Source organism: Triturus cristatus, chromosome 2_2, assembly GCF_964204655.1.
Source record: "Triturus cristatus chromosome 2_2, aTriCri1.1, whole genome shotgun sequence".
In the NCBI taxonomy this organism is placed as follows: domain Eukaryota; kingdom Metazoa; phylum Chordata; class Amphibia; order Caudata; family Salamandridae; genus Triturus; species Triturus cristatus.
In genome coordinates, this window is record NC_140582.1 from 275,341,473 (window position 1) to 276,494,905 (window position 1,153,433).

Genomic DNA, 1,153,433 nt, shown 5'->3' on the forward strand with positions numbered 1-1,153,433 from the left:
GTCAGGCACATCGGCGTCTGCAGCTACCTGATGCCTTTTGGGCATACGTCCTTCTTCATAGGAATACGCTGCTACCACACATTGCCACCGTTATGGGCTCCCAGTGTTCACCCTTTTATTGAAAAATTCAGTCAGCCAATGACACACAGGTGAGTCACAGTACTGCATTCTGGGACTGGAAGTCCATCAAATAAATCCCAAGTGGGGCTGCTGGCAAGTTGCGGTAATTTACCAAATTTTAATGTCCTCGGTGAGCCCCCAGCACCTTTTGAAATACTGCCAATCGCCTGTTGATCCGATCTGCTCCTCAGTTGATAAGCAGCGGAGCCGCTTCTTTCAGCGGCGGTGTGCCTCTCGACCGGACCGGACGAATTAGAGTCAGATTCACAGTTGCCCAAGGCGAGGCGCACTCCCTGTCGGCGAAGTATTAGGAACAGGAAAAGGGTGTCAGGCACATCGACGTCTGCAGCTACCTGACGCGTTTCGGGCATATGCCCTTCTTCATAGGAATACGCTGCTACCACACATTGCCACCATTATGGGCTCCCAGTGTTCACCCTTTCATTGAAAAATTCAATCAGCCAATGACACACAGGTGAGTCACAGTACTGCATTCTGGGACTGGAAGTCCATCAAATAAATCCCAAGTGAGGCTGCTGGCAAGTTGCGTTTTTTTTTCCAAATTTTAATGTCCTCGGTGAGCCCCCAGCACCTTTTCAAATACTGCCAATCGCCTGTTGATCCGATCTGCTCCTCAGTTGATAAGCAGTGGAGCCGCTCCTTTCAGCGGCGGTGCGCCTCTCGACCGGACCGGCCGAATTAGATTCAGATTCACAGTTGCCCAAGGCGAGGCGCACTCCCTGTCGGCGAAGTATTAGGAACAGGAAAAGGGTGTCAGGCACATCGGCGTCTGCAGCTACCTGACGCGTTTCGGGCATACGCCCTTCTTCATAGAAATATGCTGCTAAACATCAACAACAAACCCGTTTCAGCCTACTGGCCTTTTTCAATGTCGTTTTGCCTTCTTAGTCAGTTATAATTTAACACATACCAAAACACAATTGATTGGATGGCTGCCTTGCTATAAAAACTGATGATAGACTCTTCATTCAGTTCTGTTTCAATCCATAGTTAGCATGGCGGCAATTTTATCCTACCTCTATTACAACTTATTCATCATAGAGTGAAAAATTTAAATATATGAAAATAAAATAAAATAAGTGTATAGCATCATTAATTCAAATAATCAGTAGCAATTTCATTCAATATTAGCCTGAAATTTCAAATATACGAGTTTTGCCCAGAATGGGCTTACATGAGTCTCTTGTCCTCATCTTTACACAATAACTGCATAGTCATCCTGCCAACAATGTTCTGCATACATTCCGACAAATATCAATGTTGGATCTCACTCCTATTTTTGATATATTATATTTTGTTCTGCATGTGTAACTAAATATCACGTTACACTTCCAACATGTTCTTACCCCTTGGAAGCAAATGCTTCATGATTGACTCATTCATTGTTTCCACTACATCATAATTAACTGATTCATGGTTTCAATTTGACAAACAAGTGAAAAGATGAAGACAATAGATAAGATGTAGATAAGATGTATTAGGTGCTTTCCAACTAAATCTGAAGGCAGCATCTTGTTACCTATAGTAAAAATTGCTTCACATCTTGATGTTTCATATCCTATATTGAACTGTAAAATCCAAAAATTATACATGTTTGATCAAGGTGTTTTCGAGACCTTCCTCATTGGTCCTTTAGCCTATATGAGACCATAGCTCTTCTTCACTGTTGAGGCCTCATGGAATACCTGTTCTCAATTCTACAATATATCATAATTCCAGTCGCCTCAATGTTTTGACCCTGTCTCCTCCTCTTTCTTTTTGTGGCGCCTGATCAATGCAAAAAAAGCTCAGCAGGTCACTTCGACTTTGATGGGCTTCTGCAAAGTGTCTTGACATGGGATATGTGGGGTCATTTTTGGTGATTGCTCTGGTGTGTTCCAACACCCTTTTCTTGGCGGGATGAATAGTGCTTCCAATATATTTCTTAGCAAATGGACACAACAGGCAATACACAACAAAGCTCGAATTACAGTACAAACATTTCTTAATCTCTCCTTTATCCTTCTTCCCTGGAATTTCAATATCTCTTACTATCTTACTATTCCTACATGCTTTGCGTTTTGTGTCAGGGAAAAATCCTGTTATTCCCATCTTGCTAGGGTTCTTCTCTGTATAATGACTGTGTTCCAAAAGATCTTGCAATAAAACACTTCTCTTATATGTTATATCTGGTTGTTCTGGTAGCTGTTTTCCTAAAATCATGTCTGATTGCAAGATGCCCCAGTGTTTCTGAATAAGCTTTCGAATTTGCACAGAATCCTATGTAAAATGTAATATTATTCTGGTTACAGTTGGCGTCTCATTAGGCTTCTGTTTTGGGGCCAACAGATCTTCTCTACTCTTCTGTTGAACTTTAAGTCTGGCTTCCCTCAAGACATTCTATGAATAGCCCCTTTCACTAAATCACATGTATGCATCCCTTTCTGCATCTTGGAAATCATCTGATACAGAACAGTTGCGTTTCAACCTCAGTAGCTCTCCATAGGGGATGCTATTTATTAATCTCCATGGATGCCGATTATGTGCATGCAATAGTGCATTACCAGCTGTAGGTTTCCTTTAGATTTTGGTACGTAATCTACCCTCCTTGGCAAAAACCAAGGGGCATATTATTAAGCACGGCGTTAAAATTATCGCCGCTTTTGTGGCAGAATACTGCCGCTAAATCGGCGATAATGGACTTGATGATATGCCACAGAGAATTCCAATAGAAGCCCATGTTGACACCAGAATATGGGCTTCTATAGGAATTCTCAAGGGCATATTATCAAGCCCATGATCGCCGCATTGGCGGCAGTTTTCCGTTCTGTTTTACTCAAATGGCTGGTAAACCTAAGGTTAAATTCATTATTGTTGTAAACAGTGAGGACTGCGAAGCTTTAATAATTTTTATCTTGAAAAGGCCTCCCCGACCCCGCAATTGTGTTGATCACGGGTAGGAAAGCAATGTTCCCTGGACAATTTTAAACATAACGTGAAGACATACAACAACATCAATAACCGGCAATCCAAACCAGGTTAGTAGTGAGGCTGATGAGCATTTCGGCCATCTTGGAGTGTACTGTGAGGGCATAGATGTATGTGAAATATCATTGATTCCTCATCTACAACATTGTTTGTGTTGCAAAAAGAGTGCATTCTGGACCAAGAGCTACCTTTTTGCCAGAGTTTGGTGTAATTCCATTCAGCAGTTCGGGAAGAGATGCTCTTGCTTGCTGGAAGTGGAGCAGAATTGCTTTCACAAACAGGGCGCTGCATTTCCAGCAACTCCCTGTGTGTAAAAGCAATGCCGGCTCCCGCAGGAGGTTTGTGAGCTGACAGGGACCGCAGGGGCCTTCAGTCTCCCCCTGCGGTCACAGCCAGCAGACATTGCCACAGGGACCAGCACATTCCCAGGGCAGGCCCTACAAACAAGAAAGAAGGGAAGGCCTCATGTCCCCCTTCACAGAGCCATAGATGGGAACTGCTACTCCCGCAGGGCCGGATCCTTATATGTCCCAGGGTGCCCACCCAAGGGACATAACTGTTTGCTATGGCTTGGCAGGAGCTTACCACTCACGTCAAGGCACAGTAAATGCTCCACCTCCAGTAAGCGACAGCATTAAAATGTTTTTGCTTGCTGTAAGTGGAGCAGAATTGCTTTCACACACAGGGAGCTGCAGCTCCCTGTGTGTGAAACCAATGCCGTCTCCTGCTGGAAGCGATGAACTGGCAGGGACTGCGCAGGCCTTCAGGCTCCCCCTGTGGTTAAAATGGAGACAAGGGTGCCCTGGGGGCACCAAGCAGACATGGCCGTGACCCAGGAGATGGGGTACCCAGGGCCGAAATCAGTCTCGGGATTTGGACCCCAATGCCCCCTCTGGCATTTGAGAAAGGCCAGGCCCAAGGGGATGGGTCCGGCCCTGCAAGACCCCCCTCCCAAATTATGAATAGGCCGGACCCCGGGGTTGGGGTAACCCGGGTCTGAAATCGGCCCAGGAAGAGGAACCGCATGGCCCATCTCCCATTAATAAAAAAAATATTAAACATGCTAGGCCCCAGGTGATGGGGTCCTCAGGGTCGAAATCGTTTGTGAAGGATGGACTCACACCCTCCTTGCCTAATAAAAAGAATTAAAAAATGAAAAAAATCGGCCTGCCCAGGAAGTAGCCGGAGGTCCGGCTCTCTTTCTCCAATACTCTGCAAATGCGTTTCCTGGTGCACTACTGGTTGGGGGATGAAGTCACCTTGGATGCTAAGCATCCTTGGGGGCCAATCACCCCTGTGATTACCTCAAGTAAGTGCCACACAGTGGAATTGCTGAGAGGTCATTGAAGGCCATGCTCCCTTTCTCCACAACTCTGCAAGAAAGCCTCCTGGCAAACTACTTTTTGGGGAATGTTGTCCCCTTGGCTGCTGAGGGTCCTTGGGGGCCACAACCCCTTCTGTTACCTGCAATAAGTTCCAAACAACGGGACTGCTGAGAGGTTGTAGAAGGCCTCCCCCCTTTCTCCACCACTCTGCAAATGTACAACCTGGCACACTAATGGTTGGGGGATGGAGTGGCCCTAGATGCTGTTAGAAAAGGGGTCTCTGGTTGACAGTGGTAATCACTCTGTATAAGAAGGGACCCTTCTAGTGAGGGTAAAGGAGTTACACACCTAGATAACCTCTGCTCACGAGCTTGGCACGAGCAAACAAGCTTATCTCAGAGGCAATGTATAAAGCATTTGCACATAACACACAGTAACACAGTGAAAACACTACAAATGGACACCAACACCAGTTTAGAAAAATGCAGTATCTTTATCTAAACCCAAAAAATCAAAATGACAAAAAATCAAACATGCAGAATTAAAAGGTAAAAACAGTTCTGTCCATAGAAAGTTATGGATGTGTGAATTTTGCACAAAGTACCTAGAATGCATCAAAAATACGAGCTGAAAACAGGAACAGGAAAGGTAATGCATTGGTTCCTTACTCGCAGGGAAGGTGATGTGTTGGTTCCTTGCTCCAGGGGAGGTGTTGCATCTATTCCTTACTGCCACGCAGAGGAGGCGATGCATCGAATAAAACAGCCTCAAGAACAGCGAAGTGTCAATGTTGCAGTTTCTGTAGTTCTTCGCAGCTTTCTGTAGCAGGAACAACCTCCAAGGGCCCAGAAATTAAGTTGGCACCCACAGGCAGGTCAGAACTCCCAGCAGTGGAGTTACTGAAGGCTGTAGGTGAAGTCTTTTTGTCCCTGAGACTTTAAAACAAGAGGCGAACCAGTGGGAGGAGCTCACCACTTCCCTCGCAGTAAGAGACCACCGAACGTTTTGGAGAGTAGTAAACGGGGGGTCGGGGAACCTCCTTTCGGCAATAGAGCCAAATATTGCAGCAGGGGTGTGGCAGGCACACTTCCAGTCTCTCTACAGTTCTGAGCTGGGAGTAACTAAGATTGACATCGGTACTGGACTGGCAGAGTATGGCGGGGATTTGATAACAGTGGGCGAGGTGAAGGTAGCATTAATGGGACTTAAAGGCGGAAAGGCGCCAGGTCTGGATGGCCTGCCCGGGGGCCTGTTCAAGCAGGAGCCCGGTGTATGGGCCCCCTATCTGGCTGCTGTGTTTAATGGAGTCTTACGTGGCATGGAAATTCCGAGTACTTGGCTGGGGGCAGAGGTGGTTCCTATATTTAAAAAGGGCTCGCCCCTGCTCCCAGCCAACTATAGACCAATCAGTTTAATTGACGTGTCACAGAAGCTGTTTTGCAGGATTCTGCTGAATCGGCTTCAGGACTGGGTGGAGGAAACAGGCGCCCTCAGTCCGTACCAGGCGGGATTTAGAAAGGGAGTCTCCACAGTGGATCAGGTTTTCCGTCTGAACGTTATCTACTGGAGGGCAGCAATATTGGAAGGGGGTAGTTTATACACTATATTTGTGGACCTGAGGGCTGCCTTTGACCTCGTGCCCAGAGGAAAACTCTGGAGTGTTCTGGCTGAGATGGGGGTCCCCCCAGACATCCTGATAATTTTAAAGAGATTGCACCATAATAACTATGCCCGGGTCAGGTGCGGGAAACTTGGGGAACTAACGGACAGATTCCCCGTTGACAGGGGGGTTAGACAGGGCTGTGTATTGGCACCGACCCTGTTCTGCCTCTTCGTCAACGGGGTAATCGCCCATCTCAATGGAACTGAATACACTGATGCCCCAAAATTGAATGGCAGCAGGGTGCCTGCAATTATGTTTGCAGATGACACCCTGCTGCTGTCCAAAACTCCCATGGGGATACAGAGGATCCTTGATTCTTTTGTGGCTTTCTGCACAGATAGGGGGTTAGAAATTAATTCTACCAAAACCAAGTTTATGGTCCTGAACCCAACCCCAAGATCACGCCCGAACCCTTTACTGGGAGCATCACGTTTAGAGAGAGTCTCCACCTTTGAATATCTAGGTGTAACGTTGAATGAAACCATGTCTTGGGGAACCCACCAGACTAGGGTTAATCTTAAATTAGTGCAGACCACTGGCGGCATTGTTCGGTTGATGAAAAGCTCGACATATCGACTGCTGGGGCCGCTTATCCAGATATACAAGGCTCAGGCAAGAGGAGCTCTGATGTACGGGGCGGAAATGTGGGGTCACACAGCTTCCTGCAGCTTGTCTATAACTGAGAACAACTTCATTAGACAGATAGTAGCACTCCCGTCCAGTACCCCGCTCCTCCCCCTGAGGATGGACCTGGGGCTGAGACCATTAGCAGATGAACTAGGTCTCAGACCCATAGTCTACTGGCGAAGGCTATGGAGCAGCGAAGAACTTTCTTCGTATAGGGCGGAACTGAGGGAGTTTCTAACCCACCCTAAAGCTCTACAGATCCCGTGGATAAAATATATAAAAAAGTCCTGTACGGGATTGGGGCTCCCCGACCTGTGGTCGGATCCTGCTAATGCCTCACTAAGGATCCCACGAAGAGCTTTGGTCAGTGCTTATCACGAGCAGAAATTATCTATGGCCTTAGACTGCAAGGATGAGGGGTCTTTAACATTTGTATTCGCGCAAAGTAAGGACTCATATCGGCTGGAGAGGGTTTTGGATGCTATGTCTCCTGTGTTGGCCAGGAAGCTATTTCTCCAATGGAGATATGGCACATTGCCTCTGCGATCCTACACCTGCTCCTGGTCAACACTGCCATCTACCAAGCTATGTCCGGCATGTGTGGGAGCAGAGGAAAGCGATCTGCATGTGGTCTTGTTTTGTCCAACTTACAAGGCCGCCAGGAAATATTGGCTCCTACCACTCATTAGAAACCTTGGTTTTAGGGAGTACCTCCCGGTGTATAGAATTTTAAAAACTGATGTTTCAGGTCCAATTGTGTTTGCACTAGCCAAATTTCTCACTAATGTCTGGCATATTCGCACCCGTATTTTAAAGTCGCAGGCTCCCACCTAATTTTAAGTTCTAATTTTAATTGTATGGTCTTTTATCTGATGTGTTTCCTGATTACTTTCTCTGATGGTTTTACATGTTCATGTGCTTCTTTTGTACATCTTTTATGGCCAAATCGGCCGAAATAAAGATTAAATAATAATAATAAAAACAAGAGGCAAGCACACACAAGCCCTTGGAGATGCTTTTTCAAGCAGGTTTCACAGCAAAGTCTACGCTTTGTCCTCTCCTTAGCAGAAGCAGCAACTGCAGGCCAACTCAGCAAAGCTACACACAGCATAGGGGCAATACTTCTCCTCACAGCTCTTCAGCTGATTCCAGAAGTAATCTTACGTTCTGGGGTTTCAGGTCTAATACTTTTACTCCTTTTTTCCCTTGAAGGTTTTGTGAGAAAGTCTCTCTTGCTCAGTTAATCCAGATCTGTTCTCCCTGGTCCAGATTTACTACAGGAGGTGGGGACAGCATTGTGCAGAGCAGCCATAGCCTATACAAGTGTCAGTGATAACTACTCCCTTGACTCTAGCCTGGATAGCCCATCAGCATATGCAGGGTGCACCTCAGCTCCCTTTGTGTGAGCGTCTGGAGTGAATGCACAAACAGCCCCTGTCAGTCTAAACCCAGACAGTGAATCCACAACCAGGCGGAGGCACAAAGCATGGTCAAATAAGGAAATGCCCACTTTCTTAAAGTGGCATTTTCAAACACACAGTTTAAATATCACCTTTACTAAAAGATGCATTGTCAAATCCTGAGTTAAGGGAACCTAAAGTCCAAATTTCTGTCTCTTCCCAATTAAAGATTACACCTGTAAAATGTTACAAGGCAACTCAAATGATAACCTTTAAAAGAGGTAGCCTTTCAATAGTGAAAAACAAAATTGGCAGTATTTCACTATCAGGACATGTAAAACACACTACTACATGTCCTACCTTTTACATACACTCCATCCTGCCCATGGGGCTACTAAGGGTCTACATATGGGGGTGACTTACATGCAAGGAAAGGGAACATTAGGGCCTGACAAGTGGGTGCACTTGCCAGGTCTACATGTCTGTTACACACTGTGCATGCAGACACTGCAGTGGCAAGTCTGAGACACATTTGAAAAGCTACTTGTGTGGGTGGCTGCAGTCCCAATAGTAGAATTGATTTACAGGTCCAGGGCACACATAGTGCACTTGACAGGGACTCACTAGTGAATCAAATATGCCAATCATGGATATCCAATCATAATCACATTTACACAGAAAGCATATGCACTTTAGCACTGATCAACAGTGGTAAAATGCCCAGAGTCCTAAAGCCAACAAAAACAGGTCAGAATAAATAGGAGGAAGGAAGCAAAATGTTTGAGGATACCCCTGCAGAAAGGACCAGGTCCAACACATACCGAGGGTCCTTGGGGGCCAACAATCCTTCCTTTTACCTCAAGTAAGTTCCACACAGCGGGATTGCTGAGAGCTGGTCGGAGCCCCACCCCCTTTCTCCATTACTCTACAAACGCTCCTCCTGGTGCACTAGTGGTTGGACAATGAAGTCCCCTTGGATGCTGAAGGTATTTGTGGGCCAACAACCCCTCCTTTTACCGCCAGTAGGTCCCACACAGCAGGATTGTTGTGAGCTTGTGGCAGGCCACACCCCCTTTCCCGCCACTCTGCAAACTCAGCATATGGCACACTACTGTTTGGGGGATGAAGTCCCCCTGGATGCTGAGGGTCATTGGGGGCCATGAACCCCCCTGTTACCTTCAGTAAGTCTAACACAGTGGGATTACAAAGAGTTGATCAGAGTCCTCACCCACTTTGTCCACCAGTGTGCAAATGTTATTAGTTCCTAAAAAACACAGAAATTCGATTAAAAAAAACAAAGGATACAGGTACAGTATAATTAGGAAATAGAATTTGAAAAACCTTAGAAATTCACTGAAAAAAGAAAATTACAGAGACGTTATGATTATGCTCAGATTTCATATGTACAAAACCAGTGAAATTCATTCTAACTCTAACTTACACCTCCTCAATGCACTGCTCATGACCTTACATATTACATCACTCATGGCATGGTCAGTGACATCACTGGTGAAATCTCTGATGACATCTCAAATGACACCACTGATTACATCCTCCATAGAACCACTCACACACCCACTCACAGCCACCTACATCCTCTCAAACACCTCCTCATACATGTAAAATGCTCTCGCTTGCACAAAGCAGACCAGAATTGCTTTTGGACAGAGGCAGCTTCATGTTCAGCAGCTCCCTATGTCCAGAATCAATACCGGCTCCCACAAGGAGGGAGCCAGCAGGGACCATGGGGGCCTTCAGGCTCTCCCCTGTGGTCCTCAGCGTGAGAATCTGGGTGCCCTGAGTGGGACCAGGCCACCCAGTATTGTGGCCAGGCCCCAGGGGATGGGGTCCCTGAGGCAAAAATCGTCCGGGAGGGGGGCCATGTGGCCCACCTCCCAGGTTTTAATAAAATTTATAAAAAATAAAGCTCATCCCCATTTTCCTTCTTGAAAAAAAGAAAAGCGGACCCCAGGGGACGGCGTTCCCAGGGCCGTGATAAGCCCAGGGAAGGGGGACACACAGCCCTCTTCTGATATAATTTAAAAACAAAAGCTACATGCACAATGTTGGCTGCCCCACCCCCTTTCTGCACCACTCTGTAATGGCCCCTCCTGGCATGCTACTGGTTGGGGGATGAAGTTCCCTTGGCTGCAGAGTGTCATTACAGGCCAAAAATACCTCCTGTTACCTCCAGTAAGTCCCATACATTGGGCTTGCTAAGAGGTGGTCGGAGGCCACGGTCCCTTTCTCCACCACTCTGCAAATGAGCCTCATGGTGCACTACTGTTTGGGGAATGAGTTCCAATTTACTCCTGAGGGCCTCAGGACTAAAGTGGACTTCTTCCTTAACCAGTGGTGTGCCAAGAGTTTGCAGAGTGGTGGAGAAAGTGGGCGTGACATCCACCAACCTCTAAGCAATCCAGCAGTGTGGGACTAACTGGAGGAAACAGGAGGGGTAGCTGGCCCCCAAGGACCCTCAGCAGCCAGGAATACTTCATCCGCCAACCAGAGTGGTGGAAAAATTGAGCCTTGCCTCTGAAGACCTTTCAGCAATCCTGCTGTGTGGGATGTACTGGAAGTACATGCCTTGTGGTGCACTGCTAGTTAGGGATAAAGTCCCCTTTGATGCTTAGGGTTTTTGGGAGCCAAGAACTCCTCCTATTACTGCCAGTAAGTCCCACACAGTGGGACTGCTGAGAGCTGGTTGGAAGTTCTGCCCCCTCCCTCCAGTACTCTGCAAATGCTGCTACTAGCACAAAAGTGTTTGGGGTATAAAGTCCTCCTTGCTGAGGGTCCTTGGGGCAAAGAAGCCCTCCTGTTACCTCCCGAAAGTCGTACACTGGGGTATTCCTCAGAAGTGGTCGGAGGCCCTGCCCCCTTTCTCCACCACTCTGCAAATGCGATTACCAGTTAATAAACTTTAGAAATTCACTTAATAACCAAAGGTTACAGGGACGCTATAGTTAGGAAATAGATTTTGAAAAATCTTGGAAATTCACTGAAGAAAACAAAGATTACTGGGACGTTATATGTAGGAGAGTAGGATCTGCACTTGTGTTGCCCCCACTTTTTTTCTGATGTATACACTGGTTTCTGGATATAGTCTGGCTGGGTCCTCACTAATCAGGGCCCCAGTCTCTCTGTTCTTTCTAAACAACTTTGAGTGCATACTAGATGCAGTAGCGATTGGATACATTGGTACCTTATGAGCCCCTGGTATATGGTACCTTAGGTACCTAGGGCATAGGCACTTCACAGGCCTACCAGGGGCTGAAGCATGTATTATGCCACCCCTGGGAAGCAGACTAAATCTGACACCACATGCCTGCTACTGCAGCCTGGGTGGGATAGTGTTAGCACTCCTCACTGAGGTATAGGTTTCTATATCTCAGCATACACACACATATAAACCTATCAGTCACCCCTAAGGCAGGCCCTATCAATCCTGAGGGCAGGGTGCTTGGTTTATAATGTGAGGGGGTGCCACCATACACACACATATAAACCTATCAGTCTTAAGTGCATTATAAATGCTAACTTTGGAATGACTGCATCAAAACATGTTGTGTTTGGTGTCAAACAACTTGGAATCATACCCCCACATCAGGCCATGATGTGGGAGCATGATCCCACCCTTCTAGAGGGGACGACATGTGCCTACTGTGGTAACACGGTAGAAATCTGAAAGATTTCAAAATCACAAAATAGATGCCACCAGCACAGACACTGGGCTGCCCTCCCGCTGCTGACTGAAACTCGCCGTGGAGGAGGCCCAACAATAGGCATCCTGTCACAGGGAGATGTCACCACCTTCCAGATAGGATTTAGTGTATTGGGGCTGGGTAGGTGCACTCCTAGAGTGCTTTGAAGTCCTGCACTGGGGTGCAGTAGGCTCCTCTGTGCATATGCCAGCTCAAACCGGTTCAGGGGCTACCTACCCCTGCTCTAGCACAAAACTGGACTAAGGGAAGTGGGTGTAACCACCCCCTGCCCTGACCCTCCCAGAGGAGTGGTCATAGAGCTAGTCCCTCCCCTATCTTCAGTATAAGATAGAAAACCTTGCCAGTGCAAAGGAGATAACCCTGGATGATGCTTTACAAGAAGAATCCTGGTCCTTCGATGTTCCACTACCTTTGGAAGATGGAAGAATCTCCCTTGGAGTCAAGGAGTGACTCCCCTGCTTGGCAGGCACCAAAACGTGAATCAACGGTTGCAAACTTTCCCGCTCGCGCCGGAGTCTGAAGTCCCTGCAGCCCTGGAAGTAGATTTCCTGACTTCTCCACAGCCATTGTGAGTCCCCAGCAAAGCTGAGGTGAGTGAACCCCACGAGTGATGAAGAACTGCAATACCTAGGAACCGTGCACTATTGTCAAGTACAACCCCTTCATGACAGTCTACGAACTTGTGCTTTGGACCATTTGTGGCCCAAGCCTCCAGCAGTTTGTGTAGCGGCCTGCCCTGTCCCGAGTGACCGTGGGCTCCTGTGAAGCATTTCCTCACGAGGCGTCTTTGTGATCCCTTGCACATTGGCTTGTGGGTCCCCCAAAGACTTTCTTATCAATTCAAAGGGCTCCCCTAGCTGCTCCAGGCCTGCCCTCACTTACCTTTGCTGGGTGAGTCCCTCAGACCTTGCTGGTCTGCACCATTGGCTAAATTCACTTTCCATGAGACTTGCTGCTGCCAAGGCTTGTTGGCTCCAATCCGGTTTCATCGTCGATCTCTCCTGGTCATCGTGAGCCAAAACACCCTTGATCAGTTAAAATCACCCGACATCCATGGGCATCCATCTACCTGGCCCCGGGTCACTGGCAAGTGACTGTGAACACTGTCCCTTCAATTTTCAGGTCTTCTACATTTTGAATCCAGCCTTGGATTCCACTGGACACTTCTTCAGTCTTCGCACGCAAGCAGCAAATCTTCTTTGGTCTCCATAGAAAACAGCGACGCGACCCGACACCAAAAGACACCTATGCACCCGACTACCCTGGGTGAGGTAACTCGTGCACTCCAGTGCCCTAGTGTGTGTTGGCCCTCGAATTACTTACCTTGTAAGTGGCTTGCTTGTAGACTTCCTAGAAGTACCCTAAAACTTTAAAAATCAAACCGTGACTTGCTCCATTGTAATCAATAGGGAACCCGCGGCTGTGTTCTCACACTGCATGCGACTCCCGTCGGTCTGTTACTTACCTGCTTTTACTGCATTAGTGAAGCCCCAGCGATTCTACAGGCCCTAGGCCTTGTCATTCTGCAAGTCGACTTTCCTAAACCTCTTTTTTAGTATATGGTCTGGTACGCCCCTAGGCCCCCAGCCATATTTGTGCTTAACTTATTGTGAAACGTTGATATTTGAATGTGTTCCTGGCTTCTAATCTCATAAGGAGATTAGTAGAGTGTGTCTAGAAATAAATACATATATATTTGATATATATACCTGTGTGGTGTCCTATCATTTGGTAATTCAAGAGATTATAAGGTAAAACAAGCTGCTTTACATTCATCTGAGACTTAGCCTGAAGGCTGCTCTACACAGCTACCACTAGGATAGCTTTCTTTAAAAGGTTGTCTTAAACGTATCTACCATAAGAGTCGAATTGGACTGGTGCAAGGTGGCCACTATAACTAGTGACCAGCATATGGTAGGGCAACTTCTCACATTATGTTTAGGAATTAGAATTTTAAAAACCTTGTCACTGACCATGGCATGAGTGATGTAATATCTGAGGTGTATTGCAGGGGCTTAAGTTATAGTTAGCTCAGGTAACTTTAATGCCTACATTTTTTTGGTTTAGTATGAGTAAAATCTGAAGCTAACTATAACGTCCCTGTAACCTTTGCATTTTTCAGTGAATGTATATATGTATATATATGTATATATATCCTTTCAGCTGCAGCCCAATTTTTGACACATGGGCGCTCTTGCTGGTGCGTACGCGATACGACGGAGCCAAGTCGTTACAAATTCCACACAGGAGTCTCTGGTCAGAGACCAACTCGCTCGCACTCAGAAATGAACACAGCCAGTTCTTTGTTCTTCAGTGATGTTACGATTTAATTCAACATTTCCAGCATTTCAATAAAGTATCCTCTACGCGTTTCAATCTTTACAAAGATCTTGTTCACGAGGGTCAATCATTACACTCTTGAGAGGTTTTTTTCTCTTTTTCAACCTATTTCCTCATTTCATGTGACATCATTTCCTGTTTGTAATGTGCAATGCATTCTGGTTCATGTGGTTTTAATTATTTTTTAATTTTATTTTATTTATACTATTCTACTATTAAACTTGTATTTATTATGTGCATCTATTATTATCACCCCAGTGCGTATTCATTATCAATCAATTTTGTTTTGCCTCACGTATTATATCTATCAATCACAGATTTTATGTAAGTCTTTTCTTAGTGCAAATCTCAGCTTCCTTATGGTTTATCTCTTATATTAGTTATAAGCAAGGTCTAATTTTCAGACTAGTTCTCTTTATCCAGTACTCTATGGACTTTGTATTAGACAATTACTGCTCATGCTCTTACTACCCTCTAGTGGGTTGAGATTCACATTAATTGTACGTTATTATTATCCTTAATGTTTGTTTACTTTTCTTGCGTCATAGTTATACGTGAGGCCTTTTAAATTCTATATTCGTGCAGTTATTACTTTTGTGCCTAAACATCATTGAAACAACTAATTCTATTTGTTAAAAACATTCATCAAATTATATACAAATTTACAATTGTGAGGTACAGAGAGTTCAAGCAGGTTGCTAATTTTACAGGTGCGAATACATCTCTTCGTCCTGGTTCAGTCCGTTCGGAGTCAGAGTTCGAAAGTTCAGGATGTGCCGTGATTCCTTTTGACGAAGAATTTTTTCTCTGTTGCCGCCTCTGATATGTTTGTCTACTGATTCTACTGCGTAGAATGATAGCTTCTTCCAGTCTCCTCCATGTTTTTGTTCCATGTGCTTTGCTACTGCATTGCTTCGATCGTTGTTAACTGTAGCTCGCACATGTTCTAAAATGCGTTTCTTAAGCTCACATTTCGTGCTTCCAACATATTTTAGTGGGCATGGGCATTCAATAATATATATCACATATTGACTCTTGCAGTTGATAAGTTGTTGTATTTTCCATTTTTTATTATCAGCTGTTTTGATTTCTTTCATGTTTTTGGCAATGGTGCACACTTTGCAGTTAGAGCATTTGAAAAACCCTTTTGGTTTGAGCCATGAATCCTGCTTCTTCATTGGAAAAAAATGACTATGAGTCAGCTGGTCTTTCAAATTTTTTGTCCTTCTATATGTGATGTTAGGGTGGTCTCCTATTATGCTGGCCACTGTTGTATCCAGATGTAAAATGTGCCAATTTTTCTTCATTATCTTCGTTATTTGTTTATTTTCAGTGGAATGTGTTGTTATTAGGCGAATCTCTTGATCTTTTTTCTCTTTTTCCTGTATTTGTGGGAGTTTTTCTTTCAAAAGTTCCACTCTTGATATTTTTGTTGTTCTTTCTAATGCTGATGCCACAATTTTTGGATTATATTTTCTCTTTTTGAATCTTTGTCCTGCTTTTTGACAGTTCACATTCCATTCCTCTTCTTGTGAACAAATTCTCTTTATCCTGAGAAATTCTCCGTATGGGATGTTGTTAATCAGGCTTGTTTGGTGAAAACTTTCGGCATGGAGCACCGCATTGGTTGCTGTGCTTTTTCGATGAAGTGTGGTTTGAACTGTGTCTTTGTCGATGTAGATTTCAGTGTCCAAAAATACCACTCTACTTTTACTGATGTTGTATGTAAATTTAAGACCTGTTTCTGTATTGTTCAGTATTTCAAAGTATTCTTTAAATTCATCATTTGTACCATCCCAAATCAGCAGCAAATCATCTATGTACCGTAGCCATAGTACAGTTTTATTTACATAACATTCATTTTCAGTTGACCAGGCAAATGTGTTTTCCCACCATCCCATGGTAAGGCAGGCAAAACTGGGACTAAATGAAAAGCCCATCGCTGTACCTTTTACTTGGCGATATAGTTCTTCTCCAAATAAGAATACATTTTGTTCCAGACACATGTTGATCATTTGAAGCAGCATCCTGTTATGATCTCCATATTGAATGTTTCTATCTTGTAGAAAATGTTTACAGGCTTTCAGCTCTATATCATTTCTTATGTTTGTATACAATGATATGACGTCCATAGTTATTAGTTGGTATGTGTCTGCCCCTGGGATTTCTTGTATGTTTCTTAACAGATCTCCTGTATCTTGTAAATATGAAGTTAACCTCTTGACGTATGGTATTAGGTATACGTCTATGTAATTTGCCATATTTTCCAATAATGCTCCCTTAGCTGATATTATCGGTCTTCCTGGTGGTCTAGTTGGATGCTTATGAATTTTAGGGAGAAAGTATATTGTGGCCATCCTTTCCATTTTTTTAAAAATGGAAAGAAGAACTTGATGTGAAATTGATAAGCTGGCAGAAGGAGAATCTTTTAGATGAAGATGAAGTAAAGTATCTGAAAAATGACTACCCAAGGATGGCCACAATATACTTTCTCCCTAAAATTCATAAGCATCCAACTAGACCACCAGGAAGACCGATAATATCAGCTAAGGGAGCATTATTGGAAAATATGGCAAATTACATAGACGTATACCTAATACCATACGTCAAGAAGTTAACTTCATATTTACAAGATACAGGAGATCTGTTAAGAAACATACAAGAAATCCCATGGGCAGACACATACCAACTAATAACTATGGACGTCATATCATTGTATACAAACATAAGAAATGATATAGGGCTGAAAGCCTGTAAACATTTTCTACAAGATAGAAACATTCAATATGGAGATCATAACAGGATGCTGCTTCAAATGATCAACATGTGTCTGGAACAAAATGTATTCTTATTTGGAGAAGAACTATATCGCCAAGTAAAAGGTACAGCGATGGGCTTTTCATTTAGTCCCAGTTTTGCCTGCCTTACCATGGGATGGTGGGAAAACACATTTGCCTGGTCAACTGAAAATGAATGTTATGTAAATAAAACTGTACTATGGCTACGGTACATAGATGATTTGCTGCTGATTTGGGATGGTACAAATGATGAATTTAAAGAATACTTTGAAATACTGAACAATACAGAAACAGGTCTTAAATTTACATACAACATCAGTAAAAGTAGAGTGGTATTTTTGGACACTGAAATCTACATCGACAAAGACACAGTTCAAACCACACTTCATCGAAAAAGCACAGCAACCAATGCAGTGCTCCATGCCGAAAGTTTTCACCAAACAAGCCTGATTAACAACATCCCATACGGAGAATTTCTCAGGATAAAGAGAATTTGTTCACAAGAAGAGGAATGGAATGTGAACTGTCAAAAAGCAGGACAAAGATTCAAAAAGAGAAAATATAATCCAAAAATTGTGGCATCAGCATTAGAAAGAACAACAAAAATATCAAGAGTGGAACTTTTGAAAGAAAAACTCCCACAAATACAGGAAAAAGAGAAAAAAGATCAAGAGATTCGCCTAATAACAACACATTCCACTGAAAATAAACAAATAACGAAGATAATGAAGAAAAATTGGCACATTTTACATCTGGATACAACAGTGGCCAGCATAATAGGAGACCACCCTAACATCACATATAGAAGGACAAAAAATTTGAAAGACCAGCTGACTCATAGTCATTTTTTTCCAATGAAGAAGCAGGATTCATGGCTCAAACCAAAAGGGTTTTTCAAATGCTCTAACTGCAAAGTGTGCACCATTGCCAAAAACATGAAAGAAATCAAAACAGCTGATAATAAAAAATGGAAAATACAACAACTTATCAACTGCAAGAGTCAATATGTGATATATATTATTGAATGCCCATGCCCACTAAAATATGTTGGAAGCACGAAATGTGAGCTTAAGAAACGCATTTTAGAACATGTGCGAGCTACAGTTAACAACGATCGAAGCAATGCAGTAGCAAAGCACATGGAACAAAAACATGGAGGAGACTGGAAGAAGCTATCATTCTACGCAGTAGAATCAGTAGACAAACATATCAGAGGCGGCAACAGAGAAAAAATTCTTCGTCAAAAGGAATCACGGCACATCCTGAACTTTCGAACTCTGACTCCGAACGGACTGAACCAGGACGAAGAGATGTATTCGCACCTGTAAAATTAGCAACCTGCTTGAACTCTCTGTACCTCACAATTGTAAATTTGTATATAATTTGATGAATGTTTTTAACAAATAGAATTAGTTGTTTCAATGATGTTTAGGCACAAAAGTAATAACTGCACGAATATAGAATTTAAAAGGCCTCACGTATAACTATGACGCAAGAAAAGTAAACAAACATTAAGGATAATAATAACGTACAATTAATGTGAATCTCAACCCACTAGAGGGTAGTAAGAGCATGAGCAGTAATTGTCTAATACAAAGTCCATAGAGTACTGGATAAAGAGAACTAGTCTGAAAATTAGACCTTGCTTATAACTAATATAAGAGATAAACCATAAGGAAGCTGAGATTTGCACTAAGAAAAGACTTACATAAAATCTGTGATTGATAGATATAATACGTGAGGCAAAACAAAATTGATTGATAATGAATACGCACTGGGGTGATAATAATAGATGCACATAATAAATACAAGTTTAATAGTAGAATAGTATAAATAAAATAAAATTAAAAAATAATTAAAACCACATGAACCAGAATGCATTGCACATTACAAACAGGAAATGATGTCACATGAAATGAGGAAATAGGTTGAAAAAGAGAAAAAAACCTCTCAAGAGTGTAATGATTGACCCTCGTGAACAAGATCTTTGTAAAGATTGAAACGCGTAGAGGATACTTTATTGAAATGCTGGAAATGTTGAATTAAATCGTAACATCACTGAAGAACAAAGAACTGGCTGTGTTCATTTCTGAGTGCGAGCGAGTTGGTCTCTGACCAGAGACTCCTGTGTGGAATATGTATATATATATGCACATTTTCCCCATGCAGTTTCCCATAGAATCTTTAGACACAACTACAGCCTGAGCCACTGAACAGAATTACACCAAATTTGGCTGAAAGCTAGCTCTTGATCCAGTAAGAGCCTGTTTTGTAATTTGGTATAAATCCATTCTGCTGCTTTGAAGTTATCAAAGAAAAAGGTTTATGTATATCTAGGGCCTCACATTTTCTACTGATCTGACAGATCTCATGATGAGCTCTGATGACTGCCAACACTTCAACCAGTGAGTGTTAGCAGCCATCTTGGGACTTGAAATCGGCTGAGGCCCAAGAAAAAAAGGGAAAAAGTACATAAGAAGGCAAAGTAGAAACACACAGACCCCCTAGGTCTGGTGGTGGGGATCCAACAGAGACCCCGCCGGGGGCCAACAGCATTGTTGTTTTCTGCATTTTCCCATGAATCCGCAATGGATCAGTAGGAATTTACTGCCTTTGTTTTTCATGCTCCCTCATGAGCCAGGCCCCGGGAGGGGGGTTAATATGTATAATTGCGGGATGGGGCATGAATGGCCCCCCTTTCTAAGGCTGATTCCAGCTCTAGGGCCTTACCTTAATATAAAGTGCGAGGGGGCATGCAGCAGCCCTCCTGGCCTGATTTCAGTCCCAAGGACCACCACTCTCTAGGGCCTGGTTGTGAAAAATAAAGGGAAGGGGGCACATGTCCCCCTCCCTAGGTCATGTTGTGCCCTGGGCACCCCAACCTCCGGGGCTAGGCAGTGCAGACAAATGGGAAGGCAGCCACACAGCCCCACTTCCAGAGGCATTATTCGCCCTGTGGTCCCCATCCCCGAGGGCTGGCCCCAGCTATGTCCCAGTCTTCCCACTTCCCACACACTGGAAATAGTGGTTTCCCTGCACGCAGATAAAGTCGTATTTGCTCTTCCTTGGCAAGAGCAATTTCAATGTTCCTTCAAAGTGGGAGCAAACACTAAGACTGCCCCCTTGGGAGCATGAAAAATGCTCCCACCTGCTGGGAGCGGACTTGTCATTGGATTTCCCTTCCTGCACTGAAAGGGGCCAAAATAATGAAATATTACTTTACCTTTGAAAAGCCCAAGAATTCCACTAGGCCCAGGTTATGGTTGTCCCCCAATGTACTTTCCCATGCAGCCCTTCCAGTTTCACCGCAATCCCCATCCTTTTTAATGGAGAGGATGGGAAAGGAATAGGAAAACAAAGAGGGTCAGAAAATCCAGTAAGAATACCACAACTAGAGGGTAACCCAGAGTATGACACAGGAGTTCTTGCCCTGACAAGCACAGATCGAGTCTTATAATCAGTCTAACAGACATGACTCTGTTACCTCAAAAAGAGTCTGCCTTCAACAAGGGATTAGGAAGATTTGTTCCACCAACGTGGTTGACATTTTTCAACTTAGATGTGAGCTATCAGAATTTTTCAGGAAAGTATGCCAGAAGGTATGTTTTGCTAAGAATCTTCCTGGATCCACACAGCATGTGCAGACCAGTCTACATCTGAAATCCACATTTGAACTCATGCTCTAGCAATGCAGGAATTAAGGCAGAACCCTAATATTATAATAAAGCCTGCAGAAAAGAGGGGAGTGATCATGATACAAACAAAGACCACATATGAGCTTGAATGCCTTTGTCTTTTGTCATACTGACAAAAGACCCAACCCCAGTCTTAGAAAAGGAGATCATGATCCTAACAGAAGAATCAAATAATGATTGGATTTCATTGAATGAAGGGACATTCAAATCAGTGATTACTTACTTTTATACTCTACCTAAAGTGCACAACCCTACAAGACTCCCTCTGGGTTGACCCATAGTATTGGGCATTGGTTCTATTTTAGAGCCAGTTTTACAGTTCTTCAGACCCTTGGTGGAGAAAATGCTGTTCTATATCAAGGACACGAGGGCTCAACCTCATAAATAAGATTAAACTTGATCCCTAGACAGAGCTACTGGTGGTGCTTGATATTGAGTCTCAGTATACGAACATCCCTCAATATGAGAGGGTCCTTGAGTAAATCATGTACCAACAAGAATGGTACTACTGAACTCCTACGCCCTTCATCTTGAATTTGGCTCAGATTGCTCTGACAAAACATATATTCAATTGTAATGACACACTATACCGTCAATCCCATGGGACTTCCATGGAAAGCATGTTTGTGCCGGGTATGACTTGATTGTACATGTCTGAATTTGAGAAGAAATTGATCTATTCTTCCAAAAATCCTTTTGAGAATAAGATCAGACTTTGGCGTTGCATCATTGACGATGTCATCCTAATCTGGCAAAGGGATACACAATCAGTGCATATGTTTTTGGACTAGTTGAATAGCAGAAACCCTGTTCTACATTTTACTTCAATCATCACAACTTTGTCACTTCCCTTCTTCCTCCTAGAAATCATGACCCAAGATGAACAATTGATTACATAAGTGTACCACGAGCCCATCAACAGGAATAATTTAGTGTCATATCAAAGTTTCCATCCAAGATAATTGAGTCAAAATCAGTCCTGTGGTCAATTTCTACTAGTTTGCAGGAAATGCTCAGATATTAATGATTTTAAACAAGAGGCAGATCGACTCCGCAAACAGACAATGGGGGAGACACTATCCTAATCAAGTGGTTGCTAGAGAAGTGGGAGAGCGAGAAATATCAATGGAGGTGCTGTCTTAGAGACCAAAGAGAGACCACGAATAGACAGATATATCTGTGTGATGACTTTCAGTACAGCCTCTAATCGCATTAAGAGGATTGTCACTAGAAACCGGCACTCCAATGGCCTGGGTTTACAGCCTCCAGTATTCTCATTCAGGAAGACTGCCAGCATTAGGAACATGCTGATTCACATTAGACCACAGGAGAATAGGTACAGGGTGGAAACAAGAGCCTGGTATCTTTCCCCAGTACTAGGTCACAATGCTTGTGTCTAATGCAAAGTATGTCCCCTCGTAAGGGCAACAAAGACTGTTTATGTGATTTAAAGTATCCATGGGTTCTAAAACAACATACAACTTGTAACTCAGAGAATGTTATATACCTGCCCCTCTGCACCTGTATTCTACTATCTGTGGGTATGACAACAAGGAAGGTAAACATAAGGATCATGGAACATAAGAGCACTATGAAGTGTAAGAAAACCATACACTTCCTAGAGATGAACCATTTGGTGAATGATCTTGTCTGGACATTCTTTGACAAACCTAATGTTCCTCATAATGTGAGAGATGTCAAGAACGTCCTCTTTAAATGAGAACCGAGATAGATTTAGAGAATACAGAGCCATGATGAGGGCTTAAACGATGATAACCCATGGCAGGATCTCAATTACGAATGAGACATACATTATAGGAGCTATGCAGTGCACTTATAGGAGTTACGACTATTACACTGAGATGTAATAACATCCTTTAATAGTGTTCACAATGTATACTCCAAACAGCGCAGACCAAATTCCATTGTGAGATTGCATACACATATAGATCAACTTGTGATATGTAAACACAGTTCAGAAATGAGATCTAGCAAGTGTTGAATGAAGGAGATATCTGTAGGCGCGTTCTGAGCCTCGAAAAAATAAGTGTTCACACTACATGTGGGGAGATACACCACACTAGTGCTAGGTATTTTTACAATTAATAACAGAAGTGCGTGGAGAAACAACACATCACAACCCATTGACATTACTGTTCACTATTTGATTATCTATTGTCTCAGAATATATCCAGAAATGAGGCTGACACTAAATAGGTAGTAGGACTAGAGGCTGAAAATGTGTAAGCCCCTCTAAAACCATGAAGATGTAACACACAAAGCATATTCATGTTTTTTGAACGGGTGAATGCCGCAACCCAAACCCATATGGCTAAAAGTACATGCATACAGTACAATGGGTTAATGGTCTAGCTTCTAGACAAGTGGTGTGCACCCACAGGATCAGGCAGCACTGGATAGGACTGCTGAATTGGCTGCTACAAAAAGGGTGTGCCTTCATGTAACACCCATCTACTGACGGTGGTGAGCAGCAAAATGTGGCAGTGGTGGTCCCTTGAAGAAGTAAATGCTAGGTCCTGAAATTCAAGGCAGTGGGGGCTCAGATGTGCTTTAAAGATAACAAGCACACCATTAAAAGAACTGGGGCTCTTCTTGAGTCAGGCTCTAAAACTATCAGTTAATTATGATGCGACAACGGTAGCACAACCGCACTTGACAGTGTGGTCAGAAAATGAGAGTGAGGTACAAATCTCATTGGTTTTTTTCATGGCGACTGGCTTTAAAGGTAACATACCCATTCTTGACCTTTGATTTCAAGCACCCGGGGCAGCCTAGCTGATTGATTACTTTAGGAAAGTGTCTCTTTTCATATGGTTAGCCCCCACTTTTGGACTGAAACATGATGTGATTTCGACTGAAAGTGCACTGGGTGCCTGCTAACCATTGCTTCACAATTGTTACAACTTCAGCCCCTCTTAGTCCCTAGTAAGTGGTACTCATATTACCTAGGACATTGGGGCTGAAGAGTGTTCACCCAGGTTGCAGCACAAATTTTGCCACCCTGGGGACCCCTCACGAAGATCATGCATACTGCCATTACAGTCTGCATGTCTTGGTGCAGACAAAACCAGAGTCTAAATGGCACACCTTCCTGTGTGCCATGCCCCCACACACTGCATGAGATGAGGTAAGCCACCGCCACTGCAGGCCTTAGCCCTAAGCCAGTGTGCACTATGTCCTATGTGCGGACATATCTGTCAGAGCAGATATGACCCTACAATCCCCAAGTCCATTCTTGGAATGTGTAATTGAGCAGAGAAGCCATAGACAGTACATGGGCTGGGCACTCATCATTATGAGTATCCCAGCTCTATGATGACTTCACTGTACCCCAAGATGTTTGATACTAAACATCTTACCTTAATAAATCCACACTGATGCCAGTTGTGGGTTTATTAATAAATGCACACAGAGGACCCCTTCGAGATGTCTCCTGAAAACCTACCAGCCCCTAGTGTGGCTACCAACTGGTAGTGAGAGTCTTTACTCTCTGATGCCAGGAACAATGCCTTCTCTGTGTGTAGGTGCTTCATACCTCCTCAAGGCAGGAATTGCAAGGCGGGAAGCTTCAAAGGTAAATCAGGCTCCTCCAGTTAGTGGAGGATGCCACCCCCCGTCCTGACCCTACTTTTGGCAGGGGTCAGGCGGAAAAATTAGTAAGATCAGGAGGTGTGCCCATATTCAGCCAGCACCACCCCTAAGATGGGGCAGGTGACGTGGACTACACTTTTCAGATTCCTCCATCTTATATTGTAGACAATTTCAATTTTAATTTTATGGCATTTGTAAAGTGCAAAGCTACCTCCACAGAGGTGTCCTAGCGCTAGCGGACTGCACATGAATGAATGAGGAAAGTGACAATTACATAACCATAAGAGAAGTATCAAACGGGAAAGTTTTGAAATTGCTCCTAAAACCTGATTCTGAAGGGCTGCAGCGAAGGCTGAGTGGCATAGAGTTCCACAATCTGGAAGCCAGATAAGTAAGGGAATGACCGCCTCGATTGGCTTTACAAATGCGAGGAGCATACAGAAGCTTCAAATTGTTGGACCTTAAGACTCTGTGAGTTCTAAAAACTAAAGTGAGTGTCTTAAATTGGATTCTCTTAATCAAGGGAAGTCAATGAAGATGTTGCAAATGAGAAGAGATAGATAAACAAGAGGGGATCTTCAGAATGCAGCGAGTAGCAGAATTATGGATGCATTGAAGCTGTTGAATAAGTAAGGTTGGAAGGCCTAAATAGACACTATTGGTATCTTCCAGTTTCACTGTGATCAAAGTGTGGACAACTGGTTTTTTGGGAGTCCACCGGAATGAGGTGGAGTATTCTTCTAAGAGATCTCAGGGTGGCAAAACAGGAGGCAGAGAGATCTGATTTGAAGTTCAAAAGTATGACGCAAATCAAATGGGGGGCCCTGGAAGCTCCTAATTCAGGAGGCCCCCACAGTGTTACAGCTAGAAAGAGTTTAGTGTCAAAGTCAAGAATCTCAGTTTTATCTGAGTTTATTTGAAAAATATCTTTGCTACATCTAAGACACCACATCTTTCAAACACTGCCTACAAAGCTTAGCGATGATGGCGTATGTTCCTGGAAAGCTAAAAAGAGCTGGGTGTCATCCTCATATGAGGCCACCGGCACCCCCCAAGTTTCTACAAGTTTGGCAAGAGGCTTCAAATTGATATTAAAAAAGAGTAGAGCTAAGTGCTGAACCCTGTGGGATGCCACATACCAGAGGTTTAGAGAAGGAGGCGAAAGGAGTAAGAAAAACTGCTTGGGAATGATTGACAGAAAAGATTTCAAATAATGCAAAGCTTGGCCTCTCATACCAGTTCTTTCAATTCTATCAACTTAGGTCACATGAGAAACGGTGTCAAAGGCGGAAGTCAGATCCAGCAACATAAGCAACAAAGGAGCACTCTGATCTAATTTTTCCTCAATTAATTCTGATACCTCAAGCAGAGTGGAGTTGGTGCTAGAGCCTGAGCGAAAGCTCAATTGAGAATCAAGCAATAAAGAGTGAAATTCTAAAAAATTAGACAACTGCTTATTGATCATTTTCTCTTAATGTTTACCTATCTTGGGCAGAAAAGTAATGGGTCTAAGAAATAGGGTCAGGGTTGTGCCCCCTCCCCACAGGAAGTAGTCACATAGAGGGTATGGACAGGCAAAGGTAGGTAGCCCATTGCTACTACCAGTCACTCCCCGTAACGCCCCTTAATTTAAAATTTAGGTGGCACCCCTCAACCATGAACTTCAGATTCGAAGAACCTAAATAAGAATTGGACAAAGAGCTGCTGAACCCAGGAACTGAACGCCAGCTGTAGATGTTTGGCATGAAACCCTGCCTGCCACTACAAGACTCAACCATAATGGTGAGCTGTCTTGTCCTGGAACTGTGAGCCGTCTAAGAACCCCAGAGGACCTCCAGGCCTTCACCAATTGCCCAAGAACTCCCTTGGAGTAGAGGAACTACTCCCCTGCAGACCGTAGGCACCAAATCAACAGACACCGGTCCAACGGACTTGCAGCTTCCCGGCCTGACCGCTGCTGCAACCACCCGGGAAGAGGTACCTGTGCTCTGGAGGTTCAGCTCTATCTCCCCACAGAGTTTGAAGATACCAGGACCTACTGGAGCCATGCCATACCAGTCCCTGCAACCAACACCGAAAGACAGAGTACAATCCAGACTCCAACGGCCCAGGATGCAAGCACCTATTGAGGGACATTGAGAGTCCTGAGACCTATTCCATGAGTGGCCCAGCTGTCCTGAAATCATCCCTGCAAGCCACATGCCCCTGACCACGAAGACTGCCTTTGCGCACAGAGCCCAGCTGGCCAACCTACTCTGCACCCAGCCCACCCTAACTGGGTCTTGATGAACCAGCTGTGCTCCCGTGGTCCAGAGGTCCTTATGACTTGAGCCCCTATTTCGGAGCTCTAAAACTTGCCTACAAGTCCTCCTTTGCAGCCTACTTTTAGGTGCTCCCCCCTTTTTGTAGCACACCAGCTACCAACACGTGCAGCACCCTGTTCATGGTCAAATCTGGGACTTTTCTGATCAACCGCTGGTGGGCTCTTCAACTTTAGTGGGTTGCAACTCTGAATCTAGAAGCTCAACCCCTAGAACTGTCTGTGCTATTTTCTATGGATTGTTTCTATTTTCTCTCATTGAGGTACTGTGTCTGTAATTGCGCACAACGGTGAACTGTTTTCTGAACTTAAATAATTTATAAGACATTAAGTACTTATGAGTGAACACAGTTCTTGGTCTGTGGGTAATGTTTGTAAATTAGTCTCTGTTTATTCTTTGAGTGTGTGTCTCATGTATTGCCCCTGTGAGTACAACAAATGCTTAGCACTATCCTCTGATTAGCCTAACTGCTTACCACCTCTACCACAAATAGAGCATTAGTATTATCTACTTTAACCTCTGTATACCAATCTGAGACTCACTGGACTCTCTGTACGGTGTACTTCTTTTTACTGCACTAGATAGAGAGTCAACTTCCTACATGCACCCACTCACAAACCCACTCAGACACTCTTGCTCCCACTCAAAGACCCAAACAGACACTGACACACCTATCTACATATCCACTTAGACCCATTCACAGACCCACTCAGACATTCATGCACCCACTCACAAATCCACTCAGACACTGATGCGCCCACTAAAGATCTACTTAGACATTCAAGCACCTACTTACAGACTCACTCAGATACTCACATACACACTCTCAAACCCACTTAGACACTCATGCATCCACTCACAGACTCACTCAAAAACTCATGCACCTACTCACAGATCCACTGAGACACTGATGCAACCACTCACAGACCTACTCAGACACTCTGGCACCCACTTAGTATCACTCAGATACTCACACACCCACTGAAAGAACCATTTAGACTCTCACACACCCATTCACACACCCACTTTTTGAGTAGCTGTATTGGAGATAACATGGCTTTGTGAGCAGTTCTATGGGTGAATAAGTGGGTGTGCGAGTAGTTGTATGGATGTGTGAATGGGTATGTAAGTATTTGTGAGGGTGAGTGGATGGGTTTGTGAGTGGCTGTAGGGTGAGTAGCTTTGTTAGCAACTGTATGGATGAGTGAATAGCTGTGTAAGTGTCTTTATGGGTAAGTGAGTAGAAATGTGACTGACTGGATGAGTGAATGGCTGCATGTGTGGCTATATGGATGAGTGAGTGGGTATATGAGTGTTTCTATGAGTCTGTGAATGGGTATATAACTGATTTTGTAGGTGTATGTCTAGGTGTATGTGAGGTTGCTTGGGGGTAAGAGTGGGTGGGTGAGTGGTTTTGTGAATTATGTCATCAGTTATGTTATTTGCAATGTCATCAGTGATGTAATATGTGAGGTCATAAACAGTGCATTGCAGGAGGCTTAAGATATAGTTATCTCAGGTGACTATAACTGCTGAATTTCACTGGTTTTCTACGAGTGAAATCTGAGTCTAACGATAATGTCCCTGTAACCTTTATTTTTCAGTGAATTTCCAAGGTTTTTAAATTCGTTTCCCAAACTATAACGTCTGTGTAATCTTTGTTTTATTTAAGTGAATTTCTAGGGATTTTTAATGTTATTTCCTAACTAGCACTAGAATGCTGTGGTATGGTGCGCTAGTTGCTACCCCACTTTGCCATTGGTATTTCGAGCAGACTTACTGCTATTGCTTATTTTAAAAAACACAGTCACTTGCACTCTTTTAATTGCGGCGCTCATTTATGGTCTCATTAGTTTCAAATATATCACAAGTAATTGTAATCACTTGACCCAGTTTTACCTGTGCATAACTTCCAGACACGCTGCCTCCCCCGAGACATTCTCCCGGGTCCACCACGGGTTGTCCCGATTGAGTGGAGCGAGGTACTTCTGGTAGGCAGGAGGTTAGCGCTCTAGCCTGGTCTGTCCTACATAAAAGCGGATGGAACTCAGAGCGTGCAGCGGACGCGCACTAGAAAGCTGTGGTATGGTGCACTAGTTGTTACTCCACTTGTCCATTGGTATTTCGAGCAGACTTACTGCTATTGCTTATTTTAAAAAACACAGTCACTTGCACGCTTTTAATTGCGGTGCTCATTTCTGGTCTCTTTTGTTTCAAATATATCACTGGTAATTGTAATCACTTGACCCAGTCTTACCTGTGCATAGCTTCCAGACACGCTGCCTCCCACTGAGCCGTTCTCCCCAGTCCACCATGGGTTGTCCTGATTGAGTGGAGGGAGGTACTTCCGGCAGGGAGGAGGTTAGCGCTCTAGCCTGGCCTGTCCTACATAAAAGCCAATGGAACTCGGAGCGCGCAGCGGATGTGCCAGCGGCACGCCAGCGGCGCGCCAAAGGCAAGCCCGTCTGCGCCAGACCGTCACCAGGAGCAAGAGACTCTGCCTGTTCACCCCCAGATCCTTTTATGCACAATACTAGATACTTGAGGACAGAGCTTCTGCTCATTAGGGAAAACAGCCACTACCCAGGCCTCACATGCCATGATGAAGGGGTGCATCGCCTAAAATAATTGAAAGGCTTTTTCTCCTGTATATACTGTAGGCACCAAAGCACAAATTCAGCCCTAGCAGAATCCTGGTTAGATGTCCCTAAAATGTCAAGCAATCCCGACACAGACACAAATAAAGTTAACCCGTTTTAAGCAGTAGATCCAGACTTGAACCTTAAGGATAAACCTACCCCTCCCAGGCAAAGCTGGAAAGGCTTCCTGGGACATGTGAGATCACTTCCTAAACATGCTACTGAGATATGGGACCTACTAAACTCAAACACACCCCATGTGGGTTTTGTGACTGAGACATGGCTAAAACCAACCAGCACCCCTGCAATTGCCATCGCTATTCCAGAAGGGTATAGGATTCAAAGACTTGACAGGCAGACTAAAATTGGGGGAGGGATCGCCATTATTCATAATGAAAGAGCGAAAATCACAATTTTAGAACAGCGTAGTAACATGCAGATCGAATCATGATTTTTAGGATGGATCTTTCGTCACAATACAGCTGGAAAGGGGCACTGGTATATCGTCCACCATGCCCCATTGCGGAATTCTCTCTGCAGCTCATGGAGTTGATAGCTCCTTACGTGATCTCCTACAGCAACTTTATGCTGCTAGGAGACTTCAACATACATAGTGAATGCCTTGACATTCAGAAACGGCATCTTTCCTGGCAGACCTAGCTACACTGAAACTTACTAAAATTAATGATGGCCCTGCGCACATAGCAGGACACACCCTTGACATTGTCTTTTCTAACTCACCTTCTCTTATATGTGAAGCCCCAAAACCAGTGTGCTGGTCGGACCATGCACTTATCAATTTTCAAGTACAGGAACCCACAGAACTGTAGACGCCTACTCCTCGCACTAAGTCTTCATATAGGCCATGGTACAAAATGAACCAAGAGACTTCCTCATCTGCCTTCACACCTCCTAGGTACATTCCACTAAGCAATATTGAAGAGAGCTTAACCCACTTTAATAAAATGGCCTCAGCTGCTATTGATTTGATTGCCCCACTGAAAACATGCTCGAAGACATCCAGACAATCTCAGGTTGCGTGGTTCACTCCCGAACTTCATAAGAATAAAAGCCACTGTAAAAACTTAGAAAGAAGATGGCGACAAACCCATCTCAAAGAAAATTATAGGTCAGCCCTTGCCCTCTATCACAAAAACATTAAGCGGACTCGCATAACCCACATAGCCCAACAATTAAGCCAAGCTGATAACAGCCCTAAAGCCTTGTACCAGATTTTTAAATATTTTACCTGCCCCAAAGCCTACAAACTGGAAGAAAATTTCTCTCAGTCTCTCTGCGATAAAATTAGTGTGTTCTTACAGAAAATAGACACCATCTATAATAAAATTACTACAAATAGTTGTTCTCTGCCGATAGACACCCCTTCAGTACCTCCTCTTAGTAATAGGCCAAAAACACTGTTGAATTCTCCTCCTCTATCGCGAGAAGAGACTGAAACGTTAATGTGTAAGGTAAAATCAGGCTCACCTCTTGATGTCCTACCTGCAAGAATTTCAGCTTCCCTTGCTAATTTGCTATCAGATCCCATATGTTCTTTATTGAACTTATCTCTGAAGGAAGGCCACCTACCTTTAACATGGAAGGCAGCTCAGATCATCCCAATCCGGAACAACACCAAAGCTTCCATGGAAGACCTCTTAAACCTTCACCCTATCTCCCTTTTACCTTACCTGAGCAAGGTTCTGGACAAACATGTTAATAAACACCTATCTGACCATATCGAATCGGCCGGCTACCTAGATCCATCTCAATCAGGCTGGCGCCCCAAACACAGTACGGACACTGCACTGGTGGCCGTAACAGATAACATCAGGCTTGCGGTAGATCGGGGCCAATCCACCCTTCTGGTGCTTTTAGATCTTTCCTCTGCATTCGATACGATCGACCACCAGACTCTGCTCAGAAGAATGAGGGAAACGGGGATTGGGGGAGTGGCACTGCAATGGATGACTATCTTTCTCTCTAATCGCACGCAGACTATTAATCTGGTCCCATATCGGTCCAATACAAAAGAACTGACCAAGGGAGTGCCCCAGGGCTCATGTTTGAGCCCAACCATGTTCAACATCTATGTTGCTCCCTTGGCCGCACTACTAAGGAGCTATGGGTTTGTCTCGATATCCTATGTGGACGACACCCAACGTACCTTCTCCTTCAACAAGACAACTCTGACAGCCCAAGCCTCCTTCTCTTCCGGCATGCTGGCCATCTAACAATGGATGAGAAATAACTTCTTACAACTGAATGCCGGAAAGACGGAAATTATGCTTTTTGGAGAGGCCCCGCTATTATGGGCACCAAGCTGGTGGCCTAAAGAGTTGGGAACCGTTCCAGCACCAAAAACAACAGTAAAAAACCTAGGTGTGCGTCTTGCTTAGACTCTAATAATGAAAGAGCATGTAACCCACACTGTTGGCTCATGCTTCCATGTGTTGGGCCTGCTGAGAAGAGTTTTCCCCTATCTCCCTGACCCCCAGCGAAAGACTCTTATTCAAACCCTGGTGCTGAGTAAACTAGATTATTGTAATGCTCTACTGATCACGGCCAACGAGTCCTCTCTAAACCGCCTTCAGGTGGTACAAAACACTGCAGCACGTATAGTTTTAAACACCCCTTACAGATCAGCCTCTCTCCCTCTCTTACAACAAGTACACTGGTTACCTCTATGGAAACGTGTGAAGTTTAAGATCTGCTGCCTGACACACAAGGCAATATGGGAAAACGGACCATCCTATCTGGCAGAGAGGCTCCATCAATATATCCCCCAAAAACGGACCCTCCTATCTGGCAGAGAGGCTCCATCAATATATCCCCCTAAGGGACCTGCGGTCACGTTTGAAATCCTTGCTCAAAATCCCCAGGATTAAAAAAGCACAAACAGGAGACAAGGCATTTTCATACCAGGCACCACTCATATGGAATCAAATTCAATTGGCCTTAAGACAATGCCCAGACCACTTGAAATTAAGAAAGGCTCTGAAAACTGCCCTTTTTTAGATTAGCCCACCATTACAACTTCTTCTGCAAATTCACAAGCGCTGAGATACCCCTCAGGGGGTGATTCACGCGCTATACAAGCTTATAAACTAAACTAAACTAAATACCTTCCCTGTAACCTTTAGTTTTTTACTGAATTTCAAAGGTTTAAAAAAATATATATATATTTCCTAAATGTAACCTGTAATTGTAATGCTCACACATAAGGTATAGTGCACCCTGCCTTAGGCCTACAGTAGGGGTGGCTTACCTATATTATGCAATGTAAGAGTGTCATGGCACAGAGGGTTGTGTGCCTTGTCGACTCTTCGGATTTTTCTGCACCAAGACACGCAGCCTGCAGTGGTAGAGTTTGTAGCCATGAGGGGGCCCCGGGGTGTCACAACCGGTGGTGCAGCCCCAGAAGACCCTTTTCCTAACCCATGCACTAGATTCCAGGGGCACCCTTTACTAAGGACTTACAGGGGTAGCTAAAGTTGTGCCAATCGTGGTACAGTGTTTTAGGAAAGAGATATGGCACTGGGGAGCTGGTTGGCAGGGACCCAGTGCATATACACTTTGAAATTACATCAGGCAAAAACTGTGGGCGAACCATGCAAATAGATGCAACTCCCTACATGACCCTTCAAACGAAAGATGATGAGACTAACCTTTCCCTAGAGAGTCAGTCAGTCAGTCAGTCAGTCAAAAGTACTTTATTCGACAGCCTAGAGCCATAAAAGCATACAATATTATAAAAATACACATTCCATCAAAATACATTATATAATCTTGTAATTGTGTTAAAAAACCTTTAAAAGCTATATCATATAAAGTGCAGCTGTGCTGAAATAGTAAGCCAAGTCCATAGGTAATATCACATTTAAAAATGCAAAGCATTGTTTAAGAAAACATATTTAAACCAACTAATAACACAATATTGCTATTGCAACGATAGTCTAGTCCTATGTCTAATGGCCCGACCAAAAAACTTGCGACCCCAAAACAAACCATAGGTGAGGCTAGCATTTGTACATAGAGCAGGGCCGGCCTCACTTGGACAAACTGACAATCTCCAAGTAAAGGAAGAATGTGCTGCCTGCGCAAGGAATCGTAATTGGCACAGAAAAACATTAGGTGCAGGGTATCCTTTTCCGAGAAGTTATCACAGGGGCAGGGTTTTAGTGAATCCGGTTTTGAATATCCTCTCGGAAATGCCAGCAACCAGGGAACCATATTCAGACGACATCTTGTCAAGACAAAACGATGGTATGGTTTGTTGGATAAATAAGGTTGCAGCTGTAGACCCAAGCTCAATGTAACAAACCTTCTCACCAAGGGTTTAGCTAATTCTGCTTCCTCCCTGAGGCCTTGTTGCCTGTCCATGAACTGCTGTTTAAAATCTCTGATGGTGGTCTTGCCCAAGGGCCTTGGGGTCAAAAACAATTCTGGACAACCAAGACATCTTGTCTGTTCCTTTATGTATTTCAGCCAAGGGATGTGTAGGGCCCCCTCTAGCGCAATGCAATCCGAGATTATGAGTTGATTTAAATTTGGGGAAGGTTGAGCCCAGATTCTGAGCCAACGTAACAACGGGGCAACCACAATCTGGTCCGAGATATAGCCCACCCGCAATTCTTCATGCAGACTGAAGACGGGGGTAGCAACAGGGACCCCAAGAAGTTCCCTTCACAATCTTGTAGCCCCAAATATAACATCCATACATAGCCATAGGAATACATTTAGCATTATAGACCTTCAATAGTGCAGGGTGGGGTTTTGACCATAGTCTCTTTGCAAAGTCTAGAGTGGTCCCTGCAGCACTGGCTAGGAAATTCTTTTTAAGAGAGTCTTCATCATCTAAGTGGAAGAATCTAGAAAGTCCATCTGCATTGACATGGTCATTCCCAGGTCGAGTTTCGACTGTGAAGTTTGGGGGTGTCTCCTTTCATTTGCATTAGCCATTAGCTATCAGAGAGGTCTGTGTCCAGTTTGGACAAGAAGGTGAGAACCAAACTGGTATGCTCTCAGCTTCTTCAGGGACCATCCCGCAGCAAAGACTTCCCTCTCTAGACACTTTGATGCTGCTCTCTGGGGAGAAGACTCCTGCTTATGAAAGCAACAGGTTGTTCGAGGCCACCATCACTGGTCTAGAGTAGGACCGCTGCTATCCCATGTTCAGAAGCATTTGTCTGTACTATGAACTGCTTGGACCTATCTAGAACTTTTAGAATGGGTGCTGAGCACATCACTTATTTCAAGGTATCAAAAGCCTTTTGACAGGTCACTGTCAAGTTTACAATTGTGGGCATTTTCCTAGAGGTCAGTTCTATGAGGGTGTCCATGATGGACCCATATCCCTGCACAAACCTTGTTTAGTACCCAGTCAAATCAAGGAATGCCCTGACTTGGGTCAGGGTAATTGGAGCCTTCCAATCCAGAATAGTCTTGATTTTGAGCTGTAGTGTTGAAAATTGAAACAACGATGTGATTAAGCATTCACTAAAGACATGAATTCCCCTTTAGGACCGAGTTTCTTCCGTTATGTTGACTAAAGTCTGGACTCCATTTTGTATTGTCATGTCTCCACGTGCTCAGCATGAGAAGAGTCCTATCTTCGTGTTAGTTGCTCTTGTAATCTTCCTAGTAACAGTCTATAAATAGCTCCTTTGTCCGTCTGGCGCATGCCCAGGCTTGACCACATCTGTTATCAGTTAATCCTCGCTTGACCATGTTTTCGCGGGCTTAGAGATGTGTTAACTCCGCCCACATATTGATTCTGTATCGAAAATGTCCATAAAAGGTAATGTTCTTCGTCTCATGTTGTATCCACCCACTTATGAGCCCCTCTGTTGTGTATAAAAGGGGACTGTGTTCGCAAGTTCTGTGTGCTACTCTATGCAATACTGAAGGGTGTTGTATGGATTGTAGGACCACCCTTAAGGGTTAATAAACTTTGTCTTTGTACTTTGCAGTTTCCGTGCCAACTTCCTTGTAGATTCCATTACAGGAGAGCGAACCCTTGTGTCCTGCGGGCCTAGCTGGGGCCTGTATTCATCAATTGGCGCCCGTCACGTGGGGCTCATCGGCGACTCGGATGCTCGAAGGACTGGTCGTGACGAAGGTGAGGAATTTGGCCGGGGATGTGATCACTGCCAGAGGCATTTTAGTCCTGGCATCCCGAGGTTTTCTTCCTTCCCTTCCGAACTGACCATCTGGGTGGCGCCGGTCCTCGACTGAGACCTCTTCTGTCGGTTCTGCCATGACAGCCGTTTGGGCGAATTTTGGAGCTTGGCAGTTGGAATCTGGACACTCTTGATTGGTAAGAACCGTTGTACGGTACTTGCTCCGAGTTTTTGAAGCCTGGGTTGGCTATTTGAGTTTGATTTGTGATGACCGGTCATATCTTGTATTGATTACTGTGAGAATATATGCGTTGCAACACATATAGGCAGGTAATGTGGAGATATTTCTCCGGAGCTGTGTAAATTTGAACGGCGCAAAGTTTAAGTGCCATTTTTTTTGATAATACTGCATATTTTGCATTATTTTTGAGCATGCCTGCTTTTAGCGCACTCCGTAAGTGGTGGTGCTGCTGCTTTGGAAACCGGTTAAACCTCGAGGAATCTGCTCCAGCCCCCCCAGAGGGGACTCCTAATAGGGATATGTATGTGAAGCATGGTCTTTCTTCCATAATGTACAGCACAGTATGGAGGAAATACACCAAAAAGGATCCTGAGTTGCACTGGCCTTTGTATGGATCATTTGATATGCGTAAGATTGAGTATGTGGAACAGTGTATGTGTAAACGGCGTGCTCGTCAAGATATGTTTGAGTGTGTGCGATTATGGGTGAAGGAAGTGCGTGAGCGAGAAAAACGTGAGAAAGCGCTGTTTGATAAAGAGCAACGGAAGAATGATCATGTGCGAGCGCAGGAAGCGAAGCGTCGGGAGGAAAGAGAACAGACGGAGAGACAAGAGAAAGAGCGTAGGCTGCAAGTGTCGGGTCAATATGCTGTTCGGCAGCCTCTTTATCCTGTCCTTACTAATCTTGATGATGATTTTTTCCTATTAGATCGTTCCCCGCCACCTTATGTGGGTGCGTCTGCTCCGACAGTTCAGGATTCTGGATCGGGTAAAGATAAGATAGACACGCGATCCATGTTATCTCTTGAGCGCTCGGGTGAGCTTCGGAAACTTTCTTATCGTGCAGTTTCAAATAAGATGTCTTCTGCAGAGTTATTACCGGTTCTGGAAGGATGGCAGGATAGGGAGTAATTGTATTTTGCTGCCGTTTTCTCTGATGAAGTGGTTGCTGCCTTTCGAAAATATTCTGATGTTTTTGAGCCACAGGAGATAGTGTCGGATTCTAGAGCACTACGTAATGGTACTTTCTCTCCCTCTCAGGTGCCTGATGCGGTCCGACGTCTGTTTGCGCTACGGGATGAGATGCTTCAACTGCGGGACAAAGCGCGCCGGAACAAGGAGGAGGAGAGCTTGACCTTGCAGGGGGACGACCAGCAGCCGTCTTCCTCCCAGTCAGATAAGGGCGAACTAGTGCATGCTAAACCCATGCGAGAGGCGGCACCTTTGTATGTTCCTCCTAAAGGAGCGGGAACTAGTGCGGATATTACTTCTGCCGATGCTAAGGGATATTTTGTGTACAATTGGGTTTATACTCCCTGGCATAGGGCTGATGTTATGGCATTAAAGAATGCATTGCCTGACCCCCGCAAGAATCCAGCGGCCTTTTACGAAGAAGTCGAAGGGGCCTTGAATTCTTGTACTATGACCTTAGCAGATATAGATCTGTTCTTTGGGCTTATCTTACCACCGGATATGTGGCGATCTGTACGGAAGGTGGATGATCAAGCCGCTTTTAAGGCTAGGTGGTCTGAGATTGAGGATGAGGATAGGGAGAGGAAGCCCGCGCAGAAACCGCCTCAGATTATCTTAGATCTCCCCGCTGCTATTTTGACCAAGTTGAAAACAATTATTCCCCCTAAAAAGATTGACTGGAACATGTTAGCCTCATGTAAACAGAAAGTTGATGAATCAGTTGCAGATTTCGTTACCCGCTTTGAGGAGACATTTCATGATTTTAGTGGTCAGTCACTTACGGATGATACGGGTCGACACCTTTTTGCTGATAAATATGTGGCGAATTTATTACCGGAAATAGCAGCTCGTTTAAAAGCGAGTGAAAGTTCTTGGTCGACCGCGTCTCCGACATCCCTCCTGACTATAGCTCAGTATTATGAGCGTCAGGAACAAGAAGCGAAGGGGCAGGAGGAGAAGAAATCGAAAGATTTAAAAACGAAGGTGATGTTAGCGCAAGTGTATGGTCCGCCTCGTCGGGGTGTCAATAGAGGTAGGGGAGGATTCTATGGTCCCCCTTCGGGTCGATCAGATTTAAGTAGGAATCAATGTGCGTATTGTAAACAGTCGGGTCATTGGGCCAGAGATTGTCCGGCATTGTATGCATCTCGCCAGGGGCATAATCAAGGTCCACCGAGAGGTAGAGGGGGTTTCCCGAATCTCAGAGGGAATTCTAATGATCGTGCTCGTTTTGAACCTACCGTGCAGCAGCGAGATAGACCTAATGTCTTTGATCGACAGCACCAGTATCAAGTGTCAGGGACGGACCGCTCTGGGTTCCATGATTCGCAGCATGCATAGGAATGCGTTGGATGGGGGTTAGAATCAGTTGAAGTGCCGGTTGATCAGAAGGGTCCTTATGTCTCAGCGAAGGTTTTGGGTTCTACTGATCGGTTCCTAGTAGATACAGGAGCGACTCGTAGCGCGCTGTCTAAACAATTGGTTCCGAGGGCTCCCCCATCTGGCTTAATGGTTACATCGGTAGGGTTTGATGGTACACTCTCTCGATGCCCTCTTTCTCGACCCCTTGCATTCCAGGTTGATCCCTTTTCTGCACCCTGTCCGTTTTTGCTTGCCCCGAACACGCCTGACAACATTATGGGTCTTGATATGCTCAAGCACTTCAGAGCTACGATCCGCTGCTCCCCCGCTGGAGTACGTGTGATATTAAATGATAATCACCCTTTGACAGAACGGATGTGTGTGGTTGCAGAGGATACTGTGTTAGCTTCTCTCCCTCGTACTTTGTGGGCCATTTCGGATACCGATGTGGGACAGATGGTGATTCCGCCTGTCCATATTAGTGTCCAGGAGGGGGCGGTGTTACCACGCCTCCCTCAGTATCGTATTTCCCAGGAGGGGGAGGAGGCCCTTATACAGATTGTGCAGGATTTGATTAAGGTGGGAGTAGTGGAGGAAGTTCCCTACAACGTCTGTAACAGTCCGATTTTACCCATCTTGAAGAAAGATACGGATGCCAAAGTTTATCGGTTTATCATTGATTTGAGGGAGGTGAACAAGATCGTGATACCTCAGTATCCAGTGGTTTCTGATATCACGACGTTGCTCACTTTGGTCCCGCCAACGGCGACCACGTTTTCGGTTATTGATTTGAAAAATGCCTTCTTTTCGATCCCTATTCATCCTGATAGCCGATACCTTTTTGGTTTCACTCTGAATAATAGGTCTTATCGATTTTGTAGAGTTCCTCAGGGCTACACAGAAAGCCCTAGCATTTACAGTCAAGCATTGAAAAGGCAATTGGATTCTTTTGTTCTGCCTGAGGGTGTCGCCCTTATACAATATGTTGATGACATCTTGTTGGCGGCTGACACTCCTGAGCTGTGTGAGAAGAGTACGTTATCCTTGCTTTCCTTTTTGGCATTTCACAATCACAAAGTATCGAGGAAGAAATTGCAATTCTGTAGACCAAAGGTGACTTATTTGGGTCACCTTTTGTCTAAGGAGGGGCGTGCACTCACACCAGATCGTATTCAAGCAATTTTGGACACGCCAGTGCCTTCCACACAGAAGGACGTGCGTGCATTTTTGGGTCTTGTTTCTTTTTGTAGGCAATGGATATTAGGGTTTTCACACATAGCCAAGCCATTATTAGCCCTTTTAACAAAAGACACACCTATTCCGCTTCCCTGGTCAAATGAGTGTGACATTGCCTTCCAGCAATTGCGACAGGCCCTTTGTTCAGCACCAGTGTTAGGGACCCCTGATTATACAAAACCCTTTTCGCTGTATGTGCATGAGAAAGATGGATGTGCATTATCAGTTTTAGTGCAGATGCATGGCGGCAAGCAGCGCCCTTGTGCATATTTTTCGGCTGTACTTGATCCTGTTGCCCGAGCATTGCCTGGTTGTTTTCGCTCGGTTGCGGCGACAGCTGTGTCAATACGCCAAAGCGAGGGAATTGTGTTATCTCACAAACTGTTGGTATTAGTCCCCCATGCTGTTGATGCCCTGCTTAATCAGACAAAAACGCAGCATTTGACCAGTGCCCGTTTAACAGGATATGAGTTGACGCTTTTGGCTCCTCATATTACGTTAAAGAGGTGTGTAACGTTAAATCCGGCTACATTGTTGCCGTTTCCGGAAACCCAGTCTGAAGCACGAAAAGCACATGATTGTATTCTTGTGACTGAGGAACAGACAAAGGATCGTATTGATCTCCAAGATACGCCCTTTCCAGATGTTGATGGAGAATTGTGGGTGGACGGATCATGCCTGAAGCTACCAGATGGTACGACTTCAGCAGCGTATGCAATTACCACACTGCAAACAATAGTGGAGACAGCACGCATACCACAGAAATCAGCTCAAGCAGCGGAACTTATAGCATTAACACGAGCATGTGAGCTCAGTACAGGATTGTGTGTGAATGTTTATACAGATAGTCGCTATGCCTTCGGAGTAGCGCATGATTTCGGCTTACTCTGGAAGGAGAGAGGGTTTCTAACGTCGCATGGAGTACAGATAATGCATGGAGAGTTAGTTCACAACCTTTTGACCGCATTGACATATCCGAAGAAGATTGCTATAATTAAATGTAGTGCCCATAAGAAAGTGGTTGATAAAGTTGGAGAAGGGAATGCTTTGGCAGACCGGGTGGCACGGGAGACTGCAATGCAGCCTGGTGCTACTGCCATGTACGTAGTGAAGTCGCAGGTAGAAAGATGGCACGATGCAAAGAGAGAAGTGCTGGAAATACAGAGGACCGCTTCTGACAAAGAACGGGAGCAATGGTCCAATGATGGAGAATTGGATGATGAGGGTTGTTGGAGAAATAAGCAGATGGATAGATGGAAGTTACCCACAGCTTTTGTACAACCTATGGTTCAGATGGCACATGGGCTAGCACATGTTGGAGCTTCCGCAATTGTAAAATTGCTTACTCAAGTCTGGGAGCATCCAGAGAGTGCTAGCACGGCAAAGAGGGTAGTGCAGACCTGTATGATTTGTCTGAGGTATAACCCAGGAAAGGGTACTCGAACTCCAGCAGGAGGATTTGTGACACCTACTGCACCCTTTGAGGTTTTGCAGATGGATTACATCCAGCTTGAACGCTGTAACAATCTGAAGTATGTTCTAGTAGTGGTTTGTGCCTTCAGTAAATGGGTTGAGGCATACCCTACGAAAGATAATACTGCAATGACTACAGCCAAGATGCTATTGAAGGAGTTCTTCCCTCGATATGGCGTTTGTAGACTGCTGTGGAGTGATAACGGACCTCACTTTATAGCGGATGTTATAAAGTATGTCCTGAAGGGTCTAGGCATTACCCAGAAGTTTCATACAGTGTTTCACCCTCAGTCTGCAGGACTGGTTGAGAAGTATAATGGTACGCTGAAGCTCAAGATCGCTAAGATCCAAGCTTCGACTTCTTTGACTTGGCCAGATGCTTTACCGCTGGCATTATTGTCAATTAGATCGATACCACATTCTCGAACCGGTCTCACGCCTTATGAGATCGTTTTTGGACGCCCAATGAATATTTGGGGTCCACCAAGGCCTAAGGCTGTGTATGATGTACCTTGTGTAATGATGAATGATTATCTGGCACAGTTAACGGATAACTTGGTTTCTATTCATCAACAGGTCCGAGAGGCGCTCCCTGATCGGTCCACAGGCGAAGGTCATAGTCTCCGACCTGGAGACTATGTTATGCTGAAGATTTTTGAAAGGACGAACAGCTTGGAGCCGAGATGGGTTGGTCCTGAGCAAGTCTTACTTGCAACGAGGACGGCTGTGCGGGTTTCCAACCGAAAGAACTGGATCCATTCCCTGCACTGTCGCAAAGTGCCGCCTGGATTGGTGGAGCCTGCTGTATTGACCGACCATCGAGAAATTCTGACTGCAGAGAAAGGCCGTGCTGTGGAACCGAACGACACTGAGGAGCTCTTTCCGGACCACGTGATTCCTGGAGGAAGACGATATCATCTCAGACCAAGGAAGTGAATTCTTCAGTATCAGGACAAGTTGTCAGAACGGCCCTTAGGTTAGTGAAACGGAGAGCCAATGTGGCAAGGGGGGGGGGATCAGCCCTGCATTAGTGTAGCGACACCCGTCTTGGCCCGCTGGTGAAGAAATCAACCGCTGCCTAAGGGGAGGAGTTCTGACAACCTTTTAGTTTCAGGAAGATATTGATTTTTCATTCTAAAATGGAGAAAAAGAAAATCCTTTGTGCAACAGGTTTTATTCTTACAGTAGCTATTGTTGGGATAACCACATGGTTTGTTGAGGATGTGACTCCTGCTCGAGAGTTGCTTGTTTTGACTACTCCAGTGCCTGAGGAGCACTACTTTTATACCCTTCCGTATCAAGAGTTGAAGCATCGCCAGTCTTATTTGAATAACACTTTCATCCAGATGTTGCATCATACCCATGTTGCCACTAATGCTACGAACTGTTGGATATGTGGCATGATGCCAGCTCACCAGAAGAAAGGAGGAACTCCGTTCATACCTCTTCCTTTTTCTCATAATGGCTCTTGTAGAGCATGGTACACTTTGCTTTTTGCCACTCGGAAACCTACAGCGGGACGGTTACTCTTCAGACTTAATAGGGAATGTCATCAAGATAAAGATGGTTATCCACAAGCGAATGGGACAATTTGGGAATGGGAAGAGTATCGACCAGACAACAAATCGATTCCCTATATTTTCACGAACACTAGGGACACTGTGGGGAAAGACCGATTCGTGATTCAAGTGGCATAAGCTCAAGCGGACCTGTGTGTCCAGAGTGTGGGTTATATTCCTGTTGGTGTTAGTGACTGTATCACTATCTTGAACATTGACGGGTTGAATAACAGTACCTTCTTAGCATCCCATAATACATACTTCGTATGTGGAAATAAAGGTTGTTATCGTTTGCCAGCCGGTTGGTCTGGAGTATGTTACGTAGCATTCCTATTACCTCCTGTATTCTTGGCACCTGCATCTTATCATAAAGATTTGAAGTTGTTGAATAATGTGACTGTAAATAGGTATAAACGTACTCTATCTATTGATGATGTTGACCAAACCGATACTAGCCTGCAGCAGTATATTGATTTTAATTTAGGATTGTTCTTCTTTGTTGGAGCTGCCCTAAATAGTAGGAAAGTTCGAAGGTTAACAAGAGTTGTAGAGGCTGTGACAAATCAAACCGCTGCTGCTCTTGGGAATCTTACGGAAGAATTACAAATTACTAGAATTGTTGCATTGCAGAATCGTATGGTGTTAGATGTTATGTTAGCTGACCGAGGTGGAGCATGTAAAATTATCGGAAGTAGTTGTTGTGTGTTTATTCCTGACCACACGCCATCAGTCTATAATGCTATCAACATGTTACATAAAATTGCAGCTGAAATCCATACAGAAAATGGCACTTTGACCTTTTCTGGATGGTTTTGGGCATTGATCACCACATGGGGGTGGAAGGTTTTAACTGGTCTCTGTATTATCGTAGCAATTCTGTTTTCCTGTTGCATTTGTATCCAATGTGGTCCTTTACTCTGTTCCCTATGTATGTCACTCTGTATTCCTGATAAGAAAGCTATTGCCAATGTCACTTACCAGAAACATTTAACTAAAGAAATAGAAGAAATTATGAAAATTGACATATACGATGATTATTCTAATAAACCAGATGTCTTCAGTAAATGCTGAAAGGGTCGTCTGTTGAAAATTGAAACAACGATGTGATTAAGCATTCACTAAAGACATGAATTCCCCTTTAGGACCGAGTTTCTTCCGTTATGTTGACTAAAGTCTGGACTCCATTTTGTATTGTCATGTCTCCACGTGCTCAGCACGAGAAGAGTCCTATCTTCGTGTTAGTTGCTCTTGTAATCTTCCTAGTAACAGTCTATAAATAGCTCCTTTGTCCGTCTGGCGCATGCCCAGGCTTGTCCACATCTGTTATCAGTTAATCCTCCCTTGACCATGTTTTCGCGGGCTTAGAGATGTGTTAACTCCGCCCACATATTGATTCTGTATCGAAAATGTCCATAAAAGGTAATGTTCTTCGTCTCATGTTGTATCCACCCACTTATGAACCCCTCTGTTGTGTATAAAAGGGGACTGTGTTCGCAAGTTCTGTGTGCTACTCTATGCAATACTGAAGGGTGTTGTATGGATTGTAGGACCACCCTTAAGGGTTAATAAACTTTGTCTTTGTACTTTGCAGTTTCCGTGCCAACTTTCTTGTAGATTCCATTACAGGAGAGCGAACCCTTGTGTCCTGCGGGCCTAGCTGGGGCCTGTATTCATCAGTAGTGGCTACCAAGTTGTCCAAATATACAACCTTGCCCTGTTCTAGCTGACACTTACTTGCCTAGATAGTGATGCAGGCTCTCTGCAGAGCCTCCAGAACCTTTTGGTGGTGGATCAGGTGATCATGCAAGGTGGAGCTAAAGACATCAATATCTTCAAGATAGGCTGTACTATAGGACACAAAACCAGCAAGGAATGTGTTCACCATCTTCTGAAAGGTGTCAGGGGCATTCTTCAAACCAATGGGCATTACATTGAACTTGAAGCACCCACCTGGAGTGGCAAATGCTGGTTTGTCTTTGGCTCCAGGGGTCAGACCCATCTGCCAGTACCCTGATGTGTGATCAAAATTACTCACATATCCGGCTGCCTCACACCTGTATTCAAGGTCATCAGCTCTTAGGATTCAGTGTTCATCTTTTATTGTGACTGCATTGAGGTCCTATAGTCCCCACAAAATCTCACTTCTTTCTTTATACCCTGGGAATGAGGCTTGGGGACTAACACAACTGGGCTGTCCATGGAGCTCTCTGAGGTGTTGATGACACCCAACTACAGCATCTTGCTTACTTCATCTTTGATGCTTTCTTTGACATGGTCAGACTGCCTGTATGTTTTGCTTTTAATAGGTAGGTTGTCACCAGTGTCCACATCATGTGTACACCAGTTAGTCTGAGAAGGGGTCAAGAACAAGAGCTCATCAAACTGGTTGAGGACTTGCCTACAATCAATCTGCTGGACAGTGAGGGTGTCTATAAAGACCACTCTATCAACTAACCCATCTTTAGGGTTGTGAGAAAGGAGACCAGGGAGTGGCTCACTTTCTCCCTCCTGGTCCTTATCTGTGACCATGAGAATGGTCATATCAGCCCTGTCATTGTGGGGTTAAAGGCTGTTTACATGTATCACCAGCTTGGGGTTTCTACATGAGCCAAGGTCAACGAAGTAGGTGACATTCTCTTTTCTCTCAAGGATAGGGTAGGGCCCAGTCCATTTGATCTAGAGGAACCTAGGTGCCACAGGCTCCAAAACCCACACCATTGGCCCTGGTTGGAACCCCACCATGGCAGCCTTTTGATCTTATAAGATATTCTAGAGCTCTTGACTGGCTTCAAGGTTTATGTTTGCCTGTTTCATGTACTCAGCCATCCAGGAACAAAGGTACATAATCCACAATGTTTTATTTTGGTTCTTGGAGGGGTCTCTCCCATCCTTCCTTGACAAGAAAGAGGGGTCCCGTCCTCAGACCAATTTTGGCCCACGGGACCCCTTCCACCAGCACCCAGGCCTGTTTGCCCTGGGTAGCTGCAGAAGCCCACCCAGGGCACCCAGAATGCTATGCTAGGGACCATCAGGTGAGCCTTAATGCCCCTGCAGTCCCTGCCAATTACCTGCCTCCAGTGGGAGCCAGGATTGCTCCTACATGTAGGGAGCAGCAAGAAATGCTGCTTTCTGCCTGTGGGAGCAATGTTTTTATCTCTTTTCATGCCTTATTGACAGCGGGCAGGAACACAGATGAAAAGCCCACTCCCAATGGGCGGGAGCAGTTTTCCTGCTCCTGCCCACTTGTATCAGACATACTGTTTGCTCTCGCTTGGTAGGAGTTGTCAAACCTCCTGCCAAGTGAAAAACAAACTGATATGTCCTCGGGGGCACCCAAGGACATAGGTAGCCAGACCTAGGGGGTGGAAGTCCTCAGGGCCAGTAGTGGCTCCAGAAGGAGGTCTATCTAGCCCGTCTCCTTCCCTTATTAATGGCAAGTCCTGGTGAAGTGGTGTTCTCCAGGGCCTAGAACAGCCCTGGAGTTGGCCATATAGCCCCCTTCTTCTTTAAATTTTACCGAAGCACTGGGGAGGTGATGGTCCCCGGTGCTGTAAATGGCCAAAGAGGGGGGCTGCCCTGTCCCTCTCACTCTTTAAATGTAATTCATGGTCCCGGGAAGGTGAGCTGTATAAAATATTTTTGGGAATTAACATGGAAAACACACTTTTTTTACCCCCCCCTTTTTCTTGGCCCCCACTTGATGGATCACCACAAAACTTTCCATGCACAACTAGAAAACCGGTGGGCACTTTTTGGGAAAATTTAGCAAACATTGGTCAAACGACCCCAAAAGTATGTCACTATGAAGGCAGTCTGACGAGCGACCGACTGCCATCACAGTGGGCAGGTGTTCATCCACAATGAGTCGACGGTCCCACAGTGCAGGTGGTCGGAAAGTGCCTTTTCCTACTGCTGCTTGTGATCCTGCCCAGGAATAAGGCCTGAAGCACAAGCTGTAGTAGGAAAATGCACTTTGTGCACATCCATGCTCCGTGTGGCAGGCACCTTGTGGTGTTTGCCACACAGTGCATTGAAGTGTGAGGGGGCACTACATGCACCCCCTGGGTTAGCAGTGGCCCATGGGGGACAAGAGGCCTGCTTGGGGCCCCTAAAGTACCTCTCTGGCTTCCTTTTCATCGCTGTCGGACCACTATGAAAAGGCAGTCAGGAACTGAAATCCTAATCCTACGATGGTGCCTGCAAAGGCACAGCCTTTATTGTAGGAATAGGAGTCTGAGCACTGCCCTGTGAGGATCCTAGATCATGTCAGAGATGGAAGTCTTCCCCATGACAGCAAATGGTCCAAACGCCAGTATCATAATCTAGCGGTCTGACCATAGGTCGGTCAGCTGGTCAGACTGCCTCCGACAGGCTGTAGGTGGCGGTCCACCAGCATCCAAATGAGTCCCTAAGTGACAGTGAGTGGCTGCTAGCTACTGCTATTCATTTCCTGTAGCATTTAGTGCTATTTTGTTATTGCAAAATTCATCCTTAGGCCCATTTTGTACATGAAGGTGCAAACCACACTAAATGCTGGATTATGCTTCTTATGTAATTACACATAATTACAAGTCATTTTACGTTAATTACGAGTAATTACACTAAAGAGAATTTTGCCAGATATGTGTACCCATGCATACACAACACTAACACCAGTCCCTGCATTCATCTCTTTGCAGGCAGGCTACCCCATGCCATGCCTTCTCGGTGGCATGAGGTTGGGATCTGGGCTGGTCTGCTGCCAGGCCCTGCGTCCAACCCCCTGGCTCACACTACTCCTGCTGTGCACAGCCTTCGGCCATGTCCAGCATGCAGTTGGTTTCACTGCCTGCATGCAGCCAGGCTCTGTGCCCAACCCATGCAAGTGCCCTTAATCCTGCAGCGCATTGCCTTCTGGCATGTGTAGCATGTGGTTGGTCTCATAGAGCCTGGCCACACTCTGACAGACTTACTGAGTTTGTTGACGAGTCACAACATTAAAATATAAAAAAGTGGACCTATTGGCTATTTCAAGTGATTAGCATATATTCATACATAAAGTTGTTCCATCATCTTTCTAAATATTACAATATGTTTAATCAAATATATATTTCACCAAATTCACACAATGTGATGTATTATAAAAGTGTTGAATAAAGTTTTACTTTAAAAAATCAATATGTCTCTGAGACTTTATTTTTACATTTTTCAGATAACAAAATGCAATCACAAAAATAGCCACAATAGGGCCTTGCACTCTAGCTGAAGAGCATAGAGATCCAGCTAGAAGTGTTTTTGAATTAATTACCCAGGAGCACTTCCAGCTGCTCACCACAACATAAAAAAATGCTTGGTGGTGTCCCTAGTCCCTACCCCTTACTGTGAGATTGCCAATATAAAATATAAATGGGCAAAGAGCCCTCATAGGACATTATGGGGTGCTCCATTAAGGAGCAGTGAATAACAACTGAGCAGCTCCTGACACTCATTAGTCATTTTTTATATACTTTTGTCGTTGTCCAGATGCCCACCCAGTACACCCAGATGTAAAATTTTTTGGGGAGTATGGGGGAGCTTCAGGCCTCAAAGGCCCCAGCCGGATCACAGGCTGGAACCTATTGTGGGCACTATCGGGAGCCAGCATTGTTTTCTTAAGTGGGCGCCCACAGCTAAACATTTGTTGGTTACAGCAGTGAGAGCTCAAGGGCAACAGCTGCCCCAGCCAGTATTTAAGTTTTGGTTGGTGCACTGGTGCCCACCCAAGGCACCCCAATTCTGCCAATTTTGCGGGGCCTGGGTTTCCCTTTGCAGGAGCTGCCCATTATTTAAGTATTTGGAAGATATCCCAATTGCCCACCTGGGACACTCAATGCTGGGCATGTTGGGGACCACAAGGGGAGCTCCAAGTCCCTCATAATTCCTCATAATTTGTGGTGGCTCCTGGAGCAGCACCTGATGGGTGCTGGCAGGAGCCTGTGCTGCAGATCAGAGCTTATAAATTCTCCCTACTTCCACGGACAGAGTAATTTCACAGTCATACGCACATACACTCATCATACGCTGGTGGGGCCCATAACACCAACATTCATTCTATTACTCTATTCGCACTGAATATAAGAGAGAACCCCTAAATCAATCTGCATCTAATTTGAGGTCAATGCAACCAAATTGAATTGTCTCCAGTCATGATTTAAACAGTTTAAACACATTTGAGATCTCAATAATATGACAAAGAAATAACCACCCGACACTGAAATTCAAACAGAAATATTTTATCTACATTAATTCAAATGAAAAGTCATTCAATTGCAAAATCATTATTCTCATAATTACCTATTCTAGCTAAATGTCGTATTTTAGGTCAGGACAGGTCTCTCAGTAAAGAATCAAACTCTCTCGAGTCGCCGTCCTCTCAATCAGCATCGATCCTCTTAAGCATAAGTTCAGGAAGAAGTGGCCTTAGACCCTCTCTAGTCTAGTCATATTTATATCAAAACTTACATATTAAAAGTTACAAACAAGCTCTAAGCGTCCGTTGAGCAGAGCGAGCAGGAAAGGATGTTAACTTGCAACATTAGAAAAATCTCCGCTCTCGGATATCTCAAAAATAAAAACACGGAAAAAGGAAGTCAAACTAAATATGCAACATCCATGGATGCTCTCCTCCGGAATTATATCACTTATAGTGAAGCCACCGCAAGTTTATCAAAAATGTTCATTTGTGACAATTGTTCTCCTCCAAGGATATCTGGCAAACATCCCAGAGTTGTCGTCTTTTCATAACTTTTAGCTCAGACAGAGGCCGAGGTCATATTTTCGAATTACTTCACTTGGTTAAATAATTTTATGATCCTGAGCTCAAAAACCAAAAAACTGTTTTAAAGGAAGGAGCTCACAATATTCAATATACAATTCTATCCAACGAAGAACAACATCCAATCTTTTGTGAATTATTATACATACGTTTATTATTTTGTCATTAGGAATTTTTTTTGAATAAAGCAGTATGAGGTTGCTCCAAAGGGAACGTGCGTCAAAGAAGAGTGATTAAAGGGTGAATGAGTGAAACAAGGAATGGAAAACACAGTAGTAGAAACATTCATTTGGTTTACAACAATGGGGATCGGTTATAATTCACCGTCCAATGAACCTGGTCACATTTATCAATCGCAGAAACGTATTCTTGTATTTCAAAAAGACCCAACAGGTGGTCTAGCACGAAGGACTGTATGTGTGTCCCAGGTAGTGAGGAATAAGCGTCGACGTTTCGACCCGTCTTGGTGTACGTGGTATCCTCTGTTTACAGTATAATCGCGTGTAGGTTACACCGCCCAGACTTAGAATTCTTTCATTACTGATCTTTCCCAACAGCATGGAATAAAACCCCATAACAGCTTGGAATAACTACCCTGTGATATGCAGTCCTCCATCCATTGGAAGTCTGGTGACCTCTTTTGAATTGAATCCTTAATCCGATCAGGCACTTGATGAACTATGACGTACCCTGGTTTTAATGTTTTTTAATTAGGACAACATCCTCACACCGCCCCCTTGTTTTAATATTCTAGGTGGTTGATCAATATCATCACCCAGTCAGGTTGCCCCTCTCTGGTCCTGATGAAGATCCGCACGGCCAAGGTTTAAATCTCCTAAGGCCCTCAAGACGGGTCGAAACGTCGTTTAACCAAGTGAAGTAATTGGCTCACATGTATTAGTAATTGGTCAAGGACCATTGTTTTTGGTATCACGATTATACCCAGGTCCCTTAACCATGGGTTACCCCATTTTTGTAATGGAGATCATATTTTCAACCATATTCAGCGAGGCCTCTCTTCATATTTCATCTACTCAAATGCAGGCTGTAGATGTCGGCCATTTCTCAGCAGGCCAAAATGGACAACTTAATTAAAAAGAAACACAAAACAACGTTACTACATTATATTGATTATACAGTGTTAATTCCCACTAATACCCTTATGTGTATGTAATTATCTAGCCATTTGCGACATAAAAAAGCATTAAAGCATATTATTTTAAAGCGCAAAGACATAACAATTAGCACTTTAGCCACATTTATTTAATTAATTTGCTTACCAACTTAGTTCACTTATTAATTAAGCCATGCAATTGCATTCCCACGTGTAATTCTTTCATTAGTAAGGTTGATTAATTAAAACACTCGACAAAAATTAATACTTAATAATTCATCGTTAGTAATTTTAATTATGACATATAGAAATATAAACTGAAGTTTGAGTTTAAATAGAAAACCCTGCTCCAGCAATCCCCCCTTTGGTGATATATCATCACCACAAAAATCCAACCCAAAAATGTAGTCCCCTTTTTCTTAGGAGAAATTCAAATGTCTTTTTGCTTTTACATTAAACCCCAGTTTCTCTTTCATCATCTCTTTTCGTTTCTAAGTACATGCTTTCCCTAAATTCTTCCAATTCTATTTCTTGTGGCTCTCTTTTTGACCTCTTTTGTCTCTTTTCAATATTTTCTTTTATTATTTTCTTTTTACCTCTCCTGTATCTACAACATAAACACCCTAATCTAAGAATCAATAAAGCAACAATCACACATGTCAATGGAAATAATATCTTACCAAAAATGGTACTACCTATCTTAGCTATAAAATTCTTAACAGCAATCATCTTATTAGCCATTTTAGATACTTTCAGCTTCCAGTGGTACTAATTCTTCAGGCAAATCAGTAATATTTTTGATATAGACCTTTAGATCTTTGCTTTCATCAGGAATGTAAGTACAACAAAGTTGAACTTTCAGCATTCCACAGACTCCACCCTCCTTTGCCAATAGAATATCAAGAGCAAGTCGATTTTGCATAGACATGGCGCGTAAGGCAACCATCTCTGTATTTACCAACAGAAACCCTCCAGCGGTGCTTGTTGATAAGCGATCCACCACTGTTGACAACTTCCGAATTCCATATGCATTTAGTGAAATTCCCACTGCTGGTATCAAAGCTCCAAAAATATCTCCTACAATTTCTGACCAAGTTTCTCTTTTAAAGCGTGTTAGTAAATTAATTTGTTCTGCATCTTCTATTCTATCCATGTGAAAAATCTTTGGAAAGACCAGGCCAACATAACATGTGCTATACCAATGGTCAGGCAACCTGTAATAAGCCTTATTCCCACAAATATAATACACTCCCGGGAAAACTGGATCTTCTCCTCCTTTTAATCCCCATCCTGTTGCAATTAAGTATGTATCATGGCACTCACTAGTCCCAACGAAATAATTATCATATTGGGATTTCCTTCTGGTAATGCATAGTTTACCCTTCTGTGGTGCATCTAAAGCCAAAGTTGGACTGGCCCCATTCTTCAACTCCTTTCCCATCTCAATGTCCCACACTGTCTCACTCATTTTATATCCTCCTGCCTTTTCATGCATGCTCATTCTCCTTTTCTCTACCATGTCTAGGAAAGCTTTTTCTTCTTCCTTCAAACTACAAGTTAAATTGTTTCTAAAAATGTAATCTAATGTTAATTCTTTTGTTTCAATAAAAATCTCACCAAAAATGTTAGCTTCTTTAGCAGGATTCAGTTTTTTATTCATAGGCAATTGCCCAAAAATGTTACCCTTATTAGACATCACATAATCTATTTTCCCTAACAGATAAAAAATACTACTCAACACACTACATGAAATCCCATACGTAGCTGGGAGATGATGATAAGTAACTCCCTCCGAAACGGATGCAGGCAATTGCATACAGACGTAGCAATCCCTTACTTCCATTGTCTTCACATATTCGTACAACAACTTTGAAAAAACGTTGCTAGAAAAATCATTAATCGACCTATCCTTATGTATGTATATATTACTAATTCTAGCTGGTACTACTTTCTGTGGACTCTTCCCTATATTAGTCATATTCTCGGTATATATTCCAAAAGTATCTACTGTAACTCTAAAAGTAACTAATAAAGCAAGTACACTCCATAGTAGCATTAATAATCCTGTACAGCAGCAGCACATTCTGCACCATCTTTTCAGAAAGGTACATCTACTTTGATTATTTTCTGTTTTAGCCATTTTATTACTTTGGCAGTGTCTTTTGACTTAGCCTCTACTACTCCACTACCGAATCTCTAGAACACTAGATCGTTAAAATCTGTTAATTTTTAGATCTCTTCTTCTTCACTCTTCTCCAAGTGACTCCTTCAGTTCACTCAATTTGGATTTTCATCACTTTTCACTTCTTCTTCAGCAACATCAAATTGTATCAGAGCCTGAACATCTGTCTCTTCTCCAATGTCAGACAGGATAACTTTCAGGATTCCAACAGTTTTCTCCTCCTCAACCACTTTCAGTAAGGTCTCCTCTGGATTTCCTTGACTTTCTGCCTCTTCTTCTTCTTCAGACAGTGCCACATACGTCTATTCCGGTGACCTATACTTCTGGTTGGGCTTTCTGATTCTCTTGATCTCCTCTGGTTCCTTTGGTTCTTTTCGTTCTTCTTCTTTCGCTTGATTTTGACTTGACACCTCGTTCACCTGTTCAGCTTTCGATGAAGTCACTCGTGTCAGTCGATATCTCAACCTCTTTATCTTGTTAGGCCAAAGATCTCCCTTTACACTTCTTTTCTGTTTCACTTCTTTATTGTTTCTTTCTCCAATCCAAGTTCTTTTCCTCAGAACTCGACCTTCTGGTATCTCATTTTCACTCTCATCCGATTCTGTCTCATTTGCCTCTTGTTCATCAACAATTCTCTCTTTTTCCACAGTCTTCTTTTCCACCGATTGAGATTTCCCTACTACTGTCCCTCCTCGGATCTCCGACACGCAATCTTCTTGCTGTCTACACCTAGCTTATCAGGAATGTTCCCTACACCTCCTCGGGGGTCTTCCGCAATCTGTCCCTCTCTATCTTCTTCTGACCCTACTTCTTCAGAAGTTATCTCAGGTGGATTCCTCTCAATCTCTTCATTTGTCTCTGGTATAGTCTCTGTGGAACTACTCTTTTCTTCTCTTTCCTTCTCTTTATTTTCTCCACTGCTTGTCAGAACTTCAGGCACCTTTCCAGAATCTGAACTCTCTTCCGAGGTCCGCAATGTTCCTCTTGAAGCCTCTCTTGGTAAGAAAAAAGAACCACCTGACTCTCTTTCTGACTCTCTTTCCCCCCTTTCAGGATTCTTTTTTCTTCTCACTGTTTCAGTGTCTGCATCATCACTGGAATCTGACTCTTCAAATTACTCTTTCCCAGTCCCATCCTTTGGATTTGGAACTCTCAGAGTATGACTCGCATGAATCCAGTTCTTCACTCCAGCACACTTCACAGCAGTTGTCGTAGTCAGAATGACTTGTCTTGGCCTTCCCCACCTTGGAACCAAGCAATTTCTTCTTCTGTGCACTTTTATTCTCACCCAGTCCTCTGGGCTCAGATCATGGGCTTGCTTCTTTTCAAGTGTAGTGGCGTCTTCTCCAACCTGGTGAAACACAGAATGAACTGCGTCAGCCAGGCCTTTACAGTAATCCAAAATCATGTCATCAGTTATCGTCATCAACTTGTTGACAGGCACGAATGCATGTCTCATTGCACGTCCCATTAATATTTCATGTGGACTCAACCCCGTAGTTCTGTCTGGAGTAGATCTAATAGTCATTAGCACTAGAGGCAAGACATCAGGCCATTTCATTCCAGTGGCTAAGCACATCTTGCCAATTCTGTTTTTGATTGTGCCGTTCATCTGCTCAACAACGCCAGAAGCCTCTGGCCTGTATGCACAATGTAGCTTCTGCTGTATGCTCAATGCTTCACAAATTAAACTCATGAGCTCATTGTAGAAGTGTCCCCCTCTGTCTGACTCAATTGTCACTGGGAACCCGTACCTAGGAATCAACTCCCTCAACAGTAACTTGGCCACTGTTATTCCATCATTTCTCCTAGTCGGATATGCTTCCACCCACCTTGAAAACAAACAGACTACCACTAGAACATACCTCAATCTATTCACTTGGGGCATTTCAATGAAATCTATTTGCATTCTGGTAAAAGGACCTCCTTCTCTGCCTATTGTTCCTAGGCTCACCACTGTCTTCTTTCCAGTATTGAATTGCTGACAAATCAAACATCTTTGACAGATGCTCTCTGCAATCAGCCTGAACTTTGCATTGTACCAGGTCTGTTTAAAGGACTTAATCATAGCATCCCCAGGTGTCCCTGGCCATGATACATTCTTGCCATTGTTGACAACATAGAATTTGGCATAACTGGTCCATCCCTATGATCTTTTTCTCTTGGTGCACAACCTGCTTTGATCCAATCTCTCATTTCCTCATCTCCTGCTTCATCCTGCAACTGCCTCACCTCATCCCATGTTTCCAGAACATTAGTAAACATCACGGTACAAAAAGACATCTCCTTCTCCTTTCCCCTGTTAATGGAATGATTGTTCTTTGCACAATACTGTGCTATGTCATTAGCAAACCGATTACCAAGAGTAACAAAATCATTTCCCTGTCCATGAGCAGCACATTTTACAACTGCTAGGTCTTTAGGCAGCTGTATCGCCTCAAGCAATTTCCCAATCACTTCAGCATTCTTTATAGGAGTTCCACTCGAGGTCAGGAAACCTCTCTGTAGCCAAAGTTGGCCAAAATCATGAACCACTCCAAATCCGTACTGACTATCAGTCATTACAGTCACTCTCACATTTTTTCCAATCTTGCAAGCTTTTGTCAGTGCCACCAATTCCGCTACTTGAGCAGATTTTACTCCTTTCAAAGGTGAAGCTTCCATAACGTCTGAAACTTTACACACCGCATATGCTGCACTCAGCACACCTTCTTCTGTTCTCAGACACGATCCATCCACAAACAGCACATGATCACTCTCAGGCAGTGGCAGATCTCTTATGTCTGGTCTCGGTTTTGTACAGTAATCAAGCACATCCAAACAATCATGATCAACATCATCTCTCACACTCACATTTTCAGCATCTGGCAACAGTGTCGCTGGATTCACATTCACACATCTCTCAAGAGTCACATTTGATGCTCCCAGAATGATTTTCTCATATTTAGTCAGCCGACTATGTGACATATATTGAGTTCTGCTTCTTGTCAAAAGAATTGCCACATCATGAGGTACGAACACCCGTACAGGATATCCCATTATTATACCCTCACTCTGTTCCAAGCTTCTGCATGTAGCAGCTACTGCTTTCAGGCAACCTGGTAAACCCACAGCTACTGGGTCAAGTGTTGATGAGAAGTACGCAATTGGCCTCCTCAGACGTCCATGTTTCTGGATTAACACTGAAAGTGCACATCCATTCCTCTCACTACAGTACAGCTCAAACTCCTTCTCATAGTCTGGCATTCCCAGAGCAGGAGCTTCACACAATCTGTTCTTCAATTCTTCGAATGCTGCCATTTGTTCTGCATTCAATTCCAATGGGTCTTTTATTTCACTTTTGGTCAATTTAATCAGTGGCTTTGCTATCAGGGAAAAATTACTTATCCACTGACGACAATAACCCACCATTCCCAGGAACATTCTTACTTCTCTCTGGGTCATTGGGGCTCTCATTCCTCTGATAATTTTGATTCTGTCAATGGTCACCTTTCTTAGACCTTTTTCAATATTGTGACCAAGATAATGCACTTCCTTCTTGCAAAACTGCAATTTGGCTGGAGATACCTTTAATCCTCCATCTGCCAGATGATTCGGTAAAGCTATGGTATCTACTCCACAAGCTTCACGTGTCTTTGATGCCACGAGTAGGTCATCAATATACTGCACTAGAACTGAGCTTTCAGGCATAGTCAGACTCTCCAAAGATTTCTTCAGCAACTGATTGAATATTGAAGGGCTCTCTGTGGGATTCGGCACCATGCCAAAATACGCTGTCCAAACCGAAATGCAAAAATCGGCTGGCTGTCATGATGCAATGGAATTGAAAAGAAAGCATGGCACAAATCATTTACTGTATACCATTCAGCATCATGAGGAATCTGATACAAAATCACTGATGGATTTGGCACAATGGGACAGCATGATACCACAATTTTGTTAACTTTTCTCAAATCTTGCACTATTCTGAGCTTCCCATTAGGTTTCTTCAGCCCCATTATTGGCGAATTACATAGGCTACTCAGTAACTCTCTCAAAACACCTTGCTGAATCATTTTGTCAATTATAGGTGTTACTCCTTCAATAATTTCTGGTGTCAATCTGTATTGTGGGATGTTAGGATAAGTGATTCCCTCTTTCACTGTAATCTTTACTGGATCTACATTATTCATCAATCCCACATCCTCTCCAGTAAAATCCCAGACTACTGCTTTTACTATGTTTCTAAACTCCTGAGGCAAATCATCTGGATTAAATACAGCATATGTTCCAACAATCTCACTTTCTCTATTATCCAGAGTCATCCTGTATAAGACATCCTCATCTGGTGTCTCAAAGGCTATTCCATCCGGAGTACAAAAAATTGTGCAATTCATTTTACACAATAAGTCCCTACCTAACAAATTCACTGGACTAGTGTCGCACACTACAAACCTGTGCATATCTGAAAATTTCCCTATCCTTACCCTTACTGGTTCAGTAAAACGAGTCTTAATCTGCGTATTTGCTACACCAACCACTTGGATTGCTTCGTCCGAGAGAGGAAGATTTCTTATATCTGCTGACCTGACAGTTGATCTCGTTGCTCCTGTGTCTACTAAAAAAGTAACACTTTCCCCATGTATTTTCCCATCTACAAATGGTCCTGCCTGGTCTATTTCTAGAGTTGCTCCAAGTATGCACTCTTCCTCCTCTCTTCGGCACCGTCAGTAGTCCCCTTCAGACTCACTCCCCTCATTCTTTAGCCAGTATTGTTTTACTGGATTCGTACGTCTCGGTTTGTTTACCTGTTCATCATTGTAGAATCCTGAGTCTTGATTGTATTTCTGGGATCCTCTATTCTGTGGCAAGGGCGGTTTTGGCTCTTGATTCTGCTGCTTTACAACCTTCTGCTGTTGCTGCTGATGATTACACCCCTCGTTCTGCACCTGTTGATTCAATTATTGATTTTCATTACTCACTAATGGTGGATTTGTACACTCGGATCTCCAATGCCCTAATTTTCCGCAGTTGTGGCACGGAAATTTCTTCTTCGCCTCTTCAATATTCCCCTTTCCTTTTCCTGTACCATATCTAGGCCTATTTCCTGGATTATTTGCTTGTTCAACCAGCTGTGCTTCTTGTCTTTCCGCAACCTTCACCTGTGCCCACATTGCTTTTTCCTTCAGCTTTCTTTGTTTTGCCTCAATTTCATCACTGAAGTACTTCGCATGTCTCAAGATCTCATCAATCTTCTTACTCTGCCAATCAACTGTGTGCTCACTTATCATTTCACTTATTTCAGGTCTCAAGCCATATACAAATCTGTATACAAAATGACTCAAATCCTTATCACCCAGATGTTCATCTGCACTGAACTGTTTAAAAGCCAGTATTAACCTTTCATAAAAGGCATGAACTGATTCTTTTGCTTCCTGATGTGTTCGATCTATCTTTACCCAGTCTGTCTCTTTAGGAGGTACCTTATTCTTCAGGAACACAATAACCTGTTCGTATTTTCTCATAACCTCCGGGTCTGGAGCTCCTGTTCTTTGATCTCTCGGGTATTCTTTAGCAGGCCAATCTACAACTATTTTACACTCTGCCCACAAGTCTGCTGGAACAATTATATCGAACAGACTATTCAAGTCAATCCACAGCACTTTTGACAATTTCACAAACCTGTCTACCTGCCTATACCACTCGACGGGCTTTTCTCTCAGTTGAGGGAAATCATTCGTAAATGACAAAATATCCTGCCTAGTCCATGGGACATGTACATATCCTCCTCCATGAATCTCTCTCATAGGATAAGCATCCACTGTTTTTTCCTTTTCTCTCATGGGAAATGCTGAGTAAGTCATGTCCTCTGTATCTTCCCTTTTCTTATACCACCTATCCTTCCACTTTTCCACATCACCCCATTTTCGCAATAAGGAAATCATTTCCTTAATCTTCCCTGTTCTGCCAACATCATTTAAATTCTCAATATCCTTGTCAGAAAAATCCACTCGGTAAGGCTTCTGTAAAGCTTTCACCTTATCCATGTCAATTCCCATTTCACTCGCTATTCCTTTTAACCTGTCATGTGTATTCTTAGCCCTCCAGGTGATACTCTTGCACATGAATAACAACTCTCCATCATGATGATTTTTCAACATTTCTGTAGGAATTGTTCCCGCTATAAGCTCCTCCAGTTCTATGCGCAACCTGGCTACATCAATTGCCTGAGAATCTTTGTCTTTCTTTTGGAGAACTTTCAACCAATCATTCAAATCCTCAGCCGTTATTTCTGTAGACTTTTTCCCTGTACTCACTTGTTCTGTCATCCTCTGTGGTTCCAAAATTGATCCTTCTAAACAACCAGTATTCAATCCTGAATTAGGCTGTACATTTGACTCTCCACCACATGTGTCATGTCTCAACCGATTCTCTCCCGTCCTCATTCCTGACTCTGAACTAACTTGTCCATTTCCCACATATGGAACTGTCAAACCATTTCTTTGCTTATCAAAAATAGGCATAACCGGACCTATGGTTACAGGCACTGTAACAGCTTCTAGATTCTTGGTCAATTCCCTAATTTTCTCTGTCAACTCGGATGTGGTTCTTGCTAATTCTCTTGTTTTTTCATCCCCGATTGCACTCTCTCTCTCTCGCTCTCTCTCTCTTTCCCTTTCCGCGAAAGAACTACCACTTTTCAAATCAGGTGTCACAACTTCTGTTTTTACGATTCGCAAAGTATCTCTCATTGGGGTAGCAACTGGTGTTCTCACTTCTGGTTCTGGTCTATATGGAGGTGGTCTCTTGTAAATCATGTCATCCAAGACTTCATCCTCATATTCATTAGCCCCATACCTTCTCAATTCTGCATCATGTACCTTTTCCGTACCTTTCCTCCCTTCCGTTTCTTCAACAGTTCTCATAGGATACAGTCCCTCTGACATACTAGCATCTCGCCATCTCCTCATTCGATCATGATGAGTTTCACGATCATATTTCCTCCCAAAAATGTACCTATAATTACCTCCACTCCTCTGCTTTTCTCGCTCATGCACCTCATCTTCCCATTCTACCAATGCCTCGAACTGTGTCGGCCTTGGTCTAGGCTGTAGACACATCATTTTTTCCCGTAAATTTCTCAACACGGCCAGATTAAATGAACCATGTTCTGGGAATGCTAAAACACCATCTTCTCTAGTGTACTTAGCCCAATTGTCTAACCAAATACAGGTATGATACCCATATTTTGCAACCATGAAGGATGCAGGGGTTCTTGTCGGAGGTAGTAATTCACCTTCTCTAGTTATTATGTCCTTATCCTTGTCAAACCACTTTTTTATTTTACTGAACAAGGATTTCTTTTTCTTCTCCTCTGTTTGGTAATACATTTTTGCGTTTACCACAACCCTCTAGTCCTTTCTACAACTGTACGATCTTTTGTCCAATAACAGCGCGACTCACACTAACGCACCAATCCCGGAGCGTCTACGTCACCCTGTACTTTTTCCAATCTCTGCGCGGCTCACACCAACGCACCAATCACAGCGCTTTCGCTGTTCTAACCCACTGTCCAATCTCAGCGCGGTCTTTCTGACGTCAGTAGTCGCTGCAGTCGCTTCTACTCCTGTCTCCTGTCACTCGTCTACCCCTCCTTTACAAAACCTTCTCGGTAGACTCTGTTTCAGATTCTACAAATCTATTAGTTACAACATATAAACATCTCCATTGTCTGCTCCGCTAACCACAGAATAGTAAAGACCTTTCCCACGAGAATCCCGCTACTCTCTAAAACAGTGCTTACCTCTGCTCTACCACAGAATTATTGCTTTCGTTGACACAGTAGCACATCCCTCTACTCTGCCCTTCTAACATGCATCCATTAACTGTTTCCTCCTGGAATGCTCCAAAGAGTTTCACAATTAACTAAATGCTCATACATTCACGCACTTTCACACCAGAAAATGTAGTACATTTACACAGAATCCTGCCTTTCCCGAGAACAGCGAACAATCTGTCCTACTACAGAATTATGACATACGTTAACCAAGCAGCACTTACCTCTGCTCAATCCTTCAAACAAGCTCAGAGAATACCTATTACTTCTCCAGCGATAAGCTTTAACGGCAAACCTTACGGATCCCTGGGACTTAAGACCAGAGTTTCACAGATAACCTTTGCTACCATACACACTTCTCTTATACAGAAAATATATCTCTAATAGTAACACACGACGATGTCACTGAATCCGAACCCAGACAATGCGACACGCAACTTCAATTGTCACATGCTTTTCCCTGCATTCGTACAGGGCCAACAATCCCGTCTTTCCCGAGAGCAGCACTCACTTCCCTCTGCCCTACTACGGAACTGTCACCGACTCCCTACGTCCCAGAAGCCGTACACACTACATATAACTCAATACGACGACTTCAACATTTAGTGTTAGTACATGTATCAACATCAATCAATAAATCAATAAATCCAAAGCCTATGTACAAGCAATTTATCAGATCAAGACAATAATCAAAACCATCATACTGCTACCAGGAAACTGCTGCAGATCAGAGCTTATAAATTCTCCCTACTTCCACGGACAGAGTAATTTCACAGTCATACGCACATACACTCATCATACGCTGGTGGGGCCCATAACACCAACATTCATTCTATTACTCTATTCGCACTGAATATAAGAGAGAACCCCTAAATCAATCTGCATCTAATTTGAGGTCAATGCAACCAAATTGAATTGTCTCGAGTCATGATTTAAACAGTTTAAACACATTTGAGATCTCAATAATATGACAAAGAAATAACCACCCGACACTGGCATTCAAACAGAAATATTTTATCTAAATTAGTTCAAATGAAAAGTCATTCAATTGCAAAATCATTATTCTCATAATTACCTATTCTAGCTAAATGTCGTATTTTAGGTCAGGACAGGTCTCTCAGAAAAGAATCAAAGTCTCTCGAGTCGCCGTCCTCTCAATCAGCATCGATCCTCTTGAGCATAAGTTCAGGAAGAACGGCCTTAGACCCTCTCTAGTCTAGTCATATTTATATCAAAACTTACATATTAAAAGTTACAAACAAGCTCTAAGCGTCCATTGAGCAGAGCGAGCAGGAAAGGATGTTAACTTGCACCATTAGAAAAATCTCCGCTCTCGGATATCTCAAAAATAAAAACACGGAAAAAGGAAGTCAAACTAAATATGCAACATACATGGATGCTCTCCTCCGGAATTATATCACTTATAGTGAAGCCACCGCAAGTTTATCAAAAATTTTCATTTGTGACAATTGTTCTCCTCCAAGGATATCTGGCAAACATCCCAGAGTTGTCGTCTTTTCATAACTTTTAGCTCAGACAGAGGCCGAGGTCATATTTTCAACCATATTCAGCGAGGCCTCTCTTCATATTTCATCTACTCAAATGCAGGCTGTAGATGTCGGCCATTTCTCAGCAGGCCAAAATGGACAACTTAATTAAAAAGAAACACAAAACAACGTTACTACATTATATTGATTATACAGTGTTAATTCCCACTAATACCCTTATGTGTATGTAATTATCTAGCCATTTGCGACATAAAAAAGCATTAAAGCATATTATTTTAAAGCGCAAACACATAACAATTAGCACTTTAGCCACATTTATTTAATTAATTTGCTTACCAACTTAGTTCACTTATTAATTAAGCCATGCAATTGCATTCCCACGTGTAATTCTTTCATTAGTAAGGTTGATTAATTAAAACACTCGACAAAAATTAATACTTAATAATTAATCGTTAGTAATTTTAATTATGACATATAGAAATATAAACTGAAGTTTGAGTTTAAATAGAAAACCCTGCTCCAGCACCTGCGCCTTTCCTTTGCTCCTGCCTGGGTGGGAACAGGTTTTTTTGTATCTGCTTCTGCCTGGGGGGAGCAAAGTTATGTGCCTTGCCTGGAAGAGTGCAGTCATGGTATGCCTTCCCTCTCATGGGCTGGGACTCACGGTGTCACGGGATGGGCTACCCAGGACACTATTAAGTTGTGTTCCCCCGGTGAATGGAGTCCTAGGGGCCAATATCCACTCAGCAGGGGGGATTATGCCCCCCTTCTGTTTATTAGCCCTTGAGGATGGGGTCTCCAGGGCCTGAACATGCTCTGGAAGGTAGGCGATGTGCTCCCCTCCCATTAAAAAAATAGGGCCCTGGGTGATTGTGTTTCTGGGAGTTCCCAGGTTCTGAAGAGGCTCCCCCTTTTTTGTATGTGGCTGGGGGCCCCAGGCCTGAATACCCCTTTTTGCACAAGGCATCCTCACATAAGGCCGTTTTTGTAGTAATTGGCCATATGTGTGGGAAAAAATGCTGAAAAATCTGAATTTCCCACTACAGGCAACGCAACGTGATAAAAAACAAACCACTTAATTCGGGTACCATCTAAATCAATGTGCAAACACACTATAATATTTATCATGCCATATTTTGTAATTACATTGTGGATTCTTTTTTACGGGGCATTTTTCAGACAAAAATGCTTTGAATGAACATCAACTATGACAAATATGGTACATATGCGATGGCAAGCAACGCTTTGTTTGTATTCACCAAATTCCCCAATTCACTATTTGATTCTACTGAAGCCCACTGCTGTTGTTTCTGAAAACAATACACTGCTTTCATTGCAATAAAAGCAATCTCTAGTAAGTATTACAATATACCAAACTGCCAACATCATGATGAAGAGACTAAAATACTCCACTTGTCTGATTTAATTGTCAATTTCTCACAGGAATGACCCACAGCAACAAATAAATGAAAGGGAGTGATCTAAAGCCCACTCTCTGTGTATTGTTTACAAGAGCGCAAACCAAGGCTAAAGCTGTCAAACTAGGCTTAGAAATTATACTGTATCACTCATTTAGGAGACGTGCTCTACTAATAGTGATTCTGAAAGTAGCAAGTGAATTGTTAAGCCATATTATGCCTACTGACATATATTTGATGTTTTTATGTTGATACATTTATTTTGGTGGAGTGTTTGATTCCTAGTTAAAAATTAAGACATAACTGGATTCATTTACTTCTGAGTTCTCTTTGCGGAGATGGCATGTGAAATATGTTTTCAGCTGCTACTGCTTTGTGTAATGTTGGCATGATTAGAGCTAATGCCGAAAATCCTCCTCCCCCTACATTTTATAATGATATTTTAATGCTGTCTATTACAAAAACATTAATGCTGTTTCTGTACAATAGAGACTGTAGGGTCCTCCCAAGCATTGGGAGCATGTAACAGTTCACGGCATACATGGAGCTCTGGCTTGCACATCCTTATTCTTCAGCATGCAACCATAAGCTGAACTCACTGCATCACAAAATTAATTAACCACACCCACTTACACCCACCAGATTACATAATACTTTTAAGTAGTCTGCTGAGGACCACTAGAGCCTCATACACACAAACACACAGCAAAACATCTCCCCCTTTGTTAATTAAAAAAGTATAAACAAATATATACACATATACTCATTATAACTACTCAATGAGTCATCGAGGTGCTCGCACCAGTCTTCCAGATTAAGTAGTATGAGATGGAGAAGGAGTGCCTTCATCTGGCATCTCTGAGAAGAATCGGATGCATGACTTGGCCACTCAGATGGACTTGCTTTACTCATGAGGTTTGGAGCTCATGAACATCAAGGCAAATGCTTAAAGTGTGACAAGTCTCTAATTATGGACTTTCCAGGTCATTGGGCATTTACTATACACCTTATGTTAGCTCCAACTCTGAGAGATTCAGCATCAAGTGGAGTGTCAGTCTTGCAGGTCCACTTTTACAAGAACTCAGTCTAATTTCTGAAGACCGTGTCTCACGAGCATAAATACTTATCGGCGTGCAACTTCTTTTTGCTTTTCAAAGAGGTGTCAGTGACAACATTCTCGTCAGGGTATATTGCCCAACTGGGTGTTCCATTGTGGTATCTTTGTTCCAAGAGCTCTCCCGAACAGCAAGGCAGCAGGCCTTTCTCCTGTCATCGAATGAGGATTAGAATAGTAGACATGGAGGGCTGGGCTTAAAGCTGACATGAGGTCAATTCCTTCCAAGACAGCACGCTGAAGTGCTCATAAATTGTTCAACAACTACATTTGCCTGTGGCCAGAGAAGTATACTTTTCTGATGTTTGATTTTCAAACAATTAGGAAAGACTTTGAACTCTCTGCTTTTGAAAGGTGAATCGTTGTCAGATTTGAGAAAGGAAGGAATACCTAATGTTGCAAAAATGTGTGCTAGTTTCTCGATGACTTTGTCATGTGTGATTGATGATAAATCTTACATTAGAGGAAAACGTGAGTACTCATCAACAGCTACTATGAGATGATGTCCAATATTGAGAGGTCCGAAGAAGTCAACCTCTATCCTCTCCCAGGCTTGTATAGGTCAATCCGACATGTTCAGTGCGTGCTGAGTCATTTTGGGAAACAGACAGATGCAATATTTCAGCTCCCTTTCAACGAGTTATCAAGGCACGAGAACCACACTCAATCCCTCAGGGCTCTGTTAGTTGCAGCAATGCGATGATGTCCTTTGTGTCTCAGTTCAATAACTTGCTACCTCAGGCTTTCAGGGATAAATATTCTTGCCCCTCTTAGTATTACAACATCATGTGTAACTGAAAGTTCTTCCAGAACATTCTTGAATTTCTGGCATTCAACATCATCTGTAAGCAGTCAGGTATGTTTCTTCCTTGATTATGTCCAACAACTCCTTTAAGCCTAAGCATGTCTTTGTCAGTATTAGTAGCTGTCAGAACCTGTTCAACAGAGAGAGCTTGAGGCACACTTGACTTTACAATGAAATGTATGTAGGCCTCAGCCACTTTGGATGTTGTAATATGATGCTGTAGCAGCTCATGAAATGTAGTCTGTGGAGCTCTGATAATTTCTCGGTTTGTACACAATAGTGTAATCATACTCCTGCAGATTCAACCCCCAGGGGCATCTTGGCTTTCAGATTTCCAAAAAGGATGAGCATCGCCTGATGATTCATGACAAGGGTGAAATACTTTCTGTACAGAAACACATGGAAATGTAACCACACCCATACTACAGCTAAGCTTTGTTTCTCAGGTTGATACGTAGGTTTGGCCTGATATGGACTCCAACCAGCAAAGACCTCAATGTGTCTCTGAGCATCAGGCTTTTCATTGTGTTGAGCAGGGATTGCACCCAGCCCCACCGGGCTTGCATCTACCACAATCTCTGTATACAATTTCGGAACAGAGTAAGCCATTTGATTTTCATTTTCAATTGCGTGTTTAATTTTCCTGAAACTGCAGTCGCACTCAGATGACCATTTAACTGAAACATCTTGCTTTAATAGTTGTCTTAGAGAGGCACTCACAGTGGAAAAATAGAAAATGTACCGGGAGCAGTAGCTGGCAATGACTAAGAAGGATCGCAGCCTGGTCACTTATCTAGAGGGCAAGTAGACGACAATGCATGTGGGTCAGGAGTCATTCCCTTTTCTGTGAAAATATGCCCAAAGAATTTGTCTGTTTTTGTGAAACTCACACTTCTCTGAATTTAGTGTGAGACTTGCATCAGCAAGCAGACAACAGACTGTTCTGAGTGCTTTATCATGTTCCTTTAGTGTAGCCCCAAAATACAGTATATCATCACTGCAGTTGAAAGCATGTGAGACAGGCTGAATTATTCGACAAAAGACATCTTGAAAGATTTCGGCAGCTGGGTGATTACACACCAAAACTGAGACTCCTATGTCTGAACAACCCAACATGAGTTGAAAAAGTATTAATGTACCTACAGTTTCCTTACAGTTCAAGTTCATGGTAGTTTCTGTTCAAATCAAAGCAGGAGAAAACATTCAGCTGCTTTGTCATGTCTGCAATGTGTGGATAGCCCAATGAAGGGTCAGGACTGGGGATGGTTTTGTGACTGCTCTGTTCTGGTATTGTAATGTTGCATTTTGAATTAATGTTTATATGACCAGACTGATGGTTGATATGAAGTACTGAGTATATCTTGTAAGCCTGGGTGAAATTCGCGGAGTTCCCCTATGTGGAACTCCGTGGAATGACAAAAAAACTTCACCAAGCTTCGCGGAGTTCCAAGAGTGGTGGAGTGGGTTATCTCATGCCGCTCGCACCGATTTTTAGTGCTGCGTGTTTGTCCCATGCTCTAAATCAGTGCAAAAAGCATCTCACACAGTGCAAGAGGGTGCTGCCTAATTCTGATGCTCGATGCTCGAGTAGAAATTCTACTTGAGTTACAACGGAAGATTTGTCAACTTTAGCTTAATGATGATCCGCAACTGCCCGCGTTGAGAAATCTCGCTGTGAAGTGGTCTAGTGTTCCTCGCTCGTGCTTATCAACTGTAAGAGTAAGAGTGGAGTTTTTTGGAACTCTGCAAGCTTCGCAGAGCGCGAAATGTGGAAAACTCTGCAAACTCCGTGAACGGAGCAGAGTACACCACCTAGGCTTAATCTCTTGCCAGAATAGCGGGCCCAAATTTTGAGGTTTTTGCTGTCGGGTTTTTGCTGGATGAGCCATTTATTTATGTTCTATGCAACCATCATTTTAGCCCAGTTTTTAATTAAGATTTGCAAAGTATTATATTTGCATACTTTAAAATGAATTGTCAATTTAATTGTAAGTATCAAATATGAAAAACTTTTCTTGGTAAAACTTTAAGAGATCCTTTAAACATATCAGTAAGGTGTTTTGTTACACGTGTATCATGGACTTGCACTGTTGTAAAACTGGTATACAGTGTCACTGCTTTTTTTTATGTACAGGTGTATTGAATATAACATTTAGTTGTGTTTTACATGTGTTTTATGGTCTAAATTGGCCGAATAAACAGTTATTGCATTGAACTGTCAGGACCTGGATGGATGTCTTTCTCTTTTGATTGCTTTGTTGGCCTGTCACATATCAACACAAATGCACACTGAACCTCCACTGTCCTTTTTTGGCACCACCACAATGGGTAAAGATCATGGTGTCGGACCAGTAGAGCGCTCAATGATGTAATGATTTAACAATGTTTATAGCTCTTTCTCAATGACTTCATGTAAGTGAAAAACAATTTGAATGTGTTGCTGTGCAACAGGGTGAATATCATCGATAATGTGACGCTGCACCTTCATTGTCCAAGTCCATGAAATAATGCAAATAATTGACTCACTATTTCAGAATCGGCATTCAAGTTGTAGTTAATAGAGATCAGTCCCATGTCAGGAGCAGTATCGAAACTTAATAAGTATATACTCAACGATGTACCTTGGAGGACATGAATTGGTGCTTGCACTATTGTTTTCTTGCACCACATGGTCGCCATAAATGATCCTTGACTCTGCAAGGGCGTAGAAGCTGGCCAGGTGTACACCTTTGTTCTCAACGGTGTGAGTAGTGGTATCAGACATAGCTCTCTTTTCTGGTTGCATAATGTTTATCAATGCACCAGTGCCTATCATAAAAGTTGTAAGGCAACCATTCACCTACTGCAGGATTTTAGGACAATGTCCAAGTTAACTTTGTTGCTTCGTGTAGTGATTCTATTTAAATTTGTGTTTTTCTTTGCAAGCAGGCAATCCTACATGCAGACGTCAGTCTGTGACTGACATCACCACTACAGATCTATCTTCCTGACTGTCACCAGATGATGGTGTTAATGAACCTTTGGAAAATTAATTTTATAACTATCAACTTTGTTTTATTTCCACTCGCCTCAGTCGATGTTGCTGTTTGGCCTTGTGGGAGTGACTGGAGTGCTTCTGTTACTTTCTGACATCTATCTAGTTTCTCTTTCGCTTTGCAAACCCTTATGAAATGATTTTCTTTCCTGCAACCGTTGCATATCTGTTCGATGATAGGACATTTACCTTCATGTGAAAAGCAGAATCAACAGCATAAACCTAATTCTCTTTTTCTTCAGCAGCATCACTCTTTCGGCCTCTGCCTTGTGTTTCTCCTTACTTTTTATACTCATTTTGAGTTGTTCCAGCTTCCATTTCAACACATTGTGAGATTAGCATGTTGCTTCTCTTTTGCAGTCATGAGCACTTTCTCCAAAATGAGCATTTCTTGTAGCATGTTTCAACTGAATGAATTGGAGAGGCAACAATCAATAACACATTGCTTCTTCATCATTAAATTCACTGTACATGCATAGCTTTATGAGCATCTCAAGTCTCTCAACAAATGTATCCATTGCCTCACCAGGTTGCTGTCTTGCTTAGTTGAAAATGTACCTTTCATTGTTGACATTCGCCATTGGATTGAACTTGGCTTCCAACCTCTTCTTGATATGATGGTATGATAATTCATCAGTTTGTGATGTCTTCTTGCCCACCTCCTTCACTCTTTCAACTGCAAGGTTCTTTAAGTACATGATTATCTTTTTGTCATCTCCATTCTTCTATAGCATCTAGGAAGTCATTGAAGGTATACCTCACCTGCAAGGTTCTTTACGTTTTTGACAATCCTTTTATCATCTGCTTCTTCTATAGCATCTATGCAGTAATTGAAAATGTTGATCCAGGCAATCCACCTGGTGCTAATATTCTGCTTTTTAGCTGTATCGAATGGAGGCGGTTGTTTCAGGAACATGCTTGTGCTATATTTGGCTCTTTCCCTGTTCTCCATTTGTTCTAGTGTGAGCTGTTCAGATAGCGTTTCTCCTTAAGTGTCTCTTGGCCTGGTGGCAACTCTGCAAGCATCAGCTTGCTCACCAATACTTGGGTTGTAGCGCCCTATCTGAGGTCTGCAGGCGCCGTCTTCCTACTTCATGATGAGTAATGATTTCACTTCTTGTTCGTAGTCTTCACTGCTCTTGACTTTATGCATTATACTAGACTGCCTCTGCCTTTAGTGATTCTCTGTGACAGGTCATCCTTGCTGTTAGCACTTTCCTGCACGTAGATGCTGCTGCCTTTAGTGTCTTTTAAAAAAATGGTTGTCACTGTCTTTAGCATTTCTGCTTTGTATCTGTGCTGGCTCTGTATTATACTGTGGCACAGTATCACTTCTTTCAGCCTTACCAGTAGATTGTATGGCATCGTGTTGTGAGTTGTAGCATCCTTCCTAGCCAGGGAGCATGTAAAGGATCACCCACCACACAGAGTTCTGGTTTGCAAATCTTCATTCATCAGCATGCAACCGTTAAATAAACTCACTGTATCACAAACTTTGTATTAACCACACCACACCCTCCAGATTAAGTAATACTTGTAAGGAGTCTGCCTTGGGCCACTAGAGGCCTTATACAAATAAACGCAGAAGATGACAGAGACGTGAGGCATGCAGTGTTATTAGTCTTTTCACATATAGGGCATCACAAATATATGTGCTCCCCCTAACTAATTCTTCACATCATTAATGCCAATGTTTGACTTTTTGATCGATGCTCATTTGCTTGTTGACCTCTGTGCACCATCTGTCCCTATGCCAAGGCATGTTTGGAACTTTGCTTAGCAAAATAAATTGACTGGAACTATCCAGCTTCAAAACAGACCGATTGATATGTTTATAATCCGATGGTTGAGTCTTCGGGATACTTGAACCATTAATTGGGACCTACAAAATCTTGTGCCACGATATTTCTTTCTAAAGTATAACTTTAAAGATTTTTTCCCGCAATTTAAAAAAAAGAAACATTTACATAGCAATTCATGCTACCACATCAAGCGGTTACAGATAAAAGATTTTTAAATTAGGCTGCTTGGCATCAAGGTGAAATGTGGAGCACATGGATACAAAGTAGGCCATTCCAAGCCCAATTAATATTATAAACACAAAATTGTAGGGTAAGATATAAAGCTAGCAAACCTAAGGCAGTACAGACTTCCTGTTTGCCTTCACTTCCTTTCTATAGCACAGCAGAGGAAAGGCGATGGAGGGGTGGACTAAAGCACAGAACTGACAAAAACTTGTGCAAAATAAATAAAAAAATATAAAAAGCTGTGCTTTGAGACTTGGAAATTATATTATGGAAAGCAATTCAAAGAGCTGAGACATCTAAGAGAGAGGTGTTTAGAGTAGTAAAAATCTCTTCACACCACAGTCAATCAATCAATAAGGGAGGTTTTAAACAAGCTACTTACCCATGAGGGTCTCAAGGTGCTGGGGGGGTAGCAACTCCGGCCAGTCGAAGAACCAGGTCTTGAGGGTCTTCTTAAAGATGTGCAGGTAGGGGGCGCATCTGATGTTGATCAGTAGATCGTTCCAGGTCTTGGCCATGATGTGGGAAAAGGTTCTTCCACCCGTTCTGGCCCTGCGGATGTGCAGAGGTTCAGTGAGGGCGAGATCAGCAGATCGGAGGTTCTTTTTGGGTACGTGGAAGGAGATGCTGTTTTTGAGATATTGGGGACCGGTGTTGTGGAGGCATTTGTAAGCGTGGGTGAGTATCTTGAAGATTACTCTTTTCTCAACGGGGAGCCAGTGGAGGTTAAGCAGGTGTTGGGTGGTGTGTTTGTGTCAAGGGATGCAGAGGATGAGTCTGGCTGCAGTGTTCTGCATGGTCTGGAGTTTAAGGAGCAGATATTTGTTGATCCCGGCATAGAGGGCATTTCCATAGTCAAGCCTGCTGGTTATGACTGCATGGATGACGATCTTCCTTGATTCCGGAGGGATCCATTTGAAGGTCTTTCGGAGGATGCGGAAGTTTTTGAAGCAGGTGGAGGCGACCTGTCGGGTCATGGAGAGGGAGGAGTTGAGTAAGTTGCAGAGGTTTTTGACATGGTCTGTGGGGGCAGGGGACGGGGGGCGGCAGACGGAGGTGGGCCACCAGGAGTTGTTCCATACAGACGGGGAGGGTCCGAGGATAAGGACTTCTGTCTTTTCCCAGTTGAGCTTCAGGCAGCTGCTCCTCATCCAGGATGCAACGTCTTTCATTCCTTACTTGAATTTGAGCCTGGTAGTGATGGGGTCCTTGGTGAGGGAGAGGATGAGCTGCATGTTGTCGGCTTATGATACTATGCTGAGTTTGTACTGTCTGATGATTGCAGCAAGGGGGGCCATGTAGATGTTGATGAGCGTGGGGTTGAGGGACGATGCTTGGGGTACTCCACAGTTGGTTTCCATGCATTCAGAGAGGAAGGGTGGGGGTCTGAGTTTTTGGGTTCTGCCAGTGAGGAAGGAGCGGTGCCAGTTGAGAGCGGTTCCCTGTATGCCGACTTCGTGGAGTGTGGCTGTGAGTGTGCAGTGGGAGACAGTGTCGAAGGCTGCAGAAAGGTCAAGTAGGATCAGGGCCGTGGTGTGTCCTTGGTCGAGGAGGATATGGATGTCGTCAGTGGCTGTGAAAAGAGCATTCTCAGTGCTGTGGTTTCTGCCGAATCCACATTGGAAGGGGTTGAGGATGGAGTTTTCTTCAAGGAATTTTATTGGTTGGATGTTGAAGGTCTTCTGAGTGACTTTGCTGCGATGGGGAGGAGGGAGATGGGTCGGTAGTACTTGAGGTCCGTGGTATCTGCTGAGGGCTTCTTGAGTAGGGGTCTGAGTTCTGCGCTTTTCCACTTGTCGGGAAAGATGCCAGTATCAAAGGTGGTGTTGATGGTGTGTCGTAGTTTTGGAGCAATGGCGGCGGTGGCTCCGTGGAAAATGTGTCTGGGCAGGGGTTCATGGGGGCTCCTGAATGGATGCCTTTCATGGTTGATGTGGGGTCTTCAGTGGAGACTGGGTCCAGGAGGAGATGGTGGGCTGGCTGGCATTGCTGGGGGATGGAGTGGTTTCAGAGTCAGGTGTCTAGTTGCTGAAGTTGTCGTAGAGGCCCTTGATCTTCAGATTGAAGTAGGAGCCGAGCTTGTTGCAGAGGTCCTGGGAGGGGGTGATATCTGTGATCTTGGTGGGAGGTTTGGTGAATTCCTGAATGATGCTGAAGAGTTCCTTGGAGTTGCTGAAGTTGGCGAGGATTTTGTTCTGGATGAAGGTTGGTGGTATTCTGTCATGGAGTGGTGCGTCTTCTGAGGATTTTCTGTTTCTCCTGTTCTTCTCGAGACTTCTTCAGGTGCACCTGGATTCTTGGAGGTCAGCGGTAAACGAGTTGGTCTTCCTGGGGCTCTGTTTGTCGGGGTTACATAGGGGCGCGAGTTCATCTGTACAATTGGAGATCCATCTGTGGAGTTCTTTGGCTGCTAGTTTGGCGTCAGTCGAGGTGGCGGGGGCATCGCGGCTGAGGGTGGAGTTTAGCTGCTCCTGGGTGATTTTGCTCCAGTTTCTTCATGGAGGGCGGAGCTCAGGTTTGGGCGCAGTGGGTTTGTTGATGTGGAAGTGTACTCAGTGGTGGTCTGTCCATGGGTGTTGCATGGTGTGGCTGAAGTGGATGTTGTTCCCTCCTGCGAAGATGGGGTCCAGGTTATGTCCTGCCTTGTGGGTAGGGGAGGTTGTTTCAGTCCGAGGTGGAGGAGTACATCAGTTGAAAGTGAGCCTTCAGCTGAGATGTGCAAGGAGTTGTCTAACTTCTTTGAGGAAAAGATCCCAAAACCTTCTTCTGGTTTTCCTCCTGCTCCTCCTGCAGCTGGTTCTTCAGCCGTGGATGCGGTTGCTGCTTCTTCCTCTCCCTCTCCCGTTGTGACATGTGGCTGCATTGAAGGGGGTACATCTTCGGCCACGGTTCTCCATAGTGAAGCAGAGCAACCGGTTGGCACTCTGGTGTTGGCTCCCTGCTCAGAGGCTGCCCCGGGTCCGGGTTTGGACGTTCCATCACAGGGGATGCTGGGAGATGCAGTTCCATCAGCCCTCGTACCTAGCTCACAAATGGCTGGTTCCCATGTTCCTCACACTGCTTTGTCGCAGATTCCTGTTCCCTCTGCAGCTGCTGATGTTGATATAGATGGTGACAATTTTTTCTCACTACCTGAACATACGGGCTCCTCAGGTGAGGACATCGGATTGGACAAAGACTGGACAGAGGATGAGGGCAGCGATATGGGCGATATGGCGAACCAATGATGCCTTGAATTCCATTGGCACCTTTAGAGGCCCCCCACAGTTCGCAAGGCTTCTATAGATCCTGGCTCAAATATTGGTTCATTGGCATGGGACTATTCTTTTTCTGTACAGTTAGCTCCCCAAGGCACTTCTCAAGATCCAGCGCCCCACCCTCTGGAATCCAAATCCAGCTCCCCTCCCGGTGAAATGTCATTGGCTATAATCTATCAAACAATAATGGCCCACCGTGAGGAGACGCGACAGGAGAGTGCCCGCGCGCAAGGGGCGTGTCGCAGGGTCCAAAACTCTCTGCGCAGAGTAATCAAGACCTGTACAGATATTGCTTCTAGGGTCACTGAAGCAGAAACTCTGATCTCTACGCTTGAAGATGACTTAGTGACTCACAAATCCACCATTGATGCAATTCAGTCGCAGAGGGTTGACATTCAAGGGAAACTGGTCGACATGGAAAATCGGGCACGTAGAAACAATCTAAGAATTTTGGGGGTTCCCGAGGGCATGGAAGGTTCAGACATCCGCCAGTTTGTCATCAACTTATTTACGGAAGCATTTCCAGAGGTGAAGGAATGGGACTGGCGGCTGGAGATCCAGCGTGCCCGCCGTTTCCGCTTCAAACTAAAGCATCGTCTGGGTCAGACCGACAATAGACCTCGCGCCATTTTAATCTGTCTGCATAATTTTCTAGCCAGAGAAAGGATTTATGATCTAGCCAGGCCTGATAGGCAAAGGACTGGAAAGGGCTGTCAGTTCTTTGTTAGACCGGACTTTTGTCCAGCCACGGTAGAGCGGAGGTGGCAGCTCCGCCAGCTGATCGCCCTTTTGAGTCTAAGGGGGCACATGTTTTCTTGCTTTCTCCTTCTAAACTTAAAACTATTTTTCAAGGCCAGACCAGATTTTTTGAGTCTGAAATCCAAGCTAAAGCATATTTGGCTACATTATAATGAATGTATAATGTAATTGTTTCTTCTATCTTGCAGTTTACAATGATATATCTCTCTCTTTCTCTTTAGCTACTAGATGCAAAAAAAATTTGGCATATTTTGGAATTGGCAGCGACTCCTGGGGGGGGTCCCTGCTTATACCGGCTTCTCCATCACCGGGATCTTGATCCCTGCCTTGTCTGGGGGTGGTTTGGGTATGGGGATGGGGTGGTTCAGCAGGGGTGTGGGGTGGTTGGGTGGGTGGGCTTAGGGCGCATTCAAAATATAAGCTTGAAATTAATTTTTTTAATCATGGCAATCTTGGTTTAAATCAGCGAATTATTAAAATTGTGATGTTTTTCTTTAAAATTCCTAATGACAACGGATAATATTTCGATTGCTTCATGGAATGTTTGTGGTCTGAATAATGGGAAGAAGCGAGCCTTATTTGTACGGGTTATTCATGCTCTTCATTTAGAGGTACTTTGCTTGCAGGAAATTCACGTCCCCTGGAACAATAGAGAATGTCTCAAAATTCCCGGGTTTGATCTGATAGTGTGTTCACACCAGACTTCTATGATAAGGGGGGTGGCTATTTTAATGAAACGTGGGATAGGCTCATGCTTAAGATTTAGCCAAGATGCTGGGGGGCGGTGGGCAATCGCGCAGCTCCTGATTAATTGCTCAACCCTAACAGTCTGTACAGTGTATAATTCAAATCTGGACGACCCTGTACTTCTAGACTTCTTAAATGTTGAATTGGCTTTATGGCCCCAGCCTATCTGTCTTTGTGGGGACTTCAACATTAATTTGTCAGCTAATTTCAACTTAACTGGAGGGCAGACCTAGGTGGGCCAAAAACCTAGAGTTTATAGAGCTCTGCAAGCCCTTGTCCAAGAACATTTTATGACCGACTTATGGTTTTGTTATTGTAAAGATTAAGACGGTTCTACCTACTTTTCTGCCCCCATAAGAAAATGGTCCGATTGGATTATTTTTTTGTGTCTGATCAACTGGCACTCACCTCATCAATTGCAATTTTCCCTAGAATTTTGTCGGACCACAATCCTTTGGTTATTAAATGCACTATACCAGCCGTTGCAAGAATCCCAAGACCCTGGACTTTTGAGCAAAAATTGTTACTCGATACAAATTATTTTGACCATTTGAGGCCTTGGGCAATGGAATTTTTAAATATTAATAGAGGCTCTGCCACCAGTTACATAGTTTGGGACTCATTTAAGGCCGCTGTCCGTGGGGAGACCAAAAGCTTCTCATTTTTTCGTCAGAAGCAAATACAGGATCAAATTAAGGCTCGGATCGACGAATTTCGCAGCGCTGAAGTTTTACTCACAAGCACGATTAGGGAGGGTGGGGATATAATTCCAATTCAGACGCAGGTTGCACGAATCAAAGCCTCTTTGCTTGGGTTCTTTGGTCAAGACCTCGCGGCTAAATATCTGCAGTACCTCTTGACAATGTTCGAGTATGGTGAGAAATCTGGGCGTGTCCTCGCCAAGCGGCTTCAGCAGCGTGGTTTAGCCAACCGTATTACTAGGATTCAGGATCCTTTGGGGGCTATTCATGATACCCCTGACGGGGTCTTGTCAGTTTTCTCTGAATTTTATCGCTCCTTATATACCGAGGAAGTCACCTCCCATACTATAGATCTCGAATTTGGTGCTTTTATTGAGGAACTCAATACAGCCAAAATTTTGGATTACCAAAATACGGTTCTTGCCGCACCCATTGTATGGGATGAAGTGGAATTAGCATTAAATTAATTGGCTAGTGGTAAGGCAGCGGGTCCTGATTCTATTCCATTGGAATTCTACAGCACATTCCGTTCAGAGATTCAGGAGGACCTTTGAACGCCCAGCTTGGTACTATTCCAGATTTTTGGCGTTTTACAACTATCATTTTGATTTTAAAAAAAGGTAAACCCGAGCTGGATCCCGCCTCGTTTCATCCGATTTCTTTGATAAATTTGGACAGTAAAACCTTTTCAAAGATCCTGGTGGCTAGATTTGCTTCGGTCATATCCCCATTAGTCTCTATTCGGCAACACGGATTTGTCCCCGGAAGGGACACGGTGGACCATGTCCTCCGTGTTATTGCTCTTCTGGATTGGGCCCAAGCCACCCACTCCCCCCTCGGAGCAATCCTGTTGGACGCTGAAAAGGCGTTCAACAGGGTTGCCTGGGGTTTTTTGTGGAGGGTTCTTCAGTGGAAGGGGTTCTCCCCTAACTTTACAATCACTCTATATCGCTTCTCAAGCAATTTTGTCAATTTCAGGGACACTCTCAAGGCCGTTTGAGATAAATAGGGGCACAAGATAGGGTTGTCCCTGCTCGCCCCTTTTATTTGCTCTTTATATTGATCCTTTTTAAAATAAATTAGAGCTTTCTAGTAATATCGTGCCTGTCAAGATTAATGCGGTCGATTTCAAAGCGCTGGCAGATGCCGATGATATTATAGTAATAACCAGCAATGTGTCATCTTCATTTTTGGCCATCAAGACCCTCGCGCACTCCTTTGGTCGACTCTCAGGGTATAAACTTAATGTGCAGAAAACCCAGATTATTCAATCATCAACTATGGCACCCTCAGAGCTACCAGTTGTGCATAGTGCAATGTATTTGGAAGTTAACATTTCAGCTGCAGTAGAACAGCTACGTGACATGAATATTTGACCTATTATAGATATCGCCAATTCTACTTTGCGCAGGTTAGACAACTTACATCTTTCCTTATTTGGTAGGAGGAATGTATTAAAGATGTTGATTTTGCCGACATTTTTGTATATTTTTAGGACCATCCCTCTTGAATTTTCTCAGTCTAGTCTTAGCAGTGCAGAAAGATGTTGTAATAGGTTTTTGTGGAGTTATCGCATGCCTCGTAGGGCTGCCAAATGGATGGTCCTACCATTGGACAGAGGTGGGTGGTCAGTCCCTAGTCTTCTGTTATATAATTGGGCCGCCTTATTTCAACATCTGGTTTTCCCACTTTTTGGCTCACGAGCTTCACTTCCTTCAGGATGTATGACGTTACAACGCGTGCTGTTACAACGCATGCTGTTACAACGAAACTGTTACAACGCAAGTGGATTTACAACGCATGCCATTACAACGCAAGTCTTTACATCGACTTGCGCTAGATGGCGTGCTAACATTAGAAAAGTGTAATTTACTATTCCAACTCCAGTCCACTTAACAGTAGGGAAGGTGTTGGGATAGTAAACTACACTATTTGTAATGTTAGCACGCCATCTAGCGCAAGTTGATGTAAAGACTTGCGTTGTAATGGCATGCGTTGTAAATCCACTTGCGTTGTAACAGTTTCGTTGTAATGGTAGTGCGTTGTAAAACTTGCGTTGTAAAGGTTGTTCCCCCTTCCTTCACCATGTAGTCCCTCTATTTTTGAGATTGGCTTAGGACAAGAGGCTAAGGGGTCTCTTCCTATGGTTCTTGAACCCAGCTACTATAAAAAGACTAAGTTCAAGGTTATTGCAGCTATGCACTCAGTCTGGAGGTAGGTTCGTCGGAAATGGTTAATACCCAAAATTAATTTTTACACACCTTTGGCTGCCGCTAGGCTTCTACCCTCAATTTTTCAAGACTCGGTTACAATTAGGTGGCGATCCTACGGTATTCTTACATTGGGGGACCTACTCCATGAGGGCAATATGGCCTCTTTTACATTCTTAAAAGACAAGTACGGATTGGGCTCATACGATTTTTTTAAGTATCTGCAGTTACGCAGCTATATAGATCATCTCCTCAAAAATACCCCTACCGCACTTATTAAGAATACTCTTATGGATCAAATTTTATGGAGGGCTCGAATAGGTGCCCTTTATCAAAATTTACTAACAGGCCTTCCTGATGATATTTCCTCTCAGAAGGCAAAATTAGAAGTTACATTTGGTAAGATTGATAAAGATATTACTCATGCATTGGATCTTTCTAATGCTGTATTGATTTCTGGGAGTTTACGTTCTCAAAGCTATATGGCTCTGTTCGATTTGTATTTTACCCCCGCCAAAATTTCAAAATGGGGAGGCAGTGGTGTTCAGGGTTATCCAAGATGTGGTCTGTCGGCAGCCAACGATGCACACATGTATTTTTTCTTGTGTCACACCTTATACATTTCTACAAGAGGTCCAACTGTTTATTAATAGCTCTCTTAACATTCAGGTAGCACTTTCTCCTGAACTAGTAATAACGGAGTGTGAGACTGATTTACGCTCTGACAGATCATTTTCTGAATCTGCCCTTCTCTGTATTGCAATGTCTTTAATTCGTTTATGTATAACTTCTGACTGGATTAACCTGTTACCTCCAACCTTTCTGAATTGGCGAGCAAGAATTCTTGCTCTCCATAATCTGGAATCAGCTGTGATTTTAAAAAGCGGTAGGAGGAGGCGTGAGAGGGGTTTGAAGATATGGGCGCCTTTTTCGGATTGGTATAATAAAGAACATTTTTTTTTTCTTTCCCTCTCTGTTTTTCTTCCCCACTTAAGGTTTTCCCTACTGTGTCTGATCTATTCAACTCTGCCGTTGTAACTATATCTGCATAGCATACTCATTTTTTGAACTGATTGCCATGATTGTTTAACCATTTGCCTTGTCATGTTCATCAAGCTGAAATAAAAAAAATAAAAAAAAAAAAGGAACAGAAGACTTCTATCGTCCAGTTGATAAGTGAAGAAGGGTGAAACAAAGCCTTTCCCCTGTTTAGATCACTTCCAGAGGTTTAATTTAAAGGTAACTATTGATTTGATGGGGTTTGTTAATTGCAATTGATCCAAAGGAAGGCTGCTCTAAAAAGTCAGGAATGTGATTGCCCCTAAAACACAGCCCATTTGTAATCAGTCTATTGATGCAGACATTGTGTCAAATCTTTGGAAAGAGCGAATTTTCGTACCCCTAATAAAGAAGAATTCAGCAAACTCTAAAGATCTAAGCAACTTTTGTCTGCCTCATTTCTTGGAAACATTGGTGATTTTCTTTTTTCTAACTCCAGGAAATCATGTAGATTAGGATGACGTCTGCCAATTGAACAATGGCATTATAAGTTGACTGTCCTGACTCTCTTTTACCTCAACCTGCAAAGGTACTGGAATAAGGAAGCAGGGCAAAATTATCAATTTTTGAGGAGACAAATAACTTTTTGGATGAAACCTAAACAGACTTTTGTCCATTACACAGGATGAAGGCAGCACTGCTGACATCAAAATGCTGCTAGATAAAGATGGAATGCGCCCCTAATTCTACTCAACCTGAACACAGCTCTTGATGCTATATCTCACTGCAAGCTGCGCAAAAGGTTGGATCAAATAGATGTTACTGGCTTGGCACTGAAATGGAAGGAATCTTTTTTGAGCCATCCCACCCAAGCTTTGAATATGAAGCCATTCAAATGAATAACTAAGGTTTTGAAATCTGAAGTGCAACAAGGATCGGTGCTAAGCCCAACCTTGTTCAACATTTACATAACACCACAATGGATGTCATTTGGGGGTAGTCAGGGGTCATAGCTGTGACCTCTAGCTTTCTCCCTGGAACTCCTGACACTTCCTTTGCAACCCATGGTCTCAGTGGGGGCAAAAAGTTTGCCTATTCTGAGGCCAGAGGTCGCAAAGAAAGTACCAGGGGTAGCAGAGGGCAAGCTAGAGGAAACAGCTGTGACCCCAGACTACAACCAAATGATGTCCATGAACACCACCCGCAGATATCGTACGCAGCTATGGAATTGTATTGGTGCCATATAGAGATGTTATGCTATTATTAGTTTCTTTTACTAGAGAACCATTAAAGACCAGGGCTCAATTCCTCATTTGCAGGCTACCACAGCAGGTTGATAAAGGCACCACTTGCTACCATTAAATGGCAGGAAATCAAGTGTTTTATTATTCTGTGGAGCTTACATTTGTAGTCACTGGAATGGTGGCCTGAGAAATTAAGGGAGCCTCCAATTCAAAGGGAAGCTGTCGGAAACCAAGGGGCATATATATATTATTATTTTATCTTCTCAAATCATATTAACCTGTCAATTGCGCATGTCGGGCAAATGCCGACGCCCATACTCCCTCTCCAATGTGTATGTCAGCCATTAGCTGACATTGCGGAGGGCTTACTAAGGGTGGAGGAAAAGGGTCAGCCCCCACCCCCTCCCTGCCATCTGTAATGTCAGCACACAGCAATGCTACCTCACCGAAATGGTAAGGAACAGCAGATGAGTGCTCTCTCCTGCTCCAGGGGGGAATTATTGGCCAAAAAAGGCCTTCCCAGATTTCAGGAAGGTATTGTTGGAAGGGAAGAGTTCCCCTTTCCAACAATGTCTTTCTGAAATTGTTTCCTGCCTGTAAATTGTGGTCACTCTGTGATTCATAGCCAGGAGACTCACTAGGACAGCAGGAACCTTTTTCTGGAGGTTCTTACCCCATGGTAATAGACTGACACTCCATTGGGGGACCGTTTTTTCCCTGGAGGGTACAATCACGCCCCAAAAGAAGTTAAAAATATATATATATTTTTAAATTACAATTAAATTGTCAGGAGTTGGCCCTCCTGGCTTATGGCCCTTGAGGACTCCAATCTTTTGATGAGAAATGTGGTTTCCCTGGGGGGCTGATCGTGGCCCCTAAGGGAAACCACACATTAAAAAAATAAAATATAGAACGTTTCAACCCCCTATAGCAACTTTAGTCCCATTTGAGCTACATATTTTTATATAAATCTGCAGAGTATGCAGAAATTGTAGATTAGGTGTAATTTTGTTTATAAATGCGTGTTTTCGCCAATGGGGGCCGTTGGAGAGCATATGAGGCAAAGGAGATGAGGCAGAATCTGGGAGTTATTTTTCAGTCAACAAAGTTCCATCCAGTGACTCATCTGCCTGCGATTCTGAGGGACATGATGATAGCCGTTGCAGTGTCCCTACACAAGCATAGACTGCAGGGTAGTAGTAAAGACCAACCCAGAGAGCAGGCAGGTGCGAGGGCAAGCTCAGATGGAGTGCTTTCTTGGCAGCCCCTCAATTTAGTGAAGCCCTAAATTCCCCCATCCTTTGACGACTCTGGATGTAGAGTCAATATAGCAAATGTCTTGCTAATTGACTATGACATTTCTTTTTTTAAAGCTATCTTCCTCAAGGAAATTGTTGCAACAAACAAACTTACATGCAAAACAATTTCTGAGGAGCACGAAGGCACTCTTCGTCCTCATTCTAGGGCACACTGGTAGACTCTCACTTCACTTGAGGAGGTGAAGACATTTTTGGGCTTTACTCTTAAAATGGGGTTAGTCCACAAACCAAGCTCGGACTTCTACTGATCAACTTGCACGGTTTGGGTAACACCAATCTTCTAAACGTATGTGAGCGGAGCTCAGTTTTTGCTATTGCAGTGTATGCAGCATTTCAATGATAATTCTGCTGCATTTCCATGGTGACACAAAGACCATGACAGGTTGTTCAAAGTCTGGCCTGGCGTGGAACATTTTTCTGCCTGGTTTCCAGTGATTTCTACTCCTAGAAAGAATATAGGCATTGATGAGTCATTTGATCCTGTACAAAGGGTGGCTGCTTTCCAGGCAGTACATTGTGAGCAAAAGATCTTGCTATGGCATAAAGTTGTACATGCTGTGTGAGGGCTCTTCTGGCTATGTATAAAGCCTGAAAGCGTATACAGGGAAGGACTCCACACTAAACCCCGTACTTAGTGCTGCTGATCCAGCGCGGGACCGGAGAGAGAAAAAGAAGGAAATCATATAATTATCCTCCCTGCGTCGCAGACCCAACTTCACACTAGCTCATTCACACATGCAGTCATTGGTGGGGCCCATAACACCAACACTCACACGTCTCTGACTCACGAGTCTGCACACAGGAGGGATGATGATATCATGCCGGACATGTGGGGGGGTACCTTATAACCTATAGGGAAGGAAAAGTTATTTTACAGAATATACATTATCGTTCGTCACCTATAGATTCCTAATCCCAAACGTCAAGGCACTCCACCCACTTGGTCGACGGACCAATTAGTTGGATTGGTTGATGGTGATTTAGAACCAGCTAAAACACATTTTAAGATTCAGAATCCTTTATTCTCGAAAAACCACAAACTCATAATTTCCGTTAATTAATATTTGTTTATCTAAAATTTCATTGCAATTAATATTAGCATTTGTTTCATCAAAGTTTTAGAATTTTCTAGATCAAATAATTAAACCGCCGGACATTAAATTTACCTAATCTTGCTATCTGGATTTTCTCTAATTCATTGGCTGTGCTTAACCGAATTAGCCATTAAATTGTCCAATTAAAGCAGGTCAAAGCTCAAAGTCCGTAAGTTCTTTGCTCAGCACTTTACAGTCCCAAAGATCTCCATAGGACCAGAAATCGTGCAAGCATAAGTCATCGCCAGCATAGACAGCATTGACCACATCCACCGCAACTAACACCTCCCTATTCTACTACTCTTTTTATAATAAATTTCTGGATAATGTGAAACAAATTTAGGGGGAGAAAGTCTGTGATTGGTTGATCGAAAACGTCTGGTTTTTGTTCATTATGGTTTCTCATGGATTTTGCTGTTTCAATCCCGGAGATGAATTTAGTCCTTATGTTACAAAGTCTTGGTTTTACTTGTATTTTTTGATTGTTCATTTTAAACCGGTTTTTACTAACCATGCCTTTGGCAGCACACCAAGATGCTATCCTTGACCGAGGACATGGTGTACAGGGTTCGTTAGGAAGTTTACGGAGCCATCCGAGTCTGCGCAGTAGGTATCGCGCTCATGAGACGGTGGCCACTTCTGAACTCGATTTTCGACTCCATTTTGTGGTAGGCCCAAATGCTAATTTAAGCAAAACAAATACAAAGGAATAATTAATACAAAGAAAGAATGATTCTAATGTTATACCCTCACTAATCCCTTTTTATATTAGTGTTTTCCTAGCATATAGCGACATTTAAAGCGATAATATTCACCTTTTGGATCCACTCAGGAATGCAAACAAAAATCATGCAATATCAATTACCACATGTACTACTGTTAATATGCGTACATATTTTAATCATTGGAGTTATTTTGCCATGCAAATAGCAATTTCCCACGTGTAATTTGTGTATGCAAAGGTTGGGTTAGGATAACACACCACATTGTTAGCAAAGTTAGTAAAACTATAATCAGTAAGATATATGGTAGAGGCGGTATACAAAATGTCGTTCTACCTGCTCCATCAATCCCCCCTTTGGTGATTTTTAACATCACCACATTACCTTTAAATTTAGAAAAATTTTGTGAATGGAATTGAATTCAGTTCTTTTAACATTTTGTTAGTTCACATTACTGTTTCACCTGTCTCCTCTTCTCTTGTTTTTCTATACATGTTCTCTTTCCACTCTTCTAATTCTACTTCTTCAAACTCTCTTTCTTTTCTTTCCTTCTCTCTTTTCTTTAAAGTTTCTCTTTTTATGTTATTTTGTAATTTTCTTCTTTTGCTACATAGACATCCTAATCTTAAAATTAATACTAAAATAATCACACATGTTACTGGAAATAGAATTTTACCAATAAAGGTACTACCTAATTTTAATAAAAAGTTCTTAATAGTAGAAAACTTTTTCCCAATCTTTTCCAGAATACCTTCAGCCTCAGTGGAACAATCTCCTGATGCAAATCAGTTATATTTTTAATATACGTCTTCAAATCTTGAATTTCATCAGGAATGTAAGTACAACAATGTTTAACCTTCAGCATTCCACAGACTCCACCCTCTTTTGCCAAAATTATCTCAGGGGCATGTCGATTTTGCTTTACCATGGCTCGCATGGCAACCATTTCAGTGTTTACCAATAAAAACCCACCAGCAGTGTTTGTTGGCAAGCGATCCACTACTGTTGATAATTTTCTAATTTTATGGCCATTCAGAGATATTCCCACTGCTGGTATCAGTGCTCCAAAAATGTCTCCTACAATTTCTGACCAAGATTTTCTCCTTCTATGTGTTAGTTGTCTACCTATCTCATGTGCACCATCTTTTCCTCTTCCCACATGGAATATCTTTGGGAAAACCAGGCCTAGATAACATGTGCCATACCAGTGATCTGGCAATCGATAATATGCTTTGTTCCCGCAGATAAAATATAATCCAGGAAAAAACGGATCATTTCCTCCTTTATCATGGCAATCACTTGTGCCTACACAATAATTATTATCATATGCAGTTTAATTCCTTCCAATACGCAACTTCCCTTTCTGAGGCCAATCTAAAACCACTGTTGGACTAGCTTCTCCTTTCAAATGTTTCTCTCTTTCAATATCCCAAACTGTCTTTTCATCTTTTTCCTCAGGTACCTTCTTTTGCATCTTCAATCTTCTTTCTTCTACCATGTCTAAAAAAGTTTTCTCCTCCTTCTTTAAACTACAAGTTATATTGTTTCTAAATATTGACTCAAATGTTAATTCTTTAGTTTCTAAGAAAAATTCACCTAACACTTTAGCAGGTTTTACTTTATTCAGCTTGTTAACTACAGGTATTTGTGAAAATATGTTATCTACATCAGAAAAATAATATTCTAGTTTCCCTATTTTATAAAAACAAACTTGCTAATACACTACAGGTTATTCCATATGTCACAGGGAGATGATGATCTGTCACTCCCTCAGATACTGATGCAGGCAACTGCATACAGACGTAACAATCTCTCACGTCCATCGTCTTCACATATTCATATAATAATTTTGAAAAAACATTGTTAGAAAACTCAGTTATGGACCTATCTTTATGTAAATAATTTCTATTTTAGTCGGGTAAATCTTTTGAATCTTTTCTTCATTAGTCTTATTTTCGCTATGACCTTCTATTGTTTCTAATGTAACCTTAAATGAAACCATCAAAGCCAACGCACTCCACAGAAGCATTAGTAATCCAGTACAACAACAACACATTTTGAACCATCTTCTAAGGAACACACATTTAGATTTTCTATTTTCTGTGTTTGCCATTTCGGAAAATGACCAGTGTCTTTTGACTTAGCCTCTTCCACTTCACAACTAGTTTTGTCTAACTCAAGGCTCTAAGCACCTACTTGGTTCTTTCAGATTATGTCTTTTCTGGTAAATTATTGTTTCTTCCTTCAGAACACTTTTGGTCTCTTCAGTTTGGCATTTGATCGTCTTTCACTTTTCTTTCGTAATCTTGATGCAGAATTTCCTGAACATCCGTCTCTTCTCCGATGTCGGACAAGATAACTCTCAGGATTTCCGATTGTTCGTCTTCCTCAACCACTCCTGGTACAGTACTTCTAGATCCCCTTGGCTGTCTGCCTCTTCTTTTACTTCAGCCAGTGCCACATATTACCATTCCGGTGACTTATACTTCTGGTTAGGTTTTCTTGTTCTCTTACTTTCTTCTACTGTTGTTTGTTTCACGTCTTTTGATTTCTCTTGGCTAGACACCTCATTTACTTGTTCTGCTCTAGATAAATTTACTCGTGTCAATCTGTATCTTAATCTCTTTATCTTGTTTGGCCAAATTTCATCCCTTGCTGGCCTTTTCAACTTACTTCCTTTTTCATTTTTCTCAGTTCTCCATGCTCTTTTTCTCAGGACTCGACCTTCTGCTATATCTTCATCACTGTCCTCTGATTCAGTCCCAACTTGACCTTTACCTTCGGTAGTTTTTCTCTCCACCACTTCCTTTTTATTACCTACTTCTATTCCTCCTTGTGGTTCTTCCACACAATCTTCCTGCTGACTAACTGTTCCTTCTTCTACCTGGATGTGTGATTTCCCTACAACTCCTTGGGGGTGTTCCGCAAAAATCTTTCCCTCACTCTCTGTATCTGGTACCTTACCATCTAATTTTGTTATTTCAGATGGAATTTCTCTCAAATTTTCACTCGGTACTTCTTTATCAAGGATTTCTTTGACAGTCTCTTCACTGTTTATATTCCCACTCTTGTGTGCTTGTACTGGTTCAGTGACTGATTCTGAGCTGGTGTCAGAAATCTGTAATTTTCTCCTTAGAGGAAGACTCTCTGGTGCAATAACTGGACTTGGTTCTAACTTCCCCCTTTCAGGAGTTTGTCTTGTTCTTATTTCTTCAGTATCTGATTCAGAACTTGTATCTGATTCTTCAAATAATTCTTCTTCCTTGTTATCCACTGGGTTTGGAATTTGCAAGGTGTGACTAGCATGAATCCAGTTCTTTACTCTTGCACATTTTACAGCTGTTGTCCTGGTCAAAATCACCTGACATGGTTTTCCCCAACGTGGGACCAAACAGTTTCGTCTTCTTTGCTCTTTTATTCTCACCCAGTCTCCTGGGCTCAAATCATGAGCTGGCTTCTTTTCAAGAGTGGTGGCATCCGATCCAACCTGATGGAACACAGAATGAATGGAATCAGCCAACCCCTTGCAATAATCCAACACCAAGTCATCAGATATAGGCAATAGCTTGTTGACTGGTATGAAAACATGTCACATTGCTCTTCCCATGACAATTTCATGGGGACTCAAACCTGTATTCCTATCTGGAATAGATCTAATAGTCATGAGTACCAGAGGCAAGACATCTGGCCATTTCAAACCTGTGGCTAAACACATTTTTCCCAGTCTATTTTTAATCGTGCCATTTACTTGTTCCACCACACCAGAAGCCTCTGGGCGATAGGCACAATGTAGTTTCTGTTATACATTCAATGCTTCACAAATTAATTTCATGATTTCATTATGAAAATGTATTCCTCTATCTGACTCGATCGTAACTGGAAAACCAAACCTAGGAATAAACTCTCTCAACAATAGGTTGGCTACTGTAGTTCCATCACTTCTTATTGTTGGATATGTTTCCACCCATCGGGAGAACAGACAAACCATCACTAAAACATACCTCAACCTGCTACAGGGGGGCATTTCAATGAAGTCAATCTGCATTCTGGTGAAAGGCCCTCCTTCTCGTCCTATCGTTCCCAGACTTACCACTGTTTTTCTTCCAGGATTGAATTGCTGACATTTAAGACATCTCTGACAAAGGCTTTCAGCTACAAGTCTAAATTTTGCATTATACCATGTCTGTTTGAAAAGTCTGACCATAGCATCTCTTCCTACATGTGCTTGTCCATGATACATCCGTGCCATGGCAGAAACCATGCTATCAGGCATAACTGGTCTTCCATCCCGATAAACACACACATGATCTGTTTCCCGTGGTGCACATCCGGCTTTTATCCACTGTCTCATTTCCTCATCTCCTGCTTCTTCCTGCAACTGCCTCACTTCTTCCCATGTATTCACGGTGTTAGTAAACAACAAGGGACATTAATTAATTTCTCTATCTCTTCCCCGATTCACAGAGTTCTGATTGCATGCGCAATATTGAGCCAAATCGTTGGCAAATTGATTGCCAGCTGAAATATAGTCGTTTGACTTCGAGTGAGCTGCACATTTCACAACAGCTAACTGCTTAGGCAGCTGTAACGCCTCAAGCAATTTTCCAACCACTTCAGCATTACTTATAGGAGTTCCACTCGATGTCAAAAAACCTCTTTGGGACCAAATTTGCCCAAAGTCATGCATTACACCAAAGCCATATTGACTATCGGTTATCACAGTCACTCTCACATTCTTTCCCAACTTGCATGCTCTTGTTAACGCAAAAAGTTCATCAACCTGGGCTGATTTTACTCCTTTTAGGCAAGATGCTTCCAATACAGCTGCTACTGTACATACTGCATATGCTGCACTCAGAATTCCCTCATCCGTTCTCAAGCATGATCCATTCACGAACATCACATAGTCACTTTCTGTCAAAGGTACATCTTTTATATCAGGACGCGGTTTTGTACACAAATCAAGCACTTCCAAACAGTCATGATCTACATCGTCTCTGACTTCCACATTCTCAGCGTCAGGCAATAACGTTGAAGGATTCACATTCAGACATCTTACAAGGCTCACATTTGTTGCACCTATGATGACTTTCTCATATTTAGTCAGACGACTATGCGTCATGAACTGAGTGGGGCTCCTTGTTAAAAGGATTGCAACATCATGAGGTACAAACACTCGCACAGGATATCCCATCACAGTTCCTTCACGATGTTCCAGACTCTTACAGGTGGCTGCTACAGCTTTCAAACAACCAGGCAATGCTACAGGTACAGGGTCTAATATAGCTGAAAAATATGCAATGGCTCTCCTCAGTTTTCCTTGTTTCTGTATTAATAAAGAAAGTGCACATCCATTTCTTTCGCTGCAGTAGAGTTCAAACTCTTTCTCATAGTCAGGCATGTCAAGTGCTGGTGCTTCACACAAACTGTCTCTCAATTGTTTAAAGGCTATTAACTCTTCTTTATTTAATTCAATGGGGTCTTTTACATCACTTCTCGTCAAGCGTATCAAAGGTTTTGCAATCAGGGAAAAGTTACTTATCCACTGACGACAATATCCAACCATTCCAAGAAACATTCTCACTTCTCTTTGCGTCATTGGGACTCTCATTCCTTTTATTATCTTGATTCTATCTGCAGTTACTTTTCTCAGTTATTTTTCAATTTTGTGGCCTAAATATTGTACTTCTTTCTGACAGAATTGCAATTTCGATGGGGATACTTTAAGTCCTCCATGTGCCAAATGATTCAGCAATGCCATGGTATCCACTACACAAGCTTCTCGAGTTCTTGATGCCACGAGCAAGTCGACTATATATTGGACCAGAACTGAACTTTCAGGCATTTTACAATCTTTTTCAATATCTGATTGAATATTGAGGAACTCCCTGTATACCCCTGTGGGATTCGGCACCATGCCAAAATACGTTCGCCAAACCGGAATGCAAAAATCTGTTGGCTGTCAGGGTGCAATGGAATGGAAAAGCAAGCTTTACCCAGTCAGTTTCTTTAGGAGATACTTTATTTTTCAAAAAGGTAATAATTTGTTCATATTTTCTCATTACTTCTGGATCAGGGGCACCTGTTTTTGGATCTCTGAGGTATTCTTGTGTAGGCCAGCTTATTGTTATTTTACATTCTGTCCATAAATCTGCTGGTACAATTATGTCAAATAGGCTATTCAAATCAATCCAGAGAACTTTTGATAATTTTACAAACCTGTCTACCTGCCTATACCACTCAACTGGCTTCTCGCGCAGTCGTGGAAAATCATTGGTAAATGACAAAATATCTTGTCTGGTCCAGAGGACATGTACATAGCCTCCACCTGGAATCTCTCTCATGGGACACTCAGTTACTACCTTTTCCTTTTCTCTTACTGGGTAAGCTGTAAATGTTTTATCTGTTGCATCCTCTCGTTTTCGAAACTATCTACTTTTCCATTTGTCTACATCACCCCATTTTCTCAGTAAAATAATTAAATATTTAATCTGAGTTGTTCGTCCTGTAGTATTCAAATTTTCAATATCCTTTTCAGAAAAATCTACTCTGTATGGTTTTTGCAATGACTTTACCTTTTCGAAGTCAATACCCATTTCATTTACTACTTCTTCTAATCTTTCATGTAAATTTCTCGCTCTCCACGTTATACTTTTGCATAAGAACATTCATTCTTCATCCTGATAGGTTTTTAACTTTTCCGTAGGAATAGTCCCTACTATTAATTCTTCTAATACTATTTTTAATTTGGACACATCTAAAGGTCTGGACTCAGCATCTTTTTGCTGTAAACTTCTTAGCCATTCACTTAATTCATCAGAAGTAGGACCTACGGGAATCAATTCATTTTGTGCCTGTTCTAAACCTTTTGGTGATCCTGGTACTGACTCATTATTGCTCTATTTGTTAGACTTTGATTTACTGTCAAATTTTTAGGAGTACTTTGTTCAGAATTTCCTACCGTTTGTCCCCATTAATTTTCTCTTGTATCTCTTCTTTGTATGTCATTTTCTCTGTTACCGTTATAAGGAATCGTCAGACAATGCTCACTATCCTTTTTTTTGTCAAAAATCAGCATTACAGGTCCTATTGTTACAGGAACAGTTACAGCTTCCATATTTTTAGTCAATTCCCTAATCTTCTCAGTTAACTCTAAAGTGGTTCTGGCTAATTCTGCTGAATTTTCATTTGCCATTTTACTGGGTTGAGTATTGTCTGTTTCTCTAAAAGGATTATTTCTTCCTACCTCATGTGGTACTGTTTCAAATTTTATATTCTGTGGTGATTCTTTTACCGGGGCACTTGGTGTTAATAATGTGGAATTTGGTTGATACTGGGGTGGATTTTTATAAAACATTTCCTCAAGAACATCATCCTCCGACTCATGCACACCATGCTTATAACCTTCTGATCCTGTATTATTTCTTTTTTCTGTACATTTTCTACTAGTAGTCTCTTCAACATTTCTCATAGGATACAACCCATCAGTCATATTTGCACTTCACCATCTCTTCATTCTATCATCATGATTCTCATGTCCATATGATCTGTCAAACATATATCTGTACCTTCTGCCACTTCGTTGCCGTTCTCTGTCATACATATTCTCTTCCCATTCTGTTAATGCTTCAAACTGTGTAGGTCAAGGTCTTGGTTCTAATTTCATCATTCTTTCTCTCAAATTTCTCAAAACCGCTAAATTAAATGAACCATGTTCTGGAAATGCTAAAACTCCATCATCTTTTGTATACTTCGCCCAATTGTCTAACCATATACATGTATGATATGTATATTTCTCAACCATAAAGGATGCAGGTGATATTGCTGGAGGAAGCGACTGTCCCTCTCTAGTCACAATCGGTTTGTCCCTTTTAAATAAGTTCTTGATTTTACCGAACCAGGACTTTTTCTCTTTTTCTGGTGGATCGTAATACATAATTTTCTCTTTTCTGTATCGCTAGATTTATTCTATGACTATTTTGTTTGTTTTATCCAATCGTAGCGCGACTCACACTAACGCACCAATCCGGGGCATCTACGTCACTTTTGCAATTCTCCAATCCCAGCGCGACTCACACTAACGCACCAATCCGGGGCGTCTACTTGACTTTTGCAATTCTACAATCCCAGCGCGACTCACACTAACGCACCAATCAGGAGCGTCTATGTCTTTTACTGACTAACCAATCCCAGCGTGGTCTTTCTGACGCCAGCTTTTCTCGCTACTCCTGCTACTGCTGACCCCTCCTTTACAAAATTTATCGGCAAACTTTTTACATTCACTTTTTACTAAAATTCTGTTAGTAACGACATAAAAACACCACCATTATCTGTTTTGCTAACAAAAGAGATAGTCTTGACCTTTTTCACAAGAATTCCGTCTTTCCCGAGAGCAGCGAACAGTCTGCCCTACTACGGAATCATTACATCCGTCGATAAAGTAGCACTTCCCTCTACCTTACCCTTCTAGCAAGCATTAGCTAATCGTTTCTCTAGAAATAAAACACCTGTTGGAGACCCAATGCTCCTGAAAATTAAAACCAGAGTTTCACAATTAACCTGAATGCTATTTCATTTACACACATTCATATGGAAAATGTAGTTCATTCACTCAGAATCCTGTCTTTTCCGAGAGCAGCAGACAATCTGCCCTACTACAGAATTATTACACTCGTTCATAAAGTAGCACTTCCCTCTACTTTATCCTTCTAACAAGCTTAGGGAACACCTATTACCCTTCCAGTGATAAGTGTAATCAGAGTGCCTTCTGGACTCCTGGTACTTAAGACCAAAATTTCACAGGTGGCCTTCGCTACCCATACACTTCTTTCATACAGAAAATATCCCTAACGGCAACACACGACGATGTTACCAAATCGAACCCACACAATGCGTTGTGCAACTTCAATCATCACACGTTTTCCCCGTGTACCTACAGGGCACAATAATTCCGTCTTTCCTGATGACTAGCGGACAATCTGCCCTACTACGGAATCATTACAAACGTCTGACTTCCTACATCCCAGAAGTCGTCAAACAACATAAAACGCGACGCGACTCAACATAGAGTGTTAATACATAAACCAATACTTATCCAAGATCCACAATCAATAATCAATATTCTTAATAGGAAAATCAATAAGCAATAATCAAATCTATAAGCAATAATCACCAAACCAATGCAATAAAACCATCATCCTGCTACCAGAAAAACTGATCCAGCGCGGGACCGGAGAGAGAAATAGAAGGAAATCATATAACTATCCTCCCTGTGTCGCAGACCCTACTTCACACTAGCTCATTCACACATGCAGTCATTGGTGGGGCCCATAACACCAACACTCACACGTCTCTGACTCACGAGTCTGCACACAGGAAGGATGATGATATCATGCTGGACATGTGTGTACCGCCCCCCTTATAACCTATAGGGAAGGAAAAGTTATTTTACAGAATATACATTATCGTTCGTCACCTATAGATTCCTAATCCCAAACATCAAGGCACTCCACCCACTTGGTCGATGGACCAATTAGTTGGATTGGTTGATGGTGATTTAGAACCAGCTAAAACACATTTTAAGACTCAGAATCATTTATTTTCTTTAACGAAAAACCACAAACTCATAATTTCCTTTAATTAATATTTGTTAATCTAAAATTTCATTGCAATTAATATTAGCATTTGTTTCATCAAAGTTTTAGAATTTTCTAGATCAAATAATTAACATTATAGTTACCTATTCTTGCTATCATGATTTTCTCTAATTCATTGGCTCTGCTTAACCGAATTAGCCATTACATTATCAAAATAAAGCAGGTCAAAGCTCAAAGTTCGAAAGTTCATTGCTCAGCACGTTACAGTCCCAAAGATCTCCATAGGACCAGAAATCGTGCAAGCAGAAGGCATTGCCAGCATAGACAGCATCAACCGCATCCACCGCAACTAACCCCTCCCTATTCTACTACTCTTTTTATAATACATTTCAGAATAATGTGAAACAATTTTAGGGAGGAGAAAGTCTGTAATTGGCTGATCGAAAACGTCTGATTTTTGTTCATTATGGTTTCTCATGGATTTTGCTGTTTCACTCCCGGAGAGGACATAGTCCTTATGTTACAAAGTCTTGGTTTTACTTGTATAATTCGATTGTTCATTTTAAACCGGTTTTTACTATCCATGCCTTTGGCAGCCCACCAAGATCCTATCCTTGACCGAGGACATGGTGTACAGGGTTCGTTAGGAAGTTTACGGAGCCATCCGAGTCTGCGCAGTAGGTATCGCGCTCACGAGACGGTGGCCACTTCTGAACTCGATTTTCGACTCCATTTTCTGGTAGGCCCAAATGCTAATTTAAGTGAAACAAACACAAAGGAATAATTAATACAAAGAAATAATGATTCTAATGTTATACCCTCACTAATCCCTTTTTATATTAGTGTTTTCCTAGCATATAGCGACATTTAAAGCGATAATATTCACCTTTTGGATCCACTCAGGAATGCAAACATCACATAAGCAACATAAATCATGCAATATCTATTACCACATGTACTACTATTAATATGCGTACATATTTTAATCATTCGAGTTATTTTGCCATGCAAATAGCAATTTACCACGTGTAATTTGTGTATGCAAAGGTTGGGTTAGGATAACACACCACACTGTTAGTAAAACTATAATCAGTAAGTTATATGGTTAGTCTTTTCATGCAAAAATAGAGGCGGTATACAAAATTTCGTTCTACCTGCTCCATCACTGCCACGCTAGAAATCATGGGAAAGGTTGTGCTTGAGCTTTTCCAACCGCTCCTTCACAAAGGTTATACGTTTATGTGGGCAACATTATTTGATAGTAGAACTAGTGAGTTGTACAAAGTTAGCACTGTAGCATGTGGTATATTGTGTTACAGCTGCAAAGGATAAAACCCCAGAGCACTGTGTTGCATTCGAACGATCTGCTCGCAGTCAAGTTCTCTGACAGGCATGAAGGGTAGGTGCTCACTACAATTCAAGATGAGAACACTTCCCCATCACAATTTGGGGTCAGATGGCCAAAGTTCACAAGCCCACCTGTATATGTGATTACAACAAGTATATAGGTGGAGTGGATACGAATGACCAGATTCTTCAGCCATTCAATGTGAGTCATAAGACTCACACTCGGTAAGAGAAGCTGTTTAGTCACCTAATCCAGATGGCAATGGATATGTTGTTTATCACCAGAACACCATTTGGGATCTCCTCTCTTGCCTTCACTTTCAGTTGACCGTCATTGAAAGTCTTGTTGCTATAGTTGTTGTGGAGTCTGCTCTAGACAATGAAAGAGCCATGAGAGTCATTACTGTTCCCAGTGCCCATCTCATTCATTTTTGTGTTTTCGTACTTGCTTTATGTTGTGCTATACAAAAGTGAAGTTTTGGGAAATTGACTGAGGCGGAGCTGACATAACATATACCTTTCAAAGGCTGTGCATGGGTAACTACTTTCCAAGAACACTACTTCACTTGGCAAGCAGTTGTAGATCATTTTTTCCACTACTTGAGAAAATCATGCACTTTCCTATGGTCTGCTCAACATCTTCTTCTGCTGTCAGAATGTGGTAAGTGTTCTGTTCACCGAATGATGAGTACATTATAGTCATAGGACTGCACATAACCGTGGACACAACCAAAGTCACACTGTCACAGGGTACCCTGTGTGTCAAAAATGTAAATTATTGGGTAGTTTTTGAAGTGCTCCTAGGGAACTTAGGCAGTCTTCCCCAGCACGTTTGCCTCAGTTTCAAATGTGGAAGTGCTCACTCAGGTTGCGGACTGTGTACTTTGTAAGGAAGTCTTGAACAACCCCAACTTGCTCCACAACGTGGAAGGAGTTGATTTAGCAGAGTGAGTGTGCTGAAGGCACATAAACAACACGTTTTCTTGAGCTTCAAGTAGATAGCAAAGGAAGGCTTTAGTTAGTAAAGGTTCACTTGACAAGTATGCAGGGTTAGTCAGGACTTTGAGGGGACAGAGACATACACAGGTAGGAAAGCCTAGGATAGGTGTGCATTCACAGGCGTATCGGATAGGTTAAAGGCAGTTGGTCAAGGTAGTACAGATACACATGCCATCATTTCATCTTTACTAACATACTCAACACCGTTGGTGCCGCACTCACTCTGATAGTCACTCCCTCACTCAACTAATCGGATGGCGCCAAACCATACAGAATGCAACAGGCTGGCTCCTTCCTCTACCTCTCCCCCCACACACACATTGCATCTCAAACTGTTTCACTTGCTCCCCATCCACAGCTCTTTTCATATTCCTGACACACACATTCAAAGCCTTACACATTACTGGCCCAGCATAAATGAAAAACACCTCAGATTTCAGAAACCTTCCAGACACCTTTGATCAGCCATTCTACAACTCACGCACATTTGATGCATACACAGCACAGGAAAAAGTGTCTTACCCTAACCTGCTCCGAAAGGCTGAAATGACCTACACCTACACATCTGTGCCATCTCTAAAACAATTGCATTTCACAAAAAGCTCTTCAACTAAATATATCCATGGATCAGCCCTGACTGCTCTTGTGTCAGCAACAGGATACCCTCCCAGGTGATATTGGGCTTTACAAACACATAATGCATGACATAAAAATCTGCACGCAGCACTGCATGCATGGGTGACATATGTGTCCTGCTTGCCATGTTCATCCTCTCTCAGAGCTTATTAGATGTTCAGTTTATTGTATGACAAGTGCATTACATTCACTCCACATGATGGACGGGACATATGCCATTCTCTCATTGACTATCCTGTGCGTCAAAAACTAACGCTCTTCATAGTTTAGGACGTGATCTTTAGGGAACTTAGAAAGCCTTCCCCAGCATTTTTGCCTTAATTTCAAAGGTGGATATGCTCACTCAATTTGAGGAATATGTGCCTCGGAAGGCATTCTTGGATATTCACAGCTTGCATCTACAAACTGGAAGGAGTTGTATTTAGCACAGTGAGTGCACTAGCTCACCTGGCACATAGGGAAGCTGGGAAAACCTGTACATTTTAAAAAACTAGACTACCAGGTAAGTCCAGGAGTGCATGAACTGCGTGGCTCTCACCAGGAAATTTTACCCAGAAAACATTTGCCGACCTCAAACTTTGACTAAAAACACACATTTATACACATTTCTGTGAGGAAAGGTTTTTTCGCCCCCTAAGCATTCCTCCAAGGCTCCCAATAAAATTCTACCTCACTTGTGTGGTTAGACCTAGTGCACACAAAAGCAAAGGGCGCAAAATGGAACTTAGAGACACCACTTTTTAGCACCGAAAACTGACCCATTTTTTGCTGAGTGGGTAGCTGTGTATTTTGGGTTCTAACTCATCCAGCAATTAGGAAAACCTAGCAAACCTGTACATTTTTTAAAACTTGACAACCATGTGAGTCCAGGGATGCATATCTCCCTAGCTTGTCATGGAGGACGGTGCTCTGTGAATAACACTAATGACTAGTCTATGTGCAGTGGTTGTTAATTAGGTTACAGCTTCAGTCCAATCAAAATACCGTTTGCTACAATGAATTGCTGTGCACATCAATACTGTACCATGATACCATGTGTGTGTAAACTGCATAACCTCTGACCATTTAAATCATCCTATGGTAATATCTGTGAAACCTATTTTTTTTAGAGAGACAGCCTGGGGTGGGTCCTAAAAAGAGGCCTGACATTTTAGTCTCAACACTCAAAAAATGTCTGCTAGCTTCAAGGACTTTTATGGCACCAAAGGCACTCCTGAGGAAGTCACCTATGTTATCATTGTGACTGTCCAAATTGCATCAAAGTCAATGGGGTCAGTGCCATGGTAGGCTGGGAAAGATTTGGAAGCATTGACAAGGCTAGAGCTTATGTTTTCAGAGAGTTTGGAGGATTGATAATCAAAGTACCAGAATTAATTAGTCAATCAATCAATCAGTACTTATATGCCGCAGTGGCGGATGCGTGGTATCTGTCCAAAGGCGAGGTGAGCAGAGCAGAGTTTCCTGGGAGGGAGGTGGAAATTCAGGCTGTGGTTCATGTAGGTGGGTCCTTGGTCATTTAGGGCTTTGTAGGCATGGGTCAGGATCTTGAATTGGCATCTTTTCTGGATGGAGAGCTACTGGAGGTCTTTCAGGTGCTGGGTGATATGGTTTCTCTTGGCAGGTTCAGAATCAGTCTGGCTGCTAACAACTCAACAGTGTCAAGGCTACCTTTGAGGATCAGCCCAGAGTGATAAAGGCCCATCTTTAAGATATCAAATGTGTCCTATTGAAATGCATCATCCTGGAAGGGGCAATAGAGGGAGGCATGAACTTTAATTTAATCTTTTTAAGAACTGGGATCAATCCAGAAGATCAAGAAGAAACCAGAATCATGTAACTATGCCAATGAGTCTCGAAGGGGAAGAAAATGCCTCCTTCCTTTAGAATATTTTAGTGTTTTTGTGGGAAGTCCACTATGGTCAGTGCTTCCTGTCAAAGGATTCACCTGAAGGAGTGGAGGGCAATTGCTTCAGACAATTCTTCCTGTCCATACATGTTTGTGACAAAAATAAATTGGGCTCCCTCTCCTTGATAGCCATTTAGTGTATGGACAAAAAGGAGGCGCATGCCTTGGGGTTGGGGTCAGAGTTCAGACACCACATGCAGATATTGTGTGGTGTAGGAAGGTTTCTTCGTACTATACCAACAGCAGGGTTTATACCTTTAGGCTATAGGAGGTGACCTTATTGCTTTGAAAAGCAATGAGTTTGTTTTAGGTAAATACGAAGGAAAATCTCCACATTTTAAAGTGAAATATTGAAATAAGGGGATGGGGGAAAACACTATGTGAGATGTCAGAGGTGACAGTGGCAAATCATACTCATGGCTACTTATCTTGAGAGCAAGCACATTCAGGAGGAGGAAAGGCAATTGGGAGAGGCAGATGGATGCCTCATTGTTGTAGGAACTTCAGGAGTGGTGGAGGAGCAGCTTCAGACTTGGATAATGGAAAGGCCTGCTATTAGGGGAACTCACACTGATCTTGTTGTTGGCTAGGGGAGCCCCATTTTCTGCCTACTACTGTCATGCAGTGCCCAGATATGCCACTGCTTCAAGTCTGGAGTTTCTTTGATTGGGAGTAAGTGACTCTCTTGGTGGGTGAACACTTACTGAGGGTGGATGCTGCAGCCTCCTTTATAGTGGTGGAGTTTTGCTCATTCTATGTCTGCCTAGCCATTTAGGTCCCTTTTCCCCTTTGACCATGGACCTGCTATCTCCCACTTTGGCCTTCACTACCTGCTGAAAAAGGAAGGCAAGATAAAAAAACTCATGAGCGCAATAGTGAATGTAACAAAAAATGATAGCATGATATATATCTGGTTTATTGTGGCTCAGAGAAAACTCCAACTCCGCTATGTAGTTCTCCACCTCTGCTATGGTAATTTAAGCCTACATATCGGAGGTGGAGAAATCAGGAATGTAGGTGAAATACAAAGGTAGATGAAGGAAGAGAAACATGTTTGAATGTTAAAGTCTCCGTAGTAGAAAGTGGTAATAAATGACAATGTTAATACTTTTAAAAATACACGAGTAGATGAATTTGAATATTAAGAAGTGTAAATATACTCCTACACGAGATATCTCTGTGCATGCTACATGGGAATGTGAGTGGAAATTCCATGCATGGGTGAATGATGAGTACAGTTGTAAGATGAAATATATGGATGAACAAGTGAGTGATGTGTTTAGTGATGCATATTAAATTGAGAATTGCAAATTTGGATGTGATATCAACAATGCTGTCTCCCTCTTACCATTGCATCACTGATTTGTACATGCAAACTGCAATATTATGACCTCACTGTCTGATTATTTTTAATATTCTACAATTTTCCTCCTCTTACCATGTACCTGGAGCCCATTTACATTCCAAGTCAGTACCATTAAGCTTACTTTATTTGTCATTTCATCATTGGGTACCCTATTTTGATGTTTTTTTCTCACCTTTTGTCTCAAATGAGAAAATCCTTTTTTTACCACATGCTTCCCACAATGTGAATATTCAGCCCTCAATCTTCTTATGTACCCACACAAGGCCCTACACCCCAACCCACCCTCCCTTGGGAACCCTTTACACAGCCCTGTTGGGTATCCCATGGTACCCTTGAGCTTTTTCTCTCCGATGGCTGCTTAATGTTTCCCTTTTATCTGTTGTAACAGACTCTCAAACTCAATGAGATCTTATATGTTGTGCATTTTGCTGTCCCACATTATCCTGAGAGTTGTGGGAATCTGCATTTGAACTGTAGCACCTAAAGATCTGAGGTCCTATATATATATTTCCTCAACTCCCATTGCCTGTCTTGGGTCACCCTAGAAATGTCTGACCTGATGCAGAAGGACAGCTTGCCTTTCTTGAAATTTTAAGCTTTCTGGGCTTCAGATGAAATCTTCTTTTTCGAAGAGTACATTTCAAAGTTGACCAATAGCTTCTGAGGTTTTTTCATATTTGGGTTACTTTGAAAGGGATTCCCATTAATATTTGGTATTTCAGCCTCCAAGTCCTCTGAAGCAACAGAGGGAATATACTCCTTAATCAAATAGATCACAAACCCTTTTAGATCTCCCCTTTCATTCATTTAACATTCTTATGTTATTCCTTCTGGCATTGCTCTCCAGGGATTCCATCTTGTCCCACAGTTCCCTTTCCACTGTTTTTAGTGTTTGAATCTCTCTGTGATTAGATTCAACCGCCTTATTCAGTACCTCTGTAGAGGCCTACATATTACATTGCCTATCCATAAGATCGATCCTTTTGATATCAAAACTGTCATAAGCACCTTGTATTTTAGCCTGATTCTTTTTTTAGATGGCAAACTTATGTTGAATCTCCTCTGTTGGTGAACTAATAGTGATTCTACGTCCGCTTGTTCTGCGATGCCCTGCCTTTGACTTCTCATAATTTGAGGTGGCATTTCTGGTTCTCTCACCTTGTTTTCCTCTGGAGTCCCCTGAGAAAGTGCTTGAAACCTGTTAGTAAGTGCAAACTAGGGGTGGGCGGAATTTGCGAAATTCACTTTCGCAAATCATCGCGAAAATGTTAAAAATCTCCGCAAACACGCGGAAATATCGCGAATATGCGGAAGTTTATTTCCCGCCCATTCGCGGTATTTTCTGCGTGGTCGCGGCTCGCCAACTTACCCATGTGTTTGCCCGCGGACGCGGCCATTTTGTTTCACTTGTCTTGCGGTGCATGATCGCGAGAATAAAGACGTGATCGCGCGACGCATAACGTTACTGCAGGTGCGTACTGTCGCGAGACAGCGCAAATGGCTACCAACAATCCAACATCTCGTGGAGACCGCGACCGGATCGGGAAAACTTGTCGGCGAATGCGGGGATTCAGGTAAGGCGATCGCATGCACGCGAGAATGTATTATTTTACAGCACGAGCAAGAAGCAAATTATCGCTAAGCTGCGGAATGCGGAAATTTTGACATTTTCGCGCTTTCCGCGGAACGCGAAAATGCCAAATTATCGCAATTTCCGCGAACGGAACGGAATTTTGGCACAGGCCTAGTGCAAACCACTTTCCCTTCATCAATTTTGTCTTTTTTTCTTGTCGCAGCTATCAGTTGAAATGACCGAAGATCCAGGTTGGTGGGATATAGTATGCTTCCTCTCTTCTTTCCGAGCCTGTACCTTAAAAAAGGATTGCAAGGAGGACATGATTTTCACTCTACCCCCAGGCTTTACTGGAGCTCCTTTGTTTTCCTTTAATTTACAATTTGTGCTAGGGTCTGGTGGTAATGGACTCAAAGAGGAACTGCACCCACTCTCTAGAAAGCCAGGACTGATAACAAAAACCAAAATGGAGACTATTGTTTTACCCTGTTGTGTCTTGGCAATGCCGCCCCCCTCATTTGCATATAAATAAACATTGGCACTCTTATCTCTCAATGCATACCTATTTTTACTGAATGTACTCCTTATCAGTACCTTTCCCACCGGACGATCCTCCTATGGGTTTTTCTTGTGGAATATGAGAGTGTGGTCGTCTCACTGGGCATCCCTTTGCTGCCCGGTACTACAGTGTTGGGATCATAGATTTTAGCTTTCCCTCAATGTGTCCCTTGCACCCAACACCTGCGTAGTTGAGGGACCACAATCAACTCTGCATGCAGCCACCAGCCTGTGCTGCTGCTCTCTTGGGATCCCAGGAAGCCCACCAAGGCAGAGACTTGACAATCTCTGTAGAGTCACAACGTTGCATGCAACCAGGGACCCGCAATGACTACCATTGCCTGCCAGCTGCTGCCATCGGTGCTGTGGAACTGCTCACTCATTTGGCTACCTCTGAAGAAGCAAATCACAGAAGCACAGCGAGCACACAAAGAATAGGAGATACCATCAGGTCTCATTAAGGTAATCTCATTGTTCTGTTTATATTCTGCCCTCCATACAGCTTCGGAGAGAAAAGCTCGTGGCCTGCGCGTCAGATAGCTGCCATGCTTCCCCTTTCACGTGTACAAACCAGAGGTCTAATGTGAAGGTTGTTGCTATCTTGCTTGAAAATTAATTGCAGGCCAATGTAGAAAACTACTTTGCTAACCCTGGGGGGAGATGGTTCATAGTAAATACTAAAATATGTAGCATAGGGTATATGTCTATAGGGTACGATGGTCCACATATTGATGATCTGGAGCCTCTTTGCAAAATGTACAGCCAATTAGTGGCGGTCAGAAATTATATTGTGATAGGCGATGACTTCAATGTATTATTAGACCCTGCTCTAGATAACTCCACCACCAGACCATTGGTTAACTCACCCAAGATGAGGGACTGTGTACATCACGTGAGGACAGACTTAGATTTACTGGATGTTTGGATGCAGAGGGCAGGTCAGAAAAAGGGGTTCACTTACCATAATAAGAAGAACAGCCACTACTACCAGATTAACTTCTTTTTAAAACAACAGCAGCAACACTTATCTGATCATTCAGCAGTGATGTTGGGACTTTTGCTCGACAAGGGTTAAGCACCATCCAGATGGACCATGGAGAGGACACTGTTAGGTTGCTCATTAGTTATTAGTCAGCTAAAGAAAGATACAGTAGAGTTTTTGTTAGATAAATGAAGATCCTGCCTTTCTACACACCATTAGGGGCAGATAGTCAGTTAGGCAGCACAGAAAATAAATTAACATAAGCACAGGATGAGAGAGTTGTAAGTGAAGATTGAGGGGTCCAAAGGGACTCAAACTCCTGCAAAGATTTTGGGGAACAGGTTTATTTATTTATTTGAAAAGTTTTATATAGCACGAACAAAACCCTTACGGGTATCACAGCACTGTACAGATGTGGCAAAAGCAAAAATAAAACACAGTTGTATACATGGTGCAGAAGGGGGGAAAAAAACAAGGTCAGGAGATGGAGAGTTGGCCCGACATGTGCCTAATCATAATAGCCCTAGAGCTAGATACCAATTAACAGGCCATAATACAGTAAGTCGAAACAACTAAAGTAAGAATCAATTGCCCTAGAGCAAGGTACCAAAAATAAGATGAAGATAAAATACATCAAAACAACGTTGTAAAAATAGGAATCAAACTTGTAGACGGGGAATGAGAGCATGTTGAAGCTGTTAGTGTTCACTCAAGAATAGCCGTTTGACATGTTTCTTGAAAGATGTAGTGGAAGGATTGGATCGGATCTCAGGAGGCAGAGCGTTCCAAATTCTAGGGCTAAGTCCTGTGAAAGTACGATTGTAAGATCTTTTCTTTTCGAATATGGGAGGCTTCAAAAGTAGGGTAGACATGCTTCTTAAGTTCAGAGATGAGCCTGATAGTTCAAGCTTAATTGCCAAGTAAGCCTGGGTGTTGTAGTGCAAGGCTTTATTCGTCAAGCAAGCTATCTTGAAGCGTATCCTAGCTTCAATAGACAGCCAATTTAGCTGCAACAGGTCTGGAAGATGTGGTCATGTTTTCTGAGGCCAGTGATGAGCCTGGCTGATGCGTTTAGAGTAGCTCTGAGAGGGGCCAAGCTAGCTTTGGGAAGGACAGCAAGGGTCACCAAGCCATATTCCAGTTGAGAGATAACCAAGGATTGTACAGCAGGTCTGATGTCTTCGGGAGGAAGGAAAGGCTTGATTTTCTTAAATGTGTTGAGTTGAAAGTTGTCTCCCCTAGTAGTTGCACTGATGTGCGCTTGCATGTTGAGGTATTGGTGATGCCTAACGATTTAGCTGAGTCAACCAAATGAGGGGTGCAATTAAGAACAGTGAATTGTTTAAGCCAGTCCAGGGAAGGTGCAGAGTGTTTGGGGGGAGTATTCAGAAGGAATTCTGTTTTGAGAGTATATAACACAAGATGGTTCTGGGCTAACCATTTCTAGGTTTGTTAGAGAGCATCATTTAGCATTTTTATGTCCTCCGGAGAGGAGATCTTCAAGTACAGTTGCATGTCATCCACATACATGTAATACCGAATGTAAGAATGGTTCAGAATGACGGTTAGTGGTTCCATAAAGAGGTTGAAAAGAGTGGTCTAGAGTGCGGATCCTTGCAGAATTCCAATTGTAACAGTGTCCTGGTTGCAAGGGAGTAATTAACTTTGATTCTTTGTGTGCGGTTATGTAAGAAGAAAGTAAACCAATTTAGGACTGGGTCTGAGAGACCCATTCTATGTTGCAGAAGAGCAATCAGGTTTTCATGTTTGATGGTATCAAATACTGGGTATAGGTCTAAAAGGGTCAGGAGACAAGGGACATTTTGATCAAGTGATCTCAGGGCGTCATCAACAATGTGCGTTAGTGCTGTTTTAGTAATGTGCCCTGCTCTGAAACCCGACTGGTATGGGTCAAGGAGTTGAAATTGCTCTATGTGGTTGCATAACTGCGAGTGGACGTATTTCTTGAGCAATTTAGCTAGAGTCATGATGCTGGTGATAAGACGGAAGGATCAGATAAATCCGAGTTGTGCTTCTTCGGGATGGGAGTGACTTACCCAGTCTTGAGGCAATGAGGTATCCTACTCCATAAGACAGATTCATGAATGATCCGGTACCACAGGGGGAGAAGGCTGAGTTGAGATCTTTGAAAAACTTAGCAGGAAGTGGGTTTCAGAAATGGTTGGAAGGTTTAAGGGACGACATGTTGTGGACTATAAACAATAAACTTAAAGATTAAAAAGAGCAATTCATTGATTACTTAGATGAAATCACATGGAGAAAATGAGAGGCCAGCTAATTGGCCCACTACGAGTATGGGGAAGGTTGTGCGAAACTACAGGCATGGAAGACGAGGGTGGATAGTTCTAAAAGTCTGATTAAGCAAAAAATAATTAAGAAGACTGATGAATATTGCCTAGAAAACTAAGACAGAGAAAAGGCATTTGGTAATTTCCTTCAGGACCTATACACAAAAGATGCATACACCACAGAAGAACTGATAAATAGTTGGCTTAAGGAAGATTCTCACCCTATATTAAAATTAGAGTTGCAGGATTGTTTAAATAAACCCGGGGTGGAATTCGCCGAGCGGGACTACGTGAAGCGCCAATAAAACTCTGCATGCTACTTGGAGTTATGCGAGCATGCAGAGTTGCTTGTTCCACATGCTCGCATATGCTTGTGCATGCTTGCGAGATGTTTTTGCCATTTAGCAATGCGGATTGCGTGTTCAGGGGGAAATATCACACGCACTGTGCCAAGCGGTCGCCAATGGGTGCGGCCATCTTGTTTTCCACCGTTGCATGGTTCTGGGGCCCGTTTCTCATCCTGCTCTAATCTTTTCAATCCTTTGTTAGGTCGAGGACTACCGGTCTGCCGAAGGCAGAACCGGAAGTCGAAGATTTAATGTTTCCTAGAGTGGCTATTTAGCCCGCCTCTCTTTTTGCTTCTCCTCCATTGGCTGGCTTCCTAAACGGAGGCCAGCCATTGGAGGAGAGAGCCGTCCCTCCAAATAGGCTCCGTCTTTTTCAGATTCGGGGGCGTGTTTCTTGCTGTTCTTTCCACTTTTTAGCAACGCCCTTTTTTAGGCGTGTTTTTCTCTCCTCCTGCCAATGGCAAGAGGAGAGAAAAAGAAACACGCCCCCGAATCTGAAACCGCCGCTGCGTTTCTCCGAGGCATTTCTGCTTTGCCTCGGAGAAAGGCAGTGGTGTGCTTGCCTTTTGCTCTGCCTTGTTCAGCCCTGCCATCCCTGTTCACCTCTCTCCGTCCCTTTTTTGACCGCCTCTCCACTCGCCCCTCCCTTCACTTTCCGCCTCCGGCCATTCATTACCAGTCCTTCAGTGTCCAAGCGCGCACTCCTCGCCCTGCCTCCATTCACCTCTTTTTCTTTCCCCCTCTAGTCTCACCCAGGACGCTTCCTTCTCGCCGTTCCCTTTCATGCCTTTACCTTCTTTCCTTTCATGTCTTTACTTTCTTCATGCCCCTCTAGTTTTCTTTCTCCCTCCTTTCACGCTGTCGTCGTCTCCCGATCTTTCCATCTCTCCTTCGTTCTCTTCCTTCAGCTCCCCCTCGCCCGCTCACTAGTGTTTCTCGCCGCTTTCCGTTTTCCGGTCTGAGGACTCCAATTCTATGGGAAGGTGAGGGTCCGCCGATATAAGCAGGCAATGAGGGTTTGAGAACAGCGAAGAGCCTCCGAGGGCCTGAAATCGCTTATCCCAGGGGAGAGTCTGAGGTCCCAACCGGGAAAATGCACGCGTCCCTCAGTGGGCGTGGTGAGGGCCTCGCTGTCCAAAGGAGGTGAGATGTAAAAACGGACCCTTGTAGAATCTCTGCCACTGGGGAAACTGATGCCAGAAGAGCTGAGCGCAATACGAACCCGTTTTAACATAGTGCGCTGTGCTTGATATTACACTTTCCAGGCGCTATACATAACAAATGTTGATGTTACCCAATTTGATGACACTCAGGTTATTGTCCTCAGAAGGATAGAAGTCTGAGTTAGTTAGATGCTAATTGTTAGCTTAGAACCTATGAGTGTTTTTTAAACCACTGAGTGCAACGAACTTTAAAGGCGTGTGCTGTTTTGTTTTTCAGTTAGCATGCTCCTGTACCACCCTATGAACCTATGAACCGTACCACCAGTGCTTTAAATGGGAACAAATAAGTGCAGGTACTCACTAAAATAGAGGTGTGGCAAGTGGGCGGGGCTAAGGGCAATATCACCATACATAATGACTTCTGTCGCAGTTGCAGCACATAGCAAAACACACGAGAAATGCAATTTTGGCATTAAAACAGATTAACTCCTTACACATAATGACATATATCTGACGAACGCTGGGAACGTAAATATTGTAAAATTGTGCAATGGCACAAAATGTGCGGTCACGGTGCAGTGCTCGAGTGGGGGAGCCGCAAGAGACTGCGTGATGGGACGTACTCTAGTGCTTAATTTGTAAAATAATAACCGCAGGTGCCCAAGTGTTGCTATCAAAGCTCGGAGTAAGGACTGCCCACACGCGTAGTCTTGAATCCACCTCATGCCTCTTTCATCCACCCCCAGACACTTTCTGCAGTGGCATCTCGAGGAGAGATTTTTAGGGGGCGCACAAGGGGCCATGGATAAAAGTGGTGGGGCCACCTACACTCACTCTTTCACTACATCACTCTATCTCACTACTTCACTACATCACTCTGTTTCTATCTTAATACCTCACAACATCCCTTACTACCTCACTCTCTCTTTCACTACCTCAATCTTTCGCTATCTCACAACATCACTCACTGTTTCTCGATCTCACTACGTCAGAAAATACCTCACTCACTAACTCACTCTTTCACTACCTCACTCTCTCACTACCTCACTCTCTCTGTCAATACCTCACTCTCTCTCTATCTCACTACCTCACTCTCTCTCTGCTAATGCAATAGGTATCACATATGCACAAAAAAACTAATGCCAATAGAAATGACAATGCCATTTATTTAGGGATACAAAAATGATTAAAAAATAATGAGCAATACCAACAGCTCTACCTATAATATTGCCGAGACCATTGCATTGTACATGCTTGTTTTTTACACTGTTTTTCTGGTCTCATTTATTTATTATCTATCCCTCTCTCTGCCTATGTGTATATTTTGCATTTTATTTCTACTTTTACAGCACTTTTTTGACTTTTTTCTACTGTTACTCGCCTTTCTACTCTCCTACTTCTTCTCCTGGCTTTAGTTTTTACTTTTACATTTTCTTTTTTGCCCCTGCCCACCCAGAACTATGGCTAATGGTACCACGACCTCCTCCACTGGCAAGAGGAAGGCACCTTCCGCGAAGAAGAGCCACCTTCCTTGCGGCAGATGGCGCCCGGAAGGGGTGCAGTCCCAGGGCCTTTTTACCGAGGCGGAGCTGGCTGCCCTTGTTTTTTTTGTTCAGCACCACCTCCCCTTGACCTTGGCAGCAGGTGGCAGGCCCAGCTCCGGTTACGCTACCAGGAAGCGTCACCGCCGGTGGGTTGAGGGTGCACCGGGCAGTGTTTGCTGCTCTGGGGTCTGGCGCACCCATAACCAGCTGACCCACTGGTGGTCAGACATCTTGAACCGGGAGCAGGATCTGCATGACCTGCTAGGTATTGAGGTCGTGGGGCTTGGTGAGTAGCTAAATATAGTTGTATTGTGTGTTCTGTTCTGTGTTACTGTTATTGCAAATATTATTTTTCCTCAAATAGCAAGAATGCTGCTGTTTACATTGCAGGTAATTGCGTTTAAAAATCTTTTGTGATGTTAATCTTCTAGACTCTATACAGGTGCTCGGCGCTACTAATCTTACTTGTTTATAACTTTGCGCTCGCTTGGGCTGATTATTTAAGAGAGTTTAGAGAACCTATGTTAGGTAATGCTAGATGGACTCTAGTCCTTTACTTTGTCCTCCTGTCACTAAGATATTGGTGGATTGATAGGTAGTTTAGTTACTTAGTATTAGTTGGTAATTTTTTTGCAGTCTGCATGACGCATCTTCTGTCACGTCTCATGTTGCTGAATGCTGACTCTAGTCCTTAGTAGAACCTTTTATAGTTTGGTAGTGAGTAATATAGCAACTAAGTCATCATCAGCACAACATTAGCAGCAACCAACCAACAATTTTATGTCTGCAAATTTATGCATGCGTCCTCCATCTATGCATTTTTGAGAACTAAAATAAATGGAAATGCAGACTTAGTGAACAATTGGCCCATCTGGAATAGGTTTACTAGGTCAGGTGGTACTTGGTTTAGGATTCTGGAATCAGAATGGAACACTGGATTAGTTCACAAATAATAACTAGACGGTCCGCGAATCCCGCGATACTACTAGTCGGTCAGATTAGATAGGTCGATTTTATTGCAATTGTTGTTTCCAAATATGTTTTTATGAGCGTTTTTAAAAAATATTTTATTTGTTTCATTCCAATCATCAATGTTTGTCTCTTTCTTTATTATATCTTACAGGGTCAGCACCCAGGGGCAAGAAGAAGGGGTTGGAGTCGGCAGGAGCTGGAGAAGATGCCTCCCAGGGCCAGGAACGCTCCTCTACTGAGGTCTCTGCTGCTGACCCCAGTAAGTCCTCCTGTTGTTAATAATAATAATTATATTTCCCTAACTTTACCAAATCTTCTTCGATCTATCTGTTTCTAAATCTTTGTTATCCATGCCTCTAACTGCCTCTGCTCTGACTTTCTGAACTGCTACTATTAGTCGGTCTGTAGCTAAGCTTGCCCAGTTGGCCCCTCCTTATTTTTAAAAGGTTTTAAAACTCAGATTCACCAATAGCTTTAGCCACTGAGCCCAGTCCTTTGGGTTGTCCTCTTCTAGTCATCTTAAGAGGCTTTTCGGCAATTGCCACCAACAAAATGCCCAACAAGATATTTTACTATTTTTGATAGGATAGGACATACTACTACTGCCTACTGTCTACTCTACTCTAGTGCCTGATTTGTATTAGTGATGTATGTGGTGTATGTATGTATTTTAACAATTTTTTCAATCTTGCTAGTGAAAAAGAATAAATAGGGGAGGCGTATATGGCATCTTAAAAATGTGTAATGTATTTTCTACGTGTACTAACCACCAGTGTCAGGGCCAGCGGCAGAGCAGGCGATGCCAGCCAGGAGGGAGCAGCGGATGCGGCAGCTGCCACAGGGGAGGATAAGCCAGCAGCAGTGGTGGGCGGTGGTAAGTTATACTTATATTCCTTACTTATTGACAATAGTTACACACTCGTTGCAAGGGTGTACACTGTATGTTAAGACAGACTAAGTTGTTGTGAACAACAGTTGAAGAAGAAGACACCCTTTACTTATCGTTAGAGCAATAGCATTCGCGGCGGGAGTTGAGTAACTCTGACTTCAACTCTGCTGGGAAAGTTTTATGGAGAAGACTAACAGTCAGACAATCTTGATAGATGGGTGGAACGAAAACGGAAAGAAGGATTGAAGGAGGAAGGACGGGCGAGATTTAATATATGACTGGCAGAGAAGGATGCATGGGATGCATAGGTGGCTGATAGGATTCAGATGCATGGGTGGTTGGGGGATGGGTGGAAGGGGAAAGAAAAGATGCCTGCCTGGGTGGGTGAAACTGTATGGGTGATAGAAAGAATCCTCTGGGGTGTTCCATGGGTCAAACTCAAAGGCAAGCAAGGAAGGAAGGATACATGGGTGGTGGTTTAAAAAACTTAACAAATGTATGTTGTTGGTGAAACTAAGTATTCTTGAGAGATTAACAAGAATGATAGACATGTTTACTTTGAATGGATGGATGCCTGGATGGCATTCAATCATCATAGCATAGGTGGAGACTGTCACTGGATGAAGAGTCTTTGGAGAGAATGTAAAAGAAAAATAAACTACGCTAGAGTAGCAAAGCCAAGGAGAATAGAAGATTAGAATTGAAAAAATATGAGGCTATAAGAGCAATGTAATAAATAATAAATGGAAAAATCGCTGGGAAGAGAAACAACAGGACTGTTTTTATGCAAGGTTTTTGATTCAAGGTTGTATTTTCAGAATACTCCCTTGACTCACAGTAGTTTGCAAGCACAGCATATATATTGTGTTTGTATATTTTCAAGCGCCTCCCTCTGACTCCGAGGCCCACTCCCTACCTATGTCATTTATGTTCATCTGTGTCAGCCAGCCTGCCTTGGGTGGCCTATCGGCTGCATGGTTACACAATCAATCAAAAGTACCTCATGTCGTCCCGTTTATAATCAATGATCATTTGGATCAGATATCATCTGCCTTGTTGTAGTAGTCAGGGTGAAAGTGAAATTGAGCAGTTGCCCTCATGTAACAGAGTATGGCCACCCATGATAGAAAATAGGATGATTGTGTAGTCTGCTTCTCCACCTGCAGACAGTCTGTGACACAAGTATGTATAGGGCGCACGCTTACTGAGCTGGCATGCCGGCTACAACAAGGTTTATTTAGCTAAACAGAGAAGACGATGACTGGTCTGCTCCATAGTGCCTAGTAGTAGTAATGCTTGAAACTCAAATGTTAGAGGCTGAGGAAGTGGGAGGATACCACAAATGTTATGTACTGTGCTTGCTAGTGCAACTGTACCATTATTGGGCCGATTCCGATTCCGGACGCAAAACGAACCGACCGACACTGACCGGACCGAATACTGACCGACACGGACCAGCGCCGTACGACCCGTGCAGTACGATGCAACGCGAGTGAATTACAACCGACACGTACGGAATACAAGCCGTACGACCGAGCCGGAGGGAAAATAGTGATCCGGCCGGAAAACCGACACGATTGTCACCGACTGACACGAACCCGTAATGAACCCGACCGACCCATACCCGCGATGTACGATTAGCGCAGTACGATGCAATGCGAGTAAAGACCGACTCGCACGGAGACCAAGCCGCACGACCGACACGCACAGACAACCGGGCACACAAGCAATAGAGACCGCCGCAAATGACGCGTACCAAACACAGAAGACAGGCAGCATGAACGATGCAGAGAAGCCCGAACAAGACAACAGCAGAGTCCGTTTCCATCACATGAACGTCTCCTTTATGCCTACAAAACACAAAGGAAAAAATACAAAATAAGGACCAAACAAGCAATGTCTAAGCCAATAAATACCCCCCAAAAAATGGACAAAGACACACCCACAACTCTAACTATATAAAGGACTACAATCACTACCATCATCCCTTGCAAACAGGAGACACAGCCAGCAGCAAACACCAGTACACAGCAACCACAGACACACTCACAACTCACCCATCACACAACTCACACACCATCAGCACCTCATACAAAAGCACACACACATACACACAGCAAAACCAACACAAAACCAAAATCAGGGAGTTCATCCTGGCTCAAGAACTTGATATACAGGTCGAGGAATTACAACATCCCCTCCAACACATCTCGTAGCACCCGACTAAATATTGTTTGTGACATACCACCAGCAGTAGCCACAGTGTACTGGAAGGTACCGGTAGCAAAGAAGTGCAGGGCTGCCATAACCTTCACCTCTGGGGTCAGTGCTGTAGGGTATGTCCGGCCAGGTAGCAGATGTGGCCCCAACTGCTCCGCCAACTCCTCAATCAGTGGCCTGGTGAAGCGGTACCATCTGATGCTGTCGCGTTCCTGCAAGGTCTGGGAACGGCCGATGGACAGCTGGTGCCCTGCAGTACAGAGATGCACAAAGGATGTTTGTCAGTACATCCACCCATGTGGCCATGACCACGATCACTATCACATGCTAGTTCATGACATTACACAATGTACTGAAGTGTGTGCTGTTGGTCATGGACACATATGTCACCTACAAGACCACCACCTCACATCTCAATTCCACATGTCCACATGAGTGCCATGTAGTGCAATGGGCTAATCATCTGGCTGTGTCACCCAACCTATGTGCTGCTGCAACGTTCAAAAAACCCACCCCAGTGACAAATGAGGACTCATGTCTCCCAGGCATCACAGATCCTTGCCATGCAGAAACCCAGGCTCCCTGTATTGCCACATCAACACAGCAATGGACATGGCATAGCACGCACACACCACAAGGCAATCGTTAGTCCCACAGGTAGTGGCCACTGTTGTTCCTGCCGGCCCTACATGTACGTCTCTTCGACACACACCCCATCAAGGTTAATGCATATACCACATGGATGTGGAGACTGTCACCCATTGGTAACATGTGATCAGACACATCTGAGACTCAACATGCACACAGACTGTGGGTGCACATCAGTATTGGGGCTACAGGTCTCACTGTGATGTACATGCCATCACCCCCAGGACTCAGGGTGTATGTGACATGTCTTAAACGTATCCAACCTGACACTGTGGCCTTCACTCATGCCCATTACTGTCCAATTGCACATCACAGTGGTAATGTGCACAACACACAAAGGACTCTGCCCCCATGTAAAAAATAACAGCCTGGGAGTGGCTGCACAAAGTGCCAGACAAAAAAACAGCTGTGGCCCCCTCAAACACCCAGGGAATGCAGCCTTACATGCCGTGGGACACTGTGTGGCCAATGCTATAGTGTGGCAGGTGTGCGCAGGTGTCCATGGCCAGTATATGTGTGTTGCATCCATCTAATAGTCACACTAATGAGGTCCAACACGGGTGACAATGCATACGCATTGCACGGTTCATGGCCGTGCGTACGCTTTGTCATTGAATCCAATGAGGTCCAACACGGGTGACAATGCATACGCATTGCACGGTTCATGACCGAGCCATGCGTACGCTTTGTCATTGAATCCAATGAGGTCCGACGAGGGTGACAATGCGTACGCATTGCACGGTTCATGACCGAGCCGTGCGTATGCTTTGTCATTGAATCCAATGAGGTCCGACGCGGGTGACTATCATGAATACCTGTCAGACAGGCATGGTCCGAGACAGGCGTACGCCTTGGCCATTGAATCATATGGAGACGGGTGCATGTGTATGTTCAAAATACGCGTTGTACAGTCAGTTGAACGAGCCGGGCGCACCCATTGGCTCAGGACTGTCATGGAGATGGTTGCGGATTCAAAACTTGTACGAGTTGTGCACTGCAAATTCAGTTGGATGCCTACAACAATGTTGCAATTTCAAGTGTTCCATGAAGGTGAAGATTTGAACGATGCGAAAGGCGTGTACGAGTCTTACTTTTGAATGGATTGGCCAGATTCATAAAATGCAACTGTGTTGGACCTATCACTTGGGACACATGGCACAGAGTCTGCCTCTACAGCACTGATATAAGGCTGGCTGGCCCCCAGGGAGCTCACTTGCCTGCACTACATGCTACTGGACCACATCCCTGCTACCACTGCTGCTGTCTATGCATCCTCTGGCTCCTGCTATGGCATGTACTCTGGAGAGGGCCCCAGCCTTCACTGAGGCGGAGAACCAGGCCCTGCTGGACGGGCTCCTTCCAGAGTACAGAAAGCTCTATGGGACACCAGGGGAGCAGGTGAGTATGCTGTCCACTGCCTTCCTAATGTTGCATGTTGTCTGACTAGCAGTACTAGCAGTGTGTACACCAGTTGCAAGCATTCTCACTGACTACTTTCATCCACCAAAGTGTGTAGGTACATGTAATTAATAGTTTTGCTGCTGCTAAAGTGCATTATTGCAAGCTTAAACTATCCAGGCATTGTCAACATGTCAGACATGCATGTGAGTTTTCATTTCCCATGGTTGCACTACCTGTGTAATTTATTTCCCTTTGTGATGATGACATGTATATATAATTGTGTGCTGCACAAATCTGAGGCATGTGTGTTAATGTACTTTTCACTTTGTCATCCTCACAGGTTGATGTCCACCAGAAGCAGGAGATCTGGCTGACCATAGCCCGGGCTGTTCGTTCTGTGGGGGTCTACAAGCGCCGCATCCGCAACTGCCAGAAGAGGTGGCAGGACCTTCGGGGCTGGACCCGGAGGATAGCTAGAGTCCAGCTGAAGCTGTCACCTCCACGCAGGATGGGTGGACACAGGACCCTGACTCCCCACATGCTCCGGATACTGGCGGTGGTCTTCCCAGACCTGGATAGGCAGCTGAATGCCAGACAGCAGCATGAAGGGGGTAAGTCCATGCCTGCTCTGTGTACTATGTCTGACATGCAAATAGCAGTCTTTTGTCCTGGTCACACTTCCACATTACGTAGGTCTTGGAGTCCCAAAATCAGGTCCCTCATTTGTGTGATGCACCCTCCTCATCTGTTCCACAGGTGTGGCCCCTACAGTCTGTTGCTTGTGTCACTAGGGCACTGTGTCCCTGCAGTCAGCTATGCTTCAGGTAGCAGTCAGCATTAGTTTCCGTGACTCTGTTGTGTGTTTCATGGGTGGGTCAATTGTTTACACAATGCCTGAGATCTGACATGTGAACTGTGTGTGCCCTTGAGATGTGTACCAATTGCTGGTCTGACTCGTAACTTGTGTCTGGGGTATTCCAAACAAAACCATGCAGCAGGGGACTCCAATTTTTGGGCATCAGGAGTATGTATATCAAGTATGTCACAATTGCTTAGCCACCTGACTACTGTCCGGGGCAAAACACTGTTTCACTTAGTCCTGCCCAGTCATGCCCCCTCAAGGGCATTCAGAAACACTCTGTAATCCCAATCCTGTGTATGAAATTGCAGGTTGTGCTTAGTGACATGTGCCCTCACGTGTCTGCCTCTGTGTCATTAGGGTGTGGCTTGTTGCTACGTACAACTGGGTTTCCATGATTCAGAGGATCAGCATGACATCTGCAATGTGACTGTGGGAGAAAAGACCTGTGTGACATATAGTTGTGTGATCATCTGACAGCGCACAATGGTGTATGCAACTGTGTCCCTCATGCAGCTGGGTTACACATGCATGGCAGACTGTGATGTGTTAATGTACATGGATTTGTGTTTACTGAGACTCATATGAATGATTTGCATGATGTGGGGTGTTCTGGGTCCTGGATATGTTGTTTGCATGGGATGGGCAAATGTGCCAGTCATCTGCAGAGTCAGCTTTACCCCTGAGCTAGGATTGTGAGTCAGTGTATATTGTTGTTGTCTTTATGCCCTGCCCCTGTGACAGGAGACAGTGTTGACTGACTTTCAGGGCATCCTAGTGCCATGGCATTGAACTTGCTATGAGTGAGCCTGCATTGTGTTCAATTGTGCACCATGCACCCCATTGTGGCCTTGCCCATCAGGACATGAGTACATCATAGTGTCTGTTGCTGGCATGCATCCCAAGCATGTGAAATGAGTCTCTGCCCATCCCTTCATCTGGACACCTGTACTGAGTCAGTCACAAGAGATATGCTGTGTGTATAGTGACATACTCCTACATGTTCACTTGCATGTACAACTAATGTGTGGGTGGTGCATGTTGGCACATTGGTGTGTTAGCATCCAACATGCAACGGACATATGTGTGAAAGTCAAGGAGGGATTTGTGTGCCATGGTTGATGTTGAGAATGACAATTGTCTTATCCTAAACAGTGTTAGGGCTTGCCCTGTGATGTGATGTACTCACTGTGGTGTGTGCAGTCGGTGCAGGTGACTGATGTAGTTCTGTTACTTCCTATTCCTATCCAGATACATCCACGGCCACCGGAGGGGACAGATCCATGGACCAGGAGGAGCCACAGAGCCTTACAGGGACAGAAGGAGAGGAGTCAGGTGGACCCAGTGGCACGGAGGGCGAGTTGAGCCACACAGAGGAGTCGTCAGCACCACCCCCCCAGCTGAAGGCCACAGCAGCTCTGAGGATGACTCCTTTGTGGAGGCAGGTGTGAGCAGCCACCAAACCCCAGCTAGTGAGGCTGTCTCTGCCACCGCCACCGCCACCACCACCACCACCACCCCCTCCCATCGGCTCCCATCCCAGAGGTCCCTGTGGGCTCCCGTGTTCGTGAGCATGTCTCCTTTGTGCCAGGCACCGCACCCCCTGCCCCTGTATCCCCTGCTGCTCTGAGTGAGGAGTCTGTGGACTTACTTCGACCGATCCATGTCGGGCAGACGTCGATGCTGAAGGTCCTCCATGCACACACAGGTCTGTTGACACAACTGGTGTCATTCATGGAGGGCATTTCCTCAGGCATGTCTGCCCTACAGAGGACCAACCAGTCTGTGGCCTGCTCCCTGATGGCAGCAGTGTCCCTCCTCCAACAGTCCCGCACCCCTCCTACCCCTGCACCACCCACGATTCCTAGCACCTTACATGTCCCAAGCACAGAAACACCCAAACCAAGGGCTAGACGTGCACACAAGCAAGTGCAGGGGACTGATTCCACACTCACAGGTGCTGGTTTGCTGAAACACACACAGTCATCCATAACCACTCCACAGTCCTCCAAGACCTCTCCCTCCCAGCCCCCTTCCCTTGCCTCACCTGCAAGCCCATCCCTCCAGAAGCTCTTCCTCTGTGACCTTGGCCTCTTCCCCACCGAACCAGCAGATCCTGATTACAAGGGGAAGAGGAAGTCCCCACACACAGAAGGAAGTAACCCTCACACCCGGACACCCTCCCCCAGGCGCATTCAGACCGAGACGGTCACCCGCAAGTCCCCCAAGCACAAGAAGAGCAAGACCCCCCGCCACCATGCAGCTCCAAGGCAAAGTCTCTGTCCTCCATCCCCCAGGCCACCACTCCAGAGGTTCCTCCGCCACTCCCTCCTCAGGGTTCCCCCACACACAGATACACCATCCCCAAAATGCTAAGGCCATCCCCCTAGCACTTGCTCCTCCACACCTGGTCAGACAGTTGGTGCCATTGATGTGGGGACCGTATCCCCCCCCTGCCCTGCCGACCTCACCTGTCCCCCATTCCGCTCCCATGGATGTAGGCACTGCTTTGGAGTCCATGACCACCCCGTCTGACTTGGGCACTGCAGTGGTGAGCCAATCCACTCCATCTGACCTGCCCAGTGGAGTTTTGCCGGCACCCACCACATCTGACTTGTGCCCCACAGTTGTGACAGCACACACCACTTCAGTCATCTCCACTGCAGTTGCGAGTGTCTCGCCTGCATCCCCCACCTCTTCACTGCCTCCTTCTGCTGCGCCATGATCCTGTCCCTGCGGTGCCTGGCCTGCCCCCATGTATGCCCCTCCAAGGGGATGACCCCAGTCCTTAGCAGTGCAGGCAAGCAAGGTGTGACAGTTGTCACTCTAGTTCACTCCTTGGCATTTTGACATGGACTGGCCATTGGCCTTTTGGTTGCACAGACATTTAGAATTTCATATACTGAATTTGTCACTCTAGTTCACTCCTTGGCATTTGGACATGGACTGGCCATTGGCCTTTTGTTGGAACAGACGTTTCACTTTTCATATGCTGAATAAAGCTTTTTTCTTTGTACCTGTGAACTTGATTTAGCTGTACATCATGTTGATGTTGTTTTACATGCCCTTGCACCTGTAATGCTTGGTTTACAATGTTGCATACTGATGTGTTGATGTGAGGTACTCCCTTTGGTCCATGAAATATGTATCCTATTCTGGTGGGTATCCATGTCATCCTTTGCAGCTACCTGGTTGTGGCTGGATCAATTACTTGTGTACATCTCTCTGTGAGCATTTCATTGGCATGGTCACATCTGTGGCTTGCACCCCTGCACATATGATGTGCTTCCCATTGTCCAAATTGTCACTTCCACATACTTTATGCTCATCAATACTGGCCCTACAGATGTGGGCATCATTGTAATAGGAGCAACTGGGGCCTCTGTGCAACTTGCTAGACATATGTTTTGGGTATGTGCAGATGACTCGCGTACCCAGGCTGTTGTGACCAGAGCCTTCATTGTGTGGTAACTGATGGCTGACTGACCAAGTGTTCTGCAGACATGAGTTGGACTTGCGGTAAATATGTTTGGCACAGCTGGGCTCCCACAGGAGTTGTGTCCCCTCAAGTTAGTGTGTTGTCCAGTGACATGGCCTGGGCCCATGGTGTGTGTTGTATGTGCATGTGTGTGTGTCCACATCCCTGTTCATACACAGACATTGTTCCCTTGATATGTTCCTGTTGTTGATGCTTGCTGAGTGGTACTGGGTTCATCCGACTACTTTTCCAATGGGCTAACAAATGTGTGGATGCATGACACACTACTGTTAATTGATGTATCATCATTGGGATTTGTCAGTTCTGAGTGGTGATGATGTTGTCAGAAACAGATGGGACCCATTCAGGGTTCCTCAAGGCGCTTGTTTGCTCGCAATATCATGTAGTTGACCCTAGGTGGTAGTGTTCAGTGATTGAGACATTTGTATGTGTGTGTGACTGCTCCCACTTGTCGGGTTCACGGCTGCGATGCTGGCAGGTGTCAGCATGGGTGCCTTGTGTTTCTCCTTGGCATCTGCATAGTCCTGGGACTGTGGCAGGGATTCTGAAGGTTACATAACCTTTGAGGTCATGGCCATGTACCGCATACTGTGCAGTGTGTCTGTCATTCCCCAGGGTTGTAAACAGTCCTTGTGTGATTTGTGTGTGCACCTTAGTTCCTGCCAACATTCCTGTGTTTGTCATGGGTGCATGTACAATGTCACCTGCCCATGTGGACTTCACAGATACACATTGTTGCAGTTCAGGTGTGTGGTGTTGAGGGTGGACTGATGTGAATGTTTGCATGGATGGTCCCCTAGCTCCCGTTTGTCCCTGGATGAGGGGCCATGCTGAGTGATTTGTGTTTGTGTATGTGTGATGTACGTTCGTGGCACAGGACACATGTCTGGGTTTTCCAGTTTGTACGACATCTGCCTTTGTCATCACAGTGGAGGTGTCATGCATGCTTGTGTCACCCCACTGTCTGGTCCCTGGGGGTAGTGGTGTTGTGTGTCAGTCTCTTGCTGTGTTAGTTGGTGTTCATTCCAGCTTGTGTCACATGTGTCTGTTGTGCTTCCTCTCATCTCACAACGCCTGATTGCCCACTGAGGGTGTCCCAATGATGGTTTACTTTTGTATGGCACTGTGTACACATCTGTGTCACTGTGGTTTAGCCCCCCTCATGTGTTGTGTAGTTGCCTGGGGATACTGTGACACACACACACACACACATGTTGTGTCCGATGTGCAGTGTGAGTTTGCCTGTTTGTGCATCTGCACCAGTGCATTGGTATTGCTGTTGTGGGCCTTGGTCTGGATGCTGTTTCTGTGATTTTGCATGCTGTCCCTGTGAGTCATTTCACATCATTGTGCACATTCATCCTGGTTGTCGGGTGCCATTGATGGCATGGAATGTGAGTTTGTGAGCTGACACCTACAGTCTACACATGTTGTTGTGATTGGCGTGTCTATTTTCGAGATGTGTGCATGCTTGGTGATGCTCACTTCTGCTGTTGTGTCATTGTATGCTGTGTGCATTGTCAGCCCCCATGTGTGGTGCTTGTCTGCACATGGCCGAGAGTGTTATGTTTTCACAGCACTGTTAGCCTTACCACATCTCTGTGTGTATGGGACACAACCACTAGTTTGCCCCAGAAGTGTTTGATGTGTTGGGAGCAGGGATCATACATGCTGTTTGTTATTTGCAGCTTTGACCATGATGACACTTACCTTTTGGTCACTGTGATGAGGGAGGTTTGGTCCTCATCACCACAATGCTCCACATCTGCTGCATTTTGTGATCCCCCACTTAACTTCTGTTCTACACAGTGAGGGGGTGTTCTTTTTACATTGCCACAGTGCTATGGTGATGCTTGCCTTGTGTATGTCACACTCATGTGTTGGTCACACATGTGCTGTTACTTACATTGTATGCTCGTAGCCATAATCACTGTTATGGGCATTTGTCACAGACTACACACTGTTGTCATGATGTCATGGGGGATGTATTTTGCGGACATACCTGTTGTTTGCGTATGCTGGATGTGTTGCACATCACCCATCCTATGGCTGGAGGTGGCAGGGGTGATGGGCAACAGGTCCCCTGTGAGTGGGGGTGGCAGGGGTGATGGGCAACATAAGCCCTGTGAGTGGGGGTGGCAGGGGTGATGGGCAACAGGTCCCCTGTGAGTGGGGGTGGCAGGGGTGATGGCCAACATAAGCACTATGAGTGGGGATAGCACTGGGAGGAGCCAGCTGGACAGGAACAGGGGCTTCCGGCCGGTGGCGGAGATTTAGCCATGGCTGAAATCTCCACCTCCGGGCCGGAAGCTCTGCCTCTGGCCCGGAAGCTCCGCCTCCGGCCTGGAAGCCCCGCCTCCGGGCCGTAAGCTCCGCCTCCGGGCCAGAATTTCCGGCCCGAGTGCGGATGTAAAGTTAGTAGTCGTAAATTCATTCTGTGAATACCAAAAGTAGTAAGTGCAGTCTGTGAATACCAAAAGTAGTAAGTGCATTCTGTGAATACCACAAAGTAGTAAGTTTAGGATTTCGTCTTAAGTTCATTCTGTGAATCGGGCCCTTGCTATTTTTCTCTATGGGGTAATGGTGTTTTTTTCCTGCCTCCATTGATTTATATGTGGTTGTCTTGCAGTACCAGTGAGTGGTCATGTGTGCTGTGTAACTTACCCCAGTCCTTGGCTGCAGTAGATTTAACCCTGTTTGGTCAGTACTGCTGCAATAGATGTGGGTGTAATCTTTGAAAAAAGTGAAGGTCCTACTCTTTTGTTGGTGTGTTTTTGTATGTTCATGTTATTTATTGTCCCCCTCCTTTATTTTCCCTTTACTTCTTCCATTTAGTACCAGATATGCTCCATTTTGTAAGCTGTACCACTTACCTTTCCCACACTTTAATCACAAATATATATCTCTGTGTGCCATGATCTGGCAATTTTCAGCAGAGAACTCCACACAAAGGAGAGAGGGTAGGAGGAGTTTGAGATCTCTGCCTGTAGAATAGTGAAAAGCAGTACATACTTCAGGAATACTACTTTACACACTCAAAGATGACTTGGTGAATAGGCCCCCATGTTTGCATGCATAGTCCCTGCCCTAACTTGTTTTTCTATAAATGATCTTGTTCTAGACTGTTACCACCCTTATCAGAATCAAAAGACGACTGGTAATACACTATATGTCTCAATATTGACCACAAAAATATCATGATACAAAATATATAAATATACTTTATTTCTCTGGGGCCTATTCACAAACTGCATTTTGTAGTACATTTTTTTAGTATTACAATAGTACTGTTCAATACTGTAAAAAACTATTCACAAACCTACATGCAGATGTCTCCACATTGCCTATATTTTATGTGCACAGATCTCTGCTTTTCAAAGATATATGCCTGTTTTTTAGTAGTAAATGTGGGAGAGAGGGAGGAGTGGAAGTAAAATGAGGAATACTCACTAATAAATTAGAGGGGTTTAGGAGGGAGAAATCGGAGGATAACTGAAGTGTAGGGAGGAATTTAGGGAGGGAAATCCACCCGCTCACAAAATAAACAATTCACAATCTGCACTTATAAATTCACTGTAGCCCAAAAAACACCCATAATGGCAGTAAATGTGCTCCAGCTCAGACCTGCAGTAAATTCTGCACCATACATGGCCAACTACTGGTACTACAACACCCTAAAAGAGAAAACAATTGAAGAAAAGACTTAAAATAACACCCCATTTGAAATAATGTCAAAATAAATTATTTAAGTTAAAGTTCTTAAAAATATACATAAATCTAATTTAATACTAAATAATTATTTATATCTAAAAAATAATATTTATATTATAAAAAATAACCTTTTGTAATTAAAAAATGTATATAGCATTAATATTTAAAGAATAATTAATCAGAATGTAAATTAAGTCTCTATATAAAGCTTAGTGATGTTAACTACATAATAAATAAATGTAGGCATTTTACTGTCTGTGTTTTTTAATACATCTTTAAAAATATTTTTTTATTTAATTAATATCTTGAAATTCATTCTATATTTAATTTCAAATATTTTGTTCTATATTTGAAATAATAATGTATACATTTAACTTACATTAATATTTAACATAAGCATAGCTTTTGAATTGTTTTATATTTAATATATTTAATAATCAAATTATTTATTCAAAAATTTTACAATCTTTCTATAGTTTACCATAAGGAGATTATAGCCCTAGTGGTGGAGATCTCCACCTAGGTGTGAAAAGTAGTAAGCAGTAACTCACACTCAGAAATATTGCTTAACCCCTGATTTCAGAGGGTAGAAACATACAAGCCTACACTATGGGCCAGAATACGATGCCGGTTGGACCGACCGTCCGACCACCATCTTCGTGGGCCCTTTCTGACCACTGAGGTGGAAAGTTTACCCCACCGTATTTCAATGCAACCACTGCTACCACAGCAGTCGCTTCTACAGTGGAACACATGTCCGCGAATATGTTGCTGCTCATGTCTACAAAATCACTGAAAACTTGTGAATTGTACACATATGCATGATATAGGTGGGTATATGCCTTGTGCACCAAGTACCTCATTGCTGGAATGTAGCGGAATGTGCACAGTCTAGTGAATGGGTAAACATACCGCATAAGGACTAACCTGGATTCCCGCCCCCACAAAATCGTAGACATCAGGGTGCAGCTACTCGGGTATAGAGGGGATCTGGAGGACGGGATTCACGGCAAAGACTGCTGGTGAGTATGCACCATAAATCCATAATTTCCCACAGCTCTCTGCAGTCTGTTGAACTGCCACAGTCAGGTCGTCGGAAATCGACATCATAATCGGGATGGCATTCAGTTTTTCTCCAACCATCATCTCGTCAGCCCCAAAAAGGCTGTCGGAGTCGGTGATCTTTCACCGGTTGGTCGGAGTACAGGATGCATGCATCTTAATAGGGCGGTCAGACCGACCACTACTGCCGAGACCGCGGTGGTCTGACTGCCTCTGATAGGACCATGGAAGTCAGTCCGACTGGCATTTTAATCAGGCCCTTTGTATTCAATTTACACTAAGAGATGGTGAATATCCAGCGTAAGTTTGCTACCAATTGTAAAAGTAAATTTACACATGTTGATTTACGCACATTTAAATTCACATTTCATTGATAGCCATACCTGCACAAAATCCAATATTGACTAAAAAAATATTGACACACAAAGAGGTTCATTAGGATGTAGGGTGGAAAAACACCCCGACACCCATAGAAGCGGAAAATAACCGCCCGCCGGCCCCGTGGGAAAACCGGTGGCCAAATTAGCATTAACCGCCCAAAAAATCTGCCCACGGTGGTATGAGGCCAAGAATAACCGCCCGTAGCGGGTGGAGATGGCCAAAATCTGTCCGCGGCAGTCGGAATCACGGCGGAAAAACAACAACCCTCCGCAAGTATAGCGGAGACACCGCCCCGGAAATTAGTATATCTCCGACGGTCCCGCGGTACGTACCACCATCTCCGACTGCCGCGGTCGCAAAATGTGATGAATGGGAGAGCCAGTGGAAGAGCTGAAGCACAGCCACCGTGGCGGACGAACCATCAAAAATATGGCAGACGAAGCCAAAACCCCACAAGAAGTCCAAAAAGTTCACACAGAAACTAGACATGCCTCCCAAATACACAAAAAAACACCCCAATGACACAACCACATGGCAAAACAAAGAAAACAAATCCCAGGACAACACACCTGTCAGCAACACCCCAATTGGACACACCCACATAGCTGAGTATAAAACCAGACCCTACCCTGACCACAATCCCTTGCAAAACTCCAGGCGAGAAGGGACACATACCACAGCTGACAGGAGAGGCAAAGGACACAACATCACCAGCCACACCACACACAGCACCACCACCACCTCCAACCCAGCACTACTAACCCCCCTGCACAACCACAACCACCACTCACACTCCTGCACCCACAATCCCTTTGCACACCGCACACCATAGCCACACAGAAAATGCCCAAATTCACTGAGAATGAAGTTGAAGGTCATGGTAGATGAGATAGTCAGCGTGGAACCACAGCTTTTTGGTAATCAGGTCCAACAGACATCATTAGCCACAAGGATACAAATATGGGCTAGGATAGACCAAAGGGTCAATGCAGTAGTGACCACCCCAAGATCAAAAAAGGAGATCATGAAGCATTGGCATGATCTGAAGAGGGTAGTCAAGGAGAGGAGGAGCAAGAACCATGAGCTGGCTCAGAGGACTGGTGGTGGCCCTCCCATTCCACCAAAATCCTTCACACAATGGGAGGAGAAGGTACTTGCCATACTGCATCCATGGAGAGTCTCAGAGGAGAAGCCTGGGGAGTGGAGGCTGGTAAGTACAAACAAATGACTACCGCCACTCTACAATGTACTGCCTTGCACAACTACAAAGCTACACCACCAAGGACACATACCATCCATCTGCACCACACACTCACAAAAACATGGCTCACAGATCCAACATTCACCCACTCCCATTGACCCCAAACATAGCTAACAACATAACCATGGGGGCATGTGTACAGGCAGACAGCGCTACAACAACCACCAGGCCCCCTGGCCCACAGCTGAGCAGGATGGACCCCTCCCCCACCCTACCCAGGAGCAGTTGGAAGCCAGTGCAGTACACCAAACAAACTTACCGGTAGGTAGCCATCTTCACAATGAGGGTGTCTGGGGGTGGGGGGCCTGCACCACTACTCCCACCATGCCCCCTGTCCCACACCTGAGCAGGATGGAGCCCTCCCACCACCCCACCCAGAAGCATGTGTCAGCCATTACACAACCCGCATCAAACTTACAGGTAGGTAGCCGTCTTCCCTGGGAGGGTGTTTGTGTCTAAAGGGCTGCACTACTACTCCTAACATTCCCTCTGTCCCACACCTCAGCAGGATGGAGCCCTCCACCACCCCACCCAGAAGCAGTTGGAAGCCATTGCAGTACACCAAACAAACTCACCGGTAGATAGCCATCTTCCCTGGGTGGGTGTCTGGGGGTGGGGGGCCTGCACCACTACTCCCACCATGCCCCCTGTCCCACACCTCAGCAGGATGGAGCCCTCCCACCACCCTACTCAGAGGCATGTGTCAGTCATTACACAACCCGCATCAAACGTACAGGTAGGTAGCCATCTTCCCTGGGAGGGTGTTTGTGTCTGGGAGGGCTGCACTACTACTCCCAACATTCCCTCTGTCCCACACCTCAGCAGGATGGAGCCCTCCACCACCCCACCCAGGAGCAGTTGGAAACCATTGCAGTACACCAAACAAACTCACAGGTAGGTAGCCATCTTCACAATGAGGGTGTCTGGGGGTGGGGGGCCTGCACCACTACTCCCAGCATGCCCCCTGTCCCACACCTGAGCAGGATGGAGCCGTACCACCACCCCACCCAGAAGCATGTGTCAGCCATCACACAACCCGCATCAAACGTACAGGTAGGTAGCCATCTTCCCTGGGAGGGTGATTGTGTCTGGGAGGGCTGCACTACTAGTCCCACCATGCCCCCTGTCCCACAACTGAGCAGGATGGAGCCCTCCCACCATCCCACCCAGAAGCATGTGTCAGCCATAACACAACCAGCATCAAACCTACAGGTGGGTAGCCATCTTCCCCTGGAGGGTGTTTATGTCTGGGAGGGCTGCACTACTACTCCCAACATTCCCTCTGTCCCACACCTCAGCAGAATGGAGCCTTCCACCACCTCACCCAGGAGCAGTTGGAAGCCATTGCAGTAAACCAAACAAACTCACAGGTAAGCCTGGGCGTTGAACTACGCTCCGTTCGCGGAGCTTGTGAAGTTTAGGCAACTTCACGATTCGCGTAGAGCGCGAAGTTGCAGATTGCTACGCAATCTAGCGCGTAGCGTAGTAGTTTTGCTTCCTCGTGTGCTCAATATTCATTCTCACGCATGTGGTAACGTCTTACCGTGATTCTGCGTTCGCCAACTTGCTTTTCTGTCCGTTTGCGTGCGCCACAAGATTTGTAATATGGCTGCCCAAGCCCGCGAGAGTGTGCGAACGCGAACACGCCATTCTGTTCCAAGCTTGTGACCTAGTCTGCCAGTAGACCCAGAGGTAGTCATCCTCAAATCTTTGGGGCATTATTTAGATTTACAGTTTGTGTTGTCTGTTGAATTTTTTTTACACCATGGATGGCTTTGGATGGAATTGCAAAAGGTGTTTTTTGGGGTGGAATAGCAGTTTTTGGGTGTGTGTTAAATAAATAAGGCTTTTCAGCCAGTAGGTCACCCTAGGGATTCAGCTTGTGTACTTTCGGTAACTCTGCACAGCACGAAAATGCGGACTTACAATTTTTGTCATTTTCGCGTTCTCAATATGCTTGTTCGCGCACGCGATAAAGCCTTTTTGTACAGTTCGCGATCCCGAACACGCAGCATTTGCAATCTGGCAAACAATATCTCGCGAGCAACATAAATCCTTCTCGAAAACGCTGATTTTGTGCATTTTGCTAAAAAAACTCCTCAGGTTGTCATTCTGCTGTAGTTTTGGAGCACGGAGTCACTTTTTTTTTTTTTTTTTTAATATTTAGGAGAGGAAGTAAGTTCCACAGAGACTACAACTTCCTGTTCCTGTCCTTTGTAATCACTTTTTTGTTATTATTGTGGTGGGTGGCCTGAGCATGTGTGATGGGCATTTTGTGGAGGCAGGCATTGTGCTTTTGCAATAGACCTGCATTGTCTGTCTTGTAGTACTGGCCTTTTCTTGTTTTTGTGAGTGGCCTGGCCATGTGGTGGCGGCCATTTTGTGGTACCAGCCACTGTGCTTTTTCCATAGACCTCCAAGCTTGTGGCCTAGTCGTACAGTAGGCCCAGGGGTACTACTCATCAATCATCACGGGTGCATGGAAGTTAAACAACTGTTTTTGTGTTGTGCGTTAAATTTCAACATCATGTATGGCTTTGGATTGAATTGTAAAATGTGGGCTTTACTTTTTTTCGGGGGTATATTCCACTTTTTGGGTGTTGTAAATAAATGCCTTTAGTTTTTATGTGTATATGTTCGTTGCTGTTGCTCCCTGATGCTGCATCCATCCCATAAGATGCACACATTTTTATTTAGGGCAAACAGGCTACACTACATTTATGTTTTTGTTCTTTGCTATTCTTCTTCCTGGGTGTACACAGTACAAGTACACCAGGAGCCCTGGCCTTATCAGTCTCATAAATGGCTATACTGTTGTTGTTCACTGACTTCATAAAATTTAATAATTGTGACCACCCACAGACACTAAGAAGTTATATATTATATTTTTGATCTTTTGACTGATATTCTTCTTTCTTTTTTGCTTTTAGGTGCACAAAAGACGGAGGAGGTGTGTCATCATCATCGACCATTGTGGTGCCAGACCGACGTCCTGCTGCTGTACATGACGTGACGTCTGAGTGGCCTGACCAGGCATCTCTGCAACTTGTGCAACTGAGTTCTGTTTTGACATCTGAAGAAGATGCCCCCAAAGAAAGCAGGTAGCAGGTCCTCCAGTACCAAGAAAATTGCCATGGAGAAGAAGGAACAGAAGAAGAAGGAAGTGTCACTTAAGTCTGGTGTGCCTCCCAAAACCTTTTTTGGGAAACCAAAAATGACGCCTGCAGCAGCGGTGTCCGGGGGCCAACCCACCAACCCAGGCCCAAGCAGATGAGTGTGGAAGAGGTAGCCAGCCTTATGGTGGAAAGCAGTGCTGCTGAGCCTGAACTAAACTTATCGCTATCTCAAAGTAGTACACAATCAACGCAGGAGGGAACACAGCAGATAAGTGGGAAACAGCCGCAACCACCGCCCGCAATAGTCGCTGAAGTTCCTCCCGAAGTAGGGGCAGTTCAGGAAATTGAGCCTCATGTAGAGGAAGAAGAGGGAGCCACTCCTTCAGAAGATCCATTGTCTTCCAAATCCCCATCAAGGAAAAGGAGGGTTAGTACATCAAGTTCTTCACCAAGCCCCCCTTCTGATGATCTAGATGCCACTTGGAAGCCACAAACTGAGTCTGAGAGGGAAACACGTCACAAGAGCAGGGATGGGAAAAGGAAGGTTCAAGAAAGCCTTACACTTATGGAGGTTGATGTAGAAGAGCAGGATGATGATGATGAGCCAGTCATCACGAACATCACTCCTAGGCCTGAGGAGATGGAGACCAACATTTTTACACTATCCAAAATGGCTGCAAGAGATGTAGCACGCATACCTCCAACACAGGTAACACCAACACTAACCTCCAGCATCCATATTTACATTAGCAAAGGGCTGGCAGCGTCCTACATCCAGCACAAGCACCACCATAGCAGAAGTAGGTAGTGGTACTGCACAGAGTCAAATTCAACACACACCCTCCAGTTCATCCGGCATTGGAAGTGGCACCTCCAGCAGTAGACAAAAGTTAAGCTCCCCAGTGTGAGACTTCTTTACGGTTAGCGGAAAAGAGAACATTGCTATATGCTCCGTTTGTCATACCTCTGTTAGTCGTGGTAAGCTTGGTACAAACTATGGTACCGGAGGCCAAATGACCCATCTGAAAAAACACCACGCAATCCAGTGGGAGGAGCACCTTAGTCGCATAAAAACTAGAACCATTGCTGTTGGGGATAAACGAGTAAAAAGTCCGCTCACGGTGGAACGGGAAGAAGAGGGAGACATTCTCTGTGGTAGTGGTACACAAAGTAGCCCTGTCCCCAGCACTGCAGTGGTAACGCCCACATCCTCAGACACATCTCAGTGGCACAAGAGTAAGAGTCAGCATGAGACACCAAGGAGTACTGCTTTCAAAAAAGTGTGACGCTGAGCACAGAAAGGAATACCACGCAGCCTACCATTCTTAGCATGTTTACTAGGCCGGAGGGGCAGTATGAACGCAACCACCCAATAGCACGGTTGTACAATGCGAAGCTGGCTAAAATTAAGCCTGGGCAAAGCACTACGCTACGCTCGCGTAGTTTGCGAAGTTTGCGCTACTTCGCACTACGCGAACTGCACGTAGCACAGTGCGAACACGCGTAGCGTAGTGTTGCGTAGTGCTGCGGTCATTTTTTGCTGCTCGCGGTCCTCAACATCAAGTTGGCGACCGCGAGCAAGCAAAATGACATCCCGGCGAGACTTTTTCCTTGTTCGCGATCAGCAACATCAAGTTGGCGATCGCGAGCATGGAAAATAAACCTCCCGGCGAGATTCCCAACGCGAGGAGGTCAGGTTTCTCATTGCGAGTGGTCGCGTATGCTCGCGACCGCTCACGAACAGAAACTACCAGTTTGAGTTGAGAAAGCTGCCGCTCGAGTAAAAATCTACTCGAGCAGCAGAAAACTATAGCTCGCACTGTGCAAGATGCCATTTTCAATGATTGCACAGTGCCGGTTGCTTGTCCGCACTGTGCAATCATTGCAAACGACATCTGGCACAGTGTGAACAAGGTACTACGCAGTTCGCGAAGTGCTACGCGTAGCTCGCGTAGTGCGAACTGCACTTTGCGTAGCTTCGCGAAGTGCTACTTCGCGAACTACACCCAGGGTTAGCTAAAATGTTAGCACTGGACCTCCTCCCTTTTTCTTTTGATAAAGGGGTGGGTTTTCTTGAATTTGTGACCACCATCTGCCCAAAATGGAAAGTTCCCAGCCGCTACTATTTCGCAAGAGTTGCTGTTCCAGCACTACATCACGACGTGCTGGAATTGCTTGGAAAAGCCTTAAAACAGAGTGCTGTTCAGAGTATCCACCTGACAACAGACATGTGGACCAGTTGCCAAGCCACTGATTACATGTGCATTACTGTACACTGGTTCTCTTTTTCGGGTGTTAAAGATAAGATATCTGACGGTGTTGTTGACACTGTAGCCATGTTTGCTATGGAGAAATCTCATACTGCTGCAAACATTTTGGATGAGATTAAAAGCAAGGTGTTTGAGTGGCTGCAACCAAGAGGGCTTACCTTCGGTTTTGTTGCCACGGACAATGGCAGTAATGTAGTTAGGGCCATGAAAGATGGTGGCTATTTCAGGGTCCCGTGTTTGGCACACTGCATTAACATTGTTGTTCAAGACTTTCTGAAACATGAAAGCAAAGTCAGCAGCTTACTGACCAACTGCAGAAGAATATGCACATATTTCAACCATTCTTTTAAAGCCCGGAAGCAGCTGAGGGTCATTCAATGTGTGCATAAAATGCCAGTCATAGCACTCATCCAGGAGGGGTCAACACGTTGGAACTCAACTTATTACATGCTTGAGCGTCTGTTTGAGTAGTACATACCACTCAATGCTTATGTCATGAACAGGTCAGGAGATCCTACTGTGAAAAGCATGACCGTTGAGATGGCCCAATGGGACCTCGTTAAATGCCTGACAGAGATGCTACTTCCTTTTGAGGTCTTCACACGGGAAGTCAGCAGGGAGGACTGCACTATGGGCCAAGCTATCCCATTGTTGTACATGCTAGAGCAAGAGCTGAAGGAGGTGTCAGAAATGTACGCAGGTTTGGATGACAAAGTAGATGCATATTATTTGGCGGACACCTTAGTCGCTCGCTTATCTGACAATACAAGGATTAAAAATAACATTGTGTCACATCGACATTACATTACTGCCTCAATTTTGGATCCACGTTACAAATTATTGCTGAGCAGTAATGAAGTAATTCCTTTTTCAGAAGTGGATGTTGCCAAGTACAAAACTTTGATAGCTGAGGAAGCCACTGACTTTGAAAATGAACGGATCTTAATTAGAGGCCCGCCACCCCAGGGCAGCAAAAGTACTGCAGGGCACCCAGAGTCAAGTTCTACTTCAGAGGCCGAGAGCAGTGCGTTTGCCTCCCAGCAGTCAAAAACACTGCCAGCAATAACATCAACAGCACCAACAGGATCATCAGCCACATTTAAAAAAAGGATAGGTGACTGGTTTCTACGGAAAGGGTTTTGTACGTCCATGACTGATGCAAATGCAAAAGAAGCCAAGCAAATCGGAGCACCCCTGAACATTGAGCGGATGGTTCAGGCCTATCTAGATGACACAACAGAGGTCTTCATGGAGCAAAGCCCATTGGTGAATTGGTATGGGAAAAGAAGCCAATGGCCAGTGCTCAGCAGGCTGGAGATAAAGTATGTGTCTTGCCCTGTTGCAAGTGTCTCTTCAGAGCGTGTTTTCAGTGCTGCTGGTGCCATTGTTACTGTGAAAAGGACCAGTCTCACGCCCAAAAGTGTGGAGAGGTTGACCATGATCAAAATGAATCAACACTTTATACCACCGGAGTACAAAATACGTGAATCACAGCAGGAAGAGGAGAGCGACTTCGATGACATAAGTAGTGGGTTCTTACATGACGTACTTCTGTCCGAACTACCAGAGTTTAAGGACGAGCTCCTCTTCCCTGACAACTAGGCTTTCAAATTGTTCTCCCTTCCTTTATTTGTGTGTGACTGTGTATCTGTTTTTCTGGTTTAAAATCTAATCACAACAAATCCATCAACAGTCTCCTCTTTTTATTTCCCTATTGGAGTTGCACGTCTGTGCATAACTGTCCACTCCACTCCTCAGGGTCCTGCTACATCTTCCTTACTCTCCCTAAATACATTTCAAGCAAGCCAGACATTGCATGGAGATGGAGAATAGTACAATACATGTAGCCTCTAACAGTCCCTCCATAAGAAGTGAAACGTGACTCCAGCTATATTCCGTTTTGTTTCCAAGCCGAAAGAAACTCATCACTGACTGTCAGAAGGCTAGGCAGGCATCAGATCTGAAAGCCAAAGAGAACAGCAAGACAGGTAATGAGTGATTATTGTGAATGATGGCATGCATTGCATTGGATGCTTGCTGACTACGAATGAATGTACATGAAGTCGAACTATACTAGTTTATCGACAAAGTAAAAGTGACTCAGGTCAGGTGACAGTCAATGTTTCCTTGTTGTTTAATAACCACATTGTACTCCTACCACTGCAGGTGCCGCCCAATATCCGTTGCAATTTTGTAATATGGCATATATTATAAACTTAATCAGTCACTACAGACTGAGTTGCTGTTGGAGAACACGTACCACACGGTAATCATGATACTGCTGAGCATACTATCTTTGCACACAGTCAGTCAGTTGGATCGGAGATAATTGATGGAATAACTGCATTTCATGGACTGCCTTAAAAGGTAAACAGTTTCAACAAGAACCACAGCAGACCTAGGCTACATGTCCGTCTAGTGGTGTGGACTGGAGTAGAGTGTAGTGTATGAGGAACAGTGGCGCATTGATTTAGTCACTTCATTTGGAAAATGCTAGGTTGCTGCAGTGCATATGCCATTTGTCTGGCTCGGTCAAAATGTAAGGTAAGGGGTAGAGTGCCTGGCCTGTGCAGCGGTTGTACTGTTCTGTGGCTGTGCTGGCTCCTGAGTCCTGTCCCGTTGTTGTTGTAGCTTGATGCTGTAGAGTAGACACTATGTATCCTATCCAAGCTGCCTCAGTCTGAAAGTGTTCTCTCAAGAGTCTTGTCTTCTCTTCTTGCACTCCACTGTAATTGAGTATATTTTTTTTTATTCAGTTATTTTTCAATACCCCTTTTGTTTTTCCATCTACACTTACAGGCCAGCCTTTAACCTGTGCTATAGTGGGAGAAACAGCTCACACTTACCTTACCAATCTGCATCAGGCAGGCAGTGGTACCCAAGATTGATGTGCGGAGTGTCCATGGAAGGGAGGACCAAGAGGAATGTCGAGAATGATGCAACTCCACATTTGGACCAGGATAATACAGTACCTTTAGTATCATTCATCATTCGTCCTTTTTTCTCTTCAATCATTACGACTGTGTGTTGTGGTTTGTTTGGTAATTGATTCCTACAACTATTTTTTCATTTCCTTTGCTAGCTTGAAAAATAAAAGTAAGCCAGGTACAGCATGTAATTTGGTTCAGTCTGAGCTCTGAGGGCGGCAAACAGGCAAGGCAAATTTCATATTAATAATTTCTGCCCTGTACTGTCTAATTGTGTAGTAGTAGTTAGTAAGTACAACTCATTATCATTAATCTTCAAGTTCTCTTCCTCAGCATGCATGCATTTCCTTTTTCTCGCTTTACACTTTGATTTCTTTGATAATGGATCATGGTCGTTTTACAAGATTGTGTTTTACTTTTGTTGTGTCCATGCATACTGTCTGTTTTTCTTTCTCAAACCTTTCCCAAAACCCCACTTCTCATCCATTCATTAATCCCTAACCCTCTTCCCCCGGGCTGTGTGATTTATATTGAGGTGTGATGTGACTACATTAAATGGACACCAACAATTGACCACATGCTTGCTGGGGCAGATGTGGTGAAAGCAACACTAATTGAATTTCAACTAAGGCAGGGCAAGGATCTTCTTCTGCTTGCCCACCCATGCTGTAGTCTACTTTGTTCTACTACTCCTCCCACAGTCTCTCAGTCAAGTGACTTTCTCTTTCTTTTTTCAAATGCTATTGCCAGTGTCTACTACTACCACCCCAATAATGGCATCTTCTCCGTTCATTTGGGAAACCAACCATGCAGCCATCAGTGTGCCGAACTTCATCATCATCAATCACAGGTAAGATATGTTTGGTGGGAGGTATAATGGACTAGGAGGAGAGACTGACAGTACTATTATGACAATTAAAAACAACTCAGTGAGGGGTACTGCATCTATCGGTTTGTGTGTTACAAAATCGGCAGATCTTTTAAATCAAACACTGGCTGCGGACATGCAGCAGCAAGGAAACAAAGTAACAAACCATGTAACTTAGATTGAATTCGGAAAACAGTAACCCACCACAAAACATTAACATCGTATGTTTAAGTAAATAATATAAAATTTAATAGACCCTAACAAAAATAAACTATCCCACTCTGACCTAAGCCACCCCCCTCCCTAAACCCAACCAATGTCCACAACGAAAGTCCAAGTCCCAATGTCCAAAAGTGAATCCCCAACGCCCAAAAACCCACCCTCCAACAAAAGGAATTAAAAAAGGGGCAAACGACAAGGTCCTCTATAGTCGGCAGGCCTTCAGGTGTTTATCCACCAGGATTTTTACCCGCTCCTCTAGGTTCTCCTCCAAGCGGGCCATCCGGCGGAGCAGCTGGCGGCGAAATGCCCTGCAGTTACATGCAGGATGGGGGGCAGCAGTGGTTGAGATGGAGGCGTGGCAGCGGGCGGCTGCCGAACCACAGCACCATAAAACTGGTGGCAAGGCCTGACTGGGGTCCGGGGCATTGGAGGAGGCTGCAGCTACAGCCGCCTCCACCTCCTCCTCCTCCTCCTCCGCCTGTGCCACCAGCCAGCGATATTCTTCGCAAATGGCCTCCAGTTTACAGCGCCAGACCCTGGCGGCAACTCATTCCTAGATGGTTTTGGTGTGGAAGTGGAAGGAGTATCTATATCAAGAAAGAAAAAGAACATGTTGTAGCCAATACTCTTAGCAAAACAGACACTAAAATCATTCAACACATAGTGTCACAGTATCACTAGCAAGCACAGTACATAACATTTGTGATTTGGTGGTAAGTATCTATACTCCTACTTCCTTGGACTCTAACATTTGTGGGAGTTTCCGACATTATACTCGTACTATGTACTCCGGTACACCAGTCGTGTTATTCTTATCTCTAGTTTAGCGCAATTACATAACCTTGTTGTAGCCGGCCCAGCATGCCAGCTCAGTCAGCTTGCACCCAAGTGAAACAGATATGAGTCACATGATGCAGACTCACGTTAGTTGTATTTGCTACTACTGTCTGCAGGTGGGGAAGCTCATATTTTTGTATTACGCCTTACGGCCGGTGGCACTGGCCATACTCTGTCTGTTACATGAGGGCAAATGATCAATTTCACTTACACCCTGCCCTGGGTACTACAAAAAGGCTGATTATTTATCAGATCCAATGATCATTGCTTATATTTATATTATAGATGGTAATACGAGCGACATCAGGTCAGTAGCGGTCGGTGGTGGGAGTGCTGCCGGGCGGTGACGTGGGAAGGTGCAGGGTGGGGGTAGTAAACTATGGATTACGGACAATCACAGGTGATTAAACAATACATACAAAAAAATAAAAAAAATTGTTGCACGCACTGCATCGCATTCAGCAGTGCAGTGCGCACAATGAAAATCATTTTATTTATTTTTATGTTGATTACCTGTATTTGGCCGTTATACATAGTTTACTTGCCAGTGCCACCCACCCTGCCCCTCCCCATGTCACCGCCCGCCAGCACTCCCACCACCAACTGCTACGGCATAGGGTACTTTGCTTTCATTGATTGTGTAACCATAACCAACAGATAGGCCACCCTTTGCAGGCTGGCTGACCCAATCGAAAATAAGTTAATAGGTAGGGAGTGGTACCCGGAGTTGGAGGAAGGGGCTTCCGCTTGATAATATATATATATATATTCACTGAAAAAAACAAAGGTTACAGGGACGTTATAGTTAGGCTGGCATTATTACTTGTACAAAACCAGAGAAATTCAGCAGCTCTAATTAGCTGAGCTAACTACAACTTACACTCTGCAATGCATTTCTTATGACCTCATATATTAAATCATTCATGACATGATCAGTGACAACACTAATGACATCACTGATTGCATCATCTACAGAATCTCTGACACACTCACTCACACCCCAATATAACCTTTCATATACCCACTCCAACTTCCACACTACCATTCTCAAAGCCATTGACACACCCATACCATTACTTATACATCCACTCATTGATGCATAGTTCTACACACACATCCACTCAGTCACCCATACAGCCATTCATAATCAAACTCATTCACTATTACAGCCGCTGATATTCTCGCTCATACACTCATAGAGCCACTCACACACTGTCAAATACCCATAGAGCTACTCACACACCTACTCACTCACTCATAGTCAATCACACAGTCACTTACTCACCTATATAGTTATACATACCCCCACTCACTTATTCATACGGATACTAATTTTACTAACACATACTCACTCACCTATACATTCACTGACACAAGCACACACTCACCCAAACAGCCACTCTCACAATCACTTACTCACACATAGTCATTCATATACTCCAGCACTCACCTAAATTGCCTTTCACATATGAAGCTACTCACTCATCTACCATTGACACATGCACTCAGTTACTGACACAACCATACACATACTCACTCACGCATACAGCCTCTGACAGATGCACTCACTAACCCTTACAGCCACTGACTCAGCCACTCACTCATCCATACAGGCAGTCACAAACCCTCTGGCCGACCCACACATACTCAGACACTTATACAGATACTCCTATGACCAATCACTCACTCATAGAGCATCCCACGTACCCACTCACACACCATTCAGCAACTTACACGCCAACTCACATACTGATGCAGACATTCACACAACCAGTCACTCAACCATATATTCACTGATATATAATGTATCCAATCCATACGGATTTGGGGAAGATATTGGACACCAAAGAGGTGAAAAACACTATTACCACTCCAATCTTAACCAATTTGGGTACTCGGAGGGTGTCATTCACTATTCCAACTTCAACCTATATCAATTTAGGAAAAGTGTTAGGCATTAAAAGGGTAACGTTTGCTATTCCCACTCCAGTTATCTGTGCCTTGTGCCTTGTGGCTACGGTTTATTGACGATATTTTCATCATATGGAATGGTGATATCGAGTCAGTTAAGAGGTTTCTTGCTAGGCTGAATGACAATCAGTTTAGTATTGCTCTGTCTGAAAATATAAGTAAGACGGAAATTGAATTTCTAGATGTGAAAGTACAGATTGTGGACAATTCCATTGAGACACGACTTTTCCGCAAGGCTTCTGCAGGGAACAGTATTTTAAATGCTGCGAGTGCTCATCCTCGAAAACTTATTTATAGTATCCCGTATGGGGAACTGTTACTTGCTAAACTTAATTGTAGCTCAGAGAGATTCTATACAGAGGAAAAGGCAATTATGATCCATCGTTTCAAAGAAAGAGGGTACAATAACGAAACTATTTCAGAGGCATGTGATCGAGTGGAATGGGCAACTCGTACTGAACTATTACATCCGAAAAATCGTCAAACTGATGCTGAAACATTGAGGTTCATTACTACCTATTCAGGGCAAGCTCAAGACATTCGCCAAATATTAAAAAAGAATTGGCATGTCCTGTTAACAGATGCTAATCTTCAAAAATACCTGAGTAGCTGTCCGCAGATTACTTTTCAGAAAAGCAAATCACTTTGTGATGAAATGTGCCCCAACTATGTGACTAGTAAGGATGATAAGATCTGTATTAACCGACCAGGCTTTTGTTGTTGTAAAAAATGCAAGGCATGTAGCAATAGCTTCGACTGCACTACACTTACCATGGCAAGTAGTGGGAGGGAATTTAAAATCAAGAAGGCCCTAACATGCAACACTACATATTGCATTTATGCATTAATCTGTCCTTGTAATAAGATCTACATCGGCAGTACAATTCATTGTGTAAAGAAACGAGTATTGGAACATGTCAGAGCAATACGACACAACAACAAGCAATGTCCAGTTGCTCGACACTTTTTTGAACATCATTTTCAGAATGAGAAATTGTTGAGAATGGTTGTCATTGATGCAGTCCTAATTGGGGTAAGGGGTGGAAATAGACAATTGACACTACGACAATTAGAATCTAGATACATCATTGATCTGGAGACTATGACCCCATTGGGATTAAATTCTAGTGAAGAGTTAGCGGTACATTTACGGTATTAAACTAAAATTGTAATTTGTAAGGGGGTTACCTCTAACCTAGAGTGAATGCTAAGGGAGTGGAAAATGAATATCTTTCTGAAAATCATATTTTTTCTTGATTTTTTTTCTTGAGTTATTGTAATTAGTGTTGAAATTGTCTGCTTTTTAACAGTTTTTTATCTTCAATAAAATTTCCTTTTGTACATTTTCAGGTGAGGTGTATTGTTCTCAAAATTCAGGCCAGTCATTTGACAGAGTACTGTGGAATTCAACGCCCATTTGGGCCAAATCGCTTGTTGAACAAACACATGAGAAAGATAGATAAGACACATTAGCCCACTAGGGCGTTATTATGTTTTGGTTTGTGCTGTTCTGCTTTGCTTTGCTTAGAATGTATATGTATAGGCACTTTAGAAGCAGTATTGGGAAATTACTGACAGTACCAAGATGGCCGCGATGTTTTCTGAATGAATTGTATTGTACAATACACTGGTCCTTTCACTATGTTTAGTGCACTTAAGAAATAAGAAATAAAAAAGATACTGTTTCTGCGTGATCCTCAGCGTGACCAAGGCGAAAGCTGAAACGCGTTGCTGGTGCAGTCAGTATTATTTACACTGCATTTCCAAGGTGTCCTGGCATTTTTTTCAGATATTGAAAATTGGGTATTTCATATTACAGGGTGCCGCTAACCTGTGCGAGGACCGCCCAAAAAAGACAGCCTCTACTAATTTATCGGGACTTGTATATGCATATATATATATATATATATATTTTCACTGAAAAAACCATAGGTTTCACACATGTTATAGTTAGCTGGACATTTTACTGATAAAAAAACAATGAAATTCCCCTGTTATAGTTAGTGCAGGCAACTATAACTCACGCGACCGCAATCCTCTGCTGATGCTAATACTGTATTTAGACACTTATTTGCCCATGTCTTCTTCCATTAAATTTTAGCTATACATATATTACAAATATTTTTTTTTCATAAAGACACATATGTCATCAGCAGAGGATTGCGGTCGCGTGAGTTATAGTTGCCTGCACTAACTATAACGGGGGAATTTCATTGGTTTTTTATCAGTAAAATGTCCAGCTAACTATAACATGTGTGAAACCTATGTTTTTTTCAGTGAATTTGCAAGGTTTTTTAAATGCTAATTCCTAACTATAATGTGTGTGAAACCTATGGTTTTTTCAGTGAATTTGTACGGTTTTTTAAATGCTAAGTTACTTTACGCCATTCGTGGCGTGCGCGCCCACTTAACGCAGTTCGTTCTGTGCGCGCGGTGCGCTTCGTGCACCGCGCGCCCACCTTACGCAGTTAGTGCCGTGCACGCACGGCTACGCGCACCGCGTGCCCACGTTACGCTGGATGGGCCATGTACGCACGATGCGCTTCGCGCACCGTGCACACATGGAGGACATATTATGCGCTTCGTTGTGAAAGGTAATCGTTTAATTTTTCAATTTACCTATATGCCATGCCCAAATGGTGCCGTTCAGGCACAATTTGCACACGGGGTTTTTTAAAAAAAATAATTTTTATCGTACGCGTACGGTAAGCGTAATCGCCGATTTTTCTAAAAAAATAAAATTGAATTTTTGGCCTTGGGGGTTCTTTGGGGACACCTTCATCAAGGCTAGGTGGTTAGTAGCTGTCTAAACAGCCCCTTTACATGTTTTTTGCCTTTGTTTTTCCTCCCCCCCTCAGAGAGAAAATGGCGGCCGCCGCTTCCTGGTTTCGACCGATTCGAATGTTTACTAAGATCTAACAGCCAATCAGAATCGCGCTCGCGCACGGCACCGTACGCGTACGGTAAGCTTACCGTAAGCGCACGGTAAGCGCACCGTAAGCTGCCACAGATATATATATTGATTTAAATGCTATTTTCTCAGGATCTACTGAACAGATTTATACCAAACCTACAAAAGGCACTTCCTTGACCTGTACACTACCTCTCTGCCAAATTTCAAGTAACTCTGTTCAGCCGTTCGGGCTGTAGCTGTGTCTAAAGGTCCTATGGAAAAATGCATGGGACAAAACGTGTTTTGGGACCCCCCTTTTTTCTCAGCCCCCGCTTGACGAATCCCCCCGAGACTTTCAGGGTAGGAGCGGAGCGTAGCGCCCCATTAGTTTTGAAAATTTCACGAGGATTCGTCGACCGGCGCCAAAGTTATTTCAAATAGAATGTTGCGGATTTCCTATGGTAAGAGGGTCCTAACTATAACTACTTACTGGCGACCGCCAGTAGGTAGTATATATATATATATATATATATATATATATATATAAATATATATATATATATATATTCACAGAAAAAACCATAGGTTTCAGGCACGTTATAGTTAGGAATTAGCATTTAAAAAACCTCAGAAATTCACTGAAAAAACCATAGGTTTCAGGGGTGTTATAGTTAGCTGGACTTTTCACTTGTACAAAAACCATTGAAATTCCCCCGTTATAGTTAGTTCAGCTAACTATAACTCGGCGCCCGCAATGCACTGCTGATGACGTCACATATTACATCACTCATGACATGGTCAGTGACATCACTCATGACATCACTGATGACATCTCAAATGACATCACTCATGACATCACTGATGACATCATAATTGTGATAGAGTGGCAGACCTCCTCTCACCCTAATATAACCTTTGATACACACATTCAAAAATAGAGACTAAAATGTTCAAAACAATGGACATACCAATACCAGTTACAACAACCTCTTCAGTAATTCTAAGATCCACATACACATCCACTCATTCACCAACAGTCCTATACAGTCACTCATACATGTACTCACTCATCATATGTAATCATATACCTATACATCCTGTTACACAATGCCACTCATCCATAGAGTTACTCACACACATAGTCACTCATGCTAATAAAGAATCAAACATACATTTACTTGCACATACAGTTATACACACACCACCACACTTACTTCTACGGAAACTTACACATACTTAGTCTTTTAAACAATCACGTATAGAAACACATACTTATTCATACAGGAACTCTTTCAATCTCTCACTCTCACATATACTCACTTATATACACCAATAGTCACATATACTAGTTTAAAACATATGTAGTTACTCATAAAGACACTATTGAGATAGTCATTCACTCACTAACACACCCATAGACACACTCATCCACCCATACAGTCCTGCACACATGCTGTCTTCAACACATACAAACAGTGAGTCACTCATTCATGCACCTATGCACTACGTAATACCCCCCACCGAACCATGCAGACACTCAGACTGATACTCAAAAAACCAACTAATAACCTATATAGACACCCATGTAGCTACTCACCAACCCATGCAGCCACTTATACACAAAGTGAGAGACTGATACAGATATTTACATATTTGAACATTACTCACTAAGCCATGTATTCACTATGATACACTTAATCAGTCAGTTACACAATACATTTTTCAAAAACAAATCATCCATTTAGACACTTATATACCCATTTATTCTTCCATCGACCTTGAGATATACATATATAAAACATATTTAATTTTCAGAAAAACAGACATTCACTGGACATAGACAATTTGTCTAAAAAGAATGGAAAAACAAAAGAGAGAGAATATCATCAAAGACAAAAAACCCAGTGATAAACAAGAAGAAAATGTTATCCGGTTGATCGCGACACTGTCTACACAATCCAAACAAATTGAACAAATATTACGGAAACATTGGAAGATATTGACCTTAGATCCCACGATGACCAAAATAGTGGGTAATCATCCTAAAATAACATACAGAAGAGTAAAGAATCTGAAGGACGAACTCGTCCACAGTCACTTTGAAATGAAGAAACAACAACAATCCTGGTTACAATCAAGGGGATTTTACAAGTGCTCTAAATGCAAAGTATGTCAAATCGCACGAAATACAAAAGAGATCACAATGGCTAACCAAAAAAAATGGAAAATTAACCAAATGATCAACTGCAAAAGCCAATATGTAATCTACATCATCGAATGCCCATGTAAACTGAAATACGTGGGGAGTACAATTTGTGAACTCAAGAAACGCATTTTAGAACACGTAAGGGCTACAATCAATAAAGACCGCAGCTATGCCGTTGCGGAACACATGGAAAAATACCATGCAAGTGACTGGAAAAAACTAGGCTTCTATGCTATTGAAATGGTCGGTTGCCATGTGAGAGGTGGCAACCGGGAAAGGACTCTCCGACAAAAAGAATCGCGACACATTCTTGCTTTTAGAACACTGATTCCGTATGGATTAAATAAAGACGAGGAGATGTACTCACGTCTATGAAACAGGACAAAAAACATATATAACATCAAATGTAATGCACCCCAGTCTTATCTACAATGTTGTCTCTCAAACATCCAGATAGGACAAAGGATATTGTAAATTATTTGTAGAGATTACAAATTTTTAAACACACTTCATGTAAAATTGTATTCATACAATAGCTCTTGGGGAACTCAGATGGTCAGTGTAAGATTAATACCCACTGGAGGGTCAAATATTAATAAATTAATAAATTAGTGACATTATCTTCAACCCACCAGCGGGCAATTGAGTACCATACAATGGAAAACACATAGGTTTTCAAAATCGACCGTCGGATGAATTTTAAATAAAATCACGAGATTGAGACAAAAGTTCCCTTAGAACTATTACTCTATGATGCAAAATTGCTAATAAGAACTATCACTAATTAATAAACCATAACATACTTTGTGCACTACAAGGCCCACAATGCAAGGCAGGATATGATGTAATATCATGTGACCAATATATATAAAAAAAGAAAAGAAAAAAATGTCCGTTACCCGTGAACAAGGTCTGAGAAGACTGAAACGCGTTGGGTTAACCTGCTTGCCTTGCCATGTTAAGGAATTGATTAAATTGAATTGATAATCACACCAGGGAGTGCGTGTGGATTTTTCCTGTTGAAGGAACTGGTTCGATATTTACAACGGCTGACTCCGCCGTCTCCACGCTGCTCGCACCGCCTAGAGCACCGAATGCCGAAAACTTGAGTCATCGCTGTGAGATATATATATATATATATATATATATATATATATATATATATATATTCACTGAAAAAACCATAGGTTTCAGGGGTGTTATAGTTAGCTGGACTTTTCACTTGTACAAAACCATTGAAATTCCCCCGTTATAGTTAGTTCAGCTAACTATAACTCGCGCGCCCGCAATGCACTGCTGATGACGTCACATATTACATCACTCATGACATGGTCAGTGACATCACTCATGACATCACTGATGACATCTCAAATGACATCACTGATGACATCACTGATGACATCATCCAGTGAATGTGTGCTATTCTGAAAATTAAATATGTTTTATATATGTATATCTCAAGGTCGATGGAAGAATAAATGGGTATATAAGTGTCTAAATGGATGATTTGTTTTTGAAAAATTGATTGTGTAACTGACTGATTAAGTGTATCATAGTGAATACATGGCTTAGTGAGTAATGTTTAAATATGTAAATATCTGTATCAGTCTCTCACTTTGTGTATAAGTGGCTGCATGGGTTGGTGAGTAGCTACATGGGTGTCTATATAGGTTATTAGTTGGTTTTTTGAGTATCAGTCTGAGTGTCTGCATGGTTCGGTGGGGGTATTACGTAGTGCATAGGTGCATGAATGAGTGACTCACTGTTTGTATGTGTTGAACACAGTATGTGTGCAGGACTGTATGGGTGGATGAGTGTGTGTATGGGTGTGTTAGTGAGTGAATGACTGTCTCAATAGTGTCTTTATGAGTAACTACATATGTTTTAAACTAGTATATGTGACTATTGGTGTATATATGTGAGTATATGTGAGAGTGAGAGATTGAAAGAGTTCCTGTATGAATAAGTATGTGTTTCTATAAGTGATTGTTTAAAAGACTAAGTATGTGTAAGTTTCCGTAGAAGTAAGTGTGGTGGTGTGTGTATAACTGTATATGCAAGTAAATGTATGTTTGATTCTTTATTAGCATGAGTGACTATGTGTGTGAGTAACTCTATGGATGAGTGGCATTGTGTAACAGGATGTATAGGTGTATGAGTACATATGATGAGTGAGTACATGTATGAGTGACTGTATTGGACTGTTGGTGAATGAGTGGATGTGTATGTGGATCTTAGAATTACTGAAGAGGTTGTTGTAACTGGTATTGGTATGTCCATTGTTTTGAAAATTTTAGTCTCTATTTTTGAATGTGTGTATCAAAGGTTATATTAGGGTGAGAGGAGGTCTGCCACTCTATCACAAGGATGATGTCATCAGTGATGTCATCAGTGATGTCATTTGAGATGTCATCAGTGATGTCATGAGTGATGTCACTGACCATGTCATGAGTGATGTAATATGTGACGTCATCAGCAGTGCATTGCGGGCGCGCGAGTTATAGTTAGCTGAACTAACTATAACGGGGGAATTTCAATGGTTTTGTACAAGTGAAAAGTCCAGCTAACTATAACACCCCTGAAACCTATGGTTTTTTCAGTGAATTTCTGAGGTTTTTTAAATGCTAATTCCTAACTATAACGTGCCTGAAACCTATGGTTTTTTCTGTTAATTTCAAAGGTTTTTTAAATGCTAATTTCTAACTATGCCTACAGAGATACGACATGTGAAGAAAGAAGAAAAAATGCACAGAAAGAAACAAAAGAAGTGCAGAAAGAAGCAACAGAAGTCCTCAAATACGAAGATAAGTGCAGGAAGAAGGATAACGTGCAGAAAGAACAAAAAGAAGAGCAGAAAGAAGCCTTGTTGCAAAATCATCCTGTACCCTCAACTTTTTCAGACGGATACTGGTGGTAACTGAGTCTGACTAACCAGTCCTAGAGCCAGTGCTATGTTAAAAGACACTTAGAATACAGTGAAAACACCTACATACACTAGGGAACATTATGCGTTGGGGTCCCCCTGTGATTAGCCTTACCTCCTCTATAAGCCCCTAGTATATAATAGGGCATGGGGATTAAAACTACCTCTTAAAACAGGCCACAGGGCGTTTTTGCACACGTTAACTCAGGCCCCGTCCCCTCCTTTCACCATTGTGTAAACACGCCCTGTGTCCGTTTTTAGTTGGGAGATTAAGTTCATTTGAGTCCTGAGGGTCCCTAGGGTCCAACTAGCCCACTAGGTACCTCCAGTAAGTGCCACAGAGCTGCGTTGCAGAGAGGTGTAAAAAGTGGCACGGCCTGGACCACCTCTCTGCAATGCAGCTCAGTGGCGCTTACTGGAAGCACTTGGTGGGCTAGTTAGCCCCCAGGGGCCCTCAGTATTGAAGGGAAATTATATCCCCAATTTAAAACGTGCCATGGTGCGTGTTTGCACACGTCACCTCAGGCCCCGTCCCCTCCCTTCACCACTGTGTAAACGCGCCCTGTGGCTGTTCTAAGTTGAGAGATTAAGTCCCCTTGAATCCTAAGGGTCCCTAGGGTCACACTAGACCACTAGGTACCTCCAGTAAGCGCCACAGAGCTGCGTTGCAGAGAGGTGTAAAAAGGGGCTTGGCCTCAGAACACCTGTCTGCAGCGCAGCTCCCTGGCGCATACTGGAGATGCCTGTTGGGGGCGCGTTTGCAGAGTGCTGCATGGAGGGGGCATGGCCTCCGGCACGATGCCAGTCTTTTATTTATTTTATTTTTTTAAGAAGGGGGGCTGTGTGGTTCCCCTTCTTATTCTAATTTATTGGCCCTGATGACCCCATCCCCCAGGGCCTGTCTCCTAATTATATTTTTTTGACCCCAATCCCCAGGGCCGGCCACTGTTTTTTATTATTTTTAAAAAATATATATTTATAGACACACCTAGGACATGCTGGACAAACCGTACGTACCTATCACCATGACGATTTGCGTGATATTCATTAAAAGGCGACTATGCATGCAATTAATCCACGTGGAATGTATTTACACCACTAGTGAAGCTCTGACATGTCTGATGCTCTACCGTGCCTAATCCCGGTAGACACCCTTGTCGTTTATTTATACAAACATGGGTAGCTATTGACGGGCACATTTAATACACATGCACACCAAGCCATTCAAAGGGGATTCGACAAAAATTCGACCAAAACTATGCAAGAAACCCCCCTCACAGTTAATAAAACACACATCCACTGCCGGATGTGTAATACTTTTTATTTTACTCTCTGGAAAGGGGACGAACATCACTTGCGAGTCACAGCGCGCTCCTGACAGAGCCCAATGCTGTGTTACACCCACCATTGCCTGCCGAGTGCCACACACCTCTGTATTGTATTCCACTAGCTAGTGCATATGCTATGACACTCTCTAGCCCATGTGCACTGTAACACCACCCCGTGAAAATGACATGCCACACTTGTCTTCGCACGGGTTATATTGCCCCATCTAACGTGCCTTCCTCGATGCCTATGTTATAACGCACAGTGCTATGCCATACATATTACAATTTGGGATCCATATCTTTGTCACAGTGCATATGCAACGTTACACTCCCCAGCACATATTTTATATTACAACTTTAGAGACTAGTTAGGTTACACAACACTGCCCTGTGCATATTACACTCCAAGGCGCATATCGCATAGCACGCGCTAGTGCCTGTGCTATCTCGCGCTCTCCAATGAATCTGTCATTGCGCACAATGTATTGCATATTATATTTCACACCTGGTTCATCTTATATCACACTTTTTGGTGCATAGTTTATACCATACACTATATCTAGTTTTGATTTTCAATCGTGCTCTCAGGACTATGTTCTATATAACACTGTGTTCACCTACCCTTTTCACGGGCATTACATTTTGTGATAGGGGGTGGAGGGTCAGGGGGTGTTTTTGCCAAGTGAGCCCGGAGTCACAGTCACTAACGTCTTCTTCTTCCTGAATAAAAGTGAGATTATGCTGCATACTTGTTCATATTTTAAGTAGTTTGCACAGACAAAATGTTTTAAAAACAATAAAGTTTCTAATACCCGCCTTCTCTGAACAGTTAGCTTGCTGCCCCATCCCCCTCCTCCCTATCCTCTGTTGTGTGAATCCATGGACTAGCCTCCTCCCTCCTGCCATGCATGGTCTGATGTGCTGCCACTGCCCTCAATTTAGTATGATGTACCAGTCCACTCCTCCTGCCCTCCATTGCCCAATTCTATGCCCCATCATTGACCTCCTGCTTAAACTCTGTGCTTAGCTTGCTGCCCCTATTCTCCTTCCCCCTGCCCTCCGATGTCTTTGTGCATGCCCCTGCTCCATCCTTTTTGCCCACCATGTCCCATGGACCTGCCACTCCTATCTACTCTGAGTGTTCTGTTGAGCTGCCACTCCCCTCCCACCTGCCTAGCATTGTCAGATGACTGTAACCTGTCCCTGCCACCTCTACCCTGCCTGTCCACATGCCATGCCTCTATCCTCTTCCTCCTGTCCTACATGGTCCATTGTACTGCCACACCCTTCTGCCCTCCCTGGTCTGTTGTGCTGCAACTGCTCCTCCTGCCTGCCCCGTGTGGTCTGTTGTGAGGCCCCTTCCCCTGAACTTTCTTGTCTGTGCACAGGTCCTGACCCTCCCTTCTATCCTCCATCGTCCTTTGTGCATGCCCCTGCACCCTCCTTCTTGCCCATCATAGCCATTGTGCTGCCACTAACCCTCCCACTTGCCATGCATGGTCTTCTGTGCTGCCATGGCCCCTCCCACCTTCCCTGTGTGGTCAGTTAGCTGCCCCTGACCCCCTCCCACCTTCCCTCCATGGTCTGTGTGTATGCCATCACAGTCTCACTGTTGCTCTTCATGTTGTGTCTTGCTTCTAGTGCCCATCCTGCCTGACCTCCATGGCCATCTTGCTGCTCCTGCCCTGCCCCCTTGCCCCCAGCCCTCTGTTTACATGTGCAGACCCCTACTCCCTCCCTCCTGGCTTGTCTGTTCCATTGTAATGCCCCTGATCCGTCCCTCCTGCCCTTTATGGTCTGTTATGCTGCAGCCTTCTCTCCTGTCTGTCCATTATGGTCAGCTAGCTACCATTGCCTCTTGCCCCTCTGTTCTCTGTTGTCCATGTGCATGGTCCTGTCCCCTCCCTCTTGCTTTCTATGGATTGTTGTGCTGCACTCCCGTCCTGCATGCCCTGTGTGATGTATTGTGCTGCTGCAAACCCTGATGCCTGCCCTGCAGGGTCAGTTTGGTGCACCTCTCCATGTCTCTCCTGTCCTCTGTTATCCAAGTCCATGTCCCTATCCCATTTCCTTCCATGATCCAATGTACCATACTTGCGAACATTTTGAACTTGGTAAGAGGGAGATTTTGAAAAAAAACTGGGGTATTGATTTTCCCCTTTGAGTTACATTGAAAAAGAGGATATTGTAGACAGGAGACAGATCAAATAAAGCCCATTTGAGCTTAAAAACATTGGACGTTTCCTAGCTGAATCGGGTCTGTTGGCATGTATGGTTGTACTACCACTGCCTCTTCCTTCTGCCCACAATCGTCTACTACATTGCCACAGCCTTGAAGGAGGGTAGATTTTGTATCACAGGGGGCCCCTGGCCCGTTCTGTCCACACCTGAAGTATGAGACCCTTGTCCTTGCCCTGCCAGCCGCATTTGTAGGCCGTATTAAATTGACCAGCGGGTCCTGTGTTGCTATATAATTATCCTGAGACATCCTTACCACTCAGCCAGCATAAAACCCCTGTGTAGGCCCTTCTGTTCAATATGTAGGCCTCTTTGTTAAATTGACCATAGCTCTGCAATTTTAGTGTATAGCAGTCTGAAGGCAGGTCTGCGAGGCCTTCTGCTCCAAACTAGTAGCCCCCACCCTACCCGAGTGCTCCGTGCTCGGTATCAAAGTTCAACATCCCCCTGAAGCTGTCGACATACAGTAGGCTGCATCCTGGACTGGTACTTGCTTCCTGGGCAGGTTTCCCGCTTTTAAGGAAGTGGCAACCGCAGAGCGTCAAGTTAGGAGAACTGAGGAGATTTTATACATGAATATATTGAATTCCTGTACAATACCCATTATTTTCTGCTTGCTCTATGGAACTTACGATAAGCGATTGGCCTGAGAGACTGACCTTTTCACCCAGTCCATTGTCAGTATTAAGTGGGTAAATGACGAAATGTCTGGTAAAATCTGCAGACGAAGCTTTTGGGTAGCATACGTAGGTAGATGTAGCGTGCAAAGGAGCCCACAAAATGATATAAAAAGGGAGCACCCACAGATATCGACGGACAACCTCGCCGTCTGTATGTAGGTTAACAGGCTGTGCAGGTTTTCCCCAAGAACTGGGAGCTCTTGTCTTCCTTTGCTTAAAATGTCTTGCTCTGCTTTGCTTGAAGTATCTTATTCTATTTTACCTATATGAAATGTCATGTTATGTTTAACCATTGTTCTCTTTACTTTTGCATTTAAAAGATGTTGTATTGTAATTGCAGGAATGCTTGCTCTAAGAGTAAATGTGAGTGTCCCTAGGTAACATTTTCCTTGGTGTAACTTGTTTCTCATGATGCATTTATAGATGTGTTTTCTCTCTCTCTCTGTCAGTCCATTAATTGAGATACAGAGAATATCATGACAGCTGTATGATTATCTGGATTCTGTATTTTGTACTTTATGTCTCTATTCTGCGGTTTCTTTGAAGTTGCATCTTCTCATTAAACTGCCATTGTATTCTGCCTCCAATTCCATGTCTCATATGTCTGTTTTCTTCATTTTTGGAGCAAGCGTTCCTAGGCACCCCGGCTCAAATTCAGGTGCCCCTTTTGTCCCTGACTCACTCTCCTGCTCAGTTCTGTGGTGGCTCCCGGGGCTCTGGGGACCGCCCCTAGCTTCCTTGACCCGTAATAGATCTTCCCTCCAACAGCCTCTCTTGCAAGTCCTGTATTGTTGGTTTGTTGCCCCTGCCCCCTTTCCACTGCCCTCCATAGTCTGTTGTGCTTCCACGGCCCTTCCTGCCTGCTCAGTGTGGTTAAATTGTTGCCTTTGCACCCTCCTATCTGCCTTCAATTTTCAGAGTCCGTGCCCCTGGCCTCTGCCTCTCAACAGTATCCTAATGAACAACTAGATTGCTAACATTCAATATTTATTACAAAAGTGTGGAACGCCTGACATCATCTTGATGTAATCAAAACTGTAATACCTAGAGCATTCCTTTAGAAATTACATATATGAGAGGGTCTTATTGGCATCAAAATTATGGTTAGTGCTCTAAAAGACTAAAATAAGGACATATTTTCTGAGTTTTCAAATAGCGACAAAGCACTTTTGAATTATTTGTTATCTTTATGTTTTTTTATCTAGTTGACAACTTGATTAAATGTTGCACTTAGGGGAGAGGATGTGGTGTTACTTCCAGAACTGCAGACTTTGCAACTGGGGAACCAGGTTGAAGTTTCTGCTTCAGCTCGACATTCTGTGATTCTGGTCAAATCACTTAGTCTCCCCATGTCTACAACCAAAATGAATTTGTTCTTGTGTGATGTAACCAATGCTCATGTAAAGCACTCCAATACCTGACAAGTCTGCACTATATAACACTGCAAAAACACAAAATAATAAGTGTTTTGCACACTTCTGTCATTGGGCTATATTTGGGCTATATCTGGGTGATTTTGGGCTACATTTGGGCTCTTTTGTCTCCGGTGGCCATCTTGGGAGATTTATTTGTTATGAAGTTTCCTAATTTCCTCATGTACTGCAGTCTCCTCAGTCGGAAATGCTTTCAGTTTTTTACTTTGATTCCATCATGAAGGTATTCAGATATGTCACACATTTGCCATGAATTCTGAATGTTAGCACTCTAGTTGCTCATTAGATCACTGTAGTAAAACTACTGTTCACCATGGAAGTCTGCTCCTGGTATTAAAAGTGCATGTTTCAGTCTGCATGTCAGAATTTTTTAATGAAATAGAAGAGGATTTGAGAAGTCACTCAAAATGTGCCCTCATTTTCTTTCTTCAGCATTAATCATAATTTCTATGGCAAAATGAACCCCCTCATTGTGTTCCTTTTTAAATTAAATGTTTTAAGTGTTACCAGTTTATTCCAATCAAGATGGCTTCAGGTGTGCCATACTTTTGTCATAATGAAGACAGTAAGTGCTCTAGTTGTTTTTAAGAACATTCTTGGACATTCTGTCATTGGGCTATACTTGGGCTACATCTGGGTGATATTTGGGCTACATTTGGGCTCTTTTGTCTCTGGTGGCCATCTTGGGAGACTTATTTGTTATGAAGTTTCCTAATTTCCTCATTTACTGCAGTCTCCTCAGTAGGAAATACTTTCAGTTTTTTACTTTGATTCCATCAAGAAGGCATTCAAATGTGTCACACATTTGCCATAAAATCAGAATGTTAGCACTCTTTTTGCTCATTAGATCACTGTAGTAAAGCTACTGCTCACCAGGGAAAACTGCTGCTGGTATTGAAAGTGCATGTTTCAGTCTGCATGCCAGGATTTGAGAAGTCACTCAAAATGTGCCCTAATTTTTCTTTCTGCAGCACTAATCATACTTTTTATGGAAAAATGAACCACCTCATTTTGTTCCTTTTTAAATTAAATGTTTTAAGAGTTACCACTTTAATCCAAGCAAGATGGCTTCAGGTGTGCCATACATTTATCATAAGTAGGACGGTTAGCTCTCTAGTAGTTCTTTGGAACACTCTGGAAAGCTGCAGTAGAACACAAAGGAATCAACTGACAGTCTCTGCCCTTGTTGGATGTACATGTTTTACTGAGAATGTCAGACTTCATTCTCACATGACTGAGAAAGATAATGTGAATTTACAGAAAATAAGCTCTCAGTTTAGCTTATAGATCACCTTCCAAACCTCTGTGGTAAAAGCATGAGAAAATATTTTTCTCTCAATCATGATATCCCAGCAGAAGGCTTTTTCACATGGTGAAATCACCTTAGAACATACCACAATTCCTAAAATGAGTATGGTACCATCAACAAATGATTTATAATGTAACTAAAGTCTTAAAATCTTCTATTAACTGCAATGCTTTTTAATGAGGTGCTATCATGTATATTGGTCCCAAGATGGCTGCCAACACTTCTTGGATGAAGTGCTGACAGCCAATCAGATCTCAGGATGAGATGTGTGGTTAGGCTCCGCCCACATATATATATTGATTTAAATGCTATTTTCTCAGGAACTACTGAACAGATTTACACCAGACCTACAAAAGGCACTTCCTTGACCTGAGGACTACCTCTCTGCCAAATTTCAAGTAACTCTGTTCAGCCGTTCGGGCTGTAGCTGTGTCTAAAGGTCCTATGGAAAAATGCATGGGAAAAACGCGTTTTGGGACCCCCCTTTTTTCTCAGCCCCCGCTTGACAAATCCCCCCGAGACTTTCAGGGTAGGAGCGGAGCGTAGCGCCCCACCTATTTTGAAAATTTCGCGAGGATTCATCGACCGGCGCCAAAGTTATTCCAAATAGAATGTTGCGGATTTCCTATGGAAACCGGGTCCTAACTATAACTATCTACTGGCGACCGCCAGTAGATAATATATATATATATATATATGTATATATATATGACGTGCTTGCAAACTACTGCGAGTCAACTGTATTCTGATTATCCTACCTATATTCCCCTACGCTTTGCTACAGTGGCGCAGTTTCTTTTACATTTTCCTCAAAGTGAGACTCTCCAGTGACACTTTCCACCTATGCTGTCTATTGATGATAGTACATCCAGGCATGCATCCATTAAAGTAAACATTTATCCTTCTTTTTTATATATCTCATAACAAACCTTAGTTGGTTTCACCAACAACCACCCATGCTTACGCTCCTTCCTTGCTTACCTTGGCTTTGAGTTTGAACCAAACACCGCTGCTTCTTGCTATCTATTACTATCCACCCATACTGTGTCGCCCACCCAGACAGGCATTCTCTTTCACCTTCCACCCATCCTTCAACAACCCATGCATCTGATCTGATTACTATGAGCCACCTATGCATGCTTCCAACATATCCTTCTCTGCCAGTCAGTCATATTATTTATCTCGCCCGTCCTTCCACCCTTCTTTCCCTCTTTGTTCAACACATCCATCAAGGTCATCTGATCTGAGTTTGTCTTCTCCATAAAACCTTCACAGCTGATTTTGGAGTCAAATAGAAGAGGCCATTGGTTACTCAACTCACACTGCTAATGCTAAGTAAAGGGTGTCTTCTTCAAACGTTGTATAATGTTCACCACAACTTAATAAGTTGCACAGTACAGTGAAGTAGTGAACACACTTCCATCTAGTAGTAATGTCAAGAAGTAATGAATATAACTTACCACCACCGGCCACTGCTGCTGACTCCCCCCCTGTCGCTCCTGCAGGTGCTGCCAATTCTCCTGCCCCCTCCGGAATGGCCGCATCGCCGCTGGCCCCGCCGGCACTGGTGTTTGGTAGTGTGCCTAGAAAAAAACATCACAAATTTTTAGAAGCCTGGAAACCTCCCCCTATTTTATTAGTGTTCACTTGGAACATTGAAAAAAAAGTTAATACAACATACATCAGCACTAGAGTAGTAAGTACAGTCAGTAGACAGACACTAGTAGTGATATGGTTCCTAGGGTCATCTAGTCCTACTCTACTCTTTTGAAAGTTAGCCTGAGCCATGTGTAACCCTTTTAGATTCATCATGTCGACTACTACTCTTTTGCGCATATTTAATTACACATGGCAGCTTATTGACATGTGCAGTAGACCCCTTTGAGGCCACATGACTGTTGCGTACAAGTGAAGAGGTCGAAAAACAAGGCCCTTTGTTATTGGGTTTGGTTAGTCCGTATTGCTTAGCCATCACATACATGTTACACTTTTTGCCATGACTGCAAAATGCTTGCATTCACCAGTATACTATCTAACGGCTAACACGCAGCATTTTTCTCATATAATAGGCGGAAGATTCCCTTCTACAAACCAGAGATTTACAGAGCTTATGATTCATGATGTAACCAGTATTTCTACGTTCTACGGTGAGGGGTCTTCCAGAATGGAAAAGATTTTGGGCCTCATGTAGGTAGCTAAATACCGGTCGGTAACAGCCGAAATTCGGTAAAAATCCCGTTACCGACCGGTATTTAGCTATTTGAGATGTAGGAGGCATATTTCAGGATTCGGTAATTTACTGAATCGGTGAAATTAACGAATCGGTAAAATTACCGATTCGGTAAATACCGAATCCTGAAATGATATGTAGGAAACACTCTAATGAGTGATGAGTAGGAATTAGAATTCGGTATTTATCACCAAATATAGATTGGTGATAAATACCGAATACCTTGCAAAACGCAATATTTTGCAGATGTAAGAGTGCCATGTGGCAGACATACATGCCCTTAGGGCATGTATGTGCGCCACATGTGCACACATGCAAGAATCAGGGGTGCAACAGGGTGTCAGTGTGACACCCTGCCACCCTTGTATATGCTCCCCGCAATACCGAATCGGTATTTACCGAATCGGTAATGGTGACTGGCTTCCCATTGATTCCTATGGGCCTCCAGCCCCATAGGAATCAATGGGAAGGTATGCCCCATTACCGAATCGGTAAATACCGATTCATATTTACCGAATTTTTCCGATTCGGTAAAAATTACCGAATCATTACCTACATCACATTTACCGATTCATAAATACCGAATCGGTAAAATTCGGTATTTATGAATCGGTAAATGTGTTGCTACCTACATATGGCCCCTTGTCTCTTGTCTCTTGTTCTTGTTGTCATGCACTTGTAAATGTTTACTGTTTTAATCTTATGCATTTTCTTGCTGGCTTATTGACGATGGCTGTAGTAAATTAAATTTCATATAATGACGTACAGAGCTTGTTACTTGTTTCAAATAAACCTTTTGAACTTACACATAGACTCTGTGGTATTTGGTGTGGTGGGGTGGACTTACACAAGTGAGTGAGCAAAATAGTTTTATGTTCTGGGTTGTCTGTCTCAGTCATCATCAACATTGTGTTTCTTCTTCGTGGGGGGGTCGGGAGTGGGACCCTAATGTGAGACACCATAGCTAGTCGGCCAGGGTATCGTTGGCTCTTCGGACTGAGGTGTGATCAGTAAGGTCCAACCTCCCATCACCAACATCCTATTTTGTTGTGCATAGTTCTGTATGTGGCTCTGCAGAATCACTACAACAATAGTAGTATCATGTACTATCCGATCCAAAATACTAGTCAAATATCTGGGTGGCCATTTTGTTTGTGGTAATTGTCAAAGCCTCAACATTGAGAAGACTAGAAGAGGACAACCCAAAGGACAGGACACAGTGGCTAGAGCTATTGGTCAATCAGAGTTTTATTATTCCAAAGAAAACCTTCAATAAAGAGTGGGCAACTGTGCAAGCTTCGCTACAGACAGAATAATAGTAGAAGTACAGAGAGTCATAGCAGAGGCAGTTAGAAGGAACTTAGTTAGAGGCATGGATAAACAGAATTTGGAAAGAGATAGTCAAGGTCAAAGAAGCTTTTGTAAAAAATAGAATTAGAAAGTGGAACCATAATTTATAGTTCGGAAAAAAAAGATGCAGTAAAAGTTAGGGAAATATAACTGTCAATATAACCACTGGAGGACTTACTGGGGCCAGCAGCAGGAACCTCGGTAGAGGAGCGGTCCTGTGGTTCCCCCGCCGACTCCGACCCCGTCTTCTTGCCCCTGGGTGGTGCTGATGATCATGTAAAATATAAAAAAGAAAGAGACAAACATTAAGGAGAGCTGTGAAACAAATAATAATAAATCATTTGGAAAAATAAGTCAAACAACATTTTAGGAAACAACAATTGCAATAGAATTGACCTATCTAATCAGATGGATCGACTACTGTCTGCTTCCTGCATTCACGGATCGTCTACTTATTTATGAACACTCCAATGTTCCATAATCATTCTGATTACAAATACTAACGAAGCCTAGTAAGTACCACCTGACCTACACCACCTATTCCAGACGGGCAAATTGTTCACTAAGTCTGCATTTCAATTTTTTTCAGCCATCAAATGCATAGATGAGATGGAGAACACATGCATAATTTGTGCATACATACAACAAATTGTGGGTTGGTTGCATGATTCTGATCTAGTTCTGCTACTGACTGACCATGCTAAGCCTACCACTCACTAAACAAAGTACAAAAGGTTCTACGGAGGACTGGGGTAAGTAGCACTCAGTGACAGAGGAGGCGTCACGCAGACCACATAAAACAATTATTAACTAATACTAACAAACTAAACCTAGTATCCAATATCCATCCACCACTATTTCACAGTAGGACAATGGAAGGACTAGAGTCTCTCCAGCAAATCGCATTACCTAACTTCAGTTCTCTAAAATAAACTCTTACATAATCAGCACAAGCTAGCGCAAACTAAGTTGCAAACAAGTAAGAGTACCACTGAGCACCTGGGTCCTACAATCACAGAAGATTTTGATTTTTGCAACTTAATTTACCAGCAACGCGTAGCACGCAGCAGTAATCTTGTTATTCATCAAATTTAATTTATACACAATAAGTTACTCACCAAGCCCGACGACCTCGACACCTAGCAGGTCCAACAGGTCCTGCTCCCGGTTCAGGATGTCGGACGACCGGTGGGCCAGCTGATTATGGGTGTGCCGGACCCCAGAGCACCGGAACACTGCCCGGCGCACCTTCGCCCACCGACGGTGACGCTCCTGGGTAGCGTACCCGGAGCCGGCCCTGCCGCCTGCTGCCAAGGTCAAGGGGAGGTGGCACTGAATGAAAAAAACAAGGACGGCCATCTCCGCCTCCCCAAAAAGTTGCCGGGCCTGCACCCCTGCAGGATGCATTCTGCCGCAAGGCAGGCGGACCCTGCCTGCTCCTGCAGGTCCCTTGCCCCTGGCACTAGGTGTGCCCTTAGCCATGGTTCTGGGGTGGGTGGGAGGCGGAAAAGAAAAGTTAGAAGGGGAAAAAAAGTTAGGGGGAAGAAGAAAGAAAGAACTTTATAAAAGTTAAAAAAACACAGTAAAAGTAGAAATAAAATGCAAAATATAAACTTAGGGAAAAAGAGAGATAGATGATAACTAAAAAAAGTCAGAAAAAATGTTTTAAATACAAAGGATTACAAAGATTAAGGGAGGATAGAAAAGTAGGCCCAGAACCATAGCATAGAGTGAAAAACAAGATGACCGCGCCCATTCGCGACCGAGTGGGTAAGTTTGCGCAATATTTTTCGTGAACATGCACTATTCGTCGCGAACAAGTGAAATGCGCTCCCGAACACAACAATGCGCATCGCGAACATGCTATCCGCGGGACAATTGAAAAACAAGATGGCCGCGCCCATTGGCGACCGCATGGGTAAGATCGCGAGATATTATCCCCCAAGCATGCAAACAGCTACCCGAACATGCTCACCGTGCTCCCGAACAAGAAAAAGGCATCGCAAACGGGCGCCCCAAGCAACTACGCAAGCTCGCCAAGCTACGCGTAGCTCGCGTTGTGCAAGTACATCTCCGCGTAGCTTCGCGAAGCGCGACTAGGTGAACTACGCCCAGGGTTACTCACAGGTAGGCAGCCATCTTCCCTGGGAGGGTGTCTGGGGTGAGGGGCCTGCACCACTACTGCCACCATGCCCCCTGTCCCACACCTGAGCAGGATGGAGCCCTCCCACCACCCCACACAGAAGCATGTGTCAGCCATTACACAACCCGCATCAAACTTACACGTAGGTAGCCATCTTCCCTGGGAGGGTGTTTGTGTCTGGGAAGGCTGCAATACTACTCCCAACATTCTCTATGTCCCACACCTCAGCAGGATGGAGCCCTCCCCCACCCCACCGACGAGCATTTGGAAGCCATTGCATTACACCATACAAACTCACAGGTAGGTAGCCATCTTCCCTGGGAGGGTGTCTAGGGGTGGGGGGCCTGCACCACTACTCCCACCATGCCCCTGTCCCACACCTCAGCAGGATGGAGACCTCCCCCACCCCACGCAGGAGCAGTTGGAAGCCATTGCAGTACACCAAACAAACTCACAGGTAGGTAGCCATCTTCCCTGGGAGGGTGTCTGGGGGTGGGGGCCTGTACCACTACTCCCACCATGACCCCTGTTCCACACCTCAGCAGGATGTAGCCTTTCCCCACCCCAATCAGGAGCAGTTGTAAGCCATTGCAGTACACCAAACAAACTTACAGGTAGGTAGCCAGTACGTGCACCCACCCATTTTTCCCAAATTAAATGGTGCCATATGACAACACCAGCCCTCTCATTGCACAAAGAGGCATACCTACCCCATTGCCAAGCACAGTGTGTACACAGGTAAGCTAAGGAAAATGTCACAACCACAAAAATGTGACACACCAATGCACAAGTAGAAGAAAGCCTGGGCACATTCATGCACAGCAACTAGTTACATGTGCATCACCGTGGGGCAAGTGCAACAAGGACCATTCAAAAAAATATGAAAGCATGTATGGTGGCACAAATCAAGGTATGCACATGACAGGACAAAGGGATGCAGGAGATGACAATGGCCAGTCCATGGCCAGATGTGACGTCTGCTAGGTCAGACAAATAAAATATGAGTCCACAATTAAACACATGTTGTTCCAGGCCCTGGATGGCAACAAGTCGCAGTAAACCTCAATTGTACATGGTTCGTATGGTATGCTTTGATGCCTCGCACCATGGACAAGCAATGCTTGTACCACTGCATCATATCAGGAAGCACAGTACCGCACACAGTCAACAATGTGATGATATGTCAATTGTGCAGTGTACAAAAAGTAAATGACACACAGCTAACACTTGCCGGGTGCACTGCAATGACCATTTCACATCTGACCCACAGGTGACAAAGAACTCACTGCCGCGGACAACACCAGCAACCTGCAGAGCCAGTTTCCACCCCTGGTACAAGGCTCTCGGATGTTGACTCCCAGGATTTCGTGGACGATGAGCTTGAGGCGGGCCCATCTGGTGTGCCAGGGAACAATAGGTCCCTGGACCCCAGCGTCCCCCCCACCATATCTGTAGCAACAACAACTCCACAGCAGACCCCTGCTGTCACGGCCTGTGCGGCCACCACCACCACCACCAGGGCTGCCTGCAACACCTTCCCTTTCCCAGAGGATGCCCAGCACACACTACCCTTTGAGGAGGGCAGGGAGAGGATGCGGGTGCCCACAGTGGTGAGGCAACAGGTCCGTGGTAGCAGGGCAGGTGGGAGGGGCAGGATCACCCAGGGATACCAGGAGGCTGGGACCCACTCCCTGGAACACATCACCAGAGTCCTGGGCGCATACGAACAGACCCAGGGACGATCAGGCCGGTCGGACAATCTGTTGCACGAGCTCATCCTGCTGATGAGGTCCATCGACAGATGCATGGGACAAATCGTGGACCTCTTGGGCCAGCAAGTGGTGATACTGAGGGACAGGCATCTGCCCCAGATAACACTTCCACCTCCCTCTGGTGGGCTGCACAATGACAGTTCACCATCCTCCCCTGCGCCCACAGAGAGGGGTGAGTCCTCAGACTCTACTGGCCCTGCAGCAGGCCCCCCCGCCAAACGATGAAGGGGCCGTCCCAAGAAGACCCTGGGAGTATTTTAAGGCCAAGCACCTGCCAGACACCAGTCATGGAGCCAGCCATGATGGCAACCCTCTCCACCACTGCATTGACTCTTTGGACTGTCCTTCCCCACACTGCCTTGTGAATGGCATCTGTCTGTTGGACTGGGCACCACAGCAATGTGGTGACTACTCGACCATCTCATCTACCACGACTGTCAACTCACTGCTCCCCCCCAATGAAAATATACACCCCCCTCGCATCTCACCATAGTAAATAAAATATCCTCACACACATGTTGTTGTGTCTGCTCCGTCTTTTTTGCAGGGTGTACAGTCTTCAACATGATCACAAAGTACCAGGACCATGGGCTGTATGTAGGCAAGGAGAAGTTGAAGGCACCTTGGGAAACACAACAGAACAACTGTCACTGGTCTTGGTGTGGCATCACAGACATCATACAAGCCCTAACACCAGGATAACCCAACATGCACATGTCACAATTAGGCCTGGGCAAAAATTTCGTTCCGTTCGCGGAAATTGCGATAATTTGACATTTTCGCGTTCCGCGGAGAGCGCGAAAATGTCAAAAATTCCGGTTTCCGCAGCTTGGCGATAATTTGTTTCTTGCTCGCGCTGTAAAATGATACATTCTCGCGCGCGCGCGATCGCCTTACCTGAATCCCTGCGTTCGCCGACAAGTTTTCTTGATCCGGTCGCGTTCTCCATGAGATGTTGTATTGTTTTTAGCCATTTGCGCTGTCTCGCGACAGTTCGCGCCCGCAGTGACGTCATGCGTCGCGCGATCACGTCTTTCTTCTCGCGATCATGCACCGCGAGAACAACTCAAAACAAGATGGCCGCGCCCGCAAGCAACCACATGGGTAAGTTGGCGACCCGCAACCATGCAGAAAATCTCGCGAACATGCCGGAAAAAAACTTCCGCATCTTCGCGATATTTCTGCTTGTTTGCGATAATTTTAAACATTCTCGCGATAATTTGCGAAGGTTAATTCCGCAAATTCCGCCCACCCCTAGTCACAATGGCCCCCAAGTGTCAACATACACGTCCCATTGATGATCCCAAATGACATGTCCTAGAAACATTTCCAATCACCACTGAGTCTACAACTGGCTGATGCTACAATTCTCACATGCCCCTTCACGACAATAGCAATATCATCAGACAATGGGTATGTTGCACATTGACATCCAACATCAAGTGAAGTAGCGGGTGATGAGCTGTTCACGCAGGTCAACACCTTCCTCCTCTCCACTGTCCTCATCACCGGACACGGCTTGGATTGCAGGCTGGGGCCTTGGGTCCTCGCCATCATCCAGGAGCAGGGGAATCTCCTTGCGAATGGCTAGGTAGTGGAGCATGCAGCATGCCACAACAATCCGACACACCTTTGCGGGCGAGTATGCCAGTGCACCTCTGGTCTAGTCCAGGCACCGAAAACGTGACTTGAGCTGGCCAGAAGTACACTCCACCACATGACGTGTCCTACCATGGGCCTCATTGTAGCAGACTTCAGCAGGGGACCTGGGATTTCGCAGTGGGCTCAGCAACCAGGGACGGTTGGGATATGCAGAGTCACCTAGGTATGACAAACACAAATAGACATTGCAACGTCGCAGAGTCTCAGGGGAGCAGGTCACAGACACAGCACGCCACACAACTAGGCATACTCACCCACAATCCATACACACTCTGGAAGAAGATTAGCCATCAGCTGGGGCACTATGCTGTTCCGCAGGATGTAGGAGTCATGGGCCAAGCCTGGGAACTTGGCACACACCTGCGAGATGGTCATATCTGCCAGGCACACCACCTGCACATTGATGGAGTGGTAATGTTTGCGATTCCGGTAAATGTGCTCACTTGCCTGTGGTGGCACAAGAGCGACATGGGTGCAATCAATGGCCCCAACAACATTGGGGATTTGTCCAAGGGGATAGAAGTCTCCCTTCACAGCTGGCAATTCAGCACCCCTGGGGAATTTGATGTATCTGTTCTTGTATAGCATCATGGCAGACAGTACATCACGCAGCACTATGCTGAACATCGGTTGTGATATCCCACCAGTGCTGGCCACAGTCTCCTGGAACGATCCTGTGGCAAAATAATGCAGGGCTGCCATCACCTTATAAGTAGGGGTGAAAGCTGTTGGATATGTCCTGCGTGGCTGCAGGTGGGGCTCCAACAGATCACAAAGGGTTTTCAGGGTGGCTCTGTCCAGGCGGCATTTGCGTATGATCGCAACATCCTCCATGTTCTACAGCACTGTCAAGTGACGAGTCAAATTTGGCTTCCTCCTATTGGAGATGATAGTGGACACATGTCAATACAATACATCATGAGATGTGCACAGCATATCACATTCTGGAAAACACAACGACAACAATGACTGACATCTATGGTGACTAACAGACCAGCTTACATGGAGGGACACCTTCAGCTACACAAAGGGCACACGTGTCAACTTACACAAGACAAGTACCTCAAACACCACCTTTGGCTATGTGAATGCACATAGGGATATGGCCACAGTACACATGTGCATGCCTGGGAGTCTAGCATCCAGCATATGTGTAACTAATCAAAACCACTGTCTCATACCTAACTGCTGTACCGGTCACACCTTAATGTGTCATTATAACCTGGCACAGATCCACCACACAATGACCACAGTCGGCGCTGGAATGATGAATGTGTTCATGAGCAGACATGAGAGGCAATGCTAAATAGATCAACATTCATTGAGACAAGCATTGCTGTGATTGTCACTGGACCTCAACACATTGACTACACTGTCCTGCCTACACCAATATCAAATCCTTAAGTGACATGTGAGTGGGTACAGGCAAATCTACGTTCCACACACACAAACATGGCATGTGTAGCCATCAGTGGAGTAAATTGAACATTGGCATTGTGTGCACAATGATGTGCCATTGAACATGTTGGCACTGTGCACTGTTGATGTTTGACAGATGGCCATCGCCATTGTATGGCACCCATATCGCGGTAGCTACCGCCTGGCACCAGAAGTGTGTCACCAGCACCCCCATTCACACAAGTACACTAGTCATAGGCATGAAGGCATGTGGAAATGGCGGTTGGCATGCTCCGCCGCCAGAATGGCAGTGCCTCGTGTCAATGCCTGGAACCCATATCACTGTAGCTACCGCCTGGCACCAGCGGTGTGTCACCAGCACCCCCATTCACACAAGTGCGGTAGTCATAGGCATGGAGACATGTGAAAATGGCAGTTGGCATGCTCTGCCTGCTGAATGGCGGTGCCTCATGTCAATGCATGGCACCCATATCGCAGTAGCTACCGCCTGGCACCGGCGGTGTCACCAGCACCCCCATTCACACAAGTGCGGTAGTCATAGGCATGGAGACATGTGGAAATGGCGGTCGGCATGCTCTGCCTCAAGAATGGCGGTGCCTCATGTCAATGCATGGCACCCATATCGCAGTAGCTACCGCCTGGCACCAGAGGTGTGTCACCAGCACCCCCATTCACACAAGTGCGGTAGTCATAGGCATGGAGACATGTGGAAATGGCAGTTGGCATGCCCTGCCGCTAAAATCGCAGTAGCGCACACCGAACCCCTGCGGTGTTACACGGCCATGGAGCTCGCCCTAGAGCGAATGCGAAGCTCGATAGCCGTGGCTTGATGCAATTTTGAAGATCGCGGTAGGCGTGCTCCGCAACCGCGGAGGCGGTCATTGGCTGCTTTTGAAAGATGCACCATCGTGGTAGCCCACCCCGGGCCCCAGGTTTGTATCACCACCATGGAGCATGCCCTTACAGCCAATGGGAGCCATGATTGTGGTGACATAATGCAATTTTGAAGATCGCGGTAGACGTGCTCCGCCTTCGCGGAGGCGGTCATTGGCTGCATTTGAAAGATGCACCATCGTGGTAGCTCATCCCGGGCCCCAGCGTTGTATCACTGCCATGGAGCATGGCCTTCCAGCCTATGGGAGCCATGATTGTGGTAACATAATGCAGTTTTGAAGATCGCGGTAGGCGTGCTCCGCCACCGCGGAGGCGGTCATTGGATGCATTTAAAAGAGGCAGACCTGGACCACCAATTGCTGCAGCTTGGCATCTTTGAAACGACCCCAGGGGGCTATATATGTGGGAGTGAGCCTCACATTGCCACTGCTCACAGAGCTTGCTGCCTGAGACACCTCACCTGCTGCTGCCTCCAGGGACTGCTGCCTGAGACCCCTCAACTGCTGCTGCCTCCAGGGACTGCTGCCTGGAAACCCTCTCCACCAAAATCCCCTGCTGTTGTCTTACATCCACAGGGATGGCAAGGAGTGAGAAGATCCGTGCCAGTCCCTTCACGAGCGAGGAGCTGGAGGTCCTGGTGGACGAGGTGCTCACACAGTACAAATGTCGTGGTAAGTCTTCAGCAGTGGTGTGGTACGGCAGGGGGGCCACACATATAGTGGACTGATGCAGTATGTGCCTGGGAGTGTGGGGTAGTGTCATGCACTGCCTGACATGCTGTCTCCAGTGGGAGGGTGTGTGCACCCAATGCCACAGCTTTCCCACCCTGCACATGTATGTATATGTATGAGTGACCTGTTTTGTGATGTCAGCCATACAGTGACACAGAAGGATGTTCATGCTGTAGTCAGGACAGTGATTGCTTGGCTGGATGTCTGTGTGTGCCCCTGTAGTCCATCTCAGTGTGAGCCCAGCTGACCTGCACAGTCCCCGCCTGCAAACACAAGGACAACTCACTCAACTTACAGAGTATGACATCAGTCTTGTTACATATCACTCCAGCTATGGTCCATCTCAGCACTGTGGTTTGCACACAACTGCCCTTGTGATTGACATATTGGATTTGTGATCTCATATCCATCCATGTGACCACCATGACACATTCAAATATTCACAAGTCAGGGACATTGATGGCTGCGCAGTCTTGGACACAGTGAGTCCACCCACAAACACAGGTTGACATGTGATGTATGTGTTGTTCAAGCAAACAATGGACTGGAGATGTGGGCAGGCTATATGGGTGTTTCAGTGCTGGCATCCTGCATGTGTGTGAGATGTGCAGGGGCTGTGTTCCCCCTCACGTCTGCATGCTTTATCATCAGCTTTTCCCATGCAGGGGTGCCCATGTGGGCTGTACTATAGTCTCTGATTGACCTATCGTTGGATATGTGATGAAGTTGTTTCTTGCTGCCATACTGATAGATGTTGGTACATGGCACTGTGTCCCTGATCATTTCTCCCTCTTGTCTCCCATGCCTGCAGCTCAAGGTACACCAGCTTAAGGCCATGTGGAGGGCCATTGCAGCAAAGGTGCGAGCCCTGGGGGTCTCAAACCGACGGCGCACCCACTGCCACAAGAGATGGGACGACATCCGCTGGCTGGCAAAGAATGTGGCAGAGATGACCCTGGGGCTGTTTCCTCGCACTGGGCGTCTGGCACGGCGCAGCATGACACCACTAATGGGGTGCATCTTGGTGGTGACACAGCCTGAGCTGGATGCACGTTTGAAGGAGCATCAGCAGCAAGCCAGGGGTGAGCATTTGGGGAGTCTGACTTTGGATGAGAGTGGCTGTATGTGTACAGAGCCTGTGCCAGCGCTGGCCTCTGTGATGTTGGTAGTGTGATGCTGTGGCATGTAAGTGGCTGCTGGCCTGAGTGCCTGTGGCATGCATTTGCCCTACCTGTACTTGCAAAGTAGATTTGGATGCTGTGCCTTCACATTACATTCTGAGTTGTGCTCTTCAGGGTTCTTCTGCATTGGTGTAGTCTTGGGAATCCCATGGGAGGGAACATCAGGGTGCCCAATCTGACTGTGCGTACATCAATGCGTCCATTGCATGCACCCATATTGGGGAGGGCTAGACATCTTACAGCAATGTGCAGCATTCTATTGTCCCCAAGGTACGACATGGTGGGTGGCATGGGCTAATGTCCATTGTGGACTGTCATGTTGTAGTCTGGGTCTGTTTTGTCCCCTCCTGTTCCATCCAGTTCTGTCATTGGCAGCAAGTACTGTGCCCCCATCATGTCCCTAGATGTGCTCAGAATTTGTTATGTGTCTGTTTGAACAGAGCCACAGCAGGGTGTTGTGCTGTGTGGTCATCACGTGGCTCCACGCACTGCTTGAGTCTATGTAGTGAGTTGGCGCGATGTAATTGCACAGAGTGTTGTGCAACATGTAGATTTGCTCTACTTTTGTCATGCATTGCTTGCATATGTTTGTTCTTTTTTTGTGACTGACCTGACCCTACATCTCTCTCTCCCATGCAGCATCACCTGTGGTTACGGTGGGACAGGAGACGGACACCAGTGGGGGTGAAAGTAGCACCACAGCACTCCAGGAGTCCAGTGACACAGATGTCACCAGCGCATCAGAGGGGGATAGGAGTCTGCTGGAGGAGTCCCAGTCTGAGACGCAAAGCACCACATCATCCGATGCCAGCGGGGATGCATCCATGTTGGAGGGCACAGGGAACGGGTACTCTGCATCGACTTCCACCACACAGCGGCCATTGCCTTCCCTCCCAGGCACTTCCTCTGGTGCTGCCCGTGTCTGCCTCAGTAAGAGGGGAAGAGTGTCCTTCACCCCTGGCACCGCTGCCCCTGCCCCTGTCCCCCCGCTGCCATCAGTGCTGAGTCTGTAGACTTTTAGCGCCAGCTGTGTGTAGGCCAGACAGCTCTCCTCAATGCCTTCACTGACCATGACAAGAAATTGGCCCAGGTGGTTGCTTTCATGGAGGGCATACATTCCCGACGTGGGTGGGCTGCACTGGACAGTCCAGGCTTTGTCATCAACAGTGACGTCTGCCCTGCAACAGGCACATTTTCACAGTCCAGCTCCAGTCCCTATGTCCCCCCGGGCAGTGGCCAAGTCTGATGATGGTGACCACGGTCCACATAAGTCATGATACAGTACATGGAGCACACAGCAGCAGCAACCCAAGCGGTCCCGTGTGCACACACCATCCCCACAGAAGACCAAAGGCACCCCAGAGCACAGGGAGAAAAGCCCATCAGGCGACACCAGTGGACAATTAGCAAAGCAGCAGACCTCAGGCATCCCATCCCATCCCATCCCATCCAAGGACTCTCCTGCCCCTAAAGCATCGCGCAAAGATAATCGTACAGTGTCTGTGCCCACCAAGGAGGTGGTGCATGCCAAGGGTACACCTAGGAAGGGCTCAAAGGCAGTATCACCAACCACCTCGACTCCCATTCCAAGCCCAGTGAAGCAGGGGCTGGAGGGCACTGTAGGGGTAACACCTAGTAAACAGGGGAAGGGGGGCAGAGGCAAGCGAGGCAAAGCATTCCGCTGGGTCCAGCACATCACCAGAGGGGCTGCCAGCGCCTGCACCTGCTGCAGCAGTGGTGGTGTGTGTGCCTGTTGTTCCCACACCAATTCCCATTGATCCCTAGTCAGGCAAGCCATTTAGAATCCCCATAAAGTCGAAGGGCATCCCTCCACAATCTCCCAGCCACACCGTGACCCCCGTCTGCATGACTCCACCTCCACGTGCCACTACAACACCTGGTCCAAACAGCCCTCCAGCTTGCCAAGCCACTGATAGCTCTACCTTAGTTGTTCTGCTCTCTCCCCCTTTAAGTGCCCGACAGTCCCCGAGACACAGCCAGCTCCCACTCTGCCTGACAGCCAAGTCGGAGTGTTAGTCACCCTCAAACACCTGTGTCTCACACAGGTGGGCCTGTACTGCACATTGTTGTCCCCTAACTGTTTTGGTGACCATGGAAAGGTACAGTCCCACACATTCCCTGTGTAGCTTCTCATGGACTCAGTCTGCAGTTTGTCATGCCCACTGGCCTTGCCGTTCACTGTTGTGTTGGACCCTTCCCTGTGCAGCTTCTCATGGACATGCTCTGCACTCTGCCCTGGCCACTGGCCTTGTTGTTCACTGCTGTTTTGCCCTTGCCTGTGCAGCTTCTCATGGACATGCTCTGCTCTCTGCCCTGGCCGCTGGCCTTGTTGTTCACTGCTGTTTTGCCCCCTTGCCTGTGCAGCTTCTCATGGACATGCTCTGCACTCTGCCCTGGCCACTGGCCTTATTGTTCACTGCTGTTTTGCCCTTGCCTGTGCTGCTTCTCATGGACATGCTCTGCACTCTGCCCTGGCCACTGGCCTTGTTGTTCACTGCTGTTTTGCCCTTGCCTGTGCAGCTTCTCACAGACATGCTCTGCACTCTGCCCTGGTCACTGGCCTTGTTGTTCACTGCTGTTTTGCCCTTGCCTGTGCAGCTTCTCATGGACATGCTCTGCATTTTGTGGCTTACTCTTCTCTTCTCATGGTGACTATCTGTGCAATTTGTGAATAAAGACAATTGCTCCAGTTGTCTATTTTGTCAGTGTCCTTACTGAATAAAGTTATTTTGCTGTGTGTAAATGGTTTACTGTGCAACATGGTCAATGTTTAAGCTCATTTGCTCTCTTTTTTTCAGGGGTGATAGGGTCTTCAGTTCTTCTTGGCACAGATGCTTGTGGTGGCAAAGGTGTCAATTTCGAATGGTTTTCAGTTGTTATTTACTTGATTAGTTCATGTTGGCTCTATTGTACACATGTCAGGTTGGGGGGCACTGTCAGCGCAGGGTGGGTTTCTGCACACAGTATTGCAGGCAGGCTGTCCAGGGTCATCGTGTGTGTGTTCTTCCTATATGTGTGCCCAGTGGTGTATGTGTGTGGTCATCTTGTGATGGCCAGTCACCCTAGACCCATGGCTTACTTTCCATGTGAGCTCTTGGATGGCCAGGTAGTGTGCAGTGTGAAGGGGGTGAGTTTGTGGGAAGTGTTGATGTGTGCATGCCTATGCAATGTCAACTGCACATATGTGTCACCCAGGTGTTGTGTGCCTGTTGTTTTGATTGTTCATCCCTGTGGATGTGGTTGTATGCCCATGTGTGAGTTGTATATTGTGCACTGTGCAGTGTGTTGGTGTGTCCTTGCAGTTCTGTCTGACTCCTACTTGTTGTTTTTGTCACTTGTGAGTATGCAGAGGGTGTTACTGGCAATTCAGTGTTGTGTTTTGTTGCACATCCATGTGTCTGGTGGCTGTTTGTGGGGTCTGTGCAGACCTGCTGCTCCACACTGCCATTGTGGATGTGTTTTCTCATGCCTTGCTGTCTCATGGTGCCTTCTTGCCTCCAGTGTGGCATGTTGTGTGTGTTGTCATGCCATGCCCTATCCGTGCTTCAGCTGCCTACCCATTGTGGGTCTGCACTCCCTCTCCTTGTGAATGGTACACTCCTGCCATGTCCCCTTCTGACATGCAGCACACTTCACTTTGGTGTGAGCTGTCCCCTTGGTTTGTATGTGTGTGTGCCTCCCCATGACTACATTTGTGCCACTGTGCTTTGTGGTGCAATTCTTTGTCCAGGGTCAATGTGTGCATTTCCCCAATGGGTCATGTGTGATGTTCTGGTGCTGTTTGTCAGTCATGGTTGCTGCTATGCAGTTCAACTGTGTGTGCTGCCCAGTCCTGTGGTCAAGTTGTTTTCACCTTTGTTTCCCAGACTTGTGCATCTATTGGGTGTTGTGTTGGATGTATGTGTGTTGTTTGGGTTATTGCTTCACTTCCTGGGTGTGCTGTTGTCTTTGCAGCCCTCAATGTCCCTGACTTGTGAATATTTGAATGTGTCATGGTGGTCACATGGATGGACATGAGATCACAAATCCAATATGTCAATCACAAGGGCAGTTGTGTGCAAACCACAGTGCTGAGATGGACCATAGCTGGAGTGATATGTAACAAGACTGATGTCATACTCTGTAAGTTGAGTGAGTTGTCCTTGTCTTTGCAGGCGGGGACTGTGCAGGTCAGCTGGGCTCACACTGAGATGGACTACAGGGGCACACACAGACATCCAGCCAAGCAATCACTGTCCTGACTACAGCATGAACAACCTTCTGTGTCACTGTATGACTGTGCAGGCTGTGTGTCCATTTGGATGTTGATTCCTTGTGTGTGTTCATTTGTTGCTTGTCCTCATTGCTTTTTCCCTGAGTGTGGTGCAGTGTGTGTTTCCCTGGCCCTGTGCTACTGTGCTGTGTGTTATGTGTTCCTGTGCAGCCACTCCTGCATTGTGTGTCTCCATGATTGTTTGTTGTGTGGTGCAGGGTATGTGTTGTCCTGGCTTGTTGTTGTGCATGGGGTGCACAGGGTGGGCACATGGCATGTGCCTTCATGGGGTGTGCTAGTGTGTGGTGGGAGTGGGGGTGTCCTTGTGGTCTTTGTGCCCTGCCCATGCCTGGCACTGGCCCTGCCTTCTGCATTGTGCGCATGTATTTGCTAGTGTTCGCTGATGCGGTGACGTGACCGGGACATTGCTGCATGGTGGCAGTAGCTGTGTGTCCAGGATGCAGCGGGCTGACTTTGTGGCAGGTGGGTGATGTGTGGGTGCCCTTGTGAATGTGTCCCTGTCCCCTCTAGGGTGTCTGATGTGGATTTGGACCCTGTGTCTGGCCACGGCTTGTGTGTTGTGTTATTGCTTACCTGCGGCGTCGTCCATGACGGTCCATGAGTTCCTGGTGATGTAGCAGGCACAGCACCGGAAAGACGTGTAGGGCAGGGTCCATTGTGGTCATGACCGGGTGGAGTGGACCGGGACTCTGGTTTCGCACTCCACTGTCAAGTTTCCGCCGTCTCTGGTTGGGCGGGGTCTCCGCTGCGGTGTGTCTGCTTGATTGAGTCATCCTAATTTGTGGAGCAGGGCAGACGTCATTCCGCACGGCGGAGGGTCTCCATTGCCTCCCACCGCCGCGGTGGCGGGCGCATTTTGATGGCAGTGCGCGTCGCACCGCGGCGGTAGGAAATTGGCCTATGTTTGACCATTCTAATATGGTGGCCGTGATGTCCGCTGCTAGCGGGCGGAAAAAGGCATTTTTACACACCGCCCAACATCCTAATGGAACCCAAAATGTCAAATAGGAATATCTGCTATATGATTTAATATTATTGTGTTAAATATAAATACACAAAATGACCTTAATATCAAAAACATACATATCATTATCCAAAATATTGTTAAATAATTTGAAAAAATACAATTCAACGCATTAATCCCCACATACATATTATTAATTAAAGATCATAACATACTAAAAAACTAATATCAATTTAAATAATTGCTCACTATTAAGGCAGATCCACAAAAAATGTAAAAAAAAAAACAAAATGTTAACCAATCACTTTCAACAGTAAAACAGTTAACACATAGAAAAAATAAGCTAACTTTTCATGGCATAAATTAACCCTGGGCGACAAATTCCGTTCCGCTCACGGAACTGCAAAATTTCGGCATTTTCGCGTTCTACGCAAACGCGAAAATGCCGAAACTATCGCGATCCGCGGTTGAACGGAAATATGGAGGGCAGGATTCATTCATTCTGGCACGATGCTCCTGTCACAAAAATTAAACTTCAACAGGAAGCACTTATAGATATAAATAAAGCAGGTGCCCGAGTTAAAGCTCAAATTCAGTAATGCATTAAAATCAGCCCAAAATCTTCGCGAGCACGCAAAATTTTGCGTGTTCGCTGACATTTTTTGCCGTTTCGCGATATTTTGCTAAAGGCAATTTCGCAAATTCCGCCCACCCTTAGCATAAATCAAATACCTTGTAAAGCGGAAGTGAATTTCATTTTAAATGTAAAATATATTACATTTTACTAAAAGCAGCACATTTGATGCAATATAACATATCAAAATCTTTAATTACATACAGATTCCCACTATAGACTCGTGAAAAAGAAACCTAGAAGATATCTAAAGGGATAAAATATACTAACAGTGCCAAAGAAGACTCAATATTTCATGTTTAGAAAGGCAACATTTAAGGATAAAATATGTCTGCAATTGTTGTTTCACATTTATTTATAACCTAAATACCTAAAACTGTTTTGAAATGTACATTATTCACTGATCCCATATTGTCAAACCACCTACACAACTTCCCAGAAAGGCAAATATTTTTGGGGAAATTTCCCTGCGCCTATACAAAACAAAGCAAAACAAAGGAATACATCCATTGAAAATTTACAAATTATTACTCTAATATATATAGCACATGCCACAACAGTGTGTGCCTTATTAAGGGCAGATTTGAGAGGTGAATCTGCCGTAACTAGCTGTATCAAACTCCAGAACTGCTTCTTAAAGCGGATGTGTACTACCAGGATACCAAGCTATTCACATTGACCTACAAAAATGTGGAACACAGAATATCAACCACTGGAATGTAGCACACATAGAATGAGAAAAGAACAAAGAGAAATAAACAAGTTATGCCCTACTTGGGGATGCGTAACATTTTGACAGATTACCATGTCTACCAGTAGTGGTCAATTGGGAATGCGTCAACATCCATGGGTGTTGAGTGGGAACACCCACACACCACTCATGAAATGCCTAACTTTGGCAAAGTAACACAGCAGTTTGCACTGCGTTGTGTTACTCTAGATTTATCAAGCCATTCAGGGCCAGGCAAAGGGGCCTTGCGTGGCTCAATAAATCTAACTAATGAGTTGTGTTTCTCTTGCACCCCGTTGTGTGGTGCAAAGGTGATGCAACTCATTGGTAAATATGGCCCTTTAAATATTTATTATTCTTAACTGAAACTTTTTATCTATGTAGCTTGATGAAATTATGATATTTTATAAATATATATATATTTCTTGAAATTATAGTCAATAATAACTTTGCCCCCGTTTGACAAATCTCCACAAAATGTTGTTGAGCTATAGTTTTTTCTACATTGGCATAAGATTGAAAGATTCACGGTGATTAGTCAATGGTCTGCAAAGATAAAAGGGTGTCCCAAAACATATTTTTCCACCAATGCATTTTTCATAGACTTTTGTATCTCGTGTAGCACAAAAATGTCTTAACAGACGTACTTGCAATTTGACAGGATTGCACATTATGGTGCGCAGATGATCCCATTGGGTAGTACAGGTAAGTAGGGTAAGAATTGTTTAAGCTATGAGTAGTTTAAACTTAGTGATATCTGTTTTTTCTGTATTTTCACAAAATGTTGCAGTATTTCATTGTATTTCTCAGAAGAACATCAGTGCATATTGATGACAAGGCATTATCTGATTGGATAATGAATCCCTTTACAAAAGTTGAAGATAGCCATGTTTTTTTTAGGTACACTTTGCCACATATTAAAAGTGGTGATAGGTAGTTAAAAATATTTATATATATATATATATATATATATATATATATATATATATATAATATATATGTATATATATATGCAAACCAATACTTTCTCCCAAACTCGACAGAAGACGTGACACAGCTTCAGGATACACCAGGTGACTTTATAGATAAAATTCGCGCACAGCATCAGCAATCCATGAAACGCTTTCGGCAGACGCGTTTCAGCCTTAATTGGCTTTCCTCAGTGCCAGTTCCACGGGTGCAGCATTCTCCCTGGGGGTCTCACAGAGTGTAGATTAGTTAGTAACCGCTCCCAGTCAGGTGTTATATAGCCCCTCCTCCAATTACAGGGTGTGCTCTCAACTCGCGCTGACCACAACCAGGCAGATGCATACTGGTCATTGAAGTCCTGAGCGGCTGACTATCCAGTGATTAAGGCAACCAAACATCAAGTGATGCCCCAATAAATATTGGCAAAAGGTCCCCACACCAGCTCAGGTGCCCGGAGGGTCCAAAGTCATATAGCCAATCCCGTTTTCAGGCAGTGATTTGCCTCCTTTATATATATATATGTATATATATATATATATATATTCCACTGGAAAACACGCACTATTTGGTAACGTGATGCAGGCCACACCATCAGTGCTTCGTAAAATTCTTTATTCCAAGGCAAACAGAGGGCATAACGCGTTTCAACTCATGCGAGTCTTTGTCAAATGCTTAAAATGCTTAAAATCATTGGATAAGTTCATTGGTTCTTTTAAATGTTCGAAAGCTGTAGACATTGAGAACGGACTAATTGCACACATATAATTTAAAGCAGCAGTGAGTTGCATTTTCCAAATATTGCATTAATTAACTTGGGCCATGATGGAAAATATTCTTTGCTGAAAAGTTCATCCTTTATAAATGTAGTATTTTTATTCACCATCATTCCATGCCTCAAAATTTCGGTATATCGTAGTCACCTTGCCCATAAGTACCACAATGCCTCATTCCTGCTGTTCGTACACCTTAAGTCATTTTCTTAGTTTTAATTGTTCTCAATCCCAAATATCGGCTTGTTTTCGCATCATGTTTTATGGTTGCATTACACATTCACGGATTAGTTCCAAATTGTCATGCAAGCTGAACCGCTCCAATTCAGTTCTTTAATAAATTCATACTCGCCTTGGAAATAATCTTCCTGGAAGCACTGCGTGCAAGTGGATTACTCGGTACTGGCCAATTCGACATCCACTTTCAAAAATAGAAGCGGGCCTCTCTTCAGTGGCCCTGCCATCAATACCTTGTTGGTGTTTGTCATACAGCCAGCACACAAAGCACAGTCCAACCGCAAACCCTGGCCACTTCAAAGTCCATTTTTCAGAATACAAGCGGGCCTTTCAAAGGTGGCCCTGCTGTCAATACTCCGTTAATGTTCAGTTCTGTAGCCGGCGGGCGCTCTTTTCCCATAAACTGCAAACAAACTCCTGACGAGAAGAGCGCCTCAGCCTCTCGGGTCGGGGCCCACCCAGGTGCGCCAGACACCTCAAACATTCCACTGGAAAACACGCACTATTTGGTAACGTGATGCAGGCCACACCATCAGTGCTTCGTAAAATTCTTTATTCCAAGGCAAACAGAGGGCATAACACGTTTCAACTCATGCGAGTCTTTGTCAAATGCTTAAAATGCTTAAAATCATTGGATAAGTTCATTGGTTCTTTTAAATGTTCGAAAGCTGTAGACATTGAGAACGGACTAATTGCATCCATATAATTTAAAGCAGCAGTGAGTTGCATTTTCCAAATATTGCATTAATTAACTTGGGCCATGATGGAAAATATTCTTTGCTGAAAAGTTCATCCTTTATAAATGTAGTATTTTTATTCACCATCATTCCATGCCTCAAAATTTCGGTATATCGTAGTCACCTTGCCCATAAGTACCACAATGCCTCATTCCTGCTGTTCGTACACCTTAAGTCATTTTCTTAGTTTTAATTGTTCTCAATCCCAAATATCGGCTTGTTTTCGCATCATGTTTTATGGTTGCATTACACATTCACGGATTAGTTCCAAATTGTCATGCAAGCTGAACCGCTCCAATTCAGTTCTTTAATAAATTCATACTCGCCTTGGAAATAATCTTCCTGGAAGCACTGCGTGCAAGTGGATTACTCGGTACTGGCCAATTTGACATCCACTTTCAAAAATAGAAGCGGGCCTCTCTTCAGTGGCCCTGCCATCAATACCTTGTTGGTGTTTGTCATACAGCCAGCACACAAAGCACAGTCCAACCGCAAACCCTGGCCACTTCAAAGTCCATTTTTCAGAATACAAGCGGGCCTTTCAAAGGTGGCCCTGCTGTCAATACTCCGTTAATGTTCAGTTCTGTAGCCGGCGGGCGCTCTTTTCCCATAAACTGCAAACAAACTCCTGACGAGAAGAGCGCCTCAGCCTCTCGGGTCGGGGCCCACCCAGGTGCGCCAGACACCTCAAACATTCCACTGGAAAACACGCACTATTTGGTAACGTGATGCAGGCCACACCATCAGTGCTTCGTAAAATTCTTTATTCCAAGGCAAACAGAGGGCATAACGCGTTTCAACTCATGCGAGTCTTTGTCAAATGCTTAAAATGCTTAAAATCATTGGATAAGTTCATTGGTTCTTTTAAATGTTCGAAAGCTGTAGACATTGAGAACGGACTAATTGCATCCATATAATTTAAAGCAGCAGTGAGTTGCATTTTCCAAATATTGCATTAATTAACTTGGGCCATGATGGAAAATATTCTTTGCTGAAAAGTTCATCCTTTATAAATGTAGTATTTTTATTCACCATCATTCCATGCCTCAAAATTTCGGTATATCATAGTCACCTTGCCCATAAGTACCACAATGCCTCATTCCTGCTGTTCGTACACCTTAAGTCATTTTCTTAGTTTTAATTGTTCTCAATCCCAAATATCGGCTTGTTTTCGCATCATGTTTTATGGTTGCATTACACATTCACGGATTAGTTCCAAATTGTCATGCAAGCTGAACCGCTCCAATTCAGTTCTTTAATAAATTCATACTCGCCTTGGAAATAATCTTCCTGGAAGCACTGCGTGCAAGTGGATTACTCGGTACTGGCCAATTCGACACCCACTTTCAAAAATAGAAGCGGGCCTCTCTTCAGTGGCCCTGCCATCAATACCTTGTTGGTGTTTGTCATACAGCCAGCACACAAAGCACAGTCCAACCGCAAACCCTGGCCACTTCAAAGTCCATTTTTCAGAATACAAGCGGGCCTTTCAAAGGTGGCCCTGCTGTCAATACTCCGTTAATGTTCAGTTCTGTAGCCGGCGGGCGCTCTTTTCCCATAAACTGCAAACAAACTCCTGACGAGAAGAGCGCCTCAGCCTCTCGGGTCGGGGCCCACCCAGGTGCGCCAGACACCTCAAACATTCCACTGGAAAACACGCACTATTTGGTAACGTGATGCAGGCCACACCATCAGTGCTTCGTAAAATTCTTTTTTCCAAGGCAAACAGAGGGCATAATGCGTTTCAACTCATGCGAGTCTTTGTCAAATGCTTAAAATGCTTAAAATCATTGGATAAGTTCATTGGTTCTTTTAAATGTTCGAAAGCTGTAGACATTGAGAACGGACTAATTGCACACATATAATTTAAAGCAGCAGTGAGTTGCATTTTCCAAATATTGCATTAATGAACTTGGGCCATGATGGAAAATATTCTTTGCTGAAAATTTCATCCTTTATAAATGTAGTATTTTTATTCACCATCATTCCATGCCTCAAAATTTCGGTATATCGTAGTCACCTTGCCCATAAGTACCACAATGCCTCATTCCTGCTGTTCGTACACCTTAAGTCATTTTCTTAGTTTTAATTGTTCTCAATCCCAAATATCGGCTTGTTTTCGCATCATGTTTTATGGTTGCATTACACATTCATGGATTAGTTCAAATAGTGCATGTTTTCCAGTGGAATGTTTGAGGTGTCTGGCGCACCTGGGTGGGCCCCGACCCGAGAGGCTGAGGCGCTCTTCTCGTCAGGAGTTTGTTTGCAGTTTATGGGAAAAGAGCGCCCGCCGGCTACAGAACTGAACATTAACGGAGTATTGACAGCAGGGCCACCTTTGAAAGGCCCGCTTGTATTCTGAAAAATGGACTTTGAAATGGCCAGGGTTTGCGGTTGGACTGTGCTTTGTGTGCTGGCTGTATGACAAACACCAACAAGGTATTGATGGCAGGGCCACTGAAGAGAGGCCCGCTTCTATTTTTGAAAGTGGATGTCGAATTGGCCAGTACCGAGTAATCCACTTGCACGCAGTGCTTCCAGGAAGATTATTTCCAAGGCGAGTATGAATTTATTAAAGAACTGAATTGGAGCGGTTCAGCTTGCATGACAATTTGGAACTAATCCGTGAATGTGTAATGCAACCATAAAACATGATGCGAAAACAAGCCGATATTTGGGATTGAGAACAATTAAAACTAAGAAAATGACTTAAGGTGTACGAACAGCAGGAATGAGGCATTGTGGTACTTATGGGCAAGGTGACTACGATATACCGAAATTTTGAGGCATGGAATGATGGTGAATAAAAATACTACATTTATAAAGGATGAACTTTTCAGCAAAGAATATTTTCCATCATGGCCCAAGTTAATTAATGCAATATTTGGAAAATGCAACTCACTGCTGCTTTAAATTATATGTGTGCAATTAGTCCGTTCTCAATGTCTACAGCTTTCGAACATTTAAAAGAACCAATGAACTTATCCAATGATTTTAAGCATTTTAAGCATTTGACAAAGACTCGCATGAGTTGAAACGCGTTATGCCCTCTGTTTGCCTTGGAATAAAGAATTTTACGAAGCACTGATGGTGTGGCCTGCATCACGTTACCAAATAGTGCGTGTTTTCCAGTGGAATGTTTGAGGTGTCTGGCGCACCTGGGTGGGCCCCGACCCGAGAGGCTGAGGCGCTCTTCTCGTCAGGAATTTGTTTGCATATATATATATATATATATATATATATATATATATATATATATATATATATATATATTATCTACTTGCGGTCGCCAGTAGATAGTTATAGTTACAACCTAGTTTCCATAGGAAATCTCAAAATTCTATTTTGAATAACTTTGGCGCCGGTTGACGAATCCTCGCGAAATTTTCAAAACTAATGGGGCGCTCCTACCCTGAAAGTCTCGGGGTGATTCATCAAGCAGGGGCCGAGAAAAAAGGGGTGTCCCAAAACGCGTTTTCCCCATGCATTTTTCCATAGGACCTTTAGACACAGCTACAGCCCGAACGGCTGAACAGAATTACTTGAAATTTGGCAGAGAGGTAGCCATAAGGTCCAGGAAGTGCCTTTTGCAGGTCTGGCGTAAATCCGTTCAGTATTTCCTGAGAAAATAGCATTTAAAAGCATATATATATGTGGGCGGAGCCTAACCACACATCTCATCCTGAGATCTGATTGGCTGTCAGCACTTCATCCAAGAAGTGTTGGCAGCCATCTTGGGACAAATATACATGATAGCGCCTCATTAAAAAGCATTGCAGTTAATAGAAGGTTTTAAGACTTTAGTTACATTATAAATCATTTGTTGATGGTACCATACTCATTTTAGGAATTGTGGTATGTTCTAAGGTGATTTCACCATGTGAAAAAGCCTTCTGCTGGGATATCATGATTGAGAGAAAAATATTTTCTCATGCTTTTCCCACAGAGGTTTGGAAGGTGATCTATAAGCTAAACTGAGAGCTTATTTTCTGCAAATTCACATTATCTTTCTCAGTCATGTGAGAATGAAGTCTGACATTCTCAGTAAAACATGTACATCCAACAAGGGCAGAGACTGTCAGTTGATTCCTTTGTGTTCTACTGCAGCTTCCCAGAGTGTTCCAAAGAACTACTAGAGCGCTAACAGTCCTACTTATGATAAACGTATGGCACACCTGAAGCCATCTTGCTTGGATTAAAGCGGTAACTCTTAAAACATTTAATTTAAAAAGGAACAAAATGAGGGGGTTCATGTTTCCATAAAAAGTATGATTAGTGCTGCAGAAAGAAAAATTAGGGCACATTTTGAGTGACTTCTCAAATCCTCTTCTATTTCATTAAAAAATCCTGATATGCAGACTGAAACATGCACTTTCAATACCAGCAGCAGTTTTCCCTGGTGAGCAGTAGCTTTACTACAGTGATCTAATGAGCAAAAAGAGTGGTAACATTCTGAATTTATGGCAAATGTGTGACACATCTGAATGCCTTCTTGATGGAATCAAAGTAAAACACTGAAAGTATTTCCTACTGAGGAGACTGCAGTAAATGAGGAAATTAGGAAACTTCATAACAAATAAGTCTCCCAAGATGGCCACCAGAGACAAAAGAGCCCAAATGTAGCCCAAATATCACCCAGATGTAGCCCAAGTATAGCCCAATGACAGAATGTCCCAGAATGTTCTTAAAAACAACTAGAGCGCTTACTGTCTTCATTATGACAAAAGTATGGCACACCTGAAGCCATCTTGATTGGAATAAACTGGTAACACTTAAAACATTTAATTTAAAAAGGAACACAATGAGGGGGTTCATTTTGCCATAGAAATTATGATTAATGGCCATCTCTGGCGGACGAGCACCGGTGGTGGGCGCAGGACTGAACGGTCCCTCCGGCCCCGGTCCATCACCCCGTGTGGGGACCTCGGTGTCCAGGGGTTCTTTGCCTGGCGCCTCGCCATCCGGTGTTGGAAACACGGCCCCGCTGTTTGCTAAACGTGCAACGAAGGTGGTGACACAACCCCTGGACAAAGCTGTTGATAACGGGGCTCAGAAGAGTTTAGATGCCATCCTCCGCCCCACGGAAGCGGTGAGTTTGCTGGACGCAGCAGATGTCGATCACAGTAACTGTGTTAGAAATGTTTCAGATGCCAGGGCTGAGACTGTAAACGTGGTGTATGGTCTATCAGGATGCATTCTGGGTCCTGTAGTTCTTCCTTCCAAATTCAGCGAAGTTCCGCAATCTTTGGCTGTTCAAGATGGGTCAAGCATGGCTCAGACTGCTCATAACGCGGATAATGAATTACTTCTCACTATCAGACGGATCCATCACTTTGGATGAAGAAGGGATGAATAGAGATTGGGCAGAGTCTGCGATGGGAGGAGAAGACGCGGTTCGATCTATGCATAAGACTCCCGGGACTGTCCGCAGAAACAATAAAAGCGGGGTTGGGAGGAATATCTACGTGTGCTGGGTGTTCCGGAGGGGGTGGAGCAGGACGATGCGAGACAATTTATAATTCAATTGTTCACCGAGGCTTTCCCAATGGGACTGGGGGACTCAGATTCAGAGAGCTCATCGATTTCCTTTTCGTCAAAAACAGCAAACTACCCATGCAGGCCCAGATCCCAAATACCCCCGTGCCATTTTGATTTCTATGAACAACTTCCTAGCAAGAGATGCTGTTTTTGACCTTGCTCGCCCCAACCGTAAACGCCTGGCTAAGGGGATCCACTTCTTTGTTAGACCTGATTTCTCCCATGAAACAGTTTCTCGTCGATGGCGCTTGCGCCAATTAATTCCTGTGTTTCATGCAAAGGGGGCACAGGCGTTTTTAATGAACCCTGCTAAATTAAGGGTGGTGGCGCAGGGTCGAAATCAATTTTTTCTGTCTGAAATAGCCGCAGAGGAATTTTTACAACAACTAGCGCCTCTGGGCTGAAGATACTACAGTGATTAAGATTCAGATTGCAATTTACATTACGTAGTTACGTAGTCACTTCTGCCTTCACTTTAGTGTATGGGGGCACCGCGGGTGAGTCCATCCAACTCTCCATCACCAGGACCACGGTCCTAATGTCTCATCGTTGGGTGGGTAGGCTGGGAGGGGGGAGGTTGGAGATTGGGGTGGGGGGGGGCACAGTAGAGGGGGGGGAGACTGGGTTGAGGGTGAAGGGAGAAATGGGGGGAAAAATGATATGTTCCGCAACCATCCTTTTTATCTTTATGTTTTGTCACTTGGGTCATTTATGATCGGCTTTATTAAAGGGCTCTTAGGTTTTCAACCTGATGGCTAGTTTGAATTTAATAATCGCCATGTATAACGTGTGTGGTCTTAACCGATATGAAAAACGTAGGAAGATGCAAAGGGAGTTGAAACTTATTAATCCTGACATTATATGTATCCAGGAAACACATATTTCGTGGTCGGTACGACAGAAGTTAGATGATTTGGGGTACGTTTTGTTAGTGGCCTCTAAACAATCGGACACAACACGGGGAGTGGCTATTCTGGCTCGCCCTTCTATAATTAAAACTGAGCGTATTTCAGCAGACATACAGGGCAGATGGGCTATTCTTGAGTGTTTAATTGGCAACAAGTGGTTTACCCTCTGTACAATATACGGTCCTAATGTCGATGATCCAAATGTCTTTAATTTCCTAAATGGTGAGCTCGCTCTATGGCCTTCTCCAGTAGTGTGTTGTGGGGACCTTAACATCCATCTAGATAGTGATTGGGCCGGCCCTCTTTCGACTCCATATAGGGGTCGTAAACCTAAGGTTTTTCAGGCATTAAAGAATCTGATGGCTGACCATGGCCTGGTAGATGGATGGAATTTCTTACACCCACAGACACCCGGTTACACTTTCTTCTCCTCTCCACATACCAAGTTTTTCCAACTGGATTATTTTCTTATCCCCGCTGCTTGGGCCTCCCATTGTCAAATTCGCATTTATCCTAGATTGCTATCCGACCATGCCCCTGTAACCATTTCCTTTCCTAATGTTGTCACCACACGACTTGATAAATTCTTCACCTTTGATAGGAAGCTTTTGCTTGACACTTCCTTCGTGTCGTATATGAAAAAGTGGATCCCAGATTTCTTTCAGCTTAACCGCGGCTCCGCAGAACCCGCTGTAGTCTGGGATTCCTTTAAGGCTTGCTTCAGAGGTGAGGTCCTTAGTTTTGCGCTCCATCTGCAAAAAATGCGGAAACAAAATCTGATGCAGTTATATACTCATCGACGGAAAGCGGAATTGGATCTTATAACTAATCTACAGGCAGCCATAGATCCCAAGGACAGCCTTGATAAATTAGCTCGCTGCAAGGCTGAGATTAATCTTATTTGGGCCCAAGAGATTGCGCTTAAATATCAGCTTTATCGAAAACAAATGTATGAATACGGTGAAACAGTCGGGAGATGTTTAGCTCAGAGGATTCGGGCGAAAAAGCAAATATCCAACATTAAAGCTATCCATAATGACCAACAGGTATTAGTTCAAGATCCCGCGGCTATCATGAAAGTTTTTCATCAATTCTACTCTGAACTCTATAGTCAGCCGAATGATGATGATATCCCACCTGACCTTGGGCTTCCCATTCTAGAATGGGACAGACTTGACCCTGCTGCTGCTGAAAGATTGGATCTTCCATTCTCTGATGAGGAAATTGAGCGTGCAGTGTTTAATCTACCCTCTGGTAAGGCTGCGGGCCCCGATTCTCTTCCATCAGAGATTTATAAGACTTTTTTTAAGGAACTTCGTTCTGACTTGCTGAATACTTTTCAGGCAGCCAGGTTGAGCAACCCACCCGAATCATGGGCTGCTGCTCATATTGCCATATTCCCGAAGAAGGGGAAACCCCCCGACCAACCCGGGTCCTACCGTCCGATATCGCTCCTTAACTGTGATGGCAAACTCTATGCGAAATTATTAGCAAACCGCATGGCTCCTATCGTTGCGGGACTGGTTTCACTACAACAACATGGTTTTGTGCCAGGGCGTGGGACGGTAGATCATGTTAATAGGGTCATCGCACTTCTCGACGCCGCGCAGGCTGAGTCCATATTTCTGGGTCTTGCCCTGCTCGACACCGAGAAGGCGTTTGACCGCGTATCCTGGAAGTTTTTGTGGGAGGTCATGACTCGCTTGAGATTTAGCTCTAACTTTCTCCTGGCTCTCCAGATATTTTATCAGTCCCCAACTGCAAGGATTTGCGCCATGGGCCTTAAATCTGAGGAGGTTCTGATCAGTAGAGGGACCCGGCAAGGCTGTCCTTGTTCTCTAATTCTTTTTGCCTTTTATATTAATCCTTTTGTTAAAATGCTCGAGCTTAGCCTACAGATTCCCCCTTTCATAGCTCATGACGTGAAGTATAATGTTCTCGCGTATGCAGATGATATTGCCGTTATTACATCTGATTTGAACATGGCTTTACCCGCCATAGAATTGTTAGCTGAATCTTTTGGGAAATATTCTGGATATAAACTTAACAAATCCAAAACACAATGTCTGTGTACAGATCAAACTCTTGCACTTGATAACAGGATTATGGAAGAAGTGGTCTATTTGGGCATTAAGATCAGGCCTAATTTGGAGGAACTCGTTAATACCAACTGGACTGAGATATTGGATAAATCGAAACACACATTGGAATCTTGGCAGAGTTTACATCTGACTTTGGTCGGCAGAGTTAATTTACTTAAAATGATTATATTACCCAGAGTTCTTTATTTTTTTCGTGCTGTCCCCCTATTAATCTCCAGGCCCCAAATTCGCCAGTTAGTCAATTTGTGAAAAATATTTATGGGCCCCCGGAAAAATCCGCAGAGCTTCACGCTTTATGACGCTCCCTGTTGTTCGTGGGGGTTGGGGAGTACCGGACTTCGCCCTCTACCAGATGTCATGCTTACTTTTAAGAATGCGTACCCTCCTCACCGGAGAGGTAATATCCAATATGGCAGAAAATCCATCGATTTACCATATTACTCTTGGTCCATTTGCAAAAAGTTGTCTGATCTCTAACTTTGACAGTAGTTATTACAAACATACACGGTTCAAAACTATCATATCTGCCTTTAACACATGGAAAAGTGTCAGGAAAATGTGTAATATACCTAAAATCACAATATATACCCCATTCAGGGCTCCATACTTATTGCCGTCAATTTTTGGCGATGTAGTTGCACGATACTGGTACTCTAAAGGTATCACATGTCTTGGCGACTTCGTCTCTGCTGATGGTTTCCTTCTTTCCTTCGATACACTTAGAATACAATTCGATTTAGATAACAATCAATTCTTTCAATATTTACAGATTCGGGATTTTCTATATAAACACACCATGCCATTGTCTTCAAATGACGTTATTGATGCTATCAGACTACAACCACCCATTGGAACTATCTATAAACACTTATTAGCATATCGTATAGATGACATTGATAAAACTAATGAGAGATGGTCAGGCAAGTTAAAATCTGCCTCTATTAACATTCAAGAATCTATTAAAATGGCCCATATGATTTTATTTTCCGCATCATTAAAAACACAATTATATAAAACCATTTTTAATTTATATCACACTCCGGCTGTGATGATGAAATGGGGTAATTCACCTTTATATTCTAACTCTGGTGAATGTTTTCGTTGTAAAGCAGGAGAAGCCGACTTATTGCATGTCTTTTATGCATGCCCGTCTTTAACATCTTTTTTTAATCAAATCTCAAATTTTCTCGGCTATGTTCTCAGGAAACCTGTAGTATTTTCACCAAAGTTAATCCTACTGGGTATAGGGGATGAAATTATTGAGGGGCATCCTCTATTTGAGTTTCGTTTTTTTCTTTTCATTATCGCTGCCACAATCCGCTTATCCATAGCAACAGCCTGGCTGCAACCGCAAGCCCCGAGTTTTGATATATGGCGATCTAAGCTGTTCACTTTGTATAATACTGAAACTACTATATATTTGTTAAAAAAACCTCGCAAAAGAAACTTAGGTCTTACAATTTGGCGCCCTTTAAAAGATTATTTTGATCATTAACTTATATAAGTTGATATCACAGAACGAGATATATGTGATTTAAACTGTTCTATGTTTGTGATACATTGTAATTGTCGGTTTGTGGAACATTAATAAAAAATATATTAAAAAAAGAAATTATGATTAATGCTGAAGAAAGAAAATGAGGGCACATTTTGAGTGACTTCTCAAATCCTCTTCTATTTCATTAAAAAAATTCTGACATGCAGACTGAAACATGCACTTTTAATACCAGGAGCAGACTTCCATGGTGAACAGTAGTTTTACTACAGTGATCTAATGAGCAACTAGAGTGCTAACATTCAGAATTTATGGCAAATGTGTGACATATCTGAATACCTTCATGATGGAATCAAAGTAAAAAACTGAAAGCATTTCCTACTGAGGAGACTGCAGTACATGAGGAAATTAGGAAACTTCATAACAAATAAATCTCCCAAGATGGCCACCGGAGACAAAAGAGCCCAAATGTAGCCCAAAATCACCCAGATGTAGCCCAAATATAGCCCAATGACTTATTATTTTGTGTTTTGCAGTGTTATATAGTGCAGACTTGTCAGGTATTGGAGTGCTTTACATGAGCATTGGTTACATCACACAAGAACAAATTCATTTTGGTTGTAGACATGGGGAGACTAAGTGATTTGACCAGAATCACAGAATGTCGAGCTGAAGCAGAAACTTCAACCTGGTTCCCCAGTTGAAAGTCTGGAAGTAACACCACATCCTCTCCCCTAAGTGCAACATTTAATCAAGTGGTCAACTGGATAAAAAAACATAAAGATAACAAATAATTTAAAAGTGCTTTGTCGCTATTTGAAAACTCAGAAAATATGTCCTTATTTTAGTCTTTTAGAGCACTAACCATAATTTTGATGCCAATAAGACCCTCTCATATATGTAATTTCTAAAGGAAATGCTCTAGGTATTACAGTTTTGATTACATCAAGATGATGTCAGGCGTTCCACACTTTTGTAATAAATATAGAATGTTAGCAATCTAGTTGTTCATTAGCATACTGTTGAGAGGCAGAGGCCAGGGGCACGGACTCTGAAAATTGAAGGCAGGTAGGAGGGTGCAAAGGCAACAATTTAACCACACTGAGCAGGCAGGAAGGGCCGTGGAAGCACAACAGACTATGGAGGGCAGTGGAAAGGGGGGCAGGGGCAACAAACCAACAATACAGGACGCAAGAGAGGCTGTGGCAATGTAAAAGACCATTGTGGGCAGAAGGAATAGGCAATGGTAGTACAACCATACATGCCAACAGACCCGATTCAGCCAGGAAACATCCAATGTTTTTAAGCTCAAATGGGCTTTATTTGATCTGTCTCCTGTCTACAATATCCTCTTTTTCAATGTAACTCAAAGGGGAAAATCAATACCCCAGTTTTTTTTCAAAATCTCCCTCTTACCAAGTTCAAAATGTTCGCAAGTATGGTACATTGGATCATGGAAGGAAATGGGGTAGGGACATGGACTTGGATAACAGAGGACAGGAGGGACATGGAGAGGTGCACCAAACTGACCCTGCAGGGCAGGCATCAGGGTTTGCAGCAGCACAATACACCACACAGGGCATGCAGGACGGGAGTGCAGCACAACAATCCATAGAAAGCAAGAGGGAGGGGACAGGACCATGCACATGGACAACAGAGAACAGAGGGGCAAGAGGCAATGGTAGCTAGCTGACCATAATGGACAGACAGGAGAGAAAGCTGCAGCATAACAGACCATAAAGGGCAGGAGGGACGGATCAGGGGCATTACAATGGAACAGACAAGCCAGGAGGGAGGGAGTAGGGCTCTGCACATGTAAACAGAGGGCTGGGGGCAAGGGGGCAGGGCAGGAGCAGCAAGATAGCCATGGAGGTCAGGCAGGATGGGCACTAGAAGCAAGACACACCATGCAGAGCAACAGTGAGACTGTGATGGCATACACACAGACCATGGAGGGAAGGTGGGAGGGGGTCAGGGGCAGCTAACTGACCACACAGGGAAGGTGGGAGGGGCCATGGCAGCACAGAAGACCATGCATGGCAAGTGGGAGGGTTAGTGGCAGCACAATGGCTATGATGGGCAAGAAGGAGGGTGCAGGGGCATGCACAAAGGACGATGGAGGATAGAAGGGAGGGTCAGGACCTGTGCACAGACAAGAAAGTTCAGGGGAAGGGGCCTCACAACAGACCACACGGGGCAGGTAGGAGGAGCAGTTGCAGCACAACAGACCAGGGAGGGCAGAAGGGTGCGGCAGTACAATGGACCATGTAGGACAGGAGGAAGAGGATAGGGGCATGGCATGTGGACAGGCAGGGTGGAGGTGGCAGGGACAGGTTACAGTCATCTGACAATGCTAGGCAGGTGGGAGGGGAGTGGCAGCTCAACAGAACACTCAGAGTAGATAGGATTGGCAGGTCCATGGGACATGGTGGGCAAAAAGGATGGAACAGGGGCATGCACAAAGACATCAGAGGGCAGGGGAAGGAGAATAGGGGAAGCAAGCTAAGCACAGAGTTTAAGCAGGAAGTCAATGATGGGGCATAGAATTTGGCAATGAAGGGCAGGAGGAGTGGACTGGTACATCATACTAAATTGAGGGCAGTGGCAGCACATCAGACCATGCATGGCAGGATGGAGGAGGCTAGTCCATGGATTCACACAACAGAGGATAGGGAGGAGGTGGATGGGGCAGCAAGCTAACTGTTCAGAGAAGGCGGGTATTGGGAACTTTATTGTTTTTAAAACATTGTGTCTGTGCGAACTACTTAAAATATGAACAAGTATGCAGCATAATCTCACTTTTATTCAGGAAGAAGAGGACGTTTGTGACTGTGACTCCGGGCTCACTTGGCAGAAACACCCCCTGACCCTCCACCCCCTATCGCAAAATGTAATGCCCGTGAAAAGGGTAGGTGAACACAGTGTTATATAGAACATAGTCCTGAGAGCACGATTGAAAATGAAAACTAGATATAGTGTATGGTATAAACTATGCACCAAAAAGTGTGATATAAGATGAACCAGGCGTGAAATATAATATGCAATACATTGTGCGCAATGACAGATTCATTGGAGAGCGCGAGATAGCACAGGCACTAGCGAGTGCTATGCGATATGCGCCTTGGAGTGTAATATGCACAGGGCAGTGTTGTGTAACCTAACTAGTCTCTAAAGTTGTAATATAAAATATGTGCTGAGGAGTGTAACGTTGCATATGCACTGTGACAAAGATATGGATCCCAGATTGTAATATGTATGGCATAGCACTGTGCGTTATAACATAGGCATCGAGGAAGGCACATTAGATGTGGCAATATAACCCGTGCGAAGACAAGTGTGGCATGACATATTCACGGGGTGGTGTTACAGTGCACATGGGCTAGAGAGTGTCATAGCATATGCACTAGCTAGTGGAATACAACACAGAGGTGTGTGGCACTCGGCAGGCAATGGTGGGTATAACACAGCATTGGGCTCTGTCAGGAGCGCGCTGTGACTCTCAAGTGATGTTCGTCCCCTTTCCAGAGAGTAAAATAAAAAGTATTACACATCCGGCAGTGGATGTGTGTTTTATTAACCATGAGGGGGGTTTCTTGCATAGTTTTGGTCGAATTTTTGTCGAATCCCCTTTGAATGGCTTGGTGTGCATGTGTATTAAATGTGCCCATCAATAGCTACCCATGTTTGTATAAATAAACGACAAGGGTGTCTACCGGGATTAGGCACGGTAGGGCATCAGACATGTCAGAGCTTCACTAGTGGTGTAAATACATTCCACGTGGATTCATTGCATGCATAGTCGCCTTTTAATGAATATCACGCAAATCGTCATGGTGATGGGTATGTACGGTTTGTCCAGCATGTCCTAGGTGTGTCTATAAATATATATTTTTTAAAAATAATAAAAAACAGTGGCCGGCCCTGGGGATTGGGGTCAAAAAAAAAATTAGGAGACAGGCCCTGGGGGATGGGGTCATCAGGGCCAATAAATTAGAATAAGAAGGGGAACCACACAGCCCCCCTTCTTTAAAAATTAAAATAAATAAAAGACTGGCATCGTGCCGGAGGCCATGCCCCCTCCGTGCAGCACTCTGCAAACGCGCCCCCAACAGGCATCTCCAGTATGCGCCAGGGAGCTGCGCTGCAGACAGGTGTTCTGAGGCCAAGCCCCTTTTTACACATCTCTGCAACGCAGCTCTGTGGCGCTTACTGGAGGTACCTAGTGGTCTAGTTTGACCCTAGGGACCCTTAGGATTCAAGGGGACTTAATCTCTCAACTTAGCACAGCCACAGGGCGCGTTTACACAGTGGTGAAGGGAGGGGACGGGGCCTGAGGTGACGTGTGCAAACACGCACTATGGCACGTTTTAAATTGGGGATATCATTTCCCTTCAATACTGAGGGCCCCTGGGGGCTAACTAGCCCACCAAGTGCTTCCAGTAAGCGCCACTGAGCTGCATTGCAGAGAGGTGGTCCAGGCCGTGCCACTTTTTACACCTCTCTGCAACGCAGCTCTGTGGCACTTACTGGAGGTACCTAGTGGGCTAGTTGGACCCTAGGGACCCTCAGGATTCAAATGAACTTAATCTCCCAACTAAAAACGGACACAGGGCGTGTTTACACAGTGGTGAAGGGAGGGGACGGGGCCTGAGTTAATGTGTGCAAAAACACCCTGTGGCCTGTTTTAAGAGGTAGATTTAATCCCCATGCCCTATTATATACTAGGAGCTTACAGAGGAGGTCATGCTAATCACAGGGGGACCCCAACGCATAATGTTCCCTAGTGTATGTAGGTGTTTTCACTGTATTCTAAGTGTCTTTTAACATAGCACTGGCTCTAGGACTGGTTAGTTAGACTCAGTTACCACCAGTATCCGTCTGAAAAAGTTGAGGGTACAGGATGATTTTGCAACAAGGCTTCTTTCTGCTCTTCTTTTTGTTCTTTCTGCACGTTATCCTTCTTCCTGCACTTATCTTCGTATTTGAGGACTTCTGTTGCTTCTTTCTGCACTTCTTTTGTTTCTTTCTGTGCATTTTTTCTTCTTTCTTCACATGTCCTATCTCTGTAGGCATAGTTAGAAATTAGCATTTAAAAAACCTTTGAAATTCACAGAAAAAACCATAGGTTTCAGGCACGTTATAGTTAGGAATTCGCATTTAAAAAACCTCAGAAATTCACTGAAAAAACCATAGGTTTCAGGGGTGTTATAGTTAGCTGGACTTTTCACTTATACAAAACCATTGAAATTCCCCCGTTATAGTTAGTTCAGCTAACTATAACTCGCGCGCCCGCAATGCACTGCTGATGACGTCACATATTACATCACTCATGACATGGTCAGTGACATCACTCATGACATCACTGTTGACATCTCAAATGACATCACTGATGACATCACTGATGACATCATCCTTGTGATAGAGTGGCAGACCTCCTCTCACCCTAATATAACCTTTGATACACACATTCAAAAATAGAGACTAAAATTTTCAAAACAATGGACATACCAATACCAGTTACAACAACCTCTTCAGTAATTCTAAGATCCACATACACATCCACTCATTCACCAACAGTCCTATACAGTCACTCATACATGTACTCACTCATCATATGTACTCATACACCTATACATCCTGTTACACAATGCCACTCATCCATAGAGTTACTCACACAAATAGTCACTCATGCTAATAAAGAATCAAACATCCATTTACTTGCATATACAGTTATACACACACCGCCACACTTACTTCTACGGAAACTTACACATACTTAGTCTTTTAAACAATCACTTATAGAAACACATACTTATTCATACAGGAACTCTTTCAATCTCTCACTCTCACATATACTCACATATATACACCAATAGTCACATATACTAGTTTAAAACATATGTAGTTACTCATAAAGACACTTTTGAGACAGTCATTCACTCACTAACACACCCATACACACACTCATCCACCCATACAGTCCTGCACACATGCTGTGTTCAACCCATACAAACAGTGAGTCACTCATTCATGCACCTATGGACTACGTAATACCCCCCACCGAACCATGTAGACACTCAGACTGATACTCAAAAAACCAACTAATAACCTATATAGACACCCATGTAGCTACTCACCAACCCATGCAGCCACTTATACACAAAGTGAGAGACTGATACAGATATTTACATATTTAAACATTACTCACTAAGCCATGTATTCGAGGCCTGAGCGGTAAATTCCGTTCCGTTCGCGGAATTTGCTGAATTTGGGTAATTTCACGTCCTGCGGAGAACGCGAAATTACCCTAAATTCCGCTTTCCGCGACTTCGCGGAATTTTTGCTTGTTCGCGTTCTCAAAATGCGTGTTCGCGAGATATTTCTCCCCGAGCACACAAACAGCGATAGTGAACAGGAAAAAAGCATCGCGAACAAGCAATTCCGCGTGTTCGCGGAATTTCTGCGTGTTCGCGGAGATTTTTTACCGTTTCGCGGAGATTTGCGTGACGCGATTACGCAAATTCCGCCCACCCCTAATGTATTCACTATGATACACTTAATCAGTCAGTTACACAATCAATTTTTCAAAAACAAATCATCCATTTAGACACTTATATACCCATTTATTCTTCCATCGACCTTGAGATTACATATATAAAACATATTTAATTTTCAGAAAAACACACATTCACTGGATGATGTCATCAGTGATGTCATCAGTGATGTCATTTGAGATGTCAGCAGTGATGTCATGAGTGATGTCACTGACCATGTCATGAGTGATGTAATATATGACGTCATCAGCAGTGCATTGCGGGCGCGCGAGATATAGTTAGCTGAAATAACCATAACGGGGGAATTTCAATGGTTTTGTACAAGTGAAAAGTCCAGCTAACTATAACACCCCTGAAACCTATGTTTTTTTCAGTGAATATATATATATATATATATATATATATATATATATATATATTCACAGAAAAAACCATAGGTTTCAGGGGTGTTATAGTTAGCTGCCCATTTCACTCGTACAAAACCATAGAATTTCCTCCGTTATAGTTAGTTCTGCTAACTATAACTCACGCGCCCGCAATGCACTGCTGATGATGTCACATATTGCATCATTCATGACATGGTCAGTGACATCACTGATGACATCACTGATGACATCTCAAATGACATCACTGATGACATCATCCACTTGACAATCCGATACACCACATCATACACTAGTATAACCTTTCATCACTCACTGTAAAATACAGAGTACCATATTTGAAACCATTGACACACCAATACCAGTTACTACATACCCACTCACTGATTCCTAAGTCTACACACACAACTACCCATTCAACAACAGAATCATCTATACATGCAGTCATTAATTAATAGAACACTATCAAATGCACTTATACACATATATAGACATTGACACATCAGCAGTCATCTTAGTCGGTTATGCAGTCATCCTACTCACTCATGAAAAAAATGTATCGCACTTACATTTACTCACTTACACAATTATCCAACGACACCTCATTTATTCAAACACATAGTAACTCATCGTTAATATGTTAAAAAAGCACCATTACAATTATACACTCATTCATATATTTACTCTCACAATCACTGACTCTTACACAAACTTATTTACATACACCAACTCTCACATACAATGCCTTTTATTTTTTTACTTTGTTGAAGATGTACAACTAAAACATATATTCGCTCACCAACACACAAATAAATACACTCAGTCACCCAAACAACTGTTTCCACATGCACTCTTAAACCCATACACCTAGTCAATCAACCATTCACACATCTATGCATAGAGTTACACACATCCCATCCAACCACACACAAACTCAGTGTCCCATACAAATACTCACCCAACTAATCAATAACTAATATACACACTCATGTAGTTAGTGACCAACTGAGGCAGCATGTTATAAAACAACAGAGACAGTGCTGCACACATTCACATAGTTTAGTTACTAATCCATGTATTAAGTGAGACACTTTTAATTACTCACTTAAAAAGACAGTCAGACAGCTACTAAATCCTCCATCCAGACAGTTATATATCCACTCAGTCTTCAATACAGATTGGTATATATATAATACATATTTAAATTTCAAACTAAACCACATTCAGTGGATGATGTCATCAGTGATGTCATCATGATGTCATTTGAGATGTCATCAGTGATGTCATCAGTGATGTCACTGACCATGTCATGAATGATGCAATATGTGACATCATCAGCAGTGCATTGCAGGCACGTGAGTTATAGTTAGCAGAACTAACTATAACGGAGGAATTTCTATGGTTTTGTACGAGTGAAATGGGCAGCTAACTATAACACCCCTGAAACCTATGGTTTTTTCTGTGAATTTCTAAGGTTTTTTAAATGCTAATTTCTAACTATAACGTCTCTGAAACCTATGTTTTTTTTCAGTGAATATATATGTATATATATATATATATATATATATATATATATATATATGTATATATATATATATATATATATATATATATTATCTACTGGCGGTCGCCAGTAGATAGTTATAGTTAGGACCGAGTTTCCATAGGCAATCTGAAAATTCTATTTTGAATAACTTTGGCGCCGGTTGACGAATCCTCGCGAAATTTTCAAAACTAATGGAGCGCTCCGTTCAGCTCCTACCCTGAAAGTCTCGGGGTGATTCGTCAAGCGAGGGCCGAGAAAAAAGGGGGGTCCCAAAACGCATTTTCCCTATGCATTTTTCCATAGGACCTTTAGTCGAAGGTACAGCCCGAACGTCTGAACAGAATTACTTGAAATTTGGCAGAGAGGTAGTCCTCAGGTCAGGGAAGTGCCTTTTGCAGGTCTGGTGTCAATCTGTTCAGTAGTTCCTGAGAAAATAGCATTTAAAAGCATATAAATATCTATAAGTGCGCACCGTGCGCGCACTGTGCGCGCACCGTGGGAGCACCCTAACGTGCGCGAGCGTAATTCTGATTGGTGGTTACATGTTAGTCAACGTTCGAATCGGTCGAAATCAGGAAGTGTAGGCCGCCACTTTGTTTGTTTTCAGTGCGAGAGTGAAAAAGGAAGGTGGCGATCGTGAAAAGGGGACAGGGTAGAGAGTTCCTCACACCCTAGCCTTTGTCAGGGGGTCCCTGAAAGGACCCCGAAGGCAGACATTTTTTTTTTTAAATCGCGGGGTGCGCGCACCGTGCACGCACGGTGAAAAACCAAAAAAAAATAAAAACATTTTTAATACGTAATTTATTGTAAAATAAATATATTAAAAAAATAATAATACATAAATAAATTAGCATTATAACTCGCGCGAACGCCACTCTATCACAAGGATGATGTCATCAGTGATGTCATGAGTGATGCCACTGACCATGTCATGAGTGATGTAATATGTGACGTCATGAGCAGTGGATTGCGGGCGCGCGAGTTATAGTTATCTGAACTAACTATAACGGTGGAATTTCATTGTTTTTTTACGAGTGAAATGTCCACCTAACTATAACATGTGTGAAACCTATGGTTTTTTAAGTGAATATATATATATATATATATATTCACTGAAAAAACCATAGGTTTCACACATGTTATAGTTAGCTGGACATTTTACTGATAAAAAACCACTGAAATTCCCCCGTTATAGTTAGTGCAGACAACTATAACTCACGCGACCGCAATCCTCTGCTGATGCTAATACTGTATTTAGACACTTATTTGCCCATGTCTTCTTCCATTAAATTTTAGCTATACATATATTACAAATATTTTTTTTTCATAAACACACATATGTCATCAGCAGAGGATTGCGGTCGCGTGAGTTATAGTTGTCTGCACTAACTATAACGGGGGAATTTCAATGGTTTTTTATCAGTAAAATGTCCAGCTAACTATAACATGTGTGAAACCTATGGTTTTTTCAGGGAATTTGCAAGGTTTTTTAAATGCTAATTCCTAACTATAACGTGTGTGAAACCTATGGTTTTTTCAGTGAATTTGTACGTTTTTTTAAATGCTAAGTTACTTTACAAACGCGCCCCCAACAGGCATCTCCAGTATGCGCCAGGGAGCTGCGCTGCAGACAGGTGTTCTGAGGCCAAGCCCCTTTTTACACCTCTCTGCAACGCAGCTCTGTGGCGCTTACTGGAGGTACCTAGTGGTCTAGTTTGACCCTAGGGACCCTTGGGATTCAAGGGGACTTAACTCTCAACTTAGAACAGCCACAGGGCGCGTTTACACAGTGGTGAAGGGAGGGGACGGGGCCTGAGGTGACGTGTGCAAACACGCACTATGGCACGTTTTAAATTGGGGATATCATTTCCCTTCAATACTGAGGGCCCCTGGGAGCTAACTAGCCCACCAAGTGCTTCCAGTAAGCGCCACTGTGCTGCATTGCAGAGAGGTGGTCCAGGCCGTGCCACTTTTTACACCTCTCTGCAACGCAGCTCTGTGGCACTTACTGGAGGTACCTAGTGGGCTAGTTGGACCCTAGGGACCCTCAGGATTCAAATGAACTTAATCTCCCAACTAAAAACGGACACAGGGCGTGTTTACACAGTGGTGAAGGGAGGGGACGGGGCCTGAGTTAACGTGTGCAAAAACGCCCTGTGGCCTGTTTTAAGAGGTAGATTTAATCCCCATGCCCTATTATATACTAGGAGCTTACAGAGGAGGTCATGCTAATCACAGGGGGACCCCAACGCATAATGTTCCCTAGTGTATGTAGGTGTTTTCACTGTATTCTAAGTGTCTTTTAACATAGCACTGGCTCTAGGACTGGTTAGTTAGACTCAGTTACCACCAGTATCCGTCTGAAAAAGTTGAGGGTACAGGATGATTTTGCAACAAGGCTTCTTTCTGCTCTTCTTTTTGTTCTTTCTGCACGTTATCCTTCTTCCTGCACTTATCTTCGTATTTGAGGACTTCTGTTGCTTCTTTCTGCACTTCTTTTGTTTCTTTCTGTGCATTTTTTCTTCTTTCTTTGCATGTCCTATCTCTGTAGGCATAGTTAGAAATTAGCATTTAAAAAACCTTTGAAATTCACAGAAAAAACCATAGGTTTCAGGCACGTTATAGTTAGGAATTCGCATTTAAAAAACCTCAGAAATTCACTGAAAAAACCATAGGTTTCAGGGGTGTTATAGTTAGCTGGACTTTTCACTTGTACAAAACCATTGAAATTCCCCCGTTATAGTTAGTTCAGCTAACTATAACTCGCGCGCCCGCAATGCACTGCTGATGACGTCACATATTACATCACTCATGACATGGTCAGTGACATCACTCATGACATCACTGTTGACATGTCAAATGACATCACTGATGACATCACTGATGACATCATCCTTGTGATAGAGTGGCAGACCTCCTCTCACCCTAATATAACCTTTGATACACACATTCAAAAATAGAGACTAAAATTTTCAAAACAATGGACATACCAATACCAGTTACAACAACCTCTTCAGTAATTCTAAGATCCACATACACATCCACTCATTCACCAACAGTCCTATACAGTCACTCATACATGTACTCACTCATCATATGTACTCATACACCTATACATCCTGTTACACAATGCCACTCATCCATAGAGTTACTCACACAAATAGTCACTCATGCTAATAAAGAATCAAACATCCATTTACTTGCATATACAGTTATACACACACCACCACACTTACTTCTACGGAAACTTACACATACTTAGTCTTTTAAACAATCACTTATAGAAACACATACTTATTCATACAGGAACTCTTTCAATCTCTCACTCTCACATATACTCACATATATACACCAATAGTCACATATACTAGTTTAAAACATATGTAGTTACTCATAAAGACACTTTTGAGACAGTCATTCACTCACTAACACACCCATACACACACTCATCCACCCATACAGTCCTGCACACATGCTGTGTTCAACACATACAAACAGTGAGTCACTCATTCATGCACCTATGGACTACGTAATACCCCCCACCGAACCATGTAGACACTCAGACTGATACTCAAAAAACCAACTAATAACCTATATAGACACCCATGTAGCTACTCACCAACCCATGCAGCCACTTATACACAAAGTGAGAGACTGATACAGATATTTACATATTTAAACATTACTCACTAAGCCATGTATTCTAGGCCTGAGCGGTAAATTCCGTTCCGTTCGCGGAATTTGCCGAATTTGGGTAATTTTGCGTCCTGCGGAGAACGCGAAATTACCCTAAATTCCGCTTTCCGCGACTTCGCGGAATTTTTGCTTGTTCGCGTTCTCAAAATGCGTGTTCGCGAGATATTTCTCCCCGAGCACACAAACAGCGATAGTGAACAGGAAAAAAGCATCGCGAACAAGCAATTCCGCGTGTTCGCGGAATTTCTGCGTGTTCGCGGAGATTTTTTACCGTTTCGCGGAGATTTGCGTAAAGCGATTACGCAAATTCCGCCCACCCCTAATGTATTCACTATGATACACTTAATCAGTCAGTTACACAATCAATTTTTCAAAAACAAATCATCCATTTAGACACTTATATACCCATTTATTCTTCCATCGACCTTGAGATATACATATATAAAAAATATTTAATTTTCAGAAAAACACACATTCACTGGATGATGTCATCAGTGATGTCATCAGTGATGTCATTTGAGATGTCAGCAGTGATGTCATGAGTGATGTCACTGACCATGTCATGAGTGATGTAATATATGACGTCATCAGCAGTGCATTGCGGGCGCGCGAGATATAGTTAGCTGAAATAACCATAACGGGGGAATTTCAATGGTTTTGTACAAGTGAAAAGTCCAGCTAACTATAACACCCCTGAAACCTATGTTTTTTTCAGTGAATATATATATATATATATATATATATATATATATATATATATATTCACAGAAAAAACCATAGGTTTCAGGGGTGTTATAGTTAGCTGCCCATTTCACTCGTACAAAACCATAGAATTTCCTCCGTTATAGTTAGTTCTGCTAACTATAACTCACGCGCCCGCAATGCACTGCTGATGATGTCACATATTGCATCATTCATGACATGGTCAGTGACATCACTGATGACATCACTGATGACATCTCAAATGACATCACTGATGACATCATCCACTTGACAATCCGATACACCACATCATACACTAGTATAACCTTTCATCACTCACTGTAAAATACAGAGTACCATATTTGAAACCATTGACACACCAATACCAGTTACTACATACCCACTCACTGATTCCTAAGTCTACACACACAACTACCCATTCAACAACAGAATCATCTATACATGCAGTCATTAATTAATAGAACACTATCAAATGCACTTATACACATATATAGACATTGACACATCAGCAGTCATCTTAGTCGGTTATGCAGTCATCCTACTCACTCATGAAAAAAATGTATCGCACTTACATTTACTCACTTACACAATTAACGAACGACACCTCATTTATTCAAACACATAGTAACTCATCGTTAATATGTTAAAAAAGCACCATTACAATTATACACTCATTCATATATTTACTCTCGCAATCACTGACTCTTACACAAACTTATTTACATACACCAACTCTCACATACAATGCCTTTTATTTTTTTACTTTGTTGAAGATGTACAACTAAAACATATATTCGCTCACCAACACACAAATAAATACACTCAGTCACCCAAACAACTGTTTCCACATGCACTCTTAAACCCATACACCTAGTCAATCAACCATTCACACATCTATGCATAGAGTTACACACACCCCATCCAACCACACACAAACTCAGTGTCCCATACAAATACTCACCCAACTAATCAATAACTAATATACACACTCATGTAGTTAGTGACCAACTGAGGCAGCATGTTATAAAACAACAGAGACAGTGCTGCACACATTCACATAGTTTAGTTACTAATCCATGTATTAAGTGAGACACTTTTAATTACTCACTTAAAAAGACAGTCAGACAGCTACTAAATCCTCCATCCAGACAGTTATATATCCACTCAGTCTTCAATACAGATTGGTATATATATAATACATATTTAAATTTCAAACTAAACCAAATTCAGTGGATGATGTCATCAGTGATGTCATCATGATGTCATTTGAGATGTCATCAGTGATGTCATCAGTGATGTCACTGACCATGTCATGAATGATGCAATATGTGACATCATCAGCAGTGCATTGCAGGCGCGTGAGTTATAGTTAGCAGAACTAACTATAACGGAAGAATTTCTATGGTTTTGTACGAGTGAAATGGGCAGCTAACTATAACACCCCTGAAACCTATGGTTTTTTCTGTGAATTTCTAAGGTTTTTTAAATGCTAATTTCTAACTATAACGTCTCTGAAACCTATGTTTTTTTTCAGTGAATATATATATATATATATATATATATATATATATATATATATATATATATATATATATATATATATATATATATATATATATATATTATCTACTGGCAGTCGCCAGTAGATAGTTATATTTAGGACCGAGTTTCCATAGGAAATCTGAAAATTCTATTTTGAATAACTTTGGCGCCGGTTGACGAATCCTCGCGAAATTTTCAAAACTAATGGAGCGCTCCGTTCAGCTCCTACCCTGAAAGTCTCGGGGTGATTCGTCAAGCGAGGGCCGAGAAAAAAGGGGGGTCCCAAAACGCATTTTCCCCATGCATTTTTCCATAGGACCTTTAGTCGAAGGTACAGCCCGAACGTCTGAACAGAATTACTTGAAATTTGGCAGAGAGGTAGTCCTCAGGTCAGGGAAGTGCCTTTTGCAGGTCTGGTGTCAATCTGTTCAGTAGTTCCTGAGAAAATAGCATTTAAAAGCATATAAATATCTATAAGCGCGCACCGTGCGCGCACTGTGCGCGCACCGTGGGAGCACCCTAACGTGCGCGAGCGTAATTCTGATTGGTGGTTACATGTTAGTCAACGTTCGAATCGGTTGAAATCAGGAAGTGTCAGCCGCCACTTTGTTTGTTTTCAGTGCGAGAGTGAAAAAGGAAGGTGGCGATCGTGAAAAGGGGACAGGGTAGAGAGTTCCTCACCCCCTAGCCTTTGTCAGGGGGTCCCTGAAGGACCCCGAAGGCAGACATTTTTTTTTTTAAATCGCGGGGTGCGCGCACCGTGCACGCACGGTGAAAAACCAAAAAAAAAATAAAAACATTTTTAATACGTAGTTTATTGTAAAATAAATATATTAAAAAAATAATAATACATAAATAAATTAGCATTATAACTCGCGCGAACGCCACTCTATCACAAGGATGATGTCATCAGTGATGTCATGAGTGATGCCACTGACCATGTCATGAGTGATGTAATATGTGACGTCATGAGCAGTGGATTGCGGGCGCGCGAGTTATAGTTATCTGAACTAACTATAACGGTGGAATTTCATTGTTTTTTTACGAGTGAAATGTCCACCTAACTATAACATGTGTGAAACCTATGGTTTTTTAAGTGAATATATATATATATATATATATATATTCACTGAAAAAACCATAGGTTTCACACATGTTATAGTTAGCTGGACATTTTACTGATAAAAAACCATTGAAATTCCCCCGTTATAGTTAGTGCAGACAACTATAACTCACGCGACCGCAATCCTCTGCTGATGCTAATACTGTATTTAGACACTTATTTGCCCATGTCTTCTTCCATTAAATTTTAGCTATACATATATTACAAATATTTTTTTTTCATAAACACACATATGTCATCAGCAGAGGATTGCGGTCGCGTGAGTTATAGTTGTCTGCACTAACTATAACGGGGGAATTTCAATGGTTTTTTATCAGTAAAATGTCCAGCTAACTATAACATGTGTGAAACCTATGGTTTTTTCAGGGAATTTGCAAGGTTTTTTAAATGCTAATTCCTAACTATAATGTGTGTGAAACCTATGGTTTTTTCAGTGAATTTGTACGTTTTTTTAAATGCTAAGTTACTTTACGCCATTCGTGGCGTGCGCGCCCACTTAACGCAGTTCGTTCCGTGCGCGCACCGTGCGCGCACAGTAAGCACGCTGTGCGCTTCGCGCACCGCGCGCCCACTTTATGCAGTTAGTGCCGTGCACGCTCGGTGGGCACGCGGTACGCTATGCGCACCGCGTGCCCACGTTACGCTGGATGGGCCATGTACGCACGATGCGCTTTGCGCACCGTGCGCACATGGAGGACATATTATGCGCTTCGTTGTGACATGGATTCTTTTATTTTTCAAATGAATACATATGCCATGCACATATGGTGCACTACGGGCACCATTTGCACACGGGGTGGGGAGAGTGTGGATAATTTTTTTTTTTTAATTAATTTTTACCGTACGCGTACGGTAAGCGTAATCGGCGATTTTTCCCAAAAAAAAAATTGCATTTTTGGCCTTGGGAGTTCTTTGGGGACACCTTCATCAAGGCTAGGTGGTTAGGAGCTGTCTAAACAGCCCCTTTACATGTTTTTTGCCTTTGTTTTTCCTCCCCCCTCAGAGTGCGAGAGAGAAAATGGTGGCCGCCGCTTCCTGGTTTCGACCGATTCGAATGTTTACTAAGATCTAACAGCCAATCAGAATCGCGCTCGCGCACGTCACCGTACGCGTATCGTAAGCTTACCGTAAGCGCACGGTAAGCGCACCATAAGCTGCCACAGATATATATATTGATTTAAATGCTATTTTCTCAGGAACTACTGAACAGATTTACACCAGACCTACAAAAGGCACTTCCTTGACCTGAGGACTACCTCTCTGCCAAATTTCAAGTAACTCTGTTCAGCCGTTCGGGCTCTAGCTGTGTCTAAAGGTCCTATGGAAAAATGCATGGGAAAAACGCGTTTTGGGACCCCCCTGTTTTCTCAGCCCCCGCTTGACGAATCCCCCCGAGACTTTCAGGGTAGGAGCGGAGCATAGCGCCCCACCTATTTTGAAAATTTCGCGAGGGTTTGTCGACGGGCGCCAAAGTTATTCCAAATAGAATGTTGCGGTTTTCCTATGGAAACAGGGTCCTAACTATAACTACCTACTGGCGACCGCCAGTAGGTAATATATATATATATATATATATATATATATATATATATATATATATATATATATATATATATATATATATATATATATATATATATATATATATATATATATATATGTTGTTAGTCATGTATTGTGTTTTGTAAAGGTCTTGTACATGTTTTTAAACTTCCAGCCCTGAAGAAGTCCTATTCAAATAGGACGAAACACATTGGCTGATGTTTATATATATATATATATATATATATAAATGGGATTTCTGGCTGACTAAGGCGTGCGCCAAAGCCAGGCAGAAACCACCACCCTAGTCAGGGCAAGGAAGTTACATGCCAAAAATAACCCCTGCTCACCCCCTTGATAGCTTGGCTCGAGCAGTCAGGCTTATCCCGGAGGCAATGTGTAGAAAATTTGCGCACGCACCCAGCAACAACATCCCAGGCCCACCACAAAAGAAACTCCACACAAGGTTATATATAAAAATAGCCTTTGTATTATCATAACACATTAGAATAGTAATACAGGGTGCCACCTGGCACTAAGTCATATTTATAAGGGATTATTTACACCTGACAGGGCCCACTGGACCACTGTCAGTACCATCACAAAGTCAACTTAGTAAATGTAGAATTTATCATAAACATAAAACACCACCAGCGACTACTGGTAATCACTGTACTTAGCATCGGCCTGTAACATAAACTACATTATGCACAGCATCACACCAGGCGTGAATTACCTTCTGCACCAACCTCACCATCATAAACACATGAGGCAATCATCTCACCAGTCTAAACGCATTGGACCCTAACCTCCTAAGTATAACAATATTAGGGAATAACTCTCACTAGCATAAACCATAATATGCGAACCGAACTCATAATCATAAAACACATCTAGAGGTATCAACACAGGTGCGTAAATCATTCTACAGGAATCACATTTCCTAGCACCCCAAAATCACAGTAGGGCCAGGCACCCTATAAATCTAACAGGCCCGTGGGGCCGCTCGGGAATCAATACAGAAAGGAGCCACATGAGCCCTCTCCTTACCAGGCTCTCTGGGACTCCTCGGGTCTCCTCTTCACCTGGTCCCTCCTCTGGGACCGGGGCTTTCACCAGCGCCGCACGTCTCGCTCTTCACCCGGGGCTCCCGAGGCTCCCAGCCGCTCAAGGGAGCCCCGCTGCGATGCGAGGCAACTTTCGACTACCGGATTAGCCTAACCCGGTCCATCACTGCGCTTCACCTGGGTCCTCTCCTAGGGCCCAGGACTTCTCCTCGCTTTGCCCGGTCCGCTCTCTCGGGACCGGGGCATTTTCGTGGGTGGGCTCGGACGTCTTAATGCTTCCGTCCGTGGAGCCCCGCACACAGTCAGGTGGATGTGCCTACTTTCAGTTCATGGCCCAGGGCCGTGGCGGTGATCTTTTAAGGGCAGAACACGGGGTGGGCACCCGCAAGTAAAAATAAAGATAAGGTGGACAATGAGGGGTAGGCTCCCTCCTAAATTAAAATATGTAGCGGGGTGGGCACCTGCACAGCTCCTTAAGAATGTGGGGTGGGCACCCGCCATTTCTAGTATTGCTGGGGGAATCCCTACCTCGGGGTATTCCCTCTCTCTCGGTCGGCAGCGCTGCGCAGCCCATGCTCCTGGCAGACAGGGGCCAGGGGCTCAGCAAAAGTAAACGAAAGCGCTCTCCATCAACTGGGCATTTTCAAAGATAGGGCTCCTCCTTAGGACAATTACAGCTCTTGGCTGTAATGGAAATAAAGCGCTCCCAGGGCGCAAAAGGGTGGCCAAAGTCTCTGTAGGGTCCTGGAATAAAAGCAAGGCAGAAGGGTCCCAAAAAGAAGCCCTCCAGGCATCCAGGGGCAGGGCAGGGCCCAGGGAGGCAAGCCTTCCCCTGAGCCCCAGCAGCAGCATGCCCCTGGTAGATTCAAGTCCAGAACAAGAACATTTTGATTGAGTCACAACCCCTTTTTTTATACAGCATTTTCCTTTGTTCTGCAACTGTAGGGCAAGGTGAGAACCAGATACAACTGGTTCACGAGCACTTTGTTTTGCTCAGCTCCCCTCTCTATTCACAGGACAGGCCAGGGACATCAGACGCACCACAAGAGGTGGAGCCAGCATTGTGAAGGGAAGGCCCAGCCCCATTCAGGTCCCAGGTGCAACTCCTCCCTTCCATCTAATTGCAGATCTCTCCATTCACCACCGGGCAGACTCACCCTGGCTCCTGGAATTCCCCAGCCCTCTCAGCTCCTGTCAATCACAAGCCAGACATGCAATTCACATCACACAGCACCCAGAAATGCCGACTTCTAGAAGTGGCACTTCTCCACCAGTCACAATAAATCTGCGCACACCATTGCGCAGCATTTATTTTCACGAGTTCGCACATACCAAACTTGCCCCTGCACTGCTCTCACATCAGGAACTACCATGGACACACATATCCCCCATGCATTCCTATGGGAGGGCAGGCCAGTCTCAGTGCCTAGAGGCCTAAAACTACTAACACTACATAGGGAAAAAGGCCAGGATAAATGCAAATAGTTTAGGGGTGAACCTGACAAAAGGGCCAGGTCCAATATATATATATATATATATATATATATATATATATATATATATATATATATATATATATATATATATATATATTCACTTAAAAAACCATAGGTTTCACACATGTTATAGTTAGCTGTACATTTCACTCGTAAAAAACCAATGAAATTCCACAGTATAGTTAGATCAGGTAACTATAACTTGCGCGCCCACAATAAACTGCTGATGACGTCACATAGTACATCACTCATGACATGGTCAGTGACATCACTCATGACATCAATGATGACATCTGAAATTACACATTGTGGATTGCGGTCGCGCAAGTTATAGTTACCTGATCTAACTATAACGTGGAATTTCATTGGTTTTTTACGAGTGAAATGTACAGCTAACTATAACATGTGTGAAACCTATGGTTTTTTAAGTGAATATATATATATATATATATATATATGCATATACAAGTCCCGATAAATTAGTAGAGGCTGGTTTTGTAAATGATAATTCCTAACTATAACGTGTGTGAAACCTATGGTTTTTTCAGTGAATTTGTACGGTTTTTTAAATGCTAAGTTATGTATTTATTTTTTTATTTTTTTTTCTGTTTTTTCACTATGCGCACACCCTGCGCGCGTACGGTAAAATTTACCGTACGCGCACGCTGCCGTGCACGAGCGCGATTCTGATTGGTTGTTAGATCTTAGTAAACATTCGAATCGGTCGAAACCAGGAAGTGTCGGCCGCCATTTTGTCTCTCGCAGTCTGAGGGGGTGAAAAACAAAGGTGGAGAACAGGAAAAGGAGGCAGGGTGGACAGTTCCTGACCCCCTAGCCTTTGTCAGTGGATCCCAGAAGTACCCCCAAGGGCCAAAATTTCCTTTGTAATATCTGACGTCATCAACAGAGGATTGCGGTCGCGTGAGTTATAGTTGCCTGCACTAACTGTAACGGGGGAATTTCAATGGTTTTTCACGAGTGAAATGTCCAGCTAACTATAACATGTGTGAAACTTATGGTTTTTAAGTGAATATATATATATATGTATATATATATATATTCACTGAAAAAAACCATAGGTTTCACACACGTTATAGTTAGGAATTAGAATTTAAAAAACCTTGCAAATTCACTTAAAAAACCATAGGTTTCACACATGTTATAGTTAGCTGGACATTTCACTCGTGAAAAACCATTGAAATTCCCCCGTTATAGTTAGTGCAGGCAACTATAACTCACGCAACCGCAATCGTGGAGAAGTGTGGCTCAATGGTTAGAGTAGCAGACCTCGATGCAGAGCACTGGTCCGGGACCAGGGTTCGGTTCCCGACGCGGCAGGGTCTCGGGCTATAAATTCCGCGGACCGGATATTCTCGCATCAGTGCCTATTCTAATCATGGGTCCCACGCTGCAACTCTGGGCAATAGCTTGCTTAGTCTCCACAACGGCCCCAACAGCGCTGGGATGCCTGGCTTCACCATGGGGGTGCCCAGGAGTGGACACTTCACACGGATAGCCAGGAAGGGTTCCTACAGCGGTATGAGTACAGCGCGGAGATACCCCCAGGGGTGATTCGGCGCTATATAAGCACATACACATTTACATTTACACATACACATTTACATTTACATTTACATCCTCTGCTGATGACGTCAGATATTACATCACTGTATTTAGACACTTATTTACCCATGTCTTCTTCCATTAATTTTTCGCTATACATATATTACAAATATTTTTTTTTCAGAAAGACACATATGTCATCAGTGATGTAATATCTGACGTCATCAGCAGAGGATTGCGGTGGATGAGCTGTTTATCTCTTTGGGACTGGAATGAAACCACCCTGTTACATTTTCTTGGACGTTGGCGATTACCTTGGATATAGTACTTTAGTGGAACAGTAAAGAAGTACAATGTTATTGGAAGATGATTGATCACGCTGTATATGATTTTCTTCATTTTTGAGAATCATCGCAAAGATCATATAGTTGCCCTGAAGAAGTCCTAGCAGAGTAGGACGAAACGCGTTGGCTGAAGGATTGTTTGAATAATAAAAGTCATCAATTGGATTGAGTTGCCTCTCTTACACCTATTGGATCTAATGAGAATTTATGGACATTTAAGAATTGTGTATGGAAGAGTGGTGCGATTCTGATTTAGTAAAAAAAAATATATATATATATATATATATATATATATATGCAATTGGACACTTTATGCAGTGTCACTTTAACACAGACCGGAAGGTGAGAAAAAAACACCGACAATGTGGGAAAAAAAAGAATTAGAAAAACATGCATTTAAATAATCAGGGGACTTCATGGCGTGTCATGTGATCAAGGCTCTACGGAGTTGAAACGCGTCATGGCTGGCATACCTTGAGTGAATAAACCATTTTGTATGCACTGAATTGTGGTCCGTGCTCCTTTCTTTTTGACACGACGAAACGCTTTCCAAGGCGGAGGAGTGCTTCTGATATATATATATATATATATATATATATATACTAATGTACGGAGTACCCAGATACTGCCTCAGGAGTACTGCAGTACCGAAAATAATATTTAAAAAAATATGTCGAAAAATAAAAAATACTCTCTCCTGCCTTGTATTGTGCAAATATGGTGTAGGACACTGTATTTCCTATTTCTAACATATATAAATCTTCACAAAAAGTCTACACAGTGCTGTATTACCACCTACATATGACCGTGCTACTTAAAACATTTCTAAAGACTATGTAGTTCTCCCTAAACCGCTCTAAACATATAGAGAAAATTATGAATTCATTTCTCTACCTATTAACACTTTAATAAAGTGGTACTAGGTAGGGAATAAAATAAAACCTACTACTTACCTATATCTAAGACCATAATCCAGAATGCAGCCAAAGTGTGTTGAAAACTACATGACTGCATTTATGTTTGTTAAACAAAGCCACTAGCTAATCACATACTGCCTTATCATGCACTTGTACCACAGTATACATCAATTTTGCTACGATATACTCACACACTATATATAAAAAAGTGTTTTAAAACGAATACCTTTAACACTACTTACACTATTCAAACATACTATAAAAAATAACCATTTACACAGAATCTATTTTTCTGCCACATTACCTATACATCCATTCACACTATGTCTATTTCCATTACCATACTTTACTCTACGCCACTCCGCTCTATACCACTGCACTGTATGCCACTCTACTCTCTGCTATTCCACTCTATGGCACTCCACTCTATGTCACGCTACTAAACACCACTTCACTCTATGCCAATCCACTGTACACAACTCAACTCTAGCCCACTCCACCCTATGCCACTCCACTGTACACCACTACACTGTATGCTATTTCACTCTATGTCACTCCATTTTATGGCACTCCAGTTTATGCCACTCCACTCTATGCTCTGCCACTCTGCACCCTACACTATTCCACTATATCCATTCTACAATGCTATTCCACTCTATGCCACTCCACTGTATGCCATTCCACTATGCGCCACTGAACTGTGCGCTATTCCACTGTACACAATTCCACTGTACATCACTCCATTCTAGTCCACTCCACTCTATGCCACTACATTCTATGCCAATTCACTCTACTTTAATACACTCTACGTTATTCCACTGTACAACACTCCACACTATGCTACTCTACTCCATGCTATTCTACTATTTGCCACCTCACTCTATGTCATTACACTGTACATCAGTAACACTCAATGTTTTTCCACTCTACACCACTCAACTGTATGCTACTTAACTGTATGCTACTCCGCTCTATGCCACTCCACACTCCACTACTCCACTCTATGCCACTACACTCTACACTATCCTATTGTACACTACTCCACTCTACAACACTCCACAGTATGCTATTAGACTGTACACTACTATAGTGTACCCCACTGCACTCTACCCCACTCCACTCTACAACACTCCACTCTATGGTATACCAGCATGCAACAATCCATGCTATGCAACTCCAGTCTATGGTATTCCACTCTAGGTCACAAAGCTGTTCCTCAATCCACTCTACGCCAGTCCACTCTACAACACTCCACTGTATGCCAATCCAATCTGTGCCACTTCATTACATGTCACTCCACTCTGTTTCACTCTACAACACTCCCCTCTAAAACACTCCACTATATGCCACTGTGCTTTACACAACTCCACTGTATGCTATCCCATTGTATGCTGCTCAACTGTGCAGCACTCCAGTCTACCTCACTCCTCTGTATGACACTGCACTGTATGGCAATCCACTCTACACAATTCCACTGCATGCAGCTCCACTGTATGATAATTCACTCTATACTATTTAGTTCTATGACACTCCTCTGTCCGCAACTCCATCTACTCTACACCACCCCACCCCACTCCACTCTACACCACTACACTCTCTAGCATTCCACTCTACCCTACTCCATTCTATGACACTCCAGGCTGCACTACTGCACTCTATGCTACTCCATTATATGCTACTCCACTGTATGATGTTCCACTGCATACAACTCTAGTCTTGCCACTCTACGCTATTTCACTGTATGTCACTCGACTCTGAGCCACTTCACTTTACGCTACTTCACTGTTCATCACTCCACTCTATCTACACTAATGTACCGTATGCCACTATACTGTACCTCACTACACTGTATGCTGCTCTAATCTAAGCCACTGTACCCTACGCTACTCCACTGTAAGCTATTACACTCTACCACACTACACTCTATGCCACTCCACTCTGTGCCACTTCACTCTATGCTATTCCACTGTCGACCATTTCACTCAGTCCCACTTCACTCTACACCACCCCACTATGCCACTCCACTCTACGACACTCCCCTGTACGCCCCTCCACTTTACGCAATTTCCCTGTATGCCACTTCACTGTACCCCACTCCACTCTACAGCACTTAATTTTATGCTGCTCCACTGTTTGCCACTCCACTGTATGCCACTGCAGTCAATGCCTCTCCATTGTATGCCACTACACTCCACGGCACTGTACTCTATGCTGTTCCACTGTACGTACCTCCACTCTATGCTACTCCATTCAATGTCACTCCACTCTACACCATTCCACTGTACAGCGCTACACTGTACACTATGGTCCTGTGTATCACTCCATTCAGCATCACTCTGCTGCATGCTACTCCGTTCTATGGCACTCCTCTCTATCCAACTCTACGCAATGCCACTCCACTATGCTCTGCTCAGCAACACTACACTCGACTCAACAACAGTCTTCGCACCTCCACTGTGCCACACTATACTCCACTGTATAGCACTACCCTGTGTAACAATGTACTCCTCTCATCGCCACTGTAGGGCACTCTACTTTACTCTATAGCACTTTATAACACTCAACTATATTCCACGACACTTCACACAACTCCCTCCATGCCGCTCCACCCCAAATAATATATTCTATTTTATGAGAAACAACTTCACTGCACTCCACTCTACTGCACTACAGCGCTCTACACCACTCCACTGTACGCTACTTTATTCCACTCAACTCTTCAAAAGTCCATCCCACTCCACTCTACCATACTCTACCATACTCTATTCAACTCTACAAAACCTTATTCCACTGTATATGACACCACTTCACTATACTGGACACCAGTCCGCTGTGCTCTACAACATGGTACTCCACACTATGCTATACCACTCCAGTGGAATACACTACACTCTTCTCCACTGCAAGACACTTTGCCCCACTGTATAGTACTGTACAACACTTCACTCTAAACCACCCCACTGTACAACACTGCACTCAACTCTATGCAACTCCACTCTGCAAGACTCACTATACTATGTGCCACTTTACAACACTTTACTTCACTCTATGCCCCTACACCTCAGTGTACAATGCTCTACTCCACTTTCCAACACTGTACAACACACCAATCGACTATACTGTAGAAGATGCCTCTCCAATTGATAACTGTTTACTCAAATCTATACTATGCCTGTCCACTCCAGCGCACTCCATGCCACTGTACTATTAAACATGTCACTAAACTATATAACAATTTACTCCACTGTACGCTATGCCACTCTACTCTACTCCACTCTACTCTACTCCAGTTCACTTTACTCTACTCCATGATTTTCTACTCCACTCCGCAGTACCCCAATCCACTTTACCCCACTCCACTGTACAACACTCCACTCTATGCCCCTCCACTGTATACCACTCCACTGTGCGATATTCTACTATATACCATGCCTCTATACCACATTCAACTGGATTATACTCCTCTCTATGACACTAGACTCTACAACAGTAGACTGTACGACACTCTCCTCTACTCTACTCTACCACACTCCATTTAATAACATGCCACTCAACGATAGTAAACTCAATGATTTGAAACAAATTCTTCTTAAAAATCAAAAAACATTAAACTTTAATAAGAAAACCAAAGGTTAAACCTTTGTTACAGTCAGGAAAATTATCTTTATTCTATGTACAAACCGAACTTAAAATACACAAACATTACCAATTCTTAAGTTTTAGTTATTCCTTACATTTATAATTTAAGCACCACTTTTAAATTAATGCAATTTTGTTATTCTTTATCTAAAAAGCAAACTTAAACCACACAAAAATTTAAATTTCTAAATGTATACTTTTACTTTATAATGTATGCAACACCTTCAAATTATTATAACTTGAGCACCTCCATGCAGTTTATTCAACTCAGTATCCACACTACATTAGCTATAACTCATCACACCACCACCACACCTACTGTAATCTACCCCTTTTGAAGTGCTTTGGGCCCTGTGGGGTGGGCTCCCTGGCCAAAACACGCTTGAGGAGGGTGACTGCGCAGCCCCTCTCCCCTTTTAAAAAAGGCTGATCCCGGGGGTAGGGTCTCGGGGGCTAAAAAAGGCTTGGGATGAGGGCTACATACCCCCCTCTATTTTTTAACAAAAACGACCGCCACAGAGGATGAGGTCCAAGGGGCCTAATAGGGCTAAAGGATGGGGGCCAGAAACACATGGTCCTGGGGATGGGGTCCCCAGGTCCTGAAAAGGACTAGGGAGGAGGCCCCTCCCCTTTTAAAGTTAATAAAGGCCTGGGGGATTGGGACCTCAGGCCCTAAAAATGCTCAGCGAGGAGACCACACTGCCCCTTCCCTTTTTAATGCATTGGGTGATGAGAGATGGGTTCCCTGGGGCCTAAGAAGGTTCTACGAGGAGAGCTGTGTGATTGGCCCTGGGGATGGGGTCCCACATGTACAATAAGGCTCTGGAAGGATCCCACCAGGCCCCATCCCATTTTTATTTGGTTGGCCAATGGGATGGGGTTCCCAGGGCAGCCAACTCCCTTTTTTAAATGTATTTGACCCCGTGGCCTGTTAGAGTCAGGAATAGTGCCACGCAGCCCCCTCCCCATTTTATTGGAAGTGGCCCCAGAGGATGGAATCCCAGCGGCCAAGTAAGGGTTGAGAAGGGGGACTGTACACTCCCATCACCTTACTATATAGGTTTTAGCCCGATCCCCTGGGCCTGGGGGCCAACCCTTTGTTGCGCATGCCAAAGGCTGTGCACAATGTGGGGTTGGCAGCCTGCTGAGGGGTTACCTACCAAGGCAAACCATGTTCAATCTCCTGCTATGCATGGTCAAAGGCTGTGCACAGTGTGGGGTTGGCTGCCTGTGAGGAGTTGGAAGGAGGGTCTGGCTACAAGACAGGTCCTGTGGCTAAAGCCGCATTGTGCTCAACAAATGGTTATGAACACAGTTGGGCTGGCTGCCTGTGGGGGGTGGCTGCCTCCAGTTGGGTTGGCCACAAAGCCTGACCACAGGCCAGGTCCAGTAGCCAACACCACACTGTTCCTCTGACAAAAACCAGGCACAGTGTGGGGTTGGCTGCCTGTGGGGGGTTTGCTGAAGAGCCAAGCCCTGTGGCCAATGCCCTACCCTGCATGCCCAAAAGAGGTGTGTGGCGGGTGGTTGACTTTAATTTGGTAATAAAATATTACTCTATGTTAAGAAAAAACTTAGAAATTCATTGAAAACAACAACTTTTAAGGTAGTTAGGACTGATTAAAAGATTGTTTTTTAAGGAAAACCTTAGAAATTCACTGAAAAAAACAAAGTCATAGTTGGGTGAATGTCAGTAACATCATTAACATTTTGAAAAAAAAAAAAAAAGAAATCACCAGTTATAGTTAGCAGAGCTTTAACTTGCACCCCCACCATGCACTGGTTCCGACCTAACATATTACATCATTCATGACATTTTCCCTGACATATTTATGACATTACTGATGACATCTCAAATGACATCGTTAATGATATCACTGACTGTATGTCAGAGCATCCAGGTCACAAGTAGCAACCTTTGATGTGGAGAATAGAAAAATATGTATGGATAGTGTACTGTAAGATATTAGGGGTGCACTTTTTCCCACTCTTTCCCCTAACACATCTGCGGACTCTTTCTGGAGTGGTACTATGCCCTGCAGCTTTCCCAACATTAGAGGAGGTGCACAATATGCACGAAAGGCACCTGGACTTCCAGCAGCATAGGACGCACTTTATTACCGTTCTTTGCCCGCAATAAATCTACAGCCTCTTGCTCGGCTGGGACTACGTCCCCCTGCTTTTCTGAGGTTGAGGAGGGGCCACAAAGAACACAGAAGGTACCTGGACTTCCCACAGCATAGGAGGCACTTCATTCCCGCTCTTTTTCCGCAACACATCTTTGGCCCCTTGTTGGGATAGGACTACGTCCCCCAGCTCTCCCAAGATTAGAGGAGGGGACACAATGCATAAATAAGGCAACTGAACTTCCTGTAGCATAGGATGCACTTTATTGTCGCTTCTTGCCGGCAACACACCTAATTGAGGTGCAACTGTATCTCCCGGCTTTCCGGAGGTTAGTGGAGGAGCCGCAGCATGCACAAAAGGCACCTGGACTTCCCGCAGCATGGGACATATACGGAATGTGCAGCGGCCAAGATCTGACCCTTCAGTGCCCGTCTGCATCTGAGCAACATCTGGGCTGGACCACCTCTCTTGGCCCCTCTATTTTCCTGCCCCAAGGTACTATAACCTTTCAAAAGTGACTGGGGAGCCTCTTTCCATGAAAGCCTCTGGGTGAAGAGATGGATTTAAAAGGTATTTGGGATTAACTGAGGCAGGCCTGTTTGGACTGTGGTTGCCTCGATATGTTTGAGAAGTGGATCTGGCTTCTGATTTTGATTATATTGTACTGACTCCACTGACCTTGACTTGGCCGAAATTTTTGGTTAAGTTGTATTGATTTACTTTGGCTGAAAATTGCATTCGCAAATTGTGTTAGGCGGGTATAATGGGAAAATGCAAAGCAATCAAACCTCCTCAGGGAGCTGCCAAACACAGCAAGGCAACAAGGAAAGTGGATAAATTCTCTCTCAATTCAATAGACATTTTGATAGAATAAGTGGAGTCAATTATAGGGAATAAAAGCCCACAAAGCAAGATGGAGAGCAGAGCAGACAAAAAAAGCAAACTCTACCCACCTTATACTAGTATGTTTAAGAAAAAGATAGGAGGAGAATGTTGGAAATGGCCCTTTTGCAGGGCTACCCCAAAACCTTTTCCTTCTGTTTTCTATTTCATTTTTGCTGGTTTTGGGAGTCTGGGCACTTTTTCATTGCTGACCCATGCTGAAGTGCATGTGCTCTGTGTCTAAAATGTAATGTCATTTGGTTTGTCCATGACTGGCATATTTGTTTTACTAATAGGCCCCTTTTAGAGTGCCCTACATGTGCCCAGGGCCTGTAACTCAAATGCTACTAGTGGGCTGCAGCCCTGATTGTGCCACCCACATAAGTAGCCCTTCAAACCTGTCTCAGGCCTGCCACCTACTTGCCAAGCCAAAACCTTCAATTTTATTACATATAAGTCACCCCTAAGGTAGGCCCTAGCTAGCCCCATGGGCACTGTGCAGTATATTTAAAAGGTAGGACATAGGTTAACATGTCCAGGCCGGTTGCTCACTTTTCCTTTCCAGTTTCATGCATACCAGAACCGGTCAGTTCATCCTTCATGGTGCTCTTCTATGCTTCTTTTTCAATGTATCCTCCTTTTACTTGTTATTCTTATGAGTCAAGTCTTTCTAACTCTTTACCATATTCTGTTTTATTACTGTTGGATCTTCTTTAGACTCACCCCCTACTCCTTTTTTCCTTCTGTTTCCTTTTCTCATCTTCCCCTCTTTCCTTATCACTTTTTATATGTTCCATATGGTTAACTTTGTCTATATAACGCTACATTGTATAGTAACTCTTTTATGTGAAGAGATTATTATTTTATTTATTGTTCAGGATATTTAAATGAACAGATTTAGAATTGTTTTCTGGAATGTCAAAGGCCTTCGAAGCCCAATTTAGTCACAAAGGGCCAGATGTACGATGTAAAATTGTATGCGCAAACGGCGCACCATTGATAACATGTAATGTACTAGAGGAAAATAGAGACTGAGGTACAGGGAACGAGAGAAAAACAGAGTAGTCTCGGCTAGTCACTCACAGGATTCAAAGACTTTATCTGGCACCTATACACTACATCTTTAAAGTAGACTTGTAAAATGGTTTGTCTACAGGAAATATACAATGGGTATTTCTGTGAATATTGACATTGGTCATATCTATGCTTCAATCCCATTTCTTACAAGTAAAATTCTGCCTGATGATCTGATGATGATAGCCCCAAGTGGTAAAAGGAAAACCTGCAGGCTCGGGAGCACCAATGCACCAAAGTCAAGGAACTGACTGGAGGCGGATGTCGATTAATTCTAAGATGATTCATTAGACAAACACAAGTTGCAATGCTGAGGATACAGTGTTTAAAGAGTTAAAGGGAAAGAAATGCAACAGAGTAGGAAAGAGAAAAAAACTAAATTGCAGGAATGGAATAGTGAGTAAACTAATGCCAGATGCTACCTTGCAACTAAGAAAGTTGTGAAGCAACATGGTTCGGGTACTGACTAGGGGTGGGCGGAATTTGCGAAATCCACTTTCGCAAATTATCGCGAAACTGTTAAAATTTATCGCAAACACGCGGAAATATCGCAAATATGCGGAAGTTTTTTTCCCGCATGTTTGCGAGATTTTCTGCATGGTTGCGGCTCGCCAACTTACCCATGTTGTTGCTCGCGGGCGCGGCCATCTTGTTTTCAGTTGTCTTGCGGTGCATGATCGCGAGAAGAAAGACGTGATCGCGCAATGCATGACATCACTGCGGGCGCGAACTGTAGCGAGACAGCGCAAATGGCTAAAAACAATACAACATCTCATGGAGAACGCGACCGGATCAAGAAAACTTGTCGGCGAACGCAGGGATTCAGGTAAGGCGATCGCGCGCACGTGAGAATGTATTATTTTACAGCGCGAGCAAAAACCAAAGTATCTCTAAGCTGCGGAATGCGGAAATTTTAACATTTTCGCGCTTTCCGCGGAACGCGAAAATGTCAAATTATCACAATTTCCGCGAACGGAACAAAACTTTAGCCCAGGCCTAGTACTGACACTTCTTAGGCTGTCCAGGAAGTGTTGCCCTCGGGATTCTGCTATTCTTATTTGGCTGAATCTCCCTCTGCACTCCTCCTACTCAGCTCCAGCTTCAGCCTCTATAGAAAGGTGTCCGCACGTTCCAGGTCTTCCATGTCCTCAGTTGTTTCTGAGCAAGACTTATCTTTAGGTAATGTTTTTTCAAACCTTCAAGCTTTATTTGTCAAATCCGAACATATTATTGCCCAAATCAAAAATGTTGAGAAACTTGGAATAAGGTTCTTATTAAGAATTGATGTTATTTATAACAAACAGTAGTTTTAATCTTGTTCGTTGGCCATCAAAAAAGCGGTGTTGCTTGTCCATTTACAATGTTTGGTGTTGATACAGCCTAAATTGCCTTCATATATACTCAAAATATTCCCATATTTGTTAGCTTTTCATATTCTCTTTGGGAATAATAATTAGTTTTGGAAGACACTACCTCTAAAATAAGCCTTAGGCAGGTGAACTTTACTTTGTATTTTGTCTTCATTCATGCTACATCTGTAAAGACTACAAACTAGTAAACCAAAACAATTTGCCTTGACGCTTGTTATCTAGTGGTTGAAACGAAGGAATTTGAAAGAAAACAATGTATTTCTCCATGCAATACTCTATACATATCCAATGAGGTGAAAAAAAACGTAACACTGATTAAGTCAATATTTCTATTCCGAATGTGATTGATTGTTTTGTTTTATTCAGAGATATTTAATATTTGTTAAAACACAGTAGGTAATTCGCTTTGCAATTGTTCCAGTAACATTTGATTGGAAGCAAGAACCCAAATAAAGATGGACAGTGTTTAATATGAAAAAAAGCTTTCTTTTTCTCTTTTCATTACCCTAGTCTCACTCTTGTAGGTTATCTTTCATATATTCTTCTTACTTATTTTATATTTCTTCTCCTTCTTTCTTTCTACGTGGTTGCCATTCTCTCTCTTGCACTGGGTGAAACTCTGATGAGGGAAAAAAGTACTGATTCACAAAAATGTGTCTTGGCGTCAATCACTTGCACAAATGAAGCATTGAACCTAGAACTAGCTAAATATCTAGGATCATGCAAAGTGAGCACTGAGAACCATGGGCCAGATGGACGACCCTTTTTTGCGGACGCAAACAGGAGATCCTCCCATTTGCGCCCGCAAAAAGGTAATGGCATGTACAAATGCTATTTTGCAAGTCACTGACTCGCAAAATAGCATTTGCGACTCTAGCTATTAGGAAGGGCCATCCCTTCCAAATAGCGAGTCACCATGCCATGTACAATTGATTTGCAACCACATTTGCGGCCACAAAACACTCGCAGTTTACCACCTACTTCAAGTAGGTGGTAAACCACTCGCAAACGGGAAGGGTTCCCCAGGGGACCCCTTTCCATTTGTGAGTATGGGTGAAAATATTTTTAAGAGCAGGCAGTGGTCCCAGAAACCAGTGCTTGCCATGAAAAAATTCAACTGAAAAGTTTCATTTTAGTTTTTTTAAATGCATCCCATTTTCCATTTCAGGATAACGGACGGCATTTAAAAAAAGAAAAGACTGCTTCATTTGAATGAAATCTCAGACATGGTGGTCTGCTGAACCCAGCAGGCCACCATCCCTGGGAGTGTTAGCCATTCCTAATGGAGTAGAAATTCTGAGACACTGTTATACATCCCAGTTTGCTTGTCGCAAATTACGAGGCGTAAATGCACCGCAATTTGCGAGTCACAAATCGGTGGGTCGTACATCTGGCCCCATATCACATGAAATGATCACTGGGATGTTTAAGTTAAAACACAGTTTTGGTATGACTAATGTCTTTAGTAGTTGAAGATCCAGGTTAGTGTTATTTCACCACCTTTGCCAGTAGTTAATTGTCATTTGTCACTGGAACTTTCAAAGCATGTTCAGCTTTTGGGTGGAAATGTAGTAACATGTGAGGTCATGTTTAAAATAAGCAACAGACCATATTGCAATACTATACAAAGTGCAACATTACAACACAATTAAAACATCACGGGCGCTGAGGAACATGGCGGCCGTAGGCTAAACGGTCGTGCCTCCTCTCTCGGAGATGTCGGGCGTGTAATTTAGCAATGTTTATTCCCCGTTGCTAAAGGATCTGCTCTCTACTGCCAGCTTCTTATTTCCTGTATCTGAGGATAAGGATTTATTTTCACTCTGTGCATGATGGAGACAGCTTTAGAGACGGATCGATGCGGCGGTATTTTCAGCTACGCGCGTTCAGCAGTGCTGGCTGCCCGGAGCCGGTGGAGGTGGGTCCCGGCTCGGATTGGAGGATTTCAACGAATGATTGACAGCGGTGCCGTGGCGGTGAGAAGGCTCTTTCGATCCATCGCGTTACCGGTTGATCAAGTAAGGACGGTGCGAGTCAGAGGAGTCGGAGGTGGTGGGGAAGCTGTCTGTTTCCCAGGTGGAACCTTTACTTTCTGGTTTAGGGTAAAATCTAGTTTTGACGACCTTCCTCGGTCGGAGTGGGGTGAGATATGTTCTCTTAGGGAGGGGGACAGTTCCTGTCGGGGGGCGGTGGAGTGCGTACCGCCGAGTGTCAGTGGATGGATGGAAGTTGCCCCCGGGTGCCCTGATAATTCCGCCCAGGAGAGTGCGGGGGGGTTGGAGAGTGGTGAGGAGGTGAATGGTTCGGAGAGTTTCTTGCGAAAAAAAACTGCTGCCACAGGTAAAAGCCTCCTGCCGGAACAGATACGCTTTGCGTGCTAGGTTGGTCCTGGACCCTCAACTCAAACCCTCTCAATACCCGCCGAGGACCTCTCCCCCGATTTTAGAGATAAGGCCTGGGAGTAAGAAAAAAAGCCAAACTTTAGAAGAGCCATTAGTCAGCTCCTGTGCCTCCCTAAAGAAGAAGAATCCGGCCAGCGCAACTAGTCTGCGAGGAAGAGGTAAATCTAAGAACTCTCCGCCCTCCAAAATCAGAGTGACCCCGTCTCTTAAAACCTACTACAAGGTCATGGCCTCTGGCACAGCTGCAGCTTCTACCACATCTACACCCACAGATTCCATAAAAGATGGGATTGCAGTGAAGAATCTTGAGGAGCGTAAGGCTCTTAATGAAGTAGTATCTACAGCAGTTATAGATTCCTCTCAGGAGCAGATTGTGAGGATACATCCTGAGATAGGATTATCTAATTCCTTCGCTGTTTTCGCTGATTTAAAGAATCAGCTCCAGAGAGGGACAGACCTTGTGTTAGGGGGGTCTCTGACTCTGTCTCTATCACCGCGACCTCCGCCGGTGTAGCTACTAGCACCACTGTCCCGGTCACTATTTCAGCCTTAGATAAGCCAGATACATTGAATGTTCATATTGCCTATGCTAATACCTCTTCGGCCCATCAGCCGACTCCCTCCTCTTTTTCTTCTTTAGCGGATATTCTCCTAACAATGAAGGATGATATCAATTCCAGATTTACCATATCTGAGAGTAATCAAGCGGTGTTGGCTAGTAGATTTTCCGTTTCAGAAGCCAATCAGGCAGCGATACAGGCCTCCTGCGAGGCGCTCTCAGTAAGGATAGATGCAGTCACATTGAGAACTGACGCTATGGAAAACGAGTTACCAAAGATGAAGAGCTCAATCTCCATGGTGGAAAGTGATATAGTGAGATTGTCCAAAGAGAATATGGAGATGAGGGAGGACATTGAACGGCTTGAGAACCACTCAAGACGAAATAATTTAAGACTGTTGAATGTACCGGAAGCACAAGAGGGCGCAGACCTAAAAGGGTTTGTGATCAGGCTCCTGAGGGGTACGGTGTTGCAAGATGCGGATGAAATTGACTTGAATATAGAGATACAAAGGGTTCATCGGGACCCCTTCCGGAGGAACCCTGCGCAACAAAAGCCGAGGAAAATCTTGATCAATTTTGTATCATTTAATGTTAAGGAAAAGATCTTGATACAAGCCCTGAAAGAGAAATCGATAACATCCAACACCCCCAACGCGTTTTCTTTCCAAATAAGATCAGACGTTTCCCATATTACGGCAGTCAGGCAATGGGAACTGGGAAAGAGGTTGGAGGTGCTTAATGCTTTAGGGGCAACTGCAAAATTTAAGTTCCCTGCACAGCTCCGGGTTATGTGGAATAACCACATGTATCAGATCAAGTCAGTAGATGAGGCAGACTCCTTGGTAGCTAAGATAAAGGGAGACCAGAGAGATAAACGGTAGTAGTAACTGCTATTCTAGAAGAGGTAGGAGTAAGTGTAGTTTCTTTCTTCTTCACCTTTTTTTTTTTTTTTTTTATTTTTCCTTCTCTTCTTAGTTAAAAAATAAGGGGAGATGATGGATGAAAAGAGAAGGAGGGAGGAGAGAGGAGAAAAAAAAAAAAAAAGAATAAAGAAAAAAATAAAGCTCTTTCAGGGGATTTTTGATAAAGCCCGGCATATTCCAGGAGGGGGAGCCAAAAGGCTCTGCCTATTGGTAAAGAGGGTTTCTCATGGGTTAGGGGGTTAGGCACATTCTTTTTTATTGTTATTTTTTGGGCACTGGGTTCTAAGGGGGGGAGGTCCATTGGGGCACTGGGGTGGGGAGCATATGGGAAAACATTTAAAAAAATCCTCATCTCACCGATATTGGATAAAAGTATTGTCTCAGTCGAGAATCTTTTAATGTCTCTTAGTGGTCGGGTGAGATGGTGGGGGGCATAGGGGTAGGGGGGGGAGGCACTGTGTTTTTATCTTGGAACGTAAATGGTATGCGCTGCCCCAGGAGACAGAGATTGATTTTGAAGTATCTGGAATTATCCCGAGCCCAGGTCTTCCTATTACAGGAGACTCATCTGTCCCTCGAGGAAAGTAACTCTATATTTTCAAAGATTAGTTGGATTAAATGCTTTTGCGCTTCCCATCAGTCGTCTCATATAAGAGGAGTTGCAATTCTAATAAAACAAGGTACATTATGTACAATGGGGAGAATTCAATCCGACGCCTCGGGCAGGTGGATTGTTGCTAAAATATTTCTTAATAATGTAGAGACAATCTGTGTCTCTTTTTATGGTCCAAATGTGGATGATCCCTCGTATTTACTTAAACTTCAATCAATCCTGATGTTGGAGGAACCTCCTTTAATTCTAGGAGGGGACTTTAATGTGTTGTTAAACCCCAAAATAGATAGATCTAATTTAAGCCATTATGTAGGAGCCCCTAAGGTTCGTAGGGCACTTCTGAATTTAATCCATGATCTTCAACTAGTTGATTCATGGAGGGTTAGGGAGGGTCAACGTAGAGGGTACACGTTTCAGAATAAGAAACTAGGTCATTCCTCGAGGATAGACTATCTATTTGTAGATAGTCTGTCGCAAAGGGGTATTGAGCAGATTACTATCCTACCTAGCCACATATCAGATCATGCCCCTCTAGTTTTAAAACTCTCTAGCGGTAAAGACCGAAGGCAGACAAGGTGGACATTAAAGAGGGTAATGCTCAACAACCCTGATGTAATACTAGCTATTAAGACCCTTTCCGTCGATTTTTTCTCCAGAAACCTTGGTAGTGCCTCGTTTGATGTGGTGTGGGATGCGTATAAGGCCACTCTAAGAGGGTCCCTCCATGGATTAATTTCAGGAATTAATAGAGAGGAGACCAAAGTCTTAAAAGATCTAGAAGGGAGAATCGACCAGCTTGAGTCTGCCTGGTTGTCCCTCTCCTGTGATCCTGAGCAAGCCCAACTGATTTCATCAGACCTTGATAATGCGAGACAGGATTATAGGGTGATGTTGGATAATAAATGCAGGGCACAGTGTGAAGCATCTCGTATGGAGAATTTTGAATATGGGGAGAAAGCCGGGGCTCTGTTGGCCTGGAAGGTTAGACTTGATAGATCTAAAAATTATATTAAAGAACTGGTGGTAAATAATGAAGGAGAGATCTCAAATAGAGTCGAGGATATGCAAACATGTCTGCTATCTCTTTTTTCTGATTTATATAGGGAGGGGTCTGTTCCAACCCTTGAAGCAATAAGAGCTTGGCTAGGGGATAAACAGCTCCCAGCGTGATCGATGGAGGATAAATTATGGTTAGATGCTCCTATCTCCGAAGAAGAAATTCAGGAACAGATTAGAAGATTAAAGAATAAAAAAGCGGCTGGTTCCGATGCAATACCAAGTGAGATCTATAAACTCTTAGCGGAGGAACTAGTCCCGGTCTTAAAGGTAATCTTTAACTCTATTTTTTCGATAGGAGGCAGGGTCCCTGCATCATGGAAGGAAGCCATTCTGGTTCTGATTTTGAAGCCAGGCAAAGACCCCACTAAGGCAGATTCATATCGACCAATCTCCCTGCTGAATGCCGATTATAAGATCTTTGTCGGCATTCTTGCGGGGAGACTGGCAAAACTGGTTCCGAAGTTGATCCATCAGGACCAGAAGGGTTTTATGGCCGGAAGACACTTAGATGATCTGACTCATATACTGCTAGGTAATATAGATCTTGCGGTACAAAGACAAGTTCCCATGGCCTTGGTCGCGCTAGACGCGGCCAAGGCCTTTGATAAAGTCTGTTGGATCTATTTGTGGGTTGTTCTTGAGGCAATGGGATTTGGCCCGATTTTTATTGAGACCCTTCAGAGATGCTATCAGGGGGCCTCGGCCCGGATACTCCTGAATGGGGTGCTTACCTCTGTTTTTTACATCCAACGAGGGACCAGGCAGGGCTGTCCACTGTCCCCATTGTTGTTTAATATTTATATTGAACCGTTGGCGCAAGCGATCAGGTTAAATAATCTAATAGTTCCTTTTCAATCTGGTCCCTATAGCTCGAAATTAGCCCTCTATGCGGACGACCTAGTAGTATATACTGGTAATCCGGAAATCTCGATTCCGGTTATAGAGAATCTAGTGGCCTCATTTGGTGCTGTCTCCGGGTATGAAGTAAATAGCTCCAAAACGGAGGTCATGTGCTGGAACATAGACAATTGGAGTGGGAAGGTCTCTTCTGAGTTTAGATACTTGGGAATTACAGTGGTTGCAGATTTGGATAGAATCCCGCAAATCAATTTAGATAGAGTTTCCAAGGAAATAGTCCGTCTCTTAAACAAATGGGGAAATCTTCCTTTGACGATTTTTGGCAAGGTCAACCTTGTAAAGATGGTCATTCTTCCTAAACTCTCTTTTCTATTCTCCACCATTCCGTTGTCATTTTCATTGAAGGGTATTAATAAAATACAGGGTAGGATTGGGAGTTTTATATGGGGCGATAAGGGAGTATGGCTTTCTTGGAAAAAGCTCAGGCGTAGACTCCTTAAAGGCGGATTGGCTCTCCCAGACTTAAGCCTTTATGCAGCAGCCTTTCATTTTAGGAGCATACGAATGTTGTTGGGGAAGTTGGATGAGTCAAGCTGGGACAAACTTTTAGCTGACATGGTGAGAACTGAGGGAGGGGATGTAGGAGAGGCTTTTCTCTACAAATTTGGTTCCCCTAGATTTTTCAAGCGGGTTAGACTAAAGATATTGAGGGCTGCTCTAGAGTTATGGTATAAGGTGAGATCGAGTTGGGGGATTGGTTATTTCTCAGACCTGGCTCCTATTTGGGATTCTCCTGCCACACCTCTCTGGCTTAAGGATGCCCTAGCCATCCCAATAAAATGTGCTGGTATCTCTGTCTGGTCAGATCTGCGGATGGTGAAGGTGTTTTACCCTGGGAATACCTAAGAACCAAGATAGGTCCAGATTTGTCTAGATTCAAATATCTTCAGATAACTTCTTGGTTTGGGGTGGAAAAGGAGAAGGACGAGATAAAAGGAAATTGGGAAATCGAGAGTACATTTTATCTTGTGCCCATAGTTTATATTACTTGCTCAAGGGCAAAGTGATAGATAACAACTAAACAAACAAGGAACAAACATTTGGAAAAAAGAAACAAAAAGGTCATAATTGTCTGTCATATTTTAAAAACAAAAATAATTCATATTCTATGCTAAAGGACACTCTATCCATATTTTAGTTGTTATATGTTTACTGGTATTGACCGTTATAAGAACGTGTGCTTTTATTTGGGGTGGGTCGTCACCCACATCAAGGAGTAATGATGATGATGAAGACAGATTTCTCTTTGGGAATAATAATTAGTTTTGGAAGACACTATCTCTAAAATAAGCCTTAGGCAGGTGAACTTTACTTTGTATTTTGTCTTCATTCATGCTACATCTGTAAAGACTACAAACTAGTAAACCAAAACAATTTGCCTTGACGCTTGTTATCTAGTGGTTGAAACGAAGGAATTTGAAAGAAAACAATGTATTTCTCCATGCAATACTCTATACATATCCAATGAGGTGAAAAAAAACGTAACACTGATTAAGTCAATATTTCTATTCTGAATGTGATTGATTGTTTTGTTTTATTCAGAGATATTTAATATTTGTTAAAACACAGTAGGTAATTCGCTTTGCAGTTGTTCCAGTAACATTTGATTGGAAGCAAGAACCCAAATAAAGATGGACAGTGTTTAATATGAAAAAAAGCTTTCTTTTTCTCTTTTCATTACCCTAGTCTCACTCTTGTAGGTTATCTTTCATATATTCTTCTTACTTATTTTATATTTCTTCTCCTTCTTTCTTTCTACGTTGTTGCCATTCTCTCTCTTGCACTGGGTGAAACTCTGATGAGGGAAAAAAGTACTGATTCACAAAAATGTGTCTTGGCGTCAATCACTTGCACAAATGAAGCATTGAACCTAGAACTAGCTAAATATCTAGGATCATGCAAAGTGAGCACTGAGAACCATGGGCCAGATGGACGACCCTTTTTTGCGGACGCAAACAGGAGATCCTCCCATTTGCGCCCGCAAAAAGGTAATGGCATGTACAAATGCTATTTTGCAAGTCACTGACTCGCAAAATAGCATTTGCGACTCTAGCTATTAGGAAGGGCCATCCCTTCCAAATAGCGAGTCACCATGCCATGTACAATTGATTTGCAACCACATTTGCGGCCACAAAACACTCGCAGTTTACCACCTACTTCAAGTAGGTGGTAAACCACTCGCAAACGGGAAGGGTTCCCCAGGGGACCCCTTTCCATTTGTGAGTATGGGTGAAAATATTTTTAAGAGCAGGCAGTGGTCCCAGAAACCAGTGCTTGCCATGAAAAAATTCAACTGAAAAGTTTCATTTTAGTTTTTTTAAATGCATCCCATTTTCCATTTCAGGAAAACGGACGGCATTTAAAAAAAGAAAAGACTGCTTCATTTGAATGAAATCTCAGACATGGTGGTCTGCTGAACCCAGCAGGCCACCATCCCTGGGAGTGTTAGCCATTCCTAATGGAGTAGCAAATTCTGAGAAACTGTTATACATCCCAGTTTGCTTGTCGCAAATTACGAGGCGTAAATGCACCGCAATTTGCGAGTCACAAATCGGTGGGTCGTACATCTGGCCCCATATCACATGAAATGATCACTGGGATGTTTAAGTTAAAACACAGTTTTGGTATGACTAATGTCTTTAGTAGTTGAAGATCCAGGTTAGTGTTATTTCACCACCTTTGCCAGTAGTAAATTGTCATTTGTCATTGGAACTTTCAAAGCATGTTCAGCTTTTGGTTCGAAATGTAGTAACATGTGAGGTCATGTTTAAAATAAGCAACAGACCATATTGCAATACTATACAAAGTGCAACATTACAACACAATTAAAACATCACAACAAAACAGTGTAAAATAACATAATACAATAACTACAGTGCACCACAACAAAATCATATTGCAGTATGCAGCAGAAAATCATAGCAGAACAAAAAAAACTGAATACACCACCACACAGCAAAGTTCTGTACAACAAATATGCACATCCTGTCCACTTCCAGAATCATGTTTTTATTATGCAGTGGCTAAAGGTGTCTGGAGCAAGCACTGCCTTAACTTACCACCAATTACATGAAATATATTCTCAGTCCTGTAAGTGCTCATTTAAGACGGGTCCCTACCTCAGTTTTGGGCTGACTGATGTTATAAATAGGTGAAGAGCTGGAGTAGCAGTATTGTATCACCTTATTCACCGATAAGTAGTTGTTCATCACTGAAACTTTAAAGGTATCGGGCATAACATAAGAAAACAGTCCACACACAGCCACCGTACAGCACAACAAAATCCATCATTATTGCACAAAAAAACACATCAAGCAACAGACAAAAAGTAATTCAACAAATACACACAGATATTATTGGCACACATTACTACCTCTACGGGTCTGGTTTGCTCATACATACTAGCAAAAAGGTGGAAAAGAACCCCTTAAAAGTGTTTCACAATCTAACTGCCAATGTGATGCATTTGATGAGTCAGTGGACTAATACAACTGCTACTTAGCCTTTTATCCTTCTGAGATTGATACAACGAGTATTACCAGGTTGGGTTGCAATAAACATGTGATATTTCATTACTAAGATACCCTTTATGTTTGCTTTCCAATAGTCGTTATGTTCTTTTGGGTGAGTTATGCAGAAACATTAGGTCAGATTCTCTTTCTTATGGCCTGATGCGTTTTACCATACACGAAATATGGCTTTATTTCACCTTAGGTTGTCCGGCAATTTGTAAAACGATTATATGAAGTTGGAACAGCAAACTACTACATTTCAAACGTCTTTTGAAAATTATGGGCCAGTCTTTTCAGCCAGATGATTCATCTGAGTTCCTCCTGTGACTATTATAAATGGGTCAATTCGCAATCTCACTTTACACGGTATTTCCTTTCTCCGTCTATTAGGAAGAGTTTATTTCACCAAGAATGTTTCAAAGCCACCAGCATCGACTATTAATAGGTTTCTTGCTATTTATAACACATATCCTCACAAGGCAGGGGCTTAAGGGGAACACAAAGATCTAATTATGAAGCCATCTGGTGTTTCAATTTGTAATTGTAAATTCAAAATTTGAATTCAGCGCTGTAGGTCTGTGTGTATTTTAGCTATGGAAAAAATGACAAGTTTTCATCTGAGGTACAGTCCTTTTATTACTCAATTTAGCAGTTAAAGCATCTGTCACTACCACCTGCTGAAATCTTTTATTTTTCTTTGGGATATTGCAACTCCTGTGCACGCTATTGGAAAGGAATAAAACAATCTTATACCCTGAGATGAATAAGGAAAAGTATCTCATATTCATACATCTCTTTTACCTAAGTATGGGGCATATCAACAACAACCGGCGATAATTATCTCCAAGCGCACTTAGCGCTAGGATAATTATCGCCGGCTAGCGCGAATTTTTATCGCTGAGATAGCATGCTATTAGCAACGCTTATCTCAATTGCGATAAAAATCCTCACGCTAACAGGCTAACGTGAGATTATCGCTGGAAACCCAGCGATAATCTCACGTTACCTTGTTGATAGGGACAGGCAAACTTAGCCATGATATCCTCCTTCCATAGGATATCATGGCTAAGTCAGAAAAATACCAGACGTAAAAAAGCAGCGTTAACCGCGGTTAGCGCTGCTTTTTTTGTCTCTAACAGGGTTAGCGACATTCTTGATAATAGGAGAAATGTCGCTTAGCGACATTTCTCCTATTATTTTACTCTGGAACGCCCCCTTTGCATCTCATTAGAGATGCAAGGGGAAGCGTAGAGTTAAAGCCAAAAAAGCAGAGATAAAGCCCTTGTTGATATGCCCCCTAGTTCCTTGGAGTCAAGCAGTTTGTAATCTAGTGGTAACGGAACATGAGATAGTCGTTTAACGTTTTACTTAATTATACACCAGTTGGCCTTTTGCAGTGTTGGTACCTGAAAAAAGGTACTTTGGTATGACTGTATCTGTGTATGATGAGGTACCTGAAAATAGAGTGAAATCACTGTTTATGGTAATACCTAATATCGTGGGACTTACATGAGATACAAACTAATCTTTGATACTGCTGAACACATTTGCACTATTAACATAACCAGTAATATACCCTGACCAAATATCCAATATCGGCACCACAAGTAAAAACATTTTCAAATCCATTAAATCTCACTTTTACAATGCGAGGGCTACGCCATTAGCTCTGCCTGAGTAGTTATACTTAGGACCACGTTTCCATAGGAAAAGCATTTTTAATTTTTTAGTTTGCCACCATTTAAGAAATCTTTACAAAACTTTCCCAAACATATTCTTGCACCTCAGTTCCTTCCTGGAACGTTTCAGGATGATCCATCAAGCAGGATCTGAGAAAAAGGAGGGGGTCCCAAAATGTGTTTTTCATATTCATTTTTCTATAGGTAAATTATACACAGCTAAAGCTAAACAGCTGAACGGAATTATACCAAATTGGCGAAAAGCAAGATCTTGGTCGAGAAAGCATGTTGTGAGAAGTTGGCCTGATATATGCTGTCCACTAGTTATAGTGGGCACCCTGTATCAGTCCAAACAACCACTTATGATGATAGGTTAAAGACAACCTTTATTGAAAGCTATCCTAGTGGTAGCTATGGAGAGCAGCTTTCAGGCTAAGTCTTGAAAGAATGTAAAGCATCTTGTTTTACCAGTCTATAATCTCTTGAATGAACAAATGAAAGGACAACCACACCAGGTATATATTTAAAATATATGTACTTAAGATAAAACACACCCCTCTAGTCTCTTTATGAGACTGGAGTTTGAAGTACTTAAGTTACAAGTTAGCAATCAACAGTAATAGCACAAATACACATTTGGGCCCTGTAGAATAGCTGGGACCCCAAGGAACCACCCAAGGTAGTGAACACAGCCCCGGGTTCCCGTTAGCTTCTATGGGCAATGTCGCGGTTGGAAATTTACAGATTAGGGACACTTAGAAATTAGTCAGGACCAAACCCTTTTGAATTTAGGAAGTTCTAGGGCTAGCACCCACGGGAGCACCGGAGTACTCGTGTTACCTCACCCAGGGAAGCCGGGTGCATAGGTGTCTTTTGGTGTCGGGTTGCGTCGTCGATTTCAATGGAAGCTGGCGAAGAAGTGCTGCTGCCGTGAAGAGGAGAAGTGTCCGAAGCATTCCAAGCCTGGATCTAGGATGGAAGGAACCTGAAAGCAGAGGGGAAAGAGTCTGGGTCACTTGCCAGTGACCAAGGGCACGATTGCCCAATGCTCACAGATGTCGGGTGCTTCAGGTGAGTTGATGGGTGTCTTGACTCTTCAGCAACGAGGTCCAGGAGGCGCCGATGACAACCAGGAGCTGCATTTGAGCTGGACCACGAAGTCTGTCGAATGCTGCAGTGTCGGCGACCAGATTGGACCCAACAAGCCTTGGCAACGGCAAGTCACTTGGAATCAGAGAAAGGACATCGGTGCAAACCAGAAAAGTCTGGGGGGATCACCCAGCAAGGGTAAATCGGGGCACGTCTGGAGCAACCAGGAAAGCCCAATCAGAAGAGAAGTCGCCTTTGTGGGGACCTACTAGCCAACGGGCTAGCGATCGCGAAGGAGCCTCGAGCAGTCACACTGGAAACTGGCCCACGGGTCACTCATGGAGTGGAGGCCAGAAATCTTCAGTGCAGGTGATGCTCAAGGATGGGGCTACTCAGAGCCCAAAGCACAACTTCGAGGAAGGCCAGAAAAATGATGGAGCTGCAAAACTTCACGTTGCCAGGGGTTACGGTTCCATGTCACCCACGATAGCCACTGGTCTCAGCTTTGCTGTGGACTCAGGGTAGCCTCGGGGAAGTATGGAAATATACCTCTGGTGATGCAAAGACTTCGGCATCCGGTGGGAGATTCAGCGATGCAGACCGATCAGTTGCTTCTTTGGTGCCTGCCAAGCAGGGGAGTCACTCCTTGACCGCTAGGGAGATCTCATCAGTCTTCTAGTCGAAATAGAACATCGAAGGTCCAGGATATATATTGCAGAGTTTCGTCCAGGGTAAACTAAAGTCGCAAGGACTGGGTTCCCATACTTATACTGAGTTTGGGGGTTGGACATACTCTAGGGACCCACCTATGTGAGGGTTTGGAAAGAGGGGTGGTTACACCCATTTCCTTTGTCCATTTTCATGCTAGAGCAAGGGCAGGTAGCCCCTGCAACCAGTTTGAACTGGACTATGCTCAGGGACACCAAGTGTGCCCCCAGTGCAGGACTTCAAAGCACAAGAGAGTGCTCCCGCCGAGCCCCAATACACATCTGCCTGTCTGGGAAGGTGGTTTACACCTTCCTGGGACAGGAAACCTATTGTCCAGGCATCCACTGCTGGAGTATCGGTCAGCAGCAGGAGGCCAGACCCGTGTCTGTGGCAGTGGCATCAATTTTGTGATGCCAGGGCTCAAGAAAGTCCTACTGGGTTAGACCAGTGTGAACATGTCTCTCCCTCTAGAAGGGTGGAATGCTACCCCCACCACCAGAATTGGCAGGGGGGTAGTATTCCAAAGCATTTGACACCAAACACGACATGTTTCCGTGCAGCCATCCCAAAGTAAGCATTTACCGCGAGGTTATAATGCACTTAAGAGTATATGGTCAGGCTGCACCATAAACAGCATCAGAGGAGGTACTCTAAATGCTGCAGAGGGGCTCTGCTCATGCCGGGGCACCCTCTCACATAAAAACCAAGCACTCTGCCTTCAGGAATGTTAAGGCCTGCCATAGGAGTGACTTATAGGATTTATATGTATGTGCAATGGTAGTGATATAGGTAGCCTATACCACTGTAAGGGGTGCAAGCACCACCTTACCCAGGCTGCAGTAGCAGACCTGTGGTGTCATTTTGGAGTGCTTCCCAGGGGTGGCATAATACATGCTTCAGCCCCTGATAGGCCTCTGAGGTACCTATGCCCTAGGTACCTAGTATACCATGTACTAGGGGCTTATAAGGCACTCCAGAATTCAATTAGAAATGTACCTAATGTACATGGAAACCATTTTAGAGAGGAAGCAGCTAGGCTGAGGTCCTGATTAGCAGGGCCACAGCCACACTAAGGTCGAAAAACAGTGAAACACCAGCAAAAAGTGGGGGTACCCATGTGAAGCAGATCCTACTTTCCCAAACATGTAAATATGTTCATTTGTTTCAAAGAAATAAAGGTTGAAAAAATTTCGCTGTATCACGCCGCAGAGGATCAGCAGCACCAACAGATCTCAAGATGAGATCAGATTGGCTGCAACCACAGCAAGAAAGATGTCACAGCCATTTTAGAACTCACATAATCGGTCCACACTCCTGCAGCAAAGTAAATAAAAACATATAGGCAGCAGGTTATGGATACCCTACCTCCTAGGCCTAGTTGAGATGCAGGAAGGACCCACAAGTCTAAAAAAACATCTTTAGTTTTGTGCCACAAATCCATTTGAGATGTCAACAGTGATGTCATCAGTGATGTCACTGACCATGTCATGAGTGATGTAATATGTGACATCATCAGCAGTGCATTGCGGTGGCGTGAGTTATAGTTAGCTCTACTAACTATAACGTTCGAATTTCTCTGTTTTTGTACGAGTGAAATGTCCAACTAACATCCCTGAAACCTATTTTCTTTTCATTGAATTTCAAAGGTTTTTTAAATGCTAATTTCAAACTAGAACATCCATGAAACCTATGGTTTTTTCAGTGAATTTCAAAGGTTTTTTAAATGCTAATTTCTTATTATAATGTCCATTAAACCTATAGTTTTTTCAGTGATTTAAAATTATCATTCAATTCTCAACCTGGTGAAAACAGCTGATATCGCCAGTTTTCCAGCAATAGATTCTGCAAAAAAAAATCTCCACAAATGAGAGCAACAACTAACGCTAATATTATGCAGAGTAGCCGTTCCTGTGCAAAAATAACATGAAAACACTACTTCCCGATATTTTCAATGAGCAGCAAAATCTGCAGTGCGATCCAGAAACAGGCGATAAGCTGCGTTAGCAGTAGAAATGTAACATCTGCCTTTTACTGGTGTAAAGTAGGACGACTATCTACAGTGTGAAATGGAGCCCAGCCCAGAATCACATCTGAAGACCAACACATGTCATAGAGCTACTGATCATGCACCTCTGACACCCAAGAAGGCCACAAAACCCACTGCTACCACCCTCAGGACCTCCCCCAGGACCACCCCCCTGCTTCCACCGAGGCAGCGCACAACAGTTCAGCGGACCTTCCAAAAAGGCATGGCCCCTCAGCCACACAATAGTTGAATGTTGCAAGATGTGGCAACCAAACATGTGTGAAGGACGCAAGTCACCCACCAATAACAATACACACAATACCAAGTGTAGCGGTGATGTGCTGGACAGACCTCACAATGTAGAGCACAAACCTCTCTATGTGCACATGTACTGCTAGTGCTTGTAGTCTTGTGGACAGTGGATGCAACCATGTTACCTCAGGCAGTGGGGAAGATCTCGGTGATGTACCTGTGTTGTCGTCCCCTGTAGGAGGAAGTGCATTGGGCTGGTCCAATGTATGCCTCTCCAGCGTAGAAGTGTGAATAAAAAGGCCGGGGCTCTTGTGTATGCATCAGATGCACTGCGGCTGGCACAGGCACACCAGCACGGGACGGTGACTTTCGGTCCACTGAGGTACAGGTACCATAACTGCTGAGCTCAGGTTTTGTGTGCCCTGCTGGACCGCAGTGTAGGCCTGAGCCGTCAGACAACGCAGGCCTACTGCCACGTGGAGTCGCCACACTGGTCACAGAGTTAGTGGCACCACAAGGGCTGAGCAGGTGTGCAGCCTGCGATGAAAAGCCAGGTGCACTGGTATGTCTCCTGCCATGGCGAAATCAAGACCCAGCACCAAATGTGTAACCTGGTGGCCAGTGGAGCAGGGCTGCATGATATGCAGGGTGCCCTGTCCGTGGGCCTCTGGGCTTGGGGTTGCAGTGGCACGTGGTAGGCCCTCTTTTCCACACACGGGTTGCGAAAGGTGAGCAGAGAGGCTTGTTTGTGCAGCGGTAGGCAGTCACCTCTGGGCAGTGGGAGTGGATGTGGTACAGCTGCCTGGCAGCGCAGTGGCGGGAAGTCACCTCCGGGCAGTGGGTGTGGATGGGGTGCAGCAGCCTGGATGCGCAGCAGCGGGCAGACACCTCTGGGCAGTGGAAGTGGATGGGGTACAGCAGCCTGGATGCACAAAGGTGGGACAGCGATTTAGGCGTGCGCAGTCATATGTACTCTGCCATTACTGATTCTGTACTTTGTTTTAGATGAGTGAGCTTGAGGGCTCTATTATGTCCCGGCACGTGGTTGGAGACACACCGGTGGCGGAAAGGTGAGCTGTGAGTGTTTTGTCCACAGTGTGGGCATTCACTGTTCCTCTCCATCTCTTCCTTTCTCTCCCCTCATACTCTTTCTCTCTTCCTCTCACTCAAACTGTTTCTCTCTTTCTCTCTCTCTTCCTCTTTCTCTCTCACTGTTTCTCTCTCTCTTCCTCTTTCTCTCTGTCTTCCTCTCACTGTTTCTTTCTCTCTCTCTCTCTCTCCTTTGATGGATGCATGACGCACAATCTTATCTTGCTTTTTGTCTAGCAGGCTGTGATTCACAGATTGAAACCCCTCCACAAGGACCTCCTGCCACGAGGCGATGACTTCAGTTCCACTGAGTTAATGCCTCCAGAGCTGAACGTGTGTGCTGCCTGCAATGATGCATGGCCATCCTGGCAATCAACACCCACTCTGAATTTTGAGCTCGGCTTGACCGCATGTATGCAACGGCTGAGGAGGTTGCATCGGCACATGGTGGACACTCTTACACACACGCCGGTGAAGGAAGGTGAGCAGAGAGGCTTGTTTCCGCAGCAGCGGGCAGTCACCTCTGGGTGGCGGGAATGGATGGTGTGCAGCAGCCTGGGTGCACAAGAGTGGGCAGACACCTCCGAGCAGTGGAAGTGGATGGGGTGCAGCAGCCTGGGTGCACAGGAACAGGCAGACACCTCCAGGCAGTGGAAGTGGATGGGGTGCAGCAGTCTGGGTGTGCAGGAACGGGCAGTCACCTCTGGGCACTGGGAGTGGATGGGGTACAGCAGCCTGGGTGCGCAGAGGTGGGCAGATACCTCTGGGTGGCAGAAGTCGATGGGGTGCAGCAGCCTGAGTGCGCAGGGCCGACAGACACCTCTGGGTGGCGGGAGTTGATGGGGTGCAGCAGTCTGGGCGAAACAGAGAATTACGCATGTGCAGTTGTATGTACTCTGCCATTACTGATTCTATACTATGTTTCAGATGACTAAACTTGAGGGCTGCACTAGGTCACAGCACATGGTTGGAGACACACCAGTGGCAGAAAGGTGAGCTCTGAGGATTTTCTCCACAGTGTCAACACTCACCCTCCCTCTCCATCTCTTCCTTTCTGTCACTCACACTCTTTCTCTAGCTCTCACTCTCTATCTCCTCCTTTCTCTCTCTGACACTCTTTCTCTCTTTCTCTGTCTCTTCCTCTCTCTCGCATTCGTTCTTTCTCTCTCTCTTCCTCTCTGTCTCACTATTTCTCTCTCTCTCTTCCTCTGTCTCACACTGTTTCTCTCTTTCTCTCTCTCTTCCTTGTATCTCACTCTTTCTCTCTTTCTCTCTCTCTTCCTCTCTCTCTCACTCTTTATCACTTTCTCTGTCTTTCTCTCTCTCACTCTTTCTTTCTTTCTCTCTCTGACTCTTTCTCTCTCTGCCTTGATGGACGCATGACGCACAATCTTATCTTTCTTTTTGTCTTCCAGGCTGTGATTCACAAATTGTCGAGGGATGACTGAGATTCTTATTTGTCCAACCTCACATGCATCTTCTTTATTATAATTGTGTGACATCAGCCAATTTGTTACGTTCCAGATTTCTTAAGGTTGCTGTCACATTGGTTTGTGGGAGGTGGGGGTGAGAGAGGATGGCGGAAAAGGGGCTGGTGGCGGGGGGTGTCGGAGCAGTGTTGAGTGTCTGAGCTGCATGATCGTTGGCTCCATTGCATCTGTTGTCATTCAGGTGTGGCTCTGGGCTGGGCTCCCTTTCATGTTGCAGGTTGTAGTCTGACTTTACACCAGCTCAGAGCAGGTGTAAACTTCCTGCTACTAACACACCTTATCGCCTGTTTTGTACTCTCTTTGATGATCTTGCTGGTGGTTGAGAAACTTGCAAAGTGAAGTGTTTGCTGCTTTTTTCACGGGAACGCCTACTCTATATCTTATTAACAATTTTTGCCAGGGTCATACGTGACGATGCTTTTTGAGGCTGCTATCGCTGGTAAACTGGTGATATGGGCTGTTTGCTCCAGCTTGTGAACGGTGCGTTAAATTTATCACCATTTTGGTTGCAATAAAGTGCCGTTAACTCTGCGATATGTCCTTCAGAATATACCCCTCGGTGTTTGAAAGACTTAAGAAGTACTCGAGTGCTGCACTGAGAACCGCGCACCCATCGCTTTCACACAGGGGCCACGCTGAGAGCCACCCTAGAGTCGTGAATCCATTTTATTTTTGTAAACGTCCACTTTCACTAATTTACATTCGCCTCGGGGACCCCATTCCCCGAAGCATGCCGACATGTTCATTATTTAAAAAAACAAAACAAGAAGAGGGCCGCATCAACCCCCCTCCTCATGCCAATTATGGCCCCGAGGACCACATCCCCCGGGGCCTGTCCTCACCGTTGGGGACTGTGGGGAGAGCCCCAATGCCCCCACGGTGTTGCCAGTTCCCCGCGTCCTGCGGGAGCTGGCATTGCTTTTCCACACTGGGATCGGTGATATGCAGCTCCCCATGTGGAAAAGCCACCAGCTTTGGATTTTGGAAGCAAGAGCAGGGTTCCCTGCTCTCTCTTCCAAAATCCAAAGCAAGTTTGCTATGACAGGGTGGGAGCCGCACGGCTCCAGCCCTCTCATAGCAAACAGCAGTCTACCGGGGTGGGCACCTCGGGACACTGCATGTGCCGGCCCTGGGGGGTGGCTGTCCCCAGGGCCATCATGGGCTCCAGGAGGAGGACCGCACGCCCCCCCTCCCAACATAAGTGTAGCCCCAGGGAGGTGGCGGTCCCCGGGGCTGCGGGGGCCTCAGCGGACTCAAGCTATTGTTTTTTAAGAAATGGCCCCAGGACCTAGCCCACCCGGGGACCTTATTAAAATAAAACACAGGAACTTGCGCTTCATTGTTTTTAAACAATTTCGGCGGAATTCGTAACCCCAGCGTATATTGTGCCGAATTCTTTTTTTTTTTAATTCTTTTTTTGGCCCTGGGGGTCCTTCTGGGATGCCCTGAGCAGGCCTCGGGGGTCAGGGTATTTCTACTCTGCCCCCTTCTCTTGTTTTATATTTTTGTTTCTCTGTTTTCTGGTGACTCGCTTCTACCAAGTCACAATTTGGCTGCCCACACTTCTTGGTTCGGAGTGTTGACAGCCAATTAGAATGAAGCTTGTGGTCGTGGCAGCCAATTAGAATGAAGCTTGTGGTCCGGAGGGGTCGCGACTCCACTGCTGCCCTAGATATTGAAACTTTAATTTTTTTAACTTCTCAGCAACTACTGAACGGATTTACACCAAAAGGTCTCTTTCTGAATCAAGCACTAACTTTTTGCCAAATTTGGGGTAATTCCATTCAGCAGTTTCGGCTGTAGCATTGCCCAAAGTTTCCTATGGGAAATTGATTTTTTGACTCTTATTTTTTGAATTTCTCAAAAACTACTGAGCGGATTTACACCATTTAAAAAAACGGTCACTTTCTGAACCAAGCTGTACCTTTTTGCAAAATTTGGGGTAATTCCATTCAGCAATTCAGGCTGTAGCCCGTCTCAAAATTTCCAATGGAAATTAAAATGGAGAAAATGCGTTTTGGGAACCCCCTTTTTCTCAGCCCCTGATTGACTAATCACCCCCAAACGTTCAGGATAGGAGCTGACCAGGATAGGCTTTTTTTTGGAGTTATTAGCAAATCAAAAAATGCTTTTCCTATGGAAACCAGGTTCTAACTATAACTACCTACTGGCGACCACCAGTAGGTAATATTATTCACTGAAAAAAACATTGGTTTTATGGAAAGGTATAGTTAGTTGGACATTGCACTCATACAAAACCCGTGAAATTCCCCCGTTATAGTTAGTTCAGCTAACTATAACTCACGCCCCCGCAATGCACTGCTGATGACGTCACATATTACATCACTCATGACATGGTCAGTGACATGACTGATGACATCACTGATGACATCATCCAGTGGCTGTGTGTTTCTGTAATGTTTAACTATGTTTAATATATATAGGGAAAGGCGTATTGAAGAATGAGTTGGTGTATAAGTGTCTGAATGGATGATTTATTTAGTGGGTGCGTAACTGAGTCTATAAGTGAGTGATTAAACGTATCTTACTGAATGCATGGGTTGGTGAGTAAACTGTCTGAATGTCTGTATCCATCTTTCTGTTGGTGTGTAAGTGGTTGCATGGGTTTGTGAATAGCTACATGAGTGTCTATATGAGTTATTGATTGGTTGTCTGAGTATCTGTATGGGTGGCTGAGTGTTTGAGTGGGTGGGGTGTGTGTGACTCTGCACATAGATGTGTGAGTGGGTGATTCACTGGGTGCATGGTTTCAAGAGTGCATCTGTGATGGACTGCATGGGTGGATGAGTGTGTGCATGGGTGTGTTAGTGAGTAAATGTATATCTCAGTGGTACATGTGCGAGTAAGTACATATTTAAAAGGCAGTATATATGTGTTAGAGTATTTAAATGGCTATAAGTGAGAGTGTGTGATTGTGAGAGTGGCTGTATGGATGAGTGCGTGGTTGTATCAGTGATTGTATAAGAGCGTATGAATGGTCTAGTATTTGTATGAGCAGGTGTGTGTATAACTATATAGTTGAATAAATTGGTGTCTGATTATTTATTTGCATAACTGACTAGATGTGTGAGTACATCTCTGGATGAGTGGCGGTGTGTGTGTCTATATATGTGTGTGAGTGCATATGGTAGTCCTGTACTGAGTGACCATAAGTATGAGTGACTGTACAGATGAGTGAGTGGATGTGTGTGTAGACCTAAGAATCAACGAGTGGGTATGTAGTTATAGGTGTTGGAGTGTCAATGGTTTTGAGAATGGCTGTCTGTAATTTAGAGTGGGTGTATCAAAGGTTATATTAGGGTGTGAGAAGATGCATAAATTTATCACATGGATGATGTCATCAGTGATGTTATTTGAGATGTCATCAGTGATGTCATCAGTGATGTCACTGACCATGTCATGAGTGATGTAATATGTGACGTCATCAGCAGTGCATTGCGGGGGTTCGAGTTATAGTTAGCTGAACTAACTATAACGGGGGAATTTCACGTTTTTTTACGAGTGCAATGACCAACTAACTATAACTTTTCATAAAACCCATGTTTTTTTCAGTGAATTTCTAAGGTTTTTTTAAATGCTAATTTCTAACTATAACGTGCCTGAAACCTATGGTTTTTTCAGTGAATTTCAAAGGTTTTTTAAATGCTAGTTTCTAACTATGCCTACAGAGGTAGGACTTGTGAAGAAAGAAGAAAAAAAGCACAGAAAGAAGCAAAAGAAATGCCGAAAGAAGCAACAGAAGTCCATAAAGATGAAGAAAAGTGCAGGAAGAAGGAAGACATTTTTTTCAACTGCCCCCGGGACCTGGCTTTATTAACAAAAAGCACGGAAGCCCGAGCTTCGGTTTTTTTTCGCCCAGATCTGCGGATCCTCCGGGCATCCCGCGATTTAAAAAAAAAAATGATTTATTGGGCCCTGGGGGTCCTTCTTGGAACCCCCTGAGCAGGCCTAGGGGTCAGGGTGTTTCTACCCTGCCCCCTTTTCCTGTTGTGCGCATTTGTTTTTTCGTTTTCTTGTGCCTCGGTTCTACCAAGGCACAAGATGGCTGCCATCACTTCCTGGTTTGGAGTGTTGACAGCCAATTAGCATGAAGCTCGTCATCAGGAGGGTGCGCGGATCCAACGCGACCATAGATATCACTATCTTTATTTCTTAATTTCTCAAAAACTACTGAACGGATTTACACCATTTTTTTAAAGGTCGCTTTCCGAGCCAAGCAGTACCTTTTTGCCAAATTTGGTGTAATTCCATTGAGCAGTTTTTGCTATAACTGTGTCTAAAGTCACTATGGGAAATTGATTTTTTGACCTCAATCTTTTGAATTACTCAGGAACTACTGAACGGATATATATATATCAAAACAAAACACTTTCAGGCATAGAGTGATACATAAATTATGCAAAAAAAAGAAGCAAAGAACTCTGGGTAGTTCTCAAGTTTAGATGAAAAGCAGCTCCAATATTGAGCACTCTCAACACCAGTAACACTCTAAATTTGCTCACCTCAAATGTCTGCTTTTCTATAAAAGTCTTTAAGCATAGGATTAGCACAGTCCCATCCAAGCCGAGATATATATATATATATATGTATATATATTCACTTAAAAAACCATAGGTTTCACAAACGTTATAGTTAGGAATTAGCATTTAAAAAACCTTGCAAATTCTCTTAAAAACCATAGGTTTCACACAGGTTATAGTTAGGTGGACATTTCACTCGTAAAAAACCAATGAAATTCCCCCGTTATAGTTAGTTCAGATAACTATAGCTCGCGCGCCCGCAATCCACTGCTCATGACGTCACATATTACATCACTCATGACATGGTCAGTGGCATCACTCATGACATCACTGATGACATTATCCTTGTGATAGAGTGGCGGTCGCGTGAGTTATAGTTATCTGAACTAACTATAACGGGGGAATTTCATTGGTTTTTTACGAGTGAAATGTCCACCTAACTATAACCTGTGTGAAACCTATGGTTTTTTAAGTGAATTTGCAAGGTTTTTTAAATGCTAATTCCTAACTATAACGTGTGTGAAACCTATGGTTTTTTAAGTGAATTTTTACTTTTTTTTTAATGCTAAGTTATGTATTTATTAATATTTTTTTTAAGGTTTTTCACCGTGCGCGCACCGTGCGTGCACGGTGCGCTGCACGTACCGTGCGCGTGCGTTGGGCGTACGCCGTGCACTACGCACACCGTGCTTGCGCGTTGGGCGCACGCCATGCGCGCACGGTGCGCGCACCCCGCAATTTTAAAAAAAATAAATAAAAAAAATTTCACCCTTGGGGGTCCTTCTGTGACCCCCTGACTAAGGCTAGTGGGTCAGAAACTCTCTTCCCTGCCCCCTTTCCACGTTTTCCACCTTTTTTCCACCTTTCCTTATCAGTGCGACAGACAAAATGGAGGCCAACACTTTCTGATTTCGACCGATTCGAATCTTGACTGACATCAAATAACCAATCAGAATTTCGCTCACGCACGTTAGGGTGCGCGCACGGTGCAAGCACGGTACGCGCAAGGTGCGCGCTTATAGATATGTATATGCTTTTAGATGCAATCTTCTCAGGAAATACTGAAAAGATTGACTCCAGATATGCAAAAGGCACTTCCCTGACCTGAGGACTACCCCTTTGCCAAATTTCAAGTAATTCTGTTCAGCGTTTTGGGACCCCCCTTTTTTCTCGGCCCCTGCTTGACGAATCACCCCGAGACTTTCAGGGTAGGAGCTGAGCGGAGCGCCCCATTAGTTTTGTAAATTTCGCGAGGATTTGTCAACCGACGCCAAAGTTATTCAAAATAGAATTTTCAGATTTCCTATGGAAACACGGTCCTAACTATAACTATCTACTGGCGACCGCCAGTAGATAATATATATATATTCACTGAAAAAACCATACGTTTCGGTGGCGCTATAGTTAGTTGGACATTTCACTCATACAAAACCATAGAAATTCCCCCGGTATAGTTAGTTCAGCTAACTATAACTCGTGCGCCTGCAATGCACTGCTGATGACGTCACATATTACATCACTCATGACATTGTAGGATCCAAATTTCAGAATATGATTAGCACAGTGTAACTAAAACTAACTTATTTGACTCAGCCCCGTAAGAAGGCCCTTTTTGCATCCATTTAGTAAGTACGGCGGAAAGGGCAGAAAACAGAACCGCGGCCATCTTGGCCCTCAGCTCTCCCGTCTAAAGGAGCTACAATCACGTGGTTCCCTGAACCCATATTTTCCTTGTTCAGCAGACACTAGTTTTAGAAGACAGGCTGAATTGTATTTACGACCGAGAAGCAAGGTCACATCTGCCAAAAGGGAGTACCAAGCAAATTCCTTCTGAACCTGGGACGAGAAGGGAGTCACCCGGTCGACCTTCTATTCTTAAAGATAGTAGCCCTTTTTGTATCATTGAAACTAGATATAGGATGAGCTCATTAGGAGCGCCTAGACTGGCTGGTACTTTTCCACTTATAAGGCTTTGTATGTTGCACTGTAATGAATAAAAGTATGAGTTTGTCAAGAAGCCAGCAGTCTTCCTCGGCACACCTCTTGGGTGAGGACCGATGAGGCTCCTCTATGTAGAGTTTCCTGTTTGGCCAATAAACGCTTGAACCTTCTACGTTGCCAACTGCTCGTTATTTGACTTACATTGCGGGCCACTGGTAAGTGTGGCCCTTGAGACTGAAAATTGGATGCAACAGTTGGCGACCACGAAGGGACCCCGTGATAGGGTCCGGCCTCCCCCGTAATCGGGTGGTAGGTCCGAGGGCGTTTCGGTCGGGTGGGCGGAGAACGAGCTCTAGGGTTCCGCTCCGCGCGCTCGAGCGGGAAGCCCACTGCTGCTAGTCACCCTTCACCGGGGTCCTACTGGCTCAACTCAGGAAACGGACCGGGTTGGTCGAGAGGAGTTGGCAGCGAAGAACGGACATTCGTACCAGGGTGCACCCGGTGAGTAGAATTTTGATTTGAAGCACTGGCTACAAGCAGTGCCCGTTTTGGTTTTGAAACACGCGAGGTGGAGCATGTAGTGGTATTTGAAGCACAGGCTCTAGGGCGGTGCATTGATTTTGAAGTAGGCACTGAGAAGCGGTGCCACTGTTGGTTTGAAGCCCGATTGGTATGGCTGGGCATTGATTTGAAAGTACATGTACATATGGTATGATTTGATGGGCCCTTTTTTCTGACTCGATGAACCGCGCGCGGAATATAGCCCGATTGCACCTGGGAGACTCACGACCCAAGCTGGGTAGCCGCGAGACATATCCTCGGTGAGGCACAGACCTCCCCGGGACAGGCCTCAGTGGTGAACCAGAAAGGCAGTGAGAGGATCCATGGTGTAGTCAGGGATGCCTATTGTTGGAGATGCTACCGATTAGTGTGGGACTGGCTCACTGACTAGGTGGAAAACGTTGTAACCTCTTGGTTGTGGTTTATGTCATTTGTGTTTGTATTGAACTAATCACCATGCCTTGTTTTAGTAAGTTGAATTGTTTCAGCTGTTGCTGTCGGACGGGTGACTCTCGGCTAGCTGAGAGTCAGCCTGCCCCGCCGGAAGGCAGTCCCAGCCACTATATGTATGTGAAGCATGGAATTACCCCTTTATTGTTTTGTACTCTGTGGCATAAATATACTAAAAGTAACGAAGAATTGCAATGGCCAAAGACTGGCTCGTTTGACGAGAAAAAGATTGCTTTCTTGCAGGAACAACTGTTCTCCAGACGCAGCCGCCAGGCTATGTTTGATGCCCTGGGTTCGTGGCTGAAAGAATCCAAGCAGCGCCGGATAAGGGAGGAGAAGCGATCTAGGGCTAAGGCAGGACAGAATGTGACTCAGAAGGCCATAGCTTATGATAGGTCTCGAGCAGAAAAGGGAATAGACTGTATGAACCGTGAATTTCGATTGAAGGTAGATAAGAGCTATGTGACTCGGCCCAATGCTGAAGATGAGATAGAGGACTTATTGGATATACGGCCACCGCCTCCTTATGTGCCGCAACGGCTGTATCCGGAGGTGGCTGGAGTCTCGGCCCCAACCACGGCCGCACCCTTAGGAACCTCGGGAGCCTCAGCCCCTCCGGCTCCCCCCAGTCCCCCTCCTTCGACAGAGCTCTCCCGACTGTCTACATCTGTGTCGGAGGTGATTACTATGTTATAGGCCTGGGCGGTAAATTCCGTTCCGCTCGCGGAATTTGCGGATTTTCGGTAATTTCTCGTTCCGCGGAGAACGCGAAATTGCCCAAAATTCTGCTTTCCGCGACTTCGCGAAATTTTTTCTTGTTCGCGTTCTCAAAATGCGTGTTCGCAAGATATTTCTCCCCGAGCACGCAAACAGCAACTGTGAACAGGAAAAAATCATCGCGAACATGCAATTCCGCGTGTTCGCGGAATTTCTGCATGTTCGCGGAGATTTTTTACCGTTTCGCGGAGATTTGCCCAGCCCTACTATGTTACCAGCACTGTTAACTGCTGCAGCAGCTGGGACAACACAGCTGCCACCCGGGTCAATGACTTCCCCTTCTGCCTTGCCCTCCTCCTCCGCGAGTACTACGCCAGTAGCAGCTGTCACCACTCCGACACGTCCGGTTCCTTTGGCTGAGGGTAAAAGGTTGTTTACTCGTTCGGCCTTGGGAACCGAAGAAAAAGACGCTGTTGCTGTGCAGGCATCCCAATGGATGCGGCAACCCATTTATTTATTATCAGATATTTGGAGCACCATGAGGGATTACGAGCCGGTAATGCAGCAGCATGCATTAGAACATATGGCAAACCGCCTTATATCATTATGGGAGCAAGCACACACGGAGGGAAGGGCCCCGGCCATATTATACGATATTGTCACACAAGCCCATAAATCCCGCCTTACCCCCGAAGAAGTGTATGGGAATGTGCAGACCCTGGTGGCGTATAGAACCCACCTGCAGTCCACTAATCCTACGGGGCTATCCCAGTACCCTATGCGAGAAGTACACCCCATCTACCATCCCGAGATCACGGAAGTGGTAGACGCCCATGGGGTAGTTACTCGTCCCAGAGTGGAGGCGCGCTTCCAGGAACAATGGGTGTACACTCCCTGGAAACGTAGTGAGGTGTTGTCACTAAAAAGTCAGTTACCAGATCCCAGGAAGAATCCCACTGCGTATTACAAAGAGCTTACTGAGGCGGCTTCCTCCGCAGTAATGACGTTGGCAGACATCGAGCTATTCTTCGCTCTACTAGTACCGGTGGACATTTGGCGCCAGGTGCATGATCAAGACCATGCAACCGAATTTGGGGGGACCTGGAAACAGCTACGGGGATGGGATAGAGATCGTAAACCAGGGAATAAGCCCCGGGCGGAAATATTGGCCCTTCCATATAGGATAATAAATTATATGCATTCACTGATCCCTCCCCGAAAAGTGGACTGGGATAAGTAGACGGCCTGCAAGCAAAAGAAGGATGAGAGTGTATCTGATTTCTTTACGAGATTTGAGGGAGTTTTCATTGACTTCAGTGGACAGGACCTAGCCACTGAGGGGGGGTACGGTTGTTCGTGAATCGATTCGTGACCAATCTGTTGCCAGAGGTGTCGGCTCGATTACAGGCTGCCGAAAGCACCTGGACAACCACCACCCCGTCGACAATATTGAGTATGGCTCAATATTATGAACATCGGGAGAATGAAAGCAAGGACGGGACAGAAAAGAAGTCGAAGGACTTGAAGACTCGAGTATTGTTACAGCAAGTAGAGAGAGGACGGGGAAGAGGGAGAGGGTCACAGAATTTTGCTTCGAGAGGGGCGGGTCCGCCGCAGACGATGGGACGGACAGATTTGGGCATAAATCAATGTGCTTTCTGTAAACAGGAGGGGCATTGGCGAGCCCAGTGTCCGTTACTATATGAACAGAACAGTGCTCCGAGAGGACGGGGAAGGGGACGTTTCTCCTGACAGCGAGGGGGATCTACGAGATCAGAGCATTCGGCGACAGGTGAGATAGGTCAGAACTGTTTTGATCACGGTCAGGGAAAGCAGTATTATAATGACGATTATGTGGCAGGCGAAGGATCAGGTTATTCTCAAGCATAGGACAGCCAAAGACAGAGTCAGGGGCAGGTGTCGATTCCAATTGATCAAGCTGGACCTTATGTTCATGCACGAAAACTGAATGCATCAGGTAAGTTTCTAGTTGACACTGGGGCCATGAACAGTTCTGTTTCACGTGCCCTAGTCCCGGGGGCTGCTCTGTCTGGCCAGAATAATGTGGCTGTGGGGTTTTCTGGAACTCCGGTGGTAAGCCCCATCTCAGAACCGCTCCCCCTTACCCTGGGGCCGGTATCAATAGACTCACCTTTTCTTTTGACCTCCCAGTGTGGAGAGAACCTTTTAGGCATGGACCTATTGAAAAGATTACATGCTCACATCTATTGTTCCCCAGAGGGGGTCTACCTGACCATAAAAGACCCTTCGCCCCTCTCTGCACAATGCTTATCTAAAACAGAACCTCTACCACCAGAACTGGCGAACATTCCGGAAACCCTCTGGGCGACCGGAGACACTGATGTGGGCCATTTACGAATAACCCCAGTATCGATTACCTTAAAACAGGACGCTCAGTTGCCGAAGATTCCCCAGTATAAAATTGCCCCTGCTGGGGAACGGGCTCTAATGGCTATCATTTACGATTTGATAAAAACCGGAGTAGTGGAAGAAACGGCCTCTAATACATGTAATAGCCCTATTCTTCCGATTCTTAAACGAGCCCCGACACAACCGACTCCTGATTATGCTGATACCTATCGATTTGTGATTGACCTCCGAGAAATCAATAAGATCGTGGTACCCCAGTACCCTGTGGTACCTGATATTAACTCCGTCCTGACAATGATTCCTCCAACGGCACAATTTTTCTCAGTTATTGATTTAAAAAACGCTTTCTTTAGTATCCCTATACATCCAGACAGCCGCTATCTTTTCGGCTTCACATTGGGGGGCCGTAGCTTCAGATTCTGTCGCGCCCCCCCAGGGGTTTACAGAAAGCCCCAGTATCTATAGTCAGGCACTGAAAAGGATACTGGACACCTTGAGCTTGCCACCAGGTAATGTATTACTCCAGTATGTTGATGATCTCCTGGTGGCCTCTGATACTGAGGAAGGCTGCCGGACGGCAACAGTGGAGTTACTACAGCATTTGGCAAAACATGGTAATAAGGTATCACTGTCAAAATTCCAATATTGTCGACCGGAGGTGACCTATCTCGGTTATCTCCTGTCGAAGGAGGGAAGGCGATTGACCCCGGAACGTATTGCATCCATTACTAACATGTCTGTTCCTCGCACGCAACGTGATGTCCGCGCTTTGCTTGGCATAACCTCTTACTGTCGCCAGTGGATTCCTAACTACTCTCTCATCACTAAACCTTTCTTGTATTTGATCACCAAAGATGTGCATGAACCCCTACCTTGGACTGATGAGTGTCAAATGGCTTTCCTTTCTCTAAAGGCTGCTTTATGTTCTGCTCCTGTGCTTGGCACCCCAGACTACCGGAAGCCTTTTGTGCTCTATGTGCATGAGGTGGACGGTTGTTCACTTTCAATGTTAACACAGGACTTTGGAGGTAAGCAAAGACCCTGTGCATATTTCTCAGCGGTTTTGGACAACGTCGCCAGAGCACTTCCCAGCTGCCTGAGAGCCACGGCCGCAGTAGCGATGGCGATCAGGCAATCGGAAGGGCTAGTCCTAAATACGGATCTCACAGTAATGGTGCCACACGCTGTGGACGTGTTGTTAAACAGAACTCAGACGCAGCACTTAACCAGTGCGCGTCTTACGGGGTACGAATTGACCCTGTTTGCACCTCAAATAACCATTAAAAGATGTATGACTCTGAATCATGCCACGTTGCTACCCCTCCCCCCGGGAGAAAGTGGCCAGGATGTACATGATTGCATATTCCGGACTGAAGAAGAGACAAAGGGCCGGATAGATCTAACAGATACCCCCTTATCGGAACCCCAAGGAGAATTGTATGTTGATGGCTCATGTTTTAAATTGCCCAACGGTAATACGGTTGTGGCCTATGCACTTACCACCTTGCGGACCGTGGTAGAGGCGGCCAAAGTACCATATCTTTCCGCCCAAGCGGCTGAATTAATCACACTACTTAGAGCATGTGAGTTGGGAAAGGGACTGAGGTTGAACGTCTACACCGATAGCCAGTACGCTTTCGGTGTAGCCCATAGTTTTGGGAGGTTGTGGGCAGAACGAGGGTTTCTTACGTCTCATGGTGAAAAGATAAAGAATGGACAATTGGTCGAACGACTGCTGGCCGCATTACCTTTGCCAGAAGCCCTCGCCATTGTAAAATGTAGTGCCCATAAGGCTGTAACTAATGATGTTGGGAGGGGTAACGCTTTTGCAGACAAGATTGCTAAGGAAACTGCCCAGTCAGATACCCCCTCCATGTTTGTAGTTAGTCAGTGCAGAAGGATGGTAGAAGCAGACATTTTTCGAAACACTGTAGATAGTGTGAGAGAGTTGCAAAAAGAAGCCACCCCAGAGGAGCTACAGTATTGGCAGGAGCAGGTGGGGCGGTTAGACGAGAATGGGTGTTGGACGGATTTATCAGAAAAATACAGATGGCTGCTACCGAATGCATTCGTGAATGCGGTGGTGGCCATGGCACATGGTACCCCTCACGTCGGGGTCCGAGGCATGTGTGCAATGTTGGACCCTGTATGGTACAACATTAATATCCAGAAAACGGCAAGAAATCTGGTCCAGCATTGTATGATTTGCCTCCAGCATAACCCGGGGGGTAGTACCCCTGTGTTGTCAGGAAGTTTTGCCCCACCTACCTTGCCTTTCGAGGTACTCCAAATGGATTATATACAACTGGAACGGGTTAACAACCTTAAATATGTTCTGGTGGTAATCTGTACCTTCAGTAAATGGGTGGAAGCATACCCCACTAGCGAAAACACAGCTATAGCAACTGCCAGAGCCCTAATAAAGGAGTTCTTTCCCCGATACGGGTTACCACGAGTAATCTGGAGTGATAATGGGACACATTTTAATGCCAACTTAGTTCAGCATGTATGTAAAGGTTTGGCAATTCGACAGAAGTTCCACGCCGCACGGCACCCACAATTAGCAGGCCTAGTTGAGAAATATAATGGGATCCTGAAGCTAAAATTAGCTAAACTACAGGACACGACTGGCCTGAAATGGCCCGATCTTCTGCCATTGGCCCTATTGTCTGTAAGGACCACCCCTCATTCTCGGAGTGGGATTTCCCCTTACGAGGTGGTTTTTGGGAGACCAGCCAATGTATGGGGGGTGCCCCGGCCCAAGTCATTTAGGGATATTGAGTATCCTATGTTGGCCGACTACCTTTATGCGTTAACTAAAGATCTCCGTTCTATCCACCAACAGATTTCAGCAGTACTGCAGCCTCTGCCGGAGGGCCCCGGACACAGCATCGAACCAGGTCAGTGGGTCCTAATTCGGAACTACCAGCGAAAGTCGAGCTTGGAACCCCGCTGGACCCAGCCACATCAAGTGCTTCTGGCCACGAGGACGCGGTAAAGTTCGAAGGGAGGCAGCATTGGATTCATGTTTCCCATCTGAAGCGTGTCCCGCTTCCCTTGCCCGAGGATTGCCAGGACCAAGAGGAGAACGAACGGCACAGAGGTGAGCACGACGCCGAAGAGCCGCCCTCCCCCGAAGCCCACAGAGAAACGGAAGGGCAGGGAGAGAGGGCCACGAGTTCGGGGTCAGCTGTGGCAAATAAGGCCCTGCCTGGGGACCAAACGCGTGACCAGGAGGGCCACACACCTTGTTCCTTCTCTGATCCCACTGTGCCCATTTTGTTCATAAATCCTGAAACCCCTGGTCACACTTGATACCACCTGCGGCCCCGCAAACGGAATGAGATCCCCCGGTCCGGCTTACCATAAAAGGTGAAGTCCGAGTTAAGGGACCTAGGGGATCATATGAACACTGGACTGAACTCGTGGAGGGCGTAGAACTATAAGTGATAGCCCTGTTCAGAAAGAAGATAGAGACATTGATAGCAAAAGGGGCCCAGGTAATCCTCCTCTTCGAACAGAGTTGCGTCAAGTGCAGCTCCCACGCGAGAAGTTTTTTGCACCCTTGATTTTTATCTTTTCTTTTCTTTGATACTTCTACTGTTTTGGAATGCTAAGAGTCTGCCTGTGAGGCTCTAACTCGGACACAGGAAAGAAGCACCCTCCGGCAGAATGGACTGCGTGTAGTTTTTCTTTTGTTTTCATTGTTTCCCGAGCTTAGAACTGGACTTTTAGTGAGAATGTATCACTTTGCTCGCTTCGCCCTTGAAGAAGAGCGTCCCATAATCCCCCGCCCTAGATATGCACATTTACCAATGTTTTCCACATGGAGTTTGCGTGCTAAAATTGTGTTTATTTCTATAATAGCCGTGTCATTTCTATTATGTTTAGGATTGTTCATTTATCTAGAATTCCGCCACCCAGTCCATACCTTGGTGTTGACTACCCCCACTCCTCAGGAACACCATTTTCAGACTTTGGCCCCTCACAAAGAAAGGCATCGCCAGACTTATGTACATATTGCCTTCATAGAAATGTTGCATCAGACTCACAGTTCCACGAATGTCACCGATTGCTGGGTATGTGGCCTCCTCCCTTCAGTAATGCATAAACATGATTTGTTTATATCAATGCCGTTGTCACATCTAGGGAGCTGTGAAGCTTGGTTTAGATTGTTGTCTATGATATATGAGCATTATACTGTAGATGCGCATAGATTCTCGGAGAAAGATTATGACTTAATCCAGGCCTACATAGAGAGGCATCAGGGATTCACTCCCAATGCAGAAGGCACTGATGGCACTTTAGATCCAACAGCCTGCATGAATGTGTACATGGACCATGAGAATGATACTTGGCTAAGGGATGAGATATTAGATTTTGTATCCTTCAATTTCACCGAGTACTTCAGATATTTTCAGGAACGCAATGTCTCCGAAGACAAGATTATACCTGTCCCTGTATTAAATACGTCATCCTCCTTTTGTGTCCAGGGTTCCGGCCACTTGTTCGTAGGATTTAGCAGATGTAATTACACTTATCGATTACGGACTTTTAGTAGTCCTCCCATTTTGACTCCCCCGAACATATATTTCGTATGTGGGGAGAATGCTTACACCTGGCTTCCCAGGGGATGGTCTGGCAGGTGTTATCTGTCTTTCCTCTATCCTCCTGTTTATATTGCCCCCTCAGATTACCATAAATCTCATTCATTGAATAAAAGAAGTCTGTTATCCCTATCCATTGATAATGATGTCACTGATCAAACGGATACCCCGGCCCAACATTTCGTAGACATTATGAAAGGGGTCCTACCTATATGGGGCCCTATCCTCACTAGTAAGGAAATCAGAAGGCTGTCCAGGGTGGTGGAGGGAGTAGTCAATACCACGGCCGGGATATTGACTAATATCACTGTTGAGCTTCAGGCGACCCGGCTTGTGGCCCTTCAAAATCATCTTGTTTTAGACGTCATACTGGCTGACCGCTGGAGGAGCATGCCGGGTGATCGGGAGTTCCTGTTGTGTATATATACCTGACTCCGCCCCTTCGGTTCATTTAGCCATTCAGAAACTCCACCGACTGGCATCAGAAATCCATACCGAGACTGGTACCTGGTCCCTGTCAACTTGGTTCTGGGACCTTCTGACCACCTGGGGGTGGAAACTATTCATGGTTCTGTTGGGTATTGTGGGTTTCCTCTTTACCTGCTGCATTTGTATCCAATGCAGCCCTGCCTGTTGTTCCTATTGTGCCACCCAATTTCGCTCTGCACTACCTAAATCCCCACCTACCCAAGCTCATGCCCAGATGACCCAGAAAGAAATTCATGATCTAATGCAGATAGATGAGGGTATCTTTGAGGATTAGTCATACTTATTTTTATTTTATTTTAGCTACACTATGCTAAAAGGGCCGTTCTGTAGGATCCAAATTTCAGAATATGATTAGCACAGTGTAACTAAAACTAACTTATTTGACTCAGCCCCGTAAGAAGGTCCTTTTTGCATCCATTTAGTAAGTACGGCGGAAAGGGCAGAAAACAGAACCGCGGCCATTTTGGCCCTCAGCTCTCCCGTCTAAAGGAGCTACAATCACGTGGTTCCCTGAACCCATATTTTCCTTGTTCAGCAGACACTAGTTTTAGAAGACAGGCTGAATTGTATTTACGACCGAGAAGCAAGGTCACATCTGCCAAAAGGGAGTACCAAGCAAATTCCTTCTGAACCTGGGACGAGAAGGGAGTCACCCGGTCGACCTTCTATTCTTAAAGATAGTAGCCCTTTTTGTATCATTGAAACTAGATATAGGATGAGCTCATTAGGAGCGCCTAGACTGGCTGGTACTTTTCCACTTATAAGGCTTTGTATGTTGCACTGTAATGTATAAAAGTATGAGTTTGTCAAGAAGCCAGCGGTCTTCCTCGGCACACCTCTTGGGTGAGGACCGATGAGGCTCCTCTATGTAGAGTTTCCTGTTTGGCCAATAAACGCTTGAACCTTCTACGTTGCCAACTGCTCGTTATTTGACTTACATTGCGGGCCACTGGTAAGTGTGGCCCTTGAGACTGAAAATTGGATACAACAACATGGTAAGTGACATCACTGATGACATCACTGATGACATCTCAAATGACATCACTGATGACATCACTCATGACATCATCCTTGTGATACAGTGGCAGACCTCCTCTCACCCTAATATAACCTTGGATACACACACTTAAAAATGCAAACTAACATTTTCAAAACAATGGACATACCAATACCAGTTACAACACCCCTATTCAGTAATTCCAAGATCTACACACACATCCACTAATTCACCAACAGTCCCTATAAAGTCACTCATCCATGTACTCACTCATCAATCATCATATGTACTCAAACACCTGTACATCCTGTTACACACCGCCACTCATCCATAGAGTTACTCACACAAATAGTCACACATGCAAACAAAGTATCAAACATCCATTTACCTGCATATAGTTATACACACACTACCACACTTACTTCTACAGAAACGTACACATACTTACTCTCTTAAATAATCACTTATAGAAACACCTACTTATTTGTACAGGAACTCTTCCAATCTCTCACTCTCACATAGTCTCACTTGTATACACAAATACTCACATATACTAGTTTAAAACATATGTAGTTACTCATAAAGACCCTATTGAGACAGTCATTCACTCACTAACACACCCATACACACACTCATCCACCTATACAGTCCTGCACACATGCTGTCTTCAACACATACAAACAGTAAGTCACTGATTCATGCATCTATGCACTAAGTAATACCCACCACCGAACCATACACATACTCAGACACTCATACTGATACTCAAAAAAACAACTAATAACCCATATAGACACTCATGTAGCTACTCCCCAACCCATGCAGCCACTTACACACAAAGTTAGAGACTGATACAGAAATTTACATATTTAAACATTACTCACTAACCCATATATTCACTAAGATACACTTAATCAGTCAGTTATACAATCAATTTTACAAAAAAAATCATCCATGTAGACACTTATATACCCATTTATTCTTCCATCGACCTTGAGATATACATATATAAAACATATTTAATTTTCAGTAAAACACACATTCACTGGATGATGTCATCAGTGATGTCATTTGAGATGTCATCAGTGATGTAATGAGTGATGTCACTGACCATGTCATGAGTGATGTAATATGTGAAGTCATCAGCAGTGCATTGCGGGTGCGCGAGTTACAGTTAGCTGAACTAACTATAACAGGGGAATTTCTATGGTTTTACCCGAGTGAAATGTCCGACTAACTATAACGCCACTGAAACCTATGTTTTTTCAGTGAATTTCTAAGGTTTTTTTAAATGTTAATTTCTAACTATAACGTGCCTGAAACCTATGTTTTTTTCAGTGAATATATATATATTTATTATACTATGTATATATGTGAAAATGTCTCGGTCCACCTGTTTGCCTCGGTGGCACAGAAAAAATGGGTGGAACTGACGTCAGCACGCCGAAGAGGTCCTCTTTAGGCCTGTGCTAAAATTTCGTTCCGTTCACGGAAATTGCGATAATTTGACATTTTCACGTTCCGCGGAAAGCGTGAAAAAGTCAAAATTTCCACATTCCGCAGCTTGGCGATAATTTGTTTCTTGCTCGCGCTGTAAAATAATACATTCTTGCGCGCGCGCGATCGCCTTACCTGAATCCCTGCATTTGCCGACAAGTTTTCTTGATCCGGTCGCGTTCTCCATGAGATGTTGTATTGTTTTTAGCCATTTGCGCTGTCTCGCGACAGTTTGCGCCCGCAGTGACGTCATGCGTCGCGCGATCACGTCTTTCTTCTCGCGATCATGCACCGCGAGACAACTGAAAACAAGATGGCCGGGCCCGCGAGCAACCACATGGGTACATTGGCGAGCCGCAACCATGCAGAAAATCTCGCGAACATGCGGGAAAAAAACTTTCGCATCTTCGCGATATTTCCGCGTGTTTGCGATAATTTTTAACATTTTCGCGATAATTTGCAAACGTGGATTTCGCAAATTCCGCCCACCCCTAGTCCTCTTATGGCTCCGATGACGTCATATGGTGTCACGAGCAGAGCCATGCTATTATTACGTCCTTGTTGACGTGGGAGAGCTAGGAAAGAATTTCTGTGGAATGCTGGTACAGGGGATATTCACCTAAGTGTTCAGGCTAGTCCTTTGGGAGCAACTGTTTATGTTGCCACTCCAGAAACCGAAACCAGTGATTCGAGGTCAGAGACCCTGCAGATGGCACACGAGGTGGGGTACCCAGTCATGTGCACCGGCGGGGCAGTGAAGTGACAAGCACCACAACCCACAAAAAAGGTACCGAGGGCACTGAATAACACAGGATCTTCTCTTTGTATCTGGCACTAACAACACAGTTAAAATGCCCTAGTACCAAAAGGTAGAATTAGTGCTACAACAGTCTTCAAGTAGACCTGCGATGCTGCTTCTGACTCCCGTACACTGGAGGCAGCACATGAGTCACGCGGTAAGGTCATACTGCGGTGGGATGCACACTCGTTGACCTCTCATGGCACTGCTCCACACTTCAGGGAGGACGCTTTCCATTAGCTATGTTTTCTGATGACGTGTCGCACCGGCCCCGTCCAACAACAGAACTCCTTTAGATCCAAACAGACTCTTCCACTTTCTCACCGGAAGTGAAACCAGGCCACGCAGACACTTTCACAATACTACAACTGGGAATGCACTTTTTGGTATAAATACCACATTCCATCCTCCTAATTAATCAAATAAATGTCTCACTGAAGAACAGGAGCCAGCTTTGATCGGTAAACAGCCGTTACAACAACTTTTTTACTTCGCGATACCATTACAACGCATGCATTACCACGCATGCGTTGTACCTCGCAAAGTCATTACTACACATTTCTTTAGAATGCATGGTAATTTACCACGCATGCCTTTACAACAAATTTTGTTGTAATGGTATGAATGGTAAATGACTATGCGTTCTAAAAAACATGTAGATGATCCACGTTGTTGTAAGGAAACAGAGGCTGTTTGGTTTCCTCACAACGATGTGCACCACCCCTCAGAGATGATGTGAAGCAGGAACCACATGGAGAGAGGAACCACGAGGAGTGAGAGTTAAGGGGGATTGGGCATGGGGTGATTTTTTTTCTAGGGCTTAGGGTAGTGCAGTGTTGTTCGGGTAGTGTAGTGGGTCGTGCTGGGGGTAGTGTTTTAGGGTTTAGGGTAGTGCAGTGGTATTTGGGTAGTGTAGGGGGTCATGCTGGGGGTAGTGTTTTAGGGTTTAGGGTAGTGCAGTAGTGTAGGGGGTCATGCTGGGGGTAGTGTATTAGGGTTTAGGGTAGTGCAGTGGTGTATGGGTAGTGTAGGGGTTCATGCTGGGGTAGTGTTTTAGGGTTTAGGGTGGTGCAGTGCTGTTTGATTAGCATAGCGGGTCATGCTTGTGGTAGTGTTTTAGGGTTTAGGGTAGTGCAGTGGTGTTTGTGTAGTATAGGAGTCGTGCTGGGGGTAGTGTTTTATGGTTTAGGGCAGTGCAGTGGTGTTTGGGTAGTGTAGGGGGTCATGCTGGGGGTAGATTCAGGGTAGCACAGTGGTGTTTGGGTAGTGTAGGGAGTCGTGCTGGGGGTAGTGTTTTAGGGTTTTGGGTAGTGCAGTGGTGTTTGTGTAGTGTAGGGGGTTGTGCTGGGGGTAGTGTTTTAGGGTTTATGGTAGTGTAGTGGTGTTTGGGTAGTGTAGGGTGTAGTGTTTTAGGGATTAGGTTAGTGCAGTGGTGTTTGTGTACTGTAGGGGGTCGTGCTGGGTTCTAGTGTTTTAGGGTTTAGGGTAGTGCAGTGGTGTTTGTGTAGTGTAGGGGGTCGTGTTTTAGGGTTTAGGGTAGTGCAGTTGTGGTTAGGTAGTGAAGGGCGTCATGATGGGGGTAGTGTTTTAGGGTTTAGGGTAGTGCAGTGGTGTTTGTGTAGTATAGGGGGTCATGCTGGGGGTAGATTTAGTGTTTAGGGTAGTGCAGTGGTGTTTGTCTAGTGTAGGGGGTCATGCTGGGGTAGTGTTTTAGGGTTTAAGGCAGTGCAGTGGTGTTTGTGAAGTAAAGGGGGTCATGCTGGGGGTAGTGTTATTGGGTTTAGGGTAGTGCAGTGGTGTTTGTGTAGTGTAGGGGGTTGTGCTGGGGGTAGATTTAGGGTTTAGTGCAGTGGTGTTTGGGTAGTGTAGGGTGTCATGTTGGTGGTGTGTTTTAGGGTTTAGGGTAGTGCAGTTATGTTTGGGTAGTGTTGGGTGTCGTGCTGGGGATAGTGTTTTAGGGTTTAGGGTAGTGCAGTTGTGTTTGGGTAGTGGAGGGGGTAGTGTTTTAGGGTTTAGGGTAGTGCGCCCAACCAGCCACAGTATCCGTGGACAAAGGGGATCCTGACTCTTTTGAACGCTCCGCCAATTGAAAATTGGGATCTCTCTTATACTTGGATAAAAAGGTACTTAGTTTCTCATCAATTTCAGGCGAGTGTGCCACCTTCCCCTTCAGTGAGGGCCTGGGGCATTCTCCCCTGATCCTATTCCTGACCTCCCTTTCAAGGGGTTGATGGAGTTACCCCACCACATACTCTGCTACTTTGGTGTCAGGGGTCCACTCTGCTGACCTAGGATGGTAAATTTAGGTAGGCTCGAACATGTCAGAGTGAACCCCCTCCCCAACCCGGGACTGAGAGGAGTGGGACTCTGGATGCAAGGGACGCCCCGAGTCCTTATCCTCATCGGAGGAGAAATCGGACTCAGATACACACCCTCTCCCTCTACGGGAAACCCGCCGTCGGGGTCTACAATAGTGGTGACAGCGTCGCAATTTTCTCCGGACTCCTCCTCCTCCCGGCAGGGTGCATGTTTTAGCGTTTGCGCACTTTTGAGGAAGGTCTCCGTAAGTTTATCAAATCCTTCCAAGTGCCCCGCATTATGCTTAATTGCCCTTTTATTCCCCATCTGGGGGCTACTGGGACCCACCACCATCATATCTGGGTCACTGAACACCCCAGTGATGCTTTTCGCCAACTTATCAACCTGATCCCTAAGAGGAGCCAGCGCCCTAGAAATAGCCAGAGAGAGGGCTTCGTCCACTGCTGGAGGGAGAAGTTGGGAGGCCACTCCTCCTCCACTTCCCGGTAGGAGGAGTAAAAATGGTCTTCTGGAGAAGACATGATAGCAGAGGGTGTGAGCACAGAACAAATGCCCTTGAAATCCAAAAAGCATCCTCCTCGCCGGTGCTCCAACAGTAGGGCTTTCCCCGAAGCTGTTATAAGAATAGACTGTGGCGCAATACCAATTACCACCACAGGTGGCACTGGTCACTAACGTGGCCGTGTGGGGAAATCACTGCATAGCTGTGTCAAAATTAGGTGAGGGTTGGTCGGGAATCAAGCGGACACTAAAGGAGTGACCGGATTCCCAAACGCGCGTAAAGACCAGCGGTAGCGCTCGACGGAGCTGCCTCGCTCTGACAAGACGCGCCTGACAGGATCTCACCGCGAGCAGAGAGCACAGTGGGAGAAACTGTGAGGGGGAGAACGCTCTCGGGCAAGAACCTGCTGCGCAGGGAATATGAAACAATACCAAGGCAATAATGCTAATAACATGCACAAGAAACCGCTATACAAACAACAACAACGTCAGATTAAGCCAAGAATGTAAGGAATGCACTTAACTGACGAGCAGTGAAGAAAGAGGAAGCGGAAGGGACGTCACGATATTATATATGATGGACTGTGATATGATTGGACTATAGTTGCCTTGGAGACTACCCCCCTAATGGTTTATGGGTTGTGTAGTCTTTTGTTTAATGATTGTTGTGTTACGTTTTCTTTTAACTGCTATGCAAATAAAGTGAGGAAAGGTATGCATAATCCTCGCCTCCGTCCTGCCATATAATTCATTAAACTTTATTCAATCTGATTTAGAAACATAGATCATAAAAGTGTACATAAAAACAGTAACTCCTCCTTCCTAATACAATACAGTGAGAATTAATTAAAACCAGTAGGTAAAAACGGGTGTTACAAAGCCCGGTTCAGAGCAACTTCAGGTTAACAGAATCGTAAAGTTCAATGTTTCACAAGATCAATCTAATGTACTTCATGCAAAATACGCAATAAGGGGTCCAAGTAAGATGTAACGCTCCAATACCTGACCAATCTGCACTATATAAAACTGCAGAAAAACTAAAAATAAAAAGTGTTTTGATCACTTCTGTCATTGGGTTAAATGTGAGCTACATCTGGGCAATATTTGTGCTACATTTGGGCTCCTTTTTCTCTGGTGGCCATCTTGGGAGACTTATTGTTATGAAGTTTCCTAATTTCCTCATTTACTGCAGTCTCCTCAGTAGGAAATGCTTTCAGTTTTTTACTTTGATTCCATCAAGAAGGCATTCAGATGTGTCACAAATTTGCCATACATTCAGAATGTTAGCACTCTAGTTGTTCATTAGATCACTGTAGTAAAGCTACTGCTCACCAGGGAGTTAACTGTAAGTCTACTGCTGGTTTTGAAAGTGATTGTTTCAGTCTGCATGTCAGAAATTTCTAATGAAATAGAAGAGGATTTGAGATCTCCCTTAAAACATGCCCTACATTTTCTTTCTGCAGCACCAACCATAGTTTCTATGACAAAATTAAACCCCTCAGTTTGTTCCTTTTTAAATTAAATGTTTTAAGTGTTACCAGTCTATTCCAATCAAGATGGCTTCAGGTGTGCCATCATTTTGTCATAAGTAAGACTGTTAGCGCTCTAGTTGTTCTTTAGAACACTCTGGGAAGCTGCAGTAGAACACAAAGGCATCAACTGACAGGCTGCCCCTGTTGAAATATAACAGGAAGATATTTGAGATCACACTTGAAATATGTCCTATTTTTTCTTTCTACAGCACTAACCATAATTTCTATTACAAAATTAACCCCATCATTTTGATCCTTTTTAAATTAAATGTTTTAAGTGTTACCAGTTTACTCCAATCAAGATGGCTTCAGGTGTGCCATACATTTGTCATAAGTAAGGCTGTTAGCGCTCCAGTTGTTCTTTAGAACACTCTGGGAAGCTGCAGTAGAACACAAAGGCATCAACTGACAGGCTGCTCCTGTTGAAATATAACAGGGAGATATTTGAGATCACACTTGAAACATGTCTTAATTTTTCTTTCTAATGCACTAACCATAATTTCTATGACAAAATGAACCCCATCATTTTGTTCCTTTTTAAATTAAATGTTTTATGTGTTACCCATTTATTCCAATCAAGATGGCTTCTGGTGTGCCATAATTTTTTCATAAGTAAGACTGTTAGCGCTCTAGTTGTTCTTTAGAACACTCTGGGAAGCTGCAGTAGAACACAAAGCGGTACAAAAGGGGGTGGTGATGGACGGAGCATCAGAACCAATCAAACACTCCCACCCAGTCAACAGCCCACTCTGCCACCCCAGTTCAGACATGGCCATATGCAAATCAGTCTGACCCTGTGCCTCATGGGAACAGTCCAGCCCGAACTGCCAAGCCATGCCTTCCCTGGACTGGAAACAAGCTTCCTAGGACCGGTTTCTGGCATTTCAGCCGTCTTCAGCCAGGCTTGCTTGAATCCAGTGGCAAAGTGAGCAAGGGACTCACGTCTGAGCATACCCTGCCAACTTATGGCGAACAAAGCGGTACAAAAGGGGGTGGTGATGGATGGAGCATCAGAACCAATCAAACACTCACACCCAGTCAACAGATCCGGGTTTGATCCATCACCGTTCTTTAGCCCACTCCGCCACCCCAGTTCAGACATGGCCATATGCAAATCAGTCTGACCCTGTGCCTCGTGGGAACAGTCCAGCCCAGTCCAGGAAGATATTTGAGAGCACACTTGAAATATGCCCTAATTTTTCTTTCTACACCACTAACCATAATTTCTATGACCAAATGAGCCCCATCATTTTGTTTCTTTTTAAATTAAATGTTTTAAGTGTTACCAGTTTATTCCAATCAAGATGGCTTCAGGTGTGCCATACTTTTGTCATAAGTAAGGCTGTTAGCGCTCTAGTTGTTCTTTAGAACACTCTGGGAAGCTGCAGTAGAACACAAAGGCATCAACTGACAGGCTGCTCCTGTTGAAATATAATAGGAAGATATTTGAAATCACACTTGAAACATGTCCTAATTTTTCTTTCTACAGCACTAACCATAATTTGTATGACATAATGAACCTCATCATTTTGTCCTTTTTTTTAAAATTAAATGTTTTCAGTGTTACCAGTTTATTCCAATCAAGATGGTTTCAGGTGTGCCATACTTTTGTCATAATTAAGGCTGCTAGCGCTCTAGTTGTTCTTTAGAACACTCTGGGAAGCTGCAATAGAACACAAAGGAATCAACTGACATTCTCTGCCATTGTTGGATGTACATGATTTACTGAGAATGACAGTCTTCATTCTCACATGACTGAGAAAGATAATGTGAATTTACAGGAAAAATGCCCTCATTTTAGCTTCAGTTTTCTCTCAAACATGATTCATGATATCCCAGCAGAAGGTTTTTCACAGGGTAAAATCACCTTAGAACACACCACAATTCCTGAAATTAGTATGATACCATCAACAAATGAATTCTAATGTAACTAAAGTCTGTTATCACCCTTTTTAGTTCTCCTTTTGGTAACCCTCAAAATCTTCAATTCACTACAATGCATTTCAATGGGGTACTATCATGTATATTGGTCCCAAGATGGCTGCCAGCAATTCCAGGATGAAGTGCTGACAGCCGATCAGATCTCACGAATCACGATGAGATGTGTTGTTAGGCTCCGCCCAGATATTGAAACTATTTATAATTTCTCATCAACTACTGAATGGATTTACACCATTTAACCAAAAGGGATCTTTCTGAACCAAGGGCTACCTTTTCACCAAATGTGGTGTAATTCCGTTCAGCAGTTCGGGCTGTAGACGTGTCTAAAGTTTCCTATGGGAATTAACATGAAGAAAACACGTTTTGGGACCCCTGTTTTTTCTCAGCCCCCGCTTGCTGAATCACCCCGAAACTTTTAAGTTAGGAGCTGACCGGAGTGCCCCACGAGTTTTGAAAATTTCGTGAAGATTCGTCAACCGACGCCAAAGAGTTATTGGGAAAAGAATGTTACAACTTTCCTATGGATTATAGGTCCTAACTATAACTACCTACTGGCGACCGCCAGTAGGTAATATATATATATATATATATATACTGAAAAACCCATAGGTTTCAGGCACGTTATATTTAGAAATTAGCATTTAAAAAACCTTAGAAATTCACTGAAAAAAACATGAGTTTCAGGCACGTAATATTTAGTTGGACATTTCATTCGTACAAAACCATAGAAATTCATCTGTTATAGTTAGTTCAGCTAACTTTAACTCGCACCCCCGCAATGCACTGCTGATGGCGTCACATATTACATCATTCATAACATGGTCAGTGACATCACTGATGACATCACTGGTGACATCATCCACGTGAAAATCTGATGCATCTCCTCATACTCTAAAATAACCTTTGATACACCCACTGTAAAATGCAGACTACCATTTTCGAAACCATCGACACAGCAATACCAGTTACTACATACGTATTCACTGGTTCATAGGTCTACACACACATCCACTCATTTACCCATACAATCACTCATACATGCAGTCACTCATCAATACAATACTATCATATGCACTCATACACCTATACAGACACTCACAGACCGCCACTCATCCATAGAATTACTCACATAAGTAGACAGTCATGCAAAGAATCAATAACACTCCCATTTACTCACCTATACAGTTATACACACACCAGCTCACTTATTCATACAGATACTAACGCATACTTACTCTCTTATACAATCACTGTTACAAGTACACACTCATCCATACAGTCACTCTCACAATCACTGACTCTCACGTATAGACATTTATATACTCCAACTCTCACATACACTGCCTTTTACGTATTTAGTTATTTGGACATGTACCACTGAGACATCCATTCACTCACCAACACACCCATACACACACTCACCCACTCATTCAGCTGTTTCCACATGCACTCTTGAACCCATACACCCAGTGAATCAACCACTCACACATCTATGCACAGAGTCACACACCTCCCACCCACCCACACACTTAGTCTCCCATACAAATACTCAGGCAACCAATCAATAACCCATATAGACACTCGTGCAGCTACTGCTCCCATGCAGCAGCTTACACAACAACACACACTGATACAGAGTGCAGACATTCACACAGTTTAGTCACTAACCCATGCATTCATAGTCACATTTAATCACTCACTTATACAGTCAGTCACACACATACTAAATCCTCCATCCAGACACTTATACACCCACTGATTTTTCAATACACCTTGGCATATATATAAAACATATTTAAACTTTACAGAAACACACAGTCACTGGATGATGTCATTGGTGATGTTGTTTGAGATTTCATCAGTGATGTCACTGACCATGTCATGAATGATGCAATATGTGACATCGTCAGCAGTGCATTGCTGGTGCACGAGTTAGAGTTAGCTGAACTAACTATAACGGACGAATTTCTATGGTTTTGTACGAGTGAAATGTCCAACTAACTATAACATCCCTGAAACCTATGTTTTTTTCAGTGAATTTCTAAGGTTTTTTAAATTCTAATTTCTAACTATAACGTACCTGAAACCTATGGTTTTTTCAGGGAATATATATATATATATTCACTTAAAAAACCATAGGTTTCACACATGTTATAGTTAGCTTGACATTTCACTCGTAAAAAACCAATGAAATTCCCCCGTTATAGTTACTGCAGGCAACTATAACTCACGCGACCGCAATCCTCTGCTGATGACGTCAGATATTACATCACTGTATTTAGACACTTATTTACCCATGTCTTCTTCCATTAATCTTTAGCTATACATATATTGCAAATATTTATTTTTCAGAAAGACACATATGTCATCAGTGATGTAATATCTGACGTCATCAGCAGAGGATTGCGGTCGAGTGAGTTATAGTTGCCTGCAGTAACTATAACGGGGGAATTTCATTGTTTTTTTACGAGTGAAATGTCCAGCTAACTATAACATGTGTGAAACCTATGGTTTTTTAAGTGAATTTGCAAGGTTTTTTAAATGCTAATTCGTAACTATAACGTGTGTGAAACCTATGGTTTTTTCAGTGAATTTGTACGTTTTTTTAAATGCTAAGTTATGGGGGTTTTTTTGGGTTTTTTTCAGGTTTTTCACTGTGCGCGCACCGTGCGCGCTCTGTGGGCGCTCGGTGCGCTTCGCGCACCGAGCGCTCACGGTTCGCAGTGAGCGCAGGGTGCGCGCACCTCGCGATTTTTTTTTTTTTTTAAATTGTTTTTTTCTCCCTTGGGGTCCTTCTGTAACCCCCTGACCAAGGCTAGGGGGTCAGGAACTGTCCACTCTGCCCCCTTTTCACGTTCTCCACCTTTGTTTTTCACCCCCTCAGACTGCAAAAGACAAAATGGCGGCCGACACCTCCTGGTTTCGACCGATTCGAATGTTTACCGACATCTAACAACCAATCAGAATAGCGCTCGTGCACGGCAGGGGGCACGCACAGAGCGTGCACGGTGCGCGCGTATAGATATTGATATGCTTTTAAATGCTATTTACTCAGGAAATACTGAACAGATTTACACCAGACCTGCAAAAGGCACTTCCTTGACCTTATGGCTACCTCTCTGCTAAATATCAAGTAATTCTGTTCAGCCGTTCGGGCTGTAGCTGTGTCTAAAGGTCCTATGGAAAAATGCATGGGGAAAACGTGTTTTGGGACTCCCCCTTTTTCTCGGCCCCCGCTTGATGAATCACCCCGAGACTTTCAGGGTAGGAGCTGAATGGAGCGCCCCATTAGTTTTGAAAATTTCGCAAAGATTCGTCCACCGGCGCCAAAGTTATTCAAAATAGAATTTTGAGATTTCCTATGGAAACTAGGTTGTAACTATAACTATCTACTGGCGACCGCCAGTAGATAATATATGCATACATATTTACACACACACACACACACAGATATTAACTTTAAATGGACTTAGAACTAATTTAAAGGTGAGCTTTTGAGCATGGGATAAATGTTTTCATTTGGACTAGTTAGAGTAATCCTCTTATCAGTCCGATTGTGATTAGAAACTTATGGACTGTTTGAGGGCCATACTTCAGCGAGCAGCACCATAGTCAGTGTGGTGGAAAGATAGGAAGCTAAAAGGAAGGGGATCATATATAAAGGAGGAAAGAAATATATATATATCTGCAAAATGGATATCCAGATGTTAGGAACACTGGTGATGCACTGGAAATCTTAGATGCAGGATTTGTACAGTTTGAACAAAGGTAAAAAGGTCTTTTCTGATATAATTACAAAATACTGGCCACCGTGTACCCGCTAAAATACTGTGAAATTTGAGAGACACAGAAGGAAAGGGTGTGTGTTTTAAAGGGGCAGCAATATATTTACATACTCCTTTATCAGAAGCAAACACTAGAGAAACAGGTTCTAGAGATAGCTCTTCCCAGGGCTTTAAGTGGGCCGGGTCTCACCGGTGCTGAGCACCGACAGTTTTTTAAAGGAGGCCTGGAAACTGGTTTCTATCGGGCTCTGTTTTGTGCACAGGCGGTCTGTTTTTTCCAGACTGCAGTGACAGCAGGTGCATTGATGTGCATGTGCTCACACTGCTCATTTCTTACTAGTGGAGAAGGTACGGCATGATTTCATGCCAGGTGAGCATTGTAGGGGAAGGGAAATCCTTTAAAGAGTCATTTTCTCTCTGGATTTCCCTTCTCTTTTTGAAACTCAGGACCAGCAACATTGTCCTGGTGTCACCAGGGCTTTAAGTGGAAGCTTTTTCAATATTATATACAAGCCATAGTTGCTGCTTATTTATCTTATGCAACTAAGAACCATTGACAAAGCCAATAGTCCTGACTTGTTGTAGGTATGATGTTACTTGTTGTATCTATCTGGATGCAATGACAGAAGCAGCAAAATACAAGAAAGACGGCACACTGCTAAGCACAGATTTTTAGCTTATGTGTTTTTAAGCCGCACCCTTAATTGCATAGGCCACGCCCCTATGAGAGACCCCCCAGTTTTTTCAATCCACTTGCCCTGGTTCTTCCCAATGATCTGAGGCATGTGGTTAAAGATTGCTGGGTGGCACCTTTAACTACAGCTCATTGGCTCTTGTAACCCAGATATGTAAATACCTAGCACAAGTTCTTCCTTTAAACAACTGAATTGATGCAAGTTCATTTTATTAGGACAAAGTAACATTGGCCTGCAAATGCACCCAGTCGATCCTTGCAAAACACTGTGCATGCGATAAGTTGTATGTTTCAGGTGTGTTTAGAGTGCACTTGATGCCAATAATAATCGTACCACTCGGGTTTAAAGGTTTACTGTCATACCACTATGCATGCAGTTATCGGTTCATTGTTCAGTATTTGTACTAGCAGGAAATATACTTAAACAAGGATAAATAAAACCCACGCCATCAAGGCTCCATTCTCTAGGGTGCAAAATGGCCTTGTTTGGTTTCATATGGCAGAACGTTAAACCATTTACCCGAGCAGTTAAGGGGCAGGGCATTGAGGTAACACGGCCCTCTACAGCAGCGATTACAAACAATATCTCTGCTCATACCAGATTTCCGAGGGAGGGGGCGGGGAGAAGGAGACTGAGCCCGGCAGATAGGGCCAAGGGTTTCTGAAAGCATTCCTCCCTTTCTCCTTAATCAGACACCCAGTAAAGGGGATAAAAGGAAAGTCAGCTTCTGATCAACAGATTATACATGCATCCTCTGGCAGTATTTTCGTGTAGCAAGGTGGTGTGGGTGAGGCATGTGGAGGGAAGGGGAGGTGCTGCCTGAGGTGTCAGTCCTGCTCCCTCCTGCCTACACCAGAGCCCTCCCCTGCTGCACTACAGAGGCGCCATCTTCCCGCCTCCTTCTTTCATCTGTCTGTGCACACAACATGAAGGCCTGTCCCCGTTCCGCACTGACAGGTTCAGCACAGCTGTTGAGGGTGGGAGGTTCACCGCGAGAGCACATTCCCAGACAAACACTCATTTCCAGCCCTCTGTTTACCTCCCTCGCACCCATCCAACCCACTCTCCGCAGGCACCACCTGACCAAGTTGATGTTGGGGAGCCCCGCACCAACACCAGCTGCCGCCCGAGGGAACACAGAACATCAGGTTGTTACTGCACTTACACAAGAGCACAGCTTAACGTGTAGCAAAGGTATCACAGTGGGAGCTGGGAGCAAACTGTGCCCCCAAACCACACTACACAAATCACCAAGACACGTGATGGGGCAACAGCTTAGCTGCTCCTAACACACCACAGGGTAGCAAATACGAGACGGAATCCCACAGGGAAGTCATCTCACCAGTTGCTGGCAGGAGTCTTTGGTTGCTTTACACATGGAGGCGTCCCCTCTGAGTCTCACACACCAGGGTCATATTGGTAACGTGGGCACTCGGGAAATGGCTGAAGGAATTCCAGCTGTGGGCTGTTTTTTTGGGCAGCCTGTGGGCTGTCTTTGCTGATTGGATGCCACCAGCGGCCCAGTGGGTGCCTGAGTGGCCTTTCTAGAGGCAGATGGGCGGAGGTGTCACTCCCTTTCTTTCGCTGGGCCGGCCCATTAATGTATGCTGATTGAGCGGGGGCAGGGGGCCTGAGCAGAAGTGGTCTCACTTGCATTCACGTGGGGCTCAGCAGTGTGAACTAATCTGTGCATTTTTTTTCCATCTAAGTGAAGTTAATAAAACATGCCCCCCATCCCGTCTCTTTTCATAAAACTTCGCTGAAGCAGTGTTGTGCAGAAAAGCAATATGCAAAAGTGGGCCACTTTTTTTGGTGTGCCCAGGCCGATTTTTTTATCCCAATCTAACCCTGTCACACACCCGATGCTCAGAGGTGTGGGAGGGAAGGGGGGGTGACAAGGCCAGAGGAAAGTGGACCTCAGAAGCACAATAGGCCCCTCAGTGGGTTATGTAGTTTTGTAGAGCGCACCATATGTGGACTTTATCTTGGTGCTGAGCACCACATCCAGGCCGGGACTACTCCAAAGGCCAGGCCCAAGAATTCCAGTTGTGAAGAGGAGGCCCTCATGAGTAGTGGCAAGTCGCACAATGCTAGGAGCGATGTAGAAGGCCCAATGCCGGATCTGGTTTTCCCTGAGGGAGTCCACCCCTCTGCACCTCACACACTGAGGTTTACAGGTGTGTGTTTGTGGGGGGAAGGGAGGGGGCTGACAAGCTGAAGAAAGATGACATTTTCATCTCACACCCCAGAAGTGCAGGGGTCACCTCAGAAGGGGCGGTCCCTGAGGGTGGCTGACCCCTGCATTTCACATCTCATATGTTGGTAGGCGTGCAGAGAGGGTAAGCTCTCCTAGAGGTATGCTAGCCCCTGTATCTCACATCCTCTGCATTACACCCCAGTTCTCATCATCAAAGTACTTTATTTAGGTCACATGACAACAAAAGTGCAAATGCAATAAATACATACAATACATAAAAATAGCAGCCGTCATAGGTACACAGTCCAATGATCAATGGATGGCCAATCATACTATCAAGCGAAAGCCAGTCCTGTTAATCACACAGACCTGCTGAGGCCATGAGCTCAGCAGGACACAGCAGCAGGCGACAGTACCCATATCCCACCAACTACACGCTGGCAGGGTGGAAGGAATGGAGACTTTGTAGTTCAGATGTCAGTAGGGATGGGGGAAGTCCTCAACAAAAGAAGGACACTACAACCATAGCTCATATTTTCTGGGTGGGCCAAGGACAGCTGGTTCGGCTGTCCCAAGAATGGCGGTGGTAGTATGCATCTAGGGTGCATGCCACAGGGACTCCATGTCTCACACAGATGGGAGAGGCAGAGAAAATTCTGTAATAAATAACAGTGGCCGCAATGACGCTCATGTTAAATCTTTGTGAGCCTCAACTGCCCTTCTGGGTGCATTACATGCAGACAGTAACGTTTCAATACCGGGGAGGTGGGGGCGCCGCCAGCCCCCTCACCAACAGTCTTTCTGATGTCATTAATGCTGGCAATGATCGAACCATACAGAACCCTCTGACAGCGCTCCTACTGGGCGAGGATTGGAGACGGGTACAAGGCTGCAGCCCCCTCCCTTCTCCAAGACAGCGCCATCTATCAACGCTGCCATCCCCTGTAGGACCACGGCTTTCGAACCCCAGGCAAGGAGGGCTGGCGACATGTGCACGGAGCCTCACACCGACGACGGCTGGCACTACAATGGCAGGAAAGGGGCGGGTTTGTCCTTCGTCGCCTCCAAGGGATTTGTTACAAGTCGAACAATGCCTTGCAAGAAACCGGGCTCCACAGCAAACAATCTGTAAGGGGGTAAAAAACACAGGCAGTGCACACTCACCCACAAGGAGCAAACACTTAACACCTACTGTCAGGAAGAGCAGACAGTAAGCACATGCTGAGCCCCTCCACAAATGTTCATGGGTGGCTCACAGAAGTGCTCACAAGTGGGGGCAACACAGAAGGCATCAACAGGCACCAACACCCATACTCCTATTCTACAATAGCATCACACAAGGCATAGAGTGTAAGAGGCGCGCACTCACCGCCCAAGGTGGAAATATACAAATGATAACAAGACAGGGCCCATGGATGTAAATCAGCACAGCAGCCCCAGTAGTGTAGGAGGGCACACAAAGCGGGAATCAGGAATAGAGGACACTACATACAGTGTGCTACGCAGTTGGGAGAAGTGCCACCGAGGTGGGTGTACATATCAAGCAGCCTGTACTACAGGTGAATGTATTCGGCTCAATTTGAAAGGAGTACACATATACATATTGCACACCAGGCCGGGAGTGTAGGAGGCAGTGACTGCACTGGAGCAAGAAGGGGGCACTATATCAAGGGCACACACAGCTAGATGCATATGCCAAGCTGTCGGTATCATGGTGGCACACAGCTGGGAAGAAGCATATGCCAAGCAGGCGCAGTGGCACCAGGCCCCAGACTCCTAAAGGGCCCAATGAACCTTGATAATTTCTGCGTTTTTGTAACCTAGCATCAGTCAAGGGGCAATGTTCCTTGCTTGCACCCAGGCTCATGTCTTCATTGCTGCACTACTGGTGGTATATGGCAAGGTGACTAAATCACAGCCGAATATACACAATGGAGAGAACGTATCCTGGGGCAAGAGGGGAACACAATGACGGGAGACTCACAGGTACATGTGCACAAACCCACATTCGTTTGGCAGGGCACTGCGGGAGCACACATACAGGTAGCTGCCACTGTACACGCTTGTTGTAAACATTTCAGCGATGATCTCTTGTACTCGGAATATTACACAGCCAGGCAACCTAGGTTAGCACACACGGTGGAGACAGCCAGCGAACAGTGGAGGACACAGAGATGAGATCATATAGCCATCGAGAGCATGGCTCCATGGGTCGGGGGCACCAACCTGTGTACAGTGCGGTGTCCATAAGGACTGACTGCAGCCTAAACCACATCAGGGGGCCACTTGCTCCGTGTATCAGTAGGGAAGGGGACGATCCTCCCACGGAAGATAGAGGGCACAGCAAACCGTGGTGTCTTACCTCCAGAGCCCTGGCCCTGGTGGCACAGGTGAGCAGCAACAACAGCGGCAGCATCATGCTGTACACAGGTCCGGCCATACGGACTCCCAGCATCGGCTCGGCGGTTCTATGGCAGTTCTCCTGGGGCTGCGGCTGATTAGGCTTGGAGACCAGACACACTGAGGCGGGGGCCGCGGCCGGGAGGTAGGTGGGAAAAGCAGCCGGGCAGAGCGAGGCAGGCACAGCTCTCCTACAGGTATTGTCAGCTGATCCTCGGCACTTTCCAACATCGACCTCTAGCAGGCAGTGGGGGCGGAGCGGTGTGCGCCTCACCGGCGAGGGGAGGTCAGTGCACGTCTCGCAGTCAGGCACAATAGACGCATTCCTGCCTCACCGGTGACCGGGGGTGGGCAGTGCTCAGGTATCTGCCCACCCACCCTCTATAAATGGAGATTCATTAATATGAACAACGTATCTGCAGCGGTGTACCGCGCGCATCGGTAGATCTCTTTATCTGAATTGCTGCTGGTTACCACAAGAAGCAGTTGTGGTAAGAATAGTGGGAATGATTCAAAACTGATTTTTACTTGATGCGAGGCACAAGATGGCTGTCAACACTTCCTGGTTTGAAGTGTTCGCAGCTAATTAGAGCCAAGCTCGTGCTCGGGAGTTAGGCTCCGCCCAGATATATATATTGTTTTCCTTTAATATCTCAACAACTAATGAACTGATTTACACCATTTAACAAAAAAAGGACTCTTTCTGAACCAAGGGCTATCTTTTTGCCAAATTTGGTGTAATTTCGTTCAGCAGTTCAGGCTGTAGCTTTGTCTAAAGTTTCCTATAGAAATTGACATTGGGAAAACACGTTTTGGGATCCCCTTTTTTCTCGGCCCCCGCTTGTTGTATCACAGCGAAACATTCAAGACAAGAGCTGGTCGGAGCGGGCCACTAGTTTTGAAAATTTCGCATAGATTCATCAACCAGTGCCAAAGTTATTGGGAAAAGAAAAAAACGATTTCCCTATGGAAACTAGGTCCTAACTATAACTACCTACCGACCGCCAGTAGGTAAATATATATATACATATATATCCAAAGAACTCCGCCTTGTAATCCCGTATGACAGGAAGGACGAAAACGGACCCAATCTGCTGTGCAAAAGTCTTTATTATTCCGTTGGAATACCAAGCACCGCCATATATAAATATAGATATATATATATATATTACCTACTGGCGGTCGCCAGTGGGTAGTTATAGTTAGGACCTATTTTCCATAGGAAATCCGCAACATTATATTTGCAATAACTTTGGCGCCGGTCGACGAATCTTAGCGAAAATTTCAAAACTTATGGCCAGCTACGGTCCGCTCCTATCCTAAAAGTCTCGGGGTGATTCGTCAAGTGGGGGCCAAGAATAAAGGGGGTTTCAAAACGTGTTTTCCCAATGCAATTTTCCATAGAAACCTTTAGCGGCAGCTACAACTCGAACTGCTGAATGGAATTACACCAAATTTGGCAAAGAGGTAGCCCTTGGTTCAGACTTGTGCCTTTTTGTTAAATGGTGTAAATCCGTTCAGTAGTTGCTGAGAAAATAAAAAGTAAAATCACTTATATATCTATGGCCGGGGTGGATCCGCGCACCCTGTGCGCACCCTGCGCGCACCCTCTCGATCACAAGCTGCATGCTAATTGGCTGTCAACTAGCTGTCACCACTCCAAACCAGGAAGTGTTGGCAGTCATTATGTGCCTCGGTAGAACTGAGGCACAAGAAATCAGTGCAACAAGTGCGCAAAATGTAAAAAGCAGGCAGGGTAGAAACTCCCTGACTCCCTAGGCCTGCTTAGGGGGTCCCACAAGGACTCCTAGGGCATAGCAAACTGTGGTTTGGATTTTCTTCAATGCAGATTGCTATATATATATAATACATCTTTAAATAACGAACCAAACCACATTCACTGGATGATGTGATTAGTGATGTGATCAGTGATCTCATTTGAGATGTCATCAGTGATGTCATTTGAGATGTCATCAGAGATGTCATCAGTATTTGTCACTGACCATGTCATGAATGATGTAATATGTGACATCATCAGCAGTGGAATACGGGCACGCAAGTTATAGTTAGCAGAACTAACTATAACGGAAGAATTTCAATGGTTTTGTATGAGTGAAATGTCCAGCTAACGATAACACCCCTGAAACCTATGTTTTTTCAGTGAATTTCTGAGGTTTTTTAAATGGTAATTCCTAACTATAACATGTCTGAAACCTATAGTTTTTCAGTGAATATATATATATATATATATACACAACCAGCTCCAGCATGCAAAATCATACAGCCAGATACCAACACTGCAGCTCCAGTTTCTGGTAAAGTTGTTGTTTATTTAAGGGCTGCAAAGCATTTGGGCATTGTCCCCTGCCTTCTTCACACCTATATATATATAATTCACTGAAAGAAACACAGGTTTCAGGGACGTTATAGTTAGTTGGAGATTTCACTCGTACAAAACCATAGAAATTCAGACGTTATAGTTAGTTCAGCTAACTATAACTCTCGCCCCTGCAATGCACTGCTAATGACTTCCCATATTACATCATTCATGACATGGTCAGTGACATTACTGATGACATCACTGATGACACCTCAAATGACATCACTGATGACATAACTGATGACATCATCCAGTGACTGTGTGTTTCTATAAAGTTTAAACATGTTTTATATATATATGCCATGGTGTATTGAAGAATGAGTGGGTGTATAAGCGTCTGGATGGAGGATTTAGTATGTGCGTGACTGACTGTATAAGTGAGTGATTAAATGTGACTTACTGAATGCATGGGTTAGTGACTAAACTGTGTGAATGTATCAGTCTGTCTGTTAATGTGTTAGCTGCTGCATGGGTTGGTCAGTAGCTACATGAGTGTCTATATGAGGTATTGATTGGTAGCCTGGGTATTTGTATGGGAGACTGAGTATGTGGGTGGGTGGGGGGAGTTGTGTGACACTGGGCATAGATGTGTGAGTGGTTGATTCACTGGGTGTATGGGTGGGTGAGTACGTGTATGGGAATGTTGGTGAGTGAATGGATATCTCAGTGGCACATGTCCAATTAACAAAGGCAGTGTATGTGAGAGTTGGAGTAAATAAATGTCTATACGTGAGAGTTAGTGATTGTGAGAGTGACTGTATGGATGAGTGTGTACTTGTATCAGTGATTGTATAAGAGAATAAATATGCGTTAGTATATGTATGAATAAGTGAGGTGGTGTGTGTATAACTGTGTAGGTGAGTAAATGGAAGTGTGATTGATTCATATGAGTACATATGATAGTGTTGTATTGATGAGGGCTGCATGTATGAGTGATTGTATGGGTGAATGAGTAGATATGTGTGTAGACCTAAGAATCATCTCTCTGCAATGCAGCTCATGGGCGGTTACTAGAGGTACCTGGTGGGCTCCTTGGCCCCTAGGGACCCACAGGATTGAAGGGGAATAAATCCCCCAACTTAAAAACGTGCCAGGGGGCGCGTTTGCACAGTGGTGCAGGGAGGGGGCAGGGCCTGATGTGACAAGTGTGCAAATGGGACCCCATCCCCCGGGTCCTGGCCATCCATTTTATTTTTATTTTAGTGAGGGGGGCCGCATGGCCCCCCTCCTCAGGCCAATTATGGCCCCGGGGACCCCATCCCACAGGGCCTGGCCACTCCATTGGGGTCGTGGGGGAAGCCCCAATGCCTCCACGGTCCCTGACGGCTCCCCACCTCCTGCGGGAGCCGGCATTGCTTTTCCAAAGGGGTCCTGCTGACATGCAGCTCCCCTTGTGGAAAAGCAATCCTGCTTTGCTTCATTGAAGCGAGAGCAGGGTTCCCTGCTCTCGCTTCAATGAAGCAAGGCAGAGTTTGCAATGACAGGGCGAAAGCCGCACAGCTTCCACCCTGTCATTGCAAATAGCAGTGTCCCAGGTGTGGGCACCCGGGACACTGCAGGAGATATCCCTAGGGGGTGGTGGTTCCCAGGGCCATCGCGGGCTCCGGAGGGGGGCTGCGTGCCCCCCCTTCATTTTAAAAGCCCTGCGGAGGTGGTGGTCCCCGGGGCCTGGGGGTCTGTAACGGACCCCTCAAATTTAAATATAGAGTGTCCCGGGGAGGTGTTGGTCCCTGGGGCATGTGGGGGTGCTCGAGCCCCCCCACACCTTTTAAAATTTAAAAAAAGCCCCAGGGAGGTGGCGATTCCCGGGGCTACGGGGGCGTAAAGCCCCTGAATACACTGTAATAAGTCCCAAGGAGCTGGCAGTCCCCAGGGCTGCTGGGGCACCTGCGGGAGCCCGCTAATATTTTTGGGGCAATGCCCCCTCATTGTAAAAAAAATTTGCTGGGATTCGCAACCCAAAATGTTCTTCATTTTTCACCTTTTTTCCAGTTTTCTTGTGACTCGGTTCTACAGAGTCACAAGATGGCTGCCAACACTTCCTGGTTTGGAGTGTTGGCAGCCAATCAGAGTGAAGCTCGTGGTCGGGAGGGTTCGCGAACTCTCCTCGGCCACAGATATCGAAACTTTTTCTTTCTTTAATTTCTTAGGAAGTACTGAACAGATTTACACCATTTAAGAAAAATGACTTTTTCTCAACCAAGGCTACCTTTTTGCCAAATTTGGTGTAATTCCGTTCAGCAGTTCAGGCTGTATCTCTGTCTAAAGTTTCCTATGGAAAATAACATGAGGAAAACATGTTTTGGGTAGGGCTGGCGGTGCAATGCCCTACGGGTCCCCCGAAGGGTCTCTTTGGTGGAGATCTTTTTAGAGAACTGCCGATGGGTGCATGTGGGTATGTGGGTAGAAGTCCTCTGTGAGAGGTGAGGGTAATGCGTGCAGTGAATGTTAAAACTGCCTAAGGGTTACCAAATGTTTTTTTTTAAATAAAGAGGTACCCTTGGCAGAATAAAAACCCGTAGGTTGAGAGTTACCAGTTGAGACGCAATGTGTCCGGGTAACTATGCTTTGGTCGACATGTTTCACGCCTATATTGGTCTGGAGGATCCTCGGCGTTTCATCAGGACCGGGAGTGATGGTGGTGTGAAGTGAGTGCACGGACGTATTAGTGTGAGTGGGGTACCATTAGTCCTCTCACAGATCCAAAGGGGAGAGAAAGGTCGCCTCCTACACTATTTGTGAGTGGCGGCTATGACTCTTGAGTAAGTAGTACCCCCTTGGTCAAGACCTAGAAAGGATAGGGTAAAAGAAAAGAAGTTTTAAAAAAAACACAAGGCTCAGAGTAGTCTGTTATAGCGATCTTGTTATGTGGCCTCTTGGTTAGAAACTAGGAGGCGATTAATCCAACAAATGGTGAGACATGATAGTTGGTAGGCCAGTACAGGTGCCATCCATGATTGGTGTGGCCTGTGTCAACATCAGTTGGGAGCACAAACGGGAGGGTGCCATCGGACTCAGCGCATGGTGTCTGCGTGAGTTCTGTTGGCATCCCATACTGTGTGCCCCCCAGGCCGGTGCCATGACAACAGGTAATCACCTGGTATCTGTAGTAGAAATGTTTGGTGAGAAGCGACAAGAGAAGACGTGTCAAAAAACCAAACTCCTCCATATCGCAATGTAGCAACCCATGTGGCGGGTTAGATGAGCATGTACCTCTCATGTCCCCGCAATATACTGGTGAGGCAATATTAAAATGAGACATGCCTCGCTAGTGGCGCTGCGTTTGTGCTTACCTAAAAAGGGAGCTAAAATCGCTCCATGAGCTTTAAGGCGTTGGGTGCCCGCACCTTCTTGGGCTGCGGGTGTAAAACAGCGGTCAGCGGGAGGATGTGGCCCGTGGGTGGGGTGGGGGGAGAAACAAAAAGGAGAAGAGGAAGAGAAAGGGAACAGAAACGTGTGCATAACACAGAGTTAGCGGCATTGCACATACACCACACAGCAGAGACTTACTTCCGTATTGGCAGATTCGGCATAGTCAAGGAGTACTCACAGTTAGCTCGGGTGTCGGCACAAGAAACCTGCCGCGTCCAGACGCCAGCTCGTAGGTGGTGTACTGGGGAATCCGGCCGTGATTTAAGTGTTTAATCGGAAGTGTGTGGGGAGGTTCCCATTTCCGGTATAGCGTTTCATACTCCCTCATCGTAGGATGGAGTGTGCATGCGTGTATCTAGCCCCATTGAAGTGCTCATGCGTGCATGCGTGTTGTATAGCGGATTGGCAGCACACATGCGCTTCAAACTCAGCAGTGAGCTTAGGTGGAGCAGGTGGAATTCTAATGTGTGATCTAAGGCAGAGCATAGCAATCAATGTATATGCAGAAGTGTAAAATCATTACACAAATGGGTCTATATAACAAACCCAATCCCTCCTCTGCTGATGTGTGATATGCGGACACCTAGAGTCCATTGCGGTAACTTGACTCAGTCTATCTGGTGTGCCCAACCCCTTCTCTGTTAGTGTAAAGCAAGGTGCCTCCACATCAACACACAGGGCCTGAACGATGAAATCCCGTGGTCAGAACTGTAAACCAACCCCATCACCCTCCGCTTGCGGGCCAGTATCACAATACCTTTGAAACAACACTCCATAGGGATTTGATAACCCAGTCGCTGTAATAGACTAATGAGGACATTACACTAGACCAGCCCTCTGGGTTGGCAACCCCTTTGCCATACCCCATCTTCATGAGATAATCCACTCATTCACTACCCTTAGTGTCCACCCCTGATTCCTCTATACCAGGGCAAGCTATACAACCCCTTGTGCCCTACCTCCCCTCCCCTCATCTTCCACTTTTTATCTCCACCACCTTGCTTTACACTAGCAGAGATGGGGTTGGGCACACCAGATAGACCGAGTCAAGTTACGACCCATGGTCTATTACTCCGCATGCTCTTTTGCAACTCTGCATTATCACCGCAATGGACTCTAGGTGTCCGCATATCACACATCAGCGGAGGAGGGATTGGGTTTGTTATATAGACCCATTCGTGTAACGATTTTACACTTCCGCATATACATTGATTGCTATGCTCTGCCTTAGATCACACATTAGAATTCCACCCGCTCCACCTAAGCTCACTGCTGAGTTTGAACCGCATGTGTGCTGCCAATCCGCTATACAACACGCATGCACGCATGAGCACTTCAACGGGGCTAGATACACGCATGCGCACTCCACCCTACGATGATGGAGCATGACACGCTAGACCGGAAACGGGAACCTCCACACACACTTCTGATTAAACACTTAAATCACAGCCAGATTCCACAGTACACCACCTACGAGCTGGCCTCGGGACGGGGCAGGTTTCTTGTGCCGACACCCGAGCTAACCGTGAGTACTCCTTGACTACGCCGAATCTGCCAATACGGAAGTAAGTCTCTGCTGTGTGGTGTATGTGCCCCATGGGTCGCTACATTGCGATATGGAGGAGTTTGGTTTTTTGGCACGTCCTCTCTTGTCGCTTCTTACCAAACATTTCCACTACCCATACCAGGTGATTACCTGTTGTCATGGCACCGGCCGGGGAGCACACGGTATGGGACGCCAACGGAACTCATGCAGACAACATGTGCTGAGTTCGCTGGCACCCTCCCGTTTGTGCTCCCAACTGATGTTGACACAGGCCACACCAATCATGGATGGCACCTGTACTGGCCTACCAACTATCATGTCTCACCATTTGTTGGATTAATCGCCTCCTGGTTTCTAACCAAGAGGCCACATCACAAGCTCTCTGTAACAGACTAATCTGAGCCTTGTGTTTTTTAAAACTTCTTTTCTTTTACCCTATCCTTTCTAGGTCTTGACCAAGGGGGCACTACTTACTCAAGAGTCATAGCCGCCACTCACAACTAGTGTAGGAGGTGACCTTTCTCTCCCCTTTGGATCTGTGAGAGGACTAATGGTACCCCACTCACACTAATATGTCCGTGCACTCACTTCACACCACCCTCACTCCCGGTCCTGATGAAACGCCGAGGATCCTCCAGACCAATATAGGCGTGAAACATGTCGACCATAGCATAGTTACCCGGACACATTGCGTCTCAACTGGTAACTCTTAACCTACGGGTTTTTATTCTGCCAAGGGTACCTCTTTATTAAAAAGCCCCCCTTTGGTAACCCTTAGGCAGTTTTGAAATACACTGCACGCATTACCCTCCCCTCTCACAGAGGACTTCTACCCACATACCCACAGGCAGTTCTCTAAAAAGATCTCCGCCAAAGAGACCCTTCGGGGGACCCGTAGGGCATTGCACCGCTGGCCCGATGAGGAGCAACTGCCCGATGATGAAGCATGACATCCCTCGGGGTGTGTGAGGGCAACAAGAGACAATTTGTGTCTTCCCCATCTCAATCACCAAGTCCCTGATCGAGTACCTCTTTCTGTCCCACTCTCCTCCTTTTGTAGTGTAGGTTGTCTCTCTACAACACTCACTACGGAACAGTGCCCCCACTTTTTTGATTACCTCATTGACTTTGCAGAGCACATGCACTGGACCATTAACAGGCTCCTGGTCCCCCTCTCTTCTATTTTTGATTTAAGATGTGGCTAGTGGCCATTTTGTGGCGGTAGTTATAAGTCTGCTGCTTTTACCATATAGGGCCTAGGCCTGCACGTGTTTCCTTTGTTCCTTTTTGGCCTAGGCTTCTTGTTGTTGTGGGCCTGGACATGTGGCAGAGGGCCATTTTGAAGCCAGGAGTGTGCTTTTGCCATAGGCCTGCATTGTCTGTCTTTGCTTTCTTGTTGTTGTTGTTGTGGGCCTGGCCATGTGGCTGGGGGCCATTTTGAAGCCAGGCAGTGTGCTTTTGCCGTAGGCCTGCAAACTTGTAGCCTAGTCTGCCAACAGGCCTTTCATCCAGTAGGCTCAGAGGTAGTCTTGGGTGCATGAAACAACTGTTTCTGTGTGTTCTGTTGAATTTAAACAACATTTAGGGCATGGATGGCATTGGATTGAATTGTAAAAAAAGATTTTGGGGGGGTATTTCACTTTTTTGGTGTGTGTTAAATAAATGCCTTTGTTGCATGTGGTGTGTTTGTTGTGTAACTTGCACACCTTGTTTAGCCCTGTGGATTTTCGTTTTTGCATTTTATTGCATTAAAGCTGTGTTGTTTAGCATGCCTCCTTTGCCTGGCTATTATAGGCCTGTTTCAGTTCATTGTTTTCCAGACCTCCTGCTTGTTGCTTGTGACTGTGAGTGTCCATGTGGCTGGTGGCTATTTTGTGGTGGTACTTTAGTAGTGTGCTGCTTTTGCCATAGATGCCTGATTGTCTTTTCTATGTTCCTCTTGACTTACTTCTTCCATCCATCCCCTTTGCCAGCTGCAGCTCCCTCAATGACGTGATGAGCAAATACTTTAATGCCAAACAAACAGGTTCCACTTCCATTACATTTGTATTTTTGTTTTTCTTCTTCTTCTTTCCTATCCTTCCTGAGTGTACACAGTATACCATGAAAGCCCTTGTTGTCAAAGTCTCACAAATGGCTACACTGTTATGTTTTTTTTATAACCTAAACAGAGGTAATACAATTTAATAATATAACACTAACAAGTGTGACCACCGTACACTAAGTTATATATTATATATTTTTTTGTACTAGTAGTAATTGAACCACAACAACAAATGCAACATTTCACTGATGTTCTTCTCCTGGCTTCCTTGCTTTTAGGTGCACAAAAAGACAGAGGAGGAGGTGTCATTATCACCCGTTGTACTGCCAGACAGACGTCCTGCTGCACACTAAAGGTGGGCGTCAAATTCCGTTCCACTCACTGGATTTGCGATATTTTGACATTTTCGCGTTCCACGGAGAGTGCAAAAATGCTAAAAAGTCCGCGATTTGCAGCGTTGCGGAGATTTTTTTCATGTTCGCACTTTGAAAATGCGTTCTCGCGCGCGCGTTCGCCTTACCGGGATCCCTGCGTTCGCCGATGAGTTTTCCGATCCGTTCGCTTGCTCCACAAGATCCTGATAGCCGGTCACACTATCCCGCAAGAGTTCGCGATCGCGATCACGTCATTTGCCTCGCCATCAGACACGGCAAGAGTCTGAGATCGCGAACACGTCAATCTCCACCGTGACAGAGAGCATGAGATCGCAAACAAGTCATTTTGGACGCGCCATGGACATCCGGTGGAAGTGTGGTGAAGATCGCGAACACGCCAAATTTTCAATCTGGAGAAGAATATTATCTCTAGCAGCATAAAACCTTCTGTAAATGATGATTTGGATGAAAAAAACTCCTCAGATTGACATTTGGCTGTACTTTTTTGTGCAAGGAGTCCTTTTTAAAAAAGTCTTTTGAATTTGCTATTTTACAAGTAAGTTGGTGTTGTGTCTGTTTGATTGGGGCATTGCAGTTGCTGCAACTACAATTTTGGTGCTTATAATCTTTTTTTTTAAATTGTTGTGGGTAGCCAGTAGGCCCAGAGCTAGTCATGGGTGGGTGCATGATGAAATAACTGTTCCTTTGGTGTGTGTTGAATGTTTTTCAAACATCATTTAGGGCATGGATGGCATTGGATTGAGTTGGAAAATGTGTGTTTTGGGCGGTATTTCTGTTTTTGGGTGTGTGTTAAAGAAATGCCTTTGTTGTGTGTGCCTGGTGTGTTGGTGTGCACCCTGCAGACCTTGTTTTGCCCTGTGGATTTTCATTTTTGCATTTCATTGCATTAAACAGGCAAAGCAGTGTGGTTTAGCATGCATCCTTTTATAGGCCTTTTGTCAGTTGTTTCCCAGGCCTCCCGCTTGTTGCTTGTGATTTGTGAGTGTCCATGTGGCTGGTGGCCTTTTCTAGTGGGAGCTATTAGTGTGCTGCTTGTGCCATATAGGCCTGCATGGTATTCCTTTGTGGCCTAGGCTTCTTGTTGTGAGCCTGGCCATGAGGCTGGCGGTCATTTTGAAGGCAGGCCGTGTGCTTTTTGCAATAGGCCTGCATTGTCTGTCTTCTGTTTCTTGTTGTTGGGTGGGCCTGGCCATGTGGCTGGTGGCCATTTTGAAGCCTAGGCCTGCAAGCTTGTCTGCCCACAGGCCTGCTTTCATCCAGTAGGCTCAGAGCAGGTGCATTAAACAAGTCTTTCGGTGTGTTCTGAGGAATTTAAACATCATTTAGGGCATGGATGGCATTGGATTGAGTTTGAAAATTTTGGGGAGGTATTTCTGTTTTTCTGTGTGTTAAATGAATGCCTTTGTTGTGTGTGCCTGGTGTGTTGGTGTGCACCCTGCAGACCTTTTTTTGCCCTGTGGATTTTCGTTTTTGCATTTTATTGCATTAAAAAGGCAAAGCAGTGTGGTTCAGCATGCATCCTTTTCTTTTATAGGCCTTTTGTCAGTTGATTGTTTCCCAGGCATCCTGTTTGCTGCTTGTGATTTGTTTGTGAGTGTCCATGTGGCTGGTGGCTTTTTCTGGTGGGAGTTATTAGTGTGCTGATTTTGCCATATAGGCCTGCATGGTTTTCCTATTGGCTTACTGCTTCCATCCATCCCCTTTGCCAGCAGTAGCTTCCTTCCATTACATTTGTATTTTGGTTGTTGTTCTGATTCTTTAGAAAACTGCCGCTAAAGCAGCGATAAGGGGCTTGATAATATGCCCTTGAGAATTCCCATAGAAGCGCATGTGCTGGTGTCAACATGGGCTTCTATGGGAATTCTCGAGGGCATATTATCAAGCCCATTATCGCTGCTTTAGCGGCAGTTTTCTGCCGCTAATGCGGCGATCATTTTAATGCAGTTTCTTGATAATATGCCCCCAGATCTTTTCTTTGTTTGTTTGTACTAGTAGTAATTGAACCACAAAACAAATGCAACATTTCACTGATGTTCTTCTCTTGGCTTATTTGCTTTTAGGTGCACAAAAAGACAGAGGAGGAGGTATCCGTTGTACTGCTAGACAGAAGTCCTGCTGCGCACCACATCACGTCCACGTGTGACCACATACATCTCTGCAACTTGTGTACCTGTGTCCTGCCTGACTTCTGAAGAAGATGGCCCCAAAGAAAGGTACCAGTTCCTCCAGTACCAAGAAAGTTGCTGGTGGGAAGAAGAAGGAACAGAAAAAGGAAGTGGCACTAATCACAACTGGTGTGCTGGCCAATGTGTTTTTTGTTACCAACAAAATTATGCCTGCAACAGCGTTGTCCGGGAACCAAATTGGGAGCAGCACCTCCACACCAGCGGGCCAACCCCACCAACCTAGGCCCAAGCCCATGAGTGTCGCAGAGGTAGCCAGTCTACTAATGAGCAGCACTGTTAAAATGTCATTATCGCAAAGTAGTACACAATCAACGCAGGCGGAAATTCAGCAGATAAGTGTGCAGCAGCAGACGCAGCCGCAAGAACAGCAGCAGCCGCAAGAACAGCAGCAGCCGCAAGAACAGCAGCAGCCACAAGAACAGCAGCTGCCACAAGAACAGCAGCAGCCACAAGAACAGCCACAACAACAGCCCACAATAGTAGTTGTTCCTCCTGAAGTAGGGGCATTTCAGGAAATCGAGCTTCCTGCAGAAAAATTGGAGGAAACCACTGTTTCAGAAGATCCATTGTCTTCCAGACCCCCAGCAAGGAAAAGGAGGGTTAGTCCATCATCTTCTTCTTCAAGCCCCGCTTCTGATGATTTAGATGCCACTGGGAAGCCACCAGCTCAGTCTGAGTGTGATGCACACCACAAGACAAGGCTAGTGAAAAGGAAGGTTCCAGAAAGCCTTAGAGTTATGGAAGTAGATGTACAAGAGGGGGATGATGATGATGACGAGCCAGTCATCACGGACATCACTCCCGGCCCAAATGAGATGGAGACCAACATTATTACCCTATCCAAAATGGTTGCAAGGGAAGTAGCACAGATACCACCAACACAGGTAACACCACCATGACCTACAGCTTCCATATTTGCATTTGTAAAGGAAAGGCAGGGACCTACATCCAGCTCAACCACCACCTCAGTGGGTAGTGGTAGAAGTCACAGTGTAGTTGCACAAAGTCACATTCCAAGCACACCCTCCAGTTCATCTAGTATTGAAAGTGGCACATCCAGCAGCACCAGAAAGTTCTCCTCCCCAGTTTGGCACTTCTTTTCGGGTAGCAGTAAGGAGGAGAAGATTGCTATATGCTCAATTTGTCGACATGCTGTTAGGCGGGGTAAGCTTGGTACAAACTATGGTACCGGAGGCCAAACAAGTCATCTCAAAATACACCACACTATCGTGTGGGAGGCTCACCTACTTCACTTAGAACAATGTAAAACTCAACCCATTGTTGTTGGGCATGAAGAATCAGGGGGCGATATTATCATGGTGGAAGGTGAACAAGAGGGAGACATTTCTAGCCCTGTCCCCAGTAGTGTAGTGGTACCGCCCACATCCTCAGCAACATCTCAGTGGCACCGCAGTAAGAGTCAGAGTCAGGCTGAGACACCAAGGCTACCGAGTAGTACTGCAATGAAACAAAGTGCGTCATTGAGCCTAACTGGGTTAAAGAAAACAACTGCACCAAAGGAAAATAATCCAGCCTAACAATGACAGCATGCTTAGGTTGGAGGGGCAGTATCAACACAACCACCCAACGGCACAGTTGTACAATGCGAAGCTGGCTAAAATGTTAGCACTTGAACTTCTCCCTTTTTCATTTGTGGAAGGGGTGGGTTTCCTTGAAATTGTGTCAACCATCTGCCCTAAATGGAAGGTTCCCAGCCGGTCCTATTTCGCAAGAGTTGCTGTTCCAGCACTACATCATGATGTGCTGGAATTCGTTGGACAAGCTTTGCAGCAGAGTGCTGTTCACAATAGCCACCTGACAACAGACATGTGGACCAGTTGCCAAGCCACTGATTACTTGTGCATCACTGCACACTGGGTCTCTTTTGTGGGGGTTAGAGATAAGCTATCTGAAGTAGGTGCTGTTGACACAGCTGAGATTTTTAAAGCTACTCGGAAACATGCAACTGTATCCATGTTCGCCATGGAGAAATCTCATACTGCTGTAAACATATTGGAAGAGTTTCACAGCAAGGTTTTTGAATGGCTGCGCACAAGAGGGCTTAAGATTGGTTTTGTTTCCACAGATAATGGGAATAATGTACTTAAGGCCATGGAGCTTTGTTCCTATTTCAGGGTTCCGTGCTTGGGGCAACTTACTGACCACCTGCCATACTTTTAAAGCTCGGAAGCAGCTGAGGATCATTCAACGTGACTATAGAATGCCAGTAAAAGCAATCATCCAGGAGGTGGAAACATGTTGGAACTCAACTTATTACATGCTTGACCGTCTTTTTGAGCAGTACAGGCCAATCAATGAATATGTCATGCGAAGAGGGGATGCTAATGTGAAAGGCATGACCCTTCAGATGGACCAATGGTGCCTAGTTAAATGCCTGACTGAGATGCTTCTTCCTTTCGAGGTCTTCACACGTGAAGTCAGCAAGGAGGACTGTACTATGGGCCAAGCTATCCCATTGTTGCAAATACTAGAGCATCAGATGAAGGAGGTGTCTGAAGCAAACAAAGGTGTAGATGGAAAAAAAGAAGCATATGAGTTGGTGGGGAGCTTAGCCAGCCGCTTAGCTGAAAATACAAGGGTCACAAAAACATTACATTTGTGCCACAATTCTGGATCCATGGACAAAATGGGCACTGAAGACATTAATTACATTTTCAGAAATGGATGTTGCCTGGTACAAAACTTGGATAGCTGAGTCAGCGAGTAAGTTGGAAAATGAACGGCTGCTAATTAAAAGCCCGCTAGATAAACCCACAACAAGTACTGCAGCGGGGCATCCGGCGTCAAGTTCAACTTCGGAGCCTGAGTGCAGTGCGTTTGGCTCAGAACACTCACCAACACTATCGACAACAGCAAGAACTGGATCATTAGGCCCAGTAAAATCGTTAAACGATTAGTATTTACAGCAAGGCATTGGTAATGCCTCAAGATTAAGAAGACAAGAAGGAGTACAAGAGGACAACCCAAAGGACTGGACTCAATGGATAGAGCTACTGGTGAATCTGAGTTTTATTTAAAACCTTTTAAATAAAGAGTGGTCAACTGGACAAGCTTAGCTACAGACAGACTAATAGTAGTAGTACAGAGAGTCATAGCAGAGGCAGTTAGAGTCAGGTATAACAAGAATTTAGAAACAGATTGTCTAGATCGAAGAAGATTTTGTAAAAAATAGAATTAGGAAATCAAAATAATAGTTCAGAAAAAATAAGGTGCAGTAAAAGTTAGGGAAGTAAAATTATTAATATTAACAACAGGAGGACTTACTGGGGCCAGCAGCAGGAGCGTTCCTGGCCCTGGGAGGCATCTTCTCCAGCTCCTGCCGACTTCGACCCCGTCTTCTTACCCCGGGTGCTGCTCATGAAAGATGTAAGAAAGAAAGAGACAAACATGGATGATTGGTGTGAAACAAATAAAATATTTTTTAAAACGCTCAAAAAATCATTTATGGAAACAACAATTGCAATAAAATTGACCTATCTAATCTGGTCAACTAGTATTGTGGGATTCGTGGACCGTCTAGTTATTATTTATGAACACTAATCCAGTGTTCCATTCTGATTCCAGAATACTAACTAAGCCTAAGTACCACCTGACCTAGCCCACCTATTCCAGATGGGCCAATTGTTCACTATGTCTGCTTTTCCATTTCTTTTAGTCCTCAAAAAATGCATAGATGTAGGAAACATACATACATTTTTGCACACAACAATTTGTTGGTTGGTTGCTGCTGATGTTCTTCTAGTGATAAGCCTATTGCCACCCACTAACCAAACTACAAAAGGTTCTACTACGGACTGGGGTAAGCAGCACTCAGCAACACATGACGTGACAGAGGATGCGTCACGCAGAGCACAAAAAAATTACCAACTAATAAGTAACTAAACATTTGAATCCACCACTATCTCTTCTTAGTGGCAGGAGGACAAAGGAAGGACTAGAGTACCCAACTTAACTCTTACATAATCATGCCAAGCGAGTGCAAAGCTGCAAACAAGTAGGAGATTAGTAGCGCCGAGTACCTGTGTCATAAGCAATCACAAAAGATTTTTAAATGTAATTTACCTGCAATGTAAGCAGCAGCATTCTTGCTGTTCAGGAAAAAAATATATATTCGCAATATATAACACAGAGCAGAAGAACACAAAGTAGTAACATTAAATAGCTACTCACCAAGCCCCGGGACCTCCACTCCTAACAGGTCCAGCAGGTCCTGCACCCAATCGAGTATATCGGACCACCGGTGCGTCAGCTGGGTATCGATACGCCGGACACCAGAGCAGCGAAACACTGCCCGGCGCACCTTTCCCCACCGCTGGCGACATTCCCGGAACCCGTACCCGGAGGAATTCGAAAAGTAAGTAAAAGAAATGAAATGCAAAAAGCAAGTTATAGAAAAAGAGTGAAAAAGTAGTAGTAGAAAAAGTCACAAAAAGTAGAAAAAAGTCAAAATATAGAATCAGGAAAATAGAGAGAAAGATTATAAATGAATAAAAAGTGTACAGAAACAAAGGATTTCAAAGATAGAGGGAGGATAGAAAAGCAGGTCCAGAACCATAGCAATAGAGTGAAAAACAAGATGGCCGAACCCATTGCGACCGCATGGGCAAGTTTGCGACATATTTCCCCCGTGAACACGCAAAAAGTGTTGCAAACACGCAATGCACATTCCCGTACAGGAAATACTCATTGCATACGGGCGGGAGCACGCAATACGCAACCTGGAGAAGGAAATAAACACCACAAATGGGCCGGACAAGTGAAAAACGAGATGGCGTGCCCATTAGCGACCGCTTTGGCAAGTTAGCGAGATATTTCCCCGCAAGCACGCAAAAATATATTGTGAATGGGCAGGACAAGCAATTCCGCGTGTTCGTGGAATTTCGGCGTGTTTGCGGAGAATTTTTACTGTTTCGCTGAACTTTGCGTAACGCAACTACTCAAATTCCGCCCACCCTTAGTTTTTATAGGAAATGTCTTTTTGTGTTGCTAATAACTTTGGTTCCCATTTGATGGCTCGCCACAAAAAACTACAAAACAGTGCTACTTTTTCACTAGTTTTCACATGGAAAGTTTTGGATTGAGAAAAATGGGTCCCCAAAACACCTTTCCCCATTAATTTTTCCATAGGAATCTTAGACACAGCTATAACCCAAATCGATGAGGCTTTACATCATATTTGGCAGCAAGCTAATCCTTGGCCCAGAAAGACTGCTTGGTGTAAATCCATTCAGTAGTTTGGGAGAAATTAAGGTTCAGAAAAATTGTATGTATCACCCAACGGAGGATCTGTGGAGTCGATAGATCTCCTGTTGAGATCTAATCAGCTGCCACCACATCAAACAGAGAGTAATTGCAGCCAATCTAGGATTTGAGACTCAGTCCTGACTCCTAAAAAATGCACACAAAAACACAAATGGCAGGGTATGGATACCGTGACCCCCTAGTCCTGGTCGTGGGAGGTAATGAAGTTATAGTACCTTCGGGCATGAGGTATAGTTACTTGAGGTAACTATAACTGGTGAATTTCTGTGGGTGCCATTTTGTATCAGTTTGACCCTTGGAGAGCTAGACATTTGCATTTTGTGCATATGACCGCTTGGACTCTGCACTCAGGATAGCCTTAGTGAGCTGTGTGTCTTCACTCTCACAAAAGTCTTAAACTGATCAGTGTCTCTACATTATCATCATAAGTTCCGAATATTGTTTGCCTTGTTAGGCTAGGCTCAGTTTCACCACTTCTCTGAAAGCCTCACAGAGCTCAGTGTTTCTTTTCTCTTAGGGTTGCCTCATAGTTCTCAGAGTCTTCACTCCCATGGTGGCCTCAGTGAGCTCGGTTTTTGCACCCTCATTAAAGCCTCATGGAAATTCAGTATTTTGTTTAGACATCAACTTGTCATTTTTGGAAAATACAGATATTTTATCAGGAAACATGTGATTTTCGATACTAAAGCTTAATTTCCCTAAAGAGGAGCTTCATATTTTCATGTCTTCATTTTTAGTAACTGAGTTTTTGACACCAGCGCATCATTTTTACCAACCACTGCCACACCACAATGTTCCTTGTGAACTCATTCTGCCTTTCATGTTGATGTTTATGTTAGCAGGAATATGTATGAAGTTTGTTCACTACCATTATGCTAGTGAGAGCAGGAAAGTGGTAAAAATGGTAGACAGGTACACAAAATGTCAAAGATAGGTTGTTATTATGGCATTAATAGCCATAATTGTGTCAGCAATGCCTGCAGTATGTTAAGCATGAGTCACACTAATGACAAATAGTCACATGGTGTTGGGAATCCCATAATCCGGCAATGATCAGTCTCTATAAACCCAGGTTTATCTTCACCAGCAAGTGAAACAAAGATGTCACTGATGAGCCCTTATTCTAGGGTTAACCATTATTTCCCTAAGAATTCCCATAAACATGCCAATGGCATAGTGCCAGGAGTGATGATAAAAAATGTCACTGATTCAACTATCATGTTAGTGTTAGCCAGCATGTCATTGTAAATACCTACAGTATGCCATGGGTAGACCATTAGTATGTCAACCTTAAAAAGACTGACCCCAAGACTGCCAACAATATGTATAGATGGACCCCAATTGGCACATGTGAGCTCCTTTGTCTCTGACAATAGCATACCGATAACTCACTCCATGATTACTGATATATACACAGGCATTCATGTGCATATTCACACACCAAGATTAACCCTGGGCATAGTTCGAGTAGTAGTGCTATGCGTAGCTACACGAAGTGCACTTCACACTACGCGAGATGTGCGCAGCACTACGCGAACTGCCGAATGCTTGTCTGCACTGTGCAATCATTGCAAACGGCATCTTGCACAGTGCAAGCGGTCGTTTTCTGCCGCTCGAGTAGATTTTTATTCGAGCGGCAGCTTTCTCAATGCGGACTGGTAGTTTCTCATCGCGAGCGGTCACGAGCATACGCGACCACTCGCAATGAGAAACCTGACCTCCCCGCTTTGAGAATCTCGCCGGGAGGTTTATTTTCCATGCTCGCGATCGGCAACTTGATGTTGCTGATTGTGAATGAGGAAAAAGTCTTGCCGGGATGGCATTTTGCTCGCCCGCAGTCTCCAACTTGATGTTGAGGGCCACGAGCGAGCAAAAAATGGCAACTACGCTACGCGATGTTGCACTGTGCTACGTGCAATTCGCGTAGCGCGAAGTAGCACAAACTACAAAAACTTTCGCGAGCGTAGCATAGTTGTCCCCCCAGGGTTAACCAAGATCATTCGCTCTTATACACAAATCCATGATCATTCTCACACAAGCTCTTTGCAAACAAAGGCATTTACTCAATCTCATCTTGGAGATCTATAATTTTTAATCCTCAGGTAGGTCCTCCAAACTTTCTTGCAGCTGCAGCAGGTGTCATGAAATGAGACCTCCAGCACCAGTACTACCCTAGGCAGGTGGAATTAACCTCAGTAGGCTGAGCCATCAAGACGGCTAGCACCTGCATAAAGCAGACTGTCAGCAGGGTGTAAAGAGCCTCAGAAGAAAGGCTAGAAAATTCCCGGCCTGACTGAAGGACACTGATGAAATTTAGAGGTCACCACGGGTTGTAGCTGCAAACCCTGGCTTGCTACTTGCAAACCATAGAACTGATTTTGCTACCCTGGTTGCAGAGGTGGCAAAAGCAGTACAAAGTTCAGAAGGTAAACTGTATTCTGATGAACGCTATTTACCTTCTACAGATTACACTGGAAGATTACACTTTAAGTTAGAACACTTCATAATACAAAATAAAATTAAGGAAATTAAAGAAACCAATTATTTTGAAAATTGTTGCTATTGTCCATTCTCATATTAGAAATACAATGGCTGCATCAAGACCAAGGACTGGGTGAAATTTGAACAATGAGACAAATTTATAGTAAGGGTGGGCATAACTGGCTCTCTAATTACTTGTCATTACAGCAAAATGACCCGAAATCATGTGAAATTGTGTGGGAAGTGTAATTCACCATTTAGCTCTGTTTTCTTAGTGCAGCATGCACCCTCGAATTCAAAATGTGCCATAGAATCCATTTTGCACCAACAATATAGCAGTAAATGCTACAGGACATGAACAGCAGTAGCAAGCATCCACACGATCTCTCTTTGTTCACTGTTTCTGTGCTCCTGCGGTGCGATTTTAGCCCCAGATGACTCTTAATTATGCAGGTTGCTGTAACAGTGAAGTTTCTGTAATTCACAAGAGTAATCATAATTTGTGAAATTTCTCTGATTACTCTAGGGTAATTCAAATTTCTCCTTGACCTCTTTTACAGATAGGATATTGAGAATAAATCCCCAATTACAATCTATTAAAAAAAGGCCCTAGATGAATTAGAAATAAATCTTTTTGGAAAAGGCATGTGTTTTTTACCTACGTCTAGACCAGATGATGTAAAAAATTGAATTGAATTATAAAATGTTTTTGAGGAAAATGCACTTGAAGGTGTTTTTCTCCACAAATCAATACTCCTCAAAAAAGGGTACTTTGGCCTGAAGAACCCATCCACCTTTTTCCCAGCTACAAGTAGTATGCAAATGGAATTGCTAGACTTTGAGAAATCTGTCCAACAAGAAGTGGATAATTTGAACTCAAAAACAAATGTATGAAACATATTCTCCTAAAGGAAGAAACACAGACCCCTCTGAGACTAAAATCCGAAGAAGATATTGTCAGGGATTCAAAGGAAGCCACCATCTTTGCCACTGGGGAATCGCACTGGTGGCCTTTGCCTACAAACCTGCATTACCATTTGCTCCTTCTTTGGCATTTCACACTCTCATTCACACCTTAAGCGCTTGCAAATGCATGTCCTTCTGCGCACACTTTCAGTTCATCATGGTCTTGGGTATGAAGGGTATGTAGGGTACAGAGCTCAACACCTTTGGACAGAACATTAGGGGATCTCACCTTGGAAGAGGGTCTGAATATGTGTAATTCATCTTCAGTTGGTGAGTCATGCACACCAACATAAGACTAGGGGCTGAATACTGGGGAGTCATCTTCAACTGACGAGTCATCGACAACATCAGTGAGTCATTGTCATCTGGCGAGTCATCCACAATAACAACACAAGACAATCGGACAAGATCTTTCAAGATCTCAAATTCTCTGAAGCAATTTTTAAAGCTCTCAACTATAAGTAGCCTGGCTCATGAACATTTGATGCTTTGCATCAAGGAATCCAGACTTGAAACATCTAGATATGATAATTACTCTATTTGGAGCTCTCCAGCTTTGACATTAGTCCCATTTCAGCCACGCTTATTAATACTGGCTTTTTTGCCTTGTGTGGGCCAATGGCCACGAACCTAGACAAAAGGAAAATTTGGTACCTCTCACCACCGGCGACAACTATGCACATTCAAGATGCCTAACATCCTAATAACAGCTTTGCTAGGGCTATTTAGCTGCACAACTAAGTTAGTTGTTTATTGTGTATAATCTGTTCTCTTTCAATCTCCCTAGGAACCCTTTATACTTATGCAGTCTGGTGTGCTATCGTGTGAGGAAAAACACAGAACATCTGTGTGCACTTTGTCAGCGTACTAATGTAAATTGATACTTGTATAGCACACTACTCACCCGCAAGGGTCTCAAGGCGCTTGTACGTATACCGCTGTGGAACCCATCCTGGTTTTCCCTGTGAGGCGTCCACTCCTGGGCACCCCCAAGGTGGAGGCCAGGCATCCTTAGCGTTGTGGGGGCCGTTGTGGAGATTAAGCAAGCTATTGCCCAGAGTTGCAGAGTGGGACTCCATGATTGGAATGGCACCGAGCCGAGAATTATCAGGTCTGTGGAATTTTTGAGCCCAAGACCTGCCGAGGCGGGGAATTGAACCCTGGTCCCAGGCTAGACCTCTGCATCAGGGTCTGCCGCTCTATTCATTGGGCCACACTTCTCCACAATCATTGAGCCACACTTCTCCACTCTTCTACTAGGTACTAAGGGGCATATCATCAACGAGGCGATAAAACATTATAACCGCTTTTGCGTCTGTTTTCGGGCGAAAAGCGGCGCTAATTTTATGGCCAAATCAGCAAGGTCACGCTATCACATGAAACATTGCATTAGCGCCTGAATTCTGAACGCCCACCTTTGCATCTCTAATGAGCTGCAAAGTGGGCGTTCCTTCCCTGACATGACTGGAGAAATGTCGCTAAGCAACATTTCTCCTATCATCAAGCCCCACGCTAAGAAGCATAGCGGCAAGAAAAGTAGCGATAACCCCTGTTATCGCTACTTTCCTTACGCCTGCTTCAAGACTGACTTAGCCATGCTATCCTATGGAAGGTGAATGTCATGGCTAAGTTTGCCTCGCCCTATCAACAAGCTAACACCAAACTTTGTGAAATTATCTCTGGATTTCCAGCGATAATCTCACGTTTGGCAGTTATCGCTAGGATTTTTATCGCTTTTGAGATAAGCATTGCTAATAGCACGCTATCTCAGCAATATAAATCCACGTTAGCCGGCGATAATTATCCTAGCACTAAGTGCACCTAGTGATAATTATCGCTGGTCCTTGATGATATGTCCCTAAGGTTGTTACGATATACAAGTTATGTGTTGTTACATAATAATGATGAGCTCTGACAAGTAATGTAAATACACTTGAGGTATTCTAGTTTATGTACTTCATCATGAGGTCATAGTGTGTTACCCCTCCTCCAGTGTGCTTGATTAGTAGGCACAATGTTTTGTCCCCCCCTTCAACAAATGCTAAGTACCCTTTAGGTAGCATCTGTCAGTTTTCTTTTGGGTGCTCTATCTGTCCCGCTTTTTGTACTACATTTTCCTCATTATTACTTGTTCTGTAGGTTCAAGTGAGGCCTCTGGATGATAGTTGATCATAATGTTTGTTATTTTTGTAAATATTTTTAACCTTTTATTTTAGCTTGTTATTTTAGTTTGTTGTTTGTTCCCAAACCCCTTTCTTTTGTGTTCATCCTGACACCATTATGTTCTGCTACCAGTGGCGATGTGGTAGATGCAGGGGAGAGTCGGTGCATGCTAATCCTGCAACAGTTGGTCTTGGACCTCATGAATGATGTCCTAAAACTGCAACTCACTCAGACAGAGATCATCATCAAACCAGTGGACAAAGGAGGGGCTATTGCATTCATGGGCAGAAAAGAGTATGAAAAAGGAAATAATTGTTCAGCTCGCATAAGGAACATGCTACAGACGAATAAGTAATGACACTTCAGCAAACATAAAACAACAAATCAGACAAAATTGTGGAAATAGGAATGTAAGATGGATGGTTAACCAATTAGGAAAAGGATTTTTTTGTAAACAACCAAGAACACCAGTGATGTACACCTTGTAAAGATACATAAAGACCAGGATGTCCTATGATATCTGGAGGTAATTCTTTACTGGAGCCCTCAACAAAGTATGTAGATGTCTTTTTGAAACCCTTAAATGAACATATTCTGAGTTATGTAAAATATACGATGAACATTATAAATAAACATTGAAATAAGGACTTTATTGATATGAAAGAAATCTAAGTAAATGGATATTTTTAGTCTCTACAAAAGCATTCTTCAGGAGTTGGCACTAGAAGCATTGTATTGTTTGGGAGGGAATCAAGGCTGAGTCCGCATGAGGTACTAATGACCTTCATAAATGACCTTGAAAGAATTTGGCTGAAGAAACTGCTTCTACTTTAACGTCAGCATTATATGTGAGTCAAGAAGATTGCGGTGAGTTGCCCCTTCAGACCAGAGTTTGCCATAATGTTTCTGGTGAAATACAGGGAGAGATAGATAGATGGAGTCAACCCACTCAAACATCAAATTTCAACCTGGAAATGAATCTTTGATGATATCTATATAATCTATAGGACAATGAAGAAGAGCTACAGAACTTCATAGAGCAGTTCAACGCGAGGACAACAGATATCAAATTTACAATCCACTACAGCTGTGGAAAAATGAACCTTCCAGATTTAACTATCAAACATGAAGAAGACCATTTACACATGTCTGGAGACATGAACACTTCCTTGCACTACACTGGCAGCCACCAAAGAGATTGGAATGATAATCTCCCTTTCAACTAATACGTATGCATCCCCAGAAACAAAAAATAAACATTGGATAGGTTGGCCAGTGTCACTCCTTCAAAGCAAACACAAATCTGCCAATGAAAGCAATAAGAAGACACTGGCATCTGATCCCAGGTTTAGGTACATTTGAAACCAACCATTTTTTGCACTAAAAAGGAATAGCAATCTAAGATACTACCTGTTGCACTCTCAAATATAGAACACAATAAAACACAAACAACTACCAGAAATAAGCTTGGTCTCCCGCCAGTGAAGGGACACTACAATTTTGGCCTGTGGAAGTACAGTCGATGGGGAGCAGTTCATCTATAACAACATCACAAAGTGGCATTCAGAATTCACAATCTGCAAAACAAAAAACATTGTATATTGTATAATGCACTCTAATGGTAAAGCATATATTGACAGGACCAGCCAGGAAATAAAGGAAAGGATTTCACAAAACAAATCACACAATTGCTGTAAATTCTTGGAAAGCTCTTTCATGAGGCAGTTATTGCAATATGAGCACACAATGTCTAACTTCAAATGATAGGTTCTTAGAAATGCTAAGAATAAAGAAGATGTAGAGTCAGCCTTCCTCAGACAAGAAGCCTATAAAATAGTATGCCTACACACCTCTGAGTCAGGCCTGAATGAACTATCAGAAGTCAGTCATATATTCATTTGAACCACACACACCTTTTGCGATAAACGTTTCTGAACTACAACTCCCAGAAAGCTCATTCCTTTTGATTTATCCACTTTTCTTCTGACCTATAGTTTATGATATACATGGTATTTGTTTTCAAATACAAGTCGCAGTATGCTTAACTATGTTTGTACAGCTTATATCCCAGTAACTAGACATAAATATTCATTTGGAGGTTGTGTACCAATTTAACATCACATGAGAATCCACTCTCAAAGGAACTATTAATGGAATACCGAAGTAAAGAACAGAGTTGATCCACCTAGGAACTCCCTGACTAATCAAACTACATCCTCCCACAACACCCCACATATGTGACCTCTGACACAAGAAGTTACTGTAGACAACCAAGGAACTCAGAGGTAAAGAAATACGGCAATGGGTTTGGAATTTTGACATGAGCAAGAAAACTGAAATTGGAACGCATGTGATCATGGGAACCTATTTGGTCATGCAGTGGACAGGACAAAGGAGGAAGGCAGTGACTTCATCTAGAGTGTAAAATTCACTATCTCTCATTTGTGGAGGAGAGAGCTGGAATTTGCATTCTTCAAATTTAAGGTAATCCTAAGACCCAGACAAAAGCATAAATGTACCATTCCCTTTAGATCATCACTGTCAGACATAGCATCCTTGGCTCTCCCCTAATTTATTGCCTTCAACCCTTCTATTTTGCTAACTTTCGTTTTGCTGGGTTTAGGACTCTGCTTACTTTACCACTGTTAACCAGTACTAAAGTGGTTGTGCTCTCTCTTTTAAACATGATAAGATTGGCTTACACCCAATTGTCACATTTAATTTACTGATAAGTCCCTAATAAAGTGATACTACTTGTGCCAAGGGCCTGTAAATTTAATTCTACTAGTTCCATCCACTTAAGTAGCCCTTCAAACAGGCCTGATGATAACTTTCAATTAGGAGCAGGAATACACACCAAATTTGATGTCTAAAAAATTTGAATTAAAAACCCTCTTTAATGTTAAAGTCAGATGTTTAGTCAAAATTCTTGAATTGCCAAATTTAGAAAGTTGTTACATAACAATAGGGTATACCCAGTACCCAGCTGGACCTGGGCCAATAATAGTACGTAAGGCAAATGGTCCTACTGAACAATAAACTTCATATAGAGGAAAACAAAAGTAGAAAACACCCCAAAATCTATTTAACACAACATTTACAAGTTAACACTTTCAATGGTTGTTCCAAAGGGAAAAGGGGAATAAAGTGCTTGAGGTAGTTCTCGTGAAGAAGGTGGGGATGTGCCAGTAAGGATACAGATATCAATATTTACAATATATACAATAATGAAGTTGACCTGTCTGAATATATCTAAGGACTGGCTAAACAACCCAAGTAATGCGATGCCACTAATGCAGAATTGATTCTCTGCTTCCGGGTTCAATGGGTAAGTACAGTTCCTGATTATGACTGCCTTGTTGGCCCTCAGGGACAATCTTATCTTAGCTGCAATAGACCCTTGCCGGTGCACATTGATGGTGAAATTCTCAATGTCAGGAGATTATGGTGGTTTGGACATAGACCCAAGGATATAAGAGGTGATCTCATTATTATCAATTTTAGAGATAGAAATGTGGTTAGACATATGGGTGATTGGTCTAGTGAGAAGGGAGGAGATGTAATTTCTACTCGAGACCTAACATATTTCTATCCTCATTCCATGTTGTCAAATTCCTCTAGAGCCTGCCCCCCGACTTGGGCGCATCAGGGAAATACCCGGCTATAGTCTGCCCATTTCGAATCGATACTCCGCTCTTTCTGGACTGGAAGGTGTGGATTGACGCTCCACCCAGGTCTGTGGGGAAAAGCAGGACGGAAAACAACTATCGCAAAAAATAGAAACAGGTTTACCTAACGATAAATGTCTTATAGCCCAGTCGGGCGGTAATTACCCAGTACTATTAACATCTTTGAAAGACCTGACAGTTTCTTCTGAACTGTGTCACAAAAGTCCAGAACCATCAGAAGTCATAACATCAAATATCCTAGGAAAACATTCCATCCCATTTAGACCCATGGAAGTTTCAACATCAAAGCAGTTCAAAATCCAGACAGAGAAAAAACTGCCCAAACTAGGACTACCAATAACATTACTCTTCTGGAATATAGCAGGTTTATCCCTGAAAATAGAAAACGGTACTGGCCCAACACTCTTCCAACATTCAGACATAATCTGCCATCAGGAGACATGGACTACCAACGCAAAACATCTTGTAGGTTATAAAACCTACTTTTCATCTGCGGTCCCTACAGCCTCTGGCAGAGCAAAGGGCGGTTTAATTATTTATATTACAAACTTATTAGAAAACGTTCAAATAACTTCGGTTATTCTTAATGATCACTTCCAAATATTGAGTATCCGCTTCGCTAAAGGGGAATTGGTTCTCTTGGTTAATTTTTATAACAACTTAAAAGAGCCTGATATTGGCGGTTTTGCGACAGATTTGCCTTCATTTAATAACATTGACAAAGGCATCCTCTATGGGTGTAACCATTATTTGGAGAGGGGATTTTAATTTACATCCGTGCAAAATAAATAATGGGTCATTGTGTGGGTTAATAGACGAACAAGAGGAACCAATCCTCCATTTCTCACACACCGGCGTGGGTGCTATCCTAAATTAAATATTAATTGATATGGATCTTGTAATTGCTAATAAAAGAAATCCTGAAACTGACTGGCCGGTTGCGACTTTCATAGGTAGAGAAAGTCATTCTATTATTGACTTTATCTTAATATCAAATACGGCGGGTAACCGGGCAAAGGAATTTGACACGCATATCACTGTAATAAGTGATAATTGCGCCCTGACCATAACATTTATTCCATTATATGATTACCGAACCCAAACTTTATCTAGTGTGTTAAGACAAAACTCTCTTCACCTGGATAAACTGAATGGATATTCCCTGAAATGGGAAAAGGTGGATTCGGAAAGAATTCTAAATGGATTAATGAAAAAGGTCCCTCATGACATTGTAAAATGTCTAGACTTGCATACTACGGATCCTGAACTTTTGGCACATTTTGGAGAGATCCTGAAAGCAATTAACAATGCTTTGTTTGTGAAATCAAAAAAAATAACTCATCTGAAAAAACCAGGATGGTTTAATCACAGATGTACGATAGCACATTCTAAACTAAAAAAAGCATTGCAAAAAATAGACAGGGTGGCCCAGGAAATAATAATTTTGAGGAGAGAATACAACTCAGCCTTAGAAGAAAGAAAAACTGAACTTAAGTCAAGAAAAGCACCAAAAATAAAAATAGTTCCGCTTTTTGGACCATAGTCAAATCCCCTTTCTTCTGCAATTCTAAAGATTCTCCAACTATTGAGGTGGCAATTGATGCGGGGGCTTGGGTAGAGTAATTTTCAAAGATTTTTGCAAACAACTCCGCGGAAGGGGATAGCCAAGATCCTTCAGTCTTATCACCTTTAGGAACATCTTATCCCTTAAATATTGGCATAACCATGGAAGAAGTGTTATTAGCACTAAAAGCCAGTAAAAATGGAAAGGCTCCTGGTCCGGATGGGGTCCCAATAGACCTATTCAAATCAAATTTAGGACTCTGGGCCCCAATTCTGACTAGAGTACTTAATGCGGCATGTGGAATGGGATTAATAGATTCATGGTCTAAAACAATCATGGTCCCCGTCTTCAAGAAAGGAGATCGTCAAGATGTAACATGCTACCGACCACATTATTGGATTCTGTGGGCAAAATGGTGGGGAGGATTATCTTGGAACTCCTCCAGGGTTGGGCTGAGGATCGACAAATTTTATCGGATATCCAGTTTGGATTCGGGAGGGGCGTGGGACAGTTGATCAGGCCCTAAACCTGACATTACTGTTAGGAAAATATATATCTGCTAAAGGAGGCAATGTCTACATGGTATATGTGGCTTGTCTGCAGCCTTTGACTGTGTCAGCCATACAAAATTATGGTCCATATTACGGGATATGGGAGTAGATACAGCAAATTTCCTACGTGAATTGTATTCCAAGGCCTCAGCTAGGGTAAGGTTTGGGGTTAATGGAGAATTAACCGCGTCATTCAGCGTGGAGAGAGGAGTGAGACAGGGTTGTGTCCTGGCTCCCTTTCTCTTTACGCTCTATACTAACGGCCTGGAGAGAGCCATGTTGAAGGGGAGTCAGGACCTCCCACGTGTAAAAGATCGACAGATTCTGGCCTTACTCTACGCTGACGACGCAGTGATATTGGCCAGAACCACGATTGAGCTACAAAGGGCATTGAATAGATATCCCGATTTTATGGGCAATCTAGATCTACGAATAAATATTAAAAACAACCTTCGTTATGATCTCTGGCCCTAGAAAAAAAAGGATGAAGGAAATTTATTTGAAACAGGAGAAACTTGCCACCACAGCCCAATATCCCTATTTGGGAATTATTATTGATCGCAAACTACAATGGAAACCAGCTATTGAATCCATAAAGCTTCAGCTTGCACGAACCACAAAGGCCATTGTCAATTTTGCCACGAAATTGGGAAAGAGACCCCCTGTGGAACTTTTAAAAATATATATAGCTAAATGCCAATCTGTGGCGCTATATGGGACTGGACTGTGGGGGCATGTAAAAACAAACTCCCTGCAAGTGATAGAGAATGTTTCCTGAAATCCCTTTTATCCCTCCCTACGAGTGCATCGACTTTTGCATGTCACTTGGAATTGGGGATTGCTCACATTTCAGATCTAGCCAGAATTCAACCCCTTTTACTCTGGCACAGTATATGGTCATCGGATAAGAACACATTCACACAACTAATTATCCGAGACTGCATGGAGCTGGATTTTGTAAGCAAGATTGGATGGTTAACCCAAATAAGATCTTTCCTAACTGATCTAGGTATGGAAAAATACTATCTGGTTCCAACCTCGATCAGATCGATATCTAGAATAACGCTGAAAAAGGTGTCCCTTAGCCATCTTGAAGAACTACGGATTGCTAATGAGATGTCTAAATTTACTGTACAACAAAGTATGGCTGTCCAAACCACTTCTAGTATTGAGCCATCTCTAACCTATGATTTTACCACCTTTGAAAGATTTCTTCTGGTTAGATTTAGGCTGGATATGTTCCATCGTTTGGTAGCCTTCCCAACAAATAACAACTGGGACAAGGTTTTACCTTGTTGTTCCTGTGATAATATCTCTAAACAGGCAACAATTCATACAGTTTTCTTCTGTCAATTCTATAGGGACCATAGAAAAAAATGGTTAATACCGTTTTTGAAACTCATGGGAATTAGAAGGTGTCGTCCAGCATTATTGGCCCTACAGCAATTGGAAGAGGAATGGATAGCAAGGTTCATTGTCAAGTTTCTGAAATGTATTTTTCGCCATCGATTGAATTTATAAAAATTATATGGCCATAGATTCCGGGACTTGATTTGTTTCTTAAAACCAGAACCTGATTAAATAAACCTTTCTCTCCTAACCTACAGACCTGTAAATACTACAGAGCCCCTAGAGTATTACAGCAGCCATTTTTAACTTATTTTATGTCTTTTAATGTTTTTACAAAACAGTTTTTCAAATTAGTATGATATATATCTGTATAAATATGAGATGCATTTTTTTATGTAACTGCTTTTATGGTTTTTATACTGACAAAAGCCGAATAAAGTAATTTCATTCATTCATTCAGCTGCACATTCGGAAAGCCTGTCTGACCCAAATTCTGGCAGTAAGGATGTTGGTATTACAAATTAAAGAATTAAATCCAAACGGGCCACTGCTCTCGGAGATTGTTAAGTGCAGACTATGCGGCTACAAATCTGAAACGTTTACACATTTACTTTGCTGCTGTCCGATGTTGCTCCAGTTCCGGAGAACACTATTAAAGCCACTTTTATTAATCCATGGCATAAGAACATGAACAGTGCAATGAACTGGATTATTTAGCACCATGGTTCCCCTTGAACTGGCAAGAATTGGGAAAAATGTTAAAGCAGTGCAGGACCTTCTTAGGAATACGCAACAAAGCACAGTGATGGACTGTCGATTGATAACTCCTACTTTCTGTGCCACGGGCATTAGGCATTGTAAAGTGTGACCTTTTTGTAATCGAGTTTTAACAATTGTTATGTATTCAACCTAATTGTAGTAGATTTGAACTATTTTTACTATTTTTTATATATCTTTTGCTTTGGTTTATCTATAATAGATTTTGAACAGCCAAATTACCTTAAAACTAACTAAAGCCAAATGCACACTGTGAGTTTCATCTTCAGGTGCTATATGTCAGTCACACTGGAGGGCATCGCAAGGACCCACTGACTCTTTTGTTCTTTGTATAACATGTCTTTTAAATGTCTTATATTGTCATGAGTGTAATTAACTACACAATACATTTCGTATCATCCCTGTAAAAATGGAAGATGTAAAGAACAAAGTTGCATGGCGGATGGAAGTGGAGTGCTTGATAATGGCTTAATTTGTTGGTTCATTTACTTTTTGGGGGAAATGTTAGGTAAAATAAATGATGTGTTGGAAGTATACACTCAACATTTCTTAATGTTATCAACATTCCTTTTTAATGGGCAGTGCTGGCTAATCAAGAGAAGAACACAACATGGACCTTGGAGGTAGACATGTCTATTGGATAACCAATAAGGAGAAGGAATCCATCTCCAGGATATAGAGTGCACATGCTAGGAAAGTAATATGCTCTGGGTGGAGGCTGTGGAGCACACTAAGTAGGGTGTAGAGCTGGACACCTATTGCCAGAAGGAGCCAGACAATGGGGCTCATCATAGTCCTGAAGAGGATACATCTGTGGAAGAGGCAGATTCTTTATTAGGGCATTGGTGCATCCCCACTCCAGATTCTACAAAGTTCAAATGTGCTGCCTCTATCTTCAACTGTAAAACCCTTGTACAGATCCTGATCATAAAACCAGGCTCTGAAAAGCGGCACACTAGGCATGTTCCTGCCTATCTTTTTATGCCTGTAAATCTCATAGCAGAGTGGATGCAGCAGGTACAAGACTGATGCCGAGGGAATTTGGTCTCAAAGGGAGATGGGTACAGAAGCCCTGTGCGATGCCATCATCCCTTCGCTTTTTGTTAGAGTTAAGGTTCTCTTTTCAGCAGTCCATTTTCAATGTTTACTCAAATGCACTCTGACTGCCCAGTCACTTCTATTTACTGTGCACTGACGGAGCCAATGTGTGAGAGTGAGTGATAAGATTGTTAACTATATTTATGTAATGCAGTCAAAACATTTGTTCAGATAAATACAACGCAGAGAAACTGTCCATTTCATTAGCTTCTTTTCGACATGCTGTATTCAGGGCCTTAGCCACGGGGGGGCTAGCGGGCCGTGCAGCCCCAAAATCATGTTTGGCCCTCCCTAAAAATCACAGGGTCCAATTAAGCCCAGTTTATTAGACTGCGAGTCCTCTTTACCTCAGCAACATTCTCCATGAACCAGCCAGGATGTGTGTTATTATCGGGCCAGACTCACGTCCTGTGCATCTGACTGGTCCAGTGTGGGGGAGGGGGAATGGCCACACTCTTGTTCCTTGGACAGCACAGCTTCTTCTCTGACCTGAAAATACACCAAGCAGGTCACAGGTCGTACGGGCTGGTCCACGCCGATACCCTCTTGCTGCAGCATGCTTACTTGCACTGCCCATGTCTCTTGCCCCTCAGCCCTGTCACTGGGCTGTTGTCATCCTTAGAAGCAGAATCTACCCCTCTTCTGTATTGTCCAGTCGGCAGTCTGCAACCTGACAGGGCTCTCACCAGCAAACTGCTACTCCTGGCCCGTGGGATCCGGGAATGGTCATCCGGCCTGCTGGGAGATGAGTGGGAAGGGGCGTGACACAGGCCGCCGAAGCCCCCTTGGTGCGGTGGGGCCCCCTCAGCACCGCACTTCTGATGGAGAGCTCCAGATTAAGTCTGGAGGGGGCCCCTCCACGTACTCTGCAGGGGGGCCCCCTCAAGTTTCATTACGCCATTGTGAGTGGGCTTTTGCTGAAGCCTGCGGCCATGCCCTACTATCTGCAAGACAGCCCGAGGATTCCGACACACCATTGCAATAAAAGGTAGTGAGCAGAGGCGCAACTAGAGCCAAATTTTGGGGGGGGCTAAGAATTTTTTTGGGGGGGCTGAATCTTTAAGCAATAGGCAGAGTGGGGCTGATTTCGGGGGGGGGGCTGAATCTTTAAGCAATAGGCAGAGAGGAGCTGCAGGGGCTCTTAGAAGGGGTGAAACAACAGCAAGGCCTCATTAACATGCAAATGGTCCTTTAAAGACCTGTGAAGTGCTCGGGTGCGGCTGTGTGTGTGCCCGGGAAGCTGTCTCATCCTGGGCTGCCACACATAATGGGGGCTGAAGCCCTTTGAGTCCAATGAGTGTTGCGCGCCTGGTAGTGAGTGCCATTAGAATTAGGTGAGTGGGGTTGCCACAATTTCATGGGAAAAATATTGGATGCATTTTAAGATTCTGCAAAGGCCCGACCGTGATCTGGAGTGGAACCTTTTATGCAATCGTATTTATTCAGTTTTAACATGGTCTTTCGGTCTTCTTTGTTTATTTTAATTATATCTGTTTAGATTAATTAAGGCTGCAGTAGAACACATTTCAAAGTGATTTCTTCTTTTTTAACTATTTCAAGTATGTGCGGATAAGGGGAAAAATACTGGCTTTAGGTGATTTTCTTACATTTGTATCTTACATTTGTAAGTGACTCATTTTAATCCCACTTTGACTCGCGTCTTCCTGAGTGGCTGTAGAGGGATGGAAATTCATTCAAGCATCAGAGACCTTTCAGTATGGCTCTATCTCTGTAATCCCTTTCATACTTAGTAGATTGATCAAAACAACTTGCTTACTCCAAAACCAATTTTACAATTCTTGCATGGCATGTGATGGCATTTCTCGCGAAAATACACTTTAACATATATACATATATTCACTCACAACATCAGCTTCTGACATGCGCCTGTCTAGTTTAGTTATCAACACCTGCAGCAGGATGAATCTGCAAACCTATAGACCTATAGAATTAAGCACTATAGGTCTATAGGTTTGCAGATTCATCCTGGTGCAGGTGTTTTTATTACTTGGTTACTTTGATGGTACACATTGTTCTTGTCAGATTTTACACCATAGGCTTGATGACTAAAGTAGACACACATATGTCAGAAGTTGTTGTAGGGGGTGAGTTGGGTTGATAGGGTTGTTGGGAGAGACTGGTGGAGTTGTTATGCTACTGCACCTGCTATAAGATTCTGTCAGCAACAAAGAGAGTACTTCTTTTGAAATGCCTCCTTTTTCCCCACATGAGCTTCTTTTGGCTTTTAATAGCTACTCATGTCCTGAATGCCTGGTCACTGTCACTGAATCTACCTCTAACCTATATTGTTGGCTTAGTCATGCAGCCTGTTAGACTCTTTCATGATCTTCTGGTGAGTTGTTTTGTGTCAAAGAAAGTTGGCATTTTCAGGCTTCTCCATAAGGGGGATTTATCATTCTGTGAAAGAGGGCAATGCATTCACATGTGCACCAGACCTCTGTTCTTCCAATCAGTTGTTGTTTTGTACACCGATCACCTCACTGTGCTTGCACACGTTGTTATATATACATGAATACCTGCACCCCTTCAGAATTTGTATTCCACCTGTGCTCCTTAAAGAAATGCAAGTGGGGTAGCAAGGCTGTTAAGTGTCATTGTGCAAGCAAGTAAAAGTGGCCCTCAGTTCCTCTAGGTTGTGTGATAAAGGCATTCATAGTGGGGATGTGATTCACTCAGAACACTGGATCCTGGAGCCCTTACCCTTGCTCCACTAATGATAGCTACTCCCCTGTAACAGCAACCGTCACAGACAGGGATGTTTTTATACTCCTCAGAAACAGGGCAAAGACCATGGTAAGACAAGAGTTTCTGTAAACAGCGTTTTGTCCCAGTGCTTTGCTGCAGGGGGCTCTGTGCATAATGAGTAAAGTGCTCTGCAGACCTGCATTTCTATTACCTAGCGGTACATAATCTATGTCTTCACACTTGCTTCTACTTGCCTGGCCAAATCAAACACATTAACATGACACATTATTATATATCCACTTTCTGCGTTTCCAGAATCCTTCTAACAGTGGCCACACACTGTGGCTGCAGGATGGAATTCTATCCTGGACCTAATTATATACCAATAAAAAGGGCCAAAGGGTCAAAGCTGTCCTTGCACAACACAAAGAAAAAAAGAAAGAAAGGCAGCTTTAAGTTCATACATGTTGTGAAGCTGCTAGAGAAATGTCAGATGAAAAGCAGTTTGATTTTGACTGATCGTTCTGTGTGAACAGATATCTTGCTGAGTCTGCTTGGGGATGACTGTGAAGTCTCTGAAAAAGACATAGCGAGTGCACTCACTGGGTTTATTCATCAAGGCCGAGCATAGATGCTACATGCACGATGGTAATGGATTATAATTCTTTCAGCATGGCTAAACGATGGGGCCATTGCTGGCTCTAGTGTCTCAGTGGACTATTGCATTAATTCCACTGTAAGAGTCGGTTTGACCAGGTGATCTCTGGTTCAAGCCCTTGTTGGTCCATGTTGGGATGGAAAGACCTCCGCATGGTGATGGGCATGCACCCCTAAGCTGAGAGCCCAAACTGTACTGATATCTGGATCCCTAATGCTGATGTTTGTTGTTATAGGCAAATGTAGATCATGCGTGTGCTTCATGACACAGGTGTGTCTCATGTATTGTGGCCTTGTTGGACCAAGAGGGATGCTCAAAGTGCTACTTCATAGTGTTGAGAGGTTGCTGCTTTCATCAGGAGTTAAGCAGTGCTGTAGTTGTACCATAACGTATAGTGAGCAGGAATGTGCATGTCCTTTTTAACCTGTGTGACTGCATTGAGGCACACAGGCTCAGTCAGTTACTGGTCTACTGATGTGTGATTACTTCACCCTTGGCTTGCATCAGTATGGTGCATAGTGCTGTGCAGTGCACCATGAATATTTTGTGAAAAAATAGCCAGGGCCCTTGTCAGGAGACCACTGTAGCTTGCGCTATTCATTGTTTCAAATAGCGCTTTTATTGCCAGCACCATCGCTACTAGCTATCACACTCATTCAAGTATGATAATACATTAAAATAACTAATATGTGCAGCTTAAGCTATTCGTATAGCATTGGGTGGCAGGCATAACTGATTTAAATGTATAAATAATTATTTAAAAAACAGATGATGTGTGCCTCAAAAAAATAAGACAAACAGGCCACCATGTGGCAGGTTGTCATAAGAGCCGGTTATGTCAAACATGGAAACAGCTAGCTCAAATTAAGCACTGGTGGTGTATCTGTTCTGTGTGTATGTATGCCTGTGAAGGGTACAGTACAGGGATAATGCAGAACTGTGCAGTACGTGCATGCTGAATGCACATGCTGGATGTATGTGTGCCCATGAGTGGTACCATGCATAAAGGGTGTAGTGCTGTGCTGTGCATGCATGATAAGTGCATGCACTGGATGTATGAGTGCCTATGAGTGGTACTTTATTTGAGGGCTGTAGTGCTGATGAGTGTATGCATATGTAATAATTCTTTTTAATCTTGTAATGTTGATGAGTATTTTTAACATTCTTTTATGGTTTTTAATAATAACCGAATAAAGTAATTTTGACTGACTGAGTGTATGCATGTCAAATGTATTTGCTAGGTGTATATGTCCCTATGAGTGGCACAGTGCACAAAGGATATATTGCTGTGCAGTGTGTGTATGCTATATACATGCAATGGGTATATGTGTGCCTGTGAATGGTATAATACTTTGCGGACCCTGGGTTCAGGCCAGCAGGGGGAAACATGAGGAGGGGAGGTAGAAAAATACCCCCAGATGCAATTGTGTATTGCTGCATTCCTGTAAGCTGGAGAGAGGAGAGCCAGTAAGTACACTTCAGATGATGCTCTTTGATTCAGAGAAATGTCACAAGGAAGGGGCTGGGCACATCTCAGTAAGGGGATGCTGCTAATAAGAGCATGATAAAGAGTAGGGTGGTGGGCCTAGGCTAGCCTTTTGATAAACATATCACTCTGGCTGACATCCAGGTGTGAACTCTAGTCTTTCCCACGGCCTGTGTTGTGGGGCTAGCCGCTTTGTTGTCACTCCTGTTGTGACAGACTGCTTTCAAGAGAAAGAGTATAGGGACCTTCAAAAGAAGCAGACTCCGAACATAAACCTCAAAGACTCAGACTCTAAATCACAGTTGGTGTCTGGAAAAGGACTATATGAATGGGTGCTTGAGACCCTAAAAATTGAAATCTGCCAAGTAGCCAGACAGACTGTTAGAGGAGGGGAAGCTCTGCAAAACCTCTGCCTTTGACCAGGACTGGGGCACAAAAGCCTGCTAGTCTCCCTGATGTGTGAGGTGACATCACTTAGAACACCAGCACCTTCCTGCTTGACAAGAACAATGTTTCCTGTGAGGAAGATGAGAGCGTTGAAGGGAGCGAGGTCCAGCGTGGAGCCCTGTGGAGTGGACTACATTTACGAGGTGTGAAGAGATGGATGCGGCACAAATCAGGTCAATTCTCCTATGTCAGAGGGCTGCCATGAAATGAGCTGTGTGCATCGCTGCGCCTATCGGGCTGGTATATAGTGAGGATCGGGAGGCCATGAGAAGATTGCCATACTGTGAAAGCCGTAGACCTTGTGCCGTGGTGAGTCCCAAAACTGTATGTCAGGAGGTGCCGCAGCTGAGTACTTTGATGTGCCCAATGGACTGAAGCCAGTGTACAGGAAGGATATGGGGACCCTAATTGCCAGGGAGGCCACAGGGAGCACCAAGAAGTGCAAACTGATTGAGAACCCCTGCTGGAGAATTTAGAGCCCCCTGGGAGCACCTGCGCTTCGTCATCAAGGCCATGGACCCGCTTCAGGATCATTGCATCACTCCCTCTGGCCGTGGGATGGATCAGACACTTATCCTGCCAGGAGGAGCTGCAAAAAACCTCCAGTCACTCTGGTGGCATGACCCATTGATAGGAACTCTGTGCCCACTGAGTGCAGACCGCCGGGGCCATTTGCAGCAAACTCACTTGGTTCAGCTACTGCCACTCCAATCATCTGCAGATGGGGCGTGCTCAGGAACTTCCAATGCTCCAAAACCCTAACTGCAGGTAAGACTGATTACAGGCCAGTTAGCTCTGGGAAACTTGATTGCTGGTTAGCACTGCAGAGCTGGAACACCGACTGTAAAATAGTCAGAATGAACACTTTAGACTCGGGCTACTAGTGGACCTTGCCCCAGATGTTGACTATAGAGAATGGGTAAAAACCTCTATCGCATGGAGCCAGGATGGAGTGGGTCCTAAGGGACCACCCAAAAAAACGCTAGGGCCCCGACCTCAGGGGGACTGTGTAGTTGTTTGTGAATTTAGTATTTTTCCTTTGTGTTGTTAGTGGTAGAAATAAAATACTTCTCTTTTTTATAGAAGTTAGTGTTTGGCTACACAATTATTTCTTGCTTCTGCTGCATGCATTTTGAGTTGTAAGCCTGTGCACACTTCCCGGTATCCACACCTCCCCACGAGGGAGCCTTGAACTGCTCGAACCACAATATTCCTGAGAGGCAAGTGCTGAAGGCATACTTGGCCCAGTTGCTCAGGATCCATAGTAGGTGGGGACCGGGATATCAGAAGTAAAAGGCCTCAACTGCCACGGCTTGGCCTAGTAACTCCTATGTGCTCTTTTGAAAGGGATTCTGACAGACCACTTCGCTTTTCATTCTCCTGAGGAAGAAAGGCTAATCTTGATTAAAAAAATGTGCCACTGAGTTGCCTAATAATAAATATGTTATTTTGCTTGAAGACATTAATTGGTGACTGTGTGCTTTACAAACACACGTTAGTGTAGTTAATGTTTTAGGAACAAATATACAAAATATTTTTGCACTTGTGATGTGCAAAAACTCTGACTTAAAGACCAAAAAATGTATTACAATATACAAAGCATACGTTGTAAGTCTATTAACTCTTTCCATCTCACAAAGTACACTATGAATCACAAAGGACAGGTTTAGGGTAGTGAAATAAACACTGTTGATTGGTAAAATGCCTGAATGAATCTCAGTTATTGGAAATTACTTGGGTCACATTCCAGCCCATTCCTACTTTGTCATTCTAGAAAGATTCTGTGTAAATTAGCCTTGATCCTACTCCCAGTTTATTCCAAACTGCCAAGACTATTTGCGGTTGGCAGCTTGAATGTTTGCCAGTGAATTACATTATTCATACATTCCTACTGTTGCACCTGACACCCTAGGCTTGGTGTTTCCTCCAACATTTTGTCTTCACCCCTCCTCTTTTTACAGACTTCATTTTTGCAGGCATTAGGACTCTGCACACTTTACAACTGCTAAAAAGAGCTAAAGAGCTTGTGCTCTGAACCTAAAGCATGGTAACACTGGCTAAAACCCAAATAGCATACTTAATGTACTTGTAAGTCCCTAGTAAAGTGGCACTGCATGTACTGAGGGGCCTGTAAACTAAAAGCTACTAGTGGGCCTACAACACCCAGGATGTCATCCACTTGAGTAGCATTTTAACCATTTCCGAGGCCTGCCATTACAGTCTGTGAGTGTAGTTTGAAACTGCCATTTTGACCTGGCAAAATAAACCTTCTGCAAGCCTAACCCATCCTTTTTTTTATTTTTTTTTATAAAACTTATTTTTATTGCCATTTTCACATTAGACACGTTGTACATCATATAGATCTTTCAGATAGTTATAACAGATAGTACATTCAATAGTGGTACACATCAGCTGCATATATCAGTGATACGTCATCGGAGAACATAACCCACGTACAGACTTGATATGACGTGTATACCCCGGTGTCTCAGGTTCCAGATATGGCACAGAAACTAGGGTAAAACGAAGGCCTAAACTAGGGGGGGATGCATGAACAGGCACAACCAATGATATCGGCGAGGGTTTGTAGCGTCGTTGGGGTAAGGCACCTCTGTGTCTCATGAGTGTCTATCCTATTGGGGGTCGACCTAGAATTACGTTAGCATAACCGATGTTGGGGTATTTAATAAGATCATGTGGGCGGAATGTCGAGAGATTGGTTGGGCGGGGTCTGTGACTGCGCGTGCTGAGCCGACGGTGTGAGTGGGCTGTCTGTTGGATCTGCACCCGGGGATAGCTGCTTGAACTGATACAATAGCATGGCCCACTCCATTGATATGTGGTGTTTGCGGACCCCTCTCACCTCTTCCTCCCGCAACGTCTCCTCCTCTGCCGCCGCCCACTTGTGTGTAGTTCCCACCCAAGCCGCCAGCGGTGGACCTGTGGGGGAGCGCCAGTGCATAGCGATGCTGCGTTTGGCCAAAAGCACCACCAGGGAGAGGAAACGAGTCCGCACCTTGTGTTGCTTACCCACGCGGAAGATGCCTATGGCGGTGGCCTCCCATGTGGTCATGCAGGTTAACCCTTCCTTTTTAATACATATATCATCACCTCAAGTTAGGCCCGACATAGCCCCGAAGGCAGGGTGTAGTGTATTTTAAAAAGTGAACATGTACTTCTAACTTTTACATGTCCTGTTAGTGAAACATCAATAGCAGGACAGCAGATAAATATGCACCCTTATACACAATTCTAAGGGCACACAATACACCAGTTATTGAGTCACTCATACACAGAGACAAAAGAGCACGTGAAGTATTCTGTTATGTTGGTTGATTGTAAAGCTCTTTATGTTGCTCTCAGGCTAATCATACTGATAAAAAACCAGACTCGAAAGGAAGGACTAGGGGAGAGGAAATGAGGAAGGTGCCTTGTAAATGGAATGAACTTCTCAAAGATGGAGTAATAGTTAACAATCTTAGATATCTGCCTGTCAATGAGGAAGCATGAGAGGACAAATGTGGTAGAAGAGGCGAAGAAAGAACACGAGAGTCTAGAGGCCATAATGTTATGTTATGTTAAAAAAAATTATAAAGCGCACATACACCGGATTGGTTTCATGGCGCTACTCTGAGGGGTGCCAAAGCCCAGGGGACTTTCTCGTAGGCCTGAGTTAACAACCAGGTCTTAAGGAGCTTCCTGAAACTCAAGAGATCAGTGCAGAATCGGATTTCGAAGGGAAGAGAGTTCCAATATCTTGAGGCTAAGACGGCAAACCTGGCGCCGCCCAGGCATTTCAGTTTAAAAGAGGTGGTAAACAGAAGATGCTTGTTTGGTGAGCACAAGTTGTGCAAGGGTAAGTGCTTTTGGATAAGGCTATCAAAAAATGTAGGGCTCCTTTTGTTCAGAGACTTGAAGATGAGACAGCATACCTTAAAGGTGCATCACTGGGTGATGGGGAGCCAAGGTGGCTTCCTCATGAGGGGTGTAACAGGTTGATGCCTAGGTTGCTGAAAAATCAGTCTTGCAGCCTCGTTCTGAACCAGTTGCAGTAGTTTGACCAACTAGAGTGGGATACCGAAGTATAGGGCATTGGCATAATCAATATGAGAGAGAAATCTCCTGATCTTTCTTATTTTCCTCAGGTGATAGAAGCAAGTTGTGATCACTGATCCTATTTGGGACTTCATGGTGAGATCACAATTAATTGTAAATCCAAGAGTTTTGGCTGTGGCAGATGGAGAGGGGGACTGATCCCATTCTCTTGGCCAAAAGTGTGGGCTGCAAGAATTATCGCTGCCCCTGATTAGGACTAGCTCAGTTTTTTCCAGGTTGAGTTTTGAATGATTGCAGTTCATCCACTCGCTGATAAACAGCGTGGTGGTCTAGAAATTAGGGACAGAGTCAGGGGAGTTGCTGATGGGGAGTATTAGTTGAAAGTCATCAGCATAATTGAATGTTCAGACCTTCCTCTCCTTCAAGGCTCGAATCAGTGGGAGAAGATAGAGATTGAACAGGAGGGTGGAAAGTGATGAACCCTGCGGAACTCCACATGTGGTCCTCATCTTTGGAGCAGTGATCTGAGAAATACAAACCGATTGATAGCGGTTTTCCAAGAAAGAACTTATCCAGTCTAGAGCTGATACTGACTCCCTGCATCTCTGACACGACCGAACAATGTACCATGGCCGATTGTGTCAAAAGCTGCAGAGAGATCAAGCAATATAAGGGCCTGTAGGGACCCCCAGTCGGCCTCCACCCAGAGAGTATCCAATACCGACAGTATAACGGCCTCAGTAAAATGTGCTGGGCGGAACCATGCCTGATGGGGATCAAGATATTCAGACTGTTCCAGGAATATGGATGAGCATTTAGTCACATAGCCTTCCAAGACCGTAGCCAGGTATGGGATTAGGGATATAGGGCGGTAATTCCTCAAGGTCTGAGGGTCAGCTTCTGATTTCTTCAGGAGGGGTACGACAATTGCTTCCTTGAAGGTCTCAGGAACACAGACCTGGGCCAGTGACTCATTCAGGAGGCAAAGGGCTGGTCCGGAAAGAGTGGTGAATATTTCTGTCAGAATGCCGGGGGGCAGCAATCCCTGGGGGAGCCTGATTATATTTTGGATAGGAGATCCAGAAAAATCAGGTTGCTTTTTGTCAGGAATTGATTAAAGATGCAAGGGTTTTTAGGTGCAATAAGGCAAGCCTCAGAGTTGGGGCACGTCGGGATGCTGTCCTTGATTTTCATAATCTTTTCAATAAAGAAGGTATTCACGGAGATACAAAGGCTTTGAGAGGGGGTGGGTTTTATTGTGACTCTGTCAGGATTGGACAGCTCATTAACAATCGAGAAGATATCTTTAGATTTATTAGTGGCAGTTAAGATTTTAGAAGAGAAGTAGGCAGCTTTGGTGGTCAGAGTAGCTTTTTTAAAAAATGTCATTACATCTAAAAAGATCCTTTTGTCCTCAGGTGAGTATATGCATCTCAACCTCCTTTCAGATTGCCGGAGAGCTAATTTCTGGGCTTTGAGATCGCAGAAAACCATCTCCGTTCTTCATGCTGTTGGGCAAGATTTGTTTTCCTGAGAGGTGCATGTTTGTTGCTGGCAGATGACAGCCAAGCTGTTAAACTTGTGGCACTAAGATTAATGGATAATAGATTGGGCGGGACAGTATTGGCTGATGACTTGAGGAATAAAGTTTTGTCAATTTTATTCCAGTTCCTTGCTGTGTCCCCTTCAGTGGTAGGGGTTTTGGCCATGGTGATGGTATAGATGGTAAATTTAATTAAGTAAAGATCAGACCATGTGCAGGGTTTGACTGACAGTGTTAAGATTGGCTGTCCAAACTTGATCTAGTGTATGCTCTTTATTATGTGTGGCAGAGGATTCCTGCTGAGTGAGGTTTAGTCCTGTGACTGTCCTGTTAGTTATAAGGTGAGCTACCTGTTCGCCCAGGGATTATGGGAATAGAGGCATCGCTGCCAGCACGCCCACTTCATGCATCCGTTTCGCTCCCACGGTGCAACCGGCATGAAATAGCCGGTAGCAGCCTTGACTCCCGCCCCCCGCCGCTGTGATAGGCCAAGATTCTGAGGAAATTGGCATACCAGAAGGCAAAGAATAATGACCTTGTAGGAAACTGGCAAGGAAAGTTAGGTACCCATGTCCACTTACCAACTCAGAAAGAATGAAGCCACAGACAGGATCACCTATGACATAGATACAGTCAAATAGCACACACAGAGTTACACATAGGAGGCAAGGGAATGAAGAACGCACATAAAGAAGGAAGAGCAAGTGTGTGGCTACAGCTTTCATGCGCACTTAATGGTTAGACTCTGCTGACTAAATCAAATTAGAGGTAAAGAAAATATTTGTCTCAATCTCTAGTTAATTTAAGGCCCCTTCTTAGGGAAATCCCAAATAAACGGTGTTGGAATAATTTAGTCTCCACACCTATTCAGCCACTCCCTCTTTTCAGTTATCATCTTTCATAATAATACATAGTTTTCTGCAAGCCCATTCCATCCATGGTCTCTTTGCTATAATAATACTGCAAGTCATTGACTTCATTGGCTTAATTGAATGTATTGCATGGCTTTCTGTTCAACAAATTAAGCCTGTTGCTTGATTGATGCTTACATATAAATGATTTCCACATGTTCCACCTCAGTTCAGGCACTTTAAACCATTGCATTTTTCCATTTGTTGGCTTGGCGTTAGTCACAACCTTTTTACTTTACTTACATTATTTAAATATACTCACTTATAGGGGCTTTCAGCTAGCACTCTTTTTCTATTGTCCTGTTATTGTGGCATTCACTTATTTCTGTCACCCACTACAGACTGGGGTAATAAGTCATCCCACTTCAGCCATCGGCTGAATTCAATGTGAATGACAGCATTCACAATTTTTCACAGGGACCACATCCACACAAACAGTAGTTCCCTTTAGTACCAGACACTACTATGTCAACGTGTGCTTTTTTTACCCTAATATATTTTTTGTTTTCAGCCAACAGTTTTTTGTATACATGGACGTGGGCCTAGTAGCTTCTCCTATAATGGCATTTTGCAAAAGAAAGGACAATAGAATCAATGACATATACAAAAGACTGACAGCCAATGGCAAGCCTAAAGCCAGAGGTTTATTGTACTATAAATATCACCACAGGAAACACAACTCATAATCCCAATTTGGGCAAAACCTCCTTTTCTTGCCTGAATCAAGATTCCACCAAACATGAAATGAGCACTTTAGCATTAGTATGGGTACCTGTAGCATGTGTTCAAAACATGTTAAGAAAAAACAAATGTCACTTCCTTGTGCACTCCGAGTGAACCTTCACTTGATGCCAATACTGGGGGCCATGACCCCCTAAATAAATATTCCTGGCTACGGCCCTGGCTGTTTTTAAGTACAATTATTGCTTACTTTTTGAAATGCTGCTGTAGTGCTTATTTGTTTTCCTAGTCGTTGCCATAAGCATCAGCATTTTTGTAATTTGTAATAGCTCCCTGAATTCACCTTTTGAGATTTCACTTACTGTGTTGCAGATGTCCCATTTTCACTGTTATTTTCTCCAAATGTTTTTTTCAAACTTTTTGGTTTTCTGGAATCCCTTTCCTGCAAAGTGAGTGCTTTACAATGTGGCTCCTCTCTCATCCCCAGAGTATAACAGGATTTGCACAAATAGTCTATTTGTACATGGAGATGAGAGTTCTTCTACTGACAAAACGCCTGGCCAGTGCTCCTCTTCAAGCATTAAAGAAAACAGGTATAGCTGAAAAAACATATAAGATTGGACATGTAGTACATCTTGCCACAAGTGTCACTTTTACTGTATTGATGAATACTGAACCCTTCTTAATCTCCCATGGGGAAACAAGCTGCTTCACTTTGGTTTCTAAATGAGTGAAATTTATGATGGTTCTTGTTGCCTCACCACAAGTAAATGTCACCAGCCACCAATGATCTTTGGGGTCGCAAGGAGCAGGCCTTTTTGCCAAATACCTCCATAACAGTGAGACCTACCCCCCGATGCAGATCATGTTATACATCTTTATCTTACAAGTAACCACCAAGATGAATAGAAGCAGGGGGAAGCATTTTCCACAGACTCCCCTATGCCCTCACTTGTTGCCCCAACAAACTCGGAGAATATAGCAATTGCTGCTTTCAAGAAGTCAATTAGGAATTTGATTGCTGGTCAGCGGGTCATCTCTTGGCATTATAAAGAGCCACAAGTTTTCGTTTTCTGTCCCACTACTTTCCACCTGGTCTTAAGTGTCTCCCAGTAGAGCTGTGCAAGCACTAGCCACACTTTTTCCAGTGTGTCCAAACCGTCAGGATGTGTTGGTTCTACACTTCAAGACCACCTTTCCATTTCTAAGGAGTGGTTTGTTGTGGTGATGAAGTCAAAGCCTGAGTATGTATACAAAATAAGCTGGAGCAGCCCAAATGTGAACCTGGGTTGTACATATACAGAAAATCATTGTGCTTCACATAGAACTAATTTTTAGCAGGAATATTCTATGAAAATAGGTAAATTACTATAGATAGTATAGTGTAGTAAAATAAACATTCACACAGGAGGTTTTCATTTCCGATGCCATGACCTTTTCTCATGAGTATTTGAACAAAATATATTTAACCGAAAGCATGTTCCAAAGGGCAACATTTCTGCAAAAAGTAAAACTCCATTGCAGAGGCTTGATGGCCATAGGCAGAGTATTTTTTCCCTACGTAAATTATGCTTTACATGAGATGTGTGAGGTAGTAAACCAAGTATTTCTGATGTCAATTTTATGTATACGTGTGTGTTTATTGAGACAGTGCTCTAAATAATATTTTCAGATGCCACATGTAATGCTACTGCCATTCTACAGCATCAATTGCCACTGTGTTTGGTTATGGTTCAGCATTGAAAAACTGGCCATGGATACCACATGATCCTGTAGTTCAGTCTGATTTTGAAAATGTTGAACCCATTTTATGATGGGAATAATTCAAACACTCTTATAAATTCTGGGAATGATTTAAAAAAGTAATTTACATTTCTGAGTAAGTTTACACCTTGGAGTAAGTTTACTCCTTTTGATATTCACACACTCCGAATGTAAACTATTACAAAAGAGTAAGTTACATGTCTCCTCCTCCAGAGTAAAGGAACTGTCTTACTCTTGTTTGGGAAGATAACGTCCATCCTTCATTCTCTCCTTGCCCTCTCTAAACCCCTAGTCCTTTGTCTGTGTCTGCTATTGATGATAAAAATAGATGAAAGACTGAACCACATTGTGTATGATCGACTCCTGCTATGAGTCAAAAAGGACCACACTCCAGGATCTGCAGTAAAGTGCTTTGTTTGCGGCACCGCATTTCAACCAAAACGTTTTTTGTCACAGCCATAAAAAGACAGGTGCTCCATTTCCTTCAAAAACAAAGTGCAACCACGTACACAGAAACAATACTGAGGGCCCCATTCATAAGGTAAACTTATACTTTTATGTAAGTTTATGATTTTTCTATTCAAAAAGTTATTTTATGAGTACTATCTTCGTTTCTGTGGAGTCTCCACACTAGTGGCAGAGACTCCGCACATAAGAAGGTAGGACAGTCCTATCCATTTATATGTCGAGTCTCCGCCCTGAGTATGGGGAATGAGCAGTCTTAAAGATGCTACTCATAAAATACCTATATGGAAAGGAAAAAATCATATACTTATTCAAAAGTGTAAGTATACCTTTGGCAATCAGGCCATGAGTCGTTTTTCCACCAAAACATGTATACTTTTTACAGATCGTATTACAAGATAATAAAGGAATACAAAATATAGTTTTCATTCCAAATATGAAAAAAACCATCACCAAAAAGTAAAAATCTAATTATTCCTTGTATAAGCTCAAGTGGGTGAAATTATTGTGTTATTGGTTCAGACTCTATTGACAACTTGCACACATGTGAATTGATGATTTATGATCTCCATACTTAATATACATCTGATAATGACATGGTCTATAGAGGTTTCTAAAGGTGCCACATAGTTGTCCTCTAAAACATTATACATATCTTCAATTAGTACCATGTCAGAATACCATTGGCATGTGAATTCTTATTTGTGATTCAGTAAGTTTAGTAGCATTAGCATTAACAAGTCACATTAAGTATGCAATTTTCTACCCATCAAGTGATCTCAATATGATTGTCCACACCTGTACATGAACATAGATAATTAAATGCTCCACTGATCAATATCTTGGCCAAGTGGCCTCAATCATATCTGAGTTACTGATTTATGGCAGATTATGGTAATGTCCACATGGTCATATAAAAGTGGAACAGGTAAAATCACCTTTGAATGTGCATGAAAAAACTGACTGCAAAAAGATATATGAGCATAAATCAGTGTCATCATAATGAAATTTAGCAATCATTGAAAGGTCAAATTGATTACAAATAGTTAAACATGTCATAAGTGGTCATGGGTTTACATGAGATAAATATGTCTAAACACAATCATTCAATATATATATATATATATATATATATATATATATATATATATATATATATATATATATATATATACATATATATATATATATATATATATATATATATATATATATATTATCTACTGGCGGTCGCCAGTAGATAGTTATAGTTAGGAACACGTTTCCATAGGAAAACCTCAACATTCTATTTTGAATAACTTTGGCGCCGGTCGACGAATCCTCGCGAATTTTTCAAAATAGGTGGGGCGCTACGCTCCGCTCCTACCCTGAAAGTCTCGGGGGGATTCGTCAAGTGGGGGCTGAGATAAAAGGGGGGTCCCAAAACGCGTTTTTCCCATTCATTTTTCCATAGGACCTTTAGACAGGGCTACAGCCCGAACGGCTGAACAGAATTACTAGAAATTTGGCAGAGAGGTAGTCCTCAGGTCAAGGAAGTGCATTTTGTAGGTTTGGTGTAAATCTGTTCAGTAGATTCTGAGAAAATAGCCTTTAAATCAATATATATATCTGAGCCAGCTTACGGTGCACTTACGGTACGCTTACTGTACGCGTACGGTGGCGTGCGCGAGCGCGATTCTGATTGGCCCTTAGATCTTAGTAAACATTCGAATCGGTCGAAACCAGGAAGCGGCGGCCGCCATTTTCTCTCTCGCACTCTGAGGGGGGAGCTGATAAACAAATGCCAAAAACATATAAAGGGGCTGTTTAGACAGCGCCCATGCACATAACCATGTTAGTTGAGTCTTCAAAGATCCCCCAAGGCAAAAAACGGTAATTTTTAATTTTTCGAAAATTTCGCCGATTACGCTTACCGTACGCGTACGGTAAAAAATTATAAAAAAAAAAATCCACACTCTCTCCACCCCGTGTGCAAATGGTGGGCGAAGGCCACCATTTGTGCATGGTTTGTTTGAGCACTGCATTTCCCAAAAAAATTACAACAGATTACCTATCACAAGGAAGCACATAATATGTCCTCCATGTGCGCACGGTGCGCGAAGCGCATCGTGCGTACATGGCCCATCTAGCGTAACGTGGGCACGCGGTGCGCGTAGCGCACCGCGTGCCCACCATGCGTGCACGGCACTAACTGCGTAAAGTGGGCGCGCGGTGCGCGAAGCGCACCGCGTGCTCACTGTGTGCGCACGGTGCGCGAAGCGCACCGTGCGCGCACGGAACGAACTGCGTTAAGTGGGCGCGCACGCCACGAATGGCGTAAAGTAACTTAGCATTTAAAAAACCTTGCAAATTCACTGAAAAAACCATAGGTTTCACACATGTTATAGTTAGCGGAAATTTTACTGATAAAAAACCAATGAAATTCCCCCGTTATAGTTAGTGCAGGCAACTATAACTCACGCGACCGCAATCTTCTGCTGATGACATATGTGTCTTTATGAAAAAAAAATATTTGTAATATATGTATAGCTAAAAATGTATGGAAGAAGACATGGGCAAATAAGTGTCTAAATACAGTATTAGCATCAGCAGAGGATTGCGGTCGCGTGAGTTATAGTTGCCTGCACTAACTATAACGGGGGAATTTCATTGGTTTTTTATCAGTAAAATTTCCGCTAACTATAACAAGTGTGAAACCTATGGTTTTTTCAGTGAATATATATATATATATATATATAGCACAAATCCTCCTCCAAACGAAGAAGCAGAGACCTCACAGGGGAACGTTGAAAAACCTTTATTCAGCAAATAAAACGGGCATGATGCATTTCGGCTTAAAAGCCTTCTTCAGATGCCGCCATATTTTAGGTTAATGCTCCACCCCGCATTTAAACAGTCCAAGCCTCTCCCATAGGCGGTAGTCCGCTTGACCACTGGTCACATGATTACAGTTTCACCTTTTAAACTACAGTTCCCAGAAGGAAGCTGGGTTAGGTAAGTGTTGCCTGGGGAGAGCTATTCAAAAATGTTGGCTCCTGTGGGCTTGATGTCAAACTAAAAATGCGGGATGTCCGATTGAAAGTCCCAAATGAAACATCCGCTGTTAGGTTTTCCTCTGCTCCCCAAACGCTCAAGTCCCAATGCACAATCACGCCGGGCCGTGAGTCAAAGTTTCAGTAAACCTGACTACTCGTGAAGTCACGAGCTACACAAGGCAGCAGCCCATGGCACGGTCTGCGTTGCGGGACGGGCCAAAATCCTTCCGATCCCTCGGATAAAGCAAGAACTGCAGCAGCAGGTACCAGCATCGATCCGGCCTCAAACAGAACGGGGTCTCCACCGCGCCACTGGTAAGCGCGAAATTATAGCACAAATCCTCCTCCAAACGAAGAAGCAGAGACCTCACAGGGGAACGTTGAAAAACCTTTATTCAGCAAATAAAACGGGCATGATGCATTTCGGCTTAAAAGCCTTCTTCAGATGCCGCCATATTTTAGGTTAATGCTCCACCCCGCATTTAAACAGTCCAAGCCTCTCCCATAGGCGGTAGTCCGCTTGACCACTGGTCACATGATTACAGTTTCACCTTTTAAACTACAGTTCCCAGAAGGAAGCTGGGTTAGGTAAGTGTTGCCTGGGGAGAGCTATTCAAAAATGTTGGCTCCTGTGGGCTTGATGTCAAACTAAAAATGCGGGATGTCCGATTGAAAGTCCCAAATGAAACATCCGCTGTTAGGTTTTCCTCTGCTCCCCAAACGCTCAAGTCCCAATGCACAATCACGCCGGGCCGTGAGTCAAAGTTTCAGTAAACCTGACTACTCGTGAAGTCACGAGCTACTCAAGGCAGCAGCCCATGGCACGGTCTGCGTTGCGGGACGGGCCAAAATCCTTCCGATCCCTCGGATAAAGCAAGAACTGCAGCAGCAGGTACCAGCATCGATCCGGCCTCAAACAGAACGGGGTCTCCACCGCGCCACTGGTAAGCGCAAAATTATAGCACAAATCCTCCTCCAAACGAAGAAGCAGAGACCTCACAGGGGAACGTTGAAAAACCTTTATTCAGCAAATAAAACGGGCATGATGCATTTCGGCTTAAAAGCCTTCTTCAGATGCCGCCATATTTTAGGTTAATGCTCCACCCCGCATTTAAACAGTCCAAGCCTCTCCCATAGGCGGTAGTCCGCTTGACCACTGGTCACATGATTACAGTTTCACCTTTTAAACTACAGTTCCCAGAAGGAAGCTGGGTTAGGTAAGTGTTGCCTGGGGAGAGCTATTCAAAAATGTTGGCTCCTGTGGGCTTGATGTCAAACTAAAAATGCGGGATGTCCGATTGAAAGTCCCAAATGAAACATCCGCTGTTAGGTTTTCCTCTGCTCCCCAAACGCTCAAGTCCCAATGCACAATCACGCCGGGCCGTGAGTCAAAGTTTCAGTAAACCTGACTACTCGTGAAGTCACGAGCTACACAAGGCAGCAGCCCATGGCACGGTCTGCGTTGCGGGACGGGCCAAAATCCTTCCGATCCCTCGGATAAAGCAAGAACTGCAGCAGCAGGTACCAGCATCGATCCGGCCTCAAACAGAACGGGGTCTCCACCGCGCCACTGGTAAGCGCGAAATTATAGCACAAATCCTCCTCCAAACGAAGAAGCAGAGACCTCACAGGGGAACGTTGAAAAACCTTTATTCAGCAAATAAAACGGGCATGATGCATTTCGGCTTAAAAGCCTTCTTCAGATGCCGCCATATTTTAGGTTAATGCTCCACCCCGCATTTAAACAGTCCAAGCCTCTCCCATAGGCGGTAGTCCGCTTGACCACTGGTCACATGATTACAGTTTCACCTTTTAAACTACAGTTCCCAGAAGGAAGCTGGGTTAGGTAAGTGTTGCCTGGGGAGAGCTATTCAAAAATGTTGGCTCCTGTGGGCTTGATGTCAAACTAAAAATGCGGGATGTCCGATTGAAAGTCCCAAATGAAACATCCGCTGTTAGGTTTTCCTCTGCTCCCCAAACGCTCAAGTCCCAATGCACAATCACGCCGGGCCGTGAGTCAAAGTTTCAGTAAACCTGACTACTCGTGAAGTCACGAGCTACACAAGGCAGCAGCCCATGGCACGGTCTGCGTTGCGGGACGGGCCAAAATCCTTCCGATCCCTCGGATAAAGCAAGAACTGCAGCAGCAGGTACCAGCATCGATCCGGCCTCAAACAGAACGGGGTCTCCACCGCGCCACTGGTAAGCGCGAAATTATAGCACAAATCCTCCTCGAAACGAAGAAGCGGAGACCTCACAGGGGAACGTTGAAAAACCTTTATTCAGCAAATAAAACGGGCATGATGCATTTCGGCTTAAAAGCCTTCTTCAGATGCCGCCACATTTTAGGTTAATGCTCCTCCCCGCATTTAAACAGTCCAAGCCTCTCCCATAGGCGGTAGTCCGCTTGACCACTGGTCACATGATTACAGTTTCACCTTTTAAACTACAGTTCCCAGAAGGAAGCTGGGTTAGGTAAGTGTTGCCTGGGGAGAGCTATTCAAAAATGTTGGCTCCTGTGGGCTTGATGTCAAACTAAAAATGCGGGATGTCCGATTGAAAGTCCCAAATGAAACATCCGCTGTTAGGTTTTCCTCTGCTCCCCAAACGCTCAAGTCCCAATGCACAATCACGCCGGGCCGTGAGTCAAAGTTTCAGTAAACCTGACTACTCGTGAAGTCACGAGCTACACAAGGCAGCAGCCCATGGCACGGTCTGCGTTGCGGGACGGGCCAAAATCCTTCCGATCCCTCGGATAAAGCAAGAACTGCAGCAGCAGGTACCAGCATCGATCCGGCCTCAAACAGAACGGGGTCTCCACCGCGCCACTGGTAAGCGCGAAATTATAGCACAAATCCTCCTCCAAACGAAGAAGCAGAGACCTCACAGGGGAACGTTGAAAAACCTTTATTCAGCAAATAAAACGGGCATGATGCATTTCGGCTTAAAAGCCTTCTTCAGATGCCGCCATATTTTAGGTTAATGCTCCACCCCGCATTTAAACAGTCCAAGCCTCTCCCATAGGCGGTAGTCCGCTTGACCACTGGTCACATGATTACAGTTTCACCTTTTAAACTACAGTTCCCAGAAGGAAGCTGGGTTAGGTAAGTGTTGCCTGGGGAGAGCTATTCAAAAATGTTGGCTCCTGTGGGCTTGATGTCAAACTAAAAATGCGGGATGTCCGATTGAAAGTCCCAAATGAAACATCCGCTGTTAGGTTTTCCTCTGCTCCCCAAACGCTCAAGTCCCAATGCACAATCACGCCGGGCCGTGAGTCAAAGTTTCAGTAAACCTGACTACTCGTGAAGTCACGAGCTACACAAGGCAGCAGCCCATGGCACGGTCTGCATTGCGGGACGGGCCAAAATCCTTCCGATCCCTCGGATAAAGCAAGAACTGCAGCAGCAGGTACCAGCATCGATCCGGCCTCAAACAGAACGGGGTCTCCACCGCGCCACTGGTAAGCGCGAAATTATAGCACAAATCCTCCTCCAAACGAAGAAGCAGAGACCTCACAGGGGAACGTTGAAAAACCTTTATTCAGCAAATAAAACGGGCATGATGCATTTCGGCTTAAAAGCCTTCTTCAGATGCCGCCATATTTTAGGTTAATGCTCCACCCCGCATTTAAACAGTCCAAGCCTCTCCCATAGGCGGTAGTCCGCTTGACCACTGGTCACATGATTACAGTTTCACCTTTTAAACTACAGTTCCCAGAAGGAAGCTGGGTTAGGTAAGTGTTGCCTGGGGAGAGCTATTCAAAAATGTTGGCTCCTGTGGGCTTGATGTCAAACTAAAAATGCGGGATGTCCGATTGAAAGTCCCAAATGAAACATCTGCTGTTAGGTTTTCCTCTGCTCCCCAAACGCTCAAGTCCCAATGCACAATCACGCCGGGCCTTGAGTCAAAGTTTCAGTAAACCTGACTACTCGTGAAGTCACGAGCTACACAAGGCAGCAGCCCATGGCACGGTCTGCGTTGCGGGACGGGCCAAAATCCTTCCGATCCCTCGGATAAAGCAAGAACTGCAGCAGCAGGTACCAGCATCGATCCGGCCTCAAACAGAACGGGGTCTCCACCGCGCCACTGGTAAGCGCGAAATTATAGCACAAATCCTCCTCCAAACGAAGAAGCAGAGACCTCACAGGGGAACGTTGAAAAACCTTTATTCAGCAAATAAAACGGGCATGATGCATTTCGGCTTAAAAGCCTTCTTCAGATGCCGCCATATTTTAGGTTAATGCTCCACCCCGCATTTAAACAGTCCAAGCCTCTCCCATAGGCGGTAGTCCGCTTGACCACTGGTCACATGATTACAGTTTCACCTTTTAAACTACAGTTCCCAGAAGGAAGCTGGGTTAGTTAAGTGTTGCCTGGGGAGAGCTATTCAAAAATGTTGGCTCCTGTGGGCTTGATGTCAAACTAAAAATGCGGGATGTCCGATTGAAAGTCCCAAATGAAACATCCGCTGTTAGGTTTTCCTCTGCTCCCCAAACGCTCAAGTCCCAATGCACAATCACGCCGGGCCGTGAGTCAAAGTTTCAGTAAACCTGACTACTCGTGAAGTCACGAGCTACTCAAGGCAGCAGCCCATGGCACGGTCTGCGTTGCGGGACGGGCCAAAATCCTTCCGATCCCTCGGATAAAGCAAGAACTGCAGCAGCAGGTACCAGCATCGATCCGGCCTCAAACAGAACGGGGTCTCCACCGCGCCACTGGTAAGCGCAAAATTATAGCACAAATCCTCCTCCAAACGAAGAAGCAGAGACCTCACAGGGGAACGTTGAAAAACCTTTATTCAGCAAATAAAACGGGCATGATGCATTTCGGCTTAAAAGCCTTCTTCAGATGCCGCCATATTTTAGGTTAATGCTCCACCCCGCATTTAAACAGTCCAAGCCTCTCCCATAGGCGGTAGTCCGCTTGACCACTGGTCACATGATTACAGTTTCACCTTTTAAACTACAGTTCCCAGAAGGAAGCTGGGTTAGGTAAGTGTTGCCTGGGGAGAGCTATTCAAAAATGTTGGCTCCTGTGGGCTTGATGTCAAACTAAAAATGCGGGATGTCCGATTGAAAGTCCCAAATGAAACATCCGCTGTTAGGTTTTCCTCTGCTCCCCAAACGCTCAAGTCCCAATGCACAATCACGCCGGGCCGTGAGTCAAAGTTTCAGTAAACCTGACTACTCGTGAAGTCACGAGCTACACAAGGCAGCAGCCCATGGCACGGTCTGCATTGCGGAACGGGCCAAAATCCTTCCGATCCCTCGGATAAAGCAAGAACTGCAGCAGCAGGTACCAGCATCGATCCGGCCTCAAACAGAACGGGGTCTCCACCGCGCCACTGGTAAGCGCGAAATTAAAGCACAAATCCTCCTCCAAACGAAGAAGCAGAGACCTCACAGGGGAACGTTGAAAAACCTTTATTCAGCAAATAAAACGGGCATGATGCATTTCGGCTTAAAAGCCTTCTTCAGATGCCGCCATATTTTAGGTTAATGCTCCACCCCGCATTTAAACAGTCCAAGCCTCTCCCATAGGCGGTAGTCCGCTTGACCACTGGTCACATGATTACAGTTTCACCTTTTAAACTACAGTTCCCAGAAGGAAGCTGGGTTAGGTAAGTGTTGCCTGGGGAGAGCTATTCAAAAATGTTGGCTCCTGTGGGCTTGATGTCAAACTAAAAATGCGGGATGTCCGATTGAAAGTCCCAAATGAAACATCCGTTGTTAGGTTTTCCTCTGCTCCCCAAACGCTCAAGTCCCAATGCACAATCACGCCGGGCCGTGAGTCAAAGTTTCAGTAAACCTGACTACTCGTGAAGTCACGAGCTACACAAGGCAGCAGCCCATGGCACGGTCTGCGTTGCGGGACGGGCCAAAATCCTTCCGATCCCTCGGATAAAGCAAGAACTGCAGCAGCAGGTACCAGCATCGATCCGGCCTCAAACAGAACGGGGTCTCCACCGCGCCACTGGTAAGCACGAAATTATAGCACAAATCCTCCTCGAAACGAAGAAGCGGAGACCTCACAGGGGAACGTTGAAAAACCTTTATTCAGCAAATAAAACGGGCATGATGCATTTCGGCTTAAAAGCCTTCTTCAGATGCCGCCACATTTTAGGTTAATGCTCCTCCCCGCATTTAAACAGTCCAAGCCTCTCCCATAGGCGGTAGTCCGCTTGACCACTGGTCACATGATTACAGTTTCACCTTTTAAACTACAGTTCCCAGAAGGAAGCTGGGTTAGGTAAGTGTTGCCTGGGGAGAGCTATTCAAAAATGTTGGCTCCTGTGGGCTTGATGTCAAACTAAAAATGCGGGATGTCCGATTGAAAGTCCCAAATGAAACATCCGCTGTTAGGTTTTCCTCTGCTCCCCAAACGCTCAAGTCCCAATGCACAATCACGCCGGGCCGTGAGTCAAAGTTTCAGTAAACCTGACTACTCGTGAAGTCACGAGCTACACAAGGCAGCAGCCCATGGCACGGTCTGCGTTGCGGGACGGGCCAAAATCCTTCCGATCCCTCGGATAAAGCAAGAACTGCAGCAGCAGGTACCAGCATCGATCCGGCCTCAAACAGAACGGGGTCTCCACCGCGCCACTGGTAAGCGCGAAATTATAGCACAAATCCTCCTCCAAACGAAGAAGCAGAGACCTCACAGGGGAACGTTGAAAAACCTTTATTCAGCAAATAAAACGGGCATGATGCATTTCGGCTTAAAAGCCTTCTTCAGATGCCGCCATATTTTAGGTTAATGCTCCACCCCGCATTTAAACAGTCCAAGCCTCTCCCATAGGCGGTAGTCCGCTTGACCACTGGTCACATGATTACAGTTTCACCTTTTAAACTACAGTTCCCAGAAGGAAGCTGGGTTAGGTAAGTGTTGCCTGGGGAGAGCTATTCAAAAATGTTGGCTCCTGTGGGCTTGATGTCAAACTAAAAATGCGGGATGTCCGATTGAAAGTCCCAAATGAAACATCCGCTGTTAGGTTTTCCTCTGCTCCCCAAACGCTCAAGTCCCAATGCACAATCACGCCGGGCCGTGAGTCAAAGTTTCAGTAAACCTGACTACTCGTGAAGTCACGAGCTACACAAGGCAGCAGCCCATGGCACGGTCTGCATTGCGGGACGGGCCAAAATCCTTCCGATCCCTCGGATAAAGCAAGAACTGCAGCAGCAGGTACCAGCATCGATCCGGCCTCAAACAGAACGGGGTCTCCACCGCGCCACTGGTAAGCGCGAAATTATAGCACAAATCCTCCTCCAAACGAAGAAGCAGAGACCTCACAGGGGAACGTTGAAAAACCTTTATTCAGCAAATAAAACGGGCATGATGCATTTCGGCTTAAAAGCCTTCTTCAGATGCCGCCATATTTTAGGTTAATGCTCCACCCCGCATTTAAACAGTCCAAGCCTCTCCCATAGGCGGTAGTCCGCTTGACCACTGGTCACATGATTACAGTTTCACCTTTTAAACTACAGTTCCCAGAAGGAAGCTGGGTTAGGTAAGTGTTGCCTGGGGAGAGCTATTCAAAAATGTTGGCTCCTGTGGGCTTGATGTCAAACTAAAAATGCGGGATGTCCGATTGAAAGTCCCAAATGAAACATCTGCTGTTAGGTTTTCCTCTGCTCCCCAAACGCTCAAGTCCCAATGCACAATCACGCCGGGCCGTGAGTCAAAGTTTCAGTAAACCTGACTACTCGTGAAGTCACAAGCTACACAAGGCAGCAGCCCATGGCACGGTCTGCGTTGCGGGACGGGCCAAAATCCTTCCGATCCCTCGGATAAAGCAAGAACTGCAGCAGCAGGTACCAGCATCGATCCGGCCTCAAACAGAACGGGGTCTCCACCGCGCCACTGGTAAGCGCGAAAATATAGCACAAATCCTCCTCCAAACGAAGAAGCAGAGACCTCACAGGGGAACGTTGAAAAACCTTTATTCAGCAAATAAAACGGGCATGATGCATTTCGGCTTAAAAGCCTTCTTCAGATGCCGCCATATTTTAGGTTAATGCTCCACCCCGCATTTAAACAGTCCAAGCCTCTCCCATAGGCGGTAGTCCGCTTGACCACTGGTCACATGATTACAGTTTCACCTTTTAAACTACAGTTCCCAGAAGGAAGCTGGGTTAGTTAAGTGTTGCCTGGGGAGAGCTATTCAAAAATGTTGGCTCCTGTGGGCTTGATGTCAAACTAAAAATGCGGGATGTCCGATTGAAAGTCCCAAATGAAACATCCGCTGTTAGGTTTTCCTCTGCTCCCCAAACGCTCAAGTCCCAATGCACAATCACGCCGGGCCGTGAGTCAAAGTTTCAGTAAACCTGACTACTCGTGAAGTCACGAGCTACTCAAGGCAGCAGCCCATGGCACGGTCTGCGTTGCGGGACGGGCCAAAATCCTTCCGATCCCTCGGATAAAGCAAGAACTGCAGCAGCAGGTACCAGCATCGATCCGGCCTCAAACAGAACGGGGTCTCCACCGCGCCACTGGTAAGCGCGAAATTATAGCACAAATCCTCCTCGAAACGAAGAAGCAGAGACCTCACAGGGGAACGTTGAAAAACCTTTATTCAGCAAATAAAACGGGCATGATGCATTTCGGCTTAAAAGCCTTCTTCAGATGCCGCCATATTTTAGGTTAATGCTCCACCCCGCATTTAAACAGTCCAAGCCTCTCCCATAGGCGGTAGTCCGCTTGACCACTGGTCACATGATTACAGTTTCACCTTTTAAACTACAGTTCCCAGAAGGAAGCTGGGTTAGGTAAGTGTTGCCTGGGGAGAGCTATTCAAAAATGTTGGCTCCTGTGGGCTTGATGTCAAACTAAAAATGCGGGATGTCCGATTGAAAGTCCCAAATGAAACATCCGCTGTTAGATTTTCCTCTGCTCCCCAAATGCTCAAGTCCCAATGCACAATCACGCCGGGCCGTGAGTCAAAGTTTCAGTAAACCTGACTACTCGTGAAGTCACGAGCTACACAAGGCAGCAGCCCATGGCACGGTCTGCATTGCGGAACGGGCCAAAATCCTTCCGATCCCTCGGATAAAGCAAGAACTGCAGCAGCAGGTACCAGCATCGATCCGGCCTCAAACAGAACGGGGTCTCCACCGCGCCACTGGTAAGCGCGAAATTAAAGCACAAATCCTCCTCCAAACGAAGAAGCAGAGACCTCACAGGGGAACGTTGAAAAACCTTTATTCAGCAAATAAAACGGGCATGATGCATTTCGGCTTAAAAGCCTTCTTCAGATGCCGCCATATTTTAGGTTAATGCTCCACCCCGCATTTAAACAGTCCAAGCCTCTCCCATAGGCGGTAGTCCGCTTGACCACTGGTCACATGATTACAGTTTCACCTTTTAAACTACAGTTCCCAGAAGGAAGCTGGGTTAGGTAAGTGTTGCCTGGGGAGAGCTATTCAAAAATGTTGGCTCCTGTGGGCTTGATGTCAAACTAAAAATGCGGGATGTCCGATTGAAAGTCCCAAATGAAACATCCGTTGTTAGGTTTTCCTCTGCTCCCCAAACGCTCAAGTCCCAATGCACAATCACGCCGGGCCGTGAGTCAAAGTTTCAGTAAACCTGACTACTCGTGAAGTCACGAGCTACACAAGGCAGCAGCCCATGGCACGGTCTGCGTTGCGGGACGGGCCAAAATCCTTCCGATCCCTCGGATAAAGCAAGAACTGCAGCAGCAGGTACCAGCATCGATCCGGCCTCAAACAGAACGGGGTCTCCACCGCGCCACTGGTAAGCGCGAAATTATAGCACAAATCCTCCTCCAAACGAAGAAGCAGAGACCTCACAGGGGAACGTTGAAAAACCTTTATTCAGCAAATAAAACGGGCATGATGCATTTCGGCTTAAAAGCCTTCTTCAGATGCCGCCATATTTTAGGTTAATGCTCCACCCCGCATTTAAACAGTCCAAGCCTCTCCCATAGGCGGTAGTCCGCTTGACCACTGGTCACATGATTACAGTTTCACCTTTTAAACTACAGTTCCCAGAAGGAAGCTGGGTTAGGTAAGTGTTGCCTGGGGAGAGCTATTCAAAAATGTTGGCTCCTGTGGGCTTGATGTCAAACTAAAAATGCGGGATGTCCGATTGAAAGTCCCAAATGAAACATCCGCTGTTAGGTTTTCCTCTGCTCCCCAAACGCTCAAGTCCCAATGCACAATCACGCCGGGCCGTGAGTCAAAGTTTCAGTAAACCTGACTACTCGTGAAGTCACGAGCTACACAAGGCAGCAGCCCATGGCACGGTCTGCGTTGCGGGACGGGCCAAAATCCTTCCGATCCCTCGGATAAAGCAAGAACTGCAGCAGCAGGTACCAGCATCGATCCGGCCTCAAACAGAACGGGGTCTCCACCGCGCCACTGGTAAGCGCGAAATTATAGCACAAATCCTCCTCGAAACGAAGAAGCGGAGACCTCACAGGGGAACGTTGAAAAACCTTTATTCAGCAAATAAAACGGGCATGATGCATTTCGGCTTAAAAGCCTTCTTCAGATGCCGCCATATTTTAGGTTAATGCTCCACCCCGCATTTAAACAGTCCAAGCCTCTCCCATAGGCGGTAGTCCGCTTGACCACTGGTCACATGATTACAGTTTCACCTTTTAAACTACAGTTCCCAGAAGGAAGCTGGGTTAGGTAAGTGTTGCCTGGGGAGAGCTATTCAAAAATGTTGGCTCCTGTGGGCTTGATGTCAAACTAAAAATGCGGGATGTCCGATTGAAAGTCCCAAATGAAACATCCGCTGTTAGGTTTTCCTCTGCTCCCCAAACGCTCAAGTCCCAATGCACAATCACGCCGGGCCGTGAGTCAAAGTTTCAGTAAACCTGACTACTCGTGAAGTCACGAGCTACACAAGGCAGCAGCCCATGGCACGGTCTGCGTTGCGGGACGGGCCAAAATCCTTCCGATCCCTCGGATAAAGCAAGAACTGCAGCAGCAGGTACCAGCATCGATCCGGCCTCAAACAGAACGGGGTCTCCACCGCGCCACTGGTAAGCGCGAAATTATAGCACAAATCCTCCTCCAAACGAAGAAGCAGAGACCTCACAGGGGAACGTTGAAAAACCTTTATTCAGCAAATAAAACGGGCATGATGCATTTCGGCTTAAAAGCCTTCTTCAGATGCCGCCATATTTTAGGTTAATGCTCCACCCCGCATTTAAACAGTCCAAGCCTCTCCCATAGGCGGTAGTCCGCTTGACCACTGGTCACATGATTACAGTTTCACCTTTTAAACTACAGTTCCCAGAAGGAAGCTGGGTTAGGTAAGTGTTGCCTGGGGAGAGCTATTCAAAAATGTTGGCTCCTGTGGGCTTGATGTCAAACTAAAAATGCGGGATGTCCGATTGAAAGTCCCAAATGAAACATCCGCTGTTAGGTTTTCCTCTGCTCCCCAAACGCTCAAGTCCCAATGCACAATCACGCCGGGCCGTGAGTCAAAGTTTCAGTAAACCTGACTACTCGTGAAGTCACGAGCTACTCAAGGCAGCAGCCCATGGCACGGTCTGCGTTGCGGGACGGGCCAAAATCCTTCCGATCCCTCGGATAAAGCAAGAACTGCAGCAGCAGGTACCAGCATCGATCCGGCCTCAAACAGAACGGGGTCTCCACCGCGCCACTGGTAAGCGCAAAATTATAGCACAAATCCTCCTCCAAACGAAGAAGCAGAGACCTCACAGGGGAACGTTGAAAAACCTTTATTCAGCAAATAAAACGGGCATGATGCATTTCGGCTTAAAAGCCTTCTTCAGATGCCGCCATATTTTAGGTTAATGCTCCACCCCGCATTTAAACAGTCCAAGCCTCTCCCATAGGCGGTAGTCCGCTTGACCACTGGTCACATGATTACAGTTTCACCTTTTAAACTACAGTTCCCAGAAGGAAGCTGGGTTAGGTAAGTGTTGCCTGGGGAGAGCTATTCAAAAATGTTGGCTCCTGTGGGCTTGATGTCAAACTAAAAATGCGGGATGTCCGATTGAAAGTCCCAAATGAAACATCCGCTGTTAGGTTTTCCTCTGCTCCCCAAACGCTCAAGTCCCAATGCACAATCACGCCGGGCCGTGAGTCAAAGTTTCAGTAAACCTGACTACTCGTGAAGTCACGAGCTACACAAGGCAGCAGCCCATGGCACGGTCTGCGTTGCGGGACGGGCCAAAATCCTTCCGATCCCTCGGATAAAGCAAGAACTGCAGCAGCAGGTACCAGCATCGATCCGGCCTCAAACAGAACGGGGTCTCCACCGCGCCACTGGTAAGCGCGAAATTATAGCACAAATCCTCCTCCAAACGAAGAAGCAGAGACCTCACAGGGGAACGTTGAAAAACCTTTATTCAGCAAATAAAACGGGCATGATGCATTTCGGCTTAAAAGCCTTCTTCAGATGCCGCCATATTTTAGGTTAATGCTCCACCCCGCATTTAAACAGTCCAAGCCTCTCCCATAGGCGGTAGTCCGCTTGACCACTGGTCACATGATTACAGTTTCACCTTTTAAACTACAGTTCCCAGAAGGAAGCTGGGTTAGGTAAGTGTTGCCTGGGGAGAGCTATTCAAAAATGTTGGCTCCTGTGGGCTTGATGTCAAACTAAAAATGCGGGATGTCCGATTGAAAGTCCCAAATGAAACATCCGCTGTTAGGTTTTCCTCTGCTCCCCAAACGCTCAAGTCCCAATGCACAATCACGCCGGGCCGTGAGTCAAAGTTTCAGTAAACCTGACTACTCGTGAAGTCACGAGCTACACAAGGCAGCAGCCCATGGCACGGTCTGCGTTGCGGGATGGGCCAAAATCCTTCCGATCCCTCGGATAAAGCAAGAACTGCAGCAGCAGGTACCAGCATCGATCCGGCCTCAAACAGAACGGGGTCTCCACCGCGCCACTGGTAAGCGCGAAATTATAGCACAAATCCTCCTCGAAACGAAGAAGCGGAGACCTCACAGGGGAACGTTGAAAAACCTTTATTCAGCAAATAAAACGGGCATGATGCATTTCGGCTTAAAAGCCTTCTTCAGATGCCGCCACATTTTAGGTTAATGCTCCTCCCCGCATTTAAACAGTCCAAGCCTCTCCCATAGGCGGTAGTCCGCTTGACCACTGGTCACATGATTACAGTTTCACCTTTTAAACTACAGTTCCCAGAAGGAAGCTGGGTTAGGTAAGTGTTGCCTGGGGAGAGCTATTCAAAAATGTTGGCTCCTGTGGGCTTGATGTCAAACTAAAAATGCGGGATGTCCGATTGAAAGTCCCAAATGAAACATCCGCTGTTAGGTTTTCCTCTGCTCCCCAAACGCTCAAGTCCCAATGCACAATCACGCCGGGCCGTGAGTCAAAGTTTCAGTAAACCTGACTACTCGTGAAGTCACGAGCTACACAAGGCAGCAGCCCATGGCACGGTCTGCGTTGCGGGACGGGCCAAAATCCTTCCGATCCCTCGGATAAAGCAAGAACTGCAGCAGCAGGTACCAGCATCGATCCGGCCTCAAACAGAACGGGGTCTCCACCGCGCCACTGGTAAGCGCGAAATTATAGCACAAATCCTCCTCCAAACGAAGAAGCAGAGACCTCACAGGGGAACGTTGAAAAACCTTTATTCAGCAAATAAAACGGGCATGATGCATTTCGGCTTAAAAGCCTTCTTCAGATGCCGCCATATTTTAGGTTAATGCTCCACCCCGCATTTAAACAGTCCAAGCCTCTCCCATAGGCGGTAGTCCGCTTGACCACTGGTCACATGATTACAGTTTCACCTTTTAAACTACAGTTCCCAGAAGGAAGCTGGGTTAGGTAAGTGTTGCCTGGGGAGAGCTATTCAAAAATGTTGGCTCCTGTGGGCTTGATGTCAAACTAAAAATGCGGGATGTCCGATTGAAAGTCCCAAATGAAACATCCGCTGTTAGGTTTTCCTCTGCTCCCCAAACGCTCAAGTCCCAATGCACAATCACGCCGGGCCGTGAGTCAAAGTTTCAGTAAACCTGACTACTCGTGAAGTCACGAGCTACACAAGGCAGCAGCCCATGGCACGGTCTGCATTGCGGGACGGGCCAAAATCCTTCCGATCCCTCGGATAAAGCAAGAACTGCAGCAGCAGGTACCAGCATCGATCCGGCCTCAAACAGAACGGGGTCTCCACCGCGCCACTGGTAAGCGCGAAATTATAGCACAAATCCTCCTCCAAACGAAGAAGCAGAGACCTCACAGGGGAACGTTGAAAAACCTTTATTCAGCAAATAAAACGGGCATGATGCATTTCGGCTTAAAAGCCTTCTTCAGATGCCGCCATATTTTAGGTTAATGCTCCACCCCGCATTTAAACAGTCCAAGCCTCTCCCATAGGCGGTAGTCCGCTTGACCACTGGTCACATGATTACAGTTTCACCTTTTAAACTACAGTTCCCAGAAGGAAGCTGGGTTAGGTAAGTGTTGCCTGGGGAGAGCTATTCAAAAATGTTGGCTCCTGTGGGCTTGATGTCAAACTAAAAATGCGGGATGTCCGATTGAAAGTCCCAAATGAAACATCTGCTGTTAGGTTTTCCTCTGCTCCCCAAACGCTCAAGTCCCAATGCACAATCACGCCGGGCCTTGAGTCAAAGTTTCAGTAAACCTGACTACTCGTGAAGTCACGAGCTACACAAGGCAGCAGCCCATGGCACGGTCTGCGTTGCGGGACGGGCCAAAATCCTTCCGATCCCTCGGATAAAGCAAGAACTGCAGCAGCAGGTACCAGCATCGATCCGGCCTCAAACAGAACGGGGTCTCCACCGCGCCACTGGTAAGCGCGAAATTATAGCACAAATCCTCCTCCAAACGAAGAAGCAGAGACCTCACAGGGGAACGTTGAAAAACCTTTATTCAGCAAATAAAACGGGCATGATGCATTTCGGCTTAAAAGCCTTCTTCAGATGCCGCCATATTTTAGGTTAATGCTCCACCCCGCATTTAAACAGTCCAAGCCTCTCCCATAGGCGGTAGTCCGCTTGACCACTGGTCACATGATTACAGTTTCACCTTTTAAACTACAGTTCCCAGAAGGAAGCTGGGTTAGTTAAGTGTTGCCTGGGGAGAGCTATTCAAAAATGTTGGCTCCTGTGGGCTTGATGTCAAACTAAAAATGCGGGATGTCCGATTGAAAGTCCCAAATGAAACATCCGCTGTTAGGTTTTCCTCTGCTCCCCAAACGCTCAAGTCCCAATGCACAATCACGCCGGGCCGTGAGTCAAAGTTTCAGTAAACCTGACTACTCGTGAAGTCACGAGCTACTCAAGGCAGCAGCCCATGGCACGGTCTGCGTTGCGGGACGGGCCAAAATCCTTCCGATCCCTCGGATAAAGCAAGAACTGCAGCAGCAGGTACCAGCATCGATCCGGCCTCAAACAGAACGGGGTCTCCACCGCGCCACTGGTAAGCGCAAAATTATAGCACAAATCCTCCTCCAAACGAAGAAGCAGAGACCTCACAGGGGAACGTTGAAAAACCTTTATTCAGCAAATAAAACGGGCATGATGCATTTCGGCTTAAAAGCCTTCTTCAGATGCCGCCATATTTTAGGTTAATGCTCCACCCCGCATTTAAACAGTCCAAGCCTCTCCCATAGGCGGTAGTCCGCTTGACCACTGGTCACATGATTACAGTTTCACCTTTTAAACTACAGTTCCCAGAAGGAAGCTGGGTTAGGTAAGTGTTGCCTGGGGAGAGCTATTCAAAAATGTTGGCTCCTGTGGGCTTGATGTCAAACTAAAAATGCGGGATGTCCGATTGAAAGTCCCAAATGAAACATCCGCTGTTAGGTTTTCCTCTGCTCCCCAAACGCTCAAGTCCCAATGCACAATCACGCCGGGCCGTGAGTCAAAGTTTCAGTAAACCTGACTACTCGTGAAGTCACGAGCTACACAAGGCAGCAGCCCATGGCACGGTCTGCATTGCGGAACGGGCCAAAATCCTTCCGATCCCTCGGATAAAGCAAGAACTGCAGCAGCAGGTACCAGCATCGATCCGGCCTCAAAGAGAACGGGGTCTCCACCGCGCCACTGGTAAGCGCGAAATTAAAGCACAAATCCTCCTCCAAACGAAGAAGCAGAGACCTCACAGGGGAACGTTGAAAAACCTTTATTCAGCAAATAAAACGGGCATGATGCATTTCGGCTTAAAAGCCTTCTTCAGATGCCGCCATATTTTAGGTTAATGCTCCACCCCGCATTTAAACAGTCCAAGCCTCTCCCATAGGCGGTAGTCCGCTTGACCACTGGTCACATGATTACAGTTTCACCTTTTAAACTACAGTTCCCAGAAGGAAGCTGGGTTAGGTAAGTGTTGCCTGGGGAGAGCTATTCAAAAATGTTGGCTCCTGTGGGCTTGATGTCAAACTAAAAATGCGGGATGTCCGATTGAAAGTCCCAAATGAAACATCCGTTGTTAGGTTTTCCTCTGCTCCCCAAACGCTCAAGTCCCAATGCACAATCACGCCGGGCCGTGAGTCAAAGTTTCAGTAAACCTGACTACTCGTGAAGTCACGAGCTACACAAGGCAGCAGCCCATGGCACGGTCTGCGTTGCGGGACGGGCCAAAATCCTTCCGATCCCTCGGATAAAGCAAGAACTGCAGCAGCAGGTACCAGCATCGATCCGGCCTCAAACAGAACGGGGTCTCCACCGCGCCACTGGTAAGCACGAAATTATAGCACAAATCCTCCTCGAAACGAAGAAGCGGAGACCTCACAGGGGAACGTTGAAAAACCTTTATTCAGCAAATAAAACGGGCATGATGCATTTCGGCTTAAAAGCCTTCTTCAGATGCCGCCACATTTTAGGTTAATGCTCCTCCCCGCATTTAAACAGTCCAAGCCTCTCCCATAGGCGGTAGTCCGCTTGACCACTGGTCACATGATTACAGTTTCACCTTTTAAACTACAGTTCCCAGAAGGAAGCTGGGTTAGGTAAGTGTTGCCTGGGGAGAGCTATTCAAAAATGTTGGCTCCTGTGGGCTTGATGTCAAACTAAAAATGCGGGATGTCCGATTGAAAGTCCCAAATGAAACATCCGCTGTTAGGTTTTCCTCTGCTCCCCAAACGCTCAAGTCCCAATGCACAATCACGCCGGGCCGTGAGTCAAAGTTTCAGTAAACCTGACTACTCGTGAAGTCACGAGCTACACAAGGCAGCAGCCCATGGCACGGTCTGCGTTGCGGGACGGGCCAAAATCCTTCCGATCCCTCGGATAAAGCAAGAACTGCAGCAGCAGGTACCAGCATCGATCCGGCCTCAAACAGAACGGGGTCTCCACCGCGCCACTGGTAAGCGCGAAATTATAGCACAAATCCTCCTCCAAACGAAGAAGCAGAGACCTCACAGGGGAACGTTGAAAAACCTTTATTCAGCAAATAAAACGGGCATGATGCATTTCGGCTTAAAAGCCTTCTTCAGATGCCGCCATATTTTAGGTTAATGCTCCACCCCGCATTTAAACAGTCCAAGCCTCTCCCATAGGCGGTAGTCCGCTTGACCACTGGTCACATGATTACAGTTTCACCTTTTAAACTACAGTTCCCAGAAGGAAGCTGGGTTAGGTAAGTGTTGCCTGGGGAGAGCTATTCAAAAATGTTGGCTCCTGTGGGCTTGATGTCAAACTAAAAATGCGGGATGTCCGATTGAAAGTCCCAAATGAAACATCCGCTGTTAGGTTTTCCTCTGCTCCCCAAACGCTCAAGTCCCAATGCACAATCACGCCGGGCCGTGAGTCAAAGTTTCAGTAAACCTGACTACTCGTGAAGTCACGAGCTACACAAGGCAGCAGCCCATGGCACGGTCTGCATTGCGGGACGGGCCAAAATCCTTCCGATCCCTCGGATAAAGCAAGAACTGCAGCAGCAGGTACCAGCATCGATCCGGCCTCAAACAGAACGGGGTCTCCACCGCGCCACTGGTAAGCGCGAAATTATAGCACAAATCCTCCTCCAAACGAAGAAGCAGAGACCTCACAGGGGAACGTTGAAAAACCTTTATTCAGCAAATAAAACGGGCATGATGCATTTCGGCTTAAAAGCCTTCTTCAGATGCCGCCATATTTTAGGTTAATGCTCCACCCCGCATTTAAACAGTCCAAGCCTCTCCCATAGGCGGTAGTCCGCTTGACCACTGGTCACATGATTACAGTTTCACCTTTTAAACTACAGTTCCCAGAAGGAAGCTGGGTTAGGTAAGTGTTGCCTGGGGAGAGCTATTCAAAAATGTTGGCTCCTGTGGGCTTGATGTCAAACTAAAAATGCGGGATGTCCGATTGAAAGTCCCAAATGAAACATCTGCTGTTAGGTTTTCCTCTGCTCCCCAAACGCTCAAGTCCCAATGCACAATCACGCCGGGCCGTGAGTCAAAGTTTCAGTAAACCTGACTACTCGTGAAGTCACAAGCTACACAAGGCAGCAGCCCATGGCACGGTCTGCGTTGCGGGACGGGCCAAAATCCTTCCGATCCCTCGGATAAAGCAAGAACTGCAGCAGCATGTACCAGCATCGATCCGGCCTCAAACAGAACGGGGTCTCCACCGCGCCACTGGTAAGCGCGAAAATATAGCACAAATCCTCCTCCAAACGAAGAAGCAGAGACCTCACAGGGGAACGTTGAAAAACCTTTATTCAGCAAATAAAACGGGCATGATGCATTTCGGCTTAAAAGCCTTCTTCAGATGCCGCCATATTTTAGGTTAATGCTCCACCCCGCATTTAAACAGTCCAAGCCTCTCCCATAGGCGGTAGTCCGCTTGACCACTGGTCACATGATTACAGTTTCACCTTTTAAACTACAGTTCCCAGAAGGAAGCTGGGTTAGTTAAGTGTTGCCTGGGGAGAGCTATTCAAAAATGTTGGCTCCTGTGGGCTTGATGTCAAACTAAAAATGCGGGATGTCCGATTGAAAGTCCCAAATGAAACATCCGCTGTTAGGTTTTCCTCTGCTCCCCAAACGCTCAAGTCCCAATGCACAATCACGCCGGGCCGTGAGTCAAAGTTTCAGTAAACCTGACTACTCGTGAAGTCACGAGCTACTCAAGGCAGCAGCCCATGGCACGGTCTGCGTTGCGGGACGGGCCAAAATCCTTCCGATCCCTCGGATAAAGCAAGAACTGCAGCAGCAGGTACCAGCATCGATCCGGCCTCAAACAGAACGGGGTCTCCACCGCGCCACTGGTAAGCGCGAAATTATAGCACAAATCCTCCTCGAAACGAAGAAGCAGAGACCTCACAGGGGAACGTTGAAAAACCTTTATTCAGCAAATAAAACGGGCATGATGCATTTCGGCTTAAAAGCCTTCTTCAGATGCCGCCATATTTTAGGTTAATGCTCCACCCCGCATTTAAACAGTCCAAGCCTCTCCCATAGGCGGTAGTCCGCTTGACCACTGGTCACATGATTACAGTTTCACCTTTTAAACTACAGTTCCCAGAAGGAAGCTGGGTTAGGTAAGTGTTGCCTGGGGAGAGCTATTCAAAAATGTTGGCTCCTGTGGGCTTGATGTCAAACTAAAAATGCGGGATGTCCGATTGAAAGTCCCAAATGAAACATCCGCTGTTAGATTTTCCTCTGCTCCCCAAATGCTCAAGTCCCAATGCACAATCACGCCGGGCCGTGAGTCAAAGTTTCAGTAAACCTGACTACTCGTGAAGTCACGAGCTACACAAGGCAGCAGCCCATGGCACGGTCTGCATTGCGGAACGGGCCAAAATCCTTCCGATCCCTCGGATAAAGCAAGAACTGCAGCAGCAGGTACCAGCATCGATCCGGCCTCAAACAGAACGGGGTCTCCACCGCGCCACTGGTAAGCGCGAAATTAAAGCACAAATCCTCCTCCAAACGAAGAAGCAGAGACCTCACAGGGGAACGTTGAAAAACCTTTATTCAGCAAATAAAACGGGCATGATGCATTTCGGCTTAAAAGCCTTCTTCAGATGCCGCCATATTTTAGGTTAATGCTCCACCCCGCATTTAAACAGTCCAAGCCTCTCCCATAGGCGGTAGTCCGCTTGACCACTGGTCACATGATTACAGTTTCACCTTTTAAACTACAGTTCCCAGAAGGAAGCTGGGTTAGGTAAGTGTTGCCTGGGGAGAGCTATTCAAAAATGTTGGCTCCTGTGGGCTTGATGTCAAACTAAAAATGCGGGATGTCCGATTGAAAGTCCCAAATGAAACATCCGTTGTTAGGTTTTCCTCTGCTCCCCAAACGCTCAAGTCCCAATGCACAATCACGCCGGGCCGTGAGTCAAAGTTTCAGTAAACCTGACTACTCGTGAAGTCACGAGCTACACAAGGCAGCAGCCCATGGCACGGTCTGCGTTGCGGGACGGGCCAAAATCCTTCCGATCCCTCGGATAAAGCAAGAACTGCAGCAGCAGGTACCAGCATCGATCCGGCCTCAAACAGAACGGGGTCTCCACCGCGCCACTGGTAAGCGCGAAATTATAGCACAAATCCTCCTCCAAACGAAGAAGCAGAGACCTCACAGGGGAACGTTGAAAAACCTTTATTCAGCAAATAAAACGGGCATGATGCATTTCGGCTTAAAAGCCTTCTTCAGATGCCGCCATATTTTAGGTTAATGCTCCACCCCACATTTAAACAGTCCAAGCCTCTCCCATAGGCGGTAGTCCGCTTGACCACTGGTCACATGATTACAGTTTCACCTTTTAAACTACAGTTCCCAGAAGGAAGCTGGGTTAGGTAAGTGTTGCCTGGGGAGAGCTATTCAAAAATGTTGGCTCCTGTGGGCTTGATGTCAAACTAAAAATGCGGGATGTCCGATTGAAAGTCCCAAATGAAACATCCGCTGTTAGGTTTTCCTCTGCTCCCCAAACGCTCAAGTCCCAATGCACAATCACGCCGGGCCGTGAGTCAAAGTTTCAGTAAACCTGACTACTCGTGAAGTCACGAGCTACACAAGGCAGCAGCCCATGGCACGGTCTGCGTTGCGGGACGGGCCAAAATCCTTCCGATCCCTCGGATAAAGCAAGAACTGCAGCAGCAGGTACCAGCATCGATCCGGCCTCAAACAGAACGGGGTCTCCACCGCGCCACTGGTAAGCGCGAAATTATAGCACAAATCCTCCTCCAAACGAAGAAGCAGAGACCTCACAGGGGAACGTTGAAAAACCTTTATTCAGCAAATAAAACGGGCATGATGCATTTCGGCTTAAAAGCCTTCTTCAGATGCCGCCATATTTTAGGTTAATGCTCCACCCCGCATTTAAACAGTCCAAGCCTCTCCCATAGGCGGTAGTCCGCTTGACCACTGGTCACATGATTACAGTTTCACCTTTTAAACTACAGTTCCCAGAAGGAAGCTGGGTTAGGTAAGTGTTGCCTGGGGAGAGCTATTCAAAAATGTTGGCTCCTGTGGGCTTGATGTCAAACTAAAAATGCGGGATGTCCGATTGAAAGTCCCAAATGAAACATCCGCTGTTAGGTTTTCCTCTGCTCCCCAAACGCTCAAGTCCCAATGCACAATCACGCCGGGCCGTGAGTCAAAGTTTCAGTAAACCTGACTACTCGTGAAGTCACGAGCTACACAAGGCAGCAGCCCATGGCACGGTCTGCGTTGCGGGACGGGCCAAAATCCTTCCGATCCCTCGGATAAAGCAAGAACTGCAGCAGCAGGTACCAGCATCGATCCGGCCTCAAACAGAACGGGGTCTCCACCGCGCCACTGGTAAGCGCGAAATTATAGCACAAATCCTCCTCCAAACGAAGAAGCAGAGACCTCACAGGGGAACGTTGAAAAACCTTTATTCAGCAAATAAAACGGGCATGATGCATTTCGGCTTAAAAGCCTTCTTCAGATGCCGCCATATTTTAGGTTAATGCTCCACCCCGCATTTAAACAGTCCAAGCCTCTCCCATAGGCGGTAGTCCGCTTGACCACTGGTCACATGATTACAGTTTCACCTTTTAAACTACAGTTCCCAGAAGGAAGCTGGGTTAGGTAAGTGTTGCCTGGGGAGAGCTATTCAAAAATGTTGGCTCCTGTGGGCTTGATGTCAAACTAAAAATGCGGGATGTCCGATTGAAAGTCCCAAATGAAACATCCGCTGTTAGGTTTTCCTCTGCTCCCCAAACGCTCAAGTCCCAATGCACAATCACGCCGGGCCGTGAGTCAAAGTTTCAGTAAACCTGACTACTCGTGAAGTCACGAGCTACACAAGGCAGCAGCCCATGGCACGGTCTGCGTTGCGGGACGGGCCAAAATCCTTCCGATCCCTCGGATAAAGCAAGAACTGCAGCAGCAGGTACCAGCATCGATCCGGCCTCAAACAGAACGGGGTCTCCACCGCGCCACTGGTAAGCGCGAAATTATAGCACAAATCCTCCTCGAAACGAAGAAGCGGAGACCTCACAGGGGAACGTTGAAAAACCTTTATTCAGCAAATAAAACGGGCATGATGCATTTCGGCTTAAAAGCCTTCTTCAGATGCCGCCATATTTTAGGTTAATGCTCCACCCCGCATTTAAACAGTCCAAGCCTCTCCCATAGGCGGTAGTCCGCTTGACCACTGGTCACATGATTACAGTTTCACCTTTTAAACTACAGTTCCCAGAAGGAAGCTGGGTTAGGTAAGTGTTGCCTGGGGAGAGCTATTCAAAAATGTTGGCTCCTGTGGGCTTGATGTCAAACTAAAAATGCGGGATGTCCGATTGAAAGTCCCAAATGAAACATCCGTTGTTAGGTTTTCCTCTGCTCCCCAAACGCTCAAGTCCCAATGCACAATCACGCCGGGCCGTGAGTCAAAGTTTCAGTAAACCTGACTACTCGTGAAGTCACGAGCTACACAAGGCAGCAGCCCATGGCACGGTCTGCGTTGCGGGACGGGCCAAAATCCTTCCGATCCCTCGGATAAAGCAAGAACTGCAGCAGCAGGTACCAGCATCGATCCGGCCTCAAACAGAACGGGGTCTCCACCGCGCCACTGGTAAGCACGAAATTATAGCACAAATCCTCCTCCAAACGAAGAAGCAGAGACCTCACAGGGGAACGTTGAAAAACCTTTATTCAGCAAATAAAACGGGCATGATGCATTTCGGCTTAAAAGCCTTCTTCAGATGCCGCCATATTTTAGGTTAATGCTCCACCCCGCATTTAAACAGTCCAAGCCTCTCCCATAGGCGGTAGTCCGCTTGACCACTGGTCACATGATTACAGTTTCACCTTTTAAACTACAGTTCCCAGAAGGAAGCTGGGTTAGGTAAGTGTTGCCTGGGGAGAGCTATTCAAAAATGTTGGCTCCTGTGGGCTTGATGTCAAACTAAAAATGCGGGATGTCCGATTGAAAGTCCCAAATGAAACATCCGCTGTTAGGTTTTCCTCTGCTCCCCAAACGCTCAAGTCCCAATGCACAAACATGCCGGGCCGTGAGTCAAAGTTTCAGTAAACCTGACTACTCGTGAAGTCACGAGCTACACAAGGCAGCAGCCCATGGCACGGTCTGCGTTGCGGGACGGGCCAAAATCCTTCCGATCCCTCGGATAAAGCAAGAACTGCAGCAGCAGGTACCAGCATCGATCCGGCCTCAAACAGAACGGGGTCTCCACCGCGCCACTGGTATATATACATACAACTCCTCATCTTTATTCTATCCATGTGGATGCTTGGTGTCCACAGTTAACATGTATTTCAATTTTATTTGTTTAAGTCTCTTCTCAAGAACTCTACCATTAGGTAAAATGTCAATCCTGTCAGTACTAAAAAAGACAATCTATTAGGGTTCTGTTGATGTTTAGCTTGACATCTGGCTACTGGGAAAGTTTGGTCTCCATTTTTGATTGCTCTAAGATGCTAAAGTTCAACTTTCTTAATTGGAAAGATGGTACATCCCACATAATGTGGGACATAATCCTCATTTTACGTTATGTTGATGTTTTGTAAATGTTTCTGTTGGTGCTGCCATGCACTGCATTGATTGACAGAAACCTTTTGATCATTGAGCCCACTACTATGGCTCTGTGTGCTGAAATAACTATGCACCAATGTATCTTTCATAGATTGTGGTTTACAATATGTTTAAGGGTTCTGTTGTTACAAGTTTGCCTATTGTCGCATCCGTTTAATTATGGGCCAGTGTTTGAATTTGGTTCATTTGAATTCTGCTGATTCTTTCCTGTAATCTGTGACTAAACTAATTTGTTGTACATCAAGGGAGAATGGATCACTTCTCCTTTTTATACCAGGGTCTTGGGTTCTAACCGTCTAAAAAGCCCTCATTCATGTGATAGTCGTAGGAGAGGTATATCTTGGCTATCCACTTTCAAGAAGTATGTGAAAAGCATCATCATAGGGTCTTAGTCATGCTTTCCTCTACCTTGGAGGTAGACCAACTGGTTTTCACAGTAGTGATGAGAAATGGTGAGGGTAAGAGTGAAGTGAGTTTAAAATTACCTCCAACCCTCAGGTTAGATTTATTTCAGTTGGGGATGGGGCAAGGTTAAAAATGAAACTGGTGCATAAAGAAGGGCTACTATTCTATAACACCCGTTTGGGAAACGTGGGTGGTTCGCATGTTTCAGCCCTCTCTGTGCCCGGTCGGGTTGGGGGGCTTTCTTCAGGACCAGAAAGAGGCACATACCTTCACATATAAAAATGTATATTCATCCAGTCTCAACAGTCCTTTATCTTTCCAATCATACTTAACTCATAAATTGCTTGTTTGTAATCAGTGAGTGATACTTGGGTATAGCAACTTGAGTCATATAATTCGTCATATGTTTCTCTCAAATATATGTTCGTATCCCGCAGTACAATATTTCACCCTTTATCAAAGGGTTGTATCAACATGGTTTGGTCTGGTTTAAGGTTCTCCAGCGCTATCTTTTATTTTTTGTATAGAATGTTGGCAAAAGCATCAGGAATATTGCAGCTTAATTTCATCAAATTTTTTATGACCATATCATTAATAGCAGGTCTAAAATTGGTTTTCCTTGGTCGATCAGTCTCTAGCCCTAGTGATTTCAATAAATCTGTCCATGTTGCCCCTGTGTCCCATTGTTTCCTAACTTCACTAACCTGGCTAATCTAATGTCACTAATATAGAGATCATCATATACAGTATTTCATTCGCCAGCAGATGCTAAACTGGGTAAGACAATGTTTTTAGTCGACTGGTTTATAACTTGAATTAATTTTAATTTCCTAAGGAACAGAAAAGTGTCAATACATGTCTGTGCATATCAGATTTCAGAAACTTTATCTGATCTTATTAAATATAGGCAATAAAAGTACAATAAAAAAAATTATGATACAATAATATTGAGGGAGATTAAAATGATACACATAGTTAAAATTACTTTGGATGAAGTCATGCATCTCCCGTTTCCAACACAAGCTTGAGCTTGATACCCTGCTACAGAGCTGTATACATTGATCTAATGGCTGCAGCAAGAAGAAAAAAGAACAGACCCTCAAAAGAAGTGTCAGATATATGCTCCCACTATGCAAGGGTCAAGAGAAACTCGTCAGCATTACACAGCAAATCAATACAAAAGTTAGCATGTCAACAGGAAACATGATAAAACGTCATCCTAAGCATGATCGCAAGTCTGTGCCAGATACAAGCTGTTGCTAATATTTCATCTTTGCCAATCATTAAACGCTGAGGAGAAAAAACCTATATGCAAAATGTTGTTGGATATTTATTCAAGGGACCTTTTAATAATACAGAAGTAAGATTTCAAGATGACAATATCTACGCATCAACATGCAGATAATGCTTTGTGTTGGAACCCGGTCACCAAGGAACATACCCATATGACATTCTTAGGTGTGTCAATGTACTGGAACAGTTATCCTGCAAGCTGTATTGAATCAAAAGCCCAGAGTAAATAAAGTGCAATTGATGCCATGCATTGAACAGCAAACATATTTAGGGACTTCAATCAATAGTCGTGCAGCATAACGTATTGACAGTTAAAACAATTGAAAAACAGTATAAACATTTAAGATCTCCAGGTTTCAACAGACTTTATTGTTAGAAAAGTGAGTAAGACTATTCTAAAAGTGCAAATTCAATATTGAGACACTGCTGAATACAGAGCAAGTTAACCTAACATCTGGGTCAAAGAGTAAAGGGCCAAAACCTCCTATGAGAGGATCTGCTAAGTGCTCCTGCTTACTCCGTGGGTCGCGACAATGTGGCACTACAAATTTGAAGAACTGCCAGAGATGTCATCTGTGATCAACTCGTAAATGTTACTAATCTTCATTACAAGTCTAAGATAAGTATAGACAGTCGCTATTATTTCATTGTTTGCAAAACTTTGGAGAAAATAAAGTGCCTGTGGGCAATGTCTTATGAAAAATGTGTCCAAAGGGGCTTTTATGGCACTAGAACTAGGTTTGGAATAAAAACTGCAGAAAAACATAATGTGTAAAGTGCTTTGTGCAGAAACCTTGTCACATAGACATAAATCGAGGTTGTGCTCCCAATGACAGCAGTGGGGAAAAGCAACTGACCTGTAGAAGCTTCTGATGGGGATGTACATTAAAGAGCAAAAATGACAAGGGACCATTAAAATGGGCCAGCGAGATGTATGAAATATGGATAGCAGTGTTCTAGCTTTTTCCCCACCTTTCAGATCCGTACCATGTGTAACACGTGTTAATCATTGTCCTTTTGCTCAGGGGGAATAGAGTTATGGGATTTCAAACAAACCTAACCCGGACAAGACCGAGGCCATATCCTTGAATTTCCTCAACCATGGACTTTCAAGCCCATGGTCCAGGGAGAGGCAGTCTTTAATTATAGCTCCATTTAAAGTTGGTGCCTCATTAGGCCAGACTCAATGCCACAGCAAGAGTCCATATTTAATCCTCCAAAAGAAATAGCCCTAGCTCCTTAGTCAAATAAAAGTAGCAGTACATTGGGGGAGGAAGAGCAGACAACAGGCAATTCTATATTCAGTTATCTTAAGCGCAGTTGCTTTGTTAATTCCCTCCTTCCCCATATGTCACCACACTTAAACATTAAGCCTGTTAAATTGTCAACATATGATGGACAGAACTTTTGTCCAATTTTTCTTTAAATCAAAAGAGGGTATTGATGCTCCTAGCAAACTGGCTGTTTCTAAACTTCTGCTGCAGGTACTAAAACCCTTTGGGCCTCATTTATGAAAAGTGACGCATCACTGCGTGAAAACAGTGATGCGCCACGTTTCACTGCGCCCTCCCTGCGACTCCAGTGATGCGTCATATTTACAGTATGACGCATCATGTCGCAAGGAGTCACAGATACGTCAGTATTTCTGACGTATCTTTAGGTGTAAAAGTGACGCATCGCTGGAGTGTGTCACAAAAGTGACGCAACTCCAGCAATGTGTCCTTTCACATGGGGCAAGCCCCATGTGAAAGGGCCTGCGTCAGTCTTACGCCTGCTGTGAGGCAGGCGCAAGAAATTGACGCATTTGCACACTAGAAGTGGCGCAGTGAAATCTCGTAGATTTCACTGCGTCACTTCTACGACCCTTTTTTGCGTCAAAACGCCCCCTTGCATACATTATACCTGGCGCAGGTATAATGTGGCGCAGGGGTTTACAAAGTGACGCATCTACCTAGATGCGTCACTTTGTAAATATGGCGCAACATGGCGCATGTTTTATGCCACTGGTGCGTCACAAAAAGTGACGCACTGGCGGCGCAAAAGTGACGCAGGGGCTCATAAATGAGCCCCTTTATTTTTAAAGCCACACCAAGGTAACTAAAAGGGTTGTGTCTTGAATGAGATTGAAGAACAAAATAAATGTAGGTTTGTCGATGCGTTTGGAGTTACATGACATGACAAACATTTTACTTATACTAATTTTCTCTTCCAACCCCTCCATAAAGGCTACAAACTGGTCTAATAAGTGCTGCAACGCAATGGGGATTCGGCCGATAATAATGGTGTCATCTGCATACAGCAGGGCTGGTATGGGGCAGGGACCACTCTGGGGCATGTTTGGGCATATTGAAACCAACTCCCTCTCCAACTTATTAAGATAAAGAGTGAAGAGGGAAGGATGCTTGTTACCAGTCCAGGGAGGACCTGGCTTGGCAGTTCAGGCTGGACTGTTCCCATGAGGAACAGGGTCGACTGATATTCATATGGCAGGGTCTAAACTGGTGTGGCATGGTTAGTAAAAGAACAATAGATTTTACCCCGATCTCTGGACTTGGGATGAGTGTTTGAAAAGTTTAATCACTCTGTCCATCATCTTGTTGTATTTGCTATACTTGCCTAGTAAAAGGGAAAAGTTAAGACACTAATTCTCCATCCCAATCCACCTCCTAAACCCATACTCGATGTCTCAGAAAATTCTGGTCTGCCAACCCAGGCTTAAAACTCAACAATAGGACACCCCCCCCCCCAAAGTTTTCACAGTTGAGACCAGGAGAGAGAGATTGGGTGGTAACAACTCACATCCCACCAGTCCCCCTTTTTAATTATAGGCACAATGATCGATTTCGACCATGTGGTCAATTTACTGGAAAAGCCCACTGCCCATAGGACATTTGTTACAAATGGGGCAAAGAGTTCAGGCTGGCTCTTAAAGAGGTCCAGCAGGACACCATCATGGCCAGGGGCTTTACAGTGGGGCTGGATCTAATAGCCGCCAATACTTCATCTAGGTTAGGGATGCATTTGGGTTGGAATTGGCCCTTTGGACTAGCACATAGATTTAAAAGACATTCACCCCCACACCTTGTATTTACTCCTCCCACCCTCCCAAGGCCCGGCTACGTAAACATCCTCCAAAAAGATGCCCACTCCTGGCAATTTCAGTAGAGGGATCATCGTCTCCTTAAGAAATCGCAGGTTCATAATGCCCCAAAAAGCCTTAAGGTCTTTCCTAAAACTGTCTTCCTCAAAAACATTCCATGTTTCAATTTGAAGAGAGTTTTTCTTGTCCCTGATTGCCATCTGGTATGCTCTCCTCCACTGGGTCACTTCTTGCAGTACCCTATGATTTTTTGGAAGGGCGTAAATGAGCACTTTGTGAGTGTGTGTTCACTCTTTGTCAGACCTCCCCCTCCGCTTCCCAGTAAATCATCTAAATATATATTGAGCAAAGTCAGATTGCTCCTAACCAGCTTGGACGTAAGTGCTGCAAAATCCACAAATTCCTACTTAATCGTAGAGCTCTTCTTCCTATGTTTCAAGATGTCTTCTGTATGCCTGTCTGAACGGTAAGTGGCCAGCCATTGAGAAATATTATTAAGCTTAAGAAGCTTAAGAAGCTTTGCAGTAGATGATCACTAAAAGTACTCAAAGAAAAATGTATGAGAAAGCCCAATCCTCTGGCCACATACATGTTCGATAAAGGGATGTTATTTTTTCAAGACAAACCCCATGTTAAACTTGGTCTTAATAAAGATGGGACGGTTCCCATACGCGTAATGTGAAAAATGGGTCTGTGGGCTTCCATAAAGATCATAAATCCCACAAGCATCTCAAATTGTGGTAGGGCAAAGATGGATGTTAACATCTCCCACACCAAATCCAAATCTTATTTTATTTTTATTGTGTGTGAATAACAAACATGATAAGCAAGGTACAAAAACAGGCAAACTTACATAATATCCAATCTCACATTTAAATAAGCAATAAATAGCGCAAATTCACATTGTGTTTTACAAAATAAACATGATAATCAAGGTACATGAAAAAGATTAAATTTATATAATATCCAATCTCATATTTAAACAAAGCAATAAATAGCGCAAATTCATATTCTATTTTACATGATATACAAAACCAGCATCCTAAACAGCACCTCCGCTTTTTACTGCAAACTAACCATATTTTGCCGAGTTTAAGACACATTCAGATTATGAAATAACAACCACTAATTTTATATGAGGCAAGAGATCATCTGAGTTACATATTATCGTTTGCACGCGTGGTCAAATCATAGCCCTCCCAAATCAGCCTAAATCTTCGCAGTGCCCCTATCCTTTTCGCGTGGGCCTCTTCAAATTTATAGGCCCGCTCCAACTTAAGCAGCCACTGACCCAATGTAGGGACCTTCCGAGATCTCCAATTTTGCAATACTAAAGATCTGACTACTGCTATGGCCGTGAAAACAAAACATTGCCTATGTTTTGGTAGCTGACTAACTGCATAAGTTAAACCAAATAAGGACAACAATGTAGATGGTAGGATGGCTATTGACATACAATCACTCATAAACCTAAACACCTCCTCCCAGAAGTGTTGTAATCTAGGACATATTAAAAATATACGTGTCCAGTCGCTTGCCTCCGGTAAATTACATCTAAAACAGTCATTCGGGATTGAAGGAAACCACTTATGTAATCTAAGGGGAGAGTAGTAAACCATCCACCTTGAAAGAAAAGACATCCTTTCAAACTTGGCCTCTCTCAGGGCTCTATGGCAAAGCTGAAAGATTTGTTGCCATTCCTGGATATTAAACCAGCAGTTAGTTTCCGGAGCAATTTTTGGAAGCATTGTTTCGACGAGACTCTTATTCCTGTCCTGTCGCAATAACCTGTACCAACTACCAATACCAGTTAAATTCAACTCAAAGGCTGCTTTCTAAATTGTTCTCGCTCTCTTGTTGATTCCTTTGTAATTAAACGAGAGAAAGTATGTAATCTGCCTGAAGCTTAACCAGAGATCACGGCTCTGAGGTTCAGATTGCGCTACAAAAGCATCCCACGTTATCAAATTAATGCCGTTATAAAAGTCACATAGCTTGCGAAAGGCTAGCATATTGCACGACTGCATCACATTTTCGAGAGCTGAAGACCCCATAGCTCACAGTCTTGAAGAGAGGAATATGCATGGCATGTTGGAACATTGTATCTCTTATTGAACCGCTGTATACGAATTTGAAATATGTTCACAACTTTATATCTTGTCTTTTTAGGTAACTTTGAAGTGCATAAGAATGCTGGCAGCTTAATTGCACTTTCTGTTAGCATGAGATTAAAGAAAAAAAGATCAATAATCGAGAGAGGGGCTACTAGCTGAGTTATTAAACTAAGTAGGGCAGCTTGATAATATGCAGTTAAATGAGGTAACACAAATCCACCCCGCTCTACATCCAATTGTTATATGGATAACTTAGTCCGAGGTTTCTTTTTTGCCCACACAAACTCCCGAATCACCTTATCTACTTAGTTAAAATATGAGATTGGTATTTTTAAAGGAGGATTTAAAAACAAAAATATCAGCAAGGGAAGGATCGATACCTTCAACAGGGAGTCTCGACCTACTATAGTCAATAGTAGAAGCGACCATCTTTCTAGCAGGCTTTTTATTTTATGAAGTATTTTAGCATAGTTTAGATGAAAAAGTTGAGAGAAGTCAGCTGTAACATAAAGACCCAGATGTCTAATAGGTGTTAAAGGCAGAAACTTTGGGGCATATTATCAAGGACGGTGTTAAAATTATTGCCGGTTTAGCGGCAGAAAACTGCCGCTAAAGCAGCGATAATGGACTTGATAATATGCCCTGGAGAATTCCAATAGAAGCCCATGTTCACACCAGAACATGGACTTCTATTGGAATTCTCAAGGGCATATTATCAAGCCCATTATCGCCGCTTTAGCGGCAGTTTTCTGCTGCTAAATCGGAGATCATTTTTAACGCCGTCCTTGATAATATGCCCCTTTATTCCTTCCAGAAGATCAGTTCCCAATGTATTGAATAAAAGAAGCTCTGTATTGGACTGATTGACCCTATAGCCCCCCGCTCTGTGAATGCCTGGATTTCTCCAAGAGCCAGCAGAATATTCGACTTGTCCGGGTTCAAAGTATAGGATCAAATCATCGGCAAACAGCTTAATTTTTACCATCCCTACTAGGGGAGCTCGAATTAATACATTGGAGCAAATCTTATCGCCAGTGGCTCAATAAAAAGAGGGAATACAAGGGGGGAAAGAGGGCATCCCTGCCTAGTCGCCACTTCTCCCGCTTGATTAGAGTGTATAATTATTTTTGTGATTGCCCCCTTATAAATTCCTTCTAACATCTCGCAGCATGGAAAACCAAACTACCCAAGGATGAAAAAAAGGGCCTGCCAATCCACCAGATCTAATGCGTTTGCTGAGTCCATCATTAAAATGGCCTGAATCAGATAAAGGGTATTTGCAGCCATCGATCTTCCAGCCAAAACCCTGTTTGGTCTGCATGTATCACCTGTTGTGCACAGCCTGAGATCCTATTAGCCCAGATTTTCATGAAAAGCTTAAAGTCTACATTTAGTAGACTTATTGGGCGGGAGGAGCTCAGGTCTTTTGTGTCCTTATCCTTTTTTAAAATAGAGATCACAACTGATTCTTTAAATCTGTCAGAGACCGACAATTCATCCATAATTTGATTGTACAGGGATACCATAAAAGGGGAAAGATCATCTAAAAATAATTTATAGACTTCAATAGGGATCCCATCGTTACCACTTGCCTTAGCATTTGCCATTTTTTTACAATTTCACTTAATTCTGCGGCCATAATTGGTTCGTTCAGCATCATACAATCCTCCTCGCAAACTGCGCCACATTACCTTCTAGAATGCTAGTCAATTGCCGTGCCACACGGAGGTCCTTCTCATGGAATATCAGCCCGTCCTCTATAGCCAGTAATATGTAGCTGCTTATGCCATGTCCTTCCCTCTCGTGTGGTGCAAAGAGCTTTTCCTCTCCTTTCCCAGCTGCACCTTGCCAAAAATCCAGATATCCAACTTAGGCTCAGCTTTCTTGCTTCATTACTTCAATCTGCCACAGCACCCAGCCCCGTGGCTTGCGTCTCGCTGCATTCACAACCCAGGAGCAGTCAGAAAGAGGAAGGGGCAGGAGCAACATGCCTCAGCAGCAGGGCATCGGCTCACCTGCTTCTGGTCTGACCAAATCCAAATCTTTGCCAACTTTTAGTGTGAGGGAATCTATGTCTAGCTCCAACCTAGACAATACACATTCTCTATTGACAGATGGAATGTTATTGTAAACATTGATAATACCCTGACGTGTAATGAACCCTAAATTCAAGGCCAAATAACTGATTAAAAGGTGTATCAGGTTTGGTGTAAAGTTCTGGTAGGAATAATGACTGAAAGATAAATTACCGGGCCCAATTGGTTAGCCAAATGGAGAAGTAATTGCTGCAAGATGATAGGACTTAAATCCGTTTAAGTGCATTGGCTTTAGTGCCCAGGATTCTTGCAAACAAATTATAGCAAATGTATTTATAAATCAGATTCACAAATCATTTTCCTTTTTGACTAGATGCCTGTCACATTCCAAAAATGACCTGTCACGTTCCAAAAATGAAACGACAACTTCTGCACCTCGAGCCTTGGCAGGGTGGGATCTTCAGAAACAGAGACTTCTGCAGCAGGAAAGTTGGCAGGTTGATCTGGGACACTCACTTCTATGCAGGCAGACAGCCCACATACTTTCAAGTTACTCTTTTTGTTAAGGGTGGGGGCTCATGTTGTTCAGAAGATGTTATAGCTGTGGGTTCTCTATGACCACTGTCTCTCATGAAAAGAGCAGGTGAATAGAAACAGATAGGTTGATTAGTTCTTATTTCACCCAAGAGGGGGTTAAGGACGATGTATCATTTTTCAGGAAAGGGAGACAGATACAAATTTGATGCAGAGAAAAACCCTTGTGAAAACTGGGACTCCGAGCCACTAGCATAAAGAACATGAGGCAAATTGTGAATTTGGTGATGAGAAACGATTGGAAGGGTGCAGCTAACTCACAAGCAATCATAATCACTGTTAGAAAAGGGGTCATTAGTTGTGTGGCCTGCACAAGTAATGGGTCCATATTTATCCTTGACCGGGAAGTGGGAACCAAACACCCCATTGTAGCACTTGAGTCTCTCAGGGTATTGGTATGGGTCAGTAATCACCATTCACAGGTACCCAAAATAACACTCAATAAATGATAATCCAGTCTGTGCTTTGTATTTTGAAAAAGGAAAAAGTACATTTATTAAACACACACTATCAATACTATGCAGTAATATACAAATATACATAAGAAGATGGAAATTGGTCTTCCTGACATTGTGTAATTATTCTTATCCCTTCCCAAAGGGAGATCTAGTTCAACAAATCACATGTCCATACATTTACTTGTATTAGAATGCAATAATTTAATATAACTTGAATTAACTTTGGTAATAAAGCAGGTATACTTTGAACATGAGTGGTTGTTGGTGTCATGACTTCATTAAAACGTCCACAGAGAAATTACCTATGCATGTCTGGGTGCTATGTATACTCAGGCTAAATTTTAGTATGACAATAAAAACATAACCCCTAAAGGCAATTATAGACCTTCACCTCTAGAGGGTGTTGCAGTATGCACTCCTAATAAACTTTAGCAGGAAGTATGCACTTTAAACATAGCCCCTAGAGGTCACATGTGTAGTTACAACCTCTCCCCCAGAGCATGTTGCACAGCATGAAAACTGATGCGGACCCTTTTCAGGCCACAAAACCTGCAGCCATAGACTCTGCCCAAAGTGTGCTCCAGCATGGGGAGGGCTTGGAAACACCTTGAAACTCTGTAGGGCTTATCTTTTTAGAGTTCGACCCAATTTAGGGTGGGGACTCAGGAGATCCTTATCAGGGAGGCTGCACTGATCCTGCAGATCCCCGTGCACTTGTGAAATCATTTGGTGTTGGCCCTTTTCTCCTGGAACCACCACAAGCCCTGAATGAGTGGTTCTCTTGGAACAATGTGAGCAGGCCCTGCAGAGAATTATGTGGCACTTCACAGCAAGCACTGTGCATATTTTATTAGTGACTCTCACTGTTTTCTATTTTCCTCACTGTGCGGCTACATCACTCATTGTTTTAGCACTATGGTAGAATTCTACCTTTTGTTTACTCTGCTGGTGCTTATAACCGTATATATCTGTTTCTGTCTCATGGTTTTTGCAGCACACTTATTTTCTATTAGAATGACGTTGGTTCAATAAGTACTTATTGAAAACGTTCCCACTGTTTATTCTGTGGATCTCTCTGAGACAAAGTGAGCATGAATGACTAAATGAAAAGTACTATACTGTATCCTCGATCCCTGAGGGATCATGGTTGTCATGTTCAATTTTTGCCCAAACGTATTTGCTCCTTGGTAGGAGGGGCTCATTGTTGCACTGTGAGCTAGCTGGTCTACAGACTAACATAGCCTTTGGAGGTGTCTATAATCAGTGTAGACACCAATCCCTTAGTTTATGTTGTGTAAACGCGCAGATCCTATATAGATTTGTAGGAACTACATGAAATGGCAACCCAACGTTGGTTTGGTTCTTATTTCACTGTCAAAACTGTGCAGTTCAGTTGTGCTTTCTAACAGAGACCCCTACTCACGGATACCCAGAGACGTCTGGAGTTTGAAGGGAAAATATCCGCCACAGCTGAGTAGGTAAATTCTATGTATTGGATGTAGGTTTGTTCAAGCTTCTAGGATTATACTTCCCTACATTGTGGATAAAACCTTATCTAATTTCCCTTGAAACAATTTTTAACAATGTCTGTCGAAGATAATGCTGGAGCAGCAGTACATGCAGATGCAGCAAGAGAGGCAGAACAGAAGAGTGCAATAAACATTTCTGAAAATGTCCATAATGCACTTACTTTAAAATTTGCAGAATTTGGAGCCCCAGCATTAGGTGGGACTGTTACCTTCTTGTTTGAGGCACATAAAGCGTACAGAACGGAAGTGTTGTATTCATGGATTAATTTTCCACCTGCAGATGCACTCACACATACATCTAATTCGTACACTCCAGATGAAATGCCAGAAGAATACAATGCATACCAGGACATAGAGGTCTTGTTAACTTTCCTGAAACATATAAACAGGTTTAAAGGTGCCCTCCCATACACCACAGAAAATGCAAGACTCGGTCCACTCAGCAGAGATGGAGCGAATTGGCCAGTTCTGGCTGCCTACACACCACATCCAGAAGGTGACACAAAGCCAATTGCAGACTTCCATTCACTTCATAAAGAAATAATAAAACTCTACATAAATCTGACACAGTTCGTTATGAGAACACTCACACTTCAGCCTACAAGGATTACCCCAGCAGGTCAACTACAAGGGACCGCAACTAAAATCACCCCACAAACACTGAACACAGTCATGGGAAGAATGCCCACTAAATGTGAGCAAATGCATTCTGGAAGCTCAAAAAATAGCACAGTTAGAGGCAGTGTTTCCACATACAGGCCCACAAGAAAAACACAGAATATTGACAATCTGCTTGCCAATGGGGATAGCTTCCCTGACAGAGCATTGTACCAATTGGGGTACAGTTTTTGCTTCCATCTATACCAGGACTCATAGCACCCCTTCAATAGCAGTGATACTGGCGGTACTACGACAGATGTAGAATGAGTATGGAGCAGAACCTGCTCTAAACTTAGGGATTAAATTAATAGGTAATTTTTCCCAATTATGTTAGCAAACATAAAAGGTGAGGCAGCAATGGTGGCTATACGCCAACGCCTGAGGGAATGCACTCCTGCACACCAGGAGCGGGATTTACCAAGATTATCGAAGATACATATGCTGAATTAGGTAGAGATAATTTGGGAGCTATACCTATGAAACCACAAGTAATGGGTAATACTGAAAAGGATAGCACTAAGCAAACACCAGATCCTTCTTAAAAGAAATGAGACAATAAACAACAAAAAATTAGGAGGAATGCATCACAATCATGGGGTGGGCCTCCACAACAGAAGCCCTCTGACAGGAGATATAACCTTAGAAACTGTGACAACATTAAAAAACCTGACAGGTATTAGGATACTGATACACATTGCTCTTGCTCCTTTTCGGATTCCCCGAGAAACTCCGAGAGAGAAGGACGGTCAGAACACAGATCAGAAGAGCGAGCCAAGTCAAGAGACACACATCTCACTTTAGACTATAATATTAAAAAAGAAGATAAACCAAAATCAAAACCTCAATTTAAAAAGATGCCGAGGCTGCTGAGGACATAACTTCTGAATGGGGAATGGGCTCTGATAATGGTAGACAGGACAGCAGAAGTAACAATAGCTCGCCAGAAATTAATGGAATTTCTGGTCACAGCGGTGTTGAATGAACATATCACAGTGGAAACACCTGACACTAGGGTAAGTGTCCCACGCCAGTTATATGAAATAACTCTTCTTATGGAGGGGGACATGTTCAGGAAAGTTAAAGGAACCTGTTCTTTGGATATGACATCCATTTAGCAGAAAAAATAGTGGCCGCCTGGGCTTGTTATGGACTGCCCAAATGGAGAAACAGAAATTTTACCAGCTTTTTCTGACCTCATTCCAAAATCGCTAAAACATTCATATGTGCACGAGTGGGTGATGGCAATAGCTACTGTATTATACCCCAATCATGTAGAGCAGGATGGTGAGTCACCCAGTTAAGAATACTCCATTTCCACAGAGACAGTACCCAATAAAACATGACACGAAAAAACAAGTCAGGGAGATCATAGATCAACTTGAATACCAAGGTGTAATAGAAAATTGCACCTATCCATGAATAATCCTTTGTTTCCCATAATGAAACACGATAATTCATATCATTTAGTTTTAGACTACAGACATTTGAATACATGCACAAAAACATTTGCAGTACAAAATGCACACAGTGCTGCATTAATTAATAACATTGTGCAGACAAAATACAAAACAACACTAGATATCTCAAATGGATTATTTTGCCAAAATATAGCACCTGAGAGCAGATATTTGACAGCATTCTCAGCCCTATGCTCTCAGTGTCAAATTTGTAGACTGCCCCAAGGGTATAAGATTAGCCCAGGGTTGTTCTCAGCAAGAGTATCAGAGTTACTTTAAAATGTTGATGAGGAGGCTTTTTCCTATGTAGATGATATTTATCTAACAAACGTTGAACTATTAGATCATTTGGCCAGGGTGAACAACATAATTTGGGGGTTCGCCTCAGAGGGCTAAAAATGTAACTTTAAAAAATCTAAAATTGCCCATCTCAATGTCCTATTTTTGGGATATGAGCTCTCAAGTGAAGGGAAAAGCCTAGCAGCAATTTTGTTAGAAATATATGCACTGCTCCAACTTCCAAAAACGTACAATCCATTTTAGGATTCCTAAATTTTGGCAGAACATACATTTTAGATTAATCCTGATTTCTCAGTTCAAAATTGGAGACTGGAAAACACATAGATACTTTGTTCCCTACAAGCTGACATAATAGCTTTCAAGCACTTACACACGTGTAAACTCTAGAAATATAGTGATCCGTGTATTTGCGGGTCAATCCAGGTACACTTACCTCACCTTCAGTGAAGGCGAAACAGTACCCATTACATGCAAATCTAATTTATATACAGATGCTAAAATGCGTTTTACATCAACTGACAAAATACTGACAGCAGTACCGACTGCTGTAGTGAGAGAAAGAGCACTGGCTCACGGGAAGCGAATAATTGTTGTGACTCCAGTACCAACCTTAGGGGCTGTTACTAAAGCAAGCATTCCTAACGATAAAGCACTGCATCCACAATGGATACAATGGGCTAATTCTCTCACTGTAACAGATGTAGACTATAAATTTGATTCTACATTAAAAACTCAACCATTTCTGCAGGACGGACAGGAATATCCACTCCCGACTGAAATAATGCCTCTAGATCAGTAGGAATATATAATTTGCACTGATGGGTCAGCTCAGCCAGCCATAGGAAGTAAACAACAATACAGCACAGCATGTGCGATCGTGAAGGGTCAGATGTGGAACGACGCTAAGTTCTGTCACAGCAATACAGAGACGCAGTCTCTAGGAGATTGCACAGCTCAGCTTGCAGAACTAAATGACCTTGTTCTAGCACTAAAAACACGGTTCGAGAATTCCTCACACTCATTATGTGCGATTCATTTTATTGTGTTCAGACGTACAATGAATATCTTCACTACTGGGGCAAGAATGGATTCAAAGATTCAAAAGGTTGCGCAATAAAGCATAAAATAATTTAGGAACAAGTGGCAGAGCTGAAAAAAGGCTTGCAGCGGGCTTACATGAGTCATCAACGTGTTGGCATGCATATTGAAGGGAATTTATTGGCTGATGAAGCCGCCAAGGTGACAGTGTGAACTGCTGCAGTAGCTGCAATCGCTCATTTTCGCTTAGGAGTAGACAGACAGATAATGGAAGCTGTCATCGGTTCGTGAAAAAACAGCATAGCCTTGCCAAAAGGTTTTCCACTCAAGTACTCCTACAAGTTGACATTTTCACTACTGAAACAACGTTATTGGTGGCCAAGTCTCACCAAACAGACAAAAGCATTTTTCCATAAATGCTTCATCTGTCAGCAGATGAAGGGTTCCGTTGTTGCATGTCTACCACAAACACCACTACTGATTTCAGCCATACCTCTCGCATGAGTTTATTGGGACCACTGCAGTCCCTTACAATCTGATGGGACTTACAAGTACATCTTGGTGAGAGTGGATTTATGCTCTAGATTCCTGTGGGTTTGGCCGCAGCGCTCAGCTGATGCCCGGGCTGTTTTTGCGAGTCTTCATAGGGACCTATGCAATTTGCATGTTACATTCTGACCGTGGCCGTGTGTTCAGCTCTTGGGCTTACAAGGAAGCCATGGAAAGTTTGGGTGTGGCATTGCTGTACTCCTCTCCATATCATCCAATTGTGGAAAGGAAAGACCAGGACTTAAAGCAAGCCTTAACAGGAAGTGTATTAGGTTCGGGTGGCAGTTGGATCAATCACCTATATGGGGTCCAGAAGGCACTTAATACCATGCCAAGAAGCTCCCTGGGAGGCCGTACTCCTTAGAAGGTCCTGTTTGGGACTAGGATGTGGGTCCCTGACCTTGACCTTGATGGTGGCAGCACAGTGGCGGATAAAAAAGCAATTGACATCAATGATCGTGTGGTTGTTTTATAGAACTCAATAATTTCCAGGCATTACAAAGCAACGTCCAAGTAAAACACACCTCCACTGGGGAAGTTTAAGCAGATCTGGCAAGACTTGCCTGGATCCCAAAGATCGGGGACTTTGTCAGAGAAAAGATTGTGGACAAAAAAGACTTTGGACCTTCTTACAGATCGCCTGTACCTGTCCTGGCCATCAAAGGAACAACAACAGCACTTCTTCTGCCCCTTGCCGGCAGAAAAGAAAAGAGATTAGTCTCCAGTGATCTGATCAAACCACACTATGTGGCCGATACTTAATAGCAGGCCGCATGAGCTTCTTGGTGGCTGCTGATCTCCTCTCTATACAATATAGGAAGTTCCGAAAGAAATACTAATAACATTTGAAGATTCTACTCTATGTAGTAATCGTGTTGCTAGCAATGGAATGGGACTCGTACCAGTTGAAATTGAACAAAATACAAATGAAACACAGATCTCAATTCTGCCCAATACCGAAATCTATGTGAATATGTCTCAAAACGAGTCATCTGCAAGTTAATCATAACCTGCTGAGCTTTCCGAGATAGATCGAACAGCATCTGGGTATTTCTTCAATTTTGATATCTTCTCTCTGGATCTGAGTGGGCCTGAAACACCACCAGCGTCTGTTTGCCACAAGAAAAAAATATATAACATCTACCTTTGGCGGAAAAATACTTTGTTTCTCCCTGGCTACAGCTCTGGATTGCAATTGGTCTACTGGTCCTAGTCCTCTGGAGTGGTGTCGTGATTGTCCTTTTCTTGCTTCTCAATGGACATTATCTCCCAGAACTCTCCACAGTACAACATGTTAACTTGGTCCTCGTGCACAATCTTACCATCAATGGGAACGTTGCCCAACACCACCAAAAGGAAGTTCACATACATTTGCACAAAAGTTTGCATATTTTTCTGGGTTTAACAATTCAGACCCAACCTCATATTATTATAAGGTGGCATCTACATCTGTGAAGAAAAATATGCTCACCAACACAAAACAGATATACTCTGCTTCCATTATTTCCCAGCTGTCTTTACAAGGTTTCAGCTTTTGAAGGGACAATATAGAAACAAAATTTGTCTGGGGGACTAAAGAGTGTCAAGTTCAGGGAACTGAGGCATTATTTAGAGCATGCCTCATACCACAGCAAATTATCTTCCTGAATGAAACAGTGCAATAAAATTATTGTCTTGGACTAGCCAATATTAAGGACTTGAGTACACCTCAGATTCCCTCACCTACACACTTTGAGAGTTAGCAAAATTATACATCATGTAGTGAGGATACACTGAATGACATCATACATGAAGGTTCATACAATTCTTCAAACTCCAATTAGAAGGGATGATTAGTTTGGTCTATTGACACAAATGGGTGTCAGTCAAGATTCAAGGGTATCACTGAACGGTTTAATATCCATAGGCCTGACCAACGCTATGTACAAAGGGAACATCTTGGGGTGGTGATATACTACAGTGTTGGGATGATATGCCTAGAGTGGCTAAAAATCTCAACACTGTCCCAGGAGAAACTACACTTGTCCTTACTTTCATATTACATGGATTTAAGGGATTTTTTGCTAGGTCCCCAGAATCCATGTCGTAAACGCTTCTTATACGTTATTTACACCGAAGTATGAACAATCTCTCTATTATTAAGCTGGACGCTGCAATCATTGCGTTCTAGTCACGTACCCTGGCAATATATCAACAGAACCACACACTGAAAAGGGGAGGGGGACCTCCTACTTTGACCTCCTCTATAATAGACTAGTCACACACAGATAAGTAAGAGAGTGAAATTCTCTTTTTTTAGATATCTCAAACTGGCAAAGTAAAAATGTTTGAAAAACTGCCCTCGCCCACAAAAATAAGTTGCATGATTCATAACTGGGCTGCTAAACACACCTCTGCACAGACCAACGCCCGGGGTGGAGCAATAGGGTTGCGGAGACAATACAAACATATAGAAGAGTAAGGATCAAACAAGAAATAATTGCAGACAAACAAATCTAAAACTAACTCAAGGATATCCCAATGCCAATTTTATTTATGGATTACTTGGTCAGGGTTAAAAAGGTATCTCAAAACCAGTTGTTGGTGGTGAATTGGGTAAATTATGAACCATTCACCCCTCCATTCTGCAAATAAGTCGACATGTTTCAGCCGTTTTTTGTGTCTTTTTCCGGCTTTCATCATGACTACTTGATCCCCATAGTTATACCCTTCTTTCCTACCTTAATAAGGAGTTTGAGGACTAAACCTGTAATTATACATAGGTCATGCAATCACACTTCGCATAAAATCTGTAAGTAAGAACATATACACATGTGAAAAGGAAACAAACAGAAACACATCTTTATTTAAAAAAGACATATTACTTTGCCCCTCTCAACTAATTTAGTGAGACACCACTGAGTCTGCATTCTTTTTTAATCACCGTACATCAGGGCAATTATATATATATATTAACAGTACATCTCTGTTTACAGACTATAATTTAACAACAAGGCAGACAACAATGGCACAGAGGGATGCAAAATATACAATGCTGCACATTGAAAAATTAGACAAATTACCTTTTACTGTGGCTGAGTCACCTTCCACATAATGGTTAATCCATGGTCACATAACATTACCAATAACAACTTTCCAATTTCAATACTGCCTAGAGTACCATCAAGTAGGCAGGTATGAAATGTTAGGGAAGGAATGCATCCATGAATTTTGGGAGTTACCTTACAGATTCAGATGCAGGAATGGGGACACTGAAGTTTTTCTCAGTGGTTCGGACTGCAAGAATTCATTAAGTGGGTCTCTAATTTGCCAAGATATTATGCTTCACGGAGCTTGCAATGCTTCGGTTGCAAACCCATCTTGTCACTTGAAAGGGTCCCCAGCTGCCGTGATTCATCCAGTGTTCAAACTGCTCTCGAATGGGAATTACTTAATGCAGAATGATCAAGGTTGTTGTAGGATGCTACCAGGCATCGCATATCTGGTCAAAGTAATTTCTAGGGTTACTTGTTGTATGCAAGTATTTTTTCCACCAACCCACACAGTCAGGGAGGTGCTTCTATGTCCCTCGTTGAATGTTTCACTTATACAGTTTGATTCTCAGAGCCGACTGAAAGTCATACTTTTATAGAAGGAGGTGGCCTTAACCTCAGCTTGAGAGACTTTCGATCTCCAGGTTGCAAGGTCTTCAGCTGAGATGCAGGCTCTAGTCCGATCTAACTTCCCACTCCATTTCAGAGAAATGGTACATCGTATCTTTAGTTTGTCTGGTACGAGTGGGATAGTACACCTATTTCAGACAATAGGTTGTGGTCTGTTAAGCACCTTTCAGACAGTTTTAGGAGTCATTCCCTCTTTAATACACTCCGTATTAGGAAGCATTTTGGAGGGCTTCCAATGATCCTGCTACTGGTAGTGGGAATCTTGATTTAAGGTTTTCTGCTATCCAATGGACGTCCCCAACTCCAAGGAGATGGAAAAAGCGCTCTTGGAGAGAAGTTGCCGCGAACGCCTGGTACTCCATCTGGACACACCTGGGCTTCGGGAGCTAAGCGAGCATTAGTTTCGCTCATTCAGATCAGTCTGGGTAGACTGCATCTTGCCTGTACTCCACTCCTTATTCTGTGAACACGAATGTGCGTTGGACATCTGTCTCACACTTTTTTCAGTTGCGCCTTTGGACATGGATGTACTGCTGTACCCACTAAAGGCCCATGTAGTACAGTGTCCTCATCGTATTCTAATCCTGATTTCGGCATTCTTAGAGCCACCACGGGAAGCTTCAGCTCCTGTCAGAATGGACACCGGCTCTGTACAAGGCTTACAGGCATCAAGTGCTTCCTCAGCAATGGCTGTGGGTAACTGGAGAAGATCACCTTTGCTCAATTGACCTGAACCAAGAGGTGTTACAGAGACCATCGTCTGCGAAGGCAAGCAACTGTGATGTTGCATCTCCCGCACAGGATACATACACATTTGGCTGTCCCTGTGCTGGGAACAATTTGGCTGTTTTCGAAAACAAGTAAAACTGGAATTTGAAAACATAATTTTTGATTTATTTTTCCTCTTCTGCTCTCACTTAGCACTATGGTTTTCGGCATACTCAGTTGATCCCACAGTATATTGACTTTCTAGAGGACTCATAGGGCTTTGTTACGGCTACATCATTTACCTTTTTTTAACATATACCGTGTTTTTAGATGTTTAGCAATGATTTTATGCATTTTATACAGGCATATTTTAGCATTTATTATTATGTTGTCCAGTCGGAAGAGGAGTGGGTGTTATGAACCCCAGTGTACACAATATAGGCCTAGGTAGTTACACAACCTTTTATCTACTTCAGTCCTACCATTGTTCTACAGAACAGGTCTGGCACTGACTTTTTACTTAGTTAGGTGCTACATGACTGACGTGTGATTTTCTCTGAAAACTAGCCTCATGTATTATGCATGAGGATTCTCAGTATCACAGCAGGATTACCATAGGTCACCTCTATCGTCATCCTTGCCCAACATGCCCATAGTGCACTTCTACCTAGAACCCCTGAGGGTACCTTTCGATATATAAGCACTACATCTTTGCTGGGCAAACCAGAGGAGAAAAAGACTTCCATTCTGACACACTGACCAGAGACACTGAGGTTCCTGCACACAGACACTCCAGCATGCAGTGGTCTGACATCCCTCGCGAGGTGTTCATCTCGAGGCCAAGACTGGGTCCTTAGCTCTCACACATCAGGTAATGGGGTTAGCTTTATCCTAAGGGGATTCTTGACTCTACACCTACATACATGCTACGTACACTTAGGTACATCTAGTTAGGTTTGCATTGTAGGAGTACGCATTATTACTCTCATGTATTCATGTGCGTGCATATTTTTATTGTTTTAGCACTATGGTAGAATTCTACCTTTTCTTTACTCTGCTGGTGCTTAGAACTGTATATATCAGTATCTGTCTCATGGTTGTTGCAGCACACATATTTTATACTAGAATTATCCTGGTTCAATAAATACTCACTGAAAACGTCCCCACATTTTATTATGTTTATCTCCCTGAGACAAAGTGAGCATGAGTGACTGAGCGAAAAGTACTGTACTGTTTTCAAGATCCCTGAAGGATCAGAGTTGTCATGTTCGATAGTTGCCAGAAGCTGTTCGCTCCTTGGTAAGCGGAGCTCATAGTGGCACTGTGAGATAGCTGGTCTGCAGACTAACATATCTTTTGAGGGTGTCTGGAATCAGTCTGGACCTTGATCCCTTAGTTTATGTTGTCTAAATGGGCGGATCCAATATAGACTTGTAGGAACTGCACGACATTACCATGTACTTTTATCCAGAGCATGGATCCTGGGACTGCTTAGCAGATCCCAGGGCAAAATCAGAGTCAGAAAACCAGCATCTAGTAGTCAAAATGGGGGCAGAAAGTGGGGGGACACTGCAAACAGGTCCTGGTCTTCACACCAAGTGAACTGGGGGAAATGCAAGGCAATTCCAATGTCCATGGTCACCCAACAAACCTGCATACAGGGAATAGGAGGGAAGGGGATGACAAAATACTTAGCCTTATATTTTTCCTGAGGACTGAAGCACCTAGTGCAAGATGCATGTCCCCTTTATTGGCTGCTGCCAGATTGGGTTTTTCAAAATGGTTCCACCTCCACTTATCTCTCTGGAGTGAAGTACAGGTGGCGACTATGGTGACAGCCTCACAATGTAAATATTGGATGCAGATGTTGCCAATCCGTTTTCCCTGTTGGCCTCCATTGACTCAGTGGTAAAGAGCTCCATATGGGAGCTAGATAAACCCCATATTCGCATGTTCAAGCTTAATGCTCGCACGGAGGTGGGAGGGTTATGCCTTCCCCATCTTAGCACCTATTAGTGGCTCACCACCTGTTGCAGCTTGCTGGTTGACTGGAAAAAATCACAGACCTACAGATTTGGCATAAGATCGAAAGCACTATCGTACAGAGCAGAGCCTACTGAGATGCCCAAATGTGGTACACCCATGGGCACAAGCGATTAGCATTCCTACCATTGTACACATGTCCCGCATTTGAAAACAGGCCAATAAAACTATCAATGCAGGCCCGTGGATTCATATAGAGGCCACTATTTGGAACAATGCAAGGATAGGAGTCAATGGCTGAGTAGTCGAATGGTGATCATGGAGAGAGAAAGGATTATACATGCTTTATTACCTGATTTCTAGATCCTCATTCAAATCCTCTGCAGACCTTTTCCAGGAATATGACATCCTACCGGTGGCTCATTGGCAATACCTCCAGCTCTGTCACAGCCTCTGGGGGCTCCTCTATGGAGACTCAATCCTCCTTCTGGCCACCTTCCCGATTCATACTTATCTCCCCTCTTGAGGAACAGCCAAAGGAGTGATACCCAACCTCCATAAGCATAATAGTTATTGGGACATTTTTACAGCCCACCCTGGAGGTGTGCCAGCTGTTCTGGTCGGGGAAAGTCGGCCACACCTACTCCCTGAAAGCCTGGACCTCACTCTTTGATTCCCATAATAATTTCCTCCTGGAAGCAAGGCTGAAATACTCTTAATTCAAACTACTACATAACTGGTACCGGATCCTGTCACATGGCAATTAGGCAGGACTGCTACCATATCACAACTGCTGGCATTGTGGACATGGGGATGCAACACTGTGCACATTCTGTAGTCCTGTCTAGCTCTCACCATCTACTGGTCAGCAGTGTGGTTCACTCCCAAGGACTCGGGTACGGCTGCCCTGAGGCCCTCAGCCAGGTTTGCTCTTTTACATGACAGGTCTGGTTGTGAAGTTCCCACTTCTACTGTGAAACTCTGCATTCTATGCCATTAGAGAAAAACAACGGTGACAAGTGGAACAAACTAGACTGTGCACATTACCTTAAATTTCGGAATGTGAACATATAATTTCCAAGAGGAACCACCATATGGACGCATATGCCCAGGTTTGGGAGACAGCGATCATTCCTATATCCCATTAAAGAGAACAGACTTAACTGACTGTTACTTGGCTAAAAGCTTGCCCTGAACTTTCCGACACATTGTTACCTTACTAAAATGTTGGATTTGTTTCTGGTTTGCCAGATTGAGTGACTGATGTATTGTTATATATTTCTCTGAAACATATGCTTTATTTTGGCTATTCTTTAGCAATTGTACCAAGTGCTTGGTGTTATTGAAAAAAATAATAAAGAATTGTTGCAAGAACAAAAAAAGAGGGACGAGGTAGTAATGCATTTATACTTCGACTCGTTTTATTCGTTTTTTTCTCATTCAGAAGCCACTCTGGCTACGGCTCGACCTGTGATGGGGTGCTCTCTTCCCTTTCCCACCCTGAAAATGAATGTCTCCTGTCCTTGACAGGAATATATCTGTCTGACCATTTCCAGGATGAAAATGGGTCAAAGAAGAGTTTTCCAACCCCTAAAAACAAGTACATTTATAGGTGATCCCACACTTTTCAGGGCATAACTGCCCGGGCCCACCCATTCCCTAACCAATGAGATGATTTACTCAAGGGAAAATGTGCATTAGTAACTTATTATGAGCGTAAATCCTCATTTTGTGAATCACGGTCAGGGCCGGGCTGGGAACCAAAACCGGCCCTGGTAAAGTGCTCCGCCGCCCCCCCCCCCCCCCCCCCCCCCTCCGCCGGGGTTGGGGGAGCCACCGAGCTCTTTGCCAGGGCCGGTTTTCGGCCGATTTTGTTACAAGGCCGATTTTGCAGCTATTCTGCAAAAACGGCCCTGTAACAAAAACGGCCCCCAGGGGCCCAAACCGGCCCCCACCCGTGCGGCGCACCGGGGTATTGCCCGGTGCCTGCTACGGCCAGTCCGACCCTGATCACGGTTATATCTATGCACTCCTGAAAAATGTAATTTGCGTGTCTAGGCTGAAATGACATGCACATCAGGCTTTGTGAATCAGGCTGAGGTTTACAGGAAAGAGTTTAAGTCCAAATGTGTTGCACTAACAAGTTCAATTCGGTTCATCTATAAATTGATTGATTCTCTCTTTCATTCATTCGTCTCCAGTTTGTTAAAACCGACAACAGCATAAGGCCAGATCGCGATTTCATTGTAAATATACATAGGCAAAGTCTAAATATTTAGGGGCAGATTTACAAGCCACTTGCGCCACGTTCGCCTCACTTTTCCCATGTTAAAAGTGACGCAAAAGTGGCGCAAGGGGCTTGTAAATCTGCCCCTTAGAGTTTTGATTGGTATGTAATACCTTTGATAGTTGGACTGTTACCTTGTTAACATATTTACTACCTAACAATATTTGAATGTTTTCTATCGCTGAACATCTCTAATTGTTCATCTTTCCTTTGGATTGTATCATCAAAAAGGGAACCACAAAAACTACAGAGCATTCTGTAGTGCTATTTTCCTGCTTATTTTCGCTTCTGTGTTTTCATGTGTACTAAACTTGAACTTCTCTGACCCCCTCCAATGTGCATGCATCACAGCTTTTAGAACTCCCCTGCTGATGCAAAGGTTAACTGCAGTAGTTCCCATTAGAGGACTCGATCAAAGGGTTTGTTTAAAGAGCACTGACTCCGTAGGGCGGTTCAATGACTGTCCATTTACACTCCATGCTGACTTATGAACTTCCCTTCTTAGCGAGCCATTGTATCCAGAGTGGTCCCACAGGGCTACAGATAATTCCACAGTGGAGACATGCTGCATGGTGCTCCACAGTCACAGAAAGCCTAAAGACCATTGAACATTCCCTGAAAGAGGACCCAATTACGAGTTTCCAATCCTGAGAAAGGGGACCGTTTCACATCAAGTGAGCTCTGGCAGCAGCCACGTTTTGGACTCGCTGGTAATTTAGGTAGTTGAGCTGCAGCTGCGCTGTATTGCTGCCTTAGAAAGTAGTAAATGGTTGCTTTGCACAGGAACTTTCAAGTCATACAGTACTTTGTGCTGTAAATATAGCAACGTTTGTTGACATATCTAAGGTAAAAAACTAAACATAACACAATAACATCCACAAAGCAGAAAAAACAGCACAAAAACTGCAGTACAACAACAACAAAAAAATCTCACTTTCATATTGCTGTGAAAAAAAACAGTAGCACAAAAAAACAACAGGGCACATCAACAGCACAATACATTGCCAAAAATTGCCACACAGAAAATGCAAAAAAAAACAGATGATGGCCAGAATGCTTAATTAATCAAACTTTCACCCCCAGTCACAGATCTGGGTTAAATCTATCGTTTTTTTGCACGCCACGCCATACCAGTTTAGACCGACCCATATACAAATCAGTTGTTCCCCTTAGGAACAGTCCAGCCCGAACTGCGAGGACAGGTCTTCCCTGGACCAGAAACAAGCATCCTGGGAATGGTTTCTGGGTAACATCCCTCATCGGCCATGCTCGCTTGAATCTGGTGGCGTGGTGAGCATGGGTCCTACGTCTGGGCATTCCCTTCCCACTTCGGGCAACAATTGCAAAAAGAACAGATGATGAACGGAATGCTGAATTAATCCAACATTTCCCCCAAAGAAATGTGCACAAACATTTCTGTCACACATTACTACCCTCAGAATCCTCTTTACATCATACAGTGACAAAAGATGTTTAGCTCCAGTCGAAAATGTTTTTTGAACTAACCCATTGAGTTTAAATAGGTATATGCTCATGGTAAATGCTGTATGTGTCTGTGCAAATCCCTTCTGTACGGCAGGTATACATAGGCTGGGGTTTAATTTACATTACACAGGTGTAATATGATAATGTCAGGAATTTCGCATCATCCATCATGCTTGTTATTCAAATTTCTCAAAATTACTCCCTTAAACCACTTCGCATAATTACGTGCCATTTAAAGTAAAAATGTACCATGAAAAACGCCATTTGTGGTAAAAATGTACCTCAAACACACAGGAACAACAGAGCATGAGTGGCTGTTGTTTACGGTGATTTTGTTTAAATGTATTTCATTGACCGAAGGATGCTTTTGTCACTGAAATATAGCGCAGAATGAGTGTTTTGCCTTTTGCATGATTATGCGTATTTTCTAGTACATTTGAAGACATTTTACTAATTACACGAAAGCAAATTATGCAGATTTCGCACAATCTAAGTCATATGCTTCGCTCAGATGCATAGGTGCCCTTGTGCACACAAAAGTAATAACAAGGATAGTTTGCCGCGGTAGTTGGCTATTGACAGAAGACTGATTCTAGGAAGGAAAACCCGAGTGTTTGAGCTCACAGTGTTTGACAGGCATAAACTGCGTCGCGATGAAATGAAATGTATCGAACACAATATGCACGCCGAGGCCGTCAGTGGAAGAACATCTTAATTACAGAGAGCTCTTTGCAGTCCCCCAGCACTGAACGGCCACGTGTAATAAAAGCCTGAATCTGACATCGGGCTCCAGAAGAATTCATGCCATGGCAAAAATTGCATTTAAAAAATAGATTTCGTCAGTTATGTGACTCTTGCCGTAAATGAAGCTGCAAATTTAATTTAATGTTCTTAACTCTATTTCTTTTTAAAGAGCACTTAAACTGAAAGAGATCCAAGTGTTGGTGACTTTCGCAGTCAGTGCTTAATTTCTGAAAAATAAGTGCAGAGGTCCTTATTTTTTTCTTGGGATCCAATCGCCGGTTCCAGGGATGCCTAATGGCAGGCTGCTAATTGCAAAAGCTGCCCAGTCTTGAAACATTTGTCCTGGTTTCCAAAAAAGCCCAGCAGATTCCCACTCAGGGCCAGACAGGTCTGTAAGGCAGTCCAGAAGTACCCAACAGGCTGATCTGACAGGTCAGTGTGTGGGCAACATTTTTGGCTGTTTGTGGGTCTGTTTTACTGGTGCATATGGGTCCTTACCTTTGTCTTTCAGAATCATTGAAATAGATGATACATTTCTGATTAAAGTTTGCATTTCAGCGTGGTTTTTTTTATCATCCCTTTACATAGCTGTTCTGTTGTTTCTCAATTCAACCATAGAATTCAAGCACTGATCTTCGTTAGTAACACCTGTACTAAGACAGTGGTATACCAAGGCCAATGTATTATAGTCACACATGTGCATGGGATCACCATCAAATTTCCATCCATGGTCCATGGGACTTGATCAACTCATACACAAGGATTTTGAACAGAAGCATTTCTGGTAGAAGGATAGGTTGTCGAAGTGGATAGTCCAAAGCAAATCTTTCATTGGCTAGTGTATCTACACCAATCATGTCAAGTAACTAGTAAGTACATTTATTGTGTAAGTTAATAGTACAGTAAATTCAGCATTGATATAAAACGCCTTAAGAACAAGAAACAAGATATTGCTCAGGTCCAAAATGCCACATATTTTATCCAAAGAAGAAAATTCGAGAATGCGCAAACTAAAATGGGACTGTGTTAAATTAGCAGTCCACTGTGATGATTCAATCTTAGTTTATTTGTAGTGAGCACCACCAACAGGAAACATGATGCTCCTCCAGACTCCAGTCTCAACTGCCGAGCCAAGGAGGCATCGCCATGGAGACTGGAATACCGGAGCAAGCAGAACTTACATCACAGCAATTCCAAGCATGTAAGAAATACAGCACAATTATAACACATCCCCTATACAAATGAAGGCAATAAAATTAAGGTAATTGGGAAAGAAAGAAAAGGAAGGAAATAAATAAAAACATTTAAGAATTATTCTGATGAAAATCATTAAACCTGCAGGAGCAAGATGTGATCTTTGCGGAAACCTTCTAAGCTGGACATGACTAGAATCAGGCGGATCAGGAGCAGGTGGGGTACTATCAAAACCAGAAAGGGAAGAAGGTCTAGGCCCACTGAATTTTACAAGCCTAGACATATTCCACTTGCAACCATTTGGCATCGTAACAACATTCTTATGAATAAAAGTGATCATGAAAGGACCCATAAATTCCGAGAGACACTTTTTTTGAAACCTGGGTTTTTTGACTAATCCCGACTCGCCAATACTCCACAGTCTGAACTTAGTGGCATTCTTGGAATCATAGCGTTCTTTGTACTTTCTTTAGTAAGATTGAATTCTGGAATCCACCTCCCTCTCAACTAAGGGGATAATACTTTGGGAAGGAAGCCATCCAGGATTCAATTTAGATCGGGCATGCCTACCACGCAAAAGTAGGAAAGGAGAGTTATGCATGATATGATTGACTGTGGTACGATGAGCCCACCAAGTGTCACGAAGGACTTCTTTGAGAGGGGACTTGGTATCTAAAGTTGTTTGTACACAATTGTTGACCACACGGTTCATACGTTCAGCAAGACCATTGGCCTGTGGAGAATAAAGGGTGGTTTAAAGGTGCAAAATTCCAAGGTCATCCAGAAAATTTTTCCTGTCAAGGGAAACAAATTGTACCCCATTATCTGTGATAAGACATTTAGGAATATCTTCACAGGCAAATTCATCTTTTTAGAAATCAAGGATAACTTTAGTGTTAACCGTGCTCATGCATTGGGTAGAGACCCATTTAGAAGTGTAATCTACCAAAAGGATGACAAATCTCTCTGAAGGTGCAAGCAGATCAAAAGGACCCATCAAGTCTAAGCCCAATTTCGTCCATGGTTGACTGGGAACCTCAACCGGTGATAGGGGAGCAGAGTTAACAACTTTAGATTTATCATTAGAAGAGCACTGATAACAATCTCTAACCACATTTTCCACTTGATGATCCATGTTAGGCCACCAATATCGTTCACATAGTTGTATCTTAGGGACATATGTAGGTAGCTAAATACCGGTCGGTAATGGCCGAAATTCGGTAAATATCCCGTTACCGACCGGTATTTAGCTAATTGAGATGTAGGGGGCATATTTCAGGATTCGGTAATTTACCGAATCGGTAAAATTACCGATTCGGTAAATACCGAATCCTGAAATGATATGTAGGAAACACTCTAATGAGTGATGAGTAGGAATTAGGATTCGGTATTTACCACCAAATATAGGTTGGTGATAAATACCGAATACCTTGCAAAACGTGATATTTTGCTGATGTACAAGTGCCATGTGGCAGACATACATGCCCTTAGGGCATGTATGTGCGCCACATGTGCACACATGGACGAATCAGGGGTGCAACAGGGTGTCAATGTGACACCCTGCCACCCATGATACTGCCTCCCCCATTACCGATTCGGTATTTACCAAATCGGTAATGGTAACTGGCTTCCCATTCATTCCTATGGCCCATAGGAATCAATGGGAAGGTATGCCTCATTACCGAATCGGTAAATACCAATTCAAAATTACCGACTTTTTCCGAATCGGAAATTTTACCGAATTACTATCTACATCTCATTTACCGATTCATAAATACCGAATCGGTAAAATTCGGTATTTATGAGTCGGTAAATGTGAAGCTACCTACATATGGCCCTAAGTGAGACTCCTGCCCAGGTGTCCCTCATGTGCAAGATTGATTAATTTGGATCTCAAACTTAGTGGAGGAATTAATCTTTCACCCCGCATAAAACCATCCTGTAGAAGGGTCAATTCATCCTTGATGGACCAAAAAGGTACTAAGTCAGGATCAATTTCTTTACAGCCTGCAGGCCAACCCCTAATGATAAAATCCTTAATGACTGAAAATAAGGGATCATGAGATTTAGCATCTGCCCATTCTTCCTGAGAGATAGATGATTCTTTAACCCAAGAGACACTAATAGGCTCAACATCTGCATAATCATCATGCACTTGTAAAGGTAATCTGGAAAGACAATCAGCAGTCATGTTAGAGGATCCAGGCAAGTATTGTACCTGGAAGTTAAATTCTTCCAAACCTTCACTCCATCGTTTTAGCCTAGGAGTTAATCTGTCACTTTCCATACATGAGAAAACCTGTACCAGAGGACGATGGTCAGATCTCACAGTGAAAGGAATGTCCCAGAGGTAGAATTTAAAGTGCTTAATTGACCACACAATTGCAATTGCCTCTCTTTCTATGCATGAATATTGTTGCTCAGCTTTCTTTAATGCTCGTGAAGCAAATGCAACAACATTTTCTACACCACCATCAAATTGGGACAGTACAGCACCCAGACTGGATAAACTAGCATCAGTGGTAAGTATTGTTTTCTTTTTAGAATCAAAGTGGCCTAAGCTGGGTAATTGACTGATAGCTCGCTTGACAAATTCAAAAGCCATAATTGCACGCTTCGTTCCACTCAAAGTGGGTACCTTTCTTTAGCAAATTTCTGATTGGTTCAACAACGGATGCAAATCCCTTTATAAATTTAGCATAGAATTCAGCTAACCCAAGGAAAGATCTATCTTGTTCCTTATCATTGGGAGTTGGTGCGTCAATGATACTTTTAGCTAACTCAAGCTTAGGTTGAATGCCTTCACCAGAAATTACATGTCCAAGGTAAGTAACCAAAGATATAGCAATTTTACATTTCTGTCTATTTACAGTGAGACACTTGCTAGCTAACCTCTCCAAAACGATCCTCAAAACAGTGTCGTGTTCATTGTCATCTTTGCCATAGACAAGAATATCATCTTGAAAGAAGTTGACGTTCGGCATATCACCAATGACCATCTTCATAATGCGTCGAAAACATGCTGCAGCTGACGCCAACCCGAAAGGCATTCTGACAAAGCAGAATGCCCCTAACGGCGTTACAAAAGACATCAAGTGCTTTGAATCATGATGAAGAGGCACCTGATGGTATGCCGAAGACAAGTCGAGCACAGAATTTTTTTTAGCTCCATTGAGCATAGTTATCGACTCAGTAATATTGGGGAGAGGTTGGCGGTTCACCCAAATCCACTTATTTAAATCTCTGAGATCCACACACATGCAAATTCTCTTTCCACCATCTTTGGGGGCCAAAACCACTGGAGCCAACCATTCCGATGATTCTATTTCCTCAATTACCTTCAAACCAATCAATCTATCAAGTTCCTCTTTGAAAGGAGTTAACATCATGTTCGGAACTTTCCGAACTCTATTCACACACTGTACCGCATTATGCTTAAGAATAATGCGGTGTTCAAAGTCCTTTAGCAGTCCTAGTTTATCCGTGAAGACTTGGGGAAACTCATCAAAGAATCTATTGGAGTTGGAATTGTGATCAACGAGCATGACCTGATCAGATGGCTTGAGAGCATTGGGATTTAGGATTATACCTAAATCTCTCTGATGTCTCCACCCTAAAAGATTATCACCCCTTTGTGCTACATATATCTTGCCAATGGTTTCCCGTCCCTTGAAATGTATTCTCATAACAGTGTAATCAGACACATTGATTCAAGATCTTTTGGCACTGGTGGTCTAAAATGTAAATATGTTTTATAAATATATATATATACCAAGGTGTATTGAAGAATGAATGGGTGTATAAGAGTCAGGATGGATGATTGACCCCCTGAATGCCCATGACGAGCTAGACTCGTCATGGCACACAGTTCTCGTGTGCCCATGACGAGTCCAGCTCGTCATGAGGCATCCCCTGCGAAATCCCTCTGGTGCGGGCACCAGAGGGATTTCCTTTAAAGCAAAATAGCCTCGGGAGCTGGGGAAGAGCTTCCCCAGCTCCAGAGGCCCCCCCCTGCTTTCCCTGTAATGACGATCGGCACGCACGTCACGCCGACGTCATTACAGTGAAACCGAAACTGAAATGAGCCAAGAGGCGAATTTCAGTTTCACTTTCTAAGTGCTCAGGGCGATATCTCAGCCCCCTGAGCACGTAGAAAGACGGGAGAGGTATCATTGGAAAGGGGAGAATCTCCCCTTTCCAATGGTGCCCCCGTGGATCCCTGCTTGGGTATCGCCACAGGAGGGCGATCTCCAAGCAGGAATCCACCCACTAGACACCAGGGAGGGGGGAGCGGCCCCTTGGGCAAGGGCCTTTGCTCCCCCCATTTTTTTGGGCATAATTTTGTCTTTTTGCCCCACCAACCCACCATCATTACAGCCTTTCTACCCCGCCTGGGGGGCAGATGGGGCATTGGCCCCTAATCTGCCCCCCCAAGGGGGGTGGAAAGCCCACTAGACACCAGGGAATTTTTTAGAAAGTAAAAATAAGGGTGGGGGCTGCCCAAATCGGGCATGCCCATGCCCCCACCCCCCGCAATCATTACAGTCTTTCTGCCCCCTCTGGGGGGCAGATGGCGCTTTGACCCCTAATCTGCCCCTTCGGGGGGCAGAAAGCCCACTAAACACCAGGGATTTGTTTTTAGAAGGTTTTTTTTAGGGTGGAGGCTGCCCGAAATGGGCACGCCAATGCCCCCACCCACCCACCAACATTACAGCCTTTCTGCCCCACCAGGGGCCAGATGGGGCATTGGCCCCTAATCTGCCCCTTCGGGGGGCGGAATGTCCACTTGACGCCAGGGATTTTTTTCGCACAATTTTATTTAGGGTGGTGGATTTTATTTAGGGTGGTGGCTGCCCGAAACGGGCTCGCCAATGGCCTAACCCCCACCACCATTACAGCCTTTCTGCCCCCCCCGGGGGGCAGAAAACCCACTATCCACCAGGGATTTCTTTTTGCGCAATTGTTTTTAGGGTGAGGGCTGCCCGAAACAGGCACGCCAATGCCCCCACCCTCCCCCCCACGAAAATTACAGTCTTTCTGCCCCCAGGAGGCAGATGGGAGCTGTAGCCCCCAATCTGGCCCCCCGGGGATCGCAGAAAGCCCACTGGAAACCATGGATTTTTTTGTTTGATTAGTGTAGGGGTAGTGGCTCCCCAAAATGGGCATGACAATACCCCCACCCCCAGAGAAATTCCAGTCTTTCTGCCCCCCCGGGAGGGCAGATGGTGGCAGTGGCCCCTGGCAGAAAGCCCACTAGGCGCAGCGAGAACGCAGGCTTTTTTTATGTATGGGGTGGGGGCTGCCCAAAATGGTCATACCAATGCCCCCACCCCCACAAAAAATAGCCACAGTCTTTCTGCCCCTTTAGGGGCATATCGGGATGAAACCCCTTTCCCTGATTCCCCCTAGGGCGGCAGAAAGCTCACTGGGCTCCGACTTTTTTTAGCAATGTGCCTACCTGTGGATTTTGGGCCCTAGCGCAGTTGGCACGTAGGGAAACCTACCAAACCTGTACATGTTTAAAAACTAGACACCGAGGGGAATCCAGGATGGGGTGACTTGACTGGCTCTCACCAGGTTCTGATACCCAGAATCCATTGCAAACCTAAAAATGTGTCCAAAATAACACATTTTCCTCACATTTCTGTGGTGGAAAGTTCTGGAATCTGCGTGGGTCCATAACATTCCACCCACCCCGCGTTCCCCAAAGTCTTCCGAGAAAAATGGTACCTCACTTGAGTGGGTAGGCCTAGTGCCCGCGTCAGGCAAGGGCCCAAAACTTATTGAGGAGACATCAAAATTACCTATCACAAAACAACCTGGTTTTTCAAAGGAGGTCCCATGAGTTTTGTCCCTGGGCTTGGCAGCCATCTAGGGAAACCTACCAAACCAACACATTTCTGAAAACTAGACACCCGGGGGAGTCCAGGGAGGTATGGCTTGCGTGGATCCCCCAAAGTTTTCTTACCCAGAATGCCCTGCAAACCTCAAATTTAGCTGAAAATATCACTTTTTTCACACGTTTTTGTGTGGGAACGTTGTGGCATCACTGGGCTGACACAAATTTCCTACCACCCAGCATTCCCCCGGGTCTCCCAATAAAAACAGTGCCTCACTCATGTGGGAGGCCCAAGTACCCGCGACAGGCAAGGGCCCAACACGTAGTGAGGCAACATGAAAATTGCCTATCTCAAAATGACCTGGTTTTGCAAGGGGGGGCACTTGGATTTTTGGCCCGGTGCTCGGCGGCCACCTAGGGAAACCTACCAAACCCACACATTTCTGAAAACTAGACACCCGGGGATTCCAGGGAGGTATGGCTTGCATGGATCCCCCAACGTTTCCTTACCCAGAATGCCCTGCAAACCAAAAAGTTAGCTGAAAAAATCACCTTTTTCACACATTTTTGTGTGGGAAAGTTGTGGCAACACCGGGCTGACACAAATTTCCTACCACCCAGCATTCCCCCGGGTCTCCCGATAAAAACGGTGCCTCACTCGTGTGGGAGGCCCAAGTACCCGTGACAGGCAAGGGCCCACAACGTAGTGAACGACATGAAAATTGCCTATCTCAAAATTACCTGGTTTTGCAAGGGGGGTCAGTTGGTTTTTTGGCCCGGTGCTCGGCAGCCACCTAGGGAAACCTACCAAACCCACACATTTCTGAAAACTAGACACCCGGCGGATTCCAGGGAGGTATGGCTTGCGTGGATCCCCCAATGTTTCCTTACCCAGAATGCCCTGCAGACCTCAAAGTTAACTGAAAAAATCAACCTTTTCCGACATTTTTATGTGGGAAAGTTGTGGCATCACCAGGCTGACACAAATTTCCTACCACCCAGCGTTCCCCCGGTCTCCCGATAAAAACGTTGCCTCACTCGTGTGGGAGGCCGAAGTACCCGCGATAGGCAAGGGTCAAAAACCTAGTGCGCCTCAACAGGCAAGGGTCATAAACGTAGTGCACCTCACTACGTTTTGGACCCTTGCCTGTCGTGGGTATTTGGGCCTCCCACATGAGTGAGGCACTGTTTTAATCGGGAGACCCGGGGGAACACTGAGTGGTAGGAAATTTGTGTCAGCCCAGAGATGCCAGAACTTTCCCACACAAAAATGTGTGGAAAAGGTGATTTTTTTCTGCTAAATTTGAGGTTTGCAGGGCATTCCGGGTAAGGAAACGTTGGGGGATCCACGCAAGCCATACCTCTCTTGAATCCCCCGGGTGTCTAGTTTTCAGAAATGTGTGGGTTTGGTAGGTTTCCATAGGTGGCCGCCGAGCACCGGGTCAAAAACCCAGGTGACCTCCCTTGCAAAACCAGGTCGTTATGAGGTAGGCAATTTTGATGTCGCCTCAATACGTTTTGGGCCCTTGCCTGTCGCGGGTACTTGGGCCTCCCACATGAGGGAGGCACCGTTTTTATCAGGAGACCCAGGGTAACGCTGGGTGGTTGGAAATTTGTGTCTGCCCGGTGATGCCACAACTTTCCCACACAAAAATGTGTGAAAAAGGTGATTTTTTCTGCTAAATTTGAGGTTTGCAGGGCATTCTGGGTAAGGAAACATTGGGGGATCCACGCAAGTCATACCTCCATGGAATCCCCCGGGTGTCTAGTTTTCAGAAATGTTTGGGTTTGATAGGTTTCCCTAGATGGCCGCCGAGCACCAGGCCAAAAAACCAAGTGACCCCCTTGCAAAACCAGGTCGTTTTGAGATAGGCAATTTTCATGCTGCCTCAATATTTTGTGGGCCCTTGCCTGTCGCGGGTACTTGGGCCTCCCACACGAGTGAGGCACTGGTTTTATCAGGAGACCCGGGGGAACGCTGGGTGGTAGGAAATTTGTGTCAGCCCCGTGATGCCACAACTTTCCCACACAAAAATGTGTGAAAAAGGTGATTTCTTCAGCTAAATTAGAGGTTTGCAGGGCATTCTGGGTAAGGAAACGTTGGGGGATCCACACAAGTCATACCTCCCTGGAATCCCCGGGTGTCTAGTTTTCAGAAATGTGTGGGTTTGGTAGGTTTCCCTAGGTGGCCACAGAGCACCGGGCCAAAAACCCAGATGACCCCCTTGCAAAACATGGTCGTTATGGGGGTAGGCAATTTTGATGTCGCCTCAATAAGTTTTGGGCCCTTGCCTGTTGCGGGTACTTGGGCCTCCCACACAAGTGAGGCACCGTTTTTATCGGGAGACCTGGGGTAACGCTGAGTGGTAGGAAATTTGTGTCAGCCCGGTGATGCCACAACTTTCCCACACAAAAATGTGTGAAAAAGGTGATTTTTTCAGCTAACTTTGAGGTTTGCAGGGCATTCTGGGGAAAGGAAACGTTGGGGGATCCATGCAAGCCATACCACCATGGAATCCCCCGGGTGTCTAGTTTTCAGAAATGTGTGGGTTTGGTAGGTTTCCCTAGGTGGCCGCCGAGCACCGGGCCAAATACCCAGGTGACCCCCCTTGCAAAACCAGGTAGCTTTGAGATAGGCAATTTTCATGTCGCCTCACTACGTTGTGGGCCCTTGCCTGTAGCGGGTACTTGGGCCTCCCACACGAGTGAGGCACCGTTTCTATCGGGAGACCCGGGGGAACGCTGGGTGGTAGTAAATTTGTGTCAGCCCGGTGATGCCACAACTTTCCCACACAAAAATGTGTGAAAAAGGTGATTTTTTTCAGCTAACTTTGAGGTTTGCAGGGCATTCTGGGTAAGGAAACGTTGGGAGATCCACCCAAGCCATACCTCCCTGTAATCCCCTGGGTGTCTAGTTTTCAGAAATGTGTGGGTTTGGTAGATTTCCCTAGGTGCCAGCAGAGCTATGGTTCAAAAACTACAGCTAGGCACTTTGCCAAAAAAGGGTCATTTTTCACAGCGAAATTGAGGTGTGTCCACGTTGCGCTTTGCGCCGTTTCCTGACACGGTCACTAGGCCGACCCACACAAGTGAGGTACCATTTTTCTCGGAAGACTTAGGGGAACACGGGGTGCGTGGAAATTTGTGGATCCACGCAGATTCCAGAACTTTCCACCACAGAAATATGGGGAAAATGTGTGTTTTTTGGCAATTCTTTAGGTTTGCAAGGGATTGTGGGTAACAGAACCTGGCGGGAGACAGTCTAGTCACCCCATCCTGGATTCCCCTGGGTATCTAGTTTTCAAAAATGTATAGGTTTGCTAGGTTTCCCTAGGTGCCAGCAGAGCTATGGTTCAAAAACTACAGCTAGGCACTTTGCCAAAAAAGGGTCATTTTTCACTGCGAAATTGAGGTGTGTCCACGTTGTGTTTTGCACCGTTTCCTGTCGCGGGCACTAGGCCGACCCACAAAAGTGAGGTACCATTTTTCTCAGAAGACTTTGGGGAACGCGGGGTGGTGTGGAAATTTGTGGATCCACACAAATTCCAGAACTTTACACTACAGAAATGTGAGGAAAATGTGTTTGTTTTTTACAAAAGTTTAGGTTTGCAAGGGATTCTGGGTAATAGAACCTGGTGAGAGGCAGTCAAGGCACCCCATCCTGGATTCCCCTGGTGTCTAGTTTTCAAAAATGTATAGGTTTGCTAGGTTTCCCTAGGTGCTTGCAGAGCTAGGGTTAAAAAACGAAAGCTAGGCACTTTGCTAAAAAAGGGTAATTTTGCATTGTGAAAATGTGGTGTGTTCATGTTGGGTTTTGAGCCATTTCCTGTTGTGGGCACTATGCCTGCTCATACCAGTGAGGTACCATTTTTATCGGGAGACTTAGGGTAATTCAGATTTGTAAAGGAACTGTTATTACCTATTGTCTTTCGATGCATTTCTGCCTTCCAAATGAAAGACATTGTGTAAAAAAGAAGTCCTTTTAAAAAATGACTGATAATTCTGATGCTAGTATGAGTATTCCCAATTTCAGAAATGTGCAAATATCTACTGTTTCTAAACTCTATATTTTGTACCCATTTCAGAAATACATAGGTGTCCTTCATACCGATTTTTCCATGTACACATTTTTACAGAATAATTACTAAATACCCGGTACACAATAAAAAACCATTGCAAGTTGCTGCTCAGTTTTTGGCTCTGTGTTAGTCGGGTTCTTGGTGAACCTACAAGTCCCATATATCTGCACAACCAGTAATGTCCAGCGGATGTAATGGTATATTGCTTTCAAACAGCTGTCATAATTAGAAGAAGTTACAGGTGAAAACGTTGACAGCAAAAGGCTGTTTTTTTCAACTATTTTCAATTTATCCTATATTTAACTGTTAGTTTCCATAAAGAAACCTTGATGGATCTACACAAATGACCCCTTGCTGAATTCAGAATTTTGTCTACTTCTCTAAAAGTATAGCTTTCCAGGATCTATTGCTTTTGTACCCATTTCTACCATTAACTGGAAGGAGGTCAAAAGCACAAAAAATAGCAAAAATAGGCTATGTCCCAGAAAAATGCCAAAACTGTTTAAAACATGTTGGGTTTCTGACAAAAGTCTGGTATCCCCTAAAAGCTGGGAAAATGTTGATTTCAGCACCACAAATCCTTTTTTGATAACATTTGCAGGGAAAAACCCAGATGCTTTCATTTGCCGCCCGTTTTTCCCATTTTTCCCAAATAAAACAAAATGTTGCTGTATTTTGGCTCATTTCTGTGACCCCTCCAGGGGAATCCACAAACCCTGAGTACCTTTAGAATCCCCATGATGTTGGAAGAAAAGGACGCAAATTTGGCGTGGATACCTTATGTGGTCAAAATGTTACAGGGGCCTCAGCGCGCACTACCCCAAATAGCCCAAAAAAGTCGTGGCACAGGAGGGGGAAAAGGCCTGGCAGCGAAGGGGTTAAGTAGGTGTGTGACTGACTGTATAAGTGAGTGATTAATTGTGTCTTGCTTAATGCATGTGTTAGCGACTGATACAGACATTCACACAGTTTAGGTTGTCAGTTGGTGTGTAAGCAGTTCCATGGTTTGGCTAGCAACTAAATGAGGATCTATATGAGCTATTGATTGCTTGTCTGAGTACCTGTATGGGTGCCTGAGTGTCTATTTGGGTGGGTGTGGTGTGTGACTCTGTGCATAGATGTGTGAGTGGATAATTCACTGGGTATATGTGTTCAAGTCTGTATCTGTGAAGGTCCGTATGGATGGGTGAGTGTGTGTATGAATGTCTTGGTGAGTGAATGGATGCCTCAGTGGTACATGTGTGAGTAACTCCATATGTGAAAGGCAGTATATTTGAGTGTTGGACTGTATAAATGACTGACTATATGTGAGAGTGAGTGATTGTGAGAGTGTCTCTATAGATCAGTGTGTGCTTGTATTAGTTATTGTATTAGAGTGTAAGTATGTGTAAGGATATGTTTAAATAAGTGACGTGGTGTGTGTATAACTGTACAGGTGAGTAAATGAAGGTGTGATTGATTATTTCCATTACTGACTAGGTGTGTGAATAACTATGAATTAGAGGCGGTGTGTGATTGTCTGTATAGATATGTGACTGGATATGATAATGCTGTATTAATGGCTGACTGTATGTATGAGTGAGTGTATGGGTGAATGAATGGATGTGTGTGTAGACCTACAAATTAGTGAGTGGATATGTACTAACTGGTATTGGTGTGTTCATGGTTTCGAAAATTATAGTCTGTATTTTAGAGTGGGTGTATCAAGTGTTATATTAGGGTCTGATGAGGTGCATCAGATTTTGTCGTGGATGATGTCATCAGTGATGTCATTTGAGATGTCATCGGTGAAGTCATCAGTGATGTCATTGACCATCTCATGAATGATGTAATATGTGACGTCATCAGCTGTGCATTGCAGGGGCGCGAGTTATAGTTAGCTCCACTAACTATAACAGGGGAATTTCTATGGTTTTCTATGAGTGAAATGTCCAACTAACTATAACATCCCTGAAACCTATGTTTTTTTCAGTGAATTTCAAAGGTTTTTTAAATGCTAATTTCTAACTATAATGTGCCTGAAACCTATGTTTTTTTCAGTGAATTTCAAACGTTTTTTAAATGCTAATTTCTAACTAGACCGTGCCTGAAACCTATGGTTCAGTGAATTTCAAAGGTTTTTAAATGCTAATTTCTAATTATAATGTTCATTAAACCTATTTTTTTCCTGTGTTTTTTAATTATCATCCCATTCTCAACTTGGTGAAAACTGCAAATCTCACCACTCTTTCATCAATACCTTACGCCAACAAAATCGCCACAAACGAGAGTTACAACTAACGCTAATGAAATGCAAAGTAGGCATTCCTGTGCAAAAATAACACAAAAACACCACTTCCCCATATTTTCAACGACCAGCCAAATCTGCAATGCGATCCAAAAAGCAGGCGATAAGCCGAGTTAGCAGTAACAAATTAACATCAACCTTTAACTGGTGTAAGGAGGTCGACTATCTACTCCGTGAATTGGACCCAACTCACAGCCACATCTAAAGACCAACACGTGATAGAGCTGCTGATCATGCAGCTCTGACACCCAACAAGGCCACTCCTTATGACTTTTTCTGCACACCTCTTGCCTCTTTCTGCACTTCATTTTGTTTCTTTCTGTAGCTTTCTTGGCTCTTTCTGCACCCATCTTCCTTCTTTTTGCAACCCTCTTGCCTCTTTCTGAACCTCTGTTGCTTCTTTCTGCACTACTCTTGCTTCTTTCTGTACCTCTCTTGCTTCATTCTGCACCATTTGTGCTTCTTTCTTTCAGCACCCCTCTTCTCTCTTTCTGCACCCCTCTTGCTTCTTTCTGTGCCTCTGTTCCTTCTTTTTGCTCTTCTTTTGTTTCTTTCTGCCCCTCTCCTTTATCTTTCTGCACCACTCATTCTACTTTCTCCACCCTTGTTCCCCATTTTGGAATCGCTGTTGCTTCTCTCTGCACTTCTCTTGCCTCTTTCACTACCCCTCATCCCTCTTTGATCACCTCTGTTGCATCTTTCTGCAAGTTTTTTGTTTCTTTCTGTGCCTCTGTCCCTTCTTTCTGCAAACCTTGTGCCTCTTTCTGCACTTCTTTTTTCTCTTTCTGCTCCCCTCTTGCCTCTTTCTGAACCTCTGCTCCTTTTTTCTCCACTTCTTTTGTTTCTTTCTGCAACTCTCTTGCTGCTTTCTGCATCCCATTTGCCTCTTTCTCCATCCCACTTTCCCCTTTCCGCATCTCTGTTGCTTCTTTATGCACTTCTCTTGCTTCTTTCTCAATCCTCTCCTGCTTCTTCCTGCACCCCTTGTGCCTCTTTCTGCACCCCTCCTCCTTCTTTCTGTACTCCTCTTGGCTCTTTCTGCATCACTGTTTACTTATTTCTGCAATTTTTCTTGTTTCTTTCTGCACCTCTCTTGCTTCATTCTGCACCCCTCCTGCCTCTTTCTCCACCCCTCTTCCCCCTAATTTCATCTCTGTTGCTTCTGTCTGCACTTCGCGTGCCTCTTTCTCTGTGCCTCATCTGTTTTTCTGCACCTCTGTTGCTTCTTTCCGCATTAATCCTGCTTCTTTCTGCTCCCCTTGTGCATCTTTCTGCACAGCTCTTCCCTCTTTATACACCCCACATGCTTCTTTCTGCACCTCTGTTCCTTCTTTCTGTACTTCTTGTGTTTCTTTCTGCACCTCTCTTGCTTCTTTCTGTACCCCTTTTACCTCTTTCTGTACCACTCTTCTTTTATTTGCCCCCTCTTATCGCTTTCTGCACCTCTCTTGCTTCTTTCTGCACCCCTCGTGCCGCTTTCTGCACCGCTCTTCCCTCTTTATGCACCCCACGTGCTTCTTTCTGCAACTCTGTTCCTTCTTTCTGTACTTCTTTTGTTTCTTTTTGTACCTCTCTTGCTTCTTTCAGTACCCCTTTTACCTCTTTCTGCACCACTCTTGCTTTTTTCTGCACCCCTCTTCCCTCTTTCTGTACCGCCTTGCCTCTTTCTGCACCTCTTTTCTCCCTTTTTGCATCTCTGTTGCTTCTTTCTGCACTTCTCTTGCCTCTTTTTCCACCCCTCATCCCTCTTTCTGCACCTCTATTGCTTCTTTCTGCACTTCTCTACCTTCTTTCTTCACCTCTGTCCCTTCTTTCTGCAACCTGTGTGCCTCTTTCTGCACCCCTCTTCTCTATTTCTGCACCCTTCTTCCCTCTTACTGCACCTCTGTTCCTTTTTTCTGCACTTCATGTGTTTCTTTCTGTACCTCTCGCTTCTTTCTGCACCCCTTATGCCTCTTTCTGTACACCCTCTTGCTTCTTTCTGCACCTCTGTTCCTTCTTTCTGTACTTCTTTTGCTTCTTTCTGCAGTTTTCTTGCTTCTTTCTGCACCCCCTTGCATCTTTCTCTAACCCCTTCCCTCTTTCTTCAGCCCTGTTGCCTCTTTCTGCACCTTTGTTCCTTCTTTCTGCACTTCTTTTGTTTCTTGCTGCACATCTCTTGCTTCTGTATGCACCCATCTTCCCTCCTTTTTTACTCCTCTTTCTGAACCTCTGTTGCTTCTTTCTGCACTACTTTTACTTCTTTCTGTACCTCTCTTGCCTCTTTCTGCACCACTTGTGCTTCTTTCTGTACCCCGCTTCCCTCTTTCTGCACCTCTCTTGCCTCTTCCTCCACCTTTGTTGATTCTTTCTGTTCTTCTTTTGCCTCTTTCTCCACCCCATCCCCCTTTCTGCACCTCTATTGCTTCTTTCTGCACTTCTCTTGCTTATTTCTGCATCTGTGTCCCTTCTTTCTGCAATGCTTATGCCTCTTTCTGCACCCCTTTTCCCTCTTTCTGCTCCCCTCTTGCCTCCGACTCTTTTTTCCTTCCCCACACACTTCTTTTGTTTCTTTCTGCAACTCTCTTGCTTCTTTCTGTATCCCTCTTGCCTCTTTCTTCACCCCACTTCCCCCTTTCTGCATCTCTGTTGCTTCTTTATGCACTTCCTTTGCTTCTTTCTGTACCTCTCTTGCTTCTTTCTGCAACCCTTGTGCCTCTTTCTGCACCCCCTCTTTCCTCTTTTTGCACTCCTCTTGCCTCTTTCTGCACATCTTTTGCTTATGTCTGCACTTCTTTTGTTTCTTTCTGCAGCTCTCTTGCTTCTTTCTGCAGCCCCTTTTCTCTTTCTCTGCCCCTCTGCCCTCTTTCTGTACCACTGTTGCCTCTTTCTGCACCTCTGTTACTTCTTTATGCACTTCTTTTGTTTATTTCTGCACAGAACTTGCTACTTTCTGTACTTCTCTCGCGTCTTTCTGTGCTCAAATGGGAAGTGCAAGCTGTCAATTTTAACGATATGCGTGCTGTTGTGACTGAGGTATTTATCTACTTTTATATGTATTCTCACATGTGTTATGCATCTGAAGATAGTAGCTTAAAAGTGTATATCTTCTTCTATAGGTGGTTAAATGTTCTCAGTTCTGCTCTGTCATTCGGTTGCACAGGCAGACATGTCTTATGTATATAGGTGTTATAGAGCCCCTCAAATATTCTATTGAACACCCATGTACCCTGTATTGTGAGCAGAAAGAAATACATACACCTTCTTGTACACAAATTTACAGAGTATGTTGTTTGAAACACAGGTATTCAAGTATTTGTATGTTTATTTTTATGTAACATGTCACTGGGTAAAAGCAGAACACACGCATGCATACCTTCACAAATTTGGTGAGACTTACAACAGTGATGTGGTTAGGATTGCTGTTTTACATTTGGTAGGCCTAACATTCTGAGCAGTCGATGAATAGTGAACCTTGAAGAGAAAAGTGAGGTTTAAGACATATTGGGAGAAGGACTACTTTGCATGAGTTTGTTGTAATGTACAGTCAAAGTAGGCCTCTTTGTGCACCTCTGTTGGTTCTTTCTGCACTTCTCTTGCTTCTTTCTGCACCTTTGTTCATCTTTCTGCACATGCCCTACCTATGTAGGCATATTTAGAAATTAGCATTTAAAAAAACTTAAAAATTCACTGAAAAAAACATAGGTTTCAGGGACGTTACAGTTAGTAATTAGCATTTGAAAAACCTTTGAAATTCACTGAAATAACCATAGGTTTCAGGGACGTTATAGTTAGAAATTAGCATTTAAAAAACCTTAAAAATTCACTGAAAAAAACCCACAGGTTTCAGGGATGTTATAGTTAGTTAGACATTTCAATTGTACCAAACCAGAGAAATTCAGCAGCTATAATTCTGTGTTTCTTTCTGTACCTCTCGCTTCTTTCTGCACCCCTTATGCCTCTTTCTGTACACCCTCTTGCTTCTTTCTGCACCTCTGTTCCTTCTTTCTGTACTTCTTTTGCTTCTTTCTGCAGTTTTCTTGCTTCTTTCTGCACCCCCTTGCATCTTTCTCTAACCCCTTCCCTCTTTCTTCAGCCCTGTTGCCTCTTTCTGCACCTTTGTTCCTTCTTTCTGCACTTCTTTTGTTTCTTGCTGCACATCTCTTGCTTCTGTATGCACCCATCTTCCCTCCTTTTTTACTCCTCTTTCTGAACCTCTGTTGCTTCTTTCTGCACTACTTTTACTTCTTTCTGTACCTCTCTTGCCTCTTTCTGCACCACTTGTGCTTCTTTCTGTACCCCGCTTCCCTCTTTCTGCACCTCTCTTGCCTCTTCCTCCACCTTTGTTGATTCTTTCTGTTCTTCTTTTGCCTCTTTCTCCACCCCATCCCCCTTTCTGCACCTCTATTGCTTCTTTCTGCACTTCTCTTGCTTATTTCTGCATCTGTGTCCCTTCTTTCTGCAATGCTTATGCCTCTTTCTGCACCCCTTTTCCCTCTTTCTGCTCCCCTCTTGCCTCCGACTCTTTTTTCCTTCCCCACACACTTCTTTTGTTTCTTTCTGCAACTCTCTTGCTTCTTTCTGTATCCCTCTTGCCTCTTTCTTCACCCCACTTCCCCCTTTCTGCATCTCTGTTGCTTCTTTATGCACTTCCTTTGCTTCTTTCTGTACCTCTCTTGCTTCTTTCTGCAACCCTTGTGCCTCTTTCTGCACCCCCTCTTTCCTCTTTTTGCACTCCTCTTGCCTCTTTCTGCACATCTTTTGCTTATGTCTGCACTTCTTTTGTTTCTTTCTGCAGCTCTCTTGCTTCTTTCTGCAGCCCCTTTTCTCTTTCTCTGCCCCTCTGCCCTCTTTCTGTACCACTGTTGCCTCTTTCTGCACCTCTGTTACTTCTTTATGCACTTCTTTTGTTTCTTTCTGCACAGAACTTGCTACTTTCTGTACTTCTCTCGCGTCTTTCTGTGCTCAAATGGGAAGTGCAAGCTGTCAATTTTAACGATATGCGTGCTGTTGTGACTGAGGTATTTGTCTACTTTTATATGTATTCTCACATGTGTTATGCATCTGAAGATAGTAGCTTAAAAGTGTATATCTTCTTCTATAGGTGGTTAAATGTTCTCAGTTCTGCTCTGTCATTCGGTTGCACAGGCAGACATGTCTTATGTATATAGGTGTTATAGAGCCCCTCAAATATTCTATTGAACACCCATGTACCCTGTATTGTGAGCAGAAAGAAATACATACACCTTCTTGTACACAAATTTACAGAGTATGTTGTTTGAAACACAGGTATTCAAGTATTTGTATGTTTATTTTTATGTAACATGTCACTGGGTAAAAGCAGAACACACGCATGCATACCTTCACAAATTTGGTGAGACTTACAACAGTGATGTGGTTAGGATTGCTGTTTTACATTTGGTAGGCCTAACATTCTGAGCAGTCGATGAATAGTGAACCTTGAAGAGAAAAGTGAGGTTTAAGACATATTGGGAGAAGGACTACTTTGCATGAGTTTGTTGTAATGTACAGTCAAAGTAGGCCTCTTTGTGCACCTCTGTTGGTTCTTTCTGCACTTCTCTTGCTTCTTTCTGCACCTTTGTTCATCTTTCTGCACATGCCCTACCTATGTAGGCATATTTAGAAATTAGCATTTAAAAAAACTTAAAAATTCACTGAAAAAAACATAGGTTTCAGGGACGTTACAGTTAGTAATTAGCATTTGAAAAACCTTTGAAATTCACTGAAATAACCATAGGTTTCAGGGACGTTATAGTTAGAAATTAGCATTTAAAAAACCTTAAAAATTCACTGAAAAAAACCCACAGGTTTCAGGGATGTTATAGTTAGTTAGACATTTCAATTGTACCAAACCAGAGAAATTCAGCAGCTATAATTAGTTGAGCTAACTATAACTTGCGCCCCGCAATGCACTGCTGATGATGTCACATATGACATCAGTCATGACATGGTCAGTGACATCACTGATGACATCTCAAATGACATCACTGATGACATCATCCAGAGACTGGCCCCTAAACAGCTGCATACCCAGCAGATGGTGGAGCTGCCCAGGTGTGCAGCCCTGTGTTATCTTCAGTGGGGTGGAGGTGGCATCAATGGGTTTTTTGTGCAACGCCACCTCCCCTTCATGCTGGCAGTAGGTGGCAGGCCTTGCAGTGGGTACCCCTTGCAGGAGTGTTGGCTGTGCTGGGGGAGGGTTTTGACAGTTTGTCCGGGAGTGGGAGGTTCTATTGCATTTGCCAACCAACACCATATGTCTTTCATCTACCATTATTCCACTCCTTATTTGTGATTCAATGACTCAGAGTCATAATGATCACCATAGGCTATAGCTATGCCCCTTTTTACGAAAAGTTTTTGGTTGCCTTTACTACCTGGCTTGCCCAGAGTGATATTTTTATTAGAAGATACTACAGTGCTAGCCACACTGAAATTATGTTGTGGTTGTATTTTTTGATAACATTTTAAGGGGACGTGTATCTGGCATCTAAATGCCTAATGTGTTTATCTAGCCACACAGACCCCAAGTTCAGCCATCACAAGTGCCGCTGCCAGAAGAGCATAGTCAGTTGGAGGGAGAGAAGCAGTGGGCAGGGACGGGAGGTGATAAGTCTCATTGCTTGCTTATTGATATCTACAAGAGTGTTGTCCTGACTATTGATCATGAACCACCATTTAGCAGCTGCAGCTGTGGTTGAGTTATGGCCTTTTCTATCTGCAACTCAGCAAAAGCTCACGTAATGAATGCTAAAAATGATGGTTTGATGGTGAAAAGGTATATGAGAGAAAGGATGTGTGGGTAGGAGAAAGGGTGCAAGGGTATGTATTGGGTAAAGGGATGGATGGGTGAAAGGATAGTTGAAAGAAAGCTTGGATACTGTATGCATGGGTAATAGAATGGAAATTTTGGTGAAAGACTGGATGAGAGAAAGTATAACAAATCATTGTGGCTATGGGTGAGTATTGAGGAATGAAAAGATGAATGAATAATTAGATTGCGTGGATGAATGAGAAAGAGAGTTCTTCTGGAGTGGGCATGATGCTCATCTACTTTGCTTACTTGGTTTTATGGCTATCAAAGCTATGGATAAAAGTGGTGGGTACTTTTAACATTTTTGTTGTACGCCCTTGACTCACTGTATCTGTCAAGTGAGGCAGATGTGTATCCCACCCATCATCATCATCCCCTTCCTCCCTGCCCATGGCAGTTCGCCACCTATGGTTGAAGTGTAGCATGGTTCAATTTTGTGACTGCAGTTTTGGCTGTGCAGTGTGCATCTGCTTCAGTGAATACAGTATTTATAAAGTTTTCAATGCATTGCAAACCGAACAGTCAAGGTGTGTTTTCCTTGAACCATTCAGATATCTCTTAGTACTGCTCTCCTTTATTCTTTCCGAAGTTCTTCCATCCCAGGACTACCAAACAATTTAAACATCCATTCTTAGCATGTGCCACATTTTATGGCCATGTGAGTTGATTTCAAAATATATTTCATGGTTTCCCATAACAGATTTATTTTTACGCCTGTTCAGATTTTTCCCTTTCAACTTCAGTCAACTACAGTGACCGAATAAGCCAAAGCTAATTAGACACATGACAAACAATAATCAGTGACACCCCTCTATTCTATATTTACCTACCTTCCTAATCTCTTTAACCCCTTCGACGCCCATGACGGAACGGTTCCGTCATGCACGCCGGTTGGGCTGTGCTTATGACGGAACCGTTCCGTCATGGCCCCGCCCGCGCTCAGAACCTTCAGCGTGGCGCGGAAATCCGCACCGCGCTGAAGGGGTTAACTTACCCTGCAGTACAATAGGTCAAGTTTCCTTTCCTTTCCTTACTGGCCCTTTCATTTCCTTACTGGCCCGTGAATGAATTTGTTCGAAATATTATGTCGTTATTGGCGAAACCAGTGAGTAAAGTGGGACTGTGTCTTATTTGATTTCAAGTTTGGCATATGGCAAATTCAATCTATATTGCCCGTTCCTTTCCCTGTAGTGTAGTGAATTGTTTTCGCCAACATCTACTTACGGCAGACAGCATAGTGAAGTAGTAACTTTTTTATTATTCATCTGCTTATTTGTAGTCAGGGTAGAAAGAGAAAGGCATTTGGAGAAGTGCAGGGACAATGGAATACAAGATAGATAATCGTCAACTACAGCTGCCTCAGCTGTAGATAGTAGCAAACTACTGAACGCTCTGGCTATTATAACTCCATTCATTTAACCTAAAACAAGTTGTACTCCCTAGTGCATAATGCCTTACTCATTACTGGGGAGTAATTAATTTTGTTTTTCCACTCAAAGTGTCTGTTTAGTTACTAGAAAAGCCTTTTTATGCAAGGCATGTGTGGGTAGCGATATGAAATTGACCTTGTGACTCTCCTAATCATAACTACATCAAATTCCAATGGCACTAGGGAAAAAGCAGTGTACTGCTACTGGGCCACCCACTAATTTAAATAATTGTTGGCACAGAGCATTATTTACAAGTTGTCTTTTTTCTATTTGTTTTTCATGATATCGCTACTCCTGCTGATCCACCTGCAGCACCAAAGAGGCAGGAGATAGGGCCTATCTGCAGTGGCAGAGGCTGGGCACTATCCAGCTGGAATATCAGCAGCTGGTGGCCCTGGTGGATGAAGAAGAAGAAGCTGGAATAGCTGCCTCTCAGATGCTCACCATTGCAGGCAGTCAGCCACAGACTCTAGCCTCTCAGCCATTCCATTGCCGGTGTCACCGCCAGCTGTCAGGGGCTGTGACTGGAACTTCTACTGCTCCCTCCACTCTGAAAGGACAGTGTTGTGGCCCATCCTGCAGCAGCTGTACCACATGGAAAGGAATATGGAGGGCCAACTGGACAGGATAGAGCATAGCCTGGACCAGCTGTGGACCCAAATGAACAATGCCCTCTTCTAGTCCTTTTCTAAATGATTTTTTTGTGGGAGGGACTTGTTGTGTGTGGAGATGGTGGGAAGGGAGGTGGGACCGGGGTTTGTTATTTGTTGGCCATTTGGACATTGGTTTTGGAGTGGCAATTGGTCAGTTTGCTTGGGAAGAGGGGTGGGCTTCTTGTGGGTGGAGGGGTTGATTTGTTTGTAAAAAAATAAAAGGTAACATTTTATTTCTTCACAATTTGTGCTCGAAATAGTTTATTAGTTGTGCTTTCTACTGCTGCCTTTTTTAGATATGCAGGGTGTTTTTTCATACTCAGCTTATAAATGTAAATACTGGTTAGTTATAGTTAGTTGTATGCCTCGGTAACAATCTTGACCATTCGGCGGATACCGCCATGACCTACATTGTCTACCACACCCTGGATAAATAATTTCTTATGCAGTAGCAGTTACTTGCTTACTAACTAACTTAACTAGTTCACTTCCCTCTAGTTCTCTTTCCTGAATATAGATGAAGAAATAACAGGGAAGGCATCACAACTGCATCACAACTTCACAAGCGAGGACCCACTCCAACACCAACCCAGGTGAGCTCCAACTGTAGGATTAAAAGTATCAAAGAATAGAGGGAGCTAGTATTTAATTAAAATGAAATCCTCATGTCAAGGTCAAGCGTTTATGCAGCACAAGGCTTAAATGAGGATAATGATGACTGCTATTCTTCTAAATCTAAAGTATGGATCACTTTTATGTGCGGGTGGTTAAAAGGGGCCAGTCTGGGCTATTGCTTAGGTAATAGAAAATCATGCAGTGAGCTGGTGTTGCTTTAATCACATCCATCCCACCAATTGTGTAATGCATTTGTGGTGTAAATTAAATAAATCACACAGCCCGGGGGAAGAGGATTAGGTCTGGAGTTTGATGAATGGATGGGAAAGGGGATTTATGGAAAGGTGTGATGAAAAAAAAAAGTACACAAGGACAATATTCATCTGGGTGATGAGTAGCACATCATTGTCATCAATTTGTTGGGGAGAAGAAAACGAAGGAACACAGTATAGTTAAATGCATTCAGATCTTCAGTACCTGAGACAAAAGTTATCAAATATTTAAATGTTCTGTCTTCTAGGTTTAAAAAAAAAAATCTAATTATGGAGGAGTAAACCCACCTAGTTCTACAAATATGATTGTTAAAAGAAAAATGATACTGTATTGCAAAAATAGGTGGTGCATCTGCATTCTCCTTGGGAATGTACATCACTTTTGAGCTCGTCAAATGTATCAAAAGAGAGGGACTTGCAGTGCATGAAAGGTCCAACATTCTTGCTCCAAACAACTAATTGCTTTCCGATTGGTATGCAGTTCCTAATCAAGAGAGTTGTTTACACAGTTCAGAGGAGTTACACAGGAAGCATTACTCTGTAGGAATAAATGCCCTCACACACCTGAATAGGTGTCATGCTTCATCATTGGGCTTTTGCTCCACATTGGGCTGGCGCTGCAATGCCTGACGGACACCCTCAATGGGAGCTCCTTGCCAGAGATCTTTTCAAAAAACGTTTGGTGAAGTGCAGGGGTATGGGTATAAGTTAAGATTGGTGTTTTAAGTTAATGTGTGCAAAGGCTAAAAATGGGGTACGGGGTCCTCTTCAAACAATTTTAGTGATTGAATCCTACTGTTTATATTAAAATCAGTGATGCAATCTATTAGAAATAATTATCTATCCCTATTTGTCAAAAGCATCTTTTTTCCCAAACGAGTTTCTCCTGGCAACCATCTAGGATCAAATATCTGGGTGTTTGGTTCGCTCCTCTCTTGTCTGATACACTCAAATTTAATTTTGATTATGTCTTCAAGAAAATGGACACGGCTATTCAACGCTGGAACCCGCTCTTTCTGTCTTGGTGGGGTCGGCTCAATTCTATAAAAATGATGTTATCCCCTCTTCTTCTTTATACCATTTCCATGCTGCCAGTACACATTCCAGTTTCCTTCTTTAAACGGATTGATTCCTTGTTGCTGAAATTCTTATGGAATGGCAAGCGGTCTCGGATAGCTTTGGCTTCATTGCGCAAGGATAAGGCTCAGTCTGGTGTGCGCTTTCCGAATTTCAGAGAATATCATCGAGCTTTCTCTTTGAAACAATCGACCCGTTGGTTCTCTTCTGATCTTCCGCACTATCCGCCCGTCTGGTTAAGTATGGAATCTTCCTTTCTATCCCCCTTTACCTTTCGCGAGTTCTTATCCTTCACGTCTTCTTTAGTTCGCTTTCGTACGCCTGTTATTTCTCATTGCCGCACTCTCCTTCTCCCTTACATAATATCATCTTATCCCTCCCTCCTTTCCATTCACGAACAACCGATATGGCACAACTCTCTTTTCAAAATTCGTAATCACACCATCTTTTGGAAGACATGGCATTCTCGAGGATTGTGTTGGATCTCTCAATTAATTTCCCAAGATACCCCTCTCTCATTCCAGGAACTTCAATCCTCTTTCTCACTGCCCTCTTCTGCTCGTTCGCAATACAATGCCCTTCTCCCAGTCCTGATCTTATATCTTCGCTCTTTGGCGCCATCTACCGATATTCCTTTGGACCGCAAAGCTACTTCTTTATTATTGGAGACGTCTCCCTCAGCCTCTGCTATTTATAACTCTTTCCGGTACTCCACTGACAGACTAAAATCTAAAATCGAGAATGCATGGGAATTGGATCTTTCTCAGGGTTGGCCAATACCTTTTTGGGACAAAATATGGGCTAAGCTTCATAAAGCCTCTAGAGCTGCTAATACTACCCAAACCTTATATTTCATTTATAACAGAACTTTATGTACTCCACAAGCTTTATCCCGTTTTTCACCTGACACATCCCCTATTTGTTGGTCCTGTTCCTGTCCTGTCGCAGATCTCAAACACATGTTGTTTGAGTGCCCTCCTATCTCCAAGTTCTGGCACCTAGTATGGACGCAAATACAAAAGATATTTCAACTTCAAATTCCCTTTTCCCCTTCGCAAGTTTTTCTAGGTTCCCTATCACCGACACTCCCACAATCTCCTTCCCATTATCTACTACTTGACCTTCTAGTTGCTGTGGATTTCCATACCATTACTTCTAATTGGAAACAGGCTGCAAATGTCTCCTACCAATCTTGGTGGAATGCAGTTTGCTTCCATCATCGCCTAGATACTAATTACGTATCTCCCATTTCCCTGGCAATTAAACGCGACCTGATTTGGCTCCCTTTGGTATCCTATCTCTCCTCCTTTGCTCCAGTGCACGCCTCTCCAGATCCTAACACAGTTGAGGTGCGTAAGCCACCATGATTTTCTTCTTTCTTTAATGCCTTTTTTGTTATGATATCACGTTCTACTATACTATATGGTATTTTTCATTCCTATACGTAGGCTCTGTTCATGTAAGCTTCATGCTTGTTATAATTGCTTTTAATGAGAGTTTCTATTGAATTGCTTATTTTTTGTATATGTTTATCCTGATGATTATACCCCGTTCCCCTCCCTTCTCCTTCCCTTCTTTATTTCTTCAATAAACTCAAACTTAAAAAAAAAAAAAAGAAATAATTATCTATGATAGCTGTAGGTCAACATGTTTCAAGCCTAATTCAGTCATCTAAATAATCAATTGCTCTTCCTCAACATCAGTATAGCCTAACCTACACAGTGACTGGAGTTTCAAAACATGAGTCTCTATATCTGCTTCTAGTCACATATACTTCTCTGAGTATCAGTAAAAAATGTGATTTTTGACAAGACCCAAATCAGGTATATATCTTGACTCCTCGAGTCATGCAACGCGACACGCTCATTGGTGTGAGTTTGTGGCAGGTCAACGCACTGGTAAACCTACTTGCATTGGCTGACTCGAATATGGCAAAACAACAACAGCAAGCAAGGTGGTATGGGGAACAAAGAGAACACATTCAGGCCTATGGACACAGATTCTACAAAATGGCCCCAGCATTGAGAACAAAGACAAATCAATGGTGGCCTATGGCAAACAGACACACACACACACACACACACACTGGATAGAAAAAGGAGGCATGGGAACGCTGAAGAAATACCACTATTAACTCAGCAATGCCAAAAACGAAAATGATATGAGCTATACCAATTTTACAACAACACACATCCTCCCAAGGCATCAAATATTACCCCACATATATACTTTTTGTACACAAGAAAATGTAAAAATACAAAACAAATACCACATTTTTAATTCAATCCAAAGCCATCCCAGCACTTAATAAACAAATACAGAGTTCTTAAATCCAATGGTAAATATACAGCAGGCAAAGAGAGTGATCTTTCCAGCTCCAAATCCAAATGAAAAGTGAACAGGTGATGGACAAGCACTGAGAGGAGCCTGCTGGACAGGAACAGGAAGTTTGAGTCTCTGGGGCACTTCCTTCCTCTTTGATAAATAAACAATTCCAATTGAAGCCCATGTTAGATGTGAAGGACATCTAACCTGAGCATCAATTGGAATTCCATAGAGCATATTATCAAGCCCATTATCGCCGTTTTAGCGGCAGTTTTCTGCTGCTAAAGCGGCAATAATTTTATCGCCTGTCTTGATAATATGCCCCTTAATACCTTATTTACAGTTGTGAAGCCCGCCTGGTTTAGGAGAAACCACTACTTTACTACACACAGGGATTACTTATCTCCGACTAGACTCTCTAAAATAACAAAGGGTTCTCCTGTCAGTTGTAAGAAATGCGACATGGAGAATGCCTCTGACATACAGATGTTTTGGGACTGTCCAGCCATTTCTGAATTCTGGGAGAGAGTAGGGACTACTCTAGCTGATATTTTGGGCACCCCAGTTCATATTTCTCTCGGCCTCATCATTTTTGGTATTGCAAGTGGAATTACAGACTTGATCAGGGGTTTCTTGTTTCACGCTATTTTGCTGGCTAGACGAGAAATTTGTAGGAGATGGTTTGAGGCTACACCCCCCACACATTCAGACTGATTGTCCTCCTTGTACAAAACCTCTAAGACTGACCTGGCCAGATTGAAGAGTAATAGAAAGAAAGCCATTTGGGATTGTTTGATAAATTGGTCTCCGTGTTAATTGTTAATCACTAATTATTTATCTTTAATAGGACTAGGTGGGCGTACTATCACTTTGATCCTATGATTATGCCTCTCGGAAATCTCTCTGACTGTGCTGGGCTTCGCTTTTCTTTGACTCTCAGCTCTGATTTCGGACGGGCCTTCAGCAACAGTCATCGGTTCTGATCAATCAGAAGGGAGTGCAACCACCCTCTCCTCGACAACAATAGGTCAGCAACATGAAGTGGGTCTGTCTGCTACTGGTAGGTGAGAGATATCTGTTGGGTTTCACCTCGGCAGCCTACGTCTCAAGAAACAGAGCAACAGAAGCGACATCCCATTCTTCTAGTTGTCTGGGGCCGGAGGCAAATGAGGATTAATTTTTAAAAAAAAGAGAAAAAAAAAGAAAAAAGAGAAAAAAAACATTTCATGCTTCTCAGTAATGAAGGTGAAGCAAAAACACCTGTAGTAACATATTCAAAGAAATTGTGCAACATCAATTATTTGGTGCAAGTGGCTATTACTATGATGAATGCCTGCACCTAAATTTAAATGACTATCACATGCTATGTTAACCACTGTATGCAGTTAACTACGTAGACACCAAAAAAATCAGTTGTATTACCTGCCATCATGGTGAAGAAAAATATGTACTTAACATTTTACTCAGAAGCATTGCTAAAAATGAAACAATTGCTAAGGAAAATTAATGCCAGTACTAACTTGGTAAAATAAAAATTATGATGCATTCCAAACAATGGATTACGTCTTGGAATGTACATAAGATTTGAAATGGCAGACCATTACATATCTCCAAAGTCCTGTGCACTGTTGTGCGGTGGCACAAAGTCTGCCTCCTAATTTACTGCCGAGGGGAACCTCCTAAGGAATGGACATCTAGTGGGCAGAGCAGATACCTCAAAGATCTTCCAGAGGGTTTGGGTTTGGGAGAGGTGCTCTTGGGTTTGGTGGGGGTGTGTGGGTTTTTGAGGGTGGCTCTTGCATTTGAAGGGGTAGTTTGGGATGTGGAAGGGGTGGGTTGCAGTGTAGAAGGGGTAGAATTGTGCTTGGTAGGGGTGGGTTAGGATGTGAAAGGGGTGGGTTGGGTTGTGGATGGGGCAGATCTGTGTTTACTGGGGGTGGAAGTGGCTTTTGAAGGGGTTAGGACAAGGGCAAAAAGGACATCTCCTTTGGAAAAATGGGTAGGGTGTTCTACAGGGAGTTGAGAGTGGCTGTGTCTGATGTGCATGTGTCTGTTGGTGGGTGCAAGTGTCTGTGGGTCTGGTTTATGCGTTGCACATTTGGGTGTGTCTTGCTTCGTATGTGTCTACTGTTTGCTTGAGTGTGGGCTTTTGAGTTTTTTGGGTGTATATTCTAAGGTGTGTATAAATGGGTGTGCTGTGTGTGGTTGTGGTGCATGTGGATGTGGATGTGGTGGTACATATAGGTGTGCTGGTGGTGGTGCATGTTTGAGTGGTGGTAGATGTGGTTTCTGTGAGTGTGCTGGTCGTGGTTGATATCTGTGTCTGATGTGTGTTGTATCTGTGGGTGTGCTTTTGGTGAGTGTGGTACATGTGCATGTGTGGTGGTGGGTGCCATCTCAGTGGGTGTGCTGGTGGTGGTACAAATGTGTGTGTGGTAGTGGGTGCAGTATCTCTGGGTGTGCTGCTGGTGGGTGTGATGCATGTGTGGCTGGTAGTGGGTGCAGTCTCTGTGGGTATACTGTTGGTGGTACATGTGTATGTGGTGGTGGTTGTGGTTTCTGTGGGTGTGCTGGTGGTGGTGCATATGGGTGTAGTATCTGTATATTGGAATGTGTGCCTGTGTTTTTTGTGGTATTTGTGTTTCTGTGTGTATGTGCTGCTTGTATCAGTTTAAGTGGGTATGTGCAAAGGTGTGAGTATGCATAGGCCAGGTCTGGGAATAGAGAATTTGGATGGAGAAGGGGTGGGAGGTGGGGCACAAGGTTGCGATGGTTGGGAGGCTGTGGTCAGTGAGGAGGCTAGGCCTTGAAAATACCTCTCCAGGCCAGACATAATACTGTGCATATCTTCCAGATAGGCTACCATTTGTTGCAATTGGCACATAAGCCCCTGGATGGCAATAGTACAGTCTTCCCTATAGAAATGTTCCGGAGGAGGTCAATAGCCTCCTCTTTCAGGGCAGCCAAGGGGACAGGGGCAGGGGTATGGTACCTTTTAGAGGGCAGGTTTGGCCAACTGGGAGGGGTAGAAGGCAGGTGGAAATGGTACTCTGGGTGTTGGACAAGGATGCAGTTGGTAGACTTCCTGTCAAGAAGATGTTGTAGAGCTGGCATCCTCCGTTGCAGTCCCCTCACCCTCCATGCCACTGGGTTCCTTGGTGGTGTCAACACCGGAACCACAGGGCAAAGTTGGTTCTCAGTCTCTTGGCCAATGTCTCCTCTGCTTGCTGCTGATGATGCTGAAATTACATATATAAAAGTTTTATTAAACAGAACCAATCATGAACTTTGATCACAAAACAGTTTTCACTTTTCACCTGCTTCAAGGCTCTCAAACTTTGGTTCTACAGTAGCACAAGCTCATGCATGTTCACTACATTTTCCAGAAAATATTTGGTCACAGTTTTGTCCTTATCCATTATAGCTCCTATATCATGTATTATATTGTCTCTTATCCATTTTTTTGTCTCTCCAGGAACTGTTTCAAATCTCTGAATGGTTGGGCTTTGTTGTTCAAAATAGCGAACATATGTCACTAAAATGGATATCAACAAAAAATACCTTTGTAGATTATTTTCATTCTCAAAAAGTATAATATGAATCTATGAGTGTCAACAAATACTGCAATGTTGTACCAATATTTATACAAGCTGAAAGCCTGTTTCTTTTGTCTAGGAATTTCACAATGGTAACACTTAGTTCAAGTAACTAAAGTTTTTGTCAAATGTTAAAAATATTAAATGGATTCTGTATCTATTGAGCACTATGTATATACGTATGTTGTGAAAGACATTGAGAAAAACATATTTGGGCGGATTGATAAATGACTTCTATAGCATAAGTAAGTACATAAGCCTTAAAGCATATCAAATCCACTCCGTAGGCACCCAAAAAAATTATTTTTGACTCGCTTAAATATCGCCATTTATTTGAAGTTTAAAAAATCACAGTAATTATGGCATATACTGATTTATATATCAATATTTATCCCAAAGATTCAAATGTAGATCACAATATGCAACATATTATACCTTGGTGCATTTGTACATTTGCCTAATGAGTCATGAGTTGGGCCTGATAGTGAGTTTTTCTAATAGGATACTCCAACATATATGTGATGGAAAATTCCATCTTCCAAAATTCCTTGAAGTTACCCATTTTTCTTCATCATTGATTTATCATTTGGACATGATAAAGGACATTGAGAAATGGTTTTGGGTATGTGTTACTCTGTCACCAATGTGTACACATTCCTGTCTATGTTTCAACAAAAATTGTATGACTACCGCAATTATTTGCCCAAAAAAAGACTGGCTTACACACGTATTTGTAAAGAACATCATACAAATCTGTCACTTTTAACATGTATGAAACTGTATTTCTGATGCTAGACAAAATTTGGATATTTTTTATCACAAAATAAAGTCATTCATTCTGATGTCACTAGTCATTTTGGATCACATGCTCACTCTTGTTTGTGTAGAACACCAACTTACCAATTTGATGTTTGGTACATCCACTGTATCGTAAGTGCCTAGTATGCCATGTCACATGCAATAAGGCTACCATTACATCATCCACAACAGTGAAGGAGCATCCCACCTGACACAATAAAACTATTAGCCTGTTTGGTACAACTGTCCCTCATGACATCAAAGAACCTGATTTATATGCGGAGCTAAGGCAGCCATGTGTCTGCTTGTGGTAAATATTTCGTTACCGGTACTATTTTTTATGCGGTAAAGTCTATCAAGAATAACTCAGTAAATATAAGAGGCAGAATCCGTGGTATTAGAGGTTTTAAAATGCTTTATTCCTATAAAAAGGAAGACAATTCGAATTGTGGACCTTCTATTCCATCACCACGAAAGTTCAGGAAGGAAGGGAGCATATATTATTGACAGGTAATCATTTTTATAGAAAAGGCATTACAGTGAAACAGATGCAAGAGGCGTGACAGCTGATAGTACAGAAAAACTGTGCATACGTAACTAATAGAGGCGTAAACATGGGTGTAACTAAAATACGTCATTAAACATGATGTCACAAGTGGGTGGATCCATAAAAGAATCCTGCAATGTCAGCAGAAATGTTTGGCAAAGATGCGCGCGCAGCCGCATGACGTGTGATTGACGTGCAACTAGAGGGTGATGGGGACTTGACATTTAGCTCTACATGTGGAGACAGAAGTCTGGGGTTATGTCAACCTAATCCCAAATCATATCTAATATCCTATGTTTAAAGAACTGTGTTATCTAAAAGGAGAGGTCTCTTAGGATAGAATCTTATTCTATACTGACTATACTGACTGTTAGTGCGTGTACAAGCGTCTAAGTGTCTACACTAGATGCGAGGGGGTAGGAATATTCCATGGTAACGGGGCTATGAATTACTTGAATGAGGACAGCGAGGCCTGGCCCCTTTGCACGGTAGCTGGAGGAATGTTTACCTAAACTACTAGACAGGAATGCATCGGATGAGGAGCGAAGGAGATAATCTCGAAGGTGAAATACAGTTTTTGGCAGGCGACAGGCTGGATCAGGCACCGTTAGCCGCGCAAGGAGTAGGACAAAGTTCATGGATACAGATGCAGGCTCAGACTGGAGCTTTCAGAGGCAGAAGGCAGGAAAAGGCTTGATGACAGAATTCAGGGCCTACTCGCCTGAATCTGTAAAATGTGGAAAGTGAACCACATAAAGTCGGTGGCCTTTCATACTTAGGAATGGAATATCTGACCCATTCATGGCGGATCTGAAAGAGGACATGCTGACGGTGGACGCACATATATTTGCGTCTTCAAAACTGGAGCAGGAGGGAACATACATGTACTTATAGCATGCACATGGAGCCGTTGGGGTCTACGATAGGGGACATAACTGATCACAAAATTCATATTTCCTCATTCCCTCCTTGTCCCCTTCGGACCCTTAGGAGATATCGATCTTCATCAATCCATCGATCTGTTCATATAGCATCATTTGTTCTTCTTTCTTCTCCCGGGATCTCGAACGAAAACTTGGATGTGGGATACACGAGGTGGCACACAGACCACAAATCCCTGGCCCACATTGTAGACATAAGCAGCAACTGAATAGTATGAGGAGGCCAATACCTAGGAAGGATAATATTCTCCATCCCCAGGCTGACAACACGCCCCAGAACCAACCGGACCAAGTCCATGTGCCTGGACTCTGGTGTATCTGGCTTATAATCTTATGAAGGCGTGTTATGGCTTTATATACTGACGGCGAATTTTCTGGTATGAAAATGCAACAACTTGATCCGATGACCCTACAAGCTCCGCCCCTATCGGCCAGGATGACGTCAAGGACAAGACGATTTTGAAGCACAACAATCCGCATAGCAGACTGCTCTTCTGTTAAATTGCCTAAGGCGGAAATAGTCTCATTCACTACTGCTTCAAGGGTTCTGGTTAATCTATGTATCAGCTTACTATTAGTGACTGTACCTATATAGGGAAAGAAACCTTTATTGAAATCTGTGTATTTTTCCCATGCTGTTTCAGTGTAATCGACAATTGGGAGATCTCTCTGCTGTCTATTGTGTACTAAATGGATATTTCTATGATAATCAGGAGGGGCTAGGAAAACAGGTGGCAGAAGGAATGCTATGTAACAGGTACCATCCCAATCTAAAGGTAGGCATATATATGCGGTCTGGCCACATATGAAGTAGGAATGATGGGAAGCTCTAAATGTAGACTTGCCTTGATCACTGAATTTTATTACAGTGGTGCATTTACTATGACCCATGTGTATGGAACCATTCTTTCTTATACATAATTCCCCTTTTACTGGGAATACTGACATGGCGGGCAAGATTGGTGTAGCTTCAGATTCAACGTTCAGGATCATGAGGTTAAGTGTAAAATTACCTAATCCATATACTTCATTTTCTAGATCAGTTCCTGTTCTTTTGGGGAGTCCCTCCTTGTTAGGGTAGCAGACTTTAAGTAAAACTAGGTTCAGGTTTCCCCAAACCCAGTTGTCTTGATAAACTGCGGAATTTGAATCTAGGGAATTAATCAAACTAAACCATGCTCCACAGGAGCCATTGTGTGTGAACGGATATGGAAAGAGGGGCAAAACTCCCTTACAGTTTTGATAGGGAGGGAGTCGGCCACATATCCAACAATTTGTGGCATTGCTGGTTTGATGGGAATGATGTAACATACTAATAAATGTGTTGTTGCGCAGCGCAAATCTATATGACAACTCATGCGGAGGTAATTCGCTAAAAGAATGTTCTGCAGTTATATTGTAAGCATGTTTAAGAATAGGGTAATACATATGCAATAGTATGCTAAAAATAATGATCAGAAGACTTAGAAAAAACAAAATTAATAATGTTACTGTACAGTGACTACGAAGTGATTTACAATACGCATGCTTTTTAAGCTGCATCTGATGATTTCTTTCTCTATTCCGGTCTAGAGGATACATGTCAGGGACAAATTCAACCGATTCACCTTGGAGAGGACTTAAACAATCAAATTGTCTGACTTACTAGACCTCAATTTTAGTTTATAAATTTCTGAGTTCGATTGCTCAACCAAGGGGAGCTTTGAGTCTGTCTGTGAGGGAATACAGGGTTGAGTATCTACATTGGATGGTAGTCCATAAAATTTCTTGATATGACTCGAGTGCAACCACCCTTTCCTTCCCTCGATTTTCACGGCTGTCCTTGTGGTGAGTAGAACCAACTTCGGTGACTTCCACCTAGGATCCAGTTGGGTCTTCCGGTCAAAGTTCCTGACCAGCACCAGGTCACCAGGAACCACGTCATGGGGCTTCACCTCAGTATTATCGGGAAAAGCTGCGGTTACCTGTGAACGACAAGATTGCAGTGCAGACATCAAGGAAGCCAGGTAATCTGTCAGCATATTACAGTCAACATCAGTGATTTTGCGCGGTATAGGCGTCCCCCACATATTTGGTGGTCTACCGAAGATCACCTCATACGGGGATAGCCCTGTTCGAGAATGTGCTACCATTCTCATGTAAAAGAGCGCAACTGGTAAGGCTACTATCCAGTCGACACCTTTTTCCCTACATATTTTGGACAATCTAATTTTCAGAGTTTGATTATGGCGTTCCACGAGACCTGCTGCCTCGGGATGTCGGACACAGTGAAATTTCCATTGATAGCCTAATAGAAGGGAAACGTGTTTCATTAGTTCGGATGAGAACGGCTGGCCGTTATCTGAGTAGACAACACGTGGTAAACCGTACCGTGGGAAGAATTCTCGAACTAACTGTTTGGCAGTAGTCGGGGCAGTGTAATCTGAAACCGGGTATGCTTCTGTCCAACGGGAAAGAGCACAGACAACTACGAGAACATATTTGAATCCTCAACATCGTTCCATCTGGATATAATCCATCTGGAGGACTTCAAAAGCATGATTAGGAGTTTGAAATCCACCCTGTTCTACGAGGATGCTTTTACCTGGATAAACTGACAACATATCATACAGGTACGAACCTTTTGTTTAGCTGCGGCTCGCAAGTGTTTGTTGAACCAAATGTGTTGAATGCTGTCTAGCATAGCTTTCTCTCCTAGGTGTGCTGGACTATGTATTGTGTTAATGATAACTTGAACCATTGAGTCGGGAAGAAACCATATAGATTTTTCCTTCGTCATCCATCCTTGATCCGTTTGGATCCCTCCTAATTCAGTCCATTTCTTTATTTCTTCTGGTGTAGCATGTGTCTGTATGTCAATTACATCAAGGGCGGGATCCTTAACTGTCATGCAATGTGTTAGTGTCGGAACTATTGTCTTTGTCATGTCAGTTGTGAGAGTCTGATTCTGAGCAGTCTGTTTAGCTGTTCTGTCAGCTAGGTCATTACCCTGAGAAATGATATCGGTAATTTTTGTATGGGCTTTGCATTTCATAATCGATATTGCAATAGGTAGGTGAATCGCATCTAATAGGGCTTGAATGAGGGGTCCGTGCTCGATGTGGGCACCGTGAGAAGTTAAATAACCTCTCTCTCGCCACAGTACGCCGAAGTCATGGACGACTCCGAATGCATAACGTGAATCTGTGTATATATTGACTTTCTTATTTTTGGCTTGAATACAGGCTTGTGTCAGAGCGATGAGCTCTGCTGCTTGAGCTGACAAAGTGTTAATACGATTTGTTTCAATGACTTCAGTGTCTGTTGTGACTGCGTAAGCAGCCACTAACTCTCCTGTACTTGTTCTCATACATGACCCATCTACATACAATGTCAAGTCTGGATCTGACAAAGGGATGTCTGTCAAGTCTTGTCTGGGTTTCGTCGTGATAGTGATAACTTCAACACAATCATGTGCCAATGGATCTGTTCCGCCTACTGGTAACAGTGTGGCAGGATTTAACGTATTACAACGTCTGATTTCTATATGTGGCTGAAACAATGTCAGTTCGTAACCGGTGAGTCTCGCTATAGTCAAGTGTTGTGTTTGTGTGCGGTTCAAAAGAACCTCTACTGCGTGTGGTACTTGTACTGTCAATTGATGTCCTAACACTATGGCATCGCTTTGTCTGATTGCTAAAGCTGTTGCTGCCACCGATTTCAGGCACGCAGGAAGAGCCTGAGCTACTGGATCTAATGTACTAGAGAAATAAGCACATGGTTTATGTGATCCTGCTTGTTCCTGAGTGAGTACTGACAAAGCAGTACCTTCGCGTTCTGTAATGAAGAGTGTAAACTGTTTGCTGTAACATGGTGTTGCTAAAACAGGTGCTTGGCATAAAGCTTTCTTTAAGCTTTCAAAGGCGTGTGTATGTTCTTGAGTCCAAGGGAGGACAGTCGATGTGGCTGCCTCCTGTGTTGTCAACTGGATGAGTGGTTTTGCTAGAAATGCATATTGAGGGATCCACTGCCTACAGTATGAAGTGAGGCCTATAAAAGCCCGCACCTCCTTTTGTGTCTTGGGTGGTGGCATATTAGCGATCAACTGGATGCGGTCGGATGTAAGCTGCCTTCCCTCCTTGGACAGCGAGTGCCCAAGGTAAGCAACTCGCTGGACACAGAATTGCAGCTTAGAAGGGGACACCTTGTGCCCCTTGTCAGCCAAAAATTTTAAAACCGTCAGTGACGCTTTTTCACATTCACGTTCGCTTCGGGCGGTGATCAGTAGATCGTCGACATATTGAAGCAAGGCAGTGTTAACTGGCATGTGGATACTGTCAAGTTCTCGTTTCAGTGCTTGGCTATAGATGCTGGGGCTTTCTGTAAATCCTTGAGGTGCGCGTGTGAATTTAAAACTTCGTCCATTTAAACTGAATCCGAACAAATATTGACTTTCCGGATCGATTGGGACACTAAAGAAAGCATTCTTGAGATCAATTACAGTGAAAAACGTTGCTTCTGAGTCAATAGCTGTTAGCAATGAAGAGATATCGGGGACCACAGGGTATTGTGGTACAATACATTTATTTAATTCGCGCAGATCAATAACTAATCGATATACTGGTGGAGCTTTTGGATCCGTTCTTTTAAGAATCGGAATTATCGGGGAATTACATACGTTGGAGTCGGTTTCGACAACCACTCCTTGTGTAATGAGCTCGTCAATGATTTGCAGCAAAGCCACAACAGCATCGGGTGGTAACTTGTATTGTCGTATTCGTGGTAGTATTACTCCAGTTTTTAGTGTGACACGATATGGTGTAATATTCATGCAACCAACATCAGTGGGGCTTTGTGCCCATAAATGTGTAGGTAAATTCTGCAGTCGGTGATCCATGTCTCTGGACACGTAGTGACCTTTGAAGTCACGTAGAAATAGTCGTACTCCTTCCGGAGAACAACATATTATAGCTCCTAGAGCTTTCAACGTTTTTATACCTAACAAGTTTTCTGGACATGATTTAGTAAGCAATAAATCTGTAGTACGTGTCAATGGACCAATCATAAGTGAAAGAGGTTGTGTCACGTCATTTATTATAGGTTTTCCTGAGAATCCAAGGGAAATATTCTGTGAGCCTGAGAGGGGTGCCCCTGGAACTTCACTGCGTCTTATAGTTGTTCTGCTTGCCCCTGTATCAAGTAAAAACTTTCTGTCTTCCCCTAATAGTTCACTATGTACATAAGGTCCCTCTTGGTCTACAGGAACCTCAATAAGGGGTAAGCCAACTTCCCTCTCTAGGCTATCTCATGAGTATCGCTGATAATCGGGATAATCTGCTTGTGCATACTGATACATCTGTTGTGTTGTTGCTTGTGTTGCAGCAATAGGCTGCGCTTGTGGTGGTGCTACGATCTGTTGTGGAGCTGCCTGTTGCGGAGCTAGTTGTTGCGGAGCTAACCTAGGTTGTGCATGCTGAGGAATTTGTTGTTGATTCTGATCCTGTCTAGGTGGACGTGGTCTCTCCTGAGTTCTACCTGTAGCAATATTATGTTTCAGGACTGGACAATCGTGTATATAATGACCTAGTTGTTTACAATAGTTGCATGTCCCTTTCGCAGGGCCTGCGGAATCACCCTTTTGATGACTATCGGCTGGAACTGACTGTGCAACAAGCATTTTCATTTTTGTATCTTTCATACGTCTTTGTTCGTGTTCTTGTTCTTCTCTAATTCTGTTGTGATGATATTGTAACATCTGTAACATCTGTGATGGGGTATTACCTTGCCAGGTACTTTCGAATTTCAATACTCTATTCTTAACTTGTATCAAAGAATTTTCAACTAATTTTGTCACAAACAGATGTGGGTATGACTCACTACTGGCTTTTAAGCCACTATTTATACCAAAACATTTTTCAAATCGGGAATAGAAATCACTAGTGTCTTCGTCTGGCTTTTGTTTACAGGCTGAGATTGCACCCCAGTCTTCCTTTTTCGTAGTTAATAAACGTGGCAGTACCTGTATTAGTAATCCTGCTAGTGCTGTAGTCTTTTCCCCAAGCCCTGCTCCTGCAGCTCGGGCCTTTTCTTCGTTTTCTAATGCTGTCCAATCTATCTTTTGGTCTCCCACCTCCCATTCCTTTTCTTTGAGTTTCTCATAAACACCGGCGGGTAATAGGACTTTTAATATTTTCATAATGTCGGGGTAGGTATACTCTCCCATGAGTAACATGTCTTTTATCTCACGGTGGAAACCTGCTGGGTCCTTGTCATGGCTGGGTACTACTTTCTTCATTTCTAATAATTCTAATTTAGTTATAGGTGTGTACACAAACACGCGTGTAAAATTATCACCGGCACCTCTAATTGGGTGTACTTCGCGTAACGGGTTCTGTCTATCTATGTGATACATTTTTCTTCCCATAAAGGGAACTGGAACGTGTTCTGGGCATACGAAATTTAAATATTGGTTTCGGGATTCTAGAATTTCCTTAATCAAATCAGTACCTGACCCTCTCCATATATTCGTGAGTAGTTCTGTCAATATGTCAGGTAAGGGTCCTGGATCGGAGTGTTGGCTTTTATATATTATAAGGAGGTGTTGAATCATGTATATACTAGCTAAACGCTGTTCGTACGGGTCAAGATTCAGAAACGTGTGTGCAAGTACATCATCATTGTATTCGCCGGGACTGTCAGCCCATTGTACTGCTGACCTGGCTAATTCTTGTTCGTCCATGGAATCGAGCATGTGGTACCCCCTTCGATCTCGGAGTAATTTATCAGCGGCCTGGAATAAGTGTTCGGGGGATTTTGTATTTAGCATAGGGTTTGGAAAATGTCTATTATATTCTGGACGTATTGGACGTACCGGATCATTAAAACCTCTGGTATTATTATGGGGTCTTCCTCTACCTACATAAGCTATCGTTTCTACTTGCTCTGACTCTTGCTCCTCCTCTTCTCTGTTTAGGTCAGCGGCGTCTACCTCTAATCTTTCTTCGTGTATTCGTTCTACTTCTTTGCGGATCTTTCGGTACATAGGGACTATACATAACTGTTTATCATGTCTCCCTTCTGATATATTCTGGCCCCAAGTGACAAGTTTTTGCATTTCTTCCGGATTTACCCCAGGCCGGTCTTGATTTCTGATTACACAGTTTATGAGGAAACGTAACAGTTGTCCCTGTACCTCCGCTTTCTGGTACTCCATGGCTCTGCTAATACTTTCAGGACCTCGCCCTGACTGGACAAAGTGATACATATTTTCTAAATGTGTAGTCATTCCTGGTAGCTTCGTTAAATATATTGCAGCTCGTCGAATACGTAATGATGACAGCAGCATTTCGTCCCGTTTACCGGGCACAGGATCATATCTACAATCTACTAGAAGTTCCTTAAGCATGTCGGGAGTTGCTAGTTTGGGCGTACGTTGGTGTGCTAATTCTCTAAGGGAAAATTTATTTCCTCTGGGTGGCGTAGAAAAAATGTCTGTCGTACCTCCTGTAGCACCGTCTGGGGTGCTGGACGTGAAAGGATTTGTTGAAGGTGAGACAGCAACCGTCGTTGCGGGAAAAACTGTAGAGACGGACGGGCCTGTTGGAACCTGTGTAGGAGTTTGTAGTTGCGGGGGTACAGACGTATGCTCTTGGTGTTGAACACCATCGGCAAGCGATGTGGGTGGTATGGCATTAGCATACTCGGGAGCTGCGTCGTCTAAATAGGAGGAAAGAAAAACGTCCTTTGCTGTTTTGGGATGTGATTTGGGATGTGCTTTTATCGGAAACAATGGAGGTGGCAAGTCTTTTGGTATTTCCGGAGTAGCCTTAGGTAACCCTTCGGCCAGAAGTGGATACATACCATTCATAAGGGCGTTTCTTTGTCTATCTAATTGTTCTGAGTTTACTCGGGTACCTTCCTCAAGTAATAGATTTTCTCGGGTTTTATTTGAATTCTCTCTACCTTTCTCTTCCTGTCTGTGTGCTTTTTCTGTACGTCTATACGATTCTTTACGCCATAATTCAATGGCATCTTTCTGTGACTGTCTGGCTTTCTTTTTCCATAATTCTTCTTCTACTCTCATGATGCAATCTGCATCCCAGGTCCCCGCTGCGGGCCATCTCTGACTCTCTGGTAATTCTTTGGTGTAATCCACCCATAAATCAAGAAATAATACGGCATCTAGGCCATGCTTATGATACATGAAGTATCCTGGAGTATCCCTAGGTGGAATGGGAACAGCTTCTTCGAGTACACCTTTTCTAGTTTTGATCTGTCTTAGTTTCGAAAAGAGCGGCATTTTTAGATCTTGTTTCTAGAACACACTTTATACGATGAACACAATAATGAACAGTCATTCACACCACAATATATAGAACGTATTAAAACATTTTAACATTTAACAGTTTTAACGAACAATGATAACTAATAGAAAACTAGTTACTGACATAATACTGACACTAGATAATACTTATTTATATGCAAGACATACTATATATACTGCTAAACAGTACAGATACACTGCTAAAACAGTGCAGACCGGATTTGTGTACCCAAACCCGTCTTGACCGGCACAGACTATGTGCACGTAAAATGCCTCCCCGGTAATGGTACTCACCGGGTAGCTCGGAACGGAAGGCCTCGGAACGGAACTGAAACTGGACCGGACTGGACTCGACTCGACTGGACTCGGAACTTCGGAACCTGGTGGGACTCTGTATACCTCGGATCTTGCTCTCTCAGCTAGGCTCTGGTCGGGATACTTCGCACTTCTCACCGCCTCGTCTGGGTGTTGATCGCAGCCTCAGTCGTCCCCGCTTGGCCGGAGGGAGATACAGGAAATCCTGCAGGTACGCGTTTTTTGTCCGTTCAGCTGTGGCAGGAGACCGGGCCTGCAACGCACCGCCGGCGCGTGAGATGAGAAAGTGTCCCTGTTCGGGCGCCAATTTATGTGGTAAATATTTCGTTACCGGTACTATTTTTTATGCGGTAAAGTCTATCAAGAATAACTCAGTAAATATAAGAGGCAGAATCCGTGGTATTAGAGGTTTTAAAATGCTTTATTCCTATAAAAAGGAAGACAATTCGAATTGTGGACCTTCTATTCCATCACCACGAAAGTTCAGGAAGGAAGGGAGCATATATTATTGACAGGTAATCATTTTTATAGAAAAGGCATTACAGTGAAACAGATGCAAGAGGCGTGACAGCTGATAGTACAGAAAAACTGTGCATACGTAACTAATAGAGGCGTAAACATGGGTGTAACTAAAATACGTCATTAAACATGATGTCACAAGTGGGTGGATCCATAAAAGAATCCTGCAATGTCAGCAGAAATGTTTGGCAAAGATGCGCGCGCAGCCGCATGACGTGTGATTGACGTGCAACTAGAGGGTGAAGGGGACTTGACATTTAGCTCTACATGTGGAGACAGAAGTCTGGGGTTATGTCAACCTAATCCCAAATCATATCTAATATCCTATGTTTAAAGAACTGTGTTATCTAAAAGGAGAGGTCTTTTAGGATAGAATCTTATTCTATACTGACTATACTGACTGTTAGTGCGTGTACAAGCGTCTAAGTGTCTACACTAGATGCGAGGGGGTAGGAATATTCCATGGTAACGGGGCTATGAATTACTTGCATGAGGACAGCGAGGCCTGGCCCCTTTGCACGGTAGCTGGAGGAATGTTTACCTAAACTACTAGACAGGAATGCATCGGATGAGGAGCGAAGGAGATAATCTCGAAGGTGAAATACAGTTTTTGGCAGGCGACAGGCTGGATCAGGCACCGTTAGCCGCGCAAGGAGTAGGACAAAGTTCATGGATACAGATGCAGGCTCAGACTGGAGCTTTCAGAGGCAGAAGGCAGGAAAAGGCTTGATGACAGAATTCAGGGCCTACTCGCCTGAATATGTAAAATGTGGAAAGTGAACCACATAAAGTCAGTGGATTTTCATACTTAGGAATGGAATATCTGACCCATTCATGGCGGATCTGAAAGAGGACATGCTGACGGTGGACGCACATATATTTGCGTCTTCAAAACTGGAGCAGGAGGGAACATACATGTACTTATAGCATGCACATGGAGCCGTTGGGGTCTACGATAGGGGACATAACTGATCACAAAATTCATATTTCCTCATGCTCAAAACAGTCCTTTGGTTGTAAATAGGAATCAATTAATAAAGCACCCCGCAGTAATGTCATTGGTCGCGCGTTCACGTCTTTCTTCTCATACACCGCGAGAAGAGTGAAAACAAGATGGCCGCGCCCGCGAGCAACCGCATGGGTAAGTTGGCGAGCCGCGACCACGCAGAAAATACCGCGAACGGGCAGGAAAAAAACTTCCGCATCTTCGCGATATTTCCGCGTGTTTGCGGAGATTTTTAACATATTCGCGATAATTTGCGAAAGTCACTTTCGCAAATTCCGCCCACCCCTAATCATCATGCACTTTGTGTAAAATGTACACCTTCAAGAACTCTTCTTGTGCATTGGGCTTTGGTCATCCTTAATGTTGATGGGAAAAATCCTGGCTGTAACAAAACATTAGTCAGTTCAGTTCAGTTCAGTTAGTCTTTATTTGATAATTTTCAAACATAAAAGACACAGTACAAACATACAAGTGTCGTAAAATATCACATGGACATTTAAAATAAATGAAAGAGAAAAACACACCAATTTAGTTCCCTGAGAAGATATCAATTATAAAATATAAAAGGTATATTTTCCTTTTCGTGCCCTAAAATCATACGATTCAGTACGAAATTTAAAATCATCATTATCAAAAAAATCTTAACAATTACTGAACAATAATTATCCAAACCATAAAAATTAATAATTAGAGGGAAAGTCCATATAGAAGACATTTTCCTTAAGATTCTATCATGAGGGCAGTCCACATAGCCAGATATACATGATTAAGCACTAGGTAGGGTTACTGAAACAGCCTCGAAATGTATTCTTCGCAATGCCCAGGTCCAGCTAAGAATTTTCGCCATGGCAATGACTATGTCTTCTAGAGTGTTTGTTACCAAAATGCACAAAGCTGTCTCACATGATCTGGTGTCAAGATTAGCGCACATCGGCTTAAGCTACCTGTGTCGCGGACCTTTATATGCTGGGCACACAAGGAGTACATGAGCTATCGACTCTACCATGGATGGGCACGTGGGACAGTTGATGTCTAAGGCATTGTTCCACTTTTCCGTAAAAGATCTTAACGGGAGGGTGCCCACTCTAAATTGGTGATATAATTTCCTATCACCTGTTCTCGTGATAAAGTTCCAATAAGCCTCTGTTCTCATTACAAGCTTATGCTCCATGAAGATACTACTCACCATTGACATTATCTTCTTACTGATCATGTCCCAGTAAAGTGCTTTATATTAATTTTTATTAGGAAATGAATTCCCTATTGGGCCTTCCCACAGATGGCCGAGCCCCATGTCAAACAGAGTGCCCTTGTTTTCTTGCAACCATTTAATTTTTGAAGACGAGTCTGCTTTTCTAATGTGCATTACTGCATTGGCATAAGATGCTAACTCTGGTGTCGTCCATAGCCTCCTCCAATAGGCAAGGGGTCTAAAACCCGCTGCCTCGTCAAATGAAATACAACCTAAGTCTAGCAGAAGGGGCTTGATAGGAGTTGATTGGGGCAGGGTGGTTAATGATCTCAGAAACTTGTTTTGTGCAAGGACTAGGGGTGTTAGATTTTCGAATCCCCAAAGCTCCGCACCGTAAATTATAGATGCTCTGATTTTCCCATTATACATTGTTATTGCCGGCCCCACCGGTTTAGTATGTGAAAGTCGAAATTCTTTCAGTAGGGCTCCTGCTAGCTGATTGTGCCTAAGAACTAGCAGATCTAACTGGGGTTTCCAGTTTATCCTCCTACTCATGGTTACTCCCAGGTATGTAAAGTATCAGTTTGTTCCAGAGGTGCATTATTCATTTCTACTCTGCCTTTTATTGTTTTGTGTTTATGCAACACCATGAACTTGGTCTTGTCAACGTTGATTACAAGTTCATGGTCGTTGCAGAAATCAGTAAATCTATCAAGGGCACATTGCAGAACAAATCTTGTTTTAGACAAAATTAAAGTATCGTCTGCAAACATTAAGAGTGGGACCCTTGATGCGGCAAGAGTTGGGGCATCAGTTGGAAAATTGATGTAAAATAGGATAACCTTATTTATAAACAGGGAGAATATGGGGAGTAGGGGCAAGAACACACCCTTGCCGCACTCCCCTATTAACTGGGAACCGATCTGTTAGTTCACCCTGTTGTCCCCACCTTATCTGGGCATAATTTGCCTCATGCAATTTGATGATAAAACGTAAGAGCTCTGGTGGCATCCCAGCCTCCTTTAGGGAAGCCCATAGCTTATGACGAGGCACTGAATCAAATGCTGATTTTAAATCAACAAATTCAGCATATAGGGTCCCCCCTGCTAGGATCACAGTGCTCCAATAGATCATCGTAAATCTAAAGACTTGGTCAATGGTGCTGACGTGTGGTCGGAAACCCGCTTGATAGGTAGATAATACGTCCTGATCATTTACCCATTCGTTAACTCTACCTAGCACAAGTCTAGCCACAATGTTTTGTAGGGTATCAATTAGGCTTATCGGCCAATAGTTGCTTGGACTTGCGCGATCCCCTTTTTTAATATATTGGGATAATTTCAGCCCGCCGCCAAGTTTCAGGTATTGGAGCACCTCTGGCAAGGCATTTATGATGATGTGGATATATTTAATCCAGTTCTTCCTATCTTGTTTGTATATGTCAGCCGGGATACAGTCCAGGCCTGGGGCCCTTCCTGCTGGGACAACATCCAGGACTCTTTCTATTTCCCCTGTGGCAAATGTTAAAAGAACTTCAGGGATAAACTCAGGGTATTCAGTTAAAGGTCTTGGCGGGGAGACAAATTGGGCCTGATAGTGTGAGACCCAGAGTTCAGGTGGCACATTATTAACTGGTATGGGCCCTATTTCTCCGCTGCCCCATTTGACTAATTGCCAACATTTAGTCCAATTCTTCCCATTGCTAGCATTAGTTAATTCTTTCCATCTTCTTTCGTCAAAATTCTTCTTAGCCCTATATTGGGCTTTTTGTAGTTTACCCTTGCTTTTTTGACCTCTTGTGAGACTCCCATCTTGATTGCTTGTGAGAGATGCCTAAATGCCGACCCACATGCATCATCATACCATTTGGCTGATTTTTTTATTATATGTCTAGATGTTCTCCTATTTTTAGTAAAAAAGGTCTTCAATTTTGCAAAAATGTCCTCATGTACCTTCATGAGGCCGTAAAGGTAGTCAGCATGGGTATCTAGGGAGGAAAGAAATATTAGTTTTTCTTTAATGGTTAGCTTAATCTGGTTTAGGGTACTTTCATCTTCAGATACCACTGCCCATTTCAGCCGTCGACAATCTTGTGACATGATTACTTCTCCTGTTGGTATTTCTGAGCAAGCCCTAGAGGGATCCAATCCCGTCCTTGCTAAGTTTAATAATAAGGGGTCATGATCACGCTCTGGTCTATGCTGAACCATCATGTCCACAAGTTTTGGCCACAGCTCTAAACTAATGAGAAAATAATCTATTCTACTGCTTCTTGTCCCGTTACTAAACGTATTGGTGCCTTCCATATCTGATGGCGATCTCCCATTAATTGCCCTGAGACCCCTCCCGGAAGATACACTTTTTAGTTGCTAAGGTCCAGGGGTCCCAGTTCCAGAGAGAATTGCCCAGTATATATAGCACTTATTTCTTGAGGAGATTGACTCGAGACACTGGACCTCTATGGCCTCAGGAAAAGTACATGTGTAGGGCTATGAGTCAAAAACTTCTCCTTAGTTAGTTTGTAGTAAGAATAGTCAGAGTACTTTGATAAGTACAGGGTTTTGTTTTATTTGTTAAAACATAAGAAGTTCTTTTTCAAATAGATCAGCATTCAAATTATATCCTTGATCGTTTTGTTATATTATTATTTCTTTCTTCATACTGAAACAGAGCTAACAGCCGACACGTGTTTCACCCAGTGGCTGAAATTGGGCCAGGGCTTTTTCAAGTATTAGAATTCGAGGTAGTGGCACATCATTCGCGTTTTATATTCAATAATTCTTCACGATAAAGCAGAGCAAATTTTTGTATCTGCTCGGAGAGGTCGTAGTCCCGGGATAATCCCAACACTGTTCTTCCCACTGAAGTGTCCCTAACTAACTAAGGAGGAGTTTTTGACTCATAACCCTACACATAAACTTTTAAGTTGTAAGCCCGCCTCAGTCCATTTGTTAATTGGCGGCAGCGATAAAGATGGTATCCCTCAGTTTGAGTCTTGCTCCATACTAAGGCTACGGTCATCGAGACCGAGGGGCTCAAATGTGCATTTTAGATCACCTGCTATCACCAATACGTTTAGACCATCTAAATCATTTATAAATGAGTCCAGGAGGGAGATAGTTGGTGACACTTTCTCACCCGCAATCCCTCTCACGTACACTTTAAGTAATATAAAGTCTGGCTAACACTCTGAAGGAACCTTGATGGCAAGAATATCTGGGTTATCGATTGGAAGCACTTCTATTTGAAAAGATGACTGTTGCCTGACCCAGATAATCAACCCCCCACTAGGTCTCCCTTTGCGGATTACAATTGCTGCTTTACCAAAAGCCAGATAGCCTGGGCGATAAATCATATTCGCAGGCCATGTCTCCTGAAAGGCAATAAAGTCATACCCCTCAATGTAGTTTGACCAATCAGATGACATAATTTTGGAGGATAGGCCGGCAATGTTCCATGATAGCAAGGAGATTGAGGAGGGGAATGAACCCTCATGGTTTACAGGAGATGATGGAATCTCCATGCTCGCATGTTGCTTGGCCACTGTTTGTTCCATTCCTACTTTGGGAGCCAATGAAGAAATTTGTTGACTATCAGGATTCTTTGCCAGTATAGGGATGGGTGGTTGTAGTCAATCACATAAATCTAGATCGGATAATGGGGCAAATCTATTGGACAGTGGGACCTCGGTTGATCTTTGTACTGATCTAAGAGGTACCCAGGGTCATCTCACCACCCTTGGACAACTCATGTCAGTGATGAAGTAGGTTTATAAAAGAACACTAATGGTAAAACAGATATTTTGTCCGAGTGTCTCCCATGATTACTGCCCAAATTGTCCAACAAAAATCTGGTTACATGTTCATTGTTCAAATTTACAACTACACAATCGCCATTCCCTTCCTTCCTGGAGGGACCAATCCACGATGAACGTCTAGCCATAATCATGTAATTAATAATGCCCTCCTCCCAGAACCCAACACCCTTCAATTGAGTATTAAACCAGTGCAGGGCTTTAAGTAGTAGTTGTTCAGTGGTTTCAATCTGTCCTCACCGCAGAGCTGGGACATTCCTCAGAACAACCACCAGAGGAGCTGCTGCTGGAGGAAGGTGTAAGGGCCGAGAGTCAGTTAGGAGTGCATTATATTCCAGACCTCCACGTCCGTGTAGTTCTTGTGATGAACTAGCTTGTCTTACTAAGGCACAGTTTTTGGGGGTATTAACCTTTGGCGCGTTATTTATTGCAGACGCTGCTACCGCACTTTCTACCCCCGGAGTGCTCATGAAAGACTGGGCAAATTTGCTGGACATATTCCCTGTGTCAGTGTGGTTCCCAATCTGTGGTACTGATCTTTTGTGTGAAACGGCGGCTACATCGATAAACGTCCTAGGAGCAATTGGGATCGTTACTTGTAAACTGGAGGGTTTAGGATTAGCTGTGGCCAGGGCTGGGAGGGTCTTATCCAGTTTACTAGATATAGATGCTGCAGTTGGCTTAGAGTGGACGAGAAGGCCCTCAAGGACAGAAAAATCAGACTTGGCCTGAGATTAATTATTATTTAGGCGTTCCTCAATGCGGCTCAATCTGTAAGTGATGGGAGTTAATAGTGTAGTCAATAGATTTTCGAGTCTTCTCCACATTTCCTCATTAGCTTTAAGGAAAGGACCACCTAAAGAATCAAAGTTCAAGTCCGCACCACTAGGTGCTGCAGTTTCTGTAGCGTTGGGTTCGTCCGATATGGCACAACCTCCATTCCTTGGAGATTTTGCAATTTTTGGTCTCTGTGGACCCCCTCCCCTCTTCCTCTTTACCGCAGGATCAGGGATAGCTTGATTGATTTTATTTTTAATTATGGACACCGACCTAGCAGAGGTTCGTTGAGGCACACTGGTAACAGTCTCGTTTACAGCAACAGGCGATTTTGCAGGTTCCTCCGAAGGCCCAGTTGAGGTGGATATAGGGCCACTCACCTCATCGATGTTGGTGGCCATAATAGCATTTGTGGTAGAATGGTCAGGGGTACGGGCTGTGCCCATGGTGCCCAGGGAAGATCTTTTGGATGGTAGCGGTTCAAGAGATAAGCGGCATTCTGTAATCGCTATCTCTTTTTCCAAGACAGAGGTCGCTCTCACAATAAATTGGTCTAAGGTCCCTGCCACGCTGCTGCCTTGAAGCACACCTATCCTCTTCCCTTCTCGCTTGCTCATCTTTAAGGCTTAGATTAGAGCCTGGGCAGTAAACTGTGTACACCGGGGTTGATAAGGCGCAAGATGTAGTGTAAGCAGCACTAACCTTATAGTGTAGTCAGGTTTAGAGAGGGGGCCCGGCACTGCCTACTCCGGTCTCCGATGGGCCCGCCCTTGGCCCGGGCGTGGCCCGCGCGCGTCCTGCGCCACGGGAGCCCTGGCGATGGTTTATGCGCTGGGAGGCACAGAGGCATTGTGCAGCTCCTGCTGCGATGTTGTAGAGCCCCCTGGGGCTTGTGGTTCTGTAATTATGCCCGCGAACGCTGCGGCTGCAGCAGGAAAGCAGACCAGATGGCATGACCAGTGACAGGCAGTAACAGGCTGCAGGCAAGTAATCGGGAGTCATGAAACATATGAAACTCTGATAAGTACTTGCCCTTTGTTGCTGTTGTTGGGCCCTCAACTGCCCATCAAGCTCTATATTGGTCACTGCAAGAATGCAGGCCATGGGAAGGGCGGGGTCAGAGTGTGATGCACGTGCCTCTAACGTTGAGAGGACTGCCTGAGCTAGACTTCAGTTGACTTTCGGGTCCAGCATCATATATCCACCTCCTGCAGCAATGGACGCTGCGCCCCTTGCAGATCCCCACGGTCTGCACCTTCTTGGCGATGGCCTTTTAAATGTGCTGCTTCCGATGGGCATTGAACCGCATAGATATAAGAAATGAAAGAAAAAACAATGGTGTTGTGACTTTTCGTTTGTCTGCATTGTTGTAAAAAGATGTTTCTTCATCTATCACCAGCATAACTCATGAGTTAGCATACAACATATGTATTTTCACACTGTCCAAACCAAATAACTTAATACACACTTTTGTAGTGGGCTGTGGACTACCCTCATCTCGTATCATGCCATGTAAACTCACTAATCCAGGTCTGTGACATCATCTAGCACAGGGGGCTCCTACATAGTCTGTGATGAGACCTACTTCTGATCAGTGCAAATGATTGTGAACTACTGAAGGCTAAATATAAATACATATGGAACAGTGAATATTGGCTACTGTGAGTGAGGGACCTGCAATGTGGACGTGACACATTTTCAAATGGGAGTAAAATAAAAGGAAGTGTGCTACTCTGAAGGTGTCTGGGAGCTACTGTTAGCTGACGACCTAGGGGGACCCCCGAAATCATAAGAGTACATCCCTGATGCCTAGACACCCATTTGGCCTTATTAGTAACTGGAACATCTAAATTATGGGGCCACCAGGTACCTAGCACATGGTCACCACAGTGAATAAATACACAGCCACCATCTGACCGGCTACATAGTCTCACTACCCTAGCATCCGATTACTGGTATCCCCACCCAGGCTGCCTCTTTACAATATGCCAACCATGATTTTCTTATGACCAACGTGATGTCCGCACGCCCTCACACGGTTACCGATAACTGCACCTTACTACTGCATTACTCATGAATAGGATGATTGCCAACCTTTCTGCCACCTATGCCAATAAAATACTCCTTTACACAAATGTTACACTTGATAATGGGTAACCACACTAATGACATCCAAGTCTGCCCCATTCCAACATGGCCGCCATGATTTTTTGAAGACCCATGCAACATTAGCACGCCCTCTCCAGTTGTAGATAATCGTACCTTTTTTAGTACGATTTTTTTGAGCAGCAAGTTTTGGCACTCTCCAACACGCATATGCCTAGTGAGTATTCCTCACAAACAAACTCCGCACCCAAAGTGGGTTCTCTCTGACCACTATTTGCACGTCTCAATATGGCCACGAATCTGGTGACCTCCCTAGCACCACAAACGTGCCGTCAGCACGTCTTGAACCTTGACCGGCCACGCCCCTAACCTTCTGCTGACTGGAACGAAGCACTCTATATGAAGGCGTCTGGCCTCCCTCTCGTTTACCGGCGATCTGCAGCGGTGGGGCAGGTAATAACCTGGACTCGTGGAGGCTAAATGTGAGTGTTTTCGTACTGCTCCTAACCACGGATCCACATAATTTACGAGCACTTATGTGAGGGATACCACGTTCTCATGATACTTCCTGATCATTTTACAGCACTTATAGGTATCACTCCTCATGACCGCCGCATCTGCCGGCATGGCCAATCATCTTGATTAGAGGGGTAGGTGGACATGTTTTTTATTGCATGTGGTATGAGTGTGTCAAATTGCGCCACACAATGTGTGTATCATATATTGTCACGTATACCATCGGGATGTCAACAAGAATATGAAACACTATTATTACTTCTAATGCACTGCCATGCGCACCATGGCAGCGATACCTTGATTTTACATGTTTTGAAGATACCATGGTTTACACACTTTTGATAGATGCATGCATAAATACCTGTCACCGTTGGCTGTTGCCAAACGGAGGTGACATACTGCCTGTGCGAGGTTACTTGTACCAGCCGCAATTGTGTGCAGTCCCCTGGCACACATAAATATGTATGAGCATGAAAATAGGTGCATGCTTCCGTGTGTGTGTCACACTGTACATGCTTCCGTATGTATGGATTTGAATACCACCATTTCAGCATTCTACTGATTGTGAATGCACCTACCTTCTTGTACCTGACATGTCTATCTGTGTTTCTCTTTCTTACCATCACCAGGTTGGGCATAAGGAACGGGACTTGGACGTTCCTTACATCGCTTAGATGCTCTATATCTGATTTCAGATACCATGGGATTATAGGGGGTTCTTCTCCCTGACTCCCATTTTTCTTACTTCACTTCACTTAAAGGTCCTGATGAAGCGCACTAGGATCCATTATGGACCATGCATATGCACGAAACATGTTGACCTAGAATGCACCTCTTTATTTACTTACGTTCACGGATTGAGAGCAGTAGGACCACACTCAACATTTGCTCCTAGAAGGGGCTCCTTTCCATTGCTTTTAACCTTATCTTCCGGACCCCTGAATTAACTGTTTTCTGGGTACCGTGTAGGTAATTTTAACACACACACTCATGTCTCCAGGCCCACACACCTGCAGGCACAACTGCGGCCTCTCCTTTAAAAGAACTCCGATAAAGAGCCCTCTCATGGGGCCCATGGGGGACAGCAGCACCACCCTCACGCGGAGCTATGCCCGATGATGAAGCATGACACTCGCAAGGGTGTGCGAGGGCACTACTTCCAAAAGGAGTAATTCCCCCACCTGCATCTAGACCTTTTCCGGATGAATTTCTTGAGTCTACAAAGACACCACCACCCAACCAAGTTGGTTGATTATTCATCTCTTTTAGGAACAGCTACTCTCTAGAGAGTACGAGCTACTATTAGCTCCCATACAACTGTTTGGAGAACCCTGACCTAGGCTGAGTGATTTGTCGAAAGATATACATAGCTAATCTCATTTTCATTTGATTTGTACAGGAAAATATTTTATGTACAGTTGTAAATTCCATGATGATAGTTTTCTACTTGTCACACGTAAATCAAAAATATACAAAGAAATATCCCTGCATACACCCCAATTAGAATGTAGGACTTCAAACACACAACAAATACTAATGTTGCTGTTTTTTAACATTGCAAAGTGCTTAGAAATCACCAACATCATTGTGCTACGCAAGGAACAAAATATAATACATTTCACATCACTAAATAGACTTAACTCAAGACCTCAAAGGGACATTGTTGCCTGTGTTACTGGGATAAAAGATTCACATATAAATTTTAGACACATATCTGTTCCTCTGGTGAGCCATGGAGCCATGGAGCTATCCATAAAGGGAGAGGACTTCCCTTGCCATAAACTAGAAACTCCAGCTCCTTTGGCGAGAAGACACCGGCCCTCTCACTTTTTTTACCTGTCATTATTGCTCCCAGTGGTCAGTAACAGCAACTAAAGTGGAGGAGGTCTTAATGGCAGCAGTGTTAGGAGGCAAGTGAACTCTTTTTCCAAGCGCAGGCATACTCGATTGTCAGCAGACACAGCCATTTGCCTTTGCACATTACTTTCACCAATGTTATCCTATGGGTGTCTCCATCGGGGAGTTTACTATCCACTACGTGCTCAACTTCTGCTGTGCCTGTCTGATTTCAAATGTCCTATCGGTGACGTCAGGCACCCCTCCATTTTAGCAGTTCAAAATAGGGTGACTGTTAAGTGTGTCACCATCATTCAAAATGGGGCCTAGTATTTTTAAACTTCGATTGACACAATTTTGTTTTGTAAAAATAAACTATTGTATGTACTGCATTACTGTGCTGAAATATGAGATTCACAGTGTTGTTTACAACTCCCTAGATTGTATTATTCGAGTAAAAAACAGAATGTGTAAATAATACATTTGAAATTTATTATTTACACATTTGTTTTTACATTTATTTTAGGCTATAAATGTCATTTGTGAAGATGAAAGGACAACAGGCAAATGGTTGATTAAAAGATGTAGTAAAACCATATGCAATTTGTAGAACTATATGACTTTACTATTAATTATCAATTTTGTTGCTGTGGAAAATGTTCAAATGTTTTTCCAATGAAGAGATGTGAACCCTGGGAGAGTGAGGGGACTACGGTGTCAGGTGTACCACCCATTTCCAGACCTTGCCAGCATGGAAGAAAGGGATATAATCAAGAAGTTCAGATTGAATAGGCAATCTCTGTTAGATTTATGATATCAGCTGGAGCCAGATCTTCAGCCTCATAACAGAAATCCCACATCTATTACACAAATTGTCAAACTCATTGCAGTACTTCTTTTTGTGGCCACAGGAACCTTCAAATAGACTGTGGCAGTGTCTGGTGGAATGTTACAACCAACTTTCGGTTGTGTGCGACAAGAAATTATTTCTTTAATGATGAGACAGATCAACAGCTTCATCCAGTTTCAACTGCAGCAGGATTTAGCTAATGTGAAGGGGGACATTTGTGGTTTTGGTCACCTACCACATGTGGTTGGAGCAAATGATGACACACATATTACCTTGGTGCCATCACATGACATGTGCAAGTTTTCTGCTTGTCTGCTTACCAGATTTGTACCTCACAATCGTCTCAACACTTTTCCCTGGCTCTGCCCATGTTTCCTTTGTACTACAGAAAAGCTTCATATCCCTGCAAATGTCACAACTTTTACCTGAGAGTACCTGGCTTGTTGGTCAGTACAGTGTTTCATAATATTGTTTGGGGAATTTCCAGTTGAATAATCTGCAATTGTGTTACATTTTTCAGCACTTTTTTGTCTTCCATCCAGGAGACTCAGCTTATCCCAATAGACCATGGTTGATGAAACCGTGGAGGAATCAAACAATACCAGGTGGAATCCTCTTCATTGAGGTGCATGGAAGAATGTGGCGCCCAGTGGAGCGGGTTTCTGGCTCCTAAAGGCCAGATCTCCATATCTAGACAAAATTAGTGAAGCCCTCCTCTATTCACCTGATAAGGTGTTGCAAACCACTGTGGCCTGTTGCATGCTCCACAACATTACCCTGTGGTGGAACATTCCTTACATCGCAGGGATGGAGACCCTAATGAGCCACTCAGTGAGGATTGTGAAATGCAAAATGAAGATGATGGTGATGAAGAGGAAGGAAATGAATTATGTCAAGATGTCATTGACAACTTCTTCTCATGAGTGTAAGGATATCTTTACATGTTATGACGTTCACTGTTACACCCAACTATTGATGTGTTGACGAGAGATGTATGTGGTGGTAATTTTGTAGGAAGGGCAAGTTCAGGGAAATTAAGTCCAAAGGTGTTTGTTGATCAAAGTTTTGACACATTGACTACCGTGTTCAGTTACATTGTTTATCTATGATTGCTGTGTGAAACTATGTCCTCCAAACGTTGACTTTGCAATGTGTCTATTATGTATTGTTTGATTAGTGATCTTTTTGTTTTGATCTGTTTTAGGTAAGCCTGGGTAAAGCACTACACTATGCTCGCGTAGTTTGCGAAGTTCGCGCTACTTCGCACTACGCGAATTGCACGTAGCACAGTGCGAACACGCGTAGCGTAGTGTTGTGTAGTGCTGCGGTCATTTTTTGCTTGCTCGCGGTCCTCAACGTCAAGTTGGCGACCGCGAGCAAGCAAAATGACATCCCGGCGAGACTTTTTCCTTGTTCGCGATCAGCAACATTAAGTTGGCGATTGCAAGCATGGAAAATAAACCTCCCGGCGAGATTCCCAAAGCGAGGAGGTCAGGTTTCTCATTGCGAGTGGTCGCGTATGCTCGCGACCGCTCGCGATGAGAAACTCCCAGTTCGCGTTGAGAAAGCTGACGCTCGAGTAAAAATCTACTCGAGCAGCAGAAAACTACAGCTCGCACTGTGCAAGATGCCATTTTTAATGATTGCACAGTGCCGGTTGCTTGTCCGCACTGTGCAATCATTGAAAACGACATCTGGCACAGTGCCAACAAGGTACTACGCAGTTCGCGAAGTCCTACGCGTAGCTCGCGTAGTGCGAACTGCACTTTGCGTAGCTTCGCGGAGAGCTACTTCGCGAACTACGCCCATGGTTAGTTTTAGGTTCCTTCACCATGTCACCTTTATTTGGACATTTCAGAGTTGTAACATTTGGAAGTATATGGTACTGTTTCAAAGTTCAAAGGAAACATGGGTTGATCCTGGGAAACACAGTCACAGACTTTGGGTGTACAAATTAGGCCTGGGCGGTAAATTTCATTCCGCTCGCGGAATTTGCAGAATTTGGGTAATTTCGTGTTCTGCGGAGAACGTGGAATTGGCCAAAATTCTGCATTCCGCGGCATCGCAGAATTTTTTGCTTGTTCGCATTCTCAAAATGCGTGTTCGCAAGATATTTCCCCCTGAGCACGCAAACAGCGTTCACGAACACGAAGAAAGCATCCCGAACAAGCAATTTCGCGTGTTAGTGGAATTTCTGCGTGCTCGCGGAGATTTTTTACCATTTCGCGGAGTTTTGCGTAGCGCGACTTCGCAAATTCCGCCAAACCCTAGTACAAATCTTGTTCCAAGTCAACTTGCACTGTGATTAAATGGAAGATTTGAAGATTACTTGTTCTCTGTTGTATGTTGGCACTAAGGCAATATGTGTGCCATCATTAGCTCAAACCACATGTGGTAGTGGAGCCGAATCAAGTGCTAATATCCCTTCATATTGGCGAAATCTTCATTGTATGAAAGTGTATGTAGCTGTTGATGTGTCTCATCATTGTAGGGCATACTACTTGTGGCACACCACTGAAATGTAGTTGTGACATTCCACCAGATACTGAAACAGTGGATTGTAACGATCCTGTCTCTACAAAATGTTGTACTGCCATAATGTTGTTTATTGGTGTTATTGATGTGAGATTCCTTATGTGAACCAGAAGATCTGGCACCAACTGACGACATGAATCAATAAGAATTTGCCTATTCCTTCTGATTGTTTTAAATATATATTCCCTTCATTGATGCTGGCAAGGTCTGGAACAGGAAATATTAAAACTGCCACTGAGTATGTAATGTCATGTATGGATTGTTATGTTAGTGAAAATATTGACAGACAATTATTGGTCAAATGGAATAAACATAGAAGATGATTAATTGATATATTTTTTGAGGATTCATGGTTTGGAACTTGAGAAAAATATTACCTACTTGCAAAATATCTATGTTTACACCTCATTTGATTTTTGTCATTGTAAAGTTATGATAGAAGGAAACAAATGCATTGATAGATTTGAGCTATACAACAATAGTCTATGAGTTTTGGAGTTGATAATTGTGAGAACTAAACGTAAAGAAATTTCACACGGTGAAGATCAAAAAGCAAACCAAAAAGTGAAGAAGTCAGTCATGGTGAATAAAACCATAGCTGAAGAGCCAACATTTTTTAAGTCCAATGTCTAAAATATGACTGGCATCAGAAAGGTAAACATGTCCAGAAATAGTCAAGAGTGGATGGTAGTCACACACTCGAAGGTATTAGGGTCAAGGTTTCTTGCTGGTGGTGTCACCTCTTGATAATCTGGATAGACTTCCCCTGCTGCAGGGATTGGAAATTCACAGCTGTAGGGCCTGGGGTGGCTGCAGGTGGCTCTTCCTGTGGCAGGGTGTAAATGTGTAAATGTGTTTGAGCTTATATAGCGCACAGCTACCCGCTGTGGGTTTCCCGGCGCTTGCTTAGGGAACCCGTCCTGGTATTCCCCTGTGAGATAGCAGGGTATCCACAAGGTGAAAGTCAGGCATCCCGCCGCGAGGGGCCGTTGTGGAGATTAAGCAAGCTATTGCCCAGAGTCGCAGAGTGTGAACCCGTGAGTCGAGGAGGCACCGGGGCGAGAATTATCGAGTCCGTGGAATTTTTAGCCCAAGACCCGCCGAGGCGGGGAATTGAACCCTGGTCCAGGACCGATCTCAGCTTCCGGGTCTGCCGCCTCTAACCCCTGAGCCACACTTCTCCACATTAGGCCTGGGCGGTAAATTTCATTCCGCTCGCGGAATTTGCAGAATTTGGGTAATTTCGTGTTCTGCGGAGAACGTGGAATTGGCCAAAATTCTGCATTCCGCGGCATCGCAGAATTTTTTGCTTGTTCGCATTCTCAAAATGCGTGTTCGCAAGACATTTCCCCCTGAGCACGCAAACAGCGTTCACGAACACGAAGAAAGCATCCCGAACAAGCAATTTCGCGTGTTAGTGGAATTTCTGCGTGCTCGCGGAGATTTTTTACCATTTCGCGGAGTTTTGCGTAGCGCGACTTCGCAAATTCCGCCAAACCCTAGTACAAATCTTGTTCCAAGTCAACTTGCACTGTGATTAAATGGAAGATTTGAAGATTACTTGTTCTCTGTTGTATGTTGGCACTAAGGCAATATGTGTGCCATCATTAGCTCAAACCACATGTGGTAGTGGAGCCGAATCAAGTGCTAATATCCCTTCATATTGGCGAAATCTTCATTGTATGAAAGTGTATGTAGCTGTTGATGTGTCTCATCATTGTAGGGCATACTACTTGTGGCACACCACTGAAATGTAGTTGTGACATTCCACCAGATACTGAAACAGTGGATTGTAACGATCCTGTCTCTACAAAATGTTGTACTGCCATAATGTTGTTTATTGGTGTTATTGATGTGAGATTCCTTATGTGAACCAGAAGATCTGGCACCAACTGACGACATGAATCAATAAGAATTTGCCTATTCCTTCTGATTGTTTTAAATATATATTCCCTTCATTGATGCTGGCAAGGTCTGGAACAGGAAATATTAAAACTGCCACTGAGTATGTAATGTCATGTATGGATTGTTATGTTAGTGAAAATATTGACAGACAATTATTGGTCAAATGGAATAAACATAGAAGATGATTAATTGATATATTTTTTGAGGATTCATGGTTTGGAACTTGAGAAAAATATTACCTACTTGCAAAATATCTATGTTTACACCTCATTTGATTTTTGTCATTGTAAAGTTATGATAGAAGGAAACAAATGCATTGATAGATTTGAGCTATACAACAATAGTCTATGAGTTTTGGAGTTGATAATTGTGAGAACTAAACGTAAAGAAATTTAACACGGTGAAGATCAAAAAGCAAAGGTCTACCTTCCTGTGGCAGATGTAGATGGGCCAGATGTTGTAGGATCACACAAAGGGATAGATGGTTCTGGGAAAGCTCTGCACATATGGGTGTAAATGTCATGCAGCACCCCAGTCAGGGTGCCCATATTGGAGTTGTGAGTCTCCATCTGATGACTGAGATCCCTCTGCAATTGCTTTATCGCAGAGAGCTCGGTAAGTGCGTGGCTTATCATGTCTTGGGACTGATGATAGGCTCCTAAAACTTGGTTGATGGTTGTCTGGGTGAGAGTGACCCCAGTTGCCTCACTATGCTGGCCCACAGTATCCATCCCACAAACCCATACTCCCATTACCATGTGACCTTAGCCCAGTGCTCCCCATCCAACTGGGTCCTGACTGAGCTGGAGCTGGTGGTGCTGTGGTCTCAACATTAGCCAGGACTGGGGTGCACATGATCAGTGTTACAGTGGTAGGAAGAGGAGGCTTCAGTTAGCTGAGGTGTAATAGCTGGGGTGGGAGGTGTTAGTGTGCCCCAGTGAGACTCACTGGAGCCATCTGCCCATGCTGACAAGATGGACCAGGATCCAAATCTTCATCCCGATTACGAGGAGTGTTGTCCTCACTGAAGGCTTGATCCTGGGTTGAAGAGGAGGTCTCTTCAGTGGCAGATTCCTGGCCACTAGCTCTGGGAGTTGGACCTATTGAGAAACTGGGAAAAATGTTATTAGCAAGTGTTCCCCATCCAACTGGGTCCTGACTAAGCTGGAGCTGGTGGTGCTGTGGTCTCAACATTATCCAGGACTGGCGGCACATGGTCGGCGTTACAGTCGTAGGAAGTGGAGGCTTCGGTTAGCTGAGGTGTAATAGCTGGGGTGGGAGTTGTCGGTGTGTGCCCAGTGTGACTCACTGGAGCCATCTGCCCATGCTGAGCAGATGGACCAGGATCCTCATCGTCAACCAGATTACCAGGAGTGTTGTCTTTTGAGACAAACAATGTAGATATCAGGAAGAAACCAAAAAGGTAGAGATTATTATGATTATAGCTTTCAGTGGTATTGAACATATTACCCTAACGTTTTTCAATTTCAAACAGAACAGCTTCAAATGGCAGATAATAAGATGTTCTGAAATGTTTATGAAGTGATAAGGAAGTATACCTAGCATCTGCCAACCACTCAACAAAATACAGTAGAGAGGTGAAATGTGTAATTGACAATTCCAATGCCTAGCTGACTTCAAAACAGACATGTACACAACTTGGTTGAATGTTTGGCATTAGTCATAATGTGAACAGTGCAGAGTACATTTTTGCAATTCCCACTTATATTCAGCATAGTAAGTTTCATATCTTACAATTTTTGGGTCAACACAGTTGGATTTGTGAAACTCATTACATTAATTCAATTGTTTAAGAAGAACAGGACCACATTCAGAAAACAACACAAACCATATTCAGAAGTGAGCATTGAATAGAGTTTGATCACTACATGACACTTTACCATATGTGGAAATATGTTAGACAAGAGAGAATGAGCAATATGACATAGCAATATTCGTTTGTCAAAACAGAAAAAGGGCATCATGGTAGTTGTAGTCATTTCAAAGACAACTTTCCAACACTTTCAAAATGGCGGGTGGAACAAACCTGTGGAAAATATGCATTTGGAATGGGACAGACACTTACATTATGACACGCATATGTGTAATGGGTTATTTGGTGTTCTAACACTTACAGGCGCCATACCATCATGTGACATGTAATGAAGATTGACACCTGTAATCTTACATGCAACACAAAACATTCACAAAAACAACCCAAGTGACCTGATACTGATACTTCGTGGTTTCTATGTAAGGAAAATATATGCAGAACACATTGGCAATAGCTGAGTTGAGAACAAACAGGACATTGGGGCTTAGTGAGTCATTGTAGTGTACCTTACCAGACTCTACTCCACCAGGTATTATTGTCAAGCCTTTAGGATGATGGGTCTGCAAGACCTTCTCCTCCCAGGTAAAAAGTGGTAAAGAGGGCCTGGAAGAACCACCACAAGTACCCTGGGCCCAGGTGATGCTTGGAGATCAGGGAACACACCCTCCCTCACAGGTCACTCTACCTCTTCCTGATTTCCTCCTGTGTGTGCAGGTTGTTTGCTACAGCAGTAACACTGTCAACTATTCTGGCACACATTTGCCTTTTCTGAGATAAGGGTGTATTTTGTATTTGTGCTCCAAAGAGTTGAGACTCTACTCTTATGATTTCATCCAACATTACTGACAATTCTCTTTCAGTAAAAAAGGGGATCTTTGAGCCCTGGCATTGTGCAAAGAGATATAATGAAATCAAGTTAATTAACCACAAGGAACTAAATGGAAGATGATAGAGACAATAAATAGGGAAAATCAGCAAAATAACCTCACTTAACTAGCAAACGTTCTGCTAGAAAATGATGTGGCAAAGGATAATGATGTGGCAAAGGATAATGGTCTGAAATGGAGTGTGTTTTATAGTGTGGTGTGCAGGTGTTTCCATTTGACCAATGTACATCAGGTGTGTTATACTGGCATCCATCCAATGGCCACAGTGATGGTGCATTGCTGAGTGTGTACTGTATCAGACTCCCTCTGTCAGGAAACAGCTGCTAGGAGACTGCCAACACAACTGTGAATTCTAAATCTGCTCGGTGGGAACCCGCCACCCTGACAGCGATGGAGTACTATTCGCCAGCATTGGAGTCTGGCACATCGGCAACAGTGAGCTGCAACCGCAGCGCGAAACACTCTGTAGATGTGGACAAGTCAGCCTGCAAGCACATTACTATAGCGTTCGAAACACAGTCAACTTGCTGGAGTACTTGGGATTGCTACTACAGCGGGACGGCGGTAAGATCACCGAGATCTAAATCAGGCCCTTACTGTTTTTATGAAGGAAGTTTTTACATCCATGGGTAACAGGTTAGAAGTAAGGTCAATTACGGAAGCTCTGACTGTGGGTACGCAAGAGCTAGATGTTCAGATAATTTGTTGGTTATTAAAATGCCTAGAATTAGCAATACTTGAATTATAGAAAGTCAAAAAAGCCCTCCTTGCCTCTTACTGCTCACAGTATTTTAGTAGTTTCTTTCCTTTGTTTTTTTAAGTAAACCATATTTTACACAATCAGCGAGCGTCAGCTAAGGTGAAGTTAGAGATTCGGCACTTGTGGGAGCTCACTATTTTGCACCAAAGAATAAGCATTGATGAAAGCTGGTGAATTTTGATAGGAATTTAATTTTCTTGTAAAGGCTTTAAACAACTGAATAATACATTCTTTGATAGATGACAGTGTAACTACACCAAACAAATGTGTAAAGTAACTAGTAAGTAACTAGTAATTACATTTGTGTAACTCAATTAAAACCGTTACAATAGTACAGTAAATTAGAAACTATGGATGCCTATGCAATTGGCCGTGTGCACTTTACATGCTTCTCAGCCTGAGATCTGATTCAAATTTCAACATCTTTGCATCATTAGTTCTGTGAACGAATAGACATTCATATTAAGAATTTTACTGTACAATTGATATACTTATTTGTGGTACCACTAAAGCACAAGAGAGGGTTCTCTTTGAAAATATCAAAGTATAGAAGCTGTTATCCCTTGACAGTATGCACTTTATTCACTACATTCAACTTACATAAATTTGGTTCCGACGAATAAGTACAATTTCCTGTCACTGTTATTGTTTTTGGCATGTGCATATGCAAAACGATGAAGATGATACACAAATGTAATTGTGCTAACATTTTTGGACAGTTTATTATTACGTCTGTTAAGCACATGTAACGCTAGAATGTATTGAAATCACTGGAAGCCATGTGTAAACCATTTTTTATTTTTCTTGTTTTATGCAGCACGAACTAGACCAGAAGGTATAAGAGCGTTTTACATAAGCACCTGTTGCGTTACATTTTTTTGTTTTTTGTTTCTTTGTTAGGCACAGGGGGATTAAGAGATTTGCCCAGAAACACAGGATGGCGACCGCCCCTGGCATACTCGAACCCGGATCCTCAGTTCGACCGCTCTAGCCATTAAGCCACATTGGTATAGTTAAACTCCATGTATATCTCTATGACATTCGTGGACATAAAGGCCACAACAATGGACATAGAGGCCTCTCTTCTGACTCCTCACTACTGTTTAACAAAAGGATCTAATACAACTTTCCATTGCCATGCAGGTCACTGGACACACTTTGGCTTTATTTTATCTTGTTTTCACGCACAGAGGAGACTGGTCCAGTTTTCAGAATAGGAGTCTTATTATTGACTTAAATAAAAACGCTTATTATGGAAAACCTTTTTTGATGTGTGTTATCAGTGTTTTAAAGCTTCGCGCAAACTGTCAGCAAAATTGCATAGTGCATTCAAAGTGTGCCTTAACATAATTACATGTGGTTAATGGCAATCAATTACAGTCATTTGCATTATAAAACAAAATACTAATGCGTCTAATGCGCCCCGTCCAAACATTAAGAGTGACCCACCTGTGTTTTAAATAATCCTGTTTCCAACAATCTTGTTTCTATGACAGCCTTTATTTCAATCGAAATTGCTAGCAGCAATCCTTAATGAGCTGCTTCAGCTGACCCGAAGAACAATACTGATTCTAGCTATCATATAAGGCAGTCTCGCAAAACTTTTTATCAGTCATCAAATATGTTGTACAGGGGAGTGAGTGATTTCAGCATCATGATAAGTGTGGGGCTGATTATACTTTCTATCAAATATGTTTGAGATTGATTGAATGGACTGATGCAGTGGTCTGCACTGTAGTCATTTTCTTTCGCAACTTGAAGATCTACATCTGAAAAACATGAAGTTTATCTCAAAGATATAGAAACAGCATATATACATATACATACACATAAACATACACATTACCTACTGGCAGTCGCCAGTAGGTAGTTATAGTTAGGACCTATTTTCCATAGGAAATCCGCAACATTCTATTTGGAATAACGTTGGTGCCGATTGACGAATCATCGCAAAATTTTCCAAACATTTGGCCAGCTCCGGTCCGCTCCTTTCCTGAAAATTTCACGGTGATTCGTCAAGCGGGGGCCGAGAAAAAAGGGGGGTCCCAAAAACGCATTTTCTCCATGCATTTTCCCTTAGGACCTGTTGACGCAGCTACAGGCCGAACTGCTGAACGGAATTACACCAAATTTGGCAAAGAGGTATTCCTCAGTTCAGACTCGTGCCTTTTGCTTAAATGGTGTAAATCCGTTCAGTAGTTCCTGAGAAAATTAGAGTTAAAAAAATAGATAAATCTGGGTGGAGCCTAACCAAACATCTCATCGTGAGATCTGATTGGCTGTCAGTACTTCATCCAAGAAGTGTTGCCAGCCATCTTGGGACCAATATACATGATAGCACCTCATTAAAAAGCATTGCAGTTAATAGAAGGTTTTAAGACTTTAGTTACATTATAAATCTGTTGTTGGTACCATAATCATTTTAGGAATTGTGGTGTGTTCTAAGGTGATTTTACCATGTGAAAAAGCCTTCTGCTGTGATATCATGAATCATGTTTGAGAGAAAATTATTTTCTCATGCTTTTCCCACAGAGGTTTGGAAGGTGATCTATAAGCTAAACTGAGAGCATATTTTCTGTAAATTCACATTATCTTTCTCAGTCATGTGAGAATGAAGTCTGACATTCTCAGTAAAACATGTACATCCAACAAGGGCAGAGACTGGCAGTTGATTCCTTTGTGTTCTACTGCAGCTTCCCAGAGTGTTCTAAAGAACAACTAGAGCGCTAACAGTCCTACTTATGACAAACGTATGGCACACCTGAAGCCATCTTGGTTGGAATAAAGTGGTAACTCTTAAAACATTTAATTTAAAAAGGAACAAAATGAGGGGGTTCATTTTGCCATAGAAAGTATGATTAGTGCTGCAGAAAGAAAAATTAGGGCACATTTTGAGTGACTTTTCAAATCCTCTTCTATTTCATTAAAAAATTCTGACATGCAGACTGAAACATGCACTTTGAATACCAGCAGCAGACTTCGCTGGTGAGCAGTAGCTTTACTACAGTGATCTAATAAGCAACTAGAGTGCTAACATTCTGAATTGATGGCAAATGTGTGACACATCTAAATGCCTTCTTGAGGGAACCAAAGTAAAAAACTGAAAGTATTTCCTACTGAGGAGACTGTAGTGAATGAGGAAATTAGGAAACTTCATAACAAATAAGTCTCCAAAAATAGCAACCAGAGACAAAAGAGCCCAAATGTAGCCCAAATATCACCCAGATGTAGCCCAAGTATAGCCCAATGACAGAATGTCCCAGAGTGTTCTAACGAACAACTAGAGCGCTAACAGTCTTACCTATGACAAAAGTATGGCACACCTGAAGCCATCTTGATTGGAATAAAGTGGTAACACTTAAAACAATTAATTTACAAAGGAACAAAATGAGGGGGTTCATTTTGCCATAGAAATTATGATTAGTGCTGCAGAAAGAAAAATTAGGGCACATTTTGAGTTCTCAAATCCTCTTCTATTTCATAAAAATATTCTGACATAAAGACTGAAACATGCACTTTGAATACTAGCAGCAGACTTCCCTGGTGAGCAGTAGCTTTACAACAGTGATCTAATGAGCAACTAGAGTGCTAACATTCAGAATTTATGGCAAATGTGTGACACATCTGAATGCCTTCTTGATGGAACCAAAATAAAAACTGAAAGTATTTCCTACTGAGGAGACTGCAGTAAATGAGGAAATTAGGAAGCTTCATAACAAATAAATTTCCCAAGATGTCCACAAAAGACAAAAGAGCCCAAATGTAGCCCAAATATCACCCAGATGTAGCCCACATGTAGCCTAATGACAGAAGTGTGCAAAACACTTATTTTTTGTGTATTTGCAGTTTTATATAGTGCAGACTTGTCAGGTATTGGAGTGCTTTACATGAGCATTGCTTACATCACACAAGATCAAATTCATTTTGGTTGTAGACATGGGGAGATTAAGTGATTTTACCAGAATCACAAAATGTTGAGCTGAAGCAGAAACTCCAACCTGGTTCCCCAGTTGCAAAGTCTGCAGCTCTGGAAGTAACACCACATCCTCTCCCCTAGGTGCAACATTTAATCAAGTGGTCAACTGGATAAAAAAACATAAAGATTACAAATAATTTAAAAGTTCTTTGTCGCTATTTGAAAACTCAGAAAATATGTCCTCATTTTAGTTTTTTAGAGCACTAACCATATTTTTGATGCAAATAAGACCCTCTCATATATGTAATTTCTAAAGGAAAGGCTCTAGGTATTACAGTTTTGATTACATCAAGATGACATCAGGCGTTCCACACTTTTGTAATAAATACAGAATGTTAGCAATCTAGTTGTTCATTGGGATACTGTTGAGAGGCAGAGGCCAGGGGCATTGACTCTGAAAATTGAAGGCAGGTAGGAGAGTGCAGAGGCAACAATTTGACCACACTGGACAGGCAGGAAGGGCAGTGGCAGCACAACAGACTATGGAGGGCAGTGGAAAGGGGGGCAGGGGCAACAAACCAACAATACAGGACTGGCAAGAGAGGCTGTGGCAATATAATAGACCATTGTGGGCAGAAGGAAGAGGCAGTGGTAGAACAACCATACATGCCAACAGACCCGTTTCAGCCAGGAAACGTCCAATGTTTTTAAGCTCAAATGGGCTTTATTTCATCTGTCGCCTGCCTACAATCTCCTCTTTTTCAATGGAACTCAAAGGGGAAAATCAATACCCCAGTTCTTTTTCAAAATCTCCCTCTTACCAAGTTCAAAATGTTCGCAAGTATGGTACATTGGATCATGGTAGCCAGGAGGAATTGGGGTAGGGACATGGACTCGGATAACAGAGGACAGGAGGGACATGGAGAGGTGCACCAAACTGACCCTACAGGGCAGGCATCAGGGTTTGCAGCAGCACAATACACCACACAGGGCATGCGGGACGGGAGTGCAGCACAACAATCCATAGAAAGCAATAGGGAGGGGACAGGACCATGCACATGGACAACAGAGAACAGAGGGGAAAGAGGCAATGGTAGCTAGCTGACCATAATGGACAGACAGGAGAGAAAGCTTCAGCATAACAGACCATAAAGGGCAGGAGGGACGGATCAGGGGCATTACAATGGAACAGACAAGCCAGGAGGGAGGGAATAGGGGTCTGCACATGGAAACAGAGGGCTGGGGGCAAGGGGGCCGGGCAGGAGCAGCAAGATGACCATGGAGGTCAGGCAGGAAGGGCACTAGAAACAAGACACACCATGGAGAGCAACAATGAGACTATGATGGCATACACACAGACGATGGAGGGAAGGTGGGAGGGTGTCAGGGGCAGCTAGCTGACCACACAGGGAAGGTGGGAGGGGCCATGGCAGCACAGAAGACCATGCATGGCAAGCGGGAGGGTTAGTGGCAGCACAATGGCTATGATGGGCAAGAAGGCGGGTGCAGGGGCATGCACAAAAGACCATGGAGGATAGAAGGGAGGGTCAGGACCTGGGCACAGACAAGAGAGTTCAGGGGAAGGGGCCTCACAACAGACCGCGCGGGGCAGGCAGGAGGAGCAGTTGCAGCACAACAGACCAGGGAGGGCAGAAGGGTGTGGCAGTAAAATGGACCATGGAGGACAGGAGGAAGGGGATAGGGGCATGGCATGTGGACAGGCTGAGTGGAGGTGGCAGGGACAGGTTACAGTCATCTGACAATGCTAGGCAGGTGGGAGGGGAGTGGCAGCTCAACAGAACACTCAGAGTAGATAGGAGTGGCAGGTCCATGGAACATGATGGCAAAAAGGATGGAGCAGGGGCATGCACAAAGACATCGGAGGGCAGGGGGAAGGAGAATAGGGGCAGCAAGCTAAGAGGTATTCCTCAGTTCAGACTCGTGCCTTTTGCTTAAATGGTGTAAATCCGTTCAGTAGTTCCTGAGAAAATTAGAGTTAAAAAAATAGATAAATCTGGGCGGAGCCTAACCAAACATCTCATCGTGAGATCTGATTGGCTGTCAGTACTTCATCCAAGAAGTGTTGCCAGCCATCTTGGGACCAATATACGTGATAGCACCTCATTAAAAAGCATTGCAGTTAATAGAAGGTTTTAAGACTTTAGTTACATTATAAATCTGTTGTTGGTACCATACTCATTTTAGGAATTGTGGTGTGTTCTAAGGTGATTTTACCATGTGAAAAAGCCTTCTGCTGTGATATCATGAATCATGTTTGAGAGAAAATTATTTTCTCATGCTTTTCCCACAGAGGTTTGGAAGGTGATCTATAAGCTAAACTGAGAGCATATTTTCTGTAAATTCACATTATCTTTCTCAGTCATGTGAGAATGAAGTCTGACATTCTCAGTAAAACATGTACATCCAACAAGGGCAGAGACTGGCAGTTGATTCCTTTGTGTTCTACTGCAGCTTCCCAGAGTGTTCTAAAGAACAACTAGAGCGCTAACAGTCCTACTTATGACAAACGTATGGCACACCTGAAGCCATCTTGGTTGGAATAAAGTGGTAACTCTTAAAACATTTAATTTGAAAAGGAACAAAATGAGGGGGTTCATTTTGCCATAGAAAGTATGATTAGTGCTGCAGAAAGAAAAATTAGGGCACATTTTGAGTGAATTTTCAAATCCTCTTCTATTTCATTAAAAAATTCTGACATGCAGACTGAAACATGCACTTTGAATACCAGCAGCAGACTTCGCTGGTGAGCAGTAGCTTTACTACAGTGATCTAATAAGCAACTAGAGTGCTAACATTCTGAATTGATGGCAAATGTGTGACACATCTAAATGCCTTCTTGAGGGAACCAAAGTAAAAAACTGAAAGTATTTCCTACTGAGGAGACTGTAGTGAATGAGGAAATTAGGAAACTTCATAACAAATAAGTCTCCAAAAATGGCAACCAGAGACAAAAGAGCCCAAATGTAGCCCAAATATCACCCAGATGTAGCCCAAGTATAGCCCAATGACAGAATGTCCCAGAGTGTTCTAACGAACAACTAGAGCGCTAACAGTCTTACCTATGACAAAAGTATGGCACACCTGAAGCCATCTTGATTGGAATAAAGTGGTAACACTTAAAACAATTAATTTACAAAGGAACAAAATGAGGGGGTTCATTTTGCCATAGAAATTATGATTAGTGCTGCAGAAAGAAAAATTAGGGCACATTTTGAGTTCTCAAATCCTCTTCTATTTCATAAAAAAATTCTGACATAAAGACTGAAACATGCACTTTGAATACTAGCAGCAGACTTCCCTGGTGAGCAGTAGCTTTACAACAGTGATCTAATGAGCAACTAGAGTGCTAACATTCAGAATTTATGGCAAATGTGTGACACATCTGAATGCCTTCTTGATGGAACCAAAATAAAAACTGAAAGTATTTCCTACTGAGGAGACTGCAGTAAATGAGGAAATTAGGAAACTTCATAACAAATAAATTTCCCAAGATGTCCACAAAAGACAAAAGAGCCCAAATGTAGCCCAAATATCACCCAGATGTAGCCCACATGTAGCCTAATGACAGAAGTGTGCAAAACACTTATTTTTTGTGTATTTGCAGTTTTATATAGTGCAGACTTGTCAGGTATTGGAGTGCTTTACATGAGCATTGCTTACATCACACAAGATCAAATTCATTTTGGTTGTAGACATGGGGAGATTAAGTTATTTGACCAGAATCACAAAATGTTGAGCTGAAGCAGAAACTCCAACCTGGTTCCCCAGTTGCAAAGTCTGCAGCTCTGGAAGTAACACCACGTCCTCTCCCCTAGGTGCAACATTTAATCAAGTGGTCAACTGGATAAAAAAAACATAAAGATTACAAATAATTTAAAAGTTCTTTGTCGCTATTTGAAAACTCAGAAAATATGTCCTCATTTTAGTTTTTTAGAGCACTAACCATAATTTTGATGCAAATAAGACCCTCTCATATATGTAATTTCTAAAGGAAATGCTCTAGGTATTACAGTTTTGATTACATCAAGATGACGTCAGGCGTTCCACACTTTTGTAATAAATACAGAATGTTAGCAATCTAGTTGTTCATTGGGATACTGTTGAGAGGCAGAGGCCAGGGGCATGGACTCTGAAAATTGAAGGCAGGTAGGAGAGTGCAGAGGCAACAATTTGACCACACTGGACAGGCAGGAAGGGCAGTGGCAGCACAACAGACTATGGAGGGCAGTGGAAAGGGGGGCAGGGGCAACAAACCAACAATACAGGACTGGCAAGAGAGGCTGTGGCAATATAATAGACCATTGTGGGCAGAAGGAAGAGGCAGTGGTAGAACAACCATACATGCCAACAGACCCGTTTCAGCCAGGAAACGTCCAATGTTTTTAAGCTCAAATGGGCTTTATTTCATCTGTCGCCTGCCTACAATCTCCTCTTTTTCAATGGAACTCAAAGGGGAAAATCAATACCCCAGTTCTTTTTCAAAATCTCCCTCTTACCAAGTTCAAAATGTTCGCAAGTATGGTACATTGGATCATGGTAGCCAGGAGGAATTGGGGTAGGGATATGGACTCGGATAACAGAGGACAGGAGGGACATGGAGAGGTGTACCAAACTGACCCTACAGGGCAGGCATCAGGATTTGCAGCAGCACAATACACCACACAGGGCATGCGGGACGGGAGTGCAGCACAACAATCCATAGAAAGCAATAGGGAGGGGACAGGACCATGCACATGGACAACAGAGAACAGAGGGGAAAGAGGCAATGGTAGCTAGCTGACCATAATGGACAGACAGGAGAGAAAGCTTCAGCATAACAGACCATAAAGGGCAGGAGGGACGGATCAGGGGCATTACAATGGAACAGACAAGCCAGGAGGGAGGGAATAGGGGTCTGCACATGGAAACAGAGGGCTGGGGGCAAGGGGGCAGGGCAGGAGCAGCAAGATGACCATGGAGGTCAGGCAGGAAGGGCACTAGAAACAAGACACACCATGGAGAGCAACAATGAGACTATGATGGCATACACACAGACCATGGAGGGAAGGTGGGAGGGTGTCAGGGGCAGCTAGCTGACCACACAGGGAAGGTGGGAGGGGCCATGGCAGCACAGAAGACCATGCATGGCAAGCGGGAGGGTTAGTGGCAGCACAATGGCTATGATGGGCAAGAAGGCGGGTGCAGGGGCATGCACAAAAGACCATGGAGGATAGAAGGGAGGGTCAGGACCTGGGCACAGACAAGAGAGTTCAGGGGAAGGGGCCTCACAACAGACCGCGCGGGGCAGGCAGGAGGAGCAGTTGCAGCACAACAGACCAGGGAGGGCAGACGGGTGTGGCAGTAAAATGGACCATGGAGGACAGGAGGAAGGGGATAGGGGCATGGCATGTGGACAGGCTGAGTGGAGGTGGCAGGGACAGGTTACAGTCATCTGACAATGCTAGGCAGGTGGGAGGGGAGTGGCAGCTCAACAGAACACTCAGAGTAGATAGGAGTGGCAGGTCCATGGAACATGATGGCAAAAAGGATGGAGCAGGGGCATGCACAAAGACATCGGAGGGCAGGGGGAAGGAGAATAGGGGCAGCAAGCTAAGCACAGAGGCTAAGCAGGAGGTCAATGATGGGCCATAGAATTGAGCAATGGAGGGCAGGAGGAGTGGACTGGTACATCATGCTAAATGGAGGGCAGTGGCAGCACATCAGACCATGCATGGCAGGAGGGAGGAGGCTAGTCCATGGATTCAGACAACAGAGGATAGGGAGGAGGTGGATGGGGCAGCAAGCTAACTGTTCAGAGAAGGTGGGTATTAGGAACTCTATTGTTTTTAAAATGTGTGTCTGTGCAAACTACTTAAAATATGAACAAGTATGCAGCATAATCTCACTTTTATTCAGGAAGAAGAGGACGTTTGTGACTGTGACTCTGGGCTCACTTGGCAGAAACACCCCCTGACCCTCCACCCCCCATCGCAAAATGTAATGCCCGTGAAAAGGGTAGGTGGACGCAGTGTTATATAGAAAATAGTCCTGAGAGCACGATTGAAAATGAAAACTAGATATAGTATATGGTATAAACTATGCACCAAAAAGTGTGATATAAGATGAACCGGGGCGTGGAATATAATATGCAATACATTGTGCGCAATGACAGATTCATTGGAGAGCGCGAGATAGCACAGGTACTAGCGCTTGCTATGCGATATGCGCCTTGGAGTGTAATATGCACAGGGCAGTGTTGTGTAACCTAACTAGTCTCTAAAGTTGTAATATAAAATATGTGCTGGGGAGTGTAACGTTGCATATGCACTGTGACAAAGATATGGATCCCAGATTGTAATATGTATGGCATAGCGCTGTGAGTTATAACATAGGCATCGAGGAAGGCATGTTAGATGGGGCAATATAACCCGTGCGAAGGCAAGTGTGGGATGACATATTCACGGGGTGGTGTTACAGTGCACATGGGCTAGAGAGTGTCATAGCATACGCACTAGCTGGTGGAATACAACACAGAGGTGTGTGGCACTCGGCGGGCACTGGTGGGTGTAACACAGCATGGGGCTCAGCCAGGAGCACGCTGTGACTCTCAAGTGAGGTTCGTCTCCTTTCAAGAGAGTAAAATAAAAAGTATTACACATCCGGCGGTGGATGTGTGTTTTATTAACCGTGAGGGGGTATTCTTGCATAGTTTGGTCGAATTTTTGCCGAATCCCCTTTGAATGACTTGGTGTGCATGTGTATTAAATGTGCCCGTCAATAGCTACCCATGTTTGTGTAAATAAACGACAAGGGTGTCTACTTGGAGAGTACCCACCAGCGGGGGCGCCGGGATTAGCCATGGTAGGGCGTCAGACACATAGGGGCTTCACTAGCGGTGTAAATACATTCCACGTGGATTCATTGTATGCATAGTCGCCTTTTAATGAATATCACGCAAATCGTCATGGTGATAGGTACATACGGTTTGTCCAGCATGTCCTAGGTGTTTCTATAAATATATATTTTTTTTTAAATAATAAAAAACAAAGGCCTTCCCCGGGGGCTGGGGTCCCCGGGGCCATAAGTGGCCTGAGGAGGGGGGCAACGCAGCCCCCTCCTAAAGAATAAAAAAAAAAAAAGCCGATGACCCGAGGGTTGGGGTCCCCGGGGCCGATTAAGGCCTTGGGAGGGCCAAATTAATTTTTTTCAACAAACAAAATGAGGGTGCAGGCCCTGGGGGATGGGGCCCCTAGAGCCAATAAATTAGAAAAAGAAGGGGGGCCACACAGCCCTCCTTCTTAAAACAATAAAATAAATGAAAGACCGGCATCGTGCCGGAGGCCACGCCCCCTCCTTGCAGCACTCTGCAAACACGTCCCTGAGGGCTAACTAGCCCAACAGGTATCTCCAGTATGCGCCAGGGAGCAGCGTTGCAGACAGGTGTTCAGAGGCCACGCCCCTTTTTACACCTCTATGCAACGCAGCTCTTTGGCGCTTTCTGGAGGTACCTAGTGGGCTAGTTTGACCGTAGGGACCCTTAGGATTCAAGGGGACTTAATCTCTCAACTTAGAACGTCCACAGGGCGCGTTTACACAGTGGTGAAGGGAGGGGATGGGGCCTGAGGTGACGTGTGCAAACATGCCCTGTGGCACGTTTTAAGTTGGGGAAATAATTCCCTTTCAATCCTGAGGGACCCTGGGGGCCAACTAGTCCACCAGGTGCTTCCAGTAAGCGCCACTGCTCTGCGTTGCAGAGAGGTGGTGCATGCCGTGCCCCTTTTTACACCTCTCTGCAATGGCGCTTACTGGACGTACCTAGTGGGCTAGTTGGATCCTAGGGACCCTCAGGATTCAAATCAACGTAATCTCCCAACTAAAAATGGCCACAGGGCGTGTTTACACAGTGGTGAAGGGAGGGGACGGGCCTGAGTTAACGTGTGCAAACAAGCCCTGTGGCACGTTTTAAGTTGCAGAAATAATTCCGCTTCAATCCTGAGGGACCCTGGTGGCCAACTAGCCCACCAGGTGCTTCCAGTAAGCACCACTGCGCTGCGTTGCAGAGAGGTGGTCCAGGCCGTGCCCCTTTTTACATCTCTCTGCAACGCAGCTCTGTGGCGCTTACTGGAGGTACCTAGTGGTCTAGTTGGACCCTAGGGACCCTCAGGATTCAAGGGGACTTAATCTCCCAACTTAAAACAGCCACAGGGCGTGTTTACACAGTGGGGAAGGGAGGGGACGGGGCCTGAGGTGACGTGTGCAAACACGCCCTGTGGCGCGTTTTAAGAGGTAGTTTTAATCCCCTGCCCTATTATATACTAGGGGCTTACAGAGGAGGTCATGCTAATCACAGGGGGACCCCAACGCATAGTGTTCCCTAGTGTATGTAGGTGTTTTCACTGTATTCTGAGTGTCTTTTAACATAGCACTGGCTCTAGGACTGGTTAGTCAGAATCAGTTACCACCAGTATCCGTCTGAAAAAGTTGAGGGTACAGGAAGATTTTGCAACAAGGCTTCTTTCTGCTCTTCTGTTTGTTCTTCCTGCACGTTATCCTTCTTCCTGCACTTTTCATCGTCTTTGAGGACTTCTGTTGCTTCTTTCTGCGTTTCTTTTTTTTCTTTCTGTGCATTTTTTCCTCTTTCTTCACATGTCCTATCTCTGTAGGCATAGTTAGAAATTAGCATTTAAAAAACCTTTGAAATTCAGTGAACAAACCATAGGTTTCAGGCACGTTATAGTTAGGAATTAGCATTTAAAAAACCTTAGAAATTCACTGAAAAAACCATAGGTTTCAGGGGCGTTATAGTTAGCTGGACTTTTCACTCGTGCAAAACCATTGAAATTCCCCTGTAATAGTTAGTTCAGCTAACTATAACTCGCGCGCCCGCAATGCACTGCTGATGACGTCACATATTACATCACTCATGACATGGTCAGTGATATCACTCATGACATCACTGATGACATCTCAAATGACATCACTGATGACATCATTCTTGTGATAGAGTGGCAGACCTCCTCTCCCCATAATATAACCTTTGATACACACATTCAAAAATAGAAACTAAAATGTTCGAAACAATGGACATACCAATACCAGTTACAACAACCTATTCAGTAATTCTAAGATCCACATACACATCCACTCATTCACCAACAGTCCTATACAGTCACTCATACATGTACTCACTCATTATATGTACTCATACACCTATACATCCTGTTACACAACGCCACTCATCCATAGAGTTACTCACACACATAGTCACTCATGCTAATAAAGAATCAAACATCCATTTACTTGCATATACAGTTATACACACACCACCACACTTACTTCTACAGAAACTTACACATACTTAGACTTTTAAATAATCACTTATAGAAACACATACTTATTCATACAGGAACTCTTCCAATCTCTCACTCTCACATATACTCACTTATATACACCAATAGTCACATATACTAGTTTAAAACATATATAGTTACTCATAAAGACACTATTGAGACAGTCATTCACTCACTAACACACCCATGCACACACTCATCCACCCATACAGTCCTGCACAAATGCTGTCTTCAACACATACAAACAGTGAGTCACTCATTCATGCACCTATGCACTACATAATACCCCCCACCGAACCATACAGACACTCAGACACTCATACTGATACTAAAAAAAAACAATTAATAACCTATATAGACACTCATGTAGCTACTCACCAACCCATGCAGCCACTTATACACAAAGTGAGAGACTGATACAGATATTTACATATTTAAACATTACTCACTAAGCCATGTATTCACTAAGATACACTTAATCAGCCAGTTGTACAATCAATTTTTCAAAAACAAATCATCCATTTAGACACTTATATACCCATTTATTCTTCCATCGACCTTGAGATATACATATGTAAAACATATGTAATTTTCAGAAAAACACACATTCACTGGATGATGTCATCAGTGATGTCATTTGAGATGTCATCAGTGATGTCATCAGTGTTGTCATTTGAGATGTCATGAGTGATGTCATGAGTGATGTCACTGACCATGTCATGAGTGATGTAATATGTGATGTCATCAGCAGTGCATTGCGGGCGCGCAAGTTACAGTTAGTTGAACTAAATATAACGGGGGAATTTCAATGGTTTTGAAGTGAAAAGTCCAGCTAACTATAACGCCCCTGAAACCTATGGTTTTTTCAGTGAATATATATATATATATATATAAATATATATATATATATATATATATATATATATATATATGTATATATTTAAAGGTATACACACACACACACACATATATATATCTATATATATATATATACAGGTACATATTTAAATGTATACAAAATGTATACACACACACACATATATATAGGTACATATTTAAATGGATATAAAATGTATACACACACGCGCACACATAGATAGATAGATAGATAGATAGATAGATAGATAGATAGATAGATAGATAGATAGATAGATAGATAGATAGATAGATAGATAGATAGATAGATAGATAGATAGATAGATAGATAGATAGATAGATAGATAGATATGTGTGTGACCTGGAATGTTTGCCCCTACATTTGCACAGAGCAACCTGCTAAAATTACATTTCCACTGGTGGAGTGGCACTTGCATCCAGTGAAAATGACACTGCACTGGTGGACCAGGGCAAATTGTATTGTATTACAATTGCATTCATATAGTGATTACAACCTTGGATGAGATGTTGAAGTGCTCTGCGAACACTAGAACGCTACTCCGGAACACAGTGTCAGCAGTTAATCAAGTGGTTAAGTATTCGTATATTGCAGCAGTATTGTTTCAAAGAAGGAGAGGCTGTGAGCTGTGAAATGAGGTGTGGGCAATTTTCAGGAATTCAATGATTATGAATAAGGCAGACAGGCATGTGATTCAGAGTGAGCTATACTCAGAGGAGGCACACACAGGATGAATGGTAAAATGAGGGTTACACAAAAGAAAGAAAGGGGAGGCAGCGACTAAAAGTCTTAGGTCAAGGTCAATTTTTCTTGTAGGGCACAAGAAGTACAGTCGGAAATAGCAAGCAATTGGAGGATGTAAAACTGTGGAAAGAAACAACATTATTTGCATGTCAGATATTGCTATATTAGGCAGTAGCATTGCTTGTCCACCACATCAGCAAGGCTAGCTAATCAGCTCAGGAGTCGGAAGCGTAAATACAATAGTGCCTGCATGTATATACAAGGAACTAGCAAGAGTGATAGGCTGCGCTTAAGGGACAGCATTGTGATCATAGCAATGTGAGAGAATGTACAGGGTAAGTAATGCAAACATAGAAAGAAGATTCGGCAAATTCTGGAGTGAATTTTTTTTGATGTTCGTCCTTAACAGGGCCATCCAAAGTGTAACAAGCTTTGCCCTCTGGAAGAGGTGTGGCGCCGCGGCCATTGCGACTGACTCCGGAATCTAGTGATCTTGGTTCGATCGCCGGCGGCAGATTAGCCCAGCACCATGTGACTCTGGGCAAGAGATTGCTTAATCTTCCCGACGGCCCCCAGCATCTAGAGACCCTTACGGGTGATTGTTCGCGCTTTACAAATGTGGATTATTATTTACAAATGTGGATTATTACTCTCTACACCCCTTTTAGAAGCTCGGACCAAAAGGGATTCAAACACTTACTATGCAGTCTCAGTATCTTTCTGCAACATGAGTTGCATTTCCAAAGTAAGCAGCCAGGCAACGGGGAAATCCAATATCATAAATAGAATGCATACACCGTAAACAACATCCTACAAAAACACCTAGCATATACTGATATTTCATTTTCCCCCTTGTAAATGAAGACTAGTAGCCTCTACATAGACGTGCAGCCCTGTTTTATAGGCTCAGTACTCACATGTTTGCAGGCGTAAAAGCTCATCAAAGAAACAGTAAACCCAACAGTCTCACTCCCCGTTTGTTCACCTCTGGAAAGAAGGTCTGCTGCTTCTGATGATGCTGAAGAAACTCTGTATTGCTGCTTCAACACTCACAATATTTTATTTTTGCACATACATAAAAAGAAACCCTTTACTGTGCTCGGATCAAACTGGCACTGAACGTTTTTTAATTATATGTATATGTTGCCAGCTGTGTCGGACTGGACAGTAGTGCTATCTGCAGGGCCGGACTGGGACCTGAAACCGGCCCTGGCAAACTGCTCGGCCAGCCTCCTAGGGTAGAGGGGGGTGGTGCGGCAGAGCTGTTTTCTTGGGCCAGTTTCGTACGATTTTGTTACAGGGGGCAGATATTGCAGGCTTCCGGTAACAAAAACGTACTCAAGGGGCCAAAAACCAGCCCCTACCTTGGAGGCCCACCAGGGAAAAGCCCGGTGCCCACTATGGCCAGTCCCCCTGGCTATCTGGCAGTGCTCGAAGGGTTGGTGTTGCAGGCCAGTACCTGGGCCATTTTTCCATCTGTTTTATGGTCTTGGGGGCAGTTTTTACTTTAAGATGCCTGATAGTACCAAAAACAGTGCTTAATTGGTAAAAGAATAAGTATAAGGCCCAATGTTTTGCCCAAAAGCTCTCAGCTGGCGCCACTGATTGTCAGAATTCCAAGTCCTCATTCCATCTCATACCTCTTAAATACACTCTGAGCAATTCCCTGCCTCTTTATCTCACTCTCAAAGGTGCTTTTTCATCCCTGCTTTCTCTCTGTGCCACGGTTTGTCCGCTTTCCTGTCCTCGTTCTTTCCCCCTGTTTGTTTTTCTCTCTCTTGCTCTGAATCAAAGTCTGTTAAAGTGTTGGTCCCCTAAACTAAGAGTGCTGGTGGGACCTACATGCAACCATTCCTGCCCTTTCACATTGGTGTTGGGTAGTGCTGTAAGAAAACCTGCGTTGCTGCCCTACCCCAATTCCTCACAAATGAGGCCCATTGCCTGCAGTAAGCACAAATGCATACCGTCTCCCATACCGTGCAAAACACTTAGACAGGGTGTCATTATTGGGTCAAAACTGTCATGATTTCTGAATGTGGGCTACACTTGAACTATCTGATTCGCTAATGGGGGCCATGTTTAATTTGGTTTCCCGGCCTATTTTCTGTCCAGTCTGACCATTGTACCCGCATACACATATTCATGAAACATATAAGTAGTTGTACGCAAATAAAAGCATTGTGGCAGTATTGGTGAAGGGAAGTTATCACACATTGCAGCATGAAATCCTCAGAAGTGCCAGTCTGGGAGCAGATACCTTAATAACTACTGGTGTACAGTGCAACTCTCATGTGTCTGTCTGAGATGATGAATCCTTGCATAACTCTAACATATTGTGAACAAATCATGGTAATAAGAGTGTATTTTCAGCAAACTATTGATAGATGTGGATGACTGCACAGCCCTTCCAAGGCACTGCTGCCTTGTGAAGAAACTTCATATTAGTTCCAGCTCTCTACTGAAACCCATTAGTTCTTCTTATAACTTGTTCCATACACGTTCATTTAAATCTCTGTAGCAGAGTCATTAACCCACTAGGCTACAGACTTCGCATTGGACCAATTGACAAACAGTTTCTTTTCAGTGGCAGCTGCTAATGAATGAAACTTAGAAAAAAAACGTAATCACTTACCTGCTGCAGCCTCTCTCCTCTGTCCTCTTCTGTCATACTGAAGTACCAGAAGCACACACGCTCCCAGAATCCCATAGCTAATCATGACGCTGCTGTCGCTAGCATGACAGCAGAGTTGTTATTGGTCCGAGCACACTGGTTCGATGCTCAGACAGGGAATGGGAGCCTGTTCATGTTCTCCACCCAGGCTGTGCATTACAGCCGGGTAGAGAACATGCTATGTGTGCATGACTGTTTGGCCAGCCAAAGATTGTTGGCCAAAGAATCATGTGCTCTTAAAAGAGTGCCCACCTCTCCTCCCCCTGCTGCTGTGACAGCCAGACCGTGCCCTGCACCTAAAAGTAAACAACCCTGAGCCATTATGGAAAAATAATATGATAATAACATTGTGTTATTATCATTTTAGTTTTTCCTTTTTGTACTGCTCAAAGAGCAGTGGGGCAACGCTCCTGTGCCTTAGAGGAGGAGCCTCTGCTGGCTTCTGTACTCCACCTCGCACTGTGTGAACATCATGCTGAGCACCTTCACTGATGCTGGAACCTTGGACTTGCAGGTAACACGCCAAGATACATGTGTGCATTGACAGGATGTTGCTGGATTGGAATTTCTTACCCGCGGGTCTTAAACACATCTGCACCATAGGTTGGCACCCCGCACAGCTTTACGGAAAGTGTTGCCTACAGACCTTTCGGATACACACGGGCAACATTTCCTTGAAGTCGACATATTCTTGCTTAGTTTTGCAAATTTAGCATTATGTTTTTTACACAAATTCACGCCATTACACCACATGCCATAATTATGCAATGTTCATGCCAACATTTTAGAGTGGACGTAGCGTAACAGCGCCACTGACCAGAATGCAATTGCCTGTTGTTTGCAACACTTGTGCTTTTGGTGCTTTTTTTGTCTGCAGAATGCATCCTCATGCCCAAAAGATACGTGAGAACGTGTTTTAAGCTAAAATATAACACTAAATGGTATTTCAGTATTTGGGGTCATGAGTTCAATTGTGATCAAGTGAAAGAAGTCCCTCTGAGGGCCAGAGAAATTGGATTACTTTATATCCAAACTTCATCTGTATATTAGTCGGCCTGACAGACTAATACAAGTCCAATATGGGTGCCTGCATCTCAGTGTCAACCCTACAACATCTATGAATCCATAAAGAGGTCTGCTTGAGGAGAGTGTACCGCGATTTATAGGGCCTAGTCAGCATTTAACTCATGAAAATCGTTAGGCAATAAGAGTAGCGATTGTGAGCTGAATGTGCCAATTATTGTTTCTTTTTGGTGGACAACAAGTAATCGTTGACCCACCCCTGTCTTGATTCTGCTGATGTATGCAGTTATACTGCACCTTGAGATCCAAAATTGTACCTGACTTTTGCAGGCCCGGAGTCAGTTATATCACGTCACTGCTCCACTGCTCCCTCTCATTCCTATTCAGGGTCACACTGAGACAGACAATAGGCTCAGTCACCTTTATGAAAATGCCCCCCATTAGTGGATTGCAACTTGGGACTGTATAAATGTTTTGCAAAGTATGAAAGACTGCATAGATTTGTGCTTGCTGCAGGCAATGTTTGCTTGAATATCAAGGTATTAAACATTAAAAGGCAGCTAGAAGACCAGAAAACAGGCTCGCTGGAAGCCAACAACGGACCCAAACACTGTCCTGTCAGACTAGCCCATTGGGCACTGCTTGATTGCTCTATAGGCCAGTCCAACACTGTTCCTATTTTACTTCTTTTTGCAGATTTATATACCGCAAACTCGACCTGAAGGTATTGGAGCGCTTCACACGAGCACCAGTTACATTACACAAGGACACATTCATATTTTTTGGTAGGCACAGGGAGATTAAGTGATTTGCCCAGAATCACAGGATGTGGAGTCGACCACGAGGCTCGAACCGTGGTTTCCCAGCATCAAAGGCGGCAGTCTAGCCGTGAGACCACATCCTCCAACTATTCCCCTTAATCGTCAGCTTGTGCGTCTATCCACTGCAGATCTGTTATGGCAGCCATTTTGTGTCTTCTGATGCAGACCAAAATATGGTGTAAGGTGATACAGTGTAACTTTGTGTACCATGGGGGCATATGCATAAAGCCCATTTACCATTCGCAAATGTTTGCGAATGGGAAAAAGCCTTTTGGGATGTATCATCCCAAAGGCTCTTGCAAAATAGGGAATCGCAAAATTTGCGTTTCACTATTTAGCGAATGCATTTAAGGAATCGCGAATTGCTATTCCTTAAATGCGATGCAGGAGGCACCCGAGTTGTGCGATTTTAGCTAAAGAAATCGCAAATTACCACCAACTTCAAGTTGGTGGTAATTTGCGATTTCTTTGAAATATTCCCTTTTTTGCGTTTTTCAAACTGCCATGTGGTGCACATGCATGCCCTTAGGGCATGTATGTGAGCCACATGTGCACACATACCTATTTCAGGGGTGCAACAGGGTGTCCTTTTGACACCCTTGCACCCTTGAAATTGCATTCGCAATTTGTGAGTACCTAATGGGTACTCGCAAATTGCGAATGTCTTTCCATTCGCCTCTAGGCCCATAGGAATGAATGGGAAGGTATTCCTTAATTGCGATACGCAATTTGCGAGTTGCAATTAGGAAATATGTAGGAATCGCAATTATTATTGCAATTCCTACATACATTGCATTTTGCGAGCCCTTAATAGCGATTCGCAAAAAATCACTATTAAGGACTCGCAAAACGATGTTTTAATACATATGCCCATGGTCTTTACCCTTTAAACTTTACTAGAGTGCCTCCAGAGTATCAGAGTACACCCACTTCCTCTGCCTTCAATGGTCTGATCTGAATTTGCAAGAGCTGAGGTATGCTGGTTCGGACTTAATAAACATTTCATCTGTGCCAGCTATAAGCAGTTCAGGACAGGCAGCTGTTGTCCAGTGGTATGAGGCGATAATGCAACAGCAATGCAGAATTTTGAGTCTCCCAGACACTGAATATCGCAGGAGAACTGATTGGTCAGCTTTGAATATAGTACTGGTTCCCTAGGCCAGCAGTTGTGTCAAGGATTTCCCTTCAATATAAGGCGGAGCTGCACGTCACTGTGCAGAGAGATTTTTGTCTATGGGGCAGCACCTTGATAGTGGCTGTCCTCTTCCATCTCGAGCACGATATATGAACTGGACCCTTTGAAATAAATGGTCATTCATATGTCAGTCTTGTATTTACGCTGGGAAAGTCAGTATCTAAACTTAAATATTCTAATAGACTTAATATTGGCCGTAAACTCAAACAAAAAAGGCAATTCGAATGATTAGCGCATTTGCTCTAAAATAATGTTTAGAGTTAGCAATCGGATAGGAAGGAACTAGAAAGTCTAGATTTTTTCAGATATTTGTATGGGTGTGTGGTTTATGAGTATAAAAGTACATTCCATTTTATAAGAGACTTTTTTCGGAGTGTCTACGACTCATCACCTCCTTCAGGAAGCCTTGGACTGCTCTGCATCACTACTTTGATACTGTAAAAACGAAAGGGAAGTATTTGGTAATCCATCGCATTTCATTTATTTAAATTCATTTCATTTATTGTCACATCGAACAATAAAATCCATCAACAAAAGACACAAGTCAAAAAACGACATAATTACAATTTAAAACACACAGGGAACAGCTAAATTAAAAGCATCTAAAATGGTTCACTCAATTAAATGCAATATTGAATGGGTTTCTGTGGGAGGGTGGTGCGATCCGGGCGGCTTTTCACAATTGCACACAATCGACATACTACAGCGGCATTGAGGCGGCAGATATTTATGCATACTCGTCATTAATGAATGGTGGTATGGGTCCCAGCCAGACTCTGCTTATGCAGTAAAGAGGCTGGCAAAGAAGGACACCCCACTACAGAAACTCATGTACAGTCAGATTAAATTAGATGCTCTCCCATCGGCCATCAAAACTGTTATACAGTTATAGAGACACAGAGTGAGGACCATGGGCGGGATGGGGAAACTGACACAAACCACCCCTCTTTGGCAGGGCACCTACTTATGTTCCGTCTTGGCCTTAGGGGGCTTCCGTAAATGGGACCTTATTGGAATAACCACCTTAGGCGACATTATGAAGGGCTGCATCCTTGAATCCTTTCAGCAACTACAAATTGAGTTTCACTTACATAAATTCCAGTTTCACTGCTATCTAAAGTTGTGAAATGCTCTTAACCCCCATATTCGACAGTTGAAGTCCCTTCCAGAATTCCACCTGCCAAAAGGCCGGTTACTAATGGGGGACCTAGGGGCACACAAAATTAAGCAAATATATCAGACATTAACCACTCATACACGCACTACATTACATAAGACCAGAGCTGTCTGGGAAGTCGGTGTGCCAACCTTGACTGATGATGACTGGACCGAAGCCCTAGCTAGCCACTGACTCCAGATTCTGCCTTCTACAATTTACATATCTCCACTGCACTGTATATACTATACTAGATCCCGGTTGTGAAAGATGGGAGTAATCCAGTCCCCACAGTGCCTCCGCTGTACGAAAGAGGAGGGTTCATTTCTCCATACAGTATGGAGCTGTGAGGTAATACAACCATTCTGGAGGAGGGTGGTGTCCGGCCTGGGCCAGGTGCTGCCTGGACCATTCCATTTGATCCCAGAATGCTGCTCCTCCACAGCACAGAAGAGATTGGAGGAAATCGCTACAAACAGCACCTCCTGTTCTTGGGTCTCACTCTGGCCAAAAGGGACATTGCCCAGAACTGGAAAGCGTCCTCCCCACCGGGGTTAGGTGAGTGGAAAAAGGTCTTAGACAGATGCATGGGCGCCGAAATTGTTGTTTTTCAAGCAGGGGGATTCCCACAGAATCATAGAAAGATTTGGTCCCACTGGGCGACATATCAAGGCATTACCTTGCCCCCCCCTGCCACATTCCAACCCCCTATAATTCCTCAAGGGACACATGCGATAAAGTCGTACATCAGAGACAGATAATTCTAAATGTTCTTATTTTGACATACCTTAAGCTTATGCAATTACGAACAGTCAGCAGGGTTTAGTGTGTTTTGTTAATTATCAGGTCTGGTGTTCTACAGGCCAAGTTGTTATTGAAACCTAAAATCAGGTACGCTATGTCTTTATCCATATATGCATTTTACTTGTCAGGCTTTGCCCATTTTGTACTTATAAAAACAAATAAATAATTTGTTGTGAAAACAAACCCTTCTACAATGTCAACTAAAAGTATAAAACACAGACTAAAACTATGGTTAAGGGATGCAATTCAGGTTGGTTATAATCACTGACTCCTAAACCAAACTAATTCCAAATATTTGGCTACAGAGAATACTACTTGAGGACTGGAATCATGTTTGCAAATCCTCCATGCTTCTTTCTAAAAATGTGTTCCTAGCAAGCGACATAAAGAAACAATCCCTCTAGATCTTTGTTTTTCATAAACAGGACAAAAGAACAATACATCTTCCCCATTTTCCGTTGTTAAACTGCAAGCAGGATATTGCTTTGGTATAATCAGTTTGGACCTCCATTTACAAGCATAATTAGCCTGGGGTAAAATACCCAACCTCCATTTAATATACGGTGATCTTGTTTTTGCCGGGGTAATGTTATCCATAAACTCTTCAAATCTAGGTTCATATTTCCTCAATATAAAAGCATTTTTTAATCTGCCCAGCATTTATGCTCTTTGCCAACTCTGCTGTGCGCATTGCCAGAATCTTCCTCTGACACTAATATGCTGAAAGATAGTTATGGAAGAAGTATTAAACCAATGATCACTCATGCCCATTACTAATAGAGTGGATTTAACATGTTCCAACCAGGAGATGTTGGATGTGCCGAGTCTATGGAAGATATCTCTTAGGCATGCCCTATATGGTTTCATTTCTTTAGGAAAACATTTGAGGAGTCAGTAGACGACCAGTTTTTGTTTTAGACGACCAGTTTTAGAAGACCCACTATTGGCCTAAGTACCAAACCTAATCAGAATACTAGTTAAGCTGTACTTTTAGGTAATCACAACAGAATTCTAAAAAAAAATATTTACAGCAACCCCTAGGGAACCTAAGTTCGAATTTTCCCATAGTTCCGACCAATAAAAGGCTGCTGAGACTGGCTGTGCCCTATATATTTATATGGTGGGGGAAACAGGACATACATTAGATCTCACAGACAATCGAGTAATATCTGCAGCACTGTGCTTCAAGAGAAGAAAACCCAGAGATCTGTGTTTGCCAGGAATGGGACTCCGATAATCAGACCCCAAGGTAATCAAATTCTTGTACTCCATCTAGATTTACCCCACTCAACAGGACTGTACCCGTAAACGTTTTTGAGGGGCTTATTGGCATGAATTTAGTTTTCAATTAATTAATCTGCTAGCCCGTGTACGGTGCAAAATGTACTCTGATAGACGTCAGTCAGAAATCACAAGTATAGTCCATCAATCTTCTTTATTATTTAAAGTTGTTTTTTTTTAAACCGGCACACAGCCAACGCGTTTCGTTCCCTAGTACCATGGTAACTTTGTCAGGGCTTACTCATCAAGTGAGAGTATTATATATGACCAACAGTGACAAGAGAATTCTCCTCGAGGTATATGTCACAAGCCTTTGGCCGTCGTGAAGAAATCAGTAGCAGAATTTATTTATACCTGTTTTCTCTATACTCGGGACCTAATCTCAGAACTGTTGTGATTTACCTTGGAACCTTTACTTCAGAATAACTTGGAATCATTGTATTTGGAAGCTCATGAATAGGCTTGTGACATATACCTCGAATACTCTTGTAACTGTTGGTCATATATAATACTTTCACTTGATGAGTAAGCCCTGACAAAGTTACCGTGGTACTAGGGAACGAAACGCGTTGGATGTGTGCCGGTTTTAAAAAAACAACTTTAAATAATAAAGAAGATAGATGGACTATACTTGTGATTTCTGACTGACTTCTATCAGAGTACACCTTCCTTTCTCGTGGACTCTCTAACTAAATTGACATCTTTCAACGGCGGATGCCGGGAGTAGCTGCACCTTTTTGTGATATATGAAACAAGTGGAATTGAAGTGCTGAACCTTGGTCGGCCATTGTTTGCTTTTTTGTTTTATGGTGCAAAATGTAGCAAGCTCTTTATTAAAATCTGCAGCCCTTTTGGTATTTTTGAAACTAATGATATTTCTTCAGCGTATAATAAAGCAGGCATTTTTAAACCGGCTGTTATTGCTGAATAATTCTCGCAATCCATTGAGAAACTAACACATCCATTTATGAACAGCAGAAAGAGTGGGAGCCAAAGTACAACTTTGCCTCACCCCTTTATGAGTGGTGATCGGCTCACTCACTTCACCATCCAGTCCCCAACAAATTTGGGCAAAATTATTTCAATGTAAACATTCAATTATATCCATCAGAACTAGTGGAACATCCATCTCTTTGATTGTTTTCCTTAGTATCTCTCTTAGCACCATATTAAAGTCAGTCTTTAGGCCGACAAAACCCACATAAATGCTGACTCTCATGATGTCTTTTCTTTCCACTTAATCATGAGCAATATAATGACTTGATCAGCCATTCTGGTTTTTGGTACTGAACCCTGCCTGTGAAAGTGGCTAAGAACCACACCCTCTTCGATTCAGACTGTCAGCTTATCAAGGATTTGTTTGCAAAAGATTTTTGGGATGTTACCAATAAGGCGATTGGCGGAAGTTAGCTGGAATTATTCGGCAGCTTTTTTTGTAAATTGGAATTATTTCTGCCCTTTTCCACAATAGGGAAACTGGGGCTCCGGTTACTATTGCATAAGAAAGCGCATTTATATAAGGAAGCCATACTGCAGACTTTAAACAAAATAGGTAGGCTGGAATTTTATCTAAGCCAGGAGCCTTTCCTTTTTCCAATTTTAGGGTCCAGTGACTAAAAATATCAGAAATGGAGCGCAGTAGACTGATTTCCCTGTTACTACCCATAGCAGATTTAAAAAACAACAGTCAACTCCCCCAGTGACGAGTGACTTGGTCTTATTTTGTTCACAGTACTGTTTATACCTGAACTTTTGCTGCAGTTCTGAACAGCGTATAAAGTACCTAGTAGATGTACATCTCGGGAAATGGCCCGATAAGTAGACTCACCCAAATGCTGCTTCTGACCAGGAAAACATATTTAGAATCTTGGTCATCCGTTTGGGAAAGGAGTGCGCTAATTGCACTGACATCCCTGACTTGCAGAGATACAAGTACTGTAATGTTGCTGTTGAGGGTTGAAAAAAAATGACTTGGGTGAAGGTTAAAAGCCTTGAATTTGTGTCATTCAATTCAGAGGCAACCACTCAGGTGAGGTCACAGGGAGGACGTTACATTAATGCAATATGCTTGGTCTGGAAATCTGTTGCTAGGGAGACGAGGTGAGGTCTGCTGGCAGGACGTAATAAACATTTCATCCCATGCCAATTATAAGCAGGTCAGGACAGGCTATTGTTGTCCAATGGACGAGATGATAATGCAATCTAAATGCAGCCTTTTCTTATAAGAGCCTCTCAGAAAATGAACATTGCAGGAGAGTTGATTGGTCAATTTTGAATTTCCTAAGGCTACCAAAAATGTGGTTTGGTGCTCAGTGAGAATCCTGTTGGACACAATACTGAGGCAATCATCTGGTACACAGTTTTTCCTCGCTTATCCTTAATAATACCTGTATCATAAATTAAGGAAAATGAAGCTCCTAACAAGGAAGCATGTCATGTTTTGTTACACCCCTAATATTTTTCTGCTATGTCTAGAGCAGGATGCCTGGTTGATTGCACCTAGCTTCAGTTTATATTACACCAAGTAATATAAGTGTGATGTGTTTGATGCTTTTTATTAGACACAGTTAAACAACCTCTCTCCAATGTCTTTAAAGGATATATATAGTTACCCAATTCGCTTGATGAGGGATATCCCTGAAATAAAAATAAAAAAGGGACAGGTTCAAAATAGATCTTATAGGAATGGGCATCACAGCAGGATGTACAAACATCAAAAACATGCATCACATAATCAACCTGCTCCTTTTTTAATATTATTTCAGAGTCAATCTTCATCAAGTGAATTGGGTAACTATATATCCTTTGGAGGAATTGGATAAAATACGTTTTTCTCTCATTGAAACCCTTAAGGTTTTTTTAAAATCTATACTTTCACTTAATTTTATAGGATCCATCCTTGCTATGCTAATTGTGTTTTTCTCCTAATGATGACCCATACATTTTTCCCAGGGTTAAACTCGGTGGACAATAGAGGCACAATTACAGTTTATAGTGAAACTGGTCAATCAGGAGCCATTGAACAAATATGGGTACCTTCCTATTTTTTCTAGTTATTCTTATGTTTTAGCCCTTGAAGTGGCCAGCCTAGTGTCTGTTCACCTTTGTATAATCAACCTCCTATTGCTTTTTATCACTGCACTCATTTACACTGTGTGATCACCTCACTTAACACAGGACCATTGTTATTTGGTGGACATCCTTTTGCATATTATTTTAAACTTTCTATTAAATCTTTCATTATAAAGGTTTGTTGAACCAATTACAAGTCTACACAGATGGATATTCGTTGACATTTTCCTATATTTGTGATTTTGATTGAATTAATTACCAATCAGCAACTGCTTTGAATGTTGTAATGAATGACACCTAGAATGAATGTGCTGTTGCCATTAATTCTATTTCTATTATTGACTGTTTCTATCTTTATTATTGACCCAATAATTTGTTGGTTTATGGGTAGCTTTTGTAGTTAGTCCAGTGAAAAGAAGGCAGAAGGATTCTTGACTTCAAGTGGGTCCCACTTATCGCTATGGACTGGACCCTGCTGGACCACTGGATGGACATTGAGCTGGTTCCTAGGAGCCTACCTTGGGAACCTGATGGCTTCAGGACTGGACATTTTTTCCCAACAGTAAGAACTGATTAGAACCACCTCCAGAGGGTTGAGACAAAGTGGATACTCTTCCCAAAAAAGAGAGTTTCCTTGAAAGGCAAGATATCCAGGGTTCCGTGGGACCTTGCAGTGATGTCATCTGGTGTTAGAAACCTCGTCCAGCCTTTAGCTGCACAACTTTGGAATTGGAAGGGGGCAAATGTACCCCTATGGCTAAGCAACATCAGCAGCTACAAAATCCTGATTTTTCCTGCTTGGTGCTCTGGGCTCCAAAAATGAAGGCTTAAGCAGGAGTTTGATGACAATGTCCCCAGCATTGATGCAACCTCAATGACTACAGCTACTGAAAATTGTCAAAGCCAGAATGTAAAATCTTTGCCCCGCTGGCTTGCCAGACATCCACTCCATCATGGCTGGTCTAAGTTCATGCCTAGGTCTTGATCAACGACACTGTGACTTCAATTGATACTGTGTTTTTTTGGTATTTTGTGTATTAAAAATATAAAATGTATTCCTCTGATTCCACTGTGCCCATTTTTGTGTTCTTCACTGTCTTTTTCTCATTTTCCTTCTAAGTTTGTCTGGGCATTTTACTTTCCTGACTTTAAAATTGTTTTGTATTGCTTGTAATTAACACATATTTCTTGGAGAGTTCACTTCTGCTTATGCAACAGCTCCCATTAGGTTCACCAGAGGTTCACTTATAATCTATTGTGATCTCAACAAATTGTGTTTATTAAATTAGCTAGGGTACCCCCTTCCAAATTAATAACCCCATTTCTTACAGGTAATTCATCGCAGATGTTTATTTTGAACCATAATGAAAAAGCTAATTAGCAAAGGAAATGTGTAATTTTGTAGAAACATGTATCTGAGAAGGGTCCAAAACTGACCTCATTCTAACCGGGGACCTACATTTCAATCCAATGGGTTCCTCCTTAGATGAAGAAGTGTTAATACAAAATACAATTTTGAACATCCCACTGCAAGGGAAACCACATCCATGCAAAGAAACTAAGGCAGGACAGTTGGTCCTGGAGGAACTGGAACATCTAAATTTAAGAGCACTAAATGGCAGATCAGCTGGAGATAACCCTCCTGTAACAACACACAGCTCAAAAAGAGCAAATACGATACTGGACTACACTTCTGTCTCCCTAAAGTTGTTTCATCAAATTATTTCATTCCAGCTGGGTGAAAATGGAGATAGTGACCACCGGCCACAAGAAATCGAGCTCAGAATAATTGTTCCTACGTTTGAACGGTGCCGGGCTCCTCAAGGATCATATTTCACCATTGACCTTAAAAGAATCAAATTCAGGACTGGGAAACTGCAAAAGAAAACTTTGAATTGAGGGCTGGACAAGATGAAGTTAGGAAATGGGAACATTTCACTACAACTATGGCAGTATATACCACCAAGATCAAACCACAAACCCAGCAGAGATTTGGCAGAGTCAAGTCCATATCACAAACTGCAAAGAAAGAAATCAAGCTCACTAAAAATTCCATCTATCGCTCCTTGAGACAGATTTGGTGTAAGCCAAACGATACACTACAATTAAACTTATTAACAAAAGAACAAGGCACTATTCAAAAAACAAAAAAAGGATGCAAACAGAGATGCAGAGAACGACCCCTGGCCAAAATTACATGGCGACAGTAAACAAAATATCAGCGGCAGTTTCTGGAGCACTATAAATCAATTTATTCACCCTAACCATGATGGGATTTCTTCGAACATTTCTGAGGAAGTATGGGTAAAATACCTTAGGTCTCATTTCCATCAAGACATGGAGCTTAGTGTAAAGGGGATGGATGCAACGGAAGGCCACAACATCATCATGGCCTTGGCAACAAGTAACCAGACCATGGAAGGAGATTTCTCAACTGAGGATTTGCCAATGAGCCGAATTAGTATCATCAAAAGGCAAATAGGCAAGGATAGGAGAGAAGGGGAACCCGGCCCAAATGGAATACAACCAGTACTTCATAAGCAAGAGACAACTTTTTGGGCTGAAGTGCTAGAACCGTTGTTCGGTGAAATAAGGATGACAAACACCTTGCCAGGCTCTTGGAGAGGATCTATTATCTCACCAATTCACAAGTCAGGGAAAAGTCAACAACACAGAACCGGCTAGTGGCTCTAATGGATAACAAGGCAACATTTTTTGCTGGAATGCTACTAGAGAAGCTTCAGACATGGACGAAAGCTAAAATCTGCAATTCAATTAAACCAGACCCGATGTGCGAAATCAGGTGAGACAACTACAAACATAATAACTATGGCAATGCTCTTTGATAAGGCTGAAACTGCAAGGTGGCCCCTGCACCTATGTTTTATTGATTAAAAGGCAGCCTTCAACCACGTCAATTGCAATAGATTATGGTCCAAACTGCACACTGACACACAGACACATGGGTTCAGATAAAGTTGGGCAATGGATCATTCCTGTTGAGACGCATATCAACGGATAAAGAGCTTAAACAAGGATGTGTTTTACCACCTACACTCTTTAACTTGTTTATAGCGGACCTTGTACCAAAATTAAATGCTTGGAACTCACACGCCCCAAAATTGGGAGACATCTCATTGCTATGTCTCCTATATGCAGTCGACATAGTCCTCATCAGCCAAACAAAAGTAGGCCTTCAATCCCTTCTAAACGCTACACAGGATTATTCTAAAGCAAATGGTCTAACGATAAATCTGAACAAAACATGAACCATGACGGTCAGTGAAAAAAGGGAAAAAACTGCAGCTGGTTTTGGGGGGAGACACGAATTGAGAACACATTGGAATATAAATATCTTAGCGTTAAGATAGACAAAGGTGGCCGATTTCTTGCACACAGGAATAACATCAGGCATAAAGGCCTTGCCCTGGCAACGTCTTTAAAAGCATTAAACTCTAAACTAAATGGGCCTTTGATTCTGCTTATAGGGCAGGTGGTTTGTGCAAAGCTACTGCCAACAATTATCTACGGCAGTGAGGCGCAGAAAGGAAGGGATGCCAAAATACTTGACTCTACAGTAACAATGACGTATAGGGTTATATTTGGGCTGCCCAAATCTACTTCGCCCTCGCAAATTAGACTTGAGTTTGGCATACAGAAGCAATTTATCGCAATAAATAAAACAACTAAAACTCAACCAAGACAAAACAGAAATCCTCCTCATTTCCAACAAAGAAGAGAATCCCAAAATTGTAGAATGGCTAAAAGCTATTGATGCTCTCAATGGTAATCTCACCCTGGCTGACTCTGTAAAATCGCTGGGAATCACCCTAGATCCAAAACTTGACAAGACCAAACACATCAAGAACGCCGAAAAGAGCGCCTTCCTCAACTTGAAGCTACTCAACAAAATAAAACCCTTCATCCTGCCCAAGGACCTCAAACAAGCTACTCAATCACTGGTGCTGTGTAGACTCCCACACTCACCCTATGAGGATTCTGTCTGGTTTACATGACTCTCAATGGATTAAAAAAGCAAGGGACATTTTCTCAAGGATCTATCGCTGAGTTATTGGCACTTCAGCGCAGCCAAAGTCGCGATAAATTAATCGCACCATTCACAAGCTCCCATGATAGTAGTGCACAAAACATCGCCACAGATGACCCTGGCAACTATCGCTAATGAGATGCAGAGTAGGCGTTCCCGTGCAAAAATTCGCAACAACACCACTCCGCAACATTCTCAATGACCAGCCAGATTGGCGATAAGAACACAAAACATGCGATAAGGTGCGTTAGCTGCAGGAAATTAACACCTGCTCTTACATGGTGTAAAGTCAGACGTCAACCGGCACCAGACAAGGGAGCACAGCCCAGAGACACACATGAAGAACAACAGATGCATGGAGCTACTCATCATGCAGTTCAGAGCCCCAGTAGTGCAACAATACCAACCGCCATATCCCCAGGCCTGCCACCCCCCCCCTTGGGGCCATACCCAGCCCCTTCACTTGCACAAAGATATTGCAAATCAACTCCACGAATTCATGAACCACACAATTCGCCAGTAGTCGCACAATCACAACACCTAACATATATGTGTGGAAAAAGGAGAATCGTACATTCATCTCAGAATATCCAAATAATCTGTTTATTATAGAATAAACCCAAAACAACAATTCTGAAGAGTCATGGCGAGTCTTCTCAGGACATTCTGTAAGTCACAGCCTGCAAGATAAAAACCTAGATAAGAAGGTGTCATGCGCTCATCAAAGTACAGAGAGTACAGAGAGAGAGAGCAAAAGAGAGAGAGATAAAGAGAGAAAGAGAGGGAGAGAGAAAGAGAGAAAGAGAGGGAGAGAGAGAGAGAGGGAGAGGGAGGGAGAGAGAAAGAGAGGGAGAGAGAGAGAGAGACGGAGAGAGAAAGAGGGAGAGAGAAACGGGAGCGGGAGAGAGATAGAGGGAGAGAAAGAGAGAGGGAGAAAGAAAGAGGGAGAGGGATAGAGGGAGAGAGAAAGAGGGAGAGGGTGGGGGAGAGAAAGAGGGAGAGGGAGAGTGCCGACACTGTGGACCCAGGCCTCACTGCTCACCTGCTGCCACCGGTGTGTCTCCAACCATGTGCTGGTACACACTGTAGTCCCCCAGGTCCCTCATCTGAAACAGTTGCCAGAGACATGAATGGCAGAGTGCATACAGTAGCACACACCATCATCGCTTGCCCACACCTGCGCACACAGGTGGCTGCACCCCAGCCCCTCCCGCCACCCAGCGGAGATTGCCCACCCCTGTGCAACCAGGCCTCACTGCTCACCTTCTGCCACCAACGTGTCTCCAAGAGGGCCCACCACGTGCCGGTGGGAGCTCCGGGCTCGGGGCCCGTGACCATGGCACCCTCCACATCATGCAGCCCCGCACCGCCGGCCAACAGGTCACACACTTGATTCTGGGTCTTGATTTCACCATGGCAGAAAACATATCAGTGCACATGACCTCATCGCAGGCTGCACACCTGCTCAGCCCTAGAGGTGCCACTGACACTGTGAACCGCAAGGCGATGCCCCGCACGGCTCGCTGGCCAGGCCTACACTGCGGTCCAGCAGAGCTCACACTAATGCCACCATTCCAGATCGACTGGACAGCACATCATCGCAGGCTGCTCACCCGCTCAGCACTTAAGGTGCCCCTAACTCAGTGCACCGAAAGACACAGTTCCGTGGCAGTGTGCCTGTCTCTGCTGCAGTGTATTCGGTGCCACCAAGTCTGTGCACCGCAAGCCATGGACCCTTTATGATTGAGTCCTGTGGTGCGGACACCATCATGACACCCCCGGCACTGGGCAATTTGATGTGGCAGGGCCCGAGGCCCTCATGCATAAATGATACCCACATGGAGACACACAGTTGGAGCGTGGAAATGGCATCCAGCACGTGCGCCAGGCCCTTTTATTGGCAGGGTCATATGTCCTGTGACGCCGGTGCCGAATGGGTGTGGTGTGAACCAGCTGTGAGTGAGTGGCTGTGGCATGCTGACAACTAGACTTGTAAGCAGCAGATCCCTACAGGGTAGACCTGGGACATGTAGCGTTGTCGTCCTCCCCTGTGAGCATAAGCATGGTGGGCTGGCATGGCGTATGCCAGTCCAGCGTAAGGGTGTAAACAATGACCCCGGGGCCCTGGGCGTGCTTCCGTTCTGGGCTGGACAAGGAAGTAACTAATGCGTGTGTCTCCATTCTAGTGTCTGCGCCACTGGGAACGCAATCGGCAATGTGTCACCCTGTGACCCAAGTCCCACAACATGAGCAACATGGACATAAGTGGGAATCATTGACCCTACATTCATCCATACCTCCACACTTGCAAGATAATAGACATGACACATGGGTGTGAAAATGAATGTTTAATGCACATTCACTGGAGTGCTGTAGCTGGAGCAGTACTGGGCCAATCAAACCCTACTTTGCAGGGTTGGCCCATGGAGGGCCAGCCAGAGTCCTTCAGGGAATGACAAGTACATCAGAAGAGGAGGAATCAGTCCGCAGTCAGATAGTTGTGTCATTGGTGACCAAAAAGAATATGGCAGTCCATGTCGAGGTCCGAGGGGAGTGTCGCAGAGTGCATCGGGGGACAATGGAAGGTGATGATGCAGAGGGCAGAACCAAGCAGAAACAGGCGATATGGCGGAGATGCATACTACTGCGTCCTCCTGACCACGGAGGCAGATCCATCCGCATCTTCGTCCTCTGCTGTTGCATGTGCCTCACATGTGGGTAGTGGTGGTCTGTCTCCAGCACTGTGTGGCAGTGACACCTCAGGGGCCGGAGATGGAATGTCTGCCGCACTGTGTGGTACTGACACATCAGGGGCCAGAGATGTGGATGGAGTGGTAGCAGCAGCATGCATCAGCGCCAGGCCTTGTGGCAGCAATGCCATGAGGAGGGTCTCTATGGCATTGAGGGACCCAGCTACCTCTCGCTGGTATGGAGCCGTGGCAGCCGCTCTTTCCACCTGCGTCCGCTCCATGTCCTCCATGGGCCTCCGCATCAGTCCCAAGTCCTGTGCAAGCTCGCTGGAGCCACTCTGACTTGCCAGTCGTTCTTGTCTCTGAGTCAGGACTCTGGCGATGTCAGCCATGGTTCATTGGAGGGCATGGAGAGGACTATGGGTGTCCGTTAGGGACTGTGCGTGGACAATGATGGGACTCAGACACCCATGTATGGTGTCTAGTTTGTCTGCGATGCAATCAAACCCCACCTGCACCTGTTCAGCCAGCCTCTCCTGGCACCCCAACACACGGAGTTGGTAGGCCATGTGTTCATCGTAGGGGTCCTGGGAGGCAGCCGTGGTGGTGGGTGCTGCCTGCTGTGTGTACTGCACAGGGGGTGGGTTCTCCTCGTAGCAGCTGGGCTACCCTGCTCCTGGAGGTGGGGTTTGGAGGCTCTCCACGAGCTGTTGGAGGGCGTCAGAGTCGAAGATGTGGTGGTCCTCTTCGTCATCAGAGAAGAGAGGTTGGAACTGCCAGCAGGAAGTGTTGTACTTCCCTCTGCAATGTGAAGGGGAGATGCAGTTTAACATTGTGTTCACATGTTGTTTACGCATTGTACATGTTTACATGCAGACTGAATGACAGAGTACATTGTAACTGGTTGTGGGGAGCTGCCTATATGATGCGGGACAGTGGACATTTAGACAACATCACGGGTGTCTATGTACTTGTACATTGTCAACTCACATTTCCCTGCGATGCCATATGTGATTGGCCAGTTTCTGCACACAAGCGGCACCAGTTGTGTCCTCTGTTCTGTTGTGGACGTGTTGTGGATTGTGCCACATCATTGTCAATGTTGATGTGCTCTGCATGTGATGTGTGTGTGCCACATTTTGGGGGAGTCGCCCCTGCAGCTTTAATTTGGCTGCCCCTTATCCCTTACATGAGGTGTGCCTCTGACTTCTGTGCTTATACAGTCCTGGGATGTTGCATTCTTGGGTGCATTGGTCTCTTGGTGGGAGTTGGGGGTCTGGGGCATGGTTTGTCTGCAGATGTGCTATGCTTAATTGTGCATGTGTGCCATTGTGCCCATCTCCCCCGTCCTCCCAGTCCCTGGTCTTTACTCACCCTGTTGCTGTTGTGTCTGGTCATGTTGAGCAGTGTCCGGTCCCCCCACTCCTGCCACCGTCTCCCCACTGATGACTGTGGACACCATTTCCTCCATCTCACCTAGCTCCTCCTGTGGCGCTGGGCTGCCACCTCCAGTCTGCATTGCTGCCTTCCGGTTGTTTGCGAGTTTCTGCTTGGTTATGCGCTTCACATCATTCCAGCGCCTCTTGACCTCGTCCATTGTCCTCTTCTGCACTCCAACTGCATTCACCTTGTCCACGATGGTTTGCCATATTCCATTTTTAGTTGCCAGTGACACAGTGGAGGTGACGAACAGTAGTTGATGGTGTTCTATCACCTCCGTTATCCGGATCCTGTTTTCCTGCGGACTCAACCTCTTCTTGCTACTCTTCTTGTCCTTGCCCTTCCCTGACACCAAAGTCCCAGGCTGGTCCTCCGGGGGGCTTGTGGGGTTCTGGTTGTCCTCTGCACTTGCTCCAGCTGACTCCATTGTGCTTCGCTGTTGTATGTGTTTTTTTCCCAACTTTAATAGTGCATTTACCCGCATGTCGAGTGGGGATTGCAGGCCTGTGGCTGTTTTTCACAGATTTTCGTATCGCGATTGGCATCATCCCTGCTTTTATCACGTTTGTGATTCGCATTTTTGCGGCATCGCGTTGATTTAAATGCGGTTATTTGACGCGTTGTCATGGGACTATCGCATGGTGCTGCCGGCTTGGGAATACCACGTTAACAGGGAGTGCTTTTCTCGCGATAGACTGTGATGTGAAGAGTTCTTGAGAATATCCCCCTGAGAGTGTTACATTCATATGTTTTAATAAACACATCCTGGATGCAGATAGGTGTCCTTCACCTACTCCTTACTGAATCTTTTGACATTGTAGGGGTTGTCAACCCTGCCAACTGCATACTATCTTATGAAACCTTTACACTATTGAATTACATCAGAATATTGTGTAGTCATGCATTCTAACTCCCCTAACATTTGATGCTTTAAGCATTCTTATCACTGTTTTTCTGCAATCTTTGACTGACTATATTAAAGTTGTCCCGCTGTTTTGTGGACATTCATTGCTGCCAATTGTCCCAATAGCAAATATTTCACTTGAAGTCATTCCTGACCTTTTAACAGATATTACAATGTATTCTTTGACTTGAAAGTTTGTTGTCAACATTGTAAATTTGGGTTCAAAAATCCAGCAGTTAAATGCTGTTGGGTAAACAGCCAGAATTAGATTATGGTGTCACACACAACATTAGGAAACTTTGCAGCTGTGAATTATGTTGGTATGTGATTTGGTGTCTTGTTTTTACCACTTCCCAAGTGCATGAGGAAAGTATTCTTTTCAGAGGTACCTGTCACTACACTTTGCATTGAATGTTAACAGCCTGGGGTGTATGGCAGTGGACCAGCTATCAATACTGACTTGGAAAGGGGAGCTGATGTAGCAAAGGGATTTAACCATTCTGTGGGTAAATGTGATAGTACATATTGGCCAGGATTCTTATGAGTCAGCCATCCCACCAAACAGTGAACTAATTAATCACTGCCATAAGATGAAGTATGATTATAATATTCCCAGATTCTCTACAGTGTATATAATAATCTGATTTTACCTAATGCTTCTAAATACTGCACCTTTAAAACAAGCACACAAAACTGGAAAAAACAAAAGGAAGAAGAAGAAACAAGGGAACTGATGTATCAAAGAGTTTTAACAATTTTGGGTCAGTGGGTAAATTTAATAGTACATATTGGCCAAAAATCTTGTGAGCCAGCCATCTCACCAATCAGTTAGAGAATGAAACACTGCCAAATGATCACATATGATTTAATTTAATGATCCCTGAGTCTCTGCAGTGTATAAAGTAAGTTTATCAAACCTAAAATATGCCTCTAAACCCTCCATCTTTAAACCAAGTGCAAAAAATTGGAGGAAACAAAAGGAAGAAGAAACAATATTTTAGTGACATCCCTGAACAGCAAAATTGGGCCAGCATATTTGTCACACTCTTTCTTGAATCTGCTTTTTATTATAAAAAAAACATTGTGTTGGCTCCTTCAGGAAGAACTGAAAATGACTAATTCTCGCTCACTTTACTTTCTTTGAATTGCATTTTAGTTTTATTTGTGCAGGTGTTTATTACTTTTTGCATGTTTAATCTGATGAGGGTTTTTTTCCCTTTTTTCCATTTTCAGTTGTCCGTTATAAGCTATTAGGTTTACAACTTAAACAGGAGAGCCTATGTCTGGGCCATGCCTAACTGTACGTCCTTTGTGAATGATTACAACAACAAAACATCTGATTTGGCTTCAGTCAATTAGAAGATGACATTCACACTTGAATTGTCTTCCGACTTTAGAAGGAAAAAAATGAAAACTGTGTAGGAATAGTAGTTGAAATATAACATATAAAGTGAAGAACTGCCTAAATAGTTCAGTCAGACTGTCCTTTTCTGTCAGGGTTGGACTAACTGTGCTAAGGGTGGTCACATGTATTTTCTTTGTATACATAATACATCTTGGCTCCACCTTGAATGATAAAAACTAATTAGCAGCTGTACAACTTTCTCCTTAGTAATATCCTTCCTGTTTGTAATGACGAATTTTTTTGTGAAAGAAAGATAAAGGCATAACTTTTGCCTTGCCTTGCCTTGCTTTTAATTTAATTTTATTGATTTTTATATGCATATTAGAATGCTGTACTCTGATTAAATATATTTCAAGGAGAATGAATACAATGTAACACATAGGAGAACAATTACAATGAAAAATAAATCCGTTCGAAGCTATCACTGAAAATCTATCTGTCTTTTTGCATGCCCTAATCTTGTTTGTTCAGTTTTAACATGTCCATTAAAATTGCTTCCTCTTCGTTAATACACCCAATGAGCACTCTTCACTGGTTCAGTAATTTTTGCATTTCTTCAATTAATCATCTATACTAGGAACGTATATGTTTCCATGGTTCCTGAAACTCTCAGCATGTCTTGTCTAAAAGCCATTACACACACAGCATGTCAGGAGAAGCCGGGCCTGTCAGCGTGCTGAGACTGGCGACCAGCAGCAGCCAAGTACATCCAAAAAGCAGCATTTGGATGTCATTGTTCAGGCAAATGCTTCAGTCCATAAGCAAGTCTCTTTGAAGGTAATGCATACAGTTCCCTTTCATTTGATAAGGAATTTGCAAGGCTTAATGTGGAGTATTTTGGTTTAGAGATCAGAAAGCACAAAAAATGGTTTGCTTTGCAGACATGGAAGGTACTCTCCAGAGAAGCTATCAGGACAATGTTATTGCTTCGCATAGTTGTAAGGATCCTTTAGTCAATCGGTTTTGGGTGCAGTTTGGTCTCCCACACTGGGGAGTCCTCTCAAAAATGCTACTGAGCAGCAGATGCTAAAATGTGGTAATCCTAAAAATGGTAAAACTGCATTAAATAAATTAATTATGTGTTACAGCTAAGCTTTTAGATGACAGCTTTCAACAGGGACCCTCACCAATGTGCAGGGTGCAAGTTGAATAAGTATAAGAAAAAAAAACATTTTAACTCCTGCATCATAAATATTATACAAATGTTTTAATTGCCGTTTGGTGTCACTCTGATATCACTAAGGCAGAACAATGCGCAATTTACAGTTAGTGAGCTTTGTTTCTGACATGTTAAACCATGTTTAAAAACACTGAAATCCACGTGAAAAACCACAAAAAACTTTAATTAACGTTATTAAATAAAACCCATTGAATTATTCACTTATGAGTAGCTCCCTAAACCATAGTTCTCACATCTGCTGTGCAAACCATAACCCACACAGCAAATGCAATGCTCGTTACCTCATCCGTGATATAACAGATGACTTCGGAAATTACAGAAATGATTTGCTTAATGAGAAGACATATTACTTTGTCATTAACGTTCTGGATGACACAACTATGGATACAGTGGGATCTCTTTGCATATGTGTTTAAATGTAAAGATATGGAGTAAAGTCCTCCATTTTACTGTTTGAAATGTTATAAGGTGATAAGCTTTTCATTTGCTACTCCAATTATGATTTGCAAGGCAGGTATGTGAGCTATGGTTTAAAAATGGTAACCATGACTGGAATGTAAGGGTTTATTTGATGTTATTCTGTAACCATGACCTCACTTAAACATTTTTAACTGCATTTCAGAGGATTAAATATACATTAGCGTATTGTGGCAAACGTTAACCATAATCTCAATTTTGTTTTTTCATAAATGTATGCTTTTATGATGCTATACTATATCCAACTTTTATAAAACAATCCCCTCTATGATCAGTTAGCCACATTGTTCATGGACTTTGGAAGAGCACAGCAAGTGTTGGCCTCAAGACCTGGTCTACATATACACCTAATAGCTAGGCCCTGAGATAGCCTTTGCAAGCAGTCATTTTCTCCTACTGTGCAAGGCCAGTTCCTGCACCCAGCCCGTGTGAGTGGCCATACTCCATTGGCAAGGGTTGGCGACATGCCCTGGCGCTCAGGCGCTACAGTCCTAACCCTCCGCAGAACGGTAACAACCTATGGCTTAATCTTTGTCTAGGCCCTGCACCCAGCTCCAATGTTTGCCACATCCAGTTGTATACTGTTGTTTGTTGTATACAAAGAGCACACAGGTTTCTTTTAAATGAAATAATTCATGATTTGAAGATCCTAAGCGGGAATATCCATTGGGTTCAGTGAAGATCCAGGATCCATCAATACGGTTCAGAATCCGGGAACCATGTGACAAAGGTTAGTTTCAGAAAAAATAATGTAATGGTGTTGTGGTCTCTTTGGTTTGTTGTGTATCACCCCACTTGAGCCCCCGGTGTGAGGTATGTTCACCCACACCGTTATGTACTATTTCTTATAATTTTTCCCACCACGTGCAGTGGTCCCTGTTCTGTGAATCTGTAATGGCATAGATGACAAAAATTCCCTCATCCAATGGAGTGCCATTCTTATTTCAAGCAGATTAAAATAAATGTTAAATATTGAAGATATTGATGAATGAATGGAATTTAACTAACCTTGGCATGAAATTACAATGCACAGTTTGATGTAAAACAGTTCACTAATATTTAAGAAACATGTTATAAAATGGTGTCATCATGTTTGCCAGCTTCGGATGGTTTCCCGGAGGACCTGGCAAAAGGTCAGGCCCTGTGGCCAACCCGGATGTCCATGTCCTTTGGCCATGCACAGCAGAGGTTTGTCACCTGTGGGGGATTGGGGACAGAGATAGGCTTTACATTAGGCGCTTTCAACAACCCTCTGTATTCATGTGAAGGCTATGTGCACATGAAGTCTGGGCTGCCACGAATAGTAGGGTATGGGGCTTGGCCAAACTTCAGACATTGCAAACACTACCTCCTTCTCTTAGCTAAAGGCTGAGCAGTGGAGGTTGGTCACCTACATAGGGTTGGGCCCAAGCCACTCTGCCAATCTCTAGCTGTGCACAGCCTATATCCATAGGCCTGACCCTGCACCCAGCCCACGCTGTGCATCTCTGAAGGCCATTTGCAGTGGGTTTTGGCTTTGGAGGGTTAGGCTCTTGGCTTGGCTTAAAGCAAGGCTCTGCAGTTAATCCCCCATTGCATACAGCTACAGGCAGTGCAAAGCCGTGGTTGCTCAACTGCAGAATGCCATGTCCTCAGCCAAACTCTGATGTACATTGCCAAAAGTGGTGGCTTTCATAGAAGATACATGGTTTTTTTTTTAGAAGCATTGTTGTTTCCATTTTCATGACAAAAAATACAACCATTCGCTTGGTCTGAACACACAATCTGCACATGAGAGTCCACAACCCTCCCAATCCCTCCAACACTTCCATAGCTGTCAAGGCACTTTTTGTACCCTTCTTGTGTTAGCCATCTAGTCTGTGGTAAGACCACCATTTCCTCCAAACCTCATATTTACAGGGAGAACCTAGGCCGCATATATAGAGTTCCTTTTAATTTGGCACACCTTTCCATGCCACATATCCATGCTGTTATCCATGGAGCTACAACAGACAGCCACTGTTTAGCTATATCACATTTAGCCACCAACATGCCCAATCCCAACAGTATTCTGTTGCCTCGTGGACCTACCAGATCATCCATTATGCCCAACAATGCCGTTCTGTGGTGTAATTTAATATGCATCCCTGCTCCCTGGGCTAAAGTGGAGTTGACACTGTTCCAGTGGGCCTGAATGACTGTACACGACCATACCACTGGGAAGAAGTCACCTCTGGGATCACAACAACTACCACAGTCTAGAAAAGCTCGGGCTCCTGCGTTCCACAACCAGCAGTGCGTCAAGTACGCCTGCGGAAGAAATTAAAAAATTTCGAGCCGGAGCCTCACCGAGATCGCCAGTGTGTGGCCGGCCATGTATACATTCCTCCAATCAGCTTCATCTAAGGCCCCTACTTACCCCTCCTACTTTTCCCGCAGTGGGCCTATCAAGTCTGGAGAGTATGAAACCGGGACTCTGTAAATTGGGGAGATATCACCTTTCTTCACTGGGCCCATAAACAGATGGCCCTCGAGTGGTCTATATTTGGGGACATCCTTTAGCACTCCTTTATGTTCTAGGAGTGCATGTCAACATTGTTGGTAGCAAAGAAACTGCAAAGGGGGCATGTGGAAGTCTGCATGAAGGTTCTGAGAGGACCTAAGGTGATCCAGCTCCCAGTCGAGATATTCCTATATGGTCCCACCCTTGGAAGCCATCCAGTGACACTACCTGTGCCAGACAATGAACCACCCACAAGGTGGTCCTAAGTGTGAGCTTACAGTTCCACCCCATCCACTTCAACACAGCCCTCCAAATGTATAAGACCACTTGAGTCATCTCTAAAAGGAAAGTCCAGATGGGCACACCATAAAGGATCTTCACCAACCAGTTTAGGTCAAGAATTTTCCCTGGTCGGCTAAATCTCCCCACCCTCCATGCAACCATTCATTTATGACCAGTAGTTAGGTCGCCCAGTAATAGAGGCAGACATTGGCCATGGCCAACCAATCCTCATAAACAGAGCGGGAGCACTTGCTAAAAGCCACCTTCAGGGGTTTTCGTGCCCAAATGAATTAACGCGCCTTGGCTGCCAGTGATACAAATACGTTCTTTAGAACCGGTAGGGGTAATTTTGGAGGACATAAAGCAACCTTGGGAGGATATCATTTTAAAATCAAGGCCAGTGGACCAACACCAGAAGACCTGATGCATGAGAAGTAGACTAAGAAGTACCAGAGACAAGGCCAGGACTACATGACATGGGACCCCAGGACCAGAAGTATTAGGAACATGCATACCACGGAACTAGATACACCAGGTGAACAGGACCAGGGGGACTGGTGGATGAGACAAGAATAAGGGTGAGGAGCATGAACAGGTCGGGGAATGGTAACCTGTGAAACAGGACACCCAAGAACCAAAGGACTAGGAGCAGGAATACATGAGAATGCCAACCAGACAGACCAGAATCAGGAAGTACAGGGACAGGAAGTTCTTAGACTAGCACAAGCTGGCAGTCAAGGAACATTAGAGCTAGGAAGGGCTATGATGATCTGTGACAGGACAATTTATTGCAGAACCATGTGGGCAATTAGAGGGAGAACATGGGCAAGAAGGGTCAGGACCCAATCGAAGAGTGACACGAAGATCAGGACCTGGATAGCAATGGCCAGTATATCCAGCTTACTAAGATAAGCAGGACAGGAACTATAGAGACCTGTGGGGCAGTACCAAGGGCACCCAGAAGACCAGAGAAAAAGGACTAGGTAACTAAAAGGATCATGACCAGCAGTACTGTAAATAGGGCTCAGGGGGTCATACAGAAAGGGGCCCAGGGGACCAGTGCTCAGATTAGCAATTGGAAAGTCAATGGGGTATGATCCAGTAAGGTCTACCATGTGGGGAGGTACTAAGGCAGCAAAGCAAAAGAATATATAGAGAACCCCACCTGGCCATGAATCAATACTAATTTCAAACAAAACACAACACTACATACCCATTAATCTAGTGTGTTTTAGTATTAATCACATTCTTATATATAAAACTGTAAGCACAATTATGTTTCACAATTTTCAAACAACCGTGGGTCATATTCACAAGGAGATATCGCCAAAATAATGGCACTTTATCGCAGCCAAAGTCGTGATAAATTTACCTCCTCATTCACAAGCTGGTGTTAACATCCCACCAGAAGACCTGATGCATGAGAAGTAGACTAAGAAGTACCAGAGACAAGGCCAGGACTACATGACATGGGACCCCAGGACCAGAAGTATTAGGAACATGCATACCACGGAACTAGATACACCAGGTGAACAGGACCAGGGGGACTGGTGGATGAGACAAGAATAAGGGTGAGGAGCATGAAAAGGTCGGGGAATGGTAACCTGTGAAACAGGACACCCAAGAACCAAAGGACTAGGAGCAGGAATACATGAGAATGCCAACCAGACAGACCAGAATCAGGAAGTACAGGGACAGGAAGTTCTTAGACTAGCACAAGCTGGCAGTCAAGGAACATTTGAGCTAGGAAGGGCTATGATGATCTGTGACAGGACAATTTATTGCAGGACCATGTGGGCAATTAGAGGGAGAACATGGGCAAGAAGGGTCAGGACCCAATCGAAGAGTGACACGAAGATCAGGACCTGGATAGCAATGGCCAGTATATCCAGCTTACTAGATAAGCAGGACAGGAACTATAGAGACCTGTGGGGCAGTACCAAGGGCACCCAGAAGACCAGAGAAAAAGGACTAGGTAACTAAAAGGATCATGACCAGGAGTACTGTAAATAGGGCTCAGGGGGTCATACAGAAAGGGACCCAGGGGACCAGTGCTCAGATTAGCAATTGGAAAGTCAATGGGGTATGATCCAGTAAGGTCTACCATGTGGGGAGGTACTAAGGCAGCAAAGCAAAAGAATATATAGAGAACCCCACCTGGCCATGAATCAATACTAATTTCAAACAAAACACAACACTACATACCCATTAATCTAGTGTGTTTTAGTATTAATCACATTCTTATATATAAAACTGTAAGCACAATTATGTTTCACAATTTTCAAACAACCGTGGGTCATATTCACAAGGAGATATGCCAAAATAATGGCACTTTATCGCAGCCAAAGTCGTGATAAATTTACCTCCCCATTCACAAGCTGGTGTTAACATCCCACAGCACCAGTTTACCCGCGATAGCAGCCAGAAAAAACATCACCACAGAGGATCCCCGCAACTATCGCTAATGAGATGCAGAGTAGGCGCTCCCGTGCCAAAAGCCGCGACAACACCACACCTCAACATTCTCAACGGCCAGCCCGATCGGCGATAAGAACACAAAAGCGGCGATAAGGCGCGTTAGCACCAGGAAATTTACACCTGCTCTGACCTGGTGTTAAGTCGGACGGCAGCCAGCACCACAAAAGGGAGACCAGCACAGGGCCCCAGATGCCATGGAGCCACACATCATGCGGCCCGGACACCCAAGAGGGCCACAACACCCACTGACACCACCCCTCAGACCATCCCTCCCTGGCACCCCCCCAACAAAGACATGCCACATCAGCTACACAAAAACATGTACAAAATATTCTGCATGATGTCGCACAATCACAACATTTGAAATGCATGTGTCATCACAGAAATGAGCATCACACATTCAAATAAAACTTTATTGAAATGAACACCGAAATTAAATGAAGACACATGGTGGCTCTCCACGGGACAGTCTGTAGGTCACAGCCTGCAAGACAAAATCATGATGAGAAGGTGTGCCCTGCGCACATCAAAGGACAGAGAGAGTGCGAAGGAGAGAGAGAGAGAGAGAGGAAGAGAGGGAGAGAGAGAGAGAAGAAGAGAGAGGGAGAGAGAGAGAGAAGAATAGACGGAGAGAGAGAGAGAGAAGAAGAGAGGGAGAGAGAGAGAGAGAGAAGAAGAGAGGGAGAGAGAGAGAAGAGAGAGAGAGAGAGAGAGAGAGAGAGAGAGAGAGAGAGAGAGAGAGAAGAAGAGAGGGAGAGAGAGAGAGAAAGAGGGAGAGACGCCCCTGCGCACCCAGGCCACACTGCTCACCTGCTGCCACCGATGTCTCCAACTACATGCCGGCGCGTATAGAAGTACACCAGGACACGCATCTGATTCAGAGCCGTAATCTGAAACAAAGTCCAGATACATGACTGGCACTGTACACACACTTGCACAAGATAGCATCGCCTACCCGCCCATGAAAACCCAGGCAGAGGCATCACAAAGGCACCCGCCGCCCACGGAGCATGCCCCCCATGCACACCCAGGCCTCACTGCTCACCTTCCGCCACTGGCGTGTAGACTGGATGTCCCACCACATGCCACTGCAAGCCACAAGCCCAGGGCCCGCGGACATGGCACCCTCCACACCATGCAGCCATGCTCCATAGGACAACAGGTCTCACGTTTGGTGCTGGGTCTTGAATACTCCATGGCAGAGGACATACCAGTGCACCCGACAACATCGCAGGCAGCACACCTGCTCAGTTTTGATTTGTTCAGCATTACGTACATCAATTGTGTGTCTTTGTACACCCGATCAGCCAAATGGGTGCCACTACGTCTGGAAGGGAGGCCACGTGGTGGTAGGCCCTCGCTGCTCGCTGGCTCTGGCCTACACTGCGGTCCAGCAGGGCACACGAAACCTGAGTTGCCCGGACCGCCGGGGCATCTTTTCAGGGTGCCCACCCACTCAGCAGCTTAAGGTGCCACCGTAAGTCACCGTCCTGTGGCGGGGTGCCTGTGCCTGCCGCAATGCGCCGGGTGCAACTAACCCTGTTTACCTCCAGTCAGCGCCACGTGGTGGTCGGCCCATGCTCGACGCAAGCCTGGGTTCCCACTAACCCTGTGAGCAACAAAACTCTTGTGCCCTTCATGATTGGGAACCGTGGCGTCCGTCATCCAGTCACCACTGGCAGAGGAGAATGTGACGTCGTCGGCCCCTTCTGTTGGCGGAGTCACATGGCATGTGATGGGTTGGGTGCGCATGCAAACCTGCCCTCAAGGAGTGGCTGTGACAGCGACCTGCACACCACCAGCAGGTTTGCCTGCAATGGGGAGCAATGAGGGCTCCCCCTCTGAGCGTAAGTAGATTGGTCTGGCCTGCCCTACGCCGGACCAGCGCAGGGCTTGCCACAATGACACGTGGCTCTGTGTGTGTGTGTCCCTGTTGTAGTGTCCACAGGACTCAGTACGCAAAATGCAATGTAGCACCCTCTGACTGGCGTCCCACAGAATGAGCATCATTGACGCAAGGGAAATCACTGCCCCTACATTCATCCACACATGCATACATGACTGATGAAAGACATGACACAGCAGTGCGTCACTGGATGTTTATTGCACATCCAGTGCAGTTCTGCAGATGGAGCGGTTCAGGGCAATGCCCAGCACACTACACAATATGGGTACGTGGAGGGCCAGCCAGAGTCCATCCAGTCCATCCGGGGATGACAAGTCCTGCTGAAGGGAAGGGTGCAGTCCGCAACCTGGTCGCCGTGTCATTGGTCATCAATCGGAAGTGGCAGTCTATGTCGCTGTCCAAGGTGAGTGCATCAGAGTGTATCGTGGGTCAGTGGAAGATCATGAGGCCATGTGCGTGACCAAGCAGAAACAGGCCAGGTGGCGATAATGAATGCTAGTGCCTGGTCCTTCTGGCCACACACGTCCTTATCCCCAGGTGTGTGCCCTGCCCTGTGGGTGTTGCAGAAACAGCTGCCGCATTGTGTGCCACTGACTCATCAGGGGCCTGAGTGGATCTGGCTGCTGCACTGGGTGGCACTGACATACCAGGGGGCGGGGATGTGGATGGTGTGGGGGCAGCAGCATTCATCAGCGCCTTGCCTTGTGGCTGCAATGCCATGGTGGAGGTCTGTCGGGCATGATTGATCCCAGCTACATTTCGATGATGTGCAGTGGTGGCTCCCATCCTTTCCACCTCCATCCGCACCATGTGCTCCCTTAGCCTCCATATGTGTGCCAGCTCACAGCTGGCATCGTTGGAGCCACTCTGAGCAGACTGCTGTTCTTCTCTCTGCATCATGACTCCAGCGATGTCAGTCAGGGCTCGTTGGAGACCATGGGGCGGCCATAGACACCCAAGGATGGCGTCCAGTTTGGCAGCCATGATGCGGAAGTCCACCCGCACCTGCTTAGCCGTCTCCATCTGGCACTCCAGCACACAGCGTTGGATGGCCATGTGTTGTTCCTGGAGGTCTTGGGAGGGTGCCATGACTGTGGCTGCCTCCTGCTGGGTGGTTTGGGTGATGGGTGGGGTCTCATCGATGTAGCTGGGCTGCCCTGATCCTGGAGGTGAGTGGCAGATGAGGTCAATGATGTCTTGGATGGTTTGGGTGTCGATGCTGGCATTGTCCTCCTCGTCATCCATGAAGAGTGGCTGGGACTGCTCTGTAGGAGGTGTTGACGGTGCCCCTGCGATGTGAAGGGGAGATGGTGTATTACAATGTGTCCACATGTGTTTTGGCGCATGGTACAGGTTGACATTCAGACAGCATGGCATTGTACATTGTGACAGTCTGTAGATCTGGGCAATGACCCAGAGTCATTGTGGGTGTGCACTGTGCTCTGCTTGACTGTGCATTTGTGCCATTGTGCCCATCTCCACCCGTCCCCCCAGTACCTGGTGGTCACTCACCCTGTTGCAGTTGTGTTGTGTGCTGTCGAGCAGTGTACAGTCCCCCTGACTCCGGCCACAGTCTCCACACTGATGACTGTCGACACCAGTTCCTCCATGTCATCCAGCTCCTGCTGTGGCACAGGGCCCCCACCACCAGTCTGCAATGCTGTCTTCTGGTTGACGGAGAGTTTCTCCTTGGTCTTCCGCTTGATGTCATTCCATCGCCTCTTGACCTCGTCCATTGTCCGCTTGTGCTCTCCGACGGCATTCACCTTGTCGATGATGTCCCGCATATTGCAGTTTTGGTGCCCAGTGACACATTGGAGGTGACAAAGAGTTGTTGATGGTGTTCCATCACCTCTGTGACTATGATCCTGTTCGCCTGCGGACTGAACTTCGTCTACCTCGTCTTCTTGTGCTTGCCCTTCCCTGTCCCCGAGGTGCCAGGCTGGTCGTCCGAGGTGCTTGTGGGGTTGCGCTCATCCTCTGCACCTGCTCCGGCTGCCTCCATGGTGCTTGGGTGTAGGTCAGTTTGGGTGTGGGTGTTTTTTCTGCTTTTATGGAGATTTTTCCCACCTGCCAGGTGTGTGTTGCAGGCCTGGCACTGCTTATCGCTGATTTCCTCATCATGCTTTGGCCCATCGCAGGTTTTTTGGTGCTGTGGTTTGTGTTTTTATCTCCATCGAGGTGGTTTTATCACAGACATTGTCCACGGTTTCGGCAGACTATCGCATGCTACAGCCTTGTTGTGAATCCCACATTGTCACGGGGTTATTTTCCCAAGATGGGCTGCGATATTGAAAGTTGTGTTACGCTACTCTTGCGGTAGTTATCACACGTTCTTGTGAATATACCCCCTTATCTTTACAAGCACAAACAAAAAAGATAAATAAATAAATCAATATACACAAATCACAAGACATCAATCAAAAAACAAACTAAAGATCCAGAGCTCTTTGATGTATGTGAGTTATATATGGTAAGTCAAAATATATACTCAAAATAATTGATGTAAACCCCTATTACAGAATGAGGCTCAAAGAGCAATTGTTGCATGGTTTCTCTTCCATTTCTACAATCCAATTTCATTCCATTATTGGTTCATAAATTGCCATGATTTTGCTATATGCGAAAAGATTCCCTTCATTGCTCAAGAAAACTGCTAACGTGTTTCGACCTCATATAACCATGGAGTATATAGTAATTTCTAATAGATCACCATCAGGTCACAATATCAATCATTAGGTCTAGATACTGAAAGAAAAACAAATTACATGTTTAAATATATAGTCCATTTGCAAAAAAAGGGTGGGCACACCCTTATCGTGCTTCATATTACCCAAAAAAGTGATCCCTTGCACCATTTCTTAAGACTGACTTCAAGATTTTAAACATGGAGCAATTTTAACCAAAAAGCTATTTCATACAACCGGTGTGAGTTAAAAAAGTTCTCAAATGAGTGACCACGTGTCGCCACAGTACCCCTGCACAACCAGATGCTTTAAATGTTAAACTGCAGGGAAGAAGCTCACCAGATCCGAATGTTGGAAATATAATATTCAGTCAGGGTTCTGTCACAAGTGGCGGCAAAAAAGCTGAAGGCAGGGACATCAATTCTAAATGTCAGGGAATAGGGTAACATTGTTCTGAAGTGATTCCATGAATGCAGTTTAATTAGCCACACTAAACTATTTATTTAAAAGTGTAGATATAAGGCACTTACTAATATCAGCCTTTTCATCTTGTTTCTAATCTATCTCTTTCACCCAAGTGGGGCACAGCAATAATTACTATTAGCAGGATGAGGGTGAGGCAGATCAGATGTAAGAAGGCCAGCAATACTCTGAAAGACCAAGTGGACTGCACAGTGGTGATCAGGAAGTTGTGGACCTAAATAAGCAGGCTCATGAGGACCTAAATAAAGAGAACCTTGATCCAGAGTACCTGGATCAAAGGCTGCAGTACCAGTAGGACTAAATGGAGAAGTAAGTGATCTGGGAGAACCAGGACAACCCAAAGCAAGAGAACAAATGCTAAGAGTGACAGGACACGAGAAGCAAGATGGACAAGGATGTTCGGTACCAGGGCTATGATGTATTTGTGTTTCTATATCTTTATTAAATTTATATCTAAATTAGAACAGGACACTTGGGCCAATGCCTTCAAAAACAAGCCTTCATGTTGGGAGAGCATCATAAGCCGTACATTGCTTTGTCAAAGTTTTGGAAACATTATCACTGTCAATTCACAATCACCAAGACATTTTACATGCAAAGTTCTCAAGCATACAATCCACATAAATGATGGTGACACAGTGGATTGCAAAACACCAGTACTTCATAATCTATGCATCAAGAGAGGAACCAGAAAACATAAACAACTGGCCCTTTTGAAGTCTATATGAACATATCCCTCCGTTCGGGTACTGTATCATTTATATACTGATTACACCTTCCAAAAGACAATCCCTGAATTGACTTTAGTTTACTGAGTCTGCTGTGTCTGGTGACTCAGTGGACTAATGCGTCCTTTGCAGAGGCCTGTGTTCGACCTCATGGTCACAGGTTCAAATCCCGATGGTTCCACTCAGCCTTTCATCCATCTGTGGTCGATAAAATGAGTACCATTGAGTTGGGTAACAATGAACATCGGTTATTCAGCGCCAAGAGACCTCTGGGTGAACATGCGCTTTACAAATACACATGTCATGTTATGTCACTGTACTTTGTTTGCAAGGGGAAGGAGCCTACCTGTCCATATGCATCGGGAAGGCATCCAGAATATAATGTGGTATGTAGCACCTTTCCTTTGCGACAACCCTGTGAAGCTCATGGGTGGGTGCACATGGTTCTTTGTCTCTAAGTTTCGGATGTCTGTATCCCACAACAATCCAATGTGGTCAGTGCCATTTTTGGTCCTAATTGTGGCAATGACTGACATTGCCGCCCTCGCCCATTACAATAGTGCTCATAGCCAACTACTCATGGCATGTGGTGTACAGGAGTTCCACGTCATAGCTATTTCTCTTCTGTATAATACAAGGGCTAAATCAAAATTTGTGCTGGTATTCACCCCCCCCCCCTTGGATGAAGGTCTGATGCTTAGGAGGCAATTGGCTAGTGTAGGCGGTATTATGTGATCTGCAAGAGGTAAGACAGTCCTCTCAGGCCTGGTGTATCACTGAGCAGTTCTACACCATATGGTAGAACTCCACGTCAGGTGTCCTGCACTTAGGGCAGTCTGAGATGCTCCAGGGAACATGTTCTTAATTCTTGCCGGTGTTACGTATGCCTGATATAAATCATTGAATTGCGTGAACCAGAACCTAGGGTTCTATGAGACTCCTTTCACCTTTTGCATGGCAACCATATATTGTTCATCAGTCAGTTCCATTCCTAAGTCTTTGAGCCCAGCATTCCCTGAGTTCTGACACTACCTTCTGGCGTTGTATAAGGAGGGTGGCGTGCAACCCTGTTTAAACTCTATATGCTCCCCAAGGGAGAGAATTGTATGTAAGGGGACGACAGAGTTGGCTCGGGACGCCTATGTTAAACTGCAGAGCCACAGCATGTTTCAGTGCATTGTATGTTACAAATGGGATTCCAATTGTATCTCTCAGCATTCAGGTCCACCAACAAGTCTATGCCTGTTTCCCTACATGATGACACATCACGTTGCTGTGTAAATGTGTATTTATTAGGTCAGGACCCGAAAGGGAGTATTGGCAAACAGGGAGCTGATAGCCCACCTCTATTAATGTATTTATGCCAACACATATGCACTATGTGCATCTGGTAAGACACATGCCACGCCACGAACAGTCGACAGCCAGGTGGGAATATATACATCCTTAATCTGAGCAGGACATCAAGCCTCTCTGAGCAACTCACAATGTTCAGCCAGCATAGTAGCCATTGCAGTTGTGCTGCCACATATATTTTGTAATTGGAAGCCCCCAACCCTCCTCAGTCAATGAGTGTTGTATTTTATGTAGTGCCATCCTTCACCTACCTCTCCAACATATCAAATCTGATAAAATAATGTGAAGGTCTCCAAAGAACTGCGCAGGGTGCAGAATTGGTAGGGCAACAAAGAAGTACAACAGGCATGACAATATCAACATTTTGGCTATGGCCACTTGGCCAGAAGGGGGATAGAGGCAGAGACGTCCAGAAGCTGAGGGATCCACATTTTGAACCAAGTACCTTATGCAGGTTACCCTTCATCAGTTCATTGTCCATATGGTGCAGGCATACTTCCAGATATTTAATCATTTCAAAATGCAGTTTGAGTCCAAACTGCACCACAGACTCTCTACAATATTCAGGTATTGGGGTTAGAGGGAACATACCGGATTTAATCCAGTTAATTCTGAGGCCCGATATGTCTCCAAATCTGTTGAGAATCTCTATGAACACTGGGAGGGAGTTGACTGCATTACATAAATAGATTGAAGCATTGTATGTATACAGGGACATCACGTTACTCACCAAAGGCCTGAATGCCCCATTGTTGGGTCCTCATGCATAACAGATACCCATGGCAACGGCAAAAACCAATGACTATAGCGGACTCCTCTGCCTAGTACCAATATGTTTGTCTAAATTATCTGAAATGTCATGTCCTGTCTTAACTCTTACAGTAGCAGACTCATCCATCCAAGTCCGACCCCAAACCTGTCTTTTTCAGTACTGTCAATGGGTACTCCCATTCAAGGGTATCAAATGCTTTTTCTATGTCCAGTGACATTGCCAGATGGTTTTCCTCTTCCCCCAACCCAGCTTTCATCAGCCCCAGTAAGCACCAGATGTTTAGATAGATGTTGCGCTCAGGTTTGAAATCATTTTGATCCATCTGGACCAATGTACTGATGATACGTATAGTTCTGCTGGCCAGCAACTTCCCCAAAATGTTATATTCCAGTTTAAGAAGTGACAGAGCTCTAAATGGTTTCACAACCGTTGGGTCCTGACCTTGTTTGGGTAGCACCACTATCAAGTCCTCTGCTCTGCCTAGCTGCAAACCCAGTGATTTGGTGCCGAAAAAAAGCTAGTTTGGTGTGTCTATCATAAACATGAAAATAAAAGGAGTATTCAGTTCAGTCTGGTTGTAAGAGGCACCATCTGTCATGCACTCCTCTGATATCCATCCAGTGTTGGAAGTGGTGAATCACCATTCAGCAGGGTGCGTCTAACAGTGGTGGGATAGTGTAATATATTGTTACTGAAAGAATTGCTGAAAGAAGGATCAGGCACCTTGCCATGTAATGTATTGATTGTAGGAGATTTTAATGTACATCCTTGCGGTAACCCTCGAGATACCCCTATGGGATCCCTGGGGTGTAACAGCATGGATGGGTTCCACTTTGATCATACTAGGCGTGGTTCTCACCTAAATGATTTGCTAAATGAAAACAACTTGTTTGTAGCTATGTCATTAGTACATGAGACCAAAGTTTATGATATTCCGACATTCAAAGGCTCAGGCTATGGATCCTTTATAGACCACATATTATTATCCGCTGACCTTGTAAATCAGGCCTCCAGTTTTACCATCCAAACAAACATCTACAGTGATCATAACCCCCTTATTATTAAATTGAACGGGGGTGTTTCTGAACAGCGAAAACACTGTGAAGATGGGGGTATTATAAAATGTATAAGCGGTAAACGTCGTCTGAAATGGCATTTGGTAAACCAAGAAAATCTCTATATTGAAATTAACAAGATATGTGGCGGGGATTTAGCGGACTGTGTATCAACATTTATGCCCCCAGAGCAAATTTTAGCTATTTTCGAAGGTGTAGTGTCAACAGTAGGTTCTTTGCTATCAGTTTCAGTGAAGGGGCAAGTTAAAAATGATCCCAAGTGGTTTGATCACACATGCTCCTTGGCAAACAGAAATTTAAGAAAGGCGTTAAAAATTAAACCTAATGATTCAGGTCAAATTAAAAAGCTCCGTTTAATTTATAAAAAAACACTTGATAAACGGAAAAAGGAAATTAAAGCTTGTACCTGGGAGTCTTTGCTTGACCCTTCAGTCCTGGGTAACAGCAGTAAATTTTGGGAAATCGTCAACAAACCCTTGTTTGACAACCCAAGTGATACTACAATAGGTACCAACATCCCAGCGGCAGATTGGGTCAGTCATTTTAGTGCAATCTTCAAAAGCCATGAACAGACAGTTTATGACTTTTTAATACCAAAGGAGAATTTTTTATGTTTCACAGTCAATGAAGTAGAAAATGCTATCCAAGGGTTAACTGGTAATAAGGCACCAGGTCCGGACGGCTTGCCTCCAGATCTTTTTAAATCCTGTATCTCATTATGGGCCCCTGTTCTCACAAAGGTGATAAACGCAGCTGCAATTTTCGGGAGCCCAAAGTCTTGGGGGCAATCGACTATTGTACCTGTGTTTAAAAAGGGCGACCAAAGCAACCCGCTATGCTATAGGCCAATATCTTTAATTAATTCTGTAGCAAAAGTGGTTGGAGGAGTAATTTTGAACAGGCTAACAACATGGGCAAATGAGAACAATGTTATATCGCCAATACAATATGGTTTCAGACCTGGTCATTCAACAATAACTCAATGCCTGAACCTATATTTGATTGTAGGCAAATACACCTTGGCCCGGCAGGGAACCATTCATATGGCTTTTATGGACCTATCGTCCGCTTTTGACTGCGTCGATAGAGGTAAACTGTGGGACATCATGCTTAGGATGGGCGTTGAACAGAATTTAATTTACGTATTGGCTGACTTGCACTCAGATACTAGAGCTAATGTCCGATACACCCAAGACCTGAAAGTAACAAGTGACATTAGAATTAATCGGGGTGTCCGCCAAGGATGTATTCTAGCACCGTTCCTGTTCAACCTGTATATCAATGAGTTGGAGGATTACCTGATTAAAACAGGTGCGGATTACCCCTACGTCGGCCGAAAAGGCGTCCCAGTTCTGCTCTACGCGGATGATGCTGTCCTTATTTCAAGGACAGCAATTGGCCTCCAGATACTCCTAAACTCATTTTATGATTTTATGAAGTCTCGAGGCTTAAGCATTAATAATTCAAAGTCCTACGTTATGAAAATAGGCCAAGGGTCGCGAAAGTCAAATTCTTTTATCATAAATGGGGAAAAAATTCCAAACTCTAAAACCTTCTCATACCTTGGGGTCCTCCTTGATGACCAACTAACTTGGGGCCCAGCTGTTGTTAAAAAGAAGGGCGAGGTAACACGCGTCAATGCAGCCATACTTGGCTTTGCAAGAAAAATGGGCAATAGCCCGGTGGCTGCCTTGCTCAAACTATATCAAGCCAAGAGCGTTGCCACTGCCTGTTACGGCAGTGAGCTTTGGGGCTACAGTCAGACGCGAGACTTGGAGGTCGCCGAAAACAATTTTTTAAAGAAGGTTTTGAGGCTGCCAAGGGGATCCGGAAACTTCTCGGTACACGAGGAGTTAGGTGTACCTTTTCTTAGTGACAGATTAGCAGCAAATCCCCTATTATGTTGGCTGAACTCTTGGCTAAACAAGGATATACCTCTCACTCATGACATATTAAAAGAAGCTTTAACCTGGGATGGTAGGTTCAAGGTCCCGTGGCTGAGGTATATTAATGACCGTCTCACTGAAATGGGACGGCCAGACCTGTTCCTAACCCCAAATTCCATAACCAAAGCTGATGTTACTTTTGTGAAAAAAACATTCATGTTAACTAGGTATCTTGCCCGGGAGGAGGGTGAACTGTTGAAAGACAGTGTTAGGAAACATGCCCTACTTAAAACATGTCTGCAAATGGAACCGTATCTATCATGGCCTATGTCTGGCTATGATCGCTATTTATTGACACGGTTCCGTTTCGACTTATTTCACCTCCTGTTGGCGATCCCGGGAGGGGCCCATCGAGGTCAAGTGTTACAATGCTGCTACTATCATTGTACTTTTTAATCTTTTTAATTTTGGATAATTATTTATATTCTTAAATTGTTTATTCTGCCTGTTGCTCTGATTTTACAATAATTCTGTAACCTATCTTGTCTCATAAATGAATTGGATGGTTTGCTTTTATCTGCATATCTATGAAATGTGTTTATGACTGCATGCTCATGAAATGTACTTTTATGATTGTCAAGTATACAATCGAATAAAGATTTTGAATTTGAATTTGAATTTGGTGAGATAGATCTATCTTTGTTTACACCCTAGACAAGGTTAAAGACACCCTCCAGAGACAGAGGGATTGTGAATTACACATAAGGGTAAGAGTTATTCTGTCCAGGAAGACAGAATGTTGCATATTTGGTGCATATACTGTTATAAATGTCAGGAGGTTACCAACTAGGTTGCCCTTAAACACCACATACCTGCCTTCTGTGTCAATTCTGATAGATTTGTGTGCAAATGGCACCCTGGAGGGATCCAGACCAACACTCCACATGCATACGCTGAGCGTAGCCATCCCCCGTACATTCCATGTCAGTATGTTCTAAGTTGGGGGAAAATGGTCAGTATTGATTCCCATTGAGTGTGTCTATGCAGTTTATTATCTTCAAACTCAAGGTCCGAAGATGCCAGAATGTTAAAGTGTAGGTCCCCCGTGTGTCTCTAACGTTCAGTGGCGTAATTGGTGTATGAAAATAAAGAGAGACTAAAGCATGGCAAATATTAGTTCCCCCAAAAGCTCAAAAACAATGGTAAGAACAGCAACATACCCAATGCTCCATCCACACTGGGTGCATAATGTGTACCCAGTGAAATAAGAACAGCACATCCATGCATGCAACATTAGTCTTTACCTCAGTACTCATGTCAAGTTCAGAAAACAGGGGTGTGTGGCAGGGCCCAATATGCTGTCCAGACGGTTAGCCCCTGCTCACAGTAATGATCTCCTGCTTCCCTCACACCCCATGCCACCTCCAGCTTCCAGCAGGGGTCAGGAGCATCAACTCCCCATGGAAGCAGGCAAGCACAGGCAGCAAGGTTCATTCATTACACCAGGTCATCTGTCAGTCTAGGGGTCAATTCCAGAGCCTGCTGGTCCATTTCCCCAGAAGCACCAGATTAATTGTTGTCTGCTTCTGAATCCATGCCATAATCCGATGATAGGGCTGCAAATGAGTTCTTACCATGTTGAAGAGCCTTTGTTACCACCTGGGCCCTCTCCTTAGCCGCCCACTCATGCGTTTGTGCAGACAAGTGCTCTCTGCTGCCTCCATCGCTGTGATCTCAGGGTTGCCCATCTGGTTGCCACCGAGCTGACAGGTGCCGGCGTGCCCACTCTTTTCGAGTGCAGCCATGATCACGTCTCCTCAGGCATTTGGAAAAAGTGTATTCTGTCCCCCTCCACTGCACTCAGTTTAAGGGGGAAGAGGAGAGCGTATTTCAGGCCCAAAAAGTATATTTGTTGTTTGATAGCTGTATAGATATTATGACATTGCTGTAACTCTACCTTGTAATCGATGCAAGGTGAGATGACACTGTCCTCCTATTGCCATGGGCCTTTTGTCCTAAACAGTTGCAACAGTAGGTCTCTATCCCTGTAATTAAGTAGTCTGACAATCACCGGGCGAGGCGGGGCTTCAGGTTGCGGTGGCCATCCTTGAATACAATGGGCCTTTCAATCAAGAAGAATTTTAAAACCCCGTCTGCCAGGACTGTGGACATAAAACTGTTGCTCAAGAAAACGTTTTTTATTTGGGACTTATGCACATTCAGGGAAGCCCAGAAAGTGAACATTCCTGCTCCTTGAGCGCTCCTCAGCATTCTCTGCTCTCATTTGCAAGGAGAATATATCACCCTTCACTGCCTGTAGCTGGGCCTGGACCTCTTTCAGTGTGGGGTGCATGGTGGTAATGGCAGATTCTGTGTTATCTACCCATTCTGCCAATTTTCTATGACTGGCGCAGAGTGAATTAATGTCCACTGTTACTGCTTCTATTTTAGCTTTAAGTGTGCTTTTGGTGTCGAAAACTGCTTGCAAGATTTTGTCTAATTGTTGTGAGTGCTTCCCCAACATTGCCTCAAGGTGGCTCAGGGTGCCTCCCCATTAGGTGTTGAGGATGAGTAGTCCATAATCTCTTTCAGGGGGCTGAATCATTTTGGGCTATAACATCAAGCAGCTCCCTGGCATATGCCATGAGATCTAGAGAGCTTACAGCTTTCGCAAATGCCAGGGTCCATGACAAGCTCCACGACTTAGTAGCCACACAGCCTCCCAAAAGGTAGTAAAGAAAAATAGGACTCACTGATGACCATCTAGGGGGTTCAAGCATACACTCTCCTTGAGCATTCATGTAGGACAGAAACTGTAGGTACACATTGGTGAAGGTGCGGCTCTATAGGGCTCGAGGCCCATACACTAATCTTACCTTTTGCAGTTCTCATCTCGTCTAGGCAAAAGGTGTTCTAGCAACAGCTCAGTCCTGGGCACGAGAGAGATAGATTTAATGTGTCATCCAGAAAAAAATGGGAGCTCCTCTTCAAGACGACTCCATCTGTCCTCCCCCCGTGCCCAGTGCTTGGCACCCATCTGGGGTCTCTACAGGGAATGCAGCCAATTTGAAGATAAGAGCAGGGGGGCGCACAGTGGCAGGAGCGGGGTCCCAGAAGCCCTGGATGCAAGCCCAGTTCTAGCAGATCTGGAGCACCTGAAGGCAGGCACTAGTCAAATTAGGAGGTAGCAGGAGTAAACCTAGGCCCAGCACAGGCGGTCTGTTGTGCTCCACAAGGGGCCTCCCAGTCACTCCCTTTTGATCGTCAAGTCTGCTCCCTGCCCAATGGAGCATTCTTAGGACGTCATGTATGCCACACACAGGCCCCACTGCCAGGCCATGCACCCCCATGGCAATGGTCACATCTGCAGGCACCTCAGCTACCTCAGGGCTGAGTGGTAAGGCGGCCCGTAGTCAAGGGCCACGATTAGGGGGTTCACCAGCAGAGGACTTTTCAGGGTATTGAAGGACTTTGCCGGGGCTGGGCCGGAGCTTAGAGTAGCACATCTAATGTGACTGCCATGTTGGCCGTGCTCCCACCAGGGCTATGATATTGACGTTGAAGAGAACTAGCACAAGAAGACCAGAACCAAGAGGACCAAAAAGGAAGAGGGCTGTTTGGATCAAAACCACAGGGAAAGGGAAGCTCAAGTCACTGAGACCCAGGACTATCAATCAGAGCGCATTTGTAGAGTGCAGCACTGTTACCCGTAGGGGTATCTGGGTGATGTGTCTCCATCCAACAAAGAGACAGTTATTGGACCTCTTTCTGAAGTCTGCCAGCAAGGAGGCTGTATGGAGCAGGAGGGGAAGGTGCTTTCTATATTTAGAATCAACCATCATTTCTTAATCACCTTCATAATTCTGTCAGAGGCCGTGTGACTGATGTCACGCAAGTAAGTTGAGAGATTGGTAGTTTCTCCGTTGGGACCAAAATGGCCTCATGGTGGTTATTATAGGCTCTCTTGCATGCTATCTTGATTCGGTGCTGTGGGTGTTCTTGTGCCAATAGTTTTGCTCTAGTTCATCTGCTTGAACTTACTTGCGTGACAACATTCACAATGGCTTCTAACAGAATTATGAAGGTGATTAAGGAACGATGGTCGATTCAGAATATCGGTGAATCTAGAATGACCAAACCCTTATTTGCCTACAAGAGCACAAACAACATCCGAGATTTGGTGGTTCACACTGGACCACATAGTGTAAATACAGAGACAAACATCTCTGGTGCATGGGGATGGCACTCATCATGGGCCACTTTCCCTGTGGGAAGTACAATGTACACCCCCTGACCCAAGCTATAAAAACTCTGCAACTTGTTCTCAGGTGGGAGTGGCAACAAGAGAAACCCTCTAACTGCCAATTTGAAAAACTGCATGTATTTGATAACCTGTCCGCGTGGGCTTAGACATGTGGGGATGAACACACGAGCAGTAAAGACAGGACTCAATGAGCACCAGAGTAAAATCAGGTGTAAAATACTGACCACCAAACTTAGCTTTCATTTTATCACTATAAATCGCTCCACCACAGATCTTAGATGGCCTGGTATTTAAACAGTTCACACTCACAATATCTATAGGAGACTGTATGAGAAGAAACATATGCCTCCAGACTGACTGCACAGTACTGAATGACGATATTCCCTGGATAGATTTCAAATAGTCATCCTATTCCCCTAAACATACTGTATGGCTCTAGCAGTACACATACTATGGGTTAGCTTCTGTTTACAGAACATCCATTATGATATATCCCTCAAGCCAGCTCTAAAAGATAGCCCTCCTTGTTCAACTTTTATCTGCTTGGCAGGAGGAACAAATAACTGAGGATTTTTTGCTACATCTTATAAGGTAGATACAAGACACCACTACGACTGACATATGTGTAGGTGAAGTAATCATGATTTGGTGTGTCCCCATACATCTAAAGCTTGACCCTTCTCACTTTCATGAGATATTATTGCTCACCTGGTTTGTGCTTGTAGATCTCCCTATGTTTTACCTGGTTGCCACTGAACCAGGGATGGTAATTTTCTCTATACCTTTCCCCCATTTTTAGACTTTTTCATGGTCATTTTTAAGATTTTCTATTTAACATGCCTTGCCCTTCGGGGCTCGAGCAGCCGCATCCTAGCGCACTCATCCCTCTGTACATTGACATGCCCATCAGGACACTCTTTTCCCTCCTGGGCTCGAACGGCAACCTCACAGTGCGCTCGGCCCATACCCACCTCTAGTTCAGACTGCCCCGCTCTGACACACATGGACAACACGGAGCATCCAACCTGCATCGGCTGAGGTTCATCGACCCAGATTCTTTCAAACCTGCTGCCAACGCCTTAAAATACCTTCAGAGGCGAGGATGGTGGTAGGTGCTAGTAGGCACTGTCCAGAGTTGACAAGTAACTGAGAGCAAAACTAGGCTTTTTTTCTAGCAGCAAGTATTTTTTCCAAGGGGGGCCCTGTTTACACGCTGCTGTTACCTTCCCAGTATACGATCTGGATTAATGCAAATCACGTGCTCTGTCTATTTTGCATTTCAGATGTAGGTCACACTTTGTAATGGGGTCCTCACAATCAGATAGGTTGATTTTCCGGTCGATGAGGATCTGATTTTTTGCATGTTTTGTCTGCCTATCTCTACTATAGGATCCACAACCATTTGATCTTATCAAAGCCCACGTTTGTATGCATCACTTTTTCAGTATGGGCCACTTTGGTACAGAAGGTTACTGTCAATATGTGATACGTGTATAGAGGGTGTGGGGGCTCACAATTGATTTTAAAGACACATTCACCATAATTTGCTAGCAGAGCATCATGAATACTGGTAATGTCCTTCAAATGTTTCATGCATAAACAGCAACCGCCAGGACAGAAGTTCCTGCAAATGTAGAAAATTGTCCACAGGGCCAGCAGACTCTAAATTTGGCGGGCAGTAGTCCTTCAGGATGGTGGATTCTGATGGAGTTAACTTCGTCCTCGAATCTCCAGTCAGGTGTCAAGCACTAACCTGAGTGTTTCCTGCGGAAATGATTTGAAGTCCTAGCTGCTAGCTCCCAACTCCAAAACTGAGTTCTAAAGTCCAGGTACAAAGAGATACTGAGGAAATTCTAACCCAATGGAGGAAAGGGGAAAGGAATTGAAAGGACACACTTCCGGGGTATCTTTGCACCTTGCTCTTTACACTTCATGGTTGTGTGAATATCATCTTGAGGTCTAGTAATGGTGGCTTGTGTAGTGCTGTGAAAGGAAAAACAGTCCAATTAACTGAATGTATGTTTTCACTATGCTATCTCCCGCTCCCAGGACAAATGAGATATAGCTTCTTATTCCCTCTTCGCCACCAAGTTCTGCAAATGTTTTCACTAGCTGGTTTCACTAGTGGAAATTAGAAGATGGACCTAAAATAGAAAGGACTCAGTTTACTGGGGTATTCAGAAATGCATTCCGTACATGAACACTGTGTTGTAATGAAATCTTTTACTTACTGATCATAATAGCATCTCACTGAGTTTCTTCAATTTGGTTAGTTGTTAGGAGAAGATAATTGTTATTGGCACAATTATTATATAAGATACAATAACCAATTTGTTAGTTGCACAACTGGTTACACTTTAACCAATTTGATAATTGCACAACTGGTTATACATATAGAATAAGCACACCATAGTATTGAGATGAGAAACCACCTTGTTATCACATTTGTCTGTATAGCAATGCAAAAGCATTATTACAAACATATCATCATGTGAAAAGTAAGCACGTTGTTATACATGCAACATGAATAACTTTGATAACTCTGTTAGTCTTTTGTCTTAATGTCTTTCTTCTCTACTATGCAGCAAACTTCTCTGCAATGTTGAATAACTACATGAGTAGGGTGCCTAAGGCCCAATTCCTTGTAACTGTCCCTTCCTTTCTTGCCTCTGCAAATGTACTGCTTCAGGCCAAGCACGCTGCTATCAAAGTATGTTTTTAAAATACAAATGAGAGAGCACGTTTGTGCATTACTGCCTTTGTGCACAGATGTTGATGGCATCTTATGCTCTTAGTTTTTTTCTTTTCTAGGTCGAAACACAGGGGTCAAGATGGGGAGAGGAAGACCCACAAACTCTCCCAAGAGCTGGAGACCAGAGCCGAGTGGAGATCCGCCCAGCAGGTGAGTCCCTGAATGACAAGCAGCTCCCAATGCTTAAGTGTGGTTTAAATAGCAGACCATGCACAACTGCACCCAAGATGGCAATTGAATACCGCAAGACCTCTGCAGTCACACGGTACACTTCCGCAACAATTTTTCATGTAGGCCTTAGTGCGAGAATTAATTCTGAACTAAAATAAAGTCGGCCTGGGTTTCTTGAAGCTTGCTTCAATTCCCATGACATAGTGAGGGCAATTTGTCCGCCTCAATTACATGCATAGATTCCATAGGGGAAGAGCTTGGCATATCTTGAGTGATGTGGTTGGAGGAATGGGGCACAAGATGGGTGTACTGCACATTGTAAATTATGCAAGCCCGACACCAGGCCCATAGTTTTTCTTCCTTCTATCACAAGATTGGAATGAAACCTCTCGATTGTACTATGTTGGTCACTTCATAAGGGACCATAGACAATTGTTTCTATTTTGATAAAAAACACTCTAAATATTAGTTGGGTCTATGTCAAGGGATACAGCATTTATAGTTCTAGTTCTTTTTTTACAAATCATCATTTCATGTGTTTTATTCTGGTTTGCTTAATTGAACTGAACCAGAATTCAAAATTCCAGAATGCATTGAGATGCTGCAGAAAAATCTGTGTCAGGATAACAACAAGCCTTTTGGTAATCCTATATCTGGCCCTGGCATGCATATTCCCCTGGTTTTGTGAGTAAGAGCGAGTGCATAGTTTTAGAAGAGTAAACAGCTTTGACTAGTCCTGCAAAAGTTCAAATCAGCTTTCATTAGTCACCTCTGCAAATGAGCGGAAAGGAGTAGAAGCATTTAAAAATCACAAGACTGCTCCAAAGAGGGCCTCCCAAGTTGCTATGTCTTCGCCCATGGTGTAATGGAGTGGCATTCTGTGCCATGTCTGTCAACATAATGTGTTGACCTATAAGTTAGTGCATTTATCACTAAAGGCCTCAGTGGTGATGTCATACAGTTAGTAGAATTAGTGGAATTACTCTATGTCATATAGAATGTCAGCCTTGGTTGGTTCTGACTGTATGAACAGGTGACAGTTACTTTTGACTTCGCTCTGGTCCGTTTTGGGACGGCTCTCTTTACTGTTAAATAAACTACATTGAAGAAATCCAAGCTGCGTGTCCCCATCTTTTCAGCCTCATGTCACAAAATCACAGGATTTGTGACCACAAATATGCTTATCACTATGTACAAAAACCTTTTATGTGTTGGAATATTCTTTCGACTAGTAAAATTACTTATTCGATTGTTTCCAAATTGCAAATTGGCATTCAAGAAAGGGTATTTCTCCCTCCCCTTTCCAATTCAGAAAGGAATTTATCGATAGCCTGTGACTGAAATTGCTGCCTCAAACCATTGATTAGCTCTGTCAATACAGCCTATCATAGAAGTTCACAAATTGGCACCTGCTTAATGAATATTAATCAGGCAGGTTGTTCTGAAACCCCCTGCGATTGAGTATTTTCTGAACAGAACAAACAGTACAAATGTCGGTTTGCAAAATACTATTCCATCCGTAAAAAATATGTGCGTAATTTTCAACTACTTTTTGCCAATGAAATAATAATAATCAGAACCCTAACTTTCATAATCCAGCCACCAGGTAAATAACGAAGCTTCTTTTCAAGTTTTTGCAAGGCCACAGGCAATACATTCCATCATTTCTGTTATTTAGCCAGCTGGATGAGTAAATCCTAAAATTTCTATGCTACTTGCTAGGCTACTGGTCAAATAATATAACATCTCTGTCATTTAATCAGCAGCCACAGACTACTGGCCTAATTGTACTTGTCTGCTGTTTTGCCAGCAACTGTGTAGCAAGTGAAGACATTTGTTTGCTTGACTGCTGGCCAATTAGTTCTAAACCTCTGCTATTTAGCAAGTGGGCAGGTAAATAGTAAAGTGTCCTTGTTATTTGCATGGCTTACATCCAAACAGTTAGGAGTCTCCACCATTTAGCCAGGGGCCTGGTAAATAGTGAATTTTTCCTTCTATTTGAACGGCCAGCGGCAAAAATGGCAGAATCCCTACTATTAAGCCAGCAGAGTAAATAGTGAGGTTTTTGCTGCTATTTCCATGGCCGTCAGCCAGATAGTACTTTCTTTTTTACTACTTATCCTGCAGACAAGTAAATAGAAGAGAAAATTCACTATTTACCCTGTTGGGCAGGTACATAGCCACTACCAATGCAGGAAAGTGTTAAATAATTAATTCCAGTAATAAAAAAAAGCCCTGTATGAAAAGGAGAAGGCCAGAAAGGAGAGAGGTACGTTAAATTGCATTAGTGGGTGCGAGGTAGTGCAATGTCACTGTCCATCCGAACAATACATCATAAATATTTCCTTTGCATTTTATCGCTGTATTTAAGAAACGTTTACTCGTATCCTTAATTTGCTTGTTTCCTAAATAAAAAGCATTTTCTTCAATTAATAATCTCTTTAAGCATTGTATATTTTATGAAAGACATATATACTAAAAAAGATTCGTTATCCCTACTTCATTTGTTCTTTTCATGATTATTCTTTTTTAGTAGTTTCAGTGCTGACTTGGGATATACAAATTTGCATAATAGTATGTTATCTTTGAGGCTGTACATATAAAAGGCCCCTCTCATTTACAATATTGATTCCAGTTTTAGGGGTCCAGCCTGGGTTCCACCATCTTAGAGCATCGTACACCTACTTTAATTTGCTCTAAATCTGCGCATTAAAGCAGCTGCATTTCAATTTTCCACCATGACAAAGCATGTTTATGATGACACTAGAGAGCTTGTCAAGGTTGTCATCTCTTTTCGTACACGTAGGTCATTTTTCACTAGCACAGCTCACGGATACTGTTCCCGCACACACATCAAAAGTCACTTTCACCAGTGCCGCCTCGAACGGCTGGAGTCAGGACAAACCGCTAAATTGTGGTCTATACGAACACTCCACAGAAGACACACAGAAACGCTACCAGATGTTCAAAATGCACGCCTTTCGAAATCTTCAGTCAACTTATTCAACAGCCTTCCTCATGGTGATGCTGTTCTGGATTTTCCAAAAAGTACCAATAAGATGAAAAACAAGCATTTTAAATGCAATAGGTCTCGCATTTGCATGAGTTTGAGCTATTGGCATTGTAAAGTAAAATGCCTTGAATTTATGTATTGTTATGTACAATGCCAATACTTTAAATTGTTGTAAATGCTTTACCTATTGCATTTAAAATGCTTGTTAAAAAGTACTTATTGAGCAAAGCCATAAAGCAACAAGAAAAATAGAATTCCCCTGAATGTTTTCAATAAAAATGAAACCTACTAAAACGGGATAAACGCCACAGCATTTAAAGACCGCAAGACAAATAAAATAAAGATTAAGCCTAATAAGAGCCCCAGTGTATTTGGACACAAAGTAAGCATTAAGAAGGCGGCTGGAGGCACGGTACTATAAACTTTCTATTTTACCCAAATTCATTAAAATTTGCAATAGCTTTAAACTTTGTTAGAAGAAACGTAGGGGCATATTATCAAGCACTGCCTTTAAATTATCGCTGGTTTAGCGGCAGAAAACTGCCGCTAAAGCGGCGATAATGGGCTTGATAATATGCCCTTGAGAATCCCCATAGAAGCCCATGTTCTGGTGTCAACATGGGCTTCTATTGGAATTCTCCAGGGCATACTATCAAGCCCATTATCGCCGCTTTGGCGGCAGTTTCCTGACGCTAAACCAGCGATAATTTTAACGTCGTCCTTCATAATATGCCCCCAAATCTTTTTGTTTACAGCATATGCGAAATGGGGATCAGTAACTTGAGGAAAGAAAAACAGCCGGATGCCCAAGTAGCGAAACCAAGTCTAGGTTGCAGGAAAAAGGTACAATAAAACCAGCGCTAAGAAACAGAACACACAACATAAGTATTTTAAGGTTTACAATAGATTTTATAAATGCCACACAGGCCGTGAAGTATCTGAGTTTAACATTTCCGTATAAAATCGTACCAAAATGTTTACAAACAGCAATTGGTGATTAGTTGTGGTTTGTGCGCACGTACATGTGGTGTTGGGGAAGTATAATAAAAATGGGAGACTGGAACATGTGTTCCAAGATGGTACGTTAGCATATTTTTTTTTAAACCACATCCTCTTTTTCTTTACACAGTTTCTAAGCTGTTTGTTTGAAGAAGGAAAAAAAAGTCCAACTTAAAGCTGCCAAATATTTCAAAATTACGGCAATTCATTTGTTGTAAATTATACACTGATAGGGTGGTTGTGTGTGCATAGTGTGCAAAATGGGTGGACTTGTATTTTGGAGACAGATCTGAAAAGTAAGATGCATATTATCAAGCACGGCGTTAAAATTATCGCCGCTTTAGCGGCAGAAAACTGCCGCTAAAGCGGCGATAATGGGCTTGATAATATGCCGCAGAGAATTCCCATAGGAGCCAATGTTGACACCAGAACATGGGCTTCTATGGGAATTCTCAAGGGCATATTATCAAGCCCATTATCGCCGCTTTAGCGGCAGTTTTCTGCCGCTAAAGCGGCGATAATTTTAACGCCGTGTCTTGATAATATGCCCCTAAATCAGGGACGCACTGCTAAAAATATAAGCCAGTGGTTTTAGGTGTTGAGCACCAGCACATAATAATTAGCACAAAAGCTTCTGCTCAACTCCAGAGCACTTTTTTTTGTTATGCATTTAAAGAAATGTAATCAAGGGGCATATTATCAAGAAACGGCGTTAAAATTATCGCCGCTTAAAGCGGCGATAATGGGTTTGATAATATGCCCTTGAGAATTCCCATAGAAGCCAATGTTCTGGTGTCAACATGGACTTCTATGGGAATTCTCTGCGGCATGTTATCAAGCCCATTATCGCCGCTTTAGCGACAGTTTTCTACCGCTAAAGTGGCGATAATTTTAACGCTGTGCTTGATAATATGTCACCAAGTGTCCAAAAGTACAAGCAATAAAAAACTGAGCGTTTGTACGCTAAATTAGGTAACTGAGGCGATAAAAATGCGGAAATAATCTGGCCCATTTACCGGGCCACTGATAATGAGGGCCGTAGTAGTAATAGCAAATGTACTGGTTACATTTCCTTTATTAAAGCTATGCTATGGTGGAAAAAAATCCAGCCAGTGGGTCAGCCTTTAATGTAGCTTATTCTGATTTATAGACTGGAATTTATATATCAGCATAATTGTAATCTGTTGCTGCGCACAGCCATAAACTACCCTACTCCTCTGTCTGGAGGCATAAAAAGTGAATATACATTTTACTGTCCAATACAGCATTTTAACCGACCTAAAATAAAGTATAAAGCCCCACACTACACCGGACAGCAAAAAGCATTGGTAAGGTAGCTCAGTGGATTGTGCACATGCTGCAGAGACCTTAGTGCAATGTCAAGGTTTGTAATTTATATCCACAATAGGCGCCATCCAGGGCTTTACACTGCGGAGGTTGATGAACTCGCAGAAGCTAGAACTTTTTACATGGATGCGAGTCTCCTGGTAGTGTAAAATGCTGGGCCCCTGAAACAGTAGCATTGGACGGAGGTTATATGAAATTGTAAACATGTTGCATTTGTAAAAGTTACAAGTGGGTTCTAAGATGGTACCTTAGTTACAAATTACTTATATACCGGATAGAACAAACAGGATGCCTAATTACGATATACATTTTTTTAAAATAAATTGCATAAGTGAATATATAAAGAAACAGTATATTAACTTGAAAGTGCTGACCAATATTTACGGGGTACCACTGTCCTGGTACTGGAAGTCTTCCCTTTAAGTGAAAGTGACCCAGGCTCCAATTGCTGTACAAATGTGATTAGCCGCGAAGCATTTTAAGACTGCATTGTTTATGTGAGGTTTGTTTTTGGGTAAGAAAGTGAACGGCATTTATATCCGACCAATATTAACGGGGTACCAAAGTTATGGTAGTGAATGCCTTCCTTTTCAGTGAAAAGTGGCACTGTCTCTGAATGTCCTAAAAAAGGGGTGCCTAATTATAATGTAAAGTTTTTTTTTGTAAAAAAAAAAAAACGCACACATGAATATTTAAACAGAGTATTAACTTTAAAGTGCTCAACAATATTTACGGTGTACCACAGTTCTGGTACTGGAATCCCTCCCTTTAAGTGAAGAGTAACACCGGCTCCAATTGTCCTAAAAACAGGATTAGTGGCGTAAAGGAAGTTAGAAAAAGGAAAAAATGGAAACTAAGCAGACAACCATAATCAGCTGAGAGACTGAGCCCCGGCTTCATGATCCAGCTACAACACTGACAACCTGCTCCTAAACAAGCGCTGCTCCGGCACTGACAACCGGCTCCTAAACAAGCGCTGCTCCGGCACTGAGACCCGGCTCCTTAGCAAGCGCTGCTCTGGCACTGAGAACCGGCTCCTAAACAAGCACTGCTCCGCACTGAGACCCAGCTCCTTAGCAAGCGCTGCTCCGGCACTGAGACCCGGCTCCTTAGCAAGCGCTGCTCCGGCACTGAGAACCGGCTCCTAAACAAGCACTGCTCCGGCACTGAGAACCGGCTCCTTAGCAAGCGCTGCTCCGGCACTGAGAACCGGCTCCTTAGCAAGCGCTGCTCCGGCACTGAGAACCGGCTCCTAAACAAGTGCTGCTCTGGCACTGAGAACCGGCTCCTAAACAAGCACTGCTCCGGCACTGAGACCCGGCTCCTTAGCAAGCGCTGCTCCGGCACTGAGAACCGGCTCCTTAGCAAGCGCTGCTCCGGCACTGAGAACCGGCTCCTAAACAAGCGCTGCTCCGGCACTGAGAACCGGCTCCTTAACAAGCGCTGCTCCGGCACTGAGAACCGGCTCCTAAACAAGCGCTGCTCCGGCACTGAGACCCGGCTCCTTAGCAAGCGCTGCTCCGGCACTGAGAACCGGCTCCTTAGCAAGCGCTGCTCCGGCACTGAGAACCGGCTCCTAAACAAGCGCTGCTCCGGCACTGAGACCCGGCTCCTTAGCAAACGCTGCTTCTGATCGAACCAACAAAATTTAGGACAAAGCAAACGCTATGAAGTGCTACAATAATCGCAACATAAATAGAATAAGGCCATAGTTACAAAGTGTACAGTGTTGGTGGGATGTATTCAAAACATGCAGGATTTACCCTGCTATGCAGTAACACTGAGCGTGTACGATGCAATTACGAGCTAAACCCATAATAAGTCCCGGCTTCACGAGCCAGCCACAGCACTGAGAACCTACTCCTAAGCAAGTGCTGCTTCGGCGCTAAGAACCCGCTCCTCAACAAGCGCTGCTCCTGAGCCAAAGAACAAAATAATACAGGACAAAGCAAATGGTAATAAGTGCTACAATTATCACAACACAAATATAATAAGACAATGTTTACAAGGTGCACAGTATTGGAGGGATGTCTTCACAGCATGCAGCATTTACCTGGCAATGCAAAAACACAGAGCTTGTGCTTTGCAATTATGGAATGGTTAAAAGCAGATACCTTGCACATGGTTTCATTTCCAAACTCGCTTGTTGTTGTTTTTTCCCATTTATATGATAGGTTTTAACTGTGCTCTACTTTATGATATAAAACATCCACAATTAAGGGGTTGTGTGTTACAATTGTGGTATACAATTGAACATACTGCTAATTGCACAAGTTTCACAATTTAAGGGGTTTCCTTTTCTGAAAACCAAACCCAACTGTTTAATCTAACCATTTCAAACGTTTAATGCAGTAAACAGAATAAAAATATAATTCCGTGAAAGGTGCAGAAGTATACCATTATCCCCTGCTCCTATTGTTCACGTTGTAATCAAATGGATCAACACTATTTTAGTGCATGAAATTATGTTTGCAGCTACCCCAAAACATAATTATTATGATAAAAGGAAAAATAAAATTATTTGTTGCAATATTATTTGAACATTGTTTTTACACAGGTTGGTCTAGCTGTGTGACTAAATCCAATTGTATTAGCATTTGTTTTCAAGAAAAAAAGGAACCTCAAAGACTGCTGTAGTCAAGTTTCAAGTTTCAAAAGCTTTATTCGACAGCATGTCATAAAAGCAAGTACATCCTAACAATTTCATAAATACTAGGCTAAAATGTAATAAAATTACATTAAATCATAATGCTGGCGAATAACATCAGATAAAATGACATCAATGGATAAAAAATCTTAAAAAGATCGAATACGGAATAAAAAATTAGTTAGACATTTCTTGGTGATGAAACATTCATTGATCAATTTCAAGGGATTTCAGGGCACGAAGACGTAATATCCATGCCCACCCCAGAAATTTTGCAACAGCAATAGCCAAGCAGGGGGTGCAATCGGATGCTAGAATTCTTAAGGCTTCCTTGTAGCTACGTGTTCCCAGATTTAAACATACTGGCTTTAACCACCTAAGGCGGGGGGCAATGTATAACGGACACACAAACAACAAGTGACCAATATCCTCAATCAAGTCTAAACAATAATGACATTTGTCATCCTGGGAAAATGACCATTTATGGGTAAAAGCTTTTACAGGGAGAGACCCAATTCTGAACTGGAAATACAATTTCCCATCTAGGGGCCTCTCTATAATATCCCAAAATGCCTCACAAGATGGTAAAGATTTAATATAAAAAAAACGACCAGTCAGGTTGGAGTCTTGGCCAGCACGAGAGGCAGATGTCAAGGTCATATCCCAGTACAATTTCTTGAGGATTGGCTTTGATGGAATACTTGAGCCATTTGGATCATTCCATAAGTGCCCTAGCTCCAGTTTTATAAGCAAGTTCTTAATTTCATTGAGCCATGAGATGGAGTGAAAACGGTCAGCCCTAATAATATCTTTCAGGGCTATAGCGTAGTGTGCAAGTTCTGGCGTTACCATGATCCGCCGCCAATACAAAAGTGGACGTAGTCGCGCCAGGTCTTCAACTTTTTTCCTCCCTAGATCATATTTTAACGGAATCATTGGAGTACTTTGGGGAACACCTGTTAGGCTACGTAAGAACTTGTTTTCAGCCAGCCTTAAGCAATTCAAGTTAGCAAAGCCCCATAGTTCCGAGCCATACAGGGACGCACTAATAACTTTCATGTTATAAATTTCCAGGGCGGGCCTAATTGGCTTGGTCAATGAGGATTTATGCTTAGAAATTATTGCACCTGCTAGCTGGTGGAACTTTAAGACAGTCATGTCAATATGGTTAGACCATTTCATTTTATTATGAAGGGATATTCCTAGATATGTGAAAGCCTCAACCTGCTCCAGCGGAGTACCATTATATTTAATCACTCCTCTAAAATTTTGTCGCTGGTTTAAACACATAAATTTAGTTTTGGAGGTGTTTATCTCGAGGCCCCGTTCTTGGCAGAAATCAGCAAATATGTTTAGCGCTTTCTGTAAACCACTTGGAGTTCGCGAAACCAACAGCGTGTCGTCTGCGAACATGAGAACAGGCACTCTGGATCCTGCCAATATAGGGGTGTCCTTAGGGGAACATCCAAGGTGGTCAACTATCCCATTAATGTACAAGGAAAACAAAGTGGGCGCCAAGACACAACCCTGTCGAACACCACGTTTGACAGGAAATGGGTCAGTCACCTCTCCCTGACTTCCCCATCTAATTTGTGCGTAATTGTTCTGATGTAAGCGGACGAGTAAAGTTAGTAGTTCCGGGGCCATACCTGCTTGGGCAAGGACCCTCCAAAGTTTAGAGCGGGGCACCAGGTCAAAGGCTGATCTCAGGTCTATAAAGACCGCATAAAGGGTCCCTTTGGTCAGCTTCACATTCCTCCAGTAAAGAGCTAAGAAATAGAAAACTTGGTCGATAGAGCTGGTGCAAGGTCTAAACCCAGCTTGATATGGGGATAAAATATTATTGTCTTCAACCCAAGATTGTAACTTATTTTGCACTAGTCGACCTATTAGTTTTTGTGCTGAATCTATGAGACTAATAGGTCTATAGTTACTTGGGAGTGATTTGTCCCCTTTTTTGAAGACCGGGATTATTTCTGCCCCTTTCCATGAAGAAGGAATGGGTGCACCCATGGCTACTGAGTTGGCTAGCCATTGAAAATATTGGCACCAAGATAATCTATCTGTTAAAAACACATCTGCGGGTATCCCATCCATTCCCGGTGCTCGGCCCACTGTTATACTATCCAAAGCTAGGTTGACTTCTTTAATTGAAAACACCTGCGTTTGGAAATAGATGGTAGGGGGAAGTGGATGCTCTCCTACAGATGAGGCAGAAGCGTACTGTGGTTTAAAAAAGTCTACCCATTGATTTTTTGCCACATTATTTTGAGGGGAAGATGCAGACCCACCTCTACCCCACTTTACTGTAGCCCAAAATCGTTTTTGGTCTTTGGCCAAGCATGCGTGTTTCAAATCCTGCCACTGTTTCTCATCCCAATCTTTCTTGGCTACTAGCTGGGCTTGTCTATATAGCTTCCTGGCTGATCTCACATCTTCTGCATCTCTTGATCTCAAAGCAGCACTCAAATTCTGGCGAGCTATTTTGCAGCTTTTGTTGAACCATCCCTCCTCTGGTGGACATCCCTTAATAGCTTTTCCAATACTAGAGGGCTTCTTAAAAAACCCTTGGAGTTTTGAGAAAAAGTTGTTATGGGCCTCAAGCATAGTTAGGTGGAAGTTGATATTAGTTGATTTGGAATTTAAATTAGCCACCTCACGAATAGTCGCTTTCTTAAGGTCCTCTAAGTTTCCCAACTTCTCTACAAATCTATTCCATTTAACATGTCGCATGTTGTTCGATACGACAATGTCCAGGGTTATTTTCCCTCCCCCAGTTTTGGATTCTCTAGGTGTATTTAATAATTGTAATTCTAAGCAGAGGGGATTATGGTCACTTTCATCTCTTGGGATTATGGACATGTCATTCAGTCTGTTCCAAGCTCTAACATCCACCAGGAAATAATCAATACGACTAGCAGACCTACCATTGTCAAACGTACTTACGCACAGGCGATCTGACTTAGTACGCCTGTTGGCAGCTCTAAGCCCTCTTTCTAGACAAAGGGCTTTAAGTTGAATGGCTGCAGCGGACCATCTCTTGACTGGGGGGAGATCCAACTGGGGAATACCCCACCTATTGTCCTCTTCGACAGCAAGAAATTGGTCCTCAGGGCCAAGAGGCTCAAAGGTCGTATTAAAGTCTCCCCTACGATTTTTATCATTTCAGGAGGGAGCGCTGCAAGCAGTTGTCACATCAGACAAAGTTCCTCCAACCATCCCTCTAGCGTAAGTGTTAAAAATAGTCATGCCCTGGTCGTTGGGCCAAATGAGGTTTAAAGACAAAATATCTTCGGATGGAAAGATGGGTTGAGAGATTTTACATCGTAATGATTGACGTACCCATATTATTAGACCACCCGATGGTCGGCCTTTTGCTTTTTTAGTAGCAGGTATATAAAAATTGAGAAATCCAGAGCGGAAGACTGGGACCAGAGACCATGATTCTTGGAATAAAATTATGTCAAATTGGTCAACAAAGCTGCACCATACGCCAGAATGTAGCTTATTGTTTATACCAGCAAGATTCCAGGATAAAATGGACAATCCTGAGTCAATTGCAGGAGGGCAGGGAAGGATGTTAGTCAATAAGCCTTGTGTCTCGCCAGTTGTCCTGCTCAGATAGTCAATGGTAGAGCTTAAAGTACCTGGTGCGGCATTTGCTAATAGATCAAGTGATAAACTCGCCCCACGATGGTTGTTAGGGAATATAGGCCCCAATGATTCAATAGTATCAACCTGGATTTCTCGTTGGTTCCCTACTGTCCCAATGTCTCTGGAGCTAATAGAGGTTGTAGAGGTGGCCACAGTATTGGGCGATACTATGTTCATGTTCACCAGATTAATTCCATCTTCAAGTCAATCGCATGCATTTAAGTCAGATAACGCCCCAAACCTATTTTCTAGGCTAATGTTCCAGTTGTTAGTGGGATCACTCCCACCCCCTTTGCTTAAGGACGGAGTCCACCCTGATCTCGATGATACTCTATGTGCATCTCTATTTCTCATGTAGTAAAAGTATTTGAGAGTTAACGGGATGATAACACCCTGTCTTCGCTGCGGGGGGTTTATGTTAGCCAAAACATTTGAGAGGACTTCAGGATTAGAAAAATTAAGGACCACACAATCTCCTTTAAATTTTTTTGGATGGTGCCCTAGCCATTGGACCCTTCTAGCCATAATAATTTCCCCTGCTAATTTCTGCTCACCCCAAGGAGACATCTTCATGTTGTTCACCAACCAGTGTAAAGATTTACTGATCAAAGAGGATGTAGTTTCTGTTGTATCAACAGTCAAAGCAGGGACATTGGCAAGAACCAGTGTAAGGGGTTCAGCCTCGGTGATACATTGGAATTGGTCACTTGCCAGTGTTAGAGCTTTATGGCTATCTATACTTGCCTTCTGGAGGGTTTTATTGGTTCCAGGTTGCTGGATTGGGACGTTAGCTTTCTCATTTGCTACGATACTTTGTCCTCCATTTGGGGCACCCCGTTTATAATACATACGTTTGGGGATAATGGTGTTACTCTAGTGACTTCATCCACTGGTCTATTTATTATAGCGTTCAACCTAGCTACCTCTGCCATAAGATGATCAATTTTGGCTACCAATGGAGTTATGATATTTTCTATTTTAGTATCAATCATGTCTACTATCTTCACAGAGAGCTCAATCTCAGGATTTTTGTTAGAAAGTGACCCTGATACATCTTTTTTATTAGCGCTTTTATTCTCAATGGTTGCCCTTTTCCTCCCTAGACGAGTCCCATTGCTCTTAAACTGGGATTTTCTGCATGCTCTAACTAACCTGCTTCTCAAGGGAAGAGCGGGAGACTGTGGGTCAGCCCCTTCCCCAGCCTCTACTGTGTCTAAGGCAGGATTTAATGGCGAATTGGGAGCTAGGGATATGCAGGAATCAAGGATATCACTATCTAAAATCACTAAATCGGAGGACATGCTACTAGTAGCCTGAGAAGGAGAGTCCATCGGTAAACCAGACAAAGGAATCAACGGTGGGGAATTAGGAGAACATGTTAGCCCCAATGATGCCCTCCTCTCATTGTTGATTTTACTAACAATCTGGACCAGGTAGTTGTCCATAGTATTTGTCGATGAAGGATTCCTTTGTTTAAACATTATATCCGTGTGCTGTGGTACAGGCTGCAGATAGATCTGGTGATAGTAACCCAAAGGAACAAATAGTTTCAACAACAGCGATACCTGTAATGTATCAGTCCCAAGGGAGGTGGCACGTAGGCACAGACGTCAATAATGTGGCCCGACCCGGCCTCGCTCGACCTCGGACGGCCTCAGACGGTCCCGCCCTTGTCCCGGGCTTAGCCCGGCGCCGCCCGCGCGCGTCCCGCGAGGCGGGAGTTCAATTTCGAATTTAAGCGCCACTGAGCGCGAGCTGGCGGTGTACGGTGCTGTAGTGTGAAACATTACCATGTCTCTAACAGCTGTGAAACAAAACCAGGACGAGATAATTAAGTGGGAATACGCCTCGTAAAGATCCTAATCTTTTCATCCGGAGCATCTGTGAGATGCAGACTAGTGAATTGAAAAAATTAGCAGGATGGACAATGTGCAAAAAACCCCCCAAAAACTGTAGGTCTGTGTGTGGGGTGATGGGGTGAAGGGTGTTGGGAGCATGGAAAAATAAATGGAAAATAAGCAGACAACCATAATACGCTCGGAGCCTGAGCCCCGGCTTCATGAGCAAGCCACAGCACTAAGAACTCGCTCCTAAGAAAGCGCTGCTCCGGCGCTAAGAACCTACTCCTCAGCAAGCTCTGCTCCTGAGCCAACAAACATAATAATACAGGACAAAGCAAATGCTATACAGTGCTACAATAATCGGTACTCAAATGCAATGAAGGCCGTGTTTATAAAATGTATAGTATTGGTGTGATGTATCCACAACATGCGGGATTTACCCTGCCATGCATTAACACAGAGCGTGTGCTATGCAATTACGAGTTAAACCCCGTGGTATAATTATTTGGGAATGAAGTCCCGATTACAAAATAACACAGAATTCAACTATTCCTCGGGTTTCACTGATTCAATTGCCACAAAATGGTAAACGTATCATCCAGTCTCTGTGTGGGGTAATGGGGGTGAAGGACGTTTAAAGGAGTGGAAAAAAAACACACACAACCATAATAAGATCAGAGCCTGAACCGCGGCTTTACGAGCCAGATGCAGCACTGAGAACCCACTGCTCAGCAAGCGCTGTTCCAGAGCCAACTAACAAACTAATACAGGATAAAGCAAATACTATGCAGTGCTACAATAATCGCAACACAAATGCAATAAGGCCATAATTAAAAGCCACTCCTAAGCAAGCGTTGCTCCGGTGCTGGGAACCCGCTGCTAAGCAAGCGCTGCTCCGGTACTGAGAACCCGCTCTTAAGCAAGCGCTGCTCTGGCGCTGAGAACCCGCTCCTAAGCAAGCGCTGCTCCAGTACTGAAAACCCGCTCTTAAGCAAGTGCTGCTCCAGCGCTAAGAACACGCCCCTAAGCAAGCCCTGCTCTGGCGCTGAGAACCGGCTCCTAAGCAAGATCTCCTCCAGTAATGCGAACCCACTCCTACGCAAGCGCTGCTCCGGTACTGAGAACCCGCTCTTAAGCAAGCGCTGCTACGGCGCTGAGAACCCACTCCTAAGCAAACGCTGCTCCCGCGCTAAGAACCCGCTCCTAAGCAAGCGCTGCTCCAGCGCTACGAACATGCCCCTGAGCAAGCACTGCTCCGGCGCTGAGAACCCGCTCCTAAGCAAGCGCTGCTCCGGCACTGACAACCCGCTCCTAAGCAAGCGCTGGTCCGGTGCTGACAACATGCCCCTAAGCAAGTGCTGCTCTGGCACTGAGAACCCTCTCCTAAGCAAGCACTGCTCCGGCACTGAGAACCTGCCCTTAAGCAAGCACTGCTCCAGCGCTAAGAACCCGCTCCTAAGCAAGTGCTGCTCTGGTGCTGAGAGCCCACTCATAAGCAAGCACTGATCCGGCACTCAGAACATGCTCCTAAGCAAGCGCTGCTCCGTTGCTGAGAGCCGGCTCATAAGCAAGCACTGATCCGGTGCTGAGAACACGCTTCTAAGTAGGGGAGGGCGGAATTTGCGAAATTCACTTTCGCAAATTATCGCGAAAATGTAAAAAATCTCCGCAAACACGCGGAAATATCGCGAAGATGCAGATGTTTTTTTCCCGCCCGTTCGCGGTATTTTCTGCGTGGTCGCGGTTCGCCAACTTACCCATGCGGTTGCTCGTGGGCGTGGCCATCTTGTTTTCACTTGTCTCGCCGTGCATGATCGCGAGAAGAAAGACGTGATCGCGCGACGAATGATGTTACTGCGGGCGCGAACTGTCACGAGACAGCGCAAATGGCTACCAACAATCCAACATCTCGTGGAGAACGCGACCTGATCAGAAAAACTTATTGTGAATGTGCACTGCATCCCCAAATGTTATGCAGTGCACGCAACGAAATTCGTTTTATTAATTCATATATTAACTTACCTGTAAACCTCCGTAATCCATGGTTTACTACCCTCCCACCCCGCCCCTCCCCCTCCCCACGTCACCGCCCTGCAGGTACTCCTACTACCGACCATGGCTGAACCTGAGCCATGGCTTCACAAGATAAAAAACGTTTATAACTCACCGGACACCCATAATAACCTCAGAGCCTGAACCCCGGGTTTAAAAGCCCCCACAAAAAAAAAATCACCGGTCAATCCATTTCATGCACAAGCAAATTACGGAACACACGAAAAATGAAAAATAGTTCCGAGACAAATACTTCAGCACACAAAAAGGAGGTTTACAGTAGTTAGTCCATGCTGCATAGGCGTGCCAAAACAAATTAAGGAGGAACTAAAACACAGATTACCCTGTGAAAAGCAGAGGATTTAAGCAGACAAGCCACTAAACAAATAGAAACACAATGGGAGGCAATGGGTGGAGTTACCCCACTGATACAGATTACTAGATGTCTCGGAGAGACAGTGCATTTGCGCTGCTTAGGCGAGAATTAATAAGAACAACCAAGGTTTCGTATAGTTAGGTACTACCCATGTGCCCATAGCAATGTAACTCATTTGAGAGCTTTCTTTAAACTTGGCAAAGACATATTCATGGGTTCATTCTCCTATTCATAGACCCCGCTAACAAAAGTGAAAACACAATTACAAGTTAATATAATAGCACGTTAATAATCAACAAAGCCAAAAAACAAACCTTTTTACATGACTAATGTTATTGAAAATGAGTGATTGAACTGTTCACTAGAGGCGCTTTATGGAATGTGCTAGCTGATTTAGTTGCATGAACATGTATGCAGATAGCAGTATGTTAGATTAGGGACGGATTGGATTTTAGTGTTGCGTAGTAAATATTTTCTTGTTTTCCCAAGTCCTATTTTTTCAAATGATTTCCTACATGGTGCTCAGTGGTTCCAGTTGTGCGGTTCCATCCTGGAATGCATGACATAAAGCTTGCTTGTCCAATGGGGTGCCTTTGTTGTTTCAAACTGATTCATGTAAGAGTCAAAATATCAATGAAATTGATGAGTGGATGGAATTACACTAAACTTGGGGGCAGATTTATGAAGGAGTAACAGGACAATACTCAGGAAGACAACTTGCACTGTGCTGCGCAGCGTGTCATGGAGAAAGCAGGAATGCGCCATATCTAATATTCTTCTCTCTCCCTGTGCTTGCACAGTCAGTGCTGCCTTATGCCAGTGCAGGGACCCTTGAGCCATTGTGCAAGGGTGCCTGCCTTACAGGCAGGACTGTATTTGTGCAGGAAGGAACACCTTACTGCACCAAAACAACCCTTTGAGGCATTTTTCTATTTCTATGTTTTTTGCAGAATGCAGCACAGGTAGTAAGAGAAAATAACGAGGAGAAATAAAGATATAGATATTTCTCCTCCATACATCTCTGTTGGGTAGGTGTACCATTTTGACAGACTCCCAGGTTTACAAGTCTATATAAATCAGAGAATGTGCCAAAATCCTTGCATGCATCGAAATGCCCATGCTTTATTCATGGAACACCTTCCCACCGCGGAGTAACACAAGGCAGCGATATGTCCTATCTTGTGATACTCTGGATTTACTAAGCCAAACAGAGCCATTCAAAGTGGCTGTTTATGGATTAGTAAATCTAACTTAAGCCCTTGAGTTGCTTAGCTTCACACTGCATGGAGCAAGGGCAACTCAAGGGCTTACTACATCTGGCCTTGGCTTCAAACTATAATGCTTGGCTTGATGCAAAGCAATTCACTAGTTTTTGAGGAACGTGTACTACAAAAAGGTGTCAGAAGGTTTGGCAACTCTGGAGGGTTTTATATATGGCCTTGCCAAAGGTCAGTCACTGTGGCCTGTGGCCAAGCTGATGTTAATGTCCTTTGGGCATACACATAGGAGCTTGGTTGCCTGCGTAGGCTAAGGTTAGGACTAAGCCCTAGGCCTGGCACTTTCACCAAACCTCCGCATATAAATGAAGACCACGTGTAACTGAAGTCTGGGCAGCCATGAATGTCAGGTTGCAAGGTTTGGCCAAAGTACAGGTCTTATAACCACCTCCTCCTGCTCACAACTAAAGGATGCCTTCTCCATGGGTTTGGGCCCAAAACCTCTCAGCCCAATGACTAGCTGTGCACAGCCTTTAGACATAGGGCTGGGTTACGGTCAGGTCACACTGTGCATGACCAAAACCCATTTGCAGTGGGTGTTGATCATGGAGAACTGAGCGCGTGGCATGGCTGAAAGGCAGCCCCTGCAGCCAAACCCTCATTCCACATAGCAGAAGGCAGGGCAAATCAGCAATTGCTTACCTGCTGAATGCCATGGCATGCACCAGAACCCTATGGCACATAGTAAAAGAGGGTTGCTTTATTAGAAAATAAGTGTTTTCTATCATCAAAAATACAGAAATTCTCTGAAAAAATATATTGGTAAATAGAATCTACGTGTTTTTCTTCTCGTAACACTTTAACATACAGAAGAACAGTTAAGAAAATGCTTGCAAATGTTTATTATTTTGACAGTTGCACTCCAATCACATACTGCATACTCCAAAAATTAGGTTCACGATTCTTACACTAAAATGTGGTACTTTTCTTATGTTTCACATGTTCACAATCCTGCTAATTGTAGATACTAAAAACAGCTAAAATAAAGCAATGCAGTGGGAAATCAGACAATAACTGTAAGTGCAATGCTAAGAGAGTTTAGATTGACTTATCTTTTAAGTCATGTTTAAAAGCATTAGCTGACTCTCCAGACCTTTTGCCAGGAAGAATACCTGAATAATGATACATAAATACGGGCTTTGGGTCAGTCCCTCATAGCCATTCCATTGTTGGCAGTGTTATTCACGTTCTGCCACAAAACAGCTATTTGGTTGTTGGATCAGGAATGGGGGCACTCTGAGACAACTACAAAATACATGTACAACTGAGTCAGTGTATGGATACAGATCTGTGCTCAGTCTTCACAGTATGTCACATATCTGCACTAATTCCTATTTGTTAGCACATGTTGCAGTGTAGCCACACATAAACAATCTGAAATGAGTCATTATAACATGCACATCCTCCACTGGTTCTAAGGAGCATAATGCCTTATCCCCTAGCACTTTCTTTCAGTTGCGAATGAAACGTTTATATCTGTCTGTAGTCTGAATTCTGCCCTGTCTGAGGGTGATTCTACAACCAATGTAGATGGTCAGCCAAATAGGCATATATGTTGGTTATGTTGGTGTTGGCTTTAATAGATGATGCAGCTTGGTTTGAAATGGAGCTAGTCAATGAGTGGACCTAATGTACTTCAGTCAGAGTAAGGATGATGTGTTATTATTTAATAAGGGTCTTTATAAGCATTCTGTGAAATGTAGAAAGCCTTGAATCGGGGACCAGTGTTCAGTCTGGGTGGAAAATGGAGCAAGGCCTTGCCCTCATGTACATGAGTGAGTACAAGGACTTGGACAACAGATATGAAATTGCTTTCTGGGAAAAATGGTGTTGATTTCTTTAGTAGAGGGAGATGGTACCAGACTATCTTGTTTTTCCGGTGTTTGTACATGATACCAAGAAATAAAGTTGTGCTACAAAAATATAATTGCAGGAACATTGTAATGTCCAACATATTGTGGGCATTAATATTGAATGAAATAATATAATTTTAAGTGTTGTTTGTAATATTTGTGTAAAATATATCATTAATGTTAGACCTGGCATCCCTTGGCATGTTTCCCCGGTCTTTTTGCTTTCTGACCTCCCAGTTTTGACTCTGTTTTTGCTGGCTTAGTGTCTCTGCACACTTTTTCACTGCTGTTCAGTGTTAAAATGCAAGTGCTCCTATAGTAAATTGGATTATGGATAGGTGTTTCCATGATTAGCATATTTGATTTACTGGTAAGTCCCTAGTAAAGTGCATTGAGAGTGCCAGGCCTGTAAATCAAATGCTGCTAGTGGGCCTGCAGCACTGATTGTGCCACAAACACGAGTAGCCTTTCAAAGGGTTCTCAGCCCTGTCGCTGCAGAGTCTGCGTGCAGTTGTTACTGCCATGTCGACTTGGCAAGTACAACCACTTGTCAAGCCCTAACCTTCCCTTTAATACATGTGAGTCACCGCAACGGAAGGCCCAAGGTACCCCATATGTGCAGGGTGCAGTGTATTTGAAAAGTAGGATATGTACTGGTGTGTGTGGCATGTCCTGATAGTACAATACAGTATATTTTGTTTTTCATTGTTGAAAGGCTATCTGTCCCATAGGATAGAATGGGGAATACTCTGTAACATTTTGCGATTTATATTCTGTGTTTAAAAATACCACTTTTAGAAAGTAGGTATTTTCTTGCTTAACCATCCTGTGTGACTCTGCTGGGTTGTGGATTGGCTGTCTTGCTTTGGAGTGACAGGGGCTGAGGATGTGTATTCTCTTCAGACAGACACTTGGGGTCGAGGTGTGTCCTGCCTTTCCTGGATGAGTCAGGGATGGGCTTAATAGACCTGGGCTGCATTTAGAGTAGTGGGAGGAGATTTCCTTGCCGAGAAGCTGGGCCAGGGAGGACCAAACTGGTTTAGACTGAGCACAGACACTCTCTGCCCAATAGAACAAAGAGAAATGCAGTATAAATATTGGGGCCCAGAACCCAGAACTTTAGAACTCACTTGGATCAAGGTGCCTGCCAAGGAGAAGAGCAGGAAGAACTGCTAAGAGGAGTACTGCCCCTTTGCTGTTTTGTTGCTTTGCTAGGTTGGCCAGCAGTTGCTGCCTCTGCCTTGGGCAGCGAAAGGTCTGGACTGAACTTTCTTCACTTGTTGCAGAGTATCTTCAAGGGCTTGAAATACAGCTTGCCACCTGTTCACAAAGTCTCAGGGACAGCAAAGACGTCACTTACCTCTGGTTACCACCTCTGGAACTATGGGTTTCAGTTGCCACAGAGGGGGAAATCAGCCGACCCCGTCACCGACTCCGCTGCTGGCTCTATGTCCTGAAGGCATTGCAGAAGGCACTGCCGCACTTTGCACCCCAACCATTGTCTCACCGACGACAACGACTGCTGCCGAATCCGAGCCGCTGCTTGTACCACGACCTGTGGCCACCACACTCTGCACTGCCATACTTCACTCTGCTACCCTAGTCTCACTGGCTACACCGCTGCCCACTGACCGCAACACCCGTGACCACACCATGGTTTGGAGGCACCGCTTGAAGTTACACAACGCTCCACCTCGTCCCACACCACAGTCTTTGCCGAATAACACCAGCTCTCTTCAACCGGTATTGTTGCCTGCACATTTACCTGTCAGCACTTCAATGACACCGCCTCACTCCGCACCGCAGCCCTGGTCTCACGACACCGCTGGGCGACCGTCACCGAGCTGCTCCCTGCACTGTGACTAGAAGGCACTGCACGCCGCACCACTATGCTTCACATCTCAACCATGATGGTTGCCACGACCGACCCGCACCCAGGCAGCTGGCTGAACCAAAAGGTACTGTTTACGAGTCTGCTGACACTAAATCCGCTCCGCACCAATGCGGTCAGCAAGAACTTTTGGATTCTGTTGTTTTCAGCAACGCGTAGCACCAGACCAAGTTACTGACTTCAAGGAACTGTTTTTTTGAGTCATATGACCCGAAGGCATCCCCTAGCGCGGGGATGCCTTCGGGTCACCAGGCGCTTTACAAATCACTAAATAATAATAATAATAATAATATCCAAAGTGCCTATTTTTGATTACTGTATGTTGGTATTTTATGGTTTTGTGACTTGTTTACACAGATAAACTATTGTTTTTTCTTCTAAAACTGGTGTAGTGTCCTATTGTAGTCTTTTCACAGTATTACTGTTGGTTATGTGCAAATGTTTTACTCAGTGCTTCTGAGACAAGGTTGACTGCTCATGTCAAGGTACCAACGGGGTGAACAGGGGTTATTTCAGTAGTGTATCCCCCTTATTCTGACTAGAAGGAAGGGTCTCTATCTGGACAAAGGTGCAAACCATTGCCAACTAGAGACCCCCATTTCTAACAAATAGTATATTTAATTTATAAAAAAATACATTATTATATTGTAATGAAATTTTAATTATTATTTACCCAGGCCGGAGCCTGCAGAGTTGAACTCCGTGGAATTTCATGGAGTTACTGGAAAACTCTGTGAAATTCAGCAGAGTTACGTGGCCTGGCGGAGTTACATCTGTACTCCATCTGCACCTCCGCACCCCCTGCACCTCCCAAGCACCCCCTGCATACCCCACACACCCTGCCTAGTAAGGCCTGACATTACCTGTCCCGGGACTCCTCCTGTCCTTGGTGGGTGGATATGGCGGCTCCAGCTTCCTTCCTGGTTTCTTCTTCCTTCTGCTGCTGGCTGCACTCGGCTTCCACTGCTCCGGCTGGCTCGTAGAATTCAATTAACAGGAAGAACTGCAGTGTGCATGGCGTATTGCGTGTACGCATGTCTGACCCAATAAAATCCCATGATAGGAGTCGTAGGACAACATTTGAGAGCTATGTAAGTCCAAAATCCTGTCCTCAATACCGGTAAAGTCAGCTCCGCTGCGAGTGTGGAGTTTTTGAAAACTTCATATTCCAAATGGAGTGCGGAGCTCTGAACCTCTGCAAACTGCACTGGCAGAGCAAAGTTAACTGCCCACTTTTAATTAGTATTTCATTTTAAACTTCCATGTGTTTTTTGGGGGGGATAAAACTTTATTTTTGCCTTGAATTAATAACTAATAATTTATTTAGGAAAATAATGTTAATTTTAAAGTTTATAATTTTTAAATGAAGGTTAAGATTACTTAATGTTATTGTATTATAATTGTTATAGTACACTGTAGCCCTGCCAAGCACACAGTTTTCATAGTGGTGCGACAGCGATGAAAAGTGTGGCATTGAGGAAGCAAAAGGGGCCCTACAGGGCCCTTATGCCTTACACCATGTGGATGCACACAGAGGGCACAACATATGCGCCCCCTGTGTGGATGCACAGCAGTACCTGCACAGCTTGGACTGCAGCAGTCCATGCTGGACAGGTACTGCCTTTGACATTACCATTGCGGTGCCTATTTCATAGGCACGACCCTGGGAACCCCAAAGAACTGCCCACCAGACAGGAAAAAACTCCTAATATGGTGGGCGGTTCAAACATGAGTTTGGGAGTTTGGGAGAAGGTGGTCCTACTCCTGTACCGACAAACTCATAATAAGGCCGTTCTACTGTCATTTTGAGGCAGATTTTGTGGCAGCACGTGTCAGTTACTGCCTGTTGTTCGACAGACAAGGAAAGACTTAAAATGTTTTTCTTTAGAGTTTTAGGGGTATGGGTGATATGGGTAGATGTAGTTAATGTGGGTTATAGTCTTAGGGTCTGATTATGAGTTTGACGGTCCGTGAAACGCCGCACTCATCGATGGCCACACCAGTGGCCCTACTACCATATTACAACTTTAGTTATCAGACCCCTCAGCAGTGGCATGGCAGTCTGGGTCAGCAATATGCTGGCAGTGCCACTGCAGCACTGCCAAGCATATTATGACTTTCCAGTCCTCCACACTTTTTGAGGCAGTGAGCTCACGATGAAAAGTGTGGTGGTCAGGAAAGTAAGTGGGCCCTACAGAGCCCCCTGTTGCCCCTGCGCATGGGGTGCATGCAGGGTGGCACATGTTGTCCCCTCCTGTGTGCATGCACCTTTGTTCCTGCACAGCATGGACTGCACAGTCCATGTGTGTAGGAATAGGCTTTGGCGCTTTTTCGACACCTCAGTTCTAAGGCTCACATATGGGCCTTAGCCTTAGAACTCCGCTGCTGCAGGACTGCCAAAGCACCATCTGCAGACTATGAGGAAACTCGTAATCTGGCAGGCGGGTGGCGGTTGACTTTAGTGGTGTGGGAGCGGGACAGTGGGTTGGGGTGGTGGCCAGCTCCCACGCCACCAAAGTTGTAATTAGGCCCTAAGATTTGCTTTTGAAGTTTTTTTTTTATTGTCTGTGTTACACTGTTATGTAGTGTTATGTCTTAGGCCTAGTTATACTTTTATACTACTTATTTGTTATTTTAGATATTACTCATTGGGGTATATTCACAGGAACGTGTGATAACTACTGCAAGAGTGGCGAAATGCGACTTTCAATATCGCAGCCCATCGCGGGAAAATAACCCTGTTTCAACATGGAATTCACAACAAGGCAGTACCATGCGATAGCAATCAGATAACGCGGACAATGTCAGCGTCAAAATCAATTCCACGCCGCAAAAATGTGAAACGTAAAAAAACATGCGATGAGGCCAATCGCGGTCCAGAAATCAGCGAAGGCCAGCCACAGGCCTGCGAATCCCACGTGTCTTGTGGAACAATGCACTATAAAAGCAAGAAAAATAAAAACCACAAAACAATTCAAACTGCGCAGCTACATGAAATGACCCGGACCGAGTGCAGAGGACAAGCTGAAAACCACAAGCTCCATGGCGGACCAGCCAGGAACCCCGCGTCAGGGGAAGGGCAAGGACAAGAGGAAAAGGAAGACGTGGTTCAGTCCGCAGGAAGACCGGATCATCATCACGGACGTGACCCAACACCATCAACAACTGTTCGGCACCTCCACTGCGGCACTGGCAACCCAAACAGAAATATGGCAGGCCATCGTCACCAATGTCAATGCAGTCGGAGTGTTGAGGAGGTCACTGAAGGACATCATGAGGCGCTGGCATGACCTGAAAAGGCAGATCAAACATACGCTTCCTGCCAACAGGAAGGCAGCAACGGCGGCTGGAGGTGGGCCTCCTGCAACACAGGAGGACCTGGATGAGCTGGAGCAAATGGTGGCAACAGTCAGCAGTGAGGAGACGGTGGCAGGATTGGGGGGCCTGGACACAGCATGATATGACCTGACACAACAGCAACAGGGTGAGTAACAACCAGCGACGGGGGGAGATGGGCACAATGGCACACATTCACAATCAAGTCTAGCAAACTGCACACCCACAATGACCGTGGAACATGTCCCTGATTGGCTTGTCACACTGCAGTACACATAGACATTTCAAGTAGGTCCCCACCCACAATGTGCACAGAGGGCCCCCTCTATCACCAACATCACAACTGACCCATGCACATGTGCTGAATCCAGAAAAGCAGCAGCTCTGTGACCCACACTGACTATGCAAGTAACACTGCATGTCCGATAGCATGGCAGCAGCCCAAAAAAATGACATGGCCCACGAATCGACATGGATGTAGCCCAGAGCGGATCACATCCGTGAAGGAGCAGGTCACACTCTGACATGTCCACGTGGACCCACAACCCATGCCCTATGAAACACGCAGCAGACGTACAATACACCAGGCCACAAAATCTGTCCGAGAGCACATATGACCCAAGTCAAAAGCAAATCAGGCCCTGATAAGCACACAATTCTAAGGCACTCCGCCTCTAAGGGAGAAGGCCACACAAAATCAGAGCTGCAGGGGAACTCTCCCACAATGCAGCACACACACATAGCAATCACAGGACATTAGCAATGATGGCAATGTGGTACAATGTGCAGCACCACAGGAAAGAGCTCACAACAGGTTCCGCTCGTGCGTAGTAACTGTCCACTCACATCTGGCATTGTCTGACACAGTGTGATGATAATGACCGGGTACTACCACATATCCGTCATGTATTCGGAAAACACACTGACTGTAATCAAATAGCCAGCTCCTCCCAAACAGTCACAATGTACATTGGTATGCAGTCTGAATGTAAACATCTGAAAATCAACAACATACATGTGAAACTCTGTTAACCTGCATCGCCCCTTAACATTTCAGAGGGACAATCACCACCTACTGCAGAGCAGAACACAGACCCCATCATTGATGATGTAGATGACAACCTGCACATATGTCAAGATACCCTCCAACGGATACTGGACGGCCTCTGCACCCCACCCTCAGGAGCAGGGCAGCCCAGCTGCCTCGAGGTGACCCCAGCATCTGCACAGACCACACAGCAGGAAACACACACCACCACGGCTGTCTCCCAGGATCCCCCGACCAATACATGGAGCACATACAACGTGTGTGGTCTTCACAGGTGGAGTTGGCTGAACAGCTGCGGGTGGGTTTCGAGCTCATGGCAGCCAAACTCGATGCCATACATGGGTGTCTGAGTCCCATCAGGAACCACCTACAGTCCCTATCGAACACCCCCTGTCCGCACCATGCTCAGCCACAGATGACTGCAGCGGGAACATCGACACACACAGCTCTGACCCCTGATGTGTCCTTGGCATACAGTGATGCTGCCCCATCACCTTCACAGTCTGATGTGCTAGTGGCACACAGTGATGCAGCCATCACCCTGCCACACACACCGGATACACCAGACACAGAACCCGTATCAGGGGAGTAAGAAGGGGATGTGAACTACTGTGTGAGGAAGGAGGCAGTAGCAGACATCACTGCCGTATGGCCTGTCCCTGCCTGGTTATGACCTATGCATCATGGCCTGAGAAACCACTCCTCGTGATTCCCGGAAACCTCTGCGGCTTTCACCCGGACCCCGACACGGACTGCCATTTCATCACCGCAGGCCAATTACACAGCTATCCTGCTGCGTACTGCACTCTCCCTCTTCCCAATCACTGTGCAATCCCCAAAGGACTCTGGTTGGCCCACCACTGGGCTTCCATGTGATGTGGGCTTGGATGGCCAAGTACAGCCCCAGCTCCGTCAATCACCTGAATGTGAATAAAACATTCTAAATCACACAGATGTGTCATCACTATGTTCACTCACGTATGGAGTTGTGCCTGGATGTAGGAACAATGTTTACACATGAAGGTACACCCTGGTAACTGATATCTATGCACATGTGTATCCCTGAGACACATGGCCAACTGTAAAGGTGAGTACTAGCTGTGTCCCCATTGCACATCATCAACAATCTCACAACCCCCAACGTAGGCCCACGTCCATGTACTGAATAGGGCTGTGTGTAGGACTGACCCAAACAAAAGCAGGCCAGGAGTGGTGTCTTACACCACATGTGACACCAGAAGTTCACGTCGTATACCTACTCACACACAGCAGTGTGGACACATTCTGTTGTGATATATGACCTTGCTACACATGGTCAGAAGTTGGACACCATACTCACATTGCTGTAGTCACGTGACGTCCAGCACCAATCCAAAAACACTGTCTGGCTCACAGAGGTGGAGCTTGCCAAAGTGACACCCCCATTGCATAAGCGTCAGTCAGTTCCTCCCTGAGTAGGGACGATGCTCATTGTGGCACATGAGTGGACAATCCAAACAACACACCTCACAGTTAGACACCAGTGTAGTTGCATTGACTTTATTGGCATATGCGTGTCAGTACAGACAAGGCAACGGCCACAACAGGCATGGACATGCTTGAGACACTTACACGCAGCATGGGTACATGTTGAGGTGCAGGAAATGTTGGGGCTAAAATGGGCAACATTCATCATGGATGGCAATGCTCTAAGTCCACCTTGCCTTGCTGGATCAGTCATGTTTTGTTTGGCGTATGCCCATTGCCCTGTGTGAGGGGGCACGACTTACTGCCCATGGGATCTGCATAGTGCTCTGCCTCCGGAGTGAGCCGATTGTCCGCTCTGCTGATGGTGATCCGGTGTGAGGATCCAACAGGTTCACATGTCGTGCTACATTGCCATGTGTGTGCTCTCCCCCAGCAGTGTGTCCGAATTGGCAACTTTGCTAAACGACACTGAGTTGCACCGGGCATGGACATGCATCACCTTGCACCGGTGTGTGTACACAGGCGTTGTACCACGCACATGCATCCAGAACCCAGATGAAGGCAGATGTTTTCCATGTTTTGGTGGGATATGTGAGCAATCCCCACGATGCAGCAAGTTGTTGGGACATGTGCTGTGGGTGACAATCAGATGTGGCTGCAGGAACGTAGTTACTCATCCATGAATGCCCGTCCAGCTTCATGTGCAATGTGTTTTAATAGCACGTCGTTGTCGTGTTCAAGGAACACCAGGGTGAGCCAATCCATTAAGTGGTCTGGGCAGGGCTGCCCAGCCCATGCCGTTTCACCAATTCGCATCACAGCCCAAAAGGGGAGCGCCTCGATGTGGTCACTGCACACGAGGAATTGTGCAATCTCCCGTGCACAACTACCAATACATACGCAGTATGTCATGGCATCCCATGCACGGCTGTCTCGGTTACATTCCTGTTCGTGATCCAACTGGGGGTGCAGACACAGGTCATAGTCCAATTCATCAACAGTTGTGTTGGATAGGCAGACATCCATGGGACACTCAAATGTACATGTTCGGCAGTGGAACCAGGGCTGGATGCAAGTGACGTAGGCAATGCCAAAGCTGAGCCGGTAACTGATCCGCAGCACTGCCAGTGGCACTGCGCCCAGTACATACAGCATATGTGCACGGTATTGTTCCACGTAATGGGGGTTGTGCATGTGCCTGGTGTGGCCTGCCATTGCGTTGGTGCGTCTTGTGGAACCGGCACTTTTCTGAACTGCAGCAGTTGTGTGGAGGATATGCCACAGCTCTGAGAAATGATGCGAATGTGTGTGCAACATTGTGGAGAGTGGCTTTCTGATTCTGTGTGTGTCAAGGGCATCCCATGGGTGGGTACCATAGGCACGGGCTTCTGTGTGTGGGGTGTGAATGAGTCGTATACTTCATTTGCGGAATGCGTGGAGTGGGAGTCGTACCCGTATGCCATGGCATCTCACTCAGGGAGTTCCAGGCGCGTTCTGGACCAAGGTCAGAGGTGCAGGTGTCCACCCGCCTTCTGCATTGGAACAATGGACTACACGACCTCAACATCATCTCTTATGCCGATGACACCCAGCTGATCCTCTCCCTCACCAAGGACCCCACACCACCAAAACCAACCTCCACGAAGGAATGAAGGCCGTCGCCGAATGGATGAGGAACAGCTAACTGAAGCTGAACTCGGACAAGATGGAGCTCCTCATCCTCGGATCCACCCTTCGGCCTGGGATGATTTCTAGTGGCCGACCGCACTGGGAACAGCTCCAACACCCAACGACCATGCATGCAACCTAGGCATCATCCTCGACTCCACCCTCTCCATGACTAAGCAGGTCAACGCCATCTCTTCCTCCTGCTTCAACACCCTCCGCATGCTCCGCAAGATCTACAAGTGGATCCCCACTGAAATGAGAAGAACGGTCACCCAGGCTGTCGTCAACAGCAGGTTGGACTACGGAAACCCCCTCTACGCAGGAGCCTCTGCCAAACTCCTGAAACGGCTTCAATGCATCCAGAACACCTCTGCACGCCTGATCCTCGACATCCCTCGCTGCAGCCACATCACACCCCACCTGAGACCTGCACTGGCTCCCCGTCAACAAGAGGATAACCTTCAAGCTCCTCACCCATGCACACAAGGCACTCCAGAACACCAGACCAGCGTACCTCAACAGACAACTCATCTTCAACACCCCCACTCGCCAGCTCCGCTCCGCCGACCTCGCCACAGTCCCCCGCATCCAAAGAGCGACCTCCAATGGCAGATCGTTCTCCCACCTCGCCGCCAAGACCTGGAACACCCTTCCCATCCATCTACGGCAGACCCAAGACCTGCTGACCTTCAGAAGACCTGGCTTTTTGTAACAGTAGCAACATTCGCCCTTTCCACCCCCCAGCGCCTTGTGACCCTCACGGTAAGTAGTGCGCTTTACAAATGCTATGATTGATTGACAAATGCTATGATTGATTGATTGGAGCTTTCATTCCTGGTGTTTGTCTGACTACTACTTACGTTTTAAGGATGTGATGTGGCTTTGGTGCTGAGATTGGGGCTGGTACCGGGGGGTGGGGGGGTGTTGCGGGCTTGGGTGTGGTGTCGGTGGGTGGTGTGGTCTTCTTGGGTTTCCGGGCCACATGATGGGTGGCTCCATGGCCTCTGTTGCCCTTCTAATGTGGCCCTGGGCTGGTCTCCCTTTTGTGGTGCTGGCTGCCGTCCGACTTAACACCAGGTCAGAGCAGGAGTAGATTTCCTGGTGCTAACGTGCCTTATCACCAGTTTTGTGTTCTTATCGTCGATCTGGCTGGTCGTTGAGAATGTTGAGGAGTGGTGTTGTTGCGACTTTTGGCACGGGAACGCCTACTCTGCATCTCAGTAGCGATAGTTGCGGGGATCCTCTGTGGCAATGTTTTTTGCGGCTGCTATCGTGGGTAAACTCGTGCTGTGGGCTGTTAGCACTAGCTTGTAAATGGGAAGGTAAATTTATCACTACTTTGGCTGCGATAAAGTGATGTTAATTCGGCGATGGCTCCTTGTGAATATGGCCCCTTGTGTTAGGCAGGTTCTAATGTTTTGTTTATGTTGTACTTGGTAGTTGCATTTTGTTAGGATGGGTATGATATGTTCTCTTGCAGGTTTACAGATCAGAGGAAATCATAGGGTCCTCTTATCGTGATTGTGGTTAGTGATGTGCAGATTTTTAATTAAGTGTTAAAATTATATATTTTTATTTACCAGTCATATTTTCTATTTTATCACGATATGTGTTTGACTCATTTATGAAAATAAATTGTATTTGTTTAAAAATGTTTACGTTATGTTGAGCTTTACTGGTAAGTACATGGGTAGGTAGTTGATTTATAATAGGGATTTTGCTATTAATTTAAAATAGTCTACTCTTAAGTAGTAAAAAGATTCTCATTTTACATTGTTGCATTTCATACAATTTACTGTTTTGTTTACTTATTTTATGTTTGATTTGGTTTACTGATTGCTCTGTCCCGAATTGTTGGTAGGTGTTTATTTTTCTTTTTGGAGGGCTTTTATGAATTTTTGAGTGTTTGTTGGGTTCTTCCTAGTGAGGCTTGGAGGGCATTGTGCCATCCTTCTACTGTGGTGTTGGCTTTGGCTTGTTGGGTCATGGTGCTGTTGTAGACATTCCAACATGGTATTACAAATGTAGGTTGAAGTTTTTGTCCAGAGCTGTTCAGTCTGCCAACTCAAATGTTTTCTAAATAGTCCATTAGGATACTTTATTAATTGTATTAGCAAAATGGGGTTTCTATATCTAGGTTGTTATGGTTAGGTACCTCTGTTACAGGGATATATGCTAGTGCAATTATGTATTATATTTTCAAAGGCAAACCGGCTTTTGTTGCATATTCTATGCTTAGTGCAGATTTTTGGAGATGCCTCCAAACGTGTTGGTTACTGTGGTAATGACAGCCTAGTTTTTCTATATGTGGGTATGGCTTAAGTAGTGTTCGTAACCCTGCTTATCCAAAGTCTATTATATTTTTATGTGGGAGTAGTTGTTAGTTTTTATTTTTACCTGATTTAATAGTTTGTAGTAAGTTCTACTTTGTTTGTTAGGCAGAAGTGCACACGATGGGTATGTTAGATTCTGATATTCACCATGTATGGTGTATATCTAGGTCACATTTTGAAAGTTCCATCTGTCATCCTTTTTTCACTTTGGGTTATTCTTAATGGATTATTTGCAGTATCAAATACAAATATTCTTTTGTCACTATTGTAGTTGTCATGTAGGAGGAGGGGTTCTGGAGGCAGCAGGAATTGCATTGGTGGTTTTCTTAGTACATGAAATTAGGTGTTTCAAAGTGGGTATTACTGGTCACTGAACTGAGATGTATTCAGGTACTTTAGGTTGTATATCTTTAAGGGCCCGATTATGAGTTTGGTAGTCTCACTGCTTTAAGCTACATCAGCTGATTAGCAGTGGCAGGTAACCTATTGACTTTGCTCTGCTCACATGATGGCTGATGCTAAATATACAACCGAGTTGAATCTTCGCCTGTATCATAATAATAATAATAATATTCCGCATTTGTAAAGCGCAAACAATCACCCGTAAGGGTCTCTAGGCGCTGGGGGCCGTCAGGAAGATTAAGCAAGTGTGAGAAGTTGGCCTGCTATATGCTGTCCACTAGTTATAGTGGGCACCTTGTATCAGTCCAAACAACCCCTTATGGTGATAGGTTAAAGACAACCTTTATTGAAAGCTATCCTAGTGGTAGCTATGGGGAGCAGCCTTCAGGCTAAGTCTTGAAGGAATGTAAAGCAGCTTGTTTTACCAGTCTATAATCTCTTGAATAATCAAATGAAAGGACAACCACACCAGGTATATATTTAAAATATATGTATTTAAGATAAAACAAACCCCTCTAGTCTCTTTATGAGACTGGAGTTCGAAGTACTTAAGTTACAAGTCAGTATTCAACAGTAAAAGCACAAATACACGTTTGGGCCCTAGGGGCGCACCAAACCATATACCAATAAAGTGGTACTAGAACCACGACTGAACTAGAAACAAGGCCTAGAGCCTGTAGAAGTGCTTGGACCACAAGGAACCATCCAAGGTAGTGACACAGGGGACCCACGGGGGACGCGTGCAGTGTGATAACACAGCCGCAAATTGCCGTTAACATCTATGGGGAAAGTCGCCGTTGGAAATTAGGGGGCAGATTTACAAGCCCTTTGCATCACTTTTGCACAGTCGTTGTGTCACTTTTGTGACGCAGCGGCAGCGTAAAAGTTGCGGCCCATTTACAACGTGACGCATCTAGGGAGATGCAGCACGTTGTGAAGCCCTGCGCCACATTAAACCTGCATCAGGTTTAATGTATGCAGGGTGGGTGTTCCGTCGCAGGAATCCCCGTAAAAGTTACGCAGTGAAATCTACAAGATTTCACTGAGTCACTTTTACGTCCATGCTGCGTCAAAGCCCTGCGCCTGCTTGAAGCAGGCGTAAGGAGTGACGCAGCATGTTAGGCATCGGGTGCCCCTGAGCATTGCTGGAGTTGCGTCGTGCTTGCGACACGACTCCAGCAATGCGTGACTTTTCCGTCAACAGATGCATCAGAATTTCTGACGCATCTGTCAATCCTTGCACCATGTTGCGCCGTATTGTAAATACGGCACATCCACGGTGACGCAAGGATTTGGCATGTTGGCGCAGGGAAAGTGACGAATCTCTACAGATGCGTCACTTTCTTGTAAATCTGCCCCCAAGAATTTAAGGACACTTAGAGGATGACTACCAGCGAACCCTTTTGGACTTAGAGATGTCTAGGGCCAACACCCACGGGAGCACCAGAGTACTCGAGTTACCTCACCCAGGGAAGCCAGGTGCATAGGTGTCAAATGGTGTTGGGTCGGTGCTTTCATTGGAGCAGCTCAGGAAGTGCTGCTGCCATTAAGAGGAGAAGTGTCCGGAGAGATCCAAGCCTGGATCTAGGATGGAAGGAACCTGAAAGCAGAGGGGACAGAGTCTGGGTCACCTACCAGTGACCAAGGGCACAATAGACCAATGCCCACATATGTCTGGTGCTTCTGGTGAGTTGACGGGTGTCTTGACTCTTCAGCCACGAGGTCCAGGAGGTGCTGACGATGACCAGGAGCTAGATTCGAGCTGTACCACAAAGTTTGTCGAGTGCTGCGGTGTCGGTGACCAGATTGGACCCAACAAGCCTTGGCAACGGCAAGTCACTTGGAAACAGGGAAAGGACGCTGATGCAAACCAGCAAGGTCTGGGGGACTCACCCAGCAAGGGTTAGTCGGGGCAAGTCTAGAGCAACCAGGAAAGCCCAATCAGAAGAGGATTTGCCTTTGTGGGGACCCACTAGCCAACGGGCTAGCGATCGCGAAGGAGCCTCGAGCGGTCACACTGGAAACTGGTCCACGGGTCACTCGTGGAGTGGAGGCCAGAAAACTTCAGTGCAGGAGGTGCTAAAGGCTGGGGCTACTCGGAGCCCAAAGCACAACTTCAAGGAGGACCAGGAAGATGATGGATCAGCAAAAGATCACGGTGTACAGAGGTCACGGTTCCACATCACCCACGATAGCCACGGACCTCAGCTTTGCTGTGGACTCAGGGTAGCCTCGGGGAAGTCTGGAAATCAACGTCTGGGGATGCAGAGACTTCAGCGTCGGGCAGGAGCTTCAGAATTGCAGACCGGATAGTTGCTTCTTTGCTGCCTGAAAAGCAGGGGAGTCACTCCTTGACCCGAAGGGAGATTTCTTCCGTCTTCTAGTCGAAATAGAAAGTCGAAGGTCCAGGATATATGTTGCAGAGTTTCATCCAGGGTAATCCAAAGTCGCAAGGACTGGGTTCCCATATTTATACTAAGTTTGAGGGTTCGAAATACTCTAGGGACCGACCTATGGGAGGGTTTGGAAAGAGGGATGGTTACACCGATTTCCTAAGTCCAGTTTCGGGCCAGAGCAGGGGCAGGTAGTCCCTGCAACTGGTTTGAACTGGACTATGCACAGGGACACCAAGTGTGCCCCCAGTGCAGGACTTCAAAGCAACAGAGAGTGCTCCCGCCCAGCCCCAATATACATCTGCCTGTCTGGGGAGGTGGTTACACCTTCCTGGGACAGGAAACTTATTGTCCAGGCCTCCCCTGCCGGAGTTCCGGTCAGCAGCAGGTGGCCAAACCCGTGTCTGTGGCAGTGGCATCCATTTTGTGATGCAAGTGCTGTAGAAAGTCTTTACCTGTTAGACCAGTGTGAACATGTCTCTCGCTCTAGAAGGGTGGAATGCTACCCCACTGGTGGGGGGGGTAGTATTCCAAAATGTTTGACACCAAACATGACATATTTCCGTGCAGCCAGTCCAAAGTTAGCAGTTACCGCGAGATTATAATGCACTTAAGAGTATGTAGTCAGGCTGCACCACAAACAGCATCAAAGGAGGTACTCCGAACACTGCAGAGGGGCTCTGCTCATGCAGGGGCACCCTCTCACATAAAAACCAAGCACTCTGCCTTCAGTATTGTTAAGGCCTGCCATAGGAGTGACTTATAGGTTTTATATGTGTGTGCAATGGTAGTGATATAGGTAGCCTATACCACAGTAAGTGGTGCAAGCACCACCTTACCCAGGTTGCAGTAGCAGACCTTTGGTGTCATTTTGGAGTGTTTCCCAGGGGTGGCATAATACATGCTTCAGCCGCTGGTTGGCCTCTGAGGTACCTATGCCCTAGGTACATAGTATACCATATACTAGGGGCTTATAAGGCACTCCAGAATCCAATTAGAAGTGTACCTAATGTACATGGAAACCATTTTAGAGAGGAAGCAGCTAGGCTGGTGTCCTGATTAGCAGGGTCACAGCCAGATAAAGGTCGAAAAACAGTGAAACACCAGCAAAAAGTCGGGGTACCCATGGGAAGCAGATCCTACTCTCCTACACAACACCCCCAAACGCAGGGACATTAAACTAACCTTGACCAGTTGAGTCTTCATGTTCTAAGTGGAAATACCTATAGAGTCCATCTGCATTGGCATGGCTACTCACAGTTCTATGTTCCACTGTAAAGTCCATCTCTTGTTGGGAAATGGACCACCGAAGCAGTTTGGGGTTTTCCCCCTTCATTTGTTTTAGCTTATGGTCTGTCTGAACAAGGAAGTGAGTACCAAAAAAGTATGGCCTCAACTTCTTCAGAGCCCAAACCACAGCAAAGGCCTCCCTCTCAATGACTGACCAACGTTTCTCTCTAGGGGTCAGCCTTCTGCTTATGAAAGCTACTGGCTGATCCTGACCTTCATCATTCAATTGTGACAGTACAGCCCCTACCCCCAATTCAGATGCATCTGTCTGGACAATGACCTTCTTGGAGTAATCAGGACTCCAGAATGGGAGCTGTGCACATGGCCTGCTTCAGGTCATCAAATGCCTTTTGACAGCTAGCTGTCCACTGAACCTTTTTGGGCATTTTCTTAGAAGTTAAGTCATTCAGGGGTGTCACTATTGACCCATACCCCTTGACAAATCTCATATAGTACCCAGTCAGGCCTAAGAAGGCTCTCACTTGAGTCTGGGTAATAAAAATCCAAGGCTGACCCCAAGGACCTCAAGAACTATCGGCCCATTTCCCTGCTCCTGTTCCTGGTCATCGAGAAGACTGTCAACAGACAACTGACCCGCTACCTCGAGGAGAACAGCATCCTGGGCCCATCCCAGTCTAGGTTCCGAAGCAACCACAGCACGGAAACTGCTCTCATCGCCGCCACCGATGTCATCAGGGCCCTGGTGGACAACAGAGAAACCGTGGCCCTCATCCTCCTGGACCTGTCAGCTGCCTTCAACACCGTCTGCCACCGCACCCTACGCACACGCCTCCACGACGCTGGGATCCGAGACAAGGCTCTGGACTGGACCACCTCCTTTCTCTTTGGCAGAACCCAGAGCGTAAGCCTCCCCCTTTCCACTCCGAAGCCACCGAGATCATCTGCGGCGTACCCCAGGGCTCATCCCTCAGCCCGACATTGTTCAACATCTACATGGCACCACTCGCCCACATCGCCTGACTGCACGACCTCAACATCATCTCCTACGCCGACGACACCCAGCTGATCCTCTCCCTCACCAAGGACCCCCTCACCACCAAAACCAACCTCCACCAAGGAATGAAAGCCGTCGCCGAGTGGATGAAGAACAGCCTGAAGCTAAACTCGGACAAGACAGAAGTCCTCATCCTCGGCTCCACCCCCTCGGCCTCGGACGACTCCTGGTGGCCGACTGCACTGGAAACAGCTCCAACACCCACCGACCATGCACGCAACCTGGGGTTCATCCTCGACTCTACTCTCTCCATGACAATTGCAGGTCAACGCCGTCTCCTGCTTCAACACCCTCCGCATGCTCCGCAAGATCTACAGGTGGATCCCCACCGAAACTAGAAGAACGTTCACCCAGGCCCTCATCAGCAGCAGGTTGGACTACAGAAATGCCCTCTACGCAGGAGCCTCGGCCAAACTGCTGAAATGACTTCAACGCATTCAAAACGCCTCTGCACACCTGATCCCTTGCCGCAGCCACATCACACCCCACCTGAGAGACCTACACTGGCTCCCCGTTAACAAGAGGATCACCTTCAAGCTCCTCACCCACGCACACAAGGCACTCCACAACACCAGCATACCTCAACAGACGACTCAGCTTCTACACCCCAACCGCCAGCTCCACTCCACCGACCTCACCCTCGCCACTGTCCCCCGCATCCGAAGAGCGACCTCCAGCGGCAAATCGATCTCCCACCTCGCCGCCAAGACCTGGAACACCCTCCCCACCCTCCTACGGCAGACCCAGGACCTGCTGACCTTCAGAAGACTCCTCAAGACCTGGCTGTTCGAGTGGTAGCAGCATCCCCCCAGCGCCTTGAGACCCTCATGAGTGAGTAGTGCGCTTTACAAATGTATTGATTGATTGATTGATTGATTGATTGATTGATTGATTGCAAGGTGGCTTAGTGACACATTGGCTCATGAAACTGAACTTGAACAACGCTTCCCATTCATCAAGCTGCGAGTGAGTTATTAGGTATTATTTTTGGGGTGCACAATTGTATGTGTATCCCCACAGTTGCATATATAGTGTTTTTTTGTCACAGACCTATACTAAAGGTGCAAGGGAACAACATGAATAGCCAGAATGCGAGTTGTTGTTTTTCAAAGCACTTTTGTTTTTCACACTATTTTTATTGCTAAATGCACCTTCTGTAAAATATAGCACTAAATGTTTTTTTTTCTTTGCATATTTACTCACATTTGTCACACCCCCAGTATTATCAAGAGCCACTTCAAAGAATCAAAATAAATAATTGATGCCTATTGATTGATATTAAATAGGGGTGGGCTTAATTTGCGAAATTCGCTTTCGCAAACTATCGCGAATATGTTGAAAATCTCCGCAAACACGCCAGAAATATTGTGAAGACGCTGAAGTTTTTTTCCCACCTGTTCGCGTTTTTTTTTGCGTGATCGCGGCTCGCCAACTTACCCATGCGGTTGCTCACAGGCGCGGCCATCTTGTTTTCACTTGTCTCGCCCTCCCGCGATGCTTACTTCCTGTTCCGGGTCGCGCAACGCATGCTTGCGCCCGTTCACGGTAGATATATCCTGTTCGCGAACGCTTTTACTTGATTGCGATGCTTTTTGCTTGCTCGGGGAGAAAATATCACGCGAACTTGCGCACATGGTCACAATGGGCGCGGCCATTTTGTTTTTCACTCTATTGCATGGTTCTGGGGCCTGATTTTGAATCCTCCCTGCATCTATTCAATCCTTTGTTTGAAGCCACTTTCTTTTGATCTTTTTTATTTATTATTTCTCTAACTATTTTCCTGCTTCTATATTTTTGGTTTTTGTCTACTTCTTTTTTTGTTTTTTAGCTACTTTTTCACTCTTTCTATTGCCTGCTATTTATTTCCTTTACTTCCTTTTTTAATTTTATTACCTTTTCCTTCCCCCCGTCCCAGAACCATGTCAAAGGGGAGGGCTCGTCGCAGCCAGAGCCACGACCGCCTTCCTTGCGGAAGGCGGCGCCCACAAGGGGTGCAGGCACGGGCCTTATTTGGGGAGGTGGAGTTGGCTGCACTCATTTTCTTTGTGCAGCACCACCTCTCCTCAACCCTGGCAGCAGGTGGCAGGCCTGGGTCCGGGTACGGCCTCCGGGAGCGTCGACAGTGGTGGGGGAAGGTGCGCTGGGCAGTGTTGCGCTGCTCTGGGGTCCGGCGCACCCAGGCGCAGTTAACGCACCGGTGGTCCGACATCCTGGACTGTGAGCAGGACCTGCTGGACCTGCTAGGAGTGGAGGTCCCAGGTCTTGGTGAGTAACTATTTAATTATTACTACTTTGTGTCTGTTCTTCTGCTCTGTGTTATATTGCGAATACATGCGCAAAAATAAAAGACACAAAGGTAAAATAATTGCATGGCTCGGGCTAACTAAGCAAAGGCTAGAATGACCCTGGGGGGGACCATATATAACTATTAGTGTCTACTCTACTACTACCTGATTTGTACTAGTGATGTATGTTAGTATTAACTCATTTTTCAATCTTGCTACTGACCAATAGGGAGAGGTGTATATGATGCCTAATAAATGTGTAATGTTTTCTAGGCGCACTACCGACCACCATTGCCGGGGCCAGCGAAGGCGACGCGGAGGGAGAGGATGCGGCAGTTGCTGCAGATACCGACGATGGAGAGGTAGGGGGAGTGCCAGCACCAGTGGTGGGCGGTGGTAAATTAGATTCATAATCCTTAACTATTGTTGACAGTACATTCACTGCAAGGGTGTACTGTATGTATACTGTACTGTTGAGACTTAGGGCCCCATTAGGATGGCGGGCGGATTGCCCCCGCCGGGCAAACCTCCCGCCATCCCTGTAGAAAAGAGTCAGACCCCCACATGTCAACCAGGCGGAAAAGGGTTCAATATGGTGGTGGTGTCTCTCTGAACACACTGCCAGCCATATAATCTGCATTTTAGAATGCCTTCGTGTGGCGGCATTGCCGGCCGCCACGGAAAGGCATGCAGAGTATGCTTGGGGGCCCCCATGGAGGGTACCTCTGCTATGGTACCCCCCTGCCTTTCAAAGCAAAACGTGACAGGCTCCGTGCGGGGCCTGTCATGATGTTAGTGGAAAAGCACAACATGTATTTTTAGCATTGCTTTCGGCACCGCCCACCAGAATGTAAAAAAAACAGGATGCGCCCGCCACTGTGCCGGGCGCATCCTCCTAATTGTCCCCACGGGACCCCCACCCTTTTTAGCGTGAGTATGGCGGGCGGACAAAGTCTGCCCGTCATACGATGTCCTAAGTAAGTATGAGTTGTTGTGAACGTTTGAAGAGTGAACTAGACTAGACACCCTTTAATTGGCATAGGGGCGGGAGTATTGAGTAACCAATGGCCGCATCGATCTGATTTCAACTCCGCTTTGAAAGCTATATGGAGAAGAGCACCTGGTGCACTGTTCAACTAAAAAGTGAAAGACGGGTGGAAGGAAGAAGGACGGGCGAGATTTAAAATATTATGTACTGTGCTTTATAGTGCTACTCTACCATGCCATTATGTGTATAAATAATTAACTTGTCTTATTGTTTTTCGAAGAGTATATTTTACAATTGTCTTGTTTTTTCTTTTTGATACACAGCTACTCCTAAAGTCAATCGGAAGGAGTTGGCCGCCAAGGCACGGTGCCGGAAACTGGAGGCAATCCAGCAGGAATATCGGCAGCTGGTGGTCTTGGCAGAGGAGGAGGAGGAGACTGCAGCAGCACTTGAAGCCTCCTCCAGTGCCCCGGGCCCCAGCCACTGCCCTCCAGCGGTACGGCGCCACCGTCTGGCGGCTGCCCACTGCCACCGCGATGGCATCTCTGGTGCCCCCCCACTCTGGCTGCAACTGCCGCGCCCTCAGACGCCGCGTCGCCCGTCTAGAGGAGCAGATGCGTGTCCTCCTGCAATCCCGCCCCACACCTTAGTCCCTGTCTTCTGCCCCTTTTTTAATTCTTGTTTGGGTGGGTGGGAACTGGTTTGGGCGTTGGGTTTTTGCTTTTTGGACTAGTATTTTCTGGACTTTGCTACGGACATTGGTTGGGGTTAGGGAGGGGGGTGGGTCAGCTTTTGTGGGTTTTTAGTTTATTTTTGTTAGGGTCAGTTAAATATATTTTTCTACGTTACATGCAATGTTGTTAATGTTTTGTAGGTGGGGTTACTGTTTTACATCACACTGTTTCCTTGCTGGTGCAGGGCCGCCCATAGCCAGTGTTTGATTTAAATAATTGGCTGACTGTGTAAGACACAAACAGATAGATGCGACACCCCTCACTGATTGACTTGTCCTACTAGTACTTTCAGTCTCTCCTCTAGTCTATGCATTCTTTATCTGGACTCAAAGGGGTGTGTGAAATTGAATTCATTGAAAACATTTCCATTATTAATTCTACCTCCCCCAAACTTCTCTAACCTTTGCTTGATGTTTAACTTAGGCACAGCAATGGCTGCATGGTGAAGATGGTTTCCTTTTTCTAACATGCCATGATTAGGGTGGTGGTGGTAGTATAGTAGTAGTAGTAGACACTGGCAGGGCAGCAGCATTTGCAAAAAAAGAAAATGTGACAGTCAAGCAGGTGGCAGGCCTGGGTCCGGGTACGGCCTCCGGGAGCGTCGACAGTGGTGGGGGAAGGTGCGCTGGGCAGTGTTGCGCTGCTCTGGGGTCCGGCGCACCCAGGCGCAGTTGACGCACCGGTGGTCCGACATCCTGGACTGTGAGCAGGACCTGCTGGGCCTGCTAGGAGTGGAGGTCCCAGGTCTTGGTGAGTAACTATTTAATTATTACTACTTTGTGTCTGTTCTTCTGCTCTGTGTTATATTGCGAATATCTTTTTTTTCTTCCAACCACCTAGAATGTTGCTGCTTACATTCCAGGTTAATTGCGTTTAAAAGTCTTCTGTGATTGTTATGACACAGGTGCTCCTCTGCACTACTACTAATCTTACTTGTTTGCAACTTTGCGTTTGCGCTCGCTTATCGTGATTCTGTAAGAGTTTATTTTAGAGAAATTAAGTTACGTAATGCTACAGTGACTCTAGTCCTTACTTTGTCCTGTCACTAAGAGATAGGGGCGGATTGATACCTAGGTTTAGGTACTTTGTATGAGTTTGTAATTTTTAGTGGTGATGCCGCCTCAGTTACGTCATGTGCTGCTAGTACTCCAGTCTTTATTAGAACCTTTTCTAGTTTGTTCAATGAGTGGTGGTAATTGGCTTAGCACTAGCAGAACATCAGCATCAATCAATCAACCCAAAATTTGGTGTATACAAAAAATGTAGTCATGTGTCCTCCATTTGACCATATGCATTGTTGAGGACTAAGAGAAGTGGAAATGCATACTTAATGTACAATTGGCACGCCTGGAATAGGTGGGCTAGATCGGGTGGTACGTCGTACTTAGGCTTAGTTGTAACTTAGTATTCTGGAATCAGAATGGAAGACTGGATTACTGTTGATAAATAGTAACTTAAGTAGTCGATCCGCGAATCCCCCGATACTACTTGTTGACCAGATGAGATCGGTCAATTTAGTTATTGCAATTGTTGTTTACATAAGTGTTTTTTGACCGTTCTTTAAAAATACTGTATTTGTTTGACACCATCCATCAATGTTTGTCTCTTTCTTATATCTTTCCTGTTCATCAGCACCCAGGGGCAGGCAGACATGGAGTGGGCAGTCGGCGGGAGAACACCACCACCAGTAAGACACCAACGAGGGCTCCTCTGCTGGCCGCAGTAAGTCTTCTTGTTTTTAATAATATTTCTTATTCTATAACTTTTACTGCACCATATTTTTCCCGCACTATTTTTTCAGTTTCCCAATGCTATTTTTTACCAACAATTATCCTTCGTTCTGTACGGTTTCAAAAATCTTGTTATCCCTGCCTCTGCTATGATGACTCTCTGTACTACTACTACTATCAGTCTATCTGTACTATAGTAGCTAAGCTTGCCCAGTTGGCCAGTGCCACTCTTTATTTGAAAGGTTGTAAATAAAACTCAGATTCACCAGTAGCTCTAGCCATTGAGTCCAGTCCTTTGGGTCGTCCTCTTGTACTACTTCTAGTCTTATTGATCTTGAGTCTTTGTTAATCTTGAGGCTTTGACAATTCACAGCAACAAATGCCCAACCAGTTTTATTACTATTTTGATATGATAGCCTATAGGACATACTACTACTGTTGTAGAGATCTTGCACATACAGACCTTTGCACAAGAAAATAGGATGTTGGTGATGGTAGGTTGGACCTTCCTCACACACCTCAATCAGAAATTCAGAACCCACCACAATCCCCTGCTCGACTATAGTACTGTCTTGTCATAACTATTAGGTCTCCGAACCCTCCCCCCAAGATACCCAACAAGTAGACAACCCAGAACATAACACACCCAACCTCTTAGTCGTGGAAGCAATGCACATGCACACCCTTCCTTTAATTTGCTCACTCGTGTAAGTTAGTCCACACCAAATACCACCAAGTCTATGTAAGTTCGAAATGTTTATTTTGAATTGAGAAGCTCTGTACATTGTTCTATTATATAATGCAGCACCAACCGGAAAATCAATAACATTAAAACAATAAACATTGTTACACTTACTTACAGTTGGGAATTAAATCATGACAACTGAACAGTGGTGGAAGGCAGCACCACCATCCCCTAGGAATTTAGTTTATATAAATTTATAAAGGAAGATCTCTTAGAAGAACCTAGTACTGGTAGTTGTTGCATCATTCATAAGCTCTGCAAAGCTCTGGTTCGTAGAAGGGAATCTTCCGTCTGTAATGTGAAAAATGAAATGGTGCGAGTTAGTATATTGCAACTCGCAAGCATTTCTCAGCCGTGCCAAAAAGTGTAGCATTTATGGATAAGCAATATGGACTAACAGTACACCAGTACTTCATAAAAAAGTGGGTTGTTAATGTTTTTGTTGACCGCTTTTACCCAGCGCGTAGACAGTAGCAGTGTGAGGCAGGTCATGTGGGCTCAAAGGTGTCTTATACAAAAAGCTGCAAGGTAACGTCACATGCGCAAAAATAAAAGACACAAAGGTAAAATAATTGCATGGCTCGGGCTAACTAAGCAAAGGCTAGAATGACCCTGGGGGGGACCATATATAACTATTAGTGTCTACTCTACTACTACCTGATTTGTACTAGTGATGTATGTTAGTATTAACTCATTTTTCAATCTTGCTACTGACCAATAGGGAGAGGTGTATATGATGCCTAATAAATGTGTAATGTTTTCTAGGCGCACTACCGACCACCATTGCCGGGGCCAGCGAAGGCGACGCGGAGGGAGAGGATGCGGCAGTTGCTGCAGATACCGACGATGGAGAGGTAGGGGGAGTGCCAGCACCAGTGGTGGGCGGTGGTAAATTAGATTCATAATCCTTAACTATTGTTGACAGTACACTCACTGCAAGGGTGTACTGTATGTATACTGTACTGTTGAGACTTAGGGCCCCATTAGGATGGCGGGCGGATTGCCCCCGCCGGGCAAACCTCCCGCCATCCCTGTAGAAAAGAGTCAGACCCCCACATGTCAACCAGGCGGAAAAGGGTTCAATATGGTGGTGGTGTCTCTCTGAACACACTGCCAGCCATATAATCTGCATTTTAGAATGCCTTCGTGTGGCGGCATTGCCGGCCGCCACGGAAAGGCATGCAGAGTATGCTTGGGGGCCCCCATGGAGGGTACCTCTGCTATGGTACCCCCCTGCCTTTCAAAGCAAAACGTGACAGGCTCCGTGCGGGGCCTGTCATGATGTTAGTGGAAAAGCACAACATGTATTTTTAGCATTGCTTTCGGCACCGCCCACCAGAATGTAAAAAAAACAGGATGCGCCCGCCACTGTGCCGGGCGCATCCTCCTAATTGTCCCCACGGGACCCCCACCCTTTTTAGCGTGAGTATGGCGGGCGGACAAAGTCTGCCCGTCATACGATGTCCTAAGTAAGTATGAGTTGTTGTGAACGTTTGAAGAGTGAACTAGACTAGACACCCTTTAATTGGCATAGGGGCGGGAGTATTGAGTAACCAATGGCCGCATCGATCTGATTTCAACTCCGCTTTGAAAGCTATATGGAGAAGAGCACCTGGTGCACTGTTCAACTAAAAAGTGAAAGACGGGTGGAAGGAAGAAGGACGGGCGAGATTTAAAATATTATGTACTGTGCTTTATAGTGCTACTCTACCATGCCCTTATGTGTATAAATAATTAACTTGTCTTATTGTTTTTCGAAGAGTATATTGTACAATTGTCTTGCTTTTTCTTTTTGATACACAGCTACTCCTAAAGTCAATCGGAAGGAGTTGGCCGCCAAGGCACGGCGCCGGAAGCTGGAGGCAATCCAGCAGGAATATCGGCAGCTGGTGGTCTTGGCAGAGGAGGAGGAGGAGACTGCAGCAGCACTTGAAGCCTCCTCCAGTGCCCCGGGCCCCAGCCACTGCCCTCCAGCGGTACGGCGCCACCGTCTGGCGGCTGCCCACTGCCACCGCAATGGCATCTCTGGTGCCCCCCCCACTCTGGCTGCAACTGCCGCGCCCTCAGACGCCGCGTCGCCCGTCTAGAGGAGCAGATGCGTGTCCTCCTGCAATCCCGCCCCACACCTTAGTCCCTGTCTTCTGCCCCTTTTTTAATTCTTGTTTGGGTGGGTGGGAACTGGTTTGGGCGTTGGGTTTTTGCTTTTTGGACTAGTATTTTCTGGACTTTGCTACGGACATTGGTTGGGGTTAGGGAGGGGGGTGGGTCAGCTTTTGTGGGTTTTTAGTTTATTTTTGTTAGGGTCAGTTAAATATATTTTTCTACGTTACATGCAATGTTGTTAATGTTTTGTAGGTGGGGTTACTGTTTTACATCACACTGTTTCCTTGCTGGTGCAGGGCCGCCCATAGCCAGTGTTTGATTTAAATAATTGGCTGACTGTGTAAGACACAAACAGATAGATGCGACACCCCTCACTGATTGACTTGTCCTACTAGTACTTTCAGTCTCTCCTCTAGTCTATGCATTCTTTATCTGGACTCAAAGGGGTGTGTGAAATTGAATTCATTGAAAACATTTCCATTATTAATTCTACCTCCCCCAAACTTCTCTAACCTTTGCTTGATGTTTAACTTAGGCACAGTAATGGCTGCATGGTGAAGATGGTTTCCTTTTTCTAACATGCCATGATTAGGGTGGTGGTGGTAGTATAGTAGTAGTAGTAGACACTGGCAGGGCAGCAGCATTTGCAAAAAAAGAAAATGTGACAGTCAATCGCCTTTGAGAGACTGTTCGAGGAGTAGTAGAATGAAGTACAGTACAGAAATTACCGAGCAACAATAATATGCTAAAATATTTTACAACAAAACATAATGGTGGTTGGGATAGCCTACTAGACAGAGTTACAAACTATAGTTGTGTCGAGTCACTTGACTAGGCCTACAGCCTAACAGTTAGTGCTGTGTATGAGGAATGACAACAAACAAATCCAATCAATGCCGGCAATTAATGCTGAGGTATATGTTCCTTTGTTAAATAAAATTACCTCTAAAATATACCACTCATGGGTGGGCAAGCAGAAGAAGATCATCGCTCTGCCTTGAAATTGAAGTACTGTTGCTTTTGCCACGTCCGCCCCAGCAAGCGTGTGATTAAGTATTGGTGTACATTTAATTTAGTCACACCTCGACAATAAGTCACACAGCCCGGGGAAGAGGGTTAGGGTTTGTTGAATGGATGGGAAGGGGGTTTGGCGAAAGGTTTGACATTGAAAAACAGTATGCATGGACAAACAAACGACAATCTTTGCAGACTACCATATCCATATGTTAAGGGAGAAAAAGGAAATGCATGCATGATGATGAGAGACCCGGATTACATACACTTCTTGTTCTGTTGTTCCGCCTTAATACTTTTACAGATAGCAAATAGAAATTTTAAATATTGGTAGGGAAGAATCGTACACAGAGAGCAAACCTAATGATGATAATAACAACAACAAGAACACACTGTTGTAAAGATTGTAGAAAAAAAATATAAAAGAAGATCTTGGGTGTCGCCATTCGCCACTGCCCGGCTGGAAAAACAATGTCGATTTATTGGTAAGGTAAGTGTGCATTGTAATGTTTTCCCAAGTATAGGGCAAGGCCCGGCCTGTAATTGTAGATCGAAAAACAAAGGGGATATTGAGAAACAAAGTTGAAACAAATGCACAAGTTATGGTGTAGTGCAACAAGAACACTTTCCGAGGTGGCATGTATGCATCAACTCTACTCTAGTCTGTTTCCAGCATTGACCTTCAACAATAACAGGAGAGAGCAGGCCCACAGTGACAGGCCTGACGGCACGTTGCTTAGCAGTAGCACATACTACGTTTAGACTTTAGAGTACTTTATTTTTTTTTTAAAGAGTTGGACAAAGGCAAAGCACATTATCTATTCAAAACATAGCATTTTACAGTTTAAGTTAGTAAATCAATGCACCGCAGTCATCCCACCGCTACACTCGACTCCACTTCTACACAGACATTTGGGTCTGCTGTGGTTGTTGTTGACGTGTTTACCTTTAGGCTTTTAAGTTTTATGCCACTCATGAAACGTCCTCCTGACTTGTTATTATTCCATCAATCATCATCTCCGATACTTGTACTGACTGACTGTGAAGTTCGGCCTGCAGTAGAAGTAAAATTGTTATAACACAACAAGAGTTGAAATATTATTGACTTGAGTCAGTCTTTAGTGTGTACAGAAAGATAGATTACTAGTACACTTTGACTTCACATTGTGCACAACAAACAAACAACCAAAACACAAACACCTATCGCTCAGAGTCAGGTGTCCAATGCATGCCATTAATTGTCATTACCTGTTCCTTCTCATCTTAAGTTAACGGGCCATCTATTTCGCCATCATCATCATGGACGGTGCTGTTGTGTCAATCATACTCATTGCGCAGATGGAGTGAGTCTCCTTCCTGTATTGAATTAAAAGCAATGTATCACCAAGCTGCAGGAGAAGTACAAATTTCTTATTTGCAAGAAGGGGAAAATTCACCTTGAGTTAAGTTTAGTGTGTACTGTAGAAAGAGGATTAGTGCACAATTACATAACTTCATGCACAACAAACAACAAAATCACTCAGTCTGCGACTCTGCGTCCAATGCATGGCATCAATCATTACCTGTTCCATCTTATTTTCAGTTAATGGGCAGTCTCTCTTGGCTCTGAAAGGAGGATGGCTATAGTAGTCATCTGATTCATGCTCCACTTCTTTTGGCGGGACTAGGAAAGTTTTAATTTTTTCTTCTATTTACCATCATCCAATGATCATTCATGAGGGCAATGGATTTGGGCGGGAGCTTCGGTATGATGGAGCGGAGGACCTGGATTCGGAGGACTGTACTGTCAAGTTGCAGACACCTGAAACTTGTATATTAAATAAGAAGAGTAGAAGACGATGGTAATGGATTTGTTGTGATTCACAAGTTTGTAACCGGAATGACAGACACACAAATAAAGGGGGTAAAAAGGGAGGAAAGTGCAAGCCTAATTGTCAGGGAAGTATAGCTCGTCCTCAAACTCTGGGGTGTCAGCCAGTAGTAGGTAATCATGTGACACACTACTTCCGTCACCTGAGCCGCTGTCCTCTTCTTTCTCCATTGATTCATGTATTGTGTAATTCGGTGGTATGAAGTGCTGATTAATTTTGATCATTGTTAACCTCTCCACGTTTTTGGGCGAGAGACTGGTCCTTCTCAATGTTACAATGGAACCAGCAGCACTGAAAACACGTTTGGAAGAGACACTTGCGACAGGGCAAGCCAGATAGCTTATCGCCAGCCTGCTGAGCAGTGGTCATTCAGACCTTTTCCTATACCAATACTGCAATGGGTTTTGATCAATGTACACCTCTGTTGGGTCGTCCAGATAGGCCTGGACCATCCGCTCAATGTTCAGGGGTGCTGCTGGTAAGCTTTCGGGCTCTTTTCTCTGTGCATCAGCACTGTGCTTATTAATGCCTAACTGTACATACCAATTGTCTAACGATTCTACTGGGCCTAATGATCCAGTTATTGTTGCTATTGTCGATAGTGATGGTGAGTGTTGTGATCCAAACGCACTGCCCTCAGACGACAAAGTTGCACTTGATCCTGCATGCCCTGCTGCAGTACTTCTTATGGGTTGATCTTGCAGGCTTTTAATTAGCAGCCGTTCGTTTTCCAACTTACTGGCTGCCTCAGCTATACAAGTTTGTAGCAGGCAACATCAATCTCTGAAAAAGCAAAGAATGTCTTCAGTCCAAATTTTGCACGTGGATCCAGAATTGTGGCACAAATGTAATGTTCTTGTGACAACATTTTATTTTCTATCCTTGTATTTTCAGCTAAGCGACGGGCTAAGCTCTCCACCAAGTCATAGGCTTCCCTTTTGTCCTCTACACCTTTGTATGATTCAGAAACCTTCTTCAGCTGATGCTCTAGCATTTGCAATAATGGGATAGCTTGGCCCATTGTACAATCCTCCTTGCTGACTTCATGTGTGAAGACCTCAAAAGGATGAAGCATCTCAGTCAGGCATTTAATTAGGCTCCATTGCTCCATCTCAAGGTTCATGCCTTTAACAGTAGCATCCCCTCTTTTCCAGACATATTCATGGAGTGACCTGTACTGCTCATACAGACGATCAAGCATGTAATACGTTGAGTTCCAACGTGTTGCCACCTCCTGGATGAGTGCCTTGACTGGCATCCTATTTTCACGTTGGATGATCCTCAGCTGCTTCCGAGCTTTAAAAGAATGGCTGAAATGAGTGCATATTCTTCGGCAGATGGCCAGTAAGTTGCTGACTATGGGTTCTTTTTCAGAAAGTCTTGAACTATAATGTTTATGCAGTGCGCCAAACACGGAACCCTGAAATAGGAACCAAGATCCATGGCCTTAAGTATATTACTGCCATTGTCTGTGGCAACAAAACCAATACTAAGCCCTCTTAGGCGCAGCCATTCAAAAACCTTGCTGCGAAACTCTTGCAAAATGTTTACAGCCGTATGAGATTTCTCCATGGCGAACATGGCTACAGTTGCATGTTTCCGAGTACCTTTAAAAATCGCAGCTGTGTCAACAGCACCTCGTGCAGATAGCTTATCTCTAACCCCCACAAAAGAGACCCAGTGTGCAGTGATGCATATGTAATCTGTGGCTTGGCAACTGGTCCACATGTCTGTTGTCAGGTAGATATTGTGAACAGTACTCTGCTGCAAAGCTTGCCCAACCAATTCCAGCACATCATGATGTAGTGTCGGAACAGCAATTCTTGCGAAATAGAACCGGCTGGGAACCTTCCATTTAGGGCAGATGGCTGACACAAATTCAAGGAAACCCACCCCTTCCACAAATGAAAAAGGAAGAAGGTCCAACGCTAACATTTTAGCCAGCTTCGCATTGTACAACCGTGCCGTTGGGTGGTTGCGTTGGAACTGCCCCTCCAACCTAAGCATGCTCTCAATGGTAGGCTGTATTACTTTCCTTTGTGGTGCTGTTGTTTTCATTAACCCACTTAGGCTCAACGACACAGTTTGTCTCATTGCGGTACTCGGTCGCCTTGTTGTCTCAGCCTGACTCTGAGTATGGCTCTTACTGCGGTGCCACTCAGATGTTACTGAGGAGGATGTGGGCGGTACCACTGCACTACTGGGGACAGGGCTAGAAATGCCTCCCTCTTCTTCACCTTCCACCGCAATAATATCGCTCCCTGATTCTTCCTGACCAACTTCAATGGGTTGAGTTTTTCTTCTTTCTTTTAACTGAAGTAGGTGATTCTCCCACACGATAGTGTGGTGTATTCTGAGATGCCTTGCTTGGCATCCGGTACCATAGTTTGTACCAAGCTTACCCCGCCGAACACCTTGTCGACAAATTGAGCATATAGCAACGTTCTACTCCTTGGTGCTAACAGAAAAGAAGTCCCAAACTGGGGAGGAGAACTTTCTGGCACTGCTGGATGTGCCACTTTCAATACCAGATGAACTGGAGGGTGTGCTTGGAAGGTGACCCTGTGCACCTAGACTGTGACTATTACTACCACTACCTACTGAGATGGTTGAGCTGGATGTAGGTCCTTGCTGGGCCTTGGAAAATATGGCAGCTGGAGGTAGTGGTGGTGTAACCTGTGTTGTTGATATCCGTGCTACATCCCGCTCAGTAGCAGCCTTTCTGGATAGGGTGAGAATGTTGGTCTCCAATCCCTTTGGGGCGGGAGTGATGTGCGTGATGACTGGCTCGTCTTCATCAACATCACCCCCCTCTTCTACATCTACATCCATAACTCTAAGTTTTTCTGGGACCTTCCTTTTCAGAAGCATTGTCTTTGGTGTGCATCACTCTCAGACTGAGCTGGTAGATGCCAAGTGGCATCACGATCATCAGAGGCGGGGCTTGAAGAAGAAGATGATGGACTAAGCCTCCTTTTCCTTGCTGGTGGTCTGGAAGACAATTGATCTTCTGAAAAAGTGGTTTGACTTTGCTCCACTTTGTCTGCAAGAAGCTCAATTTCCTGAAATGCCCCTATGTCAGGAGCAACAACTACTATGGTGGGCTGTTGTTGCGGCTGCTGCTGTTCTTGTTGCGGCTGCTGCTGTTCTTGTTGCGGCCGCTGCTGTTCTTGTTGCGGCTGCTGCTGTTCTTGTTGTGGCTGCTGCTGTTCTTGTTGCGGCCGCTGCTGTTCTTGTTGCGGCTGCTGCTGTTCTTGTTGTGGCTGCTGCTGTTCTTGTTGCGCATGCTGCTGTTCTTGTTGCTGCTTCACACTTATCTGCTGAGTTTGCGCCTGCGTTGATTGTGTACTACTTTGCGATAATGACATTTCAACATCGCTGCTCGTTAGTAGACTGGCTACCTCTGCGACACTAAAGCCCTTGGGCCTAGGTTGGTGGGGTTGGACCGCTGGTGCTGAGGTGCTGCTCCCAGCTTGGTTCCCAGACAACGCTGCTGCAGGGGCAACTTTTTTGGTGCCAAAAAAAACATTGGCCGGCACACCACCAGTCGTGGTTAATGGCACTTCCTTTTTCTGTTCCTTCTTCTCACCGGCAACTTTCTTGGTACTGGACCTGGTACCTTTCTTTGGAGCCATCTTCTTCAGATGTCAGGCAGGATGCAGATGCACAACAAGTTCTGGTCACACGTGAACGTGATGCACAGCAGGACTTCTGTCTGGCTGGCAGTACAACGGGTAGCCGGGTGATGCTGATGACACCTCCTCCTCTGGCTTTTGGTGCACCTAAAAGCAAATAAGCCAGGAGAAGAACATCAGTGAAATGTTGCATTTGTTGTTGTGGTTCAGTTACTTACTACTGTACTAGTGCAAACAAAAGATATAGTCTAGCCATTTATGACTTTTTTTCAACAACGGCTATGTTATACTACTGTGTACAGTCACACACTACACTCTCAGGAAGGATAGGAAAGTTAATAAGAACCACCAAAATAAAAATGTAATGGAAGTGGGGTGGACCCTATTTGCCATTCAATTATTTGAGCATCTCAGCATCCATGAAGCTGCTGCTGGCAAAGGGGGTGGATGGATGGAAGCAGTAAGCCAATAGGAAAACCATGCAGGCCTATATGGCAAAAGCAGGGCACTAATAACTCCCAACACAAAAAAAGGCCACCAGCCACATGGACACTCACAAATCACAAACAAGCAGGGGGCATGGGAAACACCAGGAGCTGATAAAAGGCCTATAAAAGCCAGGTAAAGGATGCATGCTAAAGCACACTGCTCTGCCTTTTTAATGCAACAAAATGCAAATACAAACATTCACAGGCCCCAAAAAGGTCTGCAGGGTGCATGCATTGCACACCAACACACACCAGACACACACAACAAAAGCATGTCTTTAAGACAACCAACATCAGAAAGCCCACCCCAAAAAAACACACTTCCCCAACTCAATTCAATGCCATCCATGCCCTAAATGATGTCTAAATTCAACAGACCACACTGAAAACAAAACACTTGATTAATAAAGCTGTGGCTACCTGCTCTGATCCTACTGGATGAAAGCAGGCCTGTTGGCAGACAAGGCCAGGCAAGCTTGCAGGCCTAGGTTTCAAAATTGCCACCAGCCACATGGCCAGGCCCAACAACATCAGAAAGCCCACCCCAAAAAAACACACTTCCCCAACACATTCCAATGCCATCCATGCCCTAAATGATGTCTAAATTCGACAGACCACACAGAAAACACTTGATTAATAAAGCTGTGGCTACCTGCTCTGATCCTACTGGATGAAAGCAGGCCTGGTGGCAGACAAGGCCAGGCAAGCTTGCAGGCCTAGACTTCAAAATGGCCACCAGCCACATGGCCAGGCCCAACAACATCAGAAAGCCCACCCCAAAAAAACACACTTCCCCAACTCAATCTAATGCCATCCATGCCCTAAATGATGTCTAAATTCAACAGACCACACAGAAAACACTTGATTAATAAAGCTGTGGCTACCTGCTCTGATCCTACTGGATGAAAGCAGGCCTGTTGGCAGACAAGGCCAGGCAAGCGTGCAGGTCTAGGCTTCAAAATGGCCACCAGCCACATGGCCAGGCCCAACAACATCAGAAAGCCCACCCCAAAAAACACACTTCCCCAACTCAATCCAATGCCATCCATGCCCTAAATGATGTCTAAATTCAACAGACCACACAGAAAACAAAACACTTGATTAATAAAGCTGTGGCTACCTGCTCTGATCCTACTGGATGAAAGCAGGCCTGGTGGCAGACAAGGCCAGGCAAGCTTGCAGGCCTAGGCTTCAAAATGGCCACCAGCCACATGGCCAGGCCCAACAAGATCAGAAAGCCCACCCCAAAAAAAACACTTCCCCAACTCAATCCAATGCCATCCATGCCCTAAATGATGTATAAATTCAACAGACCACACAGAAAACACTTGATTAATAAAGTGTGGCTACCTGTTCTGATCCTACTGGATGAAAGCAGGCCTGTTGGCAGACAAGGCCAGGCAAGCTTGCATGCCTAGGCTTTAAAATGGCCACCAGCCACATGGCCAGGCCCAACAACATCAGAAATCCCACCCCAAAAAAACACACTTCCCCAACTCAATCCAATGCCATCCATGCCCTAGATGATGTCTAAAGTCAACAGACCACACAGAAAACAAAACACTTGATTAATAAAGCTGTGGCTACCTGCTCTGATCCTACTGGATGAAAGCAGGCCTGTTGGCAGACAAGGCCAGGCAAGCTTGCAGGCCTAGGCTTCAAAATGGCCACCAGCCACATGGCCAGGCCCAACAACATCAGAAATCCCACCCCAAAAAAACACACTTCCCCAACTCAATCCAATGCCATCCATGCCCTAAATGATGTCTAAAGTCAACAGACCACACAGAAAACAAAACACTTGATTAATAAAGCTGTGGCTACCTGCTCTGATCCTACTGGATGAAAGCAGGCCTGTTGGCAGACAAGGCCAGGCAAGCTTGCAGGCCTAGGCTTCAAAATGGCCACCAGCCACATGGCCAGGCCCAACAACATCAGAAAGCCCACCCCAAAAAAACACACTTCCCCAACTCAATCCAATGCCATCCATGCCCTAAATGATGTCTAAATGCAACAGACCACACAAAAAACACTTGATTAATAAAGCTGTGGCTACCTGCTCTGATCCTATTGGATGAAAGCAGGCCTGTTGACAGACAAGGCCAGGCAAGCTTACAGGCCTAGGCTTCAAAATGGCCACCAGCCACATGGCCCGGCCCAACAACATCAGAAAGCCCACCCCAAAAAAACACACTTCCCCAACTCAATCCAATACCATACATGCCCTAAATGATGTCTAAATTCAACAGATCAAACAAAACAAAACACTTGATTAATAAAGCTGTTGCTACCTGCTCTGATCCTACTGGATGAAAGCAGGCCTGCTGGCAGACAAGGCCAGGCAAGCTTGCAGGCCTAGGATTAAAATGGCCACCAGCCACATGGCCAGGCCCAACAACATCAGAAAGCCCACCCCAAAAAAAACACATTTCCCAACTAATTCCAATGCCATCCAGGCCCTAAATGATGCTTGAAAATGAAATACATTCAACAAACACCAAAGGAACAGTTGCTTCATCATGCACACACCCATGAGGCCATGACTAGCTCGGGCCTACTACTGACTACTACTACCCACAACATTTTTTTAAAAAGGAATGATGATAGTTACCAAAAATAAATTGTAGTTACAACAACTGCAATGCCCCCAATCAAACAGACACAACAACCACTTACTTGTAAAATATCCAATTAAAAAATCCTCAAATCCAATTGCAATGATGCAGCAGACAAAAAGAGTGATCTTTCCAGCTCAAAATACAAAGGCAGAATGAGCAGGAGATGGACAAAGCACTGGAAAGGAGCCTGCTGGACAGGAACAGGAAGTTGGAGATTCTGTGGCACTTCCTCCCTCTCCCCACCTTTTTAAAAAAGGACTCCTTGCACAACAAGCATTTGCAATGCAATAGGTCTCGCATTTACGCGAGTTTAAGCTATTGGCATTGCAAATGACGATGCCTTTTATTTATGTTTGAAAAACGAAAACGCAAAGAAAAGGCATTGTTATTTGCAATGTGAATAGCTCAAACTCGCGTAAAAGCGAGACCTATTGCATTGTAAATGCTTGTTCTGGAGTTGCAATCCGTGCTTTTTACCTGTGTATTCGTCGCATTGATTGCTCTACCTCTTCAAAAGTTGTATAGCAGGTTTCCCAAGAAATTAGCTTTCCCTATCTTTGTGAGGTACATTTCATAACCCAAGCTCTTCTGGAACATTAGTTGCAGTGAATACTATAGCGAAACAATGGCTTTGTTTGGAAAGTCGTCTCGAGTCAAGGCAAGGGAATACAGAGCCAAAAATGTCCTGCATGCTTCCTTTCCCCATAAACCACAGCCACTTGAATTAAAGAGGTCGGTGGGTTAAACACCTGCTGCAGGAACGTAGATGTAGCTTGCAAGTTATTTTTGTGTGTTCTGTAGTCTGGTGTACATTCTGCCACTAAATGTCGTTCATCTGTCTTTTGGTGTCCCTGCTCAGACTCCTTTAGCACTGTCACTGAAAGCAAACCCTGTGCCATGGTCGATGGTGTCAGGTGCTACTTAGCAAATCTCACAATGTCCGTGCTTAACGGACATGCACAGAACAGGCATTGTGAGATCTGCTAAGTAGTACCTGACACCATCGACCATGGCACACGTGAGTCCAATCTGCAGGGTGTGCTTGAAAGGGAAGTTAAGTAGCACCTGATACCATCGACCATGGCACACGTGAGTCCAATCTGCAGGGTGTGCTTGAAAGGGAAGTTGTGAAAGAGCAGGGACACCAAAGACAGAAACGACACATTGACCGAAGGTACACCAGTAGAGAGAGTTCTCCACAGCAGATATCTTATAAGATATTGAAAGCGCCGTTTCAGTGTAATGCTTTTATGATGCATTCAATTAATTGCAACAGTGGCGCCTGTGGGAGGCGCACCTTGCACGTTTGCTGAAGGAGTGATTGTTGCAGCGGCCAGGAGTCTGAGGCGACAGGCGGGCGGCGGGTCATTGAATTGCTGCGGTTCTGCACAAGTCCAGATCATGGGAGATGTGTACTACTGCTCTCCCCAAAACAGTAACAGTCACTCACGCTAGCGGAAATAAAAAAGCTCCCTCCTACTCTTCACGTGTCTTGGTATGAGATACACAGTAAGATATAGAGAAGAGAAAAACTCCTAAAAAAAGAAGGTAGACGGTTGTAAATCACACTCATTCAAGTTAAGCATATAAAATGCATTCCAACCCAATCCCGATATATTCCAACAGCAATCTGCACTCCGTTGCAGAGACCATCCAACCGGCCTCCTAAACCTTCAACCCAAAAGCACTGTCCCATAACTCTCCCGGGACGGTATTTTCCTTTTCCTCGTTGGCTTCTGACGAACTTCTTCTCTTAGTAGCCGGGCCAAAGAAAGTGTGAATAGTTTTCTGGCCAATCATGGTTCTTTTCATTTTGATAAATGTCAGGACTACCTTAAATCCCGTGCAGTGCAGGCACGCCCCAAAGTATACCTAAAGCTAGAAAGGGCGAATTTGGCGCGGAAAGATCACGCATGCGCATTACAAATAGCTGATTCCAATGACTGGGGTTTGAGTTGGATCTGACTGGAAATAAAAAGAGGACTAACGGAATGTCAGTTAAGACACTAAATTATATACACGTAACTGCTTTATTCGATTTACAGTATCTTTAGTTTCTTAAAAACAAACTACAGAGGTGACAATCTTACAGGGACCTTTTGTGAAATCAAGAGTTCTCAAATAACATATTGCTTGGCAAACACAGTTTTGCTAGTTATATTACAATAAAAACTGCACTTTTCAAGATTTCTGTCGCGAACGAATTAAGGCCCTTTAACTGTAATATTATCGGGCTGTATTTTCCTCTTCTTAATTATACCGTGTATCCTTTTAAAATGGCCGCCATGTTCAGTAACAGCTCTCGGAATAATTCAGAAGTAAGACCTTCCTTTAATGTTTTTGAAGCAGCGTGCAAATTTGAAGCGTCAGATCAGGGTAAGGGTACAGAAGAGTTGATGTTGCTCTTTTATGTAGAGTTTCCCAAATACGATTGCCGGGTTGCATTGTGCCAAGTTAAACAAGCATTGGCCGCACGCGCGCCTCGCGCTTGAAGTTTAAAAAAAAAAGAAAAGCAAGCCCGGCGGAGCGTGGCGCGCGCGCGCGCTTGGGGGCGGGGGAGCGGACCCTTTGAAGTGCTCCCAAAAGGCAGATTGCATGGCGGCACGATGCGCGTGATTGTGCGCGTGCTAGCCATGCAATCCGCTTTTTGGGAGCACTTTTGAAACCCGTATACTATAGACTCGCTTTGCAATCGCTTACGCGATAGCAAGGCGAGACCTAAAAAAGGACAGCCAAATGTCAATCTGAGGAGTTGCTTTCATCCAAAATCATCATTTGCAGAAGGTTTCATGCTGCTAGAGCTGATATTCTTCTCCAAATTGAAAATTTTACATGTTCGAGTTCTCGAGCTTCACATTACTTCCGCCGGATGTCGATGGCGTGTCCAAAATGACTTGATCGTGTTCTCTCGCTCCCTGTCGCGTTGGATATGACGTGTTCGGGGTCTCTTTCTCCTTTTCACGTTCGATTAGACGTGTCCGTGTCCTCACGCTTTCGCCCGCGGTGGAGAATGACATGTTCGAGATCTCAATCTTCTCATACTCTCGCAGTGCATGATCGCGAGAAAAAAGACGTGAACGCGCGACAAATGACGTGATCGCGCAACAAATGACGTTAATGCGGGCGCAAACTGTCGCGAGACAGCGCAAAATGGCTACCAACAATCCAACATCTCGTGGAGAACGCGACCGGGTCGGGAAAACTTGTCGGCGAACGCGGGAATTCAGGTAAGGTGATCGCGCGCACGCGAGAATTAATTTTTTTACAGCGCGAGTAAGAAAAAAATTACCGGTAAGATGCGGATTGCGGAAATTTTGACATTTTCGTGCTTTCCGCGGAACGCGAAAATGCCAAATTATCGCAATTTCCGCGAGTGGAACGGAATTTTGGCCCAGGCCTAATATTAAACCACCTGCAATAAATTGCCTTAAACTGATAAATGTCGTAGCTCACAACAATCAGAAATGCCTACAGTATAAAAAATAGAAGATCCTGCATAAATAGGTACGTTTTTATCCGGTACTAGAAGGAAATTAAACCTGCTTGTCTCAAATCCCAGTAACAGGAAGCAGCATAATCTTTTTCAAGAAAAGACAGAATGCAAGACCTTTTGCAGCTTGTCCCAGACACATCTGTACAGGGACTTTTTGTATTGGTGCGGTGGCATTTTAAATTCTGCTTCTCGCACACAATAGCCTGGTTTATAGTATTTTCTTGTTAGATCCACTTTTCCTTCTCTCGTGGATCATTCAGTACAATAGCTGTTAAAACAATTTGACATTTTCGCCTGGAAATGCAAAACTCGCATAACGTATTTCAAAGACGCCATCCCATTTCGACCAACCATGCCAGATAAGGTAAGGAGCGAAGGAAAAAATGGTATGTAAATAGAAGGATCCATATTGATTTACTTACGTTTTCATCATTGTTTCAGTCAGCAATCTACGTGCCACGTCGCACAAGTTTCCTCTAACTCCACAGACATTCATTGACATTCTTCACACACCTGCCACTTCATTTCTAAATTACGTTCTACTATGGATATGAATTCACGGTAAGCACTGAAGAAGAATTGAGCCAATGAACTGAAAAAGGAATCACATTTAGAGCTGAATTTTGAATTTGATTATTGATTTGAAAAAAGAAGAAAAGAAGGACTATTGTGTTGAAAAAAAGTTTCTGAAAAACTATTATTTTAATATTGATTGTATTTTAATATTGGTTTTGATCTCAATAGAAATGACCTACAGCAGATGCTGTAAAATTGTTAGCTTGATTACCTTGATTTTGATACTAATAGTCCTAGTTGGCTACTAGTGTGCCTAATTTCTTTTGTGATATGTCTCCACAGAAGTTGAATGAACTACAGTACGTAATATAATTAATAATACACTGATACATGGGGAAAGCTAAGTTAGTGAATTTAGTGATAATACATATATAAAAATGTTGGATGAATATATTGTCATCATAAAGGTTCTATCAGGCAAGGGACCACAGATCATCCACTCTATCATTCTGCCCTACCGTTCTGATAGGGCCTTGAGGACAATACACATCTGGTGGTAGTACCTAAAATCAGAAGATCAAGAAGTGGAGGGCGTCTTTTGTCATATAACGTTGCCAAAATTTGGAATCGCCTTCCCCTCCAGACCCATCTTGAACCAAACAATCTGATCTTTCGAAAACAAATTAAAACCTTTCTCTTTCCCTAAATATCGCTCAGAGCCTTTTTGACTGCACTGCTGGTAGCACTGGGATGCCCTCGGGTAACCATGCACTTTAGAAATGCTGTTTCAATTCAATTCAAAGGTTAGGAATTGCTGCTAGAAATGGGATTTCTGGTTGGCTAGAGCTTGCGCCTAATCCAGGCAGAAACCACCACTCTAGTCAGGGAGTTACACGCTGAAGATAATCCCTGCCTACCCACTTGGTAGCTTCGCACATGCAGTCAGGCTTACCCCAGAGGCAATGTGTAAAGCATTTGCGCAACACACACACACAGCAGGAACACACTAGGCACACTACAAAAGAAATTCCACACAACGTTATATAACAAATAGCCTTTGTATTATCTAAAACACATTAGAATCATAATCACACATATACACTGTGGCAACTGGCACCAGGTAATAATTTACAGGGGATTATATACATGACAGGGCCAATCGGGCCACTGTCAAAACCATGACAAGGCACAAGTAGAAAATATAAAACACAACCAGTAACTACAGGCAAAATACTGCACTCAGCATTAGCACTAGCACCATAAACGCATTATGTCTGCATCACCTTAGGCATAAAACACATTATGCATAAACTTCATAAGCATAAACACATTATGCAATATTTGTAGGCATAAGCACATTATGCAATCTCTGTAGGCATTAACACATTATGCATAAACATCATAAGCATAAACACATTATGCAATCTCTGTAGGCATAAACACATTATGCAATATCACATTAGTAATGCACCACAGTACCCTAACACGGTGCATTTATCCTCTTTGCACTCTCACCAGAACACAAAATGATCAAACATGGCCCCAGGCCAACTGGCCTTTTGTGGAGCTCAAATGCCCTTTGTCCTCTAATGTCAGGGCTCTGACTGGGGCCTTCCACTGGCCCTTTGGCTGCCAACGCAGCAAAGACAATATGCACCATTAACTGGGGCATGGGTGTACCTCACCCCTTCCTCCTCATCTAAAAAGAAATGGCCCCACGTTGCAGCTGCCTGCTCTCTTGCTGTGCAGCTGGAGAAACCACTGCATTGGCACTAATTGGGCCTTGAGAGCCCCATTCACTGGGCTTGGTCTGGTGCACTCCCTCAGCACCAACACTGATGCACAACACAAGCCCCACTCACCGGGGACGATCGGAGCCTGCTCCAGGCACCAACAATGTGCCTTGGTAGGTCCCCCACTCACCGGGACCTTCCCTGACGCCTCCAATCTCTGTGGCCTCCACCCAGGACTTCGGTATAGAGCTCTTGTGACTCCGAATCCCTTCTGGAAGGTTCACCACTGTGGGGTAGGCTCCCGCCCATGGTTAGGCTTCCCCCACCTGTCCTCCGGCCCTGGCATTGGCCGTCCCGATTAGGAGCGTAGTCTCCTTCCGCTTTCCGGCCTCTAGGCCGCACCCACAACCAGGCAATCTTTGCCTGTCTTCATGGCCGTCCGTGTTTCTCCTCTCCGGATAAAAAGTGTTTGTAGGCTCCAGCCTTCAAATACACACAAATGCAGGGTGGGCTCCCGCTAACAGGAGCACAAAAATGGGGGCTGTACCAATGGTGGCACCAGCATGCAGGGTAGGCTCCCGCTCAAAGTGACATAAATGCGGAGTAGGCTCCCGCTTTCCTCCCGCAGCACGGGGGGAATCCCCACACCGGGATTCCCTTCAGGAGATTTTGCAGCCAAGCGCTGCAGGCCACCAGCACTCCTCCTGGAGTAAAAATAAAGCGCTCCCAAAAGTTTCAGGGCAAAGGCTGGGCCCAGGCAGGCCAGCTCACAGGACCCTTTGGCAGGGAGGCAGTCCCTTGTGGCGGTTCCTACTGTGGCCCAGCAGCAGCAAGTCCCCAAAGCAGTACAAGGAAGCACAACCTACATGGGGTCACTGCCCCAATATTTATACAGCATTTCTTCTTTGTTGTGCCCTGGCACAGGGCTTGTGGGGAACCAGTCTCAACTGGTTCTGGGGGGTATTGGAGCACTCTGTTTACCGTACTCCTCTTCTCCTTTGTCAGGTGGGGGTTCGGTCACCAGACACACCACTTCGGGGCGGTACCACTAGTCACCCAGGCAGGCACAGACCTATTCAGTGTCAGGGACTACTCCCACTACTCCAAATGCAGATCTGCCCATTCAGCCTAGCGCTGTCTCACTCTGCCCTCCCTGGAGCCACACACCTCACCAGCCCTTATCACTCCAGAGCCAGACATGCAATACACATCAGGCAGGCAGACACATAGCTCACAGAAATGCCAACTTCTAAAAGTGGCATTTCTAATATAGTGATAATAATTCTGCGCACACCATTGTGCAGCATTTATTATTACTATTCCAAACATACCAAACTTGACCACGCTGGTCCTTTCATATCAGGAATTACCACTGAAACACTTATCAGGGAATCCCCAATGCATTCCTATTTGAGGGCAGCCTCACAGCAGTGTGAAACCAAAATGGCTGTTTGTCACTACCAGGACATGTCACGCACTTAAGGTACATGTCCTACCTTTTACCTACAATGCACCCTGCCATTAGGGCTTGCTAGGGCCTACTTTAGGGGTGACTGACATGCAGTAAAAGGGGGGTCTCAGGCGTGGCGCACACTTTAGGTGTCACGTCACAGCGACAGTAACACTGAATGCACAGGCCCTGCAATGGCAGAGGCCCAAGACAGGTTTGAAAGGCTACTTTGGTGGGTGGTGCAATCATCGCTGCAAGCCCACCAGTAGCATTTAATTTACTGGCCCTGGGTATCTGAGATACCACTTTACAAGGCACTGACAGGTAAATTAAATACGCCAAACAGATGTAGGCCAATCTTACCATATTTACCACAGAGAGCACATGCACTTTACACTGGACAGCAGTGCTAAAGTGCCCAGAGTCCTAAAACCACCAACACCATGTTAGAAAAAAGGCTAGGAAGAAGGCAAAGAGTTCAGGGATGACCCTGCAAAAAGGGCCAAATCCAACAATTGCATTGTATGTACTTTTCTTCAGGTGAAGTTACCACTCACATACAGTTTCCTGTTTCTTACAGAGAGTATTGTCATTTTTTTGTATATTTAATAAGCAGGAGCTTCTATTGCAATATCTGTAGGATTTCAACGTTTTGTTGGAGCACATTCCAGTTTCGGGGACATTGTTAATAAAATAAATTATGATGAATATTTGAATACAGTTGCACAAACTAACCATAATAACACTAAATTTACTAAAAGGGAATATGTGTGGTTTTAGTAAGGAGGAGTGTGAATTTGTTAAGGAATCGAACAAGAAGAGAGTGAAAATTTGAAGAGATTGGAAAGAGGAGAAGAGAATCAAAGAACAGACAATGACTGCGGAAGAATTTAGGAATAAAATAGGTTTTGTTTATGTATATTGCCTGCACGGAAGCAAATTACATACAACACATGTGCATACATACTTATCCACACAGCCATACATATCCAGGTTTCCAGACACGTTTTTTCACAATGAACAGCAGGCACACAGATACCCATGTATTAAAATAGCCTCAATCTAACACATAAGCATAGGCAGCAAGAGGCAACGAGGGATGTGCATTATCAAAGCAGGGGATGCTGTGCAGCAATGGAATACAAGATGATGTGCAGAACATTAGCACAGCCTGGCAGTATATGGTGAATGGCACAAAGTGATGCACACCAGGAGATCACTTGTGATGAACCTTGGAAAGCCATAGATGATTCATCTCTGGGGTCAAGAGCATGATTGGCCTCACTGGACTAATACATGATGCCCTTTATGGATGTGAAGCAGGGTGCACAGAGTGATATAAAATGGCAGTATATAGTGGTATTCAGTCACTGCCGTATGAAGTAGTGGAACACAATGTGAAATTGGAGAGATCTCAGTTTGTTCCAAGGTTGGCACGAATAGCTCATCTAAGCCTGGTATTTTCTTTTTACTCTAGGGTCTGCCAAATTACGTTTCCTATTGTAAATGCAATTCTACAGGAACAACTATGAAATGAAAAAGTACCAATCATGATATGTGACTTGTGCCAGAAGTATTCCAGAGTGAAGGACATTTGTGCCCTTTCATTCCTGGCCACGTCTTTTCAAACTGCATTCTTCACAGTCCCACTAAATGTAAGGGAATGACAGATCAAACTGCAACCACCTTCTGACCTGATTAAGTTGCAAAGTGCCAATATCTTTAGAAATGGTGCCTTTTCATGAAAACCTCTTCGTAAACCTTTGTATTGTTCGACACAAACTTACACTCGCCCCCTCTCCCTGTAAGCTTACACTCCTCTATTTTAATTCGCAACCGGGCTTCTCTGTTAACTCTCACAGCTTTCAGCCTCTTGTAGAGAAGGCTACTTCAAGTCTTTCTGATTTGTTAGAGATTATTCCCCAGGCTCTTTAAATACATCCTCCATTAATCTAATACAGTCCATACTTCTGATACTGTGGTTTCTCTTTTGTTGAGACTTCCTATACCTTAAAAATATTATCACTGTAAAATCACCTACCTGTTTTTAGGCCCCAAAGCTCCACCATAGACAACATTCTAGTATTGGGACACTTGTCATTACGTGCGAACCAGACATCACAACTACCGTTGTTTTGCTGTTTTGTGGATTACAGCACAGCTTCTGACCGAGGCGACCGCGGCAAGTTATGGGAAAAACTAAGCAACTGGGGCATGCCACAAAAGCTTTTAAAGGCAATAATTGCCCTGCATGAGGGGACCTGGGTACGCATCAAAACCAGCCAAATGTCCGTAACAACTAAGGTTCCACCCAACAATGGCCTCAAACAAGGGTGCGTTCTGGCCCTGTTACTTTTTAATATCTATACAGTCGATCTGGGGAAAGCCCTGGAGGGGGCAAATCTACTAACACTAAGGCTGGGGAATGTGAGGCTCCAAATTCTCCAATATGCCGACGACATTGTTATTTTGGATCACACTAGGACAGGCCTACAGAAAGCCTTAGAAGCACTGCACAGATTTAATCAAAAGAACAATCTCCTGGTGAATCAGGAGAAGACCAATAATCTTTGGGAAGTACCATCGAAAGAAGACAGCTCTATGACGCTTAGTAGACCTGCAAATCACAACTTGCAAAAGCTATAGTTATTTGGGTCTCAGGCTATCGGAAGGGGCCAAACCCTCAGCCCATCTGAAATATTTGAGAAGTAAGGGGTCCGGTATTATCTGTAGCCTGAGAAATCTCATTCGAAGTCTACACAGCCAGACTGTAGAACCTATCTTGTAAGTTTTAAAAGTAAAAGTAGTGCCCTCCCTCAACTACGGCCACCTAGTCTTCCCTGGTGCCCTCATTAAATTCCTTACGAGCCACCAAATCTCTGTATACAAGAAGGTATTAGGCATCCCACGACAGGCCAGGAAAGCAAGAGTAAGGTTGGAGCTGGGACTTACCCGTCCGGACATTACCTGATTAGGGGACACTTTAAAATATTACATTAGCACCTTGCGAGCTCCAGCAACATCTCTAAAAACGCAAAACAATTTTTTAAGAAGGTGGATCCCCATGGCAGGTGCAGTTGACAGCAGCCACAAAATTGTTGGAAATAGATGTGCAAAATTTGCACAACCCAAACATTCCAGTTGCTGCATGGAAAAGATCAGTGATTAGACAAGACAAGAAAATATCCTACAAAAGAAATCTGGACAGCTTACACCACCAATCCAATCTCTCAGCACTGGACACTTCCTACATAGTGGGTAAACCACAGCTTTATTTCGAGCAAGTATTGACAGTCCCGGCCCGGAAAAAAATCACTTACATGAGACTTCTTGCATTGCCCATTGTGGACTTTAACCAAGCCTGGGCCTGGCAGGACAATTTAGTCACATGTCGACTTTGTAATTACCATCGTGAATCCTGGCTCCATCTGCTGTGCTGTTGCCCTAAGTTAGCCAGCGAGAGGCACCGACTAGTTCATCCTATCTGCAGAGCCCATGGTCTTGTATGATGCAGAGAAGTCTCTGACTTGTGTTTCTCTGCTAAAACAGCTCAAACGGTCACGCGGCTGGGGAAATTTATAGAATTTATCAGAGCCGCTTTGATGCAGCATATAGAGTTACAGAAAGAAACCAGTCGGCTAGCAAGCAAGAGAGACCTTGATAAAAATGTTCCTTTAAGTCTAATGCATTTGCACTTTACAGTCAGTTTTGATATTAATTTTAAGGTTTTATGTCCTACCAGTTTGGAATAACATGCGTAGGATTTTAACTCTGTTCTTTTTAATAACGATAGTATATTGTAACGATTTTAAGTAATTGAACAATAAAGCTTAATACAACTGCTAATACAACCTGTTGCATCTGGCACTCAGGGAAGTGCACAGGTAACCCCACATCAAACTATTATCCCTGTGTTGGCACGTATGTAGGCCCAACCATACTTATTCCATTATGGAAACTGAGGTGCAATTAATCTCTCCCAAACCATGGTCATGTACAGGAACTCACCTCAATGATAAACTTATCAATGTCAGATTCATTTTTAAACACCAAAAAGATATGAAAACTGTTGTTGATTTCTCTCTAGATGTGCATGTTTGTAGCTAAATCTTTTCTTAAACCTGATATGAAGACATTATTCAAGGAAGCAACTCCACCCACTCACCACTGTCACGATATGGACAGAGAGAGCGGTGAACATGGTGGGGAGGCACTTTATTTGCCATTGCTCCTTTTCCCTAGACTCACCAATTTGAAGGTGTTAGAAATGGCTGTTTCTGCAGGGTCACACCCAAGGTGTTTTGCCTTCTTCCTCCCATTTTGCTGAATTCAATGTTGTTGCCTTTAGGAATCTGGGCATTTTATCACTGCTAACCAGTGCTATAGTGCATGTGCTCTATATTTAAAACATGGTAATATTGGCTTATCCACAATTGGCACATGTAATGTACCTATAAGCCTCTAGTAAAGGGCACTACATGTGCACCAAGGCCTGTAAATTAAATGCTACTACAGCGCCTACAGCACTGATTGTGCCACCCAGTTGAGTAGCCCTTTGCACATGTCTCCTGCCTGACACTGCAGAGCCTGTGTGTGCAGTTTTAAACTGCCATCTCGACCTGGCAAGTTAACCTACTTAACAAGACCAAAACCTTGCTTTTAATTACATATAAGTCACCCCTAAGGAAGACCCTGGACAACCCATGGGCAGAGTCCAGTGTATTTAAAAACTAAAAAGTAGGCTGTGTACTGGTAGTGAAATACTCTTAAACTTGTTTTTCACTACTGGACTATCTATCCCATAGGATCACATGGGGATTGCCTCATTGCTAAGTGTAATTTTGAATTGGGAAAAGATGGGCCCCCCTCATTTTGTGTCTCGCAAAGCATAATTTAAAAACACAACTTATGATGAAGTTGGATTTCAAAATGAAATGCTAAAGATGCCACTTTTAGAAATATCAATTAAAGGGGGTAGGCCCAATTGAAGGTAGCTAGATGGGGCCTAATTAAAGTAGCTCAACAAGAAACCTAGCTACCAATTTCTCTGCTGTTCTCTATCTAAACAGACGAGAACCAATTCCTGGTTTCATTGGTCCTGGTTATTTATTCAACTATTCTTTCATTTTTTCATTTTTTCATTTTTCTGTTTTCATATATGTCAGAAATAGGAAAAACACTTTTTTATTCAAAAGAGTACATAAAATAAATTGTAAACGTGATAGACAACAATACATGAACAAAACATCAAAGTATTACACCAGTTAGTCATTTCAAAAACTACATGCATGCAGAAATCCCGCTGTGCTTATGTACATAATTTACACACTCCTTTTTCAGGGAATTCTGCCCATTGGGAACACACTTGGATGCAGATCGGGTCAAATCATTACAAAATTTTCTTTTAAGCTGCTCGTGTTCCTAATTAAATATTTCCTCAATAGTGAAGAATGCTGACACGTTTCAAGTCCCAGTAGTACTCTTGGGGCTCTCTTCAGGGCTTTGACTTTGTGTGATCTAAAAAATAAACAAATGTTGCTATTTTGTAAATGATTTCCACCCCTTCTCAATGTCAACTGTGTAAGTTATCATCCACACTGCACCGTACCTGTTTAGCGCAGGTTCTTTTACTTCTGGGTAAAGTGCTCTTCTGCATAATTAGCTTAAAATCGAGTTCATTGACTATTCTGTCTGAGATCTGAAAAGTCAAAGGGAACCTGTAAGCATCTAGTTGCCAGATTCAGTTTGGAGAGACACTCACAAGAGTTATTCGAGCAGCTTACTTGGTTCATGATGGCGTCACCGCCGATGTGTTATCCTTCTTGGAAATGCGAATGTGCAGCATGGAGAACCGTCCTTGAGTTATGGGTCTGTTTCTGCATCCAGAACACAGACATTCAATTAGTGTCATGTTTTATAAGTGGTCACTTTGCAATGCGGGTAAGAAAGGCAGAGAGGCTTACTTTTTATTCGGAGAGGCCACAGCGTTCAGTTATCGTCTTTCCAAACACACTTTGGTACAGCTTGGGGAACCGTTCTTAAATTCCTGGTCTGTTTCTTTCTACAGCCAGAAAACAGACATACAATTAGTGTCAGGTCTTGAAGATTGCCTCCTTACAATGCGGATGAGAAAGACAATAAAGCTTACTTTTTAGTTGAAGAAACAATGGCGTTCAGGTAATGTCGACCCCAATGGTTACCTATTTCATCGAGAACAAACACAGTGAGAAATTATTAAAATGGACTGCTCTTTCTGCGCTTAAGCCAAATCCCCAAGGTGGAGACATGGAAGCATCTTTGTTACAGACGGAGGCGTACTTAATATTGAAATTCAACAGTACAAACAGCGGCTTGAATGAGATGTCTGAATTATCCAGGACCTAATTGTCAAATCTCATCCCGTATTCACTACAACTCCCAGCCTGCATCATAAATATTTCTGGGTGGTTCAGAATGCCCACTTGAGTCAAATGCTACCCCATGTGCTGTATGTTTGAAGCCAGATCGAGTTTTAATAGTGCCAACAAAGTTGTTACCAACAGGCACATGCATCAAATAGAAAGATTGCGAGTTCCTAATTGTGATTTTTAAGGAATCGCAAATAAAGACTCACAAAACGCGATGCACCTAAAAAATTGCGAGAAAATAAAGATTCGTTAAAAATCGCAAATATAATAGCGAGTCCGGTAATTGCGAACTAGCTAATAGCGATTTCACTATTTGCGAAATCGCAATTACCGAAGTCGCATTTTGATGCATCCTGATGACATCACAACCAGGAAGTGAGCAGCTCCAGCCTCATTTCCAGCGTACAGTCTCAGGGAGAGGAGGGAGCTGGCTCTGGGAGCTGAACAGGAGTGGGACAGAGACATTAGAAAAACTTCCTCAACCAAATGGAAGCCTCACAAACAGCAGAGGAGAGCCAAACAGGCAGGAAGCGCAAAATAAAGTTTGCAGAAAAAGAAATTGACACCCTCATTGAGGGAGTAGTCCACAGCCATGATAAGCTGTTTGGAAAGGCATCATTAAAAGTGGCAGAGCAGGAGAAAAGGAAAATCTGGCTCCGGATCCAAAACAGGGTCAATGTCATTGGGGTGACACACCGCACCATTGAAGAGCTGAAAAAACGATGGTACGACTTGCGCAGTCGGGCTAAGGTGCGCATTGCTGACCGGCTCAAGGAGGCTAAAAAGACAGGAGGGGGAACACCAACAGACACTGGGAACACTCCCATGGGGGACTTGGTGGAATCCACCATCCAGCCAGAAGCTGTTGTAGGTGTGACCCAGCTTGACACGTCCGGAGCAGCAAACACATCTGAAGGTAAGATGAATGCATGATACCATTATCCCAAAATTTAAAGGTAGAACATGACCACAGTACAGCCCAAGTGCACACTTTGAACATCCAGTACACAATGTATTCATTAGGGGAGGTGCTTTATGGGAGATGTAGTCAGGTCGGTCGAGCAGTTACAATGACAAATCTCAGAGGAACAACCCAAAATAGTTTAATAGATTATAAATTCATTAACAAAGTCAAAAATGTATTACTGTGACATTTTGATCACAGACATTAAATAATGCAGTTTTGCACTGTTTCACCTCACAGATGCTCAATGTGTAGAAGCTGTGGATAGCGATTCCCCAGACATGCAGGACACCAGCGCAGGTGAACATATGGACACACCCGTGGTGCAAATAAATCCATCACGTGCCACAAACTCACGCAGGGCAACTGTCCCATCCCTAGTCACCATGGAGTGTGATGATGAGCCTGATGCAACACCAGGTGCCAGCCATTGACAGCCCACTTCCATCCAACAACCACAACCACAGGTCCCCAGAAGCAATATCAGAGTCCGGCGTAGAAGAGGGAGAGCACTCAGGACACAGCAGGAGGAGCAACCAATTGATGTCTGGGGTGGTCTTGAGGGACAGATGCTCCTTATGCAGCGCCTGCAGACAAAAAACACACGTGCAGTGCAATTCCAAATAGGCAAGATGGCAAGCAACATAGCAGTACTAACTGAAAGTGTGCAGCAACTGAGCAAGGTGATGCAGGAGGGAAATGGATCCCAGAAGAGACAGCATCGTGAACTGATGCAGCAACTCAAACTGTTTGCGAAATCAAACAATAGGCTGGCCACGACAACTGCACTGCTGGCACCTAGGTCTGTGACCATGCAAACTGAAATGTGCCATTGGAGCGGTGATGTGGCTAAAGCACTGGACCAGGTGACCAATGCAGTAGAATTGCTTAATGCTTCCACAATTGGGGCAAACATTTCCACGCCGGAAGAGGGTAGTGAGGGGGCCTCAAGCCTAAGTAGTTTGGCAATTCCAGTCGGCACTGCAGGAAGACGCAACACACGCAGCAGTACCACAGCCGCTTCCAACATTGGGGATGACCATGCTGGCTCTGACAGGCGTCTGGGTGTTCGTGGTAGAAAGCGCTAGACTGGCATGTACAAGTACATTCCACCATGGTGACGTAACCATTGTTGGGATCTGACTTTTTACTGACTTACAAGTACATTTTCTTTTGCAAACCACTTATGTCCATTACACTGGTCGGATTAAAAGTGTGCTTCAACCCTCATGACATTTTTATTTAATTAAAGATTACTTTGATTGCAATATAACGTTTCTGTGTCATCAGTACTCACCTCAGAAATAATTTTGTGTGATGTCCAATCTTCTCCTACGCCCTTCTGCTGCGTTTGCCCCTTGTGCTGCATGGTGGTGTGGCACTTGCTGGTTCCCATCCTCCGAATCGCTGTCAGACACCTCGATTTCCATTCCTCCCTTTGTCGCAATATTGTGCAGCATTGTTCAGGGTTGTACTGCAGTGCTCCACCGGTCTTATGTAGACATCTGAATCGGCTCTTCAGCAGGCCAAATGTGCGCTCTATGATGTTCCTTGTTGAAATATGTGCTGCATTGTACCTCTGTTGATTGGCAGTTGTGGGATTGAGGTAAGGCGTCATGAGGTAATTACGCAAGGCGTATGCGCTGTCACCTACATGTAAGGAAGGAAAGGGTCAGTGGCAGTTTGACATTGACATACGTACAATGACAGTGAGAAACAATTACACATATTTACCAAGCAGATGTCCCTCTCCAAATTCTCCCCTGACAAGACGGGTGTGTATGCCACTTTGCCTGAAAATATAAGAATCATGTGCACTCCCGGGAAATTGCGCAACTATGTCAGTGATGATGTTTTTGGCATTGCAAACAACCTGAATATTGAGGGAATGGTAACATTTCCTATTTCTTTATAAATATTCCTGTGCTGCAGGGGAACATATTGCCACGTGGGTGCAATCAATACAACCCAAAACATGTGGGAAGCGAGCTATCTGGTAGAACTCCTGTTTTGTTTTTGCAAGGTCAAGCGCGGTGGTAGGGAACTTGATGTGAGACCCGATCAAGGCCATCATGGCATCAAGGAATGCTTTGAATATTCTTGAAAGTGCGCTTTGTGACACACCTCCCGCAACAGCAATGACCCCCTGAAAACTGCCTGATGCCAGTAGGTGTAGGCAACATAGGACCTGCACATGCGTTGGGATAGCATTGGTCCTACGTGTCTGTCGTTGCAGAATGGGGTCCAATTCATTGATTAGATCATGGATCATTGCTGCATTGAGCCTATACTTATCGTACATCTCATCCTCTTGCTGTCCTAGCAAAGTTATGCGGACTCTGAAAATGCGCTCATTTATTCGCCTCCGTCTCTGTCCGGCAGCCTGCAGCCTTATCCTCCTCGCCATCAGGTAAATCCCTGCCATTGTGAAAAGTGCTAGCTCATTACCCAGAAGTAAAAGAACATGCGCTAAACAGGTACGGTGCAGCGTGTATGATAACTTACACAGTTGACATTGAGAAGGGGTAGAAATCATTTACAAAATAGCAACATTTGTTATTTTTCTAGATCACACCAAGTCAAAGCCCTGAAGAGAGCCCCATGAGTACTACTGGGACTCGAAACGCATCGGCATTCTTCACCATTGAGGAAATATTTAATTAGGAACACGAGCAGCTTAAAAGAAAATGTTGTAATGTTTTGACCCAAACTGCATTCAAGTGTGTTCCCAAAGGGCAGCATCCCCTTCAAAAGGAGTGTGTAAATTATGTACATAAGCCCAGCAGGATTTCTGCATGCATGTAGATTTTGAAATGACTGACTGGAGTGATACTTTGATGTTTTGTTCATGTATTGTTGTCTATCATGTTTATAATTTATTTTATTTACTCATTTGAAACAAAAAGGTTTTCCCTATTTCTGACATATATGATAACAGAAAAATTGAAAAATGAAACAATAGTTGAATAATAATCAGGACCAATAAAAACAGGAATTGGTTCTCGTCTGTTTATGTAGAGAACGGCAGAGAAAGTAGTAGCTAGGTTTCTTGTTGTGCTACTTTTAGAAAGATGGCATTTTCTCACTTTAAACATTTTGTGCCTTCTAACTGTCTCTGATTACACGTCTGGGTTGGGTGACAGCTGGCTCTCTGCATTCCCTCTGAACAACCACACACAAAGGGAGCCTAGGTGTGACTGATGGTCCATCCACATACTGATGGGCCATCCTGGGCAGGATGGAAGGGAAGTACTGACACAACTGAAAGGGCTGTGTCCTGTCCCAACACAAAGGGTTCTATATCCTCCTGTAGGGAGCCTAGAGCCATGGCAGGGAGGAAAGAGTCTCTGTGTACTTTAAAGCATCTCTTTGAAGTCTCCCACATTTCAAATACCCAACTGTGTATACGTAGTGGACCTCTGACATCATGAACTCAGAACACTTCTGGAACTGAGGACATTCTGCAGGAAAAAGGACTGCTGTGCTGCCAGGAGGGGCTGCCACTTTGCTGAACTGCTTAGCTGTGTCGGCCTGCTGCCTTTTTCCTGGGAGTGAGAAGGACTGGACCTGCATCTCTACATCCCGAAACCAAAGTATATCCAAGGGCCTGTGGGCTTGCTTCCTGTTTCTGAAGTCTCAGGGATATCAAAGACTTCACCCTGACACCAGCACCTGAACAGTGCTGTAACTCAGAAATTCACACATCAGCGACATTGCACCAATCAGAACCAGAGCCTTTTCCTTCTGCAGCAATGCATCACTGCACTGCACAAACCACAGATATCTCATCGGCATGACGCATCGTTCCCTGTGTCCGACAAATCTCTGCCTTAAAACTGTTCAGCACCAAAGTATTGCTTTGTGCTGCATGCATCGCCATCAGCCCAGTGGTTTGACGATTACTCATTGCCAGATGTTTCTTGCATCTTGACTCTGGATGCATCTTCAGCTTTGCGCAGCTCAGAATCAACGGATCACCTACATCTAGAATCAAGAGTGATGCATCACCACCTTTGCTCCATGCATCGCCCTCAACATCGACACATCGGTTCAGTGGCAAAAGGCTGTTTCCTGTATCTGACCTGCACTCCATTGCGGTTGGCCTGATCTTTTGGATTTGCCCTGGTCAGGCATGACGAGATAGCCCAGGTGGGCACAATTTGTTTCTAAGCGTTACTACTTATTGGATTTTTGTTGTTTTGGTCTTGGTTTACTCATAAAGATATTGGTTATTTTTCTAAACTGGTGTGGAGTCCTGTTGTGGTGTTGTCACTGTATTACTGTGTTCTGTGTGCACTAACACTTTACACAGTGCCTTTTAGTTAAACCTGACTGCTCTGTGCTAAGTTACCAGAGGGTGAGCACAGGTTCATTTAGAGTGTATTACTGACTTACCTTGACTAGGATTGTGGTTTCTGCCTGTACAGGGTGCATACTTTTGCCAACCAGAAAACCAATTTCCAACATTTTCTATCAGCGGTGAGGATAGGACTTGCATTTTTGCAGTGCCATATTGTAACTGATGTACACTCCTATCCATATCAAAGATCAATTCTAACCTTTTCAATTCTCCCTGATTGGCATTTTTTATTGTTTGCGTAAAATCATATCGCTGTCTGGAGAAGCAGTAGCTGCAACTTTAAAAATTGATTTTGAGCTTGACAAACTTTAAAGTTACACTGTGGTGTAGCTCAAGGATTTCTGAAAGGAGGTTGAGCTTTGTACTAAGGGCCTCACCAGGAAGGTGATGCTGCAAAAGGTGCTGAGCCATCCACTCTGAGTAACCACAGAGGTCCGAGACCCCTGGATGGGCCGAGGGCTGCCTCTGAACACTGACAGCTATCAGTGGCCTCTGTTGGTCGTTGTCCATGTGGGCAGAGTTTTCCCTGGTCTGGGGACAGAAGTAAGACCCAAGGGGTGAGATCGACATCATTTTGTGGCCGGTGTGGTTCTGTGTATCTACTAGAATGCATCTGTGAACAAAGTAAGTTTAGGTGCTGCACAGATGAGAAGGAGAAGGGTTCCCAATGTGGCAGGTCAGTGTCTCAGGAGAGTATAGACTGGGGAATCCAACTGAGTTCAGTGAGGCGTAGTACTGACAAGTGACCCAGCAATAGTGGTCCATCATTCATGTTCTATAGACCAAGCAGGGAAGTCCATCAATGTATTGATTAGTCTGCCCTGGCTTTAGGCTTGAGGGGGGCTGTGTAAGAAATGGCTCTTTCTGCAGGGTCACCCCCAACCTTTTGAATTTCTCCTCCCACATTCTCTGAATTTGTTTTATCTGTCGTTAGGAATCTGAGCACTTTACTATTTCTAACCTGTGCTAAATTGCATGTTCTCTATACTTAAAACATGGCAACATTGGCGTATCCAAAATTGGCATATTTAATTTACCAATAAGTCCCTAGTAAAGTGCACTACATGTGACCAGGACCTGTAAATTAAATGCTACTAGTGGGCCTGCTTCACTGATTGTACCACACACCTGAGTATCTCTTTAAACAAGTCTCAGGCCTGCCACTGCAGAACCTGTGTGTGCAGTTTTGAATTGCCATTTTGGCCTGGCAAGTTAACCTACTTGCCAGGTCCAAACCTTTCTTTTTATTACATATAGGTCCCCCCCCAAGGTATGCTCTGAACAGACCAGTGGTAAGGTAGAGTGCATTTAAACCTGCAACCAGCATATGGACTCTGCCTGCTGTGAGTCCTTATCTGCCAAGTGGTGCAAATCATGTCCTGGGCCCTTGGAAGTGAGTTTTCAGTGCTGCAACTCAGAAAATCCATGCATCGATGACTGCTTCAATCGGAACCGGTGTATTTCCTTTTACACCAATGCATCGCTGCTGCTACACGACCTGTGGATATCCCATCGCCGACTGTGCGACGCAGCGTCCCTTGTTTCTGGCGCATCTCTGTATTTGCGCGGCTCGGCACCAACGCATCGCTTTGTGCTGCACGCATCGCGGTTGGCCTGAACCTTTGGATTTTTCCAAGTCAAGCCCGATCAGATAGACCTGGTTGGCACTATTTGTATTTAAGCAATTCAAACTGTTAGTTCTTTAAAAATGGAATCTTGACTTCAATTTAATAGATTTTTGTCATTTTGGTTTTGTTTTACTCACAAAAATATTGGTTGTTTTTCTAAACTTGTGTGGAGTTCTTTTGTGCTGTTTTCGATGTGTTAGTGTGTGTTGTGTGCCCAAGTACTTTGCTTATTGCCTCTTAGTTAAACCTGACTGCACTCTGCCAAGCTAGCAGAGGGTGATCACAGGTTAAATTAGAGTGTGTGACTGACTTACCCTGACTAGGACTGTGGTTCCTGCTTGGACAGGGTATATTCCTCTGCCAACCAAAAACCCCATTTCTAAGAGGAGGTTATCATTATCAAGATGTATCTTAATGCTAGACCCGCACTGACTTTTATGTCACTTTACAATATGCCTGACATCCTTTCTTTATTTCTTAAAGATTTTAAAGCCATTTTAACAACTTTTGTTACATCTCAGTCCTCTCCTTTCAGTCTTTGCAACTTCAATATTCACAAGGCTGGCCCTAATGATTTTCATTCTAACCTTGTATCTGCTTTGGTGCCATCTTAATTAACAGTTTTTTCAAATTCGACACTCATGCCACTGGTCATAACTTTGAGTTGATTATTCGGCTCAGAATCTTGGACCTCATGCTATCTTCTTCTTCCAGAAATCTAAAACAAAAAGTTGAATTCGCCAACTACACGTATAGGGGACATATAACACACTAGTCTAGACTACTCCGTTCTGTTTAATCCGAATTTTAGTAACAGCATCATATATTGGCAATCTTAATCAAACCTCTCAGATAAATACAAACTTTTTTGCTTCACAATAAAGATAACCCTTGTCAGAGTGGCCCTGTAAAACCTAAACATTATCGCTCATTTACTAAATCTTCTCCCTGATTTAACAAGTGTAAAGCTGCCATCAAAACTACCAAGCAATCCTACTTTACTTGTTGGTATTTTTGCAACCTAAGTTGCCAGAATTAGAGACTTCATTTCCATTTCTGCGTTGGTTCACTGACTCAAGATGGAATCTTCTTCCCCTTAGAACAATGGTCAACTTTCGAACTCTTGAACAGCTTACTCATTGAGCTCAACTCTAATACAAAGAAAATCTGTTTTCCCTTTGGAACCCATTCCTGTCCAATTTATTCTTAAACGTTTGTGCACTTTGCTATGTTAGGCATCATCAATGCTTCTCTGTGCCCTGGAGAGGTCCGAGATGTACTATAAAAGGCACTTTGATTCTCTTATCGAATAAAGCTAACAGGGATCTTCTCTACCGTTTAAATACCGTTCTATTACTTCACTCTGAGCTGGAGAATCATGTTGCTTCTGAACTTAGTAAATTTCTCAAATCCCCCAGTATGCGCAATGATTCGCAGGTCGGATTCTGACCGAACCGTAAAAATGACCTTTCTCTCCTGGCTGTGTTAGATAACCTTTTCTTTGCAGCTGATAAAAACTATACAAATGCTATTATCTTACTTGACTTGTCTAAAGCATTTGATACTTTTGATGATAACATTAATATTCACCTTAGCATAGGCATGTTTCGGTTCTGAGTTGCATTACCTCCTCCCTTTCCAGTACATGTCAGCAGATGATGCTGGACATTCTTACTCTGCATCTGGGAACATCGAATAGGGGTCCTTCAGACTTCTCCTCCTTCACCATGTTTCTTTACATGTATGTGAGACCTTTAGCAGGCATTATTATAACTCCCTGACTGAATATTAATACCTATTGGGAAGACTCTTAAATTTCATTTAATCTGAGTTCTCACACCAACGAAGTTCCTCTCCTACAAAAATGTCTTACAGATGTTCACTGTTAGATTGTCTTTGTTTGGGGGGGAGGTGTTTATATAGCATGAACTAGACCCGAATATATCAGAGTGCTTTACATGAGCACCAGTTGCATTACAGAAGGACACATTCATTGTTGTTATGCAGGGGGAGATTAATGATTTGCCCAGAATCACAGGATGTTGAACATCCCTGCCGAGACTCGAATCCCCCAGGAGGTCGACCGCCCTAGCCCTTAAGTCACATCCTCTCCCCAGAAGAGCCAGCATTGCAACAAAGTCAACATGGATGAGTCTGAAATTCTTATGTCTGGCTCAGGATGGTAAGCATGCTAACCTACCGTTGGCATTGCATATTTGGTCCCTACCCCAAACCCTCCAAGGTGGTGAAGTGTCTAAGGACAAAAATGTATGCCTTGCTTCAAAATGGTTGCCAGATAACTGCTGCCGTCTGTTCATGAATATTCCCGCAACCATGGCTTCATCTGATTCTCCCCAAATAACATTGGAAAGCAGACAGGTGGCAATTTCACCAATAATGGGATCCACCTTGGACTTTTTTTAACACTCTATACTTGAATAAAAATTGTCTCTTCATCATTGTCTTCAAACAATCCATTAATTAAGCAGCTGGACTAGTAGTAGGAACACTTTTATTCAGCCCCACAACCACCATCTGTAAGTCCTTACCTTGGTTCCAATACATTTTTAAAGCACTCTATATAGTTCATCGTGCCTTGTATGTCAAGGCACCAACATTATTGCCAGTCATTTGCAGAGTCCTTATCCTGTAAGATCTCTTCACTGCTCTAACCTATTGCTTCCCCATATCCTCATGTAGCGTAAGGACCGTACTAGGGGCAATTTTTAGGTTGAGCATTCAAGACCTCTTGTATATGCTTTAGTATATACTTATATGTGTATGTACTTTGTGGGCTCTGGAAATCAGCCCTAGGACTTGTATGCTTCCACTTAGGGACTTTTTTCTGTTCAACTGCCTCTATTTAACTGTCTTGATAGAAAACGACCAGCAGAGGTCAGTGAAATACCAAAATCACTTTAGCATTCTCTAGATTCCAGTCCACAGGAATTGTCTTCCACGACCCGTAGACAATAATATTTTTTTCAAATCTTGTATTTTCAGTGATATGACCACCGAAGGCCCTGATTTTATATTAATAATAGAGCTTTGGACTATACCATTTCCAGCTGAAAGGCAATATTTCTCTCCATGTGTTCCCATACCTGATGTGTCACGCAGTTTGGAGCTTACTTTCACTCCATGTTTAACATTAGTAGATGTTTCAGCACCCAGGCTAATGTGCTGCATAGCTAAATACATATAAGTTCCCAAAGGCGAGACCGATTGCATTGCAAATGCTTGTTTCTCATTTGCAGAGACATTATCCTGTAAAATCTCTTTGTTTCTCTAATCTATTGATTTTCCATATCCCCAGGTATCGTAAGGGTCATATCAGAGACCAATTTTCTCACAATGTGCATTTTCCCTCTGTAATAGGCTTCTGATAGAACTACTACTTTGCTCAAACCATCTTACTTTCAGAAAGGCCCTTACAATCTTGCTTTTCTGTTAAAGGTGACTTCTGGTTTGACCTCTGTCTGTACTACTAGCGCCAGGAGACCTTCGTGTGACAGTGCGCTTTAACACATTATGCTCACATTAACATATTGTGCCTGACATTTTGGAAGACAGAAAATTGGCATTTTCTTCCTTCCTTTTAATGCTTTAGAGCAATATGTCAGATGGATGAATTTTGTGAGTTGTTATATTTGAAACAGACTCTTTTGAATAGTCAAACATGCACACAGCTAACACACATATCCACACATACATTTGCAGAAAAATACTTGCAAAGGTACAAATGTCGGCATCATGTGTAAGAGCTGGCCTTTCAGGCTTTAGCAATCGAAATGCTGGCATTTGTAATCTTATTCATATAGTGGAAAAGCAAAACTGAAAGCCCTACAATAAAATGTATCAGGTAAAAAGACAGAACTGGCTGAAGATGTCACACATTACATGGGCCAATTAGCAGCTAAGTATATGGACGTATATGGATGTTTGAAATTTGACTTTTTATTTTAAGATATTTATTGCTTTTACCAATTCCTGAAATCTGAAGTAACAATAATACTAATTTTGTTTATTTTACCTTGGTTCTCTCAAAGGTTTACATAACCCACATTTCCATAAGCAGTCAAGAACCATGTCGTCCAACAAATCATTGCAATCAATACAAGACCCACCAAAGTTGTTTATGCAACATGTTGCTTACTGACAAGATTGCTGTAAAGACTTGGAGGGTCATTAAAGTTTAGCGGATGCATGCCAGCCACCAAATGGCACTTGGGGGCCAAAATGTACTACCATTCCCTTTTGCGACTCACAATTTGCGACTCGCAAAATGGAATTTACAACAGTGTCTGAGACACTGTTTGCGATTCTCAAATGGGTCGCAAGAGACCTGCCTCATTAATATTCCTGAGGCAGGGCGCAATTTGTGACCTATTGGAAATGACCGGCACTCACAGGGATGGTGGCCTGCCGGGGTCTGCAGACCACCATTTCTTTGAGTGCTTTTTTAATAAAGCAGTATTTCATAAAATGCAGCCCGTTTTCCTTAAAGGAAAATGGAATTCGTTTCAAAAACAAAAAATTAAACTTTTCAGTTTCATGTTTTAAGAGCAGGCATAAAAAATATTTGCACCCACATTCGCAAAGGGTAAGGGGTCCCATGGGGACCCAATCCCATTTGCGACTGGTCTAACACCAACTTTCAATTGGTGGTAAAATGTGAATGTTTTATGACCATATTTCAGTTGCAAAACTTTCGTACATGGCACAGAGATTCGCTATTAGAAATGGATGCCCTTGGCCCACTTCTTCCTAATAGCAAATTTCATACCCTATTTTGCGAGTTGGTAATAGGTTACCAACTCGCAAAATAGGGTTTGTACATGCCATATACCTATTTAAGGGATCGCAAATGGGCAGATTTCCCATTTGTGACTGCTAAAAAGGGTCGCATATCTGTCCCCTGAAGTCTTATCCACCAAATTTGTGTTTGGGCTGCCCCACTTAAAGGTAACCTTTGACTGACAGCACATCAGCCACAGCATCATCCATAGATGTACATCATATTGCCTGTCATATTTAGGGTGCTCCTTCTGATATACAATTTTCATGTTTGGAACCTGCAGAAAAAAGTACATTTTCGTGCTCTGAAAATCAAAGCTATGAACTCCATTCCCTAAATGAAATTTACCAGAGCCTCTTAACTATTACTTTTTCTTTTGCTCAAGAACAAGCTTACACCTTTGCTGAGCTAGCCTATTTGTTTTAAATATGTAGGGGGTTACCCAAATTACCCTCCTATATACAGATGTAGAAGAAAAGAAAATGGCAAGTAGGAAAAGATATATCTATATATTTACATACATAATAATTCAAAGAGCAAATGAAAGAGCTCTGCACTGGGTGGGGGTGGAAAACTGCAGGAGCTTAGGGTTTAAAAATAAAACACTAGAGTCATTTAGAACCTGCAAACCAACTTGCCAAATCCATAAGTCAATGTAAGCCATGGCCTCTAATACCCTTGCAGACAACCACCTGCTATGTATGTAGATGTCTGCCAGGAAGGTTCCACTGGAGGCACATACCTTTGCCAAAAAGGCTAGCTCTATATATATATTTACTTACATATGGAACTTCATATTAACCTACTAACAGCACAAAGTCCTGTCATTCATTTATGTTCCTTATTCCAAACAACAAATCACATACCAAAGACACATTTTTACATAGTTTAATTTCTCAGAGTATTGCTTTTGATCATCTTAATATTTGAAAATATTTTGTCAAAGATACAAACATATATATAAAACACAAATATATACAAATCACAAAACAACACAATTCATGGATTCCTTCTACCCACCTGATAGAAAAAATAGTGTTCACCTATTCAATAATGGGAATACACTTAGAGGTCATCATATATGCACATGAGGTTATTACTTCTCTGAAGACCTAAATTTCACCAATGTGCATTCAATCGTCACAAAATTAATAAATTATCGTTAGACTGTCGACACGGACAAGTTTCGGCCTTCACATACTTCTTGGCCTCCTTAGGACAAGGGTAAGGAGACAAACCTATACAAATATAGAATAATTTATTGTACCAAACCAAGGCAAAAAACTATCTTAATCTCTGTGCAAGCCACTCCCAATCAAACGTGCCACTAGGGAGACCTTCACCGGTAGAAATACCAAAAAAGAATGAAGGGAAGAGTCAAATCCACCTCAAGCTCAGTGTACATTGCAGGAAAATACCATAGTGAGAAACTAAGGGTTACTCATGCGACATGCCGTAGTCAATGTAGGAAGAAATGAACCCCAAAACACCATAGTGCATATTTTATCGAGCATCCTGGGGATTTAAAAGGAGCACAAGTTTTGTTGATGCTCCAAGCGGACTCCGAGAAAATAGCCAAAGTATAGCCAAAATCTTTTTTAATAAAAAGAAATTAGGAAAAAGTGCAGTGCAAGGAAGTGTACGTTTTTTTCTCTAGAAAAAATTGCATTAATGAAAGGTCACAGAAATGTAAGTAAAATGGCTGGTGTGAGAGATTGGATTATTGGCTAAGCAGAGTGATAACCCTGTTCTATCAACAGCCACAGTCTTTGTCAGGGTGAACCACAAAAAGTCACTACATTCACATTTGTTTAACACTCTGGTAGCTTGGCACAAATGCAGCCAGGCTTAACTTAGAGGCAAAGTGTAAGTACAGCCTCCAGCCCCCAGCAGTAATAAAGTGTAAACTCAACACAAACAAATCCCAGACCAATTAAAAAAAATAGAGTCAATTTTAATAAATTATTTTACACCAAAATGGCACATATCCAATTAGAAGAATGGGAGATATGCAAATGTAATTGTTTAGGTAAATAGTTGCTAAAAGCGCAAAGCACGAACTGTGGTGAACTGTCACGCCAAATCAGGACAAAGTCACAAGGTCAGACTGATTACAATTGAACACAGGCCAGATACAGGGTCCAGGTTAGGCCAGTTGAGAATTGTACTATATGTCCTTAATGCAAAGTGTTGCACCATTCAGCATCAGCTCAGAGGAGTGATGAGAGGTCATGCGTTCAGATGCTTCTCTTTGCGTCTTGTTGTGTCTTTTTTGCACCATTTCTGATGAGCAATTTGACGCCTGCTTTGAGTTGCATCATGCCGCATCTGTTCCAATGAGGAGCGGCGAAGCTCCATCAGGTTGTATTGTGCTGCATCGGTTTTGATGGGACCCACAGCTGGTCTGGTAGAGCATCTTTATCCCCACTTCCAAGGGTCCAAGATGGGAGAGGCACCACATGGGAGGGGGTTTGGACTCACTGCAGGGTCTAGTAGCAGGTTCAAATGTAAGAGTCTTTTCTGTGCCTGAGGTTCTGATCATGAGGCCAGTCAATTAGCCCTGGTAATCACTCTTCTGGTCCTGGGTTCAAGGTGCAGGTCCAGTCCTTCTTCCTCAAATAGCAGGGCTCCAGTGCAGCAGAGCCACTGGGCAGACCGTCTTTCAGCAGGGCAGCAGAAAAGTCTTTATTCTGAGTCTTACACAAGTCCAGAAGTGATCTGAAGAGTGGGTCTGAGAGATCCTTTTCATCCCTGGTGCCTTCATTAAAGTTGTAGAAACGTCTGGAGGCTTCCTTTTCAGAAGTATCTGGAGGTTCCTGCCTCACTGCCGTGGCTCCAGCCTGGCTACAGGCACAATGGACTAATGAGACATTCTTTGTGTGAGAGCATGGCTCAACCTATTGATGTGTAAGTGGAGCTATGACTAGCTCTACCCCTTCATGCTGCCCAAGATGGCCTTTCCAGTCACAACAAATTCCTCTATTATGTGGCTGTTTGGGAGGAATATACAAAGGCCAACAGCCACTCACACCTAGCCATGTGACCCAGGAACAGGCTGCAGTCACAAAATGGTTAGGACACAAAAATGCCAACTTTCGAAAAGTGAAAAATAAGCAGATGAAATGCACTCAAGTTATCAACAAAAGTAATGTGTGCACCAGGTCAGAGGCTCTGCAAGCCACCTAATTCAAAATGAAAAATAAAAAATCTCAGAAATGTATCTGGGAATACCAAGTGCACTACGGTGATGTCACTATAAAGTGTACTCAATGTTATCAAAAAAATTCATCAATTGTAACCATTATTCAAAGGTCCATAACAGTCCTCCATCATATATTCAATGGATCACACGCTGCAAATCAAATCTTCAAACCATGAAGTAAGTGATGATCTGCTTTATTCTTGATAGTTGCAGAAAGTTCCACGTTCCAATGAATACCAAAATATGTAGCTTATGTTCAGCATATAACGATCAAAGCCTTCAAAAATCCCAATGCATTTCGGGCTTTTAGCATAAGCCCTTCGTCAGGGGATTCTGCAATATATCAATGAACTGAGTATAATGACCAGTATACACCAACATAAAGTTGAGCATCAAGCATATCATAATATGGATTCACAAGAGTACAGAAAGAACTGATCACCCAGTGTAATGTGTATGCCACACCGAAAGCTAAGTGAATACCAAAAGGGAAAAAAGAAGAAAAAGTACCTAAATAAACAAGTGCACTACGGTGATGTCACTATAATATGTACTCAAAATAACTGAGTACACTTTATAGTGACATCACTGTAGTGCACTTGTTATTCCCAGATACATTTCTGAGATTTTTTGTTTTCATTTTGAATTAGGTGGCTTGCAGAGCCTCTGACCTGGTGCACAAATTACTTTTGTTGAAATTTTATTGAAGTATTTATTATTGTTGAATTGGTTTGAATTAGATAACTTGAGTGCATTTCAGCTGCCTATTTTTCACTGTTTGTACAATTGTCTGTGTTGCAGCTTACATTGCACCACACTGATTATTGTGATACTGTCATCATGTCGTTTGACGACATACTACATTTGACCGAGAATGTAGCTCAAACCAAAGTTTATACTACTTCTGAAGCAACTGATATTTATGGGCTCATAAGAGAGGTTAGGACTTTTGGAACTTCATCAGGTCCAGTCCAACAACAAATCCGTCAATTAGAGTACCTGATGCGCAGGGAAATTAATCAACGTCTGCATGCTACGACTCTTACACAGTTTCATAAAGCTAGTCGCATTCGGAGAGGGTTACGTTTAGCGATCAAACCCATGTTGTTTAAAATGAATAGAAAATTCATGGAGAAATGGTATTTGATTTTAATTAAGTGCTCCTTAGATTTGATTTTATTAATAGTTGAGGAGTTGTCTCAGGTTCTAGTAGATTTAGAATCAGAAATCAAAGACCTTCAGACGAGTCTAGTAGCATGTATGGAAGCTGATGTCTGGACAACCACTTTAGACGAAATCAATATGAAACTTGATGTGTACGCCAAAGAGATCCATGAGCGGAAGATTAGAAAATTTTGCTGAGACACAATAGATTATACATTAGACGAGGTATACTCTTGTGCTGAAATATATGCTCAAAAACTGGGTTGTCAAAAACAGGGTACAACTTCATCGGAGGAGAGTTTAGCATCAGTTAGTGATACTCAATTATCCCGACCACCTGTTCCTTCTACAAATCAATCTTCTGGGGGTGACACTGCTATAGCTGGCCCTAGTACTGCCAAAGTTTCTTTTTTAGAGACAAGCCCGGCTTCAAACCAACCTCCAACGCATGCAACAGTACCACAAGTCAAACCCGCAGAGGTCACCGATTTAACAAATCAGGATCGACGCGTCGCACAAAGAAACACTAGTTGGGAATATTTCTTCTAATCAACTCACTCACAATCAAATTTCTGTTTTGAACAAAGGGTGTTCATTTGTTCCAACGCATCAGGGTAAAAGTCTAGATTCCCAGGTTGCTTTATATAAATTCACCAGAAAGTTACGGTTGCGTTATTTATTCTCAACCATTGTTGCAACACCCGATTCTGCACAGGAATACCTGGAATACCTGGAATTCAAACCACGTAGCACTTTTGTTTCCCCCATTTCACATAAAACTATTGATTTGTTCGAGACTTTAGTGAAACAAGATTTCGCTAGATTTCCACCTGATAAAACGGTATCCTCTAATCTTTCAAGAAGTGAGAGACTGGCATTGAAATCTTTACAACGCAATGACACTTTACACTTCACTAAAGCAGACAAAGGAGGTGCACTCATTGTAATGGACCATACACACTATGAGGAAAAGATTGCTTTGATGCTTCAGGATTCTAACACATATCTACCGTTAGCAGAGGATCCTACAGTTGCATTTTCTGCCATGCTCGATTCCATTCTCGCGCATGCAGTTGAGATGAAATGGATCAGCATCAAAACTAGAGAATTTTTATTCACTCGCTTTCCCCGTAGACCGGGGCTTTATACGCTCCCCAAGATACACAAGAATGTTTTTGATCCCCTTTTGAGACCCATTGTCTCTGGTTGTGGGTCCTTACATGACCCTCTGGGCCATTATCTTGATGTTTTCCTCAAGTCGATTGTTCAATCTAGTCCCTCATATCTACAAGAAACTACTCATTTGTTGAACATCCTTCGTGACATTAATATTCCTGAAATGGAAGAAATCTGGTTATGTACAATTGACGGTGTGTCGTATATATCCATTCCCCACAATAAAGGCATTGAGGCCATCGAATGGGCTTTATTGAGACATGACAACATAAGGGCCAATAAGGTGTTTTTGATGGAACTTCTCAACTTTTGTTTATTTCAGTTATTTTCAGTGGAAAGATCAGTTTTTTCTTCAGGCCAAAGGTACATCGATGGGCTTTTCGGAAGCCCCCAGCTATGTTAATATCTTTATGTTTAAATTTGAAACTGAAAACATTTTAACTGATCCTCTATGGACATTCAAGTTTATCATGTATCGACGTTTTATTGATGATATTCTGATTAGCTGGTGTCAGGACTATCAGACCAAGGGTGCTAAGAAAGTCATCAGTCAGGGTTAAGATCCTAAGGAAAAATGCTCAGAAGAAGAAGCGCGGCCTTTTAAGCTCACTTAGAGATCAAACAGGATCCAAGATGGCTGCCAATATGGGAACGTTAGAGCAACAGGTTAGCGCTCTAGCTTTCCTCCCAAATCACGATGTTACAGGTGTTGAGCCATCACAGTGGCGCACTTCACCAAGTTCCTGAGGAGAGAAGGTCGAGTTAGAGAAACGCGTCGCAAAGTTCAGTCAGGGAAATTACATCGTCGCGTTTACAGCAAAGGAGTATTGCAGAGCGGTATCTTGAGAGAAGAAGCACAAGTAAGACCGTTCTAATTTAATTTATGACGCTGACTGTGAATTGTCAAGGAGCATTGTTTTCAAGATTAGTGAGTAGCCACCTCTGCCCGTAGTGTCTTTTAACTGGTTTGGCCTCACTCATAAGATTGCAAGCACACGGAAAGTAACAGTGCAGTGAAATAAACATGAATACTTTTGCGAAACACCCTCATTGAAGAAGAGCCTCAAAGACAGTTAGTCGTCTGGAGTTAGGTTACGCATCTCGGAATTTTAGAAGCAATCGTTAGAGAGAGTTTGAAGTGAAGAGAATATATAGTCCCACAAAATCAGAGGATTAGGACTTGTAAATAGATAATCTCACCTCAACAGAATCCAGTTGTAGCACACTCTTCAAATTCGTGGGTAAGGAGTCTCCCTAAGATAAAAGATAAGAGTATTAGAAGATCAGTGAGAGAAGCCTCAAAACTAATGTACTTCCATTATAGTTGCAGCACCATTGAAGAAGCTACACAAGATAGTAGTCCAAAAGAAAGAAGAGGAGCATTGGTCACTAGTGGATAGGGTGGGTACACAGAAGGAGGATTCACAGTAACACAAAACAAGATTAAAATACGAAGTCATATTAAGTGTTTAATAATCATTATCTTTTCTAGAGAAGACTTCACCTATCCAGTCCTTAAGAAGATAGAAGGGCGATATTCTGAAGAACCAAGAAGACTGAAAAGTGGCTGTCTCTTCTCTGTCCCATCCCCTTTCCCCCTCCAGAGTTCCTCGGTGTCCTCGCAAACATTAAAGGCGTGGAGCGCTGGGAAGGCTGGAAGTGGCATTGGGAACTTGCGACATTCTGCTCCCGTGTGTTGAGGAAGGAGATCAGGCACGGTCTTGACATCTGGCATGGGTCACGTAGTGATTTAGAACTTTAGATTCTCCGATTGAATGGCATTAATCCAAGGATTCAATTTACTCATCAGATTGAATCTCAATGCATAGCTTATCTAGATGTTTTGCTTAAACTGTCTGGAACATCATTGAGACCACTGTTTTTAAGAAACTAATGCTTTGCTGTACCACAGTTTCCACCCATGGTCCTCAAAACTACATTTGCCTTTCTCTCAATTTTTGAGAAGTAGATGGATTTCATCAGACTTTGAGTCTAGCTTGCAGACCATTTAAGATTCTAAAGAAAAATTCTTAGCGAGAGGTTATCCTCAACAGGTCGTTAATCAAGTTGAAATAAGATTGTTAACAGTAAGTTGTGATGAATTATTGAAGGCCCTGAGCGAGAGGTATTTGTCTCTAAATTTTCCACTAACTCTGATCTCGTAAAGAAGAGCATATTACAAAGATGAGACTTGCTTCAATCTGAACCTGATTTCAAAGGAATGTTGTCTGAGCCCCCTTCATTTGCATACAAAAGATCCAGTAATTTGAAAGAAATGTTTAACAAATCTGCAGTTAATGTACAAGTTCCCTTTAAAGGTATGTCTAAATGCATGAATTGTTCACATTGCAATAACGTGATTACAGGCAGGGATGTATCGCATCCCTGGTCTGGTAAAAAGATTTTTTTGAATTTTAATGCAAATTGTAACAGCCATCATGTAATTTATATGATTAAGTGTCATTGTGATTTGCATTATGTAGAGAAGACGGAGAGGGTTCTTTGAACTCGAATTACTGAACACAAGAGCAGAATACGAACTAAAACAGTGAGCTCTCCGTTAGCACAACATTGGTTAAAGAAAAAACATTCTATTGCTCAGCTCAGGTTCTGTGTGTTGAAAATGGTTGAATCTCGCTCGGATAGAGATATGTCCATGGTCCTCTCCCAGCTAGAGTCCCATTGGATTTGGTTTATGCAAACATTGTCCCCTAAAGGGTTGAATGACAAATTTGAATTTTATTGCGTTCTATAATGCTGTAACTGTTGAGATCCATTCCATATTTTTTCTGTTTTTTTCTCTGTGCATCTGTTGCCCAATTTAGATAGGTTCATTGTATATGTATTAGACTAGGTCATATTCTTTGATTTTGTCATCCACTATGAGGATAATGTTGTGTATTATATTCTGTTACATCCAGGATCCCTTTTCTTCATCTTTTTTTATTTTATTTTCCTTACATTGTTTCACTTTTTCACTCTACAATTTATTATTGCACTGTTTTTCTCTTCTTTTTTTATTTTTTGGATTCTCTATCTTCACTTTTTATTGGTACTGGTCACGATTAATTTTTCTATTTCGGTTTATTTTTTAGAATTTGCATTTATTCATTTTTAACGTGGGATTCTGTGCTCGCAAAGGCTCCTTTAGTCCATTTCTAGTTTTTTGATTCAGCGTTTAGTCTTTAAACGCTTCTAACTCACGATTTGGAATCAGCGTTTCTCAGGCAGCTTGCCTGTAACTTAGTCCCATTTTTACTTTCATGCCCGCTTACCGTTACGCATTTACATGGAATAGACGTGCAGGCTCACTTGGTGAAACCGACGTCTGTGCTGCAGCAGTTCGAGTCTGGGCTTATCGTGTTCCCCGGTAAGCATTATTTTGAATGAGGTGTTTTGCCCGCTAGGTCTTCGATCATTATTGGACATTTAGCTGACCGGGGTTTTACTTTGCAGATATTTCATTTGCGAATTGTGCTGTTGCGTTTTTTTTATTTAATCATCCTCTGGTAAGCGTCATTACAGTATCCTGGCATTTTGCTTTTTTTGTAATCCACATTCCCCTTAAGGCTGATTTTATACACTGCCCTTTTTTACAGGAGCCGCCTTATTTTTGGTTTAAGAGTTAACGCGATACCACTAATACTGCTACAGATTCACGCTGGCCTATATGTGCACTTTGAGTGTTTTCACTCTAGCGCTTGGAGGTACGAGCATTATCATTGTGGTAGTCCACTTGTGTCATTATTGGATTGTTTTTTAGGCACTTGGAGGCATGAGTTTCACTATTTCTGTTGACTTACGTCACGATTGGGTTGTTTATTTAGGTACTTTTTCTTCTTTTTTCCCTTTTGGTATTCAAGTAGCTTTCGGTGTAGCATACACATTACACAGGGTGATCAGTTCTTTCCGTACTCTTGTGAATCCATGTTATGATATGCTTGATGCTCAACTTTATGTTGGTGTATACTGGTCATTATACTCAATTCATTGATGTATTGCAGAATCCCGTGACGAAGGGCTTATGCTAAAAGCCCGAAATGCATTGGGATTTTTGAAGGCTTTGATCGTTATATGCTGAACATAAGCTACATATTTTAGTATTCATTTGAACGTGGAACTTTCTGCAACTATCAAGAATAAAGCAGATCATCACTTACTTCATGGTTTGGAGATTTGATTTGCAGCTTGTGATCCATTGAATATATGATGGAGGACTGTTAATAATGGTTACAATTGATGAATTTTTTTGACAACATTGAGTACATTTTATAGTGACATCACCGTAGTGCACTTGGTAGTCCCAGATACATTTCTGAGATTTTTTATTTTTCAACTTTCGAAAAGTGGCATTTTCACAATTGTGACTTAAAATCCGACTATACCATTGAAGAGGTTTTTAAATAACTTTTTCTCAGATTACCATATATAACTTTCTTATCTGTTCCCAAGCAAATGGTATCACTTATTAAATATAAAAAGGTACCTCAAGGTCATTCTATGGGAATGGAACCTCTCACAGTAGTGAAAAACAAATTTAGGAGTTTTTCACCCAGAGGCCATGTAAAACTTAAAAGTACATGTCCAACTTTTTAATTATAATGCACCCTACCATACTGAATTTTTAGGGCCTATTCTAGAGGTTACTTAAATATAGTAAAAAGGGAGTTTTAGGGTTTGAAAGCGGTTTATTTTGCTGAGTCAAATCGGCAGCTAAAAACTGCTAGCAGGCTGCAGTGGGCTCCTTAAGTGGGTGGCACAATAAGTGCTGCAGGTCCACTAGTCACATTTAGTTTACCAGCCCTGGATATATCATATATTATGGATATATCATATATTACTTTACAAGGGACTTATTAGTAAATGTAATATGTCAACCAGGTGTAAGCCAATTTTACCATGCTGTAGGCAGTGATCACAAGCATCTTAACACAGGGCACAGAGTACTAAGGCCAACAAAAATAAGTTCAACAAAAATAGAATGGGTGAAGTCAAAATGTTTGAGGGAAAGAAAACCTTAAGGTTGACATGATAAGCATCTGGCATTGCTGGATGAACTAAATTAGTAGCCAGCCAAGTGAGCACTCTGTCTATGCTTGGCACCGTATCTACTCTCACTCTACATTGGTCTAACCTGTCACTAGTTCTTCTCTGCACAGTTTGTGTTTGCGAGGGGACATTATAACTACCAAGGCAATTTTCCTCTGAATCACTAGAAGTTGAGTCATCAGTGGAAGGAACACCAACTGAAAAATCGCTCCCAGATTCTGCTCTATGACCCCTCCCTCTGATGCTGTCTCAGTATGAGACCCTGCCTCAGAACTCTTCTCCATTATTTGAATTAAAGCCTTAGGGGCAGTAATCCAACAAGATCCCATCTCTGTTTTCTAACTAAAACTTTCTGGCCTCGGTATCCTATGTGACATGCAGTGATGCTGTACTTGAAGAAATTAATGCTCCGTGTGTGTGGGTGTATATGATTGCAAAAAACTGAAAGAATGTAATGTAATGCTGTGAGAGTAATATACGGTGTGATCACAACAATAATAGTCTTAGGACTCGCACCTGTCTGACTCAAAGAGCTTCTCCAAAGATTCACCACTGCCAATAATTTCTCCTAAAAAGCTAAAAAGGAATAAAGAAAAAAATGAGTTCAATTTGCAAAACATCCAATAAAACAAAAGCACATTTTGGCCAGTTTGTCCCCAACCTCTTGAGAATCTTCTTTGTGAGAAGTGTTTCTTGTGAAAGACCAGAATGCGGATGACTCACAATTAAATTAGCCATTTGCACCATATGCCCCTCAGCTTCCACCCAGCACACAATAGCGTAATGTGTCAGCCCACATCAGGCACTGTTCAGTCACATTTTAATTCCACTTAGCACAGCATATATGACTGGGGAAGGGGTGAGCACACTTCAGCCATTGATCAGGTATTGTGCCATTCACATGGTAATTCTACCCTGCATAGGATAAATTATTGGCCAATGACTGAATCCACTTAAGCCCTTGATCAGTTATTCAGTCATACACATTTTGTTTCTGGTTACCACAGCACACAGAAGTGTGCCAGCCCCCCCCCCCCCCCACCAATGCCTCCTAAATACCATGATCATAGCAAACATGAATGGCTGAATGAAGGATCAGTAGCTAAAGTGGGCTCAACCATTGCCCTGTGATGTATGCAGGGCTGGGTAGAAGTGAAATGTGAATTACACAATAACTTTTCAGAGACTGACGTGGGCTGGCACTGCTTGAAAGGCCTTTTGACATTCTCATCACTGCAGAGATTGTGTGAAGATCATGAATTGTTTCTCCTCTGCATCCACTAAGCTAAAGGGAAATTATATAAAGCATAGGAAAGCAAAAGTGCAGAAGCCAAAATCCAGTTCCTGATTTACAGTTTGGTAAGTATAGTACTCCATCACAAATTTGACAGAGTACCCTGTAAGCCAAAACTCTAAGTCCACCCTCTCTATTTTGAGTCAGGTGGACCATCAGTTTTTTAACAGCGGTACCCCCACTGGTTCCATTGTTAGAAAACAAGAATGTCAGGGTCAGTAGTTCTGGTTTTTCAGAAACCAACTGCTGCTTTGGCCTTAAATATAGTGGCTTCTCACCAAAGTTTCAGTGCCTTCACAGGAGCTGCCTGTAAACACACAGGAGTCATAGCCAGGCTGGAGAGGGGTTCAAAATATGGCAGTCTTATGTCCTTCAGAATGGTGGACTGTAAGAAGTTGGGTTACTGGTTGAGAGAGATAAAATGCTCGTCAAGCAGCAATCACAGTCCTTGTCAGGGTGTAGTCATGAGCTAAGCCCAAAATAACCTGTGCTCAATCCTCTGGTAGCTTGGCACCGAGCTGTCATGCTTAATTTGAGAGAAAGTGAAAAGTAATAGTGCAGTAATTTAAACAGTAATAAATAAACACAACACATGACACGTCCGACACCAGTTCAGAAAAACTGGGTAAAGTTTAATAAATTATTCGACACCAAAATGACAAAAATATAATCACTAGAAATAGAGATATGCAATTTTAAACATTTAAGTGAATATGGCGCCAAAAAGCACAAACCCTCACCTCTGAATATCTGGTCACGCTGAACTAGGAGAAAGTCACTAAATCATGCCAACTATGATGTAGTGTGGTCTGGCTACAGTGACCAAATTAGGCACATTGAGTACCTTAAGTCCTGGTTGGACAGCATTGCTAGAATCCGCGTCGAACATGCGTCGTGCAGCTGACGCGATGTGAGGTAATGGGGTGGAGATGCATTGTGCAGTGACGGTTATGGGAGGCTGCGAGGCTGCTATGCGAGGTCCTGTGTCGTCATCAAGGATTTCATCAACGAGGGGCTTGCATTGCAGAGCCCTGTGTGGAAAATGTGTCAAACACTGGCTGGTTCCAAAGTAGTTGTAGGGCTTGCAATGAGGAGTTCTGTGTCATTGACGAGGATGGCATTGATGAGGGGCTTGTGATGCAAAGTCCTGTGTTGAGGCTGCATGCGCAGCCCAAGTTCTGTGCAGGCTACTGGCTGCAATGCAAAGTCTGTCCTGCATTGGGAATGCATTGCACACTGGTTCTGATGCTGAGTTTTCTGAGGTGGAGGTGATGCAGTACGCTGCATCAGTTCTGCTGGGCTCTCCGTGGGACTAGCAGACCATCTTCAGACCCACTTTCAAGGGTCCAGGACTGTGGTGGCATCTCAATGGAGGGTTAGACTCAAAGCTGATAGAGACCTGGTGATGGGGTCAGGGTTGTTGAACTCTCTTCTGTCCCTGAGGCTCTGATCAGTAGGCCAGCCAACTAGCCCTTGGAGTCACTCTGGTAGTCCTGGGTTCAAGATGAAGATCCTGTCCTTCTTACTCAAGCAGGAAGGCGCAGGGAAGCAGGCCAGCACAGCAGGGCATCAGAGGAGCAGTCCTTCTTACTGGTTGAGAAGGACTGCTCCTCTGAAGAAAGGCAGCACAGCAGCTTTTCTTCAGAGTCTTCAACAGGTCCAGATGTATACTGAAGAGTTGGGCCTGAGTGTCCAATATTCATACCTGGTGCACAGTAGGAGAAGGTGCTGGAGGTTTCCAACCCCAGAGGTGCTTGGAATTTCTGTTCTCTCTGTCCCTGCTCCAGATTGTCTGGGTCACAACAGACTAGTGTCAAACCCTTTGTGAGTGTGCTATGGCAGAGCCATTGTGATGTGCAAGTGTGATAGGTGACCCATTCTGCCAACATTTATGCTCTTTTGTTTCACTGTTTGGGAGCAATATACAAAGACCAACTGCCGGCTACACCTAGTCATGTGACCCAGGAAATGGACTGCAGACACCAAATGGTTAGGACAAGAAAATGCCAACTAGAGTCTGATATTATCACTAGAGGGCTTTAAATTTTAATTATTTAGACACCAAACTCGACATTCCTACTTTCTCCTAATTGAAGGTTATCACTTATTAATTATAATTTGTTAACTTAATGTTATCCTATGGGGTGTGTATGCCTCACAGTAGTGAAAAACAAATTTAGTTTCTCACTACCATGACCTGTAAAACGTAAAAGTAAATGCCTAACTTTTTAAATACATCGCATCCTGCCCTCTGAGCTGATTAGAGTCTACCCTAGGGATGATTTATATGTAATAAAAGGGAAGTTTGGGCCTGGCAAATGGTTAATCTTGCAAATTTGAAATTCCAGTTTAAAACAGCCACACAGGCAGCAGTGGCAGGCCTGAGACAAGTTTTAAGGGCTACTTAAGGGCATGCAGAATCAGTGATGCTGGTCCACTTGTAGCATTTAATTTACAGGCCTTGGGTACATGGAGTACTACTTTAATAGGGACTTACAAGTAGGCCTGGGCTAAAAATCTGTTCCGCTCAAGGAAGTTGCGATAATTTGACATTTTCGCGTTCCGCGGAGAGCGCGAAAATGTCAAAATTTCCGCAATCGGCATTTTACCGGAAATTTTTTGCTTGCTCACGCTGTAAAATAATACATTCTTGCGTGCGCGCGATCGCCTTACCTGAATCCCCGCGTTCGCCGAAAAGTTTTCCGAATCCGGTCGCGTTCTCCACGAGATGTTGGATTGTTGGTAGCCATTTGCGCTGTCTCGCGACAGTTCGCGCCCGCAGTAACATCATTCGTCGTGCTATCACGTTTTTTTTCTCGCGATCATGCACTGCGAGACAAGTGAAAACAAAATGGCCGCACCTGCGAGCAACCGCATGGGTAAGTTGGCGAGCCGCGACCACGCAGAACATACCACGAACGGGCGGGAAAAAAACTTCCGCATCTTCGAGATATTTCCACGTGTTTGCGGAGATTTTTAACATTTTCGCGATAATTTGCGAAAGTGAATTTCGCAAATTCTGCCCACCCCTACTTACAAGTACATTAAATGTGCCAATTAGCTGTAAGTATATTTTACCATGTTTAAAGGAGAAAGTAGAAGCACTTTAGCACTGGTTAACAGAAGCAAAGTGCACATTGTTTCTTAAAAGCCAACAAAAATGGGTTAAAAAAACAGGAGGGAGAATGCAAAGCATTTGGCGATGACCCTGCAGAAATGGCAAATTCCACCATGGATGTAATGCCCTCTGCCACAAAGACAGACGAATGATAGACCTGGCAGGAAGGAGAGCGAGTAAATCATAGTCTTTGGTTTCTTCAATGTTCTTGAAAAGAGATAAGAGTGTTGAGAGTGAATCTAAATGCTTTTGATTTGGAGTTCAACTGTGGTGACTTCAGCTGAGAATAAAGACATCATGGCTTATTTCAGAAGAAATGATCTGAATTAGATTATATTTGTTGATTTGTTGCAGTGCATGGGAGGGATATTATAATGGTTTGCTTCAGTTTTCAGTAGGCTCGGCCTTACATATCTGAATGAGATTGAAATTCATGAAGAGCTGTTTCATTTTCTGTACAGACGATGAGATAAAACACTTGCTGTTTCCAAAAATAATAGGTTTTGTTTTATAGAATTTCTGAAATGAAAATTTTAACTACTGCTTATTTAGTAGGAAATGCAATTTTAGTAACCCATCCCAGTAAAATAATATTGCAGAAATAGGTTCTCATATGAAAATCTGCCCATTTTGTGTGAGCAGTAGTTTAGTGAGTTCACTAAAAAAATACTAAGTGGAGGTTGTGTGTATCAATATCAAGGTCAATATTATCACCCTTCTCAAAAAGAGCCTCTACAATATTTTCATGTTAAACATGTATACAAGTAGTAAATGTGTTCCACCGTTTATGCTCCCTTTAATTATCACAATTGACTTCCTGTTGTTTTGGCTTTTTCTTTATTTAGTTATTTATTTATATAAAATGTTTTATATAGCGCACATAAGACCCATGGGGGTATCGGAGATCTTTGTAACTGAGCGATAAAGAGGAGGCATATAGATCAGACAACAGGGTAATCGAAAGGTAAAGGAGGAGAAAAACTTTAAGCCACCAGAACAAGGCAAAATCATAAACAGTTGAGGAATGTATAAAGGGTGAGAGAAATGTGTCAGAGCAGGCCTGGAGATTAGCGGATCAAGAATATGTGACACACTTTGGAATTACCCCAAAGGAGGAAGCTAGTGGATCTAACAACAAAGTAAATATGAAAAGTAAAACAGAAGTAACTCGCTAAAACCCACAAATCAAAATACAGTCATAAAAGTCCAATAGTAAAAAAGGGTTAGGAGCGTGAGTCTTAGATAGGCTGTTGGGTGGGCGGGCTCTAGGGCAAGAATTTGTTCATCGGTAGCACTTTAACTTCCTTTTGAACAATGTTGTTGAGAAGTTTGTCGTAATTTCAGGCGGTCAGGAGTTCCAAATTACCCGAGAAAGCTAGATCGTAAGTTTTCATTTTTTAGAATTTTTGCAGCTTCAACAGTAGGGTGCTGGCACTTCTAGAGGATCTGGAATCACCAGATAGCATAAGTTTCTGTGTGAGGAATAGCAGGATGTTGAAGTGTAAGGCTTTATGGGTCATGCAGGCAATTTTTAGTTGTATTCTTGCTTCATATGGGAGCCAGTTTAGGGTTTTCAGCTCCGGCATGATATAGTGGTTTCTTTTAGAGCCTGTGATGAATCGTGCAACAGAGTAAAGAGAAGCCCTTAGTGGAGCCATCTTAGATCGAGGGAGGTCATAGAGGGTTGGTTGCACTTCCATATTCCAACTTGGTATCACAAGAGTTTGCACAGCAAATTTGAAGTCATTGGGGGGAAGGTTTTATTTTCCTTAAGAAGATCATTTGGAAGTCTGATCCTTTGGTGAGAGCACTAATGTGCTTCTTCTTGTTTAAACTCTCATCTAGCAAAATGCCCCGTGAGTCAGTGGAGTCAATGATGTTTGGAATGCAGTTTAGAGCAGTTAGAAGATTCATCCATTCTTTGATAGCTGGTAACTGTTTGGGTGGGGCTATTAAGAGGAATTCTGTTTTAAGAGCATTTCATTTGAGGTAATTGAGAGGCAGCCAGTGTTGGGTTTATAGCAGAGTGGTGTTGAGGGACCTGACGTTTTCTAGGGAGGATACTTTCAGGTACAGTTGGGTATCATTGGCATACATGTGATAGTGGATGTTGAATAGTTTCAAAATTTCAGTTAAAGGATACATTACAAAGTTGACGAGAGTCAGGGATTTCCCTTGTGGTAACCCTAGGTTAACTGGTGAGGGATTAGATCGGGACTAATTAACCTTGAATCTTTGAGTTCTATAGTGGAGAAAAGAGGCAAACCAGTTTAGGACGGGCCCTGAGAGCACCATCCTATTCTCCAATAGGTTGAGTAAGCAGTCATGTTTAATAGTATCAAAAGCTGACGATAGGTTATGAAGGATCAGGAGACAAGAATTGTTCTGATCTTGCATTTTGAATGCATCATCCACAATGTAAGTAAGAGCGGATTCGGTACTATGACCGTGATGGAAGCCAGATTGAAATTGGTCAATAAGTTGGAATTATTCTATGTGGTTACATAGCTGGGCATGGACGCATTTTTCAATGAACCTTGCCAGAGTCAAAATGTTGGAAATTGGGAAGAATTTGTGTGGGTTAGTGTGATCTGCAGTAGATTTGTTTAGAATTGTTATGTTTCAAAGGGAATTCCTAAACAGGATTGAGTAGTCCCTTAACCCTTCACTTACATTTACTGTACATTTACTGTACCATTACACTACATAACGGGTTTTAGTATTGACCTTTTACCTAGTTAAGTGCTGCATAAATGTTGTGTGGTTTTTCCCCAAAACTAGTCTCATTAATTATGCATAATGATTCTCAGAATCACAGTCGGGTTACCATATTCTGCATAATAACTATGTATAAGAGTCATCCCTTTGGTCATCCTGGGCTGATATAACACAGCAAGGTAGAATTTCCCTAAAGGTACCTTTTGGGTATACATACACCATATCTTTGCCAGAGCAGGCAGAGGAGAAAGACTTCCATGTTGACACAATGACGCGAGACGCTGAGGTTCCTGCACAAAGACACTCCAGCTCGCAGTGGTCTGACATCCCTCATGGGGTGTCCATTTCGAGACCAAGACAAGGTCCCACATTCTCTCAATTCAGGTAAGGGGGTTGGCTTCAGCCTAGGGGGATTCTTGGCTCTACACCTACATACATGCTAGGTACACTTAGGTACATCTAGTTAGGGTTGCATCGTAGAAGTATGCATTATTATTGTCATGTATTTATTAACCCTGGGCGTAGTTTGCGAAGTAGCGCTATGCACTACGCGAGCTACACATAGCTTCGCAAACTGCGTAGCGCACTGTGCAAGATGCTGTTCGCACTGATTGCACACTGCCGGATGCTTGTCCGCACTGTGCAATCAGTGCAAACTGCATCTTTCACAGTGCAAGCGGTCGTTTTCTGCCGCTCTAGTAGATTTCTACTCGAGCGGCAGCTTTCTCAACACGGACTGGTAGTTTCTCATCACGAGCGGTCATGAGCATACGCGACCACTCGCAATGAGAAACCTGACCTCCCCGCGTTGAGCAGCTCGCAGGGAGGTTTATTTTCCACGCTCGCGATCGGCAACTTGATGTTGCTGATTGCGAACGAGGAAAAAATCTCGCCGGGATGTCATTTTGCTTGCTCGCAGTCGCAACTTGACGTTGAGGACCGCGAGCAAGCAAAAAATGACCGCTGCACTACGCTACGCTAAGCTACGCATATTTGCACTGTGATACGTGCAATTCACGTAGTGCGTAGTAGTGCAAACTTCACAAACTACGCGAGCGTAGCGTAGTGCTTTGCCCAGGCATAGTATTTATATGCTTGCATATCTTCATTGTTTTAGCACTATGGTAGAAATCTACTATCCATTTGCTCTGTTGGTGCTTAATATCATTTATATCTGTTTCTGTCTTATTGTGGTTTCAGCACACCTATTTTACACTAGACTAATGCTCTGGTTTGCTGAAAGCAGAGTTTTCATTTGTTTCCCAGCACACAAATATGTATGCAGGGAAACAGATGAAAACATTGCTCTGAAAGACAGAGAGCTGCCTTTTAGCAGCCCCCTGTCTGTCAGAGCAATGTCAACTCCCTCAGGAGGTGGGGAGCTGGCTGGGACTGTGGGGGCTTGAGGCCCTCCTACGATCCCATTACGCAATGGGCACTCCAGGGGCACCCCTGTGACATAGCAGGGCCCCAGGGGTATGGTCCCTGGGACCAAAATCAGCTCAGGGAGGGGGCTACATTGCTCCGATGGAATTGTGGCTCGGTCATAGGGTATGGAAACCCCAAGGCCAAAATTGTTTCTTGGATTAAAGCCATGTGGCTCCCCTCCCCATAGTATAATGGACTGACCACGGTGGGTGGGGTTTCTAGGGCCGAAATCGGCCCAGGGAGGGAGTCATGCATCCCCCTCTTCTAATAAAGATCAAAAAAGACCAAGCCCCATGATATAGGGTACCAAGGGCCAAAATTGACGCAGGAGAGTGTTGGGTGGTCTCCATCCCTATTATAAAATAGCCAGGCCCAGAGGGATTGGGTCGCCGGGCCAGAATTGGCCCAGGGAGAGGGCCTACTCGGCCCATCTCCTCTATTTCAAATGTATTATTTAAAAGGCTGAGCCCAAGGGCCATAAATAACAACCAAAAAGAAGCAGAATAAAGGTCAGAGGGGAGGAGTAAGAGGTGGAATAAAGGTCAGAAATGAGCAGAAAGAGACAAAATAAAGGCAAGAAACAAGCAGAAAGAGGCAAAATAAAGGTCAGAAATTAGCAGTAGGAGGCAAAATAAAGGCCAGCAATCTGCAGAAAGAGGCAAAATAGAGATCAGAAATGAGCAGAAAGAGACAAAATAAAGGCCAACAATGAGCAGAAAGAGGCAAAATAGAGATCAGAAATGGGCAGAAAGAGACAAAACAAATGTTAGAAATGATCATAAAGAGATAATAAACAGGTCATAAATGAGTAGAAAGATACAAAATAGAGGTCGGAAAATTACAGAAAGAGGAAAAATAAAGGTCAGAAGTGAGTAGAAAAAGGCAGAAAACCAGCAGAGCCCACTTAGACACTCTCACAGCCACTTACATATCTATTCAGATACAAATGTATTCACTCACAGATTAACTAATGCACGTGCACCCAGTCATAGACCCTGTCAGGTACTTATGTACCCACTTACTCATACTCTCTCTCACCCACTCATATACCTACTTACAGACTTGTGCACCGAATCACATACCCACCAATAGACTCATACACCTACTCACAGACCCACTCAGAGGCTCATATACCCACTCACAGACCCTCTCAGAGACTCATGTACCCACTCATAGACTCACTCAGACACTCATGCACTCAATCACAGACCCACTAAGACACACACACATCCAATCACAGATCAACTAAGAGACTCACATACCTACTCACAGATATTATGTTATGTTATGTTATCTTAATTAATTTGTAAAGCGCAACGGTTACCCTGGGGTGTCCTGGCGCTGGTTACCTATTCCTACTGACCAATTACCAAGAAGAGGCAGACCAATTAGTTGAGCAGTTTTAATGAGTAAACAACCAGGTTTTTAATGCCCTTCTGAAGGACAACAGATCTGGCATATTTCTGAGCTGAGCCGGGAGATCATTCCACGCCTTAGTTGCCCCGAAAACAAATCTTCGGCCTCCCCAGGAAACCTTTTTTATCTTCGGGACCGTCACTGTTTTAGCACCTGAAGAATGTAGATTTCTTGTGGGTGTGTACCACTTTAATTGATTCTGCAGATAGTCTGGACCACTCCCATGAAGTGCTTTAAAAACGGTGCTCAACGTTTTAAAAAGTATCCTCTTCCTGACTGGGAGCCAGTGCAGCTTCTGAATTTCCTTAGAAATCGCCGCAAACGTAGGGATCCCAGTTAGCAATCTGGTGGCTGCATTTTGAAGACTTTGTAATTTGTTCAGGAAGCGTTCCTGGATGTTCAAATAGAGGCTGTTACAGTAGTCGAGCTTTGACAGTACCAAGGCAGAGACCACTGTTTTCTGACTCCCTACTGGCAGGAAAGACAGAATTTTTTTCACTGTCTGCAAAACAAAAGCTGTAGAGGAGGAGACTGAATTAATTTGGGCCCCCAAATTCAGCTTGTCATCCACAATTACTCCCAAGGTTTTACTTTTTGAACCGGGGCTGGGAGATTCCCCATAGTAACAGGCCACCAATTTGCATTCCAAAAGTTGGGAGCATTTCCAAAAATTATGACCTCTGTTTTATCAGAGTTCAGCTTCAAGCAATTTTCCGCCATCCAGCGACTCACTGCCATCATGCAGTCATGAAAGCAATTTTCCACACCGCCCTCCAATCCTGGCTGCAAAGATACCACAATTTGGGTATCATCTGCGTAGGATGTCAGATCGAAACCCAAGGTCTTAATAATGGGGGGCAGGGATGAAACATAGACATTAAACAGGGTCGGGCTCAAAGAAGATCCCTGAGGGACCCCACAGAGCAACACAAACGGCCTTGAGCAGAACTCGCCCATGGTGACCACCTGGGATCTATCAGTGAGGAAGGATTTTATGAGATTCCAGGCCTTATCCTGAAGTCCACATGCCCTTAACCGGTCCATCAAACGCTCATGGTAGACCGTGTCAAAAGCAGCGGACAGATCTAATAATATCAGGGCGGCCCTTCCACCCATATCCACAACCCTTCTGATCTCATCCGTGGTCTTCAAAAGTGCTGATTCTGTGCTATGACCACTCCTAAAGCCATATTGTGTTCCATCCAGTGCCTGGGTTCTATGAAAGAAAGCCCCCAATTGTATATTTAATGCCTTTTCAAACATTTTAGCTAATAAAGGGAGCCTCGATATTGGGAGAAAATTTGAGGGGTCCGCCGGGTCTAAATTTGGCTTTTTGTTTCAGAGATCCACTCAGAGACTTATACACCCACTCACTGACCCACTCAGATGCCCACACACTCACTCACAGACCCACTTAGACACTCACACATCCACTCATAGAATTTTTCAGAGACTCACAAACCTACTCACAGATAAAGTCAGGCACTAACTCAGACACTCATGCATATACTCAGACACTCATGCAATCACTCACAGATCCAGTCAGACACTCATGCACCTACTTACAGACAAACCAAGAGATGTACACCCACTCACTGACCCTACTCTGTCTCACCCACTCTTATACTTATTTACAGACTCATGCACCAAATCACAGACCCACTAATAGACTCATACATCTACTCAAAGACCCTCTCAGAGGTTCATGCACCCACTGACAGACCCTCTCAGAGACTCACACATCCACTCACAGACTCACTTAGACAGTCATGCACTTACTCACACACACATCCAATCACATACCCACTCACAGACTCACACATCCATTCACAGACCCACTCAGAGACTCATGCATCCACTCACTGACCCACTCAGATGCTTACACACTCATTCACAGACTCAGTTAGACACTCATGCATCCACTCACAGACCTACTCAGAGACTCACAAACCCACTCACGGATACAGTCAGAAACTCATGCACCTACTCAGACATGCATGCACTCACTCACAGATCTAGTCAGACACTCAACCACCCAATCACACACCCAGTGAAACACGTATGCAGGTATACCCAAACCCACTCAGACACTAACACACCCAGTCATACACCCATCGAAACACTAACACTCTCAGTCACACACCCACTGGGACACTCTTGCACTCACTCTCACACTCATTTTTAAATGTTACAGGTTAAAGTTAAGATATAGAATTTAAAATAATGTTAGAAATTCACTAAAAAACAAAGCTTACAGGGGCATTATAGGTAGGAAATTGAATTCAAAAACCTTACACATTCACTGAAAGAAAACAAAGGTTACAGGGATGTTTTACTATATCACTCCTGACATAGTGACATCACTGATGGCATCTCAAATGATATCACTGATTCAGATGCTCAAGCACCCACTCACAGACCCAGTCACATACTTATGCCCCAATCCCACACATTCTCAGCAACGCATGCCATGTACCCACTCACACACCCACTCAGACACTCTCACACCAACTCAGAGACCCACTCACACACTTATGCAACCACTCACAGTCCCACTCAGACACTTGGGTATCCACTCACAGACCCACTCAGATAATCATGCACCTACTCACAAATCTACACAGACACTCCTACACCCACTTACACACCAATGTACACACCCATACTGTACTCATATACCCACTCACAAAATCTATACAGCCATTCACACACTCGCAATCCCACTCACACAAGCACTCACTGACACATACAGCTACTCAGACACCCACTCACCTACATATACAGCCAGACACCCATCCACTCTCAAAGGTTACAGGATATATTTAAGAAATAAACTAAAAACACATTGAAGTTCTCCGAAAAAATCAAAGGTTAGAGGGATGTCAAATGACATCACTGATGATATAATCCACAGAACTACTCACAAACTCACTACAATCCCCATATAATCTCTCATATACACACACATACAACAACTCACATACCCATTCGAAGACCCATACAACTATTGTTACAAGCATTCACTCACCCATACAGCCCCCCACACAGCTCCTCACAGACCCATATAGCTACTCACACACACACAAGATCACACACACACCCATACAGCCACTCACACACTCACATACTCACACAATCATTCAACTACCCATTCACACTCCCACACAGGCATTCACACAACCACGCACTCACCCATGAAACCACTCATACAACTACTCAGTCACCCATACAATCACTCAAATATCCATACACTCATCCTCAAAACCATTGACATACCCATTCACATATTAATGCATTCACTCAGACGCCCACTCACTCATCTATACTGCCACTCACACACACACTCATCCACCCAGAGAGCCACTCATACACCCACCACAGCTACTCACAAATGGGAATCACCCATTACAACGATGGTAATTGGTCGTGGTGCCATCGCAATGCAACTTTTACATCTCAGGATCCTTTGCATCGCTTGCATTTACAACGCATGCTCACGCATGATTAGAACGCATGCTCATTTTAGCAATGAAGATGACATAATTACAGTATAAATAATATTAGCAATTCTCACGGCTGATTACAATGCATGCTGTCTATATTGCCTAATAGCAGAAGATGACATAATTACAGTATAAATGATGACATAATTACAGTATAAATAATTTTAGCATGTTTCAAAATTATATTACAGTAATAATGATGGACCATGCTTTCATTACTCATTCATTAGGTCACGGAGCCACGGAAGATGCCATGGACAGCTCCTTTAAGGTACCACATTTTGGATTTTGAAATAGTGACATAATTATATGACATTCATAATGATTGACAGCTGCATAATTTGCGTCATTCATTAGGTTGTCGTGAGTCACGGAAGATGGCATGGACAGAGAGCAGGTGGAAGGCAGAGTTCCGTCAAGGTAAGTGACTTTAACTTTCCTATATACTTTTTTAATTTTCTTGCCTGCAAAGCTTCATCATTAATAGAATACAATTGAATAAGGCCTTTGAAAATGCCAAACACATTTGGTTAGTCAATGTTGCTAAGCTGAGTAGGTCTGCTAAAGGTATGTTCCCTCTTTGGACGGCCACTGACGCTCACATCGCCATTGTTCTGATGGGATCGGTATAACGTTTTTAAAAAGCACAACCTCCTCTGATTCCATCTATTGAAATTAACCACACAGCAACAACAGCTTTTGTTGCTTTACTGACTGTTAAAAGACACATAAAATTAAGAAACAGATGTCAAGAAACTCCAAGAGCAACAGTTATTTCCAGGTAAAGCTTTAGTTCACCCAAAACTTGCAGCTTGTGTAATTAATCTTCAGCTGTGGAAGCTAGAAGGTGCTGTTGGAAAACAGGAACAATTATTTCCTCTTTCAACCAAAGTCTGTTCTCACTTCCGGAGTCCTGGAATGTTCCGCATTGAAGACAACTTTTTATTTCTGTTCAAAACTATATGAAAATATTGTGAAGAAAAAGCACTAGTCTAGGGTTAGAAATTGGTGGTAATTAAGAACACTGTACCAAAAAAATATACTATTTTGTGGCCCTTCTCCCTAACAAACAGACAGCATGTACAATGGTGCCTACAGTAGATTCTGGAACTCCGAATTGGGAATTCAACTTATGTCCGTACCTTCGGTGGATTTTGGGCCGTTTTGGGAACGATGACTTACCTTCTAACAAGGCCTTTGGATTTCGTAACAAATGGAAGGACTTCACTGGAAAACAACATTTTTGCTACAAGTTTTACTATTGGAGGCTTTTTTGGTAATACTATTCAAGGATTGCCACCTAAACACAAGAAGTTTATGGGAAAGGATACTTTTGGGGTTCAAAGTTTGCCAGTCGAGGCGTGCTTTGCATACCAGGCAAGGAATTAAAGGACAATTTTCGGTAAAAGCCTTGCAATTTTGAGCCCTATTTGCAATACATAGGGGAAAGAACACACGGAGCACGGGAAGGTTAATGGTGATTTAAGGATGTTGCATCCAAAGGAAAAAGGACTCTTGGTGAACACATGGACAGAAGATAAGGCCAGGTACTGAAGAAAGAAATCTTCATACGGTAATTACGTTCCATACATTTTTATTGTAATTTTACATGCACATGTTAAATTGAGAATTTATTGCACTATTCAAAGTTTACATGCACATTATGTAATTGTTACTTCATTTCACTGTTGCATTTTACATAAACTTGATTGGATTGTTAATTAATTTCACTATTACATTTTTACATGCACATGATTGAATTGTTATTTCATTTCACGATTGAAATATTACATGGACATGATTGGATTGCTATTTCCTTTCACTAATTCGTTCTGCTTTGTTGTATCAAATAAAATCACAAGGGTATATGTAATGTAACTGAAAAAAACACAATGGGCAATGTTTTGCATTATTATGTAATTTAACTGAAATTTTCGGTGGCCTGTTTGCATATTACATTTAGGGTATTTGAAACTTGGAAACTTACATTTTCAGATTATTGCGTTAATATAATACGAATTTCACCTTTAATTTTTTATGTAAATTCGAATTATATCCCAATAATACATACTTTCGATGCATTTAACCACGGTTTCACATTGTAGTTAATGACAGAAATTATTCACATTTTATTTTCACTGTAAGCGATGACGCAATGCGTAATGTTTTGCATTATTGTTTTTTTTTTTAAACGTCGGTGATACATTTGCATATAACATGTATGGTATTGTTTATTATACAAACATTATACTTATTAGGCATTAGTGCTTTATTTTTACAAATTGTTTCGGTGGTACGTTTGAATATTACATTTATGGAATGGTTTATTATACAGTTTTAATACTTGCAAATTGATTATTCCTTATTATTTGGTTTATTCAAGACATTTTTCACATGTTTCACATCGGATTTTGTTCTGCTTCTTGGTTGGATGGTATTGTGTGGGTTAATAGAACAGCATTTTTGGTAAGGGTCTGGGTGTCATGCATGCGGTGCCCAAAATGAGTGGTTGACCATAATCACAGTCTGCCACAGTCTGCAGTTTAATACATTTATCAATTTATGGACACTTTTGGGTAGACTACAGGAATATTTTGTCTTACATTTGGGATGCTAAATAGGGAAGTACGGAAATTCTTAGGCAAAGGAATTCAGTATATGTGCAATGGAAGCTAGGTAGTCAGAAGCCACAGACAACGTGAAGAGTTTTAGTGCTGCCAATAGTCTTGCCGACATTTCCTTTGTTCGGTGGGAAATACGTGGATTTAGACTACCTGCTAAGGATTGTGACATTCCCATTTCCTGGTAACTTTGCTCCTTTCGCAAAATCTCAAAAAAATTGTAGAAATTAGGGTGAGGTTTGCCAATACTGTTGTTTAAAGAGTTGTGCCAACCCTCTATGGCATTGTTTGTCTTTGCTTCTTCCTCTAAGCAGGTCGAGTAACAGTTCCACCAGTCCACAAGGAAACGTGGTTTCCTCCGGTGACCGGACCTGCTTAGATGGCCAATCCCTGTGTCTTCGAAATAATTAAAAATTGGTGCCAATTTTTCTTAGTTTGCCATAAAGTTCTATGACTCTGTAATAGATGTGTAGTATTCATCTACACTGTCAGGAGGAACAAGGCAAAGGGCAGTTAGTTTTTTAAGCTCAACCTGTAGTTTGCTGTCAGACGCATAATCCTCAATTAGGGATGTTTTTTGAATTTTATACCAAAACACATGAAAATAAGTGGAAAAAACATCCTGGGATTTGGGTATCCATATACAATTTGGTTATAGTATTCATCATTGATAATTTGAAGTCCATGATTACTTTTCTCTGACTTTTGTTTGGAATTTTTAATTTTAGGACTGACAAAAATTCAGTATACGTTGAGGATTGTTTGTGTGGTAGTAAACTGTACACTAAAGGAACTACTGTGTTGTTAACGTAACCGTGAATAGTGTATATTTGGGTGAAAGGGGTGGGCGTACTTTTAAACGTACCAGCCATCATCCAAATATCACTGTTCTCCAATCTATTAAGATAACGGGGGGTGCTAAACACTAAAATCCGCTTTAAAGGGTTTTCATTGTCATGCAATATGAAAGGTTTGTTTGAAACAGTAAGAGAGAGTTCATGAGGAATTGTTATATCAGAAGAAGTTTGTGGTGTAACGCGTTTAGGGTTATTTACCTGTTTCTTCTGTTAGATAATTCTACGCACGTTTGGAACAGTGGGAATACTACTGGCAACGTGTTCACGAATGTGTTGGGATACCTCCCTTGAAATAGCACCGCACCGGTCATTGGAGTTGCCTGCAATCACTTTCATTTCATTTATAGATTGTCTCACTTCAATAGCCGTTGCAGAGGCAGAGTGGTTATGGTCTGTGCTTCTTAAAACAGAGTCACCCAGAGTAACCGCTCTGCCTCTGCAATGGCTGGAGTAGTATTGCACACACCTCCAATGACCCCATGACTCCGAATGTCTCTCCTTACCATATACATAACCACTATGTTTTAGTACACAGTTTCCTCTGCTGGAGGTGATGTATTTGGCCATCTTTGGAACAGACATCAGCTCTAAGAAAAAGAGAAACAAAATCAGTTTCTATACACAAACATTTACATAGATTGCTGCTGTAAGTCGTAAAAGGTGTAGACGGTTATAGGTACATTACTGCAACATAAGGAGACAATAAATATTTCGATAGCACCAATAACCATACACAATTTGGGGGACATTAAAAATGGCACAAATGTTTCTTGCAATAGCACCTATAAACTTTGGATACATCTCTTGTAATTTATTAGCTGTGCCAAAAATAGAATAGATTCACTCACAAACTATCTTTTTAATCTGTTTTACCTTTTGTACTACTGTGCTCTGGCACTTAGCGATGACACCAAAATATCTTGCTTGTCTTGAAACTCTGTTCGCTTTGAGACTCTGTAACAACAAAATAAAATGTTTGTTTCCAGAGGGATTATTAGTTTGGTGTTTAAACTACGGGTGTGCTACGCGAGAGAACACTGAAATTAAATGCCATGGTACTATGCAACACTTTGGTTTCAGAGATAATTGGCTGGCATAATAGCCCTTACCAAATGATATTGATGTACCTGTATAGTTGTTGTAAAATTGGGATTAGTTTGTGGTTAGTGTTTCAACATTAGGATATTCCAACAAAGCTTGTTGATGCTGATGGCCTATTTTGGGAGAAAAAATGGTATTATTCAGTAGTAGGGTATATCCCTGAAAAATTTAAATACACCAGTTTCAGACTACCTTTACCGTACTAAAAGTATACCCCAACAACAATTTCTAACACAGAGTCTAGCAAGCACTTTGGTCACGAATGCCGGCCTGTGCCCTCAACAACTCTTGTGTTCATTCACAAAATAAATTGCCTTTGGTTTACAGTAAATGCTATAGGTTCTGGGACAATTATTTTACACGTTTGTATTCAGCATCATGATTACACGTAAGCTGCACGTTCATTCACAGAATGCAGTGGCCTATGCTTCAACAGGGCACTGCACTACTTTTAAGATGGATTATTAGGTTTTTGGAGAAATGTACAAACACGCTATTCTCAGTAACTGTAGGGTGGACACAATTGGAGCAGTTGTTTTGGTCTGATACATGTTATGGATTGTTCTAATGTGGACATCTCGTGTGTTACACCACATTATAAAAAGTTAAAGCTATTGTGTTTCTTTAAGTGTATGGATTATTTGTACTTTGATAGGACTTTTACAGTGCCAACCCCCAATAACAAAACTGCTCCCCTCCCCCCCTTTCCAGCCTCCCAGGGAAACACCCAATACCCGGTCCAGGCAGTCCGGCCTTCGTACCACCCTCCAATGGTGTCCCTCATCTTCACATAGACCACCACCCATCCGTACAGTGATCTATCCACTCTTCCAGCCATCCATCTATTCACTCATGCATCCAGCCATTTACCCTATCGACCCATCCAGCCATCCTTTCACTTACTCATCCATCCACCCAGTCACTTATCCTTCCACCCATTTACACTTTCAGTCATTCATCCTCCCTTTTCTCTCCATCCATCCTTCCACCCACCCACCTACCTACTCATCTATTCATTAATCCATCCATTCACCCTATTACTCATCCATTCACCCTTCCACTTATCAATTTATCCATCCATCGTTTCACACACCCATCCACCCTTGTACCCATCCATCTACCCTTCAATCCATACAGCCATCTATTTACCTTTCCTCTCATCCATACTCCAACTCATTCACTCATCCATCCTTTCATTATGTATCCATTCAACCTTTCATTCATCCATTCATCCTTTGACTAATCCATCCAGCCATTCACACATCCCTTCAATTATTTACTCACCCACCATTTCACATTATGAGCTGACCCTTTGTCTGCAAAGTTGCAGACAGAAGAGGCCCATTAACAACTTCACCTCGCTGTACTTCCTAAAGCAAGGGGTGAGGTGGGGTAGGGGAGGGTTCCTTATGCCCCTGCACATAGGCAATCTGAAAACGTAGAAGTCGTGAGTCATGCATGATGCAAAGTGCCAGGACGTGAGGTGATTGTGACATGGTGTTGTTTCCAGGGCTTCAAGTGGTGTAAAAAAATGGGGGGTATCTTTAAAGGGGGTGTTTGATGTAATTAATGGCGTGGAAAAAAATCGGTGCTTAGCATTGTGTTTGCGTCACTGGTATTATGTTGTTTCTGTAATTGCATCCAGATATATAATACAGCTGGTAGCATCACACCAACAACAAGATGGGACTATTGGCTTTGTCAATGGTTGTTAGTTACTTAAAATACAAAAGCAGCAACCATGGCTTTGTTGTTCCGTTCTAAAATGATGAGACAGTGAAAGAACGATTTCCGCTCCCAGCCTGCAAACAATCTCCCCCTGTCTCCATCTAACACCTCTCCTACTGCAGATCAGTAGGATTACTTTTCCGGTTACCATAATCACTTCAGACAGAAGCATAAACAAACGTTTCCTGGAAATATACTATGGGGTTACTCAGTCCTATTACGTACAGGTATCACTTAGCAAAATACACTTTTTTCCACACTATGAATTGCACACCGGACAGTAGAGGAAATGTACGCATGTTAAACTGACAAACGATTTATTGTAGTACAAAAATTGGTTATAATGCTGGCACAATTACGCTTGTTTTATTGAACGTTGTTACTACATATGTTATATTTATCTGTTGATTACTTACAATCTTTACTGCGGGAGGGATTGCTCTCGATTTTGGCGCCTTTGCAAAATGAAAACTTTGGAGTTCACACTCTGTAAAAATGTACATAAAAGTACTTTTAGTGCATTTACTGCTATAGGACAGCAATTTGGATAACATTACTGGAATTTAAGCCACTTACTTGTTTAGCTGAATGTCTCTGCTCAAGGTAGTAGTCAGAACATAAGCACAACACTTCTGGTGTGCCGTGGGAACTGGTCAGAACTGGCCTGCAAATGGAGTGCGCCTCCTTCCATACCCTACTTCAAGTGTTGTGATTTTTAAAAATAAAATATGGTTAATGAACCACTTTTAAAGCCTGTTGGTATAAGGTTAAAACAAATAATTTACACTTTCAAAAGGGATTTTATAGTATACCAGGGGGCCTTGGAGGTCCAACATTGACTACACCTGTTTGGCATGGTATATTCAGTGAAACTGTGGTAAGACTTTTGTTGTGGTGCTTCGCAAAATAGTGTCTCCCTATTCCGAGTTTTATTGATAGTTTAAGAGGGAACAAAAATCAGTGTTCCTACTAGGGCTTATTAATAACTATTAATTATTACTTCTAAATTAGTTTTTAACCTTTTGTAATTTGTTGTCAACTGAAAAAAAACGCTTACCCTTCAAACAACAATACACAGGTTTTTTTAAGTACTCAGTTGCTATTCGTATGTTGGCATTTTTTCTTACACTACTCCACCCTAAAACCCATGCTTTACAGACATCCCGGCTCAGGGAGTTAATGGAATCAGAAAAAAAAAACCATTGTAACGGGAGTCGATTTGATCAACTGTGTTGTAATGGAACAAAACAGCTGAGACACTACAATCCCGTGGCAACAGCATGCGCAGTAAATGCGTGCAATGTAATTGCTTTTACGATGTTACAACAGCGTGGTGATTGCTTGCGTTGTTCCGGTTTGTGATGTATCTTCATACATCCATCACAAACAAACTCTCCCACCCATACAGTCACTCAGTCAACCATACAGCTACTCACACACCCATGTGTTCACCCATACAGCCACTCATACACCCACTCACACTCATGCAGCCACTCAGACTCCTACTCCCATTCCAATGCAGACAGTCACAGTGCCACTCAGATGCCATATATTGGAAAAAGTTTCACTCATTAGTGGTACAAAATATATAGTAATCTAACTTATACAATATCTGTAACACTCAGAAAATGTTACAAAACACTTACACTCACTGGATGATATCATCAGTAATATCATCTGAGATGTCATTTAAGATGTCACCAATAATGTCATCACTGATGTCCCTGACCATGTCATGAGTAATGTAATATATAAGGTCATAATCATTGCATTGCGGAGCGTGAGTTACAGTTAGCTCACTTACTATAACGGCTGAGTTTTATTGGTTATGTATGAGTGAAGTCTGAGCCTAACTATAACATCCTTGAAACCTCCTGTTTTTTTCAGTGAATGTCTATTTTTTTTATTCCATTTCCTAACTATAACGTTCCTATAACCTTTGTTTTTTTCAGTTAATTTCTAAGGATTTTTAAATGCTAATTCCTTACTGTAACTTTAGGTTTTTTCAGTGAATTTCTATGGTTTTTTAAGTAGTAGGCACATTTGAGAGTGGCGGGGAAAGGGGCAGGGACCTCAACCAGCTCTCAGTTCTCCCACTGTAGGGACTTACAGGAGGTCCCAGGAGGGCTTCTTGGCCCCCAAGGTCCCTCAGGAGTAAAGTGAACTTCATCCCAACCAGTAGTGCACCAAGACCCATGTTTGAAGAGTGGTGGAGAAAGGGAGTATGGCCTCCGTAGACCTATTAGCAACATCACAGTGTGGGAATTACTAGGGTAGTTGCTTTACCACACCCACCACACCACAGCATACACTCCGCTACCAGCAAGCAAGAGCTCAGAAATCCCACAGGAGGCGGAAGCCAGCAGGGACAACAGGGGCCTTCAGGCTCCCTCCAAAGTCCCAGTGGAGACTGTGTGCCCTAGAGTAACACAGAATACATAGCCAGCCCCCATGAATTTGGTCACCAGGGCCAAAATCAGCCCAGGAAGGCCCCCTCTTCCTTTGAAAAAAGACCAGGCCCGGGGGTGGGGTCCCAAGGGCTGAAATTAGTCCAGGGAGGGGGGTAACACTGCCCCAAACTCAATAAATTTGGCTGGGCCTCTAGGAATGGTGTCCCCAGTACCAAAATCAGCCAAGGTAAGGGGGCCGCACAACCCCATTCCCCTAATAAAATGTATTTTTTTTAAAAGGGAGGGCCCCGAGGATGGGGTCCCCTGAGCCGTAATGGACACAATAACTGAGGCTATGCGATCTCTCTTCTCCTAATTAAACTTTTTTTTAAAATGAAATAATGCTTGTCTCTGGGAGAAGTCACCAGAGACCCACCCCCTTTCTCAACTACACTACAAAGGCACAAATCTTGTTGTGGGATGAAGTCTCCTTCACTGGTGAGGGCCCTTGAGGGCCAATAACCCTTTCAGTTACCTCCAGTAAGTCCTGAACAGTAGGACTACTGAGAGATTGTATAATTCCCCACCCCCTTTCACCACCACTCTGCAACCATTCCTCCTGGTGCACTACTCATTGGGGGATAAAGTCCCCTTGGGGGCTGACATCCCTTCCTGTTACCTCCAGTAAGTACCACACTGTGGGATTGCTGAGAGGTCATCTATCTTTCCTTCCCTCTTTCTCCAACACTCTGTAAAATGAACCTCTTGGTGCACTACTGATTGGGGGGATGAATCCAGCAACCTCTTCTGTTACCGCGGGTAAGACCCACAAAGTGGGATTTCTGAGAGCACTTGTGAGGTCCCACCCACTTTCCCCACCACTCTGCAAACTCACCTCCTGGTGCACTGCTGGTTGGGAAATGAAGAAGGTTGTTACCGAAACGCGTCTGTTTTGTGAGCGTGTAAAGTTTCCTACTAATAAATTACGGAAACGGTCACCCGCGAGTGCTGTCTTTCTCCAGAGGAACTATATGAGAGAAGGGGAGTTGCAGCGGTAATAGATATGCGGGTACACCCCCGCACTAAGAAGCACCCGCCTGAGAGTGCACCTGACTGGTGTTTTGGAGCAATAATATATATATATATATATATATATATCACAAATATGGTGCTCAGTGCTGCAGAGTGCACTCGAGAGACCGCAATTCTCCCAGAAGTCAGGTCAGCACTCCGACCGCAAGTCTCGCCTGACGCGTTTCGGATAGGTTTCCTTAATCATAGGCGACTCGATTTTCATACATTACTGCCGTCACTTTATTTGAATTTTTGTCCACCAATGGGCTCCTTGGATAGGAGTCTCAGAGCCTTCTGGGATTTGTAGTGCCACTCAGTCTGTCTCTCACCCCACTGGGCTTGGTCAAGCGGTCCTAGATGGACCGTGGAGCGCCAGTCCTGCTTCACATCCACGGATCGGTCCCTCCACACCTGGCATCCTCATGATTTCGGCGCCGTGGCCCCTTTCACATCAAGGGTGGTGCAACTCTCACGCCCGAAGCCGGCGTGTGTAACATCACAAATATGGTGCTCAGTGCTGCAGAGTGCACTCGAGAGACCGCAATTCTCCCAGAAGTCAGGTCAGCACTCCGACCGCGAGTCTCGCCTGACGCGTTTCGGATAGGTTTCCTTAATCATAGGCGACTCGATTTTCATACATTACTGGCGTCACTTTATTTGAATTTTTGTCCACCAATGGGCTCCTTGGATAGGAGTCTCAGAGCCTTCTGGGATTTGTAGTGCCACTCAGTCTGTCTCTCACCCCACTGGGCTTGGTCAAGCGGTCCTAGATGGACCGTGGAGCGCCAGTCCTGCTTCACATCCACGGATCGGTCCCTCCACACCTGGCATCCTCATGATTTCGGCGCCGTGGCCCCTTTCACATCAAGGGTGGTGCAACTCTCACGCCCGAAGCCGGCGTGTGTAACATCACAAATATGGTGCTCAGTGCTGCAGAGTGCACTCGAGAGACCGCAATTCTCCCAGAAGTCAGGTCAGCACTCCGACCGCGAGTCTCGCCTGACGCGTTTCGGATAGGTTTCCTTAATCATAGGCGACTCGATTTTCATACATTACTGGCGTCACTTTATTTGAATTTTTGTCCACCAATGGGCTCATTGGATAGGAGTCTCAGAGCCTTCTGGGATTTGTAGTGCCACTCAGTCTGTCTCTCACCCCACTGGGCTTGGTCAAGCGGTCCTAGATGGACCGTGGAGCGCCAGTCCTGCTTCACATCCACGGATCGGTCCCTCCACACCTGGCATCCTCATGATTTCGGCGCCGTGGCCCCTTTCACATCAAGGGTGGTGCAACTCTCACGCCCGAAGCCGGCGTGTGTAACATCACAAATATGGTGCTCAGTGCTGCAGAGTGCACTCGAGAGACCGCAATTCTCCCAGAAGTCAGGTCAGCACTCCGACCGCGAGTCTCGCCTGACGCGTTTCGGATAGGTTTCCTTAATCATAGGCGACTCGATTTTCATACATTACTGGCGTCACTTTATTTGAATTTTTGTCCACCAATGGGCTCCTTGGATAGGAGTCTCAGAGCCTTCTGGGATTTGTAGTGCCACTCAGTCTGTCTCTCACCCCACTGGGCTTGGTCAAGCGGTCCTAGATGGACCGTGGAGCGCCAGTCCTGCTTCACATCCACGGATCGGTCCCTCCACACCTGGCATCCTCATGATTTCGGCGCCGTGGCCCCTTTCACATCAAGGGTGGTGCAACTCTCACTCCCGAAGCCGGCGTGTGTAACATCACAAATATGGTGCTCAGTGCTGCAGAGTGCACTCGAGAGACCGCAATTCTCCCAGAAGTCAGGTCAGCACTCCGACCGCGAGTCTCGCCTGACGCGTTTCGGATAGGTTTCCTTAATCATAGGCGACTCGATTTTCATACATTACTGGCGTCACTTTATTTGAATTTTTGTCCACCAATGGGCTCCTTGGATAGGAGTCTCAGAGCCTTCTGGGATTTGTAGTGCCACTCAGTCTGTCTCTCACCCCACTGGGCTTGGTCAAGCGGTCCTAGATGGACCGTGGAGCGCCAGTCCTGCTTCACATCCACGGATCGGTCCCTCCACACCTGGCATCCTCATGATTTCGGCGCCGTGGCCCCTTTCACATCAAGGGTGGTGCAACTCTCACGCCCGAAGCCGGCGTGTGTAACATCACAAATATGGTGCTCAGTGCTGCAGAGTGCACTCGAGAGACCGCAATTCTCCCAGAAGTCAGGTCAGCACTCCGACCGCGAGTCTCGCCTGACGCGTTTCGGATAGGTTTCCTTAATCATGTGCGACTCGATTTTCATACATTACTGGCGTCACTTTATTTGAATTTTTGTCCACCAATGGGCTCCTTGGATAGGAGTCTCAGAGCCTTCTGGGATTTGTAGTGCCACTCAGTCTGTCTCTCACCCCACTGGGCTTGGTCAAGCGGTCCTAGATGGACCGTGGAGCGCCAGTCCTGCTTCACATCCACGGATCGGTCCCTCAACACCTGGCATCCTCATGATTTCGGCGCCGTGGCCCCTTTCACATCAAGGGTGGTGCAACTCTCACGCCCGAAGCCGGCGTGTGTAACATCACAAATATGGTGCTCAGTGCTGCAGAGTGCACTCGAGAGACCGCAATTCTCCCAGAAGTCAGGTCAGCACTCCGACCGCGAGTCTCGCCTGACGCGTTTCGGATAGGTTTCCTTAATCATAGGCGACTCGATTTTCATACATTACTGGCGTCACTTTATTTGAATTTTTGTCCACCAATGGGCTCCTTGGATAGGAGTCTCAGAGCCTTCTGGGATTTGTAGTGCCACTCAGTCTGTCTCTCACCCCACTGGGCTTGGTCAAGCGGTCCTAGATGGACCGTGGAGCGCCAGTCCTGCTTCACATCCACGGATCGGTCCCTCCACACCTGGCATCCTCATGATTTCGGCGCCGTGGCCCCTTTCACATCAAGGGTGGTGCAACTCTCACGCCCGAAGCCGGCGTGTGTAACATCACAAATATGGTGCTCAGTGCTGCAGAGTGCACTCGAGAGACCGCAATTCTCCCAGAAGTCAGGTCAGCACTCCGACCGCGAGTCTCGCCTGACGCGTTTCGGATAGGTTTCCTTAATCATAGGCGACTCGATTTTCATACATTACTGGCGTCACTTTATTTGAATTTTTGTCCACCAATGGGCTCCTTGGATAGGAGTCTCAGAGCCTTCTGGGATTTGTAGTGCCACTCAGTCTGTCTCTCACCCCACTGGGCTTGGTCAAGCGGTCCTAGATGGACCGTGGAGCGCCAGTCCTGCTTCACATCCACGGATCGGTCCCTCCACACCTGGCATCCTCATGATTTCGGCGCCGTGGCCCCTTTCACATCAAGGGTGGTGCAACTCTCACGCCCGAAGCCGGCGTGTGTAACATCACAAATATGGTGCTCAGTGCTGCAGAGTGCACTCGAGAGACCGCAATTCTCCCAGAAGTCAGGTCAGCACTCCGACCGCGAGTCTCGCCTGACGCGTTTCGGATAGGTTTCCTTAATCATAGGCGACTCGATTTTCATACATTACTGGCGTCACTTTATTTGAATTTTTGTCCACCAATGGGCTCCTTGGATAGGAGTCTCAGAGCCTTCTGGGATTTGTAGTGCCACTCAGTCTGTCTCTCACCCCACTGGGCTTGGTCAAGCGGTCCTAGATGGACCGTGGAGCGCCAGTCCTGCTTCACATCCACGGATCGGTCCCTCCACACCTGGCATCCTCATGATTTCGGCGCCGTGGCCCCTTTCACATCAAGGGTGGTGCAACTCTCACGCCCGAAGCCGGCGTGTGTAACATCACAAATATGGTGCTCAGTGCTGCAGAGTGCACTTGAGAGACCGCAATTCTCCCAGAAGTCAGGTCAGCACTCCGACCGCGAGTCTCGCCTGACGCGTTTCGGATAGGTTTCCTTAATCATAGGCGACTCGATTTTCATACATTACTGGCGTCACTTTATTTGAATTTTTGTCCACCAATGGGCTCCTTGGATAGGAGTCTCAGAGCCTTCTGGGATTTGTAGTGCCACTCAGTCTGTCTCTCACCCCACTGGGCTTGGTCAAGCGGTCCTAGATGGACCGTGGAGCGCCAGTCCTGCTTCACATCCACGGATCGGTCCCTCCACACCTGGCATCCTCATGATTTCGGCGCCGTGGCCCCTTTCACATCAAGGGTGGTGCAACTCTCACGCCCGAAGCCGGCGTGTGTAACATCACAAATATGGTGCTCAGTGCTGCAGAGTGCACTCGAGAGACCGCAATTCTCCCAGAAGTCAGGTCAGCACTCCGACCGCGAGTCTCGCCTGACGCGTTTCGTGTAGGTTTCCTTAATCATAGGCGACTCGATTTTCATACATTACTGGCGTCACTTTATTTGAATTTTTGTCCACCAATGGGCTCCTTGGATAGGAGTCTCAGAGCCTTCTGGGATTTGTAGTGCCACTCAGTCTGTCTCTCACCCCACTGGGCTTGGTCAAGCGGTCCTAGATGGACCGTGGAGCGCCAGTCCTGCTTCACATCCACGGATCGGTCCCTCCACACCTGGCATCCTCATGATTTCGGCGCCGTGGCCCCTTTCACATCAAGGGTGGTGCAACTCTCACGCCCGAAGCCGGCGTGTGTAACATCACAAATATGGTGCTCAGTGCTGCAGAGTGCACTCGAGAGACCGCAATTCTCCCAGAAGTCAGGTCAGCACTCCGACCGCGAGTCTCGCCTGACGCGTTTCGGATAGGTTTCCTTAATCATAGGCGACTCGATTTTCATACATTACTGGCGTCACTTTATTTGAATTTTTGTCCACCAATGGGCTAGGGGTGAGAGACAGACTGAGTGGCACTACAAATCCCAGAAGGCTCTGAGACTCCTATCCAAGGAGCCCATTGGTGGACAAAAATTCAAATAAAGTGACGCCAGTAATGTATGAAAATCGAGTCGTCTATGATGACTTCTGGGAGAATTGCGGTCTCTCGAGTGCACTCTGCAGCACTGAGCACCATATTTGTGATATATATATATATATATATCTTACCTACTGGCAGTCGCCGGTAGGTAGTTATAGTTAGGACCTATTTTCCATAGGAAATCCGCAACATTCTATTTGGAATAACGTTGGCGTCGATTGATGAATCTACGCAAAATTTTCCAAACTTTTGGCCAGCTCCGGTCCGCTCCTATCACGGTGACTCGTCAAGCGGGGGCCGAGAAAAAAGGGGGGTCCCAAAACGCGTTTTCCCCATGCATTTTCCCATAGGACCTGTTGACGCAGCTACAGCCCGAAGTGCTGAACGGAATTACACCAAATTTGGCAAAGAGGTAGTCCTCAGTTCAGACTCGTGCCTTTTGCTTAAATGGTGTAAATCCGTTCAGTAGTTCCTGAGAAAATCAAAAGTAGAATCACATATATATCTGGGCGGAGCCTAACCACACATCTCATCGTGAGATCTGATTGGCTGTCAGCACTTCATCCAAGAAGTGTTGGCAGCCATCTTGGGACCAATATACATGATAGCACCTCATTAAAAAGCATTGCAGTTAATAGAAGGTTTTAAGACTTTAGTTACATTATAAATCATTTGTTGATGGTACCATACCCATTTTAGGAATTGTGGTGTGTTCTAAGGTGATTTTACCATGTGAAAAAGCCTTCTGCTGTGATATCATGTTTGAGAGAAAACTATTTCTCATGCTTTTCCCACAGTGGTTTGGAAGGTGATCTATAAGCTAAACTGAGAGCATATTTTCTGTAAATTCACATTATCTTTCTCAGTCATGTGAGAAGTAAGTCTGACATTCTCAGTAAAACATGTACATCAAACAAGGGCAGAGACTGTCAGTTGATTCCTTTGTGTTCTACTGCAGCTTCCCAGAGTGTTCTAAAGAACAACTAGAGCGCTAACAGTCCTACTAATGACAAACGTATGGCACACCTGAAGCCATCTTGATTGGAATAAAGTGGTAACACTGAAAACATTTAATTTACAAAGGAACAAAATGAGGGGGTTCATTTTGCCATAGAAGGTATGATTAGTGCTGCAGAAAGAAAAATTAGGGCACATTTTGAGTGACTTCTCAAATCCTCTTCTATTCCATTAAAAAATTCTGACATGCAGACTGAAACATGCACTTTCAATACCAGCAGCAGACTTCCCTGGTGAGCAGTAGCTTTACTACAGTGATCTAATGAGCAACTAGAGTGCTAACATTCTGAATTTATGGCAAATGTGTGACACATCTGAATGCCTTCTTGATGGAACCAAACTAAAAAACTGAAAGTATTTTCTACTGAGGAGACTGCAGTAAATGAGGAAATTTGTAAACTTCATAACAAATAAATCTCCCAAGATGGCCACCAGAGACAAAAGAGCCCAAATGTAGCCCAAATATCACCCAGATGTAGCCCAAGTATAGCCCAATGACAGAATGTCTCAGACTGTTCTAACGAACAATTAGAGCGCTAACAGTCTTACTTATGACAAAAGTATGGCACACCTGAAGCCATCTTGATTGGAATAAAGTGGTAACACTGAAAACATTTAATTTACAAAGGAACAAAATGAGGGGGTTCATTTTGCCATAGAAATTATGATTAGTGCTGCATAAAGAAAAATTAGGGCACATTTTGACTTCTCAAATCCTCTTCTATTTTATAAAACAATTCTGACATGCAGACTGAAACATGCACTTTGAATACCAGCAGCAGACTTCCCTGGTGAGCAGTAGCTTTACTTCAGTGATCTAATGAGCAACTAGAGTGCTAACATTCAGAATTTATGGCAAATGTGTGACACATCTGAATGCCTTCTTGATGGAACCAAAATAAAAAAACTGAAAGTATTTCCTACTGAGGAGACTGCAGTAAATGAGGAAATTAGGAAACTTCATAACAAATAAATCTCCCAAGATGGCCACCAGAGACAAAAGAGCCCAAATGTAGCCCAAATATCACCCAGATGTAGCCCAAGTATAGCCCAATGACAGAATGTCCCAGAGTGTTCTTAAGAACAACTACAGCACTTACTGTCTTACTTATGATAAAAGTATGGCACAATGAGGGGGTTCATTTTGCCATAGAAATTATGATTAGTGCTGAAGAAAGAAAAATTAGGGCACATTTTGAGTGACTGCTCAAATCCTCTTCTATTTCATTAAAAAGTTTTGATATGCAGACTGAAACATGCACTTTTAATACCAGCAGCAGACTTCCGTGGTGATCAGTAGCTTTATTACAGTGATCTAATGAGGGACTAGAGTGCTAACATTCAGAATTTATGGCAAATGTGTGACATATCTGAATACCTTCTTGATGGAATCAAAGTAAAAAACTGAACGCATTTCCTACTGAGGAGACTGCAGTAAATGAGGAAATTAGGAAACTTCATAACAAATAAATCTCCCAAGGTGGCCACCAGAGACAAAAGAGCCCAAATGCAGCCCAAATATCACCCAGATGTAGCCCAAGTATAGCCCAATGACAGAATGTCCCAGAGTGTTCTAACGAACAATTAGAGCTGTAACAGTCTTACTTATGACAAACGTATGGCACACCTGAAGCCATCTTGATTGGAATAAAGTGGTAACACTGAAAACATTTAATTTACAAAGGAACAAAATGAGGGGGTTCATTTTGCCATAGAAATTATGATTAGTGCTGCAGAAAGAAAAATTAGGGCACATTTTGACTTCTCAAATCCTCTTCTATTTCATAAAACAATTCTGACATGCAGACTGAAACATGCACTTTGAAAACCAGCAGCAGACTTCCCTGGTGAGCAGTAGCTTTACTACAGTGATCTAATGAGCAACTAGAGTGCTAACATTCAGAATTTATGGCAAATGTGTGACACATCTGAATGCCTTCTTGATGGAACCAAAATAAAAAAACTGAAAGTATTTACTACGGAGGACACTGCAGTAAATGAGGAAATTAGGAAACTTCATAACAAATAAATCTCCCAAGATGGCCACCAGAGACAAAGAGCCCAAATGTAGCCCAAATATCACCCAGATGAAGCCCAAGTATAGCCCAATGACAGAATGTCCCAGAGTGTTCTTAAGAACAACTACAGCACTTACTGTCTTACTTATGATAAAAGTATGGCACAATGAGGGGGTTCATTTTGCCATAGAAATTATGATTAGTGCTGAAGAAAGAAAAATTAGGGCACATTTTGAGTGACTGCTCAAATCCTCTTCTATTTCATTAAAAAGTTTTGATATGCAGACTGAAACATGCACTTTTAATACCAGCAGCAGACTTCCGTGGTGATCAGTAGCTTTATTACAGTGATCTAATGAGGGACTAGAGTGCTAACATTCAGAATTTATGGCAAATGTGTGACATATCTGAATACCTTCTTGATGGAATCAAAGTAAAAAACTGAACGCATTTCCTACTGAGGAGACTGCAGTAAATGAGGAAATTAGGAAACTTCATAACAAATAAATCTCCCAAGGTGGCCACCAGAGACAAAAGAGCCCAAATGCAGCCCAAATATCACCCAGATGTAGCCCAAGTATAGCCCAATGACAGAATGTCCCAGAGTGTTCTAACGAACAATTAGAGCTGTAACAGTCTTACTTATGACAAACGTATGGCACACCTGAAGCCATCTTGATTGGAATAAAGTGGTAACACTGAAAACATTTAATTTACAAAGGAACAAAATGAGGGGGTTCATTTTGCCATAGAAATTATGATTAGTGCTGCAGAAAGAAAAATTAGGGCACATTTTGACTTCTCAAATCCTCTTCTATTTCATAAAACAATTCTGACATGCAGACTGAAACATGCACTTTGAAAACCAGCAGCAGACTTCCCTGGTGAGCAGTAGCTTTACTACAGTGATCTAATGAGCAACTAGAGTGCTAACATTCAGAATTTATGGCAAATGTGTGACACATCTGAATGCCTTCTTGATGGAACCAAAATAAAAAAACTGAAAGTATTTACTACGGAGGACACTGCAGTAAATGAGGAAATTAGGAAACTTCATAACAAATAAATCTCCCAAGATGGCCACCAGAGACAAAGAGCCCAAATGTAGCCCAAATATCACCCAGATGAAGCCCAAGTATAGCCCAATGACAGAATGTCCCAGAGTGTTCTTAAGAACAACTACAGCACTTACTGTCTTACTTATGATAAAAGTATGGCACAATGAGGGGGTTCATTTTGCCATAGAAATTATGATTAGTGCTGAAGAAAGAAAAATTAGGGCACATTTTGAGTGACTGCTCAAATCCTCTTCTATTTCATTAAAAAAATGTTATATGCAGACTGAAACATGCACTTTTAATACCAGCAGCAGACTTCCGTGGTGAGCAGTAGCTTTATTACAGTGATCTAATGAGGAACCAGAGTGCTAACATTCAGAATTTATGGCAAATGTGTGACATATCTGAATACCTTCTTGATGGAATCAAAGTAAAAAACTGAACGCATTTCCTACTGAGGAGACTGCAGTAAATGAGGAAATTAGGAAACTTCATAACAAATAAATCTCCCAAGGTGGCCACCAGAGACAAAAGAGCCCAAATGCAGCACAAATATCACCCAGATGTAGCTCACGTGTAGCCCAATGACAGAAGTGTGCAAAACGCTTATTTTTTGTGTATTTGCAGTTTTATATAGTGCAGACTTGTCAGGCATTGGAGTGCTTTACATGAGCATAGGTTACATCACACAAGATCAATTCATTTTGGTTGTAGACATGGGGAGATTAAGTGATTTCACCAGAATCATAGAATGTTGAGCTGAAGCAGAAACTCCAACCTGGTTCCCCAGTTGCAAAGTCTGCAGCTCTGGAAGTAACACCACATCCTCTCCCCTAAGTGCAACATTTAATCAAGTGGTCAACTGGATAATAAAACATAAAGACTACAAATAATTTAAAAGTTCTTTGTCGCTATTTGAAAACTCAGAAAGTATGTCCTCATTTTAGTTTTTTAGAGCACTAACCATAATTTTGATGCAAATAAGACCCTCTTATATATGTAATTTCTAAAGGAAATGCTCTAGGTATTACAGTTTTGATTACATCAAGATGACGTCAGGCGTTCCACACTTTTGAAATAAATATAGAATGTTAGCAATCTAATTGTTCATTGGGATACTGTTGAGAGGCAGAGGCCAGGGGCATGGACTCTGAAAATTGAAGGCAGGTAGGAGAGTGCAGAGGCAACAATTTGACCACACTGGGCAGGCAGGAAGGGCAGTGGCAGCACAACAGACTATGGAGGGCAGTGGAAAGGGGGGCAGGGGCAACAAACCAACAATACAGGACTGGCAAGAGAGGCTGTGGCAATATAATAGACCATTGTGGGCAGAAGGAAGAGACAGTGGTGGTTCAACCATACATGCCAACAGACCCGTTTCAGCCAGGAAACGTCCAATGTTTTTATGCTCAAATGGGCTTTATTTGATCTGTCTCCAGTCTACAATCTCCTCTTTTTCAATGTAACTCAAAGGGGAAAATCAATACCCCAGTTTTTTTTTCAAAATCTCCCTCTTACCAAGTTCAAAATGTTCACAAGTATGGTACATTGGATCATGGTAGGCAGGAGGAATTGGGGTAGGGACATGGACTCGGATAACAGAGGACAGGAGGGACATGGAGAGATGCACCAAACTGACCCTACAGGGCAGGCAACAGGGTTTGCAGCAGCACAATACACCACACAGGGCATGCGGGACGGGAGTGCAGCACAACAATCCATAGAAAGCAATAGGGAGGGGACAGGACCATGCGCATGGACAACAGAGAACAGAGGGGAAAGAGGTAATGGTAGCTAGCTGACCATAATGGACAGACAGCAGAGAAAGCTGCAGCATAACAGACCATAAGGGCAGGAGGGATGGATCATGGGCATTACAATGGAACAGACAAGCCAGGAGGGATGGAATAGGGGTCTGCACATGGAAACAGAGGGCTGGGGGCAAGGGGGCAGGGCAGGAGCAGCAAGATGACCATGGAGGTCAGGCAGGATGGGCAGGATGGGAACTAGAAACAAGACACACCATGGAGAGCAACAGTGAGACTATGATGGCATACACACATACCATGGAGGGAAGGTGGGAGGGGGTCAGGGGCAGCTAAGTGACTACACAGGGAAGGTGGGAGGGGCCATGGCAGCACAGAAGACCATGCATGGCAAGCGGGAGGGTTAGTGACAGCACAATGGATATGATGGGCAACAAGGAGGGTGCAGGGGCATGCACAAAGGACCATGCAGGATAGAAGGGAGGGTCAGGACCTGGGCACAGACAAGAGAGTTCAGGGGAAGGGGCCTCACAACAGACCACGCGGGGCAGGCAGGAGGAGCAGTTGCAGCACAACAGACCAGGGAGGGCAGAAGGGTGTGGCAGTAAAATGGACCATGGAGGACAGGAGGAAGGGGATAGGGGCATGGCATGTGGACAGGCAGGGTGGAGGTGGCAGGGACAGGTTACAGTCATCTGACAATGCTAGGCAGGTGGGAGGGGTGTGGCAGCTCAACAGAACACTCAGAGTAGATAAGAGTGGCAGGTCCATGGAACATGGTGGGCAAAAAGGATGGAGCAGGGGCATGCACAAAGACATCGGAGGACAGGGGGAAGGAGAATAGGGGCAGCAAGCTAAGCACAGAGGCTAAGCAGGAGGTCAATGATGGGCCATAGAATTGGGCAAGGGAGGACAGGAGGAGTGGACTGGTACATCATGCTAAATGGAGGGTAGTGGCAGCACATCAGACCATGCATGGCAGGAGGGAGCAGGCTAGTCCATGGATTCAGACAACAGAGGATAGGGAGGAGGTGGATGGGACAGCAAGCTAACTGTTCAGAGAAGGTGGGTATTAGGAACTTTATTGTTATTAAAATGTGTGTCTGTGCGAACTACTTAAAATATGAACAAGTATGCAGCATAATCTCACTTTTATTCAGGAAGAAGAGGACGTTTGTGACTGTGACTCCGGGCTCACTTGGCAGAAACACCCCCTGACCCTCCACCCCCATCGCAAAATGTAATGCCTGTGAATAGGGTAGGTGGACGCAGTGTTATATAGAACATAGTCCTGACAGCATGATTGAAAATGAAAACTAGATATAGTATATGGTATAAACTATGCACCAAAAAGTGTGATATAAGATTAACTGGGGCGTATAATATAATATGCAATACATTGTGCGCAATGACAGATTCATTGGAGAGTGCGAGATAGCACAGGCACTAGCGCGTGCTATGCGATATGCGCCTTGGAGTGTAATATGCACAGGGCAGTGTTGTGTAACCTAAATAGTCTCTAAAGTTGTAATATAAAATATGTGCTGGGGAGTGTAACGTTGCATATGCACTGTGACAAAGATATGGATCCTAGATTGTAATATGTATGGCATAGCACTGTGCGTTATAACATAGGCATCGAGGAAGGCATGTTAGATGGGGCAATATAACCCGTGCGAAGGCAAGTGTGGCACGACATATTCACGGGGTGGTGTTACAGTGCACATGGGCTAGAGACTGTCATAGCATACGCACTAGCTGGTGGAATACAACACAGAGGTGTGTGGCACTCGGCGGGCACTGGTGGGTGTAACACAGCGTTGGGCTCAGCCAGGAGCACGCTGTGACTCTCAAGTGAGGTTTGTCTCCTTCCCAGAGAGTAAAATAAAAAGTATTACACATCCGGCGGTGGATGTGTGTTTTATTAGCCGTGAAGGGGGTTTCTTGCATAGTTTGATCGAATTTTTGTCAAATCCCCTTTGAATGGCTTGGTGTGCGTGTGTATTAAATGTGCCCGTCAATAGCTACCCATGTTTCTATAAATAAACGACAAGGGTGTCTACTTGGAGGGTACCCACAGGCGGGGGCGCCGGGATTAGGCACGGTAGGGCGTCAGACACGTCAGAGCTTCACTAGCGGTGTAAATATATTCCACGTGGATTCATTGTATGCATAGTCACCTTTTAATGAATATCACGCAAATTGTCATGGTGATAGGTACATACGGTTTGTCCACTATGTCCTAGGTGTTTCTATAAATATATTTTTTTTTAAATAATAAAAAACAAAGGTCGGCCCCGGGGGATGGGGTCCCCGGGGCCATAAGTGGCCTGAGGAGGGGGGCAACGCAGCCCCCCTCCTAAAGAATTTTTTAAAAAGGCCATGACGGGGATAGGGTCCCCAGGGCCAATAAATTAGAAAAAGAAGGGGGGCCACACAGCCCTCCTTCTTAAAAAAATAAAATAAATAAAAGACCGGCATCATGCCGGAGGCCAGGCCCCCTCCTTGCAGCACTCTGCAAACGCACCCCCTGGCCAGTTGTAAGTTGTGGAATTGTTAGACCTGGCACCTTGGCGTGAGTTTCCCTTCCACTTTTTGATGGTGTGCCTCGACGGTTTTGCTGGTGTTGTCCGCTCAGGGCACTGCGCCACGGCTAATCCGTGCCGCAGTGCAAGTGCTCCCTAAGTAAAGTGTACCTGTAATTGATGTCCATGATTGGTTTATTGGATTCACTGTCAGTCCCCAGTAAAGTGCACCAGGGGTGCCAGGGCTTGTGAAGGCCAATGCTGCTGGTGGGCTTGCAGCGCTGGTTGCGCCACCCACGGAAGCGGCCTTGTAAAGTGTGTCTAGGGTCTGCCACCGCAGACCCTGTGCGCGGTCCGGACCGTCGCGCTGACTGCGCAAGTGCCCCCACTTGCCAGTCCCTAAACCTTCCCTTACCTACATATTAGCCACCCCTCTGGTAGGCCCAAGGGCAGGGTGCATTGTAGGCATAAGGTAGGACATGCCCTGATGTGTGTGGCATGTCTTAGTAGTGAATTACAGTCCTTGTCGTTTTTCACTATTGAAGGCTACCTGCTCTCCATAGGCCAGAATGGGCTGCCGGGATCACGCCAACGCCGTGACCCCAGTGGACTCAGAGAGCATGGTAGAAGTGTCAAGTTTAGTATGCCTGAACTCAGGATGATAAAATACTTCTTGTAGTCAAGCCTATTTTAATATCCTGGGTTTGTAAATACTACTTTTAGAAAGTTAGTATTTACTGACCTGACCATCTCAGTCCGCCTCTGCTGTGTGTATGTGTTCTGCCTGGCAACAGTAGGGAGCAGGGTTGGGGAATCCCCAGAGACAGGTTGGCTGCCAGGTGGTGGGTAGAGAGATTACACCTGGATGGGTGGGAGGAGTACACCTTGACTCTTGAATAGACCTGTGCTCTGCCACCACAAAGCCGGCGCCACCCCCTGTGGGGCGGCTGATGTCTCTGCCCTGCTGCTGAAAGGAAAGAGCAGAGTCACCATAACAAAGTGCTCCAGAACTGGACTGAGCCAGGCCTAGGCCCCCTGGTGCTAAAGAACAAAAGAATCATGGTATAAAAGTAGGAGCCTGGCTCCTAAGAAATCAGAATCCTGTTTACCACAAAGAACCTCTGCCCGACTAGAAGGAGAAGGAGACGCTGGAGGAGCTGGCCTGCTGCCTGCCTTGCTGAGAAAGGAGAGGAAGAGACTTACTGAAAAGACTTTGCTACTTTGTGCTTGAACATTCTCCAAGGGCTTGATCTGAGCTTGCCCCCTGAACTGAACCCCAGGAACAGTGGGTTCTCTGTGCTTCTTGCTCGTCCTCCAATTCGAGCCGTGTGTGCATCCCGCTGGAAAAGAGACTGCGCCCCTCATCGCCCCTCCTAGGGCCGTGACACTCAGAAGCTCGCCTGCCTCCAACCCGTGAGAGCCCCGCTCCGTCCCGAGCCGCTCTCTGTCCCCGGGCCAGGCCGCCTGCATCCCTGTCACCGCCTGCCATTGGAGTGCGCTGAACGCGCTATCACCCCTCCTGCCGGAAGCCGTCCGGCGACTGTGATCTACGCCGGGTCATCCAGCTGCACTGACTGTGCCCTGTGACCCCGCTTCGCTATCCCCGGACATCTCAGGCCGCGCCGCCCCCGCTGTGGAGACCCTCCTGCACCGCCGTGCTACAGGGTCGCTGGCCGCGCCTGCCTACGTGCCCACACCTGCTGATTGAGGACCCAAGAACACTCCCCAAGCTGAGAGTCGCACCGACCTGTGCCGAACTCTCCACATCCCGAAAGAAGTTCCAGTATCGGGCTCGGGGCCCGCAACGCCTTATTTCCCCGTTCGCAGGAGCTGATCTCTGTGAGTACTGGAACTACAAGTAAAGAGACTACAAAGTATCCATTTGAAACTACGAACCCAGAACATTTGCCTGCTGTATAACCTGGCGGCCTAGCGAAAACGTTATTGGTCTTGTGATAAGTCTGTTGAGATATATATACCTTATTTTTACATAAAGGATCGTATTTTTATATATATCCAAGTCTGGTGTCCGTTTCTGGGGGGATTGATGTATTTACTGTGTGTACGATTGTAAGTGCTTAACCAACAACGCCTGAGGAATCGCCTTGGCTGCTCACGCCACGCACCTAGAGGGTGAGCAAGGGTCATTCGCGAGGGGTTATCCTGCGCCCTGACGTGGAGGAGAGGGTTCCTGCTTGACACAAGGGCAACCTTGCGCCAACCAGAGATCCCCGACTCTAACATTGTTGGCAGCGGGTGGGATTTCGGATTTGCACTTGTAATTTGCATACAGTGAATTATTAATCACCAGATAGTGAGAGCAGACCAAATAACGCAGCCACAGGTTTAATTGTTGAACTTTGTTGAGACATCTGCCATTACTGCAACCATGCCTGGCTCACACTCCGCTGGGAGGGCCCTCTCTGTGATTTCTGGAATCGATGAGGTGGATTGGGAGAGACTGGAAGGCTACACGATGGAGCAATTGAAAGGCTACAGTGTACAATTCAGAGTCCCCCATGCTGGATGCAAGAGGAAGCCCCAGTACACCAAGGCGTTGAGAGCCTGGAAGGAGTCACGAGACCTACGGAATGCGGGGGACATCGTTCCACCCGACAACCTTGAGGAGCCCAGCAGAGTCCGGTCGCCAGAGGAGCTGGCAGACAGGGCAGCAGACAGGGCGCATGCAATGGAGATGGCAAAGTTGGCAGGACAAATGGAAATGGAAAAGCAGAAGTTGGCCCTGGAGGCACAACAACGCCAAATGGATCATGATATCAGATTGAAGGAGTTGGAGCTGAAGGCGAAAAGTTTGGACACCGCTCCTTCTGGTGGCAGCACTCCACCAGCGCAGGTAGAGTCCAAGGTGTACATCCCCAAAGATGTAGTAAAGGAGTATTTCAGAAAGGATGACATAGGGCAGTGGTTTAGGGCCTACGAGGTGGCCATGTCCTCACACCGGGTCCCTGAGAAAGACTGGGGAGCGGGGTTGTGGGGAAGGTTCCTTGCTGAAGGGCGTGACACACTGTTAGATTTACCCTTAGATCTCCAAACCTCCTACCCCCATATGAAGGAAGCTTTAATGACCAGGTATGGGTTAACTCCTGAGCTATATAGACAGAGGTTCAGGGAGACCAAGAAGATCCCTGAGAGTACGTATGTGGAATGTGTGACCTTTTTCTGCAGAGCGCTGGATGGTTGGGTGAAGGGTAGCAAAGTGAGTGATTATCAAGGGCTGCTTGATTTAATTGCATGGGAGCACTTGTCCAGTCAATGTTTTCCTGAGCTACGCCAGCACCTGATTGATAGCAAGCTGTCCAACCCGAGGAAGCTTGCTGAGGAGGCGGACCGCTGGCTCAGCACCAGGGTCCACAAGGGTCAAGTGGGAGATTCCGCCAAAGGTGGGCAGGGTCCCCAGCAGAAGAGTGGGGGGGACAAGGGTAAACAGAAGGGGTTCCAAAAAGGCCCCCAAAGTAATTCCCAAGGGAACCCGCAGAAGGGTTCTCAGCCTCCCCCACCCCCGCAGCAGAACGGGGCCCCGACAGGTAGACCTGTTCCAAAGGGGCCCTTCAATTGTTATAAGTGTGGTGACCCGGGTCACATTGCCTCTGATCCTAAGTGTCGCCTGTTTGGTAAGACCGCACCCACTGGTGCTCCACCCCGGCAAGTAGCTAGTGTTAACTTTGGGGAGGAAGTAGCAGTCCAGGAGGGTGGGGGTCCCGGACAGATGACCCTAGTCTCGCTAGGAGACAGTGAGATGGTCCCTGTAACCTACCTGCCCTCTAACACTAAGAAATATGGGCAGGTGGTGACCATCAATGGAAAGAAGGTTGAGGCTCTTAGAGATACAGGAGCCAGCGTGACCTCGGTGAGGCAACACCTGGTGTCTCAAGAGCAGATTGTACCCAATGCCTACTGTAGGGTTGTCAATGCTGACAACGTAGAGAGTCGTTGTCCAATGGCTCAAGTTCCCTTTGAGTGGGGGGAGGTCTCTGGTACTCTACAAGTCGCTGTGAGAACTGACATGCCTGTAGACTGTCTGCTAGGGAACGACCTGGAGAGTTCCCCTTGGGAGAAGGTGGAGAAGACCACGCATCTGAGGATGGTGGGTCTACCCGACTGGGCGTGCGTGACCACCCGGTCCATGGCAGCCAGTAGGGGTGTTGAGAGGGTCCTGGAGCCTGAGGGAGAGGTCCAGGAACCGGCCTTAGGGAGAAGGCGCAGGAGGCGCGGGAAACCGGCCCCCGAAGTTCCCACGGCCCAGGAGGAAGCAGACCCGGAGGGGGATGCTCTGGAGCCTACCGGGGAACAGATCGCCGAACTGGGAGACTTGCCTGAGCTGACCCATTGGCAGCAAGAAGGAGGTCCCTCCAGGGAGGAATTCTGCAGGGAGCAGAAAGAATGCCCTTCTCTCGTGGGTATGCGGCAACAGGCTGCAGACCAGGCCAATGGTGTTCAGGCCAAAACACACTACGTGTACTGGGAGAGTGACCTCCTGTATTCCGAGCCTAAGGCTGCTGAACCTGGGTCAGCCCGTGTGCTGGTGGTACCCCAGAAGTTCAGAACCTTCCTACTGGGGCTGGCTCATGATGTGCCGTTAGCAGGACATTTGGGGATGGACAAGACCTATGACAGGCTTGTCACCCACTTTTACTGGCCCCAAATGCATAAGAATTCAGATTCCTACTGCAGAACCTGTCAGACTTGCCAGGCAAGTGGTAAGAGCGGAGGGAAGCACAAGGCTCCTCTGCAACCTTTCCCTGTGGTCGGTACGCCATTCCAACGAGTGGGTATTGATATTGTGGGGCCTCTGGACCCCAAGACAGCCCTGGGCAACAGGTTCATCCTGGTCTTGGTGGACCATGCCACCCGGTACCCTGAAGCCATCCCTCTGAGGACAGTAACGGCCCCCGTGGTGGGACGGGCACTGATGGGAATTTTCTCCCGAGTGGGATTCCCTCTAGAGGTGGTGAGCGACAGGGGGAACAATTTCATATCCACATATATGAAATCCCTGTGGAAGGAGTGTGGGGTAACTTACAAGTTCACCACTCCTTACCATCCCCAAGGAAATGGGTTGGTTGAGAGATTCAACCGAACCCTCAAAGGCATGATCATGGGCCTGGACGGTCCAATGAGGCGTAAGTGGGACGTCCTCTTGCCATGCCTGCTCTTCGCTTACCGAGAGGTGCCACAGAAGTCTCTAGGATTCAGCCCCTTTGAGCTTCTGTATGGTCACCCGGTAAGAGGACCTCTGAGTTTGGTGAAGGAAGGCTGGGAGCAATCTCCCAGGAAACCTCCCCAGAATGTATATAGTTACATGCTGGCCTTCCGAAACCAGACTCGGCGTTTCAGGCAACTTGCTGAGGCAAATCTGGAAGCCAGCCAGGAGGAGATGAAGCGGTGGTACGACCGGAATGCCACTCTGGTAGAGCTTCAACCTGGACAAAAGGTGTGGGTCTTGGCCCCAGTGGAGCCGTGTGCACTTCAGGATAAGTGGACAGGTCCATTTGAGGTTGTGGAGCGCAAAAGTCCTATCACCTACTTGGTGGACATGCAGACTCCCAGGAACCCTTTGAGGGTCCTACATGTTAACCGCCTTAAGCCCCACTTAGAGAGGACCGAAGTGGGCATGCTGCTGGCCACTGATGATGGAATGGAAGAGGAGACCGAGCCTCTTCCTGACCTCTTAGTGGCCTCTGAGAAAGATGGGTCAGTGGATGGAGTTAACCTCTCACCCACCCTGACGCCCGAACAACAGGAAGACTGCCGCCACTTGCTGGGACAGTTTCCCGACCGATTCTCCCTGGTTCCTGGTGTCACAGATTGGTGCGTCCATGATGTGGACACAGGAGACAGCTTACCTGTGAAGCACAAGGCTTACAGGGTAACTGACAGGGTCAGAGCTTGCATTAAGGAGGAGGTCTCCAAAATGCTTGCGCTAGGGGTGGTTGAGTCCTCCAGCAGTCCTTGGTCCAGCCCCGTGGTCTTGGTCCCAAAGGCTGCTGCGCCGGGAGCCACACCGGAACTCCGGTTCTGTGTGGACTACAGAGGACTCAATTCAGTCACGAAGACTGACGCGCACCCCATCCCCAGAGCTGATGAGCTCATTGATCGGCTGGGGGCTGCCCGGTTCCTCAGTACGTTTGATTTAACGTCTGGGTACTGGCAGATCGCCTTGACCGATGGGGCCAAAGAGAGGTCCGCATTCTCTACACCAGATGGGCACTTCCAGTTCCGAGTCATGCCATTTGGGATGAAGAATGCCCCTGCCACCTTTCAGAGGTTGGTCAACCAGGTACTGGTTGGGCTGGATGCGTTCAGTGCCGCCTACCTGGATGACATCGCAGTGTTCAGTGCCACCTGGCCTGAACACCTGCGCCACCTCTGGGAAGTGTTGATGGCGCTGCGCCGAGCAGGCCTCACGATCAAGGCAAGCAAGTGCCAGATCGGGCAGGGTTCCGTGGTGTACTTGGGACACCAAGTGGGGAGTGGCAAGGTGGCACCCTTGCAACCCAAAATTGAGACCATCCTGGCTTGGGAACCCCCCAAGACGCAGACCGCAGTGAGGGCCTTCCTGGGGCTCACTGGGTACTACAGGAGGTTTGTCAAGGGCTATGGAACGATCGTTGCCCCCTTGACAGAGCTGACTTCGAAGAAGCAGCCCAGGAACGTGATTTGGACTGACACCTGTCAGAAAGCTTTCGACACCCTGAAGACTGCCATGTGCACGGCGCCCGTGCTCTTGGCCCCTGACTTCTCCAAGGAATTCCTAGTACAGACAGACGCTTCAGAGCATGGTGTAGGGGCTGTTCTCTCACAGATGACTGAGGAGGGCTGGGACCAACCCGTAGCCTTCATCAGTAGGAGGTTACTTCCACGGGAAAGTAGGTGGAGTGCAATTGAGCGAGAAGCATTTGCTGTGGTCTGGGCGCTGAAGAAGCTAAGACCCTACTTGTTTGGGTCTCACTTCCGGGTTCAGACGGACCACAGGCCCCTCAGATGGTTGATGCAAATGAGGGGTGAAAACCCGAAGCTGTTGAGGTGGTCCATCTCCCTACAGGGTATGGACTTTACGGTGGAACACCGTCCTGGTACAGATCACGCCAACGCTGACGGTCTGTCCAGGTATTTCCGCCTTAGTGACGAGGAACCCCCTGGGCAAGGGTAGTTCTCCCCACATTTCAGCTGGAGGGGACACGTGTTAGACCTGGCACCTTGGCGTGAGTTTCCCTTCCACTTTTTGATGGTGTGCCTCGACGGTTTTGCTGGTGTTGTCCGCTCAGGGCACTGCGCCACGGCTAATCCGTGCCGCAGTGCAAGTGCTCCCTAAGTAAAGTGTACCTGTAATTGATGTCCATGATTGGTTTATTGGATTCACTGTCAGTCCCCAGTAAAGTGCACCAGGGGTGCCAGGGCTTGTGAAGGCCAATGCTGCTGGTGGGCTTGCAGCGCTGGTTGCGCCACCCACGGAAGCGGCCTTGTAAAGTGTGTCTAGGGTCTGCCACCGCAGACCCTGTGCGCGGTCCGGACCGTCGCGCTGACTGCGCAAGTGCCCCCACTTGCCAGTCCCTAAACCTTCCCTTACCTACATATTAGCCACCCCTCTGGTAGGCCCAAGGGCAGGGTGCATTGTAGGCATAAGGTAGGACATGCCCTGATGTGTGTGGCATGTCTTAGTAGTGAATTACAGTCCTTGTCGTTTTTCACTATTGAAGGCTACCTGCTCTCCATAGGCCAGAATGGGCTGCCGGGATCACGCCAACGCCGTGACCCCAGTGGACTCAGAGAGCATGGTAGAAGTGTCAAGTTTAGTATGCCTGAACTCAGGATGATAAAATACTTCTTGTAGTCAAGCCTATTTTAATATCCTGGGTTTGTAAATACTACTTTTAGAAAGTTAGTATTTACTGACCTGACCATCTCAGTCCGCCTCTGCTGTGTGTATGTGTTCTGCCTGGCAACAGTAGGGAGCAGGGTTGGGGAATCCCCAGAGACAGGTTGGCTGCCAGGTGGTGGGTAGAGAGATTACACCTGGATGGGTGGGAGGAGTACACCTTGACTCTTGAATAGACCTGTGCTCTGCCACCACAAAGCCGGCGCCACCCCCTGTGGGGCGGCTGATGTCTCTGCCCTGCTGCTGAAAGGAAAGAGCAGAGTCACCATAACAAAGTGCTCCAGAACTGGACTGAGCCAGGCCTAGGCCCCCTGGCGCTAAAGAACAAAAGAATCATGGTATAAAAGTAGGAGCCTGGCTCCTAAGAAATCAGAATCCTGTTTACCACAAAGAACCTCTGCCCGACTAGAAGGAGAAGGAGACGCTGGAGGAGCTGGCCTGCTGCCTGCCTTGCTGAGAAAGGAGAGGAAGAGACTTACTGAAAAGACTTTGCTACTTTGTGCTTGAACATTCTCCAAGGGCTTGATCTGAGCTTGCCCCCTGAACTGAACCCCAGGAACAGTGGGTTCTCTGTGCTTCTTGCTCGTCCTCCAATTCGAGCCGTGTGTGCATCCCGCTGGAAAAGAGACTGCGCCCCTCATCGCCCCTCCTAGGGCCGTGACACTCAGAAGCTCGCCTGCCTCCAACCCGTGAGAGCCCCGCTCCGTCCCGAGCCGCTCTCTGTCCCCGGGCCAGGCCGCCTGCATCCCTGTCACCGCCTGCCATTGGAGTGCGCTGAACGCGCTATCACCCCTCCTGCCGGAAGCCGTCCGACGACTGTGATCTACGCCGGGTCATCCAGCTGCACTGACTGTGCCCTGTGACCCCGCTTCGCTATCCCCGGACATCTCAGGCCGCGCCGCCCCCGCTGTGGAGACCCTCCTGCACCGCCGTGCTACAGGGTCGCTGGCCGCGCCTGCCTACGTGCCCACACCTGCTGATTGAGGACCCAAGAACACTCCCCAAGCTGAGAGTCGCACCGACCTGTGCCGAACTCTCCACATCCCGAAAGAAGTTCCAGTATCGGGCTCGGGGCCCGCAACGCCTTATTTCCCCGTTCGCAGGAGCCGATCTCTGTGAGTACTGGAACTACAAGTAAAGAGACTACAAAGTATCCATTTGAAACTACGAACCCAGAACATTTGCCTGCTGTATAACCTGGCGGCCTAGCGAAAACGTTATTGGTCTTGTGATAAGTCTGTTGAGATATATATACCTTATTTTTACATAAAGGATCGTATTTTTATATATATCCAAGTCTGGTGTCCGTTTCTGGGGGGATTGATGTATTTACTGTGTGTACGATTGTAAGTGCTTAACCAACAACGCCTGAGGAATCGCCTTGGCTGCTCACGCCACGCACCTAGAGGGTGAGCAAGGGTCATTCGCGAGGGGTTATCCTGCGCCCTGACGTGGAGGAGAGGGTTCCTGCTTGACACAAGGGCAACCTTGCGCCAACCAGAGATCCCCGACTCTAACAGGAATTAATTCCCCTTCAATACTGAGGGTCCCTGAGGGCCAACTAGCCCAACAGGTATCTCCAGTATGTGCCAGGGAGCTGCGTTGCAGACCGGTGTTCTGAGGCCACGCCCCTTTTTACAGCTCTATGCAATGCAGCTCTGTGGCGCTTACTGGAGGTACCTAGTGGGCTAGTTTGACCCTAGGGAACCTTAGGATTCAAGGGGACTTAATCTCTCAACTTAGAACGGCCATAGGGCGCGTTTACACGGTGGTGAAGGGAGGCGACGGGGCCTGAGGTGACGTGTGCAAACACGCCCTGTGGCGCGTTTTAAGTTGGGGAAATAATTCCCTTTCAATCCTGAGGGAGCCTGGGGGCCAACTAGCCCACCAGGTGCTTCCAGTAAGCGACACTGCTCTGCGTTGCAGAGGTGGTGCAGGCCGTGCCCCTTTTTACACCTCTCTGCAATGGTGCTTACTGGACATACCTAGTTGGCTATTTTGCCCCTAGGGATCCTCAGGATTCAAGGGGACTTAATCTCCCATCTTAAAAAATGGCCACAGGGCGTTTTGTACAGTGGGGAAGTGAGGGGACGGGGCCTGAGGTGACGTGTGCAAACACGCCCTATGGCGCGTTTTAAGTTGGGGAAATAATTCCCCTTCAATCCTGAGGGCCCCTGGGGGCTAACTAGCCCACCAGGGGCTTCCAGTAAGCGCCACTGAGCTGCGTTGCAGAGAGGTGGTCCAGGCCGTGCCACTTTTTACACCTCTCTGCAACACAGCTCTGTGGCGCTTACTGGAGGTACCTAGTGGGCTAGTTGGACCCTAGGGACCCTCAGGATTCAAATTAACTTAATCTCCCAACTAAAAACGGCCCCAGGGCGTATTTACACAGTGGTGGAGGGAGGGGACGGGGCCTGAGTTAACGTGTGCAAACAAGCCCTGTGGCGCGTTTTAAGTTGGGGAAATATTTCCCCTTCAATCCTGAGGGACCCTGGAGGCCAACTAGCCCATCAGGTGCTTCCAGTAAGCGCCACTGCGCTGCGTTGCAGAGAGGTGGTCCAGGCCGTGCCACTTTTTATACCTCTCTGCAACGCAGCTCTGTGGCGCATACTGGAGGTACCTAGTGGTCTAGTTGGACCCTAGGGACCCTCAGGATTCAAGGGGACTTAATCTCCCAACTTAAAACGGCCACAGGGCGTGTTTATACAGTGGGGAAGTGAGGGGACGGGGCCTAAGGTGACGTGTGCAAACACGCCCTGTGGCGCGTTTTAAGAGGTAGTTTTAATCCCCTGCCCTATTATATACTAGGGGCTTACAGAGGAGGTCATGCTGATCACAGGGGGACCCCAACGCATAGTGTTCCCTAGTGTATGTAGGTGTTTTCACTGTATTCTGAGTGTCTTTTAACATAGCACTGGCTCTAGGACTGGTTAGTCAGACTCAGTTACCACCAGCATCCGTCTGAAAAAGTTGAGGGTACAGGATGATTTTGCAACAAGGCTTCTTTCTGCTCTTCTGTTTATTCTTTCTGCACGTTATCCTTCTTCCTGCACTTTTCTTCGTCTTTGAGGACTTCCGTTGCTTCTTTCTGCATTTCTTCTTTTTTCTTTCTGTGCATTTTTTCTTCTTTCTTCACATGTCCTATCTCTGTAGGCATAGTTAGAAATTAGCATTTAAAAAACCTTTGAAATTCACTGAAAAAAACATAGGTTTCAGGCACGTTATAGTTAGGAATTAGCATTTAAAAAACCTTAGAAATTCACTGAAAATACCATAGGTTTCAGGGGCGTTATAGTTAGCTGGACTTTTCACTCGTACAAAACCATTGAAATTCCCCCGTTATAGTTAGTTCAGCTAACTATAACTCGCGCGCCCGCAATGCACTGCTGATGACGTCACATATTACATCACTCATGACATGGTCAGTGACATCACTCATGACATCACTGATGACATCTCAAATGACATCACTGATGACATCATCCTTGTGATAGAGTGGCAGACCTCCTCTCCCCCTAATATAACCTTTTCAAAACAATGGACATACCAATACCAGTTACAACAACCTATTCAGTAATTCTAAGATCCACATACACATCCACTCATTCACCAACAGTCCTATGCAGTCACTCATACATGTACTCACTCATCATATGTACTCATACACCTATACATCCTGTTACACAACGCCACTCATCCATAGAGTTACAAACACACAAAGTCACTCATGCTAATAAAGAATCAAACATCCATTTACTTGCATATACAGTTATACACACACCACCACACTTACTTCTACAGAAACTTATACATACTTAGTCTCTTAAATACAGATACAGGAACTCTTCCAATCTCTCACTCTCAGATATACTCACTTATATACACCAATAGACACCACACACTTCAACTGGGAGCAGTGTTCGATTGGAATATTTTGTGGTCCGCTCTGTGTGTATAACTGTATATGCAAGTAAATGGATGTTTGATTCTTTATTAGCATGAGTGACTATGTGTGTGAGTAACTCTATGGATGAGTGGCATTGTGTAACAGGATGTATAGGTGTATGAGTACATATGATGAGTGAGTACATGTATGAGTGACTGTATAGGACTGTTGGTGAATGAGTGGATGTGTATGTGGATCTTAGAATTACTGAATAGGTTGTTGTAACTGGTATTGGTATGTCCATTGTTTTGAAAAGGTTATATTAGGGGGAGAGGAGGTCTGCCACTCTATCACAACGATGATGTCATCAGTGATGTCATTTGAGATGTCATCAGTGATGTCATGAGTGATGTCACTGACTATGTCATGAGTGATGTAATATGTGACGTCATCAGCAGTGCATTGCGGGCGCGCGAGTTATAGTTAGCTGAACTAACTACAACGGGGGAATTTCAATGGTTTTGTACGAGTGAAAAGTCCAGCTAACTATAACGCCCCTGAAACCTATGGTTTTTTCTGTGAATTTCTAAGGTTTTTTAAATGCTAATTCCTAACTATAACGTGCCTGAAACCTATGGTTTTTCAGTGAATTTCAAAGGTTTTTTAAATGCTAATTTCTAACTATGCCTACAGAGATAGGACATGTGAACAAAGAAGAAAAAATGCACAGAAAGAAAAAGAAGAAATGCAGAAAGAAGCAACGGAAGTCCTCAAAGACGAAGAAAAGTGCAGGAAGAAGGATAACGTGCAGAAAGAACAAACAGAAGAGCAGAAAGAAGCCTTGTTGCAAAATCATCCTGTACCCTCAACTTTTTCAGACGGATACTGGTGGTAACTGAGTCTGACTAACCAGTCCTAGAGCCAGTGCTATGTTAAAAGACACTCAGAATACAGTGAAAACACCTACATACACTAGGGAACACTATGCGTTGGGGTCCCCCTGTGATCAGCATGACCTCCTCTGTAAGCCCCTAGTATATAATAGGGCAGGGGATTAAAACTACCTCTTAAAACGCGCCACAGGGCGTGTTTGCACACGTCACCTTAGGCCCCGTCCCCTCACTTCCCCACTGTGTAAACACGCCCTGTGGCCGTTTTAAGTTGGGAGATTAAGTCCCCTTGAATCCTGAGGGTCCCTAGGGTCCAACTAGACCACTAGGTACCTCCAGTATGCGCCACAGAGCAGCGTTGCAGAGAGGTATAAAAAGTGGCACGGCCTGGACCACCTCTCTGCAACGCAGCGCAGTGGCGCTTACTGGAAGCACCTGGTGGGCTAGTTGGCCTCCCGGGTCCCTCAGGATTGAAGGGGAAATATTTCCCCAACTTAAAACGCGCCACAGGGCTTGTTTGCACACGTTAACTCAGGCCCGTCCCCTCCCTCCACCACTGTGTAAACACGCCCTGTGGCCGTTTTTAGTTGGGAGATTAAGTTAATTTGAATCCTGAGGGTCCCTAGGGTCCAACTAGCCCACTAGGTACCTCCAGTAAGTACCACAGAGCTGCGTTGCAGAGAGGTGTTCCGAGGCCACTCCTCTTTTTACATCACGCTGCAAACGCGGCTTCTGGCACACTGCTGCTCAGAGGGTGAGTTTATAGTGTTCCACAGGAGAACAAGAATAAGGACCACAACAAAAAAATCTAAATTTTTACAATTTCTATTCTGTAGAACTCTGGAAAGTTTTGTCGTAGTGCTTAGAGGTCGCTCACTGCTCCGCTGAGAGATCACGTACTCCTTTAAGAACATCTAGGATAGTAGTAAAATATACACTACTATTCCCATATATTCTATTGGGAGAAGGAGATTAGGAACCACAACAGAGAAAAAGAGAAATACCAAAATATCATTCAGAAATGTAAGGTTTATCAAAGGCATTCACTAAGAAAGTATATATGCAAACAATCTTTTTTTAAAGTGTAATTCCCAAAAATATTCTCACTGTAAAAATATCTGATCAAGTAAGTTATAAATAGGCTGTCCGGTTTTAGGTTTAAACCTATAATAACTGATAAACCCCCCCGAGAGGGAAATAGCCCTCACCAGTGTAAATATATAAACACTGAAAAACACCTGCACAACCACAAGCTAAATGTCATTCAAAGAAAGAAAAAGGAGAGTGAAATTCTTTTCTTCCTGAGCGGCCCAATACAATGTAACTTTGTTATACAAGGTAGCAGCAAGAAAGACTGGGCAAACATTATTCTGCTTGAGTTTTGTTGTTTAGAGATGTCACTAAAATAGTGTTTCTTCTTTTAGATTTTTTCAGTTTTGTGGTCTTTGGTCTAAAGTTGCAGGGTTTAGAAGAATGTTTTAGGTCTTGTTTAATTATTTTATAAACTGTGTAGAATCAGGAAATATCACAATCATATTTGATATTTTGGCTGCGTTTGATCCTTTCACTGATAGGTAGAATGGCTGGTTTTATAAGAATCTTTCCAAATATGTGCCATCATATTTACCCACAGCGAATGGGTAAAAACCCTTGATACATCAATCCCCTGTTTCTAGTGAGTCAGTATAGATAGTAGGTGAATTGCCAACACCTCAGGCTTTAAACATTCAATGCAAGGTATAGTGACAAATATATGTGAAAAGAGGGCTATCACCAAGCATCTGGGATAGTGGTGAAAACATGATACCAGACTTTTGGAAAACATGAAACGCAGTGTCACTTGAAATGCTGCTACAAAACGGTTCTTTCCAAGTTCAACAAAGATTGGAGTGATATTGTTAGTATTTGCAGTGATTCAGCTACGTATTTGAAAAGTTGTATGATGACCTGTCAAAACTGATACCTGAGCTGAAGTGCTTCCCTATAAGAGATCCTTGCCACTTGTTAGGTGGTATGCTGCAAGCACCCTTACAATTTTCAGAGTTAATGAAGGATGCTTTTGACTTTTTAGTCCATTTTGATGCACTGTTTTGTTATGCGCGGGAACTAAAACGCAAATATTTCTCATTTTGTGCTTTGTGTGGCATCAAAGAAAGAGTCATCCCAACTGTGTGATTTACACTTAGCTGATGTTTCTAAGTCCAAGGGAAGAGGTTGTGAATGCTATATTATCCATGTGGCAACACTTTACAGACTTTTTGATGAGTAATGATGCCAAAGGCAAGAAATGTGAGGCTCTTTGGTCACATATTGATAATGATGTGAAAAGAACAGAAAACTCTACTGCACTCTTAGATTTTTACAGGAAAACATAACTGCTGTAGTGGACATAATATAAAAATTAGAGTCTGAAAACGCTCTTGTCTGCCAAGTCTTCAGCATAATTGGTGTAGATGTGAAAGAAGGCTGGGCGACACCTTTACTGAATTTGTCACTGTAACATGGTCCATGTTAGAGTGCTTGCAACATGGTAAGCAAAGCAATGTTGAAGAGAAATTCAGGACCTTTTATTTTACAATATATCAGAAATGGCTTGCAATGATGCATAGAAATGTCCCTTAACTAACCATGTCATTTGAAGTCAATGAAACCTCACTGTGGTACTCTGTACAAGTTCTAGATTCCTTTCGTAAAGTGAATCTTCTCCGTAATTTCAAACGTGCTGCTTCATTTTTTACCGCTTCAATAACTCTGAGGGCATAAGTACACAGTTTAATGCAAATGTTGCAGAACCTGCCCAGAGAATTGCAATCTTCAAGTGCACTTGTATTGGCATGGAAAGCAATGTCAGTGGCCAGATTTAGCAAATTGTGTACTGGCTGTTTTGGCGTTGCCTGCCTCTAGTGCCAATGTTGAGAGGGCCTTTTCACAGAAAAAAGTTTACATGAGAAGGAAAGAACTTGCGCACATGACCAAAGACTCACTGAAGAAGCATTGTATTGTGTACTACAACAAGTTTGCATTGCAAAATTTTATTTGGACCTTGTATACACTGTACCTACACTGTTTATATACCATTCACTATCAGTGCAGAAAGCAAGCAATAATAAAAGAAAAAACGTTCCATAAACACCGGAAAAACACTGTTTTGTTGTTTTTAATGGCATGAAAATGTGTATCCACTGATAACCACTGTTTTTGTAAGGTATTGAAATCACTTGAAAACAAGGAACAAACCCCACCAGCATTCACCAAAAATAGAAACTGAAAACAGGAAAAACTAGTTATAAAGGTCAGTAAGCTGTATTTCAGATGGTTTACTCCTGGCACTAACAAATCTCTAACTCTTGTTGTCTGAAAAAATGACACTGTACTACAATATACAGAGTGTCACTGATGCCAGACAATAGGATAAGGAAAATAAAGTCATGAACACAAAACAAGATGAACAACATGCGGCTCCGCCCATTTAGATGTCACGTTTTACAGTTGACACGTGCTCACTTTTTCACTGTTTAACTTGTGCACGTGTTGGGAAAAGTTACAAAATGTGAAGCGGTAAAGGTTTCAATTTCGATCCTCACACGTATAAGCTCCTTAATATGTACATACGTTGAGGAGCTCAAAAACTATTACCCGGCAAACCGTGTCATTTCCTTTCTCATGACTAAAAACATCTATTAATTGCCGTAATTCTAAATAGAAGATATGAAAAAAATATTGTTCAGAATAGAAGAAAAAAAAAATATGTGCTAATAGTTCTCATCACTATGGTTTTAAATTAAAAAAATGCCAGTATTTATAATGCATATAGCTACCTCCAGAGAGGTGTCCCGGCGCTCGGGGGCGTCGCGAAGATTAGTCAAGGTATTGCCCACAGTGACATAGTGGTGGGCTAACGTGCCGCCGGAGCCGGGAATCAAACTGTGAACGCTGTTGTTTGAAGTCAGATATTATAGCTGATGCATCACACTTTTTCCACACTTAGATGTTACTTAGTGCTAATTAAGTTTTAAACATTGTTAAATTATAACTTATAACAGACTACTGTTACAGCTAGTTTTTCACTACAAAAAGTATGCACTTTTAAACATTTTTTTACTTAAAAACAATATAGGTTTCAGGGACATTGTAGTTAGAAATTAGCATTTATAAAACCTTCAAAATTCACTGAAAAAAACATAGATTTCAGGGACGTTATAGTTAGTTGCACATTTCACTCATATAAAACCATAGAAATTCACCTGTTATAGTTAGTTGAGCTAAGTATTACTTGCGCCCCCGCAATGCACTGCTGATGACGTCACATATTACATCACTCATGACATGCTCAGTGACATCACTGATGACATCACTGATAACATCAAAAATGACATCACTGGTGACATCATCCATAGACTGTGTGTTTCTAAAAGCTTTAAGAATGTTTTATGTTTATCTGCTAATGTATATTCATGAAGGATACAGGGGCGTTATAGTTAGCAACTAGAATTAAAAAAACTCAGATATTCATTAAAAAAACTAAAGTTACAGGGACGCTTTAGTTAGGGTCAGATTTTACTCATACAAAACCAGGGAAATGCCAGTATAGATAGCTGAGTTAAATATAACTCATGCCCCTGCAATGCACTGCTTATAACCTCATATATTACATCACTCATGGCGGCCAGTGACATCACTTGTGACATCTCAAATGGCATAACTGATAACATCAGTGATAACATCTACAGCATCTCTGACACACCCACTCCCACTTCTATTGAATCTTTTATACACCCACTGCAACTCCCACATAACCATTCATACACCAATTCAGAGAGCCATACCAGTACATACACAATCAGCAACTGATTAATTGATCTGCACACACATATACACTCACTCACCCATACTGCCACTCATAGACCCCCTTACTTACTAATACAGCCATTGAAAATCTACTCATACAATCATACAGGCACTCACACACTATGAGTCACCCATAGAATTAATCACATACCTAGAAACTCACCCATTCCTTCAATCACAAAGCCACTTACTCACACAAACAGTTCCACACACACACACTTACTTACTCATACAAATAGTAACACATACTCACTCACTTTACAGTCACTGACAGAAGCATGCACTCATCCATATCGCTGCTCTCACATTCACTCACTCACACATACAGTCACTCTTATACCCCATCACTCACCTATACTGCCTTTCACATACTCAGTTACTCACCCATACTGACACTTGCACTCCATCACTGACACAGCCATATAGACACTCACTCACCTATACAACTACTCACACACGCAACAGTACCCCATACAGCCACTGACTCACCCACTCACTCATCCATACAGGCAGTCACACACCTCCTCACCTACAAACACAGAAACCCAGTCAATCATAGAGGTACTCAGACAATCAATCACCCATATAGCCATTCACGTACCCACTAACACACTCATATACCATCAACTGACAGACAGATACACACATTCACACCCTCAGCAGTCACTCAGCCATACATTCACTGAGACACCTTACCACTCACTTATACAGTCAGTCACATACCCACTGAGTTATCCATACAGTCACTCATGCACCCACTGAGTCACCAATATACCTTGGTATATATATTTAACACTCGTTAACTTTTAAAAAACACTCACAGTCACTGGATGATGTCATCACTGATGTAATCAGTGATGTCATTTAAGATGTCTCCAGTAATATCATCAGTGATGTCACTGACTATGTCTTGAGTGAATGGAAATGGAGCTACAGGAGTATGGGGAGAATGGAACAGGAAAATCCTAAAATGACAATTCGAGGAGACATTGTTCATAGGAAGTGGTGTTTAAGTGGTAGTGTATAGGAATAGTTTGTTAAAAAAGATTTTATTTTGCCGCATGGATCCACCGCAAAGTCACAAGGGGGCCGTACTGAGAGCCGCACATTTCTTAGTGGATCCACGAATCCTGCACAAACTCCCGACCAAATTGGGCTTTCTTTAGATGTTTCAAACACAGGAAATGTGATCATTCAGGAGAGCTGTATCATTAGTTAGGAAATCAAATGAAAGGAAAGTAATTTTTATATTTGTTTCTGCCCTCTGTAACCTTGAAAGCAAAGTTGAATAGGATGCCATTTATGATTGGCTTATATGAGAGTGGTTTACCATTCTTCTGCTTGGTGTTTGTGTGCTTTCTTGAGACAAGTTTGTGAACCTGGTACTGTAAAAGAGCAATACTGACCAACAATCAGATTTAACAGGTATGTGACTTAAGCAGTAGCATTAAAAAAAAAGTTGTTACAGAAGGAGTGAGTGTGAGTAATGTGGATGAAAGTTAAAAGGATGTTTGAGAAATGTAAAAGGAAATGTTGAAAGTGAGTAGAAGATAAAATAAAGTAAAGTGCACTGATTAAGAACTATAAATAAAAAGTAGTGAAGAAAAACAAAACAGAGGTATTCACCATTGTAGGGAGCGACTCAAGGAGTGAAATGCTGATGTATGTTGTGAGATATTAAGGCATTTTATTGAGTATGCAGTTATGCAATGATATATAAAGAAATATGTAGATTAAGTTGAGCTTGTTCACACTTATGCATTTGCTAAGAGAGCAAGGTTTAGGTAAATCTAAATAGATTTCACACATAATGATATAGCTATGCACATAGTAATAGATGGAATGGTACAGTAATGCACCGATTTAGATAGTGAGAAGGAAGCATATGTGTGCATCCTTTCCCATGCTCATTCAGAGCTCCTGTCTTCTCATTCATGTACTATACAGATACTGTTTTACCAATTCACATACAGATTCAGAGACTCTGAGATCCTCTCACATACTCATCGAGAGACTCTCCCACCCTGTCACATACCCATACATACATTGTTGGGCCCAGTCACATATCTATTCAGGCCTCCTTTATTCCCTTCCACATCCCATACAGACAGTCCGACACCCATTCACATACCAATACAGAGAGGGACACCTTCTCTCTAGCCCATACAAAGCCTCTCACATCCCTATGTAGACACTCTTATACTCATTGCCATACCATACAAAGACTCTCACACCCTATCACATACACAAACAAAGACTGTCACACACTATCACATACCCAAATAAATATTGTCATACTTATTCGCATACCCATACAGTGACTCTAATATCCTGTCAGATACTTATGTAGACATCCTTATACCCATTCACATACACATAGAGAGATGCTCATACCCTCTCACATACCCATAGATAGACTGTCACACCCTCTCACATGCCCATATATAGTATCATAACCATTCACATATCCATACCCTTTTACATTCACATACTTTCACATACCCATGTAGAGACCCTTATACTCATTAACAAAACCACACAGAAACTCAGACCCTCTCACATACCCATACACAGACGGACACACCCTCTTACATATCCATACCGATACTATCATAACCATTAACATATGCATATATAGACTAACACACTCTCACATATCCATACAGACACCCTTATGGCCATTGAAATAGCCATGCATAAACTGTGACATCCTTTATAATACTGTTTCAGATGTCCTTTATTCTCATTCACATACAGAGTGTGACACCCTTCATATACTCATAGAGACACTTTTACATCCTCTCATATATACATGAAGACACTGTGAAACTCTTTCACATACTGATACAGAGGCTCTGACATCCTGTCTGATACTTATAGAGACCTTGACACCATCTTACCTATGTAGACACCGTTATACCCATTCATATACTCATAGACAGACTCTCACACCCTCTTACATACCCATACATAGACGGACAGACCCTGTCATATACCCATGCAGGCACCATTATGCCTATTCACATACCTATACAGATACTCTCATACCAATTCATATTTGCACAGACACCCGTATACCTATTTGTAGAGCTATAGACAGACTCTGACACTCTTCCCCATACTCATTTAGATCTCCTTTGTTGCCATTCATATATTTATACAGATGGTGTGACATACATTCACACACATATAGATTCTCTTACACCCTCTCACATAGTCAGAGACACTGTTATATTCTTTCTCATACTGATACAGACACTTTAACATCCTGCGTCATATCCATAGAGAGAGTCTCACTCCTTCTCAGATACCCACACATACTGTCATGCCCTATTACATACGCATTGAGACATCCTTTATTCCCATCCAGAGACCTATACAGACAGTTTGATACCCATTTACATACCTAAACAGAGATTCTTACATTATTTTACATGCCTATGCAAATAATCTTAGATCCTCACATACCATCTATACCCATTTACAGCCCAATACAGAAACTTTCACACCCTTTCATATACCCATACAGACACTGTCACACCATTTCAGATATCAATACAGATAGTGTCATAAGTATTCACATACTCATACAGAGACTCTCACACCCTCTCACATACCCATACATAGATTGGCACATCTTCTTAGATACCCATACAGGCACTGTTATACCCATTGATAGACAAATAGTCCGCAAAATACAAAAAGTGACAAGAGTTTTGTCTACAAAAAAAAGACCACAAGTCAAGTGGAAAAAAAGCAAGTAGTACATCTTTCTTAAAGCAGAAAATGCTCTAAGAAATCCGGGACTTTGTCACACAGACAGAAACAGCTTAAGGAGTTAACAGCTAAAATGTTTTGGACTAGAGAAATACAAAATATGGTGAAAAGGGTGAAGAAATAGAGGAGGAGAAGTGCTGCTCTTAAGCAAAAGGAACACATTGAGAGTGTTGTTGAGAGAGCATTTGCTGCGAAGAGGAAAGTATTTATATTGATATTGCATGGAATGAGGACACTAGACAAAACAGTACTGTGTATGAAGAAAAGTAGTCTTAGAAAATGGCTTATTAATAAAAAGCATTTTTGCACAATTTTTAAAGGTGAATGGAAGCATACCTCTAGTACAGAAGCTTATTTTAATGAAGAAAGCTTTTTGCAAGACAGCACACTAGTGCATGCAGTTGATTTAACTGGTGGTTGTTATGAAGTTATGAAGTATAAGATGGTATTCCTATTGCAAAAGAGGAGATGGTTCCTAGGAATGTAGAGAAATTGGTAGCTGAAGAAGTGCAAGTTAGGCGTACACAGACCCCAGTGTGTCTGGAGTCTTGGTCAGGAGTCAATTGACTTATTTAAAAAAAATGTATACCTGACTTTCCATCCAGAAGTCTCATACAGAAAATTGCAATTCTGCAAGGATTAGATCCATGCAAAATGAGAAAATATACTAATTTGCAGGGACATTCACTGGCATGTCTTTCAAGGAATGTTTTATAGATGCAGTTTTCTTCATTTCAAGATGTGAGCTCCAAAATCCAAACTTTGGTTAGAAAGCTTTACTATGTAAAAACTTCTGCCTTATTTCTAGGAGAGGTGAATAGAGTTTTATTGCATGGCACAGTAGCAGAGGTAGAAAAAATTGTGACGATGTTCAGTTTCGGTTGTTCAATCCAGAAGAGGAGTCTAGGGAACATGTAGAGTTGCTTACTGGAGGTGTTGAAGAACAGGAAATACAAATTGGTTTTGAGAAGATTGCAAAGTTTAAAACAGTTGGCTCTGAGAAACCAAACTATGGACTTGATTATGATGCCGGCGGTTGGACGGATTTGGGCGGGGAAAAAGACCGTCACCTCCGACAGGCTCAAGGAGCCCGTCAGGGCACCGGTTGTGACCTAATCCCTACAATGGAGGCGGTCCCTGCAGAGGAACCACCACAGGGTTTCGGATGTCCCTTTACCTCAGCCTTTATATGGTGGTCACACCACCATGTAAAGGCAGAAGTAAAGGGATTTTAGGGGCCCCTAGCTGGGCTCCATCCTCCATGGGCCTCTGCTATGGGATCAAGGGGGTACATATTGTGCTCCCCCAAACATCCATTTTTCTATTGCGGCTTGTGCTGTGGCCCTTTTCCGCAATAGAAAAAGGGATGTTTCGTACCACCTACACAGTGGTTGCATCACGATCTTGTGGGTGGAACAGCTGACTACTTGTTGGGCAGTCCCAATCCCGATACAATGGCAATTGGATACTCGTCCGACCACCATCATGTAGACCATCTATGTTTGTTTTTGTTGTCGATGCACTCACTACAAAACCCAAACTCGCAATGCAGCTGTCTACTCTAAAGCTGAAAAAGAGAACAATGGTAAGTGCCAAGAATTTGGTGCATATTCATTTGTTGAGGAAAGATTTGATTTGTCCACACAACAGATTAAATGTAAGTACTGCTTTGATAAGTTAGAGAATAATAAAATGCCAGCTAGGGCTACATGTCTAAAGTTTAAATTGGTGTGTGTTCCAGACAAGTTTAAAGTATTAGGGGCCTCATTGCAATGTCATTTGGAAAGCATTCCAACCGACTCCTTGTTGGAATCGGTTCCGATCGACTCGGGTTCGGCTAGTTCGACCGACCTATTACAATGTTTCCGAAAACCGTTCAGTCGGACTCTCTTTGACTTCAATATGAGCCTGTGTTCCGACCAACAACATAGGCCCCCATTGAAAAAATGTGTGGGTCCGGAAAACCTTGCACCCTGTCACAGGCACCCCATGGTGTCTGCCACACTGTCCATGGTTGTAAAGAGGGGTCCCATGAGAACCCCCATGGGCCCCAACTAGAGGCCTATGGGTAAAGGGGGGCTGCTAAGGGCCCCCAAAGTCAGTTTCCGGCAGCCGTTCCGTGTTAGACAGACCAATTTGGAACGGCTGTCTGAGTCCGACATTGACGGTCAGAAACTTGGCCCATAGACCTGTACAATTCTGCTCCGACCGACTCGAAGTCTCTGAATGCAGGTTCCAACTGAGTCTGAAAGTCCGAACAGTGACCTTCTATAATATTCGGTCAGTCAGAAATGTTTCCAAGTTGGTCGAAAACATGGGTTCCGACACAGGATAGGAAAATCTGAATGCCGTTCAGAGCCTTTCCGACTGACATTGTAATGAGGCCCTAAATATTTATGAATCAATTCTAATACAGTCTATACAACCATTCTAAGCTATAGTTCGTATGGAGCAAAAATCAGATCAATTACCTTCAAATGAGCTCTAGAAAGGACTAAAGGCAAGAATCATGTATTTACCTTTAGAATTTAAGCAGAATATAGAAACTATAGGGGTAAATAAAGATATTGAAGAACTTCTTTTTGTTTTAGTAAATGGTGTTCCGAAAAAGAGTAGAAAAATATGACAAGAGTTTGTAGATATTAATAAGGTTAAAAAAGCAACACTAAGAATAGCAACAAATAATATTTACTATAGATATGTTGATGTTGCTGAAAATATAATTTGTATAGAGGACGAGACATTAGCATCCAGTGGACACACTGAAAAACTGTATCAATCCAGATGTGAATAAATGAGTGAACATCACAGCATCCATTCCCTGCCCTGTAAAGAAATCATGTTATAACACTTTTACAAATGAAACAAGCAAGAGGAGCTTCCTTAGGTGATTGGAAAAAAGAGGTTCACTGGTTTCCCCAACTGTTTCCCACTGGAGAAGGAGGCTACTATGATGCCCTGATGACCATGCTGAAAAGCTACCAGCAGCTGAATATTGCTCAACACAACTATATTCAGAGGACACAAAATGTCATCACTGTATTCGGTATATATTCCGTCCTTTGTTTGAAAGTAACTTGTCTTGACTTTCATATACTGTGAATTATATATTGAATTTAGGTGTTAATCTTCAAAGTCTCACAGGAAAAAAATTAGAATGCAAAATATTTAATTTAATGGCATGACAATGTGGCACCAATGAGTATTGGTATCGTCGACATGGAAAACTGAAATGCATGCAGAAACCTGAGTGCACCAACTTGGTTTGTTACTCTTAGTCATGCTTAATGTGGATGGGATGACCAGTTTGAATTTTTAAGAGAGGCAAACTCAATTATTGAGAACATTAATGTAGAGTCAGCTGGAGAATGTTGCTCTTTAGATTCTGCTGTTTGCAGATAATGTAACCACAGGTTACAAGCCATCTTACCTTTTATCTGCAACAAAAGTAAGCATCCTCTTGGTGAAGTAACTGATTTCTTCTGGTGTAAACAGTACCAAGCAAGATGTGCTCCTCATATTCATATGCTGTTATGTATAAAAGACGCTCCCAAATTTGTAATGATTCCGTGCTGTCTTTCATACAATAGTATGTGACATGCCAAAACATACTACTGACCAACACCTCAGAGAAAGATTTCTGCGTTTCCAAACATATAGATGTGGAAAATACTGTTGTAAAAAATACAGACACATAGGAAGATTTTAAACAAAATGCTGTTTTGTGTTTCCATGACCGGTTATTTCACAAGGAAGAGTCAACAATTTTATGTCTGCAGTGAAACATACAATAACATGGAAATCACTGAAAAATACATACAACCTCAAAAGAACAGAGGCTTCCAAGTTCATTATAGATTATAGTGCTATAATTCTGAAAATGTGGAATGCAAATATGAACATACAATATTTTGCAGGCAACTCCATTGCTTTTGCTCGTTATTTGACTTCCTACAATACAAAAACAGAGAAGACTGAAATGAGAGAGATTTGGTAGGAGATTCCTGCAGAAAAGAGTTTAACATAAAGGATGTACATTTTTAGTTTAAAAATGCTATCCCATAGGGGGAGATGGGAGCTTATGAATGTTGTGACAGGTTGAGCTTTGCCTGTTTACTCTCAAAGTATAGGAGATGTGTTTGGGTAAGTCTAGGACTAGCATGCATGCAGAATAGAGTGTTAAAGTCTTTGCTAAAAAAATCAGGATTGAGTGAGTTTGACCCAGAAAGTACAGATACAGTAAAAATAAACATGTTGGATACATACTACCAAAAAAACGTGTGTCTATATGAAATACTTCAGTACTACAGATACAGAAGCAATGTAAAAGAAAACATAGAAGAAGGGACATTTATAGCTCTTGGATGTGATGCTTGTTTAGTGAAACATGCAAAAGGAAATCTCATTAACCACTGGAAACTTAGTTGCCAAACTCAAGGGAAAAGAAAGTTTTTCTATTTCGCAATTTCTTCAAATTTTCAAAACGTGGTGTGCAGAATATGAATTACACAGAGGGCATGATTGCTATAAAGATTCATTTAATGCTGTAAAAGACACTACTCAGTGTTCAGTCTTCTATAGGTATTTGCAAATGCGATGAGATTCAGCAAAAATAAACAATTGCTGCAGAGATGACTAAGGGCTGTTCACAAAGTAGTAAACATTCTGCAGCAGTAAGTCAAGATCCTCTTGGACCACCTATTATTGAAAGTGAAGCTGCAATAGGGATGAATGAGGCAGAACGTGTAATGAAACAAGCTAGACAAGACACTATTGATCTGGAGTAGTTAGTTGCACAACTCAATAGTGAACAGAAGGAGGTTTACATGGATGTAGCAGAGAAAATAAAACATAGATTTCTCCATGACAACACACCAAGCAATTGCTCTTCCTTTAAATCAATTGTATTATTTATCTGTGGGCAAGCTGGCATAGGGCAAATCTTTTCAATTACAAGTTAGACTACTTACCTACAGACAACAACATTGTCAAATTTTTCATGTGTAGTAACAGCACCAACTGGATAAGTTGCATACCGTATTGAAGGAATGAATCTACAACAGTTATTAATGCTACGCGTATGATAATAAAAAGAATCCTAGAAGTTCTCTGGTGAAGCATGTCATGAGGATCAAGAATTTTGAAGAAAATGAAGCTTTTAATCAACAATAAGGTAAGCATGGTTTCAAATGTAATGCTTGCCTTTGTTTACATAAGAACGCAACAGATTTTAAGAACAGACTATGATATTCTCTTTGGAAGAAAGCATTTATGTGTGTTTGGTGACTTGCTGCAACTAACCCCTTTAAAATGAGAGCCTGTTTTTAAGACACATCTGCATTAGCAAACACATAATTCATTAGGTACTATTGGAAATGTAAATATTTGGCTGATTTTTCAATACAAGGAACTATTGAGGAATATTCGTCAAGCATCCAATGAGATATATGGCAATATTCTGATGGATATTAGAGTCAGACTTCTGACAAAGGGAGGTAAGAGTACCATAGATATTTGACGTACCAAAAAAATATTTCCATCTAAGAAAACAGCACCACAGCTAATGTTCAATTTGATTGAAGAAGGAAAATCAATAGTCTGTTTAATGCCCACACCTCAAGAGTATGCCAATTTCAATAAAGAATAGCTGAAACTGGAGAAGAAAGGAATTTGGGAAGTTACAGCTATTGACAAAATAGAATACCAGGGAGTCAGAATATTGCGAAATGAAACTCTTGAAGGGTAACTAGATTAATTAGAAGAATCTGTATTAAGACTGCTGGATTGAAGAAGTGTTTAATTGTGTGCAAAAAATGTACAGTAATTTTGAGGCGTAATCTAAATGTTGAGGAAGGATTAGTACATTGTGCAATTGGTAACGTTATTGATTTCATTAATTGTCCAAATAGGTTGAGATTGAACACTTGACTATAACATTTGTTCAGATTACTGGCATCAAACAGATGGTCGATGTGTTGCACTTTTTTTGCTAGTGAAGACTTATATGTGCAGTGCAAGCAATTCCCTATCTCTCTAGCGCATGCTCTAACTATTCATAAATTATACGGTTTAAGTGTAGATGCAGTTTTGATTATTATTGGAAGTACAGTATTCAAAGAAGGTGTGTCATATGTAGCAGTGTCGTGAGTTAGACCATTGTCCTGTTTGTTTTTGGAGTTCTATTACAGAATACAGAAGGTTCAGAAGTGTATATGCCCCTCACTTAGGACAGTGTACATGTCATGACCCTTTTTTCGGGTCTTAAACGGGCCGATCTCCCGTTTGTGAGTGCAAAAAAGGGTCCTACATCTGGCCCTAGTTCTTACTAATAAATACACTAACACACCCATGAATATACTAATTCATCCAATTACATACTCACACATGTACTTCCACATACCCTGAGTGACTCAAGAAGTCAGTGAGTCTATCAGTGTGTTAAATGGAGTAACCGTGTGTTAATTGGTGATTCCTAGGTGTCACTGAAATATACACTGAGAATCTCCTTAATGCACTAATGCACTCACTGAGTTACTGAGACACTTATACACATAGAAGCATACTGAACACTAACTGATTCATATACTAATACACCCCTACATACAAACTTATTCACCACATTTACAAAGAATAAATGACACAAAGAACAGAGGAGCCGATTACGATGGCGGGCGGACTTGAGTCCGCCTGCCATCATAGCGGGGATCGGTACTGCCTGCCTGTAAGGCGGCGGTCCTGCACCCCTAATTACGATCGACCACCACCGTGGCGGTCGGATCCAGCAATTTAAAATTGCAGCGGGTGCTGCTGGCTGCAGCACCTGCCGCACTGCTAAATGGGCATGTTGTGCATTTCCATGCACAACGTGGCAGTCACCACGCGGTGCCTGCCAACTTGTGCATGGAAATGTCGGGGGTACCATGGGTACCCCCTAGTGACCAACTACCTCACCCCAAACCAGGGGGGGCCCACAACGGGCCCCCAAACCCAATCCCACCAGCCTTTCCATTGTGGCTCCACCGCCATTGAAATGCTGACTATAGTCTACATTGTAATTTGGCGTACGGGGCCTGCTAGGCACCGCTGACATTTTACACATTGAGGACCTTCTGCCAGGCAATCCAGGCGATTGCCTCTGGCGGAAGAGTGGTGGGCGGTCTTTCTGCTCACCACGGTTGTAGGCTCCCCCACCATCCTTATTTGGCATGGGGAAATCGACGTCCAATGGTGGAGGGCCCGCCACCATATGGCTGGCGGCAGAGGGCCTTCCGCCATCATAATCGGCCCCAGAGTTCTTTTTAGATTACTTGGTTGGGTTCTAAAAATAACAGTTTTGTTGTTTTTAACTGTATTTTTTTAAGGATTAATGTACCAAAATAAAACTTAGTAACAAACAATGGAAAAATTAGTTTCATATAAACCGACATGTTTTCAACATCAGAAAGAGGCATCAAATGTAAATGGTAATAGGAAAAAAAGATAGCAAGGATGAGTATTACCAACATGTAAATACTCTGCAACAGAGTTTGTGTTTAGTCCAACAGGCATGTGACACTGTAAACAATGGGTGATCATGTGTGCCAAATTGGGGGGTCACAGAAGCCACTGTTATGATTCCTGGATGGTCCCGCAATGGTCGCGAATAAAAGAGAAACATGGGAAGCAGTTTCCTTCTCACGCAGCATCCTCTGGTCTGTTTTCTCGTGGATTTTATTGACATGCTTCCACATGGAAGAGGTACTTTTTGGCTGTTTCGCGAGAAAGTTCTTTGCCACAGATGTTGCGTTTGACAACTTTAGTTGATACTTTCTTTTCACCTGATGGTATACTGAAGTATAGCCAGACATCACTTTCCTTCCTCCGTGGTGCAGACTGTTCTTCATCATCCTCCTTCTCCAGCAGAACAGGAGCTTCAACAGAAGCAGGTGTTGATGCTACAGCCATTGTAAATAGTTGCTCACGTTCATTACAGTGAAAAAAGAAGACTCTCCCAGTTATGTCCTCTTTCCTCTGTTTCCCAATACATTTTGCTGTTTTGGGTGGAATTTAATGGGGAAAAAAAGGTGTGGATCATATGTGTCCCACCAAATGAGGAGTTGTGCTGGGTTCTCGGAGGAATCCGAGGTACCGATTGGCAGATTTGAGGTGCCGTAAAATAGCAATTCGGTCAAGTTCTACTTAAAAATAAATATCTTCTCTTACATTGTGCACCTGTAATATGTCTATTCTACTAACCAAATCTGAAATATAGTGTTGTGTATAAAAAGACTTTTAATTCTATGAAAATGTACAAAGGAATACAAAATCACAGAGTTCTAGCTGACTAGCATGTCTCATCGGAACTATGGAAGTACAGGTGGACTAAAAAAAATGTAGAAAATATATATGAACATTTTCAATAACAAAAAAAATATCAAATTGTTTTTATTTCATAAACCAGTTTAGAAATGTCTGTATCAAAATAAAGTATGTTATACTGACCCTATTTTCAAAAATCAATAAAAAAATAGGAAATTGTCAGGCATCGATGTCATGAGTGATGTAATCAGTGATGTCACTGAGCAAGTCATGAGTGATGTAATATCTGAGGTCATAAGCAGTTCATTGCAGGGTCCCGAGTTAAAGTGAACTCACTAAGTATAGCAGCTGAATTGTCTGGTTTTGTATTAGTGACACCTGAGCCTAACTATAACGTCTCTGTAACCTTATATATATATATATATATATATATATATATATATATATATATATATATATATATATATATATATATATATATATAGTGCCTGCTCTCAATGTTTCAAAACTTCATAGTTTTTCATCCTTCTGGTTATCCTACCTGTGCAGTAAGTGTGTTTTTAGCAGGGAAGAGTGAAAGGTAGAGGTGGTATAGCACAGCATACCAGAAACTTTATTCTACCCTTGTCATGGAGTTGAGTATCACTATGGCATCAGAAAAAGTAATGGGAAAAAGTTTCTCCATGGTGTCTCTTCCTGAGGTGAATGATTAAAAGCAGTTTACTTGATCCAGCAACAATCTGGCCTCATTGAGTACAGTGTTGAGATAGATTTGTAGTCTATCCTACATGGATTGCACTCCTTAAAAAGGTCTATTGACTGGCAACAAGTCTCAATTCAAGGCTTCAGCATAAATGCAGAAACCAGCTTTCAATGATTGGTACAGCAGACCATTTCTGCTCTTTCTTAACACTGACGAGCTGTGTGTTGCCTAGCAGCCACATAGGTAAATTTGTACCATGCTGCAATAATGCCATTGTTATGAATATGACTGTTTTCCTACTGAAAGAGATATATTACTGTATAAAAACCATGCTGGATGTAACATGACTTACCACTAGGCACCACACAGTGTCAAGTGCTGGGAAATATAAAAAATGAGCTATATCATAGATACAGTGGGTCTTTGCTATGTCTTACCACTGATGCAATGAGTGTTGCTTAGTATTAACCTAGTGAGATTACACCATAGTGCAAGGCTGTCAGTTATGTAGGCAACATTTCATTTGTGCAGGAAGAGATTACTCACTGCTTAAAAAGAATGCTAGATGTAACTTACACACCCTTGAACCATGATGCAAGGGATCCTGCATTGCTGCTTGGCAGCACACAATGCTCTGGTGGTAGAAGACAGGAGAAATTTCCATATCTTACTAGATCATGCAGATTGCTTCTCTGCCTTAATACAGGTGCACTTCGAGCTGCATAGTAGCAACGTATGCAGTTTTGCACTATGCTGGAAGTGTACCTGTGTTACAGGCATGAGTCTTATTATTGCAGAAAGGAGTACCTTCTTGCATAAAATCAATGCTGTCCATAACGCAGGCCAGCTTCCACCATGGTTCCCACGTTGCTACTAGAGAGAACACAACCCATCAATATTAATAGACAAAACAAATGAGCCACATCTTAGTAACTATGGTGCATCTTTGGTGGCTCTCTATCACACAATACAGCACAGCAACTTTAAGTGCTATCCAGCTTTGAGGAACTCCTTTCTATACTTTATCCTCTATTTCAATATTTTGTGTTTCAAGTTATGAGGTCATTAAGTTATAATGGAAACATAATTTAAAAGACATACAGTTAGGAGAATTTCAATCTAAGATTACAAGTGAGTATAAACATGATTTAGTGGCAACTTTAGAGTTAAGTTTTAGAAAAAATAATCTGAGGGTGAAGAATAATACGGAATGGCAGCAAATAGATGTATGCAACACAAACAACATCATTTATTTTCTTTCTTTTAACTAGAATAGGCAGCTCTGAAAAGAGACATATCTTTTAGTTTTTTTATACTATTTTAATTATTTTTTTGGGGGGGGTCTGCATATATTAGGAGAAAAGTAAAAGACAGAACATCTGTAAAAGAAGGACCTCTGAACTTGGTGGCAAAAATAAAGGAAAAATAATACTGCCTAGCAGGATGTTTGTGTTCCTCCACAAGCTTGTCTCAAGCTATTCGATTGATTTTGAAGCAAAATTAATAGCTCTGAAAAGGCAGCAGTGCAGTACTTTACAAGAGACAAGCATGCAGGGTGCATGGCCTTCATATGACACCACATTTCTGTGGTGCCAAAGCTATAGTTTTTTTCGGTGTCACATGAAAATTCCATGTTGTACAGTGTACATGTGACAACCTTGGCTGACAGCTGATATTAGATCCAAGAGGTATGTTAAAAATTCCCAAACAAGGGACACATTGCTTGGTTTGGCAGGCTCTGATGTACTAGGTCCTGCTGCCTCCTCATAAGAGTCAGATTTAGAAGACATTGTGATATTTTGTAAAATGCGCTCCAGATTACAATGTCGGTTTCCCACAGCCTTACGGTGCTGGCTTTTCCGACACGAAAAGGCTGTCGAACAGCGACACGGTCTACGGTTGGTGGTCTATGGGGTATCTAGGGTACCCACTGTTAAACCCTGCACTGTATGGCACAGGTTGCAGGGTTTAAACACACACTCATTTCTCTATAGGTGCCTGTATTACAGCCGGGACCCAAGCTTCCATAAAGAACAGTGGGAATCTAACCAAACAGTTTTCAGTCTCATTGTAATCAAGCAGTCGGAACTGCCGACCTCAGGTCGGTCGGTCCTGTGTACGAGACGGTGTTGGTCAGAGGCAACTCTGACCAATATTGTAATAAGCCCCTAAGTATCTACTACATAGACTCTTATGCTACATACTAAACAAAAAACATCAACTGTCACCTGGCAGTGCACAGTGTTAGCCCCGAGTACAAACATTCATAATGTGCTCACTATCTTTTCATGCTAAGACCCATCAATCAATCAAACAAGATTCAGAAAGCACAGCTATTCACCCATGAGGGTATCCAGGCGCTGAGGATCCTGCTGCATAGGGAGGGTTCAGTTGAGCTGCCAGGTATTAAGGCTTGAAAAAGGACAAGGGAACCCAACTCACTAAGGAACCTGGGTGGGTAAATTATTGTCGGAAACAGTTGTTCCTGTGGAATAATAGATTTAATATAGATAATTGATAATAATAATAATAAGTAGGCCTGGGCGGTAAATCCCGTTCCGTTCGCGGAATTTGCGGAATTTAGGTAATTTCGCGTTCCGCGGAGAACGCGAAATTGCCCAAAAATCTGCGTTCCGCGACTTCGCGAAATTTTTTGCTTGTTCGCGTTCTCAATATGCGTGTTCGCGAGATATTTCACACCGAGCACGCAAACAGCGATCGCGAACAGGAAAAAAGTATCGCGAACAAGCAATTCCGCGTGTTCGCGGAATTTCTGCGTGTTCGCGGAGATTTTTTACCGTTTCGCGGAGATTTGCGTAACACGATTACGCGAATTCCGCCCACCCCTAATAATAAGGTGCACAACTGCAATGGAAGGGTTAAAATGATGTCATAGGGCGAAGAAACCACATACACCTATGGTTTTAGTTTGATACAATCATATTTTATATTTTACAAACAAAATTCTATATGCAATGAAAAAGAGAAATGTGTGTAGCGTCTTTCATCCAGTCGGCTACGCTCGCCATGCATCTGTGCAAGTTGGCCATCACAGTGGAGAGATCTTGTGATAGCAAGAGGATGAGCTGGGTGACGTCGGTGTAGGATATGATGTTTAGTCAATTGGTTCTGACAATGTTGGTTAAGTGGGTCATATTGGTATTGCTCAGCGTAGGGCTGAGGGACAAGCTTTGAGGGATGCTGTAGATGATGTTCCTAGTTTCCAAAGTGAAATGTTGCAGGCGGATTCTCTCGGCTCTTCTGGAGTTGAAGGAATGCAATCCATTTGAAGGCGTCTCCTTAGAATCCAATGTGGTAAAGCCTCTTGATCAGGGTGTGTTGGGATATGGTGTCAAGTGCTGCTCAGAGGTCATGGAGGATCAGGGCTGCCATTTTTCCCCAGCCAAGGAGGGTTCTGATGTCGTCAGTGGCAGCGATCAGGATAATTTTGGTGCTGTGGTTGGAGTGGAATCCGGATTGGGAGGTGTCAAGAAGACTGTTCTTCTCCACGTGTTCTGTCATTTGGCAGATGATGGCCTTTTTGAGGATTTTGGCAGGACAGTGTAGCAGAGAGATGGGATGGTAGCTACTTAGTTCACTGGGGTTGGCAGACGGTTTTGTGAGAAGGGGTTTGACTTCTGCATATTTCCATTCTTCAGGGAAGGTGGCCTTGGTGATGGATGTGTTGAAGATGGCGGTGAGGTCATTATGACTAATCATTGTGCTCCCAAGGTTGAAGATGTAGCGGGAACAGGGGCCCGTGTGAGCTCCTGAGTGAACAGAGTTCATGATGGCCATGGTGTTTTGAGTGCTGAGCTCATCCCAGGTGGTGAGCAGTTGGTTGGGGTTTGCATCAGTGGGACTGAGAAGGCTGAGGATGTTGCGAGCAGTGGGTTGGTATTCAAGGTTTTTGTAGATGATGGTAGTTGTTGTTGTAGTAGATGTCTGCCAGGGTGCTACAGAGGTACTGGGACGGGGTGATGATTTTTTGGGTGGATGATGGATTGAGAACTCTCTTTGCTGTGGTTAGAACTTGCTTTGATGTGGTCGGCAAAGGTGCTCCTTTTAGTCTCTTTCAGGAGTTGGTAGTATTGGTTGAGGGATGTCTTGAAAGTTGCTTGGAATATGAGTTCCTTGCTGGTGTGCTCTTTCCTTTCAAGTAATTTTCAGTTGCATTTTGTGGTCCTCAGTTCAGTGGGGTACCAATTGGCCTGTGTGGAGGATCTCTTGACTTTGGTGGGCTTAAGGGGGGGTAACTTTGTTGGCACAATCAGTGATCCAGGCAAAGAAGTCCTTGACAACCTGTTCTTGGTTGGTTGCAGTGTCAGGGTGGGAGTTGTTGAGGACGTTGGTCCACTGGCTTTGAGATACTTTGTTCCAGCTGTGGTCAGAGGTGCAGGGCAGCTTGGTGGCAGTGCTGGGAGATCCTGTGATGGTGAAATGGACAATGGCGTGGTCTTTCTAGGTGAACTCAGTGACATGGCTGTACTTGACTCGGTCACTGTTCATGGAGATGGGGTCAAGTGTGTGGCCTGTGATATGTGGTGGGTTGGTGACTCGTTGGGTGAGGCCAATGTTGTTCATGTTTTCAAGGAGATCGACGAGGTAAAAATTGAAGTCCCGGAGGAAGATGTAGTGTTTGGATGAATTGGATTGAATGGTGAGAGGGCGATGAATTCTGGTATGATGTCGCAGAAGCTGAGTAATCCAGGAGATCTGTAGGTGAGGGTTCGCTGAGGGTGGTTTTGCTGTCAGTTTGGAATTGGAAGTTGAGGTGTTCCATGATTGGGATGATGTCATCTGAGGTGGTGGTGCAGTGTATGATGTATATTCCACCTCATTGTTTGTTGATGTGGTTGTGGTGTGCTACCTTGGAGCTTAGGATGTTGCTGAGGCGATGTGAAGCATGGATGCAGGGATGATCCAGGTCTCTGTAAGGAAAATGGCATTGGGTGAGGGAGTTGATGGCATCCCAGATCTGGGTGACATGCTTGTAGAATGACCATGTGCTGTACAGAAGGCAGTGGAGTTGTTCTGAAGCTGTTATGGTCAGCGTGGTGGTGGTTATCATGCTTGTGGATGCTCTGGTTTCAGAGGATAAGAGACAGTGCCGACTGGGAAATGGTCCTACCATTGATCATGGAGAGGTGGAGCAGCAGTTGTTGTGGTGAAGTACTCCAATTTTTGAGACCCCAGAGGTGCCAGGGGTAGCACCCTATGACTTCGAGTACTTCCTGATGTGGTATTATAGAATTCTGCATATCTTGATAGTATAACAAAGAACTTGGCAACAGAAGCTGAAATATGAAAAGACATCTTTATTAAACTCAAATGAGTGAGACTACGTCGCACAGAAGCCTTAGCAACTGAATGAGGCAGTCTCTAGAACAGAAACCAGTCTCCTCTTTTATGGGAAATGTTACGCTCTGGGCAACACCGCCCTTCTCTTGCAGTTGGTCATTCACATATTTTACTTCAAAGAACAAGCAGAGTCATGATTGCAATCTCACATTTCAGTTCAGCCAGCCCGCAATTATTTACCCAGCAAGGCTCAGATCCCACATCAGATATCAACTGACCCCAATAAACACGGGCAGCTCCTGTTGATAGAACAAGTCATAAAGCAGGAACAGTCAGGTGTGAAAGAGATTAGCCGGAGGCTTGTGTGGGATGAAAACGCTTTATGGTGTGTCAAGCCCTGATACTAATCACAGGTGGCCAGGGGACGGGGAGCTCGTGAGACCGGACTGACCTGGTGCAGCGGAGCCAAGCTGCCCAGGTCACAGAGAAGTCAAAGGAAAGTACATGCCCTTTAAAGGTCCGTATTTGCTTCATGATATGTATATAGCCTATGTGAGGGCAACCATAAGATGGCCACCGCTCTAAGATGGAACCCACGTAGTGATGTCTAATAATGTATACACAGTGTATTCATAGCTAGAACGTTATATAAAGCACTTGTACATACCGCATTGACCATTCGCGGTTCGCTAATACTGGGAGAGACAGGGGTAGGGCCCTGCCTCCTACGCGGTCCCAAATTTTAAAGTACGACAGACCCTCCTTTTGCCCTTACATAGGCAATAACTATACTCTCATCAATCCGAGTCCAGGTCTACAGACATGAAGTCATGGAGTTGTTACTGTAGCATCATCCTATTACTTAGCGACTCTCACGGGACACGTCTCCTTACACATGTAGTAGCACAAAGGCCACATATGGCAGGACAAAATAAGGAATACCTCTGTCTGTAGTAGGCGGCATAAGATTACACACCCAATAATTAGTGATGGTCATTACTAACTAGTGTTGATGCGGAAGCTGTACAAAAGTATTGCTTACGAATTCTGATCTTATTACCTGCTCTTGTTCAGGAAAAGGGTGAAAAGAGTGCAAAGAAACAGTGGTAGGGAAAGACATAGGTTGGGAAGAGGGTGCAGAAGTCAATTGAGTAGAGAAAATCAATCCCACCCATAAATGACAACGTCATGTTAAAAAAAACACTAGAAAACACGTTATTAAGAATATATAGACAACGGGAGAAAGTAGCGACCACTATTGCAAATGAAATAATAATTGTCTACAACCCTGAGCAAAAAGCAAATCCTAAAATTATTTAGTAACATTTTAGGGCTCCTATACATTTTGTATGTTCAGGTGAAACAGTGGTGACCCTCATCAATGCTCTGAGGTGAAAAGGGGGTACTCTTCCACAGAAAATGGATTTTATTCTGCTTATACTAGACAATGCCAGCAAAACAAACAGTCTTCTAACACCTAGTCTATACAATCACACGGAAACCTCTTGTGAAACCACCTATGCCCAGAGTCCGTTCAAAAAGCCTCTCTGGCAGGCTTCTATTGTCCATCAAATCTTCTTCTGTTGTTTTCTTTTGCCTGGGCCTCTTCATTCAAACCCTTCATGAGAAAAGTACTGCTTAGTTGAAGTGCCCTCCTGGCAAACACCCACAGCTCACCCGAAAAAAAAGTCTCAATGTCTCAAGGCAGTGCGCCAGTATTTTTCCTTTGCGGCAGGCACTACAGGTAGTGTGCTCTCCATTGATCAAGCGTTACAACAAACAATTGATGGACGGAATGCTGACAATGCAGACATTCTCCCCCAGTCAAGAGATCTGGGTTAAATCCATCGTTCTTTTGCCCACTACACCACCCCAGTTTAGACATGGCCATATGCAAATCAGTCTTGACCCTGTGCCTCATGGGAACAGTCCAGCACGAACTGCCAAGCCATGTCTTCACTGGACCGGAATCAAGCATCCTAGGACCGGTTTCTGGCTATCAGCCGTCATCAGCCAGGATAGCTTGACTCCAGTGGCGTAGTGAGCACGGGTCCCACGTCTGGGAATACCCATCCCACTTAGGGCGAAAAGCGTTACAACAAACAATTGATGGACGGAATGCTGACAATGCAGACATTCTCCCCCAGTCAAGAGATCTGGGTTAAATCCATCGTTCTTTTGCCCACTACACCACCCCAGTTTAGACATGGCCATATGCAAATCAGTCTTGACCCTGTGCCTCATGGGAACAGTCCAGCCCGAACTGCCAAGCCATGTCTTCACTGGACCGGAATCAAGCATCCTAGGACCGGTTTCTGGCTATCAGCCGTCATCAGCCAGGATAGCTTGACTCCAGTGGCGTAGTGAGCACGGGTCCCACGTCTGGGAATACCCATCCCACTTAGGGCGAAAAGCGTTACAACAAACAATTGATGGACGGAATGCTGACAATGCAGACATTCTCCCCCAGTCAAGAGATCTGGGTTAAATCCATCGTTCTTTTGCCCACTACACCACCCCAGTTTAGACATGGCCATATGCAAATCAGTCTTGACCCTGTGCCTCATGGGAACAGTCCAGCCCGAACTGCCAAGCCATGTCTTCACTGGACCGGAATCAAGCATCCTAGGACCGGTTTCTGGCTATCAGCCGTCATCAGCCAGGATAGCTTGACTCCAGTGGCGTAGTGAGCACGGGTCCCACGTCTGGGAATACCCATCCCACTTAGGGCGAAAAGCGTTACAACAAACAATTGATGGACGGAATGCTGACAATGCAGACATTCTCCCCCAGTCAAGAGATCTGGGTTAAATCCATCGTTCTTTTGCCCACTACACCACCCCAGTTTAGACATGGCCATATGCAAATCAGTCTTGACCCTGTGCCTCATGGGAACAGTCCAGCATTGATCAAGGGCACAGGTCATCTCGTGCAGATTCGGGACCATTCTCAGACTCCAACACTCGTCATTCAGTGTCAGAGGACGCTCAGGCTGCTCTTCTATGGGCACTGGAATGTAGTGCCTTCTGTCAATCTTGGATCCGCCGGTGCACTGCACTTCCATTGGAGCAAAGGAAAAGAGGGGGGGTTTGTGGCCAAAAACTCAGGCCAAGGGGCTCAAGGGACTGCACACTGTCAGAGGTTACCAGCACATGACAGGCGCTCTTTTGCACTGGAATTCTGGTTCTGTGGCAAAATCAGCTCCTCCTTCTTTTCTGATGTTGAACGCCTTCTGATGAAGCAAGTGTGATGCTTTAAACAGTTTGTTGTATAACAAGGGGACTGTAAACAGGTGGCCTGTGATTTTCAAAGGAGTGGCCACACGCCATGGGACAATTTTCGTCTAGAATACACTGTCTTTCTCAGGAAGCAATACAAATAAAAAGGCAGTAGGCAAAACAGTGCCTCTAAGCTTTTCAATTGGGTTTCCGTGTGAGAGCCTCCATCATCTAAGGGTAGATAACTACACGAGAATTCTATCTAAATGGATGTCTTCACATATGGTGGCATTGTCTAATAGGGCAAACACATTTTTTTTTTTTTTCAATGATTACATATAAGTGTTTCTAAATTCCTTATCTAGGACATCTCAATAGAGAAATCACATGGTACAGATTATCATAGGCATGTAGAAAACCTTTCACATCAGGTGCACTCGGTAATACACAGGCTAATAGTCAGATATGAAAACAAAAGACAAGAACTAGAGGGTCCTGATATTTGCATGATTAGAAACTTCTGATCCCACCGAAAATTAAAGCAGCAGGAACAAAAAAAGGGTAAAAACCACATTAAAAAATAGACATTGAAAATTTGTCATGTTCAAAAAAGGTAAACGTAAGTTATCTCCTATCGGGATGGAAAACTTGTCTTACTATAATATAATATACTTGACAGTCAGGCTGGAAAACATTGAAGCAGGCCTAGGGACAATTCTTGAAAACCAGTCTGGTCATATAAGAGGGGATTATACATAACATGGAGGTTCCTGGTGCATCACTGCATTCTGGAAGTGTGTACCTGAACAATACACCTACAATAATAAATGGGCTGACTGGTGAAAGGAATACGGAAAAGGGAATTGGAACTAGGACACAACTAAAATCCCCAATAACTAAGCATGATGCGACATCGGTCAGGGAAGAAGCAACAAAAGCGATAAAAAATAAAAATCTATAGGAAGGACAAGAATTTACTTGGGTGATAGTCAGGCATGTGACAACACCAAGAGTACGGGTGATACACAAAGGCTAAAGTCACATACGTTTTAACTCTACCGCTGGCGACTACACCATATACGGTTATCTTAGGTAATGTTCCAGTTCCTTCTTCAGGGAAAAATGAAAACCTAGTTTTCTTTTAAGGAACAAAAGCCATAGGCTACTTAGGAAGCAAAACATCATTAACTAATGTAATATAGAGATTAGGCCACCTTGAGTCACAGATCTATAATTTCATCCTTAGGTCCAATCAAGGATACATAAATGTAGGGCTGCCTGTTCCTTTAAGGGAAGGGCAGTAACGTGACTAACTACAGGTGACACACTTCGATCCTGTAGATCTCTTTTAGTTTTCTGTAATACCATTATAGCCAATTTAGACATGCACTGGTGAAGTGTTGTCTCTCATGCTCACAGCATGAAATATCATTAGCTGTGGAATTTAGTAACCAGAACAAGTTCAACCAACTGTTGCGTAGCGATGGGCATCGTCATGACCATCCCCTCACAACACAGGTAAACTTGTAATAGTATCAAAAGCAGCAACAAAAACAACGAAAACATGCAAAAAATAATAAAAACGCACAAAACGTCAAACCATCAGATATACTTGCTGTGTATCCAGCACAAAAAGCATAGACAAAACAATAGCATATGCAAATAAGCGGTGACACACAACACCATGTCATGTACTTGTATGCACTTTAAACCTGCAGCCCAAAACCCAATATTTGGGCCTGTTTAATTTGTCAGGTTTAAAATCCTTACCCTCCTTTTTGACAGTAGATCACCAGGCAATGGAAATCTGCTGTCAAATATAACTTTACTGTTTCTCTTCTAACAGACAGGACCAGCAAGAACAATTCATGATAGAACCAAATACACAAAAATAAATTGCCATTATTAACTGTTACCCTCTTGTCAGTCCTTGCAACATCAAGCCACTTTAGGTTTACCTTTCTAAAAAATAAAAATCGTTACACTGACACTCCATATTAATTTGGCACCTACAAGTTCCACTGTGAAAAATAAGTCTTAATTGTCAATTCGTTCACACTTAGCATGTAGCCTTAAAAAAAATTTAGAATCTCATTTTCTGTCTAAGACTTAATGCAACACTTCGTTTTCTGTTAAAGAAGAGCAACTATAGCAGGCATCATTCTATTTTTTTTTTTTAGAGCACCAATGTATCTGCAAAGCATTTAACATGATGTTTGGACTTTCAAAGAAAACCCCTTTGCTATATTTTCCCTTTGGAATTAAGTTCTTTAGTTTTAGTGATGCTATGGAGAAACCAGAAACCCCACCTTTAGAGGCCCGTGTAGCAAGGTCATTCTGCATTCCACAGAGGCAAGGCCCTAATTTAAAAGGTCATAAATGTCAACTCCATTGTTTACGGGAAAGATAGCATCTCAGCGGCGTGACCGAGCCAGCCTCTGCAGCTCTCCCAACCCCCAGCTTCTGACACTCTGAATTCGTCAAAGCCAGAAGGCCTTCCTAATTACTCCTAACTTGCAATAATTCGCTCTATTTTGAAAAATAATTTCTCCTTTTTAAGCGCTAAAAAAATTATCTCTATTCCCATATTATTAAACTACATTTACTGTAAATAATTCACAAAACTTAATAACACACATACCACTTTTTAGAATAAATCCTTGTTACAATCCTATGTAATGGTACACATTTCAACAACCTTAAATGAATGAACGTCTCAGTAGGCCCAGCTAAAGTTAGACTGAACTCCAGCAATTGAGACCGCTTTCTGCCCCAGTCCACTGGCACTGTGAATTGCATTCGCAATGAGTTTTGATATTTTCTTCATCATTTAGTCACTTGCCTTTATTCAAGCTCTGTTCGTCGCTTTCATATTAGCATATGAAACTCAGTGCCTCCCGTTAGGTAATTACAATATTTTCACCCCTACTGCTAGAACTTGCAATCTCATCTTTCCCCTCCCACTTACTCAAACCGATACCACATTCCTCTTTATTCCCTTCGTCAATACAACCTTCCTCACGCTACTCTTCATGTCTTTATTACTCCCCTTCATCATCTCTCTTCCCTCCACAGCATTCTATTTTCCCAATTGTTCTTCTCCTTCCTACGTATTACCTAGTTCCTATAACCGTAATTCTACATTTCTCCACCCCTCTATCATTACTGACTTCATCACGTACCTGCTCACAAACATCCTCTTTTTCCTTCATCAAAAAAGAATTCTCCATTTCTCTTTCTCTATGTGGGTGCTAACTCCATTAAGGCCGTTTTTTATTAACATCAAATAGTTGCGGGTTGCGACACCATATTTCATTTAATTTCTCCAAGTTTTATAAAGGTCCTGTTTTTCATAGCGTGTTCAGTAGTATCGTGACAGACACAGCTAAAGTTAGAACCTTCAACCCTGATATTAAAACAAGCCTTTGTACTGGCACATTGACTCATTGAATCATAAGAAGGCACAACCTGTAAATATATATCAAACCTAAACGTATGCATTTACTGAAGTCTGAGACACTTTAAAAAGTACTCTGAATGGAAGAAAATGCAGTTCAAACAGTGTTTTCTACCCAAATTCGACTTTCATTTTTTTGACATTAAAAAATGAATATCCTACAATTTTTTTGCATAATATGCATTACCAGAATTTTTATTACATAACCCATGAGTCAGGCATTGGAAATAATAACTTATACTTCATAGAAATGAGCTTGTTTGCGCCTGCGCCAAGGGAAAATTGTACACGCGAATGCTTGTCCTTTTAGTGATGCAACACAACTTAAATCAAATTTTAATGCTAGGAGGTCATAGTATGAGTATTAAGCTTTATAAATATCAAAAAACGATTTTGAAAAGCACTTATTTTTTTTTAAAATAATTTTTCCATGATTAATAATTTTCTTTTAAAAAAAATCCCAATTATTCGTTTTTGTGATAATTCCATGTATAAAAAACAAGCTGCATCTCTTGCCTATCATTTTGGACACATTAACTCACACGCCTAAGCGCATAAGCCCAACTTGAAACGCGTCACATTTTTGCGCCACTTTCATTTAAAAGGATGGTTCTGCAAAATTCCACCCGTGTTCAACTGGGAAGGTGCTGGCTGAATGAACATTTCTATCAAATATACTGCAGCTGAAAAGTTTGCCTGTGAACATCTAATACAATGCATCTAAGGAAAATGCTGTAAATTTATTTACTTTTGCAAAAATAGATAATTTCGTTTTTGGGGCCTGATTTATATCTATTGAATGTGTTTCTAATTTTATCCTTTAAGCATTTAACGAAAGTTTTGTATATGTGCACAATTGCTCATTCTATAAATTAAAGAGCACCATATAGCTATTTTAGCACGTCACATGGTTCGTTTCTGGATTTCTTTTTTAAGTTTCTACTTGATATTAATTAACCAACAATTTACTTAACAGACTGGAAACATCAGAAGACCCACAAACACATATTGAGCTCATTTCAGACATAAACAGAAAGGGGTTAAACAGACAATACAGCGCGCTTTAGCCATTTTTCATTAATAACGCCGTCGCAATTTACTTACAGAAGTTGCAGTAATGAAAAAAAAAAAAAACACAGACATTTAAACACACAGTTGACTTACAAATCAATACGCATGACAGAAAGAAAGAACAGCTCACAGACTATACTTGAAACAAACCATTTGCAAATACTAGTTGTAGGTCATATTTACAAGCAACGCTTTTCAATAGTGTTCCAAAAGGCTGCATAAACAGCCCCACAGACAGATGCATGTCCAAGAAGTAGTGAATGCGCTCAATTCACTAGCTTTGCCTAGCAGAACACCACACAAAATCGTTCTGCATATCTTCATTCATGAAACTGCGCAGAACGAAGGATCCTTGTTTTGTATTATGTCATATTTTAATTCCCTGGGGATACGAAATCACCAAGGAAGAAATATGTTTTTAAATTTAACCTATTTAGATATTTCCCACACTATGGTACCTTTCAAAACAAAAAGCAACACATTTTTCCATGTGAGCTTACAAACAGGCATGCCAAAAATACTGCGGAAAACGCAAGTATTATAATCAAAACCAAATGGAGAAATATCTCCTCATTACCTGCCTACACAAATTGCAATTCGCATATCCAAACCTATACAAACCAAAAGCTACATTTCCAAATTTGCTAAGATCAGGCATCTTATAGCTCACTAATCTAGCTTCAAACTTCAAGGGGTTATCTCTACCAATACACTCGCAAATATGCTAGACCCTCGGTTTTGGTAATTGCAATAACCAAATCAGAAACCAAGAAACTAACCCCTCGGCTTTGGTAATTGCGATAACCAAATTAAAGACCCAAAGAACCAAAGGACTGGGAGCGACCCACTTATACTTAATTCTTATTCTTAATAATCAAAAGGTTATCCAAATTCTAATTGCCAAGTTCTACATGACCAAACGTCTTCTATAATACTCACGCCAAAAGGGTTCTTTTTCTCACCTTTTGAGTGACATCATGTGGAGGATCAAAATCAGGAAGAGTAGAAATATACAGGCTTACATAATCAAAGAATCTCCAGAATCCCTGTGCACAGAGTACCTTCTTGGTAGAATCCCGTTCCGTCCTCCTCAGTAGATTTCAGTCTCCTGACAAGATCACTCCCACAGAAAGTCACTTCTCTGATGAGGCCCCACTTGGGCGCCAACTGAAGTACTCCAATTTTTGAGACCCCAGAGGTGCCAGGGGTAGCACCCTATGACTTTGAGTACTTCCTGATGTAGTATTATAGAATTCTGCATATCTTGATAGTATAACAAAGAACTTGGCAACAGAAGCTGAAATATGAAAAGACATCTTTATTAAACTCAAATGAGTGAGACTACGTCGCACAGAAGCCTTAGCAACTGAATGAGGCAGTCTCTAGAACAGAAACCAGTCTCCTCTTTTATGGGAAATGTTACACTCTGGGCAACACCGCCCTTCTCTTGCAGTTGGTCATTCACATATTTTACTTCAAAGAACAAGCAGAGTCATGATTGCAATCTCACATTTCAGTTCAGCCAGCCCGCAATTATTTACCCAGCAAGGCTCAGATCCCACATCAGATATCAACTGACCCCAATAAACACGGGCAGCTCCTGTTGATAGAACAAGTCATAAAGCAGGAACAGTCAGGTGTGAAAGAGATTAGCCGGAGGCTTGTGTGGGATGAAAAGGCTTTATGGTGTGTCAAGCCCTGATACTAATCACAGGTGGCCAGGGGACGGGGAGCTCGTGAGACCGGACTGACCTGGTGCAGCGGAGCCAAGCTGCCCAGGTCACAGAGAAGTCAAAGGAAAGTACATGCCCTTTAAAGGTCCGTATTTGCTTCATGATATGTATATAGCCTATGTGAGGGCAACCATAAGATGGCCACCGCTCTAAGATGGAACCCACGTAGTGATGTCTAATAATGTATACACAGTGTATTCATAGCTAGAACGTTATATAAAGCACTTGTACATACCGCATTGACCATTCGCGGTTTGCTAATACTGGGAGAGACAGGGGTAGGGCCCTGCCTCCTACGCGGTCCCAAATTTTAAAGTACGACAGTGGAGTCTGGGATCCATGGCAATGTATTTACAAGTAATGGGAGAGCCAGGCTTCCTGGCGCTGAGCGCAGTCCAGTCATGGACTAGTGCAGATGGGCTTACCTTTGGCATACCAGCGGAACACATGCCTGGATGTGTGGTCGCACTGGGACCTCCATTAAGTAGGTCCTGGGAGGAGGGAATAGCACTGAGAGGCAGTGGGTGGGGCTGGCGAAAGGCAGCAAGCAGGGGGGAGATACGGCAGGAAAAATGGCTGGAAAAGCGAGCCTGGGACAATCCAGCTGAAAAATAACAGGAAAATTACAAAAGGAGAAAACAGACTAAACAAAGCTGAGCAAAATTAAACAAAGTTGAGCATAAATAAACAAACCTTGGTAAAATTTAACAAAGTTGAGTAGAGTTAAACAAAGTTGAACAAAATTAAACAAAATTGAGCAAAATATCAGAGTAAACAATTCAAATTAAACAGAGAGGTTGAGGCACAGCAAGGCGGGAGCTATCACGAAGGACCCATTATGAGCACAAACATATTGTAAACACTTACAACCATTAGACGGAAAAAGGCTATACAAATGTAAGTCGAGGAGTACTTTCCAATATGTAAAGTATAAAACAAACCCATTGTATGGGGTCATTAGTTATGTCATCAATGTTACTTGAGAAGTCCTCAGTGATGTCCTCAAAGATGTAAAAGAACATGTCATAGGTAATGTAATATGAGAGGGCATAGTGAGGTGGGGCGCATGTTAAAGTTAGCACTGGTATCTATAACTGTTGAATTTCTGTGTTTATTTAGTTTAAAATGTTACACTGTCATATAAATGTTCACAAATATAAATATCTTATTGTTTTTTTTATAATTACACTAATTTAAATTAATTCTATACATAACTTTTAATCATTTTTGACAAATAATAATTAGGGGGTGTAAATCACATAAAATTGCTGTAAAATGATGCTTGATTATGCAGAAGTACATAAGGAGCATAACCAGTGCTTAATTTTAAAATATTAAGTGCCAGGGCTCTGACCGGGAAGCCACTGCAGCTTGCACCACCCATCGCCCTTGTCATCTCTGCCAGAACAACTACTAATCATCTCTCTCGCATATAAATGTGACAGTTCAGATTATTCCAGGTCCCCAAAGCTAAAGGAATGGCTGGGGAGGCAGGTATTTGCAATTTTAATGTATATTATATTTCTAAACAACCGTGGTTCTGCTCATCTCTAAATTAGATGAGCAGCGCCACCATGTAGTAGACTGTTCTAGGTATGGTGCTGACATTTAGGTGCTGGTGCCGAGCACTGGAAAGCAATTAAGTGCCGGTGCTTAGCACCGGAAAGCCCCTGCTCAAATTCAGCACTGAGCATAACCCAGCATTTAGCAGTATTTTCTTAGTGCAAAATGAACCCTTGCTTTCAAAATCGATCCGAGGATATATTTTGCGCTATGAAAATATCCCTAAATGCATCAGAACATGAACAGGAGCAGCCAGCAGCTGCTCACGCTCACAAAGTTCATTGCTGTGTTCCTGTAGTAGGATCTTAGTGTCAAATTACTCATATTGACATTAACAGCATAATCACATAATCACCCAGGCCTATAATAAATGTATGTAGACATTTTACTTGAGGTGGGTTTTTTGTGAATACATCTTTAAAATGTATTTTTATTAATTTGATGTATCTAAATTAATTAAATATGTAATTAAAAATTAGGTAAATAGTGCTGTAGCATTTTTTATTTTGTCCTAAATTTGAAATAAATGTAAAAAATTATTTAAGAATATTATTAATCTTACAAATAGTTTTACTATTATTTCAACTTTATTAATTATTACAATTTTCCCTGTAATTTATCATAGGGAGAGATCTGTTTTGGTGGTGTCCATTTCCACTCACAAGTGAAAAGTTAGACATACCAACTTAACAGTAGTAATATGGCCCTATCCATGATTTCAGGGGTGGAAATATGTAAGCCCACACGCTATAGTAAATTTACACTTGTAAACGGTGAACAGCCCAAAGAAATAGATTTTCTATAAAGGGTAGGCATACACATGTATAGTTACTCATGGGGAGGTTTACATTTGTGAACAGCTATCAACACCTGCAACACATTTTGTGCTGTTGTGTTCTTGTGTTCATCATTGTGTTGTGTTATTGTTCAGTTGTTTCTATGTTGCATTCTGTTAAATGTTTATTTATTTCTTCTGGTCTTTATGTTTTTATTGTGTTATTTTGCTGTGCTATTATATTGCATGCTGTTGCGTTAATAAATTACGTTAGAAATGTTGAATGCACCTATTTGTCCAGGTTAAAGGATAACATTCCTAAAATGTTGCACTGTCAAACAATCAAATACCATTTATCCAGCTCTCTCATTATTTAAGATACCAGTCAGCTCTGTCAGTCAGTAGCAGGGACCAGAATATCTAAAAACAAGCATTTGCAATGCAATAGGCCTCGCATTTGCGAGAGTTTGAGCTATTGGCATTGTAATGACAATGCCGTTTATTTATGTGTTTTGAAAACCTCTAATGTGGTGCGTAAACACAAATTCTTTACAACATGCAAGGCTGGCAGTAACTGTGTCTCTTTTACCGCCAGCCTGGCTTCTGGTAAGCATAGACTACAAGTACAAAGAGGCACAGTTACTGCCAGCCTTGCTTGTCGTAAGAAACAACTATAAGTACAAAGTGCGTGTTTACACAATACTTGCAGGTTTTCAAAACACATAAATAAAAGGCATTGTCATTTTCAATGTCAAAAGCTCAAACTCTCGCAAATGTGAGACCTATTGCATTGCAAATGCTTGCTGCATATTCCGTTAAGAAAAATAAATAGGTACAAGCTAACAGGCTATAATCTGGGTTTTTTTTGTGTAAAAATCAGTAAAACGTACAAATTGTGCCTCAATTATTTCGTACCTGAATCCAGAACGAGTTAACCACCTCCAACAGGGAATTGTTGACTCCTGAGCCCCACCAGCCACTGGGGAGTCAAGGAAACCTTGAGAGTGTTTGCTAACCACGTTCAGTGATCAGCTGACTGGGACAAAGGACAGGGAGGTGAAAAGACAGGGTTACCAAGGGTGATACTACCCAGTACAGGCCACTTGCCGCAGAAGCTGCAGAGAAGGCCTGACAGGCAGCAAGAGCAGTGTAAAGGTATAGAGTGAAGTAAGGGAAAAGAGAAGCGTGGAAGGTAGGAGACGAGATAAACGTGGAGAGGGAGGGAGGGAGGGGGAGAGAGAGAATAGGAACTGAAAACAAGAGGGAGTAAGATGTAACAAAACGGAAGGAAGGAAGAGAGCAGGGACGTAACGAAGGCCCCTGTAGACCCTGAGGTGCAGGGAGTGTGACTCCTTCAGGTGCGCCCAAACCCTTCAGTGGGGCAACATCCTGCCCAAGCCGAATGAATAATTTTAGAGCTGGGAGCCTCATAAACCCTCTTCACATTCTGCATTGGTTGGGGGGCATTATTTTGCGTTATGACACTGGAGAGAGGAGAGTACTGAAAGCAACATGGTAAGAGGTTGAAAACAGAAGGGAGGGGAGCAAGGGGGAATGTCCCAGCGAGCTGCAGGTCGTTTAGAGCCAATGCCCAGCACAGGGGGTGCATTTAAGATCGGAGCTGGACTGAAAGGAGAAGCAGCAAAATAACTCGTCAGATGAAACCCACCAGCAGGATCGTGTGTAAACCACTGCCAATACTGCGGAATCTGAGAAGCTTTGGCAATATTACCAAATCCCTGCGATGCCAGTAATGCTTGTAAATAAACAATGGCATAACAATAAAAGTGAAATAATTCTCAATGGAAAACAGGGAGGATTTGGGGGGAGAGCGTGGGTTCATAGGAAGGTTGGGAGAGTACGCGAGAACATAGAAAAAACCCACAAAAACACAGGGCGCCGAAGGAAGGGGGGTTGGGGGGCAGTATAAGACAGAGCGGGTCAGAGAGAGAAATAGTGTCCTGACGGGAGGGCCGAGAGTAGACAGCAAGAGACATGGAGGAGGAGGGGCGTGGAAAGTTAGAGCAACAAGAGGAGGAGAAAGGGGGAAGCAGCCATGGACATCTGCCATGGAGGACTGGCGCCTCCCGGGACGTTGTAATCAACCCCAAATTGAAACACCAATGTTAAATTGCTCCATACACAGGTGATTTGTTTTGTCACCAATTACCTCGTTTAAAACTAATATATCCACCCCCCCACCCCCTAAGTGAACTATGCGCCCGTTTCAGATAGTCAGGAAAAAGCGACACTAGAAAAGGGGAGAAGATGCATTTTGAACTTGCCCATTGGGTAAACATGGACATTTTAAAATCGAACAATTCAAACCTGAAATAAAGACACTACATACTTACAGGTTTGTTGTGTCTGCTGCGTTTGTGCTTGCCAATAAGATGATCCGTACCCACTCGGTAGTTGTCCGTAGCTTGACTGCGTGTTAGCAGATTTTCCGTAACGGCCGTAGCTCTGCTGGCCATTCTGTGGTTGGCTTGTTGCGAATACCCCTGACCCGGCTGGGATGGATAAGCCCCGTAACTAAATAGAAGAGATGCTCTACTTTGAATTGCCAACATAGCAGCTTTAAAAGAAAAACAGTGAATGGAACTCACCCGTGAGCAGCTTCCTGTCAATAATTTAAAATTATAACAAGCACGCAACTCCATGGCCGCCACAAACTGCAACACAACGGAAAGCGGGAGGGGGGCGGGGACAAAGGGAACATGTCAGTACCACGAGTGCACATACTTCCACTTCAGCTTGCCCCCTGGTAATAAACTAACAGGAAATAATTATTCACAGTTTTAAACATGTCTGCAGGCTATGAAACTTATTTGTCAAAAACAGTGAATGAAGCTCACCCCTGAGCAGCCGCGCCTCCATGGCCACCACAAGCTGCAAGACAACGGACAGCGGGAGAGGGGCGGGGACAAAGAGAACATGTCAGTACCACGAGTGCACATACGTTTCACTTCAGCTTGCCCCCTTGTAATAAACTAACAGGAAATAATTATTCACAGTTTAAAACATGTCTGCAGGCTATGAAACATATCAACTTATTTGTCAAAAACAGTGAATGAAGCTCACCCCTGAGCAGCCGCCTTCATGGCCGCCATAAGCTGCAAGACAACCGACAGCGGGAGGGGGGCGGGAACGGGAACACGGACAACGGGAAAGGGGGCGGGAGGATGGACAACACTGACAAGAATAATGTAAATTATAACAAGAGCGCACCTACATGGCCGCCAGAAGTTGCAAGACAACAGACAGCGGGAGGGGGGCGGGACAAAGAGAACGGTAAAAACAGTGAATGAAACTCACCTCTGAGCAGCCGCGCCGCCACAAGCTGCAAGACAACGGACAGCGGGAGGGGGGCGGGACAAAGGGAATGGTAAAAACAGTGAATGAAACTCACCTCTGAGCAGCCGCACCGCCACAAGCTGCAAGACAACGGAGAGCGGGAGGGGGGCGGGACAAAGGGAACAGTAAAAACAGTGATTGAAACTCCCCTCTGAGCAGCCGCGCCGCCACAAGCTGCAAGACAACGGAGAGCGGGAGGGGGGCGGGACAAAGGGAACGGTAAAAACAGTGAATGAAACTCACCTCTGAGCAGCCGCGCCGCCACAAGCTGCAAGACAACGGACAGCGGGAGGGGGGCGGGACAAAGGGAACGGTAAAAACAGTGAATGAAACTCACCTCTGAGCAGCCGCGCCGCCACAAGCTGCAAGACAACGGACAGCGGGAGGGGGGCGGGACAAAGGGAACGGTAAAAACAGTGAATGAAACTCGCCTCTGAGCAGCCGCGCCGCCACAAGCTGCAAGACAACGGACAGCGGGAGGGGGGCGGGACAAAGGGAACGGTAAAAACAGTGAATGAAACTCACCTCTGAGCAGCCGCGCCGCCACAAGCTGCAAGACAACGGACAGCGGGAGGGGGGCGGGTCAAAGGGAACGGTAAAAACAGTGAATGAAACTCACCTCTGAGCAGCCGCGCCGCCACAAGCTGCAAGACAACGGACAGCGGGAGGGGGCGGGAACAAAGGGAACGGGGACACAGACAACGGGAAAGGAGGCGGGAGGATGAACAACACAGTCAACGGGAGGGGGGTGGGAACTAGAAACTAAAAAGCCAACACTTCCAAACTCTGCAACTAGTGGTGAACGGCGGTGGAAAATAAACAAAAAGAAGTCCCTAAATGAGTAGATAACGCTGAGCAGCGGAACTAAACTGTAGTTGGTCGGTGCTGCTTCCTGCAAAATGGAAGCAAAAGGGAAGTGACGTTTCGGACCACCAGCCAATGAATGAGCTCCATAAAAAGAGCAATGCAAGATTTAACCAATGGCAAACTAAAAAACAAATATAAACACAATGGGTGGAGTTTCACCACTAATACTGACTACTTGATGCCTCGTAGAGGCAGCGCATGCGCTGCCTATGCGAGACCTAAAACAAATATAAACACAATGGGTGGAGTTTCACCACTAATACTGACTACTTGATGCCTCGTAGAGGCAGCGCATGCGCTGCCTATGCGAGACCTAAAAAAGGGAAAATCTACTAAGAATTTACAAAATTTAGTGCAGCAACCAAAGTTTCTGTGTTGTTTTGCGAGAAAGAGATGAAGTAAAACAGTGCCATATCTACCAAGTCATGCCTCTGTTTTCCTCTCCCCCGCACTGTTGCACTTTAGGCTGCCTTGAGGCAATGTGGCATAGTACAGGGGTATGTGTGTGATGTCAGGCAAAGGTTTTGTACAAAATACTATGCTTTAATATAGTTTTACACTTTCATATGTGTAAGTGTGATACACAGTACAGTACACATGCAAAGTTAGAAACGTTTTGAGAAACTAAAACGTTTCTCTAACATTACGACTGCCTCAAAGAGAAGTACATTTTTGGTGCAAATCCCTGTCTACCAATGTTAGCAGATAGGGATCTGCACCTTGGGTGGTTGCATGGGAATGTCCATGTACCAACAGTGATATTCCCCTTTGACGCAAAGTAGAGCGAAGTAGTGCAAAGTGCAACTTTGTACTACTGTGTGGTCACCTTTTGCTCTAGAAAGTAAATAACAAATAAAAACCTTTTTGGCTTCTTTGCCTTAAACCAGGCACAATGTGGTGACACATTTGGCCCAAAGTGTGTACTGCACTAGTGAATTAAGGACTATGGGGGAAATGGAGTAAATTGTGATGGAACACACCACAGCATGCAAAAGTGCTGTGCTGCATCAAAGGGAGAGTGAAAACAGCATCATACCCACTAAGATATTTTTCTCTGTTCCAGTGCTGGTACACTTTAGGCTGCCATGTGGCAACGCACATGTCCTTGAACCATGTTGCAAGAGTGTTTGTGTTTTGTCAAGCTCAGTTTTATTTTACTAGAAGGGGAGTCTTCAAGTACACAAACTATGCTGTAATGTTTTCCCCACATTATATGTGCACTATACAATGCAGCGCACATTAAAACTTTGAAAGTGTAGAGATATTAGAAGATTTCTTCTCTATCATGCCTGCCTTGAGGAAGCATAAGGTTTTGGTACAAATTCCAGTCTCCAATAATTAGTAGATATTAATTTGCATCAAAACCCATGAATGGGAGCATGGGAACGCAATATACCTCCCGTGGAAAACCCCTTTGATGCAATATAATGCAAAGTACTGAAATTGCAACTTTGCTTGCTTTGGCTAACTTATGAATGCAAATTCTCATTTGCACTGGAAAATAAAAGCCACCATGCTTTGCATGGATCTAGGTTACAAAAGTACTTCAAACACAGAGCTGTTAGTAAATCTGGGCCCAGAACTCTGTCACAGTTTTTAGGCTGAGTGGTACCTAAAATAGTTAAAGAGGTGGAGCAGTGCTATTTTTCCACCTGAGACAATGGTAAATAGCTTCTTGTTACAGGAACTTTAAAGGCATGTGCTTCTTTTTGCTGGTAATATAGCAGCATTTGTTGGCATATCCAGACTAAACAAAACAACATAATAGAATAACTTACATACAGCAACATAACATCACAATAAATATATAACGAGGCACGGCACAAAAAAGGCAAAAGAGAATGCAACATAACAACCGTGGAACAATACATCACATTGCAATAATGCTTCACAAAATCACAGCAGCACAAAAAAGAACAGCACACATCACCACCACAACACAATGGCATGCAGTACACATGCACAACCATTCTTGTCACATGTTACCACCACCCTGAAGCCTACTTTCCTAAAACGGTGATGAAGGTGTTTGCAGTTGCACCAAGCACTGCCTCAATTTACCACCAATGACATGAAGTAAAGCTAATCAAAAGTCTTATTCTGACCAGGTTCATTAGGTATTAAATCAATTTCTAACAGCATCTTAGACATTGTACACTCTATCCAATTGCTTAGTGCTGCGTGAGTATTTCAACCTTCGTACTGCATAACACATAGTCCCAAATTGGTGTATTTCACATCTTTTGCATGCGTTTGTTCTTTCCAAAATTCACGCTCAGTCTGTTATTGACTCTTGAAAAAGGAGAGACTTTTTTTTACATAAAACAGCTTGTTTTATCTGCTTTTGTTTTTTAAAAGAAGACAGTCTGTTTTATCTGCCTTCGTTTTTTTACTAAAGACAGTGTTTTACCTGCTTTTCTTCGTGCAAGTCAAATGTTCTCCTCTAACCGCAAGACAACAGATCTTCGAAAAACTCAATTTGAAACACATCAGGAAACAATTTTGCTGTTGGAGTTCATAACCTGACAACAGCAGCACATCTGACTTTCAATTTAAAATATGTTTTCAGTAGACCTGAAGTCCTATGCTAACAAATCATATGCTAATGAAGTAATTGCACTTGCCCTCAGAGAGGCGACTTTCATAACATATTTAATCTCTTTGCTGTGTTGGTTATATGCACACCATCGGAATTAAAATTCATTCATGTATAAAAGCTCTGATTAAGATGATTGCCTTGAGGTTACAATATTGTATTACATGCTATAAATATCCACATTTGCATTTGCTTTATTGTCTTCTCGTGCTCAAGATGCATTTGTATAATTCTATGTCACAATTAAATTAAAACAACGGTAATGCACTCGCATAGAGCCGAATATGCTAAATCGTTTTTCTCCAGCCATTAACGAACCATATTGAATATTCGCTGATTTTTGCATCTAAAAACGAATAACTTAGAAAGTGAATGTTGCCCCACTTCTTTACTGCCCAAGGAGTAATGCAGATTTAAAATCATTTTGCATTGATGCACATTCTGCAAATAATATCACTTTATAAGACTGCATCAGACATCTTTATTAGCCATTTCTTCTTGCATCCATTAGCACTTGCTCATATGGCAGAGTCCTTGTTACATTTCTGGTTCCAAGCCTCCTGCTACTAGTAAAGCTACCAGGCAGTAATAAAGAGAGCCAATATTAGAGGTGGAGGGGCGAAATACACTGATTACCTAGTGTCAGAAATGGCTTAATAGTGAGGGAGGATGTGAGCCCTTCCTAAGTAAGAAGTCCAAAATCGTGTCACTTCCAACACACAAGTTCAAATAAATAAACCCTGATTCAATCCTGATAGAGAAGGTGCAGAGCACACAGATGTAACTTAGTGGTGGCTGGTGCCATTTAAAAGTGCTTGAGTGTAAATGCCTGTCCTGAATGCCATGTGGAGAGTGAGCCCAATTCTTCTTGTTCTGGAGTTCAAACAATGATGCTTGCAACAGGGACAGAGACCCACAAAACTACCTTAACAAAACAAGCATTGGTATAGCCAATAGGTCTCGCCTTTGGGACCTTATTAAGTGTTTAGCCATGCAACAGTTGCATAACTAAATACTTATAAGGTCCCAAAAGCGAGACCTATTGCCTATGCAAAGCGGCCATGCGGCCGCAAAAGGAAAAGTGATCGCGATCACGATCAAACATCAAAGCGACCGCGAAAGTGAAAGTAATCGCGGTAAAGCGCGGCGCACGCGCCCGTGCACATGCACTGTAGCTCTAGGCTGGCCTGGTAGCACTTTTTGGAGCCCTCTCAATAAGTCTCGCCAGACCAGCGCATGCACTGGGTCAGGCGAGACCTAAAAAGCAATAAGGGTTAAATACAAACATTTCTGAAAGGAACAACTAGATATTTGCACCCAGCAGATGGAAAATAAATAACAAGGTTTGCTGTCATCCGTCAACCAATAAGAGTGGTGGACAGCACAAAACACAAACGTAAAATTTCAAACTCCAAATCTATATTATCTTATTTAATGCAAAGAGATCCTCAGATTCAAATCTTAGTCCTAATTAGTAAAAGTGTAGATGCCTGAATGGGAGGTATCTCATTGAGCAGTGGAAAACTTCACTTTGACTTTTTTTAAATGTAGGTAATGTGAAAATAAAAATAAACTCTAATATTTGTACAGCGTGTTTTGCCACCTCACTTTCTCCAGGGGGTCCTACACAAACCTAGATATATTTATTGCTAAATGAGGCCTCCTGAGTCCTTTTCACAGATGCACAACTGAAATTAATAAATGCAAGGGCTAATGCTTCAAGAATGAAAAAACAAACTGTAAAATATATCAAAGTCAACCTCATTATGACTTCTGATACAGTGGCTCTACAGTAATACCACTCCTCCTTCTCAAGGATTATGCAACGATATCGATAACCACTTGGAAGACAAAATAAATTCTATGTATGCCACACCTCCTGAAACCACTGATAGCCCTATTGAAGGCCCATTTATCCCCCCTAAAATAGTTAAAATGGCACTCCTCATTAACAGTTTTACCCCACTGCAAGTACATGCAGTGGAGGAAATGCTAAAAGCTGCCAAGTCTGGGTCACCCATGGATATAATACCAGCAAAGATTTCTGCATTGCAATCTGCTCAGCTTGCCCCATCTGTGTGTGCATTATTAAATCTCTTGATGAGCGAAGGTCAACTTCCCTGGCAGTGGAAGACAGCGCACGTAATTCCAATTCACAAAAACATGATCCTATCTGCATTAGTTCTGTCTAACTATTGCCCCATCTCCCTTCTTCCTCTGATGAGCAAACTAGTGGAAGGATACATCAATAAAAAACTAACTGAACACACAGAGTCCACTGGTTGGCTAGACCCTTCTCAGTCAGGGTCTAGACCTATGCACAGTACGGGGTCAGCCCTGAGTGTGGTATCTGATCACATCAGATGCTCTCTGGATAATAATCAAGCTGTGCAACTAGTGCTGCTGGATTTGTCTGCAGATTTTGACACATTTTCTCAACTGATCTCATTGTGAAGACTCGAGGAGATTGGAATTTGTGGTTGTTCAATGGTTTATGAGCTTCCTGATGCACCGCACGTAGGTCATTAATTTAGGTTCCTTCCAGTCCCATGTTATGGACCTTTCTAAGGGAGTACACCTCGGCTCCTGCTTAAGCCCCACGCAGCTCAATATATATGGGGCCCCCCTTGAAAAGATTGTGAGGGAATTTGGTTTCATCCCCATTTCTTATGGGGATGATAGCCAACTGCTTTCATCTGTTAATAAAAATTCATCAACTACTAAATCCCGTTTTTCAGAGGGCATGAAAGCTATTTCCACTTGGATGACTAATAACTACCTCCAGCTAAATTCTAGAAAGACTGAGAATATGTTATTCGGTAAGAGACTTTGGCCCGCGGGTTGGTTGCCGGCGGACTTGGGTACTGACCCCACCCCTAAGACGGTGGTTAAAAATGTAGGTGTGTACTTAGATCAGACACAATCTATGCAGGACCAAGTTGGGGCTACCTCTGGGACCTGTTTTTACATGTTGAGTTTGTTGCACAGAGTTTTTTCCCTTCTTCCACTAGCTGTATGTCAAACCTTGGTTCAGGCACTGGTTTTTAGTCGCCTGGACTATTGCAATGCTCTTCTGGCCGCAGCCAATGAATCATTGTTGAATAGACTACAGTTTATACAGAATACGGCGATGCGGCTGGTTACCAATATGCCTCCTAGAACGGCCTCCCTCCCTCTCCTGCAAGAAATCCATTGGCTGCCCATCAGCCAGAGAATTATATTCAAAGTCTGCTGCATTGTCCATAAAGCCTTAAATGGTAAAGGACCCAGTTATTTAACTCAGAAATGTATTTCCTACCAGCCGGGCAGGGTCTTACGCTATGGTATGAAAGGTCTCCTTACTATTCCTCGTGTGAAGAAATCCGGCTCAGGAGGCAAAGTCTTTCCTTATATGGCCACACAGGTATAAAATCGATTGACCCACACACAACGAAGGTGTGATGATCACTTTCACTTCAGGAAACTCCTGAAAACTGAACTCTTTGCGGTTTAACTGTCTGTTACCCTGTTATCATACTGCCTCAGCGTGGAGTTACCCCTTTGGGGGTGATTCATGTGCTTTATAAGATTTTAATTTAAAATAAATTAAATTCTTCAGTGTAACCTTTCATCTAGTTAAGAAGATTCCAAAATGGCTCCGTGCATATACAGTCAATCTTTCCATAGCTGTTCACCTGGGTCCTCGTGTGATGCCCATGCCACTTTGCTGTCATCCTTGCTCTGGAACTTCTACTTATCAGTAATTATGGGCAGCAAGCTCCGCTCCACCATCTGAGTTGATGGAGTTTGGCCACTTCCTGAACTCTGCAGGAGTGCGGAGTTCAGCAAAAACATCACCTCCAGTTAGCGGAGCAGAGTTTGCCTGTCCAGCTGGTGCTCAGCTCACCTTATGTTGTCTTCCATGCTCAGCTCATCTTTGTTTTGGCTTAAATTAAAGCCAGACCAAACCCATGTTTTCCTTGCCCCCCATGTGCTCCCAGCTATCCGAAGCAGCGGTGAGGAGAGCGGCTGATAGACCAGTTACTCCAGTCAGGTGACCGAGTCAGGTGACCACAGATGCAGTCAGATGACCTCCCTTCATGCCTCAGCTCAGCCTGGAATTGATCTTCCTGCTGCAGTGCCGAGCAGAGCCAAGACTGAGTAGGATGTGAGGTGAGGCCTGCACCCAGCCTGCTGATCGAGGGTGCTCTCCTCCACCTGTTGCACAGGTAGGGGAAACATGAGATGTGGTGCCCGTGACTACTGCATTACATCGCCTGCATGTAATGTAGTATTATACTGCTCTGTGAGAGTTCTCTTGGTCCCAAATCCCAATCACCCTGTGGGCACCACCTTCAGCGCACAAAGTTCCTGTGTGCTGTAGTCTGCCGGTCCCGGTCCACCCGGGGTGCAGCAGGACGATGACGCGCTATAGAGCACTGCGTGCTGTGGTCTGCCATCATCGTCTACCCCAGGGAGCACAAAGCACTATATTTATTTTATGATTTTATTTTCAGCTAGTAGTATTTTGTAGAGGTGGCAGGCAAAGCAATACATATTTAGCTCACACACAGAATTCCGCAGAATTGCAGAGCTTTTTAGTAACTCTGCAGCATTCCCTTGAGTGAAACTCTGCGAACTCCAGCCACATATTTTTCCACGGGCCCCCTGCTGCATGTCAGTTCGTTTGGTGGAGTTTGCTTACCGTCGGTCCAGCACATCCCAGACAATCCCAATGCTGGTCTTTAAAATTAACAGTATTATACTTTCATTAAAGTGCATGAGAGCAGCATCAGGATAGACTTGAGCAGGGCAACCCAGCGCTCCAACAGAGATCAGAGATCTGCTGTTTCTCCCCCCCAGGCTCTCTAACAGTATGGGTTCAGAGGCCTCTAAAGTGTGCATGTCATACTGGGCTTAAGCTGTTGTCCAACCTGACATGTCCAATTTAATTTACGGCACCCCTTTGATCTATAGACATTACGAGGCATCAGGCATTGTGTGGCAGATCCTAAGTGGAGAGGCAATGCTCCTTTGCTCCTATGGATGAGCTGCCACTGGTGTAACTTCAGGAAAAGTGTGTAAAGTTTTTAACATCAGCGAAACATTTATAGAGACAAAATAAAAAATGCAAAAAAAATCCTAGAACCAATTTCTAAAAATAGAGAAAACAGTAATAAGAAAAATTACACCAAGACAACTAAAATCCAACAAGGGGAACCGGAGATATAAATTTGAAAAGTTTTATGTTAAATAGGGTGAAGAAAAAGTAAAGCACCAATTAGAAGTCATTATTCAATCTTCCCTGGATCTAGGTGCGACTTTAGGCTACCGCAATAAAGCAGACATCAGATATCCCTTACAGATCCTCATGGTCAAAGATGTTACCTTCTAACTTTATCTCTGAAATGCACTGCAGGTTCTGTTTGCGGAGGTCCTCTCATTATATGACAGCTGTTGGATGAAGTCCCGCTGAAGCTAATGGCTCTAGTGAGAAAAGCTCAGAGTGGGAATATGAACTTTTTTTGTGTGCAAAGTCCTCTTTTTGGTTAGATATTTTTCACATCTCAACATTTTAAACATTTCTGCCTTAAGATTTATGGTGCTCAAAATCCAACAGCCTGAAGCTGTGTTTGATGAAGTCCTCTTGAAATTGGACAATTTTGCGATGAGGTTGCACCGATGCTCCTGAGATATTGGAACTGAAAAACTTTACAGACTTTCTGGAACAGTTCCTCCTGGCTTCTCCTAATGCTTTCAGTACCTCAGGGACAGTCCTTAGGAATGAGGACTCTCTCCAGCAGAGGCCAACAGCTGGGTCCACTTCAAGTATGGTACTACTTGTCAATTATTCACAACAGGAAAAAGACCTCTTGCGCTTTTCCGTGTCCCTATAGCCACACAGGAGATCTGCTACCTGATCTTTGGAGCCAACGTTTCAGTCTTGGGTCCAAGTGGAAGCAGGTCTTATCACTCTGGCATCCACACAGATCACAGACAGCCTGCCCATTCTTCTTCTTTTCTTCTGCAAGTAAAGATGTGATTTGAAGAGCAGTGGGTGTGGGGCCACTTTTGTAAGATTCACTGGATAGAGGTCAGTGGAAACTCCTGAACACTCCCAAACCAATGAGAAAAAAGTTCCTAAGGGAAACCTTCCCCACTTTTGCCGCACATCCTTTAATCATTCTGGTACATTATCCCAAGCCAGTTTTAGCAGAAATAGAATTCTATTCTGAAGTTTTGTTGTTCCCATAGGACAGCTAGGGCCCTTCATAGTAAAAGTATATATTTGGGGGCGGGTCAATTCTAAATTCTTGCATGCACTATTTTTTAATATTAAGCAACCTACCCTATCATCTACAAAGCCTGCTTTAAAAGCAGGGTGCTTTCCTATCAAAAAGAGTAATTTTGACAGATATGACTGCAGGATGAAAAATTAAAGCCATCAAGTTAAACAGGTAGGCCTGAAGCCAGGTCTACTTTGTCAGATTAGTGGATAGCACAAATGTGTTGCAGTCCACAGGTGACATTTCCCTTCCCATGCCTTTAGTTTATTTTTTTGCACCTTAAACTATAGACTTACTGAAATCTCAACACAGATCAAATACCCACCCCTTAATGTCAGATGTACCTCAGGTACTCATTTGAAATCCCTTGCTCTTCTGGTTGGATGACATACTTATCAGGAGCCAACAGATTAATACGGTGGCAGCTACATGCTTTCGGATCTTAAATTGACACTGGAAGATCCTTCGATGTCTTCCTACCAATTCCCAGAGATCTGTATTCCAAGTCCTGGTTATTTCTAGGCTGGACTATGGGAATATTTTGTATCTGGGGTGGCTAAAAAGTTGCTCAACTGCCTCCAAATTGTACACAATGCGGCTCCATGACTCTTGCTCCACCCTCCTAAGTTTACATCCACTGCCAATGTGCTAAGGAAGTTACAATGGCTGCCTATTGAACAGCAGGTGCATTTTAAAGCGAAGTGCTATATGCACAAACATCTGGCCAACACTGGTCCGGTTACCTTAAGCCTTTGGTGTCTTGTGTCAAACCTGGCTGGTTGCTGCTCTCTGTCCATCTCAGTCTGGTGTAATTCCTAAAATCAGGCAATCTTGTCAAGGAGGCTGAGCGTTCTCCTTTCTGGGACCAAATTGTTGGAATGATCTACCTCTGACACTGAGAGAATGCCATTCACTCTCCCTGTTTCGCAAACTGTTAACAACGTGGCTGTTCTCATCCTCTGATCCTTCCTTTATGTTTCTGAGATCGTTCCTGGCTCGACCCACCTTCTGTATTGATATTAGCATTGGGAAACATTCTTTTAGGTAGCCATGCGTTTTACAAAATATATCTAATAATAATAATTATAATTTTATTATTACGACTACTACTACTAATAATAATGTAAACATTCCAACTGTGGATTAGCCTGCTGACCGTGGCGCGAATTCCGCCGCGTTGCGGGTGATTTATGACTGGGCGTGGTTAGGACGGTCCCCGACCATCCTCTGCACACGCCCACCATGACGTCGGACGGCCGGGGGCCGTCCGACGCACGCAAAGGGTTAAATCATTGTACTATGTTTTTATAGGGTAGAGCGCATGCACTGGTGACTGTACAGTAGTGTAGCAGTGTTCAGACTTGACAAACCTGCAATACCATTCAGGAAAAAAAAAACTGGGGGCGACCAAGCAAAAAAGATGGATTTTCTCACACCTAGTGAAGGTGTGTGGCACATTATCACTAACAGAAGTCTAGAACAAGGGACATCAGAAGCAGATCAAAGAAGGCCTGGATTCATGCCACATTTTCAGGCTAATCAATGACCATATGAAATAACTTCTATATGGGTTTATAAAATGTAAATATATCTTATCAGGGTGTATTGACAATGTGCATGGATATTTCCCTCCATAACCTGAGTTTGAAACCTTCCTGAACCATAGGTGTAAAGAAGCTTGAAGGGGCCCCCTGCACAGCTCACAGAGGGGGCCCCCATGCTACAGACCCAGTCAGGAGCTTTAAGGCCAGGGCCACACCACCCGTGCACAGTGCCGGAGGGTGCCCCCTGGAGTTCAGAGGCCCCCCTAAACAGTGGGGGCTGCAGGCTATCGCTAAGCCACTGTCCTAGACAATGGTTTTATTGTACTGTTCAAAATGATAGGATGTGCATCTCATTACATAACATGAACCCACCACTCTTCAGCCTGATGCATTCTTTCAAGTAATTATTATGCTGCAGCAGCATATGTGCACCTATTGTGTGACCTGAGACAATCCAAAGACAATTCTGTGTCAGCATACCAAAGCAACCACATCCTTTCACCTTCTTCAACTTCGCAGAGGACAATAGACCCTGCTGTTCAATAATATATGCCCAGGGCCAGTGTGTTAGGGTACATTTTGCCAACAGACAAACCAACATCCTTAATTATACATTCAAGAGGACAGTGACCTTGCTTTAGTAAATGTTTAAAGTAAAAATCGAGGAGGTGCATACTTGGGAGGAGCACCATGTAGACCTTTATGGTTTTCCTGGCTCTTTGGTATTGTCCTATTTCACTCTGGGATTGCCTAACAATGAAAATTAGAGGAATGTGTACCATGTGCATCGTTGGATTCAGAATTGCTTCTTTCAACCTCTTCTGTAATACAAACCAGTGCATGAAGAGCAATGGGCACATCATGCAATATTCAATCTTGGCCAAGGTTTTCGTGGAAAGACCATCAGAGGAAAGAGCTGTAGATGCAGGATCCAATAGTATGCTGCTGTTAGCAATAAAGTGGTATATTTACAGAAAATAGAAGTGAAGAGGTGAAGGGGAATGATCATACACAAAGGGAAGTTCACTTGGCAGGATATCTATTGGAGATAGTCGAGGAAAGAAGAGTAATACTAGGTGTAAAACTTGTGGTACAGCAATAAAAAGGACTAATGCTAGTAGTTGGGAGAAATTGTAACTGTGATGAGATTGGGTGGAGAAGTGCATGGTGATGAGATCATTATGCATGTATGACTCTCCTACTTAATACAGACAGTATGATATTGTTCGGCCATTTTTTTTTTTTATTGATAAAGCTTGAAACAATCAACATTGAATAAGAAAACATGGTTTCATACAATACTCAGTAATTCCCCCAGAAATTAAATTCCACAATGCCTGCAAAAGAGGGAAAAACCCAAAAAATAAACCATAGAAAAAATTACATAACTTATATAAACAAACAAACCCATGTGCTGAAGTTGGCCTTCCCATACTAATAGAATAAGAGAGTTCGCATATAACCAACCAATTTTGACTATTTCTTAATCCACTTTTCCAAAGGATCCCAAATAAGTCGCCCCATCTCACACCTTCATTTACCCCACCTTAAGAAAATAGCTGACTCTAGGTTGTACAGAGCCAGGACGCTTGCTCTCCAATTTAAAAAGGTGGGAGCGTCAGGGCTTATCCACTCCGATGTTATAGACAGCCTTACCAAAGACATAGCTATAAACAAAAAGGCAATGATATGCCTAGTTCTCCCCTTCAAGTGGTTACTCTCACAACCAAGTATAACAAGTTCTGCCGAGAGAGCAACTGGAATACTGAGTTTTGAATTTAGAAAAGTTTCTACGTCATGGAGAAATGTGCTCAGTTTAGGACTGTTAGACCTGACAGCCCTTTGGGTGGTCCCTCCTCATCATTATTTATTTTGTCCCACTTTTGCCTCAAACCCTGTTTGAATTTTTCCTTTTTGGGAACCACCAGACTTTTTCGTGTTGCTGCAGATTCAGGGAGCCATTTTAGCTACCCCTGAAACTTCTGTCTGAGGGCCTGAAGCACAAAATGGTGGCCACCTGTGACATCACCAGCATCCACTGGAACCTACCAGCACCTTCCAGAACATTCCAGAACCCTGTGACAGTTGGAGGCGTTTTAGAATGTTGGGAAGCTAAGACAGAGAGTTGGCAGTTGGAGCTGGCAGTTGGCACCTGACTGGTGAAGAGAGAGCAGCACAACAGTGAAGGAGGAAGGAGTGAAGCAGCAGGGGTGGAAACTTGTGCCTGGAGTGGGGTCCATAAACCCACCCTTGATACTAGTCCCTACTGATGGATCCCAGCCTGTAGCCCTGTGTGGGAAGAAGCCAGAAAAACTTATCCTAAGGACCTGGACAGCAGGAACAGGCCTTAGAAGCAGAAAGCAGCAAGATCCTGACCTGGAAACTGGTTTCCCTGGAGTCCGGCGTCGAGTAGCCTGAAACCTGGAGCCCGAGGTGGAGAAGCGGCGCTGACTGAAGAAGCAGACGTCGTACCCGGAGCCGCCTGAGGTCGTGAGAGGGCGCCGACGGAGGTCGTGAGGAATACCAAAGGTCGAGGAGGAAGTTAACCGAGGTCGAGTGAGCGGCGTCATCGGAGGAGTGAAGTCCGCCCTCCGGAGTCGTCGGAGACCGAGGTGAAGTGTACCGGAGGTTGGGAGTGAGGATCGCACTCCGGAGTCGCCCGGAACCTGAGAGGAGGAGCACCGGAGGTCGGGGGTGAGGATCGCACCCCGGAGTCGCCGGAAGTCGACATCCAGGCCAGGCCGGCCGACGTCATCGAAGCCGAGGTCGCCATCGGACCGGAGCCGCCCGAAGTCGACATCGAGTAGAGACTGCCCGACGCCGTCGAATCGGAGTTCGAGATCGAACCGAGGCCGCTGACGTCGAGACCGGAGCCGCCGCCGGCGTCGTCAAAGAACTGACATTGTGCCGAGGCCGCCGACATCGAGCTGGAACCGCCTCACGGCATCGACCCGACTCCAGCGGCGTCGGAACATCAGAAAAAGGGCAGTAAGTGGAGTAGAGGGCGCCTAAGGCCCTGTGGAGACCTGAGAGACTGCTCTAAGGGGCTAGGGAGGTGCTGGAACCAACCTGACTGCGCCAGGGGTGAATTGGGACTAACCTAGAGAGGTTGTGTGGAGAGAGAGAGCCAGGTCTCTGGTATTTCCCCCCTTTTATCTACCTCAGTTTAGGCCTCAGCCTTGACCCAGCCAGGGAGTAGACCCCCTCAAGCCTTCCACAACCCTACAAGCTGTGCCTGGGCCAAATCAGCCCTTAGGAATTGAAAAGTGATCTGATTACATGAGTGTTGCTGTATACTTTTAATTATTTATTGGGGGCACTGTATTTATTGTGTTTAACCTATTTATTGCTTCACTATATTTATTGGTCCACAGGACTTGTTGGTGCACAATATTTGTTGGTACAGTATTTATTGCCTCAGAATATTTAATTGCCTGTATTACCTGCACTTATATTTATGTCCCTTGTATTTATGATCATCCCTATTTATTGAATCTTTAGACAGTATTTATTTGACCGGCACTATTTAAGATTTGTATATTGTGATTGACTTATTTATTTTCCCAATCAGCAACTAAGAGAAAAAGATAAAGAAAGATATTTTCATAATTTTTACGGTGTAGAGTCGTTTTTGGAACGGATGCACGCATGGTTATTGTTTGGGTATGTTGTATGCTTAGCACGGAGCCTGATTCCTGACCACTCGAGCCAAGCTACCACAGTGTGTCCGGAAGACCACCACCACCCCTTCTAGTGTGGGAGTGGTTTTCCAACATAAATTGGTGTTCAGCGGTGGGATAGAGCTGTGCCTACGCATACTCAACAATAACTGTGGGTAGTCCATAGGCCTACACCGGGAGTTTTCTCAAGAGCGGCCTTCCTAATTGTGGGTTTTTGTTTTTTCCAAATTTACTCTGGTGGTGGGAGGAGGTATTATTAAAGGTACCCCCCTGCATAGTTACTGCACAAAACCTGTCCTCTAACCTGAGTGGGCGAGATGGAATTTGTACTAGAAAATCTAGAAACGTACACTGTGGCCCAACTCAGGGAGTTTTGCCAGCGGGAAGGGGTGTACTGTCCCCCAGGAGCAAAGAAGGGTGCACTCCAAACCAGCTTAAGGGCTTGGGGGGAGGCACGCCGAGAAAGCAAGGCTGAGGAGGAGGACAGGGATAGAGAGCCTGACACCGAGGGGGCTGAGATGTATCAACCTGAGGTGGGGAACCTGTCAGCGGGGCCCGGAACCATTTCTAGGAAGGGCAGCAGTGCCTCTAGCGGTGGCTTGTCTGAAGTGGAGTTAACAGACCGGAGGGAGAAAAGACAGCTCACATGGGACTTAGCAAGGCTGGAAAAGGAGAAGGAGGAGCAGAGGATGGCCCATGAATTACGACTGAAAGAAATAGATCTTCAGATCTTGAGAATCGGGGCACAACCTGTTCCTAATGGTGGCAGCCAAACCCAAGGGATCACCAGGGAACCTAAACCATACCTGCCAAAGGACATAGTAGCTAGCTATGGAGTGGGCGACGACATCGCCAAGTGGCTAGCGGCCTATGAGGTCTCGTTGAGGGCCCATGGGGTTCCAGAGAAGTACTGGGGAGGGGGATTGTACAAGTACATGCCTCCAGCTGGTAGGGATGCTTTATTGGCCCTCGAGGAGGATGAGCAGACCCACTACCCCACCATGAAACTGGCGCTCATCAGAAAGTTTGGACTAACACCTGAAAAGTACAGACAGAAGTTCAGGGGTAGTCACAAACTGGGCACGCAGAATTGGGTGGACTTCCTGGACTATGCAAAGAAGGCACTTGAAGGTTGGATTCAGGGCAGTGAAGTGAGGAACTACGAGGGGTTGTTTGACCTAGTACTGAAGGAACACCTGCTCGAGAAATGTTTCCCTGAACTGCGGCAACACCTGGTGGATAGCAAGCTGACCAGTCCCCGGAAGCTTGCTGAGGAGGCGGACATTTGGGCTAGTACCCGGGTGTCCACAAGGGGGACTGGAGGGGATACTCAAAAGGCCGGACAGGGCGCCCCCCAGAAGAAAGAGGGAGGGGAAAAGAAAAAGGAGTTCTCCAAAGGCCCCCAAAATAACTTCCAAGGGAAGGGAGCAGGATTCACCCCTAAGGCTAACCCACCAAGAAACCCTAATCCTGGCCAGAGTCAGCAGCCAAGGGTTGTCCATTGCTATGAGTGCGGTGGCGTTGGACACTATAAAGGCGATCCGAAGTGCTTGAAACGACCACCCCCTCCCACTGGAGGAAAGACCCACGGAGTAGCTAGTGTAGTGCTCGGGGAGGAGATGCCCTTAACTAAGGGAAGGGAGTGGGCGGGTGTCACTTTAGTGTCCCTGGGAGAACGGGAGATGGTTCCTAAGATCCAGGTGCCCGCAAATACCGCAAAGTATGGGCAATGGGTCACCATCAACGGCCAAAGAGGGGAGGCTCTGAGAGACACAGGAGCCAGTATGACTATGGTGCGTAGCCAACTGGTGTCTCCAGAGCAGGTAATTCCCGATGTACTCCACCCAGCCGCGATGGCTGACGGCAGAACAGGCCACTATCCAGTGGCCGAGGTTCCCTTTGAATGGGGGGGGGTTGCAGGTTCACTTCGAGTTGCCGTAAGCCCTGCCGTGCCAGTCGATTGTCTGCTGGGGAATGACATGGAGCACAACGCTTGGAAGGAGGTGGAATACCGGACTCACACCGAGATGCTGGGTACACCTGACTGGGCCTGTGTTAGCACAAGGTCCGCAACTACCCGAAGAGGGAGTTCATTTCGGCTGGAGCCTGGAACAAAGGCCCAGCCAGCTGCCAGTCAAGGGAAGAACCGAGGACAGGAGGAGCCTGCCTCGGCGTCCCCACCCCGTAGGACGGATAGGCCACCGGAGGTGGTGGACCAGGAGTCTGCGGTGGGGGACGTTACCAACCTGGAGGACCTACCCATCCCGGCCGAGTGGCACGTGGAGGGAGGCCCGTCCAGGGAGGAATTCTGCCAGGGCCAGAGGGAGTGCCCTACCCTTGAGGGGCTGAGGCGACAGGCCGAAGCCCAGGCAGCAGGGAACGTTGAAGGGAACTACAGTGTTTACTGGGAGGACGGCCTCCTCTACAGTGAACCCAAGGCACCCCTGCACGGATCGTCACGAGCCTTGGTAGTTCCTCAACGTTATCGAGCCTTCCTTCTGGAGTTGGCTCACGAGATACCATTGGCAGGACACTTGGGGCAAGACAAGACCTTCGCCCGTCTTGTCCCACACTTTTATTGGCCTCAGATGAAAGTGTCGTCCGATACCTACTGCCGGACATGTGTGTCTTGCCAAGCCAGTGGGAAAACAGGGGTGAAGCTGAAAGCTCCCCTGGAACCACTTCCTGTCGTTAGCACCCCCTTTGAAAGGGTGGGCATCGACATTGTGGGTCCGTTAGATCCACCAACTACAGCTGGTCACAGGTTTATCCTGGTTCTAGTGGATCATGCCACACGGTACCCAGAGGCAATACCTCTGAGGACCATAACAGCACCTGTTGTGGCTAGGGCCCTGATGGGAATCTTTACCCGAGTGGGTTTTCCCAAGGAAGTTGTGTCCGACAGGGGGACCAACTTCATGTCAGCGTATATGCGGGCGATGTGGAAGGAGTGTGGAGTGACATACCGGTTCACCACTCCTTACCACCCCCAGACCAATGGTCTGGTGGAGAGGTTTAACAAAACCTTGAAGGGCATGATCAGAAGTCTGCCTGAAAGCCTGCGGAGGAAATGGGACGTCCTCCTACCCTGTTTACTTTTTTCCTACAGGGAAGTGCCACAGAAGGGAGTGGGCTTCAGCCCCTTCGAGCTTCTGTATGGGCACCCTGTACGTGGACCTCTCAACCTGGTGAGAGACGGATGGGAAAGAACTCCCAGAAAGCTTCCCCAGGATGTGGTGAGCTACATGCTGGCCTTCCGGAGCCAAATGGCTAAGTTGTGGAAGCAAGCTTCTGACAACTTGGAAGCCAGCCAAGCAGTGATGAAGGCATGGTATGACCACAATGCTCACCCGGTGGAGTTGGAGCCTGGCCAGAAGGTGTGGGTGATCGAACCCGGAGAGCTTAGTGCCCTCCAGGATCGCTGGTCAGGACCCTTTGAGGTGTTGGAGAAGAAGGGTAAGGCTACCTACTTGGTGGACCTGAAGACCCCTCGTCAGCCCCTGCGGGTGCTGCATGCCAACCGCCTCAAACCCCACCACGAGAGGCCCGAAGTCATCTTGATGATGGTGACTGATGGAGGAGAGGACGTGGAAAGCGAGCCTCTCCCTGATCTGTTTGCGTCTCAAGAGAAGGATGGGTCGGTGGAGGGAGTGATTCTCTCCCCATCTCTAACTCCTGAACAGCAGGAGGACTGTCGCCAGGTCCTGGGGCAGTACTCCTCGTTGTTCTCCCTTGTCCCGGGTAGGACTCACCTGTGCGTCCATGACGTGGACACAGGAGACAGCCCACCTGTGAAGTCCAAGATCTACCGGATGTCAGACAAGGTGAAGGCCAGCATTCATAGTGAAGTCACTAAGATGCTGGAGCTAGGAGTGATCGAACCTTCTAGCAGCCCCTGGTCTAGTCCGGTGGTGTTAGTACCAAAAGCTGCACCACCGGGTGCCCAACCAGAACTGAGGTTCTGTGTGGACTATCGGGGACTGAATTCAGTGACCAAAACTGATGCTCATCCGATCCCTAGGGCGGATGAATTGATTGACCGGCTGGGAGCTGCCCAATATCTAAGTACCTTTGACCTTACTTCTGGGTACTGGCAGATCTCTTTGACTGATGGAGCAAGGGAAAGGTCAGCCTTCTCCACGCCCAATGGCCACTACCAGTTCTGTGTGATGCCCTTTGGGCTCAAGAACGCACCTGCCACGTTTCAGCGCCTGGTAAACCAGATCCTCACCGGAATGGAGAGTTTCTCTGCTGCTTATCTGGATGACATAGCTGTCTTCAGTAACAGCTGGGAGGATCACTTGCGTCACCTGCAAGCTGTTCTCCAGGCCCTGAGACAAGCTGGATTGACGATCAAGGCCAGCAAGTGCCAGATCGGGCAGGGGTCGGTAGTGTACCTTGGACACTTGGTGGGTAGGGGAGCGGTGCAACCCCTCCAGGCGAAGATCGAGGCCATCATGGCCTGGGAACCCCCCAAGACACAGACTGAGGTCCGAGCATTTTTGGGCCTCACGGGATACTACCGCCGCTTCGTGAAGGGGTACGGTACCATCGTAGCCCCCCTCACGGAGCTCACGTCCAAGAAACAACCTCGACGGGTAGTCTGGACGGAGGCTTGTCAGCAAGCCTTTGAGAGATTGAAGAAAGCCATGTGCGAGGCCCCGGTCTTAAGGGCCCCAGACTTTTCCAAGGAGTTCATTGTCCAGACAGATGCATCAGAACATGGCATTGGGGCAGTGTTATCGCAACTCAACGAAGAGGGGCTGGATCAACCCGTGGTCTTCCTATCCCGGAGACTACTTCCCAGGGAACAGAAGTGGAGTGCAATAGAGCGTGAAGCCTTTGCAGTGGTGTGGGCTCTGAAGAAGTTGCGGCCATACCTGTTTGGCTCGCACTTCCTTGTTCAGACCGACCACAGACCCCTTCGTTGGCTGATGCAAATGAAGGGGGAGAATCCCAAGTTGTTGAGGTGGTCTATTTCCCTACAGGGGATGGACTTTCAGGTGGAACATCGGCCTGGAGTGGACCACGCCAATGCAGACGGTCTCTCAAGGTATTTCCGCCTTAGTGATGAGAACTCCCAAGGGGTTGGGTAGCTCTCCCCACTTTCAGCTGGGGGGGACGCGTGTTAGACCTGACAGCCCTTTGGGTGGTCCCTCCTCATCATTATTTATTTTGTCCCACTTTTGCCTCAAACCCTGTTTGAATTTTTCCTTTTTGGGAACCACCAGACTTTTTCGTGTTGCTGCAGATTCAGGGAGCCATTTTAGCTACCCCTGTAACTTCTGTCTGAGGGCCTGAAGCACAAAATGGTGGCCACCTGTGACATCACCAGCATCCACTGGAACCTACCAGCACCTTCCAGAACATTCCAGAACCCTGTGACAGTTGGAGGCGTTTTAGAATGTTGGGAAGCTAAGACAGAGAGTTGGCAGTTGGAGCTGGCAGTTGGCACCTGACTGGTGAAGAGAGAGCAGCACAACAGTGAAGGAGGAAGGAGTGAAGCAGCAGGGGTGGAAACTTGTGCCTGGAGTGGGGTCCATAAACCCACCCTTGATACTAGTCCCTACTGATGGATCCCAGCCTGTAGCCCTGTGTGGGAAGAAGCCAGAAAAACTCATCCTAAGGACCTGGACAGCAGGAACAGGCCTTAGAAGCAGAAAGCAGCAAGATCCTGACCTGGAAACTGGTTTCCCTGGAGTCCGGCGTCGAGTAGCCTGAGACCTGGAGCCCGAGGTGGAGAAGCGGCGCTGACTGAAGAAGCAGACGTCGTACCCGGAGCCGCCTGAGGTCGTGAGAGGGCGCCGACGGAGGTCGTGAGGAATACCAAAGGTCGAGGAGGAAGTTAACCGAGGTCGAGTGAGCGGCGTCATCGGAGGAGTGAAGTCCGCCCTCCGGAGTCGTCGGAGACCGAGGTGAAGTGTACCGGAGGTCGGGAGTGAGGATCGCACTCCGGAGTCGCCCGGAACCTGAGAGGAGGAGCACTGGAGGTCGGGGGTGAGGATCGCACCCCGGAGTCGCCGGAAGTCGACATCCAGGCCAGGCCGGCCGACGTCATCGAAGCCGAGGTCGCCATCGGACCGGAGCCGCCCGAAGTCGACATCGAGTAGAGACTGCCCGACGCCGTCGAATCGGAGGTCGAGATCGAACCGAGGCCGCTGACGTCGAGACCGGAGCCGCCGCCGGCGTCGTCAAAGAACTGACATTGTGCCGAGGCCGCCGACATCGAGCTGGAACCGCCTCACGGCATCGACCCGACTCCAGCGGCGTCGGAACATCAGAAAAAGGGCAGTAAGTGGAGTAGAGGGCGCCTAAGGCCCTGTGGAGACCTGAGAGACTGCTCTAAGGGGCTAGGGAGGTGCTGGAACCAACCTGACTGCGCCAGGGGTGAATTGGGACTAACCTAGAGAGGTTGTGTGGAGAGAGAGAGCCAGGTCTCTGGTATTTCCCCCCTTTTATCTACCTCAGTTTAGGCCTCAGCCTTGACCCAGCCAGGGAGTAGACCCCCTCAAGCCTTCCACAACCCTACAAGCTGTGCCTGGGCCAAATCAGCCCTTAGGAATTGAAAAGTGATCTGATTACATGAGTGTTGCTGTATACTTTTAATTATTTATTGGGGGCACTGTATTTATTGTGTTTAACCTATTTATTGCTTCACTATATTTATTGGTCCACAGGACTTGTTGGTGCACAATATTTGTTGGTACAGTATTTATTGCCTCAGAATATTTAATTGCCTGTATTACCTGCACTTATATTTATGTCCCTTGTATTTATGATCATCCCTATTTATTGAATCTTTAGACAGTATTTATTTGACCGGCACTATTTAAGATTTGTATATTGTGATTGACTTATTTATTTTCCCAATCAGCAACTAAGAGAAAAAGATAAAGAAAGATATTTTCATAATTTTTACGGTATAGAGTCGTTTTTGGAACGGATGCACGCATGGTTATTGTTTGGGTATGTTGTATGCTTAGCACGGAGCCTGATTCCTGACCACTCGAGCCAAGCTACCACAGTGTGTCCGGAAGACCACCACCACCCCTTCTAGTGTGGGAGTGGTTTTCCAACAAGGACAAAAAAAAAAAACATATGCAAATCGTTGGCCGCTAACAGCCCACACCTCGGGCAGCAATGACCTCCTCTACCTCCCCACTTAGAAATTTTAGCCGGGGTGTAGTACAAGTCAAACAGTGCCATGTAGCTTTGAGACTGTAAACTTCCTGATATAAAGGCGCTGCTTGAGAGTTCTAAGGCCTGAGAGATATCTAAATCTGCTCTACCCAATTTCCTTTCCCATTTAGCATTTTGTAAAAATATGTCGTCTGGAAGGCCAGAAAGGAATTGTTGATACAACGTACCTATTCTAGATCGTTTTATTATCAGTTCCATAAGTAGATTTTCTCGAAAAAACCAGAACCTCACTCCCTAGCTTTCTCTACATGACTGCGGATCTGCAGATATTTAAAAAAATCGTGAGTATTTAAGCTAAATTTCTCCCTTACAAACTCAAAAGAGGCCATTACTCCTTCACTTCCAAGGTCGCCCAATGATCTTATTCCCTGTGAGATCCACCTAAATGTAATTTGATCTTGAAAGATGGGAAGTAAGAGTAGGCCTGGGTGGTAAATTCCGTTCCGCTCGCGGAATTTGCGGAATTTAGGTAATTTTGCGTTCTGTGGAGAACGCGGAATCGCCCAAAATTCTGCTTTCCGCGGCTTCGAGGAATTTTTGCTTGTTCGCGATCTCAAAATGCATGTTCGCGAGATATTTCCCCCCGAGCACGCAATCAGCGGTCGCGAACAGGAAAAAAGCATCGCGAACAAGTAATTCCGCGTGTTTGCGGAGTTTCTGCATGTTCGTGGAAATTTTAAACCATTTCGCGGAGATTTGCGTAACGCGACTACGCAAATTCCGCCCACCCCTAGGTAAGAGCCCTGCCGCAGTAAGGGGTGTATAGTAGTTAATATTAGGAATCAAACATTTACGACGAATCTTGCGCCAGACTGAAAACATTGCTGTTATAACCTTAAACTTAGTCTTTTTATAATAACTGGGCTCTAACAACCGCACTAATATCCCCTTAGCTTCTTCTCCCAGTCCTATTTCAAAAATAGAAGGCCTGCAAAATAATGGTACCCATGCCCTATCTCCGAAAAGTGGTATAGCAAAATGTTGAATAAGGGCTGACCAGTAATACAGCACTAAATTAGGTATTGCCCATCCTCCTCTCTCCCGAGGGAGGTGCATCCATTTTGCTGCCCTCCGAGGGCGATGATAACCCCAAAGAAATCTATAGCAACACCTTTCAGCTTGAGCTAAACTTGTGTGAGAAAACTCGAGTGGAATGGTCCTGAAAAGGTATAAAAACTTTGGTAAAACCAACATTTTTAGTTCATTCCCCCTACCATATAGAGACAGATGGAGATTGTCTAACCTCGTCAAAGTAGAATTAATTGCGATGATTACAGGCAAGATATTCAAATCTGGAATCTTTTCTACTGCCACCATAATTTTAACCCCTAAATACCCCGCACTCTGCACCACCGGGACATCTGAGGGGTCCATAGCCGCTGACTGAATCACCTGAGTCTTCGTGACGTTGAGTTTATAGCCGGAAAAGTGGCCGTATTGTTCTGCCAGACTCTTAATAGCTAAAAACGCCAATGCCACATTGCTGGTCAAAACTACAATGCCATCGGCGTATGCCAATGCCTTATACTCTACTGTAGTGACCCTAACTGGATGTATATTTGCACATTTCTCTATTTTACTTAAGAGAGGGTCTATATATAGTGCAAACAGCAGGGGCGAGCAGGGACAACCCTGCCTAGTGCCCCTGCCGATGCTGAAGGATCTTCATTGCAGCCCTGAGACCGAGAGAATAGCCTCCGGAGAAATGTACTATGATCGGAGTACCTGAATAAATTCCAAACTAAACCCTTTCCATCGCAGGACTGCCCATAGAAACCCCCAGGCGACCCTGTCAAACGCCTTTTCGGCGTCTAACAGGATCACTCCGAGGGAAGAATGAGTGGCCTGAGCCCAATCTAGGAGGGCTATTACACGCCAAACATGGACGGCTGTGTCCCTGCCTGGAATAAAACCATGCTGCCGTAGAGACACTAATGGCGAAATTACGGCGGCCAATCTGATGGATAGAATTTTCGAATATATTTTACTATCTACGTTTATTAGCGATATCGGACGAAACGATGCAGGATCCAAATCAGGTTTATCTTTTTTTTTTTATAAGAATTATAGTTGTTTGTCGCCATGAATCTGGTATATATCCTCCCTGTGCCCCTCTAAAAATAGCCAGCAGCTCTGCCCGAATTTCCGAGCAAAACAACTTATAAAACTCCAGAGGAATGGAGTTCGGGCCTGCGGCTTTTCCATTGGCTAATGACTTAATTGCCAGTTCAACCTCCTCCCACTCTATAGGGGCTGAGAGAGTATCATTCTGCTGAGCAGAAACCTGAGTGGTATTGAGATCCTGTAAAAAACTTTTATTTCTAGCTCTGAATTTAAATCAACAGCTTCCTCTGAGTAAAGACGGCAGTAAAACTGCCTAAAGACCTCAATAACCCCCTCCGATGTATCCTGTATATGACCTCAGGAGTCCTGAATCTTTATAATACGGTTAGCCAAACCTCTCTGCTGTAATCGCTTGGTCAGAACCCTGCCAGCTTTTTCCCCGAATTCAAACATCATTGACCTAAATTGTAAATATTTTGCAGCAAGATCCTGCCCAAAAAACTCCAGCAGAGAGGCCCTTACTCTGGCTATCTGTGACTGATTTTCTGATATCTCTCGACCCTCCTTAATTGCACATGTCAATTGAGTCTCTGCAATCCCCAATTCCTCAATCCGCCGCTTAATCTGATCCTGAGCGAGTCTTTGCCTAAAAAACGAAAAGCTTTTCGTTTCCCCCCTTACTGCTGTTTTAAACGTATCCCAGACTATTGTACTAGAAGCTGTGCCTCTATTAATTTTTTTAAATTCCCCCATCCAATTCTTCATGTGATCTATATAGGACTGTTCCACCAGCAGTTTCCTCTCGAAAGCCCAAATCCTTGGAGCCCTTTTAATACCCCTGAGCATACATTCAATTATTTGGGGGGTTATGATCCGATAATATCCTGGGCGAAACTGAGATAGATGTAGCTTCTACCACCTGATCCGACAGAAAGAAATAATCTAATCGAACCAACTTGTTATGAGGTACTGAAAAAAATGTATAAACATCTAAGTGTTTATTGTTGTAAAACCAAGAGTCGACCAAACGATGTTCCTGAACCAGAGTCTGAAGAGCCCTGAAGACTCTGGGTTTTTTACCAGTATAAATTTGGGCCCCTCCTAAATTAAAGTCAGCTGAAAGGTTAATGTTCATATCCGCACAAAAACATATAGGGTGAGGCCAAAGACCCAATTCAACATTTAAGTAATGTAGAACTGCCGCGTCATCAAAATTTGAGCAGTAAACTGTGCGAATAGTTATGGGACTGCCATTAATCACCAACTCAGTTATTACCCATCTACCATTACTGTCTTGTGCGGTTCTATTGCATACCCCAGAACCATGCCTCAAGAGAACTGCAACCCCTTTAATCCTAGCAGATTGCCGAGAACACCCAACCAAATCAAACCCAGGAATTTTCAAATATGCACGATCACTCCAGGATACATGCGTTTCCTGCAGACAAATCACCTCAAGATGGACAGCCTGAATGACTTTTGAAAATAACGCCCTTTTTTTACCATCGTTGAGGCCACAGATATTCCCGGACCCTAGGCGAATTTTACCCTGCGCCATTCACTTTTGAGAGTGAAGAAGCCAGCCCAAAAAAAAAAACACAATGGGCCCGATTCACAGAACTAACTTAAGATAGAATCCTAAACTTACTAATTTTGGTATTCACAGAAGTTAGGATTTTGTCTTAAGTTTGTCTTAAGACAGACTTAAGACAGACTTAAGACAGACTTAAGTTTGGATTTTGTCTTAAGTTTGTCTTAAGTCTGTCTTAAGTCTGTCTTAAGTTTGTCTTCAGACAAACTTAAGACAACATCCTAACTTCTGTGAATACCAAAAGTAGTAAGTTTAGGATTTTGTCTTAAGTTAGTTCTGTGAATCGGCCCCAGAAACTCTCCCTCCCAAAAATACACATTTTTTAACAAAAAACATATTGTACGAAAACCATAATTACATTGTTGATTCAAGCTTTTTTTAAAATATTTTTGCCCCAGTCCCCCCGCCCCACCCTAAACCTCTTTCCCCATGTGCCCCCCTCCCCATCCACCCCCCCACCACCCCTCCAACTCTCCTACCTCCCTCCCCCCCTACACCCCCCCAAATGAGGCATAAGGACTCTGTCCTTTCGATGGGAAGGCTGGTTGACCACCGACCCTCCCGTATCATTGCCAAGAAGAACCCTTAATGCCATGTGGGCATTGCACCTAGAGAAAAAAAGAAAAACGATTTTCACTATTCTAAATGGAAAGAGAAAAAAAAAACCTATTCCCTATATGGTGCAGTGCCCTTCTTTGAAAGAACAAATCCCCTAGGATCCCCCACTAAGAAAGAGTAGCATAGTCAGTAAAAAACAACAATAATCTTACAGTGAATCTAAATACTCCTTAGCCTGAATTTCTGAAACAAAGAACCTTGTCTGCCCTTGAAAAATAATTTTTAGTTTTGAGAACAACAGCAAAAACACTTGAGCTCCCTTGGACTGCAGGGGCCCCATTAACTGCCGGAGCTGCCACCTCCGCTCCACAGTTACTGGACACAGATCAGGCCTGACAAAGAACTCACACCCCCTGCCAGCCCTTTTTCCATCAGGTCTTGCCAGATCATAGATCTTTTCCCTTGCTAAGAAATTCGAAAAACATATTAGAATCGCTCGAGGACTACTGTCCTCTTGCCCAGATCGTTGCTTAATCTTAAATGGAAAGCGATGGGCTCTCTGTATTTCCCTTTGCCAGTCCCATTGGTCTGCTTCAGGAAACGCCTCGGTAAAGAGTTCCGCAATGAACTTTCTAACATCTGACCCTTCCAACCCTGCAGGCACCCCCAGAACTCTCAGATTGTTCCTCCGAGCTCTGTTTGCAAGATCGGCGAGCTTCCAATGAATGTTGTCTCTTTGAGACCGAATTGTATCCATTATATTCCTCTGGGTTGCCATATCGTCTTCTAGGGTAGATATCCTCACTTCTGTTTCCCCAACTCTGGAGGTAATTTCAGAACATGTTTTAACTACCCTTCGAATAGAATTTTGAACACGACGGCATACCCCCTGTAACCGGGCATTCTCATGGCGAGCCTCCTCCCGATGTGCCATTAATGTCTGATAAATAATTGCAAGCGTCATCTCGCCTGAAGATAGATTAGTCCCAGTATCATTTTGAGTAGCCACATTTTCTTCTGAACCCGGTTGAATAGGGAACGAATAATCCCAGGTTAGGGAACCTGTGTCCGTCCCCTAAAGCAAAGACCCCTGATCCTTATGCAGTTTGCGGACTGTACCCAGACCTTTAGAAACAGCATCAGTATTTAGGGCTTCATTAGTACGCCAATCCCCTAAATCACTGTCATCATCCTTCCACTCTCTACTCAAAGCATCATCATCGTCTGAGGAGACAGTATGATCTGATAAAGAAAAGAATTTATCACCGTCAATGTCCAATACCCCATTCTGTGTGTGGATTCAAGTTTTTCCTTCTTGCACAATCTGCTGTTTGGTGGATTGACCTGAAGGCGTAATTACCAGAGGTATATTCACCACTGAGTCTGAGTGGACTACACCTCCCAGCATCCCTCTTGGCTGACTTATAGGATCCTTCTGACCTTCAATGATAGAGAGGTTTTTGTGGGAATTATCCCCTACCAATCCTCCAGCCTCCGCTTCCTCCTTCCCCTCCACAATTTTACCCTTCACTGTGATTGGATTAGTAACTACCCCACTGAGAGGGTCCGGGGGAAGTTGTGAGAAATCTGGCAATGTCTGAGCAAAATCCAGTGTGCTAACATTTTGTATTTTGTTATTGTTGTGTCCCACTATCGTTTTGTCTGTTTTATTTTTAAACATTAATGGCAAAGTTTGTCTGGTTTTGGATTTTGCCCCCGATCCCTTGGGTGTCTGCTCAGTTCCCTGCACACTTGTTTCTACCTTGCCGCTTACACCGTGTCCCGCTGTTCCAGGAGATTGTGCCATTGCTCCGCCGGATTTCGCTGAGCCCTTGGAAATTACAATGCGCGCTGTAGGGGCAGCAGAAGCAGCGCCCCTTGCCTGAGCTTTCGGAGGCATCTCCACGAACGACAAACCCGGCAGCCGAGAAGCCGCAGCTATCCAGAAGCCACAGACTTTAACTTGCTTCGAGAAAGAAAGAATCCAGGCAAGACGACTACTCAGGTAGTCTGGAGATAGATGGAGCACTCCTCACATTCCTTATGCCGGAATGTGTACGAGAAACAAGGTCATCAAACAAGGTCAGTTCACTCTAGGGATCCATGCGTTCCTTTTGGCAAGTCAATCGGAGGAACAAGCGCTGAACCAGCTCACTCAGACGAACTGCCGGCCACCATCTTGCCTCCACCCCTTGTTCGGCCATTTGAATGTGAAGTAAAAGAAAACAAAGTTGTGCAAGAGAGTTAATTAGAGACAACCAATAACTGATCTAGCACAGATAGTCTCTAACCGTTCAGATCTTCTTTCAGTTCAACCAGATTGCCCTAAGTTCTGACGCTGCACAAATAACATCCTAAAGACCCCCTTAAGAGGCATGCAAATACAAGTAAAAAGACCCCAGGCAAGATACAGTCACGATATCTGACTGCTTGAATCCTAAAGGACAGGGCTCATAAAGGCAGCGCATTTCAGGTCAACTGTGCTGCAGTAAACTTAGGACAAGCTGGTGTTACTGCGAGCCTGTAGTTACATTGAAGGCAATATAGCAATTACAACTTGTCCTTTCCCACAGTTGATCAGGTGTGTTTAAGTTCAGTTTGATTTGTAAATTGTTTTCAGATTAAATCTCATATTTCTCAAAAGTTTTACTGTTCCTGATTGCATTTCTGGCAAGTATACACTTGCGCCTGTGATGGAACGTAAAAGGTAAATGAGGGTTGTCTCTATTAATTCTCACCATTAAATGAGATTTATGACAATAATTTATGATAAAAATGTGTAAAATGATTGAAAACGAAAAAATAAGATTTTCACTGCATTGTAAAAGCATGCAGAAATGTTTTGAAATGTGGAAATGGGAAAAACGTAAATAGAGAGAAAAAGTTAATGGTTTATGCAATGTAATCATGTGTTTAAGAATCTCAACATTAGTTAACCTAGAAAATGTGCTGCTGCTGACTTCTAAAAGTGCTCAATTAAATTAATGCTCACATAATGCACACTCGAAAACAGTTAAAATGCTTAGTATATGACTGCTTGATAACATGAAGTTTCACAGTTTTACTTAAGCATTACGTGATATAAACATGTATAACAAAAGTGACACACATATTAACCTGAATAACGTGTGAAATATTTTTTTAGTAGTACCTAATATTGACATGTAACTCCTATAGGAAGAAAAATGAGTGAAGTAACTGAGAAAACTGAATAATTTATATTAATGTGTGTTTTATATTAATCTTAACATGATAATGATTCATCACGTTTTCACGTGGGCCTCAAATGCTTCTTTTTTTTCTCTGCAGAATCCAACTAAAGTAGTTATTTCAACGCTGTGAGAAATTTTCGCAAACAAAAGACTCCCTTTTGATTCAGAAACACTTATGACTGAAATGTATCAATACAATTGCAAACCCAGAGAGAGTGTCTGGGAGCGAACAGATAGTGAACAAAGTGAATTTTCCTTATTCCGAGGAAAGAAATGGAAATGTGAAATTATTGAATTTGATGATTTTGCAAAAGGGTTACTTCATGCTTTCGGATTTCTTAGTGAGGTGTTGTTCACGCCTCACCGTGAACAACCAATGGAAACCCACATAATAAGATGGAAAGGATACTTTGTGGGCATAACTCGTTCTATCACAGTGTATGGGCGCTTCCAAACGCCCATACACTGTGATAGAACGAGTTACAATAGCAAGAGGGGACGGATCCTGGTCCTTCTGACTGCTTCAACATTTTTACAACTGCGGTAAACGCCGATAGTGTCCAATCTAAGGCACTCTTTACAAATTACACGGGACGATTCTGTTAAGATTAGACTTCACAAACTTTACATACTATTTACGAACGAGACATTGAATTGTACGAGCCTTGAGAAAGCCCGTTGGGCGAAACGCGCGTCGGCTGCGCTGTGAAAATTTGGACACCTGTATGATGACTACTGAATAAATATTATATATCCAGTGATATCAAGAACGGATATTGATTGTGTGCTTTGAATAATATTTACAATTAACGGACTACACCCGGAAATAAGATTGGCTTTTGGGGTGGATGTTACTTTTGTGGTGTGCTGCATTGCCTGTTTGACAAATTGTAACATCTTGGGAATTTTGTATTCTTTGAGATGACTATTACTCTAGGTGGATGAGTATGTGGTGATTTGCTAGCACCCAATACAACTGTTAATAATAACCTATTGCATTACAGCGCATACTTTACGATGTGCAGGTCCTCATAGCATATCCACTGTTAAGTATATCTATATAACCAGCAAATGTTGTTTATGTTCCTGACCATTCAAATTGAGGATTATATACATGGTTTACATGAGCAAATACCTTGTATTTGAGTAATTGTTGGTGTGAACTTTTTGTCGTAAATTTTATCATTAGTGAAATCTAAAGTAATGGCTATCCGTTGTTAGCAAGAATTTGATATTTTCTTATGCCAGGTCCTCATAAGGATTTGCCTCACATTCTCTAAATATCTAAGCCCCTTTTAGTTCACATAAAGATCAATTGGAGGATCAATGGCAGTTTAGTGTTATGTTATGGGCAAAGAGAGGAAATAGATGACAGTGGAAGTAAATGTGATGTGAGTATAAGGAAAGAGTTGCCCAGCTTTCCTCTGCAACACCTGTAAGGTTGTCCTGTGTTCCTGTACTATTGTTCATATATGACTGCCTTATAACAGAGTCGATCCTACTGTCTTTGTCAGTGGTTGTTTAAGCACTCAAATTGAATTTAAAATTCATATTATGAGATTGTACTAGCATTTTCTTCTTGTCTACGTGTATAGGTACAAGTATAACTATAATGTTTCTATCCATAAAGATTTACTCTCAATGTAACCATTATGGTAAAAGAAATCAATTTGTTTGTTTTTTTCTGAATTTTATCCACTTAACTCATTCTCAGTGCCTCATTTATGAAAAGTGACGCATCGCTGAGTGAAAACAGCGATGCGTCACTTTTCATTGCGCCCTCCTTGCGACATGCTGGATGCGTCTTATTTAGAGTATGATGCATCATGTCGCAAGGAGTTACAGATACGTCAGTATTTCTGACGCATCTGTAGGCGCAAAAATGACGCACTGTTGGAGTGTGTCACAAAAGTGACACAACTCTATCAATGGGTCATTTCACATGGGCAAGTCTCATTTCAAATGTGCCTGCGTCAATCTTACGCCTGCTGTGAGGCAGGCGTAAGATATTGACGCATTTGCGTCCTAGAAGTGACGCAGTGAAATCTCATAGATTTCACGGCGTCACTTCTAGGAGGCTTACTTGCATCAGAACGCCCACCCTGCATACATTATACCTGGCGCAGGTATAATGTGGCGCAGGGGTTTACAAAGTGACGCATCTATCTAGATGTGTCACTTTATAAATATGACGCAACATGGCGCATTTTTACGCTGCTGGTGCGTCACAAAAAGTAACGCACCGGTGGCGCAAAAGTGACGCAAGGGCTCATAAATAAGCCCCTCAGTCTTTTTAAAAAATGTTTATTGGATTATTTAAGAAAACAAACAGTAGCATAAACATGGCAAAGTGGGTCAACCCCTTTGCTGCTAGGCCTCCCCCCCTGCTCAGCCTCTTTTTGGCTACTTGGGGTAGTTCGCGCTGTGGCTCCTGTAACTTTTTGTTCACATAAGGCATCCATGCCAGTTTGCGTCCTTTTCTTTTAACATCTTGAGGATTCTAAAGGTACCCAGGCTTTGTGGATTCCCCTGGAGGGAACCAGGTATTAGCCAAAATACAGCTACATTTTTTATTTTACTTTTTCAAATAGGAAAGCAATAATGGATCCCGGACAGCCATACGTTTCTGAAAAGTAGGCAAAATTCGGAATTCAGCAAGGGGTCATTTGTGTAGATCCTTCACATTTTTGTTATAGAAACTAACAGTTGAAAATAAAAAATATTGAAATTGAGTTTAAAAAAACAGTCATTTGTGCCAACGTTTTTCAACTGTAACTTCTTCTAAGTATGGCGGATTTTTTAACACAATATACCGTTACATCTGCAGAACCCTTATTGATGTGGGTATATCTAGGGCTTGTAGGTTCGCAAAGAACCTGAGGTACCCAGAGCCAATAACAGAGCTGCACTTTGCAATGGTTTTCCATTGTGTACCAGGTATATAGCATTTAATTTAGTATAATATAAAGCGTGAAAAGTAGTTATCAAGGAAACCTATATATTTCCGAAATGGTAACAAAATGTAGAGATTAAAAGCAGTGGTTATTTACATATCTACAAAATTGTGGGTATCCATACAAGCATGCGAATTAGAGGTAAGTTTTCAGAATGACTTCTTTTTTACAAATTGTCCTACATTTGTAAGACAGAAATGCAAAGAAAGTCAATTGGTAACAACACTTGTTCTACTTTTCTGTGTTCCTCGTAGTCTCCCGGTATTAATGCTACCTTATTTGTGTGGGTATGCCTAGTGCCTGCAACAGGAAACGGCCCAACACACACCGTGAACTCTTTTTTCCATGTTTCCTTAGGTGCTAGCAGAGCTAGGGTCCAAAATCCACAGCTAGGCACATTAGGAAAAAAAAGGTCAGTTTTCACTGGAAAAATGTGATGTGTGCATGTTGCATTCTGGGTTGTTTCCTGTCACGGGCACTAGGCCTACCCACACAAGTGGGGTACCATTTTTATTGGAAGACTTTGTGGAATGCTGGGTGGGTGGAAGTTTGTGAATGCACGCAGATTCCAAAACTTTCCATCACAGAAATGTGAATAAAATGTGGGTGTTTTTTTACAATGTTTGAGGTTTGCAAGGGATTTTGGGTAACAGAACCTGGTGAGAGCCACACAAGTCACCACATCCTGGATTTCCCTGGGTGTCTAGTTTTGAAAATGTATAGGTTTACTAGGTTTCCTTAGGTCGCTGGCAGACCTAGGGTCCAAAATTCACAGCTAGGCACATTAGGGTAAAAGGGTCAGTTTTCACTGGAAAAATGTGATGTGTCCATGTTGTGTTTTGGGCCTTTGTCTGTCGCAGGTACTAGGCCTACCCACACGAGTGAGGTACCATTTGTATTGGTAGACTTGGGAGAATGCTGGGATGTTTGTTGCTCCACTTAGCTTCCAAAACTTTACAACACAGAAATGTGAGGAAAATGTGTTTTTGTTTTACTAAGTTTGAGGTTTGCCAGGGATTCTGAGTAACAGAACCTGGTGAGAGGCACCCAAGTCCCCTAGGTGACTAGTTTTAAAACATATACAGGTTTGCTAGGGTTCCCTAGGTGTTGGCTGCTCTAGGGCCCGAAATCCACAGCTAGGCACATTGCTAAAAAAAAAAGGTCAGTGCCTAGTTGTCTTTTTGCCACTTTGGGGGGTGGCAGATCGGGGGCTTTGCCCCGATATGCCCCCAAGGAGGACAAACAGTCTGTAACATTTTTAGATGGGGTGGAGGCATTGGCATGCCCATTCTGGGCGGTACCCACCCCTGAACATTGAAAAAAGATTCCTTTGTGCCTCATGGGCTTTCAGCCCCCAGGGGGGAGGCAGATAAGGGGCTACTGCCCCATCTGCCTCCCAGGGGGGAGAAAGACTGTGCCAGTGCGCCCACCCCTACATATAAAACAAATCCCTGGTGTCTAGTAGGCTTTCTGCCCCATATCTGCCTCCTGTGGGGGCAGAAAGACTTTTGTATTTTTCTGGGGGAAATGGTGGGGGCATTTGCATGCCCATTCTGGGCAGCCCCCACCCCTGGACTATAATAAAATAATCTCTGATATCTAGGGTGCTTTCTGCCCCCCGGGGGGGGCAGAAAGACTGATGTTGCCATAATTCAATGGGGGGAGAAAAGGCCCTTGCCCAAGTTGCTGCTCCCCCCTGTGTGGTGTCTAGCGGGTGGATCCCTGCTTGGGGATCGCCCTCCTGGGGTATTCCCCAAGCAGGCATCTACTAGACAAGGGTACCATTAGAAAGGCAAGATTCTCCCCTTTCCAACAACATCTATACCATGTGTTTCGGTGCTTGGGTGGTTGAGATAGAATCACGAGCACTGAAACAGTGAAACTGAAACTTAGTTTCAGTTTCATTATCAATGTAATGAGGAAAGCTCGCCATGTGGGCAATCGTCATTACATTGACAGCAAATACTTGGGAGTATGGGAAACTCTTCCCCGCCTCCTGAGGCCCTAAAAAAAGGAAATCCCTCATCCGTTTGCAGCACAGGGATTAAGTGAGCCTGTGCACATGACGGAATTGTTCCATCATGAGGGACAGGAGCACTGGTGCTCATGACGGAACCATTCTGTCATGAGCAACGAAGGGGTTCACATTTCAGTACCAGTATTTGCCAAAGATATTTCGGTATTACATGTAACAATACATGTTAGGTTAACAAGATAATGCAACATACATTGAATCTTTAAATGGCATGGTTCACAATGACCATGCGTAGGGGTATGTATATAGACCATCAGTTTGGGGTCCACAAAGTGAAGAAGCTGTTTCTTGAAGTTCATACGGTGTGAAGTACAGGGCCCCATGCATGTGTGGTTGTTGTAGGCATAACCAGCAATGTTTCATTGATAATGGTGGCCATCAAAGATGAGGAGGGAAGGGGGAAGACAGAAACGGGGGGGGGGGAAACTCTGCCCAACTGGGGCTTCCCTGGCTCACCTTGCCTCCCTCAGTTTCCGAAGGTAGACCGTGGCATACATGTTTCCCCTCAGTGAACCCATTAAGTACTGGATTGTGTGAGGGGCAGGCGCAGTGTCACTAATCTGTCTGAATTTTGCAACATGGTGTGTAGGGCGCTGTATCTGTCTCCCTCACTTCAACTGCAACAGTTGGGTCAGGATGTGAGTCAGTTTAGAAACCATGTAGTATAGCTTCCAAGTTCCCAGTAAAAAGGATCTTGTGGCATCCCAGGGTGTCCTACCTACGCAACGCACTACTCTCACCATGGGCCCATACCAGGAGTGATTGCCTCCAATATATCAAAGTAGGTGGCTTAGGTGACCTCCAATGCCTGGTTTATAAAGTGTTTGGCTGTCAATAGCCCTATATGAAGAAGTTCCTTACTCCTGGGACTTAGACCCATGATACACGTCTCCCACATGTGAAATACTGTGCCTCAAATACAAATTCATTCTCAGTCTTTACTTCATAAATTATAAAGGGAGGAATTTTTACATATTGGCTACGATTAATGAATTGTGTAATGGCCAAAGCATATGTAAAAGTAATAAACCTCTTTTAAAAAAAAGACTGCTATGCAGCATGAGTATTATAATATTTCTATTAAATATCTGTGTTATGTGATTCCATTGTCTTATTGATTGGTGTCAACAAAATCCAGACATTTTCGTACTCAGTGAGTCATCCAGTATCAACATAAAATAAACTGAACAGAATGATTACAACTTTGAAATGTGAAAGTTTACAGTGTCATTAACCCCTTCACCGCAGGGGTAATTCCCCGCGGCGCGGGGGGGGCGGCGCTATGCTCGTAACGAGCCCAGCTCATCATGAGGCCCAGTGGACCTGTACTCATGACGAGCTGAGCTCGTCACGACTCCGCCCATTAATTGATTCTCACGCAGAGGCGGGGAATCAATTGCGCGTGGGCGGAGCACGACCGTTATGACGAGCCCCGCTTGTCATGAGCACAGCTCCACTGTGCCTGATGATGAGCTGGGCTTGTCAAAAGCACACAAGGGGTTAAATGAACTGTACGTGGTGATAACAATCCTGAAAAGGGAATATTGAAAATAGAACCCTACAATCCTGACTATATGGAGCCGAATACAGGAAATATTGTATTTTAAATACTCTGTGGAAGCTGATTGTGTATGTCAGGAGATACGTCTTCAGCAGTTCAACCTCATTCAGCACAGAAGTGCAGCCGCTCGTTCAGTATTACTTTGACGGCCTAAGTAAGGCAGTCAAACTCTTTACGTTTCTTCCCATGAATTCGAAAGTAGCAATGAGTTTCCTGTTATAGACCTCACTTCAGCACCTTTGACACTGTTCATACAAAGATGTGAAGCTCAGGAAAAGGAACTTGTCTGAATATTTCAGCAACTACATTTAGCCATATGAAATATTAAGGGCCATATTTATGGCCAAGTCACGCAGAGCAGCAAGTCATCTTTCTGCGCTGCACTGCATGACAGGGAAAGGGCAGGAATGCACCATATTGAGGTCAATGCGGCGCATTCCCACATTTTTCTCTGTGCTAATGCCAACGCAGGCACGCTTGCACTATGGTGCAAGGTTTCCTGCGTTGCATGAAGGATTGTTTTTGTGGAGGAAGAGGCACATTCCTGCGCAAAAACAATCCCCTATGACTTTTTCCTCTTTCTATGTGTGCTACATTCTGAAAGAGGAAAACATGAGGAGAAAAAATATAGTTCCCCTTGTTACACCTCACCTGGTTAGGTATATCTTTTTGATGCGTTCCCAGGTTTACCACTTCTGGTATATATGGGAATGCATAAAAAGCCATGGGATTTGAGTAGGAACATCCATGCAATGCCCATGGAAACACCTCCCTGGCACAGAGTAATGCAAAGCTGTGATTTGTGCTGTGTTGCAGTACTTATGATTTATGAAGCCACTCAGGGCCATGCAAGGTGGCCTTGCGTGGCTTCATGAACCTCATTTTGTTGCATGGTGCAAGAGCAACACAAAGAGGCTTGTAAATATGTTCCTAAGTGTGCAAAAGTGTCCATGGGGAGTTTAAAAAAATGGTCAGTTTTATACCAGGGACTGTAACAAGATCCGGTTTTCTGTGCTGTGCCGTCTTAGAAGGGAGGTGTGGATTTCATGTTGGTGTCTTCAGCGTATACATTAACTTGAAATGTTTGTGAGGTGATGCATCAGCTGCAGACAGCAGATCTCTGAGCCAGGTACGAGTCCAGGCCAAGCAGTACTGCCATGGCATCATCCTTCACTGAAAGTGGAATATAGCACCACTTTCTGAAAACTCATCAGGATTGTGGAAACAAAGATCATTGTGCATTCAATGGCTCCAGAAATCAATGTAATTGTGTAAAATGGTGCACCCATCACTCCTATCTTTAGTTTTACACCCTGGGTATGTATCTCGATGGACTTCTTTGTTTCAGCTAAACAGTGCCTGCAGTGCTGTCAGGTAACATTCATTTTACACAATATTTTTACAAGTCAGTGTATTAATTTAGAAAGCACAGCTCTCAGAAGCACAAAGAGGCACACCCTGCTGTTTCCAAGCTGCAGTGTCCGAAGATCAAGGCCTAACTCGGAGGGATATCCGGTTAAATCAATTCACTTTATTCACTGCAGGAACATCAAACCAAGTGCACTGAGCCAGCGAAGTCCATCATGATACGGCCCCTGATGTTCCGAAAAACATGGCTTTGGGAGTCCCACCCTTCACGCAGTTGGATCAGAGCCATCCGATAAGTGTGTGTGTAGGCTCCGAATGGCCCCACATGCCAGTTTTATTGACATTATGTTATCTGCAGCAAGTATATTAACTTAGAAAATCTACGAGTTAAGGTGTGCGCTGCTGGCACCTCAGCTCAGATACACCATACACCTCTTCTCTGTGTTTCTTAGCAGTGCAGTTCATATTCCATCTTGTATATATTTAACAAGTTATTGTATCTGTAGCAGACACCACATTTTCAGAATACCTTCTTACTTGGACCTCTTCTGAGCCTGCACACAGCTGTTCATGCTCTTGCCCCGGAACCTCCAAGTTTACATTAATTTCTACCGTCTCTAACTGCAAATTTAAATCTCCACTTTGTGGTGTTAGATGATTCATCCGAAATGAGCTGTAACCTCCACCCTGTCACTGTACCCTATCGCATGAGACTCGTAGGTTTGAAATAAACGTAACATTTTCAATCTGTTTTTTTTATCTCCCAGATCAGAAAAACGATATTTAGACCAGTTACTCAGGGATGACTTTCTAGAAATGACACCATCGTCTTTACCTTTAATTGAGCCTCACTGTAATGTAATTGTCGCATTGAAGAAGCCTCCAGTGTTGTTTGAAATGTCTAATTCCTGGCTTAAAATTTCTCAAATATTGCTTGCATATGTAACTAAAATGTTTGAAAAATGTGTTCATCATGAGTTCCAGCTTGTGTGCGCCTTTGTATGTGTTGTATGCACGTCAGTGTGAGAACTACATTGAGATGAGGATGTAGCCTTACGGCTAGAGCGGTCGACTTCGAAGCTTGGGAGCCAGGTTCGAGTCTCAGTAAAGACGCTCAACATTCTGTCGTTTTGGGCAAATCATTTAATCCCCCCATGCCTAACACAAATGAATGTGTCCTTATTATCAAAACTGGTGCTCATGTTAAGCGCTCTGATACCCGATGTTTCGTGTCGAGTTCGCGCTATATACAACTCTGATAATAAAAAAAAATGTGCGTCTTGTGAGGTCGTATCAGTGAAACTAAAAGGAATTTATTAAACCGGCGCCTCAGTGTAGTCATTCTATGCAGTAGTATTACTAAATTAGTCTATACGTAGACAAGCTAAGTTCCAATTTAGCTAACTAATGGATATTTGATATCTACTCACTAAAAATAGAGGCAGCATATCCTTTGACATAAGGTGACTGAGCAAAATCAACCTATTAACCTGAGGTTACCAATTCTGATACTTGCCACTTTGCTTGAGCAAATATGTCTTCTGTTTTCAATCATGGTGCACTCAACACCTCTGTGGACTTGGAGGTCAGTCTGCTTGTATGTTGTCCTACAGGACTCAGTGCCTGAGTTAGAGTTTGGCGGATATCCCTCTGCATCCTATCCGTAACATTTATGATCAAATATCCCTCTGCTAAACTGTAATTCCGGCCGTGCCTGATATGCCATGAGTCTGTTGGTAAAAACAAAAGTGCTCACGACTTCTTAAGAGTACACTGATTTTTGCGAATCAGGTCGCCTTGCAAAGGTACCTTTCTCATGGGGTCTCAGAACAACTTGCCTGATGATTATGAATTAAGTGTGTACAATTAGTGACCACCTGCGATTGGCTGCACACATAATTAAGGGGCAAGAAAGAGCAGACCACCATGCCTGTGTTTGTACTTTCAAATTGAAAACGTTTTCTCCTCATAATAATTCTTTATTCTGTTTTATTCAGAGATAATTTGCAGACCATTAGTATAGCATTCAATACATATAAAACAACCAATATTGCGCTCATCAATCACACACATGTAGAGAGAGTAGAAAGAGGGAAAACATGATTGTCAATATTTAAATTAAAAAATGACCTAACTTCCCTCAACAAGTTTTAAATTTTAAGTCCATTTATCATGCTGGTGCGAAGTATTCTCCCACTAGTCTTGAAATATTGAAACATTAGATGATCATGCAAACCTCTTTTGCCTGGGCTGTCTTTTTCAAATCTAATATTCAGGATTTCAGAAAAATGTCCCTACTGTCCTTCAGACTTCCCCATTTGGTCATTTAGTTTGTGTACCCCGTATCACAAGGGAACATGAATGGTGTTTTCCAAAGTCTAAGAACTCCTTATTCCTAATTTTGTGACTGCCAAGGATATTGAGAATCATCTCGAAGTTTTGCAGTAATGTACAATGGTAGCGTTATATTCTGTAGCAGGGTAGCACATGCATCAGGGCCATCGCTGTTCTCTAAATTCTTCCTAATTTTTGTCCAAGCCCGCCACCAACATGCGTTCTGCATAAAGCTGTCCCCAAAACATAAACTATTTCACAGAGGGGTTGAGAGTACCTAGAATAAGTTAAGTAGGGGATCAAACCCCCAAGCAGAAGGGCAATGGAATCCAATGCCACCTTCCAAAATGTTTAAATCCCCCAGTTTCAATCTGTTTCCTCTAAGCGCTTTATTGTGATTTAGGAGTAACTCAGCCTAATCATCCCTTTCATATTCTTTTGATAGACAATCTTCTCACAGACTTTTCAACTCTGTCAATATGGTATGTGAATGACAGCAATTTATCAAAATACTATATGAACCCGATTTCATAGGTTTATACACCCCCTGAGTCTAAAAGTGGGACACTGATGGTTAGTGTCGCAAAACTACAGTGTGTGTATTGCAATGTTGCCTGAGGTGCTTATTAGGGTATTACAAAAACTGTTTGTGTTTCCAGATTTGTGATTTAGGCAGGTCAAATTCAGTGCATTCTTCTGTAAACAATTTACATATTCCTTCTGAAACTAAATCATCTATGAGTAACTTACCCTTATCTAGCTATAGTCACCAAGATAATGGTTGGCCAACAATAAAAGTTCCTGCTAGCTCATAAAGATGCCTTTTGGTGATTTCTACATGGGAACATGGGACACTCGGCTTAGTTTACATCCTTTATAAGGCATGGGTCAGGAAGTGTATGTCAATCAATCAATCAATCTGGGATTTATAAAGCGCGCTACTCACCGGTGAGGGTCTCAAGGCGCTGGGGAAGGAGTAGGGGTGCAGCTCCAGTTCAGTCGAAGAGCCAGGTCTTAAGGTCCTTCCTGAAGGTTTGGAGTGTGGAGGGAGCGTCTGATGTTCCAGGCTTTGGCTGCGACGTAGGAGAAAGCTCTTCTGCCTGCTCTGGTTCTGCGGTTGGGGGGGGTTTCCCTTTGGAATTTCCAACATGATTCCAAAAGGAGAAGGGGTCCCAATGATATTGGCATGATCTACAACAACATCTCCAATCGAGGCGACACAATCATCAAAATTAGAGCCTTTAACAGTTGGGTCACAGAAAACAATTATAATATTGCGTTTTTGTTCATTGAAGACTCTGCAAAGCAAAATTCTTAATTCACATTAATAGTCCCACATGATCCAAGTGCCATTCCTTTGTCTTGGCACAAATGCCAACACTAAAATCAAACAAATGAAGGCCTCTCCCATCTCTTTGTCTGATAATGAATTTCCCATATTCTTAATTTCCCAGTTGAGTATGTCCCTAATAAAAACTTCATTTAGTTATTGGTCTAATATCAGTTCTGATTCTGTCCATTAAGTCTTTTTCCCTGTCAACTACACCAGCAATAACCAACCAACTGCAAAACTACTTGACAAGCATCAAGCCATTGCTAAATCAGTGCAGAATAAGCAGACCATACTCAAAATAAAAAATATGAACATCCAAGTCTCACCAGATCAAAGAATGCCTCAACCATAACATTACAAAATGTAAAAAAGTGTGTGGATGCAATAACAAAATTCATAAGCAGGCAGTGATGGTCGAGCTGATAAATGTAAAAGAGCTAGAATGAGAGACAAAATTGACATAGATAAAGGTTTTTTTCTCTTACTATCAAATTAGCAGAGAGAAATACTGCCTGACTCTTCAAAATCAATTTCAACTAATAAAACTCACATGCCCTAACCACTAACACTTCCTTTGCATGTTCTTCCGCTATTTCCAGTAATTCCTCTTAATAAAGAAGACAATCTCAAGAGCAAAATCATATCCTCTCTCATAGCATCAACATGCTGAATGTCTACTTTTCAGATGCCAGCCAGTAGCTTTTCAAAACTGTCTTCTTAAGACATTCTTGAGATACTAATTATGATTAAGACAACTGTGTTCTCCAATCTCCATCTCCTTGCAGACATCCCCTTTGAAGTATTTTAACAATGTCAAAAAGATTGTGGTGTTGAACATAAAATACAAGAGCAGTCGGTTATGTAAGTATGATATAATGTCAGTATGTCCAAAGAAAGTGATCATGAGGCTGTTTCTCAAAAAGACTCTAAAGCCAACTCATGATCCAAGGTCAATCTCCCTGCATTTTAAGGATAATTTAACAAGCGCCAAAAACATGTCAAAAACATATTACTGACTGGAGAGAAACTCTCTAGATCTTGACCAAAGGAAATTCTGGTCCTCTTGTGGAACTGAGTATCTCTCCTCAAAAATAGAGAATTGTCCCTCGAGCATGAATACGGAGCACCGTCAATCACTACAACAGACTGATTTTCCCTAAAGACTTGTTTGACCTTGCTGCTCTAAATGTAGACTGGTGCAGATGCTTCCTCCCCAATTAACTATACAAATCAGATATAAGACCTTAATATTCATTCAGACAATTTTTGACATGTAGAGTGCCTTGGAGGTTATCGCTACAATCTGTGTTGTTTATCTACTGCCACTTGAGGACATCAACAGATGCCTGCCTCAACTTTCAACATGGTGAGATGACACATAGCTAGTCACATGCTGTCACTGATTTATCTCTGTTGGAAAGTGGTTTATTGGTAGTGATATGTACAAACCTATCATTAGTAATAAGACCAAAAACACAATAAAAGGTTCAGTCAAGCTCTCAATAAATTATTTCCTTGCCCAACCCCTGATAGTTGGCAACAAGCATGTAGGCTTAACTTAGGAGACAGGAGAGCAAATCATTTAAAACCCAAAACATTGAATGAGTAAGACACAATACACAATAAAAATTCAACACCAATTTATAAAAATAATTTTCACACAATGAACACTTTCTAGAGTTTAAAAAACAATAGCGCCAATTTGGGACATATGGTCGCCCTTGGAAGGGGCAAAGTCAAAGTTTTAGGCTGATCGTGCCTTCGACATGGAGCAGGCCTCTCCAGCAGGTTGGATTCACAATGGCTTTTGGCTAGGTTCAGCACAAGTCCTTGGTCTAATCCTTGAAGTCTTGAGCTCCGGAGCTTTTAGGGGGATGAACCTGGAATCCAGGCTGGGTCGTGCTTTGATGTCGCCAGCTCGAGTCTCGACGTCGGGTCAGTCACCTTATGGAGCTTTTTCCAATCTCTGATCCAAACTTTCCCAAATTTCCAGAACTTCTGCCTAAAGTTCCTCTTGTGGGTTCAACGTGTCCACAATACCAATCCGCGGGAATTGAAGCTCTGAGATGGTCCTTGGGATGTTAGGAACACAATTCCCACAAAGCACTTGGCCATTTCCTTAAAAGTCCACTGGACGCGCTCCAGGATGGGGACTCTGGGTGAGGATGATGCAGGTGGGCTCTGTTAACCTTTAGCTTTCAGGGAGCCCACTCCTTAATCCTTGTGCAGCCAGACAATGTACTTAGGGCTGTAGTACCAGATTGTGCAGCAGGTGCAGTCCTTCAGAGTACAGTCCTATAGGTGCAGATCAGGATTTCCAACAGTGCAGTTCTTCCTCTCCTTGTTGTTTGAGGCAGTAGATCTGAGTTGCTTGGCAACTCTTCCATATTTATTCAGTATTTCTGGGTGTCAAGCAGAGGGGCACCCCTGATTAATGGGATGCAGGGTGCCACTCTCAGGTATGACCACTTCCTCTAAAGTGTGTAATTTTCTTGTCCCAGAAACAACTATTCTTCCAAAATCCAAGATGTAGAATCTCCTTCGTGGAGGGTTAGATCTGGCTAAGCCAACCCACTAGTGTGGCTAAGACTCCATAACACTCCCCTTCCAGCCCCTGCACTAATTCAATTACAGGGGCTCCTGTGTGGTTTGGGTGCAGGATATGGGGGTGATCCTGTGCTGTCCTAAAGTGTCACTCTTCCTTTGAAAACCAGTCTGGCTACACCATAACCATCCTGACTTTTGCTTCTGCATCTGCAGTTCTCCACCCACAGGAAATCATTTGTCCCTCTAGCAGGCCACTTCACACCTCATTAAGGCAGCTTGGCTCAACCAGGCAGAGGCTGGCCAATCAAGAGAGGACAGCTGGAAGGCTGGATTTTGGCTTACAGAAAGAAATTTCTATAACGTGTTTGCTTGCTGTAATAGATATTATAAATCTAACAGTGACAAGATATTGCATTTAACATAACTATAATTTTGAGATTTTGATTGACATTTCTAGCTCACGCATGCTAATATTTAGACTTAAGTCAAATATTCTCATGTTAGTCTATGGAGCTAGATTTCTACAATGAGGAAAAACAAAATTGGTAGTTTTCCCTCACCAGGGTCTATAAAACATCATTTATAATGTCCCTGCTTATAGTTAGAAGGCACCCTACCCCTGGGGCACCTAGGTGAGACCTTAGAGGTGACTTATGTATAGAAACAAGGTAGTTTAAGGCTTTGCAAGTACGTTTAATTCCAGAGTCAAATTTGCATATAAATTAAAGTAAAGGCAGCCCTAAAAGCAGTTCTGTCTTTAAAATGACAATAGGCAACATAGTAGTACACACATACATGCATCAAATCTACATGCCCTATTGTAAACTAGGGGCTTACATCTAGACTGTCAGTACTAAAAGTAATTAAACCTAATTACCATATACCTAATGATCAGAACACTGGCCCTTGATCTGGTAAGGAAAGCCTAGGGAACAACCAAAGTCAGTTACCACCAGTATGATCAGGGCAAAAAGGACGACTTTCTCACACAGCCCCCCAAACAAGAGGTGATGGATAAGTAACCTAGACCAGCTAAGTGGAAAAACCTGGAACATCCATCTACATTGGCATGAGCAGTCCCAGATCTGTGTTCCACTGTGAAGTCCATCCGCTGTAATGAAATGGACCACCTCAAAAGTTTAGGATTTCCACCCCTTATCTGCATGAGCCATCTGAGCAGTCTGTGGTCAGTTTGAAAACATAAGTGAGCGTCAAACATGCACAGCCTCAACTTTTTCAAGGACCAAACCACAGCAAAGGCTTCCCTCTCAATGGCACTCCATTTTTGTTCTATAGGGAGAGGGCGTTGATGAAGGCAACTGGCTGATCAAGGCCCTCTTCATTTACATGTGCCAAGTCCTCCCCAATCCCTTGCTCTGAAGCATCTGTCTGAACCACAAATTCCTTTTTGTAGTCTGGGTCCAGTAACACTGGTGTTAAACACATAGCATCTTTCAGAGTGTCAAAGGCCTTCTGACACTCTGAAGTCCAATTGACTTTCTTGAGCTGCTTTTTAGGTTGAGCCTCGACAGCGCTTGTGCTGTCTGCAAGACCTGTTGTATCTCTTCTGTGGGCTTTTGGCACACCTACAGATTGCCATTGGTTGTTATCTGTGGCATTCAGAAATTCTGGCTTCTTAGTGGTGTTTTTCCATGTGGTACCTCCTTTCTTTGTCTGTTTCCGCCCCCAGCAATTTCACTTTTTGTTTATTGTGGTCCCAAGCAAAGCTACTTCACAGCACTCTATTTCCCCTCTGCCCATCTGTTTTTTTTGGTTGGCCTGCCTGTGCTTCCTTTAAGTGTTTTGTTTATGTCATGCAAGGTCTTCATGAAAGTCCTCTTCAATTACCCTGCCTGTCTTTGGTGTTTCAGGTTTGCCACTATGCTGCTACTTAATCTCCCCTACTAACCCAGGTTCCATTACAGACCTAAACTTTCAACTTTTAAGCAGGGCCAGCACTGAGACTTGAACTAGGTTCCCAGCTTCAAGTTTGACCCTTACGCCACATCCAACACTGCTCTCTCCTTTCCTGTTCTTCCTTCCTTCCTCCTCCTCCTCCTGATGTGGTCACTTCCTGTGCTGTCCTCATTTCATTTTTATTTTTTAAAGCACAGTTTTACCAATGCCGAGTGTCCAACCCGATTTCCTAGGTCCGAATTCGGCAGCTCTGGAGGTTTTGCCACAGCCTCTATCCTGCTGGGCAAAGGTGTCAGTGGGTTTGGCTGCAACATTCGTAATTTATTTTTTTCTGTCTTGTAGCTAACCATAAAAGCAACTCATGAATAAAGGCCTAGTGGTCAAAACGGTTTTGTAGAAGTTTTATCAATGGGTCTTGTAGCATTGATTGTAGGTGATTTGCTATCACTTTCATGTATTTCTCCATCATTGAGGATGTGCAACAACCAGTGCTCGTTGCTAACAGTGCTTCAATTTATGGAATGCCAGCGTTTAATAAACATGACACATTGAAAATATGTAAAAGAAACCAATTCATATGCATTCATGTTGATCATGGCATGTAAATAATATTCTTGTAAAAAAAAAACGAGGACCTGGTTCTGTCAATAAGATATCTGGTGCCTGGACAGCATGCCAAACATACATTTTTCCTGGTAGCAGCCTACCCTGGGGCACAAGGTATTAGTCATGAGAAGGCTGCGGTGAGTCCACGAGAAGCTCCACACTTGTACTGTGTGCCGGAATGCAGCATTTCATTGGAAATAATGGCCGTGTCTGCTCCGTGAAGCCTGAGTAGTGACAAGATCATTGCACACTACATGGTCTGTCCTCTCTTCATGTGCACTCGAGTGCTCACACTCTCTCCCTGTGCAGCTCGTGTCTGTGGTACTTAACTGACTCTGCCTCGGTGTGCGTGGTATGGTGGCTTATCTTCCCGCCCCATGATACTCTTTTGTCTTTGCCCATGCTGTCTGTGGTTACTTGTGGCCTCTGCTAGTGTGCCTTCATACCGCCTCTCATCCTTTGCTCTTCCTCGTGCCTGTAGCTATATTCAAATAGGCCCTGGGTTTTCTGCTGTGTACTGTTAATTCATTCCCTTTCCAAGCTCATCCTTTCGCTCACCATTGCCTGGGTCAGATCAGCCAGTTGCTGCTCTTAAACACCCCCTCCTGCCTATGTGGACTGTGCTCCATTTCCCTGCTGTGTGACTCTTGATTTCTTCTGCCTGCCTGTGTAGCTGGTAGGTCTCTTGGATCGCTCGACACCCTAACCGCATGTCTGTGCCTGGCTCCCCATGGGCACTCCTTTAACTATCTCACTGGACATGCTCTCAGATACAGGCTGCATTTGCTCACTTGCTCTTTGGCTGTGCACAGTATGAACTCTGCTAAGTGCCACATTTAAAGTGACTTAACTTTTGAGGCTATTAGAAGTGAAGATGCATGACTTGATTTGTACAGTATGAAATGCAGTCTCCTACAGTGTAGCAACATGTCTTGGCATCCGCAGAACTAGGCTATTCTTTCCAAGTTAGCAAATCAGACTTTTCTGAATGCCAAAATACAGACATTTGTTGAGGTAGGTGTGTGCACAAAGAACAGGTTATGCGGAGTGGACCTCTCATACTGTGTGCTGGCCGTAGAATACAGGCACTGTGAAGGATAGAGGATGTCACTTGGCATGGTCTTACACGTTAACATTTTCAGTCTACAACTTTTAAAAATCTCCTGGTGCTACTGTGGCGCTGACTGACAGATGGCCATCATGGGTGGTCGCATTAGTGCCTTGAGCCCAAAACTAAAATGTCATCCTAGAATGAATTTCATTGCCTGAACAAATAGTATACTAAAGTTAACACCAGTCCCTAGCACCGCAGTCCAGTTCGGACAACTCTCTCATAGTAGCATTGTGCCATCTGTGAGAACACCATCCATGTCTATACTCTGAAGCTGATGACTGCTGTGGAAAAGCAGCAGTGAAGCTCATTAACTGAAAACACTGCACGTTGTGAAGCCTTGTTGCCAATATCAGTGATCACTAGCCTGAGTGTGTAGCTAAAGGCTACTAATTGTGGTTAAGGCATCGTAGTAATTTACGTGCAGCTGGTCCATGTATAAGGCTGCTTAACTCAGACTTGATTATTTTGGTTAGGCCTACATGACAGGTACTCAAGATTGACAATCTGATTACTAGAATAGAATCGCAAAACAAATGTGTGAATGTGGGCAGCTTGCTTATCAAGAGAACTGTATATGAAACTACGCATAGTCTGAGGCCCACGTTTTCACTACATCAGTGAACAGCTCACACCGCTTGAATTCTTGGTTAGGCTGGGATGTGTTGCGTTGCTTCATGCCTTTGTTCTTTTAATCTGTGCTGGAGAGGGACAATCTGGAGCATTATGCAGGCCAGAGTAATTTAGCAGGTATCATGGGGAATGTACTATTTTTCAAACGCCGATATGTTTAGCTTCATAAAATGTTAGATTTGACCCATCGCAAGTTGTATTTAGTCTCTCTTTAGTTTGCAGGAAAACACCATTATGATTTTATTTTATTATACAGTTACTTAGATCTGGAGCAACTTTTCTTGCTCTGTTACCAGCTCACACTTTAATTGCATCCGACAATTATAGAACATTTTGAAATATACTTGAGATTTCATCTGCAGCTTCTTTACAGCGCGAGAGAAAAGAGCAGTCAGAGCGAGTAAAGCACATTTAAAGTGAGCAAAGAGTGTATGGGACATGGAGTTGGTGTTCAATGTGATTTTAATTAATATTTCCTTGACCTGTTGCTAATTTTAATTGTTTAAATGAGGATTAAGGTCCAGGTTCCTCTTGCAGAATGTAATGCCTGTGGATAGGCTGTATACATTCAGGAACTGAGGGGGTTGGAAGTGATGCACGTTTATTTGTAATTCTGGGGATCTGAGAGCTACTATGTCTCTGCAGCAAAAACTGTAACTCACTGAGATGCCTTACCAGTGGATACTATTGCCCATCAGATAGAGATGTGATAATCGCTGAGGAATCAGACTTGTTTTAATTCCTATTCCATTGGTGTAATTTATTTACCACCTCCCCTCCCTCATAACCTATCTCCCATTTTCTGGTTCTCCAGCGCTGCAAGAACATACGGATGGCAAGAAAGCTATGCAAACATGATCACTCCACGGCAAAGGAACAAACAAAGGTTAAAAACCTTGTCATTTACAAACCCAATAGCTAAAACTTCCTCAAATGGGAGACAAATTGCATTGGAAGTAATGCCCTGATCTGTGTCTGGCATACGAGCTTCCCAATTCAAAATGACTTGAAGTTTGAGCTGGAGAGGTTGTACATGGTGGGGTTTCAACCTATTGACATGCAGGATGGGGTTCCTGGAGGTGTTCAGGCCTACCAGGTGGGTAACCTCAACCTTATTCTCTTGGATTAGATAAGGTCCAGTCCACTTGTCCTGGAGGGCTCTAGGAGTCACAGGCTCAAACACCCATACAAAATTTCCTGGAGTGTACGCAGGCATTGTAACCTTTTGGTCATACCAGTGCTCCATAAGCTCCTAGCTGGCCTCCAGTTTGTAGATATACTCTGCCATGCAATATCCTAGGCCTAGTACATAATAATGTACATTATCCTTGGCTTCCTTGACAGTCTTTTCCCAAAACTCTTTTACTAGGCACAAGAGACCTCTTACAGGGTGCCCAAACAACATTTTAAAGGGGCTAAACCCAACCCCTTTTTGTGGGCCCTCCCTGTAGGCAAACAGGAGGCATGGAAGGAGTAAATCCCATCTCCTCATGAGTTTGCCAGACAAAACATTGATCAGGCCCTTCAGGGTGTTATTGAACCTTTCTAACAGACCTTTAGTCTGGGGATGATATGGGTCTGGACTTGTAGGTAACATCACATTCTTACCACATCGCCTTCAGATAGCTAGGCATGAAATGTGTTCCTCTATCTGAAATAACCTCCTTTGAGAAACCCACTGTGGTGAATACACCAAGTAGGGCACTAGCCATCTTGTAGCAGTTACTGTTCCGAGGGGTATTGCTTCAGGGTATCTTGTGGCATTGTCCACTACCACTAGGATATACCTGTTCGTTGATGCAGTTGGTGGTTCTAGGGGACCAACAATGTCCACCCCTACCCTCTCAAAGGGAGTCTCTGTGGTATCAAGGGAGCCTTTAGCTTCCCCCCTGTGTGGCCACTGGCCTGGCTGGTGGCACTGGAACTACAAAACTCCTTCTCTTTGGCAAACATGTTGGGCCAATAGAAATGGTCAACCAACCATTTCCAAGTCGTATTCTGACCCAAATGACCTGCCAAGGGAATGTCATGAATCAAGGTGAGAAAGAATTATCTGTAGTTTTGAGGACCACCAAACTCCTGGTGGTATATGGAACTCCATCCTCCCAGTACACTCTGTGGAATCCACTGGCTTCCCCCTCCTCTTTCTTTGAGGTGGTCTGCCTAAAGCTCTCAAGGGTGGGACACTCTCTCTGTCCTCGACATAACTCCTCTCTGGAGAGTCCACCAGCTACCCCTCAAGGTCCGATTCCTGCTGCAACTCCGGAGTATCTAGGCGGGCTCACCAGACTCATTGCCCTTACCTTGGCATTGGATGCTTGGCCCATTGTTCCAAGGTCCAAGTGGCCATAATTTTCCTCCTGGACAGTCTGTGACCTGGTCACAGCACATACCCACTCAGGGAGATCCAGCATCCTTGCATGGACCATTCTCTCCACCCCTGACCAATCAGGTGTTTCAAGATAATTTACAAGTAGACACTCTACTGGGAGCACAGGAGACATAACTATATTCTTAGGGCTTATAACACCTCTCCATTCCAAACTTACCATTCCCATGGGATGCAGTTTGGCTCTGCTGTCTGCATAGGTTATGTGGTCATACAAACAAGCTATGATCTGCTTGGGAGAAACCAGTTTCTCTGTGAACATATTCACACTGGCTCTTGTGTCTCTCAGAGCTTCAACCTCAGTTCCATTGATTTTAGGCCTCTGCCTGTACCTTCCCATGGTGGGAAGCAAGGCGGCCGGATTGTAATTTTCACCCCAGCAATGGACAATAAGGTGCCGATTACGATCCGGTAAAAAAATTCCCCTTGCGACTCGTATCCGGTCTTTTTACCGTACGAATCGTACAAGTGCCGTACGAACTGGCAATCACGATTCGCATGGTAAAAAGTCTATACGAACCGCATTGGGAATATTTCCCCACACGTCCTCAGGTCGGAAAATGTGTCCGACACGTCCTCGTACGACTTACCGTACAAATGTGAAAGGTGAAGTCCGACCGAGGAATCACGATCCATCCCGTGCGTCCGAGGCTACAACCGTATGGAAAAAACACCGTCCGCACCGAACTCCCATAGCAACCATGGAGACATGTGCCCGCATATGCGCCCAACACTCCCCCCAGCCCCCCTACGTCCGACACGTACCCCCCGTGTATGTACACCCCCACCCGTGTATGTACACCCCTGTACGTTCGAGTCGTACCCTCACCCCTGTACGTGTCGTACCACCGTCCATGTACACCCCCCACCCCTGTACGTGTCGTACCACCGTCTATGTACACCCCCCCACCCCTGTACGTGTCGTACCACCGTGTACCCACACCCCAATAAGTTCGAGTCGTACCCCCACCCCTGTACATGTCGTACCACAGTGTACCCACACCCCAGTACGTTCGAGTCATACCCCCACCCCTGTACGTGTCATACCACCGTGTACGTACACCCCTGTACGTTCGAGTCGTACCCCCACCCCTGTACGTGTCGTACCACCGTCAATGTACACCCCAGTACGTTCGAGTCGTACCCCCACCCCTGTACGTGTCGTACCACCGGGTACCCACACCCCAGTACGTTCGAGTCGTACCCCCACCCCTGTACGTGTCGTACCACCGTGTACCCACACCCCAGTACGTTCCAGTCGTACCCCCACCCCTGTACGTGTCGTACCACCGTGTACCCACACCCCAGTACGTTCCAGTCGTACCCCCACCCCTGTACGTGTCGTACCACCGTGTACCCACACCCCAGTACGTCGTACCACCGTGTACCCACACCCCAGTATGTTCGAGTCGTACCCCCACCCCTGTACGTGTCGTACCACCGTGTACCCACACCCCAGTACGTTCCAGTCGTACCCCCACCCCTGTACGTGTCGTACCACCGTGTACCCACACCCCAGTACGTTCCAGTCGTACCCCCACCCCTGTACGTGTCGTACCACCGTGTACCCACACCCCAGTACGTTCCAGTCATACCCCCACCCCTGTACGTGTCGTACCACCATGTACCCACACCCCAGTACGTTCCAGTCGTACCCCCACCCCTGTACATGTCGTACCACCGTGTACCTACACCCCAGTAAGTTCGAGTTGTACCCCCACCCCTGTACGTGTCGTACCACCGTGTACCCACACCCCAGTACGTTCGAGTCATACCCCCACCCCTGTACGTGTCGTACCACCGTGTACCTACACCCCAGTAAGTTTGAGTCGTACCCCCACCCCTGTACGTGTCATACCACCATGTACGTACACCCCTGTACGTTCGAGTCGTACCCCCACCCCTGTACGTGTCGTACCACCGTCAATGTACACCCCAGTACGTTCGAGTCGTACCCCCACCCCTGTACGTGTCGTACCACCGTCAATGTACACCCCAGTACGTTCGAGTCGTACCCCCACCCCTGTACGTGTCTTACCACCGTGTACCCACACCCCAGTACGTTCGAGTCGTACCCCCACCCCTGTACGTGTCGTACCACCGTGTACCCACACCCCAGTACGTTCCAGTCGTACCCCCCGTTCAATGTACACCCCCCCCTGGATGTACACCCGTGTACGTGTCGAACCCCCACCCGTGTACCTGTCATTCCACCGTCAATGTACACCCCAGTACGTTCCGGTCCTACCCCCAACACAACCTCCTAAGTACGGAGCGCACCCTAGGCCCCAACATCACAACCGCATGTACGAGTCGTACCAACCCACACACAAGGACAGCACCGTACAACCAAATGGCCCATGTACACACCGTACACATGCTCAAAACGCACGTACACAACCAGGACAAAACAAAACCACACAATAATACACTATACGAATGGCACAAAGCCACTAAACATGGCCAACAAACACTACAAAAACACCTTCACTGACCTGCAACTGCCAAAGACAAACAGAGGCCCAAAACACCACCACTACTTATAACACACCCACCCAAACTTCAAACACAGCCACACCCACCCATGGACCAATAAAAAGGGCCCACACACACAAACCATGAGCCTTTGCAACAGACTCACTGCTGCCAGACACCACAGCACCATACTACAAGCTTCATCACACCTTACACTTGCACACCTTCACACAACCACCTTCACAAACACACCCTCATCACATTCACACACACACACCCACAACCATCCACACACACCCCCCAACATCCACACACACCCCCCACCATCCACACCCACACCCCTCACCATGCCCACCACCAAGAATCCAAAGTTAAGTAACCGAGAGTTGGAGGTCCTTGTTGATGAAATCCTCAGAGTCGAGCCACAGATCTTTGGAACATTGGTCAGAAACACCAGCATGGCAGCCAAAACAGCCATGTGGCAGACCATCGTCGATGCTGTGAATGCTGTTGCGGACACCAGAAGGACCAGACAGGAATGCCAGAACAGGTTGTACGATCTGCGGAGGAGGGTCCAAGCCAAGAGGCAGGAGGAACACGACCAGGCCAACGCCACAGGAGGAGGGCCCTCCCGCAGACCCGTACACTACCAGCCCTGGGAGGAGAGGGTGATGGCCATACTGCCGGTGGAGGCAGTCGAAGGATTAGAGGGACTCCGAGACCCGGGTGAGTACACAAACAACGCACCTCACATGGGGGGAACGGCATCCACAACCAAAATCACTAACAGGCACGCAACCACCACAAGCCATCGCATGACTCAACCACACTCCATGAGCACGCACATGCCACTGCTGCCACCATGCCCCATGCACCCAGCTGGACAATGTCAAGTCACAGGCCACAGAAGACACCAACACATGACACGGTAACCCGGATGGCGGGAGGCTGGGCCACAAAAATCACTAAGTGCAACTCAGAAGCAGACAACAATGCCCTCTGCCCATATGGCCTAGGTCACAGCCAGACAAACAGTGTGTCCCAACACAGGAATGACTTGCCAGCAAATGGCGGACGCCTTGCATCAACACATGGGGGTGAAGGCACTGTTTTGCACATGACAGCAGCTGATGAACAGCCAACATTGTGAAAGAGTTGCAGCACACACCACCACAGCAGCAGGGCACAGACACACATCACACCCAATGGGTGCCTGCAGATCAGAAACAAACTCACATCAACAAGCCAAGGGCCACTCAAAGATCTGCTAACAGTGTGTGCCCAGGAAGCTGGGCTGAGGTGACAGAGGGTGACACACAGAGGGAGGGAGAGGGGGACAGAGAGGGAGGGAGACGGACAGAGGGAGGAGGCTGACACACGGAGGGAGGGAGAGGGGGACACAGAGGGAGGGAGAGGGGGACAGAGAGGGAGGGAGAGGGGGACAGAGAGGCAGGGAGACGGACAGAGGGAGGAGGCTGACACACGGAGGGAGGGAGAGGGGGACACAGAGGGAGCGAGACACAGGGAGAGCAAATCAGCCGTGTGGCGTGTGCGAATGTCTGCTCGTCAGCAGGTAGACTGCGTGCATGTAGACAAGGGTGGCCAGTCCCAGAACCCCCCCTCTTCACCATGGCAAAACACAGGGCCATGTCACAACCTGTTCACGAGCACAACGACAGCTACCTGGATCATATAAGTGTGTGGATCCACTCCATGTGCACATGTACAGTGCTACACGGAAGGCGCCAATGCATGGCTCGCCACACCTGCCCACTACACTGCTGACTGCAGTCACACTTGACGCAGCAAGTAAGACCGTGCCACACATAGTGAAAAGGGCAAAAGTGGTGCACAAGGGACACACCCATGCACAAGTGCACTGTGAGTGGAATGCAAGACAGATCCCATTTCCAAGAGGAAAAGTGCCAACTTTGACACTGATGAAACATGGATGTTGCATGGACCAAAATTAACATTGTCTCTCTCACACACAGGTCAACGTCGTGGTTCACCCCCCAACACTGGGGGGGAAGCCTCACAGGACCCGGATCTGCAGGAGCCCGATCCCACCGGCAGCGACCACTCTCACCACTCTGTGGACGACCCCGACCGACCTGGCCCCTCTGGTGTCCAACCACCTGCAGCACCTGCGTCAGGTACAACTGTGCCAACCACCACCCCCACTCCTGCCACATCCCAGGAGACACCCAGGATCCCTGCCCCAACACCACAATGCAGCCAGGCTCGCCAGGAGGGACACGGTGTCCCGGGCACCCAGGAGGAGGCAGGGTCCCGGAGACCCGATGTGCCCACAAGGGCAGGCCAGGTGCAAGTGGGCAGGGGTGGTGGGAGTGGAGGACGGCGGAGGCGCGAGCCTGACCAGTTGGCTGGGGATCCGGTATTTTCCCATGTCCGTAACATCCTGGACTCATACCGGCAGGACACCACGGGCATGGCCCAGGTTGTGTCCGTACTCGAGGGGATCAAGGCCCAGCAGGCCCAGCAACATGCGGAGCTACATGCCTGTCTACTGCAACACCAACGGAGGACGAAGGACAGACAGGCTGAGCAAGTGACGGCATTCCAGGGGATTCACGCTACACTCCATCGGATGGCCGACAACATGGCCGACCCTCCCTGTGCCAAAAGGCGGAGAACATCACCACCCACAGGGAGGGATCAGGAGGAGGAGGAGGAAACATCCGACGGAGCATCCCAGATGTCGTCACGGCCTGCTGCTGAGGGTCCCCACAGGAGGCCGGGTCGTCCACGGAAAGGACCGTGAGGGTCGGCGCAACATCACCATCTCCCAGGACACCTGGCCTGGCACCTGGCCCACTGGAGCAACAGCATCACAGCATCAAGAGACATTCTCTGCCACATGGCCCTGCTGGTCACTGGCTGACCAATGTTGACAAAGACTGTGGCATGGACTATGAGGATTTCCAATGGCAAGGACACCAACTCCCCTACTGAACTTTGGATTCCAAAATCCCGGAAAGCCCCTCACTTTGTCCACCCCCCCCCCCCCAATAATAAATCACACTATGAAGAGTAGATGCTTGCTGGTAGCATTATTACCTAACATGTGTCTTGTAAAGTCTAAACATGCCTGAGTCATCTTTTGTCTTCAACCATCCACACCCTGGGGCCTGAGTCTGGCACAGGACACATGGGTCACAGTGTATTAGGCAAGACAGACATGGAGCACCATACACACCCGTGATGGGCCCAACCAGCTGACAGACACATTGAGTACAGCAACAGTCATGCGCAGAGGTCAGGGATCCAGTCCAGTGTCCTGGGGGGCACCCAGGTATGTGTAGACAGGTGGCAGAACCATGTCCTGCAAGCTTGAGTCCGGTGGATGCAGAGAATGGGGGCCTGGCCAAAGTTGGATGCATGGGGATGGCACATGTCACAATACCCACACAGTCATGGACATCATGCCCAATACACAGTCTCAGCCCACACACAGCTTGCATCTTGCTACTCGACACATTGACACATAGCCACAATCAGGGAATACCATGCCAGACATGCTGGATGCACCGTGGCAACACACCAGCATTGACTGAGAAGAGGCACCTTGGAGGCATAGGGACACCTTTATTAGTCATGTATTCGGGATTGCAGAGGCAACTCGAAGTACACATGGAGACGTCATGTGGAGTAACATGTGGGTCCAACACTGGCACCCCCCTTCTGCAGCACAAATGCGTGTTCGCCATGGAACTGGCACACAAGCATCGGCTAACAGCTAAATACCCACAGCTGCACACGGAGAGCCTGCCATACACCATAGATCCGCTGATGTCGAAGTCCCACACCATGTCAAGCCAATGCTAACCGTATGTGGCCGAGGGCAGTGTCACACACATTGATGCCATCATCACAATCCCCTATCCCATCACTGATGACGGTCAACCAGGCAGACCATCTATTCAGGTGTACCCAGCTGCATGTCGTGTCCCATGGGGATGCGACATGGCTGCAGAGGAACCAAACATCGACAGGGGCAGTGTGCATACATCGTGAACAACTGCCACACCCAATACACCCCAGATGCATCCCTTACCCCATGGAGACTTCCAAACGTGTCCGTGCCTGTAACGCTGAGTCAGCCCACAATGTCATGTCCATGAGGAATAGCAGTGCCACAACAATGCAACCAGCAGACGACATGCGCAAGTACCTGGGGAAGAGAGACACACAAGAAGTCAGCCACAAAAAGCACAGCCACTTGCATGTGCATTTACTCGACACATGTATGGATGACAACATGCTAGTTCACAATTATGACTGGGGAAGTACAACCATCACTGCCACCAACACTCCAGTGACACACCCACACACACCTCTGACTCACTTGCCATACATGCAGGTGGACACACACATCACAACACATGCCACACGGGGACCAATGCGTGCACACTCAGACACTGGTACTCACCACTAAGCAAAGAAGTCGCGTATGAGCCGAGTCCGGATGTCCTCTTGCGGCTCCACATCCTCCACATCACTAGCCCCATTGCCAAGCCCTTCGTCCTCCACGGGTGGATGGTCCTCGTCATGTTGATTCAGGATGAGTGGCACAGCTCTTTCAACTGCCATGTTGTGCAGCATGCAGCAGACCATGAAGATCTTGCAGACCTTCGCCGGGGCATATGGGAGTGCGCCACCAGTCTTGTGGAGGCACCTGAATCGGCTCTTCAGCAGGCCAAACGTCCTCTCGATCACTCGCCTTGTCCGGCCATGGGCGGTGTTGTAGCGGAGCTGGGCCGGCGTGATGGGGTTGCGGAGAGGTGTGAGCAGCCAAGGCATGTTGGGATAGCCAGCGTCCCCTACATGGGAAGCACATGGACATCGTTAGAAGTGGTGAAGCGGTCGTGCTGGTAGGTTATGCAAAATACAGGACAGACAGACTGTACCCACCAACAACACATGCCCGTTCGTTGCGCAGCTGCATCATCATTTCAGGCATCCTGCTACGCCTCATGATGTAGGCATCGTGTGCTGATCCTGGAAAACGAGCACAGACATGTGAAATCACCATGTTCGACAGACACACCACAAGGGCATTAATGGAGTGGTAGTGCTTTCGATTGCGGTACGCCACCTCCCGTGCGTGTGGTGGTACCAAAGCTACATGTGTCCCATCTATGGACCCAATGACATGGGGCATCCCTCCCAGGGCATAGAATCCACGCTTGACCTCAGTCATCTGTTCAGGGGTTGGGAACTTGATGAAGTCATCCAGGTGAATCAACATGGCCTCTAAGAAATCATGCAGCACACGGCAGAACATGCTCTGGGACATGCCACCAACATGAGCTATGGTATTTTGAAAGGTACCCGTGGCAAGAAAATGTAGGGCAGCCATTACCTTCAGCTGGGGTGTCAGTGCCGTAGGATACCTGTGCTGCGGTTGCAGGTGTGGTGCCAGTCTCGCCGTCAACTCCAGAATCAACGGTTGGGTGAAGCGGTAGAGCCGGATGCTGTCATTCTCCTGCATGGCAGCCAAGTCCGGAATTGGTCGGGCAAGAGGCGGCGCTCTGCAGTAATTTGGAAGTGATAAGGAAGAGTGAGTGCACTACGACAACAAATCATGTGTACTGAGCACATGTTAATCTGTCAATACACACATGCTACATAGGGAGTCAGGTATGTGCCACATGGCCAGGACACGTATGGATGCAAGGTGACACTCCTACCAAGACCCAGCTACACACGGAGATTGAGAACCTCCCCATGCCACGCCATGGGAATAGCTGTGTCCCAGTGCAAGTGAACAGCCAGACGCAAGACAGGAGTGACATACGCCCACACATCAGCAGCCGTAGGATGCCAATTGCAGAGACTGGTAGAGGAACACTGGAGCCACAGGTCACATGACATTACACTAGGACAGCCCACACACCTTGCCATGAAGGTGCACATGTCATGACTCACCACACATTCCTTGTGAGGATGCTGACATGTCCTTGTCACGCTACTCCGTGTCCCATGCATACATGTGCACCTCACATCCGATACCACATGTGGCATGGTGTGCGGAACAGTGTGCACTGACAATCTACACACAGACACATGTTGGTTGCTGCAACGGCTGCAGCTTTTGAGGGTGCTCCAACATCAACCTGATGGGAAGCACCCACACATACATGACATAGTCACATTGTGCACCGTGGGTAGTGACAAGTCAGGTGTCATGACCCCTGTACCGGGCATCAGGGGACACTTCTGTGTGTTGGTGTCCGTGCCATGCCAGTGCCGCTCACCCCAAGTGTGCAGTACGACATGCACACATGTCAAAGGAGACAAGGGCATGCCTGGCACACATAGCACCATCACACAGTACATCTGTACACATCTCATCATACATCTGGTGCCTTCTCGACTCAGGAGTAATGTTCCACATCACAGGCCGTCACACCTGTGCCCCACACATGTAGTGATGCACAGACGATGCCTTGATGTCAATTAATGGACAAGTATGTCCATTCATGGACAAGTATGTCCATCCATGGACAAGTATGTCCGCCCTATCCCTACCTGTGTGCCGCCTGTCACCACTGTGATGTGTGAAAACCGCTGTACTGCTGCGAAGAGGGCCTGTGTACGTTCCCATATCACTATGGGAGTGCTGCTGTATGTGTACCCATCGTGATGGTGAGCGTACAGGCGTGTGTACGGCCCGTACCACTACGAGTACGCATACGCGTGGACACCCATAGTGGTACGGGCCGTACACACGCCTGTACGCTCCCTATCACTATGGGTGTCCACGCGTATGCATACTCGTAGTGGTACGGGCCGTACACACGCCTGTACGCTCCCTATCACTACGAGTATGCATACGCGAGGCCACCCATAGTGGTACGGGCCGTACACACGCCTGTACGCTCCCTATCACTACGAGTACGCATACGCGTGGACACCCATAGTAATAGGGAGCATACAGGCGTGTGTACGGCCCGTACCACTACGAGTACGCATACGCGTGGACACCCATAGTGGTACGGGCCGTACACACGCCTGTACGCTCCCTATCACTATGGGTGTCCACGCGTATGCGTACTCGTAGTGGTACGGGCCGTACACACGCCTGTACGCTCCCTATCACTACGAGTACGCATACGCGAGGCCACCCATAGTGATAGTGAACGTAGGCACGCGTGTACGGGCCGTTGCAATGCATTTGGGGTGCCCTAGGGCCCCGGAACGCACCGTACCTGTGTGTGAAGCTCCAAATTACATAGGGGACACATGAGGGACAAGTATTAAGGCCTACATGCATGCTGGTTGTCATGGAGACCAAGTTCAAAATTCGATTTTCTTCTGGAAGGTGCACAGCAGAAGTCAGTTGGAATTAATCTACTTTGTTGCAATGTGTTTGTGGAGCTGACATCATGCAGGAGAATGAAACCGATAGAGTACACACAGACTGCTAGGTTTGAAGGGATTGGTGGAAACAGAGGATGCAAATGTGAGTGACCAATCACTCTGTACTGCTGTGCATGAGACAGGGCAGGAAGGCACATATAAGGCAGCCAGGTCCCATGAGGGAGTACTTGCCTGCACATCTTTGAATTCGTCGACCCAGCTGCTGCTACTGATTCCCTGGAACCATGTCAAGGGCTGTGGAGAGGGCACAGCCATTCACCCTGGAGGAGAACATGGCATTGCTGGATGTGATCCTCCCACAGTACCCCATGCTGTATGGGCGACCAGGGTATCAGGTGAGTGCATAGGCCACTGGCACAGACTGTCCCTATGTTGTGACTGTGACTTCTGGCATTGTGTCCTGGTGTGACACACATGCCATGTACTGTAGGGGGGGTCCCAGGGGGGGGATGCCTGATGTCTCCCAGCCAGAGCATGCTGTGGTGCATGTCTGCTCTCCTCACTTGCATTGTGTTTACTGTGACATTCACTGCATGTAGCATTACACATTGTGCCTGTCTAATCCTCCAGGGTATGGGGCTACTACAATCCTCCTGTGATTCTGTGGTTACCCCAGTGTGACAGTTGACTGTGCCTACAGATGTGTGTTTGTCCACTGTACCTATGCTGAGAGTGTCCACATGATGTGTTCGTCCCCTGGACATCTGTGTGTGTAAGTCCAATGTCATTTGTGTGGGTGCATATGTGTAGTGGACCACCCCAGATGCATGAGGCCTGGATATGCCCTGCACATCTCATGTGAGCAGGGAGCAGTGCTGTGTGTCTGACGTGCAGAGACAGCCCCACACCTGTGAGCCCCCCCGATCTAGTGGCACATGTGCAGTGAGGTTTGTATCTGCATTTGGCAATGGCAGGTGAATGTCCTGTGCCTGTGTGTGTCTGTGTACTCTGCTGAGGTGGCGTCAGTGGCCTGTGGCATGTGACTGCTTTGAGGTGCTGGCCAGACACAGGAGGTGTGTGTGCAGAGTCCTCCCAGCAGTGTCCTGAGACAGGAGGGGTGGGTGCAGAGTCCTCCCAGCAGTGCCCTGAGACAGGAGGGGTGGGTGCAGAGTCCTCCCAGCAGTGCCCTGAGACAGGAGGGGTGGGTGCAGAGTCCTCCCAGCAGTGCCCTGAGACAGGAGGGGTGGGTGCAGAGTCCTCCCAGCAGTGCCCTGAGACAGGAGGGGTGTGTGCCTATCACTACCAGCAGTGCCCTGAGACAGGAGGGGTGGGTGCCTATCACTACCAGCAGTGCCCTGAGACAGGAGGGGTGGGTGCAGAGTCCTCCCAGCAGTGCCCTGAGACAGGAGGGGTGGGTGTCTATCACTACCAGCAGTGCCCTGAGACAGGAGGGGTGGGTGCAGAGTCCTCCCAGCAGTGCCCTGAGACAGGAGGGGTGGGTGCAGAGTCCTCCCAGCAGTGCCCTGAGACAGGAGGGGTGGGTGCAGAGTCCTCCCAGCAGTGCCCTGAGACAGGAGGGGTGGGTGCAGAGTCCTCCCAGCAGTGCCCTGAGACAGGAGGGGTGTGTGCCTATCACTACCAGCAGTGCCCTGAGACAGGAGGGGTGTGTGCCTATCACTACCAGCAGTGCCCTGAGACAGGAGGGGTGGGTGCCTATCACTACCAGCAGTGCCCTGAGACAGGAGGGGTGGGTGCAGAGTCCTCCCAGCAGTGCCCTGAGACAGGAGGGGTGGGTGCCTATCACTACCAGCAGTGCCCTGAGACAGGAGGGGTGGGTGCAGAGTCCTCCCAGCAGTGCCCTGAGACAGGAGGGGTGGGTGCCTATCACTACCAGCAGTGCCCTGAGACAGGAGGGGTGGGTGCCTATCACTACCAGCAGTGCCCTGAGACAGGAGGGGTGGGTGCCTATCACTACCAGCAGTGCCCTGAGACAGGAGAGGTGGGTGCCTATCACTACCAGCAGTGCCCTGAGACAGGAGGGGTGGGTGCGGAGTCCTCACAGCAGTGCCCTGAGACAGGAGGGGTGGGTGCGATGCACAGTGTGAGCCTTGATCATTGATTGTGACATTGCCATCATTCCACCTGTGTACCCATAATGGCACGTACTGCTTTTTCCCTCACCAGAGGATCATGTCCCTATGACAAAGGTGCAATGCGTTGGCTGCATGACATGCCTTGTTGTAACCAGCTAATTTGTTCTCATATGTCTCTCTGTGACATGTGGCTGGTGTATTGATGTGATGTCACTTGTTCTTCCTCACAGGTAGGCGCCACTGCCAAGGAGCAGATCTGGCTGACCGCCGTCAGTGCCGTGAGGGGTGTGGATGGTCGGAGGCGGAGCCTGTCCCAGGTGAGGAAACGCTGGCAGGATATCCGGTGCTGGACGCGGAGGATTGCACGGGTCCTGCTGGGGGACTCACCTGTGAGCCACAAGAACCGCGGGCGCCGCCTTCTGAGCCACCTCCACAGGCGTGTGCTGCCGGTGGTCTTTCCAGACTTGGAGAGGCGCTTACAGGAGATGCAGCAGCCGGAAGGGGGTAGGTACATGTGTGTTTGTTGTGTGTCACCGGCATTTGTAAGGGCACAGTAGCATGATTTCACTGCCAGGGTTTAAAGGTGCTGTGCAGATCCAGGTTGCCCCAGTATAGCGCTGCGCTCCTGCCACCCTTCCCCTCCTTGCAATGTGTTCCCTGGTCTGTGTGTAGTCACTCCTTCACAAGGTAATGTAGGCTGGCGCTTTGTCCACGAGAACTATGCCTGTAGCGTCATGTGTGGGGGTGGTGTGTAACAGGTTTTGGGACCTTGGCTGTGCCCTGTCCAGTTCACTGCATGTGGGTTCCATGTCAGTTGGCACTGATGCTGAGTCCAGACATGGGAGTTAGTCTCTCAAGTGTCATGCCTTACAGCGCGCATGTTCTATGTAGTGGCCTGTGACATGATGTGCATGAGTGTGCGATACGCATAGTGCAGGGATGGTGGCGTGTGTTGCAGTCATTACCATTCAGGAGCATGGAGTTGCGTGGCCACTACTGTCCCCTGGGGCACCTTTTCGTCAGTGTTGTATGTGTCATCACAAAACGTGGACACTCTCAGTGTCTACAGCGTAGGTTGTGCTCTGTGCCATTGTCCCCTGGCACCATGTATATAGACGTGCAATTTTGTACAGGTGTCCACTGTGCAGCCTGACCTGAATGTCCTTCTTCATACTCACAGTTGCCAGTGCCTGTGTGTCTTGTTATACTCATCTGAGGATGGGCACTGGTACCTCATTTGTACAGGCGCACCTTGGGTGTTTGGCGTCCAATCTTGCATTTTGGCTGCCCCTGTGTTTATCACCCAGACTATGAGATGTTGGTGCCACCTGTGTCTCAACAATTTGCCTCGTGTAGGGGGTGGTTGGGACGGGCAAAGCCTATATGTCAAATCCTGATTTCTACTTGCTGGGTCTGGGCAGTGTGTGATGTTTGTCAGGACACACACGCAAGGTGCAGTGACCCAGTCATGTTGGGCATGTTTTCAGCATTACCTATGCAGCATGTGTCTCAAGTTCAGGGATATGGTCCCTGGTCATCCCTATTTTCGACAACGCTGTGTGGTGCAGATGCAGTGCTGGATTGTCCCCAGGACCTGGGTGCTATGTCAGACTCCGTTTCCTGTCTTTTGCTATTGTCTCATGCTCTCCATGGTATTTCAGTGGCATGGTGGCTCAACCAACTGTGTGTTTCATGCCCTACATCGGTACCTTGTTTAGTAGATGTTAGGGATCTTCCTTTTCAGGCTATGCAATGTAACCTATGTAGATTGGACTCATGTGACAGATGTGTACAGGTCTCGGATTAATTTCTGTCTCTCCACCCTGCCCACAGCATCGTCGGGGGACACAGAGGGAGACATGGCCACAGACCAGGCGGAGGGACCGAGCACCAGTACCAGCCGTGACATCGGGGCTGGCACATCGAGTGGGACAGAGGCGGAGGAGAGTGGGGGCGAGGACCTGTCGACTGGCACGTCAGAATACGAAGCTGACAGGTCCGAGGAGGATGTCTCCGAGTGGGCGGAGGCTGCACCAGCAGCTGACAGCGGAACAACACCTCGCACCGCCCCCTCAGTTCCCATCAGCCGCCTCCCACTTGCTCGTGTCCCTTCCCAGCGTGCCCGGTCACCGCATGTCTCCTTCATGCCAGGCACCGCACCCCCTGCCCCTGTCTCCACTGCTGCCGCCAATGCCGAGTCTGTGGACATCCAGCGGCAGCTGCAGGTTGGTCAGGCTGCGATCCTTAATGTCCTCCATGCCCACGGGCAAACCCTCACCAACATCGAGGCATACTTGGAGGGAATTCATTCATCGCAGGCTGACCAACGCAACTTGCTGAGGTCCATAGACTCCACACTGACTGCAGCAGTGGGTCTCCTGCAGCGCGACCTCCCCCCACCTACCCCTGCCCCATCCACACTTCCCACTCCCATGCCTGTCCCACGTACACCCAGACGTCGGCATGCACCCACATCAACAGACACAGGCACCACACCAGCAGGGAAGGTCCACCGCACTCCTCCTGACACGCACACACAGGGTGAGGTAGGCACACCCACTGGGTCGGGGGGCAAACGTGTGACACGCAGCCATAGTGGGAGTCCGCATTCCACCCAGTCCACTCCCTCCAAATCCCCTCCCCTCAGCTCTCCTGGCCACATCTCCCCCAAGGACTCCTTCATGGCCGCTCTGTCCCTGAGCCCCACAGTGACACCACCACGCAAGCGGTCAAGGAAGTCCTCGGTCAGGGTGGTTGATTCTCCCCCCTGTCTCCACCCTCCCCCGGTGGCACTGCGACCCATCCCTCTGACCCCCCCCCCTCCTTGGGGCCTGTGGATCCTTCGGGTGCAGGGGACTCCCTGGAGGACCTTGCAAAGGTGTGTAGTGCCATCCTGGCCTCCGCCTTTGGCCCTGCCCCACCCCCTGTGGTGGAGTCCTCCATCCCTGCACCCACAACGCCTCCCCTTTGCCCTGATGTCCCTGCGGTGCCTGGTGCTCCCCCCCCCATGATGCCCTCACCCCTGTGGAAGACGAAGGCATGTAACTGTGCAGGCAAGGTAGGGGACAGGCATCGCACTGTGTCCCCCATCCAGCTGAGACTCATTGACTGCCCTATGGGCTTTGTGAATATTGAACTGCCTGCGATCCACGGACATTGTGCTCATGCTGAATAAAGCTTCATTTTTTTTTCATCATAACACTACTGCTATGCTGGTATTGGTGTTGGTGGGGCTGCTACATGGTTATGGGTGGTGTTTATGTGTTGGGTGTGTGGGAAATGTAGTAGTGTGCTGCTCATTGGGGGGACCCGGGGATCTGTGTGCCATCACAAGGTGTTAGCTCACTTTCTTTGTTCATGTAAGCAGTTACTGCATGGTGCAATTGTCCCAGGGTGTATTCTTTCCTCTGTGTACCCTGATATCTTCCCTGCAGGGTGTTCCCAATATTTAGCGCAGAGCTGTGTCTACATGAGCTGTGTGTGTGACAGAGCCCTTCTACTTTGGCCATGCATGCAGGGCCATGTCTCCACCTGCAACATTCGTGGCATCCTTGGTGATCACTGTACTTGTGTATGGAGTCTGTTGACATGAGTTCATGGGGACATGTTCCCTTGTAGGCAGTATGCATGTGTGTACTTCCAGCCTCACACACATGTGTTACACCCCTCCTGTCTCAGGGCACTGCTGGGAGGACTCTGCACCCACCCCTCCTGTCTCAGGGCGCTGCTGGTAGTGATAGGCACCCACCCCTCCTGTCTCAGGGCACTGCTGGGAGGACTCTGCACCCACCCCTCCTGTCTCAGGGCACTGCTGGTAGTGATAGGCACACACCCCTCCTGTCTCAGGGCACTGCTGGTAGTGATAGGCACACACCCCTCCTGTCTCAGGGCACTGCTGTGAGGACTCCACACCCACCCCTCCTGTCTCAGGGCACTGCTGTGAGGACTCCACACCCACCCCTCCTGTCTCAGGGCACTGCTGGTAGTGATAGGCACACACCCCTCCTGTCTCAGGGCACTGCTGGGAGGACTCTGCACACACACCTCCTATTTCTGGATATGTACGCATGGAACATACACGGTGGGGGTACGCTCCATGCATTCGAGGTGAGGTTACGAGTCGTACTTACACTGGTGGGGTGGGGGTAGGCTCTGTGCATACGGGGGTGGGGGTACGTGTCGTACTTATACTGGTGGTGGTGGGGGTACGGTCCGTACGTCCGCGGGTGTGGGTATGAGTCGTACTTACACTGTTGGGGTGGGGGTAGGCTCCATGCATACGCGGGTGAGGGTCCGAGTCGTACTTACACTGGTGGGGTGGGGGTAGGCTCCATGCATACGCGGGTGAGGGTACGAGTCGTACTTACACTGGTGGGGTGGGGGTAGGCTCCATGCATACGCGGGTGAGGGTACGAGTCGTACTTACACTGGTGGGGGTGGGGGTACAGTCCGTACGTCCGCGGGTGTGGGTACGAGTCGTACTTACACTGTTGGGGTGGGGGTAGGCTCCATGCATACGCGGGTGAGGGTCAGAGTCGTACTTACACTGGTGGGGTGGGGGTAGGCTCCATGCATATGCGGGTGAGGGTACGAGTCGTACTTACACTGGTGGGGGTGGGGGTACGGTCCGTACGTCCGCGGGTGTGGGTACGAGTCGTACGTACACTGTTGGGGTGGGGGTACGCTCCATGCATACGCGGGTGAGGGTCCGAGTCGTACTTACACTGGTGGGGTGGGGGTAGGCTCCATGCATACGCGGGTGAGGGTACGAGTCGTACTTACACTGGTGGGGTGGGGGTACGCTCCATGCATACGGGGTGAGGGTACGAGTCGTACTTACACTGTTGGGGTGGGGGTACGCTCCATGCATACGCGGGTGAGGGTCCGAGTCGTACTTACACTGGTGGGGTGGGGGTACGGTCCATACGTCCGCGGGTGAGGGTACGAGTCGTACTTACACTGTTGGGGTGGGGGTACGCTCCATGCATACGGGGTGAGGGTACGAGTCGTACTTACACTGGTGGGGTGGGGGTACGCTCCATGCATACGTGGGTGAGGGTCCGAGTCGTACTTACACTGGTGGGGTGGGGGTAGGCTCCATGAATACGCGGATGAGGGTACGAGTCGTACTTACACTGGTGGGGTGGGGGTACGCTCCATGCATACGGGGTGAGGGTACGAGTCGTACTTACACTGTTGGGGTGGGGGTACGCTCCATGCATACGCGGGTGAGGGTCCGAGTCGTACTTACACTGGTGGGGTGGGGGTACGGTCCGTACGTCCGCGGGTGAGGGTACGAGGCGTACTTACACTGTTGGGGTGGGGGTACGCTCCATGCATACAGGGTGAGGGTACGAGTCGTACTTACACTGGTGGGGTGGGGGTACGGTCCGTATGTCCGCGGGTGAGGGTACGAGTCGTACTTACACTGTTGGGGTGGGGGTAGGCTCCATGCATACGCGGGTGAGGGTACGAGTCGTACTTACACTGGTGGGGGTGGGGGTACGGTCCGTACGTCCGCGGGTGTGGGTATGAGTCGTACTTACACTGTTGGGGTGGGGGTAGGCTCCATGCATACGCGGGTGAGGGTACGAGTCGTACTTACACTGGTGGGGTGGGGGTTGGCTCCATGCATACGGGGTGAGGGTACGAGTCGTACTTACACTGGTGGGGTGGGGGTGCGGTCCGTACGTCCGCGGGTGAGGGTACGAGTCGTACTTACACTGTTGGGGTGGGGGTACGCTCCATACGTACGCGGGTGGGGGTAGGGTCCGTACATATCCGTCCCCACGCTATGTGATGCTTGTGCGGTCCGTACCCAGGCCTTTGCCACATGGGTAAGATCCGTCCCGCCATTGTTGGGGTGACGTGGGTGTGGGCGTGGTACGTCTCGTACCCACGCTCTTCAGGCGTGGGTACGGGACGTACCGGTCTGGTTGTGTTGCCGGTTCGCGTGGTGACGGACTTCCGTTGTGGCGGTCGCTGGCTTGGCTGGACACGCCCCCACCCCCTCGTAGTGACCAGGGCATGGGTGTCAGGTATGTCCTGGGCATGTGTGGTGTGTGACTTTGGTGGGGGTTTTGTAGCCTGCCCTGGTCCTGCCACCCCCACCCCACCCCACTTTCCCCTCTCCCTTAGTTATTCTGACCTTCTGCGGCGTCTGCGTCGGAACCTGTAGAGGAGGTGGACTGCTATGAGGGCCGGGATGACACGTAGGTTCGGGTCCATGTCTGTCCATTGCGTACGGGTCCTCCTTGTTTGCGTCGTCCTGTGTGTCCGTCGCGTACTGGTCCTCCTTGATCGCGTCGTCCTGTCTGTCCGTCGCGTACTGGTACTCCTTGATCGCGTCGTCCTGTCGCGTACTGGTCCTCCTTGTTCGCGTCGTCCTGTCTGTCCGTCGCGTACTGGTGGTCCTTGTTCGCGTCGTCCTTATTTCCCGGCAGTTTTTGGCAGCCGGAAAATATTCACCGTGCGGGATGACGTCGGTGCGAATCGTAATTCCTGGGTCGTGAATGGCTGGCTGCGAGCGTCCCGACGTCAGGTCGGCGCTTTCCCGGATCGCATATGTAGGTTTATTTTGTTCGGTCGGGCTTTTTTACGAATCGTACGGAAATGGTGTTCCCGTGCGAATCGTAATTCCTTGTTTGTAAATTTTGACGACCGGGTACGCGTCGGACGGAGAATATGCTCCGTCCGACGGTTCGTACCCGGTTTTTACCGGATCGTGATCGGCACCTAAGTCTGTCTCTGTCAAACCTTTCCCCAACTCTCTAACAATCTCCAACCCCACACATACACTGACAAACCCCTGAGACTTCCCACCAGTAGAGATCTTCTTTGTGCAGACAGTGTCTCCCTTCTTGTATCCCGGCTGATTACAGTCATGACACTTCTCCACCATTGAGAGATCAAAGAACGTACTAGTTCTCCCTGATACCCCCTCACCTTGAAGTTGGATTGGCTCAGTCCCCCACCTCTCAGGTTTTTGTGTTTCTGTTTTCAACCTTCTTTTCCATGAGCTGTCCTCGGGGGGGAGGGGGGGTTGGGGGTGTCCGGTCTTCCATTCTTCCAATCATCCAAGTGCTGATTGGAAACTTGGGTTCTCAACCACTCATCAGCTAGCTCCCCCAGTTCTGTGGGGCTCATCAGCATAGAGTCTACTAGGTACTGGTGTAATGTTTCTTGTACACAATGAGTCAGGATACACTCTTTCAGGAATACATTGTATCGCCCCTCATAAGTACTCACCTGGCTTCCACTAATCCAGCCCTCTAGTGCCTTCACTGAGATGTCCACAAGTCTACCCAGACCGTGTGTTAACGTTCTGGGTGTCCCTAAACTTCACCTTGTACTGCTCTGGAAACAGACCAAACTTCTTGAATAGACATTTCCTCATGTGTGTCCAATGATGATGTCCAATGGCTGACATCCTTTTTAAATGACCGCCTCCGATCAGTCAGCCTCTCCCAATACACGGCTCCCAGAGGTAAACCGACCTGTGGGGTCCTGCAAGATTCCTCTTTGTCCCTGCACCTGTTTAATTTGCATCTCCTTCCTCTTATTCAGTCCCTGGGTAAAAGTAAGCTGTGTACCTTTCTTAGACCTGGCACCTTGGCGTGAATCTCCCTTCCACTTTTTTGTCGCTGTGCCTCATGTGTTTTGCTGGTGTAAGCTGCTCAGAGCACTGTGCCACTGCCAACCAGTGCCACAGTGCAAGTGCTCCCTATTTAAAATGTATATGTCGGTTGGATTCCATGATTGGCTTATTTGGTTTACTGTCAGACCCCAGTAAAGTGCCCCAGGAGTGCCAGGGCTTGTAAATTCAAATGCTGCTGGTGGGCTTGCAGCACTGGTTGTGCCACCCACAGAAGCGGCCTGGTAAAATGTATCTAAGGTCTGCCATTGCAGAACCTGCGTGCAGTCTGGTACTGTCATGCTGACTGGGTAAGTGCACACACTTGCCAGTCCCTAAACCTTCCCTTAACTTCATATCAGTCACCCCTATGGTAGGCCCAAGGGCAGGTTGCATTGTAAGCATAAGGTAGGACATGCCCTGATGTGTGTGGCATGTCCTAATAGTGAATTACAGCCATTTTCGTTTTTCACTATTGAAGGCTACCTGTTCTCCATAGGCCAGAATGGGCTGTTGGAATTGATACATTCTATAATCCTAACAAACCCAGGGAACATGGTAGAAATTCGAGTTTAGTATGCCTGAACTCAGAATAATGAAATACATCTTTTAGTAAAGTTTATTTTAATATTCTGTGTTTGCAAATACCACTTTTAGAAAGTTGGTATTTGCTTACTTGACCATTTCAGCCCGCCTCTGCTATGATGTGTATCTGCCTGTCTGGTTGTGTGAGTGACAGGGCTGGGGAAACCCAGGGGGGCAGGGCTAGGTAGCCTGGTGGTGAATAGGATGATTGGCAGGGTGGGAGGAGTACACCTGGGCTCTGAATAGGGTTGTGCTCTGCTACCACAATGCTGGCTCCACCTCCTGCGGAGCGGCTGATGTCTCTGCCCTGCACCCTGAATAGAAAGGCAGAGTCATGTCAACAGAGTGCTCAAGAACTGGTTTGGACTGGGCAAAGGCCACTCAACCCCAGAGGAACAAAGGAATTAGGGGTATAAGTATTGGGACCCTGCTCCCAAGAAATTAGATCCTGCTGAAACAAGAAGAACCTCTGCCAGAGTAGAAGGAACTGGGAAAACTGTAGGAGGAGTAACTGTCCCTGACCTGGGGGATTGGCCTGCAGTGGTTGCCTTGCTGCTGAAGGAGAGGAGAAAGACTACTAAAGACTTTGCTTCAATTTGTGCTTTGAAAAGATCTCCAAGGGCTTGATCTGAGCTTGCCCCCTGAACGAAGTCCCAGGACCAGTGGACTTCACCCCCAGCTCCCCAAAGTCTTTTGGAAGTACCTGCTGCTGTTGTTGGGCCTTCTGAGGGACTGCGTGTCGCAAGGAGCTGGAAGCGCGACGCAAGGGAGAGAAGCGTGCCACCGTCGGAGCCGCTGTCGTCGCATCTTGCAGAGAGGGTCGCCGCTGCAGCATCGCATCGAGCGGAAGCGTCTCGCATCATTCCGGAAGTGTCTCGCAACGCCGAAGAAGCGTGTCGCCATCGCAGCCATCGTAGCTGTCGCATTGTACCGCATCGAGAGAAGAGTCTTGCATCGAGGAGGAAGCGTGTCGCCATCACAGCCATCGTAGTTGTCGCATTGCACCGCATCCAGAAAAGCGCCTCGCATCCACGGAGAAGCGTGCCGCCGTCGGAGCCGCTGTCATCGCATCTCGCAGAAGGGGTGTCGCCGCTGCAGCATCACATCGAGCGGAAGCGTCTCACAACGTCGGAGAAGAGTGCCGCTGCCAAGGCCGCTGTCGTCGCATCTCGTCAAGGGTAACGTCGCTGTAGCTGACGCATCGAGTCGAGCCTTCTCGCAACATCGGAGAAGCGTAACGCATCTGGAAGATCCCGTCTTTATTTCTTTTGCACCAAGAACTTCAACGCATCTGCATCGCTGCAACACTTTCGTTGCCCTGCATGTCGCATCTTAGGTACATTGACTTAAAGTGTCGCATTTAAGAACTTAAGAGAAACTAAGCAATCTTCTACCAACTTAGCAACCGTATTGTGTATTTTTAATCATTTAGGTGCCGATTACGATCCGGTAAAAACCGGGTACGAACCGTCGGTCGGAGCGTTTTCCCCGTCCGACTCGTACCCGGTCGTAAAACTTTACAAACATGGAATTACGATTCGCACGGAAACACCATTTCCGTACGAATCGTAAAAAACACCGACCGACGAAAATATACATACGAATGTGATCCGGGAATGCTGCGACGTGACGTCGGGACGCTTTCAGGCAGCGTTTCACGACCCAGGAATTACGATTCGAACCGACAGCAGTCCGGACGGCAATATTTTCACGGCACCCAAAAAGTGCCGGAAAAGCGAAGTACGGCGCGAATCGACCAGAGTAGGTGGCCCGGTATGCACCGTACCCCCCCAGCCCCCGTACGTACGCGCCGACCCCCCCCCCAGCCCCCGTACGTACGTGCCGACCCCCCCCAGCCCCCGTACGTATGCGCCGACCCCCCCCAGCCCCCATACGTACGTGCCGACCCCCCCAGCCCCCGTACGTACGTGCCGACCCCCCCCCAGCCCCCGTACATACGCGCCGAACCCCCCTGTATGTACACCCGTGTACGTGTCGAACCACCCCGTGTACGTTCGAGTCGAACCCCCCCGTGTACGTTCGAGTCGAACCCCCCGTGTACGTTCGTGTCGTACCCCCACCCGTGTATGTACGGTGCGTACCCCCGTGTACGTTTGAGTCGAACCCCCCCGTGTACGTTCGAGTCGAACCCCCCCGTGTACGTTCGAGTCGTACCCCCCCGTGTACGTTCGAGTCGAACCCCCCATGTACGTTCGAGTCGAACCCCCCGTGTACGTTCGAGTCGAACCCCCCCGTGTACGTTCGAGTCGTACCCCCACCCATGTATGTACGGTGCGTACCCCCGTGTACGTTCGAGTCGAACCCCCCGTTTACGTTCGAGTCGAACCCCCGTGTACGTTCGAGTCGTACCCCCCGTGTACGTTCGAGTCGAACCCCCCCGTGTACGTTCGAGTCGAACCCCCCCGTGTACGTTCGAGTCGAACCCCCCGTGTACGTTCGAGTCGAACCCCCCGTGTACGTTCGAGTCGTACCCCCACCCGTGTATGTACGGTGCGTACCCCCCGTGTACGTTTGAGTCGAACCCCCCTGTGTACGTTCGAGTCGAACCCCCCCATGTACGTTCGAGTCGAACCCCCCCCGTGTACGTTCGAGTCGAACCCCCCGTGTACGTTCGAGTCGTACCCCCCGTGTACGTTCGAGTCGTACCCCCGTGTATGTTCGAGTCGAACCCCCCGTGTACGCGCTGGGGGTACGCACTGTACATACACGGGTGGGGGTACGACTCGAACGTACACGGGGGGTTCGACTCGAACGTACACGGGGGGTTTGACTCGAACGTACACGGGGGGTACGACTCGAACGTACATGGGGGGGTACGACTCGAACGTACACGGGGGGGTTCGACTCGAACGTACACGGGGGTTCGACTCGAACGTACACGGGGGGTTCGACTCGAACGTACACGGGGGGGGTTCGACTCGAATGTACACGGGGGGGTTCGACTCGAACGTACACGGGGGGTTCGACTCGAACGTACACGGGGGGGGTACGACTCGAACATACACGCGGGGTACGCACCGTACATACACGGGTGGGGGTACGACTCGAACGTACACGGGGGGTTCGACTCGAACGTACACGGGGGGGTTCGACTCGAACGTACACGGGGGGGTTCGACTCGAACGTACACGGGGGGGTTCGACAGGAACGTACACGGGGGGGTTTGACTCGAACGTACACGGGGGGGTTCGACTCGAACGTACACGGGGGGTTCGACTCGAACGTACACGGGGGTTCGACTCGAACATACACGGGGGGTTTAACTCGAACATACACGGGGGGGTTCGACTCGAACGTACACGGGGGGGTTCGACTCGAACGTACACGGGGGGGGTTCGACTCGAACGTACACGGGGGGGTTCGACTCGAACGTACACGGGGGGTACGCACCGTACATACACGGGTGGGGGTACGACTCAAACGTACACGGGGGGTTCGACTCGAACGTACACGGGGGGTTCGACTCGAACGTACACGGGGGGGTTCGACTCGAACGTACACGGGGGGTACGACTCGAACGTACACGGGGGTTCGACTCGAACGTAAACGGGGGGTTCGACTCGAACGTACACGGGGGTACGCACCGTACATACACGGGTGGGGGTACGACTCGAACGTACACAGGGGGGTTCGACTCGAACGTACACGGGGGGGTTCGACTCGAACGTACATGGGGGGTTCGACTCGAACGTACACAGGGGGTATGACTCGAACGTACACGGGGGGGTTCGACTCGAACGTACACGGGGGGGTACGACTCGAATGTACATGGGGGGTACGACTCGAACGTACACGGGGGGGTTCGACTCGAACGTACACGGGGGGGTTCGACTCGAACGTACACGGGGGGTTCGACTCAAACGTACACGGGGGGTTCGACTCGAATGTACACGGGGGGGTTCGACTCGAACGTACACGGGGGGTTCGACTCGAACGTACACGGGGGGGTACGACTCGAACATACACGCGGGGTACGCACCGTACATACACGGGTGGGGGTACGACTCGAACGTACACGGGGGGTTCGACTCGAACGTACACGGGGGGTTCGACTCGAACGTACACGGGGGGGTTCGACTCGAACGTACACGGGGGGGTTCGACAGGAACGTACACGGGGGGGTTTGACTCGAACGTACACGGGGGGGTTCGACTCGAACGTACACGGGGGGTTCGACTCGAACGTACACGGGGGTTCGACTCGAACATACACGGGGGGGTTTGACTCGAACGTACACGGGGGGGGTTCGACTCGAACGTACACGGGGGGGGTTCGACTCGAACGTACACGGGGGGGTTCGACTCGAACGTACACGGGGGGGTTCGACTCGAACGTACACGGGGGGTTCGACTCGAACGTACACGGGGGGTTCGACTCGAACATACACGGGGGGGTTCGACTCGAACGTACACGGGGGGGTTCGACTCGAACGTACACGGGGGGTTCGACTCGAACGTACACGGGGGGGGTTCGACTCGAACGTACACGGGGGGGTTCGACTCGAACGTACACGGGGGGGTTCGACTCGAACGTACACGGGGGGGTCGGCGCGTACGTACGGGGGCTGGGGGGGGTCGGCGCGTACGTACGGGGGCTGGGGGGGGTCGGCGCGTATGCGGGCACGTCTCCATGGTTGCTATGGGAGTTCGGTGCGGACGGTGTTTTTTCCATCCGGTTGTAACCTCGGACGCACGGGATGGATCGTGATTCCTCGGTCAGACTTCACCTTTCACATTTGTACGGTAAATCGTACGAGGACGTGTCGGACACATTTTCCGACCCGAGGACGTGTGGGGAATGATTCCCATTGCGGTTCGTATGGACTTTTTACCATGCGAATCGTGATTGCCAGTTCGTACGGCACTTGTACGATTCGTACGGTAAAAAGACCGGATACGAGTCGCACGGGGAAATTTTTTACCGGATCGTAATCGCCACCTTAATGGTCTTGTGATAATCCTTTATAAAGAATCCTTATTTTTAATATAAATACCTGTGTGGTGTCCATTTGTAGTGTTGGTTACTGTATGTGTTCACAAATGCTTAACCTATAACGCTCTGAGATAAGCCTTGTCTGCTCGCGCCAAGCTACCTAGAGGGTGAGCAAGGGGTTGTTCTAGGAGTGTAACCCCTTACCCTGACTAGAGGAAAGGTTCCCTGCTTGTCACAAGTACCTACCTGTGCCAACCAGAGAACCCGGATTCTAACATTGGTGATCAGCGGTGAGGATTCTGGACTTGCATTTATGACTCATGTACAGTGATTGGTGAACACTACTTAGTGAGTGCAGACCTTAAACGCAACCAATACTTGTTGGAAGATTTCTTTTTGGGACTTTCTATTTTTGAGTACTGCCAAACTTAACCATGGTGGAGAAAGCAGCATCCGTAGTCTCTGTGAATACCGAATTGGAATGGGAAGAAGAGAAAATAGACAGTTACACTGCCAAGCAGCTAAATTCCTTCTGCAGGAGATTCAAGGTTTCTACTACTGGGTGTAAAAGTAAGCCAGAGTTCTACAAGGCGCTGAGGGCCTGGGTAGAAGCAAGGAATGCCATTGATGATGATAATGCAGAGGAACAGTTAGATGGGCCAGGAGGTCTAGGTGGAAGGAGAACCCCTTCCCCTGCTGGTAGCAGTGTTTCTAACCACAGTCTATCTCCAGAGGAGCTGGCAGATAGAAAAGAGTGTAGGGTGCATGAATTGGAGCTGGCCAAGCTCAAGTTAAGTGGGCAGTTAGAATTGGAAATGCAGAGTAGAAAGTTAGCCCTGGAAGAAAAGAAGCTATAATATGAGCATGAAAAGGTTTTGAGGGAGATGGAGCTGAAAGCCCAGAGTCTAGAAAAGGCTCCCTCTGGTGGCAGCACACCGTCAGTGCAGACAGAGTCAAGGGTGTACATACCCAAGGATGTGGTTAAGGAATTTTTCAAGAATGATGACATAGGGCAGTGGTTTAAGGCCTATGAGGTAGCCATGTCTTCCCACCGGGTCCCTGAGAAAGACTGGGGAGCGGGGTTGTGGGGACGGTTCCTTAGTGAGGGGCGGGATACACTGCTGGATTTGCCTTCAGATGATTATAATTCCTATCCCCATATGAAGGCTGCTTTGATGTTTAGATATGGGTTGACCCCTGAGTTGTATAGGCAAAGGTTCAGGGGTTGCACCAAGATTCCAAACAGTACGTATGTTGAGTATGTGGCTTTTGTTTGCAGAGCACTGGATGGTTGGGTGAAGAGTAGCAAAGTTAATGATTTTCAAGGGCTTCTTGATTTAATGGCATGGGAGCACTTGTCCAGTAATTGTTTTCCTGAGCTACGCCAGCACCTGATTGATAGTAGGCTGACTAACCCTAGGAAGCTTGCTGAGGAGGCGGACCGCTGGGTCAGTACCAGGGTCCACAAGGGTCAAGTGGGAGATTCCGCCCAAGGTGGGCAGGGTCCCCAGCAGAAGAGTGGGGGGATAAGGGTAAACAGAGGGAGTTCCAGAAGAGGCCCCAAAGTAATCCCCAAGGGAACCAAGGGAAAGGTTCTCAGTCTCCCCAACCACAGAAACCGACCGGGGCCTCAACAGGTACACCTGTTCAGAAGGGGCCCATCAGATGTTACAAGTGTGGTAACATGGGGCATTTTGCCTCTGATGTGAAATGTCCATTGTTTGGTAAACCAGCACCCACTGGTGCTCCATCCCGGCAGGTGACTAGTGTAGCCCTGGGGGAGGAGATGGGTGTCCAAGGTGGGTGGGGTCCCACAGAGATGCCCCTTGTCTCATTAGGAGACTGTGAAGTGGTCCCCCAAACCCAGCTGCCTGAGAACACTAAGAAATACAGGCAGTGGGTGACCATAAATGGCCATAGGGTTGAAGCTCTCAGAGACACAGGAGCCAGAGTGACGGCTGTCAAGCGCCACCTGGTGTCTCAGGAGCAGGTTGTCCCAGGAGCATTCTATCCGGTTGTTGCCGCCGACAACACCAAGAGTCACTGCCCAGTGGCTCAGGTTCCCTTTGAGTGGGGGGGGGGTCTCTGGTACTCTTCAGGTAGCTGTGAGGCCCGCCATGCCTGTAGACTGTCTGTTAGGGAACGACTTGGAGAGCTCACCTTGGGCTAAGGTGGAGCAGAGTGCTCACCTGGAGATGTTGGGTATACCGGATTGGGCGTGTGTCACCACACGGTCCATGGCAGTGAGTAGAGGTACTCAAGAGGTCCTGGAGCCTGAGAGGGAGGCCCAGGGACCGGCCTTAAAGAGAAGGAGCAGGGGGCGCGGGAAACCGGCTCCTGAAGTTCCCACGGTCCAGGAGGGAGCAGACCTTGAGGGGGATGCCCTGGAACCTACAGGGGAACAGATAGCTGAACTGGGGGACCTGCCTGAGCTGACCCATTGGCAGCAGGAAGGAGGACCCTCCAGGGAAGAGTTCTGCAGGGAGCAGAAAGAATGCCCTTCTCTTGAGGGTATGCGGCAGCAGGCTGCAGACCAGGCCAACGGTGATCAGTCCGGAACACATTTCATTTACTGGGAGAACGACCTCCTGTATTCTGAGCCTAAGGTTGCTGAGCCTGGGTCAGCCCATGTGCTGGTGGTACCCCAGCGCTTCAGAGCCTTCCTACTGGGGCTGGCTCACGATGTACCCTTAGCAGGACATTTGGGGCAGGACAAGACCTTTGAAAGGCTTGTCACCCACTTCTTTTGGCCCCAAATGCGCAGTAGTTCAGATACTCACTGCAGAACATGCCAGACTTGCCAGGCAAGTGGGAAGAGTGAAAGGAAGCAGAAGGCTCCACTCCAACCATTCCCTGTGGTCGGTACCCCATTCCAGCGAGTGGGGATTGACATTGTAGGGCCACTGGACCCCAGGACAGCGATGGGCAATAGGTTCATCCTGGTCCTGGTGGACCATGCCACCCGGTACCCGGAAGCCATCCCGCTGAGGACAGTGACGGCCCCCATGGTGGGACGTGCGCTGATGGGAATTTTCTCCCGAGTGGGATTCCCTCTAGAGGTGGTGTCTGACCGAGGTACCAATTTCATATCTAAATATATGAAATCCCTTTGGCAAGAGTGTGGTGTAACCTACAAGTTCACCACACCTTACCACCCCCAAGGAAACGGGTTGGTTGAGCGATTCAACTGAACCCTCAAAGGCATGATAATGGGCCTGGAAGGACCCATGAGGCATAAGTGGGACGTCCTCTTACCATGCCTTCTCTTTGCTTACAGAGAGGTGCCACAGAAGTCTCTAGGGTTCAGCCCCGTTGAGCTTCTGTACGGACACCCAGTGAGAGGACCTCTAAGTCTGGTCAAGGAAGGCTGGGAGCAATCTCCCAGGAAACCTCCCCAGAATGTATATAGTTACATGCTGGCCTTCGGAAACCAGACTAGGCTTTTCAGGGAACTTGCTGAGGCAAACCTGGAAGCCAGCCAGGAGGAGATGAAGCGGTGGTACGACCAGAATGCCACTCTGGTAGAGCTTCAGCCTGGACAGAAGGTATGGGTCTTGGCCCCCGTGGAGTCCTATGCGCTCCAGGATAAGTGGACCGGTCCCTTTGAGGTGGTGGAGCGCAATAGTCCGGTTACCTATTTGGTGGACCTGAAGTCTCCTAGGAACTCCTTAAGGGTCCTACATGTCAACCGCCTCAAGACCCACTTGGAGAGGTCCCAAGTGGGCATGCTCTTAGCGACAGATGCTGGGATGGAGGAGGAGACCGAGCCTCTTCCTGACCTCCTGTCAGTCAAGGAGCAAGATGGGTCAGTGGATGGTGTCATCCTCTCTTCCGCCCTGACCCCTGAGCAACAGAATGATTGTCGCCAGCTGCTGGGACAATTTTCTGACCTGTTTTCCCTGGTTCCCGGTGTCATTGATCGGTGCGTCCATGATGTGGACACTGGGGATAGTACTCCTGTGTAGCACAAGGCCTACAGGGTGACTGACAGGGTAAGGGCCTGCATCAAGGAGGTGGTCTCCAAGATGTTTGCCCTTGGGGTAATTGAGTACTCAAGCAGTCCTTGGGCCAGCCCAGTGGTCTTGGTCCCAAAGGCTGCAGCGCCGGGAGCCACACCCGAACTCCGGTTCTGTGTGGACTACAGAGGACTCAATTCGGTCACCAGGACTGACGCACACCCCATCCCCAGAGCTGATGAGCTCATAGATCGGCTAGGGGCTGCCAACAACCTCAGCATGTTTGATTTAACGTCCGGGTATTGGCAGATCGCCTTGACCGATGGGGCCAAAGAGAGGTCAGCATTTTCCACCCCTGATGGGCATTACCAGTCCCGGGTTATGCCCTTTGGGATGAAAAATGCCCCTGCCACCTTCCAGAGGTTGGTCAACCAGGTGTTGGTTGGGCTGGAGTCGTTCAGTGCCGCCTATCTGGATGACATCGCAGTGTTCAGCTCCACGTGGGAGGAACACCTGCGCCACCTCTGGGAAGTGTTGATGGCGCTGCGGAGGGCAGGCCTCACGATCAAGGTGAGTAAGTGCCAGATCGGGCAGGGTTCAGTGGTGTACTTGGGGCACCAAGTTGGGAGTGGCCAGGTTGCACCCCTTCAACCCAAGATAGAAACCATCCTGAATTGGGAGTCGCCCAAAACCCAGACGGAGGTGAGAACCTTCCTAGGTCTCACCGGGTACTACAGGAGGTTTGTCAAGGGGTATGGCAACATTGTTGCCCCCTTGACAGCGCTGATTTCAAGGAAGCAGCCCAGGAAGGTGATCTGGACTGACACCTGTCAGAAATCTTTTGAGGCCCTGAAAGCTGTTATGTGCACGGCGCCCGTGCTTTTGGCTCCCAACTTCTCCAGAGTTTATCGTTCAGACAGACGCTTCAGAGCATGGTGTGGGGGCTTTTCTTTCACAGATTAATGAAGAGGGCCTAGATCAACCTGTAGCCTTTATTAGCAGGAGGTTACTACCACGGGAACAGAGATGGAGTGCTATTGAGCGTGAGGCATTTGCTGTGGTCTGGGCGCTGAAGAAGCTAAGACCCTACCTGTTTGGGTCTCACTTCCGGGTTCAGACAGACCACAGGCCCCTCAGATGGTTAATGCATATGAGGGGTGAGAATCCAAAGCTGTTGAGGTGGTCCATTTCCCTACAGGGTATGGATTTCACGGTCGAACATCGTCCTGGTACAGATCACGCCAATGCTGATGGTCTGTCCAGATTTTTCCGCCTTAGTGATGAGGAACTCCCTGGGTTAGGGTAGTTCTCCCCACTGTTCAGCTGGAGGGGACACGTGTTAGACCTGGCACCTTGGCGTGAGTCTCCCTTCCACTTTTTTGTCGCTGTGCCTCATGTGTTTTGCTGGTGTTAGCTGCTCAGAGCACTGTGCCACTGCCAACCAGTGCCACAGTGCAAGTGCTCCCTATTTAAAATGTATATGTTGGTTGGATTCCATGATTGGCTTATTTGGTTTACTGTCAGACCCCAGTAAAGTGCACCAGGAGTGCCAGGGCTTGTAAATTCAAATGCTGCTGGTGGGCTTGCAGCACTGGTTGTGCCACCCACAGAAGCGGCCTGGTAAAATGTATCTAAGGTCTGCCATTGCAGAACCTACGTGCAGTCTGGTACTGTCATGCTGACTGGGTAAGTGCACACACTTGCCCAGTCCCTAAACCTTCCCTTAACTTCATATCAGTCACCCCTATGGTAGGCCCAAGGGCAGGGTGCATTGTAAGCATAAGGTAGGACAAGCCCTGATGTGTGTGGCATGTCCTAATAGTGAATTACAGCCATTTTCGTTTTTTTCACTATTGAAGGCTACCTGTTCTCCATAGGCCAGAATGGGCTGTTAGTATTATTACATTCTATGATCCTAACAGACCCAGGGAACATGGTAGAAATTCGAGTTTAGTATGCCTGAACTCAGAATAATGAAATACATCTTTTAGTAAAGTTTATTTTAATATTCTGTGTTTGCAAATACCACTTTTAGAAAGTTGGTATTTGCTTGCTTGACCATTTCAGCCCACCTCTGCTATGATGTGTATCTGCCTGTCTGGTTGTGTGAGTGACAGGGCTGGGGAAAACAGAGGGGCAGGGCTAGGCAGCCTGGTGGTGAATAGGAAGATTGGCAATCAGATGGGTGGGAGGAGTACACCTGGGCTCTGAATAGGGTTGTGTTCTGCTACCACAATGCTGGCTCCACCTCCTGCGGAGCGGCTGATGTCTCTGCCCTGCACCCTGAATAGAAAGGCAGAGTCATGTCAACAGAGTGCTCAAGAACTGGTTTGGACTGGGCAAAGGCCCCTCAACCCCAGAGGAACAAAGGAATTAGGGGTATAAGTATTGGGACCCTGCTCCCAAGAAATTAGCCCCTGCTGAAACAAGAAGAACCTCTGCCAGAGGAGAAGGAACTGGGAAAGCTGTAGGAGGAGTAACTGTCCCTGACCTGGGGGATTGGCCTGCAGTGGTTGCCTTGCTGCTGAAGGAGAGGAGAAAGACTACTAAAGACTTTGCTTCAACTTGTGCTTTGAAAAGATCTCCAAGGGCTTGAACTGAGCTTGCCCCCTGAACGAAGTCCCAGGACCAGTGGACTTCACCCCCAGCTCCCCAAAGTCTTTTGGAAGTGCCTGCTGCTGTTGTTGGGCCTCCTGAGGGACTGCGTGTCGCAAGGAGCTGGAAGCGCGACGCAAGGAAGAGAAGCGTGCCGCCGTCGGAGCCGCTGTCGTCGCATCTCGCAGAGAGTGTCGCCGCTGCAGCATCGCATTGAGCGGAAGCCTCTCGCATCATTCCGGAAGTGTCTCGCAACGCCGAAGAAGCGTGTCGCCATCGCAGCCATCGGAGCTGTCGCATTGCACCGCATCGAGAGAAGAGTCTCGCATCGAGGAGGAAGCGTGTCACCATCGCAGCCATCATAGTTGTCGCATTGCACCACATCCAGAAAAGCGCCTCGCATCCACGGAGAAGCGTGCCGCCGTCGGAGCCGCTGTCGTTGCATCTCGCAGAAGGGGTGTCGCCGCTGCAGCATCGCATCGAGCGGAAGTGTCTCGCAACGTCGGAGAAGAATGCCGCTGCCAAGGCCGCTGTCGTTGCATCTCGTCAAGGGTGACGCCGCTGTAGCTGACGCATCGAGTCGAGCCTTCTCGCAACATCGGAGAAGCGTAACGCATCTGGAAGATCCCGTCTTTATTTCTTTTGCACCAAGAACTTCAACGCATCTGCATCGCTGCAACACTTTCGTTGCCCTGCGTGTCACATCTAAGGTACATTGACTTAAAGTGTCGCATTTAAGAACTTAAGAGAAACTAAGCAATCTTCTACCAACTAAGCAACCGCATTGTGTATTTTTAATGGTTTAATGGTCTTGTGATAATCCTATATAAAGAATCCTTATTTTTAATATAAATACCTGTGTGGTGTCCATTTGTAGTGTTGTCACTTGGTTACTGTATGTGTTCACAAATGCTTAACCTATAACGCTCTGAGATAAGCCTTGTCTGCTCGCGCCAAGCTACCTAGAGGGTGAGCAAGGGGTTGTTCTAGGAGTGTAACCCCTTACCCTGACTAGAGGAAAGGTTCCCTGCTTGTCACAAGTACCTACCTGTGTCAACCAGAGAACCCGGATTCTAACAACCTTCAACTATACAGATGATCTGCAACTGATTTTCACCATTGACAACACCCCTGCTTCTATCCTGAAATTTCACATCACCATGTTACATATCTGCAATTGGATGAACAATAACCACTTAAAATTAAATCCTGATAAAACATAACTGATCTTAACCAGTGGTTCTCGGAATCCCTGGACCTAGAATTATTGGCCAGCAGAGCTGAGGGTGCCACAACTTCCTTCCTCCTCAGCCAAGAGCCTCGGAGTCACAATTGATAGGGATCTCATTTCGAAGACCCAGATTGGAACACTAGTCTCTACCTGCTTTTTTCAACGGTGAGCAGTCTAAATATCGAAACTTTAATTTCGACCTACAATAATATCGAGTTTAGAATATCGAAGGGACAGAATATCGATGTCGAGAATATCTATGGACAGAATATCGACCCTAAGGTAAGTAATATCGATTTCAATTATATCGATATTAGTAATATCGAAATTAGTAATATCAATATGAAATATATCGATGTTACTAATATCCATGTCACTAATATCTATATTTATAATATTACTATGTGTTTTATTATGTATTTAATATGTATGTGTTAATTATTTTTTGTTAAGTGTTCTACTGGTTTAAAAATATATGTATACAATTTTTATATGTTAATAATGGTTATTTTAAGTTAATTTTGTGTTTTAGTACTGTAGCGGGTTGTGGGTTTATAGGGGAATAGGGTGGGAAGTAATTTAATTATATGAATTTAATTATACATTTTTGGGAATTATGAATGAATTTTAAATAATTTTAGCGTTTAAATTCTGTAGCGGGTTGTGGGTTTATAGGGGAACAGGGTGGGAAGTAATTTAATTATATGAAATTAATTATAAATTATTAGGAATTATAAAATATTTTAAAATTATTTTTGCGTTTAAATTCTGTAGCGGGTTGTGGGTTTATAGGGGAATAGGGTGGGAAGTAATTTAATTGTAATTAAGTAATATTTTTATTTATTTATTGGTATTGATAATTATATTATCGTTAATTAAGTATTAATTGGTAATTAATTATTATTAATTGGTAATTCGTTTTTATTAATTGATTAATTGATAATTATGTTAACTGTATTATTTTATTATTTGAGTGTTTTATGTGTTTATAGGGGAATAGTGTTGGAAGTAATTGAAATCTAATTAAGTATTTATTAAATTTGTTGTTGGTATTGATAATTAATTAATTGGAGATTAATTATTAATTGGTACATAGTTTAAATTATAATAATTTGGTTATGAAAATTAATGTATTGTTGATTAATAATCAATTGGTAATTAAATATGTTTAAATATTATTTATTGATATTTCTAAATAATATATTAATAAGTAATTAATAATTGGTAAATAATGTATAATAATTAATAATTTGTGTATAAAAAATATGTAATTGTTTAATATTTTGTAATTGGTAATTAGTGTTTGATAATTATTTTTTGGTCTAAAAACTGTAATTTTTCAATATTTTTTAATGGGTAATTAATATTCATTCATTATTATTTATTGGTATTTATTAATAATTTATTGCTAATTAATGATTTATTGGTAGTTATGTTTTTAATAAATATCTATTGGTATTTGTAAGTAATTTTGAGTTATTTAATAATTAAATTATTAATTATTTTAAAGAAATATTTTATTTATAAGTATGATATTTTTAACTTCTAAGCTATCCAACACTTGCCCTACTGTTGCACTCTCTGGAGTTAGAATAGTAATTTTTACCCCTACGCAATCCAACACTTTCCCTGCTGTTGCACTCTCTGGAGTTGGAATAGTAATTTTTACCCCTACGCTATCCAACACTTTCCCTACTGTTGCACTCTCTGGAGCTGGAATAGTAATTTTTACCCCTACGCTATCCAACACTTTCCCTGCTGTTGCACTCTCTGGAGTTGGAATAGTAATTTTTACCCCTACGCTATCCAACACTTTCCCTACTGTTGCACTCTCTGGATTTGGAATAGTAATTTTTACCCCTACACTATCCAACACTTTCCCTGCTGTTGCACTCTCTGGAGTTGGAATAGTAATTTTTATCCCTACGCGAGTCGTAGTTTTATTGTCTCTGCTATTTAATATTTTTTTTTATTATTTTAGCTAATGTAGTATATAATTAATTTTAACAATATTAAAATTAAATATAATAGTTTTAATTTGTTATACATAATTATTTAATTTTTATTTATGTTATTGTTTTATGTGTGTAATGTTTTTGCAATTGTTAACATTTTTAAATAATGTATAATGTATTAAAATAATTATTAAAACATTATTAAGTAAGTATATATATTATATATTATATGTCTATGTTTAATTAATTTTTTATTAAATTATATTTATTAATTAATAATTTTTAACATTGTGAAATATATTTAAATATGTTTATTTTATTTATAAGTATTATTATGTTTATTTTACATATTTTTTATAACCCAAAAAAACCCGATATTTTTAAAAACGATATTTTTGACATCTATATTTTATTTTCAATATTTTTGCACTTACCATGTTGTAGATAGGATGTCGATATTCTTGACATCGATATTAGTGTTGCGATATTTGTGTAGGTCGAATTTCTGACTTTCGAAATTTTGTCAGAGAACCTTTTTCAACTTCAGAAGATCAGGAAAATCAGTAGATTCCTCAAAACGGAAGCTGCTATTCAAGTCATTCTATTATCTTGACTATGCTAACTCTACCTACTTTGGCCTCCCACGGTATTTAATGAAAAGACTGCAACTGGTGCAAAAACAGGCAGCAAGATTGATCTATCACCAGCTGAGATGGCAACATGTCACTCCCCTCATGAGGAAATTACATTGACTCCCAATAACTCAATGCTGCGCATTTAAGGTCAGATGCCTGATATTTAAATCCATTCATGGAACATGCTTGGAATTTATTTCCACTCTCATTCAGAGGTATGCCACTGTCTGGGCCCTTAGGTCACCCACCAGATCCTGTTGTCTATGTTGTCCCCTTCTGGATACATTGGAACTATTCAGTTGGGAAGCCTGTGATCAAACCGAACACCCCTGGGCATCCCAGAATCTTCCTCATAGTTTCTGCCACAGGTACATCTCTCTTCCTTCCTTGCCCACTTCTTCTCAGCTAGGGCCAACTTCCTCTATTCCAAAGCTATTGGAGCTAACTGCGCCTGAAGCTGCCTCTTCTCAAAGGACAGCTCTGGTTGTTCTGTGGGGTGGACTCCCCTCCCTTCCCTAGCTGGAATTACGAACCTAATACTGGAAGTAATTGACATATTATCCTCATCTACTTCTCTAGGAGGGCGTTGGAGAGCTCACCCTTCCCTTCACTCTCTGGAGCTGTCTGTGCCCAGGCCTTAAGGGCCTTTCTGATGTTGTTGCCATTAGGTAGCCCCTAGACCTACACTGAACTCTAAGCTTAGCCACTGTGAGTTTGTTCAGGTTAGCCAGATCTAGCTGCATGGTATTCCTAGCTTTGGGCCACAAAAACTTTACAAATCTAAAAATGTAAAAACCAATTGTTTTATTCTAAGTCAATTTAGAGGATTTTTAAAGATTTTAACTTAATTTACTGTATGGTGTAACTCAAACACAAGTACATATCCTCATATCCTCACAGCTGAACACCACATGCTGGAAGATGGTTTATTAGTAGTGATAAGTATGGACCTACCACTAGGAGTAAGGCCACAAAACACAACAAAAGGTCAAGCCAAAGCCACAATACAATTTTCTTTGGCAGCTGGCAACGAGCAGGCAGGCTTAACTTAGGAGACAGGTCTGTAAAGCATTGAAAAACACCAATACATTACATAGGTTTAACACAATACACATTACAAATCCAACACCACTCTAAATAAATAGGTTACATGTTATGTACAAATGCACACCAAAATGACAAACTTCCAATATAGGGAACAGGAGATATGCATTTTTAAATAATAAACACTAGTTCTAGTGCTTAAAAAAACAATAGTGCCAATTTGGGGCATCTGGTCGCACTTGATTGGGGCAACATCTACTGAGTCTCTAAACCTACATCCCCAATTATATATTAGGGACTTAGAGCTAGGCCATCAGTACCGATTGTAATTAAACCTAATTACCATATACCGTATGTTAGACCTGGTACCATTGGGGTGAGTCTATGTAAAGGCCAATAAACGTAATTATTAAAGTAAAATCGTTTATTGTAAAAGGATCACAGGAGCAAGGCAGGGTGCAGCCTGCACAGGTCTTCTTCCTCAGTAACTGGCACCGTTCCCTGCAAGGAATACAGAACCTTGCAAACAACGCTTGAGGAACAAGAAGTTAAAAGAAAACATTCCTGTAAGATAAACATGACACATCTTCCTCCTTAAGGAAAAATAAACAAGAGAAACAAAAAAAACAAGTACATTAAAAATCAACATATAAAATCCTCCAACCACTTGGGTTTAGAGTGTACACTTTTCCTAGCAAAATTATCATTAGTAACAGGTTCAACAGAATCAAAATTCTCAACAAGTTCAAAATTACCATTCCCAGATGTTCCAGCATTTTCATTTACAGGTGTTGGGTTTACATTTTCAGTTTCTGAAGTTACAACATTTTCATTTACCGGTGTTGAGTTTACATTTTCAGTTTACGAAGTTACATCTGTTGCAGACGTTACAACACCACCTTGTTACTTCTCAACAATTGATCACAATTGGAATTACGAATACAATCTTTCTGAATATTAGACTCAACAAAATCTGAGGAAATGGTTTGACTCTCAATATCATCAAAGGTCCCACAAGGAAACGATGCAGCGCGCGCTACGAAATTTGTTTTATTTATTTAATTGTTTACTTACCTGCAATTATCCATATTCCGGTTTTTAGAACCCCCCACCCTGCCCCTCCCCCGCCCCGCCTTACCACCCCACGGAACTCCCTCCACGGACCGCGGCTGCTTACCATCAGTCAAAAGGACGGCATTTCGTAAAACTTTTTTAACCAACAAGGGATCAGAAAATTGAGATTCACCTTTGCGAACTTTCCAAGGTTTTTTAACGTTGACCCACATTCCAGCTTTAATATCTGCCAAACCTACACCAAATTTATTATCAAAAATGCGTTTGTACTGTAAATGTTTTTCAAGTATGTTATTTTTAACAGAATTCATGCAAATATCAGGACTAGAACTTTTGTGTAACCAATCAGGGTTACATTTAGTTCTTTCATAATTTCAAAAGGGGAAATTTTTAAAGCTTCATGGACATTGGTTCTGTAAGTCCGAACAGCTTTATACACTTGAAGTACCCAATCCTCCCCTTTCATAACCGCAATTTGAATGGCATTTTTCAAAACTTTATTGAATCTCTCACACATGCCATTTCCACTTGAATTGTACAATGAAGAGGTCCTGTGTTTCACACCTATGTGCCGATCACGATCCGGTAAAAAATTCCCCCGTGCGACTCGTATCGGGTCTTTTCACCGTACGAATCGTACAAGTGCCGTACGAACTGGCAATCACGATTCGCATGGTAAAAAGTCCATACGAACCGCACCGGGAATCATTCCCCACACGTCCTCGGGTCGGAAAATGTGTCCGACACGTCCTCGGACGATTTACCTTACAAACGTAAAAATCCAAGTCCGACCGAGGAATCACGATCCATCCCGTGCGTCCGAGCCTACAACCGTATGGAAAAAACACCGTCCGCACCGAACACCAATAGCAACCATGGAGACATGTGCCCGCATACGCGCCCAACACTCCCCCCAGCCCCCGTACGTCCGACACGTACCCCCCGTATATGTATACCCCCACCCGTCTATGTACACCCCAGTACGTTCCAGTCGTACCCCCACCCCAGTACGTGTCGTACCACCGTCAATGTACACCCCCCCACCCCTGTACGTGTCGTACCACCGTCTATGTACACCCCAGTACGTTCCAGTCGCACCCCCACCCCAGTACGTGTCGTACCCCCCGTGTACCTACACCCCAGTACGTTCGAGCCACACCCCCACCCCAGTACGTGTCACAGCCCCGTCTACCTACACCCCAGTACGTTCCAGTCGTACCCCCACCCCAGTACGTGTCGTACCCCCCGTGTACCTACACCCCAGTACGTTCGAGCCACACCCCCACCCCAGTACGTGTCATAGCCCCGTCTACCTACACCCCAGTATGTTCCAGTCGCACCCCCACCCCAGTACGTGTCGTACCCCCCGTGTACCTACACCCCAGTACGTTCGAGCCACACCCCCACCCCAGTACGTGTCACAGCCCCGTCTACCTACACCCCAGTACGTTCCAGTCGTACCCCCACCCCAGTACGTGTCGTACCCCCCGTGTACCTACACCCCAGTACGTTCGAGCCACACCCCCACCCCAGTACGTGTCATAGCCCCGTCTACCTACACCCCAGTACGTTCCAGTCGTACCCCCACCCCAGTACGTGTCGTACCCCCCGTGTACCTACACCCCAGTACGTTCGAGCCACACCCCCACCCCAGTACGTGTCACAGCCCCGTCTACCTACACCCCAGTACGTTCCAGTCGTACCCCCACCCCAGTACGTGTCGTACCCCCCGTGTACCTACACCCCAGTACGTTCGAGCCACACCCCCACCCCAGTACGTGTCATAGCCCCGTCTACCTACACCCCAGTACGTTCCAGTCGTACCCCCACCCCAGTACGTGTCATACCCCCCGTGTACCTACACCCCAGTACGTTCGAGCCACACCCCCACCTCAGTACGTGTCATGGCCCCGTCTACCTACACCCCAGTACGTTCCAGTCGTACCCCCACCCCAGTACGTGTCGTACCACCGTCAATGTACACCCCCCCACCCCTGTACGTGTCGTACCACCGTCAATGTACACCCCCCCACCCCTGTACGTGTCGTAACACCGTCTATGTACACCCCCCCACCCCTGTACGTGTCGTACCACCGTCTATGTACACCCCAGTACGTTCCAGTCGTACCCCCACCCCAGTACGTGTCGTACCACCGTCAATGTACACCCCCCCACCCCTGTACGTGTCGTACCACCTTCTATGTACACCCCCCCACCCCTGTACGTGTCGTACCACCGTCTCTGTACACCCCAGTACGTTCCAGTCGTACCCCCACCCCAGTACGTGTCGTACCACCGTCAATGTACACCCCCCCACCCCTGTACGTGTCGTAACACCGTCTATGTACACCCCCCCACCCCTGTACGTGTCGTACCACCGTCTATGTACACCCCAGTACGTTCCAGTCGTACCCCCACCCCAGTACGTTCCTGGCGCACCCCCAACACAACCTCCTAAGTACGGAGCGCACCCCATGCCCCAACATCACAACCGCATGTACGAGTCGTACAAAGCCACACACAAGGACCAAATCGTACAACCAAATGGCCCATGTACACACCGTACACACGCCCAAAACGCACGTACACAACAAGGACAAAACAAAACAACTCAACAATACACCATTCGAAAGGCACACAGCCACTAAACATGGCCAACAACCACTAAAATAACACAATCACTGACCTGCAACTGTCAAAAACAAACAGAGGCCCAATACACCACCACTCCTTATAACACACCCACCCAAAATTCAAACACTGCCACACCCACCCATGGACCAATAAAAAGGGCCCACACACACAAACCATGAGCCTTTGCAACAGACCCACTGCTGCCAGACACCACAGAACCAGACTACAAGCGACACCACATCTTACACTTGCACACCTTCACACGACCACCCTCACAAACACCCTCTCATCACATTCACACACACACACAACCATCCACACCCCCCCCCAACATCCACACACCCCCCACACCCACACCATCCCCACCCACACCCCTCACCATGCCCACTACCAAGAATCCAAAGTTCAGTCACCGAGAGTTGGAGGTCCTTGTTGATCAAATCCTCAGAGTCGAGCCACAGATCTTTGGAACATTGGTCAGAAGCACCAGCCAGGCAGCCAAAACAGCCATGTGGCAGACCATCGTCGATGCTGTGAATGCTGTTGCGGACACCAGGAGGACCAAGCAGGATTGCCAGAACAGGTGGTACGATCTGCGGAGGAGGGTCAGAGCCAAGAGACAGGAGGAACACGACCAGGCCAACGCCACCGGAGGAGGGCCCTCCCGCAGAGCCGTACAGTACCATCCCTGGGAGGAGAGGGTGATGGCCATACTGCCGGTGGAGGCAGTTGAAGGAGTAGAAGGACTCCGAGACCCGGGTGAGTACACAAACAACGCACCTCACATGGGGGGAACTGCAACCACAACCAAAATAAATAACAGGCACGCAACCACCACAAGCCATCGCATTACTCAACCACACTCCATGAGCAGGCACATGCCACTGCTGCCACCATGCCCCATGCACCCAGCTGGACAATGTCAAGTCACAGGCCACAGAAGACAACAACACATGACACGGTAACCCGGATGGCGGGAGGCTGGGCACCAAGAATCACATAGTGCGACTCCAAAGCAGACAACAATGCCCTCTGCCCATATGGCCTAGGTCACAGCCAGACAAACACTGTGTCCCAACACAGGAATGACTTGCCAGCAAATGGCGGATGCCTTGCATCAACACATGGGGGTGAAGGCACTGTTTTGCACATGCCAGCAGCTAATGAACAGCCAACAGTGTGAAAGAGTGGCAGCACACACCACCACAGCAGCAGCGCACAGACACACAGCAGACAAAATGGGTGCCTGGAGATCAGAAACAAACTCACATCAACAGGCCAAGGGCCACTCAAAGATCTGCTAACAGTGTGTGCCCAGGAAGCTGGGCCAAGGTGACAGAGGGTGACACACGGAGGGAGGGAGAGGGGGACACAGAGGGAGGGAGAGGGGGACTGAGAGGGAGGGAGACGGACAGAGGGAGGAGGCTGACACACAGAGGGAGGGAGAGGGGGACAGAGAGGGAGGGAGAGGGGGACACAGAGGGAGGGAGAGGGGGACTGAGAGGGAGGGAGACAGACAGAGGGAGGAGGCTGACACACAGAGGAAGGGAGAGGGGGACAGAGAGGGAGGGAGAGGGGGACACAGAGGGAGGGAGAGGGGGACTGAGAGGGAGGGAGACGGACAGAGGGAGGAGGCTGACACACAGAGGGAGGGAGAGGGGGACAGAGAGGGAGGGAGAGGGGGACAGAGAGGGAGGGAGACACAGGAAGATGGACAGAGGGAGGAGGCTGACACACAGAGGGAGGGAGACACAGGAAGATGGACAGAGGGAGGAGGCTGACACACAGAGGGAGGGAGAGGGGGACACAGAGGGAGGGAGACACAGGAAGAGGGACAGAGGGAGGAGGCTGACACACAGAGGGAGGGAGAGGGGGACAGAGAGGGAGGGAGAGGGGGACACAGAGGGAGGGAGAGGGGGACACAGAGGGAGGGAGAGGGGGACAGAGAGGGAGGGAGAGGGGGACAGAGAAGGAGGGAGACACAGGGAGAGCAAATCAGTCCTGTGGTGTGTGGGAATGTCTGCTCGTCAGCAGGTGGACTGCGTGCATGTAGACAAGGGTGGCCAGTGCCAGAACCCCCCCTCTTCATCATGGCAAAACGCAGGGCCATGTCACAACCTGTACACGAGCACAAGGACAGCCACCTGCATCATATGAGTGTGTGGATCCACTCCATGTGCACATGTACAGTGCTACAAGGAAGGCGCAAATGCATAGCTCGGCACACATGCACACTCCACTGCTGACTGCAGTCACACTTGACGCAGCAAGTAAGACTGTGCCACACATAGTTAAAGGGGCCAAATTGGTGCCCAAGGGACACACACATGCACAAGTGCACTGTGAGTGGAATGCAAGACAGATCCTAATTCCAAGAGGAAATGTGCCAACTTTGTAACGGATGAAACATGGATGTTGCATGGATCAAAATTAACATTTTCTCTCTCACACACAGGTCAACGTCGTGCTGCACCCCCCAACACTGGGGGGGAACACTCACAGGACCCGGATCTGCAGGAGACCGATCCCACCGGCAGCGACCACTCTCACCACTCTGCGGACGACCCCGACCGACCTGGCCCCTCTGGTGTCCAACCACCTGCAGCACCTGCGTCAGGTACAACCGTGCCAACCACCACCCCCACTCCTGCCACATCCCAGGAGACACCCAGGATCCCTGCCCCAACACCACAATGCAGCCAGGCTCGCCAGGAGGGACACGGTGTCCCGGGCACCCAGGAGGAGGCAGGCGACAACGCCAATGCCACCCCTCAGGGGTCCCGGAGACCCGATGTGCCCACAAGTGCAGGCCAGACGCAAGTGGGCAGGGGTGGTGGGAGTGGAGGACGGCGGAGGCGCGAGCCTGACCAGTTGGCTGGGGATCCGGTATTTTCACATGTCCGTAACATCCTGGACTCATACCGGCAGGACACCACGGGCATGGCCCAGGTTGTGTCCGTCCTCGAGGGGATCAAGGTCCAGCAGGCCCAGCAACATGCGGAGCTAATAGCCTGTCTACAGCTACACCAACGGAGGATGGAGGACAGACAGGCTGAGCAAGTGACGGCGTCCCAGGGGATTCACGCTGAACTCCGTCGGATGGCCGACACCATGGCCGACCCTCCCTGTGCCAGAAGGCGGAGAACATCACCACCCACAGGGAGGGATCATGAGGAGGAGGAGGAAACATCCGACGGAGCATCCCAGACGTCGTCACGGCCTGCTGCTGAGGTTCCCCGCAGGAAGCCGGGTCGTCCACGGAAAGGACCGTGAGGGTGGCTGCTACATCACCATCTCCCAGGACACCTGGCCTGGCACCTGGCCCACTGGAGCAACAGCATCACAGCATCAAGAGACATTCTCTGCCACATGGCCCTGCTGGTCACTGGCTGACCAATGTTGACAAAGACTGTGGCATGGACTCTGAGGATTTCCAATGGCAAGGACACCAACTCCCCTACTGGACTTTGGATTCCCTAATCCCGGAAAGCCCCCCACTTTGTCCCCCCCCCCCCCTAATAAATCACACTATTAAGAGTAGATGCCTGCTGGTAGCATTATTACCTAACATGTGTCTTGTACAGTCTAAACATGCCTGAGTCATCTGTTCACTTCAACCATCCACACCCTGGGGCCTGAGTCTGGCACAGGACACATGGGTCACAGTTTATTAGGCAAGACAGACATGGAGCACCATACACACCCGTGATGTGCAGAACCAGCTGAGGGGGTGGCCGAACAACCGTGCTGACAGACACATTGAGTACAGCAACAGTCATGCGCAGAGGTCAGGGAACCTGGCCCGTGTCCTGGGGGGCACCCAGGTACGTGTAGACAGGTGGCAGAACCATGTCCTGCAAGCTTGAGTCCGGTGGATGCAGAGAATGGGGGCCTGGACAACGTTGGATGCATGGGGATGGCACATGTCACACTACCCACACAGTCATGGACATCATGCCCAATACACAGTCTCAGCACACACACACAGCTTGCATCTTGCCACTCGACACATTGACACATAGCCACAATCTGGGAATACCATGCCAGACATGCAGGATGCACCGTGCCAACACACCAGCATTGACTGAGCAGAGGCACCTTGGAGGCATAGGGACACCTTTAATAGTCATGTTTTTGGGATTGCAGAGGCAACTTGAAGTACACATGAACACATCATGTGGAGTAACATGTGGCTCAAACACTGGCACCCCCCTTCTGCAGCACAAATGCGTGATAGCCATGGTACTGGCACACAAGCGTCGGCTAACAGCTAAATACCCACAGCTGCACACGGAGAGCCTGCCATACACCATAGATCCGCTGATGTGGAAGTCCCACGCCATGTCAAGCCAATGTCAACCGTATGTGTCCGAGGGCAGTGTCACACACATTGATGCCATCATCACAATCCACCATCCCATCACTGATGACTGACAACCAGGCAGCCCATCTATTCTGGTGTACCCAGCTGCATGTCGTGTCCCATGGGGATGCCACATGACTGCAGAGGAACCAAACCCCGACCTGGGCAGTGTGCACACATCGTGAACAACTGCCACACCCAATACACCCCAGATGCATCCCTTACCCCATGGAGACTTCCAAACGTGTCCGTGCCTGTAACGCTGAGTCAGCCCACGATGCCATGTCCATGAGGAATAGCAGTGCCACAACAATGCAACCAGCAGATGGCATGCGCAGGTACCTGGGGAAGAGAGACACACAAGAAGTCAGCCACAAAAAGCACAGCCACTTGCATGTGCATTGACTCGACACATGTATGGATGACAACATGCTAGGTCACAATTATGACTGGGGAAATACTACCATCACTGCCACCATCACTCCAGTGACACACCCACACACACCTCTGACTCACGTGCCATACATGCAGGTGGACACACACATCACAACACATGCCACACGGGGACCAAGGCGTGCACACTCAGACACTGGTACTCACCACTAAGCAAAGAAGTCGCGTATGAGCCGAGTCCGGATGTCCTCTTGCGGCTCCACATCCTCCACATCACTAGCCCCATTGCCAAGCCCTTCGTCCTCCACGGGTGGATGGTCCTCGTCATGTTGATTCAGGATGAGTGGCACAGCTCTTTCAACTGCCATGTTGTGCAGCATGCAGCAGACCATGAAGATCTTGCAAACCTTTGCCGGGGCATATGGGAGTGCGCCGCCGGTCTTGTGGAGGCACCGGAATCGGCTCTTCAGCATGCCAAACGTCCTCTCTATCACTCGCCTTGTCCGGCCATGGGCGGTGTTGTAGCGGAGCTGGGCCGGCGTGATGGGGTTGCGGAGAGGTGTCAGCAGCCAAGGCATGTTGGGATAGCCAGCGTCCCCTAAATGGAAAGCACATGGATATCGTTAGAACTGGCGAAGCGGTAGTGCTGCTCGGCCAAACAGAATACAGGACAGACAGACTGTACCCACCAACAACACATGCTCGTTCGTTGCGCAGCTGCATCATCATATCAGGCATCCCGCTACACCTCATGATGTAGGCATCGTGTGCTGATCCTGGGAAACGAGCACAGACATGTGAAATCACCATGTTGGACAGACACACCACAAGGGCATTGATGGAGTGGTAGTGCTTCCGATTGTGGTACGCCACCTCCCGTGCGTGTGGTGGTACCAAACCTACATGTGTCCCATCTATGGACCCAATGACATGGGGCATCCCTCCCAGGGCATAGAAACCACGCTTGACCTCAGTCATCTGTTCAGGGGTTGGGAACTTGATGAAGTCATCCAGGTGAATCAACATGGCCTCCAAGAAATCATGCAGCACACCGCTGAACATGCTCTGGGACATGCCACCAACATGAGCTATGGTATTTTGGAAGGTACCCGTGGCAAGGAAATGTAGGGCAGCCATTACCTTCAGCTGGGGTGTCAGTGCCGTAGGATACCTGTGCTGCGGTTGCAGGTGTGGTGCCAGTCTCGCCGTCAGCTCCAGAATCAACGGTTGGGTGAAGCGGTAGAGCCGGATCCTGTCATTCTCCTGCATGGTGGCCAAGTCTGGAATTCTTCGGGCAACAGGAGGCGCTCTGCAGTAATTTGGAAGTGACAAGGAAGAGTGAGTGCACTACGAGAACAACTCATGTCTACTGAGCACATGTCAATCTGGCAATACACACATGCCACATAGGGAGTCAGGCATGTGCTACATGCCCAGGACACGTATGGATGCAAGGTGACACTCCTTCCAAGACCCAGCTACACACGGTGATTGAGAACCTCCCCATGCCACGCCATGGAAATAGCTGTGTCCCAGTGCAAGTGCACTGCCCGACGCAAGACAGGAGTGACATACACCCACACATCAGCAGAAGTGTGATGCCGATTGCAGAGACTGGCAGCGGAACACTTGAGCCACAGGTCACATGACATTACACTAGTCCAGCCCACACACCTTGCCATGAAGGTGCACATGTCATGACTCACCACACATTCCTTGTGAGTTTGCTGACATGGCCTTGTCACGCTACTCCGTGTCCCTTGCATACATGTGCACCTCACATCCGAGAACACATGTGGCATGGTGTTGGGAACAGTGTGCAATGACAATCTACACACAGCCACATGTTGGTTGCTGCAACGGCTGCAGCTTTTGAGGGTGCTACAACATCAACCTGATGTAAATCCCGGACACATATATGGCATAGTCACATTGTGCACTGTGGGTAGTGATAAGTCATGTGTCATGACCCCTGTACCTGGCATCATGGGACACTTCCGTGTGTTGGTGTCGGTGCCATGCCAGTGACGCTCACCCCAAGTGCGCAGTCCCACATGCACACATGTCAAAGGAGTCAAGGGCATGCCTGGCACACATTGCACCCTCACACAGTACACATGTACACATCTCATCATACATCTGGTGCCTTCTCCACTCAGGAGGCATGTTCCACATCACAGCCTGTGACACCTGTGCCCCACACATGTGGTAATGCACAGACGATGCCTTGATGTCCATTCCTGGACAAGTATGTCCATCCATGGACAAGTATGTCCGCCCTATTCCTACATGTGTGTCGCCTATCACCACAGTGATGTGTAAAATCCGCCGTACTGCTGCTGAGAGGGCCTGTGCATGTTCCCAAATCACTGTGGGAGTGCTGCCGTATGTGTACCCATCGTGATGGCGAGCGTAGATGCGAGTGTACGGTCCGTGTCACTACGGGTACGCATACGCGTGCAGACCCATAGTGATGGAGAGCGTAAATGTGAGTGTACGGTCCGTACCACTCCGAGTACGCATACGCGTGCAGACCCATAGTGATAGAGAGCGTAGATGCGAGTGTACGGCCCTATCACAATGGGTCTGCACGCGTATGCGTACCCGTAGTGGTACGGACCGTACACTCGCATCTACGCTCACTATCACTATGGGTCTGCACGCGTATGCGTACCCGTAGTGGTACGGACCGTACACTCGCATCTACGCTCACTATCACTATGGGTCTGCACGCGTATGCGTACCCGTAGTGGTACGGACCGTACACTCGCATCTACGCTCACTATCACTATGGGTCTGCACGCGTATGCGTACCCGTAGTGGTACGGACCGTACACTCGCATCTACGCTCACTATCACTATGGGTCTGCACGCGTATGCGTACCCGTAGTGGTACGGACCGTACACTCGCATCTACGCTCACTATCACTATGGGTCTGCACGCGTATGCGTACCCGTAGTGGTACGGACCGTACACTCGCATCTACGCTCACTATCACTACGAGTACGCATACGCGTGCAGACCCATAGTGATGGAGAGCGTAGATGCGAGTGTACGGTCCGTACCACTACGGGTACGCATACGCGTGCAGACCCATAGTGATAGTGAGCGTAGATGCGAGTGTACGGTCCGTACCACTACGGGTACGCATACGCGTGCAGACCCATAGTGATGGAGAGGGTAGGCATGCATGTACGGGCCGTTGCCATGCATTTGGGGTGCCCTAGGGCCCCCACACGCACCGTACCTGTGTGTGATGCTCCAAATTACATAGGGGACAAGTATTAAGGCCTACATGCATGCTGGTTGTCATGGAGACCAAGTTCAAAATTCGAAATTGTTCTGGAAGGTGCACAGCAGAAGTCAGTTGGAATTTGTCTACTTTGTTGCAATGTGTTTGTGGGGCTGACATCATGCAGGAGAATGAAACCGATAGAGAACACACAGACTGCTAGGTTTGTAGGGATTGGTGGAAACATAGGATGCAAATGTGAGTGACCAATCTCTCTGTACTCCTGTGCATGAGACTGGGCAGAAGGGCACATATAAGGCAGCCAGGTCCCATGAGGGAGCACTTGCCTGCACATCTTTGCATTCGTCGACCCAGCTGCTGCTACTGATTCCCTGGAACCATGTCAAGGGCTGTGGAGAGGACACAGCCATTCACCCTGGAGGAGAACATGGCTCTGCTGGATGTGATCCTCCCACAGTACCCCATGCTGTATGGGCGACCAGGGTATCAGGTGAGTGCATAGGCCACTGCCACAGACTGTCCCTATGTTGTGACTGTGACTTCTGCCATTGCGTCCAGGTGTAACACACATGCCATGTACTGTCGGGGGGGTCCCAGGGGGGGGGTGCCTGATGTCTCCCAGCAGTGCCCTGAGACAGGAGGGGTGGGTACAGTGTGCTCCCAGCAGTGCCCTGAGACAGGAGGGGTGGGTACAGTGTGCTCCCAGCAGTGCCCTGAGACAGGAGGGGTGGGGGCCTATCACTAACAGCAGTGCCCTGAGACAGGAGGGGTGGGTACAGAGTGCTCCCAGCAGTGCCCTGAGACAGGAGGGGTGTGTGCCTATCACTAACAGCAGTGCCCTGAGACAGGAGGGGTGGGTGTGATGCACAGTGTGAGCCTTGATCATTGATTGTGACATTGCCATCATTCCACCTGTGTACCCACTGTGGCACGTAGTGCTTTTTCCCCTCACCAGGGGATGATGTCCCTATGACAAAGGTGCAATGCGTTGGCTGCATGACATGCCTTGTTGTAACCAGCTAATTTGTACCCATATGTCTCTCTGTGACATGTGGCTGGTGTATTGATGTGGTGTCACTTGTTCTACCTCACAGGTAGGCGCCACTGCCAAGGAGCAGATCTGGCTGACCGCCGTCAGTGCCGTGAGGCGTGTGGATGGTCGGAGGCGGAGCCTGCCCCAGGTGAGGAAACGCTGGCAGGATATCCGGTGCTGGACGCGGAGGATTGCACGGCTCCTGCTGGGGGACTCACCTGAGAGCCACAAGAACCGCGGCCGCAGCCGTCTGAGCCACCTCCACAGGCGTGTGCTGCCGGTGGTCTTTCCAGACCTGGAGAGGCGCTTACAGGCGATGCAGCAGCCGGAAGGGGGTAGGTACATGTGTGTTTGTTGTGTGTCACCGGCATTTGTAAGGGCACAGTAGCATGAATTCACTGGCAGGGTTTAAAGGTGCTGTGCAGATCCTGTTTGCCCCAGTATAGCGCTGTGCCCCTGCCACCCTTCCCCTCCTTGCAATGTGTTCCCTGGTCTGTGTGTAGTCACTCCTCCACAGGGTAATGTAGGCTGGCGCTTTGTCCACGGGAACAATGTCTGTAGCATCATGTGTGGGGGTGGTGTGTAACAGGTTGTGGGACATTGCCTGTGCACTGTCAAGTTCACTGCATGTGGGTTCCATATCAGTTGGCACTGATGCTGACTCCAGACATGGGAGTTGGTCTCTCATGTGTCATGCCTTACAGCGCGCATGTCCCATGTAGTGGCCTGTGACATGATGTGCATGAGTGTGCGATACACATAGTGCAGGGATGGTGACGTGTGTTGCAGTCATTACCATTCAGTAGCATGTAGTTGCGTGCCCACTACTGTCCCCTGGGGCACCTTTTCCTCAGTGGTGTATGTGTCATCATAAACGTGGCCACTGTCAGTGTCTACAGCGTAAGTTGTGCTCTCTGCCATTGTCCCCTGTCACCATGTATATAGACGTGCTATTTTGTACAGGTGTCCACTGTGCAGCCTGACCTGATTGTCCTTCTTCATACTCACAGTTGCCAGTGCCTGTGTGTCTTGCTATACTCATCTGAGGATGGGCACTGGTACCACATTATTTGTACAGGCGCACCTTGGCTGTTTGGCGTTCAATCTCGCTTTTTGCCTGCCCCTGTGTGTATCACCCAGACTATGAGATGTTGGTGCCACCTGTGTCTCAACAATTTGCCTCGTGTAGGGTCTTGTTGGGGCGGGCAATGCCTATGTGTTAAATCCTGAATACCACTTGCTGGGTCTGGGCAGTGTGTGATGTGTCTGGACACACACGCAATGTGCAGTGACAGAGTCATGTTGTGCATGTTTTCAGCATTACCTATGCAGCATGTGTCTCAAGTTCATGGATATGGTCCCTGGTCATCGGTATTTTCGCCAACGCTGTGTGGTGCAGATGCAGTGCTGGATTGTCCCCAGGGCCTGGGTGCTATGTCAGACTCCTTTTCCTGTGTTTAGCTATTGTCTCATGCTCTCCATGGTATTTCAGTGGCATGGTGGCTCAACCAACTGTGTGTTTCATGCCCTACATCGGTACCCTGTTCAGTAGATGTTAGGGATCTTCCTTTTCAGGCCATGCAATGTTACCTATGTGGATTGGACTCATGTGACAGATGTGTACAGATGTCTGATTATTTCTGTCTCTCCACCCTGCCCACAGCATCGTCGGGGGACACAGAGGGAGACATGGGCACAGACCAGGCGGAGGGACCGAGCACCAGTGCCAGCCGTGACATCGGGTCTGGCACATCGAGTGGTACAGAGGCGGAGGAGAGTGTGGCCGAGGACCTGTCGACTGGCACATCAGACTACGAAGCTGACAGGTCCGGGGACGATGTCTCCGAGTGGGCGGAGGCTGCACCAGCAGCTGACAGCGGAACAACACCTCGCACCGCCCCCTCAGTTTCCACCAGCCGCCTCCCACTTGCTCGTGTCCCTTCCCAGCGTGCCCGGTCACAGCATGTCTCCTTCCTGCCAGGCACCGCACCCCCTGCCCCTGTCTCCACTGCTGCCGCCAATGCAGAGTCTGTGGACATCCAGCGGCAACTGCAGGTTGGTCAGGCTGCGATCCTTAATGTCCTCCATGCCCACGGCAAAACCCTCACCAACATCGAGGCTTTCTTGGAGGGCATTCATTCATCGCAGGCTGACCAACGCAACTTGCTGAGGTCCATCGACTCCACACTGACTGCAGCAGTGGGTCTCCTGCAGCGCGACCTCCCCCCACCTACCCCTGCCCCATCCACACTTCCCACTCCCATGCCTGTCACACGTACACCCAGACGTCGGCATGCACCCACATCAACGGACACGGGCACCACACCAGCAGGGAAGGTCCACCGCACTCCTCCTGACACGCACACACAGGGTGAGGTAGGCACACCCACTGGGTCGGGGGGCAAACGTGTGACACGCAGCCATAGTGGGAGTCCGCATTCCACCCAGTCCACTCCCTCCAAATCCCCTCCCCTCAGCTCTCCTGGCCACATCTCCCCCAAGGACACCTTCATGGCCGCTCTGTCCCTGAGCCCCACAGTTACACCACCACGCAAGCGGTCAAGGAGGTCCCCGGTCAGGGTGGTTGAGTCTCCCCCCCTGTCTCCACCCTCCCCCGGTGGCGCTGCGACCCATCCCTCTGACCCCCCCCCCTCCTTGGGGCCTGAGGTCCCTTCGGGTGCAGGGGACTCCCTGGAGGACCTTGCAAAGGTGTGTAGTGCCATCCTGGCCTCCGCCTTTGGCACTGACCCACCCCCTGTGGTGGAGTCCTCCATCCCTGCACCCACGACGCCGCCCCTTTGCCCTGATGTCCCTGCGGTGCCTGTTGCTTCCCCCCCCCTGATGCCCTCACCAGTGTGGAAGACGATGCCATTTGACTGTGCAGGCAATGTAGGGGACACGCATCCCACTGTGTCCCCCATCCAGCTGAGAATCATTGACTGCCCTATGGGCTTTGTGAAGATTGAACTGCCTGCGATCCACGGACATTGTGCTCATGCTGAATAAAGCTTAATTGTGTTTTCATTATCACACTACTGCTATGCTGGTATTGGTGTTGGTGGGGCTGCTACATGGTTTTGGGTGGTGTGTAAGGGTTTGGGTGTGTGGGATGTGTAGTAGTGTACTGCTCATTGGTGGGACCCTGTGATCTGTGTGCCATCACAAGGTGTTGGCTAACTTTCTTTGTTCATGTAAGCAGTTACTGCATGGTGCACTTGTCCCAGGGTGTATTCCTTCCTCTGTGTACCCAGCTTTCTTCCCTGCAGGGTGTTCCCAATGTTTAGCGCAGAGCTGTGTCTACATGAGCTGTGTGTGTGACGGAGCCCTTCTACTTTGGCCATGCATGCAGGGCCATGTCTCCACCTGCGACAATCGTGGCATCCTTGGTGATCACTGTACTTGTGTGTGGAGTCTGTTGACATGAGTTCATGGGGACATGTTCCCTTGTAGCCAGTATGCATGTGGATAATTCTGGCCTCACACACATGTGTTACACCCCTCCTGTATCAGGGCACTGCTGGGAGTGATGGGCACCCACCCCTCCTGTCTCAGGGCACTGCTGGGAGGGCTCTGCACACACACCTCCTGTCTCTGGGCACTGCTGGGAGGACTCTGCACACACCCCTCCTGGGTCTGGACACTGCTGGGGGGACTCTGCACACACCCCTCCTGGGTCTGGACACTGCTGGGAGGACTCTGCACCCACCCCTCCTGTCTCAGGGCACTGCTGGGAGGACTCTGCACACACCCCTCCTGGGTCTGGACACTGCTGGGAGGACTCCACACCCACCCCTCCTGTCTCAGGGCACTGCTGGGAGGACTCTGCACCCACCCCTCCTGTCTCAGGGCACTGCTTGGAGGACTCCACACCCACCCCTCCTGTCTCTGGGCACTGCTGGGAGGACTCTGCACACACCCCTCCTGTCTCAGGGCACTGCTGGGAGGACTCTGCACCCACCCCTCCTGTCTCAGGGCACTGCTGGGAGGACTCCACACCCACCCCTCCTGGGTCTGGACACTGCTGGGAGGACTCCACACCCACCCCTCCTGTCTCAGGGCACTGCTGGGAGGACTCTGCACCCACCCCTCCTGTCTCAGGGCACTGCTGGGAGGACTCCACACCCACCCCTCCTGTCTCTGGGCACTGCTGGGAGGACTCTGCACACACCCCTCCTGGGTCTGGACACTGCTGGGGGGACTCTGCACACACCCCTCCTGGGTCTGGACACTGCTGGGAGGACTCTGCACCCACCCCTCCTGTCTCAGGGCACTGCTGGGAGGACTCTGCACACACCCTCCTGTCTCTGGGCACTGCTGGGAGGACTCTGCACACACACCTCCAATTTCTGGATATGTACGCTTGGGACATACACGGTGTGGGTGCGCTCCATGCATACGCGGGTGGGGGTACGGCTCGTACTTACACTGGTGGGGGTGGGGGTATGGTCCGTACGTCCGCGGGTGAGGGTTCGAGTCGTACTTACACTGATGGGGTGGGGGGCACGCTCCATGCATACGCGGGTGGGGGTACGGGTCGTACTTACACTGTTGGCATGGGGGTTACGCTCCATGCATACGCGGGTGGGGGTACGGGTCGTACTTACACTGGTGGGGGTGGGGGTACGGTCCGTACGTCCGCGGGTGAGGGTTCGAGTCGTACTTACACTGTTGGGGTGGGGGGTACGCTCCTTGCATACGCGGGTGGGGGTACGGCTCGTACTTACACTGGTGGGGGTGGGGGTATGGTCCGTACGTCCGCGGGTGAGGGTTCGAGTCGTACTTACACTGATGGGGTGGGGGGCACGCTCCATGCATACGCGGGTGGGGGTACGGGTCGTACTTACACTGTTGGCATGGGGGTTACGCTCCATGCATACGCGGGTGGGGGTACGGGTCGTACTTACACTGGTGGGGGTGGGGGTACGGTCCGTACGTCCGCGGGTGAGGGTTCGAGTCGTACTTACACTGTTGGGGTGGGGGGTACGCTCCTTGCATACGCGGGTGGGGGTACGGCTCGTACTTACACTGGTGGGGGTGGGGGTATGGTCCGTACGTCCGCGGGTGAGGGTTCGAGTCGTACTTACACTGATGGGGTGGGGGGCACGCTCCATGCATACGCGGGTGGGGGTACGGGTCGTACTTACACTGTTGGCATGGGGGTTACGCTCCATGCATACGCGGGTGAGGGTACGGGTCGTACTTACACTGTTGGCATGGGGGGTACGCTCCATGCATACGCGGGTGGGGGTACGGGTCGTACTTACACTGGTGGGGGTGGGGGTACGGTCCGTACGTCCGCGGGTGAGGGTTCGAGTCGTACTTACACTGTTGGGGTGGGGGGTACGCTCCATGCATACGCGGGTGGGGGTACGGGTCGTACTTGCACTGTTGGCATGGGGGGTACGCTCCATGCATACGCGGGTGGGGGTACGGGTCGTACTTACACTGTTGGCATGGGGGGTACGCTCCATGCATACGCGGGTGGGGGTACGGGTCGTACTTCCACTGTTGGCATGGGGGGTACGGTCCGTACGTCCGCGGGTGAGGGTTCGAGTCGTACTTACACTGTTGGGGTGGGGGTACGCTCCATGCATACGCGGGTGGGGGTAGGGTCCGTACATATCCGTCCCCACGCTATGTGATGCTTGTGCGGGCTGTACCCAGGCCTTTGCCACGTGGGTACGATCCGTCCCGCCATTGTTGGGGTGACGTGTGTGTGGGCGTGGTACGACTCGTACCCACGCTCTTGAGGCGTGGGTACGGGACGTACCTGTCTGGTTGTGTTGCCGGTTCGCGTGGTGACGGACTTCCGTTGTGGCGGTCGCTGGCTTATCAGGACACACCCCCACCCCCTCGTGGTGACCAGGGCATGGGAGTCAGGTATGTCCAGGCCATGTGTGACTTATGTGGTTGTTTTGTGGTCTGCCCTGGTCGTGCCACCCCCACCCCACCCCACTTTCCCCCCTCCCTTAGTTATTCTGACCTTCTGCGGCGTCTGCGTCGGTGCCTGTAGAGCAGGTGGACTGCTATGAGGGCAGGGATGACTCGTAGGTACGGGTCCATGTCTGTCCGTCGCGTACTGGTACTCCAATCGCGTCGTCCTGTCGCGTACGGGTCCTCCTTGGTGGCGTCGTCCTGTGTGTCCGTCACGTACTGGTCCTCCTTGTTCGCGTCGTCGTCTGTCCGTCGCGTACTGGTGGTCCTTGTTCGCGTCGTCCTGATTTCCCGGCAGTTTTTGGCTGCCGCAAAATATTCACCGTGCGGGGTGACGTCGGTGCGAATCGTGATTCCTGGGTCGTGAATGGCTGGCTGCGAGCGTCCCGACGTCAGGTCGGCACTTTCCCGGATCGCATTGGTAGGTGTTTTTTTGTTCGGTCGGACTTTTTTACGAATCGTACGGTCATGGTGTACCCGTGCGATTCGTAATTCCTTGTTTGTAGAAATTGACGACCGGGTACGCGTCGGACGGAGAATATGCTCCGTCCGACGGTTCGTACCCGGTTTTTACCGGATCGTGATCGGCACCTTAGTCTCTCAAAATATGTTTTTGCTAATTTGGACACAAATTGTACTCCATTATCGCTAATAATTTGAACAGGAAGATCCTCTTCAATGAAAACTTTGTCAATAAATTTCAGAACAGCTGCTGAGTCAATTTTCTCCACAATAGCAGTGGTCGGCCATCTTTAAAAAATATCAATGATGGATATTATATATTTGGGATTGATACCAATAGGACCCATGATGTCTATAGCACCCGTATGCCATGGACCATCAGGAATGATGGGTTCACACATGTCAAGTCTCAAGGTTTTAAGCGCTTTGTCAAAGTTAGCACATATAACACAATCTCGCACAATTCTTTCAGCATTGAGATCAACTCCTGGCCACCTGTACCATTTTTTAACCTTCTGTTTGGTTTTCACTATGCCACAATGATCCTCGTGACATAACTTTAAAATAGAATTTCTTAATGAAGTGGGGGGAATAGCTTTATCCCCATGAAAAACAGTGCCATCAGTAACAGATAACTCGTTTCTAACCTCCCAGAATGGCTTAAGGCTTCGAGTTACTTTGGATTTTTCTTGCCACACCTGGCGAATGAGAGAAGTAAGAGACACTAAGGGGCATATCAACAACAACCGGCGATAATTATCGCTCAGCGCTCTTAGCGTAAGGATAATTATCGCCGGCTAGCGTGAATTTTTATCGCTGAGATAGCGTGCTATTAGCAACGCCTATCTCAATAGCGATAAAAATCTACACGCTAACAGGCTAACGTGAGATTATCGCTGGAAACCCAGCGATAATCACACGTTACCTTGTTGATAGGGACAGGCAAACTTAGCCATGATATCCTCCTTCCATAGGATATCATGGCTAAGTCTGAAAATTAGCAGACGTAAAAAAGCAGCGTTAACCGCGGTTAGCGCTGCTTTTTTTGTCTCTAACAGGGTTAGCGACATTCTTGATAATAGGAGAAATGTCGCTTAGCGACATTTCTCCTATTATTTTACTCTGGAACGCCCACTTTGCATCTCATTAGAGATGCCAGGGGGAGCGTAGAGTAAAAGGGCGCTAACATGCAAATTTGCGTGTTAGCACCCTGTTGTTGATAGGGTGCTAGTTTTATCTCTGCTTTTTTGGCTTTTAAAGCCAAAAAAGCAGAGATAAAGCCCTTGTTGATATGCCCCTATATCACTTTCATTCAGGTATTCTTCACTCCATTTTTTCTTTTCAACACAAAAAGGACTCTCATCATGGATAAGAGCAAGTTGTAAAGAATCCCACTCATTCACGTTACATTCTTGTAAGTCTAAAGGTATATGAGAAAGAAAATCCGCTAAAACATTGCATTTGCCAGGAACATACTCTATCTTGTAAATAAAAGCTTGTAGATGCATTGACATCCTGGCTATCCTGGCTGAGGCTTTTAATAGCCCTTCAGTAGTAAGGAGTTTGATTAAGGGCTTATGATCAGATCTAACTATGCATTCTTTGCCCCATACAAATATCCGGAAGTGCTCCAAAGCCCAAACCAATGCTAAAGTTTCTTTTTCAATGACAGAAAATTTGCAATCTGGAGAAGAAAGTCCCCTAGACGTATATGCAACTATACATTCTTTTCCACATTCATCAATTTGAGAAAGGACACCTCCTAAACCCTTATTACTAGAGTCAACTGTGACTATGGAATTATTATCCACATTAAAAGGGCACAATACAGGGGCATGAATAATGGCTTTCTTGATGGTGTGAAATTCATTCTTACATACATCGGACCAAACAAATCTAACGTTGCTTTTAAGTAGTTGTCTCATGTTATAAACCTTGCTGGAAAAACCTTCTACAAACTTGGCGTAGAATTCCACCATACCCAGGAATGACTTTACTTCATCATTGTTGGACGGTGGGGGGCATCTCTAATAGCATCTACTAATTTAGGTTTTGTAGCAACACCATCAGCACATAAAACATGACCAAGATAAGTTATGGATTTCACAGAAAATTTACATTTTGAGTGTTCCACTGTCAGTCCCTTTTTCTCCAAAATACTCAAAACTTCTTCCAAAACAGCATCATGCTCAATTTTATCTTTCCCAAAAATAAGGATATCATCTTGAAAAAATCTCACCTTGGGATGCTTGCCAAAGAGATGATGCATAAGCCACTGAACAATGGCAGCGACTGATGCCAAACCAAAAGCATTCTTTTATATTGGAAACATCCCATAGGTGTAATAAATGCAGTAAGATGTTTACTCTCCTCATAAAGTAAAATTTGGTGATACACCACCGACAAATCAATCGTAGAGAAAAACATGGCACCGTTTACTAAAGACAACATTTCTGAAATTTTGGGTAAGGGAAATGTATCTATCACTATATTTTCATTGAGATGGCGAAGGTCAATACAGAGGCAAATTTTGACATTGGACCATCTGGCAACGACAATAGGAGAAATCCATTCAGAGGATTTAATTGGCTCTATAATGTCTTCTAACAAGTTTATCTAATTCCTTTTCCACTTCACTATGTATCAAAATAGGAATCTCTGTTGCTTTGTGAATATTAGGATTGGCATCACTCCTTAAATCTATACGGTGTACAAAACCTTTAAAACTGCCAATTTTTCCACTGAAAATCTTTGAAAATGTGGATAACATAGTATTCCTAGTTTCACTATTATCATCAACAACAAGCACAGGATCTGGACTATTGGGATCTAAAATGATGTTAAGGTTTCTTTGATCCTTCCATCTAAGTACAGAAGGTCCATGTTTAGCAACATATAATTTTCCTAAGGATTCTCTTCTTTTAAACCTAAAGTTGAGGAGTTTAAAACCAATCATGTCTATCTTTTCTCCAGAATAGCCTTCAGGGGAAATATCGGGGTGTAAATTTTATTGCCTAAATACTGTAAAAACTTCGAATTCCACACATCTTCACTAACTATTGTATAGGGGGAACCTGAAACCGCATATATATCAATAGAAACTCCCCCAATAGACATGTTACAAATTGGCTTCTTTTTAACTTGTTTGTCAGTAGTGTCATTAATGTTAAAAATAAATTGTTTTTATTTCTTGGTATCACAACAATTATCTTTAACAGAGCAATGCATAATTTTCTTAACAATGCTTTCATCATCACTTGAAGTAGATTCGTAAACAACTTTAACTTTCTTACTTTTCTTCCTTTTACATGCTCTAGAGTAATGTCCAATTAAACCACAATTAGAACATTTTTCCTCAATGGCAGGACATAGTTTGTTATTAGCTAAATGAGAATCACTGCCGCAATGGTAGCATGTAAGATCTTCACTCTTTTTCAAATCTAAAGTTTTGGTTTTGAGTTGAGATCTTTGTTTAGAATTAGGCTTATTTTGGACCTTAGAAACAACCTGTTCATGTACTTCTTTACTCTCATTTTTAATGGCTTTAGCACTACGGCTGGAAAGTTCAGCTTTTCTAACTATAGCTAAAACATCCTTAAGATCAGCATCTCCATTAATCCAAAGTCTATCTTGGATTGCTGGATCACAAGTGTGCATTACAACTTGGTCCCTCTTGAAGATGATCAAACTTACAGTCTTCTGCAATTTTATTAAGAGCAGCTACGTAAACATCAATAGTCTCACCTGCTTCTTGTTTTCTTTGGAAGCAATTATATCTTGTTATGCCTATGCACACCTTAGGGGGAAATGATTATCAAAATCCTTGAAAACATCAAAAAATACATTAGATTCACCCCCACCAGTTGTTTTCGTCATTTCATCATAGATTTTTAAACCACCAACACCAATCAAATGTAAAATTAGTTTTTTCTTTCTTTCTGGTTTCAATTTACCTTCTTCGTCTATTGTTTCAATAAAGTTTAAAAAATAGGCTTTCCATTGTAACCACTTCATACAAGGTTCAGTTCCTGTTGGCCAAAAGGCTTGTGGAGATTGGATGGAGAAATTCTGAGTAGCCATAGAAATAAAATGACCGACCAGATGATGAAGAAATGGAGCAAAATGAAAAATAAAATAAACAGTTCTCAAACTTTTTTTAAAAGAGTATAAAACGCTGGGAAAAGACAAAGGTGTTCTTAACAAACGGTGATGTTCATTAAAACACAATTTGGCGGTGGTCATTCAAACACAGGAGATGATATTCATTTAAAAGTTGAGAGAAGATGTTGGTAACGAGGTGGTAAGAATTGTCAAAACACTCAAAACCTCTCACTAATAGGAACTAAAGTTCATGAGGAAATCCGCTTCTCCCAAAAATGTAATAGAAACTAGCTCATAAGTAAACACTTACTTGTAAGCTTCACTTGTAGGAAAATGCAACATTCACCGGCATGGATAAATTCCTCTGTATGTAACTATGGAAACAAATGTTTCCAAAATGGCCGCCACGTCACGTAACGCGTTATTTCATCACATAGCATACGTGATGTGCTTGTATTTCACAGAGATGAGCGTCGCAAGAGAGAAGCTGATGATCTGCAATCCCGCGTCTGATCTCATCGGTTCTGTCCGTCGCGCTTAGATCTCACCGGTTCTGATCATCATGCTCCAGAGAATCATGGTCACGCTCCAGATAATAATGAAGGTATTGACTTTTAAAACTGTACACGTGCTGCTGTGGTTAGCGCTCCTCAAATCTTCGTAGAAAACGGAAAAGAAGATGAAATCCACCAATTAAGTGAGAAAAAATCTCTTGAGTTCGGATTTTAAACGGTCGGCAAGTTGGGACCATGAAAGTTTCCACTCTCCTCTTAGTTCCCACTCTCCTCTTAGAAGATTTCAAGAATACTCACTCCAACGATGTCTCAAAATGATCGGAAGAATCAATCCTTTCTTTGTAGTAAAAGGTGCCTCAAAATAGCATTCAATAAGACTCCTCCGAAAAATGTAAACTCCAAGGAAGACATGCAGAGGAAAATCACAAGGAAAAAAAAAACACCATAAAGTGAGTTTGAGTATTTCCTACTGTTCCTGTAAAGTCGTCAGCAATTTGTAAAGTCCAGTGAACGAAATTATTAAAGTAAAATCGTTTATTGTAAAAGGAACACAGGAGCGAGGCAGGGCGCAGCCTGCACAGGCCTTCATCCTCAGTAACTGGCACCGTTCCCTGCAAGGAATACAGAACCTTGCAAAGAAAGCTCGAGGAACAAGAAGGTTAAAAGAAAACATTCCTGTAAGATAAATTAACATGACAGTCTCCCTTCCATTTTTTTGGATTGCCTCCTCTGTTTTTTATGTTTTGCTGGTTTAGATGCTTTGGGCACTTTGCCACAGTGCAAGTGCTCCCTATGTTAAATTGATGTATTGATTAGTTACTCCATGATTGGGTTATGTGATTTACTTGTCAGACCCTAGTAGAGTGCTCCATGTGTGCCCAGGGCTTGTAAATCGAATGCTGCTGGTGGAATTGCAGCACTGGTTGTGCCACCCACAGAAGCAGCCAGTAAAATGTGTCCCAGGCCTGCTATTGCAGAGCCTGTGTGCAGTCTCTGACTGCCATGTCGACTTGCGGTACAAAAGGGGGTGGTGATGGACGGAGCATCAGAACCAATCAAACACTCACACCCAGTCAACAGATCTGTGTTTGATCCATCCCCGTTCTTTAGCCCACTCTGCCACCCCAGTTCAGACATGGCCATATGCAAATCAGTCTGACCCTGTGCCTCATGGGAACAGTCCAGCCCAAACTGCCAAGCCATGCCTTCCCTGGACCGGAAACAAGCTTCCTAGGACCGGTTTCTGGCATTTCAGCCGTCTTCAGCCAGGCTTGCTTGAATCCAGTGGCAAAGTGAGCAAGGGACTCACGTCTGAGCATACCATGCCAACTTATGGCGAACAAAGCGGTACAAAAGGGGGTGGTGATGGACGGAGCATCAGAACCAATCAAACACTCACACCCAGTCAACAGATCTGAGTTTGATCCATCACCGTTCTTTAGCCCACTCTGCCACCCCAGTTCAGACATGGCCATATGCAAATCAGTCTGACCCTGTGCCTCATGGGAACAGTCCAGCCCAAACTGCTAAGCCATGCCTTCCCTGGACCGGAAACAAGCTTCCTAGGACCGGTTTCTGGCATTTCAGCCGTCTTCAGCCAGGCTTGCTTGAATCCAGTGGCAAAGTGAGCAAGGGACTCACGTCTGAGCATACCCTGCCAACTTATGGCAAACAAAGCGGTACAAAAGGGGGTGGTGATGGACGGAGCATCAGAACCAATCAAACACTCACACCCAGTCAACAGATCTGGGTTTGATCCATCACCGTTCTTTAGCCCACTCTGCCACCCCAGTTCAGACATGGCCATATGCAAATCAGTCTGACCCTGTGCCTCATGGGAACAGTCCAGCCCAAACTGCTAAGCCATGCCTTCCCTGGACCGGAAACAGGCTTCCTAGGACCGGTTTCTGGCATTTCAGCCGTCTTCAGCCAGGCTTGCTTGAATCCAGTGGCAAAGTGAGCAAGGGACTCACGTCTGAGCATACCCTGCGAACTTATGGCGAACAAAGCGGTACAAAAGGGGGTGGTGATGGATGGAGCATCAGAACCAATCAAACACTCACACCCTGTCAACAGATCTGGGTTTGATCCATCACCGTTCTTTAGCCCACTCTGCCACCCCACTTCAGACATGGCCATATGCAAATCAGTCTGACCCTGTGCCTCATGGGAACAGTCCAGCCCGAACTGCCAAGCCATGCCTTCCCTGGACCGGAAACAAGCTTCCTAGGACCGGTTTCTGGCATTTCAGCCGTCTTCAGCCAGGCTTGCTTGAATCCAGTGGCAAAGTGAGCAAGGGACTCACGTCTAAGCATACCCTGCCAACTTATGGCGAACAAAGTGGTACAAAAGGGGGTGGTGATGGACGGAGCATCAGAACCAATCAAACACTCACACCCAGCCAACAGATCTGGGTTTGATCCATCACTGTTCTTTAGCCCACTATGCCACACCAGTTCAGACATGGCCATAATCAAATCAGTCTGACCCTGTGCCTCATGGGAACAGTCCAGCCCGAACTGCCAAGCCATGCCTTCCCTGGACCAGAAACAAGCTTCCTAGGACCGGTTTCTGGCATTTCAGCCGTCTTCAGCCAGGCTTGCTTGAATCCAGTGGCAAAGTGAGCAAGGGACTCACGTCTGAGCATACCCTGCTAACTTATGGCGAACAAAGCAGTACAAAAGGGGGTGGTGATGGACGGAGCATCAGAACCAATTAAACACTCACACCCAGTCAACAGATCTGGGTTTGATCCATCACCGTTCTTTAGCCCACTCTGCCACCCCAGTTCAGACATGGCCATATGCAAATCAGTCTGACCCTGTGCCTCATGGAAACATTCCAGCCCGAACTGCCAAGCCATGCCTTCCCTCGACCGGAAACAAGCTTCCTAGGACCGGTTTCTGGCATTTCAGCCGTCTTCAGCCAGGCTTGCTTGAATCCAGTGGCAAAGTGAGCAAGGGACTCACGTCTGAGCATACCCTGCCAACTTATGGCAAACAAAGCTGTACAAAAGGCGGTGATGATGGATGGAGCATCAGAACCAATCAAACACTCACACCCAGTCAACAGATCTGGGTTTGATCCATCACCGTTCTTTATCCCACTCTGACACCCCAGTTCAGACATGGCCATATGCAAATCAGCCTGACCCTGTGCCTCATGGGAACAGTCCAGCCCGAACTGCCAAGCCATGCCTTCCCTGGACCGGAAACAAGCTTCCTAGGACCGGTTTCTGGCATTTCAGACGTCTTCAGCCAGGCTTGCTTGAATCCAGTGGCAAAGTGAGCAAGGGACTCACGTCTGAACATACGCTGCAAACTTATGGCGAACAAAGCGGTACAAAAGGGGGTGGTGATGGACGGAGCATCAGAACCAATCAAACACTCACACCCAGTCAACAGATCTGGGTTTGATCCATCACCGTTCTTTAGCCCACTCTGCCACCCCAGTTCAGACATGGCCATATGCAAATCAGTCTGACCCTGTGCCTCATGGGAACAGTCCAGCCCGAACGGCCAAGCCATGCCTTCCCTGGACCGGAAACAAGCTTCCTAGGACCGGTTTCTGGCATTTCAGCCGTCTTCAGCCAGGCTTGCTTGAATCCAGTGGCAAAGTGAGCAAGGGACTCACGTCTGAGCATACCCTGCCAACTTATGGCGAACAAAGCGGTACAAAAGGGGGTGGTGATGGACGGAGCATCAGAACCAATCAAACACTCACACCCAGTCAACAGATCTGGGTTTGATCCATCACCGTTCTTTAGCCCACTCTGCCGCCCCAGTTCAGACATGGCCATATGCAAATCAGTCTGACCCTGTGCCTCATGGGAACAGTCCAGCCCAAACTGCTAAGCCATGCCTTCCCTGGACCGGAAACAAGCTTCCTAGGACCGGTTTCTGGCATTTCAGCCGTCTTCAGCCAGGCTTGCTTGAATCCAGTGGCAAAGTGAGCAAGGGACTCACGTCTGAGCATACCCTGCCAACTTATGGCGAACAAAGCGGTACAAAAGGGGGTGGTGATGGACGGAGCATCAGAACCAATCAAACACTCACACCCTGTCAACAGATCTGGGTTTGATCCATCACCGTTCTTTAGCCCACTCTGCCATCCCAGTTCAGACATGGCCATATGCAAATCAGTCTGACCCTGTGCCTCATGGGAACAGTCCAGCCCGAACTGCCAAGCCATGCCTTCCCTGGACCGGAAACAAGCTTCCTAGGACCGGTTTCTGGCATTTCAGTCGTCTTCATCCAGGCTTGCTTGAATCCAGTGGCAAAGTGAGCAAGGGACTAACGTCTGAGCATACCCTGCTAACTTATGGCGAACAAAGCTGTACAAAAGGGGGTGGTGATGGACGGAGCATCAGAACCAATCAAACACTCACACCCAGTCAACAGATCTGGGTTTGATCCATCACCGTTCTTTAGCCCACTCTGCCACCCCAGTTCAGACATGGCCATATGCAAATCAGTCTGACCCTGTGCCTCATGGGAACAGTCCAGCCCGAACTGCCAAGCCATGCCTTCCCTGGACCGGAAACAAGCTTCCTAGGACCGGTTTCTGGCCTTTCAGCCGTCTTCAGCCAGGCTTGCTTGAATCCAGTGGCAAAGTGAGCAAGGGACCCACGTCTGAGCATACCCTGCCAACTTATGGCAAACAAAGCGGTACAAAAGGGGGTGGTGATGGACGGAGCATCAGAACCAATCAAACACTCACACCCAGTCAACAGATCTGGGTTTGATCCATCACCGTTCTTTAGCCCACTCTGCCGCCCCAGTTCAGACATGGCCATATGCAAATCAGTCTGACCCTGTGCCTCATGGGAACAGTCCAGCCCAAACTGCTAAGCCATGCCTTCCCTGGACCGGAAACAAGCTTCCTAGGACCGGTTTCTGGCATTTCAGCCGTCTTCAGCCAGGCTTGCTTGAATCCAGTGGCAAAGTGAGCAAGGGACTCACGTCTGAGCATACCCTGCCAACTTATGGCGAACAAAGCTGTACAAGAGGGGGGGGGATGGACGGAGCATCAGAACCAATCAAACACTCACACCCAGTCAACAGATCTGGGTTTGATCCATCACTGTTCTTTAGCCCACTCTGCCACCCCAGTTCAGACATGGCCATATGCAAATCAGTCTGACCCTGTGCCTCATGGGAACAGTCCAGCCCGAACAGCCAAGCCATGCCTTCACTGGACCGGAAACAAGCTTCCTAGGACCGGTTTCTGGCATTTCAGTCGTCTTCAGACAGGCTTGCTTGAATCCAGTGGCAAAGTGAGCAAGGGACTCACGTCTGAGCATACCCTGCCAACTTATGGCGAACAAAGCGGTACAAAAGGGGGTGGTGATGGACGGAGCATCAGAACCAATCAAACACTCACACCCTGTCAACAGATCTGGGTTTGATCCATCACCGTTCTTTAGCCCACTCTGCCACCCCAGTTCAGACATGGCCATATGCAAATCAGTCTGACCCTGTGCCTCATGGGAACAGTCCAGCCCGAACTGCCAAGCCATGCCTTCCCTGGACCGGAAACAAGCTTCCTAGGACCGGTTTCTGGTATTTCAGTCGTCTTCATCCAGGCTTGCTTGAATCCAGTGGCAAAGTGAGCAAGGGACTAACGTCTGAGCATACCCTGCTAACTTATGGCGAACAAAGCTGTACAAAAGGGGGTGGTGATGGACGGAGCATCAGAACCAATCAAACACTCACACCCAGTCAACAGATCTGGGTTTGATCCATCACCGTTCTTTAGCCCACTCTGCCACCCCAGTTCAGACATGGCCATATGCAAATCAGTCTGACCCTGTGCCTCATGGGAACAGTCCAGCCCGAACTGCCAAGCCATGCCTTCCCTGGACCGGAAACAAGCTTCCTAGGACCGGTTTCTGGTATTTCAGCCGTCTTCAGCCAGGCTTGCTTTAATCCAGTGGCAAAGTGAGCAAGGGACTCACGTCTGAGCATACCCTGCCAACTTATGGCAAAAAAAACGCGGTACAAAAGGGGGTGGTGATGGACGGAGCATCAGAACCAATCAAACACTCACACCCAGTCAACAGATCGAGCTGGACTGTTCCCATGAGGCACAGGGTCAGACTGATTTGCATATGGCCATGTCTGAACTGGTGTGGCATAGTGGGCTAAAGAACGGTGATGGATCAAACCCAGATCTGTTGACTGGGTGTGAGTGTTTGATTGGTTCTGATGCTCCGTCCATCACCACCCCCTTTTGTACTGCCATGTCGACTTGGCAAGTGTACCCACTTGCCAGTCCCTAAACCTTCCTTTATCTTCATATCAGACACTCCTAAGGTAGGCCCAAGGGCAGGGTGCATTGTGTAAGTATAAGGTAGGACATGCCCTGGTGTGTGTGGCATGTCCTAATAGTGAATTACGGCCCTTTTCGTTTTTCACTATTGCAAGGCTACCTGTTCCCCATAGGCCAATATGGGCAGTTTGATTATTACAGCTTATAATCCTAACTGACTCAGGGAACTAGGTAGAAATTTGAGTTTAGTATGCCAGAACACAGAATGATAAAATACATCTTTTAATGAAGTTGGTTTTAACATTCTGTGTTTGAAAATACCACTTTTAGAAAGTAGGTGCTTTCTTGCTTAACTGTCCAAGCCTGCCTCTGCTAGGTTGTGTATTGTGTGTCTGGTTCTGTGAGTGAGAGGGGCTTGGGGATTCCAGGAGACAGGGTGAGTTAGCACAGGGCGGAATAGAGAGATCTGCATGTAGATGGGTAGGAGGAGCTGCACATGGGACCTGAATAGGGCTGTGCCTTCCCTCCATAATGCTGGCTCCACCTCCTGTGGTGCATCTGATGTCCCTGGCCTGCACTGTGTAAGGAAAGAAGGAGTCTTGTCAATAAAGTGCTCCAAGACTGACCAGAACTGGTTTTGACTAGGCAAAGGCCTCTCTGCCCTCAGAGAACAAAGAGAAAAGTAGTATAAATCTGGGGAACCCAGACCCCAAGACTTTAGATCACTTCTGGAACAACAAAACAAACCTTTAGCCAAGGAGAAGAACCAAGGAAGCTGCAGGAGTTTGGACTGCCCCTCTGCCACTGTGCTGTTTGCTGGGATGGCCTGCAGTGGTGTCTTCATTGCCAAGGAAAGAAGAAGGTACTTTTACAGAACTTTCATCATCTTGCAGAATATTTCTCCACAGGCTTGAACTTGTGCTTAACTCCCGCTGATGTCTCAGGGCAAAAAGACTTCACCTCCAGCTCCCCTCTGAATTTCCTTGCTGGGAATTCTATCTGCAGAAGCCTGCATGTCGCTGGGAGCTGGAAGCGCAACGCAACAAGAAGAAGCGTGTCGCCGCTGCAGCTGAAGTCGTCGCATCGCCGGAGAAGCGTGCCGCTGCCGCATCTCACAAGAAGCGTGTCTTCGTCACAGCTGTCTGCCGTCCCATCACCGGAGAAGCGTGTCGCCACTGTTAGGGTCGCCATGCATCACCGGAGAAGCGTGTCGCAGGGCCTGTCGCGGCCCCAAAGTACAGAGTACGCCACCCGGGCGCCATCTTATCGCATTGCACCGCATTGTCGCATCGCATCAAGGCGCCATCTAGGTAGAAATTCGAGTTTAGTATGCCTGAACTCAGAATGATAAAATACATCTGTTAGTGAAGTTGGTTTTAACATTCTGTGTTTGAAAATACCACTTTTAGAAAATAGGTATTTACTTGCCTAACTGTCCAAGCCTGCCTCTGCTAGGTTGTGTTTTGTGTGTCTGGTTTTGTGAGTGACAGGGGCTGGGGGATTCCAGGAGAGAGGGTGAGTCAGCACAGGGCTGAATAGAGAGATCTGCATGTAGATGGGTGGGAGGAGCTGCATCTGGGACCTGAATAGGACTGTGCCTTCCTTCCACAATGCTGGCTCCACCTCCTGTGGTGCGTCTAATGTCCCTGGCCTACCCTGTGAAAGGAAAGAAGGAGTCTTGTCAACAAAGTGCTCCAAGACTGACCAGAACTGGTTTGGACTAGGCAGAGGCCTCTCTGCCTTCACAGAACAAAGCGAATAGTAGTATAAATATGGGGACCCAGACCCCAAGACTTTAGATCACATCTGGAACAAGAGGAACCTCTGCCAAGGAGAAGAACCTAAGGAAGCTGTAGGAGTTGTACTGCCCCCCTGCCAGTGTGCTGTGTTGCTGTGTTGGCCTACAGTGGTGTCTTCAGTGCCAAGGAGAGGAGAAGGCACTTTAAACTTTCATCTTGTAAAATATTACTCCAAGGGCTTGAACTTGTGCTTGCCTCCTGCTGAAGTCTCAAGGACAAAACACTTCACTACCAGCTCCCCTCTGAATTTCCTTGCTGGGAATTCTATCTGCAGAAGCCTGCGTGTCGCTGGGAGCTAGAAGTACAAAGCAACAAGAAGAAGCGTGTCCCCGCCGCAGCTGTAGTCATCGCAGTGCCGGAGAAGCGTGCTGTCACCGCATCTCAAAAGAAGCGTCTCTTCGTCGCAGCTGTCTGCCGTCGCATTACCGGAGAAGCGTGTTGCCACCATGAGGGTTGCCGTCGCATCACCAGAGAAGCTTGTCGCGGCTCAGTACGAGAATCCGCAGTACGAGCATCACCTCCTCTCCTGTAAGGATCAAGATTCATCTCCTACTCTGCGTAAGCATTGAGGCACGACGCATCATCTCCCCCAAAGCAAGGAACCGATGCATCTCCAATGCTGCGAGCCTTTTGTTTATTTTGCGTTACGCATCCAGGTACTTTTGTGAGAACTGTGTCACATTTACCATCAACTTGAACTAAGTTAATTCTACCATCTTTAAGTCGATTTTGAGTACAGTATTGTGGATTTTTGTCATTGTGGTCTTGTGTTAAGTCTATATAAAGAATTCCTATTTTTATAAAACCTGTGTGGTGTCCATCTGTAGTGTTTTCACTGTATTACTGTATGTTTTCACAAATGCTTAACACACTGCCTCTGAGATAAGCCTGTCTGCTTGTGCCAAGCTACCAAGGGGGTGAGCAGGTGTTATCCAGTAGTGTAATCCCCTTTCCCTGACTTAGATGGAATGGTCCCTATTTGGTCAAAGGTACCTACCTCTGCCAACTAGAGAACCCCAGTTTTAACACCTTGATCCGAGCACTGAACCTGGATCTGGTAAACAGAGCCCAGGGCATAGTTGGAGTCAGTTACCACTAGCATCAACTAAAAAATGGGGTGATCAGGGCAAAAAGGATGACTTTCCCACAATCTCAGATCCTGACAATGGACCTCATGGTGGCTCAGATTATCACTCAATGCCCTACTGAAATTCAGTGATGGAAGACCCAAATAACTTGGCCTTAGAATGAAAGCAGACAGAAATCATTCTTTCAAGCCTACTTTCTCTCTTCCTGATTACTTTTCTGTGGCCTGATGCTGTTGGCACAATGTCTAAAACTAATTGATTCTTCTCATAACTTTTGAGTTATGCCAGTTATCCTTGCAAAGCAATGACCAGTCAAGAGCTGCAAGCCAAATCTCAACCACCGCAACCACAAACTGGCTAAAACCCCTCATCCCCTAATTATCCTCTGACCTAGCTATGCTAACACCATTTAAACAAACAGAAAATCTTCCATATAGTCACAAACCATCAAAAGGTACTAGATCTGCATTAATTTATCTGCAATGCATTCTGGAAGAAGCATGCAACACAATGAAAATTGTGTTATCAATAAGAAGTCAGTTTGCTCATTCAGCATGATCAAGAGAGACACATCACAATGCTCCTTTTTGTCAATAGATACATTTCACTGAAACACACTGGAGGTACATTTTTTTGGACCTCTTTGTAGCTTGCCTTATGAGAACAGGTAAGCCTATTCCAATTCTCTTATATGCTTAATAATGTCCTTTCCCCCACACCCTTGATTACCACTACAGCACATGGCTTCTTTCTTAATTTCTCACATTCAAATGTCCTTCCTCTCATCTCTTTTTTACCCTTCTATGCTCCGAAATGGCTCCTTGATCTGCATGCCTAAAATAAATGAATTTATACATGTATTTTGCTTTCACATTTCTCTTAAACAAGATGGCAGTATAGCAGATATACTTTTTCGTAAAGACACTATTTCGCAATGTGTTTGTAATAAGATACCAAAACGAGTTTGACAGACCTTTGCACGAGTAGAGGATCTGGGCTTCGTCAAATACATTTTCTATTTCTTCTGCCAGTATTTAATATATTCTCGTTCTGGTAGTCTGATATAGATTTCTATAGATTCCTGTGACATCCTGAGGCTCATCTCGAGCTCCTTTGACTTACGCCAGGGGACTTAGGAAAAACACTTCTCCCCGCAGCACTCCCTAAAGAGTGGGGGTTGTAGAGTTCTAAGGCATGGGCCTAGTACAGAGTCAGGCAGGACACACGTGTTGGCATAATGGGTGGCTAGCAGCAGACTCAACCATGCCCAGCTCCCTGGGCTCTTTATTAGCTTCATTACGTGCTGGCCGAGCATACGCTGGGCCAGCCTACTGCAACAATGTAGTCGGGGTCCATGGTGTAACATCCCCCTAAACGGGGGCCGAGTGGGCCGGTCTATTAAAGGCAATACTACATTCCTCCTTTACCCAAAAATCAAACATCAAGGCATCATAAACGATTACCAACAACTGTAAACATTTGTCTGTAAAGAACAAGGTATCAATGGAACAGTCTTACTTGGTCGGTAGGGATTCGCCAGGCTTCGTCCCCCGGGGGGTTTGACAGCAAGCCACAAAGTCCTGGTACTTCTGAGATGGCTTAGGGCAGGGCCTAAGATTGTACCGGCTCTGACTGTTCCTGGCAGAAGGGGTCAGCGACACCTTGGCTTGGCAGTCAGTATCTCCTGCTGGCTGACCGCTTAAAGGGACAGATCTTGGGTCATTTCTGGAGCCGGAGTGGTCCGGCCACCTTCTCTGCTAATGGTCGTGGGGTGATCCTCGCCCCCTCCCTGCCCGGGGGGGCTGTCCAGTCTCACAGCTCCAGGTCCGTCGGGCATGGGGAACTCCTCTGCATCGTAGGCCGGAACCCTCTTGAAGAATGAGACATTGCTGGTTACTTTTTCGCCTCCTCGCGCAGCGGTCACCATCGTGCCTTTGATTTCTGTCACAGTCCAGGGATCCATAAGGAAAGGCATTCTAAACTTTCCGCCTGGGTGGCGGTCTCACACGAGCACTCGGTCACCAACTGTGATTGGGCTTTCAACTGCGTGTCTCCTTTGGTTGGTCTTCGTCTGCCATGCTAGTGACTGATTTGGAGGGATCAGGGATTCAGCCCACACGGTATGGTGCGGGATGGTATCCGTCACTGTTCTACCAAAACACATGCGGCTTGGAGCAACTCCTGTGGCACAGTGAGGCGTGAGGAAGTATTCCCAAAGGAATTGATACAGGGCTTGTTGTAGGACATGGCCATCAGCCAGGACTATTTGCATTGTCTTGTTTAGTGTTCGCATTAGTCGCTCAACCTCTCCGTTCGCTTGGGGCCACCTGGGAGTCACCCGGTGATGTTTAATCCGATGGGACAAGAGGTATTCTGCAAGTTCTGTGCTGGTGAAGGGTGGGCCATTGTCCGTCTTGAGCTCTCCAATGAGACCGTGGGTTGCCATTATTTTTTCGAGTTTGGGAATGACATCTCCGGCACCAGTGGAGGAGATGATTTCAACTTCTGGGTACCGGGAGAAGTCATCGACGACAACCAGCATGTACTTTCCTCCGGGGAGGCTGCCGAAATCCGCACTGGCCTTTTCCCATGGGGCATTGGGGCCCGCTTCTGTGATGACTGGTGCTGGCCTGCTGGGGAGGCTGGTTGCGAGGCATACAGGCAGCGCTGGATGATCGACTGGACCTGCTGGTCTAGGCCAGGGAACCAGACCTTACTTCTGAGGCGGATCTTTATCTTCACAATACCTTGCTGCGCTCCGTGAGCCAGGAGAGCGGCCTGATGGGTCAGGCGCCCTGGTAGGACAAGGCGAGGGCCTCTCAGCAGGCAGCCATCGGTGGACACTGACAGTTCATGACGAACTAGGGGTAGAGCTTTCAGAGTGGTCTGTGCTTCTATGGTGTGAAATGGTGTCGGGTTTTGGAGCGTCTTCCAGTCTCCGGAGGAGAGTGCCTGGATGGCAATCTGGAGGCAGTCGTCCTCTTTGGTTGCACGTATCACTTCTTCCAGAGAGATTGGGAGAGGCCTGGACCGTTCGATGATCATCCTCACATACTCCTCGGTGGCTGTCGCTTCTGCTGCTTCTGGCTCTGTGACCGGTCTGGCGTGCCTGGATAAGAAGTCGGCTGGGTTACGGGTGCCTGGTCGATATTCCACAGTGAACTGAAACTCCTTAAGTTGTAGTATCCACTTTTCAATCCTCGGCAGAGGACGCGACGATCATCCTTGAAAGAGTGGAATGAGGGGTTTATGGTCAGTCACCACTGTAAACGGGTGTCTGTATAGATATAAGTGAAAATGGCGACAACCCCACAAGATTGCAATAGCTTCTTTTTCGATTTGCGAGTAGCGTTGCTCCATGAGCGTAAGGGTCTGGCTGGCGTAGGCGACGGGGAACCACTCTCCGCATGCTTGCTGCTGCACTAGCACTGCCCCAAGACCTGTGGGGCTGGCATCCACCACCAGCTGGGACTCGTGCCGGGGATCGAAGTACACCAGAGTCATGTCAGCGGAAAGGGCAGCTTTTGTCCTCTGGAATGCTTCTTCTTGCTCAGTCTTCCATTCCCAGTGGTTGGCGTTCTTGGTGAGGTCACGTAGGGGGCCCGTCAGATCCGACAGGTTTTTGATAAAGCATCCACAAAACGTGACCATGCCCAGGAAGCTGCGGACTCCGGACACTGACGTCGGGGCTGGAGCATTCTGTATGTCTTTCATTTTGTCCGGATCAGGGCCAATGCCTTTGTCAGAGAAACAGCAGCTGAAAAAACTGATGATTCTCCTGAGGAACTCGATCTTTTCCCTGTGAAGGGTGAGTCCACTGTCTTGATTATGTACTGAAAAACTTCAGCAGCGCTGGAAATTCCAAAATTGAGGCGAGTGTAGCGTCACAGCCCTGTGAGGGTGGAGAACGTTGTCATTGGGCGAGAGTCTGGATGAAGTGGGATCTGGTGGTATCCCGACCTGAAGTCCATTTTTGAAAACCATCTGGAGCTGGACAATTCCCCAATGATATTGTCTACTATCGGGGTCAGGTGACGCTCGTGCTTTATGGCGAGGTTCGGGACCCGCATGTTTACACAGATGCAGACCGCATCTGGTTGTTTTGGTTTCTTCGCGACGACGATGGGAGACACCCATGGAGTCGGGCGTCGCACCCGTTCGATGATTCTGTTTTTCTCCAGAAGTCGCAGCTCCGCTTCTACTTTGGGATGTAGATGAAAGGCAACCCTCCGATGACGGAGGGCGATCGGGGCGACAGACTTGTCGATGTGTAGTCAGATGGCAGGGCCCTTCAGGCATCCGATCCCCTCGAACAGCATCTCGAATCCATGCAGCAGGGTGTCCAGGTCGTTGGCGTGGATGGGGAAAGCAAAGTGAATCAAGTTGAGGTCTTGTGCAGTCCAGCAGCCTAGAAGAAATCCAGAACCTTATTGGGACACATACACTTTGGCCTGCTGGTGAGTGGCTTTGCGAGAGAGATCGGCTTGGAATACTCCGCATAGCCTGAGTGAAGACTTGGTGCCATAGGCGTAGACCTGTACCCTGGTGGGGCGGCGCGCTGGGGGATTTGGCAGGTTCCTGTAGACGCTGGCTGCCATGAGGTTAATGGTGGCACCCGTGTCAATGAGGGCTGCGACTGCTTGGTCTTGTACTTTGACGTTGCACATGGGTGTGACAGGTTGAGCGGCCGATAGGGTGTTCAGCATTCTGACCACGTGGACTGTGGCGACACCGGCTTCATCGTCATCCATGTCGCTGCTGGCGGGGCCCTCAGTGGTGTGTTTGATTGCGCGGACTCCTCGAGGCGGGCCACCCCGTCTTCTTCTCAGTGTGGAGCGGCATACTTTGGAGAAGTGATTAATTTTCTGCAGGCACTGCAGGTTTTGCCATGAGCTGGGCAGGCGCTGTCATGGGGTGAGGGGCCTCCGCACCATCCGCAGGGGCGACTGTGGGCGCTCTGTTTGGCTGCTGCATTTTTCGGCCGTGTGGCCCTTGGTTGTGGCTTGTGGGCATCGGTGCGAAGGGCGCACACAGGTTCCTCCTTGATAGGGACGCTTGGTTTGGGGTCCATGTGCGCCGCCCTAGCCTTAGACAGTTCCTTGGAGCGGCCGAGCATTAAGATGCCCCTCATCGACATGTTGTGTTCCTGTGGACTCGTTCGCATAGTTTGGATGACGCGCAGCCTTGAATGAGCTGGGCCCGGACTTCATTGTCCTCGTCTGGGAGGGTGCATGTGCTTGCTAGCTCCTTCAGCCTGGCATAAAATACATCCACCGATTCCTCCGGAAGTTGGCGGGCTTGGCGGAGCAAGAACTGTTTATAATTGGGGTTGGCGAAGGGCTCAAAGTATGCTGTAATGGCGTCCCGCAGCGAGCGTAGTTTCTGTGGGGACCGGCCTCCCGTATCCTTTTGGAAATGTTATGGATGTCAGCACCACCCAGGTGCATGAACATCGGCCTCCTATGCGGAGCAGGGATATCAGCAGTGTTGAAAAAGTTCTCAAGGCGCTCTACCCACTCTTTCCAGCCCGCCGCTTGTGATGGTGGAGGGCCAGTGATGGTGAACGGCTCAAGAGGGGGGATTGTCAACATATTGGCGCAGATTTATGCGATGCCAGGAGAACTGAGCTGTTGCGTCAGCGTGTTAGAGGGCACAACACGTGGATGGAAGCAGTGTTGAACGGTGGACTGAGTAGCGGTGACTAGGAGGCAGCTGTGAGTTGCAGGGATGATGCCTGGCTGAAAGATGTGTGCCACTGCAGATGGCGCCATGGGAGATCACTCACACACTGGCTTGCTGCCACGTGCTGATGCTGGGTGCAGGCAAGAGACCACATGGAGTAGGACACGGTCAACAGGTGGTAGGGCACTGGGCCCTGCGGGTGATAATGCCAGTAATTCACGACTAGGAAGGCGGTCGAAATGAGGCAGGTTGCGAGCGGGCAAACCCCGCTCTTACTGGTGCAGGACATGAGCCTGGGGTCCACGGCGTAGGAAAGCCGGCTGCTGTCGGGCACTGGGGGCCAGAGCGCATGCGCGGCAAACAGCAGACGGCTGCATTGGCCACAGGCAGACTCATGGAGCAGGAGGGCGCAGCGGCGGCCACGGGCATAAGTGGCGGGCAGACTCCAGGGTTGTTGGTCAGTCGCAGGCTCACCAGGTAGGCCGCTGTCGGGTCTCGTGTGGCAGCTGCAGGTGTGGGATGGAGTGCGCTGCTTGAGGCGATGGCCAGGCGAGGGTCATGGCAGGAGGGCCCTCGCTGCGAAGGTGCTGGCAGTGGGCACAGCAGCTGCGATGGAGACCGGCGCGGTGGGTCGACCACCTCGTCGCCAGTGTAGAGTTCTAGGGCATGGACCTAGTACAGAGTCATGCAGGGCACACGTGTTGGCATAATGGGTGGCTAGCAACAGACTCAACCACACCCAGCTCCATGGGCTCTTAATTAGCTTCATTACGTGCTGGCCGAGCATACGCTGGGCCAGCCTACTGCAACAACGTAGTCGGGGTCCATGGTGTAACACCCCCATAAACGGTGGCCAAATGGGCCGGTCTATTAAAGGCAACACTACAGGAATATTAACTGCGGAAACAAGGGTTCTTTGATCTCCATTTCCCAAAAATGATTTAGTCGTCCTTGATTGGAATTGGATTGCTCCCATATTTTCTAATGGCTAATTGGGAAATACACTTTTGGTTAATTCGATACACTAATCAACAATGTAAAAAGGCCGCTAGGCATGCTGAGATCGCAGAGGGTATAAAAAATTATATTTGTTTAATGACTAAGCTTCGACAGCAGCCTCGCCAATGCTATTTGCTAGAGGCAAGCCAGTCTTTTTTAATGTATCTTTATCTAACACGGGGGAACACAGAACTTGGAGAAAGAATTGGTAACTTAAATAAGTAGCATAGCTAAAAGAAAAAACATGTAATGTCCTATCCAAATTCCTGAAAAGGGAAACATATAAACTTAGAACCATAAAAATATGAATGGAACAAATGTCAGCTACACAAGCTTCTATGATTAATAATGTAACTTTACGTTGAAAAAAGTGATTCTATAGACATTGTCAGTGGGACCATTGATAAAATTTGATCTGATGCGTGGGTGCCTTCAGCCAGATATGGATGGTGGGCTTGGCACTGTGAGAAAATGAACAACTTTCTGCAGCATATACTTTTCTAGCAACCTGAATTCCAAAGATTCATTCAGTCAGGGACCAAAAAGACGGAATCAACTTCCTGGGTCGTCAATGCTGAAGAAGTACTTGTGTGGAGAAGCATCAGGTGGCGCAGGTACAGAAGGTCAGTGCTAAACATAAATCAATGACTTCAGATAAGCCCAAGAGAAGATTTGCAGAAACTCATGCTTAAGTAGACTCTTTAGTGTGAATCAAACAAAATATTTCCGCATTTACAAATTGTTAACTAATCAGCTTATATATTTAGTGTGCAGTAGTACAGCCTATTGGGTTATTGTAAATAAACTTGAATGGGCCAGTTTCGAAAGCACGCATATTTAATCAAGAAGAACACACAAATTTTTCTCTCAGATAAAAATAGTACAATGGGGTGCCCTGACTGGGAACCACTTTTGTTAAAAAAATAAATGGGTTGCTGCCTGCTCCACAGCCCATGAGGCCACACATAGGGAGCCGGTGGGACTGTGGGGCCCATAACAAAGAAGAAAGATGTGGGTGTCCGGGGTGAACTCCAGGACAGCCCAAAAAAATGAAAAAATGAAAAAATAATAATAAATGAGTGGCAGGAGCTGCTGATTTAATATTCACTGCCCTTTGCAAGGAGCGCCCCATAATGCTCTGGGAGGGCGTTCATCTTGCATTTTTGTGGAGGCTGCTGGTGCCCATAGATGGGGCACAAGCAAGCCTTTTTTTATCTTGTGAGGGCTGCAGGGAGTGCAGCAGCCCCTCAGCAAAATAAAAAAAGTTTTTAAATCTCTAAGGTCATTAAATCCATGACTCCAGGAGAGCTTACAATATTTTTTAAAGCACTCCAGGCCAGTGCTCAATGGTCTTCAGATGGACTGCGGAGACACCTTGTTGTTGTTTCTATGGCTGTACTTTGAGGACTAGAAAATATTAAAATAAAGATCCAAAGACATTTTTTTTAAATAAATCTTTATTCAGCACATGTAATGTATGATTATATGAAACCAATATTTGATTACAATTATCAATAACTTTTTGACAAAAGCAATAGCTCTGTTTTATATATGTTGATAAAGCCAATTGGACCACTTTTTATATTTTGGTGTGTTGACAAATATACAAAGTTGGTAGGTATTCATTACTTAAAATGCCACCCTCTATATAGTTACACCACATAGTCAGCCTGTGGGAGTTAGGCACCCAACCCCATGTCCCAGCCACACCCTGCACCCAACTCCACTCTGCACATGGATACATTTTGTTCACAGTCTGAGGTTGGGTGCCAGAAAAGGATTGGGGCAGAGCTGCAGACATGCATGGGACAATGCCACGCACAGTGGGGACTTGGGCACCCAACCCCACACTGCATGCTGTAATGAATATCTTAGTTTACATTAAAAAAACATGGGCATTAACTGATCAAAACAAAGGTTAAAGAGATCCTATAGTTAATAATTATGACTCTTTCCTACTTTAAAATTAAAAAACAAAACTTAAAAAGTACTGAAAAAACCAAAGTTTAAAGGAACACTATAGTTAGGTGAAAATTACAGTTAAAGCATATCATTTTAAATTAACAAAAAAACTGTTATTCATCGGTTAATAGTTATCTCAAATAACTATAAATCATACCCTAAAATAACTTGCACCCAAGCCATGCACTGCTAATTACCTGCTGTATTATATCACTCATGAAATGTTCTATAGCATCATTGATAACATCAATGCAACGTGAAATTACATCATTAAATGACAACACATTGGGGACATTAGTTATAGTTACTTGAGGGCAAAACTTGATTTTCAGTGGTTTTGTTAATTTAAAATTAACTGACATTTTCAGCTAAATATAACGTCCCTTTAACTCTTTTTTTTCCAGTGAGTATATGTATGTTACACTGTATAGGTCACCACTGGGTAGTTATAGTTAGGACCACATTTCCAGAGGAAATGGATTTTATGGTCTGCTAATAACTTTGACACTGTTTCACAATTCTACACAAAGCATTCAAAAATTCTCATCCACCTCAGCTTCTTACTGGATAGATACTGGAAAATCCATCAAGTGGATGCTGAGAAAAATGGGGGGGGGGGGGCTCCCTATACAATTTATTCTGATGCAATTTTCTATAGGAAAATAAGAAACAGCTACAGCCAAAATGACATCAAATTTGACAAAAGCTACATCTTGATTCAAAAAGCCTGCTTTTTCTCAATTGGTGTAATTTTACTGAGTAGAAAAAAACAGTAGTGAAAAAAACATTTGCAGTTGCCATTTTAGGGCATGGGCACTCTCAAAAAAAGGTGGGTGGGAATCCAAGGGTATATGCACACCTCACATCATGCACGGACAAAGGCTAGTTAGGTATTATTAATAAAATATTACTTCACATTAAAAAACAACAAGAAATTTGGTGATGTAATCAGTGATGTTATATGAGATGTCACCATTAATGTAATAAATGATGCAATTGAACATGTCTTTAGCGATATAATATATGAGGTCATAAGCGGTGCATGGTGGGGTGCAAGTTATAATTAGCTAAGTAAACTACAACAGGTGAATATTAGTGTTTTTTTTATTTAAAATGGCATTTTTAACTGACATTTTTACCTAACTATAATCTCACTTCAACCTTGGATTCTTTGATTTTCTAAAGTTTATTACTGTAAAGAAAGATATTATCACCAGACCTAATTATAATGCCACTTTAAATTTTGTTTTTTAAAATGTATTTATAGGGTTTTTTTATCATAAAGTAAAATATTACTCAGATATTCAATTGTATGTAGCAGGCTCTTGGCTAAGTTGGGGGACTTGAATATGTGGAGGCAATGAAGAGCTTTGATCTCTGGTGATAGCGGGCTGTACCAACAGTCTGTTCAAAGCATGCTGACTGAGCGTACCAGGGGCTTTCCACCTAAGTGGGCTTGTATCACTGGAGGTAGTGGGCTCTATGCACAGTACGCGCACTGAGTGCTGGCTGTACATAGTAGTGATATTTCTTCATCACTAATGAGGATGGTGCATGAGATTTAGGAAGTCTCATCGGATCTGCATCAGGCCAAACAACAGCTGTCAGGAACCTACATACCCATACCCACTCCATATCCTTTGTTATTTATCATCCGGAGGGGCCCGCATCAATCAATTGAAGTATACCCTATGCTAATATGTTACACTTGCCAATGCTTATTATTGTACCTTAGTTTAGTAATACCTCTAATCTAGTTCTTGGTTTGCAATAATGTTGCCCATTGTCATTGGAAACGTTTTTGTATTTATTATTTCCTTTCAATGTGCTATTGCCAATGCATGTTGATTTTATTCCATTTGTATCAGCCAATGCTTGTTAAAAATGCATGTGCACTGTGTAGTATGCTCTCCGGCATTGTTGTGTGCATTTCCATAGGAACTGAATATTGTAGGAATTGCTGACATGTCTCCGGCAAGGGTTGTTTAATGGCTATAAAAAGCCAGGCCTCCAATTCTCTGTGCTTGGCTTTTTGTTTAGATTCCCACGTTGTCGTCATCTGCGACCACGTCATCATCTGCAGGTTGGCCGCACATCTACGAGCTGGCTCCAACAAGTCTTCGTCGTCTACCACAGCATGACTCCTGACTCCAAGTCAGAACTGCTTGAAAGCTAAGTGACTTCTGTAGGATTGGCAGATAACACTATACACTTTGCTGAACGCTTGAGTGTGTATTTGTAAAATGGTGCTTTGGTATCGAGTGTGACACAGAGCTTCGTTTTGTTGGTATATTCCACTGCATTTGTGTGAGATTATTCAGGTGCAGTTCTGGATTTAACTCTGCATTTGAAGCAAGCAGTGAGGTGAGAATATTGCAATATGTGATTAGTGTATGTATGCAATGTCTTTATTTGCAGAATTCATTCAGTTTCATACAAATTATATTTCTTTTCCTTTGTTATTTTACATGTAGCACGCCTTTTGGACAATAGTGTGGTGCGCTCATAGAATCATTTTTTGGGGGGATGGGAGAACCAACTTCTCTTCGGGGTTGGAATTTTTCCATACGACTCGGATCGGGGGAGTCCAACCGAACAAGTATGATGCATTTGAATGCATCCAGATACAATTCGGTCGGACTTCCAATGACTTCAATGGGAGCCTGTGTACCAAACATGTACACAGGCTTGCATTGCTTAAAAGGGTGGTTGGGGATAATTGTGCACTCTGTGGTGGGCACCCCTTGGTGCCTGCCACGATGTGCATGGTTAGGAAGAGAGGACCCATGGGTTTTCCCACTGGCCTAATTCGGAGGGGCCCAGTTGAAGGGGGACTGATTCCGGCAGTCTTTTTGTTGCAGGCAGACTGAATCGGAAAGGCTATCTGAATCATTCCTCGTACTTGCTCGCTCGGAAAATCTAGTCCATAGAGTTGTACGAATCGGGTCTGGAAGGCTCTGTCTCTCCGAATGCCTTCCAGAACCGATTCAGTCAGCTCCAAGGGTTTCCAAGCATTGTACTTGGTCGTTCAGAATGATTCAGTCAGAAACAAGGGCTCCAGAGCGATTTAGGCATGATAGTAATTGGGACCTTAGACTTCTACAGTAGTGCTTGTATTGTGATATTTCTTGGATTCTAAAGATGATTATATGTTTGGGATGCCATGCTTGTATGCTAGCTAGTAGTGTTGATCCCATCCAACACAAGCATAATTAATACATAGCCTATTTTACCATATGGAAATTGACGGAAGGCTGCCCTGCAATCCAAGAACAGGAAACCCAGCTGGTCCAGGTGGTAGAACTAAGTTGCGTCTTTTCTTTTTCTCTCATCCAATTCGTCTTCCTTTTGGGACAACAGGCAGGGCTCCTGGTACATTCAGTAGCACTGAGAGGTGTTCTAGGAGGTCAGGGAACTATTCATCACCCCTGCAGATGGCCTGGATTTCAGGTGAGTGGTCACAACCTAACAACAGCAACCTTACACTCAATCCACAAGCTACTTGGAACCACAATTTCAAATAAAGTATCCAAATATTCCTATAAAATTTTAAAACTCTTCACAAATCGCTCAACTTGTCTATACAATTCTACTGGATTATATCACAATTTCGGGAAAATATTTGTGAAAGATGTAAGATCAGCCACACTCCATGGCACATACTCTTCACCAGGCTCCTATCTCATTGGAAGCAGGTGTACATTATCATTGTCTTCTTCAGTTCCAGATGGAGGCAGGTGCATCCTGACTTTCTTTGTCTCCTTTTTCTTTGACCATCTACCTCCCACTTATCCAGCTTGCTTACATAGAATATCAATTCTCTAACCTGGAATTTCATTCCCGGTGGTCACATGTTCTCAATGTCTTGGTCACTCAAGCTTAACCTGTAGCTTCTGTGTAGGACTTTGGGCCTTTGGATGTCAATCCTATGTTTCTGATCGAGTTCTGCAAGTCTATCATGAAGCTGTCCTGCATGTCTGGTAATGTCTATACATAGAAACAGTTGCTTATCTTCCTTGTAAACCTCTAGTCGGGTCTGACTAAAGGATCCCATCTCTCATTTCTTCCATGTCTAACTTCAATCTAGCCACATCCATGACCATGTATGTTTCAGGAGTTTGAGCAGCAGCTCCTCCATTCGTTCCAGTATACCTCCCATTTTTCGGGGTGTCTATCGCTTAAAACCAATAATTAAGTTCTCCGTAAGTTGGACCTGGTTGTTCTATGAGGGTATTCAAAATGATTTCTCCACTATAAGTATGATTTCTTGGGTCTATTGGCGAATCTAAAAGGATCATGTCAGAATTCGGTGTTTCCATAGGCACTGCAGCCATAGGGGTATTGTAATTCCTTAGCTCTGGGGCAGTTGAATTAGACATATACAAGAGTGACGGTCTCTGGGTAAAACATCTGGACCCACTCATCCCTGTCTGATTTGTCGTAGAAGTTGGCTCTGGAACACCTGAAGTGTTCGCTTGAGTCTGCTCCATGGGTGTGTGTGGAATTGGTTTTGTGGTTAAAATTGTCGAGTTGTCAGCAGTGGCATTCATCCCATTAGGAATAGTCAAAGTATGTACTGAACTCCCTACCGATCCCAGCTTATACAGCGGGACCACAGGCCTAATTGTAACGGGTACTATCAATGTTTCTTGGACGTGTAGAACCTGTAAAGTGGAAGGAACTCTGGGTACTAAATTATCGCCGATCACCTTTGGACTCACATTATATCGTGCAGAAGGCACATCAAAAGTTTCACCAGGTGCACTGCTCGGTACAGCAATTGGCATTTCATTATATGGAAGTGGACAATTTAATAATAACTCAGTTACAAAATCCTTATCTAATTCATTGTCCTCAGGGTTATTCTGATTTGCTTCTGTCCCTATATGTTTTTTTATTTCCTTTGTGATTACCCTTCTCTACTCCTACCGTAGTCAGTACTGGATATAATCCAGTTTCCACTCACCGCACAAGCTCCCATACAGAAATGGGAGTTTGCAACCGCACCATGTGTGGTTGCATCATAATCAATTGTTCGGAACTGCCAACCTATGGTAGGGCAGTTACCTGACCAAAACGGTGTCGTTGGAGGCAACTCCAACCAACATCGTTATCAGGGACTTAGGGGCATATGTATCAAACGATTTTTTAATCGCAAACGCTGCGATTCGCAAAATAACAGCGTTTGCGATTAAAAAATCGGTAATCGGGATGTATGAGCCAAATCCCATCGCAAAATTAAGGAATTGCTAATTTAGCGATTTCTTAATTTTGCGTAAGCATTTAAGAAATCGCAAATTGCTATTTCTTAAATGATATGTAAAAAGCACCCAAGTCGTGCGAATTATCCTTAAGAAATCGCAAATTACCACCAACTTCCAGTTGGTGGTAATTTGCGATTTCCTTTCAAAAAGCACTTTTTAGAATTTTACAAAGTGCCACGTGGCGCTCATACATGCCCTTAGGGCATGTATGTGCGCCATATGCACACACATGCTAATTTCAGGGGTGCATCAGCGTGTCATCATGACACCCTTGCACCTTTGAAATTATTCTCAAATAGCGATTAGCAAATTGCGATTCGCTAATTGAGAATTACTTCCCATTCATTCCTATGGGTCTCCTGGCCCATAGAAATGAATGGGCAGGTATTCCTTAATTGCGATTTCGCAATTTGCTAATCGCAATTAAGGAATTTTAAGAAATCGCAAAAAGTTTGCAATTTTTTAAATACATCCCGTTTTGCAATTCTAAAATAGCGATTCTTTAAAAATCGCTATTTGAGAATCGCAAATGGTGATGTTGATACATATGCCCCTAAGTTTTTATATCATTTTTATGTATTTTAGTATGTATTTTAATTGAATATGTTATACATTGTTGGTATAATTAGTTTTAATGTTTTTTATATTGTTTTAAAACTTTTATTAGTTTTGAATTTTTTTGTGTTTTGTTATTTGTTATATTTTAGTTACAGAGCAGGTTTTTTCGAATTATGTTCTTTGTTATTGTATGTGGAAATTGTGTTGTGCTTTTTAAATGTTAATAGGATTATATTTATTGGTAGTTATTATTTTGAGAACATAGTTTGGTATATTAATTTTAATAATATTTTTAGTAATTTATGATATATTTTAAACATTGTAATACATATTTATTTTGTTTATTTTTCGTTTAAATTATATTTAGAATTTTTATATATAAATATTTTTATTTTTGGTTATTTAGTATGTTTTTGAAATTACTCTATTTTGTTGTAATTAAGTAGACAGTTTTGAATAGTGTACTATCTGTATAGTACGTATTAATATTCTAAATCCTTTCAATTATGAAAATAATTTATGGTTTACTAATACATCAGTCACTTTATTAATCCATATCAGGGATCTGTTTTCAACATCATTCTTATAAAGAGCAGCTCTTATTACCGTGAGCGGTTCTAAGTTAAACATCAACTATTTCTTTCAATATTAGTAAAACATTCTATGTGAACTCTATGAAAATAAATAGCAAAACTCTCTGCATCCGCAGTGTCAAGTGTAACATGTGCAAGTATCAGTAAGACACGTAAGACTCATGCGAAAGCTACACATTCATTTGTTTGTCAAACACCAGCCGTGTTTAGGGATTAGTGACATGTAAAGAATGGGCAACTTGCGCTGTGCCAATGCCTACCACCGCTCTGTACTGACTTACAGAGAAAAGGCAATGTTTTGGGTTGTGGAAAACAAATCACATTTATCATTCCATTGGCTTGACTAGTTTGAATATACTGAATAACTGTTTTTTCAAAAGACAGTCAGAAACAAAACTATAGGACCATATATTGTCTTACAGATAAACGAACAATAAAATCACACTTTAAAGAGATCACTTTAGGCGATCTAATTTTGATGTGCCTTTCAGCACCTTAAAGGCCTGAATATGAGTTTTGGTGGTGCAGGAGCGGGCGGTATACCACTGCTACTGCTCTCCTCTGCCTGCCAGATTATGACTTAAATGTAGTCTGGCGGAGAGGCAACATGGCAGTCCCGCAGTGGTTCCTCTTTCAAAGCCAACAGTGCCTTTGAAAATTGCACTGCAGTGAGAACGCAAAACAATGATCCTGCACAGCATGGACTCGAAAGTCCAGGCTGTGCACAAACTGATGAGCATGCACACAGGGGGGCACATGTTATGCTCCACTGTGGGCATCCACAAGTGAAGGAGGAACAGGGGACCTATTTACTCTTTGCCACAATGTACATGGAGGAGGAACCTCAATGTTACCTCTGACGGAGAGGAAACTCGTAATATGCTTGGTGGGACCACAGCAATCCCACAAAGCATATAGCAGCCTCTGACTGCCACACCCCCTCCAGGGAAGGGCGGTTCCCTAGTGGAGTTGGCGGTCACAGGGTGATCCTACTGCCCAACTCGTAAGAGGTGCGGTTGTGTTTGGACCGCTACTGCCAAGCTCCCGCTAGTCTGGTGGTCCTTGAACCAACAGCCTCGTAATCAGGCCTTAAGATGTGATCTGCTGTAGTAGTGTGTTTGGCTTAACATTTTTTTATCAAAGGCCATTTTCCTTCTGCCACATTGGAGTTTCATTTCAGTACGGTGACAACATTTAAAACGAAACAGAGATTTGTCATAATAGCTTCATTAAACCACTACATTAGTTAACCTCATTAGGCTAGTAAATTCTTCAGGAAAAATAATTGGTTAAATATTTATTCAAATTACAAAACACTGGCACAAATTCCATGCAGAAATGTCACATAAAAAATGCATTACCTAATTAATTATTGTTCATCTGAAGAATAAATTGAATCATGAGGTTAGACGACCTTTCAAATTACATTTTATGGTGCTATTATAGTACATTAGGTTTTGAAATCTTACATCACTTTAGTGGGTTATTCAATACTTAAATCAGAAATATGCAGCTAGATGGAGGGAGCCAGAAGTACATGAACAAGTGTTTGTGTGCTGCATGTGTGCACATGTGTGTGTGATTGTCTGTGTCTGTCTCTGTGCTGGTTTGATGTGTCGTGCAAATGTATGTGTTTTTCTGCAAACTCAGTTTTTGTCCAATGTATTTTATTTTTATTTTGTGTATGTCATTCTCTCTGAATATGTCAGTAGATATGAGCATTGTGTTCACTGTTTGTGTTTATCAGACTTGGATGGTATGCAGGTGTATTAGTGTTAGCCGCTTCCTCCCCCCTCCCAATTGCCTTAAAAATATATAAAGAAGGCACTTACCTGTATTTCTGGCGCCTCCCCTGCTTGGCCGCTCTCCTTCCTGCTCCTCTCGCATCCTTGACGACGTCCTTCATAAAAAAAACACTATGTTGTATGTCTTGTGCGTGCGCACACGCAAGACTTACAATGTAGCGGTTTTTTTTGCATTGCGGCTTGTGCTGCAGCCCTAGAAAATGCACAAGCCACAATGCATAAGAGCAGTTTTCAAACATCCATGCACCGTGTGTCAGGCACCATGTGATGCCTAACACATGGTGCATGGATGATTGGGGAGGCACCACATGTGCCCCCCCGGTTCACTGGCAGAGGTTCACAGGGACACGGGCCCTGCTAGGTTACCCCAAATTCCAATTTGTCTGCCTTTACATGGCTATCGGACCACCAGGTATAGGCAGAGGGCAGGAGGCCATCGTAATCCCTATGGTGGTGCTTCTGCTGGCACAGCCCCCATTGTAGGGACTGCGGTTGGACAACTCTCAGATGGGATCTTTGAGCCTATCAGAGCCATTGGTTTGTCCCTCCGTCCGCTGTGGTCTGACCGACCGCATTGTAATGTAGCAGTCAGGCCTCTATGCTGGATGTCAGTGGGCACGCCACCGACAGCCTGTCGGTTGCAGGCCAACCGACATCATAATAAGGCCCTGTGTTACATTACATTTAATTACTCCAAACCTGTACTGACAAACAATGAAGTGGTGAATTTTACTGATGTCTACATTTGCAATTAATTATTGATCTATTTTGGTGTTGCATTTTTCTGAAATCTTATATTTTGTAACTTATTTCTTGAACTGTTTTTTTCAATTACTTGAACGTACTTGACTCTGAGTCTCAACCCCTTGGTAATTACATTTATATTTTTTCGCTAATGAGGTTACACAATAGATGTTTGTATTCTGCAATGTTTCATTTAGAGAAATACACAATTGCGTTCGCAGAACTACCATCTGATTTACCTTGAAGTCTATTAGGGTTGTCATGCACACAGCCAAACCCACATTCATCATAAAGGGTTAGCAAACTATACCACCCAGGTCTATCTGAAGTACTAATTTCATTTAGAAACCTTTCCAAGGGACCTGAGGAGAGGTACTGAAAGGAAAACCTAGGAACTATGTACATTATCAAGGCTTTCACACAGAGGGCCAGATGTACTAAAATTTTGCGTCATGGTTGTACCACTTTTTTGGCACATCCATGATGCAAAATGCCAGTAGATATTTACAAAGCCCTGCAAGGGGCAATTTGCGCCGCCTTGCATAGTTTTGGAAAAAAAAAAGATACGCAATGCAGCAGCTTGTGATGAATTGCATAACTTTTCATTCTGGGAGACGTTCCATAGGTGGAACATGGGTTTTCCCATGCATCCACTCATAGATTTCACGCAATCCCAGATTTACAAAGGTTTGTAAACCTGAGATTGCGTTAAATCGTTACACCTTCCAGAGAATGGAGGAAAAATGCCCTGGGAGATTGTTTCTCCCTTCCTGAAGTTATCGTGGCGTGGACACCCCACCCCCCCCAGCCCACCAATCCCTGTGCAAGTTTGATTGTAGAATGCAACCTTTGTGGGATGGACATGTCAATTTAGACTATAACTAATGTGCCTTTAGGGGTGTGGTTAGAAGCTTAGGCTGACAGGAGAGAAGAGGGGAGATGTGTCGCTGTCTGTCGGTTTGCAGAGAGGCCTAGCTGTTCCTGCCCTGTCCTGTTTCTGTCCTTATATCCGTTGTCCCCTGATTCCCTTTTGGGGAGCCTCCATCATCTCCTGGGTCCAGGGGTTCATTTTTCCTATGGACCGATAGGATTGTATCTAGCCTATATCATCTTTAGAATCTAAGAATTAATGAAGGATGTTTTGAATCTTTTGTCTCTCCACCTGTCCACTCCGTTCAACAATATATTGAAATGCATTATTTTATATGAACCAATTGTCTCTTCATCTATCCCTCTATTATGAATATTATTATCTGGCGTAATTATTTGCTGAACTTTTGTCTCTTACCCTATCCACTCCTTCATTGTGTAATGTCATTGCATAATCTGTCTGTATAAAATGTATAATTTCTCCTTTCATGAGATTCGATGTTTGTAATTGTGACCTAATGCAACTGAGCATTTACCTTTAAAATTGAGATAAAATATCAATATTAACCTTACTGAGAGTCTGCAATTAATTGACTAAATGGTTGATAAGTTAGTAATTATTATTGCCATCAACTATTCAACTAATTGGTCCATAGACCAAGTAGAAGTAAAGTTGATATCAAGATCAGTTATTTAATGGATGTCTCAAAGGGATCTATAAAAATAAATGTTTGATGGAACAAACAAATTGACCCCAGCTCATCAGGGATACTGGATGAATATGTATTGGCCATTGTAGTGATGTTGTTGAGTATCGATCCCTGATCAATTATTGGTATTGGCGCTGGATCACAATCATGGCTGTAAAAAATGTTGAAGACTGCATATTAAAACGTCATGCTTTTGAAAAGTTTGCTTATCTATTAACCTTTAACTCATTAAGTAAATTACCAATAGATGCTTTTTTACTGGTTCCTGATAAGCATCTTTTAGAAGGATCTTTTTTCTGACCAATTATCGTGCAAAAACTGAAAATTGGTTATAATTTCTTATCTGGTAAACTAGAGTTGACATTGCATTAAAAAACTTGAACTTACATGTGGCAAATTGCTTTGCGTCAAGTCAATAATACTAAATTCAATTATATAAAAACAATCATGAATATAAAATCATTATAATAACAGAAAGATTCATTAAAAATGCATAGCAAAATTTAGAAAAAAAATAAAATTCAACAAAGTCTGCTTAGAGGATCCATCACATGGGCATACATTGATGCTATCACTTCCAACTTGGCCCAAATGAAAGCAAAGCAAATTATGCAAGGAACCAGATTTAAATCTATATAATAAGGTCCTTTACTACTGACCGCTAGGATAAAATAGTTAAGGTTCGATGCCACAAGCGGTCTGTAAGACAATGAGCTGCCTGATTTTAGATTTAATTAATTCATTACTCTTCCTGTCAAGATGTCTAATTTCAGAAAAAATAAAAAAGGGTGACAATTGATTGAGCAAGGTTTTGGCATCATACAGCAAGATTGGAATACCAAGAGTTAGTGAAGTGAAGAACTACCGTGAGATACGGAAAACTAGACACTTTTATCAGATGTTATAAAATAATGTAAAATGTGCGCATTTTCAAACTCTTGGGACCGCAGACCATAAGTTTGGACTTAGAGTCATTGGTACCCAAACCAAGCCCAGTCATGAAGTTGGAAATGACTTTAACAAAGTTTGATAAACTGTTAGATGTATGTGCCAATAACACTGCATCCTCCATGTATATGGTGTGCATAGGAGTAGCATTGACTTGGTCACTGTCTTGTCCGTAATCCACCCAAAAAGAACTGATTCCTAAATAGCACATCAGATGGAATACTATTTGGGAATCGCTACGTGAAACGTACGTACATCTGGCCCCTGGACATTTATTGGAAGGACACTACAGTAAAAATTCAACTGCTTCGTGAAACTCCATTACTAAATTGATATTTGTGTCTTAACGAAATTGGCTTATTTTGTTGTCATTGTTGTATTAATCCTATAAATACTCAAAAAGTGATACCCATTAGTCTGCATGAATAAGAGAACTAGTGCTGGTCAGTTCACTGACACTGACTCTGGTAGAGTTGGCTGTGTGCCAGAATACTTTAGAGCGTTTCAATTTGCTTGCATAAATTGAACAGTAACAATCACCCTAATTTTGTTCTGCCTATTTCTAAGAGTTAATTTGTAAGCTGCACAACAGGTAGCAACCTCCTCTTTCATAATTGAGTTTTCTAAAGAGAGCTTCCCTCAGGCATCTAATAGAAGGAGAACAGCCTAAATTGAACCACCAGGTCAACAATTGCTTTGAAAGGTGAGCAGGTTTAAGGAGAAACCTTTTACGGAATGCACAGGTTAATGAATGTCAGAAGATTATCAGCATTATCAACTTGATCGGAGACACATATTAAAAATGCAGTGGAATGATTTTTATCTAGAGTGTCTAGAATCTGACAGGAATTGAGTAAATCCCAAACTAGACTTAAGTCAATACTCTTAGTGCGAGGTCCGAATAAAGTGACAGGAATACAATGCACTTTGGGCACGGTAAGTGAAAGAACCACCATCACATTATATATTTTTTACTCAAAAACATTGGCTTGTTTAATTTCACATGATAGAAGATGTCTGCAGGGAATTACAGTCACTGAAATTTATTTATTTATTTGCTTATACAGCGCCTGAATCACCCCCGAAGGGGTATCTGCACGCTTGCGGGCAAATAGGGAAAGAAGACGATGCTAAGAGAGACATCTAGAATAAAAATGTTTTCAAGGACTTTCTAAAGCGGCGGTAGTCCGTGCATTGCCTCAGTGTTAACGGAAGCGAATTCCAGTTCCGAGGGGCAAGGTATGAAAAAGCCTTCCCCCCCGGTCCTAGCTTTGTGGATGCGCGGAACTTTAAGAAGTGATTTTGAGCTGGATCGCAGGTCTCTAAGGGGAGTGTAATGACACAGCTTCTCCGTCAAATATGTTGGCCCGTTGCCATATACTGCCTTGTGAGTAATGCAGCAGACCTTAAATGCTATTCGCTTGCGCACCAGGAGCCAGTGCAGTTTCTGCAGTAGCAAGTTCGATGGAGATCTGTGCGGGGCGTTCAATACCAGACGCGTTGCTGTGTTCTGCACTACCTGCAAACTATCCAGCGCAGCCTCATAGGCCGATATCAGTAGGGCATTACAATAGTCAAGTCGACTTATGACAAGAGACTGGACAAAGGTCTTCCGTGTGTGATCAGGAAGAAATGGAAACACACGCCTCAAAAGGCTTAATACATGAAAGCAAGAGCTAACCATTTGAGACACTTGCTCCTTCATGCTTAATCTCTGTTCGATGCGCACCCCAAGATTCTTTACTGATGCCTTCGGGGCAGGAAGGGCGCCTAGCTCCCTGGGCCACCATTCTGGTGTCCACAACAGAGTGGCTTCTCTGAAAAACATAATCTCTGTTTTTCCAGCATTTAGTTGGAGATAGTTGGTGCTCATCCACTGAGATATTGCAAACATGCCGGCAGAGAAGTTAGTCTGAGCAGTAGTAGAGTGTTTATCAAAGGAGAAGGTAAGCTGGGTATCATCCGCATAAGATATTGGGACAAATCCAAATGTCCTCATAAGGTTGGCCAAGGGAGCAATGTAGATATTGAATAAAATAGGGCTTAAACAAGATCCCTGTGGTACTCCCTTGGACAACTTCTTAGACTTGGACATATACGGACCCAAGCTAACTGTCTGGGAGCGGTCAGAGAGGAAGCTGGTCATCCACTGCAATGCCTTTCCTTTTAGCCCAGACTCCTCTAATCTCCTGAGAAAAATTTGATGGTTTACAGTGTCGAATGACGCAGAGAGGTCTAAAAGCACCAATAAGGTGGACCGACCTCTATCTAATGATAGCCTAATATTGTCCGTGACTGCCACTAGGGCTGTCTCCGTACTATATTTCGGCCTGAAGCCTGATTGTGACACATCCAGGCAGTTAGATGCTTTGACATAGACTGATAGATGTATTGTTGATATGTTTTTCCAACATTTTGCTCAGGAGCAGAAGGAGAGATATGGGTCGCAGGTTGGAGAGATCTTTCAAGGAGGCCTTGGTGTTTTTACGTAGTGGGATGACCTGTGCTGCCTTCCATTCTATAGGTAGATGACTTTCCTTTAGTGATGAAATCAATAGAAAGTGACAAGTTTACTTTCAATATGCAATTTAAACACTGAACCAGTATCTGTGACAATAATTGATTTGGAACCAATGGAACAGTAGAACATGAGGAAGGAATGGGAAGAGCAGACATAAAAGTAGGCCTAGGCAAAATTGTAATCACCCCAGAGTAATCAGAGTAATTTCAGTAATTTTGTGTTAGTCTTTTCACTCACAATTACTCAAAATTATGCAATTATGCTCGTGTACCTAAGTTTAAGTAATTTGCCAAAAAATCCTACCACAGTAACGCAGGACAATAAACTTAAAGAGCGCGAACAGCTGTTGGCTGCTGCTATTCGTGTTCTGTTGCATTTAGTACTATTATCTTTCCAATTTTGCTGGGTTATGCTCCTTATTTTGCTCTAATTTAGTGTAAATACGCTACAGCAAAAATGCGCACCCCTAAAAAAAGGGGTGAGCAGTCAGCACCAGGTTATATGTGCGGGTGAGGTAGCTATGAAAGTGATCAGGAACTCTCAGGGAGATTCAAGGGCAATCCACTGTTTGGAAGCTGTAGACTGAGTGGTTGGGGTCATCTCAGTTTATTGGCGGCTATAGGGAATCAGATAGGCAATCTGGGGGTTGAAGCATCATTGCTGGCAAGGAGTGGTCTCCATATTTCCCCAAAGCAAAGACATGTAATTTATAATTGACTTTATAGGTAGTATGTACATGTCCTGCCACTCTGTGGAGCTCGATCAGCCATTCATTGCACATGGGTGTGGTGGATTGCCACCAGAGTGAGAGTATGCATAATTTGGCCAGCAAAGTTGTCAGCCAGTAGTGCTCATGTATCTTCAACCCGGGGATTTGATGTTTCATGGAGAAGGTAAAGCTAGGGAAATGCAGGGATTTGGAGGGAACTGTACAGGCAAAGTCAACTCCAGACATTCACACAATAGGAGGATAGTGCTGGACAGGCCCAACGAATATGGAAAAGATCACAGCAATCCACTTGCATTTCCAGCAATGGTCATAGGGTAGCAGTTAAGTTATTCAAGTTTCCAGGGAGACCAGTACCAATCATTAAATATTTTTAAAAAACAAGAATTTCAACCTGGATTTTCTGAGGACCCTGTTGTGGTCGAAACGCACACTCGCTGAGTCCTCCGGGGAATATTCTTTCCCTAAGAGTGTCTGCCACTTGAGTCTGGTTGCATTAAGAGAAGGGCCACATTTTAACGGGAACTCCGTATAGGCCAGATACTATGCCCTGATATTGGCCCAGAGCATGCAGGTATTGAAGGATGGGTGATAGCGATGGTCTCACATACAGTTTACCACAAGTGGCATGGAGAAAGTGAGCTAGTTGGCAGCATTGCCATAGGTCTGTATTCTGAAGCCCAAATTCTTCAAAGGTCTTGAGCAATCCACCTGCCGCTTGCACCTTGAAACACGGAGCAGTTTGGAAGCAGCCGCTCCATATTTCAACTGAATGTACTGCCCGAAGGACAGCGTGAGTTTGTGGCTGCCCTAGGAGCAGTGCATTCTTTTTAATAGGGCACACTGTCCCCGTTTGCACCTGGCACACATTTTGAGACGTATTTTACGGACCCTGGTCTTTTGAGTGCATTTGAAAATGTGAAGAATACATCAGTACAATGCAAGAGGATACGGATGATCATGTGGTGGGTAAAAGCCCTGAGCACAGAACAGGGGTAAGACCAGATGAAGCCAAAAACAAAACTGGGTTAGCCTTTTGTATTGAGAAGGTAATGAGCCACTGACATTTGTTTTGCTGTGCATTTATTATCAAATAATCTGTCTGCAGTTTCTTTGGTTGCTGTAGTGGAAAGACACCAAATAAGTGAAGAGACTTTTATGGTGACTAAACAAAAACAAGTTGTTTCTGACCCTGTAGGGTGCCCTGGACCTAGGGTCCAAACAACGATTGTTGAAAACAAGTACAATGGATTGGGTGGGATAGGATCCTGAGTAGGATGAATGTGGTTGCATTTGGGGTATTAGCTTAATGCATTGTAGGGGATTGCAACTGGGTAAAGAGGGCAATATGGTAAATGAGCCTGACCCCTAGGGGCTCATGACTGAGAAAGGCTGTAGTGGTGAAACAGGAACTGGCACAGTACAGGTGTAGCTACCAAGAGGTTGTAAATTCAGGTGATTTTATGAATACATGTTTTAGCAGGAGTGATACAAGTGTACTGCACAGTAGCTCCACTTCCATTTAGCTGTGTTCCAGTGACATTTTATTGACTAATTGGGCTTAACTGTTTACATGAACAGCATCTGAGCACATATATCTCTTATGAAATTCTGAATAGAATGCCCCATTGTTAGTCATTGACGAACCTCCCAGTGATGTCATCTTTGCAAAGTTAGAACTGGTGTTGAAGTGAAGGAAAGTGTGAGTCTGTTGTAAAACTGACTGACAGGAGTTGAGTATTAGGTTAGGAAAGCACAGATGGAGATTTGTATTTTTCACTGAAAAGCAGTTGAGGTGAGGCCTCTTTTTTCGGTATCTCTAAGTCCTTCTACATGTGTTATCTTCTGGGGGAAGATCATTATAGAGTGCCACTGGACCCGTCTATCACACTTTCACCGAGAGGTCAAAGTCTCCCATAACCATAAAAGTGTTCGGTTAGCCAAACTCCTTTCCTTAGTTTTATTGGAGGTGGTTGCAAGATGGACCATATGGTATCTTACACCCAGGTGAAGCATTGGGTTCCATATTTTGGTAGCCTAGTGAAATGGAATCTATTAACTGACTGAAATTGAAGATGTACAGTTAGGAGTAAGAGACAGTAGGAAATGGAAAGACTGAATAAAATGGCTGTTGAAGAGTAGATAGGTACTTACATTTGCTGTTGGAGCAGTCCAAGTAAGAGACTGTTCCTCAAGGGAAGGAAATAGGGGCCGTATTATAGAGAGTACCCATGGGATGCGCTACGAAATTCGTTTTATTTATTTAATTGTTTACTTACCTGCAATTATCCATATTCCGGTTTTTAGAACCCCCCACCCTGCCCCTCCCCCGCCCCGCCTTACCGCCCCACGGAACTCCCTCCACGGGCCGCGGCTGAGCAGCATTGAAGCAGCTGCTCCGTATCGCTTTAATGTGCCGCCCCCAGGGTAGGGCGAGTTCTCAGCTGCTCTGAGGGCAGCACATTCACCATAATAGGGCACACTTTCTCTGTTTGTGCCTAGTGTACCTGTTTTAAGGTGTGCCATTGCGCAAACAGAGAAAGTGCACCATTATGATAATACGGTCAGAGGAAAGGAGGAGTTTCAGTCGGGAAATATATTCATTGAACTTCAAAAGGAAATGAAAATTCTATGCTTGTCAGTGATGTTCATATAGAAGTAACAAAAGTATAGAATGGGGAATATGGAATCCAAAGTATTGATGGGAAAAAATGGCGTTGCAACAGTATGGGGGTATAAAATATAGAACTGTACGTTTCTATACATTTTCTATACCTAACTCTACATATATATACCATGGTGATATATATCTTCAAGGTACATAGATGTGGATTTAAGAATAGTACATCCTTACCTCCCTGAGTGCACCTCCCTTTCGATATTTTTTTCCTTACTAGAGCGGTAACGATATTGTGTCCCATCTATATTTGATATTCGATATTCCCTACTCTAATTAGAAACTAAGATATATATGTTTTCTATCTAAATTACCATGCATTGCATCTTCGATATTTGTAGTAAAAGGGTGAGTGGATTGAAATTATACCCATAACGGCACTTCCGATTATTGGGCAATAAATTGACATTGAAGTGAAATATAAGCTTGCTTAAAGCTTATGCATTGAAACCACACGAAACTAAACTATTAAAAACCGTCAAAAATAGTTTTTGCCATGAATTGGAAATGCATTATTAATCTAAAGGTTAATTAAAAAGAGTAGAATGCTTTAGACCCTTATCGGTTGTGAACACTGTGTTATTGCTTAAGAGAACAACATAAAAATGACATTTGCAATTGTGTTATTCCCCTTTATTAGAAGTAAAATGGGCATTGAAATACAAGTAAGTTTAAGGCACTTGGCGGTATATATTAGATTCACTCACGGGAATGCATTTCCACAACCTCATTAACAATTTATCATGTGAATTATCAACATTCCATGTTGATTTAGCATCAGGTAACTGAGTGAGACCCATCACCTGGTTACCAGACATAATGTGTTTGAAATGGGATTGCTTAAAAGGACCGGTCCAGGTGTCTTCGTGATCGATTAATATTTTCTGTTGTTTATAGCCGCTGGCATTTTAATGTAGAAACTCCAAAACAGCAGATTTGCCAGCGCTCTCATACATTATTTTGCACCGACCGTTCTGAATACCTTGTCAATGTAAAACTGTTTTGAGAAATCTAAAAGGTCAAAAAATATGTAACCGTATCGTTTTAAGAGGCTGCGATTTGGCTGGATAGATACACAATGAAACTCGAGAGAACGATGGGAAAAATGCGATAAATAGTTCCCTGACACGTTGAGCGTCATAGTTCGAAAAGAGAGGTTATAAACTCAGTGCTTCGAAGTGTTTGAGAGCACAATTCATATTTGTGGAATGTGTGTGGAATGAACCGTGATCTCGCATAACGACACTGTTGCCATGCCAACAGCACCTTGATTACTGTACTCTGCATCATCTGAGAGCTCGCTGAAATGTACTAGTGCCCTAGAGCGTCCATGATTATTCCGGTTATAGGGTAGCAGCAAAGGCTCAAAATGAAACTTTTCTCTTCCACTGCGAGGCAGACTAGGAGTACGTTGATATACATCTATAGAATAAAGATTCACACGGAATTAGACTCGTTCTTCAAAGACAAACGTGTAAATTGGTTCAGCTAAATGTTCAGACATTCATTTGCTTGATACATAGGGGCAGATTTACAAGCCCCCTGCGCCACCACTACGTCACTTTTCGTGACGTACTGGTGGCCCAGTGGGCTCCTCCATATTTACAAGGACAGAAAAAGCCACCCTGCATGACTGTTCCTCTCCTTGTAAATATGGCCCCTTCACACGCAGCACTTTGCGTTGAAGGGGCGTTCAATGAGTGTTGCTGAGGGTGTTCGCACGCAACACCCATGGAAAAAGACACATCTCCAGATTTACGAGAAATCGTAAATCTGGAGATGCGTGTGAATGCTACGCCACCCTAGAAGTGGCGTAGCGAGGCGCAACGAGGAGAAATGTTTTCATTTCTCCTCGTTTTTTCCTCATTCAGTGTGTGCTGCATTCTACAGCACGCATTGAAAGAGGAAAAAGCCTATTGTGATTGTTTTTGTGCAGGAAGGTGTCCCTTCCTGCACAAAAACAATCTCCCCACGACGCAGGCATCCTTGCACCATAGTGCAAGGGTGCCTGCGCCGGCACATTGCTACAGTTTGTGCGCCAGCGCTGGGGAAGCACAGAGATGCAACATGTCGCATGTAAATATGTCGCATCTCTGTGCTTTCCAAACTAACGCAGCACGGTGCAGAAAAATGACTTGCTGCACCGTGCTGCGTTACTTTGTTGTAAATCTCCCCCATAATATACAGCACATTGCAAGCAGCATTGATGGGCATCTTCAAACGCCATTTGCTATAAGTTCATCACTACACTTCAGCTCTTAGCGCACAGGAAAGTGCGTCATTCACAGGACACTTTGAGCCACTTTGGAATCAAATCTGTGATACTCTGTGTTATACAAGTACCACCTTCTTCATAAATCTGGAGTCTGTTTTTTAAACCCGGACTAAAAGTGAAAAAAACTAAGGTTCCCATTTATGAGGAAGTCACGCAGTGCAGCAAGTCAACTTGCTGTGCGGAACTGCGTGGCAGGTAAAGGTCAGGAATGCGCTGTATTTAAGTAATAATGGCTCATTCCTGCCCTTTGCCTTGCTCTGGCACACTGTTGGCTGCCTAGCGCCAACATAGGCAACCTTGCACCGCAAGGGTGCCTGTGTTACATGCAGGATATTTTGTACAGGAAGAGGGCCCTTCCTGAACAAAACCATTCCTGGGATGCATAATATTCTTTCTATGTGTGCTGCAGAATGCAGAACAGAAGAAAAAGGAAAAAACGAGGATAAAGAAAAATATTTCTCTTTGTTACGCCTCCCCAGGATTACAAGTTCTTGTAATTCTGGGGTGAGTCAAAATCTATGGGGGTTTCATGGGAACACTCATGCAACACCAATGGAACACCTACCCAGGGCAGAGTAACGCAATGCAGATTTTGCACTGCATTGCATTAATCTCTATTTTTTAAGCCACTCAGAGCTACACAAAGTGTATTTGCGAGGATTAAAAAATCTGACTTAGAGGTTTGTGTCATGCTTGTACCACGTGCTATGCAAACATGAACCAACCCTCTCATAAATGAGGCCCTAACTTTGTAAAGGATAGTTGTGACAGGAGAAATATAGGTAAAAAGAACGTATGTTTGTGTTCAGCAACTGGAGTGATAAAGCGCTCAATTATGTGAAAAGACAGTGTTTAATTTCTGAAAATCATAAGTGTCAGGGCTGTCGCCAGGAGATCACTGCAGCATGCACCACCCATTGGCCTGCCAGTGTTGCCAATGCCATATCAACACAACTACTGATCATCAAAATCCTGCAAATCTGACTCTTCAGTCTATTCCATGCCCCCAAAGTTATAAGAATTGCTTGAGCAGCAGGTATTAGTAATTTTTAATGTGTATTAAATTACTAACCAACTGTTGTTGTGATAATATCTAAATTAGACAGACAACGCAACCATATGCAGACTGTCATACGTTTTTCACAAAGTTATTCAATATGTTCTTTTCTTTATTTAGTGATTTTCACATTGATATTCTCATGTTCAGTATTTCCAATATTTTGAATTAGTTTCGTACTATTCATGTCATAGTATCGATGTGTGCCCAATGCATTTCGGGCATTGCCCTTCTTCAGGGCTCTTTTTCTGAAATACAAGGGTAACAGAAAATCTCTAAATACTCTGAGTCATTTATCAGCATGTCAAACATTTTAGTGAACAGACAACAGAAAAAGCGAGAACAGGTAAACTGTCTTAGATTTCAGTCGCCAGTTTGTATCAACTTCTATGTGGGTTTCAGTTAACGATAAATGTTAATACATTACCAATTGTCTATGAAGAAAATTTTAAAGCAAGTAATTGTGTACAATGTGCAGGCTTAAAAATGTGTTTTAAAAAACAAAAAACGGAGTTTGAAGGGATTGGGTTGTGCTCGAGAACACACGTCATATGTACTGGCTGTCTCTCATGAGGCGAGGTTCGACCATTTAAAAGAATACTGTTGTGTTGTATTTGTAGCGTGTTGAACGGTATTCACATTTAAGTGATAATCGAATGGTGTGCTGGAACTAGACATACTAAAGTGATTTAAGAGTGCTTAAAAGTGCTCACGTGAGTGAAAAAAGATAGGAGTACCTGGCTGATGGCCATCCTCCTGATAATACGATAACGTTCGTGTTTCACCAGAATGGTGTTCACAATCGTTTTGTGATTTATCCTACGAGCAAACCATGGTGTGAGTTAATTTGCGTCTGCAATAACAGATCGTGAACTAAACTTGAATGCGTGACTAGCTGTTGAAAGCTGAAAGTCTCTTACCTTAAACTTTGCTCGCGTTGTGCATGTGACGAAAGTGAAGACCGGAATGTAAAGCCGCCAGTATCCATGGAATCGTTATAGGCACTGATGTATAAGTCAGGTGTTCATGGATAGAGAAAAAATACTGGTATTGGGGAAGGAATGCTACTGGGTCATAATGTTACTGACGGAAAACATACTAACGGAAAACATACTAAATGTGGGCGTAGTCCACTATGTGAATGTGTAATAACGCGGGCGAAAAAACGTGTGTCGTGGCACTGGTAAAAAAACGTGAATAACAGTGATATTGAGGATTTCTGTGTGTGAAATAATGGGTGACATAATGAGGTGACAATTGTGATTCAACAATCCTACACTGTGTAGCATCCTGTTAAAATGATAAACACATAGACAATTAGGAACAGAGTGAGCAATTGAATTGTTCATAGCTGTCAAAATCCTGAACGTGGAGTGTGTTTCTTATAGTAAGATGGACAGTCAATAATTGATTATTGTGACCATGCATGTTCATAAGAAGCATCCGAGTTCCAAACGTTCGTTTATTCCTTTTGGATGTAATGTACATAGATGGTTTATCCAGAAAATTTCTCTGCGTAAAAGATGTTGTTGATTGTCTTTACCTGGCAATGTCGGAACTTTTTCTAGAATACAAAAGCGTAACTGGCTTGGGTTGTGATGAAACTGATTGAAATGTGCTGCAATTGTTGATTTGGCGTTGTTTAATCGAATGTTGCTTTTGTGTTCAATTATTCTTGTTTTCAGTTTCCTTTGTGTTTGTCCCACGTATGCAATGCCACACGGGCATTTTAACATGTAAATTAGATTACTGCTGTCACAGGTCCCTGTTACTTTGAGTTTTATGGTGGTACCTTTTGTGGGATGTGATATCTCATTACCTTTGATTATTGCGTTAAAATTTCCGTAGTTATGACATGGCAATGTTCCCCCATAAGATTTTCTGAATGGAGACATGTCTTCATTTTCCTTTAGTAGTTCTTTGATGTTTTTGGTACGTTGGTACGCGAATCTAGGGTTTGATGCGAAGATGTCCCTGAAATCATCCTCTAATGTTAATAAAGACCAATGTTTAAGAATGGACTTTTTGATTTTGTGACTCCTGCTGGAATATTTGGACACAAAGACTGTTCTCTGTTCGTCGCTTGTGGGTTTGGGTGATAGTAATTCATTTCTACCCAATTTTTGAGCTCTTTTTGTGGCATCCATTAGAGTGGTTTCAGGATATCCTCTAGTTTTGAATTTTTTGAGGGTGAGTACTTTGTGTTGATCATAAATTTCTTCAGTAGACGCGATTCTTTTAATTCGAAGTAGTTGTGAAAATGGTAAATTAATTTTGAGAGATGGTTGGTGAAAGCTATGAAAATGCAAAATATTGTTCCTGTCTGTGGGTTTGCTGTAAATGCTGGTTTGTAATGTACCTCTGTCATTGATTACTACAACGTCCAGAAAGGATATTTCGTGTTTGCTGATATTGGATGTGAATGAGATTCTGTCATTAACTTGATTCAACCGTTGGATGGCGATGTTTAATGCGTTCTCAGATCCTTTCCATAAAATGAAAATGTCGTCTATGTATCGTTTGTACAGTATCAGATTTTGCTCCCATTCAGATTCTTGTAATATATGGTCTAGTTCGAATCTGTACATGAAAATATTGGCGTAGCTGGGTGCAGCACAATTTCCCATTCACATCCAATTTCAGCAAACACGAAATACCCTTTCTGGACTCACCCTCAAAAAATTCAAAACTAGAGGATATCCTGAAACCACTCTAATGGATGCCACAAAAAGAGCTCAAAAATTGGGTAGAAATGAATTACTATCACCCAAACCCACAAGCGACGAACAGAGAACAGTCTTTGTGTCCAAATATTCCAGCAGGAGTCACAAAATCAAAAAGTCCATTCTTAAACATTGGTCTTTATTAACATTACAGGATGATTTCAGGGGAATCTTCTCATCAAACCCTAGATTCGCGTACCAACGTACCAAAAACATCAAAGAACTACTAAAGGAAAATGAAGACATGTCTCCATTCAGAAAAACCTATGGGGGAACATTGCCATGTCATAACTGCGGAAATTGTAACGCAATAATTAAAGGTAATGAGATATCACATCCCACAAAAGGTACCACCATAAACTCAAAGTAACAGGGACCTGTGACAGAAGTAATCTAATTTACATGTTAAAATGCCCGTGTGGCATCGCATACGTGGGACAAACACAAAGGAAACTGAAAACAAGAATAATTGAACACAAAAGCAACATTCGATTAAACAACGCCAAATCAACAGTTGCGGCACATTTCAATCAGTTTCATCACAACCCAAGCCAGTTACGCTTTTGTATTCTGAAAAAAAGTTCCGACATTGCCAGGTAAAGACAATCAACAACATCTTTTACGCAGAGAAATTTTCTGGATAAACCATCTATGTACATTACATCCAAAAGGAATGAACGAACGTTTGGAACTCGGATGCTTCTTATGAACATGCATGGTCACAATAATCAATTATTGACTGTCCATCTTACTATAAGAAACACACTGCACGTTCAGGATTTTGACAGCTATGAACAATTCAATTGCTCACTCTGTTCCTATAATTGTCTATGTGTTTATCATTTTAACAGGATGCTACACAGTGTAGTATTGTTGAATCACAATTGTCACATCATTATGTCACCCATTATTTCACACACAGAAATCCTCAATATCACTGTTATTCACGTTTTTTTACCAGCGCCACGACACACGTTTTTTCGCCCGCGTTATTACACATTCACACATTGGACTACGCCCACATTTAGTATGTATTCCGTTAGTATGTTTTCCGTCAGTAACATTATGACCCAGTAGCATTCCTTCCCCAATACCAATATTTTTTCTCTATCCATGAACACCTGACTTATACGTCAGTGCCTATAACGATTCCATGGATACCGGCGGCTTTACATTCCGGTCTTCACTTTCGTCACACGCACAACGCGAGCAAAGTTTAAGGTAAGAGACTTTCAGCTTTCAACAGCTAGTCACGCATTCAAGTTTAGTTCACGATCTGTTATTGCAAACGCAATTTAACTCACACCATGGTTTGCTCGTAGGATAAATCACAAAACGATTGTGAATACCATTCTGGTGAAACACGAACGTTATCGTATTATCAGGAGGATGGCCATCAGCCAGGTACTCTTATCTTTTTTCACTCACGTGAGCACTTTTAAGCACTCTTAAATCACTTTAGTATGTCTAGTTCCAGCACACCGTTCGATTATCACTTAAATGTGAATACCGTTCAACACGCTAGAAATACAACACAACAGTATTCTTTTAAATGGTCGAACCTCGCCTCATGAGAGACAGCCAGTACATATGACGTGTGTTCTCGTGCACAACCCAATCCTTTCAAACTCTGTTTTTTGTTTTTTAAAACACATTTTTAAGCCTGCACATTGTACACAATTACTTGCTTTAAAATTTTCTTCATAGACAATAGGTTATGTATTAACATTTATCGTTAACTGAAACCCACATAAAAGTTGATACAAACTGGCGACTGGAATCTAAGACAGTTTACCTTTTCTCGCTTTTTCTGTTTTCTGTTCACTAAAATGTTTGACATGCTGATAAATGACTCAGAGTATTTAGAGATTTTCTGTTACCCTTGTACTTTCAGAAAAAAGAGCCCTGAAGAAGGGCAATGCCCGAAATGCATTGGGTACACATCGATACTATGACATGAATAGTACGAAACTAATTCAAAATAACGGAAATACTGAACATGAGAATATCAATGTGAAGATCACCAAATAAAGAAAAGAACATATTGAATAACTTTGTGAAAAACTTTATTGAAATCTTCTCACGAGTGCAAGGTTGGGGACGTTACTCCTTAGGGAAATACCGCACCGTTAATCAATATACACCCTTGAGTTCAGAAGGGTTACCAACCCTGCACCAATCACTCAGTTGAACTCCGATTAAAATCAGCTATAAAGTATTCTTTAGGAGTGCGCCATTCCACATTCCAATTGGACTATTGCAGACTGTCATAAGTGTCAGTGTTGACAATTCAGTGCGGTGCCGATCACTGGAATACACCAGCTCAAATTAAGCACTGGAAAAGAGTGTGCAATCTGTTATGTGTGTTCAGTGTCATTTTAAGTAGGACAAGTGGAAGCTGAAAATGATTTCTCCACAAAATAATTCTCATGAATTAAAGAAATGTGGAAAACAAATTTCTGTAAAGAAAATGCTGCAACCGAATAATAAACAAGAAGTACTCTGGAGAAAATCAATTTTTCAGTTGCATGATTTTCCCTATAACATCTTATTATTTTTGCAGACATTTTGGCAGAGAAAGATTTGCAAAGGGGGCAAGCTTCGCAACATGACGTTTGTCACTATTGCAAAACATTGCCACTGAAATTATAGTATTGCTTGAAATTGAAATGTATTTTAGTTCATTGAAGCCATACTTATAATCGATAAGAAAATAATTGAGTTAATTAACAACATTAATTTTGTGACACAATAGACACAATGGGCCATATTTATCAACATTTTTGCATTGTCCTTGCACAACGCAAGGTAACGCAAGGGTGACGCAAAACCTAGATAAGATTTACCAGGTCAAACAAGACCACCTTGCATGGCCCTACATGACTTGTTAAATTTGGAGCAATGCAAGGCAAAGCACTTGCCTTGTGTTACACTGTCCCAGGAGGCGTTCCATGAGTAGAATGTGGATTTTCCCATGCAGCCACCCATGAATTCTAAACCATTTCCTGATTTACCAATCCTGGTAGAGATGGCAAAGCATTAGAATGCTACATGGTTAGAAATGGGGTTTCTGGTTGGCTACGGTACTCACCTAAACCAGGCTGAACCCACCACTGTAGTCAGGGCAAGTAAGTTACACACCAAAGATATCCTGTGCTCACCCTCTGGTAACTTGGTGCGGAGCAGGTAGACTTATCATCAGAGGCAATGTGTAATTGCGCAACACACTCACACAACAACACAATGACTACACCACAAAAGAGACTCCGCAAAGGATTATATAAATATATATAGCATATTATACATAAACATACCAAAACAACATGATTTATAAATACAATGCATACTATGCCAGAACTGAAATAGTACTCGCTAGCCTGACAATGCAAGAAATTAAATGACATACATTATAACATCAGGGCATGACAACATACATTGTAACATCAGGGCATTAAATGCTGCAGTTTGGTTACAGAAAGAAAACACATGAATCACCATATGTGACCATAAACCCATAAACACTTTGCAGGTAATACAGTCTTACTTAGAGGTCACCACAGGAAATCCCCATATGACCACAGAACATATGGCCCAGCTTCTCTGCGCTTCTAACAGCAGGCTTGTGGTAGATTTTGGGAGCCTCATTTACACAAGAGTATTTATCAACCAGGCATAGGCTGGAGTAGCACCTGCGCCTCTACTCGTCATAATATTTTAATTCAGAACAACTTGTGTGACAATTGGGAGCCTCCATTGAGGCTTCACCCCATAATGCCACCAATGGGAAAAGATGTCTCTCAAGAAAAAAATCCCCAAGATAAGGCCAGGTGGGGGCAAACACACCATAGGTGCTGGCACAGAGATCTGTCCTGGTCTCCTGCATGCAGGATTACCAATGTAGCTGCCCGCGATCATGCGGGCAATTTACTGAAGCAAGTACAGCCTTTCCCATCAACATGGGCCGCCGCCGAGGAAGCGTGGGGTGGCTGCCCACCTCCCATGGGGCCTGGATCACCCCTGGTATTCCTGGTAAATTAAAGCAGTCCGCGTTTCCCTGTGAATTCCCTTTCTCTGGGCCAATGGCGGCTGCAGGACCAGAGGCAGCAACATGAGAGATCATCACTCAGCACTCAGGTGCAAGCCCTACTCTCTGCATCTCTCACAGCAGAGGAGGCTTCACCATGGGGGGGTTATTAGCTACCAACAGCGTTGTTGAGTGAAGGGCAATGGTGCCTCAGAACGACACCTCCCTTTCAGAATCTGCACATCACAGATCCCTTGATTGGGGGCTGCACTGGCAACAATTTCACGTAGCACTTCCTCAGCATAAGAAGTGCTCAACAGACACTTCTCGTAACCAGGCAAAGTGCTACCTTCATCAAATTGGATGTGCTGGGTTCTCTTAGAGTGGAATACTGGTCTCTATAGAACGGGCTTCTGTAGAGGTGTACAATGAAGTCATTGATGATCATGGGATTTCTTTAACCGGGAGTAGGGGGGCAGGTCGACAAGCCCTTGGAGACGACTTGATGCGGGGCACATGCAGGGAGAAGGCAGGCAGGCCAGCACAACAAGGTAAATATCCCCAAATGGCTGTTCCTCCTGGCAGCACAATAATCTTCTGGCAATGTGCAGTCTGTAGAGACAGCAGCTTCTGGTTACAAGTCCACACACAGTCTGGTTAGACCAGCGTCAGAGAGCAGCAGGCAGCAGAGCAACAAGCAGAAAAGCAGTCCAGTGAAGTCCCTCAAGCAGCACAGCAGTTAGCAGGCAGCAGGGCAACAAACAGAAAAGCAGTCCCGATGAGTCCTTCAAGCAGCGCAGCAGTCCTTCTGATAGAGATTCAGTTCCAGTTCAAAACATGAGGGTCAGAGCCCCTGTACTTATACTCAGAAATGTCTTGGTGCAAGGGGTGACTTCACAAGAGCCCTTTCAAGTGCACAACAACCCCTTTCAACCCATCCGTGGCTGTAGACATCAGTAGGGGGTAAATCACCCCATTATGTTAGGGCAGGACACAGCCTAAACAAATGTAAAGTCTTAATTCCCTCGCCCTCTCCCAGACCAGGAAGACCATAAGTATGCAGATGAATGCAGATGTAATCCCTGTCACACCCATCCTTTCCTGTGTTGTGGTATTCTGGAAAAAATGCCCCAGGTCAGGCATGTATTGGAGTCAGGCTGCAAAGCGCAAAGAGTCATAAGCATAGAGAAATGCCCATTTTCTAAAACTAATCAAGAATAACAAGGGAGTTACCCCAATGTGACACTCACAAAGGGACGGGGTACCAGAATACAACAAAACACAAGTGTGCCTATCAGAGAAGGCCTACGGGGTTGTCCTTAGCCAAGTGTCTAATATTCACAAATAATTCTCTCAAAAAATAAGAATTGCCCTTTGATCTATACACAGTAACTTATATATGCACTAATAAAGTCTATTAACAAAACTTGTTCATAAAAATCAAAGTTATTTATTATTTATAAACAACAAACAAAAATGAATCACATAAAATATCTTTCCCTCCCGGAATGGGTTACAATCTTTAATGAGTTTAATTAATAACAATTAAAATTAGTCAATATGAGTAAAAGTCGACGCAGCGTTTCAGTGATTTCACCTTCTTCAGGACTAAAAACGATTTCATCAAATCTAAAAAGAGGGAAAAGGTTTTTTTCTTAAAACCAATATTAACTAAACACTGCAATATACAGTACTACAGATCATTGCTCCAATATGCATCTTACAATTTCTCAATTGCTTTTAAACACTGCCTTAAGTTACTGCTAGGTAGAGAAGACACTTGACACTACAGAGGTATAATTATTACAAACACATTTTATTGTGCAAAATACAAGGTCTAAATCTGTATTGTTTTTCTTATCGGATAAAGATTCTTTGACATAAAAAAACTAACATACCTCATATCTTTTTGAGAAAAAATGGTGGCTATTTCAATAGACTATCCAAAAGGAATGACCCTTCAAAATGGAGGTTTATCCCTGCTGATTATTGAGCCTATAATAGAAGGAGGTATCATCATTTAGCATGTCCTCTGCTATCATTATTGATTTCTAAACATTACTTGGACTGTATTGGCATACCTTATTATAAGTTTGTTTCAAATATTTTTGTCCGCAAGAGCCACCGTAAATATATTCGTATTTCAGAAAAAGCCCATTTAAAACTTTAGGGACTGGTTTCTCTAGAAAAACAAATGAAGGAAAAAAACTCATTCAATCACTGGGGTTTTTTTGCATGAACTCCTCAATTTAATTCATTTCCAGCATTTGATAACTACTGCTCACCGCAATATTCAGGGGCGTGTAAATCCTTATTCTTTTCTTCAATTCTTGTCATATGATAAGGAAATTACATCTGACAGATCTGAGGGAGTGATTATTCTCAATTTTTCACTTTCCTGTAATCGGTCTTCTACATGAAAAAAACGTAATACATTATTGCTTTATGTATCCCTATATATTAACCATCTGTTACAATCGCTTGACATAATTACAATAGTTTGGCGACATGTTTTAACAACACATTTCGATTGAGTAGTGTTGCTTCAACCTGTTTGCTTTTATATATTAGGATAAAATCCTGATCTATTCTCAATATGCATAGATTAGGGAGCTGTACGGTAATGTACTCAACATTACTTCGTTTTCCATTATTATTAGTAATATATCCTTATCTTAAAACTTGTCCGCATTTAAGTGCCTATTTTGGTCTGTATTAAGGAAGTAGCTACATTGGCGATTCGCCAGTCGACAATAACTGGGCCTAATTTCTACAAAAATATAAGAACGCAGCGGTTGGAATAATAACTTTCTTCTAACGCACAAAATTTATCTCGCTGCTGCATTTTCTTAAAAGATTTTTTGCTTAAGCTGATGTAAAACTACAGAGTGAACAGAGTTAGCAGGTCATTTAAAGTTCTCGTTCACGCTTACCTTGTTAAATCAAATCGGCCTCCCTGCTCTTACGGACCCTTCGATAACGGCGTATCGAGGGTCTATCTTTTTCATCTCTTATATATCTGACCAGGCCGGATTTACGAATTACGTGATTATGTCATTTCCTGTTCCGGTTCGTGTACGTGTCGGGACTTCCACCTATGTGACCGTGGTGGCCATCTTGGAACGGTCGGATAAGATAGGAATTGCATGATGTATTTTCCGTTTAGGCATATCCTATTAGTCCTTGCAATATAAACCTATTTTGAAATCTTTATTTATTCAAACTTTATTCGGGACAGTAAGCGCTCTAATAAAAGGTATATAGTACTTCTATGTCTCGAAGTGGCAGCCAATAAGAATTGTATGTTTTGGAGATTTACATACATAACCACCACTTTCATTGCCAAAAGGCATATTTGGAAAACCATCGAAAAAGAAGTATGATTAAATATAAATCAAGCCAATATGTGTTCCCTATATAAAACATTGAGTTTCTTTCTAACATATTGTTAACATTTTCTAAAAGTGCCATTTCTAAAATAGTAATATAAAATCCAACTACACCAGTAAGCAGGATTTATCACCACTATTCTAAGCATACCAAACATGGCAATGCCACTCCTTTCAGATCAGGAATTACAACTGAACTTAAACATATATAAGGGAATTCCCAATACTAACCTATGAGAGGAGTCGACCTCAAAGCAGCGAGAAGCAAAATAGTCAGTTTGTCACTTCAAGGACATGCCACACATAAAGGCATATGTCCTACCTTTTACTTGCACAACACCCTGCCAATAAGGCTACCTAGGACCTACCTTAGGTGTGACCTATGTGTAGTAAAAGGGGAGTTTAAGACTTGGCAAGTAGTTTTAAATGGCAAGTTAAGAAGTTAAAGTGGCAATAAACTGTACATGCAAGCCCTGCAGTGGCAGGCCTGAGACAGGTTTGAAAGGCTACGTTTGTGGGTGTCACAAGCAATGCTGAAGCCCCACTAGTAGCATTTAATTCACAGGCCCTGGTTATATGGTATGCCACTGTACAAGGGACTGACATGTAAATCAAATATGCCAAACACTTGTATAGCAATCATACCGTGTTTTAGAGAGAAGCACATGTCCTTTACCACTGATTACCAGTGGTAAAGTGCCCAGAGTCCTAAAGCCAAAAAAAAGAAGGTGACCAAAATAGGCGGAGGAAGGCAAAAGGTTAGGGGAGAACCCTGCATAAAGGGCCAAGTCCAACATACACCTCTCTGGACGGTATCGTGACGAGGAGAAATATCTATAGTTCTACACATTTTTCTTCTTTCTGCTTGTGCTGCACACATAGAAAGAGGAAAAAGACTCAAAGGATTGTTTTTGTTCAAGGGTGGCTGAATTGTAGCTAAGCAGCAGTGTGTGCACCAGTGCAGGCAGAGAGCAAGAATGCGCCAATCTTGATAGATATGGTGCATTCCTGCCCTCTCCCTTTCACACAGGGCAGCAAGGTGTCTGACTGAGTGGAGAGGTGTGGCTCACTGGTTAGAGGCGGCAGACCCGTAAGCAGAGAATCGGCCAGGGACCAGGGTTCAATTCCCAACGTGGCAGGGTCGTGGACCAGGGTCAAAACGGACTTGATAATTCTCGCCTCGGTACCTACTCTAACCAGGAACACACTCGGCAACTCTGGGCATTAAGCTTGCCTCACCTCTACAACGGCCCCCCACAAACGCCGGGGATGCCTGGTTTCACCTTGGAGATACCCAGAAAGGGACCATCTCACAGGGATAGCCAGGACGGGGTCTACAGCGCTGGGACGCCCCGTTGCTGGGGCAGCTGTGCGCTTTACAAGTCTACAACATTTACTGTATTGTGTTGCATGAAATAATGATAAACATGGCCCTTAGTTCTCCCTAAAATGAGTATCCAAAGGGGGACTGTTGGCAATTAAATTCAGTTTTTAAATAGATTCATGTGATGATCAAACTAGAAAACAGAGCTTTTGATTTAAAAGCCCTTAGCAAGACAATGGCCCAGTTGGCGGCAGGTAAAACAGCGCTGACAAAACTATTGTGACATTCAGATGGTGGTATAGCCTGAAAGATGATTTACATTTCACAGATTTAGCACAATCTGAATGTTGCGGCGAGTGACAGGGCTACCCATACACCTAAGGAAAGATTACATTATGACTGGGAGGGAAGTTCAGAAAGAGCTTGGTGCTTTTATGCTAAAAGTCATGTTCGCCTATTGTTGGCAATTAAGTTTGCTGAATTTCTTCAGTTCAAAGACATTACACACCTGCCATATATTTTATTAACCTGGTCACAAGATAGGGGCTAATTGGTGAGACAAAAGATGACTGCATGACGGCAGGGGCATAGATTGTGCAAGTTTAAAAAATAACTCCGTAGCCATTGTCTGACTTCATCAAATAACACCGGGCAAGTGTATTCTGTAGGCATCTGAGACTATATTTGCCATGGAAATTATAGTATTGCTGGCCTTTGTTAGCGTGGATGTGCAAATGGATTAAGCAATTATGCATAACATAATTTCTATATAGAGCTAAGGGCGCCAGATAACCTACTCCCAGCACGAACATGAATGCCTTATTTGCCTAAAGATGGGGGTATTTTGCAGCTTATGGATTCCCTTGGTCCGTGTGCAAGTTAAAATGATATGGCTTGAATATGCCAAAGGTGCATAATACTCCTCCTCTGAAATAACCTTTCTGAATTCCGCTGCGGATACATTCTTTGTTCTCTTTTTCACATTCAGAGTAGAGTGCATAATGCAGAATACATTGGTTTGAACAGTGGAACCAACAGCTACAGTACCTAATCTGCTTATCCCTCTATAGTTGTAACCCCCTTTATACTTGTCGGGGTCTGTTTGCACACTGAAACGCACCCACTGTCACAGTGCAAATCCCAACGGGATTATCCCAATTTGAAAAACAAGCAAAGGTGCACCACTAAACACTTTAGAGAAGGAAAAAAAGTCTTTGGGTCTGTGTCCAAGACGTATATTCTTCAAAGTTCTCTCTTTTTATTTAAATTTAAATTCCTTTAAAAAGGTCATAGACATGTAATTTGACAACGATACAGCAGGCGCATTTCGTCCTTATACGGGCCTTCTTCTGGGCTGGTAATGAAAAAAAAAGAAAATACACATAAATAGATAAATACCACTAACAGTGAACACTACTAACAAATGACACTCTATACATATATAAAACTGATTCGATTTAAAAATTAGGTCCACATGATTTAAACAAAGCAAAGACAGACCGACATTCTTTGTGTAACACAACACCATGTGTATATATTAAAATGATTTCCTATACCACAGAATTCTATTTATCAGGTTCCTGTAGTTATCCCCAATAGCAAAGAAAAGAAATGTATATAACAGCTAGGAGGTAAGAAAAACAGAACAAAGGAAAGGTTGATTGGGTAAGTGAGAATTTCCTATGCCACAGAATTCTTTTATCATGTTCATGGAGTCAGCCCCAATGACGAAGAAAAGGATTAGGAGTGCTAGGAGGAAAACGAAACAAAATAGAGAAAAAGATATTTAGGTGAGTAAAGCAAGACAGCATCGCTTTGGGATCCCAACATATGATGCCAGAGTATTTTGAACCAAGGTAAAAAAAAAGAGGAGTATAAACAAGTCACGTAAAACAACTGGGGGAAGGCATGAAGAAAAATAGTGAAGTCTAGAAAAGATTACCAAGGCTACACAGGCTAACAAAATATGGCAAGTAGGATTATATACTCACCACTAATGGTTGCGGTGGATCAGTCTCTGCTAGCAGCCTAAAGGTGACTGAAACTTCAACATTTAATATGTCCTACAAGTTGGTCTCGGATTCCTATAATTATGGGAAGTAAATATAAGTATAAAACCACCTTATAATGGGAAAATGAGAGTAACAAACAGCGATATTGCAAGTATTTTAACCATACCTACCAAATATGAAATAATCTACAGGTTATTCAACGAAACGAAAATCACCCAGGGATAAAGGTGGGACCCAGTGAATAGTCAAGAACAACTGTATGAAAGTATCATAAACAGATATATTTCTGGACCCGAATGGACAGTAGTCTAAAATATAAAAATGCAGAGAAACAAAAAAAGCTCCATAAGATCACAAAGACCAAAGAGGGGAAAGTAGAGATCTCTATAAAAAGTCCATCATACTTACTAAGTATGAATCAATTTGAAGATTCCTCAAGATAAAGGAAAGCGTGTGAAGATAGAAGTAAACTAGGTAGTAAAATTCTTAGGCCAGATTGTTACCTGTGGGGACAGAAGCAAAAAAGATGAACCCCCCCATCCTAGTAATAATCCTAAGTGTCCTATCTTAGATCAAAAATAGCGGTCCGCGGACAAAAGGAGTTAACTTCCCTACTTACTTCACAAGAGGTTACGTTGTCTTTCCTCTAAGTTTCCTCTAAGCTCCCATCACATGAATGCCTTAAGAATTCACAGCTGTTGCCAACCCGTATCACAATATAGTACTCACATTAATCACCATGTAGTCATCCCCATCATATGAGAAACAAGCCAAAAGTTAAACTGAATCAGTAGTATCCCGTAGGCAAACGATCATTGCCGGCAGTCTATGAATCAAAAAACAGTGAGAACAGTAAAAAAACATACAGCGAAATTGGGCGTTTGTGTGAAATTATCACAATTCTCATGCCAGAATGATAAAGTCAGGGACTTATCATTAGCAAGCCTAATAGAATCACCATGCCTCCCTCCATCATAAGAGTGTAGTTCCTACACTGCTGAGGGAAATACCCTAATTGTAAAGGCCAATTGGGATGACTAAGCGCCACCCGTTCCCCCGTCCTGACCAATGCCGAAAATATATAATTGCCATAGTTCAGGGGATAGCCTGAATGTAATCTTTAAGTCGACTTACCAATATCAGGCTATCCTAGCATCACTATAAGACGCTCGTCATGGCGGAAAATACGGGAAGATGAGTGCTTCACCAGGTCAAGTTTAAATACCCGCGGTAATGCAACAAAATACTAGGCCTGGGCCAAAATTCCGTTCGGTTCGCGGAAATTGTGATAATTTGGCATTTTCGAGTTCCGCGGAAAGCGTGAAAATATCAAAATTTCCGCATTCCGCAGCTTAACGATAATTTGTTTCTTGCTCGCACTGTAAAATAATACATTCTCGCGTGCGCGCGATCGCCTTACCTGAATCCCCGCGTTCACCGACAAGTTTTCCCGATCCGGTCACATTCTCCACGAGATGTTGGATTGTTGGTAGCCATTTGCGCAGTAACGTCATGCGTCGCGCGATCACGTCTTTCTTCTCGCGATCATGCACCGCGAGACAAGTGAAAACAAGATGGCCGCGCCCGCGAGCAACCGCATGGGTAAGTTGGCGAGCCGCGACCACGCAGAAAATACCGCGAACGGGCGTGAAAAAATCTTCCGCATCTTCGCGATATTTTCACGTGTTTGCAGAGATTTTTAACATTTTCGCGATTATTTGCGAAAGTGAATTTCGCAAATTCCGCCCACCCCTACAAAATACCAAACAGCTGCGTGTCACATGGTTCCTGCAAATCAACCATCCTCCACATAATGAAACACCAGCCCGGCAATCTTGGAGTGGTATTGTTGCTAATAGCACCGTGATAGTCACAAGCCGAGAGTTATCATACTACCCGACTCTGTGTGAATGTAATGTAGCAATAATGACTCCAATATTACAAACCATGGGGCAGATTTACAAGCCCCTTGCGCCACGTTTGCGTCACTTTTCCAATGTTAAAAATGACGCAAAAGTGGCCCAAGGGCCTTGTAAATAAGCCCCCATATCGGGGACCAAAAGAATGCAAATGTAAGAATCTCAAAGTTAGCTTAATAAGACTTTAAGAACATTTTATAATATTACAAAACAGTGCGTTAACAATCACGAAGTACATAATAGTGTATGTATATAAATGACGGCAAAACGCAATTTGAATTCTTTGTTACAATTTAAAAGGCGGCCATTTGACACTGAAAATCGCAACGGAAGCAGGGAACCACTGTGTTTCATGTAGTCCCTGTCTATAAATCATCCTAACGTGATTGAGAACTAGTGCGGCCATCTCAAAATGGGGCTAGTGCCAATATCAATAGTAGAGGGAAATCACCATTACAAATTAATCGCAGACCGCGAGTTGTCATACGCCGATATTAAGTTTCAATTCACTATAATGGGAGCAACTCCTAATTGCAAGCCATAATGAGGACCAAGAAGAAGCTAAAACCAGATCTCAAAACAAGCTTAATAGAGCTTAGAGAATATTATGCAATATTACGAATAATGTGTTGTCAGTCATGAAGCACACCATATTGTGTGTGTAGATAATTATCGGCACCCCGCAACCTAATCTACTTACTATAATTCACATGGCAGCCATCTTGCAATGTATTTTGCAAAACCGCAGAATATCATATGGCACACAACTAAGAGTGCATAATGCTATTGGACTTGGGTTTTTTCCTCCATGTATATCCCTACAGGGGTTATTTGATGGACAGTGCACGTTAAAAAATGTAGGTGTGGTTCCTGAATATCGAGTCCAGGATACCGTGGGGCACTAATATTGTGGGGAAAATATTGAGGGACAAAATATCGAAAGGTAAGTATGTCTACATTTTGGAATCCAACTCCACATCTATGTACCTTGATGACAGGCGCAGCTGGTTAAGGTAAGAGCGGTGGGGGGGTGGGGATAGGCCAGGTGGGGGGGAGTCGACGGATGAGGGAATAGGGAAAATAAAATAAAAAATAAATAAAACATTGTTCCAGTCTAATGCAGCGAGCGCAATTAAGTGGTTTTATTTACTTTTTTATCTTATTTCACCTATACTGTCACCTGTTGACGTACCGCCCCACCACTCTTACCTGAACCGACCACGCCTGCTTGATGGTATACATATTGAACAAGATTTATATCTGTGGATTTAAGAATAGTAAATCCATACTTTCCTCAGTGCACTCAGCTTATAATATTTAGTCCCACAATATTTTTTCCACAATATTCTTGTACTCTTTAAAAAAAATAGTAATAATAACAAGTTTTTTGGATAGTCAATTAAAGCTATTCAAGCAGTTAAACATACACTCCTCAATGCTTATAGTACCATTTAAGCAACAAAATATTTAACAAAACATGCTTTCTCTCTCTCTAGGTGACAATTAAATCTTGGCGGTACAATAAGATTATCTCCTCAGCCCCACAGAGGTGAAGAGGTCATTTTATCGCAGCTTGCCAGGCTGTACCAATGTTTAAAACACAACGTTGCGGGCGGGGTTAAAGTATCTAATGTATATTTTAGCAACTAAAACAGGAAACTCTATGTAGCAAAAAGTATTACTGCATAATGGATATGCTAAAATCGATCAATTCATACTACTTACAGAGAGCACAGCCATTTTGTTTTATTTTTTAGGTTCTCTATGCTGGGAGTTGCACCTGCTCATCCTCAAAGATGTCGAGCTACACGGGACAGAAAGTAAATTGTGATAATGTGGCAGTAATGGGTGATGTCTATGGTGGACCAGATATTTCCTCCAATGTCATCTAGACTCACTTATACAATGTCAATAAACTTCACATAGTGGGCAGTGAGTCTGCTATCTTTTTCTTGGAAGCAAGAGGGGAGAGGAGTTGGCCTAACGTCTAGGACGGTCAACCTCAAATCTGGGGAACCGGGTTTGAGTCTCGGCAAGGACACGCAACATCCTGTGATTCTGGGCAAATCACATAATCTCCCAGTGCCCAACAAAAATTGTGTCCTCATGTAATGCAACTGGTGCTCTTGTGAAGCGCTCTAATACCTTCGGGTCAAGTTTGCGCTATATAAAACTTAAAAATAAATAAAATAAAAGCAATGATGAATGGCCTCTAGACAGATACACAATTGAGTTCTGTGAACAGTGGTTTTAGCCAATAGTGTACTTCCCACTCTAAGCTAGGACAGGTTCATAGTTCATTTGTTCCAGCTTTGGGCCATTCTTGTACTCGATATTCAAGTGAGTGCCTAATCCTGTATTCAGACTTGTGACACTCAGAACTGGGAGGTAAAACAACCTGAGGCAGTACTATGACAATGAGGTAATGGTATGCTAGCGTGTAGTTTTATAACCTGATTATTTCACCAAGCTTAAGCAGTCAGTATCTAAAACAGAATAACCTCCTGACTAAAACCATCTATGTTGGCTCTCAAAGCCCTTTAAAATGTAAGCCATATGGAGCATCCAAGGGAAGATTGTAATGTATCTTTTTATCCTAGCACTTCTGCCATTTATAAGTGCAGTAGTATAAAGTTCATTGTATTAACCAAAGATTACAATAAAAGATATAAAACATCACACATAGTATAAATATCAGAAAATGTCAGAAGGAACTTATAAACTGATAGAATTCTAAGATTATACCATACAAGAAACCGCTTTCTGTGCATGTAGACTCATGAAGTACAATTTCAAGTAGGAGTGTAATATTTAAATCACAAGTTAATAATTAGTGCATCTAGTCTGAATATTTCCTTGAAAAAGACGCAGTTTCTAAAATACAATTCCTAAAGTGCACTAATGTCCTGAGACATATAGTTTTACTTATATTGAAACAGCAGTTTGCATAAAACGAATTGCATGCATAATTGGCGTAGTGTTAATATTTACATAATTGCAAGAGTGGACCTTTTAAGTTTCAACCAATAGCAGCACTTGCCTTATTATCTGTACTGTTGACCAGAGCACTTTGTGCCTCTTCCTTCGATCTTGTTTGGCCTGTGCAAATGCGCCAAAATGTGCAAAGAGCATATAGGTAAATAGGTTTTGTGCAACAAATTGAATATTTCTAGAGACAATTCAGGATATATAGATAAATCATAAAATCATATGAATAAAGCTATATAAATCGTTGTCATTAAATACAACAGTTTAGTGCGTAAAGTCATACATGTAGGCTTTGTAAGTCTGATCTAAAAATGTTATCAACATTATTGTTGCACTGTCTTTCCTGACTCTAAAACAACACCTGACTGCTTCCATGCATATTTTTTGCTTAAATGCAACAATTTAGGACAAATACATATGATGTGCAGAAGGGATTCGAATGCAAGCCCACAGAGGCTACAGGCAGTTTTACCTTAAATAGCGGGGTTCCATTTCCCTTCAACTCATAAATGGGAATTAAAAAAAATCTAAACCTTAAGAATTTCTTTTTAACATAGCCACGCATATATAAGTGCTTCAAATAAGAGGAGCCTGTATTAATCCTTTTAATGGCACTTAATGTACCAACTTTGGAAGGTGGAAGGAAAGTGTTTTCTTTGTCTAGGAATTATAACTTTGGACCGAATATCACAACAAATGTTATTATCAAGTGTGTATTCATCTAGTCAGTAACTCACTAGGAGCTCGATTAAGATTGGTCTGGATTTAGATGTTTGGATACTGCGCTGCGCATGGCAACATATTGAGGCCGAGTCCCTGCACCTAACCAGAATAGAAATTGCAATTTTATGTGGATCAATGCTCCATTTTACCACCCGCTCTAAGCAGGAGGGGCAACATTATTCTCTCTCATCTTCTTCTTTCTTCAATAGAATATCAGCAATTCCTGGGAATAAGCAAACTCCACATTTTCTCATCAGATTATAATAGTTTTTCAGACGTTTGTCCTTGAAAAGTTACAACTTTATTTTCTTGTGAAAACTTCTTCCAATGAATCATTTTTCCTGTTGTTTCGTCTCCTCCTGGTGAGAACCTCACTATCAGTTGTCTAATGTCTAATACAAAATAATTATCTATTCACTAGTTAACAGTAGACTTCTGAAGTTTCAGCATCTGCAGCAAAGAGAAGAAAAACAACTTGCACAAAGAACTATTTAATGTGAAAAATAGGCCTTTCCTTATTAATGTATTATGTTTCTATTTAACATGGAAGTGACAGTTAGGCTACCTACAACATTAAAATATAGTTACATACTACAAATTTTGCATTTAGCATGTGTTTTATTTAAACGCAAGCTTGTGCACATAATTAATAAGAGTGCTATAACAGCTGATAAAATTTGCTGCATCACTAGAAAAAGCTGTGGCAATCAATAATTATACAATGCAACAACTGAGATTAAGGGGTAACCCAAAATTTGGGATTTTGTAAAAGAGCCAGGGTCTAAATTATTTTTAATGGATGATATTCTGTCACAAGGAAATTGCTGAAGAGTTTGCCATAAATAGTTCGCATTTAGTTTAGTTAGGCCTACATACAGGGAATAGGTCTAGCAAATCGATTACTCACTTTCTCAAAGCCAACAAAATACAAGATGTGTGAATATACTGCTATCCGGTACCCCTAAACGGGGTAACAGGCTGGGTTGCTCCATTAAATTCCCTGTTTATTACATTTCCGTCATATGATTCTTGATTTTGTTTTTCTTGCTGATAAATTCAAGGTTGCAAGTTTTACTTAGGAGAAGCATATTTTTTCTGTGTTTGGAGACGTTGTTTTTGTGATTAAATGTATTTGGTGTGCTGTCTGTGTATGTGTCTGTGTGACTTGGTTTTCTGTTTTCAAGTCTTTTAAAGCACCTTTAAAAACACAACTCTCATTCTCACTCCAGATTTATTATGGGAATATTGAGCTTTGAACACTATCCATCATTTGTTCTGATTCTTTCACTTGCATATCTAGGGTAGCAACTCAGCTCTGTTCCCATGGGAACCACTCATCTACCATAGAACCATTAGAGCTGGAGTTAGCCGCTGATTTCCTTGCTCACTGACTGAAATTGACTTCCTTCCATAGCTATACCTACTGTTGATTTATTTATGCCACAGGAAAGAATACATCATCAGTCAAATTAAAATGACCAAATAATTCCAAAACCCATTAACAAGACAGATGTGCTGCAATGTGGATTTCATTTCAATAATTTAACAAAATGATCCAGAATCTGTCACATTGTTTTATGGAAATTTTGAAATTGACGCTGGGGTGTCTTTTGCGAGTCCAATGAGAGATGATAGACATTATCTTTATGTGTGCATGTCTGTTACTGTAAAAACACAATTATATTGGAAGAAAACAACTATTCATAATCTATATTGATTAAATACGCGATGCAATTAATAAAGCCAGCAATTTCACTCAAGTGTACAATGTAAGTTTATCTCTATTTACCCACGCACATCTTGACAATGAATCAATAGTTTATCTAGTTTGGTACTTCTTTTGAATTTGCAGTAAGCCAAGGCGGTTAAGCATTGTTGTTAAACACCACGTTTTAGCTCAATTGTGTTGCGCAAAATATTCACAGTAATCTAGAATGTTGCAGTAAGCAAATGCTCCTCTAAGATTTCAGATTTCTAGTGATGCACCAGCTTCCAGGGGCGTTCTTGCTAATCTTTCATGCAGTTTAGAGCTGCTAGCAAAGTTTCTGCATCATGCTGTGTGAAGGGGAGAAAGAAGAAATGTCTGCTCTCTCCTTTTGCTGGTGATTTGTGTGCTGCCTAGCACCAATGCAGGCACCCTTGCACCATAGTGCAAGGATGCCTATGTTATGGGCCGTTTTATTTTCTGCAGGACAGAACACCTTTCTCCACAAAAATAATCCTTAGAGGTATTTTACTCTTTCTAAGATGTGGAAAGAGGAAATAACGAGGAGAAATAAATATATTTCTCCTTGTTATGCCTCAATGGGAAATCATATCAGTTTGACACTTTCCCAGGTTTACTGGCTTCGGTAAATATAGTAATGTGGCAAATCCCATGTTTGGACGCTTGGGAACACCAACGCCTCACCAGTGGAATGCCATCCCAAAGCAGATAATGCAAAGCAGAGGCGTGCGCTGCTTTTCATTTATTCCAGATTTACTACGCCACGCAGAGCCATGCAAGGTGGCTCTGAGTGACATAGTAAACCTGGCTTAAGGACTTTCGTTGCCTTGATTAATGCAAGGGCAACAAAAGCCCTTAATAAGTCTGGCCCCAAGTGTCTACTCTTTTCAAAAAGAGAAAGGCACCCATATTTCTTGTCCATCATGGTCAGAAAAGGGAATGGTACCAACAGCCAATACAAATACAAATACAAATAGTGAAACATTTCTGTGCAAAATGCCCCTTGAATGGACCCTTTACAGCAAATGATCTATATTTCTAACACATTTCATCTAAGACCATTCAGCCATTTTTACACAACCTCTCCTAAAACATTACTTTACAACATGACACACCACTCCACTGTATGATATTTCACTCAACTCTATAACATGCCACTGCACTCTATGATGCCCCACTCTATGATACTTCACACCACTCCATTCGACGATGTGCCAATCCACTCTGCCACATGGCACTCCACTGTATGACATGACTCTTCACTGTATGCCTCTACCGTCTACAACATCCCAGTTCAGTCAATGCCACTCCACTCCACTCTAAGACACTTTAGGAGAGGGTTGTTATTTTTCAATGTAAAAAAAAAGGGTTAGTTTATCATGGGGATTATCTGTTTGTGCATTACTGGTTAGAGTAGTATCACACAAAGTTAAAGAGGAAGCACTACCAATGTAATGATGACAGAAGCTGTTCTATGCACTTGACCTATCTCAAACCAATTGTCCCACTGTGTCTACCCCTTTCCCTCTCCAAGTTCTTAATATTTATCTACCCAATCTCCCTTTCCATCTGTTATTAAGTAGGGTACTCTACTTACCCTACATCCTCCAGTCCAAAACCTTCCCTGCAAACAGTGTTGTAAAACAGAATAACACAATATTTTGATATTCACAAACTACAAGTTTAGTTTTACTAATGGTAATTTTTCAACTGTGGAGACTCTACAGCTGAGGCAGAGACTCCACACCTAAAATGATAGGCCTGTCCTATCGTTTTATGTGTGAATTTCTCTACCACAACTGTAGAGTCTATTAGTTGAATTAAACTTGTACTTCCTGAATACCAATTAAATTGTAAACATACACAAAAGGGTACGGTTACCTTTGTGAAAAGGTCCACTTTTTTGTAATTATGTCTCTTTCATGCCTGGGTAGGAGCGGTAGCAATTACAAATGTTAATTTTGGTATTCCCATCCTTTAACGGTTTGCGTCGCTTTAACCACATCCACCCCACCAAGTGTGAGGTCTGTTCTTTGTGGAAATTAACACACAACTCAAATTATCACAAAACCTTAGGGAAGAGGGTTTGTGATTTTATTATGGATGGGTAGTGGCGATTAGGGAGAGGTGAGAGACAGAAAAGTACAATTTTCATCAAGCTGATGAGCCCATCACATCTCTTGTGGACAAAAGATTACAGTAGAGTCCTTCAGCCTCAGACTCCCAAGTCATCAAATTGATTTGTTAGTGTTATGGAAAAATGCAAAAGAGGGAGGACCTACACAGTTAAAAAATAGTTATAGTTAGGAAAAGAAATATTGTACTGAAAGCAAACGGATGTTACATCTGCATTCTGCTGACATTGTCCATCTTTGATAGAGGGATAATCACAAAGCTGGAGTGCAATAGAGTATTTATTTTACAGACGAGATGGCCTTTTGTAAGAAACTGGGTTACTGGGTGAGGGGGATGGAACGCTTTTCAAACAGCAAGCACAATTCCAGAGACACCTAACATCAACTGGTCATCTCTTCCCATTTGAAAATTACACATATAGACTATCATAAGACAATGTCAGTGTTACCTTATGGGAGAGATAGGTCTTAAATTTGTGAAAAATGAATTTAGGAGTAGGTGTGGCGACAAACTCTGCTCAGCCAGCAGACTTCACAGAGTTTTGCCCACTCCGTGCTTCGCTTGGAGCACGGAGTTTCAAAACAATTCCACCTACCGCCATGTGGCAAAGTATTCTCTCAAACGTGGCTCACCAATAATACGTTGGAGACCCTGAGCGAGAAAATCAATCACTAGAGTGCCTCCATGCAAGATTTCTTGATGCATACAGTAGCGGCAGGTCGCTACCATTTGTGTTAGAAAGCTGCCGCTCTCGTAGAATTTTACTCAAGTGGTTGAAAGACACAGTACCCTCTGGTATACTGCGTGATGCAGTTTGCACTGATTTTACAGCACGGATTACGCTACTGGTGCTAAAAATCAGCTCAAGCAGCACAGCATGAAGAATTTGGCTGCTTGTGGCACTCCTCGGAATCTCGCAGAGTTTTTATCTACCTCTACATTATTCGGCTGAGTGAAACTCCACATGTTCCGCCTACCTCTATTTAAGAGTTTTTCACTACCACGACATGTAAAACTTAAGGGTACATGTCCTTTTAAAATACATTGCACCCTGCCCTATGGGCTGCCCAGGGCCTATCCCAGGGGAGACTTATCTGTACTAAAAGGGAAGGTTCGGGCCTTGCAACAGGTCTATTTGCCAGCTCGATATGGCATTTTAAAACTGCACATAGAGGCTCTGCAATGGCAGGCCTAAGGCATGTTTAAAGGGCTACCATAGTGGGTGGCACAATAAGTGCTGCAGGCCCACTAGTAGCATTTAATTTACAGGCTCAGGCACATGTAGTGTCACATTACGTGAGTGAGCTTGTCTAAAGCAAGAATGATATGGGTCAAGGAAATCAGACTCCTCCAGAAAGGCACAGAAATGCTGGGTGCCAAAAAAGGAAGTAATAAAATTGGCCCATAGTTGTTTAAGATAGTATCCTCGTAGGTTTTCTTAGAGGGGGAATAGAGCACCCTCCTTGAAAGAATGAGGGACTTTTCCCTGCCTAAGGGATTTGCTGAGAAGATTGATGGCTACCTTGGGAAATCAGGAAAAGACAATTTTTTTAATCTGAGGAGGGCAAATGTCGTTGGGAGAACCCGATTTGACTCTAGCCATCAGGTCAAATAGCCGATCCTTACTGATGTCTGGGAAATCAGAAAAAACGTAGAGTTTGTCTCCCCCAGCCGGGTTGCAGTAAACAAGATGGAATGCTATCTTTTATTGTCTTATACACAGTATGCCATGTAAGCCCTTGTTGTCAAAGTCTCACACATGGCTACATTGTTATGTTTTTTTTGTAACTTAAACTGAGTTAATAAAGTGTAATAACATAACACTAACAAGTGTGACCACTACACACCAAGTTATATATTATATTTGTTTGTTTGTACTAGTAGTAATTGAACCACAACAACAAATGCAACATTTCACTGAGGATCTTCTGGCTTCTTTGCTTTTAGGTGCACAAAAAGACTGAGGAGGAGGTGTCATCATCATCACCCGTTGTACTGCCAGACAGAAGTCCTTCTGCACACGACGTCACGTGGCGTGTCACCACAGACATCTCTGCAACTTGTGCACCTGCGTCATGCTGACATTGGAAAAAGATGGCACCAAAAAAAAGTAATAGGTCCTCCAGTACCAAGAAAGTTGCCAGTGAGAAGAAGGAACAGAAGAAGGAAGTGGCACTGTCACTTACCAAGACTGGTGTGCCACCCAATAGGTTTTTTGGGAAACCAAAAATTACGCCTGCATCAGCGGTGTCCGGGGACCAAGCTGGGAGCAGCACCTCCGCATCAGCGGCCTACCCTACCAACCTAGGCCCAAGCCCATGAGTGTCGCAGAGGTATCCAGTCTACTTGCGCAAACACCAACGAGCAGTGATGTTGAAATGTCATTATCGCAAAGTAGTACCCAATCAATGCAGGCGGAAACTCAGCAGATAAGTGGGCAACAACAGCTGGAGCAAAAGCCGCAAAAACAGCCACAACAACAGCTGCAACAACAGCCCACAATAGTAGTTGTTCCTCCCGAAGTAGGGGCAGTTCAGGGAATGGAGCTTCCTGCAGACGAAGAAGAGCAAGCCACTCTTTCAGAAGATCCATTGTCTTCCAGATCCCCAGCAAGGAAAAGGAGGGTTGGTCCATCAACTTCTTCTTCAGGCCCCCCTTCTGATGATCTAGGTACCACTTGGAACCCACCAGCTCAGCCTGAGAGTGAGGCACGCCACATGACAAGGCTATGGAAAAGGAAGGTTCCAGAAAGCCTTAGAGTTATGGAGGAAGGTGTAGAAGAGAAGGATTATGACGAGCCAGTCATCATGAAGATCACTCCCGCCCCAGTGTAGATGGAGACCGACATTATAATTACCCCATCCCAAATTGCTGGAAGGGATGTGGCACGGAAACCACTAACACAGGTAACACCAACACAACCTCAAGCTTTCTTATCTGCATTTGCAAAGGCCCAGCATGGACCTACATAAAGCTCAACCACCACCTCAGTAGGTAGTGGTACTGAAACTGCAGTCAAATTCCAGCCACACCCTCCAGTTCATCCGGCATTGCAAGTGGCACCTCCAGCAGCACAAGAAAGTTTACCTCCGCGTTTGGGACTTCTTTTCAGGCAGAAGTAAGGAGGGCAACGTTGCTATATGCTCAATTTGTCGACATGGTGTTAGTCGGGGTAAGCTTGGTACAAACTATGGTACCGGAGGCCAAACAACCCATCTGAAAAAACACCACATGATCCAGTGGGAGGCGCACCTACTTAGAGTACAAAAAAGTAAAACTGCACTCATTGGTGTTGGTGGGGATGAAGAAGTAGAAGAAGATATGATCGCGGTGGAAGGTGAACAAGAGGGACACATTTTCTCTGGTACACAAAGTAGCCCCGTCCCCAGCAGTGTAGTCGTACCGCCCACATCCTCAGCAACATCTCAGTGGCACCGTAGTAAGAGTCAGGCTTCTACAACAAGGCAACAGAGTACTGCAATGAAAAAAAGTGTGTCGTTGAGCCTAACTGGGTTCAAGAAGTCACCTGCATCAGCTGCACCAGAAAGGAAAATAATCCAGCCTACCATTGTCAGCATGCTTAGGTCGGTGGGAAGTAAGAACACAACTACCCAATGACACGTTTGTACAATGCGAAGCTGGCTAAAATGTTAGCACTGGACCTTCTCACTTTTTCTTTTGTGGAAGGGGTGGGTTTCCTTGAATTTGTGACAGCCATCTGCCCAAAATGGAAGGTTCCCAGCTGGTCCTATTTCGCCAGAGTTGCTGTTCCAGCACTACATCACGATGTGCTGGAATTGCTTGGACATGCTTTGCAGCAGAGTGCTGTTCACAATATCCACCTGACAACAGACATGTGGACCAGTTGCCAAGCCACTGATTACATGTGCATCACTCCACACTGGATCTCTTTTTTGGGGGGTTAGAGAAAAGATATCTGAAGCAGGTGTAGTTGACACTGCTGTGATTTTTAATGCTACTCAGAAACATGCAATCTAGCCATGTTCGCCATGGAGAAATCTCATACTGCTGCAAACATTTTGGAAGGTCTTTGAAAGGCTGTGCCCAAGAGGGCTTAACATTGGTTTTGTTGCCACGGATAATGGCAGTAATATAGTTAAGACCATGCAGGATGGTGACTATTTCAGGGTCCTGTGTTTGGCGCACTGCTTTAACATTATTGTTCAAGACTTACTGAAAAAAGAAGCCAGAGTCAGCAACTTACTGGCCACCTGCATGATAATATTCACACATTTCAGCCATTCTTTCAAAGCCCAGAAGCAGCAGAGGATCGTTCAACATGAGCATAGAATGCCAGTCAAAGCACTCATCCAGGAGGTGCCAACACATTGGAACTCAACTTATTACATGCTTGATTGTCTGTTTGATCAGTACAGACCAATCAATGACTATGTCATGCAAAGAATAAGGGATGCGACTGTGAAAGGCATGACCCTATAGATGGACCAATGGGGCATAGCTAAATGCCTGACAGAGATGCTTCTTCCTTTTGAGCTCTTCACACGTTAAGTCAGCAAGGAGGACTGTACTATGGGCCAAGCTGTCCCATTGTTGCAGATGCTAGAGCATCAGCTGAAGGAGGTGTCTAAAACGTACACAGGAGTGGAAGAAAAAAATGAACCATATGAGTTGGTGGAGAGCTTATCCCGTGGCTTAGCTGAAAATACAAGGATGCAAACTCATATTGTTTCAGAAAAACATTACATTTGTGCCACAATTCTGTATCCACAGTACAAATCGGCACTGAACACTAAGACATTAATTCCTTTTTCAGAAGTGGATGTTGCCCAGTAGAAAACTTGGATAGCTGAGGCAGCCAGTGACTTGGAAAATGAATGGCTGGTAATTAAAGTCCTGCTACTCAAACCCACAAAAAGTACTGCAGCAGGGCATCTGGCGTCAAGCTCAACTTCAGAGCCTGAGGGCAGTGCATTTGGCTCAGAGCTGTCACCAACACTATGGACAACTGCAAGAACCACATCATCAGCTCCAGTAAAAACGGCACAGGATTGTTATTTACAGCAAGGGCTTGCTAGGTCCAGTGCTGATGCAAAGAGTAAAGAGGCCCAGCAAAGTAGAGCACCCCTGAACATTGAGTGGACGATCGAGGCCTATCTAGATGACCCAACAGAGGTCTACATTGATTAAAACCCATAGCTGTATTCGTATGGGAAAAGGCTAAATGGCCAGTGCTCAATGGAAGTGTCTCTTCTGAGCATGCTTTCAGTGCTGCTGGTGCCATTGTAACAGTGAAAAGGACCAGTCTCTCACCCAAAAACGTGGAGAGGTTACCCATGATCAAAATGAATCAGCACTTTATACCACTGAATTACAAAATACGTGAATCAACGCAGGAAGATGAGGACAGCGACTTAGGTGACGGAAATAGTGTCTTAGATGATTACCTACTTCTGGTTGAACCACCAGAGTTTGAGGATGAGCTATACTTCCCTTACAACTAGGCTTTGAACTTCTTACTTTCTTTCTTCCCTATTTTACTTTTATTTGTGTGTGTCTCGGTCTTTCTGGTTCGAAACTTCGGATCACAACAAATCCATCACCACCGTCTTCTAGTCTTTTTATTGCCATATTGGAGGTGCAACTCTGTGCATTTAGCTTAAGTCCACACCTCCAAGTCCTGCTCCATCCTCCTGACTCGCCCTAAATCCAATTCCCTCAAGCCAGATGTTGATTGGATGGAGAATAGTACAAGAAAATGTTGCTTCTTTGAGTCACTCCAATAGAAGTGGACCATGATGACTACTATAGCTATCCTCCTTTCTGAGCCGAGAGAGACTGCCCCTTAACTTAAGATGAGAACAAGGAACAGGTAATGATGGCATGCATTGGACGCTGAGTGATTGGCGTTTGTGTTGTTTGTTGCACATGAAGTGAATTCATTGTGTACTATTATTTAATCTACAGGCTAAAAGTGACTCAAGTCAATGTTTCCCTTTTTGTTGTTTAATTACAAAATTGTACTTCTACTGCAGGCCGATCCATTGCATTTTTGAATATGGAATCTGGACTCACTCGGTACACTGCAGACTGAGTTGGACAACACCATGATGATGACCACAGTGACATAACATCTTCGCAGTCAGTCAGTAGGATCGTAGATGATTGATGGAATAACTCAGGGCGTTTCATGAGTGGCATAAAAGGTAAACAAGTCAACAACAACCACAGCAGACCTACATGTCTGTGTAGTGGTGGAGTCAAGTCACAAGTGTTGTAGGGGTGGTATGACTGACAGCTGTGCATGCCATTGATTTAGTTACTTACTTTGGAAAATACTATGTTGCTGTATATGTGATATGTGTGCTCTGTCTGGTTCAGTCAAAATCTAAGCTAAGTAGAGGTTGGGTGGGCTGTTGGAGGTTAATGCTGGAAACAGACAACAGAGTAGACATGATTTACCCATGCCGCTCTAAAAGTGTTTGCACTCCTCCTTAATTTATGCTTCTTTTTTCCTTGATTTTTAAATATCCCTTTTGTTTTTCCATCTACACTTACAGGCCAGCCTTTACCCTGTGTTAAACAGAGAAAACCAACTCACACTCACCTACCAATCTGCATCCGCCAGGCAGGCAGTGACACCCAAGATTGACGGACGCAGCGTCCATGGAAGGTAGGATCAAGAGGAATGCCGAGATGCAACTCCCCAATTTGACCAGGATAACATACAGTAAAACTTTAGTAACAACATTCATCATCTTTTAAATAATTTGATTCATTTTTTCTCTTCAATCGTTACAACTGTGTGTTGTTGTTTGCTCTCTGCTTAAAATTGATCCCCCTTTTTTACTTTTCTTTGCTAGCTTTAAAAACTAAGCCTGGTACAACAGAAATAAAAATGTATGTAATCTGGGTCTCTCTGAGGGCAGACAGGCATGGCAAATTGCATAATAATTAATAATATACTGCTGCCCTGTACTGTCTACTAGTCTAGCTAGTAAGTACTACTTATCATTATCCATCAAGTCATCATCATCATGCAAGTATTTCCTTTTTCTCCCTTAACAGATTCATGGATGTAATGGTCGTCTGCCAAGATTGTGTTTTGTTGTTTGTCCATGCGTAGTGTTTTTTCTTTGTCAAACCTTTCCGCAAATACCCTTCCCAACCATTGATCAAACCCTAACCCTCTTCCCCCGGGCTGTGTGATTTATATTGAGGTGTGATTAAATTAAATGTTCACCAATAATTGATCACACGCTTGCTGGGGCGGATATGGTGAAAGCAACACTAATTCAATTTCAAGACAGGGAGAGGATCTTCTTCTGCTTACCTACCGATGCTCAGTATATTTGCAAGTAATTTTTTTGTCCAAAGGAACCTAACCCATCATAATTAATTGCTGGCATCAATTGGATTCATCATCTTCCTACACAGCAATAAATGTTAAGCTTGTGTTGAGTGACTCGACACAACTGCAGTTTGTTGTAACATGTTGTACTAGGCTATCCCCGCGACCATTTTGTTTTATTTTTCTTTTGCATTGCTAATCAGCATCATTATTATTGTTTGGCTGTCTTCTTGTGTACTGTACTGTACTTCGTTCTACTACTCCTCCCAGAGTCTCGCTCAAGCGACTAACTGTCTCATTTTCTTTTTTTGCAACTGCTACTGCCAGTGTCTACTACTACCACCACAACCATGGCATCTTGGTAAATCAAACCATCATCGCCATACAGCCATCACTGTGCCTAAGTTAAACATCAATCACAGGTAAGAGAAGTTTGGGGAGGTATAATTAATAATGGAAATTAATTAATAAATTCACACACCCCTTGAGTCCTCCTGTTGCAGAATGCATAGAGTAGGAGGAGAGACTGACAGTACTAGTAGGACAAGTCACTCAGTGAGGGATACCGCATCTATCTGTTTGTGTGTTACAAAATCAGCAGATTATTTAAATCAAACACTGGCTGCGGCCCTGCAACAGCAAGAAAACTGTGTGACATAAAAGAGTAACCCCCCCACAAAACATTAACATCATATTTAAGAAAAATATAATTTAATCCCCTAACAAAAATAAACGAAGTGAAAAATCCCACAACACCTGACCCACCCCTCTCCCTAACCCCAACCAATGTCCAACAAGAAAAAGTCCAACCAAAGTCCAGTGAATAATAAAACCCCAACGCCCAATTCCCACCCCCCCGAAAAAAGGAATAAAAAAGGGGCAATCCAAAAAGGTTGTTCTTAATGGATTCGGCGGGCTCTGAGTTGCTTGTCCACCAGGACTTTTACCCACTCCTCTAGGTGCTCCTCTAGACGTGCCATTCGGAGGAGCATGTGGCGCTTGAATGCCCTACAATTGCTTCCACATGGGGGGCAGCAGTGTTGGATGTAGTGCGTCGGTGGGTGGCTGTCTGACTGCGGTGCTATACCACTGGAGGGTACTGGGCCTGACGTGGGCCCGGGGCATTGGAGGAGGCTGCAGCTGCTGCCGCCTCCTCCTCCTCCTTCGCCAGAACCACCAGCCACCGGTATTCGGTTTGTATGACCTCCAGCTCCCGGTGCTGGGCCGTGGCTGCCAACTCCTTCCTGTTCGGTTTGGATTTTCCTATGGAAGGAGTAGCTATATCAAGAAGAAAAAAAAGACTATTGTAACAATATACTCTTAGCAAAAATGTATGACAAATTAATTCTACACATATTGACACAGTAGCACTAGCAAGCACAGTACATAACATTTGTGGTATGTATCTATCCTCCCACCTCCTCGGCCTCTAACATTTGTGGGACTTTCAGGCATTATACTAGCACTATGGACTCGAGTACACAGTACACCAGTCTTCTTCTTCTCTCTTGACTAGCGAAATTAAGTAACCTTGTTGTAGCCGGCATGCCAGCTCAGTCAGCTGGTGCCCATAACAAACATACTTGTGACGCAGACTCAGGTTAGTTTTATATACTACTGTCCGCAGGCGGGGAAGCTGACTACCAAATCATCTTATTTTTCTATTACGGGTGGCACAGGCCATTCTCCATTACATCATGGGCAACTGCTCAATTTCACTTTCACCCTGCCCAGACTACTACAGAAAGGCAGATGATATCTAATCCAAATGATCATTGCTTATAAATGGGTCGATATGAGGTACTTTGTTTTGATTGATTGTGTAAACAATAAACATGCAGCCGATAGGCCACCCATGGCAGGCTGACACAGTCGAAAATAAGTTAACATAGGTAGGGAGTGGGCCTCAGACTCGGGGAGAGGCGCTTGATAACAACATACATACACAATATATTTGCTGTGCTTGCAAAGTACTGTGAGTCAAGGGTGTTTTCTGAAAATACAACTTTGTTGTATTCTTCTTGGCTTTGCTACTCTGGCGCAGTTTCTTTTACATTCTCTTCAAACTAAGACTCTTCATCTAGTGACAGTCTCCACCTATGCTATCTTTGATGAATACCATCCGGGCATCCATCCATTCAAAGTAAACATGTCTATCATTCTTCTTAATCTCTCAAAAAACCTTAGTTTGTTTCACCAACACCAAACATTTATTCTTTTTTTTTCAACCACCACCCATGCATCCTTCCTTCCTTGCTTGCCTTGGCTTTGAGTTTGACACATGAAACAACCCGGAGGATTCTTGCTATCCACGCATACAGTTTCACCCACCCAGGCAGGCATCTTTTCTTTCACCTTTCACCCATCCTTCACCCACCCATGCATCTAATTCATTCCTATCAGCCACCTATGCATGCATCCCGCGTTTCCTTCTCTGCCAGTCATAAATATTACATCTCGCCCGTCCTTCCTCCTTCCACCCTTCTTTCCCTTTTCGTTCAACCCATCCATCAAGGTCATCTGATCTGACTCTTATTCTTCTCCTTAAAACTTTTACAGCTGAGTTGAAGTAAGATAGAAGATGCCATTAGTTACTCAACTCCTGCCGCTAATGCTATTGCTAATTCAAAGTAAAGGGTGTCTTCTCCAACCGTTGTTCACAACAACTTAGTCTCTCTCAACAGTACATTGTACACCCTTGCAGCATGTATAATGTCAATAAGTAAGGAATATAACTTACCACCACCCCCCACTGCTGCTGGCTCACCCCCTGCAACTGCAGCATCTTCTGCTCCCTCCTTACTGGCCGTTTTGCCTTCGCCGCTGGCCCCGGCACTGGTGGTCGGTACGCCTAGAAAAAACATTACACATTTTTTAGATGCCATATACACCTCCCCCATTTATTCTTTATCACTAGCAAGATTGAAAAAAAGTTAATACATACATATACAACATACATCACTAGTACAAATCGGGTACTAGAGTAGAGTAGACTAGTAGTAGTATGTCCTATCCGATCAAAAATAGTAAAATATCTGGTTGGGCATTTTGTAGGTGGGAATTGTTGAAAAGCCTCAAGATTAAGAAGACTAGAAGAGGACAACCCAAAGGACTGGACTCAGTGGCTAGAGCTATTGGTGAATCTGAGTTTTAAAATCTTTTAATTAAAGAGTGGCCAACTGGGCAACCTTAGCTACAGACAGACTAATAGTAGTAGTACAGAGAATCATAGCAGAGGCAGTTAGAGGCAGGATAACAAGAATTTAGAAACAGATAGTGTAAATCGAAGAAGAATTGGTAAAAAATAGAATTAGGTAACGGAAATAATAGTTCATAAAAAATAAGGTGCAGTTAAATTTAGGGAAGTATAATTATTAATATTAACAACAGGAGGACTTACTGGGTCCAGCAGCAGAGCCCTTGGTAGAGGAGCGGTCCTGGCCCGCATCTTGTGCAGCTGCTCCCGCCGACTCCAACGGCCCTGTCTTTTTGCCCCTGGATGCTGATCTTGAAAGATATAAGAAAGAAAGAGACAAACATTGATGATTGGTGTGAAACAAATAAAATATTTAAATAACGCTCAAACCATTTATGGACCAACAATTGCAATAAAGTTGACCTATCTAATCTGGTTGACTATTACTATAGCGGGATTCGCGGACTGTCTAGTTATTATTTATGAACACTAATCCAGTGTTCCATTCTGATTCTAGAATACTAAGTAAGTCTAAGTACCACCTGACCTAGCCCACCTGTTTCAGACGGGCCCATTGTTCACTAAGTCTGCATTTCCATTTATATTAGTCCTCAAAAATGCATAGATGGAGGACACATGTATAATTTGTAGCCTACACCAAATTGTAGGTTGGTTGCTGATGATGTTCTGCTAGTGCTAAGCCTATTACCACTCACTTAACAAATTACAAAAGGTTCTACTAAGGACTGGGGTAAGCAGCACTCAGCAGCAAGTGACGTAACAGAGGATGCGTCACGCAGACCACTAAAAAATTACCAACTAATACTAATAAGTAACTAAACCTATCAATCCACCACTATCTCGTAGTGACAGGAGGACAAAGGAAGGACTAGAGTCTCTCTAGCATTACCTAACTTAAGTTCTCTAAAGTAAACTCTTTCAATAATCAGCCCAAGCAAGTGCAAAGTTGCAAACAAGTAAGATTAGAAGTGCCGAACACCTGTGGCATAACAATCACAGAATATTGTTAAACGTAATTTACCTGCAATGTAAGCAGCAACATTCTTGCTATTCAGAAAAAAATTATATTCGCAATATATAACACAGAGCAGAAGAACACAAAGAAGTAATATTAAATAGCTAGTCACCAAGCCCCGGTACCTCAACTCCTAGTAGGTAGAGCAGGTCCTGCTCCCGGTTCAAGATATCGGACCACCGGTGCGCAAGCTGGTTAGGGGTGCGCCAGACCCCAGAGCAGTGAAACACCACCTTTCCCCACCGCTGGTGACGCTCCTGGACCCAGGCCTGCCGCCTGCTGCCAGGGTAAGGGGAGGAGGCCCTGCACAAAAAAACAAGTGCGGCCACCTCTGCCTCTCCAAATAAGGCCCATGCCTGCACCCCTTTTGGGCGCTGCCTTCCGCAAGGAAGGTGATCACGGCTCTGGCTGCAGCTGCGCACCTTGCCCTTTGCTATGGTTCTGGTACTCGGGGGCAGAAAAGAGAAGGTAGGAATTAAAAAAGTAAGTAAAAGAGATGAAAAAAGCAAGTAATAGAAAAATAGTGATGAAGTAGTGAAAAACACACAAAAAGTGGAAACGAAACTCAAAATATAGAATCAGGAAAATATAGAGATAGATAATAAATAAAAAAAGATCAAAAAAAAGTTTCCAGAAACAAAGGATTGAAAAGATAGAGGGAGGATAGAAAAGCAGGCCCAGAACCATAGCAAAAAAGTGAAAAGCAAGATGGCCACACTCGTTGCAACCGAATGGGCAAGTTCATGCGATATTTCCCCTCCGAGCACGCAAAAAGCGGTGAGAACATGCAAAACGCGTTCGCGAACAGGAAATACGCATCGCGAACGGGCGGGAACATGCAATACGTGGGTGGGACAAGTGAAAAACAAGATGGCCACGCCAATTGGTGACCGCATGGGCAAGTTCGACAGATATTTCCCCTCGAGCACGCAAACAGCGTCCCCAACGCAAAATACGCGTAGCTCGCGGAGTTTTTTTACCACTCTCCAGAACTCCGAATAGTTCGACCACGCAAACTCCGCCCAGGGTTACTCGTGACACTCTTGCAAAAGATCTTTTGCCCTCGACCACAGAAGCTTCGGTGCTGATGGCTGTTACTGGCTGGCTTCCTTAAGTTGGAGATCTGGTTCGAGAGAAAATAGAGAACAAAAGAGTATTTGGTCCCTCATACCGAGCACCAGTCCCAGTTCTTGTATTGAAGGGTAATCGTGCTGTGGTTTTACCTTCACTGCCTGGTCGCAAGGAGAATCGATTCATTTCCATCGAACATGTCAAGTTACACCATATGGATGATACTGAATATCTTGGATTGAAGGGTACTCGTGCTGTGGTTTTACCTCCATTGCCTGGTCGCAAGGAGAATCGATGAATTTCCATCGAACATGTCAAGTTACACCATATGGATGATACTGAATAGTGTGCCTAGAAGCATTCCTCAGCGGGATGTTTCGTTGAGTCACACCAACAACTCCTCCACAACTGGAAAGCAAGGTACAGACTTCAATTGAATTGTTGCCAGTTTTACTGTCAATTTCCATGACTATGTCCGATGAATATGCCTCTCCACCAGTTGAGCTTACAGTTAACTTTCCTGATACTGAAATTCTTTCATCTTCTACTACAGATCAGCCCCCATTGTTTCATCTGGGCACAAGTGGTTATTATAATGACAGAAATAACGTTTCTACCGATTCTGTTTCTTCTTCATCAACTTCCTCTGTAGCAGAGCCCCCAACACGTATTTGCATGTTCATCTCCTGGTTTTGAAGAACTTATCTGATTCCTCCTTAGACATACATCTGGCTGGTGCTCACAATGGTGTTCCTTTTCATGTGGATTGGTTTTGTCACAGTTTTTTCCTTCTAATAAATGGCCATTACTTGCATGAACGCTCTGCAGTCCATCTTGTGGATGGTGTTTTTTCCCCACATACTTTGTCTCATAAAATGGAAAGGGATGAAGCCCTAGTGAATATTTCAGCACTTCCAGTTGTTGTTGGTATAGTGTGGGTCAAAGTACAATTCGAAGTCTATGGTCTGACGGAAACAATCCAAATTCCACACATGTTCCGTGTTTCTTTAGGTGATGTTGTTCACACCAAGAATACATTCCGATGACTGGGATGTTAACACCGTTCATTCAGACTTTAAATATTATACTGTTTTTGAGACAGAAGATTTGTATCTATATTCTGCTATGCTGATTTATTCTGTTTTCAACATTATATGGTCATCATGTTTTACACAAATCTAATACTGTCAGATCAGCAGTTAATTATACACAATGGGAGCATTGTCCGACACCATTCCAGGGTAGTTCACAGACAGAGAAAAATAAGTTTGTCTATTTTACAGGTTACAACCTTGCGGACCCAGAGTCATTATATTATAAGCTGAATGCGCCCACGCGCTCACAATTTATGTTAAACCATACTAAATTGGTATATTCTTCAACTTTCATGGCTGATTTATCTTTAAAATGTTATGAATATTGGAAAGACATGATTGATTTAAAATCAATATGTGGTACCAAAGATTGGCAGGTGCAGGGCACTGACTCATTACATCATGCGTGTCTAATACCTTTTTATTTTTCAAACCCAGAACATTACAATTCATCCTTATGCATAAATACTGTCAATTATAGATTTCATTTCTCCAAGATACAATTTACACAATAATTAACAATTTTTAGAAACAGTTTACAAATACATTTCATATAGTTTTCACAATACAGTACATTATTATCGACCCGTTCAAGATCCTAAAAGAATAAACACCACTCTTTAAATAAAAGCCTCAGGTCTCCCCATATTCTTATCAAGGGTGACTGTTTAATCTTTAGGAATTATTAGTTCTACTTTCATAGCCATTGGCCTAGATGGTCTGCTGATTGGTTCATCTTAACTTTCCAATCTATAATCGGAGACCAGATCTTTTTCCCTAGCTTCTTAGCACGACTGCCCCTACATTCATGGAGAGTCATCTCCTGCTTATATACAGCAAGCAGACAGGCTAGCCAGGACTGAAACAGGGGAGGCTCCACATCCTTTCACCTATCTGCAATTAGTATCCTTGCAACAGCTAACGAGACAAATTTAAAACGAGTCTGTGTTACATGCATACTGTTATCATACCCCATAATCATCAGTGTTGGGCTAATTTTAATCCTAATCCAGAATATTCCTTCCCAAAATAGTTCTATCCCATTGTTTATGGGTATTAGCCTAGAACGTTCATAAAATATATGGATCAGGGTAGCTGGGCCTTCAAAACATCTAGGACACTTGACATCTATTCTTTTTCCCCATTCAAAAAGTTTAGCCGGTGTGTAATATAAATGAAATACTGTTTAAAAATGCGTGCTTTCAAGCTTGCTGATAAAAATATTTTTGCAGCTAGTGGCAGTGACTTATCCATATCGACATCTGGGTTGCTGAGCTTTCCAGCCCATCTTACCTTAGTTATTTCAAGCTCATCCGGGAGTTTTTCTAAGATACCATTGTATATATTTTTATTTTACAATCACCACCGGTGATTGCCTACATCAAAGGTATCTTATCAGTACTTATACCTTCCATGGTTTTCTTCAGAGACTCTCTAATTTGTACGTATTTAAAATATTAAGTTTCCGGAAGGCCACACCTTTGTTGTAGAGTAGTAAAAGGAAGTAGTTGACCGAAATGCAGTATGTCTCTGATTCTTGTCAAACCATGGCGCTCCCATTGTCTGGCCAATACATCATGGAGCTGCGGGGGAAAAACCGAGGAGCACCACAAAGGAGTGTATCGGGTATATTTGGAGAACTTCATAACCTTACAAATGTTACTCCAAATCTTCCATGCACAGTGTTCTACCTTAAAGCGTACTATTTTTTATAATAACTGGGCTCTAGTTGTCGCAAAAGTAGTCCAACAGCCTTTTTCCCCAAAACAAGCTCATACATTGTTGGGAGGTTACTATGCCCCTGTTGGTTTATTTTGTTCTCATTATCAAATAGTAACAAAAAGCGCATCTGTTGCACAATGGCCGCCCAGTAGTATCGCTTGATGTTAGGTTTTGCTCACCTCCCCCCCCCCCCCATTGTGGGGAGGAAAGATATTTTAACGAGCACCTTATCTTGCCATATTGCCACAAACATTTATAAACATTGCATCCAAGGTCTTCAATATTATTTCATCAATAGCTACTGATAAAGATCGAAACAGATACTAGACCTTGGGCAGCATGGTCCTTTTTAATACATTAGCTCTGCTAATGATTGACAGATGGAGCCCATTTATATGCTTTAGGTCTGCTGACATTTTCTCCATTATAGGATCAACATTTATTTTAGCTATCGTTGTTACTTTAGAGCTAATACGAATACCTAGATACACAGCCGAATCGACACATCTTGTGTCCTGAAAGAGGCTTTCTGTACAGATAATCTGTGTTTTACTTTTATTCAGAGAATACCCAGAGATTTTGCCAAAATCCTCAGCCATAATTTCTATCTCCCTGATTATTGTTTGGGGATCAGTAGTCACAACCGCGATGTCATCGGCATACGCAAGGACCTTATTCTCGTGTCCCTCAGTAAATATAGGTTTTAGCCCCTGATTATTTATTATTTTTTCAATCAACAGGTTTATATATAATGTAAATAGGATGGGGGATTACGGACACCCCTGTCTAGTTCCCCTCGAGACCCTTATAACTTTCGATTCTTCTCCCATTACTTGGAGCCGTGCATATGAGTTAGAGTACATGGCTTTGATAGTGGTAATTATTTGTGGGCCAAAACCCCTTAATGCTAATATCCCCCAAAGGTACCTCCAATCTACTGGATCAAAGGTCTTCTCGGCATCATGTAGTGCCATAGCCATCTGCCTCCCTGTCCCGGCCGCGGTGTCAAACAGAGTTATCGCCTGCCGAATATGGTCAGTAGTCTCCCTGCCTGGAATGAACCTATGCTGCGATGGCGACACTAGATGGGCTATGACCCTACCCAGCCGAGTTTCCAAAATCTTTGAGTAGATTTTTGCATCTACGTTTATTAGTCAGATTAGAGATTCAACGTGAGGAGAAGCAAGAGGGCGGCCGTGTAGTGGCAGTTAGCAGCAGCAGCATACTGACCGGTGAATTATAATTATGAATTGAATAAAATAAACATCTGGGATGCTGGTGGACGTGGGAGCTCTTCACTGCTGTCTTGTGGAGGCCGGGATTTGGCCATTAGCGTTTATACTTTTGAAGGGGCTCGCAGCTGTCCGGAGTTTGCTGATGGCAGCCCTGCTTCACTCGAGCTGTGCTCTGTGCCGAGGATCGGCGGAAGAGATGAGGCCAAAAGTTGCTGCTTGAAGGGAAAAACAACCCGTACATCTACCTTGATGGGAGCAATGTTGCAGGGTGAAGAAAGTGTGATACAGATTCTGAGAACGGGACAACGCGCTCCCTTGGAATCCGAGGCAGGGCGAAAAGGGAAAGGCGGGGCTGCCGGCAATGTGCACCCAGCCGGCCCTACTGTGGTTGAGCTGCTACAGGGATACAGTCAGAGTCAAGAGCTGGAAGAGGCAGCTTACAAGCAACAGAAAGCAGTGGAAGTAGCTGTTTCAATGCCAATGGCAGCAGATGGATCCAATGAATGCCCCCAGCTATCAGAAACCCCCACCATGGAACAGGCACAAGGTATGCAGGAGATTTCCCCTACCAACACCCCCTGCTCCAGCTGGAAATAATAAGAGTATAATCAGTAATACTGTGATAATGACTGGGCGAGTGAATATGGATAATATTGAGATCCACAACCTTTTACAGCTGGGGGGATAATGGTGCAGCTGGGGTTTGTGCAGCAGAGTGCATTCACCTAACTTTACAGGGTATTTGATCACTGAAAGTTGTACAAGAGCACGATCTGCTCGACATTCCTGACTCAGCCTCTAATACATCTATAGAACGGAATAAAGACCTGCCTGTGGGTGTCGCGGTAATGCCTGGAGTGCAACAGTGGGGATGCGAGGCTGCCAAATCTGAAATTAGTGACTCCTTCTTTTCAATATCTGACACAGCAGAGTGGATTTTGGAGGAGTCAGATATGTCCATCAACCCCAGTGACAGCGACAGTGATCTCGAAGAGGGCGGTAAGAGTAGTATTACGACCGCCCGCAAGACGGCTAAAAAACTAAACCAGAAACCCTCAAAGGGCAAAGATCTAGCCTGGGACTACACACCTACGGAGCACTTGGCCGGCCTACCCTATGTGAGTCCACAAGGAATAGGTGGCTCAGAATCGCCTGCACTAGACTCCATATATCAAGTAGTCTCAATGCATTGTGAAGAGACTAGACAAGATAGCCGCAAGGCTCAGACAGCACTGAGAAAAGTCCAAGGGGTGGTTAGGAAGTAGACCAAAGTATGCAATACTATTGGAGATTGCCTCACGGACCTAGAGGCAAGAACTATGGCAACGGAATCAAACCTAGCAGCCACCAAGGTACAGACTTTGGAATATGAAGTGCGATTAGTCGATCTTCAGTGACAGTTATAAGAACAAGAAAATCACCACAGGTGCAACAATCTTCACCTACTCGGGGTCCCAGAAGGGGCTGAAGGCACAGACATTCGGACATTTACCATAGAACTACTACGGACAGCCCTGCCAGAGCTTTCAACTTGGAATTGGTCGCAAGAAATACAGCGAGCCCATTGGGTCCCCTTTGTATTGAGGCAGCCACTTAGAGAAGGAGCAAAACCCCGGGCTATTCTCATTTACTTTGGGAACTTTCAACTCAGGCAGGCCATCTCAGAGAAAGCAAGACCGAAATCAAAACGATCCAGTGCGGATATATCATTTTTTGTTCAACCCGATTTTTGACACACCACGGTTGAAAGGTGGTGGTGCCTGAGACAGATGGTAAAAGATTTTCAAGATTTAAATGCACAGGCATATGTGATCAACCTGGCCCACCTTAAAGTGATTTGGCAAGGCAATACAAGGTATTGTCTCAGAAATTAAGATGAAAGAGTTTTTAAACGGAATGAAACGGTAGTAATGCACACAAAAAAAGGAAAGTGAAGAGGTTTTGAGTCAACACCGTGGTGTATTGTTAGGAATAGATTTTGGGACAAATGGGATAAAGGGATTGTGCACTTCTTTTTGGCACGTTTTCCCACTATGGTTTAAAATTGCATCATAATTCACAGGTCACATGCGCTGCTCCCATCTCCTCCAGACTGTGCAGCAGTCTCTTAGCTTCTCGGGATAGGGAGGGTTTGTGGGGATGGTAGGGCTCTGGGTAAGGGGAGTTTGGGGGGATGCAGGGGGGAGGGAGAAAAAAATTTAAAAGAAAACTCAGAACAATAGTTGAAATTATGAAATGCAGCCATTCTTGTACTAACAAAAACATAATGAAGATATAATTAAAAAACAGTAAGTCGTTTCCTGAGTACAATTTGTATGGCTAAGCTTACTATATGCTCAATAAATGTAGGAGGGCTTAATGACAGATCCAAACAGGTGAAGGTAGCAGAATCTATGTATACAATAGCCCCTGATATCATCTGTATGCAAGAGACACATATCCCTTTGGGGAAGGAGGAATTGATGATAATGAGGGGATATAACTTGCATGTTCTTCGCAGAGAACTAATATTCGGGGGGTGGCAATCTTGGCCAAACCATGGATAGGGGTGGCCAAAAGTTATCTCATGGATGCTCAGGGTAGGTGGGTGCTACTAGAGCTGGAGTTAGGGATGTGATCTGTGTAATCTATGGATCCGATCAGGATGACCCCAATTTATTTGAAGTGGAATTAGCATGTTGGCCACAGCCATCGGTCGTATGCGGAGATTTTAATATACATTAAACCACTGTTCTCCAACCAAGGTGGCGATTTCAGGGAAGGAAGTGGAATGTATATAGGGCATAAATGTCATTTATGGATAGTCACGTCTTGGTTGACTTGTGGTGTCATCAGCAACCTAAAGACCTAGGTTATACCTACTACTCATGTCCTCATAAGAGGTATGTACGACTTGATTACTCTCTGAGGTCAACTAATTTGTCAAGAAAAAGTAGAAACAAGAAACTGCTGATGGTAGCATCAGACCATAATCCGCTAGTTTTGGAGGTTGAAATTCATATGACTAGTAAGAAGCATAGAAAGTGAACTTTTGATAGAAAGTTGTTAACCAAAACAATGGTTGTTGAACATATTAAGAATTGGCTACAGGAGTTTTATGATGTCAACAGATATAGCACTTCAGGGGCAGTAGTGTGGGACACTTTCAAGGCCGCTTTGAGAGGGGAAATTATAAGCTATGCTGCTCAAGAACAGAGACAATTTCATAGTGAAAGGGAAAGATTATTCAAAGAACCAGCAGAGACAGAGCAAGAACTAGTCACATGTATTACACAGGGACAGTGGGTAGCTGCAACTCAGCTTAAAATCATTACTTTGAAGGCGGATATTAATAGCTGGATAAACTAAAGGACAGCTGAGGAATATCGACTACATAGGTCTGAAGCATACAAATTTGGGGAATCAGTCGGCAGGGTACTAGCACTGCGTACAAGGCAGAGGGAAGCCAGAAGCAGGATAACCTTGATGCAGAAGGATGAAAGAGACTACACAGAGAAAAGTGATATCCTTGGGAATACGTGAGTATTATCAGGATCTGTATAAAGGGGAGGAGGGACTGCCGCTAGAAAATTCATGTATTATCTCTGAAGGGGATCTTGGGCCCACTCTAGATCAACCTATGAGAGCCAAACTGGAGGCAGAGATAACAATGGAGGAGGTTATGGCTGCACACAGCAGGGTGTACTCCCTCGTGAGAATTCCTCTCAGACCTTACGGCGTAGGGGAAGGGTCCTTTCCCAATCTGTCATATTTGTGTCAGGTTATGGCTGAAATGCAACATCTGTCCTTGGGGAAAGCAGCCGGACCATATAAAATACCTATCAAATTTTAGAAAATATTTCTACCTCAATTAGATCCCATTTTATTGGATATTTTTTGGGGGGTACAATATACAGGGTCTCGTCCGGAATCATGGAGGGGCACCGATATGGTGATATTTACCAAGAAAGGAAAGGACCTTAATTATCCATTCTTATATAGGTTGTGCAAGTTTAATACCATTGCAGCTAATATTTTCAAATCAAACAGTTCAACTGACTGTGGGCCCGATTCACAGAAGTAATCCGAGATGAAAGTGTAACTTTATGACTTTCGGTATTCAGGATGGGCATTTACGAGTAGTAAAGTTAGACTTTTGTTCTAAGTTTACACCAAAAGTCTAACTTAGGCCAAAAGTCTAACATTACTACTACTGAAGTTAGACTTTTGATCTAAGTTTAGACCAAAAGTCTAACTTTGATCAAAAGTCTAACTTTACTACTACTAAAGTTAGACTTTTGGTCTAAGTTACACTTTTGGTAAAAACTTAGACCAAAAGTCCAACTTTACTACTCGTAAATGGCAGTTCTACACCGCTCCATGAGCCTTCTTCATTTGCACACACTGTTTCAGTCTACTTTGTCGGTTTTGATGACTTGTCTTCAAATTCGCCTGACCCACCTCCACAGAAGTGACCACTTGCATTTTGAATTTGGCTTTAAGAGACATACTTTATCATACCTTGGATTTACATGTGCATTACAATTTTGCTACTATTCCTCTTCCTTTGGATTGGTTTTGTGGCTGTCTTTTTATTGCTTTTGAACGGACACTATCTCCCTGAATGTTCTGCTGTTTAACTGAGGTTTTGAAGCCTCGTTCTTAATCATACAATGTGCGAAGAGACCTGTCTCTTGGGAACAATTCAGCTGTTCTGTTTCCTCATGGAATTGTTCGGGATAGTTACCTCATGATCTATTTTGACTGACAGAAACTTTACAAGTCCCTTATGCGTTTCATATTTCATTCAATGATGGTATCACTCCTGGCAGCATCTCAGATAACTGGGACATTCAGAATCAGCATCATCACCAGCCCAACCTTGATTCCAGAGAATGGCCATGTAATTATATGTATAAACAAACCATGGTACATTTTATTTTGTGTGTGAATATTAAGAATGTACACCAAAATATTTCTTGTACCTTTTTGAGGCTTAGGGCCTTATTATGAGTTTGGGGGTGTGGGAGTGGGACCGCTCCACTCCCACACCGTCAAACCCATGTTTGAACCACCCAACAGATTAGTAGTTTTCTCCTGTTTTGCAGGTTGTTTTTGGGCGTCCCCACTGCGGTGCATATGAAATAGGCATTGCAATGGGATAGGTAAAATCAGTACCTGCATGGAATGACCTGCTGCAGTCCATGCCGTGCAGGGACTGGTATGCATCAACATTGCATGAGGCACCAGGGGGCCCTGTAGGGCCCATTTTGTTTCCTCACTGCCATGAAATGTGTGGCAGTGAGGAAGCTTTTAATATGCATGGTGGGTCACAGTGGTCCCGCCAAGCATATTGCAGCCTGAAGACCACTGCACAACCTCCAGATTCCTGGCGGTTGTGGTGGTCCCAGGGTGACCTTGGTCTCTGGTCATAATAGAGTGTTCAGAAGACCGCCACTCCCCTGCGAGTCTGGCGGTCCATGGACCGCCAGACTCGTAATAAGGCCCTTAGAAATTTGCAGCTCTTCTTACAAGCCTGTCATTTCTTATTAGTATTGCCAGATGATGAAACATGTAGATATGTGTGCTTATTTCTACGGGCTGCAGTCCACTCTAGGAGGTCGATGCTTTTGGATTAATTAATTTGCTTATCCAGCAGATTAATGAATTGGTACTTGGCTTCTAGTTCATCCAGATGTTATTCATCCAGCCTGTTTTATCTAGATTGCTGTTGACCTAATTTGATCTCACTTGATGTGTTTATGTATATTATTCAAGTGTTTTAACTTTCATGATGCTATAGGTAATTTATTGCTATTTTGCATGTTTTGCATGCTTTTATGGCTGTTTACTGCCAAACAAAGATGATTCCGATTCTGACAATGACAGCAAATGCTCGATCATTTTGAACATTATACTGTATTTTGGAGTGAAGATATGTATACTGGTACATCTAAATATGATGAAATGTTTTGTTTCTACCCTTAAGGTCACCATTATTTACATAAAGCTAGTAATCTATGCACATTATTTAATTACACACGATTCTAACACTATTCTACACCACCAGTGGGCAGTTCAAAGATATTTGCACATAAATTCACATATTTTTCCGGTCACAATCGTATAGACCCAGATTCATATTATTATAAGCTTCTCCCATTCCCAGCAAAGAAAAATATGATAACTGACCCAATGCTAATTTATTCAGCATCTTTCTTTTCACAGTTGTCTATACAAGGGTATGACTTTTGGAAAGATAACATTGACTTGAAATCCATCTGGGCTCTAGAGATTGGCAAGTTCATGGAAAAAAGATATTTTTAGAGCAACTTCTTATTCCACAACAAATCATTTTCCTGAACAAAACAGTGCAGCAAATGTCCTGTCTTGGCCTGGCCAAGTTAAAGAAAATGAATACACCAAAATTTCCCTCATTTGTGCATTTTGAGAATTGGGAACAATTGACAAACTACACGGAGAAAACATTCAACAACTTTCTTAGGATTGGTACATACAATTCTTTAAGTTCCAGTCTAGAGAGTAGGTTAGTGTGGCCATTAGATACAAATGGATGTCAAGTACGTTTTCTTAACAACATGAAAGGGTTTAGGATAAATAGGCCAGACCCACATTATGCACAGACACAACACTCAGGGGTAGTAACCATATGTAGCATTGGAAAGTTGTGCCTATATTGTATAAGACATTCAAAGTTACATGAGGTGAAACAACACTTGCCTCTCCTTTCTGATGACATGGTCCTACTGGATTTATTACTTGGCCCTTAAAAACCAAATCAAAAACAACTTGTGTATGCAATATACAATGAAACATGGATGATATTGCAGAAGGAAGCTTCTGAGCAAATACGCGAAAGTGACAGAGCAAATTTAGAGATGATTTTAGCGGTGGTAGCAATGGTATGGCTACATTATCCACTAGGATATATTCTCTGAGTAACATTATGTTGTCTGCTATTGGCATCATACAGAGTGACATGTCCCTTTTCAACATGGACAGACACAGCTTAAGTCTATTATGCTACAGAAATGAACTCTGCAGGCTTTGCACAATGGTCGCGTCCCATGGAAGAATTCAAATGCTACTAATTTGTTTTCACCATATAATTTGACAAAAGATCAAAAAACCATTGCCAGGAAAGATGTGACATACACGTTGTTACACATAGAAACATTTGAAAAATTACCATTTCCTGTATCAGAAACATCATCAGTGGATTGGATAATACATAGGGTTATTTTTCCACCAATTTCAACATTTTATCTAAGTACTGCTTACAACACTATCAAGTACACAGATATGACGCACTAGGGGAGGTATTTCTATATGAGGCATGGGTCTTACCTTTCACTTACAGATGTAGAAATGGTACAAGTGAGGGTTTTCTTAGCAGTATAGACTGCGAGAACACTTTAGGACATTTTCTAGTTTGCAGAGAAGCTATGCTTCATGGGGCATGTAATGCGTCCAAGACGAACTTGTCATGTTATCTGAAAGGCTCCCCAGCTGCCGTGATACACTTCAGACTGCTTTCAAATGGAAGATATTTGATTTTGAATGACCAAGGTTGCTGTGGGATGAAACCGGGAAATCTATATCTGGTGGCAATTTCTAGAGTTGTGACCTGTTGTACAGAAGTGCTTTTTTCACCTGCCCCTACAAAATAATGAATAAGAAATATTGAGATGCAGAAATATTGAGTTTTTAATTTCGTGATCCACAAACACCATGATGCAGGAATATCAATTTTCTAAGGTAAGTAATATATACGTCACAAATATCTATATTCTTAATTTCATTTACAAAAATATCTATGTTGCTTAACATCAATGTTAAAAATATCCATGTTGTTAATTTCATTTACAAAAATATTATTGCTAAGAACATAATTTATTAACTATTTTTATTCATTTTAGTACCTGTTTTAATTGTATATGTTATCAATTGTTTGTTTAATTATTGTTAATCTTTTTTGATATAGTTTGTAAATTTGTAGTTGTTTTAAAATGTAACATAATTGTTTATTGCAATTTTTTGTGTCAGAGCAGTGTGTGGGGTTTGTAGGGGTACATGATGGGAAGAAATAGTAATTATGATTCATTAATAATTATTTTTTAGTTATCATTAATTATTTAATTGATAATTAATTATGTATCTTGTGTAATTCTTTTTTTTTAGTTATATTTTAGGTGAGGGTTGTGGCGATTCTAGGGTCATAAGGCGGGAAGTAAACTAATTATATTTAAATAATAATGTAAAGTGGCCTTATTTACAAGGCGGCGTTAAGCCACAAAAAGAACGTTGCTAAAAGTCACGTTCTGGTGGCGAGATCCCCTTGCAATATGCCCCATAATCTGTTTCTTCATCTATTGCATCCATACAGGTTAATGCCCATGTTATGTTATGTTATGTTATGTTATGTTATTTATTCATTTCTATAGCGCACGGCTACTCAAAAAGAGTGTCCCGGCGCTTTAATGGAGAAAGAGATAATACTGCAACATAAAAAACATAACACCAAATAGAACTAACAGAAGAATGGGCCAAAGATTCACGGAGAACCAGCTACTGAGAAAACAACCAGGTTTTAAGGCCTTTCCTAAAAGCTAATAGGCTGCTGGCTCCCCGCAGGGCCAGTGGTAAAGAGTTCCACAGCTGAGAAGCCAGCAATCCAAACGAGCGGCCTCCGAGGCGCGCTTTCTTGACCCGGGGGACGACAGCAAAATGCAGGGCTTCCGACCTCAGAGACCTGGTTGGATGGTAAAAAACCAGTCTCTTTTGGAGGTACTTGGCTCCCTCCTTGTGAAGAGCTTTATAGGCCAAGGTCAGCGCCTTAAAAGCGATCCTCTTACGAATAGGAAGCCAGTGTAAAGTTGCCAGCAGGCCCGAGGCCCTGGATCGCCTGCTAAGGCCAAAGATTGCCCTTGCAGCGGCATTCTGTACCACTTGAAGCCGCTGCAACAAGTACTCTGGAAGGCCCAGGTAGAGAGCGTTGGAATAATCCAACCTGGACCCAATCAGAGCCTGGAGAGTCAGCGTCCTGTGTTCCATGGATAACAGAGGAAGAAACCTCCGCAGCATCCTGAGGACGCCAAAGCAAATGCCCGACACCCCCAGGATCTGGGATTTCAAGGTAAGCCTGTTATCCATCTTCACCCCCAGATTCTTAGCAACCTGAGAGGAACAGGACGGAGGGAACATATCCCGTGGCCACCAGGCCTGCCAGTCTGGTTCTGTATCACACCCAAAGAAAAGTACTTCGGACTTGTCGGAATTGCACTTAAGGCTGTTTAGATGGAACCAATGAAAAACAGCCCCAAGGCAATCCCGAATGCTCTCCCCATCAAAGTCGCCTCCTCTCTTACAAGAGAAGAGGAGCTGGGTGTCGTCCGCATAGGATACGATCTGGGCACCATGCGACTCCACCAACGCCGCCAATGGGGTCATAATGATGTTAAAGAGGGTCGGGCTTAAAATAGAGCCCTGAGGGACCCCGACTCCCAGAGGCGGCATCACGGCGGAATCCGGCGGGGCCCAGATCGACTGCCGGCGGCCGGCTAGAAAAGAAGAAAACCAGTCGAACACCGTCCCCCGCAGGCCTATCTCGAAAAGTCTAGCGAGAAGACCAACATGGGGAACGGTGTCGAATGCCGCCGACAGATCTAACATCACCAGCATGACTTTGCCCCCGGAGTCCAGAACCCCTTTAATGGTTTCCGAGACCTCCAGGAGCGCAGTCTCAGTACTGTGATGGGGACGAAAGCCCGATTGGGTGGCGTGCAGGATCCCATTAGATTCAACAAAGTTGGAAAGCACGCCATGGACGTGCTTTTCCAGCATCTTCGTAAGGGCCGGCAGCAAAGAGATGGGCCTATAATTAACCCATCAGAAGCAAGCCATGGAAAATCATCACCCAAAAGGTGCGGACCCTGGCAGGGTCTTTCACTGGCACAGTCTCCAATGCAGGAAAAGGTGAGACGACCTGAGGCACTGGACCTGAAAGATCACAGAGGCTCAGATGGGGGTGTCCTCCCAACATGGATGGGGCGTGATGATTTCTGACCCTCTTAATGGCCCACATACCGGTGGTGGCTGACCTGGAGCTTGATGGGCAGTTGAGGGCCCAACAGCATCTATAAGGAGGTGAAACCTGGTCATACATGTTACATTGTCAACTTTGTGTGTTACAGGCAGGCATTTCCCCATCAATACTGGGGTTGGTCCATGTACGACACACAAGAAGAATTATTATTTTTGTAGGTCTGGTAGTAGGTGCACGCTGATGTACTTTGCCTATTGTCTTTCTGATCAATGAGCTCAGCAGAGTCTAAACCACTGCCAATGTACTGCCTCAAGCAGACACATAGCTGAGTAAAGTGACTAATTAGCTGATGTCATTAGTCAGGTCCAATTGATGAAGCAATGAAGGATATGACTGGTAGACTTACTTTAATTTCTCACAAATTGAAATTCCATGCCATTGATGTGGGAGTATTTAGATATGTGAATTGCACATGTTGATTAGTCAAGGTTTATTCACTAACTGGTGACATGCATTATGGAGTGACATGCAGAAATGTAGGGATCATATCCGTGTGTCTATAGTCAGCAATACAATACAATACAATATAGTTTGTGCTTGAGAAACAAAAAGGTTCCTTCCCATTATGAGACAGTTTAAACCAGTCTTCATGCAATGGAGATTCCCTGAGCCTCAACAACCTTCAATTATATTTTTAAGGTATGCAATGCAAGAATTGTGTTCTCAGCAGTACCAAGCTGTATTGGGGAAGACCCTAGGCCCAGCTGATTCATTATGTTGTGGATATTTGCAGACAATTCTCCTAGATATTTGGGCCAGGATGTCTCCAAACTACTTTTCTGTGCTACACGTGATACATAGTGAAGCTACTTAAGTACAGCTTTCATGAGACAATTCTGACAGTGGACATATGAGGAAGTTTCTATTAGGGAGTGTCAACAGTGTGAAATGAGCATTTCCATGTCAGCTTCTTCCTGCTACTGTGCATATTGCTGCAACCTACCTGTATTAGTTGACCATTATTTTATCATGATGTGGTATTAGGTATGCAGCCATTTGCTGACTGCAGGGCCTTGCGTGGAATCTGTAGGAATGAATTTGTCATTGTCATCCTATTTGATAATATCAGGTCACGAAGGTATACTACAAGAGATAAACTTTACAAGGTGATCAAGTATCCTACTTGATACATGACGTAGTACAGACAACTTCACTCATGCAATTGGAGCTGTCTGTGGTTATGACTTCACCGTGAGCAACTGTTTACAGGTCATGTATCATGCATGCATGTGCTTATGCTAATGTTGAAGCCACTGTAGTGGACCTTGTAGCTGGAGACTTATGTACACTATTAATGTTCTGTGATCAAAGCGGTTAGTCAAGTATGTTCTGGCACATGCAATAAACCTATTTTAAAAGCTATTTCAGCGTCATCCCTGGAAAGCAGAGGAGACAGGGCCAACATCGATGGGAAAGCAGCTGGCCACAGTCTCTCTGGTCGTGACTTGACAGACATCAAGGGAGCCAGTGGCCCAGAGGGTGAGGGATGTGCCACCAAGGACACAGATTCAACGTCATCATCTTCAGTGTCGTTCTTCATTGAACATTTCCTAGTGGTGGAAGAACACACAGGACCTTTACCCCCACCATCCTTGTCTACCACCTCCTCTTCCATCCCCACCTGCCCAGTTGCTGCTCACCCAGTTGGCTGTGCCCTCTCCCCTAAGAGGGGAGCTGTCTCCTTTGCTCCAGGCACCTCAGCCCCTGCCCCTGTTGCCCCTGCTGCCTTGAGCGAGGAGACTATTGCCCTCCTGAAAAAACTTCTCTGTGGGTCAGACAGCACTATTGTATATCATCCAGTGGCAAGACAGCCATCTGAAACAAATGGTGAACTACGTGGAAGGCATGCACAGTACTCTGGCCTCCTCCCTCATGTCAGCCTATCACTCCTCCCAAACTTCCAACCAACCTCCTGCCTCTTCCCCATCCAAATTCCCTATTCCCATGCCTGTCCCAAGCATACTCACACATACACACACACATACTTCACCAGCCCCAAGTAGCACACACATACAGAAACACTAGAAAACATGCACGCATGTAACCACTCACCTGACACTGATCCCCTTCAGCACCATCCCCAACTTATCTCCAGACACCACACCCATGCCCACAGACCGATGCCCTATACCCAGCATTCCCCCAGAAACGACACCCACATACCCATTCACTACCCCCAACCTTACACCAGACACCACTCCCAAAACCATAGACCCATCCCCAACATCAAAATTCCCCTGACACCACTCCACGAGACCTATCTACTACCCCCTACATTATCTCAGACATTACACCGCACCACTAGACCCTTCAACCACCCTCAGTATTCCCCCAGATACCACACCTACTCTACCAGATCCATCCACAACACCTAGCATGCCCAGCATGTTCAAATCACACACACCCAAAAAGTGCAAACACACACACCCACCCACACAACAGACATCTCCAAAACACAAACATGAAACATCAGACACACAGACACTTGCACCAACAACACCCCACCTACAACTGACACTTCTACTCCCTCTACCTCCCAACCCCTACTCGCTCCTGAACATCCTGTACGTTTTCCCAGTGAAACTGTGTTATTTACCCTCACCCTTGTCAAAATGACCCCCTCTCCCAAGGGCAAAAGAACTCTTTCAGATCCCAACCCATCCCTTCCACATCCCAATCCACCCCTGAAAAACTTGATTTCCCACGACTAAACCCAGCTATACCCCTAAGAAGACCTAAACCTAAAGTCAGGACCACACATTCCAAAACCAAATCCACCCCTCCTAATACTGACCCCACTTCTCCCAAGTGACATCATTGAGTTTCCTGGATTGCCCACTAGATGCCCCTTCCTCGGAAGGTTCCCTGGCATTGTCATGAAAGGCAAGTTTAGTGGCACAGCAGTGTGGTGTACCACCCATTGTGTCCATGGACTGGCCATTGGCCTTTGCTTTACTTCATGTGGTTATTTTTAATGAATACACATCTTCACTTGTTTATGTACACATTATTTCTACCATTACTTTTCGAACTATTTGGTGTTATTGAATACTTTGTGATGTGTGACTACAGTTGTGTTTGTTTGACTCTAATTGCTGATCCATTTAAAGTGGTAATCTGACCTTGAAACCAGTGCTGGGGTCACACAGGACACGGGGAAATGGTCAATGGATGGATATGTGGGATGAAATCCATTTTGGGGATGACATTGCATAGGGTGGTATTTCATATTGTAAGTATTTCAGCTTGGCTTATCTAATGTCAACATCATTTAGCTTGTACGTCTCCCTATGATGTAGGTTGCATATGTGTTTGATGTGTGCAAGTTAGATATTTGTTTATCCACACATGGAGGGTGTTAAATTGTCATACATTTATAGACATTTTTATGGACATGTGTCTATTTTCATTTGTATACCTTACACCTTTCATATCTAAATGTCTGACAAATGCTGTTACTGCTGTGTTTGCTTTCATAACTTGCACTTACACATTTCCCACATATGCATGGGACTTGGTTATGATATTGGTTGTCCCTGATATACTTCAATCCACAGGTCCTGTACACATAATGGACTTGAGGCATGTGCAAAGTGGACTGTGGCCCAGAGCCCAGCCTTTCAGAGAACCCCCTGGTAGAGGCATACCTATTCTGCAGAGAGTCTTTAGATTGTGGCCTTTGAATGCTTCTCACACTGCTTATTTTTAATCCCATTTACCTTACATTACCTTTTAATGTGGGTGATATGTGAGAGTCCATTACAGAGATTTAGCAGAGAAGGTGTGTTTCAGATTCATGACACGCCCATACAGATGTATTTTTGATATCACAATAGGACCTAGCATGTGAGCAATGTGAGGCTGTCACAAAGAATAAAAGGTGTTAAATTGATGAGGAGGTGCTTTTGTGTGACACAATTTAATGCACGCATCACTATCCTGGATTATGAGATGTGAACAAATGTCAACTTTAGTTGAGTGTGCCTGTAAAGTGTCAGTGACTTGGCCAAAGAGGGCATCATAGAGCTGTAATTGAATCATACATTGAGAACAATTCTTTACAGGGTCCACACAATTTGATTGATCCAGGGACCCAAAACCTCTTGCCAGGTCCATGGTAGAGCATCTATTTGCTGACGAGTCAACAGAAATTTGTAAGAGAGTGGCTTACGATCGGTTGTATCCACAACAGAGTGGGTTTTGGACATCACCAAGCAGGAACAGCAGCAGCAGGACATGTATGATTGGCTCCATCGTAGCACAGGACATGTGAATCTGAGTACAGGTGAGTTTAAGCCTTATCTCCCTCTCTTTCCACCAGGTCAGATGTGGTGGTTGGACCGCCACATTCAAATCAGTGGAAAGGCACATCGTAATTAGGCTGGTGGTAACATTGGCACTCTGTCCACTGACAGATGCATTGGCCTATCCCACCGCGGTCATGATTTCCTGGCGGTGGGACCACGGCGGTCTTTCATCTACAAAACCGCATGCATTGTAATAAGGTGGTTGCACCACCAACGGTGCAGCAGTGATTTCAATGCCACTTCAACAGCAGTACTATGACTGCCAAACTCTTAATCAGGCCCTTATTATGAATTGTTCAATTGGTAAATAATTCTTTAAATTGTAAAATTATTATAATTTTTCATATATTTTAGGGGTGGGTTGTTGTGTTTTTAGGAATATGAGATGGGAAGGTAATTAAGAATTAATTAATTGATGATTAGTTATTACTTTATTGTTATTATTTAATTGATAATTATGTTAATTGCGAAATTATGATATCTGTTAAGCTATATTTTAGGTGTGTGTTGTTTAATTTGTAGAGGAATAGTTATTTGAGTAATAATACATTTAAAATAGTGTATTCATCAATTTAAATTATATATTTATCATTTAACATGTTAATTGTGTTATACTTTGTTTAGTTTCATTACAATGTAATTGTTGTCTGTCATGATTGTGGAAATACAGTGTGGAATTTTAATTATATGAATAATATTTATTTTAATTGATAATAATTAATAATGCTAATGACGAGCCCAGCTCGTCATGAGGCACAGTGGAGCTGTGCTCATGAAGAGCTGGGCTCGTCATAACCGTCGCACCACTCCCACGCGTAATTGATTCCCTGCCTGTGCGGGAGAATCAATTAGTGGGCGGAGTCGTGACGAGCCCAGCTCGTCATGAGCACAGCTCCACTGTGCAGCCTGACGAGCTGGGCTAGTCATGAGCACAGCGCCACTGCCGCCGCCCCCCCCACACCACGGGGGAATTACCCCCACAGCGAAGGGGTTAAACATTTTAATATTTATGGTATTTTAAAAATGTTGTTATCATTTAGATATTTCATTTTTATATTTAGAATTTTTATATTTTGGGGTATTTATTAAAGTTGTTAAAAGATGTTATTTGTTGGAAATGAAGTACTCTCTCTGGACTGTAGCAGTGAATAGACTGGGAATAGTATATTCAACCCCTCCTGAGTCCAACGCTTTCCACACTGTTCCACAGACTGAGGTGGGAATATTAAATTTTACTCCTCCTGAGTTCAATGCTTACCCTACTGTTGTACTAACTGGAGTGGGAATATTGAGTCCAACGCATTTCCTAATGCTGCACAGACTGGACTGGGTATAGTAAATCTAAACCCTCCTGAGTCCAACGCTTTTACTACTGTTGCGCAGACTAGAGTGGGAATAGTATATTTAACTCCTCCTAAGTTCAACGCTTTCCCTACCATTGCACTGACTGGTATGCAAATAGTAAATTTAACCTCTTCTTAGTCTGAAGCTTTCCTTACCTTAGCACCTACAGTAGGGGGAATAGTACATTTTAAATCTCCTGCGTCCAATGTTTTCCTACTGTTGTACATACTGGAGTGGTAATAGTACATTTTACCCAATCCTGTATCCAAAGGTTTCCTACTCTTGCACACACTAGACTGGGAATAGTAAATTTAACCCCTCCTGAGTCTAATGCTCTCCCTACTGTTGCACCTACTGAAGTGGGAATAGCAAATTGTACCCCTCTGGCATACAATGCTTTCCCTACTATTGTACACACTGAAGAGGGAATAGTACATTTTACCCCTTCGGTGTCCAACGCCATCCCTACTGTTGCACATACTAAAGTGGGAATAGTATATCTTGGAGTTTAATAGTTTTTTAGTATTGTTTTAATACTTAGGAATGTATGTCACGGACTGCTGGTAGCAGTGGCCACTTGCTTGGCCATGTGTCTGAGGTGGGCTCAACGCAAAAGGCATCAGAGGAAGGCACACACCGAAATGCATTATGCCTTGCAACAGTGATTAAAGGGTCGTCTTGAATTTCCCCGCTGTGTCCTCTGGTCTCTTCTTTGAGGTGATTGTTTCTACATATTTTCCCGCGTTGGCCAGTATCGCGTGTAAGAAGACCTGTCTTACAAAGAGGCTTGCAACAATATTGGCAACGTGGCATATTTCTCCAAGGGATTGGATCTTGCAAGCCCACCTCAGACATAGGCAAAGCAAGTGGCTGCTGCTACTAGCAGTCCGTGACTACACAGGGACTCATGATCACTGCATCTACGTGTCACGGTCCACTTTGTCGCCTGGATTTGGGGTTGAGGTTTTGGGGACTCAAGGCGACCACGGACATTGTATCATGGGACTCACTCGGCAGCTATGGAGCCCCCTCCTCCCTTTGCCAGGCACAACAGCGCACACTGTAGCACAACGTGGTTCTGCTTTTCTTACTCACCAGAGAGATGTATGCTTGGACATGCAGTTTCCATCAGCAGGCTGCAGCTGCATCTAATAATGAGGGGACTCAGCTACACTCCAGCCAATGGGAGAGCCTTTGAAGATTCAAAGGAGGGAGCGAGTGCAACCCAACGCGAAAGGCATCTGAGGAAGGCTCACGCCAAAATGCATTATGCCTTGCCACAATGATTAAAGGGTTGTCTTGAATCTCCCCGCTGTGTCCTCTGGTCTCTTCTTTGAGGTGATCGTGTCTGTATATATATATATATATATATATATATATATATATATATATATATATATTCACTTAAAAACCATAGGTTTCACACATGTTATAGTTAGCTGGACATTTCACTCGTAAAAAAAATCCTCTGCTGATGACGTCAAATATTACATCACTGTATTTAGACACTTATTTACCCATTTCTTCTTCCATTAATCTTTAGCTATACATATATTACAATTTTTTTTTTTTTCAGAAAGACACATATGTCATCAGTGATGTAATATCTGACGTCATCAGCAGAGGATTGCGGTCGCGTGAGTTATAGTTGCCTGCACTAACTATAACGGGGGAATTTCAATGGTTTTTCACGAGTGAAATGTCCAGCTAACTATAACATGTGTGAAACCTATGGTTTTTTAAGTGAATTTGCAAGGTTTTTTAAATGCTAATTCCTAACTATAACGTGTGTGAAACCTATGGTTTTTTCAGTGAATTTGTACGTTTTTTTAAATGCTAAGTTATGTTTTTTTTGGGTGTTTTTTAAGGTTTTTCACCGTGCGCGTACCGTACGCGCACGGTGCGCTTCGCGCACCGCGCACCCACGTTACGCAGTTCACCGAATTTTTCCGTTTCTACCGTACGCGCACGCTACGCGTATTCTGCGATTTTTCGCAAAAAATTTAAAGGAAATTTTGGCCCTTGGGGGTCCTTCTGGGACCCCTTGACAAAGGCTAGGGGGTCAGGAACTGTCCACCATGCCCCCTTTTCACGTTCTCCACCTTTGTTTTTCACCCCCTCAGACTGCGAGAGACAAAATGGCGGCCGACACTTCCTGGTTTCGACCGATTCGAATGTTTACTAAGATCTAACAACCAATCAGAATCGCGATTTACCGTACGCCCACGGTGCGCGCTTATAGATATATATATTGATTTAAATGCTATTTTCTCAGGAAATACTGAACAGATTTACACCAGACCTGCAAAAGGCACATTCCTGACCTGAGGACTACCTCTCTGCCAAATTTCAAGTAATTCTGTTCAGCCGTTCGGGCTGTAGCTTGGACTAAAGGTCCTATGGAAAAATGCATGGGGAAAATGTGTTTTGGGACCCCCTTTTTCTCAGCCTCCACTTGACGAATCCCCCCGAGACTTTCAGGGAAGGAGCGGAGCGGAGCGCCCCACCTATTTTGAAAATTTCGCGAGGATTCGTCAATCGGCGCCAAAGTTATTCCAAATAGAATGTTGCGGATTTCCTATGGAAACACGGTCCTAACTATAACTATCTACTGGCGACCGCCAGTAGATAATATATATATATCTACACATTACCTACTGGCGGTTGCCAGTAGGTAGTTATAGTTAGGACCTTGTTTCAATTCAAAAAGCATTTTTTCTTTTCCCAATAACTTTAGCACCGGTTGACGAATCTTAGCGAAATTTTCAAAACGTTGGGCCTGCTCCGATCAGCTCCTATCCTGAAAGTGTCGGGGTGATTCGCCAAGCGGGGGCAGAGAAAAAAGGGGGGTCCCAAAAAGCGTTTTCTCCATGTTATTTCCCTTAGGAAATTTTAGACACGACTACAGCCCAAACTGCTGAACGGAATGACACCAAATTTAGCAAAAAGGTAGCCCTTGGTTCAGAAAGAGACCTTTTTCTTAAATGGTGTGAATCCGTTCAGTAGTTGCTGAGAAATTCAAAAAATAAGAGTAAAAAAATAGGAAACTTTATGCAAGGATACAGCTGAAACTACTGAACGGATTTACCCAAAATTTGGCAAAAAGGTACTGCTTGGCTCAGAAAGCGACCTTTTCTAAAAATGGAGTAAATCCGTTCAGTAGTTGCTGAGAAAATCAAAAATAAAAGTTTCGATATTTAGAGACATGAAGGGGCCGCGGATCCCCGCGGTGGATTCGCACACCCTCCTGACCACGAGCTTTATTCTAATTGTCTGTCAATATTCCAAACCAGGAAGTGTTGGCAGCCATTTTGTGACTCGGTAGAACCGAGTCAGAAGAAAACAGGGAAACAAAGGTGACAAAGAAGAAAAGGGGACAGGGTAGAAACACCCTGACCCCCTAGGCCTGCTCTGGGGGTCCCACAAGGACCACCAGGGCCCAAAAAAGCATTTCTTTTAAAAACAAAACAGCTGAATGCGCGCTGGGTGCGCGGATCTGGATGACATTTATTTTAAAAAATGAAGCAAGGGCTCCTCGCTTTGTTACTTTTAACCGACCGGTGGGCCAGGTCCCGGGGGATTTGTTGAATGAAAAGCGGGGACCCACAGAGGCCCCCACAGCCCCAGGGACCGCCACCCCCCAGGGCCGGCTCCTACAGTGTCCCGGGGTGCCCACCCCTGGGACACTGTTGTTTGCTACAGTAGGGTGGGATCATGGTCTCCCACCCTATCGTAGCAAACTCTGGTTTGGATTTTGGAAGAGAGAGCAGGGAATCCTGCTCTCTCTTCCAAAATCCAATGCAGAATTGCTTTTCCACATGGGGAGCGGCATGTTAGCAGCTCCCCATTGTGGAAAAGCAATGCTGGCTCTCGCAGGACGCAGGGAGTCGGCGGGACTGTGGGGGCATTGGGGCTCCCCCCACAGTCCCCTACAAAGTGCATAGGCCCCGGGGAATGGGGTCCCCGGGGCAAATATAAATTAGTGGTAGGAGACGTTTTTTTATCGAAAAATTTGGAGTCGCGACCCTAGCGTGGTGCTCTGCGCGGCCCCCTAGTGTGCACGCGAGTGGTGCGCGACTCCCAGCGTGGCCCCATGGTGGGAATACGAGGGGTGCATGACTCTCAGCGTGGCTCCCTAGTGTGAACACGAGGGGTGCATGACTCCCAGCGTGGCCACCTGGTGTGAACGCGAGGGGTGCTCCACTCCCAGAGCAGACCCCTGGTGTGATCATAAGGGGTGCGCGACTCCCAGCGCTGACCCCTGGTGTGAACGCGAGGGGTGCGCGACTCCTAATCGCTCTGGGTGTGCGACTCCTAATACAAAAAATAAGAATGTTTTTATTAAAAAGCTATATTATATGTTAGCATCTTGGGTGGCTCTACAAAGAGCCCTTGTGTTTATTGGGAGATTTTTGTAGCTACATGTAAGTGCCGATGCAGAGTCTGCAGTTGTTGAGAAAGACTCTGTTTCCCTCATCTGTGAAATGTACACCATCTCTCCTCTTTATGCCATCCATATTAAAATGCAGATTGTTGCTGTATATGGACCCCATACTAAGGTCTCTGAGATAAGCAGAAACAGCTTTATTGACATTTTTTCAAACTTTCTCAATCTGAGGAAAAATTGATTGGACCACTTCCATTTCTGTCTTTGGCATATGTTAGAGTAGACAAAGGCAGTTTGGGGGAAAAGCAACATAATTTCTGCAAAGGTGTCCTTATTAGCATTTCCAGACCTACACCAGTCAATGTGCCTAGGTCATTGCCACCACAGTGCACAATCATGAGGTCAGGGGGTTGGAAGTGCATAAAGGATTTAACCAATGGCATCAATTGGTGCCACTTCAATCTTTTCTGTCCAATCCATTTAATAGCCACATTTTGTAAAGCTAGGTCTTTGTCAATACCTCTGCTTTCAGCATGCCTTTTGCACCAGAAGACATAGCTGTGCCCAACAATCCACACCGACAGCATCTTGAAGGGATCTCTGTAGGTAATCAGAAGATGTCTGTACCTGATGAAGGCAGGTGGTAGAATGAAATCTATCTAAAATGGTGGACAAGATGCTGTTTTTAAGAAAGTAGAGATTTGATTTGCTGTTTAAGAACACTCTACGTTCAAATATAGGGTGCATTTTACTTTGTTTAGAAAGCATGTTTCTTATTGGTTATTTTGAAATGTTTGAAAGGTACAACAGAAAGGATAAGGGCATGCTTTGCAAAGCCAACCACACCTGCTGTTGTCATTTGCAACATTGTGTGGTGAACTTGTGACCTGGCAGCTAAGTTGAATGTTGCATGACCTGTTGCTATGGTAACTGATATTAAGGACAAGTGGTGAAGATGTCAGTTGAAAAGTATTATTCTCTGTGACCAATGCAAAATCTTTTTTCAATTTGAAAAACACTGTGAAGCAATGTCATTTGTGGTTTATGTGTATATGTATGGAAAATTAAAGGGAAAGTATGCCATTACTGGTTTTACATTGGAGAGTGTGCTGATCTACATTCTCTGTGACTACAAGAAAATCCTGACTGATTTATTTAAAAAGTGAGTTATATTTTAAAGAGATTTATGTGATATATATTTGACATTTTTATGAAACTTTGCTGGTTAAATTAATTTATTACAGATATGTATTGGGATAATTTAATTGTACTTAAAGTTTGTTTAAAAATAGTATGTGCACTAATATATATATTATTAAGTGTCTTGAAAGGTATAGTTGAATGATGCTTCTTATTTATTAATAATTGGTTTAATATGGATAAAGAATGTGTATTTTCAAAAAAAGTTTATATAACGTGCAGTTTATTAGGTATGCATAATTCTTCTCAGTAAAAAAGGTACAGTTTAATAAATAGTAAAAGTATAGATAGTTTGGTAAAATGAGGTAGAACTGTGCTGTTTGCAAGATCATCATATAAGGTATTAGTGATTACAATTCTGTTATTCGTTTGTACATTTTGAGTGGTTTTAGAAATCCTCATAACAAAGGTGTTGTTGATTACTCTTCTTAATTAGGTCTGTTGAGAGGTACAGTTTGATGATGTTGCATATTTCTAGATTTAATTGGCAATATGTATTTCAAAAGAAAACCACTACATTTACTCATTTTACTCATTTTTCTGGTATGTAACCGTTGTCTCCTTAAAGAGAATAGTATGTCATGAGTCATGAGTCATGTATTTGTTTAGATTACATTTATATAGTTGTAGCTATATTTACTGAATTAAGGAGAGGTACCTAATAGATTACAGGAGTGCAAAGGTAGTGAATATGTGATTTTATAAGTGCATGAGAAGTGTTGTTGGGTTTTATAATGTCTAATTTTGTAGTTAGTATGTAGGTAAATGTGCACAATCTATACGGTCCCATAACTCCCTGCAGCCTACTGATTTACTCCTGCAAAAATTCAAGTAGTAGCCATGTAGTTCAGTAATCACAGTTTGAGTATCTGTCCACTCCTGCTATCATCCTGACAAAAGCATATCCTTATCTAATCTCTGTGTCAAAACAAAAGCACTTATAAACTCACCCTGCTTTCAACTACCAGCACTCTCTCTACTCAGTCAATGTTGATGCACTTGTAGAATGACTCAGGCATTAAGAGATACAGTGCTACAGTCAAATGTGCACAATCTATGCAGGAACATAACCCTCTGCAGACTACTGATTCAGTCCTGCAATACTCCAGATAGTACTCATGCAGTGCCTCAATCACACTGTCGCTCTCCGTCCACTCTTGCAATCATCCTGACAGAACTATGTCCTTATCTAATCTCTGTGCCAAAACACAAGCGCTTATAAACTCACACTGCTTTCAACTAGCAGCACTCTATCTACCCAGTCACTGTGTATGCACTAATAGAATGACTCTGGCATTAAGAGATAGAGTGCTACAGACAAATGTGCACATGGTATGCAGGCCCATAACCCCCTGTAGACTACTCATTCAGTCCAGCAATACTCCAGATAGTACTCCTGCAGTGCCTCAATCACACTGTCACTCTCTGTCCACTCTTGCAATCATCCTGACAGAACCATGTCCTTATCTAATCTCTTTGCCGAAACGTAAGCACTTCGAAACTCATCACGCTCTCAAGTACCAACACTCTATCTACCCTGTCACTGTGTATGCACTTGTAGAATGACTCTGGCATTAAGAGATATAGTGCTACAGACAAATGTGCAAAATCTGTGCAGGCCCCTAACCCCCTGATGACTTCTGATTCAGTCCTGCAATACTCTAGATAGTACTCATGCAGTGCCCCAATCACACTGTCACTCTATGTCCACTCTTGCAATCATTCTGACAAAACCATGTCCTTATCTAATCTCTGTGCCAAAGCACAAGCAGTTATAAACTCACCCTACTGTCAACTACCAGAAATCTATCTACCCAATCACTGTCTGTGCACTTGTAGAATGACTTAGGCATTAAGAGATACAATGATACAGTCAAATGTGCACAATCTATGCAGGCCCCTAACCCCCTGTAGACTACTGATTCAGTCCTGCTATAATCCTGAAAGTACTCATGCAGTGCCCCAATCACACTGTCACTCTCTGTCCACTCTTGCAATCATCCTGACAGAACCATGTCCTTATCTAATCTCTGTGCCAAAGTACAAGCACGTATAAACTCATCCTGCTCTCAAATACCAGCACTCAATCGTCCCAGTTACTGTCTATGCACTTGTAGAATGATTCAGGCATTAAGAAATACATTGCCACAGTCAAATGTGTAGAATTTATGCGGGCCGTTAACCCCTTGTACACTACTGATTCACTCATGTAATAATCTAGGTAGTACTCATGCAGTGCCCCAATCACACTGTCACTCTCCGCCCTCTCTTGCAATCATCCTGATAGAACCATGTCCTTATCTAATCTCTGTGCCAAAACACAAGCACTTCGAAACTCATCATGCTCTCAAGTACCAACACTCTATCTACCCAGTCACTGTCCATGCACTTGTAGAATGACTCTGGCATTAAGAGATATAGTGCTACAGACAAATATGCACAATGTATGCAGGCCCCTAACCCCCTATAGTATACTGATTCACTCCTGTGATAATCTAGGTGGTACTCATGCAGTGCCCCTATCACACTGTCACTATCTGTTCACTGTTGCAATCATCATTACATAATCATGTCCTTATCTAATCTCTGTGCCAAAGCACATGCACTTATAAACTCACCCTACTGTCAAGTACCAGCAGTCTATCTACCCAGTTACAGCATATGCACTTGTAGAATGACTCAGGCATTAACACACATAGTGCTACAGTCAAATGTGCACAATCTATGCAGGCCCCTAACCCACTGTAGACTACTGGTTCAGTCCTGTGATAATCTAGATAGTATTCATGCAGTGCCCCAAATACACTTTCACTCTCTGTCCACTCTTACAATCATCCTCACAGAAACATGTCCTTATCGAATCTCTCTTCCAAAAGAGAAGCATTTATAACCTCACCCTGCTCTCAAATACCAGCACCCAATCTACCCAGTCACTGTGTATGCACTTGTAGAATGACTTAGGCATTAAGAGATACAGTGCTACAGTCAAATGTGCACAATCTATGCAGGCCCCTAACCCACTGTAGACTACTGATTCAGTCCTGCTATAATCCTGATAGTACTCATGCAGTGCCCCAATCACACTGTCACTCTCTGTCTACTCTTGCAATCATCTTGACCGAACCACTCATCCCCCTCTCATGTACCAGCACTCTATCTACCCAGTCACTGTGTATGCACTTGTAGAATGACTCTGGCACTAAGAGATATAGTGCTACAGACAAATGTGCACAATGTATGCAGGCCCCTAACCCCCTATAGACTACTGATTCACTCCTGTGATAATCTAGGTAGTACTCATGCAGTTCCTCTATCACACTGTCACTCTCTGTTCACTGTTGCAATCATCCTTACAGAATCATGTCCTTATCTAATCTCTGTGCCAAAGCACAAGCCCTTATAAACTCACCCTACTGTCAATTACCAGCACTCTATCTACCCAGTCACTGTCTATGCACTTGTAGGATGACTAAGACATTAACACACATAGTGTTACAGTCAAATGTGCACAATCTATGCAGGCCCCTAACCCACTGATGACTACTGATTCAGTCCTGTTATAATCCTGATAGTACTCCTGCAGTGCCCCAATCGCATTGTCACTCTCTGTCCACACTTGCATTCATCCTGATAGAACCATGTCCTTATCTAATCTCTGTGCTGAAACACAAGCACTTATAAACTCACCCTACTGTCAACTACCAGCACTCTAACTACCCAGTTACTGTCTACGCACGTGTAGAATGACTCAGGCATTAAGAGATACATTGCCACAGTCAAATGTGCAGAATCTATGCGGGCCCCTAACCCCTTGTACACTACTGATTCACTCATGTAATCATCTAGGTAGTACTCATGCAGTACCCCAATTACACTGTCACTCTCTGTCCACTCTTGCAATCATCCTGACAGATCCATGCCCTTATCTAAACTCTGTGCCGAAACACATACACTTCTAAACTCATCCCGCGCTCAAGTACCAGCACTCTATCTAGCTAGTCACTGTCCATGCTCTTATAGAATCATTGAGTCAGGCATTAAGAGATATAGTGCTACAGTCAAATGTGGACAATGTATGCAGGTCACTAACCCCCTATAGACTACTGATTCACTCCAGTGATAATCTGGGTAGAACTCATGCAGTGCCCCTATCACACTGTCACTCTCTGTTCACTGTTGCAATCATCCTTACAGAATCATGTCCTTATCTAATCTCTGTGCCAAAACACAAGCCCTTATAAACTCACCCTACTGTCAACTCCTAGCACTCTATCTACCCAGTTACTGTCTACACACTTGTAGAATGACTCAGGCATTAAGAGATACATTGCTACAGTCAAATGTGCATAATCTATGCAGTCCCCTAACCCCCTGCTGACTACTGATTCAGTCCTGCAATACTCCAGATAGTACTCATGCAGTGCCCCAATCACACTGTCACCGTCTGTCCACTCTTACAATCATCCTGACATAACCATGTCCTTGTGTAATCTCTGAGCCAAAACAGAAGCACTTATAAACTCACCCCGCTCTCAAGTACCAGCACTCTATCTAGCCAGTCACTGTCCATGCACTTGTAGAATCATTGAGTCAGGAATTAAGAGACACAGTGCTACAGTTAAATGTGCACAATCTATGCAGGCCCCAAACACCCTATAGACAACTGATTTACTTCTGTGATAATCTAGATAGTACACATGCAGTGCCCCAATCACACTGTCACTCTCTGTTCACTGTTGCAATCATCCTTACAGAACCATATTCTTATCTAATCTCTGTGCCTAAACACAAACACTTCTAAACTCACCCTACTGTCAACTATCAGCACTCGATCTGCCCAGTCACTGTCCATGCTCTTGTAGAATCATTGAGTCAGGAATTGAGAAATACAGTGCTACAGTTAAATGTGCACAATCTATGCAGGCCCTTAACCCCCTATAGTCTACTGATTTGCTCCTGTAATAATCTAAATAATACTCATGCAGTGCCCCAATCACTCTGTCACTCTCTCTCCACTCTTGCAATCATCCTGACAGAACCATGCCCTTATCTAACCTTTGTGCTGAGACACAAGCACTTATAAACTCACCCTGGTGTCAACTACCAGTACTCTATCTACTCAGTCACTGTGTATGCACTTGTACAATGATTCAGGCATGAAGGGACACTGTGCTACAGTTAAATGAGCACAATCTATGCAGGCCTGTAACCCCCTGTAGACTACTGATTCACTCCTGTAAAAATCTAAGTACTACTCATACAGTGCCCCAATCACACTCTCTCTCTCTCTTCACTGTTGCAATCATTCTCATAGAATGATGCCCTTATCTAATCTCTGTGCCGAAACACAAGCACTTATAAACTCACCCTGCTGTCAACTACCAGCACTCTATCTACTGAGTCACTGTGTATGCACTTGTACCAGGATTCAGGCATGAAGAGACACTCTGCTACAGTTAAATGTGCACAATGTATGCAGGCCCCTAACCCCCTGTAGACTACTGATTCACTTTTGCAATAATCTAGGCAGTACTCATGCAGTGCTCCAATCACACTCCCACTCTCTCTTCACTGTTGCAATCATCCTCATAGAACCATGCACTCATCTAGGGCCTCATGTAGGTAGCATACAAGTTACCACTTCTTAAATACCGAACGTTACCGAATCGGTATTTAAGAAGTGGTAACTTGTATGTAGGTAATCATTTGGGAAATTTTACCGAATCGGTAAAATTCGGTAATTACCGAATCGGTATTTACCGATTCGGTAATGAGGCATACCTTCCCATTGATGGGAAGGTATGCCTCATTACCGAATCGGTAAATACCGATTCGGTAATGGGGGGAACACATGCAAGGGTGGCAGGGTGTCACATTGACACCCTGTTGCACCCCTGATTCGGCCATGTGTGCACATGTGGCACACATACATGCCCTAAGGGCATGTATGTCTGCCACATTGCACACGTCTAAGCGCTTTAAAATGCTTAAACACATCCATTCATTATTTACCACCAACTATTAGTTGGTGGTAAATACCGACTCATAAAAACACCCACACACTCCCCCTACATCTCATTTCTGGATTCGGAATTTACCGAATCGGTAAAATTACCGATTCGGTAATTTTACCGATTCGGTAAATTACCGAATCCAGAAATGAGCCCCCTACATACCAAAAGCCAAAATACCGGTCGGTAACGGTATAATTACCGAAAATCGGCCGTTACCGACCGGTATTTGCCTACCTACATGAGGCCCCTAATCTCTGTGCCAAAACACAAGCACTTATAAACTCACCCTGATGTTAACTACCAGCACTCTGTCTACTCAGTCACTGTGTATGCACTTGTACAATGATTCAGGCATGAAGAGACACTGTGCTACAGTTAAATGTGCACAATCTATGCAGGCCTGTAACCCCCTGTAGACTACTGATTCACTCCTGTAATAATCTAAGTACTACTCATGCAGTGCTCCAATCACACTCTCATTCTCTCTTCACTGTTGCAATCATCCTCATAGAACCATGCCCTCTTCTAATCTCTTTGCTGAATCACAAGCCCTTATAAACTCACCCTGGTGTCAACTACTAGCACTCTATCTACTCAGTCACTGTGCATGCACTTGTACAATGATTCAGGCATGAAGAAACACTGTGCTACAGTTACATGTGCACAATCTATGCATGCCCCTAACCCCCTATAGTCTACTGATTCACTCCTGTAATAATCTAAATAATACTCATGCAGTGCCCCAATCACTCTGTCACTCTCTCTCCACTCTTGCAATAATCCTGACAGAACCATGCCCTTATCTAATCTCTGTGCTGAGAAACAAGCACTTATAAACTCACCCTGGTGTCAACTACCAGTACTCTATCTACTCAGTCACTGTGTATGCACTTGTACAATGATTCAGGCATGAAGAGACACTGTGCTACAGTTAAATGAGCACAATCTATGCAGGCCTGTAACCCCCTGTAGACTACTGATTCACTCCTGTAAAAATCTAAGAACTACTCATACAGCTCTCCAATCATACTCCCTCTCTCTTCACTGTTGCAATCATTCTCATAGAATGATGCCCTTATCTAATCTCTGTGCCGAAACACAAGCACTTATAAACTCACCCTGCTGTCAACTACCAGCACTCTATCTACTCAGTCACTGTCTATGCACTTGTACCAGGATTCTGGCATGAAGAGACACTCTGCTACAGTTAAATGTACACAATGTATGCAGGCTCCTAACCCCCTGTAGACTACTGATTCACTTTTGCAATAATCTAGGCAGTACTCATGCAGTGCTCCAATCACACTCTCACTCCCTCTTCACTGTTGCAATCATCCTCATAGAACCATGCCCTGATCTAATCTCTTTGCCGAATCACAAGCACTTATAAACTGACCCTGGTGTCAACTACTAGCACTCTATCTACTCAGTCACTGTGCATGCACTTGTACAATGATTCAGGCATGAAGAAACACTGTGCTACAGTTAAATGTGCACAATCTATGCAAGCCTGTAACCCCCTGTAGACTACTGAATCACTCCTGTAATAATCTAAAGTACTACTCATGCAGTGCTCCAATCACACTCTCGCTCTCTCTCTCTTTACTGTTGCAATCATCCTCATCGAACCATGCCCTTATCTAATCTCTGTGCCGAAACACAATCACTTATAAACTCACCCTACTGTCAACTATCAGCACTCTCTCTACCCGGTCACTTTCCATGCTCTTGTAGAATCATTGAGTCAGGCATTGTGAGATACAGTGCTAGAGTTAAATGTGCACAATCTATGCAGGCCCCTAATCCCCTATAGTCTACTGATTCACTCCTGTAATAATCTAAGTAGTACTCATGCAGTGCCCCAATCACTCTGTCACTCTCCCTCCACTCTTGCAATCATCCTGACAGAACCATGCCCTTATCTAATCTCTGTGCTGAAACACAAGCACTTATAAACTCACTCTGCTGTCAACTACCAGCACTCTATCTACTCATTCACTGTGTATGCACTTGTACAATGATTCAGGCATGAAGAGACACTGTGCTACAGCTAAATGTGCATAATGTATGCAGGCCCCTAACCCCCTGTAGACTACTGATTCACTCCTGTAATAATCTAAGTACTACTCATGCAGTGCTCCAATCACACTCTCACTCTCTCTTCACTGTTGCAATCATCCTCATAGAACCATGCCCTCATCTAATCTCTGCGCTGAAACACAAGCACTTATAACCTCACCCTGATGTCAACTACCAGCACTCTATCTACTCAGTCACTGTGTATGCACTTGTAGAATGATTCAGGCATAAAGATACACTGTGCTACAGTTACATGTGAACAATGTATGCAGGCCTCTAACCCCCTGTAGACTACTGATTCACTCCTGTAATAATCTAAGTAGTACTTATGCAGTGCCCCGATCACTCTGTCACTCTCTCTCCACTCCTGCAATTATCCTCACAGAACCATGCCCTTACCTAATCTCTGTGCCGAAACACAAGCACTTATAAACTCACCCTGTTGCTCATTAGGGTGAAAAGGTCATTCCTTTCATGTCAGCGTTTGGAAGATAATCGCCTCCAGAAAAACACAGATTGATGGTGAGTGAATGTTGGTGTTAAGGGCCCCACCAGCGAATGTATGGATAGTGTATGTTTGTGAGATCTTTGGTCTGTGACGGAGGGAGGGATTTTGTACTCCACGCTGCAGCAGTTTTTCTGGTAGCAGAATGATGGTTGATATTGTTTTGGTTTGGTGATTATTGCTTGTACATTGCTTATTGATTATTGGTTACTGATTGGTATTGATTTATGTACTAACACTCTATGTTGAGTTGCGTTGAGTTATATGTTGTTTGCACGGCTTCTGGGATGTAGGAAGTCGGAAGTTTGTAACAGTTCCGTAGTAGAGCAGAGGTAAGCGCTGTTCTCGGGAAAGACGGAATTGTTGTTGCCCTGTAGGTACACAGGGGAAATGTGTGACAATTGAAGTTGCACGACGCATTGTATGGGTTCGATTCGGTAGCATCGTCGTGTGTTGCCATTAGAAGACATTTATAGTGTGAGAAAAGTGTGTATGATAGCGAAGGTTACCTGTGAAGTTCTGGTCTTAGGTACCAGGGAACCAACTGGCATTTTGATAACCCTTATCACTGGAAAGGTAATAGGTATTCTCTGAGCTTGTTAGAAGGACAAAGCAGAGGTAAGCGCTACTTTGTTAATGCATGTCATAATTCTGTAGTAGGGCAGACTGTTCGCTGTTCTCGGGAAAGACAGGATTCTGTATGAATGTACTACATTTTCTAGTGTGAAAGTGCGTGAATGAAATAGCATTTGGGTTAATTGCGAAATTCTAGGTTTATTTCTCAGGAGCATTGGGTCTCCAACTATGTGTCTTAAATACTAGAGAAACAATTAGCTAATGCTTGTTAGAAGGGTGAAGTAGAGGGATGTGCTACTTTATCAACGGAAGTAACAATTCCGTAGTAGGGCAGAGGTAAGCGCTGCTCTCGGGAAAAACAGAATTCTTGTGAGAAAGGTCTTTTGCTGTTCTTTGGTTAGCGAAGCGGACAATGGAGACGTTTCTATGTTGTTACTAACAGAAGTGTAGAAATTGAAACAAAAAACTTATTGAGCAGATTTGTAAAGGAGGGGTAGACAGGAGCAAGAGCTGCCGCAGCGGCTGATGACGTCAGAACGACCGCTCTTGGATTGGACAGTCGGTCAGAAATGTGAAACGCTCCGGATTGGTGCATTAGTGTACATCGCGCTAGGAGTGGAGAAATACAGGGTGAGGTAGATGCTTCTTATTGGTGCGTTAGTGTGAATCGCGCTGGGGTTTGAGGATTGTGACAGTGACGTAGACGCTCTGAATTGGTGCGTTAGTGTGAGTCGCGCTGTGATTGGATAGAGTAACGGTACAGTTATAAAGAGAGTATAGTGATACACGAAAGACAAGAACATATATTACGATCCACCAGAAAAAGAGAAAAAGTCATGGTTAGGAAGAATCAAGAAGTGGTTTAAGAAGGACAAACCGGTCAAAACTATGGAAGGACAGTTACTTCCTCCACAGAAAACCCCCACATCCTTTATGATTGCGAAATATGGGTATCATACTTGTATTTGGTTAGACAATTGGGTGAAATACACAAAAGAGGATGGAGTATTAGCTTTTCCAGAACACGGTTCATTTAATTTGGCTGTTTTGAGAAATTTAAGAGAGAAAATGATGAATTTAGAACCAAGACCTAGACCGACACAGTTTGAGGCTTTGACGGAATGGGAAGATGAAATGCATGAACGAGAGAGACAAAGAAATAGTAGAGGATATAGGTACCTGTTTGGAAGACCATACGGACATGAAACGCATAATGATCGAATGAGAAGATGGCGGGATGCGAGTATGACTGAGGGTTTGTTCCCTGTAAGAACTGCAGGAGAGAATGAAGGACGAAAGTGCATAGAAAAGAGGCATAATGTGGAATCGAGAGGGTATGGAGTGAATGAGTCTGAGGATGATGTTCTTGATGATATGTTCTATAAGAATCCACCACTGTATCGACCAGAACTAGAAATATTAACCCCAAGTGCCCCAATGAAAGAAACAGTACGAATTATAAAATCGGAACCAGAGTCCCAAAGTTTTGGTAAAAACAATGCTATTAGAGAGGTAGAAACGAGGTCGGAAGAAAGAACAGATGGAGAAAATTCTGCAGAATTAAGCAAAAACGACCCAAGAATTAACTGAGAAAATAAGAGAAAATAAGAGAATTGACTAAGAATCTAGAAGCGGTAACTGTTCCAGTAACGATAGGTCCAGTAATGCCTATTTTTGACAAACAAAAGGACAGTGAGCATTGTTTGACAGTCCCTTATAAAAGTAATAAAACGGTTGAACAACCAAGAGTGAGTCAGAATGAGAATCCATGGAGACAGACTATGGGCCCGATTCACAGAATTAATTTAAGACTAAATCCTAAACTTACTACTTTGTGGTATTCACAGAATGCACTTACTACTTTTGGTATTCACAGACTGCACTTACTACTTTTGGTATTCACAGAATGGATTTACGACTACTAACTTTACGTCCGCACTCGGGCCGGAAATTCCGGCCCGGAGGCGGAGCTTCCGGGCCGGAGGCGGGGCTTCCGGGCCGGAGGCGGGGCTTCCGGGCCGGAGCCGGAGCTTCTGGCCCGGAGGTGGGGATTCCGGCCGGTGGCGGAGATTTAGCCATGGCCGAAATCTCCACCTCTGGGCCGGAAGCTCCGCCTCCGGCCCGGAAGCCCCGCCTCCGGCCTGGAATTTCCAGCCCGAGTCCGGACGTAAAGTTAGTAGTCGTAAATCCATTCTGTGAATACCAAAAGTAGTAAGTGCAGTCTGTGAATACCAAAAGTAGTAAGTGCATTCTGTGAATATCACAAAGTAGTAAGTTTAGGATTTAGTCTTAAGTTAATTCTGTGAATCGGGCCCTATGAGTATAATTGAACCGAATTTCAAGTTTGTAGGTCGGAACTGTGCAGAGAGACGTATGACAGTGTCAGAAACACAAAAAGATTTTGGACAATGAAATGTAGAGAAGCCAGTAGGACCATCGACAGAGGAGTTAAGTGAATGGCAAAGAAGCTTGCAGAGGAAAGACAAAGAATCAATTGATGTGGCCAAGTTATGAATGGTATTGGAAGAATTAATAGTAGGGACTATCCCAACAGAAAAATTGAAAACCTATCAGGATGAAGAATTACTATTTTTGTGCAAAAGTGTGACCTGGAGAGCGAAAAACTTACATAAGAGGTTAGAAGAAGTGGCAAATGAGATTGGTAATGATATTGAAAAGGTAAAAGCCTTACAGAAACCATATCGAGTAGATTTCACCGAAAAGGATATTGAAAACATGAACACCACAGGACAAATAGGTCAGATTAAGGATAATTTTATTGAGAACATCGGGAGATGTGGATAAATGGAGAAGCTGGTGGTATAGAAAACCTGATGATGCCTCAGATAAGAAATTTTCAGCATTTCCTGTAAGAGAAAAGGAAAAGGTATTGACAGAATACCCTATGAGAGAGATTCCAGGAGGAGGATATGTACATGTCCCATGGACGAGACAGGATATTTTGTCTTTTAGGAATGATTTCCCTCGACTGCGTGAGAAGCCCGTCGAGTGGTACAGGCAGGTAGACAGATTTGTAAAATTGTCTAAAGTACTATGGATTGATTTGAATAGTCTATTTGACATAATTGTACCAGCAGATTTATGGACAGAGTGCAAGCTCGTGATAAATTGGCCAACCCAGGAATATCCTAGGGATCCTAAAACAGGAGCACCAGACCCCGAGGTAATGAAGAAATATGAACAGGTTATGGTATTTTTGAAAAACAAAGTGCCCCCTAAAGAGACAGATTGGGTAAAAATTGATCGAACACACCAAGAAAGTAAAGAGTCAGTACATGCATATTATGAGAGGCTAATACTAGCTTTTAATCAGTTTAGCGATGAGTATCTGAGTGAAAAGGATTTGAGTCATTTTGTATACAGATTTGTATATGGTTTACGTCCAGAAATTGGTGAAATTATTAAACAGCATACGGTAGATTGGCAAAACAAGAAAATAGATGAAGTATTGAGGCATGCTAAATATTTCAGTGATGAAATTGAAGCAAAACAACGGAAACTAAAAGAGAAGGCAATGTGGGCACAGGTAAAGGTAGCAGAGAGACAAGAAGCACAATTAGTGGAACAAGCAGGGTCAAAGCCGAAATTTAATCCTGGGGAAAATAAAGGGAATATTGAGGAAGCTAAAAAGAAATTTCCGTGTCATAATTGAGGTAGGATAGGGCATTGGAAATCCGAGTGTAAATTTCCCCCAAGTACTAATAATGAAAATCCATCATTGAACCCACAGGTGCAGCATGAGGTGAGTGGTCAAGTCAAGTCAAGATATGCTTTATTCGAATTTGATTCATAAAAGCAAAATACAATTACATTGACAATTGCATACAATGAATTAAAATACAATTAAATTACAATCAAGACAACAGATACAAAGCATACTTCTACAAATTATTGACTTAATTATTTCCTATGTAAGACATACTGTACTATTAGCGGTAGATAATCTTTTAAAAAGATAAAATGATTAGATAAAATGGATTAAAAACCAAGGTATACAAATTTTGAATGCAGAAGAAGGGAAAAGAAGTAGCATGGGAGAGAATAGTCGAAGGACTAGCAGTCTCTTCCAGAACAAGAGAATAGTCAAATAACTAGCAATCTCTGTCTAATCATCCACGCCCATCCTAGATATTTATCAGTGGCTACTGAGATCCAAGGCAAGGTGCTAGTGCATATGATACGCAGGGCCACGGTACCACTGGCTGTTCCCAGGTTTTTACACATTGGGGATAGCCAGATACGCCGTGGGGTCGCGTAAAACCTGCAAACAAATAAAAAATGACCGATGGTTTCTTTACTGGTATCACAAGCAGGACATCTATCACAGGATCCCTCTACCCACTTAGATGACAAAAATTTGAGGGGGAGAGCACCTGCTCTCAATTGGAAAAGGAGCTTCCTTTCTCTGGGCTTCGTTATGATGTCCCAGTATGGTTCTAAACAGGGATACATCTTGGCCACTAGGAACTCTCCGGTCATAGAGCCAGCACCCGGGTTGCTCCAACACCGGTGGGCAACCATCTCCCAATAAATGGTCTTAAGAGTGCTTTTGGATGGAAAAATGGCTCTCGCCGGATCGTCCCAAAGTGTGCTCATACCAAGCTCAACCAAAGATGTCCTCAATGATTTTAACCATCCTATTTTGTGGGACACATCAGATCGTATAATATCTAAGAAACCCTCAGCATAGTGGGAAAGCACAGGAGTCGTCCATAACCTGCGCCAGTATAGGATCGGACGAAGTTGAACCAAATCGGAGACTTTTCTACCCAGGTCATATTTAAGAGGCAACAGTGGGGTGCTTTTAGGAACACCTGTTATTGCCCTAAGAAATTTGTTCTCTGAAGATTGAAGAGCAGTAACCTTTTCAAAGCCCCAGAGCTCCGCACCGTAAAGAGCAGAGCCTAGAGCTTTAGCCTCATAAACCTGTAAGGCAGGTTTTACAGGTTTGGTTAGTGATTTTCTGTGCTCTATACAGATAGCACCAGCCAATTGCCTATGTCTCAACGTAGCAATATCAATATGATGCCGCCAGCTCTTCTTGCTAGATATGTGCATGCCCAAATATGTAAAGGTATTCACTACTTCTAGCGGACGGTCATTTAAAATGATTTTGGATTTAAAGCTACGGTGGGGATTAAAGGTCATAAGCTTTGTTTTGGCAGTATTAACCTCTAGACCATACTCCCCACAAAAACGGTCAAAAATAGACAAGGCAGACTGTAATCCACTTGGGGTTTTAGATAGGATGATTGTGTCATCTGCAAACATTAAAATAGGGGTTTTAATCCCAGCTAAAAGGGGTGCGTCTACTTGTGCAGACGTCATGCGGGCAACAACATCATTGATATATAAAGTAAAAAGAACGGGAGCCATCGAACATCCCTGTCGGACTCCCCTCTCAACAGGGAAGTCCGAGGTTACCGAGCCCAATCCCCCCCACTGAATTCTAGCTTAGTTGGATTCGTGTAACCTCATTATTAAAGATAATAAGTCGCTAGGGAGACCCTGCTTCTTAAGAACTAACCATAACTTGGATCGAGGGACAAGGTCGAAAGCGGCCCGTAGATCGACAAAGGCCGCATACAGGCTTCCTTTACCCAGCACAACCGTCTTCCATTGTAACAACGGAAAACGGAAAACCTGATCCACCGTACTTGTAGATCGTCGAAAGCCAGCCTGAAATGGTGAAAGAGCATTAATCTCTTCCGCCCAATCCAGGAGCCTATTGACGATTACACGTCCCACAACCTTTTGAATGGTGTCTATAAGACTTATTGGCCTATAGTTACCCGGCAAGGATCGATCACCTTTCTTAAAGACAGGGATGATTACTGCACCCTGCCAAGATTTTGGTACTGCTGCACCCAAAGCAATAGCATTAATAAGAAGGTGGATATACTGACTCCAGCGCTCTTTATCGTTTATAAATAGATCAGCTGGGACACCATCCAGACCGGGGGCACGCCCACGAGCAACCGTATTCAAGGCCAGCAAAATTTCGGCTATTCCAAAGAGATTTGCTTTGGGGAGATCTACACTAGTTTCCTGGTCCAAATTATCGTTATTAGGTGCAGCATACTGGTTTTTGAAGAATTTTATCCATTCTTCCTCAGGCACATTGTTATGATGGGGCTCGGGGAAACCCGATTTTCCCCACCTAACGATGTGCCAGAATAACCGGGAATCCCTGCTATCGCTAGCTGCCTTTAACTCGGACCAGTGCTGTTCGTCCCAAGCTTTTTTAGCCTTAGATATACTAATTTTATAGTTCTTTCTGGCAGCTTGGGTTAGCACAGATTGCCCCCCCCTTAATAGCTTTTCTTAGGGCTATTCGTGCATCCCTACACTGCTCATTATACCACTTTGCAGGCTTAAAGGGTCTATTACCTTTGTTTTTCAGAGGTTTGAGGAAATACTTTTTAATTGTACAAAAAAGAGAATTATGTAACTCCTCAACCTTGTCTAAGCCAATGCCGAGAGCGGTGGACTGTTCTATAGCTAGTATTGCTATATCAACCTGACCATTGATATCAACAATAGCCTGGTGATTAGTTGCTACACTTTCCCATTTTAGTCTCCGCATATCATTTGTGGGGAGAATCCGAGGAGGGACAGTCACAGAAGAGCCTAAAGGGGGGGTAGTATGGGACCACCATTTGTGGGTTGCGCATAGGGGGTTGTGATCACTCTCGATCCTTACTACAACCTCCATGTCACAAATCATAGGCCATAATTTTAGACTACATAACACGTAATCAATTCTACTGTTATGTCGGCCATTATCAAATGTACTTGCCCCATTCCTATCACCACTAGTCCTGCCATTTAGAGCTCTTAGACCCTTTTCAAAGCAAAGGGTGTTTAGCCCAATAACATCAGCAGTCCAGCGCATAACCGGAGGGAGTTCTAGTTTAGGGACACCCCATTGTCGATCTTCCTCATCACCAAATAAATCATCTTCACTAATTAGGGGTTCAAATGTTCTGTTAAGGTCGCCCGCGATGACAATTTTGTTATTCGGGGAATGAATTTCAAGAAGACTATCCAGGGCAACTAATACCTCGGACCTCCCTCCCCTATTACTCCGAACATAAACATTGTATATATCTAAGCAACCTAATTTATCTAAGACCAATCTGATCAGTTGGATATCATGGTTTTTAGTATCAATAACTTTTATGACCATCTTTAAACACTGGCGAACCCATATTGTTAAGCCACCCATGTGGTCAACTGCAGCAACAGCAGCAAGTTGTTACCCCACAGAATCAGGTGCCAAAACCGCCTTTTCCACAGAGCAGAAACTCACAGAAGTATAGTAGTGAATCGGGATTCTACAATGAAGAACAGGTAAATAAGCTGCCACGCGCTAGCGCTGTTTCGCAGTATTGGCTGCAACGCGACGAAAGTGACTCAGAAGAAAGTTATTGACGGTGCCGAAGGGAGGAAGGACAGTGCGTACTTGGCGCAACTCTAGAAGTAGACCAGACAGGATCATTTGTAGATGGGAAGGTTAATGATGAAAATATTACTTTCCTAGTGGATACTGGTGCTACTTGATCAACTGTTAGATCAGCTGATATTAAGAATCTTCCTCTCTCGGATGAAACGATCCAAGTAGTTGGTGTATCCAACAGACAGATTAAAACAAACCTTACAGAACCAGTGAAAGTCAGCATAGGGAATGTTTCAGAAATGCACCGCTTTGTGGTGTGTGACACCAGTCCTGTGAATTTATTAGGTAGGGACCTGTTGTGCAAAATGAATTGCACTATATTCTGTACTCCGGATGGAATAGCTTTTGAAACACTGGATGATGATGTACTGTATACGATGACCATAGCTAACAGAGAAAATGAGGTTACTGAAACATATGCTGTATTCAACCCTAATGAATTACCTAAAGAGTTGAAACAGTCTGTAAAAGTGGAAGTTTGGGATTTCACTGGAGAAGATGTAGGACTAATGAGAAATGTAGATCCAATAAAAATAACAGTAAAGGAAGGAGTAACATACCCAAATGTCCCGCAATATAAATTGACACCTGAGATAATTGAAGGTGTAACTCCTGTAATAGAGAAAATGATCAGGCAAGGAATTTTGAGAGAAATAATGAGTAGTCCATGTAATTCACCACTAATGGGACTGAAAAAGCCTAATGGGAAATTGAGGATAGTACAAGATCTGAGAAAGGTGAATAAAATTGTGTTATCATGTTGCCCCATTGTACCAAATCCATCAGTGATCTTATATCAGATTCCCCATGATGCAGAATGGTATACAGTGATTGATCCGTGTCATGCTTTCTTTTCCATCCCATTGCACCACGACAGTCAGCAAATTCTTGCATTTCGTTTTGGTGAGCGTATTTTGGCATGGTGCCGAATCCCACAGGGGTATACACAAAGACCCTCAATATTTACTCAGTTATTGAAGAAGTCTTTGGAGAGTCTAGAAATGCCTGAGAATTCAGAGTTAGTTCAATACATTGACCACCTTTTGGTGACGTCAAAAACACGTGAAGCTTGTGAGGTAGACACGATAGCCGTGCTAAATCATTTGGCAGATGGAGGACTTAAAGTGTCACCATCAAAATTACAGTTTTGCAAAAAGGAAGTACAGTACTTAGGACATAACATTGAGAAAGGACTAAGAAAAATAACAATAGACATATAAAAGGAATGAGAGCTCCCATGACTCAAAGAGAGGTGAGAATGTTTTTGGGAATGGTTGGATACTGTCGTCAGTGGATCAGCAATTTTTCTTTGATTGCCAAACCTTTGGTACGACTGATGAGAAGCGATGTGAGAGATCCGATTGAGTTGAACAAGGAGGATTTGGCAGCATTTAGAAAATTGAGAGATGGTTTGTGTGAAGCACCTGCATTAGGTATGCTTGACAATGAGAAAGAATTTGAGTTGTATTGCAGTGAGAGAAATGGATGTGCACTTTCTGTGTTAATACAGAAGCATGGAAAATTGAGGAGACCAATTGCATATTTTTCATCAATGCTTGATCCAGTAGCTGTAGCTTTACCTGGATGTTTGAAAGCGATAGCTGCAACATGCCGAAGTTTGGAGCTGAGTGAAGGAATTGTGATGGGATATCTTTGAAAGTATTTGTACCTCATGATGTAGCGATCATGTTAACAAGGAGTCGTACTCAGTATATGACACACAGTCGGCTGACTAAGTATGAAAAGGTCATATTAGGTGCAACTAATGTGAGTCTTGCAATATGTTTGAATGTGAATCCTGCAACATGGTTGCCTGATGCTGAGATTGTGGAATTAAGAGATGAAGTAGATCATGATTGTTTGGATGTACTTGATTTTTGTACAAAACCACGACCAGATAAAAAGATGTACCTGTGCCAGAAAATGATTTTGTGATGTTCGTTGATGGGTCATGTTTGAGAACAGATGAAGGAGTGCTGAGTGCAGCGTATGCAGTGTGCACAGTCGCAGCAGTAATAGAAGCATCCTATCTGAAAGGAGTAAAATTGGGCCAAGTAGCAGAGCTTGTGGCTTTGACTAGAGCATGCAAGATTGGGAAAAGTATGAGAGTGACTGTGATAACTGACAGCCAGTATGGCTTTGGAGTGGTCCACGACTTTGGCCAACTATGGCTACAAAGAGGTTTCCTGACCTCGAGTGGAACTCCTATTAAGAATGCTGAAGTGGTTGGAAAATTGCTTGAGGCGATACAGCTGCCTAGACAATTGGATGTTGTAAAATGTGCTGCTCATAGTCAAGGTGGTGATTATATCGCCACAGGAGATTGATATGCCAATGACATGGCACAGTATTGTGCACGTAATCAGAATTCGGTCAATCGGGCTAAGGAAAGAGAAATGTCTTCTTGCTCATTGATGTTTACTAACATTGTAGGAACTTGGGAAGAGGTAAGACAGTTGCAAGAAGAGGCAGGAGAGGAGGAAATGAAACAGTGGGTAAAAGCAGGATGTGCCCCAAGGGAAAAGGATCTTGTGTGGGTCTATCGAGATGGAAGACCAGTTATGCCTGATAGCAAGATGTCTACCATGGCACGGATGTATCATGGCCAGGGACACATAGGGAGAGATGCCTTGATCAGGTCATTTAAGCAGACCTGGTACAATGCAAAATTCGGACTTGTAGCAGAAAGTCTTTGTCAAAGATGCCTAATATGTCAGCAATACAATCCTGGGAGAAAGACAGTAGTTAGTCTGGGAACAATAGGTCAAGAAGGAGGGCCTTTCACCAGAATGCAAGTAGACTTCATTGAGATGCCTCCCTGTAATAGACTGAGGTATGTTTTGGTTGTGGTCTGCCTATTCTCTAGGTGGGTGGAAGCCTTTCCAACAAGGAGGAATGATGGGATGACAGTAGCCAAGCTACTGCTGAGAGAGTTCATCCCTAGGTTCGGGTTCCCAGTGACAATTGAATCAGATCGAGGAGGACATTTCCATAATGAAATTGTAAAATTAATTTGTGAAGCATTGAATGTACAACAGAAACTACATTGTGCCTACCGACCAGAGGCTTCTGGTGTGGTTGAACAGATGAATGGTACTATCGAAAACAGAATAGGGAAAATGTGTTTGGCCACAGGTATGAAATGGCCTGATGTCTTGCCTCTGGTACTCATGACTATTAGATCTATTCCAGACAGAACTACAGGATTAAGTCCTCATGAATTAATCATGGGACGAGCCATGAGACACGTATTTATACCAGTCAACAAGCTGATGACTATCACTGATGACATGGTGTTGGAATACTGTAAAAGCCTGGCTGACGCAGTTCATTCTGTGTTTCATCAGGTTGGAGCGGATGCCACCACACTTGAAAAGAAGCCAGCCCATGATCTGAGCCCAGGTGACTGGGTAAGGATAAAGGTCCACAGAAACAGAAATTGTTTAGTTCCAAGGTGGGGAAAACCAAGACAAGTCATTCTGACCACGACAACAGCTGTGAAGTGTGCTGGACTGAAAAACTGGATCCATGCAAGTCACATATTGAGAATTCCAAATCCAGTGGACAGCACAGGAAAATAATATTTTGATGAATCAGAATCAAGTACTGAGTCAGATGACGAAGAGTCAAAAACACAAGAAAACTATGAAAGGGGGGGAAACAGAACCAAGTCTAACTTTAGTCCCCAGAAGTAGCTGTCTGAGAAGATTGCAGATTTCTGAATCCAGCGATTCTGGAAACGGACAAGAGATGCCAGGTTCTAGAAAAGAACACAGAAAGAAAAGAGGGAAAAATACTGAAGAAACAATAAAAGAAATTCGTGAGAAAGAAGTACCAGATGAGAGACTGAGAGAAATTCCACCGGAAGTAACAGATTTAAGTGAACAAGGGACAGGTACAGAGAGAGAGGGACAGATTTCTGTGGAAGACCCCCGAGGAGGTGTAGGGAACTGCAACATCCAGTTAGGTGAAGGGACAAGTAGCAAGCAGGAAGATTGCATGTCGGAGACCCGAGGAGGGACAGAAGTAGGGAAAACCAAACAAGCGGTGGAAGAAGAAATTGTTGAAAAGACAAAGCAAGTTGAGACAGAGTCTGAAGAGAGTGAAAATGAAATACCTGAAGGTCGAGTTCTAAGAAAGAGAGCTTGGAGGAATGAAAAGAACGACAAAGGAAGTAAAGTAAAAAGAGTTGCAAAGGATGACATTTGGCCCAATAAAATAAGGAAATTGAGATATCGACTGACACGAGTGAATTCACCAAGAGCTGAGCAGGTGAATGAAGTGACAAGTCAAGAAAAATCAAAAGAAGACGAAACAACTGAGAATAAAGAAAGTAAACGAACAAGGAAACCTAACCAGAAGTATAAGTCACCGGAATGGACGTACGTGGCTCTGCCTGAAAAGGGAGAAGAGGCAGAGAGTCAAGGAAATCCAGAGGAGGCTGTACTGAAAGTGTTTGAAGAAGAGGAAGAATCGGAAATCCTGAGAGTTCTCTTGTCCGACATTGGAGAAGAAGAAACGGAAGTTCAGGAAATTCTGTATTTGGATGATGAGAGGAAAGTGAAGAATGATGAGATGCCAAACTGAATAGATCAAGAAAGCTGTTGATGAAGAAAATAAGAAATTAAGTCAAAAGATAGATACTGGTAGAACCAAATAGGTGTTAGAGCCTTAGGTTAGAAAACTAGTTGTGAAGTGAAAGAGGCTAAGTCAAAAGACAGGGTCCATTTTTACAAAGATGGCTAACATAGATAGTAGCAAAGGTAGATGTGCATTCATGAAAAGATGGTGTAAAATGTGTTGTTGTTGTACAGGATTATTAATGCTTTTATGGAGCATCCTTGCTCTTCTTATCTCTTTTAAAGTCACTATAGATACATTAGAAGGACATAGTGAGAACAAAACTAATATAGGGAAGATTCCAAAGGTAGTTCCAACTAGAATAGATAACAATTATTTACATAAAGACAGGTCAATAGCAGATTTTTCTAATAATGTGTTTTCAAAATTATTGTATGAATATGTAAAGACAATGGATGTAAGGGACTGCTACGTATGCATGCAGTTACCTGCCTCTGTTTCTGAAGGAGTGACTTATCATCACCTTCCAGCAACGTATGGAATAACATGTAGTGTAATTGCTGGTTTATTTTATCAGACATGAAAATTAGAATATTATTTTTCAGATGTAGATAACATTTTTGCGCAAGTGCCTGCCATTAACAAACTAAACAAGATAAAACCTGCTAGGGTATTAGGTGAATTTTTCTTAGAAACTAAAGAACTAACATTAGAATATATTTTTAGAAACAATTTGACGTGCAATTTGAAGAAACAGGAAAGGACATTCTTAGACATGGTTGAAGAAAGGAGACTGAAAATGCAAAGAAAGGCAGCAGAAGGCAAAGTGGAGAACACAGTCTGGGATGTAGAAAGAGAAAAACACTTGGAAGGAGAAGCTAGTCCAACTATAGCTTTAGATTGGCCTCAGAAAGGGAAATTTTGTATTCGAAGGATTCAAACTGTGTATGAGAACTACTTTCTAGGTAATAGTGAGTGCCATGATACATACCGAATCATGGGTGGATGGGGATTTAAAGGCGGAAGAGATCCAGTCTTTCCTGGATTATATTTTATTTGTGGGAACAGAGCATATTATCGTTTGCCAGACCATTGGTATGGCACATGTTATGTAGGCCTGGTTTTTCCAAAAATTGTTCATATGGATAGAGGAGAAGATGGTGTACATAGTTTAAGTAATCATTTAGTGTGGAGTAAGAGAGAATCTTGGGCAGAAATTGTAGGTGACATTTTTGGAGCATTGATACCAGCAGTGGGAATATCTCTGAATGCAAACAAAATTAGAAGACTTTCAACAGTAGTGGATCGCTTGTCAACAAGCACCGCTGGAGGATTTTTATTGGTAGACACTGAAATGTTTGCCATGCGTGCTATGGTAATGCAAAATCGACTTGCCATTGATATATTACTGGCAAAAGAGGGTGTAGTCTGTGGAATGCTGAAAGTTCAACATTGTTGTACTTACATTCCTGACGAAAGCAAAGGTCTGAAAATTCATATTAGGAATATTACTGAATTGCATGATGAAATTGTACCACTGGAGGTTGAAGGTGTTTGGGAAAAGATCGGAAAAAAAATAGCTGCTATTAAAAATTTCTTAGTAAAGCTTGGTAGTACATTTATAGACAAAATATTGTTTCCATTAACATGTGTGATTTTCATAATATTAGTGATAAGATTAGGTTGTATTTGCTGTAAAATAATAAAAACAAGAAAAGAGTAAAAAGCGAAAAAATTAAGAAGAAAAGACAAGAAACAAGAAAGGGAATTTGAGGAGATAGAATTGGAAGAGTTGAAGGAGAGTATGTATGAATCAGCAAAAAGAGAAGACGTAGGTGAAACTGAATTATGATTAAGAGCAAGAAAATATTTTAAGATTCCGTAAAAGACAAAACAAAAATTTTGGTTGGTTGGTATGGTGATAAAATCACCAAAGGGGGGATTACTGGAGCGGGTAATTAAAAACATTTTTTGTATACCCTCCCCATTTTGCATGTTTATGCTAATTTGATTAATTAATTAATTATAATCGAACTAATGGATTGAAGTGGAAATTATTAATCAACCTTATTAATAACTGAAATACACGTGGGATTGCTTTGCATTAGGATAGGATATGTGATTATAGAGCGCTCGAATGCCGTGGCGTCTTGGCGCTAAAAAGGGTAAGAACCTAGTAGGACCAACCGGCCTATCACCTGCAACTATGTTCTGGTGAACAGCAGAGTTTTCAAGGCTTTTCTAAACGCCAATCTGTTAGGTTGCAGCCGCATGGCTGCAGGCAGTAGGTTCCATAGTAGAGCGGCACGGTGTGAGAACGCTCTGCCACCCCATCTCACTCTCCTGATCCTATCCAAACAAAGAAGATTCAAGTTACCCGATCGTAATGGTCGGGCTGGGATGTAAGGTCTAAATAATGTGCGCATTGCCCTTGCCCCACCTCCATAAAGCGCCTTGTGGACAAGACATAGAGCCTTAAATTCGACCCGATGCTGCATTGGGAGCCAGTGTAAGGTTCGAATGGTCTCAGAGGTGGGTTTACCTCTAGGTATATCCAAGAGCAGTCGGGCCCCAGCATTCTGTAGTGATTGAAGCCTATTCATTTGCGTCTTATCGATGCCCAAAAATAGGCCATTACAATAATCCAACTTTGAAAGCAGGAGGGCCACCACCACTAGTTTCTGTTGTTCCTTCCTGATAAACGGGAAGATCTTCTTTAGAGTTTTAATCAGGAAAAAACAGGAGGAGGTAAGGCTGTTTTCTTGGGCTGAGAAGGTAAGTTTGCAATCGAAAACAACCCCCAAGTTTCTAATCTTGGATGCCGGAGTAGGGCACTGTCCAGCCATCGTGGGCCACCATGAGGCGACCCATCGGGGTTGTCCCTGGCCGAATTCCATAACTTCCGTTTTGTCGGTGTTTATCGTAAGGTAGCTATAATTCATCCAGGCTATAATCTCCTCCAGGCAGGCATGGAACCTGACCGCCGTGTTCTCAGAATGTTTAGCCATAGAGACAATGAGCTGAGAATCATCGGCGTAAGCTGTAAACTCGAAACCATGTCTCCTGATCAGGGTAGCCAAAGGCAGCATATAAATGTTAAAAAGTGTGGGTGACAAGGCAGAGCCCTGAGGTACCCCACATGGCAGAGAGAAGCTTTCCGACTGCAGACCCTCCCAGCTCAGGTTCTGAACTCTTCCTTCCAAGAAGGAGGACAGGAGAGACAAAGCTGTGTCCTTGATGCCCACCTCTTGGAGTCGTTGGACCAGCACTGTGTGGTTCACAGTGTCGAACGCTGCCGACAGGTCCAATAGGACCAAAATTGCGTTACCCCCCTGATCTTTGGTTCTACGAATCTCTTCTGTGACAACTATGAGGGCGGATTCAGTTGAGTGGCTTGGTCTGAATCCGTGTTGGGCTTTATCCAGTACATCATTTGTTTCCAGATAGTTGATCAACGTTTTGTTCATCGATTTTTCTATGATTTTGGCCATAATGGGTAATCCGGCAATCGGCCGATAATTCTTTGGCTCAGAAGGGTCAAGCGTAACCTTCTTCAGTATTGGCTTAATAATTGCCCTCTTCCAGCAAAGCGGGAATGTGCCAAGTTCTACAATCTGATTTAACAGTGGGGCTAACACTTCCCCTATTCTACCTGCAATCCGATGCAGCATAGTGACAGGACAAGGATCAGTAGATGATCCTGATTTTAGGGAAAGAAGAATATCGCCGACTTCCTCTGAACCAATCGCAGGGAAGCTAGCCAGTTCCTCAAAAGGTGAACTCACTGTCACTGCTGATTCTTGCCCTTTCTCAGGAAGTGGGCAGATCTGCGAAAGGTCGTTATAAATGTCTTGAACCTTCTTTTGAAAGAACATGGCCATCTTGTCACTCAAGTGTTGGTCTGGATGAAAGGCAATGCCCAGCTGGGCTTTAGAGAGTAGATTAACTGTTTTAAAAAGCTCTCTGGTGGAGTTACCTGCTTCATCAATTTTATTAGCAAAGAACATCTTTTTAGCCTCAATAATGGCCATCTTGTAATCTTTAAGGGCGGTATTATATATTGATTTAGCGGATGTATCGTATTCCTGCCGCCATTTGCGTTCAGCAGTTCTACATTTGACCTTGATGGCTTTAAGCTGGGGATTATACCAGGGGGAGGTTGGCTTATGCCTTCTAATGGTAGACCATCTTACAGGATCTACCTGGTCAGCCGCTGACTGTAACCAGTCATTGATATTAAGGGCAGCCGTGTTGCAATCTTGAGGTAGTAATCCCGGACCTAAACTAAGGGCCGATAAAAGATCCTCGACGTTAACTTTATTCCACCGTCGAGTCTGAACTTTTGTAGATTTTATTTGTTTCTGTGATGGTGGAAGAGAAAAACTGATCCGGAACAAGATTGCATAGTGGTCAGTCCAGATCAAAGGGGTGACTTTTTCCACATCTATATTGGGGTCATTCGAAAAGATACCATCCAGGGTGTGACCCGCCTGGTGAGTGGGTTCAGCAACCAGTTGGACAAGTCTAAAAGTGGTAAGAATGTCAAGGAGTCTTTCCGTGTCAGCATTTCCCCCCAACTCTGGAAATTAAAGTCGCCAAGCAACAGGAATGAACCTTGATCTGTTTGAGATTCTAGGTAAGTCATCAATGATTGAGCAAATCCTACTTTTGGGCCGGGCGGACGATAAAGCAAAAGACCCTGAAAATTAGTAACATTATTTCTAGTGATTATAAAATGCAGGGCTTCTGCTGAGAGGTCTTAAATAGGCTGTATCCGTAGGTTAATATGCTCTCGATGAATAATTTCAATGCCCCCCCCCTTTTCCACCTTCTCTATCATGAGATGCCACCACATAGCCTATGTTCCAATCTGGACATGAAGCTTTATCTGCCCATGTCTCAGTCAAGAACATAATGTCGATACTGGTGCTTTGAATTATATCTGCGATTTGGTACTTATGTTTGCTCAGCGAGCGAACATTAAGCAACATACATTGGAAGTATTGTTCCTGAACATCCGGATGATAACCAACCACCTTCAGTTGATGGGAGGAAACATTCAGCCTATCGTCAAAAGCTTTCGACGTGCTACCCTCCCTCTCCCCTATTTTTACCTACATCAGGCCAGCCATGCGAAACAGGCAGTTTACACAGTCAGTCTTACCTAATGGACTTAAATTGTGTAATTTACACCAGCCTCGATCACAGGCCAGCAGCTCCGACCTGCTGTATTTAATGGGGCACAATCGACCAGGGGTCATGGCGCTGGGCGCTTGAAGGGCGCAGACGGGCTTGCCTTTGGCGCGCCTTAGGCGCGCCCGCTGCGCGTCCGACGCCCCGCGCCTAATAAGTGCTCCGAAATGATAGAGGATGAGGAAAGACTAGCGCGCCAACCCTGTGTGCTGTGCAGGCCCGTTCTAAATCCGGGTCCAGCCAGGGTCGAGCGCGACTGTAATTAAGGAGGAACCAACAATTAAGTATTGTAAGTAGAATGACCTCCCCAAAAAGACCTTCCAAGGTTCCCAATCAGGGGTTTACATAAAATGAATAAAAAACGAGGTTGAAAGTATGTATTTAAATACAACACAAGATTACGATTGATTCGTTGTTGTTTTTTTTTAAAAAGAAAAACGATGGTGCAACTACCTAAAAACAGTCAGATTCCCAATACAATAGCAGCAAAAGTAAGGTGCAGTTAGGTTTAAAAATGGCAAAAATAGCGAAATAGTTTAAAATAACAGAATGGCTTTTAAATTTCAATCATCCACACATCGCACAGCAGCAGCAACAGAACTGTTGGTGCACTAAGGATCTTTACCCGCTGCGCGTCCGCCGCCCCGCGCCTAATAAGTGCTCCGAAATGATAGAGGATGAGGAAAGACTAGCGCGCCAACCCTGTGTGCTGTGCAGGCCCGTTTTACATCCGGGTCCCGCCAGGGTCGAGAGCGACTGTAATTAAGGAGGAACCAACAAGTAAGTATTGTAAGTAGAATGACCTCCCCAAAAAGACCTTCCAAGGTTCCCAATCAGGGGTTTACATAAAATGAATAAAAACGAGGTTGAAAGTATGTATTTAAATACAACACAAGATTACGATTGATTCGTTGTTGTTTTTTAAAAAAAAGAAAAACGATGGTGCAACTACCTAAAAACAGTCAGATTCCCAATACAATAGCAGCAAAAGTAAGGTGCAGTTAGGTTTAAAAATGGCAAAAATAGCGAAATAGTTTAAAATAACAGAATAGCTTTTAAATTTCAATTATCCACACATCGCACAGCAGCAGCAACAGAACTGTCGGTGCACTAAGGATCTTTACTAAATTATGTATGCATACTAATGATAGACAATTCGAATATTTCATGATAAATGTTGCTTTTGTGATGTATTTGTGATTTGTGCTTTATTTAGTAAGTATAAACAGCTTGAGTGTTGCTTATTGCTAGATAAATACATACACATATGGGTATTAGCGAGGGAATAACATTTTATTAGCTATTTTGATGTATTAATTATGTTTTGTGTTTCTTTTGCTTAAGTTGACCATTTGGGCCTGCCACAAAATGGCTACCTCCGGTATCTAATTTGACCGTCGATGCTACACAAGGTTTGGAGTGAAGTGCGCCTGCGCTAACGCCAGCTACAGTGGCCTCGTCATGACCCTAACCAGACTGTACCCACCAAGGTCGCCCTGGGAAGCAAGCCAGCTTTTCAGAAAGAACAATAAGATGCCTCTTAAAACCGGAACAAGCAAGACTGATGTTCTAAGAGACATTATTTTGTGAGAACCCTGTCAGATGATTTTCGATTGTCCAATCAGAGGGGCTGAAAACCCATACTTGTTACATTTTGTCCATGATTTTTACTATAAATTATGGTAGAATAGAGAGGTCGGTGCGGGTTCGTTTTTTGGCTTTTCTCGATTTCCTGACGTTATGCTGATGGAGAGGACGGTGACGCTGCAGGACAGCTGTTTCCCTGAATCTTTGACGGACTGAATTAATGCCCAGACTCCTGATGGACTGAAATTGCTAAATTTTATGGGCATAGATTTGCGAGAGTACCAGATTTGACTTAGAGGACGACAATTAGCCAGACTAGGTAATTATGATTGGCGACTTGATTAAATGAATGATTAAATTTGCATTAATTAGATAAAGATTGAATTGATGAACTACAGAATGAGTTGGGTTGTTTATTCATTGAAAATGTATTAATTTAAAGGTCAATTAGAGAATTGGAAGTCAACCTAAACCTGCAGCTAACTGATCCATCCCGATTTATGAGAGGAGTACTAAAAGGTGAAGTTCAGGGCTTAATGAGTATCAGAAGGTTGCGTAGATTTGTTGCTCATTAGGGTGAAAAGGTAATTCCTTTCATGTCAGTGTTTGGAAGATAATCGCCTCCCGAGAAACACAGATTGATGGTGAGTGAATGTTGGTGTTATGTGCCCCACCAGCGAATGTATGGATAGTGTATGTTTGTGAGATGTTTGGTCTGTGAAGGAGGGAGGGATTCTCTACTCCACCCTGCAGCACTGCAGCGCAGTACAGAAAAAAGGCTTGCAGTGCCACACTACAGCACTTCATCATACATTTACCCCTATACATTCACCATATACTACTAATGCATGCTCTACACATATATTCAACCAAACTTTCACACATTAACATGCAATTATAGTTCTTTTTTTAACCAGATAAGGCAGTTGTGACAAGAACTTTTTTTTCCTTCTTTTTTTGTATTTTTTAAAATATTTTTCGAACAATGGATTTTTTGGGGTGAACAAAAAAAGGAACAAAGTAAACAGGTAACTTTTGGAATTAATTTTCATTCCAAAAACAACAAGAACAAATAATTAACAGTGGTGGTTGCGTTGGGTAGCACAAACTGCATCCACTGACTGCTCACCATAGCAGATAATTTTTTTGCACTTCATACAGTGCTGTTCTAAAAATGCAAATTCTTCCCTAATGTCCATAGGAGGTGTTGGTTGAGATGCTCCTGAGGTGCTAGCAACTGCTGTTGCAGGATTTTCCGCAGCTCGCCTCATTTCCTCCCAAGCAAGATTCCGTGGGTGAATGGTACGCAAATGTATTTTTTCTCACTGCCTGGCGACAGGACCCTCCCACACAGCAAGCATGTCACCTTTCTGGCATTTACTTTCTTCTCTCCTTCTGGAAATCTGAAGAATTTCCAGACATCAGACTCTGGTCTCTTCTTGGGTGGGTCTTCCTCCAACACATATTCTTCAAGAAGTAGTACTACCTGCTGTTCTCCAGATGCCATTTTTTAACAGACTTCTTAAAGAAACACCCAAAAAACCCAAAAAGGTTCTAGTTGGAGAAGAGATGCTTCTCTGGAGATTGTCCAAGAAGAATGATTAAAATGGGTGGGGTCCTGCAATAGTTACAGTGGGAAATGTTATAAACCAATCAAATCCTTTTTTTTAAGGTCATATGGGAGTCGCGCACCCTGCGCTTAGGAAGAACGCACCCGACGCGACTCTGCGAAAATATATTTAAAAATAATATTAGTTTATTTCAAGTACAAATATATTATTTTTATGAATACCTTAGATAATCTCTTGCCCCAATATGGACATTAAAAACACTTACATATAATTTTAATATATAAAAAATGTTGCAGGACCCACACACCCAGCGCGCCCACATATGACATCACGCGGGGCCCAACACCACGCAAGCATCGCGCACCGTAATGTGCATGTGTCGCAAATTAGCGGGCGCAGGAGTCGCGCTTTGGTCGCATACCTATCGCGCACAACACGTAATATTATACGTATATCACGTAACTGGAAAACACGCACCCGTCGCACACCATACGCGGATCCTTCACAACTTTTAGTACACCATAAGTATGAGTGACTGTACGGGTGAGTGAGTGGATGTGTGTGTAAAACTAATAATTAGTGAGTGTGTATGCAGTTATTGCTGTTGGTATGTCTATGGTTTTGAGAATGGCGGTCTGTAATTTACAGTGGGTGTATCAAAGGTTATATTAGGGTGTGAGAAGATGCATCAAATTATCACATGGATGATGTCATCAGTGATGTCATCAGTGATGTCATTTGAGATGTCAGCAGGGAAGTCATCAGTGATGTCACTGACCATGTCATGAGTGATGTAATATGTGACGTCATCAGCAGTGCATTGCAGGGGCGCGAGTTATAGTTAGCTGAACTAACTATAATGGGAATTTCTATGGTTTTATACGAGTGAAATTTCCAACTAACTATAACTTTCCCTAAAACCTATGGTTTTTTCACTGAATTTCTATGTTTTTTTAAATGCAAATTTCTAACTATATCGTACCTGAAACCTATGTTTTTTTCAGTAAATATATATATATGTGTGTGTTTGTGTGTGTGTGTATGTGTGTGTGTTTGTTATATTGGTCAATTTAAAAACATTAGCAAATAAAATAAAGATTATAATTAATATTTTTTTAAGGTGGATAATATATATAAGTGTATATTAATATAGACACATTTATATATATATGGGTATGTGTTTAAAAAAGTATGTATTTATATATTTAAATATTAGTTAAACATATTTAATTTACATTATAGTAATGTTATGTGTTACAATATTTAATATTTACTCTTTTTAATCATAATATATATTTAAAAAAATTGGTTTGTATATTTTTTTATATTAATGTAATACTATATATTTTATTTCAATATCTTTGAGCTTACCATTATATGTAAAGAAAAACAATATTTTTGTCATGATTTTTTGGGCTTCGAAATGTTGTGAGAGATCCCCATACATTTAGGGAGGTGACAGTTTGGCTTTCAATTTTAATTTCATATGTAAACGTTGATGCTTTTAGAAGACTTAAAGCCTTAATGTTTATAAGGAAGTAGCCTTATCATCTGCACGGGAGATGTTTGATCTTCAAGTTGCAAGGTCTTCTTCTGAGCTCGAGTCATTATTATGAACTCACCTCCCACACCATTTTGGGGAGTATGTGCATAGCATTTGTAATCTTTCGGATACTGTGGGGGCAGTACATTTTTTAAAGACAATTGACTCTGGGTTTGTTACAACCTTCCGGACTGTTTTAGGAGTAATTCCATCCTTCATACACTCCATGCTTGGAAGTGTTTTTAACACTTGTCCTGTCTTTCATTGTCTCAATATTGATTTTATTCTATCTGCTATGCAATGGATGTTCCATCACAAGGCCAAATTGGGATGGCACTGCCACATGTGCTCCTGTGTCGAGAAAGTATGATACAGTATTTTGGCGCACCCTTTCTTCAGCAACTAAATGATAACTGGTTCTTGTCTTTTCAGCCCATCTAGTTACACAGTGTGCAGACTGTCTGCTGCTGTCTCCTGTGCACTTTGAAGTGTATCCTGGATATATGCCTTGGAATGCAACCAGCATAATCTAGGGACATAGGATTGCTTGTGAGACCATTAAAACTTAACTTGCAAAGTTGCCCAGCACAATTGCCATTGCTAAAACATGCATATCATGAGCCTTCCTAGGATGCCTTGGCACCTGGACTTCTTGAGCCTAACTTATCCTCTGAGGATGCACTCCAAGCTGTCACATCTTTGGCGACTGCAGAGGGGGGGGAGTTGACCATGTTTGTTCACTGGGACTTCTGAGAAGCGTATCAATGAAAACACCATCTCTGGCAGCTGGGAACAGTTTTGTTTCATCTGCTTCTCGGAACACTGAAACAATCTGGCAGTTTTTAAGCAGTGATTTTTTTAATTCAGCAATGTTTCTATTTTGCAAAATTGCTTTTAATGCAGTCTTTTCATTAACTTTTGAATATTTTCTTTTAAGTAAGGTTTAAAGACATATATGACATTATATTTTAGCAAATATTTTACGTCCAAAAAGTGGGTGTTATGTGGTTATACAGGCCTCGGATGACGACCACCACCATTACATGTTCAATCTTAATCAAGCTTAAGTTCACTGCGCAAAATGTTGAAATGTTGATATTTTTTGTTGTCTGCTAGGCGACAGGCGACAGCCCGGCCAGGGTAAAATCAACAATGACAGCCTGACTAGAGCTCCAGCATGGCAACAAGGGTGACATTTATTATATAAAAAACGCCAATGCTTTGTTTAGGTAGAGGAGAATTTTACTCTCCCTATCCAGGTCTCCCAGTGCCGGAATTCCAGCCCAGCTGAATCCTGTTTACCTTCCTGAGAAGGATGAAGGCCTGTTCTACACAAGAATGGGCTCCCAGATGAAACATACCCACAGGTAACTGGGGAGTTAAACCACCACAGGGTATTCTGGCAGATTTGAACCCCCTAAACCTACTTAGTTAGGAAGCACTAGGTAGAAGTATAAAGATGATTATATATGTATGCATGTAGTCAATGTAACAGCACAATGGTTGAACTGTTTTTCTTCCCGCATATTTTATATAAGAATCTTATTGCTTCAATTAAAGTTTGAAATACAAATGTGAGTTTTTCTAATGTTTCCCTTTGGGCATACAGGGGTTACGAAAGGGACTTATCTGTGTCCACAATTTCCTTGGGGAGTAAGAGATGTCATGTTCTGAGGTTGCACATACTGTCCTGTAGCTTGTAAGGGTTAGAGGTGCAGATGGTGCACTGTGAGCTAACCAGGACAAAGGTCAATGTATCCTGATGGCGTGCGAGGACTCAGTCTCATACAGTTTTGATGTTTAGGTTGTCCAAACGCACAGTCTTACTGATAGCATATAAACCATATGACACAGTTATGGTGATGTCCACACACACCTACAGGAAGAATGCTTGAGACTGCTATCATCTACAGTGAGATACAGAAAAATCAAGGTGGATCCCACTCCAAGCTTGTAAAAAAATCTCACCCCTTTCCTGTGAGGCAGAGCTCATCGGTTGGCCCACTACGAAGAAATCAGGATTCCTGCAGAAAAAAACTGCAGATTCTGTACTTCAACACCCTACCAAAAATTCATGAAGGATGGATACCTCCCCCACGATGTCCCATTGTATCTGTATAGACTCCCTCCTAGAACGCCTCTCAATGTTCTGTGACTCCTTCTTCCCGTTGGTGTTGATGACACCAAGGATGTACTGAGCATTTTCCGGACTATCCAACTGAAAGATGCTAAGTATTTCCTCATTACTCTTGATGTTGAGGCTTTGTATACCAGCATTCACCAAAACGCCACTCTTACAGTAGTAGAGGAACTACTTTGAGCCACTACTATGACATCCATCACCCCAGTAAGTTTCATGATGAACTGCGCCAGTACTGATTTAAAAGAAAATGTCTTTCAATTTGAGAACATCCTATACCTTCAAACCCAAGGAACTTCCATGAGGAGTACTTTCACACCAAGTTTGGTGTGTCTCTATATGCACTTCATTTTCGATGGCAAGAACCCCATCAAAGAAAAAATAACAGTTTGGCGTAGATTTATAGATCAATTTTTTATCATCTGGAAAGGAGACACCACACGTGCAGCATTTTGTAGCTGCATAAACACCCTTGACCCATTTTTGAGATTCACTCAAACCTATTGCAAAGAGTAAATATCCTTCCTTTACCTCACCATCAAGTTCGAGAATGGCACCTTGACTACCACCACTTTCCACAAACCTACTGATTCGCATGGACTTTTGAGGTTTAGCAGCTTTCACCCAAGGGCCCTGAGAGAAAAACTGCTCTTTGGACAATTCCTTGGCATCAGAGAAAATTGCAGCCATCTTCATGATTACAACATCCAATCTATGGACCACACAAACAAACTGAGGGACAAAGGATATCCAAGCAAATTCATCCGGAATACCAACATAAAAGTGAGAGACAATAACAGAGAAGCCCTCCTAGAGACAAATCCGAAACCAAAGAATGACAGAATTACCTGTGTGACTACCTTCAATGTTCAATCAACTGACATCCAGAAAATCATCCACGAAAAATTGAATAATTGGAACACAAGTAAACTCGAATTACCCACACCCCTGTTCACCTTCAAAACATCACAGAACCTAAAAGACCAGTTTTTATATTAACTTACCATCTCCAATCAATCCAACCACCAGAACCTTCCCAAAATCACCGGGCAGTATCCATGTGACGATTGTAATATGTGGCATCTCAGCACAAAGACAAAAGAGATAGATCTCGGCTTACCACGTAAATGGGAGCAGAAACAGAACACAAACTGCAATACAAACAACTGTATTTATTAATCAAATGGCTTTGGGACTTGGTCTATATAGTAATAGCCACGTGACCGATTAAGACCAAAATAAACAACATCGCAGCACGATTAGATGCTGACTCTGAGCCACAAAAATGACTAACCATTTTATTACTAGCAATCACACACAAAATGATCTCAGATGGATTGTCCTTAAGAAACTCCAAGAAAGTCTCAACATCCAACATAGATCACTAAAAAAAGAACACCAGTGGGTGTACAAATTCCACACAGAAATGCATGGACTCGATGACGTACTCCGGATTAAACTTTCATGATAATCCACCTCCTCCTTGTAAAACAGCGCTGCTGAGTAGTATGAGCTGTGCTATCAGCAACCAACATGCAATTTCAACAGTTTAGCCTAGTTCAGAACAGATGACCACACTGGATATACTCTTAACCATATTCCTTTTCCACACATTGCACTGAATCTCTAAGCATGTCCATATCTATCTTTTGCCCACTTTTACATTCCTCCATTGACACGTTACAGGGCAGTCACTACATTTTTAAGAAATATATTTTTTCATGTCATAGAATATTATGCTTCCTTTCTAAACTGTAGGAAGCATCATTATAAACTCCTTTCCTCCAATACACAGGCATTTGTGCACTCTTCATCTTGACATATGATGTCATTGATGATAATCATTACACCATGCAGATTTATATGCAGGAATAATAATTAGGGGTATATTCATGAGGACGTTTGCATCACGTTTGCACCATGCAATGTGGTACATGTGCATCACAAACCTTAAGGAAGATTTATGAAGCCATGCAAAGCCACTGTGCGTGACCCTGCATGGCTTCATAAATCTGGAGTAAAGCAGCCCAGCGCAAATCAATGTGTTGCGTTACTCTGCCTTGGGAAGGCATTGCTTGGGCATTGGGTGTGTGTTCCCACACAACTCTCGTGGATTTTGAAGCTTTGCAAGATTCACTAGAGCTGGTAAACCTGAGAATGTGCCAAAAATGTACACTTATCCATGGGAGGTGTAGCGAGGAGAAATATTCTCCTTGTTTCTTCCTCTTTCCAACATGTGCTGCATATTAGAAAGAGGAATGTGCCCCCCAGGATTCTTTATGTGCAGGAAAGTGTCCTTCCTGTGCAAACACAATCCTGCATTCAAGACAGGCATCCTTGCAAGATGGAGCAAGGGTGCCTGCATTTGCACTAGCTTGCCAAAAGGGTGCCAGTACAGGGTAAAAGGACAGGAATGCTTTGTATTGCCTTAAATGTGATGTGCGCCTGCCCTTTTCCTGTCACGCAGTGCAGAGCAGGAAGGTTAATTGCTGCGTAGGCTGGGTGACTTTTTTTTATAAATGAGCCCCTTAGTCTTTAAATCATTGAGTCAGAGAGAAAGTTGTGTTAGTTTGAGTGGTTTGTGTTTGTTTGAGTGTTCCGTGATACAAAGGCCACTGACAGTCCCAAGAAGGTGGCTGAGCAACTCAATCTGCGGTCCAGTCTTCTGTGTATATGCCTACTGGCGCACTGAATCTTTACTCAAAATAACCAGACACCATGCTCACCGGACTTAATTTACACGCCTTTTTCCATGCCAATATGCTTTCATTATAATTATTAAAATACTCACAGTGACATGTCTGCAAAAACCTCCATCTTTATGCCAATCTGCCCCCACAATGACTATTGGAATATTTTTAGATACATAGTGGGCTATTTACCTAAAAATGTAGTGCAGCGCAGCAAGTCACCTTGCTGTGCCGCACTGTATGACAGCAAAAGCGCAGGAATGCACCACATTTAAGTCAGTATGGTGCACGAGTGTCCTTTTCCATGCACTGGAGCACAATGAGCTGCCGTGCGCCAACGCAGGCACCTTTACACCATAGTCTAAGGATGCCTGTGTTGCATGCAGGATTGTTTTTTTGCAGAAAGGGGCTCCTTCTGGCACATAACTAGTCCTAGGAGGCATATTCCTCTTTCTATGTGTGATGAACTATGCAGCACACATAGAAAGAGAAATAAAAAAGGAGAAATAGAGATATTTCTCCTCATTATTTCTCCCCCGGGAAGGTGTAACGTTTTGGCACATTCCCAGATTTACCAGTGCTGGCAAATCTGGGAATGCACCACAAACCACAGGAGTTGCGTGGGAACACCCACATAACCCCATAATATGCCTTCCCAGGGCAAAGTAATGCAGCACAGCAATTTGTGTTGCATTGCGTTACTCCAGAATGTTAAAACCACTTAGGGCTATGCAAAGTGGCTTTGTGTGGGTTCATAAATCTTAATTAATGTGTGCGTCACACATATAGCACATTGAGTGGTGCAAACGTGATGCAAACGCCTCTTAAATGGGCTCCATAGTGTCTATCTAAAGCTTGCACTCTCTTTAAACCCACGCTCTGACAGCATCTCAATGACATTCCATGAGGCCCGTTCACTCTAAATAGCGGGTGAGAGATGACAAAGTCAAAAAGCATTTGTTTGCCCACTAATGTGCTTGCAGTGTGATATGCTCACCACACTGCATATAATATGCCAATGTCATGAACAATCTTGATTTAGCTTTATTTACTTGCAATGTGCAATGCTCACTGCACTGCATGTTTGACTTGCAACCACAGAATCAGTAAATCTGTATGTAGCGTACGTGAATCGACGATTGTGTTCATATGTTTATGTCCATCATCGTTATGCTTTTATGTTTTTTCTTTACAGGTCACAATAGAATGATCCACATTATGAGACCCCTTAGTTACATTGGTCTAATGTGACAATACGTATCTAATTTAGGATATAATAGATATCAGCTAAATAGGTAGATTAGGTCTATTTTTCCTTTGTGAGCAGTTTGAGGCAAGAAACATGTAGACCTCTTATAAGAATCCAGAATTCATTGGTGTCCTCTTGGATTCAATGCTTGTTTTTCATGGCATTAGTTTTTATTGGTTCCCATTAATTGTATCCTTCTTTTGAACCCATTGCCAATTTTAACCACTCACATTTCCAATCTACCCCTCTTGTATCCCTCACCCTAATCTAGTGCATGGTATTACTTGGCTTCTTAAGCAATTAAAAGAACATCAGCAAATAGTCCCCTGGGCATTGCAGAGCCCGCCCAGCAAGGAGCACAGCCTGATGATGAAGCATGATGCTTCGGTGGGTGAGGGCTTGTGTATCTAATAAAGGATGCTTCCCTTGAGTGACCTGTAATTATGCAACCAAGCAACAGATACACAATAGTGACAAAGTAAAAACCCCTTTTCCACTCTGCAATAAAACCCACCTCTAGGGTTTTGTTTTAACATACCTTCATTCTTGGAACAGCACCCTTTTTTGTTCTTCCTATGCCAGGGTTATGTCAATGAAAAAACCCAGTAGGAAGGTCTTGTAACACTGGGGGACCACCAGCACACAGAATAACTCGGATCCATGATCCTTAGGCTCGCTATATGGGAAATCATTCTCCCAATAGATCAGGTGATCTCCAGTGGTGTCTCCTGCTGCTAGGACCTTAGCTTGCTGCCTCAAGCCCTCTAGAGTGGGGCACTATTTCTGCACTTTTCAGAATTCCTCCCTGGTGGGCCGACCCTCAGCTTGCCAACCAGGAAGTTCAGGCAGGTTACTGAGGATGTTAATGTCCTTCCTAATCCACTCAGGGATGTCTTTCTTAGGTGCCCCATCAACCTGGACCATGGAAACTTCAGGGGCTGGTTTCCCACATCCCATGCTCCCACGCTTCTTGGCAGCTGTCAGTGCCATTGTTCTAGACTCCAGACACCTTGACTCCCTTCTCGGGCAGCCATGGATCTTATGGTAATACAGACCCATTCGGGCAATCCCAACATCTCCAAGTGTGACTTGAACTTTACATCCCTTTAGAAAGTATGCTCGAGGTTGTTGTTCAACAGACAATCTTTAGACATGGCAGGGCTCACAGCTACTTTTAGAGAATCTGAGAACTCCTCCCACTCAAAAGGAACCAGAACCACCAGTAGATGACTTTCACAATTGTCTGCAACTATGACTTAGTTATGTTATGTTATGTTACATCCACTTGTAACGCGCACAGCTACTCATGAGTGTCCCGGCGCGGGAATGTGTTTTAAGGAGACCAGCTGACACCTCACAGTAGTCATGCTGCCACCTGTGTCCCTCAGAGCTTCCACCCGTTGCTTTTGATGGTGTCCCACTGTCTGTACTTAGAAGTATTGGCAGGCATATGGACTTTTGGCACTATCTCCTTATGTCCCAGGGAACCTAGGGTCACATTTTTCTTCTCCCCAAAGCTAACTGGAACTACCTCCACCCTGAGCGCTATACTCACCAACCCAAGTGTCTGCCCACAAGTGGGGGACTGTGCCCTTTAGCGACATTTGAGCTCGCCCTTGAAGTACCCATACTTGTAGCACTCTGTGCATTGGGGTACAGACCGTACTGTCTGTTTATCCAAGAACACCTTCTTTGTAGGCTCAGACTTGGACTGGTTACCAATACTACCTTGGGAATTATTTTAGGGGCCTTTTGAGAACTCCTTATTTTAAGTTTTTCTTCACCCTTTTTCTTCTGGCGGGCCCGCCTCTACAATGAGCTTCCTCGGGTCAGTCAGCTATCTCATAATTAGATTGTGCAATCCACTGTAGTCATTAACTTTGCTGCTCGACACCCAACTATTCAGTGCCTTGCTTGAGTATTCCACGAAATCCACCTAGGACTGGTTGAGGAGCTTCTGACTGCCCCTGAACCTCTGGTAGTATTTTTCAGGGGTCAGTCCAAACTAAGATGGCTTACATGGGGAGTACCTGGTCTGGTCCCCAATCTCTGAAGTCAGAAGTGTGTCTTGCCCCCATTGTAGGGATGTGCTACCCCCCACCCCATGCTCTTCTGAGATCTTGTGATGTTGTAAGGTATGTTGTTGATGTGAAGTTGGGTGGTAGTGAAACACAAGATTCCTGTAAGGCACTGCACAAACACAAGTCCTTATCTTCACCACTGATCATCAGTGTAAGAAATTAGGTTACTAGCTGAGGTAGGTAAAATCCTTCTCAAGCAGCAATTATAAATGTTCTCAGGGTGAAGTCACAAACTAACCCTAAATTAACCTGTGCCCAACTGTCAGGGAGCTTGGCACAGAGCAGTCACTCTTAGCTCATAGGCAATGTGTAAAGTATTTGTGCAATACTTTAAACAGTAACACAATGAAAACACACCACAAGAGGAGGCCACAGCAGATTCAGAAAAATTGATCAATTTTGAATAAATAATAATAATACATCTTTATTCGGATTAAAAAATGTATCCATAAAAGCACAGGTCAAAATAAATCAATATTAAAATACATAAGATCGATATAATAACAGCATCGTACAAAACAGTGCCCATAAAAGTCCAATAAATACAAAATGGCATTACAATATAGCTATAAAGTGAAGTTGGTTACATTTGTTCATTACAAAATGCCTCGATTTCATGTGATCCTAAAGATGAAAAAACATATACAGTGCGCGCCTAAAAAATGGACCTTCATTAAGTACTTATAGAGGTGCGTGAGCGGACTGCCGCTTTCAAGAAGGAACCTACACGGAAAACCAAAGCATCCTCTTCTAATTTAAGAATTTCTGTGTAGGCTGTTTTATGAGCAATAATGGCGATTTCCTTAAAAAAAGGAATCAAAAACACTTTTGTGTACATTTGATAGAAATTACAGAAAAATAGAAAATGTGGCATTGTTTGTTTACTAAGGTTATCACATGGGCATAACATTTGATCTAGCTTAGCATTAAATCTTAGGGGGAAACAGAGCATATATTTCATAGTACCCGCTCTTAGTCGAAACAACAATCCTCTTTCCCATCGGCTAATATTCTTCAGAAGGCAACTAGATGGCAGATAAGATGGCGGCAGTCGTACATCTTCTAAGGACATATACGTTGCTACTGAAGATTTCAGGAGCTCTTCATCATGTCTAGCCCTGCTATACTTATCATATAACACCTCCTGAAGCGATTTTTTACTAATACCGTCCATATTAGTTGGGTTTAAGAAGATATGTTCGAGGTTTACACTGATTAGACTTTCCCGTACGGCAGAAAGCCACGGTATGTCTATCCCCTTTTCACATTTCAGGCAGTCAGAAATTATATTTCTTGTAACTATTGCTGCTGGGTTCTGACACATTTTAAGCCAAAATATACTAGGTCGAGCCCTATTAAAGTCCTCGATATATGGCAATTTTAACTCTCCATGGCAAATATACTGTGATGTGGAGATTGGGGTCCCCAGCAATTTCCTACAGAATCTGTTTTCCTCACCCTGAATGCCACTACAACCAGTGAAGCCTCAAACTTCCGCCCCATAGGTTGCAACAGGGATGCACTGCAATTTAAAAATTTTGGTAATAGGTAGTACCACCTCGACTTTTTTTGGTTGGGGTAGTGACAATACCGGATTAATTGATTTAGCGAATTTTCCCCTGCTGTGTGCCACATGAGTAGTCCAGGAACCATTGGGTGAAAATATCAGCCCCAGATAAGGAAAAGTGCGGGTGCTTAGTAAACGTTCGTTGCATATGGGGATTGAATTAACATGGTGCTTTTTTGGGCCACATGCCATTATAAAAGATTTGTTAAAATTTGTACGAAGATCTAAAACTGCCATAAAATCAACGAAACCCTGTATTAAAGTGCGCAGTGCATTTGGTGTGCAGCCAATCAGGACCGCATCATCCGCATATATTAAGGCGGGTAGGATATTACCGTTAATGATGGGGACATCATTAGTGAGCTTAGACAGGGAGTCATGCAAATTATTAATATATAAAATGAATAAAAGAGGGGCCAATACGCACCCTTGCCTGACCCCTCTGCCAATAGTGATATCCTGTGTGACCTCACCGCCTTTATCAATCCGCACCCGGGCCTTTAAGTCCCTATGTAGGTACGCTAAAAAATTAACTAAAACTTCGTCCAACCCCTATTTTAAAAGAATAGACCAAAGGTGTGACCTGTTAACAAAATCAAAAGCTGAAGTAAGGTCCATGAAGACTAAGTAAATAGGGGATTTTCGTGCTACGGTATATTTACCAATAATTAAGTTGAGGTTTAGGCACTGTTCTACAGTGCCTATTTTGCTTCTAAAACCTAACTGACAAGAATTTAAAATATGTTCATCCTCTGCCCAGGACCTAATCTTATTGAACAGGATTCTCCCAAGGATTTTTAATGTATTATCAATCAGGGAGATTGGTCTATAGCAGCTAGGGTTGGAACGATCACCCTTTTTAAAAATAGGAACAATAATACATGTGCAAGGAATTGGAGCAACAGTTAGATTATTAAAAACATTCAATAAGAGGGGTGCCCAAAAAACAGGTTTGTGTTTAATAAGTTCTATCGGTAGCCCGTCGGGACCAGGGGCTTTATTGCCCAAGCTTTGGTGTATGGCTTCCTCGACTTCAGATACGGATATCTCAATCCTAGAGGGTCTTTGATAGTTATATGATTCCTCGTTCCTTGGTGTGGCTTGATAGATCTTTGAAAAATGGGATACCCATGCTTCGCTAGAAATTCTACAGCTTATAGATGTTAATGGGTGGCCTGCAGTTCTCATCTCCTTCACAGCTAACCAAAAACCATTCCCGTTGTTAAGTTTGGTAGCGCACACAAGGCTATCCCATCTCTCTTTTAGGACCTCTTCTTTCCGTTGTTTCATGATGCACTTGTATTGGTGTCTCAAGGATTTTACTAATACCGAGTCCCTAGGATTCATCACAAGGGCCTCGCGGAGATCTCTATTAGCTCTAGAGCAAGCACTATCAAACCAGCGTGGACCCCGGTTAGACTCAGTTAGTGGTCTAGATAATATTTGTTTAATGCCCCCACACAGTTGAACAAAGGCATCAATTACCTCAGGGTTGTGATCAACTAGTGACAAACAACTAGCAATTAGTCCTGGAAAAGCATTTATCATTCTAGGAAATAGGTCATTGTTATCAACGCCTCACCAGGTCAGTCTTAGATTGTCAGTGGAAAGCACTAAATTGCTAGCCCCACTTTCTTTCACAAATTTTGGCCTGGGGGCCACTTTTAGTGTTATAGCAATAGGGTTATGATCGCCCAGAAAAGTTCGTAAGACCTCAGCCCTTAACAAACTATCTTCCAGTGAGGGAGATATAAACACATAGTCAATAGTGGAGGCACAGCCTCGCCCTCTATATGGTGGTATAATATGACTATCTTTATGGAAAACAGCCGCAATTTCCATTACATTTATTAAGTTGTAATTAGACAAATGAATCAACAGTTCTGCCCCCCTAATACACAGGCGTTTATCTGTAGTGGGTTCCTTGTCTAAAATGTTACTGCTAGGAATCCTCGCATTGAAGTCACCACCTAGACAAATACCAGCTAACTTGTCAAACAACCTATGCCTTTGTAAATTTGAAATAAAATTAAACAAGTTTATAAAATTCCCATTTGGAATGGTATAGAAATCATTATTATAAAAATTAATCAAACAGATGGAAACACCTTGAGTATAAGTTAACGCCTGAAACTTGTCATTGTCAGTTGTTAGGAACCTAACACTGCCACCGGCGGAGATTTTAATCCAGATAGAAAGACCGCCTGATGGGCGGCCGATCTTAGGAATGGGGGCAGTTATATTATAACATTCGAACCCTTCTTGATGTAATTCTCGTGTTGCCCAGGTTTCTTGCAGCATAAGGATGTCATATGCTTGAACTGTTTTTACCCATTCATCCAATTCAATTTTTGAGGCCAAGCCGGCAATATTCCAACTCAAGATATTTAAGTTAAATTTGTTTTCAACAGCACGTTGGAGATCTTGGCCTGGACTTACGGGCATAGCTGGTAGGAGAATGGTCGGGTTAAATAATGGTAAAAGGGCCAGTCAGTCCTGGTTGTCAAGGCCGGACGGGCTAGAAAACCTATTATGCATGGTCAATGGAGGGGCCTCATAAGTTACCGTCCCTAGCACTGGTTTATAAAAATAACCCAGCGGCAATGACCAAATAAGAGTGGGGTTCATTGTGTTAGGCTCCTCCATAGTTAATAATAATTGTTTTACCAACGGTGGTTTGCTAAAGGTAATGACTATGCAGTCACCCCTGATGTTCTTTGGGGAGATACCAACCCATCCTACCCTTCGTACCATGATAATATCATTAATGCTTGCTGCCCGCAGTCGTTTATGTTTTCCGAGCCAGTCAGCGCATTTATTGCGCAACTGGACCCAAGATTCTTTTTGCTCATTTCTGAGTGGAGGTGCTCCAGCTAAAACCAGTACATATGGGCAGGCTGCCGGGGGGAGACTGAGGACTTCCCTGCTTCCTTCTGTCAATTCCCTGCTCGGGCAACTAGGGACTTCACCACTTTGTGTGTTCTGCATGCTATGTGGGCTGACCCTCAAACTCCCCGAATTTATTCGCACTGCAGTGCTCACTAGGGCATTTTGTGTCACGAATGGCCCCCATGGTGGAATGGCGGGTGGGTGACTCATTAGCCCTATGCTAGGTTGTTTATCATAAGTTACAAAACATTTAGATAAAAAACATTCTTTAACTTTATGGCAAGTGACACAGGTTTCTAAAGGGGCAGTGGCTGTTATAACTGGTGCCTGTGATTGCTGACCACTGGTAGATACACCAACAGGATTAGAATTCAATCCGTGTAGTGTAGTAGTTTTAAGGGCAATTATTTGGGGGTTTAACTTGTCTGACAGTGTCTCCAAATAATCTAATCGTCGGCAATGAGCGGAAAAGTTCTTGTCCATAATGTCTTTAAAGCGTTTGCATACAGTTTCCATAATGAAATTGATTGAGACCTCACCCAGTCCGCAGCTGGTAGAGAAGGGCACAACAGCATCAGTTTGTGTACTGATGGAGCAAGTTATTACATTAGTTTGTGTTGGCTCTGCTACTAAATCAGCCACGGCACTGTCGGGAGCATTTACAGAGCCCTGAATCCATGCGCTAATAGCAGTTCGGGGATGGGTTACACGGGGCGGTTGCTCCCTCTTAGAGACAATTGGTTTCGTTGGCTTCCTTTTCCGTATTGCACCTGTTGGTGTAATTATAGGAAGGGCAAAACCATCCGAAGCGCCATTACAGGGTGCCACCAATACCTCCTCATTATTGCATTCTCATCATTGTCGCCTAGGGCTTCCCCAACAGCGAGACTGCATGGTGGCGCTGCCAGACCCAATGACATGCGCCTCTCAGTTAGTTCTATTTCGTTTACGACTTTGTTGACTGCTCTCTCCAACATACTATCAATGCTTGTTGTAGTCCGTGGGTTTAGACTTGGTCCTCCATTGCGTTTCCCCATGCTTATAGGCTTATCGGTGCTTGTAATAGTGACAAGTACAATAGATTTTGACTCACCTTGATGTATTTGGGGTTGCACTTAAACACGGGATGGCACAGCCCGGCCTCCTCCGGGCCCCGACGGGCGCAGATAGACCCACCCTTGGCCCAGGCACGCCCATGTGCGTCCCGTGCCGCGGGAGCCCTGCATTGTTTTTAAGCACCTCCTGGCGCTTTGCAGCGTGCGTGGGCAGTGTGGGCGGCGTTGGCGGCATTCACGCCGCTAAGAATGCTGGGGCTTATAGTCCCAGTCGGCGACCTCCGCTCACGGCCGGAACCGGGACTATGGACTGCCCAGATGACTCTCCTAGCGGTGGCTGGCAGGAATGCGCAGGTAGTAGCACCAAGTAAAAAGGACCAGCACGGAGAGTTAAACACAAATGTTAATTACTTTTGGACACATCTGACTATACTTCAGGCTACTCTACTAGCCTCTACACTTGGTGGAGTGTGCTCACTATATATGTTACTCTAGTATTTAGGAATATTTGACTTTTTTTCTTATAAGAAACTTTCGTTTAGGTTTTGTTTACTTTCCTTTGCTTTTATCTCTACATAATTCCTTCGTGTATTACACAGGACTTTTTAATTATCTCTCAAGTAAAAGTTAGACTGAGACTATAATGCCAATTGATTCTGGCATTTCATCTTCAGCCCTGAGGAAGTCCTTGACTTACTGTCAATTGGACGAAACACGTGTTGGCATCCAGTGTGGTTTGAAGACTTGCTCGAAATATGAAAATGCTTGAAATAAATCTGAGAAGGATCTGAACAAGATTGGCACCTGGACTTTATTTTGTTTTTGCCTGTGCTCAGTTTACCTGTCATTGTATCTGTTAATGTAATGAAGTCCAGTCTAGTTAACCAACTTGTGTAATATGAAAGCGCTACAGTATAGGATCCCGACCTGCGCACACACCTCTTGACTGGGCACCCCACTCGGTTCAAAAGAAAGTATTTCACTCTATTAATAAGGTTCCAAAAATAATAAATAGTCTTAAAACGGTCTTTTCTAGCTTTTGAATGTGTTACCGTGCGAGTTGAGGCGTGCCAAGCAACCCTGTTAATCTTGTTTTTTCTTCTTTGTTGCAGGATGGCGGAAGACAGAATATCCGGAACCGGAATACCTTCACCGGATGTCAAGGGAAGTCGGGCGAGACCCAGAACTATGTCGGAGGACGTTGGAGCAAAGACGGGAGCAACGCTGGCCAGGTCTGGAATCAGGTAAGCTTGTTTTGCTGATGAAGATCCCACTGATACTCATCTCTCGGTACAGAGTTGAAACATGATTGATGGCCATAAAGTTGTTGTTATTATTGAAGATTTACTGGAGTTAAACTGCACAGGAAAACGTTTCAGGTTATTGTGGCAATATCTGCCCCTGAACCGGACAGGAGCTGTGCCGTACTAATGGAGAAGAAAGTGTGAGACCTTCCCAGTGTCCGTGGAAGTTCACTCCTCGTGAACGTGAGCCCAGCTTCAGTTAGTTCACTTTCCTTCCAGGGTTTAGACTGACTGCATGTTGTCTCTCGTGGAGAGAGCGCGGGGCCAACCGAATAAATAAAACAAGCTCAAAACGGCAGAAATTCAGTTAGTAGAACCAGGAAAATTGAATTTAAAGGTTTTTAGAGAAAAAAGCACCAGATGGCATAAAGCACCAACTGTGGGTACCTGGCCGCACCAGACCAGGACAAAGTCATAAGTCCAGGCCAACTATGAAGGAGTGCAGGCCAGCTACACTGAACCAGTTATGCCTGCTGAACAAAAGTATTTTAAATCTGGGTTGCAGAGAATTGCGTGTATCTGCATCAAATGTGCGTTGGCACAGCTGAAACGATGTGGCGAGGTTGCAGTGCGTGGGCCTGTGGCATCAAAGTCGAGGATCCTGTTAGTGCTGCTTGCGATGTGAAGTCCGGTGCGAGGATGCGGTATGCAGTTGGGGTGATGCATCGATTCTGAAGAGCTGTGAGGCTGTGACGCTGTGATGTAGAGTCCGGTGTTGTCATCAAGGCTGCTGTTAATGAATCACTGACAGAATATCGAAGGTCAGAATATCGACCTATAGAAATATCAACGCAAGAATATCAAAGTCAATAATATCGACATCCTATCTACATTGTGGTAAGTACAAAAATATTGGAAAAAAATATTGATGTCAAAAATATCGTTGTTAAAAATATCGTTTTTTATTTAAGTTAAAATAAAGTAAAATAAAGTAGATAACACATATATTAAAATAAACATAAATAAAAATATTTTAAAATGTTTAAAAGTTATAAGTATTATATATATAATATAAAAATAAATTAAACATATATATATAATATATATTATATATACTTACTAATACATTTTATTAATTATTTTAATAACTTATAATTTTTTAAAATATATCATATAAATTATAAATACATCCATACACATAAAACAATAATATAAATACAAATTAAATAAATGTATATAACAAATTAAAAAAACTAAAATTATTTTTAATCTTTTTAATATTAATTATATAATACATTAACTAAAACAATACAAAAAATATTGGATAGCAGAGGTAATAATATTATTATTCTAACTCCAAACAGTGCAACAGTAGGGAAAATGTAGGATAGAGTAGGGGTAAAAATTACTATTCCCACACCAGTGAGTGCAACAGTAGGAAAAGTGTTGGATAGCGCAGTGGTTAAAATTACTATTCCCACTCCAGTGAGTGCGACAGTAGGGAAAGTGTTGGATAGCGTAGGGGTTAACATTACTATTCCCACTCCAGGGAGAGCATCAGTAGGGAAAGTGTTGGATAGCGTAGGGGTAAATATTACGATTCCCACTCCAGAGAGTGCAACGGTTAGGAAAGTGTTGGATAGTGTAGGGGTAAACATTACTATTCCCACTCCAGTGAGTGCAACAGTAGGGAAAGTGTTGGATAGCGTAGGGGTAAAAATTACTATTCTCACTCCAGTGAGTGCAACAGTAGTAAAGTGTTGGATAGGGTCCTCTCTAAGCCCGACCTTATTCAATATCTACGTGTCTGACTTGGCGAGGGTCATTAAATACCATAATCTAAGTTTAACCTCCTATGCTGACGATACACAACTTGTGCTATCGGTCCATAATGATGGAGCAAAAGTGGCTGCCAACTTCCAGCAGGGAATGCTGGCCATAAGCTCCTGGATGGCAAACAATTGCCTTAAATTAAACTCTACCAAGACGGAGGTGATGATCTTTGGCAATCTGTCACCTCCCTGGTCCCGCCTCTGGTGGCCAGCAGACCTTGGTCCCCCTCCTTCACCCGTTACTAAAGTGAGAAACCTCGGAGTCATTTTTGACACCAAGCTCTCGTTTACACACCATGCTAACGCAGTGGTCTCTTCAGCTTTTTACACCATCAAAATCATAAAGAAACTTCTGCCTTTTGTTCCAATAACGACCGCCAAGACCCTTATCAGCACTCTTGTCATGTCCAAAGTAGATTATTGTAATAGTCTTCTTATTAATGCCCAAGAAAGAGTTCTCAACAAACTCCAATTGGTGCAAAATGCGGCAGCAAGGCTCTTAAAAGGCACTCCTAAGTTTCATCCTATTTCGAACGTGGTACGCCATCTCCACTGGCTCCCTGTCAGAAGCAGAACCAAGTTTAAGGCACTTTGCCTCGCCTATAAGGCTACCCATTCCATTGGACCCCTCTTCCTCATACAATCACTTAGTCCTTATATTCCCCCCAGATTACCATGCTCCTCCACAGCCAATCTTCTCATTGTCACCCGCACAAAAAAAGCATCATGGGGAGACAGATCTTTTCTGTCTGCTACCGCTAGACTCTGGAATAAACTCCCCATCAACATTAAAACCTGCCCTTTCCTTCTTGCCTTCAGGAAACAACTAAAGACTTGGCTTTTCAACCAATAATTTCCACTGGCTTACCTCCTGGTCACTGTCCTCAGTGCCGAGACACCCACGGGTATTTGCGCGCTTAATAAATTGCATAAATAAAAAATTAAAAATAAATCTTCTCACACCCTAATATAGCCTTTGATACACCGTCTCAAAATTTCAGAGTTCCATTCTCAAAACCATACATACTGCAATACCAATAACTACATATCCACTTATATACTCTTACACGCACATATACTGCCTTTCACATATGTAGTTAGTCACAAATGTACCACTGAGATACACATTCAATCCCTAACACACCAATACATACACTCACTCAACCATACAGTCCATCACAGATGCACTCTTAAAACCATGCACCCATAGAATCCCCAACTCACACATCTATGCATAGAGTCACACACACACCCTACCCACACAAACACTCAGGAACCCATACAGATACTGAGACAAGCAATCAATAACTCATATAGACACTCATATAGGTATTCACAAAACCATGCAGCCACTTATACACCAACATACAGAAACATACAGACATTTACACAGTTTAGTCACTAGTCTGCAGTAAGAAACATTTAATGACTCACTTATAGAGTTAGTTACACACCACAGAAAATCATCCATTTACACACTTGTACACCCACTCATTCTTCAACAGGCCTTTCCCTATATATATTAAACATATTAAAATTGTTCAGAAACACATACTCGATGGATGATGTCATCAGTGATGTCATCAGTGATGTCATTTGAGATGTCATCAGTGATGTCATGAGTGATGTCACTGACCATGTCATGAGTGATGTAATATGTGACGTCATCAGCAGTGGATCGCGGTCGCGCAAGTTATAGTTAGCTGAACTAACTATAACGGGGGAATTTCAATGGTTTTTTACGAGTGAAATGTCCAGCTAACTATAACATGTGTGAAATCTATGGTTTTTTCAGTGAATTTGCAAGGTTTTTTAAATGCTAATTCCTAACTACAACGTGTGTGAAACCTATGGTTTTTTAAGTGAATATACATATATATATCAACGAAACTTCCCAGATTGTGCCGTCACGCACAACAACAGGAACGGACAACTTCAGTCGCCAATGCTGGAAAAAGGTATTTATTTAGGTTTGAATTTCGTGCCTAGTCCATGACGCGTTTCGAGCCACTCGGCCCTTGCTCACATGACTGCGTTACGTGTATAACAGTGTATATAAATAGAAAACAACACCCTGCACCTGTAAACAATTAACCATCATGACAATAGAGATAGAAAAAATACTTGTAACGTGCACATTCAAAATATATACATTTAAATTTCACGATCCCACTTGAAGCATAAAGACTAATATTGCGGCATCTCAAAATAGAAATTAAATTACCCAAATTATCATAGTACATACATAATGGGCTCAATGATCATCTCCTAAATGAAAGATATATGTGCAAAATACAAAGTTTTAATCAGTCGATAGGCATAAAGCCCCACGAGACTTTTATGGTATGTGTAAAGACACTATGGAAAAATGAAAAAATGAAAAAATCTTTTTCTAGTCATGCTGGCAAAGACTGAAAAACTAAAATGCTGGGTACAAATACCCCATTATCCAACTATAAGTCGGTCTCTACACAAAGCTGCTATATAACCACAGTATAGTACATATGAAATAATTGGCAAAATTGATATAATACACGTAATTTCAAGCTAGTACTACAATTCATGTGTGGGAAAACATGTCATTCAAATTATGTCGTCATGAAACAGGTGCTCGGTGCTGGAGTGAAAAAAAAAAAAGTGTGGAAAGTGCAGGTGAAAAATAGCAAATTCAATATATCAGCCACAAAGTTACTCACTCCAAAATGGAGGTGGACAAAAGAGTACTAAATCAAATTAAGTATGTCCATAAATATGGCTGACATTGAACCACAGGGATCCCCCTTAAAAACAAACCCCAAAGGTTATAGATAAAAACAGACACTGACTGTGCTGTTTGGATTGTAATGAGCATACCATGACATATGCCGAAAAAGACAATTCAATGACGATTCAACATCCTGATGAAATCAGATAGTGGATAATGTAGATGTTTGACTGACAGGATTACCACAAAAATACAGCAAAAATACACAGATGTCGATAGATCAGAGATATGTATTGTTAGCCAAAGAATAGATGTATGTAATGGGGCGGAACAAATACCTGAACGTTAGACCTCATGTATTGTACTAGAATAGTAGTTAAAGAAAGTGATGCATATCTTCACCTATATTGAGACCTTGAGGGTTCTTGGTATCGATCTCTAAAATGTAGCGAGATTCTAATTGACGTAATCGCTTTTCGCGATTACCTCCCCTTTTCTGGCTTGGTATAGAGTCAAGGACACAGTATTTAAGACAATTAAGATTGTTTGCATGGACCTTTTTGAAATGTCGGGCCACCGGATAAGCGGGATCCGAATTCACGATAGCACGCAAGTGCTGGAGAATGCGGGCATAGACCGGCAACTTCGTGCTGCCGATGTATTTCAAACCGCAGGTGCATTCTAACATATATACCGCATATTCGGTTCTGCAGGTGTAATGTCCTTTAATTGGAAGACTTTCCGTAGAAAAGGCAGTGGTGTAGCTGTTGGTATTAATCCCAAATTTACAAGCGCGGCAAGAGCTGCACTTGTAAAATCCCAATTTGGGAGATAGCCAACTGCCTTTAGGTGTTAATTCTGGGCTAGATTTAACTAAGTCATTATGCATAGAATATGCTTTGCGGAAAGTGACGGTGGGCCTGCTAGGAAGTACCTGCTTGAGGGTGGAATCCGTTAAAACAATGGGCCATTGTTTGTTAATAATGGTCTTAATTTCTTTGGCCTGTTTGCTGTATGTGGTAATGAGCCTGCAAGGAACTTGATTAGACTGTGAATCATCTGTAGAAGTAGATGTAGTGGTATTTGTAAGGTCCGTGTTATGGCTTAGTAAAGAAAGTCTGTTTTTACTGTTAGCCTGGTCTTTAGCAGATTGAAGTTTGTGTGGGTTGTAACCTCTCTCTAAGAACCTAATTGTGGCCTCATTTTGATGGCGAACCAACTCATTGGGGTCACTACAAGCTCGGCGTATGCGTAAATATTCGCCGTATGGGAGACTAGTGATGGTGTGAATAGGGTGGAAACTATTCGCATGTAGGATGCTGTTGCCTGCTGAGGGTTTGCGATATAGGCATGTCTCTATGTGATTGTTCTTAATATATACTGAGACATCAAGAAAATTGCAAACTGAGTCATCAATACTAGCTGTGAAATGCAGATTGACAGTGTTATTGTTAATTCTATTAACAAAATCCTCAGCTTCCTCATGCGTACCATTCCAAATGACGAAAATATCGTCAATATAACGCCACCATCGGATGACATGTTTACTCCACAGTGCCCCATGTTCGCGCTGTAGGACATGCTCCTCCCACCAGCCCACGTGCAAACACGCGTAGCTGGGGGAGAAGCATGCCCCCATCGCTACTCCCTGTAACTGTTGAAACAATACGCCATCAAAAGTGAATATGTTGTTGAAAAGACACCAACGGATCATTGAGATTAACATCTTGTTATGTGAATGGAATTCAATGGGTCTTTTGCTAAGGAAAAATTCAATAGCCCGAATTCCATCGGTGTGCCGAATACTGGTGTACAGTGAGGAAATGTCCAACGTTATAAAACAATAATCTGAAGACCAATTTTGGTTGTTCAATTTGCACAAAAAGTCTTTGCTGTCTCGTAGATATGTGGGCAACTTGGTTACAAAATCCTGTAAGTAATAATCTATGTACCGGGAGGTATTTTCAAAAGTGCTCTTGTTGGCAGAAATGATGGGTCTGCCCTGTACAGGATTTGTACCTTTATGGACTTTAGGTATAAAATAAATGGTCGGAAGAACAGGGTAAAGATTGTAAAGAAAATTAAATTCATCTTTGCTGATCAGGTTGTCTCTTTTCCACATCGCAAGGTCGTCTTTGTAATTTTTATTAATTTTATTGAACTCGGTTGTATTGGTTCTGCGGTAGCATTCTTCATCGTTCAAATGACGATAGGCTTCCAGCTTATATTCGGTCTTGCCCCACAGTACTATATTGCCTCCTTTGTCGCTTTTATTGATGATAATATCATGATTGCTACTGAGTTTTTTCATCAGTTGAAAATACGCATGCGGTTGGTGTTTAGAGCGAGATACCCTGTTTTTCTGTCTCTTGCGTGTTGCATGAATTTTCTTTAATTCCTCGATAATCCGATCATGAAAAATATCAACCGCGTCTCGGGGCATGATGGGAACAAATGTGGAGATGGGTTTGAAAGGACTTTGACCAGGAACAGAGAGATTAATACCTTCTGTGTCTGTTAGTTCTTGTGTATCTGTGCTTCCAACATCATGGTCATCAGTATTGGTACTCAAAGAGTAGAGAGTTTTCATCATTTCCAGATCACCAGCCGTTAGGTTCTCATGCTGATTAGTGACTGAACTGGTTTGCTCTTGACGTTGCGATGGTTTGAAAGTACTGGTGGTTTTTTGCTTGGTGCCAGACACATTTATTTCCTTTTGTTTTTCTTTTTTCGATTTTTCTTTTTTATTGGCATCGTTGGTGTTGACTTGGTTTTTGATTGTGTAATACTTAGTTAATTTAAGTTTTCGAATGAATTTGAAAACGTCCACTCTTGTTTCGCTGTAATTAAAATTACTTTCAGGGCAGAAACTAAGCCCTAGAGCTAATAACTGTTTTTCTGCAGTATTAAGCTCGACATCCGTTAAATTGATGATGGTACGGTCAGCTGATGTTAACGTTGTTGCCATCTCTTTCTCTGCTGCCCCCTTCCTCTGCCTCTTGGTGCATTTGCGCCTCTCTCTTCTACGGTGATTTCTTTTCTGTTTGGTTGTAAGGAGGTGTTCCGAGATCTGAGTGACTTTTTCCGGTCTTCCGCTAAAAAATCAATTTCCTCAGCGTAGGTTAAATGGCCTAAGTCTTCTCTGTTGATACAGGAGGAATCGCCGCTAGTGTTGGAATCAGTATCACTCAAAAAGGTACTGAGGTCAGACGTGGAGGCATTGGTATTATCGGTTGTGGCTTGTGCTGCATTAACATTGGAGTCTTTTACGTTGCTTCTGGATTTTCTCAAATAGTCAAATTTGCGCGCGAACGTGAATACTTGTCCCATTTCGTAGTCACGTTTGTCGCGTGCAAATTTAAAAGCCTTTCTATTTTTGATAATGGTCTCTTGTTTAGAGAGGCGAGTTTTCATTTCTTCGATGCCTTTATCGATGGTGTCGTTGGTGGATGTATTACGAACTTTCATTAGTTCAGCATTTAGGCGTTCTATTTCTTTAAGGTTGGCGTCACGATCAATGCGGGCATATTTCACTAGTAGGCATACTAGACGCATAGAAGCCTCCAAATTGCTCTCAGCCCATTCTTTTGATAAAAGCGGATTTGGACTATCAAAACTAGGAGCAAGCATAATTCGTAGACCGCGCGGTATCCTCCCCACTTCATGATATTTCTCCAACGACTTGATCTCCCACCATTTGGTTAATTCACTTTTGCTGTTTTTTTCAAGTGCTTTCAATAAAGTTTTAACATCGTTACTGCTTTGATTGGAATCTTTGTTTGCATTCGGGTTTGGTTTGTCAGGGATTTGCGGTAGATTAGTGAAAAGTTCTTCAGCAGCTTTTTCGCGTTCACGTAACGCGTCTTCGGACATGGCAAATATCGAGTGTATCGTAGCGATAGATATAGAGATAAGCGATAAAGGTATCTTTCCTCAACGCTCGAGTCAGCATATATGGCACCTCCCCACCTGCTATGTTATACCCGATACACTTACTGCAAACAAGGTTGAATCTCGAACGGTCCTCCGACTCTCCGACATTCACTTCGAAGCAGCATGTACGGTAGACAGGTTACGCAGGGGGCTGATCAGTAGTGCTCCTCCAGGAGCGGAATACATAGTAGCTTGTAGAAACAACCAGCCACTTCCGGGTGAGGGGTCCGTCACTACGGGAACAAGCCAAATCCCTGTCGAAATCTCAACGAAACTTCCCAGATTGTGCCGTCACGCACAACAACAGGAACGGACAACTTCAGTCGCCAATGCTGGAAAAAGGTATTTATTTAGGTTTGAATTTCGTGCCTAGTCCATGACGCGTTTCGAGCCACTCGGCCCTTGCTCACATGACTGCGTTACGTGTATAACAGTGTATATAAATAGAAAACAACACCCTGCACCTGTAAACAATTAACCATCATGACAATAGAGATAGAAAAAATACTTGTAACGTGCACATTCAAAATATATACATTTAAATTTCACGATCCCACTTGAAGCATAAAGACTAATATTGCGGCATCTCAAAATAGAAATTAAATTACCCAAATTATCATAGTACATACATAATGGGCTCAATGATCATCTCCTAAATGAAAGATATATGTGCAAAATACAAAGTTTTAATCAGTCGATAGGCATAAAGCCCCACGAGACTTTTATGGTATGTGTAAAGACACTATGGAAAAATGAAAAAATGAAAAAAACTTTTTCTAGTCATGCTGGCAAAGACTGAAAAACTAAAATGCTGGGTACAGAAACACATACTCGATGGATGATGTCATCAGTGATGTCATCAGTGATGTCATTTGAGATGTCACTGACCATGTCATGAGTGATGTAATATGTGACGTCATCAGCAGTGGATCGCGGTCGCGCAAGCTATAGTTAGCTGAACTAACTATAACGGGGGAATTTCAATGGTTTTTTACGAGTGAAATGTCCAGCTAACTATAACATGTGTGAAATCTATGGTTTTTTCAGTGAATTTGCAAGGTTTTTTAAATGCTAATTCCTAACTACAACGTGTGTGAAACCTATGGTTTTTTAAGTGAATATACATATATATATATATATATATATATTACCTACTGGCGGTCGCCAGTAGGTAGTTATAGTTAGGACCTATTTTCCATAGGAAATCCGCAACATTCTATTCCCAATAAGTCTGACGCCGGTTGACGAATCTTTGCAAAATTTTCCAAACTTTTGGCCAGCTCCGGTCTGCTCCTATCCTGAAAGTTTCGTGGTGATTCGTCAAGCGGGGGCCGAGAAAAACGGGGTCCCTAAACTCGTTTTCCTCATGCAATTTCCCATAGGACCTGTTGACGCAGCTACAGCCTGAACTGCTGAACGGAATTACACCAAATTTGGCAAAGAGGTAGTCCTCAGTTCAGACTTGTGCCTTTTGCATAAATGGTGTAAATCTGTTCAGTAGTTCCTGAGAAAATTAGACTAAAAAAGATAGATATGTCTATGGCCTCGGAGGATCCGCGCACCCTAAGCGCACCCTAAGTGCACCCTCCCCGAACCGAGCGCGCACCCTCCCGATCACGCGCTGAATGCTAATTGGCTGTCGAGTGTCTGTCTACATTCGAAACCAGGAACTGTTGGCAGCCATTTTGTACCTCAGTAGAAGCGAGGCTGAAGAAGTAAGGGGAATAAGTGTTTAAAACATATAAAGGGGGCACGGTAGAAATACTCTGACCCTCTAGTGTTGCTTAAGGGGTCCCAGAAGGACCCCCTGGGGCCCCCTTTTAAAAAAATAAAAATCGGCGAAATGCGTGCAGGGTGCGCGGATCTGTCCGGAAAAAAAAAAAACCCGAAGCGCGGGCTTCCGCGCTTCATTAATATTTAGCCCCCGGGTGGGCCAAATCCCGGGGGTAAAAAATTAGAACATTAATAGGGGAGGGGGGTTGCGTCACCCCCCTCCTGCAGCCTTCTTGGGCCCTGGGGACCGCCACCCCCCAGGGCCGGCTCCTACAGTGTCCTGGGGTGGCCACCCCAGGACACTGTTGTTTGCTATGAGAGGGCGGTAGTCTCTCGCCCTCCCATAGCAAACTTCGTTAGGATTTTGAAAGAGAGAGCAGGGAAACCTGCTGTCTCTTTCAAAATCCAAACGATATTGCTTTTCCACATGGGGAGCTGCATGTCAGCAGAACTCCATGTGGAAACGCAATGCCGACTCGCGAAGGACGCGGGGAGCCGGCTGGGGCCGTGGGGGCGATGGGGTCCCCGGGGATAATAAAAATTAGTGATAGGGGCTATTTTTTTTTACGGTAAATTTAGGAGTCGTACATCCTAATGCGTTGGGTGCATGGTTCCTCTCGCGTTGGGTGCGCGGTTCCTATCGCGTTGGGTGCGCGGATCCAGGGAAAAAAACGGAAATTTTTGGGAGATAAACATCAAGCTTAAGTGTTTTATTCTAGAGTTGCTCTAAAAAGAGCTGTTGTGTTCATTCAGAGTTTTTGGTACTTATAAGTAAGTACCTATACAGAGTCTAAAGTTGTTGAGGAAGACTCTGTTTCCGTCATCAGTAAAGTGTACTCCATCTCTCCTATACATCTCTTGCATATGAAAGCGCAGATTGTTATTGTAAATGGACCCCATTCTATAGTCTCGGAGAAAAGCAGAAACAGATTTATTCACATGTTTCCTAGCTTTCTCAATTTGTGGACAAAAATGATTGGACCAGTTCCATTTCTGCCTTTGGCATATGTTGGAATGCACAAAGGCAGTTTTTGAAAAAAGTGAAAGCAATTCTGCAAAGGTGTCCTTCATAAGCATTTCCAGACCTACCCCAGTCAAAGTGCCTAGGTCATTGCCACCACAGTGCACTATTATGAGGTCAGGGTGTTGGACATGCATAAAGGTTTTTACCAATGGCATCAATTGGTGCCACTTTAACCCTCTCTGTCCAATCCATTTAATGTCTACATTTGGCAAACCTAGGTCTTTGTGAATGCCTTTGTTTTCTGCATACCGTTGGCTCCAGAAAATATAGCTGTGTCCCACAATCCACACTCTAAGCGTCTTGAAGGGAGGTCTGGATGCACTCAGATGGTCTCTGTTAATGAAATGGCAGTTTGAAAAGTAAGATTTTTCTAAAATGGTGGCTAAGATGCAGTTTTGAAAAAAGACAAGAAATCAATGGTTGTTTGACAACCATCTACACTGAAAGGTAGGGTGTATGTTTCTGTTTTTAAACGCATGATTCTTATTGGTTAACAAAAAGTGTGTGAAAGGAACATTATATATGATAAGCTGATATGTTGAAAAGTCAAGCACACATGCTGTTTTGATTAGCAACATTGTGTGCTGAACTTGTGACCTGTGTGCTCAGTTCAGTGTTCCATGACCTGTTCCTATGGTAACAGGCAGAAGGCAAATTGGGGGTAGGGTTCAAATGTATGTCATTTGGAAAGGGTTGAAATGTTTAACCAATAGAAATGTGTGTTTGCTTTTGAATTTATGTGGGAAGGAATGTGATTTGATGTTTACATGTATATGTGTGGAAAATGAGAGGGAAACTTTGCCATTCTTTGGTTTTGCTGACAGGTGCACAGTGCAGAGATTCTGTATAAGAAAATCTGGTGTGTGACTGATATACTTCTTAATCTACAAAACAACTTGAATGGTGAGTTATTTAATTGTGAGGGGATGTATGTGGTCTATTTTGATTTTAATCAGACTAATGTATTTCTCCTGCTAAAGTGCAGGGAGTACTTTTTTTTGTCTACAATCTTATTGACAGTGTGCGTGCATGTAGAAACCATTCTGTGATAAGCATTTGTGTTTCTCATGTGTTTGCAGACAGATAGTGTGCTGTTTGTATATTTTGGTAGAATTAGAAACCAGTCATTGTTTATGAATTTGCAAAATGGGTCATGTTTCTACACTAAAATGTAGTACTCGTAGATTAAGAAATGTGTTTTGGTAAACTCCTAGGGATAGTTTTGTTTGTCTAGAATCACAATGTGAGTCTGTGTGCATTTGGGTAACCATTGTGAGAGAAGCATTTGGTAACATCATGTATTTGCAGACAGATGACTGTTTTAAAACCTGTCATGTTGTCATGTTTTAGTAGCATTAGAAGCCAGTCTTTGCTTATGCATTGATAAAATGAGTCAGGCATTGACACTAAAGTTCAGTACTGAAATATGTAGATTGTGTGCAGTACCCTTATCCCTTCCAGAGTAGTGAATGCGTTTTGGTAAACTCCTAGGGATAGTGTTGCTTGTCTAGAATCACACTGTGAGTCAGTGTGGATTTGGGAACCACTGTGAGAGAAGCATTTGGTAAAATGATGTATTTGCTGACAGATAAGTGTTTTAAATTTGTCATGTTGTCAAGTTTTAGTAGCATTAGAAGCAAGTCTTTGCTTCTGCCTTGATAAAATGAGTCAGGCTTTGACACTAAAGTGTAGTGCTTACATATATAGATTGTGTGCAGTCCCCTTACCCCTTCCATAGTAGTGAATGAGTTTTTGTAAACTCCTAGGGATAGTGTTGCTTGTATAGAATCACACTGTGAGTCTGTGTGCATTTGGGTAAGGATTGTGAGAGAAGCATTTGGCAACATCATGTATTTGATGACAGATAACTGTTTTAAAACCTGTCTTGTTGTCAAGTTTTAGTAGCATTAGAAGCCAGTCTTTGCTTATGCTTTGATTAAATGAGTCAGGCTTTGACACTAAAGTGGAGTCCTGAAATATGTAGATTGTGTGTAGTCCCCTTACCCCTTCCACAGTAGTGAATGAGTTTTAGTAAACTCCTAGGGATAGTGTTGCTTGTATAGAATCACACTGTGAGTCTGTGTGCATTTGGGAACCACTGTGAGAGAAGCATTTGGTAACATCATGTATTTGCTGACAGATAACTGTTTTAAAACCCGTCATGTTGTCTAGTTTTAGTAGTATTAGAAGCCAGTCTTTGCTTATGGATTGATAAAATGAGTCAGGCTTTGACACTAAAGTGCAGCACTTAAATATGTAGATTGTGTACAGTACTCTTACCCCTTCTACACTAGTGAATGAGTTTTGGTAAACTCCTAGGATAGTGTTGCTTGCCTAAAATCACACTGTGAGTCTGTGTGCATTTGGGTAAGGATTGTGAGAGAAGGATTTGGTAACATAGTGTATTGGCTGACAGATAACTGTTTCAAAACCTGTCATGTTGTCAAGTTTTAGTAGCATTATTTAGAAGCCAGTCTTTGCTTATGCATTGATAAAATGAGTCAGGCTTTGACACTAAAGTGCAGTACTTCAATATGTAGATTGTGTGCAGTCTCCTTACTTCTTCCATAGTAGTGAATGAGTTTTGGTAAACTCCTAGTGATAGTATTGCTTGTCTAGAATTACACTGTGAGTGTGTGTGCATTTGGGAACAACTGTGAGAGAGAAGCATTTGGTAACATCGCGTATTTGCTGACAGATAACTGTTTTAAAACCTGTTATGTTGTCAAGTTTTAGTAGCATTAGAGGCCAGTCATTGCTTATGCAATGATAAAATGAGTCAGGCTTTGACACTAAAGTGCAGTACTTAAATATGTAGATTGTGTGCAGTCCCCTTACCCCTTCCACAGTAGTGAATGAGTTTTGGTAAACTCCTAGAGATAGTGTTGCATGTCTAGAATCACACTGTGAGTCTGTGTGCATTTGGGAACCACTGTAAGAGAAGCATTTGGTAACATTGTGTATTTGCTGACAGATAACTGTTTTAAAACCTGTCATGTTGTCAAGTTTTAGTAGCATTAGAAGCCAGTCATTGCTTATGCATTGATAAAATGAGTCAGGCATTGACAGTAAAATGCAGTACTGAAATATGTAGGTTGTGTACAGTACCCTTACCCCTTCCACAGTAGTGAATGAGTTTTGGTAAACTCCTAGGGATAGTGTTGCTCGTCTAGAATCACACTGTGAGTCTATGTGCATTTGGGAACCACTGTGAGAGAAGCATTTGGGTACTTCATATGTTTGAATACGCATAACTGCTTAACAACTTTCCTGTTCTCAAGTTGTGTTAGAATTAGAAGGCAGTCATTGCTTATGTATTCACCCAGGAAGTGTCCTTGCAATACTGTAAACATTCAGTTAATATTGAAGTAGTAACTGAGTGAGGCAGGCCTTAGCACATGCATTGATTCAAATGCTTATCCACTATGCATGCAGTCCTCTAACCATCTACACAGTTCTCTTTCACACCTTTAATTCCAGAGTCAGTATTCATACACTTCAAGCAAACACCCTGTCACTCCCCATGTACTCCTCTAGTGACCCATTCAGCAGCATATACTAAACCATTCACTTTGCCAAAACCCAAACACTTATAAATTCACTCAGGCACTCTCTTTGCAGTACTCTTATCATTCAGTCAGTATCCAAGTACTCATGCAGCGAGCCAGGTCTTACAACATGGACTGCTTCAAACCCCTATGCAGAATGCATACAGGCCTCTAGTCGCCTACACACTTGTCTTTCACTTCTTTAATTAACTAGTCAGTATCTATATACTTCAATAAACATCCTGTCACTCATCTTGCACTCATCCAGTGACTGATCCAGTACCATGTACTAATCTTTTTACTGCGCCAAAACTAAAAAACTTAAAAGTTTTACCCAGGCACTCTCCGAGCAGTATTCTAATGATTCAGTCAGTTTCCAGGTACTCATGTAGTGAACCATGCATTACCACATAGAGGGCTACAAATGTCTATGCAGCATGCATGCAGTCTTCTAACACACTATACATTTGTCTTTCATAGCTTCAATTCCCCAGTGAGTATCCATGTACTTTCAGCAAACATCCTGTCACTCCCCTTGCAGTGTTTCAGTGACTTATTCAGCACCATATAGTAAAGCATTCATTACGCCAATACTGAAACACTTGTAAATTCATCCAGGTACGCTTCTTGCAATAGTCTAATCATTCAGTCAGTTCCTAAGTACTAATTGAGTGAGGCAGGCCTTAGCACATGGATTGATTGAAACCTGTTTCCAGTATGCATGGAGGTCTGTTACTACCAACACAATTGCCTTTCAGACCTTCAATTTATCTGTCAGTATCTATAAACTCCAATAAACACTCTGTCACTTCAATTGCACACATCCACTGACTCATTTGGCAGTAAGTACTAACCTATTCACTGCACTAGAATCCAAAATCTTACAAAGATTCACCGAGTCACTCTTTTCTGTAGTACTCTAATGATTCAGTCAGTAGTCAGGTAGTTTTGCAGTGATCCAAGTGTTACTCTATGGACTGTTTCAAACGTCTATCCATTATGGATGTAGGTCTCTAGCCACCTACATTCTTGTCTTTCACACCTTCAATATCCCAGACAGTATTCATACAGTTCCCGCAAATACTCTGTCACTCTCCTTATACTTCTCCAGTGACCGATTCAGCACCATGTACTAATCCATTCACTGCACCGAAAGGCAACCACTTATACATTCACCCAGGCAGTCTCCTTGCAGTGCTTTAATCATTCAGTCAGTACCCAAGTACTCATGCAGTGAGCAAGCCCTTAGCATATGAATTGCTTCAAACGTCTATCCAGTACGCATGCAGTCTTCTAACCTCCTACACACTTTTCTTTCACACCTTTAATTCCCCACTCAGTATACATACAGTGCAGCAAATACCCTATCACTTCCCTTGTACTGCTCAACTGACCCATTCAGCACCATGTAATAATCCATTCACTGTGCCAAAAGTCAACGATTTATAAATTCACCCAGGCTCTCTCCTTGCAGTACTCTAATCATTCAGTCAGTACCCAAGTACTCATGCAGTGAGCCAGGCCTTGCACATGAATTTCTTCAAATGCCTATCCACTATGCATGCAGTCCTCTAACCACCTACACACTTGTGTTTCACACCTTCAATTCCCTAGTCGGTATTCATACACTTCTAGCAAATACTCTGTCACTCCCCTTGCAGTCCTCTAGTGACCCATTCAGCACCATGGAGTAATCCATTCACTATGCCAAAACCCGAACACTTATAAACTCACCCAGGCACTCTTCTTGCAGTACTCTAATCATTTAATCAGTATCCAAATAGTATTGGAGTGAGACAGGCCTTAACATATGGATGGATTGAAACATGTGTCCAGTATGCATGTAGGTCTCTAATCACCTACACACTTGTCTTTTACACCATCAATATCCATGTCAGTATTCATACACTTCTAGGAAACACCCTGTCACTCACCCAGTTTGTTTCCTTATAGTATTGTAATCATTCAGTCAGTTAGCATGTACTCTTTTAGTGAGGTAGGCTTTAGAGCATGAACTGCTTCAAAGTAGTATGCACTATGGATGTAGTGTGTTAACCATCGTCAAACTTGTGCTTCATGGCTATAGTTTCTTAGTCAAATGTGTTTCTACAGTAATAGAATAGTATACATTTGAAAGTTATTAATATACTTTTATTTGTGATTTTTTTTACAGATACTGTTTTTAAACGGTAAAATAGAGAAATCATGCCAGAAAAAAAAGAAAAAGAAAAGAACAGAGACAGGAGAATTACTTGAAGAAAAGTCAACCACAAGTATTGAATGTACAAGATAATGTGGCTAAAAAGAAAAAATCTTCTGGTAAGATCACATAGCAATTTAATAAAAATGTTTGTAGGAGGAAACAGAATGTACAGAACGCTGAATACACTGAGAATGTTTCAACTACAAAAAAATTCAAAATAAGAGGAAAAGCAAAAAAACAAATGTTCAGTCAAAGGAGACAAAGTATGCTAAAAGAAGGCAAAATCAGTATAAGGAATTACGAAAAAAAATATTTTACAAGAGAGTAGTACATAATTTGCTGAAAGGTGTGAAGAAATATAAAAAGAGAGTTTTATTTCATAAAAAGAAGAATTATATTGAAAACATTGTTGAAAAGGCTTTTGAAGTAAAAAGTAAACTATTTATTTTAGTATTAAACAGAATTCGATCACTAGCTAAGCCAATCAATTTAATGAAGGCCAAAAGTAGGAGGAAAAGAGTAATTAATAGAAAAAGAATTTGTGATGTTTTTTTGGGAGAATGGAAACACAGTTCCAGTTCAGAGCCTTTCTTTAATGAAGAGAGTTATTTACAGAGCAAAAAATTACTGTTTACAGTTGACACCAGTGGTAGAGGTTATAAAGTTAGAGATGGTTGTCCAATTGAGAAAGAGAAAATGGTTGAAAGGAATGCAGAAGAAGTGATAGCTGATGAAGTTCTAGGGAGACGTCCTAAACACCCTGTGTATACACGGGATTGCAGTAGTATTTGTAGTGTACGACAGGAATCTATTGATAAATTGTGTAGTTTTTTTCGAGCATATACTAAAAAAAGTGTTAAACAAAAGATTAAGGTGTTGCAAGGACTAGACCCTTGCAGAGTGAGAAAAAATACTGGTTTGCAAGGTCATTTTCTGGCTTGTCTTTCTAGGAAAGTTTGCGAAAGTGTTTTTCACCATTTCAGGATGCTGGCAGTACATCATACTCAAATGCATAAGTTAGTGAGAAGATTGTATTATGCGAAAAGTCCAGCACTAAAGTTAAATGAGTTGAACAGTGCTCTTTTGCGTGGCTCAGTATCAGATGTGAAGAAGGTTTGTGAGGATATTGAGTTTTGTTACTTTGGTCCTCAGCAAGAGAGTGCAGAAACTGTCACATTAGTAGGAGAAAATGTTGAAGACAATGTAGAACCTGTGATTACAAAAAATTTTGAGGATGAAATCACAAAGTTTAAGGTAATTTCAGATGAAAGACCAAATGTTTCTTGCATTTGTTGTCGGCAAACTCACTATAAAAATCAGACTAGGGGTGGCAATCTGTACTTAAAAAGTGAAAGAGAAGATAATGATAAGTGGATGGAATTTGCAACTTATTTGTTGGTACAGGATTGTTTTGATATGGGATCTGAGCAGCGTATTTGCAATTAGAACATTGGAATGTTGGGAGCTCCATTGAAAACAATGGAGGGCTTCGGGCTTATAATGGCTGGTATAAGCCCGGAGCACCAACATTCCAATGTGTCTTTGTTCACAGCTCTGGCTGTGAACAAAGACTTCAGGGAGCCGGAGGGGATTTGAATCCCCTCGCGCTCCCTGAAGGCTTCGTTTTGTAAGAACATTCTGCCCTCTAGTGGCAGAATGTTCTAATAGCCTTATAGCCCTTCGTAGCAGGGCTATACCGCTATTAAAGTCCCGCTGCGTTAGTTAAAGTCCCTCGCCTTCGGCTCGGGCCTTTAACGCTGCAGCGGGCCTTTAATAGCCGGTATAGCCCGCTACGGCGGGGTATAAGGCTATAATATTGTTATAACAAATTAGATGAGAATAAAATGCCTGCTAGAGCAATTCATAATAATCTAGAGTTGGTTGCTATTCCTCCAGAGCTAATAGATTTAAATACATATGAGTCTATTCTCATTCAATGTGTTCACCCGTTTCAGGCTATTGTTCGTATGGACCCTAAAACAGGTAAATTACCTCCATCAGAGTTGCAAAGAGGATTGAAAGGAAGAATTGTGTATTTACCTTTAGATTTAAGGAAAAATATTGAAACTATTGGTGTAGACCATGCAGAAAATGAGCCACTAGTCATTCTAGTTAATGGTGTTCCTACTAAGAATAAGAAAATCTGGCAAGAGTTAGTGGATGTTAGAAAAGTGCAAAAGGTATCATTGTATCTGTTAAAAAATAATGAGTACTATAGAAATGTGTTTGTAGGAGAAGAAGAAATAGATTTAGCAGAAGATACTGAAACATTAAGTGGACAAATTGAAAAAGTGGATATGTCCAGATGTGAAGAAATCTATGAACATTACAGTGTACATCCACTTCATTCCAAAGAGGGGATGGGGAATACGATTGAGTTGTTCCAAATGAAAAAAGCAACAGGAAGTCCCATGAGTGTATGGGAAGAGAGTTTGGAAGCTTTTTGTTTCCCGCAGTTGTTTCCAACAGGAAAAGGTGGACGATAAGATGAACATCCTGTGCAGATTCCTGCATCTGAATATCGGACAGCAAGATTATATGCAGAAGATCTAAGATTTCGACAATGTATCCCTTATATGTTTCATCTTCTGTTTGAAAGTGACTTGTCTGGACTTTCATATGCAGTAAATCACATTTTAAAAACTGGAATGCATCTGTAAAATGTAACTGCAAATGATTTTATGGATAAAGTGCATCAGAGAAATGATCATTTAGAATCTCAGTTGATTAATCTGATGGCATGTTAGCGTGGGACTAATGAATATTGGTACCGTCGTCATGGAGAACTGAAATGTATGCTACGTAACTTGGTAACTCCTACATGGTTTGTTACACTAACCTGTGCTGAGTATGCTTGAGATGATTTACTTGAATTTCTTCGAGAGGCAAATTCCAATATAAAAAATATTGAATACAAGACACCTGGAGAATTGTGCTCATTGGATCCTGTTAATGTATGCAGATATTTCAATCATAGATTTGAAGCTATGATGTCTTTCATCTGCAATAAAAAGAATCCTCCTCTTGGAGAAGTTGTGGATTTCTTTTGGAGAAAGGAGTATCAAGCAAGAGGTGCTCCTCATATACATATGTTGTTATGGATCAAGGACGCCCCCAAATTTGGAACAGATTCAGATGAAACTGTTTTGTCTTTCATTGAAGATTATGCCACATGTTCTGTACCCAATAGCAAGGAACATAAAATCTTAAAACAACAAGTCTTATGATTCCAAAGCCATCGATGTGGAAAATACTGTTGACGACAGTACAAGTCAAAGGATAAGTTCTATACCAAATGTCTTTTTGGATTTCCACGTCCTGTATTATCCAAAGGAAGAGTGAACAGTTTTATGTCAGCTATGCGACATACCATCACAAGAAAGTCTCCGAAAAATAGCTACAACTTAAAAAGAAGTGAAGAATCAAAATACATAAATGACTACAATCCAGTTATTTTATCCATGTGGAATTCTAACATGGATATTCAGTATGTTGTGGACAACTCCATTGCTGTTGCATGATATGTAACGTCCTACATTACTAAATCAGAAAAGACGGAATTGAAAGAAATGTGGGAAGAGATTTCTCACGAGAAGACTCTAAGTAAAAAATTATACAGTTTCAGTTTGAAGATGTTATCGCATCGTGAAATTGGAGCATATGAATGTTCAGATTGGTTATCATCTACAAATCTATATTACAAAAGTAGAAGAATCATTTGGGTGAGTATACGTCTTGCAGGAATGCGAAATCGGGTACTAAAACCTGTTCAAGAAATTGAATATTTATTAGAAAAAGAACCAGAAAGTACAGATATTTTGAAAATGAATATGTTGGACACATATTACCCAAACAGAAGTCATCATCTTGAGAACATGTGTCTCTATGAAGTGCTGCAAAACTACACTTTTAAACGGAATACTACAGAGAACATCAATGATGGAAAATATGCAGTTATTGGTTCTGAAGGATGTCTGGTGAAACAAAGGAAAGGAAATGTAATTAATCACAGAAAACTGAGTTGCGACACTGCTGATAAAAGGGAATTTTACTATTTAGCCCTTTTGCAAAGTTCAAACCATGGCGTTCAGAACTGGAGTAACTTGGAGATTTTCAGAGCTATGAAGATTCATTTAATGCTTGTAAAGATAGCATATAATGCAGTGCTTTTGCAAATTATGTGAAAATGTTGAATGATGAAATTGATCAAGAAGCTACAATTGCAGCTGAGATTGCTAGAGACAGTTCTCAAGACAGTCAAAGTTCTGCTGCACTGAGTCAAGCTCCACTTGGACAACCAATTGTTGAAAATGAAGCAGCAACTGCCATGAATGAGGTGGAAACAGCAATGTATCAAGCTCAAGAAGATGTAATACAGTTAGGAAACTTGGAAGAACAACTAAATGTTGAACAGAAACAAATATATCAACAAGTGAAAGTGCACATTGACCATGGATTACTTCATGAAAAGAAAGGTTGCTCATGTACATCATTTCAACCTATCCAAATGTATGTGAGTGGTCAAGCTGGAACAGGAAAAAGTTTCTTAATTAAAGTAATTACAAGTTATCTGCAAAAAACAACTGAGTCGCATTTGTCTTGTGTTGTCACTGCTCCAACTGGGTTGGCAGCACATAACATTAAAGGAATTACTTTACATCATTTACTAATGCTACCAGTAGAGCATTTGAACACTTTGAAATATCACAAGCTATCTGGAGAAGCTTGTTGTGAAGTTTCAAGAGTCTTGAAGAAAATGAAACTTCTCATTATTGATGAGGTGAGCATGGTCTCAAACTTGATGCTTGCCTTTGTGCATTTAAGAATGCAGCAAATTCTTAAAACAGAGTATGACGTGTTATTTGGAGGAAAACACGTCATAGTTTTTGGAGATCTATTGCAACTGACTCCGGTAAAAGGACAACCGGTATTTAAAACACTTGCACATGAAGATACCAGAAAGTCTCTTGGTAGTGTTGGTAATGTGAACATTTTATGACTAATTTTGAATACAAAGAACTGACAACAAATATGTGACTAAATATGGAAATATTCTTCAAGATATAAGAATTGGAATTCTTACAAAACATGGCAAACAAGCTTTGGAAAGTCGATTACTTTGCAATGCCTTTCCAAATGAAAATGTAGTTCCTGCAAAAGTGTACATGAAAATTGCTGAAAATAAATCAGTGATCTGTTTAATGCCAACACTGCGCGAGTGTTCCATATTCAACGAAGAGCTATTGAAATTGGAAAATGAAGAAATTATAAAAATGGAAGCCATCGATAAAATAGAGCATGAAGGAATCACTATTATTTTGACGGGAAAGTTGAAAACAAAACTGGATTCTGTAGAAAAAAAAATATCTAAAACAGCTGGTTTAGAAAAGACACTGTATGCATGTGTAAACTGTCGGGTAATTTTAAGGCGTAATTTGGATGTAGAAAAAGGGTTAGTTAATGACGCAATGGGTAAAGTGGTAGATTTTGTTAATTATCAGAAAAAAGAAGGAATTGAATTTTTACAAATTAAATTTGATCAGATTGAAGATGTTAAAGAAATTGGTCGTTGTTCAGTTCGAGTTTTGCTTGGTAAAGATGTATATGTCCGTAGGAAGCAATTTCTATTTTCCCTGGCATATGCAGTGACTATTCATACATCTCAACGATTAAGTGTAGACAGTGCATTGGTGAACATTAGATCTACTGGATTTAAAGAGGGTATGGCATATGTTGCTTTGTCGCGAGTCAGAACATTATCTGGTTTGTTTTTGATTGATTTTGATGAGACAAAGGTTACTGCAGATGCAAACTGTGTAAAAGAGTATAATAGGTTAAGAAGGGTGTATGCTCCAAATTTAGGTCAATATCCTGGATAGTGTGTTGTTGGTCGAAAAAGAAGGTTTGAGAATATCTGTTCTGAAGGTGTTGAGAAGGGAATAGAACAAGATAATGTTGTGATTGCAAGTAAAAAAGAAATTGGACACTGTTGAAGTGGTTGTTGGTTACCAGTTTGAAAATAGTTCAGGTGTCACCTGCTATGTTAATGTAGTGGTCAATGTTCTTTTTTATCTTGAAGGTTTGCAAGAACAAATTATGCAGTATCGGCAACAAAGATTGTGTTCTCTGTTGCATTCTGTTTTTGAAAAATTTACAACAGATACAAGTAAAATACAATCTGTTTCAGATGTTCGTAATCTTTTGGATGTGTGTTCTGGTTAGGCCTGGGCTAAATTTCCGTTCCGCTCGCGGAAATTGCGATAATTTGACATTTTCGCGTTCCGCGGAGAGCGCGAAAATGTCAAAATTTCCGCATTCCGCAGTTTCGCGATAATTTGTTTCTTGCTCGCGCTGTAAAATAATACATTCTCGCGCACGCGCGATTGCCTTACCTGAATCCCCGCGTTCGCCGACAAGTTTTCCCGATCCGGTCACGTTCTCCACGAGATGTTGGATTGTCGGTAGCCATTGCGCTGTCTCGCAACAGTTCGCGCCCGCAGTAATGTCATTGGTCGCGCGATCACGTCTTTCTTCTCGCGATCATGCACTGCGAGAAGAGTGAAAACAAGATGGCCGTGCCCACGAGCAACCGCATGGGTAAGTTGGCTAGCCGCGACCATGCAGAAAATACCGCGAACGGGCAGGAAAAAAACTTCCGCATCTTCGCGATATTTCCGCGTGTTTGGGGAAATTTTTAACATTTTCACGATAATTTGCAAAAGTCACTTTCGCAAATTCCGCCCACCCCTAGTTCTGGTTCTACACAATTTACACAAAATATCCAACAAGATGCTCAGGAATTTTTAATGTATATGCTTACCATTTTTGAAAATGAAGGTGTAGAAATAGAAAATATTTTTGGCCTTTCTTACAAATGGGAACATCATTGTGAAAATTGCATGTATACATGTTCCACCAATGTAGACACTGAACAATTTCTGTATTTAACATTACCAGACTGTAAATCAGTTTCTTTTAATAAATTAGGTAAAGGTGCAAATCAAAACATGGAGTGTAGCCAATGTAAATCAGAAATGTTATCCACATTATTTTTAAGAAAATATGGACAATAAATAATTTTAATATTGCAACGTTGTACAGCTGATGGAAGAAAATTGGTTACTTTAATAAAGCAGTTTGTAGCAACACAAGTATCAATATCAGGAAGGACTTTGTAACAATTGCAATAATTTTCCATGATGGTCCTTCCATCACATCTGGACATTACACTGCCTATCTAAAATGCGACAAAGGCTGGACACTTTGTAATGATTCCCAGTTGGTTTTCAAACAACGTTTGCCTAGGGAATTACCAAATTCCTATCTAATATTTTTAAAGTCAAAGTTTTAGGAAGATAATTCACTCTCTGAGAAATTTATTATTATCATTTAATAGGACTATCATTGGACAATTTACATAAAAAGGGGTGCGAAAATACCATTTGGCCTCAAGGAAAGGTATATGTTTGAATTATGGACTTTTTTGTGCTCATCGGTGAATATTTTTAAACAACAACATTTACAGTTTTTGTAAGTTAAACTTATAAAATTTTGTTAGCCATAAGCATTTTATATATGTGTGATTTGTATCTTGTGGTATTTTACTGAGAATAGCATGTTGGTTTATTAAAAAAAAATCTTTTTGATTGTTTTTTTTTGCCCGCTGGTAAGTGATGAGTACGATTGAAATCACTATTTCTAGTGAAATTCAATATTTTCTGAGAACAGCAAAAAAGGCAAACAAATTACTTTGTTGAAATTATGCTGTGTTGTAAAAAATGTATTATTACATGTTATAACTATTTTTCTTTTCTTTACAGATCCCAATTCTAAAATAAGCAGTTTACATCAATTTTTATTGTAAAAAAAATCTGAAAAAAATGTATATCATTTTTATTTTCTATTACTGTGAAGGTAAGTTTAAGTAAATATAAATATGCATAATGGGCAGATCTGCAAGAACCTACAAAGATTGAACAATTTTTTTAAAACACTCTGTTTATACCGATGTAGATTTGAAATCTCTCTGTTACCGGATATTATGTGACCTGCAAAAAAACAGATTTGAGTGGTTCATCATATTTCCCATTGTACCTATCGAAGGACCACAATCATTTCAATCATTCTTCTTTGAGCATCTTTGCAGACAAAACTCAGTGCTTACCTTCTATCATTCGAAAGGAATTTTAAAACAGAAATATGTCACTTTTGGAAACATAGTTATTGCGCAAGACACTCTTTCATATTTACAAATAGAGGAAAAGGCGCTCTGTGTACGTTTTCTACACCATGTAAATACAACCTCATCATACACACCACTTTGCGTTGAAAGGTTGTTCCATTAGTGTTGTTGTGCATGATTGCACTGAATACTCATAGAACAAGACACATCTCTAGATTTATCAGAAATCATAAATCTCGATATGTGTGTGAATGCTGCACCACTCTCTAATTGGTGTACGAAAGCACAACAAGGAGAATTGTTTTTTTTTTCTCCTCATTTTTAAATCTTCAATGCATGCTAAAATGTTCAGCATACATTGAAAGAGAAAAGTGTGTTTATTGATTGTTTTTGTGCATGAAGGTGTGTCTTTCTGCACAAAAACAAACAGCACATGAGACAGATATCCTTCCACTATGGTGCAAGGGTGCCTGTGTCACCACATGGCTGCAATGTAACTACTTCCGTGCTCAGGATGGCTCCCGACCGTCATGAGTCACGGTAGTCGTGTGCTCATGATGGTCGGGAGCTGTCCGACCGTTGCCGCTCCGCCCACACGCAGCTAATTTCCTGCCTGTGCGGGTGAATTAATCAGTGGGTGGAGTTCGAACGGCTCCCAGCCGTCATGAGCACACGCCCACCGTGATTCATGATGGCCGGGAGCCGTCCTGAGTACCTGGGCGCCACGCCCAGCCCCGCCCCCCTTCGCACCGCGGCATAATTTGCCGCACGTGGAAGGGGTAATGCAGCCATGCAGGGAGAAGCATAGATGTGCAACATATTTACGTACATATGTTGCATCCCTGTGCTTCGGAAGTACTACAGCACACTGCAGTTAAAGAGGTTACTGTGTGATGCTGCAGCACTTCCTCATAGTTCTGCACTATTACATTCACCATTCGCTATTAATGCATTCATTCAGTCAATTACGTTCTACACAAACATTCATCTAAACTTTCACACACCAACAAACAAGTATATAGCTCTTTTTTTTAAACCAGGAAAGTTAGTTCTTGGAAGAACTTTTTTTTTTCTTCTTTTTTCTTTTATTTTTTTTGTTTTTTGGAATAATTTTAAAATTTTGGGGGATTTTGTTTTTTTTAAAAAAAAAGGGAAAAACAAATGAACTTCAGGGGGAAAAAATAAATAAAAAAACTAGCAATGGTGACTTTCTTGCTTGCGGCAGATCAGAGCGATAGACTGCTCCATGTAGCATAAAGTTGCATTGCATTTTGTGCAGAGCACTTTCAAAAATTGGAATTGCGGACGGATGTCCAAATTTTGTGCAGAAGGATGCACTCTTGAAGTGCTTGGCACTGATGAAACCGTAGGAGCAGGAGCAACTCTCATCCTTCGGCATTCCTCCCGAGCAAGATTTACAGGATGAAGGGTCCTCAGATGCTTCATCATGCTCGCCGTTCCGCATGAATATTTCTAATTTGGATCCCCACAAGACAGCACTCTCTGGCAGATCTTGCAAGTGACCAAGGTGGCATTGGTCTTTGTTTGCCCCTCAGGATATGTGAAAAATTTGCACACCACAGATGAAAAACGTGGTGTGCGTCACTGACCATGTCATGAGTGATGTAATATGTGACGTCATCAGCAGTGCATTGCGGGAGCGCGAGTTATAGTTAGCTGAACTAACTATAACGGGGGAATTTCTAGGGTTTTGTACGAGGGAAATGTCCAGCTAACTATAACGCCCCTGAAACCTATGGTTTTTTTAGTGAATTTCTAAGGTTTTTTAAATGCCCATTCCTAAATATAACGTGCATGAAACCTATGTTTTTTTCAGTGAATATATATTTATATTTACCACAAATCCCTCCTGCCAGGGAAGGAAAAAGCGGGTCGCACTCACGTCGGTGAAGCTTTGAAATTTTTACTTTTTTTTTTTATATTATAAGTTCATAGTTAGGGTACAGGCAGGCGATCTACACATTTCGGTCTTAGCATAAGACCTTGGTCACGATCCTCTATATATATATATTTATTGGTTAAATAAGTTCATATTAAGAGTTTTATATTTGTTATAAATTAATAAGGCTTTGTTTCATGTATGTTATGTGTTTGAAGTGAAGTACTTTCCATACTGTTGTACAGACAGTTGTAAGACAAATTGTAGGCATTCCGCCCATCACGTATTGCTTGTTTGACATAAATACTGTACAAAAGTGTTTCATTCATTCAAACAACCATCTGTTTCAAATGACACATAATTCCTGGAGGCAGCTCCCAATTACTATCAGTAGAGGGATTATGTTGCTTCTTACAAACACTATCCTGATTAGAAAAGCTTGAACATGACTCATGTACAGCAAAAGGCTATGGCAAAAGTTTCAAAAATACAATTGGGGTAGTTCACAAAACACCAAAAGTGTGTCTCTTCAAGAAAGACAGATGGATGGAGACAGATGTGCATGTCTGATCACGATAGTACTCCTTAAATCTTTGATACCTCATGCTCAAGTAATGAGAAGAACCCCTAGATTCTCAATATATGGGGCTTATTTTGGAGAAAGGAATGCTACCTTTATACATAGGAGAGAGAGGATAGAAGTGCTTTTGCTTTCATCCTAGCACACCTTATTACATTTACGCTAATTGCTGGCTGATGTTATTGTATATAGAGTAAACCAACTATGCTTACAAAACGTACCAATGAGTAAAACTGCAAGAACTCTCCATGAAAAATTGGTTGGGGAACAGGAAATATGTTCAGGAAAGAAACAGAGTAATGTGATGCCTCATAACATGGGTAGTTTTTTTAAAATCAACAATAGAGTGCCTGGCACATTGGAAAACACTAAACAGAAGGGCCTTACCCTATAGGGGTCGAAATGTCCTTTTTGTAACGAAGGGCCAGGGTATCCAACATTCTCATCAGGACCTACACACCCAATAATCAGTCATACTCACTCAAAGCGGTGGATTAGCATTTTAACTGTGAAGGCACTCTCTGGAAACTACGGGTCCCAGCCCCACCAGGAGCAGCCTGCTACCTGCTCAGCCCATCCACCAACTGTCACCACTCACACCAGTCACCCAAGAATTCCACTCTTGGCCCACACACCAACATTCCACTCAGAACACTCACACTGGCTGAGCAGCTAGGAACAAGATAACATAGAACATTATAACACAACATGAAGATACTACATACGGGTCCCTGCCCGGTGAGTTTAACTTTTCAAGGGGTCCACATCAGTGTACAGTAACCAAAGTTCAAGCAAGGAAGCAAATAGACAAACAGAAAAACTGACCACTATTTAACTTCAATTCACATGCCACAGATAGCAATTCTAGACCTCTGGTTTCCCGTTGTTGCACCCTACAAACATGGAACAGCTGCTTTCTGGGAGTGAGGTCCGGCCACACAGACACACACATCAGGTCCGACATTCCAGATGACCTCGGAGTGAAATGGCATACTCATTTTTACCTGTGACGCCGCTAGGTCCTCTGATCATACTTTGTAGCTTCTCTTGTCAATTATTGGAGACATCTACTCATATTCCACCACAAACTGCAACCATATCAAGAGGGAAACAAGAATCTACTCAATTTTAAGTATCAAGCAATGTTGTAAGCAGGACAGTTGGAGAACTTTCTGGTGCCACTGGAAAAGCCCAGCCAATACACTTACTTGGTCTGTCCGAAGATCTACCCACCTCTAGAAATCATTGATCAGTGTTATAAATAGATTTTCTGTTAACAGAAAAGAACAAGAAAAAATTAGAGTCGATTGTGGTGAGAGATTTTCATGCAGTCACTGAGTCCAGTCTGGATGATGCAGTTAGCGAGGCAAAATTAGACTTACGCCGAGAAATAGTATGACATATATTTAATAAAGAAGTGCGGAAAGAACTACAAAAACAGGCAGAAAATCTTGCCAGTAATGAGAGTGCATGTTATGATATTTCAGCTTCTCTCTTTATTTTGGCAGAATGAAGCGCACTACAAATTTTAGGAGCACATTTAGTAAAAATAGTGCTACTCAGCAACCAGACCCATTCTAATAAGATATAGCGCTCCTCAGCTTTGGCACACTACTTGGCAAGCCAACAAACAACAGACCACAATCTCTGCATTTGAATTCTCAGCCGGGAAACATTATTATCTAAGTAGCCCTTATTCTTTAAAGAAAGAGATGCTGCCTTCGAAAATGTTTCCCATTTCGAAAGACCTTTGGGTGTCTAGAGAGTCATTCACCCTCATCGAGATACATCTCATTGTTATTCAAAATTAGGATAGTGCATCCTTATCACCCCCCCTCCTAATTGCAATTTGAATAAATCCCTTTTACAACAGGGAAAGACTTTTACAAATGGATGTTAGTTACTCTTTGGCTTGGCAGATGCTTGTAAAGTCACCTATGCACTTTTAACACTCTTAGTCCACATCCAGAGAGGGCTGTGCTGTCTTAACGAATATAGCACATTACAACGCGTGCTTTTACCACGCAGTATAACAACGCGTTTGTTACAACAAGTGCGTTGTTACCACGCATGGCATTACATCACAAGTCATTTTAACGACTTGCGTTAAATGGCGCGCTGGACTTAGGAATAGTATAAATTACTATTCCTACTCCAGTTAGCGCAACAGCAGGGAAGGTATTGGATTTAAAATCCAACACATTCCCTGGTGTTGCACCCACCTAGCGCAAGTCGTTGAAACATCTTGCGTTGTAAAGGCATGTGTGGTAACAACTCGGTCGTTGTAATGACCGTGTTGTTATATACCTGCGTTTGCCAGCTTAGTAAACGCTGTCTCCCGTCTTAACGCATGGACATGCTGGGAAGTTGCCTGGGGGCCCCAAGAGCAGAGGGGCACCATAGAGAGCAGAATTTAACACTAATTTTCCATTAAACATTTTTGTTCCTGTGAGTGGTTGTGTAGGCAAAGCCCAGTGCACTGCTTTATCTGGGGACTATAATGGTGTTAAGGGGGCCATGAGAGAGGGTATACATTTTACAATAAAATTCATGTGGAATCCTCAAAAAATGTGGGCTGTGGGGAAAAAACATTTATTAAGCAAAAGCATGAGAAGAACACAAGTGTGGTGCTTCATGATGCTGCAAAGAATTGGGTCTGCGGGTGAAAATTTCTGCTAAAAAGTAATTTGTGTGATTTTTCTCACATATTAATTTTTGTGGTGAATATTCCCTACTAAATAGAAATTTCTACTTTTAGTGATTTTGTTCCGCTAGGGCCATATTACACAAAGTGCCCTGAGGGTTCAATGCACATGTGCGCCCGCTTTGAGTGCCCTTGGGCACTTTGATATTACAGAATGGGCCGCAGATGCTTGTGTGGACTCTACTGTAATACTGATAGCTCTGGCACACATGCAGTGCCAGCTAAATCTCAAGATGGCATTCCCAATAAGAAAATCTCTTTGCCTCTGCACTTGTGCTTTATTATAGACGTGGGCGCAAAGGCAAAAAAAGCTGTCAGAAGGTGCACTGACAGTGCACCACAAAAAGGTGGCACGCTCTCAGCGTGCCCCTGAAGGCAGCCCTTTGAGGGTACAAAGGGGGGATTAATGCACCCTCCAGAAACCTCCTAGCAGCTGGGTGCAGTCACTCACTCACTGACCCTCCTGCTGGGAGCTCTCTCTCCTCTCTTCAAAGTAAAGGCGGGTGCCATCTGCACAGTGAAACACATAGTGGCAGTTTAAAGTAGGTGTTCTGTACTTCAATGAATCCCCGAGTTCGCAGCTGCCTTGAGGGCTGTTCATTATTTGTAATCAGGTGCACTGTTTATGTGCGCACATCTGTTTAAATTCTTTGGGCCCGATTCACAGAATTAACTTAAGACAAAATCCTAAACATACTACTTTTGGTATTCAAAGAATGCACTTACTACTTTTGGTATTCACAGAATGCACTTACTACTTTTGGTAGTCACACAATGGATTTACGACTACTAACTTTACGTCCGCACTCGGGCCGGAAATTCCGGCCCGGAGGCGGAGCTTCCGGCCCGGAGGCGGGGCTTCCGGCCCGGAGGCGGGGCTTCCGGCCCGGAGGCGGGGCTTCCGGGCCAGAGGCGGAGCTTCCGGGCCGGAGGTGGTGATTCTGGCCAGTGGCGGAGATTTAGCCATGGCCAAAATCTCCACCACCGGGCCGGAAGCTCCGCCTCCGGTGCAGAAGCCCCGCCTCCGGGCCGGAAGCTCCGCCTCCGGGCCGGAATTTCCGGCCCGAGTGCGGACGTAAAGTTAGTAGTCGTAAATCCATTCTGTGAATACCAAAAGTAGTCAGTGCATTCTGTGAATACCAAAAGTAGTAAGTGCATTCTGAGAATACCAAAAGTAGTAAGTTTAGGATTTTGTCTTAAGTTAATTCTGTGAATCGGGCCCTATGACTCCTCTCTTTAGTTTTGTATTAGAAAACGTCCGTGAACTGTTTGATGCTCAGAAAGTTGGAAAGTTTTTAAAACATTACTTGAAGGACAAGGCAATGTCTGCCACCATCATCCACTAATGCACAATCAAACACTCAGTGGACATCAGATTAAGGATAGAAGGGAAACCTATTTGGGTTCAGCGGAGAGTTGGTCGATCTTCCACATGGATGTTTTGTCATTAAAATTAATTTGGAAAAATCATACCAACTCCATTGTTCACTTCTGACCCACAGTGCTGGTTTTGTGAGCCCTGCAACTGCCTGAGAAGAATAGAGTGCAATCTAAACAGTCATCCACGTTCAAATGCATCAGCACAAGTACCAAAAATATTTCATGAAAATAAGAATCCACATTTAAGCAAAAGCATCAGTCGGAGGCTGTAACTAACATTATGGCAGTAAATCAGGTGTAAAATGAAGTGAGAGAGATTTAATTGAAATAATCAAGGTTATTACCTTAATCGTCAATTCTGTTACGCTAGACAATACAAACACAAGGAGATGACGCACGAAGCACTGACATTTTTCAGACACTCATCCCCAGTCACAGATCTGGGTTGAATCCATCATCATTCTTTAGCTCACTTGGCCACCTCAGTTCAGACCCAGCAATATGCAAATCAGTCTTGACCCTTTGCCTCAAGGGAACAGTCCAGCCCGAAAACCCAAGCCAGATCTTCCCTGAACCGCAAACAAGCATCCTGGGACTCGTTTCGGGGTAGCACCCCTCATCAGCCAGGCTAGTTTGATTCCATTGGCAAAGTGAGCAAGGGACCCACGTCTGGGCATGCCCTGCCAAATTAGGGTGAACAAAGCAAACAAAAGGAGATGATGGAATGAGTGATGAAACTTTTCAGACACTCACCCCCAGTCACAGATCTGGGTTGAATCCGTCATCATAATTTAGCTCACTTCGCCACCTCAGTTCAGGATCAGCTATATGAAAATCAGGCTTGACCCTGTGCCTCATGCGAACAGTTCAGCCTGAACTGCCAAGCCAGGTCTTCCCTGAACCGGAAGCAAGCATACTTATTTTATTTGCTTGAGTTTTTATAGAGCTGTCTAGACCCGGAGTTATCAGAGCGCTTTACATAAGGGAAACAGCGAGTTAAAAGTTGCAAAAACATTCACATTAATTACAGAATGATTACACTTTCAATGCAGGAGTTATTAGCAAACATGAACATCATGATCCAAAAGGCTAGAGAGAGCTGGGAGTCCATGAGAAGGAGACTGCAGCGGAGAAAGAGATGAGACATATGTCCGAAGTCCGGCTGGGTAGGTGATGGCAGTAGCGGTGTGCCAGAGCCAGTCTCCCCTATAGCTGTTGGTGCAGCTCCACCGGGAGTCGGTCATGCGGTTCGTACTCTGCCGGATAGGACTGTGGATCAGGAAGAGACCGAAGGTCTTGAGTCCAGTGACAGGCGAGTGAAGATGGCAAGAGTGTCAGAATAGGCAAGGGTGTGTAGCTTGGCTGCCATTTATAGTCAGGCAAGTCGAGTCTATTGATCTCCATGACTCTGTAGCTGGGATTGTCTCAAGTTCATTGGTTTTAATACTCAGCTGAGCCAATTTTCCTAGTAGAACGTCAGGACCCCCTTGTCTAATAGGACATCTTTATTTTCTGGTAGGACAACCTTGGAAGGCGCCGTTTTGGGGTCAGGCTCGTCGATTTTTGATTTAACAGTATTTGTTTTATAGGAGATTAGTTTAGGCGCCAGCAGGTCCTCTGAAGCCACATAGTGGTAGCATGTGGCAGTTTACCGCTCCGCCACTCACCGTCTTTGAAGCGTGTCCGTTGTAGGTCTCAGGGAGCAACTGCAGGTCGCGCTTGTGTGCCGCTCCCTCTCCAGTCGCAACCGTACCTTGTAAGCAGAGCGAAATAGCACAAGGAAGTGGAATCACCCCAGTGGAGTCAACAGGCACAATCAAGGTGTTGACCGAGGGAGGTGGCGATGATGGCTGGTTGGAATGGAGGTCGGTGGCATCATAGCACGCTGCCCTCAAATCTCTTCACTGGCTTCCAATTCAGGAACAAATTGCCTTTAAAACCCTCTGCATTACACACAAAATATTCCATGGAAGAGGCCCACCCATATTGAGACCTCTCATTAAGCCCTATCATTCCATTAGGCAGCTGAGGTCAAATACTCTTTCCCTGGCCAGTACCCCTAGAATAAGAAGAGCATGCTCAGGAGGCCGTCTTTTTGTATTTAACGCTCCTAAACTATGGAACGCCCTTCCCCTTTCCATTCGAACGGAAACGGACTTGCTGTCCTTCCGCAAGCGCTTGAAAACCTGGTTATTTCCCTAATTGCACTCTTTTTCCTGACACTCTGACCTTCCCCACTCCCTCCCCACTATTGGATCTGACAGGTTAAGTTTCAGCGCTGGGACGCCCTCGGGTAGCTACGCACTTTATAAATCCAGAAAATAAATAAAATAAAAATATCAGCATCAGGCGCTTGCTCAAAACTCCCCGGGCACCATCTTAGCCGATTCAGAGGGAGGGAGGTCGCGGCAAATATATCTGCGGAGATCACTCGGAGAAAGGCAGAATTTGTCTCTGTGTGAGCAGCCTACATTCCGGTTACGGAAACTTAGTAGCGGGTGGTGAAGAAAAGCTGTGAAAACGCCGTTCTGGGGGCTGTAGGAGGGTTCGCAATGGAGCAGTAGCTCCGAGCGGCCATGATGTGAGCTGGCTCCTCCCACACCTGGGACCAGTTTCGTGGCAACACCCCTCATCAGCCAGACTACTTGAATCCAGAGGCATAGTGAGCAAGGGACCCACGTGTGGGCATACCCTGCCAACTTAGGGCGAACAAAGCAAAAACAAGGAGATGACACACAACCCCACTGTTGATTCATAGCATTGTTGTAATTTACTTATTTAAAGACATATACATAAAAACCACAGCCAAATGTATAATTTGCTAAACTAATTATATTCTTTTATTGGATTAATAGTAAGGAAATCAGCTTAGTTTCACTCAAATTCATTAAATAATGGCTAAAAACAAAGAAAACAAGTCCTGTCGTGGGTGCCCCAGGTTTTTGTTCGCAGTTGTGATATTTCTTGGACCTGTGTTCTATCCAAGAGTTTAAGATGGCATCACAGAATACAGTGGACCTATCACAGAATGTGAGCTCCAGCAGCCTTAAGCTAAGCAGAATCTCTGCCATAGTTTTGGGTTGATTGGTGGCTGAATTAGTTGAAGAGCCAGGACAGCGCTGTTTTACCAGCTTTGACTGCCTTTCAAGGAAACTTTAAAGGAATGTGAACAACTGAACGTTCATGAAAAAGCACACACAAAGCAACAAAACAACACAAAACATAACAGGGCACATCACAATAAATAGTCAAAACAGAATGCAACACAAAAACTGCAGTACAGCTAAACAAAATGGCATTGCAATAATAGAGCACAAAAATACAGCCACACAAAAAACATCATTACCATCATAAATTTGTACAAACGTTCTTGTCACAAAGACCCACCTCCTGAATCTTATTTTCATAACACAGTGGTAATAAGTGTTTGGAGCAAGCACTGACCGAACTTACCACCAAGGACATGGATATGGACATGAAAAAGGTTTGGTTGTCCGGTGCTATGTGTGCATCATTAGACAGAAGAGTGACAATAAGCCAACAATGGGACTTCACTAAAACCTATGGCAGTGCAAACTCAGTGCTGAACAGAAGTAGGCAACAAATGGAATAAGAGGTATACTCTGCCAAAGCGAATGCATGACACAATTAGTGCAAGATAACTGTGGACCCCACAGTTAAGCAGACAGTGGTCCATTTCAAGGATACAAGTCATTTCAAGAATACAGTGTTGAAAAATTGCGTCACTGTGATGTGCGCCTACTCTAAATCGAATGTGCAAGAGATTCAAGATTCAAAGATATCCTGGATTCAAGGATATCTGAAGTCAGAAGCCCAAATGAATGCAGGATCACAAGAAGAAGCACAAATGCCAACTACACGCCACTCCTCGGTAGCTACAAGGTTATGTTCTAACATTAGGATTAGCATGTGCTCACAAGGCAGTCGACCAAGGACATCTATAAATGCTCTGATGAAATACTTCTCAACACATACCATATCGAGTGGGATAGGACAGAAATCAAATTAAAGGTGTTTCTTAGAATATCTCTTAGCAAAAAGTAAAAAGGGAATGCTTTCCAAAACCAAAAATCGTCAGGACATCTTACGCTTTGCGATATCAAGCAGGTACTGTAGTTTTATTTAATTGGTTTCCCAGTTGTAGTTCCCTTCTGTGTGGTAACTGATGCATTATCAATATAATACTTTTTAATGGCAGTGGCTTTGGAGTAAGTCTCATTTTTATGTTTAATATGAAAACCTTTAGGTTCCAGTGGAAAGGTGATAGAGAGGGGGGTTGACTCAGGACAGCATTATCAGAGAAATAGCTTCCAACTCAATCATTATTATTGTCATTCTTGTCTTCCCCGATTGTCCGAAGCTGTGAGAGGACATGGAACATGAAGAGATTAAATATGTTTGATTTTATTGAAAAGCCACTTTTCTGTGATCCTCTAAAGGACCAGCAACCAAAACATTTTCACGAATGAAACTTTATAGGCTAAAACTCCTTTGATTAAGGCATTCCAGGTAAGGATATTTGCCTTGCCAGAGTTTTTTAGCCATAGAGTGTGCCTATATTTTGCAGAGGTCGTAGATACCTGCAACAGTGTATAGTTGATGAATCATTTTAAAATCCTCTTTTTTACACTGCTCCTGGCAATTCTGAGCCTATATCAAGTGACATGTTACAAAGTACTTTTAGAGTGCAGAATGGCTGCTCAAGCTGACAATTAATTCTCTGACTAGTTTGAAAAAAGCCACGTCTTTAATGCTTTACAAAAACGTGTGCAGGGATGCGTCCTATGAAGGCTGAAAGTTTGCGATGAAGGGAATAAAAACTGAAAAGTTGATGTGTCCCAAATAAGCTGAATGAATTTAGCGAGAGAAGGCAGATCAATGGAGGAATATCCATCTACTCTGCCAAGTATTTAGATGGTGTGTGATGGTGCGTGGTACCTTAAAGGTAATGGAGTCATGCTAACCACTTTGTTTTTGTGCATTTGCATGATGAGAAGTTAGTATTTGGAAAGGCCCAACAAAGTACAGTTGTCAGATGCTCTCCATGCACATTGCGGCAGGGTAGCAGCTTCTTGGGATTCAACATATGGAAAGAACAGCTAGAAACATCAGGAGAGATTTTTGGGGCAAGGGAAATATGAGTTGAAGAAACCTCCAAGACTCGATTATGGACTGTGTTGAGTGGGACTACTTAAGTGTCTACCTCTGCTGATTAATAACTGTGCAACCAAAGACTTATCCATCCTTACTCATCCATGCATCCTCTGCCATTACCACAGATGTATCTGAGTTAAGCTTAAAGGAATTTGGCCACCCATCCACTTACAGCCCAGTTTCATAAGTGTTGAAAAGTAGCTGCTGACAATAGTTTAAGAATGAACTGTGACTGTTTGCCTTGCATGTAGAAGCCAACTCCTTTGGAGTGGATAGGTATGAGCAGTGGCTCAATGTAGATGTTGAAACATTGGGTTGTTGTGCATGCTATGACATTCTTTAGCAGTGCAGGGATAGACGGGCATAGCAAAGAAAGAATAACCAACTAACAGTGGATATTAAAAAAAGAACTGAACCAGGTAGGAGGAGGCAAAATCGGATATACAAATTCCATAGTTGATCCATAAGGGAGGCGCAATTAAGTGTGTCAAACACTGCACATAGCTTCAGAAAAATCAGGGCACTGGTGCAGACACTGTCAGTTTGCATCTTGATGTCGTTCAGGGATGCCAAGCCTACCAACGCGTTACAATGTCCTGGATTAAAGTAAACTTGAGACACAAAGGAAAGGCTAGAGGTTTCAAGATAGCCGCAAATAGGTTGGCTTTATGGCCTAGAAGAATCTTAGCAGCAGATGGGAGAAGCGAGACGGAACATTATTTTCCTAACTCTCCATGGTTTGCTTTGGGTTTCATTACTACAGCAATATCATGGTTCAGTTAAATTAGTCAGGAACAGGCCCTTGGGAGAGGGAATAGCCTAATAAATGTCTTAGAGTTTCAGGAGTAGCAAGTTGAAATACCTGTGAAAAGTTAAATGGGCAGAGTTCTGTGGGGCAGTACAACTCAACTTGAATAACCGCTCTGACACTAAGACAGCTAACATGTGAACAGACAAAAAGGGTGGCTTTGGTTGGATCCAGGATGGAGGAAAATGGCTATAATGACACCTTTAATAGGTTAGGCTAATCTTGGTATTTGTGCATCAGAAAAAAACGTTTAAGGCATTGCAAAACATTCGACTTCCTCTTTTCTGGGTTTTTTAGGTTAAGGATGTACACCATTATGAACTAAATCTTCAGAATGGGCGAGGCCACCAAGTGATTAATATTGAAGCACAGTATTTTAAAGTGTGGGATGATTAAGTTATCTACTTCAACTGCAGCTCCTTATAACTTTATCTATTTATGTTTTTGACAAACCCTTTGATTAATGCCTACAATTCTTTATAAATGTGGTGCAGATAAATTGAATTGGACCCTCAGCAATCCAAAGTTGATGATAGGTGCTGAAGAAGTTTTTGCCTCCAAACTGTATTAGTTTTTAAAAGACTGGGCTATGACCTCAAACTGATACTGTATTTATATTTTTTAAGGACTATTCTATCACTAGTTATAATATTCAGTGGCTTCCATCATATCACATTAAAGATAGTACCTACTATTTTCTTTCATCAACGTGTATGCAAGATCCCCAATCCTACAAGAGAAAACATGTGACTAGTTCAGGAATACCTTTTCTGGAGAAGTGAAGTAAAGCACTACATTGTATGGATATTTGGATTAATCATGTTTGATATTTCCCACCATTGGTTGGTAATTCATTAGGATTTGCCTCTACATTCACAAAGACCTAATATTTCTGCATCTCATATATTCCCCTACTGGGTGTTACTACTTCTATGAACTGGAAAATGGCCCTCTCAGAGGAGTCACCCAAACGTTTTTCCTCTTCTTCTGACCTTCTTTTTGTTGGGTTTAGGACGCTAAGCACTTTACGAATGCTGACCAGTGCTAAAGTGTAAGTGCTTTCTCCTCTAAACATAGTATACTTGGTGTACACATGTTTGGCATATTTGATTTACTTGTAAGTCCCTTGTAAAGTGGTATACCATATACTCAGGGACTGTACAACACATGCTGCTAATGGGCCTGCAGCACTGATTGTGCCACCCACAGAAGCAGCCTTTCAAACCTGTCTCAGGCTTGCCACTGCCGGGTCTGTGTGTGCAGTTTATAACCACTTTGACTTGCTATTTAAAGCTACCTGCCAGGCCTTAAACTCCCCTTTTATTACACATGTCACCCCAAATGTACTATGATGTTTTGCATGTCCTGGTAGTGAAAAACAGCCTATTTTGTTTTTCACTACTGTGAGCTGTACTACTCTCATAGGTTAGCATTGGGAATTCCTTAATACACTTTTAAGCTGTAATTCCTGATCAGAAAGGAGTGGCTTTTCATTATTCAAATGTTTGGAATGGTAATGATAAATCTTCCTTACTGGTGAAGTTGGTGTTCACATTACTTATTAAGAAGAACCACTTTTAGAAAGTGGACATTTCTCTCTGCTCATACTTCTCTGTACTTTGTAGCCTGTCTCCAATACATACGTGGGCTGTGTGACAGCGACAGTTTGTGCATTCCCTCTAGACAGTCACAACACAGGAATGTGCACTTCCAAGAGTTGCTTTGAAATCACCCCCACATCAAGGAACCATTGAAGTATAATTACTGGGTCTCTGACCACCCTAAAATCAGACACTTCTGCATCTTGAACTGAACCTCTCTCAGAAGGACTGCTATACTGCTTAAAGGACTCATCTTTGGACTACAGACTTGGAAAACCTGTTTTTCACTTGTGTTGCCCTTCTACCTGTTGCTCTCTGACTCTGTTGAAGGAGAGCTGAACTCTGCCTTCCTTTTGTGTGATCTCCAAGGGCATGTTTGCTTGCCTACTTTTGCTTGAGACTCTTGCGCATTAAAGTCTCTAACCCTGCTCCTGTGTCTGGCTCAATGGAAGTGGTCCAGATACTTGCAACACGGATTTCGAAGCATCTCCACTTTGTGTGTCACAGAACTGGCGCACCGACCCAATTACGGGAGTAAAATCGGCACATCTCATTGGAACCATCACTTTTCCTCCTAGAGATCGATGCATTGAACCGCTTAAGCTTGGTGAGATCAATGAATCTCTTTAATTGCGTGGCAGAGACAGCTGCATCACTTGATGACTGTCGATTCCTGCAATCTTCTTCAGAGCTGAAGCATTGCCTTCACTGTGTGAAGAAAATCAGTGCATCTCATTGCTTGCGATCAGGAAAGTTACTTTGTTCACTGGGGCCTATGTGGGCTCTGTAGCCTGCCTGTGTTTCCACGAGGTCGGCACGAACTTTAACTTTGCCTTGTCCAGCGTGACCTAAAGTAACCTTTTTAGGTCATCCAGAGGGTGAGAACAGGTAACCTTTTAGCATGTACTTAGCTTACCCCCACTTATAGTGGTGGTTCCTGCGTGGCCTGTGTGCATACCTCAGTCAACTAAGAATCCCATTTCTAACATGGATCATTTAAAAAACAAACCAATTGTAAAACAAGTCATTCCCAGTGATAAACTTTGAAAGTAAAGTGTTGTGAGGAAAATTCCTTTCTCACATTTTAGAAAAAAAATCAATTAATGCATTTACAGAAGAGACTCTTAGAGATCTTCGATTTATAATCATTTAGCTTCAGTAGGAAGAGGAAGTTTAGGCTAATCTATCTTATAACATGACAGGGCTTTTTATGGTATATGGTTTGTTAACCATGCTAACAATATTATTGGTATGCATTTGTTTTCTAATTGTGGCGCAGATACTGCATAGTAGAGTACTATAGTTTAAATAAATATTATTATTTCCTTTTTGTCTCTTGTTTATCTTAGTGTAGACAAGTATGAGGGAGAGAGCGAAAGGATGTGTCCTGTTACCACGATCCCTAAGATAGTCAAGAGTGTTATGTTCTGGGGTGCCACTTCACTTGTTTCTCTGGAAAGGTTGGAAGGACAAGTGAGGTACTATAGCTAGTTGAACTCTGACTCATAGATATTGAGGTGGTATGGTGACTCAGTCCCTACATGCTGATCTTCTATGGTCCCAAACATACTTCTTTTTCTGTACAGAATCCCTGCAACATGGTGCCCAACATTTTGGTCAGTTACCTACTTGCGGAAACACTGAGTAGTGCTTGTATTTGTCCACAATACCCTCATACCTTTTACCTGAGACATCTGAGTTGTTAGGGATTTATCTCAAGTTTTTAGGGAACAGCTAGTTCTGTTGGTTTCAAGCTTGACTTGAATATTAAAATGCTAAGACCCTGTTTGTGCTACACTTTGAATCATTTATCAATTAATTGTGGCACAACCTGTTGCTATTGCAGCCAACTGCTGACTGTCAGTCTATGCGCATCTGAAACAACATGGAGTCCTAATGTGGGACCTCCGGTGATTTTTGTAGTTGAAGTGGATGCAGCGTTCTGCTTTGAAGTCTTGTATTCTAGGGTCACATTGGCAGCTGTGAATGATAACACTTCTACTTTTCATACACACACACACTATAGACCTTATGCACTTACTGAAATTCCTCTTACAGTCTGTGAGCTTTGGGTTTGGTTTAATGGGGCCCTTCCCAATGTTCCGGGGGCCAGTTTGCATGGGTCCTCTCAGTAACGAGGGGGCCTCTTTTGTCAGAATTAGCCAAGTATACACAATACCCTGATTTACCCAAATTAAATCTTGTGCAGACCCAAGGTTTGTACAATGTTCTAGCCATTTTATTCAGATTTATAACTCAATTTGTTATGCGTACATTATTAGCTGGTCCAGTTAGACATAGCCAGCATGTGCAAGCCCAGTTGCAGGCAGCTCCTGTTATTAGTCCTGTAATTGTTTATTCAGTTATGGGCAAACAACCCACTAATTGTGAAGAAATACCATTTTGGATTGCCCGAAAAATCGATCAACTTGAAGCTGTGTTTCCCGTTAAGGGCCCACAAAATAAGCACATAATTTTGACTATGTGCTTACCCACTTGACTGAGTCACACTCTAGCCGATTGCAACACCTGGGGGACTATTTTTGCCACCGTCTACACTCTTTATCATGCTCTCCCTCGCTGGCCTTTTTACCGAATGTCCTCAAACAAATACAGAATGAGCATGGGTCAGGTCCTGCCTTGATTTGGAGATGAAACTTATGAGTAATTTTCCCATCGACAGTACAGTTTTCATAATTGCACTAAAATCAAGACTCCTGACAGTTATCAGGTTCAGGTTCCTGATACACGTTCTCCTCATCCCTTTCAGGAATTGTCTGACCAACAGAATGACAGAGGAGGGCAAGCAGAAGAATGTGTGAATCCTAAAAGGGAGACACAATGCTCATTTGACATAAAGATAAAATCGGAGGACAGGCCTTCTCAAAATAAAGCTCCTTTTCAGAAGATGAAAGTTGCAGCCTTAACTGCCAAATATCCCACAGATGGTGAGTACCCTCCTCCTGAACAGGAGTTGGGCGGTGACTCTCCTCAACAGCATTCAGAAGTCACCATAGTATGCTGGACTCTCCACCAATTTCTGGTAGCGAAAGCAACAGAATTTGTTTTACAGTTGAAACCACAGACACCCCCGTAGCCCCTCCAGATAGAGTATATCACTTAATAACCAGCATTTGTAAAGCACGCAGCTACCTCAGGCAAGGTGTCCTGGCGCTGGGGACCATCGGAAAGATTAAGCGAGCTAATGCCCAGAGTCACATGGTGCTGGGCTAACCTGCCGTTGGTGCCAGGGATTGAACCGGGAGCCCCCATGTTCCGGAGTCAGCCACCATGGCCATTGCACCACACATCTTCCACCTAGATATTAAATATTACTAAGAGATTCCACTTAGATATTCAAATTGAAGGTGATGTTAAACACATCATTAGAGTTATATTCTGGGATAACTTAACTACACCTTATAACATTCTACTGGCAGAGGTTGATTGGCCCCCACCATTTGTACTTGCATCCCCCAGGGTCAGGATGTAAATCTTCCTTTCTTTTCACACCTTGACCCTAATGAAGTCAAACAAGCTTATGCATCCGAATGCACCCTTGTAATCATGTTGGTTTGGATAAATATTCCCCTTATAAAATTATATCTATATGGTCTACCTCACAGCTACAACCACAATATCCAAAAAAAAGGGATGCTAAGGTGCCCATTAAGGAAATTCTTTCCGAACTGTAGTACCATGGAGTAATTGAACCCTGTGTCTCTCAAATGAATATACCTCTTTTTCCTTCTCCGAAACCCATAACTGGCCGGAATCCCAAATTTCGACCTTAGATGTGTAATTCTCGGTGCAGGTGGCTATCCGCTTTGTGCTGATGCACTTCCTTTGATCAATAATGAATCTCAGTCCCCGTAGTAGGCCGGAGGTCGAAGAGAGAGGGAGGCAATGCACCCTTCTCTTCAGAAGCTGTCAAGTGGCAGGATAGTAACGTTAATGGCAAAATTAACTTTATTGATGGTGTGCACTTCCCACCCTGACAGCCAATCGCTCTCGCTTCAGGTGTCCCACATTGTTAGGTCCTGATGAGACCCCTCATTTGCCTTTGGGGTCGAAAAGCCGTCGACAATTTAACCAAACTACTTTCCGGCCCTTATTATTGTGTTAAAAGTCTGTTGATATTTAGTTTATAAGTAACTGTGACCTTTTTGTACAAACTGAAAACCTACTGTATTTCAGAAATTGTCACTGCCCCCCCCCCCCTTTTCAGGTGTTAGTTCACTTGGTACACCTAGCACATTGCTTTTTTTTATAGTTCACTATATGAAATGCAAAAATAAGTAAAAACACTAGAAACTTCAGCTGTGTACGTTTTTTATTCTCCCTCTGACAATCGTTCCCATAAAACTTTATGTTGTTGAGTTTTATAATTATCAAATATTTTTCACATAGTCCATAGAAACCGTGCTATAAGAACCACGACAATTCTACAGACAATGCCTAGGGCATTTAGGGTCGCTGGCCCCTTGTGAAACCACCCAAGGTAGTGAGGAAGGGGACCCACGGGAGATGCGTGCAGTGGCTAAAGCTACTGTCGGGATGTCTATTAAAGCCTATGGAGAATGTCGCGGTTGAATTTTACAAGATTAAAAACACTTCTAGCAGGAGTTCAAGTTCAATACTTTAGAGTTAAGCTTTTGACGGGCCCACACCCACGAGAGTACCGAGGTACCACTGTTACCTGTCCCAGGGAAGCCGGGTGCATAGGTCGTTTTCGATGTCGGGTCGCAGGGTGATTTTCAATGGCAAAACGTGAAGAACTGCTGCTAGCAAGAAGCTTTTTCGTTGTCGTGAAGAATGAAAATGTAGATCTTGTAGAGAAAGACCTGAAAGCAAAGGAGACAGAGTTTGGGTCATGGCACAGTGACCAGGGGGCTCAAGAGAAGGAGCCCTTCAATGTCGGGTGCTTCCAGGTGGAAGTGGTGTAGCTTGGATCATCAGCCATGGGGTCCAGGAGGTGTCAAGGAAGGCCAGCTTCTGGAGGGCGACTGTTCTACAAAGGATGAGGGTCGCTGCGGTGTTAGTGTTCGGATGCCTTGGCAACCGCAACCCACGCAAGAAACACAAAACTGCTACTGGTGCAGAACCACGAGGACTGAGAGAGGTCTCCAGCGAGGAAAGTGAAAAGCAGGCCTGGAGCAACCAGGGGAAAACTTGGAATTGAAGATTGATCTCCACTAGGGCCCACAAGTCAAGAGACAAGGGACCGTAGGAGGCAGCAATTTGGCGTGCGTAAAGATGTGCCCACGGGTCGCCGGAGCAGGCTAGGGCATTGATCTTTGGCACAAATAATGCTGAGTGGTGGGGTCAGGGTCGGGTGCTGTGCAAGCGGTGGCTGGTGTCCTGGGGTATTGGGGATCTCAGCACCCACGGGGTCCACGGTGCTGAGCTTTTCTGTGCACACTCACTGGCCTCTGGGATGCTTGGAAACCCACCTCAAGGTAGGAAAGAGTCATCGATGTCTGTAGGAGCAGCAAGGTTCCAACCGGGTCACTTACAGTGTTTCAGGTGCCTGCCAAGCAGGGTAACTCCTTTACCCCAAGGGAGATTTCTTCAGTCAGCTGTGTGGCAGCAAGTCGAAGTTCAAGTCTGTAAAGTTCAAGAATAATCTGAGGCTCTGGGGACCCACTATTCACCTTTATCCAAAGATTAGGGGAGTGTCTAGATCAGAGCACACCAATGAGAGGTCAGGCGGGAAAAGGGTGGCTACACCCTCTTCCCTTTGTGTGTTTCCCGCCAGGGCAGGGGACAGGATGCCCCTGAACCGGTTCCAAGCGGTGTATGCAGAATGTAGGCACTGGGGAAGTCTACGTGAAACTCTGAAAGGAATCCTATGGTGCACCCACCCAGTTCCAATCCACATAGTCTGTCTGGGGAGGTGGGAACACCTCCCTGCAACACAATTCCTATTGTCCAGCTGCCGTGGCTGGAGTTCTGCCCAGCAACAGGCAGCCAGAGTCGTGTGGGTGGCGGGTAGCATCCATTTTGTACTATGTGTGCACTTTTAAATTGGTGTCTAAATTCTGCCGCTTTTCCCATATCGCCCCTCTAGCAGGGGGGAATCATGCCCTCAGTCCCATGGCTGGATAGGGGGTATGATTCCTACATGTTTTTACACCAAACACGATATGATTCTGTGTAGCCATTCTCAAGTTATCACGCTATCGCGATATACTTATAATGCGATTAAGAGAATATGGTATGGCTACACTACAAACAATCCAGCAATGATTTTACGAAGGTTGCAGAGGGGCCCTACTCAGGTAGGGATCCCCCTTCACACATATCTCAGCACCCTGCCTTGTAGGATTAGCAAGGCCTGCTTTAGGGGTGACCTATGAGGATATATGTGTTGTATTAAGTGGGATACAGGATACCTATATCCCTGTAAGGAGTGCAAGCACCACCTTACCCAGACTACAGTAGTGGTCTGGTGGTGTCATTTGGTATGGCTGTCCTAGGGGTGGCACAATAAGTGCTGCAGCCCCTGGTAGGCCTCTGAGGGATCCATGCCCTGGGTACCTAGGGTACCATCTACAAGGGGCTGATAGGATGTCCTCAGTATCCAATTGGAAGGTATCTAGGGTACTCACATCAGTTTAGAGAAGAAGCAGATAGGCTGGGGTCCTGGATAGCAGGGCCACAGCCTGGCTAGTGTCATAAAACAGTCAAAACATCAGCAAAATGTTGGGGGCAACTATGCAGTCGATGCCACTCTCCTACAGTCAGCAAATGTAAGGCTCCTCTGTGTCTCATCCACGGCAGTCACATTTCTTAATTTCCAACAAGCTTTTTGGTTGTATTTACTTTGATCACTGTGGTTCACTGATTTTAGATACTGCATTCAAATACATTTTGGTTGCAGTTCATTCTTGCTCTAGGTTACTCTGAGTTTGTTGGAACTGTTATTAAAGACTTGCAATTCTTCATCAGGACTTAGCCATGCAGTGCATTCCATTCTGACCAGGGCCTGGATTTTGCTTCTTAAAACCTATCGTGATTCAATAACGTCCATCAGTGTGCAGGTGCATTATTCTTCTCCATATAGGTCAGAGGGCATTTCTGTTGTGGAAAGGATGAACCATGACTTAAAGCAGTCCATAACTGCTAGATTGTTAGGTACAGGGCATGTTTGGTTGATCGAGCACTTAATACCTCCCTAAAATATCTCTGGGTGAGTGGACCTCATACAAAGTACTTTATTGGTATCAAAAGGAATGTTCCAACCTTGATGGTCCAGACGTTATAGAGGCTGCAGCAACCTTTGATTTAGATAACCATTGTGCTGTCTTACAGGACCTACACAAATTCAGTTGTGCCTGTTTAGCAAATACTTGTCTATGTCTTTCTATTTGAGTACTGGAGAACAAACTACAGTTTCCAGCTGACTTCCAAAAGTTGGAGACCTGGCTCGCGAAAAGGTGGCAATTAAATAGAAATTCGGCCCAAAGTACCATGCTCCTGTTCCAGTCCTCAGCATACAAGGTACACATACTATGATCTTGCCCCCGCTTCCAAGTCCTAAGGTCAAATGTTTTGAATCCATCGAACATATCAAACTACACCATGTGGGTGATTCACCATAATTTGCCAAGGAGTGTTCAGACAATTCCACAAGACTTTCCATTGCAGCCTGTGAGCACCGCCGATGCTGATTCTCCTTGGCTGGGGCAGGGGGAGGGAGAGCTCTCCACCAACATCCTGACAGCGATGATGCCTGTTTCTACAATTGCGTCTTCTACAGCGGATGTCATTTATATGGATTCTCTGTTGGTGAATCTTTCCCAATTGGATTTTTCGAGTTCTACTGCTGAGTAACAGGCCCCAATTTGCCAGCTAAGTAACTCAGATTACTATATGGAACAAGATGAGTTTTCTTCAGACAGTTTTGCAACCTCTTCTAGTATGGATTTCTGTTTTTATTTCATAGTTGAAACGCACTTATCTAGTCTTGCCTTGGATATATGTCTGGCTCATACTCACCTTGATTTTTTTATTCATGTGAAATGTATTTGTGACCGCTTTTTCCCTATTGATCAATGGCTATTACCTCCCGGGACGTTCTGCTACAGAACTGGTCAACGGGGTGTTGGCCCCCATTCTTCTTTGCATAAACTGAAACGAGACTTGTCCTTCATCAACATTTCAACCATTCCTGCGACTGATGGGATTGTTTGGGACAAAGTTCCTTTCAATATATTTGGACTTACAGAGGTCCTGCAAATACCATTTGTGATCAAAGTTTCAATGGGTTATCTAAATGTACCTGGGTTACATTCAGATGATTGGGATATTGAAACTGTGAATTCCATACTTCCAGGGTTAGAGTACAGTACTGTTTTTGAATCAGAGAACCTGTATCGTAAATCTGCTAACTATGCCAATATGTTTTGTTATCAACATTATGGACATCATGTTCTGCACAAAGCCAGTGGTCAGCATCTATATCCTAATCATACCCAATGGGAACATTGATCTACTCTCACACAAGAGAGTTCCAAAAAGCATAAAGACAAGTTTACGCATTTTACAGAATATAACACTTTAGAAATCATGTCATATTAGTTTAAATTAGTTCCTACCCCACCCGAAACAAAATTTGCTTACATGGACTAAACTCATATATACAGCTTCATTGGCAACCAGTTAGCCCTTAAAGGCTATGATAACAGCATGGACACCATTCATTTGAAATCGATTTGGGGGATTACATCTTGGCAGGTTCAGGGAAGGAACAAAAACCTCATTTCGAGCCTGTTTAATTCCCACAGAAATGATTTTATTGAATGAAACATTCTAACAGACTACATGTCTGGGACTGGCAATAATGAAGGAGATGAACACCCCGACAGTTCCCTGTGTTGCCCACTTTGACAGTTACCAAAGATTGACGAATTACGCTGCAGAACAATGAAATAGCATGGTACAGAATGGTACAATTAATTCCTCATTCTCAGTTCCTGGTGGGTGGTGGTTGTGGCCAGTGGACACAAATGGCTGTAATGCTCATTTTCTTAATTCCACATCTGGGTTCAAATCAAACAGACCTGACCCCCGATACCCTCAATTGCCCCATTATGGTATTGTTGCCACCTATTCAGTGAGAAAATTGTGTCAACAATGGTTGGACCAGGCAACACTGTCTGCAGTAAAACAACATCATTCTCTCTTGTCTGAAGACATGAATTGATTAGATTTCCCTTAGGTCCCAAATCTACACATTCTGAAATATGTATTTATGCTATCTGTAATGAAATTGGTAAATTATTCCAGATGGAAGCTGCTGCACGTTTAATAGAAATTGTCCAAGATCATTTGGATAAAGTACTTGCTATTGTTGATAATAGTATTAATACTCTGTCTTCTTGAATTTATAATAAGAATTACATTGTGTCATCTATTATTGATATTGTGCAAAGTGACTTGTCAACATTATATCATGGGCAAAGTCACCTTAGATCTATTATGCAATTTAGCTGGACGCTTCAAACACTTAAAAATGGCCGCATACCATGGCAATACTTGAATTGCATTGAATTATTCCTACCTTTTAATTTAATATGCAAACAACAACTGATGGCCATGAAAGACGCAACCCACACAATACTCAAATTAGAGGAATACGAACAACTTCCATTCACTATAGCTGAAACTTCTTCAGCAGTGTGGTTAATACACAGTGTTATTTCTCTGCCTATCTCAACATTTCAATTCACAGCTTGCATGAAACATTTCCCTGTAAGTAGACATGAACCGCTTGGAAGCAGCTTCATTAATGAATTATGGTCACTTCCCTTTGCATATCGTTGTGAACGTGCTAATAGTGAAATTTGTATTACTAGAGAAGAATGTGACTCTACGGTTGGACATTCACTCATCTGTAAACATGTTCAAATCCACTGTGCATGTAATGCTTCAGCACCCAAATTACCTGGTATTTAAAAGGAATCCCAGTTCCCGCAATTCTCCCCATTATTACAGTACTCTGTAACAGGAGTTATTTGATGCTTAGCTATCAAGATTGTTGTGAATGCGGTCTGTACATTGTGTCCGTTTCCGAGTTAGTCACTTGTTGCAATAATGTCTTGTTTCCCCTCTGCAAGAGATCATAGATAGCTTGTTGTGGCCTTCCATTCCAAGATTGAAGGCCGACTTAAACAAGCTAAGCAGACTCAAAGCATTTTTGTTCCAATAAGAAGTAGCTCTCACATCTGCTCGCGAAACCTTCGAATTGTAGATGGCTAGAACTTCTAGTGAAATACCATAATTGTTAAATACAAACCTCCCCTGCATTTCAGGGATTTAGTGCATCACATTTTTAATGCCTCTAGTATGGCCGGCCTCACCCCCTATTTTAAGGTTGTTGGATCCATCCTCGTTAGTTCGTTCCAAACGATCTTTGGAATAATTGTATTCACTCCATTATTTCTAGATTATTCGGAGGGTTCCTGTCGCTGCTATTACTCTTTTGCGGTATTCTCATACTGTTTCTACCTCTCTGCAATGGATGTTCTTATTGCAGGCCCTCTGGAACTGGAACCACACCGACACTGCAATGAGCCAATGTTCAGATCTTTGGAATATTTCTGCTGCAGGAGCTGTATCTTGGTTGGTCCTGAACATTCTGTCTTGCCTGGTTTACCTGTGTGCAATCCGTGTTCCACTGTCTCTGGCACCCCTTTGAATGGACATTAGATATATGCCTGGCTTTGCAGGCACCTGCTGCCTTGGACATTGGACTGCTAATGAGTCACTTAGTGAGCCATTTTCAGGACTGTCCTTTAGGTTTGTGACTTCTCCACAATGCAATGTTTGAGCCACTCACCTTCGAGGAAACATGTGCATCGGCACAGGTATCACAGGATACGGGCTCTACTGGCATGGATGCAGGTTGCCCGGTAACCGTCTCAGCATCAGCTGAGCTTGAGGATCATTTATGTTCTTTGGAGCTCATGACTTGGGCTGTTGACCTATCTTCATCTGTAGAGTCGGAATCCTTTATGGAGTCCTTAGCCTTTGAGTTGGTGAGTGGCACAATGGATTACTCTGAAACACCATGATTTGATTATTTTTCCAAATTGACAAATCCTTTATTAATTTTCAGTATATTCTTTTTTCAAGATGTGATTTGAGTTTGTTTGTCTTATAATTACCTTTAAAGCATGTACATATTTTCTATTGTGCTTTTATCCTGATCACAAGTAGGCTCTCATGTAAATTTTTTTGCTCTCACTGACATCTCACATACACAGCAGCATACCCCAAAGTTTACATTCGCATACTATTGCCTTCAAGCTGACGTGCGAATTCTATCCCTAGTTTCATGGGGAACTCAATACACTCTCTGCTACAAACCTTACTCACTTTTACCATGAACAGGAGCTTGATTGCTAAATTAAATGTTACGGCACAACCAGATAGGCCGGCAGTGACAGATCTGATGCAAGAGAAATGGAATGCAATATTTGACCTCCCGCTGTGACCTATAGATTGCTTATTCTGATTTACACAGCTTTCCTATGGGTTGACCCAAGATGTGCAAGACATTGACTAGCCAGTTAATGTCAAAATTGGGCTGATCTATTGACAACTGTATATATACTATGCTGCTGGCTGACCAAATAGCCGAAAAACACTCCAAAAGCTCAGGGAAGTAAATCCAAACATTCTAACAGTATTATTTTAATGTATGTGTTTCTTTTGTTAAATGTATGAGGCTGGCAGACACCAAATGTTTGTAATGGGTTTCGGATTTAAAATGACTAGTAAGAATTATGAAAGCCTGTGCAAGAAACCCAGACCTGTTTGCATTGTCCCCCACTTGTTGCCCTCACTTTGACTACTAGGTGCTCGTTTTCTGCCTTTGATTGTGCCCTGGGCTCTGCTAACCAGACCCAAGGCCTTTGCTCTGATTAAAAGTACATGGTTAGGTATAATTAAAATTGGTAATGACAAACTCCTGTAAGCCCCTAGTATATGATAAGGTAAGGGGGATTCAAACTACTTATAAGTCGGTAGTATATTTTAGGGTAGGGAGGTTTAGAGGTCCAGTAGATGTCCTGCATTAGAGTGTGCAGTGCTATGTTGCCTGCTGTCATTTTAAAAGCCAACTCTGCCTTGCAGGCTGCTTTTAAATTGAAATTAAATGCAGATTCCACTTTGGATTTAACGGTACTTCCAAAGTCTCAAAATACCTTATACTTACATAAAGGTCTCCCCTAAAGTCTCCCATAGGTGCCCCAGGGTTAGGGTGCCTAGTGACTATAAGCTGGGACATTAAAAATAATGTTTTGTAAGCCCTGATGAGGATAAAACTGCCAATTCCATTTTTCTCCATTGTAGTGAATGGCTCCATAGACTAACACTGAGATATTTTATGTAAGTATAAATATTGACAGGACCCACCCAAAAATATGCTTCAAGGTATCTAGTTAATAATTAAGATAAACGCAACAGCTTTCCACTGTTAGATTTATAATAACTAGTACAGAAAATAAGTTATTAAACTTTCCAGCTGCCCTCTCCTGATCGGCCAGCCTTTCCCAGGCTGAGACAGAGTTGCTTGATGAGGTGCGAAGTGTCTTGTCAGAGTAGACGATTTTCTGTGGGTGGAGAACTTTAGCTGCAGAGGCAGGAAGAGGGTCAGGGAGCCAAACTGGTCTTCTAAGGGAAAATGACAGTTTGGGACCAGCACAGGCAGATCCCCACATCCTGCACCACCAGCCACACAGGTACTGCAGTAATTAGATCAGTCGAGGGGGTTAGGAGGGATGTGCTACTGAAACCTAGCCAAACCAGTGTGTTTGGCTTAGCCAGATCTAACCCAAAAGGAGAGAATTTTGTATGTTGGATTTTGAGAGAATAGTGCTTTCTGGCACAAGAATATGTCACACTTTGGAGGAAGTGGTCATACACGCATGTGGCACCCTACATCACATTGGCTAGTGGTGCCCTCCTGCTTGATGCCCAGAAACAGTGAATAAATATGGGAGAGCTGCATAACTTCTCAGATCTGCTGCCTGAAACTACAAGGAGAAGAAGGACTGCCCTGCTGGAAACCAGGCATGCACCCCAAAGGTTTTCAATATGAAGGACAGCACCTGCTGCACACTTGGAACTACTGCCCTAAGAACTTTCCCTTACTTCAAGAAGGATTAAGGAGTGGACTCCCTTCAAGAAGGATTAAGGAGTGGATACCTGCAAGCTACAGACTAACCAAGCTGTGGGAAATGTAGTCCCAACATCACAAGTACCATCTCAGAGATTCTAGACACCTGGATTGGTGTTCTGGGCACTTTGAACCCTCAAGGAGGAACTGCAAGAAGAAGTTCCAGAAGTTTGGAGCACCTTTTGTAAAAAGCTCCATAAACCGGCCAGGTCCATTGTGGGAGTTGTAGTCCCAGACCCCAAGAGGCAAACCAGAGCATCTGAACCCTTGGCAGGTGCTGGGGATTACGGCCCAGATGTACGACTGATATTTGCATGCGCAAACGGGTCTTAGACCCGTTTGCACATGCAAAAATCCTATTGGCCATGTACAAACCCTATTTTGCGAGTCACAAAAATGTTTGACTTGCAAAATAGTGTTTTGCAACTCGCTATTAGGTAGGGGCGTTCCCTTTCTAAAAGCGACCCCAAATACCATGTATGACTGTTTTGCGACCCCAATTGTGGTAGCAAAACCGTCGCAGTTTGCCACCCATCACAGAAGGGTGGTAAACCACTCAAAAACAGGAAGGGGGTCCCAGGGGACCCTTTCCCCTTTGTGACTGGCTCTAAAAATATTATTTAAGGGCAGGCAGTGGTCCAGGGACCACAACCTGACCTTAAAAAATGAAACAAAAAAAAAGTAAAACTGCTTTATTGAAAAGCAGTCCCAGACATGGAGGTCTGCTAAGCTCAGCAGGCCACCATATCTGGGAGGGCCAGCCATTCCTAATGCGGTTGCAAATTGCAAGTGCCTCACGAATATGCATGAGGCATTCAATTTGCGACCCCATTGGGAATCGCAATCAGTGTCGCAGACACTGCTGTATATACCAATTTTTGACTCGCAAATTGCGACTCAAATTGTGAATCGCAAATTCCTTGGTCGTGCATCTGGCCCTAGATTCCTGCATTAAACAACCCATCTGGAAATAAGTGTAAAGAACTCTTGACTTTGTCCCAGTCCAGCAAAACCTTTTTTTAACCCTTTGAGCGCCTTTTGCTTCTAAGCGCTAGTTTTACTTTGAATCTTTAAAAATTAATCTCTGTTTCTCTACATTGGACTTTTGTCTATTTGCTCATAAAAATATAACCTTTTTTTATAAATTGGTGATGGATTTTTATTGTGGGTTGTGTTTTACTTATTTAATGTATTGTTGTTTTTAAATGGTTTATATATCTTTCTCCCAAATTACGCCTGCCAGCTCTTTGCCAACTATCAAAGGCTGACCTAGAGTATAATTTACTGAGACCTTGACTGAAACTTTTTTTGTGTTTTTGGCCTTATTACTATTGTAATTGTAGATGCATTTATACAGCGCTTACTACCCCATACGAGACGTCAAAGGGCTTTTCAGCAAGCAGCATGCTACTCCGGAACCCAAAAAGGCTAAGTGGTGAATTAGTATAGGGAAATATGAAAGTAGTTTCAGTGGTGGACATGTGAGTCTGCTATTTGGATTGAAAAAGGATAATGGAGGAATAAAAGAGAGAAGGGTTTGCAATTATATAGCGCTTTGTACCCATCATGAAGCGTCACAACACCTTTTGGCAGATAGCAAGCTATTCCGGATCCCAAACAGGATTAATGGTGAATTCGTATAGGGAAATATGAAATTAATTTGGCAGTGGACATGTGAGTCAGTTAGGTGGATTGAAAAGGATGGGGGAGGGATAGAAGAGTGAAGGGTCGAAAAAGTGTTTATTTGCAGATCCGTGCTGCAGGAGGAGGCTTGGGATGAGTAGAAGGGAGGGGAAAGAGTCAGAGGGAAGAGTTTATAAAGGTTTGTTTGGGAGATTTGAATAGTTAAAGAGGTTTGAGATGATGCAAGGAGGGGTAGAGGAGGGAAGAGTCTAAAAAGGGTTATTGAGGGGTCATAGTAGTAGAATGGGGTTTGGGATGAGTCAGAGAGTGGAGGTAGAGTATGTTGAGAGAGGTTTAGGGTGAGAAATAAGGTAGTGCATTGGAAAGAGTGGTAGATTGTGGTTTGGGATGAGTCAGAGAGTGGAGACAGAGGATATATTGAGAGGCATTGGGTGAGATATAGGGTAGTGCATTGGAGATGCTGAAATTGGAGCAAAGTAATAAATGTAAAGATGCATACATGGAAGGTATATATGTATAAGTAAGGTAAATAACCTAGATATAAGTTGTATTTAATAAACTCTGACTTTCAAGTGTTACTGTACTTTAAGCTAATTTATTTATTTTATTTATATATTTTTTATTCAATAGTGAAACAATTGTAGATGGATAGTTATGATAAAAATTTACTTATTTATGCTCTGACCTACATACATGTTAAACATAGAATAATATAACCAAAAGTAATATGGTCATTTGTTAAGCAGAACTAAATAATGTCTATATATTTATAAACATGTTAATTATAAACATTAATACAAAGGAAAACACATATCTAGGTACACATATATAGTACAACTAACTGTTTGTATAGACAGGGATATGCTGTATATTCATGCTTGAGTATGGTGGTTATGTGGGAAGAGCCAACTCTTGAGTAGTCTTCTGAAGATAAGGTAGTTATCCGTGGATCTTGTCTTGAGGGGTAAAAAGGTCCATAGATTGGCTGCTTGAACTGAGAAGGATGTGCCACCTATGTTTTTTTCTTGTATGGTGGGATTTTGAGGGGAGGTGCCAATCCAGAGCGGAGGTTCCTTTGTTGAATGTATTTGGTGATTTTATTGCTGATGAAGAGCTGCCCTGTTCCATGTATCGCTTTGTGGGTGATACAAAGCAGCTTCTGGCAACCCATAACCAATGTAGGGCCTTCAAGGCAGGTAATTTGTGGACTTGTGGCTTTATTTGTAGGATGTGTCTGACAGCAGAGTTTTGAATCCATTATAGTCTTTTCATAGTTGTTAAAGATAATTCATGGTAGAGGCTATTAGTGTAATCTAGTTTAGACAGAACAAGAGAGATAGTAGCCTAGAGCTTGTGTGGAAATTATAGGTAGGGAAAGATACGTCACAGAGTTTTTATAGTAATGAAGCTGGATCTTTCTACTTTGTCCTCTTGGGCATTCATTGATAGCTTGGAGTCCGTGGTAATTCCTTATATACTTTAGGCAGTGTTCCCAGATCATCAAGTGGTGAGTGAGTCATCATTTTTCCACTCCCCACATGTAAGTATTTCTGTTTTGGAAGCATTCAATTTGAGATGGTGCCATGTCATCCACTGTTTCATGGTTCTGAGGCAACTGGACATTTGAGTTTCCAATATCTTTGGGGCATTCCAGTTTTGTGTGTCGTCTGTATAGTTATAGCATGTGAGGTGAAATTCATTGATCAGTGGCAATAATGACTTCATGTGGATGTTGAAAAGCATGGGTGAGATTACAGAGCCTTGATATACATTTCAACATCCTTTATAGTCATTGTTAAATATGCTATTTAAAGCCTATTATGTTTTACTTGACAGGCTTAATCCATGTATATAGGGAGTGATTGTCTGCTACATTGGTTTGTGAACCCCTGTTATTGTATATATGAAGATTTATCTTTTACAATATAAAGATATTTTTTAATATATACACCTGCTTTTGACATTTTTTTCTGTATATGTTATTTGGAAATAGCCTTAAATTAAGTTGTTATGTCAAGCTCTGACATATCAGAAAATTCAGAAATCTATATATAAGTTTATGTGTTTGATAAATTCCATGGTTGACATTTTTACATGTACCCAAGTTCTCAAGGGATAATTGGGTTGCACTTTTGTGTCTAAAAATGGGATGTACAGCAGGACCCACCAATCTTGACACACACCTCAATTGTGGTCATGAAGTCCAACACATACAGATGTTGAATCTCATTAGGTGGATGGTTCTTAGTTCTTCCTTGATTGCTTTAAACCCTGAGCTCAGGACTATTCATCATTTTCAACAGCTCCCACCTGGTTATTTGTAATCAGCTGGCGCTTGCTTTCGACTGCACAGTGAAAAATGGTACAGACCCTCCTGCATTTGCTTGTGTGTCAGAAAACTATTTGAATTCTTCTGGAATGTACTTTCACTCATCCCAACCAAAATAATCAGCAGTTCTCTTTTCTCAAGCCTTAGGCAATAGAGTTGTTTTTGTCTGTAGTGGATATTGGTACAACTCTGACAGATCTTCTCCAGGGATGACTAGGGTAGGGGTATGTATGGTGATGAGAGAACAGAGGCCATACAATCTGAGGATAAGCTGAGCGTATGGAAATTCTATCCATTGCCAGTACAGATCCCTCAACATGGAGTTGCCCCATTGCATGTCCGGTTTAGGCAGTGTTGTTCCACAGTTCTCATTCGTGCCTAGTGGAATCATTCCTTTGCCTCTGAAACACAAGGCTACACAAGGATACAGTGTAAGTTTCCATACATCCTGCAATTGGGGGTTGGCCCTTCCCCTCTAAACACATGTACCCATCTAACTCAGTGTCCCATATTTCCTGACAGTGGTTACCTATGCTGGAAATTAACCCTCCCCTATGTTACTCATTTCCCTTCTCATCATCGAGGTGGATGACCCTACACTGGTCTGGTGTCCATTTGTTAACAAAGACTGCACCAGATACACTAAGGGCTACCCTAGGACCACAAATGGAAGCAGTGCGGATGTGTTTGTGAACTGGTGCGATGGATTTGCTACCTCCAAGAACCGTTTTCAGGAAAGTCTCAGGGTCAAGCAGTATCATCCTCTATGGTACCCCACCTGCGCATCCTATATAGCTCTGTTTGAATCTCGCTAGGCGTGGTGTAAAAGTATAGTGCTGTGGGATTGGGCTTCTCTTGAGTCACATTTATTACTACTCTGTGGAGTTCTACTCTGTTGGGCTGTAACTGAGTGCTAATCCTACATAGGAACAGGTGGGGAGGGCATTTTGTAGGGGTGGGCGAATAATTCCGCTCCACCAGTTTAGTTCGTGGGGTTTTGCCCATTCTGTGCTCCATGCAGAGTAAGGAGTTCCACAAAACTCAGCAAAGTGACGCAGAGCTGAGTTTTTTCTCTTTAGCGGCTCGTCATCAAGACCCCCTCCAAGCAAGATTTCTCATCGCAGGTGGTCATGGCAGGTTGCGACCGCTCGCATTGAGAAATCTGCCATTCGTGTTGAGGAAGCTGCTGCTCGAGTAGAATATCTTCTCGAGCTGGTAGAAAGCATCAGCGTCCTCTGGTGCAATGTGTGTTGCCATTTGCGTTATTTGTACAGTGCAAGAAAAACTCCTGGTGCACACATCTGTGCGAGCGGCGTGCCTTAACAGACTCCGACCCCTGGAGGAACCACGCTGAGCACGGCAGAGATTTTCTGGCACTTTGTGGAGTTCTGTGGAGTAAAACTCAGCGAATCCCACCCAGACTTAGCATTTTGCTTTTTCACGGGCTACCTCTTGAGATGAATAAAAAGACTGTCTGCACCTACTGCATGTGGTATCAGTGAGGATACATAACATGACTGGGCTGATGCCTGGGCATCAATGGAGGTCATGTGCTGATACCAGGTGATGTGTAAGAGTGCGCAGTGTAGACTAAGATTGGGTTCAGTGTGTAATTGTAAGTGAGGTGGGAGAGGCCCCTGTGCAAGCTCAGTAAGAATGTCGGGATAGGCTCCATTGGACTGGGCAGATTTCTGGCTATAGATGGATGCAGCCACACCCATACTAAACAGTAGCTGTACAACAGTAAAATATTACATACATTTTGAAACATTGCAGATCTTGGGATGGTTTCCAGTGGAGACAGCTGCATTCTTCAGGCAATTGGGGGTTTCTTTTGCTTTGTTGAAAGTGCTAATAAGAGTTTGTTTGCAAATGGCCTTTTAAGAAATGTTTGCGGTTTTTGACCTGCCCACTTGAGCCTGGTAGGGGTTCTGAAAGTTGTCTCTGACGAAGTGGAGGACTACTGTATAAGTGGTGCACTAGTGGCTCATCTGTAGACCTGTTGGATAAGAGCTGTTTATAGGCTAGTTTAGAAAAACATGCATCCTTATGTATCATCCTGAATCAACCTTAAGGTTTCCTGTGGCACTCCTTTTTTGACTTTTGCTCATTTATTATTCAATTTGCACAATTTAGTGGGGTACTGGAAGCAAAAAGGGAGCTCCATTAGCCTGAAGGCAGTTGAAGGATGTGGTCCTTTCGACTTAGGGTCTGTCTTAGTGACTTGGGTGAGTGGAACTGGGTGCCTGCTTTTATGTGCTCCTCTGGGAGCTATTTTGCCCTCTTGTCAGACTGTCCACCAAAGGACGTGGGCAGTCAACCTCACTCCGGGGATCAGCAGCAGATTAGGGCCTAGACCCCACAAGCACTTGAATGGCGGACTCTAGCGTGGATTCCCAATCAGCTCAACATATGCAGCCCTGAGTTTCCCAAACGCAAGTAACGAGTTGAAATTCCTAATGCTGTCTTGCTAGTCTTTATTCTGAAATGTGTATTGAGGTGTGCGTCATGCGTGTGTTCTGCATTGGGGTTTGAATCTACTGCGTATTTGAGTTTTGTGTTGGTGCGAACATACACAGCTCTGATTTCCAACTTTAGATCTGTACATCTGTTGACATCAAATGGTAGTTATTAGCACTGTGATATCCCTGGTGGGATGAGTGTCTGCGCTCTACAAAAACTTTAATTAATACTAATACTGCCTCCCCAGACAGTTAATCCTCCTTGCTGTGGTTGCGGACCCTGTCCCTGTTGGGCTGAGTTCCCTGTCTGCTGTTGCTGTGCCCCCGTGTTCGGCCAACCACCTGGTCCTTGTTGCGCTGGTGTGGTTGCTAACTGATTTCACTGTAGCTGAAGGTAAGGTGAATTCGGGTTGGTCTGTGCTCGATTTTGTGTATGAGGATTTTGCGTGGACTGGCCTAGGCTTATCAATCTTTGCTCATGATACACCTTTAATAGGCATTGGTGGGGCATATGGCCCACTCTGTGGCAATAGAAACACTTTCTGAGGTCTGGCTGCTGCCAGTCTCTCTGACCTCTGCCTTTAGGACTGGGTGGAAACCCTCTGGAGTTCTGAGGAGGAGCTCCCTTCAAGACTGTTTCTATTTACACGCTTGTGGCCAATGCGCCCCCTCAAGAGTGGTCTTTTTCAATTTTTTGTTAGACCAGCTTAGCAGTGTCTCATTGGGCTTGCTCCTGTTTATTCTTATCCTTTTCCTGTTTCTTTCTGTAGTAGTTTAATATGTGGGTCTGTATTTCTCGCCAGGGTTTGGTGTCTAATCCTACTACACTGTCCAGTCTACTCTGAATTTCAGTAGGCAGCTCCTTTTTGAAGATGTTATAGAAGAACGTGACCTGGGGGCCTGTGTCAATTAATGGCTGTCCTGTTGCCTATCCCCACCATTCCCTCATTCTGTCCAAAAAGTCAGTTACAGTCTCACCAGGTTTCATGATTACTGCCATCGTTATTCCTACATCTGGGCAGTGAGGGAACATTTCCCCTCAGGGCCATCCATATCTGGTGTCTGAAAGAATTGAATGCGGCCCGTCATGCTCAGAGTTGGTCAGAATGACTTCTGAAATGTGGGTTCAACTGAACACACTGTTGGTCTGCCCCTGATGAAGCTGCTGAGCAGACTCTTGACATCGCTAACTGTTGGTGTTTTTCTCAAAACATAAGATCAATTTTCCTGCCCCAATCATCAATGGGGACAGTTTAGCCCAGAACCCTTCTTTATCCATCTGAGCCCATGGCACATATATGGTCCCTGTTGTGCCCTTCGGTAATCGCTGGCATATTCTGGCTTCAAGCAACTCTGCAGGATTCTTTCCAATGTAGCGATTTCACCTTCTTAGGCAAACCTGCATGTAGGGGAAGTTCCATTTGGGATTTCCCCCTCCGTGTTGGATGCAGTCTTCTGCGATGACCATGTCCTCTGGTTCGATGGATCCCTCCTCTGGCCAGGGTCTATCATATTGTCTATTTATAATCCTGTCTACCGCTCAGGACTACCCCTCATCATCGGCAGCATGCACTAGAAACGTGCAAAAGTTATATTTTTGGGGGCAAAGTCATCATTATTTTCATTCCGTTTTTTATTGTTCTCTCTCTATCTGTCTTTCTCTCTCTCCCTCTCTCTGTCTCTCGTCATTGCACTGTTCAGATGTTACATTCACAATGTTTTGGCTATTCTTGATGTCGTGATGCTGGTAAGTTATTGTAACTGAATTTTATGTTGAATGTTGTGTCTTGTAATGACTTAATGTACGTATGAAGAAGTTACCATGACTGCAAACTGTTGTTCTCTTCTCAGGCAATCCTGCATGTTGGGTTCCCGTAAGTGATCTCCCCCTCCATGCCAGATGTAGTCTTCTGCAATGGCCATGTCCTCTGGATTGAAATATCCCTCCTCTGGCCAGGGTCTACAATATTGACTCTTCCTTTCATCCCAATGGGCTAGCAGAATGGTCACACAAAGACCTCACCTTCTTCTCTAGTCACTATCTCTCTGGGGGTCAGTTTGTCTGGCCGGCGCATTGGGGTGGGGAAACTGCGGATGTCTTCTACACTGCTCTCCTCAAGATTGCATAAATGGGTCACATTACTTCTTCTACATCTTAATTGGGTATGAACTAGGCTAATTTGATCCCTTATTTCCAGATCGGCTCCTCTCCTATGCTGACAACCCAGAGAGGTTCAGTTTTCCAATGGGGAGCACTTCTCTGGCTCTACTTTGGACTCCTCTCTGTGTGGAGCCTTGGGCCTGGCCTCACTCTCCCCCAGTGGAAGGTGTGCAGCTCTGTTTTCTCTTGGCTCTCCCATGGTGAGAGCTTTCTCTATTCCCATCCTTAACTCATACTTCTCCTCTAACTCCCGCCTGGGCTGCATCCTTCATTTGCTGTGCCTGGTTCTTCTTGGCAGGAATCTGCCCTCATGCTCACTTTCTGTCTTCTCTCCCACTGACTGAGCATACCCTGGGAAGTATACCCTGTGGCTCCCCCCTTGACGTCGGACCTCCGAGGACTGGGACCTACTTCCTCACCCCACTAGTGCTGTCACTATCCAGAACTGCAATAAACTTTCCGGTCACATGAGAGCATTCTAATAGATGGGTTGGAAAGCAGGCTCCCCATGCCTTTGGGGTGTGAAGTGTTGAATTTGATGGATGTGGGGTTGGACTTCAGGAAACACTAGCACTGAGCTGGGGTGAATCTGGAATCACCTGGTCTTGCCAGTCTGGTAGCCACCCAGCCCTAGATCTAGTTGCTCACTGTCCGGTGGGGGGGGGCTTCTCCAGCTCCCACAATGGATGGGTTGGTGTATCCTATTGCAGGAGCGGCTAGGATGGCAGGCATCAGAAATTGCATCTCGACTCCTGTATACAGTGGGGGAGGAGTGAATGCCTTACTGAGATGGATTGTCGGTCTGGACCACCTCGAACATGGCCCACAGTTCTAGCAGTCCCTCTCTTCTAGCTTTCTTTTGTCCTACATATTTGGTCTGAATGTGTGTCTTCATGTGTTCTATTATGTTGTTGTGGAATGTTCCCCTCTCTGGCCAGGGTAATGTGTGTGCCATTCACGGCAAAACGTGTCTAGTTTTTTAGCCTGCGTGGGCAACCAAGTTTGCATGTGTGTTTGAGGTGACTCCATGATTTAGTTGGGAACTTTTCAAGGGAATGGTATACTCTAACTTTTTAGGTCAAAATAAGCCTAAATCTCCTACTCTGGTTGTGGGGAAATATGTACACAGCATTATGCCAGCAATAATTACTTCCTACAAGCTCAGCTTTAGACAAAGATGCATCAAAAACAGACTTTTAACAAAAAACAAAACAACAATGCATATGAAGGGTCACAACCTGAAAGAAAGGACAGTGGTTAAATTCAAAACACCTTTTAGCAGCGAAATAGCATATATGGAACGACAGTTTGCAGTAATGGTAACTTCTTCATACGTACATTACGTCTTTAACAAGACACAATGTTCAACATAAAACACAGCTGCAATAATTTACCAGCACCACAACAAGAATATGCTAAACTTTGTGAATGTAACAACTGAACACTGCAATGACGAGTGGCAGAGAGAGAGCAATAAAGTACAGACAGAAAAAAATAGTGACTGTGGCCCACAAAAAAACTTTATCCGCTCCTAGCGCAAGCTGTCTGAAGGGTGAGGGGAGGCTCTGCATGGTACACAAGACTAAGTGAGCACAATAGTCTGTCAATATCAGCTCTGGGACAAAGATAGCAACAATTTATGCAAAGAAGAAGGAACAGCTTGACAACCACAGGCCCTTGTTGGCCCAACACAAGCTACACTTAGTCTTCAAGATCCAAATGTTTCCTAACATCCAACCTACACTCCATGTACCACCCAACGTTCATGCCTACCGACTGTGTCATACCAAGTGATCCAAGTGAATACCACATCTCACTTCTTTCAGATACTGACAGCGTTAAAAAACCAACAGCTCTGAGAAAACACTTTAGACTAAAAATTAAGATATCGGTGTTGGCCCTATTTAATATACAGGCCCTTTGGCTATCTCCACCATTCATACCGTGCTGACTATCAAAAAAAGTGACCTCCACAAAACCGCCACTGAGGCCACCTCGTGACTACTCAGTTTACACACATAAAATATGCAATATGTTAGATTTCTTTTAGTAGCAGGGCACTAAGATTACATTTTTGCGCTTCTTCATAATTTGCCATACGCGAAATGCTGGGACTAAGGATCAGATGTAGTCTCTTACCCACTGACAGTGGATTCGGAATGGACATCCACTGTGCTGTTTCAGCAGAACTTTCAATCAATTTACGGTGTCTGCTCACCTTCCTTGTGGTGCAGATGTGAAACTGTTCCGGCAGGGGCCTTTTCCTTTGGCTGCATCGGGATAGAAGAACCATTTTCTCCTGGCTCACTCACCAAACTGTTGCTGGAATATGAATTTACCTTGAAAAAACTAAAGACAAGAGGCATTTGGCAAAACAAGAATAGTTTGTTTGATTAAAAACTTTGGTCAGGAAACAACAGCAGAAAGGAGTCTGAAGACTCCCATAGCATACATAGGTTCTGAGTGCATTTATATACAGTCTTTGGAGCACTGTAAAATAATTTTCATCTTATTTTAGACAAAGTAATGCAGGCCAAGTCATAGGGAGGTAAATCAGGCCTGCTGGGAGTGAATGCAGGTGGGTCTCAAACGTGCGTGGACACAATGAGGGCTAGTGGGTGAAGTTTCCTGATGTCCGGTATCGTGAGCGAGCGATCACTGCATATACTGTGTGTACTATGCTTTGATTGGCTGAGTATTCCTAACATCATGTGGCATCTAACTTTCTGGTGTTTTGGGAAAAGGCGCACCCCTCTGGCCATGTGTACTTTATTGGTGCCAATCTCCTGGGACCATTGTGGTGTTGCTGCCTATCTGTCAGACTAATCTGGGTTTCTCCTAATCGCATGTTTGTTCTGCTGATTACGTGCCACCCTACATGTGATCTGTCAATCAGTAGACTCAGGCGTAGGTTGTGGGGCCTGCATGGCTAGGCATTTCTTACTCAGGGTTAAAGGAGAGGTAATCTCAGGAGATTGCGACAACAGTGACTTGATGTTGTTTTTGAATATACATGTGTTGTTGCGTAAATGGACATCAATATTATAATGTATTTATCCTGCTGCCTGTGCTTGAACTTTCAGTGGCACACACATGACATTGTATTGATATTAAAGTGCCTTAGATAACCATACAATGTACAATGTTTTTCTCTGGCTACAGCACATAGGGGAGAAAGACAGTCATTAACCTCCATGGGTGTTTAAGTCTTGCTTGACAATGCAACGGTCACCTGACCTTTTAATTTACACTTATGTTATTCAATAGTTCTTTGCGTCCACACAAATACATAGACATTCCAATTCTATTTACTTGTGAGACTCCACTTTGCCATACAACATTCCTTTAAAGCCAGACCAGCTGGTGTTGCTAATGCTTGTTTTACATCTTTACTATAATTACAAAGTGATCCCCTTCGAACTCGCCTTTAAATTGTGATCTTAACTGACCTTGATAGCAGCCTTTTTTTTAAAAATTGTCTTTTTTCACATATTTGGTCCAACCGAAAACACAGTAATCCCGAATACTATTTTGTTCTTTTGTGTACCTTGTTCTGCCTTTATGATTAAAATGTTTATTCTTTTTTCCCTAATGAAATAATGTACTACTCTGATTTTTCTTTTGCAGTTCCCTGTAGAATGTGAATATGTAAAGCTCTTTTTAGCCACAGGCATACTGCAAAAACTCAAAATAAATTCCTAGGGATGTAAAAGATGCAGAATGATACTTTTCAACATCAACTTTTCTGAATATCAATTAGACCAAACGACTCGTCATAGGATAGGGGGAATAGCTTGTCCTCTGACTTCACATATGCCTAGCAGCATTCACAAAGTATTTCCTACACATCGGCTTTTTATATATAGAAATTTTGGGACTGCCAAGAGCACATGCATTTTCAATGAGTACTTCAACCTCTTTGTTCATGTATTCCTTAATTCTTGGTGCTTAGTCTGCTTCTGAGCTTTTCCACATTTGCACAAAAGATGATGAGATTTGCCCAGTATCATAGACCTTGGTCAAGTGGGGATGCCAAAATTAAAACATGGGTTACTTTATTCCAAAGAACACAATTAAATTATTTAGTCATGCTGCCTCCCATCAATAACATTTGGAAGCATTCCGAATTCCCACAGATAAATCTGTTGGATATGACTGAACTATGTTGTGACAACTGTGAAATAAACCCAAAGAATTTGGCTGCCCAGAACTTACCACTTAGTACCACCACCACCATTGACCCATTAATGATTCCTTTTGCTGGACACCCAACACTGAAAATGGAGGGCTAGGTAAAAATACATCTTGCAAGAGATTGAGAAAGGTCTGTTTCTAGTGGGGTTTTACTGCTAGAACATAGCAGGATCTTTTCTTCAATATATTGGGCAGTTACCTGGCCATTTACATGCAAAAGCAGCTACTAATGTGTGCGAAATTCTTGTCTGCCCAGATGCAGAATTGAGCTGTGTGCCTACTTTTAACAAAATAAATTGTAAATCCGAGGGTGAGTCAGTGATTGAGCTTGGATACAGTGGCAGCCACCACAAACAAAGGGTTGTGGGGCGGGTGGAGGGAACGCGAGAGGGAGAGCGCGGGATGGTGTTAATAATAATGTAAAAAACGAACTTACCTTAAGCTGCCGTCCGCCGCCATTGTTGTGCCTTCTGTGCTCTTCCTGGTCCAAGCAGCCCTTGGGACAGACTCCCTGTGCCATCCCCACACTGGTCTCATTTCTATGAGAGCAGCACAGAGATTAGCCTGAGCAGGCTGAAAAGACGCTCCACTCAGGGCAGGGAGTCTGTGGGGCTGTTCAATGCGGCAGGGTTGGAGAAATCTAATTGCGCATGTGTGTTTGGCCAGCCTGAGACAGCCAGGCAAGCACACATGAGCACTTAAATGTGCACATAGCACTCCTCCGCCCTCCTCCCATGCCTCGGCCCTGCCACTCCCTGCACCTGCTCACTCAGAGCCGGCAAACGAAAAATAAAACATTGATAAAACATTGTTTTATTTTTCCATGTTGGATCTGAGGCATGCAGTGGAGCACATCTCCTTCGCCATTTTGGAGTATGTCAACGAGAAAGGAGGACTGAGGGCCTTGCTCGGGGAGGCCGTGATGGTCTGAGCAGGCTGCCAAAGTCACGGGCCTCGGGCTTGGAGGTTGCCTCGACACGAGGTGGACCCTCCTTGACACACGCCGGTGTCGGCAGGTGAGCAGTGAGGCCTGGCTGCGCTGGGGTGGGCAAGACAGGTTCAGGGAACAGCAGCCCGGGTACAGCAGGTGCACAGGATCGCAGGAAACTCCACTCAGGACGACGGCCTAAGCCTCGTGGCGGGGTGAGAGGCGCCGCTTTGGCAGAGACGTTGGACCACGCCCAGGGCTACGTGCTTTTTATTCACACTCCTACGCTAGTCTGGTGTACGCAGGGCCAGCCTACTCTGCTCATGCTTACAGGGGGGGACGTAACATGCTACATTTCTGCGATCTTCCCCCCTGGCTGGGGTGACATGGATATGTGTATGGTCTGCATACTGCAGTCTGTCGAGCACATCCACGCCACACTTGGCATTGTGTACATACTCATTAATGTGTCACTTGACTCCTTCGCACACGCCTGGTGCCCATCTCTTAACACTATCTGCTATGGTGTGGCCGAGGTGCCATGCCATTGATGGCTAATGTACATGGCTGGCCCATGTTCCCACAGCGAGTTGTGCTGTCGTGTCAGATAGGTGTGCATGTTCTATGTGAGCTTATGACATGTGCATTTCCTGTGGCGTGTGTTGCATGATTGTGGAGTTGAGGTGTGTGGTGTGTGCATTTGGTATTGGCCAACGAGCAGTGCATTTCCGTAGGTGCCATCCTGGTGGCGCAGGTTGATGATGGGCTGTCGGAAGGTGTGGGAATCATGCACACTGCCTGGGGGGTTTGTGGCGACATTGGCGGGGATTCCCAGGTGGTCCACTATTGCCTGGACATTGGTGGGATACGTGGGCTTTCTGTTGCGCTTATTGTGTGCAGTGTTGCCAGGGGCCACTAGTGGGACATGTATGCAGTCAATTGCCCCCTGAAACGTGCGGGAAGCCAGCCGTGGTGTGCACACCTTGCTTGGTCTCAGGCTGGTCCTGTGCAGTGTGTGTGAAGTATAGTTGGTGGGATAACAAGCTGATGGTGTCATCCATGGCCGTTATGAGGGACTTGTATTGGCCTGGCAGTGTGATTCCTCCGTCTCAGGCGGATGTTGGTTGGAGGGTACCAGAAGCAAACAGGTGCAGCAAGGCCTCAGCTAGGTCTGAGGGGGGATGTTAGTTGGCTGCTGTGTTAGTACCATCAGCCTGTGGGCAATGGTGGTCAGGATGAGGAGGAGGGTTGTCCCTTTGAGCATGCAGTGGGCAATGACATTCTCTGGTGTTGGGTCTGTGAGGTTGGTGCATTTTTGGAGGGTTGCTGTCTTTGTCTGCGCTGCCTCAGTGTTGGTCGGGGGTGGTGGGTGTCTGGGGGGGTGGTCATGGGGGTGTTGGCGGTGGGTGTTGTGGCCCTTTTGGGTGTCAAGCACGCATGTTCAGTGGCTCCACGGCATCTGTTGTTCTTCAGGTGTGGCTGTGGGCTGGGCTCCCTTTTGTGGTGCCGGCTGCCGTCCGACTTTGCACCAGGTCAGAGCAGGTGTTATTTTCCTGCAGCTAACGCCCCTTATCCCATGTTTCATGGACTTTTCGCAGATCTGTCCGGTAGTTGAGAATATTGCGGAGTGGTGTTGTCGCGGCTTTTTGCTTGGGAACGCCTACTCTGCATCTCATTAGCGATAGTTGCCATGGTCATCTGTGGCGATGTTTTTTTTTGCGGATGTTTTCATGGGAAAACTGGTGATATCAGCTGTTGGCACCAGCTTGTGAACTGGATGATAAGTTTATCACGACTTTGGCTGCGCGAAAGTGCGGTTAACTCGGAGATAGCTCCTTGAGAATATGGACCAAGAAGTGTAACCACTGCTCTGTATTTCTGAGCTGTGCTGTTTGCAGTGCGTGCATGGACTGAGCATGTGGAGCAATGATATGTTCACTATAGACAGCGTACATTTATGTTAAACAAGTGTGCTAATCAGTTCTGAGGCTTTTGTTTACTGTTGAAGATATGGTCAGATCACCCATGCGGAGATGAGTGCTAACTGTACTCGCTTGCGGTTTTACAAACTAATTTAACGCCAGTTTGTAGCTGGTGGTCATAATGTTTTATAGGCAGCATTCAAGGACTCTTAATGCACATGAAAGGTTGCTCAAATACACCTTTTACCACTTATTTGCACACATAAATTGGGTGCAAATGAAACCTAATGCTTGGCACAAATGTTCTCTATAATGGAGGTGTTTTACACCCACTATTTATGCCTAAGTGCAAATGAGGGGCTAAGTGGGAATTGCTTTAGCACCTAAGAGATGACTTACAGAAAATATACATGTTCATATCCTAAGGTGACTAATAAAATACACACTACTTTTGTTAAAGTTTACTTGCAGTCATGAAAATGGATTCTACACTTTTTGGGCCAAATGAACAACCATTTCCTTTTGCGACTCGCAATTTGTGAATTTTAGCAACTCACAATTTGCGAGTCGCAAAAGGAAATGTACTAATCTGTCTCAGACATATTTTGCAATTCCCAATGGGGTCGAAAATGACCAGCCTCATCAATATTCATGAGTCAGGTCAAAATTTGCGGATGGGCAATAACACTGGGATAGTGGCCTGCTGGGTATAGTAGATCCTCACGTGTGTGTTTGCTTTTCAAATAAGGCAGTTTAAAAATAAAAATGCAGCCCATTTTCCTTAAAGGAAAATGGGATGCATTTAAAAAATAAAAATGAAACATTTCAGTTTCATTTTTTAACAGTAGGCAGTGGTCAGTGGGACCACTGCCTGCTCTTAAAAAATGGTTTCGATGCCCATCACAAAAAGGGAAGGGGTCTCCTGCGGACCCGTTCCCCTTTGCGACTGGCTAACCACCAATTTGAAATTTGTGGTAAATGCGATTGTTTTGTGGTTTCAAAACTATCTTATATCCCCCTGTGACTCGCTATTATGGAGGGACGTCCTTGACACGCCTCTTCCTAATAGCAACTCGCAAAACCTTTTGTGCGAGTTGGTAACTGGTTACTGACTCTCAAAATAGGTTTTGTACATGCTACAACCCTTATTTAAATGTCGCAAACAGGCCGATTTCCCCATTTTGCCGTTAGAACAGCTGGCCCTCTTTTTTACTAGTTCTACTTTTAGCTGACCGGATTGCTACGTCTGAAATGACCTATTTTTTAATATATATTTACATATACATAGCATATAACTTTACTCCCCATGGATAGATGCAATACATCTGGCATTCTCTTCGCATAGTAAGCCAAGTTATGGCATGCAAAAAAATTAAAGAACAGAGGAACAACAACAAATGATGTTTTTCCAATGTAACTCCCTTAGGAACATGTGCTTGCACCTGCAGCCAAAATTGCTGAACAGCTTTACACCAAACTTGGCATGAAAGTAGAACTTAATTCAGAAAGGGTATTGTTCTTAGTCTGTTGTAAAACCATGGTGTAATTTCAGAGATACTGGAGTTTTAAAAAGGTGCCAGTTGAGATTGAAAATCTTAGCACTTTTGCACATCTTGTCTGTCTGTATATCAGAGAAAATGGTAATGCTTTCTTTGTTCTGGAGAGATGTGATATTTTGTACGACTGACTATACTTTTAGGAAGGGCTTAGAGAATGAAAAACAACTTTGAATGTTCTTAGGATGATTAACCACCTTATTGTCTCTTTTCATCTTTGCTGGTTTTGCTAGCTCGGCACCTTCTGTTTTTTTCTTTTAGCAGAGCACATCTGTATCTTGAATGTAAATCCTCCTCAGCTCTGAGTGTAATGGTGCAAGATTATACTTAATGATGCTGTGCATCAGCGAGCATAGAAATAGCATAGGGAATCGTTTTTTCTGCTTCTGAAATCTGAAAACTGCGACAGATTTAAAACGTGTACTCTCTTTGAACAGCCTTCAGCTCCAGCAGAGCACTGGATGGATAGCACAGTGGTTAGCTCCATGACAGTGGTACAAAATCAAGCAGAATGTAGAGTGCTTTCATATAGCTCTTGACACGTTGTGAGAAAGGTTTAAGCAGTAGCACTACCTGTAACGAAAACCAGTGGCTTTTTCAGGTACAGAGCTTGCCCTCTTATGTGTGAGTGCACACTCGTTTGATTAGTACACTATTTTAGAGAATGCACTGGAGTTTTAATTTAGTACCCTCTCTAACCAAGTGGGTTGCAGTTTGCTCAGCTGCGGCCTGTGCAGGTAAGAGCGGTGAAGCGGTGGGGCAGGGTGGGGGAGATTTTGACCGACGATGATGAGGGAAAATGTATTATTTATTTAATTTCCCCTAGTCATCCACGTCGAACTCGCCCCCACCCAGTCCCACTGCCCCACCTCTCTTACCTGCCCAGGCCACTTCTGTGTTTGCTTGTCTATAGCATCAACCAATTTGCGCGCATACACGTTGAATATGCAGATAACATATGACATGCAGACAAAGAATATGAGAAAGCATATTCAGGGCTGTGTTGTGCTGGGTTTTATATAGTGTTTTCTGTCTCCCTTGTGAGGTCTTAAGCACTTTCTCTGTGTTTCGTTTGTATTAGTTTTACCTCACTTTATCACTTAAAAGGGGTTGTTTAGCACTGATTAATGGCCAGGGGGTGGTCTACTACATAGAATCCACCCAGGAGTGGGAAGGGGGTGCTCATTGGAGCCACTATTTTACCAACTAATTATTATTATTATTATTATTATTATTATTATTATTATTATTATTATTATTATTATTATTATTAAGCATTTGTAGAGTGCAACAGCTACCTCCAACGGAGGTGTCCCGGCGCTAGCATCCATGGAGAGGCGGGAAGATGACGGAAGAGAAATCGAGGCATTAGAAGGAAGAGGATAGGTCAAACAGCCAAGTTTTGAGGGCCTTTCTAAATGGCAGTTCCGCTTTGATCTGACGCAGGGGGTTTGGCATCATATTCCACAGCGTAGCCGTTTTTACTGTAAAGGCTCTCCCTCCTAGCCTTGCTTTCCTATAGCGTGGAATGGCTAGGAGGTTCAAGTTGCTAGATCGTAGAGTTCTGGCATTCTGATATTTTTGGAGCCTCTGTCTCAGATAGAGGGGGCCAACCTCTCTGAGCGCTTTGTGGGCTAGAACCAGAGCCTTAAACATCACTCTTTTTTTTACCGGCAACCAGTGTAAGCTTTGCAGATGGGGAGTAATGTGATACCTTAGTGGCACATTTCTAATCAATCTAGCAGCAGCATTTTGAATTCTTTGAAGTCTCTTCAAGAGATAGTCAGGGAGACCAATGAAAAGGCTGTTGGCATAGTCTAACTGGGAGGTGATAAGCGCATGAACCACCATCTTTCTGCATTCCATAGGAAGGAATTGAAGACACCTGCGTAGAGCCTTCATTTTCCAGAAACATTGTGAGGATATGTAGGCTATTTGGGCCTTGCCTGTTAGTTGGGTATCCATTCTAAAACCCAGGTTCCTTACTAACGGGGTACTATATAGATCATATGCCACTTAAGATTGCAGAAAGGTCCTAAGGGGTATACTGGAGACATCTTTGGAGAGGATGTGGCATAACAGTCAGAGCATTGGAGCTAGGGTCCAGGTTGGAGTCTCAGCGTCAGCTCAACATCCCGTGATTCTGGGAAAATCACTTAGAGCCTGAATTAGACCTTCATGGAACTCCCACCATCCCTCCGAGGTGGAGTTTACAAGTACTCTGTCAAGCTGACGGATTCCTGCCCGCCATATTGAGATGTGGGTTGGTGATCCGTCGTCCGCCTTGACAGTGCTTCCATCGCATAAGTGGCTCACTGCTGCTGCTGCGGCTGACTCCTCTGCTGACTAACATTACTCCGTCAGGGTGGCGGATTGCCAACAGAGGGATTCTGTCACAGGATGCGTTCAATGTTGGCTTTAGGATGGATGCTAGCATCACACACCTGGTGTGTTTCAGCTAATTGTTTTCACCTGCACCCCACACAATAAAACACACTCCATTTCAGACCATGATCCTTTGTCATTTCACTGCAGCACATCATAGTTCCTGAGTACTTTCCTTGTTTATTGTTGATTTTATCTTTTTATTATTTATCAACTTCCGCATTATTACAATCATTAAAGTTTATCCTTTCATAATGGCAGGGAGGAGAAATCAACGTTTTACTGAGAGAGAATTGTCAGTCATGGTGGATGAAATTATTAGAGTAAAGCCACAACTGTTTATAGCCAAAGTTAAAAATACAACTACAGCTCAGAAAACGTAAATGTGGGCCAGAATAGCTGACAGAGTGAATGCTGTAGCACACAGGAGGAAATAAGGAAGAGGTGGAACTACCTTCAGGGAGAGCGCGTTCCCTGGCCTCCGAGCATCTCCTGTAGGCCCACAGGACTGGTGGTGGTTCTCCCAGCCCCCCTAACACTTTTTCCTTGGGATGAGAAGGTCTTGCAGATCCTACATCCTGAAGGCTTGACAGGAATCCCTGGTGGAATGGAGACTGGTAAGTTATACTTCTGAATGTGTTACTAAACCTAAATGTCACTTTTGATTTTAATTTAGCTGTTGCTAATGTGTTTTGCATGTTTTGTAAACATATAAACCCATCTCTAAATTTATTTATTTCGAATAATTTTTTATCACTTTTGTAGCAATATTGTTGTTTTTCTCGTTCTACTAATTGTTAATATGTGTTGTCAATATGTGTGTTTTTCATCAGTTTCATTCTTTGTTTTTGCCTTGTATCTCTGTTTGTGAGAATTTATTTTGTTGTAGTTAAGATTACAGGTTTCAATCTCCATTTAATTTCACACAAAGCTATGGTGCAAGTAGGTGTTTTTTCACCTAATAGTATATTTCATATATGTGTTTCATATTGCAAATGTCTATTCATTTTCACTACATATATTTTACTACGTATGTTTAACTTACATTTTTGCAAGTGTTATTATTGTGTCCATTAATGTATACATTTTATATATATAAACATTATGTTTATTTCGAAAATATATTAGATTTATAATACAAATTCATATATATATTTTTTCCAAACCAAAACAAAATGATCTTTGCTTTTTCAATCATCCCAGAAATAACGCAGCCTAGATGATGTCACTGCCCTGGATTAGAAAAATTAAGGACATAACAAGGGATAAGGTTACTCAACAGGTTACTTGTAACAGAAATAACAAAGAATGCTAGTGTAACAATTGCAGAATGCTTATGATTTTGTTACATCAGTACAAACAAAAACAAAGTCAACTCCCATCAGAAAAAGGACACCTGTAAGCCCATCGCCAAGAAGGTGCGGTCCCTGGGGGTCTACAAGCAGTACAGCATTGACAGCAGGAAGTGATGCGAGGATCTACGATGACGGACCAACAAGTCAATAGAAGTCCAGCTAGGCCATTCCTCCCAAGCATGTGCGCTGCACCTTGACCCCCCACTCCCTAGTGGGTCGCATACTTGTAGTGGCCAATCCCCAGCTTGATAGGCAGTTGAGAGCCTTAATGCAGCACACACTGAAGTTGCAAAATGTCATTTCTTTGTTTTGATTGTTTATGTGCAGAAAGGGACACCTGGCAATTTGCTGTTTCTATGTGTGCTGCACAACGCACTGAAAGTGGCATTGTGGTGGCGATAGGGCTTGTAAATATGCCCCTGAATTTGATAGGCATACATTTTTTTAAACAAACAGACAGAAAGGGGAACACTTTGGTGACCCAAAAACAGTATTTTTATGTACTTTGTTTAGGCCTGGGTGGTAAGCTCCTCTATGATCATTGAGTTTGAGAAGATTTCTCTCTCTCACTGAACGCCAAACTTAAGTTGGCATGTTTGAGCGCGGAAAATACAATGCTAGACCACCTCATGTCGCGATTTCTCAACGTGGACAGTCGGAGCAGTTCCCTACCAATTGCATTGAGAAACATATCCCTCATGCTGAAGTAGCTGTAGCTCGAGTACAACATTTATTTGGGGGGCAGAAAGAAGCTGCACCTTCTTGTGCTGCATGTGGTGCAATTTTTGCTAATTTTACAGCGAGGGACAAACACCCAGCACTAAAAATCAACGTGAACAGGGTGACTTACCTCACTCCGCCGCTTGCGGAACTCCGCGGAGCATGGTGGAGTCTTTTTTGTCACAGGGTTCCACATACCATAACACCGCAAACTCCGCCCAGGCCTACCTTTGTTATGCTCAGATAATAAATCGATAATGAACAAAATTAGATTACTTAAAGGGACTTTTACAGATGGAATGTCCTGTTACATATATTATGAAGTATCTCATCTTGAAAACTAAAAATGAGGTAAAAAAAATTACTCACTAGGAAATTTTAGAAACGGATCAAATTGTAATCTTTAGTGTGCATTTTTGTATATATATATATATATATATATATATATATATATATATATATATATATATATATATATATATATATATATGTATCAGTGTATTTAATCCTTACTGTAAAGTTGCACCAACTTTTGATGAAACTGAAAGCCAGATTGTTTTAAAAAAACTTCACAATGCTAAAATAAACAAATAATGTGTAGTCAAAAGCTCTGTTCTAAAGTGTAGAAGTTTATCAAGCACTATCTATTTAGTTAATCTGCAGAAGTAATTTGAAAATACCAAAACATTATTTTGTATTTCTTTAACAGCATAAGTAAATGAATAGGGTGTGATACAATAATAAGCAGCCTAAGTACTGAATCCATAAAATGAATTTGAACATTGAAAAATACTCAAGTTACTGGAAGTAAGTTTTACCATTGTGAAATGCCCAAACAAATGAAAAAGACTTTCAGTTTATGCAAATATTGGTATACTCTTGCAGTAAATATCGACACACATTGATTCACATTTTTATTTTAAGCAGCTTTTTTTGCCTTGTACACACAATGTACAAAGGCATTTTTGCTTTATATTATGCGTTGTGACATAAGTTCACTATTCAAAGCAACACATCAGAACCATTCAGAGGTGTTAAACAGTTCCTGGAGAGAATTGAAAATGGTTAAGAGAAATGAGCAAAAATGAATATATGAACAATAATGAAAATAGTGGGAAATTGACATACTGTGACCAAGTGCTTTCTGAGGCTGTTTCCCTACATTCAGGAGATAATGATAAAAATAAACCAAAGTTTAAAAGCTTAAGAGCAGGTGAAATATAAAATTTAGAAAATGTTTTAAGACGAAAATTCAGGATCAGTTATATTTACACAGATACAATAAAACTATTGTATATGTCTTTACAGCATCTACAGGAGCAGGTGAAGGGGACCTTAATCAAGAAGGCAGGGAAGCAGCTGGCCACTGTATTTCGGGTGGTGAAACATCTGACACCGATGGACACTGTGACATAGAGAGTGAGGGGAGTGGAACAGAGGCCACCACCTCGTCATCCTCTTTGGGGACCTCCACAATTGACCAGTCCCTAGTGATGGTGGACCCTACAGGAACTGGACAATTGTCATCCTTGTTCACCACCCAGAGACCAATCTCCAAGTTACCTCTTGCTCCCCCTCCCAAATTGCCAATCCTAGCCCCCTAAAAGTGCTGGGGTCTCCTTCACCACAGGCTCCTCACCCCCTGCCCCTGTCACATGGCTGCGCAAAGAGGCTATTGACCTCTTATAAATCATCTCTGTAGGCCAGACTGTGATAGTGAATGGCATCCAGGGCCTTAGCTGCCAAATGCAACAAATGGTTGCATTTCTGTATACCATTCACAGTTCAATGTCTGGCATGCAGAGATCGCTTGCAAAAGTCACCTCCTCATTCACCCCAACCTCCTAACCAGCACAAACTGCTGCCCTAACTCAGGTCCCTATCTCAACCCAAATCCCAACTCCCAGCCCAATCCCAAGAACACTCCCTTCTTTGCAGGCAACCACCACAATAGAAAAAATCAGCACAATCACACACACAAACAGAAATACACAAAGTAAACACACAAACAACAAACATACTCTATTGACACTACATCTACAGGCCCTAAAACAACCACCACATCCACCACAATACTAGGGGTGGGCGGAATTTGCGGAATTAACCTTCGCAAATTATCGCGAGAATGTTTAAAATTATCGCAAACAAGCAGAAATATCGCGAAGATGCGGAAGTTTTTTTCCAGCATGTTCGCGAGATTTTCTGCATGGTTGCGGGTCGCCAACTTACCCATGTGGTTGCTTGCGGGCGCGGCCATCTTGTTTTGAGTTGTTCTCGCGGTGCATGATCGCGAGAAGAAAGACGTGATCGCGCGACGCATGACGTCACTGCGGGCGCGAACTGTCGCGAGACAGCGCAAATGGCTAAAAACAATACAACATCTCATGGAGAACGCGACCGGATCAAGAAAACTTGTCGGCGAACGCAGGGATTCAGGTAAGGCGATCGCGCGCGCGCGAGAATGTATCATTTTACAGCGCGAGCAAGAAACAAATTATCGCCAAGCTGCGGAAACCGGAATTTTTGACATTTTCGCGCTCTCCGCGGAACGCAAAAATGTCAAATTATCGCAATTTCCGCGAACGGAACGACATTTTTGCTCAGGCCTACACAATACCCCGCAACCACCACAGCACTTACCACACCCACAACCACAACCACCACCACACCCGCAAGAACCACATGCACCAGCATACCCACAAGTACCAGCACACCCATAAACGTTGCAACCACCACGACACCCACAATCACCTGCACATCCACAAGTACCACAACCATCACCACACCCACCAGCACACCCAAAAGCACCACAAGCCAGCACACCCACTACCACACCTACACACAAACAACAACAACCAAAACAAAACACACACTCACGAGACAAGTATTTTGTGCTTGGCCCGGCGGAAATCTTGGCTGGACTCCCTCCGACAGCTGCTTTTGTCTATGGCACCATCGACGCTGGAGGAAAATTCTGACAGAGACGGCAGCACTCTGACAGACTATCATCCATAGACCAGCCAGCTTCTAAATTGAGGGGGCATACTAGCTAGTGGCAGGTGGAGAAACCGATGAAAAATCGACAGCGGGACCAGATCTGCCAAGATCTAAATCAGGCCCTTAATCTCTATGTGCCTACAAAAATGAATGTGTCCTTCTATAATGTAACAGGTGCTCATTTATAGTTCGCCAATACCTCTGGGTCGAGTTTGTGCTCTATAAAACTGCAAAGAAAATGTATTTGGTGGGCACCAAGGTCGGCGCATCTTTGAATATCACCTGGACCAACTGCACTGATTTATCCAACGCCTGATTGCGCGCCCCTTCCCACAACCAGACAACTGTTGTTGTCATTTGGGCCTCCCCCTGGGCCCCTGGCTGTGTTATTCTAGGTTGTTTCTGGTATTGGTCACCTGGTCGCTGCAGTATCCCTCATTGATAAAGCACTAGACTGGCAGGCAGATATCAGAGGGAAGCTCCACACAGACCTCCTCCAACTCCTGCGAAGAGGCACATTGGCCCCCTCTGGCTCCGTGAACTACTTCATCTGCATCTGGTGGGGATTGCCAGCTGTTGGGGCTTGCTGGGAGATTTGAACCCCAGACCAGGCCCCTATGATGTTACAGGCTGCTGGGAGTCTCAGCTCTGGGGTACTGGGAAGCGTCCTGCTTCTGAGGCACAGTGGGTTGATGTGTGTGGCCTTCTGGGGTCATCAGCCTACGCTTGTGGAGGAGCAGGCTTTCATTATGCTCAACAGCTTGCCCAGCCTGCCTGAAGATTGGAGACATTGTTCGTCACCTCAAGACCCCTTTCCCTGAAAGCACAAGGCCACTCCTACCATCATCTATGGGCAATGTGGGATTGTGATATTGTGCAGCTTTCTTTGGCCATTTAGCATTACCTCATAGGCAGCACCTTGAGGCTACTCTAGCTCTTGGACTAGAGCTAATTTTTGGAATTAAGGCCTTACCTACCACTTTGCACCATAAGGCACCTTTGTAACACTGCAAAACCAAAGGGGATGATGGAAGGAGTGTTGAACATTCCAAGCACTCACCCCCAGTCAACTGATCTGGGTTTAATCCATCATTATTCTTTAGTTCACTCAGCCACCCTAGTTCAGACATGGCCATAGGCAAATCAGTCTGACCCTGTGCCTCATGGGAACAGTCCAGCCCGAACTGCCAAGCCATGTCTTCCCTGGACCGGAAACAAGCATCCTGGAGCTGGTTTCTGGCTAATCAGCCATCATCAGCCAGGCTAGCTTGAATCCAGTGGCAAAGTGAGCAAGGGACCCACGCCTGGGCCTACCCTGCCATCTTAGGGCGAACAAAGCAAAACCAAAGGGGATGATAGACGGAGTGTTTACCATTGCAAGCACTCACCCCCAGTCAACTGATCTGGGTTTAATCCATTATCATTCTTTAGCTCACTCCGCCACCCCAGTTCAGACATGGCCATATGCAAATCAGTCTGACCCTGTGCCTCATGGGAACAGTCCAGCCCGAACTGCCAAGCCATGTCTTCCCTGGAACGGAAACAAGCATCCTGGTACCGGTTTCTGGCTAATCAGCCGTCATCAGCCAGGCTAGCATGAATCCAGTGGCAAAGTGAGCAAGGGACCCACGTCTGGGCATACCCTGCCAACTTAGGGTGAACAAAGCAAAACCAAAGGGGATGATGGATGGAGTGTTGAACATTGCAAGCACTCACCCCCAGTCAACTGATCTGGGTTTAATCCATTATCATTCTTTAGCTCACTCCGCCACCCCAGTTCAGACATGGCCATATGCAAATCAGTCTGACCCTGTGCCTCATGGGAACAGTCCAGCCCGAACTGCCAAGCCATGTCTTCCCTGGAACGGAAACAAGCATCCTGGTACCGGTTTCTGGCTAATCAGCCGTCATCAGCCAGGCTAGCATGAATCCAGTGGCAAAGTGAGCAAGGGACCCACGTCTGGGCATACCCTGCCAACTTAGGGTGAACAAAGCAAAACCAAAGGGGATGATGGAAGGAGTGTTGAACATTGCAAGCACTCACCCCCAGTCAACTGATCTGGGTTTAATCCATCATCACTCTTTAGCTCACTCCGCCACCCCAGTTCAGACATGGCCATATGCAAATCAGTCTGACCCTGTGCCTCATGGGGACAGTCCAGCCCGAGCTGCCAAGCCATGTCTTCCCTGGACTGGCTGATGATGGCTGATTAGCTAGAAACCAGTCCAAGGATGCTTGTTTCCAGCACAGGGAAGACATGGCTTGGCAGTTCGGGCTGGACAGTTCCCATGAGGCAAAAAAGGACAGAGCAGTGATGAGATTTGCAGTCCTGGCCCTCATCCTGGCTAAATGGCTAATCAGCCGCAGATGGGAGGCAGGGACACTCTCAATGACATCCACGTGGGTGCCCTCTATGTTGGCATGTGCTCAAGCTGAAAGTACACTTCTACATAGGGAGGAGAATGGGGCCCAGGCAGATATCCTATCTCGGACATTTGGGACACATTGTTGATAAAATTCCGTGAAGGACTCCTGAGTGACCCATAGGTACCCCAGCCATATGAGCACAGTATTACCATCCCTTTCTCTTCTTCTTTACCCCTTGGCCCTCATACTATTAGATATCCGACCTTGTTGGTGTTTGTAACCTTCTCAAATCTGCGACATTATTACCTTATTAACCTTTATTACGACTGAGTGCACTCACTGCTTCCTGTTTGTTTTCTTTTTTCCTTCCCCTCTCAGCTTTCCCTGTTCTTTCAACCCTGTGTTCATTTCTTTGGGATAAAATGTCATGATAGTGTTGTTCATCCTCCCCATGATTGGATGACCTTCTTGTTATAATGTTGTGGTACCACCCAACACATCACATACAAGGAATAACTATTGTTCTTTCTTTTTCCTTTTTGCCTTTTTTTAGTCATCGGAGTTGTTCTGCGTATTGTATTACAATTTGTATATGACAGGAGACATGCCTTGCCTGCCACTATTATAATGTTGTAATGTTTTTACCCTTCTTTCTCTGGCAGCTATTGTCTTGTTCACTGTTATTGCACTGAAATATTGCCTGCATGCCATAGTTCATGTACCATGTTATAAAACATCAATGAAAAGCATTTACAAAGAAAAGATTAGCTCATTTACATGATTTCTGATTGTGGTTAATCGTGGGCCATGGCTACATATCTATGCTACTTGTCCCCATAAATTGTGAGACTTTTGGGACTAGTCCTACATAAATACTGTGAAGTATATTAAAATAGCTAAGTTGTGTCATTTTGCAAGGGTGAAAATAACTCTTTGCATAAAGAGTTTTATGCTGAAGCTTTGGGTCAGAGTGACACATCGAGGCCTAAGGATGTCAAGGGACACCCAACTGCTGTAAAGTGAAACAGACGTGTGCAAAAACAAGTCCTTCCAGTGTTACACAAAAGAGGGGCCAAATGACCAATCAATCTTGCATCATGTATTTCCCTTTGAAATTTTTAATCCTTCTTCCCATCTGTACTCCTCATCCTTTCTCCTCTTTTTCCTTTTTAAACACTTGCTCACTATACCAGTATGGATTTTGTTTCCGCCCGGTTAAAACCCCATACATTTTTTGATTTTGGACTCTGGTATTTGGACCGCTGCCATGAGTTTCATTCATTGAGTCTCTCTCTAAGCTTTTGGTGAAATGATATTGCATGATACCCAACAGTGTGCAACTATTAATATAAATCCCACTGCTGTACAGCTGAGTTAAGAGGTTCTCTGTTGCTGAACCATGAACACAAGTGCTCATATGTGTAGTTGTGTATGCTGATTCAATGGGACTACTGTGAATTGTTGTATCTATTCACATGTAGCCTGTCACGCATTAGACTATGAATAAATTGATTCTGGCTTATGCAGCCCTTATAAATAAATACTTTCTGTGATGCTTAGAAATAAACATATGTGCACATGTGTGTGCCCTAGTGTGCATGCTGAGTGAGTAGGACTACTGTGTAACTTGGCATTTGCGCACAGGTAACCTGTCGCAGATAGGACCTTGAATAAATTGATTGTGGCCTGTGCATACTCTATAACTCAATTTGGCATTTAAAAAGAAATACCTCCATTTCAATTTCACTAGAGTTTGAGTCTTTAGTGCTATTAATTTGGTGATAAATGCTCTCTTTCCCATAAAGTGCTTTTTGCAGTATTTCCCTGAGTCATACCTTTATGACACCTGGACCTTTAATTACCCAGCTGGGCACCAGGCAAACCAAAGCCACTCAACAATAGGCCCATTTAAATGGGATTAGCCTTTGTTGACAGAGAAAGTGGTATGGGAGAAATCTGCTTAAAGTAGTTAACACTCTACCAAAAATCTTGTGCATTCCCTTCCCCGGTACAATAGAGAAACAGGTAGTCCTCTGGCACCAGTCACACCAGAGGAGCCCTTTGAAGTCTGAGAGGGACAGAACTAGTTTTGATTTATGCCTGGAGCAAAAATTCCAGGGAGCTTTATTGCAGACAATATGTGTGAGAGGGTCACCATCCCAGGGAATACAAAAAAGAAATGGTCTGGGCCAAGTCTGTGTTTTGGCCTTGCTGTTATTCTTATTATTTTTAGTGGATCTACCTAAAATATTAGTAGTACCAAATGGCCTTAATCCAAAGATGAATGGTACCCATAGCAGTTGTCTCCTCTATTCAAACAATCTGGTCATTATTGACAGAAATTGGCTTGCAGAGGAAACTAGATGTGTTTTCAAACTATTGTAAAAAGGAAAAGTTGATAATAAATTTTGACAAAGCCAAAGTGCTGCCATTTAGGAAAAATATTCAGAGGTTTAAGTAGTTCCTTGATAATGAAGAAATAGAGTCTGTTAAAAGAAATAGACCTTTAGGGATGTGGTTTGTGGGAAAGTTGGGATGGAAATACCACATTCAAGTATTACAAATAAAATATGTGTCAACTGCAAGTGACCTTAAGAAATATGGTATGGAGGGCCTGCCTTATGGCCTGTTCTGGCAACTTATCAAGCTATGATTCATCCCCAATTTTAAGATGGAATGTAGGTGCTTTGCTTAAATGGTAAAACAATCTAGAGGAGGGCAGATTTTTTAAATGGCGATTGTCTTTAGCCACTTTCTCCTTCATTCAGGCTGGTTGGATGGTAACAGGCCTAATTGCTTGGAGCCAATTAGGTTTTGATGAGGTGATCAGATTCTGGAAACAAATGGGCAGGGTGATGGTCCAACCTTACATCAAAAGGATAGCCAAAATAGTGAACTAAGATGGGTGAAATCCTTGAAAACAAGGTTTGATGAAATATTTAAAAGGCTGGCAATATAATACAATGTGCACCTACCTCTAAGTATTAGTAAAGGTTATCTTCATTTGTAAAAAATATGGCAAGGGATAATGATGTGAGATATTTGGAAGATAAGGGCGTTGCATGTCATTTGAGACAATCTTGGAAGAAAGACATTAACTAGAAAATCTATCTAAAGGATCCTCAAGATGTGGCCTTTAGAAATTTAGATGTGGGGCAAACCCACTTTTAATTCCGCGTGCTAATGGCTTTTCTCAGAAGGAAATAACATATGTAAGTGTGGTATGAAAAAGAGATGCTATCTTTTTACATATTTTATTAGGCTGCCTGTGGTTTTAAAACAATGGAAATGCTAGTTGGGACCATTATAAGAAAATATGATGTTAGGGATAGGACTGAAGCAGCCACCCTTTTATTGGACATGAGGTATCTTGATGTAACACGTGCACTAGGAAGATATGTATTATGTGTGAATGAAATGTTATTGAGGACTTGATTTTAGTAAGGGTTTTTATATGTTTTTTAGAAAAAAAGAAACCTTTGTTGATACCCATCTTAAGGAAATATGATGGTAGGGATAGGCCTTAAGCAGTCACCTTATTATTGGACATGAGGTATCTTGATGTAACATATGGACTGGGGAGATGTGTATCATCTGTGATTGAAATGTTATTGATCACTGAAGTGTTTTTTATGTAGAACGGTAAATGAACTGGATTGCTAATTATCTCTTTGTATTTGATTCTGTGTGGAACAGCCAGTAACTCTGGCATTGCTGGTCCCAAGCCCTGCTGCGAAAGGTGTATGGTTATACGTGGGGCTAGCTACCCCACATTGCAAAAAGATTCTAGTGACAGAAATGCCAAGCAGAAAACTAAACGACATCCTGGCCGTGGGGAGAGAGGGATCTCCTTCACATAGTGCTTTGCCACCTTGTGGTGAAAACCAGAGATCCATAGATGCTACAAAGTTGATCCACCTGCTTTAAACCAAGGCTATCACTATTGGGACATGGAATGTGAGGACCATGGATGAGACAGGCAAGCCACCCAAATGGCAGCAGAGAACAAAAATACAACCTTGCCCTGCTTGGCACCAGCGAGACCAGATGGACACAGTCCAGACAGAAAAGTCTGTCTCCAGAAGGAATGCTGCTTTATTCTAGGCACAAGGGGCCCGATTAACAGAACTAATCTGAGCCAAAATCCTAAACTTTCTACTTTTGGTATTCACAGAATGCACTTACTACTTTTGTTTAAACTTACTACTTTTGGTTAAACTTACTACTGTTGGTATTCACAGAAGGCGTTTAGTAGTAGTAAACTAACTAACTAAAACCAACGAACACATTTTTTTTTAAACGTCCGAATGCGCGCTGGGATTTTTTTTTTTTTAAATGAAGCGGTGGGCTCCCCAACTTCATTTAAATGAGCCCCAGGTGGGCCTGGTTCCGGGGGCAATCCGAAAATTATATTGCGGAGGCCAGCAGGACCTCCACAACCCCGGGGACTGCCACCTCCCCGGGGCTATGTAAATTAAGTGCGGGAGGGCACACGGCCTTTCCGCAGCCCCGGAGACCGTCACCTCCCCGGAGCTTGTTTTGTAATTGTTGTGGGGCCTCTGAGGCCCTCCCATGTCCTGGGGATTGCCAACCCCCGGGCTTTAATTAAATGTGAAGGGGGGGGGCCTCACAGACCCCACGAAGCCTCGGGGACCACCACCTCCCCGGGGCTTTGAAAATAGAGGGAGGGGGGCCCTTGATGGCCCTGGGGACCGCCACCTCCCAGGGCCGGCTCCTGCAATGTCCCATTGCGGCAAGCCCTGGGACATTGCTGTTTGCTATGACAGGGTGGAAGCATGTCTTGCACACTGGCATAGCAAACCCCGGTTTGCTATGACAGAGGAGGAAAGCGAGAGGAGGAAAACCTGCTCTCGCTTCAATGAAGCAATAAAGCAAAACAGGATTGCTTTTGGGCAAGGGGAGCTGTATGTTAGCAGCTCTCCTTGCCCAAAAGCAATGCTGGTTACCACAGGAGGTGGGGAGCCGGAGGGAGTGTGGGGGCATTAATGGAAGTGAACTGTTTTTTTTTTTTAGAAAAATTTGGAGTGGCGATCCTAACGCGGCACTCAGCACGGCCCCCTAGTGTGAACGCGCTGGGTGCGACCCCCTAGTGTGAATGCGCTGTGTGCGCAGCTCTCAGCACGGGCCCCCTAGTGTGAACGCGCTGGGTGTGAAGCTCTCAGCGCGGCACCCGAGTAATTCACAGGTCTTTAAAAGACCATTTCCCTGTAAATGAGGCTTTGTTGTGAATTCACAATTAGCCCCCCCCACCGAAATGTTTATCAGCCTCCCCCAAAATTTGGCTCTACTTGCGTTCCTGACTGTCGTACTCCAGCTCTGCCCACTCTGCTTACAGAATTCCATAGATTAAATCCGCCATATGTCAATGAGCCAGCTGTGGGGCTGGGAATATCTTGCAGACAGTATTCTGGGCTTTTCCGGAAGCTTGGTTTGCAATCCTGATGCTCCGCCAGGGTTGCCACTGGTTGGCAGCCAATTAGAGCCAAGCTTGTGCTCGGGGTTAGGCTCCACCAACATATGTACTTATCCAATCACTCCGCCAATCCCCAAGCACTTAATAAATACACTAAACACTCTCCTTGCAGTACTCTAATCATCCAGTCTCTACCCATGTACTCATAGAATGACCCAGACAAAGTTACATAACCAAGGTCTTCCCCACTGCCAGAGGTAACATGGTTGCGTGCGTATTCAACAGCACAATGTAATGTGGTAGGGACCAGGGCCAGCATGCATACAAAATGAACATATGGACACAGTTAGATAGATAGTGGAACTGGCTACTGGCAAGTGTGCTCGGCCCTTTTTTATTACCAGGCTCACATGTCCAATGACGTCTGTGCTGGATGCATGTGGGGTGAGTGTAAGCCAGTCCTCAGGGAATGGTTGGTGCTGGCAACAACTACAACAGTGATAATCGGATCACACACAGAGATTCAATCATAAAGGGTCCATGACTCATGGTGCACTAAGGTAGGGGATCAGATCTTAAATCACACACAAAAGATTGTATCGTAAAGGGTCCATGACTTGTGGTGCACTGAGGTAGGGGCACCAGAGATGAGCGTGCTGATGTGAAGAAATTGTTAATGTCCCTTCAGGATATACCTGTTACATGAGGTGACATTGTTGCGTCCGGTGTCTACAGCACAAAAGTCAATCATAAAGGGTCCATGAGTTGTGGTGCACAGAGTTAGTGGCACCTTAAGAGCTCAGCGTGTGCGCAGGCAGCGATGATGGCGTGTCCTTGCAGGACAGGATTGGATTGGATATGTGTGATACCTGCTGACCGCAGTGTAGGCCGGAGGCAGCGGTCAGCAAGGGCCTACAACCACGTGGTGTTGACTTGTGGTGCAAAGAGTTAGAGGCAACAGTGGCGCTCAGCGTGTGCGCAGCCAGCGATGATACGTAGTTCAGGGTGGCCGCACTGGGAGCAATGTCTTTTGCCTAATGAATTCTGGGTCAATAAGGCCACATGGTGGTGACTTGCAGTGCACTGAGTTAATGGCATCAGAAGCATTCAGTGTGTGCGCAGCCAGCGATGAAGCGTGGTATGGGCGGGCCGCACTGGGAGCAATGTCTGTTACCTACTAGACTGCGTCATCTGCAATCACGACTCGATCTGAATTGTGAACCCTGCTGTCAGCATTGTAGATGGAAGGCAGTAGTCATCGCAGACATCGAGGAATGCTTTTTGTCACTTCCTCTTGACAAAATCCGAGGACATAGAGTACAATTCTCTCTGCATTTAATAAATCAAGACTCAATTCAAATTGTGAGCCCTGTTGACGCAGTGTAGGCGTATGGAACAAAAGATGAAATATGTATGGAATATAATGTCGAAATATGTAGGTTTCAGGGATGTTATAGTTAGCTGTCTACCGGACTCTGAAATAAATGAATCAAGACTCAATTTTAATTGTGAGCCCTGATGACTGCAGTATAGTCTGGAGGCAGTGGTCAGCAAGGGCCCACAGCCACGTGGTGTTGACTTGAGTTGCACAGAGTTAGTGGTACCTGAAGCACTCAGCGTGTGCGCAGTCAGCGATGATGCATGGTCCGGGCAGGCCGCGCTGGATGCAATGTCTGTTGCCTACTGGACTGCTTCCTCTGCAATTACGACTCTATCTGAATTGTCAACCCCGCTAACTGCAGTGTAGGCCGGAGGCAGCGGTCAGCAAGGGCCAACAGCCATGTGGCGTTCACTTGAGCTGCACAGAGTTAGTGGTACCTGAAGCATCAGCGTGTGCGCAGCCAGGGGTGATGCGTGGTCCGGGCGGGCTGCACTGGTAGCAATGTCTTTGGCTAATGAGTTCTGCCTTAATAAGGCTACGTGGCGATGACTTATGGTGCACTGAGTTAGTGGCACCTGAAGCACTCAGCGTGTGCATAACCTGCGATGATGCGTGGTCCGGCCAGGCCGCACTATTAGCAATGTCTTTTGTCTAAAGAATTCTGCCTTCGTAAGGTTACGTGGCGATGACTTGTGGTGCACTGAGTTAGTGGCACCTGAAGCACTCAGAATGTGTGCAGCCTGCGATAATGCATGGTCCGGGAGGGCCGCACTGGGAGCAATGTCTCTTGCCTACTGGACTGCGTCATCTGCAAATGCGACTCGATCTAAATTGCGAGCCCTGTTGTTCACAGTGTACATTGAAAGCAGTAGGCTTACAGACATAAATCTGCAGTGCTGTGCCGCTGGGTTTGCAGAGGGCCTGTGTCGAAGAGGCCGGCGGTCACGGCGGCGGCCTTGTGGCAGGGTGAGGGCCTTCCCAGAAGTGAACCACACCCAGAGCCCTGGCCTATTTATTCACACTCCTATGCGGGAGTGGCGTACGTTGGACCAGCCCACTCTGCTTCCGGTTTCGCTTACAGGGAGAGATGACACAGCTACACGACTGGGATCTTCCCCACTGCCTAAGGTAAGATGGTTGCGTCCACTGTCCACAACAGTACAAGCACCAGCAGTATATGTACACATGGAGAGGTCTGTGCTCTGCATAGTGAGGTCTGTCCAGCACATTACCGTTACACTTGGCATTGTGTGCATTGTTATTGAAGGGTGACTTGCCTCCTTCACACATACTTGGTTCCCACGTGTACCAACATTCACCTATTGTGTGGCTGAGGGGCCATGCCAATTTGGGAAGGTCTGCTGTTTTGTTCTGTGCTGCCTCAGTGGTAGTAGAGGGGGAGGGGGTCTGAGGGGGAGGTCCTGCGGGTGGTGGCGGTGGGTGTTGTGGCCTTCTTGGGTCGGAGCTGCATGATCAGTAGCTCTATGACATGTGTTGGTCTTCAGATGTGGTTCTGGGCCGGGCTCCCTTTCATACTGTAGGTAGTCGTCCTGCTTTACACCAGTAAAAGGCATATATTAAATTCCTACTGCTAACGCGGCTCATCGCCTGTTTTTGGATCGCATTGCAGATTTCGCTGGTTGTTGAAAATATCGGAAAGTGGTGTTTTCATGTTTTTTTTGCATGGGAACGCCTATTCTGCATATCAATAGCGTTAGTTGTCGCTCTCGTTGGTGGCGATGTTTTTTTGAGGAAGCTATCGCTGGAAAACAGGCGATATCGGCAGTTTTCACCAGGTTGAGAATGGGACGATAATTTTTTGCTGCGGTAAAGTGCCGATAACTCAGGAATAAGTTCTTGAGAATACACCCCATCGTTTTTTTAAATTTTTCGTCCGGACTCGTGCACCCAGCCGCTTTAAAAAAAAATATAGTATTAATTTTTGGGCCCTGGGACTTTTTGTGGGATCCCTTGAGCAGGCCTAGGAGGTCAGGGTGTTTGTATCCTGCCCATTTTTCTTGTTTTTTCATCTTTTTTCTTATGATTCGCTTGCTACAACAAAGTCCTAATAAACACAAGGGCTCGTTTTAGAGTCACCCTATAGCCCAACAGTTGGGACGTATCGCCGAGTTATCGGCAGTTTAGCGCAGTAAAAGTGGCGAAAGAATTACTGCCCCATTCTCAAGTTGGTGCACACTGCCACATTACCCACAGGCTGACGGTACCAACACAACGGACAATCAACTTCATTACACAGACAAAGCTGCTGGCTGTGCTGCCCCTGTTGGCCTCTGGTATCTCCCAACTAACAACTGCGAGAGTCAGATGAGTTTCACAGCCATCCCTATTAAACTTCCTCACACGTCTTGGATGCATGTCTACCAAAGCAACGTAGGGCCCCTACATCCTCACCACCCGCTCATCCCAATTCGTAGTATTCCTGCACAACCAACCCCAACCCCAGCCGTTACTTGACGCCTCTGTACTCCAGATCCAAGATTGTAGTCACTGAAATGGGGGTTCACCAGTTCATGAAGTCTAGTAGTCAACAGTAGTGGAAAAACAGTACTTTTTAGAAAAACATAAATTAACAACACAAAAACATCAAACAACGAGTGACATTGCCAACGGGGAACATCAACTTGTGGATCGAAATAACTGTAGATCGTCCTGGAAATCCCAAAACTCCATATTCAGAAAATTGTTGGATAAATGAAGACAATGGTCAAGCGTTAGTATGGTCACAAACGTAATATGGTACAATGCATTGCACTTGGACAAACTGGAATGCTTACAGGTATGATCAATCCTGCACAAAATGACCATAACAGAAGCTTGTGTGGTCGTAACCTTCGTAGGAAAGAAAAGGAATGTTGCAAACACACAAACTTCTGTTAGGTCTCATTATGCAGGATTTATCACACCTGTAAGCATCAGGGTTCGCTTCAGTTTGATACACCTGCATGTTCACTTCACCTATACTGCGCAGAAACAACTGGAGACCAAGAAAGGGAACCACGCCATAGCAGCCTTCCTGCACATGTTGGGGACAACTGACTGCACACATGTACTACTTGTGCTCCCTGTCGACACTGCACACAATCACCGCAAAAGAAACCACACGCATTCCAACAATGTGCAGGCAAAACTGGACCACCGGGGCCTGTACACTAATGTAATTGCAAACTTCTCGGGCAGTGTGCATGATTCTTACATCTTTCGCAAGCATCCCAGCCCTGGTCCCCAGACCAGTCCGCTGCCCAGCGATGACTGCCCGACCCTAAGCACCCAGACCTCAATTCTCACCTGCTGCCACCGGCGTGTCTCCAAGAGGGCCCACCATGTGCCGGAGCAACCTCCTCAGCCGTCGCTGGATTCCGCAGCACAGGCCCCCAGCGCATCCTGCTGCACCGCGACGAGCAGTCATGTCTGTACAGCCAGCTGCCTTTGGTATACACGCGGTCCAGCTGAGCTCACAATTCAAATCAGGTCTTGATTGCCAGGATAGTGTATCGAGGCCTTGCATCATCGCAGGCTGCACACCCGCTCAGCTCTGGTGGCACTAACTCAGTGCAGCTCAAGTCATCTCCATGTGGCGGGAGGTCCGTGTTGGCCAAAATGCCTCGGCTGCCACCAACTCTGTTCACCTCAAGTCATCATCAGGTGGCAGGAGGCTAGTGTCCGGCAAAGAACTTTGGCTGCCACCAACTCTGTGCACCTCAAGTCATCGCAACGTTGCAGGAGGCCCATGTTGGTCAAAGTGCCTCGGCTGCCACCAACATAATAAGCACACGGATACACCCAGATGGAGAGTGGAAATGGTGTCGAGCATGTGCGCCTGGCCCTTTTTATTGGCAGGGTCACATGTCCTGTAACGCCTGTGCTGCATGGGTGTGGTGTGGGTGTAAGCAGACATGAGGGAGTGGCTGTGGCATGCTGACAACTAGACCTTTGATCAGCAGATCACTACAGGGAAGACCTGGGACATGTAGCATTGTAGTTCCCTCCCTGTAAGCGTAAGCGGAGTGGGCTGGCTGAAACTCGCATCCTTCACGACTTTACAAATATGGCGGTTTGAATCTGCACATCCACCGAGATAGGTACACAATGGGACTTTTTTCTATCATTTTTTTTTATATTAATATTTAAGAAAACAGAAGACATTATATTATTTTAATAACAACAAAAATACAAAAACAATTTCTGGGATATTATAGTTACAAAATATCACAATTTGTTTTTCAAAATTACTGAAAAAAACATAGGTGTAATGAACATTATAATTCGAAATTAGCCTTTAAAAATCCTTTGAAATTCACTGAAAAAACCATAGATTTCAGGCACGTTATAGTTGGAAATTAGCATTTAAAAAACTTTAGAAATTCACTGAAAAAAACATAGGTTTCAGGGACGTTATAATTAGTTGGACATTTCACTCGTACAAAACCAGAAAAATTCCCCCGTTATAGTTAGTTCAGCTAACTATAACTCGCACCCCCGCAATGCACTGCTGATGACGTCACATATAACATCATTCATGACATGGTCAGTGACATCACTGATAACATCACTGATGACATCTCAAATGACATCACTGATGACATCATCCAGTGACTGTGTTTTTCTTTAAAGTTTAAATATGTATTATATATATGCCAAGGTCTATTGAAGAATGAGTGGGTTTATAAGTGTCTGTATGGAGGATTTAGTAGGTGCATGACTGACTATTTAAGTGAGTGATTAAACGTGTCTTACTAAATGCATGGGTTAGTGACTAAACTGTGTGAATGTGTGTATCAGTCTGAAGTATAAACATCTTTAACATATTCTATCAGTCAAACACTTAAATCATTTGTACAAAACCACAGAAATTCCCCCGTTATAGTTAGTTCAGCTAACTATAACTCGCGCCCCTGCAATGCACTGCTGATGACATCACATATTACATCATTCATGACATGGTCAGTGACATCACTGATAACATCACTGATGACATCTCAAATGACATCACTGATGACATCACTGAAGACATCATCCAGTGACTGTGTTTTTCTTTAAAATTTAAATATGTATTATATATATGCCAAGGTGGATTGAAGAATGAGTGGGTTTATAAGTGTCTGCATGGAGGATGTAGTAGGTGCATGACTGACTATTTAAGTGAGTGATTAAACGTGTCTTACTAAATGCATGGGTTAGTGACTAAACTGTGTGAATGTCTGTATCAGTCTGAAGTATAAACATCTTTAACATATTCTATCAGTCAAACACTTAAATCAACGATATATAAAGGACAACAAATTTAAACAACTCAATATGACAAATGCTGCAAGACGAGAAAACTCTGCAGGCATCTCCCAATAGACCATTAAAAAAATATATATATACATTGTAACAACTACCTAACCAGGTAAGTAAAACTTATATTTAAACTAAAACATACTTGTTAATAAACATAGAAATGTAAAATAATAAATATTAAATAAAACACTCTCAAACTTCTATTGTTTTACATAGCCTTCCTAAAAGACAAAAAAGAAAAAATGATAAACTGCCAGAAAAAACCCCACAAACCAGCAAAACGATATGAGAAAGGAAATATACATACATTAATAAAGATCTATAAACTCACCCAAATAGCAAGTAAAAATAGATATAATTACCTCAAAATATGCAAACTAACAACAAATTACCATTTTAAATGAAACAATATTTTTTTTTCATCCAACAGAAAATAAACCACCTGCTCTACTTTAGAACACCGCCGACTGAAGAGCTGCTAAACCATATAAAACACCTAAACAAAACAAACATGTAAGTACACAAAATATAATTAGCAGCATCATTTTACATATTAATAACAAATGTAGAAATTGAAAGATTTTGTATATATTTTTACTATTACACTACTTTCATATACAATGACAGAGGCAGCACAGTACATAACTCTGAAGAAAGGAAAACAGTTACTAAATCACATGGGTTACACCTATAGCCTACAAAGTGTATAAACAGAAAATGTAAATTGGAAATGTACCAAATATTATTCTAATGCATGCTATGAGACGGTAACTACAAAAGATGACAGAGGTAGCCAACCACTACAATTTACTAATAGGAAGCCCTTTCTACCAACAAAATGAATACAAACGAAGCCTGCTAATAGATCACTTCAAAACACATGGGATGGCAGACTGCAGTGCTCCTGACACAGATGACAAATCAAATTCCAAATACCATGATGGAATGTCTATGACAGCACCTTGGCACAGGAAGGCAAAATAAACAATACAGTGGAAGAATGGCACAATGCCTTCCAGTCCACACTAGGCAGAATCCAACCTATAATTTATAAATTTATAGAAGCAGTACCAAAAGAGCAAAGCTACCAACAACTACGAATGGAGCAATCTGTTAGCCAAATTGCCGCTAAACTCACAAACAAACCAAAGCAATGTATGTTATGCTACAATTTGAAGTCATACTCTTCATAAATGACAAAGGAGTCTAATACTTACAAATGATAACCAAAATAATATTATAAAATAAATATTAACCTACCAAAGTCCTAAACAAATTATCAGAAAATCTAAACCAAAATAACAAATCCTTTTTACAATATTAAATATATTACATCAGTCACAAAATCCAATAAAATTCCAATGTTAATGAAGACGGCGATAATAAAATTATATACAAATAAATAAATGGGACTGTCATCAACCAAGAAACTAAAAACAAATTCAATTCACCACATAAATTAATTACAAAATATAAATCACAGATTTACAAATAACAATCACATAATATTTACACAAACAATAAAATATCACATTTCCCACCCAAAAGAAATGAAAAACATAAAACTTACTGTTCTGTAGTGGCAGATCTTCCTCTATCCATGTAGTCAAAATAGTAATCTACCAAAAATGAGAAAGTATTGTCCAAAAAGCCCCAAAACTGTGCAAAAATGAAACAAAACCAATAGAGATCCCTCGAAGAAATCCAAAGCATCTAGCAACCATAAAAAACTGAAAAGTGTTTTGCAAAAGAAACACTCCAGAAACCTGAAAAAAAGGAAATCAAAGTAAAAAGAATTTGCTTATTATAAAAATAATTGATTTCCTTAAAAAAATGGACACTTCCAATGCCCATATGACACTTTCATTATCAAGAACCTGTAAATTAAATTAGAAAACCCACCCACAAAAGGCATTACTGTCAAGCACTGACCTGTATATCCCATGGAGACACAATGTCGACCCAGGCTGCTGGTTTCTCAATTCCACTATGGCATCCAAGTCCTACTCACAAACTCTATGTGACTAGTACAGGGATGCACCAGTGGAAAGATGATTGGATGAGAGTAGAGGTGGGCAGAGTTGGGGGAGTTGCACTATGCGGAATTCCATGGAGTACCCTAAAAACTCCGTGGAATTCTGCGGTTTTCCGCTCTGCCCTACCCACAAACAGCTGCCACCACTGCCATTTGGAAAGAGGCTGCATGGGAGGATTTTAATGTCCTCCACACCGCCGCTCCGGGGTTCTGGCTCGGCTCCTGTGGCTTATGACTCTGAAAGCCTACTGAGGTAGGTGGATTGTGTGTTCCAAAGCCCCCTCCCACCCCACCCCACCTCTCTGTCATAGTTCGCCCCCTGGGTCCACAGCAGCAGACTGCCTGCAGCCCTCACCGGCTTACCTCTCGGCCTGTCTAGGTGCTGCTCTTCCTCTCCAGGCACTCCTCCTGCTGCCATGTCGGTGATCCGTGGTGCTTCTTGTAGAGGCAGACTGTAATAAAATCCCTTCCTTGCAGAACTCATGAGGATTGAAGATGCACGTGCATGGAGAGTGGACTCAGACTCCACTCTCCATGCACGCGCAGGCGCAGTCCTTGCGAGTCCTGCAAGGAAGGGGTTTCATTTGTTGAATGTGATAAAACACTGCGGATGACTGCCGCCGCTTCTCATCGTTGAGATCCAGGATTCCAGGTAAGGTCGTGGGTTGGGTGGCAGGGGCAAATTCCGCCACGTGGCAGAATCCGAGTTTTTTGCCAAACTCCATGCTGCTGATGGAGCACAGACTTGGCAAATCTCCTCAAACTCTGCTGGTAGAGCGGAGTTCGCCACCCACCCTTGGAGGAGAAAGAGAGAGAGATGATGGTTTTGCACTGGCCATTCGATGGTGGTCGCTCGGGCACTTTTCAGGGTGGTTGACGATGGCTGAACACCTGCTTTCATAAGGGAGACTGATTATTAAACTGCACCAGTGCTGTGTGTGCATACTTGGAGTAAATTATTATTCCTACAAGTACCTATGGTAATCCCATTTCCCATTTTTGCTGCTCCTTTTTTTCCTAGACACTCCCCAAGAAACTCGCTAGTAAGACCCAATAACAGAGGGAATTATTACCTAACTGTGTGTCTGCTTAGTGTTTAACTCTACAACCCACCATGCTCTAACACCTACCTACATTGAAGTATAGACGCTGACCTTCTTGGCATCCTAATTGTGTAGATAGTTAGTTCACAAACATTTACAAAGCCCTCCACAACACCGGACCCCAATACCTCAATGAAAGAATCTCCTTCCACACCCCCAAGAGAAACCTCCACTCTGCCGACCTAACCCTTGCTGAAATCCCCCACATCCACAGAGCCAGAACGGGGGCAGATCCTTTTCCTACATCCCTGCCAAGACCTGGAAAAAAATCCACCTCAGCATCAGACAAAGCCCTACACTGCAAGCCTTCAGAAAATACCTCAAGACTGGCTCTTCAGATGACATCGGAGCTGTCCGAAACCCCCCACCCCCAGAGCCTTGAGACCCTTATAGGGCAGTAGTGTGCTCTATAAATCTTTGATCAATTGATAAATATTAGGCACCCAACCTTCTGAGCAGTAAGCTGCGCTTAGGGGTGATCTATTTAATATTTAAAATCAGGTTTTCTTATCTGTTACCAGGGTGATTCTGACAGGTCTGTGTAAATGGGTTCAAGCTTCTGTTGTCAGACCACACAGAGTAAGCTTGAAGTTATGTTCACACTGCCACTGTAGTGTATGGCAGAACAGGTCCTGCAATCCACAAGTGGCATTTAACTTTCCATGCCAGGGGTACATTGCTGCACCATATACTCTGGCCCTGTGGGAAAGTTAGATGTGATATTGGAGTTTTCCTGCATCTGATGTACCTGCAGACACACTGCTGCATGGTTTCCATGCTACCCATGCTGCAATCAGCAACAGTGGGGGAGGAGCAGCAGGGCAGTAGAGAGGAGTGAGCCAGCTTCCACACCTACACCAGCAAGATGTTTGCTGTGAGAGTGAGTAGACCACCTGGCTGCACAGGCTGGAACTTACATAAAGCCCTCAGAAAGTACATGAGCCTCACTCACCTTTGTTCTTTAAAGAGAAAACTTTAGGCTTCATTGTATCTGGTTAAGCACCTGGGATGCTCCAGTATGCCTGTTGTGTGAGAGACCTGTACTCTATTGTTCTTCACTAATTGGGGGAGGATGTTCCTAGTTATTTTCTAAATTAACCATGTTCTCTCTATTTATGTTTTACCCCACACTTGGGGAAGGGTTATCCGATTTAAAAAGAAAAGAAAAATTCACTGGCTGGCACTTGTAAACAAAAATATTTAAACAAAACCCTAGGGCTGCATCAGTGTAGCTAAGAGTCTCAAACCATGAGCCCCACACCGGCTTTAAAAAATGTGCATATTCAGCGCAAGCACCCAGGAGGTCAGAGACACTGTGGAAGGAGCAGTGTGTTGCTGGGCACCCAGATGCATCATTGGGCTCCCAATTAGACTTTTAGGAGCCCAAATGCAATTTTATATTTGATCATACCTGTGATGTCCAGGTTACTTGAAGTGTTATCAAGGTTTTTTTTTGGTTTTAGTATTTCTAGAGATGACGGTTTCGTCCAGTTGTACATAGAATTTTGCTCGTACATCCAGTGGTTGATTGACAAACTTGTTAAATGTGAAAAATGGGTGATAGCACTTACATAGTACAGATTTGAAAGCTCTATTGATATATCTATTTTAAAAAGTTACAAAGAATAAATTATTTATGCTAATTGAAAAGTAGTACCATCTGGAAAGCTGTTTAATGTTTGATTGTGTCATAGTTGAGTGGTTGTTCAAAATGTGATATTGACTAGACTGGAGAGAAATTTTCATTAGGCTAGGATATTGTCGTGTGATTTCCAATATTTCCCTTTATGTTTGTTAAACAAAATTATCTAAATTAAGCCATTATGCCACATTGTGCATGTTTAAGTCCAATAGGATAAATAAACTATTGCGGGAGTATGGGAACAGCATTAATGAACACATAACTAGCGACAATTGTTCATGGCTCCTATGCCTTTTGTGTTATTATGTGCCACAAAAAACAGCCTTGTGTGTGAAATACATGTGAGGGTACATTTTACGCTAAAATGTAGTGCTTAATGCCAGATATACATTTCATATAATTGTGAACGGTCGTTATATCACAATGTATGTTTTCAGAAACCTCTGTTGAAATATGCCATCAAGGAAATGTCATGAATTTTGCACACCCCTAATCATGACACTATGCCAAAAGCATCTCTAACATGGTGTGAAGCACGTAGGGGCAGAATTGTGTTTCTAAGGGCTACAGTTGTCTGGGGTTCAGACTTTTAGAGGTAACCCTAGCACAGGGGTTCAAGATACATTTAGAGATTTACTTGACTTGTCTGAAGTTCCCAGCACTGGCTGGACAGCAAATTATTAAGTGCTGTTTGCTGTGTTGTTGTTTTCTACTTCCCTAGCCCAACACATCTCCTCTGGACTACTCTAGCTTGCTACCCTGAGAGTCAAATGCTAAAAAGTGGTATTTTATTCCCAGTTTGGAGGACCATAGTGTGCTTGCCTCAGTACACAAGTGGCAAAAGACCCCGGTTGTTACAATTGTGACTGGGTAACACCCTTTTAATCTTTTGGACCATACCTCCCTTAAAGGTACAATTCCCTAAAACTCCTCTTGTCTAATTTCCTTGGAGAAGGGATTTTACTATGGTGAAGGAACTGGAACTTGAGAACTAAAAAGGGACAACAAGCTTTACAACAAGTTGGAAAAAAGGGGAAAGGATTCTTCCCATACAGAATGAGGACTCTCCTCACATACAAAAGGGGATTATGATGAGGAAGAGTGGGGCCCAGAGTAATGAAGATTACCATTAAGTAATCAGAACATCAGCCAACCTTCCTCAATAACTACCAAAATGCTGCTGAACGCCATTAACCTGTTGTAGCTCAAGGCCATCACACAATTTATTTATATTGATAAAATATAACCTATCCAAATGCTTTCTACATTTACTTGCAGATGTGTCTTCCCAAAAATCTGAATTCATCCATATGAGGATTTGGGTGTACTATATGAAATGGCTGTGGGGCCTTATCGTGCAGAACACTCACAAATACCATCCTGGGTCAAGTTAGTGTTGTTAACATAATCCTAGCTCAACCCTGGGTAGTTGTGGCTGCGAGCAGTAAGGCTTGGCAAAGGAACTTAGAGGCATATTTACTAGAAAGTCATGCAGCGCAGCACAGCAAGTCACCTTGCTGTGATGCACTGTGTGGCAGAGAAAGGGCACGAATGTGCCATTTTTAAAAGACTACAGCGCATTCCAGACTTTAACCCTCAGCTGGTGCCATTTTGGCTGCCTAGTGCCAAAGCAGGCACCTTTGCACAACACTGCAAGGGTGCCGGCCCTGTAAGTAGGGAGTTTTTCTGTGCAGGAAGGGACCCCTTCCTGCACAACAACAATACCCTGACTCATATTCCTGTTTAAATGGATGCTGCGCAATGCAGCACACACAGAAAGAGAAAGTAACAAGGAAAAATTAAGATATTTCTCCTTGGTACACCTTCCCTGAGAAGGTGCATCTTTTTGGCTCATTCCCAGGTCTCAAACGTTTGGTAAATCTGGGATTGCGTCAAAAATCATGGGAGTTGTGTGGGAAACCCACACAATGTAAATGTACAGAACCTAGGGCAACTCACATCTATTAAACATCTATTAATTTACAATATCTTATAATTGACATCCATAGTCAAGGGACAAAGACCCGTGTGAATCCGAAATACAAAGGTTTTTATTCTAATATATTAATAAAATCCACACAGTATATAAAGCTACATGTCAAATCACACACATACTTCAATCATGTCTACATGCACACTAGATTCAAACACATGCTAAAAGCAAGGTACACAGACAAAAACAAGAAAAAAACACATTTCTCAAGAAAAAACATTAGCATTACACGTATGTCAGAGGATACAATGAATGTGCTTTAACTTAACAATTATTAATTGATCAAAGGGCAATTGTGTCTATACAATGAACATTATGTTGTCATCTCTGCACGTTTTGGCACTGAAATGCCTTCTTCAGGAAAGCCGCTAGATAACTTGATAGGTACCTGTGGATATCTAGCAGATAGTTTCCCCTGAAACAATATCATATAAACAGAATCAAAAAATTAATTATAATGTTTGTGTCTATGGGCTAACCAAAAACAAAATAAAAACCGTGAACATCCACGTAATGCCCATGGAACACCTTTCCAGGGCAGAGTAATGCAATGCAGGGATTTGTTCTGCGTTACCCATGATTTATGAAGCCGCAAGGTGGCCTTGTGTAGCTTCATATTATCACATTTTGGGCTTGAGTCGCTCTTGCACCACATTGTGTGGTGCAAGAGCACCGCAACTCATTTAATAAATAAGCCCCCTAGTGTAAAGCATATAACAGCATCAAACGGAGTAAGACTCACACAACAAGAAAGAGACACAACAAGAACTTATAAAAATAGAGCATATTTTAATGAATTTTTAGAGTCCTTGATCATCAAAACCCACCAGAGGGTTCCCGAGATGCGGATTTTTGATGCAATAAATACTTTTAGATGCAACCGCAAACAAGCATTGGTCAACAAAACTTTGCAAACTTTTTTAAGTTTGAAACACTTTGTTCGGCAACTCTGGCCTGGCTCGGGTGACCAAATCAGACAGGGCTGTGGTCTAGGAGTCCAGTAAGGATACTTTTGTCAGTTATCTGCCAACCAGAGCATTTTGAGCCAAATTCCAAATTTTACAGGACGACAGTCATAGACATCTATGGAGTAGTCCTGGTGCTGAAGATACAGGCAAAAAGGGTGCTCCTGGTGCTGTACGGTTGATGGGGGTGAAGTTTGGTTGATCCATTAATACACGGGTGGGTTTAGGTGACTTTGACCATTGCCTGTACTTTTTGTGACAGTAGAAGGCCAGCTACAGCTGGGCACTCGATCTCATGACACAGCGGTCACAGCGAATATGCTTTGTGGGGGATAGTTTTGCTCTTAGGCAATTAATCCAGTCTCTGCTAGGACTCCTGGGTCCACCAGACAGAGGTGTAACTTTTGTCTCTTGAGGTGCCCGGTGGCAGCCAGTGGCAATCCCTCAGGAGTGGCTACTGCTTTACCGGTTTGGGCTTCCACAAATTTGATGTCCCCGGTGCTGTTCCAGGGAGCCAGCCAACTGACCCTTGGAGTCACTGCTTTAATGTGGGGCTGGGAATCAACTTTTCCCTGAGCCAGAAGACAAGGCATAGTCCATTCTCACTAGCCCAAAGTGCAGCAGGTGCCGTCCTATCGTCGGTGCAGCCTCTCTTCATATAGCTTGAAAGTCAGGAAGACACTCCTGTCTTGGTCCTTTCTCCAAATCCATGGTGTGCTGAGGTTCAGGGTGCCAGGGGTGCCTGTTTTAATCTCGGGAAAGTGCCCCGAGGAGACAAAGCAGTCGCTGGCAAATGGTCTAGTCAGTACCCTCCTCTCTGGTGACAAAGTTCCGGTGATATGTGGCATTTGGCATTCCCAGAGTGCCATATTTTTGGCACTCTGAATATGTTTGAACCTTCTCTTGACTGTCAGGATCTTGGTAGCCCACCCCAGAGTGGTGGCCTCATTAGATCTACACGTCCCCAGAAAATCTAGTTTGGGGATTGGTTTCCCCTCTCTGGCCCTGTCTCTAACTTGTCTACAAGAACAAAAGGCCTCCTGCTTGGGACTGTTGTCATAAAAAGCCCTTCATATATGGCTTCCCCTTTGAAGCTCACCTTTTGGGCTAACACCCGTGCAGTCTTTCTGGGAGAGTAGGTCACAACAGTTGTCTGTGGCAACTGCCTTTGTTCCTGAGCCTTGGAGTCATTTGAAGATCTTGCCAGGTGGGCAGCAAGATGTCTATTTGGCCAGGGCTTGTGCAAAGCCATTGGACTAGATGGGTCACAGAGAGTAAGTAATAACACTCTTTATTGATTGGTTAAAAAAAAAAAACATTCACAATTTAAAACACGACTGGTACGAACAATATAAAAGGATAATAATAAATGTTTAAAACGGTGGGTTTTAAATTACTAAAAAATTAGGGGGATCATTATGGACTAATAATGTTCTACTGGGAGACCTTGCTCTGATTTTCTGATAGTGTAGTCTCTAATTCGATTGTTGGGCCTTATAACTTGGCCGCCAGGCTAAGATGAGGAGGGTTTGGTTGTGGATGTGGCTTCCACTAGTTTTGACGTTTTGTGGACGAATTTCGTAAGCCCAATGTTTATATTGGTGTTGTTAGGATTTAGGGCGCCCATTATTGCTTGGCGGCAAGATCGAATTCCCAACCTGATCCATTGGCCTCGCAGCAATGACCGTCTGGCCATGAGCAATGCAGGGCACACACAAACGATGTGTTCCATTGTTTCGGAATGATAGCCACACAACCTGCATTCAATACTGCTACCTGGTCGGTGCTATTTGGGAAGGTTCTTCAGAAAGGGCCGGTCATCTGTCCTCAGGGCTAAATACTTTTGTTTCCAATAAAGTGTATATGAGCTTGATAGATGGTGCGGCTTAAACACCCAGTTTAAAATTGGAGATTACTGCCCAAGCGTGTTTCCTTTTAGACAGTATTGCCCTGTCCGAGTGAAAGGACCACAGTCTTACAGTTTTTTTAATGGCGATCTTTAACACCGGGTGGTCTTTTACTTCTAATAACTGTTAACTGCGATCCAGGAGTTGCCGATACTTTTGGCTGGTCTGATTTTTCTGTATTTTCTGCCGTAGTCGAGCCTCCAGGGAACCCACCCGAGCACAGCGCAGTCTATGCCACAGTTTTATAAATGCGCCTGCTTCTACTCCAGGGTGATATTGTAGTCCCAGTTCTAGTCTCAATTGGGCTGGCGAGGCAGATCTTGACAACTGTAAGGTTCTTTTAAAGATTTTAGCTGTTAGTTTGTTTATTAATGTACTGGTTGTGCCATTAGTTATCTTGTACCCATACATCAAGGAATTAAATTACTTTAGCCTTCATCACTTTCTGCATGGGGTTTAGGCTTGTGCCAAGTAGCTTTTTTGATAGTTTTGCGGCAGCAGCTTCTAACGACAAGGCTTTGATTTTTAATGCTTCTTTATGCTTAATAAATGAACATCTGGTATCGAGAAAGATACCCAAATATTTATAGCTGGAAGTTGGTTCTAATGTTGTGTCATTGAAATACCACCTTTCTGTTGACTTCTTTTGCTTTCCGAAAGATATTGTTTTGGTTTTTGATGGGTTCAGTTCTAGGCGATTTCTTGTTGTACAGGGTAGCAATTCATCCAGCAACCTCTGGAGACCCACTTTTGTGTAGCTTAACAACACCAAGTCGTCGGCATACATCAAATTGCTGATGCAGGTTCCGTCTAATTGAGGAGGATGGATATTTACACTGTCGAGTACTGGAGATAGGTCAGAAATAAACAAATTAAAAAGAAGTGGGGCCAACACACAACCTTGTTTGACCCCAGTTTCAGTTTGAATCTTCCTGGAGACACAGAGTGGCAACTTTTTAAAAGTTGCTTAGCTTGAAAAATGACATAAATCACGACCTCGGCATCAAGTTAATTCCACAATTAATCTGATACCTTACTTGACCCATTTAGGTAATCCCATTCAAAGGTTATCCAGACTGGCATGCCAACCGGTAACTCTGTGCTAGCCAATGGGGCCACTTACCTTTCCACAGCAAAAACAACATTTTAAAGTGTTGGTGTTAAGACATATGAAAAATGATATGTCCCACTTAATAATATATAGCATAGGGCTCCACAGGCCTTCCTTAGGGAGACTTACAAATAATAGTAAGGAAAGTGGGGGCTTTGCTATTAATGGTAATGGCAAAGTCGAACTAGCAGTGTACAAACTGCTCTTTGAGTCTTTAGTGGCAGGCTGGTGACCATTTTGTCATTTGTCACACTCAGTGTGGCACGAACAGTGCTTTGCTTTACATGCCCTTGTACCTTATACTAGAGACTTATAAGTAAGTCAGTACTTGCCAATTGTGGACATTCAATTTGACTTAGCTTTTGTAATGGGTCACAACACTGCCACTGAGGGCTAGTTTAGCAGGGTTCAGGGCCGTCTAGGATTCGAAAAGCCACCAGCTAATAGTCCAAATGGACCAAAAAGTGCTAGGAAACCTGCACAAAGGCCTTTTTCTCAGTCCATTGAGGTCATCACGTTAAACTGGGGATGAGGAAGTTGTTCCAGTCACAACAAACGAGAACACAACATAATGGGGAGATTATATCACAAAGAATTTATTCTGAAACAGCTGTATGTGATCTTTGTTGAAGTATGCCATCAAGCTAAGCAGGCCAAACACAGGGAAACACTCCATAAAAGACTCAGATTGAGCTGTGCAAAACAAGTAGCCCAACATAGACATGTCTTTATCATGCAGAGCTGGAATAAAAGATTAGGTCAAGACAAAAAGCAGACACAGCCTTTGTATGAAAAGCAAACCTCCGTGTACAATTGCATTTTTGGCACACGTAACTTACTGAGCAGGGAGCTAGATCGATCCGTATTATGAGCCAACCGATAAAGTGAGCCTTTTCGTGTTTTCGAACAAAGATGTATTCAGTACCTGTGGCGCTTTTGTGTGTTTGTAGGGGACTGCTATTAGCGATTCCTGGATAGGACAGTCCTACTGTGCGTAAAATGCTGTACCGTAATTAGCTTCGTTCTCCTGAAAAGCAGTGATTATTGCACTCTAGTGTCAAGTCAAAACGTTTGCGGTTTATGAGCAAAACGAAAAAAAAATGTTTTCCTTGTTCGAGAAAGCTGAAAGCAAAACGCAGAAAATCTCTTGAGTAGGGAGGCTGCTGGTATGCAGTATATTTCTTTCTAATACCAGCCTATTAGTGATGGAGATTAATTTATTTTGCTGATTTTCATTTTTTTCTTAAAAGATTCCCGAACCCACCAAGGACTTTTAATACGTTTTTTTAATAATGTGTTATTAAGCATTTAAATATAAAATTGTAATCTTCTGTACACAGTTCTAATCCTATTGATCATTGGAGGGGTGAGAGAGCTTTAAAATAAATATCAACAGCATTTCAGTTCAAACATTCTAAAAATAGCATAAATCAGGCTGTTTCAATTCATTGGCCACATCACGTCAGAGGCATCTATTCTCGTTACATTTTGGGCGGAAGAGTCGGGAGCCTCACAACTTTGCGGGGGAGAGGGGCGTTTCCAGTGCAATCTTATTTGTTATTTCATTGGCCAGCATGATCGCGCGGGATGGTTGAGATGTCGAGTGTTGTAATGGATAGGATTCCCGAATGCTTTGGAAGCAGGGACATCAAAGGGAGTACAAAGGAAAGCATGGAAGATGACAGCGACAGAGCAGAGGTAAGGAGGTGAGAATGTATTGATAAGGGGAAGTTGCCTTTTCCAGGTGAGGTAAGAATTTGGCATGACATCATTCCTCACTCTAACATCAATTGTCATTAAATTTATCAGAGCTGTTAGACTACTCAGGCACTTATGGTCTTCAGGAGTCTCAATCAAACATTGTTAAATCAACTGTCGGGTGGAAGCATGTGACAGAGTCAGTTTGAAATCCTCAAGCAACACTACTGCTTATTAAATACTGGAATTCAGGCCTGTATACTCCATGCTTATTGGTAGCCATTAGAGACAATTATTCAGACTATTTTAGGCAGGGTAGAGTTTACTGGGGTGACATCAACGCTTATTTGACATTTCACTACAGCTACTTACAATAGGCAGCCTCTTAGCCCCTCCAAGCAAGCAGTGCATAGCTAAGAAGTTTGGACAATTACAGGAGGCAATTCAAGAGAGTTCTTTTTTTAATTTGAGTGGAGCAGAGAAGGTAAGAGTAGGCCTCGAGTGGCACAAAGACTACCATCGATGGCGTTTGGGGCAAAGGTCCAGAGTTAGGCTAAGTTACTCAATGGGTCTGTGAGCAGGAGAATACTGTTTTGGTGAGTATGATGTAGAAAATCTGTCTCAGACAAAAAATGAGGCATATCATTGCTAGTCAGCAGGCTACGGAGATGATTTTATCTAGATTGTGAAATTCACACTTCGAGGATCTATTGTTCCAGTGTTCGTCAAGAAAAATGTGGTCTACTGACCATTTTCTATTAAAGATAAACTGTTGTGTGAAAACCAGATGCTTGTGCTGACATTCATCATGTGTCAAGTGCATGTATGTGCAGTGTGTGTGTGGCACATGTATAGTAGTTGAACCTCTGTGTGTGGTAAGAGTCTGAGTAGTAGGACCAGAGGGATCCATTTTAGGATGGCCCCTGGTTTATCATGACAGAAGTGAAAGTATATTAACTGCATTCCTGTTCCTGGTGGGAGGAGACCCAGGCACTTGCGGCGGCGGAGAAAGGGCACCCCTTAGAAATTCAATGAAGCACTTGTTAAGAAAGGGCTGCTGAGTTCATCCTCAAAACCTTCATTTGGTAGATGGTAGGGGTGAGGATTGGAACTACAGATTCTGTTCAGAATTTGGAAGTTTATAGGCAATGCCCTTTTGTCTGTCGCTGAGTACTGCATGAGTGAGGCTGATATGAGCCAGGTGTAGGGATGGCACTCTCAACTTTGCCCTTGTTTTGGATACTTCTATTTGAAGCCAGCACTTGGAGCATTGATACCTGTTGTGATAGTTATCATCTTGCTTAAAGGCTGTGAAGCAACCCAAATCGGTTCCGAAATCATAGACAGCAGACATCCCATGCTTGGAAAATGTTCATAAAAGTGGGATCTAAACTTTCAAACCTTGTTCTAGTTCCAAGTTCATCATGACCAAAGAAGACAGTGCTTTGCAGAATATGCAAAGGCTAATTACATGCACTCTTCAGGAGTGAGGGACAATCACCTAAAATGTGCACTTTCTACTGGGTGATATGATACTTTACCTAGAAAACTCAATGCTAAAAGTGGAAAGGAATGTGTATGGCACTGCAGGAGGGGAGACAATTCAGGATGAGAAACCATGTTAATGGTCTAGGGAACAACAAGACAAAGTGAACGACAGAAAAGTAGCAAAGTCAGGTATGATGCGTGTGTGGAGAGTTCACCTGGTCTCCCTGAGGGATTTCTACCATCCACTGCACCAAGACCTTTACAATTTTCAAACACTGTCTGTGATCTGCAGCTTGTTGAGAGACAGAAAGACTGGTGATGACAGCATCAACATATGAATTACTTGCCCCTGCTTAGGTGAGAGCCCTGACTGATTATGAGGCAACAACTGCTGAAGACACCCATCAGCTCACAATCGGCCCGGATGCAGCACCTGCCACTCAAGTACCACTATTGCTGAAGGAAAGAGATTCATATGAGCCACCATGATGATCTCTTTCAGCAATCAAGTTCTGAGTGAGGCCACAGCCTCTGCAGTTCAAGAGCCACTGCTTCAGTAGCAGGACTGCTGCACACATCCATCTTGTCCCACCAGAACTACATTGACAAAGCACAGGTAACTATTGTGCCTAAAGCTGGAGTGGAATGGCAGACTGAGGAAGCAGACAGAGTTCTGCTTTGGAACTTAAGACTTGTACCAGGTGAACTTGAAGTTGAGAGAGCAAACTGAACTGTTGTGCGTGTCCACTCATTGGAATATTTTGAGTGAACATCACCTATGCCTATTGAGTACCTTGTCCTGGTTTAAACAACAGGGACTGTAGATGCTGGGGAACCTCATTAGAGAGGGGAGAGTACCAAAAGTGTGAAATTGTCGCTGAAGATCTCAAACAAGATTACAACTGTAATACTGAATCTCCTCATGGTGTTGTGTAGTATGTTATGCTGTGTGATTAAAGTGCTTTTATTTAATCCAAATGATAAGTACTGGGTTGGCTAATAGGTTATTATGACTTTTGGTTGACTGTTCTGTGCTCTTGCCTTCTTACCCTGTGCCTTAGAAGCCTTTGACTGCTCAACATAACTGCCCTACGCGTCAATTGTGGAAAACGTTTACTTGTCTGAGCCTGCAGAGCCAGAAAAGGTCAGACCCCGGGACACCAGTGGCAAAATACATTAACTTCCACAGTTGGGGCCCAGTAGCCCTTGTCTATATTGTGTCCCTCCCTCTAATTTTGCCTGACTATCCACAGAAAGCGATGCGTTGTACAAGATCCAGCTCTCCTGAACATATTAATAACTTCACGTAACACCATCATTACCAGCACAGTACAATGTTATGCTATGCCATACAGATTTGTAGAGCATCCTATCACACAGGAGGAGATCCTAGCACAGAGCAGGTGTGAGTCGAGGCACACCAAGGGTCTCATGGGACTACTCGAAAAGCCAGGTCTTCTGGTTCTTGCAGAGCTCAAGAAGTGAGGAGTAGGCTCCTATGTGTAGTGGAACTTTGTTTTACAAGGTAGGATCGATATAGGAGAAAGCTCAACCACCAGATCTTGTTTTCTGTATGAAGAGAATTGAGCAGGTGTAAGTCACGGTGAGCTCTCTGCAATCCCGCATCTTGGACTCACCCAAGGTAACAAGAGGGTTTCTTGGCCCCTCATGAACCTCAACACTTCAGGGGACCAATTGTGCCACCTCATTTCAAGCCAGGAGGTGCTTCTGCACGATGGTCCCCGAAGGGGACAGGGTTTCATGACATGCCTTAAGCACCCTCGGCAACCCCACAGCGCAAGACATACCATAAGAAATACAAGGACTTCTTGGCACCCCACAAACCTCCACACTGCAGAAGAACAATTTTGCCATCACATTTTGCATATGCAGGTACTTCTACACACTGGTCTCTGAAGGGGCGGGTCTTCCCAGCACGCCATAAGAACCCTTGGCAACCCTGCAGTTTGACTCTCACCAAGGCAATGAGAGGGCGTCTTGGCCTTCCACGAACCTCCATACTTCAGGATAACAATTTTGCCACCTCATTTTAACCCAGGAGGCACTTCTGCACACAGATCTCAGAAGGCAGCAGGGCCTCACAATGCGCCTTAAGCATCACATCAGCAATCTCGCAGTGCAGGACGCGCCCGGGCAAAGCCTAGGCCAAGGTATGGCCTGTCCACATCCATCGGTGCTTAGAGCAGGCTGGGCTGGACCACCCCTCTGACATTTACTGTCTCAAGGTTTTTTCGGCTTGTATTCCCTCCTAGACCTTTCTCTAAGCTCTCCTGATGTGATACAGTCTTCTTCACCACCGAGTCTACAAGCCTCTTTGAACTGGCCCTCTGCTCTTTTTGCCGAGCTTCAGCTGCTAACAATTGTATCCTTTCTTTCCTTTGTTCCTTTTGTTTTATTGCTCACTGTAATTTACTCTGGCTGTTGTGTGCCACTTAGCAGGCATTGACATTGACTTTATAGTGTGTCGTTTTGGGGCTATCTTTTACTGATTGTCCTACTGTTGTTTCATCAGCCACATTTGCCTTTTAGTGTATCCTGTTAGAGGGGGGTGGGCGTTTTCCTCTCCAGGAAGTTAAATATGGGTAAAAGGAAGGCAGTGAAGGAGGCTAAACCAAGGAAGCGGCATGTACACTGCCCGTCGGGACAAGAGACAGGCCTTCTGAGGCAACCACAAGTACCAAACCTCATACAACCTCCCTTGACAAAGCACTTCCTTGTAGAAATTGGTTTTTGCCATTGCTTGAGTTGTCTAAGGAACGGCCACCCTCCTACTAATTTGGTCTCTGTATCTGCTTCACGTGTTTCTCCTTGCACTGATACAACTTGCCTTACTCTGGTAATTGCTGAGGTAAAGGCTGAGGCTGGAGAGCAAAAAACCTATGATTTGCCAGATGGCCAGCATACTAAGTCAACTTTGTCCAGCTATATGCACCAACATCCTCACTGTCAAGCATGATTCGCATCTGCAGGCAATCAATCCCCCTGCCCAGCAACCTAGCCTAATAGTAGATTATACTAAAGTAGGCCCCACAATAGGTACAAGTCAGGCCAACCTTAGGGACAGTGGTTGGTGTTAGTTGAGTTTTGGACCTCCACAGGACCATAGTCTTACCAGACCATCAGATAATACCCCCTACAGCTGCCTAGTAGGTCTTCTGGGTTTAATCGAGTAGACAGACCATTCACCAACTGGGTTCCATGTGGTGGCCAACAAAAGTCATCCTTAAAGTATAATAATAGTGGACATTTTCCCTATAAACGAATTGTAATGAATAAAGTTCCAAAACTTCACTCTCATACCAGATATGGAGGAGATAATTCTAGCAAAATTAAAGTGACACATTGGATCAGACATGTTAGGGACTGCCACTCACTCGTTCGGGATAACATCATTAGCGCTAAGAGGAATTCCACACTGAACACACAGTTTGATACGATTGAGTTAACTCTTAAGGATGAGGCCAAAGTCAATAACTTGGTGGCCCTCGACATCAGGTCTTGTCCACCAAGCATCACAGATATCCAGTTTATGTATCACCAGCCTGGAAATGACTGGGGCATCACCACTTATTACAGGAGAAGGCCTTTATCATCTTTGGGAAACATTGACTGACTTACAGGCTCACCTCCAACTTTTTTGTACTACACTTGCCCAGTTTCCAACCAACTAAACACTGATCCCCCCACTAGTTCTGTGCCAACTACCACACCCAGCACCATCTCTAATTTGACAACTACGGAGGCTATTTTGCCTGTGGAAATTCCTCTTGCCCTGGTGATTGCCACAGGAAATACATCTGTTGTCCAGAGGTCTTCTCTGACTACGTTGGTGTCGCAGAATTTGTCTGGTCTCGCATCAAAAATGAATCAACCAGATTGTAGCAAATTTATTGAGGAGCACAATATTTGTTTGTTCCAAGAGACGTGGTGTATTTATCCCAAATATAAGCTTGCTACCTGAATTTTCATGTCCCAGCCCAGTTCAGATGGGAGAGCTTCAGGGGGCCTAACTACTTGGGTCAGAGTCTCATTCAATTGTAAAATGCAGCAATTAATTATAGATTGCATGGATATTCTGGGCATCCAATTATCAAATGCTCACAGCCTTTGAGTTGCCATCTTTAACATCCAAGCCAGAGGGGTAAAGAGTGGCTTGGCTTAAACACAACCCTGCAAATTCTTGAAGACTATCTGGAATGGTGACACCTACAATACTATCTCATTTTGGCTGGGCACTTTAACATCACCTTCGAGCCCCTTGACTACAATGATGTCCAGCTAACCCATCAGGAGGACAAAATCTGGGCTGCTACCCATCTGGACATTGTAACTATAAACAGTTGAACCCCAGCTGCTCTCCAGTTGAAGGTTCTCTCCTTCGAACTTGGGGTCAGGGCCACTAATGTTCATTGAAGATCTTACCCCACTGGGACATTTACTTTCAGTAAGCCCAACTGCACGAGTCGTATCAATTACATCTTAGTCGACTTGAAGTTGTGGTCACTCGTCGAAGATATGGTCATCAAGGAACGAGCAGAGAGTGACCACAATCCACTGTCCCTCTCCATGTTAGCTCTCTGTGCCAGCCACCATCCTGATCTTTCTCTCCCATCTTGCACTAGGGACATTGTGCCCTCAACTGATATGCGTCGGTTGGAGTGGCATCAAATGGTAGCCCACCCAGATGCTTAGTCTGCAATTAGTCAAGACCTCCAAGTGATCATTTTCCAAACTGTATGATAGCCCCTCTAAAGAGGCAAACTATAAGGCTATCAGTGATCTACATCACCATTTTTTGGAGCAGATCCTGCCATACTTTACAATTCCTACCTTCCACTCCACAAAACCTGCCCTTAAAACCGGTACCTGGTTCAACGGGGAATGTCGTCACCTTAAACATATTTTCGTGAAGGATATTAAAGCTCAGGATACTGCCCGTATTCCTGTTGTTAGAAAGGTTTATAAACATTACCTGGATAAAGCAAAAAGCGACTGGGACGAGCAAAGGTGGCTTGATCTTAACAATACTTCCTCTGCTAAGGATACTACTAAATTCCAGGCACTGGTCTCGTGGGGTGGGAACGTTGCATTGCCCAAACCAACTAATTATGGCTTTCCGTCTGAGTGATCTGATTATTTTAAAAACCTATATCATGATGGCTTAATGGTGCCAGTCGAGGGTCTTTCCCTCTCCACCACTTCTTTGAGCAAATCCCTGCCAAATGTTTGTTCAATCTGACATTTTAGAATCCTTCAATGCTATTACTAGAGGGAGGGCTGTGGGTCTGTTTGGCATACCAGCTGACATATTTCTCCATGATTTAGAAGTATTTCCTCTTTCTTGCTAATGTCATTGCTAAGGGAGCACCCTTCCAGATTATGGAAGGGCACTGTAGTGCTCCCAATTTATAAAAAGGGTGACAGGCAGTAACCGGTGAGTTATAGGCCAATAACTTTAATAGATTATATTCAAAAGGTTTTCTGCCATTGTGTGTTCTTGAAAATCAAGGATTTGATTCATACTAATGATGCTCTAAGCCTTCTTCAAGCTGATGTTCCACAAAAGAATTTCTACTATTGACCGCCGCACACACTAACCCCACACCCTTAGGTGAATCAAGCTGGTTCTTGCCAAGACACCCCTTAAAAAGCCCACATCAAAACTAAATCACCAATTGAGAACTATATCCTGTAGTGTAGTTCCTATATCCCTGATAGGCTCTGCACATTGGAATAATATACACTATAGTTTTGACATAGGACTGAGGTCAGTATGTCTCTATTGAGTATATTAAACTTAATTTCTTGTGTGTGCCAGCTAACTCAGAGGTCACTAGAAACTTCAAGAAGGGATTAGTTTCTGTCAACCGCATAAACATGACAACTTTGTTTCCCTTAGAGTCGGAACAATCTAAGAACCGTGGAAACTATAGATAACAGTTTCACTCAGTCAATCAGACATGCTTCGTTTCTACAGACTTACACAGAAATAGATAGACGGGCGTTTCAATAAAAAGGGTTTATTGAACAGTCTTATTTCTCGTGAAAGAGATATGAACTGCTACAATCGTGAGACAGAATGCAAAGTATAATATATACAGCGTTAGCAGTAAGATAAAATAATACTGCAATAGCATGGTTTGTAGCTATGACATATATTCATAAAATACATACATAAATAACACAGGCTAAAATGTGGATACTCATCTGATGCTTCTAAATAGTTCTACCCCAGTGTACCTAACCTAAGTGTAGTACGATGTAAAAAGTAGGTGCTGTTTGTCTATAGTCTAGTTTAGCTATAGATGCCAAGATTTGCCAAACAAAAGTTCCTCTAGGTTCTAGTCCGCTCCATACCTTAGAATGTGTGAGGTTGGAATCTCTTTCCGAGCCTCGATCTCTAACACCCCGCAAGGGAAGTCAGAAACACTGGAGCTGGATTCTCTGTGAGGAGGATGACAGCGTCTGGTCAGTGCATCAGGCGGGAACTTGATCTCCTTCCGAACTTGCCGTGGCGAACTGCAAGTAGGCAGTCGAACTGGACCGTACCGGAACTGTGGTTTGCCAGAGCAAGTGCAGGTATATTTATACCTTGAAGGTGTTTAGGAATGCCTGTATTGACGTAAAAGTCGGGCATTGGAACGTCATAAATGAACCCCTAAGGAATAGATGTTCATGCATAATAAATTAGTTCTTGGAGAAATCAATATCCAAGCAAGGGGAATTCCTAAGAGCTTAAGAGTCTGGTTTTCCAAGAACTCGTTGTGATGTGGATTGACAGATGTAGGAGACCATGCCTGTATTTGGTTAGCATGGACAATGCCTAAATAAGGGCTGGATATTCTATGCCGAAATAAAGACAATATGAATTGTACCTATATAAGGGCATAAATCGGGAAACCTATATACGGAATCTAAATCTATACACAACACCCACTCCAGTTTCCTATGAACGACATTACTAAATCCCAAACATACTAAACATATCTAAAAGAGAGTATCGCATGATCAGCTAAAACGTGCTAAAACATATCTAAAGACATATATCCTAAAAATGCATTACAAAACCATTGCTATACATAAGGTGCTGTACATATTAAAAGCAATATTTCATTCTAAGCATATGTGTGCATTGGAAATGCTGAAAAGAATGAACCAGAAATATATACACATGATGAAATGACTTGTTAATGCAGAAAAAATGGCCGAATCCATTCCATATCAGGTTAACACAAATCAATTGTTGATGTGACAAGGTGGCATAATGTCCCTGGAAGATTTTCAAAGAATTCTGTTCTCTATGAATAGTTCTACTATAAGCAGAATACTGTGCCATAAAATGAAAACCAAAATATAAATTTGGAGAATAAAAATTAATCATAGGAAAAAAGTTCCAAAGTTAGTCCCTTGTCTAAAAAAGAATGAAGGCCAAATTCAGAGTCTCATCGGGACACTGTGTGCTTGAATCAAAAGTCAGTGTACGGGCCTGAAGAAAACATGAAATCTTCTAATCCTGTAGACAAAAAGTCGTCTACCATTGTAGGTGAAAGTTGGAATACCTCGTTTAGAAGATTAACTGCACATAGATGTGAACTATCACCTTCAGCATTGGTTGCATCAGCAATGTTCGAATCGGATATTACCTGCATGCCTGATGTTTCTTCTTGTACCTCAGCAGTAGCAATTTGCTTCTGTGAGATCTCAATGAATGCGGTCATCAGGATTGGTAGCTGCTGGGGACAACACAGAGCATGGGCCGTTACCGGGTCCAGGAGAGTATCGATATCCATAGGCATGACTGATAGGAGTGTTAGACAGATGTCTAGCATGCATTCTTCACCACAGAGCAGACAGCGTAGAACAGGTAAGATGCAATCTTGCCAGTTTGGTCTGAATGACGGAAACCATGTGATGTTTAATTCTCCTAGACGAGGTAAATCCAAAATTTGGACGATGCGCTCACGACACTTCATCTCCAATGGAGCTCTCTCCATCGTGAATTGGGTGTCGCTGGTGATTTGGCTTGCCATATCGTAGCATTAGGAGCAAAAATAGGATCCATGCAACGAGTGCTAAAAGGAGCGGCAGTCCACCAAACACAGAGTGCACGAAGTTTGGAAATATGCCGAGGACTGCTTGAAAAAGTGCTAACAGTCCCGCACATACATTCTTAAATACATTTATAATACCGCTCGTATCAGACATGTTTAAGATATGACTTCACATTTCTGAGAAATGTACAGGGCAGTTTGTATACAAAAGGGTATGTATCTCGGCAGAAGTCCTTGCGACTTGGAGATCATAGGTTTCTCTTGCCGAGGTCAGTGGCACTGTTTTCTGTAAAAGAATGGCGTTCATTCTGCTTAGAGTATCAATTCGTATAGAAGTGATGTTCAGTGAAGGCCATAAAGGCGACTCCCTGACTGTGTCTATTTGTGGAAACAAGACTTGCATACAGCAAGTGACCCTGGATGTACCCATAACTAGATATGGAATACCTGGCAACACGCCACAGCAGCTGTGATCATTCAACATAATGTAACTCCCATTAGAAAGTTGGCCAAAAATTGGATTAATCACTGCAGCCGGTGAACCTTGCAGGTGACAGGATAAGTTTGTAGTGGAACCATCACAGGCCCCATGTAAGTTAATACCCTGACAAAGGAGAGAACCGCTTAGTGCATGTTCACAGTTTTCACCGCTAAAAACACTTCACGTTCTCCACTTCAACACCTATGTGTGTAAAGTAAATCCCAGGATGTCTTGATGTATCCTTTACCCAACCTTTCATATCTGCCTACTGGTATATGTTTTAGGCAATACTGAAAATGGAAAGTTGTAACAGGCAGAGTAATTTTACCATGTATGAGCCATTCAGTAGCTGTTTTTTCTGCCACTGTGAATGGTAATATGTTCAGTTTTTCAATGCTCAGCACAGTGTAGTCTGCTCCCCTTGGTGCCAGTCTGATCTGTTTATCAGTGAGATTGAATTTTGAAAACAGTGACGTAGTGTTGATTAAACGCCAAGGCACATAGCCTGCACTCAAGTTTTGTAGCGTCCAGCCCAATAGCCGATAGAACGTAGCTGAGAGTGACCATGTTGCAACATGACCAAGTCTTGTTCCATGATGTCTATGACAGAAGACACAATGCTGTCCAATAAATATATTCTGGACGACAGAGTCGTTAACCTATTGAGTACTACAGAGAGAGTTTTCTCTAAATTAATACGATCAATTTCTCGTATTCCTTCTGCAGTCTCTGCTTGGGTAACCTTCCATGCTTCCTTATAAGCAGCGTAGATACCGGCATATATGAAACGTTTTTGACGCGGTTTTCCAGGTCCTAGCAAGAATTCCCCAAGGTCTGCGCCTTCTTGAAGTAAAGTTAAGTGTTGTTTTACATCCTTCAGTGTAGCTTTCTGTATCCAATCAAGGCAAAGTTTCCCTACACTGTATTGCTGTCTTTGAACATAGCGTGGGTGTGGCCTATTGATAGTGAAACCCTGTGTTTTGTTCAGGAATCGATCTTGACAGTTGTTTGTGTCTGTGGGCCAGAGCAGCCATTTTTTCCATTCTGGATCTGATCTATTGTGATGCAAAATATTATGTACGTGGACCTCCCCCCGTGTAGTGCCATTACTTGCAGGTATTGGTATGGTCGGTGTGTTCATGTCTTTGATCTTGGCTAATCCAAGGCAAGACGTTTGTTGGAAAGTGTCATTCAAAAACATAATTTGCTCAGGGAGGATACAGGCTTTAAACAAAGCTTCTACCCCCTGTACTTGTCAATCTTTTGTAGCCCAGAGTTTGTCTCAATGTTGTCTTTCCAAAAGTCAAAACCCTGTCTAGACAGTTGGGCAATTAAGGCTGCAGAATAAATCTGTTTCGTATTGGTTAACATATGTTTCGTTCCTGTCTTGTTCCCATTTTTAAAGTAAAACGTTTCTGGATTAGACAAATTGTAGCCTGAAAAAAATGGAATTTCATTGCAAAAGTTTTCGAACTACCCTTTGGAGGTGTAGGACAATGTTCCCATTGGTTATACATAAATACATTTCTAGGTGTTGCAGATTTATGCAAGAAATGATGACCATAGTGGTTATAACAATACATTTGTTCATAGTCTGATGAACCCTCTAAATATTCATGATTAGTGAATACTGTAGACATCGCTAGATCAGACATCATGTTATTAACAGTCTCGAAGTCCCAATCATCAGAAAAGGACTTGAGGTAATAAAGTCACTTAATGAAATCTTAAATAAGTGTGGAATCTTCAAAAGCTCCGACGGGCCAAAAATGTCATATTCAGTTTGGTCCCAAACTATACCATTATTTATAGGTACGGCTGTGATGTTCACTGCTTGCAAGTCTCTTGCTTCACGATGGGATGATTTGTGTGGCTGGAGAAGTGAGTTCACTCTTTTACTTACTGTGTCCATTTGAATATATCTTCCACTTATCAGCATACCCAGAGTTATTACCAGAGCTAACCAAAGTAGAAAGAAGGACATTCCCAAAACAATCCATAGTTCAATCTATGGTGAAACCAGATAAGTCTTTCTGGAGATGAAAAAAGACTGTTGCTTGTTCTTTCAAAGTTCCTTGTGCTGGCGTTGTTTCAGGTTCGCTGGGATCCTCAGAAAACATATCAAAGGTAGTGAAATAGCCAGAGGCAGTTCTGTCATGGTTTGAATTGCATCAGGATTTGTTGAATTCGCTGGAACCATTGGATCACTTGTTACGTCGTTGTAGACAGGTGGATCAGGACAAACTGTTATTTGGGTTTCAAGAGGGACAAGTTCCATAGCTTTGTTGCTTAGTCCTTAATTTCTCACTGTAGAATCTTCAAAGGTGATGAGTCTCTCAGTTTGAACCTCTTGGTTTGTAACTAAAGGAGTGCGTCTGCAATATTGGCGGAGTCCACTTGGCCTACTGCTTAGTATCGGCCACATAGTGTGGTTTGATCAGGTCGATGGACACAAATCTTTTTTCCTTTTTACCAGCAAGGTGCGGCAAAAGTACTGTTCTTGATCTGTGGAATGCTAGGACAGGTACTGGTTGTCTGTAAGAAGGCCCAAATTCTTTCTTGTCCGCAATCTTTTCTCTTACTAGATCACCAAGCTTTGGAATCCAGACAGGCCTTGCTGGGACGGCCATTTTTTCCCCAGTGATGGTTGGCTTCAGGAGCACGTTGCTTTGTTTCGTTCTTAGTTCATTTAAGTCCTGTAAAACAGCCAAACGATCTTTGATATCAAATTTCTTATTTTCCATCACTGTGCCTTGCATATCAAGGTCCTGAATCAACATTCTAGTTCCAAATAGAACTTCATATGGAGTGACACCCCCTAGAAAACTTCTTGGCAAGTTGTTAAGTGCGCGCTGGACCCCCATAAAGATGTTTGACCCACCCATCACCTGAACCTAACACCCTAGCTGTTATAGACTGCTTTATGTCCCGTTTTTTTCTTTCCACAACAGTATTTCCCTCAGGATGGAATGGAGAAGAATACCGCAATGCTACGGCCAAACTGGCCATGGCTTCTTTGTAAGCACGAGAGCTATACGCAGGACCCTGGTCAGAAAGTAGTGTGCCTATTGCGTATGTGCCGATAAAGACTCGCAAATCTTTTATAACAGTTTGAGAGTCAGCCGAGCGCTGAGGCCACATCCATAGGAACCTAGAACACGAATCCACTGCGACCATGATATGTTTATAGTTACCATCCCTTTGTAAGGGACCGCAGTGGTCCAGGTAAACACATGCTAATGGTTTATCTGAAATTAACAGGGGCGTCTATGCAGGACGTTCATCTTCTAACATATTTCGCAGTCCAAAACATAATTCCTGGTCTGTTTCCTAATGCCTGGCCACCAGTATCTCTGCTTCAATAAAGATACTGTGGCAGAAACACCTGCATGGGCAGAGGCGATCCCTTCATGTACTGCTAGGATTAGTCCTAATCTATGTTCCATCATTGGTATCACCCTATCCCCCACTCCAGGGATTCGAGCAAACGGAACATTCTTCGCATCAATTATATATGAGTGGAAATTTTTTAGGTAACGCTGAACCGCTGCCTTTGCTTGAAGCATTGACAGCCAGCATTATTTCACTATTTTCGTTTTTGAACGAGTGATTGCAGCTGCAGAAGCCGTTAGCACAGCCCCTTTCTCGTCTTCATCAGCCAATGAAGTTCCTTCAACGTGAACGCCATCACGTTGATGACTCAGCGTGAGTTTCACGTGAGTCTTTTGTAGTCCATTTCGCAACTAAGCTACTTGTTCCCAAAGCATTTTGTGCTTGATTGTGCCACCTTTTGCATCTTTGAAACCATTTTGAAGCCATTTCTGTAAATATTCATTGTAAGATTGAACATAGTAAAAAGAATCACACACTATGAATGTGGGGAATTCGCGATCCGTGTTTTCAAGTGCCATCTTGAATACTTGTAGTTCAGCTCACTGAGCTGTACAATCTCCTAGAGATTGCGTTTTTGTGACCATTGGTCTGAATTTGCCATCACGCATACGACCTTTAACGATCGAGCATGCTGCACTGTAAGCTTGTTTACTCCCCATAGCGGGTTGTGCAGATCCATCAGTATAAATTTTGACATTCGTACTGATCAAGAGGGAGAATTTCAGTAGGCAGAGGACATTCGTGTTTGTATTGCAGGAATGCTTGTGTTTTTAAATAAGGATCAAAAACATATTCTACATCAGTTGCAGCAAGAGAATTAACCCATTGTATCCATCTTGGATGTAAAGCTTTTGCAACTGCCTCTAAAGCTGGTACAGGAGTCACGACCATAATGTGTTTCCCCTGTGCTAGGGCTCTTTCTTTTGCTACAGCGGTTTGAACTGCTGACTGAATCTTTTCTGTAGAAGTGAATTTCATTTCTGCTTGTGTATACAAGTGTGATTTGTATGCAATTGGTACTTTTTCACCTTCTTTAAAAGTTAAGTAGGTGAATCCGCATTGACCCAGAATGATTCGGATCACTAAGTTGTGTACATTTATGCGTGTTTGCAAGTGTTAAGTTTCTAACATGTCTGTTTGAAGTGCACGCAGAATTTCTGAGTGTACTTGTGTCCAAGTTGTGGCTTTGAAATCAGGTTTGATTAATTAGTAGAGAGGTTTAACCCTCTCTGCGTAGTTCAGAATGTATGTTCTTCTAAAATTCAGGAAACCAAGAATCGACTATAAGTTTTTCAGCGTTTTTGGAGGTTGGAGCAGCGCACACTTTTCTAAAAAGTTGGCTGCCAGGCTTTTGCCTTAACTTGAAATTTCATATCCTAGGAAAAGGACGTTGAGATGGGCAATTCTGGACTTTTTAAAGTTGAATTTGTAACCCTCAGAGGTGAAGCCCAATATAATGGTGTTCACCCTGTTCAAGTGTCTGTCCAGGTCATCGTCCGTCAGATATATAATCGACATATGACAATGCCTCGTCATCATAAATTTGTAGTAAGTCTGTTACTCTTGCTGAGAATAACCCCGGGCTGTTTTTGAACCCCTGTGGGAGTCGACAAAATATGACGCCGGCTCCCCATTATTGAGAAAGCGGTCAAATATCTACTTTCAGGTGCAATATTTTGACAAAAGAAACCATTTGAAATGTCTAATGTGGTTTTATATTTTTTACACACAATGTTATTCATTAATGCTGTACTGTGTGCATTTTGCACTGTAAATGTTTTACAACAAGAGTTTAGGTGTCTTTAATCCAAAACTAGACGATATGTATTGTCTGGTTTGGAAACAGGAAACAAAGGATTGTTCATTGATGAGGTGCATGTTTCAATCACCCCTTGGTATTCAAGTTGATCTAAGATCTCCCTGACTTGTTTTTTAGCTTCTTGCTTAACCAGGTACTGCCTTTGTGCAGTTGGTTGTTTTTTTTAACTGGATTTTGAGGTGAGGTGAGTCCTCATCCCATCCTACATGATTCCTATATAATGCTAGGGCCTGGCCCACTGCCCATTTCCTGGCATACGTATATTTTAAATGTACTGGATCATGGTTAGAGAAGGCTGGTATAATGATGTCTTTGCCATGTGGGCACTTCCTGACAAATTCTGGTGGCCAGTGTTGTTCTGCTCCCTTTGGAAACCCCGAAACCGGTCCTAGAATGCTTGTTTCCGGTCCAGGGAGGACTTGGCTTGGCAGTTCGGGCTGGACTGTTCCCATGAGGCACAGGGTCAAGACTGATTTGCATATGGCCGGGTCTAAACTGGGGTGGCATGGTGAGCAAAAGAATGATGGATTAAACCAGACCTCTTGACTGAGGGTGAATGTTTTGATTTGTTCTGCATTCTGTCCATCAGTTGTGTGTCTTTTCCTTTTGAGGAGACCTACCTCAGGATTGAGAATCTTTTTCTTTTGAATGTTGTTTTTTATTTTCCCACTTCTTTTTAGAAGAGGTAGGATTGTTTTTAGTAATGGCCTTTTCAGGACCTTCAGACAGTTGTGGTTTAACTGTGTAATTCTATTAAATTTTGCATCTGATTAGGTAATTCTACATCTGACATTGCTTCAACGTCCGGATGAGGTGTGTAGCCGGCTAAAATCGGCCATGATGCTCCTGGTCAACCTAGTGGACCGAGCCTGGTAATGTGACTGTAATGTTTTAGGGTGCCTTTAAACCAAAGATCATGCTCCTGGTATGTGAGTGGAATTTCAATATCCTCGAAAGGATTATATTCCTCAGGTGGTTCATCTTCTTTGTAGAAGTGAAACGTTTCAGTTACTGGATTTGATTCTGGGAATACTATCCATGAATAGAATACCTCTGTCTGGTGAGATTCATATGCCTCTATCAGAAAAACTGCCCTACCACCTCTTGGTGTTAGGCCATGTTTTATGAGTTTTAGAGTGATGGCTCTCCGTAAATTTGGAGTGATGATTTTCGCATTTTCATTGGTTTCATCAAAACCTGTATAATAAAAAGCTGCTACTACTTCGTCAGTATCGGTGTTTGTGCCATTTTCGGTCATTGTTTAATGAAAGTTTCAGAGAAAGTTTCAAGGGAACAAAGATAAGGTGCACAATATTTTGGAACACTGTATCTCTCAACGTTGAACAAACCAAACACCTAATACATAGGATTTTTGTCCTACTCAGCTATGGCGGATATTATCCCTACCCCCTCCAGACGTCTTATGGAGTAATATGAGTAGGGGTCTCTGAGAAAAGCACTACTGAATTACTTCAGTATCTAGCGTTAAATTAGTGCCTTACCAAACCGTTGGGTGCCATGTGGTGTAGTTTCTATATCCCTGATAGGCTCTGCACATTGGAATAATATACACTATAGTTTTGACATAGAACTGAGGTCAGTATGTCTCTATCGAGTACATTAAAATTAATTACTTGTGTTTGCTAGCTAACTCAGAGGTCACTAGAAACTTCTCGAATATACAAGAAGGGATTAGTTTCTGACAACTGCATAAACATGACAACTTGTTTTCCCTTAGAGACAGAACAATCTCAGAATCGTGGAAACAATAGATAAAAGTTTCACTCAGTCAATCGTGCATGCTTCGTTTCTACAGAGTTACACAGAAATAGATAGACGGGCGTTTCAATAAAAAGGGTTTATTGAACAGTCTTATTTCTCGTGCAAGAGATATGAACTGCTACAATCGTAAGACAGAATGCAAAGTATAATATGTACAGCGTTAGCAGTAAGATAAAATAATACTGCAATAGCATGGTTTTTAGCTATGACATATAGTCATAAATTACATACATAAATAACACAGGCTAAAATGTGGATACTCATCTGATGCTTCTAAATAGTTCTACCCCAGTGTACTTAACCTAAGTGTAGTATGAGGTAAAAAGTAGGTGCTGTTTGTCTATAGTCTAGTTTAGCTATAGTTGCCAAGATTTGCCAAAAGTCCCTCTAGGTTCTAGTCCGCTCCATACCTTAGAATGTGTGAGGTTGGAATCTCTTTCCGAGTCTCGATCTCTAACACCCCGCAAGGGTAGTCAGTAACACTAGAGCTGGATTCTCTGCGAGGAGGATAACAGCGTCTGGTCAGTGCATCAGGCGGTAACTCAATATCCTTCCGAACTTGCCGTGGCGAACCGCAAGTAGGCAGTAGAACTGGACCGTACCGGAACCGTGGTTTGCCAGAGCAAGTGCAGGTATATTTATACCTTGAAGTTGTTTAGGAATGCCTGTATTGATGTAAATGTCGAGCATCGGAACGTCATGAATGAACCCCTAAGGAATAGATGTTCATGCATAATAAATGAGTTCTTGGAGAAATCAATATCCAAGCAAGGGAAATTCCTAAGAACTTAAGAGTCTGGTTTTCCAAGAACTCGTTGTGACGTGGATTGACAGATGTAGGATGCCTGTATTTGGTTAGCATGGACAATGCCTAAATAAGGGCTGGATTTTCTATGCCTAAATAAGGGCAATATGAATTGTACCTATATAAGGGCATAAATCGCGAAACCTATATACGGAATCTAAATCTACACACAACAATCCAACTTTCTCATCAAAGATATATGTCTGTGTTTATTTTGTATTGCTGTAATATTTGCATCTGCTTGGGCGGGATTTTTGGACCTGATATATAAACCAAACCTCCCACAATGGAACACTACTTATATGGCACACTAAATGCCCTAAATAATGCTCCTCTTCCTCCATTTCACTATGGAAAAGTGTATTGGTATTGCCGATCAACATTGTATTAAATTCATAAGATTGTATACATAAGCATGGATTAGTATTTTATAAGCATGTTGCCAGAGCCGTTCATCTAGTGTCAAAATTGAAGAAGTGTGGACTAAATAGGAAGGTAGGCAGAATATAAGAGCAAGCACCAACAACAGAATCAGAAAAAGTGCACACGGCATGTGGGCATGGCGGGCAAATAGCTGACCATGGGAATAAGATTATGGGTGTAGATCTTAAAAATAAAATGCAAGTGCATGTAGTTCTTGCAGGTCTAAATGTGTGAGTGTAAACTATGCATGGTATACATCTCATCTCTTTCCATCCTAGCTGAAATAAAATTACAAAACAAGCTGTTTCTGCCATTGCATATGTAACAAAATATATACATGGTGGACGTTTAAAAGAATATTCATACATGGCCCTAGGAAAACAATAAATTCATGGCATAGGAGACAATATTGAGGCCCCCATCTTTGCATGGGAAGATAAAATTGTTGATCATGGTTTTCTAGATACAGCAATTCCACATCATCCAATTCTTTCGTTATATTCTGCAATGTTGATTTTTTTTGTAGTGCTATCCTGCTAAACCCTCTTTTAGGGCTGCACCCACACCAGTCGTTGGTGTCTAGAGGTCTGGACCCTGTGGACGATGCCTTAAACACTGCCACACTGCCTGATTAAAGAAGGTTGTAATGTGTCTGCGGTGATGTTAACGATGCAGTAACATACGATGCCCAAAGGTTCCAAATATGTTTATCACTGCATACGCCATATTTGCTCTGAACCAACATTTCTTTTTATTTAAGGATGCATTCTGTCTTCAAGCTTCATTCCCCGAACCTCTAGAATGTGTTTGTTACAGACTTAAAGGAAGAAAATATACCCAACTCCAATTCATTTGTCTACCTTGTCCATTTGTGCAAGGGTGGCTACCCCATAAAGGACGTTGGGACCCAGCCCTGTAATAACCAGCTCCAGAACAGTCGCCATAAAAAATCATCTTACTGCTTAAGCAGAGGGCGTAGCGTAACACGTGTGGCTTAAGGAAGCGGTGTAACGAAACTTGAGGAGGGCCCCCCTGCAGGATACATGTAAGGGGCCCCTCCGGTTGACCTCTTTATGTAGGACTTTCACAGGGTACATGTCTTGTGCGGGAGTAGGCAAAAGGTCTGCCTATCCACTGTCCGCAGGTCTGCTTCCGAGGCTATCGGTGCTTCTTCAAGGGCTGTGGTCTGTGGGTTCAGGTGACAGATTATGCCCTTCGCGTCTCTCTCCATCACTTCCTCTCTATCACTCACTCTCTCCTGTTTGTGTCTCCATCACACAATATCCTGTCTCTCTCCATCACTCATTCTCTATCACTCACTCTTCTCTGTGTGCGTCTCCATCAAACAATATCCTCACTGTCTCCATCACTCATTCGTCTCAATCATATAATATTGTTGTTGTCTCTATTCATCACTCCCTCCTCCCCCTGCATCTCAATCATATAATATCCCCTTTTTCTCCCTCATCACTCATTATCTATCCCTCACTCTCCTCCCTGTGTGTCTCAATCACACAATAACCTGTCTCTCTCCCTCCTTCACTCTGTTGCTCTATCACTCACTCCCCTCCATGCGTGTCCCCATCAGACAATCTCATCTGTGTGTATCTCCAACTCTTCCTCTCTATCACTCACTCTCTTCACTCACCTCCCTGTGTATTCATCATTTAATATCCACTTTGTATCTCTCATCACTCATTCTCTATCACTCACTCTCCTCTGTGTGTGTCTCCATCATGCAATATCCTCGTGGTCTCTCTCTCCCCTTCCCTCTCTATCACTCACTCTCCTCCCTGTGTGTCTCCATCAGATTATCTTCTTCAAGTCTGTCTCCATCACTTCCTCTCTATCACTCACTCTCTGTGTGTCTCTATCACACAATATTGTTGTTGTCTCTCTATTCATCACTCCCTCTCGTTACGTCGTCCCTACGTGTCTCCAGACATTCTCCTCTGTGTCTGTCTCCATCACTATCTCTCTATCACTCACTCTCCTCCCTGTGTCTCCATCATATAATATCCTCTTTGTCTCGCTCATCGCTCATTCTCTATCACTCACTCTCCTCTGTGTGTGTCTCCATCAAACAATATCCTCACTGTCTCCATCACTCATTCTTTATCACTCTCTCTCCTTTGTGCATGTCTCCATCATATAATATTGCCCTTATCTCTATTCACCACTCCCTCTCTTCACTCAGTCTCCACCCTGTGTCTCCATCATATAATATCCTCTTTGTCTCCCTCATCATCATTCTCTATCACTCACTCTCCTCCCTGTATGTCTCCATCATACAAGATCCACATTGCCTCTTTTCCTCTATCACTCACTCAGACTTTTCCCATCCTTTTCTCCCCCTCCAGGGCTTCACCCCCGATCTGTCTCTGCCTCTCGTCCTCTCCACCTGGCTCATTTCAGGACGTGTCCACCTGCTCTACCCTCCTCGCAGCCCCCCGCTCGAGCTCTCGGACGAGAGTACTGTGCTGAAGGGGCCCCCTGCAGCTCGCCCCCCCCCCCGCACTGTGGGGGCTGCGGGGGCCTGTGTTACGCAATGATTTTGGATGGGGACTGATGTGTTGTGACAGGATGTGTCAGGAACTCGTTGACACCCGTCCTGATTACCAGAGAGAGATCGTAAATGTTCCTGTGAGACGGGGGAGGGAAAACAACTCGCCTGCACAAAACTTCGATGGGTTATAAATGGAACAGCCAGCGTGACAACGTCAGTTCGATACCAGACATGAACCCTACCTCACGCTCAGCGATGAACAGTGCTCCACGCTGTCTGATCCGGAAGTATTTGGCTAGATCATTTGTAGATATGACTGTGTCTCGTAGCAACCTAGGAGCAACCTAGGAGCATCTATACAAGTGTGGTCTGAGTAGAGAACCGAGTCGGAGCAGATAATGGGGCAGAGAAGCAGCGCAGGTGTCAATCAGAAACAGGTACATAAAGATCTTTCCTTAATTTAGATTGCACGTGTCCTCGCTCGCTTTGATGTCAATGTGAGGGTTCTCCCAAGTGGAAATTCGAAAGAAAATATTTTGAGATTGTTACAGTTTTGTTATCTTTAACTATCCCATTGCAACCCGTTGTCTACTTTCCTGAGACATTTCTAACACTTACTTCTTCCTGTGAATTTAATATTTGTAAATGAGGACTAGGCATCTTCACTTGCTGCTAATAAGTTAAAAGGTCAGGCGTTGACAAAGCTCATACAATACCCTCCCCATACGCATTTCATTTTTGGCGTCCAGCGCCTGATTTAGGCGGAGAAAGGCAGTCCACCTTCTCTTCTCCGGTACGTTTTAAACGGGCTTCGGCCTGAGGGCTTTTATATCTTGCACTACTGACCTCTGTTCCATCCTTTGTATCTTTAAAAGACACCGTTTCCTGCCCAGAACAAGCACACACACAAACACCATTGAACTCGACTGCAGCAGTGGACAAAAGAGGAGAGATAAGGTCATTAACACCTTGCTAATGGCCCAGCTCTAGGTTACAGGGAGCAAAGAACCCCTTGGCATAAGAAAGTTTTCAGAATACATTGTTAGTGAAATATGGGGCATAGATGGAAGGAATGCAGCTTCACCAAGCTTTTCTCGAACTGGATTCCAAATGACGCACTACCTTGCTGCAAATCAAATGTAGAAGATAGCATTTTTGGCAGATTTTGACACAAATATCCCAGGAAACCAAGGGAGACAAGCCTTGGGCTTGGACAGTATAAACAAGTGAACATTTAAAAACACACAGCACGAACTGACTTTTTCTTTTACTAAACGTATAGCTGCCTGTTGCCTTGTGCAATACAGGGTACCATTTCTTCAAGCTGATGTGAATTGGAATTGGTCAATGGAACAAAAACCTATGATCTATGCACCATCTGGGTTAATTTTCTTATACTGTTTTGGCCTCATTAATGGCATTTTGGCGTAGGGAAATACAACAATGCACCTTGAAAAGCTGCCCTACGCCAAAGTGAAAGGGCAGGACTTCACCGTATTTAAGCAAAGCAGTGCATTCCTGCCTTTTCTGTCTGTGCTGGCGCCATTATGGTAGCCTGGCGCCAATGTAGGCACCTTTGCATCATGGTGCGAGGGTGCCTCCATTGCAGGCAGGATTGATTTTGTGCAGAACAGTGCACCTTCCTGCACAAACAACATTTTACAAGGTTTTTTCCTCTGCAGCACACATGGATGGGGGAAAAACTACGCAAAACAAACATATTTCTCCTCGTTATGCCTTACTTTGGGAGGCGTACATATTTGATGCTTCCTGAAGTTTACATTACTTTGTAAATCTGGGGCAGCGTCAAGTTCAATGGGTGTTGTGTGGGAAAACCACCTGCAACGCTCATGGAACTGCTCCTAGGCGAGGAGTGAGGTGACGCAGGGATTTGCACTGCATCGTTTTATGAGGTCACTCAAAGCCATGCAGGGTGGCTTTGTGTGGCTTCATAAATATTTATGAAAGCCCTGCGTTATGCATTTACCACTTTACGTGGTGCAAAAGCGACACAGGGCTCTTCTAAATAAGCCCCTTTGTTTGTACACACACGTCAGCAGGCACATTTTCCCCTTGAGCTATTTTACTGAGATGAGAACATCAGGTTGCACAGGGATCGCAGCAGCAGAAGCACCGACCCACTTGATTGTCCTACTGGAAGCTGAACTCATGGTCTGCTGTATGGGCGTTCTGAGGTTTAGTTCAGCAAACAAATTTCAATAAAAAAACAAGTAGAACTCTCACAGGATTATTTACTAAGGTTATGCATGAGTGCTCCTGTAGTGCAAAATGACGCAAAGCAGCAGTCCAAGTGCCTTAAAAAAATATGGGAACTCTGATGCTGTGCGCAATGTGGGCGGGGTGAGTGAGCATTGGGGCAGGGTCAAAGGCATGGCTAAACAATATTCCATTACTTGTTTCGGTCTGTTACCTTCAGGTAACCACCTGTAAAATAATGCACAGCTTAACGGAATAATAAATGAATGTTCAGTAAAACAGTGTGAAATGCACTGTAGTACATTTTGAAATGCACTGCAGAGTTTTGCGTCTGTAACTAGAAAGCCACAGAATTGAATCCTGGCTGGTGCAGTGGAGAATAGTGACTTGGGGGTCAGTGCTATGAAGTCCCAATCTGTGACAGAAAGTACTGAGAATATCTAAGTCATTATTATAAACTTGCATTACACACAGTATAAGGTAGGCTGCTACTAAATGAGGAAAAGGTTAAAAATAAAAAAGTGCATCAAAAATATAAAATTTAGTAATACCCAGACTGTACATAGTGCAAATTTTTAAATTACTGTCCTTTAAAAGGACAAGCTATATAGCTCATCTAGTAGCGTCCTTGTAATACCACTCAAAAATAGTAAATCTGTGTCATCTGGATGCTTTAAGTGACTCCATCAGTTAAAGTCAATACCGGATTCCAAGCACCCTTTAAATATGCAGATTAACCAGTTAGCCACGTTTACTATTCTTTCAGACAAGTAAGTAGTCTGGCAGGAAGGCTTCTTTAGCCGTCTGCCCCTCCCTCAGCTTCACAGCACAGGAGAGTCTCTGCCTTTCACTTCAGCTGAAGCCTTTGGCTGTCAGTATTAACCATCCAGGGACAGTTGTCAAAAACCCATCTTTCAGCAAATGGGCTCGCGGAACCAGGATGTCTTGCACATCCTTAGGACGGACACAAGACCTCTGTTCGTTGTTGCAGTAGCTAAGTTCCTGGGTCGTACGTGGGCAACAAGGAGAAAGACTCATGTGAGAAGTACCGTAGAACACAGTGGATTGGACCCCAGCACTTAATCGGCCACGGGCACTAGGTACCATTCCCCTCTGAACTAACACCATTTGTTGATACGTTGCACAAGCACTGTATGGCTCACTGCAGCTAGGCTGAATCTATTATACAATTTTAATTCAGAACGGGTCCACAGGGGGAAATATCCCGATATATCACAGCGAGACATTTTATCTCTTGTAATATATTTTAATAATTATTATTTTTTGAACCCATTACATAGTTGCAAAATACAAAGGGTTTAAAAGGTGAACACTTCGACAAAATATTATTAGTTATTTTATCTTTGCAACATTTTAACAACTGTAACATCTTGATCGCTGTTTTTATGCATCCAATTTTTTTAATCAACTAATGTTCCTATAAGGAAATCTGGTCTTATCTTGACCGTGATAAGTAGGCTTTCTTAAGATGTAAATGCTGGACTCATTTCTATCTCTCGCTAGTTTTGGCTCTGGCTGTGGATAACTTGAGCATCTACTGTATGTGGGATTGTACCTAGAATAACACCTAAACAGTCTCTATGTTGTAAAGATTTAGCTTCCGCATCAGGAAGAAGCTATGTGGATCTTGAGATACGTGTCCCACAAACTCTATATTTTATCCTTTTTATTCCCTCAATAACACTGTATGTTTGTTTGTATGTCTGCTTTTATGACACAAATTGTCGAAATAAAACATATTATTGATATTATTGACAGTTGTCTATTCACAAAAAGTAGGAGAATCGTTTTCCGTAAATTAAAAAAGTATGGGCACATCATGCTCCTCAGATCCTGCCCGCTTCGACAACTGATGCAAAGTGAAGCAAAGCATTGTGTCAATTTAGTTACCTTTTTAAATGCCTGCTGGCACAAGTGTCGAACAATATTTAGGGGAAGAATTATCAAGGAGTTGTGTTCAGTACTTTAAATGGGCCGGTACTCACCGGTACTGAGTACCGGCACAAATTTTCTTGCTGTCAGTAACGGCACTTCTCTGTAGCCAGGGTGAGTACCGGTACCCTGATCCACAGCACGGCAGGTTCATGTTAGGCATCTCCTCCAGCACAGGGCAGACGCCGCTGTACTTACGTCACAGAGCTCCTCAGTGGCCTTTTGCCGAGTCACTGCTGGAGATTCCAGTAGCGCCCACCTGAATGTCCCGCACTGCAGTGGAGAGGGCTCACATTAAGCTGTGATTAACAGAACAGGGTCTAGACAGGCCCTGCACTGTCGATCAGATGCGCAACGACCATTCGGCTGATAGTGATTTCGCCCCCCTCCCCTCTACATTAGGTGAGTGAAATAGGCTGGGACTGCCAGACAGTCATCCTGTCCCATATAGTGTATTGCACTGGCCTACTAAAGCATGTGGCAGCACAATACAGTCCTCCACCTTCATCAAAGATGGGTTTCTTTCCATCTTTGTTCATCACAGGAGCTGCTTCCCTTTGTGCTCCGCAAACACTAATGGCTGCATTTACAAGACAACAGGGACTGACCAGGATACTGTGACATTGGGTGAGAATTTAGCCCTGCCCATAGGACAATGCACAGCAGGGAATGTTGGGACATTCCAGGAATGAGATCCCATGACACCTGATGATGTATTTGGTTGGGAAAGACGAGGGAACACAGCAGGACGAGGGAGAGAGGGATGTAAAGAAGTGAGGTGACCAGTGGCGTAACGATAATTGAGGGGGCCCCCCTGCAAGGTACGTGGAGGCGCCCCCTCTGGACTCTCTCAGGAGCTTTCCGGCCGAAGTGCAGTGCTGAGGGGGCCCCCTGGAGCTTGGGGGCCCCCTCGTACTGTGGGGGATGCGGGGGCCTGTGTTACATCCCTGGAGGTGACAGGAAGTTAGGATTGCCGCTTTTTCAGAAAAAAATGGCAGATATTTGCTGAGTTCCAAAGTCATGAATATTCCCTCTTTCCTACTTCCCTTCATCTTATTTCGCTCAGGCCTGGGTTTTTGCGGTTTCTCTAGCGCCGGGACGCCTCATTGCTGGGGCAGCTGTTTGCGCTCTACCAAAACAATACAATACAATACAATACTTAGAAATGGTATTTTAACAAAAACGTGTGTACTTTCAAAAATCTATTGAATTCCTTCTTAACGCATATTCAGCATGGACTTATATGCTTGATGTCCATGTGTTCACCATCACACCCTGTTTGACAGTGGAGGACCCATGTGGAGGACCCAGGTGTGAATTTGTGCAAACACAGGTATGGAGGTAGCACACTGGCAGCTGCAATTAAGAAAGCCATGGAAGATAAGCGTGAGTATTTGCTTATGTCTGTGTGCTTGCCTGCTTGTGAGTGCCTGTTTTTGAGTAAGAAAGAGGGAGATTATCAGGACACTCTCAGGAGATATATTAAAGGGAATGTGTGGAATGCTTTTGTGTACATGTCAGCTTGTTTCTTTCTGTGTGTATGCGCTTGAGAATATATAGTATTATGCCAAAGAACAATAAATAACAGTAAGGTATTAAGAAACAGCAAATATTACATAACAAGGAAATGTAACATTTCATCCTGTTTGGCTTTCGTTATTTGTAATGAGTTAAGTTGTTTTGTTTACATAAACGCATTTCATGTGTTTTGATATGTGCTACAACTGGTTCACAAGCCATTATGCATCATCATATCTTGCCCTTAGCCCCGCCCCTAGCTCCGCCCACTTGTCACGCCTCTAGCTTATTTTAAGGAGTACCTGCACTTATTTTTTCCCATTTAAAGCACTGGTTGTGTTGTTCTTGCATCACAGAAGGTGACACAAGGCAGCACAATTCCTTAATTCTGATTCACAAAGCCACACATGGGGTGATTTGGGCAGTCTTTTGTATCTTTTTAAAGAAATGAAACACAACACAGCAATTTATGCTGCATTATATTTCAAGCTGGTGGGTGTTTCAGGGGTGAAGCACTGGAGTTCCCGTGCATCTACCTATGGATATGATGCAATTCCAGATTGATAAAGGTTTGTAAATCCGGGATTGCATCAAATCAGCAGTATGCCTCCCAGAAGATGTTGTGACAAGGAGAAAAGTATTTTTTTCTTTTTATTTCCGCTTTGGATTGTTTTTGTGCAAGAAGGTATCCTTCACTGCACAAAAACGATCCAGCCCAAAATGCAGGCATCCTTGCAGTATGGTGCCAGAGTCGGACTGGCCTTTAGAGCAATCACGCAGTTTCTGACAGGATGGTGTAACAGGTCAATGTGTGCGCTGTTTTTTTGCTGATTGTGGGCCTGTTTTTCGGTCCGATGTGTCAGTTGTACTGAATTCCCTGATATTAAATCAAACATTGCCTGCAGCAAGCTCAAATCCATGCAGTCTGTCACACCTTGCAAATCACTTATAGAGAGTGTCTTTACACATTCAGAACTGCCTGCTTTGCAAACATGGCCCACCTTTTAGCTATCTAATTTATTAATGGTGGCCACTTTTATTCTGATGTTCAGACCTATTTTCTGTCCCAGTAGGACCCTGCATGGCCCAAAGGCGCCTGCTTTGGCGCTAGGCAGCACACTGTGCAGTAGAGCTAGGAAGGAGCAGAAGTGCTCCACTTCTTAGCAGATATGGCGCATTTCTGCTCTATCAATTTCACACAATGCAACACAGCAACTTTGTTAGTAAATATGCCCCTTAGTGAATCACCCCCTCTATCTTTCAGACTCATTTAGATACTTATGGAGGTGGCGGTTTGGTTTGCCACTTTATGTACTTCTGGATTGATGGGCATTATTTTTGAGGTTTACATTTGGCTCCTTGAAATTGAGTATAAAACTGCATCTGAAAGCACATTATCAGTACCACTATGGCGTGATTTCTTGCCATCTTGTCATATGTTTTAATCTGCATTACTGCTAATATGTATTTACAGAGTGAGGGTCATCTCTCTATCTCTGATCTTCTCTCCTGGTCTCACTCTATGTCCTGACTTTCTTGCTTTCCATGTCTGTCTTGTTCTTGTAGACATTTCTCTTTTCAGTTTCCTTTCCTATCACTCACTTCCACTCTACCAGCTATTTCTGTCTCACCCTCTTTCTCTCAAGCTTCCTCTCTCTCTCTGTCTCCCTCTCTTCCACTTATTATGCACTACTCAGTCCTGTTTTTGTGTTAATTAGTTTGATAGAATACTCCCCTCTCTCTCCAAACTCCTCTCATTGAAGTCCAGATCTCTCACTATGGTATGTTGATCAATTCTGAAGGAGGCATTTATGTCTCACCACTTTCACCAGTTCACCAGACGCCACTGCATCTGTGGAAGAAATTAATAGAAAATGTTGTCTTTGGGATCAACCCAAAGACTCCTAAGAGATCCTGTGGAAATAAATAAGTTCTCTATCAGTTTTTTAATCCCCTGGTCATGACAATTCACTTTTAACACACAAAAACCACAATTTACTCAGTTTGACATTCTCCTATTTGGCCAGTTTCTCATGTGGAGACAGAATTGTTCAAAAGGAGGATTATTTTGGACCAGTCTATATGCTTTTAACCAAATTTAAAAACAGAGGGAAAGTGAACATGTATGTGAAGATGCATGCCCTCTGAACTCCTTAAACCAAATGACTTATGATAATGGTAGATGGATATCATTATTAGCCTATATCATAGTCAAGTCCGAATGCTGGGGGAATGTTTGCCACATAGCTGTCATTAAACAAGTTAAAAGCGGCTATGATCCTCTTGTAGCAAGCAGGAGTTTATTTTACGTTAGCATGTATAGCAGAGCGTAGTGTGGGCCTGCAATCTTCCCTATTAATAATAGGGGAAGCATAACATGTAATAGTAAGAAATATCAAAATGAAGTCCCATTGTTTGAAGCTATCATGGCAAAATATGGTATCATTATTTTGAATATTCCAAGAGATAGGATTTATGATATGTTGACCTCATATGATCTAATGATGAAAGAGCTGGAACTGATGAGGTCAAAGCCCATCCAAAAAGGTCAAGAAACCAGTTATAACTATTGTAGTTGGTATGACACCGAATGTTACAATAGCAAACGTAAAGTTTCACAGGCAGGGGATGTGGCCATGCAAAATGGTCGGCTGGACACGCTTTTAAGAGGCTCCACAGGGCCCAGGCGACATCCTGCAGAATCCTTCTGTACCTACCTCTTCTGCCCCTGTAACTAGATAGCTGTACCCTTGTGCTCACTCAGTGCCTTGGGACCTTGGGAAAGATGGTGGTGGCAGGATTTGAGTGGTGGGGGATCGCTTACAATACCATAGAGACTGTGGCCTGTGAAGATGTTTGGAGCCACGGCCTCAAGCGGCCCGGGGCATGGGGTGGAGCTTGGGATATCACCTGCATGATGCAGCTCCTCTGAGTGGGTTCCCAGCCATGAGAGGCATCTGGGGGAGCGAGGGAGGCTCCAGCCCTTAACTGGAGTCTTGCGGGGCATCCCCTTGCACCTGAAATTCTCAGGGTCGTTCTGAGCCCTAAACGCTGGCGGTGGCTTGGATCTGGCAGGTGGCCTCGTGGGAGTCCTGAGTCCCGAAGCTGCTTCCTTCCTAGCAGATGGGGTGAAAGCCAGAGGGAGATGGCTATCCCTGGAGTCGCTCCCTCATCATCCTGAGGCCGTACTTGGTTGGACTGGAATGGGCATCCGATGCAGTAAAGTGGCCAAATCGCGGAGGACAGCTGGATCCTAGAATCTCTCGGGGGCTTTCCATTTGACTGTGCATCAGTGGCGGGGCTGGAATTGCTTGTCCGCGGGGTCCAGTTGTGACATGCTGAATTTGTGCTGGAAAGATCCTGCTCCAGGAGTCATGCTGGCCTTCATGGCCCTGGGGGGAGTATAAAATGTGAGGGCCCATGGACTTTCGGTCCTACACACTTACCTTCAAGCTCGACCTTGGTCCTACGATGGAACATATTTGGGGAGGGGGCGTTGCTACTGATTTGGGCCTCAGGGCCACGGACCTAAGTGATCAAGTTTGTGGCCCCTTTTCACATGACCACCCCTGGGACAGTGAGCATCGGGGTGTCCTGGTTGAGGTGCTTTGCGAGGCAGTGGGAGCTGCCACCAGGGGCGTGCTCTCTTTGGCCCCATACAAACTGTACCTCCTGTGCCTGGGGAGCGAGTGACGGCCAAGCAGTGAATCTCTTTTGGGGGCTGCTGTGTCCTCAAGGGTGGTGTCTCTGCTACCTTATGACCTGGTGGTGAGCATAAAGGTCCCCTCCATGCCCCTCTCCAGGGAAGGAATAAACAGCCAGCCCCTTCACAGGGGACCTCCATGGAGCAGCATACTACACCGGTCCCCCCTTCGCAGTGGCAGACACAACAGGCTGGTCTCAAGGAGGTTTTGGTGCCTGGTCTGTCCTCTGAGGGGCCCTCCATGGCAGATCTGCTTGCTGCAATACATGGATCCCAGGCGGACCTTGAGGGGAAAAATGAGATGGTGCCAACTGAGGTCAATCTCCTACGTGTAAACCTCAGGCAGGTGTCTGATAAGGTGCGGGTCGCAGAAGGCTCCATCTCTGAACTCCAGTCTGAGGTGGTTGCGCTGCAGAAACAGATGGCTGAGGCCACTTCTAGAGCCGGGACCCTTGAGGCACAAGTGGAGGATGCAGAGTGCAGATCCTGCTGCAATAATGTCTGCTTTCGTGGTTTCTGGGAGCGTGCTGAGGGAAATGCGATAGACGTGTTTGTGGAGCGCTGGATCCGAGATGTGCTGAAGTCAGCCCGATTGTCCCTGCTATTTGCCATTGAAAGGATGCACCGAGTGCTGGTGGCTCCTCCTAGGAAAGGGCACTGCCACAAATTATCATTGCCCGGATCCTGAACTAGAAAGACAGGGGCTGTATCCTTTGTGCTGCCTGGGAGACCGACACTGCCCACTTTGACAATCACAGGATCTCCATTTACCTGTATATACACCAACAAAGTTCAGGGCGTCTTGGAGGGGTTTCCTGGAGGTCAAGGCTAAGCTGCACTCAATGAGCCTTCGCTACATGCTCTTGTACCCAACTCGTTTGAGGGTCCTGTCTGTGGGCAAGTCCCACTTCATTGATACTCCAGAAGATGAGAGGAGATGGCTAGACGTGTGGGATAAGTATGGAGCAGGATTCTAACGGGTTGGATCCAGGAGTTCCTGTGGGGCCCACAGCCCGAATCGCAGATCTCTAGGCAGACACTGTGTTGGGAGGATCGTTGCCACAGATTGATGGGAACCCAACTAGAATTAAGATCCAGGGAGATGGCACCATGGCGCTGGTGCCCCAGGATGCTGAGCCTGTTTTATTGGGGACAGTGCCCACCATGGGGCCGGGCATGGACTTGGGTGACTCTGCCATTTGATTACATATCTTTTCCATGTGTCGATTTCTTGTATTTTTTTCATAAGTTTTCCCTCTTACTCTTTCTCTCTGCCTTCCTGAACTATGGAGCGAAGATCCTGGGAGACTGCACAGATTGTACATTTGTTACGGGGTATTGTATGTAACGTGCTGCTGACTTTACTTGATAACTGGTATGGGTTTTGCATTATCTATGGGGCTGGGAGTGATTCTTTTTCATGCTACGTGGTAGGCCATGTTTGTGGGTCTTGGGTTTAGGCTGTGGATCCTGACAACATGGAACTTGACGGATATGCAGTATAAGTTATTGCTGTTATACTGTCTGTCCGGGGTGGAACGTGTGAGGGAGTTGTTTTGTTTGGTACTCCTACCGATTCTGGAGTGCAAATTGTTGCTTGCAGTGCATGTGGTACATTAAGCTACAACTTTCTAATGGATGAGATGGTCCAGGTAGGTAGCTGGTTGTAGGGGAGGTGGAATCCGGTCCAGTTGGAAAGGCATTGTAATCTGTCATGGCTGAATGTTTGAATATCTTAACATGCAGTATTTGGGGCTTGAAGGGCTACTCTAAAAGGTATAGGGTTCACTCATTCCTCCAACGTCATAAAGTAAAGATAGCCTTTCTGCAGGAAACCCTTCTCCTGGGGGATGAGTCCCAGAAGCTGGGGAAGAAATGGAGGGACAATTGTTTTCAGCTACTTATTCCTCTGTTGCTTGGGGGATTGCCATTTGGCTTGCACCTGAAGTATCCTTCCAACATTCTTACAGTGAGGCAGACAGAGAGGGGTGATTTTGCCTGGTCCAGGGCATGCTGGACTGCAAGGCCATTACACTCCTCAATATTTATGCACCTAATTTTGATGATAAACAGATTTATGACAGCACTCAGGATTTCCTGGAAGATAGTGTAGGGACTCCGGTAATTTGGGCCGGGGAATACAATGGTCTCCTGATGGGGATGTGGATGGCTACCCGCTCGAACTAGGTAATAAACCCCTGATGAAATCTTGCCCCACAGTGGTTATGAGCAACTTGGTGTTCAGCGATAGTTGGTGGGATCTGCACTCCGATGTCGGTCCTTGACACACAACACCTATAACCACTTGGATCGCATGCTGGTTGGTGGAATAGATGTGCAGAATTTGATGGGGGTGATAGAGCTAGGGCGGTTTCTCTCTGATCATTCGCCAGTACTGTTATGGGGCACAGATGTATGCCGTGTACATAGCTTCCAACCTCTTGGCAGATGCCATGTGTCATGACGCACTGGCGACATTCGTTACTGACAACTTGGGAGTTAACTGGTGGTATGCCACCTCCACAGCTATGGATTGGGAGCCTATCAAGGCAGTCATGCCCGGGCCTGATTAGGAACCATCTATGACGTACGGCAACAGCCAGAGGCTGCTCTGGGGGTGTAGGAGTTTCGTTTGGTGGATCTCCAGAGCTCTGAGGTGTCCGCGGCATGGGTGCGGGAGGGAGTGCTCAGGGCTCAGCCTGAGGTGCAGTCGGCCTGGGAAACCTTGGATTAAAAAACCACCAATGTCTACATAGGGAGGGGGACAAATCTGATAGACTTTTGTTATGGATTTTGGAGTGGGAGCCAGAGGTTCCTCTCTCCGTAATGTTTATGCTCTCAGTGGAGAATTGGGGAAAAATGTACGACCATTGGAAATTGCGACTTGCAAATTGCGCCAAATTGTGACTCGCAATTTTTGAGTCGCAATTGCCAATGTACAACAGTGTCTGACTCACTGTTTGAGATTCCCAGTGGGGTCGCACATTGCATGCCTCGTGCATATTAATGAGGCCGTCGCAATTTGCGACCCCATTGGGAATTGCTGGCACTCCCAGGGATGGTGGCCTGCTGGGGTCATCAGACCTCCATGTCTGGGACTACTTTTAAATAAAGCAGTTTTTTTTTTTAACGCAGCCCGTTTTCCTTAAACGTTTTTGTTTCCTTTTTTAAGGGCAGGTAGTGGTCCCTGGGATCACTGCCTGCTCTGAAAATATGTTTGTGCACCCATTCACACAAGAGATGGGGTCCCCTGAGGACGCCTTCCCGTTTGCAAAAGGTTTACCACTCGGTCGCAAAACATTCTTACATAGGGTTCAGACTCACTATTAGAAAGGGACGCCCTTGGAACGCCCCTTCCTAATAGCGAGTCGCTAACCCTAATTTGCATGTCGCTATTTAATTAGCTACTCACAAAATAGGGCTAGTACATGGCCCACTGGTTTTTTGCATACGCAAACTGGTCTGAAACCCATTTGCACATGCAAAAATCTGTCGTACATCTGGCCCATTGTGTCTACTTACCGGGATATCCTGGGGGTTTTCATTCAATACCTTAAGGATATGTATTGCACGGAGTAGGTAGTGGACCCCCGGGTCTCATTGAACATTTCTTGACAGGTGTGAAGTTGCCTACCTTGACTCCGGATCTTGTACTGGACTTGGAGAGAGAGATTTCTTTGGAGGAACTGAGTGCAGCCGTCTGGGCTCTCAATATATCCATGGCTCCAGGTGGGGATGGATTGCCTGTGGAATTTAATCAGACTAACTCCGTCACAAGCTAATGGTATAATTCTGTACTCTATGAGGGATGGTATTATCTGCCTCCTACTGAAGCCTGGGGCTGATATGGCTAACCCCTCACAATGCTCAACATCAATGTCAAAATACTTTGTAACTGCATCACAGCTTGAGGGCGTGGTTCGTGATCTGGTGCATGAAGACCAATGTGGCTTTATGCTGGCCCATATTACCACCTTCAATTTACAGAGGCTCATGCACGACCTACACAAAACTGTGGATGATGATTTCAAACTGGCATTGGTCTCCTTCGATCTGGAAAAAGCATTTGATACTGTTGGGAGGCCATTTCTGATGGTGGTGCTGCAGGGGATGGAGTTTGGCCCCATTTTTTGTAGCTGGTTGTGGCTCCATTGCAACAGCCCCACAGTCCGTATCAAGGTTGGAGGCGACCTCTCTGAGGGGTGGGAAGGTCACTAGGTAGAGCTGTCCCCTTTCACCACTCCTGTTTTCTCTTCCTTTTTATTGCATATTTAGAACAAATCATATGCAACTGCATACTTCAACTGCATAAAGCGTTGGAGCTGTGAGGGATTTGAGTGAGTGGAGTTCCATGCATGTAAACTCTCTCTATGCGCTGATGCGCTTGTGTATGTATAATTCCCCTTCCAGGCCATGTTGATATTAATGGGGCTCCTCAGTGCCTTTGGTAGGGTCTCAGGCCTTTGTGTTAATCTTAGAAAATCACTCTTGTTTCCACTTAGGAGTCTAATTAGGGTGACCGCTATCCGCTGTCCGATTACCCAGGCTCAGCTTTCATTGGGAAACGGAGGGCTTTAGATACTGGGGTATATGAGTTTTCCACACTAAGGATGTGTATCGGCCTCTGAATGATGATTAAGTTGTAGCAGGACTTGAGGGCTCCATATCATTCTGGAATATATCCCCTTATCAGTGATAGGTAGGCCTGCAGTGGCCAAGATGGTCTTTCACCGTTGCTGACTCTATCTGGTCCAAAATGCAATGTTCCTACTCCACCCGCACTTCTTTCACAAACTGGATAGCTTACTTATTTTCATAGTCTGGGCTGGGCGCCATAGTAGAGTGGCCCTATCAGTCATCAAGCGCAATATGGAGAATGGCGGTCTTGCTATACCGGATATACAGCACTTCTATTACATGGTCAACTTACAACATGTGATAAGGTCATTGGCAGAACTAGATAATTGGGAAAAGAGATTGTTCCTTGACATGCTGGCATGCTTGCTGATGAAAGGTGTTGGTCCAAGTTTGCGGTCCCATACTTGGTGCTGCAGACTGCAGCAACATGGGAGGCAGTGATGGGGAAGGTGTTGTGCAGGCTCCCCTTTGAAAGGGAGCTTCATCTCTGGGACTTCACTCCATTTAGGGCAGTTGATGGGGAAGCGATATGTCCATGGATCAATGGAGAGTGGGGGCTGCCTTATGGCGGTGGACTTGTACCCCCGGGGAGGTCTTCCTCACATTCCAGGAAGCTCTGGAGACCTTTGAAGTGGGACCAGGCCCCTTCCTTCATTATGCCAAGTTGGAGTGCATCACGTGGGAGGTCTGGGCTGGTTTCCCTGCGGCTCCCCATCCCTCTGTGATGTTGGGCAGCCTGCTTTGATGGGGAGAGGGAAGGCATCTCATCTCCTTATTACACAAGGCGATCTGGGATGACATGGGAAATTCCCCATATGCTTCACATGGGGCCTGGGGACATGAGTTGGATGAGCCCATTGAGGATGTTGACTGGGCATGTGCATGTGAATTGGTGATGGGGTGTCCTGCAACCATAGGTTCAAGTTGCTCCATTTTATTTTCTACATCGCATTTATGTGACTCCTAGGCAAATAAACAGATGGACCCCTCAAGGAAGACACAATGTGGGGAGTTGGGAGCCACCTTCTTGCACTGGGCCTGGGCATGTGCTGTGATTCAGGGTATATGGAGGGATGTGGTGCCTAAAATAGTGGAGGCAATGAACATTGAGATTCCTCTGATCCCGTTGGCCTGTACCTCTTGGTCATGGTGGCGAAACCCACGGGGTGGAGATTCCCTATAAGCTGGCCCAACTTGCCATGCTCTTGGCCAAGAGGCAAGTGGCCATCAAATGGATGGGCATCCAAGTACTGTTGGTGCCTTCTTGGCAACAGGATATCCTTGAACGAGGGTTGTTGAGGAGATGCATATGTCTCCTCAACAACCCTCGTTTAAGGATATCCTGCTGCCAAGAAGGCACCAACGGTACTTACTGGTGAGGGTGCATCGGATGTGATTATGTTGTTGGGCTATCTTCTCAAGAAATTTGCCACTGAGGATGTAACTAGCTCAGAGAAGGGTCCTGACAAGAAGGGGTGATGTTTGTGCCCTTTCTACCTAGGTAATGTGACTATGGCAGCCAAGCATGCATAATTGTACTATTTACGCTTTATTTAGCTTGATGACTTGGCTTCGATGTGTTCTTGTTCCCTAGTCATTATATGCATCTGGTGCCTAAGTTTAGCCTTGTGAATCGCTATTCTAAATGACATGTGACTGGAATTTCTCCTCTTCGCAGAATGGAGCAATGCACTGCTTGTCTGTTCACTGCTTATTGTTTTGTTGCATAAAATCAATAAAAAGAGTTTATGAAAAAGTCTCACAGGCTTTAAGAACTATCACAAAATGCAAAGTGAAGTGAGTGTACCAATACCTTTTTTAAAAAAAAGAAACTGCCAGAACAAAACACATCATGGACAGAGCTGAGACAGAACACACACTAAAAACACTGAAAGGCTCTTGGAAGTTGTTACTTTCATAGAGAGGGGAACAGTAAACAAGCAAGATTGTCATATTTGCTCTAAAGCATGGGTGAAATTCTTTGGCGACCTTTATAAGGGAAATATTCTCTGCTCATGCGCCCTTCAGCCACTAAGTGAGGAACAGTGTAAACAGCATACTACACTAAGGTCCTAATTACGATTTCTGGCAGATTTCAGTCTGCCTGACACCATTTCGGTGTGGGAACCAACCGAACGTAGGTCGGCAGTTTCGAACACACAATTACAAAGCGACCACACTTGGTGTGGTTGGAAACTCCCATTTCCCTATGGGAGTGCCTGTAAATCCCTGCACCGCATGGCAGGCAGCTCCCCATAGGTGCCCCCCTGTCCCTCAGCCAGATACCATGGAGGCATTGGGGTCCCAAAAGTTGCTTTCCAACAGGCTTTTATGTTGGAAAGCCTGACAGGAAAAGCCTGTCGGAAACTGACAACATAGAGCATCAGGTTTGTACTTAGTGCCTTTTGACCTCTTCAAGGCAGACCCACAGTTGTGGGGAGAGTACTCACTAAAGTATTTAGCTCATACCCAGCCAATAATAGCTTTCCCAGATCTTGGTGTTCTGCTACTTTAGCACCCTATTTAAGAAGGATGAACTTGGCTGTCCTAAGTACCAGCCCATTTATCTTCTGGATGGGGTTGGAAAATGTTTTGGTAAAGTTGTGATAAATTGATTACAAGGTTGGATCGAAAAGGAGAATATTTTAACTGAGGCACAAGCTGGTTTCGGCTCACAGGTAGGAACCATAGATCAAACAGTTTGCCTGCATATGATTTGTTCTAAATATGCAATAAAAAGGAAGTCAGCATTGTATTTAACATTTGTTGATATGAAATCATCATTTGAACTTGGGTATGGAGATCCTTGATACAGCGAGGGTTAGAGGGCTCTATTGGGTGAGCAGTAATGTCACCACACACCAACAATACAGCAAGAGTTACGTATTGACTGGCAGGTGAAGATAGTGAAGCATTTCCTGTTGAAAAGGGTGTACAGCAGAGATGTGTTAGCCTCCTTACTTTTTAGTCTTTTTTTAAATGATGTTGTGATGTTATGTTGTGTTGTGTTATTTAATTATGTAAAGTGCTTGAATACCCAAGGGTGATTGGCGTGGCTTTGATAGGAGCTGTTTTGGACTGAAATTGTTTCCTGGTGAGTTTTAGAGGTATGAGAGAATTTATTGAGTAAAGAGCCATGTTTTGAAGGCTTTACTGAAATGCAAGATATTCTTTAGGTTCGAGAGGGAGTGAGTCCAGTGCAGACCACACCATTTCTGCCTCCCCAGTGGGCTTTCCTAACTTTGGGGACTACCACATTTTATGCCACAATAGAGCGTAAAGACCTATTGGGGTGTACCAGGAAACGTTTTTAATTAGGTAGTCTTGTCCAATGTTGTGCAGCTTGGAGTGAAAGAAGCTTGCCTCTTGTATATGTTCATTTACAGCTGGAATCTGGGATGAAATGGGCAGGGTGGCTGGCGGTGGTCATGGTTCGGCCGCGGACAGGTGAAGACGGGCTTGACTTTGGTGCACCATGTCCGCTGCATGGATGCACTGAGCAATTGAATTTGTAGTCCAGCATTGATGTAGAGGGTGTGTCTAGGGGTAAAAATTAAAAACTTAGCAGGGGTCCAGCAACCCCTTGTGGGCTACTGCAGGCTCCACTGTTGGTAGTCACAATATAAACTAAATTAAAAGGGTTAAAAGCAAGCAAATCGCAAAATCATCAGAAGGCAAAGTGTTTGAAGAACCCTTGCAAAATGGCGCTGCTGCAACACTTTGGGAGTCAGGCAACTCAAAAACAGTACATCAAAATAAAAGCTGTGTCTTCAGGATGCTACTTTTGAAGCAAGGCTCAAATGTTGTCGGCTATTTATTAGAAAAACCCATAGACACCCCCATAATTGCTGTAAAAAATGTCCAGATTCTGCTCTTTGCTGACATCCCAGTTCTATTGGCACAATCAGAAAATGCAAAAACATTCACAGATTATTGCTATAGGAAGGCCCTGACCATCAATTGTTGTATGACAAAGATTATGGCATTAAGTCTGTCCCCTAGGCTAAAGAGAAGGCCAATAATAAATGATGAATACATTGAGTGTGTCAAACATTATGACTATTTCGGGATAGAGAACAACTTAGTTGGAAGGACAAGATATCGAAGGCAAGTACAGTTCTCTCACAGACCTTGGGGCGGAATTACAATTTGGACAAAAGCAGCTGCACAAAGTATCAACACACTTCTTTAGATTTTTAAACAGAAAGCAGTGGTGGCTTCACTTTATGGGCGAACTGGGGTGGCAGAGTGGGCTAAAGAACGGTGATGGATCAAACCCAGGTCTGTTGACTGGGTGTGAGTGTTAGATAGGTTCTGATGCTCCGTCCATCACCACCACCTTTTGTACCGCTTTGTTCGCCATAAGTTGGCAGGGTATGCTCAGACGTGAGTCCCTTGCCCCCTTTGCCACTGGATTCAAGCAAGCCTGGCTGAAGTCAGCTGAAATGCCAGAAACCGGTCCTAGGAAGCTTGTTTCCGGTCCAGGGAAGATATGGCTTGGCAGTTCGGGCTGGACTGTTCCCAATAGGCACAGGGTCAGACTGATTTGCATATGGCCATGTCTGAACTAGGTGGCAGAGTGGGCTAAAGAACGGGGATGGATTAAACCCAGATCAGTTGACTGGGGGTGAGTGCTTGCAATGTTCAACACTCCGTCCATCATTTCCTTTGGTTCTTGCTAAGTACAAAGGTAAACATCTTCACCAGGCTCAAAGGTGACTGGCACCCCACCGACGATGATGATCTCCTTGGCCTTAAAATCCAGCTTTCCCCATTCTAACCTTTTTCCCCATCATCATCAAAGGCTTTACCAAGACCTCATCCAGTGGCTCGCTGGCAATGATGATGCCTGTCCGGATACAGCCTGCTGCCGTGCCCCTCTGAACTCTTCCTTCCCCTGGACTTTTCTTCAAGAAATTTTCCCTGTTCAAAGGTAAGTCAAGATTGGACCCAATCCACCTTGATATCTGACTCATGATGGTCAGCCTTAACTTTTGACTTTGCTCCAGTCTCGCACGACTAGATACCCGTGGCTGGTGCTTTGATCTTTTAGGTGCTGGTGTTCACTAAAACATTTTGGTGTAATTTTATTTATTAACATTTTCTCTATTTTTCTAAATTGCTGTGGCATTTTTCTTCTGTTGTATTTTCACTTTCATTCTGTTTCTCTACTGCATAAATACTTTCCACAGAGCCTCTAAGTTAATCCTGACTGCTTTTGTGGCAAGCTATCCGGAGGTTAAGCAAAGGTTCATTTAGTGACTTTGTGGTTCACACCCACTAGGATTGTGGTTGCTTCCTGAGTGAGGCTTCAGATCGATTACACGTTAATGGAGGCACTCCTGCCAAAACCAGCACGTAGGGGCAGACCGCTAGTGGTAGATGCAAATTCGTAGTGCTGGGATTATAGACCATGCCATTTTTTTCCATAAGCTCATGAGCCCTGCGGCCTTGCCAGTCTACTGGTTGCGGGAAAGAGTCATTATATGTGATAATGCTGGAAGCCCTTGCCGCTTGTTCAATATGAATGGTTCCCATGGAGGTGTGGTTAGAACTATTTGATGGAGCTGTGGTTAGAACTATTTGATGTAACAGGCGTAGAAGGGTCCCCATTTGGTGTTTTACCGCTGCCGGAGAGTGGTTTCCTACTTTGCTCTCATGAATCTCATGGCTCCTAAGACAGCAAGTACATGTATCGGCGCCAATATTGCAGTGATTTTCACTGTCAACAATAGCACATGACCTAATCAGGTTAATTAAGTTTGTCACCTGGGCCTCCTTAACAGACAATTGTTCCTTGATTGGGCCAGGTTGCTCATGTAAGATTACGGAGAATTTATTGCATATCACCTCAATATTTGGCATTCTCAGGTTTGGTAAGTCCTGCCCCTTGGCTGATTTCATTTGATTGACTTGTTGTTTTGCCCGGGGTGCAAATCTGCTGGTCTTCCTACGCATGACAGCTGGTTCTGCGGGTGAGTTTATGTTTGTTGAACTGGGTGGTGCCGGCAAGACACACAAGTCAATTTGTGAGGTGATGGCACCATTTTCGAAGGTTTCACTCCTGAGAATAACTGTCCCATCATTATCCCTGGATGCCCATTCTACTACTGAACCATGTAGTTCACCCCTTGGTACAATAGTGCCACAAGCTGTCTCACCACAGCTCTAACTAATATCGTCCCAGATGCACCCTCAATTGGGAGGAAAAAGGTACCAGTACTTTTATACGCAGACAATGCAGTTCTGCTTTCTAGAACACCCAATGGCCTAAATGCCTTATTTCAGGAATTTGTTTCTTTCACAAACCAAACAAAAACTTATATAATAGTCTACAAGCATAAGATGAGGGGTATATTCTTAACAGGCCAACTAGTGACGTAGACCTGCATTTTCTTCTATTTGGGCGTAGTCATGGATGCTAGGGCCATTGGGGACCTAGCATTGCTAATATGTGTCAGAATTTTTTAAGCTGGGTGGGACATATTTTTTACCTGGCCAAACACATCGGGGACACAACTTGTTGCTCCTTTTATGGAGATCTACATAAGAAAGTGTCTCCCAGTTCTAACACATGGTTCGGGATCTGGGAATACCCCAATGCAATTTCAGGGACATCAAACCAGGGTGCTTAGGCGAATGTTGGGTATTCCCCCATTGCTCTTCTTACATTATATGTTGGACCTGGTCCTTTTTGCATGGGTATCCCCAAGCTTTTTGACTTCCTCATGTGTTTTTCTGACTTCTTTTTTGCTGGTTTTAGGACTCTGGGCCCTTTACCACTGCTGACCAGTGCTAAAGTGGAAGTGTTCCCTGTGTAAATTGTATCTGTAATTGTTTATCCATGATTGGCATATTTTATTTACTGGTAATTCCCTGTAAGGTGCACTGTGTGTGCCCAGGGACTGTAAATCAAATGCTACCAGTCGACCTGCAGCACTGATTGTGCCACCTACATGATAAGCCCTGGACCATGTCTCAGACCTGCCACTGCATTGTCTGTGTGTGCAGTTTTGGACTGCCATGTCGACCTGGCAAGTGCACCCACTTGCCAAGCAGGCCAAAACCTTCCCTTTTACTGCATGTAAGGCACCCCTAAGGTAGGCCCAAGGGAGCCCCATGGGCAGGGTGCAGTGTATTTGAAATGTAGGACATGTACTGGTGTGTTTGACATGTCCTGATAGTGAAATACTGCAAAAAAAATGTTCACTATTCCAAGGACTCTCTCGCCCATCGGTTATCATTGGAGCTGCCTTCTAGCCTCCTACAAGTGTAACTTACAATTGGAAAGAGATAGAGATTTAATGTTTCGGGTCCCTGAACTCACAATTTAAAAATACACCTTTTAGTGCAATTGGTTTTTAGGTTGCGTGTTTGAAAATGCCACTTTTAGAAAGTAGGAATTTTCTTACTTTGCCATTCTGTGTCTCTACCTGCCTTTGGAATCCACATTTGAGCAAAGGTGACAGTTGGGTTGTTTGTGAATTCACTCTAAACAGTCACACAAATTGAGCTGAGGTGTGCCATGCATATCCTGAGGGCCCACCACCAGCCTGATGGGCCTTCCTAAGCTAGAGTGGTAGGAAGAGTTGTCACTGACCCCCTAAATAGGGTTGTACCTGTCCTCACAGAAAGCTGTCTCCACCCCCTGTAGTGTGTCTGGAGCCAGGTCAGCGAAAAGTCAGGTTTTGTGCACTACAGAGACTTTCCGTTGAAGTTTGCCCACTTCAAAGGCAGAAACTGGTATACATACTGGAGCTGTGACACCATAACTTTAGAACAGTTCTGGACTAAGAGGACATTTTGCCAGGAAGACAAGCAGGATGCTATAGGAGGAACTGACACTCTGCTGGTTGCTTTGTTGTGCTGGCACACTGCTTGCTGCTTCTGTCCTGGGAGTGAAAAGACTGGACTTTGCCTTCTACATCCTGCTGTCCAAGGTTCTTCAAGGGCGTGTGCATGCTTGTCTTCTGTTGAGAAGTCTTAAGGCCATCAAATACATCATCTGCAGTCCCTGAACTCCTCTGCTGGGAGTTCTGACCTGCTAAGTCATGCCAATTCCAGCTCTCTTGTCTGCCACTGCTGCATTGACTCAGCGCATCAGGATTTTCGATGCATCATCCCTGTGCACCAAGTTCTTCATCTACATCACCCCACAGTAAGGAACTGAGGTCGTGTGTCCGGAGATTGACGCATCACCTCCCCTGACAGTAAGGAACTGACGCATCACCTCCCCTGACAGTAAGGAGCCGTCTGTAGTGTTTTGCTTTAACTTAGAATTCTTGAGCCATGTTGTTCTGGTCTCAAGAATTCTAATTGGAATGTTTATGTTGAAAAACCTGTACTGGTTAAGGATTGAAGAACTGAGGGAGCTGGCTGCTGCGCAGCATCTAAATGTCAATAAACTATAATTGACTCTACTACTACGTGTACCGACGTGATCACTACAGAATTGATTGGCGACGATTTAGAAATTTGGATGCTGCAGAACCCACAATGGATTAGCAACGAGTTACGCCACGGATCCAATTTAGAAAATTTAAGAAGGGAATCTGGAAGTCGAAAAACACAAAGAAGGCAGCAGCGAAGCTTACCTCAAGGTAATGTGTGTCCGCTGAAGTTCTGGTTGAGTTTGCCAGAAGATTGTCGAACCGCTGTGTTGTTCCGTCACGAAGTGGATGAGAGTTGGCGTTCTAGTTGTTGAACTGCGTCGCACGCCATCTTGGAAGAGCACGCAAGTACTGCGTTGTGTGCCATTTTAGGAGAGCACGCTAGTACCGTGTTGAATGCCATCTTGGGAGAGTAAGCGCGTGATTACGAAGCATCATTGCCATGGAAATGCAGTAAAGGGAAATGTCGACAGGAACATCCAGTGACGAATAGCAGTTGAGAAATAAAAACAAAGGAAAAAAGTGAATTTCGAAGTGGTTGCGGCGGACTCGATTATCAACTAGCGGCGATGTGCAAGTATTTGCCTTGATGTTAGAGGTGAAGGTTGTTTCACGGTTTCAAGAGTGATGATGTGCACACTTTGGGTATTGAAGCTTAGCAGGTGTAAATAAGCACAAACTTTGCAGTTTTTTTTTATTAGCTCACTTTGCGTGTTGAAGAACGGTGACACGCACACCATAACAAGTTAAAACATTGCAGTTTTTTTTTCAAATTTGCGTGTTGAGGAACGGTGACACGCACACCATAACAAGTTAAAACATTGCAGTTATTTTTTTACATTTGCGTGTTGAAGAAAGGTGGCACGCACACCCTTATAGGTTCATACAGTACAGCTGGTTCAGACGAGCAGGGCGTAGTCGGACCATAGTGAGACGCACAACTCTGTATGAGAAAAACATATATTTTTTTTTTTTTGATTATTCAAAGAGAAGTGTGTATAAAAAAAAAAACGTGGTAATGTACTAACAGTTTTTCAAACATAGAAGAAAATAGAAAGTTAGAGTACTACTGTATATTAAGAAAGGTAGCACATATTTGCAAGTACGTTTTAGGTACGAATATTAGTTTTTTGGTTACATTTAGTATTTGTATAGCATAAGTGAGAATGCAATCTGTGTCTCCTCCTCCACCTTTTCTAGAAACACCTGGGGATCCACCCATTTCGTGGAAAAAATGGTATGATGCATTTTTAACATATATTGGTGCTATAGGTGGTTCACGATATAGGGCAGAAAGGAAGAAGTGTCTTTTGGGATTTGAAGGGAGGGAGATTTTTAAACATTTGCCTCCTTTAATACATGTGGGTGGTGAGGAAGGAGATATTGACGAGTTTCAAGAAACAGTCAAAAAGCTGGAGTTGCGTTTTGACATACAACCCAGTCTGGTAGTTGAGAGACACACATTTTTAAAAAGGGAGCAGAAAATGGGTGAAAAGGTAGAAGATTTTATTTCTGCTTTACGTGTTCTCAGTGCTGAGTGTCAGTATGAAGGGTTCAGAGACCAATTGATAAGAGATCAATATATTTGTAAGTGTAATGACAAAAGTATACAACAAAAGGTATTGTCACTTGGAAATCCCACGTTAGAAGAAACGATTCGAATTGCGAAAAGTATAGAACTATCGAAGTTGTCTGTTAAGGAGCTTGATGGAAAAGCCTCATTATCAACCAACAAAGAAGAAGATTCCATTAATGCTGTAAGACCAAAGGAAAACAAGAACACTAATTTTTCTCGTAGTGACAATAAGTTTTTTAAACAAACGAATATTTGTTTTAAGTGTGGAAACTTTCCACATTTTAAGTCTGGACGTGGTTGTCCTGCAAGAAGTGTAACTTGTAGGGCGTGTGGAAGATTGGGTCATTTTTGCTAAGGTCTGCCAAAATGTGAGGAGGAGTTTTTCGACCTCACAGGACAGACGGATGAGTGGTGGTGTTCCTTCTACTTCTTCAAATTCATCTGTTGCAAATATTTCTTTTTGTGAACCAAAATGTGATGAGTTAAGGAAAATTCAGGAAGATTTGAGAGACATGGTGGTTGTGGTAGGGGATGCGAGTCAAGTTTTTAGCGTACAGGATGAGTGTGTGGATCCTTATGTGGATGTGGAGATCGGTGGAAAGAATGTGTGTCTTTTAGTTGATTCCGGAGCGAGGATAACAATGGTAACTCAGGAAAAGTTTAAGGAAGTTTGGGGAGTGCGTTCACTATTTCCTCTAGACAGATCGCCTGTCTCTTATGAAGGGAGAACCATTGAATTAGCAGGTTATTTTGAAGACTCTTTAGTTTTCAGAGGGAGGAAAATTTTGGGAAAAATTTACGTGGCCATTAAAGGGTTGAATATTCTCGGATGGTTTCATCAGGGTTTATTTAAAATGGTGTTAAGACCAGGTACAAAGGATCAAGTTTCTATTCTTCGTTTTGACAATTTTATTGATTCTTTAGCTGAACATTTTCCTGACGTTTTCGGTAATGAGCTTGGATGTGTCAAGGGGTTCACGCATACCATTAAGGTGAGAGATGGTGCTAGTCCGGTTAAACATCGTCTCAGGAATGTACCCTTTAGTGTCAGAGATCAGCTAGAACAAGAGCTTTCTGGTCTTTGCAAGAAGGGGATTATAGAACCAGTAGAATCTTCTCTCTGGATTTCTCCTTTAGTAGTAGCTAAGAAAAAAAATGGCGAGATTCGCGTTTGCATTGACTTCCGCAGTTTAAATAAAAACATCTGGATAGATTCTCATCCTCTTCCAAAAATCCCGGAAATGTTGTCTTTAATCAATGGGTCGAAGTGGTTCAGTAAGCTAGACCTAGCGTCAGCTTATCATCAAGTTGTTCTTGATCCTGCCTCGAGGCATTTGACTGCTTTTGTTTCACCTATTGGAACTTTCCAAAATTGCAGGATGCCGTTCGGTTTGGCTTCTGCCGTGGCGGTTTTTCAAAGAATGATGTCAAATTTGCTTAAAGGGATCAAAGGGGTGATTGTGTTTCAGGACGATGTTTTGGTACATGGCTAAACATGTGAGTCGCATGATGAGACTATGTATTGTGTCTTGGAGGCCTTGCGCGAAGGTGGTGTTGTGTTAAAAAAAGAAAAGTGTGTTTTCAGAGTGAAGAAGATTGAATACCTAGGACATGTTCTGTCGGAACAAGGAGTTGAACCAAGACCAGGGTTGGTTAAGGCAATAGTAGATTCTCCTCCTCCTGTAGATAAGGTGGGACTTAAGTCATTTATTGGCTTGTGTGAGTTTTACTCACGTTTTGTGCCTGAATATGCGACAAAGTGTCAACCGCTCTCAAATATGCTTAAAAAGAATGTTCCTTTTAAATGGGATACTGAATGCGATGAAATTTTTAAATGGGTCAAAGATGAACTTATCAGTCCAATAGTTCTCAAACCTTTCAATCCAGATGTTCCTTGCATTGTCACTGTGGATGCGAGTGGGTTGGGTTTGGGAGCGGTTCTCACGCAGATGGTTAATGGAGTTGAGCATACTATTGGTTTTGCATCGAGAGTTTTGCGTGGGTCTGAACTTAATTTTTCGGTTATTGAAAAGGAACTGCTAGCATGCTGGTGGGCGATTAGGAAGTTTAATCCGTATATTTGGGGTAGACATCTTAAGTTAAAGACTGATCACAGTCCTCTTGTTTCAATTCTGTCTGGGGATAAAATCAAAGAACATACACCCAGGATAGCACGTTTGTCTACTACATTGTTGCAATATGATTTTGAGGTTAGTCACATTCCTGGTTGTAGGAACATTGGTGCAGATTATTTCTCTAGACACCCTGTTGAATCTAAGCAAGATATGGTGGATGAGGATGATGAGGAGTGTTTTGTAGCCTCTGTGGGTCTGAATGAAATGTGTGCTGTGAGTGAAGTTGAATGGAGGGATTTTCTCTCAAAGGATACGTTATTGGGTGATGTCATTAGGTGTGTAAAGGAAGGGTAGCCTAGAGAAAAAAATGTAAAATTTTCTCTTCAAACTTTCGCCAAAGTTGCTCCTGAACTTTCAATTGAGGATGGTTTACTTGTACGCGGTGACAGGTTAGTTCCTCCTGATATGTTGAGAGCGAGGTTGATGCAAGGAGCACACGAAGGTCATTTGGGTAGGACTCTCACGAAGAGGAGACTTCGTGAACATTTTTGGTGGCCACAGATGGACAATGATGTTGATTTGTTTGTAGGGGGATGTGTGATTTGTTCTGGTTCGGATAAGAGTTTAAAAGTTCATACTCCTCCTTTGCAGCCTATTGTTCTACCAAACAAGCCTTGGGAGAAGATAGGAATAGACTTGGTTGGACCATTTAATGCGCTTCCTAGTAATTCAAGATTTGCAATTGTTGCAATTGATTATTACTCAAAATGGCCAGAAGTAGGTTTTATTGATGATCCTAATTCCAAAAATATAATTGATTTTTTGAAGGATATTTTTCTCCGTGAGGGGTTTCCATCCACAATTGTTAGTGATAATGGTGTACAATTCACCAGTCATGAGTTTGAATCCTTTTTACATCAGGGTGGTATTGTGCATGCTAGGAGTGCACTTTATCATCCTCAAACAAATGGGTTGGTGGAGCGCATGAATAGGGTGCTCAACAATTGTATTCAATGGGTATTGGCTGGGAATTGCAATGTACAGAATGCTGTGAGGTCGATGTTATGGTTTTATCGCACGACTCCGCATTCATCTACAAAAGTTTCTCCTTATGAGCTTCTGAGAGGAAGGAAACCTTGTTCTAATGTCTGTCCTGGATGGATGTCTAAGTGGGTTAAGTTATATTCTATGAGTGATGTGGATGATGTTGTCAGAGGAAATGTTTTCAAAGCCCAATTGCGTCAGAAGACATATTTCGATTCAAGGAAAAGATCTTTTTCTCAACCTTTGGTTGTTGGTGATACTGTGCGTATAAAGGTTCCTTTTCACTCTAAGAAAGGGAATTCCAAATTTTCCGAGCCTTTCACTGTTGATAAGGTGTTCAGGAATGCAGTGAGGGTGAATTCAAAGAACTGGTGGAATGTTTCAAGAGTGGTGAAAGTCAATCCGAGTGTTGGGAAAAGCTGGTGTGACAAAGATAGTGTTCAATTGCCTTTGTCGGATATGCAAGGGTTGCGCAGGAGTTCTAGACAACGTGTTGTTCCTGCTAGGTATCGTTAAGGTTTTTTTTGTTTTCTGTCACTATGTTTTGCACAGGATTTCTGGACAACGTTTTGGTTCTTTCTAAGTACCATTGATGTTTTTTTGCTGTTATGTGTTCTTTTCTCTATTTAGTTTTTTTTGTTTTTCTTTTCTTTGTTTTTTGTAAGGGAGAGGATAATGTAGTGTTTTGCTTTAACTTAGAATTCTTGAGCCATGATGTTCTGGTCTCAAGCATCTAAATGTCAATAAACTATAATTGACACTACTACTACGTGTACCGACGTGATCACTACACCGTCGCATTACCTCCCCTGTGCTGTAGTAAGGAACCAACGCACCACCTCCCCTGGCAGTAAAGGAACTGACGCATCACCTCCCCGGTGCGTAAGAAACCGATGCATTGCTTTGCTTTTCAGTGTCTTACCTCCCATGCCCCTGTTTTTGTCTTTGATTTTGACGCATCCCAGGTACTTTGTGATAAAAGTGACACATCTATAGTTTCCTATGGACTGAACTATTTTGAACCTTTTATAAGTGATATCTTTACTTGTGTATGTTGGATGTTTGTTGTTTTGGTCTTATTTTATTCAGATATATATTGGTTATGTTTCTAAACTGATGTGGTGTCCATTTGTAGTGTTTTCACTGTGTTACTGTGTGTGTATGTACAAACGCTTTACACTTTACCTCTGAGAGAAGTCTGTCTGCTCGCGCTAAGCTAACAAGGGGTTGAGCAAGGGTTATCTTAGCTGTGTAATCCCCTTACCCTGACCAGAGTGAAAGTCTCCACTTGCAAAGGGTGCAAAACACTGTCAACTAGAGACCTCCATTTCTAACAGTATGCTTCTGTGGTGTTTGGTTTGGGCAAGTCCTCATGCCTCGCTTAATATGGAGATAATTGAGGATTGCTTTCTGTGTGAGAGAGCCCTGAAAATCTTTTGGTTCACCCTGTTAGGGCAGAGCTGGTAAAGCTGGGAAGGTTAACCCTTTTTTCTAACCCAAATTCTATAACCAAATCTGATTCAACTTGGGTTAAATCTGCATTTAATTCCAGGGTGAAAGCCAGTAGGGAGGTTTTAGAATCAAGCAAACCAACTCTCAGGGAGTAACTGGGCTCAGACAGGTTGTTAACCCTGGAACTATACATGGAATGGATTGCTGGGACCTGGGCAGACTACTATAAACAGATTCAGGTTAGGATTTTTAAGGTGGCACTTTGGGTTTCCCCTTGGTCAGTTTGATGCATCCAAAGTTTTAATTTTCCCCGTGAGGAATCCTCGCCACAAAGCCTGTTGCACTTTACATTCTTTTGCCATTTGTCTCTTGTTATTACCAAAAGGTTTTAAATTCCTAACCTGAAGTAGCAGGGCATTAGAAGTTCCAAATCAGCATTGGTTTATCTGCGATAACTAAATTCCCCATCTAACTGCATTAACATTTGCTCCTTTCTGAAGTGCGCCCACAATAAAAGGAAATCATTATTATTTTAATGGGAACAATCTAAGGGGGCTGTTATTTCTGGTATGGGGTTTAATGCTGAATGGCTGCTGATAATTTCCAAAGGACTGAGACTTGGTTGAGTGTGTGTTTTTTATTCACAGGCTCTTTTACTATAACTGTTGAGCCATCTAACTTTAAGCTTTTTTATTGTAATTAGTGCTTTTGTTATTGGGCCAGGAATGGATATGCCTGATTTTGGTATATGGCGTAAAGGTGGTATTATCTCATTGAGATTTAGACTTGTCAACTATGACCATCATGAATGTGTCTTTGTCAAATATTTGTTTTTATGATATGGATTTGCAAACCTCTTGTTTTATGGCTACTTCTTGTGTCCGAATTAAAGTGAAATGAATTGAGTGAGGTTTCCACCCCCCAACCAATAACCTAATTTCTTACTCACCAGTAAAGACAATGAATTAAAAAATGCTTAACTACAATTTGATTGAACTATACAATCTGCTATACAACCTTTAGTACTCTAGCCAATGTCTTTTATGTGTATCAGTCAATCAGCTTACAATGACTGTCTTTTTTGATGTAAGGTGCTCTTTTCCAGTCACTCGTTTATGATTGTTCTGCACCATGCATTAATATCAAGTAAGGAGTAGGTCCGAAGACACATTGACATGCTGTATGTAAGAATACACGTTACTACAAAATGATGCATTTTTCAACTGTAAACAAAAAATACCATTTTGTGCAAGGTAACACTCTTGTGCTCTGTTGCCTCTTACTTCAAATGTAAGGAGAAGGGTCAGATGAATGTAAGGGTTGTGAAAACGATGGCAACAAAAAACCAAATCTTCTTACTTTAGATACACGAGGATAAACTCCTTCCAACACAACACAAGACAACACAAGATAAGGTTAGCAAACAAAGAAGGCACTTCCGAAACATAAGGCAGAATCACTACCTGACAAGAACAAACTAAAGAAAACTATTATTAGTTGTTAATGTCAGCACCATTTTCTAAACAGATTAGATCAAACCTACTATATATTTCCCAAACATAAGGAAAAATGCAACATTTCTTGTAAGAGAGCAGATATACTAGGGCTAAGACTTAAAAGAGTCCTAACAATGGCTCTATAATTCCTGCTTTTTATAAATTGTCACTAATTCAGAGGCCCATTTTAACCACATCTGCTACTGTAGTTGTAATAGTGCTCCACACTGTCAGTGTCTTGATTAACTGGTGTCGTCACTCTGCTATATCCGGAAATTGCAGGTAGTTGTAATGGGGAAAGTGAACCAAGCAGCAACACATTCGTTGTACAGCAAGCACCATATCCAACTGCAACAAGGCTGGCCATCACAACGAGGCAAGGTGTCAAAGCCGGGAAAGCCATCAGCATGAGCTGAGCGCTGACTAGGGACAGCCACAGAGCCTCACACACTCTGGGCCTCATTCATGAAGGTAACCTTCGAGTTTTATAATTCACAAAGTGAAGTCTCGGCACTCGTGTTAGAAAATTTGGAGCTTAATTACAAGCCCCTTGCGCCACCGGTACCTCACTTTTTCCCTTATTAAAAGTGACACACTGGCGGCGCAAGGAGCTTGTAAATATGCCCCTTTGCATATAGAAAGCAGGCGCAGCCGGTGCAGGCAGAGACGTTTTAAGGCATGGGCAAAGTGGGCTCTGACCCAGGGCCCCAGCCTTTCAGGGGGGCCCTGAAAGAGACAGCTCTGTTCTTACCCTGATGGCCTTGAATACTTCTTAAACAGATTGTTTTATATACCAGTTTTCTTTAATTTATTTTTAATATGATTGATGTGTGAGAGTCTGTTAGAGACGTTTTGCAGGGAAATGTGTTTGTTTCATGCAACATACTTCAAAAAGTTTCTTTTAGATCAAAACTGGACGTAACATAAGAGAAATGGGAGGATGTCACAGAAATTATCTGCAGCAAAATGTTGCTGTGTTATAACAGTGAATACGTCACTATCCCTAAAAATTAGATGTAAAGGCATTTAGGGGCCCATTTATGAGTCCTTGAGTCACTTTTGCGCCGCCGGTGCGTCACTTTTTGTGACGCATTAGCGGCGTAAAAACTGGACCTTGTTGCACCATATTTACAAAGTGATGCATCTAGGTAGATGCGTCACTTTGTAAACCCCTGTGCTACATTATACCTGCGTCAGGTATAATGTATGCAGAGTGGGCGTTCCCACGTAAGTAAGCATTGTAGAAGTGACGCAGTGAAATCTACGAGATTTCACTCTGCCATTTCTTTGGTGCAAATGCGTCAATATCTTGCGCCTGCCTCACAGCAGGCGGAAGACTGACGCAGGCCCTTTCACATGGGGCTTGCCCCATGTAAAAGGACACATTGCTGGAGTTGCGTCACTTTAGTGACACACTCCAGCAATGCGTCACTTTTGCACCTACAGATACGTCAGAAATACTGACATATATGTGACTCCTTGCGACATGATGTGTCATACTGTAAATATGACGCATCATTGGAGTCGCAGGGAGGGCGCAGTGAAAAGTGACGCATCACTGTTTTCATGCAGTGATGCGTCAGTTTTCATAAATGAGGCCCTTAGAATTTAGACCACAGTGCCTGTGCACCGTCAGTAACCTGGCTCAAGAGGGTATGAAAGAGCTGACATTGAATTATAAACTCAAAGCTGTTCTGAACAGGGGCCCCCAAAATAAGTTCTGCCCAGTGCCCCCCAAATCCTTAAGATGTCCCTGGGTGCAGGTAAGAGCGGTGAGGCAGTGGTCCGGGGCGGGAGCAGGGGAGGGCGAGTCGAGAGACAACATTATAGGGAAAATAAAACCACTCACCTTGCAATGGCTGCCTCCCCGAGTCGGCGATGTGGCGAGTGCAAGGTAAGTACTTTGCTTTTTTTACATTTTATTTTCCCTCTTCCAGAGTATGTCGACTCCCCCCCCCCCTTCCCCATCCCCCCTCACCCCACTGCTCTTACCTGCACCTGCTTCGGCTGATAGAAAGATAGGCAGTCGTAAAGAAGCTACTTGTAAAATGACATGGTGAATTGGAATATCAGGCGGTCTATAGGTGAAGATGTTGAGAAGACAGGAAGGTCCTTGTCTAGGACTACAATAGTCACGGACTCCCGCTTAGCCGACGTAAGCTGTATATCTAGTGCAGGGTGCAATTTCATGTAATCAAACTGTGATATGCTTGATGAGAACAAAGGCGCACGGTTTAACCTTTTTTCTAACCCACCCTCACTGATTTTTTCTCATGCTCTGCTAGTGTATCATTTGAACTGGATATAAAACTTTTTTTTTATACAAGAAAAGACAACTAAGCCGTCAAAGCAAGGCTGCCATCCCCTGCCTCCCGCCTGCTTACTTCCAACAGGACCGACCTTCCATGGATGGCATCCTCCACAGGAAGAGGTAAGGAGCGTTTTTAGGCGTGCCTCAATAATTTGATTAATTTTTAGCACTTTTCGGTGTGCTGACAAGCAACCTTGATATTCAGATCGCACAAAGAATTAAAAGAGAAGCTATTCTGATAAATTCAACCACCTCTTTGATTATGTTTTTTGTACATTTGTAGCTAAACAGTGGTTTTACAGTTCTATAAATCACTAGCCTATAGAGGGAGACAAACCATGTGGTGTTCTATCCTGTTGCAAATTTTTCTTTATAAGTATAAATAACAAACTGAGCAATATAGGCATTTAAAATATGGTGTTGATAAGATACGAGTGTCATTCAGTTTGACAGACGCCCATTAAGGAAAGCTACAGAATATACTAGGAACATTAGAAAGTCTTTCAACGATTCCTAATGCTGAAATATTATAATATCCTGAATGCTTCACAAAGTTTGGCAAAAAGTAAGGAATGTGTCAAAATGATCTATAAAACCTGGTTGCATAGCCCTGAATTTGCTCAAACTTAGCAGTTTTACTGCATATGATTTATGGAGAAGTTCATAGCTTTCAGAATTGATGGTTCAGTAAAATTACAAACCATAAAGTAATAACAAATGGTAGGTTGTACTTGACTAAAATGTGGATGCATTTCTATGTAAAGCTGAAACTACAGATGTTCCACCTCGTGATTATCACACAGACTATAAATATTCGAAAGTCACAGTCCTGTTAGGTTCCTGTACACTGGCAGTTAAACTGGTAATGTAACTATATCGATGAATCTCCCACATCACTAGCTACTTCAAAATTGCCGCCCAAAAAATGAATAAACTGTCTACAACATTTTGCAAATACTTATCACTTCAACTACAAATTGACTTTACAAAAAGAATTGCAAGAACAGCATTTTTATGCGGTGAGCAGTAAAAACACAACTAATGGGTTTAGACTGGTCACAGTTGTGAAGCAAGTGCACCAATTCGCTTGTGATACCATTTGTTTTCGATCTTCTGTCTGTGCTGAGCTGAATGAAGATAGTCTCCTATCTGTGCTGTACTGACCTCCGGAGACTTTGTCTGAGCACAATTTCCCATTTTTGTGAATTAGTGTTTTTTTGTTGTTGTTTAATAAGGTATCCAAAATGTTTGAATTTGTGTTTTTAAGGCCTGGGGCCCAGACGTGTGGGTCACAATTTGGCCTTTCTTTGTTTTTGAATGAGTGGGAAGTCAGTTACATCAGTGTGTTAACAGTTTGGTTTTTAACTTCCTAACTTTCCGGCGACAGTCTTTTTTTTGCCCTCAGGGAACTGCTGTTCTCGCTGGTGTGGAATTTCGTCCCCCAGCTTCCTAAGCTTTCCAGGCCATTTCCAGGAGCACCATAAATCAGCAGAGGCGTACTGCAGCGCGGGAGCCTCACATTCCAGCCGCAGTCTTTGTTTGCCTACAGGGAGCTGCCGTTCTTACTGGGATGGGACTACGTTGCCCCGCTTCTCTAGATGTCCAGGCCATTAAAACATCTGAGGCATCCTTCAGTGCATGATTTACATGGGTCCCGCCCTGGCGAATGCCTGGCAGAAGATCGGGCCAAAACGGGTCCATCTGAGCCAGTCATAGCCAGATGGAGGCTGACCTTGGCCACCCCTCTTTCGCCTGTACGGTAAAGTTCAACAGCTCTCCATTCCAGTTATACGAGGATCGCTCTGGGTAAAACGAAGCTGAGGACTGACACCTCGGGGTAGATACAATCACCACTATAGATTATTTTCTGGTGAGGGCAGTGAGTGTAATTTCTAAAGAAATTGACTTGACTGAAAGGAGAATCTCCCCGGTGACTTCAAGAAGCAAACACGGCTTGCTTTCACCAAATTGCCACTGAGTCTGTGGCCAGTAAATCGCCAGGGGAATGCTACTCCCCGCTGTTACTCCCATAGCAGCTGCAGAGGACTCACTAGTTGGAGACATCATGCCCCCTGTTGATCCACCGGTTAAAAAGAAGGGGTGGGTGTTTCCTTGGATATGGACGGTGACTGTATAATGGACCAGGCCGTGAACAAGTTGTTCACAAAGTTTGAGGCACTGCTAAAAGGTTTGCTGGCACTCATTCTTTCGCGCTTAGAGTGGATTGAGGCACGGTTATGTCAACACTTGGGTTCCAATACAAGGGCTCCCAAGTGCTCATTGTATCTAAAGGGCAGGAAAGTGATTACTATGTTGGTCCTGGGGATGCAATGGGAAGGTTTGGTCATACTGTGTCAGGGGGGCAGAATGACATGCCATCCTTATTGGGGGACTGAGTGGGAATGGGTCACATTGAGTTGCCCAGACCATAAGTGCCTCTGGGCAGGAGGACACCCATTAGGTACAGTCTAGCCCAGGGGTAGCATACAAAAGGCATCTATCTTGAACAAGTCCCATATGGCAAGTATGGATGATGCCACATCACTGCATGTATCCTTCAACTCAGCACCCTTAGTTGATACTCTAACAGGGGTATCACCTATTAAGCAAGGTGTAGGGTGAACAGGGCAGACCTAATGCTTCAGGTAAAGCATTAGTGTGATAAAACTCTAGTAAACAGGCATCTCCTGTCCCCCCAAGTCATGATGGTAAGAATAGTTGGATGGGTGGGATAGGATGTGATGAAGAATATTGAGGGGGATTGCATTGTAATTGATCAGAGGCACCCTAGATTTACTAAAACCCTTGTACAGAGTAGTTTCCTACACACAGGACAAGGCTACAAGAATCAGGATTGCCTCTCTATAATATTTATATACCCTCCATTCTTTCAGTTCAGCAAGCACAGGTCGGTCTGTCACAAGGCCCCAAGTGACAAGTCAGAGAGAGGTCCCTAGGATGGAATTTTCACTTGAAAACAGGTTTCCACCTATGTGCAGGATGGACGAGAATGCCTGACTGACAACACAAAAAGCTGGTCTCATTAGCCCTAGATCCCGTGCTGATGTTGTCTTCTTCAAAACCCTGAGTGCCCACAGCCCCTCACTTAAGGTTATGACATGGAATATCTGTGGGCTGAAGTCAAAAAGAGATGATTTAAGATGGTTGGAATACCTTGGGGGACATCACATTGTGGCCGTGCAGGAATGAATGAATTAATGAATGAAGACATTTATATAGCACACAGCTACTCAACAAGAGATCCGAAGGCGTTCTCTGCAACCCCACTGACATCCCCAAGTGCTAATGTGACAAGATGCTGCTAAGGCATGGTGCTAAGGAGAGATCATTCATTGACTGAATAGCCAGGCTTTAAGGAGTTTCCTAAATATGGCTAAGTCCACCACCAATCTCAGTAGCACAGGGAGCGCATTCCAGGCCTGTGCCCCTAGAAACCTGAAATAGATGCTGCCCGACCGGGCATGCAATATTCTCGGGACCAAAGCCAGGTTCAGGGAGGAGGATCTCAGAGTTCTAGATGGTGCGTAATGGGTAATTCTCCTACTGAGGTATTTCGCGCCCCTCCCGTGGAAGGCCTTATAAAAATAGCAACCTTGAACCTGCTCCTCTTTTTTATTTACTGGAAGCCAGAGAAGAGCTCTGAGATGGGTGGACATATGAGTCCGTGGTTTCAGCATGAGAATGGCTTTGGCTGCTGCATTTTGGGCCACCTGCAAGCGTTTGGGCAGATACTCTGGGAGTCCCAGGCACAGGACATTGGCATAGTCTAATCTGGAGGTAATCAATGCCTGGACCACGGTTTTCCTACAGTCCTAAGACAGGAGTGGAAGGAATTTCCTCAGCATCTGAAGGAAGCCAAAGCAAGTTCCTACCACTGATTGGACTTGGGCTCTCAAGGATAGGGAGTTGTCTATCATAATGCCCAGGATTTTACCGTTTGTTGTGCGGAGAGAGGGGGTGACATATATTCCGGCCATTTATCCGTAGGAGAAGAGCTGAAGGAAATGATTTGTGACTTTTCTGGATTATATTTCAACTGGTTGGTCCTTAACCATGTAAACACTTTTGAGAGGCAGGTTTGAATCTTTCCTCCCTCAAAGCCCTTCCCCTTGTCCCAGGTAAACAGGAGCTGCGTGTCATCAGCGTATGGGATGATTTTCTCTCCATACGCTTCTGCCAGAGATGGCAGAGGGGACATATATAGATCAAATAGCATGGGTCTCAAAATGGAACCCTGCGGAACCCCAACATTCATATTCCCAAGGAAACTTTGGACACCAATTTTTTTTTATATAGATGGGTTTTTGTCATTTTTGAAAGTCGCGTCCCCTTCTCCCGCGGGGTGTTCTAAGGGTGGTCTTCTTATTCTAGACCCCCTTAAGATCCACTACACGTCTACCCTGGTGGAAAATTACTCACCTAATTTGTTGGCAGTTGAGTTGGTGTTTAAAAATAATCTCCTTGTTGATGGTGAATTTCTACAAGTTCCCTTGGCAGGTGCACAGAAACAGAACACATCAGTGTGTTGAAGTGAGGTTTCCGGAAACCTTTTGGGAGAAAAGGACTGCCTATCACCAGGTCATAATACTGGGTGACTTTAATGTAAATCTATGTCAGGAAGGCTGTGTTTTTGTAAAAGGACCATTAGATGTATTTCCTGTTGTAGGGCATTTGGAACATTCAGAGCAAGGTAACTTGTTGGAGGCTAAAAACTTGCGCTGTCTGGAACAGACAGGGGAGGGTGAATCTATTCCTTCTTTTATTGTAGGGGCTGCTCTTCTACAATTGATTTAACTATTTTATCTGCTCCTCTGGCCTCCTTAGTTAAATCTGTCAGTGTAACTTGGAATCATTTTAGTGACCATATTCCCATAAAGCTGGACCTGGTCTTGGAACTAGACATGGATAGCAAGGTAAAAAAGGTCTGCCAAATAGCATCCTTAGTACTAAGTACTAGACTCAGAGGTTGAAGTGGGACAGGTTGATACCACAGGCCTTCTTAGAAAAACTCTATACAGTTCTTTGCAGGATCAGCTAATTCTAGGGTGGACTCAACTATCTCTCTCCATAAATGGGTCTCCAATTTTGAGGGGATGTACAGCAGGGGGATGTGGAGGGCCCTGATATCCTGTTGGTACCAGGAAGTGACATCTCATCATTGATCTTTAGCATAGATGAAGTATGTAAAGCCATCTCTGCTGTGGCCAAAGGGAAAGTGCTGGGCCTGGACCCGGCACCTTTATAAAGCCATCCCCCAAACCTGGGCCAAGACACTGACTCACATTTTTTATGTGGCCTGTAAATGTAGTTTCCCTTCCACCTGGTTCAGTCTCATTATTTTACTTGTCGTTAAAAAAAGGGTGAGGGATGACCACTCTGTTATCGCCCCATTTCCCTCTTAGATTCTACCGTCCAAATTATGGGGAACATTGTCCTAGGGCATTTAATTTCCTGTCTTGATAACACCAACATAATATCTGAGCTTCAATATGGTTTTAGACAGGGAAGGGGGCACGTGTTTTAAACGTGTGCATTTTATTTCATTTAATTTTTAAGGGAATTCTTGTTTTTAATGATTTACACTTGTACTGCATTTGATTCTGCTCGCACTGCACATAAGTTCAGCCATCTACTATCCCCGGTCCACTACGGCTTTTGTGTGCTGCTTGTGTGGAGGGACGCAGCTCCACCCCTGCCCTTAATACTTTCGGGTGGATACACTATTTAAAACACATGTTTGTCCGGTCGCACAAAGATAGATAGAGGTGCGCTGGTGACAAGTCTTTAGCCTCGTGTTTTAAATGTGTGCATTTTATTTCATTTCATTTTTAAGGGAATTCTTGTTTTTAATGGCTTACGCTTGTACTGCATTTGATTCTGCTTGCCCTGCACTTTAGTTCAGCCATCGGCTATCTCCAGTCCACCACGGCTTTTGTGTGCTGCTTGTGTGGAGGGACGCAGCTCCACCCCCAGCCCTCAATACTTCATGGTGGATACACTATTTAAAACACGTGTTTGCCTGGTTGCGCAAAGATAGATAGGAGCACGCGGGTGACAAGTCTTTAGCCTCGTGTTTTAAACATGTGCATTTTATTTCATTTCATTTTTAAGGGAATTCTTGTTTTTAATGACTTACGCCTGTACTGCATTTGATTCTGTTCGCACTGCACTTTAGTTCAGTCATCGGCTATCCCCGGTCCACCACGGCTTTTGTGTGCCGCATGTGTGGAGGGATGCAACTCCACCTCCAGCCCTCAATACTTCCGGGTGGATACACTATTTAAAACACATGTTTGCCCGGCCGCGCAGCAGGCGCGCCGACCGGGACCAGGGGCGATGACCCCAGGTCCGGCCGGGATGCATAGATTGGTTTATTCATCTAGCGACTTATCGGCCCTCCCCTTCACAGGCATGCACGCTATTACAATTATGCAACAGGGTAGATGTATGCTTCCATTGCGGTTTCTCACTTGGTACTACCCAGAGACTGGCAACTATCACTAAGGGAAGAATAAACAACAAACGGGCTGTACAAATTAACAATGAATTCTCCTTCCTGAGAACGAATTGCCGTGCTCTTTCTAAGCATAAAATGGACATCTTTGATCTTTTGGTTAATGATCAACCAGATGCTCTATTCCTTATGGAAACATGGTTGCTTGAGAGTTCTGGTCCAGATGTTGCTGCTGCCCTGCCTTCCAACTATGCCATAGTTAGGAAGGACTGGGGTTCAAAAATAGGTGGGGGTATAGCTATTATTTTTAAGAAGGACATCCAGTGTAATTTTGATCCTTTAGCACTCACGAACAGTGAAGCAGCACTATTCAAACTTACACTAACTCCAAACTTTACCTTTTCTGGAATACTTGTACACTATCTGCCTGGGTCTTTGGCTCTTTTTGAGCCTCTTCTTTTCCCAGTCTAATTACTCCCTTACTTATGAGCTCTGCCAATTTCTCTATTTTGGGCGATCTAAATATCCATTTGGATGATCCTACATGTAAAATCAGTACAACCTTTGCTCAGATTTGGCAGGTCTAAATATACTTTTACAGAATACAGGCTCCACACACGAGGCAGGCCACTTGTTAGATCCTATCTTCTCTAACATACCCAGTACTCAATGTTTTCCAGCGCTCCCCCTCTGCTGGTCGGACCACTTCATCACCCAGTTTAGTTTTACACCTTCCGCAAACTCTATGGCTACCACTCCTATCCTAAGGACTCTAACCAGAAATTGGAAAAAACTAGACATCAATGCCCTAAATAATATACTGTGCTCAAATGTGCCCATTTCTAAACAGAGGGTGAACCAGCTTTCTGATACTGTGTAAAAATGGCTCCTCACTGCCATAGATGCTTGTCTACCTCTCTGAAAAAATAGGGTCAATAACCATCGCCCTCCAGCACCTTGGTTTACTGACAACTTAAAAGTCGAGAAAGCCAAATGTAAAGTGTTGGAACGCAGATGGAGAAACAAGTATGCTTCAGAATCTAAAATTATATATAATCAGCCCGTGCTGAGTATGTTTCCACAACCATTTCGGATTCCCTAAACTGTTTCAAAACCCTTTTCAATATGGTAAAAGAGCTTGCTGGCGCTACCACCTTAGGCAGGCCCTCTCCTCTTAATAAACAGAAATGTGATGATCTAGCTCTCTTTTTTATGCAGAAAGTCGAAAAAATCTACTTGGATATTGCCAGTGTACAGGGCAATAACCTCCCTTTGCTGCACTCTACCAATTCCCTATTAACTGCTCCCTTACTAGCTCCAGTGAACTTTATCCACCCTGACCAGGATACGCCGTCTTGTACCCACCTAAATAACTTAGACACCTGGCCCCTTCTTAATGTGGCCTCTTTGAAAAAACTTTTAGAAAGTATCAAATCTGGATCTCCTAAAGATCCCCTGCCAGTCTCTGTGCTAAAGCAACTTGAACCATCATCCCTGCTTACCATCATGGACCTACGAAATAGGTCCTTGCAGGAAGGCATAGTTCCACCAGACTGGAAGCACGCTATGGTAATCCCTCTTTTAAAAAAGGCAAACGCCGATCCTGAGACACTTTCAAATTACCGGCCCATTTCTTTATTACCGGCTTTTACTAAGATCTTGGAGAAACATATTCACACTCAACTCTCTGCCTCTGTTGAATCCAATAAGCTCCTTCACTCGTCACAATCTGGCTTTCGAGCTGGTTTCTCCACAGAGACCACGTTATTGGGGGTAACTGAACGACTACGGCAACACCTGGATGCTGGAGATACGGTCGCCCTCATCCTACTCGATTTGAGCGCTGCCTTTGACACAGTATCTCATACCATACTGGCAAAAAGTTAAGTTCCTTGGGCATCGACGGCTCAGCCCTGAACTGGCCAATTTCTTTTTTAACCAATCGCAGTTTTCAAATGTTTTCCTCAACATCTTGCTCTGATTATCACTTCTTACCACACGGGGTTCCACAGGGCTCTATACTTAGCCCCCTGCTTTTTAACCTGTATTTGCGACATTTGGCTGACGTCGCGGAGGAGGCTGGACTGTCCTTGTTTTCTTATGCTGACGACTCCCAAATCATTTTCTCTCTCGCCATGGAAAGCGAAGTTGGGCCCTCCCTTCTTCAGCTTGGCCTAGGATGCAAAACAACTACCTAAAACTCAATGGAGGGAAGACAAGGTCCGGAGTTTGGGTAATAACAAAGATCTCTGGGGCCCACAACATTGGCCCAGTGAAATGGGAGTACTTCTTCAGCCCTCCAGCCAATTTCGCAATTTAGGCATTATTATTGACGATTCGCTTACGATGCACCATCAAGCAATCAAAGTGTCCTCTACACTTTTTACCATCTTGAAGAGGCTATGAAAGATTTTATGGATGTTGCACCAGCAAACTCAAAGAACAGTAGTCCAGGCTCTGATTACTTCGAGGCTAGACTACGGAAACATTCTCTACCTTGGTTCTAACAAGGTAGTGATTCGTAGACTGCAGACGGTGCAGAACGCTGCGGCAAGATTACTGTGCAGGGTCCCAAGATTTGCTTCTGTTTCCAATCATTTGCAGGATTTCCATTGACTCAGGGTTGAAAATAGAATTAAGTTCAAAGCCCTGAGCCACATGTTTAAAATCAAAGTGGGAACTGCTCCTTTATATCTGCAGTCTTTGGTCAACTCATATGTGCCCTCACGGTGTCTGCGTTCGTCGACCCAAGAGAAATTTTTTCCAAGAACTAAACTGTCTCGGATGGGCGGCAGATCATTCGCATATCTTGGTCCCTTATTATGGAACGCACTTCCCTTAACTATCCGGAGTGAAATGGTTTATACACAATTTTGTAAAGCTCTCAAGACCTGGCTTTTTAACCAGTAGCTAATTCAGGCTGACACCTTTTCTTCTAGTCTTTGTCAGCGCCGGGAAACCCTTTTTGGGTAGCTGTTGCGCCTTATAAATTTAATAATAATTATAATAAAGGGGGACGCTGGACCAAAGTGTCAACTTACAGAAGATTGTTGGAAAATACAAGGTAGCCAAGGGGGATTGCCTGCTCTTGGCTTTTATTGATCTTACCTCGGCGTTCGACCGAGTTAATAGATCCAAGCTCAAGTCTCTTCTTCTGGATCTGGGCATAGAACCCAAGCTAGTGGCCTTTTTCCACAGCTCCCATTCCATTCTATATGCCACTGTGAGGTATGATGAGAATGGCAGCTTGTCTGCCTCCTTGGTGATACAGGTAAGGCTATTTACCCTATACATTAGAAAAATAGGGGAAGTCTTGACAGGTGCCTGTAGGGTTACTTCTAGAGCAAGTTCTAAACTAATTCCTGCGTTGTTATACGCAGATGATGCGGTGCTGATTGCACGGATCATTGTGGGCCTCCAGCATCTTTTGAATGCGTTTATAGATTTTTTAGATCTGTCAACCAATTGCACCAGATTGCATACAATGACCATTGGCTATAAGGCTGCTGGGTCCAAGTTCTTTCGCAAAGGGGCTGAACGCACGAAAGTCTCAACTTTCTCTTATTTCAGGGTACTCTTCAATGATAGTGGGCCCTGGATTGCACAGAAATCCCTTAAAAAGATTAGCCTTTATGCGGGCAGTAGGTGTGACAAAGGATTTTGCCAAGACAATTAGGTCTAAACCAGTGCAAGCCCTAGTAAAGGCATATGGAGAGAAGAGTATTCCAATAGCAAGTTTTGGGTGTGATGTTTGGGGGACAACAATGTTGGAGAACTCCAGGTGATTGGAAACAAATTTCTCCATAGACTCCTTACTTTTGTTTATGGTTCATCAGGAGGTGGGATTTGGCTATATCACTGAATTCATTGCTCTGGTACCCATCATGTGCTGGTTTAGAATTTGGGCCAGCCCTGCCCTTAATTTAAACCAGCTTGTGATTTATGTTTATAGATCACTTGTGGATGCACTGCATATTTCGTGGCTTAGGTATTTCAAGGACATTTTGAAGAGTGTGTGTTGTATAGAATTGTTTACCAGTCATAGTCAATTAGGGTCAAGCGAGATGGAGGCTATAAAAAATATGTTTTTATGTAGGTGGCAATGTGAAAGAGAGGAAAGGAAGCTTCTCAAATACAATGTGAAACAATATATTTTGTTGAAAACATGTCCTTGGAGGGAACCCTATTTGTCGACTGTTTTTACTTCCCACCATCGTTTTTTTTTTACAAGGTTCAGGCTCAACATAATACACTGGTTTTAGCTTTTTCACAAGCTGGGAGATTTAAAACCATGTTCTTGTGGCAATTGTTCTGAGCAAGACACTAGACACTTTATGTTTTTCTGTGATTTTTATCAGATATTAAGGTCTAGATACACTCTCTCACTGGTTAGAAATAATCAGTTTGCACAGTAAGACCACCTTTGCTGTATCTGCAAATCTATTCTTCCACCTTTGTCTGCTTTGACATTGCAAGTTTCCTTGTCGTGCTTTAAGACTCAGGAAAAAGTTATTTATTGATTAGATTTTTTTTCTTTTTAATTAATGAAGTTGATAGTTTTATTGTCTAACGTTCATTTTGGGCTATTTTTATATACTGAAGGATAGCGCCATGAAGGGCCAGGGCAGGGGATGACCCTATGTTTGCACTTTATGTTCTCAGTACTGTAACGGTGCATTTGCACTTTATATGAATGTTTGTTGTTTTTAACATCCTAGTGCTATATTGCTAATTTTCTTTAATTGTAGTTAGGTGGCCCAAACATTTCCTGCCAACATAGGGGAACAAAAGTTGAGGTTTAGGTCACCAGGTTTTTGCGAGGATTAGCCTCTACATTGCTTATCACCATTTTTTTTAGACGTGTTCTAACTTGCTATTTGCACATATTAACATGAAATGTCAGTATATTTGCTACTAACGAATAAGAAATCATTTCTTATTCTGTGTGATGTTCGTATTTTAAATGTCTGTTTGCATATTCATGTGAAGGAATGTTTGTATGCACAGGTTGATTTTTGTGGTCTGTATTAGCCAAATAATGAGTTATTGACTCAAATCAACACTTTCTCAAGGCAGGGGCATAGCAAAACCTGTGGACTCCCCCCTGAAAAGTCCATGGAGGGGGTCCTCCATGCTCTGGACCCAGTCAGAAGCTCTCAGGTCAGGGGCCGTCTTCCTGTGCACAGTGCATGAAGGGGCTCCCCTGCACCATGTAGGCTGTGGGACCTATTGTTATGCCACTGCCTCTATGGTGGCCATTAAGTATATTCCTACCTAGAACTAAGTTCTGGCTAAGACATAGGTCCCATCACACTCTCCTGGCAAAATGAAAAGCACCATTAACTCTCGTGAGAACAATTTATAGCAAAATGAAAAGGGGTGTTGTTGGAAAATGGCCCTATCTGAGGGGTCACCCAAACATTTGCCTTCCTCCTCCTCTTTTTGCTGAACTCTTTTTGTTGGCCTTAAGACTCTGAGCACTTTACCATTGATAACCAGTTCTAAAGTGAATGTGCTTCTCCCTTAAACACAATTACATTGGTGTATACCTGATTGGCATATTTGTTGTACCGGTAAGTCCCTTGTAAAGTGGTATACCTTAAAACGAGGATCTGTACTTCAAATGCTACTAGTAGGCTGCCGCACTCATTACTCCCCCACAGAAGTAGCCCTTCAAACTTTTCCCAGGCCTGACTGTGTACGCAGTTTACTGTTTACAGTTTACTGCCACTTCAACTTGTCATTTAAATCTACTTGCAGCTCACATAGAAAGAGGGAACGCCTCTTGGGATTGCGCCGACGACACCCAGCTGATCCTCTCCCTCACCAACCACCCCGCCACCGCCAGAACTAACCTTCACGAAGGGATGAAAGAAGTAGCCGAGTGGATGAAGAACAGCCGCCTGAAACTGAACTCAGACAAGACAGAAGTCCTCATCCTTGGATCAACACCATCAGCCTGGGACGACTCCTGGTGGCCCCCGGCCCTAGGCAGCGCACCCAAACCAACGGACCACGCGCGCAATCTGGGCTTCATCCTGGACTCCTCCCTGTCGATGACCAGACAAGTCAATGCCGTCTCGTCTTCATGCTTCAACATCCTACGCATGCTCCGAAAGATCTTCAGATGGATCCCCACCGAAACCAGGAAGACGGTCACCCAGGCACTTGTCACCAGCCGACTAGACTACGGAAACACCCTCTACACCGGAACCACAGCCAAACTGCAGAAAAGACTCCAACGCATCCAGAACGCCTCCGCACGACTCATCCTGGACACCCCCTGCCACAGCCACATCTCCGGACACCTGAGAGACCTGCACTGGCTCGCCATCAGCAAAAGAATCACGTTCCGCCTCCTCACCCACGCACACAAAGCCCTCCATGACCTAGGCCCCAGGTACCTCAACAACCGCCTGACCTTCTACACTCCCACCCGCCAACTACGATCGACCAACCACTCCCTCGCCGCTGTTCCACGCATCCAAAGAGCCACCATGGGAGGAAGATCCTTCTCCTACCTGGCAGCCAAGACCTGGAATTCCCTCCCCATCCACCTCCGACTCACCCAAGACCACCTCTACTTCAGGAAGCAACTCAAGACCTGGGTGTTCGAGCAGTAGCGGACCCACCCCCCCCCAGCGCCTTGAGACCCTCCGGGTGAGTAGCGCACTATACAAATTTCTTGATTGATTGATTGATTTTGTGACGGAACGTACCCCTTCCTGCACAAAAACCATCCTGACTATTGTGCTATCAATTATAGACTAATGGGGTAAACCATGGTAAGCCAACGGACGTGGGTACAATCCAATACAAACTACAAAGTGGTCCTAATGGCAATGTCTTATTGTCAAAGGATAGTAGAACAAAATTGTATCAATCATATCTACGATCAAATTAATTAATCCTTATGTGAGAGAGACAAATATATACCAGAGAGAAACACAACACTCACTTAAAGGGGAAAACTATCCATATTCAATGTTTGCTTTCAGAATAAATCCATAATTCATACACGTATGAGTGCATATTTTGCAGGATGCTCAAACAGTAGTGCATAGAAAAGTGACCGTAAGGGTGCTCATGTGCAAAGTGAAAAAGAAGAACGAAACCATCAAGATAAAGGAACCATTTCTTAAAAATTATTAACATGAATGCTGGCTGATATGGCTTAAAGATGGAGACCAGTGTGGTAGGCCTTTTTGGAAGACAGTTTTTCTTTTTTATAATCCATACTAGGAGATAGTGCTCATTGAGTTTTGATTCACCATCCATGATGGGCTAATGAGTCGATACAGGCCAAAATGTTGACTACTGCGTAGGGTGTGGATTAAAACCTCAACATGCAGGTATCCATCAGGATAGGGAGACCACCCGTGCAAGTGCCCTGGTACTCCCCAGTTCTACAGGGCCTTCTTACTGGAGCTGGCACACAAAATTCCCCTGGCAGGGCACTTGGGCTAAGACAAGACCTTTACAAAGCATGCCCCACACTTGTATTGGCCCAGGCTCAAGACTTCCTCAGATACATTCTGTAGCACTTGTGTGACCTGCCAGGTTAGTGTGAAGACAGGTCAGAGGCTTGAAGCCCCCCTTAACCCACTGCCTGTTGTTGGCAGTGACAAACCCTTTGAGAGGGTGGGTATTGACATTGTAGGGCCTATGGTTTCCCAGACTGCTTCAGGCATAGATTAATCCTGGTTCTGGTGGATAATGCAAATCGGCATCCAGAAGCAATCCCTCTGAGAACCGTGAATGCACCTGCAGTGGCAAAGGCTCTGATGGGTATTCTTAACCAAGTGGGTTTCCCCAAGGAAGTTGTGCCTGACAGGGGCACAAACTTCACATCTGCATATGTGCCGTCAGTGTGGAGTGACTTACAAGTTCTCCAACCATTACCATCCACAAACCAATGGACTTATTGATAGGTTCAACAAGACGCCGAAAGTATGATTAGAGGCCTGCCAGCAGCCTTGAGGTAAAAGTGGGATATTCTCTTACCATGCCTGCTGCTTGCCTACAGGGAGGTACCTCAGAAGGGAGTGTGCTTTAGCCAATTTGAACTTCTGTTTGGGCACTCTGTTAGACAATCTCTGAGTTTGATCAAGGAAGGCTGGGAGCAACCTCCCAGGACGCTCCCCAGGATGTAGTGATCTACATGCTGGCCTTCAGGATCCAAATGGCTGATTTGTGGATTTTTTTCTTTTTTGCAGAGCTTTATATAGCGCAAACTTGATCCGAATCCAATCAGGTATCGGAGCGATTTACATAGCACCAGTCACGTTACATTAGGACACACATTCATCTTTTTGTTAGGCACGGGTAGATGAAGTGATTTGCCCAGAATCACAGGAAGTTCAGCGTCATTACCGAGACTCGAACCCAGTTCCCCAGGACCGAGGTCAAGCGCCCTAGCCGTTAGGCCAACTCCTCTCCCCGAGGCTTCCAAGAGCCTAGAAACCATCCAAGCTGTAATGAAGGAGTAGTATGACGAATATTATATCACTCTGGATTTGCAGACTGGTCAGAAAGTGTGTGTAATGGAGCCAGTGGAGCCCACAACTCCCCAGGACCGCTGGATTGGTCCCTATGTTGTGATTAAGAAACTGGAAGAGACTGCCTACTTTGTGGATCCTAAGACCCCTGGGAAACCCCTAAGGTTGTTGCATGCCATTTGCTCCAAGCCCGTCTGTAAGAGGTCTGAGGTCACCATGCTACTGGTGACAGATGGTGAGGAGGAAGAGGAGAGTGAACCTCTCCCTGACCTCGTGCAAGGAGAAAGATGGGCCTATGGAGGGAGTAATTCTTTCTCCACTAACTCCTGAACAACAGAGAGACTGCCACCGAGTTTTGGGGCAGTACTCCTCTCTGTAATCACTTATCCCTAGGACTGCCCACCTGCATGCCCATGATGTGGACACAGGGGACAACCTCCCTGTTAAGAATGAGTCTTATAGGTTGTCAGATAAGGTGAAGTATAGCATTAAGGCCGAAGTGTACAAAATGCTGAAGTTAGGGGTTATAAAACCCTCCAGTAGCCCCTGGTCCAGTTCTGTGGTTCTGCTACCAAATGCTGCCCCAGCAGACACCACACCTGAACTTAGATTTAGTTTCTGTATAATTTAAAGTGGGCTGAATTCTGTGACAAATACAGATGCTCCACCCTATCCCCTGGGCTGATGAGCATATCATCAGGTTAGGGGTTGCCAAATACTTAAGTACCTTTGTTCTTACATCAGGGCATTGGTAGATCGCCCTAACCGAGGGAGCATAGGAGAGGTCAGACTTCTCCCCCACAGAGGTCGACTACCATATTAAAGTGATTCCCTTTGGGTTAAAGAACACTACTGCCACCTTCGGGTAGCTGGTGAACCAGTACTCGCTGGTATGAAGGCCTCTCTGCTGCTTATCTAGATGACATATCTGTCTTCATTAGCAGCTCAAAGGACCACCTTTTCGCCCTTAGGAAATGCTTCAGGCTCTGCAACAGCCGGGCCTGACTATCAAGGCAAGTAAGTGCTAGATAGGTCAGGGGTCGATGGTATACTTACGACACCTGGTGGGCAGAGGGAAGGTGTAACCCTTTTAGGCATAGATACAAACTATCATGGCCTGGCTGCCCCCCAAAACCCAGATTGAGGTCAGGGAATTTTTTGGGCCTCACTGGATACTTAGGAGATTGTCATTTGTCAAGAGATATGGCACCCTAGTGGCCCCCTTGACTGTAATGACTTACAAGAAGCAACCCAGGAATGTAAACTGGACAGAGGCATGGAAAGTTGCATTTGATTCCCTGAAGCAAGCAATGTGCACAGCCGCTTCACACCCAGATAAGGTCCCTTGCCAACTGTATACAGTTGGTGCCTTCACTCAGCAAAGATTTCTACCTTCGACCTAAGCCACTTTCTTTTAGCTCGCATTCTTACAATGGTGTAAAGACAGCAGGCTGTAGCCAAAGATGTCTCCACGAGGCACTTCTCAAATCACCGCCCTGATGCTTGGCCCGGTCAGCTAGAAGGTTTTTTCTGACCGCCATTTTTTATTATCCTTCTTGCTGAATTGTTTTCTGGAGCATTGCTAGATTTCCTGTTCAAGTCTAGCGTTTGGGATTTGCCTCTAGAGATAACAGGCTTTCTCTTAGATCCAGAAAGACACCCAAAGCATCATCCAAAAGGCTCCCACTTGAAATGACAGCATCATTAAGATATCTAGCTTCAAACAGGGGATGCTGGGCGAAGTCACGAGATACCATAGTCACCTCTTCAGTCTGTTGGCCTCCCTCTTTAGAGAACCGTCACGTTCTAAGGATACCACTAGGAAGACTAGGTCACAGTTTGCCTGGTACAACAAAGAGTACAAGAGCCTTAGACCTAAACCAGTATTTTCTATTAGGGCAAATAATGTGACAGAGTTGAGAGAAGTAAGAAGTGCCTATAAGGCAGCTCAGGCCAGAGCAAAGAGGGAATGGGAGGAGAACCAATGGTTGTCAATCAGGAACGCCAGCAATAGACATGAATCAAAACTATTTTGGCTGTTAGTCACTAGGGGGGACGCCATTAGGCCCTAGTCTCCGACTAACAACATCTCGATCGCAGCCTGACAAGATAATTTTTCTACATTGCACTCCAAGCCCCATAATCCCGATAGTATAGCCTATACTCTCCATTTTCCCCATCTATATTCTGCTCATTTCTTTAAAGGAGCTGAAATCAGGTCCAGTATAAATTCCATCAGAAGGTCCTGAGACGCGTGGCCTGATGTCATTCCGGGAGAAGTTTTTCTTAACAACGTTGAGAATTGGACTACCTATATTCTAGCACTTGCAAATGGTATTGCAGCGGGCGCCCCTATTTCCCCTTCTTAGAAGAGAGCTGACGTATCCCAATCTACAAGGGAGATCAATCCTCACCTTCTAACTACAGGCCTATCAGTTTGATAGATGGTGTTCAGAAGGTGCTTGCTCACGCTCTTCTCATAACAATACAGGCCTGGTGTAGTGGCTTTAGCATTCTGTCCCCCTTCCAGGCTGGGTTCAGGCAAAAGATCAGTACTACTGATCAGGGATTTCGGTTCCTTTTATTGGTATGGAAAACTATGGTCATAGGTCAGGGAAGCCTTTATGTTGCTTTTATCGATCTAAGGTCTGCTTTTGATCTGGCTCCAAGGCATAAGGTTTGGTCAGTCTTAAACGAGATGGGAATTCCATCTGACATCTTATCACTAGTTATTCGTCTCCATGAGACAAATTATGCAAGAGTCCGGTGTGACAGCCAAGGACAGTTAACAGACCCGATCCAAGTCAACAAACGGGTTTGGCAGGGCTGTGTACTCACCCCCACACTCTTTTTGATCTTCATCAATGGAGTCATCCAATACCTCTCTGAAATTCCTGCAGACACTCCTACCTTGGGGGGTTCAAAAGTAGTAACACTCTTATTTGCAGAGTGGTCTTCAGATGCTTCTGGCTTGCCTTGAGGCCTTTTGTACCATGCTTAGGCTTGTGATTAACACTTCGAAAACTAAGTTGCTAATAATCAATCCCCACAAAACCTTTAATGGGAAGCTCACACAGGGGGGTTTCCCTGGAGAGAGTGAATACCATTGAGTACCTGGGGATCACCCTCTCAGATGATCACTCATGGAACCTCCATATAGTAAAGCAAACATTGTAACACTGACAGATCACAGGAGCTCTGATTAGGGAGCATAGGACCTCCTCTAGGAAACCTATTGCTGCTCTGCTTTACATTGATGATTGTAAGGCAGTGAGCTCAGCTCTCTATTGTGCTGACCTGTTAGGTTTGAAACTTTGGATGGTCTCCTGATCACGGAGAAAAATTCTTGAGAGCCTTGGTCTCACTCCCACAGAGCACCCCTGCATACTCTTAGGCTGGATATGGGCAGAACCTCTTTCACTGAGTAGGCCAAGCTCCGCCCCCTTCTGTTTTGGTTGCGGCTTAGGAGTACTCCAGAGTTGCTCCCATATGCTGCTGCTCTATCTAAGGTAATTGCCCTCGACCGTTTTAAGAAAATTGCCTGGTTTAACAAATTGAAAAGCCTGCTTACTTCAATAGGGCTTGAGGGACTATGGGATGTTAGGGACACTGCACTACTTCCCAGTAAGGCCCTAATTAAGAAACAATACTGGGACTTAATGGCCCAGTCTTCTTTAAAGTTATCACCAATAGGGCCGTCTTACATCGGACTTTCTTGAATTCAAACTGACAAGAAAATATGAGCTATACTTAGAGGCCATTACAGTTCCGTTGGAGAGTGAGCTCTACATGCAATTTAGATTCGACTCCATTCCGGTGAATTTGCCTACAGCCTCCTGGCGAATGTCCCTTACTCAACTGGGGTTTTGTCCAGGATGTGCCTTAGCTGCTGAGTCAATAGCCCACATACTCTTCACTTGTCCACTTTATAGAGCCCCAAGGTTGAGATGGTTAGCCCCTCTCTGTAAGAGCCTCGGTACTCGTTGTCATCGAGTAGCACCGTGCATTTTAAAATCTGATACCAGCCTGCTGATAGTATGCAAAGTTGCCAAGTTCTTAGGTAAGATGTGGGCTATCCGAAGATCCTTTCTGAAAATTGCTAACTGAGTATCTTAGGTGGATGTTTACAGAGCTTTTGATTTCAACTTTTTTATCCCTTAGTTTTAACCTTGCACAGCCTATTTATTTGATAAAATGTTTTCATGTGAAATTGCAAGCACCTTAATTTCACTATACTGTATGCATTTGCACTTTTAATGGCCTAGGGACTGGGGGAACTACGACTGGACTAACGCAATTTCTACTTGGATATATTTCCCTCATAGTGCTCATATAAAATGTTGGACAACAGAGCTATGCTACTTTAAGAGGCACTAATGAGCACCAGGCAGAAAAGTTTAATCAGGATAACCTTCAGGTGCACGGTCCTCTTAGTATTTATACGTCGAAATTTTAGCTGCAAGATTGATGTTCATATGCATTTTATCCATTTGTCTGTCTTTTTTTATTAAGCTATGTCAATATCAATATCCAACAGCAGTTCAAACGTGAAAACAAGCTTTATTCGGTAAATAAAATACAACCATAAAAGCATTCTACAAAAAAACATCATTAAGTAATTTCTCGTACAGTACATCCAGCAAGTATTCTAAAAGTTCTTCACTATTTATCATTACAACTGATTGCATGGTGCACAAATATACAATACAGGGTTAGCAGCATCAGTACATCATTCTATACTACAAAGGCCTAGTCTTTCTCATATATTAGGGATTCCAGATACCCTTTTCTTCTTCTGATTAATATTTGCATTACAAATGTTTACATTTTGTAGACTACAGTTATAATTAAAAGCAGAATTATAAAAATACAAATTATTGTCGAAAAATAGGGAGCGTAAATTGGGCTTCCTGATGTCTCTATGAAAATTACACAAAAGTATAAAGTGCAGTGTGGACTGTATTGACTTCCCATCACAAGGGCATTTTGGAGGCTTACGATTCCATTTGCCCATTACAGGAAATGTAATCAGGTGATGGAGGGTACACAACCGTAACCTTTTTAGGTAAAATCTATGTTGTCAATTTCTTGTCAATATAAGTTACAGTTGGATGCCCATTAGCAATGGGCCTTCACAATACTATCTAACAGTCTGTTTCGAACTTGCTGCTACTTCTCTAGACAATTTACTTGATTTTACTAGCCTCGTTTTTAGATGCCATTTGCTGTAATTCTGCATTAGCGTGGGTTCTTTAAAATCAGCATCCACCTTACATTTAATTAGTAGATTATAAATGTACTTCAGCCATGGAATGTTTTAACAGTAGTCAAGGGCAAGGCAGTAAATTTATATTTCTTTCGTGAATTTGGTCTCCTCCTTAGTCCAAATCCTGTGACAGAGCATGAGAGCTGCTATACTAAAATAATCGTTTATGTGGGAGATCGACAATTCCTTATGGACTATAATCGACGGGGGCTGAATAAACGACTGCTAAAAGCCTTCTTAGGAACTTATTTTCCTGTGTTTGTAGAGAGGTGTAATTTGCCATTCCCCAAAGTATTTCTCTCATTGGTTTGTTCCCGATTTTATTGGAAAATCTAAAAATGTCCTCGATTATTAGTGTAAATTTCAATTTACATAGGTCATTGTGTGTGCCCCAACTTCCGTTCCCATTAAATAGAAGTCCTACATATGAAAAAGATGTGGTTCTTTCAATATATAAACCTTCTACATGATGATTTCTACTCTTTATTATCCCTTTCCCACATATCATTGTGTAGGTTTTACTGAGGTTAAGTATTAAGTCTTTCCCAGACATGAATTGTGCAAAATCTTTGATTAAACATTGGAGCTCAGTTGATGTCCTAGATAACAGGACAGCGTCATCCGCATATAAAAGGACTGGTGTTGATGGGGCAAGGACTTGTAGAAAAGAGACTTGCTTGTAAGTAATCTACTAGTTTAACAAACTAATATGTTATTAATCACGTATTGTGTAAAACTAATACGCACCACATCAACATACGAGTTAGAGAAGCTTGCATATGTGTTTACTAACATTAAAGATATGAACGAAGGACTAAAATTGCATTAACCGGTAAATCTTTACTGCGCATGCGTCAATTGCATCTACGTAGTATGATGTTTAATGCTTGGAGGGAAATTCTTGCGCATGAGCAGAAGGCACTAATATGGGGGCTTAAAGGCTCACATGCATGGCACCTGCTTAGCTGAATAGAAAACAAGCTGTTTTACTGATACTAATGCGGGAAAAGTATTAAATTAGAAAAATGGGTTAGAGTAGAGATGGGTGGTATACAGTGAAACCATTTATTTTTTAAAATAACATTTGCCTTTTTGACTTTCTTATTAGTGTGCATTTGGGCCTCTCATGTGCCTCCAGAGTTTGTTAAGCCTGTGATCCCCGCGCATGCCTGTTGAAACTGATCTGGAAGAATGACGATGCACTTGAATGCGGTCCAAGGACACGAAAGTTACATACCCTGGGGACAAGCAATGAAGACTTCGGAATGAATGAGCTTTCATGACAAATAAAAGTAATTGTTTCAATTAAGATGTGACTACGGGTGGGAATAACGTTTTTAAATACAAATTAAGGGGTTGGATTTATGAACAATGGGTTGATAGACTAAGATGCCATATAAGCATGGTGTGATGATCTTCCCCCCTTGCCTGACCAATTGGATTTCGTATTTTTACGACATTGCAACTTTAGTGGGTGGTACATGCAGTACGAAAGGTATAACTGAGGTAGCTTAGTTAGTTAATTTAGCAGAGCTCGGGATGCTGTCGGAGAGCGTGAGATGCTGACGCTGAGAGAGACTAAAAGATACTGATGAAGAAGCCGAATGCACAAATTACTATTCTAATTTAATTAGGTTAGAAAGAAGATCACAGAAGAATCTCGAAGAGGAAGAGAGTGTCAGAGAGGGGTGCGACACAAGCGTTGATGCTAGAGAGGTCATCTATCCTGTCTTGAATCCTGTCCTGAAGCCTTTGTAACCTGACCTATCCCAGGGGACCCTTACCAGCCCTTTGGCCAGGGGGTTGGTCTTCACACCCTTCTCGGTAATTATCTTTCATGCATTTGTAGATGTTCCTTTCTCTCTGTCCTCTCCTTTCTGAGTATACGTCATTGCAAAGTTTTGAAGTATATTGATGATTGACTAAATTAATTTCTTTCCTATGAATGAGGGTGACTGTGCTGTGTATTTGTGATGGTTCACTTACATTTAAATTTAGATAAAGGTTTGGAAAACTTCCAGAGTCTGTGATTATTTGCTTATGATTTATAGGTAAGAGTTAAGGTTATGTACAATTTCACCATTAACTAGTTCAAGTGATGGTCCATTGACCAGAGGAAAGATCTTTTTGGTCAGTGAAAGGTTAGTTAGGAATACAGAATAACTAATCTTGGGTTTGCAAAATCATACAAACTTTGACTCCAGCAGTTTACAAGATACGTGAGTTGTGTCTGTTTGATGGGCCCAGGTGAGTATATGGTAGTGGAGTATCTGTTGTTGGTACACCACTGGATCAACGTAACACAGTTGCCAACACTTGCAGCATCGGCATTCAGGCTTTTCAGGGATATATCAACATTATTAATATAAAGAGAGAATAAAAGTGGTGCAAGTACACAGCCTTGCCTAATACCACGGGTAACTCTAAAAAGGGCCATATCGTAATCTTGAGGATAATAAAGTGTACATTACTGACAGATAGATTACAATATCTTTGGGGCTCCCATCCCTAGTAAGGCCTGCCAAAATTTTGCATGATTGACTAGGTCAAATGCGCTTGCAAGATCTGCAAAGCAGCAATGTAGTTGGCCTTCTTTAGCAAGGGTGTACTTCCCAATCAATAGTTCGAGTTTGACGCACTGCTCAACTGTCCCTATACCCCTTCTCAATCCATAATAGGACTTAGTTAGCTATTACTTTCACTTGCCCAGCTTTCGAGTCTTTCTAGAAGGATTCTACCCATCAGCTTCAATGTTGAATCAAGTAGGGATATAGGGCGATAGCATTTTGCGTCCCCTCTATCTCCTTTCTTAAAGATTTGGATTATGACACTTTCCACCTACGTTGCAGGTAATACACCTTCTTTTGTAGCATTGCAGACCCTTAATAAAATTGGAGACCAAAACTCTATAATGCACTTAAAGATTGTAGTGGAGACGGAGGTCCAGGTACACACCTTTTCTGTTAGCATAAGCGTCTTAGAAGTTAAAACGCCATCTTGCCACTTTTGCTGCTTTTGCACACGACACTGTAGATAGATGTTATTATATGAAAACTGCTTGCTTGCCTTTTCTTCACATGAGAACGCTCTGTTGTTCAAATCCCTAGACGTGCACCGCGACCTTGGTCTGAACATTGTGTGCAGAAACAGTCAGGGCTGATTAAGCAGCGAAAACTGCAGTGGCAACATATCTAGTAGCAGCAGTTACAAGATCCAAAAGTAAGAATGGTGATGACATTTTGGCAGCTATTGCTGCAACCGAGAAGGGCAGTAATTAACCTAGAGTTTCCCTTCTCTTATCATTTAAGTCCTGATAAAGTTCCCTATGTGAGAATTAACAACGTTGATGACAGGTTGATTCCCAACGCGGACTGCAGACTTTCCTTGATAACAGCGGCTCACGGAGGTATGGCCTCTGCCATGCTGGTGTTTCAGTGACTGTTACTCTCTTACAACAACGTTACTGGTGGAGCGGATTGTATAAACAGACTTGTGCTTATGTTCTTAATTGTGACATTTGCCAGCAGATTAAACCTTCGACTGCTACGCGCCCACCACAAACGCAGTTGTACATATCTAATAAACCACTTGGGTGTGTTTTTTCAGATCACTGCGGTCCTTTCTCCTCTGATACTGCGTATAAGTACATCTTAGTTGCAGTAGATTCGTGCACACGTTTTCTTTGGATATGGCCACAAAGGAGTGCTGATGCTTGAACTGTCATCAGGGATTTGCGTGTCTTTGTGGGAATCTTTGCATGTGGAACCCTTCATTCTGACCAAGGTCCTGCGTTCGCCTCTAAGGCGTACAAAGAAGCCATGGGATCTTTGGGGGTCCAAGTCAAATTTTCATCTCCATACCGGCCTGAGGGCAATAGTGTTGTGGAATGGATGAACCGTGACTTAAAACAATCCCTGACAGCTAGGGTTTTAGGCACTGGCAGGAACTGGTTAGCCAATCTGTATAACGTACAACGTGCACTTAATAATCTCCCTAGAAGGTCTTTGGGTGGGCGGACCCCATACAAAATGCTCTTTGGCATAAAGATGTTTGTTCCGGACCTTGATGGTCTAGACATGTCAGCGTCAGCCGCACCCTTTGACGTAGATGATCACTGGTGCTGTATTACAGAATCTACAAGAGACCAGAGACAGTCTTGCAAAGGAACACTTGCCCTCCACAACTGATGCTGCGCTTCAGGTTTGGGTAGTCGGCTGGCTACCTCGAGTTGGTGACCTGGTCCGTGAGAAAGTGAAGAAAAAGAAGGAGTTTGGCCCCTCTTACCGTGCACCAGTACCAGTGCTTGGCGTGCAGGGTACGAGAGCAGTCATTTTACCTCCACTTCCTGGTCGCAAGGATAACAGGTACATCTCCATTGACAATGTCAAACTACAGCGAGTGGCCGATTCTTCTTAGTATGACTCCAGCGGTCTCTTGTCCAGCGATGCTGAGAAATTCTGTTTTGGCTCCGGCAAATACCAACAGGCCAGACATTGCCATTGAGATGCATACAGTTACTAATCCTTTGTTGCCTCCACCGGCTGGTGGTCGATCTAAAGATACTGAGTATATTTATCCCACAGATATATCGTTGCCTGGTTTACAATCAACTGCAGTTAACCAGTCATGATTTTCATTTGATACTAACTCTATGACTTCCAATCCCCCATCAAAAGTTTCTATTTTTGCTACATGGTTTGAGAGACATTTTTTAATCCCCCCCTGGTCTTACATTTGGCTGTTGCTCATAAGTATCTTTTCGTGTATGTCCATTGGATTTGTGGTGGTATTTTTTCGTCATGTAAATGGACACTATCTCACCGAAAGATCTGCAATTAGACTAATTGATGGAACTTTGGCCCCCCACTCCTCATCGCACATCATGAAAAGGGACCAGACTTTTGTGAATATTACTGCCTGGCCTGTGTTGGATGGGATTGTGTGGGATGCTGTTAAAGTTCAAAGTCATGGTCCCACAGAGGTGATTAATGTCCCAAATGTACTTTGTGTTTCTATGGGAGATGTTGTGAAACAAAACATCCGCTCTGATGATTGGGACGTCCAGGCCATAGAGGCACTGTTTTCTGATTTGAAATATTATGCTGCCTTTGATGCTGAAGATTTGTATTTAGACACAGCTAATTATGGGGAGCTATTTTGCTACCAACACTATGGTAATCACTTCCTACATAAAGCCAATACATTTAGAAATGTTGTTAATTATGCGCAATGGGAACATTGTCCGGCACCAATTGAAGGCAGCTCTAAAACTTTAGTGAACAAATTTACATATTTTACGGATTTCAGTGTATCTGACCCTGAAGCATTTTATTTTAAATTAGCTGCGGAGCCAGCTTCTAAAGTTAGACTGACTTCGACTAAATTGTTATATTCCAAATCCTTTATGGATGAGTTGACTACAAGGGTTTATGAGCTGTGGAAAGATACCATTGATCTTAAATCACTTTGGGGTTCTAAACCATGGCAGGTACAAGGAACGGATGCTCTGCATAGTGCTTGCCTTAGCCCAAAACACATGTTATTTTTGAATTCTACCATTTTTCAAACCACCTGCTTTGGATTGGCTACTTCTAAAAAGATTAATTCCCCCTCTACTACTAATCTGGGTGCCTTCCCAAAATGGGATAATCACACAGATCTGTCCCTTGAGGCGTTGCAGTCATATATTACTAACACATCCTTCAACATTTCCAATTTGAATTGTGAAGGATGGTTGTTATGGCAAAAGAGCTCAGATTCCTGTCAACATCGTTTTCTGGGTCTATACCCTGGATATACACAGGTTAGAGTGGACCCAAGCTTTGAATCTTCCCATTCGGTTACTACCTATTCTGTAGGGAAGTTATGTCAGAACTTGCTGCAACATTCCACCTTGGCATCTGTTAAACTTAATTTATCAAAATTGCATGACAAAATAGATTTGAATGATTTTGTTAAGGGTCCTGTGGGTGGCAGGTCCAAAAAAAGGGGGTATGCTATTTATAACAAAGTTTGGAAATTATCGCAAATTGAAGCGGCCTCCAGATTGAGAGCTATTGATCAAGCAAATTTGGAAAAAGTGCTAGCTGTTATCGATAATAGCATTAACACCCTTTCTTCCAGAATTTACACATTAGATAATATTGTTTCATCTGTTGTGGACATTGTATAGGATGATATGTCTGTTTTATATCATGGCCAAAATCAATTGCGTTCTATAATGCAGTTTGCATGAACTTTGCAAACGTTGAAGGCTGGGAAAGTTCCCTGGGACTACATGAATACATCTTCTTTATTCCTGCCGTTTAATCTGACTGCAAAACAACAGTTCATGTCCATGAAAGATGCAACATATTCATTACTGCATATTGAAAAGTTGGAACCTTTGCCTTTCTCTGTGGCCGGATTGAACTCCGCTGTGTGGCTTATCCACGGGTTAATCACCTTGCCATTTCCTTTGTTTAAATTCAGTTCCTGTATGAAACATTATGCCCTAGGCAGATATGAACCATTGGGTACTGCTTTTCTGCATGAAGTTTGGTCACTCCCATTTACATACAGATACATGAGGGAAGGTAAAGAGGTTTATTTGAAAGGTGAGAAATGTACTTCCACACCTGATCACTCAGTAGTCTGTAGGCACATCTATTTGCATGGTGCATGCAACGTTCAGGCACCAAATTTAGCTTGCGTTCTGAAAGGGATTCCAGTGCCAGGTATTACGCCCACTTTTACATTGTTAGATAACGGTAGTTATTTGCTTTTAAATAATGAGGCTTGCTGCGGGATGCTAGTGGGAATTCCCTACATTGTGACTGTCTCACAACGAGTAGTCTGCTATAAAAATGTCCTTTTCCCGCCCCCGCATGGGAGGCTGGATGTATCCGTCTGGCCTTCCATCCCAACCTTGAAAGCAGAGTTCAACAAGATGAGCAGAATAAGGGCTCTATTGTCTCATAAAGAAGTTGCTCTGGCTTTCTCTTGTGAAACATTTGTCCTTCACGTAGCAAACACCCGCACCGAGGTGCATGCGCTTTTAAATACTGATCTCCCCCTTCATTTCGGTGCTCTAATTCACACTATATTCAATGCCTCGTCAACAACTGGCCTGGCGCATTTTTTCAAAGTTGTGGGCTCCGGCGTCGTGACCTCATTCCAAACAATCTTTGGTGTGATACCGGCATTTTTTCATTCCATTTTTTCCAGCGTCTTCGGCGGGCTCCCGTTAATTCTCGCCCTCACGGGTGGTGTGCTCCTGTTGGTCTGCTTGCTGCTCAATGGCTGCACAATATGTGTCACACGTCAGCCTGCCCCGGCTGCTCCATCTTCGTAACCGGATGCTTGAATATTATGGAACGTTGCCACTGGCCACTTTAAGCATAGCCTATGGATTGTCCTTCCGGTTTTCTTACTTTACTTGCATGCAACCTGTTTTTCATTGCCTAGATTGTCCCTTTGAATGGGCTCTGGATTTGTGTCTGTCGAACTCGGTGTCTCCTGCCCCGGATTATGATCGACTGATGAGTCCCTTAGTGGCTCATGAGTTAGACTGTTCTGGTATCAGGATTATGTCCTGTGGAGCGGCACATGGAGTCCTAGGGAATTGGGACATCTATACAGCAGGGTATGACTTCGTGGCGAGAAGTTACCTTGAAGAACTCACAAGTTGCCCTCTGATTGTGCTAGAGGCTCCAGTTGTCGAGGAACATGTATGTTCATTTACTTTGTTAGACTGGATGGCGGACACTTTTACCGAACATTATAATGACTTCCCCTTGGAGGCTGTCGCTACTTATTGTGCTTACACGTTGATGGATTAACTTGGAAGTCGTCCCACTTCCGATATTTAAACTACACATTGTTTGAGGGTTTTTTTTACTCGCCATTTAGGCTGTGCTGAGCCTTTGCGAGCTAATACGTCACATGTTTTTTCTTTTTCTCTCTTTTTTCCATTTTTTACGATGGTTTTTCGAACTTTCACTGCCATTTATATGGATTTACAATACATGCACATGGTTCTGTCACTGTTGAACTTGAACTCTGCGTACCTAAATTGTATCCCTATTTGTTCGTTGTCCGATCAAGGGAGGGTGTATTGGAGACGGAGGTCCAGGTACACACATTGCTATGTTAGCATAAGTGTCTTAGAAGATAAAACGCCATCTTGCCACTTTTGCTGCTTTTGCACACAACACTGTAGATAGATGTTATTATATGAAAACTGCTTGCTTGCCTTTTCTTCACATGAGAACGGTCTGTTGTTCACATCCCTAGACGTGCACCGCGACCTCTGTCTGAACATTGTGTGCAGAAACAGTCAGGGCCAACAAACAATGTATGCTTTTGAATTCAGGTTGATCGGCCCACGCTCTAGCCATAACACGCACACATCTGCAAATATCTGAAACTCGAGCGCCTTTAATATTGCAGTTTGCATGCATGAGATACACACTTTGGAGAAGAATTTTTCCAGACACAGAGCAAAGCTGATCCTGTGATGTGATTCACCTAAGCTGATATTTACGGTGTGGGGTTCCCCTTTCAAACCTAGAGACCTTCTATTAGTCTAATAATACTAGCTTACTAGCGAAGGGAGGGTGGTTGTATTCCACTATCATTTGTAACATGATTTCTCCCTTCATTTTCTATGGTATTGTAGCAATGCTGATGGTTTTATTCTTAATCATTTGTCTGCTTATGTTAGCCAAAGTACTGCATCTTAGGACACATAGTTTATAAAATAAACATTTTAAACTTTACTGTGTCTCTGATTACTCTTGTTGTGGACTGATATGAGAATAATAACGAACAGGTATTTCTAATTCCCACCATTCCTGAGAGTACTCTAAGTCGCTTGTTCTGGGTTGTCTAATCATTGGTAGCTTCGAGATGATAAGGAGAACGAATGAGACACTGATGCTAGTCAGATAGGGGTTCTGGGTACTGAGGTGAGTTTTTGGTACACCGCAATTCACTGAGGTCCTGGTTTCCTGCGCATAGTTCTGTGTATGAGCAGAATCCCTGCAACAAGATATCAGTGGCCACCCAGTCCGGCACAGGGGCATTACCATTTGCACTTCTATTTACGGCGGATACAACTTAATCTAAGGTGATAGGAGCCAAATCGACAGAATCAACAAGAATAAGGTTATTTAAGTCTAGGGTCTCCTTATAATGTTTCACAGCCTATTTCTACTTCTAATCAGTTTGCAGCACTAACGGATAGTTCACAGATGGATGGTATATTGAGGGAGGTTTCACAACCTCTCTCAGAAAAAGACAGTATATATCCTAATAAGAATGTAGCGTTGGCTAGCATAGATGTCAGCCAAATACTACTCTCTCTGTCTAAAGACCTAAAAGAGAAATTTACAATCTCAGAGAAAATCAAGAGAGGATACATGAGGTTTGCGAGCATCACAGAAAGGCTTACTACAATGGAAGCATCGCTGGGAATACTACAAGAGGAAGTAAAACCTAATTGTAAAGAGATTCAAACTCTAAAGACTGGAGAGAAGGAACTTAGAGACAAACTAAAGGCATTGGAAAACAACTCAAGGCGGAATAACTTAAGACTCTTAAATGTCCCTGAGGGGGCGGTAGGAGGGTATATAAAAGCATTTGTTATTAACCTGGTAAAATAATTTATCCCAGAAACTGTAGGTCAGGACCTGGAAATGGAAATTCAGGGCATGCACCGGGATCAATTTAAGACGAACCCTGGCAGAGAAAAACCAAGAAAAATCCTAATAAATGTTTGCTCTTACATGATTAAGGAAACAATCTTGACAGAAGCTCTCAGAGCAAAGCAATTTAAAAAGGATGACACAAGCTAGACTTGGGAACATTATTGCTGGCCCAGGGGGTAGGTGGTTGATCTGTAATCTTAAAATACATAGTGTAGGGTACACTTTTGTAGGATATTACGGCCCCAATCTAGATAATCCTTTCCCGCTCGAGGAGGTATATAAGCAATTACTGGTAACAAGATATCTATTAATAATGGGAGAGGATTTTAACACTCCATTGGACCCAGCCTTGGAAACATCCACTATTAAATCTATAATGCACTCTCCAAAAATGAGATAAAGTCTGTATCAACTAATTAAGAACTTGGGTTTAGTAGACGCTTGGAGGTTAAAAGTGGGACAAAAAAGGAAATATACATTTCAGAATAGAAAAATATTTGCATGCTTCCAGAACTGATTTATTCCTGACAGATCGCAAATTAAACAAGAGCATCAGCAAAATAACACACCAGCCAATACACTTATCTGATCATACATCTATACAATTAGAGATCTCATTAGGCATTTCCTCAGCCCAGGTCAGATAGACTTTAGATATAACTCTTCTGGGAGATAATGATGTCAAAGATTCTTTCAGGCCAATACGATTGATTTGTTTTAGCTTCAATGAATATTCAGCCCCAGCACACATTGTGTGGGATGCTTATAAAGCCTTTATCTGTGGCAGGCTAATAAGTATTGCAGCACATAAAAGAAAATTAGATAGTGATAAACTTTGAAACCTTGAAACTAGCATCAAGGAACTTCATGAGGGGTTAGCTGTTTCTATGAACCCTTTCAATGTCTCAGAGCTGCAAAACAAGGTGAGGGAGACTAAGGACTCTTTAGGGGAATATCTGGAGGGGATAGTGCAGAAGAGGTGGAAGGCTAGAAAGTTGGCTCAATCTGAATAGAGGGAGGGGTGTGGGAAGGTACTAGCCTGGAAAGTGAGGCAGGACAACATAAGAAATGAAATTAAAGAGGTAGTAAAGAATGTGACCAAAGAGAAATGTATAGAAGATCGAACTATTGGGGAGGCCTTTTTAGTTTTTTTTCAAGAAGTATATACAGAGGACACAGCGGCAACACAGAGTGAGATTAAGGAATGATTACAACTAGAACATTTTCCCAGTTTGAGTGTAGACCAAAATACCACCATAAATCAGGAGATTACGATGGAAGAAATTGATAAGATCATAAAAAAATTTCAGAACGGGAAGGCCCCTGGCTCGGATGGTTTGCCAAATGAAATATATAAGGTATTAAGGGTGGAACTCATTCCTCACCTACTAAAGCTGGTAAATGGGATTTATATGGAACATCTCCCTCTCCCTCTGCCACCCTCGTGGAATGAGGCGATAATAACATTAATCCCTAAACCCAATAAGGACTTGACTAAATGTGAGGCATATAGACCTATATCCTTGCTAAATTCAGACTGTAAGGTGTTCACACAAATGTTTGCCAAAAGGTTGGCTAGGGTCCTAGGAGATATAATACATGAAAATCAGAAGGGTTTCATGAGGGTAAGACAACTGGTAAACCTTACCCATGACCTAGAAGGTGCAATCGATGTGGCCTTGGTTTCAGGAACTCCTCTAACTATAATAATGTTCGATACAGCCAAGGCATGCGATAGAGTCAGCTGGCCGTACTTGTACCAGATAATGGAGGGGAATGGATTAAGGAGAAACTTCCTTAGGGCAGTGAAAAATATCTATCAAGCGCCAGTAGCAAGGATATTGGTCAATGGCTCACTAACCCCATCCTTTGAACTAAGTAGGGATGCCCATTATCCCTGCTGCTCTTTACGCCATACATAGAAGATTAAGATTAAGAACAGAACAGAGAATTCTCCCTTTTCAATACCTTGAAATGACAAAGAACAAAGCCTTATATGCCGATGATTTAATAATTTAACACTAGGGACCCTCATACTTCATTGCCAGTAATAATGGAGTTAGCAACTGACTTCAGGAAGATTTCGGGATATCTTGTGAATGAAGATAAAACTGAATTCATGTCTTGGAACGAACCATTGGGTACCCCCTCAGGAAAGAAAGAAATTAGATATTTAGGAATTTGGGTGATTAAAAACCTGGATGAGATGGCATACATTAATTTCAATATGCATTTGAAAGCAATGCCTCTTGCACTGTTGGGCTGCTCTCCCTATATACTTCTGGGAAGATCTTGTAAAAATTGTGATTTTACCGAAATTCACTTTCCTTTTAAATTCCCTCCCACTGCATTTTAAGCCAGAATGGTTTAAAAAAATTACAAAGTGAGTTGCACGGCTTTATCTGGAGTTGCAGGAGTGTAAGAATTGCGTGGCAAAAGCTCAGAAAGAAAAAAGTGGATGGTGGCATTGCACTGCTGGATTTGTAATTGTACTACTGGGCTTTTTGCATTAAAGAATATAAGCAAATTATTAATGGACTTTAATGAAATCGCAGCATACTTAAGGGCCCTAACGCAAAATCTAGCAGAAGAAGGAAACTTCTTTTTATACAAATTCGGGAATCCCAGGCACTTAAACAAAAGTTAAGTTTGAAATACTTATTTGAGCATGTAACATTTGGATACAAGTTTAAAAAGTACCCAGGGACACCTCTGTGTTTTCAAGATAACCTAGCATTACCTTTACTGGAGCAGGTATTGAGAAGTGGGGCCAGCTATCCGAGGAAGGGGCTTTGCTATCATGGGAAAACTAAGCAAAATCACAGAATCAAGACTATCCAGATTTAAATACTATCAACTAGCGGGCTGGTCTGGAGCACAGTCGAACTGAGGGCAGAAGTTTGAAATTGTAGATGCGTTAGAAAACACCCAGACATACAAGCAGGAGGTTGCCAGATGGTATTGGGCTTTGGTAAAGGGAGAAGATGTTCCTCGGGCTTCAACGGAGGAGATCTGGAAGCTGGACATGCTGGGCTGCGATGTAACCCATCTGTGGCAAGTATCTGCAGCTATGCTTTGGTCTTCAGTGAAGTCAGCTCCACTTAGGAGAAACCACTTGTTTACCTTATACAGGGCTTACTGGTCCCCAAACTAGTTAGCAAAGATGGGGGATGGCAAGAAGAGGCAGTGCTCGAAGTGTGCCATGGAGAATGCGGATGATGTCCTTCTCTTTTGGCGGTGTCCTGCTATCCAGTCATTCTAGCAAGAAGGAGTGGAAACACTAACTAAAATTATGGGCATGAGCCTGTCTTTAGTTATTTTTGGAGAATTGCACAGGAAAGGGGTACATTTGTGGGAAGATTAAAGCACAACTAATTTTATCTTGATGGTCATAGTACTGAGAGAAATCTGTTTAAAATATATTTCAGAAACAAACCAAAGTGTGAGGGATGGAAGGCTTTGGTTGGTCACATAGCTAGACTTGACTGACAAACTGGGTCTAGTAAAAGAGAAATAATGTGGTCACCCTTTTTTTCACTTTATGATATAAGAAAAAGTCCAAGGATTAAGACAACTGTTCTACCGGTTGCGAGGATAGTGGTGGTTGCCACAATTTCCTCTTCAAGTACTGGTTTGAAAAGGAAAAGGTTGGTAAAAGAGTCTAAAGCCAGGTGGAGGTGTTGCGCCACTTCTTTCGGTTTAAACACCCCTTGGATATGACCTTACCTTTTTGCCAAGTGTGCATATGAGAACTTTTATAAGAAAAAAAAGTATAAGGTTATTATTATCACTAATTGGAGGGGACTCTTTATTGGGGTAAATATATATTCAAAATGAATTAACCCATCTTCAGGTGATACTAGGATCTCAATCTTAGTGGCTGTCGGTTCTTGAAAACAGGGATGGTCTATTGTCTTCCAGAATAAACTGGAATTGTGTGTCTCAGCTGCTTGGATTAGCTTATCCCATGCAAGTTCCCTTATTTCAATTTTCCTTGTAATTAGCGTTTGTAGTTTTTCTGCAGAGTGCGTACCATTTCCCTATCCCTAGGTGTAGCTTTTAGTGCTTTTTTAGTTTCTGCTTTAATTTGGGGCATTGTTGATCAAACCAACTAGGGTGGTGGCAGGCATTTTTCTTACTCTTGGATTGTACGTCTCGGGAGATTGCAACCGCTATGTTACAAAATGCCGATATTATGTCTGTATACAGTGAGGATCCATCCAAACAAGTATTTATATTATCTTGAGTTTTTTGATATATGTTGTCCATAAATACTGTATGATAGAAATACCATTTTACCCTTGGGTTTGGATGTCGGTGGCAAAGCATAACTTTTCCGGTTGGATTAAACTTAGCTTCAGCACAAGGAGTAATGGGTGATGATCACGATATGGGCTTGGATGTATATAAAAGTTTTCAAATAGACCCTTGCAGTTTCCTGATACTAAAATATGATCGATACAAGACGACGATCTTGCTCCTTCATATGTTTGAATGGCAGTTTCACCTGTTCTTTCACTTAGCTCCATAAGTTCAAGGTTATATTTATACTTTGAGGCATTGATTGCTTCTCTGTAAAAATTATGAGGGAAATGAGTGCAAGGGTCGCCCTGTTTATCTTTATGGTCACAATGTACCCCATTTAAAATTTTACATTTTTCACTGTTAAAATCACCTGCAAGGTAATCTTCCCTTATACCTTCTAGGAATGCATATAGTTCTTCCTCCAAAGACACATTTACCTTACTTTTAGTGTTGTCAAAAATGTTATTATGAAAATGAATAGTTACTAAACACTGTTTCCCCGTAGTACAAAACTATAAAAACAGGTAAAACTGCGATTCGGTATAGGTTTTCTTTAAAATGAATGATGATGTAACTAAAACTAATATCACTAAGCCGCCTTTGGATCTCTCTGCCTTAGAGGGAGTCGCCAAAGTTGAGACTGTTTTGAAGCCAGTTATATAGAAAGGTACTGTATGCCATGTTTCTTGGAGAAGAATTAGTGAACAGTTTTGTACTGTCTTGAGCCACTCTCTGTAATTTAGCGTATTCCTCACCCCGGCCACATTCCACAACATAATAGTAAAAAGAGGAAAACCATGTGATGGAAGTTGATTAGAATTGTTGTTAATGGTGCTAGGGGCTGGGGTAGAATGATGCCAGTCAACTGCTCTCTTTCACATGGCAGTCAATCTGGCTCACTACAGCCTCCTAAGGGTAAAAACCTATGGGGCATAGCTCATATCTCATACGGATCTCTGCCGAGGGATTTTTTACTACTATGTGACGGTTGCACGTTTGTCGATTTATAAAAGTAACCTAATGGGACGGCAGTAATAGTATCATCAGCAGGATAAAAAGATCTTACATATTTGGCGGAGAGTTCCTCAATAAGGGTCCTAACAATCTCAGGACTCACTTTTGTAGCTTCATATATTGTATATTGGTGCAAAACAGTGAATGTGGAAAACATTTATAGCATCCCAGCTGAAATAAAGTAATATGGTGATGATCAATATATGTAGCTGGTACATCATACATTAGGCTTTCCGGAATGTGACAACTAAGATAAGTTGCAAAGCATAGTATACATTTGAAAGCTGTGAGTACACACTCATAATCGAGGTCATATATCAGATTTCCCTATAGAATGCCCTTTAGAGATTCACAACTATCTTTGCGCATTACCCTATATGATTGACAGGATATAAGCACCTAATGTTTAACATTCAAAATACTGAGAAACTAGGAAGTTTGCATTGTTCACACAAACTTTTCACCCTCTACTTTAATACTGGTGGGGAGTTTACAAATCTCACAATTAGTACGCAAGGCCAAATGCCTGAACTTATTATCTCTTAGTAAGTCTTTATACTGATAATAAATGCCTTAGGTCGTGAAAGGCATAACCATTGAATATTCACATAAAGGCAGAATAGGAGATCACTAAATAAAAGAGATCACCCTAATTTGAAACAAATGTAGAAGAGTCAGTTTGGAGACTATTACTCAACTAACTCAGACTGGGAAAAATTTGAACTTCACACCCAGATAAGGTCCCTTGCCAACTGCATACAGCTGGTGCCTTAACTTGGCAAAGATTTCTACCTTTGGCGCAAGCCGATTTTTTTTTTAGCTCAAATTCTTCCACTTTATCGTAGGGGCTGCATGGACCTATTTTACACCTCTGCTATGACACTATATATACGGTCATTGTAGCAAAGTCCAGATCTGGAAACACTATCTGTATTGACCTGGACAGAGATGTCACTCTATCACATGGTGACCCAGTCTAATCTAAGTAGAAAGACTATCCTATCCAATTGGAGTGTCATTCTGATAGAGGGAAGAATCCAAACAGTTCACTTCCATTGGTCATTACTAGGTCTGCGTTCCACTGCAATGTTCATTGCCTGCAAGAAAATGGAACACCTCAATAATTGCTGCATCTTGTCTCCCACCTGTATTAGCAGCTAAAAGTGCCTCAGTCATTTTTCCAGTGAATTAAGTCGCAAACAGGTGTAATAAATGTTTTATGTTCAGTAAAGACGCAGCCCTGATTAGCATGCATCTGCATAGCATTGCTCTAGGCGGTCATGCTGAATCCCATTTAACTGATATAGATCTGTTCACATGCAATTGTCAGATGTATCTGTCTGCTCAATAATTGAGGGACTTCAGCATTAGATACTGAGAAAACTCTGATGTCAATGTTTCAAATGTCTGTTAGAACTCTGAGGTCCCAGCTGTAACTGTTTCCTAGATACCAATACTAGAGTCCTCTTTCATGCTTTGGCAAACATTTAGGCCACTATGGTTCGTTAAAGGCCTGTATAGCCCGGTGTAGTGGGTGATGCAATTAAGAAAACACTGGTCTCATAACAAAAAGTCTTACAGGAAATAGAGGAGATTCAATAACCCAACAGGCTTTCAACCTCTTCCCCTGCCTATTTGTAAGCTCTTCCTTTACATTTAGTCAGTACATTAAACACATGAATTGACAGCAAGACTTGTGAAAGAAGGGAGGAAAACATGTCTTTCCTTCAGCTTTGCCAGATTGCTGCACCTTTTTTGAAATTCAGGGAAAGACATAGGAGATTACCCCTCCCTTCTTTAACTGATATGGCTATCGATGTATCGACATATCAATGACAGCATGAGCCACAGGTTGAAGGAAGGGGCCACTCTCAACATCATATATGCCAAAGAAATGTAGCGAAAAGAAGGAGGCAGTGGTTGTGGATCATGGCACAGAATTATTGATTGCAGAGTGTCTACATCAGTGTTTACATCCCAGTGACAGTCCACAGGCTTAAATGGAGCACTCAGAACTCCAATGGTGTAATGTCAGTTTTGCCTTCATTCTCCCTCTACTCTTCATAGCCTTTCTGAATTAACCAGATATATCAAGGGAAACCCTCAGCTGAGCCTGATTTGTGGGAAGTTTACATTTGTACAAGCTTGGGCTTAGGATAACTAGAACATTACAATTGGCAAGCTAGTAGCAGATATAATGACAGATTTAAAAGTTATTTGCCTTGATATTCAGACCAGAATCTTCCAAGCCCCCAAGTATTATTTGGAATTGTATCATGTGCTTCTACTAATTAAAGCTGTAGATATAAATATGATCTAGGAAGCATGAACTGAAACATAGAAAAAACTTGGTTAACAAGCCTCTGAAGCATGCCCAGGGTTGTTATAACCTTAATGTCATCACTTTGAAATGAACGTGACCCTGGGAAGTTCAAAGTGCACCCTCATTAAGAACAATCTGTCACTGTCAACAATGCAATTCAATACATTCAAAAACTTGGCGTGCCTTTACCAATTTATGAGCTAATTAACTAATATAGGCGACTAGAGTACTCAATTATCCAGAGGTAGAGGATTGTGGATATCTCCTCTTCAATGCCAGCTCAGCTCATATTCCCTCACATTTAACATTCTTTAAGAGCTATCAATAGTGTCAGTATCATGGACAAACTAGATTGTTGGTTGTAAAGTAAACAAGTCTGTTAACATTTATACCGTGTTTGTATTATTCTTTTATTAATCAGTAGGGAGATGAATTTAATTGACTGAGCCCTTCATTTCCATGTACTGTAGAAGATGTGGATTGTACTCGGACTTTTCTTCCTCTCGTTTATCTGTCAGCATTGACTAAACCTACCTACCCAAGCGGTACACCTAGCCTCATTCACTGCACCCAAGTTAACAACTACATGTGGCGATCCAAAGGTATCATCACTATCCCCTCATTTGTTTAGTCTGTATCTTTTACCTCTGATTCAGTCTCTGAAGGAACGGAAGGTGACCACCTTCAATTATGCTGATGACCTACAGTTAATCTTCAACATAGATAACTCCGACAACTCAGTCCTGGAATTCCAGGCCTCCATGCTCCATATTCGCCTTTGGATAGACCAAAACCATTTAAAACTCAATCCAGGCAAGACTGAACTAGTCCTGACAGGGAACAGTCAGACCTTCTGGGGCCCACACCACTGGCCAGCAGAACTCGGTTCCCCCCCCGAACCCTCTACCTCTGTCATGAGCCTAGGCCTCACCATAAACAACGACCTATCGTTAAGAACACAAGTTGGTGCAGTGGTCTCGACCTGTTTCTTTCAGTTACGCAAAATTAGAAAGATCAGCTGTCTGCTCACTCATTCAGCACTGATACAGGTCGTGATAGCCATGGTACTATCACACTTAGACTAGGCCAACTCTATATACCTAGACATGCCACTTTTCTTAATCAAACGGCTTCAGATGGTCCAGAACCAAGCAGCAAGACTGATCCACCAGCAACCCAGTTGGCAATCCACCAGACTTCTCCTAAAAAAACTACACTGGCTCCCCATTTCCCAACGCACAGCCTTCAAGGCGGGATGTCTCATCTTTAAGTCTCTTCACAGCCGGAGCCCAAAATTTATTAACTGCCTCTTATCAAGGTACACTCCCTCCCGCAACCTTCGCTCAGTTCACCTCCAGCTACTGACCACCCCTGCCTTCAAGCTAAAACATCAGGGGTTCTCATCCCTGGCCCCTAGACTGTGGAATTCCTTCCCACTGGAGATTCGGTCATGTACCAATCTGTTAAGCTTCAGGAAAATGCTCAAGACATGGCTGTTTGTGCAGGCTCACGATTAACTTCATCCAAAGGTCCCGGCACACTCTAGAGTTAGCACCATGAAACCTCCTGGTGTACATGCGCTGTATAAGTAATTTATAACATAACAACTTATCTTGCAGCATCAAGGGCAACAAGACAGGCATCCTTATCAGCTTCATCAAACTCTCTGTAAGGCCTAGCCAACTTATACCGTAAAGCTCTGGATTTCAATATCTCTACGGCCCACAGTGCTGCACGTCAGCATTTAGTCAGAGAGATTTTTTCTAAGACAACTCTGTCAATCAGTGACTGGCCTCAAAATCCTTGCAGACATCTAGTATTGAGCAAATCCGGAATGGAAACCCTTTATGTAGGTAACTATCTAATGAGTGAGTTTCTTGGGATTGTTTGACTACTATTTTAGTAAACCATCTATTTATCAAAGTTGTCAGATAGAAAACAAACATCAACAGAAAGGCAAGTTATACTTTCAATTTAATTGTATCATTTAATGTTGTGCCAATAAGGCTATCCAAACATGCAACCCATAAATCTCTGCATTATACATTAAAACTATTACATTACCAAGAAAACCTGAATTCCTCATTATTATACCTTGCTTCCCATTTGCATTTCTTTTAAATAAATATATATCCAAGAACATTGCATATATCAAACTCCTATTTCACCTACACAGATTCTTTAAACACTGCAAAGGCAAATTCACAATTGGGTTCAAAGTAGACATAAAAGGAGTAAAGTGTGATGTTCGTGTCATAATAGCTTCTTCAAATAGTTTGAAAATTCCATTCTACTTATCCCTCCTCAATGCCATCTATCAATCTATCTGCTTAAATTACACAATAAAAGCAATCAATTCTGCCACTTAGATCACCTGCAACTATTTAATCACCACATACAGTCAGAACCGTGCAGCTTTCTAAGAAGGCTGGAGCAAAATCTGTGAATTCTGTTTCCTTAACACAAACATTTCAGCCAAAAACAAGGTCAAAATGCACAAGTTGGAGTCTGAATTGAAATAAAGGAAATTTCAAGAGGGCCACCAAGGTATCACTCTCTGGTCTGCATACTAGTGCTGATAATCGTGAGGCCTTGGTAGAATGCCCAGCGTGCTCAAACTCAGAATCAAGCACTTCACCTGAAGAAATTCCTGAGTAAGCAGCAAGTCTGTGTGAGGTATTGTTTTAGTCCTTTATGGTTAAAGAACTGTCTCATGAGGAAATGTTGCGAGATGAGCAGTGTCTCGACTCAGAGTCTGTTATGTTCAAGGTACCAAAGCCGAAAGTAGTGTTTTAGACAGTGGGCAGTGCACAAAAGGGAATAGTATTTTTCTTCCTTGAGCGTCGAGTATAAGGCTGGGCGGTGAACACGGCTCTGCCAGTAGAGTTTGCAAAGCTTTGCCACCTCCGGGCTCCTCTGGAAGTGAAGAGCTGAGATAAAAACTCAGATTCTGCTAAGATAAAACCTGCCAAGAACAGCTAAAAGGTTGGGGTAGCTTATTTCAACAACTTACAAGATGAAAGAAAGCTTCAATAGCGACACCATCAAGAAGGAAAAGGGAACAGTAGAACTCTCTTACCTGAACATCCCTGAGGAACTCTCATTTCTTCTCTCCTCGTTCTTGGTTGCTGGGCCTCATGCAAGTACCACCTGAAAAACAGAAATTCATATTTACAAGTTGTTTGGTGAGAAAGAAGTCACCTTTAGTTTTGAGTGTACATACTGATGATTATTGTTTGTAAGGCCACTATATTACGTCAACAAGGATAGTTAAAGGAAAACTAACTACCAATATAGCTACAAAATAAAAGATAGGGAAGAGTAACAGTCTCTTTGGGTATGTGAACCAGTTAGACATTAGCATGTATATTTTTACTTAAAAAATATAGAAATGAACATAGTTAAATTCAGTGCTAGGGTTTCAGAGTGAGTTAATGGTGCATGCATATATTTTCTTGCAGTTTCCTAATTCCTATGAAGTAACAGCAGACAACCTGACTAAAACCTACAAGGAGTGGAGACTAAACAGAGGACCTGCAGATAGACCAGACTGTCTCGTCTCTCTCTCCCCATCCCCTTTACCCTCTTTGAGCATATCTGTTATTCCAATTACATTGGATGATGGAGGGGTTCGGCAGGGGGGCATTGAGAAAAGTCATCATTCTGCTCCTGTGCAGATCAGGTGAGTGCTCTGACACATACCCATTAGCTGTATAAGTGAATCTTCTAAAATTGTCTACATGTCCTCTCTCATACAGTCAGATACGTTAGATAATGCTCAAGGGAAAAGTGCAATGTGCCTAACTTGTATGAATATACAACAATACCTTTTCTTATTACCAGCCATTGTTTCCTATTCAAATTGCTTCCTTGTAGTTTCTTGTAGTTTATACGTTTTACATATAGTCAGATAAGTTAGATAATGCTCAAGGGAAAAGTGCAATGTGCCTAACTTGTATGAATGTTCGACAATACCTTTTCTTATTAACAGTCACTGTTTCCTATTTAAATTAATTCCTTGTAGTTTCTTGTAGTTTCTAAGTTTTTAATTCATCATTTTTCTGTTCTACTATCCATACAAACAAACGTATAACTTTTATGAATAAAGATATATTTTAAAATATCACATATATTAAACTCCTACTCCACTGATTCAAATTCACTAAAAAACTGCAGAGTAAAAATCAACATTAGGATCGAGATTGACTGCAAAAGTTAAAATCTGTAAGTGCCTTACTTGCTATTGCTTATAATTGTAAATGTCCATACTTCCGATCCCTAAATGCAATCTATCTCCTAGAATTATACCAGTAAGGGGAAAGTGCAATGTACATCAACAATTACTACTTTTGTTAACGATCAATCTATGGATCATTCATTACAGTTTCTAGATATTTGCCCAATGCATAACATAATCAAATATTATCACAATTCATAATCAATGTTATCAACCAGTAAACCAAGTGTGGCCTTGTTTTTGAACATTGAGAATAACCATCCACTGACTGGCTATTTGACTAAACCTATGGTGCGCTGGGAGCGTGGTCGCCTCTTTTGTTTAAAGGCAAGTACTGTTAAGCACTTATTATGCATTCCCCTGGGTTTTCAAGCTAATCTTGATCTCGCTGCCTGTCCATGCGATAGGCCCTCAGGCCAATCCCTATTACACTACACAAAACTGTTCCTACTCCCTTTTTTAAGAGGCATTTCTATGTATATTTTCGAGAAGCATACAGAACCTTTCTTAAATTGAAGGAGGACAAGTTCATAATTTGTGTGAGGTACAGTCTGAAAACTGCTGTAAGAGCTCATACCTCGATGTATACTGTATGATTGTATTTTAATAGTTTTGCATTGTTTTAAACTTCTATGTGTTTTCTTTTTAACATAACACAATGTTGCATATATTTTATATTGCAATGAGTTTGTTTTTTTATGGATATTTTTTTTATCCGAATAAAGTCATGAAAATGAAATGTTATCCAATCTTTTAAATGACACATTTTTGATTCACAAACAATTGGCAAAAGCAGTCTCTTTCTCTTCCAGCTTAAAGTTCCACAGAAGAAAATCAGTGGAACAGTGTCAGTTCACAGACATTATAGAAGGGACAATACATGGTATTTGTTCCCTATGCTCCTTTACTCACTCCATTTTAAGAGAGCAGGCACTTGAACAAGTCTTAACTTCAGAACCCACCTTCTTAGTTTTCACGATTTTATGTCTTTTAGATAAGGTTGTAACTGTCCTCCATTGTCCATGGACAGCAAAGGAGTTAATTGCACTCTACTTCAACAGCTTTTTAGATCCAGTCCAACAGATTTTCCTTTAAATACCTTTTCTTTACCAAGGGGAGTTATAAATACATGTTCTACATTGTAAAGTACACCTGTTCATGATTTCCAATCCCAGTGTTAAGTAATCCGCTCTCCCTACCCTGAAAGCCCCCACCGTTCCAGAGGTTGCAGGTCTTGCCATACCTCTGTCCTGTGTTACCTATCCCAAAATGTCTTCCCTGGGAGCCCACTTCCCTTAGTCCAATTTAGCCTTCTAATCCCGACGTTGCCCAAATCAAGCCAGCTCTTCTTCATTATATTTAGGCTGTCCTGTTTTCAGTGTTTATTTTTTGTGGATTTAAGTGGTTGTTTTTCCAACCCTTTGAAATCAGCACTTAACAGTGTTTATTCAGCTGCCTAACCCCACAAATAAACAAACAAAACATGTTTTTTGCAAAGTTCACAAAACATGCCTGTACAAAACAGGATGAAAAGGAAAAAGCAAATAATTTTTTTTAAAAACAATTATGGTGAATGAAACTATTGTTGAAAAGCCAAAATTGTTTGGAATTCAATGTTCAAAATACAACTGGCATCAGAAAGGTAAATATGACTTGAAAATAATCCAAGTGAATGGTAGTCACACACTGGAGGAAATTAGGTTCTGCGTCCCTTGCTGGTGGTGGTGGAGGTCTTGCCATCCTTTCCTGATGGTCTTGTTGAATGCCCCCTCATGAGGTAGCTGGCGGATCCACACTTGCAGTGTCTGAGGTGGGTATATTTGTTTACTCCTGTGGCAGGGCCTCCCTTTTCATGACCGAGGCAGATGTAGTTGGCCCAGATGTTGTTGGACCACAGAAAGGGGAAGTGGTTGCTGAAAAAACCCTTCACATATGGGTAAATATATCATGCAGCACCCCAGTCAGAAAACCCAAATTGGAGTTCAGATTCCCCATCTATACATTGTATTCCCTCTGCACCTGCTTCATCTCCTGAAGCTCTGTTAGGACCTGGCCCATTATGTCTTGGGACTGATGGAGGGTTCCCAAGCCTTGGTCTATGGTGGCCTGGGTGACAATGAGCCCAGTGGCCTTACTTTGCTGGCCTACAGATTCCCCCCCATGACCCCCTACTCCCACTACCCAGTGCCCGTGTTCCAGTGTGCCCCATCCCACTGGGTCCTGACTGAAATGGAGGTGTAGGATCAAAAGCAGCCAGGACTGGGAGACACAAGATTAGAGTGTTTTTGGTTTATACACAGGAAGTGGAGGAATCCATAGGCTGAGGTGTAGTAACAGCTGGGGTGGGAGGTGTTGGTGTGGGCCAAGTGAGAGTCAGTGAAGAGGTCTGCCCAGGCAAAACAGATGGACCAGGCAACTCCTCGTCATACATACTTGCAGCAGTGGAGGGAACACTGTAGGCTTGTACCTGGTCTGGAGTGGTGGTATCCTCAGTGGCAGATTATTATCCACGTACTGTGGATGTTGGACCTATTATGAATTGTAAAAAGAATATATTGCAAAATTCTGGATTATACATCAAATGAGTTTGAAGCTAAAAATGAAGCAAACTAAAATGAAAAAGAAAATGAATATACTGATTGTACCTTTCAGTGGTATAATAAAGTACGCAAACAGTTTAAACTACACACAAAACTACATCAAAAAAGCAGGTAAAAAGGTGATCTGAAATGAAAAAGTAAATAGAAAAGCATGCATAGAATTTACCAAAGATTCAACACAACACAGTAAAGAGTAGAAATGAGACAGAAGCCATTCCAAGGCCTAGCAGACTAAAATTCTGACAATACACAACTTAGAGTCTAATTACGATGTTGGTCGGAAAGCATTCTGACCGTCTCCTTGTCGGAATTGATTCCGATCAACTTGGGTTCGGAGAGTCCGACCGACCGATTACGATGTTTCCAAACACTGTTCAGAAAGTCACCCATTGACTTCAATGGGAGCCTGTGTTCCGACCGAAAACACAGGCTCCCATTGAAAAAAGGGGTGGTTGTGGAAAACCTTGCACCCTGTGGTAGGCACCCCATGGTGCCTGCCACACTGTGCATGGTTGTAAAGAGGGGTCTTATGGGTACCCCCACGGACCCCAACCAGAGGCCTCTGGGCAAAGGGGAACCTGCTACGGGCCCCCAAAGTCAATTTCCGACAATCTTGTCAGGTTGGACAGACCGATTCGGAAAGGCTGTCCGAATCCAACATCGTAATATGTCATCAAAAACGCAGTCCATAGAGCTGCACGATTCCACTCTGACTGACTAGGAGTCTCCAAATGCCGGTCAGAACCGAGTCAGAAAGACCGATCGGTTACTTTTCCATCGTAATCAGTCAGTTGGAGATGTTTCCGAGTCGTTCGGAAACATGGGTTCCGATACTTATTAGGAAAATCCGAACGCAGTTCCGAGCCTTTTCGACCGACATCGTAATGAGGCCCGTAGAAAGATATATTGCATTAGTCATCATATAAACATTTCACAGAGCATTAAAAAGAAACACGTATATTTAGCATACAAAATTGCATACCTTAAAATGTTTAAGTCAATAAACTTGGATTTGTGAAGCAAATAAATCAATTTAATAAAGGAACAATATTAGGACAACATACAAAATTAAACACAAAAAAACCTTTCAAAACATAGCATGAAATAGAGCTTGATCAATACATAACACTTTAACATATGTGAAAATTTTGATAGAAGTGAGAGAATGAGCAAGATGACAGTGCAATATTCTTTTGACGAAATGAAAACAAAGCACCATGGTAGTTGTAGTAATTTCAATTAACCATTAACAATACTTGCAATATTGTAAGTTAAACATACCCAGTGAAAATCTGCAGTAAAAAAGAACATACATTTACAATATACACATAAATGATACATGTTATTTGGTGAAAAAACACTTTCAAGCACCATAACATCATATGAAATGTAATGGAGATGAAACCTGTAATCCTAAATACAGGTTTTTACATTCAAACAAACAAGAACAAAAAAAGATACAAATGTATATATGTTTCTATATTTCCAAACGGTGAAAAATACATTAGCAACAGCTAAATAAAAAGCAAATACAACATTTAGATGTAGTGATACATTTAAAAGTATAACTTGCCAATTTCCACTACACTTGGGATTCCTATCAAGGCTTCAGGATGTAGGATCTGCAAGTCCTTCTCCTCCTAGGGAAAACATTGTAAGAGGGGATGGGGAGAATGACCACCAGTCCCCTGGGCCTCCTGGTGATGGTAGGAGGCCAAGGAACGCACTCTCCCGCAGGCTGTAGCACCTCTTACTAATTTCTTCCTGTAGGTTGTTTGCCACAGCATTCACTCTGCCAGTTGTTCTGGTCCACATTTGCATTTTCTGAGCTATGGTTGTATATTGTAATTGAGCTCCAACAATTGTGGCTCTGCTCTAATAATTTCATCCACCATGACTGAAATTCTCCTTCTGTAAAACAGGAATTTCTCCTCCCTGCCGTTGTAATAAAAAAAAAAACACAAGAAAATAAATGAAAGAAGAAAAAAATGGAAAAGAAACAAGAAACAGAGAAACCAAAAAGAAAAGCTGACTTCACTCACTAAAGTTCTGCTTGACAATTGTGCTGCAGTGGCATGGCAGAGGATCATTCTCTGAGTGCATTTTTTAGATTGGTATGCAGGTGAAAAGAATTAGCCAAAATTCAACAGTTGTGTGATGCTAGCATCTATCAAAAACTGCAGGAATAGTACAATGCTGAATGCACCCCCCGTCGGCGATTGGCTACTAGAAAAAAACCAGCACAACTGTGAATTCTAAATAGGCTTGGTGCAATCCCTCCTGCCTGGCAGTGACAGATTAATGTTAGCCAGCAGAGGAGTCAACCACGTTGACAGCGGTAAACTGTTTACGCGACAGAAAACAGCCTGTCAATGCTGACGGCGGATCAGCCTGCAAATATCTAAATAAGGCGGGTGGGAATTGATCAGCTTGACAGAGTACTTGTAAACTCTGATGCGGAGGGACAACAGGAGCCCAGCCGATACTTAAAACAGCCCCTACGTTATCAATATTCTTAAATCTAAATGTTGAGATCAGGCAGAAACAGCCCTCCTTGTTGTTTAAGAAACAACAGAAGTGAGAGGGTTACCCAAGGATGGGAACCATTCCATATCAGTAATATGCAAAATAGGTTACAGAACTCTAGGCATGATATTCCTCTTAAATGCATTTATTTTGCCTGCTCAAAACAGAAGGGAACAGCCTCCCAGAGATCTCTGCGAAGTTCCTTGAAAAGTGGCTGGTACTTGACCCTATGAAGAACTATGTGGAGAGTGATTTTAATGCCTAGGTTTTTAATATGGGTGTGAGACCATTTAAAATGATATATGTTTGAAAGTCAGGACCGCATTTGTAGGGAGCGTCAGATTCAGGCTTTTATATTTAGATTTCCACATGTTAACTTTGCAGTCTTCTAGCTCTTCAAATTTGAACAGTTCCTGAATTAAATCTGCCAGGCAGCCTGTTGATTCTCCCGGTGTCAGGGCAATGGGAGCCACAAAGAGGGCCAGTTCATACATGTCTGCTCAAAAGTTGACATCTTGAATTTTATCTGTTTGCCATTTCTGAGAGGCAGTCTGTAGTAATCTATATTATATTTATTTGGTTACTTTCTCCCTAGCTGCTCAGCCAGTGTGAATGTGATGCATGGAATGTTGGTGTGATGGTATGGAATTGAATGTTTCGGTGCCTGGATGCTTGTGTGTGTCAGTTGGATTATGGGCTGAGCAGCAGGCAGAATGCTGCTGGTGGGGCTGCATGTCTACAACTCAACTACCTGTAGCTGAACTTAATAAATGTACTTAAATTTACAGCCTGGCTATGGACCTCATCACTAAACAGTAATATCCATGTAGAGCAAATAGCAGCAGAGAGAATTTGCAACCTGTCTGATCCCTCCAAGTAGGTAAAACTGCTGCAATATCTGACCATTTAGCGCTATTCTCATTGTGGGTGGGCTTTAATTGGCCAAAATCGCAGCAAGAAACCTAAGTTCAATGCCAAAATTTTGTGGACCCATTTTGTCAAAAAAGAACCATTCCAAGCAATTGAAGGTTTTTTTCAAGCCTAGGAAAGACAGAACAGATGGGACATTCTTTTTCTGTACTTTATTAACCAGGTTGACTGTTCCCCATGTTATCGTGTCTGTCTCTCTCTAATAAATTCAGACACGTCTGGATGTTCTAAATATGTAGTAGGTTTCTAGTTTTGTGGTCAATATTTTTGTATATAATTTAATGCCTATATTGAAAGGGTGATGGCTGTGTAAGATGTGCATCTTAGTGAGGCGGGGTCTGTACCTATTTTAAGTATAACAAGAATATCTGCCTCACACATTGAACATGTTTTAATACTAGAATCACAAAGTTATTAAATGATTGGACCATTTCGGGATAAGCAAGGATGCAAATATCTTACATCCTGTATTGCTATTAGGCCCCTGGGCCTTGCCCACCTTTAGCACCTGCATGGGCTGTCTTACTTTGTCATCTGTTATTGAGGTTGTGTTACTACTCTTGATTAACAAGACTTAAGAAACCTCTGAAAGAGTGCCAAATGTAGGAATGGTAATAAAACATTATATTTCTGATGGTCCCTTCGGTGCCATAATCATGCTAATTAGAATCTTATGAAATCTCACAGAAGGCCCACTACTTTTAGACTAGATATAAATAGAGAGAGCTGGTAGGTTATAACTGAAATATATTAATGAAATAATGTTCATCCTTCTGCCTGCCACCACCTCATGTGTACCCCTCTCTGCTAAAACTGCCATATAAGTTCCTCATCAACAATGTTGCTGACATCGTTTGGCGGACACTGCCAACGGCCACATACGGTTTTGGCGTTAAACCTTGATCGGCCACTGGATCGCTAACTTACCATAGTTGGGCCCCGTGATTTACCTATACCATAAGGAAGTTGTGCATCCTATTGGAGTTTACACATGTTCTATATAATTATATTCTACTTGTTTGACACGTTATTGACTAAACGCGTGGTCGATATTGTAGCGGCGTCCAGTAGATCATTTTGGAACCAGAGATTTACTTTCTTTCTTGTGTCATACCACAGTTGTTTATTTTGGTTAGACTACGTTGCACATTGTATCAATATCTTTGGGCTTTGGAACACACAATTGGATGTGCCAGCCCTGACTCATCCACATTGGACTCAACTATTTTGTTATTCCCAAATTGCCTTGAAAAAGTCAGAGTACAGACGAAACACGTGTCGGCTAAATCGTGTGCTGGGAATCCTAAAGTCATAAATAAAAAGAACTCTCAACTTATGACGTTCTTGGACTATTCTTAAAGCTCTGCACACTATCGGTCCCATTTGATTGTACTCTGATGTTTAAGACTATATTGGAATTCCCATTATATTTAGCATTTGTCCAACACTGTTTTTGGATTAGTATATATAATAATAGGTGTGCTGTAATAGCTTTTTTCTTGTGTATTGATTTGCATGTTATTTTGTAACGTGCTATTAGCACCTCTGGGTAGTAGGTGTATTAAGCTACTCTAGCACCCGGCTACAACTATAGCAATCCAAAAAACAAATCACGCTCATTATTGTTCATTACAGATACCTTATTCCTATTTGATGTGTTTTTTTTTCCCTTATAGGGAACACTACTACCTATTTGTCTCTTATAACAATGTTGCTGTGCCTACCCACAGAGACACAGCCTCAGAATGCCTAATGGCACGTCTACCACCACCAGAATTAGTCTGTTCTTTTTTAATGTGCTACAGGCCAGGGTTCAAACATACCTATCCACAGTCTTTCAATGCAATTCCAGTTAATTTACACCAGAGACATGTTTTTCGAAATTTATATTTCTGACCGATGAGACTAAATGTCAAGGGCTCACGTTTTGCCATTAAATAAAGAATTAAAATGCATCTTGGTGTGCAATCATGTGATTGTATAGGGATACCAGGAAGAACAGTTGTTTTCAACATTAAGGACTGGACCTGCCCCCATTGATTTGCATTGACGCTGTAGGTTGATGTGAATTGCTTTCTGCAAGAAGCAGAGGAAATCTATGGCAATAACCAGTTCCCTCTACCACAATCAACAGAATACGTGTTTGATAAGACGTAGGTAGACAGCCATGCATTTGAACGTGTAAAGAACGCTACAAACTCCCCCTCCATGGTATTTTGTTTGTGAGCGTGTTTTGAAATCAGCGGACATTTCTAAACAATGGATTAAGCTACACTACAAAATATGCGTTTTGAGAGACTTTTTAAAATTGTTGTGAGAGGGTAGATGGTAACTGACAATGAACATGAGTGACATGCTACATACAGAAAAGAACTGAAGCGGCATGTAGTTTGTTAGATGAAAATGCGGTGATTACATTTAATAAAAAAACGTTTGCCCAAGGATAAAAGTCATGATCCTTCTAAAATGAACAAAAAAATGATATTATTAGGATAATCTGTGAACAAAGGAGATGAATAGATAGTGGGAAGTTGTGTCATTAAGCAATTATATTAAAGGTGGCAAGGTCCCACATAGACTATGAATTCTTATTACTCCAACATGTGAGAATCTATGCCCTAAGTGGTTCGAGGAATTGCCCCAATTAATGTCATCAGAATGCAAGAATATTATGGGTTTATTATCTAAATATGCTCAATTGAAATTAGACCTTATGTGTGAAAAGATCAAAAAGATGAAAGTTTTTTTGGATAAACATTCTGAAGAACAATATAATAAATCATTTATAACAGTCATGGAGAATAGACTGCTCAAATATGATGAGGAAAAAAAGCAGAAAAAAGGGGTGCAGGTTCCTGTGTCACCAACAGAGCTTTGCATGTGGGAGAATTTTATCCTTTGAAAAGGAAATTTGACATCATGAGAAGTGGAATATAAACAACTGTCGGTTCTAAGCCAACAGGAACTGCTCACACCTGAATTTAACATGGACACTTTTTCTGACCTTGAGGAGCAGTCGTATCTCTCAAACAGGGTGGGCCCACTGTTTAATTTTTTAGACAAGTATAGATTCTCGCAACAAAGCAGGGGACCACAAAGGAAACAACCAAAAAGGAAAATGAAGAATCAGCAACAAAGGATGGAAACCAAACAAGGGGGAGAATGCAAAAAAGGTAACTTTGACACATGGGAAAAGATCAAGGCAAACAAGAAAGAACAAACAGTGGGTGAGAAACGTTTGACAGTGATTCATTTATCCTCACATGAACTAACTAAAGAAGAGTAATCTGTGTTACAACTAGGACTTTCAGTTTGCCCATCTGCAAATTTGAACTACTGCCAAACATGAATTGATCTGTTTTTCTTTATTAGAAAGCTAAAATTGTTAAAAGTGTTTACCACTAAGAGAAAAAAACAAATGATGCCTAAAACATCTATTCACGCTCCAATTCATGACCACACATTTGATAATCTATGTATAGATGACATAGAGGAATGAACACCTTTAATGGAATAGGAAGGTGGTAGCTGTGCATGGGCTTAAGAAGGTGGTTTTCGTAATGAAATGGCTCTTGAAAAGAACCATGCCAGTATAAATCAGTGAAAAAACAAATCTAGATGTAACACTACAACGCCACGTGACAACATGACAACATAGATAGTTTTTGATGAAACTATGGAATAACAGTAAACATCATTAAGCTTACAATCTAACGAAAAGCACAGAGACAGATACTGGACACCCTGAGTAGGGATCAAAGTATTTTCATAAAACCCTCTAACAAAGGGGGGAATGTGGTTCTTTGAGATGTGAATAAATACCTGGGTAGGGACAACAAACATCAGAGTCTATTAGGGATCTAATGAATCTATCAGGGAGCTAATAGAGAGCCACATATTAAGAATACAAGTAAACCATTTTGGACTTTCAAACCTTATTATACAATTGAAGGGAGAAAGGGCTCCTGAGACTAGACAAATGCCAGTTTTTACATGTCAGCAACCTGTGGCCCCATGTTTCTACTTGCTACCTAAGATACATAAAGATGAGATACATCCACCAAGCAGACCTATTATGTCAGCTTTTGGAGAACACCTCTATATATTTAAATCCCTTTCTTCGCATTTCTGTACTGAACTTACCTTCTTACTGCAGAGCCAGCACAAATTGCTTACCATAGATCATCAAAACAACATCAAAATACGGGGTCTGGTTTAGCGAGTCTTCCAGATCATCAGTCCACTTGGCCGCCTAGAAAAAGAGAGCTGGAGCAATAACATACTGCCTGACCCGACTCAACCAGTCCCTTAGTAGTCCTTCTGCCGAACCCATTCTGAAGGTGATTAAAGCCACTCTTCTCCCTGTCTTAAATTATGGGCATCAGGCCTTTCCTGGCGCATGCTCAGCCAGTCTCGACCACGCCCAGGTATCCATTTATAAAAAAATCTTCCATCTCCCGAATTACATCCACAGAGCAAGACTACGACTGGAGCTGGGCCTTCAAAGACAATCGATTTTCTGTGAGGCTGACACCCTGAAATACTTTATAAGGACATTAAAAGCCGCAGACAACACTCTTAAAGCCCGGTTAAAAGAAAGTCTTGCCAGCTCTGGGAATTCTTGGGACCATCAAATTGTAAAGGCCAGAAGAACGCTTCATGTCAACAAATCATTACTTACCGCAGATACTATTCCATACACAGTCTGGAAAAGGGTTATCAACAAGCAGGTCAGACACATTTTCTACCAGATGGACATCCAGGTACTAAAAACAATAACTATTCTGCTTCCCCTGATTGACACATACCTCCCTGGGGTACCTCAATTTTACTTTTTCGATAGTCTGAATGCAGTGGCCCGTAATAATATAATGTTTATGCGTCTCTTAGGTTTGCGCTCCACTGCCTACAACCGATGGGCTCCAACAAGTGAGGAGAGGGACTGCAGACTGTGCAACTACAGGTCTGAATCATGATTGCATCTCCTGTGCTGTTGTCCTGCCCTTGAAGCTCCGAGAAGACTTCTTTTAAAACCCTTATATTTAAAAAGGGGCATCAGTACATGTTATGAGGCATCTGCCCTTTGCTTTACTTCCCTAGACATTCAAGTGCTTGCAAGGTCTGGAAAATTTGTGAGACTCTTGAACAATCTGCTTTCACCCTCTTCCACGCTGCCCTACCAGTCCCGCTCCCAAAAAACTTATCACAGACTTTTTTCACCCTCTACCCTAGCTTCCCTGTACCAAATTATTTTATCCTTGGCTTTGGAAACCTGTCACGTGATTATAATAGTAACTACAAGACTGCCTCGTCAGTAATATGTGTATGAATTTAAATTTGATGGTTTTCTTTGTTATTGCTTTTAACGTGGTAACAGCGCTATGATGACATTTTTTGCAATGGTTTTAACTAACTGTGCTAATTTAAATAAACACTCACTCTAGATGTAGTCTCACTTTACACTTGTATTCAACATGATCTAGGGATGCACAGGTGCAGGCATTACTTTAGGGACAAGCTGATTACATGTATGGCCACTCTTCGATGATACTTAAGATGTACATTTCGGCTTGGAATTTTTTTTTTTTTTTCAGTGACCATTGGTACAACCAACTCATCAGTAATGAAAAGAGTAGTTACTTTGTACCCAGTTACATGTGAGCTGGTGGGTGGATCAACACTCGTGGACTGAAAATAATGTGCACATGACCAAACATATAGTGTTATGGTTGCTTTACATAGATGATCTTTGTATTATCTGTGATGGGTCTGATATACGATAGATAGAAATTTTGAATTACATCTTGATGAATGATTTTAATTTCAGTTTCAAACATAAGATCCACAAAACTCAGATACGCTTTCTGGATGGTTCCACAATGATCAAAGTAAATGCGATACAACCAATATCGTAAGAGTATCACGGGCAACAGCATTCTGCAAGCAGGCAGTCATCATCCCAACAGTTTGAAATGAAGCATAACTGAAGGTGAGATTTTGAGAGCCAAACATATTTGCAGTACTTAATAGGCCTTTGGCGTGAAAGAAAAAAGGATGGTCAAGAGATTTAAAGCTAGGTGTTACCCTAACATAGTACTCAGATCCATTAGGGAGAGGGCAAGCAAGCTTTTCAAGGCATAGTCTCCTACCTAAAAGAAGGACAACAACAAAACCTCATCACGTTAGATTGATAACTATATAAACCATTAGTCCCCAGCTATAAAATGCATGTTTGCACAACATTGGCACCTGGTGAAATCGGATCCAATAAGAAGCAAATTGGTTACACTGCACCCACTTGAAAAATGCCACAAATCTAAGTAAAAACATCTAAGTAAAAAAAATATCATCATAATTGAATTTGGTAATCATATTAAAATTAATGTGGAAAAAACGAAAGTGAATATTGGACACAGGTCCTTTGTTTGGTTTTTTGGTATTGTTTTGTTCAAGTATGAACTTACAAGCTTGGAGACAAGTATGCAATTTTGACAAAGTTTATGACATTAAGTATGCAATTAGCATAGTTTCACTTGTTAATTCGTTTATTTTGTTGTTTAAGAAATATGTACAAATATGAAATACTGCTTCTTAAGGATTGGAAACATAATTGTGAGTCTGTGATCTATATTTTTTACCCAAATTGTTGAAATATATACTTTTATTTACATTGTTTGATGAGTGATGGTGCTCATGTTTTGTAGGCTGTGATGAAGACCGTAAGGTTGAAATGCGTTGCCACTAAATAAAGCATAGTCTTTTGCTTGTGGAGGTATACCAGGAAACACAATTGGGTTGAGAATGGATGTTATGCATGTGCGTTGAATAACCTGTGGCAATTTAGAGCTCCAGGTTGCTGTGAAAGCAAAGCTGACAGCATTCCATGAGATATGATATGGTGGTGCTCTGAATGCCCTGGACTAAAGCCAGTAGGTCTTCAAATATATCTGGTGTAACTTGATACTGCAGAGGTCGTAAGGCAATGCATGGGCTTTCTTTAGCTGTGACTGTTTCAACAGAAATCACTCAAGTTAAAGAAATCAATGGGGAATGCCCTTCTTTACCTTTTCCTTTATGTTATGAAAGCTTGTCATTAGTTTAATGTTATCACATTCACTGAGGATGTTTTGTAAGTACCCTGAGAGAGATAGAGTTGAGTCCTGGTTGGCGCAGTGGTGAATATGACTTCTCTTTCGTAGTGCTACAAGGTCCCAGCCTGTAACCAAACACACTGTGAATATGTGCGTCATTGTTTTAAAATTGTAGTATAAGATAGCTGTCATACAATTTGCAGAAATTTAGTGTCCATTATAAAACTGAGTGTTTTCAAAGTGTATATTAATAGCTTCATCCAAATCAGACTGTACCGTAAATAAAAAAAAACACCCCTAGGTACCATAAGCATGAACTGATCACAGTGCACTTCTATACAACAAACTTTAGACAGTTAGATCATGCCCCAAAGCCCTCCCGACCATGACATCCACACAGGCTTGGCACAAAATTCAACCAGAACTATTTGTTAAAATGCTAGAGGGTTCGCTGCCTGAACGCTCTGAGGGCATAGATGCAGCTGTATTACAATATACACATGGGTTAGATACAGCCGCAAGCTCTCTGGCACCGGCTAAAATGTCAAAGATTAAGACAAGTAATATCTCTGCTCACTGGTTCTCAGAGGGCCTTAGGACTCACAAAGAAAGTTACAGGAGACAGGAGAAAAGATGGATAATAGACTATAATGAAGGAAAGAAGGCCAAATACAAGACATTTCTGGAGGAGTTTAAGGCCATGATTGTAACGGAAAAAACTTCCTATTTCACCAATAAGATAGAAGCCTCTAAAAACTCCATCAAAGAATTGTTCCAAACTGTCATTAGGTTGACAACAGACACAACCAAAAAACTTACAGACACCAGTCAAGCCTTCTGTAATACTTTGGTAATTTGTTTCTTACATAAATTTGAAGTGGTTTATATTAGGTTTTCAACCTTAGCTCCCAACTCATCCAGCGATATAACCAATTCAAATTCCATTGCTGAAATCAAAACTCTTAGAGAGTTCACTCCACCTTCTATAGAGGAGGCTGCAAGACTAATCAAACCCTCCAAATCCGGATCCCCGCAGGATACTTCACCTCCAAGGGTAGCCAAGGTAGCTGCTGAAACCATTGTTGCTAAGCTAACAGACATTGTTTAATTACTCTTCAAGACTGGTTCCTCTACTTCAAGTTGAAAGAAAGGCTCATTTGTTCCCTCTAATAAAAAAACAATCTCTCTTGATCCCCTGGATCACAATGGCTACCTGCCCATCTCCTGATTACCTTTGCCAATGAATATCGCAGAAAAAATGCAGTGCACAAACAACTAGTCAATCACATCCAAAACAACAATCTTCGGGACTCAGCTCAATTCAGTGTCCGTAGTGGCCACAGTACAGAGATGGCATTGATTAATGCCACAGACACAATCAGGCTATTTCAAGATCAGGGTGAAAGAGCGGCCCTAATCCTGCTTGATATATCAACAGCTTTTGCTACTGTCAGTCATGGGCTGCTGATGGATTGCTTAGCCAACATCGGGATTGTGAGATCAGCTTGGGATCTGCTAAACTCCTTCCTTCTTGGCCAAGAGCAGTCTATTCGACTGAGCAAATTTGTTTCACAGCCTTTCTCCTTGTCTTGTGGGGTCACTCATAGGTCCTCCTTCAGCCCTACACTTTTCAATGTTTAGGTCACCTCCCTGGCTGTTCTAATGAAATCCTTCAGCTTTTCCTGTACATCCTATGCAGACGAGACACAAATTGTTGTCTCCCTGGTTAGTGAAGACACTGGCATAGGGGCCAGATTATGTGACTGTATGCAGGCAGTCAGCATATGGATTAAAAATATCTGTCTAAATCTTAACTCTGGAAAGACTGAAGTTTTTTTGGAGCCCAGCCTTCCTTCGGGACCCCTTTGTGGTGGTCACAAGAACTGGGGTCATGCCCTACATCAGTTAGGAACATCTAGAACCTAGGTGTTTTAATCAATGACAATCTCACCTACACTAACAAAGTTAATGCTGGTACCTCTTCTATCTTCTTCACCTTCAGAACAATAAATAAGATACAATCCTACATTCCACCTAATCTTCAGAAAACGCTAGTAACACCGCTTGTACTATCAAAGATTGACTATTGTAATGGTCTTTATCTCAACTTATATCAATACCTACTGAACTAACTTCAAACTTTGCCAAACGCGGCGGCTTAACTCCTGCTGAAGATTCCAAACCACTTTGTTTAATTCTATCAGCAAACTTCACTGGCTGCCTGTTTGACAGAGAATTACTTTAAAAGCACTCTGTAATGTTAAAAGAGCACCACATAACTTAGGACCATACTTTCTAAAAAAACCTGTTTTAAATGGTACACTCCATGTAGGGCCTTACAGTCTAAAATTTGCAGAAGTCCCTAGGTTCAAACGTTCTGATCCGGGAGGCAAAAACTTTGTGTTACGAGCAACAAAAGCATGGAACTCTCTTTCAATGTATATCAAAGCTTCAGCCAATCTTCTAGACTTCAGAAAAGCCTTGAAAACCTGGCTGTTTAACACTGTATAGGGTCTTCATTAATTCTAAGGTTCCTCAGTACTTCTAACAAAGCCAGTGCCAAGACCATTGGGTATTCAAGCTCTTCAGAAAACATTATAACTGAACATAATATAACACAGATCAGTCATGTGAACTGCAACCAATTCTGACTTCGAAGAAATGAGGGATAGTTTCAGTGCCATATAGTTCTAAATAGTGAAAAACAACATTTCTGCCTTTGAAAAGTTTGACGGAGTTCATAAAGAAAAGAAACTGACAACTAGAAGCACAATCAGCAACAGCTCTGAGGTCTCAGCTTCCATATGACCATCTTGGTTTGGCTAAAGGATGCTTTATCCATATTGGTCATCCATGCAGAATGTTATACACATTTTAGTATCTTTCCCTAATTTGTTTGGCAGAATAATATATGATATTGATGGCAGTGAGCCTTGCACCTCAGCTATGAGTTCCAAAGATGGAAAGGCTGGTTCTGGTCAAATGAAAACTAGCTAGAAGAAATCTGGAGCTCGGTACTATCAAAGGAAATTCGGTCTGTCCTGAATGCAACCAGAGCAATACAATAGTTAGTTAAATCAAGTTTTGTGCATTAATAGTATATCCTTTTATTGTATGTTCATCTTTTTAATAACACTATGCTGCCACCTAGTTTTTATGTGACCAGATGTGAGTTGATTTATATTCTGTACATCTAATTGCACATCAGCAAGAGTTTTTAAAGATGTTTGTTTCCCAAGCTATTCAGAAAGAGATGTGGCATGTTTTCTGTGATGTATGTTGGGGATTTAGGAGACAAACATTTCAAATATGGCTCCAACACTGACCACATTGTGTGTTCCTGGGCATTTCTCTTTCTTGCTATGTACAATTTCTTCAGTTAAATGAATATGGGAGTGCTTGCAAACACTATAGTGTGAACTGGAATTCTTTTTTTTAACATCTGTGAGACTGAAGCCCTGGTTTGCTCAATTCAGTGCTTGGTGTCTGTTACTAAACATAGTGGCTTGTCTGACCCTCAACAAATGTGAATACAAATGTTGAACATCATAAATGCATAGCGTTTTTAACTTGTACTATAAAAGCCTGCATTAAGACTGCTGAACTGGTGGCTAGGAACGGCCACACTATGCACTTGTGCTTTAATTTAAAATCTTTTCAAAACTCATGAGACAGTCATCATTTTGGAAATTCTTTTTAATTCCTAGAAAGCATTGTTCCTGTCAAGTGTAATCCATTTGCCTTCAACTGCTTGATTTGGGAGAAGAATGCTCTTGTGGGCATCAAGGAGAGTTTGATCAGAAATGCCATAATATTTCTAAATATTCATGTATACGTTCAGGGTGCAAAAATGAAAATGAGTCCCATCTCAGGCTACTTGACAAATAAATATTGCAGTCAAGACTCTCTTGCCAGAGAATATGAAAGACATTTGACAGGATTTTTTACAGGGAACAATATTTCCTGTGCTGCTGCTGAGCATTTGGGAAGACTTTGGGAAGACGTGTGCTATCATGTTTTCAATACAAATTGCACAGGCTTATGCTTGTGAGAGAACAAAAGCAAACTGAGCTTTAAACATCGAAATTGCCCCAGTTTTGTTGAGTGACTTAGTGCCTGATGTGATAGTCTCAGCCTTTAGCCTGTGTGGTGATGGCAACAATGATCAAGGCACTGAAAATGAATCGTATAACTGTATGTATTTTTATTTGAATGGGGACTGGGTGTGATGCAAATTTCTTGATGTGTTTTTAAGCAAGAAAGGTACAGCTGGAGGTATATTCACTGTGGTGTATAATATTATGTAAAAGCTTTCTTTTCTATGGGAAAGTTGTGTTGGCTTTGGTGTAGATAGTGTCTCAGTAAATGAAGGAAAAGAAAGCTACATTGAATCTAGAGTTCTGTCTCTGATTCCTAATGTCTATTTTATGGCGTGTGCATGCCATGTAGCTCAAAGTTCAGCATCCCATTCTATTTCTGCTTTCCGCTTTGGTTGTAAAGACTTTGATGTTGAAGAATTGCTTGCAGAGGTCTACATCTTGCTTGATTATTTTTCAAAACAAAAGCATGTATATGCTGCATTATGTCAATTTGTCAATTCTGAATACTGCTGAAAGCTAAAGTTCATTTCTGTGCTGTGGCTTGAGCTGTTCCATTGTTTGGATAGACCGAGTCTCCAGTTGGGGTGGGCATAACTGGTGCAATTCTATCTGGGGTAATTGCTTGTAATTACTACAAAATTACTCACAATTATGCAAAATTACATTAGAGGTGTAGTCCAACATTTAGTGCTATTTTCTTACTGCAAAACACACCCTTGCTTCTAAAATGGCCCACAGGATGCATTTTGTGCAATGAAAATAGCACTAAATGCTATCGTACAGGAAGAGCAGTGGCAAGTAAATGATCACTCGCTCTTAGTTCACTGTTCCTGTGCTCCTGCAGTAGGATTTGTGTCCCAACAAATTCCTCTCAATATCTCAATCTGGCTTAATCATGTGAATTCGGTAATTTCACATCACCAGAGCAACCAAAATTATTGAAATTTCTCCAATTACTCTGACATAATTAAAATTTTGCCTTGGCCTAGTCTAAGGTTTGCTGCTCTGCTTGTGTACTTTCTATCAACACCTGATAGTGACCGAACTAGCAAGGCCAGTTTAAGGAGACTTGTGCAGCATTTTTAGAACTGTATGACTGAGATCTACTGTCTATTTTTTCAGACTGTGTTACCTGCTTTTATTCATTTTAATGTTATACTGCAAAGGGAAGACCCAGTGATTCAGCTCATGTATGATGCCATGAGGGAATTTCTTGTTTTGCTTTTGAGTAAAGTATATACTGTTGATATCATACAATATTTCAAAAGGAATCTAGGTGCCAGTTTACTTGCTCTTACACCAGAAGAATGTCTGATCCCTGATTCGAGTTTGATGGCAATAGAACCCGGTCTTTCATGTTAAAGTTTCCAAATGAACAGACCTCAAGGTGAAGCTTGTTATAGAAATTCTCATTCTGAAAAATGAAAACGAAGGCAAGCACTTTGATCTGGCACTAAAACAAGTTACAAGGAAGCACAAAACAAATGTTAGCCTTGGGGATTATTTTAGTATAATTTGGTTCTCGGATTAGAAGGGATCATAAAATCTTTAATTAGGGTAATGAAGGGCATGTGGCATTGCCAGTCTCTGGTCCATTTATCCCAAAACTAACTGTGAATAATATGATTGGCTGTTAGCCCCTGGATTTAGAGTGTTTTCTTATATCTTCTTGTCTCTAATTGAGCAAGTGTTGTATTAAGGCTGGGCTGTATTTATTTAATGTACATATTGAGTTTAATAGCAAATTGTTTATTTTATAATGCAAGCGACAATATGTACAATTTCTTCAGTTAAATGAATATGGGAGTGCTTGCAAACACTATAGTGTGAACTGGAATTCTTTTTTTTAACAACTGTGAGACTGAAGCCCTGGTTTGCTCAATTCAGTGCTTGGTGTCTGTTACTAAACATAGTGGCTTGTCTGACCCTCAACAAATGTGAATACAAATGTTGAACATCATAAATGCATAGCGTTTTTAACTTGTACTATAAAACCCTGCATTAAGACTGCTGAACTGGTGGCTAGGAACGGCCACACTATGCACTTGTGCTTTAATTTAAAATCTTTTCAAAACTCATGAGACAGTCATCATTTTGGAAATTCTTTTTAATTCCTAGAAAGCATTGTTCCTGTCAAGTGTAATCCATTTGCCTTCAACTGCTTGATTTGGGAGAAGAATGCTCTTGTGGGCATCAAGGAGAGTTTGATCAGAAATGCCATAATATTTCTAAATATTCATGTATACGTTCAGGGTGCAAAAATGAAAATGAGTCCCATCTCAGGCTACTTGACAAATAAATATTGCAGTCAAGACTCTCTTGCCAGAGAATATGAAAGACATTTGACAGGATTTTTTACAGGGAACAATATTTCCTGTGCTGCTGCTGAGCATTTGGGAAGACTTTGGGAAGACGTGTGCTATCATGTTTTCAATACAAATTGCACAGGCTTATGCTTGTGAGAGAACACAAGCAAACTGAGCTTTAAACATCGAAATTGCCCCAGTTTTGTTGAGTGACTTAGTGCCTGATGTGATAGTCTCAGCCTTTAGCCTGTGTGGTGATGGCAACAATGATCAAGGCACTGAAAATGAATCGTATAACTGTATGTATTTTTATTTGAATGGGGACTGGGTGTGATGCAAATTTCTTGATGTGTTTTTAAGCAAGAAAGGTACAGCTGGAGGTATATTCACTGTGGTGTATAATATTATGTAAAAGCTTTCTTTTCTATGGGAAAGTTGTGTTGGCTTTGGTGTAGATAGTGTCTCAGTAAATGAAGGAAAAGAAAGCTACATTGAATCTAGAGTTCTGTCTCTGATTCCTAATGTCTATTTTATGGCGTGTGCATGCCATGTAGCTCAAAGTTCAGCATCCCATTCTATTTCTGCTTTCCGCTTTGGTTGTAAAGACTTTGATGTTGAAGAATTGCTTGCAGAGGTCTACATCTTGCTTGATTATTTTTCAAAACAAAAGCATGTATATGCTGCATTATGTCAATTTGTCAATTCTGAATACTGCTGAAAGCTAAAGTTCATTTCTGTGCTGTGGCTTGAGCTGTTCCATTGTTTGGATATACCGAGTCTCCAGTTGGGGTGGGCATAACTGGTGCAATTCTCTCTGGGGTAATTGCTTGTAATTACTACAAAATTACTCACAATTATGCAAAATTACATTAGAGGTGTAGTCCAACATTTAGTGCTATTTTCTTACTGCAAAACACACCCTTGCTTCTAAAATGGCCCACAGGATGCATTTTGTGCAATGGAAATAGCACTAAATGCTATCGTACATGAAGAGCAGTGGCAAGTAAATGATCACTCGCTCTTAGTTCACTGTTCCTGTGCTCCTGCAGTAGGATTTGTGTCCCAACAAATTCCTCTCAATATCTCAATCTGGCTTAATCATGTGAATTCGGTAATTTCACATCACCAGAGCAACCAAAATTATTGAAATTTCTCCAATTACTCTGACATAATTAAAATTTTGCCTTGGCCTAGTCTAAGGTTTGCTGCTCTGCTTGTGTACTTTCTATCAACACCTGATAGTGACAGGACTAGCAAGGCCAGTTTAAGGAGACTTGTGCAGCATTTTTAGAACTGTATGACTGAGATCTACTGTCTATTTTTTCAGACTGTGTTACCTGCTTTTATTCATTTTAATGTTATACTGCAAAGGGAAGACCCAGTGATTCAGCTCATGTATGATGCCATGAGGGAATTTCTTGTTTTGCTTTTGAGTAAAGTATATACTGTTGATATCATACAATATTTCAAAAGGAATCTAGGTGCCAGTTTACTTGCTCTTACACCAGAAGAATGTCTGATCCCTGATTCGAGTTTGATGGTAATAGAACCCGGTCTTTCATGTTAAAGTTTCCAAATGAACAGACCTCAAGGTGAAGCTTGTTATAGAAATTCTCATTCTGAAAAATGAAAACGAAGGCAAGCACTTTGATCTGGCACTAAAACAAGTTACAAGGAAGCACAAAACAAATGTTAGCCTTGGGGATTATTTTAGTATAATTTGGTTCTCGGATTAGAAGGGATCATAAAATCTTTAATTAGGGTAATGAAGGGCATGTGGCATTGCCAGTCTCTGGTCCATTTATCCCAAAACTAACTGTGAATAATATGATTGGCTGTTAGCCCCTGGATTTAGAGTGTTTTCTTATATCTTCTTGTCTCTAATTGAGCAAGTGTTGTATTAAGGCTGGGCTGTATTTATTTAATGTACATATTGAGTTTAATAGCAAATTGTTTATTTTATAATGCAAGCGACAATCGGTCACATCTAGTAAGCCTTTTTTGTATTTAACTGTGTATGTATTTACATGTGTCCACTGAACTTTAATAAAGTACGCAAAAGACTTGTTTATTATTTCATATAATTGGTGCCAGAATTGGTTTACAGAAGGTTTATCTTAGAAGGAGGCTGCAGGTTAGTGACATTCCATTTCAGGGGTCTGCAGCAGTTTCAAGTTATTTCTAGAGCATCTCATTGCTTTAAGGGGTATAATTGCTGATGTTTATCTCTTTCAATTCACTTCACTGCTTGGTTTTAAATGTGTGAAAGTGTCACTCTAGTGTCACACATCTCACAGTGAAATGTAGCACATAAGCAATCTAAAAACATAGCAGCTATAAAGAGTGTAGACAAATTCATTACTTGTAGAGTTAAAGCTTTCTTTCATTTTTACCTGCCAAGTTATATTGTTGAATCCATGTGTTTTTAGGGTTGAGTGCCACTGAAGAAAGCAGGTTCGTTAACTAATCATGGGGGCTGTATTTCTTCTAAATCATTTTTATATAACTATGGGGCCTCTTTTACTGGAAGGGAGCACACAGTATATTTTCAGTTTGGCAGAACACAGCAGTAGACATTTTAGAGTGCAGATTCCTCAAAGGATTTGTTTTTATCCAGGAAAGGGGTGTAAAGTGTATATGGCAACAAGTGTATTGTATAAAAAGCAGTGCTTAATATTGAATATATTGTAAACAAAATGATTTTCTGGTCTGTTTTTACAGCAAACATAAAAAATAAGCTGTCACAAAACAGTCATAAGTAGCTCATCTAGTCCGACTTTATACTTTTCATACTTTGAGTTTTTGGACTTCTGGTCATTTTCTTTCAAAAGAAAAAAGTTAAGCTGTTAGAACATTATAGGAAGATGGAGTATAAGTAGTGATGCTGGTTAGGCTTCACTGAGCAATACTTTCACAATACCCAAAATATAATCCTTGGATTCACAATATTAAATCCTTAGCTCAGTCCAAGTATAGTGGCACAGAGCTGTCAGCCTTCGCTAGTGGAACATGTGTTAAGCAGTTTAGAGTACCTATATGGACACAACTTGAAAGAAATCCAACACCAATTTATAAAAATAAAGAAGGCTTTTTTTTATAAATGTAAACACCAAAATGAAGTCTTTATCATTGTGGTCACTGGGAAAAAGCAGTAGTGATAATCAGTCACTTGCAGGTCGAGTTGCGAGGAACTCATGGAGTAAAGATGATGTGGGCCGCAGGATCAAGCCATGACAGGCAGTTTGATTTTACCTGGTTCGAGAAGCCTGGGTGCAAAGTTGTCCGGGCTGTCCTTGGTGCTGAAGCAGGAGTTGCATAGGAGCTGTTTTTATTGCTTATATGGTGCTGGTGAGGAAACTGGTGCAAAAAGTAGACAACTGGTGATTTTGGATGAAGGATTTACAGTTTTCCCTCGAGGTGCAGCATCGAGTAAAGGTGGTGGTTGCTGGACTGGCAGCCAACAAGCCTTGGTAGTGGTAAGCTTAACAGCAAGTTATTTTGATGTCCGGAGGCCCGAGGGAAAACTGTAGCCGCGTAAAACTTGCTTGAGGTTAGGACTACATTTTCGACAATGCACTGGACCATCTAGTTTGGTAGAATCCTGAGAGGGCCGGATGGCCAGTAATTCTTTGGTTCCGGTGTAGTATAGACACTTTAGTTCTCCTCTTAGTTTTGCATTTTACACAGTTTAGTAGACACCATTTTAGTCTGGTTATCTTTTACATATTTTATTTCTGCGATATGATTGTAAGTAATGCTGCACATTGCTTGTTTTTTGACAACATTTCCTGTAATACAATCAGTGCACTTCTTCAAGGCCAGGAACATAGAACGAGATATCCTAGTACATACTCTGCCTTCTTGGAGACACTTCTAACATCTTGATACATCATTGCATCAGAGCAGTACCTCTAACACAGTGCTTTTATTATATAAACAGTGCACTGTCCCTTAGTGGGTTAGAAGGGACACTCTAAACATACCGTTTGGATTTGACATGCATCTCTCCTAATGCAGATCCTGCAGAGAGGGATCACCAATTCAACTCTAGACCGAGTCATCCAGGTATGGGTTCTCAGGCTATCCTAAGAGATCAAGTGGAGGGTACACCCATTATGCTCTAAGAATTTGGGTAAGGCCAGGTATGGATATATAGAAATCTAAGTGCCATGGTTGAAGTTTTCCTTTTTTTCACCATGTTCATAATGCTAGTTACCTTGCTTTGTTTTACCTGCCTAAAGTCACATCTCATTCTTTCTATGCAAAATGACGATTGTTTAAATAAATATACTGAAAATGTACCGTGTATCCATCCTGTATTTTACTATGGGTGTGCATGAGTAGACAACTAAAGGGGTAAGATCCGTTTCCGTGATTGCCTTGGGGATCAGAAGGGGTTGTATGTCAGAGCTACGCAGCAATTTACCATGCCTGCCTTAACAATACTGTCCGAACCACAAATGCATCTTCACAACACATTCCTTTTCCCAACAACGACTTACTTTTGGCACAGAGCTGGACTTTGGAACAATGTAATATACTATTCCAACTCCAGTCGGGAAACAGCGTTTACATCGCATGCGCTACAACGCATGCAATTACAACATGGTCGTTATAACAACCGCGTCGTTACAACGCAAGCCATTACATCGCAAGTCGTTTCTACGACTTTCTGTATGGGGCGCGCTAAACTAAGGAATAGAATAATTTACTGTTCCAACACCTTCCCTACTGTTGCACATGCTGGAGTTGGAATAGTAAATAGTAAATGATACTATTTGTAAGTCCAGCGTGCCCCCTACAGCAAGTCATAGAAACAACTTGCTATGTAATGGTTTGCGTTGTAACAACACAGTCGTTGTAATTGCATGTGTTGTAGCGCATGCGATGTAACATCACATATTTCCCCAGTCTGCGCAACAGTAGGGAAATTGTTGGACTCAAAGTCCAACATCAGTCCAACAACGCTCAGTGTAATGAATTGCGTGCTAAAGGAATGCATTGTAAAGATGCATTTGTGGTTAAAACTATGTTGTTAAGGCACAGTGGGCCCGAATCACAGAACTAACTTAAGACAAAATCCTAAACTTACTACCATTTTGGTATTCACAGAAGGCACCTACTCATTTTGGTATTCACAGAAGGCACTTACTCATTTCGGTATTCACAAAGGTTAGGAGTCCTAACTTTAGGACTCCTAAATGACTTCTGTGAATTCCGAAAGTCTTAAAGTTAGGATTTTTCTCAGTTTAGGAGTAGTAAAGTTAGGACCCCTAACTTTAGGACTCCTAAATGCCTTCTGTGAATATCGAAAGTCTTAAAGTTAGGATTTTTTCTCAGTTTAGCAGTAGTAAAGTTAGGACTCCTTACTTTAGGACTCCTAAATGCCTTCTGTGAATATCGAAAGTCTTAAAGTTAGGATTTTTCTAAGTTTAGGAGTAGTAAAGTTATATGCCAGTGTCTTGCGCAGGTTTCAATAGCAGACCAGGAGGACGAGCTACCAAAAATTATTGAGGACACCTATACATTTATACACCAAGATAGTTTGGGGCTACACCAAATAAGCCACAGCGTAAAGGTAGTTGTGAGAAGTATAATCCCAGTAAAGCAACAGAGTACACTGATACACTTCCTTCTCATTCATTTCAGGACTCATCAGACAGATGGTCAGAGAAAGGGGCAATCAGGCTGCAGACAAGAAGAATATGTGAAACTGAAAGAGGACTCACAATGCTTGTCTGACGTCAGCATAAAAGAGAAAGGGAAACTTCCACAACAAAAATCCCAATTCAAGAAAAAGAAGATTGTGGGAATCTTGGCAAAATATGCCATACATGTTAAGTACTCTCCTTCAAAAAAAGACATGGGCATTGACTCTGCTAGACAGTATGGTAGAGGTCACACTAGTTCACAAGTGTCTTCAAGACTTTCTGGGAGCTAAACCAACTTACAACTTTATAGTAGTTGAAACCCCAGATCAATGTGTCAGCCCTCTGGACAGACTTTATCAATTAAGTTTGCAAATTAGAGACAAAATGCAGACTATTAAAGTAATATTCTGGAAAAAGTAACACTTAGTTATGGCATTCTCTTAGCGGAGGTTTATTGCCTCCCTGAGTTTGTAAAAACAGCCCCAAAAAACGGAGGAAGTCATTGTACCATCATTTTCAGTGCTTGCCCCTGAAGAGGTTAAGCAGCCTAAGCCATAGAATGGGCCCTTCCACAAGCCCCGGCATTATACCTCAACCATGTTTGCTGGGATAAGCACTCACCTTATCATGTTATACCCATAAAGTCCAGCCCACAAGTCCAACCACAATATCCTATTGAACATGAAGTGAAAGCTACAGTGAAAGAGAGTCTCTCACAATTAGAGTACCTGGGAATAGTAGAATCATGTGTATCTCCTATGAATAATCTTTTATTACCGGTAGCAAAACCAGATAATTCCTACCCCATAGTCTTAGATTACAGACATTTAAACAGTCATGCACGCACATTCGCAATACAAAATTCACACAGTGTGGCTCTCATGAACAATATTGTCCATAAATAATATAAAACAACCTTGGATATTTCCAATGCGTTTTTTCTGGTAAAATATAGTGCCTGAAAGCAGAGAATTGACAGCGTTCTCAGCTCTGAGATCACAGTACCATCCTGTTGATTGCCTCAATGGTATAAGAACAGTCCAGGACTGTTTGCTGCCCAAGTAATGCCAATTCTACAGGATATTGATGCAGAAGCATTGTCCTATGTCGATGACATATATCTGACAGTTTATGAATTAAACACATAATTTGCCACAGTAGATCGCAAAGTATTAGGATTTGCTGAAAATAGCTAAAAATTCATCTTTAAGAAAACCAAAATAGCTTTTCTCAGTGTCTTATTCTTAGGATACAATTCATTGAATGAGGGCAAGAACCTGGTGCGGCATTTCTTAGAAAAATGTGCTCTTTTATAGCCACCAAATACACTTAAAAATTGCAATCCATACTTGGATTCTTCAACTTTAGCAAAACATATGTAACAGATTATGCACAGTGCTTAAAACATGTGTATTATTTAATACAACCTAATTGCTCCAGGACACATTTGACATCAGAACATCCACAAATACTGAGATCATTACAGACTGACATGCTAGCATCAAGATGCTTACACAAAAGCTGGTCATCCATATTATTGTGGGTGTCATTGGGTTTACTTACGTCACATTCAATGAAGGTGACACACTACCGATTACATATAAATTGCCTCTGTATTCTAATGCAGAAATTTGTATTGCGGCCAATGAAAAAATACTTGCTGCTGTTTCAATGGCTATCATCAAGGAAAGACCACTGTCTCAAGGGTAACAAACAAGTGTCGTTACTTCAGTCCCAGCTTCATAGGCTGTTACAAAGTCCAGTATGCCTAATGCATAAGCCTTTCATCCACATTGGATACAATGGGCCACTACCCAAATGGCTTCTGATGTAGACTATGTTTTTGACCCTACTCTGCAAACTCAAGTTTTTCTCCAATATGAACATGAATACCCCATGCCCAGTAAAGGTTTGCCTCTTGAACAGTGTAAACATATCATATATCCTGATGGTTCAGCCCAGCCTGCTATAGGTACCAAACATCAATAACCAGTGACACATGTTGCAGTATATGGTGTCATATTGGACGGAAAATTCCATCCTCAAAAAACTTTCATGCGTTCTCTAGGGGATTATACTGTACAACTGGATGAACTAAAAGCATTGATTCTGGCACAAGAGAATGTGGATTCTGAATTCCCCACACTTAGTGTGTATGATTTGTATTACTGTGGCCAGTATTTCAATGAAAACTTATATCATTGCCTGCATGTATTCAGAGACTCGAAGGGTAATACTATAAAGCACAAATTACTATGGGGATAGGTGGCGCAACTTAAAGACAGTTTGTCACAGATACACATGCTATGTCATCAGCACGTTGGAAGACACGTTTTAGTTAATTTACAGGCAGATGAAACTGCCAAATCTGGAGTCAAGAATGCAACTTTAGCTGTAATTACTTATCCTCACACTTAGGTATATGATATCATAGATGCTGTCAGTACTCCGTGCAGTGGCACCCCATTGCCTAAAAAATATCCAGACAAACATTTCCTTTGCTACCTTCCCTGGAGTGGGTGATGGTGTGATTCCCAACCAAAACCACATGCTAGAATTAATCATAGCTCCAAATAAGAGAGTAGCATCTGTCTGTGCTGGTGTGGGGACCACAATTTCACTATTGCAAAAACGCTATTGGTGGCATGGTCTGTACAAGCAGAAGAAACAATATGTCCTTACCTGCATAATTTGCCAACATATACAGAGCTCCACAACTGCACACCCACCACAGACACCCTTCTTAGTTCCTAGCAAGCCTCTCCACTGTTGTAGTTAGACTATGCATTCCTCTAAATTCAGATGGTCCTTTTAAACATATTCTATGTGCTGTAGATTCATGCTCTAGAATTCTATGGATGTTGTCACAACAATGTGCTGGCGCTTGTACTGTTATTAAAGATTTGCAAGTATTCATCGGCATATATTCAGTAGCTGTATTCCACTCGGGCCAGAGTTCTTCATTTGCCTCCAAGACTTTCAGGGATGCTATGGGAACCCTCTGTGTCGCTGTGCATTAGTCTTCTCCATATCATCCTGAGGGAAATTCGATAGTAGAGAGAGAAATCAT